The 922,248-nt window shown below is 36.0% G+C and overlaps 6 protein-coding genes, 3 long non-coding RNA genes and 1 other non-coding gene across 18 annotated transcripts; 6 read left to right on the top strand and 4 right to left on the bottom strand.

The window, feature by feature from the left end:
• Positions 1-73,824: 73,824 nt before the first annotated feature.
• BCL2L11 (BCL2 like 11) lies at positions 73,825-119,540 on the bottom strand. Its single transcript, XM_031950989.1, is given in 6 exon segments — positions 73,825-78,949; positions 81,046-81,098; positions 81,100-81,138; positions 90,432-90,541; positions 115,117-115,529; positions 119,312-119,540. Coding segments are annotated over 5 exon segments (825 nt in total). The 5' UTR covers positions 115,517-115,529; positions 119,312-119,540; the 3' UTR covers positions 73,825-78,726.
• Positions 116,158-125,370, top strand: LOC116421438. Its single transcript, XR_004231797.1, has 2 exons — positions 116,158-116,293; positions 123,727-125,370. It is a non-coding gene; the product is annotated as an uncharacterized LOC116421438 (long non-coding RNA).
• Positions 123,853-619,195, bottom strand: ACOXL (acyl-CoA oxidase like). 4 transcript variants are annotated; one of them, XM_031950986.1, is made up of 19 exons: positions 618,841-619,195; positions 577,261-577,357; positions 560,750-560,833; positions 550,688-550,774; positions 549,958-550,056; positions 539,512-539,626; positions 538,217-538,303; positions 535,263-535,335; positions 533,068-533,200; positions 473,375-473,409; positions 342,098-342,214; positions 328,271-328,424; positions 293,382-293,471; positions 278,606-278,715; positions 268,195-268,306; positions 219,981-220,068; positions 189,622-189,692; positions 161,903-162,004; positions 123,853-124,065 (listed from the first exon to the last, which is right to left on the bottom strand). In XM_031950986.1, exons 1-19 carry the CDS (start codon positions 618,969-618,971, stop codon positions 123,853-123,855), a joined length of 1,998 nt encoding a protein of 665 aa, XP_031806846.1. In that variant the 5' UTR covers positions 618,972-619,195. The 4 variants fall into 4 exon arrangements, with proteins under 4 accessions (XP_031806846.1, XP_031806845.1, XP_031806847.1 ...); XM_031950985.1 differs by lacking the exon at positions 618,841-619,195 and adding an exon at positions 581,389-581,612; XM_031950987.1 differs by lacking the exons at positions 293,382-293,471; positions 618,841-619,195 and adding an exon at positions 581,389-581,612.
• LOC116421437 lies at positions 326,684-328,419 on the top strand. Its single transcript, XR_004231796.1, has 2 exons — positions 326,684-327,227; positions 328,323-328,419. It is a non-coding gene; the product is annotated as an uncharacterized LOC116421437 (long non-coding RNA).
• Positions 485,137-495,729, top strand: LOC116421436. Of its 2 annotated transcripts, XR_004231794.1 has the most exons (3): positions 485,137-486,441; positions 487,452-487,593; positions 494,877-495,729. It is a non-coding gene; the product is annotated as an uncharacterized LOC116421436 (long non-coding RNA). The 2 variants fall into 2 exon arrangements; XR_004231795.1 differs by lacking the exon at positions 494,877-495,729 and having other exon boundaries at positions 487,452-487,695.
• A 30,956-nt stretch (positions 619,196-650,151) lies between the features above and the next one.
• On the top strand, positions 650,152-699,194 carry BUB1 (BUB1 mitotic checkpoint serine/threonine kinase). The gene is made up of 25 exons (XM_012540093.3): positions 650,152-650,289; positions 656,395-656,454; positions 656,693-656,831; positions 658,213-658,409; positions 660,167-660,210; positions 662,508-662,599; positions 663,351-663,403; positions 663,502-663,686; positions 664,788-664,939; positions 666,755-667,143; positions 669,846-669,901; positions 671,030-671,155; positions 671,247-671,357; positions 672,876-672,972; positions 674,999-675,080; positions 677,712-677,886; positions 685,674-685,761; positions 687,969-688,195; positions 691,307-691,450; positions 692,372-692,487; positions 694,954-695,115; positions 695,315-695,472; positions 695,626-695,800; positions 695,973-696,079; positions 698,986-699,194. The coding sequence occupies exons 1-25, from the start codon at positions 650,264-650,266 to the stop codon at positions 699,179-699,181; spliced, it is 3,357 nt and encodes a 1,118-aa protein (XP_012395547.1). The 5' UTR covers positions 650,152-650,263; the 3' UTR covers positions 699,182-699,194.
• On the bottom strand, positions 651,995-652,101 carry LOC111718643. Its single transcript, XR_002769172.1, has one exon. It is a non-coding gene; the product is annotated as a U6 spliceosomal RNA (small nuclear RNA).
• A 16,833-nt stretch (positions 699,195-716,027) lies between the features above and the next one.
• LOC100931191 (two pore calcium channel protein 1A-like) lies at positions 716,028-765,643 on the bottom strand. 2 transcript variants are annotated; one of them, XM_031950984.1, is made up of 20 exons: positions 765,086-765,643; positions 759,419-759,501; positions 753,583-753,697; positions 748,156-748,284; positions 745,573-745,689; positions 745,329-745,447; positions 745,022-745,123; positions 738,652-738,778; positions 736,364-736,507; positions 735,679-735,880; positions 733,805-733,949; positions 730,720-730,905; positions 726,816-726,880; positions 725,730-725,817; positions 724,154-724,223; positions 723,045-723,264; positions 720,463-720,553; positions 719,195-719,308; positions 718,790-718,911; positions 716,028-716,621 (listed from the first exon to the last, which is right to left on the bottom strand). In XM_031950984.1, exons 1-20 carry the CDS (start codon positions 765,188-765,190, stop codon positions 716,476-716,478), a joined length of 2,490 nt encoding a protein of 829 aa, XP_031806844.1. In that variant the 5' UTR covers positions 765,191-765,643; the 3' UTR covers positions 716,028-716,475. The 2 variants fall into 2 exon arrangements, with proteins under 2 accessions (XP_031806844.1, XP_023350588.1); XM_023494820.2 differs by lacking the exon at positions 736,364-736,507 and having other exon boundaries at positions 765,086-765,642.
• Positions 765,644-797,384: 31,741 nt separating this feature from the next.
• On the top strand, positions 797,385-844,158 carry NPHP1 (nephrocystin 1). 3 transcript variants are annotated; one of them, XM_031950983.1, is made up of 21 exons: positions 797,385-797,568; positions 797,661-797,864; positions 810,330-810,403; positions 811,739-811,799; positions 816,158-816,282; positions 818,624-818,924; positions 820,072-820,173; positions 820,483-820,586; positions 820,935-820,977; positions 821,724-821,808; positions 823,601-823,695; positions 825,842-825,970; positions 830,451-830,525; positions 832,323-832,433; positions 833,069-833,151; positions 833,304-833,380; positions 834,015-834,111; positions 836,780-836,892; positions 838,475-838,548; positions 841,953-841,997; positions 843,786-844,158. In XM_031950983.1, the coding sequence occupies exons 2-21, from the start codon at positions 797,796-797,798 to the stop codon at positions 844,056-844,058; spliced, it is 2,136 nt and encodes a 711-aa protein (XP_031806843.1). In that variant the 5' UTR covers positions 797,385-797,568; positions 797,661-797,795; the 3' UTR covers positions 844,059-844,158. The 3 variants fall into 3 exon arrangements, with proteins under 3 accessions (XP_031806843.1, XP_031806841.1, XP_031806842.1); XM_031950981.1 differs by having other exon boundaries at positions 797,386-797,568; positions 834,012-834,111; XM_031950982.1 differs by lacking the exon at positions 797,385-797,568 and having other exon boundaries at positions 797,591-797,864; positions 834,012-834,111.
• Positions 844,159-859,434: 15,276 nt separating this feature from the next.
• MALL (mal, T cell differentiation protein like) lies at positions 859,435-900,815 on the top strand. Of its 2 annotated transcripts, XM_031950979.1 has the most exons (4): positions 859,439-859,668; positions 895,547-895,714; positions 897,263-897,391; positions 900,278-900,815. In XM_031950979.1, the coding sequence occupies exons 1-4, from the start codon at positions 859,561-859,563 to the stop codon at positions 900,338-900,340; spliced, it is 468 nt and encodes a 155-aa protein (XP_031806839.1). In that variant the 5' UTR covers positions 859,439-859,560; the 3' UTR covers positions 900,341-900,815. The 2 variants fall into 2 exon arrangements, with proteins under 2 accessions (XP_031806840.1, XP_031806839.1); XM_031950980.1 differs by lacking the exon at positions 897,263-897,391 and having other exon boundaries at positions 859,435-859,668.
• Positions 900,816-922,248: the final 21,433 nt, after the last annotated feature.

Here is a 922,248-nt window from a genome sequence, read left to right as displayed (position 1 = left end):
TACATGTTCAAATAATCCAATCAGTCGCATCAGTGCATACAACTGTGTAGCCAACTTTTAAAATAATTGAGGGTTTTTTTTGTTGTTGTTGTTATATCATGTATAACTTTTTTTTTTTTAGCTTTAATAACTTTTTATTGACAGAACCCATGCCAGGGTAATTTTTTACAACATTATCCCTTGCACTCACTTCTGTTCCAATTTTTCCCCTCCCTCCCTCCACCCCCTTCCCCAGATGGCAAGCAGTCCTATACATGTTAAATAGGTTACAGTAGATCTTGGATACAATATATGTGTGCAGAACCGAACAGTTCTGTTGTTGCTCAGGGAGAATTGGATTTAGAAGGTATAAATAATCCGGGAAGAAGAACAAAAATGCAAGCAGTTTATATTCATTTCCCAGTGTTCTTTCTTTGGGTGTAGCTGCTTCTGTCCATCCTTGATCAATTGAAACTAAGTTAGATCTTCTCTTGTCGAAGAAATCCACTTCCATCAGAATACATCCTCATACAGTATTGTTGTTGAGGTATATAATGATCTCCTGGTTCTGCTCATTTCACTCAGCATCAGTTCATATCATGTATAACTTCTAATGTTTTTCCTACAGTCCCCAATATTTTAAGTTTTTAAAAAGGGTTAGAATGCTTTTGTTATCAGTTGAGCTTACCTGAAACAGTAAGAAGACCCCTTTCCCAATATTCTATGCAGTTACTTACATAGAACAGAGGACATGATTTAAACTTTAACATATAAAAAGAACAGTCACAATAATATTAATAATACACTATATGTATAAACTGAAGGATATCCCTTTATAAAATAATAACCACCAAAAATCAAGGTGCTTTCCCTTATATTGCTCCAAACAAGTAGCCATAATACATGCAGATATATAGGATAGATATCTGCAAGCTCCTGGTACATGGTAATAACAATTCTTTACACTCACACACACACACACACATATATATATGTGTGTGTGTGTGTGTGTGTGTGTATATATATACACACACACACATTCACACACACACAAACATACACACACATACACACACACACACTCACACACACACACACACACACACATATATATATATATATATATATATAATAGCACTTTAAGTTACAAAGCATTTCCTGAAACCAACATTGACATCATAACACTGGACTTTTAACAATCTGCTCAAGAGCTGAGTTCGAGTTAGCACCAGATTACTCTACTCTAGAACAGCATAGAAAGAAGTTCAGGGTCAAAAAGAAAGCTATTGTTATCTCCACAAAAGTGACTATTAGTTAGAACAGAGATGGGACACAGCCTTCAAGGCTAGATAGTGCAGTGGATGGAGTGCTGGGCCCAGAGTCAGGAAGACCTAAGCAACTTTTCCAGAATTACACAGCTAGTTGGAGCCCAAAGCCAAATTCAAATACAGATCTTCCTGACTGTGTGTGCTGGGTGTTCCATCCACTATGCCATTGAACTGCCCCACAAATCTGATCAATGCCATGACCAAATGTGTTTCCAAAAGAAATGTCTTTTGGAATGTTTGATATCAGAGAGATGACAGACCAAGGTCAAGAAACAAACATTCTAAAATGTGGACACTAAATTGTTATGTTTATTTCTGTTTTTTTCTCTTAATTGGGGGAAAAGGTGACAAAGAAAAGGGAGATGTGACTGGAAAAGAGGTTAGCTATAGTAATGAAAAAAGGGTTGTCAAAGCATTGTTTTAATGAATAGAAACAAGCAGAAGTTTACAGGAAAGTTTTGAAAATAATATGTAAAATTTATTATATGTATTTTAAAGTATACCATCTAAATTAGAGATTCGAGTTCATAAATATTCTTTTCACATTCTGCAGTAGATATGAAAATGCTCTTTTTTGGTATTAAATTCAAAATAAAAAAAATTTTCAGGGGCTCCTTAAGCAATCCCTTACATGCAAATTTGAGTAACAAAGACTATGAGAGGTTTGTTAACTTGGCTGTGTTCACTGAGCTGCTAACTATCCTAAGCAACTTTAAATTCAGATCTCCAGGTCTTGCCCTTTAACCACTGTACTAAGCTGCTTGATCATGCATAAAAACTCCTATATGCTGATTCTAGTTGTCATGCTATTCTTTTCAGTCTAGTCTAGGGCTATTTTATAGTTAAATCATAAAGCATTTTGAAGGAGGGAAGCAGAGGAATTCTTAGCTTTGAATTCTATTCCCATTCATCCTGAAATTGAAATCTCTAATGTTCCCATTAATAAAGGGGAGAGGAAAGCACAGAGGAGATGGGAGAAGAAACAGAGGAAAGGGAAGAACCAGCTATCCAGTTTCTCAGGCTAGTTCTCAGAGCAGCTCTGTACCTACAAGAGCATCACTGTGGTTCTAGGATTTGGTCTTTAGCTTTGCTGATTTAAAGATTCAGTTTTATCAATTCATCCTGAGTTAATCAGATTCTGGGGACTGATTCACAATAATCTCATTCATAAGGATTGATTTATATATGAGAATGAAGTTTTTTTTTCATTTACAGTTAGAAACAGAAATGGTGAGTGAACCCAGATGCTTATATTTTCTGGTTAGCAGATTCTTATCCCAGCAGAAAAAACATTCAAGAATCTCATTGAATATCTGAGGAAAGTTTGGTAAACAAAAGAAGAGCACCTCTATCTTTAGTGATGGAAATATTATGGACTTGGAGTCTGGAGACATGAGTTCTATTTGGTTTTTTTTTTAATTCAATTTTATTTTCAATTCTGAATTTGCTCTCCTCTATCCAATAAGAAAGCAAGAAAAACAAAACCTGTTACATACAGGGATAATCATGCAAAATAAATTCCCACATTATCTATGTCCAAAAAAAGAGAGACAGAAAGAAAAGGAAAAATGCTTCAAGTTGCCTTCTGAATCTTTCATCTCTCTATCTCAAGGTGACAGCATATTTCTTCATCAGTGCTTTAAAATTGTGATCATTTATTATACTGATCTTTCTAATTCATCTTTCAAGTTGATTATCTCTTTTAAGTCTACTTGAGTATTTCAAAGTTGATTATCTTTACAATGTGACTTTTATATAATATTTCTCATATTTCATTTCTTATAATTATATGTCTGTCTCATTCATATATCATAACTGGTTCAGCCATTCCAAAACTGATGGACATTCCCTTAGTTTCCCACTGTTACTACAAAATAAGCCTCTAGAAATAGCTTCATGTTATCCTTTTCCTCCTTCTATGATCCCTTTAGAATATAAACTAAGTACCAGTATCATTGGATCAAGGGACATGCATGCTTTAATAACTTTTGAAACATAGTTCCAAATTGCTTTCCAGAATAACTGGACTACTTAATAGCTGCCAACAATACTATATTGGTGTGCCTACTTTCTTATATCTTCTCTAGTATCTGTCATTTTCCTTTTTTGCCATGTTAACCAATCTGGTAAGTATGGGTGGTATCTAGAGGTGTTTTGTTTTGAATTTCTCTACTTAATAGTGATTGAATTGTGTTTTTTTTCCAGATGGCTAGTGATAGCTTGGATTTCTTCCTCTGAAAAACTATTTATTTTTATACTTTTACCATTTATCAATTGGGAAATAGCTCTTATTATTATAAAATTGAATCAAGTCCCTATATATCTTAGAAATAAGATTTTTGCACAGAAATTTGCCAGAAAGATACTTTCCTACTGTCCTTCAAATTTTAGTTGCATTGGTGTTGTTTATGTAAAACTTAAAATTTTATGTAACCAAAATTATCCATTTTGCATTCTATAAGCTCTCTGTCTCTTATTATGAATTCTTCCTCAGTTCATAGATCCGCCAGATAATTTCTTCCTTGCTTCACAAATTTGCTTATAGGGTTCCCCCTTATATCTGACTGATAAACTCATTTTAAGATTATCTTGTTTTAGGGAGCAAGATGTGTTCATCTATATTCAATTTCTGTCAGATTTTTTTCCAGTTTTCCCTACTGTTTTTAGAATAATAAAGCCTTACCCCAAAAGCTGAGAAAAAAAATTGTACCTTGATCTAAGGAGGAAAAGAGTAGGCTGAATTCCTTTCAATAATCTGCAAAACTCTTTTAATGACATCAAACCTATGAGAAAATATAAACAAAGGCAGTGGTAGATAAATTGTGATCTACATGCTGGAAGAATCATTCAGATAAATTAGATCATAAGTCCATTTGAAAAAAGGAAAAATGTTCTACCAGTTAGAATTACCTTACAATGGAATAAGCTTCTTCATGAAATGATGAGCTTTCCATTATTGGAACTACTTAAGAAGAAGATGGATAACTACTTATAACATATTCTTAAAAGTAGATTTCCTAAATGGCCTAAGAGCTTAGACTATATGACTTCCAAATACCTTTTTACTTTTGAAATTCTATTATGTTCCAAAAATGGCATTTCTAGTTTCTCATTAATAGGCCCTTATCTGACTAGATTGAACTGACTACCAAATGTATTCAATGACTTGTGTCTGAGATGTTTAAAATTTAGAGGTCATCCAGTTTAATCTCTTTATTTTATAGATGAGACCCCAAAAGATTATGTACCTAGCCAAAACAATGTAAACTCTTTGAGGAAAGTTGTGGTTTAATTTTTAATTCTGTATCCCCAGGAGCTAGCATAGCATCTTGAACATAATGGGCTTGTTAAATTGAACTGAATTAAATTTACCTAGGATCCACAAGTAATAGTGGCAGGGCTGAGATCTCATTGTAGGTCCTTTGACTCCAATATAACCTTTTTGCACTGTACTATTTTGTAAATTCATTGAGCATTCAGTAAATTAGTCTCTCTAAGATGGAATCATTGTTTATTAACCACCTCTAATGAACCTGTGAAGCTACCTCAACTAATTCCTTTTATGTGAACTTTTACCAGTTCAAAAGAGTAATATTTTCTATAATTTCACATAAAATGGATATATTTGCCATATTAATATAGTGCTCCAATCTAAAATGAGAAAACCAATGGCAAAAAGGTATTTATTAGCCCTTGATCCTAAGATTCATGAAAAAAATTAGCCTTATTTAATTCTTAGTGAAAAGTTTGTTTTTTATTAAAAATTCTTAGCATTATGACTTTTATATTCATTTAAGTTCCTAATAGCATTTAAATCTAAATTCCACTTTATGAAATCTAAATGCAAATGAATAATTTGAACCTTTTCACCTTTCTTTGTGGGGGTCAATCATTTTGAAGAGTGTAAAAAGATCCTGAAACTAAAAAGCTTGTGAGCTCCTGCACTATTCTGATTCTATGATCCAGATGTGTGTTTCAATCATAATTCCAAATAATCAAAGGTAACTTTAAAAGTAAAATCCTTTCACAAAAAGTATGAAGACTTTTTTTTCTTTTTTCTTTATCTCAAAAAGATGAACTAGGATGTATCTTAGGGCTATGTCCATATATTCACATCTTCATGTGTGGCAGCAGTCTTAGCGGGCAAAAGATTTGAGATTTCATTTATCACTCTTATCATGTAGTCAGGCTAATTAACCTAGTTCTTGAAATGAAAAGAAGGCCAGGCCTTTCAGTATTAAGCTGTAGGTCAGTAAGACCATTTACATACATGCTTCATTAGTGATATCATCAATTCCTAAGGAATGATTACTATCTTAGATGATTCTCAAATCTACCTATCCTGCCCCAAAACTGTCTGCTGGCCTCCAGTCTTGCATCTCCAATTGGCTTTTGATATCTTGAATTGACCATCCAGGAAACATATTAAATATGTGTCCAAAAATGAACTCATTATCTTTCCCCCTAAATCCTCCCAATCCCTTTCTAATTTCCCAATTATTATTGAGGACAACACCATCCTCCCATTCCCAGAGGCTTGAAACCTTGTTATCATCTTTGACTCCTCCCTATTTTTCCCCATAATAAATTTGTAGGGGTTTTTTTTTTTGGTGCTACTGGTTTAAGTCTTGAGTTTCTTCTTTTTCTATAACTAGCTAGGGGAGGGTTCTTAAAATATGGGAGGAGCAAAGGAGACATTTCTCTTGTAAAATGCTTCATCCTTCATCCTGGCTTTGGGGCTTCCTTCCGTCTTACTTTTCACATCTGGCTTAGTACCTGAGTCGCACTTGTCCACATTCACCTACCTTCACCTCTTCTTTATTATAGTCTAATACAGAGAGACAATTTTAGTGAACAAAGGAATATCTTGGGAGTACACTAGAACATCATCAAATAGTTTTGTGCTGTCCAGTCAGCTTATTTGAGGTTTTGAGGCCTCTTTTATCTAACTTCCAGATGATAGCTCAGATTCAAATGTAGAAAACTGATCTGACTAGGCTTTTGCCTCTCACTAAATCTTCACACAGAATATCACAAATCTTGAGTTAAAAGGGACCTCAGAGGTCAAGGATTACTAACTTCCCCCTCCCCACATTTTATAGATGAGGAGACTGAGGTCCAAGAACATTGAGGATTTTCTCAAAGTCAAACAAGTGGTAAGTAGTGTCAGAGATGAGATTTGAAACCAACTTTTGACTCCAGAGACAAAACTCTTTCCATCATACTCTCATTCTATAACAAAGGCCTTGCATCCATTTCTTAATGCTTGTTCCATCTGCCACAATGGGTCCATGATACATCCTTTCGCCATTCCTGATTTTTCTTTTTGTAGGCTATTGTTTCTCCAACTTGTCCCACTTGTAACCCTTCTTTATCATCTGTCCTGCATTTTTGTCTTACCCTTCATCTCTATTAGATCAGATCTCACGCCTAAAACTGACCAATGATCTTTTCCTCTAGATGAGCTTCCTCTTTGGAATCTCCATTTTTGTTAGTGGCCCATCATCATTCTCCTGAGCACTCAATCCTAGGGTCATCCTCTACTGTCTCCTCTAGTCTTTATATGGTCATTCAGTCACTAGGTCCTGATAGGTCTTCCTTTTGTGTCTCACATTTGTGTCTTCCTTCTTCTCATTGTCACTACCTCCTATAATACAGATATTCTCCAAGTCAGCATGCGGTGAGACGATGTATTACCTCTACTCACTATTTTGTTATTAAAGCACCTTATTTGGTGGCTATCACTGCTGACTGATGTGAAGCCCATAGTCCATTAAAATCCCAATCTTATCTCCCTCATTCAATACCTGTGCAGTTGCTGGTCTCCTTTTAGCCCACCTATTAGAACTTTGCATTTCCCCATTCAATTTTATGCTATTAGATTCAGCCCATCAATCCACTCTGCTAAAATATTTTCCCAGAGAATTGAAATTCCAATTCTTTGAACCAATTTCTTACCATCTCTTCCGAATCTTAATGACCCAGATCATTCTTTGAATCATGAGGGATCTTCTTATGGGAATGCTCTTATTTTATCAGCTACACTTGTGAAAAGCTGGCCTATGATTAATCATATTGTATGGTGATTAGAACACTGGACCTGGAATTAGGAAATGTTCTCATTCTGCTTTGGACACTTAATAGTTGAGCAAATCACAAAATCTTTCAGCTAGGTGGTGCAATGAACAGACTACCAGATCTCAAATTAGGAACACCTGAGTTCCATTCTGTCTTCAGACATTAGCAGTGAGTTCTTAAGTAAGTTACTTAATAGAGTTTGCCTCAGTTTCCATCTCTGTAAAATAAGCTGGAGAAGGAAATGGCAAACCAGTCTCTTTGCCAAGAAAACCCCAAATGGGGTCACACAGAGTTGGACAGGACTGAAATGACTGAACAGTAAACAACAATAAAATAGGGGTGATAATAACTCCTGCTTCATAAGGTTATTGTAAGGATCAAATAAGATATTTGTAAACCGTTTTGTAAATCTTAAAGTGCTATATATATGCCAGCCAGTATTAATATTATTATTATTACACCATCGCCCAGCCCAGGCCCCTCCACGTAGTAGGGGTCTGGTAAATGTTTGTTATGGGTAATGGTGTTGGGGACAATGATGACCTTGCTCTGCTAGTTGTTTTTCTCAAGTACTCTATGGCATTCTGTCATCCTGTGATTCACCTCACCTTTCCTCCAAGGTCAGTGCCCAAGTTGTATATTAAATCAGCCCGTCTATCTATTATCATATTTCCTAGAATTTCTGTGCTAGTTCTGAAGCAGAGCTCCGTGTACTCAAAACAACCATACACCGGCATCGGTTTCACTTCCCATGAAGCTACGTTTGTATCCTACAGAGCGCTCCTGCTACCTTTCTGCTGGTTCTGGCCCAGAAAACCCACCGGCACCTTCTCGAACATGGAACATTCTCATGCACCGATATTTGGGTGCATTTTATCTCTTGATTCAGCAAACATTATGCTCCACCAAGCAGAAGATATATCTTGTGATGTCTTTATTCCCCTTGTACCTAGCACAGGGCTCCACACATCATAAGCACTTAATATATGGATGTTGACATCAAAGTAAAAACTTGGTTCTAGCCACATGTGTTAAACTCAGCTCTTCGTCTGACTGGCATTCTCACCTTTGACCAAAAGAGATGGTTTCTTTTCATTACTTCACAATTTAGCAATTCTACTTACTGATTCCTAACTGAAGAATAACAGTGGTTTCCTCCCCACTGTAATGACCTAATTGTTTGATGGTTTGTAAAGATTACTGAAGGCTTAGTTGCCTTTATTAAATTTATGACTCATGTTCCAAAAAATTATTTGGCCATCTATTCATTCATTCAACAAACAGTTATTAAGTTCTGATAGTATAAATGCTCTGTACCACTGCCTCCCCCACACCTCCATAGAAAAAGTAAAAAAAGAAATAAGATATAGTCCCTTACAAAACTGCTATCAATTATAGGGATGAGATAGTATGTATAAAGGTACAGACCATGATGAGACTTGAGTCAGAAAACCCAAGTTCAATTCTGTCTTAGATACTCACTGTGTGACCCTCAGCAAATCATTCAGCCTCAGTTTCCTCTTCTGTAAATCTAACTCCAAAGTAGGGACTGCCCACCTCCTAGGTTTGTTGTCAGGATCAAATGAGATACCATAAAGTAGTATATAAACATTAACTATTATTGAAGGAGGGGCATAAAGTATTTTGAAATCAAAGGAGTCATTTTTAACTGGCAATGAAGAGATTAATGTAGATTTCAAGAAAGAGGTGGCATTTAAACTGAGCCAATGTACATAAAAATTTCATTGTCCACTCAGGTTTGATGTATTTTCTTTGGCTTTCTGTCCTGATCCTATGTATCTTAGATCGTTATCTGCTAGAAGAGGTGGGCTATATTTGTGTAGTTCTCTATAGAAAATCTTTGTGGAAAATTTGTAGCATCATATTGTGCAATCAAACAATAAATGGTTTTCCATTACCATGATCATGAAAATTGTCTTTACAAGAAGCTTAGACTTCATTCTTTTTTTTTTCAAATAGCTTTTTATTGACAGAACATATGCATGGGTAATTTTTCAACATTGTCCCTTGCACTCACTTCTGTTCCAACTTTTCCCTTCCCTCCCTCCACCCCCTCCCCTAGATGGCAGGCAGTCTTATACACATAAACATGTTAAAGTGTATCTTAAATACAATATATGTGTCCATATTTGTACAGTTCTTGTTACACAAGAAAAATAGGATTCAGAAAGGTAAAAATAACCTGGGAAAAAAACAAAAATGTGAGTAGTCTACATTCATTTCCCAGTGTTCCTTCTCTGGATATAGCTGATTCTGTCCATCATTGATCAATTAGAACTGAATTGGATCTTCTCACTGTCAAAGATATCTACTTCCATCAGAATATATCCTCATATAGTATTGTTACTGAAGTGTGTAATGATCTCCTGGTTCTGCTCATTTCACTCAGCATCAGTTCATGTAAGTCTCTCCAGGCCTTTCTGAAATCATCCTGCTGGTCATTTCTTACAGAACAATAATATTCCATAACATTCATATACCACAACTTATTCAGCCATTCTCCAATTGATGGGCATATATTCAATTTCCAGTTTCTTGCCACTATAAAAATGGCTGCCACAAACATTCTTGCACATACAGGTCCCTTTCCCTTCTTTAAGATCTCTTTGGGATATAAGCCTTAGTAATAACACTGCTGGATCAAAAAGTATGCAGAGTTTGATGACTTTTTGAACATAGTTCCAAATTGTTCTCCAGAATGTTTGGATCTGTTCACAACTCCACCAACAATGCATCAATGTCCCAGTTTTCCTGAATCCCCTCCAACATTCATTAGACTTCATTCTTATCCTCAGCTAAACTTGGTTTTGACTTCAGGGAGACAAATTGGTTTTTCAGACAGTGCATAGGATTAAAAATCAGAAGACCTGACTCTACTTCTCATTACCTATGTCACTTTAAGCTACACCCCTTCCACTCCCTCTTGTCATTTTCTTCATTTTCCCAAAAGAAATTATTTGCCTTGCTGATCTCCAGGATCCCTTCTAGCTCTAATATCCTTTATTTCTCTGAATTCAGGGAGCAAGCAAAGAGACGCTCTTTTCTTCAGAAACACTCAAAGTAAAACCCTTTCCAGAATCCAAGGGAAGATTAGAATCCAATAACTAGTGTACACTAGTGTCCACTAAGTCGGCAAAGTTCACACATACACACAAAAGAAAGTGACAAGTGTTGGAAGGTCTATGTGTTGTTGGAGATATAAATTAATTCACCCAATTTCTGATAAACAATGTGAAAATTATATCTAAAAACTTACTAAATTGGATAGCTTTTCTTCAAATAATAAGTGGATACTGCTAGAGAAAGCTCTTACTCAGTTTTCTTCAGTCTTTGTCATTGAGACTGATAACTGTTTTTAATGATACATAAGGAATGGATCATTTCAGTATTTTGAAAATGGGCCAAGGAGAAACTTCTCTGTGGCATTTGTACAGTGCTTAGGACACTATAAGTGTTGTGATGTTGCCTGGCACAGAGTAGGTACTTTACAGATTTCTGTTGACCATTGACAACAATTTTTGATGTAGAATGATCTGTTACAGAATCAGTAGTAGACAAGACTGAAAGATTAATCCCACCTGCTGGAATATCTTCCTGAAAGTTGGGCTTTGGCTCACTCCACTTACCAGATTCCAACTTATGAGTTTGGAAACTTCAACTCAGACCACAGACAAAGCTTAGAGAAGGGGATAAGGGGAAGGAGGCTAAACATAGAGGCTGAAGAAGAAAGAGGGGGAGGATGACCCAAGCTTTCGAGGTTTTAGAGTGAGAAGTGGTTAGTCAACATAGCTGGAACATAATAACATGACAAATCAGTTCTACCATAAAGAAAACACAAAGCAGCTTGTAAGGAACCCACAATCGTGCTGGAAAAACTCTGACGTTGGGTCCCCTTCAGATATGACTGTTTATGCTTTTAGAAAACAGAAGATTAAGTAAACATGGTCACTGAATGGTTAGCTGATTTCTTGGAAAAGAAGTTTCCACAGAGTTCTCAGAGCCCAGAAATAGCTGTACAGTAAAGACAAAGGTAACCAGATAAGGAACTGAGAAGCAGATTCTCAAAAATTACACTTAAACTCAATGCTGAGACTCAAGAGAGTTTTTCTCTGTTTTGGTGTCAGAAATGATACTGAACCATTAATGGCTATATTCATGGAGCAGGAGAGAAGCCACCACCTTTGGATCAGGAATACAAAGGACCCAAACAAATGAGTCTTCACCAGCACTAAGAAAAGTGGAGATAAACTTTGACTTCTGTCAGAAATGTATGTGAAAGGGCTCAAAGGTAAAGGAGATGTTACCTAATCAGCTGGAAGTTTTAGCTAGTTTGAGCCTCATTTTTCTCATCTGTAAAATGAAAGGGCTGGAATACAGATGACCTCAATGTTTACTCCCAGTCTGGAATCTATGATCCTTGGAGGCTAGCTGGTACAGTGGATAGAGCACCTGTCCTGAAGTTAGGAGAACGGAAATTCAAATCATGTACTTAGTAGCTGAGTGACCCTGGGCTAGCCACTTAACCTCAATTGCCTTGCAAATAAATAAATATATAATAAAAAGAAATCTATGATATAATAAAAAGAAATCTGAAGAATGCATCCACTCTTCTGCAAGGAATTCCTTCATCTAATTTAAACAGTGTGCCTGGAATTAAATCTGGAATCATATATTCAACTCTGTTAGATTCCAATCTGTTCTTGAATATCCCTTTCTTCATGAAACCTTCTTTAACTGTACCTCCTGTCCCCAGTTAGTCAAGATAATTTTGTCCTCTGACTTTATATCCCACTTTGCTTTTCCCTCTCATGCTTCTATCTTGTGCCATCTTGTATCAGTTACGTCTGTCTTTTGTATTATGGTTATTTATGGCCTCTCCCCCTACTAAGCACCATGAGGATGTGGCCATGGCTTATCTAAACTTTGCATCTCCCCCAACACTTAGACCTGAGCTCTGCACAGGGGAGGTGTTTAAATGTTTATTGCTAATATTGTCACAACCTGCTCTGCTTCACTACCTTGGAATGACCATTGCTGCCAACCCAGGTCAAAGAGCAATTTAGTTATAACTCTGAATCACAAGTGTTGGCTGAGGAAAACAATTTCCTTATCCCAGCCAAAGGAACATTCAAAGGTGCAAGCAACATTTAATAGGGGCAAAATCTGGCACAACCAATGAATATGGAAGAATCTCTGGACTTGTGGAGGTGAATTCAAACCAGTAGAAACAACTGTCTCTCCAAGGACACCTCCTTTCAATATCCTTCCTCTCTAGTAGCTCCTCTGAGTACAAGAAGACTTCTATCAGAAAACAATCCAAGCTGCTAAAGATGGACAATTTTTTTTTTCTTTTATAACCTCTGCCTCTGAACGAGGAAGCATTTTCTATCTTTTTTGGGGAAATGAAGTAGATAAGGTTTTTCATTCTGACAATGAAGAAGTGAACTCATTTTCCAAAGAAATCTTGCAATCCTCATCTAAATTACAAACCCTTTGAAGGTTGGGCCTGTGTTTTACACCTAGTACCTAATATAGTATTTTGTATTAAAGTTTATTAGAAAATGAGCACTCAATAAATATTTTATGAATGAATAAGGATAATAATAGTATATTTAATTATTAGGATGATCAAGTTTATCCTGCCTGCCATAGATATTAACTCTTCTTTTTTTTTTCTTTTCTTTTTTTTAGTTTACTAAATTTTATTTTGTTTTTAATTCTTAATAGCATTTTATTTTCTCAATCACATATAAAGATAGTTTTCAATATTCATTTTTGTAAGATTTTCAGTTCCAATTTTTTCTTCCTCCTTTCCTTACTTCCTCCTCTCCAAGAAAGCAACCAATCTGACATAGATTAAACATGTACAGTCATTTTAAACATATTTCCATATTAGCCATGTTGTGAAAGAAAAATCAGAACAAAAGGAGAAAAGAAAAGAGAGAAAGGAAAGAAAAGAGAAAAGAAAGAAAAGAGAAAGAAAACAAACAAACAAGGTCAAGATAGCATGCTTCAAACAACATGAAGTCTCCATAGTTCTTTCTCTGGATGCAGATGGCATTTCCTATCCCAAGTCTATTGGAATTATCTTGGATCACTGTATTGCTGAGAAGAGCTAAGTCTGTCATAGCTGATCATCACACAATCTTGCTATTACTGTGTACGGTATTCTCCTGGTTCCACTCACTTCATTCAGGTTCATTTTTCATAGAACAATAATATTCCATTATGTTCATATACCATAACTTATCAGCCATTCCCCGATACATTCAATTTTCAGTTCCTTGACACTACAAAAAGGGCTACTGCAAACATTTTTGTACATGTGGATCCTTTCTTCTTTTTTAATGATATCTTTGGGATACAGACCCAGTATACATGGCTGTATTAAAAGGAATGCACACGTTTATAGCTCTTTGGGCATGGTTCCAAATTGCTCTTCAGAATGGTTGGAACAATTCACAACTCCACCAACAATGCATCAGTATCCCAGTTTTCCCACATACCCTTCAACATTTATCCTTATCTTTTCCTATCAAATTATCCAATCTAAGAGGTATATAGTGGTACCTCAGATCAAGTCTTCACTTTCACAAGGATCCAAAGGGATCCAAAGAAGATAACATGTTAAGCCTAAGGTTAGAAAGACTTGAATTTGAATCCAGTCCCAGACACTTACTGACTATGTGAACCTTGACAAGTCATTTAACAATAGAATAGATAGAAATCTGCTTAGTTTTGTCAGCCGTAAAATGGGAATCATAACTGCACCTCTTTCACAAGCTTATTGTAAGGATCAAAAAAGAAAATATTTGTAAAGTACATGGAACATAGTAGGTCCTTAATTGAAATTCTTATCCCTCTTTTTCCTTTCCTTTCTCAAATGATAAATAGCAGTATCATTGTTATGCTCTAAACTTCTGCTTAACATAGGATCTTTGAGCTCTTTGAACATGGTAGATGTTGAGAAATGAGAAGAGTAATGATAGGTACTGTCTACCCATACGCCCATTCTATAAACCTTTATTAAACACCTACTGTGTACAAAATGAGAGGTAGTATACCTAGGGGGTTGATCTTGAAGTCAAAAAGACCAGAGTTCAAACCCTGCATTTCCTACCTATAATCTGTATAAATGCTTAAGCTTTCAATTCTATAAGACTGAACAATCACAGAAAATTGTCAATAGCATCAGTGATGGGAAGTTCCATACCAGGAATATACTATACAAATGAAATCACAAGCCCAAACAAAGAAAAAAAATTAAGTGCAAGGACGTTTATAGAGAACTATAGAATTGGGTCAAACCCTGCCTCATATACTCAGCAGCTGTGATCATAGGCAAGTTATTTAATCTCTCAGCCTTAGTCGACTCATCTGTAAAAAATAAAAAAAATAAAAAAAAAAGATAATAATAGCACCTACCTCCCAAAATTGTTATAAAGGGCTTTGCAAACTTTAGCATACTATAAAAATGCTAGCTTTTATTGTTACCTGCTTAGAGGAAATACAGAAATTAGAAAAGGTCCCTACTAGGTGCTTAAAGCCTAGTAGGGAGTAATAAGACATATTGCACATATAATTGTAATCCAAATTAGAGTATGGTAAATACATGAAAATGAAAAAATATAAACAGAAAATTATATGCAGGCTTTGTTGCTTTGCTGATCATGCCCAGTAGTGATGGTAGAAGGGGAAATTTAGAGAATTGTGGCTGGAAATACAGGATTGGGAAACATTTTATAGAAAGATGTAAAAATCAACGAAGGCCTTGAAAAATGGTACTTTCTTGGATTTTTTTATTAATTTTTTTTCAGTGAATAAAAATCTGTTTTTTCTTCTTTCCATCTGCCCTTATTGGTGGGAAGGAAAAATTTGTGCAACAAATATGCATAATTAAGTAAAACAAATTGTCATACAAGCCATGTTTAAACAAAAAATGTTTTATTTTGTAGCCTGAGCCCATCACTAATCATCTATTGGAAGGAAGTTAGCCTATTTTGTTACTGTTCTGGAATCCTGGTTGATTATTGAGGTGTTCAGACTCCATAAGTCAAAAAATAGAGAGAAGGTCAATAGGCAAGTTGAAATCAGAGAAAAATAACACTAATGTGCTTCTTTCCATACAATTCCTCCCACTTTTACGTCTTGCTATTTTTTAATATCTTTTCTGCAGCAGTCTGAGGGTTAATGCCTAGAAGCTGGATCCCAAACTGTAATTGTGCCTAAATAAATGCATGATCATCTTTTCCTTATCCAGAAGACTGATTTAGATGGAGCCCTGTGTGGGTTTAAGTTCTGTATCTTGGGCACCTCCTGCTTTAATTCTGGAACTCTATAATTCTTCTAATTATCAACGTGAATAGCTAAATGATACCAAAGTCCTTCTGGATTTGTTCCAATAAAAAAGTAGATTGATTGGGTTTAATAAATAGAAAGAAAGGTGCATTTATGCAGCACCTATTATTGTCAGATACTTTGCTAAAGCTTAGGAATATTTTCTCATTCCAATCCAATCCAATAAATATTTATTAAGGTACTTACTATGTACCAAGTGGGACAATTGGGTGATACAATGGATAGAGTGTTGGGCCTGGAGTCAGGAAAACTCATCTCCATGAGTTTAAATCTAGATTCAGATATTTACTAGCTATGTGAACTTGGGCAAGTCACTTTACTCTGCTTCTTTTTCATTTGTAAAATGAACTGGAGAGGATAGCAAATCGCTGCAGTATCTTTGCCAGGAAAACTCCAAAAGGAGTCATGAAGAGGAGGACACAACTAAGCAGCAATAGTAGTATATACCAAGCACTGTGCTAAATAGTTTACAAAATCTCATTTAATCTTCACAATTAAAGTGTTTGTTATTATCCCCATCTTACAGATGAGAAAACTGATGCAAGATTAAGTGGTTTGCCCAAAATCACATAACTAACAAGTATCAGAAGCAGAATCTGAATTCTGCTTTTCCTAACTCAAGTCCAGTGCTTTTTCCCCTGGGCTACGTTACTGTCTATAATAAATATAGAACTTTAGTGTTCCTCTTGTCCAGCCCTCTCATTTTAAAGAAGAGGAAACTAAGGTCCAGAGAGATGTGATTTACCCAAAGAAACATGGTAGTAATTGGTAGAGCCAGAATTCAAGATCGGGTCTTCTGCCTCCCACTTGTTGGGTTGCAGCACAGTGCTGCCATTGTTGTACCCAATGCCTTCTTCAGAGGAGGGCACCATAACCCAATTTGGTCTTTTTGCATCTACCAAAAGAAAGCTGCTGCATCTCACAAAAGAGCTCTGGGTCTTCTGCTATAAACACCAGCACCACAACCTACCCCGTTATTACAAGACTGGCAATTCTTGTCTTGGGACCTGTGGTTTTCTTTGTGTTTTCTTTGGTGTCTCTCTCCCAAATCTTTCCCCCTTCCTTTGATTATATTCACACAAACAGTCTGTTTTCTTGCCTTAATGCACTTTAAATCATAACTTTATTCACCAGTCTTACTTTTCCTACCCAAAGTCTGGTTGGCCTCCAACTAATGGTCAGTCTCTCTAGGCCAATTGTGGGGTGATAAGAGTTGCTCTATTCATCTCCAACTTTCACGAAATAACCACTTTTTTCTCCCATTTTCAACCATTTTAGAATTTTGTCCCTCCAGTGGCAATGGAATTAGAGATCAGAGTGGCCACCACTCAGCAGCCAAGACCAGATGGATAAGATAAACTAGACAATTTAAACACAGAAAAAACAGTCCTATTGCTCTTTGTTCCTTAAAGTTGATATTCATTTTGGTTGCTTCAGGGTATTTAGGCAAGAGTCCCAGAAACCCCACACCAAATCCAAAAATACAGCAAGCCCTAAAGGCTTTCAAAGTCAAAAGATAGAGGTAGAGTTTGACCTCTTGCTGGTGCTGTTACACTTCCCTAAATCCTCCCCTGACCTCCACCTCCATCCCTCCTTGGAGTCCTCCTTTTCTCCAGTCATAGTGATCTCTTCCTTATCTGAACTCCTTGTTATTGCTGTGGTTGATTGTCTTTGTTCTCCAACAGGACCATGACATCAAGGAGATGATGCTGTGACATGTGAATGAGTTGGATTTAAGGGAGGGATGGCTTTGCAAGGTCACCTGCCTCACTTTCCCCTCCAGAGCCATCTGGGTCCAGTGGCCAGATGTAGACCAGGACACCCTGAATGTAATGGGAGACCTTGGTGTGTTCACACACCTTGTACTGTTCTCCAATGCTCTTTGTTTCCTATGTGGCTAAGAGAAGAGTCCTTAAACTCAAAGCCAGAAAGGTCTGGATTTCAGTGTTATCTCTGTCATTCATTAGCTAAGTGACAGAAGTAATAGGTAGCCCCAGTTTCCTCATTTATAAGATGGGTATAACAAATAATACCTGTACTACTTACTTGTCATTGTGAGTTTAAATATGTTGTTGTTATTGTTATACCCAAAGGGCTATCAAACTTTACATACCCTTTGATCCAGCAGTGTTTCTACTGGACCTATATCCCAAAGAGATCTTAAAGGAGGCAAAAATGATTGTGGCAGCCCTTTTTGTAATGGCGAGAAACTGGAAACTGAGTGGATGCTCATGCGTTGGAGAATGGCTGAATAAGTTATGGCATATGAATGTTATGGAATATTACTGTTCTGTAAGAAATGACCAGCAGGATGATTTCAGAAAGGCCTGAAGAGACTTACATGAACTGATGCTAAGTGAAGTGAGTAGAACCAAGAGAACATAGTACACAGTTACAAGATTATGTGATGATCGATTCTGAGGGACATGGCTCTTTTCAGCAATGAGATGATTCAGAGAAATTCCAATAGACTTGTGGTGGAGGGAGCCATCTGAATCCAAAAAGAAGACTATAGGGACTGAATGTGGGTCACAACATAGTATCTTCATCTTTTTGTTGTTGTTTGCTTGCCTTTTTTTTAAAATCACTTTCCCCTCCTTTTTAATCTGATTTTTTCCTGTGCAGTATGACAAATATGAAAATATATATAGAAGAATTATACATGTTTAGTATATATTGGATTACTTGTTTTCTAGGGAAGGGAGTAGGGGAAAAGGAGGGAGAAAAATTTGGAACAAGAGGTTTTGCAAGAGTGAATGTTGAAAACTATTTATTATTAAATAGCTATTACTAAAAAAAAAGATATGTTATTGTTGTATTGTTGTTCAGTTGAGTCCCACTCTTCTTGATGGGTTTTCTTGGCAAAGATACTGAAATGGTTCACCATTTTCTTCTCTAATTAATTTTACAAATGAGAAAACTGAGGGTCACACAGCCAGTAAGTGTCTGAGATCTGATTCAAACTTAGGAAGATGAGTTTTTCTAAGCCCCTCACTTTATCTACTGCACCATCTAGCTGCCCTGAGGTAGTATATGTAAAATGTTTAAATTGTTTGCCTATGTTATTGTAAGATTACTGAAGACAGAGAGTATCTTGATTATTTTCATTTATCCTTTCTATGGCTTGTTTGTATAGAATTGTTTGCATATTGTTTCTCCCATTGGTCTGTGAGCTCATTGGGAACAGGAATTGCCCTTTCCTATGTATCCCCAGCAGTTATCACAGTATCTGGCACATAATCTGTGCTTTAAAAATGTTTATTGACTGAATTATTTCATGTTCCATAACAATTGGCCTAATACCAGGACACATGATAGGTATTCCCTAAATCCTTGCTGAATTGGATGAGAGGCAATGGGGCACAAGAGAAATGAGCCCTGGATACAGAGACAGGAGACCCAGATTTGTGTCCCTGCTTTGAAGAGAAAAATGCCATTAGAATAGTGGAAATTTATCAGATTTGTTCAATGCAATATCACATAGCAATTCAGGATCCGATATCCAGATTTAGCTTAGTTGCCAACGCAATTTTATTTTATTGATCCCTAGGAGGGAGTGACATGGGGACAGTCATACTCATCTGCCTGTGGCATAGGGTCATTAACACTGGATTTCCTCTTACTTAAATAGAGTAGCATCTTTCTCCTATTCACCAAGCCCTTACAAATGCTTCACAAACACCCTAAGTTCTGAGTGGGAAAATGATAAGATAAGGTCACCAAATGTGCTTGAGGTAGACTTCTAGGCTAGAGCTAGTTATCTCCTGACTCTTACTCCAGATCAGTTGAATTCAGTTCATTTCAACACACTTTTTATCCAACACCATCTGTGTGAAGAGATAGTACCCATTAAATAGTATTCTCTGTATTGATAGGAGGAAATTTTTAGCTTAATCACCTAGAAACCAGTAGAATGGGGAACTTTTCTTCATATAAAAGAGGCACATAGGGAAGAACTTTTATAGTAAAGAGGGAAATGAGGGGAGTGGCAGGCAATGCTTGAATCTCACTCTCATTGGAACTGGTTCAAAAAAAAAAAAGATACACACATGCATATGTGTATGGTGTGTGTGTATGTATTTATGGACATGTATATTCTATATATTTTCTCTATTTTTATAAATTCAATTTAAAAATAAATAAATTTATGATATATTTGATGAATTGATAATATATTTGTATATTTAATATTTTGATGTGTTATTAATATGTAATATATTTTATTTATATTTTCTGTTATATATGTATATACATACACACATATGTACATGTGTGTATACTCTTCCCTCTTTGCAGCACACACATACTCAGTTGGGTATAGAACTATCTTCCTCAGCAGGGAAATAAGAGGGGAAAAGGATAAGAGATATAAGGGTGGGGGTTAAAAGAGAGAGCAGATTAAGGGAGGTAGTAGTCAGAAACAAAACAGAATTTTGAGAAAGGACAGGATTAAAAAAAAGAGGGATAACCTGAAGAAAATAGGATGGAGGGAAATGCATAGTTAGTAATTAAATTGTGAATATGAATGGAATGAATTTATCCATAAAATGGAAGCAAATATCAGAATGGATTAGAAAACAGAATCCAACAATATGTTGTTTACAAGATACATACTTGAAACAGAAACACACACACACACACACAGTTAAAATAAAGGGCTAAAGCAGAATTCTGTCATGCTTTAGCTGATATAAAAAAGAGATAGGATGACAATCATGACCTCAAAACAAAAGTAAAAGTAGACGTAATTAAAAGAGATAATTAGGGAAACTACATTTTATTAAAAGTTTGTATAGACAATGAAGCATTGTGAACAGCAAGTTTCTCTGATAAAGGTTTCATTCCTCAAATGTATAGGGAATTGAGTCATTTATAAAAATAAGAGCCAGTCTCTAATTGATAAATGGTCAAAGGATATGGACAGGTGGTTTTCAGGAGAAGAAAATTATCTATAGCCATAGGAAAAATACTCTAAATCACTATTAATTAGAAAAATGCAAATTAAAACAACTCTATGATACCATCTCACACATAGCAGAAATGACAAATGCTGGAGAAGATGAAGGAAAATGGGTATACTACCTGGTATTTAATAAATAATAAATTGTTGGTGGAATTGTAAAATGATCCAAACATTCAGGAAAATAGTTTGGAGCTGTGCCCAAAAGGTTATAAAACTATCTATAATGTGATCCAGCAAACTACTAGGTATACATCCCAGAGACAAAACAAAAAGAAAGAAAACCTATATGTACAAACATTTATAGCAGCTTTTTGTGGTGGCAAATAATTGGAAATTGAGGGAATGCCCATCATTTGGGGAATGACTGTGGCATATGATTATGATGGTATACTGTTGTATTATAAGAAATGACAAGAGGGGTGGTTTTAGAAAGAATAAAAAAGCATGGCAGACCTGTATGAACTAAAACAAAATGAAGTAAAAAGAAGTGAGGGATCATTGTGATAGTAACAACAATATTATAATGATCAACTGTACTCTGAACAGTACAATGATCTAAAATAATTGCAAAGGACTTATGATGAAAAAATGCTATCTACCTCCAGAGAGAATTGGTGAATACTGAAAATTGAAGTATACTTTTATTGTTTCCTTTATTTTTAATGATATCATCTATAGAATATATGCTTTCACATGTATGATTGATATCATATTGCTTGCCTTATTGGATGGGAGGAGGTGCAAGAAGAAGGAGAGAATTTGGAACTTGAAACAAAAAAAAAAGGAAAATTATTTTTTACAAAAAAGAATAGGAGAGAGGGTAAAGGACCCTCACATGTAAAAATGTTTGTAGCAGCTGTTTTTATAGTGTCAAAGAATTAGAAAATGAGTAGATGCCCATCAAATGAGGAATGGCTGAATAAGTTATGGCATATGAAAGTAAAAGAATATTATTTTTCTATAAAAAAAAATGAATAGGCTGATTTTAGAAAAGCATGGAAAGACTGACAGGAATTGACACTGAGTGAAGCAAGCAGAACCAGGAAAACACTGTACACAGCAACAAATCTGTGATGATTAACTATTGTAGCCTTAGTTCTTCTCAACAATTCAGTGATCCAAAACAATCCCAATAAAATTTGGATGCAAAACTCCATTCACATCTAGAGAAAGACCTATGGAGACTGAATGTACATCAATGCAAACTATTTTTCATCTTTTTTTCTTGGTTTTTTTTCCTTCCTCATGAAAGAAAAACCTCATGGTTTTTCACTTTTTTCTGATTTTTCTCTCCCAACTGACTCATAAGAAAATATGTAAAGAATGAATACACATATAACCTTAAAAATTAAAATTAAAACACAACAAAACAAAAAGAATAGGACATAAGAAAAGGAAAGACATAAGAAGGCATAAGAAAATGATCATTGCTTTAAATTTGTTCCCTTTTATTTTTCTTTATCAAAACCATCTTCTGACTGGTGGTGGATTAACTTTCCTCATCTGTAAAATGGAGATGCTGGGCTGAATGATCTTGATGTTCCCTTCCAGCTCTAGGTCTGTGATCATTTGTACCTTACCATGATCCTAAGAGGTAAATAGTTCAGGTATCACCATGCCCCTGTTGATGGAAGTCTGTTGAGATTGAGTTTGAGTTAACATGCTCACAAGTAAACCTTTGAGACAACATGAACCCAGCTCTTCCTCATTCTGAGACCAATACTCTAGCCATGACATTGTCATTCTGAAAGATAATAGTCCCTGTCCACAAGACTACAGTCCCATTGAGGAAATCAGATAAATACACATGAAAAGATAACTAGTATCTGGAGAATCAGAAGCTATAAAGAACCTCAGAGATGATTCAGTTCACCCATTATTTCCCAGATGAAGAAACTGAGGCTTCCTGAGGAAAAGCAGTGATATAATACAGTGGAATTATGTGCTTTATACAATGGTAAGGTATGCTCAATGGCAGGAGAGATTCTTTGTCATTAAAGAGGGAATATTTAATATCAATAGGCTGATCAGAAGCATCAGAGAGAAAGATGACCAGAAGCATAAAGCAATGATATCAAACCTTAGAAAACCATATATTTACATTATCAATGTTCTATTGTATTTTATTTACTTATTTGAAAAATTCCCAGTTACATTTTATTCTGGTTTGGGCAGAACTGGGGAGTGTTGAGGTGCTTGTGGATTTGACTCCTCTGGTTTACAGCCTGGTATAGCATTGAAGTGATTTGGTAAACACAAGGTTCTGTGGTAAATGCCTTGGGAGAACCTTGAGGAAGAAGATAAATTTGAAAATGAATATGAAGAAAGAGAAGGAGCTGACTTATTCCAGAAGTGGAAAGACGGAGTGATGTAGCCACAAAAAGAAGGAAGGAAGTTAGTTTATTTTTATCTTTTCTCATGGGAAAATATCAGAAAAAATGCAACTCCTGAGTCAGACCTAGCACAAGAGCATAGAAAGGTGGAGGCAGGAACAGAGTGTGGCAATTGGGAAACTTCAGTGGGGCAGAGGACAAAACTTGGTCACAGTCGAGCCTGTCCCAGAGTACAGTGGGCTATCTCTAGGTATGGAAGATTTTCCCTCACATGAATTTTTCAAGCAAAGTTTGGGTCTGTTGTGGAAGGGAAGAAGGGAATCTTATTGAAGCTTCTCCTTAATGTAGCCCCCTTTAGTAGTCTGGTGAAAGCAAGGACTCCTCTCAGAATAATGTTTGTTTTAAATGTACAAAGTAAACCCATCACACTGAAGCATTTTTGTTACTGTAGAGTTCTTGCCATCCTGCCTGACTCTCTGTGACCCCATTTGGGGTTTTCTTGGCAAAGATACTGCAATGATTTGCCATTTCCCTCTCCAGCTCATTTTTTACAGATGAGGAACTGAGGTCAACAGTGACTTGTTCAGAGTCACACAGTGTTTGAGGCCAAATTTGAACTCAGGTTCTCCTGCCTCTAGTTCTGACGCTTTTATCCATCGGCTATCCCCATACTGAATTATAGGTCAAGAACTCCCAAAATAAATGGTCTTCGCCATCTCTTCCAGCTCTAGGACTTTTTTGAGAGCACCTGCTCCACATTGGAAGCTGAAGAGGGACATGATCCCTACTAAATATTATTATTCACATGAAGGGAAAGGGAAAAGGAAAGGGAAAGGAAAACTTGCTAGTTCTAACTGCCTTTGTCATGGATGTCAGCTGATTTTCCAGGGGTGGGAGTAATTGGAGCATTGTCTGGGACATCAGAGGGTGGCTTGCTTCCTCTTATCAACCCAGCATGAGGTTGATAAGAGGTCAATCAGGGGCAATTCCGATTTTGAAATGGGAGGCAGTATAAAGAAAGGAGTGACTTGGGGAGAAGGTTTTTTCCCATGAAATTTCATTTTTCATTTTGGAGGCCGTTAGAGTACAAATCTAGTCTTAGATACTTGCCAGGCAACTTAACCACTGTCTTCCTCAGTTTCCTTCTCTGTAAATTGAGGTAATAATAGCACCTATATCCCAGGGTTGTCATAAGGATTAAATGATATAATATTTGTAGAGGATTTTAAAGAGTTCTATAAATATTCTTCTCATTTTCATTGACTGTCAAATCAGGTAGAGTAAACAACAATAAGTTCTTCAGAATGTATGGGCCAGTCATTCTCTGGTTCCTAGCTATCTTAGCAGTCCAAAAGGACCAAGATGGAGACAAATAGCTTCAGAAGCCTTCAAGTACAGCAGAGGAAAGAGCTTTGCTTCCCCCTCCTATTGTGTGAAGATTTCTTTTAATTGCTCTGCTGCTATTGGCAAGTAAAGGCATTTTCTGTTTAAAGGGTTATAATAGCATCTGGCACACCGAGGTCTACCTCACACAGAGTCGATGCTCAGTAAATAATGTTGAGTGAATAAGCAGATGAACAATAATGGGATCTGCTTAAGTATGAAATAAACTGAAGTCCATTCTAGAGAAAAGACAGATTCTATAAATCATACCAACCTCTTCTGTCTTCTGTAATCAGTGTAGGGTATGGTGTATATAGCACACTAGAGCTGGAGTTAATAGACACTTGGCATCAAACCCTGTCACTGACACTGGTTATGTGATCCTGGACAATCACTTAACCAACAGAAACCTCAGTTTCCCTATCTGTAAAATAGGGATGAAGTAGTGGCCATCTCACTGGATTTGTATAAGGCTCAGAGGAGACAATGCATTTTAATACTTAGAACACTTTTAAGTTCTCTACAAATATCAGCTATTGTTGCTATTTTAATTACCTAATTCTTTACGTAGGGCAGATTTCACTCTTTTTACTGGCACTTCTCATGCGACAAGTTGCAAGGATGGAAGTTTTCAAAGAGAACAAGTATACTGGCCACATCCTACAGCAGGTTGACCACGCAATGCATTTCCCCGGAATTATTTGCCACTACAGGATTATTTTTCCTGTGGCCAGATATGTTCCTTGCATGTGGAACAGAGTCTTTTCTCCCTGCTAATGGAGCTCTGCCAGGTGTGGATGATATCACCACAAGGGCAGTCAAGTGCTTCTTGAAAGGGGCACCTGGTGCTGAGGACTCCAGGGGGCAAACTCCTGCTCCAAAGGAACCCCATGCATAATTCATTATGGTGTGCTGTTCACCTGAGCCCTGGCACCCCTGCAACGTGCTATATGAATTTGCAGGCTTCTTTGGAGGGAAAGAAAAAAATCCCAGATAAAAAGGACCTGGGAACCTTCCATGCAGGGGTATGTATGTAAGCTACTTTGGCATCTCAAGTGACAAAATCTCCAAGGGGAGGACAAACTGAGAAAGAAGAGAGAAGAAAGAACAGATTTAAGATTAAGTTGAAGCAGGGAATACAATGATGAGGAGGGAAGAGACAGAAAGGGAGATAGGCAAAAGATCATGCAGAAAGTATGGCAAGCAGGGATTTTATCACACATTATGTCCTCTGGATTAAAGAGTGAGGTAGACTTGGTAGAGAAACAGAGGCATAATTCTCATGTCTCCTTCTCTCCAGAGATTTTAAGACTTTGGGGAAATGAAAATAACTTCCTCCTCTGGGGAAAACTGGGGACTCGGGAACCTGGAATCTCCCCATCCCACCCACCCCCACCTCTATTCATCTCCAATTTGAAATAATATAATTCTGCGGAATGAATGCAGACCTGCAGAGGACACAAAGTAACTAACCAAAGGCTTCAAGCTTCCTCAACAACTCCTGTATTAGCTCTTGTTGTTTTTGTTGCTGTCTGTCCTTTGTTCTCAAAGACCACCATGACATCAGGAAGATGATGCCATGATATATAAATGAATTGGATATAAGTGAGGGAGGGCTGTGCAAGGTCACTTGCCTCACTTTCCCCTCTAGAAGCATCTGGATCCAGTGGCAAAATATAGATCAGGATAACTGGAAATGTGCAGAGTGACCCAGAGCCTTGGGGAATGAGGAAGAGGAAGCTCTATGAAGGAAGTAAACAGGAGTAGAGATTTGGTCTATGTTAAATAAATAAGGGAAGAGACTACAATCCTAGAGCTTGAAACTTTGAAAAATATGCTCTGGGCTTGAATTTGGCCATCACTTGTGAAATTGAAAGCATTTAAAATTGTCATTACTCCCTGAGGCAGGTATAGGGGATAGACCCCTAAAAGTGTTGTGCATAGACTGTAGGGTCTAAATAAGGATTTTTAAAATGAATTATAAGGCTATGTATTGGATGTAGGATCAGGTAGAACGTGGTATCATGTTGGAATGACCTCAGCCTGATTACTCTCTGGTAATCAGTTAGTGACGGGAGTAATTAATTAGGAGAATTCTGTGTGGAAATTCCTAGAATCCCTTTCATTAAATAATTCTTAGCACGACACTCACTAATCATGCAATGAAAATGCCTAACATAGCAAAGGACTTTGGGTTATGGTGTGTGATCTGTGCCTATAAAGACCTCCCAGGACACGATTTGTCTTGTTGCTCAATTCTTGGTTTTCATTTGTGCCCTCCTCCTTTTACCATTTTCCTTACTTGCTTAAGTCCGGCATTTGATGGTTTTGCTATATGGTCATTGGGTTATCCTTGAAAGGGGCAGCAATAGAACAAGGGAAAACAGAAACCTGCGAGCTCATGATATAAGACATGAATCATAATATTTATTCTTTAATGCTAAGTAGCCATTGGTTAATCTGAGTCAGGAAAAAATATGCAAAATAAAGGGGAAAGCTGTTTTTACATTTTGAACAGACATTGTTATTTGTTTTAGGAGTGATGTGAAACCCTCAGTTTAATTGCAGGAGGTCAAAGGGAGAAGTAAAACATGAACTTTCCTGGAAAAATGGTTAGGCGACTAAAGAGGATGTTCCTCCCAGTGACCTGTTCCCTGGGATAGCCTCTCCAAAACCTTCCACTCTTTTGCATTAGCTGAGTCACTCTTTCTGGGCAGGTCCCCTCAGTCTCAAAGGTGATTTTATTTAAGTTTATCAGAAGGCTAGAGAGCAGTCAGACCATGAAGTAATCCCTGAATCCTTAGACATCTGTTTAGCCCAGTTGTTTCGGCCCTGGTCCTGCTATTGTGATAATCATTAGTTTTCCTTTTCTCTTTCCTCAAGTTCAAGATCAATAGACCAAGGAGACTTACAACATGGGAAAACTCTGCACAAACATTAGAAAGGCACTTCTGAGCTTCACCTGATTCCAGGTTTGACCATGGATCACAGATTGTAGAATGGACCCCAAGAGGTCATCTATGCTAACTCTCTGGGAAAAGTGAGGGCAGATGAAAGCTTATCCAGTCCAAATTAAATCTCACCTTTTATAAATTAGGAAACTGAGTCCACTTAGTTTAAACAGCATTTAAGTGACTTATGTAAGGTCACAAGAAGCAGAATTCCAACTCGGATCCTTTGTCTCCAAAGCCAGTATTTTCTCTTGCTGTAATTTGCTGCCATTTCTCTCTATTTTCTTTTCCAGAGCCTAAAAACAGCTGTCCAGCAGTCTTCCTTATAATAATTTTTAATATAAACTGAAAGACAATTATGAAGGTATCTCTAGCCCAGCCTCAGTGAAGCTAAACAATACCAGCTCCTCTAACTTTTCCTGCATTTCTCTAGCTTTAATCATTTTGGTCTCTCTTCTCCAGACTGAACTGGAGCAAAGTCTTCTCCACCTCTTTAACGTCCCAGATATCAGCCCTAGGACTAGTTTGCCTCCATCCTTCCCCATATTCCACCACGCAGAGCTATCGAGAACAACACTGGAGTGAAATCCCTCCAGCTGGCTTTATGGTACTCTTGTATGGTTATGGAGAAAGTCAAAAATCGGGTCTCGGAAACTTTTTCTTCCCATCTGGTCTACAAACATATCCACATAAACCCTAATGTGTTAAGATGGCTTGACAACACATCTGTAAAGTTATGCAAATGAAAATGTGAAAGAAATGTTGTGAGATGTTAGAAACCAACAGAATGTGTCCATTTCCAAGCACTCCCATCCCCCACCTCCTTTCTCTTTCCCACAACTCTGTGCTGTCTGTATACATGTGGTTGCCAGTTGCAGCCAATTTGGGGCTTTTCTTGTTTGTTTATAGAGTCTGAAATTGAACTATTCAAGGGTTAAACCAGGGCAAGTGATTCATCTGAAAGGAAAGTACCTTGTGATTGCCACAAACTCAAGTTCCTTATTATATACGTGAATCTCAAAAGTAACTGTCTCCTACCCTTTTCGCTTCTAAATACAATCCCTCGGTCATCACTTTATTCCCATCTTAAGAAACTCCAAGATGTATTTTGTTCTATTGGGAAATTAAAGAAACAATTTGTTTCACGTCACTCTGCGGTGAGATAAGACTGGTGGAAGATTGGTTTACAATAAAGATCAGAAAAACAGAGCCCCTTTTCCTCCTAACTTGGGGCCCGCCTGTCTCCCCAGCCATCCTGAGCCAGCTGAGCTTTGTTCAAAGGGAGGGGAGTTAAGTCTCGTAAAGGTTTAGGGGTCACTGATTAGTGGCAATGGAAGAGACTGACAGAGAAAGTAAATGCTGGGCTGGGATATCCCAGTAAGAGACAAAAATATATATATATATATATATATATATATATATATATATATATATATATATATATATATATATATATATATATATATATATATATAGAAGGTCCTATTCTCAGATGCTGGTAATTAGACTGCAGTCACCAAAATATATATTAAAAATAAAAACAAATTCATTACTAAAGTTTATTGAATAGGGGAGTGACAACGTCAGATTTGCACTTTTTAAAATAAAGCTTTTTATTTTGAAAAGATGTGCATGGATAATTTGATAACATTGACCCTTGCATAGCCTTGTGTTTCAGATTTTCTCCTCGTTCCCCCCACCCCCTTCCCTAGATGGCGAGCAATTCAATATATGTTAAACATGTTAAAATATATGTTAAATCCAACTATGTATAAACATATTTATACAATTCTCTTGCTGCACAAGAGAAATCAGATCAAAAAAAAGAAAGTCAATTAATAAGAAAACAAAACGCAAGCAAACAACAACAAAAAGAGTGGGAATGCTATATTATGGTCCACACTCAGTTCCCACTTTCCTCTCTCTGGGAGTAGATGGCTCTCTTCATCACAGAATCATTGGACCTGGCCTGAATCATCTCATTGTTGAAAACAGTCACATTTATCAGAATTGTTTGTCATATAATAATGATGTTGCCATGTGCTCATTTCATCAGCATCAGTTCATATAAGTCTCTCCAGACCCTTCTGAAATCATCCTGCTGGTCATTTCTTACAAAACAATAATATTCCATAACATTCATATACCACAACTTATTCAGCCATTCTCCAACTGATGGGCAGACACTCAGTTTCCAGTTTCTTGTCACTATGAAAAGGGCTGCCTCAAACATTCTTGTACATGTGGTCCCTTTCCCTCCTTTAAGATCTCTTTGGGATATAAGCCCAGTGACTGCTGGGTCAAAGGGTATGCATGGTTTCATAATTTTTTGAGCATAATTCCAAATTCTTTCCAGAATGGTTGGGTCTGTTCACAGTTCCACCAACAATGTATCTGTGTCCCAGTTTTCCCACATCCTCTCCAACATTTGTCATTCTTTTCCTGTCATCTTAGTCAATCTGACAGGTGTGTAGTGGTATCTCAGAGTTGTCTTAATTTGCATTTCTCTGATCAATAGTGATTTAAAGCACCTTCTCATATGATTAGAAATAGTTTTAATTTCTTCATCTGAAAATTGTCTTATAGATTTGAGTTAGTTCTCTATATATTTTAGAAATGAGGTCTTTATCAGAATCCTTAAATGTAAAAATGATTTCCTAATTTATTACTTCCCTTCTGATCAGATTTGCACTTTTAAAAAAATTACCTTGGTAACTATGTAGAGAATGAATTAGAAAAGAAAAATACTTGAGGAAAAAAGAACGATTAGAAAACTTGCAAAAATTCAGAAGAAAAATAATGAGGGCTTGAACTAGAGAGAGGGCTGTGTAAACATAGAAAGGGAATGGATATATAGGAGTAATCTGGAGGGATTTGGAGGGAGAAATAACAGAACTTGGCACGTAATTATATGTTTGGGGTGAAAGTGTTGAAAATGACTCCAAAGTTGCAAATGTAAGTAACTGGAAAGATGGAGATGCTATCAAAAGAAATTGGGTGATTTGTTAAAAGGGAAACTTTTACAAGCAATATCAAAGATAATGTAATAATATCTACAATATATACAGTAATCCAGCTGTACCTGCTCATCTTGTGCAACTCCCTCTGTCCCAGGCAAAATGAAAAGGCCCTCTTACTCATTTTCCTGGGCCTTCCTGTTGCAAGATCTATTCTCCGAAAGACTCCTGCCAAGATTATGCTGGTAGGGGAGGGAGGATTTTTCCACTGACATTGGGGAAGCTACTACTCATAGTAGTAGTAGATGCTCCAGGGAATGTTTAGATCATAATTGTTCTGTCAAGTTGAGTCTTGTTGCAAAAGGAGAGAGGTTGGAACTTGTGTAGTTAATGGAGAAAGCAAAATGGGAGTGTTGAGGAAAAATAATAATTATACAATAATTATTATTATGCAAATTCTAGCATGTACATAGTGCCTACTGTGTGCCAGGCACCGTACTAAGTGTCTCACAAATATCTCATTAGATAATGGGAATGAGACTTGTGGTAGTATTGAATATAAGACTCATGATTGACTGTGGGAGGCAAGGAACATGATTCATCTTTCTACCTCTGATTATTGGTTGATTCCCAACCCCCTTGGGATCAAACTATGGCTCCCTGCACTCTCACTTTGAAGACCACTGCTTTAAGATATTTAAATAACCTACTGAGCAAGTTGGCATGTTTGATCAGAAGAAGCCTTGTGTATTAGGTTTGCTCAAATGTTTTTCTTTGTTTGAAGTAAAGATTCAATTGGTATGTGGGAGTGTTTACGCAGAAATGACTGTGAAATGAAAACAAAAGGCATTAGTAAAATTAAGATTTTTTTTTTAACCAGTCATTGAAGTAGTCATTTATAAAGCAGTTCACAACACTTAGCAGTCTGGAGCTCTAGAATCCTTTCCTGGAGAATAGGAGAAAGGCATTTTTATTCCAAGATTTTTTTTTTTATTACAAGCAAGAATATTCACTTGAGGAACATGTATGGCTAAAGGGACTCTCTGAGATAAAATTCTCTGGTGCTTCTCTCTCATTCTGTCCCAATCCCAATCCTGCCTAGGGTTTTAACCTCACTGGCTGTAAGGATAGATATTCACTTTAAATTATATACTATTTTGTTTAGTGTAGCACAATACACCTGTCCTTACACACACACATACACACACTTTGTCTCTGTCTCTGTTTCTCTGTGTGTCTTTCTCTGTCTTTCTCCCTTTCTTTCTCTCTTTAGGTCTCTGTTTCTCCTGTCTCTCCCTCCATCTCATTGTGTGTGTGTCTTTCTCTTTGTCTCTGTCTCTCTCTGTCTCCCTCTATCTCTCCCTCTGTCTCTACCTCTATCTCTTTGTTTCTCGTCTTTGTCTGTCTGTCTGTGTCTCTTTGTCTTTCTCTATCTCTGTCTCTCTCATATCCTTCCTTACCACCAACTGGCCAGTGTTGAATTAGATCTCAGATAGTTATCAGATCCGCTCTGAAACTGTTAGCTTCCCTGTTTCTTCCCTTTTAGATTCATGGAATGGGAAAAACTTTGGAAATCACCTAGTCCATCTAATTCATTTTACAAATGAAGAAACAGAAGCCTAAAGAAATAAGGTAACTTGCCAAGGGTCACCTAGGTAAGATTTGAACACAAGTCCTCTGACTCCATAGCCAGTGTCCTCTCTTCCATACCCCCCTGCCACATTTTCTCTGCTTTCTGATATCAGAAGATTCTGTTTCAGAATTTGGAAGTCCTTGCCACTCCTGTCTCAGAGAACACAGCCTTCCCAGAAAGCTCTCTATGAAAATCTTGCTACACAACTGTCTGTCTGTGTGCCTTTCTGCATTAATGGAACTGGCCACAACTGAAATCTTATCAAGATCACCGTGGGTCCCAGCTGTGGTTAGAGGGGTAGATTAGTACCTTAATCACTGTCATGGGAGACTTTTAGCATATGACCCAAATTAGATAACAGTAGGGTAATGTTACAGGAGAGAGCTGTACTTTAAGAATGTAGGCATTGTGTTCTACAGCCCTCACTGAGGCAAAACTCCTGAAGCAAGGAGGAGCTAACAATGGGCACCGAGCCAACTGTGGTCTTCTCCCTGATCCTCTGGGGATGGGGAGCCATTGCTAGAGAGCAGGGAGGGAGGCAGCAGATGAGGCTAAGTGAGCTGTGCAACTCCCTCCACTCTGTCCAAATCTTTCCTATCTCTATTCTGCCAGCACTTAAAGGGAAGGATCTCTCTCTCTCTCTCTCTCTCTCTCTCTCTCTCTCTCTCCCTCCCTCTCTCCCTCCCTCTCTCCCTCCCTCTCCCTCTCTCTCTCCCTCTCTCTCTCCCTCTCTCTCTCCCTCTGTGTGTATGTGTCTATCTCTGTGTGTGTGTGTCTCTCTCTCTGTGTCTCTGTGTCTATGTCTCTCTGTCTCTCTCTGTTTCTCTCTCTCTCTCTCTCTCTCTCTCTCTCTCTCTCTGTGTGTGTGTCTCTCTCTCTCTCTGTGTCTCTGTGTCTATGTCTCTCTGTCTCTCTCTGTTTCTCTCTGTCTCTCTCTATCTCTCTCTCTCTCTCTCTCTCTCTCTCTCTCTGTGTGTGTGTGTGTGTCTCTCTCTCTCTGTTGATCTTCATGTTATTTTTAAAACTGGATATATGTTCACACATTAAAAGGGATTTGAAAGGATTTCACTTAGAACAGCAAAGTAGCAGAGAGGGGAATGAGACACAATGGGCCTCAGAGGCAGACACAATGGAATGGTCAGAACTATGACACAGGTCATGTTTTGAGAATAATGTTTGTGTGTGCTCTCCTGAGAAGAAAAGCGGGGGGGGGGGGGGGAGAGGGGGGGAGAGAAAGAGTGAGTGAGTGTGTGTGTGTGTGTGTGTTTAAAACAAGAGGTTTTTTAATGTTCTTCTTTAAGGAACATAGGGGGTTGAAAGGGAGGTGCTTTCTCTGTACTTTGGGCTGCCTGATCTGTGTGGTTTGAGGCCTTGGTTGTGAAATAAATGCCAAAACCTACTCTTTTTCTGTCACTGCATTGGTCACAAGGGTCTGGTATTCTTCTTTTAGTCTATTGCACTGTTTGTTGGTGTTTTTTTTTTTCTTAAGATGAAAAACCAGTGTTCACTCATTGCTTTCACAATGCAATCTTGGGAAAAGGAGCTAGCCTGTGGGATAATCCCCTGGGGGGAAAAGTGGGAAAATTATTATTTTTTCCAGAAGGATAAAAGAGATGTTTGCTCCTTGCAGTAGTATTCTCTGTGTAATGGACTAAACAGCTTTGATTTCATTTTCTCATCCCAGAGAGAGGAAGCAGGAAAGCACAGGACACTATTTCAGTAGCTGATGACTAGATTGATAGATAGAGGTATAGACAGAGTTATAACTAGATAGATAGATAGATAGATATACATAGATAGATATACATAGACATAGATAGATAGACATTACACAGATAGACAGAGGTAGAGAGAGAGAGAGAAAGTGACAGAGACACACAGAGAGAGAGAAAGAGGGAGAGAGGGAAGGAGGAAAGAGAGGAAAGGGAGGAAAGGAAGGAGGCAGGCAGGAATAGAGGCATGGAGACATAGATGCAGAAGTGGGGAATAGAAAAATAAATAAATAGCTGGATGGATGGATGGATGGGTGAGTGGGATGGATGATAAAACATTTATTAAGCATTTACAAGATGTCAGGCAAGCAAGACAATCCTTGCCTTCAAGAAGATTGGGGGAGTAAAGGAAGGAAGAGAGAGATTGGGCTCCTCCTCCTCACTAAAGATTGTCATGTAAAATCTGGATCACCACTTTCCAGATATGCTGTAACAAGGATTCTTGTTCAGAAAGGAGGTGAATTAGTTCTTCTGAAACCCCTTCTGACTGATTTGTGATGACTCTGAGATCCTGTCCTTCACTAGGTGTGTAAGCCCAGTTAGTCTCTTCCTATTTTCAAATTTTATTTTCCTTATCTATAAAACAAGAGGACTAGACTAGATGGTCTCTAGAAACCCTCCAGCTTTGAAATTCCAGTATTCTCTGCCTTATCTTGAATACATAAGCAAACACAATTTGCCATTTGGGTACCATCTCTTCTGGAATGGGTGCCTGAATGGATTGAGAGGATGCTCTACCCAAACTTCCTAGGGAACGAGGGGGACAAAGACTCATATGCTGGGGATAGTGCCCCAATGTCCTATAACGTGTCAAGAATTTAGAACCTGTCAAAAATGTAGCACCTAGATCTTTTGCAGAGCTTGGAAAATTATGTCTCAGTCCTATTTGACTCCCTGAATAGTCCTCATGCACTGCCCAGTTCATCAGGATCCTCAGTGGCTTCAGCAAAGAGTGACTAATCATCTAGAAACTCCATAAGCTGAGGAGAGAAATCTCAGTTGATTTTTAGTCTGAGTCATCATTACAGGATAGATATTTCTGGCAGGAGGTCGTTCCTGCTTCTGAGAGAGTTTTCAGATTCATCACCTATCAAGTATTTGTTAAAGGATTTTTATGTGTTTTTGGTACTCTAGGTAGCAGGATTTCCTACGTGCCAAAGGAGAGCAAAGTCCTATTTAACAGAATACAGCCCTGAAACTGTGTCATGCTTCTTTTCTCCACATTCTTGAGTAAATGAGGGTGTATTCATTGTAACACTAATCATTGCTAGTATTTATTTAGCAAAGAACTAAACAAATATTATTTAATTTTTTTCCTCACAATAACAATAGAGAGGTAGGTAATAATATTTTCTCTCTTTTGTAAATGAGAACACTGAACAGAGAAAGGTTAAGAATCTTGCTCTATGACACATAACTAGAAAGAATCTGAGGCCAAATTTGAATTTGTGCCTTTCTGACTCTATTACCAGCACTCTAACCACTGCACCACCGAGTTACTATCAGTACTAGTTTTGTCCCTTTCAGCATCTTCTTAACCCTTCCCTATTTCAGACAGTTTTTGATAGAAGTCCCAGGACATATGCTCTTGGATTTTAGTGAAAGACATTTTTTAAAAAATTTGCTTGTTCATTTCCCCTAATGATATATCAAGTAAATCCTTATCTGGGAAAAAAGAAAGTATCTGAGGGCAGGGCCTAATTGTGCTTCAACCACACTAACTATATATGTGTGTCTTTTCTGTTACACAAAGTTGCAATAATAGACCACAAAAAAAAAAAAAAAAAAAAAAAAACAGGCTCCAGAAGCAGCATGCTGACTTCTCAGAAAACACTCCTTCTCATATAGGAGAAAGGGGAGGGCTCTGCCTGCATCCAGCTACCTCAGCCAAGTAGTTGTGTAGTGCTGGAGGGTTAATGGTTCAACAATATCATACAAGGTGACCAAACCAGATTATGAAATCCAGCTTTAAATGAAAGAATTGAGATCTGAGACTGATTTTTGGATTAAAGGAAAATAAACTCAAAGCTTAAAGAGAACTCAGGGGCCATCAGATTCAGTTTCCACATTTTGCAGATGAGGAAACTGAGGCCCAGAGAAAATTAAGTGAATTGCCCAAGGTCATGTAATTAGTGTTTGAGGCTGGTTTTGAATTTGAGTCTTCCTGTCTCCAAGTTTAGTGCTTTTCCACTTTTCTTTTTGGCTTCCCACTTTGGGCATCCACATTTAAATTCTGAGCTCAAAAATATCTTTCTCTTGTTTGTAACTTGGGTTTGCCCCAGTATATAGTACCATGGAAATTTAATAGGCTACATATCTAGACCAGCAGGTTGAATAGACACTAAGGCAGCATTCCCCAGGTTCTACTGGTTTTTGTTTTTGACCTAGAATGGATTTCACAGGAAAAGCCAAAGGGGCATCACAGGAAGAATTACCAGCCATGCTGGAGAAACTTGGGTTATTGAGGGGGAATGAGCTGGTACTGTATCTTGTACTACATGAGTAGATATCATTGATCGTCACTCTGGCTTTAAGTGAAGTTCTCAAAGCCTGAGATAGAAAGGAATGGAGATCTGGGAAAGGTACAGATCAGATGAAATTGCAAATTGAATAGGGCAAGATTAAAAGCTAGGAGAATCAAAGTCTACTGTGCCCTAGGGCTGATGAGGAACATCAATCCACACGATATCTTTTTTTTTTTTTTTTTTTTTTTTTTTTTTTTTTTTTTTTTACCCCTTCCATCCTTCTAATAAGAGGAAGGCATTTTATCAATTTCCCCTCATTCCTTCACTTCCTGCTTTTCCCTTACTAATTCAAAGGGGGAGATATAAAAGTAACCAAAGCCAATTTTGTTCCCTTACATTTGGACTGAATTTCTTTTAGGTATCTATGTTTTTTAAACTATTGATATTAATTATCATATGAAATTATCATATTAATTATCATACTAAATTCATGGAAGAATGGAGAGAGGAAGGAGTCATTTTTCTCTTGGTGTTAGCTGTGAATGGGTGCCAAAATCACTTAGAGAGTGAGAGACCCTATGTAATTTAGTAGTAATGTGTTAAAGATTATTTGAAACTTTAACATATTTTTTATATTAACCCAACAAGAGAAGATGAAAGGAAGACTATTGTAGAGGGCTGAAACTCTTGAATCCATACACTGAGGTCTGTTGAAGCACTTAAGGCTACTTATCGATTGGACATTACTGTATGGGCATGTGCTTAGGGAATGGCCCTTCCCACTATCCTCTGCTGGCTCGATAATTGGTATATGCAGAGAATTGTAGGAGGGACGGGGGGGGGGGGGGGGGGGGGGGGGGGGGGGGGGGGGGGGGGGGGTGGAGTAAGAGGAGCCAGAGTCACTTTGGCGGTAGATGAGGGAGAAGGAAGGTTATGGAGATTCTGTTTCCATCCAATTCAATCCTACCTCCAAAGACCAAGAATAAAGACTAAGGACTTTTGCTTATCCTGACTCTGGCTGATTCTAAAGTATCCAGGGTGCTAACACGGTTATCACAGACTACCTTGGATCCTGGGGAAAAGACATTATAATTCAGACTTAAAGGATGCTGACATCTGTTCCAGAAGCCATATTCTTTCTATTTCTGATTAAGAGCTCTTCTCCTACCCAAAGTTGAGAAAGATTATTTCCTTCCCTTTTCTTCTAATATTTATAATGTAATTTTTTTTATATATGAGTCATACATTCATTTTGAGATCATAGTTGCAAATGATGTGAAATGCTGGTCTAAACTTAATTTTTGCCAGACTGCTTTCTAGTTTTCTTAGTAGTGTTTGTCAAATAATGAATCAGTCCTTTCCTCAGTAGTTGAGTTCTGTGATTTTATTGAACACTATTCTATGATGTTTATTTTCCTCTGGATTTTGTGTTCTTAAACTAGTACCCAATAGTACTGATTTTTACTTTTGTATAATAATCATAAAAAGTATTATTATACTTTTCATATGTATATACAAATTGTTGTTTTTATATACTTCTGTAGTATAGTTTGAGATCTAATACTATTATATTTTCTTCCTCTCCACTTTAAAAAAAATTTCCCCCCCCCGATGTACTTGATCTTCTTTTCCTTCAGATAAGCTTTGTTAATATCTTTCCTCAATTATATTAAATAAGCTATACGCATTTTGCTCAGTATGACACAGAATAAGTAATATTTAGATAATTTTGCCATTTGTATTTTATTAACATGACTGAACCAAGAACAATTATCTCTCCAGTTATTTAGGTCTGTATTTCTATAAAGACTGTTTTGTAGTTGTGTTTATATATAATTATTTTTTAATTATGGGTAAAGGTTAATTCAAATATTCTTTAGTCATTTTTTAATGGAATCTGTCTTTCTCTCTTTTTGTACTGATGGGTTGGGTTTTTGGTTTTTGTAAAATGAAAAAAAGCTACTGATTTTTACAGCTTGATTTTATATAGTTCTTATAAACTCTCAGGATCCTAATCCCAATTCCAACTCTCACACATCTTGAGGTAGTGGGGGCCAAGGATGTCTTCTTTAATGTTATTGACTCAAACTCTCATTCCAATATATTCTCCCCGATATCAATAATCACAAAGACTAGTTAGTATCTCTTGTATCTTCAGTATCCCCAAGTGATTAGCATCCCAATATCATTTAGCCAAATAACATCTATTAGCTTTTTACAAAGGGATATTAATTGAGACCATATCTGAAAAAAAGAAGTTACAAACTTTTCTCTCTCAAAAACTTGGAGCACACTCTCCCATAGGGTACCTTTTTCCTAAGGAGAATCCTCTAATTTCATTTTAAATGCAGCATAAATGCTAGATGAATTAGCATCTTAGCTTTCTTTGGGTTGGATCAAATATGGCACTCTTCCTGGCTTTGGTTTTCAGTTTGTGTGTGCTTAGACTACAACAAATTTTATTGTGGACATTAGCTCCCAGCTTTCTGTCACTCACTATTCTGATCTTCATCTAAAGCAGGAAAGAATTAATACATGTGAAAGAGGGGAGAAAAAATACACAGAGAAAAAGCCAATAGCTGAGCCATGTATTTAATGATCATGTATCAGAAACCTGGATAGAGAGATAAAATTCAAAGCCCTCTCCCCAACTGGAAGGCCTTCATTAGTCCTTGTTTCCTTAGATACATTCATATAGGTAACCTTAGATGATTATTGCCTTTTGAAGGCATGCTCAGTTTTAGCTCACCAATCAGTTACAATACTCTTCTTCATGTCACTGGAGTACCAGAAACAGTCAGACTATCTCTGTTCTGAGTCAGTAAGTAGGGACCTTCCATTACTTAGCATCATACCTTTCTGAAAGCAGGTTGAACACTACACATTTTCTGAGGATGATATACTATTGTTACATTTATAACCTGCAGCTGTCCTGAAGTTAATTGTTTCAATCACTATCTCAGTTGAATGTTTAGGTTTATCTAAGTATATTGTTATATTATGTGTTAAAAGCAATACTTTTGTTTTTTGTTTGCCAATACTTATTCACTTTTTTTTTTTTTTGTCATTGCTATAGCTAACATTTCTAGAACAATGCCCAGCAGTAAGGATAACAGTGGATATCTTTTCCTTACCCCTAGTATTACTGGAAAGTCCTCTAAATTTTCTCCATATTAGATAGACAAATAGATATATGGATATGCATAAACACACACGCATACACATGTATATATACATGCGTGGACATGTGTATGTGTGTATAAATAAACTGTTATTTATTTATTTATTCCTATGCATTTTGAGGTATTTTTAATGGAAAAGGATCTTGCATTCTATCTAAAGCAGTTAATATAATTGTGTCATTTTAATTGGTTTTATTTTTAAGATGATCCATTTTGTGTCTGATTTTCCTAATTTTAAACCAGTTCTATATTTCTGGTACAAATGTCCTTTGATCATTGCACTAAATCTTTTTTATATGTTGCTGTAGCCTTTTTGCTAAAATTTTATTCTATATTTTTATTTCCATATTCATTAAGGATATTGCCTGATGACTCCCCCCTCTGCTTTGTTTATGTCTAGATAAGTTATCCAGATGATCTTTTTATTATAGAAGGAAATTGATAAGAAATTTTATTTTTCTATTTTTGCCAACAGTTTATATAACATTAATTAATAATAATAATTAATCTTTGATAGAATTCAATTATAAATCCATCTTGAATATTTTTCCCTTTTGATAGTTTATTTATGACTTGTTCTGTTTCTTTTCCTGAGATTAGGCTACTTAAATTCTCTACTTTTTGTTAATTTTGATGTTTTATATTTTTTGAAGATTCATCCAAAATACTTTTATCAATTTTGTTTGGTGTTGAATTGAGGGAATAGTTTGTAACAATTTCCTTTATTTTCTCTTCATTTCTTATGAATTCTTCTTTTTTCATTTTTATTTTGGTATTTGGATGACTTTTCCTTTTTAAAAAAATCATACTATCAATGGTTGATCTATTTTACTAGTGTTTAAAAAAAAACTAATTCCTAGTTTTTCAGTTAATAGGTCTTTCATACTATTAATGGTTGATCTATTTTATTAATGTTTAAAAAAACTAGTTCCTAGTTTTTCAGTTAATAGGTTTTTTTTTCTTTGTTTGATTGTTTCTAGTTTTTACTTTTACATTTTCTATATATTCTCTTCTTTGATTTTTCAAAATTTGAATTTTGGTTTCATGTTGAGGGTTTTTTTTTGTTGTTGTTTTATTATTTGAATTTTGTAAAATTCATGTATCTATTTCAGTGATTCACTGTTTCTCTTTTATTGCCTGTGTTTACATAAATAAATTTTCCCTCTAGAACTACATTGGCTTCATAGCATTGGCATATTGTCTTATTGTTTGATATATATATCCAGATCAATTACTTAGAATTGATTTATCTAACTTTCATTTAAGCTTCTTTCCTTTAATTTTTATTATATTCACCCAGTAAAAGATGTTTTAAATATTTTTCTTTTTTTTTATTTATCTATGAATTTTTTTATTTTTTATGTACAGGTCAGTTTTTGTAAAGGTGTCAATGCAGCTAAGAAATATGTATATTCTTTTCTGCTTCCATTTAGTAACAGCCAGAGATTTAACCTAACTTTACTAAAAATTTTTATTAAGGTACCTAAGTTATTTCTTTTTAAACTTTTGTTAGATTTATCTAAATCTAAGAGATCATGTGCTATTATAACTTTGGTGGCTTTCCCCCTCATTCAATTAACTCTTACTTTAAGTAAATTAATAAGTATTTAAGCACTTTATCATATGTAATTTGCTAAGTTCTGGGAATACAAAGAAAGACAAAAAGTAGTCCCTGACCTCAAGTAAGTTATATTCTAATGGGGAAGACAACAAGTAAAGATGTACAAATAAAATACAAAGAGGGTAAACTGGAGGTAATATCAGAGAAAAGTCACTTGCATTAAAGGGGACCAGAAGTTTCTTGCATATAATGGATTTTAGCTGAAACTTGAAGGAAAATAGAATACAGAGATGAGGAAGGAGAATATTTCAGGAATGAGAGTAAGTCAGTGAAAATGCAGAGTAGGAACATGGAGGGTCTTATGTAAGGAACAGCAACATGACCAATATCATTGAATTATAGAATATTTTGAAAGATATAAAATATAAAAAGACTGGAAAGAGAATAAAGAAAGTTATTAAGGACTTTAAATTACAAATAGAGAACTTTGTATTTGATCTTGAAGGCAATAGGGAGTCACTGAAGTTTATTGAATGGAGAAGGAGAGAGGAAGCAAATGACATTGTTTTGTTTGAACTAAGTTTTAGGAAGATCACTCTAATAACTGAGGGCAGAATATGGATTGAAATTGTGAGAGACTTCTGTGGCAGGAAAAGCAACCCTTAAGCTATAGTAATAGTCAAGATGTATACCAAAATAATGACAGGAGACAAAGACTTACATATGTTAAGAAGAATCAACAGGACTTAACCAACAGATTGAATATAATAAGATGAGAGAAAGTGAGGAATCAAGAAAGACATCTATCTGGGTTGTAAGCTTGAGTGACTGGGAAGATGATGATGATGCCTTCAATAATTAGTGGTAACTTTAAGCATATTACCATTATCCCATTTATTTCTTTTATCCCTGCCTATTTTTAATGGTGCCTTTTCTGAAATCATGATCACTACTCTTTCCAATTTTTTAAGTTAATTTGAAACATAATAAATTCTTCTGTAGCTTGTCACTTTAATTCTGTGTGAATCTTCAGGTTTCAAATACATACCTTGTAAACAACATATTGTTGAATTCTGCTTTCTAATTCATTCAATTACCTTCTATTTTATGTGTGGGTTCATCCATTAACATTCCAAATTGGAATTATTAATCATGTATTTCCTTTCATTTTATGCTTTTTTCTCTCCCTTTGTTCCCCTCTTTACAAAGAAAATATTCAAGAGAAGGAATATGATAAACACTAGTGTTCTGTTATTGTAGAAATCTACTTCCACTTCCTCTCTTTCCCAACCCAGATCCTAATAAGTGGTTTTCATACTTTCTTCCTTTCCTTTTCATCACCACATTATGATCCACTCTCCAAAATTGAGGGGTTGTTTTGGTTTGGGAGTGTTGTTGTTGTTGTTTTGCTTGTGACTAAACCCTTCCTCTTAAACTCTTGTCTTTCTATAACCCCAATTACTTTTTAATTTTTTTATTAAACTATTTTAGTTTAATGTGGTACTATATAAAATCCTTTTTATTAAACTATTTTGGTTTAATGTGTTACTATATCAAATCCTTAGGGGCAACTAGATGGCACAGTGGATGGAGTGAGGGAGTTCAAATTTAGCCTTAAGCACTTACTAGCTGTGTGACCCTGGACAAATCATTTAACCCTATTTGCCTCAGTTCCTCATCTGCAAGATGACCTGGAAAAGGAAATGGCAAACCATTCTAGTATCTTTGCCATGAAAACTCCAAATGGGATTACGGAATTAGACATGATTAATTGACTAAATAAGAACATACCAAACAAATCCTTAGTGTCTGTCTTTCTATATGAGTGTGTTTTCAACTGCTTTTTGTCTGATTCTCATAAGAGTGAGAATTTGTGTGCTGATGCCTACTCCCTCTGCCTCTGTCTCTATATTGTATATTCTGCTCCCACACTATCTCCTTTTTCTTACTTCTTCCCTAGTATATTCCTTTTTGCCCCTCCCTTTAAGACCATCAAAACTGACCAATTCTAAAACCATCAACAATCTAGTCCCTAGTACCATGTGTAGCATTCTTAGTGACCCAGGTCTTCTACTTGAAATAAAGGTCTACCAGTTTAACATCAATATTCTTCTAATCCCACCATAATACTCTACCTTATATAATAATATAGGCTCCAAAAAATTAAAGATTTGGGTCGTTGAGAGGCACATGGCAGGAATAAGTAGACTGCTGGAGAATTTAGTATGAGATATGTCATCCTATCAAAATAGGAGAATGAGTCTTGAAGCCATAGGTAAGGATAATTGATGGATGGCCAGTGTTCTAGTGATCTCTCCACAATGTCAAGAGATTTAGAGAAAGGACCCAAAAACACTGATTGGAAACAAGTATAAGATTTTTCAGAAGAATATAGAAATAAGATCTATTTGTCATACTGTCCAAGACCTTTGATAACTGTCAATCATATGATCATGGTAAAATTTGGTTACATGGAGAAGATCATCAGTATTGTATACCAGTTTCATGATGGCATGCTCTCTTGGGTTTTGGATAAATGATGATGCATTCACAATTTCCCAGTTACCAATGGAGTAAAACAGGACTTTATGCTTCAGATTTAAGGCTTAAATATCACAAATTCTTAGAGTTCAAGGGGACTTTAGAGCCATATAGTTCAACTCATACCTGAAAAAAAAAGAATATGAAATATTAAAATATCCTTAGATTCAAATCAATGGTTTTATTATCTAGCCTTTGACTCAAAATCTTTAGTGATGGAACAATTATTGTGTCTCCAAAAAATCCATTCCTTTTAGATATTATAATAAAGTTTTCTCTTATATAAAGTCAAAATCAGTCTTTTAGTAACTTTGATCTTATTTACTACTTATTCTGACCTATTTTTACCAATTCCCCTACAAAGAAATCTGATCTTTCCAAATGATAACCTTTCAAATAATTGAAGGCAGTTTTTATATATCTCCCAAATCTTTTCTTGGCTAAAAAGCTCCAATTTCTTCAATTTAATACTTCTTATGTACACTTCAATTCATACTTCTTTGGAAAGATATTTTTTATTCTTATCTAGATGATTGTTTAGCCACTTACTTCTACCAATGTCTTTCCTGAAGTGTGGTACCCAGGACTGAACACAATTGTCCAGATCTAATATGCCTGGGTCAGGAGAGAAAAGCAACAGAAATATTTTTATACATTATGCCTCTCAGAAGAATGAATAGAAGGAAGAGGCATTTATTACCTACTTGAAACAGCTAGTGGTATAATACATGGTGTACTGGGCTGAAGTAAGGAAGACCGGTGTTCAAATCCAGCCTCAGTCACTTGTTAACTGTGTAAACTTAGCTTCTATTTGCCTCAGTTTCCCTTTGTAAAAAGGGCTTAGCATGGTTCCTGCCATATAATAGGCACGATATACATGGTTTTTCCTTCCCTTCCACTCATTAGGATCTAGATATTCTGCTAAACTTTGGTGATTTAGATACAAAAAGAAAAATGGCCTCTCACTTCATGCAGCTTAAATTTTACTAAGAGAAAGCATGTTGACTATAAAAGGATAATTGGGCATGGGAAATCACAGGAATAGGGAGCAGAGTCATATGATAAGTGATTGACATGTCTTTTCTAGGAATAGTAATGTTGATTTGATTATTGTTCCATGAGCTAGAGGTGAAAAGGAGGGAAAAGGAGAAGGTTATTTATGGCATGGCATGAAGAAGAAGGAGAGCAACAAACATTGTGGTAAATCTGGGTCAAACTAGTTATAACAACCCCAAGCAGAAATGAAGAGGGCTCTTAGATTAGGAAGTAGAACAGATGAGGAGGCATGGCATCAAGATCAAGTGACTTACTAATCTAGAATCATATTAACTTTTTTGGCCTGTCATATTGTTGGCTCTTGTTAAGTTTTCTGGTCACAAAAACATGAACTGTCACCTAACTATATTTTCATTTTATTGTATTTGTGAGATTAATTTTTGAAAACAAATTACTTTAAATTTGTTCTTATTATATTTTATCCATTTTGATTCAATCAAATGTTCTAATATGTTAAATCTTTTTGCATCTTGACTCTTTCATCCAATAGGTCAGCTAAATCCTCTTAGTTTCATGTCATCTGCTAATTTGGGGAATATGTCATTTATGCCTTGTGTGTTAATGTAAATAACATTTAAATACAAAAGAAATTTCTCAAAACAAAAATAAATTAGTGAGAAGAGCAATATTGCTTTACATATTTTTGCAAATCTCATAATGGCTGACTTAATAGAAGACAGATTCTTATCTATTATCATTTGGTTGAAGTATATGAAGAATATCTGACTTTACACAGATATGTAATTGTAAAAGGAGATTTATTTCAAAAGGCAAATAGACTCTAAGTTATATAATTAAAATTATTTTGATTTTATTAGCTCTCCAAAAGGGTCTCAGAGACCCCCAGGGGTTTGTGGACCACATTTTGGGAACTTCTGATAAGAGGAATTCCCCAAGAAGAATCTCTCCTCTACTAATTCACAGTTACAGCACCTACTTTTTAACTTAGTCTTAGGGATTGCCTGGATTACTGAGAAATGACTTATCTAGGATCAAAATGATCAGTATATATCATCTACAAGACTTGAACTTGTCTTTCTGATTCCAAAGCCAACTCTGTAGCCACTATTAGAGCATGACTTCCTTTTATTTCACTAATAAAGAATTAGGGCTATAAAGGATGTCATCAAAGAGGTAAATGATCAGAAAATGAGATAGGTAAATCATGTAACAAAAATGATAGCTTGATAAATGTATGGCTCACATGCTCCATTAGTGTCTATATAGTGTCAAGAGATCTGAGAAAAGATGAATATTATTTGATTCATTTAGGGGAAAAAGTGATTTTAAAAAATTGCACAGTGTGAAAAGGCATGGCTAAATTGGGTTTTATACCATTGTCTAGGATAGGACTTCTTAAATCATTTTAACTCAAGACCCCTTTTCATCTGAGACATTTTTATGTGACCCTGGGTATATAAGTATATAAAATAGGTAATCAAATAAAAATTTACTAATAATAAATCATATTTTTGCACATCCTCTATATTCAGTTATGAGACCTCATCTGGGGTCACAAACCATAATTTAAAAAATTGGAGTCCAGAGGACACAAATCAGTAACATCACAAAATCATCTGAAATATCATAGTCAGTGGCCAAATTTCTCCAGCCATTAGTGACAGATTGAGTACTTGGGAATACTAAAGGAAATCACACTATTTTATGTTTTGGCATAAGAAAGGACAAGGACCTTAAAGTTCAAATCCTGATAACAATAATTGTGTCTAATTTTTCATTTCTTACTGAACACTACCAAGCCTATGAATTTAAATCACTGGGTGAAGAAAATGTATTCATCACAAGCCATAATCACATACCACAAGCCATAATCAAGTGGAATAACCATTCTTGGTCATATCTCATGGCCTTGAACAAGATGAGAATTAACTACCTCCAATCTTATGTAGCTATGGGGTATTATTACACCATGGAAGAGATAAGTGGTTTATCTTTAATTCTGACCCTTCAATATTAAACTTGGACGCAAGAATGACTTGTGTCCAAACTTGCCTCTGAAATTTGGTAGGCATGCACTATGGGCAAATCATTTAACTTTCCTGGACTTTAGTTTCCTCTTCTTTAAAATAGGGAAAATAACACCTGTTGTCCTGTAATATCTGGGCTAGTTTTCTGGAGGATCTCAGGATGGGCCTTGGTCTTTAGGTGAAGAAGTGATGAAGGAGGAGATGGGATGGCAGATGCTGCCGCACTTCTCCAGGTAGGCCTTCCTGGCTTCATCACTTTTCTACTTAAAGACTAAGGCCCATCCTGAGATCCTCCAGAAAGCTACCCTGGACATTACATCTTGGCGCCCCACATTAGGCACCAAAATGTAATGTCTAGACTAGCTTTCTGGAGGACTTCAGGATCAGCCTAAGTCCTTGTTCTTAATGGAGAAGTGATGAAGGCAGGATAGCCACCATGAGTCTGATCAAAGATGGAGTTCAGAGGCTGGAATCTGAAGTCTCAAAGTCTTCTCTGTGTCTGTGGCTGAGTCTTCTGTGTCTGGGACTCCCTTAAATACCTCAGTATGATTATATCACTACAACACACTGAGTATGTGCAACCATTGCATCACCATATCACATTAAGCATATGTTTAGAAAACCATTATCTAACACTGAGTAGGTACTTAATTATAAGTACCCTGCTGTCCTTGATTCAAGTACACCTTTTCAGAGTTCCAGCCCTCTACCTTGTCCCTGCCTTATAAGATTACTGAAAGGGTCACATGAAGCATTGGACCCAGAATTAGGAAGACTAGTTCAAACCTTCAGACACTTGTATGATCATGGGCAAGTTTTCCTCAGTTTCCTCATCTGTAAAGTAAACATTATCAGAGCATCTGTCTCAAAATTGTTGTGAGGATAATAGAAGATAAAGGTTATAAAGCACTTTGTAAACCTTAACACACTATGTGCTAGCAATTATCATTATTAATGGATTAAAGCACTAAATGAAGCATAAAATGTTATAGAAATGTTAGCTATTATTATATTAGTTTATTATAGTTATCAGTGCTATTTGAAAGTCTTCTAGAATACAAACTCGAAGGGTATATTTGGGGTTTTGTTTTGATTTTTTTTTAAAAAAGAGCAAAACCTGCTAAAATGTGTGTGTAGGGTTACCATAGAAACCCTTTTTCCTGCTCACTTATGTTTTGGAAAAAAACACCTGCTGTGTGTTTGTCTGGTTTATGTCATCTATTTTAAATTGTAAGCCCCTGGGGAAGAGACCTAGTCTGGAGCTTCATTACAATACTGCCATGGAGAGAGTACAGCTCTTCCTCCTGGTCCTATACCCTGTAAGACCCAATACAAGATGGAAGCTGAAGCTGATCTCAGGGAGAAAGAAAACCTCTACAGGTTTCCTTGGGAACAGGGGATTGTGTACATCTGCCCCCTTCTCCCCTTCCCCAATCACCTACTCCCTACTGTCCCTATACAAGCAGGATCAGGAAATGGAAATTATTCTCACCTGCACCTTTATCAAGAAGTACTTATTATGTGCCTACTATGTGATTATTATGCCAAGCACTTATGCAGGATATTCAATTCAGCTTAGTAAATATTTATTAATCACTTGCTATATAAAGCTGGCAATGTGGACAAAGTGCAAGGAGATCCATCTTCCTGAATTCAAATCTGGCCTCAGATACTTAACTAATTGTGTGACCCTGAACAAGTCAGTTAATTCTGTTTGCCTCAGTTTCCTCATTTATAAACTGAACTAAAGAACAAAATGACAAAAAACTATACCAATATCTTTACCAAGAAAATCTTAAATGAGGTCCAGAGAATCAGTAGGATGGAAAACAAACTGAACATGCACCATATATTGTGCTAAGAAACAACACAAAAGGAAACTGGAAAGTGGAGAAGGAGGGTGGGAGAGACATGAGAGAATATTGGGAGGCATTAAGTTCCAGGGAGTTCAAATCAAGTAGAGCTTCAATGGAAAGTGGGACAGTAAGCATATAAGTAGTGAGTAAAGGATATAAGACAGATGTAAATGTATACAGATACAGGATATTCTTACATAGAGATATCCAGAATAAATTAAAATAACCAAAGAAGGGAGGCATTAGTCTTAGGGCAGATTGGGAAAATCTTGTAGAAAATAGAATTTTAGCTAAGACACTAGGAAACCAAGGAAAAATCTATAAGCAGAGATGAAGAGAGAAAGGCAGGGATGGGAAATGGTCTTTGAAAATGCTTCTGAGCATTGAAAATGCTGGAGCATCATATGTGAGGAATAGAAAGGACAGTGGCATTAGTACATGGAGAAGACTAAGAAGTAAGAAACCTGGAAAGGCAGGAAGTGGCCCAGTAAAGGGGTTTTGAAAGCCAAACAGAAGATTTTATTTTTGATCCTGTAGATAAAAGAGAACCACTGGGGTTTATTGAAGAGGGTAGTGGCGAGGTCAGAGCTGGGTTTTATGAAAATTGGCATGACATTTGGGAGACCATGTTGTCAAATGTTGAAAAATCAGAAGGGGGATGGTTTCTGCTTTGTGTTGTGCTATTTTCTAAGTTATTGTAAAGGAAGAATATGATCTTGTTTAACATTTGAATCAGCAGCTTGGATGAAGGTATAAATGGCATGCTTCTCCAAGATAGGAAGGATAACTAACATACTGGATGAATGATTTAAGGTGGGGAAATATCTTGGCAGGCTCCAGTATTGGACTGAATCCAAAAAAAGATGAAATCCAATAGGGGATGCATATAATTTTACAAGCGGCAGCTAAGTGGCTTAATGTATAGAATATTAGGCCTGAAGTTAGGAAGACTTGAATTCAAATCCAACTTTAGATATTTACTAGTTGTGTGACTCTAAACAAGTCACTTGAATGCCTTTTTGCCTGAATCTATTGGGCAATAGAGCTCATGGGGTCACAAAGAGTTGAATATGACCAATGCAACAACAAGAACAATTTTGTATGCTTGGATTTTGAAAACTGACATTATAAATATGGCAGAACCATGGATAGACAGTGTTTGTCTGAAAAATAGCTAGGACAATTCAATATGAGTAAGTGGCATGATGCTGGCAACTTGATAGTACAGTGGAAAGAGTATCAGATTGGACCAAAGTTCAAATATGGTTTCAGACATTTGTTATCTATATGATCCTGTATGATACTCAAGTTCTAGCTATCTCTATTTCCTCATCAGTAAAATAATAATATTCCCCTACCTCCCAGGGTTGTTGTGAAAAATAAAGTGTGATAACAAGGCAGTCCCAAAAGTCTTAGGGCAGGTTTGAGCTTTAATAATTTCAGAAGCAGAACTGCTATAAATTTACCCACAAAAATCATTTAAGAGTTTAATTAATTGAATTTCTTTTGACTCATTTACTCTGAGAAATTTTCAATAATTAAAAGTTTAACTTATTTTGTATTTATTTAGTTTTATGAATTTTTAAGAATAAGTTTTTTATAAGATTGGGCATGCTGTTCTTTTGCATTACATATGACAGTTTCTGGAACCCATTTGGATCAGTGCATCAGCAGAGGAGATCCTCTTGCTTGACTACCCTAATCACACAATCTTGCTCCATTAGGCTTTTGTTTTAGGGTCACATCAAAACTGTCATGTACACATCAACTCTTGTCCTTTAGATAATCTTGTTTTGTGGTTGTTATTATTGAGTCATTTCTGTTATGTCCAACTCCTCATAATCCATTTTGGAATTTTCTTTTTTTTCTTCTTCTTTCTTCTTTCTTTCTTCTTCTTTCTTCTTCTTCTTTTTTTTTTTTTTTTTTTTTTTTTTTTTTTTTTGCTGAGGCAATTGGGATTAAGTGACTTGCCCAGGGTCACACAGTCGGGAAGTGTTAAATGTCTGAGGTCATATTTGAACTCAGGTTCTCCTGACTTCAGGGTTGATGCTCTATCTACTGTGCCACCTAGGTGCCCCCATTTTGGAATTTTCTTGGCAAAGATATTAGAATGATTTCTCATTTCTTTCTTCAACTCATTTTACAGACAAGGAAACTGAGGCAAATGGAATAACAACTAGTAAGTGTCTGAGACCAGGTTTGAACTCAGGAAGAACAGTCTTCCTGACTTTGGGTCTAGCACTTTCTCCAATGTACCATCTAGTTACTAGTTATACATACTAGCTATTATTTTTATTACTGTTATCATCAACATCATCATCATTATCATTATGTAGAGCTTGTCCTCCCTCCAAAAAAGCAAATGGGTTGCATTTTCTTGGGCTACATTGAGATATGAAATCTCTAAGATTGTATTCAACCCTAATAAGTATTTTCTGATGATGATGATAGTGGAAGACCTGAGTTCAAATCTAGCCTCAGATACTTCCTAGCTGTGTGACTCTGAGAAAGTTACTTAACCGTATTTGCCTCAGTTTCCTCATTTGTAAAATGAGTCAGAGAAGGAAATGATAAACCACTCCAGCATCTTTGCCAAGAAAACCCCAAATGGGGTCATGAAGAGTTGGATATAACTGAAATGACTGAATAACAACAGCAAAGCTATGTGAACTTAAACTGTGTGAACTTGTATGACCCTGTATTTCATGTGTAAAATAAGCAGCCATAAGGTTATGCTAGTAAATGTTTAACAATCAGCGCCTTGAAACAAAAGTGTACAAATATCACCCTTTTAAGTTTAATCTTCATTATTAACATTTTCTCCATCACCTTCTTAAATCAACAAAACAATAAATCAAATCCTTATTTATAGGTAGTAGTTGAGGTGTAAATGCTCATACTGAAAAATTTAACAATTTAAGAAAAATTAACAATCCTGGGTTGATTAAAGTGTGATTCAGCATATCCCTTGGCCTAGTCTATATACCCTAGCACCTTACAAGGAGTAAAATCAATGATTCTAAAACTTGAAAGGTTTTGTAAAAGAGACAGTAGTTGCTCAGGTTATCTTTCATAATTTAGATTTTCATAAGGCAATTTTATTCAAGCTTGATGTCAATGGGAAAACAATACACAGCAAGTCAAAAGACCTAAAGTTCTCATTCCAATTCTGCCATCAAACTACCTGTATGACCTTAGTTGGGCAAGTCCTTTAATATGTCTTAATTTCAGATGTCTCAAACATCTACAAAATGAGAGATTCAGACTCAGTCTTTAATATCCCTTTCAATTTAGCATTTTATAATTCTAGCCTCATCTATCCATGATCAGATAACATCAGACCAAGACAGGGTTTGTTAAAGTCTAGTAGTAGAAGATTTGATTTTGATTGTGCTTTAGTGAGAGAGGGAAGAGGAGTATAAACTGGGAATCTTAAGAGGAAGGTGGGTTTGGCACATGCTTTGAGGGTGTTTATAGCTTCCTATTACCTCCAGAATGGAATATAAAATCATCTATTTAATTCTTAAAATCATCCACAATGGTTTTCTGGTCTGCTTTTACTTTACAATTCAGTGACATTAGTATCCAGACTGTTCCTGGAACCTAACACTCCATTTCTTGGCTGGGAACATTTTCTCTAGCTCTCCTCCAGCCCTGGAATGCTCTCTCTCTTCATCATCCCCTTCTAGCTTCACTGGCTAACTTCAAGTGTCTGCTAACATCCCACCTTCTGCAAGAAGCCTCCTTAATATTAGTGCCTTCTTTCTGAGATTATCCCAAATTTATCCTATGCAAGTATCTGTTATCCTTTCTATTTTGTGATTTTTCCCATCACAGTTTCAATATATCATAGGTTGGCATAAGACATTAAATGGGAATTTTGAGGGAGTTTTGCAGAAGCTGCAGACAACATACAAAGGTCAACAGAAAGCAGACAAAAAAGTTTAAAAATTCAGAAATGCATAAAATATATGTATAATTATTGTATAATGTAGCTTATGATTAAATATTTAACCCAAATTTTATAATAAGGTACTATAAACTTCCCATAAGAAAAAATGGGGGAGGGAGGGAATTCAAACTTATTCTCTGATATGAAGAGAGGATCAAAAAATTTTACAAAAAGAAATCTTATAAAGCATCTCAAACCTCATTTTGCAAATAAGAGAACTAAGTCCTGGAGAGAGGAAAGGAATTACTAAAAGTCATGCAGGGAGATAACTATATCTTATTTGTACTTAATTGTTTGTGGATTGTCTTCTACATTAGAATGGGAGCTCCTTGAGAATTGAGGGTGGATTTTGTTGTTGTTTTTTTGGTTTACTTGGGGATTGGTTATTTTTTATTAGGGGCTTTTTGTTTTGTTTTGTTTTTGTTTTGCCTTATTTTTGTATCCCTAGAGCTTAGTACAGTACCTGGCCCATAGTAAGTGTTTAATACGTACTAAGTAAATGACTATATTTTAGTGCTTGATTATGAGGCCAATTTGTATCTACTTCTGAGGCATATAATTCAGGAATCCATATAATACCAAAGAAGAAATAAACTTAGATGTCTAACAACGTGAGGTGATATGTGTGTGTTTGTAGACATGCATAAAAATCTCTAGAAGTAGCAATACTTCAAGGAGGCTTCATTTTGCCTCCTCCATTGATACAGATGGCAACCCCTCTGCAGTAGGTACTAGGGGGGTTTTGAAAGTTATGACCGAAAAATCCCTATTCCTCTAGACCAGGACTTCTTAAACTTTTTCCACTCGCAACTGCTTTTTGCCCAAGAAATTTTTATAAGACTTTGGGTATATAGGTACATAAAATGGGTATACAAATCAAACATTTACTGATAATAATTCATAATTTCATGATTCCCACATTGTTACACAATCCCATATGGGCTCATGCTCCATGGTTTAAGAAGCCTAGACAACCTAGTGATGATCTTCTAGGAACCTAAAATGACAAATAACCAATCCGTCACCAAGCACCCATTTGAAGCCTTTCTAACTCAGGAGGTTCTGACAGATTTTGCTTCACAAACATAGCCTTAAAAAGATGTCACCTCTATGATAAGATGAGGTTGGAAGTTTAGAAGTTTTCATAAAAAACCCTCTCCATAAAGCTTCACTGAAAGAGGAAGGAAAAAAATAAAATGAAAATGAAGATTTCCCTACCACATTATCCTTTCTTCTTAAACTCTGCTGTCCTCAAATCCAGCTCTAGCTTCTTATGTAAACACTCTCACACTAGGCCTGGCAAGCAAACTGCCCCACTCCTAGACCTGATAATGGCGTGAAGAGGCTGCTCTAGAAGGCAAGATTCTGCCAGGGCCAAAGGCTGCTGATTCAGCAGTGTGAGAACCCTGCTGAAATCCTATCTCCTTCTGTTTTCCTTAGCATAAGACAGCTGCTCAGGACAGCCAATCCTTTATCAGCAAATCCACATCTGGAAAGACCCAGGGAACACGTGCTGAAATCTTTTTCTTTTCTTTTCTTTTCTTTCTTTCTTTTTTCTTTCTTTCTTTCTTTCTTTCTTTCTTTCTTTCTTTCTTTCTTTCTCTTTTTCTTTCTCTCTTTCTTTCTTTTTTCTTTCTCTCTCTCTCTTTCTCTCTCTCTCCCTCTCTCCCTCCCTCCCTTCCTATCTTTCTTCCCTTCTCTCTTCCTTTCTTCTCCCTTTCTTCTTCCTTTCTTCCTTCTTTCCTTCCTTTCTTCCTTTCCTCCTTTTTCTTTCCTTCCTTTTGTTCTTTCTTTTTCTTTTTCTTCCTTCCTTCCTTCTTTTCTTTCTGCCTTTCTCCCTTTTTCTATTTCTTCTTTCCTTTCTTTTTTCTTCCTTCCTTCCTTCTTTCCTTTCTTTCCTTCTTTATTTCTTTTTTCTTCCTTCTTCCTGTTCTTCCCTCTTTTATTTCTCCTTTTCTCCCAGTTCCTTCTTTCTCCATCATTCCCTTCCTCCTTCCTTTTCTTTCCCTTCCTTTCTCTCTCTGTCCCTTCCTTCTTTTTTTCCCTCCCTTTCTCCTTTCCTTCCTTCTTTAATTGGGATATTATGTTGGATCTGAATTTTCATCTATGTAAATGAAGACTGAAAAAAAAGCCTTCTCACCTATTTTTAAAAAAAATTCAGTAGTATTCTATCTTTCTAAATATATGTAAAGATTGTTTTAATTTTTCATTTTTGTAAGACTTTGTGTTCTAAATTTTTCTCCCTCTCTCCTTTACTCTCTCTTCCCCCCGCCAAGATAGCAGGCAATCTCATATAGGTCAAATTTGTCCAATCAGACAAAAAGGAATAAAATCCACAGAAAAGAAAAAAACAAAAAGTTCTCACCTAAGTTTTGATCATGTTTTCCCGTAAATAATAGGATTTAAAGCTGGAAGAAATCTTATAAAGCATCTCAAACCTCATTTTGCAAATAAGAGAACTAAAAGTCATGCAGGGAGTAAAGTTACGTAGATAGTAGACAGTGTTGCCATATCCCCTGAGTTCATTTGATGTGGTACCTTCCTAACATTTTGGAGATAGAAGATCTCATGAAGAAGTCATGTAATTTTAGCATGTTTGGAGGCAGAGCCATCAATCTGGCAGCATGACTGTCCTGGTAGTCCTACACATTTTGTACCTCCCCAATGCCATAGACTCTGCCTCTACAACTTGGCTATACTATTTCCAATGCCATGTGCCCCAGTTATTAAGCCTTCATCTACCAATGTTCTCTATTTGTCTTCTCTTCATCATTCCCCATCTCCTCCCAAGGATTAGGGGACCCAGAGGCCATGATTTTGTCTTTCCAGACCTATAATTTTATCTGTTGAATTTGTGCTGAATTCTTCCACTGTTATCATTTGCTTTCTTTTTCTTCCTAGCTCCACTGATAGTTTTAGAGTGATAACTGGAGGAGGAGTAAATGCATTGGAGAGGCTGAGGAAGGAATAGGCAGCCTCTCTATTAAAAAAAAAATCACTAATTATGGAAACAAACAGAAAACCACATTGGCTAAGATTTGTATACCTTATACCAAGACATAATCAAGGGCAAGACCTTCCTGTAAAATGTGAACAATGACAAGAGCGAGTAGAGTAGGATTTCCAGGTGTTTGGCTATGGGGGTATGGATATTAAAACTCCATGATGATTGCCCCAGCTGTGCTTGGGTGGGGGGGTGAAGGTTGTGGTGAGCAGACACAGGCTGCAGATGCACTTCAGACAGTTGTGATGAGGTCAACACCCCCATGAATTTCAGCTTGAGGCAAGTCCTAGTGCTTGGGGGTGGGGGTGGGGGTGGGGGATGGAGTTAAACCTGCATAAACATGTGTAAAGAAGGAGAGGCAATTGGCCTAAAGAAGTTGTTGTTGTTGTTTTTTAATTTGATAATTTGGAAAACACAAATAGAAAATGAGTCTGGTTAAATTTTTCCATTCTCTAGGCCAATAGGGGTGAATGTATGTGTGTGTGTGTGTGTGTGTGTGTGTGTGTGTGTGTAGACAGAGCTATAGTTATACATTTAATACAGACAAGTATTGGGATAACCTCTCTTATCCTCTTGGGTTCTTTGCCCAGTGGTATCTCTGAAGGTACTATTCGGTTCTTGTTATTCAGTCATTTTTCAGTAGTGTTCAACTCTTCATGATACCATGTAGGGTTTTCTTTATTTTTTTTAAATAAGAAATAATCAATTTTATTTATTTTTTTGTGAAAGTTTTTATTTTCAAAACACATGCATGAATAAATTTTCAACATCAACCTTTGCAACACCTTGTGTTCCGATTTCCCCCTCTTCCATTACTCTCTCTCTTAGATGGCAAGTAATCCAATATATATTAAACATGGTAAATATGTTAAACATTTAACATATATATTAAATCCAAAGCATACTTATTTAGGGTTAGGGTTAGGGTCAAACCAAAAAGAAAAAAAAATGAGAAAGAAAATAAAATTCAAGCAAACAACAACAAAAAGAGTAAAAATGCTATGTTGTGATCCACACTCAGTCCCCATAGTCCTCTTTCTGGGTGTAGATGGCTCTCCTCATCACAAGATCATTGGAACTGGTCTGAATCAGCTTGTTGTTGAAAAGAGCCACATCTATCAGAATTGATCGCCATATAAGCTTCTTGTTGTATACAGTGGTTTCCTGATTCTGCTCATTTCACTTAGCATCAGCTCATGTAAGTCCCTCCAGGTCTCTGTGAAATCATCCTGCTGATTGTCTCTTATAGAACAATAATATTCCATAACATTCACATACCATAACTTATTCAGTCATTCTTCAACTGATGGGCATCAATTCCATTGCCAGTTTCTTGCTACTACAAAAAGGGCTGCCACAAACATTTTTGCACATGTGGGTCTCTTTCCCTCCTTTAAAATCTCTTTGGGATATAAGCTCAGTAGAAATACTGCTGAATCAAAGGGTATGCACAGTTTGATAGCTCTTTGGGAATAGTTTCAAATTGCTCTCCAGAATGGTTGAATCAGTTCATAACTCCAGCAACAATGAATCAGTGTCCCAGTTTTCCCACATCCCCTCCAACATTCATCATTATTTTTTTCTATCTTTTTAGCCAATCTGAGAGGTGTGTACTTTATCTTACTTTGCATTTCTCTAATTAATAGTGATATAGAACACCTTTTCATATGATTAGAAATGGTTCATATCTTTTGACCATTTATCAACTGGAAAATGGCTTGAATTCTTATAAATTTGAGTCAGTTCCCTATATATTTTAGAAATTAGGGCTTTATCAGAAACTTTGAGTGTAAAGAATGCCTTCCAAGTTTATTGCTTCCCTTCCAATTTTGTCTGCATTAGTTTTGTTTGTTCAAAACCTTTTTAATTTAATATAATCAAAGTTATCTATTTTGTGTTCAATAATGAACTTCAATTCTTTGGCCACAAAAATCCTTCCTTCTCCAAAGATCTGAGAGGTAAACTATCCTTTGTTCTTCTAAGTTGCTTACAATATCACTCTTTCTGTCTAAATCGTGAACCTATTTCAACCTTATCTTGGTATATGGTGTTAGGCATAAGTCAATGCCTAGTTTCTGCCAGTTCTGATTTTCCCAGCAGTTTTTATCAAATAGTGAGTTTTTACCCCAAAAGTTGGAGTCTTTGGGTTTGTCAGACACTAGATTACTAAAGTCATTGACTATTTAGTCCTGTGCACCTAACCTATTCCACTGATCAACTACTCTATTTCTTAGCCAGTACCAGATAGTTTTGATGACTGCTGCTTTGCAATATAGTTTTAGATCTGGCACAGCTAGACCATCTTCAGTTACATTTTTTCATTGATTCCCTTGAAATTATTGACCTTTTGTTCTTCCAGATGAACTTTGTTATTATTTTGTCTACATATGTAAAATAATTTCTTGGGAGTTTGATTGGGATGGCACTAAATAAATAAGTAGTTTGTCATTTTTATTATATTTGCTCGGCCTATCTATGAGCATTTGATATTTTCCTGATTGATTAGATCTGATTTTATTTGTGTGGAAAGTGTTTTGTAGTTCCATTCATATGGTTCCTGACTTTGCCGTGGCAGATAGATTCCCAAGTATTTTATTTTATTGACAGTTATTTTATATGGAATTTCTCTTGCTGTTGGACTTTGTTGATAATATATAAAAATTCTGATAACTCAAGTGAATTTATTTTGTATCCTGCAATTTTGCTAAAGTTGTGAATTGTTTCTAGTGGTTTTTCAGTTGATTCTCTAGGGCTCTCTAAGTATATCATCATATCATCTGCAAAGAGTGATAATTTGATTTCTTCATTACCTACTCTAATTCCTCTATCTCTTTTTCTTCTCTTATTGCCAAAGCTAATGTTTCTAATACAATATTGAATAGTAATGTTGATAGTGGGCCCGTGTAGAGTTTTCTTGACAAAGTTACTGGAGTAGTTTGCCATTTTCTTCTCCAACTGATTTTATAGATAAGAAAACTGAGACAAAGAAGGTTAAGTTACTTGCCCAGTGTCACACAGCTACTAAGTGTCTGTGACTGGATTTGAACTTAAAAAGATGAGTCTTCCTGTCTTCAGACATTATCCATTGTACCACCTATCTGCCTTGTATAAATCTATTAGGAAGTTTTATTGAAGAAAAAATTCCACCTGAAAGTTTCATTTTCTTACAAAAAGAAGTCAACTCCAGAAAATATAGATTATATATTTTTTTTCCATTGCTCAGACAACACTGTATCATAAACTCAATCTTCAACTTTCTAATCAAATACAACTATATTAGATTCACAGTTTTGAGATGTGGAAATCTCAGCTGCTGTGAAGTTCAACCAATAACCCTAAAAGCATCCCTACTATAAACATACTGGTACAAGTGGTCATCTATTCTCTACTTGAAGATCTCCAAGGAGGAGGAATCCACTACCTCCTGATAAGCCCATCCCACTTTGGGTAGTTTTAATTGTTTGGAAGTGTTTTTTAAATCAAGCCTCAACTTACCTTTGCCATATCTGCTCTTTACTCTTGGTGTTGCCCTTCAAGGCCAAGCAAAACAGCTTTAAACTCTCTTTCACAAGATGAATCTTTGAATATCCAAAGAGAGTTTTTCATTTGTCTTCAACCAGGATATCAAGGCGCCAGAAGTCACCCTCTCCCTTAGATTCTTTCCCCTTTTATATGTTGTTTTCAACCATTAGGATGTAAGTTCTCGAGGGCATAGACTGCTTTTATTTTTTACATATAATTAGTACCTGGCATTGATTAATAAGATTTAATAAATATTAGTATTTAATATATAATCAAGTAATGATTAAAATGTAACTAATATTAAGCCTTACTTCCTGAGTGTTCTCTTCTTCAGATTAGACATCCCCGATTCCTTCAACCAACCACCTTAGTGACCCTTCTCTGCACACTCTCCAACTTATCCATGGAATGTCCTTCCTACACCAAGTTCCTGGAATAAAACCCATAGCTCTACTATAGGCTAATCAGGGCAGAGTAGAGTGCAAACTCTGCCTTCCTTAAAGACTCATTGTACTAATGCATCAGTGCAACATTTGTTTTCTGTCACATCATTGTGATGGTTCATAATGACCTTTCAACTACCATGATTCCCAAATCTAGACAAACTCATCATTCATCTTGTACTTAGGAAATCGGATTTTTAACTTAAACATAAGACTTTGCATTTATCTATATTCAATTTCATCTCATTTGGTTCAGCCCCTGATGTTCCAGACTTAAGAAACTTTTGAATCTTGATGGTCATCTAACATATTAGTTATTCCTCTTAGCTTTGTCAGAAAATTGAACGTACATATCATTTGCATCTTTTCCCTTCCATCCATTCATCCAGCCAGCCAGCCATCAATAATCATTTATTAATGATTTGCTGTATACCAAGAACTGTACAAAGCCCTAAAGATGCAAAATCCAAAAGGAAATAGTTTCTGCCTTCTAGGAGCTTACTTTAGCAGAGAGGAGATAATATATACATATCGCAAAACATGTGCATGGTTTTTTTCAAAAATGATCTGGAAAAATGAAAATAACTTATATATTATAAAATATAGCATCTCCTTGTGGCACCAAAGAACTAGAAATTGAGTGGATTCCCATCAATTGGGGATATATATTTGTATCTAATAACAGCCATCATTAAAATGGGGGAAAGGGAAGAAAAAAAAGGAAAATAAAAGAAGTTATATGAAAATTTTATTATATATTTAAAAGGAATGTTTCACATAACAGATATGCAGTTTTTGGTGCCATCTTTTTCTATTCTTCTGTGTTTTGGAAATACTTATTTTATTTCATAAATGAAAAATTAAATAAAATTTAAAAGTGAAAAAAAAGATTTCAAGGTAATGTTGGTGGGGAGTACTCTAGCAGCTGTGTAAGGGGTGGCAATTTCAAGAAAACCTTATTATTCAAAAATTTTAGGAAGCACAGAACAGATCCCTGGTGTACTTTACTGGAGACTCGCTGCTAAGATGATATTGAATTAATTGTTTTTTTACTCTAGCCATTCTCCCAGAAATCTAAGTGTGTTACAATGTAGTCTACTTCTTTCCATCTTTTCTACATACATTTAGCACACACAGATACAAAATAACTGACTGACATAAAGTAACACAAAAAATGCAAGCACATCCCAGGAGAAGAGGAAAGTATGTGTGTGTGTGTGTGTGTGTGTGTGTATGAATTCCTACCTCTGAGAAAAGTTTGCCAGTAAGCCAAAGTAACTGAAGTCTTTCATTAATACTCAGTGTTGAGCTACTTGATATATACAAGGATTTTAGTAATAGATCTTTCTTTACTAGTTTCTATAATAGCTATGTTTGCAGGGAGTGGTGGAGTAAGGTACCTCAACTCCTGCAAAAGCATTTGTCAGGTTGACTCTCTAAGAGAAACTTCATTGTGAAGGATGGAAGCAGAGCCAGATTGGGGAAGGATGGGGGGGGACTTCCTGTTCCTAAGTCTGATGGGTGAGTTCAACCACTCTATCAATCTCTACTTTAATTCAGACTTAGCATTCTTTCCACTACACAATGCTGCCTCTTCATGACTTGTTTCCTGAATTGGCTTAAAAAAAGATTATTACATCTCTTAAAGGAAAAATATGGAAACCGAGCTGTTTTCACTTCTCAAATGTCACATTTGCTTCAGATTCTAAAATTCTTGATCAAATGTGTTTGTGCCTTTAATTAAACAGTCTGTCTTTTTCTGTCTCTATTTTTTCTAAATGGAGATTTAGTGGAAAAGGGAGAAAAGAGTGATAAGAATCATATACATTTTAGAACAACCATCAATACTACAATAAATATTAGTGCTTGAAATATGAAATCCTTGTCCAGTGACCAATGAGTAGGCAGGTTGCTAGAAGAACAGAATTCTATCAGTTTTGATTTTGTCAGTATAAATAAAGCTAGTAGAAAGTAACAACAAAATAGAAGGACAGTTCACAGTTTCTTTATTGAGAAGCCAAAAGGTAGGAAAAATTTTTTTTTTTTATCATTTGAGTTTCAGTTCATGCCACTTTTTACATAAACCTTTTCCTGGATCCCTAGTTTCTGTTCATTCCTTCCCCAAACTATTTTATATTCATTTGTTAGTCCATCAATAAACATTATGCCAAGTACTATATGAAGTCCTAGAATACAAAGCAAAATTAAAAATAATCCCTACTCTCAATGAGTTCAAAATATAATTGGATTTCAAAAATATTTTTATATTATGTCTATATATATTTATGCAAATGTTGTCTTCTCCATTTAAATATAAACTATTTGAGATGAAAGAGTATTTCACTTTGTCTTCATGAACTTAGAATTTAGCACAGTGCCTAGCACATAGTAGGCACTCAGGACAGGCAATCTGAAAAATTGATGACTCCAATGTCAACAAAAAATAGCATTTCATGGGTCATTTGTTACAGTGCTCATGGAAACCATTTTTAAAAATTCCACCATAAAAATGACTGCATTCATACATCAATATTGGTTGCAGATGATAAAGAAGTAGAGGGATTAGAAGAAATCCAGAGTATAAGCTTCTTGAAGGCAGGAAATTGTTTTTAATTTGAGGCCTCATCCCATGTTTAGTACAGTGCCCAGAATGTGGTAGAAGTTTAATAAATGCTTGTTAAATTGAACTGAATGGAATTCAGGGCATTGACTCTAGTGATATAGAAAGAGAATATGTCTGAGCCACACTTGATTCGGTCTTTCACTGTTTTCAAATGAAAGTCACCACAGACTCCAGGAGAATAACTTTCTGTTCTAGAGAGCATGATGAAGAAGGCTCCTGACATTTGGGAACTTGGAGAGCGTTCTGTCTCATTAAAACTCAGACTTTGTTTGATGTTTTCTCGGAAAGAAATCATTTCACCTACTTAATAAATACAGTCTTTCAGTTCTTCAAAGGCCTCAGAATCAGACAAACTTGCAAACAATCCAAAAAAAAGTGAACTTTATCTTATTCGTGTTGCTGCTATCCTCCCTTAATAACAAGGCGTACTTATGAACTCTGACAAGTAAATTCAGGAAAAATGCAATCTTAGGCCAGTTTTGTAACAATGAAAGTATTTTTTTCCTGTCTTGGGGATTATTTTTTAATCAGTGTGGTATTTTTTTTTTTTTTATAAAACTTGACATATGTGACTCACTGGGCCAGAGTCCCCCTCAAATTTTACATCTGCCTTCTCTGGTGTTTATGCTTTTCAAAGGAGGGATTTCCATGCTGCAAATGTGTCCAGTAATCCAAACAGAGCCCCTCTTCAGCTGTTTCTTGGTTTATGTTGTAAGGACTGGTTTCTGTGTGGAGCTTCTGCTTTTTTTTCCCTAGCAGACACAAAACTCAGAGTGCTGAGTCCCAGAAAAAAGGGGGGGGGGAAGGCTGTACTACAGGAACCTTCTTTGAATATGGGGCTTGACCTTGTCAGTGGGAATAGAGGCATGACTAATGAAGATCTGGGTGATGGCTGGTCAGAGATTTCAGCTCCTTTGATGCAGAGGAAAAGAGAAAAAAAAAAAAAAAAAAAAAGAAGAGACTATCTTTACTGTTGGTAATTAGATAAGATAGCATTTCAGGGAAACATATTCTTGATAGGGTATCTGGAAAATGAGTATTTTTAGCCTAATTTCCTATGGAAAAAAAGCTTACAATAATCTATCTCCTCTAAAAGGTCTTCATCTATAGGTTCAAAACTATTCAATTTTATAGGATCTCCATTTAAAGATCATTTTTTAAAAAAACATTTTCCACCAAGAAAAAAAATGTGACAGCATAAAATACAGTAATCCCTTCTACATCATGGGGAGTCAGTGGTGCTCTACATGTAAATTTTTTTGGCTTTCTCTTTATACTAAAGAAGTCTGAATTTTTTTCTTTTTTGTTTATGGGATATTTACATTAACTTATTTAAAATTTGGGTTGATATTAAATAATGCTATACATAAAATATACTCATACATACATATGTGTGTTATGTATAATACACACATGGATATATATATATGGGGGGATATATATGTAATATGTGGTTTTGCTACAAACCTACTCTTCTTTATACTGTACCACAGTACCTCAGAATTTATGCCTTGTAGCTCTTCCATATCATATGATCAGACTTACTCTTAGCTGGAATGGAACTCTATCTATGTACGGTAATATGAAGGGTCATTAAAAGGGTACTTTCCCCCATCTCACTCATTCCATCCTTTTTTTTAAGGCTTTGTCATATAGTAAAATAAAAAAGGTAGCTAAGATGGCAGATAGATATTTTTTATCATTTATATGTTGGTATGAATAAGTTAATTGGCTTTAAATTAGTTTATGTAATCCTCTGCAGGAGGATGGTGATAGAAACATTTTGGGCAATTGTAGGAAAACAGCATAGGATAAGAGAAGAATCTTAAGAGAAGGAGGTGGGGTGGGGGAGGGGGAAGACATTGAATTCCAACTTTGTTAACCTCATAATTTTGCCTTGGCTTGCCCCACCTTATGATTAATGTTTGTGACATGACAAGGGTCTGTGTTCCCTATAATTTGTTTAAATTGTGAGCAGAAGACCATGCTATCTTAGCAACAGACTAGAAAGATTGAGCCCTTGTGAACAGTCCTTTATTTTATAATTAAATAAAATTAATTAATCTAACACATACTTGGTATTGTCCTACACAATCCTACTACATTACCTAGGCATTAATGGTTAGCAAACTAAGAACATGACTATAATTCCAACTGTTTTTATAAAAATCAGAATATTTCTAGGAAAAGATAAGGGTGCATAAGGTATTGAGAGAAGCAGAAAGCTGTTTAGATAGCCTTCTGAAGAAGACTCTAGGATCTTCTTAACCTGCTCAGAAGGGCCTTCCCTTGGATCACATCACTCAGACTCATAATACACTCCTAAGGCCTCTGACTCTAAATCCTTCTTACCCATTGCTTAAATTTTCCATCAGATATTGAAAGTCTCTAGCAGATTTCAGGATTAAAGGAGGTGAATAGTTAAAATAGAGAACTGTATAGTGGGTACCAAAGTTATGGGGGACATTTTGGACAGCCATCTGGCTGTGATGATGCAGTGATGACAAAGATGATCATAATTATAGCTATTTTTATATAGTACTTACTGTTTACAAACTATATGCATAAACTCATTTAAATTTTAGGACAACCCAATCAAGTAGGTTACAGATATCAGAAACAATTTGCTTAGGGTTATACACAAGGTTGTGTTGGAATCAGCTTGGACACATTGGAGCTGATTGTTAAATTTTTCAGTGAAGATTTACAACTAGGAAATTAGCAAACACTGCAAATCAGGATCTATTGTTTTTGGTTGTCTAAGTTTATATAGGTTGGCTAGGGTTGAAGATCAAATCAAAAGTCAAATAGGTCAATAGGAATTCTGAGAATGGTATCAGAACATCCCATTCATTTTCTATCCAGTGTCCAGAGTTGCTGGTGGAAATATACAAAGAAGAATATAGACCATAATCTAGGGTTCTCCTTCCCATTTGTCTAAATCCTCTCTTCTAGGTCTAGTCACTTTCTTTCCCACTGATCTACAGAAGGATTCTACATATTGGGCAGGATCCATACAGCTTCCCCTACCTCTCAGTTCCATAGCCTACCACTTCAACTGGAACCCATTTCTCATCATCTTTGTCTTGGACTTCATTGTTTGTTGTGACTATTATTCAAGTCAGCTTTGTGATTCTAATAGGTTCCCAAAGTTATAGATTTAGCTGTCCTTGGGAAGGTTAGTGGAACCTGTACATTTTAGTGGACAGGGTGAATGTAAAACATTATCAGGGTCTGACCAGCAGAGATCAAAGCATCAAAGGTGGTATCAAATCAACTCTTTTTACTCTGACAACTCTATATGAGTAGATTGTCCACCTTTATGTTGGATGTGAATTTGGCAGGAGAAAGGAGGATAAATAGACATTGGATCATATACCATTAGTCTTAACTTACTGACTTCCTTCTGAGATAATGAAGAATCAAAGCGAAGGGAGTTGGAAGTATTTCAAGAGTAGACTTTGCAGCAAGAAAGGGATTGCGCAGGGCTTGTTTCAAGCACCCATAATGCCGTCTGCTTGAGAATGGTGGAGAGCACTGAAGGAAAACCCATTTAGTGCCCTGATTTTGGACTCATTGTTGGTTCCAGGCTATAATATCTGGAATGCCATTGTTATTAGAAACATAATCGAGATGACTGAAGTGAAAGGAGATATTCTTTTCACATCAGAGTTGGTGACTAGTAGGCCCCTAGTCAACTGAAATTGCTCTCCAAGGTTACCCAGGGATGAATCCAGTGGAATTTTCTCAATCACTCTTCTTGACTTCATTGAAGCTTTGGATATTTTTGATCACCTCTTCCTCCCAAATATTCACTGTTTTTCTCAGTTCTCATTACTCTTAACAACTCTGAAACTATTTGATGCTTTTTGTTCATTGCTATAGTCTTCTGCTAAATACTCTCTCCTTTCCAACTTTTCCTGATACCATTCTTTGTTAGCAGTCCTTTTCCTCGGCTAGTTTATCATCTATAGTAACACCCCCTGAGAGTATACCCCAAGGTTCTGCTCTGGGCTCACTTTTTTTTCTTTCTTTAATGATACTATTAGCTCAAGTGGCTTTAATTATCATCTCTATGTTAATGACTCCCAGACACATAAGCAGTCCCAGTCACTCTCCAGACCTCCAGTCCCACATCACTAACTAGCTAATGGTCATTTTGAACTTAATGAGATGCCTGGACATAGGCATCTCAAATACAACATGTCCAAAAAAGAGCTCATTAAATCCCACCCCCATGCCCCACAGACTTCCTCTTCCTCACTTACCTATTTCTCTTGAGAACACTAAAATCCTTCCAATCATCCAGGTTTCTAAAACTTCAGTGTCACTCAGCTCTTCATTTTCACCCACTCTCCATATCGCCAATTTACAAATCTTATTTTTACCTTCACAATGTCTCTTCCATTCATCCCCTTCCTTCCACCCACACCTAGTTCAGAATCTCATCATCTCTTACTTAAATAACCTCATTTATCTACCTGACTCAAAACTCCCCCTCTTTCTTATCCATCCTTCAAATAGCTGCCAAACTGGTTTTCCTAAAATGTTATATCACCCCCTTACTCTATTCCTATAACCCTATTACCATTATGATCAAATATAAATTTCTCCATTTGGCATTTGAAACCATTTACACTCTGGCCTCAATTTCCTTTTCCAACTTTATTACGTATCAGTCCTCTTTATACACACTATGATCTAGCCAAATTGGACTTCTTACAGTTCCTCATATACAACCATCTACCTCCAATTCCACCATTTTCACTGGCTGTCTTTTATGTCCAGAATGTACTCCTCACTTCTGCCTTTTAGAAATCCCTAATTTCATCCAAAGCTCAGTTCAAATACTATTTTCTAAAAGGATGAAACCTTTCCTGATCCTCCTAACAACCAAAGCTTGGTCCCCCAAATTACTACATATATGTGTTATATATAATAATATATGTACTTTGTGATCATAATTCTTAAATCTACTTCCCAGCCCTAACCTTCCTACTGATTCCAGACCCACATCTCCAACAGGAAATTCGATAGACATCTTGAACTCAACAGGTCCAAAACTGAATGAATTTCTCTCTCCTCCCTCCTAAACCCTTCCCATTTCCAGACTTCCCTAATTACTAATTCCCTAATTGCCTAAGGGCACCACTCTTGTCCCAGCCACTCAGGCTCCCAACCTATTGCTGACTACTCACACTTTCTCACCCTGCTATATCCGTTCCTATAGATTTTAACTCTGTAGAATCTCTTGTATACTTCTCTATTCTCTCCAACACTGCTTTTATCACCTGGGCTATTACAATAGCTTGTCAATTTGTCTCCCTGCCTCAAGTCTCTTCCTACCTGAAGCCATCTTCCACCCAGCTGTCAAATTAATCTTCCTAAAGCACAGATGTGTTTATGTCATATTTATGTCATATCTCCCATCCTCCCCCACTGGTTTTCTGTTACCTTCAGGATCAAATACAAAATCCTGTTTGGCATTCAAAGCCCTTCACATCCTGGCCCCGTTCTGCCTTTCCAGTCTTCTTTTCTCTAACTATTCTGTGAGTCAGTAACATCGACCTCCCTCACAAAATACTCCATTTTCAGATGCTAGACACTTTTTGAAAGCTCCCTAAGCCTTTCCCTCTTGTCTCCTGGCTTCCTCAAAATGCAAGTTAAAATCCTGCCTTCTAGGAGAAGCCTTTTCTGATCTTATAGTGTCTCCATTTTGTCAATTATTTATTTACCTGATTTGTCCATCATTTAGCCAATTTATCCTGGATATACCTTGTTTGTATATAGTTGTAGTCTCTTCCATTCCATTATAAATTCCTTTAGAATGTTTGTTTAGTTCAGCAGTTTGTCATGTCTGACTCCTTGTGACCCCCATTTGGTTTTCTTGACAGAAATACTGGAGTATAGTTTTCCATGTTTTCTCCAGCTCATTTTATGAAGAAACTGAGGCAAACAGAATTGTGACTTGCCCAGGATTACATAGCTAGGAGCATCTGAGGTTAGATTTGAACTAAGATTCAGGCTCATTGCTCCGTTCACTACACTGCCTAGTGTTACTTTTGCCTTTCTTTGCACAGTGTCTGGCACGTAGTAGGCACTTAATAAATGCGTACTGATAGATACCTCTCCTCTGTCCAAAGCTGCTCAAGGGCAGAGTGTTTTTCACTTTTTTTCTTTGTATTTCCAATGCCTGGCACAGTGCCTATTCTCTGATCTGCAACAACAAAAACTATTCCTTTTTCTCTATCCTGTGACTGCCTCATGTACCTATTCGTCTTTCATACTTAAATGTTTGCCTTTGTTTCTAACTTAGTATATAGACTAGGTACTTCACAAATTCCTTTTTAAAAAAGGAACATTTTTATTGATATCTTCTGGTTTTTATGTTATAGTTATTGCCATTGTTCTTCCCTCTTCCTCTCCCAGAAATTTATCCCATATAATAGTATATTTTAGAGGAAAAAGATGTCATTGTAACTAACATTGATATATTGAAATAAATCTGAAAACATGGCATGGAGGTATTTTCTCATCTCTCTTCATGCTTGAGCTTTATAATTTTGTTACATTTACTTTTGTTTTTTCTGTGTAGTTCTTTATATTTACATTGTTGTAGTCATTTCATAACTTTTTCTTAGCTCTTCTTACTTCACATTGTGTCAGTTCATGGTATGGTAATATTCTATATTATACTGCATGTTCCACAATTTAACTATTCCCCAATCAATGGGCATCTACTTTGTTTATAATTCTTTGTTATCAAAAAGAGGTGCTGTTACACATTTTTTCTTGGTTTATATGGGAACATTCTTATCAATAGTTTCCTTGGATTATAAAACTAGTAATGGTAAATCTGAATCAAAGGATATGAACATCTTAGTAATTTTATATTCATGACTTCAAAGAATTTTCTAAAATGGTTTACAATCTCACAACTCCACCAACAATGTATTCGTGTTTTTAACCATTTTACAACCTCTCCAACATTGACTATTGCCATTTTTTGTCATCTTTGACAATTTATGGGTCATAAAATAAAGCCTCAGGATTGTTTTGATTTGTATTTCTCTCATTAGTGATTTGGAACATTCTTTCATGTAATAATGAGTACTTAGTAATTCTTCTGAGAACCTTTTGAGCCTATCTTTTGACCACTTATTTATTGGAAAATGGCTATTGCTTTACATATGTGATGTCTATTGGAAATGGCTATTGGTTTACATATGAGATACATTTTAGACATTAAACTCTTATCAGAAAAATTTTGGTATAAAGATTTTTTTCCCTCCCCCACTTCTTTTTATCACAGATGTGTAAATTTTGTCTGTGCAGAACCTTTTCAGTTTCAAATAATCAAAATTATTGATTTTATCTTTTATAATAACCTTTCATTTGGTTTAAAAAAACACTTCTTACCCATAGTTGATCTGTTTCTCTTCTAATTTTTTAATAATATAACTTTTAGTATTAAGATATTGTATTCATTTAGAATATATTTAAGAATATGGTATAAGGTATTGGTTTGAGCCTAATTTCTCCATCAGCTTCCCAGTTTCCCCAATAGGTTTTTTTTTAATTAAATTAGTTTTTACGCTCTCAGTAATTTGTTTTCCACTTTACTAAACACTGGATTCATTGAGTTCCTTTGTTTTTGATTCTCCCTGTCTAATCCATCCACTGAACTATTTTTTATCTATTTTTAAACAGATGGTTTTGAAGACTATTGCTTTATATGGTTTGAGATCTAGAAGTGCTATTCCCCCTTTACCTCTACCTCTATTTTTCTTGATATTCTAGATCTTTTGCTTTTCCAAATGAATTCTATTATTTAAGTTTTATAAGGCTTCCTTCTGGCAATCTGATTGGCATAGAATTAAAATTCATATTGATACAGTCTAACCATGAGCATTGAATATTCCTTCAGTTTAGTTTATTCTTTGTTTTATAGAACACTTTGTAATTGAACTTATAAAAATCTTTGTGTTTAGATAGATCAATCCCCAGATATTTTATGCATTATTTGCAATGAATTTTTTTCTATTTTTGTTTCTTGGGTTTTTATTATTAGATTTTATTGCATAGTTTTTCTAACTCCTCTGAATTTTTTCCTGCTCAGTTTAGCAGCTATCTTATTCCTGCTTTTAACATCTAATCTTTCCTCTCTCTCTACCTTCTGCACATAGCCTTATATTTACTTTTATATTTTTAATATAGAAATACCCCAGAGAGAATATAAACATTTTTTTCTCTTTTGCATCCCTAATAGAATACTTAAAAAAATTTTTTTTGAGTCTGTGATTTCATCTGTGCTCTTTGTGAAGAATATTCTTTACCCATTTAGACACCTTCGGCTTGACTTAATTTCATAGCTGGGGTTAAAGCAAAGACCCCTGGCATCAAGGAAATACTTTCATCATTTTTCAATTGTATCTTTTATTTCAGCCTAACATATTTGATGAATTCTTCTAGTGAATAAACTAATAAATCTTATTTATAGTCTAACATGTTATCATAGATATGCTTTATAGGAAATAGTCATTGTAAAGAGAGCTAAGCTTTTGGTACAATTTTCCCCAAAGAGAGAGAATTTAAGAGGTGACCTATCATTTTTTCTTTACAATGTTGTTCAGAGGAATCCCTTTTTCCCTTCCTCCTTGTAGAGGATTACAAGCCCCATATTAAATTTTATTATCATAATTTTATAGAATTAGAACCTGAAGGGACTTAAGAAGCCATTCTACATATGAGAAAATTGTGACTGGCTTAAGGTCACACAGTATTGAAGCAAAATATAAATCAAGATTCTCTGACTCTAGGACTAGTCCTCTATATGATGACAAATTGTATTTTTCTGTGTGCTCATCACTTGGTATATTTTTTATCTAGGCTTTTTTTTTAATTGGTACTCAATAAATATGAATTAATCCTTGAGAAAAACAATTGTCTTTTAAATACTCACTTGTAACAAATAGGGCTAATTTGAGAGTTTTAAGGTTTAACCAACTTAGTGATAGCCACAGAATTACAGATTTTCAGAACTGAAAGGGATTCCAAGGGATTCCTCACCCATCTAGTCCTACCCAATTCTGAAGAAGCCAGCCTCTCTCTACTTAAGAGGCTACTGGAGCTTCTAGCCTTTCTTGAATATAGCAAGATGCCAATTAATATGAACAATGAATATCATGAAGTAGTCCTATTAAAAATTCAGGAAAGCATTATTTTCATTGGACTGAAAACAAATGACTACATTTTACATAATTGTAACTTAAGATATTAAAAAATGAGTTGAACTACATTGTTTGAGGTCCTTTCCAGCTCTAAATCTAATAGATAGATAGATGGATAGGATGTCAGGATGAATTTGAACTCAGGTCCTCGTGACTTCAGGGCCAGTGCTCTATCAACTATGCCATCTAGCTGCCTCCTAAATCTAAAATATTAAAATTTAAATACATGGGATCACTTTACAAGATTTATTATTTGTACTAATCAAGACCTTGTTGTATACTAAGTCCACTCAAAGGCCTGAATTTTATTGTTTTAATTGAATCTACCTGAGGAAATCAACCTTTATTTACACATGATACTGGACTGCTTTTTTATTGAATACAACTTATGGGACAAAGAACTCAGGTCTTTTAATTGCAGTTTTTTCTGAAGCTGTGAAAATTGTGACCTAGGATTCTCCTGGACAGGCAAGAATAGAAGTTTCCTTAATGTGGTTAATGATATGATTTCTATCAGATGAGAATTTCATGTGATTTTTTTTTCTTATTGATCACTATCTTAAAATTTTAAAACAGTAATATTAGCTGCTTTTCTGCCTGTTAAAAACTTTTTACTTACAAATCTTCAGGAACAACTTAAATCATGTTCTAAACTAAATACATGAAATATTTTAAATGTCAGCAACTTCAAAGAATCCTCAAACTAAATGTAATTGATACAAATGTCTGTGGCAGTTTGTAACAGACTGGAGGAGTCTTGTCTTAAATAGGTGATAAAATGGTGAATTATAATCCTCCTTATATGACTTTAATTGTCAGAGAGAGACAAAAAACAGACTACTCATGTTAATATTAAAACCTCTATACTTTTTTCCCTTTCTTCACCCCTCTCCCTATCCTTTTTGCTCTAATCTGCAGACTAATGTGTTAAAACATAACTGGCCTCAGAATGACAACTGACTTTATTCCTATTTAGTAATTTATTATTCTATGATAGCCTAATTTCACTGGAGCATAGAATTAAGAGCTGGAAAGAAATTTGGACACCCAATCCAACTTCCTCACTTAATAGGTAAAGAAACTGAGGCACAAGAGAGATGAAGTGACTTGCTTAAAATCAAGAGTTTTTCCATTCTATGATATGGTAACAAAACCTTAAGTTTGTAGTAACTACCTAAAAGTATTAGGAGCCTCTTAGAGAAGTAGCAAGTGATATAAACCGTTTATAAAGTTTTTCCTCTAATCAAAGAGGTCTATAACTGTTTATACTCTAGTGCTGATGAGAATGCATCTTAAAATCCCTAGCTTCTTTCAAATCATGGCTCACATGCTACTAATTACACAAGTCCTTCCTAAGTTCCAATTGCTAGCAATTGCTCCTTTCGGAAATAACATTATTTCTTTGCCTTATTTCCTCCCTCCAGTAGAAAGCAAGTTCCCTGGACTAGAGCATTTTGTCTTTGTGGTTCTAGCTTTAAAATGCTCTGTACAGAAGTATTTAATAAATGTTTTGGTGACTTGCTTCTTCCAAATGTGCTTATCACAATACTATCCCTTTCACATTGCAGGGGTCAGGGGATGCTGCACCTCTACAACAGATCCTGAAAAATCTACAATTTTTTGGCCCTCCCCTTCACACCAGAAATTTGAATTTTCCCCTTTTTTAATGGGATGTTTACAGGACCTTATTGTAATATTTTAGTATTTAGTCAGAGGCTATATTAAAGTCTGTGTTGTCTATTGGCCTTTGCATGTCTTCTATGGCTTCTGTAAAACTCCCCCCAAATTCCCATTTCTTATACCAACCTGCAATATATTGAAACTCCAATTGGGGAAAGTTGTATTGTGGAAAAGATAACTGTACTATTGTAATAGTTAATCTTCTAAGGTTTGGTGAATACTGTACTCTTTTTATACTGTTTACACCTCAATTATTCTTAATGATACGTTATTTCTTCAATTTGAGTATTGCCTCCACCACTGAGACAGAAACCTTTCCATGCCTTAGAAGATGGTCTTCATGAACAGTTTTGGTGAAAAACACAGCATCTGGTGGTCAACCAAAGTAATTTAAGTATCAGACCAAAAGAACTCCAAAAATTTCTTACAAATCCTTATTACAATGTAATTCAGATTTAGTAAAGCAAAAGATTAGTCTACATTAAAGATCTAAGCACTCCCCCCCCCACTCCCAGCAATAACTAGTATTAAAATATATGTAGAAAAAAAATCCTCAATTTACTCATTTGAGATTTCTATAGCCTTTCCTCCAAGGCCAGACTTCAATTTCTCCCAAACATCTTGGAGTTAATTCATATCCTGAATGCCAGTTTTTAACAACAATGAAGCAAAATGGTAGAGAGTGGCAGTCACAAGACTTTAAGAGAGTAGTGATTATACTTACAAAGTTTCATTATGCAGAGCAGAAGGAGGAGCCAAGAAAGGAAACTACCTCTTTCCAAAGTTAAGCCACAATGTAATTTTGGACTAGAACAAAATAGAAACTCAAGAATTCTTGCAGGACAGGACTTAAACTACAAGGTAAAAATGTAGATTAATAGAACACTAGGCTAATAGGCTGTCTTGGGCTATTTCCTAATAAAGTATTATTAGCAAAACTATGTCATTTTTCCCTAAAAGGATAGTCTGGTACATGTGTAGTGTACATTATATTACAAAATATTTGGCATACTGATTAAAATGATGATGAAGCAGTTTGTTGGCTCTATCCTTGTTTCCAAGCACAAAACTGTACAGAAGGTACAACCCCCCTCAAAGGCAGCATGTATGGGGGAATGCCAGGACATCCGGGAAATCAATTCTGGTTTTGATTGTTACTGGATCTCTGAGAGGATCTGAAGTTCTCTCAGAGGATTGGTCCTTCAGTGGTTGAATTTCCTCATCTGCAATATGTGATATGCAAAAATCACAACGTACACTTCTATTGGGCTGGCACTAATAATCCTTTCAAATGGTAGATTTGAATATATACGACCACATCCGAGTATTCTTTGTTCTAATTGGGACCCAGCTTTATGTATAACCAAACACAATTGCAATGTAGTTGCTACCCACACACCCTTTGATTAAATTAAGCCAGTAAAAGTATACCACACAGGAAAACTAGTTGAAGGTTTTATTTATATAAAATTCATTATTAAAGAACATAAAAGATTGAGTTTTCCTTAAAAAATCTGCAATTATTTACAGCAGTATTGCACAAGTAAAGTGACAATTACCCTGTCAAAAATTCATCAGTGCAAAACACAAGTAAGCCAGGGAAATTGCAATAAAAATGCTACATATGCTGGGTCCTATGAAACAAAGTAAGTGATTAATCAGTCTAAGTTACAGATCAGTGCTATGTACATATTGGTACCTGATGAGTTTTTATACAGTATTAGTGGTCTTTAAACCAGGGTACAAAATATTTAGATTCTCTGAAAGCCCCAAAAAATAAGTAGTCAAGTTATTTACATGAGAACTTGAGGGTGCTTCTTGTTGTATAAGGAAATGTATGTGTAAATGTCAAATTACACAGTTGATTTACCTGTGTGCATGCACCAAAGCTCCCATACATCTACTGTATGTATGAGTGCAGAGTAATAGATACACATGTAGGCACCAGACTAAACTGCAATGACAGGGCTTTTCACTTGTTATATATGGAGCCTATCAGCAAATAAATTTTCTTAAAAACATTCACAACTTAGCACATCCTAATAGCCAATTAAAGATTTCTCTCATCTGGACTCAAAATAATCTCGAATGAAATACAAACTAAACTGAGGTCAAATTAATAGGACTATCAGAATGTTATGGATTACTATTCCATTGAGGGAAGAAGAGTAGGAAGGATAAACCATATTTCAATTGCAAAGTAAATAACACACTGATATTAAAATAAGTAAACTTATACCCCCATCAGCTTGCTCCCAAGTAAATGGCTGGGGGAACAAGGCAAAAACAAAAACAAAAACATAGGGTCCTCATCTTATTTCCTTCCTAACAAATAAAGGAGAAAAAACCAGGGGAATCAAACAACGTAAGTGATCTCCTGTTCACTTATCCCTCGAATCCCAGACTTTGGCAACCTTTACAATCTGATCACCTTTTTGTTTTCTCAACTTTGATTAGTCAATGGCAGTAAACTTTTCCCAAGCTAAATGTTATTTTCTACCTAAAGATGGGGCTTAGGGCAAACAATCTGCTATGGTTTACAACTGGAACAACTCAACTTGGTTAATGCTTTGAGTCATTTCCAGCATTTGGCTATTATCAGCTCCCTTCGCTTTTAAAAACCACAATGGCAAAGTATAAAAGTTTTAAAAAAGTAAAATGAATAAGAATGAAATCTAAAGGACCACAGTAGAAAAACCATACAGACAGCACTGAAAGAGACAGTGCGTTAAACTGATCAATCACTCCTTCTGTGTTAAAGCAGATAATCTGGGGAAGGGAAAGGGAATGCATAACTTTACAGAACATAAGAAATTAAATAAGCAGAAAATAAATATACAATATTTCTACAAGTTACAGCATTATGAAACAGTAGAACACATTACACAGAAAAGAATCTACATATTTACAAATGTCAAAATCTAAAAAAAGTTTAGAAAACAGTGATTTTTACTTATTTACAAAATCTTACAGAAAAGACAAAAGAACCACACACAATTGCACACAGACATTTGGCTCAGTTGATAAGAGTTAAGTAAAGATGTTCTACTCTAATAAATATCCAAATATTTACAGTAAAATAGAAGAGAGATTTAAGGGAGGGAATGAGGGAAAATTTTTATACAAATTTTTATATCAGAAGAAATTTAAACTGGTTTCTCCACAACCAAAGAAAATTCTTCATAAAGTTTTGGCAGGATAGAAAGGATATGTCATCTGAAGAGTTACTCATGGAATTAACTATTTTGTATTTGCTTATTGCATTTCAGTGTTATGCCATGGGAGACTTACTACAAACCCAACGTGGGTAGAGGTTGTCAAGGCACAAAACCCGCATTAAGTTTTCAAAAAGTGGAACTAGCTGTCTTTAAAAAAAAAAAAAAAAAAAGTATACCAAAGTATACTCCTGCTGCAGGCATCGTGATCTCTAAGAGATACAGTACAGAGAAATGTATTTCTCTCTCAAACTCATGGTGCCAACATCCTATTCTCTACTGCTTCCATAATTCATAGAATTTCTACTAGGCTTATCTATATATCATCAGCCTGAAGCAATGGTGGCAAACCTGTTGCTCTACCATGCTTGAGGTAAATATACAAAAAAGGACAATAATCCCCACTGTGGCACTGGGCCAGCAGAGCCTTACAAAAATGTCCTTTTTATCAGTTGCATTGCTTCCAGCTCCCGGGGGAGATGGATACTTAAAAGAAACAGAAGTAAAGTGCTCCAGCTGTAGAAATTAGAATATGATCATAGATATCCAAGTGGGGGATTCAGGTGGAACCAAACATCTTTGGTGTGTCCAGCAAGGTACACAAATTTTAATACTTTCTGTTACAGTCTTTGTTCATTCTCACAACCAGTGGACAATGTGACCTTACTATATAAGGTTTCAAGACTAATTCAAGAAACCATAGCTAAGATCCAACATAATTCCTATGAACCTAATTCCAAATCACTAAGAGGGAAAGAAAAATCCTTCAGTGTAGAGAAAAAAAATTCCTCTGAATATATGGGAAAGATGGATATACCCCCCCCCAAAATTATATGTAATTATGAAACCACATATTCAACATAATTTTCATCAATTGTCAAGCAGAATTACAGGAACACTGGATCCTCTAAGGGGCAAAAGTTGGCACTGCTGACAATCCAAAAGTTACTATGAAACAAAAAATTGCTCACAAGGCTAACTTTTCACCATGAAAAAGTGGGGTTCATGAAACAATCCCCCAAACCATATGACCTCCCTCTCCCATTCGTGGATAAAATGCAAACTCCATGGACTGTTTTTCTTTGAAAAATAAAAATAAAAATAAACAGAAACCTTTTTAAATTCTTAGTCCTGACTTTAGTGGCAACTTCAAGATGTAAAAGTTACAATAATCAGGAGTAGGATCATATCTAAGGGAAGAGCTACACCTGCCAGGGATGAGGCACTGATGACCAGTGCATAGAATTCATTTAAAAATTTACCTCTCAAATTAAAACGTAATAAAGAAAATGGCACTCAGAGGCTTAGAGATGGCTTGAAATATTAAATATGTTGGAATATTTCATAATTATGCCCAATTGAATTTTTCTAGGGTACTGGTGAAACCAGAATTAAACCTGTACTTCCGAAGGAATTTTGATTTTGGGAATTTCAGGCATCATAGGTTAGTGGGAGTCTAAAGAAAATCTCATTGATGAGTCTTTAAAAATGTCAACTGAAGGAGTTTCCCCCAATCCCACCTCAGCTGGCAAGGCATTTCCTATTTAGTTAAATCATTGGGCAATCTGGACTCAAGCTTTGGTCATGCAATCAATCAAGTCTTTCTGAAGGTGACCGAAAACTTTTGGCTCTTTGTATTCTACAACTACAGCATTTCATCCCTGCATTAACAATCTATAAACAGTAACCAGTAGCCAAAAGTCCCAACCAACTCACTATTCTGTTTCTTTTATTGCTACAGCCTCCTCAGACTTTCCAAAGAAACATCCATTAAATAAGTTAAAACAAATACTGCCCAGACTGGTGATCATTATTAAAAAAAAAAAAAAAAAAAAAAAAAAAAAGTGATAGTCATTACTATTGTCAAGACCACTATGTCAAGACCAAATTTATTTTAATTCTATTGGATTTTATTTTTAAACCATGTTAATTTACTTGGAATCTATTTGTAGCTCTAAGAATCTAAACTGGCTACAAAAACTGGAAGCTCTCCAAAAGAAGATAGGGAGTGCTTAAAGGTAGCCTTAAGTCTGGCCCCTTGATAGTCAAGTCTGCCACAGATACAAGTAAATTTTAAGAGGGAGTTAAATATTTACAAAGGGGAGAAACATGTTGGTGTAGGCTGACAACCTACTCCTTTTTAACCAGCTCCATTTTATTATGCTGATTTTGGTATAAAGATAGTACAGAAAAAAGAGGCTAGAACAAAAGGGGAGACATTTCTCCCTGCTAAAAAGAAAAAAGAGAAGGAAAAAAACTGTACAATAACCCCCCCAAAATAAACTAAGGCAGCTTACAAATTAGCTGGCTCAGTTTCCACTGCAGGATATATACATCATCCTCTTTTGAGACTTAAGCAATAGGTTCTTAAATTTTAGTACAAAAATCATTCATGAGTTTGTCAAAAAGTTTCCATTTCCTTTTTGAAAACGTGTTCCTTCTTATTAAAGAAGTTGAAAAACATACCAATGTAAACACCACTCTTGCATAAAATGCTTCAAAGAATGGTGATTGATACATTAAAAAAAATCCATCATCTACATTCACAATGAACTCCCTTTTACAAAATTTCACCATATGATGAACAAAATCCACTTTCAAGTTCATGTACAGGTGTCTTCAAAAATGTGGAATCTATTGCCCTTCTGTCCTTTAAGGAAAGAACCTGTTGATTGCATAGTAATGATACGAAGATGCAAGTGGTACTTTTACTTGATGACTTGTATGTAACAAGTAAAAATTTCTGTGCACTCTTTCACTTCTTAAAGAATTGTCACTGCATTCTCCAAACAAGGCGGATGATGTAATGTAATAGCCGTAAAATAACCATTTGGTGATGATCATCTGCTGCTTGATAGTTATTATCCAAAAAACCCTGCAACAAAGAGAGACAAACCATTTACTATTGTTACCTTTTTGAGGCAGAACATACCTTCTTTCCCTCCTCCATTTTAAATAGTTTGAAAGTTATGCTTTGAAGATCTACTATAATATAATATCAAAGTGAAGATACTAATAACATTTTATTCCCAGCAATCATTTCTGCTTTTTAGTTAACAAATTTCCTCCTCAATATTAGTTATAATGAGGAGCATATGGTATTTATCTGCAAGACAAATGTAAAAGGAAATACAAATATAGAAAACCTACTAATGCCCATAAGTTTTTCAGGAGGCATGTGTTGCCATCAAGTTCTGTCTCTCCTATATCAATTAGGATGATGGTCAAGGTTCAGAGAGCTATAATATATAAAAGGGAAAAGTTTAGCTGGTAGAAGACAGAAATTTCTCTCAATTTACCCAGGGTACGATTTACTGCAAAGGGACTCCAATCTTTCCAACTTTGGAGTTTCAAGTCCTAGTATGAAAAACCCTAGTATAATTTAATGGGGTGTATAACAGATTAAAAGAAAAGGGGGTAGAAGACAGAGGAAAAAAAGAAAAAAAATAACTTATGGTATGTTTGGGGTATAATTCTATCATTGTCAAAATTGTTGACTCTTAAAAAAATAAAAAATTTCAGATTCCCCCAAGGGTGAATTCTGGTAGCTATAATTTATTTAAGAAACCAGTGATTTGGTGTAATTTGCCCTAAGAAGCTAAATAAAGCTACAGACAATCTGTGCCAGAACTAATGAACTAGTGAACCTCTAATTGCTCTCAAGTGACTCCACCTGTATAAACACTGGTCAAGATTGGTGCACAATATGAACAGAAAAGAAACATAAAGCTACCTTCATTCTTTCCCACCCCAAGGGAAAAACTCTCCAAAAAAAGAGCTCTTTTCATTTTTTTCCAAGTGATCATCATTTATTTCAATTTGAGAAACTCAGGAAGCATTCAACAACAACCTGTTAGAAATGTTAGGGGACATACAAAATTATTTTAAGGTTTCCAGAGACAAATCTGGGTCTTCTAGGATATCTTCCACTTTGTAAAATAATAATCATAATATACTGGTAAACATGTGTCTTCATATTCACAAATGCAATCTACAGGCATATTGCAAAAGTACGAAATCTGGCCTTTTCCTTAATGGGTAAGTCAAAGGATGAAATTTAAAATACTATCTGCAGATATTATTCTCTTCTTTATTATACCCAAGTGAAGAACCTTCTCATTAAGGCTCCTGAGAAAGGGCTTTCTCTTAAATGACTAATTCACAGTCATAGAACTCACCCTAGTCTTCTACCAGATAAGAGTAACTATTTTTAGAGGGTAGTGACCACCTTTCAGATTCAAAACAATGCAAACCTACACAGGCTACAACTAGATTTTCTTTCTCTAAACTGTTTACATGAGCTCTCAAGCTTTAGTTTGACATAATGGGATTGTGATAAGACTTGGGCATTTCCCTTTTGCCTTTCCCTAACAAGATGGGAGGAAATCACTTCATGTATGCAATTCCTGTAGAGGCACTCAGTAACCACAGTCTATGATTTTTATCTTTCTGCACACAAGATTGCTTTGTTTTGATTTAACTTTCAAAATTACATTGCTTTTAGTATGTGAGAGTAATTTGATGGTAGCTTAATTTTAAGTTGAAATATTAATAAGCTAAGAGAGACACTTAGTCAAAGTAAAACTAAGATTTGCTATAAACTAAGTTTGAACTCACTGATACTCTCAAAACACTCATCTGAAGATAGGAAATGTCTGAGTGAGTTATTTTGCCAAAGCTATCTACCATAGTAGCACTGCTAAAAAATGGTACAATAGGTAAAAATTTATTTCTGCTATTAGGCAGCTGCCCATCAACAAAATATAGGCACCTGTCTCCAAAACAAGTGGCTCATTATTAGATATTATAATAGTTGCTCATAACCATAGTTTATAGGGTGTTCAAAAGTGCTCTCATTTGTTATCCCATTGGATTTCCACCACAATTGGAAATGTGGAATATGTGTGTTGATGCAGTAACTCTCTTTTACCAGTGAGTAAAAGGAGAGTCTGGCGAGACTAAGTGACTTGCCTGAGATTATACAGCTGGCAAAAGTAGCAGAGCTGGGGCTCAAAGCTGACTTCCAACTCCAATCCCAAAGCTCTTGAAACCATGCCACACTGCCTAGATTAACAAAAATACTGTTACTCAAAGAAGACTTCACTTTCCAATAATCAATGTTCAAAAGGAGAAAAGGTTTTGCTTACACTTAAAGAATAGTGGGAATAGAATTATAGCCGAGACCAGAGATCATTAAAGAAATCAATTTTAAGAGAATTTTTTCTAACTCTTAGCAGATCTCCATTTAAAGTATTTCTGGGCAATAAATATCTCCATACAAATAAATACATGCTGTTTGTGAACAATCTCAAAATTCGAGGATGCCATGTTGAGAATTATAAAACAAAAGGTAGTAAATTCATATACATGAAATTGATAAAATGAGTATAAACAGGACCCCCCCCCCCCAAAACACTGCAAGTAAAAGAACATGATTTAATCAGGAAGAGAATGCCAAAACTTTCAAAAAGAAACACTACCCAGACAATTTAAAACCCCTTAAGCCAGTTTAATATATAATTACATTTGGACAGGATTCAACTTAGGAAACAACCACTTTCAAATCAAAAACTCTACCAGCTCAGAAAATCCTTGATGGATAGCTAGGCACAATTGATTAAATTGCTAACTGTCTGATGTTTAAGATCCTTAATCAAAACATGACTAGATGGTAATTTTTTCTTTTTTGGGGGGAGGTGGGGGGAAGAAGAGACCACACCTGTGATATCATTACTCTAGAAAACTCTTGGTATATAAATTCCTTCCACCATAGCATACAGGCAACTCATCTATACTCTGTAGTCTTCAAGAGCTGTTTCAAATACTGAGAGACATATCTTGTTTATAGTCCAAAACAGTTGACTTTAGCCCAAATTGGCCTGACTCCAAGGCCATGCTTTTATAGTCTATATATCAATCTGACTCTCCTATGAATTGTACAGCTTTTACATTTATTGTGCTCAGGCTAGTTAGCATAGGTCCTATTCTCTAACGCTGACAACATGAATATGAGTACATACATAGATAAATCTAGGTACGGGAAACAAAAACATTAATTGGGCCCTAAGAAATGTCATTATCAGGAACTGAAATTTCTGTTCAATTTATGTAACTGGATTATGTAAGTAATGTCTCCTACCTTAAGAATCACTGTCAAAAGAAAAAGAGGATAATTTAATGTACTTTGTTTCCTATTAATTTTTTCCTGGAAAAATTTTGATACACTAAATGATGCTACATAAACAAACAAACAAGCAAAGGGGTTATCTTACTGTATATACAGAGAAGTGGGCACACAAGAGCCTAAATACATTTTTGGGAAAGAGAAATTAAAAATTAAATATGTGATTTGGTGGGTACAAGAAAGAATTTCATATCTACATGCAGTTTTAGGACTTTTAGTCTATGCAAAAATAAATGAAGTAAAAAGTAAAAAAAAAAAAAAAAAAAAAAAAAAAAGGAAATGAGTAAAAATATGGAGTGAATTGTCACTGTCATCTGATAAAAGACCGAAATGACACTAAAAACATTAAAATTTTACAGGCTGATAAAGGGTTGTTGTTTTTTTTTCCCTAACTAGACCAAAAAATGGAAGAGAATCATGTACAATGAGGCTAGGAAAATAGGTTGGAGTCACAGTGTAAAGGGTTTTAAATGACAAAGTGATTTATATCTGACCCTGGATGTCTCAAGAAACCAGCCACATGACCAGGTTTATGCTTTCAGAAAATCAGTTTGGCAGATGTGTGAAGGATGATTTGAAGAGGGTAGACTAGAAGTGAAAGGTGATGAGGGCCTGAATCATGTTAATAGTTCTATGGGTAGATGCTAAGGAATGGATACAACACATATTATGGAGGTATAAAAGGGCAAGATTTGGCATCTAAGGATTTCTGGATTATTTAAGTCCCCTACTATTACTTATGATGTTTCCATGTTAGACTTGTGTGGTTTTACAAACTCATCTATTTCTTCTTTCTGTTCAAGCAGTCTGTAGTATCTTCAGATGATTATTTTGGGTTTTTTCCCCTTCCTGTTAATTGACAGAGCAATAAATATTTGCTATCACTGCTTTCACTTAATCAATCAGTGTACTAGCTACCACAACAGACTAAGATCCAGTCTCTGGGCCTGAACCCAAAAATAACACTCTTAAGTTTTTAACAGGAAAGATTTCTAAGTCAATAGAGAGATGTTAGCAGGGAGAGGGATGTGGAAGAAGTATCTGAGGAAAAACAAAGCAGTGATTGCACATTTTTAATATCTTTTCTCATAACTTATGACACCCACAATTTCCTACTATCAATGCCCCTTTACACTACATATAGGACTTCTACACTTAATTTATTCTCTGTTCCTCTTCCAATCCCTCTCCCCCCAATCCCATGTTCTGGATAGGTGATAAGTGTATCATAGGCTAAACTATTGTATCTCAAATTCTGTGTAAGTTTTAGATTTGAGGCTAAATTTTTATTGGGCATCTTGCTAGGAATTCAGAATATCTTGCAATTCCCAATGATATTTTGTAGCTAGAATCACTATCCCATTCTTAGTTTAAAGATACATGGAGAACATCCAGCTTGCTTATTTCAAAATCCCCCTGATAGAAAGCTCAAAAGGACACCCTAACCTTAAAAAAAATAATTTCAAAATTGAGACCAAGTTTGACAAAGGTTCAAGAGCAAGAATCAGCTTCAGCATCAAGACTGTTTAGCCAATCATTTCAATAATACCTGCTGATCTAAATCACTCACTGTTATCAAGCTGTCAAAGAAATATGCACAACTAATATAATTTCCTGAAGATATGGAAGTGCTCAGTCACTGAATATAGCATATTGATCTCAAAGACACACACACATATTTGTGTGTGTGTGTATCTCTACATACATTTTTATAATTATAAGCTAAGGATTCAAATTCTTGGAGGCTAATGAAACTATAAATACTTTTAATCTAGAACTGGCATTTAAAAATCTTTCTGCGATATTCAATTATAGTTTAAATACTTCTAAAATGGAACTGCAACATCTACCTCAGAAGGATTTCTTCAAGGCCCATTTTCAAGTTATAAAAGCCAAATCCCTGATGCATAATTTTACCTCTGTATCAGCAAGACTCTTGTAGGCCAAGATCGTTCTCTAGAGATTGTCTTTAAATTTAAAGAACTGTTCAAAAATGCTTCTCTGTAGCATCCAGTTCAATGGAATGACTATTTCCCTACCTTAGAAAGCAAGTTAACAATACCCTCCCAAAACAACAACAAAAAAAAAAGGCGACAGGAAATAGCACCACCTGTGCCACTTCTGCATAAAACAAACACCTAACTTTAATTCAATTATTCAGAAGTTGATTCTCCAAGCTGTTTCTGCTCTTTCCCTTTAGGACATATCTTAGTTCAACTAAACTTCTAGTTTAGAAAGACACACAAAATGAAATTTTAATCAGTTTGGTTACTAAGTAACAAGCTCTGGTTAAAGGTTTGTTAAGAGAGGAGTCCCAAACTGTTGGCCAATATGAGTTTTGAGGATTACTAATGAGACTGCTACCTCTCCCCTCTAATAGCTTACATCTACAAAGCAACTACTGTTGCTTTGATGGTTTACTTTTCTGTGGTGCGGCATGGTGTAAATAATGAAAAAAATAATGCATTTGAAGACCTGGACTCAAGTCTTAGACGATTAAATCACTGAGCCTGTTTCCTCATCTCTAAACAGCAATTTTTGTATAACCTACTTCATACGAAGTTAGTGAGAAGAACAAATGAAACAAAAGAATGCAAAATATTGTGTAACCAGAAAGTACTATATATTAATGTAACATATCAGTGCCAGTTCCCTTTGAAAGGTAATATAACCCTAGATTTTTTATAGCATGTTTTTTGAGCTAGAAGGGATCTTAAAGATCTAGTCCAACTTTGACAGATCAGGAAATGGAGCCCCCACAAGGATCTAAATAACTTGTATGAAGTCATGTGGGAGTAGACAGTTTTGCAACATGCAAAAATTCTCATATCAAGGGCATATTTACTACTTGAGCTTTCTGCAAAGTTTATAAATGGACTCAAACTTAAACAATTATTCAGAAAATTGTGTAAGATAAATGGTAAACATTTAAACAAGCTATTTTCTACATAACAATTTAACAAAATTTTATAATCACTCTTTGACAACAGGGCTGAATTGTTTGATGTTTTCCTTGGTTGTTTTACTTGCTAGTCTTCTAATTTGCACAGTATCCCAGATGCTCTGCCTTCCTTTCCGAAATTTTTCATAGGACTTTGATGTATTTATCAATTGATAACACCCTCTCTGTAAACTTCCACATGGTGACAATGACATTCTGCAGTGGAAACATTTTTTTGGCATTAAAAATTTAATTACTACAAATTATCCTTTTCAGGACTATACATTAATAAAATATTTAAAATTAATTTTGTATCAAGTAATATGTATATTAATATACTTTATAGTGTAGCCATGAATGCCTAAAATACCATATTACAAAAGAAATTACTGTTAACACACAGAACACACCACTAATTTAACCTTGTAAGATTATTTCAAATAATTCTAATGTCATTTATAAGATCATTTCAAGAGCATAGTTAAATTAGTCATACCACAATACTGATGATGAGAAAAATAAACATAAACCAAATGTCTTTTTACTATATGTAAAGAAGGCTTAATATTAAAAAGGATAAAATAGTCCTTGTTTCATGGAGTTTATAAATGACATTTCTAATCCAAAATCAATTAACAGTTTGAGTGCCATTAACTTCGATATTGAGATAATACTTTGCTTTATTAAAAACAAACTATATTGCAAAAAACCTACATATAAATGAAATGTATGTAAAATAAACTTTCTAATTCACCAAACAAGTTTCACTATTTGAAAGAATCCTGTGAAATGCTTTGCTTTTAATTTCCTTTCTCAGGCAAAATTAGATGAAATTTAGTCTCAGAACACAATGTTCTGAGAGACCTCAACCTCAGATAAATATTCACTGAAAATGTAATGTAAATTAACCACAACCCCAAAGTCACTTTGTTCTGGGGTTCAGTTAGCTAGCATTCTAATGATATTGTAAGAAAATTTATTATGTATGCTAAGCTTCATCTCAGATACATGCTCATTTCCTCCATAAGTAGTAAAACCAAGAAAAAAGACAAAACTTGACAATCAAATGTATGTGTTTATAGTTCTGAAATGATTACATTTTTGAATGTGCATATGGACATAGGTCTGGATGAGTAACACTGCAGGTGTACCACCTGCACTAGGTCTGAACTGAGAATTCACATTTGGTTTGAATAAACACAGCTGCATTTAGCCGAGTGCCCAATCAGCCATTTAAACACACACCAATGCACAAATCTAGGCCCACATTTGGGTACACCCAGATGTAGCATATGTTAAGAGAATCAAATATGAGTTAAAAATTAGTCTTAGACCATTAAGTACACATTAAAACTATTAATAATAACTTCATTTAAGAATAATATTGCCATATTTTGAAAGATTTCAGTTTTAGTCCAAGAAAACAGAAGCCAAGATATACTATTCAAAAAGATGTAGAGTAAAAGGAAGTGCACTGAAGTTGATGAGTCCGACTCTACTATCTGGTACAATCCTGTCTCTGGGCCTAAGTCACTGTGGCCCAAGAAGGAAAGCTTTCTTAAATGTCCCACTAAGTTGCCACCTCTATATTTAATGGCAATATCATCTTTTTTCGCTCAGGACCCCCATATTACTTTAATTTTGGTTCCCACCCCTTCTCCCGAACTTTCTTAAATAACATCCCAATTAATCCTCCTAATCCTGCCTCTCCCCAATTCCATTCCAAGCTGGAGTAAATGAGCTCTGACAAACAAGCACTTAACTGGCCTCATCTAAGGTCCTTTCTGAAGTCTCAAAAAGAGAACCTAATTCAGTTAATATTTTTAAAAATCTCCTACCCCTTTAAGTGATGTCTGAAATCTTACATGATTTATGGCTATTTTTCACTTCTTGTTTATATCATGAAACATGAAACATTTTTATTCATTCTACCTAGAATGGGAGGTTTTTTAAACAGAAGAGAAAATTATCTTAAAAGTATCTATGCAAAAAAGTATGGCTAATTCTAAATGATCAATTAATAGACATTTATTATATGCTTACTATTTACTAGACACGGACAAATCAAAAACAAAAGATCTTGAGAAAGCAGAGAGGATACTGGGAGTTAGGGAGATGAGGAAAGGTGTCACATGGGTACCAAGAAATGGAGAAGTTTCAAGGACAGGGGACAGTCAGCAGAAAAATGTTCTTAATGAGAAACAGTACAGAGGACAATTTAGCTGAAACACAGAATAAGTTAAGAACTATCTGTGATAAGGCTGTGTTACTCATATCTACTTCTTTTGGCTATGAAATTGATTCTATAAACTAACAAGACATTTTCTGGGAGATGTGCATGATGCATCTTTGGTATTTAAAAAAACCACACTTGACTTAAACATGATTATTATTAATTTATTGTTGTTTATTAATGTGGTATAGTTGTTCAGGGCTCCTTGTGAGCCCTGAATCATTAGCATTTTAGATTTTTCCATCATCCACTACCTCCCAGTCTGTCCAAGTCCATGTTCATTGTTTCCATGACACTTGTATGCAGCTAATCTTCTGTTGTCCCCTTTTCCTCTTGCAAACAAATTCGCGCCTTCTTATCATGTGATCAAAGTAAAATCTAACCTTCCAACGAATGGTTTGAATTTATTTCTCTTAAGTATAAACTGATTTGATCTTGCCGTCCAAAGGACTCTCAAAAATCTTCTCTAGTACCACAATGTTAAAGTACTGATTCTGTAGCATTCGACTTTTCTCATCATCCAACTATCTTGGGGGGATACACTGCTACTGGAAAAACCCTAACTTTGACTATATGGACCTTAGTTGGAAAGGTATTAGCTCTGCTTCTCAATATGCTGTCCAGATTTGCCATAGTTTCCCTTCCAAGGAGCAAGCATCTTTAAATTTCATGACTACAGAAGCCCCCTGTGGTGATCTTTGAGCCCAAGAATATAAAATCTGCCACTCCTTCCATTTCTTTTCCCTCTATTTGCCAGGAAGTGATGGCTCCAGTTGCCAAGATCTTAGTTTTCTTTCTTTTTAAATGTTAAACTTCAAGCCAGTTTTTACACTCTCCTCTTTCACAAATCATCAAGATTCGTGATCAAGAATTTGATCCCGACCTCATCAAGAAATTTCTTAATTCTTCTTTCTGCCATCTATCTTGATACACATCAATTCTGCCATCAGAGTGATATTGTCTGCATATCTGAGAATGTTCATGTTTCTCCTGGCAAGTTTACTCCCTCCTTTTAATTTATCTATCCTGACATTTAGCATAATGTACACTCTGCATATAAATTAAAATAAATGAGGTGATAACATACAGCCTCTGTAGTACACTCCTTTTCTAACTAGTTTTTAAATGGTGTTGTTCTGGTACAACAATTCTAAGATATTTTAACAAATGAAAAACTCTATACTGCAATACTATTTTCAGGCGGAGAAAAAGTAAAGGTCCATATAAGCACACTAATTCCCAAAGCAAAAATTTTAAACTACTCATTTAAATTTTACAACGATAGATCTAAACTGAAGAGAAATCTTGGTCTAGGAGTCTGCCTCTGCTTTTCTCTGCCAGGTTTTATTGTTAAAGAATATTAGGACAACCTCTAATCTTTTATTAAAGCTATTTCATTTCTTATCTACATGTCTAACTCAGAGTCTAAGAGCTTGCTTTAAATATTTTGCTAACTGTAATCTCAGTATATTTGGATTCCTTTGTAATACTTTGATTTTATTGCATGCATTTAAAAATTTTATCCAAAAAAAAGAGTCATTGGCTTGATACCCACCCTAAAGATGTTATAGCACAAAGATTTAAGAAACAATCTGTAGTCTTTCAAATACCCAACTTAGATTTCACATAAATAGGGTAAAAAATCCTTTGTAGAGAAGCCCATAATAAAAAACAAATTACAAAGAGCAACACTAAGTTAAAGAAAGGTTTTTCTGTTAGTCTGAAAAAGAACTAAGAAATGATCAAGGAAAATGGGAATATGGAAGAAAAAAACTGAAACTTGAAAATAAAATACCAACAGTATACATATCTATTTCATGACAGTTATTAATAATCAAAAACATTCAAATTTTTAAAATTTAACAACTGGGCCACATACTAAGTATTAATTGAAATTATTGTTAAGAGAAAGCTATTTTTAAAAGATCAGTGATATACTTAAGAAATCCAACTAAGATCTTAACCCAGCACAGGACAGAAATGATAATATAATGAGAGGAGACTCATATGGATAGGTTTAACAAAGCCTATATTAATATTTTTATTTATATAACACTATAGAAAAGGCCTGCCTGCTTCATATTACATAAAATTTTGTTTTAGGGAAAAAAAGCTGATTAAAAGTAACACCATGAAAGAATAATATAAACGCTGGCCATGTAATCCTGTGTAAGTAACAGTCTCTTTAAGACCCAAATTTTTCACCTGAAAAAGAATTAGATGAACTCTATTCAAAGATTTCTTTCAACTCTATCTACCTGATTCCATAGGTCATTAAACAGGACACAATTATATTTACAGCAACACAATCCTTACCAAAAAGATTAAAGATGACTGAATATAAATTAGATTAAAATTTCATAGTTTTAACCTACATAATTGACCCCGAGTTAAATGTCTACAATTTTTTAAAATGAAATTCATTCTTAAGTAAAATTATGGGTGTTCTCATCAATTGGGAAAGCACTATGAAAACTAATGATACTTAAGAAAATTGTATCACACAAAATCAATAAAGTCACTAGTCTAGTTCATTTTCAATCAAATCAGAGTAACAAAAGTAATATTTCTAAATGGCACCTGAGCTAAAACAATTACACAAATCTAATAGCTAAGAGTGTATTGTTAAAATCATTAAAGCTGTATATTTGAAGTTGTGAAATTTTATTTGTAGTTAACTAAGTCTGATATTTTATATTCTCTCAATTTTGGACTAAATTATTTTAAAATCCCGAAAGCTACAAAGATATAGCACACTGTAACCTTTGGCAAAATTTTCACCAAAAATAAAACCCCAAAATCTATTCTGATGCAAATTCTTGAACAATATTTTAAAATTGTTGTTCATAAAAACAACATGTCATCTCAAAATGTATTCAAAATTTTCTGTTAATTTAAATTTAGTGACAGAACATATACATAGAAGGAAATAAAGTAAAAGGCTATATATTTAAGTAACAAGGCCATTAGGCAAAAAGAATAAAGAAAATTTAAGTTACCCTTCTTGGATAAGAAGCATTAAATTCATCTCCAATACGTCGCAATTCTTGTGCAATCCAAATTTCTGGTCGCATATCTGCAGGTATTGACTGAGACTGCCTCATGGAAGCTGTATCAGAACAAAAAAAAAAAAAAAAAAAACAGAAAAAAAAAAAAGTTTGACATTTTCTAAGATATGTATTTTTTAAAAAGGTACAAAAATAAAAGAGTGAACATCTTATTCAAGCCCATAAAACATCTAAAATTAATAATGACCAGGACCCCAGAAAGAAAAACTAACCTATTATATAATTTAGGTTCATAGAGAAGAACTTTAGGGATTATCTGTTTTATTGTTTCAAAACTCAAGTTTTGAAATAAGTTAATATCATTTTCATAGGCCTCCCACTTTAGAAAGACCTTGAGCATCCAAGATGTTATACCATTAATTGAACTTGAAAAATGTTAAAAAAAATTTTAAGTCACTATAGCATTAGGAAAGAAATAAAGAGTTTCCTGGGAGTTTTTAGGTTTTATGTAGATAATAGTAACAGGAATAAATAATCACCATTACATTTCAAAGTTCTATAATATTAATAATAATACATTCAAAATCCATTTTACAAATTTTAATATATATTCATGTCTGTGTTTGCGTATGTGTGTATATTTTCAGTAGACTTACAACAATGCCATTTTGTGGTATTGCCCTCATTTTATATCTGGAGTGTAATAACTAAGGCTCAGAAACTTAGAGTAATTTGCTCAGACAAACAGTAAATAAGATTTGGGCTGGAATCGAGAAACCAATTTAGTAATTTCTCTTCCATTAGGTATACCATTTTTTTGAATGATTTGAATTTAGCAAATTAACAGAAGAGATATGAGAAAATTGATATGGAATAATATCACAGTATAGAAAGCAAACAGTCCTTGCCAATGCTACTGTGGACTCAATGAAAACAATGTAATTTATGTTTTGTCTACATAATTTAAAGTAGTTGATAAGCATTCATTCAGTTATACAAAATACCATACACATGAAATACAAAAGTAAAGTCATTTTTCAAAGGACAGAAAAGAGGGAAGTTAGACCTTTCATTAAGCTGTCACTGACATTTATACTAAGTAAATTTATTCATTTGTTAATGAAAACATTAAAGCTATGTAGCAGCCAAAAAATGGGGAAGAACCCAAATGTAAGTTGCCAAAACATCCCTACACCAAGACATAATGCTTTTTTCATATAGCATATATGCTAATTTTCATCACTGTAAAGAAATGAAATCTTAAGATAAAGTATTGCCAAGTAGAATAACATCATGATCTAGAATTGACATGCAAGCACTGATTTAACAGTTACATAATTTCTAAAAAGGATCACTTTTACCTTTTCTTTCAATCCCCTTTATGGAACATCCAAAATAAATACTGACTGAAAACAAGAGGCTCTGGATTCAGAGAATCTGGCTTCACACTCCATCTGACATTTACTACCTATGTGACTCTCCAAAAGATGTTTAAACATCCTGGGCTTCAGCTTCCTTTCCTGTAAAATGAGGGAGTCGAACTAAATGTTTTCTCAGACCCTTTTCCAAATTCACATTTAGAATCATGTTAAAAAAAAAAAAAGGTACAAAAGATAATGCCAACATGACATCTTATCCAAGATCTGAAGATGACTAACATTAATAGCCAGAATCCCAGAGTCTAATATGCCATTACCTGTTGTATTAAGATTAGAATAATGACTATATATTGTCAGTTTTAATATTTCAAACTTCAGGGACTGAAATAATAAAAAATTAAAAATATTCTCACATAATTCTCATTTTCAAAAAGACCATGATTTTCCAAGATGTATTACTATACAACTATATTTGAAAACATTAGGAGAAAAAGTATGGAGTTACTATCTATAAAGTGCTCCATATGAATGCTAGTTATTATGAGTATAAAGAATACTGGAGGAAAATAAACTTATTTTCTCAGGAATTTTAAAGTTTCATGTAGAAGCACAAGTGTTTTATTTCAATGTTATATGTATAACATTCAAAATCCATTTTTATCATTGTATGTTCAAGATTGCTAAAATGTATAATCCTTATATAAGAAATGGTATCATCCAAAGTATAGGAAAAATACATGATTATTGGATGAACTATAATACTGGAATATGGTCTATAAAAACTCCTTTAACTAGGAATTGTTTCCTTTTTGTCTTTGCACCGTTGAGCAGTGCTAAAAACATTTAATGAGGGCTTACTGAATTACATTGATTTTAGGAGGATATGAATAAGAATTATACAGGATAATGAGGTCTAGAAAGGTTTCAATCTACATAAGGGGACAGAGTAACCAAACTGAGAGAATAAATTCATTCAAATATAGGGATAAAAAAAGGGATTCATACTCATTTGAAGAAAATATTTTTTAAAAAGGGGGCAAAACTCCTTAAGGAAACTTAAGCATGTCAAACAAGAATTAAGGAAGGCAATATTTAGATTGAAGTCATCTGGGTTATGCTAAATTCAAGTAAATTTAAAATAACTTATTATCATAAAGTACACATTATAAACCTAAAGATATTAACTTTTATTTACAAAGACTAATTATCACTATAAAAGACATCTGGAGAGAAAACTTGAAAGTAAAGATATAATAAATTAGCAATTTTACTTCATTTCTTTATTAAATATAGTCAAAATACTATTATGCCAAAATCATTACTTTTCTTTCTAGAATCCTAAAGTCAATCAACCATTGATTCCTCCATGTTATGTGCCATGTATACTATCTTTATATTGTCACTTACTTTGCCGGTAAAAGTGGGCTGGTACTACTTATTGTGTATCTAAGTTGTATTTTAATATATTTAACATCTACTGGTCATCCTGCCATTTAGGGGAGGGGGTGGGGGGGGTAAAAGTTGAAAAATTGGAACAAGAGGTTTGGCAATTGTTAATGCTGTAAAGTTACCCATGTATATATCCTGTAAATAAAAGGCTATTAAAAAAAAAAAAAAGTGGGCTGGTACTAAAGAAAAAGTACACCAACAAAATTTATAAAATATAGATATAAAAGACCAAAAATCATGGGGCTGGTTTGACAAATGTTTAGCATGCACATATAATAAATCCTTTTTTAAAGGCCTATTTTTCTTTTAAAAATAAATAAAATTTTAATGTCTTCATTTTCATCCCCAACAGCAAATAAAGTCTTCATTGTACAACTGAATAGAATGGCACCAATCACCTCAGTAGCCAAATCTGAAAATGTATTTCTTTCTGCATTTTAAATACAATCCCTTGTGTCAGGAGGTGAGTAATGTGGTTCCATCTTTAATCTTTTAGACTTGTGGCTTAAGACTGTGCACATAAGAGCCCTTGACTGTCAAAGTTGTTTTTCTCTGTAATAGTGATTTTTGTATATATTGTTCTATTAAGTTCCATTTATTTTGTTTTGCATCAGTTCATAGAAATCTTCCTAGTTTCCTCTGAAATTGTCCATTTATTTTATCATTTTTTAATGGTACAATAACATTTCACATATAAGTGATACTATAATTTGTTTAGCTATATTACTTAATAGGACATCCCCTTGGTATCCAACTTTTGGCCACCATGAAGTGTTACTATAAATATTTTTGTACATAATGTACCTTTTTCTTCTAACATTCATAAGATTTAAATTAAATTATAAACCTCATGTAAACACATATCAGGGAAGACACTATCAGGGAAGACACTACCAAGTCTACAGCCTGGTGAAACCATTTTGAATTTCTTTAAAAAAAATGTTATTTAAATTTATTGTTCTGTGGAGACTAGTCTGATAAAGGTTTAATTTCTAATTGAAAGCACCATAAAATGAGACAGTTCATATCACAAGTTAGAAAAAGTTGCACACAATCAGGGAATCACCGTGTATAGATTTTAAGAAGTTATGTACACCAAAATCAATCTGACATCTGTCATTTCTGTGTGATAAATCATTTACTCTCTCTAGGCCTAAGTTTTCTCAACTATAAATTAAGTGAATTGAACTGGACAGAACTCTAAGGTTCCTTACAAAATTATAAATCATTTCTTAAAACCTAAAAGACTAATATCAAAATGGGATCTTAAGAGATCATCCAGGCCAACCTGCCCAAGCTGGTAACAAAGGAAACTTTGGGAAAATATAGAGTACATTAAAAGTAATAAGTGATATTTAGGGAAAGTAACCATAGGGTTTTCATGTGCTCATTAACTCTTAAGTTCAGATTTATAAATGCTGTAAAAACTGACAAAAGAAAACAAGAACAGGAGAGTCAAGAATAAACAAAATAAAAGAGATGCTACATCTTTAATTTCTATGATAATTCTTTGTGATAGCTGGCAAAGATGCTTATAATTATGAAGAAGGATTTTTTTTTTCAATGCTGTCCTGATCTGAAGTGAGAAGTTAAAGTACAAACCTCCCCAAAAGAGCTATCTGCTGAGGGTTAAGGCATAAGTTAGTTTTAATTATTATCACTAACACTTATGAATTAGTTTTTTTTTTTCCCCAAAAGAGTTCATCTCTCTGAAAGCACACTTTACAAAACAACCTACTTTTTACCACCCAATATAAACTGCCAAGACTAAACAGGTTAGTGGATCCAGGGCTAGGATTGGAATCACAAAGGCCTAATTCCAAACCCCAACTTAGTCCTGCAGTACCAATGTGACCCTAGATAAGCCACGTAGCTTTGAGGTGTCATTTATCTACTGGGTCAAAGATGGGATGTGATATTTCAATCGAAGAAATTCTCTTATGGGAATTCCCTATACTGAATCACAATGTATGGGTCCATTTACGAAATGTTAAGTCCCTTAATAAAGATTTATTATGATAGAAAGCAGAGATGTATGTTAACCTATCTTAACTAACTACATTTATGGCATGGGCATAAGCCTGTTTGGACTAACAAGACAAGCAAGACACCTGACACCATCTGGTGGCAGCTTACCCTAAATGCAGTTCCTTTCTTATGAATATTAAATAAATCTCTTGAAACTTTAATGTATAAGTTAATAAAGTGATACTATATGTTATGTTGCTGTTGAATGAAATATAAGAATATTTTGTGGGAAAATAACAATTTTTAAAAATCAGTATCAAAATTAATATAGCACATACTTCAAAGAAGTAGCTCTTTTGAATTAAGGTTCCACAAGTAAAAAAGAATTTTTTTAATATACATTAATACGACATTGGCTCTTGATTGAGGGAAAAAAATCCTTAACCTCTTCCTAAACCCCATTTAAGATAGGTAAATTCAAATAATAGTGCATATGGAATAAGAAAGTAAATTCTAAAAGATAGGAAAGAAAATAGGTCAAGCTAAAAGAATAGCCTAATTGCTTACCTGGTTAGAACAAGATGCCAGTATTAAAAGTTTTCATCCTCTTAAAGTTCTGTTTTGTTCTATTCCACAGTTAGATATAAGCACCCGTGAGCATGACTAGACTTTTGACAATTGGGACCTGGGAGAAGTCTGTGGATGGATTAGCATTTAAATCACCAATACTGGAAAAAATCATTCAGTTCATCAAGCCATCAAACTTTGCACACCATCTTTCACCCAATTTACCTTTTTTAGCCAAAGATCTAGTCATCTCTTTTTTGCTCAAAATTCTGCCTACTGAAAAAAATTCAAATTGTTTTACCTAGCATTCAAGGCCTCTTCAATCCAGTTGCACCATGCTGTTTTCCTGCCTCTTCCTTAGAATACTTCCTTAACCCTCATCTCCAATTAGACAATTCCTATCATTTAAAGTCCCATTAAGATTGTATTCCTATTCATAAAACTTTCCCTGCATCCCTTCTATTAAAAATGACTTTCTTGTTACACCTCATATAACATCTACACCTCTATTACAGGAGTCAAAAGTTACTTTTGTCTATAAAAGGATGAATCTAATAATCATACCTTTGGGCTCATATTTCAATAAACCTGCAAAGCATGCATAAAATTGTACACAAATCCAGAATTTCGGTGAACTTAATATTAATTTTATTTAAAACAGTTCACGTCCTTCACACCATGCACACAAAGGTTTACTAACCTGCACACCATGCAGTAGGAAATCCTACTGGAAAAGGAAATGTTAGCTTCAATTTTGCTTATGAAAAATGTGATCCTACTGCCTCTTGACATTTTAAAGACATTTTATTCCACAAATCCAACTTCAAAAATTTTAATGAATTTCTATTTCTTTTGTTTTAAACATCACCTACATTTCATAATGTATCAGACTTTCCTCTTTTCCACTCCTAGAGAGAAATCCTTTATAAAAAGGAAAAGAATTATGCAAACCTAAGTAACACATCAAAAAGTGACATTTTTGGTATCAGCAGTATTTCTTTGTCCTCCCCACTACCACCACTATCCAGAAGAGAGGGGAGTGCCTTCTCCTATCACATTGTAGTTTCATAGCATTTTATTTCAATGTTTTTATTATTCCTTCCTTTTATTACATGATTTTTGATCACATATACTTTTTTCCTAATTCTCCCTACTGAACTTATCATTAATTCATGTAAGTTTTTCCATGTTTTTCTGTATCCATTATTTCTTGGCCTGCATTTTTTTTTTTTTTTTTTTTGGCTAAGGCAATTGGAGTGAAGTGACTTGCCCAGGGTTAGACAGTTACTAAGTGTCTGTTAATCTGAAGCTGATTTTGATCTCACATCCTCCTGATTTTAGGACCAGTGCTCTATCCACTGTGCCATCTAGTTATCCTCCATTATTTCTTAAAACATCAATATGCCAATTCATAACGATGCCATAAGTATTTGTGTTGGCAGTTGATGAATCTCTGGGTCAAAGAGTAACATTCATGGTCACTTTTTTTCAAATAATTCCAATTCACTTTCCAGAAAGAATTAAATGGATAGTGAAAATTTTAAATAGTTATGTGTCTACTCTTAATACTATTGGAAAATTTTACTAAGCTAAAATGAATGTTTGGCTAAGGTTTTCTTCTAGAGTGGATAATATCAATCATAATATAAGATATTGTTTTTATGCATTTAACTTGTTAGAAAACTTTTTCAAAAAAAAAAGAAAATATTCAAAAGTACAATGTAACGTGGCAGTTTTACTTATGGGAGGGCATTTCTCTAAGGCAAAAAAAAAAGCTGTTTTTTTGTCCTTATAAAACATTAATTATAAAAACATATTTCTAAGCAAGTCAATGTTCCCTCTCATGTAAGTTAATTTCAAATCATAAGAGCTCTTCAATTCAGGAAATTAATATCGTGGTTAAGTGGTTGATAGTGAAATCAATCTGGCACTTTCAGAAAAGACTTTCTCTAGTGCTGTCAGCAAGTGCAGGAAGATCAAAAATCGAGAGTGTCATCACAATTAGCTGCAGCAACAAAGATAAACTTTTCAAGTTCATTTCAACACTTGATAGCTTTCACAAACCACTCATGTACTAAGCATTTTAGTCACAGCATTACACAAATTGCAACTCTTTTTAAGGAATGTTACTTTTAATAACGCTATGTCAAAGATTCTGGGGAAGAGAAAGAAAAAGGAATGAAGATAAATCATATCAAAAGAGAAATTTTTTTAAATTATTTTTTAAAAGTTTTATTAATGAATTTCTCTACTCCTTGCCATTTGGCCAAAAGAAGGGAAGTATATTTTATTATCTGTTCTCCAGGATCATTACTGGTTTTCTAATTATGCAAGACTTGAGCTTCCTATTAGTGTTTTTTCCATTTCCTTTATTGTAATTATATCTTTTAATAAAGCTTATTTCACTGTTTCAGTTCATTTAAATCTTCCCCATGTTTTTACAAATTCATCACATTCTCTATTTTAGTATCTAAGTGTACTTCCAATTAAAAACCATCTTAAGCAAACCACAACATTTAAAACAGATAATCTCCATGTATAATTAATATTATTTACATAAAACCAAGGTCTATTTGAAGTTAAATATGCTACACAACTCAATTTGATATAATTGAAAAAAAAGAGAAAACCAACTGTTTTGTTCCTAGCACAAAAAATTCCTTATTTAAGATAATAAAAGAGCAACAAAACAGTTTTTAAAATCCCACTACAAACTAATTTTACTGCCGTAACTATGTGGTTGCCTTCTAAAAATTAGTTCCTATTATTGAGGCTTCAAATTTGGTACTTTTTCATAACAGAAATTTTCTTTTGATAAAATGCTTCTGATGGAAAAATGCTATCTGCCTCCACAAAGAAAAAACTGATTAACTGCAGACAAATTGAAGTATAATTTTCTCACTTTATTTCTCTCACTTTTTTTTTTTTTTTGCCATATCTAATGCGGAAATGTGTTTTGCATGATTTCTCAAGTTTACTTAATATACTATCACTTGTCTTCTCAATAAATGGAGAAGAATTGGGTAAAGGACAGAATTTGAAACAAAACAAAAAAAAAAAAAAGTTAAGCCTAAAAAATTTCTTAAAACAAAAAATGAATTTGGTTTTGGAAACCAACATCTAGAATCCAAAGAGAAAATATTTCTCCCTTAAGAGATTTTTTTTTTTTTAGATTAGAAGCCCCTATTCTTTACCAATTATAAAAGACTATTAGAAAGGAATGAAAAGTATTAAACATAATAAGAATTTCCCAACTGCTAGTTATTTTACCAGTATATATGTGTATGACAAGCCCAGATAGTAACATGAATTTTTAACAGTACTTTAAAAAACCACTACTACATTTGGAACCATGGCCAAAGGGATATAAAATAATGCATACTCTCCCTTTGATCCAGCAGTGTTCTCTGTGGGGTCTGTATCCCAAAGGGATCATAAAAGAAGGGAAAGGACCCACATGTGCAAAAAAGATTTGTAGCAGCTCTTTTTGTGGTAGCAAAGAATTGGAAATTTAGTGGATGCTCATCAGTTGGGGAATGGCTGAATAAGTTATGGTATGTGAAGGTAATGGAATATTATTTTCTATAAAAAATGAGAAGCAAGCTGATTTCAGAAAAGCCAGGAAAGACTTACATGAACTGATGCTAAGTGAAGTAAGCAGAACCAAAAGAACACTGTACACAGCAACAAGATTATATGATGATCAACTATGATAAATTTCACTCTTTTCAACAATGAGATAATTCAGGCCAATTCCAATAGATTTGTGATGAAAAGAGCCTTCCATATCCAGAGAGAGAACTATGGAGATTGAATGTAGATCAAAGCATACTATTTTCACTTTTTTGTGGTGGTTTTTGCTTGCTTGTTTTTTTTCTCGTGTTTTTCTTTCACCTTTTGATCTGATTTTTCCTGTGTAGCATGATGAATATGAAAATATGTTTAGAAGAACTGCACATGTTTAATCTAGATTGGATTCCTTACTGTCTGGGGGGGCAGGAGGAGGGAAAAAATTTGGAACACAAGGTTTTGCAAAGCTGAATGTTGAAAATTATCCACATGTATTTGGAAAAAATAAAAAGCCATTCATAAGTATTAAAAAAAATTGCTGCAATAAATACCATAAAAAGAAAAAAAGTACTCTGAAATACAGCTAATATTTTTATCCAATCGTGGACTAGGAAACCTAAAACAAGCTGCTTTCATCAAATTCCAGGCTGACCATTTATAAATTGCCAAACTAAAAGGCTATGAAAGCTGTACAGAAGCCTGGAAAATATTTAAATATTCTAATGATTCTATCCATTCTTCTACATGCTTTATCTCAAATACTAATGCTATATATTGACTTTGAAAAGTCAATATATGTCTTTTTTATATGAGCAGGAGCAATCTGTGGGGGCTGGTAGTAGCACAGTCCAGCACTTAAATTTCATTGGTGAAGAGAGAGAGAGGTCCTCAGAAGAAGCACACTCTACAAATGAAGGCAGTTTTAATCTGGAACTTATAGACTTGAGTTGCTTAGAGTATGGAGGAATTTAATGCTTTGCCTATCTGTGTTAAAGGCAAAATTTTAGTTTAGGTCATCATGATTGCAATACTAGCCTTCTATACAATATTCAAGTAGCATTCTTAAGGAATTTATCATTTGCTACTAATCCCCATTTAGTCTAGAACTCAAAACTATCACTTTCATTTAGATAGTAAAAAAAAAAAAAAATCCTATCTTTCTATTCTAATAAACTGCACATCCCATCCCACAATCATTTTTTCCTCTCACCAAATATAAGTTCAATTTTCTTAGTACGTTATATAAGTACTGAGTCCATGTAAGACTTTTCTTTTAAAAAACATATTCTGATAGGGAAAATATGTAGGAAATATTAATGAAGATCACCAATCTCCTTTCTCATGGCAGAGAAAAGAAACATTTTAAAATATATGAAAATGCATTTATAAGTGAAGACACATATCCTGGTAAATAAAGAATTAGCCTTGAAGTTGAGAAAACCTGATTTCAAGAACTGTCTGACACACATGGACTATGTGATCATTTTGCTGTTCAATCATGTCCACCTATCTGTGACTCCATTTGGACTATTCCTGGAAAAGATAATGAAGTGGTTTGTCATTTCCTTCTCCACTTCTTTTTTAAGATGAGGAAACTGAGGCAAATAGAATTAAGCAATTTACTCAGAGCCACACAACTAGTATCTAATGCTATCTTTGCATTCAGGTCTTCTGACTCCAAGCCCAGTGCTTTACCCACTGCACCATCAAGAGCTCAATGTGACCTTAAGGAAAGACATTTAAACATTAGTTTCATCTTAAGTTTAAAAAGTAAATGACTTTTCAGATAAAAATGACCTGAGTTTAAATGTCTATGATTAAAAGACTATTTTAACTTAAAGAATCCTAACTGGTAGAGAGCATTTTTTTTTTAAACTTTTAGGGTCAGAGCTTTAAAGGGACATTCCTTTGTATGTGAAGATTTTTCTTCAGGTTGCTTTAAGAGTCTAGGAGTTTGCAATCTCACTTTTTTTTTTTTTTAATCCCCTTGGAGGTGATTTGTGGAATTATTTGAATAGTAACTTGCTTTCTATGTTTAGAAGTTCTGGGCAATTTTTTGGTATTTTCTTGTTTGGGTTGTTTGGGTTTTTTGACTTATGTTCTTCTAAGAATCCTATAATTGTATATACATCCTGTCTTGAAGACCTACATTTTGCAATGTTTTGCTTGTTTGGAGACCATATGTTCTTTCAACATTATTGCTTTTTGCCCCTTTTACAGATTTTTTCCTTCTGTGCTTTTATTCTCAATTATGTATTTTCTTTTATTTCTTAGATGAGGCTTGCCACAACGGATTCAAATTTTTTTATTTTGACAATAATTTCTAACGGGCAGACCATTAATTCTACTTTCACAATTTTTATTTGCCTTTTTAAAATCATTTAAATATATTTTTCTATGGTTCTGTGCTGTCTTCTTCAACAAGAGTTAGGGGCTTATTTTCCTTTGGTTTTCAATATTTATTCATAGATTTCTGGATTCTTTTAGATGATCTGGTGGTCATATTCTCTTTTATTATTATTAACTTTCTTGTTGCTTTATGTGCTTAGGCTCAGGGTTTTAAATTAAGCTTTTTTTTCATTCTGGGATCTTCAGTAATTTTTTTTTTTCTTCTGTCTCACTTTCTGACTCCTGTTCCTCTAACGGTGATTTCCCTAGGGAACCATATCAAACCCTTCTAAAGGCACAAGACTCTAAAGAAAATTGGCTTCAGCTAAATACTCGGCTCTTTCTCTTGAGCACATTGGAATATCCCTCCCACTAGATCCCAATGTTTTTCAGTTTTCTTTATTTCTGCTCCAAAACACAGAGTACTATATCATGCTGCCATCCTAGAACAAGTCAGCATGTGCCTTTTGCAGAACTTGAGAGTAGTAATAGAATTGAGTTCTGCTGAACAGATTATCTATGACCTGTCAAATTTTTTCTTTTAAACTAAACTCTACATACTAATTCTAAAATATACTTGCCTAAAAGTTATTCTGAAAATAAATTGTTTTGAATTTGAAAGTTGTACACTTTATAACTTCAATAATGTGATTTCACTGATTTGGCTTTTCCTTTCCCTAATCCTGATTATAATTCCTTTTCACTTTAGTAAATTGTTTTCATGAGTTAATATATATAGTCAGAAAAAGAGCCATCCTATTGCCAATCTGCTGGTATTGGCTCTCTTCAAATTTAGCTAAGCCTGATCTTCGATCAATCATTAAGAAAGTATTAAGAAGTGTGTGCCAAATCCTGTGGATCCAATGATGATGGATGGGTCCATTACCAGACTCTGCTCAAAGCCTTTTTAGCTTGGTAGTAAGTACTAACATGTACTGAGCCTAAGCAACAAAATCCCTTAACTTCCTTGTGCCCCCAAACAACTCTGAATTGCAAAGCAGGTGTCAGTATTCCCTCACAGGAAGTTCCCTAGTGTTATGAAATCACAGATTATATACTCCCCAAAAGGGATAAAAAACAAAAGCACATTTGAATTGCATTTTCTTCTTGAAGTACTCTATAAGCATCAGTATATTGATACTGAATAAAATTCCAGTTAACAAAAATGGCTTATCTAACCTACTGTTTTAAGGATATGTCAAATCTCCATGGCTATGAGGACAAGTTCTATTTTTAAAAAAAGGTCAAAATAAAATTTGGTGCTCAAAAAGCTGCCAAGTTTTAACTATTTTAATTGTGAATATACCTACTTTAAGAGAACTATCAATTCTGCTTAAGCACTTAAAAATTATAATCACAATAAAAAAAAAAAACAAAAGGAATAAGTTGAACTTTGTATCTCATCTGTCCATATAAATCTAATGATGGTGGCCTACAACTTGTATATTTGTTTACTACTTCTCTTGAAGATGAAAAAAAAAAAAAATACTGCAATGGGTTCCAATCAAAAAGTTCAAAGTATATGACCAAAGTAAGCTGGGGGAAAAAAATGATTTTCAAAATTCCAAACCAACATTTTTTTGAATAGTGAATTAAGGGCAACTAGATGGGATAGTGCATAGAGCACTGACTTGGATTCAAAAGAACCAGAAACAAATCAGGCCTCAGACACTTAACACTGTGTAACCCAGCAAGTCACTTAACCCCAACTGCCTCACCAAAAAACAAGTGAATTATATTTCTAAATTCATACATATTCTAATATTGTTTACACGCTATTTCTTATTTGTTGTTTAATTTTGTATGGAAGATTTATGACGAAAACATCCCATACATTTAGTGACCAATTAGGTTTTTTACTAGATATCCACTATTAATGGCTTTTTTGACCATCTTTTACAAGGTTATTTCCCCTAAACACATTTACTAAAGAGAATAGTTTCCTACTGTACAAAATAAGGAGGGACCCCAATAGTTTATGTTATCACCCAGAAAACAAACAAAAAAACCCTGGATGAAAACAAAACAAAACAACAACAACAAAATACCCTGCTTTTTCCAGTATGCTTTTTCTCTTCCACAGGATGTCCCTGGTTTGTATTTTCTATAACTAGTCCCCTTTTTTTTGCCCCAGCATATATAATCTGGAAACTAAAATCTTAACTGCTATTTCCCTATCTGTGACTTCAGGATGAGAAAACAATCAGACCCATTTAAACATGACCCATCCAATAAAACATCTAAATATTCAATGAAGGAGCTGCCTCGTTTTTGGAATTGACCTTAGATCTCCAGAGGCATGAAGCAAAAATGTATCCAAGAACTTGAATGTTAATGGACTCATTTCTCCTGCCAGGACCTCAAAACCATTATGTGCCTGAGATTTCCTTTTTTCATTTTAAACATTATTTTATTTTTCCAAATATATGCAAAGATAGTTTTCAAAACCTTGTTTTCCAAATTTTTCTACCTCCCATCCCCAAGACAGCAAGAAATCCAATATAGGTTAAACATGTGCAATTCTTCTAAACACATTTCTATATTTGTTAAGCTGCACAAGAAAAATCAGATCAAAAGGAAAAAAAACCACAAGAAAGAAAATCAAACAACAACAAAGGTGAAAATGCTATATTTTAACCCACATTTAATTTTCACAGTTCTCTCTCTGGATACGGATGGCATTTTCCATCACAAGTCTATTGGAATTGACTTCAATCACCTCATTGTTGAAAAGAGCCAACTCCATCACAGATGATCATCACAATCTTGCTTTTACTGTATATAATGCTCTCTTGGTGCTGTTCACTTCATTTATGTAAATCTGTCCACGTTTTTCTGAAAGTCTGCTTATTATTTTTTATAGAATAATACTACTCCATAATATTCATATACCATAACTTATTCAGCCATTCTACAACCGATGGAGGGCTCACTTTCCGGTTCCTTGACACTACAAAGAGGGCTGCCACAAACATTTTTGCACATGTGGATCCCTTTCCCATTTTATGATCTCTTTAGGATGCAGACCCCAGAGAGACACTGCTGGATCAAAAGATATGCACAGTTTTATAGCCCTTTGTTCATACTTCCAAATTTGTGTGAGATTTCCAAGCAACATTCCTCATTTAATTCTCCCCAGTACTATTTTTGAGATTCTAGACTTTTACCTAGTAGGAAGAAGTTGGCAGGATCCGCTAATCTGGATATTGACAGTATTATTCCATAAAGAGGGTACTAGTACTCTGGGCTACTCAAATACCCATTTTTTGTTGTCGTTGTCGCCTGTCTCCAGGTAAATAATGAAAACTTCCCTTGAATATGTCAAATAAAAGACCCTACTACTTTCAGCATTTACTAGTTCATCCAATTCTTTTGTAAGTCCTTATAGTCCCAGCAATGGACCACATCTATATATATATCTATGAACAATTTTAAATATTTGCTCTCAAAGTTATCCTCTCTAAAACAATTATGCCATTACTTTAAATATTCAATAACAAACATCATCAGAATTTTTAAGTCAATATAAAATGAGTTAAAGCTTTGATATGAATGGGACAGAAAAACATTTTCACTATGTTTGCAAATCCTTCGAATATAATACAGAAAATTATTTTAGTCAATTTTGGTAAGTGAAACCCCTCAATATAGAACCTATCTATGGTACTGACAAATATTTGGCATTCAGATAGTTGGTCTGCTGCAACAAGTCAGTTACAGACTACCTACTTCCAACCAAAGAGAATAGAGGATTAGTTTCTAAGCTCTTATCCGTAATTCACTTTATGTCCCAAATTCTCTTCACCTCCCTAGGATTAGGCTATACTTCTTTTAATAGTCTATTTCAATTTGATATACTAACAAGAACTTCCTTAGATAAACACTAACTTAATACAAATTAAAGACTTAGAAGGGTTTCACTTTCAATCACACAAAAGAAAAATGGGTCAATGGATCATAGGTGTAAGACTAAAAGACAAAGAAGAAGAAAAGAAAGTATTTTTAGCTTCTTCTTAAACAAGTCCTTTACTTCTACACAACATTTTAAATATTAATTAAGTAATAATACTACTTTTACTGATTAGTCTGACCTAAGCAAAGTAGGTAATGAATCTTTCTCACATGTGACAGGAGAACTACATACTCAATCTAATAATTTATAAATCCTGAATTCCCAAGATTTCAGGTAACTTATTCTAAAAATGAAATAAATTCTATTTCTACTGACTGCTAGCATCACAATGTCATGACTACATATTCTTTAAGATAGAAATATTTTTAAGTCTATTAACTTAGTCATTCATTTAAAAACATAATTATAATATTCTTGTTTCTAAAATTTCTCACTATGAGGTGAATTTTTCTCCTAGTACAACTTCTGTACATCCTGAAGTACCACAATAACAGCATTCAAAGACTCTTTCCAAAAGAAAGGGAGAGGTTTATTTTCATGTCTCATAATCTTTTAAGTTGCTCTCTTGACTAATTTGGGAAAAAGAAAGTGACAAAGGAAGCAAAGATCAGGGGAAAATCATAATGTCAGAGCTTAAGAGATCATGTATTTAGGGTCTTTCATCTTACAGATGAGAAAATCATAGTCCAAAGAGCAGAAGTCCTTGTTCAAGGTCACAAGCTTTGTCAGTGAACAAAGCATTAAGTTCCATTCATCTGTTAATGCCCCTCTGAGCACACAACATGGTAACTCACATTCAACTTTAATGCTTATATTTATATATAAGAGACACAAATATACATAGCAAACATGAAAGAAAGGCTTGTATGAGACATCCCTATCAACCTAGATAAGAGATTTATGGTAGTATACCTCCAGGCTTAGTTCTAGGCCCTAAGTTAACTTTTTAAATCAATAGACTGGAAAAAGATTCAATTTGCACACTTTTCATATCTGCAGATAACCTGAGAAAGATGGCTAATGATATAATGAATGACAGAAGTGAAATTCAAAAGTCTTTTTAGATTGGGTCTATTGTTCCATTCTAATAAAATGCAACATTGAAGAGAGATACAAATTCTTGTGTTTTTAAGTTTTTAAAAAAGCAAATGTACAAGTGTAAAATAAAGGAGACTTGGTTTAATCCAGTAATTTAGATAAAAAATATTTAGCAGTTTTGATTCAACATGAAATAAATGGGTTATGCCTGCTAAATAGGTAAGTGCATTCTTACAACGCATTAACAAAAATATAATATCCAGAAAAAGGATATTAACAGTCCAAATGCATTCTTGTCCTAGCTAGAACTCATATGGAACATCACACTTTCTTCTTCATCACAATTAAGGCAGAAGCTGACAAATATTGGGGCAAATTCAGACAACAACAACTAAGAAAGTAGGAGAGCTAGACAGGACATGATTATTCCATGAGGAATATCTAAGAGGTTTAGCATGATCATTGTCCTCAGATGTATGAAAAGCTGCATGAAGATTAGAATTAAGGCTTATATTTTGTACTTCCAAAGAGAAGCAAGATTGATGGTTTAGAGATCGTTTCTCCACAGATGATCCTTACTATTTACCTACCTCCAACCCCTCTGGTGACCTCCAGTCTTACATATCCACATCTTGAATTGGATGTTCTGTAGATATCTTAAACTCAACATGTGCATAATTGAACTCAACCCACCTCCCTTCCAAACTAATCCTGTCAAGGGTATTACCATCCTCACTGTCCCCCCAAGGGTCCAAACTTAGGTGTCTTTCTTGACCCCTCATATCTTGACCCCCCAAATCCTGTACTTCTAGCTGTATAACATCTTTCATATGTGTCTGCTTCTCTCCACTGACCCGACCTTTACTCTGGCATAGATCTTCCTCACCTCAAGCTGGAGTTAATACAACAGCTTTCTGAATGACTTTCTTCATTTTCCCCACTCTAGTCCATCCTCCAATTTTGTGCCAAAGCTCAAATTTGACCAGGTTAATCCTCCCCCTTTCAAAAACTAGTGTCTTCCTATTATTTCCATTGCTAAATATAAAATTCTGTTTGGATTTTTAAGCCTTTCAACTTGTACTTCAACGCCCAATTTCTCAAATTTTCTTATTCCTTCTGCCAACTTTCTATTCCTAGAACACAATATTCTATCTCCCAACAGTGCATTTTCAGTCTATGCCTCCCATCTTATCTCTTCCCTTTCCTGGCTTCCCTCAAGCTTCAGCTAAAAATTCCTTCTTCTGGAAGAAGCTTTGTCTTATCTCCCTTAATGCTAGTACCTTTCCTGTGAGATTATCTTTGCTAAGGCATAGTTGTTTGCACCTTATTGTCCCTCATCATACTGTTTTTTTTTCCCCTTCCTGTGCATACTCAATACTTAGCACAGTGCCTGACATATAGGAGGTACCTAATAAAAAACTGTTGATTTTGACAAGACAAATTTCTGTTCATCTAAGAAAAATATTCTAAAACTTGGGAACAATCCAAATGTAGAATGGCTATTTTACAAAACAGTGAACTCCTCATTACTAGAAGAGCTCTATGATCAAACAAGAATGATTTAGAGGGGAAGATTCTTGAATTAGCTGGGAATTTTGGATAAGATAACTTTTAAAAGACCTTTTTAATTCTATTTTTTCCCTTATAGATCAAGAAGTATATATATCAAATTCTCTTATAGAACATAATTTCCTTCATGGGATAGGACTTGTTTCATTTTTGATTTTGTAGCTCTGATGCCTGGCAATTGTAGGTGCCTAATAAATGGTTTTTGACTGAAAACGGTTACATTATACTTTAACAAAACTCAATACACAAAAATTACAAATTGCAAAACCTATAAATTGAATAATGTTCACATAGCAAAAAAATTCTCGATTTCATAAAATAACTTACCATGGTCCTAAGTGATCTATCTGAATATATTTAAAACATGAATTTATTCATAACCACTTGATTCTTGATTCGTAAACCCTTTAGGAACATATTACTACAAAAAGACTCAAATTATTAATACATTTTAATTTTTTGTCTAACACTGCATATGAATAGTTTTTTCACTACTGATTTAACTCTCTGAAAATAAGCATTACAGAACACTTACTGAACTGAAACAAACATTGCTAAATAATGGCAAAGGGAAAGTGTGACTAGACCTGTGGCTTCATTAATAAAGGAAACTCCCTCCTATCAATAGAGACTGACAACCCTATCTGACACTCAAGAGCGTTCTGTAGAGCACCCATATCACTGACTTGGTCAGCATCACAAATTGAACATCAGGGCCAGGCCTCAAAACCACAATTTTTTGAGTCTCAAAGACCAGAATTCTATCCATATTGCCTTGCTATATTTCTAAGATGCTATAATAAATGATAAAGTTTAAGAGATATCAGTCAGAAATGCAATCATTATTAATTGCATTTATTTTGTTATATAAAAATGGTTTAAAGGCAGGTCTGAAGAATCACAACAACAAATATACTTTCCTTTTATTTTCTTGGGTGAAAAACACTCCATTAATTAAGAATATGATCATAAGAGAAAAGTTTTACTCTTTTCCCTCACTTAAAACTTGAAAGAAATGAATCCAACTTTTTCAATGTTTATTACAATGAATGCTTTTAGAAAGATGAGAATTACCATAACAGAACAGGTATTTATATGCCAAAGTATTTTTCAAAGCAAATTTGTTCTTATGATACTAAGAAAGATAAAAACCAATATCTTAGATAATATGGCTAATTCTGCAAGGCTTATTTAATTTTGAAGGATCTTGATCTACAAAAATTTCTAAATAAAAAAGGAACATAAGGAAAACAGACCCCCAACTGTTAATCATTTGACTTTTTATATAGATCAATCACAAAATGCATAGGAGCTTATTTACCTAACATCACTTTCAACTAACTTGTTCATCAATAACAATAACTTGTTCTCGATCAGTAAAAAATAAATGATATTAAATTGTCTTGTGAGTAAATGTTATATACTAAAAATCTGCACTGTTTTAAAAAAATAACATGCCAATTGAGAGAAAATTCACATAGAATATATAAGGAGACATACTGTTTTGCTTGAAATTGATGAAGATATATAAATCCAAAATTTTACCATTAAAACAGTCACTATTTAAGAAAGCACTGGTAAAGATCAAATTCTTAAATGGTGATTTTTCTATTTCTAAACCTTATACTTTTGCAACTTGTTTTATAGTATAGCTAGAAGAGCAATTAGGAATCAGAAGACCTAGAGTTTTTTGTGATGCTCAGATGTTAAGAATGTCTATCAGTACTTGGCACACTTTAAAAGCATACATAATTGTCAATTACTATGTGAGTTTCAAATTTACCATTTACCGCTATGTGACCTCAAGAGAGTCATTTAATCTCTCCTCAGCCTCAGTTCCCTCAACCTGGGAAATGTATTTGCTTAACTGCAAAGTACTTTCTATCACCTCATTTAAACTTCATAATAATCCTTTGACTTAAAAAGCAAAAGTATTATGTTCATTTTAGCAATAAGGAAACTGAGGCTTATTTAAATGAAGTCATTTATCCGGGACCATACAACTAGGAAATGTGAGAGGCAGCATTATCTGAGACCAAACATGTGATCCATGCCACTAAAAGTGCTATACCACCACCTGACAACGTTGTTATAGGGAACTAAGGAAATCATATATATATATATATATATATATATATAATGTGACTATCTTTTAAAAAGCAAATGATTCAAATTTCTAACCACCTAAGTAAAAGTTCAGTAGAACTGAGACCTTTTTTTGCACCATGTTTTGATTACTAAAATGAAAGCAATGTCCATACAATATAAGAATCACTAACTAATTTAAAAACTGTAAAAAAAATGTTATGGTCAAATTATAATCTACATAAAGATATTAATCACTTATCTTTATCCTAAAAAGATATATTGCAAGGGTAAGAAAAGTATTTAAGAGATACTCTTTTTTAAACAAACACTAAACTATAATCGGCTCTGGACAGAAAAAAGTAAAGTAATGATTACTACAAGATATAAAAAATGTATGCAATATCATTTAGAAAATTTCTTTATGGAAGGAATCTATTAATACTCACATTTTTGTTACACTCATACAAACTAGACATTTAAAAACTTCTTTGTGAAAGTCTTTGTAGTAGATTATCAAGACTTTTTTGGAAAGCCCTAAAGAACAGTGTCAAATAGGGAACACTAAAGATAATCCTAAAGCTTAAGAGAAAATATTTTTGGAGCTATTTAGGTATCCTTTAGAAGCTTCCTAAAACACTGAGATTAACTGTGATCTAAAAAAAGGTTAATTCTTAATAAAGAATTAAAAGATCAACAACTACTGAAGAGTGAATTTTTAAATATAATAAGAACTTTTATGAGTAACTATCAAAAAGTTATATGACTCATCATAGTTATCCTTTATTTAACTTTAGAAGACAATATGACATAGTGATCATAGGATCATGTTCTTAGAGTTAGGAGAAAGGAAAGCAAAGGAATAAGTAAAAAATGGTCTGTGCCAGGCATTGTGGTAAGCATTTTTTTTTTTTTTTTACAAAAATCTCATTTGATTTTCACAACAACATTGAAAGGTAGGTCCTCTTATGATCCCAATAAGAGTAGAGGAACGGGGCAAAGAAGGGTAAGTGAACTGCTGAGGTCACCCAGCTAGCAAGAACCTTAGTCCAAAGTTCTATTTTACAAAAATGAGGAAATCCCAGGATTATTGTTTGGACCAAAAGAGTTAATATTTATAGAGTGCTTAGTACAACTCTTAACACAAAGGAAGTACTATTTCATTAGAATTATCAATCCTTTTTAAAGTGGTAGCCAAACAGGAACAAACGTATAGTACAGAGGCATTCTAACTTCAGAGTCAGAATGACCTTAGTTAAAGTCCTGTCTTTGACAGGCACTTACTTGTATGACCCTGGATAAGTCATATAACCTATCAGGCATCTCTCAAGTTATCTAACAGTTGCACTATGCATCTCACAGATTTCCCAAACCACCAAAATTAAAGTCTACCTTTAATTTTACTCACTCCTCATTCCCAATCTGATTTATCCCCATGATCAAGTGCATGTACCCTCCCCCACATACATACTCAACTCACTAATAAAACATGTTTTTGTGCATTTTCTTTAAATCCTAACCACACACCAATATATAAAATACCTTAACCTTAAAGTACTACATACATAGAAGATATTATTATTATGAAATCTAAATAAACACCAGAAAAGTATTCTTTGGGAGAATTATTCCTCTAATAAAAGAACACTCCTCTAATAAAAGAATGTTCCTCTAATAATTCAAATTATGATCTTGTAAATTAGATAGTCAATTTTCCTTTCAAACATAATATTTCAAAATAATTTATATATATATATATATATATGTGTGTGTATATATATACGTGTGTGTGTGTGTGTATATATATATATATATATATATATATATATAGTAGGAGGCTACTATCTGCTGGCTTGAGATTTCTACATGTTTCTGGAGCAAAGAATAACTGATTCTTCTTACTGTCTTTATTCACTACAAAATGACTAATTTAGTTTTTAAATGAATTCAGTTTCAACCACAAATAAAACTTGGTAGACTTTTTATCTATAGAAAGTAAGATGGTTCTTACAATAAATAAAAAGACTTAATAGCTTTGGAATGGCTTTTCAAGTAATCATTTTTACTTTACATACTTTATATCCATTAAGTTGTTTAGAAGTCAATACAAAACAAGACAAGTGGTTTAATTGAAAGAATGCTGGAGGCAACAGAGACCCTGGCTTCCAATCTCACATCTACCTACATAGCTATATGATTGTGGGCAAGCCTTAGTTTAATTGTATTCTCCTCTATAAAATGGAGACAACAATGTCTATCTCAAAGAATTGCCTATGAGGCTCAAACAACACAATATATGCAAACTGATTTGCAAACTTTAAGATGCTACATTAATATCTGTGGAAGAATATTAAACTGATATCATGATGTGAATGTGTTTGAAACTAAAATATTTGTTATATGTATTATATGCTACTGGTGAGTATATTTTCAGGATCCATGATTTTCTAGGCATAAATTTAAAAGCATCAAAGTAGAGTGATCTAGTATTGGTTTTGGTAATCAGAAGAACTGAATCTTTTCTAAGAATGTCATCCATGTGACATACTTAACAGAATGTATGTAGCCTCAGTTTACCCTTCTGACTTTTCAGATCCTTTCAACTTCTAAATTTTTGATTTTATAAAGTTACTTCTAAGATCTTAAACGGATACAGAAACATCCTTTCTAAGAAAAGGTTAATTTAAGACACTGTCTTTAGCACACAGTCAATATCAAGAACTCATTAAATGTCTGCAGATATTTATGATGACAGTACGCATGTAGAAGAGCTTTCCAAATCCAATTTTAGATTTTCCTGGATAAAATGTGTGAAACTTTTAGTTTCTTGTTTCTCAATAAAAAAAATTCCACAATGAAAACATATTGTGTTACAAGCACCTATAGAGTACATAGTAGAAAAAAAGGAAATAAACATTTATTAAGAGTATACTATGTGTCAGGATGATACTAAATACTTTACAAATATCTCATTTGATTTTTTTTTATCCTGGGAGGAAGGTGCTATTTTTACCCCCATTTTGCTGTTGAAAAACTGAGGCAAACAGAAGTTAAATGACTTACCCAGTTAAGTGTCTGATGCCCTATTTGAATTTAGATTTTCCTTAGCTGCCTTTTAGCAGGCACTTAGAAGTAAATTTAATGGAAATCAAAATGTAAGAACTATGTCCTTTGGAAGAAATTTTTTTAATGACTAAAACTTGTAATATTTGAGTTGATAAGCTCAAAATGATAAAACCATTATTTTCTTGGGTAAAAAATGGACAAAAAATAATTTTGATACTAATTATGCTTTACTATAGAAAACCCCTGGTCTTTACACAAATTCATCCTTTTTAAAAATCAGTATTTTAAATCAAAACGCTTTTTAAAGTTTCTCTTGTTACAAACTTAGTATATTCTTGAAACTATCCATAAAATGTTATTTTCCTCATACATACATCAAGCAAAATTTACCTCTGACATCTATGGTTGGTTAGTATCATTACAAAACAAATCTTTTACATTTTATGGCCATTTAGCTCATGCTGCCAAAATGTTTTGAAAAGAGATAGTTATGATTTTCCATTGTTATACAACTGGAGAAACTCAGCTCCAGGCTCTTAGTATTAAACATGCTTTTTGGGACACATTAAAAACAATCATGTATTAACTGGGTATAGCAAATATCACATGTTTTTATTCCAATTATATATTTTAATTATGCTAGTTATTTTAAGAACTAGAAAATTTGAAAGCTGACTATCAACGTTATTTGCTTTTCGTGACTTATTTGTGATAGTAGCAATGAGTCAGTCGATAAATATTTATTAATTGTCCATTATGTTACAGATACTGTGCTTAGCAATGGAGATATAAAGAAAACAAAAAACCACAAACATCAATCCCTACTCGAAGGAAGCAGTATAATGAAGGAGTTAACATGCAAAAATGTCTAAACAAATAAAAACAAAATAAATTTAGAGAATTTCAGAGGTGAAATTACTAAGATTAAGGAGAATTGGGAGAAGCTTTTTGTAGAAGGTGAGACTTTAACTGAAATTTGAATGAAGCTAGAAAAGCCAAGAGCTAGAAAGCTTCAAACATAAAAGACAGTCAAGAGATGTATTCAAGAAATAGGACGAGTCCAATAAGTTTGATGAGCCATCCACCCTCTCAACTTGGCTCTCCTGGTGAGGAATTGGCCCACAACTATAAGTTACTTAATAGCAAGGATTAAAATATTTTCCTTTCTGTAAAACTTAAAGTGACCATACAGGCATCAAATTTATCCTGAGACTAATTAACAATGAATAAAATGAACTATAATACTCAAAGTTTAATTTGAATGGAAAACCAAAGTAACTATTTCCAAAGGATGACATGTCAAATAAAAGCAATGTCTAGACAAAAAGCTTTCTAATTTTTAAATGGCAAATTCCTCACATCTTGTTAAATATATAGTTATGATAAACTACACACACATACTAGTACACACAAGTAAAAGTTTACATATTCCAACTTAGAATACTCTATTACTAGTTCTTTGGAGGTACAAGAAAATGTTCACACCAAACACTAGAATCTCAACCAACTGGTTCCAGCTGTTAATAAAAATTTTAAAAGATCAGTCTGATGCTGTTGTTTGACATGTAGTCCATTCCCATCAAAAGTTATTGACTATGTGAGAAAAGTCATTCCCAAAGGAGCATTTTTAAATGTTACATACATCTCTTCAAAAATGAATAAAACAAGTCAAAACATGTCTTACCATGATCTTGCTTACCCATTGCACTTAGATAATGATTGAAGGCTTGACAAGGAGGGCTTGGAGTTTGTGTAGATTTATCACAACTCATAGGCGCTGGACTCCTGTCTGTGTCAAAAGAGAAATACCCACTAGAAGATCGAGGCAGCAGTGGGGATCTTCTTACAAAGATGAAAAGTGGGGATCTGGTAGCAAACGGGCTAGGGCTAGTGGGTGGTGCAAACGGTCCCTGAGGGCTGCTAGGTGAGCAGCTGTCCCCTTCACCTGAATTACCTTGATATTGTGTTTGTATAGAGGTAGGGGCCCCTGGTCTGAGTTGAGGTTGAGTAGGCCTTTCTGTAGGCTGCAATTGTCCACCTTCACGGTCACACTCAGAATTTAGATCTGACGGTTGCTTTGCCATTTGGTCTTTTTTTCTGTAAGGAAAAAAAAAGTATAGTTAAGATTATATCTCATAATACCTATTACTTTAATCTTCATTATATGACACAAAGATTTCACAAATTAATTGAGCATAGGTGGATTTTCATTCTTACTCCATTGCTTTCCTAAACTTCTGCTCACCTTCAAGTAAAAATACTTGAGGCTGCCAGAAGTTCTATGTGTGATTTTTTTTGGTTACACTTCCTTCCTTTAACTAGAGTGCTAATAACTTAATTAAAACTTAATTTTAAAACACTACAGGCAAGCACTCTGCAACTCTAATTTTCCAATCCAATCATATAAACCAAATACTACGGGTGGGTTTGGCTAATTGAAAGGAAAAAAAAAAAAAAAACACCCCACAGTAGGCTCTAATTTCCCATGGATCAGACACTGTGTTGAAATGTAGGAGTGAAGAGTAGATGCAGTGATTGTGCAGCTTCTGGCCAAGTTCCCTGTTCTAGCCCCATTGTTCTACCGAATGTGCTGATCACAGCAAATCTGGGGAAAGTTTGGCAGCAGCCATCAGTAGTAGTAAGTGCGTCACAATAGTTTGTCCACAGCAAAGTGCCTCTTCAGTTCTCTCTACTACCAACTCCACCCCCTTATGCCCCCCCCCTTCTCTTTCCTCTTCTAACTCAATGCTAACTCAACAAGTCTTCAACTCCTATCCTCCTGCAAGAAAGAAAGCCTCCCTTACACGGGCTGACGAAGAACCCTTAAAACACTCTGCTCCCTTCAAGTATCAGGCACACGCGTAAGTACACAAAGGGAAAAATACATATACAAAAACAGTAATCAGCGTCAGGGAGCCTCTCTGTGGGCATGCTCCCTACGGCGCATAAAAAGACCCAGCTCCACATACTCCAGCTGCAATCCAGGTAGCACCTTATTCAATCTCACCTCGGGAAGACACTCAGGCGAAATAATTACTATTACACTATCTATTATTGTTTTCTTTTTAATATAAATTATCTTAGGGAAAGTGTGGGATGAACAAAACGCCCCGCCCCGCCCGACACCTTTGCTCCTCAGGACGGCCCGGGGAATGAGCGCGGCTAGTCCCGGGGTCTCCCCCCCCACCCCGGCCGGCCTGCGGCTCCCCCAGAACTGAGCGCCCCGAAACTTACGCTCAGGGCTCTCGCTTCATCCCCGGAGAAACAAAACAAGTTCCCAACTTGACACTCTCACACGCCGGAGCCGAGGGCCCGCACTCCGAGCCCGGCTCGGTGTCTCCGCCTCCACAACAACAGCCGCCGCCGCCGCCGCCGCCGCCGCCTCCTCCCGCAGCAGCCGCCGCCGCCGCCGCCAGGGAACATCCTCCGCCTCCGCCTCCTCCCCCCACGCACTCCACAGCCAGACTGTAGAGAACCGCTGACCTCCCCCTGGCCGCCGGGCTCGCGGCGCCCGCGATTCCCATTGGCCCAAGCGTGGTCGCTCGGTCGAGCCTCAGCCAATCCGGGGCGGGGATGGGCGGCCCTTCGGCGGGTCAGCCTGCCAGGAGGCAAGGCGATTGTTGACAAACTTGCCTTCCGAGTGGCACTCCGGCCGGAGAGCGTCGGCGGCGGCGAGGACTGCAGCGAACTGCTAGCGCGCGTCGTCCTCCTCCCCTCCCCTCCGCTCCCTTCCCCCCACCACCCTCGCCACACAGACAAACACCCGAAGCCTCCTCGGGTCACGTGCGGCTCCGGGCTGCGGCGCGGCGTTCAGACCCGAGGCTCGCGCCCCTCACGCTTCGCCCTCCGCTGCGGAAGAGAAAACGGGCATCTCGGGGTGGAGGGAGGCCAACGGCGTCGTCCGGGCCTATGTCACTAGCAGACAAAGAGGGAGCCGCGCCGACTCTGGAGAGCACGACCCTCGGCCAACAACATAAACCACACCCCAAAACACCGAATCTCTCCCTGGCGTGCAGCAGCCAGCCTTCAAACTAACCATCCCCCCACCCTACACACACACACACACACACACACACACACACACTCGCTCTCCAATCTTGCATACCCCCCCCACTCCTCACCTCCGACCGCAGCAGCCCAGAAATCAACAAGCCCGCGACTTCCCCTCCCCCAGCCTCCGATAACAAGTCTCCCCCAGCTCCTCCCGCCCCCGTAACAAAACAGACAGCTCGGTCATCCGACAGACTGACTAAAGCCCAAAGATCTGGAGGCCTAACTCGCACGACCCCCACACTTCACCGACTCCCGCATTAAATCATCCTCGTCTCCGCCCAACGCACGCAGTTTAGGGGACCCAGCCAAAAGCGTCGATCACCCCCAATTTATCCAAAACACTACCTGTTCTCAACTGAGAAACAGCCCAAGGTGACAATCACACGCGACAGGTAATGGAAAAGGTTCAGGGCACCTCACGTGGCGGGTGCCAGTACATGCACTCACTCGGGAGGGACATAGGCATTCAGAGGTCGAAGCGAGGGATAGAGGAACCCTCTAACTCGAAGCTGAGGAAGTGACAAGCGTGGACCACCTCCGGCTAAGTTGTATCCCAAAGGATTCTTTCCCAGCCTAGAAACATTGTTTTTTCTAGTCACTCCCAGTCTACTCGGCTCGCTGCAGCGCAGGTCCGCGCCTCCCCAGACGCAGTTAAAGAGCTAGGTCGGTGTCTGAGACTCCAGCTAAGCACTGCTTCCCGCGACCTTCGGATTCAGTGAGGTTGGGCGGGAACTGACCTGTTCAATCCCCCATGCCTGCAACTTTAGGCGCAAGGACTAGCTCACCTCCTGACCCTGGTCAGAGACCCTGGTCTAAGCAACCAAAAAAAAAAAAAAAAAGTGTGAGAGCTACCCCGTAGCAAGCGGCAACACGGTGCTCCTAGTCCACCGACCTCCTCAAAAATAAAGGGGTCTGAGTGTCCAGTGCTGCCCAGCATCAATCCCTCAAAGGATCGGGCTGCGGACACCGTCTTCATCAGGCAGGGGCGCGACCCGAGAAAAACGGGAAGGAAGACTCCAGACCTCGGAGCAGCGGGTTTGGAATATCTACAGGGCAGGAAAGAAGCGGAGACGGTGGAGTGCAGCCCGGCTGGCCTGAGCAAGGGTTATTGCTGGCATCTCTCCTTAAACCTCGGCCTAAGAGCAAGAGCGCTGTCACTCACGTCACTTCAAAGCCGCTGCACAGTTCCTCAAACCCTCCGGAGCGTTGCCTACACACAGCCGGAGCAGAAAACCCTAAGCCACAAGGTGAACTACCTAGATCCTAGTGGGTCGATCAAAACCTCCACCGGGCCCTGCGCCAAAAAAAAAAAACCAAAACAAAACCCAAGAAGAGGGGCCTCTACATCCCCTTGCTCTCGGAAAAGTGCCCAGACTGACCGACCACCTCCCCCATCCGCTACTTAATTGTCCTGCATGTCCTCAAAGAAACACAGAACCAACATCAATGTAAAGTCTCCGGTTCTCGGCCATATCTACCATGTCTTGACTACCCCTCAGGATGCACGCATTTTCGAAGTCCAAATCCCTCAACTTTGGTAAACTTCGGCAACAACTCAAGGGCGCAAGAGGAATCTCACCGACGAGCACCCCCTCTACCCCTACCCCCAGTTCCGGGACAGTAAAGATTCTCCTTGGCTGGCACGTGGACGCCAGCGCGGGAAGGCTGAAAGAGTGGGGAGCGACTTTCGCACATTAGGGTCTGTTGCCCCCCGGGGACGCAGAGCGCGCCCTCTTTCCCCCTCTAAGCGAGGGAAACATGAAGAGGCCCTCCAGGGTCTCCTGATCCCCTTGTGTTTTCTCAGTGGCCAACTGTTGTAGGCTTACCTTACGCTTCTCTGTCCGAGAGTCAGAGTCAGACATTGGGGGCGAGCGGGCAGGGGAAAGGAAGGAGGTGGAGAGCGATCAGAGGGCTGGCGGTCGCTCTGGTTGAGGGCTCCGTGGAGTGGCGAAGATGGCAGTGGCCAAGGCTGCGCAGCCCCAGCGGTAGCGGCGGCGGCGGCGGCGATGCTGCGCCTGCGGCGGCGGCTGCGGTGGCTGCTGCTGCTGTACTGGCTGCGGCGGAGGCGGCGCAGAGGCTGCTGCACTGCTGGGAACAGTCAGCTCCTAAAAGAGCAGGACACCAGGCAGCAGCGAGCTATGAAGTGAAACCTGCGCAGCGCAGCAGCTGAGCCCAGGCTGGGCGCCCCAGAACTGGCCATCCAATCACCGCGGGGTCCGCCCCCTAGTAGCCCCGCCCCGCAGCGGCTGACCTCGCCCCCTCGGAGCCCGGAGCAGGCAAGTCCCGACAGGTAAAGGCGAGGGTGGGGGCAGGGTGAACCCCACCCGGTCCCTTCTCCTCGGGTCGTCCCTCCTCCGAAGCACAGACGCGTTCCATTCCTGTTTGTGAGGCGGCTAAGTGGAGGTCCGGTGCCCAGCGGGCGGAGCAAGCCTGGTCACGGGTTCTCTGTGTTTACTAGAGTGATTCAGACTGCTCCGGCGGAGATGTTTCCCCCTCCCCACTAAAGCTGCTCTTCCTTTCTAGCAAATGCACGCGAAGCCGCCAGGGGCGGGGACAGGGGGCGCTCTAGGACTGGGCCACGTTCTGCCCGGAGCCGGCTGCGAGGAGAGGGCAGCGGCTCCGAGGCCTTGGGTCCCCTGGCCCGCCAGCTTCTCGGATTTCCCAAGCCGTTCTCCTAGACGCTTTAGGCGAGTCGTTTTGCACCTCGCCCCTGGGCACGCCTGCCCCGCAGAGAGCGCAGAGTTTCGGAAATAAAGGGAGGGGGAAAGGGAAGTTACCACCGGCCGCTGGTGAGGGGCCGTGCTGGGGGCTCAGCAGGGCTATCCACTCTGTCGGGAGTTTGTATCGCTGATGCAAACCAATACGTGTCTCCGGAGAATCCCAGACGCCCCCCAGAATTTCCCCTAAACGGTCCATTCTCGGAATATGAACGCCATTAATTGGGAGTGAAGAACAAGGCAGAAAGGAAAGAAGCAGGAAGGTTTTCTGCCAGAGGAGGTAGAAAACCTGAATGAGGGTTGATCGAAGAAAAGTGAATGGATGGAGGAAAAACATGAAAAGAAAAAGTTTACAACTGAAATCTTTAAAGAAAGTTTTGGAGACATCATAAAAAATTGCTGCTTTTCCCTATGTTCTGCATCGGGACTGAGAAGTCCTGCTTCTCACAATTTAAAGGCTTAAGTCTGTGGAGAGCTCTCCAGCTTTCAGATTTCCTGCTTTGTGTTTGCCGGACTCAAGCAGAGTGGGTTCAGGGATCCGGGGCCCTTTTTGGCCAAAGGCATCTAGTATAGTGTGTGTCAATGTTTTGTCATGAGCCGGAGGAGTTGTTAGGGTTTGTTTTGAGAGAGAGGGGAAAAGAAAGAACGCAGCTTATTATTTATGCGGGTTGAGGCTGCAAAGAGAGCATTTTGGCCAGACCCTCCTCCTCCTCTTCTCCTCCTCCTTCCTTCTCCGCTTCTTCTCCCTCCCCACCCCAACCGCCCGCCCAGCTTACCCAGGATGAGATCATCTGACTAGAGGCTGCGCTTCCACCACCTGTTCTGCCCGCGCGATTCAAGCCACGTCTCCCTCCCTCCCTCCCTTTGCGTCTTAACAAAGGGCATCTAGATAAGGGGGAGGATAACGGAAAAAGCAAAGAGTCATTACCTAAATCAAGCCAGGGTGGGTTGGGGGAAGGAAGAGATAGGGAGGGAGAGAAGGAAGGAGAAGTCTAAGAATGATACTGCTAATTTTAAGGTAAGATACCTTCCAAAATCTGAGAAAGGTGTACATGTGAAAGAATAGTGAAGTCTTTCCGGGTTTCAAAGTCCAATTTTAAAAAACTTTTTTTTTTAACTATGTAGACTATAACGTCATCATGACACAGCAAAATAAAAGTATATATATATATATATATATATATATATATATATATATATAGTAAATTTGGCAAAAAAAAATGTAAAGGAGAGAAAAGATGCCAGAAGAAAATTAAGATTCAGAATTTTTAAAGGATTTCGCTGCTGTAGGAAATAGAGTAGTAAATGAGTTCAGAGACAAAAACAAAACATTCATTGTAAAGATTCATCTCAACGCTCCCACACATCTCTGACAAAGCCACTGGAGCCTTTACAAATACTCCTGCCCACAGATTAACAGTGATTTGGAAAAGTGGCCAAGGATAAGACTGAATGGATGGATATGCCTCCCCACTCCAATGAAGTCTTCGTAGTCAGGGAAGAAAAAAGTTAATTGGGCAATTCTCTGTTGAGAGACTGACACAGAGAGAAGAGAGATGGAGATAAGGGGGAAAGAAGAAAAAAAAAAAGAAAAATGAGAAAAAGAAAAAAATAAGTTTGAATCTAAAAAGACCAAAAATATTTAAATTAGCTTTTGTATCTAGCAAACTATTTCATGTATAGAGATCTTTAATTGAGATAGGTACATGGAAAACAAGAAGGCGGGGTGAGGTAAAGAAAAAACAAATCTTAAAAAAAATTTTTTTAAGCAATACTAGGGTTTTTGTACTCTCCTTTTAGAAGGGGAATATGTAAAACCGCTCCATTTGCACAGTGGTTAGGTTGTAAAGAAAAAACATCACGCATTTCATTAGAAGTGGGTGTCAGAAAACCGGAAAGCTTTCTGCAGAGGAATTGTCAGAAATGAACCAGGTGCACTCGGGGATCAGGCAGCTTGTGGATGAAAGACAGTGAATAGTGACAAAGAAATGGGGGTGGGGAAGAAAGAAAAAGATTTCGCAAAAATACAAAGATTTTTTTACAAAGAAATATCCTTGTTCGACTTGCTTCCCCAAATCCCACTGTTCAAACATAATCATTTATACTTTTTAATTTGGGGTAATTCAAATGCGTATTCCACGGTGATTTGGAAGTAATCAAAGGAAGAACTAAAACTTTGGTAACATCGCATTTATTATTGTTACTGTTAAAGTGATGGTTGCGAAAATAACTGCAATAACTCTTGTAGAACTACAGTCCGAAACAAAGCTTTTCCTGTGCGTCTCCTCCGAGGTGACGACAAAGCCCGAAGTCCTGTCCTTTCTTCCATCCCAGTCCCTTTTATGTTTGCTGGAATTCCAGGGCTTACTAGCCCAATTGGACTAATTTCTGACTGTGAAGGTTTCTTCCCTGGAAACTTTTTCTTTTTTTGGCTCCTCGGGTGAGAAAAATAAAAAAGCACTAGTTTCTTTTTTTCTTGATTCCGGAACCTGGAAAGTCAAAATGATTTTACTCAGACAAGCTCTTTTTACTCCCGTTTTGTTTAGTTGTTGAGGGTATGGGAGACAAGTATAGGAGGAGGATATTTTGTCCGTGAAGTATAAAATCACAATCCTCATGCTAGAATTGCGAGTGCAAAAATTCTTGTGTTTTAGGATCCCAACTCAGTTCCGAAAATCTTAAGATTAAATAATAAAGCCGACCTTTATTCTCTGCTTTAACTTCTAAAGAAACAAAGAACACCGTCTTCTTTGTTTTTATTTCTTTATTAAACTTTCTACGTTATTTTTTTTAACTCGACAGCTTAAAAACATATAGTAAAAATGATTTAAAATGTGTTTCTAAAATACCGCTTCCTCCCTCCCCCAACCTTTACAGAAGTTGTTTGCATTAGTTGGTAAATAGTTCTGAGGACCAGTTTAGTTTTTCCCGGGCTCCTCTAGACCATTTGCTTTGAGATCTCTGAGTAAAATTCCAAAAGGTATTATCAGTCAGTCATCTCCGGGGCATTTCCTTTAAGAAGCTAAGTGGGTCTGACTCACTGAAACAGCTAAGCACCTAAGCTAGCTGAGGCACTGGCTGGGAAGGGAAAGGAGTTAGGTGGGTTTGTTTACATTTTGCCTGCTTTCCCGGAATCCCTCAGAATCTGATTTAGGAATCCCATCCATAGAGATATATCTCTTTAGATATAAATCTGCAAAAACCAGAAATGACAGTTTATCGATCGGCTTTGTACCATCCCTCAGTAGTGTGCGAGATTGAGTGGCCAGGACAGCAAAGGTGAGCTCTCCAGCAGAGACAAGACCTGAAGTCCTTTCCAATTCAGCACTTTCTACCCCCACCTCATCCGAACTCATTCCTCTCATTCCCTTAGGACTCCAGTCCAGCCAGACCCATCAGCAATCAGACTCGTGTTTCTTGCCTGTCTTGGCCTCCCTGATCCCGTTGATAGACAACTATAGTGAAAGACTCGTGGCCACATTGCTTTCATTGCCTGGCCCCAGTTTGTGCCCTTTCTTTATCAGCAGGGGCCAAGTGATCAAGCATGGACCTAAACGGGATTGTTTTCGTGGCACGCATCAAGGGTGAGCTTCCTGATTCTGTGAAATGAACCACCGTGGAGACTGCAAACAACACCGAAAACGACACGTTTATAACTTGGCCCCAAATTTGAGCCGCTGGTGTCCCATTCCTTCCTTGGACGACTTTGGCTGCTCTTGAGGCTGGGGTGAAGGGTAAAACGCCCAGGATGCTCGGGAATTGGGAATGCCAGCAATCGGCGCGTGGATAGAGCTGTGAGGAATGTTAAAGGCTGAAATCACCTTCAGTGCATCCTCCTTCACCGAGTCACATAAATTCAGCAGCTGCAAGACAAGACAGTGAGAAGTCAAGCTTTGGTGCTGCTTTGCTATGGTGCAGGGTATCTTTTCCCCTCCTCATCCCATCTCCCTCAGGGATCAGTCTATCTTCCTGTCTCCATCTCTCCCTTTTATCCTTTTCTCCTCCCTACTTTTCTCTGCAAGGTTTTGGCATCAAACACACAATGATGCATGTATAGCTTACCTAAAATCTTCTCTCTCTCAGACCTTGCCCCAAGACAGATCCTAGGATCATGAAAAAGTATTCAATTTATTCCTTCTCCATTCTTAGAAACTGGTCCCTAAATCTAGGAACTATTAAGAGTTTCCCTAAATTCACTCTAGGTGTCACTTCTCTGGTATAATCTCTCCCTACCCATAAGTAAAATAAATAAATAAAAGTGACTGAATGAGGGGAAAATCAATCCTGGGGAATCGACAAAATCCCAGTCACCTGCCTGCATTCACAAAGAATGCCCCTGATTTATGGAATTAACTACCTTGGTTTGTTGTAGCTTTCAAAGTTTTGTAATGCCAACATAGTCTAAAAGGGAGCTAGGTTGTATGTAAACACACAATATGTAACATCTATCAGGTCAGAAATACCTCTGAAAGTTGGAAACATAGAAGAAAAACAAACAAAACCCAGGTTTCCTGGTAACATATCCCAAAAATGGTCTGTAGGCTGCTGCTGGTAATTTTCTTTGGAGGTAAGGCAATAAACCAAAAGTAGCTCCTAATTTAGGTATAATTTCATAAATATATATACATGTCTATATAGATATGTATATTTACATATGTATATATTTTAAGACTTGATGTTTTCTCAATGGAGACCTGTATAACCAATGGAGGCATCTGTTTTTCTATACTTTAGCAAAAAAAAGGAGAAATGAACTTCCTGCCTTTCCCAATCTTCACTCTCATTTCTAAAAGGTTCTCTAATTACTTTTCCTTAATTCCACTTCTTAAAGAAAATCTAGAGAAAGCCTCATTTTTTCCTTCCCACAGCTTTAAAAATCATGATTTATACAAATGCAAGCCTTACACTCTCATGTGGTAGGACTCTTAAAACTTGAACTGATGATGTGAAGACCACAATTTCCTTTAAAACATGATATGGCCAGAATACCATTTCTGTTTTGCTCAAGCAAACAGAAAAAAATGCAAAGAAGGAATGAAGAAAAAAAGTCATTTCAATACATACTGGTAAATAGAATCTCTCAAGAAAGTTTATCTTCCCAATTTGCTGTTTCATATGTGTATTTTTCAATGAACACTAAATAGTGCAGTTTGTGGTAAAGAATCAGATCAGTACTGAAATCCTTTTGATCATTTTGGGGATGTGTTCAAAGTTCAACTTTCTATGAGTCACTTTCATTTGCTGAGAGTTCCATGTTAGTAAATAACATTGCTGACTAATCACTGGTTATTGTAATTATAAAATGTACCTAATAAAAACCTAAAAGACAACAGGAAAAGGATTTCAGAACTAGAGATCACTTAGCCCACCATTTTATAAATTAGGATGCTGAGACTCAGAAAAGTTTAAAATCCTCCTAATAAAGATTTCATATTTATATTTTGTCTTTTTCTCCCCAGCCCTAGGCACAGTGCCTGGCATATAGTAAGTTTTTAATAAATGCTTGCTGATTGACAGAGACAATATCCCTATATAGATATATTCAAAATAGGCCCTAGTGACAGGATATCAGGAAAAGCTTTATGTGGAAGGAATGTTTAGGCTCAACTTTGAAAGAAACTAGGGATTTTAAGAGGCAGAGGTGTATGCATTCAAGTTATAGCAAATATTCTGGAACTAATATCCAAATATTCATTGATACAGAAGCACTGGCTTATACTTGTTCTCTCAGGGTTCTAGAAGACCCTGGGAGAATGGAAATAATGGTAATCTGGAACTGTAAGTCATAAGCTCCATCAGTTATCTACTGAATAACAATTTACATCATTTAAGCAGACTTAATTTGCTTTTTGAGAGGAATATTTATTAAATTGGTAAGAAGATTTGTTATAGAATATTCCCCAAACATCTATATTACATTTTTCAATAAGTACATAAGAATCCAGGAGAATATGAGCACAAGTTTTAAACGTATAATGTGGTAAGAGATAACTGAACTTCTGGTTGCTAGAAGTCCTCATGAGGATCTCACCAAGTTATCCTTAGTCATGGTATAGCTTTCTTCTGGTATCCTTATAGAGTCCTGAAGATGCCTTTCTTCCATGGATCTAATTTTTTCTCATCTGCAGATGCAGCAACTATTATCGTTGTTCTGGGGATGATGCTAAAAGGTCAATGATAAGTTTAAATCCTCCAACATTTTAAAGTTAATAAGGTCTTCTTGTAATTAAGGAAGGGAAAAGAGACAGTTCTTATTTTTTCTTCTTTTCCCAAGTAAATATCTCTTGGTCTCCAATAAAATTGTCTTCTAGGCAGCCAAACACCTGAATGCTCTTTTCTGAAATAACTTTTCACATATAAGCCACAAGATATGAAACTTCCTATCTTCAAATAATCCTAATATATCCTATGTAGTAGCCCTTCATTTTATTTAAAATGTTCCTTCTTTCCAAACTGATCAAAGCCTTGTTTCTTGGTCAATTGACTAAAAAGAAGTGGTCTCATCTGACAAAAATACCATCTTGTTAGTTACTTTATATTTGGTGATGTAAGTGATTGTTTCATTTAAGAAGTTCAGGCAGAATTATTGATCTGGGTCATGGGACCCCATTCTTACCTATTGGGCATGAGCATGATATGGGTTTGGGGGTAGAGGGACAAAGAAGATCCAGTGTAAGCCACTATAATCGTATAGAAGTAGGAGATATGGGGTGCCTTGTTTAAAAATGAGAAACAGTAAAAATTTGGTAACCCATAGTGTTGATTGTCACATTTTGTCAAAGTTACTGGCAAAGCTAATATTAGGACTCAGGTTTCAAGATTCTTAATAAAAATATTCACGTTTATAACCCCACACTTCAAAGATACCTTATTTCATAGATATATTTCTGTATTCCCTTCATAATTTTTTTGCTCCTTCATAGTATAGTAGAGTTACACAGCATTTTGAAAATTTACAAAATGCTTTATATAAATTAATCTTATTTAAATCTCATAGCAACACAGTGAGGCAAATAACAAAGTATTACTATGTCCATTTTATTGACGATGAAATTGAAGTTCAGGAGGTTACATGACTTTTCAAAGGCTAACCTCTGAACTTCTGAGTATAAATGCCAACAACCACACCATACTTGAGTCTCTTTAGTCCTCAACTTCCTAATATCATAATCACACTTGCAATTAAAAAATCATTAAGAAGAAAATAATTTGCTTTGTCCCATAAAATCTAATTAACTTTATAAATAATATATCACATTGAGGGGCCAACTTATTTTCTCCTGTTTATGTTTCTCATTGACCATACAATGATGGATATTAGTTTCAAGGATTAAGAACCATGAGTTTGGAGTTATTGTTCTGCTTAGTCAAAATTACCCATATAGTTAATGGCTGTAATTAAAACAAAAAATCAGACATCACTTCTTGTTCTACCAACTGCTGCTCTAAATCCAACTTTATCACTTGTCTATCTCATACCTTTATTTCTGTAAAAATATGGTTGGTGCTAATTACCAGTAATTAGCTATCATTCTGCATAACTGCATTATAAGGATGTACAGGTGTTTATATCTATTTTCAGATATCTATGATATTATTGATATAGCTAGACTTCAATTAGTGTGAAAAATGAAACCCCTAAAGAGGTCCCATGTATTTGAATCTGCAATATTCAAAATTATAATTATGTAATATAGGGTAATTGGTTCCAGCCCAGTGGAAACATGCAGTGTGAATATGAATAATGTGACTACTTCAGGGGAATTCGCTGTTTGAACTAGTTGGAACCAAACTGTAAAGTTAACCTACAAAAATTACTCTCAGAAAATTATAGTTATTTCTATGATACCCTAAGAGCTCTAAAATATTAAAACACTTTAATCAGATTTCATACCATAACCATCTCTATAAACACAGGCATATTTATAAACTTAATTTTAAATCTTAATTAAATTTGTGGCCCATGAGTCACTCAGCTGACTCATCACTTAAAATCATAATATATTTAACCAAAATAAGTTGGTAAAAAGTTGCAAAAAATTGCCACTCTAAACTCAACCTATGTATGTCCCTGAACAAGTCACTTTTATATTCAATTACAGTCTTCTCATCTGTAAAAAGAGGATATTAGATTATATAATTACTGAGTTCCTTTATAGTTTCAATATTTTGTGACTCTTATGTAATATTTTCTTTTAAATAAATAGGGAAATTAAACTATCAATTTATGACAATAACAAAGATATGATAATTGATGTTAAGTAAATTTAATATTAATGGTACAAAAGATAACTGTTTTGAAGAAAGAAAATACATTGAGTGTTCAACTAATGACGCATAAATTATCTACTTTGTGGATTAGCAAGACAAAATTGTAATGCTAGCAGAACTTTTTTTTGTCCAAAGTTCAATTATAGAATTGAAGATTTTTAGAGCTAGAAAGGACTTAAAAAATTATCTAGTACAACTTAATTTTTGTAGATGAAGAGATGAGGAAACTGAGGCCTAACGGAATCAAATGAGCAGTTCCAGGTCTTGGCATTAATTAGTAATAAGACCAGGATACAGTTTTCTTGATTCTTAGTTCACTATTCTTTCTATCTCATTGGGTTCTACTATTAATTGATGTGTATAGAAGTGAAAGTTAATTTTATTATGTCTAAATCCAAAATAATTTGTTTCCCTCTGCAATTATTTGCTATTTAATTATGTGTGTTTTTATTATTTATCTATGGTAAAATGATAAAAGACTGATTTTTATTTGATTTTTCATCTTCAGTACCTAGTACAATGCTTTACACATAGTAATTAATACTTATCAAATGAAATTAAATGTAATTTTGTTGCCCCTACCAATTACATAATTCACACTAAAACAATATAAAAATAATTTTGAGGTTATTCCACATTGAATTACCACTATTAGTATGGAATAATCCAAATTGAACTTAAAAACAAAATAAAACACTCAAGATGGTAAAATAATTAGAGAAGACATCTGTAGGCACTCTAGAAGCAGCTGCTGAAGAACAGTATTAAAATTCAAAATATTTTAATATCATGTATGTGTGTGTGTGTGTGTGTGTGTGTGTGTGTGTGTGTGTATAGTTTCTGGTTTATATTGCAACAAAGGTTTCCATCAGAAAAACGAAACATAAATTTAGCTGATAGTCATGGTGAGGGAAACATTTTGAGATGAAACCAACTGATGTCATCCCTCTCTTTACCAACCTATAGTATCTTTATTGCAAATTAGATGTTGTGGGAGTGAATGATTTTATTCAGGTAAGCCCTCTACAACCCAAGTTATATTTAAAGTTAAAGCCTAGAAACAACAAAGCATATATATTCAACCCACGGTATTATAGAGCTGCCCTGAGGCTTGAAAGACCTTCTTGCTCCACCTCCTTTACAAAGCATAAGGGGAGAGTGAGAAACCTTGTCTTACTACTTGGAAGCCTTACTGGGATAGCATGGGTTGGTTTTTGTATGCTGATTTTACTGTTCTTCAAACTGAAATACAGCCCAATGTTACTTCAACATATTAAAATTGACTTTTTCTTCAATCATTTCAACTACCTCCTGATTCCTTTTGTTGTTAAGTTGTTTATTTTTGTCCAATTCTTTGTGATCCCCATTTGTGGTTTTCTTGGCAAAGATAATGAAGTTTAGCTATTTCCTTTCCCAACTCATATTGCAGATAAGGAAACTGAGGCAAACTCAATTAAGTGACTTGCCCAGGGTTATCTAGCTAATCAGTATCTGACCATGGATTTAAATTTAGGATGATGATTCTTCCTAACTCTAGGCCTGGCACGCCATCTACTCTATCTTTCCTGGGCTCTAAATTTAAACTACTTGAAACCCAGAAATTGGCAGATTTACTTGGTCATCCAATGACATTTGTGCCTTCTGATTCAGTTAAGGATCTGTATTCAAACTTCCTAAAGGTTTTATAAGATTTGAACTCTTTGTTATATTAAAACCTCAACTACTATGAGTACATTCTGTGATCATATCAATTGAGTTGGGTAGGGAGATTATATCCTCCTTCCCTTACATCACCTTAGCAACTATATGATGGGTGGTTTTAGAGAGAAAAAAGGTTCTTATTTTTCCCTTTGACCCTTACTGTATGATTACAAAAATAATTTAATCTCATTGAACCTCTGACAAATCTCTAAAACCTTAAGTTATAATCAAATTGGCCTTCTGGGTGGAGGGAATTCCTATTCCTAACACAAATAAGTTAAAATCATCTTTTCTATAAGTTAATTCTCAAAACACAAAGCAAATAATCCTCTTAAGATTCACTATGCACTTGTCTCACAAATAAAATGGAATATTATGGCACACATATTACTCATCATGCATAATTAATAACTTTGTTTTCAATAGGAAATTATCTTATGTTAAGATTTTTGTTTGATTTTATCACGGTAACCCTGTTAGGCCTAGATTTTCTTCATAGACTGAATAGAATATTGAATAATTTTCCTTAGGATATCCTTGCAAGTTTCTAGAAAATGTATATTCAGAAAAAACCAAGTATAAAGAAAATAACGTAAGTATGGAGAAGAGATATGAATATCTCTTATGATATTCAGTGTTCTTTTAAAATTTGCCAGCAATATGATAAAGAAGAAAAGCAGTTATTTTGTAAATAATTTATTTCAAACTGCCAAATAAGATGAAAACAAGAAAAAGATGTGTTATTTTATAGCTAATAATGATTAACTATGTGATACTTTGTAAAATGGAATTAAATACCAAACTTAGAATCATAAAGCCTTTTACATCACTGAACTATTTTCTGCTCAGGACTAAAAGGAATGTGGATGAACTGGAAGGGGTCCCGCAAATAAGAGGGACAATTTGTAACAAGATCAAGGAAGAAGTAAGCTTATCTGATTTTGTCAAGATAATGCTGAGGTTTTTACTCAGCTTTAATATTGAGGTCAAAATATAAAAATATAAAAAAATAAAGTGTTATATATGTAAGTTTTGACAAATTTGCTTTTCATTTCTTGCATGTATGAATGAATCAAAAAAGGCACTAATAAAAATAATACTTTATGTAGTCCTTTTTTAATTAAAAAAGGTTCTGAAATGATGAGCTTATTTGAAGCTCACAATAGAATAAAATAGGTAATTCAAGATGTTGATCAGTCTTTTTTAGTTATGCTAAATTCTTCATGACCACATTTGGGGTTTTGCTGACAAAGATACCAGAGTGTCATTTCCTTCTCCAGCTCATTTTATAGATGAAAAAACTGAGGCACACCAGGTTAAGTGACTTGCCCAGGATCACACAGCTAGTAAGTGTCTGAGACCAAATTTGAACTTGTCCAGGGTCACACAGCTGATAAGAGTCTGAAGCCAGATTTGAACTCAGGAAGATGAGTCTTCCTGATTCTAGACTCACATTCTATCTGCTGTTCCACTCAGCTGCCCATGAAGTAGGTGGTTATTGTTACTGTTGTTTGTCCTTCATTCTCAAAGATGATCTAACATCATAGAGGTGATGCCATGGCATGTAAGAGAATGGGATTGAAATGGGGAAGGGCTGTACAAAATTATGAGCCTCATTTTCTGCTCTGGAGCCATCTGAGTCTAACAGCAAGATATAGATGCAGTAGTAGATAGACCTTGGCCTTTTTAAGCTAAGATCTTTCCCAGATTTCAGTTTGACTGAGGCAACATTCATACAGTGATTAAGGCTAGGTAAGAAATGAGGCATAGAATAACATCTTTTAACTAGTCAAAAAAAAAAAATCAATTTGGGAAGGGAAGACCAGAGTTACTGGCCAAAAAAGAAACAATTTCTATTTACATTCACTCTGAACCAATCAGAGCTCAAATAATAACCTTGGTCTGGAACCTACTGGTCAATCAATAAGAGACAGAGTGATTTGGGTTTAAGACATGGTCCAAGTCCATAAACTCCAAGATTATCTAGTGAGGTTTCAGTGATCAAAATTTACTTTCCTTTGGGCAGAGCACTGGAAGGTATAAATACATTAACAGAGGAGAGAAGTGAGGTTTAGGTTACAAGGTCTCACAGTTGGTAAAAGAGCTGAAACATGAAATTTAGCTTTTTGTACTCTTATTTCCAGTATTCTATTGATCTGTCCCGTCATATCTATGTATGTATGCATGCATATAGATATATTATTATATTATACATATATACATATAATTTTACACATTCTAAATATGCACATGCACATTGGAAAGAATTAATGCAAATCATAGAATCTTTGAGTAAGTGGAAATCTTAGAGATCAGTCTAATTCTTTGCTTTTACAGAATTAAAAAAAAAAAAAAAAAAAAAGCAAAGTGACTGATCTACTTAGAATAGGCACTGGGGCCATAACTAGTTTTTTCAACTCAGAGGGGGGAGAATTGATAGTAGCAGAGATGATAGTGATGGGGAGCACAGAGGACAATTCTTTGGGGAAACTGGAGGGTGATGACATAGAGATTATTCCAATAATAGGATAGGTCATGGCACTAGGATGAGAGTGAACTCCCCATTGCTTATCTCCTCTCTGGAGAAATGGTCAAGAAGAGAGGCCTCTAAGAGTAAGAGGCTAGCTGAAGGAAAGGGGTCAGAGTCATGCTATCTGCAGAGGACTCTGAAGTATGGAGTGGAAGTGAGACTTCAGAATGAGGGTCAAACATTTTTTTTTAAAAACGTAATAATAATAGTTATCATTTATATATCATTTCAGAGAGCTAGGTTGCACAGTAGAGAGAGCACCAGGCCTGGAGTCAGGAAGACTTATCTTCCTCAGTTCAAATCTGGTCTTAGACATTTATTAGTTGTGTGACCCTGGACATGTGTCTTAACCTTGTTTTCTTTAGTTTTCTCATCTGAGAAGGAAATGGCAAACCATCCCAGTATCTTTGCCAAGAAAACCTTAAATAGGATCATGAAGAGTCATACATTACTGAAAGCAACTGAACAACAAGACTATTTTAAGGTTTGTAAAGCATTTTTTTGGTAATTAAAAAAAATTTAAACATAAATCCTAAATGAGAAAAGAAAAGAAAAGAAAAAAAACAATGCAACAACATTGCCATATACATAGCATACCATAAGAGAAGATTCAATATAAAACAACATATTTCCATTTCAAGAAAATCTACATAATAAATGCTATACATTATTTTCAGAACTTTCCATCTTTTCATTGCTTCCTTGTTGGTTTTCTTTTGTTCTCTGTTGTGCAACTTTAACTTTTCCCCTCTTTCCCCCAACACCCTTAAGAAGGCTACAATTATGCATAAATATATATGTGTGTGTGTGTGTGTGTGTGTGTGTATATATACATACATATACATAGATATCCACAAACATACACATATATGCACATATATACTCATATACATATATGTAAGACTGTATTATGCTTATTTCCTCCTATCATCTATTTTTCTGAAGATAGATAGTATCTTCCTTCATAAGTTCAAGTCTTTCCATGTTTTTCTAATCAACCAGCTCATCATTTCTTACACTACAGCAATATTTGAATCTAATACCTCATCTTATCTGAAAGATTGTCTAATAAAGTTTTTTCTCCATTTTTCTATTCCTTTTATTCTTGACCACATAGATTATTTTAATTTAAAATAATCAAAATTATAATTTTTGTACTTCAACAGTGTTCTCACCTTATAATATAGTTTGAAGTCTGATACTGCTGAACCTATTACCTTTATATCTTTTCCCCCTGGTTTCTTGGAAGTTCCTGAACTTCAAACGAACATAATTATTTTTATTTAATTTATTTATTATAGTTATATTATTTTTCTAAGTGATTTTATAGTAATTTAATTAGAATAACATTGAATAGACTAGGTAAAAAATGTCATTTTTAAAAATTATATTGACTTTACCTACCCATGATCAATAAATATTACTTCAGTTATTTAGATCTGTTTATTTTTATAAAAAGTGTTTTATGTTCATGCATTTCTTGTGTCTTCTTTGGCAGGTATACATTCAGGCATTTAATACTGTCTAGGTATTTTAAATGTTCTAAAACAATATTGAATAATATTGTTGACATATAGTGTGGTTTCTCTGTTTTTCACTTTTGATTAAATCTGTTTTAACTTTAACTTTGATATCATGATTACTATTATCCTTGTTTTTTTGCATATTAAATTATATTCTTGCCTTTATCTTATGTTTGTGTGTACATCTCACGTTTATGTTTCCTGAAAATAACATGTTATTAAATTCAAATTTTTAATCTGCTATCCATTTCTATTTTATGGGTAAATTTGTCCCATTCACATTCTAAACTACAATTACTTGCTATATATGTCCTCCTTTCTATTTTTCCTCTCTTTTCTTCCCATCTTATTTAGCCTTTTTCTCCTCTCATTTTAGCTTTTCTTCTACCTGATAACCTTCCCCTTTAATTCTTTAACTTACCCATCCCTCTAATAATCCCCCCTTATCTTCTCCTCCTACCCTATACCCTTGCCCTCTTATGTCTTTCTAAATTTAGAAGACATTTATGCCTCAGAAGTACATGTTCTCTCTTTAACCCATTCCCAATGAGAGAGTAAGGTTCCGATCCTCCCTACCTACCTTCTCCTAGCTTCGTTTGTATAAATATTTCCCTTTTATATCATTTGTATAAAATAATTACTCCTTTTCATCTTTCTCTACAGTTTCTTTTTAAGAATCATCCAATCACACTCAGCTCAGCCCATGCCTTTCTTTCAAACTACCCAAATAATGATGACAACAATCATAAGAATGCTGCTAATAATTTCACATATACAAAGCTAACAATTTGACTTTGAGCCTCTTATCTTTAATGTTTATCTTGTATTTCTCCTAGATGTTATATATCAAAATTTCCCTTAAATTCTGAAAAACTTGTAAGTCTTTGAGTATGTTAAATCTCTCTTTTCATTTAGAATAATACCCAACTTTTCTGAGTAAGGTACCTTTGATTATAACTCCAGATCTTTTGCTCCATGGACACAACGCACTTTATAAATATTTTCTCATTTTATCCTCACAATAACCCTGAGAGTTTGGTGCTATTATTAACTCTATTTTACAAATGAGGAAACTGAGGCTGAGGTAAAAGTAAATGACTTGCTTAGGGTCAGTAAGTTAGATCTGAACTTAAGTCTTATTAACTCCAGATTCAAAATTATATCCAGTGTGCCATCCAGCTATCTCTCTATATTTTTATTTTTTGTCTTTTTATTATTTTTAAATTCTGAACTTAAAGCCAAATAAAATGGACATTTCCACACATAAAGTATAGCCTCCTCCTGTTTTAAATATATAATAAATTCAATATGTAACTTTCAAAACTGTCCTACTTTTCCTATTTTTCCACAGCCCATGAAGAAACTTTTTTACATATATATATATCATTGTAATCATGGGTTAAAAGATATATATGTGTGTATAATAATACATACACACATATATACATTTATATATGTATACACACATATGAATATATATATTTATATACAAACATACACATACAAACACATTTTACTTCAAGAAATTTTTATTGTGGGAGTTATACAATGTTATTTGGTTAAACAAAATTCTACCTACCCAGAGAATTTTCAAATAGAATCCTATGGAGTTAAATATTAGTTATATATGCAACTAATTAGGTAATATGTAGATTAGCTCTAACCAACTTTTGCCTTTTGGTTTTCTAGATTCCTGCCTTGTGGTCATTTCATTATATAATAACAATAACTGATATTTATTAGGTTACAAAGTATTTTACTTACATTTATTTTTATCCTTATAACATCCATGTGGGGATAGGGACTGTAGATATCATTCTCATTTTGTAAACTCACAGAGAATTTAAATAATTTTTCATAGTCAGACAGCCAAGTTAGATGTGAACAAAGATCTTTTTTGGCACCTTTGGCTATTATACAATTAGGATAGGAAAGAAGGTTAAACAAATACATTGTTTGTATTATTGTTGGCTTTAATTAAAGTTTGATGAAAGAGAAAGTCCATTGAATCAAAGAACTGAATTCTATGAACTGAGAGGTCAACTTGGAGGTCCAGCCTTCCATCTACCACTAGAGTCCTCTCTACCATCATATAACCTGCACTCAAATAGCTAGCTAGTGACAAGGAAAGAAACTGATTATTCCATGAAGCAGTCCATTTCACTTTTGAATAGTGTTGAGTCTTAGAGGTTCTTACTTAAAAGTAGTTGAAGTCTATTATGCCTGACCATGAGGTTAAGGCTAAAATAAGAAAAGAGGATTATCTGTGAATGTGAGTTATGTGTGTTCTGCCTCTGCTTCAATTCAGCTCAAGTGCCTCCTTTTCCATGAAGACTTTCTTGATCCCCCAGCTGCTGGTGCCCTCCCTCCTCAAAATACCTTCTTTTACATATATTTCTTGTCCTTACACACACACACACACACACACACACACACACACACAGTTGTCTTATTAAATTACTAAAATTTTAAACTTTTTTTTTGAGGGGGGGAATAATCAGGGTTAAGTGACTTGTCCAAGATCACACAGTAAATATCTCAGGTCCTCCTGACCCTAGAGTCAGTGTTTTATTCACTATGCCTTTAGCTGTACCAGCTCTAAAACTTTGGAAGTACCCTACATTTATGTATGTGTTATGTCTCTCTCTGTATATAGACAGCTATATATATACACATATATACACATATATTCATAATATTTTATATATAATTGATAACATAATATATACATGCATATTCATACATGGATAACATATCTTCAATTGATTGACATTTATAAAACACTTTCTAGGTGTCAAGCTCTATATTAAGCATTGAAGATATAAGGCAAAAATGAAACAGCTTCCACATTCAAGGGTAAAACATTCTAACCAGACACACATACATATATGTAAGATATGGATATGGAGATATATCCCTCGCATACATATGTACACATTCACATATAGTACATGTGTATATGTATACATACATACATGTATATAAAACTTGTGCATATGTATCACATACATATGCATCCATCATACACGGTCAGGTTAGAAAAGGAAAATAAACAAATCAATCACATTTAACAAGTCAATACAATATAATAATTATATATGTGCATATATGTTATATGTGTCTGTAATAGTATATATGTGTTATATATGTGTGTATACATAATTATATAGTGTATATTATGTGTGTATCTATATGCATATATATATATATATATATATATATATATATATATATTATTTGAGTGTGGTCTCTGGTTACAATGTAATCCGGTTAAGGGTAGGGACTGTTACACTGAACTGTTATATAACTGAAATGTTATATCTTTGTATATTAAGTATTAAGATACAGTACATAGTATTGGTACATAGTATTAATAAACAGTTAAGTGGGTGTGAGCACATATAATATGTGTACACATGGGGGGATTGAATATGTATACATATTTGTGTGCGAGTATGCATATATCTATCAGGTTGAGTTTTATTCCATCAAATTCTCTTCTGATCCACTGTTGGTGTTACTCTGGGATAAGCTGTTCTCAACAGCAACACACATGTGGGATTTGGATGGCTTTCCTGGTAAATTTAATGGGCTTGAAGGGAGAATCAGGTAATAAAGAACTAGAATACCTTATGTCAGGGCCAAACTCATATATATATATATATATATATACAAGCAAATTACAGGCCTATATTTTTTCTTCTCACTTTCAAATCTCAATTGTCCCTTAATACTGTATAAGTCAATAATACTTAACCTTTTTTGGCAGGAATTTGCCTGTGGTGTAATATAAGTGAGCTCCCTCGCTTACTACAAAAACTTTTTTTTTGCCTGTCCTGGAACTTCTTGAAGGCAGGTACCTGTAAAGAGGGAATGACTAGCATATCCTCCAATTCTGACATGGGTAGGCACACTGCAATATAAGCATCTAGAGAACAAATCCCAAGTGGGGGCCTGTGAAGTCCGGTTACTCCCTAGAGGCTTCAGAATCAACTGGAGTCAGGATAAGCAAAAGTCCTTGGTCTTTAGGGGGAGAAGTGAAGGGGATGGACAAAACTGCCACAAGCTCTCCACCAACCTCTCTTCTCCTCATCCTCCTCCAAAGTGACTCTGCTTGCCTCACTCCACCCCCAATCCCTCCTAAGATTATCTATATACACCAAAAGATCAAGCCAGCACAGAATAGTGAGAAGGGCCATTTTTTCCAAGCATATGCTAATAGAGTTATTGTCCAATAGGTAATTAGCCTTAAGTTCTCGGTTGTCTGTTTCCAGTGCACCTATTCAGAGTTTCAGCCCTTTATAGGGGCCAAACAATAGCATGGAGATCTTCCCATATAATATCTTTTCTACCTTATAAAGTTATTTATGAGATAAGCACTGTTAAATGGTGAATCTCAGTATAAATTTAAGTATTACTGTTTTTGTTACTACATCTTGGTTTAACCCACGGGGTTTGTGGAGAGGACTATAGAGCATCAGGAAATCCTTGAATTTATTAGGTCATCTCTATCCTAATAACTATTTACAAAGTCAGTCAACAAACATTTATTAATCACCTAGTCTTTGCCAGATACTCTACTAGGGATACAAAAACAAAAAAAAAAAAATGAAACAATTTCTACTCTCAAAGAACTGTCATTTTATTAAGGGAAACAGCATATGAATTTACAAATAAGTAAAATATACACACAAAATAAATACAAGGTCCAACCTGATAGGGGAAGGAATCAAGCAAGCTTTTATCCAGGAGGTAATGCTCCAGTGGAGGTGGGAAGGAAGCTGGGTATTCTAAGAGGTGAAGATGAAAGTAAAGAGAAAATTGGAATTTTGTCAAGGAGTTTTAATAGTTTAATAGAAGTAAGAGTTCATGATGAATAGCATCCATTTTCTCAGTTTCACATAAGGTAGAAACTTCTGCTGTGAGTGAAAGAAGAGAAGTTGTAAGGGAAGTTTGATGATAGAAGAGAAAATTAGAAACAACTACTATGGGAATGCAATAATTTTTTTTAATCCCTTTTTAACAATGTTGATTCCTATCTGCTCTGCCATTTGTAGTCTTACAGAGTCACCTCTTCTTTTTTTTTCAAACTAATATAGATGCCCATTTGTTCTGCCATTTGTAGTCTTCAAGAATCAACTCGGGAAGTAGGAAGTTAAATGAGTTAGAATCATATAGCCAGTATATGTTAGAGATAGGACTTGAAGTTCAGACTTCAGTTGCAACAGATCCCTAAGATTTTGTCCAATCTCATCAACATCCCTAAAAACGGTCTCTCAGCTTCTGCTTGATGTCCAGTGCATCCCATCTTGTTTTTGTTGTTTTAGTCCTGTCGAATGCTGTGCGACCACATTTGGGATTTTTTTGGCAAAAATACAGCAGTGGTTTGCATTTCCTCCCTTAACTCATTTTACAGATGAGGAAATTTAGGCAAATGAGATTATATTATTTGTCCAGATTCGTAGCTAATAAGTGTCTGAGGTCAGGCTTGAACTCAGGAAGAGGAGTATTCCTATTCCAGGCTTACAACTCTATCCACTGCACTACTTAGCTGTCCCTATTATATTTTTATATAGCTCTTATCAAAAAAGGAAGTTTTTCATGACTTCAAGCCAAAACCTGATATTTTATAATCTTTATCTTGCCTTTTCCCCTTTTTTTCTAGTTAAGTTCTCTTGGGGCCAAAGAAAACTAGTCTAGATACTATTTCCTCACACAATCTTCAAATACTTAAAAACAGCTGTCACACTTTTTTTTCTCCCTCCCCCCAAATCTTCCCTCTTCTAGTTCCTCCAATCAATCATCTTATGACATGATCTCCAATTCCTTGCCATCTTGGTCATACTATTTGATTATGTTGACATTATTACTAGAATGTAGTTCAGTCTAAAGCTGCATTCCCATATCACACTGTTGAGTGTACAGGTCACTAATACTCCCTCTTCCTGTCAAAAAAGTTGACTGACTGGAATGAGGCATGCTTAAGCACTTACTATATGCAAAGATAGATGGCATAGTGAATAAGTGAAGAATTTGGAGTCTAGAAGACTTGAGTTTGAATAAGCTCTTGTCTATTTGTATCCTCAGTGTTTTGCACCATTATAATAGTTAGCATCTGTATAGAGCTTTAAAGTTTGCAAAGAGCTTTACATATGTTAACTCACTGATCTTTATAACAAACTGTGAAATAAAAGGTATTATTTTCCCAAAGAGACTGAGGCAGACAAATTAAGTGACTTTTCCAGAATCACACAGCTAGTAAGAGTGTGAAGGAGAATTCAAACTCCCTCATCTAGTTCAAATATATATACTTTATATCACTACTATGGTATGCCACTTGGTGGTAACTTACTTGGCTGTGGTAACCTATTTTGTTTTATTTTGTAAATCTAATCATGCAAAGACAGCAATAGTGTGGTTTAAAAAAAAAAATTGTGCAGAAGATGCTCCAAAATGCTATCATAAACTTTAACTTTAATACTGTGTTATCTAAATGTGAGATCCTTATCCAGATACCAATGATTGGATGCAATATTAGAAGACACCAATGGTATCAATCTTGATACTCTTGAAGTAAGTTAAATCAAATAAACAGTAGGAAGTTACAGCTAAAAGGAAGAATGGCTCACAGATTTTCTTCAGAGAACCAGTGCTCATTATAATTATTTGCAAAAAGACTACAATAGAAATATTTACTGTTTTGTACCATCTAGTGTAGAAGACAAAGATTAATAAATTCTATAAAACATATATATATACATATATATATATATATATATATATATATATATATCTCAACATATACCATAATATTTGGCAGTAGTCAGCAGATTTTTTATCATCATTATTTTCTACATTTGTTATAGAATCTGTCCAGCCTACTCAGAGCTTAACATTTGCTTGAATTTAGGGTTTGCTTCATGATGTGTTTTTTTTTTACAAAGTATTTAATGACTTTAATGAAAAGTTAGGATTACATGAGAAATATGAAAAAACACTGGAAAGAATGGGTCAAGAATGAGGAATGAAAGAAACTAGAGAGATAGACTATGCAGATGGCTAATAAATCATGAATACTTTCCTTAAAATAAGACTCAAAAATGACATGGTGAATAAACTTACAAAGAATGAAAATGATATTTTAACAGACAAGAAGCAGACCATTACTAAATGGGAATTATTCTGGAATCACTTGTTTGTGTGTAGTAAGACCATTGACTAAGAAAATCAAAATTAGTACAAATATAGAAGAAAGTACAACAATACATAGGGTGCAATTAAAATAACTCAATCCAGCACATTTAATCAAGTTATTGATAATAATTAAATATGCATGGGAGAAAGGGCATAGACATTGATTCATTAATTTTATAAAGAAATTCAACTAATATAAATCAATGGCCATCATGAAGAGACCAATAGAGCCTTCAAAGCCCTTTAGTCAGCAAACAATGGACTACTTACAAAGTAGTAGATATAGCAACCAAACTAATAGCAATTTATAATATGGACTTGTTCATAAAACCTTATGAAAAAGAATAGTATAAGATTAAAAGCAGTGCTATCTAATAAAATTAAGAGAAGTGGAAGATAAATCAGTTTAAAGAAAGATTAGCAAGAGGTAAAATCAAGGAAAGGGCAAAAAACCAAGAACATTTAATGATTAAGCTAGAAGGAGATCAATAAATAGATAAAAGATTTACAAAGATTTTTATAACAAATTCTTTTAATGACTGAGAAAAGTGGACCTATCATATCTGGAATTTGACATCTCAGTGTTGTCAGCAAATGATAGTCCAACAGCCAAATGCCATCCATAGTCTGTTTTTGTATGGCCTATAAGTAAAAAATGATTTTCACAAATATTAATTCTATTTTAAAAATCTTAGCTGGTAGATCATCCAGAAACAGACAGTGGATTGAATTTGACCCATGGGCTGTAGTTTGCTGACCCTTGGTCTAAACAAAAAATGACATGCACAACCTGTTGAACTTGTTTTCAACATACATACTAGGCACAGACATTCCAAATGGACAATGATTGTGCCAGAAATTAAACAGAAGGAGAGGGTGTTGGATGGCCTCTAAGAAACTGGAGAACTTTTTTAATGATCCCAAGTTTATCCCTGGCACAAATTCTCCTTTAACTGCTAATATTCTCTCAGTAATTATATATTTTAAAAACTCCAATCTCTGAAGAATTAAAATTCAGTATCATTCATAGGATAATAAAGAAGAATATGGTAAGTGAGAGCATGCTAAAATAAACAACAAATAAAGAATCATAAAGCATTGAAGTAAAAGATGTCATCAAAGATATTTATGATTGAAAAAGAATGGCTGGTTATGTGGTGAGAAGAGATAACCATTGCATAGTCTATGAGCTCTAGAAACAAGCCTATGATGTCAAAAGAAAGTGAGAAAAGTTTCTAGCATCTTTACTGGATTCCTGGTAGTAAACTTATGAAAGGACATAAAGAGTCACACTGGATAATAGGCAAGAATGGTTTGTTGCTATCTGTATTATGGGAGAGAATATCCACATTGATGAGATTACAGATTGATTTAAGTATTTAAGGTGATTTTGTTACTACCCATTCACATTTACCATATACCTTTCTCTGACCTTTGAGTGAGCCTGTTTTAAATCTTCAGAAGCTGAGGCATGCTATGACTCATAACTATACTGCATAATTGAAAAAATACTCTTATTAAAAAGATGGACCTCTTTCTTTTTTTTCCAGAGAGGAGATTGAAATCAGTAAAAACACTGTACAATTTCCAAAGGCAATCTAATTTGTGCTCTTCCTTATGTTCAGTTCTGGATCCAATTCACTGTGCATGATCAGTATATATCTATGTGTACTCATGGAGTTGTTTATTCAACTACATCTCTTAATCTAGACAACAGGCATTTTTTATTCTTGTATGGATGCCTTAAAATCTTCTGAAAACTCTATTGAGTTCTGTTAAGAGTGCCTTAATAACAAGATAACATACTTGATTCAAAAGGATCCAAACATACTAGAATACTGGGTTGAGTCTAAGAAGAAGAAACTTAATAGCAATCAATGTAATAGGGATAAGTAAACTTCAGTTTAAAAAATCAATTCCATAAACATCATGAGGAATATGAAGCTATATAATAGTTTTTATCCTCTGAAAATATAACTCAAATAAAAATGTAATAAGTACTGTGATGAGGCAGGCCAAAAAAACCCAGCCCTATGTCACATTAAGAAAGCATAATATTGACAAGTCATAAGCCATTTCCAAAATGTTGTATTCAGTCCCAGATTCTATAATTTAGGAATGACATTGATAAGTAGGAGTGTGACCAGAAGAGAGTCACCAAGGTGATTAGGTGATTAGAAATAATGTTTGCTTTGTGTAAGATGCTATTCCTTTTCTAAGTAATTTCACTTTTATATGTGACTGGTTTGGTTGCTGAAGGGATGGGTAGAAAAGTTTTGCATACAAAAATTAAATCTTTGTGTGAAGAAACAGATTTTTTTTTTAATGTAAGGACACACATTGCTAAGAAGACTAAATATAAAACTGCCCCTCATATGAAGGGACCCACCTGATGGTAGAAAAATGACTGAGGTTATAGAACATTGTGATCTTTTACTTCATTTGTACATGATTGCTTTCAGAGTTTGGAAGGTTATAACTCATAAAGTGGTTTGGAGACTACAAGAATATTAAATAAGAACTGTTAGTTTCATAACTGACAAAAATTTAGATTTTATTGGTTTATCTCATAAGGAAAAAAATGAGTCACTGACTAACCAAAAGGCTTTGATTCAAGCTATTAGCAATTAAGAAACCATCAGTAAAGGAGTTCCGAAGATAAATGCTACCAAAAAGCTAGCAAGAACAGTTAACTGACAGGTAAGTTTCAGCTGTGGCACTTGCAGTCTGTAGATCAGAAGAGGCCTTGCTTTGTGGAGTGGGTGACAAAAAAAAGCTAGAAACGTATTAATCAAAAGAGAACTGAATTCTGTTGAAGTTTGAGTTATTGCTCTGTTTTGCTCCCTTCTCCATATTCCCTACTCCCATGGAATATTTACTCTTATGATTCTTTATGTAATAATATTCTATTAAAATGAAGTAATAAGGACATCAAGTTGCTAGCTTTCCCTAATGAAAAAAATCACTCACACTTCAGGTTAGAGCAACCAAAAACCTTTGTTAACTAAAAAGGAAATGTGGCATAATCCCAAACATCAGAACTAAGTTGTCTTGCTTTAAAAAATAAAAGTGCATTTGTTCTAGCTAAGGAATTTATTTTTATACCAGAGAGACATCTCTTAAATTTTCAACATGCAATTAATCAGTGTGGCCTTTTGAGAAAGGACAAATTAATCTAAGTATGTTGCACATCTCATTGTAATCTTTTTTTTTTTTTTTCCTTCAGTGAGCAACCAAATTCCCTGGGATAGAGAAAAGATTCTTGAAAATGCCTGTCATAAAAAGCATAGGAGCCATGGTCCTTTTGTCGACAAGGGTATGGTAAATTCACTTCTTAGATTATCTGTGGGGAACAACTATTGGTCACTTTTCACTTCATGTTTTCGTATCTACTAACCAAATATTCTCCATCTAAGTCTGAGGCTCTGATCATCACAGAGCCTGATGTATGTATCACAATATGATATGGTAGCTAAAAAAATGCTAAAGTGATCTAGGAATGTATTTTGTTGTTGTTCTGTACTTTCAGTCCTGTCTAACTCTCTATGACCCCATTTGTGGTTTTCTTGGCAAAGACCTTGAGGGGTCTGCCATTTTCTTCTCTGGCTCATTTTGCAAATAAGAAAGCTGAATCAATAAATGAATTAATTGACTTGTCCAATTAGTGACTGAGGTTAGATTTGAATTTAGGTCTGACTCCAGGCTTGGTGCTCAGTATACTATGGTGCCATCTAGCAGCACAACTTCCAGGAATAAAGAGGCGAGGGGTGCTACTGTATTTCCAACACCCATCAGGTTCCAGCTAGAGTACTGTGTTGAGTTCTGGGTACCACTGTTTAGGAAAGGTATTGGCACCCGTATTCTGATAAATGTTTAACAACTGGCTTTTGAGGATAGGAAGGAAGGGAGAATGTATACATGATATACTATTAAATTTAATTTATTGAATCATATTTTACCATCACTTTACCAAGTTTAAAAAGTCAAGACGATAATAATTTAAGCCCCAATTTATACATTTGCAGATTTCTGAAGTGTTAATGCTCTCAATGAAAATTTAATAATGGGGTCAAGGAAGAATCTAGCTTCAGCACACCTCCTATATTGGTAAGAGAACATCCAGGAGAGGGCAACCAAAGTAGTGAATGGTCTTGGGATAACTCCATAAGAAGATCAGTTGAGAGAGCTATGAATTTTTATTTGGAGAAAAGATTAGAGAAGATTCAAGATCATGATACTTCTTTTTAACTATATGAAGTGCCATCATGGGGAAAATGAATTACCTTTGCTCTAATTGATCATATAAGCACTAAATCAGAAACAATGAGCTTATAAGCAGCAAATTTAAGCTTGATATAGGAAAACATTTCCTAATAAATAAAGTTACTGTAATGGGGAATGAGATGTTTTTAGAGGTAGTCATTTCCACTTCACTGGAGATCTTTAAATAAAGGCTGGATATCCACTTATTGAGTGCATTTTAGAGAAGATTCTTTTTGGAGTACAGGTTGCTCTAGATGATTTCTGAGGTCTCTTCCAACTCTGAAGTTCTATGATTCTGTCTAATGATTGTTAGTTAAAATTACAGCCCCCTCCCCCCAAGAGGCCTTTCTTTTAACCACTTAACAGAAGCAGCTGATATTTGTTCAGATATGACTAATTCATATAAGTTTTTTTTTTTTTTTTTTTAAAGATAAATGTACAGTTCACTTTAGAATACAGGAAACTATATAGCAATGGGACTGGGATTAAAGCAACCACAAGGCCACTCTAGTAACATTTTTTTTTTCCTACTTTGCTTCAGGATTTGTGAGACAAGACTCACAGAAGGTAAGCAATTAAAGGGACTTAGAATGATCAAATCCAAGTCCCACTTTACAGATGAGGAAAAAGAGGCCCAGAGAGAAAGACTTGCCTAAAGTTATATAATGAAATACTGGCAGAGGTTCATTTAGAACCCTGATTTCTTGACTTTCTTCTTCACACTGCTTGTGGGAAAGAAAAGTTCTTGAACCTTTCATGCTTTCAATATGGACCTGGTTTTAAAAAAAATGACTGGACCCCAGAGGGTACCACTGCCCCAATCAATGTGTCTTTTAAAGAAGGACATATTACCTATATGAATTTACTTTGATCATTTGAAGCTAAATAAGGTAAAATGAAAAGAGTGCCAGATTAGGATTTGCAAAAGCTTGATTTCAATCCTGGCTCTGCCATTTGCACTGGGAAACTCATTTCAATTTTCTGGGACTTCTGTTTCCTTATCTTTAGAATGAGTGGGTTGGAATACATGTTTTCTTACATGCTGTTCTACTTTAAATTTATGATACCACAAAATACCTTTGGTATCTTTGATATTGGTTTTACCCTCAGTTTAGAACACAAATTAAAATTCCATAGTGGCTAAAACATGAAATCAGCACTAAAATAAATGAGAAAAAAAAGACGGGAGAAAATTTGTCTAATATAGTCTTGGATTTCCTTCCTAAGGTAAAAGGGGGAAAAAATATATGAATTTGCTAAATACATAAAAGAAAAACCCATCAGCTTCACAAATCATGTGACCCTAAAGTCCTTGTGAAAGATTCCAAGTGTGTAACAAGTTTGTACTGACTCTGCTTTGAGGGCTGTATTTGGTGTGTTGTGTTTTGTTTTTGTTTTTTCAATGCTACAGAAACTACATAAAATGTTTGGCTAAGGAAAACCTTGGGGAATTAAGACGGAAGAGTTTATTTATTACCCATTAATTTGGCTTTAAGTCTTTCATGTGAAAATTGGCTAGGCACTGTTTCTCTGCATGAATTACCCATCAAGCCTTTCTGTTGTTTCCTTTAAAGGTTAGGCTATCTCTTCTCTTAGTGGTTCAAGCAGTGACTCATGCCTTCACTCTTTGGTTCCCATGAAGTCAGAAGTCACTTCTGGTGCTTATATTGACAAGTGAAATAAGAAAGGGGCAGGGAACAATTGCTGCAGGCCTGTGATGGACTCTAGGTACACTGAGAAAATTCACACATAGATGCCTCTGTGCAGGCTCTTTTGTTTTCCCCATTCCCAAGAGAGAGGCTTTTATTAGAGCAAGCCTCCAAGGTATCATCAATGCAGTAGCCTTTGCTGAGGGGATCTCCTGGGACAGTATCACTAATTCGAGCAAAGAAAACTCAAGTCAGCAAGTTCTGAAAAAGATTCTCTAGATAAAGTCAGGTATTGTAAATGCCTGGAACAATAGTAGACAAACTCTTTAGCATAAGAATCAAGGGATTGATGCTTACATGACATAGGGATTGAGAGTTGGGGGAAGGGAAGGAAGGCTAAAGCTCTATGGAAACAAGAGACTGGGAGGGGGGTCTATATTGCTCATTATACACTTAAGCAAGATACACTTTTTAAAAAAATATAAGAATAAATTTAGGGAAATAATTGCACTAAGATTATGGTTTTTCTATAAGCACTATGATATACTTCAATAGTGTAGCCAAATGCACAGATCTACTTATCTCCTAAATTATGGATGGGGAGCTGTCTGCTTTGGTGGGAGGAGTGCCCACTTGGAGACTTGTCCACTTACTAGAATTACTATATTAATGTATAGATTTACAAGTTATCTACATGCCATGCTTAGAAATTGATGAACTATCATTTTTTATCTTCTCTTTTCTCTCAGTCTATTTATGAGATTTTTCTGGTGCACTATTCAAATGATCTAGTAACAAACATTTATTAAACACCTACTATATGCTAGGGCGGCTAGGATGGCACAACAGGTAGAATGCCAAGTGTGAAATCAAGAAAATTCACCTTCTTGAATTCATATCTAGCCTCAGACACTTACTAGCTCTGTGACCCTGGGCAAGTTACCTAACTCTGTTCGGCTCAGTTCCTTATCTGTAAATAAATTAGCTGGAGAAGGAAAGAGTAAACCATCCCCATGTTTTAGCCAAGAAAACCCTAAATGAGGTCACAAAGAGTAGGACACCACTGAAAATGCCAAGCATTGTAGCATACAAAGACACTTGAAACAGTTTCTTCTCTCTAAGAATTTATAATTAATCTATCTAGAGAGGTCATATTTATAAAAAATAGGTACAAAATAGGTACAATTTTTTTTGGGGGGGGAGGGAAGAGGAAGAAAAGATGCCCTTAGAAAGGGCAGAGAAGAGAAGTATCAGGAAAGGCTTCATATACATGTGTTGACTGACTTGTAAACTGAATGAAACTAGGGATTGTAAAGGATAGAAATAAGTTGAAAATAGATTTCATGCATGGGGAACAACCAGTGCAAAAGCAAGGGAATGGGAAATGCCATGTATGACAACTAGTAATAAGATCAATTTGACTTTACCATAGAGTGTATGAAGGAGAGTAATACATAATAAGAATAAAAAGGTAGATTGGGATCATGTTTGTAAAGGACTTTAAATGCCAAACAGAAGAGTTTTTATTTGATCCTAGAGGTAATAGGGAGCCACAGGAATTTATTGAGTAGGAGAATGATGCTGTTCCAAGAGTATCTTTTCTGTTTCTTGAGTGGCTTTCCTGTATTTCATTGCTAATGACCAGAAGCACCCATAAACTCTCTTAGTGCTATAGTAAAAACTATGAAACAAAGTAGTATTAGTCAGCTTTATTGCTCTCTTAGAGCTTTGAGTAATAATATTTCTCCCATGGCTTAAAATGGGACTTATTGCCATAATAAGGGATTCTCTTCTAAATAAAATGCTCTTCATCATGGAGTTCTTTCTCTCATATTTCTGTTTTCTGATGGAAACAGAAATCTGGATTTCCCTGGAAGACCCCTTTGTCAATACTGAATACTCTTTTCATGATCCTGATCAGAGAGAGAATGAGAGGGTATTCCTTGCTCCCCATTGCCACTTTTCATCATCATTACAAACATGATTCCCAATTCTATATATTGATTTCTCTAATTTCTTTCCTGAACTCTAGTTCCAAATTTTCAACTGCTAACTGGATATCTCCACTTGGATGTCTCAACCCAAAACAATACATAACCTTCCCTTTTCTAAGGTATCCTCTCTTTCCAACTTCTGTATTTCTATTCATGGAATTATTATTTGCCTAGTCAATCAGCTATATAACCTTGAAATTGTCCTTCTTCCTTATTTGCCATATAAAATCTATTCTTAAGTCCTGTCAATGTGATCCTTATAATATTTCTTGCCCTTTTCTCCACTGACACAGCCACCACAATAGTTCAAACACTCATCACCATTCACTGGTATTCATCAATAACAAGCATTTAGTAAGTACCTACTACATGTCAGGCACTGTGCTTGCCTCAGAATACAAATACAATGAATAAAGTAACACCTATTTCCAAAAAGTTCACATTCTAAAAGGAGAGTCAATAAATATATAGAGATACAAATAAATACAGAATATAGTCAGTTCTACTATACTATTAATTTTGAAAACACAAATTTGTTCCAATGCAATTGATATATTTGGGGATAATAATGCAAGCATTACAGAAATTTTGGTTTGTTCCTACATGATTTTATCCTCAAAAAATATCAAGAACACAGAATATGATATCACTTCATAACAACTCACAATCTACAATTTTTCCAACAAACAAACTTCAAGGCTTTTCCAGATGTCATGTTTCTAATATAACTTCTAGGGTAGTAGGAGCTGTGGGTAGAGATTTGATCCATATCCATTTTCCTCTTTCCCTCAACATCACCTTATTTTGCCCAGATATTATCATACTCCATCCTAGAGTTGGGCCCATGGAGGCCTCTCACCTATAGCAGTTGACATTGATTTTGTCAGCCTCTAGGAAAGTAGAGGCATAGGCTAAGCATGGCCTGAAGCCATAGGTTGCAACTATTTATTATTGCAGTATTTACATATTTCTTAACTCTATAACATATATAAAACTATGCTACCATTTTTATTAGATTTTTATTTTTTTAAAAAAATGTATCACTGGTGAAATTTTTGAGTGTTTTCCCCTTAATGCTATTTCCCTCATAAACTGTGGTTTTTTTATTGTGCAATTTTGCAAAGCACTGGGATTTTTAAAGAATTCAGCTGTTGCATTATACTAAAACTGACTGTAATTAACTGCACTCGAATCTGGGAGGTAGGGCCCTAGCATTTGGGAGGATAATGACAGAGTTCATGTAAAAGGTAGCACTTAAGCCTTATCTTGAAGAAAGAGGATTCAGTAAGGTGAGGAGAGGTGAAAAGGGAATCCATTCCAGGCATGAGGAGCAGCCATCACTAAAATAGCCTCCTAATTCCCAAATAGTTCCTTACTTAACATATAAAATTGGAGAAGTACAATTAATTTGTTCATCATGAATATAGTTATTTCTTGGACAAACTGTTGCTGCTAGATTTAGTCATAACAATACCTATCTGTATGAAGTTTTAAGATTTATGAAACAATTCCTTCACAATGTAGTGAAATAAAAACTTCATTGAATCCATAATCTATCTCACTGAGTTAGAACACCTTCTCATGACACAGATTCAAATTTGTCTCATTCTCTGTAGTTTTTATTTCCTTTAATAATATTCTTCAAAAAAATCTACTTCAGGGGGCAGCTAGGTGGTGCAGTAGATAGAGTACCAGCCATGAAGTCAGGACAACCTGAGTTCAAATCTGACCTCAGACACTTAACACTTCCTAGCTGTGTGACCCTAGGCAAGTCACTTAACCCCAATTGTCTCAGGAAAAAAAAAAATGATTTTTTAAAAATTGTAGCTGCTTTTAATCCTGTACAATTCTAATTATAGCTCCACCATATTTGAATTTTTTTGTTTCTTTTAAAATTTTTTCTCTATCTGAGGGTTTTGAAATTTAGCAATAATGTTCCTATGTGTTTTTCTTGTAGGGTTTCTTTGAAGTGATAATTGGTGGATTTTTTTCTATTTCTACTTTCTCTGTTCTATCATGTCTTGAAAATTTTCTCTGTTTATTTCTTGCATTATTGTGTTAATGTTCTTTTTTTGGGTAACAGTTTTCAAGTAGTCCAATTATTCTTGTTTTTTCTTCTTGATCTGTTCTCCAGATATGTTGGGGTTTTTTACAAGATGCTTTACATTATCTTCTAATTTTTCAATCAACCAGAAGTAACAATAGATAGACAGATAGACAAACATAGATATGTAGTTATTTCTTGGTCTCTTTTAACTTCAGTGGCTTCCCCTTTCCCAATTCTAATTTACAAAGAATCATTTTCTTCCTTAAAGCTCTGGATCTCCTTTTCTAGTTGGTTGGCTTTTTAAAATTTTTTATTTTTCATAATTTTCTTTAGTTTTTCCTCAATTTCTCTTGTTTGTTTGATTTTTAAAGTCTTTTTTGAGTTTTTCTATACATTCTTTCTGGTCAAGGAGCCATTTAACATTATTCTTTGGGGCTGGTAGAGAGGCCTCATAAGACCTGGGTTCTTGTCCAAGTTTTGCAGTTTATTGTTTGTTTTTGTTTTGTTTTGTTTTTACTTCACTGTCATCTTCTGAAGATGAACCATGGTTTTTCCTATTCCCACAGTAACTTTTTATGGTTGGGTTCTTTCTCCTTTGCCTGCTCTTCCCCCCCCCCCAAAAAAAAATAATGAAAACTAATTATATGAGCATCTTTAGTCTTGGGGGGGGGAGGATAGTGCCTTTGGAGTCTGAGCATATCATATTAAGACCAATTTATAGATTCTCCTAAATGAAATTCATGACTATTTGAAAAACAGCCTAGAAATCCATGCAGAAAAAGAATGGGGGAAAGTGTTGGATAAGTAATACAAGAGTTATCATTATCTCCATTTTACAAAAAAGGAAAGTGAAACTCAGCAGTGAAATGACTTGTCTGTAGTCATATAACTTAAGTGTCAAAAGTGGAATTTGAACCCAGATCTCTTGCCTTTAAGTCCAGCACTATTTCTTCTACATCACCCTTCCACTCTGTTACTTTGACTGTACCCTCTTTATCTTTCTGGTTTGAGATTTTACTAAATTTTTTTTTTAGTTGAAAGCAGTTATTTATATATATCAATTAACCTTTCTATTATTATAGGTGCTTTGAATGGAACATGCTCAAAACATACAAAAATCCAACTTCTTATTGAGTCATTTCAATTTTTTCTGACTCTTCATGACCCCATTTGGGGTTTCCTTGGCAAAGATATTAGAGTGTTTTGTCATTTCCTTCTCCAGCTCATTTTACAAATGAGGGAACTAAGGCAAACAGGGTGAAGTGACATGCTGAGGGTCACACAGCTAGTAAGTGTCTGAGGCCAGATTTGAATGAAGATGAGTCTTCCTAATTCTAAGTCCAGTATTCTATCCTCTGTGCCTTCTAGGTATCTTGATAAAAAAAAAGGGGGTGAGGGGTGGAGTTCAATTGAGCTTCTTCTAAGATGAATATTGTTCTGAACTCAGCATGTGTGAATGAGGGTAGAACCAAAATTAGCTGCCATGAATGGGGCTTTGCTTAGTAAATTTCTTTATGTTCCTTATGGTAACATAATTAATGCCTACCAACTTGGTGGGGCACATATCCTCCCTGTCTTTATCTGGGAATAGCTGGCTACTGCCTTTGGGTCTTACACTTTGTAATTCTCTGTTAGCCTGCATTGTGCAACATGACCCTGCTCCATCACCATGACTGGGGCTGCTATCCCCACTATTCTTTCTCTGTGAGGTCCCTACTTTAGGGCCTACTTTTCCCTGTATTTCTCATAGATCACAAGTCAGACTCTCAGAGAAAAGAAACCTGCCGCCTCTAGAGCCAGACTGTTCCATCTGAAATATACCATAAAGTTTTCATAGACAGGAAAATTTCATGATATGCTGAGGCCAGGAGACAAATTTAGGGCTATTAGGAAAATGAAATCAAAATTACCTAGCTTTCTAAACATATTTCTGACCTGCCCCTCCCCTCAAATCACAATATAATACAGCTGTCAAATGAACTCAGAAGTTTATATTGAACTAAACAAACAGTTCCCTTCCATATGGGTTATAACAACTTATTCTTCAATTAAAAAATTTCAGAAAATGGCACAAAGATCACCCTTCTGGTCACACAGAGCTACACTGTTGGGTAAAGGATTAGAATTACTCAGGTGGCTGCCGTGAGGAAAACCTGAATTTGTGGGAAGAATGACCCAAGGTCCTTCCTACTGGCCATATTGAAGAAACCAAATCTGAGATATATTTTCTTAACCTCAGATGGCTGACCTTCATATATTAGTTTAACAATGCATTTCATGTCACTGGGGTACAGTCTTGGCTAGGGCCAGAGAAAGATGGAGTGCAAGGATATTTTTCAATTCTTGATAACATATATAGGAACCACTTTATAGAGACAGCCAGGAATGGTAGAGAGGCCTCATAAGACCTAGGTTCTTGTCCAAGTTTTGCAGTTTATTGGTATTAACTCTGGTGGGTCATTCATCTTTTTTAGGATTTATTTTCCCTATCTGTAAAATTAGAACATTGGATTAGTTGATTTTTAAGGTTTCTTCTTTTCAATCCTACAAGAGCTAGGAATTACAATGTTTCATAATTTGTATGTCTTTGCTTTGAAATTGTCTTCATAATAGGATTTTTGAACCATAGAATCCATAAATGTATTTTTGAACTATAGGAATAAGAGGAAAATTACCATTTAAGGAATATTTTCATTCTATTTATAATAAAGCTAACAAGCTTCATTATTTAAGAAAACATACTACAGGAATATTTCAAGGAAAGAGTATATTAATTGGATCATTTGTATTCCCTACCTTACCATTCTACCTAACTACTGGCCCAATAATATCTTCCAATTTAGTAAAAATACCAATCAGTTATGAACTTTATTTTCTTGCATTACCTAAATTGAAATTTAAAGTTAATAAAATTTTGTTCTATGCTGACTTTTTCATTGTATCATCTGATAACTATTTCCCTGGATTAAGTACCAGGAGTCCTCTTATAACTTTACAAGAGGAAGGGATATCCCAAAGACCTTTTCTTGAAGTAACCTACAACTGAATACAGATGCTTGTTAGTTCTAAGTGAATTGGACAGGATGCCCCACCTTCCACTCCAAAGAATATTTTAAATATTTAAATAAATATTTTATAAATAAATAATTTAAATAAATAAATATTAAATAAATACATATTTAAATAAATAATAACTAATGTCTCATCATCCAATTGATGTTGAATTTGATTCAGAGTGACTGAACATCTGTTATATTGGCTCAATCCAGGTGGGTTAGGAGTAAAGGCATTGATTAAAAACAGTGATTAAAAAAATCAGAGAATCCATAAAAAAGATATATTTCAACATAGTATGGAAGAGAGTCACTGAGATAAGCTTACACATAGTGAAAGGCCTGAATGTTCCTGTCAACACTGTCTAAACTCTTATTATTTTTCAAAACTTTAATTTAAGGAATGAAGTATATTTGTGGTCATTAAGTTACTAATATAATAGATGAACTATCCTTGTACCAGCTTCCTGATTGACTGTAATCTAATAAACATAATTGAGAAACTATTTTGTGCACGGCATCATGCTAGGTAATAGGTATATAAAGACAAATGAGAAACAGTCTTTGTAGAAAGGGACTTACATTCTCTATCCCTCCCTTTTTGATTGTCTTATTTCTTCTAATTAGTCATTATCTGATCAGGTAAAATCTTTACTTGGATCCTGCACACTTCAAACAAGCAAATAAGAACAGTATATTGCTTAAGATTAAAATCATATAAACAGAATTCTGGCTTCTCATATTTCAGCTGGCTATAATTTATGCCTCTTATTGTTCCAAATTTCGTCTCCCAATATAATAAATCATAGTTGTCATGGCTATAAGCTCACTGATTTTTTGAGATTTTTTTTTTTTTTTTTTTTTATTAAATTGACTAGCAGTTTCTCAGATCCGAAAAAGATGACCAATCATTTTGGAGTCATGTATATGCAGCTAAAGTACTTGAATAGCATCAGACTTAACTAGCTCTTAATGATTCCCAGTCTTCCTGTTCCAATACAATATCACTAAGATATAATCAGAGGCAACATGACATATGCATATAGCAATGGACTCGGAGTTTGAACCCTACTTCTGAAACTTATTTGCTGTGTGATCATAGTCAAATCATTTAATTTCTTTAAACTTTAGTTTTTATCAGCTGTAAAATGGGGATATTAACAGCTGTAGTGCCTGCATCATAGGGTTGTTGTGAGGCTCAATTGAGGAAGGAAGGAAGAAAGGAAGGAAGGGAGGAAAGGAAGGAAGGAAGGGAGGAAAAGAAGGAAGGAAGGAAGGAAGGAAGGAAGGAAAGAAGGAAGGAAGAAAGGAAGGAAGGAAGGAAGAAAAGGAAAGGAAAGGAAAGGAAGGGAGGGAGGAAGGAAGGAAGGAGGAAGGAAGGAAGGGAGGAAAGGAAGGAAGGGAGGAAAGGAAGGAAGGAAGGAAGGAAGGGAGGAAGGAAGGAAGGAAGGAAGGAAGGGAAGGAAGAAAGGAAGAAAGGAAGGAAGGGAGGAAAGAAAGGAAGAAAGGAAGGGACAAAAGGAAGGAAGGAAGGAAGGAAGAAAGGAAGGAAGGAAGGAAGGAAGGAAGGAAGGAAGGGGAAGGGAGGAAGGAAGGAAGGAAGGAAGGAAGGAAGGAGGGAGGGAGGGAGGGAGGGAGGAAGGAAGGAAGGAAGGAAGGAAGGAAGGAAAGGGAAAAAAGGAAGGGAAGGAAGAAAGGGAGGAAGAGAGGGAATGAAAGGGAAGGAAGGAAGGAAAGGAAGGGAGGGAGGGAAGGGAAGGAGGGAAGGAAAGGAGGAAGGGAAGAATGTAGGAAGGAAGGAAGGGAGAGGGGGAGAGAAGAAAGAGAAGGAGGAGGGGGGGAAGGAGGAAGGGAAGAAAGGGAGGGAAGGAGGGAAGGAAGAAAGGAAGGAAGGGAGGGAGGGAGAAATTAAGGGAAGGAGGAAGGGAGGGAGGTAAGTAGGTAGGAAAGAACATTTTCTCTTCTCTGATGTCAGGATTAATCATTGTATCAACCAGAATTCAGAAGTCTCAGAATTGTTCATTTTTACAAAATTGATGTTATGGTATAAGTTGTTCTAGTTCTATCTTGTTTCTTACGATCATTCATGTTTCTAATTATGGTTTTATGCCACTACACTCACACAGGTCTTTCTTGGTAACATGTGGCACTCTATTTACACATTCTGTACATCCACTCTAAAGATTCTAAGCTGGTGTACTTAAATTTGTACTTCACTCCAGGGCAACATTAATGGGCTAGCCAACAGTGAGCTTCCATTTCTGGAAGAACAGCTTCAGTGAGTCCAAACATTCAACAATCCTCTCCTGCAAGTGCTTGTCCACAGTAATCAAAACAACTTGGAAGGAATTTGAGAGTGACTGTACACACACACACAATTTCATGGTAACAATTGCGTGAAGGGAGAACAGCCCTCCCTTACCTTCTTCAGTTTCACTCTTATCTGTCTTTTTAAATCAACTGATCCTTGGGGAGGGGTGGGGTGGTAAGGGTGGGGAATAAAACCAATTTTTAACATTTTATCAAGGACTATTTTCAGGATGTGTATTGGATATTTTAATTTGACCTCCAAATCCTATTTGGGCTGCTAGGTTTCAATAGACACATGGGAATGTCAGGATGCCACCAGATGTCAACAAGCTACATGTCTCAAATTCTTATCACCATCTAAATACAATGAACTTGCTTTCTGACACATAGCTGAGAACCACTGTTCAAATGTTGACCTGTAAATGACTAGAGAACTTGGACAGCTGTAGTATCAAATTTCCGGAAATAAATCCTTTGATAAGAGAAATGAGGCTACTAAATACTCAACTAAAAGTGACATTAAGTGCTGGTTTTAAATAGGGATATGAAATTAAGACTGGTTAATTATTTGTACTCATGCCACCAATCTGAGACTCTAAAATAAATTTTGAAAAGATGGAAATAATTGTTTCATTTCATAAGTTAAAAATAAAATAAAATAAGAAAAGAAAAGATGAACATAGACTATAGTGGAAAGAAGCAGTATTACTGAAGTGTGCATTCTGGTTACTATAGGTATCTTCCCCTCCACCCCCACCTTTTAAAAAAATGCTTCACATGGATGATGAATTCAGAACTGGAATCAATCCTGGATACCATTTAGTCCAACCTTCCCTTTTCATAGATGAGGCATGAGGCTCAGGGAGAAATGCTTTGCCTATGGTTATGATAGGTAGTAAATAGGGTAGTGGTAAAAAAAAAAAAATAGTTAATGAATTAGCATTGACCTGCTTTGTTTCTTTGTTTGGGTCATTTTGTCCCTCCTTAGGCAGCACAAGGGCGGCCTGCTTTCAGGAGATTGCCATACTGATGCCAGATTTAGTATGGATACCTAATTTGCATTTGCTTCACTGCAGCTCAGAGCTCCAGAGCTCAAGTAATCCACAAGCCTCAATCTTCCTGGTAGCATGTATTATAGGCATATACATGACAAACGAAGTCAATAGTAATGCCTAAATTGAACAATGGAAATTTGTAAATACAAATACACTGAATTTTCTAGGAACAACAATAAAAGATTACCTTATAAAAGTACATGAGGGAATAGGACACATAAATTTAGAGCTGAAAGGGAATTAATAGATTATTGATTCTAAACTCCTTTTGTGGAGGAGGAAATTGAAACCTACAAAGATTAAGTGACACATCCAGGGTTATACAGCTAGTAAATGTCTCAGATCTTCCTGGCTAATGCTTTAGCCACCACACTGCCTTTCTTTACATAATGAACTACCCTGGAATCTTCCTATAATGTTGTACACAGGCAGGAATTTTGTCCCTGATGGCCTCCCAATAACAGTTATAAGGTACATCCAAATATTAAAGGAGCAGATCATCTCATTTTTCTACCAGTGTTGCTGGCTAAGCTGTATATCAGCAACAGGTAAAGCAACAATTGGTTTGATGTACTGTTAATTAACAGAGTAATCAGCCAAAGATAAGGGATTCAGGAAGAATCCTTTTCCTTCCAAAGAAACAACATATCTCGGGGAGTGATCTGAGGGTGTAAAGTATGTGTCAATGCTAAGAAGAGATAAGCACAATATTAGATATTACAACATGAGACTGCCATCAGAATACTGTTAGAGTAACCCTTGCCACTAAGCTAAGTAACTAATAGGATGGAGAAGTTACAGCTGAGATCTAGTTACAAATGGAAATAATTTAATTGACACCTACCCAACTCCCCCCTCCCCAGTTTATAAAAGAGAGCTGAAACACAAAGGAACAAAGTTATTTGCCTGATGTCACCCAGCTTGTAAGGTATTGAGTTAAGATTGGAGTTCAGATATTCTTCAAATTCAGTACCCTTTCTAATACACAATTTCACCTTCCCAGAAAAATCCCAAGTTATCTTTCATTGTCCTCTGTTCAGAGGCATGATATTAAATGCTTAATAAGGTTTTCCAGGAAATAAATACACACACGTATGTATAATGTACATGTGTGTATACATGTTTGTATGTGTGAATACATGTGTATATAATAAATATTATACATATACTATATATGAATGCATACACATTTTAAGGTTGATATCTATTTTTACACTTTCTTAAGTATAGACAATCAGCAAAACAATGAACCAAGTCCTGGGTTTATAGTGAGTACCAATTTTTTTTTTTTTTTGGCTGAGGCAATTGGGATTAAGTGACTTGCCCACTGTCACGATGATTACCAATTTTTCAAGGCATAAATGCTTGCACTGAAAATTTAACACTAGTCTTTCAATCATTAGAGCTGCCTCTAGCATATCCCTACTTGTATCACAAGACCAACAAATCCTTGAGCCTTCAATTTTTAGTTGTCATTTGTTTTGTGGTTTTTTGAACATTTCTTGATACAATAGAACTCTATTGGTGCATATTTATTAAATATCTCTAATAAATGTTTACTCATGCCACTTTTTATATATTAAAACTGGCAAAGGGATTTATGATGTGTAATGTAAAGCCTTCACAGAGACAAATTAAAAAAAAAGCACTGGGTTTGGAGTAAAAAAAAAAAAAAAATCTTTTGTTTAATCCTAGCTTTGTTGCTCCTCTACTAATGACCTGTGTAACATGACCAAGTCATATCACACTCTGGGTTCCAGTTTCTATACCTGTGAATTGAGGGGGGTTAGAACAAATGTTCTTGGAGCAGGAGAGGTGGAGGGCCTCTCCTGCTCTCCACCTGCTTCTATAATTTTAGGAACACTTTCAGGGACTTTAGTACTCTTTATTAATTGTCAGTGTGCCAGATGGAAATCTAAGGAATCTAAAAAATGAATCCAGCATCTAGAAGAATCTAAAATCTACTTGTGGTCAAGAGACTGGGATTCTTGCCCTAGCTGTTACTCAAAAGCTATGTGACTTTGGGCAAGTCATTCAACCTCAGTTTTTTTTTTTTTTTTTTAATAGCCTTTTATTTACAGGATATATACATGGGTAACTTTACAGCATTAACAATTGCCAAACCTCTTGTTCCAATTTTTCACCTCTTACCCCCCTACCCCCTCCCCTAGATGGCAGGATGACCAGTAGATGTTAAATATATTAAAATATAACTTAGATACACAATAAGTATACATGACCAAAACGTTATTTTGCTGTACAAAAAGAATCAGACTCTGAAATATTATACAATTAGCTTGTGAAGGAAATCAAAAATGCAGGTGTGCATAAATATAGGGATTGGGAATTCAATGTAATGGTTTTTAGTCATCTCCCAGAGTTCTTTTTCTGGGCATAGCTACTTCAGTTCATTACTGCTCCATTAGAAATGATTTGTCAACCTCAGTTTTTTAAAAAAGGAAAACAACATCTTCCCTTCCAACTTTTCAGAGTGCTTCGGAGAACCAATAACAGCTGACATCCTTGTGGAGTTGTACAATTTACTAATGTGAGTCATAGTAATGCTTCAAGGGAAAGAGTGAAGGAAGTATTATCATACCCATTTTATAGATGAGACAACTGAAGTCTCATAAGAGGTTAAGTGATCTGGTCAAGATAGAACAGCTAATATAGTGGAAAAATGACAATTCACAGCTGAATCTTCTGATTCCAAATCCAGCATGTTTACTAAGCTACCATATATGTTCTGAAAAGTGTTAAATTCTATTTATGTGTGTATGTAAGTATATGCATACATGTGTACTTATAGATTTATACACATAGATGTGCACATATATGTATATATAGAGACACACATATTTATAAACATATTGTCATTTCACAGTCATATTCTACTCTAGCAAGGAAATGTAGTCCTCTTTTTGGTGTCTTGATTTTTCTGGCTAATTGGAAACAGTCCATCCTTTCTCCTGCTTTGGGAATCTCACAGACTAGGCAAAACCAACTCTTTTTATGGGGAAAAGCTATATTTATTTCCCCTGAAAAGTACAGCTAGGTGGCACAGTGGACAGAGTGCTGGACCTGGATCAGGCAAATCTGAATTCAAATAAACCTTTAGACACTTATCTTTGTGATCCTGGGCAGGTTACTTAACCCAGTTTGCCTCAGCTTTTTCATCTGTAAAAAGAGCTAAGACGTATGAAATGGCAAACCACTCCAGTATCTGCCAAGAAAACCCCAAATGGGGTTATGATAAGTTGACATGACTCTACAATAACAACAACAACAACAACGACAAAACCTCTAGTCTGCTGGAGCCAGTTCAAATTGGCTCATGACAGCCAATTGTTAAATTTTCAGCGTGAGTATTTATATCTCAGAAATCAGCAATGCTACAAATTAAAGCTTAATTTATTATGACCTATTGATTGTCTAGCCTTATGTGAGGGAAATAATGTTAGTAATGCAGATTAAACTTAATATTGTATTATGGATAAGGTTTTCTTCCAGAGAACTCATTATTAAACAATTACCAACACAACCTTGCATAATTATTTCATTAATTGATATAGATATATAGGTATTGATACTCATTGTAATAATATACAAGATTTATCTGTCCCTCCCTCCTTCCTTCCCTTTCTTCCTTCCTTCTTCCTCTCTCCTTCCCTCTTTCCTTCCTTCCTCTCTCCCCTCCTCCTTCCCTTCCTCCCTCTCTCCCTCTCTTCCTTCCTTCCCTCCCTTCTTCCTTCCTCCTTTTCTCTCTCTTTCTCTTTCCCTTCTCCATTCTTTCTCTTTCCCCCTCTATTTTTCTTCCTTGTTAACTCAAGAAAAGCCCTTTTGGAGTCATAGATGGCAGAGAAAGGGAAGGAGAGTTCACGTCAGAGAGTTCAGGCAAGAACAATGAATCATTTCCTTGTCATCTTAAGTTTGAAATGTAACAAGATAGTAGTAGAGAATAAAACAGCATGCATGTGAAATTCTAGAAGAACTGAAATTCTTTAGAAGGCAAATGATACCAGCTTGATAAGAAATGTTTACTAAGAAAGCAAAAGTCCCCCCAATTGTTAATGACCCACACCCATCTTGCCCCATGGCAAAGGGCCTTACCTGACTTCTGATCTGCACGCTGCTTGCTGGGGTCAAGTATTTATGTTCTAAATACCATGCTCTTTCCTGAAACACCAACTTGGTTCCATACAAAAGACAAAACTAAAGGGGAAAAGAAAAATATAACACATGTTAATAAATCAAGAAATTTGAAGCACTTTAAAAGGGGCCAGAAAGGTTTTTTGCTTTTTGGTTTTTTTTAACAATAGGGAATTCCTAAAATACATGAAAGAAATCATGTTTTCCCAATAAATACTGGGCACAAAATGGACATTAATGTGGATATAAGGTGTATATTGATATATTACCATTACAAACTTATAACTGTCAAATATCTTCCTACTATTTTTATTTTTTTCCCAAATAGAATAACCACAGACCATATACCAATAAAACCAAATGTAATCTCTGTCAAACAAAGTCACAATGGATTCTTGGTGCCCCGCAATATAACTTGTAGAATTTATGTAATTTGGTATTTAAGGCAGTTTGGTGTAGAGCAGCAGCTCTCAAAACATTTTGGTTTTGAGACCCATTTGAACTTAAAAATTATGTAATTCTCCCTCAAAGAGTTTTTGTTTATCTAGATCATATCTGTTGATATTTATATTGTTCAAATTTAAAATAGTATTATAACGAAAATAATTTTGACTTTAAAGATCCCCTGAAATGGTCTCAGGGACCCCTAATCCCTGAACCACATTTTAAGAACTGTTGGTTTAATGTATAGAGAATTGTCCTTAAAACCAGAAAGGCCTCCATTCAAATGCTTCTTCTGACATAGTCTAACTTAGTGAGCTTGTACTAATCACTTTACCTCTCAGTGCCCCAGACAATTCATTAATATGAATTTCAGAGTAAGAGTTGATGAAGGAATTTCCTAGCTGGGAGTTCCCTATATCAAATTCACAGGACTGGGGAAAATATTATGTAACTCATTTAGTGTGATTTTTTTTTCCTTCTTAAAAGATTCCTGAAAGACAAAGAAATAGCATAACACATTACAGCTTCTTGAGATCTATTATAAGGAATAGCAGTACATAAAAATCTTAAGGTTCCAAGAGTTAAGATAGGGTAAGTGTTTTGTCTTCTCAACATTTTATTCATGCATGATCTTCATTATCAGTTGCTAGATAGCTGATAATTAAGCTAAAAAGTTATGTTTTATATGTATGCTGTAATGTAGTACCTTCTTTCTTTGTAATTCTTTGAAAGCAGGGACTGTTTTAGGTTTTAGATTTTAGGTTTACAGCAGGAAGGGAACTTGGAGATCATCCAGTCCAATCTCCTCATCTTACAAGTGAGGAAACTGAGACTGAAAAAGATCCAGCAACTTGCCCAAGATCAGTCAGGTTGTATGTGTGAGAAGTCGAAGTTGAATTCATGTCTACTGAGTCTAAATCTAGCTCTTTTGTCTTTTTGCCTCAGTACTTACTAAAGAGAGGAACTTGGTATCTTGAATTGAGTTGTCATTGAATTTTGTGGAAAGCTAAATTTCTGACATATATCATTCTGAATAATCTCAGACATTCAGAAATGGACTGAGTTTACTTTAGTAAGTAAGTCTGTGAGAGAATTCTACTCCTAAATATGCTCCCTCTATTAATATACCAAACAAGTGAAAAAATTGTAATTGACCTTTCTGAAAAAAATAGTCATTTGTGTTGCCTGATCCACAGTGAGTAGTAGAAATAACTGATAAGAATTTTTGGAATGTACTATGCCCCGATAAAATATCACGTAAATGCTTAGTCAGCTCAGTAAACTTATTAGGCCTTGGGTGAACTCCATATTCCTTCAACACATTTTTGGTTCTGCACCTGCTACATGTGTAACATTATCCTAGGCTCTGTGGGAAACACAAAGATGTAGTGGGTCAACTGCCTCTAGAGATAAGGGAGAAGGAACTAAGAAAGAGATAGGCTGAGTTCCCTATAGACACAGAAACTAATTTTAAAATATATATGAATGTGTGTGTATGTATTTGAAAATGGAATGTATATATGTAGCTTTCCCCTGTCATTTGTTTGTGTAACTTTCCTATATGTTTCCCTACAATGCTTTATTGTAACCCTTGTACAATTCACTTTAAAATAGTTAACTATTTTTAGAAAACATGAGTAGAAAAAACTTATACCTTTCCCTGAGAGACCACCTGCAGATTGGTAAAAGTAAAAGCTAGAAATCAGTAGGGGGCACCAGTGAACCAAGTTCATGTTTGGGGGAAAGAAAAGACCACTGCCTTGGAGTAAGTTGTGGAATACAGTAGTAGTTGGTCTCTAGATTATAGTATCACATGGATGTTTTCTTGTTTTAAGTTTTCTGGAGCCTTCCTGGGGCTTCATGATTTCTCAAAAATTACCTACTGTGATTCCTTATTGATAGTTACAAGTTATTTCAGTACTATGATCAATTCACTTTAACCTGAGAAACTTTATTTACTTGAAATTAGCCAGGTTCTCTTCTATTATTTTCTTGCTTACATTGGCTATCAATTCCTTGGGAATTTTTTTCTACCATTTCTAATCTATGTCAATCATTTTCCTTGATGAAAAAGAAGGAAACAAACTAAGATTTGAATTGTTCTACCTTCTCTCTGTAATATATAAAAATTATACCATCTTTCTTAAGCAGTGGTGAAGGTTTAAAAAAAAAAAAAAAACATTTTTTTCATTTAAAAATAAAACTTAGTTCATTCAAGGCTTTTAATTTTCCTGACAGTGCTTTTGGAAGTTTCAACCATTTTTGAAATTCATTCTTAGTTATATCTTTATTTTTCCATCCATCTGTCCAACCATTCATCTATCTTTCTATCTATCCATCCATCTATCTAAAAACAGCTTTAAAGCTGAGCATATCAGCTTTATTAGATGCTTTTTTCTTTTCTTCTCATTAGGATTACTGATAACTGTCATTTATCATAGGTTTTTTGTTTTTTGTTTTTTTTGCTCTTTTTTAGCCATATCATCATATCTATCTTTTAAAAACTTGAAATGGGTTTCTTAAAGTCTAGGATACATCAAAGTTAACTGTGACTCAGGTTTCTTTTCATCATTATTATGAATTCCTATATGACTTAATCATTTACACCCAAAACCATTTTCATCCTGCAGATTTTATATTGCTGTCCACTTCCTTCCTTTCTGAATTCTTCATACATGACATCCATTTCCCATCTCCATGTCTTTGCATTTGAGTGGTCTCCCATGCATATAACAAGCACTTAAATGCTTGCTGACTAATTGGCTGACTGGTCAGATTTGATTTTGGAATAGTAGTTTCCCTAGTTAACGTATAAAATATGAAATTTCCTTCAAATTATGTCAAATATTTATGAGGTATTTTGCTTTTAACAGAACAGACTTTTAGTATGTATTTATATGTTAAAATTCATATTCATTAGCATAGGTGAAATATAAATCACTACTGTGTTATTTTTGTAATGTACTTTAAGGAAGCATCATCCATATCCTCTGACTGGCTAGGTGGTTTATAGCAGTCAATTCAACAAGCATTTATTGATAAATCAGCAGGCATTTTGTTTTGTTTTGTTATGCTTTGCTGAGGCAATTGACGTTAAGTGACTTGCCCAGGGTCACATAGGTAGGAAGTATTAAGTGTCTTAGGCAAGATCTGAAATCAGGTCCTCCTGATTTCAGGGCCAGCACTCTATCCATTGCACCATCTAGCTGCCCCTCAACAGACATTTACTAAGAATTATTTTATATTAGACATTAGGGATACAAATACAAAAATAAAATAGTCCCTACCCCTAACAATGTTGCATTATATCGAGGGGATACATATATTCAAATTAGTAAATATATGTTACCATTTGTAAGTTGTTAACCATATATAATTTTCTGCCCCAAAGCACAAATTGCTGCATAAGATTACTTGAAGACAAGAAACACCCTTAAATCAAGTGTCATCTCTTGATTCGGAGCAATATCACTTTGGCTTTTCTTTTTATCCCTACCCAGTGTTATTCCTTATGTTAATAGATGTCTATACAAATATACACTTTCTTAACACATAATGTTATTTCCCTAAAAACACTCTGGGGAAGTCAATGATAAACTATAGTAGTAGGAAGATACAAGATATAGCTAATTGGGTGAGAAAAGTACAATGGCCAATATTTAGGGTTGTGTACAGTTAGCTGATAGGAATCAACAACTCTAGCACTGATATTCCTTAGGATCATAAGCTTAAGTTAGAAGAGATTTTATAGACCATTTATTCTCTTTCCTTTTGTAGATAAGGAAACTAAAATAGACAGAGCAAGTGATTTGCCCAGATTCACATAGCTGGTGAATTTCTGATGTATACTCAGAACTTCTTGACCCTGAGGAAGGTATTCTATTCACTGTCACTCAGCTGCCTAGATTGGACTTCATATTCCAAAGGAAGAACTGTTAAGGATGCATGGAACAAAACAGAGCATAAGGTGGGACCTTCATGGCTAGAGAAGCAGCTCTGCTTTAATAGTCCAAATGCCCCCAGAAGCATGTTCTACTATATGTATATTTTTGTACACTGCTCTATCCCCTTCTTCCTTCTCCCACCTCTTAAGACAGACAGACAGATAGATACACACACACACACACACACACACACACATTCACACATACACTGTAGAAAAGAAACCCAGCTAGTATGTCTGCAATCATGTGTTCTGACTAATGATGGCCTTAGAGATCACTCAGACCATCCAGGAAACTGAGACCTAGAGATATCAACTTTCTTGTCCAAAGTTATAGACTTAGGATTCAATTCCTTTGTCTCTAAATCCAGAACTCTTACATATACCATGTTATTACATGCCTGAGCTGACATTTCTGCCTGACCATCTGTAATTCTCCTAATCCCTCTTCACATTCCCTCCCTGCTTCTGGCATGTCTGTGTCAGAGGCCAGGGGACCTTGACACACCCCTTTTACTAGATTAGTTTCATTTCAACAGAATGCATACCCTTCCATTGCTACATTTCCATCAAGGCTCTCAATCCACCAAGCTTCAGTGATACCTAGGTAATTGCCTTTCCATCCATTATAGTGAAGAGCCACAGAACACATGGGAATATAAGCCTGCTGGGACCAAAACCAGCATGAAGGAGGCTGCCTACTGTTCTATACAGCCAGCAGGCTATGTTTCTCCATGATCCTGAGCTACATAATAAAGAGAGAGATGTTGCAGAAGGACTAAAAGTTAGGTCTCCAGTGTCAGACAAGATGAACAAAGCTTATTAATGCCTAGTAATAACAGCATGATCAGAGGATCTTCCCTCCCCCCCTCCACCCCCCCAGCAACAACCCAATTCTCTCATTGTGATGAACTACTCTGCCTTTCAGCCTTAGAGTTCAGCCTCTCGGGAGTAGCATTATTGCCTTGCAAAATTGATGGGCAATGGCATTATTCCTTAGATTAAGGTATTTCTGTCACCATTAGCAAAATATATTTGCTTTACAATTTTAAGGAACAATCCAACAAACAGAGAGGCGGGGAAAGAGAGATGTGGAGAAAAGAAGCAGGAGGAAGAGGAGGAGGAGGAAAGGAAGGAAGGAGAGTGAGAAAAAAAGAAAATGGAGATTATCTCAAAGCAAATAAATACCAATGCCCACTACAAGTCATATCCCTAAATCTGATTGTGTCCACCACACTTGCTAAAATCTCAAAATATAGTTGCCCCAAAGACAATGTTGGATTGATCACTTAAGGAGATATATCTCAGAATCCAAGTCCCCCTAATCTCACTCTTTGCCCCTCTGCCCAATTAGAAGTATCCAATTTCTTATGCCACATGTATTAAATTCTAAACCACATGTAGATGTTTTATTGTCCCCATATTTAAAAATCGACCTGCCCAACTACTCTCCAGTCTGAGAAGCTTCCCTTCTTGGCAATGGTGACAAAGTATAGCAGCTGGAGGACTCATTCCAACAACTTTATAGTCAGAATTTACAATTCAAATTGAAGTCTGGGGGTGGACAGGAGACAGCAACAAAGATCATTCATTTCTATTAGTTTTTTGGGATTCATTAGCTGCCTTTGGATATGATAGATCCCAAGGTGGTGAGAGCAAACCATTTCATCTTCATAATTTTCAGAGGGTTATGATCAGGAAAGGCTTCTTTACCCTCAAGACTGAAATCTGGGGCCATAGCAGATCAAATACATGGGCTCCAGGCATCCAAACCCCAAGGACACAGATGCATCCTGTGTTTTAGGTCTCATGGGAGAGGCCTAAACATGGTAGTATGCTGCCTGTCTCAAATGCCTGGAAATAGGAACTTAGAAGAAATCCATATGTCTGAAAGCAAAAGCCTGGACAAGACCAAAGGAAAGCACAGAGAAACTCTTAAGAAGGCAACAACAGCATGTACTTTATAAGCAAACTGAAAATGGTGCAAGAACAAAGCAGTTTGGGAACTTGGAGTGCTGCTGGGCTCCCGGGTGCTTCTGAACTTAGTGATAATCAAGAAAGGAAAAGCTCTCTTCTGCCTTTTTTAGCTGGCCATAAGGTTTGTTGGAGAATGGGGGCGCTTTGTGTATCCCTCACCCTCAGTGTGAACCTTTCCATAGCACTGTACGTTCTTTGGGGTTTATGCTGCCAAGCAATGATTGATGGGAGGAGAGAAAGGAATAACTTTTCAATCCAAGATGGCATTGTTGCTTTTTCTGCGGTCTCTTAGCTAGCATAAGAGATAATTCAGAGGGAATTTTCTCTAATAGGAGACAGTATTTGGAAGCAATCACAACCAATGCTAAAACTTCTATGACCAGTATTTTATTTGATTCTCTCAACCAAGATTAATAATAATAATAGCGGACATTTATAGAGCACTTCAAGATTTGCAAATCACTTTACGTGCATTATTTCATTTGACTCTCATAATAAGTACTTTAGCCATTGCTATCCCAGTTTTACAAATTAGAAGACTGAAGCTCAGCAAGTTTTTTGACTGGTTATAAGCCAGTGTTGAAAATGGGATTCAGACTCAGATCTTTTCTTGAATCCAACAACCAAATTTCTTTCCACTAACAACTGTAGTGATAAATTGATTTTTATATAGTTTTATATAAATATAAATATTTATATAGTCCTCCAAAGTTTGCAGACAACTTGATACACTTTATTACATTTAAGCTTAACATTCACTGTATCTCACTAAATCTCATTGTGCCCCCAATCAGAAGACAGCATTGCATAAAGAATGGCATGTTCAGGAAGGGAGTACAAAAGCCTTCATTCAAAGTCATGTATGGCCAGAAAAGGGGGTGGGCTAGCTACCTAGCAAGAGACAAGACTTGAGTTACTCTAACTATGGTATCTACTGAATATTAAAAGTTTCAGAGGTAAGCCTTTAGGGCATTGGTAGATCTGCTGTATTAACCAAATCAATGACTGAAAAAGCAATTATTAAGTATTTGCTATATTGCAGTAGTACTTAGCATCAAAGATACAAACACAAAAGTGAAAAATCCCAACCTTTAGGGATTTTATATTCTAATGAGGGAGGGAACTGGTAACAGGACAGGAAAGGATATTTTGTTCTAGGAAGTCAGTGGGATGTGAATGGAGCAAAAAGGCATTCAATAAATATAATTCCAATCTTGAAGCCCAGTAAATGGCTTTGGGAACCTGATGGACTTTCATTTCCCTCAATATTTACTGGAGATATAATTTTTTTTGTGATCAAATGAAGTCCTTTAACTTATATTGCCTCAGGAGATAAGGACTGGACAGAGAAGATAGTAAAAACAAATTTGATTATACTTTAACATTACAGAGTCACTAGACCCAGAATAACTTCCACATTAAGAAACTACAGACTTGTGGAGGGAGTACATTGAGAGGAAAATGAATGATGACTGTATACAAGTATTTGAAGAGCTTTCCTGTGGAAGAAATATTAGGCTTGCTTTGCTTATTTGTCACAAAACATTGAACAATGGGTAGAAATCGCAAAGAGCCAGCTATGTGGAAATACAGGGTTGGGGTTCTACCTCTAGCCCAATCAATGAATCAGTCCATTAAATTATAATCTAAGTATGACTAGGTCCCATTAGATAAAGACAGATAATGCCACCAAAAAAAAAAAATGTGACTGACTGAAAGATTCAGACATATTTCTGGGTCTATGTACAAAAATACCAGTTATCAAGCAGTGAATTCGTGGGATTGAATCCAAGCCCCTGAGAACCACTGCAGGTGAGAGAGTACAATTGGCATTCCTCTCTTCTCCGCACCCTCCACCATTGCTTATGTCATTGAAGAGACTAGACCAATAGCAGATAATATATCCAGCTGGAATCAAGAGACTGAATCAGTAAGAGAGAACACATCCAATGATTAGTCACCTAAATAAAAGTACTTTCAGGGATTATGATCCTTTGTGGAAGAGAGAAGACCTTCATCATCTTTGTCTAGAATATTACTATTTTAAATAGTTTTCCTGTACAAATCTCTCTCTACTTCAATCCATCCTCCATTCAATTGCCAATGATTTTCCTTAAGCACAAGTCTGAATATTTTAGGACCTACATCTTCTGCCCCCTGTTTTCCCCTCTAATTCCATAAACAACAATGGTTTCTATTGCCTATTTGGTATTTAAACATGATCTCTTCCTACTTTTTCTAGTCTTCTTACACTATTCTCTCCTTCATGTACTTTACAATATAGCTACATTGATTTCCTAAGTGTTTCTCAAACAAGATGCTCCATCACCCAACTCCTACATTTGCTGTGGTTATTCCACATACCTGAGATATTTTCTCTTTTCCAACTCTAACTTTCTCTGGCTTCCTTCAAGACTCATCTTCTGGAAGTCTTTCCTATTCCCCCGTCTTGTTCCCTTCATCCCAGCTGATAGTCAATTGTACTTATTTTCATCTTCTTTCACTCATAGCAGGGACCATGATGTTTTATGTGTATGTGGTTATTATTTCTTTTGTTTGTTTTTTGGATTGCCTTTACTTCTCTAGTACTTAGCTTAGTGCCTGACATATGGTAAGTTCTTAATAAATGCTTGACACAACAAGTGATGAAGTAAGTAGAACAGTGAGACTTGGGTCAGAAAGAGCTGAGTGCAAATCTGACCTCAGTTATTTACTAGTTATGTAACTCTAGACAAGTTATTCAATCTGTTTGCCTCAGTTTACTCAACTGTAAAATAGAGATAACACCTCCTCCCACAATTGCTACAAGAATCAAAGAAGGTACTATTTGTAGAAAGTGCTTAGCATAATGCCTGAAATATCACAGGTGTTTTTTAAATGTTTTATTCCCTTTTCTTTCCCCCCTACCCTCCTGCCCCCTTAAGCTGATTGACTGGCTTATTAGCTATACATTTTACAAAGGTACCAACATTTGGAGCACAGCTGAGAGCTATCCTTAAGTGGAATTTCATGAGAACTTTATGAAAGGACAAAAGGCTTTCTGGAAATTAGGGATTATGTGATCCTTTCCTCACATGTATTTACTATACCTATGCCTTTTTGCTCCCTCTCCTCATGAACCTTTTGTGTATTTTGAGAGCTGTTTTTTGGGGATACTTATTTATAATTAATATTCTTGAGATACCATTTTAGTAATAGCTAATTAAGTTTGACTGTTAATGGAAGCACACCAATGGAGGCTTATAAGTAATAATTTTAGGAACTAAAACCCTTAAAGTTAACCTCTACAATCCTGAGAGTATAGTAGCTATTTTTGGGAGAACTAGCATTCCAGTAAAAATGAAGATTTAGGGAAGTAGATCAGAGAGAGTGCCACATTCAAAAACTTTTTTTGAACAATTAAAGCTATTCAAAGTGGAATGGACTTCCTTGAAAAGAGGTAGGTTCTTCAAGCAAAGGCTGAGAGACTATTTGTTGGGTAGAATTTAGAAAGTATTTATATTTAGGCATAGGTTGGAGTTGATGACCTTTGAGATCTAGCTTAACTCTGAGGTTCTGTTAATTTTGTAAATGATGATATGGAACGATAGGTGTTATCAGATGAGATATCTTCACATAAAGGTCAGAGGAAGAAATACTGAGTAGTGGTGGGTTGTGACTCCTTGATGAGAGATATTGAGGGCAGCTATTTGATAACCTTACATTAATAAAAGAGGTTTGCTGTCTTCCCAGGATACGTGTCCAAGATGTGACGTAGAATTTCCCAAAATTTGTAATACCTGATGACTATTGTCCATGTTGATGATTCGAATGAAAACAAATGATACTCTCAGGAAGAATCTAGAAAACACTGCTAATGATTATTAGCTTATGGGAAAGAAACTGAAAATCTTAGGGGCAAGTTGGAGTTTAGGTTTTTTTTATCCCTGATATTGATAGGCAAGTGGTTTGGAAGAGAGAACAGATAGACTGAGAGAACAACTAGTTAAGAAACTGTTATTTGAGAATAAAATTTATATTTCTAAACCAAAGCTCAAAATATAAAGTTGATGGTATCTTAGTCAGAGATGGAATGCATCTGACAAGGGCTGGAAAAAATTACGTGTATACATTTTTCACACAGAAAGAAACACTTTTATTTGTCTGAAGTTTTTCCAAATCTAATAAAATTACTCTAAGTTGGAAAGAGAGAGGAAGAGAGAGGCCTGCTAAAGTATAAGTACCCAGCAAGTTACTATAGAGAAAAGCTATAGCAAAGGAATAAGAGCAGGAGAGATGTCCAGATGGCTCTATAAAAGCAATCATTCTGCATGTCTACACAAGTACAACGAATGGGTAAGAAGCAAGATAAAATAAACATTCTAATGAAAACAAGCAAAGTGGATTGTGATTGATGGAGCATGCCTATAACTAGAATAGGGTTATGGAAGAATTAACAGATAAATGGGCGGAGGGACATTGCTTATTAAAACGTCATATACTACGTGAGGAAATCTGGGAAATAGTTTGGGGGAAGCATGGTAGAGAATATTTGGATGAACAGAGAAAGAAATGATAGTGATAATGATATTTATATAGAACTTTAAGATTCACAAAGAATTGTATATTTGGATGTTGTCTCATTTGATCCTTACAAAACCTGCTGAGCTAAGTGATACTAATAGTATTATTCTCATTTTATAGATGAAGAGGGTTTGTCCATTCATGGTCCAGGGCCATGCAGCTGATAAGTGTCTGAGACAGTTTTTGAACCCAGGCATTCCTGATTACCAATCCAGTGCTCTAAACATACCATATTGCTTCTCAACAAAAATTATATTTATATCAGACCACCTGGATAGAAAGAAGAAAGAAATGAATTCAAATAATAAAACATAAGATTTGAAAGCAGATAAGTAGTGGGCAATTCCTTGACTTCCTTGTATTATACATCAGATCCCATATTCTGTCCAAACAGAGCAGTTAATAATTTCTTGACCAATCTTAGTAATAATTGTATCCTTCACAAGTTAGAGGAAATGATAAAAAGAATTCCTATTCTGGATCTAATTTTAAGCCAGGTAGAGCATGAAGAGTGATTGCCTAGTAGGGAATGATGGGAATTTTTGAGGTGAGAGGAACACTTAACCTTAGAATTTGTAAGAGATGTAGAGAAAAGCATTATATAGTCTGACATGTAGTCTCTTTTGGGAAAAGTAGAGATGTCAAAGGGGTCAAAGAAAAAAAAAGGGAAGAATACCACAGTCTAAAATTCCACAACATACATTTGACTAGAATGGGTGGAATGGGAATTTCTCAAAGGTGAAATCCTAAAGACACTCAGAGAAGCATTTCAGGTGAGGTTGAAAAACTGAACTCTCTAAGAACATCAGTATAGATATTCAGGAGAATCACTAACCAACTTACATTCCAAAAGACATATTTAGAAGATTGGAGGAAGGGTAAATATAAGAGATTAATTTTTAGAGTGTGGTATGGTCCTATAAAAATAGTGTCAGTATTGTGTTTCAAAATAAGCTCCAAGCTAACACTCATAAGGAATGGAAACAAAGTAAAATGGTACTTTTAAAAAAGGGCTGTTCTCTGGTAGATAGGATGATAATAATAAGGGATGATAAAAGAACGAACTCATCTCTCTTTAGAGTTTGAAGTGACTCCACCTAGTATAAGCCTCTCATTTAGCAAATAAGGAAACTGAGACACTTGTGACAATTGTGACTTGCCTAAAGTAGAATGGGTAATAAGTGGTAGACAATTTGAATGTGGGTTCCCCAACTCTAAAAACAGTATTCTTTTCACTTGACATTATGTTGAGTCACAATCTGTGACTGTTGAAAGATTGTGCTGAATTAAGAGTGGTACTGCAAAAATATAAAAATAGATAAATGTCCTGATAATTGAAAAAAAAAAAAAGGAGTGGAATTTGGAGATTATAGACCAGTAAGTTTGACTTTGATTTCTTGCTAAATTCTATAAATTATTATTAGAAGGACAGTAAATATCTTGGGGGGAGGGGAAAGAGAGGGATATAACCAAGAGTCAGCAAAGCTTCATCAAGAATAAGTCATAACAGACTAAACTTATTTCATTTTTGACAACATTACAAGACTAGTAGATCAGAGAAATGTTGTAGGCATAGTTTACCTAGATTCCAATAAAGGATCAAGCCCAAAGAACAATTGTTAGTGTTTAGTTGTCAATTTGGAAGGAGACCTTAGAGAAGTATATTTGATTTCATCCATGGTATTTGATGGGTTTTTTTTTTTATGTTTTGAGTCAGAGTGGCACAGTGGATAAAGTGCTGACCCTGAAATCAGAAGGAATCACCTTTCTGATTTCAAATCTGGCCTTACATACTTACTAGCTGGGTGGCCCTGGGCAAGTCCCTTAACCTTATTTGCTCCAGTTTCCTCATGTATAAAATGAGCTGGAGAAGAAAATGACAAATGGTTTCATTGTCATTGCAAAGACAATCCCTAAATATGGTCATGAAGAATCAGACACAACTGAAAAATGACTACACAAAATGTTTTGAGTAAAGATTATGAATAGAATACTTATTAAATTTTCAGTGACACAAATCTAGGAAGGTGACCTAGCTAATATACTTAACAGCAGTCAGGCTACCCAAAAAAAAAAATCTAGACAGGCTAGAATAATATGCCAGATCTAAAAAATAAATAAATTTAATAGTGACAAATATAAAGTGATTTTTGGGTTCAAAAACTCAACTTCCCAAATATAAAACTGGGAGGTGTAGCAACACAGCAGTTCATGTTTTTTTAAAAAAAGATTTTAAACTGATATGTTCTGGAGATAATAGGAGAAACTCTAAGTTTATTGAGGAGCAGGGGTGATAAGGTTGAACCTGTACTTTAGGAAAATCAGATCTTGGTTGGGTGAGGGATCTAAGAGGGAATGAGGAGATAGAGATCAACAAGGCTATGGTATGATTAGGCTGGGTTGTGTTCAGGATTAGCGAGGTAATAGTTTTTTTTCTTCTGTGGTCTGATCAGATTCTATCTGAAGAACTATGACTGGTTTGTGGCACTGCATTGCTTCAGTGAGTGGCATTAAAAAATTCCCAAGAGATACAATTGGGAAGGGATCCTAGATAATAACATATGAGGACTGACTGAAGGAAAGAAGATGTTAAATCTAGAGAAAGGAAGGCTTAGGAGAAACAAAGTAGCTATTCCATATTTTCATTTAGGAGAGGGATCTAACTAGTAATTAGTACAACTAGAAGTAATAGGTAGAAACTGCAGACAAGTAGATTTAGGCTCAACTTAAAGGAAATTTTAACAAGACTTGTCTAAGAATGAAATAGGCTATTCCAGAAAAGAGTAAGTTTTCCTTGATTAATGATCCTTGAGCAAAGACAGGATCACTATTTGTTGGGAAGATTTAAATGGCAAGGACATAGTCAATAACCATCTCACCAGAATAAAAATACTTGGGCAAGATACAGGAATCATTCTAACTTTGTAGGAACTATGTTTCCTAGGTAGATATTCATCAAACAGTAGGAGCTTAATAAATTTTTGTTGAGTAAATGGATGGATGAAAGACAATATCCTGAATGACCTTCTGAAATGAATGAGAAGATAATGCCTTCCTGAAAACAATTATAAATATTAGTCTAACACATCCTCCTAAGAAGTTAATTATAAACATTTTTCCAGATCAATCTTTCCAAGGCTTTTAGCCAAAAAAGGCTGAGCTCTAATTCCTGTCTCTTCAATCAGCTTAAAAAGATGAGCATACCTCCAGTTTAAGATAATTCTTGCTATGCCTCTAAGTGTTAATCCTGGCAAGATAAACCTATTGCTTCATACTTTGTCAAAAGTAAGGACAGAAGAGAAAGATGAAAAGAATTATGTAGAAATAGATCTTTGGGAGAATGGAACAGAGAAACAGAGATTCGATGAGAGACAGGGAGACAGAGATGGAAAGAGAGAGAGAGAGAGAGAGAGAGAGAGAGAGAGAGAGAGAGAGAGAGAGAGAGAGAGAAAGAGAGAGAGAGAACGAGCGCATTAAGGTTTGCAAAAGTGCTTTAGAAATATGAAATAGCTAGATGGTGCAGTAGATAGGATGTGTGACTTAGAATCAAGGGGACCAAAGTTAGAATCTGGTCTTAAACACTTTCGAGCTGTGTGACTATAGGCAAATCATTTAATCTCTCTTTAATTCAATTTATTTATCTGTAATATGTAGCTAATAATAGTATCTGTGTCCCACAGTTGCTATGAGAATCAAATGAGTTAACATATACCAGTTTGCAAAGCCTTCAAACACCATGCAAAGCTATTACTATTATTTTTATCTCATGTAATACAAACCACAAAGTAGTGGCTGTATTATCCCCATTTTACAGAGGAGGTAACCTAGAAAACTTAGAAATTAAGTGACTTGCAAAGGTTCACACAACTTGGATGTGTCTTTGGGAGGATTAGCACTCCGGTCTTTTTGATTCGGAGTTCAGCTCTCTCTCCACCATGCTTCCTAGAAGCCTACATATAGAAATATTTTTGCATATTGTATCTCTCTCTCCCTCCCCATCCTTAGAAGAAAGGAGGTTCTTTGAAAGCAAGGGCTATTTGCCAATGTTGCTTTTGAATACTCTGTGCATCAAACATAGAAGATGCTTAGTGAAATCCTCACTTGATTAAATTGACATTGATCTCAATACTTCTACTCCCCGAATTCTTAGTCACTAGACCTCTGATCATTTTAAATCAAAACAAAGAAGATGCATATCAAATGCAGGAAGGAAAATAGGAAAAAGGTGGGCAAGTGCAAATTTAGCAGAAAGCTTATCCCTAACACTCATGACATTTCTAGTTATTAATCAAAGAACAAATGTGGTTAGTTCAGAGCAAAGAAAAAAAGCTTCAGTCCTGTACTTTGTGGTGCTGCTTAGATCAGTCTAAACAAGTACAACTTCCTGCATAACAGAAGTGTTAATATCAACTTAAATCTGCACTTAGAGAACTGTTATCGTGTCCATTGTGATTCCTCACTCCTAAGTTTGTTTGGCCCTCTAGACCCACACCACTGAAATCTCCTGATAGAATTTCTATACTTTTTGGTTAAGTCACTTGGGAAATTCTTCTGGGGATATCAGGAGCCTGACTTTTATATTTAAATAGTGAAATGATGAACTTTTTGACTAAGCATGTCCTCCTTCTCTTCTCTCCCTTGCCCCCTCCCCCTTCTTTTTCCCTAGTTTATTCCCCAAGGATCAAATCTTGTTCTCAAATTCCTACATATCATTTCCACTGATTATTTCTGATTATCTTATTTCTGTCATTTTTGCCTATTGTTCCTTATCTTCTTTTTTTAGTAGAGATTGCAATCAGATATATCCTTTAATGCTGGGCTGATAGGAAATCAAAGACCCAACATTGTAAGAAGTGCTTCTAAATCAGTCCTCAGTCAAGCACCCATAGGCAATGATCCCCACAGAATTCAGCTATATATGTCCCGCACAGTCAGGTGACCTTATTAAAAATCTGTACTTCTTCTTTTATAACTGAACCCTGCATTTCTTTTTTTATTTTCTGAGATGTTTGATTTTGAACTGTCAAGAAGAGTTGAGAGCAGCGAATGGCAGGGAACAAAAATTTTCTTATTTGGTCTCTCTTGGTTCTCAAATGTGGCCATTTTTATAATGCCACATGCCAGGTGTGATTAACTTGGACATGCTTCAGACATTTAGCACAGTATCAGCAACATCAGCAGACTAAGAGGCATCTCAGTTTCAAGATTGTCATAAATGGGTGTCAAGGAACAAGCACTGTTTTCAGAATCAGATGTCAGGGTTCAAATAATAGAACAAATCCTAGGTGACTATGGGCAAATTACTTTCCTTTTCTGGAACTCAGTTTCCATAAAACTGATCTCAGAGGTTCTTTTTAACTGGCAATCCTATGATTCTATGATCCACTTCAGATTGCTGCAGAAAGTTAATGAAAACAACTCTAAAGTCTCACACACACTTTGAGATGCAATATAAATGTCAGTTGTTCCTATGGTTAAATCCATAGGATTCTTAGGTCTCCATGAAGACCACATTAAGCAGGACAAGTCCATGGCAAAATTCGAAAATAGGTGAAATTTACATTTGGTCTGCCACCACCTGCTCTGCTGGAGTCCTCGTTCTACTTTTTCTGGCCTCAAGGTATGCCCAGGAAAGTGAAGAGCTTAGGCCAAGTGATGTAATGAATTAGTGATAATGTAGTACAGACTGGCATCTGGGTCTCTAGGCACCTAGTCCAGTATTTTTCCTACTCTGTCACCTCTTAAAAGTTTTGTATATGTATCATTATTTATACATCTTTATACATATTGTTTGTTTTCTTCCCCTTTCCCTTCTCCAAGTAGAACACAAACTTCTTGAAGGCAGGGAATGTTTCATTTTTGTCTTGGTATCTCTCATGCCCAGAATGGTGCCTGGAACATAATGAAGTCTTGCTTAGAATATTGAAGGCTCATAGTTTATATGTCTAGAAACCTCAGAGGCCCTTTAATCATTTTACAGATGAGGAAACTGAGGCCCATGGAAGTTAAAGGTCACACAGTTATGAAGTGCCAAAGTCAGTGGTTTTGAAAGCTGCAGATGAGGGCATATGAAGGAATTGGGCACCTGGGGCAGAGAAAAACCAGCTCTGGAGAGAAATTTTGCCTCATTTATCATCTGGATCTAAAGATAGATCTGTTGGAAACCCTCATTTGACTGCCTTAAAGATTGAAGTCTGAAGCTAGATCTAGTATTTCGGTGTTGAGAAGAAGTAGACTCAGAAAGTTGCTGTGAAGTTCTGTGCCATGGGCGAGTAAGCATGTGGGGTGGGGCAAAGAAAAGCCTTTGTAATTAACTGTTTGGGAGCAGGTTTAGTGTTATAAAGGACCTGCCACCTACACAGAGAGAAAAAAGAAAGAACAGTTAGAATGGAGGAGTGGGGGAAAACCCTAAGCTGCTACCTGACCTATACAAGCTATAGCTCCCTGCTGCCTTCAAAACCTGGAGAGTCCCCTCAACAAACAGCCTGTTTAGATGTTTGGTTACCATAGCAACTATCCATTGAAAACAAGACAGCAGAGGCTCCCAGTACTTGTGTGCTTCACCTTCTCCAAAATACAAAACCCAACAAAAGGGACCGTGAGAGAATCGGAGTCAGTTTGCTTCAGGGACCAGTAGTACCTCACAAAATGGCTCAATTACTTGTCCCCTGAGTGGGGCGATATTCCTGGAGCAAGTATGGGGAAGAGGAGAACTGTGGGAGAAGTCAAGCAGAAATAATCTTTATGACAATGACAATTTAAAGAACACTAGACAACCAGCTTGCTGGGGTGTTTTTAAGCCTCCTGAGCGGGGGAGGAAAATCAATGGAGCGGTCATGTGGAAAATTCCCTCTTCTCTCTTCAATGGCCATCCATTCCCATGCTAGGGTGAAGTCATCTAGTAGCAAAAACCCAGCATTTCTTGCAAGTTATGTTCACATCAAGGTAGGGGAATGTATGCTCCTAGAAGGAGAATCAGCTTTGAGAATTGGGAGGACATTTGACTCCTGGGATAGCCCAGAATTATGAATTTTTCTCCAGTAATTATGTAATGCAAAGGAAAAGTTCTATTTAGAAAGACTACCACCATGAGGGAAAAAAGACAGAGGATAAAGAAAGGCTCCCTCTAACAAAATTTATCTCTATTTTTTTCTGGTGAAAACAGGGAAAGAGGTATTCAAAAACCCAAGGGAAAACTGGGACACCCATCAGGTATTAAAGCATCATAATGAAATGTTTCAGGCACATTAGATGGCTGGGCTATGTCCATGCTATGGCAGCCTCACTGGGAAATAATTCCCACAACGTGGGCCTCTCTAAGCAGCTGGCAAACTGTCCCCTCCAGCCCAACAGGCCTCCTGCACGTGTCAGCTGCTCAGACAGTAGGTATTGAAACCCTTCTACTTATTTCCTCAGACCAAATTATCATCTACATATCTTGCCGCCCACCTCCTCCTGTGCTTCCCCAAGCAAACAATCTGAAGATTTCTTTCTGGAGGGAGGTACGCTAGTATGAATCTCCTGCCAAAGTGTTTTATCATTTGGAAAGCAAACATACAATACCATCAGAAACTATTCTGCTTAGAGAAAAACAACAACAAAAACCACACAAATTTCCATCCAATTAGCACAACTTGTGAAAAAATAATTTTTTCTATAAAAACTGAAGCAAGTTAAAAAGTCCCACATGCAGCAAGCCTTTTATCCTACATGGCACCACAACAATCCACTGCTGGGTGGGGGTAAATGGCACACACCAAAGCTTCAGCTTCAGGAATCCCCAGGTTTTGGTGTGTAACAGAAGACAGCAGAATACCTGACTCAGTGGGGCTGGAGGATCTGGATTAAAATCTTATCTCTCAGGCTTACTATCTGCATGACATTGAACAAGTAACTTAGCCTGCCTTAGCTTCAATGCTTTCATTTGTAAAATTAAGAGAGTGGACAAGATACACATCTAAGATCCATTCTAGGTCTGATTTTAATATTCAGTGATCTTAGAGAATTAAGGGAAGGAGTCTGGTACAAAGAAGAGAAGGTTGAATCTAGAAGTAGAGAATGGGAGTTTAAATTCCCAACACTGTATGACCTTGAGAAAAATAATTTAACTCCCCCTCCTCAATTTGTTGCTCTATAAAATGAGGGGGCTGAACAAGGAGGTCTTTTAGGGATCTTCCAACACTAAATCCATCCATGATTCTATAGTTTATCATTTAGTACACATAATCCCAAATAAGATCAATTTTAAAATGCCACATTTTGCCTCAAAGTCTGTTGCTGGATTTTTTGCTTACCTAATATGTTTTCTTCAATATTAAAATGAGTTTTTTATTCCTTGGGCATATATCAACTGAAATTTGGATGAAACAATCTGAACTAAGTAACAGGAGGTACCCATACCAGGATTAAAAGATTTTCTGTGGATGATCCACAGAATGAACTCCATTCCTACAAAGCATCAAAGTGTGGAGTACACAGAAATGGGAGTAAATATGGTTCCTACTGATGCTCTGTTTATATTTTCTCTCTTAATATCACTTGAAAATCAGAGCTACCCTAAAGTAGAATGGGCTATTCAGAAAAATAATAGGTTCTCTCTCAGAAGATTTTCCTTTTCACCTAGGTTCTTAGGTCTCCATACCCTAAAATAGAGGTTCATAACCTGGGGTCTGTGAGCTTGTTTTTTAAAAACATTTTGCTAAGTATATTTCAGTATAATTGATTTTCTTTGTCATCTTATACATTTTATTTTATGCATTTAAAAACATTATTCTAAAAAAAAAATATGGATTTCACCAGACTGCTAAAGGCGAAAAAGGTCAAGAACTACTATTTTCAAGGTCCTTAAGGAATAACCAGATGACCACTTGTCAAGTCTGTTGCAGAAAATACTCTTGGGTCAAATGAAATGGCCTATGAGATCCTTCCAACTCTGAGATTCTGAACACCCACATATTCCTTTGTCATATATAGCGGTTAAAAAAAAAAAAACCTCAAAAAGTTTTGCTTTTTCTAAAGTGAGTACACACTTTTTAAAAAAAATTCAGTGCATGAAAAAAGAACAAGAAAATTTTCCTTTACCTGAAAAAGTATTTTTCTTGATTGTTAGACTTGCCAGTTTTTTTGTTTTTGTTTTTGTTTTTTTGTTTTGTTATTGTTGTTATTGAAGCCAACAGCATATGAGGATCACATGACTCCTTTCCGGGCAGCTAATGGAGTTGAATCAATATTAATGGAGTCACTATCATAGGCTAGGCATGGCAACAAATCTGCAGTTTTACTATATCATCAGATGCACAAAGACATCACAGAAAGAGTTCTGGACTTGGAGCCAGATAAGAGCAGGCTTAGCCCAACACCTACCTATGTGACTTTGGGACAAATTACTCAATTACTTCTTTGAAGTTCAGGAGCTTCTGGATGGAGATAGTATAACCTTTGCTTCTTAACTCACAGAGTTATCCTGAGATTCAGATGAAATAATGCATCCATAGCATTTTGAAAATCTTATGTACAGATCATCTTTCACTATTTTTACTTATGTTCAAGTATCTACAAATACACAGCTATATGGCCCCCCAGTGCATAGAGTGCTGGCTGGTGAAGGACCCATTTTCTTGGTGTTGATTGTCAAGGCAAAATTAGCACAGGTAGCAGAGAATCAATCCTCATTCTTGTAGCTCAGCCTCAGCGGCTGCATTGAGTGCACAATCATTTGGAAACAAAAACTCAAGGTCCAACTTCCCTTCTGCTTTGATCTTGGTTTACAGCTTTTTCAAGTAAATTTACTATCAGTGGAGAAGCTGATCTTGATGCTGTTTTCAGCTTTGTTGAAGGCATTTGACAACATGGCTGAAAACATTATGCTAAAACCATGGGAGTGAGCACACAGACCTGCTTTACTTTTCTGGTGAGAAAGCATGTGAGTATCATCCTTCATCCAGAACCATCATGAAACTAGTATTCAATAATGATGATTTTCTCTGGGTTGCAAAATTTTGCTATGATCTTTCACAAGCCCTCCTGCCTGATAGTATCAAAAGCTTTGGTTAGATCAATAAATGTTATGTACAAACCTCTGTTCTGCTTCTGGAATTTCTTCTAGAGTTGTTGGCCAGCAAACACCAACCATTTCTCAGCCCTTTCTGTCTCAGGAAAATGTTAATCTTCCAGATTAAGTATCAGTCAATTAAGAAGGTCCCTGGCAAGAATCTGGGCAGCAATGACCAAGAAAGAGATTTTCATAGGACAGCCTATTGAAAAACACACAATCTCCTGAGGGATAACTTACTCTTACCATACAATCTAGAAGATTTTAGTCAGCTTTTGTATGAGTGGTAGACCTCTTGCCTGGTACATTCTTTGCTGGGATGGAATCAGTGGCAGGTGCTCTGCTTCTTTGAAAGAAATCTGATGCCATTTAATATCTCTTCTTCAGTTAGAAATTTGGCTAGAGAGGGATTGACTGCAACCTGGAGTCTACAGTCAATGGCTTCAGCATTGATGGATGGTGGATGGTTGTGAACATTTTGGAAGTGTTCAGCCCATCTCTACAGGATCATGCTCATATCACTGATCCCTGTAGCTCTAATCAGTGCTAAGTAATTGAGAAGCCCCAAAGATCTTTAGCCCATAGTCATCAGAGCATCGTAGAAGTAATTTGGATTGTTGCTGTGAGTGTAAAATTGAGTCTGATCTGCTTTCTTACTGGGCCAAGAATCCTTCATCTCTCTAAGATTCATTTGTACTCTACTTTTGATGGAATCAAGCATTGCCTTCTTAAAGACAGATAAGCTGTCCTGTTGGTAAACCCCGTGGAATTCTTGTTTTTCATTTAGGAATTTCTGAATTTCCCTATCCTTTTCATCAAACCAATCTTGATGTTTATAAATGATCTGGTTAGATTAGTAAATGTGGTGCTAGTATACCAATGCTCTGAAAGCTGCCCACTCTTTTCCACTCCACTGTTAACTGTATGCTGATTCAGCCTTCCCTTCAGGCCATCAATAAATTGTTCATGCATAGAGAAGTGCTTTAATCTGTTGATGTTGAGTCTCCTAAAAGTCATCTTTTGCCTTGGGGCTGCTGCTTTTGTTAAATGTCAATGCTTAGCTTAGAAAGGGGAAGTCTATGATTGGTCCAGCACTCTGTGCCACACATAGCCTTAATCACTCTCACATCCTGCCTGTCTATTTCCCTTAAAATGACATAATCTAGTAAATACCAATGTTTGCTGTCCGGATGCATTCACAATGTTTTGTTGCAGTCAGGTAAGTAGAAGACAGTGTTGGTGATGAGAAGGTCATGAGAAACACAAGTCTTCAGTACTAAATGATTATTGCTGTAGTTCTATCTGATTCCTCCCAAGGGTTCCTTGCTTAGGGACCAGACCAGATCAGACCCAAATTTATTCAGTCGAATCAGATTGACAGCAACAATCCAAACCACTTCTATGATGTGCTGAAGACTATGAACTAAAGACTTTTGATGCTTCTTAATTACTCAATACTGACAGAGCCATAGGGATCAGTGATACGGACATGATTCTGGAGAGATGGATTAAACACTTCCATAATGTTCACAACAGACCATCATTGATAAATACTGAAGCCACTGACTATAGACTTCAGGTTGCAATCAATCACTCTCTAGCCAAACTTCTAATTGAAGAAGAGTTATTGAATGCCCCCAGGAGGAAATTGAATGCTACAGCAGTCTGTGCTCTGGTACTGAAATGACTGAGTTACCACCTCATCTTCTTTTAGCAAATTGATGATGAAGATCTTGTAGAATTTTTAACCCACCAGGGCTCATCATGTTGGGAGCATATGCACCAAGGATGGTGGTGGCTTTGCAATCTTTCCCACAAGTGTCAATCATGTTGTCATAATGCTTGGGAGATATGCCAACTAGATTAGATCTGATTATAAAATCCACACTTTCTTCATGTGCTCTTTATCATAGTAGCCACTCAGAGAAATGTGTATCTGGTTCTGGCTTCAGTGATCTGGCTTTTCTTTGTAAACCCTGTTTCACTAAGGGCTGCTAGTTGGATGCAGTACCTGCTAAGTTCTCTAGCAACAAGAGCTGTTTGTCTCTCAAGTTTACTGGATTTCACATTGTCCACAAGTATGTGCATGTTCCAAGTATCATTGGTGAATAAAAACATCTTTGCAGAAAAATTTTTACATGTTTATGTTTCAAATGCAGGGTAGAATCCTTGCCTGCCATAATAAGCAGACAAGGGTTGGATTAAGTAGACAATTTTTAGAACACCTTTTCTAGCACCTCTTTTACACCATCAGGTGAGCAATGGGGTACTTTAAGAAAGCTCCTCAGAGCCCAAGGAATCACCAAATACCACTACTTTTTAAGTTCAATGAGGTGATATAACCCAATGTTTGGGGCTTTCTCTGCCTGTGTGTAGAGTTGTGGTTATAGCTCTCATTGTATCTTCACCTGTTGCTTCCTCACTCACATATGAAATAGAAAGATAGAAAAATTATAAAAGAGTTAATATTAAAATAATATATATAAAACTAAATAATAAAATAGTGGATGATGGGTGATATCTTGATTTGCATGTGAATTGAAATGGGGCAGAGCTGGTCAGCCTCTCTATTCTAGTCATGGAAGACTGATGCAAGATAAAAGTCAAAAGTACTGGTAATGACCTGGGAGTCTCTGATGTCTTGCCAAGTTCTAAGAATTCCACAGAGCCTGATTTGGCCTTCTATATGGCCACTGGAAGAAACTTCTCATCTGTCTATTCCATCAAGGGGAAAGTCTTCATGTGTTTGGGAGTAGACAACCTTCTAACTCACTAACAAATTTAAGGCCTCGTGGTTATCCTCTACCTGGGTTAGCTCATCTGATGAGATGGTTTTACTAGAATGTAGCTTCTGTACATGCTACCATTCTTGGAGCCACAGGTAAGAGTTAGGGGAGGGGGGCAGATAGACATCAAAGATGAATGAACAGCCCGAAAAGGGTTTGCAAACCTTAACCAGAGGTGTTAGTCTACCTGAGCACTTCATACACACAAGCTTGCAACCAGGTGACATTTTCTGCTCACTCTCTTTTACATCCTATATCTCAAAGCCTGTTCATTACACTCTGTTCTTTCTTCTGACACTGCTACCAGTCCCTATCACCTCATGCCTACACTACTGAAATACCTGATGGTTGGTTTCCTTGTCACAAGGGACTCACCAGTTTTCCATTCAGCTGCCACAGTGAACTTCCTAAATCTCAGATGTGACCATGTATCTGTTTGTCTCTCTCCCTCTTTCTTTCTTTTCCTCTCACTTCTCCTTCTCCCCTTCCCAATCCTTTTTCACATGGACATATACATCTTATTCAACAAACTGCAGGGGCTTCTTACCATTTCTAGAATAAATACAAAGTCCTCTGTTTGGTATTCAAAGGCTTTCATATCTTACCCCACTCCACCGGGTATTCTTTGATGCAGTGACACTGACTTCCTTGTTCTCCTACCATAAGATACTATCTCCTAACTTCAGCTATTTTTTTCCTCCCTCCTTATCTTCTAACTCTTCTGACTTGCTTCAGATCCCAGCTAAAATCTCACCTTCTGCAGGGGTCCTCAAACTATGGCCGTGGGCCAGATCCGGCAGCTGAGGACGTTTATCCCCCTCACCCAGGGCTATGAAGTTTCTTTGTTTAAAGGCCCACAAAACAAAGTTTTTGTTTTTATGATAGTCCGGCCCTCTAACAGTCTGAGGGGCAGTGAACTGGCCCCCTATTTAAAAAGTTTGAGGACCCCTGTAAAGGAAGCCTTTCCTAATCCTCTTTGATGTTAGTGCCTTTACTTTGATGATCATTTTTTTTTTTTTAGAATGTACCTTCTTTATACATAGTTCTTGCATAATATCTCTCCCATGGATCACCCATTAGACTATGAGCTCCTTAGGAGCTTTTTTGCCTTCCTACTTCCCTTCTTCTCTCCCTCCCTCCCTCCCTTCATTTCTCCCTTCCTTCCTCTTTTCTTCCCTCCCTCCTTCCCTCCCTCAATTTTTTTCCTTCCTTCCTTTCCTTCTTTCTTTTCTTTCCTTCCTTTTTTCTTTCCCTCCTTCCTTCTTCCTTCTTTCCCTCCCTCCCTCCCTCTCTTCCTTTTTTCCTTTCTTCCTTCTTTTTTCCCTCCCTCCTGACTTCTTTTCTTTCTTCCTTCCTTAATCTTAAGCATATTGTATATTATCTCATTTGACTCTTACAACAACCCTGTAGGGTATGACAAATATTATTAAGTACATTTTATAGATGAAGAAACTAAATCTCAGAGGTTGAGCCTTGGAAGTGAGCCTACCCTCACTAGAAGTTTTCAAGAGGAGCTGGTGACTATTTCTCAAGTATGTCATATTAGGGATGCCTTTGGGGTATGGATTGGACTGGATGGGCCTGAGGTCCTTTCTAACTCTCAAATTCTGTGATTCTGTGATTTGCCCACAGTCATACAACTATCGAATATTAGAGGTAGATTTTAGCTTCCTCGTTTTAGATTCAGAATCTGTCCATTGCATCATACTGGCTTTGCTTAAGAGGGGAATGGGACAGCAGGAGATGAAGAAACTAAGAGAGAATGATTCTTCCCTCCTTTCCCTCCCCTCTTCCCCACCAAAGCCAATAAAATAAAAAGAAAGGAAAAGAAGTCACATATGGTAAGGAGGAGTGTAATATTTAGTCATAAATGGTAAGGAGGGGCATAATGTTACTAACAATTACTGGCCAGTAACACTCATGGGCCAGGTTGTCTAGAAGTATGTGTGCAGATCTGTATTTAGGCTATCCAGATGCCCCAGTAGCAAATTCTTTGCCTTCGAAAGATAATTACATGGAGTAGAGGTTCTGAACTATTTTCCTGCCATGGTCCTTTTTGGTAGACTGGTGAATCCTGTGCATCCCTTGTCAGAATAATGTTTTAAAATGCATAAAATAACCAGGATTGCAGAAGGAACAAATTATGTTGAAATACTATAAAAAAAAACCTTATTTTTTAAAGTTCAGAGACCCAGGTTAAGAATGCCTGACCCAGAGGGGAAAGTTTTGGCCTCATATGTTGAAAGATTAACTCAGAGATGGGTCAGCGGATCTTAGAATTGGAAAGCATCTTGGGGGATCCTGTCAAACTCTTCATTTTTACAGATGAGAAAGCTATTGCCCCCAGAAGTGAGGTAATTTGTCCAAGGTCACAGACAAAGAGCCAAGTAGGGAATCTTTTAAACTTTGAATAAAGCTGTGTGACTTCTTTGCTAGATAAAGGAGACTCTGATTATAATGTACCTTCTTGGATTCTAATCGTATGTAGGTATGGTCAGCTGAGAATGATATTCCATTTTGCTGTTGTCTTTCACTTGTTCAATAGTATTTGAAACTTCGTGACCCTATTTGAGACTTTCTTAGCAAAAATATTACAGGGGTTTGGCATTTCCTCCTCCAGTTCATTTTACAGTTGAAGAAACTGAGGTAAGTGATTTGCCAAGGTAGTAAGTACCTGAAGCCAAATATGAATTCAGATTTCCTGACTCTATGTTTGGTGCTCTATCCACTTCACCACATAGTTGCCCAATCTTCCATTAAATAGTTCCAATTTTCAGAACTAAAAATTGTACTTAAGGCCTATACATTTTTGCTTCAAAATATATCATCATAAATGTAGAGGCTTAATATTACCAACATTTACTGGTGGATTAAATGTTAAAAAATTTTAAATGAGCAGACCCAAAATACCTTATCTTAAGCAAATTACTTAAAATCAACTTATAGAAACATTTTATTTTTTCATTAATTTTTTTTATTTCTCACAATTACTAGATACTTTAATATTTGGTTATATGATTAGCTCCTAGTTTGACAGGCAGGACCAGTGTTTTCTCAATAGTACAATGTTAGAATTACCAACAGTTAAATGTTTATGCCCCAAGGTAAGGGTAGGTATCTTGAGGATAGAGGGAGTGTCAGCCATTGGTGGTAAAGAATGAATATTATGTGTTATGTGTGTGATTTTGCCAGAATATATAATTGTTTAATACTTTTCATCTGCATACCCATGCAAGTTTCTTTTTGTTCTCTGTGTTTGACCAAACTATTCAAAGGCACAATTTTAATTAATTCATGCATGGTGTTGAACAAATACATCTACATTTTGGATTTATCCTTGCATGCAACCTAAATGTTGGTGACAGCAGAATTTTACTTTTTTTTTTTTAATCTGGAAGAAATAAAACAACAATAACAACAATTGTGATTGAGGATGAATAAAGTTATGTTTCCCCTCAGCAGCAACAATTCCATCAGTAATATATGCTGCCTAATTTGTAATGGCAATTCATTGTAGACACAAAAGTGAGGATGAGGAATACAGTGAACCCCTTGACTTAATTAAAAAGTATAGTAGCAGACATAAAACATGGTCAGCTCTCATAAATCTGCTAAAAAAAAAAATCAAGACACTGTCAGATTAGTTTAAATAGAACCAACTGAGATCTCCTGAGAATTAAACAAATTCCCTGCTAGTATTTGACAGCCACTTTCCTGTCACTCTCATGAACTCTGCAGGCAGCAGTTGTGCTCATTAACCAGCAACCCTCCTACTCGCCGATGACAAGTTTATCCCCACAGAGTGTAAAAATTCAGAGATGATAAATTTACTCCCTCTTGTAAAATGAAACTATCCTCAGAGCAATAAAAATGCTAGGAGGCTTTAAGAAAATAAGCACTTTATCTGATAACCTACCTTCATTAACAAAGTCTGGTCCTCCCGAACAGGGCAGCTCCCCACTGCTAAGGAGAACTGTTCTAAAGTAACTGAAAAAAAAGAAATTAAAATGGTGAACTAGTTTGCATTAATTTTTTTTTTCATTTTTTTTTATGGGAGTGGAGCATTTATGTTATAAAATACCTTAACTAACATCAAAAATACATTGACTACCAAATCAGTCTTTCTTCAGTTTTCTCTGTAGCAACAACAATTCAGTAATGTACATTTCTTAAGGAGAAAAGGCTGGTTTTTTCTCATTTATTTTCTTTAATTCCTGGTGTTTAATATAAAGTAGGCATTTAATAAATACTCATCAAATATTGTTGATAGAATGAATAAAAAAACTTTGCAAAGCACATGATATATTTTGGATATGGTTCTATTGTACATGGAATCAAATCTTGTCTCTCATGGACACAGGTATAGAGAATATTCTCCATATAAAGGGCATAGAGTTAGTATAAGGAAACTGCACTAACAGAAGTTTATAAAACAAGTTGTTTCCTTGTTCACTGAAATCACCAGCATTATTAGCACTGGGTAATTTTCCATCACAAAGTTCACTGAGCTTTCTGGGGAGCCATTTAAAATGTTTGAGTACAAGTCTATCTTTGGATCCTTTATTGGTAGGATGGCAATATTTTCTTATGTGATTTTTAAATAAAGATCATAATAGTTCATATTTATATGGTAATTTAAGATTTCTGAAGAGCTTTTTAATCTAATTTATCTCATTTGATCCTCCATGAAGTACGTGTTTCACTTTCTTAATTTTATAAACAGAAGCACTGTTTCCTAATCATGCTGTTAATATATATCTGAATCAGCATTCGAATCCAAGCCTTTCTGACTTTAAGTTCCATACTTTATCTATCCATTCCTCTGCTATGTCTTCTCTGATATGAATTTTGTAAACTCCCTAAATATTTGCAAGTCAGTCTTTCCACTGACATATACTATCTAAAATGAAGAATAAATCATTCTTTTTAAATATAAGCCAAGAAAAGTTATGGGGAAGGAAATGGCAAACCACTCCAGCATTTTTGCCAAGAAAACCCCAAATGGATTCACAAAGAGTCACACATGACTGAAAATGACTGAACAACAGCAACAAATTAAGAAATAGGGATTGATTTAAAATGCATTCCAATTGATCACATAATTTCTACAAACACATCTCTAGCTAAAAAGCTTTTTTTTGGAATCTTAGCATTGGAAGGGACCTCCATGGTATCTAGCAAAGCCTTGACAAAGTCATTTGGTGTTTTCCTGAAGACTTTCAGTGAGAAAGATTTGTCAGCTTCTCAAGAAGACCTATTCCACTTTTAAAAAGCTATAACTGTTAGGAAGATTTTTCTTAAAATGGACCAAAGTTTGTCTCTTTGCAACTTCTACTTTTTGCTTACATATACTTTAACCTCCAGAGCTAGGAAGAATATATCTAAACTCTTTCCTACGTCAGACCTTCAGATAACTTGAAAACAATCATCATGTTTCCCCTACTCCATCTCCTTACATCTTATCTTTTCCAAATTAGACACTTCCACTTCCTGAAATTATCCTCTTATGGGACTTTGATCTTGATGCTATAGTATTCTGAATAAGTTCTCTTCTGTCAATGTTCCTCCTAAAGTCTGGTAACTAGAACTGAGCAAAGTATTTAGTCAGACATGATAGAAAGCAGAGCACAGTGGAACTAGCACCTTCCTTATGACGTGATACTTCTCTTAATTTAGCCAAAGATTGCTTTATCTTTTTTGGCTGCCACATCCCATTGTTGACTCATATAGAGTCTGCAGGACACCCAAAACCACAAACTTAAGCATCTGACCTTTTGTCTAGTCATGCCTCTCCCACCCTGTATTTCTACAGTTGAATATGAAAACCTGTGAGGCTATTGTCCTTTAAAAACTAAAATTAATTTAATAGGCTATATCCATTTCAAAGTCCTAAGACAGCTGACTAACATACAATGGTGGCGATAGTTTTGTTTTTGTTTTTTTGTTTTTTGTTTTTTTTTTTTTTTTGGAGAAAAAAAGACAGCCTTAACTTGCTTAAATAGTGCAAAATAATTTTCACTAGAATTGCTAGGTTCAATGGAATAAAAACATTTGCTAAGCACTTATTGCCAGCATGAGGCTCTGGTTAAGGCAACAGACCCTGTGTTTCCTTCTCCATTTACAATAGATGAATAAAATGTACACTTATTAACAGTTTCTCATTCCTGAATGCCATTTCTAAGCAGTGAATCACCATAAGTAATTACTCACTGTTTCTCTCTCAGGAGTGCTGTTGCAAACTACTTCCAATACTAAACTCTCATATTCAGATTCAACTGTCAGAAGTCTAGAAATCCTGGACTTTTAAAGAGCAAAGAATTGTTTTTAAAATGACGTTCTAATGGTACCTTGGGAGAAAAGCATGAAAGAAGGCTCCAAGAGCAAAGATATAACAAGAGGAAGATCAGAGAGTAGAGGAAGTTAGAGTTCCTTCCTGCATCTTCAATAAGGTGGGGATGCCATTGAGTTAGAAAAGGGTTCTGGCTATTCTCATGGGGGTGAGAGTAGCAAGAATTGGAAAAAAAAACAGTATAAGTCTCATCCTTTACTTAAAAAGAAGGTAGCATCACATCAATGGAACCATGATTTTGTTTGTTAGGCATTCTCTCAAGGGTACAGATTATAACTTATCTATGTTTCCTTATTCTTTGTGATTCTTATTTATGTGTTTCTATAATTCCTCCTTTAATAAGGAGGACCTTCCATTAGGTCAGGGGTCCTTCATCTTTTTTTTTTTTGGTATGATATAGAATTTTGCTACAGGATCTAGCAGTCTGGTAAAATTTATGGACTCCTTCTCGGAATCATGCCTTTAAATGCACAAAATAAAATATATAGGATTACAAAAGAAATCCATTATATTGGAGTATAGTTATAAATTTTTTTAAGTTCAAGGACCGTAGGTTAAGAAGCCTTACTCTGAGTCTTTGAGCAGTCTCTGGTTATCAGTGGTAGCATGTAAGCTATCCATCCTTGGCTTTCATAGACATCTGACTGACCTTCTTTTTTTGATAACACATTTCCTGTATTATGTCTTTTATACCAATTGTTACAGACGTCATTAGTGATATGCTTTAGCTTATTTACTCCTACCATGCATCTCTCATTGGCCTTTGGGTCACTCATCATTTTGATTGGATAGGAAGCCTATTGAATGAGAACATATATCTTAGACAGGCAATACAGATGGACTGAAAGCTGGGTCCAGAATTCAAAAGGAGGAAGAGGGAATTGAATAGGAGGAAGAGGGCACATTAGATTGCATTTAGGAAACTGAACAGTCCTTTTAACAATCCCAAGCTGCTCCTTCACACAAAAGTACATCATTTTAACACCAGTATTCTTTTAGTGATGCCATTTACTTATGTAGCATGGTTTATCACAATAAGATAATATAAAAGAAGTAAATAAACCATTATGTCCAGCCCTCCCATTTTCACCTAATAACAACTCAAATTTTTAGAATTCTACAATTCACTAAGTGCTTCTCTCCAACAGCTCTGTGAATTACAAGTATTATCATCTTCATTTTTATAGGTGAGGAAATTGAGGGAAATGAATGTCTTTTCTCATTGACGTTTCCATTTTAATGTATTATATAATGAAGAAATCTATTTGTTTACTTTGAAAATAAATTTAATGTAGAAAAAAGGCTGAACCCCAGGAAAAATGACCACATTTAGGCCTGGAGATTATAAGTGGCCCTTTGGAGCTTCTGGGTCAAAGCACTCCCCAAACTCCTAGATATCCCGAAATCCAACTGGACTTGATGCTTAACTATTGGCATCCAGACTAGTTTTGCTCACATATCAAATAGCTCTTTAGCCTCAGCATCAATACTGTTTTTCTTTCTCCATTTATCATATGAATCAGAAGATTAAAGCTGGTGAGAATAATGAGCAGGCTGATTTCAGAAAAGCCTTGAAAGACTTACATGAACTGATACTAATTGTAGTGAACACAATTAAGAGAACATTGTATGCTGTAATAACAAAATTATGTGATCAGCTGTGATGGACTTGGGTCTTTTTTACAATGAATTGATTTGAGGCAATTTCAATAGATTCATAATAAAAAGTGCCATCCACAATCAAAGAGAGAAAACTATGGAGATTGAATGTGCATCACCATACAGTATTTGCACCTTTTTTGTTGTTGTTTGCTTGGGTTTTGTATTTTTTCCGTTTTGATCTGATTTTTCTAGCACAGCATGATGAATATGGAAATATGCTTAGAAGAATTGCACATATTTAAACCTATACTAGATTGCTTGCTGTCTTGGGGAAGGGAGGAAGAAAAATTGAGATAGGTGAATGTTGAAAACTATCTTTGCATGTATTTAGAAAAATAAAATATTATTAATTTTTTTTAAAGATTAAGGCTGGAAAAAATAGGACTCAATGAAATATCTTTATATTTGTTGAAACTAATTTACAGAGAGGTGTAATAAATTGCCTAGGGTCACATGGATAATAGTATCACTTAAATGCAAGTCTTTTGGCTTTAAATCCAATGTGTTTTCTGCCACAGCAACATCTCTCTCTTATGACTCTTTTAAATTGCACACACCATCCCAAATGCATCAAATAGAGTACTCTATCTGATATGATAAATGACATCATAGTTTATCCTCCACATGATAAATCATATCCTTTAAACCTCAACTCTAAGCTCTCTTTCTCCTCAAAGACTATGAAAACAAACTCACACTTAACCTACATATGTCCATCAGACCTCAAACACTGCAGTATCCCTACATATGAATGAGAATATTATAGCAAATATTTAACTAAAACCAATCTTAACTGAAGTCAAGTCGAGCGGTAAGCATTTATTAAGTGTCCACTATGTGCTACTAATCACTGTGCTAAGTGCTATTCTAAGTGCTAAAATAATCCTGAAATGAATCAAATGAGATAGCCAAAAAGTTAAATATGGCGAAAGCATATTAATATTCTAGCACAATACCTAACATGTAGTGGGCACTTGATAAGAATCTGTTGAAATAAATTGTTAAATTATCCAGATAATTTATGTAAGTTCTATCTTCACAAACCTCCTGGACATTAACCAATGAATACAGCAAGGAAGGTCAGCATTAGCTAATGTTGACATTAGCCATGGTTTAGATTTTAGTTGTAACATGCTATGATGTGACTAAAAAATGAACTCTGGCTAATGTCTGAAGTGAGAGAAGTAATGTTTAGACGCCTTTTCAAGATTAACAATTTGTTTAGGTAAAGCTTTATATTTTGTTTAGAGCACATGGCTTATGAAATGCAAACCTTGTCACCTCGAAGACCTCATCTATTCTTTAACTACTGTCTCTATGCCAATGACTTTCAAATCTATACAACTTGCCTGCCAACTCCCCTAATCTACAATTCTGTATTTCAAACTGTTTATAGGAATCTTCACTTGAGTGTCCAGCTGTTACTTTGAACTAAGCATGTCTCAGATCCAATTCATCAACTTCCTTAAACCTACTGACTTCTCTGCCCATTTTTTCCTACCTTCCATTTCTATGAATGTTACTAAATTTTCTTTTCTAGTCACCTAACTTCAATGAATTAATATATGACTAGTTGGTTCAATGTCTAGAACATTGGACTTAAAATCACATAGATCTGAGTTCAAATTCTGCCTGAGACATTCACTGGATATTTGATCCTAGACAAATGACTCCATATTTCTACGCTGCAGATCCTTTTTCTGTAAAATGAGGATACTAAGAGCACTTACCTCACATGATTCTTGTGAAAATCAAATGAATTAGTATATGTAAAGTGCTTTGTGAATCTTAAAGCATGCATAAGTAATAGTTATTATTATTGTCTCTTCTATCTTTCATGTTAATTACTGTCATTAATTCTTTGTTTAAAATATCTAAGATTTACTCCTTGACTCATTGGCAGAATTTCTTCAAAAACTTCCTAAAAGACCTCCTGGTTTTCTGCCTCTTTCCCTTCCAATCCTCTCTACAGGGTTGTAATATAGGTTGTATCTACATTACAGGCTTATAATGAGAATATTATAGCAAATATTTAACTATAACTAACTGCAGCTAGATGACAGACTTTTCATTGTTACCCATAGCTTTCCTGTCTTGTTCCCTTACTCATTCTGGAATTCCTTTCCCACTTCTCTATCCAAATCCTATGCATTCTATTCAGACCCTTGTCTAAGCCTCCCCTTACTTAGCACAATTCTTCTATCTTCTGATTATTGAACAATTAGGGAAATTTTAATATATATATATATATACACATACATACACACACATCATTGTGTTTTTGCATTAATTCCTCTATTCTTCACCATTGGGACTTCAACTTCTTTGAGGACAGAACTGCTGTGTATGACTTTTGTGCTCAGCACAGTACTTGATATGTAGACAACCTCAGTAGAGTCTTGTTGAATGGCATGGTAATATATCTCCAAAACACAAAAAGGGATTGGGTCTACCATGAAAGTTGTATAGAAATTTGATTGTCTTTCCTATAAGTCTCTTTCTCAAGGCAAAAGGCTATCCTTAAATGACAATCCCAAACAGTTCCCCTTAGAAATTAAAAGCTCAAAAGAAGTTAAGGGCATACTTTGTTGAATTATTCTTCCCTTACTTTTAACATTAACATTTACTTATACATTTGTGCCAACATTTTATTTATATAGATCCAGTATTTTTGTTGTTTTTTTTTAATTTAAATTAATTGGGTAAATATGTCATAAATGAGAAGAAAATCTTATTTATTTTGCAAAAAGGAAATTCATAGTAAGAAATAAAAGTTTATATTAAAATAAATTGTAATAAAAATACAATTACCAGAGAGATGCCAATCAAGATAGTTTATACAACTTTATGTTCATAATAGCCAAATAATAATAATAATAGCCAAAAAAATGAGAGAGGTATTAAGGTTTCATATTGGAAGAGTTGTGAATAGATAGATATTCTAATATTTTGTTGTTGTTAGTACAAACTTCTGTCGACATTTTACAGATGAATATGGCCATATACAATGAAAGCAAAAATAATGATAATATTTCTTGAAGGAAAAATTTCATCATACACACACACACACACACACACATGCAGGTGGTAGATGATGGGAGTCATTCTAGGCTAAGTCTTGGCAAGACCTAATCAGCAATAATAAAGAAATGGGACTTTGTATTTTGTGAGGAGAAAAACTGCTAAATTCTGGGAAGCCCTTAGAAAACTCTATGATGCAGGGTATTGAGTATTCATTCCAAACACACAAGGTTTGGAGAAAACAAGGTTTTTTGACAGCATCTAGACCAGAACTATATTTTACAGATGAAGAAACTATATACAAGTGAATGAAAATTATTAAGATAATGAAACAGTAAACAATTTCATTCTCTCCTTTTAAAAACAAAAAGTTTTCCTTCATTGCTGATTTAATATCCTGGAACATTTTTTTCATATATTCTTACATATAATCAGGAAAGTAAGTGGGTGGCATTCTGGATAGATCTGAATCCAGAAAGACCCGAGTTCAAATGTAGCTTGGGACACTTACCACCTCTATGTACCTCCAGGCAAGTCACATAACCTCTGTTTACCTCAGTTTCTTCCTCTGTAAAATGGGGATAATAACAGCACCTATCTCCCAGGTTGTTATGGAGATGAAATGAGATAATTATTGGAAAGCACTCTGTAGATCTTAAAGTGCTCTTCAGATGCCAGCTGTTGTTTCTGTTTTCACATCTGGAATGGACTTCAGAGTTCATGTATCATTTCACAGTTATAGGACCAGGAAACTGAAGTCTGGATTTTAAATGACTTGTCCAAGTGGTTGAACCAAGTCTGATGCAAATAAGTGATAAACAAACACTGACTGAGTACTAAGACAATCTTGTTTCCTTTAAGTTATTGAAGCCACAAATTGCTTTTTGTGGTTTTATATCTACTGTTTCATTTGTCTTCAATTAGTTAAATTTCCAACACGATTTGAATGATTTCAAATTCCAAATGACAGTACTATGACCCTGCAACAAGCTGCTTAGGATCTTCTAGACCACTCAAATTCCTATGGATTCTTAGATTCTGGGATTTTTAAAGGCAAGATTTATTGACAAGTTGAATAAAGAAAACAACAACCTGAGACTGAATAGGACCACTCATAACTTCGATTCTGGCTATTCTTTTATGTACCCTAAAGGAATGAAATTAATGGAGAGGAGCACTCAACTGATTTGGGATTCAGAAAGGGATCTACTAGGTTGGATCTTGTTTCCAGGAAGGAGGAGAAGATGATGTTTATAATATTAAAATATTAATAATAATAAGAGCTAGAATTCTTTAAGCACTACAAGACCTGCAAATGTTTTATACATTAACTCATTTGATTTCACAACTACCCAGTTGGTTTTGTTGTTTAGTTATTTCAACTGCATCTGACTCTTCGTGACCCCACTTAGAGTTTTCTTGACAAAAATACTGAAGTGGGTTTGCCATTTTCTTTTCCAGTTCATTTTATAAATGAGGAAACTGAGATAAACAGGGTTAAGTGACTTGCCCTGTATTACACAGCTAGTAATAATTTGAGGCCAGATTTAAATTCAAAAAGATGAGTTTTCCTAAAATTCAGGAAGATGAGTTTTCCTGATGTCAACTCTAGCCAATTTGTCACCTAGCTAGATACTACTGTTACTGTCATTTTACAAATGAGGAAACTGAGTTTGAGAGAATTTGACTTAATTCAGGGCAAAATAAATATCTAAGGCATGATACGAATTCAGGTCTTCCTAACTTCAAGTCTATCACTCTACCATCTAGCTGCCTAACAATTTGATCTAGAAAGCAGAGTATAGAAAGGAAAAAAGAAAAACAAAATCTGGGAGATTGAGATGAAAAGGAAAATGGAATGAGGGATTATAGATTTAAAGCTGGAGGCATCTTGGAAGTCACTTTACTCAACACTATCATATTACAGATAAGGACACTGAGGCCCAGGGCTTATGTGATTTTCCTAAGATTGCTCAGGTCATGAGGAGCAAAGTCAGACCTGTAACCCACTTCCCTTGATTCTTTCCAGTGATCCACAGCGGGAAAAAACACTATTGATATCCCTGAGAAGCTTGACCCCAGGATATTTCAGACTGTCTGGCTATTCAATTGTTTAAAACAAAATAAAACAAAAACCTCAGGAAAGAAAAAATAAAAATGAAATGCAAAGAATATCATTCATATATTTTTCTATGTAAGGAAACACAGGTAAAATACTGATTCCAAGTAGGATGACTGATTGATCTGGTCCTGTGGATTTCATATGGACTGCAGTACCCAGAAAGTCTGACCTGAAATTTCTGCTCATCTTGTCAAGAATACTGACACCTGGACCTCTGTCCCCACTCTGGGGTATAACTGGATTGACAGAAAATGAAGATTCTGTGCTGAGGACAGCAAGATAACCCTTCACCAACTTGGACCTTCCCCTTTGAGAGCTTTTATGATCACATAGGGAAGATACCCCCTCTGAAGCTAAAATCCAGCCTCAGCATGAGTGAATCAGTCAATAAACAGACATTTAAGTGTTTACTATGTTGTAGATACTGTGCTCTGCACCGAAAAGACAAAGATGGAATGAAATCAGGAAAAGTTTCATGTAGAAGATGGTATTTGACCTGAATGAGTTTTTAAGGAAAATAGGAATTCGGAATCAGAAGTGAGGAGGGGGCTGCATGGAGGATGACCTTTACAAAGGCACAGAAATATAGGACCGAGTATTACCCATTGAGGACAATAAGTTTGTATAGAGCAAAGATACATAGAGGGAAATAATGTATAATAAACCTGAAGAGTTGGCTTTCTTGCTTACTTTTGCCCAACTTTTCATGAACCACTTCTGGGAGAACTGACTTGCACAGGGTCATACAAGCTAGTATTTGATACCAAATTTGAGCTGAGGAAGATAAGTTTTTTTGACTCCAGGCTTGGGACTATGCTATGTAGCTGCCCAAAGGAAAGATGAGTATTTGCCAGGTTTTTAAGGGATTTAATTGCCAAAAAGAGGAGTTTATATTTTATCTTAAAAATAGTAAATAACCATTGGAGTTTATTGGGCAGAGAAGTGACTCAGTTGGACTTCTGCCTTAAAAGCATCATTTTATAATGGTTTGGTCATGTATACTTATTGTGTATCTAATTTATATTTTAATATATTTAACATCTACTGGTCATCCTGCCATCTGGGGGAGGGAGTGGGGGGTAAGAGGTGAAAAATTGGAACAAGAGGTTTGGCAATTGTTAATGCTGTAAAGTTACCCATATATATAAACTGTAAATAAAAGGCTATTAAATAAAAAAAATAAAAAATAAAAGCATCATTTTAGCAACTGTGTGGAAGATGGCTTGGAAAGATAAGAGATTCAAAGCATGAAGACCAATGAGGAAATTATTGCAAAAATCAAAATAAGAGTTATTAAAGGGTTTGAAGTCAAAAGGCAGGTGTGTGAGTGAAGAAATGAGGATAGGTGGCAATCTCCTGGAGGTAGATTTGACTAGAATTGGTATATTGGTGGGACAAGCAAAAAACTAATTAAACAGCTGCCAAGGCTGATAAGGAATACTTACCCTTCTTTTGCCTTCAGGTGGGTGCTCTGGAGTTCAGGTGCAAGCCCTAAGCTAGGCATCCATCTGAAAAGGAGGGGCTGCCTTGCTTGCTCCTCAGACCTGACAGAATGAACGTTTACCTCCCCATGGATCAACTCTGCCACAGCTTATTGATCATTCCTTTGCAGACAATGGGGCTCTCTCCTCCCAGAAGTCAGGCTCCTTATGTATCTTTGTACAGCTGTGTAAGTAAAGCCACTGCTTGATGACATACTTAAAACTCCCAAACTGCTTTATTGCTTTCAAGTATAAGAGTTTGAGACCAGCATGGAACATCACAACTTGGGAGAAGAGAATTCCTTCTCCTCAAGGAATCCAAGCAGCTGGGAGACTTCATTACTGCTGTTCAAAAGGAAAACAAAACCTTTCATTTGTTATTGGGACAGAAATAACACAATATTTGTGTTATTGGGACAGAAAAGGAATCATCTCTCAAGGGTCTAGGTTTTTAACAGAAGGAAGAGCAAGACACAGGGAAGGGATGGGTTGGCAAAAGTCATAATTAGGCAGGCCCGTTGGGCACTGTATATTGGTTTGTGGTGCTAGATGGTACAGTGGATAGAGTACTTGAATTCAAATCCTGCCTCAGACCCTTATTAGCTTCGTGATTCTGGGCAAGTCATTTAATCCTGTTTGCCTCTTCTGTAAAATAAGCTGATGAAGGAAATGGCAAACCACTCTAGTGTCTTTGCCAAGAAATCCCCAACTGGGGTTATGAAGAGTAGGACACAACTGAAAATACTCAATGACAACAACCCAAAGGGAATGACTAACAAGAAAAAAATTACATTGATTTAAGAAACCTTTTATTCTGGCCTCAGATTATAGAATGGACTAAGTAGCCCCATACTGGCCAGAATAAAATTCAAGTAACAATAATAATTGGTATTTACAAAGTGATTTAAGATTTTCAGAGAGCTTTAATAATAATATTCATTGTTCTAAATCACTATTGATCATAGAAATGCAAATTAAGACAACAGTACCACTATGCCTCTCAGATTGGCTAAGATGGCAGGAAAAGATAATGATGAATATTGGAGGAGATGTAGAAAAACGGGGACACTAATGCATTGTTGGTGAAGTTGTGAAATGATCCAGCCATTCTGGAAAGCACTTGAAATTATGCCCAAAGGGCTATCAAACTGTGTATAGTCTTTGATCCAGTAGTGTCTCTACTGGGCCTGCATTCCAAAGAGATCATAAGTAAGGGAAAGGGACCCACATGGGCAAAAATGTTTGTGACAGCCCTTTTTGTCATGGCAAGGAACTGAAAACTGAGGAGATATGCCCATCAGTTGGGGAATGCTGTTAAGTTATGGTATAGAATAATAATATTCCATAACATTCATATAAGAAATGATCAGCAGGATATTTCAGAAAGACTTGCATGAACTAAGGATGAATGAAGTGATTAAAACCAAGAGAACATTGTACATAGAAACAAGGTTATACTTTGATGAATTCCTGTACATTTATATACTTTGTCCTATTTTAACTTTAAAACAACCACGTGAAATAGGTTTTCACTATTGTTTCATTGTTTTATTGAAATATTTTGCTTTTCAGATGAAGAAACAGAGTCAGAGTTTAGTTAAATGAATTGTCCATAGTTAGATAACTAATAAATGTCTGAAAGAGAATTTGCACCCAAGTCTTCCTGACTACAAATCCAGTACTCTAATTACTCTGCCATTCTGTTTGTAACACTGGCTCTCCCTAAGCATTCCTTCACTACCTCTCTCTTATATGTTACCTTCTCTATGTTTATATAGTCATAACCCATTTCAATTCTCTTTACTAACCATTCCCCTTCCTACTTTTCCAATCTTGTGACATTTTACCCTTCTCCTCATAATCTACAAAGGACAGTGCTGTCCTTTTTGCAGTTCCTCAAATATAATCTTCCATGTCCTGTCTCCTAGCCTCCTGTTCTCATGCCCTAGACCTTTCCTGATCCTCTCCCCTACTACTTAACTTAACCTGATAACTTCAAGAGAGAGTGTAAATAGCAGTTGTTTCTGTTTCAGTCAGAAACTTAGAGTCTTCCCCTTCCTGATTATTTTATGAAAGCAAAGTAGGTCATCTTTCATCTCAATTCTTACCTAGACTTTAATTAGCAAGTGACTGTTGTCTCAGACAGATTGAAATCTGGGAAAGACCTTAGCTTAAAAAGGCCTAAGTCTCCCACTGCATCAGGGGCCATCATCAGTAGTCCTGCCCTATGGCTTACCACTGGACTCAGAATGACTCTGGATTAGAGAGTGAAGATGATGACTTTACACAGCCCTCCCTCATTTGAATCAAATGTACTTGTGAGTCAAAACATTACCCTCCTGACATCTTTGGTCCTCTTTGAATGAAGAACTACAGCAATGATATAATGAACCTTCCTTGGAGAGTCTTTTCCAGTCTCTTCTCCTCCACCCCTAGATATTATCACCTTCCCTTTCAGATGGCCTTCTACTCATTTCCATTCAAGTATGTCTCTTGTAAATAATTCAGTTATTTAAAAGTTGTTTCCACCATTAGAATGTAAGATTCTTGAAGGTAGAACCAATTTTTTCCTTCTTTGAATTGTCCACAACTTAGAAGAGTAGCTGGCACACAGTAGATACTTAATAAAAAATATTTGTTGATTGACTGAAAAACTTCAGTAAAAATCCAATTTATTAAGCCCTGCCCTAGTCTGTCACTTCTGAGCCAGTCTCTGAGAGGAGATCTGAGGAAGGGATATTTCATAGTCAACTTTCGCTTTTCCTTAACATGGTTTATTTGTCCATTCCCAAATAGCATTTGCTAGTTCCTGGATGTCTTGGACCATGATGTCTTGTTACCTTGGAGATAACTACCAAGAATTCATCCTTCTTTAAAAGAAGTAAATGATGTCAACTTGAAAACTCATTATGATCCTTTTCTATCATCAATTCCTACATGGTTTGTGCAGTGACAAGCTACATTTTCTCACTTTGAGCAATGACTACATTTGTGGGCTTGTTTTTCTGTAGTGGCTGTTACTCTAAGTTTCTAAATTCTCCCGCCCACCTCTTCTTCTAAAACATAACAAAGAAGTGATGAAAAAAAATTTTTTTTCACAGAGAATTTTAGCTTTGTTTTTATAGTCAACATTGTGAGAGAGGAAAGCGAATAGGAATTTGAAACTTTTTTTCCCCTTTTAACAACTAGAGATTTGTGTATGATGTCTCATTCTGTGGTGACATGTGGGTATACATCATTTACCTTCTTTTCTTTGTCCCAAATGATATGTTCCAGTGTGCAGACATGGCATTAAAATGTACACTAACTCTTCTCTTCTGCTAGATGGCCCACATATTTTTACCTCCCATCCCATTAGGGCTGAGCCAAGCAGCTGAGTAGGGTTATATTCCGTTTAGAATGAAGGGTCACAGACTCCCTGCCACACAGGCCTTTGAGCAAAGAGCATGAAAAAGGCCTGATGTGTTGCAATCTGAGAGAAACCAATAGATTCCCCCCCCCAAAAAAAAATCATAAAGCAGAGAGGAAAACAGGAAGAAATGTTTTGCCCATTGCTTTGTAGCAAGAAAGAAGAAGAAATGAAACAGGTAGAAATTGGTTCTCTTTTGGTCAAGAAAGTTACAGTGGGGACCTAAGCAAAGGGGGTCAGGGTTATTATAGTGTGAGGTGGTGCAATAATGTAAAAAGATTCACAGTAATGCTTCGGTATTTCTGCCCTCTTCCTTTCAGGAATGAGGCAGTACGAATAAGACAAGACCAACAGAGTGTTGAGTCCCATCTTTCAGAAATATAAAATAAATAGATGAGAGAAACAGCTTTATTTTTGAGAAGCACAAATATCTTTGATCCAATGGCTTTTTATATCTTAAGATACTAGGTAAATGTGAGTCCCCATTTTCATCCTTATCCTTTCCAAAGTCACTAATTGCCTTCCATTCCAGTATGATCCCTTTCAGTAAAAAGTATGTCTCCTTCACTTCAAAAAAAGAATAGAACTCTAGACCTCTTTTTCTCTTTATAGCCCATACTGGTCCTTGGATTCCTCCCTCCAAACAATTAGGAGCCTCTTCTCTCTTCATTAGATCTTGACTTATTCATGAGCTTTTCAAATGTGTTTGGGTAATGACCATTTTTTAAATGACAGACAAAAAGGCTATTTCTGTCAGCTTGTCATGGAACTTTGGGGTATGGCTATTCCAGATCAGGCTATGACTTTGCTGCCTGGTATTAGTTGAGCAAAGTATTTCTTTTAAATGTTTCTTTTATTGTTGCTTTGTTGTTTTTCACTTGTGTCTGACTCTTTCTGACTCCATCCAGGGTTTTCTTGGCAAAGCTACTGGAATGGTTTGCCATTTCCTCCTCCAGTTCATTTTTACAGATGAGGAAACTGAGGAAAGCAGGGTTAAATGATTTGCCCAGGGTCACATAGCTAGTAAATATTTAAAGCCATAACTGAACTCTGGTCTTTCTGATTCCAGGTCTGGCACTCTATCTCACCATTCAGCTGCTCCATGTATTTCTAAAGTACCTGAAAAGTTGGGCTTGGTGACCTAGAATATATCTGCAGAAGACTGTTATAGGCAGACTTTGAATGACAGAAGAACTAGATATAAAGAAGAACAGAAGAACTCTCCCCTTATAGGAATTGCCTTTGTCTACCATTTTACTTTGATTTGATTTGATCAGAAAGCATTTTGGTTGCTTTTAGGAGTTGTGGTTCATTACTTAATGTCTTCCAATATGTGATCACCAAATACTATACTGATGAATTAATGTCCATCACCACCACTAGTCTTACAACAGCACAGGAGCAAGCAACCTCCATCATAAACATTGTCCTAAGTCCGACCTAGGCCTCATGCAGGTAATTTAAATATTCTGAACTTTTATTTTAGTACCAGTGAAATGAGAGGATTGGTATAGATGGGTTCCTAACATTTTCTATGTCATAAATGCAATCTGGTGAAATCTTTTGACCCTTTCTGAGAATAAAATCTGTTTCCTACATTCATAATTGAAGGCAATGCTAAATTTCAGCTAGAGGTTAGTAAAAATAAAGATTTTTTTTTCCTTTCCAAGGTCACAGACCTTCCATGAAATAGAATTTCACCACTATGTTTTAGCTTTCTTTTACCTTTGAAGTTCCCTTATCCCCTTTGGTCTTTTCCCCTGGAGTACCTCTCCAATCTTGTGGGCACCCTATGCCCAATTGTTGTAGGAATTTCTTTTAAAACCTATGTTTTGAGAAAGGACTCAAGCCATCCATTCTTCATTTTTCTTTGGTTTCTGCTTATAACTCTCTAGATTTTATCACTATTTTTCTTTTTCTCTTCTCACCCTCCACTTTTCAGTGCCCTTTTTCAGTATTGTATTCCTTCCATAATATAAACTTTTTAAGGGTAAGGACTGTGTCTTTTTTGCTTCTATTTATATCTCTAGTGCTTAGTACAGTGCCTGACATATAGTAAGTACTTAATAAGTATTTGTTCATGTGAGTTATCCATAGACCCCTTGAGGGTCCATAGACCCAAATAAGGACCTCTGGTTATCCAAAATCTAGATGATCTTTAAGGTCTCTTCCATCTCTAAATTCTTTCAATCAAGGATTTTCTAGTTCTAAATCCCATGGCTCTGATGGACAGCTTAAATCAAATGGTATCTCTAAAATTATATTATACCTAACCATAGTGGTCAATGTTGGATGGGCTAGGCACCTGGAATTAAGTCAGCATGTGATTTAGAAGAAAGATCTGATCCTTGGGTTTCTGAAAAAATTTTTTTAAATTTTTAAAGCTTTTTATTTTCAAAATATATGCATGGATAATTTGACAACATTGACCTTTGCAAAGCCTTGTGTTTTATATTTTTTCCTTCTTCCCCCATCCCCTCCCCTAGATGGCAAGCAATCCAATATATGTTAAACATGTTAAAATATGTTAAATCCAATACGTATAAACATATTTATAAAATTCTCTTTCTGCACAAGAAAAACCAGATTAAAAAAGAAAGTAATGAGTAAGAAAACCAAATGCAAGCAAACAACAACAAAAAGAGTAAGAATGTTATGTTGTGATCAACACTCAGTTCCCACAGTCCTCTCTCTGGGTGTAGATGGCTCTCTTCATCACAAGATCATTGGAACTGGCATCAATCACCTCATTGTTAGAAAGAGTCCTGAAATTTGAAAACTTCTGTCTCATCACAAACTGGTCTCACTTAAAACTTATCAAAATATTTCACCTCAATAAGGTTTCCTGAGGCAAGCATAAGAGGAACAAAATGCCCCAATTTCTATGAGACAGGTCTACATTGAAATTATTTCTATCTCAAGGATATCATATTCCACAAATGGGTTCTTTTCTTACTTTTCTAGGATATCTGAACATTTCAGTCAAAGAATTCTATCTGTACAGAAGTTGGTCCTCCAGATCCAATCTTGTCCTAAGAAGAAAAAGCACAATTGGACACAGGCTAAGCCAACTGGTAATAGCCCTTGAATAAACTTTGAATCAGTAGAAGGGAGAATTAGATCTGTTTCAAGATGGATAGGAGAGTAACCTTTCTACTACCACATGAATATTGTAGAAAACTACAGTCTTCCTTCTCAATCCACAAGCTTAAAGATTATACTGGCAAAGGTAATAATTACTTCTCTAACTCTTTCGTACAACAACACTGGAGAGCTGAAAATAGTTGAAGATACTTGGCCTCTGGAGTTGCCATCAACTGAGATTCTGTAATTCTGAGAGTAGAACTCCTCCTCTTTCTTCCCCCACCCCCCATTATAATGTCAGCTTTTAGAGGAAAGGAAGTATTTTCACTTCTTCTTTGTATCTAGAGTTCTCAGCACAAAGTTTGGCATATAAAAAGTCTTTAATAGATGCTTATTAATAGATTGATCTCTACTCTCTCATCTGAGTACTGACCAAACTTAGAGGAATAAAAGAGCTGATAAGCCTGTTAAATACATTCTGGCCAAAATAGATTTGGTTAGCTCTACTCCTTGCTGTGAAATGAGGAGTCATGACTGATTCTATTAAGCATAGACTTTAAGTTTTCAACTGATCTCTCAGAGTAGAACTAAAGTATCTCTTTTTCCCCTCATTGGCTTAAAAGTATCTTTATGGCAATTATTTCAGTTTTGTAAAATATAATAGAATTCTTATTGCTTAGGATGGATTTTGCATGGAATTTAATTTGTACTAATAAGCTGAAGACGGAGGAACTGTATTATTAAAAAAAAAAAAAAAGAAAAAACAAACAAGTTTAAAACATATAGGAAAATGAAACTGCTCATTTTTTAAGGAACTTTGGGTATATGACCATTTGAAAGGGAATGATTCCTATATGAACTATGTAGCTCACCCAAACCTGAGGACAGTGCTTTGCACAGAGTAAGCAATAAAGAAATGTCTGTTGTTTTGCATTGCTCTAAATGCAAATTAAGCTTGAAGGAAAGGAAAACAATCAACTTTCTCTCAAATTGAGATAATTTCAGCTTTTATGGGAGTTCTCAAATATCCACAGGAGATAGGAATGCTCACAGAAAAATAGGCAACCTTCATTTATCAGACTTCCTTAGAAAGCTGCCTCTTTTCTATATCTCCTTTCTCCTTTCTATATATCCTTTAAAGATATCCCCTCCCAAATTCTAATACATTATTTTTTCCATCTGAGTCAATCAAGTGTTAAGAGTTCCTTCAAATAATTTTAATATGCCTCTTAAAAAAAAACCTAAAAGATTGACAATCTTGACTGATCCTCTTTGATACTTAAAATGGTTTCTCCAATTTCTCAGCAAAACCTTTACTGTTTTTTTTTTCTTTTTTTTGCACTAAATAGTACTTTATTTGGGACATTTTGAATTTCAAATATTTTCCTTTCCTCTCTTCTCTCACCCCTTCCTAAAAAAGCAAGCAATCTGATATAAGCTGTCAAATAAAGCTTTTCTTAGGATGCTGTATAGTTACAACTTAAGAGCACTCCTATTTCCTAAGACAATTTGAAATTGAAACATATCTTGATTGTTTAAGGATAGTTGGAGCAATAAATAGAAAAAGAAAGAAAAGTAATTTGTGGCCTGAGTACCTTAAGGGAAGCAAGAATCTGTTGGTGCTTAAACATGTCAATGTTTATTTGGTTTTAATCCTTATTCTCATTTAACCAGGCTCAGCCACCTGTGTTACCATGAATAGGTCAATAAATGACTCTGGACCTCTATTTCTTTCTCCATAAAATGATGTGGTTGCAATAGATACCATGTAAAGTGCTTTCTATCTTTCAGAGTTTCTTATTCACTAAACTGCTTCACAATTGAATCAGCAATTGAAGTAGAGGGCAATATGAGATTAATTATGTTTTCTTTTTAATTTTTTTTAATAAGGGAGAAAATAGATTTTACAGAATCAAGTATCATAAAACTAAAATTGAAAAGAGCTTTAGTGGTCATCAAGAGTAATCTGCCCACTTTAAAAAAAATGGACATCTTTTGTCTTAACAACTCTTTTATTTCCAGATGGATACTTCCTCTTTCTCCTACCCATATCTTAAAATTAAGAATGAAAAAGAAATCAGGTGGGCAAAGCTAACTGATCCATCCCCCTCCCCACCATTGCTCAAGAATAAAAGGAGATCTGTGTTCCCATCTCTTCTTTTGGATCAACTTTAATGTTACAATTATACACCATTTAATTTCAGGGTTATTTGTGTTATTGTTCTTTCTATTTATGTTGTTCTGATCTTTGCGCATATTTTACACACCTCATCTTACAGAATAGGAATCTGGCCCTTGGCCCAAGGAGAGTAATATGATCAACATGGTTAGAGGCAGGATTTGAATGCAGATATTTAGATTTCAGAACCATTATTACAGTCATTATTATCTAATGCTTGCTTTACTAATTTAAAATATGAAGAGATTGGACTAAATCAGGGGCTCTTAATAATTTTTTCTATGTTTTCATGGACCTTTTTGGCAGTCTGGAGAAGCCTATGCACCCCCTTTTCAACTGGATGATTTTAAATTAATAAAATAAAATATACAAACTTACAGGAGAAAGCAATTACATTGAAATACCGTTATCAAAATAGTTTTTTAAAAGTGTGTGAACCACAGATTTAGAAGGACCTTTGGATTAATTCTCAAAGGTACTGTGTACCTCTAAAATGGTTTCTTTTCATTGTTATTCTGTGCTCCCAAAAGAGGATAGAGAACATCAGAGACCATTTGCAAAACACTATTATTTCCTCATTATTTCTATTCTTTTGAACACATGAGAATTTTTACTTTTTATCCTAGAAAACTGGCAGAAGCTCCACATGCTCTGTGCTAGGCAATAAGCTGGAACATGTTCATGATTCTGCAAAGGAATAGTTCTAGGAAGTGGCCTTAATTTAATACTGGTTTAATTTAATCAACAAATTTAAGAGAAAATTCTTTCCTTGCTCAGATTAGATTGTATAAGGCTTCATAACTCAGTAAGAGAACCTTCTTCTTAGTCATCTTGGGGATCAACTGCATTCTTTAATATTTACATTTTACACATATATGAAATATACTATCAGAATGAGGTGTCTAAAAAGAGATTGATAAATCCTAGCTATTCAACTCTCATTTTTCATACACTTGAACCATCCCCCACTTCTACTATATAATGTCTGAAATTTTGAATTGTCTTAAGTTTTCTATGTAAATAAGGTGACATAGTTTATAGGTTTAAAAAAAAAAAGCAAACAGAAAAGGGAGTAGATACCATTCTCCCACTTTATTCCCTGACATTTGGACTATAAGCTGGTATTAAAAATGATATTTATTTCCCTAGCTATTTATTAAACTTCAGATTTTAATGAAGATTTGTAGATGCTTTGTTGCAAGAATATATTATCTTAATGTTTCAGTATGTGAATCTGAGGGTCTAAAAAGTAACTAAAGTCAGTTCTTCCCCCAAACTCAATGTTAACATTTTTGCTAGTTTTTAAGGCTTTGCAAAGTGAAAACATATGATCAAGCATTTTAAAATAAAATTGTCATATTGGACAGGCAAAGATGACACATGGGAGGAATAAAACCTCATTGAACTGAAAAAAGGTTGGGTTGCTGAGAGTCAGTGGCTTTTTTCTATTTTCTTTTTGTAGTTCATTTTGGGTTTTGTGTGGGTGGAACACGTGAAAGCAAAGGCTATTTGCTAAATGTTTTTATGAGATTAGATCATATTCATTCAATTGTATAGAACTGCACAATGTCAGAATTGGAAACTCCTTGCTAGCAAGGATTGTTTCATTTCTTTGTGCTTATATCCCCAGTGCTCAGTGCTTTTTATTTGTTGTTCAGTTATTTCAGTAAAGTTCAACTCATCATGATCCTATTTAGTTTCTTGGCAAGATACGGGAGTGGTTTGTCATTTCCTTCTCCAGCTCATTTTATGGATGAGGAAACTGAGGCAAACATGGTTAAGTGACTTGCCCAGGGTCACTCAGCTAGTAAGTATCTGAGGTCACATTGAACTCAGTAAGATAATCTTCCTGAATCCCAGACATTCTATCTACTCAACTACCTTGCTACCCACTATGCACTTAATGGAGGGCTTAATAACATCAAAGATCATTTAGACTCATCCACAACTGAGCAATAATTTCTGCTATAATACCCCTCCCTGTTTGGTCCTCCAGACTATATTTGAAGATATCTAAGTGATAGGGAGCTTCAAGATATCTCTAATTCTTTGGGTATTTTTCCTTACATTGAACCCAAATCTGCCCTTTTACAACTTCTATTCACTGTTTTATGTGTACTGAACAAGTAAAATCCTTTTATCTTACTTCAATCACTTGAAGATAGTAATCTTGTTTGCATTAAATCTTCTATCTCCCAATTTTTTCCAAGATGACCATTCATTTTGCCTTTCTTAGGGCAGTGATCTTCCTAAAATATAATGCTCAGATTTTAAAACAATATTGCAAACAGAGTCCATAGCTGAATACAATGGGACTTTTATCTCCAATAATTCTTTATCTTAAGTAGATAGACACTTACTAAGCGTGTGACCCTTGGCAAATCACTTAACCCTTGCCTGCATAAAACTGGAGAATAAAATGGCTAGCCACTCCAGTATCCTTGCCAAGAAAACTTCATGGACAGTTGGTTCATGGCCTTACAAGGAGTCAGACATGACTGAACAACAACAATCTCATTAATGTTTCCAGTTTACTCCATTTCCCATCTGCATGCAATTCAGTCGCTTTCAACTTCAGTATCCCGTGGTAAAAAAAAAATTTTTTTCCTATTGTGTCCCAGTGCTTAGCACAGTGACTAACACATAGTTGGTGCTTAATAAATGTTTACTGAATTTAATTTGAGATGATATATTAGCTGATGTGATTGCCATATCACACCATCGACTCTCATTGAGTTTGCAGGTCTCAAAAACCCCATAGCCTTTGGAACACAACTTTTTGTCTGGCTACATTTTATCTTGTACTTGGAGTGGTTTGTTCTTTAAAAGTGAGCTTGTCTTTTTAAAAAAATTTAATTATATAAAAAAATCTACTTTCATTTGTAATGATGAACTAGATATAGCAATAGGATTCCCAAGAAAAATGGGCATTAGCATTTAAGTTTAAATTTTCATCAATTCAATTCAATCAATATCTATTAAATTTCTGCTATGGACAAGACATTGTGCTGGGTGCTAGTTGAGCCAAAAGGCTTTGTGCTTCCTCTATTCATAACACATGGCTAAGACGCAATCTATTAATAACCTTTTCATTCTTGAGCATCATTCCTTGGTGGTGAATCACTACAACAAATTACTCAGAACAAATTGCTCTGGACTTTTTTTCTCAGATGTATTGTTGTTTTAAATGGTGTCAGATACTAAACTTGTCTCATTCTGAAATTCAAATATCACAGAGCTATGACTGACTAAACAGCAAGCAATTGCTATTAAACAGACCAACCACAAAATCCAAATATTCTCAATGACACACTGAGAGAGAATCATGAAAGAAGACTGGAGGGAGAAAAGATGCATCAAAAAGAGAAAGAGAGTGTAGGGAAATCTCTCCCCTGTGTAGAGGGACCATGAGGACAAATATGACTATGAGCAATCCTAAAGGATGAGTATGTGAAAAACAGGAAAAACAGTACACATTTCATATTTTACATGACTGTAAGGAAGTCTAAATTAAATAAAGAGGTCAACATGCTATTATTATATACACTAATATTGTATGCTCATATTTCTGTGGGGATTTACAGTTTCTACAATTCTAGCCCTGTTACATATAGTGAAAGTATTAGGCAGCTCGACTGAGCAATGTACCCTGAGTCAGGAGAACCTGAATTAAAGTCCAGTTTTTACCCTCATTCAGGTGTGTGATCCTGGGCAACTTACTTTATTTGTCTGTTTCAGTATCTTCATTGGTAAAATAGGGATAATAACACCTGTCTCCTGTGATTGTTGTGAAGATAAAAGATAGAACATTTGTAGAGCACATTGCAAAACTTAAAGTGGTATATAGATGGCAGTCATTATTATAATTAATTATTATACAGATGTGGTAACTGAGGTATACCAATAAGAACCCTCTATTTCCACTAGAGTTTCTATTCTAGTGTATTCTGCTCCTTAATATAAATTCATCCTCAAATTAATTTAAAACACCAGAATTTATTTAAAGATACTTTAAAGGACTGAGAAAATTTTTCAATCAATCAATTTTGCTTTTTTTCAAGCATAATCTTTTATAAAAGTAGTCTAATGACTTGGAACAAAGTACCTCAGAAACCAAATACAACCCTGCCTAAACAAAGGAAACTCTACTTAAGAGTTTCAACTCTGCCTTCTAGTGTTAAGAGATTATAAACTATTTCTGAGATGGGAGCAAAGAGAGGAAAACCAAAGTTGATACATAGGAATACTTCTTTCATTAAAAAAAAAATTTTTTTTTAAAAGGATATTTATATCTAGAAATTGCAAGTGGCCCTCCAGAGAAGTTGGGTCAAATAGCGCTAAATTCTGTCCTGCATTGTTTTCTATGAAACAATGTTCTGTGAGGAGACTCCCCCCCCCCCTTTTTTTTTTCCCTATTTTCTTTTTTTTTTTTTCCCTTTCAAAGAACTGCAACAATGAAATAGATAAGTAGCCTTAGAGTCTGGTCATTTGTCATACACCTACCTCATCAATTCTTTCCACCTTCAAAGGAGAATTTATAGAAGTATTCTCTAAAGATAGCATCCTGTATGAAGAGAACTCCTGAGTTTTGCTCCCTGGGGTAACCAGGAAGTAAATCATGGCCTGTGATTAATCCTTGGAAAAAAGCAACTCTCATTCAGGGGGCGGGAGGAAGGCAGGCAGGCATTCTCTAAGAGAGAGCACTTAAAGTCTGAATACCCAGATAAACTTAACCTTCACTTTATTCTTGCTTTGAAGGGGAGGACAGTGAAGATCTGAGAGGGGAAAAACTTAAGGTCTAACTTGATTGAAATGTTGTAAATATTGTGGATAAAACCGAGGTTTCTATAGATATATCATCTTCCATTTACTATAAATATATCTATACATATCTATATATCTAGAGAGAGAGAGAGACAGAGAGAGAGTCAAAGAGAGCTAGAAACAGAGACAGAGAAAGATCTTGTATGTAGTGCTTTGAATAATGGTTTCCCATTAAATTTCTTGAAGGAAGAAACCTAGTTTTTGTCTTTCTTTGAATCCCCAGAACTCAACACAGTGTTTGGCACAGAAGTAAGTAATAAATGCTTATTGACTTTACACTGATTTATCCAGTCCAATGTATAGTTAATGTTTATCTATAGAAATATTGTAATCTCCTCTTCTTCACCAGCAAAACTTTCTGAAAGCAGAAATTGTTTTGTTTTTGGCTTTGTACCTGCTAGCTCAATTTTTGGTACCAGTAGGTGTTTAACAAATGGTTATGAATTAATGTACTACATAAGTATCAGGCATTATTACTATCTTTATCTCATTCTTCTTATCTATTTCAAAGAGATTCATATAGAAACGTCTTGGGACAAGTCACTATTTTTTTTTATCCTTCTTCTATATTGTGTATTACAGATCATTGCACAATAATAAATGTATTAGAATGTAATTTCACCCTCTGTAGTAGGCCCACTGAAAGCAGGCTTGAGACAACTCCAGTTGGAGATAGGACAACATATATGATACATATCTTCTATTCTAACATGATTTTGACTGACTGTGAGATCTCCTTTTTTGAAAGCTTTCCAATTCAGGTAGTTTAGAGATTGTGAATATTTGGTAGAGTAAAATCTCTCAAAATGCTCTTAAGCTATTATTTATTGCAATGATTTATTAATAATAAGGTGTCCTCCAATTTTAAGATTAATTCCTGTTTCTAACTTCCTCAAAAAAGGAAGCAAAGGGAAAAATAACCCAAATCTTTCAGCCTCACTCAACACAATTTTGGGTTAGAGTGATTTTAAAAACATTTTTCTTTCATCTTTTAGTCTTAGGCCTGGAAGTATTTTCAAATGCTTCTTTTTTGCTCATCAGACAAATAGCAAAACAAAACCAACTACTTAAAAGGTAACTCTTCCATCTTGTGCTTCCTGGGTATTCTAGGAGTAAGACAAAGCATTTATTCTGTAATGCACTAAGGTCAATGATGCTTTTCTGAAGCATAGCCATTTACAAAAGAGGTCTGATGATGACTTGGAACAATGTGCCTCAGAGGCCAAATATGGCCCTGCCTAATAAAGGAAGCTCCATTTAGAGTTTCAACTCTGCCTTTGCTATCATCTCTCAAATGGAGCACATACAAAGACGCTTCAAAGAAAAAGGCACCCAAGCTTCCCTCCTCTAAGAAAGCAATCCCCATAGCTTTCACATGTCAGCATATTATGGAGAATGGAAGATGGCCGGTTCTTACTTTGTCCAGGACCTGTAATATTAGAGACCCAGAATTGGGTTTGTTTTCATGAACCCCTTCAAAGTATTACAAAAGCACTCATCATTACTGGTCATTATGCAGTATTTGAAATGACAATTTACCAAGAATTGATACTGAGTTGCAATATCATTATCACCTAAATTATGCTAGTGTTAGGAATTAGGTCCTCCTGATTCAAAGTCCAATATTCATTCCCCTTTATTATGCTGCCTCTTATACAAATTTTCCCTTATATTTTTCAGTTCACACTTGTGAGATTTATTCCTTAGAAAACAGAAACCTCCTATCTTGGTCCCTAACAAAGAAATAAAGAAGTTGGGGTGTCATTATTAAAATAATACATATTTATAATTAGAATGTCTAATACTGATAACTTCTGCCCATCCAAGGATTAATTTTCAAGCTTATAATTTGATAAGAGACACAGGAAATCTGGGGGAACCATGACCTGTCCAGAGGGATTGGCCAGGATCATTTATAACTAAATATTTATTAAAGACCAGGATTCTTAACCCTTTTTTTTCCTGCCATGGACCAATTTAGCAGTCTTATAAAACCTATTGACTGCTTCTCAGAATAATCTTTTTAAATGTATAAAATAAAATACATAGCATTCCAAAAGAATTCAACTATATTAAAACATGGTTAAGCAAAATATTTTTAAAGCAAGTTCATGGACCCCAAGGTAAAAATCCCTAAATACCACTTACTTTGTATTTTCAGATGAAGAAACAAACTCAGAGAGGTAAGGGCCCTTGAGTACAAAATGAGGCTCTTTCTACTACTCTACAATCTTTCCTAGAAACTCCTTTTTTTTTAAACCCCCTTTAGTGAGGGGGAACAGGGAGTAAAAAGCAGTTTAATATTCAAACTGAATTCTTCCCATCTCTTGGCTTTATGATCTTGTTCCCTCCTCTCTCTTCTACTTAAAAATGCTGTTAAAGGAGAGGAACTTCAAGCTTTGACAATCTCCATCAGTGTTCCCTTTCTCCCTTTTGGCCCTCTGCCTCTTTAGGAGCTGCAACCATCTCTCCTCAGACCCTTTACGTCTTTGAGCAGCTAGAGGAAAAGCAAGAGAATAAAATTAAGAGTTAAATGCAATGGCTTAAAAATTCCCAAAGTGTTTATTATTTCATAATAATAATAATAATAATAGCTAATGGACAATGTTAAATGCTTTACAATTATTCTCTCGTTTAATCCTCACAACAACCCTAGAATGTAGATGCTATTGCAATCCCCATTTTATAGATGAAGAAATGGAGGGTCAGAGAAGTTAACTAATTTACCCAGGATCAAACAAGTAGCAAACATCAGACATGTCACAAACATCACCCAACATAGGCATCAGATGCACTTCATCAGAGCAACAGAGTATGATGATAGTAAAAAAAGAAATAACTAGTGTATGTGGGGTTGGGGTAGGATAAAATGAAAGGAGATGGTAAACTGAAGAGAACTGATATACCCCTAATGATCCCTTCTTCTAGCTCCCTAAAGGGATTCAGATTTCCCTTATGAATTAACTAAGATTATGGTAACTTGAAAGGATTTTTATCAGGCTTCCATCTATTTTATGGGAATGGATCATTACTTCCTACCAGCATGTAAACTCATGCAGGACTTGTATAAATTTAGTTGAGGTCATGACATTTTCTTTCCCCAATTTGACATGTTATCACAACACATGTGGGAATAAAGAGTATATTCCAGAGAAGAGAAATGCCAAAGCTAGAGAAAAGGTCTGGGTGCAGTTCCTATAAGAAATGGCACTATTAGCAATAGGAGAAAAAAAATTGCCTGAGAAAATGCTGAAGATATTTTAAAAATACCAAAAAGAACGGTTGTGGTTGAAAATGGAATAATACTTTAATAATAAATGCGATTGAATTTTTAATAACAAGAGAACAAATTCTGGTTCAGAACCAGTATTCTCTAGGGAGCTTGGAAATTAATCCTTGGATGGGCAGAAGTTGTCAGTATTATACATTCTAATTATAGATATGTATTGTTTTTAATAATGACACCCTAACTTCTTTATTTCTTTATTAGGGACCAAGATAGAGGTATCTATTTTCTAAGGTATAAATCTCACAAGTGAGAACTGAAAAAATATATGGGAAAATTTGTATAAGAAGCAGCATAATAAAGGAGAATGAATATTGGACTTTGAATCAGGAGGACCTAAATTCCTAACACTAGCTACATAATTTAGGTGAGTCACTTAATCTCTCTGATCCTGTTTCTTCACCTGAAAAAAAAAAACAAAAGAAGTGACTAATAATAGTCTGTACTTCACAGGGCTTTTTGGAACTCCCAATAAATTAATGTGTGCTTATAATGAGACAGGTAGGCAACATAAAGGATAGAGTGCTGGGTCTGGAATCAGGAAGGTTCATGTTCCTGAGTTCAAATCTGGCCTCAGATATTTACTAGCTGTGGCACCCTGAGCAAGTCACTTAATCCTTAATCTATAAAATGATCTGGAAAAAGAAATGGCAAACTACTTCATTATCTTTGTCCATAAAGCCCCTAATGAGGTCAGGATGAGTCAGACTCAAATGAAAATTATACATGCTTTAAAATACTATAGAAATAATAGCTGTATTTATTCATAAAAACAATTATTCACCTGTTTAATGGCTTAATTTTCTAGAACAGTATAGAGGGAGCCAGAGAGTTTGGCCTTGAATACTAGATTGATTATATTCCATCTGTGTGAACTTGAGCAGTTACTTAAAATCTTCAGGTCTTCTTTCCCTATCAAATGAGGTAATTGGATTAAGATTATCTTTTAGGTTCCCTTTTGCTCTAGATTTATTCAATTCTAGCACATACCAAAATCTCTGAATTGCCTTAAATATTTATTTTAAATATTTCTCTCTTTAAGATTTTGATGACTAGTTAACATTCATGCCAGATTATATTCCTAATGAGATTGATAAACTCTCAGATCTTTGATCCTTGATAATTCTGGACACTGTCCTTCTCAATCTTAAACTTCTCTTTTTTTCCTTTCCTTTCATTGTATTCTCTCTTATTGGGGGCTTTGATTACCCAAGTCAGGCTAACTACTTGTATTTCTGATCCAAATTCCTTTGGGGGGTCTCTTTAAGATGCTTTTCTTCCTAGTTTGAATTTAACAGCTGCTTGAGCAAATTTATCACTGTCTATTGGGAATTCTTCATTTGATTGTTACACATGCTCTAAGCATTTCTATCTTTAAAAACAAAAAACAAAAAAACTATTGCCATGATTAACCTATTTTCCTGTTTTTAGTACATTTCCAGGATCTTTGAATTCTACAACAGCATAGATTGTAGTTTGTTTTTTTTTTTTTTTACAGTTACCTGATAGGTCAGAATCCTTTTCCACTTGACTTTGAGCCTAATACTCCTTAGATACTCCTTAGATAAATTTCCTAAAGGCATTTAATCATTTTTGTTGCTGTTGTTAGCCAAGTCGAATGGCCTGGAATCTATTTTGATTTTATATGTGCTTTGGCAACATCAAACACTTGGCATTTCCTCGTGGTTAATCATTTTAAGGCTTCCAGAGACTGAAATCAGTCTCATTTGGGCTCACTCTCTTTTCCTCTTACACGATGAGAGTAAAGTTTTAAATGTCCAGAAACCTCAGGTAATGGAGCTAGCCTTTTTTCTTTCTTTCTGTGGCCCCTGGATATTGTTTTCTTTATTCAAGCTTGACTGTCATCTTTCCGGTGATGCCATTGACACCTGAGAGTCATGCTTTAGCATTTCTGTCTAATGACAACCATATTTCTAAGTATTTAACAAGTTTCCATCTGGAGATCACATAACTGACTAAAAATGTCCAAAAGAAATATGATGTCAGCTGGGAATTTCTAACCTATATGTATTACAGAAATCTCTCAGGAGCAAATACTGACAATATCTTGGCCACTTCATTTCATCATCTCTGCTTCTTCCTTCTCCCTTCCCCCATTAAAGTTGTCATTATCCATTTTTATTCAATGGTCCTGAAGTTAAGCAATCATTCTGATAGTAATCTGCTGCCTTCCTCCTCTCTTCCACAGCTCTTACTTAGGTTCAAATGACATGGAAGGTTCAGTGACATGGTAGATTTTTTTTTCATTTGTGCTCTCTCAGGCTGAAATGAATGTTGTTTAAAGTGCTGAACAAGTTACCTACTAACCTGAGGATTAAGCCTAAGCTGTTAGTTCTGGTACTTAAAATTCTTCAGGCAGTGACCCTATTAAAAACAATCTCACTTTATCTGTATATATGCCCTTGAATTTATTTATTGACCAATGACAGTCTTCTTGTGATGTGATTCAGGCTCAGTGCCACGTGGCCCTTTTCCAACTGGCTCCCATTTGGTGGAACGTTCTATTGTTTCAAGTTATGTCAAGTGAGCTGTTCAGTGTGCTCTTCACGCTGGCTTTGATGAGCTTTACTTTGCTAGCTGTTCCTGCTGAATATCAATTCATTTAGCACACAAAGTCCCATGTTCTAAATTCAGTAAGTGATTTGGAGGCCTCAAAATCAACATTTTAGGCTCTCCAAAAGGTTTGGCAAGTCTCTGACTGAAATGCCTCACTCCTGGACTGGGACATTCATGTTTAGAAACACTCATATCCCTAATGGGGAAAGTCATGTTACTCAAATAACCTTCAGGATCGTCATGTCATTCACAGATTATAAGTTCAATAAACACCAACTGACCTCTGTGTATGTGCGCCAAGGACAAGGAAGCAACATGATGAAGACATGAATTCCAGGCACTGAAAATGTCCTCCTTCTTGGTCATTACCTGTCAAATTGACAGAAGGAAAATGGCTCCTTAAATAGTTGAGAATTTTTTTTCCCTTAAACTATTGCTACTACCAGAATGACATATGTAGATAGAGTAGAACAAAATAGCTTAGCGAAGTGTAGACAGAGAATCCCCCAATTCTTCATATAGCAAGCAGCTAAGCAGCACAGTGGATAAATTGTTGGACTTGGAGTCAGCAAGGTCTGAGTTCAAATCCAGACTCTTGAACTTATTTAGCTGTGTAGTCCTGAATAAATCACTTAACCTCTGCCTGAGTGTCCCCATCTATAAAACAGGCAGAATAATAGCACTGACCTTCCAGAGTTGTTATGAAGATAATATAAGAATATATCTATAAATCTATAAGAACAAATCTACAAATCTTAACGCTCTATATAAATACTAGCTGCAGTAGTAGTAGTAGTAGTAGTAGTAGTAGTAGTAGTAGTAGTAGTAGTAGTAGTAATTACATGTTATTATAGCAAACAACAACTATATCTTTCTGGGGCTTGGGTTATTGGGAGCAATTATTTGATGAGTGAATTAACTGACTTTAGAGTAGTTCTACCTGTTTGTCGATTGCTACTCACTAGATTTTCCCAAACTCAAGAACTGGCAATTTGTTATCTAGCTATTCTGCACAAAGTACCATCTTAATTCACTATATGGATCAAATCATTATTCACTGAAAAAATATTCATTGAGTGTTTGCCTGCTATGCAAGGAACCATAATGACTGAAGTAGCAAGGGAAAATGTGAGTAGTATAGATAAAACCAAAAGATACATAAAAAGAAGGAGATACAAAAGTATAAGAATTACAATACTAGTTTCAGCCAAATTACCCTCTAGAAGTTGCTGGCTGATTCTTAAATCAGGCAGATGGTCACCAGATTTGAAAGCAAGAGTGTTAAGTTTGGAATTTCTGACTTGTACCTTATGATTTCCTATGATAATCTCAGGAACCTATATTAGCTTTATACATTCAATTCAAACTGAAGGGTCTACTACAGGTGAAACAGCATGCTTGTCCTTAGAGATATAAATGTAAAACATCAAGAAGCTTATAATCTGGAGATATGAAAATGTTTTGCCTGCATTAGTTCCTTCTTCATGAAGAGAAGGCAGTTGAAAGTGAATGGGCATATAGAATTGTTTGGTTCTTAGCTCTTTTATATTGCTCAATGCTGATCATTATAAAGGGTGTAAGAAATAAAGAGAATATCTTTTTTCATGTATTTTTGTGCTTTTTTGCAGCAGGCCTATATAAAGCTTTAGAAAAATCTTAATAAGAGAAGTATATTTGGGCCCTGATAAACTATAGTGTGCCATGTTTAAGTCTCCAGTGTACATGTAATTTAACATTATTAACTAAGGTAGCAGGATCAGTTTGGAGGTCAATGTAATTGTTTCCCTACATGTCACCCTCTACCCATGACCCCTTATGTTAAAGTAGAGGGAGTGATTATCTCTGTCATTGCTACTTGGATTAATATGGCTCATTGTGTCACTGACCATAACTAAAGAAGAAAGGGAGAAAGAAGTTGGCCACTTAGGGAATAGGCCTGCAAAACACATTGGCAGATGGGGGTGACCTATGGTTGGCTACCAATGCTTTTTGAGCTTGGAGAAAGGGAACTTTGACATCCTCATCACATTTCTCAAATTATACTGGGAAATACAAGCTTGTGGTCAATTAGAAGTGTCTCCCCTAGAAATATACTTTCCTAATTTGTGCTGCCAAACTGGAGGAGGGGGAGGGAGGGACAATAATAAGAAGGGAGTAGCATATATTAGAGACAGAATTTAAAAAAAAAAGTTCAAATGTTTCCAAATAAAAACCAGGAGAGTTTTACACTCAGTTTGCAAAATGAGCTTTTACTGGACTGACCATGAGAAAATTAGCATCAGGAGAATTGCCTAGGGAATGTAGAACACTGCCCAGGGAAGGGGCTTCAGATGGGGAAAACTCTTCAGAGGTCAATAACATACTGAAAGCTCACTGACTCCATCCCAAGAAAAAGTATGAGGGGAAAAAAATGTTCCAATTAAGGGCAATGGCCTCATAAAGGCCTGCCAGTCGTTTTCTAAGTGCTTTTCCTTATACGTTAACATCAATATTCTTTAAGACTCCACTCAAGTTGATTCAATATAACCTCATCAGGGTTGGCAATCATCCATGTGTGGTCATGAAAGCAGTCATTACTCAGTGCTAGAGAAGGGAAAGCAAACCTTGGCTCTTACTAAGTTTATGCTTGGCTAAGATGATCCCCGTTGCATAGGGAGGCTACTGACAGAGGAATTGGACTGTCCCTTGAGTTCAGTTCTGTCTACAGGCAGCAAACAAATGGAATGTGGTAAGGTCATTCCATGCATTTTGGTCTTTTTCCAATCGGTGTGGATTGCCACGTGATTGATTTGGCTCTGGTAACCAATGCTAATTGGAAAGTGGGCCTAAATTAATGGATCATCATGATTATTGTCTGGTTTCATTCCACAGAACCTCATTGTGGAGTATATTGTTAGCTATAGTTTTATTACAATTAAGAGGCTATATATCTGAGGCCATCAAAGTTGTTAAAAACAAAAGGATATATGATATGTGTTATTAGTGAAAACTTCCAATGTTTCCAAAAGAAGAACAGAGACATTTTAAGGACACTATAGACAGATTTCATTAAACAATAAACACTTCACTGGATGTTTAATGTCACCAATGTGGATTTTCACCCTTCACTCACACAGATGACAACTTATTTATATCTTTTCCACCTATGTGATTGTGTCTTTCCATAAATCCTCCTTAAAAAATTCATTCAGTAGATTATAGGACTTCCTCTGGTTGTTATAATATGTTGTGGCTACCAGATCAGTGGCTTAGGCTTTTTCATCTATTATATTTCCTAAATACATGCTGAACTCACCTCCTTTTTTCCTTATGATATGGTGTCTTTGGTGTCACCACCATGCACAAATTAGCATTATTTACATTCTGCAACCTGCTTATCTTCATCATGCATCATTCCATTGCTCTGTAGATTATCTGTGGTGCTCTATGATCTACAGCCATGATGTAGAAAATTCTGGTGTTAGGCTTTTTGTGGAAGTAAATAGCTTAAAATCACTGAAAGAGTTGCCTGGTTTTCCAGATAAAATTCAGCCTAACATCCTCATATCCAATTTTTGGCCTTTGTTAATTGTTCAATTATAGCACAAGGTTATGATCTAGTTATTGATGGAGTAGTTAATTAACTCCATGAATTGTCTGCCCAACTTCATGTCCTAATCTTGGCAATACATATTCTTCATTTCCTTTATTTCTTCTCTGGATGGGTAGGATGATTTTTTGAGGGTGACCATAAATCTTATGGAGAAGACCTTGCAGTATACTAGAATTCAGTAGAAGCAACAAAAACAGGACAGTCTACAGAATCTATCAGAAGGGAATTCATCTTCTTAGACTTCTTACAAAATTCCAAAATGAAGTGGAAAAAGTCCTGAACTCTGTTCAAGGGAATATCTTTAGTGAGCATAAGTCATCCTGTTGGATACCTTGCTTAACACTGATATGCAGTTGATCATTAAATAAAGTCACATTGATGATCACATCTCTCATAGAATCTTGCATGATTTTACCAAGTGCATGGACTATGCTTTATTTGGGAATAGTTCATTCATATTTTGCTCTATCAAGTCAAGTTCTCTGTTTTGTAACTGACAAACAGTAGGCACATTCTTCATACTTGTGAGCAAAAATGTGGTCTGCTGTACAAAGCTGCCTACAAAAGTTTTGTTTCTTTCTTAGATTTTCATCTGAAATATCCTTGATATATGCATAGAACATTCTCATAGAGATTTATAGCATTTTTTAAAAAATAAGTACAGGGATTGAAACTTACTGATGTCTTCTTTTGGTAAGAAGATTTGCTTGAAATTCTTTACATTGTTTTGGAATCTTCCCCACTTGGAGGTGTCATGAATATTGATCCATGAATGTCATTTAGATTTTTTTGCCATCAGGGTGGAATCTTTGAAACATATTTGTTCTGGTCCATCAGTTCTCCTCTGCATCTTAAATGCCACTATTGCTTTCTCTCATTATTCATTAGTTACTAAAATGATTGTAACCAAATACAATGGTTTCCTTTTCATTGCAGATGAGGCTGGGTCACTATGGAAATGTCACCATATCTGTTTTGTTTCACATTTATTTATTGTCTTCATTCTAGTTTAGTTTAGCCAAGATCTCTTTTTTCCCCCATAATGCTTTTTATTGCTTTGTGATATTGCTTATTTTTCTGCTTCCTCTTAATTTATGATGTTTTGCATCTGAGCTTGTACCCTAAACTGGTATTGCCACTAGATGCCATTTATTTATTCTTAACAAGAAGATCAAATATTTGATAACAAAGTTTTGGAGCTTTTAGAGGAATAGAACTGTGTTGACTATTCTATATCAGCTAGACTTTTTGATGAAATAGTGGTAATCAAAATCATTGTCTTCACTTTTGTCTATTTTCCAATTTTGGAGCTGACAGCTTATTTAAGCACATGGGCTTAATGTTACAATAATCACATATGATATTTCCCCCTCACATTTATTCTTTTGTTTCTAATTTGGCATTGATTTTGATCTCTGCTATGACAATTCCTTGATCTGGCTGAACAAAGGAAATAGATTTTGAAACGACTACCACATCAGTAACCAGTCATTGTCTGTCTATTAAAATACAGTTATTTTAATCTTTTGTGTAATGTTTGATGTTTTCACATCCATTCCCTTCCTGCTGTTTTCTTGAAGAGAGTATTTATACTAGAGAGCTGTAATACTTTTACATATGAGGTCTTTCACTTCTTTCATTTCTCTTGCTCCCAAATCATATTTTCAATATGGCTTTGTGGCCCTCCCTTCTACCTGCTTTCATACAGAAGCCACTGATAATTGAGGTAAAAAAGATTTAGTTTAGGGGAATCTGGTTGCAGTCTTCTACTCCTTCATCCTCTTCAAAGATGTTATATAATAAGCTCTATTTATTCTTCATGGTGTTTTTCCCCCTCAGGATAATAGTGAGCATTTTAATGTGTCCCATGAAAGGGTGGTTTTTGTGTTTGTGAAGTTGACTCCTCCAATTTCATCCTCTTTCCCCACAAAAAATCTATTTTTCTACTTTGTAGCGATATCTTTATGTCTTCTGGTTTCTTACACAGTTAGATTTAGTTTCCCCTCAGTGTTCCCACTTGTTTGATAGGGAAAAATTAAATCTTTTAAGTATGAACAAAATGCTCTTTAATTTTTAGCACCTTTTGTGGCCATTTTGGAAATTTTGCCACCCTTATTAGGGAGGTGAAGGAAACCAAAGAAATCTGAAAGCTTATATTTTTATATTGTCATGAATCATCATGTACTTGGTTAGAGAAGCTCCAATTTGTTCCAGGAACCATTCTTAAAACATTTCTACCTTGCTGGAAACCTAGTCAGGCTTTCATCCCATGAGCAACTCCAGTTTCCAAGAACCCAGTGTCAGTTCCACAATACAATGAAGATCAGAGTCATGGATTCTGAGTTAGAAGGGATCTCATTGGCTCTCAAGTTTAATCTTTTTTTTTTTTTTTTTTTTTTTTTACAGAGGAGGAAATTGAGGTTTAGAATGACTCAATGGCTTTTTCAAAGTTATACAGGTAGTAAATAGCAAAGCCAGGAATCTAACCAAAACCATCTGATTCCAAACATAGTCATCTTTCTACTATGCCATGCCAACTTTCTAACATCAGAATGGGGTGTTTTTTTATAAAATGTTATAGAACCCAATTTTGTGCAAACTTTTTATTTGAAATTTGTTAAAAGTTTTTTATAGTTGTAATGTGCTTTACTTAAATTATCTCATTTGATTCTCAAAACATGCTTCTGAGGTGGGTATATGCTACTCTCTTAGACTCAGAAAAATGTAACCCTAACCCTAGCCCTAAAAGGGTGTTGTGTTTGCAGGATCCTGCTTATCATAGGCACAAAAAAAGATGTTAAGATAAAACTGAAATATGCAGAAGAAAACAAAATAATTATAAATGATATACACAAATAACCAAATATTAGTTTATTTGTATGGAACATATATGAGATATGGGGATGTTTGAGTATATCTAAATAAAGCCAATAGATTGTCTTGGATTCAATGAGATAGGCCCAGATCCTCATATGATAGAGTCCAAAAAAATGTTCCACATTTGCCCAAAGTATTCTTTTTGCTCACATTTTCATCAAATCACATATAAGTGCTCATAGATTTAACTGTTATGAGTTACTTAAAGTACAATGCATGCTTCTAGTTGAATACAATGTCATGGATGATAAATTTAACAATAACATAAATGTGCACCAACATGCACAAAGACATGGGCTCAAAGAACTGCATGCACTATTATAAAATACTATTCAACAAAAGTGTTCATTGATGCTATTCTGACAGGGAGTCACAAGTAAAGTATTAGTTTAGTAGTAGTAGTCTGCCTTTCTAGGCTGAAATAATTTCCAAAACATTTTTGCTGGATTTAAGTTTTTTTTTTTTTTGATATCTTATGGACATTTCAGATTGACAACATGAAAATATATTATTTTGCATGTTGAGAATACTAATGATTAAATATTGATTTTAGAAGAATGGGCAGCTTAATGGCACAGTAGATAAGAGTACTTTTCCTGGAGTCAGGAGGATCTGACTTCAAATCTAGTTTCAAAGACTTACTAGCCATGTGACCCTGGGTAAGTCACTTAATCCTGTTTGCTCCAATTACTTAAATGTAAAATGAACTGGGGAAGGAAAAGACCTACCACTCGAATATCTTTGCCAAGTAACTTCCCAAATTAGGTCACTGAGAGTTAGATAAAACTGAAATGACTCAATACCACATTACTAGCATATTCTCTTAGTTAATTGCTTTTGATACCCTGTATTTGCTTCTTTTTTAACTTATGGAACAATAAAGTAGTTCCATATCATAGCATAATAATAAAGATGATTGCATTTAACTGCAAATTTTTTATGTACAACTTGCTATTCTTTTAAAATATACAACAAAATTATCATGTACATATTTTCCTTCTTAGGAATGGCCTAGAGATGGCCATCATTAGACACATAGGTATACATATACATATATACATATATATGTGTATGTGTAAAATTACTTTATATGTATTTCTATTTACCAATTATTTTGTAGATAGTATCTTTCTTCATATGCCCTTTATAATTAATTTGGGTATTTATAATAGTCAAAATTTTGGTGTTTATAATAGCCAAAATAACTTACTTGTTCAAAGTCCTTCTTAAAACAATATCACTGTTACTGTACACAATGTTCTTTTAGTTCTGTTCTTTTCACTCGCAATTATTCATACAAGTCTTTCCATGTTTTTCTAAAATCACTGATAATCTTAAATATGTTTCTTGTAAACAATCTATTGATAGATTCTGATTTTTAATTCATTCTGCTATCCATCTTAATTTTATGAGTTAATCCCATTCATATTCAAAGTTAATAATTACTACTTTTGAATTTCCCTCCAATTTATTTTTACCCACTGTTTTCCTTCTCAGCTTCTTTTTACCTTATTCCTATTACCTTATCTTTTTTCCATATCCCTTTATTCTTTATTTTACTCCCCACATAAAATTCTTCTCTCTTCTTCCCCATCCATTTAATCTTATTCTATGTACCCTTTTATAAGTACAACTTCCACCAGAATCCCCCAGTTCTCTCACCTCTCTTGAATTCAAAAGACCTCTAAATTTCATCAAATATACATTTATTTGCTTCTAAGAATTTCTAACATGTACCTCATTGATGGCTTTAAAATTCTGGATGCCTTGTATAAACTATTAATAAATCATAAAAACAACCAATATTTCTTCAAATTTGTTTGACAGTTTATAATAATCTAAACCCAAAGACTGAATTCACTATTTCACAAACACTGCTGGGAAAAATGGAAAATGGTAAGTCAGAAACTAGGCATAGATCAGCATCTTGTACAAATATCAAGATAAGATCAAAATGGTTACATGATTTAAATATAAAGGGTGATACAATAAAAAAATTAGGAAAGCATGGAATGCTATGTTAGAATGTTAGAATGAAATATTAGATTTGTGGAGAAGTGAAGAATTTATGACCAAACAAGAGATAGGGAAAATTATGAGATATAAAATGAATAAATTTGATCATATTGAATTAAATAGATTTTATATAAATAAAACCAAAATAACCAAGATTAGAAAGAAAGCAGATAGTTAGGAAACCATTTTTACAATGTGTCTCTGATAAAGGCCTAATTTCTGATATATACAGAGAACTGAATCAAATCTATTAGACTACAAGTCACTTCCCAATTGATTGTCAAAAGATATGAATAAGCAGTTTTTAGAAGAAATCAAAGCTACCTATAGTCATATAAAATGCTCTAAATCATAATTGATTAGAGAAATACCAATTAAAATAACTCTAAAATATCAACTCACAACTATCAGACTGGCTAATATGAAAGAAAAGGAAAATGATAAATGTTGGATATGCAAGAAAATTGGCATATTAATACATTGTTGGTGAAATTGTGAACTAAGCCAACCATTTTGGAGATCAGTTCGGAACTATGCCAAAAGGGTAAATACACAATGCATACCTTTTGATCTAGCAATTTCACTACTAGGACTAAGTCCCAAAGAGAAAAAAAGGGATGGGAAAGGACCTGTTTGGACAAAAATATTATAGCAACATTTTTTGTGGTGGCAAAGAATTGGAAATTGAGGGGATGTCCATCAATTGGGAAATAGCTGAACAAGTTATAGTATATGAATGTAATAGAATGCTATTGTGCTATAAAAAATGTTAACCAGATTGATTTTGGGAAAGATACAAACCATTGAAAAGTGGAGTAAATAGAACCAGAAGAACATCCTACACAGTAATAGCAATAATATGTGAAGATTACTATGAATCACTTAAGTATTATCAGCAATACAGTGATCCAAGACAATTCCAAAGGACTCATGATAAAAAATGCTATCAACCTCCAAAGAAAGAACTGAAGATAAAGCTCAATGCAGACAGAAATATACTATTGTTCACTTTTTTGATGTACATTTTGATTTTACTTTTGTGTCTCTATTCATAACCTGACAATTATGGAAATATATTTTGTATGATTGCACATATATTACTGATATCAAATTGCTTACTGTCTTACTCAAAAAATTTTTAAATGAATTTTAAAATTGTATTTTCATGTAATTGGGGGGTAATAAAATATTCTTAAAAATAAAATATAAGGGAGGATTGGGGAAGATGGTGGAGTGGTGTAGGTTGGTAGTGGTGGTAGGTTGGTAAATTTCAAGTTCTCCAGATTTCCTCCACAAATAGAACAAAATTTCGCCTCAGGGCAAACATAGACTGGCAAAAAATCAAGGAGACTTGGGGCAGAATAGGAGTTTTCCCAATACAACCCAAGAAGATTTTAAGAAGACTTTGGGCTGGGGATTAACCTATTTGAAGTGTAAATACCTCCAGGCTACTTCTGCAGAAAAAACAAGTGGGGACCCCTCAGGCTAGTTGGGTGTGATTGGATTCTCAGCAGACTGAAAAAAATCCATCAATCACCACCTCAATGATATTCTTTATGGAAAACACACAAGAATATTGTTGGCAAAATTTGAAACTCCCAGATCAAAGTGAAGATTTTGCAATTTCTGGAGCTGCAATCAGATTCATACAGGATTTAGCAGCTACAATAAAAGAGCAGTCCTAGAGTCATATCTATTGATAATCTAAAGAACTAGACCAAAAATATCATATCCACAAAATTATCTATAGTTTTGAATGAGAAAAAATGGACAGTCAATGAACTTGCAGATTTTCAGGACTTTCAAGCAAACTAGAACTCAATAGAAAATTTAATATATAAGAAATAATGTCAAAGATCAATTTCAAGAAACTCAACATGGATAAATTGTTTATTTTTTTTATATGGGATATGTATACCATATGTTTAAGATTCACATCAACAATAGAGTTGCTCAAAAGAAAGATTGGCCCAATTAAGGTAAAAATAGTAACTACGTTTTACAAATGAAGTGCAGAGGAAGAATAGACAGAGAGATATTAGAGGGGGAAGGAGAGCTTGTAGTTCTGAAAACTTACTTATATTGGGAATGGATTTAATAGACAAAACTGCATATATATCATAAAGGGTATACAGCACCCTCCAAAATCTATAAAGAAATAAGGGAGAAGAGATGGCAGAGGAGAATCAAAGGATGAGGGAAAAAGTCAAGAGAAGAATCTTTGAATCAGAGGGAGGTTAAGTGATAGTAAGGCAAGTTAAGCAGTGGAATTAAAGCAAATAGTCAGCAGGGATAGAAAAGATATGTGTGTATAGGTTTTTTTTTTGTGTGTGTCTACATATGTATACATTAATATATCTTTTCTTAACCATATCTTGCTTGGGAGTAATGGGGGGATGAAAGGGAGAAAAAAGAATAAAATAAATAAGGTACACAGCAGAAAACAACAGAACAATTTACAAAGAAGTAAAGAAAAATGGACATTCATGAATATAATTTCTTCTTCTAATATACATATACATATATGTATATACTTCTTTCTTGATCTGGTAATCTGTTGTTATATATTTTGAATCCTCTTTGATATTCTGCTGGCAGAATGTTATGGTCTTTTTTGTTTTATTTTGTTTTGTATTCCTTTTGTTTTTCTTATTTTGTTTTTTTTTTAATAAAATAAATTCAAAGAAAAAAATAAATTTCAGCCAAAAGAAACAAAGAAAATTAATATTATGTAACTGTAATAAGTTTAGACTTTAAAGTTTTCTCACTTAAAGAAGGGATTGATAATTTTCACCAAAGTGTGTATGCTAGTACATCATATTGTATAGAAAAGTATCTCTTGTTATGTATCATTACTTTAGGGTTTGGATAGTTTGTATATAAATTGGAATATCTTCATTTTGTACTTTTCAAATGTGGGTGTATTATAAATAGAGCAAAAACAAAGTATTATATAATTTTAACATTTCAAAAATGATTTTTATATCAACCAAAATAAGTTCTACTTGTTTTAATTATTCATAAATTTGATTTGGTTGTATTCTTTATATTTTATATATATGATAATTTTTATACATATATTATATATATTAATGCAACATGATTACTATTTTAATTCTAAGAAAGACTAGTATCTGAGGCTTCAATAAACTGAGCACTACAAAATATAAAGACAGTATCAATATTCTATTCTCCAGTTTAGTTTTATTGCCCACAGCAGGTATGTTTAAAATAATTTAAATGTTAGTGAAAGATACAATCAAAATTATCTTCAAAATCACTTATGTCATGAGAATCATTATTAGAACCTTTCATGAAAAGCCTTTTTTGAAAACGTGAATTCTCAGAGTTCCTGCTTTATGAAAAAGTTTTTATTCACTGTTTTATTCTCTAATACAGGCTGTTGTTAAAAAAAAAAGGGGGGGGGGAGCAACACAACACTTTTTCTTGCAATGGGTATTATTGGGAGTGATAATGGGCTGTTGGGTGTGTCCTAACTACTGGATGTCAGCTTTTGAGTGGTGTTGAAAACACTTCATATAAATGAAGCTATAGATATTTGTGACATGTTGAGGGGCTGTGGGCAGTGCAGGAATGAGGTAAGTCTTTATAATGTAAACCATTTCCCAGGAATATCTGATGAATAATATTTCACATAGGAAGGAGAGGTTGGGGGAATCATTCTTTAAACATTAAGTGTTTACCCAGATTGCATAAAATTATAACACAAGTAGTTGCATGGACAATAGTTATTCAAATTTAGACAGTCATTTCAGTTCTATAACGTTTAGTTTTTCAAATCACAATATTTATGAAAGGGTGGATGTTGAAAGCAAATTATTCTAAATCTTCATTGATAAGTCAGTATATCTAAGATGGGCTCATGAATTCTATAATACTTTTTTAATAAAATTATTTATATAGAAAGAAACCCTACAAAAATATTTGCCTAGGGCAATGCATATCCTATGGGTAGCTTTGATTAACCCCATTTCACAGATAAAGAAACTAAAACTCAGATCAATTAATGACAATTCATCTCCCATCTCTTTGCCTTTGCTCAGACCACCTGTCAAGCCTGAATGTACTCCATCATCTTTGCATTTTAGAATCCCTAGTTTTCATAAAGGTTCAGTTCAGATGCTTAACTCAAATGGAATACAATTAGTCTTCTCAAATACTCCCACCTATTAGGGCTTATCCCACCCCCATTACCTTGTTTTTCCTTTGTATATATATTTTATGTGTATATATTGTCTCTCTTAAGGAGATGTAAACCTCTGAGTATAGGGATCATATGCCCATCAATACCACAGTACTAGCACAGAGTGGGTACTTAATAGATGCTTCTTTTAATTGACAAAAGTTTGCCAAAAAATTGCCCAAAAAAAAAAAAATTGCCAAGGTTTCAGACTTGAATTTCAATACTCTTTCTTCAACACTATACTGCCTCCCAAAATTGTTTATTATAACAGCCTAGAGATAAAAGCCTTGCTTTTTTGCCAATTCTGAGCAATCACTCCAAAGCTGATTTAGTTCCAGTGGGATTGAAGCAGGTTTGCCAAGAGGCTACTTCTTGATAGGGGTATCTTTGCTATAATTCAACTTAAATTATATCACCATAGGTAACTGTTTCCTCTACCTACCCCATCCCCATTCTCATACCTAGAGTAGACACCAGAGAAACAGATATATTTATATAATAAATTGCTTTATGTTTTCAAGTCATTTCCCCCTGGGGATAATAGCTAATAGAAACATTATGGTCTGATACAAGGAAAACTAGATTTGGAATTAAATTTAATAAACATCTATAAAGTGGCTGTTATGAATATTACATTGTTCTAGGCCCATAGTTTGTGCCCTTGAAGAGTTTATATTCTGCTGGGACTGGAGGATACAACTTAGGAGTGTAGGATCATAAAAACAAAGTTTAAAAATGATTTTAGAGGTCATCTAGAAGAAACTGTGGTTCAGGAGAATTTAAGTGATGTGCTCAAGTGAACACGGATAGGGAAGTGAAGGTAATTTATTTTTTACTTTTTGCTGAGGCAATTGGGGTTAAGTGACTTGCCCAGGGTCACCCAGCTAGGAAATAAAAGTAAAATTTGAGCTGAAGAAACATGTACACAGATATGTAAATCAGAGCAAAAGCAATGTACTTTTAAGAGGGGGAAAGAACAAATCATTCAGGTAACACAAAGGACCCCATGTGAGAGCCAATATCTGAACTGAGTCTTGAAGGAGCTTAGGGAGTTGGAGGTAGAGCTAAGGAGAGGGTGCTTGTCAGTTATGGGGAACAGCAACAGCCACAGCCAAAGAGGGACAAAGACTGGAGCAGGTGGAATGTTGGGTAGGGTTAAACACAAGTAGGTCAGCTTGTCTTGAAGAGAGAGTTCATGAGATGGAATAAGGTCAATAATGTCTAGAAAGATAGCGTTAGCTTAGTTCAAGGCTTTAAATGACTAATAGAAGAAAATATATTGCATTTAAAGCAATAGGGAGCCACTGAAGCTTCTTGAATAGGGGAAATCACATAATTGGTCCAAACTGTTCTAGATAAGTTAAAGACTACCAGATCTCCAGGGAAACTAGTTAATTAGAAGATCTAGATTTAAATCTCAGCTTTTATTACTATAATCTCTGTGACAGCAGGAAAATCATCTCACTGCTCTCAGTATTTGTTTCCTCATCTGTAAAATGGAGGAAATAATACTTGTACTACATATCTCACGTGCTTTAAGGTAGGGAAACTTTGAGAACCTTATAACCCTATTTAAGCATGATTTATTATTAACTATCTTTTTCTCAGTTCCCTTCTTTCAGGGCCTCTCAGTTACATCTGACACTCTTGAACATTCCCTCTGGGTTAAACTTCTGTACACTAGACTTGATCCCCCCCTGTATTCTCCCCATTCTTTTATGCTCCCAGTGACTTCTTAGGTCCATTTGCTGCTTCTTTCCAATGCCTAACAATCATTAGCATTCCCCTGGGCTTATTTCCTTTTATATGCATTCAAACAGGGGCCACATTCGCTCATCATTTCAACTCTCACTAGATGCAGATAATTCCCATAAATTCAGCTCTAGTCTTCTCCAGCTTACCTCTATCTTGCCTCATCTTAACTCAAGTTGTCTATGTCAGTGGTTCTCAAACTTTTATTTTTAGTATCTTTATTTTTGTTTATGTAAATTATATTTATATATATTTACCAAATTAGAAATGAAAAATAATTTTGAATTTGTAAACCTCTGGAAGGATTTCTCAGATCAGGATTCTCTTGATCATACTTTCAGAACCACTGATTTATATGAATGTCCACTACTGCCTCAAACATAACATTAAAAATTGAGTTTAGTGTGTTTCCAAAAATTTGTTCTTTTTCATTTTCTTTTCCTAGGAGACTTCATCATCTTCCTAATTCCCAGAGCTTTTATATTTCATATAAATTCCTACTCCTCTTTTTCTTTTAATTCTATATACCAAGCAAGTAACCTGCTGGTTCTTTCATTACTATATTCTTGAGTCTGTTTTGCCTTTTAATTTCATTTCCGAAATCATATGCTTACTCATTAGGCTCTAATCAGCCCTCATGTTGCCTCCTATCTTAGCTTCCTATTTAGTTTCCAATTCTTCATGATGTAATCTACCCTTCGCAGATCTCCCAAATAATTTCTTTCAATATGTTTTCATGGTATGATTTGCTTAGGAACTTATTTAAAATCTTACTGTAACACTAAGGAAATTACTGTGTAGCTGTTTAAAATTGCTGTATAACTGCTTTAATTGTGTTTTACAATATTCAGAAGTAGGAAAGATATGGTTCCTTTTTGAAGCACATTCACCTAGAGATCTTTGACAGAGAAAACTGTGAGGTTGGGAAGGAGAAGGTTAGGAAGGTAGGTCATAAAGGGCTTTGAATGCCAAGTAGAGGACTTTTTTTTGTCCTGGAGATTATAAAGAGACACTGGAGTTTATTGAATTGGGAACTAGCACAGTCTCAACTTTCCATAGGTGGAAATTGTCCATCATCTCTTGAGAATAGCAATAGAGGCTAGGATTAGAGCAAAGCTGATGACTATCTCCAGGGGGCATTGCTATCTCTAGGATTTTGGAGCTCAGGTTTTTGGGCTGTTTCCTTTGGGATTTAAAGGGAACTGTGTGAGTTGGGGGTTGTGGGGATTGATTGGAGGTTTGTCTCTATCTGGAATGTGCCATTCCCTAAAGTCATTCCCAATATGAAACTATTCTGTACATGCTTGACTAAGTGTAACTGTTCTTCTCATCCTTCCCTTTTTTGGGGGTGGGGTGGGGAGATTTTTTTCTCATCTGGAGTCCAAATGTAGCAGTTCTATTTTTGGTGATGGAGAAAAGAATTTAAAATGGAAACCTTTAGAGATCTTTTCCATTTTGGTCTCCCAATTATACTTTGGATTTTATCCTTATGTACTCTTAAAAGGTTTCTTGGATCTTTCACCAAGCTTTCTGTGAATTTACCTTGATCATGTGTCATCCTTAGTAGGATTTTACAATGAACTTACATTCCAAATCACTATTGCCCTTGACTGCCATATTTCTCTGCTTATAGGAAGATCAAGGGCTGGCTAAATATTTTCTTTCATTACTATAAAATCCTGGAGGTAGCAATGCCACCTGGAGATAGCCACCAGCTTTGCTCTAATCCTAGCCTCTATTACTATTCTCAAGAGATGATGGACAATTTCCACCTACGGAAAGATGAGATTGTGCTAGTTCCCAATTCAGTAAACTCCAGTGTTCTCCTTATAATCTCCAGGACAAAAAAAAAGTCCTCTTGGCATTCATAGACCTTCATGACCTACCTTCCTAACCCATTTCCCAATCTTCTACCTTCCCAACCCACAGTACTCTCTGAGAAATGAGAAAAGGCAAACCACTGCAGTATCTTTCCCAAGAAACCCAAAAGGATCACAAAGAATCTAACACAACTAAACAGATTGTGCAGTCTTTTATTTATTTCCCACTTTGGATGAACCACCAGTTTAAGTAATTTAGGTTGTAGTTGCCACAAATGGGTACCTAGCTTCCTATTTTTAATTCTTTGTTTTAATTTGATTTTTTTCCTCAAAATTGATCTGAAATTTTAGGTGATTTCTCTCCTTTATTCTCTCAAGGAGCTCATGTTCCAATAAAGAATTTTATGATTCTCCTTTCCCTTTCTGAATAGGGAATGAAGAAAGTATTGATATTAAAAACTTTACTAATAAATTAGGAAAATGTTCATATTTAAATAAATCACATTAAATAAGAACATTTTGACATAGGCAAGGTCATATGACCTACATGATCTTTCTCTAAAGAGTAGATGTAACCACAGATTCACTCCTTATGTCTTTCCTTTTAGCCTTACATATTCCCTAGATAAGGTTGTCTCTGCCTTTTGGTATATGAACTGACAAGAAGATCTGCAGAACCTCAGCTCAGCTCTCATGACCCTCCATAAAGGTGCCCTTATCACACGTCATTCCCTAGTGTTGAGAAAGGGCTAAATATCATCTTTCCTGATATCAAGGCTGCCCTTACCTTGGGTACCTCTTACTTCATTTCTGCCACAAGAAACTTTCCACAGGCCTTAGTCCTAACCTGTTTGAAGCTACAGGTCAAACTGATGGCTCTAAGGTCATTTGATTTTATGAGTCATTTTATTTTCTATCTCAGCTGTTGGCTCTACCCACCTCCCCCATATTTCCTACAAAGAAGCAGCATCTTCCTAGAAATCCAGTTTACAGTGTTAGTATTCTGATATTTTACATGTGGGACAGTGTCCCAGGCAATGTTCACCCACAGCAAGAAAGGGACCATTTCATCACAGGATTGAACATAAATGCCTATAGATTGCAGGGAATGAAAAATAACTGGAGTTTCTTTCCCCATTTTGAATCCTGACCTGAAGAGGAGGTAGAGACTACTGATTCATATGAATAAATACTATCCAGGAAAGAGCTGTGACCATCAACTTATAAAGAGAGGAAGTTATCAAGTCTCAATTCCTATTGGCCAGGGAGAAAGTAGGTTAGCTCACATTTCCATAGCATTTTATAGTTTAGACAGGTAGAAAGAAATAACTTGTGAGGTAATTAGACAGATAGACATAGACAGAATATGTATTAATTGCCTACAAAGTACTTTCTTCATGACAATCCTCTGAGGAAGGGAGGATAAGGATAAAACTTATTATCCTATTTTATTAGATGAGGGAAGATAGGCCCAAAGAGCTTCAACAACTTCTAAGGCAGCCTAGGACTTTGCCAAATGGCTTCAGTGACCCACCCAAAGTCACACATCTAACAAATGATAGAACTCTAAACTCAGATATTTTGACTTCCAATCCAGGGCCCTTTCTGTTTTATCATAGGCCTCTGGTTACTGATGACTGTTTTTCCCTATCACTGCACACTCAGCTTCATGCTTCAGTGTATCTGGTTACACGATACAGAACATTGGCCAGAGCATCAGGTTTCCTCTCTGCTCCTGCCAATGACTGAGCCATATACTTATCTCCTTCTAGACAGGCAAGAAAAGGCTAAGTACTTTGAATAATGGGATGTTTAGATAGGATAGAACTTATTCTTGATACTGCCTGGCAAGGTTGGCATGTGTTATGAACTCAAGTCCTTGTCTGGGACTGAAAAACCATGATCTTGGCCAGAGGCAAAATATGATGCAAACAGTCAGACAATCCAATTCTAATTAAGGCACTAATATTTTATATGAGTTTTCTCTTTTATTGTTTTCATATTGAGGCAATCTAGATAGGTAAAACGATTACCTACCAATCAACCTCATGCTTTGGATCCAATTTTTTTTTTAAAGACTCCTTCATTTAGACCAATAACAGACTTGGTTGCTTCTATCAAGGACAGGACTTCTAAGCTGTTTATATGTCTAATTCAAAACCTGTATCTCCAATTAATATATCAATCAGAGATGAAAAACATGGGGCTACCTCAAAGAGCTTGTTAGGAAAATTTCAGTGGCCTTGGGAGAGTGGGTTACCCCTAACCACTACAAACACAGGTGAAAGCAGATGGATGGTATACATTGCAATATGCTTGAGAATTGGGGCTAGGGAATTTCAACAGGCAAAAGAAACTCTATCTTTTTGTAGGGGTGAATAGTGGAGAACAAGCTATGGCCAAAGAAATATGACATGATTGGGAAGTTACAATGCTGAGGGCATAAATGGTCAATAGGGAACCAAGGGTAGGCTAAATTATTAACAAAAGAGTCAAAGTAGTTGGGGTGGACTGGGGAGGGTCCTGAATACCATTCATCAAAGTGACCTTGGACATAGTAGGCACTTAAATATTGGACTGAAATGAACTGAGGCAATAAGAGACAAAGTACTGATATTCACAGTATTTGATTCATTAACTATCTCAGTTATTCAGACAGCCCTATGATTTTTCTCTTATGTCAGAAGCTTAGCCTTTTATGTCAGCCCCATTTTTCCAAAAAGGTGGGACTTGTGCATTAGTATTACTGTGGCTTGACAGAGAAAATGAAGGAAAGGGGAAATGGCAGCATTGTGGAATTAGCTGGGCATGCATGCTAACTGGAACAACTAGGAGGTCAAGAGATCCTCACTATCCATGCTAGACAGCATGGTCTTTCCATGCTTTGTCTTGCCAAGTTATGAGACATATGGTAGCTAAGACCAACACTGTTTAGAATGTGAGCTTATTTTCAAAAGATTATAGAAGATAGAGTACTTGTCCCAAAGTCAGGAGAATCTGAATTCAAATTAGACCTCAGACACTTAACAGTTATTAGCTATATGAACCTGCGTAAATCACTTAACCCCAATTGCCTTGCAAAAAAAAAAAAGTTATAGAAAAAGATAATGAGAAACTATAAGTATCACTTAGGACCCCAAATGAGGTCTTATATACCTATAAACCTGGCGTCATATAAAATTTCTCAGGTGAAAAGGGGCATGAGTGAAAAAAGTTTAAGAAGCTCTGAAAAGTCAATGAAGAATTGTGGAAGGGAAAGTAAGTCTGTGAAAAGCCTGGCACGAGAGCCTGATCACTCCATAAATATTTAAAGATGAAACCAAAAAGATAACAAATGGATAAATAAGAAAATGTCAGTCAGAATTCCTATGAAAAAACTGTTTTCATTAATAATGACAGTCAAAACATCACATTTCCCCTTTAACAGTTCTTATCCTATGTTATGTGAAAAAATAACAAATAGTACTATAGACAAAACTGGGAAGAAAAAAGAGCTGAATAAATGCATGAAAACATGTTTATCAAGTGCTTACTCTTTATGGGAATGGTTTAGAAATATGCTGAGGGCCTACTTGATGAAAATTTGAAAAGATAATGAAGAAGTTTTTGTAAGTTTTCTAGATCAGATCATTCCTTTACTAACAAACAGAATCCTGCTGTGATGCTTGTTTTGTTTTGTTTTAAAAGGAGTTGTTGTAGTACAGTAGGCTCTACTCCAATATGATAGCTCCCATGCATATGTCAAGATTCCTTGGATTTTGTAACTATTTTATTCAATAATGCTCTAATAAACAATAATACTAAGTGAGACATAAAACAAGGAGCCTATATGTGTCACTGGTTTTTTCCACTCTCAAAGAGAATGGCTTGTGCAAAGTTCAAGTGCAAGAGAGATTTATGACAAATAAAGAGGTCCTCCAAACAATCTTGTTTGTGGATGATGTGCTCATTGCAGTAATCCTCACAATATCACAAAGCTTCTTTTATGAGATTTATAGCTACTTGAAAGATATCAGTCTAACATTCCCTACAGGGACTAATGTTGACTAATGTCTATTGTCCAGATTACACCATGCAATTAGTTGCAGAGTCTATTCAGTTAGACCATCAGTGCTTATATCCTGAATAAGCTACAGTTACATGATGAGCTAGGCAGCTAGGAGACATAGTGAATTGAAGTTTGAACCAAGAGTGTCTTAAAGACCTGAATTCAAATCTAGCCTAAGATTCCTACCAGCTGTGTGAACCTGGGCAAGTCACTTAAACTCTGCCTCTTTAAGTTCTTCATCTGTACAACGGGGATAATAATAGCACTCATCTTCCAGAGTTGTGAGGATAAAAGGAAATATTTTGAAAGTGCTTTGCAAACTTTTAAGTATATTGCAAAGTACTATAAATGCTAATTATTACCTAAATATTATCAAGTAGGAAGAAGAAATCAAATTGCATGTCATCTGGGAAGTTACAGAGTACTTTCAATGATCTCAAATGGCTCTCAAGTAAAAACTATATTTTAAATACCAATTTGTCTTCCATTAATAAGTGTATGACTGAAAATCATGTAATAACAGTATCTCTGAGGATCCCAAGGTCTGAAGACTAAAGTACATAATCAGTGATGACATGTGTGTAAAATAGAACCTCCAGAAAATGTATGATCAGAGAACTTCAGATCATGTAGCAAGAGAAGAGGACAGGCCAAATATAGCATTGATATCCTTAGATCATTCAGGCTTGAGAGATGGCGTCCTGGAGGCCTCTCTTTGCCCTCTATAGAGAGGTTATGGGACAGGATGCATACAAATCTACCCAAGATAAGAAAGCTCAGGAGGATTGCTAATTGTACTTTTGAGTAACCATACTGATAAGGCCATGGATGCATTAAAGTTAGATGAGTCTAATAAAAATTACAGTAAAGAAGTTATTAAGGAGCCTATATTAGTAACAAGCTTACAAAATGCCCATGCTTTTTGAATTCATATTTATTTTAGGAAACTAATTCCTCACTGAAAGAACACCTTTCAACTGTAACAGTTGGCTAGTGGGACAGGCGGCCTTGTAAGTAATAGTAGAAGTGCTTTTAATCTTTTCCATGGCTCTCCTAAAGCTCTAAAACTGCCATTGTCACTTTGCTTGATTCAGTCCATTTGTGATATTAGTGCTATTAATAGAGTATGTCTGTTTTCAATTAAGATTAATTTTCATTCAGACAAATAAATTAACATCCAGGCAACTCAGAAAAGATGATTGTTTTATAATACTAAAATAAAATAAAATCTTAGGTTTAATCACAGTCAACCTGATAGTTTCGCTTAAGGTGAACAATACTCAAGTGTCTGTTTCAGTCAGTCAGTCAGTCAACAAGCATTTATTAACCATCTATTATGTGCTAAGAATTATGCAAAATGCTGGAGAGACAAAGAAAAGTAAAAAATGAAGTTCCTCCCCTCAAGGAGATCACAGTTTAATGAAACCCTTATCCTCCACATAGCAGCCAAAGTGATTTTCCTTAAATGCACATCTGACCACTTCACTCCCCTATTCAATAAACTTCAATAGCTCCCTGTTATCTCTAGGATAAAATAAAACTTTTAACTTTAATTTTTAGTGCCTTGCCCCAACCTCTATTTCCAACCTCATTGGCACTATATCTTCTCCTGGCCTCTGAAATTCAACTAAATTGGCTTTCTCTCTGTTCATCACACATGAAACTATCTCCTTTCTCCTAGCCTTTGAAGTACCACCTCTCATCCCTCACCCTTCAATGTCTGGAACATACTCTTTCCTTCCCTCTGCATCAAAGAATCAAAGAAGCACAATACCCTTCTATGTGATGCCTTTTCGGATCTCTACAAATGCTAGTGCCCTCTCTCACAATATAATTTGTATTTATTTGTATTAGATTTATACTTATTTTATGTATTCTTAACCATGTAGCTCTTGCTTCCCTATTAGAATGTAATCTTCTTGAGAAAAGGGAACATTTGAATCTTTGTATCATCAGAGTCTATATGCAGGATACACAGTAGCACTTAATAAATAAATATTTGTTAATGATTGATCTATACTAGCTGCATTCCTGTTAGGATTTAAAATTTATAAAGAATTTAACACAATATCTCAGCTGATCCCACAATCCTTCATTGTAAATAGGGCAAGTATTAAGCCCTTTTTATGGATGAGTAAACTCATAGAGCCTAAATGATTCTCCCAAGATCACAAGTTTGCATCATGATTTTAAAATAATCATCTTTGCCATTATAGCTATAATAGTGGTAGTAATGCTGGAATTCAAACCATTGTTATCTATTTTTTCTTAATTTTGGATTTTTATGTCAGATTATTTCTTAATATGCCCCATTTCCCAACAGGAGCTTCACTTACAACAAAACAATAAAGCAATATAGTAACTTTGCTGTACATACAACATTTGGCATCCATAATCCTTATCTCTTTTTAAAGCATCCACATTGGATGCATCCACACATATGCACACACACACACACATGCACACACATACAACATTCAACCTAAGAATATAGTGTCTCAATAGTCCATGCTCTGAATTGGACAATTAATAGCCACTTTTCCTGCTATCCTTAGAAAATAGGTATTTAACATGTAACTTGTTTTATATGATTCTAACACGACAGGCTATGAGCTAGATCTTGAGGGTGGTTCCAAGCCTTTCTCTTGAGAAAAGTTAATAGGTTTCCTGATAGCTACTTGCTTTTTTTTTGTTTCCTTTTGGGTTTATGACTATGAGTAGCTGAAGTTATCAAAGCTTTATGTCTAAATAATTGAAGCATTCCTGTGGTAGAGGCCCAACAGGAAATGGAAATCAAGTATCATACTTTTAAAATAATCATCTTTTCCATCATATGTATGTAATACATATAGGAAAAGTATCTGAATTAGCTACTTCTCAATTTTGGTTTTAGATATCATCTACAAAGAATGGACATTTGACACAAGTACCAATGTCCTTATGGACATCTGGTGATACAGTGAATAGATTTCAGGAAAACTTTTCTTCCTAAGTTCAAATCTACCCCCAGACACTCACTAGTTTTGTGATCATCATTTAAGCCTGTTTGCTTCAGTTTCTTCATCTGTCAAATGAGCCAGAGAAGGAAATGGCAAACAATTCCAGTATCTTTGCCAAGAAAACCCCAAATGCGGCCAAAAAAATCCCAAATGGGGTCATGAAGAGTTAGACATGACTCAAAAATGACTGACCAACAAAACTCAAAGTAATTGCTAGTCTTCCCAATGAAGATAAACTATCATAGCCTAACCAAATAGCTTCAAGGAGCCATTTGGATGCTGAATAGAATTAATAACATTAACTTTTTTTAATTAGAGGAGAGTAGAAAGTAAACAGTACTAATTTTGTAAAAAAAAATAGTTTTATTGATATTATTTGCTTGGTAAGAGTCATTTTCTGTTATATTTGCTCCTATACAGAATTATCTCTTTGTGAAAAGGAAAAACTGACAACTATTACTATTATTACTATGACTTCTACTACTACTTGTCATAATTATAATAAAAATCTGGTATATAAAAATATATAGCACTTTAAGTTTTGTAAAACACTTTACAAATATTATCTCATTTTATCTTATAGCATCTTTGTGAAGTAGGTGCTATTATTATATCCATTTTATAGATGAGGAATTTGAGTCTCAAAGAGGTTAGGTTAAATGACTTATCTAGAGTCACCCAGGTAGTAGGTATGTGAAAGCAGGGTTTGAACTCAGGTTTCCTTGATCCCAAATCCATTAAGACATCTACAAAATAAATAAATACAAAAACATAATTCATAGTCCCATTTCTCTCCTGAGAAGTGTTTCCTCATCTATTTTTGAAAATTTTAGATTGTATTAACCAGCGGGATTAAGGAGCATGCCTTAAACTATTGTCTTAATGGTAGGTACCAAAGAAGACTTTGGTTCAAACTCTCCTGAGATACTTCTCTAAGTAGGTGATACCTTTTCTGCACCTCAACTTCCTTTTCTGTGAAATGGAAACAATAATACATTTAATGTTTAATTTAATTTAATTAATTAAACCTCAAAGAGTTGTGGTGAGATCAATTACATAATGTATATAAAGTGTTCTTCACACTGTAGAGCAAATATATCATGGGGGTGAACAACCAACAATTCTGTATAATAATTGAAACTCTAATATAATAGGTCTTGACCATAAGGATTTTGCTCTGAAGACCAGTTCTAAAGACTGGGACAAATGAGTAACAATAGGAAGCACCCTATAATGACAGGACGGTTCAGGCTTTAAGAGCTGCTCCAAATCTCATTTGGTATCTTATGCCAAATATCTTGTCCCCTGGGAAAGAAAGAAGTGCTCTATCTAAGGCACACCTGATTTAAAAAGAGAAAGAAAACACAGCCAGCCTACACTACTAAATAGTACATTTGCAATAACTAACCTATAACAATATAGTGGATACAGGCAAAAGTGGTATGGTGGGAGATATGTTACTCTTGGATTTATGGGGCTTGGATTCTAAAGTGAGCTGTCCTAGACATTTATTAGCTAGGTCATAGTAAACAAGGCACTCTACCCGTAAGAACTCAATTTCCTCTATTTTGAAATATTTGTAATAATATTGTCATTATCTACTTCATAAATACTATTAAAAGGAAAGTGCTTAATATGTATTAAATTAGCTCTATGTACATATAAGTTATTAAAACTCAAAGATTTACTTTAAAAAGTATTCCCATCACATATAAAGTTAAAAGCCAATAGTTGCTAATTTGCCTGACTCGGCAATAAAAACACCCTTCCTGACCTAATACAGTATGAGAACCCCAGAGGAAATCTGGGATCTCAAAGATTAATTGAGATACTTTTCTCAGAAAGGAAAATTGCCTATGAGGCAATATGACTTAAGAGAATGAGGCCTGTTTGAAGGTCAGGAAAGGCTTGAGTCCAAGCCTTTCTTCTGACATATTTCCAGAGATGGGCATATTACCTAAACTGTAATGTCAATTAATAAACATTTATTAAGTATCTATTATATGCCAGGGACTGGGCTAAACATGGGAGATATAACAAGAAGTAAAAAATATTCCCTGCCCTCGAGGAGTTTAAAATCTAAATTTCCCAGGTAACTTTCTAAGACTGCTCATTAGAGATTAATTTCTAGTCCAGTATATTCACTTTGGGATTTCCCCACATCAATGAAATCATAGGAGTCCTGTGCCTTGAGCCACAAAATGGCAACAGATGAAACTAATCACTGCTAAGACAAAATAACTCTGAAAAGAAGGCTGAAGAAACAGAATCTAAATAATAAAGTGGAAAAATGAGTTTCTCTACTACAAACCTGACTTTGAAGTCTGGAAGGGCTCACAAGCATCAAGTGGTGAAACTTTTCTCAGTTTGTTTCAACTTTTGAGGATTTTAGATTGTATTAACCAGGGGGATTAAGGAGCATGCCTTAAACTATTGTCTTAATGGTAGGTACCAAAGAAGACTTAGGTTCAAAACTCTCCTGTGATACTTCCTTGGGTAGGTGATAGCTTCTCTGCACCTCAACTTCCTTTTCTGTGAAATGGAAACAATAATACCTTTAATATTTACCTCAAAGGGTTGTGGTGAGATTAGATAACATATATAAAGTGTTCTGCACATTGTAGAGCATTAGATAAATGTCAATTATTGCTAATATTAACAATGATAATATTGTTTATAATTGTTAACAATTATCATTGTTAATAACTATTTGTTCCATGGGTGTGGACTTTGAGGAATGGGAGGGCGGGGTTTACAACATTGTAACTTCAATCCAATACACCAAGAATTGTATGCCAGGTACCTTCCTGTGTATCATGGACATGTCCCTGTTTCAAAAACATGTCCTTGCTCTCAAAGAACTTCCATTCAACTATAGGAAACAGCACATACAGAGATGAGTAACTACAACATTGCATAGCTTGTTTATGGCAGAGCCAAGATGAAAGGAACTTTCCAGTGTCCTATGCAAACTTCCCCTGTATATACAGATATATGTGTATTGCAGGTAGGAGTAGTGCTGGAAAGCTCAAACCAGTTTACAAGAGCCAATTTTTTTTTTCAGTGTGGGCATTTATATCACAAATATTGACAAATTCTACAGATTAGATCTGAATTTGTTACTTTTTAAAAATTTGTCTAGACTAAGCCAGTGATGGGAAAAATGTAAATAATCCAAATTAAGCTTAGAAGTGTGCTGCACATAATTTTCCCTCCCAGAGAGGGAGTTTTAGATATTGTCCAACACATCACTGATTACAACCTGACTAGTGGCTCTAATTCAGTCACATGGATTGGCCCAACAAGACCTTGTATTTGGACATGCATGTTGCAGCTGGAAACTGAAGAAAGTTTAGAGAAGTACTAACGAAAGAACTACTTGATGTGTAATGTTGTTTATAATTACTCAACATGTTGGTGTTATGCTTTAAATATAACATAAATTTTAGCATTTCTTATGACCAAAATCTTGACTCGGTTTTTAAGTATTGGGTTTTGTATTTTTGTCGGAGGCTAGAGTGAGTAAGTGATTATACTGTTATTGCATGTTAAATTGTCCTATCTTAAAGAGTTTGGGAGAAAAAATCACTATAGACAGACTCTATGCTTAAGAGTTTTAATTATGATATTTTGCTAAGCCCTAAGAATGATGCTACTATGCAAGAAGAAAGACCTATACAAAAATAATGATTAATCTAGCTTTTCAAAGACATATGGAGAGTTCAGTGTCTTTTTCTATAGAAAAAGTATAAAATATTCTTATTATAATCAAGACTTTAATTGTAGGAATATAGAAGCATGGGATTAATGGCATTAGAGGCACCCTTTGCATAACCAGTGGATGGCTAAATGCTGCACTGGTACTCACAGAAAGCAAAGAAACAGAGAATCCTCAGGGCAATGGTTAGATCCTCTGTGGAGGAGCTCCTCTTGTGGAGGAGCAATTATGAGAAAATTTGGATAGATTGTGATCTGAACTGATGGAGGTAGTAACTATTTCGATGAGATCATAGAACCATTGAAGCACTGAAGTAGAAAGATATTCTTAGCATAATGTACAAATATTTCATCAGAGTGAGTAAAGCAGCCAGGCTTTGGCTGTCTTCCTTGTAGTTAGATATACCTTATTTAACAAGTTAAACCCATTGATGGGACTTTGATGAGGGCAAGATGTTACTGTAAAATCCTCTTCTTACTAAAGTTTAAATAATCGTTTAAATTAGGTAACAGCCATTTCAGTTTCACAGATGGTTAAAGGTATATGGAGTGCCATGAAAAGTGCATGTGTATTTTGTATGTGTCCTATTAACATATGCTGTTACTCTATCATATTAGTACATGACTAATATATAATAAAATTATATACAACATTGTATAATTAATATGTAATATTGCTACTTCCCCTTCTACTTATTTAAATCTTAACCATAATTCTTTTTTTAAAGGGCTGGGGAAGTACCTTGCCAATTATTTCATTACTGAAATATCCAGCATAGAAACTTCCTCCACTTTTGCAAATTAAGAACTCATCTGTGACTTAAACTCTTAGAAAACTGCTAGAAATTTTAAATATTAAATTATTTACCTATAGTTACCCAACTAATATGTGTCACAGGGCAATGTCAGGTCAAATCTTCTTAACTCTATGGCCTGCCTTCTCTATCCATAATGTCACACTATACTTAATGTTCTTTCTCAATAACATATTTCAATATGAAGCTGAAATCCTTTTTCCTTCTTGAAACCTTCCTAGCTCACCATAGTCCACCATGATCTCATCTCTTAGAATTCCATAACACATAGCTGTACCATTCATTAAACCACTGAATCATACCTCTAAATTTTTCCTGTTCTATAATAGAAATATCTATTGCTTCTAATATTTAGTTTTTCATGTATTTGTCTTATTTCTCAAATAAGACCAGATTCCTTGAGTATAGGGCCTATATACTTTCCTTTGTATCTCTGTCCCATCACACCTCACTTTAAGCTTAGAAAAGTATGTTGTTCATAGTGGGAAGACACAATAAATATTTATTAATTGAGAAGTTTTATATGTTGGGTTCCCATGCCTGGCACATAGTAGGTGCTCCATACATTTATGCTGATTGATTTGCCAGTGTCTATTATACATATCTATGCACCCACTCATATTCACAGATAATTCCTAATTTGCATACCCTAGAATTCCACAATTCTTTATATGTGAGGCAAGAGAGGGCCTTTGTGAGACCCAGCCAAAGTTTGAAATTGTGCCCTCTATGTGTTACTGTCCAGTCTGTTAATGGCTTTTTGGCATCACTCCAATATATGTGATGGCTTATTACAAAACAAATATTCCTTAGGGAATAGAATTTTTTGGCATAAAATTATATGCATTATGGAAAGTAATATTTAAATGTGTGTCTTTCATTTTCAATGCTTTGTGGCACTATTTCTCTCCTCCCCATCCTAGTTCGGCTCTGTTTACATCTAAATGCAATTTGGGAATAACTCACGAAAGGCTTTCCAGTCATTGTATTTGCCCTTCCAGGTCAGGAGCTCCACTGTCTGCTTTGTTCCTTTGTCTTCTTATCACCAAAGAAGGGCCTGTTACTTCCCGAGACACTAATTCCACTAACTCTACCGTGGCCCTAGGACTCATCCAGAGCAGCATCTGCAGGGCCAAGCCTAGCATTGGTAACCCTTTCTGCCTTCTCCCTCTTATTATTCCTTTATTCCTAAATATATAAATACCATTTCATGTCCTCTTGCTACCTGTCAGCTCAGTGAACAGATTCTATCCAAGCCTTTACCATAAGGGCCCAGCCCCATTTCCCTGTGATTATTGTACATTGTGTACATTGACAAGAGTTAATTTTCAGACTAAATTATTTTCTGAGATATGGATGTGATTCTTTATTGAGCCTTCAATTCATTATATCATGAGAGTACCTCTGTCTTTATAGAGAAAACAAGTAAAAATATAAAAGAGTTTGTGTGGAGATGAGATGAGTGAGGGGAAGAAAAGGAAATAAATCTCTCCCTCCCCATCTATATCCTGGTCTTTTCTTTTTCTCCTAACACTTCAATGGATCTATAGGCTGTTATCTGTGTAGACATTCTCTCCAGTGGTGCAAATTATGTCCCATCCTATACCTGTTTTTTCTATTCAATACATGTTCATCTTCTCCTGGAAATCCTACAGAAGCAGTTTAGCAAAGGTCTCTTGATCCATGCATGGGGCAGATGTTGCTTGTTACATAATTGGTCCACTTCTTTTTATAATTATATGTTAATTTGATAATATCATTTAGGATACTTATTACATGAAATCTTTCACTAATGATATTCTTCAACTTAATTAAGTCCACCATGTACCTCTCTCCATCCCTTGTTCAGTGAATAGCAACCTAAACATTTCTGAGACTGATAACCTGATGTCATACAACATATCCAAAAGAATACTGATGTTAAAAAGGTGGGATTTTGTTTTATGGAGAAGCTTAAAATTATCACAAGCATAATATAATTTATCAAAGGTAATCTAAGCCATTTTCTTCCTCTCATTATTTATAATAATGATAATAATAATAACTAGCATTTATATAGCCATTATCAGACATTGTGCTAAGTACATTACAAATACCATCTCATTTGAACTTCAAACACTCCTGGGAAGTTAGTGCTATTAAGGAAACTGAAGCAAGTAGAGGGTTTAATGACTTGTTTAAGATCACACAGCTAATAGTGAGGCCACATTTGAACTCAGATCTTTCTGATTCCAAGCCCAGTGCTATATCCACTGTGTCACTCACTCACTTCCTATTTGATATTTCTTAGTTCTGTTGGTCCAAAATATCATATTGCTGGACCAGCTTTATGGTCTGTCTATTTAATTGTATTTGGAGAATGTATATTATTTTTTTAAATTTTTATTTTTATTTTATGGAATAAAACAAGCATTTCCATAACAGTACAATTAAAAAACACAGTGATTGCACATGAAACTGCAAATCTACTATATATAACTTGCTGTTTCTTTTAAATATACAACAAAAATATCATGTAAATAGAACAAATAATCTTTATGTAACAATTTTTTTCTGGTGTGAGTATATACATTAAAACATGATTATTATTTGTCAAATATAAGAAACATTTGATTCAGCAGAAGAAAATGGCACCTTAGAGGCATCTTTCCAACACTGGCTTTCACTTGACTGTTTTAAAATTGTGCAAGATTTCTCAAAGGATATAATAACTAAGATGGCTTTGTTATTGAGTAATGACCAAGATACAAAACAGAGAGATATGTACTAAGAGTAGCTGTTGACAGAGTAAAAGTCAAAGATGCCCTGGAGACCCTTTTTTTGTAGAAAAGGACAAGTGACATCGCTAGGGTGATTTTTTTGACTTGCACATGAAGTGGATTTCAGGGAGGCAGTTACACAAAGTCACCAGCTCACTCTTCAAGATGACTGGTAATGGACTAGTATATAGTAGGTGACCTTGGCCTCTCTAAATTAAAGTTTTTCCCTCAATTTGTCTAAATCCAGGCTGATTCCATGACTAAGGGCTAGGTAGGAATGAAAACAAAAGGTGGCCCAATTTACCATTACAAAACCATCAATTTGAGAGGGGAAGACCCTGTGAGTTTCTGACTAGAACAGAAAACAATTGCTATTTACACCCATTCAAGCCATCAAAACCTATTATTGGCCATTCAGTGAAAGCCAGAGTGATTTGGGTTTAAAGGCTTAATCAAATAGCTCCATTTAAAACACAATGGACTTTTTTTAAAGTCTGTTTTGGTGATGGGTCCTCCAGATGTTTCTTTCTGAAGATGACATTGTGCTTATTAAATCAGGCCCAGGGACCTTGCAGAGTCTTCTGGACCAGATTCAAGACAATTTTTTGATCATGGAAAGCATGAAAAGCATGCAAAGCAGAAGTAGCTATGTAATTCTGCTTTTTTTGCTTTAGCAGATAAAATTCTTAGAACATTTTGAAAAAGCTTGTGATTCTTGTTGGGAAATGTATGTGAAAACCTATGAGACTACATATTTCTATTCTATAACAGGGCAAGAAAGAAGAGAAATACTGAGATGATGACGATGATGATGATGATGATATCTAGCATTTATATTGATTTCCAAAGTTTGCAAAGCACTACAAAGATTTCATTTGATCTTCACAGCCTGGGAGGTAGGTTCTATTATTATTCTAATTTTACAGATGAAGAAACTGGCCTAGACAAAGTTTGAATAAATGTCCAGACTCAGCTAGTAAATCTGGAAGGCCAGATTTGAAAGTAGGTCGTTCTATCTTCAGGCCTAGTGCTCTATTGACTTCACCATTTACCTGTATATATAGGATAAATGGTGGAAGCAAAATGAATCAGACAGATCAATTCCTCAAAGAAGAAAAGAAAGGGGGAGATTGGGAAACTCCTATGGATTGAGGCATACAACATTGATTTATATTATCACAAGATCTCCAAATTCTATGCTTCCTGATTTTCTGAAGCTTCAGAATCCACCCTTTATTCCTCTTATCCCCAATTCTAATAGAGTCCTTTCCTCAGATTATAAAATCTACCATTTGAATGCTCTCATTCTCCCTCTGCAATTCTCCCTTACTGTTGTGTATCAAATTAGGAATAGGGGAAGAAAAAGAAAGAAAAGTCTTCCCCGGGGAACTCACCAAATGAGTGAGGATCCTGCAGAAAGGGACCCTTCCTTCCCCTGAGCCGGCACATTATTGCCCTACAAGTAATCCTTGTGACAAAAGTACCCTCATTATCCTGTATGATCAATATTCCACACATGGTGTTCACATCATGCAGTTGCTAACAAACATAATGTGCATGAGAGTTTGTTCTTGACTGGGACCTTCCCTAAATCCTCCCTAACTCTCTAGACCCCGCCCTTATTTTCCTTCTTCCTCCTCAGCTCTGATCTTTAAATAGATGCTTTCACTCAAAACCCATTGCTAGCCCAAGCACCATTGACAAAATAAAGGGCTTCTTGTGACTATGAAAACGCCTTTTTTTGAGTGTTTCACATTCCACACTATTCTTCCAAAATGTGGTGTTTCATCAGCTTTACCCTGCTTGCCTCAGCTTCCTCATCTGTAAAATGAAGTGGAGAAGGAAATGACAAACCACTTTAGTATCTCTGCCAAGAAAACCCAAATGGGGTCATAGAAAGTCAGACATAACTGGCAAATTACTTAAAAACAACAGAGTATAGTGGTGGGAGAAAGACTGAGAAGGAAGCAGACAGGTTGTAAAAAGCCATAAAAACCAAACCGAGGATTTTGTATTTGATCCTAAAGGCATGAAGGAGCAAATGAAGCTTATTTAGTATGGGGTAGGTAGTGACATAGTCAGATCTGCATTTTAAGAAGATTAATTTGTGAGGTTAGTGGAGGATAGACTAGATTGGGTAGATATTGGAAGCAAGCAGATTCAAGCAGCTAGTTATTGCAACAGTCTAGGCTTAACATAATGAGGACCTGTATAAGGTTGGCCATTGTGTTACAGGCAACACTAAGGTATATAGAAAAGATAATGCAAAGGTGGAAACAGCTGTACTTGGCAATAGATTGGATGGATATGAAAGGTGAGAAAGAGTGAGGATGTAAGGATGACATTGTTGTTTCAAGTCAGAAGGAAATGGGTAGCAAGGTGGGAAAAATAGGAAAGGGGAGGAATGAGTATACAGAACCAGAGAATAAGTGAACAGGATTTAAGGAAAGAAGAACACAAATTTAAGGAAACAACAAAGGAGGATTTGAAAAGAAGATAGAATAGGAATAGAAGAATATGGTAGAGACAGACAATGTTAGGTGCCTAACTTCCTCAAAAACATTTAATTTTACTTCAAACTGACCTTTTATCTAATGGATTAAGTCAGTGCCATATTATTCCTCTCTATTACATTCGTCCTCTTATTAGTCTCTCTGCTCTGTGTCCTGGCACTTTGAAAGTTTCCTTCTCACTCTCCGAGGAGGTAGTCTATTTCTGGATAAGAAATTAATGTATTAGTTAACCATTAATCATTATAGCTCTAGTATACTTGGAATGGGAAATGTGCACATGTCTCATAGAACCTGTTTCTGAATTTTCTTTCCTCCCCTAGGGCATAACTGAAGTTGTCAGAATATGAGTAAATATGATCCTGGCAAAAGGTTTCTATAATTGAGTATATTACTTCCTAATTTTCCCTCTCCTCTCCCTCCCCTCTGCTGTCAAGTAAAATGCTCTGTTTTTCATCACATAGACTTCAAAATAGAAAAATAATATCTGATGATTCTTTCTCTTTCAACTTTGAATATTCATTTAACTTTACCCAAATAAAGGTCCTGATCATATTCATTATCAGACACACAAGTAAAATACACAATAATAACTGCTATTCTCTCCCTTTTTTTCTCAGCAACTTCCTCATTTTACAAGTTCCTCCAAAACCTTTGGATTGGCAAAGGGGTCAAAGAAGGAAAAACAAGATATATTTAATTTACAGACTCTTTTAAAAGATATGCCTTTAGAGGAAGGTCAGCCAGAAAGGTCTCATTTTACCAATGAGATTTTGAAGTTTATATGTGCACTTTATTTACTGCATCTGACTGCTCTTGATGACTAGCTAAGGCTGACAGAAGACAGAGAATAATGTTTTTTTCACATATGAAAGAAATTAGGCCTCATAGTACTTGTCTTCTAAAACTCTATAGCCCTCAAATGGACATAGAACAGGCAAGGAAACATACTTGAAGCTTTGAATTTTAACTTCTTTCAGTGATAAAACTGGAAAACTTGCATGGGATGGGAGCATTGAATGCTTTTAATACACAAAACCAAGATAATAATAACAAGGATGATAATAATAATGATAACTACCACTTTAAGATTTGTAAAGTGCCTCACAATCTTATTTTATACTCACAACAACCCTGGGAATGGGTGTTATTATTATTATTACTTATAGATGGGGAAACTAAGGCAGGGTTAATGACTTGCCCAGGGTCACATAGCTAATAATTGTCTGAAGGTGGATTTGAACTCATATCTTCTTGACTTTTTAAGTCCATTGTTTTACTCACTGCTGCCAACCAATGTGTTCATTATATCTTTTTAGTCGAGTCAGTGAAAAAACTACAAGGATGTAAACTATTGATCACAATGTCTTCTTGCTTCCCAAGAATACTGAATTCTTCCTTATTATATAGTCAGCCACAAGGGCCTGTGGACATGGCTTGAGGTGGGATGGAATGATGCTCCAGTTTTGTTTTGTTTTTTTTGAATTTGCAACATCAGAGTAGTTGTCTAGTCCAATCTATACTTAGCTGAGAATTCCCCTCTACAGTAACTACAATAAAACTGTATCAGCCTTCTCTATTCAGGGAGAACCTACTACATCCTGAGGCAACTTCTTTTGGACAACTCTGATCTTTAGGAAGTTTTCTATGACATCAAGCCTAAAACTATATTTCTGCAACCTTTACCTAATTCTCCTAGGCAGCTTTTGCTGCCCTCTGGGACTAAAAAGAAAAAAAAAAAAGATAATTCTGCTTCCACATGAGAATTCTTCATTTAGGTTCACGCCCTTTCTTCTGTTATTGAAAGGGAGTTCTGAGACCCAGAGCTTGTCAGGATAGTTTGATGAAGGATGTGTGGAGCACACTTTCAAACTCGACATCTGTTAGGACCATCGTCAAATAAACTTGAGGATGAGTGGACCAATAATCAGTATGAGAAGAAACAGTGTGAGAAGATGAAAACCACTCTCACAGATGTTGCTTAGGTCCTCCCTCTCCCTGGGAACCTGTCCACTTCTTTTTTTTTTTCCAGTTCACCTCTGGAACCCACATTAATAATGTTATATTTCTGTAATATTAAATTATATTTATATATCACTCATATCATCTCTTTTGATCCTCATAAAAACCTTTAGAGACAGATGGAATGAATGTTATGCCTGACAATTCCATTCTCTGAGGCATATAAAATTTAATTTGTGGCAAGTCAAGTCACCTGTGTTTAGCATAAACCACAAAGCCTCTAGTGGACACAACAAAATAGGAAGTTTTTGTACCTTTTTTAGGTCTCATGTAGTGGACAGAATGCTAGGATACGATATCATGAATATCTGACTTCAAATTCTGCCTCATGGAGTTAATAACTGTATGGCCCTGGGCAAATCATAACTTCTCTGAATATCAGTTTCCTCATCTGAAAATTGAAGAGATTGTACTCAATGACCTCTAAGGTTATTTCCAAATCTAACTCTATGATCCTGTGACTCTTTTCCTGCCTTGATATGTAAAGAATCATGTACATCTAACATGATAGTCTGCAATTGGCTAAGGGATTATGAAATGTGTATACATTTCTATTATGTATATGATATGTAAAACACACAGTGTATCAAAAATTAAATATGTATATATTATGTATATGACATGCAAAACATAGTGTATCAATCAACTACATATGTATATGCAAGCATCTGATAATGCTCAGAAGAAAATGGTAGGTGAATAATAGATAAAAAGTATAAAACAGGGTCTTTGCAATCAAGAAGTCTACCATTTAGTTTTTGAAATGAAACACAAATTCACAAAAAGTTAAATGGATGTCATTAGAAGTGGTTATTATTAATTTAACAATAATCATAATTAGCATTTATATTTTTTTAAAGTTTGCAAAGCCCTTTATGAATATTATCTCATTTGATACAACAATCCTGTGAGGTAGATAGAAGCTATTATTATCCCCATTTTATAGATGAGGAAACTGAAGCAGAGCAAGATTAAATGATTTGCCCAGGATTTCAAAACTAATAAGTGTGTGAGGGCAGATTTGAACTCGAATCTTCCTGACTTTAGGTCCAGCACTCTAATCATTGTGCAAATATCTGACTCTAAATGGCAGTTAAATTAAATAAGATTGAAAGGAATTTCACAAGGAATGATTTAACTGTCTAATGTCCAGAGGATGATATGGATGGTACTACAGAAATGACAGTCAGCATGGTGTAAATAAAGAAGTACTTCATTTGGAGTCAGGAATTCCTAGGTTTGAAGCCTGCTAAATGATAATTACCAAATAACTATTCATGGACAAATTCTTTTATCTCTCTTATCTTCAATTTTATCATTTCTGAAATCAGGATCCTAGAGACTTCCAGGTAAGATGGCCACATGAAAAGGTCCAAGAGAAACTCATTTCTTTTACAAATACCCCAGCAAAGATTTAAAAGAGGTGAAACATTGATCAAATAGACCAAAGAGAAACATTGGTAAGCTTCTCTATCTAGACTACAACTGTATAAGATGGCCAGAAGCTGGGAGTTTGCCTTTAGGAAGAAAACACAATTAGGATTTCTGTTTTCCTATAAACAGAATAATTTAGAAATTACCCAGGTAGTTGATTCCCTGAAAAATAGAAAGGTGTTAAAAGATCTTATAGACTCCATGAAACATTAAGAAATATTAGAACAATTATAATTAAAAATAAGGAGAATATATAAGATAACAAAAATAGTTGGTATAGAAAACATCTAAGAGAGATAATTTAAGAATGATCAGACTCCTTAAAAACCAAGAACATAAAAAATCTGTATACCATATCTCAAGAAGTCATAAAAATGATTATATCTATCAGAACCAGAAGTCAAAATGAAAATACAAAGAATATACCAATCACCTACTGAAAACAATCCTAAACTGGAAACTAAATATAATCTTCCTGGGGAAAATGACCTCTAATAGAATTGAGGACTTTTAAGCATTAGTGATGAAAAAGATCAGAATCAGGTAGGATCTCTGAAATACCAAAACAGAAAACAAAAGAAACCTAGAAAGATGCTTGAAAATATTTGAGCAACTGAAAAGAACTAAATGTTGGTAGACTGTTTATATTCTAATGGTGGTAGGTAAGGCAAGTGTGTCTTCAGAATCCCACTGTCTTCAAAAAGTCACATGATCGTAAAAGGCAAAATAGATCATTTTGATTATATAAAATTAAAGCTTTTGCACAAACCAAATCAATGCAGTTAGAATTAAAAGGAATAATTAACCAACCACTTAGAACAACATCTCAAAAGTCAATGAGTTATATATGTCTTTGATCACTTCTAAATAAATACACTAGAGAAGTGGTTCTCCAATTCCTTTGGTCTCAGGATCCTTTTATACTTTTAAAAATTATTGAGGAGTCCAAATAGCTTTTGTTTATATGGATTATGTCTGTCAATATTTAACATATTAGAAGTTAACATGTCTTAGAATTGTTTTAAAAAACAGTTTTGATCTCACAACCAAAAACATCAAAGAGAATAACTATCAGGTACAAAAAATTTTCTAGTAGCACTTTTTTTTATTGCTGCAAAGAACTGGGAGGAAAAAGTGGGTGCCTATCAATTGGAGAATGATTATGCAAACAAATAAAAAGCAAAGAAAATTATTATGCCATTAATATGATGGAAAGGATGGATTCAAAGAAACATGGGAGGAATGAGACATTCACATGAATGTCCAGTATAAAGAGAATAGAATCAAAATGATTTATATAATATCATGACTAAAATGATGTAAAGAAAAGTAATATTGAAAGGCTTAAGAATGTTAATCAATGTCACAATCAATTATAACCTGGAAAGGTTGATGATATTAAAATTAGGCAGGGAGATTAGGTTGTGGATGCAGCATAAGACATTTTCATACATTATCTGAATTTGTTTTGCTTGACTATGTTTGTTACAAAGAGGGTCTTTTATTTAGAGGAGGCAGAGTTGTAATGGAGATTGGAGGGAAATAGTAATAATGATGAAAAAAGGGAAAGGAAAATAATGAAATACTTTTTAAATAATCAGAAACAAATAGGAGAACATTCAGAAGAAGACATAACAGCCAGAAGAGGCCCTGCCAGCAGGGCAAAGTTATACTATCATTAGTATCTACTTTTAAAAAATATTATTTATTTTTGTATCTATTTTTAAAAGTTGTGCTCTAATTTCTCTCCTTCCTGCTTGCCTCCCCCCATCCATTGTGAAGGTAAGAAATCTGATATCAATTATATATGTGAAATTATGCAAAACATATTTTCATGTTGCAAAAAGAGAGAAAAATGAAAAAAGGTGAAATAAATGATGCTTTAATCAACATTCAGACTCCATCAGTTCTTTCTCTGGAGGTAGCACTTTTTATCACAGGTCCTTTGGAACTGTCTTGGATTATACCTAAACCACTCTAGTATTTTTCCCAAGAAAACCCCAAATTGGGTCAGGAAGAATCATACATGCTTGAAATTACTGAATAACAAGAACAAAAGCAACAACAATAGTCCTCTGCTCATAATTCCAAATTCTTCTCCAGGATAGTTAGATTAGTTCACAACTTCATCAACAATGCATTAGTATCTCAATTCTTCCACATCCCCTCTAACCTCTGTCATTTTCCTGATTTCTTCTGAAAACTGCTTAATTATTATATTCCTTAACTACTTATTAATTGGGTAATGATCTTTTTTTTTAAAAACCATTTCTGTTTTTTCTTCTCATCTTGGCTGCATTGGGGTTTTTTTGGTGCAAAAAACTTTTAATGAAATAAAAATTATCCATTTTGCCTCTCATTATCTCCTTTATTTCTTATCAGGTCATACATTCTTCCCTTATCCATAAATGTCATTTTTGTTCCCTTTGAGTACAAAGGACAACCACTAACCAAGCATATCCAACAGATAACACTTTCTATGCTCTCCTAATTTGCTTATTATATCACTCTGCAAGTCTAAATCACAGACCCATTTTGAACTTATTTTTGTCATATGGTGTGAGATGGTGAACTCTACCTAGTTTCTGCCAAACTGCTTTCTAATTATCCCCTAATATTTTTGTAAATATTCATTCATTTCACTTAGATTGTAAGATTTATTGACATATAATTGAGTAAATTGGATCTCAGTGATTGTTTTAATTTTATCTTCATTGATTGTTCATTCACAATGTTCATTCATATTTTTAAAAGCTGGTAATTTATTTTATTTCTTTTTAAAATCAAATTAATCAGTGGTTTATCTTTTTTTTTTTCATGAAAGCAGCATCCTAGTTTTATTTGACCATTAATTTTATTTACGTTCAATTTTATTAATCCCTCTTTTGGTTTTCAAGATTTTAAATTTGGGGTGTAATTGGGAATTTTTAACTTGTTTTTATTGTATGCCCAATTAATTGATCTGCTCTTTATCTATTTTTTTCATTATTAGGAATTTAGAGATATAAATACTACTCTGGCTGCATCCCATAAATTTTGGGACATTTTTTCATTGCTGTCATTTTATTTAAAGAAGTTATTGACTGTTTCTATGATATGTCTTTTTATCCACTCATTTTTTAGGATTAAATTATTTAGTTTCCAATTAGTCTTTAATATATGTTTCCACGGTCCTTTATTAAATGTAATTTTATTGCATTATGGTCTGGAAAGTATGAATTTAATATTTTTGCTTTATTGCATTTTGTTGGGAGGTTTTCATGCTCTTAACACATGGTCAATTTTTGTGAATGTGCCCTGTACATCTGAAAAACAAGTATAGACCATTCTATTTTTATTCAATTGTCTCCAAAGATCAGTCATATCTAACTTTTCTACAATTTTGTCTCCTTAATTTTTTTCTTATGTTATAATTAGACTTATTTAGTTTTGGGAGGAGAAAGTTGAGGTTTTCCCTACTAGTATAGTTTTATTCTCTATTTCCCCCCATAAACATTAAAAATTTCCTTTAAGAATCTGGATGCATTTTGGTACATATATATTTGTATTGATATTATTTCATTGTCTATGTTACCTTTTAGCAAAATGTAGTTCCTGTTTTCTTTTAATTGGGTCTAATTTTGCTTTTACTTTGTCTGATATCATGATAGTTACCCTTGCCTTTTTTGACATATGATGAAGCATAATAAATTCTGCTCTGGGCTCCTTATTTTTACTTTGTGTGTGTCTTATATGTCTTGTTTCTTATAAACAAGGTATTGTTGGATTCTGGTTTCTAATCTAATCTGCTATTCACTTCCATTTTATAGGTGAGATCATCATATTCACATTCATAGTCATGAATCCTGTGTATTTCCCTCCATCCTCTTTTCTTTTTTTTATCTGTTGTTGTTGCTGTTCTCTCCAACCCCACCCCACTCATGTCTCTTTCTCTGTGTCTCTCTGTCTCCATCTGTCTATCTCTGTCCCCATCTCTCTGTCTCTCTCTTCTCTTTCCTTTCTCCTCCTCTCCCCTTCCTTCTTTCCCTCCCTCCCTCTCTTCTTCCTTCCCTCCCCTCCCCCCACATACATTCTCCCCCTCTTTCTCCCTCTTTCCCTCTTTTACCATTCTTCAAAAGTCTACTTAATTTCTGACCACTGCCTCCCTTAATCCACCATCCTTTTTATCAGTCCCTCTCCCCTTCTCTTCCTATTTTTTTATTGGGTAAGATAGATTTCTCTACCCAGTTGAGTGTGTATTTTATTCCGTCTTCAAACCAATTCCAATGAGAGTAAAGTTCAAGCATTACCTGCCAGTCCCTTATTTTCCCCTTTATTGTAAAATCTCTTCCTTGTGCACCTTTTTAATGTAAAATAATTTTCACCATTCTTCCCCTCTTCCATCCCCTTTCTGTCAGTACATTTTTCTTTCTCATCCCTTAAATATTTTTTAGATAATCTCATCATAGTCAAATCATACCCCTAACCTCTGTCTATGTATATTCCTTACAGAGGCCTACTTATTAATAATGACAATAATTCTTAGTAGTTATAAGTATCATCTTCCAACACAAGAATGTAAATAGTTAAATCTTATTGAGTACATTTTTATTTCTCATTCATGCTTACCTCTATCCTTCTCTTGAATTACATTTGGAAATCAGATTTTTTACTCAACTCTGAGTTACTCTGCATTCTGCCACCTTGGCTCCTCTCTCAACTTTAAAAAGACTTTTAAAAAGTCTTTTAAAAAAGTTACTTTTAAAAAGACAAGTGCATAACAGAAATTCAGTTTTCACACACAATCATCTCTGAACTTACTTTCTATATAGAAATGTTCATGTTGATGTTTAACAACTTTATATCATTTTTAATACTTTTAGATTCTCAGTCTAGCAGGCACTCTTTTCTAGATCTTAGTCTAGAAAACACCTTTCTGGATTCTTAATCTAGAAAATACTCTATTTTCTTAATCTAGAAAATACTCTATTCTAGATTCTCAGACTAGGAAAAACTCATTCTAGATTTTCAGTCCAGATGATTCTCTTTCTAGATCCTCAGTCTAGAAAACATTATCTATCTTATAGAATCTTTTATAAATCTTTCAATTTAGAAAACAATCCTTTCTAATTCTTTTCTGGAATCTCCATCTAGAAAAAACATTATTTTCTAGATTCTTTTCTGGATTCTCCATCTAGAAAACGCTTTTCTAGATTTTCAGTCTATAAAGCACTTTTTTCAAGATTCTTTTCTGGATTTTCAATCTAGAAAGCACTATTTTCTAGATTATTTTCTGGATTCTCCATTAGCAAAACATTTTTCTATATTCTTTCCTGGATTTTCAGTCTAGAAGGCACTCTTTTCTAGCTCTTTAGTCTAGAAAACATTATCTTATAGAGTCTTTTATAGATTTTTCAATCTAGAAAGTACTCTTTGCTAGATTCTTTAAAACTGGATTCTCAATCTAGAAAACACTTTTCCAAACTCTATAATCATTTTTTAAAAAGAAATGAGGACATTAAATGTGGCTAACCTCTTTGAGAAATGCAGTTATGATATGTATTTCCACTTCCTTTCCTCTCACTCTCTTAACCCTATAGTTTGGCTTCTGACTTCATCATTCAACCAAAATTTCACTATTTCTTGATGCCCAAATCAAGTTTTATTCTCAACTTCCATATTCTTAACCTCTCTGCAGCTTTTGACTCTATTTTCCTTGATATTTTCCTTTCTCTTGGTTTTCAAGGCACTACTCTCTCCTGGTTCTCTTCCTACCTATTTTTCTCAGTCTCTTTCCTTGAATCTTCATTCAGGTCAGGCCCACTAATCCAGGTGTCCCATAGAACTCTGTCCTGGACCCTCTTCTTTACTCTATATTATTTCATTTGGTGATTTCATCAGCTTTCGTAGACTCCACTTTCGTTTCTACATTGATGATTTTCAAGAATCTTTATCCAGTTTTAACTTCTCTGCTGACTTCCAGTGTTGCATCTGGACATCTTGAACTGGACATCTTGTAGACAGTTTAAATTCAACAGTCCAAACTGAACTCATTTTCCCACCAAACACTCTCCCTTTTCCAAACTTCTGTATTGTTGGAGGCACTGACATTCTTCTAGTTCCTCAGGTTCATCACCTGGGTGCTATCCTTGACTCCATACTTTTGTCCCCTATATCCAGCCAGTCTTTTGATTGTTGCCACCCACAAGTAGGACCTCCCCACTTCACTCCTGAACTATTACAATTACCTTCTGATTTGTGTTTCTGCCACACATTTCCCTATTACAATCCATCATCTTCTCAACCATTATTCCTAAAATTTAGGTTTAACTATGTAACCTCCTTATTCAAACTCCAGAGACTCATCATTTCTAGGATTAAATATAATATCTTCTGTATGGCATTCCAAACACTTCATATCCTGATCCCTTTCCTTTCCAGCCTTCTTAAATCTTACTTCTACACATATACTTTACAATCCAATATCACCAACTTTCTTGCTGTTCCTCAAATAAAACACCCCATCTCTTTCAAAACACCCCATCTCTCATTTTCTCTGACTGACCTTATGCCTGAAATACTCTTCCTTCTGAAAGCTACTTTCTGGCTTCCTTCAAGTCCCAACTAAAAGTCGACCTTTTACAAGAATCTTCACTAACCCATCTTAATTATAGTGCTATTCCTCTGTTGATCATTTCCAATTTATCCTGTGTATAGTTTGTTTGTACATAGTTGTTTGCATGTTATCTCCCAGTTAGATTGTGAAAACATAGAGAGGTCAGAGATTGTTTTTTTTCCTTTCTCTATTTACAGAGCTTATCATTGTGCCTAGTACTTAATAGGAACTTAATAAATGTTTATTGACTGTTGCCTGTAGTATTTGTATCACAAAGATAATATATCCAAAGTGATTTGCAAACCTGAACTATCCATGAATTTATAAAAGGACCACAGGATGGTATGGGCTGAGAAGGCTTTTAAGAGAAAGAACAATTTCAGCCAAGTTTTGAATGATAAATAGGAAGATTTGGACCAATGGAGAGAAGGGGAAAGAACATTATTAAAAGAGAAAATGTTAATTTACTCGCGCCTAATATACTCTCTCACATATACTTTTCCTGGGGCATTGCCAAAACTCAGTATGCCTTCAGATTATTTTTGAGACTCCCACGGCTGTTATCTAATTGAAATGGTTATTATAACCTCTAGTATCTGATTAAATGACTGTAATCCAATACCTTCTTTTCTCCGAGGGGCATATACTATCACAGAATTGTTGAGCTGGAAGAGAGTTTAGATATCTTTTAAAATACTCCCCTCTTTTTTAAAGATAAGGAAAATCATCCAGAGAATTTAAGTGACTCCATTAGAAAGAGAACTGAATAAGGTCTCTGAATTAGAAAATTTTGATTCTAGCTAAGCCTTTTTGTGATTAAATCGTCATGTAACTTTAATCTTTTTGGACCTCAGTTTCTTTGTCTATAAAATAAGACAGGTGGACTAAGTGAGGTCTAGCATTCACATTCTGTAGTTCTCTATGTAGTGAGTACACTTGGTTCCCAGAGCCAGGCTTGTTACATTGCCCCCTCAGGATTCTAGGATACCCTGAAAGGCTTGGGAAGAGTTGTTTCCTTCTGCATTTCCTCAAGCCCTTGATGTCTAGGCTCCCCTCATTTTATGAACTTGTGCTAGCACCTCACTTCCATTTAACCATGTAATACTGGGTAGCTTTTACAAAGAATATTTCCTTCAAAGATATAGCAAGAAAAACATACAAGAATTTCTCTTCATACTTTTGGGGCATATTCTCCCTGACATTACTTTAGTATCCAGGAAAGTAGAATAAGAATTTAATTCACTTCATTGATTCTACCAAATCCAAGTCCAGATATGGCATAGAACTTCCAAATATTGTCCTTTTCTCCTAGGAACATTGATATTGCACTAAAAACAACAACAACAACAAAAAAAAACTTTTAAAGAGCATAAAATCCAGTTATACTCCCAAATTGCCGTGGTTCACTTTTCTGACCATAATCTGAGACTCCACTCCTTGCATCTACAATAGGAGAAAATGATTAAAATGGCACAGGACTAAAGTCTGTTTCTGGACATGTGGCCTTGGAGAGTTACTAAGGCCCTGAGGTTTCTCCCCCCACAGTAGTTTCTCATTAAACGCTGTGAAAGATAGTCACCTAACTCAGAAAGGAATGAGACTAAGAAGAGGCAGAAGCTGATTGAGGTCTTCTTGAAGATGTCAACAGTTCTGGTTACACAATCCCCAAAGATCCTTCCTATACATGTGATTACCTCCCTGGAATCAATTACAAGAGGTCCAGGCAGACTCCACAGACTCTACAGTACCTCCCTTACACCTCATCACCACTCTCCTAGAAGCACCTCCCCCAGAATCATCCTCCATGGGGAAAGGTTACATCAGCCAAATAAGCTGATGGGGTCTGCACATTTGCCAATACTCTCATAAAAGAAAAAGTCATCATTTGGGGTCCTTAGCAAAATTTTTCTTAGGTGAGAATTGAGACATCCACTTTGAATAAGAGAAGACAGAACTTTGGGCAAAGAAAACAGACAATTCCAGATATTACTAAGTGAAAAGAAACATTCAAAGAGGGTACCAGCAACATTTCCAAGAATCAAGGACAAAGAGTCATGAAGAGCTACAGAGTCAGACTGGGGGCAAGCCTCAGCAATACTGGAAAGGAAACAGAAACGTGTCTTGCTCCCTTTTGCCCAGTTTCCTCCTGATACTTCAGACACTAGATACTCTCTCTATCCAAACTTGCTCTCAAGAAAAGAACTTCTCTCAGCAATCATTTTTCATTTTGTGACTAGATCCCCTATGAGATGTACTGCTACTGCTCCTCCTTTCACACTATCGCCATGTCCTTTTCCCTCCAACTATTTTTGCACCAGGTGAAGAATTCCAAATTAAATCTCTTTTTTAAAACATGTATGGAAAATAAGGTCGGCAGCTATTTCCTGATCACCTCCCTCTACTTCCTTCTAAAGTTGTTAGCTCTGATCAGACTTTGCAAATATAGGACAAATATAGGACATCTTGTGACTTTGTTTTCCTGGCCTTCTTTCCTAGGGGATCAGCCAGCATTCCCTTGACTTACTAGCTGAGTGACTTTAGGCTAGTCACTTAACCCTGTTTTCCCCAGTTTCCTTATCTGAAAATGAGCTGGAGAAGAAAATGGTAAACCATTATAATATCTCTGCCAAGAAAACCTCAAATGGAATCATGAAGAGCTGCACACAACTGAAAAAACAACAATGTCATTCATTGATTCTGTCAAAACATGAAGTTTGGTAGAACAATACAATGGAGATAGTTCCATAGGAATAATGCCATAGTAACAATAATAGCAGATATCTACAGACAACTTTTGTTTGCAAAATGCTTTGAATATATAAGGAACCTAGATTTAGAGACAGAAAGAACACTGATGAGGCTATCCACTCCAAAACCCTTATCTAGAGAAGTATTATCCCTTATTTCAAATATATACCTCACATAACAATATCTGATCATATTTGTAATTTTAAGAGTTTTAATAGGAGATTAAGAAAGCAATTTGTTCTATTAGTTAAAGAGTAGATTAAGAAAATGGCTTACAGTATAGTGTTTTCCCCTGTGAATTCAAGGACAAGGTGTGTGTTTTATATATGAGAAACAATGAAAAATCGTGGAAAAGATAGGAAGAAGTAAGGAGAAACTTCTTCCTTGTGGGAATTAGTTTAACTGATGTTTTAAGAAACCTTATAAAAAGATTTCAATGAAGAGTCTCTGATTAACTGTCAAGTACAGTAGATTTTGGAAGAACTGTTTCCTGTATTTGCCAAAGAGAACATAAAGAAATAAAAAGAACTAATTTTGAGAAGAAATTTGAAGATTTTTAAGTGACTTTAATCAGTATCCAAGAGAACTGAATAGCATTAGATTAAGTTTTCAAGCAATTGAGGAACAGTTAATTATTATATTCAGCATTTGTGGTGACTTGGGCTATAGTACTAGTCACAGTCAAAATATTATAAATAGTTATATATATCTTTATGTTTGTTATTATTGTCATTTATTAATAAATTATATGTATATTCACTAATTTTATATTTAATTAAAGACAAGTAATTTTCTTTGGGAAAGAAAGTTTCTTTATTTCATCAAATAGCTGACATTTATCAATGGCAACAAGAGATAAGTTTGTTAATGGGAGATAAATGATTACAACATGCCTCTAAATCACCATAGAGCATAGGAGGTTAAAGTTAATTAAAGAATGGGAAAAATTAAGGGGCAGGCTTAGGAGAAGTAACATATATGTTACTATGATCTATATATGGGTGTTCAGTCTATTTCAACCTTATACAAAAATGAAGAAACTGAACCTTAAAGAGTTCAATTGACTTTTAAAAAGCCACACATAAAATAAAGTCGAAGAGCTTTGATTTGAACACAGATCCTCTAGCATTCTTTCATTTGCTCCTCATACCAGTCCGATGAGATAAGTATCCTGTTATTATTATCTTCACTTTACAATAAGGATATTGAGGCTCAAGGGGATTATATTATTTGCCCATAGTCACATAGTAATTAATATACCAATTGGCAATTGATTGGAGTTTCATGACATGGTTGAGTTTGGTTATGATATATTAATGTAACTGTGAGAAGATGTTGAATGGAACAGTGCTACATGGAGATATACTTTTATTATACATCAACTATATTGTAGGTTATATAGAAGGGAACTTGAGGGTTTTTTTAGCCCTCTAAAGTGTAGTGACATCCCAGATCATGCAAGTATGCTAAGTAAAAGAACTGGGATCTGAACCATGGTTCTTTGATTCTATATCAATTCAGCTCACTTTAGAGAGTAGCATGTGATACTTCAATTTAAAAATAACTAAGTGGCTCACAGCACTTTTTGTAGGGAAATTATTGGTGATAAACTCAAACATTGATTTTGTAGCACAAGGAGAATTAGGAATCACCGAACTAGAAATTCCAATCATCTATCCAACAAAAATATATTACACACCTATAGTAAATACAAGTATAGTATTTATATATATATTATATATATGTATATATACACACACACACACATATATATATATATATATATATATATATATATATATATATATAGTATAGTATAGTAAATACAAGGCCTCATGGAGAATATGAGAAGAACTTTAAGTGTGTTGGGCAGATCCTTCAGGACATAAACAAAAATGCTATAAAATAAAAGAAGTTGGATTTACATACCACATAAGATTTACATACAAAGTTTACAATCTACATTGGGAGTGGAGATAGTGTTACTGAACCACCAAAGACCCAAATATTCTGCAGACTATAAAAAGTGCTAGTCCCTTCCCTTGTGGATCTCACAACAAACTTCATCCCTATTGGGTCATTACCATCCTGTGGATGACACTCTATAGACATCTGGGTGGCACAGTGGATGGAATGTTTGGCTTGGAGTCAGGAAGACTCATCTCCCCAAGTCAAATATGGTCACAGACACTAGCTGTCTGACCAAGTCACTTAACCCTGTTTGCTTCAGTTTCCTCCTCTGCAAAATGACCTGGAAAAGGAATATTTATTCCATATCTTTGGCAAGAAAACCCAAATTGGATCAGAAAGAGTCAGATGCCATTGAAATGGCTGAACAACAACAAAGATAATGCTACAGGAGATGATATGAAAAACATGTTTTTGGGAAGAGGGTTTCTGTCTTCTGAATGTCAACAATATAAAACCAACAATATAAAAATGAGTATGTCAGTTTGATATCAAATGTGCCCAAGAAAATTACTATGGAGCAGCTTAATCACATCTTATCATAGCTAGTAGGATTTTCACAATCAGATTTACTCCCCACACATACACCATAAAATAAAATGATACAGTATATGGTTACCTTATAATAGATTCTGGCCGCCAATCCCCTCTGAAGAACTCTTTCTCGAAAACTCACTGCTTTCAATAGGAAGGTCAGATTACCAATAGCATCCATGTTAAATGCCAAAAAACTAGAAGAAAAATATAATAATAAAATGTTATTCATTTTGTTCAATTAACAAATTTTGTGAATACTAGAAGGACTTATGATTTCATCACAGTGGGACAAAGATCCAGCACATATTAGAACTTTTTTTTGGTATCCCCACTTTCCCCTTTTCTCCCTTCTATAATGTTCCTTCCCACCGTCAGGTACCCTCACACTGTTTTCTTTTATTAAACTTTATTCTCAGCAAAAGTTAGAATATCAGCTATGCTTAGTTTTATGCGACTTAAAGGTAAGGTTTAATGTCTTCTAAAAATCATTCACCTTTTAAGATATAGGGAGTTGTTTGAGAAATACAGGATCTAAGTGATTTGCCCAGGATGACACAAAACTATTAAATGTCAAGATGGAAGATAGGAATACAGGTCTTCTGTACTAAGCTCAGCACTTTATTCATTATGTCACACTGCTTCCATAAATGAACTTTATTAGAAAAAGTTTTAAGCTGAAGATGACCATAGGTCAGACACATTAGAAAGATTTATCAACTATAAAGTTAAGACAATAAAATACATGGACAAGGCTTTCTAAGACACTGTATCTTCAGTGGACATAAGTTCACCATCCTTTCTCCTGATATCTATCACCTGATAGAGGAACTAGATTCTCTTGAGATGCCATTCTCTCTAATTAAATGTTCACTGTTTTAACTCCTGACAATACAGAAGGGCATGACAATTAAGTGGCTACTTAGATTTAGGGAATTGTAGATTAGGATTTTACCATTTCATTATACTCAGGGCATATTACAGTTTCTCATACCCACAGACTTTTTCCTGCTGGAAGAACCAATGTAAGAACGTGAGAACTATGAGAGTATAAAGATTTTCTCTTCCAACCCACCTTGTTTTACAGAATGAGAAACACAAGCCCAGAAAGATGAAATTGACTTGCTAATTGTTTCATGAGGAAATAAAGGAACAGTCTGCATTAGAGACCCTGTTTCCTGCACCTTGGCTTCAATATGGATAGAGACAAATTACAATTCAAACTTGGAGAGACGGCTCCCAGATAGCATCTATGTTCATACTCGATGCTGTGCCTTCTTATAGAAGCATTTGTCTTTAAAAATCACTAAGGCAGATACAGGGGTAATATAATCTTAGGAGTTTCTATTATTCTTGGCTCAGAAGAAATCTATGGCTAGGAAATGGTCAGAATGGCTCTCTCTGAAGTTTAGGATAGGGAAAGCAGTATTAGAAGTGCAGGTACCTTCAGAAGAGGAGCTCCTTGCAAGAATAGTGGTAGGGTTGAAGTTAAAGTAAAATGAAACTTGAAGGGGTACATATTTATTAGAGTAATACTTCTACAACTAGCCTTTGAAGGGGTAGACTGGACCTATGTTCTGTATTTTCCAACCTTGTCATGAGTTAGAATGATTTTTTCCAATATATTTACTTTTTCTGCTATTGAACTGAACAACATTTGCCATTACACAGATATGTACTGAGTAGTATTAGAGTTGGCTATGTTTACAGGCAGAGCAGGTAGCTGTTTTTTTGAGCATCATTCCAGAGGCACCAGGAAAACCCTTCTTATTCTGCCCAAACACATACACCCTTGTTTTTTATTCACTGGTGCCTGAAATCTCTGTAAGGAGGTTGGTAAATGGCTTCATTCCGAAAGGAGAGATAAAGCTTAAAAGGTGAATGATTTTTAGAAGAGATTAAACCTTACTTTTAAGTCACATAAAACTAAATATAGCTGATAGTCTAACTTTCCTGAGAGTAAGGTTTGTTAAAAAGAAAACAGCATAAGGATACCTGAAGGTGGGAAGGAACATTATAGAAGGGAGAAAAGGGAAAGGTGGGGACATCAAAAATAAACTCTTCCTACTTCCAGTTTTGTCTGGTGCTAACTCTGAGTAGAAAATTAGATACACATGGGCAAATGAGGAAAAATGTAGATAAATTTAATAAATATCTGCGTAGCTACTAGGGAAGAGGGAGAAGAATTCACCAATGTAAATTATATTTTCCTTTCCTTAAAGAGATTAATATCCGGTAGTAATAATGACATTAACAACATTTTTATAGCCCTTTAGATTTGTGTCTCCCAATAATCTTCCCATAAAACAGGTAGCAAAAACACAGTTTCTTGAGGGCAGAACTCTCTTTTGGTTTTGACTTATTATTCCAAGAGGCTAACATGATTGGCTAATAATAGATTCCAACCCAAGGCCAGTGGATCATTGGTTAGACTTGTGGTTGTTCTTACTATTTCTCCTTCATTCTCAAAGAGGAACATGATGCCAAAGAGGTAATGCTATGACGTGCAAGTGAATTAGATTTAAAGGAGGGAACACAGAGGAAGGAAGGAAGGAAGGAAGGAAGGAAGGAAGGAAGGAAGGAAGGAAGGAAGGGAGGGAAGGGGGGGGGGGGGGGGGGGGGGAGAGAGATTCAATTTGTAGGGCATCTCTACTCATTGATGTTGTTGTTTGTCCTATAAATAGCAATTGTTTCTGTTTGGACCAGAAATCCTGAAGGTCTTCCTCTCCCCACCAGGGGCAATATCACCATCATCATCGTCATTGTCGTCGTCATCATCATTATTATTTTGTCTACTTAAAAGAGGTCATTCTCTGTCTCATTTGTTACCTAACCTAGCTTGAATCACTGAATAGTTGTTGCCTCAGTTAAAATGAAACTTGTTGAAGACTTTAGCATAAAAAGGCCAACTTCTCCTGCATCCAGGGCCATCTTCAGGCATTCTGATCTATATCTGGCCACAGGACCCAGATGGCTTTGGAGGAGAAAGTGAGACTGTTGATTGGCATAGTTCTCCCTTACCTAAATCCAATTCATTCACAAGTCATGACATAATCTTCCTTTTGAAATGATCCACTTTGAGAACAAAGGGCAAACAAGAACAACAACAAAGCTTTGAGCATAACACGTATGTAATAAATACATATTGAACTGATTTGAATTTTCCACATTTTGAAAAATGAGGCTCAAAGTTTAAATGACTTGCCTATAGCTCACATAGTGAGGTAAGATTTGAACAAAAGTTTCTTGACTTCAAATCTAACATTAGGCTGGAGGGTGACATGTTCACAAATAATAATAATGCAAAGGCAGAGAGTATCAAGTGCATGAGTCATGTAAGCAAAGTGCTGTATGAATTTTGAGGAAAGAAAAATCCCAATATAGAATTAGTGGCAGTATATGGTGAAACTTGCTCTCTGTGGGCATCTTCCTTCTAGTCTCTCTGTGTGACTTCCTGTCCAGATTGAAATGCCAGGTGCTCTACTCTTCCCCAGCAATAACTGTATTGAAATATGGCGTTTAGCACGACAACATATGACATGAAATAAAACAAAAACAAAGACAGAATAAATTCCTTGGCTTAGAGCTAATAATAATAATAGCTGACATTTGTATAATTCTTATTTTGTGTCAGGCACTGTGCTAAGCACTTTATAATCATTACCTCATTTCCTACCAAAAACTGTTATCTCCATTTTACAAGGTGGTAAAATAAGGCAAACTGAGGCTAGATGACTCACATGGCTAGTAAGTTTATAAAGTTAGATTTTAACAAAGGTCTTCCTGGCTCCAGGCCTGGCACTTTATCCATTGTATCCCCTACAGCAATACTGAAATATTAAAATTCTAATATATGAGGTATGCTTAAAATATAATGCAACAAGTGACCAACCAATAAGGATCCAATCCTAGAAGCATGTGCAAATATGGATGCTCATGAAGTCTTCTTTAAGGATGTGTAAAGGAAGGGCCCTGCTCTCCTATGTAGCATCCCTAGTTCAGAGATCTCTCAACTAATTAAGAGTCATATCTCCCTTCTGGGTCTCAGGAAAACTTCTCTTAATTTGAGAAGACATGGGTTTAATAAACAATATTTCATGAGAACACATAAAAGGAAGAGTACATCTTAAAACATTAACAAAGGCCAGGGATGGGGTAGAAGGGAGAAAGTTTACCATATAAAAATCATCCCAGGGTTTCTCCTTCAAAGAAAGTAAGGAAATGCCCCAATATATACCTGAGCCCTCTGTGTGATTACAAGGTATCACAAGGACTACACAAAGAATAGAAACTAATATGTGGGTTAGCTTTGTCAAACTTCCCAAATAAATATTCCCTTTCTAAACAGAAATATGACAATAGTGGTGTACATAAGACAAATTAAAAGGAAGAATATTTGGGACCCAGTTTGGAAGCAGATTTGACCCAGAGGCATCAAATTAATTAATTAATTAATTCAGCCAAGAAAAAAAAAATTGGAATTAGTTTAGTTCAAATTTTACATCAAATCCAAAGGACACCTTAGTAGTTACATTGGTAAAGTCTGGATATCCACAGCATTTTACAGAAACATACATATAAAGAGAACTAACCTCATCCCCCTCAGGGCTGAGCTGGAACTGTTCCATCTGACTCACTTGAAACAGCTGCTAAATCTGACCAATTTAGACAAACCAGCTGCTCTGCTACTACTCAAGCTTCAACTATCTTACTAAGGTTGGCGTATCCATTTACTGCTCCCTTTTCCCCCCCTCTATTCCCAATTGTTTAACAATCTTATGGATTGATTGATTACCTTAGGCCACTATGAATATGGTACCTTATTCTTACCCCAGTTTTCTTTCCTCTTCTTTACTACCTCTCTCCATTGCCTATGGCTCCTCCTAATTATGACATAGATTCTTTTATCAAAGGTCTCTGGAGTTAATAGATATCAATAAAACTTGAGATTGGTTCTGAATATTTATTCATTCATTCATGCACTCAAATATTTACTCAGCTAGGACTACAGGTTCTGAGTCATTCTTGACTCCAGGTGACAATGTAGCCATCTTTGAAACTAGTGCTAAGTGCCTATGCTGTATTGTTGATATTGCCATGAGGGTTATGCACCACTTCTTATAGAAATTTCTCAAGGCCATAGAACTTGAGCCACCAGCAGAAGTTTAACTAGTACAAGACAACTGGGTCTTTACCCCAGGGCATCAATATCAAAGGGGTATGGCTCATTTCCTGGGAGTCATTATTCCTCTAACTAGCAACAACCATTCCTTCAGTTGTTCATATTCCCTTGCTGGTCTATGGCACAATCACTCTCAGGTTGCCATTCCCAGACCCCTATCATTGTAATACCTATTTCTGAGCTGCCTTCTTCCCTTCACTGTCGATCCTCATGAAGAATAAAGACTTGACTCTTTGGGAAAGTAGTCATCTTCTTTCCTGGGGTGACTGAATCTGTGGTCAGACTGTCCTATGTATCACTGCAGCTTCCCACCAATTGTTTTTCTCAAAAGATAAAAAAAAAATTCTACTTCTAGCTCCAATTATCAAAGAAGCTTTTTCCACACTTTCCTTTCCCCCATACCTGAATGCTAAAGACAGATACAATGGATAACATACCTATAAAAACAGAAGCATAAAGGGAGAAAATAATAAGCAAGACTTAGAGAACCTAGAGATTAAGACTCATGCCTTAGACTTCTTTTGAACTTCTCATCCACAGCAAGTTCTTAATAAGCATTTGCTAATTAATTGATTATTAAACCCAAAGATAATGCTCAATGAAAAAGGAACTGGATTGGTTTGTATATTCCTTCAATTAGGTAAAGAAGAAAGTGGAATAGTGATGATGAAGATGATAGTAATTATAGAATTTGCATTGGACTTTAAGACTTTACACATACTCTTTCATTATATTTTGTGCCTGTTCACTACAAGACAGTAGAATTATTTTAGATCTTCCTGAAAAAAAAAAAGTAATTTTTTTTTGGTCACACACTGGAAAGCTGAAATATTGGTTCACATAAAAATAGCAATAGTTGTAATCTGCATTTTTATCTTCACTTGAAATTTTACCCTGAGGAGTCAGGAAGTTCCATCCTGGAAGAGAAAGCTTCCTATGACCATTCCTATTACATCCTTTCCAGACCCCTTACCATATATTCTAATTTTCCTACATGTTTTTTACAAAAACATACATAAGATATATTTAAGTAGTACTCACATCATAGCTTTTGGATCCCATCTTTACAATATACCAGTGGTTACAGTTCTGGAGTGTGAGGGGGGAAATAGCAATCCAGAAATAACAAGTTCTGAAAACTTGAAATTAATTTATATTTCATAAACCAAGGGAGACAATGTAATGTAAAGGAAAGTGTTTTAACATGGAAGCCAATGCTCCTGGGTTTTAGTCCCAGATCTGTCACTGGATGATCTGGGGCAAATCACTTAATTAAATTCAATGAATATTTTTAAAATCGCCTATTATGCATAAGGCAATGTGAGTGGTGCTAGGTATAAAAAAGTTATAATGCAAACTGCTTTTAAGGAGATACAGTCTAATGAGGGAAAACACATGTATTCAAATACATAAAATACAAGAGAAAAGTAGTATAACTTAAAGGATTAGACCCAAGGAAAGCATTATGGGAAATCTGAGGAGCATAAGAAAATTTTAATATGAAGCAGAGAAAGGGGGTAAAAAGGCTTCATGGAGATTAATTAAATTGACCTTTGACGGAGGATATTTGAACAAATGATGCTGGTATTGATTCCTAATGTTAAAAGGTTCAGAGATGTAACAGAGAATTAGGAGAATAAGAGTACTACAAAGTGGATTTGGAACTGTTTGAAGGGTCATATTTAAACAGCAATCAATAATGACTACTATTAAATATTTGCTAAGAAGCAGCAGATCAGGATGCTGAACCAGATTACAGAATTTTACTGTTGTAGTTTAGGAAGAGAATTGAGAGAACAGCTAGTTCAATTCATATGTCAATAAGAATACTTACTATTAAAAAAAAAAATCCAAATGGTTATCCAGCCTCTGCTTGAAGACTTCCATCAAGGGAAAAATCAGTACCTCTCAAAAAGAGCTAGTTCTACTCTCAGTAGTTCTCAGTAGCTCTCAGTTATGTTAGGTTTTAAATTATTTGTTTGTTTGTTGTTTTGCTGAGGCAATTGTGATTAAGTGACTTGCTCAGGGTCACGCATCTAGGAAGTGGTAAGTGTCTGAGGCCAGATTTGAACTCAGGTTTTCCTGATTTCAGGGCTGGTGCTCTTATCTACTACACCAGGGGTCCTCAAACTACAGCCCGCGGGCCAGATGCAGCAGCTGAGGACGGTTATCCACCTCACCCAGGGCTATGAAGTTTCTTTATTTAAATGCCCACAAAACAAAGTTTTTGTTTTTACTATAGTCCGGCCCTCCAACAGTCTGAGGGACAGTGAACTGGCCCCCTATTTAAAAAGTTTGAGGACCCCTACGGGCTACACCAACTAGCTGCCCCCAAGTTTTTAATTTTTTTTTTTTTGTGAAGCAATTGAGATTAAATGACTTTCCCAGACTTATCACACAATTAATGAGGTAACATTTGAATTCAATTCCTCTTCACTTGAGGGCTAGTGCTCTATCCACTGGGCCATCTAGCTGCACCCTGTTACACAGGTCTAAATTTTTTTGTTACATTAATTCTAAATCTCCTTTTATGTAATTTCTACCAATTGCTACCAAGCAGGAATGTCAAATCTTTATTTCATCTGATAGTCCAATGCCACCTGAAGATAGCTATTCCCCAATAAATGTTATCTCCTGCAGAAAATAAATCCCTCCTTCCTTTAATCCTCACAGGGAATGAGCACAAGGCCTTTCATCATCTTGCTAACTTTGTTGTATGCTCTTGTATTGTAAAATCATATACACACATAAATGTGTACACACACACACACACACACACACACACACACACACAGAGGGAAGAAAGTATCTGCTCAATGTGGGAAAAATTTCAGATTGTCTTTGTGCAGTCAGATAACTGAGTAAAGGGTAAAGATTGAAATTAACACAAAACTGGGAAAAGAATAAAGATGAGAAAAAGACACTGTGTGTAATTACAACAGCTCTAATCTGATCTATTTGAATAAATTGTTGAATATGAAAAATAGATAAAAGCAAAGAAACTAACAGTATCACCATTTATTAACACAATTACTATAATAAGAGGTTCAAAAGAGAAAAAAAGATAGAATTACAAGCAAAAATATTCCATAAAACAAAAGGTAATTAATTAATGAAACATTTATTAATAAAGCAATGAAGAAGAAAACAAACATGCAGAAATCTTGACATGTGATTCAACTAAACTAGATTTTCCGATGAAAATTTATAGATAAAAGTGGAACAAATAGGAAATGGGACACATATCAATATTTCTATGTGATATTGTCTCATTAGCAATTGTAACTAAATTTGGAGACTCATACCTGATGTTATATGTATATGTTCCTCATATCCTCAAAAGGAAGTGCAAATAGGATTTAAGAAAACAAATCAGAAGACTAGTTGGATCTGACAAAAAACACTCAAATGCTTGTTTAATCATCTTGTAAAATTCTTTATAAGAATGGTCTATGCATATCAAGGATATATAAAATGGAAGCATGAAAAGGGATGAAGTAGGCTTTCACAAACAACAGAAAATAGTAGCAAACAACTTCATTGACATAAAACTGCCAGAAGATTAGTATATCCAAGATTCTGATATATTTATTATATATTGATTTTTTTTAATTGGCCCATTAGTGACAAAAAACCTTAGTGTTTCAAAATTTGTTTATGTTAAGGTGAACCATACATAACTTTGTTCAGTGACCCCCTGTTTATCAGAATCAAGATATACAGAACAGGGTTCTATTCCATATGGTTGCTAAAAGTATTTAACATTATCAGGGAGGATGTCACATGCAAAGTCCAACTGGAAGAACTTACAGATAGATGTTAAGATTCTCTGGAAGACCTCATTTTTGGATGACATTGTGCTTATTGCAATGAATGTCAAACTACTCAGAAGACATCTTTCTAATAATCTACATAGGAAAACCCAAATGGATAATGAAAGCCTGTTACTCAGATCATGGTATATGGGCATCAAATTTTGGAGAAGATATTGTAGCTGGACACTGATAAGAACCTAGTGCTGAAGTAAAGGATGAAAGTGGTCTGGATTACATCTGAATAAGGACTTTTTTCAGAGCCTGCAACAATCCCAAAGTGCTCCCTTTAATTTTAGCATTTTTTTTAGTGATGCCATGTATCTGTGATTCATAAAGCAGCATAATCTCAGGATAATCGAATCACAGCTGATCCAAAGATAAATAGAAAGGCACATGATACCTAAAATAATGAAGTCAATACTTAATATGCTTCTTTACTTTCTTTCTTCCTTCCTTCCTCCTTCCCTTCATTTTTCATCTTATCTACCTATCATGAGTATAAGTAATCAACAGTACATCATTAATAACAACAATATATATGAAAAGGTACCAAAGGCTACATCAAAAACAGACATGTCCAGCAAAAGAAGCAGGCCAGTTAAAGACTATAACAATAATGAAAAATAAAGAATTGATAGCATGAGCACCCCACTGGCATCTACAAAATCTTAAAAAATCTAATCCTTCAGAGCTTCAAGTAGATTCTTATAGAATTTCTCATTCATATAATTATCACCCTAATTCAGGCTCTTTGACTTGTATTATCCTAAGAGTCTCTGAAATTGTTTCCTTCAATCCAGTTTCTTCTCTCTAATTTGTTTCCCACACTGCTAAAAAAAAATGATATGCACTAGACTGTAATATTTTTCACTCAAGCCACTTAGGTAATTCCCTAAGGCCTGGTGTGTGAAGACCTTTGCAAACTGGCTCCAACCCACTTTCCATATTTATTTCCTATTGTGTTCTTTCATGAGCTCTATACTCCTCTCAAACCTAAGTGTTTAATTTGTACATATATTTACTCACTGACTATATGATAAATGTGTTATCCTTATAAAATATGATCTCTTAGAGTATAAGGACCATATTTAGTTAGGTCTTTGTATGCCTACTACTTAATTTACAACCCAGAAGTTGGCACTTAGTAAATACTTATTGAATTAAACTGGATTTAAAGATATTGATTTAGACTTTCACAGGATGAGAGGCCATGGATGTGTTGTCTTCTGTAGTACAAACACTGATGAACTCATTGATCCAGCAATATCAACCATCCTTAGCACTTAGCTATTATTTAGCCATATATATATCTATATTTATATATTAGCCTTATAATTTACTTACAATATGAAATTAAATGTTTACTGGGTTAATTGAATTGGACTGGTAGTTCCAAAAGTGGGTAACAGTAAGTTGTACTATGCCGAGCTCCATTTTATTTGGGGAGAGGGGAAAGTGGGCAGAAGATTGCTAACTGTGGGGATTTTAACTCTACATACCTGGTTCTCAAGTTGTCACTCACAGACTCTGTCCAGTTCCGAAGGAGGCCAAAAAGTGGTCTTTCTTCATACTGTTTGGTATACTGAGCAAGGAGTTCCCGTACCACCACCTGTGCATAGAATTCACATTTCAGAGTACCGATCAGTTCTCAAATAATTTAGAAATGTTAATGTTGCTTTCAGTATTGTGTTTGTTGCAGTATATTCATCTTTTTGAAAGTGCCTGAATATCCTTCTAGGTCTCATAAGCAACAAGACATTTTCTCCTTACAAATCCTCTTCAAAACAAAAATTGTGCATTGAAGATAATCAACTTCAGTTGTTTCTATAATCCAGGAGACCCAGAAATCCAAAAAGAAAAAAAAGGTTAATAAAAACCTCAGTAACACCTGCTCAATTCTGATGATTCTGAACTCCCTCAATCTTCCTCTCCCACTTCTGGTGCAGCCTCCCTACTGGTAGTATCTGAATACATGACACAGACCTACATCAAAACCTACCCTTATGTCCTGTTTTTCCCTCCTCCTTCAAGTGCCATGGAAATCCCAATTTTAGGCTTTGGAAGTTTGCTCAGGCCAGGAGAATCAGCTTGGCCTTAGCCCTAGAGGAGCAAAAACGTGTCAGGACTGTACCACACTTGAAGGAAAAAGCACAGCATTTAGTGGGGGGGAGAGGGGAAATCAGTTTCAACAACCTAAAAGTCAGACAGGAGAGAGAGACCTAGACTGATGAACCATGAATTGCCCAGTATGGCAGGAGACTAATTAGAGGTGAGGGAATTGGGAAGTGAGTGATAAGGAAAATAGAGGGGAAAGATTGAAAGTACCAAAGATTTCAGGAAGAAGAAAACTCAAAGACCTTGAACATAAATAAATCAACCAGAAAAAAAAGTGACAACAGAAAGAAATATGGCCTCCAGATCTAGTAAATGAGTTCAGGCATCTATGAATAAATACTGCAAAATAAACGAAAATGATTCCACACTTGATGAGCTTGATGAGACAGAGGACCCTGTGGAATTTGAGGAGAACTTGGAAGCACCACATGCTATTCCTGGGTGGTTTAAAAGAGAAATGAGACTTATGAGCACAAAATTCATGTCCTGCTCAGCAAAAATAATGAATGGAATAGAAAAGTTTGAATTTGCAATGACAGGCCTCATCAAAGAAACAAAAGAGAAAAAATACATTAGAAATGCAAATACACAGAAGTGAAGGACAACCTAGAAAAGGAGTAAAAAAGAAAAGAAAATATGCTCACTACTATGCAAACAAAACAGACTTCACTCAAAACCAGAACATGACAGGATAAAAACCTGAATACCACAATGAAGGAAATACTAGAAGAGAATTGCCCAGAATATCTAAACAGAAAATGAAACTTCAATGGAAAGAATTAACAGATCTCCTCCATAAAAAAATCCAAGGTTGCAATCTCTAAGACACATAGTGGTCAAATTTAATAATTAAATTCAGAAACAAGTTCTTTAAGTTATGAGGAGAAAAACCTTCAAATACAAAGGAAAGGACAATTTGAAAAATTAAAAGACTATTCTGTATCCACAGAAAAAGAGGAAGAAATGGAATAATGTGTTTCCAAAAGTTATGGAGCTCAGGATAGAGTCCAGGTTGTCCTATTCTGCATATCTGAATTTTACCATATAGAACAAAAGATGGACATTAATAATAAAGAATTTGAAATATTTTTAGAAAAAAAACCAAAACTGAAGAGGTTATTTGCTTCTCAGACACCTCAAACAACAGTAACTCCAAAGGAATAAATAAGCATTGCAGGCAAGGACAGTAACAGCAAACGGAATAAAGGCTGCTTTTTAATTGCACACAAAGTGAAACAGGAGGTAGAAAAGAAAACAAGTTACACACTGGTATTAAATTAAGGGCTAGCAATGTGGGGAAGGTGACTTCTGTAGTCTCAGAAAGAGAACAGCCTATCAAAAAGTGAGGAGGAAGGAAGAAAGATTGAAAGGGGAGGGAAAGGAAAGAGGCCTTACTTTGGATGTGGGAGGGCATTCCACTAACGAATGTTCCCAGAAGTGAAGAAAGAACATTGGTGAAAATTGATGAGGACCTTACACTGGATGAGATCTGAGGGAGAAAAAAATCTACTTGTCCTGGGAGAAAGGGAATTGGAAGCATTGGAAGCAATTGGCAACCAGACAACTTGAATCCAAGGAGATTTCCAGGCAGATGTAGGGAAAAAAGGTCAACAAGAGAGAAAATATATCAAAAGTGGGATGAATAATAAGGGGATTGTGACAAAGGTGCCCAGTCATGGGGTAACGTCCTCTTGGACACTTGGAATAGCTGATATTGTTCAGGATGGAATCCACAGGGCAAGCCTTTCAAGGCAGTGGCAGAAAGCACCTAGATTGAAGAGCCTGAAGTGACTATCTTAGAAGTTTTGATTACATATCGAATACACAGGAAGAGATCAAATGATTTTAGGAGTCATGAATTCAAGAATGGGATCAGGAGTCGACTGTGAGGATAGATAATGAAGAGAATGAGAGAAATCTTTTTTGGAAAGGAACACAAAAAATGAAATTTAAAAGTAAGGAACAGGATTGGCTGAAAGGGAAAGAAAGGGAGAGGTAATATACTTGACTAAGTTTACTGAATCTATCAAAAAGAAAGGGAATATGTATATACACATAACCCCCCCCACACACACACACACATAAGCAACACATATAAACCCAGATAAAAGCCAGAAATAAAAAGGAATTAATAAGAAAAACCCCAAAAGGAACCAGATGAGAAAAGGACTCAGGGGTAAAGAGAAGAGAGCCAGTAGGAATAGGGCCACCTTAAAAAAAGATTAAAGTAACTGTATTTATAGCAGAAATGGGAACCTGAAACTAAAAAGCTTCTATGGAGACATCATTAATGCACCCAGGATCAGAAAAATCAAATGGGAAAAAAAGAAATATTTGTATCTTATTTCTCTTAAAGGAATTTGGTATCCAAGATATGTAAACCATACACACACAAGCAGGCATATATACATATATAGACATTTGTATATCTATATCTATATGTATAGATAGACATAGCCATTGCCTCACAGAAAAATCGTCAAAGATATGAACAGTTCTCAAAAGTACAACAACTTATTCAAAACCACATGAAAAAATGCCCTACTAATAATAAGATAAATACGAATCAAAATGTTTCATTTTGTATCTTGCAAATTCACAAATATTACAAAAAATGTCAATAGTTGATGTTGGAGGGATGTGGAAAGATAAACACACTAATACATTAATGGTAGAGTTGTGAAATGGTCTGACCATTTTGGAAATCAATTTGGAATTGTGCAAACAAAATTACTAAAATGTCCATATCCTTTGATCAGACATAGACTTTGAATCAGAGAATTTATACTGTTATGGGCCAGAACTCTGAACTTGAAACAAGGAGCAAGTTAAACAAGTCAGTAGAATTGAGGAGACAATGTAACCATCTAGTTTAGCATGGTTCAGTATAATTGATTTAATCTTACAACAAATAATGGTTTCCTAGTGATATAATGATTGGTTTATACTCGGTGTAGAACATATAAACTAGGAACCTTAGCCAGGATTTATTTGGGGAGATTCCGAAGCCAGAGAAGGCAGGCGGGAGCTCAAGCTCTCTGAACCAAGGAGAGAGATAGTCCTCTAAGAAAACTAAGCAGGCCCCAGGAAAGGAGATAAGACATTGAAAGAGACAGTTAAAGGATTTGGACTTTAATCCCTGTCTACTCATGTGGCAATTACTGAACTGAAAGGAAAGCTGCTCCAAGAAAACCAAACCAACAGAGAACATTACATTATACCTCAAGGAAGTCATAAGAAAGTAAGCTTCCACATACTTCAAAATATTTATAGCAGCACTTTTTGGTAATGGCTAAGAATTGGAAAGAAAGAGAATGGCTAAACAAATTATGGTACATAAATGTAATAGAAAGTTACTGTGCTACAAGAAATTATGTGTGTAATAAATATATAGAAGCATGGAAAGATCTATATGAACTAATGCTAAGTGAAGTAAGTAGAACCAAAAAACAAATATACACAGTAACTACAATATAAAAGGAAAAAACAAAGAACAACAAAAGTAAATGTAACAAAATTACATGAATGAAAACATGAAAAAACACCCCCCAACCTATTCCTTCATGGTGTAGAAGATTTACATATGTTACACACTGCATATGTTTTCTAACTTATTCAATGTACAGATCATTTCTGCTGATTTTTTTTCCTCTCCAAAAATACTATTTGTCATATAGAATGGCTTTCTGGGAGAGGAAGGGGGGAGATACATGGGCTACTATGGTTATGTATGTCTAAGAAACATACAATATCAATAAAAACATCTTTAAAATAAGGAAATGACAATGTGTTACTCTCTCAGGGCCTCTGTTTCCTCATTTGTAAAATGGGACAGAGTAGCTTTGTCCAGGTGATCTCTAAAGTCCCTTCCTTTCTAAAAATTATTCAATTTAATTCACTTCTTAAAACAAGGGTACACATGAAACATTTTGCATCTCATTTGTTCTAAATGTCAACTTTGACTTAAAGAGGCATGTACTTTTAAAGTTTTTCTGAAAAGAGCGATTTTTCCCCACTATATAAGAGACAAAATATTGAAGTTACTTTTTTAATTGTTGTTTTTATATATTATTTTCCCAATATAGTCTCTAAATCCATTGAATTCTATTTTTTTTTTAAAGACAAGTAGTTAAGCAAAGGGATCACAACTGATTGTTAGGGTATGCAATACTTTGTCCTTGAGCTTTTTATTGAGAAGAGAGAACTGTTTCATTATTTGCCTTCTAGAAACCGAGTTTTCATCACAATTAATTAGGGCCTGGAAGGCAATCATTTTTATACAGCAAATATACAGCAAATAGCAAAGAACCTAACTTTTGCATTCAAAACTCTATCATCATCATCATCATCATCATCATCATCATCATCACTATCACTTAACCAGAAATGGTTCGAGGAAGCCATAATTTTGTTGAAAAAGGAATTCTGAATGAAAAATCACCCAATTCAATAATTAAAAGTTTCCCACAGAAAGTAATATAGTACATTTTAATTAACATCTGATTCTAAGGTTTTTTCCTGGACAGATAGAACCTCTGTGATAGATATGGTCACCATGATTATGGCAAGGAAACAAAGGGAGAGAGAGAAGGAAGAAGGGAGAAAAGGAGGCAGAAAGGAAGGAAAGTCAGCAGACTCACTCATACTTTTAAAATGCCTTATTTTAAAAAAAAATCTCATTAAAATTGCTTGAAACTTTTATTATAATTTCCCTGTTCTTAAAAATGGGAGTTTTTATTCATGTCTATTAGCAGTTTCTATCTGCTTTGTCACACTGATCCTAAAGACTACAAATTCTTGCCATCAGTGTTCCCATGGAACCCAAAAGACTACCAGGTCTTTCCATCTACTGAACTCCCCTACATGTGTTATCTCCCCAGTCAAAATGTGAGTTCTTTAAGAATAGAATCTGCCTTTTAAAAAATTGTATTCCTAGCACCTCTGCAACACTATGTGCTTGTCACACAGTAAGCATTTTGTGGCCCTTGGTGTGAAGGACAGGCCACCTTCCTTCCCCCATTTCTCATTTCTCTCCTCTTGTTCAGTTTAGATCTCCCATTTAGTGAGTCTGTGAATAAACATTCATTAAATCCCCACTATGTGCTAAATTGGTGAGGAGGTCATTTGGCTGGTAAGCATGGCTTCTGATGATTACAGTAAATTATTATTCCAAATATTACCAACAACCACTACTCAATCTTCTCTGGTCTGCCATTTGTTTGCCTTCGTCCAGTTTCATCTCCTTCCCCTTGCCAATGCTGTTTTTGTTCTTGCTTAATAATTTAATTGGAAGGAAAGTTTTATGTTTTAAAATTTAGTAACCCAACAGTCAAGTTCAGAAGTCTCAGAGGCAAATTTTAGCTTGAGGTCAGAAAAAAATGTATCATAACCATTTAGAACAATATAAGGGGAAAATGGGTAGATCATAAGATAGTGAACTCTCATAAGGGAAGATCTTCAAATGAGAGCCAATGAAATCTGTAGAGAATGTTTTAGAGTGGTTCTTAGGTATATATCCTCTGAGGGGAATTCCAAATATGAAATTCTGTGACACCCCAAGCCGCTGTCATCCTCCCATCATGAAATAAATGACTTTGTAATTATATTGTACATGTCTGTGTATATATTGCTTTCCCTGAAATAGAAAAAAAACTCCTTGAAATGAAGATATATGTCATTTTTTTTCTTTTTTCCCACAGCACCTAAATCCAAGAGGCCTTTAATAAATATTTGTAGAATAAATGAATGACTTAGTGACTTAGAGTAAGTTACCAAACTTTGTAAGTTACAAAATTTGTGAATCACAATTTTAGTCTTCTTGTCTCCTTGCTTGTCCTTCTCTTTTATATCACAACCCATCCCCACAATATCATTTATGATATTGCATTTTCATTTGCATTACCCCACAGAGTACTCACATTGACCAGAAGATATTTCCATGGAAACATGTTTTGGGGTCATTTTAAGGTCCTTAAGGTAAAAGGGGGGCTTTAAAAGGAGACTATGGGCCTGTGAGGAGGTTTAGGAATTATCTGTGGATTTCATTTCTACGTCTATACTCATCATTCGATAATATTTATTGACTGCCCAAAACAGTTTAGGAGTTATGAGGAATTCAAAGATGAATAAGCAAGTCTCATCTCTTAAAAAGAAGGAATACTGTAGACTACTTTCCTTTATACCATAGACACATTCCTTAAAATTGTGCCCTGATTATTGATTATTAAATGTTTGTAAATAAGAGTATTTTAAGCATAACAGAGAAATCATAATTTGAAGGAACAAGAGCAGGGCTAAAGTGTTTGCATGTCCTAGACAAAGTATGAAAATTGTGGATCTAATCCTTATCTCTATGCATGGATTTTCTGGAACCAGGTCAAACCACAGTTTATCATTAAAATTTCAGTGTAAGCATTTATACCTCAGTAATCAGGAAATATTACAAATCAGGGCTTGATTTGTTTTGTAGATTGTCTAAAAGTAAGAAAGTGATGGAGAAAATGTTGATAGTATAGATTTTATTTTAAATTGGAATATTTAGGTGTTGGGCCTGGAGTCAGGAAGACTTGCCATCCTGAGTTCAAATCTGACCTCAGATATTTATTAGCTATGTGACTGGACAAATCATTCAACCCTGCTTGCCTCAGTTTCTTCATTGGTAAAATTAACTCATGAAAGAAATGATAAACGACTCCAGTATCTTTGCAAAAAAAACTCCAGATGGGGTTACAAAGAGTTGAACATAACCGAAACAACATATTTAACATGTATAAGACTGCCTGCCATCTAAGGGAGAGGGTGGAGGGAGGGAAGGGAAAAGTTGGAACAGGAATGAGTGCAAGGGATAATGTTGTAAAAAATTACCCAGGTATATGTTCTGTCAATAAAAAGTTATAATTATAAAAAAATAAAATAAGCTTAAAGTAAAAAAGGGGGGAATCTGTTAATTTTTTCACCAGGGAACTGATTGTTAAACATTTATCAATATACCTCTAATCTATGTAATGGAATGCTACTGTACTACAAGAAATGACAGACAGGGTGATTTCATATTTCAGAAAAATCTTTTAAGACTTACATTTCAAAATGAAGTGAATGAAAACAGAATATTTTACACAGTAACAACATTACTGTACGATGAAGAACTGTGAATAATTTAGCTATTCTCAGCAATAAAATGATCCAAGACATCCCAAAGGATTAATGATAAAGCCTACTATTCACCTACAGAGAAAGAATTGATACTGTTTGAATACAAACTGAAGCACGCTATTTTTCACTCTTTTATTCTTTTTTATTTAAATCTCCTTGTACAAAATGACTAATATAGAAATGTTTTACATGATTGTACATGTATAACCTATATCTGATTACTCGTCCTTTTAGGGAGAGGTAAGAGAAAGAATAATATTTGGAACTCAAAATTAAAAAAAAAAAAACAAAGCTAAATATTGTTTTAACATGTAATTAAGGAAAAATAAAATATATTGAGAAAAAAGTAAACCAAAACTTGAAAAACAATGCTGAAGAAAATAAAAATATAATACATCAGATGTGATCTTACTAGGACAGAGTACAATTATTCTTAGATATAATATCTCTCTTAATTCAGTCCAGGATTGCATTAATTTTTATTGCCATAACATATTATTGAGTCAGTGAATTGGTGATCCACTAAAATTTCTAGATTTTTTTCAAAGCAACTGCTATCTAGCCATGCCTTACTTATCTTGTACTAAGCAAGCTGATTTTTTGAAAATATAGGTTAAGCCTGAACATTTAGCCTTAATGTATTACTTTTTTCTTTTACATTTGACCCCAGTGTTATAGCCTGCTAAAATATTTTTTTTAATCTTGATTGCCATCTAGTGTGTTAGCTATCCTTCTAAGAGCCCAAAGTTTATTTAAATTTTGGAATTCAAAGTTGATTCTTTCTTTTTTTGGAGGCAGTCAGGGTTAAGTGACTTACTCAGGGTCACACAGCTAGTAAGTGTCATTCAGGTTCTCTTGACTTTAGGACTAGTGCTCTATTCACTGCTCTTTCTAGCTGCCCCCAAAGTTGACTGTTTCTTAGCATCAGTAGTTAAATTAGATCCCAACAAATTTACAAAGGGCTAACATAATTTTTTTAAAGTTCAGGATAACTCAGCATTTCAGATGAATGTTTAACTGCTGCATTAAGCCAAGGAATTAACTGAACCAAAGCATAGATTAAATCCTAAAGAACACCAAGTGAAACCCAGCCAACTGTATCTCTATTTTTGTAGTTCTATCCAGGCCAAAATTTCCCAATTTCTTCTTCTAGACAAAGAAGAATGGAAATTGATCTAACTAGCTTCATTTAATTCTTTCAGTATTTACTATGTGCGAATTATTGTGCTTGGGTGCTGAGAAGAATAAAAAAATAAATGAGCTCAGGAGCTTACAATTTAATAGGGGTAATAGGACACTGACACAAATAATGGTAAAAGTAATATAGCTAACATGGCATAGGACAAGAATTATTTCATTTTTGTCTTTGCATCTAATTTATTAATTGCTTTATCAGTTGGCTCACTATAAAAACAACAACAGAAACCAACCACTAAAACCCATAGCAACAATAGAATTAGATGGTAACTAAAATGTATTACAATAAGCCACTAGTTTGAAATGCTACAGGGGGCAGGTTCTGATCACTGCTATAAATAAGTGATGCGTTGAGCAATGTTGTAGCAGGACTCAGTGAGTTCACAATGCAGTATAGCTTTGAGGCATTAATGAAGTCATTGGATAAAGGGGCAACATTTTCTGGGATATACCTGTATGTAACAAAATTACTGTATAGAAACTAATTGAATCTTGAATCTGTTATTGACCAGTTGGGCATCCTGGAAAGTAAAATGTTGACAAAATAGATGGTACCTGAAAGTTAGATTCAAGTAGCTGAATCATGGCCTGAAATATGGGAACAACTGATTTCCAATCAGGGACGGATTATACCTTCAAAAGATATATTTTCTGAATGTCTTGAATATCTAAGTAAAAGGGATGGGGAAAAGAAAAGACAGACTCTAAATATATCCCAAGATATAAGCCATAAAGGGGAGATCCAGTAAAACAGGAAGAATTACAATTGAGATCCTTATAATTCAAAAGAGAAAAAAAAACCCTAGAAAGAAGATTAGCCAAGTCCACAGCTTCCCATGTTTATACACAAATATTCAAAACTTAGGCAACAAGCAAGAGGAACCATTGATCTTAATGCAAGAAGGCAAATTTGTCCCTATTGCTTTCACTAAGAGTTGGTGAAATGAAACTGTCTATGGCTCTAAAACTTTATTTAAAAGAAACAAAATAGGTAAAAGATTATGGGTAGCAGTATATGTTAAATAAGGCATATTCTTGAAAAGAAAGCTAGGGAACCAGTGTAGGGAAGTATAGTTTAGTACTGGAGAGAAAGTTGATAGAGGAAAAATCTAAGAAATTATATTATTGGTTTTACAAAGGATGAGAAGGTATAGGAATTTTGTGAAGAAATCAATAAGACCTTTCAAATTAAACAAAAATATACCTTTTATTTGGTGATGCCTATGTAAAAGTGGGCACAGGAGATGATGAAAATTATGTTGGAAAATACGATTTAACAATAAGAAAAGAAAAGAAAAAACATTTCAATAGATTGTCCTATAGCCAAATGTCTGTTTTCTTAAATAAAAAAAGTTGGAGGCTTGAGACATGGTAACCACTAAAAAAAGTCACAAAAAACTGAAACTGATTCTAACAGATAGGAAACAACTGATAATCTGATTTGGGAATGATTTTTGAATTGTTCATCTATGTATAGTCTGACTAATAATTTCTTATTAGTTAAGCAAAATAAGAATAAATTATAAATTAAAAGAATAAATATGAGATTAGGTCTACATATGAGGCAATCCAAATGACCTACTTAAATAATTTACTGATGCAAAAAAATAAAAATTGGATTTAAAAAAAAACATACATTGATGCTGACTACCATCATTTCTTATGGAAGTTTACAACAACGAGATTCCAAGAACCTAGAGATATTAGTCAGAATACATTTGATTTTTCCAAATGGAAAGATGGGCAACAAAGAAGCACATAAAATATCAGCTAATTTGTAAAATTTTGTAGAGGGGGATGATAGCATATCATCAATAGTTTTGCCTCATAAACAATGAGCAGTTGTTTGGTAAGAGATCCAGTAAAGCAAAATCATCCTAAGGGTATTTATCAGAAAGAGAACAATAAAGACATGACAAATTTGTAAAAAAATTCTATAACAAATCCTTGTCTCTAGTAACAGTAGTCCTCTAGCATTTGAACTCTTTGTGTCACAGTCCCTGATTTTCAATCTAATGAAATGGAAATGATGCTGAAAAAAACAAAGCTCAAAAGAGAAGCAACACTGGATCAATTGTACCCAGAGAAAGTCTACTCTGAAAGAAAAGTCATTTGTGGGTCTAGAGGAATGGCTTCTAATATCTTAAAGAACAGGAAAGAAACCAAAGGTTTGGGGGAAACCTAATATTATCATTACAGAAAAGTGATTAAAAGATTATTGATGACCTTATTTAGCTATATAACTACTTTTAAAACTTTACATAATTTTATGAGAATAATCAACTCAAGCATCAAGAACAGATTTGAAAAAGGAGACAGAGAAATTTATATTGTACAGAAGACATCCTTATAGTCATCTGATTGATTTCTAGTTATGGAGAATAAAATCCCACTACACTTAATGTTTGTAGACTTATTCAGTAGAAAGCACACCAATATGCAGGTTTCCCAAGCATTTCAAAATCATACAAGAGTTCTTGAAAAAATGTGGCAACAAAGGTATTTTGATTAAACAACTCTCTGATTCTTAATGTCAAGCAACAAATAAGAAAGAGACATGCTTGCCAAAGGGGTTTGCCATCATCACAGAGCATCGTCTGTGTGGAGTCCCAGTGGAAGAAGGATTCCTTCTAGATGATGAGGTCCTTTAGTTGTTGCTATTTGTGGATCTAATACTTATTGCATTAAGCCCCAAAATAGCATAGAGTCCCTGAAAAGCTTTTGGGAATTATCCTGAGAAGTAGCCAAGATGGCAAAGCAGAAAGAGGGTCAGGCTTGGAGTCAGGAAGATAGGAGTTTATGTACTGCTTCTGACCCAGATAAGCTATATGACCCCAACAAGTTCTATAAATCTCCAATGTCCACAGGAGCTCTTAAAGATTATAGGTTATTAATGAGTTCCTCATCTATATCAGTAGAGGGAGTATTCATACCAGAAACTTCCTACATAAGTGAAATCATACATATTGACAAAAAATACTAATTTCAAAAGAAATTGGTCTAATTAATTAATCTTATTTAACAATAATTTATTAAGGGACTACTATGTATATCACTATGCTGGAGATAAGAGAGCAAAATATACAAGAAAAATATGAAATCCACCCTTGAAAAAACAAGAATTTTTTATACTGTCCAGATAAAAGTTTGCAAATAAATGGACAGCATAAAGAGTAGGCCCATCAGTATTCTGTATATATACCACTCATAATCTGGGCCCAGAATTTAAAAGGGGGACAGAAGCTTGGATACCCTTTGGAAGATTGCATACTTTAAATAAAACCAAGCTTCTTCATGTCAAATCAGTCAATAGCAACATATTAAGTATTTATTTTGTGCAAAGTCCCTATGCTAAGTTTTGAGAATACAAAGAAAGTTAAAAATAGTTCCCATCCATAAGGAGCTTATATTCTAATAGAAGAGACCACATAAAAATAAGTACACACAAAAATAGGTTCAGAGTCGATGTAAGGCATCTGAGGAGGGGAAAGCATGTAAAGTAGTAGCTGAGGTAAACAGCTACTGTAGATGATAAATTTGAGCTGAATCTTTAAAGAAGCCAAGAAACTAAGATTATGGGGATCACACATCCTACTAATGATAGCCAGCCAGTGAAAAAACATAGTAACAAGAAATGGCATGTTGCATTTGAGGAAATGTGAGTAGGTCAATGCTGCTAGATCAGAGAGTATGTGGAGGAGATTAACCTTTAAGACTGGAAATACAGAAAAGGGGCATGGTTATAAAGAAAATGTCAAGCAGAAGACTTGATCTGAGAGTTAATAAGGAGCCATTGTGAGTTCTGAGAAGGAAGTGAGATGCACAGATTTGCATAGGAAGAAATGAATTTGAATACCACCTAAGACACATTAGCTGCATCACTTTTGATAAGTCATAAAATGATAGATTTAGAGCTAAAAAGAAGCTTAAAGTAAAATCAACAAGCACTGTGCTAAGCGCGGGAGATATAAAGAAAAGCAGAAGATAGTCTCTGTCCTCAAGGAGCTTACAATCTAACAGGGGAGTCAACATGTAACAACTATGTACAAAGAAGATATACATATATCACAAATGGAGGGTAATCTCAGAAGGAAGGCACTAAGATTAAAGAAGAACTAAGAGAAGCATTCTTGCAGAATATAAGACCTTAGCTGAGAAGGGGATATCTAATACAACCCTTTCATTTCAGAGATGAAAAAACTGAAGCTGAGATTATTTCCTTTAAGTCAGTGATAGAAGATGTGAATCTAGGTCTTCGGATCCCCCAAAATTGTACTCTTTCTATTATAATGTGTTGATAACCTCTCTCAGTCTGTTTTCTCATCTATAAAAATGGGAAGACTAGTAACTGTAGGACTTACCTCATAGGTTTGTTGTGAGGCTCAAGTAAGATACATTTGTAAAGCAATTTGCAAATTTAAAGCATTACATAATTTTCCCATGAAGGTGTTTTTCTTACTTTTTCTTTTTAATCTTAATCCACACATAATCTATCTACTAGCCATTTCTACTTTCTAGGCCTTGCTAGATATACATTCTGATTCATTTCTGTTTTCCTATCACAAAGCAGTAATTGCAAGATGCTATCGCAGTGGTAACAGAGTAAAGACTCCCAGTTCTTCCTATTGCTTTCCTGGGCCGCTATACTTGATGTCACTATTTTAGGCAGCATGAGTTTTTTCAAAAAAAGGTAGAGTGGCCAGATGGTGAAAGTAAGGGATGAATGACCTACCTGTGGCTCATCACACATGATACTCCAGTTCCTGCATCTATCCAGAGAATGCCCTTTCTCTTCATCTCTAATTCTGGAAATCCCTATTTTCTTTCAAAGAATAGTTCCAATGTCCACAGTTTTCTCTGGGCTTTCTTTTCAACCTTGTGGTAATCATGTCTTAGTCTTTGACTGAAAGGCCATTACATGCTGACCCTGAGCCAGAGTTTGTGGTCAAGGCTTTGCAACACAAATATCCTAGTTAGACATCATGGAACCTCACTAGGTTCTCTCCATTGAGAAGCTACTTCTGAGGAGCTTGATTGCCTACCTACAACTTTATAAATCCATGCTCAATTTCTCTAATACATCAATCATAGAATGACTGGATCATAGGCTCAGAGCTGGAAAAGACATTCAAAGTTCATCAAATCTATTCTCTCACTTTGCTGATGAAGACATGAGGACCCCACAACTCACCCATGATTATACATGTAGTAATCGGCAGACTTAGGTAGGATTCAAACCCAGAGTCTTTAATTCCAAGGCCAGCCTTCTTTTTCTAGGACTCTCTAGTAGCTAAAGTCATATTTTATTCATGAACTCTTGTCTTCACAAATAAAGCAGCTCCACACAGGTCAAATTGTCACACATTCTGAATTAATTCAGGCCAAATTAATGAAGGCTTTAAAAAAAATATTGGGTCCCTTTGAAAGCTAAATTCACTTGGTTTTGCCACCAGGGAACCAATTAGTAGTTTACTGTTTCAGTGTGTGTAACTGAGCTCTAATCACCTTACAGAAGTGCCTGACTAACTCTTGGGGAATAATCTTGGTGCCCAGAGAATCTGCCTGGAGAAGCACAAGCAGTTTTCCCATCACAAGTGGATCTAATTCAACATCAAAAGATCAGCTGGAAGAGAACAATCCTAATCCACCATCACATACTGTAAAAATCAAATGGTGCACAGGCTATCACCTGCCAAAGGCAATGATGAAATCTTAGACAGACAAAACACATGGAACACCTCTGCATCTCAGGGACTTTTTGTTATTACAAGTTAAACAACTTATGGGAAGTGAGTGCCTTTGGAACCTTACCTGGAGCATAACCACATTGTCGCCTTCAAAGGTCACAAACACGTCTGAGTCACATTTTAAGCCTGAGATCCGATTTTCCATCATGTAGCCCTTTTTCCAGAAGGAAAAAAAAAACACATCCTTGATTACATAAATGCTCATTTTACTCATTAGCCTGGGGATCTGTACATATCACTCCCCAGATTTATTTTTGAGACTATTATCTTTATTACCAATGATGCTATATTTGAAAATTGCTGATCCACACTGTAAAGGATATCATCAGAGAAGCTTAGGGACAAAAAAAAAAAGATGGAGTGGCCAGATGGTGAAAGCAAGGGATGAATGACCTGCCTGCGGTTCATCACACATTATACTCTACTTTCTGCAACTATACAAAGAATGCCCTCTCTCCTCACCTCTGATTCTTGAAATCCCTATTTTCTTTCAAAGCATAGTTCCAATGTCATCTACAAGAGGCCTTTCCTTATCTGATTGTTATGAGTGCCATTACCCTTATATTACTTGTTATCTTGTATATATTTCCAACTTATTTATCTGTATATATGGGTAGTTCAGTGGACATAACACCAAGTCCAGAAAACCTGAGTTCAAATCTAGCTTCAGACACATACTAGCTGTGTGACCCTGGGCAAGTCACTTAACTTCTATTCTCTGGAGAAGGAAATGGCAAGGCATTCCAGCATCTTTGCCAAGAAAATTCATGCTATGTTCCATGGGTTCATGAAGAGTAAAATATGACTGAACAACATACGTGCTCCATCATCATCTCAGCAGAATGTAATTTCCTATTGGGTAAGGAGTATTTATCATTTTTGTGTCTTAATAAATACTTCTTGAACCAACTGATGGACATTCTGTATAATATGCATGCAAGGTCCAAAGTTGAGAGAATTAGAAGATCCCTTAAGTACCTGTGGTAGACTTCCAGTGAGGACTTGTGGTAGGATCCTAGTCAGAGCCAAATAGGAAGAAAGTATGTTTGGATTGGAAGAAAGATCCAGAAGGATGAAATTGCAATGTTAACTCATATGAATAACATGAAAATTCAACAAATTATTCTAAACATTTTTCATCCTTCCCTGAAAACATTCAAATTCCATGGACATACAAATGTCAGGGAATTATGTCTTCATGGGATCAAGATCTGGCAATCTAATCCAATATATTCATTTTACATATAAGCAAATCTAGAGAAATTAAGTGATTTATCCAGGGTCACTCAGGTCATAGAGCCTAGGATAGAACCAGGATTCAAACTCATGATTCCAGGTATGTTAGGAAAGTTCATCACTTTTTCCATTAAGCCATGATTTTTCTCTATCCTTGGAACCACAGAGGAGGTATGCTGCCTCTGGAGAAAAAAAAATCAACTCATACCTTTGGACAATTAATAAGAAAGGAAGAGAAAGCAGCTAATTTATTATCACATATTACCATTGTTAAAGAAGAGTACCTGGTTATGGCAATACTCTTCATATAATCCTGGCATTTCTACACACACTGATTTCAGTTCCAAACTTCTTGAAATCAATAAGAAAATTTCTGGGGGCTATTGTCTTCTGTGTCTGAGTGGCAAAATCAGCAATTGAAATAAAAGTAGTGTTTGTACCAGGAAAAGCTGTGAGTTGAGACCAAAGGTTCTGGAGATCCCATTCTAGTCTGTTCTTCACCACACCATCATCACCACCCCACTTTCCTACTTCCTTACCTTCCCACCCATCCAAACCCCACTCCCAGATGTTCCTCTCAAAATTTGTTCTCCCAATAAGATCAAAGAATATTGATAACAGAGTCACTTTCAGCCACAATCGTTTCTCCCCAAGATGTTTGCATTCTAACCCTTAATTCTGATTAGAGGCTTGAAGATTTCTATTATAAAGTCCAAAGTTGTTTTACACATATCATCTCATATGAAGAGGGTAGTGAGATTTAGTGGAAAAACAAGTTCAAATCCTGTTTCTGCAACTTATTAATTGTGTGACCTTCTTTCTGAGAGCCTTCTTTTATTTATAAGATGGGAGTTTAGACTAAATCAAAGGTGTTTAACATAATGTCCACTCTACAACAGTGTGGAGTGCATTCTGAATCACAGTCAATGTAATTGATAAATGTTTAACAAAATAAATAAAAATGCAGCAAAACATATATTACATTACATTTTAAAACTAAAGCACTATGTGGACTGCAGGGATATTTATGAATGGTAACCCTGCCATTTCTGTCTGAGTACAACACCAATGGTCTGGATAAGGTCGAAAGTTTTTTTTTTTTTTTTTTTTAATCATTTATAACAGATGAAGACCTGAGGCAAACGGGGTTAAGTGATTTGCCCAGAGTCACACAGCTAGTAAGTACCTGAGGCCATATTTAAACTACTTCAAGCCCAACACTATTCACTACACCACCTTGTTGCCCCAAACTTAAATTCAGGACTTGTGACTTCAAACACAGTATTCTTTCCACTGTATCACAACTGTCTGCATAATTAAGCATTATATGCCATACCATCTCTGTTCTGCCATCAGTATCCCTTCCCATTTTGTGATCTTCCCCTCTCAACAATGATATCTCCCTTTAGTATTCATATACTACTCTGTTTTGAATTCCTTTGAAGCACTCCTAATTGGAGCTATCTTTATGTCTTACCTCCCTACTAGATTTTAAGTTCCAAGAGGGCAGGGGTCATGTCATGTAAAATTTGCATCTCTCTCAGGACATTACACTTAATAGTCGCTTAATAAATGTGTTTGCTGTGCCCATAGAAATGCAATTGTTTCTATGAAATGGACAAATAATGATCCCCAGCTCAACATCACTTAATTCTATTTCATTCCAAATGATCAAAATAGGGCAATATCTACCAAGAACTCAGATTACTATATCCTCAATAATAATAATCCTTTAAATGCATATACTGATTTATAGTTCCACAAATATTCTAGATACATTATGTAATTCAATCCTCATAATAGCTCTGTCTGGTAGCTATAGTAAGGATTATCTCCATTTTCAAAAGGCAGAAACTGAAGCTGGGAAATTAAACCTGTCAACAAGTGCTGGAATTTAAACTTGACACCAGTTCTTCTTCCTATATTAGATGTTTTTTCTACATATCATTTTGTTCCCTCTCAAGTATTATCTCTCAGTTCCTCTCAAGCATTTGAGAATGGTATTTTGGGAGAAAGAGGGCCTTTTGCCTAATCATAAAATCATAATGGGGGCCATCTAATCTACCATCCTTTAATATTCTGATGAATTCGTGTTTGCTAACTCTGATTTATATGAGACCTCAGGAGGCTGCTACAAAGAGGGCAAGACCATATCTTTTTTTTTTTCCCTGAGGCAATTTGGTTAAGTGACTTGCCCAGGGTCATACATCTAAAAACGTGTTAAATGTCTGAGATCAAATTTGAACTCAGGTCCTCCTGACTTCAGGGCTGGTGCTCAATCCACTGGGCCACCTAGCTGCCCCACAGGATCATATCTTAAACAAATTATACTAGCTCTCATTGACTGGCCAATAATAGGTGTCAGGTTATTGTTAGGTCTTTATTGCCTTAGAATGAATGTAAATACCAACTGTTTCTGTTTTGGCAAGAAACTCTGAGGACTGTACCCTCCCAGATTGATTTTATTTTTCTGAAAAGGTAAAAGAGGTCATTTTTTGCCCCATTTCCCACTTAGCCTTAATCATTGAATAGATGTTACATTGGTCATACTGAAACCCAGGAAAGATCATAGCTCAAAAAGGCCACAATCTCCCACTGCATCCAGGACCTATCTCTTGCCACGGGACCCAGATGGCTCTGGAGGAGAGAGTGAGGCTGGTGACTTTGCATAGCCCTTCCTCATCTCAATCCAATTCACTTGTGTGTCACTTGTACTATCTTGATTTCATGGTCCTCTTTGAGAACAAAAGACAACAACAAGAGCAATGGTCAGAAGATTCAAAGAGGCAAATTTAGGCCATAAGTAAAGAAAATTCACTAAGTTAAATGTTTACAAGAAGAATGAGCTACCTTGGGAGTTAGAGGCAGGACAACCTCCCTCTCTTTGGAGGTCCTTAAGCAAAGTCTGGATTCACTATCTGCCAGGATGCCATTGAAGATATTCTTGGTGAAATAAAGATTGTTGAACTAGATGGCCCTTGAGGTCAAAAGCTCATGGGGTTTTAGAGTTGGAGTGTTCTTATGGACCATCTGCTCTACTTGGAGATGAAGAAAATGAATGCCAAATAATGAAGAGATTGACTCAAGAAGACAGAGATAGAAAATGCTAGGACTGGAACTCAAACCCAGGTCCACTGAATCTAAAGCTAAAGATTATTCCACTAAGCCATATATTTCCTTTTACTGGGCCATTGCCAGTCATCTTGACTTATGTCTTGCCACTGGATTCCAATGAGTCTTCAGGAGAGAGTGAAGCTGATGATTTTGCACAGCTCTGTCTCACTTAAATCCAATTCACTGGCAAATCAAGACATCATTCTCCTGATGTCATTGATCCTCTTTGAGAATGAAGGATCAACAATAACAACAACAATAACAAGAGCCTTTCAATTTTCAAATTCTGTCATGTGGAGGAGTCAAACTCCATCTTCTCTAGACTTGTTGTTTATAGAGCTCTAGAAATTGGTTAAGTCAGACTGATTCTGTCCTGCTACAGTCACTTTCATTCCCTTGAATTACCCTTATTTTACAGACAAATCAACTACGTCTTAAGTTAAACCTTAAATCTTGTGATTTATACCCAGTCACACAATTGGTGAGAAACTCTGTTAGTTTCCTAACTCCAAGACTTGGTATTCTTTCAGCCATACTACATTTGTCAGCGGCTGCCCTTTAATTTTTTAAATTATTTTTATATCCTTTGAATTTTTCAAGTCTCTTCTCAAGTTAATTAAAGGAAGATGAGCTGAGCTTATTAATCTTTAAAATGACCACCTTTAAAACGACAGCTTAATGATGACTGATGGATGCCAAGATAGTGAGAAAAAAATTCTCTGGAAACGATAATGGTTAAGAACATGATTTTTCTTTTATAGGATATTTCATTAGAAATCTGAGATTTTATTCCTTTCCTAAACTGTTGCAGTAAGCTCGAGTTGGCTGCCCTGGCTCCAAAATCTGACAGAAGCCACATGACTCCTTTACAACATATTTTCAACCTACAATGAAGCTAGTTCTTAATGTAGACAAACACCTTTGACATGTTGGAAGAAATGAAGTTCACAAAATGCTAAAAATAATAGAAGTAATTGAAAGTGAAAGAACAACCCTCCCCCTCACAAAACTAAAAACTCACATGAAGCATGGCTGGCATGCCACTTTCAATCTCTCATAACTAGTTAAGAGATTTATTTTTGACCCAATTTTCATAAAGCATGTCAAATGTGTTTGCCCCATTTTTGAGAACTAAATCCTTGGCAAGTCTGAAGTTTCCAGTTTTAAAACTAACCAGACTCAGAGTACATGGTGTCATAGAATGAGTCTTGGGTTAGAAAGCAGAGGACCAAGGTTGCAATTCCAGTTGTGTGATTTGGGGGAACTGCTCCCTTTCCCTAATCTGTTTCCTAATTTGCAAAATCAGGAGACTGGTCTAGATGTGCTCTAAGGTCTTTTCTGGCTCTGATATTCTATGATACCAGGTATAGGAAAAGGATAATCATCTTAGGCTTTTGTTTGCTTTATTGTTTTTAAAGATTCATACATCTAGATATATCTCCTTCACCCCTAAAGATCAGACCATTCTAGTAATCCATCAGCTTTTTTTTTAATACTTATCTGTCAAAGGATATTAAGCAAAGAGAGGGGAAAAAAATAAAAAAAACAAACTTACAGGGAACTTTTCATCTGAGACTTTCAGAGAATAAAAGGGCTTAAATATGTTCACCTTGGCCTCAGAAAGCAACACTAGAAACAATTAATTGCGCAAAGTCACAAAAGGGTAAATTTCTGTTTCATGCAATGAAATTCTTCCAAATAGTTAAAACTTTCTATAAGTGTAATAAGCTGCCTCAGGAGGTGGCATTTCCCCCTCACCAAATATCTTCAATTACCACATTACTAGATGACTATTAAATGGGAATACTGAAGAGGGATTTCTTATATGACTAACTGTGTCTTAACATTTTTTATGCTCTGAGGCTTAAATTTTGGGGTCCAGTATTTTCCATGGCAAATAATACAGGGATTTCATTTGTTTTGTTTTCAAGAAAGTTTCTTTGAAATATTTTAAGAGCTCAACAATTACTTTCAAATCAGGCTGGTTGACACTGTCCACACTGTTACTTATATTGCTTTCTCCAATAATTCCCTTAGGAATTGCAGAGAGCAAAGCTAAATATAAGAAAGCTGCTTGAAAATGAACTTTCCTGAGAAAAGTGTCATGATACTTTATTTGGGAGGGTGGGGATAGAAGAGAATTGGTAGCAATTGGAGTTAAGTGGCTTACCCAGGGTCACATGGCTAATAACTATCTGGGGCTGGATTTGAACTTAGGTCTTTTCCCTGAGGCAATTAGGGTTAAGGGACTTGCCCAGGGTCACATAGCCAGGAAGTGTTAAGTGTCTGAGGCCAGATTTGAATTTAGGTCCTCCTAACTTCGGGGCTGGTGCTTTATTACTCTGCGAACTAGCTGCCCTGAACTCAGGTCTTCTTGACCATAGGGCTGGTGCTCTACCCACTGTTCTACCTAGCTGTTGTTCTTTATATCACTTCTCCCCATTGTCACACATAAGGTAGTGTCTAGCTTTTTTTTTTTTAAGCGCTTTTTATTTTTCAAAATATTTGCAAAGGTAAATTTCAACATTTATCCTTGCAAAACCTCGTGTTCCAATTTTTCTCCTTCTCTTCCCACCTCCCCTAGACAAGTAAATCCAATATAGGCTGAATATGTGCAATTCTTCTAAACATATCTCTACATTTATCATTAGTGAACAGCTCTGCTTCCAGAGAGTTCCTTTTGGAAATCCATAGGGCAAAGGTAGATATCTAAGAAAGCTGCATGAAAATGAAGTATCCTGAGAAAAGTAAGCATGGTGCTCTGTTTTGGGGTAGGATATGGTGAAAGTTCATCTATAAACTATAGAATCTTAAAGGCAGAGTCCATGATATGATGGGAGGGAGAGGGAAAGGATGGGAGGAGGACAAAGAAGAATGCTAGATCTAGGTGGCAAACGTGGTTTGGAAGTAAGTGGCCAGAAAATAACGTGGTGATCTAGTTTCTATTAAGATAAAACAAAAGCTTTCCTACTAGAGTCCAGCATCACAGGAATAGAACCAACGACTGTTGACTGTTCTGTTATTCCAGAAATGGAATAAAACATTTATTAAGCACCTACTATGTGCTAGGCATTCAAAGTAAAGCCAGAGGGACTGTTTCTATAATGTTTCAGATTTATAAAATATTGTATGTGCATTATATGTTATCTTATCTTTATACTAATCCTAAAAGCTGGATGATGCAGGTAGTAGTAGCCTCATTTTACAGATGAGAAAACTGGCTTGGCAGGCTCAAGTGACTCTCCTAGGTGACACTAGGCTCTGAGTGGCTCTGAGACTTCAACATAGGTCTTGTATATCAGGATTTGATACTGTTTCTATATACAGAAAATTGAACATTAGAAAATAAACATTATATTCTTAGTTAAAATCAGTTGCAGGAACAAATTATCAGTTGCAGAAATATATCCTGAAATTGAATAATCCTAATTCACTGCTCATCCATTTTCTAGGGTTCATAGGCATCATGACTTAAAATTCTGCTCAAATGAATGTTTCTGTGAATATTTCTGCTAATTTCACAAACCATACAAGTTTAGATATTCATGAAAAACCACTGAAACATTGTATAGATAAAACAACACTCAAGGGTGATTCAAGACAACTCCAATAGACTTGTGATGGAAAGTGCCATCTGTATCCAGAGTGAGAACTATGAAGACTGAATGCGGATTAAAGCATAGTATTTTCACCTTGTTGTTTTATTTGTTTGCTTGGGTTTTTTTTCCTTTTTTTCATCCCCCCCCCACTTTTTTACCCAGCATGATAAATATAGAAATATGTTTAGAAGAACAGCACATATTTAATCCATCTTAGATTTCTTGCTGTCTTGGGAAGGGGAAAAGAAGGAGGGAGGGAGAAAAATTTGGAACACAAGGTTTTGCGAGGGTGAATGTTGAAAACTATCTTTGCATGTATTTGGAAAAAAATAAAATACTATTTTAAAATGCTCAGAGCACAGACTACGCTTCTCTAATGACTTGTATATTAGGTTTATCTTCCTAAGAGTTAGTAGGTTTCAAGATAACATAAGGATGTCATGGATGTTACATGTGAAAGAGAGCAATTAGATCATTAAGAGTAGAAAAGGCATTTCCAGGGAAGGATATCCTATTTCCACTGTGGAATACTTCATCACTGCCTGGCCAGAGACTTTTCTTGGAGGCTGGCTGGTAGAATCAACTTTGGATCTGGAGACCTGGCTTCAGGCTTTTGCTCTGCTACTGATGAGCTGCATGGCCTTGGATAAGACATTTCATTTGTCGGACCTCGGTTTTCCCATATATAAAATGAAGCCACTAGAATTTTATGATCTCTAAGCTTCCTATTAGTGCCAACATTTTATGTGCTATATAAGTCAATTAGCCTCTGGGAGAAAATTGCTTGCACATGTGAGGTAAAGATGTTTCCTCAGAGTATGAGATAAGTAATATATTTCTTTAGTGCACTCTTGGATACCATTTAAAGTAATCCAGAATCAAAGAACTGGATGGAAAACTCAGTGTCCAACTAATCAAACCTATATCTGAATAAAAATTCCCTCTCCAGCAAGCCTAACAAATGGCTAATTAGACATTCCTTAAAGACTTCCAGTAAAGGGGATCCCTTTCTGTTCTACATAGGCAGTTTTCCCTTATATCAGGTCTTTTCTGTACTTCCCTCTCTTTGCTACTAATTTTGCCCCATGGGAACAAGCATAGTTTCCATTATCCAACAGATTAATTCTCTCTCAGTTTCATGTAATTGACATCTTTCAAGCAGGCAATTCGTGTCTACTCCAAGTCATTGAAAAATATATTAAATAGCACAGGGTCAGGCACAAATTTCTGGGATCTCCACTGGTATAATAGCTGATAATGAATCTCTAAGGAAAAATCAACTAGCTCTGAATCCCTTTAATTTTTCTACCATCTAGCTCACATCTCGGCATCTTTTTCAAAATAGCAAAAGAGAAACTGACAAATGCTTTTCTTTGATCTAATTAAAATGTTGTTAAGGTTCAGTTATGTCCAACTCTTTGTGATCCCATTTGGGTTTTTCTTGGCAAAGATACTGTAGTTGTTTGCCATTTCTGTCTCCAAATCATTTTGCAGATGAAGAAACTGAGGCAAACAGGATTAAGTGATTTGCCCAGGCTCACACAGCTAGTAAATGCCTAAGGTCAAATTTGAACCCAGATCTTTCTAAATCCAAGTCTAGCACTCTATCCACTGCACCACCTAGCTTCCCTACTAACAATAATATCTAGCAATTATAGAGCTATTTAAAGTTTGCTAAATACTTTATATATCTCATTTGGTCCAAACTATAACCCTAGGGGATAAGGATTATTTTAATAAAACATCATTAATATAAAACATTACATTTTAATGAATCAATTATTAACATATTAATATATCAATTATATTATCATATTGTATTAAATACTGATGTATTGATATATAAATTAATATATTAATTACTTGATTAATTTAATTATCACATTTTAATTAATATAAATTTTCTCCATTTTACATATCAGCAAACTGAGGATGAGAAATCAAAAAATTTGACCAGGGTCACAAAGCTAAGAAATGTCTGATGCAGAATTTGAACTCAGGTATTCCTAATTCCAAGTCTAGCACTCTATATATTGTGCCACCTGGCAGCCTTCAGTATACTAATCATAATATTTGGTTTACAAAAGTTTATTTGAGCCTCATAACAAACTCTATAGGGAAGCTATTATCCCTACCTTACAAATGAAGAAAATGAATCTCAGAGAGGCTATGTAACCTCCCTAGATTACACAGCTAGTAATTTGATTCCAAATTTAGGACTTTTTATACCTCTAATCATATTATAGACCACTTTATAGGAGAGTAGCAAGTTCCATTCTTGCCCCTATTTCAAACGAACTTCCCCTCCTCCCTGCCAAATACAACACACTACCATTTTCACTTAGTTTCTGTTAAATGCGTATAAGTCCTGTAATTGTATCAGAAATAACCAGGAGAAGAAAACCTTATTCGTGTATCAGAAGATGTGAAGTCAGCAGTCTGGTTGCCAAATTACACACATCCCTCTCTCTCCTGCTGCAGCTGAAGATTCAGAAAACATAGAGATTATGCCAACTGATTTAAGGTCTAATGCATCCAATCCTCCTGAAATACTTCACTTGCAATACTTTTAGCTGAGGTTGGTGTTCATTTCCAGGATGAGGTATTCCACATTAGTCATAGTTGTTTCAAATAGAAAAGACCAGTTAGATCACTGAGTTCATCACTGAGCCAGGGTACAAGAGTTCTTCCCCGGGGAGGATCTCATACTTCCACTGTTCAATAGCTTGCAATTTTGAGCCAAATTCTCATTCTATGGAAACCAACGGAGATTCTCATGGGTTTACAGTAAGATAATTTAGCCCACAACATGTCTTGAATTAAGGTGGAGATTTTACTTTTTCAACATCTAATGCGGTGTTATTGGACACTGGGCTTGTGTAAATGAAGTGCTGAGTACTGAGGCTCCGCTTGTTAGTGAAGAGGTGAGCCAACTCATCTCTAGAGTTAAAAGTACATGTCTATGCAAAGCAAATAAATTCTCAGCCTGTGGGAACCTTTTTTTTTTTTTTTTCAAAATCATCTTTTCAGGGCATTAAGCAATACCTGAGGTTTGAGTTGCAAATAGAGACACATGTTTCAGTTTCAAGAATTCCCACAATTTCTTCTTCTCAAATGGTGTCCTGGTTGAAAGAACCTGCTGAACCTCATGAACAAAAGAAGGGTCCATACATGTCTGCATGTGATAGAGGGAGAAACATGCTCCATCCAAGAAAGAACAACATTTCCCATTAACTTCTTTTGCTTCTAACAAAAAAAATGTGGGATAAACAGAAGAAACTAAAAATTTGGCATTTCTCAAGCCAATAGGACTCTGATATGTAATGCAACCTAGAATCTGATTGAGCATAAAAAAGGAGCACATATAGTAGTAGGCTATGTTATTTTATTTCTTTTCCTTCTGGAATAGATCTAGCCTCTTAGCAACTAATTGTGAATGTCACTGAGGTCATGTCCTATTTCAATGGAATCTCTGTAAAACATATATTATGTCTCAAAATTTGTCCAGTGAAAGTTTAATATTTTCCTGCTGTTTTTAACATCTCCACATTTTAAGTGTTTGATTACATTTAATAAATGTATCAGAACAAATCTAAAACAGGTGTTATATAGCATTAGCCTTTTGTTTTCTTTTAATACAAATTAGAGAAAGTTTTTGTTCATTTTATGGTGGCAATTTGGAAGGGGGGGTTAGAGTGAATGGGCATTTAACTCTGCCACTAAAGGAGGCACTGGGGTATGATGAATAGAAAGCTGGCTTTAGCCTGAAGAAGAGAGTCATTCAGTGGCCACTTTGGACACATTACTAGCTTCACAACCAGGGGCAAGTCATTTAACCTCTGAATGCCTCAAACAATTCTCTAAAACCATAAATTACAAATGCTCTATGAATCTGTATTGAAAAAAAATATGTATTATTTTTTACAAAGAAAGGAGAAAGTAACTCTACTACCAAAAAGGAATGGGATGAATTGTGGTCATTTTCAAATCATACATTAATATCAATAGAGATATTAATCTCTAATCTGTTTTATGTTCCCTGATACATGTCTTAATGAAGACCCCAAAGTGCAAAGATCACAGTATTTGAAGGATTAACTAAAATTCATCATGAGGACTCTAGTCTGATTTTTGGATCTTTGGACATCAATCAATCATTGGAGAGGAAGAATTCAGTGAAATGGTGGGGAAAGAGAAGGAGCTCAGAATGTAGAGTTTTTCTCACACATGGATTTTGTTTCTGGTATTGCTCTTCATATTTGAGATGGAATCACACTGACATCATTAAAGTGTTATTTATAAGGATTGTTCAGCAAGATTAAAGGGAAATAAAGGATTTCTCTTCATACATTACTCCCATTTTCTATGTGAATCATCAATCTTTTCACTTCTCTATAGCTCACACTAGGAAACAGGTGTGTGTATCTGTGTGTGTGTCTGTGTGTGTGTGTGTGTGTGTGTCTGTGTGTGTGTGTGTCTGTCTGTCTTTTTGGTTCTGGAAATGCTGAACCACAACAAAGCCTTCCATACAAAAAAGCTTCCATAAAGTTTCAGACCACCAGAAGCTTGGCATTTCTATTACTGTAATGTAATATACTATATTCCTAAGCATTAAAAGGGGGGAAGCTAGTTTGTACATTGTATATCTATCCAAGGCTGAGTTCAAGAAGATGTGTTCAAATCTGAGTTCAAATCTGACCTCAGACACTTACTAGTTTTGTGACCCTGGACCAAATCACTTATCCCTGTTTGCCTCAGTTACCTAATCTGTAAAATAAGGAAAGTGGCAAACCACTTCAGTGTCTTTACCAAGAAAACTCCAAAATGAGATATATATGACTGAAATGAATGAACAACAGCAACATTAAAAAAGAAAATTGAACATTTCAGCTTTAGTAACCAAACACAATGACAATAAAAATTACTATAACTCCCAAATCTATAGCACTTTGAGATTAAAAATCACCCTCCCACACTATATTCCCTTAAGGTAGGTGATAAAAGGTTGATTGTCTCCATTTTCCAAATGGGAAATGTTTTTCAAAAAAGAACTTGGTTTTCTGAGGAAAGCAGACACTCAGATCACATAACACTAAAGAATAGAAAAAGAGAATGGATTTTATTGTGAAAGCACAGTCTGACTTGGAGAGTTTGCTTTTTAAAATATCATTTCATTATTCATTGTCATTAGAACGTGTTAATGATTGTTATTTTTCATTCATCTCTTTCCTTAGGCAGTGTGGTATAACTAAAATTCTAGACTTGGAGTCAAGATTTCCTGGATTCAAATATCCCCTCAGGCAACTCTTTAAGTTTCATTTCCTACATTATAGACAGAGGTGTGTTACAGTCAGCTAATTGTTAAATTTTCGCTGAGAATTTACAGCTTGGATATGAGAAAATGTTACAAAGCAGGGCCTGATTTATTGTTCCATTGGATGTTGATAAAGCAGATTAAACTTAAGTATATTGAGAAATACTTTTTTTTTTTCTGGAGAGATGGTTGTTAAATATTTACCAGCACAACCTGGCAAATAGTTAAAGATTAATAGGAGAAAGTTATAAATAACAAAACATGCATACCTATTTCTTTAATTATAACTCCTAGCAAGTGATTTATCAAAAACTTTGCCCCAAGTATCAATTTATCCCCAAATTTGTATTTGTAGCTAAATGCAATATAAATGAAAAAAAAAATGGCAAAGTCCAGAAGAGACATTTAATATCATCTAATCTTACTCCATCACTTTGCAGAAAAGGAAACTGAAACCCAGACAGGTAAGGTCCCTTACTTCAAGTCACAGAGCAGTAAAATGCAGTGTAAGTAGTTCTGAATCAGTAGTTGGTCAGATAACCTCAAAGATCTCTGACCCTGTAATTCAAGAATATTCTTCTAGGTAAGAGACTCAGGATTCAAATAAATGAAAAGAATCTTCCTTATTCAAATCTTTCATTTTACAGATGAGGAAATTGAGGCTTAGAGATAGTGAATTGACTTCTCTGAGATCATATAGGTAGTAACAAAGGTGAGATTTAAACCTAAATTCTTTGCCTCCAAATTCATAAGTATTTCTACTGCATCAGGATTTTCTGATGCAGAAAAAATTTTAAAAAATTTTTACTGAAAGGAAAAAGTTTCAACCTGTGTGTGGTTAACAAATACACTGGATGGAGAAACAGATGACACAAATCATTAAGGATGATTCTGGATGGCCCTTGGGACTGAAACAAGAACACAGAAAGGCTCCTATGTCCAAGACCTCCTACTCAGAATCACTCTGCCTCTACTCTCTTTTCCTCCTCAGATAATTCCCAATATTTTGTCTGTGACTCCCTTAAAGCACTCCCTATTTTCTTGTGTATCTTAGATTGTACTTTTCCCCTTCTGTCGTCTTTATATTAGTTATACATTGAATTTTCATACTTGAGCATATGTTGTTGCCTTCCCCCTTGAATATGAATATAAGCTCCTTGAGGGAAGGAGCTATTTTGTCCTTTCCTTAGTATCCACAATGACTAGCACAATCCCTTGACCAAAGAAAGTCCATTATTATTATTATTATTACTATAGTTATTAATAACAATATTAATAGTAAGTATTTATAGAATACTTCTAACATTTGCAAAGCACTTTATACATATTAGTTCACATTATCCTTACAACAACCCTGGGAGGTAGATTCTATTATTATCTCCATTTTGCAGATGAGGAGAATGAGGCAGATAGATTCATCCAGGGGTCACATAGCTAGTAAATGTCTGAATTAGGTCTTCTTGACTAATAGAAATCTTCACTGTGCCCTGTATATGCATAGTGTACATAATGTAGTAGGTGCTCACTTAACTATACAACTCAACATTTGCATTGTGCTGTAATCCCCTTGTTCTCTCTCTTCCCTAATGCTTCTGGCATTGATAGTATGTGCTACAACATAAGCATCTTATGCTATACAATAGAATATTCTATTCCATAGGTACCTCAGGAGATAGAATGCTGGAGCTAGCATGCTGTTATTCATTCATTTCAGTAGTATCTGACTCTTCATGACCTCATTTGGGGTTTTCTTGGCAAAGGTACTAGAATGGTTTGCCATTTCCCTCACTGACTCATTTTGCAGATGAGAAAACCGAGGAAAATGGGGTTAAGTGACTTGCTTAGGACCACACAGATAGGAAGCATTTGAGGCCAGATTTTAGTCTTCCTGATTTCAGACTTGGCACTCCATCCACTCCATCACCTAACTGCCCCAGGCTCACGAAGACTTAACTTCCAGACAACCTCATGGGTTTACTATCTATATGACACTGGACAAGTCACAATCTCTGTTTGCTTCGATTATGTCATCTGTAAACAGGAACAATAATGGCACTTACTTCCCAGAGTTGCTGTAAAGATTAAATGAGGTAATATTTGTAAAGTGCTTTACAGACCCTAAAAAATTATACAAATACTGCTGCTACTGCTACTGTACTACCATCTCTCTTTTCTAGTCATCCACAGAATACAATAAAGTACTTTATGACATCAGCCTATAATATTATCATAAATAATTCTGTCTTCTTCCCTAATTGCTCTCCTTGTGGGGGATTTTTTTTTCATCTCCAATTAGATTGAAAGTTCTTTGTGGGCAAAGACCATGTTTTATACTTTTTTGTTTCCCACAGAATACCTAGCATAGAATTCAAACTCATAAAATGCTCATTGTCTAGTTACAGGATTAATCTGATTAATTGTGCAGAAACTTTGCATTTTCAATGATTTTATGAATAAAAGCAAAAAACATTGGTTAATCGTCTGTGCAGAGACATGACCCAGGAGCCTCTGTGTTACAAATTAGTCTTGTTAGACAAGTCCTAGGCAATTTCCCATTAGAAAATCCATAAAACCACAATGACTAGCCTCTCAGAAAAGACTAAGGTATTTTCAAGATGCACTAGACTGTATTAGAGAATGGATCTTTCCTTGGAGAGCCTGAGTATGGTTTTAAATTGAGCAGATTGGGGAGAAAACTTGTGTGAGACAGCAGCTTTTTCCTCTTTGTCTTGAGATGGATAGATGGACTAAATCCTCTCATGGAGGCGTGGATTCCATCCAGAGAGGGTGAAACAATGACAATAAACAAAGCTCAGGAGATATAAACTTGGCAAAGAGAGCCCTGCCAAACGCCAGCTCTCTCCCTTGCCTTTTCACATGTCTGGATACTTTCCATGGCATGTGCAGTTTATAAACACCTTGTTTATTCCCTGAACGATTTTGGCAGGAGGCTCCCGAGGAAACCTGCCAATACAATGGGCAATTCCTTGGGCTTATTTCAGCAATCCTACTTTCCTTTGTCATACAGTTTGCTTTTGCTGTCTTGTAATCTGCTCTCTCCTTTGCCTAAAGGGGCAGGGTATATTGAACAGGAGCAACTCAAAAAGGCTCCGAAAATGAATTTATTAAAGAACAGATGCTGTTGTATATCATACTTTGCCAGCAAATGGGGGCAGTTTATTTTTCATTCAGATAGGGTTAAATGTAAGGGAATTTTAAATGAGGAGGTCCGGAGATGTCAAACAATATCTTAGCCCAACTGGCAAAATGAGATCCAAATCTGTACACTTTCAGAACAGAAGCTATTCCTGTTGGATATGAGAGCTTTTGTGACATTTAACAAGAAAATTTAATCTTTCTGGCTAGGTAGCATGATTCTTCTGAATATCTATGTTCAAACTTGTTATTGCCAGGGAGTCTGTGACTACCCATTATTCAAGAAATAATGAAAAAGGAAAGTAGGAGGCTACATTCCATATCCCTAAGGTTTTTGGAAGATGACACAGAGAAGATAAGGCTAGGGAGGGAGCTTTACTCAGAGACTATTAAAAATCCTTTAAATATGGAGGGACTGATGGAGGAAGACAGGGTTGAATAGACAGGACTGAGTTGTTTTAGTCTTAAAAGCCAATGCCCATTTGGGATCTGTTCAGATAAACTACTGAAGTGGGTCTTTATTGATTGTAGGTTTGAAATCCCAGTTCATAATATATTGAGTCATATGGAGAACTTCTGTGTTAATGGTGCTAATAAAAGTAGTTTAGGATACATAAAAACCTAAGGAAAAATGAAGATTACTCCTTCTTCCCACCAATGTCATTAGTGACTAGTGATAGTTTTATTCTGACTCTCTTGAAACTATTTGACAGGTCAACCTTATCGGTGACAAAGGATTTAGCAATGTTGAAGGTGCAGTATGTACCCTTATAGTACTTGCAAGCTGGCAAAGACCATAGAAATGACTCGGTTCAATCTTTTATCCAAGGACAAAAGCTAGTGACAATCAGCATTAGAATTCACATCTCTTGACCCCTACTAGGATTTTATTAAACCAACTACTTCTCTTACACTTATAGACTCATGGATTGAGAGCTATAAGAGACCTAGAGACCATCTACAATAACCCCCTCATTTATAGATAAGGATAATAAGGTCCTTGGAGATTAAATAACTTACCCAAGATCATACAGATAGTAAGTGACAAAATAATAACATCAACTGAGATCCTCTGACTTCAAAGCCAATGTTCTTTCCACTGGATCATGATACCTCTCCATGAAATAAGGAACTCTTCACAAATTCACAAGTCATCATTGAGCCCTTCTCTTTATTGTTCCAATTTCATTATATGTGCTGCCAAACATCTAAATTTAATACAGGAAGATTCCAAGTAGCGGTTTGAGAATACTATTGCTCTAGATATGTAGGATAATAATAACTGAATAACTGATATTTATATATGGTGTTTAAAATGTAAACCATTTTATATATGTGTTATCTTGTTTGGCTTTTACAACAACTCTATGAGGCAGGTTCTATTATCCCATTTGATACGTAAGGAAACTGTAGCTAAAAGTGATTCACTGACTTGCAGTAGTGAAAATAATATCCTTGTTCTCATGGAAATTGGGTTATTTTTCTCTTCAGAGTTATTGAACTTGATTAGCTTATAGAACTAGTGCCCTGAGCTGTTGCAATCACTTCCCAACCACCCAATTACAAGACAGCCACAAGAAGCTCCAGGTATTCATTCTGATGTTTGGCTGGTGGATCATAATGGACAATTGAGTCCAGAGCTTTACTGAGCTGAGTCAACTCAAGTCATCTTTAATGTACATCCTTGTTGCCTAGTCTCCTTTTGTTAACTGCCAAGTGACCCATGGTCTCATTGTGTTCTTTTATCAAACATAAGGTACCAGGAAACTGGCGTGAGTTAGACCCAGCCCAAACACTCACCCAGGCTCATAAAGCTAGGAAGTGTTTGAGATGAGACTTGATCCCAAATCTTCTTGACTTTAAGTACGTTATTCTATCCACCATCCATCCATATTACTTCTGGAATAATTGCAGATAATAACAAGTCTTCAGGCCATTGCTCAGCTCTTTCCTTTCCATCTTATAATTATTTGAGATGGTGAGGATGGGGAAAGGGAACTCTTTAGCTAGACCTGGAACCCTCCAAATAGCCTGATGTAGTTGACAGCTCTGTTAACACTGACCTTTAGATTTCTTGGGCATTTTCTTAGAGTCAGTCTAAAGATTCACCTTTACTGTTGCTTGACAGTGATAAACCCACTGTATCCAACCATTTTTCTCACTCTTAGAAATTAAGACAATAAGTCTTATTGCCCTCATAACCTTAAGACTGTTCTACAGTGAGAAGGACTGCCTCAGAAGGTAATGAGTCCCATGCCCCTGGAGGTCTCCCAGTGGCTATGAATGAAGACTTGTCAGAATAGTATAGAACAGATCCTGGTCACACATGACCTCTGAAGTCGTTTCCCAACAGAGAGATTCTGTGATTCTGCATTTCTGTGTCTGTATACTGTTCTTCCGGCACCATTGACCGAGAAATCATTACTATTATCTGGTGATATGTTTCTGCATAAAAGATGCACAGCATAATGCAAAGGAAAGCATTGGATTCAGGGTCATAGAACGTGGCCTCAAACCCCAAGTCTATCTCTTGCTGCAACTACATATTTTATAACTACTTACAAATATATAAGTATTATATTTGGAACAATATATGCAAACATATATACATGTTATCATCTAGACTAGAACAATAACCACAAAAAACATTTATTATGCACCCATTGTGTGCCAGGAACTATGATAATCACTGGGGATATCAAAGAAAAGGTTGGAAAAGTCTCTGATCTCAAGCAGCTTCCAATCTAACACACATAAGAATAAGATATAGATAGCATAAGTAGGAGATTGTCTGGGGAGGAAATGGAGAGGCAGGGAAGAATTAAAACTACAGAGGACATCATTAAAAATACACAGAGCTGAGATAAGGAGTGTCATATTTGAGGAAAAGCAAAGAGGTAAATATTAATTGGATTGAAGAGATTGGAAAGATAAAAAAGGGCTGGGTTATTGGAAATGCCATAAAACCTAAATAAAGGTTTTTATATTTCATCTTAGAAGTTTTAGGTTATAAGATAGAAGTATAGGTTAGACCTACACTTTAGGAAATTAAGTTTGACTAGACTTTAAGTTCTTTGAGGGTGGGAATAATTTTCACTTTTGTCTTTCTTTAGTGATATCCTACACATAATAAACACTTAATAAATAAATACTTGTTGATTGATTACCTGTGTGATTTAGGGTAAATTACAACTTCTGTAAATCTTATTGTATGTATCTATAAAATTAAGGGGTAGAACTAGATGACTTCCAAAGTCCCTTAAGTTTTTGACCTATGATCCTCTGGGTCTATGAAATGATAAAAAGATATGATCATTGCAAGCTTACCCATTTGCCTACCTGTCTTTGGAGTATTATATTTCTTAGAATGTTTATTTATAATTGATTGATTTATTTATGTTCCAGAACACAATAATGCCTTGTTCATCCATCATATATAGGGTCTAAAGTATCCCACATAAGTGAATTTTCCAGATAACTAAAACGTATCCTTTTAACTCTCAAAACTTTTGACTTTGCCTCTAATGGAAATATTTCCAAATTACATTACACACTACCCTTCCTTCTTAAGTTATAATGCTATACTATAACAGTCTCAGTTTCTACCGAAGTGTGGAAGGCTGTTTAATCCTATGCTAAGAGGCTTCTAGACTCCCGGGCCTTTTGAGTGCTTTTTATACATTCTCATTTCCTTCTTGGCTGCTATACCAAATTGCTATTGGCAAAACACCTTCCAATAGCCTTTCAGATTTGTTGCTTCCAATTTATTGTGGTTGAGATGACCAACTTGGTTAAAATTGTGACTAATGTAAGAATAAACAAAGATCTCTGAAGAGCTCTGACCAAAGGGCTCATCTCTGAATGAAGTCCACCAGTTTTAATAAATGGACTCTGAAAATGATGTCTTGGTTTCTCAAATGTAATTTTTGCTCACTTCTTAGTTCTTAGTACTCTCCCTGGTAGCTGAGGTTGTCAGATAAATACATGCTAGATAAATGAGGTATTGTGGTTTCTTACTCTCTATGGGACCAACCCTGGGCCCTAAATGGTTGGAAAATCAAAAGGCTCCCTCTGTGATAGCCTAGCATAGATTCATCCCTCTTCATCTTTAAATGCATTAGTCTATTCCTGTCAGTCCCATCTTCTTGCCAAATCACATAGGGTTGGGCTGGGAAGGGAGTGCAAAAGAATAGCCAGGTATAAAAAGCACTTTCCTAGCTAGGTCCTGTGGGTGTTGACCTAATGTTAAGGCATGGACAGTCAGAGAGCTCACAGAGTCACTCAGGATGAGGGGCCACCACTAGAATTTCTTATATCATTTTCTGAATAGACAGTGATCTTTTTTTTATTAATTTCCTGAGTGCGTACTTGTCACTCACTACTTGCCCTGGTTCATTCGCTGCAATGACTGCAGCGACAAGTTGGGAGACTACAGGGAAGTTCTAGATTGTACACGGGATTTGGGTCTCAAATATGTTTGCACACATTCAGGTAAACACACCAAGAGACAAACCAATCATCACCTGAGTCAATGTGCAGTCTGACCATATATTACTTATTTAGTGAGTGAGGGAAAAGGAGGGACACAATCATGGAACATTCAAGGAGAGGGAAGTGGATCTGAGATTATATGGCCCTGATCCCTACAGGATTTAAACATGTAGAATTGTGGTGAGAATATGATTCAGGCATTGAGAATGAGATGGCCCAGGTGGGAGAGAGTAGAGATGGATGGACTAGGAAAGAATGAGACAGCCCAGTTTGTCTAGAACAGGGCTTCTTCAACTTTTTCCACTTGTGACTCTTTTTTATCCAAGAGAATGAGAATAAAAGATTGCACTATTTGGGCAGAGGGAATTACTGAAGGCTTTAGAAAAAGAAAGGGACATGTACAGACTTTTATTTCAGTAAAATAATTTCAACAACTGAACAAAGAACAGATTGAAGAATCTCCTTGTAAAACACACTCCATGAATCTAACAGAAACATTTCTGCACAAACTAAATTTCTGAAACCAGTATGTGGAAATGCTTCTGCTACATTTTTTGGATCTCTCTATATTTTGGGGCTCTAAATAAGAAATTCCATTTTGCCTTAAAAGTGGCTAACTTGGCAATACCTGAGGTCAATCCAAAAAAGATTCTCATATTCTTTTGCAGTAAAGTTGGATTTTCTATCACCCATGTAGTTCATTAAGGTATTTATGAGGATTTTTGCAAGCATTTGTTCTTATGTGTGTGTTCTTTAGATGCAAAAACTTAATTGTTTATAAGATAAATTATCTACTGTTTTGTGATGCCGTGTTAATTTTCCCCCAAAGATTAAATATTTTATTATTGAATTGATGTCATTGGAAAATATATTTAGTCAAATATGCTGCTTTAAAATTTGAATTTTCACCTTTTAAATACATTTCCATTTTAAAATCTAAATAAAGACTTTTCACATAACTTTCTATTTGAAATGTAAAAATTATTACATTCAGCCTAATAGAGCTATTACTTAACTTTATTTTGGGGGTCCTTGATTTTATTGGTATGTATACAGACATACCTTAGAGATGTTGGTTCAGAAGTTCCAGACCACTTCAATGAAAACAAATATCCCAAAGTGGGGGAAAAAAATCCAACACCAAGAGGTAAGTACTGAAGTAGCCTGGTATCTCAGAGGTTAGAGTGCTGAGCTTGGAGTCAGGAAGACTTGAGTTAAAACCTGGTCCCAGACTCTTAACTGTGTGACCCTGAGTAGGTTCCTTAGACTTTGTTTGCCTCATTTTCCTCATCTGTAAAATGAGGATAATAACAACACCTACCTTATATGGTTGTGATGAGAACCAAATGAGATTCTAAAGACCTTAACACAATGCCTGACACATAGAAGGTACTATAAATGTTCATTTCCTCCCTTTCTCTTCCCTTATTTTCAGATTTCAAAGTGAAACTCAGATAAATAAATAAATAACTTATGTAGTACATAATTTACAAGTTATTTACACAGTTGGTAATTATCTAGTAAATTAGTACAAGTCCTATAATTTTTTTGTTCGTTTGTATCATTCATGTTGTCTCCTGGATGGGTAGGAAGAACTTCCAAAGCATTTGATAATACTCCAAGGATTTCATTAATGTCAGTGTCTCTTCCACCTATAGAAATACCAGTCCCTATGATTAACCTGGTATTGAATCTTGCACTTAGCTAAACTACCTTTAGAAGAAAACATACTCTAGTCATAGGCCCATCCTTGAAGTTATTCTAGTCTGTTAAATCTTAACAGAGTCTGTGTGACATGGACAGAGTCTTAAGCCCATAGTAATAAATGCTTTCTAACTACTTGACACTGAAGACACTACCACAACACCCTGAGGCATTATAGGAAATCATTGGTGGAAAATTTGATTAAATAACAATAGTGATTAATATTTATAAAAAGCTTTGAAATCCATGCAAGAAAAATGGAAATGCCATCCGTTGTTATTCATTAACTGATCTGACTCCCAGAGTGTAAATCTCATTTGTACTCTTATTTTTATGCACACCAAAAAGGCAGGATGGCCAGGAGCAAAAGAAGAACGTAACCCTATTAAATTCTAGGTGCCTAAGAAAATGCCAGGAACAGATTCTCTTATATATGTGCTACCAATGAACCTGGCATTTATCAGCCTCATTGCTGAGAATATCCTTTAAGCTACTAAACTTTACTCCTTCCACATTTGTCATGTCATGTAAAGAAAGTAAGAGTTACATTTAACTCTCCAAGAAATGACAGACTCAAGGGTCTCCCAGGTTTTCAACTGACAGGCTGTGATAGAATTATGGAAATTTTTCTCGCTGAGCTATAAATATACTAACTTATGGAGAGAGATTGATCTTTCAAACAAAAGTTTTCAAGAGGAGTTCAAAAAACTATCCATAGGGGAGTTACCATCAAATGGGAACTCACAAGAAATATCTGCCAAAAAATGCTCCAACTTGCAAATAATAAGGGAAATGCAAATTAGAAGGATTCTGAGGTTTCACATTGCACCTATCAAAGTAGTAAAAATGAAAAAGAAGGAAATGGTCCATGCTAGCAAATTTGAGAGGGAATGAATACAATGTGGGTGGAGCTATTACAAATTAGGAGGGAAATTGGAATTATACTAGAGAAGTTGCTCAATTGGATATATATATATATATATATATATATATATATATATATATATATATATATATATATATATATAAAAAAAAAAAGCCCTATTTATACAAAAATACTCAGAGCAGAATAACTTTGTAGCAGGGGGGAAAAAAAGAAAAGAAAAAAGAAAGAAACAACTGGAAAATGGCTGAACAAACTGTGACAGATAAATATAATGGAACGTTACTGCTCCATAAGAAAATAAGATTAGGTGAAATTCAGAGAAATATGGGAAGACTTATATGAACACAATAAAGGACATGTAAATGATGATAGTATAGTAAAAGACAAACAGATTTATTTTTAAAGACCAATCTTGATAGTGTAGATCAAACAATGAAACATACCTCCCTCCTTTCAGCAGAAATGTTACAGGTGATTGATGTGGAATATTGAATACTATTCCAGATTTGATGATCAAGACATGATTTCCAGGAAATGATTGGGAATTTAAAAACTAAAAGCACTGAGATAAGTAAAAAGGTGAGGAAAATCATCTATCATTAAAAAAAAGAGAGAGAATTGTTAAAATATGAAAAATGCAAATATAAACAAGGCTTATATTTTTTCAGGCTCTAGGAAAGAATAGAAAGATGAGAGTTTAGGATGATCAAAACAGATTAAAATGTCATGAGCCATTCTCCATTTTCAAGTGTAAAGTTCTCTTGGGAGGAAAAATGGCAAGGTCAATAATGGGAGAGTCCAAAAATGAATTAGGAGAGGTTTTCATTTTGTCTACACCAATAAAAGGAGAACAAACAAATTGTTCAACAGTGAACTGTTCAACAGTTCAACGTGGCATTTAGTGTTAGATTTTTAATAAGGAAACCTGGAATCAAATCCTGTCCCGACTCTTATAGTCTGGGTCACCATGTGGCATCAAAGTAACATATACTCATATGTTGGAAGGCACTTCAGCATCTTATTACTTATTACATCTACTTTGCATTCAAATTTCTGTTCATGATTCTCAGTCTTATTCCCCATGATATATTTTATGGGATGGGCATATTGATCTTTTTTTCCCTCATATATAATGCTTCATCTGCTGTCTCTGTGTCTTTACACACATACATAGACACACACACACACTTAACCAAAAATAAACATAACAACATAGACTAATGGTTTTAAGGCTTTGGGTTATCCAGGGGGAAAAGGATGCTATTTTTAATTTCCAAAAGCTTCATGGACCTCCCTTCTACCAATAATTAAACTGGTTATTGACTTTATGTATCATCAGTCTCCATGGTTATGATAATACATGATTTCCTTGAAAAAAAATCCAGAGTTCCTCCATATTATTTCCATACCTGAAATGCATTACATCCTTATCTCTACCTTTGCAAATCTTTCATTTTCTGTACAATTCAGTTCATAAATCATCTTCTAGGAGGCTTTTTCTGGTACCTCCAACTGTTGGCTTCTTCCCCTTTAAGATTACAAATTATATAATTTGTATGTAGTTTATACATATCAAGATATATACATATTGTCCCCACAATTAAAATGTAAACTATTTAAGGATAGGGAATATTTTACTTTTTTTCCCTCTTTGTATCCTCAGCACTTTGCACAGTGCCTAGCACATAATAGGCATTCAATAACTAAATGCTTATTAAATGCCTGAATCCTCCTACTTTTTGGTAAGGAACTGTTCTTCTTTAAATAATTACCTCATGATAAATGACCCTGAATTTTGTTACTATTTTATTAGGATCATTAATATTAATAGTCTGATATCCACTCAGATGAGTTAAAACTATACCAGGAACTGATTTCCTCATTTTAAAAATGAAAGATAAGTATTAGGTGGTATCTAAGTCTCCTTCAGACTCTAGGAAACAGAATGTGAATAGTTTATCTAGTATTTATTACAAATTTACTATATACAATCATGGGAGTTTACATGTGCATAGCAAACTATAGATTATTGAGTGGTCATCTCAAAACAATCTTGTGGCTGTGATGGAGTAGTTCAAGAACAAGTATCCCCACTTATTTAATTGATGAAGAAACCAAATCTCAGAAAACTTAAGTTACCTGGCCAAGGTTATCCAGATAGTGTCAGAGGCAACACTCAGCTTTTGTGGTTTTTTGGAGGAACATAAATTTTTTTTTGCAAGTTAAGTTATGTATTTTCTCAATCAATAGACTAACAGTGAAACTGTTATCAAGAGTCCTCATGTTCAAAACTATTGAGAACCAATAGCCTAGGATGTGTATGTGCTTGGTTTTTCCTTTTTCTTTTCCGGCAGTCTATACCTGCTTGGATTAGGACACTCAAATCAAGGAACCTCCCCCTGAACAGCACAGGACTGTGAAATGTCATCTACTTGAGAAGCTGATCATCTGCCTCAGACCATCCTCATGCTGTAAAATTAGCAAAAAGTCCATTGGGAAATGAGAAACGGGGAGACAATATCCTCTGGCTTCCAGAAGTCAGTCGGTCACTAAAAAAGGTCTTGGGTAAAAAGATTCTGTGATTCACTCCAAAGCCTCTCATCTCTGAAGGAAGGTGGAGAGCTTTCCTTCCATTAGTCAAGGAGGGTGTTTTCAAACACCCAGTATTTTATTTTGCATGCAAATCTTTCTTCAACATGATGTTCTTACTACAGATAAAATGCCTTCTTTCTTGGGGTAAAATCATGTCATCCCTAGGAAATGGAAAACCCCCCACAGACACCAACCTATCCTATGTGAACAGGGGAACATGATACTCTTGGCTTCTGAAATGGAAAAATAACTTCACTTAAATGACAAACAGCTCTTTGACAACTGGTAGAGGAAATTGTTGCTGCTTTTTCAGATGGTATTGAGGTCACAAATGAACACAGAGCAATCATTCAACTCACTTTTGCCAAATGTTTGTTTGAAGACAAATTCTGTTTTTTGTGATCTACATTTCTTTATGTACTTTTTTTCCCTAAGGATTTTTTCCTTTCTGGAAGTTTTGCCTTCTACTTCTTTCCTGCATGGCTCCCATTCTAGTCTCTCTAGTCTTGAATTCTCTCCATACAGTCCCATTCTCTTTTTATTTATTTAGTTTGAGGCAGTCAGGGTTACATGACCTGCCCAGAGCCAGACACTAGAAGTGTCTGAGATCACATTTGAACTCCAGAGCTAATGTGTTCTAGCCGCTGTACCACCTTAGCTGCTCCCCATTTCACCAATGGCCTGCAGGTCATTATAGATGACAGATATTACAGAGATGATAGAACAAAACCTGACTGATTTTATATATGGCAACTTACTTCTGGGATAGGATTGGAGGGAGGGGAGAGAATAAGCATTCATATGGCACATTTTAGTGCTTTAGTGCTAAGTGCATTACAATTATTATCTCATCTGATCCTCACAACAACCCTTCGAGATGGGGTTATTTTCTCTCTCTATTATACAACTGAGGAAACTGAGGCAAGCAGAGATTAAGTGACCTGTCCAGGATCACACAGATAGTAAGTGCTTGAAACCGGATTTGTGCTCCAATCCTGACTCCAGCAATCGTTTTTATCTGTGCTGCCCAGATTTTAAGAAAACCCAAAAAAGTTCCCCCTCATCTCATCTGCAGATTCCCAACATTCTACTTGTTGGAGATTCATTCTTCCTGATCAAATCTTTATCTCTACTAAAAATGACTTAGCCATTGAGAAAAATAAGCTGTGAAGACATAAGTCCTTACTTTCCTAGTAATAGACAAATGAGAGGAGATTTGGATGGAGCAAGGTTGGGAAGGACAGGTCCACAACACGAGCATTGCTTAAACAGAACTAACCTGGGTAACCTCCTTCCTGGAAGCACTCTGCTCTATAGAATCTTTTTCCTTCTTTCCACCTTATGACTTGGATACAGACCAGATCCCCTCCCCACTGTAGTAGAAGGTAATAGAGGTGCAACACTTGGAGGAGTGGGGTGGAGAGGAATTGCAGAGACGATTAGGCTAGAAGTCAGGAAAACTGCCCATTAGAATAGTCCAAATGAAGAAAAGGCTGCCTTGGGAGGTAGTGAATTCCCTGTCACTGGAATGTTTCAAGCACAAGCTGGATAAACACTTGATAAAATTAGGAGGCATTTATTAGTTTTGGGATATTGGGCCAGACCCTTCACATCCCAATCTCTCCCCAGATAGAAATGCCTCCCTCTACTAACCTCCCTGAAGAAAAAATAACCTTGCATTTACTTTGTATATATATTTTTATTTATTTATGTGTGTGTCGTATATTCCCTCTCCCCCTTCCCCTCCTGCTCTTTCATTGAGAGTGAAGGTTGACTTTTTATTTGTTTGGTTGTTTTGTTTCATATCCTCAGCATAATACCTGACATACAGTAGGTGTTTAGTAAGTACTGGTTGGTTAGCTGAGAAAAAAAGATTCCATATTCTCTGAGATTTAACTCTGATTTCTGTGGGTAAAGTGAAGAGCTCTGAACAGTCAGGGAAAGAGCCCAGTGGCACTGAGTACAGCCAAGTTGAAGAAAGGAGAAGCTTTAAATCCTGATTTCCTATTCCTGCCTTAATTTGAATTTGGAAGCAGTGTGGAATATTTAGTTTTCTAGGTCTGAAAAGCATTAAAGAAGCTAACTTTTTTCAAAAACCATATATATTTTGAATATTTTCTTCTATATTTTTTGCAAATCAGATTCTATATACAGAAATGAGACAGAAAGAGAGAGAGAAATAAAGACAGAGATAGAAGAGATAGAGAAAGACCTAGGAGATAGGGGGAGAGAGACAGAAAGACCTCAGAGATAAGGAGAAAGATCAGAGAGAAAAAGGGAGGAGAGAGGAAGAAAGGGAGAGATGGAGGGAGGGGAGAGAGAGAGTGAGAAAGAAAGAGACAGAGAGAAAGAAAGAGACAGAGAGAAAGAGAGAGACAGAGAGAGAGACTGCCAGCTGGAGCAGAACTAGGGCCAGCAAACACCTGTTTTAGGAGGCAGATTAGCCCAGGATGGCTGCTAGCAGCTTCGAAACAGCACCCGGCTCACTTGAGCTGAGTGTGGAAATAAGCCACCTGGTCTCCTGATTAGTTAGGCCATTAAGTGAGGTCAGACTGTCATTACTGTAAATTGCTTAGCTGCTTTGGCAGACTCTTAAGCTCTTGGTCCAAAGGGAATTTGGTGCATTGTAGTCCATTGCTGCATGTCATTTTAGCAGTTCCAACTTCTTTCCCACTCATGATGGCCACAAGCCATCCCTGAAGAAACAACAGGAATGCCCCCCAGAGAAAACTTCTATCCCTCTCTCTGTTTTCTAGAGTTCAGATGTATTTACTGAGCTACCACATTTCTTGTAGATTTTTCCTTGATACATCACATATACAGACTTGGAGAGGCTGAGGGGTTGGGCCCAGAGCCATCTTTTATGGTGTACCATCTCCTCATGAGACCTTTCCTGATTCTCCCAACTGTTAGTTCCTTCTCCACAGATGTACCTTGTTTTTATTTTGTATATTCATTTTATTTATATTTATGTAAGGGGGAAAGAGTCAGGGGAGAGAGAGAGAGTTCAAGAAGGGACTTCTGATTGAGTTCTCCCAAGAAACCTGATGAAATCACAGGATAAAACAGAATGAGATGGAAGAGTTCACCCCTTTCAGACTTGGAAGTGGCCTATCTGCACCTCCTCAAGGGGAGGTCCCTGTCATACTTTGGACATCTTAAAGGAAGGGTCAAAAAGTTTCTCTATTTGTGGTAGCTATTGGCTCTATAAAGGATTAAGCACAGCTCTGATGTAAAAAAGCAAGAGAAGTTCTGACGAAGCCGTCCTTGTCTGCCTGTCTGTTCTTGTCTCTCTTTTCCTCTGCCCTTTTTCCCTCTGCTTTTTATCTCTTTTTTCCTCTTCTCTTCTCCTTTTCTCTGTATCTCTACACACACACACAGACAACACACACCCCTATGAATCCAACTCTTGAGAAGGAATTGTTCATCATCTTTTTTCCCTTGCACTTTTCCCCCAGAATGCAGCAGTACATGGGGGCAGGGTAGAATTTCTTTTTCTCTCTTTTCTCTTCCTACTCTTACTCTTCCTCCTCCTCCTCCTCCTCCTCCTCCTCAACCACCAGCAATGACATCTTGAAGAACAGCAACTTGTTTAGCAGAAGACCCTCGCCTAGCCAACCATGAATTTAAGCACAGAAAAATGGATATGAAGAGCAGAACAAGACCAGGGAATTGGGTCCTCCAATTGTCCAGCAGAAAGTCCCTGCCCTGGGAAGGAATAGTGTTAAAGAAAGGCAAGAAATCAAGGCCTTAGCATATGAGGTTGGAATCACCTTAGCTAAATGCAATCTCTTCATGTGTTCCTGACTAGCAGACTCCTTTTGTCTGCTATACTAACACTGTGTAAATTTGTGATTAGGTGTCCAGAGGTGTGAATTGTCTTAGCCAAATGGTAAGCTGATGCTTTCAATGTTTTCGTTCATCCTCTCCCAACTCAGTGAACTTGGGGAGAAAGTGTGCTCCAGGTTTATGGGGAGATGTTTAGTATTATTCTTTTTTTTTTAGCTATAACATTCTAGTGGTCAAATCTTTGCTTTGAGCTAGTGATATTACCTGATTGACTATAAAAATTAAATATGCTTAGGAGAATCTCTCAAGCTGTAGTTTAAAAAAATGTGAACCTAAAAATAGCTTAAATTTAAGATAGTAATCCCCTGGGACTCAATTTCCAAATTCAAATTGGGGGATATTCCCAGAAGGGTCGCTTATTTGTATGTATACATTATGCTCTTAATAGAATGAAAACTGATTGGTGAAAGAGGCCGGAGTTTTTTCTTTTATATCACTAGAGCTGGCAAATAGTGTTTAATTGACTCTTATTGATTAAATTACTGAGAAGCTGGAGAAACCATTCCAGCGCCATTTTTTGTTTTGAAGGACTAGAAACAGAAGCATAATAGGTATCCTTGGAGGGAGATGTTTGGGAGGAAGTAGAGGAGTACCTTAAATGAAGGTAGAGGGATTTTTATGGTATGACTATATATATATATATATATATATATATATATATATATATATATATATATATATAAGCCTCAGGTCTTGGGGGGAGTGGCAACAGGTGGTGAACTCCTTCTCTGCTAGTTGTCTTCCTATCTCAGTGAGTTCTAGCTCAGAAATAAGCCCAGGATTGTATCCCAAAGAGATCTTAAAGGAGGGAAAGGGACCTGTATGTGCCAAAATGTAGCAGCCCTCTTTGTAGAAACTGGAAACTGAGTGGATGCCCATTTGAATGATTGAATAAATTGTGGTATATGAATGTTATGGAATATTATTGTTCTATAAGAAACGACCAGCAGGATGATTTCAGAGAGGCCTGGAGAGACTTAACATGAACTGATGCTAAGCAAAGTAAGCAGAACCAGGAGATCATTATACACAGCAACAAGAAGACTATACAATTATCAGTTCTGATGGATATGACTCTTTCTAACAATGAGATGACTCAGATTAGTTCCAATGAGCTTGTAATGAAGAGAGCCATCTGCACCCAGAGAGAGGACTATGGGAACTGAGTCTGGACCACAACATAGCATTTTCATTCTTTTGTTTGCTTGCGTTTTATTTCCTTTCTCATTTTTTTCTTTTTGATTTTTCTTGTGCAGCAAGATAATTGTATGAATATGTATGAATATATTGGATTTAACATATACTTTTGCCATGTTTAACACATATTGAATTATTTGGTATTTAGGGGAAAGGATGGGGGAAGGGGGAAAAATTGGAACACAAGGTTTTTCAAGGGTTAATGTTGAAAAACTATCCATGCATATCTTTTGAAAATTAAAAAAGCTTTAATTAAAATAAGAAAAATTTAAAAAAAGAAATTGGCCCAGGCTGCTCAATCCTATTTAACATGCCTTCCAAAGACACAGTTCTGCCTAAAGAATACAGTATTTGACTTATTTCTCCCCCTCATTTTACAATTTCATTTACTCAAGGAAAATTTATTGTATCTATTAAGTGCAATGCATGATGTTAGTAAAGAAATGAATATTTTCTGTATGATGACCTTTCTATAAATCCAAATTAGGTTATTAACAACATGGCAGAATGACTTTCTCTTTATCTTTGTGCTTCAGTAACAATAACTCACCTTTATAGCTCAAAAATGTTCCATGGCTTCCTGTTGCTTTTAGTATTAAATTGCAAATTCCTCACTTTAGCATTTTGCGTCCCTCACAATCTAGTTCTCTTTTGTTCAGTTGTTTTTCAGTTGTATCTAACTCTTCATGACCCCATTTTGGGTTTTTTTGGTCATAAATACTGGAGTAGTTTGCCATTTCCTTCTTCAGCTTATTTTATAGATGAGAAGCTGAGGCAATCAGGATTAAGTGATTTGTAATACAGCTAGAACCATTTATGAGGCTGGTTTTGAACTCATGTGGAGGAGTTTTCCTGCCTTCAGGTCCATCACTATGCCACATAGCTTCCCCAATCTGGCTCTCGATTACCTTTGTAAGACTGATTTGATGTTAATTTTTTTCAAAGACATTCCAGCTAAACAGTCCTGAGCTTCCTTGAGGGTAAATCCTAGTTTTTATCTGTCTTTGTATTTATGTTGCTATAACCATTATAAGTCCTTAATAAGTGGCTGTTGAATTAGACTATGTTGACTATGATGCTTACAAAGCATTTTCCATTGAGCAAGAGAAAATAAATGTGGGTGAGAACAACCCTTTAGTTTGTGTTTCTTAGAATCAATCAATAAATCTGACACCAATGAGTCACAAGAGCAAAGATTCACTATTGACTTTAGGGAAGAATTTGAAAACAATGGAATTTTTACTAATAAGTGATACATCTATATTATAGTGGTCCAACAAGGTCTAATAAGTACACAGGTTTAGAGCTAGGAGAGACCATAGGGATCGTTTCATTCATCTCCCTTTCCCAAGGTCACACACCTGGACCAGAAATAAAATAGACTGTTTAGACTCTAAGATCATCACTTTCTCTTACATCACAGAGGGCAACCAAGGCGTTACAACTGAGATGAGTGAATGTTTACCTACGACCTATGTATGATGTCATCTACCGGACAAACTTGTAGGGGTAGAAAATTGGGAGCAAGCTCAGTTCAAATGGCCAATTACCCAGACTAGATTTCCCTGTGATTTTCTACTATTTACTCCTCCAGTTTTGTTGTCTAGTACATAATAAGCATTTAATAAATGTTTTTTGATTGAATGATTTGTACATGTTGAACCACAGAGGCACCTTGGAATACTCCCAGTGAGCATAATGAAGGCCCAGGAAAGTTTCAGGATTTGCCAGGAGTTAGCTTTCCCGGTCCCCCAAACCTCATTGGGTCTCCTCTGGACACCCTCCCCTTCCTCACTCTCTCACTACCACAAATAGTCTGGTTTGATCCCTATCTGGCTCCTTTCAGTACCTAGGCAGAAGTGCCAGGAATATCAGGTGTCACTGGTTTGGGGGGTTTTCATGGTAACTGTGGCACAAGACAGCATGTCCAGGCACACTCCTGTGTGCAGGACTTCTCCCCTTATTCCTCACTGGGCTGTATTTTCCTTAACATATCACCAACCAGACCTGGGAGGCTGAAGACCTATTCCTGTCTGATCAATGTCTAGGTGATAAGCCAGTCAAAATTACATCATCCTCACTCCACACACACAATTTTACTTGGGAGAAGCCACGAAAGCAGATCATTCGTTCCTCTATGACTTGTTAAAAAGTTTGTTTAAATAATGATGTAACACAAACATTCACCACCCTCCCCGCCCCCCAACCCAATAAAGTGAAAATGACCCGGGGTGATCTGGAAGAGCAGGCATTCGGACGCCCATTATGGACACATCCTTACTGGAAACCTCTCTAGCTTTATAGAGCCTTTCAAAACTTATGCTCTACAGTTAACATGTTTTAAGAACCCACAATGACCTTGACATCACAATGAGGCATTAGAATTGGACTTTAGAGTAGCAGTAAAAGTAAGGGGACACACACACATTATGTGTGTGTGTATTTATGTGTGTATATAATTAAATTAGCTCCATATAATTCTATGAGGGAATGCACACACACACACTGTAATTGTCTGCTGACAGAACCAAAATTAGGCCAAGGTAATCAGACCTTTCCCCAGGATGTCAAAATTTAGAGAGCTCAAAAATTTAAACTTATGATTTTAGAAGATTGCGTCATTCTAATCGTGCTACATTTTGACAAAACTTTTACTCCTTTAGCAGCATAGAAACAACTGTACTCAGCACCTAGTTAACAAGAATAATTAGATCAATTAGGAAGCTACCAGATGGCACACTTCCTCCCCCAAAGACTACATACCAGGTGTAGGTATGTACATACACCTCCCTGATAAAGCCTTGCCTTATTCCAACCCCATCACTCCAGTCATTAGTTTACCCAGCAACCTGGGATTTCTTTCTAAGGGGGCTAGTGAGAGGGTCTTTCTTCTTCCAACCACCTATGTCCCCAAGTTTGTCCCCTTCCACTCAAATGAATTTATCTCTATTTTTTCTTATATTTTTCCACATCACAAATGACAAAATTGATTTGAAAGTTGCTTATCTTGGGTCCAGTTCTGTGTGGTTTATCTTAAATACCATCTTGCTAGATATATCTGTGTATGCTGGTGTTTAAATAGAAAACCTCACCATGAATCTTCAACACCAGCTTCAGAGAACTTGGGCACTCATTTATTTCATTTGGATCTAGCTTAAGGAGATTATTGAAAACTATTTGTAAGGTTTTTGTTCATTTAAGTCAAATAACTGTCTAGGAGTGGATACTCCTGGTTTTACAACAACTCCCTTTTCACAAGATGATAATAGTATCTTTTGCTTAAATACGGATTCATTAAAATGGGTTTTAAATCACTTCTATGTTGTATTTTGAAAATGCTTCTGACTCCACTAACCAAAATCAAAGATCATGTTTTTCTGCCTTAGCCAAGAATCTACAGCACTCTTTCTAACTTTATTTCTAATTGTCACAGACCAAAGCTGAGAGCATCACAATTCTATATGTCCCTTCTCTTTATAAACCAAATTTACCATTAGCATTGAAGATAGAGAGATGGTACAATGGATGAAGCTCTGGGCCTGCAGTAAGAAAGACTCATTTTCACATCTTCAAATCAAGTCTCAGACACTTACTAGCTGTGTGACCCTCAACAAATCCCTTAATCTTCTTTGCCTCAGTTTCCCAATCTGTAAAGTGAATTAGAGAGAACATGGCAAACCACTTGGTTTCATAAAGAGTCAAACACAATGAAACAATAAACAACAAAAAACCTTTAGCAATGATCAGACTCTAAAGAGGAAAAAATTAGTTCGGGGGGTGGGGGGGAATGATAGATTTTTTGCTCATCAACTCACCATGCCTCCAGTGCACTCCCGACAATCTTGTAAACAAGTTATGTTTTCCCAGGTACTGTATGCTTTTAGACCTGCCACTAGAGCCTGCAAAGATCGGCTGTTGACAAGATCCTTCTCATGAAAGATATCTTCATCCAATAAATCCCCAGCATATCTAGAAGAGAAATTTTACAAAGCAGAATGACTTAACATCTTAACCACACGACCAAGAAGCGACCCCACTGACCAACGAGAGAGCTTGAGGTAAACCACAAGGCTAAAATCTGGGTCTTGATGCAGAACTTGATGTACACTTTCAGTCTTTTAGGGTGAGCCTTTGAATATACCATAATAAAATTCACCAACCACAATTTTTCTGCTGTGTTTCTAACACTCAGTGCCCACATTTCAAATGTCTCATTTTCATGTCATGTATGAGTTTTCTCGTAGTCCTTTCATGAATGAGAATCTTTTGTAGACCCTTATACTGTCTAGTTATTTTAAACAATCTAAGACAATATTAATATATTATATTATATAATATTATAATATATTATACTTTCCTTATTTTTCTCTTTTGATTAAATCTATTTTTGCTTTAACTTTGTATGAGATCATGATTACTACCCTTACTTTTTTAACATAATAATTTTACACCATCTTTTTTTATGTTTGTATGTATCTTATCTTTTATCCCTCCTGATTTCTCTGCTTTATTTCTATACACTTGCCCTTCTATTACTTAACCTTCTTCCCTCCCCTGCACAGATCTCTCCCTCATCTTCTCCTCCAACTTTGCCATCTTATTTCCATCTGAATTTAGAAAACTTTTATAGCCTTCCAAATATATATGTTGTTTCCTCTTTATCCCATTCTTATTAATCTGCATACCCTTCTATATCCCCCATCCTATTCCCTCAGCCTCTTCTTTCATTACAAATTTAGAAGACTTTTATTCTCTTAATGTATATATTGTTCTCTCATTAATCCAGATCTGATATGAGTAGGGTTCCCTCTAAAAATCTCTCCTTAATCCTCTCCCCCTCCCTATTCTCTTATCTTCTCATTTCTTTCTGAAATTAGAAGACTTTTAAAGTCTAAATACACACACACACACACACACACACACATATACATATGTATGTAGGTACAAAAGTATGTGTGTATGTGTGTATATATATGTTTTCCCTCTTTAACCCATTCCAAGTGAATGTAAGGTTTCAGAACCACCAGTCCTGTTCTTCCAGGACTGTTCTTCCATTTAAATGCTTTTGTGTCAGTTCTTTCTCTCATACCTCATTTGTATAAGATAACTTCTTTTTCTATCTTTCCTTACATGGTTTTGCTTTTTAGAATCATATCATACTCAGCTCTATCACAACCTTTCAAACTACTCAATTGCTAATAACAATCTTACACACATGGTTTACATTTTCATGTATAAAAGATAAGCAGTTTGTCCTTATTGAGCCCATTGTAATTAATCTTTGATGTTTACCTTATATTTCTCTTGGATTTTGTATGTCAAATTTTCTATTAAGTTCAGGTCTTGTTGTAACAAAATCCCCCAAATCTGGCAATTTATTGAATGTCTATTTTTCCCATTCCCATTCCCATGCTTAACTTTATTAGTTATGACATTTTTGACTGCAACTCCAGTTCTTTTGTTCTTTGATATATAGTGGTCCAAGCCCTGTAGACTTTTAATATTTCCATTGGTACATTTTGTGTGATTCTAATTATGGCTGTACTATATTTGAGTTTTTTCTTGTTGCTTCTAATATTTTCTTCTTGACTTAGGGATTTGGGAATTTAGTTATGGTATTTCTGTAAGTTTTCCTTGTAGGATCTCTTTCAGATGGTGATAGATTTATTTCTCTTTCTACTTTCCCCTTATTCTAACACTTTTGGACAATTTTTCTTAATTATTTCCTGTATTATTATATCCAGATTCTTTTATTTTTTGGTTATAGCTTTCAGGTAGTCTGACTATTCTTATGTTCTCTCTTCTTGATTTGTTCTCCAGATCAATTGTTTTTCTTATGAGATGTTTCATATTTTCTTCTATTTTTTCATTCTTTTTATATATAATTTTTTTTGGTCTTTTATAACTTCACTGGCTGCACTTTATCCAATTCTAATTTTCAAGGAGTCATTTTCTTCCTTAAGATTCTGAACTCCTTTTCCAGTTGGTTGATTTTCTTTTTATAAGCATGTTGGTTTGGGGGGGGGGGGATTGTTTTTTTTTTTTTTTAATTTCCTCAATCTCTCTTATTTGATTTTTAAAGTCTTTTTTGAGTGCTTCTATGAAATCTTGTTTGGACAAGTGACCATTTAGTGTTACTTTTTGGAGTAAGAGAGGCTTTTTTGGCTTCAGTATCCTCCTCTGAAAATGGTTTTCTCTGTTCCCATAATAACTTTCTATAGTTGGATTCTTTCTCTTTTACCTGATTATTTTGAAGCAGATTATTGGTGGCAAAACCTCTAGTCCTGGAGTGCAAGTGCCTCAGGCTTCAGGTCCTCCTTCAATTCTTATCTCTAGCCTGGAACCAAAATTTAGACCTCTGCCCTCCTGTAAGTGCCAGAAGCCAGCAGCATCCCAGCCCCACTGCTTCTGTATTTACTAGCTAATTCCTCCTCATCCAGGACAGCAGCAAAATACCCAGGTATCCTTCATCAGCAGAACTTCCCTTAACTTCCCTCCCTCAGACACCTGACTTCCTACACTTGTCTTTGAGAAGAAAATTCCTGTGGCTAGAGCTAAGGCTACCTCCTAACCCAGCTAGCTCCAAGGCTCACAGCTTGCTGTTTCAGAGAAGCTAGCCTGGAGGTGTTTACACTTCACATGGGAACCTCCATAATCTTTACATACTGCTCTACAGTCACTTGAAGTGTTATTTTGTCTTGTTTGTGGAGGAGATCTGAAGAGCTTGGAATTTTCCAACCTACTCCACTATCTTCCCAGGATCCTCTTTCTATATAGTCTTTCTTGCTTTTAAAAAGTGGTAGAAAATCAGTAAACAACATCTTAGTGGTAACAAACCATTTTGCCCAGTATGCATACTATATTGCACAGTCAGGAAGCAGGAAGCATCTGGAGTTGCTAAAGTGCTTTGGGAAAACTATAATTCTATAGCTGGTTTCCTGCCAAAATTCATTCTAACTCATGTAGAGACTCTGAAAGAAAACTACTGAAGGAGGTGTTGGGTTTGGCAGAAATTAAGGCACTCTCCCTTACCACCCTCAGGGAAAGCAAAGTTGCCAAACATACTAGGGCTCCTGAGGTTTGAACAGAAAGCTCACTGGAATCAACACACCTGCATATGATGCTCCAAAGAATGAAGTCATGGGCTTTACCACATACTTTTGGATGTTTGAATAAGAGTCATATCTGCCTACTAATTTGAATAAAGAAAACAGAAATTTATGCCCAATATATGATTCACCTGAAAGGTTGGCTGGAGGCCTATCACCTTCCTCTGGCCAAAAGCTTTCATAGAAACAAACAATGATAGGATGCTTGAGTTAATTGTCAAGGTCTTCATCAAAAGAATGCAGTTCTGCTAAGAAGTCTTAGAGGTCATGGAAGATAAAAAATTGTGGAGTAATGGAAAGCCATCTTGCGCTAAGTACATGGAAGAAAGGGCAACTTCCCAATCTACAAAATAGATATTTTGATAATACATACTCGACCACCTATTGTGAACTGAAGAATTAGTCATACTTGTGGGTGAGCAGTAGTAAAAGAACAATGGAGAATCAGCCAAATGTGCAGGAAAAACACATTTATCAGTGACAAATTTGATCTCTGGAGATAATAGCTTAAATAATGATTCAGATGGGGAAGAAGTCAAATGCTGATACATTCCAGAAGGTCAGGGAAATCAACAATCTCAAAAAACCAATGTAAGGGCAAAAGGAAAGGGAGAAAGTGAGAGCTGAACACAAAGGCATCCCCTTTTCTCATGAATACTACAGGTGTGGGGGAGCAAAGAGCATCCTTAGGAACTAGAGAGATCAATGGTCTGCTTAAAACATCATGGTGGAAGCACTAGGGACCAAGCTTATAAAGGTTACTTCAGAACCAAGAGGAAAAGTGGTACGTACCCACATACCCATTGTTGGAGTACAAGTGTACTTAGTATATAATTGCAAAATGTATCATTTTGTGTTCTGTGTGATTCATGCCTTCTTACGCCATAAGCTCTCTTGTTTTATGCTTCTTTGCTGTATCTGCTAGAAGACAGGCATATTATACCAGTATATAATATGTTTCTGCATGTTAATCTGGCCATTTTACCCAATCTGTTATCCAGTGCAATATTACATATGGTATTTGATTTGTAATCTTCTTTATTTCAATAAACAATCAATTATGTATTAAGAGTCTTCTCTAAGCAAAGGCAGGTGCTGAGCATATTTAATGTTCTTATATATGCTATTAATGACATACTTTATTATATTTTTATTATAGCTGGTGTAGGTACTATTGGCTAGCTATATGCAGTTTTCATGAAAATATTATATATTAAGTACCCAAATGAACATTTTTTATAAAGTAGTTGAAATAATTACTTTTAACTGTATTATATGTCAATTTATGTTACTTTTGATATGTGCAAGTATACCCTGTTTAACTTGCAGGAACTATCCATTTTTTGACGAGGGGGTAGATGGAATATCCATAACCCTCCCAGCTATGTGGGAGGTACAAATATGTGCCCAGGAAGTGACAAAACAAGTTGGGGCAGAAGATTTGGTGCTAGGGAGCCACTGGGATACCCAGATGGCTTATATCTAATGGGTAGATGATGGGAGAAATCTTCCTGGACTTGCCTGGTACTAAAAGAACATTGATGAGATTAAACACATTTAGCTAAAAGCAAGAGAGAAAGAGCTGATCACTGAAGATAGGACACTAAAATTGCCTAGAAGTAAGGTTTGTACAGGTATTTCCTGGGGACAGAAAAACCAAATTAGGGCAACATTCCTGCTTTCCATCAAAGGGAAGCCTATTGGCTGGGCAATCTTGAATGAAAGCCCTATCTACACTTGATTAGATCCACGTGGTACTGAAGTTCCCTGCTTTTGCCCTGTCTGTTATGTATGCCCAGGGTAAGAAGAGATATTCCATGAGGATGTGTAATGAGAAAGCAGGCACTGGGCATATTGACATCACCTTGTAATGGCTTATTTCCACCATTCTTATTAAAGTTTTTATATGATGCCTCCTGTAAATAAAGAAAGCACAATGAGTAATGTGACAAAGGAGAAGAGGCAAGAGATGAAGGACTAAGCTATAAGAGCTGGTTGGATAGCACAGACACAATCCCTGGACTAACATGAGAATGCTAATACCACCCATAAAGAGATGGAGCCTGGGAGCTTGAAAGAGAACCAGAGAGTGGGGAAGATGCCTCTGGCATTAAGTGATGTGTGCTACCATAATAAAATGATGACAAAATCAATAATAATAATTCACAATTCTAACTCACTTTCCAGTTACAATGCCCTTTTAGATTTGCCCTTATAACAAATGAAATATGTTATTTCATTTGATCAATAGGGATTATCTTTGATCCACCAATTAAGCAAACGTCTAATCAAAGATATTGATTCAGCTCTTCTGCAGCATTCAAAAAACAATAACAAAAAGTGAATATCTTTATCACAAAACTCATTGACTTCCTTAGGCAAAACTCTATAAGAATTGGGTAAACTTTGCATGGCCTTCTCACTAGTCTCAATGTGATGAATTCTAAAATATATAATCTATTGTCTAAAATGCAGGTTTGGTCCTTATGTGTGCTCCAAGGTAAATAACCACAAAGTCACATTATTCAGGGTCAGGTTTGAAGGGTGCAGTATGGATGAAAGCTACTAGCTAAGTAGAATATATATGTGAACCCAATTACTATGTAGTCTTCTTTTAGACATTAGAGGTAAAACATGCCAAACTATTCATTTTTATTTAGAAATAGAAAAAGTATTCTATAAACAAACTCAAAATTTATTGTTGTTTTTTGATATTCAGTCATTTCAATTGTGTCCAATTCTTCCTGACTCCATTGAGAGGGAGGGGTTTGGGCAAAGATACTAAAGTGCTTTGCCATTTCCCTCTACCACTCATTTTGCAGATAAGGAACTGAGGAAACCAGGTTAAGTGACTTGCCCAAAGTCACACAGCTAGCAAATGCCTGAAGCTAGATTTGAACTCATGAAAATGAATCATCCTAATTCCAAGCTTAATATTCTATCCATTTCACCAAAACTGAAAATAGCTCTTTGAAACAAAATTTTAAATGGTTCTTCATTTACATGGGAAAAGTAACTTTATGAGTAGGCAATCCTATTTAGGGGGTAACAAATCATATCAAAAACCCCAAGAAGTTTTCAAATTTTAGTAAATGTCAGGGTTGTTTAAAACAAAACCTCCAGCAAAATACTAAAATAATCTTTAATTTTAAAAGGTAACTAAAAATATGATGGTCAGATGCCCAAACCAGTTTATTTGAATATGGGCATCTCTATGTGAAGAGGGATTGATCTTATACAAATGCAAAATTCCAATTAAGAGTCACTAAAACTGGAAATCCAATAGACTTGGGAGAACACCTATTAGGCAATATAAACTTTTCATTTCTCTTCATTTGTAAAAAATGCTTGTAATATTTATAAGGGTTCCAAAAGGACCAGGCGCCTCAACTGAATCAACCAGTCATTCAGTAGAATGAAATCACAACAATCACAATATTAGATTGTTGTTCATTCGTGTTTAGTCAGGTTCAACTTTTTGTGACCCCATTTGGATTTTTCTTGGGAAAAATATTGGAGTGATTTGCTATTTCCTTGTCTAGCTCATTTTATAGAAGAGGAAACTGAGGCAAAAGTGACTTGTTCAGGATCACACAACTAGTAAGTATCTGAGGCCAGATTTGAATTCATGAAGCCTTCCTAATTCCAAGCCTAATGCTGTATCCACTGTGTCACTTCGTTGCTCCATATACTAAACTAGAGGTTAATGATTTTTCCTATAACTCCACCATAATTAAATTTTGAATCAATTAGAGAGGATCATAGGGCTTTGATCATTGGATGACGTGAGAGGACGCCCACACGGGAAGCTCCTTCTGTTTGGCCAAAATAATCAGACATACTTCTTGGCCTTTGTATACTCTTAGTCTAGCAATATGCTAATCAAACAGTAGAGAATCTGAATTGAGTCTTTCAGGGTTGAAACAAGGCCCTGAAAAGGGATCATTCTTTGGGGGAAGGAGATTGCCATTTTGTTCTTTTTCTTCCCTTTTCCCTTTCTGCAGTTTCCTACCCTCTTTCCCTCTCTTCCTCTATCTCCTCTGTTTCTCTTTTATCTGTTTCTCTTTTTATTGAAACAATTTTAATCAACCTCTTTCATCCAGCTTCTGTCCCTATTTTCACTAAAATTATTCTCTCACAAATTACCAATGAAGTGCAAATCACCAAATCCAATGGCCTTTACTTCTGTTTTTATCCTTGACCTCTCTAAAGCATTTGACCCTGTTGACCTCTCTGCTCTTCCTAGGTACTATCTTTTATTGACTTTTAAGATGTCACACTTTGCTATTTCTATTACATCACCATCACCATCACCACAACCACCAGCAGCTTCCCATCTTTTTAACTCCTCTTTTTCAGTTCCCCTCTTCTTTGTCATCTGACAATATTTAAAGAGCAATGGAGATAACATCTCTCCACCATGAAGGCTTTTTTTTTTAATCTTCTCTGTTTTAATAGCTTCTTCTCTTACTATCTAAAAATTTTTTTTGATGGAACCTATGATTTTATCAATGTTGCTCCAGGTAACGAATTCTCTTTACCAATGAAAATCAGCAATTTAAAAATCTTAAAGAAGATTTTTAAAGTAACGTAAGATTTTTTTAAAAGTCTTCTTCTTCAAAGGAGAATAGTTTTACACTGAAACTAAAAGAATAAAAATGGCTGACAGAGAAACGAAATCCAAGATAAGCTGAAATCTAAGATAAGATGGTAAGAGAGGACCTAGCTGCCCTCAATGAAGTCAAATCACTTGGCCCATTATGGAGTCCTGAACAAACTAGCAGAAATTACTGAACCACTGTCTGTGTTATTGGAAGATCATGGAAAATGAGAGAGATGAGAATGAACAAGGGTCAATGACATCTTGATTTTTGAAAAAAGGAAGAAAAGAGAATTCACAAATTACAAGACGATAAAGGAGAATTTAATTCCTGAGAAAATTCTAGGAAGGACCATTAATGAAATGGTTGATGAGCATCTAGGAAAGAGGGTGGTGATTACAATGAGCCAGCAAGACTTTATCAACAATAAGTCAAGCCAGATGAATTTTGACAAGTTTACTAAAAGCAAATAGATGAGGAGAAGTACATGGCTAGAGCATGTTGAGATTTTAGCAAAGCTTTTGATAAAGTATCTCATTCTTTTGCAGAGGAATTATAGATAAGGATTATATAGTAACATAGGTCAAATGGATTCAGAGCAGTTGTAATGGCTGAATTCCAAGATCAGTCATTTAAAGTTCTATGTCAACATGGCATGAGATCTCTCAGGGACAGCCACAGGGACGGGTGCTTAGCTACACACTGTTTAATATTTTTATCAGAGAGTTGGAGAAGAGCATAAATGATAAGCATATCAGAGTTTCAGATGACAGAAAACTAGAGGGATAGATATCACAATGGATGATGAAAGTCAGGATCTTTATAGATCAAAACATTGAACTGAATCCAATAAAATGACATTCAATAAAAATAAATACAAAGTCTTGTACTTTGGTTTGAGGAATCTGCTTTCCAAGTTTAAGATGGAGAAGGCTGTTCTGAAATGGACCAGGGGGTTTAGTGGCTTGTAAATTCTACAGGAATGAATAATGTGATGTGGTAGCTAAGGAAATTTGCCATTTGGGGTTTCATTAAAAGGGTATAGCTTCCAGAAATAGGGAGATGGTAGCCCTCTAGTACTTTGACTTCATTAGATTTCATCTGGGGAACTGTATTCAGTCCTGAATATCAAAGTTTAAATAGGGCATTGATAAACAGGGTAGAGTCCAGAGAAGTGTAATTGGGATAATAAAGGACCTTGAATCTAAGTTGGGAGGAAAAAAGAAAGGAAGAAAGTTAGGAAGGAAAGAAGGGAAAGAAAGAAAAAAACACACGCATTTATTAAGTACCTACTAAGTTCTAGGCACTCTGCTAAGTATTATCTCATTTGATCCCCATAATAATCCTAGGAAGAAGACATTACTTTTATTCTCATTTTAGAATTGAGGAAACTGAGGCAGACACAAGTTAAGTGATATGCCCAAGATCACACAGCTAGTAAATGTCTGAGGCAGGGTTTCAATTAAGGGCTTTCTGATTCTAGGTCCAGTACTCTCCATCCACTTCATCACCTAGCTGTCACCTAATGCAGACATGAGCATGGTTGAAGAAGCTGAGTACATTAAGCCTGAAGAAGCAAAAACTCAGGGGGAAATACAATAGGTGTTGTCAAATATTTGAAGAACTGTCACTTGAAAGAGAATATAGATTTATTCTATTGTTTCTCAGAGGGCAGGTCTAAAAACAAGAATGAAAGAAACTTACATAGATTTTATGTTGGGGGAGGGGGAAGAGAAACTTCCTAAAAATGAAAGCAATCCAAAAGTAAAACAGCTACCTTCAGACGGTGTTCTCCTTCCTGGAAAGACTTCAAGCAGATCCTGGCCTACTACTAAAGGGGCAGAGTATAATGGGAACTCCTTTCATATATGGATGGGACTAGATATTCAGTGGAATCTCTTCCAACTCTCAAAAATTTGGGGATTTTAGTAGGTACTCATACATATTAAGTGATTTACCCAGGTTCACAAAGCAAATATGTGCCACAGTCAGGATTAATGAATTTCTTTTTTAGTTTGGTTTTTCTAAACATGCATCTTTTTTTTTTTTCTTATTTGATTTTAAACTCCAAAAGAGAAGGAACCATAACTCATTTCACCTTCATATCTTCCTGGTCCCTATATCCAGTTTCTAAAAATCTGCATATAGTAAACCTTTAATAAATATTTATTCAATTGAATAGTAGAATTGAGAGTTAATCTTGAGTCATTGATTCCCAAATATCTTTTTGGATCCTGACTCTTATCATCCTCTGTGATACTTATCCACAAGTATAATTTGTGATTGTTCTACTAGAAAGGGGAGAAAGGTAATAGAATAAGGAATCTCAATAGTTATGTGATTTCCTTCTCTTTTTTTTTTTTTTTAAAGAAGCTCCAAACATGTGCTTAAAGTTCTGGGCATAATGCCCAAATGGGATTTTCTTTAGCAATTGTGAAAAATACCTCATCAGTATCACAAGACTAGGTTAATCTAATGTAGATTTTTTTTATGGGCTTCTAATTCCTTTCAACCACACCTAGTGGTAAAATGTCTCTGACCAGAAAGCTCACTAACTAGAAAGCGGGATCACATTATCTAATACATTGAAAAGGTGTAGGGAAGGAAAAGACAATGATGATGTGGAAAATTAATAATAGCAACTCAAAAATAATGGGGCTTAAACAATGTTCTTTGCCCAGAGATGCTCCATAAAATGTGCATCCTTGATCTCAAATTTCTTCCAAGTTACTTTAAATCCAGTTCTGTTCTCAGAGTGTGATCTGAAGCCTTTAACTCTACATAGGATTTCTCCACCACAGCTAACCTTTCTTCATAATAATTCTCCTGTGAGGAACAATTATCACACCTTTTTACCTATGAAGCAGTTGAGACTTGGAGATATTAAGTCATTTCACCATGGACCAGGGAATTCTAGATGAAAAATTCTTTGTACCAATGAAAATCAGCAACTTAATAATCTTAAAGAAGATTCTTAAAGAATCTTCACCAGGGTGCTCTTTCCACTGAGCCATCTAGCTGCCTCTGCAAGGTAACTTTGGAAGGGATGAGGTTCTAATAATTAGGAGAAAGTTTTTTCCAGTAGGACAGCGAAACGGTGCAGTGGATAGAACACTAGTCCTGGAATTAGGAGGACCTTAAGAGCTAGTAAGTGTCTGAGTCAGATTTGAACCTAAATAGTCTGATTCCAAATCAAGCAATTTACCATTATAACAGTTTTTCTTTTAAATAAGTGAAGATAACTTTTTTTTGCAAGGCAATCAGGGTTAAATGACTTGACCAAGGTCACTCAGCTAGTACGAGTTACACGTCTGAGACTGGATTTGAACTCAGATCCTTCTGACTTAAGGGTGCTCTATCCAACTGAGCCACCTTGCTGCCCTTACAAGGTAACTTTTGGAAGGAGTGAGGTTCTAATAATTGGAAGAAATTTTTTTCAAAAGTTTTCCCACTGGGGCAGCTAAGTGGCACAGAACACCAACCCTGGAGTCAGCTGTATGACCCTAGGCAAATCACTTAATCCCAAATGCCTAAAAAAAAACAACTATCACTGAAACGATGCCTTGAATGAAGATTGGGATTCTGAAAGGCAGAGTGGAGGATGGAGTAGCTCACAGGATTGGAGGACAGTTCACACAAATACATAGAGGTAGGAAATAGAATGCTGAGTTTAGGAGACAATTAATAATCTAGTTTGACTGAAAAGCAGAGTATGTAAACAAGAATAGTGTAAAATAGGTGATGAGGTGATGAGTACCTGAAATAAGGTGGTGGCTACGTGAGTAGGAAGAAGAGTTGTGGAGAGAGAACCGACACAATTTGGCAAGGAATGGAACAGGGAGGGCATGAAATAAAGAAGAGTCAAGTCCAAAGTAAAGAATGTGGTTGATAATGACCACTCAATAAAAACAGAATTATGGAAGAAGAACAGGTTTAAAGGGAAAGACAATGTGAGTGAGACTAAGATGCTGACAGCACACTCCTATGAAGTTTTCCAGGAGGCAACTGGACTGGAATTGAGAAGGGAGATTAGGCTGGAGATATAGGTTGGAGACTCATTTGTATAGAACTGGGAACTGAAGCCATGTGATTATTGTTGTTAGGCTGTGGTTCTAAAAGAGGATCAATGACACCATGAGGGTAGTGTTTTGACTTGTGTGTGAGTTGTATTTAAATGAGGCAGAAAAAAAATTGTCATCATCCTCACTCTCTCCTCAAGAGCCATCAGACTCCAGTGGCCAGGGTAAAGTCAAGAGACTGGTGATGTCCCCATTAGCAGGTGAAATAACTGAGAAAAGGAATACACAAGGAGAAAAGAGGACTAGAATAGAGCCTTTGGGAAACATCCAAGTTTAAAGGATGGAATATAGATAATGGCTCTAGCAAAGGTTAGGGAAAAGGGCAGACAGGGAGAAATAAAAACGTAGCAAAGGCAGTGTGGAGGAGCCCAGGAAAGAAAGAGAATATACAGGGCTAGAGGATTGTGGGTGCTGCCAAAAGTGACAAGAAGTCAAATGGAATGATAGGGGGGAAAAGTCCATAAAATTTGACAACTAAGAAATGACTGATAACCTAAGAGAGGACCATTTCCTCCTAGTGGTAGCTAACTAATGCTAACAGCTCCTATTTATACTAGAGAGCTTCACAGTTCACAAAGCACACCTACCAATTCTGAGAGGTAAACATTAGCAATCTCATTTTACAGATGAGGAACTGGGCAGAGGCTGAGTAATTTGCCCAGTCTCACAAAGGTACATTGAGGAAGAGGTTACTATATAGATTTTTAAAAAGAATTTTGAAGAAAACAGAATATAGTATGGTAAAGTGGTGGGATGACTAGGTCAAATGAATTTGGTGGGGGTTGTTTTTAAGAAGAGAGAGACAAAGTCAGAAATAAAGACAGAGAAACAGAGACAAAGGGAGAGAGAGAGAGAGATACAGAGACAGAGAAAGAGAGAGATGGAGAGACAGACACAGGGAGATAGAAAAAAGTAGGAGGGAGAGAGGAAGGGGAAGAAAGGGAAGTGGAAAAAGAAAAGAGAGGGAGAAAAGAGGACCTCCCAGTGGAGATGAGAAACCTTGGCAAGAAGAGATACTTCTTTCTCAGGGACTAGAACAAAGGAGAAGACAACAGAGATTCCATGTAGAGGGATTTTGAATTGTGGGTAGGGGAGAAAAGGATATTATTCATAGAAGAGAGCTTTGATATTGCCATTAAAACAATGGGTGAAGAGAAAGTCTCTGCCAAGGAAAAGGAAAAGAAACCAAATTGGGAACTTGAGGAGAGAGAAAAAGGTTTGATACAGTTATATGGAGTCCAACAGTCAATCAAGGAAGAAAAAAGATTATTCTGTAGTAATGGACTGTAGTAATGGACTGTAGTAATGGCATTATGGATTGAACTCATTCAGGTGTTTTCAGCAGTTCAGGAAACAGGATCAGAAAAGATGAATGGCAGAGGCAATTCAGGGCTGGAAATGTATGAGTGTTTTTAGTGTGAAGTATTCAAGCATAGTAGACAGGAGACAGCTGAACTCATCACTTAAAATGTTAAGAATGGCATCATTCCTCTTCATTATTGTTTTTTTAGAACCTCTATTTAAGGGGTGGTGGAGAGAGAGAAAAAAGAAGCTGAAAATCAAACTGGCCAAATCTATTGTTTTTTTTTTCTTTTAGCAACTCTGACAAATGGTTTGCTTGAGGAAGAAAAAAAAAGGAAAGAAACCCAATGGAGAAAATGAGCTCTTTTAATTATCTGAGGGTTTTCATTAGCACAGATCACCAAGACAATGGCTTGTTGGCTATTATTTCTAGTCCATCCAAAAAGCTATCACATCTCCTTTCAGCTACTTATTAATTTTAGCATGTCACTTATGCTAATGTTTAGTTAGCAAATATTTAATCAGTTCAGATGGCCAAAAGAAGGTTTTACCTGCTGGTAAAAGTCAGTGCTAATGCCGTTGCCAAATGAGGCATCAATCGGAGGTACTGCGTTTGGTGTTCAATGATCTTGACTTCTTCCTTGGCCTTGGGCCCAAACTGCCTCCGGCTAGAAGTAGTAAAAGCAAACATGATATTTTATTGAAATCCAAAAGGCAAAACCTTTGTGTTTCTGGTGCGACAAGTGAACAGACAGTGTGAAACTATTACAAAAGTCAAATAGCAGCCTGATTACCTTCCAAACTGCTTTGAAATAGAATCTATAATGGTGTCTTTCAAAATCTGATTTAAAACAATTAAAAATCATAATGTCTCTCCTTCCCCCCAACTCATACAGAGCCCCAGCACCTGAAGATGCCTCAAAAAGGCATTTTCCTCTACATATAACTCCTTCTCTCCATTTCATAGGCAAAGTGATTTTTACTGCTTAACATTTATATGGCATTTGATAGTTTTCAAGCGCCTTATGATCATTAATTATTCGGCTTAACTAACTTTGTGACATAATTAAAAAGATGGTAGTGATATTCTAGAACATATTTCAAAAGGACATTCTCGGAAGGAAACCAACTTTAACCCTGGTGTTCCTGTCAAATTCAAACACAGGTCATTATTTTCAGCCTCCCAGAGCCCCCCCCCCCCCCCCCCCCCCCCCCCCCGTGGTTTCAAGTGGAAAAGATATTCTTTACTTCCTGCCTTCAATTACTGTTGAGTCTCTCCCATGCCCTATAAAACAGCTGCTGTGTTCTCCTCCCAAGGTACGTATGTCAGGGGTGAATACAACCATTCCAGCAAGGAGTTTATAAAATATCAGGGGATCCTTTGCATGAAAGGTGCTCTATCACTGTAGGTCATGATCATTAATGAACAAATGTTTATATGAACTTTCACAAACCCCCCAGGGCTGCTAGAAACTTTGAAGGGTCATCAAATTATGCCCCTGGCTTTCTCTCAAAGCCCTAGACCTAAAGTTTATTGTTTCTGAGTATTTGAAAGAGATAGTTGCAAATGAACAAGAACAGAATATTTCATATGTATTCATCATCTTTCTCAGGAAACTATTTAAATACTATATTTCATGAGGACGTTTATTTCCTTGTAATAGCTTAACTGTAATGGTCCAAGTCAATCAATCAATCAATCAATTAACAAGTATTAATTACTTAATACATTTAATAGCAATATATTCATGGGAATTAGTATGATTAATTCATTAGCTATTAATAGTATTAAGCAAACACTAATATGCCAGGAACTGTGCCAGGCACTGGTGAGAGATACAAAGACCAGAATAAAATAGTCTCTGCCCTCAAGAAGGCTGTTTGTCCTATATGAAAGACAACATTTATATAGATAGACAGAAAAAACAAAAGTTCAACAATTTACATTATATGAGAAAAAAACAAATGTTAAAAAATAATAATAACAACTCACATTTACAAAGCATATTAAAGATTATAAAGTATACTCAGGGGCACCTAGTTGATACAGTGGATAGATCACCAGCCCTGAAGTCAGAAGGACTGAGTTCAAATCCAATCTCAGATACTTAACACTTCCCAGCTGTGTGACCCTGGGTAAATCACTTAATCCCAATTGCTTCAACAAAAAATAAAAAAAAAATAAAGTATACTCAAAGAAGTATTTCCTCTGGGGGTGTTAAAAAACAATCAAATTATAGGCAGTGGACTCTTTCATAATATCCTATTGTATACTTTGGGTAAATAATTGTTACAAAGGATGTGATATATCTTAACAACTTAAAAACAAAATAGCATTGTAACATAAGATTTTGCACAATATCTTCTCAAGTTCCCCAGTATTGGGGAGAACTAGTTTTTATTAGTTCATTGTATCTCATTCAATAATCAAAGCTGGTTTCACTTCTCAGTAATCTTATCATTATCCTCCTCTGTAGTTAGGAATATAAATCCCATTTAGAGACAAGATACATTCTGTCATAACTTAAATTGGAGAGAATAGGAAAGGTGGTTGAGGACTAGGATGACAGCCTTCACCATGTCTCATATTTAGTCCTTTTCATTCGAGGTTGATGTGAAAAGGTTAAAGAATAAATACGTCATCAAATCATTCAAAGAGAGAGAATTCTCTGACAAATCTTCCCACTAGCTTAAAAACTTTCACACTTGTCAGCACAGCCTGCTCCATATTGCATAAATTATTTAACAGTGGAGAAGAATGTGCTGTAGACAACACTGATATGAGAAGTGTATAGCAAAATCAAAAGAAGCATTCAGGAGTCTCAACTGAATCACTCTCTCTCTTTTAGACCAGCCATGAGGAAGAAAAGAGAGGTGACAAAACTAAGTATTCCAGACCATCCCAGGTGGGTTACCCCTGCCATATGCTCATTCTTGGAACATCAGCATCAATACAAGAACAATTGCTTATGTTGCTATAGCACTGAGTTTATGAAGCACTTTCCTGGCAACTATTTTTTAAGATGAGGCAACTAAATGATATAATGAAGGAAGCGAAGGATTTAGAATTAGCAAGTAGAGTGTTCAATCCCATTTCAGATGAGATTTGCCCTTAATCTCAAGGGCAAAGGCAAGGTGTTATAAATGAAGGAATGAAAATATACTTATTAATGGATGACTGAGGGAATGAAAAAAGAAAACATATTCTCAGTGCTTTCTACATCCAAAGTTAAGTGCCTGGGGTAAAAAATGAAGACATTCATGGGGAGAAAATTAAGACAATCCTGCTATCGAGTTTACATTCATTATATGTATGAAACTTGGCTTCTAGGTAGAGAGAAAGAGCAGGTCTCTCATAACATTTAGGCAGTTTTTGGTTTTAGTGTCATTTCTATTAATAAAATCAATTTCTGCTTCTGATGTTGCCATTTAACAGTGCCTAGAACATGACTGGCAAAAATTTTCTTTTATATGCCCTTTAGTAGTTGTGGAAAAAAGAGGGATTACTCTTTAGGAAGATGGCTATTGGAGGGACAGGCTGGTAACAGGACCATAAATGTATATGGAATGCTGCCATTGGGTGCAGGATTCTAGGTTTGAGGGGAAAGGTCAAAATGTTGAGGATGGTTTGGCCTCACCTAGAAATACCTCCTATCTGGTCCTTAAGGTGTCTAAACTGTTTCAGTGCTATTGAAAGCTCAAAGATAAGGATGGGAAGAATAAGAAAAAGCTGTTGGATTTAACAGTGAAGAGATCACTGGTAAACTTGGAGAGAGTGTTTTCAATAAATTGGTGGGGAAGAGAAATCCGATTAGAAGGAAAGAGTCAAATGGCTGAGAACAGAAAGATGGAAGGAGAGACTTTACAAGTTAGACAGTGAGAAAAAGAGAAGAATTTTATTTTATTTCAATATTAAATTCATGTAAGGTTCAGACTCATTGTTCTTACTAATTTGTTGTTCATATCAGATGATTGTCTATTTCTTCAATAGATTCTCTGATGAGTATTCCTTTCTACTTCATTCAGAAATTGAATTTCATTTCAGACACTTGCTAGCTGTGTAGACCTGGGCAAGCCATTTAAACCTCTCTCTGCCTCAGTTTCCTTTCCTGTAAAATGGAGTTACTTGTAACATCTCTCTCCCTCATGGTTATTGTGAGGATCAAATAAGAAATATGCAAGGTGCTTTACAAACTTTAAATAATTGTACATTTCTTAATTATCATTGTTATTAAGGTAATATTACTTTATTACTTCCAACTGGGAAGTTGGGTTCAGAGAAATTCTGTCACATTACCCCATGTGACAGAATTGGATCTTAGCCAAAATTCCAACCCAGAAGTTTTGGTTGACTCTAAGTATAAGCATGTTTCCACCCACATAGGACTGGATTTTGGTTTATCTCATCTGCTAATGCTGAAGACAATCTTTCTTTTTACTAATTACATTGAAAGTGACACCCATATTAGACTGTGCCATCTTTTTCTATCCATACTAGAGAAAGAAAATCATAGAACCAGAAAGTAACACAGTATCTCAAATTTTCCCAGAGATGACAACAATGACAATGATGATGACTACTACTACTTCCTCCTCTTCTCTTCTTTTTCCTCTTCTGCTTCTTCTTTCTGCTTTTACTGCTTCTTCTTCTGCTGCTATTTCTGCTGCTTCTGCTGCTGCTGCTGCTGCTGCTGCTGCTGCATCTGTTTCTGCTGCTTCTGCTTCTACTTCTGCTGCTGCTGCTGCTGCTGCATCTGTTTCTGCTGCTTCTGCTTCTACTTCTGCTGCTGCTGCTGCTACTATTTCTGCTGCTTCTGCTGCTGCTGCTGCTTCTGCATCTGTTTCTACTTCTACATCTACTTCTACCTCTACTTCTGATGCTTCTGCTGCTGCTGCTTCTGTCTGCTTCTTCTGCTTCTGATGATTCAGCTGCTTCTGCTTCTGCTTCTTCAGCTGCTTCTGTTTCTACTTCTGCTTATGCTTCTTCAGCTACTTCTGCTGCTTCTTTCTCTCATTCTCCTCTTCCTCTTCCTTCTCCTTCTCCTCTTTTTTCTTCTTCCTCTTTTTATTCTCCTTGGCCTTCTCCTTCTCTTTCTTTTCTCCTTCTCCTTTTTCTTCTCCTTGTCCTTGTCCTTCTCTTCCTTCTTTTTCTCTTTCTCCTTCTCCTCCTACTCCTTCCTCTTCACATAACATTTATATAGTACTTTAGGACAGCTTGATGGCACAGTGGATAGTGTTCAGGACCTGTAATATGAAAGATTCTTCTTCTTGAGTTCAAATATGTCCTTAAAGACTTACTGGCTTACTAGACCCTAAGCAAGTCAGTTAACCCTATTTGCCTCAGTTTTCTCATTTCTAAAGTGACCTGGAGAAGGAAATGGCAAATTACTCCAGTATCTTTGCCAAGTAAACCCCAAACAGGGTCCAAAAGAGTTAGACATGACTGAAAAGCATCTGAATGAAATATAAAGCAGTGCTTTAAATTTGCAAAGTACAAATATTATCTCATTGATTTTCATACCAACCCTAGGAGGAAGATGCTAGTATTATCCTCATTTTACAGATAAGGAACTGAGACAGAGTTAAGTGACTAGCCTGGGGTCACACAGCTAGTAAATGTCTAAGGTCGAATTTGAACTTGTGTTCCTAGTTCCAAGTCCAGCACTTCATCCAAATGTCCACTTGAACTATGAGAAAACATTCTAACATAGGAAAAAGACATGTGGAGACCTAAACTAGAGCTCTGTAAGATATTTTACTCCAGAGGCTCAGAAGTGGTTGGGCACCTGTCTGGAGCTGCAAATCGTGAAAGAACTCTGGATCCACGAGCAGAAGGAATAAATCCTTGGGTGCTTTTGTCTACCACAACCCCAGGAGAAGAAATAGGAGAGTGTCTTCTTCCCTTCTCCCATCAGGAACAAAGAGTATTTGCTTGGGGATGAAAGGTACATAAATAAGAAGTGAAAGAAGGATTCATTCCTAAGGAAACCTAAGTCCTCACAGGCTTGGTGGGAAAGAAAGAATGAAATACACCCCAGTTCTATCATCTTAAAAGACAATCCCAACAGACTTGTGATAAAAAGAGCTATTCATATCCAGAAAGAGAACTATGGCGACTGAATGTGGATAAAAGCATATATTTTTACGATTTTTGTTATTATTGTTTGTTTTCATTGTTTTTTTCCATGGGTTTTTCCCCCCTTTTGATTTGATTTTTCTCATGCAGCATGACAAGTGTGGAAAAATGGTTAAAAGAATTACATATGTTTAATCTATATTGCGTTGCTTGCTATCTAGAGAAAGGAGGAGATGGGGAGAGGGAGGGAGAAAAATTTGGACAAGGTTTTTCAAGGGTGAATGTTGAAAATTATCTTTGCATGTATTTTGAAAAATAAAACCCAATTATTATTATTTTTAAAATTTCAAAAGACAACCTATGGAAAAGGCAAAGTTATAATGGCTCATCTTTCAGAGCCAGGCTGTTCAGAGCTGGAAAAGGAAAGGGCTTGAAGATTATCCTGCCTTGCTCTGATAAGCTTTTAAAAAAACAAACAAAAACTGATGAAGATAACTGAAGTATATGTATCATTTTCCTTGAAGAACTTAACAATATCACCTAAATTAACCAATATGCTTACTTATGTTGGAACATCATGGATATTCATAATAGGTAAGCCTGGAAATCCATGAGAAAAATTGAGGGAATGAAAAATGAATATTGCTAACAATTTTGATTCCAATGGATAGATGATGAGTACCTTTCCTCCTCTTATGGTAGATTATGGGTGTGTCCTAAGGCATATGATATTAAACATGATCATTGTATCAATTTATTTTAATCAAGCCCACTTCATTGTTGTAGGAGAGGTTTCTATTGAGGGGAGGTCCTAAGAAATGACAGTGATTTTTTTTAAAAAAGCATCAGTCAAGAATTTTTAAAAAAAGTAATCTATATTGCTCCAATTCCAACAGTCAGTAGTTGGATGAGCTTCTCACTGAAGTGGCCAATCATCACCTAACACATAAAAAGACATTACAAAAGAAAAATGAGTTGGACACATCATTGAGTAGGATAGTAGTGTTCTAGATTATAAGCTATGCTCTTATACAAAAGTCCCAAAACTTCAACATTGATTTTTCCTGGTGATGCTATACAGCTATTAGTCAAGGAACAGCCACAATCTCAGAAGAATCCAAAATACATGAAACCCAAGGGACAATGAAAGGACATGTTAGGTCGATATTCAGCTACAGTCCATTATTTATGGTGACTCAGATTCAAAGAGAGTCATAAAATACAATATTGAGGTATCCATAGCTGGAAGAAGAGGGAAGCTAGTTGTGTAGCAAGGTTGAAATATAACAGATGGACAACCCAAAAGCTGCCCTGCTATCCATCAAATATTGAAAAAGCTAAAAGAAAGCCTCAACACATTGGGCAGATACTCTATGGTAGATTTAGAGTAAAGTATGGACAAGAACCACACAGGATGAGAAAGCATCGATGGATCGCCATCTGTGTGGGTGGGAAGAGAGTGCCCACATCAAAGAGACAGCTATCAAAGTAGTTCATATTTTGAAGTACTGATGGATTGAAGCATGAAGAGCCATCAGAAACTTTAAAAAACAAAGAACCCCCCCAACATTTATGCTATAACAAAGAAAGTTGTTATGATTTCTGGGTATAGTGTCCTTCAGAGTGTCAGCTGGAGAAAGCTTTCTTTTCAGAAAAGAAACTGGGTGGGAAAGGAAGAGGTCGTACTGAAAACAATTTTTATCACGAGGAGCACACACACACAGAGGCACGTGTGCATCTAAAACTCTTTAAGATTTGCAAAGTACTTCCCATATGTTATTTCATTTGATCCTCACAATAACCCTAGAAGATAGATGATATTACTCTCCCTATGTTACACATATGACAACTGACAACAGGAAAGACTCAGTGACTAATCCAAGATCACGCAGCTAGGAAGCACCTAGTTTCTGTAGAAGCACTGAGTTGCACATCAGCAGTGCTTCTTGGTAAACCACCAACCACTGTTTCCACCAGCTGGGTATCACTGGTGAGACAGGGTCATAAAATTTGTCACAAAGCATCCTTCTGTTATTCCGTTTAATAGTTATGCTATTGCACATAAATTATAATGACCTGACTATAAAGAGTTTTCCGTCAGCATTTTATAGCCTAGTTTTTAGAAATACGGCATGCAAACAATAGCTCTTTCATTTATTTATCTCTTTAAAACGTATAAGAGATATTTTCTTCCTTGAACCTCTGAATTTGTGAGGTAGATGCTATTACATTTTACAGATGAAGAAATAAGAGATTTTGTTTGCTCAGGGTCACAGAGTAAGTAGGTGTCAGAGGTGGGCTATTAATCCAGAACTTCCTTTTTCCAATACTCTATCTGCTTAGTTCCATATTCTCCTAAAGTTTCTGTGCCAGCAGAGGTCAGCTGATAACACTGTCTCAAATGTTTTACTAATAATTTTTTAAATACTTACAATTTTCAAATAAAAATAATTTAAGTCCTCAAAAGGAAGGGAAATACTTTTTTTGTTTGTTTTTAGTAGATTTATTAGGATTTCTTTGGTTCTCTATGCTTGGTGTGCGATCCTTGATGTTTCTTATCAATCCTGAAAGATCATTTCGAAGATTTCCTTCATAGGGTCATAGAGTTCAATCAGAGGTGTAATGAGGCCAGTTTCTGCTCTCAAGGACCTCTAGTAACTTTCCAGTATGAGATTTTTATACCTCAGAGATCAGCAAAAGCTACAAATCAGGATTTGATTTATTGTTTTGTTGCCTAGACTTAAAGAAAATATTAATAGCAATTAAGCTTCAACTCTGTCCTATATACATTTTCCCCCAGAGAGCCAATTGTTAAACATTTACCAGCACAAGGAACTCATACAAGGAACCTCAGATATTATCTGATGCAACTTCCTCCCTTTTAGGAAATTTATTTTTCTTCTTGGTGGGGGGGGGGGAGGGGGTTGTTTTTTGTGGCAACTGGGATTAAATGACTTGTCCAGGATTACACAGCTAGTAAGAGTTTGAGGCCAGATTAAAATTTAGGAAAATGAATCTTCTATCCCCTGTCCCCCCTAGTTTCCCTTTTAAACCCCAACTCAAACATCACCCCCTTCAGGAAGCCTTCTTATTTAGCCAGCTGATAATTCTTCTAGTAACTCACATTATCACCTAGTTCTGTGGCTTTATGAATGTTCTTATGGTATAATACTGATTATTTGGTGTCTTCCATATCTCCTAGATAGTGAGCTCTGTGTGAACAGGAGTCATATTTTATCTAAACTTTTATTCTCCCCATCACTGGTCACTGTGCTCTGTACACAAAAAAAGTTTACACAAAAAAAGTTTAACAAATAAGTTTTTCCACTCCAACAGCCAGACTTGGAGGTATAAAGATTGTGTCTGATTTAGATAGTGTCTTTGAAAGCAATCTTTAAGATTTCCTAGTTCACCTCCTTGATTTTACAAAAACTGAGACCCAGAAGACCTAAATGACTTGCCAATAAGACAAGTTGGGGCAGCTAAGTAGTGCCATAATGCATAGAGCACTGAGGCTGCAGTCAGAAAGAATAGCTGTATGACTCTGGCCAAGTCACTTCATCTTGCTTGCCTCTGTTTCCTCAAATGAGCTGAAGGAAAAAAATGGCAAGTCCCTCCAGGATCTTTGCAAGGAATTCCTCAAATGGGCCATGAAGAGTCAGACACACTGAAGCAAATGAATAACAACAATAAGACAAGCTAGGATTTGACTCCAGGTCAACCTCATTTAACCCTAACTCTAACCTAACAACCCAGGTCCTCTCACTTCAAATTCAACCTTCTTTCTACTTTTTTTCTGTTTTCCACATGCTTTGTACAGGTAGAAGCAATATGGTGAATTTGTCATTTTCCTTTTCTATCCTCTTAGCCAGTCTGATGTATATGAAGTATGCCTTACAGTTGTTTTAATTTATATTTCTCTATTAGTGATTTAGAACATTTTTATATAACTATTGATAGCTTTTCTAAAGATTTCCCATTTGTGTCTCATGGCCATTTGTCAACTGGTGAGTGATTCTTATAAATATGGATCAATTCCCTTTACATTTGAGAAATTAGACCTTTCTCCAAAGAACCTACTACAAAGATTTTTTCTCAGTTTCCTGATTTTCTTTTATTTTTTTCCTCTCTTTTATTTTATTAAAAAAAAAACAGAAAAACAGAAAAGGAAAACAAAATAGAATAGAACATTTTCATGTGCCCAGCAGAACATTGGAGGGATATTCAAATTATATAATAATAAATTACCAGTTCAAGAAAGAATATATAATAGTAGAAGAAATTTTATTCATGAGTTATCTATGTTTTCTTTACTTTATTATAGATTGTTCTTTTGTTCTCTGCTATGTACTTTTAAAATTTTATTCTTTTTTTTCTTTCCGATTCTCTCTCATCACTTCCCCCAAGCAGGTTACAGTTAAGCAGGAATATATTTATGGATACATAGATGGACAGATGGATAGATAGATAGATGGACAGATAGATATACAAACACCCACACACACACACACACACACACACACCCTTCCCCACTCCCACATGCACATCTTTCCTATCCCTGCTAACTCTTTGCTTTAATTCTGCTTTTCTTCTACTTTTAACCACATTGGTTTTGTTTGTGCAAAAGATTTTAAACTTCACGTCATCAAAATTATCCATTTTGTCTCCTGGGCACCTATGTATTTCTTCTTTGGTCATGAACTCTTACCTCTCCATAGAGCTGTCAAGTAATTTCTTCGAAGCTCCTTCCACTAATTTGCTTGTGATATTACCCTTCATATTTAAATTATGTGCTAACTCTGAGCTTATCTTGGCATAGAGCATAAGATGTGGGTCTATGTCTAGTTTCTGATGGACTCTGTTCCATTTTTTCCAGTAGTTTTTGTTTAACAGAGTGTTTGCCCCAGTAATTGTGATCTTTGGTTTTATCAAACACTAGGATATATATTCATTTGCTTCTGTTTATTATATATCTGATCTGTTTCATTGATCAACATTCTATTTGTTATCTAATACTAAATGGTTTTTTAATGACTACAGTTTTGTATTATAGCTTGAGATCTGGTACTGTTTTGGTTCAAAACCCAGCCATGACAGTAATTTATGACAAGACATTTAATCTTTTTTAAAAAATTATTATAGTTAATATATAGTAATAATAGTTAATAAAATAATTTTTATTGACAAAACATATGCATGGGTAATTTTTCAGCATTGACCCTTGCAAAAACTTCTGTTCCAACTTTTCCCCTTCTTCCCTCTATATCCTCCCCTAGATGGCAGGTAGTCCCATACATGTTAAATATGTTAAATACAATATATGTATATATATTTCTACAGTTAAGACATTTAATCTTTATGAGCCTTAGTTTCCTCAACTGTAAAATTCTGATGTAATATTTACACAATTTGTCTTATAGGGTTATTATACGGGGAGTATTTTGTAAACCACTGAAGGATGGAGCTAGGAGGGAATTGGTTTTATTCTTCTGTGTGGCAGCTGTCTATGCTCTGACTCATGGACATAGATGGCATCCACAATCCCAGCCAGGCTTCTCACAAATGTGTGTTCTCAGGCACTAGGGAGAAGGGAGAAGGGGGAGGAAAGGCTAAAGCATCAAAACAACATGTTCAGTGATTGATATGTTAGGAGTACTACCTTTATAGGTGAGGGACGGCCATGGAAAACTTAAGTATCCCTCCTTTAAGAGAATTATATAGGAAAAAAATATGTTGCATGCAAAATAAAGAAACTAAATAGGATCATTGATTAAGCAAGCATTTGCTTCTTAGAGCAATAATTCTGCAAAGCAAGATATTTTCCAGATTCTACATTCTGGCTGTACATTCTGCCAGGCCATGTAGGAACTGTCTCTTCAGGATGGTGATAGGGTAGAAACCCATTGCTGGCAAGCAAACTGGAGTGTCTCAGCTCTCTGTGATGACATATTATTGGCCTATGGCCTTTGGGGAGGCCAACTGTTTTCTTTCAGAATTATAAGTAGGGAACTGCTCACTCTCTTTCTTTGGCTTCACAAATTGCTTGTTCCTTCTGAGCATACAACTAGCTGAGTAAATGGATGCTGCAGTTTTCTCTTGATTAATATATCTTTAACCCAAGGCACATGAGTGACAATTTTTGAAATCTTACTGGCTGGGCAAAGTTCTCTCAAATTGAGCTCAGAGTTCTCAAATTCCACGGAACTACTAATGACAATCCATCCTAGGTGCTTTTAGATCTTACTCTTAACTCTACTTTTCATTCAAAGCTGACACCATTCTTAACAAGACTGCCTTCATTTTCTTGTCTAATGTCTTGGGCTCCTGACTCCCCAAAAGTCATTTACTTATTAACTTTTTTGTGGTGTTCTTTTTTCTTTAATATAATAATGGTTCTCTCTGAGGGAGAACAGGTTTCTTGGGGAGGTTTTTTGGACGCAGCCTTAGTCTCAGTTACAAGTAAATAATTACTCCAAAATCACAGCCAGCTGGTAAAAGTTCAGATCTTTTATTGTGTCCTTCAATATAGCCCGGTTAGCTCAGAGACCTATCTCTCTGCTTGAGCTCTTGCAGCTTTGGCCTTTGCTCCTGCCTCTGCTATCTTCAGCCTCCATCCAGCACCAACGTGAAAGTTGTAATGAATCTCTCTTGCCTTGGATAGAGAGCTTCCTCACAGAGTGCTCCTCTCCGACCCCTGGGAATGTAACTCCCCAGCTCTAAGAGCTTCCTCTATATATATGATCTCCCAAAAGTTAACTCCTCCTTCTGGAGAGAATGGGATTCTGGGTTATCTCCCAGAGTCCTCTCTGGCCTTAAGAACTTCAAGGGAGGTGTGAACACAAGCATTATTGTCTATCAGTTGTACTTAGTACCTTGTTTCAAGTTCTGACCCAAAATATCTCCTTCTAAGATCAAATCAATCATATTGAACCATGCTAAATTAGATAATTATTGTCTCTATCAACTCTAATGGCTTAACAATTTGTAAAGATTCCAATACTTTTTAATGATGGCATTGTATTAGTAAGACAATAAAATGGTTGCAATGGTGAATGCAAAGTTGGTAAGATAATTTCAAACTTCTTCCTGAATCAAACTTCATTTTCCACTCTTTTTGTCTTCTCCATGGTTTTTTTTTTTTTTAATTTCCAAAATGAAATGATATGTTGCGAAGATCACTCATTATCAAGAACATTTTATGCCAGACTACACTTACTTCCTTTTCTGGAAAAATTACCATGCTAAATGATTAGGGGAATAAACTCCAATCAATTTCACAATATCTTAACAAAGCATAGGTTTTTATGATTTTTCTCTGGAAAAGATGAAAAAATATGGGGCAGAACTTTGGACAACTGCATCGGTTTATAACTGGTTGAACTATGAAGTAGTCTAGTATAGTGGAAAGATTGCTAGATTTGGAATCAGAGGACCTGCTTCTGAATCCCAGCTCTGCTCTGTAATACCAAAGTGACTTTGAGCAAGGCTTAATGGTTCAATAAAAGTAAAGAAAGATAGGCTAGAACAGTAGTGTCAAACTTAAAAATGGGAGCCACTAATGGCTTTGCCTTGGTTTTAAAATGTAATATTATGTAATATTATCTGTGTTTCATTGAATTCTTATTTATTTAAAAATATTTTCCAATTATATTTTTATCTGATTCAGATAGCATTCAGAATATTGTGGGTTAACTGTATCCTGTGAACTATGTATTTGTTACCTCTGAATTAGATGATCTCTAAGTATTCCATTCTAGAGCTATTAATGACTAGACTCAAAGAATTGTTATTAATAGGTCGATGTTAACTTAGAAGGAAGTCTCCAGTGGAGTACCTCGAAGATCTTCAATTGGTCAGGAGCTGTTAAACATTTCTATTAGTTCTATTCAAGTTGATAAAGACAGCAATGACATGCTTATCACATTTTCATGATATGAAGCCAAAAAGGAGAATAAAAACACTGAAAGACAAAGATAAGGTTTCAAAAAAAAAAGATCTTCATAAACTCAAACATTGCAATTTAATGGGAACAAAGGCATAGTCTTACACATGAATTGAAAAAAATCAATTTCACAAATAAAAGATTGGGGGAAATGGAGTTCATGAGAAGAAAAGGTGGGCTTTTTGTGGGCTACCTGCTCAATACAAGTCAACAGTATGTTATGACTGCTAAGAAAGCTAAGGCAATCTGATGCTACATTAAATGAAATTCAACGTCTAGAATTTGAAAGGCAACAGTCTTGTCATAATTCTGCTTTCACCAATCTAGAATATCAGATTGCCTTCAGGAAAGCTATTGAGAAGCTGATGAATTTCCAGAGGAGGACAATCACTATTGTGAAAGGATATGAGTTCATGACGTGAAAGGAAAAACTGAAGGATCTGGGGATAATAGGCCTGGGGAAGAGAAGAATTAGGACTGATGTGCTGACTGTATTCAAGTATCTGAAGGCCTGTCAAGTGAAAGAGGGATTAGTCTTATTCGGCTTGGCCCTAGAGGGCATAAGTAGGAATGTTGGGTGCAGATTTGGCCTTGATTGTCAGGACCAACTTTCTAACCTTTAGAGCTATCCAAAAGTGGGATGACTTGAGAAATATGAGGGGTCTTCCAGGAAGACCCTCAAATAAAGTAAGCAAGCAAAGTACTTGAAGAACAATAGTATTAAACTCAAAGCCAATTCAAAATACAAGTAGTTCCAGCCTGAAACAGATTAAAATGTAATTGGGAAATGTTTCACAAAATAAATAAAAATACAATATAACATAAGTAATGTTAAACTTGTAGTTTCCTAAATCAATATGCAGCCCAGAGGTTCATTTCTCTTTGAGTTTGACACTACTGTAATGAAAAGTATGTTTTTTGGACTGGAGGATTGTTGTTCAGGTATAGGTTGGACTGAAGACCTTTCCCACTCATTCTGTAAATGTCATATCCTCATTCCATCTTCCATGATGTAAAAACATTCTTAAAATAGCACAGCAGAAGCCACTCCTTAGGGCACTGAGAGTGAAGATTAATAATGTAAAGTAAAACAAAAACAATCTGCTTCAGAACTCTGATTAATGCAATAACCAATTGTAACTTCAGAAGACTTAGGATAAAGTGTGCCTCCTGCCTCTTGTCAGAGACACAGTGAACTGCAGGCATGGATTTTCAGATGCAATTAATGTGTTGATTAATTTTGTTTGCCTATACTTATTTGTTACAAGGAAGTGATCTATTGGGTGTAAGGGAGTAATTGTGAAATGAAAGTAAGCTCAGAGGGATGTGGAAATTAGAATATCAACAAAACATTTTTGAGGGATTATTAATAATGTATACATAAGGGGCAGCTAGATGGCTCAGTGGATAGAGTGCTGGCCCTGAAGTCAGAAGGATCTGAGTTCAAATCTGATCTCAGACATTAACACTTCCTAGCTGTGTGACTCTGGACAAGTCACAACCTCAATTGCCTCAGGAAAAAAAATAATGATAATGTACATACATATGTGTACACACACACACATATAAAGGAATGAAGGACCAGAGAGATTGAATTGCCCAGAGTTAGTGAGAAAGTCAGTCCAAAAAAAGATGCAGGATTGTCCTAAATTTCAACCCAATGGATTCTGTCCCTGGTGCAAGGTGCTACTTCTAGTAAATAAAAATTGAATAAGGCAGCATATATCTCTAGTCTAGTGAAAGGAGCACAGGATTTGGAGCAAGGAAACTTAAGTTCAGATCTCACCTCTGCTACTTTTTTGCCTGTTTTACCCTGTATAAATGTCTTAATCTCTCTTAGTCAGAGAGTCTTCTAAATCCTACATAATCATTTGGTTCACTAAAGGACTTCAGTTAGCTCCTTAGATTGATTTAAAAAAAAATACACTGAATAAACTTATGTCATTGGTCTCAGCTCATTCAGAGGGCTCACCTTCAACATCCTTGACTTTGTAGTGAGGAGTTCAGTCTGGGTCTTTAAAAGAAAAGGCAAAAAAAAAAAAAAAAAAAAAAAAAAAAAACACATTTCTCAAACCAACAACTTTGGTGTGGGAGTAGCCCTCTGCTTGGGTCTGCCAATAATTCTCTCTACCTGGCTCTGACTTCTGGCAAGAGGCCACTGTGATGATCATCAAAACAGTTCATAAATGTCTTCTCCCACCCTTTTAGGCTTCATGAATGTCCCATTTATCAACTTGAACTTGGGAGTGAAGAATGGGGGAGGGGTTTGTAAGCAAGACCCTTTGGCTAGTTGTAGACTGTGTGCACAGAAGCCTGATGGGAAGATCCTATTGGTAAGAGTCAAGGGAATGCTGGCTGATCTCCTAGGAAGGAAGGTCAGGAAAATAAGATCTGCGGCTATTTCCTGGTCACCTCCCTCCACTTCCTTCTAAAGTTGTTAACTCTGATCAGACGTTGCAAATATAGGAAATCAACAGACACGTGCTCTGCAGCTGCTAGGAAGAACACTGGGCCCTCAGTACCAAGGTCTCAGAGTCTCCAGCACAGAAGCACTCACGGGTGTTTGCTGCATTGAAAACATGAGTCACCCTGCTTGGGCAGTGGCTCTCTGAGTTAAATGAGCAGGCTGGGGAAATAAGGAAGAAGGGGGGACCTCACTTCCCTACCTACCCAGCAGAGTCAAATGTCAAATGAGGACTGGAACTAGAAGTGGAGCTTAGAAATCATCTTCTTTCAGCATAAGAGGACTCGGAGCTAGAAAGGACCTTCTAGAAGCTCACCATGTTACAGGGCCTTCCTAGTCAAGGTGACCTGTGCCTGGTATAGCTACATATACAGGTTGTCTCCTGGGTTAGACTTTTTTTAAACAGGATAAAACTCTTTATTTAAATACAATTTCTCCACTTGTGATTAGTAGATGGAGTGCTGCTCTATATCTTTGGTAGTTGCAAGAGGATTAGATCCAGAAAAGGAGCCATAAAGGAAATGCCTTAGTTTTCTGCAATGGTCTTGCAAAGCTGGGTGAGCACAAGGACAAATTCACTTTTGTCTTTGTCTCACAGTACACACAGTAGGAGCTTAATAAATGTTTGTTTATGGACTGATTGATTCTAACCTTTTTATCATACTGATAGAGAAATTGACTTGTCTTTAAGTGCAGAGAGGTAAAGATCACACAGATAAATCCAAGTTCTCCAATTCCAAATACAATGCATATTCTTCTTCATAATTACTTCCCTTCTTCACAGGGGATCTTTGAGTGTTGATATTTTCTGAGGTAAAAATAAATTGGGTGGGAAGGTCTGGTCTTTCATACAAAATATCACCCTTCAGATATCATTGATCCTCTTCAAGAATGAAGGACAAACAAGAGGCTCCTGAAATCCCTGTAGAGGGAAGCTAATGCCCACAGTAGCGCGTTTTTTTCCCTATATTCACCAGAGTTTTTAGGGTGGAGTTTTACTCCAGGATGCCAAAACTTAGAGGGCATAGTCAGCCTTGAAGTCCTTTCAAGATATAAAAAACAACTGAACTCAGAACTTAGCAAAAATCTCTGATTGAAATTGGAAGGTATCAGATGAGTTCCTCCCTGGGTCAGCCTGGACTGCTTTCACTACCCCAAAAAACTGCTTCTCAGTGTCCTGGGGTCTCCCCCACTCCTAAGTAAATATACTTTCAAAAACTGATGCAGGAGTGGCCTGTGTCCTAAATTTCAACCCAATGGATTCTGTCCCCGGTACAATGTGCTACTTCTAGTAAATAAAAATTGAATAAGGCAGCATGTATCTCTAATCTAGTATACAAACAAAAACTTTCAAAGCCCTGTCTTGAGTCAACTGCTATGGAAGCAAAAATTGCCAGTTATAATTCTGCTAACTAGATTGGCCAGACTAAATGAGGAAGGGGAGAAAAAAAGGAGGAAAAGGGTATGAAAAGAAAGAGATCAAGAAAAAATGTTTGAAAAAATAGAAATAATATATTTTAAAACATCTTAAAAGTCAGGAAAGCTAGAGGTCGGGGTAGAGAACAGCAATCAATAAACATTTATTTAGCATCTAATAGGTATCAAGCACAGTCCTAAGTGCTGAGGCAAAAAACAGTTCCTACCCTCAAGGAGCTTATAATCTAAAGGAGAAGACACCTGCAAATATATATATGTACACATATACACATTCACATATGGACACAAAGCAAGCTATATACAGGATAAATAGGAAATAACTGATGAAAAGCAGGAGAATGAAGAAGAGTTGGGGAAAGCTTCCTGTAGACTAGTTTCTTAAACTTGTTCCACTAGTGACCCCAATTTGCTCAAGAATTTTTTACAAGACCTCAGTTGTATAAAATAGTTACACAAATCAAGCATTTTACTGATAATAAATCAGAATTTCACAAGTCCTCCCCACCACAATTTAAGAAGCTTTGCTGTAGACAGTGGGATTTTAGTTGGACGTAAAGGAAACCAAGAAAGTTCAACAGATAAAGATGAGATGAAGAGGGAGATCATTCTAGGTTCACTTTATGACTCATAATGAGTAACTATGTAACAATGAAAACAGTTGGGCAAAAAATGTAGCCAAACAAACTTCAATTTTGCACTTATAACCCTGAACTCCAATCCAACTACTAATTCATTCTTGTGTCTGTCCACTAATAAAAAAATAATTGGTGGTAGGAATGGGGGGTAGAGGCTATGAGAGAGACAATTTGTAACCAGGTCAAAAGGAGACAGGAATATACCTAGAAGTTCTGAGTCATTCATCCGCCCTTGACTTATGGTAGTATCTTTGCCTGAACATTGTAACCCCAAAGATGTATATTCCTGAAGAGTTGGCTTGCATGCCTATTAGCATATGCTGCAGGGGGTAGGGGAAGGTAGGAGGGGAAGGTGTTCTTTTTATGCCTCTTTATCTGATTCCTTCAAAAGATGTTCAGTGAGGTCAGCTCAGTGACTCCAAAAATGAAATCCCTCAGAGAACAGGCTGAGCACATTGAAATCATTATGTCAGGATAGTTTTCTGGGCTGTGGGCTGCAACTTGGTTTGGCCAAGAGAAAATCTGCAATTTCATTCTGTGGTCACCCATTATTTGTGCTCCCAAACGTCAGCTAACAATCACGAGGTCAGGGGAGTTTGAGAAATTTCCCTACATTTGCCAGGGTCCTTAGCATGCAAACATGAGGACCACGAGCAACTCTACAATTCCCACAGCAAGATAGCAATTTCTGTTTGGCAAAGGTTTTCATTGTCCCGATTTAGGATGCATGGAAACAAAATATACCTCCTGCCTTATTTTAGCATCACAGAGCCTCAGAGTCAGGAGGAACCTCAGTGACTGCCTTCCAGCCCACACCTAAAAAAAGGATCCCTTAACATCAACCCCAACAAGTGGTTGGTCAGCTATTCTTTGCTTGAAAGCCTCCAGTGAAGGAAAGAGAGGTAGTAGGTCAAACACAATTATTCCTGACTCAAAATCCACTATACAATGCTGTCTACTAGAGCCCCTAAATCTTCTCTTCTCCCAGTTAACCATGCCCAGTTCTCTTCACCAGTAATCCTATGGCACAGGCTCCAGTCCCCTTTGTTGTGGTTCAGCCATTTCAGTCATGAATAACTCCTCATGACCTCATTTGGAGTTTTCTTAGCCAAGACAATGGAATAGTCTGACATTTCTTTCTCCACAAATTGGAGAAAGAAAATTGAGGGAAACAGGGTTACGTGACTTGCTCAGAATCACACAGCTAGTAAGTGCCAGAGGTCAGATTTGAACTAAGTCTTTCTGACTACAAATCTGGTGCTCTCCCTGCTGCACCACCTAGTTGCCATCCTCAGTGATCTCTTCTGAATGCTGTTCAACTTGCCCATGTTGACTTAACATAATACTCCAACTGTAGTCTGGAATTATTTTACTGGATTACTTTTTCCCCTCATAAACACAGGCAAAAGTAATTCTTTTGTCCCCAGATCTTCATTTTATTTTCAACAAGCCCAAAGTAATTTAGCACCAGTTCTTCACAGACATTGAAAGCAAAATGTCTGTGTATATGTGAAGGATATCTGTATTACAGTAAAATCAAGGTATTTGGAATTCTGTTCAAGCTTGCCATTTCCAATGACATATTTGAAAGCCCATGCCTTGCATCCTAACTGCTTGCAAGAAAGGAAACATTTATTTTCAGCTGTTTGATTTTATTTCCACTCAATTTCGAACACTGCTGCTTAAAGCAACATTCATCGAAAGTGACACCGCTATTAATCACTCGCACCGCTACTGTACACACACCATCTGAGGACCAAGGCACCGTGTGTTTCCAGTTCTCCCTCTGCTTTCCTCTCCCAGAGGAGGCAAGTGACCTACTAAAAAGATAATTGCATGGCATGTTTCCTGTTTGAGAGCATTATTGCATCAGTCTGCTCTGAATGACGATGAAGTCAGATCATAAGGACAAAAGTGGCTTTAGCTCCTCAGTCACTGGCTTTTGACTTTATGAAGCCTTCACTGCGACCAGATTTGGTCATTTCAGCTGTGGTCCCATGGGGGAGGCTAGTCCAAACAGAGACTGAGGGAGGGATGAAGTAATCGTCTGTACTTTACTGTGAAGCAGGTGATCTTTTCAGGGGGGAGTCAAGTTCTTTGTCAAACTTTGATCCCTCCCCCTGTTTGATAACCCAGTTACAGATCTGATCTAAAGAACCTGGCATGAGGAAAGAAGTCGGGAGACAAGGGTCCTATTCTTGATTCTGCTATTAACTTGTTTGGATAAGAGCTTCCACTTGTCTGGGACTTAAGTACAGATGAGGAAATCTATATAACAAGGGGACTAAGTGAGATGATTGTCAGGGTCTTTTTTATCTCTAAGTCTTGTGGACCTATCCCATTCCATTTGTAGGAAATCATCATTCCTTAAATAGCTATACTTCTGAGTTTTATGATTTAGACAAGTGACTGGGTGATAGAATGCTAGAGTTGGAATCAGGAATACCTGAGCTCAAAATCTGCCTCAGACATTTATTTAATTGTATGACCTTGGACATAAGTGACAATTTCTATTGTCTCAGTTTTTTCATCTGTAAAATGGGAATAACACAGAATCTACCTCATTGGGTTGTATTAAGTAACACAAGTAAAGGGCTATATGAATGCTATCATATTATTATTATTATTACCTACAATCATCCATAGAACAAGAAGAGAGTCAGAAGAAGTCACAGGAGCAAGTTCAAGAAATAACAGAAGGTTAATCAGACTACTCCATTGATACCCTTGAAATACTGGGAGAAAGTGAGAAAAATCTCTAGCATATTGGATGGAACCCCTTGTGGTAACTTTTTGAGAGATTGTGGACTATAATCATACAAATGGGTAGGTCATGGATGAGTTGCACTTACATCATTAGAGGGAATTCATCAATCTCTGAGATCACAGTTCTATTTGAGTATTTTGAGTAATTTTGCACAGAATGAGAGACAATGTAGAGTAAGGGAAAGAAAGCTAGGAAGTGGTTAGAAAGACTTAGGTTGAAGATCCATTTCAAATAGATGTGTTGTTGTGCGACCTTGGCCAAATTATTTAATTTCTCAGTGTCTCAGGCAAAATGCTAAAATTATAACTTGCAGAGTGAGTTTCCATGCTGATGAAATCACAAATCTAGTAAAAATAAAATATTCTTCACAGATACCATCCAATCACAGCCTGTATTTATACTCTGACTTACAAAATAGGTTATCACTAAACAGTTAGTCATTCTGATTGTTGTCCTTCATACTCAAAGAGGACCAAATAACATCACTATGTCAGGGTCAAGTTACAGTGTACCAGACTGTGGCTGATGGGACCAATATGTGCTCATAGGTCAGGCACATATAGTCCACAAGAACATGTGAAATTGAGAGGTTTCTAAATGTACACACTTCCTATTTCTTTTGAGATACTGCAATTCTACTTTGCTCATAGAGCATAGCTCCTTCTTAGATATAGGCAGGCCATGCTGAATGGTCCTATGCCAGCATCTCCTACATTTCATAGCTATTCCAAAGTTCATCAGAGAAAGTTTGAGAGTGATCTTGTATCACTTCTTCTGACCTCTATGTAGCATGTACCTTGTATGAGTTCTTCATAAAAAATAGTCTTCTAGGCAAATGTATATTTGGTATTTGAACTCAGTGACCAAGCCATTGGAGCAATGTGCCAAAATAGTCCTAGATAATTATGTAAATGCATCACAATGCTCGCCCTTTCCTACCTCCCATCACCATTTGGTGGCTATGTCTTACTTAATGAGAGGAGATAGTTCAATATAAATCAGTTACATGAGTGTTATTTCAATACATATCCAAAATCATTTATGTATATGTATATACAAACATATGGATGCATACACACAACATACCCTGAATCTTGGTTTCCCCAAATGTAAAATGGGGATAATACTATTCTACTAGTCTCACTAGACAATTGTTAAGAAAGTTCTTTATAAACTAAATCACTACATAGATAGGTTTTCAAAGGCTATGATGGCAGAGTATAAACTGTGACACTTTCAACCTAGCTGGAAGGAGGATTCAAATACAAATCTGCTAGTGAGACTATATGTCTGGACTAATAGAGTTGACCACTAGGTGGTGACTTTTTTGGTGGGGCAACCTGCATAAATGTCATTGTTACTTATAATTTTCTTTGACACCAATGAATTTAGAAACTCAAAGGGCACATGTTCTAATCATTGACCTTCGAATAGATACCTTACCCAAAAGAAAAAGAAATTTGTGCATATCATTAATAATTAGAAATGCTAAGTAGAATTCTGAATACATCTATTGTCTGATGCACTAATCATGGGAAGGAATGTCACCAAAGATGGCCATTAAGTGATTATTCAGCCACAGTCAAGGATGTCGTTGCTTTTTTCAGTATGCTGTCCACATCTGCCATAGCTCTCTTTTGTTTTTTTTTTTTGTTTTTTTATTTAATAGCCTTTTATTTACAGGATATATACATGGGTAACTTTACAGCATTAACAATTGCCAAACCCTCTTGTTCCAATTTTTCACCTCTTACCCCCCCACCCCCTCCCCTAAATGGCAGGATGACCAGTAGATGTTAAATATATTAAAATATAACTTAGATACACAATAAGTATACATGACCAAAACGTTATTTTGCTGTACAAAAAGAATCAGACTCTGAATTATTGTACAATTAGCTTGTGAAGGAAATCAAAGATGCAGGTGTGCATAAATATAGGGATTGGGAATTCAATGTAATGGTTTTTAGTCATCTCCCAGAGTTCTTTTTCTGGGTATAGCTAGTTCAGTTCATTACTGCTCCATTAGAAATGATTTGGTTGATCTCGTTGCTGAGGATGGCCTGATCCATCAGAACTGGTCATCATCTAGTATTGTTGTTGAAGTATATAATGATCTCCTGGTCCTGCTCATTTCACTCAGCATCAGTTCGTGTAAGTCTCTCCAGGCCTTTCTGAAATCATCCTGTTGGTCATTTCTTACAGAACAGTAATATTCCATAATTTTCATATACCACAATTTATTCAGCCATTCTCCAACTGATGGACATCCATTCAGTTTCCAGTTTCTAGCCACTACAAAAAGGGCTGCCACAAACATTCGTGCACATACAGGTCCCTTTCCCTTCTTTATAATCTCTTTGGGATATAATCCCAGTAGTAACACTGCTGGATCAAAGGGTATGCACAGTTTGATAACTTTTTGAGCATAGTTCCAAACTACTCTCCAAAATGGTTGGATTCGTTCACAACTCCACCAACAATGCATCAATGTCCCAGTTTTCCCGCATCCCCTCCAACAATCATCATTATTTTTTCCTGTCATCTTAGCCAATCTGACAGGTGTGTAGTGATATCTTAGAGTTGTCTTAATTTGCATTTCTCTGATTAATAATGACTTGGAGCATCTTTTCATATGACTAGAAATAGTTTCAATTTCTTCATCTGAGAATTGTCTGTTCATATCCTTTGACCATTTTTCAATTAGAGAATGGCTTGATTTTTTATAAATTAGAGTTAATTCTCTATATATTTTGGAAATGAGGCCTTTATCAGAACCTTTGACTGCATAGCTCTCTTTTGAAGGAGCAAGTGTTTTTTAATTTCATGGTTGAAGTTGTCATTTCTAGTGACCTTTGAGCCCAATAATATAAAATCTGACACTGCTTCATTTTTTCTTCTTCTATTTGTCAGGAAGTGATGGCTCTAGTTGCCAAGAGCTTAGTTTTCTTGATGTTAAATTTCAAGCCAGCTTTTATACTCTTTGCTTTCACACTTATCAAGAGGCCTCTTAATTCATTTTCTGCCATCAGAATGGTATTGACTGGATATCTGAGATTGTTAATATTTCTACCATCAATCTTAATTCTGGTTTTTTATTCATCCATGTATTTAATATGATGTACTATGCACATAAGTTAAATAAATTGACAATATACAGCCCTGTCATACTCCTTTTCTAATCTTAAACCAATCAGTTGTTCCATGTTCAGTTCAGTTTGAATTGTTGCTTCTTGGCCTACATACAGATATCACAGGAGACAAGTAAAATTATCTGATATTCTCATCTCTTTGAGAACTGATCACATTTATTGTGGAGTCACATAATCACACATCTCTAATACACCACATTTAATCAGTTGTCAAGTCCTATTGGTCCTACAGGGATAATGCTCAAACCTAACCCCTTTATACTAACTATGACACAACTATAGTTTAGGTGGCCTTTGTTACCTTGAGACTGTTGTAATCCCTTTTCACTAGTCTCCTTGTCTCCAATCACTCTTCTCTATTTTCCCCACAGCTTCCAAAATAACATTTCTAATGAGTGGGTCTCATAGTATCCTTCTGCTTAATAGATTAAAAATCAAATTTAGCCTAACATAAAACTTTCCATAGTCTGAATCTAAGCTACCTTTCTAGCTTTATTTCAAGGTACTCTTCCTCACACATTTTATATTACTGCTAAGTTGGAGTAATAATTATACTCTGACCACATCTTGCCTCGTCCCTCTTCTCTGTAGTTTTATAGGTCATTTCCTATGTCTGAGATTTACTCCATTTCTTTTTCTATTGAAATACTGTTGTTTCAAGGATCAACTACTCCAGGAAGCATTCCCTGATGTCAACTAATTGATCTCCCCTCATTGAATTTCTTATCACACTCTGTCAAGAACACTCTTCTTTTACTATGTTTATTTATATACCTATTCCATCTATCGATTGGTATATATTAAGTGTCTACTATGTGCCAGGGAACGTGCCAAGTGCTATGAATGTTAATAAAGACAAAAGAAACTGTGCATTTGTATCATGGCTATAAACTATATATCTATATATCTTTGGACTATCTGTATAACTTTGGACAAATCATTTAACTGAACCCAAACATTATTCAACTGAACATTAAATTGACCCCTAGTTTCCTCATAAATAAATAATTCAATGAAAAAGAACATATTAAATGCTTCTTATTATATACTACTTATTATATGTCAGACTCTGTCCTAAGCCCTAGGTATGTAAACCCAAAAAGAAACTGCACCTGCCGTAAGGGGAGATAGCATGTGTAGGAGAGTGATGGTTATGGACAGGTGTTTTAGTCTGGGAAATCCCAGAAGGGAAAAATGAAAGGATTAGATTCAATGATCTCTAAAATTCTTTCTCCCTTTCTTAATAGAAACTAGGTCATTTTTCACCAATACACCTAAGAATCAAGTTCATAGTAGGAATTTAATAAAGACTTTTTAGACTAAATGAATTGAGTCTTCCACTTGAGTATAAGTAAAACCGGAAGAATTGCTATGAGAAAGAAAATTGGCTGACAGTTTATAGATACAACATAGAAATGGAATTTATGCTGTTTGCTTCCATTTTGTTTTCTTTCTCATTTTTTTTCTTTTTGGTCTGATTTTTCTTGTGCAACATGATAATTGTGAAAATATGTCCAGAAGAATTGTACATGTTTAACATATATTAGATTACTTGCCTTCTAGAGGAGAGGGTGGAGGGAGGGAAAAAATCTAAAACACAAGGTTTTGCAAGAGTGAATGTTGAAAATTATCTATGCATATGTTTTGAAAATAAAAAGTTTTAATTAAAAAAGGAAATTAACAAAAGAAATGGAACTTATATGGCATATATATGCACACATATACATGGATATATACATACACCGATTTCCTGAATTCTCTTAAGATTATTTTCTCTCCTATGCACTCCAGAGCCCTGAGAAAAATCTTAAGTTACAAACTGTGGGTCAAAGCTAATTCTACACTTTCCAAATCAGAGGAATGGGAAGTAACACAAAGCTCAGGCAGAAACAAGCATTTGGAGCTAGAGTCCCGCAGCACATCTGCGTTACCATGGAAGCAGCCAGCTCCTTCCAGAGTCAATCCACCTATTCTACAGAGGAACCCGAACATTATTCACATACTTCCTGCACACGGAGAATTAATTTACTCTTCAGAATTATGGCCTTGGTAATATCTCTGAATGCTAGGATTGCTAATGGTGGGATTCAGCACTGTGATTTCTTGAGTTTTTTTAAACACACACAGAACTCATCTTGATGAATACTAACTAGGGGTGGGAGATCTGGAGTGATAAATTGTAGCTGAGCCTGAAACTCTGCCTGGCATGGGATGATGAGTTCACCAATGTATTATTTTCACACAGAAAAATTCTGAGTCATCAGCTGGACAAACCCAAATGCTCCTGCTTGCCTTTCTTTTCTCCCAAGTGCCACCCAATGGGGTGACAGACGGTCCTTAGACCCATGGCCAGTAGCCACGAGTCTTAGACAGAGGAAATCATGCCATTGGTCTGCTCTTCCCCCAGGGAGACCAGGGCGCCTTCATTCCCACTCAACTTCCTTTCCATCTCTAACAGGAGGGAAGGGGTTTTGTTCATTCTGCCAGCTCTGGCGGGCCAGCTAGCTTGTGTTATCTCCCTAGCAGGACAAAGCCAGGCCAGGGGAGAAAGTATTTGTGTGCCCAAGGAAAGGGGGAAAGAAAAGGAACAAAACTGAGCTCAGGGCCAGGGGAGAATAACAGCTAGAAGCGTCTTAGGGACTGCAGAGCGGCTTTCCAGCGTCCAAACAGCATGAAATCTTCCACAATTGGTGATAAATCCTGTTTTTCTTAGCTCTTAATTGGCAGGCTGGTGGTCCTGGCCTATCAGCTATGTTTCTAAAAAGTTTCGATGTATCCTCAAAGTCAAAGCTTCCAAATCAGGCCCCCAGATGCCTATTACAAGAATCAGAAAACCTCAATTTCCAAAGCAGCCTGTATGTTTGAAAGCCTGAGCAGTCCTGGGGCAATAATTTACATTGGATAAGGGACTTAACTTTGAAGCCTCACTTTACTATGTTGTATTTCACAAGTCCAAAACTCCAACTGCACTGAACTCCTTCCCTACTCCTACATTCATTCTCACAGGTTATCTGTCCCCCACCCCTAAAACTCCCTCTTCATTTCTACCTTACAGAATCTAGCTCCTCCTTCAAGACTCAGCTTATAGGAGATCACAGAATGCTAGAGTTCGAAGGGGACCTTTGAAAACAATCTAGCAGCAAGCATTGATTAACTTCCTACTAAGGACCAGGAAACATGCTGAGTTCTGGGAATATGAATACAAATAAAACAATTCTTCAGATCTAATCCAATCACCTCATATAGGACATGAGTAAATTGAAGCCCAGAAATGTGGAATAATTTATTCTAATCAATAGGTGGTACAGTGAACAGATGTTTACCAGCTGTGTGATCATAGGTAAGTCATTTAACTGCCTCAGGGCAAAACGTTTCAGTATCTTTGTCAAGAAAACTCCAAAGGGGGTTACAAAGAGTTGGATGTGACTGAAATAAGTGAGCCACAATAAAATACAACTCCTAGGTAAAAAAGCAAAGACCAGAATCTTAAGAATCTTAAGCCCTTTCTTCTATGCCAGACTAATTCCCAAGTACCATCACTTTGTTGAAGTTTTCCCAGATCACCCCCAAATGAATGTTTTCTCTAGTGCACTTTGAGTCTATTCTTTGTCCCTAATTATTCCCTATTTTATGTCATATTGATCTGTGTACTGACTCTCCCTCAAAGTCAGTTATCATGTTATTATTTTCTTTGTCATCTCATTGTCTAGTTGACAAAAGTGGTATGAGATTCATCTTTACTCTTTTAAATTTGTTGGATGGGACGGCTGATTATAATAAATACATAGGGTGTTCCAAAAGTATCAGTGCCATTTTAAGTTCCTACACACACCTAAATAAAATTTAATAAGCCTTAAGACTTTTGGGACCCTGTATTTTCAAATAAGCTTCTTCCTTCATGTGACAGCAACCCACAAGAGCAAAATGGGTTTCCCGCCTTTTGAAACCTCAAAATCTTGATAATGTTTCTGTAATCTTTGACAAGATGTAACATTTGATAAATATCAAAAGCCCTGTTGTACATTCTAAAAGGTGTTTATCTCCATATTTCTCAAGGTTTCTACCAAGAACACCCACATAATACATACATGAAAACTCTCAGTTTGGTATCAATTGCTGTTTATAATTTAGCTAAACAAGATTACAACCTCAGAGTAGTTAATGCTTTAAGGCTGTTGGAAGAGAACTAATTATAGGGTGTTTTATATTAAAGACACCATTTCAACTGGCTTACAGCCAAGTGCCTTTTTTCCTAGTTTAATAAAAATGGAGATTATCTGGAAACTGATGTAAAGTTATTAAGTTCAGCATAATGTTAGCTTCTTTAAAATTCAAAAAAATTCGGTATTTCCAACTCTGATCTTTTCACAAAACCTGAAAATCTCTATGCTGTGGAGGTAGTATATATTTCAAGGAATCAGTATTTCTGCATTCTAGCTTCCCATTAATTAGCTAGGAAAACCCGGGCAAATCTTTCTAGGTTTCAGTTTCCCTATCTATAAAGTGAAGAAGTTGGATTAAATTAGCTCTAAAGTATCAATCCAAATTTTAATCTTGCTTAAAGATTTAATCTAATCCAGACTGTCTCTACTCTTTGACCTGGAAATCCAGCTACCAGAAATCTTTTACCTACAAAGAGGTAAAAGAAAATTAAAAAAAAAAAAAGTCGGCTTAATGCCAACATATTCAAAATAGCACTTTTTGTGTCAACAAAAGACTAAAAATCAAGTGTGCGCAATCAATTAGAGAGCTACATAAATCAAGGTGTGTGAAGGAGAATGTATGTAAAACACTTTGGAAATCTTAAAGAGCTGATATATTATTATGAAAATATACTATGAGAAAAGTAAGAACTATGAGAGTATAAAAAATAATAGAGTAATAATAAATCATAAATATAATAGAATAATAATAAATATAAAAATAAATAATATAAATAAAAATAATAGAGTTAATAACAACAATATTAAAAGGCAGCTGAACTGCCTACTGATTAATTGTAATACCCAATCCTGGTCCTGAAGAATCTGCTCTCCTTGTGGCAAAGAAGTAGGGAACTACTGATATAGAATGGTGCATATGTTATTGGATGCAGTGGTATGTTGACTGTGCTTATTAACTCTTTTTGTTTTGAAGGAGTTTATCCTGGGAATGGCTATGCCTTTTGTTTTTTGTTTGTTTTTTAAAAGAATGAACAGAAACAAAAGAAAAAAGGCCTTAGAAAAGGAAAGTAAACCTAATCCACTGAAACAGTGAATTCTTGATCCCTTTAGTTGCAGAATAAACTGGGCTCAAATTCTGTTTCCACTACTTAGATTGTAGGTGATCACAGGTTAAGTTACCTAAACTATCAAAGCCTGCATTAACTCATCTAAAATGAAAATGAAAATACTTGCAATTCTTATAGGATTGTTTTGAGTGTTAAATGAGATGATCTTTAAAAACACTGTGTAAATCTTAATGTATGAATGTGAGAAGAAGCAATGATTTCCCCAAAGTGGAAGCGTCTGGTAGAGAAAGTCACTCCGCCACAGCAGATCCCAAGCCATCTATGACATAGATGTCATATTTAATTGTACTTACTGTCTTCTCCTTGTATAATTTTATTCCAATCTATATCTGCTGAAGTCCTTCACTTGCAACAAGTTCCACTTGTGATACCATCTTTTCCCTAAAGCCTTTTCCGACTCCTGGCCTTATCTGGAATGAAAATATTCTCCCCCCTTCAAATCGCTTATAACCCTTTACCCATACCTCTTCTTGGCACTTAATCATAGTCTGCCTTGTATCATGGATTTATTTTGCTTCTTTTGAACTACTCAAGAACACCATATTCACTTTTGTGTCTATAGGAAGTTGAACATAATAAGTACTTAAGAAATGAATTGAGTGAATAAAAATAATTTACTTTTCCCATTGCCTTAAAAGCACCCTTTGAACATTCAGGCTGGTTCTTGATGTCTCCTTCCTCTAGATCTATGAGGGTTGGGACTGAGAGAAGGATGATTAGGCTGAGGTCGGGGCCCAGGCAGAAATTTTTATATTCCTTCTGTTAGGGAGAGATGATCAGATAGAGAGATGAAGACATTTGTTTTGGGTTGGCTTTATATGCCAATTCTAATGACCTCCACCAGTTGAGTATTTACAGGGAGGGGGTCAATCTTAATGCTGGTGGGGATAATGATGGGTGGTAGGGGGAGACAATCATAAAGAGGGGAAGGGGTCTACAGTGTTCTGTGTTCCAAAGGCAAGTGAAATAATATTTGTAAAATCCTTAGTTTCATGCCTGGCACATAGTAGGGATCTAATATGTGCTTGTTTCTTTCCTTTCCCTATTGGGAAACTAGAGAAAGATTAAATGGTCTGAAGTATTGAGTGGTAGAAGTCACTAGATAGAAACTGGAACTTAATACATAAAGAAAGAAAGGCCAGATAGGATCAAGATGGGACCTGGAGACCACACAGAGTTTTCTTTTCTCCCACATAAGCTTCAGCAGTGACATCCCCAGAGAAAGGATGACGCATTAAAGACTAAAAAGAGCTGGGGTTGAACATATACTTGTCATTATATATATAAAAGATTGCAGATCTAGAGCTGGAAGGAATTCTAAAGATTATTTAGGTCAATCTGCCACTTGACAGAGGAGAAAACTATTGCCTCAAGAGGGGAATTAATTTGCCAAAATCCACAAGATAATAGCAGAGCCAGAATTTCAACCTATGATCTGGCTCCAAATCTAATATTCTATATATGTGTGAGGGGGACTGCTATAGTTCCATATACCTTCATTCCTTTTGAATAACTTAATGTTTTGTTCCTTTCAATTATCTTTAATCATTTCCCTTTTCTGTGCCTCAGTTCTTTATGTGTACGAAGAAGTAGTCATATTGGGATATTTAAAACCCTTTCCAGTTCTAAATACTATGATTCTATGTTTAACTGTATGCTTTCATAATCTCAGTGGTGGGGCAATTATAAAATAACTCAGAGCAATTATAAAATAACAAAGAATTGCCATGTGAATATCTACTGATCTTTTCCTACTAAAGCTGAGACATCATAACAATATTAATCCCCTCTCAAGCTAGTGACTGAAAGTGGCTTCTGTTCTGGAACTTTATCCGATCCTATACTTTTGAGGACCTGATGAAGAATCTTTAAAAGAGGTACCTTCTTTCTATTGTGAAACAAATATAACAAAGCAGCATTCTGGGCTCCTGACAATCTGTGTGACCCAAACATCATCTGAGATATGCTGTGGTGGGAAGTGTACTGGATTTGGAATCTGAGCATTCATTGTAAGTCACTGTGCCATCTATTGAGGATGGGAAGACAAAGACAAAAACAAAATCATCCCCATTCCTGTTTCGCTTAAGACTAAGAAATCTGATAAGCACACAGATAAGTATATTAAAATTACACACACAAAACAAATCAACACTACCATTAATACTTTAACATTTATAAAGTCCTAGGGCAGTTAGATGGCCCAGTAGATAGAGCACTAGTCCTGGAGGAGATCAGTTCAAATCCAGCCTCAAACATTTCTTAGCTATGTGAATTTGGACAAGTCATTTAAGCCTAATTGCCTGGGGGTGGGGGGAAGATTTAGAAAGTCTTTAACTCTTATTATGGTATTTGAGCTTCACAGCAACCTTTGAGACAGTGAGATATGCTAAAAATAAAAAATAAAATAAAGTCCTGGATGTTCAGTGAGAGTACCCAGATCCATTTCAACTCTCCTATTCACTTCTATAACCTTAGATGAGCCCTGTCATCTCTCTGGTCCTCAGCTTCTGCATTTATAAAGTAAAAAAAGTGAACTAGTGACCTCTCATGTCCTTTATTTAGATTTTATAAAGTCTAAATCTGTGATCCATCATGTAGATACTACAGATATCATTATCTCCATTTTATAAATGAAGACAACTATGAACAGGGAATCGAGGAGGCTTGTCCATGGTTACACAGCTGGTCTACATGTTAAAAGGATGCCTACAAACTCAGGTGCCTCCTGATTCCCCTATTCAGTTTTCTTTCTATATACCATGCTGCTTCTTTTCACTTCTTACTAGAACTTCCTTCCATTACTCAGAGATGTAAATTTCATGAAGAAAAATACAGTCTCATGAAGACATATCTATCTATATTTCAAAACCATAATAATAGGTAGATAGATATGTAGGTAGAAAACATAATACATAGTATAGGTACTTAAGGATTATAAAGTACTTTGCAAATATTACCTCATCTGTTCTTATAACAATCTTGGGATGTTGTTGCTATCATTATCTGGATTTTACCTATGAGGAAACTGAGGATGATAGTGGTTAACTGATATAAAATTTACAGTTTTAGGAATTTCTTAGATGACACAGTATAAGGTTCCCCCTTGTATATGAAGTTCACAATGGAGTCCCCTAACAGATCCTCCTAATTGAACAAAATTTAATATCTGCACTCATCAAAGTCAAGGAATTATCCAATGAAGCTAAATGCCATAGAAATTAAAAGAACTGCTTCCAATTTAAATGCATGCTACAAGGGCAGTCAGAAAGCTTTAGCCAAGTGGATCAACAGAACCCAGGAAATGAATATTCTAAAAGAGCACTGCTTAATTTTTTTCTATTCGTGACCCCTTTTCACCCAAGACATTTTTATTCTACATCATCTCAGATCTGAGCCGGGGTGTTTCTAGGAGTGCATATGTTGTATCTTCAGAACCAAGTTGCATGATGCAACATGGGCAAGTGTTACCAAAATTACACATTTGATTTTGAATTTTTGTTCATTGTGTTCAGAAATCTTTTACTGCTGCCAATTTTTCTGCATTCCCCACATTCAGTTATGTGACCCCACATGGGATCATGATCCATTCTAAAATACCTACAAATCAGTCCAGACATACAAAGCTGTGCCTCAGAAAATAATATATACAATGTTCTCTATGCAACTGTAAGGTTAAAACATTCTACCAGATGCAGAGCTTCCTTGATCAATTTGACAGAGTATGCTATTCAAAATCAATCAGAATGAATAATTGAATTAATATTTAGTAAGCATCTAGTATATGCAAGGCGTTGTTCTATGTGCTGAGAATATACATATAAATACAAAATGAAATATCAGCCTTCAAGCAGCTTACACTCTACTGGTCCAGGGTCTGTTATAGAAATACTTATCACCTTGCCACCAGGTAATCTTGATCCTGTGAATAACAGTATAGTTCAGGAAAGATATTACATTGAGAAGTCAATGGCAAGATGCCCCAACATTTGTAATAATTATAACAGTATTCTAAAGAGTCTTAAGTAAAAGATGGATTACAGAAGACACCGGTTAGGATGACTCAACTATCCAGAAAGACGTTTTCCAAAATCTTTTCTCATGAGACACAGTGCCAAACTTATTGAAGCCATTATATATCTTCAAGAAAATAATGATCATCCAGTTGATAATTTTGATTGGTGTTTTACATATGTGCAATTTTATGCCTTCACATCATGTTTGCACTTACTTAACTTTGTACATGTTCTAACCCTAAGGAAAATGTAGCCCCATTTCAGAGGAAGGATTATTTTGTCTTTGTCTTCCCAACCTCAATAGACAGCACAGCCAGTGACATACAATGAATGCTCAGTTTCCAAATCCAGTACATTTCTCACCATGGAATATCCCTGATTCAGACCATCTTCTGGCAACCCAGAGGCTACTAAGACAAAAAGTCAAATACCTCAAGAGTTGTTTGTCTATTCCAGGACTCTATAAGCTTTCATTTTTCCTATTTTAAAATGTCATATTCAGCCTGGGAATGTTGACTGTCAGTCAGCTTCTAGCCTTTAAGAAATTAAATCTTACCCCTGTTCCAAAAAGGATTTCATATCTAATTTCTTTAAAGGGAGAAGCATTCCACTGTTAACCTGAATATACTGTGGGGACCCAGTGCCCTTCCTTGGTATTCATTAGCACCGAAACGATGCAGAACTTAATGGCTTTGTCCTTGTGGTTTTTTTTTTAAATTTGCATCAATATTGATAAAAGTTGCTTGATTTCCCTCAAGCTTCTGCTTTGGGGGGGTGGGTAATGGAGAACATGAATCACTTATCTTTTATGGATGCACACTCTCTTCCCATTCCATCTTAGCTGGTTTGTACAAATCTGCATTTGGGAAAAGGGAGGAGGCAGGATCCCGAATGTATTCCTTACACCAGACTTATGTTCTCTTAATCTAAGTCTGCCCAAGGAAGGAAGAATCTGACCGATGCTCTCATTGGCATGAAAGCAACTAGGCCTGAGCAATCCAGGTTCCTACCCATCACCAAGCCAACCAGAACCATTTAATCAAAATGGATCCAATGAATCTTTCAGCTGCTTCAGTTCTGCCATGCCATGCACAGGCCCAGCTTCAGTCCCAAGCGAAAGCAAAGAATAACAAGAATAAAGTCTATAAAAAAAAGAAAGAAAGAAAAGAAAAATGAATGGCACTGGCAAGTGCTGGCAAAGCTGCTGAAATCTTTTCAGACCAAATAACCTTGTTGTAGGTTTTATAATTTTTTTTTTCCTTTTTGGAAAACTGTTTGCAAAGCCGACGCCTAGTCACTTATCTGTGTGGTTTTTTTTTATTTTTTTTTTTTTAAGTTGATTGGTTTTAACTCTCAGGAACAGCAGAAGTGAGAGATGTAGGCATGGCCCAGTGGGATATAGGAATAAATTTAGCCATGTAGTTAACTACAGCAAGGGATACTTTACTGACCTTTGGGGAATATATGAAGGTTAAAGCTATCCAGTTCACACCTTCTTAAAATAGCCTCCCCCTTGTCCCAAGCAATTTCCTTGCTTTCTCCCTTTTCTGGGTCGACCTAATGTTTGTGCCCTTCCCTCAACCTCTATTTATTAGCTTATTCTTTTAGGACTGCAGGATTTCAAGCTAGAGTCTTAGAGATCATCTAGATGAATCTCCTACTTATAGCAATGAGGAAACAGAGGCTCATCAAGGTAAAATAATTGCTTTAGAGGTCATAGGGGAAATATGGTATGGCCAGCAAATATATGGAAGGACTGAGTTTCATGAAATCTCCCCCCTTTTTATGGCATTCTCACATTATTGGCTCTCACGTGGAACTAATATACTTGGTTGGTTCTATAGGTAACAGAAATGGATCAATATTTACTTGTTTCACTCTAACAACACAAGGCCCAGGAATCTATTAAGACTTTGATTCTAACCTGGTGTATACCCAGGTGCACCCCACTAAAAAATATTTATTTCATAGTCACATGGGATCCTCAGAAAGCAGGCCACCAGCAAATCCCCCAGGAAACTTAGCCTCTGTTTCAAGATCATTCTGATTAAACATACAGTTCTAGGTTCTGCTATAAAGTTAATGTTCATGCTTTGAAGGCTTTTAATCAATATTTGTGGAATTTGAATTTGTATATTTGGTTCTTTCATTCAAAATGTACCCTTCCAATATCTTCCTATTGAACTTTCCAATTCTACCTCCCACAATTCCAGAAGTAGCCTCTGTCATAACCAAACATAATGATTTGCTGCATTTCTTTTATCTTTTCCCAAAGCATAACTCTTCCACAGCACTCAACAAGTACAGTGCCTTGCCAAGTTGGTGGAGTAAGTTGCTTGAGCTTTCCCCCAAGCCTTTCCAAATATCTTTAAATAATGATTCTAAACAGATTCTAGAATGGCAGACCCCTCCCCCCCAAAAAAGGTGGTGAAACAATTTTCCAGTTCAAGACGATTGAGGTCAGCAGGAAAAGTCTGCTGCACCAGAGTGAGAGTGGAAGGCAGATCAGCACAAATTGTGCCCCACAGTGCCAATCCCAACCCAGCAAATCAGGAGAAAGCCTTGGGAGCTGTTGAATCAGCACTGGCAGTAGCTGCTTTCAGCTCACAGATGGTAAGGGGGTAGAATTACAGGTCAGAAGGAGATTACAGGGGTCTCTTACAAGCACAGAGGCAGGACTCTGTTGCTTTGTCCATCCTCAGATCTGGATCACAGTCTTAGATAGAATTACCAGGTCAAGGAGAACCACTAGCACATAAGAACTTGCAGCCACAGTGAAGCAGGGAAACTCCTCACAGTTCCGGGGCAGAAAAGAGTGCTTATGGCCATTCCCCAATTGATAAGTAATCAAAGGGTATGAATAGACAATTTTCAGATGAAGCAATTAAAACAATTTCTAGTCATGTGAAAAAATGCTCTAAATCACTATTGATCAGAGAAATGCAAATTAAGATAACTCTGAAGTACTATAACATACCTCCTAGATTGTCTAAGATGACAGGAAAATATAACGATGAATGTTGGAGGGAAAGTGGGAAAACTGAAACATTACTGCATTGTTGGTGGAGTTGTGAACTGATCCAACCATTCTGAAGAGCAATATGGAACTGTGCTCAAAGAATTATCAAACTGTGAATATTCTTTGATCCAAGAGTGTCTCTACTAGATCTGTATTCCAAAGAGATCGTTTTTTTTTTAAAAGAAAAGGGCCCAAATGTGCAAAAATATTAATAGCAATCCTTTTAATAGTGGCAAGGAACTGAAATTGAGTGGATGTCCATCAGCTGGGGAATGCTAAATAAGTTATGATATATGAATGTTATGAAATACTATTGTTCTATAAGAAATGATCAGCAGAAATGATTTCAGAAAGTCTGGAAAGATTTACATAAACTCATGCTAAATGAAATGAAAAGCAAAAGAACACTGTATATAGTAACAGCAAGATTATTTGATGATAAACTGTGATGAACTTAGTTCTTTCTTTTCATAAGGTGATTCAAGGCAATTTCAATAGACTTGTGATGGATAGAGCCATACTCATCCAGAAAGAGAACTATGGTGACTAAACATGGATCAAAGCATAGTATTTTCACCTTTTTGTTGTTGTTACTGTTGTTGTTTGTTTGCTTGGGTTTTTTCTCTTTTGATCTAATTTTTCTTGTGTAACATAACAAATATGGAAATATGTTTAGAAGAATTCACATGTTTAATCTGCAACAGATTGCTTGCTATCTAGGGGAAAGAAGAGGAGGGAAGCGGGGATAAAAATTGAAAACACAAAGTTTTTCAAAAATGAATACTGAAAACTATCTTTGTCTGTATTTAAAAAATAAAGCAAAAACTATTTAAAAAGAGTGCTTGTGATCACTCATAAACCAGAGCACAGGACAGAAGAGTAGTCACACCTATCCTTTCATCACATCACCTTAGAAGAATGGAAAAATTGCAGGTCCCTAGAAGTATTTTTGAAAATAACTACACAAATCCTGAAACTTGAGATAGGTGCCCTCCACTCTGAAAGCAGAACCCTGCTTTAGTAAAGAGTTAAAAAAAATCAAGTAATAAGCTGGGAAAATGAGCAATAGGGGAAAAAAAAAAAACACTTTGACCATAGAAAGTTACCATGGTGACAAAGAAGTTCAAAACATACACTCAGAAGAAGATAGCAAAGTCAAAACTTCTACATCCAAAGCTTCCAAGAAAGATATGAATTGTTCTCAAGACATGGAAGAGCTCAAAAAGGATTTTGAGATCAAGTAAGAGATAGAGGAAAAATTGAGAAGAAAAAAGAGAGCAAGAAAATGATAAAAAACAAATCAACAGCTTGGTAAAGGGGACACAAAATATACTGAAGAAAATAACACCTTACAAAACAGACTAAGCCAAAGGAACAAAAAGCTAATGAGCAAAAAAATGCCTGAAAAAGTAGAATTGACAGAATGAAAAGAGACACACAAAAATTCACCGAAGGAAAAAAAAAACTCCTTCAAAGGTAGAATTAGACAAATGGAAATGAATGTACAAAAGCTCACTGAAGAAAATAATTCCTATTGTGAGAAATCTCACAATAAAACAAAATCAAAAGAATGAAAATAATAAGATAATGTGGAATATCTCATTGGAAAAATGATTGAACTGGAAAATAGATTCAGGAGAGATAGCTTAACAATTATTGGACTACTTGAAAGTCATGATAAAAAAAAAGAGCCTAGAAATTATCTTTCAGAAAACTATCAAGGAAAACTGCCCTGATATTCTAGTCAGAGGGTAAAATATAAATTGAAAAAAAAATTCACTGGTCACCTCCTGAAGAAGATTCCAAAATGAAACCTCCCAGGAATATTACAGCCAAATTCCACAGCTCTCATGTCAAAGAGAAAATATTGCAAGCAATTAGAAAGAAATGGATCAAGTATCTTGGAGCCATAGTCAGGATAACACAATATTTAGCAGCTTCTACGTTAAAGAATCTAAGGGACTGTAATATGATATTCTAGAAGGAAAAGAAGTTAGGATTACAAATAAGAATATCTTACCTAGCAAAATTGAGTGTAATCCTTGCAGGGGGAGATGAATATTCAATGAAATAGAAAGCTTTGAAGCATTCCTGATGAAAAGGACCAAAGCTGAATAGAAAAGTTAACTTTCAAATACAAGGTTCAAGAGAAGCATAAAAAGGTAAACAGGAAAGGCAAATCATAAGGGACTTATTCAAACTGTTTACTCTCTTAAATGGGAAAATGATCATTGTAACTCATAAGAATTTTCCCAGTATTAGAGTAATTAGGAGGAGTATATATAGAGGACAAAGGTATAAATTGAATATTAAGGGATAATATCCTTAAAAATAAAATTAAATGATGAGAAAGGAATGTACTGGGATAAAGGCAAAGGGAGACGTAGAATGGGCTAACTTACATAAAAAGGAAAGAAAAAACTTTTTATAATGGAGGGGAAGAGGAGGGAAATTAGAGTGAGTAAACCTTACTCTCATTCAGAATTGAACAAGAAAGGGCATAACATGCAAACTCAATTGAGTATAGAAATCTACCTTATCCTACAGGAAATTAGGAAAAGAAAAGGGGGAGAAGTGATAGAAAGGAGAGCAGATTGTGGGAGTGGGTGGTCAAAAGTGAAATAATTTTGAGGATGGGCAGGGTGAAAAGAGAGAGAGAATAGAATAAATGGGAGGAACAAATAGGATGGACGGAAATGCAGTTAGCAAAAGTAACTATGAAAAATAATTTTGAAGCAAGTTTTGCAGATAAAGGCCTCATTTCTCAAACATCTAGAAAACGGAGTCAAATTTATAAAAGCAAGACAAAACAAGATAGGTAAAACATAGTTCAGAGTAGATGGATCAATTTTTGTTAAAATGAAATGAATGATTGTTAATTATGAATGTAAGTCTTTCACCCTTTCCCCTTTCCTTTGATGTTACTGCTTAATTTTGGATAATTTATATAGTACTTCCCTCAGAATACTATCATGAGGTGGATGTTTTAAGTATAATTTTCCTGACTTAACCAAGGAGGAAACTGACACTCAAAGGGTTAAGTGGACTTGTTTAAGAACATAAGGCCAAGAAGTAACAGAACCATGCAAGGAGTTCAGGTTTTCTAACTCCAACAACAGTATGGAGTCCCTCTGAATTAGGACCATAGAACTTGAGTTGGAAGGAAGCTCAGAGATCACCTAGTACACTTTCTCATTTCATAAGTGAGGACATTGAGCCCCAAAGATTCATTTCCCCATATGACTTGTCCACAGTCATACAGATAATTTCAGATGTAAGATGTAAATTTTGATCTTATGGCTTCAAAGGGAGTGTTCTTTCTACTGAAAAGACCTTACTAGCAACCTTAAAAATGGTAACATGTTGAAAATGATAACCAAAAAAATACATAACTCCAATGGCAGTGGTTAGTGTAAATTATGGCACCAGAGAACTCAATAGATAACCTGATAAGTAAGTGAATTACATAACCAGAGAGGCCAGAAATAATTTTGGATTTTAGGTAAGATGTAAAAGTCAGCTTTCTATAGTGAATTTTCAGCATCTACAGAAAAAGACATTAGCCAGAAAGTGCAGGGAAATTCTATGATAAGGGATAGAATAGAGTCATTAGCTCCTGACTATCATAAGGGGAAAGTAATAAGAAGAATAACTCACAAATGAGTCATAAAACTGCTGGAGTTAAACAGATAACTCCAAAAGAAAGACAACAACAAGCCCAGCCAGTAGCAGATATGAGGTAATGAGACATCAAAAAGGAAAGAACACACCTTTTCTTAGCATACATATAAATGTATCCAGATGTGCTTCCTGACTTGAACATGTACCACAGCCCCAGAAATCCAAGGTAAGGGAAGTGTAGTCATGTTATCTGGCATCTGCTCAGAGCATACCAATCTCATCCAAGGAACAGAGTGTTATGTGGAGGAGAATCAATTATATTGTGTGCTATCCTCTTCAGAACATATCATCCTCTGATGTTAGAAACTGGATTGTTAGGTACCTGCCAGCTCTAAATATTAGGATTATGATTTATAGGAATAGAGCATGTATTAAGTATGCTCTCCTTTGGATGCTTAAAAAGGAAGAAGACAGGTCAATCTTGGGCAGGACAATCGAGGGAGAAAATGGTGAATATTTATATAGGAGAATGCAGTCAAGTACTTTACAATGAAACTTTAGAGATAGTGTTAGGAAAATGAAAAAGAAAATCAACGATAGACTTCTCATGGAAATGGATATATTGGGATAGCAGGAGAGCAGAGGAGAGAAAAGCTTTTTACTTTATGTTTTCTAGCAATCTTGTATTTTTGCAGAACTGAATGAATACCATGTACATGGACAATATTTAGTAAGGACCAGTTTGGGGATAATAGGACAGAAGATAATGATGTTTTTGTGCTAAATGCTCAGTGAGCAATAACTCAAATAAACATTCAAATCATAGGCATTAATATTGCTTTGGTCATCTTTTGCTTTAGTCACTTGCAGCTGGCAGTGCTATAAAGAGAAATAACATTCAAAAATTGAAAAATACATGAATTATTTGGGTCAATCTGCATTCAAAATAACTATAAAATACATAAATTATTTGAGAGTTAATCTGCCAAACTATTTCCAATACTTGTATAGATTCAACTATAAATTATTGCTTACAAAATTAAAAAAAAACTTAAGTAGATGGAGGAATGTCCAGTACTTACAGTGGGATGTGCCAATACAGTAAAAATTACATAGATACTACTGAAATTAATTTATAGTTTTAGTGATAATACCAATCAAATTGTCAACAGGATACGTTGTGGAGCTAAGTAAAATAATAGAAAAATTCATTTGGAGGAATAAAAGATCTAGAATATCAATAGAAATTATTTTTTTAAAAAGGGCCCAATCAAAACCATTTGTACTGGCTAAGAAATAGAATAGTTGATAAAGGAATAGGTTAGGTTCACAGCACAAAATCGTCAATGACTATGGTAATCTAGTATTCAACAAACCCAAAGACCCCAGCTTTTGGGATAAAAATTCACAATTTGACAAAAACTAATATGACAGAACCTAGGGATTCACCCATACCTAACATTGTTAGGATAGGGTCAAAATGGGTTCATGATCTAGGCATAAAGAATGATATTATAAATAATTTAGAAGAACATAGGATAGTTTACCTCTCAGATCTGTGGAGGAGGAAGGAATCTGTGACCAAAGAAAAACTAGAGCTCATTATTGATCACAAAATAGAGAATTTTGATCATATTAAGTTAAAAGTTAAAAAGGTTTTGTACAAACAAAACTAATGCAGATAAGATTAGAAGGGAAGCAATAAGCTGGGAAAACATTTTTTACATTCAAAGGTTCTCATAAAAGCCTTATTTCTAAAATAGACAATTGACTCAAATTTATAAGAATTCAAGCCATTCTCTCTCCAATTGATAAATGGTCAAAGGATATGAACAGACAGTTTTCAGATGAAGAAATTGAAACTATTTCTAGTCATGTGAAAAGGTGCTCCAAATCACTATTGATCAAAAAAATGCAAATTAAGACAACCCTGAGTTACCACTACACATCTCTCAGATTGGCTAAGATGACGAGAAAACATAATCATGATTGTTGGATGGGATGTGGGAAAACTGGGACATTGATGCATTGTTGGCGGAACTGTGAACAGATCCAGCCATTCTGGAGAGCAATTTGGAACTATGCTCAAAAAGTTATCAAACTCCTTTGACCTGGCAGCGTTTCTACTGGGCTTATAACCCAAAGAGATCTTAAATGAGGGAAAGGGACCAAAAATATTTGTAGCAGACCTTTTTGTAGTGGCAAGAAACCAGAAACTGAATGGATACCCATCAACTGGAGAATGGCTGAATGAATTACAGTAAATTAATGCTATGGAATACTATTGTTCTATAAGAAACGACCAGCAGGATGATTTCAGAGAGGCCTGGAGAGACTTACATGAATTGATACTAAGTGAAATGAGCAGAACTAGGAGATCATTATACATGGCAACAACAAGATTATACGATGATCAATTCTGATGGACGTGGCTCTCTTCAACAATGAGATGATTCAAACCAATTCCAATTGTTCAGTGATGAAAAAAGCCATATATACCCAGAGAGAGGAATGTGGGAATTGAGTGGGATTCATAACATAGCATTTTCACTCTTAAAAAAGTAAAAATAAAAATAGGGGCACAGAGTAATAGGACTTCCAGATCGCAAACTGTATTTATAAAGCAGCAATCATCAAAGCCTTTTGGTATTGGCTAAAAAAGAGAAAGTAGATCAATGGAACATGCTAGACAAGAGAGAATCAGAAATAACAGAACTCAATAACCTAGAGTTCGATAAACTCAAAAGTACCAATTGCTTAAAAAACAGATTCTTACCTGATAAGAACTGCTGGAAAAACTAAAAAGTAATGTATGGGGTATAAATTAGACTTTGATCAATATCTTACACCAGGTGTCATACAATAAGTTCAAAATGAACATGTGACCTAAATATTAAAAATCACACCAAATAAATTATAAGAGAACATCACACCACTTTCACATCTGTGAGTAGGAAATTATTTTAAAACTAAATAAGGGATACAGGTAATTACAAAAGATATGAGATAATTTTGATTATATGAAACTGATAAGCTTTTGTACCAACAAAATTAATGTGATTAGAATAAGAAGGAAAGTAGCCAACTAGAAAAAAAATCCTTTGTATTAAATTTCTTGGATAAGGATGGGTTTCCTAAATAAATAAGAAAAATAAAGAAATAAATATCTCAGAAATAAAAAATAAAATAAAAAGCCATTCCTCAATTATCCATCCATTCATTCACATATCATGCTAAGGTTTCCTAAGAATATTATATTTGTCATCTCATTTGAACCTCAAAACAAACCTGCAAAATGCTATTATTATAATACCCATTTTAAATATAAAGAAACTGAGGCAAACTGATGTACAAGGTCTTGCCTAAGGTCACAAAGTTAGTAAGTGTCCTAGGCAGGAATCAAACTTAGTTTTATTTGACTCAAATTCAGCACTTTATTCATTAAACTATGATCAAAGAATATAAATCGACAATTCTCAAAAGAACAATTGCAAATTATCAATTATTATAGGAATTTATGTTCCAACTCACTAATAATAAAAAATGTAAATCAGAACAACTTTAAGATTTCACCTCATGCCCAGAAAACCAGACAAAAGAAAGGAACAGACAATTGTGTAGGGGTTGTGGAAAGGTAGACATTAATGTATTGTTAGTGGGATGGTGAATTTGTGTCACCATTCTGAAAAGCAATTTGGAATTATGCAAATAAAACAGTTAAGAATATCCATAACCTTTGACACAGAGATTCCAGTGTTAGTCATAAACTCAAAGAGATCAATGAAAAAAAAAAATCCCCACAAATACCAAAATATTTATAGCAGCACTTTTTATAGTCATAAAGAATTGGAAATAAAGTAGATGAACATTGCCTGGGAAAGGGCTAAACACACTGTGATGCTTGAATACAAAGGAAAATTATCATGTACAAGAATAAAGAATATGGTGAATACAGAGAAGTATGGAAAGTGAAGTAAGTAGAGTCAAGAAGACTATATACAACTTAACTGTAACATTTTTAATAACCAAGTAAATGGAGACAGTAACAACTAATGAAATTAAAATGAAGATTGCAAACTTATTAAGAATAAGCTTGGTCCCAATGAAAAGATAAGATCTTCCTCCATATTCCTTTGCACAAGTGAGGAGAGGATATTACTTTTCGCATAATATCATGTTGTTTGAATATATTGATTGATTTGCTGATTTCTCTGTGTGTGTGTGTGTGTGTGTGTGTGTGTGTGTGTGTATGTGTGTGTCTTCATCTCTCTTTTTGTCTTTGTTAGAAAAGATGGTGGAAGTTTCTCTGGGAGGGATGAAAAGAAGGGATATCTGGATGTCTAAGTAACTAAAACAAAATATATCAGTAAAATCTTTAGCAAAAGAAAAAACAGGCAGAACTTATTGTCCTATTTACTTTGTTGTGTATTATTATTCTAATTTCACAAATTAAGAAACAGCCTCAGAAATGGTAAATGATTTGCATAAGATCACAAAAGGCAGTTAGGGCTCACAATCAAGTTTTCTGGCTTCCAAGCACTGGGCCTTTTCAAGTTCATTACACTGACTTTACTCTCTGGTGAAGTCTTAACCTGGGATCACATAATCAACTTTATGAAAGGCCATCTCTTTAGCCTAAGAATTACAGCCTTGAAGTTCACCCAGACCATAAACTGTTATAAAACTGAAATTGTATATCTTTAGATGATGAATGTCAGGAGAGAGAACCTAAAAAGGTAAGTTAAAAAAAAAATTTAAGTCACCAAATATCCCCTCCTATCATTGTTGTACGATAGTCAAAACATATCTTTATACAATTAGTTCATTTTTCAAAAGAATACTTGGAGGTCACCTTTAAAGTTGGCAGTAAAGGAGGGGGAATGAAAATATGGGGAATATAATTAATCAAATTGGGTCTCTATGGGCTTGCAAAGAAAAAAGGGAAAGAAATAACATAGCTAATAAAGGAAATGCTGACAAAGTATTTAAGTGGGAAAATGGGCAAAATCTGAGTAGGGTTTGGACATTGAGAGGGTGTACATGGGAAAATAGTTCAGAAGAACAGACTGGGAGAACTTGAGGTTCTCATGAATAAATACAATGCCTATTTAGTCAGCATCAAGATACCTAATGTTGTTTGATACTCAAAGGGAATGGCAACATAGAAAGACATTTAATTTAGCTATGATTGAAAGGAGAAAATGAAGTGGTGTCAACAAATGCCAGTGTTATGGAAACACTCTCATGCAAGCAGGCTGGTGTGGATGTCAGAAAGGGGGAAAAAACCCACGTCTCAAAATAGGCACACACTGCACAATGATTCTAAGAAACACCTAATTAGGGAAAGGTCAGGAAATCAGACCATTCCAAAGTAAGCACCAGAATAGATAGGTAATAGCACCACCAGAATACTAATGAATGGAAAAGCCTTATAAAGCTTTCCACTAGGTCATAACCTTATGATGGCAGGAACAGAACTTTAACTAAATATATTTGCTTGTTGATGAAAAAAATTCTCATGGGGACGGGGAGCACTGTCTAGATTGCCCTCCAAAAGTCAGTAGCATGTGATTTGGGGAAGGACTTTGAATTTTGCACACATACACACATTTTATTGATGATTGATTTCATGTCTCCTTTTTCATGAATTCCCATCAGCATATTATACCTGATGCATGTTGATTATCAATATAAATTTGAATGACAAAACTATAAGCAGACAAAAAAGCAGGCATATAATAAACAAGTTAGCATTAGTTTTCAGATTGGAATTGCTTCCACCTGCTTGATTTCTCTGGTTAAGTCAAACATGAACCCTACAGTTTCCTCTTCTTCCAATCCCACCCACAGTTAGGTGCTGCTGATGTAGACTAATAAGCCAGTGCCACATGAAGCTTGCTTATATCACAGAGGTAGGCAGGTTTGAGAGGGGGTTGTGCATCCATTTATTAAGTGCATAAAGCCTTTGAGGATTCTATAGGATGAAGTGCAAAATATCAATTAAAATGTTCCCAGATTTGCATTTTAATAACCAGATAGGAACCCTTTGGAATGGGAAACAAAAACTGCGGCAAAAACACGCCATGCCCAGGGTTTCCTAAATTTAGCCACCATATTAAGCTGAAATGCTGAAAAACACAATGCTACTGTCGATAGTTTCCACCACAATTCTCTTTAGACAGACAGGTCAGGTCTCATAACTACAAATTTCCTTTTCTTGAACATTATTCAGAACTTTTACACAGTATCTTCTGTCACAATCCACCCCTCTTCACCCCCAGATACCAAAAACTTCCTTCAAGTTCTGTTTGATTTTTCAATTTCCCTTCTCAGAAACAAACCACAAAAGTAACTGAAGTTAAGATCTGATCATTACTTTTCTGTAGGTGCAGCAGGAAGACCTTAGACACTTACACAGTCCAATGACAGAAAAAAAATCTGAGCTTTGCAAACCTTGGAGTCAGTATCAGTAATGTGTATCACCAGTATAAAGGGAAAGCTGAGTAATAAATTTTCAAAGTTTGATTGATGTTGACCTTTAAAAATCTAACAGATTTTTCAAAAAAGCCTTTTCTCTGGGTCTAGAGTTTCTGTTTTGGAAAATGGAAGACAGGGTTATTGGTGTTTTGCTAGGGACTTCAAGATTGTTTTGGATGTTTTTTGGTAGTGTTAGTTATGGAGGCCTGTTAACCTGGGAAGCTTGGTTTGGTTACTATGGATCTCTTCCTTTCCTTCCTTCCTTCCTTCCTTCCTTCCTTCCTTCCTTCCTTCCTTCCTTCCTTCCTTCCTTTCTTCCTTCCTTTCTTCCTTCCTTCCTCCTTTTCTTCTTCTTCTCTCTTCTCTCTCCCTCCTTTCTTTCTTCCTTCCTTCTCTCTCCCTCTTCTCTTTTTTCCTTTCCTCCCTCCCTCCTTCCTTCCTTTCTTCCTTCCTATCCTGGGCCACTGTCATATATCTATATATATAACTATAAAGCTGGAAGACACATGAGAGGCCAGAATTCAATTATCTAATTTAATAGATGAGGAACCTGTGGCAAAGTGGCTAAGTGACTTATTTTCTGTCAGTCACCTCAGTTACCTCTAAGTATCTGAGGCAAAATGTGAATCCATGTTTTCCTGACTCCCAAATCCAATTCTCTCTCCCACTATATTGAGTTACCTCTGTGTGCCTCATAGGATTTCAAGTCACAAGAAATCTTGGGAGATCTTTGAGTTCCACTGTCTTTTACAGATTAATTGAATGAGGTTCACAGATGGATCACATAGTTAATTAGGATCTGAACCCAGGACTGTTGATTTCAAGTTCATTCCACTTTCCATTCTACCCAGTCACCCTCATTAAAAAGAATGTTTCTTTGGGGTAGTGGTGGGGCAGGTGAAAGTTGAGTTGCTGGATGTCTGATGTGGGCCATTTTGGAGAGAAAGGAGAGAAAAGTCCTACAGATATTATTGCAAGCCCTAAAGTCAGAGCAAAAGAAATGAGATCAATCCCATTCATTGTAAGTTCATTAATTATTTATTGTCATGTAGTTATTGAGACTATTTTGGAATATTTATTTGTTCAAAATACTGTATTATTCCCAACACTAGCATTTTTATGTTAATGCAAGGAGAACAAAAACATACTTTCCAACTGATTTTAATCTGTTTTACCAGAATTAAGATTTATAAAAGCATAGGATTTTCCATAAAAGGACCTGACCTGGCTTTGGATCCTGATCTTGCTTCATGTGTGACTTAAAGCAAGTTATTTCATTCACTTCTCTATTTCCATATTTATAATATGAAGCTATTGGATAGATTTTTTTAAGGCCCATTCTAACTCTAAATCTATAATCCTCGAATGTAACTGGAAGGAAAATGCGAAGCTTTGTGGTCAAACTACAAAAAAAAATGCATAATTTCTAAAAGTCAATAAATTAATTCCCTAAGTTAAAATGTAGTTCAAAAATGGTCTCTCATAATTAAATCATGAGAGCAGTTGGTGTCTGGCTTCTCCAGCGAGACAGAATACAAAAGGCCAGGTATCTTAATCAGGATGAAGGGTCTTGCTCTACTCTTTTGCTAAAAGGTAACAGAGAAGATCAAAGAACCAAGTGGGACTGAGAGGAAGTGCCCTTTGCCCCAGACATCAGATGCCCCATCCATTATAAAAAGCTTTTTGATGTATTTTTTAAAAGAAGCCAATTTCTACTTCTAATTAAACGAAGTGATTTTTAAAGTCTGAAAATAGTCATATTTTCATTAAGTGCACCTTCAAAGAAAAGTTCATTAAAAACAAACCATATCATAAGATCATTATTTTCCATTTTAGTATCTTTTTAAAAAACTTTTTCCATGCTTTATTCCATTTTCATATTGCTTCTATCATTCCAAGTAAGGAAACACTTATCTTTCATCCGAGAGAAAAGAGGATAGTTGATCAATTGCCTTCCTTTATCTCCTGCTTATTCTCTGTGTGACTATAAGCAAGTCATTTCCCTCTCGAACCTCAGTTTCTACACTTGAAAAATTAGGGGCTGGACTAGATAATCTTTAAGATCCTTTCCAATTCTAACATTACAGATTCTTCTCATATTGCCTTACTGGATTATATATGGCTCAGTATCAGTCATTGATAATTTAAAAAAACAAAACTTGGATGATTGTATGGAAATCGTAGTTCAATGTAATTTAATAAGCATTTACTAAGTACCTACTACATGCCAGATTCTGTCCTAAATGATTTTGATAGATAGTTAAAAAAAAAAAAAAAAGAAATTATCTCTAAAAACTTACATTCTACTGGAGAAAATAACATGTCCACAGGCAGGTAATACATAAAATACATAAAAAGTAAATGCTGTATTGTTCATCTTTCATACTCAAATAGGATCAATGATATCATGATGCTGGGGTAAAGGTACAGTGTGTTTGATTGCGGCTGTTCAGTCCAGTAGCAGTTCAGAAGGCTCTCCCACAGGTTGGGTACAAATAGTCCATTTGAACATTTGGGATGGAGATGTCTCTAGATCGGTGTCTTTCCTTTGCTACCCCATTTCTGCTTTACTCATAGAGCATAGGGCCTTCTTTCATACATGTATGATATAATGGGCAGTCCTGTGCCAGAGTCTCCCAACTGATACTAAAGTTGTTCAGAGACACCTTGAGAATGTCCTTTGCTTCCTCTGACCCCGTGAGAGCACTTGCCTTATATGAGTTCTTTATAAAACAGTCATTTAGGTAAATATGTATTTGGCATTTGGGTTTTGCCCATTGGAGCTGTGCTCTCTGCAGTAGATTTCAAATGGTTAGCATTTTAGCTCAAGAAAAGACCTTAGTATCTGGTACCTTATCTTGCCAGGTGGTCTTTAGAATATTCCTAAATCAATTCAAATGGAAATAGTTCAATTTTCTATCATGATTCTGGTAGATTACCCAGGTTTTACAAGTATACAACAATGAAGTCCGCTCTGTAGACCTTCTGTTTCATAGGTAACCTAAAATCTCTCCTTTACCACGGTTTTTTCAGAGCCTCCCAGTGCTGAGATTGCTCCAGCAATGAACACATGCATCAACATCGTTATGTATGTGCTATCCCTGGTAAGTATTACTGCCAAGGCAAGTGATTTTATACACAGAATTTAATTCCTTCATTTACTGTGATCAATGGTTAATGTATGAATAGTGTGGTGCTGGCAGATGGAGGATCTCTGTTATTTTGGTATTGATTGTCAGGCCAGAATTAGTACAACTAGGAGAGAATCAATCCATACTCTGTTGTATTTCAGCTTCAGAGTCCGCATTGAATGCAAAAATCACTTGCGGCATGCACCAGCTCTCCCTCACTTTAGTCTTGGTTTGTAGCCTTTTCAAGTTAAATAGTTTATCTTGATGTTGTTTTTTTGTCCTCATTGAAGGCATGTGACAACATTGCAGAAAACATCACTCCAAAAAGCTTGAGAACAAGCATACAGCTCTGCTTCACTCCACTGGTGACTGGGAAAGTGTAAGAGCATCATACTTTATCCAGAGCCTGTGCAAGTATGATATCATGAAAAAGTAATTATAGACGGGGAGGGGAGAAGCAGGAAGGGGAGACCTGAACTACTGGGGAAATTTTTTAAAAACCTTTTTTGTAGAAAGTGGCACCTAAGCTAAGCTTTGAAGGGAACTAGGGATTCTCAGATGCAGAACTAAGGAGAAAAATCATTCCAGGTTTTAGGAACTTGGTTACAAAAGTCTAGCAATGAGATGGAATGTCATGTCTATGGAACATCAAATAAGTCAATTTGAAGTACATAATTGGGAATAACACATAATCAGTATGGAAACCAGGACAGAGCTAGATTCCAAAAGGCTTTAAAAGGCGAACAGAGATGTCCATCTTTCGTCCTAGAAGCACAAGGAAGCCCATGAGAATTTTCTTTAGAGAACTGAATCTTTGAGAGGTTAAATGATTTGGCTCATGGTCTACAAATAATCAGTCTCACATTAATATCAGGGCTGCATGAACTGATCTAGTGAAGTAAGCAAAACCAGGAAGCTAATTTGTATGTTGATCATGACAATGTAAAAGAAAGAACTTAGAACTGATTAATGCAGTGGACAATCACAACTTCCAAGAACTAACCATGAAGCATCCTTCCTGCCTTTTATCAGAGAAATGGTAGACTATAAATGCAGAATGAAGCTGAGACTGGCAGACAGGACCAATGTATGCATTGTTTTATTTATTTTAAATCAATTTTTATTTTTTAAATTAACAGAAATTTTATTCTCTCCTCCTTCCATCCCAATGAACAAAAAAGAAGTGTAAAACAAAATGTTTTTAACCAAAAAGGCACAGACAAGGAAAAGAAAATTATCTTATTGGTCAGATGTCACATTTTGTGCTTTGACTCTTGTCATGTTTCTGTCAGAGATGAATAGCCTGTTTCATCATCTGTCCCTGGAATCAGACCCAGCCATTGGGCTGATGAGACATCTTTTAACTTTCAAAGTTGCTTGTTTTATGCATAAACCATCCTTCTAGTTCTGCTTATTTCATTTCACATCAGTTTGTAAAAGTCTTCCCAAAGCATTCATTTCTATAACACTGATGTTAGAGCATAAATTGTTCTCCTGATTCTGCTCACTTCACTTTGTGTCACTTCATGTAAGTCTTCCCATGTCTCTCTGAAATCATCTTTTTCCTCATCTTTTATAACACAATTGTAAAAAATAGCATTTCTTGCAGAGCATTCATATTCTACAGTATGTTTAGCAAGTTCCCAACTGATGGACACACCCTTAGTAATGCTCTGGTATCATGGAAAAGTGATGCTATAAACATTTTTGGCCACATAGAACCTTTTTCTCTTTCTTTGATCTCTATCAGGGGTATATTTGGGTCAAAATCCATATTCAGTTTTATTACTGCATGTAATTCCACATTGCTTTCTAAAATTTACAACTCCAGATTGTTTTGTTTAACTGTACTTCTTAAGCAAGGGGTTCTATTACTAGGATCAGGAGAGGGCTCACTGGGAGGAGACAACAGTGTTTTTTGGAGTATTAATAAACTTTTTTTAGTGTCAAAAGACTGAATTTGAGTCCGTATCTTCCCGATACACTATCTAGGATAAAGAAACAGTAAAAGAATACCTTCCTGCCAATGATTAATTTATTGTTTGGCCTGAATGAATTACATTTTCAATGGCAAAAATAACAACCTAAAGAACTAGCAGATATGATCACTGAGTCACTGTCAGATATATTTAAAAGGTCATGTTAACCTGGTACAACAATGGTTAGAACACTGAACCTGGAATCAAGAAGAATTGAGTTCAAATTCTGCCTCTGGACAGGCATTTATAGCACTACATAATGCTATCATTATGTAACATTGATACATAATCAATGTATCCATTGATGCTGTCATCATCATCATCATCATAGAACAGAGGAGGTTCCTCAGGTACTACAGAGCAAATGAAAAAGAAAAGAAAAAGAAAGAAGAGTAACCTTGACTCAGCTCCTGGGGAAATTCTAGAATGAATCATGAAAGAGAAGGTTAGTGAACATCCAGAAAAGGAAGTAGGAATTACAAAGCATCAGCATCAAGATTAGATCCTCTCAGACTAATCTTATTTATTCTACATTCAAGACAATGCTATGGGGAGAGTTTGCCTAAATTCTAACAAAGCATTTGATAAAAGTTCCCCTCCTATATATTAATGAAGAAGATGGAATGATGTGAATTTCATGATAAGGCAATTAAATGGATTTGGAGATGGTTGAATAGCCACAGTCAAAGAGTAAATGTTAATAGTTAATGTTAGCTTGGTAAGTGGTCTCTAGTAGAGTGCCCTAGGGATCGGTATTTGACCTTGTGCTTTTGAACATTTTTATCAGTTATGTGGATAAGGACAGAGATCAATCAGTAAACAATCTATTAAGTATCTACTATAGACCAGCCCAGTACCAAATGCTGGAGATGGCCTACTTATCAAATTTTTAGATGACATAAAATTAGAGGAAGGGAATCAGAAGCCAACCAACTACAATGGCACTGGATCTAATTAAATTAAATTCAACTGAAACAAAGGTCTTACAACTGAGTTAAAAAAAAAAATTGGCTTCACAAGTATAGGATTATTCACAGGGAAAAAAGGATGTGGAGGTTTAATGGGACCACAAGTTCAATATGAGTCAGCAGTGTAATGTGACAACAACAACAAAAAAAGTTAGACCACAGTCTTTGGCTGCATTTAGAGTCACAACATCTGGGAATAAGGAAGAAATGGTCCCTTCATTTTCTGCTGTGATCATGTCATAATTGGAGTCCTATGTCCAGACATGGGTAGAACAGTTTAACAAGAACATTGGCTGATGAACTATAAAGTATACAGAAAAGAATCCATTTCATATAAAGACTGGCTGAAGAAATTAGATATATTATCCTGGAATAGAGAAGTAGAGTAGAGTAAAGGAGACTCAAGAAGGGCCTGACAACTACTTTCAAATATTTGAAGGGTTGTCACATGGAAAAGGAATTCACTTTCTTCTGTATCATCTCAAAAGATAGAACAGCAACAATGAGAGAACTTACAAGGAAAAAAGTTTAGGCTTGATGTCAGGAAAATTTCCTAAGAATCAGAGCTGGCCAAACATGTGACAGAGTCTGGTGGCTTCCTCTTCATTGCAGGACTTCCCTCACCAACTGGATGACAAATTGGTGGATACATAATAATGGAAATTCCTATTCAGGTCTTGGTTGGTCAAGGTAGCTAAAACAGGAGTGTTTTCCAATCCTAAATTCTGGGATTCTGGGATACTAAGTCCAGTTCTCTCTCCTCCTGCTTTTGTTCTCTTTACTATCAACCCCAAAGGTGACAGATGCATCTCAAAATATGCTAATTTCCCTTAATTATTCTCTGTGGATGCCATTTGGCAGTTTGTCAATACCCTCATGAGTCTCTTCCTCTGTTCAGCCAAAACAATCTTTTGAGATATATATATATATATATATATGTATATATATATATACATGTGCGTGTGTATGTGTGTATTTATGTGTGTGCTATATGTTACCTATTACTCTATCCAGGTATTTGATTCAGCAGTCTAGCTAACAAAGTCATGTCCTTCAGGATGTAATTTATATACCTTCTGTGATCTCTTACACTAAAACTCCTGTCTTTAAGAAAGAGAGACAGAAACAGAACAGAGAAAGACACACACAAACACACACATACACACACACACACACACACAGAGAGAGAGAGAGAGAGAGAGAGAGAGAGAGAGAGAGAAATCTTCAAATAAAAAAAAGCTTCCCATCCTTTTGATCATGTAAATTGCTCTTTGAGGGAACTTCTCTATAGAATGTTTTTCTTAAGCTAAAAACACCCAGAAGAACCAGCAGATTCCTAAGGGCAGACACCAGTATATATACAACAGGCTCTCTCTCTCTCCTAAGCAGGTCTAAATTGAGGAGAGGAGGTGAAGTTTTTTTAACAGACCTCCTTGCCCCAAAATCTTGTCATTCACTTTAAGTTAAGGCATTAAAGCCCCCAGTAAGATAAAATATATCTAGGCAAGTGACATGCCAAGTCATTATCTGCTATTAACACCTAAACATAAATTGGTTTATCAGTTTTCTCTCTGTCAAGTTCATTGAGGAAATGATATATAGGGTAACTTTTCCTCTCCCTACCCTTTACCCTTAATCCCATAATGACTCACTCAAACTTTTCATAAGTCTTTAGTGTAGAACTTTATCAAAGCTTTCTGAAACTCTAAATAGATTATATTAATTTTTCCACATGCTTTTTTAGCCTTTAAAGAACCCTGGTTCTCTCAAGTCAGAAATGATTTCCCCTTAACAAAACCATATCACCTTGTCACCAAAAAGTTACATTTATTAAAATATTTGGTGAACCTACCCTAAAGTATAAATTACACCATTCTCTCCACATTGTGAAAAGCAAGTGAAAAGTTTCAGCCTCTAGGCTGGTCTATCTGGAATCTTTCTTAAGACTGGTAAGGTTATTATTTCCTTCACAAGCTAATTGTACACTATTTCAAAGTCTGATTCTTTTTGTACAGCAAAATAACTGTATAGACATGTGTATATATATATATATATATATATATATATATATATATATATATATAATACAGTGTATTTTTAACTTATACTTTAACATATTTAACATGTATTGATCAATCTTCCATCTGGGGGAAGGGGTGGAGGGAAGGAGGGGAAAAGTTGGAACAAAAGATTTTGCAATTGTCAATGCTGAAAAATCACCCCTACATATATCTTGTAAATAAAAAGATATAATAAAAAATGCAAAACAAAACAAAACAAAAAAAGACTGCTAAGGATATTCTTAAGAATGGTAGAGTCTTCCGACCTTTTGGATGTCTGCAAAGACAACATATATGCTTTGACCAAAACTCACTCTGGAGTTCCTTTAAGTTTCTTGCAGGTAATAAAAAGAACAACCTCAAAACAATCAAAACTGAATGATGTAAAACTACAAATAAGAAGTTTTATTAGCAAAGGAGAGATATGAAAATACCCCAGCACCCCTGGTTCCTTTATTTAGACTTGGATCCACAGGTTTGGGACAGTGTATATGTTAAATTTTAAAATTTTAAATTTGTTGATCAGTTTTATAGAATTCTTTTTCCTTCTTTTTCTCTTTAAATTTTCTTTAAAATTCTTTGACATAAGAGGTAGCTATCTGGAAGAGGAGAGGGAGCAAGATAAAAGGAAAAAAATCTTGATGATGTAAAAAATAAACCTATTTTTAAAACTGTCAGGCAGAAGCCATCCTCAAATATTTATTTCTCATCATTCAAGCTACTGATTACATTTAGAAGATCCTTTGCATTTGAGCTTCTATACCCACCCTGTCTACTTCAAAAGGCAATCATAGAGCAGAGAATTCCCTATAATTAAGGCAGACTAGATTATGAGATCATAGCCTAGAAAACAGAAGAATGATAGAAGCCATCTAGTCTATTTTTCACATTTTACAGATAAGGAAACTATAGCCCTCTATAGCCAATATTCTTTCTATTGTACCATGCTATCCCTAGAATAACGAATACTGTACTAGACTATCTTCGAGTCAAAAAACCATGGGTTCCATTCTCACCTCTGAGTCAGCTGGCTGATATCCCTCATGCTTAAATTGAAAATGTTTGCATCATTGCCCATTTCACAGAATTGTTATATTCACAATTCACAGAATTGCACTATATTAAAGCATTACATAAGTGTGAAAATTTATGTCTTCCTCAGTCAAAAGAATATTCATGCAGTCTTTACTAACTTTTTTCATCTCTGAGAACAGCCTATAAACCAAAATATAAGCTGTCATGATGACTCCCCTTAGTTGGCTTCCTCTCTGTGCTGTATTTAAGTAACTTATTCTTAACTATGGAGTTCCTTGCAAAGTGATACTAAAATACAATAGTATAAGCTGAGTTTGCTTAAAAATTCACTTAGTTGTTGACTGGAAAGACTTGTACCCTCAACACCAGGGCCAGCAATGAAATTCTGGTCGTCCACTGAAGCTAGCCTAGATCACAGAGAAGTTGAGTATTTATTTGTAAGAAACCAACAATTCTGAGGTTTTTAAATGAAAAGTAATAGCAACCACCTGTATGTCCTGCCCTGAAAGTTTCATTTAATGGCTGAGCATCTTGGAAAATGTTCTAGGTCTCACTCAAGGAAGATAAATATGAATATGGTCCTTAGGATAAAATCTGAAAATGTCTGCTATATATAACATTGTAGGGCTAAGGTGTAGGGCTTGTGCAGAAAAGGGAAAGCTTGGGAAGCAGAACAAAGGCTCTTTGAGAACAGAGACTGTCCTCTTTTTATCTTTGTATCAACCAACATCTAGCATAGTGGGCATCTTTGGCATAGCAGCCTAGATGAGTGGTATTCTAGTGCTGCTTGAAAGCCTTCAGTGATAAGAATGCCAAGTCCTTTCAGACAGGAACAATTTTTAGTTTTGTTTTTGTGTTCCTAGCTTGTAACAAAGAACATTTAACCAATGCTTTTTGAATTGATGAACTGAATTGAAGAATATTATTTAAAAGATAGAATAGACTTATACTTAGACATAGAATGGGGGTATTATCCATCAGGAGAGAGATTTCAGTTTAACACAAATGAAAACTTTCCAATAATTTCATTTTCTACACATAGAAGTGGTTATCATAGGCATTAAAGAGTTTCTAGTCACTTGGAAGATTGAGGCAAAGGCTGACTAGAGGACTTGTTGGTGATTGGGATTCATGATTTGAACTAGATGACTGATGATCTCTTCCAAATATCATATATAATGATAGAAACTACATATTAAAATTCACCTTTGGGCAAAATTATCATCTCTCCATGTAGTAGGAATACAATAGATATTTGTTGAATGAATGAAATCATAAAGCTGGAAAAAAACTTAGAAACCTGTGGTCCTATCCAGCTATAAGAATATGCTCCTATGATTTGCCACAAATTTGCTGCACAATGGAAACAAATATATGTCTTCCTCCACAAAAATGAAGGATATAGATTAGATCATAGGATCACCTACGTCAAAGAATGTCAGGGTTGGCATCCATAGTTCAATCTCCTAATTTTACAAAGAAGGTAATTAAGGCCTGGAGAGATTGTGTTTTATCGGATCTTGGCCAGGTTAGAAATCAGAGCTAGATCTTAATGGGATCTTCTAATCCCCTGTAAAATGTGCTGTTCACTGTTAACTATTCCTCTTTCATGACCATAATATGAAGGAGCTGTTAATAGCAACCACTGATTACCAGTATTGAGTATGTGAATACACTCTCTTCTCCTTTCCATCATCTGTAATTTCTCTTACTGGCCAGAATAAGAATGATATTGCTGCTGCTGAAGAGAAGGGGTGCCTTTAGGGGTGTTGGATGGAAAGAGGAACTTTCACAAGTTTTTATATCACAAGATGGAACAATAGTGTACCTTTCCACAGGCCACCAAAGCAGCGCGTGAGAGTGTCATGCCCTCTGGCTATCTTTTCTGGGTGGTTTACTTCTGGGGCTCAGCTGTCAAGAAGGTATATACACTTCAGGGTTCAAGGTATTGTCACAGAGGCCCCTAGTCTTGGGTCTTGGCTTTTTGCTCCCCTTGGAAACTCCGCCTGTGGTTTGGTGGGTTGTATTTCACTCTGGGGGGAAGAAGAGCTATATGGGTGGGAATCCCCTACTAGTGGAAATAAGGGTCTAGGCCCTACTTTGGTGGGGATTTTTTCCTTCTAGTTTGTTCTGCTATAGATTTGTGTGTGCACGTGTGTGTTTACCCAGATACTTCCACTCTTATATCAGCATATACTGTTTGGCTGTCAAAGTTGGCAGAAGTACAGGGAAGAGAGGGAAAGCATGCAGGTGCAGTTGGGCGTTCTATGGGTACCCACTGAGACCACACTGAGTGTGCTACACTCATTTCCAGGCATCATATTTAAGAATAACATTGACAAGCTGGAGAATGTCCAGAGAAGGCAAGCAGAGTGATGGAGATCCTATAGACCATATGCTGCAGACCATCATGTTACAAGCACTGGCTGAAGGGATAAGAGAAGGCAGTCTCCAACCATCCCTATAAAAGAGGGATTAGACTTATATTGCTTGACTCCAAGAGAGCGGAACTAGCAACAGTAGGTAGAAATTGGAGAATTGAATTCTCTCTCAATATAAAACAATAACTTGCTAAGCATTAGAGCTGTCCAAAAGTAGCTAAAAGAGGCCTTCACTAATGAAAAGCGTTCCCTCAACTCTTGTGCAATTCTTCTATATAACATCTATTTAGGGTTAGGTCTCTCACTTAAAGTGGCAGACTTCCTGAGAGCACTGCCTTTTCCTCTTTGAAATCCTCAGAGTTGAAAATTATAAGAAATAGCAACAACAGATATTCATATAACATTAATATCTTTAAAAATATTCTAAATATATTATCTTGGTTGATCTCCTCATAATGACCATAATGAGTATATGTTACTCGTATTATACAAATTTTATGGAAAAGGAAATTGGGGTACAGTGAGCACAAGCTCCTATACCTGTAGGCTTTCCATAAATATGGTTACCAGAAACCTAGAAGCCACAGAGAGGGAGGAGTGTTGTTCAGACTCTTTGTGTTATGTCACGTTGGACTCTTTATAACCCTATATGGAGTTTTCTTCACAAAGATACTAGAACAGCTTGTCATTTCCCAAATGAATTCATTTTACAGTTGAGGAAACTGAGTTAAAGTGACAGGGTTAAAGTGACTTGCCCAGGGTTATACAACCAGTGAGCATTTCAGGGTAGAATTAGACATGAGGTCTTCTTGTGCTCTGTCCTTGCACTATGATCCAATGCTATGGTTCTTCTGAGGATCTAACTCTTTGGCATTACTCACTAGGTCTGACTCAGATTCTACCTGTGCTTCCCCTTCCTTAGTAAGCAAAGCCTTTCCCCCAGTCCTATAACACTGTGAAATACATTGTATTTAATAATGATTTGGGAGTGATTTTGATAAAGTTAGTGAGTCAGTATTAGGCACAAGATCTAAGAATTTCCATTTTATAAACAGAAGAATACAGTTGTTGTAATCTATTAAGTATTCCTGTTAGCTATCTCAGGTCACAGGAATCGACGTTGGAATTTCTCTTCCAAAGGAAAGGGAAGAAGGGAAGGCAGGGAGAAAAGACATTTATTAAGTTCCCATTTTTTTGTGTCAGGGCTGTGCTAAGTGCTTTGCACATATTATGTGGAGGGCAGTAAGGCTGCACAGTACTTAGAGGACCAGTGCTAGAGTCAGGTAGACCTGAGTTCAAATCCAGCCTCAGTCACTCAATACTTAGTAAGCTGTGTGACCTTGGACAAGTCACTTAACCCTGACTGTCTTGTTAAAACAAAACAAACAAACAAAAAAATCTCAGTCGAACCTCCCTACAAACCTAAGAGGTAAAAGGTATTTAGATATCCATTTTACAGTTGAGGAAACTGATGTAAACAAGTGTTTAATGACTTGTCCAGTGTCACACAGTACATAACTGTCTGAGGAAGATTTTTAAATGAGGTCTTTCTGACTCCAGGGCCATTGCTCTTAGCCACTAGCTGTCATTGAGGAAAGGCTGAGGTATATCATAGGAACATTCACTGTTCCTGCTACATGGACACAAAGACAAAGTAAGATTAAAGGGTAAATATTCTCCAGGGTACCCTTTATAGAATCCTACATCTTGGAACCAAGAGGAACCTCAGAGATCACTTGGCTCACCCTCCGCCAGTGGCCAAGTAAGGGATTCTCTGCACTTTATATATAAAGCAAGGACTTGTACATGGATGGAAAATTGGAATTCAAAGTCCTATAGACTTTCTCATTGTTACATCCTCTATTTCAGAAATTTCATTGTTCTTTTTTGACTTGCCTCTTAAATCACTTCTGAAAATAAAGAAATGTTTCAAGAGGTTCAAAAATATAAAAACAAATATATTTTGTATGATTTCAAATAATCCCCCACTGAAAAATTAAACCAATCTGATTCAATATTTCCTATCTAACCTATCTAAATGGCATTGGCATTTATATCACAACTATATAATAGCTTAGTAATTAGAATGAAAACTGGAATTCTTCCTTGAACTCAGATCATTCCTGAATCTAACTACCATTTGCAACAGGCTGTTAATAGGAATCTGCTCATGATTGATCATAGCCAGACAAAGAGAAAGAAGCAAAGAAAATTGGTTATAAAAGCATTCCACCACAGAGGATACAGTTCAAAGGACAGCTATGGTTGTCCTAGGGACATTGCCGTAGTAGTTAGCATAGAGAGAAGTCAAGGGGAACCACAAAGAACTCTCAATTCTGTTTCAAGAAGTTTGGTGAGTAAAGAAATTATTCTCATAATCTGAAAAATTCTATAAAAACAAAACCAAATTGCTACATTTGTGCTTCATCCACAGAAAATCAACAACTAGGTCTCTACCAGGTATAGTTTGGTCTCCCTGAAAGAAGAGAAAGTGAAAGAGCTGAAGGAGAGCTTCTGGACCCTCAAGTTTATAGTGAATGATGAAGAAGGGAAGGAAATAAGCCTTTATGACTTGCTTAGGCCCATATAGTTAGTATATCACAGCATTTGAACTCAAATTTTAATCCAAGTCTAGCATTCTAGATCTGATCAAGACCATATCGAACAATGAGAAAATATGGAGAAAACTTCCTAGATACAAACTACTAAATAATATATCATAGAGAGCAATAGGTTTCAGATAATCAATAAACATTAAGCAAATATCTATTGTGTGAGTTTTTAACTGGGCATGAAGGAAACCAGGAAATCCAGAAGTCAGAAATGAAGAGGGAGAGAATTCCAAGCATGAGGAACAGCCAGTAAAAATGCCTCCTCTTTTAAAAACTTGTAGTATCTTTTGCTCTAAGGCTACTTCTAATCTACTCTGTATCTTATGTACAATATATAATATCAATAAAATATATTGTATGTGTCTTTTCCACTATGACAATGTAAACTCTAAGAAGGCAGGGGCTATTTTTACTTTTTCTTTATATCTCCAGTGCTACAACATAGCAAATATTTAATAAATGCTTTTTGACTGATTGATAGTAGGCCCACTCACTTCAGAGAAAATAATGATGAAGAAGTGTGGCTGGAGATGGTATTCATGATCTCAGATGGCCTCTTACACCAAAGCAAATTACATAGGTAACAAAGTGATCCAGAGAGTTTGGGCAAAGAGGTAAAAATCACCTCATAAGTAAGATTGAGGCTTTTTTGGAGATAATTTATAATTAAAATATAATCATGGAAGATTTTGCTTTGTTGAAATGGAACAGATTAGATACAAGGAGTCATCAGCCTATCAGGAGGACTAATGGGAGTCAGCCCTAAATATCAGAAAGTAATAATTACATAGAAAGCCACAAAGCTGAGGTTGGGAGTGATGAGGGAGGAAATGTTTGTGTTAGAAAGCATTTGTCAAAGCATAATTACTGAGGCAGGACTCTAATTCAGGTCTTTCTGATTCCAACACTTTTATCAACTGCCTTTTTTGACTATGAAAAAGTAAACGCAGATAGCACCCAAAGGCAAAAAAAAAAATTAAGTCAAAGACAAAGATCAGTGTTGGTACCAAATTATCAAACAAAAAACACACCTTCTCCCTATGTTCTAGAGTATGATATGCCAATAAATTACAAATTGACTTGTACTACTAGATGGCTTCTAATATATTTTCTATCCAAAAATCTATGATCTTATGACTCTTGGCAAACTGCCAGAATAGACTACTGAAGGGATGATTTGTATGCATTTAGAAAGGAAAGTGGTAATCCAGGAAAACCCAGTATGAGTTCATAAATCATGTCAGACTAAACTAATCCCATCACGTTTTTGGCAGGGTTATTGAATCAGTAAATTGCTATGGATGAGACCTCTATTTAACTTTTGGCAAGACATTTGAAAAAGTTTCTTGTGATATACTTGTGGATAGATCAATGAATCAACATTGTTTACTGATACAAAAATACAAAGAAAAGGTAAAAAAAAAAATACTGTTTTCAAGGAATTTACATTATAATGGAGGCACATTCGTAAATAGGTATAAGACACATACAGAGTAAATGGAAGGTACTTGTGGGAGGAAGACTAGCAACTGGAGATAGAGGCAGGAAGGTAGCATGGAGGTGGATAGAGCACTGGGATGGAGTCAAGAAGACCTGAGTTCCAAAATGGCTGTATTGTATAGTACATGGAGGGACTGTGTGTGTGTGTGTGTGTGAAAGAAAGAAAGAAGACAGAGACAGAGACAGGGAGAGGGGGGTGAGGGAAACAGACAGGGAGCAAGAGTTCAAAATATCAATTGCATAAATATGAGAGTGAAGAGAGGTAGCTAAATACATTTGAGTTTAATGGACTAAACTATTATAAATCAGCAAATAATGACAAGAGGCTGTATTGATAGAAAGTTAATCTGACATCAAAAAGAACAAGATTAAATCTTGCCTCTGACAAACATTGGCTCTGTAATCTTGGGCAGATCACTTAAATTCCTCTTGTCCCTAGACAAATAAGAACTTATTAAAAAACTGCATTGGCCAAAAAAGTTAGTTACCTCATTAGAATGTTCTTTACTCCCAATGAAGGCAGCCAGATGGCATAATGGATGGAGTTCCAGGTCTAGAGTCAAGAAGACTCCTCTATGTGAATCCAAATCTGTCCTCAGACATTTACTAGCTGTATGATGCTGGGGAAGTCACTTAACCCTATTTGCCTCAGTTTCTTCATCTATAAAGTGAGCTGGAGAAGGAAATAGTAAATCAGGAAATGACAAACAAATGTCTTTACCAAGAAAACCCCAAGTGGGGTCATAGAGAGTCAGATTTAACTAAAATGAATGAATATCCACAATGAACTCAAACCAAAACCTTATTGATAGCTGTATTGTACTTTAAGGTTAAGAAAATGTTTCACATGCATCATTTTGTATGATCCTCAAAGCAATATAAGTACTAGAGATCTTATTGTCACCATTTTTAGATGTGGGAACTAAGAAATTCAATTACTTGCCCAGGGTCACACAGATAGGATAGAAGCCAAATTTGAACTTGGGTCAGGTTTTCATGACTCTCAAGGGCAGCACTCCCTCCATAATTCCACTTAGTTGTCTAGTAAATAATTGCCCTTCTGTGGTTTAACTCTGGTTAGACCACAGCTATAGTGCTGTTTTCAGTTCTGAGTGTAATATTGATATACTCCAACAAGTCCACAGGCTAGGGAATTTCCCTTTCCCATATGCAGGCAACTGACGGCTTGAGCCTGACAAATAAAGGCTTTCACGTTTATTCTTACTGATCATCAACTTGTTAGGTTTCAACCCTTTCAGAATCTTTAATTACCTAATGCTATCATCTAACAGCAATGCATATAAGAAAGAATTTCAGGAAATGATGGTTTTTAATCCTAGACATGATTTCTGTCTTCAAATATGCAAAGGGATATCATGAGGAAGAGGTATTAGATTGATTTTGTGTGGACCAGAGACTAGAACTGGACAGAATTTACTGGAAGGCAAATTTGGGCTTCATCCTAGCAACAATCTCCTAACAAAGAAAGATATCCAATGGGGAAATGGGCTGCCTTACGAGGTAGTAGAGCCCTTGTCTATGAAGTTGTTGTAGCAGAGTCTAAAGGAACTCTCACAGTTCCAGAGAGGGAATTACTGTATCAGGCTGGGGTTTAAATTAAATACCCTCTAAAGCCTCCTTCAGGCAGCTAGGTGGTACAGTGGATAGAATGCCAGACTTGAAATCAAGAAGACTCTTCTTGTTGAGTTCAAATTTAATTTCAGACTCTTATTAGTTGTGTGATCCTGAGCAAGTTACTTCAACCAGTTCACCTCAGTTTCCTCATCTGTACCATGAACTAGAGAAGGAAATGGAAAACTGCTTCATTATCTCTGCCAAGAAAAACCCAAAAGATGTCACAAAATCAAACAAGACCGAAAATTACAAAAACAAAGTCCCCTTCAACTCTGAGATTCTACCAAATGTTTTAATGTTGCAATACACTTAATAGTAGAATAGCAGATTCAAATTTTTCCTTTCTGAAACAATCAATACATTTCACAAGTTAGTTGTAGAATCTAAACCTAGGAATTTATCCATCCAGTGCACATGGAAACTCAGTTGTATGTTAGGACAGGGGGAAAAAAAAAACCTGTGCTTGGATTCAAGGATGGAATGGAAAAGCATTAGATAAGTTCCTAGGTTTAGATTCTATAACTATCTTGTGAAATTGTTGATTGTTTCAGAAAGGTAGGAGAATCACAACAACAAAGAAGCAGGCTGTGAAATAAAATGATTATAACTGGTAAATGACATCTACCTAGCTCATTAAAGTTTGTAAAACTTTTTAGTCATATTATTTTATTTGGACTTCAGAACCTCATGAGCTGGCTTGTATGGGTGTGATTTTTCAGATGAGGAACCAGAGAGAGGTTTGGGGAAACCTCCGGGTATTTTCCCAGGATGACCCAGCTAGTTAAAAATGTGCAGTATAACCTTTTCTCCACTGTGCTTTAATGGAGCAAGCACATAGAAACTCAGTTGTGTGTGAGGGCAGAAAAAGAAAACCCTGAGCTTGGATTTAAGGATGGGATTAAAAAGTATTAAGTGATTACCAAATGTCAAGCACTGTAATAAGTGCTGAGGCTTCAAAGACAAAAAAAAAATTAGTTTTTGCTATCAATGAATTCATATTCAAATTGAAGTAGATAACACATAACGGAATATTCATATTTCAGGAGACCAGTTTTTGAGGTTTGGCTCCCACATTTAGCTTTGTGGCTCTGAATAAATTAATTCACCTTGATGAGCCTCTGGTTCCTCAACTATTAAATGGGGAGAATAACACAGATATTACCTGCTTCAGCTATTGTGAGAAAATCCCTCTATAAAACTTAAAGAGCTATAACAAACAAAAAAAAAAAGAGCTATAACAAAGCTTAAACTGTGGGTTGTAATCACAGATGAGGTCACTTAACGATATGGGAGGGAGTGTCACAAAATGTTGATTTATTATCAGTAAAAGTTACTTGTATACCTTCTTTATATACCTAGATACCCCAGGTCACATAAAAATGTTTTGGGTGAAAAGGGGTTATGAGAGGAAAAAGTTCAAGAAGCCCTGAACTATGCAATTTTATTTAGTATTTATAATAACTACCCTCCTTTTACCTGGTACGGGTAGATACAGAGCTGTCCAACTATGGATTTTCTTCACTCCGGCCATTCTCTACTTTCTTTAGATCATTAAGTTGTCAACAATGTATAACTATGCCCCCTAAGGAGTTGCACCTGCAGCTGGAGTCAAAAAAACTCTATGGTGTTTCCTGCCCAATAAATGCCCCCCACCCCTTGTGGGGAAGGGGGAAGGAGTGGATGGCTAGGTGGGGAAGTTGTGGTTGGGGCCACCTTCCCCAAGCAGTGATGAGTTAGAAGTGCCAGGCACCTTCTCTATCAGATCTTGGCAACAGCTTTCATTTGTGGAACTTTTTAAAATTTCATTTTAGCAAAGAGATGATTCCACAGCTGGTTCCGGGGAGAGATCACACTTCTATCTATAGACAGCAATAGTATAGAAAAGGGAGGACAAAAAGCATGGTAGGCTTCTCCTAACACAAGGCAGGCTTCTCTAGGTCCTTTCAAAAATGATCAAAGGCCAATCAGTAGTCAGTCTAAAGTCCATGGTATGTGTTGTGAATTTGGAGTTTAGTGTCCAAAGTTACCCAGAATTATATAGGTACAAATGAGGGCCACTGGCATCTTATTGTTCCTCACACAAAATACTTCATCTCTAGCTTCCTAGAAGTCTTTCCTTTTTCTCTGCCTCCTTGTTCTTCCCACTTCCTTTCTAGTCTCTGCTAAAATCTTAATTTCTTTAAGAGGTCTTTCCCAGTCATCCTTTAAAAAGTGGAGGAATGGCTGTTAAGCATTATAATTTATCCAATAATGTATTTCATATCTTTTAATTCTTTGAATGACTGAGGTAATTTGAAATAAATTAATTTCAAGTTTGTAAACTGTATTTGCTGCTGCCCTCCATTATAGAGATATAGGGGACTATGGACGTGGAAGATTGCATATACCAGCAGACATAGTTGATATGTTTTGCTGAAGTGATTTTTTAAAAGTATCATTAAAAATAAGATGAAAATTAAAATGAACTATTTATTAACAACTTTTAATAGTACTTAATTTTGCAAATACATGTAAAGATAGTTTTCAACATTCATTTTTATAAAACTTTGCATTCCAATTTTTTTTCCCTCCTTCCCTTACTTCCTCTGTCTCCAAGACTTTGCTAACTTTTTCTGTTGACACTGGCAAACATTTTTAAGAGAGAGAGAGAGAGAGAGAGAGAGAGAGAGAAGGAGGGAGGGAAAGAGAGAGAAGTGGCATAACACATAGGATAGGAATCCTCTTCATGTTCACTCCAAATTGAAACACATAGCCTTCAGGATATAGCATATAGCTTGATTCTTTCAAATCAGAATTTAAATTTGTGTGAGTGAAAAAGGAAGAGAAGTATTATGATATGCTGAATTTCTTAACATGATTCAAACAAGTAAGAATGATTGGAAAAGACTGTAATTAATGAGAAAGAAGATAATGATCCTCTCTTTCCCTTCCTTCATTCACCATTGTTCACCATTGTTCAGCTCTTCACTGGTAGATGAAAGACTGGCTGTTGGAGGGGGTATGATATAATAGGAAGGATGCTGTAAGAAAGGGTCAAAAGATAGCTTGTCTTGTGATCTTGGACAAATTACAGTATCTGACACTAAAGGCAAAATTCTTAATTTATACAAATCAAAAAATGTTAAGAGATGGAAGTGAAGGAGGTGGTTAGCAATTTGTGGGCCTAGGGGACATAGCGTAAGACATCCATAGGTCAAGAAGCACAAAGGATGCATTCACTTAGTTGGAGGGAGTAGGGGAGAGAAAAGAGAAGTTTGAAACCCACACCTGGGGAGAAAGATGCAAGAATAGGTTGTGGGAAAACTCAGCTGAGCTATGATTGCCAAGGGAAGAAAACTGTCATCTGGTACCTTCCTACCTTAACTAATTATTCCTTCTAATTAGGGACTAATTTCAGTTGTTTCTGTGCTACTGAAGGAATGAAAATAGTATCAGCTTTTTGAATCAAAATTTCTAGTCACCCCTTCCTATTTATAGCTCTGGCTGGACAAAATCTTAGAGAATCACTAAGTCAAAGTGTCTCATTTGACAGATGAAGAATAAAGTCCATAGTGATTATATGATTGACTAAGGTCACAAAGCTAGTTAAGACACAAGCTGAAATTCAAGCCTTTTCTAGGGACATTAAAACCTGAGGGTACTGACAAGAAAGTTTTTCTTAAATCTAATAAGTAAAACATTAACAATTTAAAAAATAACTCTAAGGATCTGGATGGGTATGGTGGCACATACCTACAATCCCAGCTATTGTGGCAGCTAAGGTTGTCAGATCTCTTCAAGCAGTCAGTGTAAGACAAAGTTCAGTATTAATATGGTGAGTCTTCCAAGAGCAGGGGACCATTAAGTTACCTGAGATGTGAAATCATAAATGGAGCAGATAAAAGCTCCAATGTTTAACTCGACTGAGTCCATGAATAGTCGCAGTACTTCCAGCCTGACAAAGATAGGGGGAGAGATTTAGCCTTTAAAATTTTTTTTTTAATTTTTATTCATTTATTTATTTTAAACATTTTTGAAGATTTTGAGTGCCAAAATCTCTCTTCCTTCTACCTCTCCATCACCCATTGAGAAAGCAAAAAATGTGATATAAATTATACATTTGAAATCAAATAAAACATTTCCCTACTGCCAAAAAAAGACAAGAAAAATAAAGTGAAAAAATTATGCTTCAGTTTGCAATCAAACTATCAGTTCTCTCTCTGGAAGTGGATAGCATTTTTCTTCATAAGTCATTCAGAATTGTCTTTGATCACTTTTTTAATTCGAATAACTATGTCATTCACAGCTGATCACTGTACAATATTGCTGTTCCTATGTACAGTGTTCTCCTGGTTCTACTTCACTTTGTATATCAGTCTTCCCAGGTAGATCTAAAAGCATTTTTGTTAAATAATGAATTCTTATTCTAAAAGCTTGGATCTTTGGATTTATTAAACACTAAATTATTATGGTCACTTATTACTGTGTATCGGGAACCACTATTGTACTAATCCACAACTATTTCTTAGCTTTACCAAATTGTTTTCCCTATTAGCACATTGTAATGTACTTTGAAATCTGGTATTGCTAGGTTATCTTCCTTAACATTTTTTTCTTTGATTCTCTATTATTTCTCTTTTTTTCTTCCAGATGAATTTTATTACTTTTTCCAGCTCTACAAAATAATCTTTTTGGTAGCTTGATTGGTATGGGCACTGAAAACAGACCTAGTCTTTAAATAAAACATACAAACAAATCATCACAGGGGTCATGTCAAAAAGCCAAGATGAGCCTGATGTAACGTCTCAGCTCCTCTATTAACCAAGAATCATAAGTGGAACCAGAACTATTAGAGTACCCAACACATAATAAGCACTTAATAGATGCTTGTTGATGACCGAACTTCGATTTTCCCTTTTTCTTTGGTACACTGAAAGCAATTAGCTCTTTCTCTTTCAGACAGAGCTCTTTTGTGAAACAATCCAGTATTATTTGAATAACCTGGCCCAGCTTACAAGGATAGAAGAGGGAAAAGAGGGAAATGAGATAAGGGAAGGAATAAGAGGAGAAGAGATGAAAAAAAAAAAAAAAAGAAAGAGAGGGAAGAGAGGAAGGAGAGTGGGAAGAAGAATTGGGGAAAGGGGAGAGGAAGGGAAAGCAGAAAAATAAATGGGGGGCAGAAAGAAGCAAGGAGAGAGATGGAGAAGAGAGAAAGAGAAAGGGAGAGAAAGAGACAGAGAAAGAGATGGGAACAAGATGGAGAAAGGGAAGAAAAGGAAGAAAATAAAGGGGTTTCCCTCCAGAATACCAAAAAAGAGCAAAAGCCAGAAAAGAGCAAAAAGCCAGAAATGCTCAGATATTGAAAGAAAAAAATGAAATAGGCAAAAACATGCATATTAGAGGCAGGAACCACCTGGAGGTGAAAGAGGAAAGGATTCCAATATCACCCCCCTGAAAAAATTCCTATAAGCTACAGTAACCATATGGAAAGAAAAGGTTCAAGAATTGTAGCCTTCAAAAAGGGGTGGGAGTTGAACTATGGAAAAATGTTCTCAAATAGTCCTCTATAGGCCAGGTGAATGGCGAGGTTCCCCTCGGGAGAGGGAATGGATGCCATCTACCGGAGGAGAGCCAAACTCAAGAGAGCAGTGAGGAGGGCTGAACAGCAGGTGTGGGACATGAGCACCATCTGCTAGAGATGAGCCATACTGCAGAAAGATGAAGCAGAGCTAGAAGTAGGAACAGATTCTCTAGAATACCAAGCAACTTGTTGGGAGCAATGGAAAATTGCAGCACAGAATGGAGAAGGAAAAACATGACAATGGCGATAGATGGCTTTCGGGGAGTGGAAGAGAAGCAAGAAGCAAACAATCTAACAAGCTGGAGGACCCAGAGAGAGAATCTCCAACATCAGTGAATTCACTGCCCTAACTACTAGGGTCATTGCCAGGACAGTACTGCAAGGCAGAGAGGTTGTCCAGATTCCTGGGAAGTTTTCTTCCTTGGGAGTACAACTAGTTTTTATGAAATCAGCTCTGTCATCTATTTCTATTAACTTGAAATAAAATGTTTTGCATTTACAATCTATGAGTTCCTGACCTTTTAAAGGGATCTGATTGTTATGCATGGGGACTATCAGATATCAAGGTTCCCAGATCATCTGATTGGGATTAATGAGCCAAAGAAATGAGGAATCATACCTCATCCTACCTTTAAATCATACCTGTGTCTTTTACCTCAGGAAGGAGTCTCTGATCTCAACTCTACATTAGTGCACACCCCCAACACTGATGGCTCTATTTTCTGTCTATTCTCTAACTCACAATCAATTAGAGCTGTTTTTTCATGATGAAATAAAGAAAGGCATAAAACCTTCTGAACGGTAATACAAAAGTCTCTAGGGAGCTGGAGATCTCATAATCCAGTAGAGTAGACATTGTAAAAAGCACTTCCCCAAACTTGTGCCTTCTTTCTCTTCCCCCTCCTTACAACATGCTAACTCCACCCCATCCACACAGAAGGGAACCCAGAGGCGTTTTTCCATTCCAACCCTTTAGGGCCCACTCCCCTACTCCCAACAGTTCCTTTCTGCCCTTGCTCTGTGGTGGCTACTCTCACCACTTGGATAAACAACCATCAATCACAACCCTTCCCGTAAAATGGAAGAGGGAGGAGAGCGAATGTGGAGTCAAGAAGTCAAGTCAATAAGAGCTCAGGTGAGCCCTACACTATCCCCCGTTAACCTCTCCATGTTACCAATTACCTTCCTAAGATATTACTCAGTCAATTGGCATTAATTATTAAGTACTGAGATTACAAAAAAATAAGAAATTAACAGATATGGTGATAAATTGGGGGTAATCGTGAGAAGAAAAGAACTAAGCTTAAGAAGCACTTTGGAAAGCTACTTGATAATCTAGGTGTGAGGTAATTAGGGCTTGTGCCAAAATGGTGGCAGGGTCACAGAAGAAAAGGGTGTACATGAGAGCTGCTACAAAGGTGAAAACAACAGCATATGACTGGATATGGGGAAGTACAAGACAATAAGGAGCTAAGGCTGATGGGTTAGAGCCTTGGACTAGAGCCCAGATGACTGAGAGAATGTAGGTATCCTCAACAATATAGGGAAAATAGGAAAAAGGGAGGATGGTGGGGGGGGAAATAAATAAGTTCAGTTTGGTACATGTGGAGTTTAATAAATCTATAGGACATCCAGTTCAAAATGCTTAAAAGTAATTGGAAATTAAGATAAGAAGTAAAGAGAGAGTTTAGTGCTGGACAAGTAAATCTAACAGTCATCTGCACAGTAATGACAACTGAAACCATGGGAGCTGATGAGATGACTAAGTAAAATAGAATATAGGAAGAAGAGAAGACGACCCCAAACAGAGCTCTGGGGGAAACTATGTTCTATGGTTATCATGTATGATATGGATAAGAGCCACCAAATGAGACCAAAACAGATAGAGAAGCAGCCAGTAGATGGGGGGAATTGAATATTAGTGAGAAAATAAAGATAATAGAGAGGGGCTATCTGCTATGAAAGATATGATGGAATGGTATAACTTATGCATATAAAGGATTTTGTTTGCTAGAGAAGAGTTACTTCTTTACATGAAAAAGGAGTGAAGGAGGAGATAGTAATAGAAGACATCTGGATAATTTCAATGAATGACCTCAATTTTTCCAACAAAATATGAGGCTAGCTGAGATAAGAGAAGGGGAGAAAAATGTGAAAACTTGAGCAGTTTTAAAATATTTTTTTATTTTAAAAATTTATATTTTTTTTAAAAAAACTTTTTATATTTATATATATATATATATTTTTAAAAACTTTTTAAAAAGGTTTAAAATAAAAATAAAAAGGTTTAGAAATTTTGCTATAGTGAGTTGGATAGTGAGTTGATAGGGACATTTAAAAGGACTGCTTTGCTATGGTAAGGGCCCAATTGAGATTAAATAGCATATACACCCAGAGAAAGAACTCTGGGAGATGACTAAAAACCATTACATTGAATTCCCAATCCCTATATTTATGCTCACCTGCATTTTTGATTTACTTCACAAGCTAATTGTACAATATTTCAGAGTCTGATTCTTTTTGTACAGCAAAATAACGTTTTGGTCATGTATACTTATTGTGTATCTAATTTATATTTTAATATATTTAACATCTACTGGTCATCCTGCCATCTGGGGGAGGGGGTGGGGGGTAAGAGGTGAAAAATTGGAACAAGAGGTTTGACAATTGTTAATGCTGTAAAGTTATCCATGCATATAACCTGTAAATGAAAGGGTATTAAAAATAAATAAATAAAAGAGATTAAATAGCATAAACTTGTAAGAACACTCAGCACAGTCTAGTGATTTTCTACAAAATCCTTCAACAGCCTATGAACAGGAGAGATGGCAATATGATTGGAGTCATACAAAGTTGGAGTTTAAAAAAGCAAGCTCTTCTGTGGAATAAAGGTACAAGTGCCTCAAAAGAAGAGGTCATTGTAGAATTGAAGTGGTCTCAGAAATAAGCACAATATTCTGAATGTGATCTAACTAGTGTGAGTACAACAGATCATACTCCCATAGTTCTGAGCATTAGACTTATCTTTATGCAATTTGCATTTACTTTCCCAACTGCCATATGGCATTGATAACTCATACTGAGTTGGAGGAAAACCAATTGTGATTGGGCTATTCTTTGGAAAAAATGTTAACAACATCAATAGCTTATGTTCCCATAGTGCTTTTTATGTACAGTCATATTTGAGATGCAAAGCAATTTTTGAGGTCAGTGGGTAGCAAAGGCATTCTTATTCCCATTTTAGAGATCAGGAAATTGTGGAAGAGTTTGCCTTTTGTCCTTGTTTACACAACTACTATAATGTGAGAGCACTTTTTCCACTGTGTTCTCCAAAGCCAATCTGTACATCTTATTTTTCTTTCTTTCTTTTTCTTCCTTTTTTCTCTCTTTGCTTTTCTTTCTTCTCTTTCTCTTTCTCCCTCTTCCTCCTTCTCTCACTCCCTTCCTCCTCCTCCCTCTTTCTTCTCTCTTTCCTTCCCTTGATGTGGTCTCTGTCTCTCCCTCCTCCCTTTCTCTTTCTCCCTTGTTTCTGTTTTTTCCTTCCTTCTCTTTTCTTCTTCCTTTTCTTCATTCCCTTTTCTTTCTCCTTCCTTTTTTCCCCAAATCCTTCCTTTCCTTTCTTCCAAATTTGTGATTTCATTAACATAGGGAACTCTCCCAACTATCAACATAGATCCAATCAACACCTGTTCTGCAACTTATAGTCTTTCAATTGTGAGCAATTTGCACACGATCACATAGCCAGTATATAGAGGCAGAGCTCAAATGCAGGTCTTTTGTAATACAAGACCTGCTCTCTATCCACCACGTCAAGTTGCTTTTTCCATAATAATCTTAAACCAAAATGGAAATCTAACTGATGCTTTCTGAAAATCATAGAGCCTTTCCCGGGTTCCTTTGTGAAATAAAACAATAAAGAATCTGTTTCGAGAATCATTTCTTGCCAGGGGCTCAGACTGCCTTATAAACACATTCTCTCTCTAATTAGAGATAATTATCCCATGTCCCTGAGATGGGGGAAAGGAACAGCAAGGATTGACAGTCCCATTATAAAGATGGGGAAATCAAACAGGAGGGGAAGGACCATCTTTCCATGACTATGTGAGCTGATGGCAGAGGCAGACATTCAGACCTCGTGACTAACAAGAGCTCTATTCAGTAGGTTTTGCTGCTTCCCTTGAAAAACTAAACTGAATTGGCCACTTTGCTCTGTTTCTAAAATGAAGAACACCCCCCCCCCAAAAAAAAAAAAAAAAAGATGTGGCCTAAAGTTCAAACTGGAGCCACAATTTGTACTGAAATAAAAATCAGACATGGGCAGACAGTCTTGCTCAGTAGAGCAGATAGCACAAGTGAAAAATAACAACTTTTTACCCAAATACTGCTTCTGCATTGGGTGGTTCCAAAACACACAATATTGTATCCATTCTTTAGTTAAACAGATTCAACCTGAGTGGTCAGTCATCCTTCCCAAAAAGCTCATCCTATATTTTGAGTATGCTGACACCAGGTGATGGTTGTGTGAATCACATGGTCTCAACAATAAGGATGAAATTGTAGTTGTCTAGGGACTGGGGATCCAAATGATGTCTCCTACTTCAGATATCTTTAATTATAAAATGTTTTAAAAATAAAAAATAACTTTTTGTTTAAAACATAATAAATAAAAAATAAAATACATATAGTGAATAAATACTAGACAATTTATAGTACTAGACATAGTACTATATAAATATGGTGTATATATATGTATACGTATATATGTGTGTGTGTGTGTGTGTGTGTGTGTGTGTGTATAGTACTAAAGTATATATAGTTCCAGGAGGAACAGAGATTGAAGTTGTTTCCCTTTCTGCATCTAAAACAGTCACTTGGAGGACAGAAAATCATGTGACTCAGATCGTATAATCAGTCTTACTGACTCTCTATGTTGACAAAGAAAACTGGTACATGATTATATTTGCAGCCCTCAACACCAGTTCCCAATCATTGCCATGTCCCCTGCATGTGGGTTATTTTCCTCATCTTCCTCCCACCAGATCCTAAACTCTGCTCCCTGGAACTTGCCACTCTTAACATTGAGGTTTCAACTTCATTTTGCATAGAACCTGATATCCATGTTACTTCCTCACCATTTCCAAGCTACTCTGCTATACCTGAACACACCTGCCCCCTTTTCTGGGTGCCTCATTTTACTTCCTTTTTCTGCATTGTCTTTATTGGTAGAATATAAGTTTCTTGAGGATAAGTCCTGTCTTGCTTACTTATATTTCTACTGTCAGAATTAACAGAATACCTTGAACACACACATACACATGGATTGTACTGAAAACAGTGTATTATACATATTTATAGTATATATTTAATATAATATATACTGTATAGTTTAATTTAATATAATATACTATATAGTACACATACTATATATAGTACTATAAATAATATATTTTTATTATTAATTTTATTTTTATATAGTATATAATACTATAAATATAATAGCATATACATTTATTATATACATTTTATATAGTATATTTTATATAGATTCTGCTCCCTGGAACTTGGGACTCTTAATCAGTCAGGTTTTAACTTAATCTTGCACAGAACTTATTATCAAGTCACTTTCTTTGCATTTCCAAACTGCTTTACCCGAACAACACATCTGCCTCCTTTTCTGAGTGCCTCATTTTACTTCTCTTTAATGTATTATTTTTGCCAATAGAATGTATTCTTGAGGGCAAGTATTTTATACATGTCATATAGTACTATAATATTGTCTGTATATAGTATATATTATCATATATAGTAATATATATATAATAACCAATATTTCCAAAGATGATATGCTAGAACAACACTTTTTAAAAAATGGTCACCAAGGTATAATTTACTACCTTTCTCATTAACCCATCATTTTTTCCTTCATCAACTCATTTGACCTTAAATTCTACTCAAAAAAACCATGTCTGAAGTTTGGACTGGGCAGTGATTCTTCAGGGGAGGCTATTTTTTTTTTTATGAACTTCTGTTGACTTTGGATTGTAAAAGTTTTGCCTAATCTAACAAGGTTATTCTGCTGACTTCAGAGCTACTCCAGTAGAGAAGACATCACCATGAAGTCATTTTTCTAGCATCATTCTTGATCATCTATTTGAGTTAATTTGAGTCTCTTCCTTTATGCCCTGTAGGAGAAAGGGGACAAAGAGTTATATATTCATGTGATATTTATTCACTGAGAGCATAAAAGTCCCCATGACTAAGTAGTTTTGCAGATGTAGGTGGTTTCCAATATGCCTTTGCTATTTTTTTTTTTAATTTGAGAATTCCCTTCTCCCTTTCTGGCTATTTTGAGTATGATCTCATGACAAAAATTAAGGATTAAGACTAAGTTGATATGCTTTATAAACTCCCTGCCGATAGCCTAAATTCAGACTATTTACAAACTTCCTGAGTTCCCAGAGTTCCTTTCCTAAAGACAATGAATCTCACACACAAAATTGACTATTTTGCGAAAAATGTAATCATGGTATTTGCCAAGTCAATAAGAATTTATTAAGTTCTTCCTATATGTCAGGCACTGGGGTAAACAGGGGATACTAATACAAGCAAAAAGAACATCAAGGAGCCCTCATGGAGTTTCAATTCTAATGGGGGAAGACAATACCTAAAAGAGGCAGAGGGGAAGGCAAAGTGACCAAAAATGGAGAATGAATCAGATATGGGCCCCTTCCTCAAAATGGAGGGTCTAGGAGGACCTTACCAAAAGGAGAAGAATACAGCAGAAGTGGAGGGAGCTGAGCATAGTGGCAAAGTTGGGAGGCTTTAATATGGACAGCTTGGGCCCTTCCTCAAAATTGTGGCCCCAGGAGGAACAGAGATTGCTAGTTGTCTCTCTGTCTGAGTCTAAAACAATCACTAGGTGGACAGAAAATCACGTGATTTAGGTTGTATAATCAGTCTTACTCATTCTCCGTATTGACAAAGAGAACTGCTCACATCTGTATTTCTAACCCTCAACATCAATTCCAAGTCACTGCCATGACTCCTGCACTTAGATCATTTTCCTCATCTCTCTCCCACTAGATCCTAGACTCTGTTCCCTGGAACTTGGGGTTCTTAAGTTTCAACTTAATCTTGCACAGAATCAAGTCACTTCCTCCCCATTTCCAAACTGCTGTACCTGAACAACACACCCACACCCCCTTTTCTGAGTGCCTCATTTTATTTCCCTTTTATTCATTATATTTGCCAATAAAATGGCAAGATAAAATTTGCCAATAAAACTTGCCTTCTTGAGGGCAAGTACTGGCTTGCTTGCCGGTATTTATACCATCAGACTTAGCAGAGTTCCTGGCACAAGATAAGTACTTATTAAATGATTTTTTCATTCATTTGCAAATCGGAAGATATTTAGTGAAGCATCACAGAAATCTGTGTTGGGATCTGTTTTATTTAACATTTTTATCAATGACTTATATGAAGACATAAAATTTTCATATGACATAAAGCCAGGAGGAAAGGCTAAAACATTACATGGCAAAATCAAGATCCAGAATAACCTTGACAGGCCAGAAAACTGGGCAAAATGTTGTAAAATGAAATTAAACAATAATAAATGTCACATCCTTTACTTGAATTTAAAACAATCACATTTACAAGTATAAGACAGGGAGATATAGTTTATTTGAAAAAAGATCCAAGGATCTTATGTACTTCAAGTTCAACACAAGTTGACAGGATAATATGGCAGCCAGAAAAGCCAATCTTATCTCAGGTTGCATTAAAAGACACATAATTGGCATGATGGTAGTGATGATAACCATCCCTGTATCCTTCACTGATGAATGCATATCTCAAATATTACGTTCAGCTTCTGAATCCACATTTCAGGAAGAACCACAAGATCAAATGTGCCCAAAGGAAAACATTCAAGATCATGGCATATAAGCAATTTGTAGAAGGAACTGGAGATGTTTAATGGGAATTTTTAAAATACCGATGGAATACATAATAACTGTCCTTTGTCCTTCAAGGATTAGAAGGGTTGTCACACAAAAGAAGGACCAAACCCAGAGTGGAAAACCAAAAATGATGAATGGGAAGGAAGGAAGGAAGGAAGGAAGGAAGGAAGGAAGGAAGGAAGGAAGGAAGGAAGGAAGGAAGGAAGGAAGGAAGGAAGAAAGATAGATTTCACCTTAATAGAGCTCCCCCCAAATACAAACAGTTTTCTTAGGACAGGAATTCTTAACTTTGTTGTGTATCATGGACTATTTTGGCAATCTTATGATGCCTATAGACCCCTACTCAAAATAATGTTTTTAATTGCCTAAAATTAAATACATAGTATCACAAAGAGGACCAATTATACTGAAATACAATTATGAGAATATTAAAAGAATCAAATTCACAGAGTCAAGGTTAAGAAATTTTGCCTTAAGAGAGAGCATAATCTTCTCATTAGAAGTCTTTGAGGAAATGCTGGATGACCATTTTAGTAATGAAATCAGATTCCTTTTTGGAAATTAGTTGGTCAAGATGGCCTCTGAGGCTGAGGTCTCCTTATGACTTTGTGATCTTATTACAATTCCTTATATCCCTATAGTGCTTGACAGCATTCAAAGGGTTTGGATATTTATTGTCATTTGCCCTGCTCATTTAAAAGAAGGGGAGTCAACAGCAATGAATTCTCACCAATATTTCTTCTCTTATACTCACCACATTTTAGACAAGGAAGTTCATTTTTTTTTACTTTACCATGAATTTTAATGAGAAATCAATCTCTCTCTCTCTCTCTCTCTCTCTCTCTCTCTCTCTCTCTCTCTCTCTCTCTCTCTCTCTCTCCTCCCTGTCTCTCCCCCCCTCTCCTGTCTCTCTCTTGTCTCTGTCTCTCTCCTGTCTGTCTGTCTGTCTGTCTCTCCCTGTTTCTCCCCCCTCTCTCCGTCTCTCCTCTCCCTCCCGCCCTCTCCCTCTCTCCCCTGTCTCTTCCTCTTCCTCTCTCTCTCTCTCTCTCTCTCTCTCTCTCTCTCTCGTTCTCTCTCCTCCTCCTGACTCTCCCCCCCTCTCTCCCTTTGTCTCTCTGGCTCCCTCCCACCTCCCTTCTGTCTTTCTCTCACTCTCCCCTCTTTCTCTCTCTCTCTATGTCTCTGTCTATCTCTCCCCCCTCTGTCTCTCTGTCTCTCTCCCTCCCTCTCTCTCCCTCCCCCCTCTCTGTCTCTCTCCCTCTCTCCTCTCTCTCCCTTCCCCTCTCTCTCCCTTCCTCCCCCCTCCCTTCTTCTCTCCCTTCCTTCCCCTTTCTCTCTCTCCCTCCCTCCAACACACATGTACTCTAGAGCTTTAATATTGAGCTTATATAAATAAATGAAGCCAGAAGTTTCCCTGCTGCCTTCCTAAGCCCTCATATGACAAGAAGGTACATTGCCAATGATAGATAACCTTATTGTGGACCCTGTGAATGTGCAAGTGGGAGGGGGGCTTCCCCTAATACATCAACCCAACCCAGAGAACAGCTAGGAAGATCCTTTGACCAATAAGTTAGAAGGGGAGCAGCCAAGTGAGGACACTGAATATACTCCCTGGGGAAGGAAGGTCCCCCCCCAGTCAGCCAGGGCCTGGACTTCAGTAGCCCCAGTTTATGCGTCCAACTCTGTTCTACATCACAATATCTCTTAAAAACAAAAACTTGCTAAGTTCTGGAGAGGTCAGCAGAGTGGGAACATTTAGAAAATCTCTGATTGAGTGTGCTCTTGAGGGAGGGGACCACGAGGGAAGGAGAGTCCATGCACCTGGAGCAGAGGCCAGCATTACAACAGTCTCCACTTCCTCATCTCTCAGAGGGAAGTCCCCATGGAACAAGCCAAAATAAACATGTCCCAGCTGACTGTGAGCAGTAAAGTAGGTCAGCAGGATGCAGAAACCCAACCTGCAGCGTTCCACCTTCATGTTAAGGGGAAGTATAAAAATCTCTCAGCGATGTTCTTTGTATCAATTTTTTTCTTTAAAATGATTATTGGATGCCAGGACAAATTAATAGTAACTTTTTTAATGTATTGAGCCTTTATTCCTAGTTTCTGAATTGGTGGCTGCCCCCATTCTCCAGGCAACATCCATGGCCATAGGCTTTGACATCTTCAGAGTTAAATGACTTTCTAGGCCCTTGTTTGTTGAATGTATTCACTATTGCACAGCATAAAACTTCTTAACAACGATGCTGTAATAAGTTTGTAATAGGGACCCCTTTACAGGAGCATTTGAACCAAGGAAGACAAACAAATTCTCTAGCATTTTGTATAATATCTGGGACATAGTACACATTTAATGTTTGCTTGTTGGTTAATTGATTGATTGTTTTCCAGTCCTATTTTCAATTATCCCATTTCAAATATCTAAAGGTTTAATTTGCAGTTCCTTGAAGATAAAAGAAACTAGCAATAATAGAATCACAAGTTTGGAGAATTGTGAGAGATCTCAAGTCCATGTCATTCAATATGTCTTTGAAAGGAATTCTTTCATCATCTTATCCAGTCTCTGTTTGAATATCTCCAATAATGGGGAACTCAGTACTTCAAGAGACAGTTCATCCCACTTTTGGACAACCCGAGCTACTAGGAAATTCTTCCTGACACTCAAGCCCAAATCTGACCCTTTGTAATGTCAGGGCAGAGCTTTCTTTAGTTTTTTACACTGAATTTTGTGAGCTTAAGGATTTCTTCCTATCCACTATACTGCATATGTAGGCAACTAGGTGGTACAATATTTAGAGTGCTGTGCTGAACTGGGAGAAAGAAAGATCTGAATACAAACCCTAACTCCAACATTTACTATGTATCCTGAACAGCAATTTCATCCCTCCCAGCCCCAGTTTCCTATCTGTAAGAGAGTGAAAATCATTATTGGATTATTGTGAGGAACACATGAGATAGCACATAAACTGCTCTGCAAATCTAAAAACTCTATAGAAATACTAGCTCTTACTAGAAAAGGAAACTCCAATAGGACCTGGCATCCTGGCTTTCCAGTGATGGTGTTGTTGAATCAATTCATTTGTGTCTAATTCTTTGTGATGCCATTTGGGGTTTTCTTGGCAAAGATATGACAGTGGTTTGCCATTTCCTTCTCTAGCTTATTTACAGATGAGGAAACTAAGACAAGCAGGATTAGGTAATTTGCCCAGGGTCACACAATTAATAAATGTCTGAGACCAGAACTCACTCCAGACCCAGAGCTCTATTCATTGCACCACCTAGCTGCCCTATTAAGGCTTTCCATGGTGTGTTTCTCTTAGAGTCAGAAGCTTAATCATTGGTTCAGAGAATCATTCAGCTTTGACTTGAGACACTTGAAGTCAAACACTAAAAAAGTAGCCCCCCAAAACATCTTTACAGTCAAAGATTCTGATAAAGGCCTCATTTCCAAAATATATAGAGAATTAACTCTAATTTATAAGAAATCAAACCATTCTCCAACTGATAAATGGTCCAAGGATATGAATAGACAATTTTTAGATGATGAAATTGAAACTATTTCTACCCATATGAAAGGGTGTTCCAAATCACTATTGATCAGAGAAATGCAAATTAAGACAACTCTGAGATACCACTACACACCTGTCAGATTGGCTAATATGACAGGAAAAGATAATGACAAATGTTAGAGGGGACGTGGGAAAACTGGGACACTGATACATTGTTGGTGGAATTGTGAATACATCCAGCCATTCTGGAGAGCAATTTGGAACTATGCTCAAAAAGTTGTCAAACTGTGCATACCCTTTGATCTAGCAGTGTTACTACTGGGCTTATATCCCAAAGAGATCTTTTTTTTTTTTATTTAATAGCCTTTTATTTACAGGTTATATGCATGGGTAACTTTACAGCATTAACAATTGCCAAACCTCTTGTTCCAATTTTTCACCTCTTACCCCCCACCTCCTCCCCCAGATGGCAGGATGACCAGTAGATGTTAAATATATTAAAATATAAATTAGATACACAATAAGTATACATGACCAAAACGTTATTTTGCTGTACAAAAAGAATCAGACTCTGAAATATTGTACAATTAGCTTGTGAAGGAAATCAAAAGTGCAGGTGGGCATAAATATAGGGATTGGGAGTTCAATGTAATGGTTTTTAGTCATCTCCCAGAGTTCTTTCTCTTGGCGTAGCTGGTTCAGTTCATTACTGCTCCATTGGAAATGATTTGGTTGATCTCATTGCTGAGGATGGCCAGGTCCATCAGAACGGGTCATCATATAGTATTGTTGTTGAAGTATATAATTATTTCCTGGTCCTGCTCATTTCACTCAGCATCAGTTCATGTAAGTCTCTCCAGGCCTTTCTGAAATCATCCTGTTGGTCATTTCTTATAGAACAATATTATTCCATAATATTCATATACCACAATTTATTCAGCCATTCTCCAACTGATGGGCATCCATTCAGTTTCCAGTTTCTATCCACTACAAAAAGGGCTGCCACAAACATTCGTGCACATACAGGTCCCTTTCCCTTCTTTATAATCTCTTTAGGATATAAGCCCAGTAGTAACACTGCTGGATCAAAGGGTATGCACAGTTTGATAACTTTTTGAGCATAGTTCCAAACTACTCTCCAGAATGGTTGGATTCGTTCACAACTCCACCAACAATGCAGCAATGTCCCAGTTTTCCCGCATCCCCTCCAACAATCATCATTACCAAAGAGATCTTAAAGTGGGGAAAGGGACCAACATGTGCAAAAATGTTCATGGCAGGTCTCTTTGTAGTGGCCAGAAACTGGAAACTGAGTAGATTCCCATCAATTGGAGAATGGTTGAATAAGTTATGGTATATGAATATTATGGAATATTATTGTTCCATAAGAAATGATCAGCAGGATGATTTCAGAAAGGCCTGGAGAGACTTATATGAACTGATGCTAAGTGAAAAGAACAGGACCAGTTGATCATTTTACACTTCAACAATACTATATGAGGATTAACTCTGATGGAAGTGGCTCTCTTCAACAATGAGAGGATCTAAATCAGTTCCAATTGATCAGTAATGAACAGAACCAGCTATACCTAGAGAAAAAACACTGGGAAATGAGTGTGGACCACAACGCAGCATTTGCTTGTATTTTTGTTTTTCTTCTCAGGTTATTTTTACCTTCTTTCTAAATCTGATTTTTCTTGTGCAGCAAGACAACTGTATAAATATGTATACATATATTGTATTTAACATATACTTTAATATATTTAACATGTATGGGACTACCTGCCATCTAAGGGAGGGGGTGGAGGAAAGGAGAGGAAAAGTTGGAACAGAAGTTTTTGCAAGAGTCAATGTTGAAAAATTACCCATGCATATGTTTTGTTAATAAAAAGCTAAAATTAAAAAATAATAAAAAAAACACCACCACCAAAAAAATAAAAAAAGAAGTATTCCCCAAACAGGCACAGCTTGCCTAAGCAAGCTGTGCTGTAGATCCTATGTATTTATGGTCACAGAGAAACTAAGGGAAGGGTTCTCAGCCCCCTCTCAAGAAGCAGTTTAAAACAGTCCTGAAGTGATTTGTCAGGAAGGAAGGAGGCAGCTGAGTAGAGATGGTCACCCTCATTTTATACATCCACTAAGTCTTCTAGCTTGGTAGTCATTCATCTCATCATCTCAAAGTACAACCCCTTTAATTCTGTCCAGAACCAAGTCCCACAGTTCCCATATGGTTACTGGGCTTGAGGAATGGCAACTCAGAGAATGCTCCACAGAATGGTCTCCAGAGGCCAATTCAGCCTCATTATCACGAATATATTCTAAATACAAAGCAACTGGGAAAGGGCAATTGGTACTGGAGGATCAGAAAAGACTTTCCGTAGAAGTTGGTGTTGCAAATGAGTTTTGCAAAGTCCTGGAGATAGTATAAATTTATGCAATGTATTATGTGAAAGGCTGCCCAAAAATAAATAAATAAATAAATAAGGATAATTCGAATGATAGAGTCCAGAATTCATAAGTAGTGAGCACCACCAGGAGGTTATTAGTGTTAAAAAGTAAGCTTTTGTGGCAGCAAGTGTCATTGAAAGGTCCACAACAGATATTATGATATTTTAATTCATAAGGAATTTAACGAGATCTTCTATATCAAGATAAGTAGTTCTTTGGGGAAGACAAAATGAAGGTTAGATATAGGGAAAGATGGCAAAAAGTTTTGTTAAATATAGTTTGGAACCAAGAAATGAAAGAGGCCAAAGACTTGTAAACCACTCAGAAGTCCCACACCTGTGGATCATGAATAATTTCTTCAAGGAAAGTGTGGGAGGTACTAGACACCTGAAGATCGAGCAACATTAAAAAAAAAACTAATTAAATAAATATATTTTAGCTGACAGGAAACAAGCGGTTACTAATAGGGGAGTCAATACTGCATGGGTGATCTACATACAATCCTATCTACTGATAAGAGCATTGGTTAAAATCAATACCAAATTAGGGGAAAGGAGAAAGATGGGAAAAGCAGTTTGTGTGTGATCACAGTACCCACAACCTAACTTGTCCAACATACTGTCAATTCTGAAAAGTAGGAAATGAATAACACTTTTATAACACTGACTCTACTCCCAGCATTTCTTTTTTTTTTTTTTGCTGAAGCATTTGGGGTTAAGTGACTTGCCCAGGGTCACACAGCTAGGAAGTGTTAATTATCTGAGATCACATTTGAACCCAGGTCCTCTGGACTTCAGGATTGGTGCTCCCTCCACTGCACCACCTAGCTGCCCCATACTCTCAGCATTTCTTAAGGAAATTCTGGTAACACAAAACAGTTGCCATAATGAGGAGGTTTAAAAACTCAGAAAATACATCAGCCAAGAAAGACTTTATCTCTATGCCAAAAACATACAGAAGCTAATGGCATCTCCAGGTTAGAATACAAATTAAGTCATCATAAGAAGTATCTTCTTACAAAATAACACTTCAGAATTTGGATGAGATGCAGTTAAATCAGTTTTAATCTAATTCAATTCCACAAAGTTTTTTTTTTTAATTACTTTGGGTCACACATCAAATACAAAGACAAAACTGAAACAATCCCTTTCCTCAAAGAGCTTACATTCTATGAGGAAGAAACAAATACACACGTAAGCAAATATAAGAGGCTTTGGTAAGAAACTGAGCATTAAAACATGAAAGCACCAGGATTGCTAGAGGAGTTGGGACTGAGGGCTGAGCCTTTAAGGGAAATTAGAATTCTGAAAAGCAAAAGTAAAAATGATATGGGCAGCTAAGTGGTATAATGGAGTACAAGGTCTAGAATCAGGAAGAGCTCTTCCTGAGTTCAAACCCCAGCCTCAGACACTTACTAATTGTGTAACTCTGGACAAGTCACTAACTCTATTTGCCTTAGTTTCCTCATCCATAAAAATGCACTTAAAAATGAAATGGCAAATATTCCAATATCTTTATTGAGAAAACCCCAAAAGAGTCATGAAGAGTCAAATATGATTGAAAAATGATAAAACAACAACCACAAAGATGGTATGGGGAATAGCTTGTGAAAATCAATGGTTGTGCAGAAGATAGAATGCCAAGTTTGGAAAACAATCACACGTCCAGTTTCTCTGGGTTGAAGAATGACTGTACACTAACTAAAATTGTCAAATTTAAGTAAACTAAATAAGGTGAACAGAAAAGATGCTATATTCAATGACTGTCAATGAACAATGTCAATGAAAAGATCACTAAAAGGAAACCAAATTCTGAGTCATTTTTTAAAATATTCCAGAGAATAGAAATTAAACACATTCCTCTTCATGATAGAAAGTTGAGGACAATGAGAACAGAATACTACATACATTGTCAAATGCAGGCACTGTATTGGGTATTTAAAAATATCCAAAAAAATTTAATTAAATTAAAACTAAATTTAATTGTTTTTCTTTGTTAATTTATAATTTTATCTGAAAGAATAAGGATTTCTTGAAAGTAGTGTGATATAAACAAATGGAATCAATAAAATTCATTTTAAAAATTAAGTTGAAATTCTGTTCTGAAGAGTCTCAAATGTGAGGTTGAAAAGTTTATATTTTATCATTAAAGAAATAGGGAATTACTAACAGATTTTCAGCAGAGGAGTGAAATGGTCAGAACCATACTTGGGAAGATTGATTATTTTGGCACCAATATGGAAGATAAGTCAGAAAGGAAATACAAGAAGCAGGAAATAGTGGAAACAAGAGATATTGTCTATAAGTAAAATATAGGAGATGTAGGTAAAATCAAGAACACTTGGCAAATGACAATATATACAGGATGAGGGATGGAGAAGAGTCAGGATAATTACTAAATTATAACCTGAGTGAGGAGATCATCCTCATTTGTAGATAAAATTTAAAGAAGAGCAACAAATAAAAATGAAAGGAAATGAATCTACCACTTTTTCTGACAAGAGCACTGGACTTAAGTCAAGAAAACTTACATTCAAATCCTGTTTATGATAATCACTATCTGTGTGATCATAAACAAATGATTTAACCTGTATGAGTCTTAATTTTCTCAATCTGTAAAATGTAGTAAGGGGGATTAATAGCTGTCAATACTGGAGAAATTATTTGAAGACATATCAACGGCCTTTAAGAAAAAGTTGAAAAACAGCTGATTTTAAAGGTATTTGTGGTTTTATGAGCAGTATATTTCAAAAAGAATGAGATTTCAAAAGAATGAAATAGATTAAGGATTCTGGGTTGTTTCTTTCTTTCTTTCTTCCTTTCTTTTTAACATTGCCAAGAAGACATCATTGACTATCAATCAATCCATATGCCTACTTGGTCAACTCTGTAAAATGATAGTGAAAATGGTCTAGGTACATATTGTAAGCATATTTGATGAAAACATGAAGAAGGAATAGGCCAGTTTTTGCAGACAATTTTTCTGCTACAAAATACACAACACAAAGATTTTCAAACTTCACAAATACTTTGATTTGCTTCTTGCAACAGCCTTATGAAACAGATACTATATGTCTTTGTATTTCATTATCCTTACTTTACTGATGAAAAAACTGAGCTTCAGAGAGGTTATGCAACTTCTGTGGATGCATTATAATGACATAACAGAGATAGAGATCTGTAGAAAGAGTATTTATCAAGCATTTACTATGTGCTAGGTACTGTGCTAACTACTGCAATGAACTAAATGACAAGAGGCAGGATTTAAACCAGATGTTTCCTGACTCCAAATCTAGATACACCATTTGTTGTTCAGATATTTCAGTCATCATAAGATGGTTGTATAAACATACAGTAGAAATTTTTCCAATATGTAATATTTCCCCCTAGAACAGTAAAATGATGTAGATTTTTAAAGCTGCATCTAGTAGACTACTTCCCTATGATATTATCTATCATAGGAAATTGAATTCAATTTCTGGTGAGTATATTAATATGTCCCTTTGTTATCCTAGACTTCAGAGTCATTTGCTAGCTTCTTGATAAATATTTGAGAAATGCTCAAATGCTTCAACTTTAAAAAAGAATCAGCATGATTTGCTATCAAGTAGATCCGCAGCATCTTGGTCTGAAAACAATCCTGGCTTGGCTTGGCTTAGCTTGGCTAATGCTGATGGATTTGCACTTCAAACCCACATATTGACAAATGGATCTGAATAAGAATCATTTCTTTGAGGAGGTGCTCAAAATTCATTTCGGCTTCCAATATGAGTCATTTATGTTTTAGAAATGTTGATGCTACCATTCAAACTGTTTTGAATCTGAATGAATGTTTGGACCAGAGATCTGTTTTGGGATGGGAACCTATTGAGGGTTTTTAGGTATGTTTTGAACAGATGTGAACTGCTGGGGAAGGACCCATCCAATTCAACTCAACAAATACTATACTCTGAGCTAGATAATCTGGACACAGGAAGGAAACCCCCTCTCCCCCTCTATCTCTGACCTTTAAGATTTTAGGTTCTATCAATAGAACACATGTCCACATAAGTAAATACAAAGTAATTTCAAGAGGAAAGGAATGCAAATAATTGGGAGGAGGGATCACTAGACCCCAAAAAGCTTCCAGCAGAAAGATAGTATATGAACAGAACTCACAGATTTTACCCTCACAGCTCTCATTCATCTCTTTTAAAATCGCCACTGTCCTAGTTCATGATCCCAGGAACTGATTGTCTGGAACTCTTTAATTGGTCTTCTGCTTCCATTCTCTAATCTCTCTCTAATTCTCTTCTCTAATTCACTTTTCACGTAGCTGCCTGAAACAATTTTCCTGAAGCATAGGTCTGACCATGTCACTCATCAACTCAAAAAGAAATGTTTCTTCCTGTTGCTTTTAGGAAGGTATTGAAAGCCTCATAGAAGTCAAGAAGAACGAAGACTGGAAAATGGCCTCTCAAATCCTCCTCTTCTTCCTCTGTCCTTTACAGCTTATTTGCTCTTTCCTCTTTCACATCTTTCTTCTCAAAAAACTGAAATAGAAGCCTGACTGATTTAAAATAAGTTAAAGGGATATAGTCAAATGTTTTAACACCTTAGGGAAGGAAGCTTTAAGGATAGAAAAGGAAACAAGGAGTAAATGTCAGTCCTAGTAAATGAAATTTACAAAATGAGGGGTTTTGTACCTTGGTTCCTTGTTCTTGATATAAGGAAGTTAAAAAAAAAAAAGTTAGGATCAGATTGTCCCAAGAAAATTCCACTGAAATCAAATGAGATAGCATATGTAAAACACTTAAATAATGTAAATCCTTAAATAATACAAAAGTGTTTGCTAGGGGGAAGCTAGGTGGTACAGTGGATAGAGCACTAGCCCTGAAGCCAGGAAGGCCTGAGTTCAAATCTATATACTTAATACTTTCTAGCTGTGGGACCCTAGGCAAGTCTCTTAACCCCAATTGTCTCAGAAAAAAAAAAAAAAAAAAAAAAAAAAACTTGCTAGCTAATAATATTGTGGTTGTTGATGAGGAAGAAGAAGAATAGAATGAAGATGAAGGCAATGGTGATCATTGCAATGGTCATGAGGCCCCAGGTATTTGTCCTTCTCTGTAGACATTAGAGGGCTTCTACTAATTGTGCTCCATTGAAGTATAAAAAGACAATCAGTGACGTGTGTTCTTCATCAAGGTCATTTAGGTGGAGATGCCATGATGGATCTTAGCTTTAGAACTGGGAGAGAACTCAGAGGTGATCTAGTCCAAAGCACTTATTCTACCTAAGAGGAAGCAGAAGCCCAGAAAAGTGAAGGACAGAGTCAGGATTCAAAGCCATTTTCTGCATACCCAAGCCTAGCATTTCCACTGCAATAGGTGGCCGGCCCCTGGCAGCACCAGGTGGTGAGGAACTTGCTTATTCAGGGGCTGTAAACACCTGGGAATATAAAGGTCTTCGGGAAGGAATTGGAAAGAGGACCCTGATTTTTGTTTTCTTTGATCTGTGACTAAAACTTTCCTTAATCTTGTCAATTGTGTGCTTTTATAAGGGAAATGATGTCTAATATATGGACTCTAAATACTGAAGTTCTTTCTCTGACTAACACCTGAAAGGGGTGTCTCCACCCCTGAGGTTAGGGTTAGGAAGCAGACAAAACACCTTCATTTCTCCCTAAACAAGTCTCTCTAGTACTGGATTATCTCTTTTAGACATTTGGGTGGAGATTATTAAATTCTACTAAAGCAGACTCCCAATAGTATATTCAATCAATCAACCAACCTCTAATCACCTTTTCAAAGGCTTCCCCATGTAGTTCTTCAGGAGACCTTACTCATTTTTTAGGAGGTGACAGTGGAGGGAGTAGGGCTACAGAGAGACCAATACCAGCTGTATATCTGTAATACCACAACGTTCCCTAAAAAACCATTATTACACACATACGATCCCATCTTGCTAAACCACAAACAAGGGGGAGAGAGAAGAGGAAGTTAAATATTGCACATTTCATTTTCCCCTCTATCCTCTTGCCCTTCACACGGGGAATTCAATGGTTCCAATGGGAGTTCCACATCAAGATAGAGAGGAAACTGAATTTAACACAGAGCCAAGTCCAGGTATGACTAAGTTTATGAATGGACAGTATTCAAGACTAGCCCTACCAAAACTGTAAAGGGGAGAAATTTGTTTGTGGCATTATCTCATCTTTCTTTCCAGTATTCTCTCTACCCTCCTGCTTTTTCCTCACAGACCACCTCTACCTAAGAACTTGGTCATTTTATACTCAATCAAAAAATGTTCTTTTCAAGCAACAAAAGCAGCAGCAATTCTGAACAGCTATAGCACATGAAAAAGGCAACCAAACGGTCTAGTCAAACAATCATAAGTTGGCCAACAGCTGAAATCATACTAGTCTCCTTAAAATGTGAAGTGCTGCATGTCTAACCTATATCAGACTGCTTATCCAGGGAGAAAGAGAGAGAGAGAGAATTTGGAACTCAAGACATTTTTAAAATCAGATGTTAAAAATTGTTTTTACATATAATTGAGGGAAAATTTTAAAAATTGTTTTAATGTGAAATGCTTATAAGAAGTAGTTAAGTTCTGACCAGCTATTCTCCTCCCCCTTTCCCAGATGGAACTCTGGCAAATTATAAAAAGGAATCTATATCATGGCAGCTTCTGATTTTGCTACGTTCCTGTTGCCTCCAGTTGAAATAATGGAAATTTGGGTTAGGCTGAAGTGAGAAGATAATTCAAACTTCATCCCCTCCCTTGGATTATCAGTTAGGTCCATAAAAAGGGAAGAACATCTGGGGCTTTGCTCCAGGACACCAAATTTAGAGGAGGCTGATAGGGCTTGCAATCCTAGAGCACTGTTGAAACAACAGAGATTAGCACCTAGCTAACAAAAATAATTAGTTAAAATAGGAAACTACCAGATGGTGTGCTAGGCTGAGCACCTCCCACGCCCACCCTATTTCCTCTGGCCCCCTGTACAGCAGTCTCCCCAGGAGCCTAACACCAGTTCCAAACTTTGTCTTCTTCCACAGAGTAATAAACAACTTCCCCACCCCCTTCAATCTGTGCCTCCACCATTCCCTGCTCACCCAAGGCCACATGTTACACCATTTACTCCAGTCCTTTGAGTTACTTATCCGAGGCACAAAAATCTACCATCTGTATGTGTATGTATACAGACAGATGTGCATAAATGCATGTATACACATACATACACACATGTGTGTAGAGATATGCATAGATTTATATGTGTGTGTGTAAAAATCTTTAACCAGACCTGTGATTTTAATAGTGTAATAAACGTCCAGTGAAGAAAATTACTATTTCCAGGGCATGGTGGTCTCCCAGACTCAGGGAGCTTCCTAGAACACAGAGTGTTTTGTCCAGGATTATGCAACAAAGTATTATATAAAATGTTGAAGTCAATTCCAGGTCTCTAAGCTAGTATATATTATCAATGTGAAAAATTATAAAAGAAGACAATATAAACTGCTAAAATTTATACAAGTCTCTGGTATATCAATTTGGTATTGGAGAAATAGCAAAATATTAGTTGTTTACATGGTAGAAACCTACCAATCTGCTGGGGCTTGTCAGAAAACCAAGAGGAAGTGAGATCCCTTTGAGGATATAAATGGTTCCACACAGAGGCAAGAACCTTCATGGAAAAGGGAATTCATCATTTATTTTTATTGTCAATGTTTGATTCTTTTCCCTATCAGGAAAAAGAAGAATCATCTGTCTTACACAAGTGCAATTAGTTATGGCCCATATCAGCCATGAAAATGTTTCTGTGCTACAAGTCATGATCACTATGGAAGTATTTCACTTTCTCAATAATCAGAACTTATAGGAAAAATAAAGCCAGAATGCAATTCTTTTGCAATAGTTTTGAAATCTTCCTCAGATACTTATGAGTTGTAAGCCCATAAACAAGTCACTGAAACTCAGTTTCCCCATCTGTAAAGTGAGAATAATCCTTGTGATAATAAATTCATAATTCAGAGATTTATAATAAAAGGATGGAGATGGAGACTATGAGATTTCATAAATTCCCTTCACTAACGTGATTGACACTTTTCTCTTCAATTTAGACTCAGAGTTGCTAAAGCACTGAAAAGTTAAGTGACTTTTCCAGATTCATACAATGAATATGTGTCAGAGGGTAAGACTTGAATCCAGGATTCCTGGCTTCTAAACTGGTATTCTATCCATTATACCATGCTGTTTGTTTATATATATATATATATATATATATATATATATATATATATATATATATATATGTATATATATATATATATTTTTTTTCTTTGCAAGGGATACTTTTAATCTATTAACCTCTGGGTAATGAGACAGCATGCAGGCACCGATTCTGGTACCAGTGGATCTGGTTTCAAATTCTGCCTCTGATACTTACTAGCTGTGTGATCTCTGACAAATGCCTGAACCTCCCAGGCTTAACTTTCCTCAATTGTAAAATGGATGAAGGGAGCAGCTAGGTGGCAGAGGAGATAGAGTGACAGCTCTGGAGTCAAGAAGACCTGAGTTCAAAAGTAGCCCCATAGATTTACTAGATTATAACCCCATTTAATCCCTTTTTGCCTCAGTTTCCTCACCTATAAAAGGAGAAGGAAATGGCAAACCATTCCATTATCTTTGCCAAGAAAACCCCAAATGGAATAACAAAAAATCAGACAAGGCTAAAATAACTGAACATTTTAACACTATACTTCCTAATCAATATATTCCCATTGCTGCTTATTACCTCTATGATGAAATACAAAATTCTCTTTTGGAACTTAAAGCCTTTTACAACCTGGTTCCTTTTTTTAAAGATTTTTTTATTTTCAAAACATATGCATAGATAGTTATCAATATTCACTCCTGTAAAACTTTGTGTTTCAAATTTTTTTCTTCCTCCCTTCCCCCTACCCCATGCCCTGTATGGCAAATTATCCAATATATGTTAAACATATGCAATTCTTCTATGCATATTTCCACAATTATCATGCTGCTCAAGAAAAATTAGATCAAAAAGGGAAAAATGAGAAATAAAACAAAATGCAAGCAAACAACAACAACAAAAAGTGAAAATATTATGTTGTGGTACCCTGAATCCCCACAGCCCTCTCTCTGGGTGTGGAAGGTTCTATCACAAGACTAAATTCATTGTTCTCTTGGTTCTGCTCACTTCACTTAGATGCAGGTTTCTCTAGCCTTTCTGAAATCATCTTTCTGATCATTTCTTATAGAACAATAATATTCCATTACATTCATATACTATCAGTTAACAACTATAATAAGAGAAATAAAATTGCAGAGGAGAAGCTGAGTTTAATCTGGAGATCATGTGAGGATATAGATTTAAATTCCACCCCTAACTTTTACTATCTCAGTGACATTGGGCATCTCTGGGTCTCAATCTCTTCATTTAATAAAATAGGATGAATGGGGACTGGATAGCCGCTGAGGCCCCTTCCAGCTTTAGATCCATGGTTCTAGAAATTTTTTTTAAAAGATGTTAGCAGATGACTTGCCAATTGCTAATTACAAGTGATCTTTATTTATTCACAAAATCTTATTTATTTACAAAATTGGTACCAATTTTTTTAGAAGTCAAGAAGCTTAGAAATATAGCAATTTTCAAAACTTGAAAAACTTATGTTTTCTCTTTTTTCTACTTGGTCTTTCTACTAAATTTTAAAATATACATGAGCCCTCCTCATTACATTGGCAATAAAGGGTCTGAATCATCATTCTTCAGAAAGCTTTTTCTTTGTAGAATTGTGAAATGTTTGGTTTCAGAATGTGCAATCTGGGCACAGTTCAGCCGTTTAGAAATGCAAAGTTAGGGTTAAAAAAAATGAAAGGGTTTTAGAAGCCAATCTGAGTCAGGAAATTTCCCCGAGATGAGTAGTTAAATAAAAGAGTGATACTGATAACTTTTAACTTTTAAACAACTCAAACTCATACTTCAGTCCAGAATCACCCCCTTCACCTTCAACTCCCAGGCTGGTATATGAAAGGGGAAGAATAGGCTACAGGAGGATATGCAAGAATGTAATCTGGCATGCAAATATTATCATAGCTTCCTTCAACATTTACAAGGCAAAAATACCATTTCAATAAAAAGACAGTGTTAAACTAGATGGTCAAAAAATTGTTTTTCAACTTTCTGCTATATGTTCATTTACCAGCAACTAGGAACTTTTTGTACAGTCTTATTTCCCATGTTCCAAGAGGGATATTGTGTGTCCAAAAAGTCTTAACACAATTTTAAGCTCTGAATGCTTTGAAACATCCTGTATAAACTATGAAAGCTTACAACCATACTATAACTTTTGGGGAAAAAAGCCATTAGAGCTTAAAACAATCCTAAAACTTTTGAGGATATCTTGTGTAAGCCATAGAAGTTAAAACTGCACTAAGACACACGTTTACAAACCCTGTCTAAGGTTTTATGAGGAGTATTATATGTGTGAAAAATCATTTTTTGATATCATTGAATCATAGAATTTCTAAACTGTAAAAGAGACTTTAGCCACCAAGTACAATGACTTTCTTCTATGAAGGACATTGAAAACCATGAGTGTTGGTCAAGTGACTTGTCTAAGGCTTTAGAGTTCATAAGTAGCAGGGCTGGAACTTAGAACCAAGGTAACCAAATCCTCTATTCTTGTTCAATTCTGCTTCCTTTCTTCCACATATAGAATCTATCAAGTCACATTCACCATATTCATTAGTAGTACTAGTAATAGCAATTGACATTGATACATTAATTGAAGCTCTGTAAAACACATTACATGCATAGTCTCATTTGAGCATCACTACAAGCCTGTGAGGTATGTAGTAAAAGCATCATTTTATAGATGATCTTATCCAAAGAGTCCCCAAGACCTAGACTCAAATCCCAGCCCCCTACTTACTTCAGCTGTGTGACCTTGGCCAAGCCAGTTCATCCTTCTGAGCTTCTATATCTCTTCTATAATAAAAGAGGAATTGACTAGATGACCTTTAGAGTTGGTCCAACTCTAATGAGCCAATGAGTCCAGTAACAATAATGACTAGTAGAAATCATGAATATACACAATGAAGATAAAATCTTAATTGTACTCCCGGATTCCTTTCATTTAAGGATTTCCAAAAGCTTTTCAGATCTTCTCTTTTTAGTCCTCACCATATTTCCACAAATAAAATCAAGTTGGCTTCCCACTTGATCCCACATCACAGAGCTTAGGGAGATGGGGGGGGGGGGTGGAGCAGGAGGACTAAGATTTAAAACTACATTAAGGCTGAAGTCTGTAAAGCAAGCAAACTCGAGTTTGAGAATGAGAATCAGGATTCCTATGCCATATTCCTAGGTATAATCTTGCTGAAATGCTGAAAACCCCTCGTGAATTTACTTTTCATTTCATAGTTTGTTGCTAATTCTCCAAGCCTAGATTGCTTTGTTTCCCATATTTCCTTTGAGACTGTTGTTTATATTGCCATATCTCCCAATGAATGCCTATGATTTCCTTTTATAAGTTTCTGGCTGAATCCCTTTGGATTTTATTATTACTCTCAAACAACTGCAGATCTTGATAATGACTACCTTTCTAGTTTTACATTTGGGGAAATATACAAAGGAAGGAGAAATTTTTCCCAAGTCCTTGCAAAGGACTTGAAAGTAAGTGAGGAGCAGCAGAAAGCTCACTGTCTTTGTCTTCTTGCCCCTTCCTTTTAATATACAGTCTGCAGCTTAAAATGGAACTACTACCCAATCAACATTTCTTCCCTGTCATAATTAGGTGATTTGGAGTTTTGTAATCCTCATGCCAAGAAAAAGGAGAGAGCAGAAGAGAGGACTATTTTTAACAAGGAAAGAAAGAAAGAGGGAATTAATAGGAAGAAAGAAGGAAGCCAGAAAGAGGAAAAGAATGGAGAAAGGAAAAAAAGAAGGAAAGAAGAAAGGAAGGAAGAAGGAGAAAGGGAGAGAGGAATAAAGGGAACAAGGATTTATGAAGGGTCTACTATGTGTGAGTCATTGGCTAAAGAACTTTATAAATATTATCTCATTTGAGATAACAATCCTGGAAGGTATGTACTATTATTACCCCATTTTACAGCTGAAGAAACTGAGGCACACAATGGTTAAGTGACTTTCCTAGGCTTACAAAGATAGTATTTGAGACTTGATTTTTTAACTCAGATCTTCCTTATTCTATACCCAGCATTCTATCTACTACATCACCTACTTGGCTTTCAGTGCCCCTTAACAGGAAAGAACAGATAGTTACCCTGGTGTGTCTGTCTCTCTCTAGGGAATCTGTAAAGAAAAGCCCATACAGATCATCAATTCTTCTGCAACTTTATAGTCATAGTGATAGAACAGTAAGAGGACACAGTCCATATATATCAAAAGAATGACTTGAACCAAAATTTTGAAGCCAGCATTATTTCCTATTTCATCACAATGCCACTTTCAAAGCTTGAACTAACTGCTTCATAACTAGGAAGAGCATCTTTATCTCATCAACTAATGGTTTTTTACTGAAGTTCATAAAAAAAGAAAAGACTAGAACATTAGTTCGGTTCCCAATTTACACACACACACACACACACACACTTCACGAGGTTCTCAGTTACCACCAACAGGAACAATGTGTCCATACTAAGTTACACTTTCACTACATTCTACAAAAGGTATCCCAAATGGCCCATGATGAGCGGTATTCTCAATTTTAATCTTGTTTTTCCAGAATTATTGCATATCCCTTCCCATAACACACACTACTTTCCAAACAAACTGGTCTCTATGAGACTCCCCCAAGAATGACATCCCCAATCTCCATAGAGTCTGCCTTTGGTAGGGTTGTATTTCTCATGCCCCCCTTACTCTCTTCATCTCTGGCTCTTGAATTTCTTCAAAGCTCAGCTCCAGTACAACCTTTTTCATAATTTTTTTTTTCCATATCCCTCCTCCCTCCACTCCTATTGATAGTACTCCCTCTCCAGTTACTTTGGACACATTTTCTTTGTCTATAATGCATGTGTGTGCATATTGCTTATATATATTTTTATATTCATTTCTGATCATATGTTATATAATTTCTTAAAGGACTCGGAACATAGTAAATGTGTAATAAATGCTTATTAAGGTCATAGAAGCATACATTCGTGGTTGTAAAGGACCTTAAGACCCATCTAGTTCAATCGCCTTGTTTTACAGATGAGGTAAATGAGGGGCACAGAAGTTATATGACTTGGGTCTTCAGACTCAAGACCCTTTTCTACTTTACTGCTCCACAGAATTTCACAGCTTTTTGGTCAAAGCTTAGCAGCAATTAATACAATTGGCTCAGTAGGCTGGAGTCAGGAAGATCTGGCTTCAAATGTGGTCTCACACACTCAATAGCTGTGTGATCCTGGCCAAGTCACTTAATCTGCTTGCCTTCATTTTCTCAACTAAAAATTGAAAATTCTAATAGCAACTACCTTCCAAAGTTGCTGTGAGGATCAAATGAGATAATTGTAAAAAGCTTAGCACAGTGGCTGCATAGTAGGCAGTGAATATTTATAGAATGATCTTTTTTTTTTATTTAATTAAAATTTTTAAAAGACTTTTTAAAGATCTTGGCATGTCTATCCAATTGATGTAGCTCACTGAAGCTCAGAACACCCGAGCTCAAGATATCTGCCAGCTTCAGCCTCCATGGGAATCCACCATCAGAATCTCCTAGACCAAAGCTTCTTAGTTTTATCTAGGGAATGCAGAAAACTCACAAGTTTGTTATGAAGATTATGGAATAACGTGTGAAAACTATAAATAGCAGAACTGTGCAAAGGCAAATAATTATTAATATAGATCAGAATTCATGTCCATAACATTTGACCATTTATTTCCAATTCTATTGTTTTTCTGAATCAAGATGAAAATTCATTTATTCCTTATCCTTCACTTGCTAGAACCTCTATCTAAAAGATCCAAGAAATTCATGTTTACAGAGGCTAACTTCAGTATTCACCAATTTAAAAAAAAATTTATACACTCACAGATCATTCCTGTTGCTTCAGATTAGGGGGGTGGAGAAGGATAAAGTGCTGGGCTTGGAATCAGGAAGAGATGAGTTCAAATTCAGCCTCAAATCCTTGTCATACAACCCTGGGCAAATCATTTAAAGTCTTTCACCCCCAGTTTCTCATCTAGCACTTACCTTCCAGGCTTGCTATGGGGAAAAAACAAGATTATATTTGGAAAGCACCTAGTAAACCTTCAAGTACTATATTATTCTTATTGTACTTTTTATAATTGTTGTTGTTGCTATTTTTGTTCTTTTCTCTTTCTACTTAACAACCCACAACTTCCAAGCTTCAGAAACCAAGTTTCTAGTGTGTCCCCAAGTACCAAATTTCAAATCCAATTGTTTCATTTTTCAAAAACAGCACATATCTTTATATTTCTAAAACACTTTATCTTCAGTTTCATTGTGAGAAGCAAGAGGAATGAGAGCAGGATCTCAAGCAAGGGTGTACCATTGGGTGAAGATTCAGTTTCAATGGCATTTTTGTTTGCAGTATTTATTAGACCAGAAAGATGTCCCAGACCCCAAACTCCAATGTCAATAATGCCTTCGACGCTTGCCATCTGTCATCACTAACCTTATTCATAGGTGTGATTTTAATGACTGACACATTGGACAGATCAGCAAAAGAATGCAGATTCACAAACATGGGAACCACAGAAAACAATGGAAAATATGGGGGAAAGCTCCAATAACTCAAAACAACTTCTTTAGGCTAAATAGTAATACAAGCTTTGGACTCTAAAAGACAGTGACAGGGCTTATTTGGCGCAGTCATCAATTATATATAAAACTTAAGCACAAGATTTGATCTACGAATTTCAAAGATTCAGGTCATGGTGTAGAATACAGTTGATATGAGGTGCAGGGAAGAGGATAAAGTCCCATAAGGCACAATAAAACATTGTTCTTATCATTGATTACTCATAATCAATGAGCTAATTTATTCTTAGCTTAATTTACCAATCCACTTTTATTCATGTCCAACTCTTCATAACTCTTTTGGGATTTTCTTGGTAAAGATAATACAGTATTATGCAAACCATTTCTAGTTCATTTTACAATGAAGAACTAAGGCAATCCAGGTTCATTGACTTGCCCAAGGTCACACAACTAGTAACTATCTGAAACTGAATTTGACCTCAAGCTCTCCAGGGCCTGCACTCTCTCCAGTGTGCCATCAAGCTGCCCCAATCCACAGGTGGTACCGAATTTGAGACCAAGTTCACCCATTCATTTGGCTAGTGAGGAAAATCTAGTCTAGAGACAAGCCAAGGTCACAAACCTAGAAAGTCAGGATTCAAATCCAGGGCCTCTGACACCCAAATATCAATTGCTCTTTCCACTATACTACTCGATCTTCAGCTTAAAACATTCGTGCCACACTTAACAAACCGCATTGCCATCTGTGGTCTGGCTTTCTTTGTTTTTAAATCAGTCTTTTCACAACACCTACAACTAGGATGCTAGTGACTAATACAATAGGTTAAAAATGTGTTGCAGAATTATTTCCATTACACCCAGTGAACAATAACATTTGTAAAGTGGAATGCTCATTCAGAAAGCTAACCTCCAGTTAGGTCAATTAAACTGCAGTTAGATCAATGAAATTCTGAACGTCTGACTAGAGAGACAAGTTCAATTAACAGAAAAAAAAAAACCTTAAATTTGAAAATTTTTAATAATCTTGTCAAGAAATATTTCTGTTGTTCATATGTCCAGCACTATGCTCAACATGAAAAGAGAAGATATGATTCTTGACCTTCTATTTATGCCTACTAAAGACTTTTTCTTCTTCCTGATCCTTTCTCACATTAAAAGAATCTTACCCTCTCATTCCTTACCCCTTTGTACTCTGGTTTCCAATCTGACCCCCTAGCTGAAGATAGTCTTTCAAAGATCACTTCAGTGATGAATCCAGTGACTTTTTCTTGGTCTCTACAGTTTTTAAGATCATTGACCACTTCTCCATTGGCTTCCTCGATCCTGGCTCCAACTTGTATGGTTGCTCCTTCTCAGTCTTCCTTGCTAAGTTCATTATCCTTTTTCTGTACTCTAAGCAGTATACCACCTAGACCCATTTATTTCTTTATTTTGTCTCATTTAATTATTTCATCTGTTCTCACAGGTTCAAATGTCATCTCTATAAAGATGATCCCTAAATCTGTAAATTTTCAGCCTTAAAATTTTCTACTGATAAACATGTCCATCTAGATGCCTCTCAAAATCAACATGTCTAAAACTGAATGCTCCATTATCCCCCTACCATCCAGTCTTTGCTGTAAACATCTCTGTTTATGTTAAAAAGACAGTTATCCTTCCGATGACTGAGGTTCATAACCTCAAATCAATCTTTGACTGGTACTTCCCCTCAAAACCCTTAACCAGATGAATGGCTAATATTATCAGTCCTTTTCCAGAAAGTCTCTTTCATCTCTCTTCTTCTCTCTAGTCATACTAATTTAGGCTCTCATCTCCATTTGCCTCAACTATCCTATTAGTCTTTTAATTGGTCTCCCTGCTTCCAGTCTTCTCCATCCTCCATGTAGACGCCAAACAGCTGGCAAAACAATCTAAGGTATGTCTGACCATGTCTTTCCCAAGATGAAAATATTTGGTGGTTCCCTATTTTCTCTATGATAAAACACAAACTCTTCAGCCTAGCATTTAAGGTCCTGTGAAAATCCTGTAAAAATCACTTACCCTTTTAACCTTTAAATTATTTCCCCTTGGGTACTCTATATCAGTTACACTGGCCTATTAGCTATTCCCCTTACTTAAATGCTATCTTTTTGTCTCCTTGTACAATCATCCAAAGGAGGTAGGTAATTAACTGACTCAGAGGATAAAGTGCTGGACCTGGAGTCAGGAAGACCTGAATTCAATTGCATTCTCAAGACACCAACTAGTTTTGAGACTCTTGGCAACCACTGGAAAAGCAAACAGCATGGTCCATGGAGTCATGAAGAATGGGCCACAACTAAACAACAATTAAAATCACCTGAACAGTCTCCAAGCCTAGTGAGAACTCTTCATCTTTGCCTTTCAGAATCCTTAACTTCACTTTAGATATCATTTCCTACAAGAAGACTTCCCTGATCTCTAATTAAGCATTCTGTCAAGCACTAGGGACACAAATACTAAGTAGATAGCCCCTGTCCTCAAGTGATCTACATTCTAAAGGCAGAGAAAACATATAGGTTGGTGGGGGGGTCAATGAAAGGTGCTTTGGTCTGGAAAGTCCCTAAAAGCTCTTTCATCCCGACATCTCTCTTCTCCTGCTCCCATCACTACTGACCTTATTGCTGTTGTTCAATTGTTTTTCAGACTCTTTATGACCCCTTTTGGGATTTTCTTGGCACTAGAGTGGTTTGCCATTTCCTTCTCCAGCTCATTTTACAGATAAGGAAACTGAGACAATGGTAAAGTAATTTGTTCAGGATCACACAGCTAGTAAGTATCTGAGGTAAAAATTTGAATTAAGGAAGATGAGACTTCTTGACTTCAGGTCTGGTGCTCTATCTACTGTGCAGCTTTATATACTTACATACATGTATGTTTCCCCCAGGAGCAGTAAGCTCCTTAAGAGCAAAATCTGTTTTATTTCTGTCTCATTACATTTCATACAGTTGAGTTGACTGGCACTACCTTTTCCTTGCTATTTAAATCACCACACTTGGCTAAACTCTAAGAAACTGGGCAGAGTATGGCTACAGAACAATACAGAACCACAACAATAAGCTTAAAAATGAAAAATTCAGTCAGTCATGTGTTTTTGTCTACCGGATGTCAAGTAATTACTTGACTATTTCCTTTGTTGTTACTGAACTGACCAAATGCTTCTTCCTCTCACAGACAAACCAAAATGGAACACTGAGTGGTAAGATAGATCGGGGTTGTTACCTTACTGTTAAAATTAAGTCCCAAGTCACCTTGTTATTTTTTTCCTAGCTTCTTTCAAATAACTTCTAATACTGATAAATTAAAGAGGATTTCACCAGAGATAGAAAGGATAACACATGAATTCCCAGACAAAAGTAATTTCATTTTGGTTAAAAAAAAGTGATAACTGGCTTATTTCTGATATTCTGAACATAACAGCATTTCTAGTCAACTAAGGAAGAAGAGGTGCAGCTAGTGATGCAATAGATAGAATACTAGGCCTGGAGTCAAGAAGACCCGAATTCAAATGTGATCTCAGACACTTACAGTTATGTGACCCTGGGCCGGTCACTTAACCCTGCGTGCCTCAGTTTCCTCATCTGTGAAATGAGCTAGAGAAGGCAATGACAAACCACTCCAGTATCTTTGTCAAAACAAAAACCCAAATGGAGTCACTAAAAGTCAGATATCACTGAAAAATACCCAAATGAACAGCAACAACAAATCATTTAACACCTACTAGTTTAACAATGTTTTTGGGAAATAATCTTCTCTCCTTTGGAGGATATCTGAAGTGAGGTGATAGGACCTCACAAAGACATTAAGAATAATTTTTAGAGAAAGAAAGTTCTTGATAAATGCCCCCCTTATTAACACAAAAACAATGAAAGACAAAATCTCACTATACTAATTTCTACAGAAAAATTAACAATAACAAAACCCCCAAAATATCCAGCTTCACTCTTCTGAATGATTGCAGTGGCATTCAACAGCAGTTCCCAGGGTCCTGAGCTACAAGAGAACCTATAGATCACAAACAAATCCCTCATTTTACAGAAAAAGAAACTGACATCCAGAAAGGATGAGTGATTTATGCACTATGGGTCACAAAGGTAGAAAATATCAGAGAAGATTTTAGAATATGTCTTACAAAAATGAATATTGAAAACTGTTAAGATTCTAAGTCCATTCAAGTTCATTCAAGTCTACGGGGTCATGAAGAGTTAGATATAACTAAATAACTGAACAACCCACAAGATAAGTGAGATGAGGAAACAAGCTCTGAGAGGTAGTGACTTGCCCAGACTCACATGGGAAGTAAGTAACAGGATTTAAACCCAAGCCCTCTTTTTCCAAATCCAGCTCTTTCCACATTTCTTTCCCAATAAATCAATAAAGGCTTCTGATGTAGCCAGAACAGGGCTATGCACTGGGGACATAAAGAAAGGCAAACACAGTCCTTGTCCACAAGGAATTTATTATTTAAAGTAATACCTTTTAATTCAAACCTGCCATGTGAGACCAAGAAGAACAAGTCTAATCATTCTATGTGACAGTTCAGGATATTTTGGGGCTGGCACTAACTAGCTTAGGAGAGCTGCTGGTTAAATTTTCAGTATGAGCATTTAAAAGCCGTTTCCAAAGAATTCTGAGTCAATCAATATTTATTAAGCTATGCACTGGGCACTGGGTTAAGTGATGGGAATATAAAGGAAGACAAAAAAACATTTATCTAAGATTCTAACAACAAGACCAGCTCAATGCTGGATTGTAAAATTGACAAATTGGGCTTACTTGATCTTTTGTTGATTGTCTAGAAAATGTCAGTAATACATATTAAACTTAAAAGTGTGTCATGCATACCTTTTCCAGAGTCATTAGCTTTTTTTGGAGAGCTGATTATTAAGCATTTAGCAACCCAACCCTGAGGAAAGCCCTTCAAATATTTAAATATCAGTTACTCTTAAGTTTTCTCATCTCCAGGCTAAATATCCCAGTTCTTTCAATAAATGTTTGAAAAAACATGGTTTGAAACCACTTAGTCATGGTCCTATAGATTTTCTCCAACTTGTCAATACTTCTCTTAAAAAGTAGTTCCCTGTGCCTAAAGATCTATAAAACTGTGCATACTTTTTGATCCATTAGTCTCATTATTAAGTGTATAACCCAAAGAAATAATAAAAAAGAGAAAAGGACCCATATGTGCAAAAATGTTTGTGGCAGTTCTTTTTGTAGGAAATAGAAATAGAAAATGAAGGATACCCATCAGTTAGGGAATGCCTGAATAAGTTGTGGTATATAAATGTGATGGAATATTATTGATCTATAAGAAATGATGAGCAGGTTGATTTCAGAAAAGTCTTGAAAGACTTATCTGACCTGATACTAAATGAAGTGAGAAGAAGCAAAAGAACATTGTACACAGTAATAACAAGATTATATGATGATCAACTTGACGCTTCTCAACAATGTGGTGATTCAAGGCAATCACATCCAGAGAGAGAACTATGAAGACTGAATGTGGGTCAAAGCATAGTATTTTTACCTTTTTGTGAAAATTGACAAAATTCACAAATTTTTTTGTGAAAATTTTTTTCACTTTTTTTCACCTTTTTCATGTTTTTCCCCTTTTTGGTCTGATTTTTCTTCCATGACATGACAAATAAGGAAATATGTTAAAAATATATAAGACTGCTTGCTGTCTTGAGGAGGAAAGAGGTAAAAGAGGGAGGGAGAAAAATTTAGAACACAAAGTCTTACAAAAATGAATGCTGAAAACTATCTTTACGTGTATTTGGAAAAATAAAACTCTATTAAAATATTGAAAAATTGAAAAAATAAGTTGCTGCAGAACCAAAAAATAAAGTGGTTCCCCAGTATTGGAATATTTGTTTTGTTGTTGGTATTCAACTATTCACTTGTATCAAACTCTTCTTGACCCCATGGAGTTATCCTGGCAAAACTACTGGAGTGGTTTGGCTCTTCCTTCTCTAGGATGTCCCCATTTTAGAGATGAGAATTTGAGGCAAATAGGGATTAGGATGGAATGGGAATAGTGTTCTTTCATTCCCTCAAATGTCTCACTCCTTCAGATCTAAAATCAAAAATCAGAGATTCTTCTTTACAGATGCTCACCTTATATCGAATACTAGTATTTCTAGGTAGCAAAAATATGCAGCTAGGGCTATAAGCTTTTCCCCTCCTCTAAAAAGGGAGACAAGTTGTGCCTTCACAATCACCTTAGAATAAAGGTTTCAGTTTTAATGTGATACATCTGTATGTACGAAGGTTAAGAGAGTCAAAAAGTGTATCTGAAGGTAACATTTCCTGATTTTACAATTGGGCAGAGGATGACCTTGTCATCTCTTAGCACCTCAGACTGACAGTTTTGCCTTTCTTTATATCCCCTGTCCCTAGCACATAGCAAGAGCTAACTAAGTACTGACTGACTTAGAATCATATAATTGGAAAGGGTCTTCAAGACCATCTGGTACATCTATCAATCTCATTTTATAGATTTAAAAAAAGTGGCTAAGCTAAATCTAAACTCATTTCTCTTGATTCTTAATTCACAATAAGCTCTTAGTAAATATTCAGATTTAAGGAAGTCAATAAATACAACTGACTGCCATGAAGTTGAATAAAGGGATTTTTTTTTTTAAAAAAAAGAAACAAATACTCTGTCTTAAGAGTCCAAGAATTCCTTTGTCTTTACCATAGACTGTTTTGGTTGAGAGAAAAGTCATTTTCTGAACAGTTGATACATATTGTTTACATTAGTGTTGATATTTTCATTTAATTCTCAATTATCCACCTGTTGAACAGCTGGATTACACTCATCTTTTCTGTTGCTTCCTACAATAATTGCACAGTCTATTTTCCTACAACCCAGTCTTCCTCCCAGTCCCAGGACCAGGTGTGTACATGGCAGCAACTGTTTCAATAATTCCCTCTTTCATAATGGTCCTATGAATAGATTTTCTGTGTTTTCTTTTGCATTCTTTTCCTCGAGTCAGGACTATCCCCTAGTGACCCAGCTGTGCATTTTGAAGAAATGAAGTAGGGTCGGATATACTTTCACCTAATACTGGAAAAATTGCAAAAGGCGTAAAGTCAGTCACACAACCTCAGAACTCTAGAAAACTAGATTAAGACACTATTCGATGGCTACAAACGTAATCGTTGAAAGCCCCCCAGATCACAGATGCATCCAGACAAATGACATTGTCCCATATAGCCTTTTTAAAAAAGAGTTTTAAATACAGTTATGTCAAATTTATGTTCTTAAACTCACTCTAGCAACACTAACATTTTTCTTGAGGCTTATCCTTGACAGATAAAATCAGTTCAAGCAGAGAGTATCATGCCTGTGAAGCATCCCCTCATTAAGCCTCGAATTTTGTTTGCCCTTTAATTGTAGTTCAAGAACTGAGAAATGCATAAAGAACAGAGGGTGTTCTTTACCCGTTATAAACAAAGACATCCCCTCGTGGAGCATCTGAAATATCTCACCAAATATCAAAGGATCAAATGCTGAAAACCAAAGAAAAAGATACAAGCTAGTGACGAGTTAAAGGAAGAGGCGTGCTTGTGTGTGCATGGGGTTTTTTTCTTCCTTTGACATGTAATGAGACAGATGGGCTTAAGAAACTGAGAAGTGTGTGTGTGTGGTGTGTGTGTGTGTGTGTGTGTGTGTGTATGTGTATGTGTAGAAGTATACTTTTTCCACAATGATATTTTGATGAAACAATATTTGTATTTTGTTCCATAACCAAATGAAATAAGCTAAAACTGCAGGGAAAGTACATGTTTGCACCTGAGCCCAGTGTCGACTTGTTACTGCTGAATGTTCTGTTCTGGTTAAAAACATCCTCTTCATAAGCCTTCTGGTTAATATGCCCTCAACAGCTGAGGCCAGATGTGGCTAACAGCACCTTGTGAAAGAAATGCCATGGAGCCGACCTCGACCACAAGACTTCCAGCACCTGCAAATGACATCAGCTAGAGTCCTTTACACCCGAATTCTATTAACGTGAAGAAACAGGTGCCGGAGACCCAAGACTTGCTCTCTCACTTACTCTTAGAAAGCATTGATTACTCCTTCCTAGCAGCAGGATTTATTAGCTAGAGACTCGGCTGCTAACCACTTTCTCATGTCTGGCCAAGGGAAAAACCAATACATAGAATTTGGACATAGGCTGTCTGTCCTAGGGTATTTTCATAACTCGTATCAAGAAACTTCTCAGAAAATTATTCACTAGATTTCCCATTTGGTTTCTCAGGGAAGGTTAGTCTTTCCTGCTTGGAAGAATCAGTTCCTGAGCAAATCAGTTAATTTCTCTCAGCCTCAATTTGTTCTTCTATAAATGGAGATGGTTCTACTTTGCTGATTTTTTGTAAGGATCAGAGGAGATAATGTATGGAGAGTGCTTAAAGATATCTAGAGATACATTAATATTATTATAATAGAATTGTCTTCCTTAATAGTTTACTACTTAATATACATTCCTTCATTTCAGGAACAAAAATTAGCTAACTCATTGCCCCAGCTACTATTTGTCAGTTACTATGATAAGTCTTGGAGGACACGAAGAAAGGCAAAAGATAACTCCTGCCCTTAAGGAGCTGACAATCTAATGGGGGAAGACAACACATAAAAAGAAGCTGAAAGTGAAAGGGGGGAGGATACCCAGCTTGGGGGTGAAGCTGGGTGGAAGATGATGGGGAAGAAGCACTGGATTCCCTTCTTAAAAGGAGTATCCTGGAAGAGATTCCTTTCAAAACCCTGTGTTAGGTGCTGAATACAACAGGGAGGATGATACAAAGATGAATTGGGCACGGTGCCTTGCCCTCAGTGAGAATTATCTAATAGATGGGGAAAGATTTGTGTAAAAAACCCCTACAATACAAGATATAATGGAAAAGGACAATAAGGTCAAAATATTTCTGGAAGTTAATAATAATAACTAGCCTTCACATAGAGCTTCAAGATTTAGAGAGTATTTTACAATTATTATTTCATTTGATCCTCACAATAAGTACCCTAAGAGGCAGATGCTATTAATATCCTCATTTTACAAATGAACTCGATCCACTAACTCATCTAGCTGACCTAAAAAAAAGCACTCAGGCAGGGAGGAATCCTGGAAGTCTTCAAGGAGGAGAAAAGATAGGAGTTAATCCTTATACATTAAAGAGGCAGAAAACTATTGCTCAAACATAGGAATATAATTTGAAATTCTGTTATATAGTCACTACTGAAGATCTATATAAGAATCAAAAATCTTAATAAGTGAAAAAGAATGGTTGAATGAATTAGCTTGAGGCAGCTAGATGGCAGAGTAGTTATAACACTGAGTCAGGGAAACAAGTTTAAATCCTACTTTAGACACTTGTTAGCTGTGTGATCTTGGCTAAGTCACTTTTTGCTTTAATTTCCATAGCTGCAAAATAGAAATAATAAATTACTATCATCATAATTATTACTTATCTCCCAGGATTGCTGTGAGGATCAAATGAGATTTCTAAAGCTCAGTGCCTGGACATAGGAGGTGCTATATAAATGCTTATTCTCTTCCCTCATTCTTTTGGAAAGGAGATGAAGTGGAGGAAAAACATAAGAGCCATCAAGTATTTAATTGGCCATTAAATGGAAGAGATACATTTATTCTATGAGGCTCCTGAAGTCAGATCTAGAACCAGTGGATAGAAGTTATGTAGAAGTTGATTTTAACTTAATATAAGGAAAAATTTTCTAACTAAATTGATTGTAAAATGGAATGGATCATAGATTTGGATAAGAAAGAACCTCAGCAGCCATTTAGTCTGTATCCCTCACTTTAAAGACAAAGAAACTGAGGTTCAAACAATTGAAGTGATTTGCCTAATGTAGAGCCAGACAGTATTTATTCTAAGTCAAAGTTGTTCCCTCCTCCAATCCCAGTACTCTATTCATTAAGCCCCTTTGGGGAAGTCTTTAAGCAGAGATTTCTGCCTGTTGGTGATGTTATTCATAGAGTACAGATTACACAAGATGACTTCTGGGGTCCCTCCCAACACCGATATTCTATGGAGAAAAAAAACGATTCATTTGCCTTTTTGAAATAATCACTTCTTCCTTCAAGATTCAGTTTAGGTGCTACCTCTTCCATGAAGCCTTCCTTGGTTTCCCCCACCTACACTTCCACTTCCCTAATTAAAAATGGTCCCTTCCTCTGCCCAATATCTCATTATTTTTTGTTTGCTCTTGCTTCAAACTTCTCACATCCTCATTTGTACCTCACATTCTAACATATCTGTTTACATGTCACATTCCTTCCAATAAAATATAAATTCCTTAAAAACAGAGACTGTTTAGTATTGTCTTTGTATCCCAGGGACTGCATCTAGTAGATACTTAACAAAGGCTTGTTAAGGTATATTATAATTACATTTTTGCAATGGGTTTTGATTCTTTTTGCTTTCTCATTTGGGGACAAAGCTTGCAATAAGAGGGTGAAGAGGTAGATTTGGGCTGATTGTAATAAAGTAAGTTAAATTTTAAAATATGTATTATGTCAACCTCCTCCTAGTCCAGGGTTCTTAATCTGAAATTTTTGAATATGTTGTTAAAAATATTTTGATAACTACCTTACTTATTGAATTGATTTCCTTTATAATTATATGTATTTTATTTTATTTATTTTTTTAAATTTTCTGAGAGTCCATAGACTTGAATAGACTGTCAGAGGTATCCACAGCACAAAGAACCTGTCTTAGACCAGAAGCTTCCTGAGGGAACAAGCTCCATATGCTATTTTCATCAGTGTGTTCTTGTATCTAGCACAGTCTCCCACACTTAGGATGTGTTTATTAAATCACATAACTCAGAGCATAGAGAGGCTGTAGTTTGTCATATATAGCCTTTGTCTAATAAACTCTTGTCAGCTAACCACATATTCCCTAGGACATGTTTTGGATCGGCATCTTGTATTAGTAATTTCTGGTGTATTGACTTTTTGTTGCTTCAAGTCCACTATACTCTCTGGAATGCAGGGCTTGAAGCTCTCCTATCTCAACACTCCCCTGGGATACAGAGCATGAGCATGGAATCCAAGAATCTCTCAGTAAACACCTGTTGTTTGATGGTTGATTTGGATGTGGGTGAAAAAAGTGGCAGGTGCCAGATTTGTCTGGCATGAATTTTACAGTGATGCCTTTTCCTCCCCTACTCTTGTATTTAAAACTTGGATATAAAAAAAGAAAGTGATTTCACACACAAAAAAAGTTATAATCTTCCTTCCATAGCAGGGTTTTTTGGGATCCCTGAACTTGCCTTCTGTTTGCTAATTTATTTTGCTATTCTGATAACTCTATTTCAATATAACTGCTTTATTTTGTAATCCTTTATATTTTATGTATTTAAAATATCATTCTGAGGAGTCCATATCTTGTATTGGACTACGGGTGAGTCTTGTGACATAGAAAGGTGAAGAATACTCACTCTATAGGAATGGCTTCATCTCTTACCTAAAGGTCCCCTTTTTATGGTTTCATTTTAAAGATTTTTTTAAAGGACATTTTTTTCAACATAAGAAACACATAAATATTTCTTTAAAAAATTTCCAGCATACAGAATTAGCCTCTTGGCTTCAGTTAATAAACTAGTCAAAAGGAAACTACAGAAATGCCTCAAAGTTGGTCACACATGAGAAACTTGTTATTGGAAAGGCCCTTAGAGTTACTGGATCTAACTGTCTACCTGAAGAAAAAAAAATCCTTATTGTAACACTTCCTCTCAATGAGTAGCTAGCCAGCTCTGCTCAAATATCTCCAATGACAGGGATTTCACTGTCTCATGTGCCAATACATTCCATTTTCAGACACTGTAATGTTAGAAAAAAATTTCCCTGTATAAAGCTGAATCTCATTGCAGGCAGGATTCCTTGTACACTAAGTGGGAAACTTCCCATGAACCAAGGATTCAAGGAAGGCAGGCTACTGTGACCACTCCACCAATCAAAAATACAGAAAATAGTGGTAACTCCTTAAGCTATTTGAAAAACATCCAATCATCTTTGTCATCCAACCTAATGGAGAATGCAAGACAAAGAACAACTTTGTGACTTGTAGAACAATTCTGCCCCACTGGAGACTCAATTCAAACTGACCAACTGAGCAACACAACTCTTTTCTTTTTTTCTGTCTTCTTTCTCTCTCCTTCTCTTCATCCCATATAGGGTATCACATCCTTACCTACAAGTGTTCTGCCCAAAGGAATATAAATTTTGATCATGGAAACTTTGAAAGGTATCTTGAAGTGTGGGACTAGATTTCTTTCTTAAGGATCATGCCTTAAACCCAAATCACTCATTGATTAGCCAATAATAGGTCCCAGGCCAAGCTCCACTTGGTCAGTATTTGGGCCCTGATTGTCTCAGAGTGAATGCAAATAGCAATTATTTCTCTTTTGGTCAGAAATCCTAAGGTTGTTCCCCTTACAGATTTTATTTATTTGTTTGCTTGCTTGTGACCAAGTAAAAGAGACCATCTTCTACCTTCTTTCTTACCTAAGCTTAATCATTGACTGGTCTGTCAAAGACCTTAGGTTACAAGAAGACCAAGGTCTCCTCTTGCATCCAGGGTCATTTCTAATCATCCTGATCTATACCTGGCTACTGGACCCAGATGGTTCTGGAGGGAAAAGTGAGGCAGGTGATCTTGTATAGCCCTCCCTCACGCAAATCCAAATCATTTTTAAGTCATGGCATCACCTCCCTGATATGGCCCTCTTTACAAACAAAGAACATACAACAACTCAATTAGCAAAACATATCTACTACTACAAATCAGATATGAGGTCTCCATCTTTTGATTCATTTCCATTATTGCTAATTGACCACCTAACTTTGAACAAGTTAGTCTTGAAAGATCTAAATGGTTGAAGACTATCTATGTAAAATGTGATGAATAATAATTACTCTCATGATTGTACTGAGCAGCTGTAAGCTCTAATGAGATATAATATTTGGAAATGCTTTGAAAAACATAAAGGCACATATACACATACTATAAACAGCCATCTCCCTTTAGTAGAGCTGAATAACAATAGCATCCTTAATTCTCTTCCTCTACTTCCTTCCAGGGCACCACAAAGAAGAAAGAAAACAATCAAACCAGATTCCTTATTTAATCAGTTCTCAGTTATCTACCAATGTTTTAGACACTGGGGACACAATGAACTAAACCCCAGGCTACTCAAAGAGTTAAACCGGAAAGCAATAGGTTGGAAACAGATGGAGTTACGGTCCTGATCTGTGCATTGAAGTCTACATATATATGTGGATCTTTCTATTTTCCAAAACCACATAAAAATAGTTTCCTGATTATCCCTATCACTACTTCTCCTCTGTTAGCATAATAATGGTGAACAGATAATCTATTTACAATTATCCCTTCCACATCAGAGGGTTTTATAGTAATGCACCTCCCACAATCTAGAAACTCCTCATAAAATCAGGAGGGATAGTCTTCATTTTTCTTGAAGAAATCATATAAGGACTTAGCCTTTTCTCATATAATGCCAGGATCTAAATAAAAACTCTCCATTTCTAAACTTTTTAAGTTTTTTCTGCTGGCTTTCACTTGTTGTCTGTGGCTTCCACAAAACTCCCCCAAAATTCCCATTTTAATTTCTTATGATGACTCTCAGTATATCAGAACCATAATGGGGTAAGTCAAGATGTAGAAGGAATAACTTATATTTTTGGTCTTGGAAGACTTTCTCAGGGAAGTTAAAATCAAATCTGTCATCTATTCACTGACTAAGACAATACATACAGATACATATTTATAATAGAAGCATGAAATGTTTGAGCAGGAAGGGCAGGTATGAATGGATCACAATCTGCACTGTTTAAAGAAAGTCCCAAATTGATGAAATCAACAGAGATCCACTTGAGTGAGAACCTTAGTGGTTATCTAGCCCCAATTTCCCATTTTACAGATGAAGAAACTGAAATCTAAACCTATCTGAGACCACCTAGGTAGAAAATGGCAGAGCCAGGAATCCAACCTGTGCCATCTGACTGGAAAACCAGGATTCTCTCTTCACTCTGCCACGTGGATACACTATAGAAGCCAAAACTGCTGCTTCTTATTGGCAAGAGTGCTTGAGCTATTTTACATATGGCACACATATATACATGTGGTGAGCAGATTCAGGATAATAAGTTCCCAAAAGGCTGACCTAGGCAATTCTACATTCCTCCAACAAAACAATAGTCTTTCTAGGTGGGCTGGAAGAAATTCATTTATTCAGTCATCCAACAGATATTTGTTGAGTATCTACTGTATGCAGAAAGTTGCAAATGTCTTATGTAATATAAAAAGGCCCAGCAATGAGCAACCACTGACACCTTATGAAAAGGAGTGAGAAAGTACAAATCTGTTCATTTATTTGTCTGTGTGGTATATAAAACTGAGCAGACCTCAACAGGAAAATCTAAGTGATAAGTTGGGGGGAATTTTTTTTTAAAATAAACTATGATGGCATAAGTTCTTTTGAAATATACAGCCATCTATGTGCCCAACGCATACATACTTCTCTTTTTACATGTCCTTGATATTTATATAACTTTTAAAGTTATATAACCTTATTATTTTTATGTATGTATATAAACACATGTATTACACACACACACACACACACACACACATAAAACCTAAGTTACAGGCATTATTTTATTTGCACAACAACCCTATGAGCTAGGAACTATTACCATCTCCATTTTATGGATTAAGAAACTGAGATTCAGAGAGCATTAAAGTACTTAGTGTCAGAGTCATAATTTGAACCCATGACTTGAAATTCAGGAGTCTATGCATTATGTCATACTGCCTCTCAGTCATGCCCTTTAAGTAAAGAAAGAAAGGGACAGAAAAATTATGGTGAGGTCTTATTGATAGGTGATTTGGACCCCCATAATAAACCCAAATTGAGACTTGAACTACATTAGAAAATTATTTCAGAGAAGAAATTGGTGTCAGAAGGAAACAAAGTCCTTGCAATTACTTTGCTTCTATGGATTTTCTCTGTATAGCCTTGCAACTAATAATCATATCTTAAGATTAGCATATCTTAAGACTCAGAATTCTCTAATGTTGATTAAGAAGGAAGTCAGAAAGGATTAAATTATGTTTTCAGCTAAGACCATATAGAGTAGAAGAGGAATCAATTATCCTCTGATGCCAGCCCATCTCCTCTCAACCAATGACATATATAAATAGGCTTGGTATCTTCTTCCTCCATAAAACATCTTCCAGAACAAGAGTGCAGCCTCATTATTACATGGTTTAGCATAGATGGAAATCTGAATAAGATGAGTCCTATTTTATTTCTGTTTTCTCTACCAATGAGAACAGGGAAACTGGAACAAATGATTAGCAAAGGACTGAAATCCATGAGGAAATTAGGAGATAGAGAATACTGAGTATCTCTCATTTAATTCAAGTTACCAAAGCCAGATGAACTACTTCCCAAGAGACTGGAAGAATTTGAGATCTAACTGCTGAGCTGTTGTTGATGTTCATGAAAATGAAAATTGAGAGGTAACAACAATGAGAAATACTAATATGACCAGAGGCTGCATTAATGAGATCAGAGAGAATCCAAAATAAGAGGAATGATGATTCTGGTGTATTCTGACCTGCTTAGATCACAACTGGAATAATATGCTTAGCTCCAAGCATCACATTTTAGCATAAGCAGAACACCCAGACTATGAAACACACTAAGTTATGAAGCTGGGTAAATGGAAAGATGGTTTGGCCCTTGGTGATAACAAGGAAGATTGGGAGTGGAGTAGATTAGGGATGGGTTGGAGGAAAAGGAAAAAGAATTTAAATAACCCCTAATTAAAAATGCCTAATAGGAAATTCATGATGTAGCAATGAAATCCAGGTGAAAGACTAGAGTTAGACAGAAAGATGGAGATAACAATACCTCTCTTTATCTACCTCCCCACTCAGCTCTCACTAGACAGACAGATAGATAAAATGTAATCCCTCTACATACATGGAGTAATTAAATGGGAGCTGATAATACTACCAAAGGAGAAATCATACAGAGGACTCAGCACAGAGTCTAGGAGTATACTCATTATTAGTGGCAATGACATGGATGATAAATGAATAAGAAGAACAGAGCAATAGAAGGAGAGAGTGGTCAACTGTCAGATGCTTTATGTTAAGTCATTTCAGATGTGTCCTATTCTTCTTGACACATTGTGTGTGTGCGTGTGGGTGGGGGGTTGTCAGAGATACTTAAGGAGTTTAAGGAGTTTCCTGTTTCCTTCTCCAGCTCATTTTACAGATGAGGAAACTGAAGCAAGCAGGGGGACTTGCCCAGAAACAAAGAGCTAATAAGTATATGAGACTAGTTCTATCCCAGCCCAGTGTTCTATACACTGTACCACTTAGCTTCCCAGTCAGAGGCTACAGAGATATAAAGAATAATGAGGATTGAAGATCATTAGTTTTGCCAAATAAGGGATCACTGGCAAATCTGAAGTCAGCATCTGTGGGTGAATGATAAAATTTAGGGTGTGAGAAGAGGCAGACAAGAGGACAGTAGGCTGTAGGGAGGATTTATTTTTTAAGGATGACATGACTTTAAGCAGCAAGAAAAGCACAAGAAGAAGGAAAAAGATTGAAGATTAAAGGAATGATGGGAATGATTAATAAGAACAATGTCTTAGAGTAAATGGAAAGGGATGGGGTCATCTTTATCAGATTCTGGAGGATCAAGGAACTTGTCAATGCCAAGGGACTGAATTTTACAATCACCTGTGTTCAAATTCTGGCTTGGCCATTTACCTGTCACTTCAACTCTCTAGGTCTCAGTTTTTTCATCTGTAAAATGAAGGGGTTACTTTCAATAACCTAAGAAGTCGCTTCCAACCCTAAATCTCTGATCCTATGACTCAGTGTCCCTTAAAGTCACTGTCAAATCAAGATCTAATTCTTCTGATTGTCCAAAGAGAGGCAGGGATTTTTGAAGGGGCCTGGAATTATGCCACATAAGGATTGGCTAAAAGAATTCAAGGTGTTTAGCAAATGAAGGTAAGACCAAGGTAAAGTCTGAAAGGAACAGTTATTTGTGTGCTGGTAAATACATATTTAACACTTGACTCTCTAAAGAGGTATGCATGACTCCTTTTTAAGATATATTTTTAGTGTTTCCTCCATCATTTTCTTAATTCTAAAAAATTAACAAAACAATAAATATCATCTTAATTTATAGCATTTGCCAATTTTCAAGGTTTAAATGTTCACACTGAAAATTTAACAATTGGCTTTTGGAGCCAATTTGATCTACCTCTCATATTCCCCTTGGAAACAGATATGTAACTATTTTCCAGTAAATAAAGGGGCTATAATGTGGAAGAAGGATTACATATGCTCCATTTGGCTCCCAGAAAATAGAACTAGAAGCAAAGGGGAGAAACTAAGTAGAGACAGATTTCAGTTTGAAATAAGGAATGTTTCTGTAATGCCCCAAAGTGGACATTTTGAAAGACAGCAAGTTCCTTTAGGACTTGAACTCTTCAAGAAGGGGCAACATAACCCCTCATTGTGGATGTTATACGGGTAATTTGTGCTCAGGCACAAGCTTTGGAATAGATGGCTTTTAAGGTCCCCTCCATGTCTGAGATTCCATCATATCATCAATCTGGGTAATAACCCACTGCTTAAGGTTGAATTGAGAGGAGGTAAAACACTGGTCTGCTTTCCAAATGAAAACCTTGATGGAGATCAGGAAAACAGCTGCCAGGTTACTGATTCCATTGGTCTCCAGGGAAGAACCTAGGCCTCTTGATCAGATGAGCTTTCCAGATGGTTTGGATGAAAAATGCCTCTTGGGATGTTACCTTGGGCACCACTGCCTGTGGACCTGCAGGATCAGTTTTCAGACTTAATCGCTGAATTCATACCCAGCAGAGTTCAGAAAATCCAATCTGGGCAGTCCATTTATTCTCTTCATCATCACTAAGGTCTTAGTGAAATTATGATAAGTGCTACTTAGTAAACAAGAACTGTTAGCACCCTCCCCTCTCTCTAATTGATGTTGTTTATTCTTTCTTTCTGAAGGGGACCAATGATATCATTGGCAATGTCTTGACTTGCTTGTGAATTGAATTTAAGTAAGGCAGGGGTGCACAAAGTCATAAGCCTCATTCTTTTTTCCAGAGTCATCTAAGGCCAGAGGCAAGACAAGTCAGGACAACTGGTGATGGTCCAATAGTGGATGACTTTGGTGGCTTCAATATTTACTAAGTTCCAAGTGCTCCACCATGCAGGCACTTCAGTTACGCAGAACACCATTGGAACAAATTGTTCTCATCTGCCAATTCCACCAGGGAAAATCTTTAATAGGTTGGGTAGGCATCCCCCTAACTCATTGATGGATTTAAGGCTTATCAATTATACTTAACCTGGTTTAGCTCATCTTCCATAGCTAGCTTCTTGGAGCCACAGGTAAGAGTTGGTTGTAAGGGAGGACTAGCAACTCTGCTGTGACTATTTGTCAAGCTCTTTTCAGGATGCCCTTCCGCTATCCTTAAAACGATGAAGATTGAGTAGGGCTTAAAAAGAGAGTTTGGAAACTGTATGAGGAATGGACTAAAGAGGGAGAACGTCTAGGAGAAGAAGACCAAGAAAAAGACTATTGGAATAATGCAGATCAACTATAATGCAGGACTGAACCATAATGGTAGCACCTTGTGAGTAAAGTTATGTTTATTTAAGTTCACAAATAGACCTTAGAAGTCTAATCACAAGATGCCCTACTTTCAATGGAAAAGCCCAAAAGCAAGCTATAACTGTGCAAATTTCATTATCTCAAGTAAATTAAGTACCACTGAAAGGACTCCACTCAGGATCAGGAGTTTTGGATGGAAGATCCCTCTCCTCATTACTCTCAGACCATTAGCCTTATAAAAGAAAGGAAAATCAGAGAAGTGGCCTGTTTAAACAGAATGGGGCCAAAGAACATTTCTGGGCTCTGTTTCTTGAAGAGGCAGGATTTCAGAAGATGTTTAAGCAAGAAAACAAGAAAATCAATAGAGAGGATGAGGCAATTTCCTAAACATATAGTTTATATATAACTATATATATATATATATAAAACATATATGTTATATACGATATATAATTGTAATATAATATATAATATGTTATAAATATATAACATGTATTTACTTGAAGGTACTTCAAGTAAATAAAATCTACAACAAAAAATTAAATTGTAACATCTCTAAGCTTTAAGCACGTATGCATCCTTTCAGAAAGTTTGTGGCACAAAAGTTAATTTAACAGGGAATATTATGGGATAATTACTCATTGCAAAAAAGGAAATTTTGCTTTACAAAAGGATTTCCTACCAACTTTCCAAATGAGTTTAAGGATTTTTTTTCCTGCAAATCATCAATTTTTTGGAGAGATATTGGAGTTGAGGGGGTGGGACTGATATATTGCTTGAAGACAATGAAGAAATGAGGAATAAGCATCTCTAGAAGCATAGGGGGAAATAGGTGCGTAAAGGATAGAGTTAGATATAAAAGGTCAAGATATGCCAATGAAAAATTCTCAGTTTTATTGCTCATTTCCAATTGTATTCAGTTCTTCATGACCCTATTTGGAGTTTTCTTGGCAAAAACCCTGGAGTGGTTTGCCATTTTCTTCACTAGTTCATTTTACAAATGAGGAAACTGAGTCAAACATGGTTAAGTGACTTGCCCAGGGTCACACAATTAGTAAAAATTTGAGGCCAGATTTGTACTCAGGGAAGATGAGAACAACTAGAACTCTCTCTATTGGACCCATGACGAGCAGAGACAAACAAAACCAGAAGTAAAGCCCTGACCTTGCAATGAGTATCTTCCCTAAACAATGTTTTACTGAGGCTGTTTGGTAGAAGGAAAGGTTCTGATCTTAGTGTTGAAAGGCAAGTGAGAAATCACCTAGAACAATTCCTGCTTGAAGTTAAGCTGATCAAGGGACGTAGCTCCTTCCCCATTCAACAGTGAATGAAACCAAAGGTGAGAAGCCAAAGGGAAAAGAATCCACAAACTAAAGAATTAAAGATTATACAACTACAGCTGAAATGATTCCAGTGTTCATTCAGCCCAATCCCCCCATTTTAGAGACTAGAAAACTGAAGCCCAGAGAATTTAAGAAACTTGCCCAATAGCACATAAATAGTATTGGTATCAGTAATGTAATTTAGAACCCTTGACTCCAAATATATGATGCCTCCCATATATCCACACTGTCTATTGGATAATCCTCCCAATGACTAATGGTTAGTGCAACAGTACTTCTGGAATCAGAAGTACAGATGGGAGTCCACCTATGAATATGCATTTCATAGCTTAGAACATTTGTTCACTGAGTACCTTTGTTTTTCTAACCTCTTATAGCCTGCCCCCTTTAAGGGAGCATAGCCAGTACATCCCCCACACCCCGAATGTACTTAGCAAAACACCAAGTAGGACACTCTCATTAGTATGGGCTAAGGCTCTCACCATAAGCTGCCTTTTCCTGGCTCTCAACTCTTGGGCTCAGCCCCATTTTTGCTTTCTTTCTAGCCTCTGCTTCTGTCTCTGATTTCAATATATCTAAGCCTGGCCTGTACCTTGGCTTCCTATCTGCTGTTTCCCTTGGCCTGATGACTTCATTCCCCAGTTTCCCAGCTTTGAACTTTGGCTGGGATCCCATCTACTACTCAAGCTTCTTGGCTTTTAACTCTATCTCATCAAGCTCTACCTAGCCCAGTCCCTCAAAATCTGTAACCTTTTCCTGTCCAACTGACCCGATGAGACTAGATTAGTGGTTTACTACATTTCTAGAGAAATATATGATAGATTGACAGAGAAGAGCTAAGGGAGAATAGGTTACCCATGCAAATCCAACCTCATGGGAAGGCAGACTAGGCAGCCATCTTTATGGGGTATTAGGGACATTTTATCTCCTCTCAGAGAAATATTTCCTTCACTGAATGCATTTAATGACTGAAAATCTTCCATTAAAGAGTCAATCATTTTGATTAAAACATTGGCCCATAATAGACTGCAAATATGGCACCTCATCACAAAGGAATAGCTTTAGCAACACAACTATTTGACAGATACTCTCTAATAACTAAAACCAGCCAGTCAGTCTGTTTTACAATAAAGAACATGGACAGAGCATTGCAGATTTGAAGGACTAACTGAAGAGAACAGGCTAAGGGGTGAAGAGCCCTAATGGAAGCTTTGGGGTAGCCAAACCTGGAAAGGCTTACATAATTTAATGCAAAGTGAAATAAGCAGAATAAAGAGAACATTGTACACAGTATTAATAATACACATTGCATGATAATCAACTGTGAAGATTTAACTTTTTTCAGGAATACAATCATCTAAGACAGCTCCAAAGGACTCATGATGAAAAATGCAATCCATATCCAGAGAAAGGACTGATGGAGTCTGAATACAAATCAAAGATTACTTTTTGTTTTCACTTTTTTGGGTAGTTCTTTTCTTTTGTTCTGTTTCTTCATTCACAACATGTGGAAATATGTTTTAAATGATTCCATACACATAACCTTTATCAAATTGCTTATTATGTTAGGGAGGGGGTTTTCAAAGGAAGGGAGACAATTTAGAACTAAAAATATTTTAATTGATGTTAAAAATCATCTTTACATGTAATCAGAAAAAATATACTATTTAAAAAGAAGACAGCATGAAGGCACGGATGAGGAAGAAGAAAGAAATCAAAGGAGAAGCAGAAAGGGCCTAAAGTCAAACTTTATCTACTTCATCATTTTACTTAGTATCAGCCTTACAAATATGGAAAAAATTGTATAGGTACCATGAAAACTCTGAAAGTTAATTACTTGGATGGGGAGTTAGGAAATGAGTTCTAATCTTGGCTGTGAGCTTACTAGTTAAGTGACATTGGCCAAATTCCTTAAACTCTCTACACTTCAGTTTGCTCACTTATTAATAAAAAAAGAAGAATCTGAATGAAATAATCTTTAATATTCCCCAGAGATCTGATATTTTATGGTTCTAGATATTCTATTAATATGATGCTTTCTTTGAAGATGAATTGGATTGTGATTAAAAGAGGGACAAGGATAGGATGGAATCTGTAATTTACTGATGTAATTGTATATCCTTATAAATGACTACTTCTACCAAGGCAGGTCTGTACCTTCTCTGCAAATTAGTCTTCAAAATTTGCCTAAAGTACATTGTCTAAAGGTGATATGCCTTGTCTAGGGTCACACAGCCTGTAATTCAAAGAATTTGGAACTTGATCCCAGATCTTCCTGACTATGAGATTAGCAGCTTATCTGCTATGTTGCTAGAGAAATATCACTTCTAAAAAGACTTAATTTCAATTCAATTCAACAAACATTTAACTAAGAACCTAATATGTGCTAGGCATTGTGCCAGACACCAGGGATATAATATGTCTTTTTTTCAAAAGGACTTGCAATGTAATTAGAAAGAGAAAATATATATACATATATAATTGTGAGATATGAATGTGATAAATGCAAGAAAAAAGTCCAGGCAAAGGGGTATAAATGATTTCAAGAATAAGGCACCACATTCAACTGTTGGGAAATGGGGATGCAAGAAGGAGGAGAGACTTAACTGAAAAGAAGAGAAAATTTAGAAACCTAGAAGGATTTTAGTAGCTGGGGATTCAAGAGAAAAACAGGAGTTCATTTCTGGTGTGGTCATTTGTTAAAAGAAGAAAGAGATGAAGGTTGGGAGGTTAAGGGAAGGGTATAAAGGAAAGATAGAAGTCACTGTTGTGAGGGATGTGATAAGTATACAATAGAAAAGGAATCAAAGGATTTCTCTGAAGCAAAGTTGGCCCAGTTAAAGGAAACACAGTACAAATTTATAGCACACTCAAATACGGACTGTTTGGGGGCTTCCTCTGGTAGTGTTTTGACTTTTCAGGAGAAGGGTTACAGAAGGGCAAAGGTAGGAGTTATTGTGGATTGTTCATTTAACAGACCTGACTGTCTTCCCCCTCTGAATTATTTCACTTGACCTAATCAGTCCTCAATGATTCAACTATCATTTCATATTTACTTATCTAGACCTAGCCTCTCTGCTATCCTGGTCCAGTCTCACATCTCACATCTTAAACTGGATAATCTAAACATTTTTTTTTGGTGAGGCAATTGGGGTTAAGGGATTTACTCAGGGCTCCACAGATAGGAAGTGTTAAGCATCTAATGCCAATTTTATACTTTTATACTTGGCCCTCCTGATTCCAGGGCCAATGGTCTACTCACTAAGCCATCTAGCTTCCCCAATCTGTAAATATCTTAAACACATCTCCAAAATGCTACTCATTATCTTTTCCCCAAACCCTTCCCTCTCTCTAACTTCTCTCTTATTGTTAAGGGTACTCCCATCTTTTCAGGAACCCAGGTTTCCAACTTAAGAATTCTCTTTGATTTCTTGCTCTCTGACCCCACCCATCCCAAATCCAATCTGTTGCCAAAGTCTGTCAATTTTCCCTTCATAAAATCTCTCTTCTGCTACTAGCCATCCCCTTGTTGAGGACCTCCATCATCTCATTCCTATTTATGGTCTCTCTGCCACTGAATACTCCACTCAAGTGGCCAAAGTGTTCCTTCTAAACAACAGGTCTGAGCACATCATCCAGCCCAGTAAAGAAATTCCAGGGACTCCTTATCACCTCCAGGACCCAATAGAAAACAAAATCTTCTATTTGGTATTTATAGTGTCTCTGTGTGTATATACGAGCATTCACACACATACACCCATGCACATACGTGTATATCTTATTTCTCTATTGCTATTTTAATACTGTCTTCCCCATTAGACTGAAAGCAAATAGTATTTTTTCCTTTCTTTGTATCCTCCATTGTATGCCATTGACTGACAGGTTAGCCATATTGCCACAGAACAAGCACTTAATAAATGTTTATTGGCTGAGAGATTAAATCGAAAGATCTGGAGATTCAACCATAAGAGAGAGGAAGTTATTAAAATGCCTTACCATAAAACTAGTTGCAGTTCTGTCACTTACTCCCTGGGTAACATTGAACAAGACATTTCACTTTGCAAGCCTCAGTTTCCAAATCTCTAAAATGAGAAGTTTGAAAGTAACCTCTAAAATCGCTTAGTTTTAAAATTATCAAGCCCTAAGATGATTTTGTAGAGAGGCATAAAAAGGAAGACTTAGATAACAGGAAGAAATTTAGAAACTAAAGGTCACCAGAGGGCAAAGAATGATTATGGGAAAAGGGGAGGAGTGGGAGAAGTAAAAGGGCAGGAGATTGTGGTCCAAGAAGGGAATTTCAGAGTGATTTTCAGGTGATTGATACAGTCAAGCTTGAATAATTTCTTGGATACCCTGTACTTAAGGCTGCTTCTTTGCCTCCCCATGACATCTGGAAAAGGGAACAGAAGAGAAAAAAAGCCAGTGACAGCTATTCCTTTGCTTAGAGTAGGGGGTGGGAGTTAGGGGGGGACACAGAAAGGCATCTTTGTTTATTTTCACAGAACTCAGAGAGCCAGAGCGGTGTACTCCAGCTGCCTTCCAAGAGATCAAACCAGCACAAAATAAAAGTCGCTAGATATTTGCCAACCACATTCAAAATTAAAATCCTATATACTCTAATGCTGTTACTTGTCTTCCACTTCCTTTGTATTTTAAAGAGACAGCTCCTTTCTCAACAGCCACATATCCATTCAATAAATGGTTCTGCATTGCTTATGAATTTCAAACTTAGCTCATAATCTAAATCAGTACACTAAAGTCCATGACCCCATCACTTTTCACTATGCCGTCTGGGTTCATTCAAGACAAAAGCGTGAGCATATTCAAGACCACTTCTCAGAGTAACTGATCTTAAAACTGCTTAATTCTCAGAGTCTCTGTTTTCAGAGGTGGGCATGCAAGCGATGTCCCCAGTCAGGGATGATGGCCAAACGGTTCAGGCAACCTTCATGAGACAGATTAAGAGCTGTTTTCAATTTGCTCCCTCCCCCAGCGGTCTCTCCTCAAAGCCCAGACTTCTAATGAGACATCTGGACCATCAGGAATAGTGCTATCAAGAGCTGAATGGAGAGAAGATGAAGAAGTAAGGAGCAGGAATGGGAGCGATCAAAAAAGTACTATCAAATTGGGTGCTGATGATGAGGTCAAGATAGCAGTATCTAGTTCGAAATAAGCACGTGACAAATTCTCAATGGCCATCATCTTTGGCAAAAGTCAGGTTTATTTAGGGGAATAGGTTACAGACAAAATTAGGAGATAAAATAGGCACCAGGAGTGGCAAATATGAAAAGAAGTTGGGAAGCATATAGTTAGCAAGGAAAAAAGACAAGTTCCCTAAGGGAACTCATTATTAGTCAGGAGAAAGGAAATATTCTGGGAGGTGGGAGTAAGCCATTGATTGGCAGGTTAGACTGACCAGAGTCACCTAGAGTAAGGGAAATGATACCTTTAGAGGGAAAGCATTAAGAGGAGGGAAAGAGAACCCTGAAGAGAACTTAACAAAGATCATCATAAGCAGATCTTTTATAGGAGAAAGATAGCCTAAGGGATTTTTTGGATGCAAAAGCAGGAACTCAAGAGGGAGAGTCAGAGAGAGTAAGATGGAAGATACACCTGGCAGACCGGTTCCAGACCTATCTAAAGATATGCCAATTGAAGTAGTCTGGGAAAGCTAATGTCCTTTTTGTATGCAATTATGGCTGACAGAGTTTGCATTGTGACTTTAAAGATACTAACTAGATTGGAGATAGGATGGATGAATTAACAATAGATTCTGACTTCACATTACTCTATACTAACAGGATTTGGCTTTCTTCCTAACAGGGGAAGAGAGTAAGTCACATAACTGAGATATCCAAAAAGAACCTTACCAAACTTTTGCAAAAGGTACAACACTTCTCCATCCCAATATCCCAGAAGGACCAAGAGAATGGCAAAAAACAGTCTTCAGTAAGAGAAAAGCAGAAGTTAATAATAACAATTTACAGTTATACAGGATTTTAAAGTTCACAAAACTTTATATGAAGAATACATCTTTTCTCATATGCCCTTCACAACAACATTGTAAGGTAGGTGTCACAGTGTGTATGTTGTATGTGTGTATATATGTATGTATTGTGAGTATACACACAAACACACACATATATAAATAATCCACATGTTACAGAATGGAATATTTGTAGGAAATGCTCAAAAAATTTGAGTGACTTGGCCATGATCCCAGCACAGCTGATGTCAAAGAGAGAATTTGAACTCGGGTCCCTCATGACTCAAGAACCAGAGTTCCTGGCATGAAAGCACTCTGCCTCTACTTCTCTTGCCTCTGTGATCACCAGTCTACTATCCTACTCCAAAGTTTTCTTTTTCTACAAAGCAAGGGGGTAAGAATGGTTGGTACAAACCCAAAGAACTAAATCTCATCCAGCAGTCATTTATTAAGTACCTACTGCATGTTAAGCATTATGCAAGAAACTGGAGCTATAAAGACAAAAGGAAAAACAGTTCCTGCTCTCCAGGAGTTTATATTCTCTTCTCAATTTTGTTTACACTGGAATACTATGAGATTTAGGTTTCAAAGCTAACGGGGTTAGCTAATCTGCTTTTCTTTGGTTCTGAGAGAGGCTGATATAAATCAGCTGCTTGAGAAAAACATATAGATAGGCATAGGCACTGATGCAAGAGGTGGAACCTCATAAATGTCAATTCAATTTTGACAAAACCAAACTAAAATTTGCCATGTCTATTCCCTTTATGAAAAAGACCATTCTTAGATTTGGGGGCTAAGAGGTGGTTAGCTCATTTTGTTTTAATAAGTACTCACCCCAAAATTATGATATCAACATTCCATATCATCCCAAAGCAATGGTTTAACAGAATTTCTCCAATATCACATCAGAAGTTAACCTGAAGGATAAAATGCCCAACTCTTAGTCCATTAATTATTATTTTCTATTGCTGTCATTTTTGCTCCAAGGTACTTACTTTAGGTATTTCTGCTTCTCAAAGTAGTTTCTCTAAATTTTTGAGTAAGAACATATAACCTATCTTTAAACCTTGTGGAAAAAAAAAGAGAAAAAAAACACCCACACACCAGGAAATCTTTCCCCACTGTGTGGGTGGAGGAGGCCCTGAGAGTTTTATCTGCAAAGGGCAATTCTGGGGATACCAAATTGTCACCCACAGTATGAATTCCACACAGAAAAACCCTCAAACCAAGCAGTGGAAAATGCAAATACAAGAAAAAAAATCTATTCTACGAAAATGACTTCACAAAAATCATTAAAAAAACATAATAAACAACAATGAATTATCCACAAATTCTTATAAAAGCACAGCTGTTAATAGCAGATTCCTCAGCATGAGATATTTCTACCACCTCCATCTGCTCAACCTCCTACAACATTCCTTTTGGCTTTGATTGGATCAGAGATTAGATGGCTAGACCTTAAAGTGAAATCATCATATCAGGTAAAGCACATATTTCTCTAGAACCAACCATCCTTAAGAAGCAAAAGGCTTACTTATTTTATTGGTAAAATGGCAGTGACAGAAAGACAATGTAATCTAGTAGAATGAGTATTAGATTGCCAGTCCAAGGGCCAGGATTCAAATCCCAGATCTATCCCCTTGGTCCTTATGTGATGTTGGGGCAAGATACTTATTCTTTCTGGGCCCCAATTTCTCTTTTGCAAAATAAAGGATTGCACTGTATGACCTCTAATGTCTTTTCATTCCTAAGCCTTTGATCTCCAAACACACAGAGAATAATTGATATAACTTATAATTATTTAGCATTTTATTATTTATAAATCATGTTTCAGAGAGCATCTCACTTGATCTTCAAAACCACTCTGTTTTATATCCTTTTGCCTCTGTTTGAGTGACTCTGATCTCAGACAAAGCAAAAGCAAAAGCAAAAGGCACCATACTAAAAGGCAGAGATAATAAAATATCAATACTAAATACCTAGGCATTAAATGGCACTGAATCAAAAATTCTAAATGTCTGGGAAAAAATGAATGGAAATAGAAAAAAAAAATACTCCTTTTCCTCAGGAGTACATAGCATCATTACAAAAACTGATCATGTATTAGAATATAAACCTCACAAATTCAGAAAAACAGAAATATTAAATATATCTTTTTAATAAATATGTGTACACATACATATATATATATATATATTTGTTCTTATATAGGAACAAAAATTACATTCAATAAAGGGTTATGAAAGAATGAATTAAAAAATAATTAGAAACCAAATAATCTCATTCTAAAGAATGAATGGGAAAAAACAAGTGATAGAAACAATCAATAATTTCATTAAGACAATGAGACAGCATAATAAAATTTGCAAGATACAAAACAGTGTTTGAACAAAATTTAGATCTCTAAATAAATGCAGCAATAAAAGAGAATGAGCATATTAATGAATTGGGCATGCAACTAAAAAAACTAGAAAAAAAAAGAACAAATTTTAAAGTTTTCAATCAAATACCAAAATGGAAAAACTGAAAATCAAAAGAGATTAATAAAATTGTAAGTAGAAAAATATTTGAACTAATAAACAAAACTTAAAAAATAATAAAATAGATTAAACATTAGTTAATTTGATTTTTAAAAAATAAAGAAAATCCAATTGCAAGTATCAAAAATGAAAAATAATTATTAGTAGTCATTTTGCCTGATTATATATGTCAGTAAAATTTACAATCTAAGTGAACTGGATGATTATTTTCAAAAATATGAGTTGCCTGAATTAACAAAAGAGGAAATAGCATACTTACATAGGTCTTAGAAAAAGAAATTGAATATATCATAAGTGAACCACCTAAGAAAAAAGCCTCAGGACCAAATGAATTTGCAAATGAATTCTACTAAACAATTAAGAAACAATTAATCCCAATTCTTTAAAAACTATTTGGAAAAAAAATTGTACAGAAGGAATTTATACAAAAGCAATTCTATCAAATTCCCTTTATGACATAAATGAATTTGATATCTAAATTAGGAAGTGTAAAAGCACAGAAAAAAATTATAGGTTAATTTCCTTAATGATTTTGGTGAAAAAGTTACAGATGAAATACAGACTAGGAGATTACAATATATCACAAAGTCATATACTATGGCCAAGTGAGATATCAGGAATGCAATGTTGGTCCAATATTGGGGAAACGATAAACAAAACTGACCATGTCTATCACAAAAATACCAAAAATAATATAATTATCTCAATTTTTGTGGTTGTTCAGTTCTTTCAGTCATGTCTCTTTATGATTCATTTATGATTTTTTTTTTTTTGGTGAAGATACTAGAGTGGTTTGGCATTTTCTCCTACAGTTCATTTTATAGATGAGCAAACTGAGGCAAACAGGATACAGGGTCACACAGCTAGTGTCTATATGCACACTCTCGAAAATTAGTTTTATTGACTCTACATTCTGTGCTCTATCTGCTATGCCACCTAATTACATGATTATATCAATGAATATATCAATAGATGCAGAAAAAGCTTTTGCAAAACTATAATACCTATTCTTATTCAAAACGCCAGAAAACCTAAAGATAAATGGAGTTTTTCTTAAAATGATAAGTAACATCAATTTACTGGGGGAGGGGGGCAATTAGGTGGCACAATGGATAGAGCACCATAATGACCATGGTAGTAAATGATCATCATTATCTAGATCCAAGCTTTCAGTCAAGAACTCACTATTTGACAAAAATTGCTGGGAAAACTGAAAAGCACTTTGTCAGAAACTAAGTAGAGATTCTATTTGTATACTAAAGCAAGATCAAAATGGGTAAATTATTCAGACATAAAGGGTGATATCATAAGCATTTTAGGGAAGCATAGAAAAATGTACCTGTTGGAACTATGGATAAGAGGAAAAATTATGAACAAACAAGAAATACAAAAGATCACAGAAGTAAAATCACTACCAGGGTCTGTACTCCAAAAAGATCAAAGCAAAGGAGAAAGGACCTATATGTACAAAAATATTTATACTAACTCTTTTTGTGGTAGTAATTGGAAAATGGCTGAACTACTTGTGGTATATAATTGTAATGGAGTACCATTGTGCTATTAGACATGTTGAGCAAGATGGTTTCAGAAAAACCTAAGAAAACTTATATGAACTGATTTGACGGAAGTTAAACACAATTAGGAGAACACTATACATAGTAACAGGTGTATTGCAACAATGATCAATTGTGGAAAACTTAGCTATTTTTATCAGGACAATAACTAAACAATTCCAATTCATCTTGGATTCCATAATGATAAATACTATCTACCTCCAAACTGATTAATTCTGAGTATAGGCTAGAAACATACTTTTTTATTTTTCTTGCTTTTTCTTGTTTTTGTTTTGTTTTTGTAATATGGCTAAAAAGGAAATATCTTTTGTATGACTTCACAGATATAATTTATATTAGATTGATTGCCTTTTTGAGGAGTGAGGGAGAAGACTGAAAGATGAACTCAAAATTTAAAAAAAATTAATGGTAAAAGTAAATAATTTAAAAAAAAGAAATGAGGGGAGGTACACTTGATTCATTGACTTAGAATGGAAGGTGAATTCAACAAACATTTATTAAGAGCCTTATTTGCACAAAGCACTAGAAATGAGTGGCAATATGTCTTTAGTTCTATCATACTTAGGAAGAAAACTGGTGACATCCTCAAATGTGCCTTTGTCCACATTACTGCACTGGGGACCACTTGCTTTGGAGGTAACCTGGTCTCATCTATGTTCTTGTAGCTTTGCATAGGAGGCTAGGAGAACAGTGAAAGATGAGTATAGCCCAGAATTTTTTTACACTGAGCTTTTCCTCCTATCTTGACCATTTTTCCTCAAAAAGCTCACCTCCCCCTTTACCCCAATCACTGCTAATGATCTAATCATCTTCCATTGCCTAGGCTCTTAATTTTGGTACCTCCTTTGATTTACATCTCATTTGGTCACTATAACAAACCCATTCCCAACCCCACTCCTTACTAGAATTTTATGCCATAAACAAACTAGAGTTTATGCCATAGCATTTCTTGGAATGAACTTTGTGTTAGAAATTATATGGATAATGTAGCATAAAAATTTAGAATCAGTGTAATTTTAAATCTATTCAAAGGGCACCGGCTAAATGCAAAGAACTATCCCAAGTGCTGTGGTGGTATCCTACTTTTTGTAGGGTAAAATGAAAACTCTTCACCATAAGATTTAAAACTTTACATTCTGACTTCATCCTATTTCAGATTACCCCTCACCATACTCACACCTAGTATTTTAGCCAAAATAGACTGCGAACTATTCCCTACACTTGGAATTCCATCTCCCACTTTCATGCTTTTGCTCTAGCTTTCCCATGTGTCTAGAAAGCATATCTTTATCACTTCCTCCTCTGACAAACCCTATTTTCCTTTAAAGAGCAGTTCAGGTGCCATCACTAACAGGAAGTCTTTTGTAATCCCTCTAGATGTTAGTGCTTCCTCCCTCCTCAAATATTATTATATTTACTCATGTATTCAAATGTTACATTGCTCAAATAAAATGTAGGCTCTCTCAAAGTAAAAATGTTTTCTTTAAATTTTATCTTTGTCCATCTACAACACTTAACAACATACAATGCACACAGTAGATATTTAACAGATGATTGTTGGATTAAATTGAACTGAAGGGAAACAAACATAAAACCCAATCTCTGCTCTCAAAGAGTTTATGATCCAATATGGAAAAATGTGATATTTCACAAAGAATAAGAACAGCTCTGAAAATCTTGGGCACTCTGATCAATGCAAGGACCAAGCAAGATTCTAGTAGATTGACAAGGAACCTACCTCTTGAGCAATGGATTCAAGATGCAGAATGAGACATGAATATGGTCATTTGTTTTGATTTTTGTTAAAATAGTTCTATTTTTCTTTTCCTTTTCAATGCAGGGGCATGATGGGATAGCAAAGAGAATAGGAATAAGGTATTCAAAATGCAAAGAAAAGTGGGGAAGGGAGAGAAGAGGCAAGCATTTATTAAACTCTTACTAGGTGCCAAGAATGGTTCCAAAAGCCTTAAAATATCACTTCATTTCATCCTCTATTGAATCCCTATTTTACAATTGAAGAAAATGTTGAGACAGACAGAATGGACCTTTTCAAGCTCACACAGCTAGTAAGTATCTGAAGCTGAGTTTGAATTCAGTGTTCTAGCCATTGTACCCATATAACATTTGGTAATGTGAGAATCAATAAAGAAGTCTATGGGCTTGGGGAGGAAGAGCAAAGGGGGAGGCTGTTCTTTGAAGATCTGAAATTCCTGAAAACCAACTTCTAATAGTATGCTCAGAATAAAGTTGGTTTTTGGTGTCTACCCTCCCACTCAATCTTGTAACACATATCTGCTAACCCAGCTTCAGAGGTCAGGCTGCACCAGAGAAGACAGGAATCAAAAATGAAACTCTTTACCTTGTGATCACAAACTTCTTCTTAGTCTTTTCTCTTACCTTCCTCAATCAACCTCTAACAAAAAGATCTTAAACATTATCTAAATAGGTTTAAGGAAAGAACTCTCCCTTTATAGATAAAGGATATGTAAATATTACAGATAATCTGAGAACATTCAATACTAAATCACTAGGGGGGGGACAGAACTGAGGCTGAGAGGAGGAAATGATTTCTTCAATTAAACACATTTGAGTGTCCCAAAAGTCTTCACATGCTAACAGCACTAAGACTTTTGGAACAATCTGCATAGGTAGAGGGCCCAGGAAAAATGAAGAAATCTATGAGTATTAATTTTTATAGACAGCAAATTTCTTTTCTTGTGGGTTTTTTTGAGTGGTTTTGGATGGAGTCTTAACCTATCATTTCATTAGTATAGGGAACTCCCAGTGAGAATAATGTCCCACTATTCTATAACTTATGGGTACACTGCCTGGGTATTGCCTGGGGACACTGAAAAGTTAAATCACCACCCAGAATCAAATAGATAGTATTTGTATGGCACTTGAACCCAAGTCTTTCTGATTCCAAGACCTGCTCTCTACCCATACACTACCTCTCTTTATAGCTCTGAGTAAAGAGAATAAGTGACTTGCCTAATTCATATCTGTAATAAGTAGCAGATAAACTAAGGATTCAAATCCAGATCCTCCAACCAAAAATCTAACTTTTTTTATTGCACCTAGCACCAAATCAACCAGCAGTGCCTATAATTACTTTGTTAACTGGCCCATTTTGTCAAATATCTACATAATAATGCCAATAAAATATTTATACCATTATCAAATGCAAATACTATAAATTGGTGGGGCTACCTCTTAAAAGAAGAAGAAAACATTTACCTGTGGCTATAGCGAATGGCTATTGTCAGACCAAGCTGTAATTAAAGAGAGAGAAAAAAAAACAAGTTAAATGTTGTCAAAGATGTTTTAAATTCAAAATAAATGAATGTTATATAGTCAATTCTTTTGAGGAAAAAATTATTCCTGACAAAATGCACAACTCTCAGTTCTTTTTAGATTAGATATTTTGCATGTTGCTTCTCTGATATAAATTCAACATTTATAGGAAATCCTAAAGATTGAAAAGCTGCTAAAGAAGCCTAAAGGGTACAGTGAAGGTCTCCCTCATGATAGCTTCCAAAATAAAAGACATTTAAGTTTTAAACAAATAAACAGAAAAAGCCAAAAGGCCCCATGACCACATACTTAAATGTTTCCAAAGTTCATTTCCAGACTGTTCCACATTACAAGTCACTGGCCCAGTAAAGGAAGGGGTCATGATGATCTGAAGCTGATAGAGCATAAAAGTTTACAAATGCCTTTAGGTCTAGTTCTTTCCCTCCTTCTTTCTCCCTTCAGCATTCCCCCTTGAAGTTAAAGGGAGACAGAGAAACAGCCCACACAGCACAGAGTGAAGTAGAGACCTGGCAATTATCTGATTGGTTTGATGGATGGAGACAGCTAACACAGGGTCAAGAAATGCACTCTGGGGTCATCCAGTCAGGCTGTCAATGTTGATCATGTTAACTGGCTAATTATCAAATCTTCACTTCCCTTTGACTCTCCTGCTAGAGCATCCCAAGCATTTATGTATGAGAAACAAAGGATCTTGGGTGAGAAGTTGTCTCTGAGGCAGATGGAAGTTTGAAAAAAAAAAAAAAAAAAAAGGATCAAAGAGTTTGAATATGTAGGATGTACAGGTCTATGAATTGCCAAGTCCTGCAGTGAGATGCTCTCTTCTCTAGTGCAAATAACTTTATGTAGAGTATCCGTATGATGAGTAATTTTATAGTTTGCAATTGTGTTCCATTTGGCACTGGAAGGATATATAGGCTGACTTAACCACTATATTATAGTAAATCTTTCAATTTATGAATGAGTTTTCCCCTAGAAAGATTGTTGATTACCCTCCAAGGAGCTGCTACTCTAACTCAGAAGGAAACTAAACTACGTTGCTAAGAATGCTACAGAAGAGTTCTTCCCACATCCAAGGGGAATTTGCCACTTAATAGCTATAAAATACTAGACAAGTTATTTAACATGGGATCAGGAATTTGAAGCTGAAAAACTTAGAGCTGAAAGGAGTCTTATCATTTACTCCAACTTTCTCATTTTATACATGGGAAAGTTAGGGCTCAGAGAGGTTAGATTACTTGTGTGTGAGGTGGGATTTGAACCCTAAGTCTAGTACTGTGTCTGCCATGCCATGCTGTCTCTTGGATTTAAAGTCAGTGGTTTTGCAAATTCAACTTCCAGCTCTGCTACTTACAACCTGCGTAATCTTGGACAAGTAAATTCACCTATCTGGTCCTGAGTTCCTTCATCTGTAAAATGAAGGGGTTGAACTAAATTAATCTAACACCTCTTCCAAAGCCAAATATATGCTACCATGATCCTCCTCTTCTATAAAATGGGGCAGAGAGAAAAGTTGGATTAAATAATAGATTTTGACCCATTCTTAGGGGCATAATACAATGATTTCATTCCCTTGTTACAAAATAAATAGAAAACTGGCCTTGGAAGTCCCAAACTCTGATCCCAATGCTGAACTATATTAGCTGCATTAGCCAGGGAATCACTTAGCTTTTCAGTTCTTAGAAGACTTTCTAAGAATGTACACTGCAGAAAAACCACCATTCAACATCAACAGAATTTTTATCCAGGAAGTTACTATATCTATGAATTTCAAGGTCTATACCCTATCTCCCAAATAGCTGTTTTATACCTTTGCGTTTCCATAATTATTTTCTGTACTGGTTTCTAGAATACATTTTGCAACAAGAAAATTCTGTCATGTTCAAAGACTGTTCATCCCTTGTCTATTTATCAGTGGCTGAACTCAACAAATTCAGCCAATCACAGGCAGTATGATCCCCCTCTCCAGGACTACCATTAAACAGCTGCTTACAATCTCCACCCTAGAACCCAAGCAAGTCCTTGGATGAGTCAGTCTGTTAACAAACCTTTATTAAGTGCTATTATTAAGACTGTGCTAAGTGGAAGAGAGACAAAGAAACAACCCACATGGCAGAGAGTGAAGTAGAAACTTGACAATTATCTGATTGGTTTGATGAATGAAGATAGCCCATAGGAAGCCAAGAAATACACTTTGGGATAGAAAGAAAGGCAAAAACAGGATCCCTGTCCATCAGATACTCACATTCTAATGGGAGAGACAACATGCAAATAGCTATATAGGTACAAGATATATTCAGGATAAGTAAGAGATAATCTCAGAGGGGAGGCACCAGCAGTAGGGGGAATAGGCACATTGAATTCAGTTTGGCAAACAGCAGGGCAACAAGGCAGCAAATGGATAGAGTGCTGGTCCTAGACTTAGAAGAACCTGAATTTAAATCCAGCCTCAGACACTTACTAGCTGTGTGACCCTGGGCAAGTCATTTAAATCTATTTGCCTCAGTTTCCTCATCTATAAAATGAGATGTAGAAGGAAATGGCATACACTCCAGTATCTTTGCCAAGAAAACTCAAAAGGGATCATGAAGAATTGCACATGATTGAAATGACTCAACAACAACATATATTATTGGTCAGGCAGCTTTAAGGAAATCTCTTCTAGAATTTCCTTTTATCTTGTAGAAAACAACTTTTTGTGATGACCTCATCATTCCCAATGGAACGCATTGTACTGGAGGTCTTCTTGCCTCCTGACTCCCAGATTCTTTCTCCTCCCATTTGGAGATTACAGAGTTCATGAATGAGCTATTCCGATAAACCGTAATCTGACCAGAGTCTTCATCAGCATCCAAATTGGTATCACTCAGTAGTGGGGAGGGGGTGCTAAGTGTGAAGGGCATGATTCCCAAGAGAAAAGCATGGTGCTTTTGCCATCCCTTTGCTTCTCCCCTAAGCTAGGGTTTACTGCACCTCTCTCCCTTCCCAGGCCATGCCCCTTCCTGTTTTCCTTTTGTTGTACTGTCATAAAAACACAAACTTCTGTAAAGATTGTGAATTCAGGGCAGCTAGATGGATCAGTGGATAGAGCACCAGCCCAGAGTCAGAAGAACCTGAATTCTAATGTAGTCTCAAATGCTTAACAATTACTAGTTGTATGACCCTAGGGAAGAACCCTAATTCTTTGGAGTTTTTTTTTTTTTAAAGACTGTGAACTCCTTGGGTTCCACATGCATTTTCATTTCTCTTATAATAAATCTGGTTTTCATATGTCTTGTGATGTTGTGTTGCCTGTTAACATAGGACAGAGAAAGTATACAACTCCTTTCCCATTCTTGTCCTAGGACATACTCTCTCTAGAATACACATTGGCTCACTTGCACAAAATTTGCAGGGCTCCACACTCATATATAGACACACACACACACACACACACAGAGAGAGAGAGAGAGAGAGAAAGAGAGAGAGAGAGAGAGACAGACAGAGAGAGACAGAGACACCCCAGTTCTCTTGAACATATTCTGTTTCACTCAAAAACATTGACTCCTAATTGATAATATCTAATTTGGTGCCAAATCTTTTCATTTTTTTTTTCTTTCTTTCCTTTTTTTTTTTAAATGAGGGAATTGGTTTGCCCAGGGTTACACAGCCAGTCTGTGTTAAGTACCGGAGGCCACATTTGAATTCCCATCCTGATTTCAGGACTGGTAGTCTCTCCACTGCACCATCCAAGTTCCCCTAATGTTGTCATTTCTAATAATACTTATGCCCCCATTTGTTCACCCACAGGGCTACCAGCCTAGTTCAATCTTCGCCCCTTCAAGCCTGCCCTACTGAAACAGCCTTCTAATCAGTCTCCCTCCTCTCATCTCTTCCCCATTCTAATCTTTCTTGAATCTGATTGATAGTGATTTTCCTAAAGTGAAGGTCTGACCTTCCTCTTCCCATACTCAATAAACTCCAGCAGCTCCCGATTACCTCCAGGCTCAAATGCAAAGTCCTTTGCACATCATTTAAGCTACTTCTATCTTTCGGATCTTTTTACATTTCATTCCCCTCAGCATACTCCGTACCCCAGCTATATAATCCTCCATCTCCTAATTCCATGCCTTTTTGGTAGCTATGTCCTAGGCTTAGACTGCTCAGTCTTCCTTCTTTGCTTTTTTATTTACCTGGCTTCCTTCCAGACTCAATCAATTCTCCTCCACCTTTCTGATAACAATATGTCTGCTCTATGCAGCAGGACTGCTAGGTGGTGCTATATTGTATAGAGCATTGAGCCTGGAGTCTCAAAGAGTTCAAATCTTACCTCAGACCAAGTATAAGCTGTGTGACCCTGGGCAAGTCACCTAATCTTGTTTGCCTCTGTTTCCCTATCTGTAAAAGATCTGGAGAAGGAAATGACAAACCACTCATGTATCTTTGTCAAGAAAAACCTCCAAAAAGTCACAAAATGCAGCCAGTTAGTCAATAGACATCCAGTACCTACTATGTACCAGGCATTGTGCTAAGGCCAAGGAATACAAAAGGCAAAAAGTTCCTACCTCAAGGAGCTCACATTCTAATGGGGATTTTAGTTATAATCTCCCCCTTCAGAATATGAGCTATTATTTAAAATAAAGACTATGTTTTACCTTTGTTTGTATCTTCAGTGTTTAGAACAGTGTCAGGAGTATAATGATTAATAAATTATTGTTGACTGACTGACTTGTCTTCCTGCCTCCAGTTGCACCTTTTCAGACTGATACTCAACTCTAAAGGAGAGATTCTACTACAGTATTCTCTAACTTGAGATGCTTCAGTGCTTCCCTGTTTCCTCCAAATAAAATATGAATTTTGTTTTCAGTTAAAGCTTTTCATAATCTAGTTCTAATCTATTTTTCTAGATTTAGTTCAAATCATCCTCCCATCAACATAAACATGCCCTTTTTATTGTTGTTTTGACATTTTCAGTCCTATCCAATTCTTTGTGACCCCTTTTGGAATTTTCTTGGCATAGATACTGGAGCAATTTGCCATTTCCTTTCTCCAACTCATTTGACAGATTAGGAAACTCAGGCAAAGAGGGTTAAGTGACCTTCCCAGGATCACACAGCTAGAAAATCTCTGAGGATAGATTTGAACTCAAATTCTCCTGACTCCATGAGAGGCACTCTATCCACTATGCCATCTAGTTGTTACACATGTCCTAAGTTCCACAAAAGAAAAATGGCCCATTTGCTATTCTCCCCACATAACAATCTATCTCTTGCCTCTGTAACTTGGAATAGGCAGTATCTCATGCCTAGATTGCTCCCTCTCCTCATCAATGTATCTTGGAAATCCTCTTCTTCCAGGCTCAAGTGCTCCTTTTACTCTGATCAACTCTCCCTACCAAGAAGTAAATAGTGTTCTTTCCCCATCTGATTATTATTACATATAAAGAAGCACTTGTACTCTCTCACTCTCACACAACTCTCTCACATACACTCTCTCCCCCTCTTCCTCTCTCTACCCTTCTCCCCCTCTCCATCTCTCTCTCCCTCTCCCTTCCCTCCCTCTCCCTCTCTTTATCTCTTCTGTCCCTCCTCCCCTTTCTCTCTCTCTCTCTCTGTCTCACTCTCTCTTCACACTCTCTCTTGTTCTCTCTCTTTATGTTATATATAAATGCCTATATACACACACACATATGTATGTATATATATACATGTATCTGCATATATAATATAATATAATAAAATCTGTATATACTTAATATTTATTGTATATTTCATATATGTTTTTCCCCTCCCTCACAGAGGAATATAATCTCCTTTGAATGAGGATTGTTTGTTTTTGCTTTTGTATCTCCAGCAACCAGCACAGTGCTTGGCACATTATAGATGCTCAGGACATGTTTGTTGAATTGAAGTGACTCACTCTACTGAATCTCAGTGTTAAATTTCCTATCAACAATCCACACAATAAATTTCCCTTCCTCACACCTTGAGGCTAGTTTCTCCCATAATACCTAACACAAACATGGATACTTTTCCCCCCTTTTATAGAGTAAACATTTTCTTTTAAACATTCTCTTTTTAATTTTGAGTTCCAAATTTTCTCTCTCTCTAGCCCTTCCCCCATCCATTAAAAAGGCAAGCAATATGGTACCCATGATCCATGGCAACTCATGCAAATGTCCTGACAGTTCTTAGACAGACTCACAGGATTGTAGACACCCCTGTTTGATTTTCCCTTCTGTACATCTCTCTCCTCTTACAGTCGACTCTAAAGCCCTGAAGAAAGTTGCAGTGTACCCTTTACAATCTGTGAGTCCTAAATGCATGCCAAAATGAGATTGTTTTGAAAATTCCTGCTTCACCAAAGACAAAGACATTTATAAACCATGTACAGTCACTGAAAGCCTATTTCCCACTAGTTCCATTAGTCATTGATTCAAAGATTTCAATTTATAAACAGCATCAATTGCCTGATAAGGATACATTGAAGCACTGAAACAACCCTCTTACTGCTGAAAACCTGCAGTCTTCTTAGATAAACTTGGGATTACTTTGTATTTACATTCACAGTGATGTTCTCCAGTGGCATCTCTTGAGTGATGCAAATTTGGCATTTAGAATTCAAAATGAGAGGTGGTATGATTACAAGTTTCTCTTCTTTCCCTCCCCAGATTATTATAGGCAATGACCTTGCCTACAATGTGATTACCGGCTTGCATGTTATAGATGTTAAGCAAAGATACAATTCCTAATACTGTTAATGATACTGTTCATTAATTTATGCACAATACTGTCAGAAATTCTAGTCAACAGGGCCAAGAGGCAAAGGAAATATAGGCTCTAAGATATTTGGGAGCACCTTCAATTGTAAAAATATCCATTCAGTGTGTAGAATGTAACATCAATTTGGGGCTCACCACTGACAAGTCAAACCTAAAAGCATTTAGAAAGACCAGAATTTAAGAACACTTTAAAAGACCAAGTTGCAACACAGTGTGTTTCTTTTTATCCATAAGGAAAAAAAAAAAAATGGAGATAGAAGGATAAGCATTTTTAGGATTAGGGAGGCACCCCCACCATGTACAAGCATAGTGAACAAAGAAGTTTGGAATGTTGGGAGGGATCCCAGAGAAGAATGAAGAAGTGAAAATGGCTGGCTTGAGGGACCTTCTTTAAAATGGAGGTACCAAGAAGAAAAGATGTGATCAGAACAAGGAACTTCAGGGGTAAAGGGACCTTCTAATTTGATAAGGCTGCAGTGAGAGAGGGATCTTTCAAGAAAGAAGCCTGCTGGATCCAGGTGGCCAAGGCTCCAGAATATGGAAGGATGTGGAATATAACAAGGACAAGAAACAGTGAGGCTCTGAGACAGAATGCCATTCAATCCTGCTGCTCACCCTAAAACCAAAAAATTGTCATGGAAATCAACATCACCTGTTAGCTGGTGACCTCTATTATTTATATAACTTGAAACAAAGCCGTAGAATTAATTCACATCCAGAGGATCAATGGCAAGATGTCTTAGGTTAGTACTATAGTAAAGGTGCTCATATAAGGGTGCAAATTAGGTATGTTATAGTTGTCAATAGCTGGCAGAGATACCTTCTGTAAAATTTTTTCACAAAGAAATAAAATCAGTTATGTGGCTTCATAAACCTCTCAGCACAAAAGAAAAAATAATTCAGATGCTAATTAAGATGAGATCAAAATCATTCCCATGCCAGTCTTTATACCTTTAGTAGGTATAAACATATAAAGTATACATTAACTAGGTGAAAACATCAATAGATCAATCAATCATAGGCTTCAGTCCAAGCTTTGAGCTAGGAAGGGAGAGATATTGCAATGAGAGTCATGCACAGATAGCTTAAGAAAATTTCACTGGGCTTCGAGTCATCTATAAAATAATCACAGAAATTGAGAAAGGAGTCAAATATTGTTTTTCATTACATTTCTGAGAAGGAAATATCTGGATGAGGAGGAGTAGGAGAAACCTTAGCTTCAAAGTTGGCTAGATTTTTGGACTTCCCCTCTGCTTATCAGTGTTCTACCTAGATCAGATGATGGTAATCTCTGCTTTAGGAGCCAAGGATAGACTAAACACTGATTTATAGCTCCACAAAGGAATCCAGAAAAGAAGCTGTATCATGCCCAAAGGGGGAACTTTTTGAGCACCCCACAAATGGGAGAAAAAAGTTTCTTGGATCTCTGAGTAACCTCTATTTTACATATGTCCTCTAAGCTTGATCCCACTTTCCCCTGGGATCTGTATGTATTTGTTGGAAAGTATGTCATAGACTTTTAGGGGGATATTTTGTATCAACTGTTCTTAGTCTATCATCTTAAAATCTCTTTGTAAAACCTATTGAGATTGCATGATTTAATTGATTTTCCATCAATAATCTTGTGGGGGGAACACACTGGTGGAGGCTCAAGCCAATAGCATTAGAGAATTACCCTCTGACTCTTAAAGGACAGACCCCTAGAACCCTGAAGAAATCATAGCCAAGCTGCAGAGACCTGATTTGTCAGGAGGAGTGGGAGTTGGAATAAAGATCCTTAAATTTTATAGAGGTTACATCATGGCAAAATGGCAACACAGAACTCAAAGTATGCTGTAGAAAGTTTCTATGCTTTTCCTGTGTTCAACCGCAGGCCTGTTTCTCTTTCCATCATCTTGGCCACTGCAACTCTTCCCCAGTTTGAGCCTTTCCAGGACAAAAGGGCAAAGACTCATATGGTGGAAATTTCATTGGAGAAAATGTTAGAGAAGACAGCCAGAGGAAAGGATAGGGAGAGAAATGGGTTCCTCAGTGTTCACAAACAAAAACCAAAAGAGTTTTGTCCAATCAAAGTTTCTTCAAACTACACATGGCTCTCTTACTTTCTCTTTAACCTTGTCTTCCCTACTGTCTCTTCTATTATTCGTCTCCAATCAATCCACACCGTGTGGAAACAGAAGCCATACTGGAAATGTCTTCAATAATGGAAACTGCTGAAAAAATATCATCCAGAGGTTCTTGGCTTGCATCCTTCTCAAAGAATACCCTTCCTTAGGCAACAATCATCCAGATGATATTGGAAACTGTTCTGTGAATAGGAAGAGTAGCATCTTCACAGTGAAAACTTCATTGGTCATTTTAAGGGTGGAATATGAATGCTTTTAGGACAGAATATGTTCATACTGCTAAGAACTGGTATTCAAAGCATATGAGGTATTAGAACTGTCTGACTACAGGAAATTGATAACAGATTTTCAAGGATACTCTCCAAGGCACTGCCAGAGTTTATAAAACAGAGCCAATGTCATTCATTCCATCTGGATCCAACCATTGGACCAATTCATTTGGAAACTAGACCCATCTCCTTGCTGTAAGGCAGGGCTTCTTAAACTGGAGTCCACAAACAAGTATTTTTAAAGTATTTTTGATAAGAATTTCAATATAATATTATCCTTTATAACTTTATACATTTTATTTTCTGCATTTAACATCATTCTGAGGAGTCCAGAGCTTTACCAAACTGCCAAAAGGATACATTTAAGATTTAGAACACTTGCATAGTAAAGCAAGATCATCTGGTCAAGCAAAGGTATTCTTGAGCTAATTGTTGTTTGTGCTTCATTCTCAGAGGACCAAGATATCAGGGGAGTGATGTCATGAAAGCAAGTAAGTTAGATTTAAGTGAGGGAGGGCTAGGCAAAATCATCAGTCTAGGTGTTGCTAAATTCAAATTCTACTAGAACTTAATGATAAAGTGAGTGTTTAGATAGATAGACAGACAGACACAAATTAGCATAATAAATTATAAAACTATAAATTAGTATAATTTAGTAAGCAAAAGTCTTCCCAATTCAATTAAATTCAACAGGCATTTTATTGAATGTTTGTTATGTTCCAGGTACCATACTAGGCTGATACTCTTATCAACCTCAAAAGGTTTTCCATTCTAGTGGAGGGATACAGCAAAGGCACAAATTAGCATAATATAAAGTAATCTGGAAGAAAAGAAAACAAGAACTGAAACCACTTCTTCAAGGAAGAAGGAGCACCTGAGCTGAGCCTTGAATAAAGTATGAATACTGAAAAGTAGAGATGAGGAGAGAGTAGAATCTGGGAATTTGTGAAAAGAAATGTAGAATCCAGAGAACAGCTACTTCTCTTCTTTGGCTGGAACACAAAGAACATGAAAGGGGGTCATTTGAAACCAATATGGAAAAGTAAGTTAGAATCATATTGTTGAGGGCTTTAAATGCCAAGTCATGTTGTATTATAGCCTAGAGGCAATGGGAATAAATAATCACTCACAGAACATCACCATTAGTCAATCAAGCACCTTCAGTTCAGATTTTCTGGGATGCCCTAGGAATCTCTAGATTCTTTCTAGAGACCCTGCATTCTATAATAAAAATTGCAAACACAGCAACAGCTGACATATATTTTTATGGTTTGCAAACCACTTCATGAGTTATCTCATTTGGTTTTTAAAAACATCCTGTGGAGTAGGTGCTATTATTATCCCCATTTTATAGTTGAGAAAATTGAGGGAAATAAAGATCAAGTGACTTCCCAGGATCACACAGCTAGTATCTGAGATCAAATTTGAACTTGATTTTAGATTAGGTCTTGACTCCAGACCTAGCACTTTATCCACTGTGCCCTCAGCTGCCTCTAGGGCAAAATCTGACCATATTAGACCTCTGGAGTAACACCATGTAGTAGTGATTCAATTCTCTTGGAGTTCTTTGGTGTTCAGGGCTAGCTGAATGCTTTCAGTTGCATCCCATTTTAATTTTTTTGGCCACTGCTCATGCATCTTATCAAAATCCTGCCCACCCCTTGCCTGTTTACTCAAACTGAATTGACATTCTCTTGCAGAATCATTAGAGCACCCCAATCATCATTTATTAAGAAACATCATTTCTGTAGGAAAATTAATTTGAATTGTGATCTCAGATTAGTAGCTCTTATGGTGGCAGGAAGGGGAGATGAATTCTTAGAAACTGGACCCCTCTGAGTCAAATATCTTTAAATCAGGGCCTGCCATTAAAAATCACATGGAAACAGTCTTGTTGACATATTATTAATCACCATTTGTGTCCAATATCATAACACAATGACCAATGAATAGAATTTTCCAATGTTGAGATTGAAAGATATAAAATAGAGCGGTTAAGACTGTCATAGATTTCCTCACAGTACAATAGCTTCTTGTAAATTTTATGAAACTCATGAATGAGTCTCTGTATGAGACTGTGTGGGTAATAATGGATAGAGGGTTAGCCTTGGAGTTAGGAAGACCTGCCTTCAACCCATGCTTCTGATACAGACTAGTTGTATGACCAGGGGCAAATCATTAAACCTAAAAGTGTCCCAGGTAACTTTCTAATAGATGGCTTCTTAATCTTTTCCATGTCATGGACCCATTTTCTGAACGATATTTTTAAATGTATAAAATACGTAGGATTACAAAGGAAATTAATTATACTGAAATTAAGATGCAGTTTTTCCCCCATCCACATTTGTGGACCCACTGAAATCTATTCCCAGGTCCCTTGGGAATTGAGAGTTGACTCCCTCGTTAATAACCCTGCTCTGATATTATCAGTTACAGACCAATGGCTGAGCCACGCTGGGAGTTCCCTACATTGATAAGATCACAGATCTGAATAAAAATCTTCAAAGAGAATCTCTGAAGCATGATGCATTAACACATGACTTCAGAATGCTCAGCCATTAATTCAACAGCAGTGAAATAAAGGAGTCTGTCATCAGGAAGAAGGTCTGGCTCTACAAAAGGAGTCATCTACACATAGGCACAGAATGTAAAAATCAAACTGATTTCCCCTTGACATGCGAAGCATGCAATCTACTCACCTGCAGAGATAAGCCCAGACCGTGAGTGCTTGAGCTTATGTCTTTCAGACTAAACCAAACATAACAAGAAAATGCCCCAAAGCCATTAAAAACTTAAACCTAGGAGATAGAACTGGAGATGGCTTTGTGAGAGAAATAAAGCAGATGCCAGAGGCTGCAGCTGAGTAAGCCACAGGCAGAAGCAGTTGCAAAGTTCTGTGCCCTGTCTAACTTTACATGTCCTGGTGCTAATAAGTTCTGGATCACTGTTGGGCTAATTACAAGGTAATTTTTCCAAATGAATATTATGATAAGCTTTGAGTGCTATTTAATTGGTGGTTTTTCCACCGTTGAAATATCAGCTTTTCCTAGGAGAAAAAAAAAAAGAAACTAGCAAGAGAAAAGAGAAAAACAAAGAAAAAAAGGAAATATTATCAACTGGGCAGCTGCACTTGTTAAAACATGGATGGGAGAGGAGTTCTTAAAAGTGGACTTTTATTTAACGTTTTTATTAGGTTTTTGCTTGTGCTGAAATCTAGTAAATTTGATCACCACTGAAAAAGGACACTCCTCCCCCCTCTCCCCAAAAAAGGAAAAAAAAAACAGCTTGGTAAGAAAGTGGGAAGGAAGAAATATACCATCATGATGTGTGTCTGTTGCCCCAAGGCCATAACAATTACCTTTCTAAAGCTGGCATCTATTAAAACAGCCTCCTTAAGGGTTTGCTATTTAACCCTTTCCAGGATGGCTGCCATGGCCCCAGGGCAAGCAGAGACCAGTTTATGAATCAGAGGCAGAATGACCAAGGGAGGCTTGAACATTTCAGCTGCTAACTCCTTTAATGTGGCTCTTTTTATAGCTGGCACATTTGCAGTCAGACCAAACAGCCCTGGTGGAAATGTGGCTTAAATTGCCCTTCACAATGCACTGGATCTAATGAGCCTACTCCCCTAGCTCATGTAATAAGTAGGTGTCAGAACTCCATACTGCAGAGCCTTTGTGATCCTCACAGGACAGTTATCTCAGAACCCTGCGGTGGAGAGACTGGCCCACAGATTAACAGATGAAGGCTTCAGAAGGGGGCACTTTTAAACTGCTCCTCTACAAAATACCCAATAGATCACAAAGAAAAGGGGGGGAAGAATCCTCTTAGAGGCAAGTAAGTACCAGACTGAAACAAGTTGGCTAAGTATAAAGAGTCCGATTTTAGAACTGTGGCACTGAATGGCCTTCTTAACCTCAAAGACCTGCAGTCGTTCACTCCATTTAAGCACAATGAATTGGCACTTTTCTCCCTCCCTTAGGCCCCTTGACTGCATAAAGTTTTTTTTAAGTGTTCTCAAAAATTTTTAAATCTTTCTTTTCCTCCCTCTTCTTTTTCATCTTTTTCCTCAATCTCTATCTTTTTACTCCAATAACTCTCTCATTCTCTGTGTCCCTCTCCTTCTGTCTCTCTGTCTGAAGTAAAAAGGGGAATCCTCTCTCTCAATCCTTCTATCTTTCTTAATCTTGCTCTCTATATTCTCTATGTCTCTTCTCCTCTCTTTCTCTCTGTTTTTGTTTTCTCTCGGTCCTCCAGGTTTCTGTGTGTGTGTGTGTGTGTGTGTGTATCTCATTCTGTTTCTCCCTCTTCTTCCTCTTTTCCTCTCTCTCCCTTCTCTGTCTCCTCTTCTGTCTCTATGTCTTTGATTCTATCTCCCTCCCTCCTTTCCTCTCTCTCTCTCTCTCTCTCACACACACACACACACACACACACACACACACACAAGCACACAGAACTCTTCATACAAAGAGTGGGCCCCAGACAAAGAGCAAGGAAACCACCCTGACAATTGGCTCTCTTGTTGTCAGCCTCAGCAAGGGACCCTGAGGATAGAGAAAGAGGCAGGGCCCGGGAGTCGCCTCTGACCTCTCAGGGCCTGAGGTGAACCTTAGTGCCTCGGGGGTCACTAAGAGCTTTGTGCAGCCATTCTCTGAGCCAGAGCCATCCTGAGTAGGTCCCATCTCCCCACCTCCTTTTGCACAGCTGTGGGCCCCCAATGTTCCACAACAAACACCACATTCAGGGTCCTTCTTCTAATTTGCATAATTTGTTAATGACTAAATTAAATCACTTCTAAATAGTGAGGGGAGATTTAACTTTTGCCTCACTCCTTGCCCCCATCCCAGCTATGAAAACTTCTGTTACAGCCTGCCTTAAAATACAACTTCTGCTTACAGCTGATTCCACCAGCTGTTTCATATCAAGTCTGAACGGTTTCTCTATGACACAGAAAGCTTAGACAACAGGCAAACCTTTCTGCATTAAAAGGTAATCTGAGAATAATCTGCCATAAAACATCCAGAAGTGCACCAGCTGTAGTTGGATACTTCCTATAAATCACAACACAGACTTCATGGATCTTAAAAATAATGACTCTTTAAAAAAATACAGATTTCAATTAAAAGGAGGCTCCTACCTCGATCTCTAAGTCATCAGGGTAATTTCATGACACATTAATAAACAGCTACTTAGTTTGTATTTGAAGGTGCTCCATAGAATTATGGCTTCTAGGCAATGAATGGTATGAGAGGTGCCCACAAACACTGTGGAGGCAGGACCCACCTTTCTAAGTGAGCATATTTGCTTTTGGAAAGTCCGATAAGACAAAAAGAGCGTGGGAAGGAGAGAGAGAAATATATTCTTGAAAATATCAACAGTCCTGACCATTTTGGTGGGTAGAGATTAGAGAAGATTCTCAGGGCTGACCTGAGCAGATATAGTAAAGCCAATGAGATGACTTTGTTTCCTCTTCCCCCTATATGCCTTGTATTATAATAATCATATTATTATTAATTACATCATAGCCCCTCAGAAGTCAGCTATCCCAAACTTTTATTTTATACGTCATTTGGTCAATAAATATTAGGTGCATACTATATGCCAGGCACCACTTAAGTTAGAAAACAAAGGTAAAAGATAGTCCCTGAAAAGCTCATAGTTTAATAGAAAACACTTTTTTTTTCAAATCCTTATATTTATTAAGAACCTAATGCACATAAACACACTATTATAATACTAAAGAGCTACAAAGAAAAAGGGAAACGGTCACTTTTTTCATGGGTGTTTTTTCCTATGCTACTTTGCATAATTGAAAACTCAGATAATTAAGTCTTTTTCTTTTTTGGTTAAATATGTGGGATTCTTCTAAACATATTTCCACATTTATCATGCTGTGCAAAAAAAAAAATCAGACCAAAAGATGAAAAATGATGAAAAAGAAAAAAGCCAGCAAACAACCACTAAAAAAGGACAAAAATACTTTGCTGTGATCCACATTCAGTTTCCATAGTCCTTTCTCTGGATGTAGATGGCTCTTTCCATCAGAAGTCTATTGGAATTGCTTTTAATCACCTCATTGTTGAAGAGAACCAAGTCCATCACAGTTGATCATCATGTAATCTTGTTGCTGTGTACAATGTTCTCTTGGTTCTACTCACTTTGTTTAGCATCAGGTCATGTAAGTCTTTCCAATCTTTTTTGAAATCAGCCTGCTTATCATTTCTCATAGAATAAAAATATTCCATTATATTCATATACTATAACTTATTCAACTATTCCCCAACTGATGAACATCCATTCCATTTTTAGTTTCTTGTCACTACAAAAAGGGCTACTACAAACATTTTTGCACATCTTGGTCCTTTTCCCTCCTTTAAGATCTCTTTCAGATACAGACTCAGTAGAGACACTGCTGGATTAAAGGATAGGCACAGTTTGTTAGCCCTTTGGGCATAGTTCCAAATTGTTTTCCAGAATGTTTAGATCAGTTCATAGCTCCACCAACAACTTATTAGTATCCCAGTTTTCCCACATCCCCTCCAATATTTATCATTATCTTTTCCTGTCATCCTAGCCAATCTGAAAGGTATGAAGTAGTACCTCAGAGTTGTCCTAATTTGCATTTCTCTAATCAATAGTGATTTGGAACATTTTTCCATGACTAGAAATGATTTTAATATGGTCTGTTCATATCCTTTGACCATTTAGTCATTGGGAAATGGCTTCTTATAAACTTGAGTCAATTCTTTATATGTTTTAGAAATGAGACTTATCAGAAACATTGGATGTAAATTTTTTTTCCCTGTTTTCAGCTGTCCTTCTAATCTTGGCTGCATTGCTTTTATTTGTACAAAAACTTTTTAATTTAATATAATCAAAATTACTTTGCATTTCATAATGTTCTCTAGTTCTTCTTTGGCCAGAAATTCTTTTCTAGAACACACAGAACACAACAGATTAATAAGAATTGCATATAAACAAAACAGGAGGTAATCAATACAAGGAAAGCCCTAGATTTAAGACGATCAAGAACCAAAGGTCAAGGGAGTGGCAAAGTCACACAAGACTTACTATAAGTATTCAGAAAGGAGATTTCTACCCAGGTTTTCTGACTTTATAGCCAGTGTTCTTTAAGTAGAAACATAATATGATATACTATCCCATATGGCACTTTAAGGATAACTTTTCCTCAGCTCTGCTTTTCTCTCATTTCTTCCCACTGTCCAGAGTTCTGGTTCTCCACCAGACATCATCAAAACTTAACTGTCTGGTATCCTATTACCTCAGAACTTTAGTAGATGATACCTTTCTAATCTAATAAATTAATTTCACAGAAGGTATAATGGATAAAAAGATAATTAGAGTTTTCACAGTCATTTCTAGGATTTAATTAGGTATTTTAACCTCTAGGAATGGAATATGATATATTTTTCAAGTGGCTATCAGTCTAGAAGAGAGGCAGTAATATGGAGGCAAGAGGCCTTTTGGATAATGTAAACATGGATCACATCTTAGTAAACATGGATCATATCTTACAAATATCCATCTAATCTGCCTGCATATAGATGGGCTAGATGATCTGCTACAATCATTATTACAATAACTTTCTTCAATCTCTTTCTGAAAGGGTCAAGAAAAATCACGTGGTAATTCCTTGGACTTCTCCCCAGAGATTATCCACCACTGATGATCTCCCCTCCCCCCTACAACTTTAATAAGCTAGTTATACAACAAAACAATAACAAACTTCCTCAATAATTCAGTGTTTGTTTTTGCAGGTTTTTCCCCCTCTTTTACAAAGGGAACAATATAATAAGGGAGTCTGCTTTAAGTGAAGAAAACGGGTGGAGGAAGTGCTTATAAAACCACACTTGATTCTTAGGTTATTTCCCATTTTCTGTCAGCAAGCTGAAAGTGAGAGGGAGTTACAGTAAGACCTCATTAATTCCAACCCTGCTCATTTGGAATGTGTGATAACTGGAAGAGAGGTTGGGTTGACGGTTGCCTTTTCACTATCTATGAATAAAAAGGGGTTGCTAAGCAAATTAACAGTGTAAATAGGATGGAAAGTGAATAAATTGTTTTCAAGTGCTTTAGAAACACATATTTACCCCAAAAAAAAAATTGATCCACTAATTACATATCATACTACACAGCATGGCATGCTGGGTTTAGAGTCAGGAAGAGTGGGTTCAAATGCTACCTCTAACATTTCCTGGCTTTGTCATCTCTAGGAAAGTCTGGCTCAAAATGACGTTCAGTGGGTAAAGTTATAGGAAAAGTAACACAATAACATATAGTAGGCACTTAATAAATGTTTATTAATTGACTTTAAATCCCCAAACACTCTATAAATGACAATTGTGGAGAATGTTATTATTATCTCCTCACTAGAGCTAGTCCCCTGAAAGAACTCAACTAGACATCAATTTGTTAGCTTAGAAATTATCCAGCCTTCAACAGAAACAAAACCATTCAATTTCTTATGTGATGCTTCATAAAGTCAGCAAGTCAGAAGGATTTTTCCTCCAATTATTCAAGTGAATGATGTTTCACTGTTTTGAATTTTGTATCTTACTTGCATCATTTCTAGTGTCAATGTAAAATTTTACTGATTTTATTTGGGGGGGGGGGGGGGTTAGAATTTGTACAGAAATGTAAACAAGGAAATTAATTGGTCACTTTGGGTCTAATCACTTATGACATTGAGGTTTTAATGATAAACACTGATACATTTATTAACAAGGAGCATTTTAAAGAAATCAATATACCAAAAGATATGAAGATATAAACCAGGTCTTCAAATATACAACTTTTAATTACCAAATCTTTGGAACATTCAAAGAACTTTACTCCAGCTTCAGATACAGCTTAACTGAAACAGTGTGTTTTTTAAAGAGAAAAGAAAAGGAGGGGAGGATCACGACCACTTAGTATCTAGTTATACCAACCACAAAAAAAATATTTGAAGGATAATGTTCAAAGATGAATTGAGACGCTATTAAAGAGTAAACTGAGCCGAATTAGATGTGTCACATGCCCAAGGGACATGCCCTCGACTCTCACACTTCAGACTTTTTTAAGTAATTAAAAGAATAAGATTTCCTTGACAAAAGAAACCTAATTTTTCAAAATCACTAAATTATAAAAGATCTCATTAACCATTTAATCCAGTCTATAGTTCCAACTGAACCCATCTATAGTATGCTCAATAAGGAGTCATGCAGTCTTTTATTGAAGACCTCTAATGAAGGAGATCCCACAGTCTTTGCTGGGCCATTCCATTCTACTTTTGGACAGCTCTAATTACTAGAAACTTTTCTTGTTGTTACTTTTTTTCTGACACCAACCATCAATATTCTAAATATCAAACTTTTTTTTTTCCTATGATGGCCTTTCAAATCTCCTATCATCCCTCCTTTCCTTAGATCTCCTCTTCTTTTCCCCAAGGTAAACATCCCCAGTTCTTTAAAAGCAATTTTCATAAAGCATCAATTTGAGGTCTTTTATTATCCTTATTATATCCTTTCTGGTCATTCTCCAAACTACTAATGTCCCTCCTAAAAATGTGGTGAACATCAAAAGCTGAAATGACTTCAAGTTATCAAACTTGTATTATATCCCATTATTTAAAAGACACTATTGCTTAGATGTTACAAATGCCAAATAAAAAAAGAAAGAGAAAGCAAGAAAGAGAGAGAGAGGAAGGAAGGAAGGAAGGGAGGGAGGAAGGGAGGGAAGGGAGGAAGGGAGGAAGGGAAGGGGGGAGGGAGGAAGGGAGGGAGGAAGGGAGGAGGGAGAAGGGAAGAGGGAGGGAAGGAAGAGGGGAGGGAGGGGAGGGAGGGGAGGGGAGGAAGGGAGGAAGAGAGGGAGGGAGGGAGGGAGGAAGAGAGGGAGGAAGGGAGGGAGGGAGGAGGAAGGGAGGAGGGAGAAGGGGAAGAGGGGAGGGAAGGGGAGGGAGGGAGGAAGAGAGGGAGGGAGGGAGGGAGGGGAGGGGAGGAGGGAGGAAAAAAGGGAGGGAGGGAGGGGAGGGAAGGAGGGAGGAAAAGAGGGAAGGGGGAGGGAAGGAGGGAGAAGGGGAAGAGGGGAGGGAGGGAGGAGGGGAGGGAGGGAGGAGAGAGAAGGGGAAGAGAGGGAGGGAGGGAGAAGGGGAAGAGAGGAGGAAGGAGGGGAGGGAGGGAGGAGGGAAGGGAGAAAATCAACATTTTCCTAATCCTCAGAGTTTACAATCTTTTAGACTAAAACTGAAATACAAATAAGGTCTCTTCATGCACTCTTTCCTCCACCTAACACCACTGCCTATGTCTTTAATGCTCTATTTCCTTCCCCAAGGTCTGTCAAATGAAATCTTACCAAGATTTACCACTTATCAAAAGTTAGTTCAAATGTTAATTCCCCCTTCCCACACTAGCTCTTTCCTTTGCTCCCAGATGAGTGACTTCCCTAGCACTTGTCCTTCTTTCCTCAAAATTCTCAAAATCCTTTGTTCACATTTCTATTTTCAAATGAGAAAGCATTTGTAAAGCACTTAGGACAAATGGCACTTAAATAAATGCTCAATATCTCCCTGTTTTGTTTTTTTTTTATATCTTAATTATTTGTATATAAGCAGCTTTCTACACTCTGTCAGACTGAAAGTGTTTTGAGAAGAAAGACTGTCTTTTCTAGCCTTTATAGCTTCCTTCTCACCTCCCAAAATTTGACACAGAGAAGACCCTTGTTGACTTCCTGGCCAAAATAAAATTATCTTTCCTGATCTCACAGTTGCTAGGTGTTTACTCCTTTGGGTTGGAGGAGGTAGGTGCGAATTAATCAGGATTAAGTGACTTGCCCAGAGTCACAGAACTAGCAAGCATCTGAGACTAGATTTGAACTCAGGTCCTCCTGACTTCAGAGCGGGTGTTCTATCCACTGCATTACCAAAATGACTTCATAAATACCTCACATTTTCTAATTTGTACATATATTTCATGCTTTCTCCCCTTCCTGCTCTTGTAAAATATAAATTTGAGGGAAAGAATTGTTTATTTCTTGGCCCTATATCCCCAGAACTTGGCACATTATCAGTCCCCTTGCCTAGAATACACTTCCTATAGAATATATGAAAAGTCAGCTTTCCACATAAATGCATCGGCAACAGGATATGATTAAAATGTACTCCACATCAGCCCTTTTTGTAGTGGCTAAAAACTGGAAACTGAATGGATGTCCATCAGTTGGAGAATGGCTGAATAAATTGTGGTATATGAATATTATGGAATATTACTGTTCTGTAAGAAATGACCAACAGGATGATTTCAGAAAGGCCTGGAGAGACTTACATGAACTGATGCTGAGTGAAATGAGCAGGACCAGGAGATCATTATATACTTCAACAACAATACTATATGATGACCAGTTCTGATGGACCAGGCCATCCTCAGCAACGAGATCAACCAAATCATTTCCAATGGAGCAGTAATGAACTGAACCAGCTATGCCCAGAAAAAGAACTCTGGGAGATGACTAAAAACCATTACATTGAATTCCCAATCCCTATATTTATGCACACCTGCATTTTTGATTTCCTTCACAAGCTAATTGTACAATATTTCAGAGTCTGATTCTTTTTGTACAGCAAAATAACGTTTTGGTCATGTATACTTATTGTGTATCTAATTTATATTTTAATATATTTAATATCTACTGATCATCCTGCCATCTAGGGGAGGGGGTGGGGGGGTAAGAAGTAAAAAATTGGAACAAGAGGTTTGGCAATTGTTAATGCTGTAAAGTTACCCATGCATATATCCTGCAAATAAAAGGCTATTAAATAAAAAATAAATGTACTCCACATTAAAATGAAGTGGAGAGCTTCAAATGCTTGCCTTCTTCATGGTCAAAATCAAGCACAAAGCCTCAGTAACATAAAGAAACAGAGCCTAAACAGGAGGAACAATGTGACGTCTATTTCTTCACCATATTTCTGCAGTCTTTATAAATTCTCTCAAAGGTCCCGTTTCATGATTCTCAATGTTTAGGGTTAATGCTTTAGTGCCACTGACATGAGATAAATACAAGCTTTGATGGGACAGAAATGAATGTGCATCTAAAATGATGTATGTCCCCAAGGTGCGTTTGGAGACAGGAATGCACACACATGGCAGAAACACGGACAGATCAAAGCTTTTGATGGTTTTCCTCCTAAAATGAATTTTGCTTAAATACTGATGACTAGGTTTATGGCCTTGCACCATGATATAAAGACAGTTCTATTTATCCTTAATCTTTAGGAAGAAAAGAAGGCCCACCTCAATGAAGATTAGTCATGAAATATTGTACCTACAACCTGGAGTCACAGACACAACTATCATTGTCTTTCCTAAGAGATGAGTCACCACTAAGCAGGTGACAAAGAGAATCTCTGATTTTTTTTTAACATTTCCAATAAAGGACTTCCTAATTCCTCACTGCCTTGTAAAAAGAAGAGAGAACTCATTTTTCTTAGGATTAAGCAAACAACTCTACACGGTTATTTGGAGATTAACCCATGTCTGGACTGTGCAGTGATGTGTGACTATAAAAGCTAATGGTGCCCATCACCCAGCAAAAGCTGGAATGGAACAAACACACAAGCGAAAAGCACTTGTTATGTGGGTTATAAAATGTTACTGCTCACTGTCACAAAGCGGTGGAATTAAGTAAGGCAGTGATTTTCAGTCTTTCTGGTTGCTTTTGTTGACTTTAGTTAGCTAAGAGGAAAGCTGTCAAGGAGCTCTCACATTTACAATGTAGCCACAGGATGACAAAGAATGCATTATATTCCTAAGGTAGCCTGGATGATGTATTCCACAGAGCTGCCAAGGTAGGGGCAAAGTCCCTTCAACAATCTCTGAGATGATTCTAGGACAATCTGTACACCACCATGCCTAATTGCGGTTATAAAAAGCTGAAAAAAAAAAAAAAAAAAAAAACAGGAACGTGCTTTGCATGTTTTTCAGCATTCAATCTGACGTGTTTATAACATTAAAACTAGGTGATTGCTTCCCCCGAAACTACATTACTGTGACTCACCAGCTGGCCAGGTCAAAGTTGTAAATACTATCCCTCAGAAGACATTGTCCGTTTAATACAAATACATATCCCTCGAAAAATTTGTGTCCGTTAAAATAAATAAGATATTTATATAACACTTTAAAATGCACAGAATGCTTTATGTACATTGGACTATTGCAATGGTTTCCTAATTGGTTTCTGACTTCAAGTGGCTCTTTTCTCCTGCACCACAACTAACAAAGTGTTTTTCCTAAAGTACAGGTCTGACCATATCATTCATCTAACTCAATCAATTCCAGGGATTGCCTGTTGCTTCTGGATTAAAATATAAACTACTGTTTGGTTTTTAAAGTCCTAATAACTTTAGGAGTCAGATCACATTTCCATCTTCATCATATCTTATCCTCGCTCGTCAAAGTCTAGTAATATTGGCTTTTGGATTGTTCTTCACACCTGACTCTATATCTCCTGTCTTGTATCTTTACATCAAAGCTTAGAATGCTGTCTCCTCACCTCCACCTCAAGGAAGCTCTTCCTTCCTTCAAGACTTAGTTCAAGTATCACCTCCAAAACAAAGTAGTTATTGCTCCTACTCAATGAAGGAGTCAGACAACATAGTGGATAGAGCACCAGAGCTAGAATCAGGAAGACCTGAGTTCAAATCTACCCTCAGATAGGTAATTCGCTTAGCAAATGTTTGCCTCAGTTTCCCCATATGAAAAATAAGCATCTTCCTCCCAAGTGATTGGGAGGATCAAATTGAATAATGCTTGTAAAGTACTTAGAATTGTGCTGGCATACAGTAGGTGATTAATAAATTCTTGTCCCTATCATCCTTTTTCCCATCTACTAGTGTTCTTCCTCCCTAAACTCTTTATATACATACTCTGACACACTCATTTTCATTCTCTCTCTCTCTCTCTCTCTCTCTCTCTCTCTCTCTCTCTCATACACACACACGCACACACACGCACACACATGCACACATCTCCCTGATAGAATGGAAGATTCTTTAGAGGTGAGAATTATTTCACTTTTGTCTTCATATCTCCAATACCTTATATAGTTCCTAAAACATAAGTAGACAGTTAGACTCTTGTTGACTGATCCATGACCCAATTTGAGCCTCACAAACATTCTGTGTGACCTGGTCCCTACAGATATTATCTTAATTTTTATTCATAAGGAAATTGAGAGAGATGAAGTGATTTGCGCACAATCACACAACTGGTCAATGTGAAAGGCAGGATTGGAAGCCAAACCATAATATATGTTATCTCTCATAAGTTAGTAAAGCTAGTAAGGGGTAGAGATAGGATTCCCAGGTTACCATTCTGTCCCTTATTAGTTCATCTGCTATACTAGGTGCCTTGGAGGATTCAAAGAGACGTGAAACTGTCTCTGTTCAAACAATCAATCAACATTTATTACTTGTTATTTATTATGGCTATTAAGAGGCTTATTACAATGCAGAGTAACATATGGTGAATGGCAAATTATTTTGTAGACAAGAAGTGCCATAAGAACAGTTACAGGTGGGAATTGGCTCATATTGGCTCCCTGACAGCCAACTGTTAAATTTCCAGGGTGAACATTTATAACTTAGCAAACATTACCAATAGAGGCTTAATATATTGTTTTGTTGATTTTCTGACTTAAGAAAATGATAAAGTGTTAATGATAGAGATTAAAATTAAAAGTGGGTCACACTCACGTTTGAGAGGGGAAGGAGAAGAAGTTGACTGTTAAACATTTACCAGCATACCACTGGCAAAAGAATGCAGAGAAAGTAGAGATTGTGATCTAAGTGGACACCCACAAATCATCTGAATATTAAAATCATACAATATATCATTAAATCACAAAGTTAGAAAGGACCTTGAAAGCCACTTAGTCCTACTTGTACAGAAAGAATAACCTCTGAGATCATCTCTTTCAACGATTTCATTTTATAGACCCAGAAATAGACCTTCAGAAAGAAATGATTTTTTAAGTTATAGAGGGAGCAGCAGAACTGAGCCCAGAATCCAAGTCTTCCATCTCCCAGTCCATCCTTCCACTATATCATATTTCTGGAGCTCAATCTTTAAAGTGTGAACAAGATATGTCTAAGCAAAGAAGAAGGATGACCAAATCCACTGAGGGACAGAGGCCTCATATTATAACTGAGAAAAACTACATAAGTAAAGACAGGTATTTGTAAGTCATTTGGAGGGAACAATGAATAAGTCAATTTGGCTGGAGCAAAAGTTTTAAGAAAGAGTGAAATAAGACTGAAGAGAGAGATAGAGGCTAAATAGATTGTACAAAAACTTGAGTACCAAGCTAAAGAAACTGGCCTTTATCCAATTGACACTGGAGAGCCATTGATGGGTTTTGAGTAGGAGAGTGACTTGATCAAAATAATACATTAGGAAGATTAATCTGGCAATATAGTACACAGGTAGGGAGTCATAAAAAGAGAATATTCTCTTTTACTGTTTTTACTTTGGGGGACAATCAGGATTAAGTGATTTGCCCAAGGTGACATAGCTAATCAGTGCTTGAAACTAGATTTTTTTTTCTAGCTTTTTTTTGTTGCATGCCTAATTCATTGATCTTCTCTTTCTCTATTTTATACAAGTAAGCATCTAGAGATAAAAAATTTCCCCTAAGAATTGCTTTGGCTGCATCCCATAAATTTTGGTATGTTGTTTCATTATTGTCATTCTCTTGGATGAAATTATCAATTGTTTCTATGATTTGTTCTTTTACCCACTCATTTTTTAGGATTCGATTAGTTAGCTTCCAATTAATTTTTGCTCTTTTTTCTGACCCTTTATTATATGTAATTTTTATTGCATGATGATCTGAAAAGCCTGGATTTACAATTTCTGCCTTTCTGCATTTGATTTTGAGGTTTTTATGTCCTAATACATGGTCAATTTTTTGTGTAGGTTCCATGTACCACCAAAAAAAAAGTATATTCCTTTTTGCACCATTCAGTTTTCTCCAAAGGTCTATAAAACATCTTTTCTAAAATTCTATTTATCTCCTTAACTTCTTTCTTGTTTATTTTATGGTTCATTTTATCTAGTTCTGGGATAGAGTGAAGATGAGATCCTCCACTAATACAGTTTTGCTGTCTATTTCTTCTTGCAGCTCTCTTAATTTCTCTAGGAATTCAGATCTATACTACTTTTGTATTGATATTACTTCATTATCTATGGTACCCTTTTATAATCCAGGTTCTTCTTTAAAAGGAACAGAATGGCGAGAGTAATCTATACCCAAACTCAAATACAAATGCAAGGGGAGAATACAATTTTGAAAATTCAATTCAATTCAACTCTGGATATATACCTGTCTTAACACCCTCCTATGTAGAATGGCAATCAAATAATGGTGATCTCTCTGAAAATTTCTATAAGCTTGATTCCCTTTCTGAGCCCTATAGGACACAAAAATAGGTCTGATAAATAAAAAATAGGTAGGATAACTTTGTGGGAAGAAAACCTTCTTCTTTGGCTCTTCTCCCTACTTTCTTACAGAATACCTTGCTTTTCTTTATGTCTTTAAAAAGCAAACCTTCTTCCTTGCTTCTTTTAAAAGAGGGCCATGGAAAGCCACATGTAATATCAAACTTTTCCCACTGGTATATTTTGCTAGATTATGTTTTTTCCTCCTCTTTATTTTTGATAAGGAATTCTCTGAAAGGACAAAAAAGAGAAAAATACCTCTAGAAATATAGGTAACAAAAACAAAAGATATTAAAAAATTATTTTCCGAAAGTATCAGACATAAGATACTGTGTAGCTAGGCAGATAGCATGCATTTGCACACTGAACCAGTATCACCTTTCCCTGGCCATGTCTTTTTTAGTGCTATGTGTTTCATAATCAAGCAACAGCCTAGAAAAGGGTCTCTGTGGCCACGTAAACTTGTGGTCAGCCTTCCTCTCTCCTACCTAATCTCTCCTACCTAAGGGAAGAACTAAATTGGAAAATAGAGTTTTTATTCTATCCTGATCAGACTCTATCCAGAATATCTGGTTGTGTTCTAGATTTTAGGGAAAAAATGATAGTCTAGAGAATTTCCAGTAGGAGGTAAGCAGAGTAATCATAGGATCAAGAATCTAGTGTCAGTTCCCTAATTTTACAGATGAAGAAACTAAGGCACAAAGAAGTAGGGCAAGTAGCCCAAGAGTTCATGGAATATGAAAGTTGCATTAAAGAACTGGGACTGTTTAGCCTAGAGAAGTGGTCTTCATACTAGTGGTCTTCAAGTATATGAAAGGCCGTCACATGGAACAGGATCAAAATGTGACCATAGAGAACAAAATTAGGATCAATGGATAGAAACTGTAAAGTGGCAGAATCAAGCCTGTTATATCCAACAAACAGGGCTTTCCTAGAATTAAATGGAATACTTTAAGGGTAGTGGAATTTGTCTTCCAGCAAAGTCTAGATGACTAATGTTCAGGTAGTGGCAGGTGGAATTCTTAGTTAGGTATAGGCTAGACTCTATAGTTACTGAAATCTCTTCCAACTCTAAAATTCTGTGAATATTACTACCTACACACACACACACACACACACACACACACACACACAAGTATGTGTAAATGTGTGTATCACATATTACATCAGAAAGCCATGATTAGGAATACATAGATATTAGCTTCAACATTAAAGTATCAAAGGTCATGGAAGATGATATTTTGGAAGGCAAAGGAACTAAGACAATAGCCAAGAATCACTTACCCGGCAAAATTAAGTATAATACTTCAAGGAAATAGAAATTCAATGAAATAGAAAGATATTAAGATTTCATAAGAAGACCAGAATTGAACAAAAATGTAATCTCCAGTACCAAGACCCAAGAGAAGCCTAAAAATGTAAAAGAGTGGGAAGAAAATATAAGGGATTCAATGCAACTGAACTGTTTACATTCCTACATGAGAAGATACTTTTAATTCTTAAAAAATTGTACTACTGATAGTATAGTTAGAAGGAATATACATTGGCAATAGATATGGATATAAAATGACATAAAAATAATTAAGGAAGGAGAAAGAGGAGTACACTAGGTGCAGAAGGAATGGAAAGGTAGAATGGGTTAAATTATTCCATGAAAAGGTACCCAAAAATATTATTGTGGAGGGAAAGATGGGAGAATGAGTGATGGGTATCCCTTGAATCTAACTCTCATCAGTATTGGCTCAAAAAGGGAATAACATATAATATCAGTCTTATCCAACAAGAAAGTAGAAGGATTGGAGATTAATTAAATGAGTGGCTGGGAATGATAGAAGAGAGGGAAGATCAGGGGAGATGGAAAACAGAAGCAAAACACTGTCAAGGCAGGAAAGAGTAAAAAGTAAGAAAAAGGGCAAACAAAAGGAAAAATTTGATGGAAGGAAATACATGGTTAGTAATAATAACTGAATGTAAATCTATTGAACTCTCCCATAAAATGGAAGCAGATAACAGAATGGCTTAAAAAAAAAAACAGAATTCTATAATTTGTTGGTTATAACAAACACACTTGAAACAGAGAGAGACACACAGAATAAAGATCCTGATTTCAGACAAAGTAAAAGCAAAAGCAGACCTCATTAAAAGATATAAGGAAGGAAATTACATCTTGGTAAAAGGTATCACAGACAATGAAGTAATAGCAATCCTAAATATAAATGCACTAAGTAGTATAGCATCCAAATACTTAAAGAAGTTAAGTGAATTATAGTTCATGATAAAACAAGAGATAAAGAGCATTACAAAATGTAAAACAGATCATTTTGATTATATTAAATAGATTTCACACAAAGAAAACCAGTGCAATCACGATTAGAAGGAAAACAGAAATTTGGTAAACAATCTTTATAGAAAATATCTCTGATAAAGACCTCATTTCTCAAATATGTAGAAAACTGAGCAAAATTTATTAGAATACAATCCATTCCCCATTTGATAAATGGTTAAAGGATATAAATAGGCAATTTTCAGATGAAGAAATCAAAATTATCTATAGGCATGTGAGGAAGTACTCTAAATTATTTTTGATTAAAGAAAGGCAAATTAAAATAACTCTGGGGTATCATCTTATATCTATTAAAATTAACTAAAATGACCAAAAAAATGAAAATAATAAATATTGGAAAGAATGTGGGAAAATTGGGACATTAATGCGCTGTTGTTGGAGTTGTGAACTGATCCAACCATTCTGAAAAGTAATTTGGAACTATGCCCAAAGGGCTATAAAACTGTGCATATCTTTGATTCAGCAATACTACTTGCTAGGTAGATGATAAAAAATTGGAGAAGGAAATACATGTGCAAAAATATTTATAACAGCCCCACCATAAAGGTGGCAAAATATTGGAAATTAAAGGGATACCCATCAATTGAGGAATGGCTGAACAAACTGTGTTATATGAATGTATTGGCATACTATTGTGTTATAAGAAGTGATGAATAGGCAGATTTCAAAAAAAAAAAAAACTTGTAGGAACTGATGAAAGGTGAAAGGAGCAGAACCAGAAAAAACATTGTGCATAGTATCAGCAACATTATGTGATGATCAACTATGAATGATTCAACTCTTCTCAGCAACACAATGATTAGAGACAAATACAAAAGGACTCATGAAGGAAAATTCTTTCAAATACAGAACTGATGAATTCTGGATGCAAATCAAAGCATACTTTTTAAAATTTATTTTATTCCTTTTCATGTTTTTTCTCTTTTGATCTGTTTCTTCTTTCACAACTGTGACTAATATGTTTTACATGATAGCACATGTATATCCTATATCAAATTGCCTACTATCTTTGGAAAAGGGGAGAAGAGAGAGGGTAGGAGAGGGAAAAATTTGGAATTCAAAATCTTATAAAAAATGAATGCAAAAAAAAGTCTTGACATGTAATTGGAGGAAAATATTATTTAAGAAATAAAATAAAAATATTTGGAGAAGAAAATGGCCAACCACTACAGTATTTCTGCCAAGAAATGGGGTCACACATACATATAAACACACACACGTGTGTATATACATGTATGTGATTCCATCAACTAAATTATAATTGCATTGTTCCCCCCGCCCCCAATAGCCACTAAAGCATGTGCTACCTGGTTACATCAGTGGCTCAAATTGGCCAGATAATTACTTAACATCCCAATTCTTTCTGTCAGTGTGGATTCAAATTGTGTGTTGTTCATGAAAATTAATATTCACATTTGGGACCCAGATTCAAGATGGCAGTCTCTTTGGAGAAACAAATATAGCAGTTAACAACACTAACTTCATGAGAGAATTATGTTAACTTTGATTCTTAACAGACTTTTCAGAAATGACCCAAAACAGCTTAACTTTCTTGGCTCAAGGAACAAATTGTAGAAAATTTAGGAACCAGGGCTAGCCAATTAAAGGCATCTTTTTACCACAGTGAGAAAAGCTTTTCCCCAAATTACTTGACTGCTTTGAGTCTAACATGCTGTGTTTTGCTTTAATCATCTCATCAGATCTGTACTTTATCACTGTTTAATAGTCATGCACATGTTACACATCTAGGCATAGATATTTATATACATATACACATACATTGTATATACATGGTCACCAATCAAAATGAATCAAGATATACACAAACACTTAACATGGGCACAACATAATGAAATTTGATTGGCTTGGGCTGGCAAAGATGTCAGTTAATGTAATTATAGGGTGACCACAAAATGGATGGGGTCCAGCAGCCACACACTATTGGACAAACCAAAGTAAAAGAGGGGAAGAAAAACATGAGCTAGTTTCTAGTGGTACTCATGGAGCTCCCAGGAATGCCACAAACCTGGCATCCCAGTATCAGTAATGGTGCTCCTAGTACAATTAAAATACTTCCATCACCATCACATAGCTATGAGTGTTTGAGGCCCACCGCAATAAGATGGTAGAACACACTTTAGTACAGTGGAAAGGGCAATAATAACTCCAGAATCAGAGGATCTGGATTCAAATGCTAATTCTGGTACTTCCTACGTCTGACCTTCAGTAAGACAATAGCCTCTCTAGGATTCATTTTCTTCCTCTATAAAAGAATGGATTGAGGTAAATGGCATCTGAGGTTCCTGCTAACAAGGTCTGTGATTCTATGATAATAGTGATGCTCTGACATAAAGAGTCTATCTCCTTGACTGAGAATAAATTTTTTCAGAAATTGGCATGATGCAATAAGAAAAAAAAGACATTATTTAAATGGCTTCTCAAAGGCAGATATTAAACTCCTACATGGCCTATCCTCTCTACTTCCCTACAACAGGGAAAGAAAAACAAATTAAATAAGTAATAATAGCTAGGATTTCTATGTATCACCTAAAATTTTGCAAAGTTTTACAAATAAGATCTCATTTGATCCTCACAATAATTCTGGGAAGTAGACTTTTTAATTATCCCTATTTTATAGATAAGGAAACTGAGCCAAATAAAAGTTTATGTGACTTGACCAAGTTCATATCACGTAATTGAAGCCTGATTTGAACTCAGACCTTCCTGATGCCAAATCTAGCATACTGTTCACTGAGCTATGTAGCTATTTCAACAAATTGAGGATGTGGCTAGAGATTTCCTTTTATAATAAAATCTGATATTCCTGTAGTTGTCTATAGTCCTCATCTTCCTATTACCTGAATCTGATGCAAGTAAATTTATGAAAAGTTACTTAGTTGATTGGTCAATCTTATTCTTTATAGACAATGTACAGAGAGATCACTTTGGGCATCTGAAGACATGGGGTCCAGTCATGATTTTGTAATTAATGAGTGTGGATCCTTGAGAAATAAGCATTTATTAAACACCTACTATGTATCAGGCACTAGGGACACAAAGACAAACAATTCGTGTCCTAAAGGAAATTATATTCTAATTGGGGAAAACAATAAGTACATATAAAAATAGATATGAATATATGTATCTGTATACACACATACAAAGAAAACGTGAGATAAATATCAGTAAATTTGTTGGCTGGAGAGGTGCTGGAAGAAAATCATGAATTTCTTGACCTCAGTTTTCTTATCTATAAAGTAAAGGGGAGAATAGATGACCTCTAGTATTCTTTCCAGCTCTAAAATTCTTGGAATCTATGATTACTAAGTGAACCAAAAAAAAAAAAATTACACCCTTAAAGGAAAGTTCAGATGTGAATTTTAATAGACACTCTCAAGTACCTTACTACACACTTTACTAACATTCATAAAAACATATATTTCATTGCTGGACTGTAGGGCCCAAATGAATTCTGATTTTAGCATCACAACTTAGTGAGACAGTTCCTTACCTCTTTGCTCCAAAAGAGGTGACCTAGAAGGTCAAAACTAAAATTCTCCGATTTTGATGATATATCTAAAAGGGGTTATATTTGTATTTAACAATTAAGTGAAGCATCATTATTGGGGAAAGAAAAGCAAAACATGAGTCCTTTATTTGGTAGAATATATTGTTGTCCACAAATACAGCCATACCCTCATTTCACTGCTTCATGACTGTACCTCCTGTCTCCCCAACTAGACTTTAAGCAACTCTGAGGCACAGGCTGTGACTCACCTCTCTTATGTTCCTCCTCAATGCCTAACATCATGCCATACCTTTAGTCAGAGCTCAGGAAAGACCTGTTGAATGAATTCCCAGAATTCAGAGTGGGAAAAGACCTAAGGGGTCATTTAGTTCCTTCTACACCCTTCAAAAAAAAAAAAAGGTGGCTCTCTCTAAAAATAGCTAATAAAATAGTCATCTAGACTTTGCTTGACATGCAGCAAGAAGACATGGTGAGAAAAACCCAACAATCTCCCAAAGTAGCCTATTCTATTTTGACCTCAAGCCCAAATTTCCCTCTTTGCCACTTTCATCCACTAATCCTAGATTTGCTAAACAAAGTCCAATTGCTCTTGTCCATAATTTTTCTGGTTATTGTTCAGTCATATCCAATTCTTCATGAATCTCTTTGGGGTTTTCTTGGGAAAGATAATAGAATGGTTTGCCATCTCCTTCTCCAGCTCATTTTACAGATGAGGAAACTGAGGTAAATGGAATTAAGTGACCTGCTCAGCAATACACAGCTAGAGTCTGAGTTCAAGTTTGAATTCAGGAAGATGAGTCTACCTGACTCCAGACCCCACACTGACCACTGTATCACCTCACTGCCTGCACAATAGTTCTTCTGATATTTCGATGTTAGTATCACAACAGAGTCAGTCAGTTCTTTGGCTCAATCTTCTCACCTCTAAAACAGGTGAGCTAGAAGATGTCATATCCCATACCCATCCAAGTCCTCTTTCCAATGAAACATCCTCAGTTATATGATATGAATCTGAGGTCCATCACCAGTCTGGTTGCCTTCCTTTGGATGCTCTGTAGCTTAACAATGTCTTTCAAAAATGCAGTGACCAGCACTGAAAGCAAAATTCCAGTTATGCTCTGACCAGGGCACAAGACAGAAAGACTACCCACCGATTAATGAGAGACAACTTGATAGATTGGAGTGCACATAGAATTAGAAATCAGTCTCTGGGCTTAGCTCTGCCAGCTAACCAACCAGGCAATCTTGGGCATCTACAGAATGGCACAGCTAAACTAGACCATCTCTGATGTCCCTCCCAGTTCTGACATTCTTTAATTTCATAGGATGATGTCAGAAGGATTAGTTTCTCATATAAAAGGCCATGTTTAAATTACAGTTCTTGCTTTTTGTCCTGCTTTTAACTTTTTAGAAATTAAATTTAGATCCAAAATTGCCCTTTTCATGTCATGAAACATTAGGGATTAGAATCTCAATGATGTCATACTTTAAAAGTCACCTTCTAAAATCTGAGCAGTGTTTGAAGACAGTAGGGCTTTTCATCTGGGGGCCTTACTTAGCTCTTTTGTAAAGAGGACTCTAAAACAGACTGAAAACAGACCTAGAAGAGACTGGGAAGGAAGAAAATGAAAATATTTTAGGTGAGCCAGTTCCTTAGTGACTTGGACTGGGATAGATATTTATCCAAGCATGAAAACTAGGACATAATTCTTAAAATACTAATGAGAAAAGGTGGAATAATGTTGTTTATAAAAAGTTGATTCATTAGAACATTCATTCCAGGACAGGCAAAGACCAAAGAGATCCTCTCTGTAAATTAATGTCCATCATTCTGATTACCTGACCTATGTTTGGATTGGAAGCAAGCAAGGAAGCTGATGTCTCAGCGGGGAACCTCTGACCCTCACAACTGAGATAAGAGAATTCTCTGAAATGTCATAGTCACAAAACTGGCCCCTTTCCAAGAGCAAGTGGAAACATTTATGAATATGAAGATACCACTCTCAGCTATTGATAAATGCCAGACTGGCTTAAGGGATCTGTGGACATATGACACATCTAATGTCTATTCTCTAAAGCAGCCATAATAGATCGTGTTGTAAAAACAAGTAGCTCCCTAATGACCAGAGAGCCATTTGGGTGTGCTGACTTTTGCTTCTCTTATTATGGGTCTAATCCTCTGATGAGTCAAGGAGCCCCACCAGACTGATTTTATCTTCTGTGAGGAAAAAGATTCCTTCCTTTAGAGAGATATTTGAATGATACTAGATGCTCAAAACCACTTTCTCAAAATTTTCACTTCAGAGTTACTTAAATTATAATAATGGTACTCTTAATTTAATGGTGACAATTAACTTTTATACATCATTAAATAGTTTTTAAAAAATCTCACTGGATTCTCACAACAACTTTAAAAGGGAGGGAGAATTAGCATCATTTTTCTCATTTAACAAATGAAAAAACTGAGTCTCAACTCTTATTTCTAAAAGAAAGCTTCTTTTATTCATTTAAAACATCAGACTTGTATAAATGAGGTACATTTCATTGCCTTAATATTTTATGTTTAAGCAAAAGAATCCTTGGTTTGGTCAGAATGTATCTATTGTTTCTCTAAAAAAAATAAAATAAAATAAAAAATTTGACATACTCCTACTTGCTTCTTGTATTTCCCTCGAAAGAGTATCATACTTCTAGGTGACTGTCTTCATTAACATATTTTTTTGCCATATTTTAAATTAGAGCATAGAATCATTCAATCTCATAAGTCATTTTATCCAGCTCCCATTTCTACATAGCACTACATTTTTCAGACTAGAGATTGGTATTAATTTTTTTCTTAAAACATTTCTGAGAAAGGAGATGTTAAAATTATTTCTAGTGCCCAATATCTTTTTTTTGCAACCCAACAACTTTAGACACAAGGAGTACTGTATATTCAACAAACTCGTGTTGGAACATCCCGTCACATTTATCATCGTCATCTTCAAATTCAAATTGTACTTCCAAAAGTACTTTAATGTAGTATGTGTAAGGCACTATGCTAGGTGCTGGAGGATACAGAGATGAAATGATATAGTGTCACCCTTCCAAAGGCTTATAGACTACTTGAATAGTTAAGACAAAGAAATATCTATAATAGAAATTAGAATCTGCTAAATGCAGTGATTGGCACAGAGCCATGGATAGAGTAGGTACTTAATAAATACTTGTTGAATTGGAATGAAAGTTTCAAATAAAGTGCTCTGAGAAATCCCATTGTTATCTTCATGCCACATTTCAGCTTGTGTCCTCAGAGTGAATCTATTGCACTCACTCCTAAAGACTGCTTTTCACAGCTTTGTAGTCCTAGAATCTACACTCCAAAGAGAATTGTCATAAAACAAATGCTATTTTTTTCACTGGAAAAAAAATGTTATAAATGAGGCCTTTGTTCCTGACCAAGGAATTGTCAGCAAATAAATCAGAGATATAACTAACAGTATATCATAAAAGTTACAACCCAATACCTCTATTATCATTTAATAGAAAAATCATGCTACAAGTTTTATAAAATGGATATAAATGCACTATATATATTTGAAACCTATGTTTAAATTAGGTCCTGGCTATGATCATGAAAGGTTTGATTATTTGTATGTGTATATGTATGTGTGTGTGTGTGTGTGTGTGTGTGTGTGTGTATAAAGCAAATGGGCTTTGAGCCATAGAATACATATATATATCTAATGCAAATGTACAAGAACAAATATATAAATGTGTATATGTGTACACATACACATGTATACATACATATGTGCATATGATTTTAATGGACAATGGGAAGAAAAGAATTCCTCTATCTGATATCTCCCACCCAGGAAAACCTGACATAGTATCTGACTTATGTCAATCCTAGAATCTGACTCATATCCCCACTCAGGGAAATCTTGGGAATAAATTGTTTTGTTTAGATCTTCCAAACATAGCCCTCAGTTCTACAAATACACAAATGAACAATATGTCAGCTATTGGCTAAGTTTTATATAATCCAACAAACATACAAATCAGGTTTGACCCAAGCAAGATTCTTGGTCATCAGAAAAACTCTTATTCCCATTCAGGAGGGTATCAAGCAAAACTACCTTCCATCAAGTCATACCTTCCTTTAGGATCTATGCAGACCACATTACTCACAGTATTACCGAAAGGATCCTTCTACATTGCTCTTCAGTGTTCATTGTTCTCTACTGTGAAGAAATGGGGGCAAGAGGGACATCTTCTCCCCACAAAAATTATACACAAGCCTATCAAAGCCAGTTTGAAACAAGGATTTCAAAAGTATACAGTACATTTATACCTATTTTACAGGACTTGCAGCATGATTTTTCTATCAAATTTTAATAGAGGGCTTTAGTTGTAACTTTTATGATATGCCATTAAATCATATCTCTCATTTGTTTGCTGCCAACTCCTTGGTTGGGAACAAAGCAAGAGCAAGGCCTGTATACTTGCTTCTCCCCATAAGGCTCTGTTCACCATCATCCCTTGGTACACATGATTCAACACCACACCAGTCTCTTCAGTGCTGACAAGGGTCACAAGTCTCCTCATCATCATCATTGTTCTATATTCATTTCCATATTTCAATCTAGGGCCAGCTCCTTGATGCACAAGATTCCCAGTGAGGGATATATACAGCTCTCTTCTTTCATGACTCATATGTTCCTTATTATATCTGAAAGTGCAGCCTTTCTTCAATACATACCACAAAAGCCCCCAGTGGATATGAGGCTTAACTGAATACCAATTATATATTAATAAGGACACTCTATTTTAAATTATGACATATAAAAGTTCTATCTAATAAAATATACATTCTACAAAAGACCTTAAGCATTAACACTATTTGTTTTATTAGAATGTATGTAAAAAATAAAAGTATTTCTATTACTATATGGACTATATGCAAGGGGCAATGGTATGCCAAAAAAATGTTTAACAACCAGCTTTCCAAGTTAAAAAAAAGGACACATGACCCACTTTTAAGTTTAATCTGTATTATTAACATTTTCCCCATAATTTTTTATGTCTAGACAATCAACAAAACAAAAATCAAACCTTAATTTGTAGCATTGGCTGAGTTCCAAGATATAAATGATCACACTTAAAATTTAATGATCATCACTCTCAAGCCAGTATGAGCTGGCTCCTTCAAAATCCTGGTTTTGTGTGTCCACTTCTAGATGTGATTCATAGGGAAGCATAAAAAGATATTTCTAGAGTCTTTTCCACCCTTCTTTCTCCAAAGAAGATTTTGATACCAGCTAGGAGGGAAAGCAAAAGAATGATGCCATAGGCTGGTTACTTAGTTCTTTTCAAAGAAAGGGTACCAGGATAAAATTATATCTATCCATCTTCCTAAATATTGTTAGTTTAGAAGAAATAATTTTTAGGTTCAAGCTGCCCTCCTGATCAATATCTCTTAAAAGGAAAGAAGTAGCCCAAGCTATATATCCAAGGCTTAATTCTTCTCCTATCAAATGCCAGTTGCACAAAGCAAAACGACAAATAAACCCATTTATCCAAGCAAATGGTGAATAGAAATTAGGGAAAGCATACGTATGAGAATAGGAGACTACCAGAAGAGAGATATTTCAGTTCAGCTAAAAGAGAAGATATGAGATCTTTCCCCAAGAGAAATTCCTCAAAGCTAGGGATAGGAATATGATCAAGCTCCTCTACATATCAGCTTTTTCTCAGAATCTGTCTTTTCCCCATTAGGGACCTTTTTTGAAGAGACTTCTTTTTGAAGAGTCTTCTCTCCCAAATCTGAAAACCAGAAAAGACAACATCTTTCTTTCCCAAAGTTCTTACCAACTTTGTCCTTTGTGCTGGAATGAAGCATTGAATTATCACACTCTACCAACAAGAAGAATCTTATGCAAACAGATTTAGAATCATAGATTAAATGCATAATGACTTTTCAGAGATAAACTAGATAACCCAGATGTCTTTAATAAATTAGCCAAGGAAATCTCTTATTATTCTAAAAAGTCCACGATTATTTTTCTGCCTCTTAATTTGTTGTCCTACACCAAGTAAAGGCACTGAATGCACTCAAATTAGAAGACAATCAATATATTATTAAAAAAACATTCATCTTTCCCCACTGAAAAAAAGTATTTTTAAAATAACAGTTAAGCTAACATTTCTTCCCTTTTTTTACTTACTCCAGATTCCTTAGCTTATTCAAAACTATAAATTGTTCTAGGTTTAAGTAGCTACTTTGAATGGCTAGAGAAGTGATCAAACTCTTCTACTTATTTCCTAACATTTAACAAAAAAAAAAAAAAAAAAAAAAAATACTCCATAAATGAATAATCACATGGTAAATGGTGTTTCCATGCAACTAAAGGGTGAAAACATTAACAACACATATTCTGTCAAGGATGTATTTTAACTTGATGTATCTTGGATGGATAGCAAGTTCAAGAAGCATGAATAACAGTCCTTCCAGGTGAGAGGCATGGTTCCTTAGCCTATATAGTTCTTGGTCCTCTGACAGTAATATAAGTAGCAGTATCCACATCAGGATCTCAGAATGAGTATTTGTAAACAATGTGTTTTTAAACTGGATTGTTCTTGCTTATCTAGACAAAAAGCTCCAAATCTGTTTTACCTTCTCAGTTAAAGTTTTCCTCTTGATCAACATTGACATTTTGGTAGCACTAATTGGATTTCATAGTTGAACTTATGGACCATCTTTTCTGAATTCATGATTGTTTTTTCCGCAAATCAATCTTGATACATAGTTAAGAGCTTTCAATACCTCAGAAACAATTGACTATTATCTTGAACAGGGACTTAAAATTGGACATAATGAGGCTAAAGATGACACACATTGAGTGACTTTGGGAAGAAAGTGGCTATTATCATAGAGGGGGCTACTCAGTTCCGACACTAATAATTAGCCTGAAAAATACTTTAGAAGCAGGTATCATTATTTTGGGGATGAGAAGGATGTAATTGAAGGAAAATTTAGCAGCTTTTTGAAAAAGTTACCAAGAAAAAAAGACAGAAGGTTTTTTGTTTGTTTTTTTTTCCCCAGGAAAACTCTGAGATTATAAGGGACTATGCTTCGACTGCCTTAATATGCAAGCAAAAAAATGTTTCAATGCTTCATAATTAATACAATTTTTTCTCTTATATAGGAATGGACTTTTCCAAAATGATAGCTGAATTTGCAGTTTCAACAGAAATAATAAATGCAAGAGTCAATTCATCATTTAGCCTCACTTCTTTAGCTATAAATTCATCTATCAGTACTACTTTGAACCATGAGGTTCAAACAGTCCAAAAAAAATGAAGATTAAACTTATAGTACTAACAAGGATATGTCACTCTTTTATATTCTTCATTACCATAGCCAGTTCTGTCAACATGATTCTCTTAGACTACTTACCTTGAAGAATATTCAAGCAAGTGTCTTGTATTTTTTAATGTATGCAAACTGCTACTCCCTTACCTCTCTTCTCTTACCCAGACTGTAAGCATATATTCTTACCTTTCTTTGTTTTTAAAATGCTTCTTCATGATTCACCTCTCAAAGATTGAGTTTGTTTTGCTTATGACTAATTCCTCTCTTAATCTATCCTTATTTATTCTCCATTCTTCCTTCTTGGCATTATCTTTTGTTTCCTAATGAATCTATTTCTATACCAAACTGTGTTTTACCCTTCTATGATTAGTCCAAATGAAAGGGAAGTCCAACACTCATTCTTCATATCCTGTTCTCTTTGTATAATTTTCTCTTTGTCCTCAAGGTATTCCATTTTTTCTCCCTTTCCTTTGTTCTATTAAATTAATTAAAATGTTACAAAATCACATTCAAGCCCTCTGCCTTATTTCACTCATCATCAAGGATCATTTGTTATCATCCTCTCCATTAGAATATAAATATTGTCCATGTATAGACAGTCTCTTCCAATTGCTTAGTAATATTTACCTTTTCTCTTCATTCCTGTGTTTGTATTTCAAATACTCAACTTATGTTTTTTCACTAGGAATATTTGAAAGCCCTCTTTGTCATTAAAGACCCATTTCCCCACAACCTATATGATTCTACTCAGTTTTGCTATGTAAGTTCTTTTTGGTTTTAAGCCTATATATTTTGTCTTTTGGAATACCATATTCCAAATTCCCTCTTTCTTTAAACTTAATACTGTCAAATCTTGTGTGATCTTAACTCTGGCTCCTTGGCACTTGAATTCTTAATAACTGCTACCAGTATTTTTTTTTTCTTTTCATTTGGATGCTCTGTATTTTGACTATAATGATCCAAGCAATTTTCATTTTAGGGTTTCTTTTGTGAAGTTACTGGTTGATTCTTTCTACCTTTGTTTTCTTTCTCTTATATATCCAAGATGCTTTTGTGATTTCTTGAACTATGATATTCAGACTCTTTAATTTTTTGGTCAGGGCTTCTTAAATTAAGTCTCCCTAATCTGTTTCCTTAGTTATATGATTTTTTAAATTAAAATATCTTGAATTGTCTCCTTTTTTTAAGCTTTTGATTTTGTTTTAATATTTCTTACTGTCTTCTGGAGTCATTAATTTCTGTTCTGTTTAGTCTAATTTTCAAGAAGTTTTCTAATTGGGTAAGGTTTTGTACCTCTTTTAAACTGTTAATCTTCCTTCAAAGTCTTTCCTTTCAAACTCTTATTTCTTTTCCATTTTTTTCCCTCTAGAATTCTTATTTCATTTGATACCATTTTAATTTAAAATAAAACAGAAATTCCTCTTAAAAGTGTAATTAATCTGTGTTTTTCTTTGGGGTTTTAAATTATTAATGTTTTGAAAAAATATTCTCTTTGGGGGGGGGGGGGGGTTGTACTGTAGGAATCCATAGCTCCCTAATGGATCTTTTTTGTTGGGGGGAGAAGGGGAGGAGAAGAGTTGGCTTGTTTGTTTATTAATTCTTTTAGGCTTACTTCCTGAATTGAGATTTTGTTTTAGGGCCATCTCTGCATATTTCTGAAAGAATGTTGGACTCTGTATGGTCCAGATCTGTATCATCTGGGATTTTTCTTTCTATTCTCTCAGTATTAAGTATTGTGTTCTTCAAGGATCTCTGAGATAGTTTTGGTCAGGGAACTACCAACTTTCAGAGAGTTCCAAATCATGCTGTAACTTCAGGCTCTCTGAACTTGCAAGCTGCAGACCCTAGTTTGGATCTGGGCAACATAATCATAGGAATTCCTATGATTGGAACTCAAGCAGTTGTCAGGTCTAGCTGCTATAAGGTTGGAAGTCTCTGCTGGTTTAAAGTAAAAGACCTATAGGTTCACAATCCCTACCATGGTCACTCATCTGGTAACTGAATCAGTGGTTCTATTCTGGTCTACAGACCCTACCCTGACCACTAAACCCTGAATTGAATTGGAGATCCTACTATAGGAGTGGCAGAGCTACAGGATCAGTTCTTCCTATTGAATGCATTAAACTGCCATTCTAGGTCTAAAAATGACCCACTTTGATACTTTTTTTCCTCTTATTCCATTATCTTTGTCAATTTCCATTGTCACATATTATCTATCAAATGTGCCTGTCCTATAACTGGTGACTCGTACTTCAAAAGCTAGCAATCTGGAGAAAAGAAAATGTATTTATCATTTGGCTTTGTGAGAAGAATGTTTATCAGATTATGTATCTCAATTTTGTACTTAGAAAGATCCTATGAAGCTCCTAGAAACCCAACCCTATAATATAAACCTGGCTCTCCTTTGCCTTTTCAGCACTTATTCCCTACAAACTTGAACAAGGTAGGCTACATTTAGCGGCAGTATCATGGACATGGTGCTGATCTGGAGCCAAAAGACCTAGATTCAAGTTTCAATTTTGCCATATACAATATGACCTTAAGCAAACTATATAAACTCACTAAACCTCAGTCTATTAAAAAAGTTCAAGTTATAAACTCTAAATTTCTTTTCAGCTCTAACATTCAATATTCTAATCTTTCATCAAATAAAAAATGCTATCCATAGAGTAACAAATTTTCTGATACAATATCCAAGGATCCACTTATTCCTTCCTTTTTTCATTCAACAAATATTTACAATATGACTACTTAATGCAAGTCTTCCAATAATTAAGATTCCCATGACTGATTATAGGAGGAAAGTTACTCTCTCTTCCCAAAAGCTATATCAAAAGAGATCAAGATCTTCTCTTTTGGTCAGGCAGATCCTTCCAAAGTGTTGGTTTTCAGAAGATTGTACAAAACTATGATTTTTTATCTTAAAAACCAGCCTCATTAAGTCCAGAAAACTTCATGTCTATAGAGGGTAAACCTCAGATGATTAAGGAAAAATGTGATCTGCACAGAAGGAATATCTTAGAAAATAAAAATTAGCATCTTTAAAAATATCAAATATGCAAAGGATTGTGCTAGGTACCAAAAAAAAAAAAAAAAAAAAAAAAAGAATTGTCTCTCCCAGCCATTTACCCTGTTTTTCCAGCTACCATCTAACTCCCCATCTTCCTCATCTCTCCACAAGGATTAACATTCCACAAATCCAGAAACATTCATATCCCCACCCCAATTAATAAACTCATCTTTGAAACTTCTGCCTCAAGGTTGAAGGGTCACGATTACAAACTTACCTAACCTGCCATAGTTAGCCATCCCTAAAACCATGTTCTGTTACATAAAATCCTTTCCTCTCCCTTCCCCATGAATGCCCTGCTTTTCATCATTTGTTCTGGGAACAGTAATAAAATTAATATTACTATTACTTCTCCATCTCAATGACTTCTCAGGGCAAAATTCCCCTACCTAACCCCCACTCCTCCATGTGTGTTGTCTCCTCAATTAGAACATATGCTCCTTGAAAATAAGGACTGTTACACTTTTGTATTTGTATCCCTAGTACTTAGAACAGTGACTGACACAGTGTTTTTAATAAATACTTTTTTCCTTCATTCTCATACCACTTGGTATTTCATTAACAAAATATCAAAACACTTACAAAAATAATCAGGTCATTGGCAAAGAGAGCACTTAAAATATCTCAAAAAAGATAATTACCATGACAAGTCCAAGGCAGTATCTGACTAGGTAATAATTCAAGAAATGCTGAAGGAGAAGCACAAGGGTGGAGCATGGCCAGCAATCCTTCTCCAAACCTCCCAATCCCCCTTTTCCTTCCCCATCTCCACCCCCACCCAATAAAAGAATTCTGTCTGAATGAAATTGCTTTGATAAACTGTCATTTTTTTAGATACTCACCATTCCCCTTTGCAAGAAGACATGCTGACTCCCTCAGCCTTAGGCCACTTTTAGGAACTTCTTTTTCTATCTCCTATCTAGCCTTTGGATTTGGTTATTCACTGAATGCTGGTTTGACTTGTCATAGCATCCTATTTACTCTCTGTGAGCACAAATTGTACTAGGCCCTCTTTCCTCAGGAGAGTTCTTTGCCTAAGACCATATTAACTGGGGCCCAATCACCACCTTCCTTCAGGTTTCATTCTCTCTTCAGTAGACTGGTATATGATGTTAATCTGAGAAATTACTAAATGATAGAATACAGGCTAGACAAATGAGGAAGGGAGAGAGAGAAAAGGAAGGGGACAGGGAGAGATTATGCTAGTTCAGTTACTTTAGGCAAAACACCTTACATCCACTGACCTCAATTTCTGTTGGACTAGACCAGTGATGTCAAACTCAAATAGAAATGGGCCACTAAATGCTACATAAGGATCCCTATGGGCTGTATAGTGACATAGAAAACCACATATTAATATTATCTACCTTCTATTGTATTTTTATTTATTTATCTTAAAAAATATTCCCAGTTATATTTCAATCTGATTCAGCAGAAGTGGGGAGTGTTGCCAACCCACAGGCAGCATGTCTAACACCTCTGGACTAAATGAGCTCTAAGTTGTAAATTCTATGAGCTATGAATTAGTAGAGAATTAAAGGGAGTATGAAAAAAAACTAATGAGCTCTTTCAGGACAGGTAGAATAGAAATTCAATTTTAAGAGCAAATAGCTATGACATTTTTGTATTGACTTAAAAGTTCATAATAATATATTTGTTTAAAAAGAATTGTAAAAATTAATATTCAAAACTATTTCTCATTATCCCTACCTGCATGTTACACCATACACAGCTGACTCTCTCAGTCATATATGCGTGGGAAGATAAATCTCCAATTAGTGACATAGACAGTATATGGAGCCCAAGGCCTTGTGTGGCACTTTCTTGACATATAAACTTAGAGTTGTAAGGCTCTTAGAGGTCAAGTAGTCCAACCTCTTCATTCTACAGATGAAGAACCTATGACTTAGAGAAGAGGGGTAAAACAGGTTGTTCAAGGTCACAGGTGATTACCCAGGCCCTTTGACTCCAAATGAATCCCAAAGGCCCAGCCATCCCCTCAGATAAGTTTGAGACCTCTTGTCAAAGTTCTTTACCTAAGACAACATTACTGCTTCTCCTTGTTGTGCCATTTTTGTTATCATCAGACCTGCAGTAAGAAAGTCATATATTTCCCCCTAATACTTCATATACAGTTAACCTAGTTAACAGGAACTTTACTCCCAAAAAATTTGTAGGAAAAAAAAAAAAGGTAATATAGGTTTGCATTTGGATTCTGCCACTAATTAGCTATATAACAAAGGGCCAATGTTTGATTTGTCTGAGACTTGGTTTAGTTACTTGTAAAATAGGAGAGTTGGACTAGAATCCCTCTAAGATTTCTTTTTCTGGTTTGAATATTGGTTGATTCTGTGATCTGAGCACTCTGGGTTGGATCTACCATTTTTGTGTCTGGTGTATTAATGGAGCTTCTCTTGGACAGCAAAAATAAAATATAGTGGACTGCCATAGGTTTTTAATCCATCTACCCAAACCTAAAGTGAATCCTTTCTTCTCTTGATAGAAGTAGAGGAAGGCATGGTGTCAAAGCTCATGGAAAAACACCACAGAGACCAAGCTACCCTTCAGGATGTTTTCATAAATGTGTGTGGGTGGGTGTGGGTGTGGGGAGGTGTGTTGGGCCCTGGGCTGGGAGAGGAAGGGAAGATTAGATTAGATGATCCTTCTAAAAGTGCTCTTCTGGTTCTTAAGATTCTGAAAGCTCACACACATATAGTTAAAGAAAATGGGATCTAGTGACCTAAGATAGAAGCGTCAAGCACCTTACCCACTGGTTTTATTGTCACTCCAGCAAAGGGACTGAACCAGATTAAAAATGTTATTTTAATATTTAAATCTAAATATTTAACAAAACAAATAAAAATACAATAAGAACAATGTTAATTCTGGTGTTCTAAACTAATATGCTGCAGCAGGAATCCTTATTTAGCAGTCCTATTGCTATATGAATTCAAGTACCACTGGTCAAAGACACAGACTTTACTTTTTGCTTCCTAACACAGTATATATTATACTAGGTAGTCCTCCCCTCCCACCAAAAAAAAAAAAAAAAAAAATTGAATAAACGAAGATATTCTAATTATTCATTTCAAATATGCCTGTTAAATACTACTTATTATTTCTCCTTATACAAATCCTCTAATCTTTAGAAGTCATGTTCTATAATAATTTCAAAAATAAAACATGGACATTTCAAAGTTAAAAAAAAAAAAAAAAACAACCCAGTAAATATACTGCCATGGAACCATGATGATAGTATAAGAGACACCAGTCCAGTGGGACTTTTGTCCATGTCTTTCTGTAAATCTTCCATAGGGCCATTCCAGGGGTGTCCCTTGAGATCTTTTAATACTGCAGGGCTAGGAAACCAATGGGGCATACACATTACTGTCAATTAATCCTTCCTCTTAGTGTATTTCCAATCATGCATTTCTTTTATGACATCCTGTGCAATTCTTCATAGGTAATATGATATGGCTTACTCATAGCCTTTCTGCCCCTCTCCACTACCTTTTGGGTGACTCCCAATGTTAACTCTTGAAGGATTTGTCTACTATTCCATGATTTGAAACCATACAGAATTACTAGAAGAATATTTTTTTAAAAAAATTTTAAAGGGGCAGGGGCTAGGGGCTTCCTAAGAAAAAGTCTGGGATCTTCTAAAGCAGAGATGTCAAATCAAAGAGAAATGGAGTCCAGTAATCTATGTATAAGGATGCTTGCAGGTTTTAGTTTTCAAAAGTAATACTTGCTGTTAGTCAATTGTGTCCAACTCTTTGTGACCCTATTTGGGGTTTTCTTGGCAAAAATACTAGCATAGTTTGCCATGTCCTTCTCCAGCTTATTTTACAGATGAGGAAACTGAGACAAACAGGATTGAATGACTTGCCCAGGGTAACGTAGCTAATAAGTATATGAGGTCAGATTTGAACTCAGATTCTCTGGATTCCAGAGCCCATATTGGGCTACCTGCCTGCTCCCAACCCTACCCATAAGAATTGATATTTCAATAGTATCTCATTTTTGTATCTATTATCTCATTTGACCCTCATAGCAAGATTATAATTTCCATTTAACAGAAGAAGAAACTGAGGTTCTAAGACTTATTTAAAGATTATCTTGCTAATAATCAGTCTGTGTAGGATGTGAATCTATGTCTTCTAATTCCATATCTAGTGTTCTTTCCACTGCTCTACTGCTACAAAATGTTATTTCAACAAACTGATTTTCCTTTAAATCTTTATAGCAAAATGTATCTAGAATACATAATAAGATTCCCCTAATAAATTTCCCATTTTTCATTATACCAATTTTGAGCAAAGCTATTTCTTAAGGGTGTAATTTTTCGATTCTTTGCTTTAAATTTTAACCCTAAAAGCTAGTAAAAGATTACCAAATAAAAAAGGAAAAAAAAAAATCTAAACCAGCCATAGCTTCCTTAGAGAAAACATCAATCTTTATGGGTCTTTGCCACCCTCTGGTGGACAACTGTACAAAATTTCTAAACAAGGGACCCATGCAACTTAGGAGACAGCATTAACAATTAGTATTACATTATCTACATGCAGATTACCTCCTCTGTGGATCTGGAACAAATCTGTCATTTTAGGATGACTTCTCCCGGCCACCCAGCTTGTTCCTAGGTTTCCCCATTTGCACCGTGAGAGTTTTGCATCTATTCTGGGAACCTAAAATCACTGCCTTCTTAGCTTAAACAAAACATGATTAAGGCTATTAATCTATTATATTCCAAATCATATCATCCATCCCCAGCACTAAAAGGGAATTGGATGGGATTATCCACCATTTTGAATTATCCATGTCTCTACTGGCAATCGTCTGATTGAATAATTGAGCATTGGTCGTACTCAAAATTCACCAGTGGGATAAAATGAGATCAACTTTAATCTTTGATCCTGTATCACATGACAGTATCAACCATACATTTTCATAAATGTTATTCATTCCTATGAGAAATCCCAGTCAATTCTTTTAGAATCTTTTAGAATCCTGTACATGTAAAACCTATATCAGATTGCTTGCTGTCCTGGGAAAGGGAAAGAGAAGGGAGGGAGAGGGGAAAAAAAATCCAAAACTCAGAATATTACAGAAATGAATGTTGAAAATTATCTTTACATGCAATTGAAAAAAACCTATAAAATGAAAAAACTCCACCCAGTTATCAAATTGATGTTCTTAAAGCATAGGTGTGATCATATCATCTTCCTCCCACCCTCATTCAATAAACTGCAGTAGCTCCCTATTACCTTCAGGATCAAATATAAAATTCACTCTTTAGCATTTAAAATATTATTAAATCTTGTTCCATTCGATATTTCCAATCTTCTTATACCGTACTTTCATCCTACTTTTTAACATATGTTCTATAATCCAGTGACATTGGTCTCCTTGCTGTTTTTGGAACATCTCCTAGGATGCTCTCTCTCTCTATCTCTACCTACTGGTTCACCTATTTTCAAGTCCCAGCTAAATTCCTGCCTTTTACAAGAAGCTTTTCCCCATTCCTTTTAAATCAAGTCCTTTCCCTCTTTTTATTATCTGTATTTTATCCTGTAAATGTCATTTTTGTATACAGATGTTAGTATGTTGTGTCCTCCATTAGATTGGGAGCTCCTTTTGTACTCCAGTGCCTAAGCACAGTGACTAGTACACATAATAGACTCTAACTTAGTAAGTGCTTGTTGGCTGACTGAACAGTTTACAAGCTCTAGATCAGTGGCCTTAACTTTAGCTCCTGCCAAAATTCTATAGGATTCTTAAAGAAACAGTTAGTAGATAGTTTAAAAACAAAACAAAACAAAACAAAAAACAACAACAACAAAAAAGAAATCGGGATCCAGAATGATTTCACTAAGAAAAGACTAATCTCATTTTCTTTCTTTTATTTTTACTTTTTTTTTTTTTTTTTGTCAGAGTGACTAAATGCTACAGGAGAATGCTACAGATATGATTCACCTTAAGTTTAGCAAAATATTAGAGAATGTATCATACAATATTCTTAGAAAGATAGAGAGATGTAGACTAGATGATAAGACAATTAGGTGAATTTAAAACTCTAAATGGAAGATTCTAAAGGGTAGTTGTTCATGTCAACTTGTCAGGAAGACGTTTGTGGGATAGCATAGGGACCTGCACTTGGTCCTGTGCTATTTAATATCTTTATCAGATTTGCAAATGGCACATCACTGAGAAGGATATCTAACATACTAGATTACACAGTTAAAATCCAAAATGATCCTGACAAGCTAGAATGCTAGGCTGAAATCTAAGAAGAAGAAATTTGCTAATGATACTTGATCTTCTATAAATGACTTCATGAGAATAAGATGGAGGAGACATAGAGAGTCATATGGCATAATGAAAAGAATAATGGCTCTGGAGCCAGAGAATCTGCATCCAGATCTCATCACCAATGTTACTACCTGTATGATCTTGGGGAAAAAATCATTTAATTTCCTTGGTTAAGTTGCTGTTGTTACTGTTGCTGAGTCATTTCAGTTATGTCCAACTCTTCATGACTCCATTTTAGGGTTTTCTTGGCAAAGACAGCAGAGTGGTTTCTTTTCCACCTCATTTTATAGATAAGGAAACTGAGGCAAGCAAGGTTAAGTGACTTGCCCAGGGTCACACAGCTAGTATCTAAGGCCAGTCTGAGGAAGACTCAGGATTTCCTTATTCCTGATTCCAACTGCTCAGAAGAGATCTTAGCAGTTACCTAATCCAACTAAAACCCCAAAAAGAATCTCCGCCATAATATATACTTGAAAAGTAGCCATCTAGGATTTGCACTTGGTTTTGTCCTTTAGAGCCAAAAGGAATGAACTTAATCCCTCTTTTACAAGGTAGCGCTTGCAATACTTGAAGATATCTATCTTGTCTCTTTGATTCTTCTCTTCTCTAGGCTAAATTTTCCAAATTCTTTCAGTTGATCCCCATGTGGCACAGACATAAGGAGTGGGTTTTTTTTTTTTTAACTCCCTTTTTAGTATTCTCCAGATTATCAATGTCCTTAAAATCAGATGTTGACAACCCGTGCTTCATATGAGTGTGATAAGGGCTTCGTCAATAGGGATTCTTATGTCCTTATTCCTAGATGCTAGCCTCCTATTAATGTATCCCCAAATTGCAGTAGCTTTTTGAGGCCGTCATGAAAAATGACTTAGCAACCAGAACAAGAAAAGGTCTTTTCTGACTACTCTCAAATACTGTTATTTGGAGATTTTATTTTGTCAAAAGAAATTACACAAAGTAAATACTCCTCAATAAAGTAAATGAAAAAAATCTTAAAAGGTAGATCAATTCTGAATAATTTTAATAATCACTGTAGATTCTGGAGATCAGATAATACAACTTTTACTACCTTGGTAGAGGACTACAAGTATGTAATGTAGTACATACTTTTACATATCATAGTTTAGTTGGTCTCATTTAACTATTTTTCTATGTTAGATAAGGAAGAGAGTACACAAAAATCAAATAACGTTAATAAAAACTTTTACAACTATTATCTACTTTTTACTCATTACTTTTAGGTTTTAATAAAATTTAAAATTAAATTTCACATAGTGAATATTAACAAATGTTTTCAACAGGGAGAGAAAACAGTCTTTATCTGTGCTCTCCCTGAATCTTGGTTATACATTCCTGAGCTTGCCAGACTATTCAGTCACTGCTACCAAATAGATACATCCTAGCACCTGGTGGTAGCAACACCTGAGGGCTCAGGTAAAATTTCTCAGCTGGGATCTAATTAAGATTTACCACAAACTCTCAAAAGCTACAAGTGATGTTAGGTTAGGGGGGTCACAAATGCCATTCTCATAGATTCATAGAAACCTGAGGTGGGGAAGGAACCTAAAACATAGCCCAGTTCATTCCAATGAATATCCAGTTGAGTCAATAGTCAAAGCATCCTAGACAAAGGTATGTGTCCTATTGTTAAACTCTGAGAGAGAAAATTAAAATGATCGCCTGTGGGAACCTTCTGGGAAGTCTCATCCTCTGCCTTTGCCCTAATCAGGTTTAAGTTTTACCTGTGGGGCACTTCTCTCCTACACAGTACACCTGTGAAGCTTTGCCCCCTTCTCCACAGCAAAGAATAAGAACAAGTTCAAAGGGCAAAACCTCCTTGGCCTTAGGGGCAGAATTTATTATCGGTAGTACTCCTCTGACCTAAAGGCCCTTCAACACTTCCCACTTCTTCACTCCCTTAGCTGATTTCTCTGGGCTAAACCTTTAGCTGGATCCCGTCAGCCCTCTCTGCTGCCTGCACCTTGATTGCTACAGACTTCTGTTCTTTATCACCAAATACAGAGTCCTATCCCCTCAGACCTGCAACCTTATTTTGAAATATTTAGCATTTCTCACTCTCAGAGAATCCAGCCTTCTACTGCTTAAAACCCTCCTTAAGCTATTTAAGCAGTCCAGGGGAAGAAAGCCACCTCCCTCAATAAAACGACAGTGTAGGGAGGTTATACTACTAGGATGGGAATCAGGAGACTTGGCTGGGAGAAGTTAATCAAATCGTCTTATCTCTGGGAGCATCTGTTTCCTTGACTTGAAAACGAGAGACAAGAAGATCTATAACAAGGTTTCTTAACTTGAATCTAATAAAGTTGAGTTTTACAAAAATATTTTGGTAACCTCATTTCCATATAATTGGTTTCTTTTGTAATCCTATGCATTTTATTTTAACATTTAAAAACATTATTCTAAGAAAGAATCTCCATAAGCTCCACCAGACTCCCATACAGTTTCATGACACAAGAAGGGAAGGATTAAAAATCCCTGATTGTCAGGTTCTTTCCAGTTCCAGGAGTCTATTATTCTACCCCAAAACTTCATTTTCTTAAATCACCCCCAACGTTCATAAAAGCTTAGTCAGAATAACTATTTTGGCACAGAAGTTAAAGAAACTGACAAAGGGGGAGGCCTTTCTTTTAGTTGGATAGGAATGGAGTAGAAGCTTAGGAAGGCACAAAATCAGCCAGAATTAGGAAATAGATAGGAAAAGATCATTACCAGCACATGTATAAACTGATTACCTTCTGGATATAAAGCACTGTGCTAGGCACCAAAGCCATAGCCAACAAAGCTCTGCCCTAGAATGAAAATTTTAGAAGGAGCTGACAATCCTCTTCAGGCATCTAGGACATAGCAACACACTGACCTGGAGTCAGGAAAGCTCATCTTTAAGAGTTCAAATCTACCCTCAGATACTTACTAATTATGTGACCCTGAGCTAATAATTTAACCCTGTTTGCTTAAATTTCCTCATCTGTAAAATGAGCTGAAGAAGGAAATGGCAAAACATTCCAATGGCCATACATTGCTACTGGAAAAACCATAGTTTTGATTATACAAAACTTTGCCAAAAAATCCCAAATAGGATCACAAAGAGTCCAAAATGATTGAAACAACTGGACAACAATGATAACACCATTCTTTATCTATTTTTAGCCCTGCTTTAAATGAAATCTCTCCCCCTCTCCAATTGAGAAACCTCTTCCTTTGCTAGGGCTGCTTCTTCCCCTAATGCCCATGCTTGTCAACCACCTATCAACCCTTTCCCTCCTACCCTGCACTGACCTCTGATTGCTTCCAACCTTACCCTCCTACTCCCACCCCTCTCCCCAGCAATAGCCAATCTTTAAGTGTCTCCCTGGATCTTCAGGATCAAAAGAAATCCTCTTTTAAAACTCTTCATAAACTACCCCCTTCCTCCCTTCCCAGTCTTCTTACACCTTATGCACTGACCCTGGCCTTCCTGCTGCTTCTCACACCGCACTCTGCCCCAACTCCAAGTCTTTCCCCTGGCTGTTTCCTATGCCTGGAGCTCTCTCCTTCTTATCTCTGCATCTTGGTTTTCCTGACTGCCTTCCTTCAAGTTTCAAGTAAAGTCCCACCTGTAAAAACCTCTCCCAGCCCTTTTAAAGACTGAAGAATTATCTTCATTTTATCCTGTATATATCTTGCTTTTACATAGCTGATTCCATGTTATTTCCTTCACTAGAGTGTAAGCTTTTTGTCTTTCTTTGTATTCCCAACATATAGCAAAGTTCCTGGAACATAATAAGGGCTTAATAAATGTTTACTGACTGACAGTCTTAACAAAAGTAAGTTTCTTTCCATCTTTAAATTGATGATCAGAGTTAAGCACTTTTAAATGCTTTCTGACTGCCAGTCTCAATCCATTTCCGATTTTGAATAGTTTTCAATGTTTTGCAAAAGGCATTCTTTGCACACCAAAAACGTTAAGTTCCTGCAGCACACTTCAGAAGAAGACCTGAGGAAGGGTTGACACTTGGAACAATGTACTAAAACCACTCTTTCTTCAAGTGGATGTGGTTAAGAAGTGAAAGGCTTGGTCTTAGGGAACTGCTGTGGGTGAACTTGAGATCCCTACTTCTTTCATCATCAGCTCTATGGGGTCTTATTTGATCCCTAGCCAAGGAGGAGAATGAAGCAAAGTGAAATTACAAGACTTTCCAAAAAGGATACAGATCTCCACCCTCAGAAACCACAAATGGCTGGCAATAAATAGCACAAAGTTAAAATCAGTACGTTTACCAGAAGTCCCATGCAGCTGCTTCATAAGAAACCCAAAAGAAAGACCAATTCACTGAGTTGATATCACTGACAGTGATATGAGAATCCAGAATGACAAAAAAAAAAAAAAAAAGGTATCTGGATTAATTCTAGCTTATCATTGCTTTGATTGAGGCTGAAATTGCCATAGCATTTTAATATTTACATTGTATAGTTTGCCTCATTTGAGCAACACAACACTGTTCAATAAGTATCATTGCCCCTATTTTACAAATAAAGATGAGTCCAGGAAAGACTTGGAGGGAAATTTGCCCATGGTTACACCGCAAGCAAGTATCAAACCCTGCATTTGGATTCATGTTTCTTTCTGAATTCTTTATGTAATTAATAATTATTGTCATTGTTAAATAATTATTGTCATTAATATTATCATTGTTGTTCATATCTAACTCTTTATGACCCCATTTGAGGTGGGTTTTTTTTTTTTTTGGTTGTTTTTTTTTTTAAAGCAAAGATCCTGGAATACTTAGCCATTTCCTTCTCCAGCTCATTTTACAGATAAAGAAACTGAAACAAACTTGCCCAGGTCACACAGACTAATATGTGTCTGAAATCAGATTTGAACTCAGGGAGATGAATCTTCTCAACTGACTGACTCAACTCTAGCTGCCCCATTCATTAATATAGTACTTATCATTTCTTATTGTAATATGCATGTCATTTTGGAGAGCTGCATGGAGCACTGAGAGGATAAAGGTTTTGCCCAGAACTGCATGATTTGAAATAAGCTGAATCATTAGAATGATACACAATGACTGCAATAGTGTTGATGAAAAGACCACTCAAAAGAAATTAAGTAATAGGAGAAAGAGAAAATAGATACAGTCCTGGGGGAGCAAACTATGCCTTCACCTTCACAGCAGAACCTTGAGGCACTACCAGGATGGAATACTATATATATATAAGTTCTCTGTGGTTTCAGGAGCAAGATGGTTTTGCTCTGTTGTTCACTTTTCCACAAGGGAAAGTCTGATTCAGGGCAAAGTTAGGAAAGGACTAAGATCGTAGAGACAAGAGGCTCCCACAAAATGTAATGGTAAAAAGAAGAGAACCATATGGGCTGGATGAGATCTGTGGCTAAAGATTGAGAATAAAACCTGACTCTTGTAATAAATATGGAAGCAACAACTTCTGATTTGGCGGACAAGTTTTTGTTCCTAAGGTTAACTTTTCTCCCCTTTCAATTCTATACTCTCTGATACTATCTGCTGTACTTTTGGGGTGAACCCCCAAAAAACTTTAGAGATTTCCCAATTTTCAAATTTCAGTATTCTTTACTCCTTCATCCAGATCTTCCACCTCTATCCATTTTGCAGCAGATTTTCCCTATTTCTGAACATGATTCAAAAATCTTCCTCCCCTCCCTGGCCATACATCTTAATTTTCTGATTCTTTTGTTAATCACTGAATCTGCCACAGTATTCTGGATACAAATGAGAGATGACCTATTAGGCAAACTTTTCAAAGAAAACATTCAAGGACCAAGTAGAGCAATGGAAAGGAGAGATAATCATGAAAAATAAGACCTCTGGGCAGAGTTTGAAAGGACTAAGATTGCCCAAACTTGAGAAAAAATATCATTGTGAAAGGGACAATAACAGTTTCTTAATATATAAGGGAGGCAGAAGAGAAGAAAGGGGGCTATTTTCCCACTCATCAGTGAAAGCAAAAAAATAGAAGGGATAGGCTTAAGTTTCAACAGGGAAAACATATGTCATGTGTTATAGCCATAGGAATGGAGAAGCTGCCAAGAAAGGTGGTGAAATCATCCTCACTGGAGACATTCGAGATGAGATCACACGGGCCAAGGTCACTATCTATCATGACTGATTAAATCAGTTGGGCCACAAAAGTGGCGGATGGATCTGATGTCCACCAGAGCCCTGGCCAGATCCCATTATTATATGACAAGCTCTCTTTCTGTGAGAGAGGGGGAGTGTAGGAGTGGGAGGAGGGAAGCCTCATGGCAGGTGCTCATGTTGGTGTCAGGGGGATTTATTTCACACAGAGTTTTGTTAAGGGTGCAGTTAACTTTTAGAGCCCTGCTTTCAAACATTCCTACCATCCCTGTCCCTCAGAGTAAATATTTGATTCTTCATATTGCCATTTCTAATCAGTGATTATGAGGCAGCTTTGGAGGGAAAGAATAGCAAAGGGAAAATGTGTGTTTTAAGGGAAATGACCCCAACTAGGTGGTGTGACCAGGGCTTTACTCCAAGGTATTTTATTTAAAGGATACTGACAGCATTTGCAATCCTCCAATGGCATAGAAACAACAGAGTTAAGTATCTGGTTAGCAGAGGGTAAACATAATATCTGCCCCTTCTTCCTCTCTTCCTCTTTTCCCTACTATGGACTCCCAGAGCAACAGGAAATTGCCTTTATCCCCTTCCTTGAGTCTTCCCCAATCTAGGTTATTGTAATTGTAATTTATCTACAAAGAAGCTGTTCATACTTTGATTTTTCTAATATACCCTTAGGCCTTGGAATCAGCGTCTTCTTTGCTATAGAAATAAATGGAAAGTAGTGGGATTTCTTTTTATTTTCTTTTATATTAGTATCTACTTTTTTTTTTTGATTGACCACCTCATTATTTGCCTTCTCTAAAAACTGATTGTTGAAAAATCATAAATTTCTCTTGCCCCCTCTTTATCTTTTGTCTTGATCCAATTGACTTTTTATTCACAGGCTCTATTTAAATGGAAAAACTATACAACCATGAGGTCTTCATTATTGCCACACAAACTGAAATTGGTACTAGAGTGGAATTCTTAAATTAGGCTTCATGGCACTCAAAAGGCATATGTTCCCCATATTCTTCCAATACTCTCCTCAGAAAGATACTGCCAGAATTTTCTTAAGGTTTCTATGATTTAAACTTGCAGATTTGTAGGTATTATTACTGCTTTGTATAAAATTGGAATTACTTTTCTCTCCAGCCAATCCTCTCAATGCAATTCCAATGTAATATGGCTTCTCTCATTTATCTCTTTCTGTGGCCATGAAAATGAATTAGTGATTGACTGCATATAGTTTGGAAGGAAAACTTTTAACTAATTTTTGCCAATATTCTAACTTCAGGGTCGGTGACTTCATTACAAAACTGTCTTGGTTCCTTCATTGCCGATATGGCTCATCTAAGCAGGTATGTCTGAGGACTGGAATAGCATCAGAAATTAGCAGAAGACCACCTATATTAATGGTTAAAACAGACATATTCCTGCACATCATGCATGTGTGTGTGTGTACACATGCACCCCCAAAAATGGATTAAAAACACAATGTAGTTGTTGTGGAATACATTTTTCCCTCCTAAACATGTGTTTATAGTAAAACTTCTAAGCCGCTTATAAGAGATATATAACATGAGACATTTTTAAAAGTATATCATATTTGATTTTGTTTTGAAACAATTAAACTGGGAGGGGTGTTGTTTTTAATCAGTCCCTTCAGTCTAACATGTATATCTGCTACCAGGCTATATAACTGAAAGCCTGAAGATCTTGGTAAAGAAGTGTTAAATATATATTAGCAATTTTGTGTTGACATCCTGTCTATTAGGGCACAGAACAAGGTAAGTGGTCAAAGGAAAACTGCTTCCCCTGCTCAACAAAGAAGCATCATAAAGGGTTGATACTAGGATTACATACATGAAGCAGGTTTTATCTCCCTCTCCACTGGCCTTTGTTGCCCAGGGGAGGAACTGAAAAAGAGAGTGTACTGGGAACCACTTAGCCAAAAAGGATTTTTTTAGTCCAAGCTTCCCAGAAAGTTTGAAACCAAGATGAATAAGCAAGTGGTAAATGAGATTCTCATCATCCTCAATGAGTACAAGACATGTGACCTAGATGAATGAAATCCAAGACATTGAACAAACTAAACATTATAGAATCTCTGAACTAGAAGGGTTTTAGAAGCCATCCTATTCCTGAGTAACAATCCTCTCTACAAAAAGATCTACTGGAAAGCAAAATCTTTTCTGGCTGAAGAACTCTTAAACAGGAAGAAATAACTATCTTTTGGGGAAGACCACTGATTTGTTGGATAATTCTAATTGATAGAGTATTTTTCCTTACATGAAGTCAAAATTTTTCTCTCTGCAACTTTCCTCCATGCTCTTAGATCTGCTTCTGAAGGCAAGCAAATGAGTCAGATATTACAACCATATCCTTGAAGAGTTGTCCTTCTCCAAACTAAGAAATTCAGCAAGTTTCTATTCTCCTCCCAATCCTTTACCAGACATATTATAACTTGATAATGTCCTTCCTGAAATTTGGTGCCTAGGTATGAATGTAGGACTTCAGGTATGGGCTAACCAAAGCATAATGTTGTGCCTATGATTGCCAAAGTATTGTTAGTAATCTCTGTAATATCATGAAAAATGAAAGAGTTACTGTGGGACTGGAGATGAGCAAATATTCCCTGATTTTCAAATAGGAGAGAAGAGAAGGTGCTATTAGTAGTATAATACCCAGCTTCTTACACCATGGGTTGTGACTCCAGTTTTGTAACTGAATGAGGGGATTGCAAAATTATGATTTATTTTCAGTAAATATTTGATTTGTATACCTATTGTATATGCCCTTATCCCCTAGGTCATGTAAAGCTTTCTCAGGGTGGGGGGAAAGAGGAGTCACAAGTGGAAAAAATTCAAGCAGCTCTAGTTGTAGACATTATTAATAGTAGATTTTATTATTTATTAGTAGTATAGGAAATACTATTAATAGAATTAATAGATTCTATTAGAAGTATAATAGATACTACACATTGAGCAAGATTGATGTCAATTATTAATAAAATGTATAAATGTTTTATCAAAGAGACAATTGATGGCTTGTGTCCATTTAGGGAATGGACCCTCATTCCAAGTTAGCATGGATTCATACTAACTTGATATCCTTTTTTTCCCTTCCCACAAAAATCACCAAATCAGTGAATCATGGAAATGCCATAAACAAAATTAATATGCCAAGATTTCAGCAGAGTCCCATGATAGTCTTCTGAACAAGAGAGATATAGACTAGATGAGAACAGATTGGTAGGTGGCCAGTTAATACTAGCTAAATAACCAGTATTATAGGATGCTAAAACAGTAATTCAATTTTATTCTTGAGAGAGGTCTTTAATGGAATGCTTTAAGATCTTTTCCATGCACCTATTCTGGCTAATATTTTTATCAATGCTTTAGATAAGGTATAGATGACATGTATATCCAATTTTCAGATAACAAAAGGTAGGAGACATAATTAATATGTTGGATGACAGAACTGGTATTTAAAAAGAACAGACTGGAATTATGTTTTAGCTGGTCCTAACAAAATGAAATTTAGCAGAGATAAATGCAAAGTAAATCCAACACTTGCGTTTGAAATATCAATTTGCTATCACAATCAAGAAGACAAGGCAATGGATGCTTACGAGATATTCCTAAAATACACGTCTGACCATACCCACTCTCTGCTCAAAAAATCTCCAGGGACTCTCTATTATTTTTAATATAAAATTCAAATCCCTCTGATCGGCATTAAAGAAGAAAATACAGTGAAAGCCTTGGATTTGGACCTGACTGTCATTCACTACTGTGAATGTTTGGCCAAGTTACTGCAATTGTCTGGTCCTCAGTTTCCTCATTTGTAAAATGAAATGAATGGTTTAAATCAAGTCAAGAAGTATTTATTAAGCACCTACTAAGTGCCCAACTTCAGAATCTTGACAGACATCATCAACTAATGTCTCCAAGTACTTAAAGGAATGTTTGGTGGGTGGAAGAATGATGATTTTTTTAAATGATTGGGTCTCCTGAGCTCACTCAAGCTAGACTTATAGGAGACATTCATGCAATCAATCCCCTCCTATTGGTCCAGGATTGATTTGCTTTGTTTCTGACTTGAGCTAATTTCCCTTTCCTCAGTAACCTGGTGGCATCCCCAGCCCCATTCTCAGGGGTCTCATTATATTCATGTCCACGTTAGTAAGACATCCGATATGCTTAACACAATGCAGTTCAGAAATCCTAAGTTCAAGAGAACTACCAGCCTTAGCCTCCACAGTAGCAGGAATTACAGTGTGTGTAGATAGATAGATAGATAGATAGATATGTGCATGTGTGTATAATTATAGTATATCTATCTCCCTATATATATTACATATAATATGTATAGATATAATAGCATATATAGGAGTTAAGGCATGCCCAGGATGCTTATCCCATTTGGACCCAGAGAGAAATAGTAAAAGCAATGCCTAGAGTTACAGGAAGACATTATATAAAGGCTCAACAAAAAGAAAAAAGTTCTTGACAATTAGAATCATCCCCATCCCTGCCCCCCAAAAAAGAAATAGCTATTTTGAAGACGTGATTTCTCCGTCACTGACCATTTGTCAGGTATGATGCAAATGTTGAGGATGGAATCCCTGTTTCGGATGGGGTTTGGATTAAATGACTTCCCTGGTATCTTCTAGCAAGAAGAGTCTAAGATTCCATGAGTGCAACCCTAGGACCTTGGAGGAAACGGACCATCTTCTAGAGCTTTAGTCCTACAAATGCAGTTCAGAGATGTGCTTGCAAACCTCCTCACACCACCATAGGCAAATGAGACCACCCCAGAGAATTACATAAAAACTTGCTGATTGATGTGTGAGATTCTGCTGACCCATCACAAGGAGAGTATGAGCTCGCCATTGTTTTTCTAGTAGTGGTGATGATTTTATACTGAGTCATCCACACCCTTTTACCCAGTGCCCTTCCTAATCTATGAAACACATCTGGGAAACAGATGGCTGGCGTTAAGGGTGCATCTGTGGCCGAGGAACAAAAATTTTCCTGTGTACGCGGCCATCTGGCCTGGAGAGGGATCGAATCTCTAATCCTAGCCTCATTAGCACCAGGCTCTGACCAACTGACCTAAACAGCCCTGAGATTCTAAAGAGCTACTCGGCCTCCCAGTGAGGTAGTCTCTTTACAGCCCTAAGTCGAGAACATGCATGAAGCAGGGAGGAGAACCATCCGTAGATGCACTTGATAAATGCCAGTAAAGCTACCTTCATGGCTCCCATGGCTTGGAAAGTCACACCTAAGCGGGAGGGTGTCAGAGCCGCCAACATTACATTAAATCTTTCACTCTTGTTCTTAATGGGTGAATAATATTGTCCATCTGGTGCCACAGAACCAAACCTACAGAGGAAGAGAGAAGGAAGAGAAGAATATGTTTCATGTCATAAGGAGAAAAATCCCATGGTTAAAAATGCCACCCAATGGGACCAACAGTGACATATTCTTTCAAGTCTATCCCCCCATCAGAGAGAGAGAGTCAGGGGCTATGGCATGTAGGGGTCCTTGGGATGCCATCTGATGAGTTCATTTTAGTCCTACAAGCATTCTTTTAATATTCACAATGTGCAAAGCACTGAGCTTGGAGCTGTGGGTACATAGACTAAGATGGAAAAGATTCCCTTCTCTCAAAGAGTTTACATTCTACTGAGTTTACATTACTATAGAAAGAAGTGAGCAAATGAAGAAAAAAGAATTAACAGCTAACTTGAGTTAGGTTAGAAGTAACAACTAATTTGATTTATCGATAATGACTGACTTGATTGAGGGTAGTTCAAGAAAGATAGAAACTGGTTCCTTTAGACTACCCCCCCAGAAATGCCTGTGCTGCTATGTTGAAATAAAACTCCCCTGTATTTCTTGGGAGTCTTCTTCAGGATTCAGCTTCCAACAATGTTATCCAATCACTTATGTGCCCATTGGCTAATTTTTCTGTGCAACTAAAGTTTCATTCTTGGCCCTGGTCTGCCTGTCCCATGGTGATTTCATAGGTGATCACAATGCTTATAAAAGGATCAATTTGTTTTCAGTCTCTGAAAATATCAAATTCAATCGAATATATAACTCATTCTCCACTTTATCTTGATGAGATATGAGAAATCCATGTCCTCTTTTCCAATTCATTTATCTATCTCCTCATCCAGTGTCAATATATTTTCTTGCCCTATAGGCATTAGGCTAATGATCAATTTCCCACAGGCAGGATTTCTGGGTATTGTCTGGGCCACATGTCAGCTCACTTTCCTTCCTTTTCCATTCCTAGAAAAATATGAAATACCTTTGCAGACAAGACATGACCACAAATGTCCAGCCTCCACTTCCATTAGATCAGGATTGATGTTGCATTTCTGATATTAGCTAAAAGCATACCAACCATCCCTGTCATTATTCATGAGCTTTCCTTTTAAAATAATCTCAAAAAATAGTAGTTGGGTACCCTTATCCAAATATTCCAAAATAGAAAAAAAAAAAAAAAACCCACTAATTCTGGGATCAAAGAATCTAGGCCACACCTAACTACCAATTGAGGCAAACTGGTGACATAATCTTGGATCTGGGACCAGGAAATCCTGAGTTCAAATCTAGTCTGAGATTTACAGACTTCTGTCTTAATTTCTTCAATTGTAAAATGGGCATAATAATAGCACCTACCTCTCATGGTGGTTGTGAGGATCAAATGAAGATTATATTTATAAAGTGCTTGGCACAGTGCCTGGCACTTAGTAGGCTTATTGACCACTAATGATTACTACCTGTGTGACCTTGGACATTCCCTCATGCCCCACAATTCCCCTCTGTGGTTCCTCATCTGGAAAGATAAAGGGAATGAACTAGATGGATGGTGGTAGTCCTTAGTTCTCAAAGAAGAACAATAACATCTTGAGGGGGGGGTCTTAAATTGCATTTGAAATGACAAAGGGCTAAAGAAGATAAATAGTTGTCTAACTTACGATCACAAAAATATCAGTCTAGGAGAATAGTTGAATGAATCCATATTTATTAAGAACTTAAATGAGACAATAAAAATACTTATTTTTATTAAAATAAATTAAAAAAAAATTTTAAAAGACAGTCCCTGACCTCAAGAAGATTATATTCTAATAGAGGAAGCAGTGGGCAGGGATAGTGAATGAGCCATGGGACAATGAAATGATGTGTTAGAATCAATGGTAGTATTGTTTTGATTACTTGGGCTGGAGGGGGGGAGGGAGAATTGGAAAAGTGGCGATGAATAATGTTCCCTGAAGTTCCTTCCAGCTTTGGTTCTGTGATCTTATAATCCCAAGAACGAACCAGACACAAAAGTCAAAAGCCTCTTTGGGACCAAATGGCATCTGAGTCTACTTTGGGGGAACAATCATTTTACATGAACGAAAAATTAACGAGGTGGAGAAGGGTTACTCACTTATCCAGTAGGTTCTCCCTTGGAATTCGAACCTTGTCAAATATTAAAATCCCATTATCCACACCATGTAAACCTACAGAGCAAAGAGAAATACAACCAAATGAACTCGAGGAGCATAAAGAAAAATCCAAGTTCTAATCAGCAAATCTGCTTCTCCTACTTCCCACGTGCCAAGCTGGACTCCAAATACACAGTGAGCTTAACCAAGGATGTCTGTATTACTTCCAGAGACATTTTTCCCTGAGTTAGATTATTTACCAGAGCTATGTTTGTTTCCTTTAGCACAGCTGGGCAGCTCCCTGACAGGCCAGAAAAAAAGCTTGTTCTGCCTCAGATCTAACATGCTCCGGGGAGAAGGAAAGAGAAAGGGGGAGAGAATTGGAGGGTAGGGGGTGAGGGTGGGGAGGGAAGGACCTTATCTGCATGAGCAGTTAGCAATAGTCAGGAAAAGGAGATTCAATTTAAGTTCTAGTTGAATGAAAGAATACAAGGATGCATATATCAGCCCCAGGAAAGCCAATTTGGGCTCTTCAACAATAGTGTAACTCAAATTTCTCTTCCTTCTCCACAAATGCATTCCCCTTCCCTGCCCACCCCACCCCCCCAGTACACCTGGCTGAGTTGAAGGCAGCTGCCTAGGAAAGGAGGCAACCTCAGCAACTACAAAAATAGCCGCAGGTAGCCCAGGCTCCCTGATATTTACCTTGAGGTTACCTAACTTAGCAGAGGGGCTGCCAAAATCTACAAAGTTCATCTCCGAGTGACTCAAGAAGGGCTGTCACCAGCTCCCCACCAAGGTTTTACTTATGTCTATAACACAGTTCCTCGCTCAGCTTGGAGCCAAGTTGTCTGTTTTTGCAAGCTTAAGCTAGAAGTGGAAGCTGGAAAGGTATCTTTCTACATTCGGCAAGGGACACTATTGAATAGATCTTCGTTTGGTGTCGGAGAAGAAATGAGACCAGGCTTTGTGGAGCTTTTACAATCTCATTTGGCAGTCCTCCACTGGACCTGGGCCTAAGCCTCTGCCCCCTGTACAAACTCCAATATGTTTAAAGCAGTTGCCAGAGTTCCCTGACATTTCCATCACAATCTGAGGTAGTAAAGTGGGCACTTAAGGGGGATAGATATATAAAAATCTTCCATACATATATAGTATCTATCAGCTGAAGTGGACTAGGGTATCCAGTAAGAAGAAGGCCTCCTAAGTACCCAACTTCATTCATACTACATAGGGATATGCTTAGTGGTCCCTAAGGAAATGGGTGAAACTCAACCTTTCTCCTTCTAGTATCTCTTTCTTGTAATATAATAAAGGGAGGGTCAGACTTGGGAATCACAATGATCTGACTCAGTCCTGGCTTCTGACACTCACTGCATTACCCCTTACGAGTCCATTGATTTTTCCATCTTAGTTTCCTCATTTAAAACATGAGGATCACAGGACCATAGATTTAAAGCTTGGAAAGAACTTGGAGGTTGTCTAATTTAACTCACTTCACAGATGAGACATGAAGATATTGAATGAAATTCAGAGAGGTCCACTGCCTTGCCTAGCCCCACACAACTAAAAAGTGTCAGAGGAAGGAGATAAACCCAGGTTTGCCTGATTCCCCATTAGCACTCTTATTAGTTACAGACAGGTAGGTGGTACAGTGGATACAGTGCCCACCTTAACGTCTGGAGGACCTAAGTTCAAAATCCAGCCTCAAATACTTACTAGCTATGTGACCCTGCATAAGTCACTTAGCCTTGTTTGCCTCAGTTTCCTCATCTGTAAAATGAACCAGAAAAGTACATAGCAAACAACTCCAGTATCTTTGCTAAGAAAATTACAAATGAGGTCACAAAGAGTCAGATATAACTCAATTGAACATTTAATATAAGTTATACCAACCTCTCTCTGTAGAAATAGTACCTGGAGCCTTTACCTCAAGGGGTTGTTTTGTGAAATAATTTAAGAAAAGTGCTAGGCAAATCTTAAATTAATATTATTAATCTTTTACTTTCTTCTTACTTTCTTTTTCCTTTCCCTTGTCCATGACTGAGATCTGCCAATGGCAACCAAGAGGGCCCATGAATCTTGCTGAATCTCATTCAACAAGTATTCACATATGAAAATAAATGCTGTGAAATGATGACCACACTTAACCCAAAAGGAGAGACAAAAGTCATCTTCCCAACCCTTACCATTTCTTTGCTGTGGTGGGGGAGTGTGAGTATGGAATACTAAATTTAATGTCACATTTTTTTCAATATGATTTTGCTGCACTAGGGTGGTTTTTTCTTATAAGGGAGAGGGTGGAAAGAGAGATACTTTGGGAAATATAAATTAAGTAATATAAAAACCAAAAACAATAATGAAACTTTTAAAAGCAATTATTCAGTGTCTATTCCACACACACCACTGTTCTGGGTCTGCAAAGAACATGAAGGATGTAAGAAAAATTTTTAGCACCAGAGGAGTTTATAATGTTCAAGGGATTGTGTACACAATTAATTGGGCATAAATCCATTCATCCCCTTGTACTAAGAAATGACTTGGGTGCAAGGATGACAAAAAACAACCAGCAGCAACATGAGTAGGGATGGGGATTTTCTACAATCCCTATAAAGAATTCCACCACTCTTTACCAGCTTCCTTTTATATGTGGCCTTCCTCTATTAGAATGTGAGATTCTGGAGAATAGAGACTGTCTTACTTTTTCTATTTATATGTGTCTAATAAATGCCTATTGACTTGATTTACTTGGAGAGTAAGTCAATGAAAAACTTGATCAATAAACATTTATTAAAAACCTACTCTGCACAAAGTCTGTACAAGATTTCATGAATGTTGTTGTTTTTAATTTAGCCATTGGATGGCTGACGATTTTACTTTTGTTTTCTTCTTAAGGACTGGGAAGAGAAGTCCCAGGAGCTATGTGTGCAGAGGAAGGGGATGCTTGAAGACTCACCTTCTTTGTGTAACATATCAATCGCTGTCACTCCAGGATACAAACTTCCATTTTCATCTCTCACGGGAACAATAAAGCAGTGGGGACCTAAAGAGGTCAGAGAAATGGGGAGATTCCTGAAATGTATACTTCTAAAGGAAAAAAAATAAGAAGCCACATCCATTACTGGAAATTTGCATGACATTCACAGAATCAGTAACAAATCCCTAAATTCACTCAGCTGTATGACTGAGGTGATATAACATCAAAATAATAGTTTATAACAGAGGTTTTTAACCCAGGATCCATATTTTAGGGGTTCCATAAAACAATTGGTTTTTCAAGTTTTTTATAACTATTTCAATATCATTATTTTCCTTTGTGATCTTCTGTATTTTATTTTATGCTTTTAAAATATTATTCTGAGAAGGCTTTTACTACTCTGTCAAAAGATCTGCAATCTTAAAAGCAACTGAACACACATAACTCAAAAACAGAATAAATTATACTGCTTGTCACCAATTTTAGGACAGAAAGTATAACATTTTAAAATTGGTAATGTGCTTTAAAAATATTATCTCATTTAATTTCACAACCACCATAGGAGATAGGTGCTATCATTTCCCTCATTTTTTCAAATGAAGAAACCAAGTGAGGCAAAGTCCAGTGGTTAATTAAGAAGGATCTGAATTCGAATTTAAATCCTAGTCTTCCAGTCCCAAGGTTCAGCATTCTATCAACCACACCACCTGCCTGCTTAGACTGAAGAATAAATGAGGATTTTGAAGCATATTTATAAGGCTGCTTAATACATTTGCTAGACAGACACAAAAACCTCAACCATTATGATAGTATAATTTCAGTAAGGAAGCATATGGCAGAGAGGAAGAACATGCAATTTGGAATTGGGATAGCAGATTTTTAGTCCCTGGCCATACTACTCACTCTTGTTTGAAGGACTTGATCAAATCTCTTTATCTGAGTATTCTTCATCTTCTAAACCTGATTATTCATATGTAACATGGGGGAAAATGAAATTTGTACTATGTGCCCAGAGCTTAACCCAGCATTTAGTACACAGAAGGTGATTACTAAATGTTCATTGACTGCTGTACTTTTGATGTTACGGGGAACATTTTGATACAGAGCTCAAATGAAATAATGTCTGTGAAAGGCATTATCAGGAAGCACTATACAAGATGTTCCAAAAGTCTTAGTTAATAAAGCACATTAATAGTTTTTGGGCTATTAAAGCTGAAAACTACCCTTTGGGAAACCCTGAACATTTGTTTTTGAATTGGGATAACAACACAAACCTTGAGATCTTCCATTTATGATGAGTTGGGCAAAGACAGCAGCATAATGACCTTCCATTGCATTCCCAATATACATCTTTTCAGCATTTTCACAAGGGGTGTCAATGATAAATTCCTACACAGAAATGTAAGACAAAGGTTTACTTTTTTTTCCCTTTATTCAATTTCAGTTCAAGCAAGCAAGGAAGAAATACCTCCTACTATATATCTAGGCACCAAGCACACAAAAATCAAACTGAAACAGCCCCTGGCTTCAGGGAGCTTAAAAATCCAAGGCACAAAAGGACAAGTACACAAATTATTAGGACACAAGGAAAAGTGAGATAAGTGCTAAATGAAGGAAAAGTATAGCACTCTGAGTTATTTAGGACAGAAAGATGACTTTCATCTGGGGCATGAGCATGGAAGACTTCATGGAGGAGATGATCTTTGAATTTAGCCTTGAAGTGAAGGAAGAACTTCCATAGTGGGAAGAGAGGGGAAATTCATTTCAGCAAATGGGATCAGTATAAGCAATGGCCTGGAGTTCAGAACAGGAATAAGGAAGAAAGGGTAGCTCAATTTGGCTTGCAGGAAGACTACAACATAAATGTCAAACTCTCAGCCCACAGGTAGCATTTTAGACCCCAATGCCAGAAGCAAATTGAAAAATAAATGGAAATATTTGACAAAATAAATAAAAGCACAGATAGCATTAATATATGGTTTTCAGAGTCAAGTTTGACACCACTGGACTACAAGAAGAAGAAATGTATGAGACAAGGGGGGAATGAAATTTTTGGAAAGCCTTGAATGACTGAAAAATTTTGAGTCATAGAGTAACACAATCATTGATTATTCAGGCAATGATGTGGAGTATGAATTGAAGAGGTCCTAGGATCGTGAATTTAAAGCTTAAAGGGATCTTAAAAGCCATCAAATCCAATCTCATTATTTTATAAATGGGGAATCTGAGGCACCAGAAGTTAAGTCCCTGTCAAGGATCACCCAGCTTGTGAGTGTCCCAATTCTTACTAACATTAAGTCCAATGCCCTATCCACTATGCAATGCTGCCTCTTTTGATAAATCAGAGGAAGGGTTATCTGTATTTATTTTTATTTATTATAATATATGTAATGGGCTGAGGCTTGAGTTGATGCACTGAGGTCCCAAGCACGTGAGGCTAAATAGTAATTGGACTATACCCTATTAATATAAATGATTGGGTAAAGAATGGCCCCCACCCACTCTCTGTGGAAATCCTGATGTGTTGTACAGGAAATGACGATTTTGGTGGGTGGAGGCAGAGAGAGACAGGAAGGGAAGCTGGGAGAGATTGAGCCTGGGTTCCATGCTAGCAGCTGCTGGTTGTGTGGCTTCTGGTCTAGCTAGCTTCTTGACTCAGCTACACACATTGCTATTGTCCATTCTCTTCCACCTCCAATCTTTCTTCACTGAGAATAAAGACTGACGATTTTCCCCTAACCTGAATTCCTGACTCCGGCTGATTTTAAAATATGAGATCTTCACAAATATATTATATTATTTTATTATATAAAATTAATTTAATTATTTTTATTATATATATAATATATATTATTTATTTATTATTATCTGGTATACCAATTATCTGGTAGCCTAATCAAAAACTGGATGATCTAAATATCAGTGTCTTCTTGCCTTAAAGATCAATGATCCAGTGATTAAGATCTACTATTATAGAATAGAACTAACTGCTCTTTCCCACGACTTGCAAGCCAATTGCTGTTCTTACATAACACTTCAAGTATCATTTCATTCCCCCAGGAGCAATTTGGGATGGTGAAAAACGAATTGATTAAGAATCAGTTGTATGACCCTGGGCAAGTCACTTAACACCACAATTCCCTCAGAAAAAAAAAAAAAGAATCAGTAAGCCTGGGTTCAAATTCTGTCTTAATTATTTACAATGTATGACCTTAGGAAAATCATTTAATCTTGATAAGCCTCAGTTTCCCCAACCATAAAAATGAAAGGGTTGAATTGCATCAGGGCTTCTTAAACTTTTTCCACTTGTAATTCCTCTTCACTTGAGAAATTTTTTTCATGACTCCAGATATATAAGTATATAAATAGGTATAACAATCAAGCATTTAATCATAATAAATCATAATTTCCTAACACCTACATTCAGTTATGTGACCTCCAAATGGGGTCAGGACCCAGAATTTAAGAAGCTTTGAAATAAAGTTCCTTTGACCTCTAACTTTGTTCCTTTGATAGTTCAAATCCTGAAATAGGTGAGAAGCATTTTTCAGATCATAATAGAACCATCAGAAAAACTCATCCTAATTAAGCTTTTCAAACAGTTTTCATGAGTTTTCATATCTGAAGTCAATAATAAGGATGAACTTACTCCCACTTCTTCCATCACTTTTTCAGTATGAAGATAACTGAGGTTAGACATATCCTGGGGACTAAATTCATGTTTTGCAACTCAGATGAGCTTATTATAATAATGATATTCATTAGATTGTGTTAGGAATGACTAAATTCATCCTTAATCTTCATTTTCACATCAAGGTAAGCAGATTTAAAAAAACAAAACGATATGGTCTCTAAAAGTCACTGTATAAGTTATCTTTTCTTTTCACATATTTCCCACATTCCTAACCATACCAGAAAGGTCAGAGAAGGAGAAACTCCCCAGTGACTAGGGGTTATAGCAGCTGCATCCCTGGGCTGTTCTTATTCTATGTATGGTCCCTTGCCTCCTTGTGCTCTTCCTTATTGTCTCCTGCCTAACCCTACCCCATCACTTGGGGTCATAGCTGCCTCCTCTGTGACCTAGAGTCTCTATAATTGGAAACACTCAGGCATCTAATCAAAGACCAACACTGCCCCAGACTATCCAAGATTCTCTCTTGGTTAAATGAAGAATAAAACAAGTAGGCAACATTATTCACTCCCCACTGTCTAATCTTGGACTGTACATTTTCCATCTTTATGAAAAGAGACACTTTATTTGCTTTTGGATGAATGTTTCATAACCTGCCTCTCAGTTTTCTTGACCAATTAAAATAACAATAAATGGTTCAGAAAAAAAAGTTTAGTATATACAAGTTTTTAAATTGAAACACTTGTAAAAGAATCTTGCTCAATTCAAGGTAAGAATCTTGAATGTGCTACTGGATTTCTTTTTCTCTAAAGCTTCCATCCTCTCTTATTCATACAGATAAATAGATAAAATATAATTTTGGAAAAATTACATTTCTCATATTTATGTACATGAATATTGCATTTTCTCCCAAACCCACAGAATAGAAGCTTCTTGCTTTCAGTATGCAATTTGTTTTGCTATCATATTCCCAGGACTTTGTTCATAGTAGGTGCTCACTAAGTGTTGAACTGGCTTGAGTTGAATTCACAGAAGAATACAAGGAACTTTATTTAGTCACAATGAATCAATGAACACATATTTGTTAAGTGCAGTATAGGCTACCAGGTCTAGAATCAGAAAGACTTGAATTCAATTCCAACCTCAGACACTTACTAGCTGTGTGGTCCTGGGCAAGTCACTTAACCCTGTTTGCCTCAGTTTCCTTATCTGTAAAATGAGCTAGAGAAGGAAATGGCAAACCACTTCAGTATCTTTGCCCAAAAAAACTCCAAATAAGGTCATAAAGAGTCAGGTGTTACTGAAATGATCACACAAAATGCACTAAGCATAAATGCAAGACATTAGGGATACAAGTAAAAAGAAATAATCTCTACTCAAAATCTGATATTCTAATGGGGGAGGCAAAAAGAATATATAACAATGAATTTAAGGAGAAGAAATAAAAAGTAGCTAAAGACAAGGTAATTTGGGAAAGAGGAAACTAGCAATTAGAAGATCAGGAAGGCTTCATGTGAAAGATAGTGCTTGAGCTGGATAGTGAAGAAAGAGAGGGTTTTCATGAGGTGGTGGAAAGAAGGGAGTGTATTCTAGGCAGGGAGATTGACCAGTAGAAAGGTAAAGATAGAATGTTGTATGTATGGGACTACTTGCCATCTAGGGAAGGGGGTGGGAGGGAAGGAGGTGAAAAGTTGGAACAGAAGTTTTTGCAAGGGTCAATGTTGAAAAATACATGGAAGGGTATGAGAGAAGGAGAGAATTTGGAATTCAAATTTTTTAAAATTTAATATTAAAAAAATTTACATATAATTGTAAAATGAGAGTGATGAAATAAATAGATGGCTTCAGAATGTCAACATATTGACATATGTTTTGTCAATAAAAAGCTTTAATAATGATAAAAAAAAAAAGATAATGTTGTATGTGATGAACAAAAGGCCAAGATGGGTGGATGTCAAAGTGCCAGGGGTAAATTATGACTCCAAAAGCTGCACAGGTAGGTTGAGATCAGGTTGAATAGGGTTTATCCTAGGGGCAATAGGGAAATACTAAAGTTGATTGTGAAGAGAAGTCAGAGTTGGAATTGAAGTTAAGGAAAGTTATAAGGCAATTGATACCCAGATAAAAAGATGGCATCCCCTTTGATGGCCCTTTTCCAAGATCTCTTTGCACTCTGACATCAGAATAAAAGCAAATCCTCAATCTTGAGTATTCTCCTGTTTTATTCCCTTCTCTTTGTATTCTATCACAGTCCAGCCACTTAGGTGACTACTGAAATGTGAGCTAACTGGACCTTGTGCCTGGAAAGAAATATCATGTTCCTGCTGTAGGATTTGGGTTGGAGTAGGGGGTCCAGGGAAAATTGGCTGATTCCTAAGCGTGATGAGCTAATCCCTCTCAATTTAACTGGGATTGACCATATTGGAGATCTGGCTGAACTAAACCAACATGCTATTGATCACACCAAGATTATCTCAGATTTCAAATTCTAAAAGTATAGAGGCTTACACTTTCCCTCTGGCCAAGAAACACAGTCCTGGAGCCTAAAAAAACATTCACTGACACATGTTTGCACAGGGAAACTTTTAACATATGCAAGACCTTTTTAGAAAGAGAAATGGACAGGCTGAATCTTTTTCAAAGAAATCTCCAGAGGAAGACATTGTTTTATCAAGTCAACAAGTACTTCTCAGCTGGAGGTGTGATTTTAAACGGACTGCAATTTTAAAATAAAAATCAATTTTAAAAAATAGTCCCATGAAATATTCCTTTCAACTGGAAACAGCAAAAACACTACCACCAAAAGTCCTGACTTGACAGTGCAGACCTGGTATGGTATGGGAGAGAACACTAGGTCAGCTCCTCATAAACATCTGATATACCCTGAGAAAGAGGGCTTGAGATTTCTGGCTGAGCCCTGCCTTTGGAAAATCTGCTAGAATGCAAGCATTATAGATATATCTAAATAATGTATACCATGTGTGCCTGTTATTATTATTAATTATTTGTAGCAGGCCAACAAAATGGTCAATTAAAAAATAAAAGATAGTGTTGGCCAAAGGCTTTATAGATTCATTTACCTTCTCTGCCCAATCTCAAATTTTAGCCAAAGCTTTTCAAATAAAACTTTCTTCCTTCCAGATCACTTCCATCCCACCCCCCAAAGTGAGTAAATAAATTAAACAAACCTAAAGGAACCACTATCCAGAGCATGTAAAAGATTTCAATAGGGCTCAAGGGAAAGAAGGCTCATTTGATATGATATGCTCCAACGTTTTAAAAGGAAAATGAAGAGGAAAACGCAAAAACCCAGTGAAGGGAAAAATTCATTCCTTATAATGTCAGTTCTCAGGGGCTTGTGTTGATGATGGATTTGTACTGTCTGGCTCCCACGAGGGTTGAATGGGGAATTCACCGGGACCTCATCATTATTAATATTCAAAGTGCTAAACTCCCTTATCAGAAAGTGCCATCTGCTAATGCAGACCAGGTAGCAGAAATCGGTTCTGCTATTTGGGATTACGGGACCCAAGTACAGGCAAGACTTCAGTAGGGGGAAAACAGCCTTAGGGAGGATTCCAATTTTTTAAAGTTTTAAAGTGTTTTTTTTTTTTTTTTTTTTTAATTAAGGCAATCACCAACAATGGCTATAATAGTGCAAATGAAAACGTTAAAAAGACAATTAACCTCAGGTTATAGGCAATGACCAATATTAGTTCTGGAGAACAGATAATTTAGTTCTTTTCTTCCCTGGACAGACAAGTAAAAGACTACAGGTTCAGAATGTCACATGTACTTTCAGATGTGACTATTATGTTGTTATGTTTTTGTTTTACTGTTTTTCTTTATGATATAAGAGTTCTTTTGGCAGGTGGGGAAGAAGGGAATTTGGGGGGGGGAATGTGAAAAAAAAAGTCTATCCACAATCCTTTAAAAAAAAAAAAAAAGGCTATTATGAAGAAAATAAGAAAGTATGGCCTTCTTATACTCAGAAACCACTTATCACATCAAGATAGTGCAATGCTGCCTAGTGTGTGTATCTTGACAAGTCACAAATATCTGTCTGCCTCAGTTTCCTCAGCTGCAAAATGGGGATAATAAAAGTACCTATCTTGCAAGATCTTTATGAGAATCTAATAAAATAATATTTGTGAAGGCATATAGTAGGTGCTATTTAATTGCTTATTCCCTTCCTTTCCCCTTCTATCAATGCTATGAAGAAAGAAGGCTACAGAATACCTTTGGGGAGGATATCTGTATCTTGATACCCCTTTGCCCATGACTGCGGTCATACAGGTTTTAGGGTGAACTGCTATGAAATATTCAACTGAAAAATACCCAATACCAACATGATAATTATGCTGCTTATGATGTATTCATCCAGGGAAGGTTTATATCACATCCCAGATTCTAGCTAGAATCATGGACTATTAAAGTTGAACGGAAGTTCAGAGATGATCTAATCCATTCTCTCATATTACAGATGAAAAAGCTGAAGTCTCAGAAGGGTAGCTAGGAAGTGCCAAAGCCAGGACTTGGAACCAGTTCTTCTAGCTCCAGGGCCAGTATTTATTCTATTATATCATGAATTTTTCTCCTCCTTCCTTCTCTTCTTCTCTATAAGAAGATACACACTATCTGCTAACCTACAGCAAATCTACTTACAAGAAGGGCAACTCCATCAATTGGGAAATGGCTGAAGAAGTCGTGGCTGTGATGGGATGGAATATAAGAAATACGATTGGATAGTGCTATTAGAAATGACAAGGGGGTGGTAACAGAAAACACAGAGAAGACTTATATGAACTGATTCAAAGTGAAGTGAGCAGAACCAGGAAAACACTATACACAGTACCAGCAATATTTGTACAATGATCAGCTGTAAATGACTTAGCTATTTTAAGCAATGTGATGATCCAAAATAATTCTGAAGGATGTGAGTCGAAAAATGTTATCCATCTCCAGATGAACTGTGGGTGCAGATTGAAGCATATATTTTTTTTAACTTTATCTCTCTTGGGTTTTGTGTGTATGTGTGTTTTCTTTTTGAACATGGCTAATATGGAAATATGGTTTGTATGACTTCACACATATAAGTGGCATCATATTGCTTGCCTCTTCAAAGGTGGAGGAAAGGTATGAGAGAAGGAGAGAATTTGGAATTCAAAAATTTTTAAATTTAATATTAAAAAATTTACATATAATTGTAAAATGAGAGTGATGAAATAAATAGATGGCTTCAGAAGCTCCTTAAAGTTTAAGATCTATGATCCTATTACAATTTTCTGATCAGAATTCATTATTTATATCAACCCATTTAGTCTTCATGATTTTTTCAATGTGGGAGCTTAATTTTTCCTTTGTATCTGCAAGGCTAGCATAATGTAGGTGTTCCATAAATACTTATTAGATGAGGACAGAAAGACTTTCATGGAGCCAGGGATTTCCCAAATAAATCAATGGTGCACAAATGCTACAATGCAGTTATAGCCCAGTACTTACCCCTAATTCAGTCCCTACCCAGTGAGACCCAGCAAGTAAAAAGGAGTAACTCAAAATTAAGTCACTTCAACTTGGTCTTCCCAAATTAGAAAAACTTTGTGATACTAATTCAGATTTCCAAAAGAAAACTAAACTGAGATTTAAAATCTAACACACTTCTGTGTGCACACACACACACAGAGAAGCATTCTCACTAAATAATTTTTGAAGGCACTTTAAAATATATCTGTTCTTTATTGTTTAATTTATATATATATATATATATATATATATATATATATATATATATATATATATATATATATATGTTTCTCTTAAATGTATTTGACAGCTGTAAAGGTATACAAAATAAATCCATCTATCTCATTTACAAAGAATAGAAGAGAAAGAAAAGATGACAGGAAAAGTTAGGCAATCTTCCTTTGGTTAAAAAAAAAACTAGGAACTGAAGGGTAAACACATTATGATGTCTGACTCAATATTAATCTAATGTATGTCTAGAGCTTAAACACAGGGGTTTTTTGGCCTGCCCAGAGGGAATTCTAGTATAATGGGAAAGACCATAGTATGATAAAGCAGATTATATGATGGAGTTTAGATATGGAAGGAATCTCAGAGATTATCTAGTTCAATATCTACATTTTACAAATGAGGAAGCATATCCTAATTTGAGCTCTGTCACTAATTAGTTATGTGACCCTGAACAAATCATTTTACTTCACTGGGCCTCAGTTTCTTTGTCTATAAAATAGGAAAGGGAAAAAAATAACAATAAATGAAATTTATATAAACTGTGCCCCTTGATCTTTGGGGGAGTGGACCTGGGTTAGAGAAATCCTAAAATCTCAACTCTTCCTGGCCTTTGGGAGAGGCCCCTCCCTCTTGTTCATAGGGGAAACTCCTATAGTGATCTCCACCTACAATTCAATTGGAGATCTTGGCCTGGAACATAATCATCCCCCTTTATTGAGTTGAAAATTAGCACCTCAAATTCATCTGGAGATCACTTCCCTAGCTTCAGGCCACAAAAAGCCAATATAATCAAAACTGGTACTCCAAACCTTTGCTAATTCCTAATCGGGAAAGCCCATTGAGAAAGTTATTTCTCAGTGTAAACCCATCTTTGCTAAAAACCTACCTTTCTTAAAAATCCTAACAGGATTTAGCCCACTGAAGAAGTCATTTCTCAGTATTAATAAACCCATTTTTGCCACAAACTTTGCCTGCATTTGGGATTTCGAATTCTTTTGCAAAACCTGCAATGAGCCAGGGGATCTCTCAACCCTCATTTCTCACACTCAACAAAATTATCAAATACCCTCAGAACAGCAAGAGACCTCAGAAACCATGCAATCTAAGTCTTATTTCACTGATAATCTCTTCTACAACATGCCCAATAAATGTTCATTTGGACTTCACTTAACAGTTTCTCAGGGGGAAACCCTCTAACCTTCCAAGACCATTTTCAACAATTAAAACTGCATAAAATTGGAGATTTGTCCTTAGATTAGGCTTAAATCTGTCCTTCAACAAGTACCATCCATTAGTCCTAGACTTGCCCTCTGAGGCTAAGCAGAACAAGAACAATCCTTCTTGCACGGCCTAACCCTCCAACAACTTGAAGATGGCTATCGTGTGTCCTTAGTTTCCTCTCCTCCAAGCTAAACATCCCTATTTCCTTTGACCAATCCCTGCTGTCGACCTCCAATGGTCCTCCCAGCTCTGTGTGATTTGTGCTTCTATGTTTACCTTTGCAGAATAAAACCAGGGAGATTTCTTCTTGACAGCTGAGTTAATTGCTTAGTAACTCAAGGGAGGAGAACCTGGCCAAATACATTATACCACTCATAGATTCTTTTCTTCCTGAATAGAAACCCCCTCCTGCTGCAGAAGACAGTGAAATGCCTCAGGGAAGGCACCAGTCATTACATATACCAATCACACATCCCAATCTGCATATGCTAGTGACAGGTGAACCTGGAGTTAATCTAAAGCCAGGGACAACACCCACACCCACACACACTCACTCTCTCTCTCTCTCTCTCTCTCTCTCTCTCTCTCCCTCTCTCTCTCTCTCTCTCTCTCTCTCTCTCTCTCTCTGTCTGTCTCTCTCACTGTCTGTCTATCTCTCTCTCTCTCTCTCTCTCTCTGTCTCTCTCTGTCCATCTCTCTCTGTCTGTCTATCTGTCTCTCTGTCTCTCTCTCTCTCTCCGTCTGTCTCTCTGTTCTGTCTCTGTCTCTCTCTCTCTGTCTGTCTCTCTCACTGTCTGTCTATCTCTCTCTCTCTCTCTCTCTCTCTGTCTCTCTCTGTCCATCTCTCTCTGTCTGTCTATCTGTCTCTCTGTCTCTCTCTCTCTCTCCGTCTGTCTCTCTGTTCTGTCTCTGTCTCTCTCTCTCTCTCTCTGTCTCTCTCTCTGTCTCTCTCTCTGTCTCTCTCTCTGTCTCTCTCTCTCTCTCTCTCTCTCTGTGCCTCTCTGTGCCTTCCTGTCCCTCCCTCCCTATCTTTCCCTCTCCATTTCCCTCTCCCTCTTTCTTTCAGACTGATGGGATTTTATATCATTAGTAAACAAAGCCACAGTGTTATTACCTGAGCAGTGAGATCAAAAGTCGCTTCTGTCTGTATGCCCCTCACATTGCTGCCGTGACCCCGTTCTGTCATCGCAAACATCCCTGTGAATTTCTGCTCCTGTGTAGGATCAAAAACAAAATGTATTTACATTGCAGAATAAGAGATTTAGATACCGAAGGGACCCCAATTGTCCTGGCTTTTATTTTTACAGATGAGAAAACTAAGACCCAGGGACTTCTTAAATGATTCGCCACAGATCACAGAGATGGAACTTGAACTCAGCTTCTCTGGCCTCAGGGACCATGATCTTTCCACTGCAGCACTGGCCACTGAGAATTTTATTACAACTTAGTATTTATTTTACTAAGTAAATTAGTACTTACAAACCTTAGTATAGGTTTCCTGTATCCAAAAATGCAGTAAAGTTGATTAAATTGGGGAATGCTAGTTTTCTTTTCTTTCTTTTTTTTTTTAATTAACCAAGGGAGAGCTAACATAGTATTTGAGAATTAGCATTATTTAAGGCTAAGAAAGAAGACTCTCTCAGGCCCTGAGTTCTGATTCTGATGTACTGTATAAAGCTGAACAAGTCTCACATTCTTTCTATGTACCCTATCTTCAGACCCAAGAAAAAGGCCTGCCTTCTAGGGACTCCAAAGCTGACCATGCCTACGGAGTTTCCTGCAAATAGCTCAGAGCTAGCCACTCATAATGCAATTAAATGAAAAACTGAGGAGCTATACCATACCTGGAGTGGCTGGAACCACTTAGCAACATGTCCTGGGCTCCCAAGATTCCTGACAGCCCCACCAAATAACCAGTAAATTATGCCACACTGGAAAAAAAAAGTCAAGAAAATACTGTTAGTAATATTTAATATGCGTAACTTATCAATTCAATTTCCTTCAGCAAGTATCTAGTGGGCAACAGCAGTATCTAAGTCCTGTGAGGAATAAAAAAAAAAGTATAAGATGAGATCTTTGACTTCAAACAGAAATACACATAGAGAGATTAGAGCTTTTCCTAGGACACCAAAATTTAGAGAAAACTGATGTGACTTGTATACTTTCAGGAGCATAAAAATAACTTAACTTGGTTACCCAGTTGATAGGTAGGTAGGTAGGTAGGTAGGTAGGTAGGTAGGTAGATAGATAGAGAAGGAGGGAAAATGGATGGATGGAAGGAAGAAGGAAAGGAGGGAAGGGAAGGAGAGAAGAAAGGAAGGAGGGAAGGAGGAAAGGAAGGAAGAAGGGAAGGAAGGAGGGAAAGAGGGAATGAAACAAGGAAGGAAAGGGAAAGGGAAAGGGAAAGGGAAAGGGAAAGGGAAAGGGAAAGGGAAAGGGAAAGGGAAAGGGAAAAGGAAAGGGAAAGGGAAAGGGAAAGGGAAAGGGAAAGGGAAAGGGAAAGGGAAAGGGAAAGGGAGGGGGGAAGCAAATGCAACTGAATGGATGGTGACTAATTGAATAAATAAATTAATAAAGCAGTTATTCTTGCCTAAAGATCCAAGAGATCTGCTAATAAATAATTAGCTCCTCTCTGCCCACATACTCCTGGACCAGGAGCCTTAGGTATTTTGAAGTCTCTACTAATGGATGTTGACCACCATCCTAAACACCTGCCTTAAAAGGCTGATATGAAGATGTTCTTCATGATACTCAACTTGGGCACAAAAATTGTTCAATATATCTCCACTTTTAAGGAGTTTAAATTCTCACTGAAGAAACAAGATTCATATAAAACAAATAAGGAACTAGCTATACACAATAATATATGAGTAAGCACATCAACGGATAGTGTTTTTTAACAAGTAACAGGGCAGATCAGGACAGTGAAATTCATATGGACCAGAGGAGCTAAAAAAAAAAAAAAAAAGAAAGAAAGAAAGAAAGAAAAAGGCCTCCTAGAGTCCCTGGGCTTGTCAGATCAATAAAAGATAGAGAAGCAAAGAGGAAGAAAGAAGAAATCAAGAACACAATGCAAATGAAGTCCCAAAAATAAGAATGAACACATGAAGGCAAGGCTGGGGAGACCCTAACCTAGAGAAGGTGCCCATACCTGTTGTGAAAAGTCTTTTATTTTATAGATAGTTGATTTATTTATAGATTTTGAAATTGATATAATATTATGAACAAAAGAGCTATTTAGATTTTCCTGGCAGATCTTTTAGTTAAAAATATATTGTGTCTTTGTTATTGTTGTTTAGTCCCTTCAATCATGTCCAACTCTTTGTGACCCATTTGGGGTTTTCTTGTCAAAAATGCTGGAGTAGTTTGCCATATAAGATAAAGAGTTAGACTCGATGATATCAAAATGTCCATTAAAGCTCCATTTCCTATAACTCTATAAAATGGGGTACTAAAACTCACATATCTGTAAATTCCATTCACTAAGCCAGTGAATCCAGTCCATCCAATAGGACATGCTGCTAAATGAGTCAGAGAAACATGACCTGCTGCTAGTACAAAAACTGAGCTTTGGGGAGCCATAAAGGTAACAAACAAAAGTTTTAACTACTTGGCCACTGAAGAGTGAAGAAAAAAATCAAGCATTTTTCATCAGCCTAATGCCAACCAGCCTTTCCTTGCAGTGGGAGATGGCAGTCAAAATGACCAAATCAACCAGTGGTTTTTTGAATCATGTAGACATTACCTAAGAGAAGGGAAACAAACACATAATATTCACCCTTTACCTGAATTTTCTAGGGTTATGACACATAGAAGCTACTAAGATCTTTGAGTATTGTAAGATAATTAGATTCATTTTTAAACATAGGACTAACTAGTTATGTGCATTTTTAAACTTTGACCTCATATTTCACATACTCATTTTTTTTCATTATTCTCAATTCTGTCCTTCCAGCCTACAGGCAGGAGGGTACCATCTTTGAATTACTTTGTTAACAGGAAGGGGTTGAGTCATACACCTTCTCACTCACCTCCCCCTTGTTGTCAGTGACATGATTATAGGAGGGGGAGTTGAGGTGCCCTATGTGAACAAAGATAACTAGAAAATATGGGCCCATGTTATCCCACAGCCTCATCGGTGAAGGGGTCTAAACAAGGGAACTAAGTGGCCATTGATGCACTTGTGGCCAATTTCCCACTCACAGCTGCTGCTACAATTCTACTCTACATCACCCCAAGTAACAAGAATTATAATTGATATTAATATAATGCTTTCCTATAGCACAACAACTCTGTGAGGCTGGTAATGCTCACCTCAAGAGGAGAAAGCTGGGGCACAGAAAAATTAAGCAACTTGTTCAGCATCAAACAGCTAGGAAGCATGCTAGGGCTGGGATTTAAACTCAGTTCTTGATCCCAGGCTATCGTATAGAAGGCATTCAGAAAAGATTAATTCTGAGGGCCCAGGGAAAAGACAACTGGCTTCTAAAGCGGTGGTTTTCAATTTTTTCTTGTTTCAGGACCCCTTTACTCTCTTAAAAATTATTGAAGACCTTCCCCCAAATAAGCTTTTGTTTTTGCAGGCTGTATCCATTGATATTTACTGTGTTAGAAATGTAAACATTTTAGTATTAAGCTATGGGTGTTCCACACTTGGACCCTCTTCTCTGTAACCCTTGGCATTCTCATTGACTTTAGTGGATTCTCAAATCTACTTCTCTAACCATAACCTCACTGCTAACTTCTAGTCTCACATTGGCAATTACCAATTAAACTTCTTGAACCTGAATATCCTGTAGACATCTTAAACTTAACATGTCCAAAACTGATTATCTTTCCTTCCAAACCCTCCTTTCTTCCTAACTAACTTACTATTTCTGAGAGTATTGTCATCTTCTCAGTCATCTAGACTCCCGATCTAGATGTCATTCTTGATTCCTCACTCTCTCTCTCTCTCATCACTACCCCTTTAACTGGCCTGTTACCAAAGCCCTGTTGTTTTCACCTTCATAATATCTCATCACTTTATGCCTAGATTAGCTGGTTGGTTTTCTGGCTGCAAGTCTCCTTTGCTTCTACTCCAGTCCATCCTCCACTCAGCTGTCCTGTGGATCTTCCTAAAATGCAGTTCTGAGCATGTAACTCCCCTACTCAATAAGCTTCAATGACTCCCTTTTACCTCCAGAAAAAAATATAAAATCCCCTTCATAAACTGCTCTCACCCCAACACTTTTTCAGTCTTCTCCTATCTTACACACCCTCCACCATCACCCCACTCTATAATCTATAACCCAGAAACATTGACTTCTTTGATATTTCTCAAACAAGAAACTCCAACTCCCAACTCCAGGCACTTTTCCTGATTGTGCCCCCATGCCTGGAATGCTCTGCCTCCTTACCTTTATCTTCTAGCTTCCCTAGTTTCTTTCAAATCCCAATAAAATCTCAAGTTTTACAGGAAGCCTTTCATGAGGCCCCTTAATTTTAGTGCTTTTTCTTTATTGATTATTTCAAATTAATCCTGTACTTTGCTTGTTTGTACATGGATGTTTCCATGTTGTTTCTTGACTGTCTTTTACCTTTCTTGGTATTTCCAATGTTTAGAATAGTATCTTTCATGTAGTAAGAGCTTAATAAATGTTAATTATGGATTCAGTACTTATTGTTATGAAAAGTTTTGACCTCATGGACCCCCTGAAAGGGTCTTCTATGAGTCCACAGAACACACCTTTAGAATTACTGTCCCAAAGAACTCAAGCATGTTTCTGTTCATGCTTCTGGGGAAAAGTAAGTGGCCAAAAAGCTTTCTATCCCAGTGCCTCTAATTTTTGCTTCCTTCCCCACCATACTCAATTTCCAAAGTGACCTCCAAGATAATGAAAGATGGAGAAAAAGTTTGCATAAGTCGTCTCCCAAAGTCTACTGAAATAAGACAGCTATCGTGTTAATGTTAATTCTTCTTAGAATAATGTTGGTATCGGGGTTTGATTTAGATTTTGTCTCAGACAATTCTCAGATGAAGAAATTGAAACTATTTCTAGTCATATGAAAAGATGCTCCAAGTCATTATTAATCAGAGAAATGCAAATTAAGACAACTCTAAGATACCACTACACACCTGTCAGATTGGCTAAGATGACAGGAAAAAATAATGATGATTGTTGGAGGGGATGTGGGAAAACTGGGACATTGATTCATTGTTGGTGGAGTTGTGAACGAATCCAACCATTTTGGAGAGTAGTTTGGAACTATGCTCAAAAAGTTATCAAACTGTGCATACCCTTTGATCCAGCAGTGTTACTACTGGGATTATATCCCAAAGAGATTATAAAGAAGGGAAAGGGACCTGTATGTGCACGAATGTTTGTGGCAGCCCTTTTTGTAGTGGCTAGAAACTGGAAACTGAATGGATGTCCATCAGTTGGAGAATGGCTGAATAAATTGTGGTATATGAAAATTATGGAATATTACTGTTCTGTAAGAAATGACCAACAGGATGATTTCAGAAAGGCCTGGAGAGACTTACACGAACTGATGCTGAGTGAAATGAGCAGGACCAGGAGATCATTATATACTTCAACAACAATACTAGATGATGACTAGTCCTGATGGATCAGGCCATCCTCAGCAACAAGATCAACCAAATCATTTCTAATGGAGCAGTAATGAACTGAACTAACTATACCCAGAAAAAGAACTCTGGGAGATGACTAAAAACCATTACATTGAATTCCCAGTCCCTATATTTATGCACACCTGCATCTTTGATTTCCTTCACAAGCTAATTGTACAATAATTCAGAGTCTGATTCTTTTTGTACAGCAAAATAATGTTTTGGTCATGTATACTTATTGTGTATCTAAGTTATATTTTAATATATTTAACATCTACTGGTCATCCTGCCATTTAGGGGAGGGGGTGGGGGGGGTAAGAGGTGAAAAATTGGAACAAGAGGTTTGGCAATTGTTAATGCTGTAAAGTTACCCATGTATATATCCTGTAAATTAAAGGCTATTAAATAAAAAAAAAAAAAAAAAAAAGATTTTGTCTCAGAATCCTTTCTCCTTCAAGGATGTACAGAGAAGTATCTGTATTCAGTGACACAGCAAAAAATCCGTGGGATCAAAGGGATCCTGCTCATACCCAGAAGTTAATCCTATTTTTTTTTTAGTAATATTATACCTAAATTTCCTTGAACATTTGAACAAGTTTTGAGAGCTTACCATAGTCACTGAGGCTTAGGATTTTTCAAACACTATCTTACCATGTTAGTTTGCTCCTGTATGTTGAGTGTCTATTGTTCTATCAATTGATGTGTCTACTTTTTTTTAACTAACACCAGTATAACTGCTGGTTTAAGTCTTTTCTCCATGGGTCAGAAGGTCAACTAAAACATTAGTACTAAAGAAACTGAGATCATAAGTATGATGAAGACTAGGTAGCTTTCTCTAGCAATTCCTGACTGAACATCTCACAAATGCAGACTCAAGGAAAGGAGAATGGAGCAGAAATGCACCCCTGCTACTGGAGACAAATTAGGCACAAGTACCCCATTGATGGTGCATCAGGAGCATCACCTTTATGGTGAAAATCCAGAATCCTCCTCCTTGTCTGATTGCATCAGTAAATGAGGACAATAAATGGCATACACATGCCTTGGGTGCAATGGAGGATGAAGTAATGGAAAAAGTAAATGCGTAAGTGGAGATGACCTCCATTTAGATGTGGTGTCTCTTTTGGAAAGCTCCTTTTCACCAGTCTGTCTTCACTTGTCTACAGAAAGGACTACAGCTGTGTCTGGATGATCCTGCTCTGGATGATGGCCTTGGTGACAACCACAAGTCCACAGAGCGTGAAAATCAGTCAGTCAACAAATATTTATTGCTTACCATATGCCAGGCACTGGGATAGGATATCAAAAAAAAGACAAAAAAGAAACCAAAGAAAAAATCAAACTCAGTCCCTGCCTTTAAGAAGCATGTATTCTAATGGAGGAAAGAACATAAATGACCAGGTACATAGTACTTGAAGTCCTACAAAGTACATTCCTCAAAACAATACTGTGAGATATGCAATACAAGTAATTTTGTTCCCATTTTATAAAGGGGGAAACTGAGGTCCCCATAAATCAATCAAGAAGAGCTTTATTTTTTATTAAGGGTTTTATAATTAAGTGAATGGGCACCCAAGTGGTTAAGTGAATAGAATGCTAGAGTCCTGAGTTCAAATCCAGACTCAGATACTTATTAGTTGTAAGTCATGTAACATTGTTTGCCTCAGTTTTCTCATCTGTAAAAATGAACTAGAGAAGGAAATGGCAAATCACTCCAGTATTTTTGCCAACAAAACCTCAAATGGGGTCATGAGGAGTAGAAAATAACTGAAACAACAAAGCAACAACAACATTGAGTTGAGGCAGTTGAGCAGCTCAGTGGAGAGAACACTGGGCTTGGAGTCAGGAAGATGACTTTTTCCTGATCTTAAATCTGGTCTCAGACACTTAGCTGTGTGACCTCCCTATTTGCCTTAATCCACTGGAGAAGGAAGTATCAAACCACTCCAACATCTTTATCAAGAAAATCCCAAGGGAGGTTTTGGCATGTTATGATCCATGGGGTCATGAAGACACAATTCAACAACAACAGCAAATTGAGCAAATACAATAAAATGAGTTTCTTCACTGGAGCCCTTTTGGGGAACCCAACTACTAGTTGAGGATCATTATGGGAGAGGAAAGGGGCAAACCACAGAATGGCCTTAAGTCATTGGACAAAGCCATGGATGACTCATCACCTGTGTTTCCTTTTTAGGGACTCCTGGAACCCCCAGCCACGATGTACAGATCCAGTTCCCTGGCAACTCATTTATAGAGTAGTGAGACTAATAGGCTCCCTACGTGATTTCTAGGCTATCTCAGCTGACTTAGAGATATAAGGAAACTTTGATTTTCTGCTCATTTTTCAGAGGAAACAGAGATGATTGGGAATCTTTTCATCCCTGAGGGAAAGGGATTCTCCTGCAACTTTAAAAGTTGGGGGGCTATGGAAGGGAGGGGAAGTGGCACCAGGATGCCCATTAATGCCAACAAAGAACAATAATGAGAACATCTAAATGAGAGAGAGAAAACTCAAAGGTTGTTAGGAAGAAGAGAAGGAAGCACGTCACACTTCTTTCAACAGTAAAGTGTTTCCAGATTGCATCAATTTTTTTGGCCCATCTGAAGCCTTCCCTGGGATCTCTCCCAAACTAGATTGGGGATTCAAAATCCTCAGCAAACTAAGCTCCTTTCCTTGGCATTTCTCTCTCTCTTCTCTCCCCATTCCACTGCAAATCAGCCCCCGTGCCAGACTTTAGCTCCTGCCAGGATTTAGCTGCTCGAGTACAACTGTGTTTATCCAAAGCTCTCAGGGACACCCAAAGCCTTTTAGATAAATAAAAGTTTTGATGGAAAAAGTAAAATGTATTCTGACCTGCCAGGATGGAGCTGACTTTGAGGGATTCTAGATCTGACACTGTTCTCCTCCAGCTGACAACCAGGCTCACGCAAGAAATCAAGCAAAGAGGGTGAATGCAATCCAGCTGTTCTAGGGCTGTGAGGAAACCTGGGATGCCCCTGACAATTCCCAAGCAGGCTGCTCACCTCTATGAGCTCCCAAGGATCCCCCAAAGAACTTGTGCTCCTTTCTTTCCCTAAAATCTGAGGAAGGAAATTTTCCCCTTTGGGACACCCTTTGTTTGTGCAGTAAAATACTAGGCTACCATCAACTTATGGCTCAGTGTGGCAAAATTCCTTTGTTCCAAATCAGATCAAGAAACCCTTCTTAAATACCTACTATGTATCAGTACAAAGAGAGGCAAGAATGCATTCCTTGCCCTCAAGTAGCTCATAGTCTTAAGTTCCTATGACTTTTTAGTCTACCCCATCTGAGAAGCTGATGAAAGTGAAAAATATTCCCTCATCAGTGACCACATAGGATAAAAATTTGCATTTGAATCAATTCTGCACTCATTCTTATTGAGTATGCAAGCATCACTCAAGCCTTAATTAAGCTGTTTAAAAGACACAAATATTTTGCTAGGGTCTTCAGACAAAAGGTCTCAATGACTCCTATGTACCACACATTTCCCCATGATCCTAATCTAATTTTCCACATCCTAAATTCATAGATAGAGGGTATGAGAGATGGAAATAAGGAGGAAGTAAACAAGTAAAAGAATTTGCCATGTCAATACTGAAGATCTAAGACAAAAGTCCCCAGCTTTTAGGGGAAGAGGAATTATTTATTTTCTCAAGTCCTTGAGCTCACAAAATATGTCAAATGAGGTATACTTGAGTAATAGGTTTTTTTAATTTTTATGAACTCCTATCGTCATTTGGAGATGGTTGGTCCAGTGTTAGGTCTGGAGTCAAGAAGTCTCCTCTTACTGAGTTCAAATCCAATCTCAGATACCAGCTTTGTGACCCTGGGCAAGTCATATAATCCTGTTTGTCTCAGTTTCCTCATTTTTAAAATGAGCTGAAGAAGAAAATGGCCAATCATACCAATAACTTCATCAAGAAAACTCCAAATGGTGTCACAAAGAGTTGGAAAGAACTAAAAAACAACTGAACAACTGGTCTAAATTCAATTAAATTATATTCAACAAACATTTATTAAATCCCTTACTGTGTACATCAAACTGGAGAAGGGACAAAGTTTAGTGAAAATATAATTCCTGTCCTTATAGAGCTTATAGCACATTCAAAGAAAGAAATAGGTAGTTTTTTAATATGATCTTACATATAAATGCATAAGCAAGGTGCAACATATTTTATGAAGTGTGATGGGGGGGGAAAGAAAGATCATTAACAGTTCTTAGGGGTGGGAAGACAGAATCAGTAAAGGTTTTTGGGGGCAAACAATATAAAGAAAGCCATAGTGGTATCAACCATCACATTTGATCTGCTTATTAGACTTTTGGTTTGAACTTTTTCTTATTTTGTCACATAGGACAGTCAGTTGTTGTCCTTTGTTCTCAAAGAAGATCAAAATGACATGACTATGTAAGAGTCAAGTTACACTATATCTGACAATGGCTGATCAGACTAATATGAACTCAGAATGCTTTATTCTCTACTTTATAGTGTTCTGTATATAACAGCTGCTCAATAAATATAAGTGCAAAAAATAAGCTGCTCCATAAATAGATTGGATGATCCAATAGATAGAGTGCTGGGCCTGGAATCTGGAAAACCTGAGTTCAAATCAGGTCTCAATCCTTATTGGCTGGGTGACTCTGGGCAAATTATATAACCCCTGTTTGTCTCAGTTTCCTCATCTGCAAAATGAAAATAATAAAAGCATCTTCTTCCCAAGGCTGAGGGTCAAATGAAATAATAATTGTATTTAGTACAATGCCTGGCAGATAGTATGAACTAAATAAAGGTTAATTATTACTGCTGATGTTGTTGTTTGTTGAATTAATAAATGATAGAATACAAAAAATTTGTGACATCTTCAGTCGTCCTAATACAACTTATAATCAGCCTAAAATAGATCTTTAGGAGTTGCCTGAGGCAAATATATGTTAAGTGATTCGTCCAGAATCTTTCAGACAGTGTCAGGGATAGATTTGAAGCCATCTCTTCTTGACTGTATCTAGTGCTTCCTCCAGTGTCACACAGCCTTCCCTCATTTAAATCTAATTCACTTGTATGTCAGGGGAATCATCTCCCTAATGTTATGGTGCTCTTCAAGAACAAGGGACAAACAACAACAGTATGCTGCCTGTTACATGAAAGAGTGAAACAAACCTAATCTTGAGGGATGGGTGTAAGTTATGTACATGCTGACTGAAAATCAGTTCCAACAAGTTCATTTTTCTCTGAGTTAGTGGAATTCCATTAGGGATCCATTCTCTCTTACCTTTACTCCTGTCGCCATGTCTGCTATGGAAAGGACTTCTCCAATGACAAGACTTTTCCTGACAAAATTCTTCTTCTTCTCTGCCTGAAACAAGCCATATCTCATGTTAAGTCTTCACCATATTTGGACCCCTGAAGACCAATGACTCCCATTAGAACCACCAAGTTCCAGCGTTAGCCAGGATAGGGGGCCTGGGCTTCTACCTGTCGAGCCTCTGATAGCTTCATCTGGTAACTCAACAACTAACCCCAGCACCTTCTGATATCTCTTTTTGGATTGTGGTCTGAGCCCACTCACTCCTTTCTAGTATGTTCTTTTTGAAGATACTTTTAGAAACATGGTAGGTGTGTTTGAGTCAGTACTAATCACATATTTAGAAATTCCCATCCTCCTACAATCCAGCAAATAGGAGAATTCTGGGGAAACACTCCAGTCGGAAAAAAATCAAATGCAAATTATTTTTAGAGAGCTCTTACTCATAGTGCTTTAATGAGTCCTGGATCACCTTAAGGAAGGATTTGAACTCACATCCTCTGGCTCCAAACTCAGTGCTTTTTCCACTGTACCATATTACTCCCTTTAAAGTGTTTTACCTATATAATGTCATTTGAGCTCCACAAAAACCCTCTGATTATCTCTATTCTAACAAAAATGGAATAGAGAAAGTAAGCAACTTGTCTATAATTACCTTGTCTAGTGTTAAGTGGGATATTCAAACCTATATTTATTCTGACTTTAAATCCCATGTGCATTCTACCTCTAAACATACTTCTGGATGGCTGCCAATCTGGGGCATCTCAAAGCTGCCAACTTCCTTACTACATGTGGCCCCTTGCTGCTAGGAAGATTTTACAGTGTCAGCATTTTCTTTGGTTCCTCTGCCCAGGGTTATATGCATTCCCATTACCACCATTTTTATTGATTTTTGTGATGTTTCCCTCCCAGTTAGTTTTACTTATTATGTTTAATAGGCAGTTAGGTACCACAGTATATAGAACTGGAGCCTGGAGTTGTGAAGACTCATATTCAGGGGTTTAAATCCGGCCTCAGTCATTTACTAGCTGTGTGACCCCAAGCAAGTTATTTAACTCTATTTGCCTTAGTTTCCTTATCTGTAAAATGAGTTAGAGAAGGAAATAGCAAATCATTGCAGGATCTTTACCAAGAAAACCCCAAGTGGAGTCACAAAGAATTAGGCTTGACTGAAAATGGCTGAACAACAACAAATGAAATAATCCCCCCATTTTATAATCTGGGAACCCTAGAAATGGCCAAAGTTATTTGCTCCCTTTCTACATTCTCTTCGTGGCAGAATGATCCTTTCAAATACAAGTTCATAGATATAGATACAAAACTTGAAGGAATCTCAGAGGTCATCTAGTAACATCCTCTCTTTTTTACATACGAGAAAACTAAGATCCAGGGAAATGATGTGATTTGCCCAAGCTCATATAGTGGTAAGTACAAGGGATAAGATATGAACCCAAATTCTTTGATTACAAACTCAGCTTTCTTTCCCCTATTAAAGAAATCCTTACAAATGTTTGCCTGTTAATGCTCCATAATTGACATAATAATCCCTTTCTAAGTATGGACAGAACCATCTTCCGTAATCAAATGTAGAATACAAATGTTACAATCTCTCTGTTTTGGTGAAAGAATAATAGCTAATGTTTATATAGAGTTTATCATGGGCCACACATTGTGGTGAGTACTTTACAAATTTGGTCTCATCTGGTGCTCACAACAATCTTAGGTTGCGAGTGATATTATTATCACATTTTGCAGAAGAGGAAACTGAGGCAAACAGGGTTAAGTAACCCATCCAGATCACATAGTTAGTCTGAGACCAGATTTGAATTCTGGAAATTAAATCTTCCTGACTCTAAGTCCAGCACTTTATTTAGCAGTTCACCTTGGTCAAAGACTATACTAATGGCTAAAAAAGAGCATTGAACCAAGTCAAAAGAGAGGTGAAATTCTAGTCCCCAAGTCACCAATAATTAGTTGTGGGACCATGTATAAGATACTTTGCTACTTTTCTTTTCTCAATTACCTTTTCATCTAAAATAGACTAATTGATTTCAAATGTTTCTCCAGCTTCAATATTATGACTCAATTGACAGGTTTTGATCTTACTACCCAGGTTGATAAAAAGTCTTTATATTTTTGCATTTATATTCTTTACCAGAGTCTGCTAAGTGGAAAGAGCTTTGGTTCAGGAGTTAAGATGACCCAACTTCAAATGTGGTTTCAGATATTTATTTGCTAGTTGTGGTGTTCACTAAATTCAGTCATGCTCAACTCTTCATGATCTCAACTGGGAATTTTCTTAGTAAAAATTCTAGAGTGATTTGCCATTTCCTTCTCCAGCTCATTTTACAGCTGAGAAAATGAGACGGAGTTAAGTGATTTGCCCAGAATCACACAGATAATGTCTGAGGCCAGATTTGAACTCAGGAAGCTGAGTTTTCCTGATTTCACACCTAGCATTCTATCCACTGTACCACCTGGCTACCTCTAGCTATCTAGCCCTAGGAAAGATCACATAACTTCTATCAGACTCAATTTCTTCATCTGCAATAAGCACTATATCAATGCTAGCGATCATTATTAATAGTGCTTACAACATGCTAGTGATTGTGCAAAGTATTTTATAATTATTATCTCCTTTGATCTTCACAACAACCATAGGAGGTAAGTGCTATTATTATCCTCACTTTATAGATGAGGAAATTGAGGCAAATAGTGATTCTCCTAAGGTCAGATAACAGTAAGTGTCTCAGAGTGCCCAGCTCTATCAGACTCAAGTGCCCAACACTATATCCATTATGTCAGTTCTCCCTGCATCAAATCTTTTTCTTAGTTACAGGAAGCCTCCATATGTATACTTTACAATGATTTGATCTGCATCAATAATACATCCCTCCAATGCAGAAAGTTTGTTTTTCCAACAAATTTTCATAAATACTCAAGTATGTGGATAATCTAAGTGACATGGGACTCCTTTTGACATGACTGGCATTTCTTCACTTCAGACTTCAATAGAGTCATCAACACTAACATTTCTAGTCACTTTTTTTTTCTTTGAATAATATTTTATTTTTTCCAATTACAGATAGAAACAATTTTTAACAATTTAAAAAAATTTTGAGTTCCAAATTCTCTCCCTCCATTCTTCCCTTCCCTTTCCTAAGCAATCCAATATAGATTATCCATGTGCAATCGTGTAAAACATAATTCCATTTTAGTCAAATTGTAAAAGAAAACACAGACAAAAACAAAAAACAAAAAAGAAAGCAAGTGATAGTATGTTTTGATTTGCATTGATATTTCATCAATTTTTTTCTCTGGATAGTATGTATAATTCATCATGAGTCCTTTGGAATTGTCTTGGATCACTGTGTTGCTGAAAGTACCTAAGTCCTCCATAGTTGATCATTGTACAATGTTACTATTACTGTGTACATTGTTCTACTTCTGCTCACTTTATTTTGCATTGGTTCATGTAAATCTTTCTAGGTTTTTCAGAAATCATCCTGTTCATAATTTCTTATAGCACAATTGTATTTCATCACAACCATATACCACAACTTATTCAGCCATTTTCTAGTTGATGGGGATTCCATCAATTTCTAATTCTTTGCCACCACAAAAAGAGCTACTTTAGAAATATATATATATGGATTCTTTTCCTTTTTCTTTGACTTCTTTGGGATACAGAACTAGTTGAACTATTACTGGATGAAAGATGTGACATAGTATATAGCCCTTTGGGGATAGTTCCAAATTGCTCTCCAGAAAGGTTGGATCACAGGAAAATTTCTATAAACTTGGGATAGTAAATGCCATCTCCATCCAGAGGGAGAATTGTGAAAATTGAATGTGAAGTGAAGCATAGTATTTTCACCTTTGTTTTTGATAGTTGTTTGTTTGTTTGTTTTTTCCTTTCTCATGTTTTCCCCCTTTGGCTCTGATTTTTCTTGCACAAAAAATATGGAGATTTTTTTTAAAAGAATTGTATATATTTAACCTATATCAAATTGGTTGCTGTCTGGGGGACTGAGGAAGGGAGAAAAAAATGGAGCACAAAGTCTTACAAAAATGAATATTGAAAACTATTTTTACACATATTAAAAAAATTAAACATTATAGAATTTTTTTTTACAAAAAAAGAAAGGTTGCATCAATTAACAATTAAACCAATAATGCATTAAATGCTTAGTCAGTTTTAACATGAAACTCTGATTTAGAAGGATTTTTTTTAAAATATTGAGTCATCCACAAAGACCAAATACCTAATGTTATGATGGCTAAATATATATATATATATATATATATATATATATGTGTGTGTGTGTGTGTGTGTGTGTGTGTGTGTGTGTGTGTGGGTGTGTGTGGGTGTGGGTGTGGGTGTATGTATACACACACATACACATATTTTTTTAAAAAAATAGAGTTATATAAGTGTTCCTTAGGGCAACTAGGTGATGCAGTGGAAAGAACACCAGACTTGGAAAGTCTCATCTTCCTGAGTTCAAATGTGGCCTCAGACACTTAATCCTATTTACCTCAATTTCCTTATGGCAAACCACTTAAATATCTCTGCCAAGAAAACCCTAGATGGAGAATCAGATAAACCTGAAAAATGACTGAACAAATAATAACAAAGTTCTCCCGATGTCTCTGTATGAAGGATGTAGTCCTAAACAAAACTAGAAGACATTGCTTAAATATCCCTGGAGTCCTCATTTTACATGTATTTTTTTATCTTTGATCTGTGATCTTCTCTCTGATGTAGAAACTATCTCCCATAATATAAATTTCTATCCATTCGTGCCTGCCTGTCCTGGACTGCCCTTGCTCTCATACTCCCAAAAACCTGCAACAAGGGATTCTAAACTTCCCTGCATGAGCCATCATCTAGATTTCATCATATTACAAGGACAGCAGGTAGGCGGTACCCTAGCTCATCCATGACTCTCATGGCATGACTGGTTCATCTTTCTTTCTGATAACACATTTCTTTAATGATATCATTTATCCCACTTCTCCTATGAATTTTCTTTCTTGTAAAATATGTTGTAGCCTATTTGGCCAACCATGTAATTCTTCCACTTTGGCTGACCCACAACTTTAATGCTTTAGGGACTGTGATATTTCATGATTCACATCATGGGACAGTGCAAGTAACAAAGGCTTTTGAGTCAGAGGACTTAGATCCAAATTCTACCTCAGAGATTTACTAGCTACGTGACCCTGGGCAAGACACTAAACATCTCAGCCTTGATTTCTTCATCTGTAAAATGGAATAATAATAGCACCTATTTCTCAGGGTTATTCTAAGGATCAGATGACATAATATTTGGAATAAGCACTCTGTAAACCTCAAATTGCTACATAGCTATTAAACATTACCTAAGGTATTTTGGTGTCAAAAAGGTGAACCATTATTTCAAGGAGAATATCAAGATCTTTAAAGGAACTATGCAGTTTCCCCAAGGCAACATAGTCTACTCTTCTCCTGTTCAGTTTCGAGTCCAGATACTATCCATTTGCAGTAGCTGGTCCAAGATATCTGCACTGATGGATGAGCTTGATAGGTTCCTCATCCAATCCCATAATATAGTTTGGCTAGACTAGGGTATTCATCAGCCTTTTGGGTTTTCATGTGCGGAAAATCCCATTTAATCCAATAGTTCTCTCTTGATTTTGGCAGTTTTTTTTTCCCCTGTTAAAAGGGTCTTCTGACTGTTCTTCAAATAATAACAACTGATGGGTTAGTCTTATAAACCTGGAAAATTGAAAATAGAGCTCTATACTCCTTTCCTTAATAGTAATAACAATAATAACATCTAATGCTTATATAGCACTTATTATATGCTAGGCACTTTACAATTATTTGATCCTCCAGTATAGTTTGGCAACTCTTACATTGTCTTGGAACAAGTGGGAATCTTTAGATTAGGTGAGTTGCTCATGGCCACACAATTAATATAATCAGGGAACGCTTAGGTTCAAGATGAAACTTTAGTATAAGCATTCCAGTTTCCCTACTCTGCCACATACCTCTCCTAAAACATGGTTGCCCGATTTAAAACTCTGTGCTAAGAAGCTCTTGCTTAGAAACATGAATCTCATTCAATCTACAAAGGCATTGTAGTAGAGTGGACAGTGTTGGACTTGTAAGAAGAAAAGTCTGGATTCAAATTCCCTAGCTATATATTCCTGAGAACTCAATCTTTCTGAATCTCATTTCTGCATCTATAAAATGGAAGAATTAATAACACCTACCTCACAGGATAGATTGTTAGCTAGAAATTTGAGATAGAAGCTAAAAAGGCTTTGCAAACTTTAAAAATTCCCCATAAAAATTAATATTAGCTGTTTCTGGGCATGTTATTTCATGACCACAGGCTTTATCCCTAACTCAGGAAGATCATATATAGTGATCTAGAAGGAGACAGGGTGAGACCTTCAGCATTTGGGAAAAATAAATTGAGGTAATGCCCTACTTCTGGCAAATCAACAGTCGTTGCAGCGAGTAGAATAATAGATAGATCACTGTATCCGAGTTAAAAATTTAGCCTCAGATGCTTACTAGATGTATGATTCAGGGCAAGTCACTTAACCTCTGTCTGCCTCAATTTCTCCATCTGTAAAATGGAGATAATATCACCTACCCCCCAGGGTTAGGGCACCTAAGTGGTGCAGTGGGATAGAGCACTAGACCTTGAATCACCAAGACTCATCTTCCTAAATTCATATCTGGCCTCAGACACTTACTAGTTGTGTAATAGTATCTTTGCTAAGAAAACTCCAAATGGGATCATGAGGAGTTGAAAGTGACTTAAACAGCTGAACAGCACTGCCTCCCAGGGTTTTTTGTGAGGATCAAAGAATTGTAAAATACCTAGAACCCATTTTAAAGGTAAGGAAAATAAGGCTTTCAAGTTAATTGGTTTCCCCCTGAAGTCAAACAAGCAAAAAGCAAAGCTACAATTTGAGCTTATGTTCTCTGCCTCTAAATCCAGCTATGTTTCCACTATCCTACATTGCTGGCCTGGCTATCTCTACTCTAATTTTGAGTAGCTTCCTTTTCCTTCAGACTTGATATTAATCTTCTCACAATGTGATGACCTCCACCCAAAAAGGATATGGTTATTTTATACTGACAGGCAAGTATGCTAAAAGTTTATATTTGGAGCGATTTATGGTATTGTAATCTTCCTGAAGAAAAGGAAACTTTCCAGGGGGAGGAGGAGGACCAACAATTGGACACCAGACTTTAAAGCAAGAATCACTTCTGAATCCATCTTCCTGATGTGTGACAAGGACCCACACCATGACCTTAAAGAACTGGGCACAGCTCAGAGTTTTCCAACTGAGAAGTCCTGATTGCTTCAGTCTTTGCCCATTTTCTTATTACAATAAGTGACCCTTCATAGTTCTGTCTGTATACATTTTCTCTTTTCAGAATCACACTGCTTCAGAGTTTCAACATATTGCAATTTCTTAAACACAACCCTCACAGTTGACACTTTGTCAAACAGTAAAGCATCCTTTCTTGGCCTCCATTTGTGGCTGTTGGAAATCCTAATGTGATTTCTGTTGGATATTCTAGAAGCCTTTATTTTGGGGGTCCTTCTGCCCCCATCCCAGCTAGCTTGTACAATCCATAAGCATTTTAAATATTCACTTAATGTCTTTTGTTTCACTCACAGCCTGTCTTCATTTTGATTGTTCAGTATAAGGAGAGCAATTATTTTGTTAATTTTGTTCATTTGGTTTGGTTGTTATTGTGTTTGAAAGCCTCTTGGGGTCTTTTCTGAGCTTAGTCATCTTCTGTTTTAGTACTTTGTGTGCAGCCTCCATCTCTTACTCCATTTATGTGTTGACTTTTCTTCTGGGACAAGTTTGCAGACCCCTTTATTCTTGTTGCTGCTACCCCAATCTGACAAAATCAACACCACATATTCAAGATCTAATCTTTCACTGATTCAGAAAACTCTGATTTGACAAGCATTTATTAAGTTATTAGCATTTACTAAGATAGAAAAGCAAAGACAAACTAACCCCAAATCTCAGGGACCTTACATTCTATCAATAGAAACTGGTTCTGGACGCATCTGGGCAGAGAGTGGATAAGATGTTCGAAGTGAAGTCAAGAGACCCGAGGTTATTTATTAGTTGTGTAACTCTGGAAAAGTCAGTTAACCATCCTGTTTCCTCATCTATTGTGACATTTTAGTGTCTAGAGATATATAACTTCTAGGAAATTAGTCATTTATGAATAATGCTAGCATTTTAATAAAAGAGGTCAATGGCATTTTTGAATATCAAAAATACTCATGTCAGAGTACTCAAGGCTCATATGGCCTTGGAAAAGTAGATGTTCCAATCAACTCTGAATGGTTAATAAGAAATGAAAGATAATAAATATTACAATGAAGGGTTGGAATTATTCTAATGAATGTTGATTAAGTTATTTACTTCTAAGTTATCCTCAGCCTTGGACAATCCAAATAAAGAATCCATATCCCCCTACCCAAGCCTAAGCAGAAGGCAATGGGCCAGGGATTTAAACTTAGATGAGAAGTCTGATCTTTGTTCTCAAAGAGGACCAAGATCAGAGAGGTGATACCATGATATGCAAGTGAATTGGATTTAAATGAGGGAAGACTGTACAAAGTCATTTTCTCCTCAAGAGTCATCTGAGACCAGTGGCAAGATAAAGATCAGGATACTTGGTCATGGACTTAGTTGCAACAAGACACTATAGTCTAGTCACCCTTGGATGGAGTAGCTATACTCAGGAGAAAGATATTAATTCTATCTTCCATCAGCCCTGTCCTTGAGAGATTAGACAAGGAATAAGAGGGAAAAAAACCTTGGTCTTCCCAATTTTAAGAATTGGCTATTAAAAGAAGCGGGAAGTTATCATTTTTCTCACTATAAAATAGGAATAATAACATTTACTTTCCAGGGTTGTTGTAAAAACTAAATAAGATAATAATTGTGACGTTCTTAGCATAGTGCCTGGCACATAGTAAGTACTATATAAATGCATGTTTACTTACTGACATGTATATTTAATATAAAATAAGCACGCACATTTATGTATATTATATGTTAATAAATATATCTATACATATGTGTACATGTTACATATATCACTTGCTCTATGTATGTATGAACATTTACAGTATTATATGTATACATATGTATATGATCATTTATCAACTGAGTATAAGTAGGTATGTTATATATTAAATAAATTTACATATTTTACAAATACCTCGATTTTAATAGCTTCAGCAGGGTTTTTTGCTTTAGGGTTGACAAGGATAGCTTTCATTTTCTCCATTGAGCTGCCATGGAGGCCTAATTTCATTTTTAAATGTTACTAATTGTTCAGCTAGTATTTCTTCGAGTTAAAAATAAAATCAAAAACAAAAATAAAAAAATATTCCCAACATAGTTAAGAACCAAGCAAGCCATTCTTCATGGAAGCACTTAGAAAAAGGACTAGAATAATCCTTTAAATGTGGAAACTCTTAAGTGAGCCTCTTTTTGGTCAGTAAACTTACACAAATTCAAATCAAATCTTCATCCAAATTTATTTCAATGGGCATGTCTATTTCCTTGCCATAAATAAAATGGAAACCAGGCATCCAATCTCGGTTCCCAGGTCTAACAGAGACTACATTTAGATCAGTCCTCCCAGGACATGGTTGGATTATAAAGGAAAACCATATCTCACTTTAATGAGACAGATAAAGTTCAACTACTTTCCCAACTAACACTGGAAGACTATTCCTAGGCCAGACCGCAAAGCAGAGTATTCTGGGAGGGAATGGTTTGTGTTGTTTAGAAAATGCAAATACTGCTCTTTTAGATTAAAACAGATGGAAAGAAGAAACAAGGAGAGAAACTGAGGACATTTGGGCCTGAGCAAACCACCCATGACTTCTCAGTTCTGTCAGAATAGTAGGACATTTCTAATGTAGTCTGAGGCTGAAAGTAACCTTGAAAACTACTTAAGAATTTTAATAAAACATTCAAAAACTACCTGGCCCACTGTCCCAGCATTGCAGAAAGAAGAAAGAAAAATGAAGGGGAAAGCAGAACTCCATGGCCAGGGGTCAGATTTCTAAGCTATTAAGATAAATGTCTCACTTGTGTATATGTGGGGCTGATCCCAATGACTTGTCCTAAAGCTTTAAGGGACCTCAGGGGCAATGAAGACATACCCTGTCATTTTAATTAGGAGGAAACCAAGGTCCACGGAAGCAGTTAGTTGGCACAGTAGACAGAGTACTGGACTTGGAATAGTAGAACCAGAGTTCAAATTTAGTCTGAGATACTTAATCTTTATTTGCTTCAGTTTCTTCATCTAAAAATGGAGCTAATTATAGCATCTATTGTTGTGAGAATTAAGTAATATTTGCAAAGTTATTTGTAAGTCAGCATCAGGGGTAGGAATTGACTCTAACAGTCCTACTCAATTCAACAACATTTATTGATTACCTACTGTATTCTAGACATCAGAGATATAAAAATGGGAGGTAGAGAGGGAAAGGGGGAAGAGAAGGAGATAGATCCTAAAGGAACATCACCACCATCAGCAGCAGAGATAAATGCTATGTAATAATAATAATTCTTGGAGGGTTCTTTGATCTGACCTATTTGAATATTCCTTCCATCCATAAAGATTGAAAGCCAGTCATATCTTTTCATCTTGTTCAGGGTCTCCTACAAACTCACCACTGAGGATCCACCCAATGTTCTGGGGACCTTCCTCTAAATATTTTTTATAGCTTAGGCTCCACTTGACAGTTTCAAGGTACTTTCACACGAATTATCTTCTCTGATTCTCTCACAATCATGCTGAGTTAGTGATGGCAGCTTTCATTATCCTCCTTTGACAGAAGATGAAACAGATAGGATAAGTGACTTCTCTTGCCCAAGGTCACATACAATGTAAAATGGGGGCAATTTCTCCTAGGTAATTCTTGTTGCCTGGCTGCTTCCAAATGCTCCCCCAGGAGTTACCATTGAGACAACCATGAGTCATGTATCTCCTATGACTCAACCCTCCAAATCAATCCATCTAAGAGTGTATTGAACTCACAGCTGGATTCTTAAAGAGGATGTGAACTCCTAGCCAAGGTGCATGGAGAGATTTAATTCTGTGGACAGAAGAAACAGGTGCAAGACTGGTGCTGCCTCGGGATGGGATCATGCAGGCTCAGGAATATTGTGTGTGTGTTCTGGTAAACCCTAGGAACTTTCCTTCTTTTTAGGTTTGAAATTATTGGAACATTTCAAATCTATTACAGATGGCAGGGGTGGAAAGGGGAGGAGAGGGAAAGAAGTGAAATGGAAATATTTTAATGGCTTATTCTTGGCCTGAATAGTGTCCATGGAGATCTGGAAGTAAACACCAAGTGTAACCTAGCTCTGGCTTCCACTACTCCACTCATTGGTTAAAAGGACACCATTATTACATATCACATATTGTTTCAGGATACAGATGAATGTCAGCAAAAGGTGACAGGAAAACAAAATAAAATCAGAATGAGGGAAAGACAAAAGTGCAAAAAATGTAAACATATGTACTTTTTATCTTGATGATCTGATATTTCTCTGAAGGGTGTGAATCATAAAGCATTTTTTCTAGAATTACTGAAGTAGACCACAGCTCCAGCTATTTGCAGAATAAAATTTTAGAGTCTTCTAGAGCAGATGTGCTGCTGAAGTTTGTGAGAGTACAGTGAAGACAGGAGACTACAACAAGTTGCCATTATGTTCTTATTATTAGTCTAATTTCCTTTTGGTTTATTAATTTTTGAGAATTTACTGAAAGGAAGAGAATAACTAGAGCCTGGAAGAACTTCATTCTAGACTAAGAAGAACTTCCAAGGGTCATCCAATCTAGTGCTCTAACTCCTGAAGGCAATATACGTACAGGAAAAACATTTCAGGAAGGCTACATACAGTAAAGAGAAAACGTATTTCTGTGTGTACAATTAAGAGTACTAAGAGAGCTGTAATTTTAAAAAAGAAAGAAAGAAACCAAGTCTAGTGTGTAGCCTTCCTCATAAAGTAGGGAATTGTACAGGTTAATCTGGCGGGTTCAATAGAGTCTGGCAGCAATTAGCAAAAAGCATAAAAGGATCAACCTTCGTGTCTGGGTTTCAGTTACTGACACTCAGTTAAGCTGTGGACATGTTGAGCTGATTAGGGGAGCTGGAGACTTTATCAGTAATGATTGGCCTGAGGCTGAGATTTCTCCTGATGACCCTGAGCACTAAATATACTCAGAGGGGCTCTGTTTCCTTAGCCAAGTAAGATCATGCTGAATAGACGTGATACCAATGGGAGCAAATAGGGGAAGGCTTGGGATTCTATCCACAGGTTCCCTGAAACCTGGGATAATCTAAACTTGAGTTAACTGAGTTGATTTGAAATTATATATTCCCTCTTCACCTCCACCTTATAGAATTACCTGTCCTCCTACAAAGTATAGAGTGGATGCCTGATGCATCCAGTTATTAGCACTCTTCCTCTAGAAATTTTAAGGTGTGTTTGTATATATGCTATGTATGTGTGTGTATATATGTATACATGTACATACATACAAATATACATGTATATACAGAGATATATGCTAGTATCTGTATATATGTATTTGTCTATGTGTATGTTTATGTGTTTGCATGTATGTGGCCATGTATGTATATGTCTATGTGATGAATTTGCTTTCTTGTAAATATGTTGTACCTCCTAATAGAACATGAACTACTTGAGGGCAGGAATTATTTTGTTTCTTAATATATCTCCTCAATGCCTAGCCTAGTACCTTGCAAAGTTAACATAACACTGGAGACAATGCCCTGTGGCAGACAGAAACCTCCTTGCTCAGTTATCTCCTGAGCAATTTCTTAGACCACATGATAAACTGGGTCTGAAAGGCAAAAGATTAAAGCTCCTATTCTAATAGAGAGGAGATGTAGAAGCCAAAAAGAAAGAAGGACATTCATAGAGTCATACTGGCTTTGTATAAAATAAGACTACCATGTCTTATTTTATACATAGTAGGCATTTAAATGTTGTCCATTTAACCTACTGTTAAACTGGCTCCATAAAAAATAATTTTTTGATCTTGGTCAGTTCTTTCAACTCTTCTGTGTTGAGATTTTCATTTTCCAGATGAATATGTATGGATTATTTCATACAAAAATTGTGAAAATATACCAGGTTGCTATTTCTATCTTCCTGGCAATTAATTGTGAGTCAAGTTTCTATGAGAGGAATAATCATTTTCTCAGTGCTCAGCTTCTGCCTATCCTTTGCCAAGGATATTTTGGTTCCAAGCTCCACAGAGAAGCAGGCTCAATTCCAAGTGGCCACAAAAAGTTGGGCCAAATTATGAGTCATCTCTAGCAAAAAAGACCCTGAGAAAGGTTGGTCAGTGATGAGGTTGACTTGTGGGTTTGGCTGAACTCTATCATAGATGCAAGGTATACAAAAGGTATACAAGATCTGCTCCAAACTTGTATACCTTTCTTACCCAAAAGAAGCATTAGATCAGCCCTCAAAAACATACTGGGCTCTCTTTGTTTTTTACCATTTTGTGTGGTTACACAATGGGACAGAACAGATCTCCATACTTAATGCTGAAATGGAAAAGGGTATCTCTAAAACAGAACTCATCTTTGGTAGAGGGATAAAGATTTAAATTAACAAGCAACTGATTTTGTTGACCTCTACTCCATGTCAGCTCATTCTCTTCTTACAGTAACATGTAAAAAATGTGTAAAAAAAAAAAATAAAAATTTTTTTAAAAGTATGAATTAAATTTTGAAGCCTTTTTTTTTCTGAAACAGATCAGGATAGAAATCAGTGTTTAATATACCCTTACAATTTGTGTGACAAAAAGAGGATTTCTCTATAAATCAGTCAACCCCAAATAATAATCAGTGCTCACATTTAACCATTTTAAAGTTTACAAAAAGTTTACTAAAGTTTACTAAACTAAAGTTACAAAGTTTACTAAAAACAGTCCTCTGAGGTAGAGAATATATTGTTATCCCCATTTTGGGCTGAGAAAAATTAAAACTTTACATTTTATAGTCCATATGGATAAAAAAAATTGCAACAGGTGACCATGGAAACTATTAAATGAGTGAGTGAGTGAATGAAATAGAGTTTATTTACAGCAAACTACACCCCAGGCCCTCTGGTAAGCTTGTAATGATGCAATTACAAATAAGCAAGATATTTCTTGCTCTCAGGTCGCAATGGAGAAATGAAAGGGATGGGGAGGATGTAAGATGGCAGCAGCATGATTTAGTAATGTCAGGGAAGTGATGTGAAGACCTGATTTCATGCAAGATAACGCAAAAGCTCAGCCATCAAAGCCTAGGGTCTCAGGGGATGAATCCAAAGTTCAAATAGGAGAAGGAAGAAGGGATAAAGGAAATAAGGAAGATGGTTGGAGTAAAAGTAATATGGCTTGGAAATGACTAGGAAGTCAAAAATCAACATATATTCAGAACTTTTCACCTAAAAATTATTTCAATCTCCTAAAACATGCTTTCATTTCTCTACTGATCAACATAGAGATTATGTCCTAAGAAACAGGCAAGGTAATTGTTAGAATCAAAATAAAGGGCTAGAGCATCAGAACACTGTGGAAAGAGGTAAGACATCTGACACTTAACTATACTGACAGAATTATAAAAAATATCACTTAGAAAATTAGAAGGCATTATGGTACAATATCATAGAAAGACAGCATTAAAGAAAGGAAGACTCGTGTGACCCTGGGACAGTAACTTAAACAAAACAGTTCCTAATCTATGTTGGTAGAGGAAATTTTCTTAGTGGAAGTTCCCCTAAAACTACCAAAAAATAAAGGTCTGTAATAAAAATCCAATTTAAACTGACAAGAATGAAGAATAGAAAGAAATATACTAATTATCTATATTAAATGAGAATGAATAGACAGAAATAATCCAGATATGGTTTCAGGAGTTTCTTAAAATATATGATATGGAGATTACTGAGGTATATAGGAACTGGTGGCTATATTGAAGGGCAAAGAATTATGAAAGAATGAGATATAAGGAAAGGTGCAGTGATAAAAAGGTTACAGTCATAAAAATAAATTTCAGAATTTTTCATTGTGAATGTAGAACATTTTGGGATGATGGAGAGAACATCTGGTAACATTCCTGAATCTGGCAGAGGAGTAGAGAGTGATGGAAGTTGAAGAGATTGTTGAACTGGAAAGTGGGATATTCTTTAACTCTCAGAAGCACTAGATATGTTTGATCACCCTCTTCCCCTGGTTGTTCTCTCCTTTCTGTTTTTGTGATGCTATTCTATTTCACCTTCTACCTATTTGCCCATTTTTTATCAAACACTCCTCTTGTCCTTGTTTCTTTCAGGACATTATCATCCTTTCAATATTCCAGGTTTTTAATGTCATAATTAGCTTGTAGTCCTTACTATCCCCCTCACTCTACACATATAAGTTAATAAATTTTGTCATTTTTACCTTCACATCACTCACATTTCTCTCCTCTCACATATATTGCCTTAATTCAAAGTCCATTCTCAAATCTCATTTATTGCAGCAAGCTTTGAATTGCTCTTGCTGTCTTCTTTCACCAATTCAGTTCATCCTTCAACCTGCTGCCAAAGTAATTTGACAGTTAAGTTCATATTTGAACATTTGATTCCCCTACTTAAATCCAGTGGCTTTCTATTGTTCCTAGGATAACACAAATTCCTCTGTTTAGATTTTAAAGCTCTATTCAGCCTAATCTCAAGCACTCTTCTTTGTGTTATTGGATTTTACATTGCCTCCTGACCTTTGAAATCTGGCCAAATGAGGCTTCCCTCTGTTCTTTATACAAGACATATAATCACTCACCTCCTTGCCTTTATGCTAGTTGTCCCACATTCTTGGAATGCACTCCCTCCTTAACCCCACTTCATAGTCCATCAATTACATTAAAATGCAATTCAAAAGGGAGTGGGGGTGGAGAGGGAGGGAGAAAAAATTGGAACACAAGGTTTTGCAAGCCTTAATGTTGAAAACTACCTTTGCATGTATTTTGAAAAATAAAAAGCTATTACTGTTTTTTAAAGATGCAACTCAAGTCCCACTTTCTGTATGAAGTCTCTCATGATCCTAAATGCTAGTATTCTGCTTTCCGAATAACTTGGTCTTTAGCTACTTTGCACATATTTGTATATATTTATTTTATATTTATATATGTACTTAATGTTTTCCCTTTTAGAATGTAAGCACTTTGAGAGTAAGGACTTTTTGTTACTTGTAACCATTACATTATGAATAGGAACTATTTTATGTGTCTTTTTGTGTCCTTGGTGCTTAGCACAGTGCCTGACACATAATAGGTGCTTAATAAATGATTACAGATGTTAAAAAATAGATTACACAAAATCACACGCAAAAAAACCCCAAAACTTACCTGTTCCTGAATTGCACGTTTTAACTGAGGTAAGCCCATGGTAAATTTCACTCTCTGAAATGTCAAATCCCTCATTTCATCCAGACTTAGGTCGTATCTGTGAAAAACAGATGCCAAAAGGATGGTTTTTTTAAAAAAAGGTACAGATAATTTGAAAAATAAAAAAAGAGTGCCAGCAGAAATTAATAGAATAGTATTATTCTGCTATAAGAAATAATTGACAGGATGAATATAGAAAAAAAGATTTACACCAACTGATGCAAAGTAGTGGGGAAAAAAAAACAGCCAGGAAAAGAATATAGTCATGATATAATGTAAATGGAAAGAATAAATTCCCTTGTCCCCCCCCACACACACACACACACAACTCAAGAGAAAATGAATGTTGCAAAATTACCGAAAGAAAGAAAGAAAGAAAGAAAGAAAGAAAGAAAGAAAGAAAGAAAAGATAAAAGAATACACCTTGTCCCATACCTTTGCTGAGGTGGAAGAGTATGAGTTATCTGTGGGTGTGGAATGGATTGCTTCAAAATATCAGATTATTTTGATAAATTGATCAGTTTTGCTGAATTTTTTTTTCTTTTCTTTCTCTTTTAAAGAATTGTATAAGGATTTATGCACACCTGCATTTTTGATTTCCTTCACAAGCTAATTGTACAATATTTCAGAATCTGATTCTTTTTGTACAGCAAAATAACGTTTTGGTCATGTATACTTATTGTGTATCTAAGTTATATTTTAATATATTTAACATCTACTGGTCATCCTGCCATCTAGGGGAGGGGGTGGGGGGGTAAGAGGTGAAAAATTGGAACAAGAGGTTTGGCAATTGTTAATGCTGTAAAGTTACCCATGTATATATCCTGTAAATAAAAGACTATTAAATAAAAAAAAAAAAAAAAAGTACATACATCAAAAAAAAAAAAAATTATATAAGGGATAGCTTTCCGGGAAGGGAAAGGGGAAAATAGATTACAGGAAAACCTAGTAAATGAAAAAAAAAAAAAATAACAAAAGAAAATTTAAAAGGAAAAAAAAAGAGGATCAGGTAAAATTTCTTCTAAAAGCTTTCTCAACATGTTATGGGTTCAGCCTATCTTCTGTGTGAATATACAAAGATACTGAAATCCTCTTGTTATATAATGTACACCTTATAATTGACATCATTTCGTAGGCTTATCAACTCTTAGAGTAAGGAGGGACCTCCGAGATCAGTTGATCCCACTGAATACATGAGATCCTCCATCACAAGTGACTATGAAAAACCAGGAGGGCTGTCTTCCTGAATAACATGTCTGGATTGCAGCAGAAATCCCAAAGTTAGCATTAGAACAAACTTGGAAAGCATCTCTATGAATCACAAAATATAAGCGTTGGAAGGTACCTTAGTGGTCCCCTAGTCAGACCAATAACCAAAAGAAATCTTCACAGTAATGGTGAGTAGTAAACAGATAATGCCTTGGGGCAGCTAAATTGGGCAGCGGAATAGAGCACCAGCCCTGGGGTCAGGAGGACTTGAATTCAAATTTAGCCTCAGACAATTGACACTAGTTGTGTGATCCTGTGCAAGTCACTTAAAGGCAACTGCCTCCTCCCCCCCCCCAAAAAAAAAAAAAAAAAAAAGATGTCTGAGAACAGGATTTAAAAGAAGTCAATTGCTATGTATCCAAAGTACTTTTCTCTGGCTGAGAACCCTCAATCCCAGAAAAGTCTGGAAAGGCTAAAAACTATATGAAATCCTATGGGAGGAAGGGATTACCCAAGTATAGTTATCCCTTCTATATGCTGGTATTCTCAGTCCTGCTTTCAACACATCACAGGTCAGCATAAGAAATTTAAATGGGAATTTGGGGAGAGTTTTGCAGAAACTGAAGATGACACTCAAAAGCCAGCAGATGAGACAGAAAAAGTTTAGAAACTCAGAAATACATAAAATATATGTACAGTATTTTATAAAATCAATGTTTTATCTTTTAATTTCATAATAATTAAGACTTCTTCTCTGGTATGAAGAGCGGGCCAAAACATTTTCCACAGATTTTCCAAATCATGGGGGCCCTGCACTCCTAATCCATATGATTAGAAGGGATAATTGTACAAGTTCCTTAACTCCAGCAGTCTTATCTCAAGCACTTTCCCCTGTCCCCTAATCAGGGGAAGGAGCAGCACCAATATAGAATTATAGGTCTGAAGAACAGCCTAAAGTCTCTGGAGGAGGTAGGCCCACTGAAGATGGAAGAAGAATTTTCTTGACTGCTTGTGGGCTCAGATTTTGGGTGCTTTGAATTTTCTGTTGAATCAAAGTCTTACAGTTGATATTTCTGTAGCCTGAGTAATGGCAGGAGAACTGAGGGGTTTTTTTCTTTGTGTAAACTTAGACATGATAATATTCAGGGGAGAGATTTGGGTTCACAGGAACCATGAGAGGAAAGGACACTCAAGGGAATCTTGCCCATTCTGGTCCCTTCTCTTGAAGGTTCCTTTTTAAAATAGTTCAATGGAAAGAAAGGACGCCTTAAAAACCTAAGAAAAAATCTTGGCAAATCAAAAGCTATACAACATCTTCATTGAGTCTATTAACTTTTACATTAAATTATAACAAATTAAAAAAACTCTAAAATCAGCAAAAAGCAAACTCAATAATCTCTCCTCTAAGTAGAACACTTGCTTATAATAAACACAGAATCCAGAAAGAAGTGGGGAAGGAAAACCCTGAACAAAAGCATCCCAAGACCACAAAAGTAATTGATGTTCAAGTTTTCAAAGTGGCACATAAGAAAAGACTTTAAAAACTAATTTTAAGCCAAAACTACAACTAAATCCCAAACACAAAAGTCTTGGTGATGGGAGTTGGGTGGAGAATAAACAAAGTCTATCTTGGCTGAAGCAATACACTATGATATGGTCAGGAATACTTCACATGAAAGAAGCCTTTCAACAAGCCTAAATGAAAAAAATCCTGAAGAAAAATAAACAATAGAGAGGAAGAAGGGTGGTGGGGAGAACCACAGAAAGATACAGGCAATCCTTGATTTTCTGAGGGTCTCTATCTATTTTGGCTATTAGCCAAACTCTTTCTTTCCCAGTCTACTTCCAACTGCATAATTTGGGATCTGTTCTTTGCTATTTTGAGTAACTTCATCAGAGGACAAACTGGAAAAATGGAGGTGATTCTCAAATTGGTCCTGCAGCAATGAGAATGGGCACTGGTAACAAATGCATAACTATTAACCAAAATCAGTGAATATATTATCTGTGGGTATGCTAGGTAATGGGATTTCTAAAGAGGCAGATTATAAACCAAGTACCTTAGGAGCACAGTGATTCTTAAGCTAGGGTCAAGAAGATGGAATTCATTAATTTAGAAAAGAAGAAAGTTCCATCTTTATTTCAAGGTAACTGGTTTCCTTTGTAATCCACTGTATTTTATTTGATGTGTTTTAAAACATTTTGAGAAGGATCCTTAGGTTTTACCAAATGGCCACGAGGGGCTAACTTGAAAAAGTTAAGAACCCTTCCTTAGAGGTCTATTTTCCCAACATAATGAAATGTTTTAGATTTTCATATTGTTAGCTTTCTTTCAAAAATGTTAAAAAATACAGAAAAATAAGTTTCAAGATGTAACAGATATACTTGTTTCCCTAGAAATCTCTACCACATTGGAATTCATATACTTACAAAAATGATCTCCTTGGTATTTTTCTGCCATGCTAAGGATGCTTCCTGAAAACATTTCTCTCCACCAGGATATGGACAATTAAAACCTAGAGATACAGCTGCTATTATCTCACAAGAGGTGCAAACCCAAAGAGAAATTTAAAATTTAATGTCACCAGTGCTGCTGTCAAATGGTGTCCTTTATTAACTAGATTGCAAGCTTTGGAGAGCAAGGACTAAGTAAGTCTTCGTGGATCTGCCCTATACTCAACATAATTTCTTCCACAGGGCATGAGTCGTTAACATCATTAAGTTCTTGCTCCAGATCCGTAATAACCTACGATTTCTGCCTTCTCCCACTATCCGTTCTTGAACAAGCAACTAATCTCATGTGTCTCTAAACCCTCAGTGCCTACTGGAACACAAGTTCTATTAACTTTTAAAGTTTAAGGAGAATTTTATGTACTTTACCTATCTGTGCCTGATACCGATTCTTCCAGGTGGGCGCTGAAAAATGTTTTTAGAGATGAGGAAATCAGAGAGAAGTAAGTGCCTTTGCCCGTGGTCACATAGCTGGATGTCAGAGCTGGAATTTGGATGCCCGGTCTGCCCGACACCAAGCTCAGCACTCTTCCCACAACACCATACTGTCGTGTGTCCCTAACTATAAATAATAACATTATAAGAACCCCTTAACAAACATGTTAAAAAGACTTGGCTAAGCTCACTATTTTAAAAGTTCTTTTTATAACCACTAGGTGGAGCACTAACACTTTGACCAAGAGGATACTCGGAGCTATCACTAAGAATTAAAATTAAAAGTAGAAATAAAAGATATAAGGAATAATGCATAAAAATATTTTTGGTTTGTATAAAAAGCCTAAAGATGTGCTCACAAAATATAAAGTGTATAAGTTTTGGTTTTGTAATATGTAAAATTCTTTTACTGTGGAAATTATCTACAATTCAGACAGTTGAAACAAATAAGAACTGACAATTATATAACACCCTACCTATATTATTTCATTGGAATCTCATAGACATCCTGTGAAGTGGGCATTACAGGAGGTATTATTTCTATTTTACAGATTAAGAAACTGAGGGAAATTTCTGAGGGTCTGGATTCAAGGATTTGGAACAACCTGGGATTTCCAGCACACCTTTGAGGAGCCAGGGGAAGACCAAGTCAAGGCAGAGAAGAAAGTTATAGAAGAGGATCATTGTTTCTGTAGAAATCTTAGAGTGGAGAACTCACTTTGAGGGAGGTCCCAAGAAAAAATCAGTTTTCCCTCTTGATAACTATCTATTAGGATAATCAATTAGGATAAATGGAGTGTTCAAGGAGCACTAGCACCTCTTCTATGAGAACTTGCTGAACTCCTTTCACAGATGTTCATCCACCTTTGGTACTGATATCTACCTAGCACTCATCTCTCATTTGTGGCTGTAGAAGTTGTAGCAATGTGCAGCAGCTACACCCCAGTAAAACCATCAGCACATGGACTCTGGGTTGAGAGTAACTAGCAGGGTTCAAAACTCTCGGTGAATTAGGGGTTATTTACCCCAAGCACATGACTTCCCACCCCTCATCCCCGCAGAATGGGCAGATGAAAACAATTTGTTCCAGCAACCCTGAAGATGACTAAAGCAGGTGTTGTATAGCTTACTAATTGCTTGGTTAAACATCAAAAAAAAGACCAAGGCCATTCAATGCATCCCAAGTCATCACCCTTGACATTTTGACATTTGTCTTGCCATTAGACTTTGGTGACTCTGGAAGAAAGATTGAGGCTGACAGCTTTATGCAACTGTGCCTCACTTAAATTCAATTCATGGACAAATTATGGCATAATCCCGTCATATCATTAGTCCTCTTCAAAAGTGAAGGAAAAACAACAAAATAATCAATTCAGTTGTATAGTGGTTAGAGCCCTGAGCCTCGGGTAAGTAACATCTGAGTTCAGTCTCTCCAATTAGGAAAATACTTAATGCCTAACCAGAGACTTGCCTCACCATATCTTTATTTCTATCTGTTCTTTTTGTGACTGAGGAAAAATTTGGTTTATTAAGGTAGGGAGTAAGTATGTATTAAGTACAAAACATTCTATAAATATCTAATTTGATCCTTACAAAAATCCAAGGGGATAGATGTTATTATTATTCCCATTTTATAACTGAAGAAAACCTTTGTTAAGGGACTTACCTGGGGAACACAACCAGTAAGTATCTGTGGCCAAATTTCAACTCAGATGTTACTAACACAAGGCTCAGAGCTCTAATTACTATGCAGTTGAACTGGTTATTTTGCTGTTCTTCCTTCACTTTTCAAACACCAACTCCTGCACAAGTATGTTAGGAAAGGAAGCCTCCTGAATGGGGCCAGGTTCTGCCAACTTTTTATCTTGATTTTGCCCTTTTCAATCTCCTCAGTGCTGATGGCCAGTCTCTATTGGAAACGTTTCTTCCAATTATGGGGTTTTCTCTATGTAATATTCAAACTTGTTTATATTATTCAGTAAAAAGATTTCTTTCCAGAAGCTAAATTATCAGGTTCTTGAGCACTTGGACACAGTGTCTTTTGTCAATTTCCTATATCTAAAAATTTTCAGATTTCCTTTGCAGAGATCCATAGGTGTGAAACATATAGTAGCAGATTTTTTAAAATGTATTTGATCAGTTTTGCTGAATTTTCCCCCTCTTCTTTCTCTTATTTTTTTCTTTTTAAATTCTATCTTAAATAAAATAGTATTCCAGAAGGTAGTGGAGAAGAAATACAGGGTGAAATCAAGCTATTGTAAAATCAAAAGATATTAATGAAAAATTTTTTTTTAAAAAGTGAACAATAACTTTAATAATTGCTTTCATAAAACACAACCATTATTTAATAAGTAAACATGTTAACTGGTTATTTCTATGCCCCTTGCAAGAGTTGTTCCCTGTTGCTCCTTAATCCTTTCAGTTTGTAAAATAAACTGGTGTAATGCGTTTCTGTATCCTGACGACCAAATCATCAGATTCCCAATCATTTGGGAGCTATCGACAATTGTCCTGACCTATAGTTTGCCACTTCTTTGACTATGCTGGAGAGAGTAAGGCTGGTGACTTTGCCCAATTCTGCCTCACTTAAATCCAATTCACTTTCAGGTCAAGACATCACTCTCTTGATGTCATTGGTCTTCTCTGAGAATGAAGGTTGAACAATCACAGTATCATAGAAGGTAGACAAACTATGATGGACAAAATCAAGGTTCTCAGTTTCCTCATCTATAAGATGAGAGCATCCTTTTGGGGTCTAAGTGGGTTTTGTACAGAACCACAAACTCAATAGATTATGAGCACACAAACATAAGAAGAGTGAAGGGAGAGAACTAGCCTCATCAGTGATAACGTTGTGTCCTTTTACTGTTGCTCCTGTCATATGTACCCCATAGAGATCAAGTCCCATTCATTATGGTAGCATGCTAATTTTTACCTTCAAACAGACCCAGCCCCTCAACTTGTAACATCCTATAACAGCAGGAGATAATAAAATTATATAATCTTTCTCCTCTTGGTAGTACAATGGATAGAGCCCTACTGGGATTACAGTCAGGAAAACTTGAGTTCAAATTTGATCTCAGACACTTCCTAGCTATATCACCCTTGGAAAGTCACTTAATCTGTTTCCTCAACTATAAAATGAGGATAATGGGAGCAGTTAGGTGGCATAGTGATTAGAATATCAGCTCTGAAGTCAGGAGGACCTGAGTTCAAATCTGACCTCAGACATGTAACACTTCTTAGCTGTGTGACCCTGAGCAAGTCACTTAACCCCAATTGCCTCAGCAAAAATAAACAAATTAATTAATTAATAAAATAAAATGAGGATAATAATAGCATCTACTTCAAAGGATCAAATAAGATAATATTTGTCAAGTGCTTTTCCAAACTTAAAGCCCTATATAAGTACCAGTTATTATAATTATTACTATTAAGAACCTAGTATCAATTCAAAGCTTTGTTTATGCAAAGTTAAAACTAAAAAACAGCCCCTCCTTTTAGGGAGCTTACATTCTATAACAACATAACAACTTTTGGCTTTCTCTTTGAACAGAGAAAGCAAAACTTTCTAAAAGACTTTTTGTATGCTTTTGCCTACTGGCTCTTTCCAGAAAGTGAGGAAATGAATACCACCCCCCCAAGCGTTTCCTAAAAAAGCATATCAAAAATTAATACTCCCCCAGTGGTTCAGTCAGTACACAAAGGAAGATAGGTCTTCATTTTATTCTTTAATCAAATTAAGAAAGATTATTAAAACTAATGTTATAATTACATTAAATTCTAATAACAATTCTTTAGGAATTTTCAAGGGAGCAAAAAAAAAATCTGTTTCAAGTAAGTAGAATAATGCCTTTTTCTACTGGCATGCAATTCTCCTTACTCTGGTAAGGTAACTATCACTGGACAACTTCCAGTGAAAAGATTCTGATTTTATTCTGGTCAATTACAGCAGGATCCACTGATGTGAATTGACGTTCTGGAGAGTTTGGAAACAAACTGCATGTAGAGACATGCAGGTATCTAATACCATTGGCTTAGAGTAACTCAATTAAAGTGGGACTTTAATTTAAAGATTTAATTTACCAAGCATTTATTAAGCACTTACTATATATATGGCATTGTGTCAGGCACTGGGGTAAAATAAAGACAAAAATGAAACAGCTCTTTTTCAGGAGTCAGCATTTTAATTAAGAGGATATTATATTACATGTAGTCGGATAAGTAAATACATGATAATTTGAGAAGGAAGAAAATATAAATAATTGGGAAATCAGAAAAGGCTATCCATAGAGGATAGAACCTGAGCTAATACTTAACAAAAGCTAATGATTCTAAAAGGTAAAGGTGAAGGAGTGCATTCCAGGGGAACAATTTACACAGAGATTGGAAATGGAATGTCAACTTCAAAGAAGAGCAAATTTGGCTGAAACTTAAAGAATATTTAAAGTAGAGCAATATGAAATAAGTCAAGAAAAGCAGACTGGAATCAAAAAATGAAACATGAAATTTTTAAACTCCAAGCTGAAAAACTTATTTTATCCAAAAAACAATAATAGTGAGCCACAGAAGCTTCTTGAGACATCTGTATTAAGAATATTTTGGAAAGGAGAGAGGCTAGGAACAGGGAGACCAATTAGGAGTTTATTGAAATGATACAGTCAAGAAGGGATAAGGGCCTAGATTAGGTGAGTAGCCATGTGAGTGAAGGAGACAGACATTTAAAAAAAAAAAAAAAAAGTCATGGAGGTAGAATCAACAAGAATTTGTTACTGTTTAGTTATCTCAGTTACTTCCGACTTTTAATGTTCCCATTCTTGGCAAAGATACCGGAATGGTTTTGCCATTTCCTTCTATCACTCACTTTATAGATGAGAAAACCAAGGCAAACAAGCTTAAATGTCTAGTCTCAAGTCACACTGTTAGCCTCTGAGACCACAGTTAAGTCTTCCTGACTCCAGGCCCAGCACTCTATCCACTGCACATCCTAGCTGTCCATGAATTAGCAAGATTAACCAAAATTAGCAATTAATTAGAAATGGGGGGGAGGGAGTGGAAAAGTAATAGTAAAAGTAAGAAAGGGGAACAATTTTGGTAAGATAAAAACGGTTTCTTTCTTTTTTTTAATAGTTGTCTAGTAAATAAAGAACAAGTTCAAATCAATAAGCCTTACTGTCAAGCATTTGACAAGCAGACAGTGGTCTGCCCTCAAGGAGCTTATATTTTAATGGTGGAGACAAAACATAAAAGGGAACTAAAAGGGTTGGAGGTGATAAATAGTATAGGTCTACCTAGTCCTCATTGTCTTGACAGTTTGTGGTGTGTGTGTGTGTGTGTGTGTGTGTACTGAAATTGGACTGTAATTATCTCTGTATGTCCTTAGTCACAAATTCAATGGGGGAAGGTCCTGTCCACTTCAGTCTTCATATTTACATCTACTTTTCATTTGATGCCTTTGATTATGTGGTTAATGCTATTTTCTCTTCAGTAATCAAATAAGTTTTCATCTTCTCTGATTTTTTTTAATATAGAGAAAACTAACAAACCAGTCACCCAATCCCAGCGTTATTGCTTTTTCTTTTTTTCTTCTCTGACATGGGAGAATTTCAATATGAATCCAATTTTTTTTAACCACTGCAATATATTCCTTCATTGCTTGGCTGGGACTTGAAAATCCAAGTGTTTTTTATGCTCCTCATTTCTATTTCCTCTCCAAATCAAAGCAGCTTGCTTTAGGTATGTTACAGTTTCCAACTACCTACAAGTAATGGTGAATATGTACAAGAGCAGCTTCCTGCTGGCTAGAGGAAAAGGGGCAGGGCCTAGAATCAGGAAGTGGTAGTTGTTGAGTATTCTCCATGACCCCATTTGTGATTTTCTTGGCAAAGATACTCTTGGAGTGGTTGGTCATTTCCTTCTCCAGCTCATTTTCCAAATGAGGAAACTGAGGCAAACAGTGTTAGGTGACTTACCCAGGATCAATCACGTAGCTAGGAAATGTCTGAGGCTGAACTTGAACTCATCTTCCTGACTCCAGGTCCTGACTATTTATTGAGCAACCTAACTGCTCCAGTTTAAATCCTGCCTCAGACACTAGCTGTAGGATGATAGAACAGCATCTACCCTTGAAGGTTGTGATGAGAGTCATTTGTAAAGCACTTAGCCCATGGCCTGGCACACAGAGGAAGTGCTGAAAGAATGCTTATGTCCTTTCTTATCCTTAACCTAGGCCTTGGGGCTAAGCTGAAGCCTGCTCAAAGAGCTCTACCAAGTTCTTAGACTTCTTCTCCTAGGGACTAGTCAGGGAATCCCCCATGCTCTCAGACTCAGCTCCCTGCCACTGTTAGCAGAAAAGGCCCCACTGCTGGGTAGGAGAAAGCTCAGTCTAGCTCAGTCCCTGCTTACTCTGTCTACTATCTTTTATGGGCTCCTCAAGTTATTTATATAACTGTGCCTTGGGGATGCTGGAAGTGGAGTGGGTAGCTGCTACCTACCCTTGCTCTCTTTCCAGGCAGAAAGTTCTAGCTGTGTATACACACACACACACACACACACACACACACACACACACACACGGATATTCCACTTTTTGTTTGTGAGTCTTTAAAAATTTTTTTGATTTAAATTTTAAGTTTTTTAGAATCTGCATTTATTTCCTCCTCTATCAGACCAGCTTCTTCCACAGCCACCGCCTCTTAGTACTTAGAATCACCTACAGAAAGGTACATCCAGGCCATGGAAGAGTAAAGTCCTTCATTTTGTTGCCAAAAAGCTCCTGACCACTCCTCCTTTCCATGCTTCAGAAACTTTCTCTTCCATCACCATTTACATTTCAAGTGATGACCTTGCAGGAGTCCTCAAGCTTTTAAAATAGGGGGCCAGTTCACTGTCCCTCAGACTGTTGGAGGGCCGGACTATAGTAAAAACAAAAACTTTGTTTTGTGGGCCTTTAAATAAAGAAATTTCATAGCCCTGGGTGGGGGGATAATCGTCCTCAGCTGCCGCATCTGGCCCGCAGCAGTAGTTTGAGGACCCCTGTGAGGGTGGGGCCATGAAGCAGGCAGAGTTTTATGAGAGTTACCAAAACTTTCTTATGAATTTCTGAAAGATAGATTACTTTTTAAGTGCTGGGTACTATGCTAATCAGTCAACAGGACAAAAGATATTGTACTCTAATTGGGGAGGACAAATACATAGGGTGGCATATTGGCAATAGTATAGCAAAATAAGTGATATGGAGCCTGGTCCCAATCACAATAACATGAAAGCTTAGTTACCCCTCTAGACTCTACCATAAGCCAGGAGGCTCCCCTAGACTCTGGCTACCCACAACTGTAATCTATACATAGAGCAAAGCCCAAGATTTCCCAAACACAGTTCAGATGCCTAGTGTCAGACACTTTCACAGGGAGATGCAGGCAACTCACATACTGAGCTTAATAAATGCTCCCAAAGTTTCCATTCATAATTTAAATGTTCCCCCACTGACTTTTCCACCTGCCAGAAATGAGAAAATCCAAGTGGGAGCCACAGAATTGGAGATGCAGAACCTGCTCCCAGAAGATGCTGCCACTGACCCGCTTACACTGTCCCTGGCAACAACAATGTTCTCTAAATGTTTCCTAGTGCATTGACACTTTCAGCTGGACTACAAAGGATCCCAGTTATTTCTTTGTCTCTTACTCATCCCAGGCAGAACATTGCTGCAGGATAATAGGCAAGCTCTCAGATGGAAAAGGAAACTACCAGCCACCATTACTTCCTTAGACCCAGAATTACCACTCTTCAAATGTCTGCCCTACCCCCTTGATGCCATTTCTCTCTGGCTATTTCTGTCTGGTCTCAACTTTATAGAAAAGATTATCTGCTAGCCTAGAGGCATTTGTCCAATGGGGCATAGAATATCAGCCCTCAAGAAGCTTATATTCTAATGGGAGAAGCTGACATCAAAAGTGCAGGGAATAGGAGGTGAGGAAGAGCAAAACTATTGACAAGAAGGTGGAAATCACCAAAGTAACAAATGAAGCCAGAGGTGATCATGGCCTGGAAATCTCATGGGAAGATAGTCCTGATCAGGGACTCACAAATCAGGTGAGTGAGATTCTGAGCAGATTAGTCTCTATTAGGCAATGATGTCCTACAAATCACCAAGATGACCAGCTGCAACTATCATCTTCCAGTAGCTAACTCATTTATTCCAGGAAATCAAAAGTAGCTGTGCACACTGTGTCCCCAAAAAGTAATGAATAAAGAAACATGAATAATGAACCTTCTAGTAAATACCACAGTCAGATTCACAACCACCCCCAGATAGGGCATTTCCAACCCCAAAGTTCTCCACCCCCACTTCTATAAGCCATACTCACCAAAGACACTTCTGAATAATAATGAAACTTACTACTATGCTTGCTCAGATCATCAACTGAAACAGAAACTACTTGATCATCTTGTGGTAACTTTCAGAGATGTCAGATCTATAGAATGACAAGAGCGATATTGCGCAGTCCCAAGATTAAGCTTCAAGAGTGTTTCTTTGGGGATTGCTAAATTCACTGCATGTGAGGTTTAGCAAATAGGACACATCTGCTAACAGAAGGCTAAGAGATTCCCTTCCCCCCCCCCCAAAAAAAAGTACACATTTTCTTCCACTAATGGAAAACTAAGAGAGCTGACATAAAAGGAATCTCAGATCTTGATAAAGGAATTTTTTGGGAGGGGGTGAGGCAATTGGGATAAAGTGATTTACCTAGGATCACACAGCTAATAAGTGTTAGGTGGCTGAGGTTGAATTTGAACCCAGATTTTCCTGCATGACTTTAGGGCTGCTGTTCTAAATGCTGCACCTTCTCATTGCCTCTGGTAAAGGAAATTTTAAGTGCATAATAGCATACCACCATCTTTGGGTTTTCATGTTCAGCAAGAAAAAGAAGATTATTAGTTGAATCAGGAAATGGTGAATTTATTCCCATGTATCCACATAAATAGATTCAGAGTCTGTGTAAGATAGTAGTTGTCTTATGTGGATGGAATATGTCAGAAAAGAATGGTAAGTTTTAAAAGGTACCTGACCAAGTCAGGTTCCTCCCTGCCAAAAAGCAGGCAAAGATGGTGGAGGAGAAATATAGGTGAATTTTCTTCCCCCAAATCTACCTTTCTTCCCAATTTGCCTGTTGCTTTGTCAAGGGTATTTTTGTCCTTCCAAATCATTCAGGTTCACTACTTTATGAAATCATCTTAAATTTGTCACTCCCCCCTCACCTGCACATGTGATTTTACTCCCACAACATATTTCATATCCATCTCCTCTCCATTCTTATACCCCCTTCCCACGTGAATTCAGACACCTACCATACCTTACATGGACTATTGTAAATAACCACCTAATCGTTTCGAGGCTTTCCATTACAATACTTCCTCCAAATAGCTGCCAAAATGATCCAAGACATGGGTAGGATCACATGACTAAAGAACCTTTTCAAGAACCTTCATTTGCTCCTAAGATAATACACAAACTTCTTAATTTGGAATTTAACTTACTGTGTTCCAGCCTCATATTGCTGTTCTCTTTCACAATCCTTTCATTCTAGAAAAGCTAGACTCCCCTTAGCCAGCTCCACCTATGAGTGCCTAATGATTGTGTCTGACATGAAATAAATGGAGTCTTCATGGTTATCAAGTTGTTAAAACTCAGCAATCCATCTCCCATTTCAGTACTTTTGCAAAAAGCTGTCCCCAATACATGGAAAGCAGTCCCTCTCTTAGCATCTAGAATCTCCTTTAAGGCTAAACTTACTCTGTTGCCACCTCTGGCAAGATGCTTCTTCTGAGTTCACCAATTGCTAAAAATCAACATCTAAATACCTATCCTTTTACATCTTGTATGCTCCAATTAAAATGTAAGCCCTTTGAAGCTAGAAATTTGTTCATTTTGTCTCTAACTGCAACTTGCACATAGTAAATAGAGTAAGTACACAATAAATGCTTGCTAGAGAGTAAATCCAAAAATTTAGGTACAGATTGGGCTAGGAAGATTGGCTCTGAGGCCTCAATCAACTCTGATGTTCCATGATTCCATGGACTATTTTTCCACAATGTCTAGCTTTTTATTGAAAAAGTGGAAAAAGGAGAGATGAGGGGTAATAAAATCAAATTAATTCACCTCTCAAAAGAGCCACTTATATGAATGGAGAAACATACCACTTATGTAAATGATTTTTTTCTCAAATTTCAGCTCCCTAGAGAACATCATGGCTCTAATTTGCATCAACTTTTGGCAACAATATCTTGGCAAGAGTCTTGGATTTCAGCCAGGTAAGGAATGAACTTGTGGGGGTACTCATTGTCCTTCTCAGTCCCAGATATGCTTCGGTCCACTTTGATCTTTTCTATTTCACTAGCTACTTAAATTCTTTTCTATGGCAAATAGGAAGCTCATTCCCCAGTATCTTTTTCATCCTGTACTACTGGAGAAAATGCTTTAGCCATGAATCTTGTTAGTACTGGCCATCAATACATGGCTTCGTCATCATGGTGGAAAGCCCACAGTGATGGTAACAGTATGGTAAGCAACAGTAAACAGCGTGGCTGGCCAATATGAAGGACGCCACCATCAGCAATGAATGGGACACAGAAGCTCTGGGCTTATTTTGGGCTCTTGTTAAAGAGCTATTGCCTGGGGCCACTCACATAACAACATACAGGCACTTCAGTATCAGATTTTCTTTATGTTCCTCCTTAGCACATTGAGACCCATAACCTAATGACTGTAATATTTCTTTTTATAATATTTAACACTGCCAACTGAAAAGATAGAGTCTAAAACAATAGCTGCACTATACACAGAAGCTATTTCTTGACACCCTTGGATGCCAACAGGTAGTCCCAGTCCTTAAGGTACTTGCCACTTTGTTTTGTCTTTCATTTTCTAAAAGGACCAAAGATATCACAAGGGTGGTGTTCTGACATACTCCTGAAAAGAATTAAATGAGGCAGAGCTGTACAAAGTCATGAACTTCACTTTCCCCTCCCAAGCCATCTAAGTCCAGTAGCAAGACAAAAGTCAAGACAACTGGTGATGGCCAGGGATGTAGTAGATGACCTTAGCTTTTCTCAGTTAAAGTCCCTTCCTAAGCCCCAATGTGTCTGAGGCAACATTCATTCAATGACCAAGGCCTAGGTAAGGAATGAGACAGAAAACAGTCTATAGCATAATCCAAAGACAAAACCACTTCTGTTTCTTTTTCCATTCACTCACATCCAAATGTTCTCCACTATGATTCCCACTTCTGGTTCCTAAATTTCTTCACATTATAAACATTTCTTGATCTCTTCTGCTTTATCTTCTATTTCTTTGGAACAAGTTATGCCCACCCAGAGCTATATTTCAGATTCAAGTTTCAGCCCACCAAGACTCAGTGATACCTCTGAAGTTAAATTTGCCTTCTTATACTGGGAACTTTAGTTTCTTGTACTTATTACCTAAATTTGAAGTATCTGTGCAAGGACACTTAATTTTGTTACTACTCTTTTATTTTTTTTTAAGATTTTTATTACTACTCTTTCTATGGATTTTGTCTCCTGAATTTCTGAGTGTTTTTTCTTCATTATAGGTACTTTCTATGATATAGGTATCCTTTGTGAATAATATAAGCAATTCTCTCCTCCCTACCACCTATGTTATTATTTTAAAGACCTTTTAAATACATTTGCAGGACATCAGGCTATTACCCTTATTAGGCTTTATTAGGTGTCTGTCATTCCTGCATGTTATTTTTTAAAATTATTGCTGCCTTTGTTTTCATATCACATATATCTCCAATAATATCTTGTATAGTGGATAGAATGCTAGATCTAGAATCAGGAAGATCTAAGTTCAAATCTGGCCTCCACCACTTACATGTGAATATGGACTTATTTTCTTTTTTAACAAGTGTTTCAACTGTAAAATAAGAGTCATACCGCCTCCCTCCCAGATTGTCACAAGAATCAAATGAAATATTTGTAAAGTGCTTAGCATGGGAACTGGAAACGGAGTGGATGCCCATAAGTTGGGGAATGGCAGAATAAGTTATGATACATGTAGGTATTGGAATATTATTGTTCTATAAGAAAGGATGAGCAGGCTGATTTCAGAAAAGCCTGGAAACACTCACACAAACTGCTGAGTGAAGTGAGCATAACTAAGAAAACATTGTACATAGTAACAGCAAGATTATGTGATGATCAACTGCAATGGACTTGACTCTTCTAACCAATGTAGTTATCTAAGGCAATTCCAATAGATTCAGGATGGAAAATGCCATCCACAACCAGAGAGAGAACTATGAAAAACAATTTGGTTAGAAACATAATATTTTCACCTTTGGGTTGTTTTTTGTCTGCTTGTTTCTTTCTCATACTTTTCTCCCTTTTGGTCTGATTTTTCTTGCACAACATAATATGAAAATATGTTTAAAAGAATTGTATATATATTTAAACTATACCAGATTGCTTACTCTCTTGAAGAGGAGGAATATAAGGAAGAGAAGAGAAAAAAATCTGGAATACAAAGTCTTATAAAAATGAATGTTGAAAACCATCTTTACCTGTATTTGGAAAATAAAATACTATTGAAAGTATATGTATGTGCAGGCAATGATGGTCAATAACTCATCATCCTCATTTATAATAAGCTGCTTTCCTTCCTTGTTCCACTGCAGGATTTCATTCACTTTTTCATAATTTGTGCAGGAGCCATCCTTATATATCTCACTTTGTCATGATCTTGCCCACAAATTGGTCATGCCCCTCCTCTTTGTGAATTCTTATGTCCCAAAAAGAGACAATGTCCATTAGGCTGCTGCCCATCTTGCCAATGTCAGTGATGACTATCCACACAAAGATATTCTTTGACATGCCATACTTTTCCCTCAAACACATCTTTAATTCTACTTTCAGTGAAGCCTTGATTATATTTCTTCAGTTTATACATTTCATTACCTGAAACCACAAAAGTTCAGTTTTAATAAAGACAAAACAACCTATGAGTACCAGAACAATGATCATCTCAGCCTGAGTGACTGTATCACTGCTGGGGAATAAGTGAATGAATGAATGAAAAAAGTGTAAAAGCATAGTGCTAAACAAAGAAAATACAAATGGAAAAGATAATCCTTGCTCTCAAGGCATTCACAATACTTTTTAAAAAAAATTTCAGTTGACAAAAATTTATTATTTTCTCTTCTACCTCCTCTCTCATTAAAAGAAAAAAGAAAAGCAAAAACCCTTTTAATATGGCAAGTTAAATAAAACAATTCCCACATTAGCCATATTTAAAAATCTATATGTCTGATTTTGCACCCCAAATCCATCATCTTTCTGTCAGGAGTAATATGCTTCATTGTTGGTTCTCATGGTTAGAATTTGTAATCATCATTAGAAACTGTCTTTATAATGTTGTTGCTGTTGTTTTCATCCTGTTCACTTTGCATCAGTTTGGATAAGTTTTCCCAGGTGTCTGCAACCATGCCTTTCATCATTTTTACAGCACAATGGTGCTCATTATTATTGTATTATATTTTGTATTATAATTTGTTATTATTGTATTATAATTTGTTCAGAAATTTCCCAACTGAAGTGTCCAATTTCTTGGTACCCAAAAAAGAGCTGCCATATTTTTGCATATGTGGATTCTTTTTCTTTGCTCTTTTGAAGGGGAAGGCTATAGATTAGTGGTGCCACTGGCAAATTCTCATTCTAATGGGGTCAATGACACATAGAGAAGATTTCACTTATAAATCTGATGAAAACATTCCATGGTCCTTAGGTTGCAAGTGGCAAAGCAGATGGTAATCATATTCTTTTTTTCTGTAACATTTGTTTTGAAATTTTATTTTCCATTTATGGAATAAAACAAGCATTTATTATGGAATAAAATATTTATTATGAAATTTTTTTAAAAGATGATTTTACATGAAACTGCAAATTTACTACACACAAACTTCCTTTCGCAAAATTCCTTTTTCCTATTCACAAAATTATCATGTAAACTTTTTTCTTTTTTTTTCTTCCCTCCCCTGTTCCACTTTAGAGACAGCTACCTTTAGATACAAATTGGTATAGGAATGTGTAGTGTGTGTGTGTGTGTGTGTGCAAAATTATTCTACATACACTTCTATTTATCAGTTCTTTCTCTGGTACAGATAGTGTCTTTCTTCATATGTCCTTTGGGTATTTATAACAGACAAAATAACTTACTATTTACTCAAAGTTGCTCTTAAAACAATATTGCTGTTAGTATATACAATGTTCTCTGGCTTCTGCTCATTTTGGTCTTCATTATTTAGTGAAAGTCTTTCCATAATTTTTTAAATAGTTGAACTCATTTCTTTGGGGGAGGGGGATTTGACTTAAGAGTATTTTATTTTTTTCTAATGACATATAAAAATAAATGTTGGAAAATATCTTAGAAGTTTCTGAATTCCAAATTTTTCTCTCTCCTTCCCTTCCAAGACAGCAATATAATATGTTATTCATGTACAATCATTTTAAACATAATTGTTTCCACATTAGTCATGTTGTGAATTCAGAATGTTAATTCAGAAAAAAAGAGAAAACCAAGAGAAAAAAAGTAAAAATTCTATGCTTTAATTTGCATTCAGCCTCCATAGTTCTTCTTCTGGATATGAATAGCATTTTCCATCACAAGTCTTTTGAAATTATCTTGGATCATTGTATTGCTGAGAAGAGCTAAGCTGATCTATACACAATGTAGCTCTTACTGAGAACAATGTTCTCCTAGTTCTGCTCACTTCACTCAACATCAGTTTTGTAGCCCTTTGGGCATAGTTTCAAATTGTTCTATAAAATGTTTGGACCAATTCACTACCAACAAAGTAATGTATATTCTTTTGTATCATTTCCATTGGCAAAATCATTTCATTTCTGCTATTGAAGCATTTGACAATGCCAAGGATTTTATGGTAAGAAATGATCAGTTTTCTGGATCTTTGGTAGCTGTGTCTACAGTACTAATAGACTACATCTCTACAAGGGTTGAATGGGTTCATGGCTATAGGTACTGATCTGCAATCAGGGTAAGTGGTCTGAAGGTAGGTGCTGTTATTCCCAGGGCTTTGGGAGCACTTATGGAAGGGAGGCAAAAAAAGGTGAGTCTCTTCTCCAGTGACTGCTTCCCTCAGTGATGGCTGTATAGGGGTTGGTTTCCTGGGAGCATTTCGATTACAGGGTTTTTGGATTCAGTGTCCCGAGCTCTTTCCATGGGGGTCCAAGGGAAGGTAATGATTTAAATGGGAATGGTTTTATTAGTCTGGAATCAGCCTCTTGTGTCTCTTTCAAAGTGCCTAGTTGCTTCAGTCTTATAGCTGGGTTCTTTAAGATTGTGGGCTTTCCCAGATTACCGAAGCATCCATGGCACAAAAAAAGATAACGAAGATAACTCTAGACTTCTGGTTCATTTCTTATTACAATCAAGTATGTTTAAATGTTGTCAATATTATTGAACAACAGTTCAGCAAGCATTTATTGGTGCTTATACATGCAAGATTCTATGCCTTCCCAACAAATTTACTGATGCATGTCATGATCAAGAAGGGAAAAGGTCAAACCAGGCAATACCAAAAAAGTGAGCAAAGTCAAAACTCAAATATTGAAAGGGTAGCCATGTTAAAGAGGCATCTTTATAGCTCTTGGGGCAGGCAAAAGTAGGGGAGGGGAACAAATTTAAAGTGATGGATAAAAACTTAAGTGGAAATATTGCCTCTGTATAAAGAGCTTGATTTAACACATACAAAACAGAACTCAGTTTTGCTGCTAAAATACAATAAAACTTCCCTATTTCTTTTATGGGAGCTAATGTCCTCCCAATTCTACAGCTTTAGAATCTTAACCATTCTCACATCTTCCTTGTTGACCCACCACATTTATTTGTGTATTTAGTTATCAATTCTACCTCTACATCCTCCTTAACCATTTATCCCCTGGCAGCAAGGTGGTGCAATGGATAGAATACTAGACAAGGGATTAAAAGACCTAAATTAAAATCCAGCCTCAGGGGAAGGGAAGGGAAGAAGCATCTATATAGTACCTACTATGTGCCAGGCATTATGCTAAATGGTTTTACAAATATTATCTATTTTGATACTCAAATAACCCTGTGAAGTAAATGCTATTATTATCCTCATTTTATAATTGAGGAAACTGGAGCAAACAGTGGTGAAGTGACTTGTCCAGAGTCACACAGCTAGTTAGTGTCTGAACTTGGTTCTTCCAACTGCCACTGCCACTTCCTAGCTGGGGTGATTCAAAGAAAGTCACAACTTCTCTGCTCGTCTCAGTTTCCTCATAAAATAGGAATAATATCACCTACTTTTGAGAGTTGTCATGAGGACAAAATGAAATGTTTTTATAGCATTTTCCAAACATTAAAGTTCTATATAAATGCCAACTATTCCTATCGTTGTTATTATTATCTACTCACAAAGTTACCGCTCTGGTTCAGGCTCTCATCACCTGTTGCCTGGACCATTGCAATAGGCTCCTAATTGCTGCCTACTGACCGCCCCCCCCCCCCATACTCACATAGACATTCTTGTACTTGACCCACTTCCAATCTCTCCTCTCTCCAATCCATCCCCAACTCACACACATAGCTACTAAAAATCATCTTTGTAAAACATTGGTCCAATCATATCATTTCCCTATACAATACCTCAGCCTGCCATTTAAAGCCTTTCTCAATCTGATGTTGACTTAACTTTCAATTCACATATCACATTATTCCCTTCCTCTTGGTGTACCTATTGTTTCAGCCAAATTGGACTATTCTCCAAACTCAACATTCCTTCTCTTGACTATATATATTTGCTTAAGCTTTTCTCTGTTCTTGGAATACACTCCCTTCCTCCTCATGACTCCTCTCAAGAATCCTTATCTTCCTTCAAGGCTCCCCTTGACTTCTCTGGAACATTTTCTATCAGCATCATTCCTTAATACACACCAGCTGCTAATGTTTTTTAAATCCTCAAATTACCTTTCATTCCACTGGGGAAGTTGGATCTCTGCTCCAGTCCACCCAGTAGAATGAAACCCGCTTACTTTCCTAAAAATAGACACAGCCTCATTTTCCATTAGATTATAATAAGCTCCTTGAGGACAGGGGCTATTTTTTGCCTCTTTTTGTATCCCCAGCAGTTAGCACAGTGCCTAGCATGTAGTAACTGGTGCTCAATAAATGTTTATAGTCTGATCTTGATGTCCATGTTTTCAAGAGGCAGTATGGCACAGAAGAAATCTTACATTTGGAATCAGGTGACCTAAGTTTGATTCCCAACTCTTACCACATAAGCAAGTTACTCTACTCACTTCCCCATAATTCCCTCTCTGGGCCTAAGATTACTCTTCTGTATAATAAAGGACTAACATCTTTGCAATCACTTCCAGCAACAAATCTATGATCATGTGACCTTTTTCTTTGTAACCCCTATTTTGAGTATGGTATCTCATGCACCCAATTCATTGCCAAGACTTATCTATTCTACCTTCACAATGTCTCTCTTAAAAATTCCCTTCTCTCCACTCAGAAAGCTTCCCCCCAACTTCAATCCTTGGTCACTTCTCATCAGGACTATTGTACTAAATGCAATAATGACTTCCTTAACTCAAGTCTCTCCCCATTCCAATCTATCTTCCATAAAATTACTAAAGTAATTTTCCTAAAACATAAAAGTCTGACTCCCTTTATCCTTTTCCCCATTCTCTATCATATACTCAAAAAAAAAAAAATCAGTGGCTTCCTAAAACTTCCAAGATACAATAAATGCCTTTGTTTAGGTTTTAAAACTCTTCATATCTTGCCCCTGAGTTTGAATCCCCAAGTGACTTTGTGTAAGTCACTTAACCCTATTTGTCTCAGTTTTTTCATCTGCAAAATGAACTGGAGGAAAAAATGGCAAACTACTCCAGCATCTTTGCCCCAAATGGGGTTATAAAGAGCCAGACATGATTGAAATGACTGGACAGACAACAAGTATATTACCATCTAATCATACTGATCTGCTTGCTGATCCTTATATATGACCCTCTATTTCCTCCTTCTACGACTTTGTTCATCTGTCTCTCTTCCACTTCTTAGAATTCCTGATTTCAGAAAGACTAGGAAAGGCTTACATGAACTGATGCTAAGTAAAATGAGTAAAATCAAGAGAACATTGTACACAGAGACAAGATTATGTGATGATCAACTGTGCTGGACTTGGTTCTTTTCAACAATGAGATCATTCAAGCCTATTCCACAGACTTGTGATGGAGAGAGTCATCTGCATCCAGATGGAGACCGAATGTGGCTCACAACATGGTATTTTCACCTTTGTTGTTTCTTTGATTTTTTTCTCATTTTTTTTCCTCCTTTGATCTGATTTTTCTTGTGCAGCATGATAAATGTGGAAATACAGTTAGAAGAATTGCTCATGTTTAACCAATATTAGATTGCTTATTGTTTGGGGGGAGGGGAGAGGTGAGAAGGGAGGGGAAAAATGGAACACAAGGTTTTGCAAAAGTGAATGCTAAAAGCTATCTTTGCATGTATTTTGAAAAATAAAAATCTATTATTATTAAAGGAAACAAATAAATAAAATCCTTTTTATCTTTTTAAAAGGAAAAAACCCACCAATTTTAGAGCGAGAAGACATAGGTCCCTATCTTAAATCTACTACTTACTTACTCTTTGAGCAAATTATTAATTTTCTTTCATCTACAAAAAGAGGACAATAGCCGTATTACCTGTCTCAAAAAATTGTTGTGACAATCAAATGAAACAATGTAATTAAAGGCACTTCATAGTGCCTTTAGTGCTCAAAGGAGCAGAGAAATGTTGTTAAAGGAGCCAGAGCCATACCTAAGGTGAGACAACCAAGGCTTTATAACTACATGTCACAATTTATAGGGTACAAATAGCACCATTCCAAGGAATACTTCTCCAACCTCCAACTAGGGATTATATGTCATATGAACTTCTCTGAACCTGCCTCCTACCCTGGGCAATAGCAGCTTTGACCCAGAAACTGCTTCCTCTTCCCTATAGCCCCATTACTAGTCTCTGCTCTGTCCCACTCTTTTTGTTTAAAGCACAAAAATGTCTCGTTAGGACTCTAAAAAGCATACCGGACTTGAATATGGGAGACCAGTCTTACTACTGATAATGTTACAAAGCCACTTAAGTTTAAAGTTTTGACTAAATATTTGTAAAATTGATATATAGTAGATTCTGCTATAATGTGCTATAATGTTCTATTACTATATATTTTTCAAAGACCCCATCTATCATATCATCAAATTTCTATCTTTCTTACAAGCTTATCCCACATTTGTTTTCTAATCTGCTTTAAGTGAATTTATAAGAAGATTAGTCTAATCTTCATTCCATGAATTGGGGACTGAAGATAGCCTTGCAAAAAAAAATCCCATTTTTTAAAAATTCAACAATACAATTAACTTGAGATTTTCCTGAGTAGTCTTGTCTCTGAAAAGGAAAATCTCTGGAAATAAGATATTTTGAGGAAAAATAAGGATTGGTTTCAACATTTTGTTAAAAAAAAAAAACCTGTCATTCATGAACACTGAAAAAAGGTGGGTTGTTCATCTCATAACAACATGATATTCAAAATATTAGTACAACTAAAAATTTGTCCTAATTACAGAGTCAAAGAATTTTAAATTTAGAAATGATCTAAAGCAAGGATCCTAATTTATATACAAAAACCAATCTCCTCTAACCTAAGGAGACATGGTTATCTACCCTCTTCATAAAGACCCCCAAGGAAGAGAAACCGAGTATTCATGAGCTTCTAAGTGTTTTTTCTTAATGATAGCTATTTTCTATGATATATAACTTTGTGAATAACCAATTCTCTCCTCTTTGCCACCCATGTTATTTTAAATATATTTTCAGGATAGGAATCTGACTTAACAAACAGACAAACAAATAAACATTCCTGAATGTTATTTCTTTTGTCTTTTGTCTTTACATTTCCAATTATATATGGCATAGTGGATAAAATGCTAGGCCTGGAGTTATGAAGACCAGAGTTCAAATCTGACCTCCAACACTTACTAGCTGTGTAAATCTAGGCTTACCTTTTTTTTCTCAGGTGCTTCATCTACAAAATGGGGAGAATAATAGCACCTTTTCTCCAGAGATATTATACAGACCAAATGAAATATTTTTAAAATGCTTAGCACAATGTCTAGAACATTTTAAGTAATTAATAAAAGCTAATGTGTGTATGCATATACACTCCTTTCAATCTCTTTTCCAAAACTTAACACACTGACCACATCTGATAGCCTATATCATATTCTATACCCATGATTTCCCTATCTCTCCAGTGAAGAAGGATGTATCATCTCATCCCTGTCCCTTTCTCCCCCTCCCCTCCAGGCCATACTTAAGTCATAATTAGACAGAATTCTTGGGGTTTGTTGTGTTTTCCATTTATACTGTTGGAATCACTAACTATATTGCTTGCCTGGTTTTGCCTACTTCACTCTGCATCAATTCAAATGCTTTCCCATGCTTCTCCAATTTGTTGTGTTTTCCATTTCTTATGGCACAGTAAAATTATGTTCACATATCATTTGTTTAGCATGTCTCAATTTTAAGTTTTTCAGTTTTAATGGGGAAAAAAAAGGGATTCATGGGATTTTTTTCTTTCTTTCTTTCTTTTTTTTTTTTTTTTTTTGCTGAGACAATTGAGGTTAAGTGACTTGCCCAGGGTCACACAGGTAGGAAGTTTTAAGTGTCTGAAGTCATATTTGAATTCAGGTCCTCCTGACTTCAGTGCTAGTGCTCTATTCACTGCACCACTTGGCTGCCTTTTTTTTTCTTCTGTTAAACAAGTTACCAAGCTTGTTTCTAATTCTTTACTCCCACAAGGTTCTGGTATGAACATTTTGGTACATATGAGACCTTCACACCTTTGACCTCTCTAAAATCTGTAAGTCAAAGGAGATGTATATTTTAGTCCATTTCTGGTTTTGTTTTGTTTTGGTTTTTTTTTTTTTTTTTTGAGGCAATTGGGGTTAAATGACTTGCCCAGGGTCACACAACTAGTAGGCCAGATTTGAACTCAGGTCCTCCTGATTTCACTGTGCCATCTAGCTGCCCCTCATCCATTTCTTAGTAAAATTCCAAACTACTTTCAGAATGACTAGATCAATTAACAGCAACTTAAACAGTATATTAATGTCTCTCTTCCTATATCCCCTTCAATATTGACTTATTTTTTGTCATTTTTAGCAATTTTCTTTATCTTGTTTTTAGCTTTCTTTTTTATTTTGAAGATTTCCTTTAATTTGCACCTCCCTTATTATGAATAGGGAGCAATATTTCTTATAGTTAAGAGTTTGCAATTCTTTTGACAATTATTTGTTCATATCTTTGATCACTTATCTATGTGAATATGCTTTTGATCTTAAATAATTGACTTAATAGCCTACATTTTGGATATCAAATACTTACAAAACATATTTTATGCAAAGTTTTGTGGAATTTATTGTCTATTTTTATCCTAATTGCATTGATTTTATTTGTGCAAAAACTTTCCAATTTTCTATCATTGAATTTGTCCTTTTTATTCTTTATGATCTCCTCTTTTCCTTTTTTGATTAAGTTTTCTCCTTCTAGCCATAATTGTGAGATATGCCTCCTGAGATCAATTTACCTTCAATATTTTAATGAAGTGTCATTTTATATTTAATTCAAATATCCATTTGGAACAGTGGTATGCAGTCTGCAAACTGTGAACTTTACTTCAAAGCTTAGGAAAACTCTAGATTACACCATTTAAAAAATATCTAGAATCTAAAGGAGTAATTACAAACAGCCCACATATTTTATCAAGACTAAATCATACTAGAGCAACTGGGTGGCACAGCAGATAGAGCACCAGCCCAAGAGTTGGGAGGATCTGAGTTCAAATCTGGCCTCAGACACTTACTATGGGACCCTGGCCAAGTTATTTAACTCTGATTGTCTAAAAAATAAATAAACAAATAAATCATACCAGGACTACCCTTGTTTCCCTTTTCTTTTCTTAACATGATTAATAAGCTGTAGAATCAAGAAAATTCTATGGATACAGTCCACTTTGATTTTAGCAATCAATTGGTTTAGCCATAAAGTTTTTAAAGGTGATAAAGATCTTAAAGAGGTACTCAGGAGTTGGGTAAACATCTGAGAAAGTAGTTTAAAAATAAAAAAGGGACAAGGCTTAGAATTATAGTCGGGCTTGCTAATCTTGTGGCTAAAATGGAGAGAACTATAATATAATTTGATAGATTCAGAAATAGTTACAATGATAGGATAGAACAATAGTCAGTGATATAATGGAAACTTGTTAGGATCCTGTGTTCAATGCTTTAGCATCTGCATAGACCTGTACTGTTCGTCATAGTTGTCAATAACTTAAAGATATAGATGGCAACCCAGAGAGAAATGAATTCCACAGTGGAGTCAGGACCCAAAATGGTCTTAATAGGCCTTGGACTGAATCTAAGACAAATTCAATAGGCATAAATACAAAGACTTAAACTTGAACTACTTTTTTTAAAAAAGAATTTCACAAGTACAAGCCAGCATCGATATTGGCTCGTTAGCTGAAGAAATATAGGGTTTTTAGAAGACCAAAAGAGCAAGATGTGGCAGTCAAAAAAGCCAAGATAGAGCTTCTAGGAATTAGAATTGATCCTGGACAGGCCACATTTAGAGTACTGTGTTTAGTTCTTAGCACCACAATTTAAGATGATAATACCTGAAGGACAACCAACCAATATGATTAAAGATCTTAAGTCTATGCCAAATGAAGGTCCATTGAAAGATCTATGGACATTTATCCTGGAAAAAATAAAATTCAGATGTGAGATTTAACTTTCTTCACATACCTGAAAGCTAAGTGGCATCAGATTTATTGTTTGGCCAAAGAGGGCAGAACCAGAAAATAGTAAGTACAAATTGCAAAGAAGGAAGTTTAGGCTTGATGCCATTAATATATTCCTAACAATCAGAGATGTCCCCAAAATTCAAAAAGCTATACTGGGAGGTAGCAAATTGCTCATCATTAAAGGCCCTCAAGCAGAAACCAGATGAACATTTGTCAAGTATATTACAGTTGAAGTTCTTTTTCAGGTCTAGGTTGGACTAGGAGTTTGTAGAGGTCCTTTCCAGAAATTCTTTGAATCTGTGAAAATGCTGTTCGAAACCAGTTTTTCGCCAAATTGTTTACAATTTTCCTAGCAGCTCTTGTCAAATAAGGATTCTTTTCCTAATGGAAAAATGTACCTAATGGTACATTAGATCAGTCGCTGGACCTACAGTCAGGAGAACTTGAGGTCAAATCTGACTTCAAACACTTATTAGTTATAGGACCCCAAATAAGTTACTTAACCACTGTCTGCCTCAGTTTCCCCATTTGTAAAACAAGAATTAAAAATAGCACTTACTTAATCAGAATTTTATTTTGGGCTTTTGGGGGCATTTGGGGGGTGTAGCTGGAGAGTGAGGATAAAATACAATATTTATAAAGCATTTTACAAAACTTATAATGTGCTATGTGAATACTACCTAATACTGTTAGTTTCTGTTCTTGTGTATTATTTATAGAGAAGATTTATTTCTGATTCTTGTTTATGTCATCTGTCCCACTGTTAGTCCCCAAATATAAGCTATGACATCCAACATCATCTTCTTAGCTTGTTTTTTATTTCTCTTCTACATCTCTGACCTTCAATGAGTAAGAGTGAGGAAAACAATATGTATTACTATGATCTTCTATTTCTTACTCTAAATCCTATAATCCTTGGCAAAACTTTCTAAATTCCTTAGGTAAATATCATTTATATCCAAGAGATTTGTCAAGTCTTGGAAAGTTCTCTGTTATATCTCAGATCCATGTTCTGGGAAGACAACAGACCTTTCTGTTATTATCATGTTACTAAATAGCTGCCTTTGAACAGGGAACCACCAGCCATGAGGACTCTTCTTCCTCTAGTCCTTATTAGATGATTTTGCACCCACCTGATAGCTTTTATAGTTCTCCTTTCTCATTCTTTAGAAGTCAAAAAATTAAAAAAAAAATTAAACTATTTCCTCCTCAAAGCAATCATCTCTCTCTTTTTCAGGGAAAGCATCAAACTTTTTAAAAAAAATCTTCCAGTATACTGTTGTCCTTTCCTTCCCTTCTTCAATGTGACATTCTCTCACTTTCAAATCTCCTAACAAGGATCAAGTTTCTGCTCTATCACATTATTTCCACTCCTCCAATGAAGCTCTACTCCTATAAATTTTTTTTTTTAAATATGGCACAACTCAGTGCTAGAGAGGAGAAAATTCATCCTACTCTTTATCCCGACTATAATTCTAAGCCTTGTCCCTTTTTTATTTTTAAACTACTTTCTCAGATGTTTACCCAACTCCTGAGTACCTCTTTAAGATCTTTATCACCTTTAAAAACTTTATGGCTAAACCAAGCTTCCTTTCTTTTATCTCAACAACTTACTTGTCATATCCTACTTCCTTTCTCCTTTAAAAACAGCCTCTTATTTTGTTTCAACAATTTGTTTTACTTAAAAACTTATTTTATATATTTAGCAACTACCTTCTTCATTTCTTTGGATTTGGAGTTGGAAGAACAAGTTCAAAACTCAGCCTTAGTTTAAATTCCACCCTTGCCATTCAGTAGCTATGTGAAGTGAAGTCATTCTTATAAGAAATCTCATCTTCATCTATAAAAATAAGGAGTTGAAGTAGGTGGCCTCCAAAATCCTTTCCTGCTCTAAACAGATGACCATATGATTCTTCTCAAGTCCTTCACTTCAGGTTCTCACTCTTAATCCTTTTTAAAAATTCATTCAATTACTGATTCTTAGTTCTCCCACATTTCTTTTCTCCCAGATTTAACTTTTGGCTGCCTTTCCAATTCCAGCCTCCTCAGAATCACTTTCTTCTTTTTTCTTTGGTATGTGGGGGTGGGGTGGGGGAGAGGGTTGAGGGATTGGAGGGAAGAGCAATCAAATTAACCGAATTGCCTAGGATCATGAAGCTAGTGTCTAAGACTGCATTTGAACTCAAGTCCTCCAAACTACAGAGCCAATATTCCATCCACTAAAACACACAACTACCCCCAAAACCAATCACCCAATTTCAAGTTCTCCTTTTCTATGTCTTTCTCCTGTAATCCTCTCTCATTGAAATTTCAGTTTACCAGTGCCATCCTTAAGTGTTTGTTTTCTTAAAAAAAAAAAAAAAAAAAAAAAGACTCAAGATTTTCTCACAGTTACTCAGTACCAAGGGTTGGTTTATTATTATATTTTTCCCACTTGCCTAATCTATCATCTATAATATTCTCCATACCAACTCAATATAGAGAATTTACACATACAATAAAGGACAGAGGAAAAAAATCATTTTATGGAAACCCAAGGCCTCCAACTAATCCCTTTTTAGGAGAGAGTACTCATTTGAAAGAATTATTTAATGCCTTTCTATCTCTGGTATTTGACACATAATAGGTAATTATTAAATGCTAGTTGATATAGTTAACTTAATGAAACTTAATATTATACCTCAGAGTTCTACTGAGTATTATAAGCAAGCAAAGATGGAAAAAAAAATAAGTTGGAAAAATTCTGGAACCTCTATGCTTCCTGAGCCTAAGAATGGGGAAAAGTTTTATAAAATTAAGTAGAGCAGTACAGGGTGTAACAGGAACCTCAGAGTAAAGGAAAGAGTTTTCAAACATTGAAAATAGGTGAAAAACCACAAGCAGACACTTCAACTTCTATATGAGGACAAAGTAGCCAGGTAGCTGGCTTCTGAACCAGAAGAGCTGATGAAACAAAGGCTTATAATGATAGGCAGTAAAGAGAGATTCCCAATTATTTTTTGAGCAGCAACTCAATATATATTTAAAAGAGGTGACTCACTTTTTGGCTTTGCAAAGTGAAGATTTCTTTGAGACATCTTCAGAGAGTGAGATAGGAGCTCCCCGATTTCTCTTTTTTTTCCTGAGGCAATTGGGGTTAAATAATTTGCCCAAGGTCACACAGCTAGGAAGGGTTAAGTGTCTGAGGTCAAATTTGAACTCAGGTCCTCCTGACTTCAGGGCTGGTGCTCTATCCACTGAGCCAACTAGCTACTCCTAGCTCAATTATCTCACCTAGCCTCTATATGCCCATAAATCTATGTCCTAGTTAGTTAAACCAGACTGGGTTTGGATTTCTTCTTCTGTTTACATCCCTGTGTACATGATTAAGTATCCTGAGACAGAGTAGCCAAAGATCTGGAGGCCTGGCAGGTCAGCATACACCAAACAGACAGTGATGCATATGAAAAGAAATAGCTACATTAGGAACAGAGTAGCACATCAAAACAGAAGGATAGTTAGTTACCTCAAGGAGATAACAGTTTCAAGAAGTACAGCTTCTTTTATCAAAGAAGAATTCCAACTATAGAATCAAAGGATTTTCAAGTCAGAAAGTAGGAGTTATGCCTTTGCCAGCTAAGCAACGTGTATCACTATCTTTGTACTCTTTAAGTTTAAGCCTACTCTTACTCTGGATGACATATAATACATATACATATATGTGTGTGTGTGTGTGTGTGTGTGTGTGTGTGTATTTTTTTAAGAGGGGGGAAAGAGAGGAAGGGGAGATAGGGAGGGAGGGGGAGTATATGTATAATATATATATATATATATATATATATGTTATGTCCTAGAATGAGTTATAGTTTGGGGTGGGGAAATGTTTGATAAGTACTATTGCTGATTTGATTAAATGCCTTTGATAAGAACTATTTGGCTGTATTGGCTGATTGCTAGTAGTAGGAGGTATTCTAGTTGGGGCTCAAGGATTACAGTCTAAATATAGCTTCACATACGTACCCCTAGAATCTTTAGAGTACTGAGCTGTCCTTTAGGGAATCCAACAATCAAGTGTAAGTGAAAGTTGGGTAACTAGATAGAGTATTATGTTTCATTTTAACATATTACCAAATGTGAAGAAATATGTTTGGAGATATAATTAGAAAAATTGTTTCTGTCCTTAAAGAACTTATAATTTATCACAATCTTTGCTTCAATATTCCTGTTCCATAAAATGGAGGGTAGCCATGTTCTCAAAATGGAGGAAAATCTGCCTATTAAAAAAAAAAATTCAGGGCAATTAGATGGTAAAGTGAGTAGAGCACCAACCCTGGAGTCAAGAGAACCTGAGTTCAAATCTGACCTCAGACACTTAACAATTACCAATTATGTGATCCTTGGCAAATCACTTAATCCCAATTGCCTTGACAAAAAAAAAAAAAAATCAATAGATGAGATATACATGTAATATCTAATTTTAAGGAAATTTTTTGATATAATTCAAATGAAATTAAAGACAACAGTAACCAGTCAGAACTAAAGCCTGTTTAAGAGCATTCACAAAGAGTCTCCTAAAAGACCTATTTCCATTATCCGCTTCTTGCCCTTTCCAAATCCCAGAATTCTGGCAAGAGTTCTTAATTTTTCCCCCAGCTGTTCTCTTGATGATTACTGAACTGAAATGAAGGCTGATCTCAGGGACCCCCAAGAAACTGAACCAAAGAACATTACAGACATATCTCTCTCTCTCTCTCTCTCTCTCTCTCTCTCTCTCTCTCTCTCTCTCTCTCTCTCTCTCTCTTTATTTTTAAATTTATTTAATATTTTCCCCAGTTACATTCAAAACAAAATTTTTTACATTTGTTTTTAAGATTGCTAAGTTCTAGGCTCTCTCCCTTATCCCCATCTACAGTTAAGAAATTACATGTGAAGTTATGCAAAATATTCCATAAAAGTCAAGTTGTGAAAGAAAACATAGATCTCTCACTCTAATGAAAATAAAAACCCTCCAGAAAAATTAAGTTAAAAATAGAGAGAGAAATAGAGAATGCTTCAATCTGTATTCTGACACAATCAGTTCCTTCTCTGGGTTTGGAGAGGATTTTTCATTATAAATCCTTCAGAGTAGTTGTGGATGGTTGTACTACCGAGAATAACAAGTCATATACAGAAAGTTATCCGAAAACATTGCTATTACTTTGTGTATAGTATATTTCACTTTATTCATGAAGGACTTTCCAGGTTTATTCTCTCCCCCCGCCCCCGAGCATCCTGCTCATCATTTCCCAGTGAATAATAGTATTCCTTAAGAGAAACTTGCTTCAAAACTGTTTTTATAATTACAATTGTTAATTGTATCCCCCCCATTTGTCCTCTCTCTCCTTTCATCCTATCCCTGCTCAAATGTTTTGCTAGTGACCACTCCCTACCCCAATATACACTTCCCCCCCCTTCTCATGTCCCATTACCTTCCTATTTTCCTAATAGATTTCTATTCCTCTATTGAGTATGTATATTATTTCCTATTTGAGTCCATTTTGATGACAATTCTGATAATAAGGTTCACTCACTCACCCTTTCCTCTCCCTTTTACCCGCTACTGTAAAAGCTTTTCTTTGTGTCTTTTTTTATAGCAAATAATTTGCACATTTGACTTCCCCTTTTTCTTTTTTCCCCAGTATATTCCTCTCACCCCTTAATTTCATCAATTTTTTAAAAAGATATTATTCCTTCATATTCAACTCACACCCATGCCTATCTACGCATACTCCTTCTAACTGCCATAATAATGAGAAAATTCTAAGGAGTTTCAAGTATCATTCTCCCATGTAGGAATGTAAACAGATAAAGCTTAATAAGTGCCTTATATCACTTTCCTGATTACCTCTTTATTTCTTCTCCAGATGGACACATCTCTCAATGAAACATAAGATTGCTTTTTGGGGAGGTCATATCACACTCTTTATTCATATTAACCTTGAAGGTCACCAAAGGCTAAAAATATTTTCCCCCAAGTAAAGTCAATACTATTTGTTAAGCAGATATCATGTGGCAAGTACTGAGCCAAGTTCTGGGGAATACAATGAAATACCAAAAAAAAAAAAAAAAAAAAAAAAAAGTCCCTGATCTCTAGTAAAAATGCAAATGGCAGGCAAACAACTATGTACAAGCAAGTTATATCCAGAATAAATTAGAAGAAATTGTAGAAGTTAAGGGAGGATCAAGAAAATCTTTTTATAGAAAGTAGGATCATATGTGGGATTTTAAGAAAGTCAGGCAACAAAGATAATGAGAGAGAGAGAATTCCAAACACAGGGAACAGCATACTCAGGAGAAATAATTTATGCAAGGAAGGAAGAAGGGAACTAACTGCTTCCTTCTCCACTGAGATAGGTTATAGAATGGCTGGAAAATGGGCAAAGCCTTGGGCCTGGGGCCATGAAGACTTGAATTCAAATCCAAGCTCAGATAGTTTCTATCTGTGTGATTGGACAAATCACTTAACCTCAGTTTATCTTGTAATAAGAGCCTAATTCTCAAAGTTGTAAAGATTAAATACCATAATAATTTTAAAGTGCTATTTTTTTCTCTCATTTTTTCCCTTTTGATCTGATTTTTCTTGTGTAGCATGATAAATGTAGAAATATGTTTAGAAGAATTGCCCCTGTTTAACCTATATTGAATTATTTGCTGTCTAAAGAAGGAGACAGAAGGAGAGAGAGGGAGAGAAATTTGGAACACAGAGTTTTGCAGGGGTGAATGTTGAAGACCATCTTTGCATATATTTTGAAAAATAAGAAGCTATAATTATTATTAAAAAATAATTGGAAAGTGCCTGGTACATAGTAAATATATAAATGTTAATTATTATTATTAGTTATTATCCCCATTTTATACATAAAGAAACTGAGATTCTGAAAGGTTGAAGTTATTTGCCCAAGGTCACACAATAATAAGTGTCAGAGTCAGGATCTGAACCTAGTTCCCTTGATTTTAGATCAATTCAATCTAATATGTGTATTAAGCACATTCTGAGTGGAAAGAAACTCTACATAAGGGACAATAGACAAAAAATAGTGCTATGCTGAGCTGCCTCTCACAAAGACCTTTTCTACCAACCCTCATTCTACAGAAGAGGAAACTGAGGTTCAGAAGAATGACTCTCTCCATGGTTACACAGACAGTAAAAATCAAATTCAACTTTGAAGTTAGCACTTACAACTCCAAGCCTTATGTTTTTTTCTCCTATAGCATCTGAAACAAGTATTTATTAATCACTTATTATGAGCCAGAAACTGTATTAAATGCTTTACAACTATTATTTCACTTGGACCTTCTGAATAACCCTGAAGGTAGGTGCTCTTATGTGTGGAGCAAGGATATATAACTAGAGCAGCTCAAGATTAAGGAAATCAGCACCAGGATGTGGGCTGTTGAACAGGGAAGGATATTTTCCTTAAGGCAGCCAAAAGGTTCTTTTTGGCTAACCAAGTATCAAGATTCCAACTGAAGGGAGGATGGAAAGGCAAAGTCTTCTTTAGTTTATAATATTCTTTAAACCATGAGAAATGGTCTAAAAGGCTGACAAAGCCCTTTAAATAAATTCCTAGAATCTACATAGCACAAAGCAACCCTATAATTTTCTCAAGGTCTAAAACCAAGTAGTGATGTTCCAGAGCAATGGCATTTAAAACGCCATACCCGAGGCTCTTTTCTTTCTGTGTAGATTAAAAATAAAACAAACAACCCTACCACCATTTTAGCTTGCATGACAAAAGAAACTATTTTAAAAGCTCAGTACTATGACTGTACCCATAGGACATCCCACATTTCCATTCCATTAGAGAGAAAACTGAAAGATTTCTCTCTCGTTGGACAGAGATGGGAAAACATATGTAATGAGGGACTGTCCAAAGCTTTCCATAAGGATGACATGACCCAGCTTACATGCTTTGAAAGAAGAAAAAGAAAAAAGTAAGAAGTCAGGGGAATTTGGAGCTATCTTTTCCCTTCCTTCTCTTCTACCCCTTTCTCCATATATGTAATATGCACCAAAGAAAAGTTTCTGGGACTACAGATGCCATAGACATTGTGCCTTAATGGAAAGATTGCTGCATTCAACAATGGAGAACCTAGGATTGGAGAACCCCTGGATCTGCCACTTAAGCTCATTAAGCCTCAGTTTCTATAAAATGATGAAGTTGTATCTGATAAGCTCATAGGCCTTACTAATAAAGTTAGACCTGTGTGCAGAGCAACCTATGTGAGTAAAAGATGTTCTTATTTAAAAAAAAAAAAAAATCATTTATTAGTCATATCCTTGACAAAGTGACACATATAATATATTTGATTTTTAATTAGATTATATTATCAAATTTGAGGTACTATTTGGTTTTATTGAGTTTACTAATTTTCCAATACCAATCGCAAAGAAAAAAAACAAAAGTTCTAAAAGTCCCCAAACTGGAAAGTGTTTAATTTCACCCTAATAAACAAGTTATTTTGGGATAAGCAAAAAAAAAGGGCAATATACTATCTTCTATATTGGATGAGTTGGTCAGAAAGCTCAAAGAAATGAGGCATAAAAGTTAATACTGAACACTCAGCAGAGAAGTTTATTGATTTCCCCTCCTATTTCCTTTGTCATTTATAAACTCCTGTAGATCTGGAGTTAGGGACTTGATTTTCTTAAAGCCAGAGGCAAATAATAAGGCACTCACAAAGACACACTGAACAATTACTTGACTGGTAAAAAGCCCTGTACTTCCCCATTACTACCAAACAAGTCTTCAGCAGACAAGTGTTTGATAAAGCCCTGAGTAGCATGATCCATTTGCCCTTAAGGAGCTTTCCCCCACACACATTGATTGTAATAGCTTATTTCCACCCTGAATTATTTCATCCCTAGCACATAAACCCCAACTGACTGGAGTTGCCTAAACCTCAGCAATATTCAAAGAAAATGGCTGAGGGGAGTGGGAGGGGGGAAGGAATTGGCCTTTTGACAAGGAATATCTTTTTGACACTTTCTTTGCAGCCTCACTCTTTGCAGAGACAAGAAAAGAGCAACATACATATATATATATATATATATATATATATATATATACACATGTATATGTATATATATATGTATGTATATATATATATTATATGTATTATAATAAATATATATGTGTGTATATATATATATATATATATATATGTGTGTGTGTGTATATATATATATATATATATATATATATATATATATATTTAGAAAGTGAGAAAATAGTTTCCCTTAGCCTCTAAGGGCAAAAATTTTTCACCTTTTCTGTGTCATGAGTCCCTTTGGCAATTTGGTGAGTCCTATGGGCCTCTTCCCAGAATATGCAAGACCACAAAGGAAATCAATTATATTGAAATAGTCATCAAACTATTCATTTTCATAAAACAAGATCATAGAAACCAGATTAAGAACTTCTGTTAGAATATCATAATTCCACAAATTAAAAACAAAATCTTATGTCATTACAAAAGAAAACCACCTCCACAGAACAGTAGAAACCTCAATAAGGGTACAATTTTATAGTCACTTTGAAATGATGAATAAAGGGGCATTTATTGAATGGTTACTATGTGCAAAGAAAGCACTGGAGATATAAATAGGAGATAATCCAAGCTCTCAAAGAATTTACATTCTGACACTTAACACATATAGGGAGGTTTCATTGATATAGCACATAGTAATATGTGATTCATTATTTCCATGAGAGTTACTTTCTTGATAAAGTATGGTTGCAGAGGCCACCTGGTTGCAGGACTGGTAGTCTGGAAAGCACTTCTATCCCAACCTCCTCAACAAAAAAGAAGTGATGCTCAACTGTAAACAACTGGTGCTTTAATGGAAAATAAAGCAGCAAAGTTTTAATCCCAACCTGTGAGCAACTGATTGTCTCAGAATTACTGAAAATGGATCCTTATCTTATACTATCAGCAGATAGAATCCCAGCCTGAAATCGGGAAGACTCATCTTCATGAAAGCAAATCCAGCCTGGGACACTTACTAGCTGTGTGACTTTAGATAAGTCATTCAATCCTCAAATGAGGAGATACCTCATTTCCCTCATCTGTAAAATGAGCTGGAGAAAGAAATAGGAAACCACTTGAATGTCTCTGCAAAATAACAAAACAACAACAACCAAAAAACTCAAATAAGATTACGAATTATACAGGACTAAAACTACAGAACATGCTATCTCAAAAGCTATTAATAATAATGCAACTACTAACAGGGGGGTGGTCTGTGAAATGTTTTGACATCAAAAAAGTCAGAAGGTCATCCAGGGAAAATGAACCTGATAAATTTTTTCAATTTGAAAGTTTGGAAACTTATGCCCAAAATAAAACAGTGGAGTTTCTCCTATAGAATTCAATGGATGACAATAGGGGAAGGAAGTATGCCCCTTTGTATGACAATACCCAATCTACACAAACACAGTCCAGATCCTATCAATTTAGATTCAATTTATCTCTGTTTTTAAAATATAGAGAAAGAAGAAATATGTAATTAAAATAAGCAGGGGAGAAGAGCATTGGATTTGTAATGGTAGTACCTATATACAATATGTCTAAAATGATTGATTACATTTGACAGTGGCTGATAGAAGTGTCCAACACTTCTTTCACCTTGGATATAATTCTCATTTACTAAATTTAGTTTCTTTAGATTTCCCCCTCTTGGAGTTTCCTCCTCAGATTTTCCTCCCATTGCATTAATGACATTGAATTGTTTTCCTCCACAATTTTCTATGAGAAAAATACAGAAAAACAAAAAATATTGATTATGTTTTCATTCTTTCTAAAAATTGCCTCAAGATTCCATCAGGTTAAAAAAAAAAAAAATAGGCAAAACCAGAATGATAGTTCTTCCATGCCTTGTGTAGTCATTTATCATCATGACATGATTTTCAAACTTCAAAATTTCACTGAATGTAATGGAAACAAACACCTCAGTAACTTTTCCAGGTATTAAGGAGATCTGCATCTCCTAATGCATCTAGAACTTTTCCACTCTGTTGAGAAATATGTATGTATGAAAGTCAGTCCAGACTTGGATTCAAATCTTGACTAACGAGTAAGTCCTATGAAAATATGCTACTTAGCTTTTCTGTGCTTCAGGCAACTCCCTAGAATTTATTTAGTAAAATCTTCAAAGACTGAGACAGCCCCAACACCTGAGAAAGGCTAACCAAATAAACAATTCCTTCCTGTATTTGTATATATGCATCATCCTATAATGTTGACTTGTAAAATGGGAAAGCATTTCTTCCTAGCATGCCTAAGCTGTAATTCTTAGGAAACCAGTTATCTGGATTCTCATCTAAAAGAAGGAGGTTATATTGGCAGATTAATTAAAACATCTAGGGACAAAATCTATTTCTTTTATTCTTTCCAAAATAGAAATTCTGATTGCTAATTTGCTCACTGAAAGTATGTAATGAGAACCAGTTATTTGACCTACCCTATGCTGGCCCCCTGTAAACATCTTCCACAATCAACTTTCATGAAGTAAGAGGAATAAAGTAAAAAGAGCCCTGAATTTGGAGTCACTGCCTCCTGGGTTCATGTCTCAATGCTAGAATTTACTAGTAGTATCATTCTGGGCAAGTAATTTTATTTACCTCCTTGAACCTACTTTTTTCTCTCTGTAAGAATAAAGGAGTTGCTGTATTTGAAATCAGTGTTCCCCAGTTCAAATCCTGGCTCTGCTTTCTGTTATCTTATTGACCTTGGGCAATTTTACTTCTTTGGGCCTCAATTTTCTCATCTATAAAATGAGGGAGTTGAATTAGATGATCTCAAGTTCTCTCTAGCCCTAAATCTGTGACGACTGATTAATGGGGCCTATTTCACCCTCAAAATTTACCTTAGTTTTAAGCTTTGTAGTCCTTACTGGTAGGACAACATTCTGATAAAATTGTTTTGAGCTACAGGCAGGCCAGTCTCACTGGAGAGGAGGGGGAGGAATTTGGACAGGGAGTTCACTTCTGCCAACTGCTTCTGGGACCCTGTGTTCCTTTGAAGAGAAAACATGTGAGCCAAACCATTAATGGGGCATGACTGCTACTGCTGCTTCTGGGGCTGTTGCTGGATACACTGACAGTAGACCCTTATATATAAGCAACTTCAGGGTCTAACAGCACCTCAGTAATATCTATAATCTTTTTATTTTATGTAGTCAATGTGAACTGTAAACATGATTGTATTTCCTTGGGGGTCTATGGAATAGGGAAAGCAATAAGAATCTTAATGAAAAAATGAAAGAAGAACAATACCTGAGTATGATTGAAGATTATTTCACCTGATGTCAACATTAACAAATCAAAATTGTGAAAATGTATGAATTACTATATGCAAATAATCCTTTTATATTTTAAAATCCTACTCCAAACCTAGAAGAATCTGGACCAAGATAGAAGGTGGGGAGAAGGAAGGAAAGTCAATGGATTAATAAGCACTTCCTAAATAATCAACAGATTGTTGCCTACCTAGCCCTCCTACCTCAAGTAAGGTATATTCTCTACACTCCCTCTACTCTTTGACTACTCCCTGGGAATACACAGGGTTCAAAACTCTCATCTTAGTTGTGCTTATTAAAAAGGAAGAAAGTACAGAGTGAATTGTTAAAGACCAAGAAAGCTAAAGAACACAGGAGAGAAACCACTACAGGGTTTGGGCAGCAGGAGGGGAAGGATGTTAAGAAGGAGACATAGTGGATGAGGGAAGAATTTGGAATGGCTTAGTATCAGCCTCACATTTCCCCTCACACTTCTTCTCAGTATCCTTCACCACTATTAGAGTGCATTCCTCTCTGGTTTAGCTTGGAGTAAAAGCATGAGGATGGGACTAGAGAGGCAGAGTCAAGGTGAAGGGGGGATGGGGAGGAGCGGTCTGCCTTGTACCTGCACTGTGCTACTCCACTCAATTGAAGACAGGGAGCACTATTCCAGCACCATTATTCCACTTTTCCAAACCAAAATGCACTGCTCTCTGCCCCACTCTCAAAGTGACATCACTGGGTGATAAAGGAGTTCATGACGGTAGCTACTGACAGATTAATGAAATAAGTCCCAAGTAGGGGCAAGTAAGTGGAGGTTTCTTCAAATAAGAAATCAACAAAAGTGGGGATTCTATTGATCAGTATTTGAACAGAATGGGGACTAAAGACAAGCTGGGTGCAGAAGATCCTTTTCCTGACCTTCCCTAATAATATCAGGCCACATCAACTTTCCTTTTCTGCCTACTGCCTTATGAAATACTACAGGCGCCCTGCCCTGCAAGCTTAACTCCACCATGGAAACGGAATGCCTGTAGAGTCTTATCAGTATTGCTTATCTGGCTTCAGTCTACTCTTTCCCCAGCACATCCCATGTGAAAGCTTAGTCCCTGGGCAGGACCAGGGCCCTCCCCACTGGAGCTTGTGATAAAACTCTCATACTGAGTTCTTTTCACTATACCTCAATGGTCCAACCTACTTCATTCCTTGATTCTTTGCCCTCTCTAACACCCGTGATTGAACGCGTTTTAAAAATGCTTTTATAAGTGAGCAATTGAGGATTTAGGCGATCAGTGGGAGTCCTCTCAACTTAGCAGGTGAGTTACACTGATCATAGGGGAAAAAGAGAAGGAGTTAAGAGAGCATCCCACCTATCTAAAAGCAAGCATTGATGAAGCTGGCACAGCCAGCCAGCCAGCCAATCTTTACTGTCACAGGGACTTGGAGAGATGATCTAATCTTTTCCTCAGCGTCCCATTTACCTCATCAAACCCATCTCATCCCCAAAACAGCCTAAGCTATTGTTCAGTATCTTTAAGGAAGTTCGCCCTTCGGTAAAAACCAAAAATTCCTTCCTTGACACATAACCCAAATCCCCAACTTCCCTGGAGTGTGGCTGAGCCTCGCTCCCGGCAGTAATCAAGCACACATTCCAGACGGAGAGCTGGTCGGGTTCCACTCCAAGCCAACACAGAGAAAGGAGGGCTTTGAGAATCCCCCTGGCTACTGGGAGCTTAGTAGACAAAACAAGAGAGGGGAAAAGAAAAGGCCCCAGAGCTTGCACGCCCTCCTCCTCCCTCCGCTAATTTCCAACCTCCAGTTTGGAGAAAGTGGGAGTTCTAGCTGCGATTCAGCTGGAAGAGATGGGGCCACAGGTACCTGGCTGGCAGTTCGACAGCAGGTATTGCGGCTGCTGGGAGGCAGCTGTCCCTGACGTTGGGGAAGGCTGATGGGGGGCAACAGCTGCTACAATCTAGAGAGACTGGGGCGCAGCTTTGATTGGGAGTGGGGGAAGGAGGAGCAAGGCTTCCGCGCTCCCAAAGCAGGGCACGGAAGAACAGGGCGAGAAACGAGACAACCCCGAAGCTCTGGGAGATAAGGGGAGTGAGCATCAGGGGTAGGCTCAGGGGCGTACACGGATAGGAAGAGAGGTACCTTTGCCAGAAGAGGGGACAACCGGCCAAGAGCCTGCGGAGTTCATTCTTCAGCTTCCAGAAATCCCCATCAAGGTATCTGTGCAAGGAGGAGTCGCCCAGTCCGAAGTCCCGGGCGGGCTCCGGCTCCATTGTGCTGCTTTCCTTTAGGCGGCTCGGGCGGCTCTGCCTGCGCCCACAGTCGCGGCTCTGGGCGCCTTCACTAGCGGGCTCGCTCGGCCCCTACTCGCCACCTGCTGACAGCTTCGCTGCGGCAGCCGCCCGAGCCCCACGGCCTCAAGCTGTTCCAGCTGCGCCAGCTGCAGCGGGGGCGGCGGCCGAGGCTGTGACTAGGACATCGCCGTATTGCCACCTCTCCCCGGCCCACTTCACGTCACGTGGGTGACAGGCACATTTTCCCCTCCCCTCATTTCTTGCCAAAGCTCACTCATTTCCCCTTGTTTCTCACCTCTCCCGACCCTTTCTTTCTCATCAATCTCTCTTCTCTTTTTACCTGTTTTGCCCTTTTCTCTTCCTTAAAGACAGTCTTTGCTCCATTCTTTTCCACTTCTTACTTCACCCCAACTTCCTGCTCCCACAGCCTATTCCTAATCCCCTGCAAATGAGGGAAAGAGGGAAAGGTGCTGATCAAAACAAGGGGTACTCAGCCACCTGTGAGAGCTGGGTGCTGAGATATTAAGTCCCTACTTTAACTTGTGGTTGTGCTTGTCAGGATTTAATGAATTAATTTTACTGAATAAGTAAAGCTTTGGAGGAACTATAGCATAGTATAGTGTCAAAGATAATCATGATGATGGTTGTCAACTGCCCTTCCCAGACTAGCCTTGTTCTTTCCAGACTTCCAGCTTTTTTCCCTAAAAGCAAAACGGTTTGTCCCACTCTCAAGCAGAATCTCAAAAAAGTTTTGCCTGCCCCCACAGAAATTTCTATTTCTTTTTCTTTCTTTCTTTTTTTTTTTTTATTTAATAGCCTTTTATTTACAGGATATATGCATGGGTAACTTTACAGCATTAACAATTGCCAAACCTCTTGTTCCAATTTTTCACCTCTTACCCCCCACCCCCTCCCCTAGATGGCAGGATGACCAGTAGATGTTAAATATATTAAAATATAGATTAGATACACAATAAGTATACATGACCAAAACGTTATTTTGCTGTACAAAAAGAATCAGACTCTGAAATATTGTACAATTAGCTTGTGAAGGAAATCAAAAATGCAGGTGTGCATAAATATAGGGATTGGGAATTCAAAGTAATGGTTTTTAGTCATCTCCCAGAGTTCTTTTTCTGGGCATAGCTGGTTCAGTTGATTACTGCTCCATTGGAAATGATTTGGTTGATCTCGTTGCTGAGGATGGCCAGGTCCATCAGAACTGGTCATCATATAGTATTGTTGTTGAAGTATATAATGATCTCCTGGTCCTGCTCATTTCACTCAGCATCAGTTCGTGTAAGTCTCTCCAGGCCTTTCTGAAATCATCCTGTTGGTCATTTCTTACAGAACAGTAATATTCCATAATTTTCATATACCACAATTTATTCAGCCATTCTCCAACTGATGGACATCCATTCAGTTTCCAGTTTCTAGCCACTACAAAAAGGGCTGCCACAAACATTCGTGCACATACAGGTCCCTTTCCCTTCTTTATAATCTCTTTGGGATATAATCCCAGTAGTAACACTGCTGGATCAAAGGGTATGCACAGTTTGATAACTTTTTGAGCATAGTTCCAAACTACTCTCCAAAATGTGGATTCGTTCACAACTCCACCAACAATGCATCAATGTCCCAGTTTTCCCGCATCCCCTCCAACAATCATCATTATTTTTTCCTGTCATCTTAGCCAATCTGACAGGTGTGTAGTGGTATCTTAGAGTTGTCTTAATTTGGATTTCTCTGATTAATAATGACTTGGAGCATCTTTTCATATGACTAGAAATAGTTTCAATTTCTTCATCTGAGAATTGTCTGTTCATATCCTTTGACCATTTTTCAATTGGAGAATGGCTTGATTTTTTATAAATTAGAGTTAATTCTCTATATATTTTGGAAATGAGGCCTTTATCAGAACCTTTGACTGTAAAAATATTTTCCCAGTTTATTGCTTCCCTTCTAATTTTGTCTGCATTAGTTTTGTTTGTAGAAATTTCTATTTCATCTGCCCACTATTTTCAATGCAACCTGAGGTAACAGAAGAAAAGGGGTGGAAGGGAGCTGATTAGTCAAGTCCTTAAAATAAGCATTGATGGCCCTAGACTGAGCTTGAGTACCCACAGTATAGAGCTTTAGGAAAGGAAGATGAGAGGAAAAGAAAAAGGGAAATTGAGTCATTCTGGCTAACAAAGGCTTTTATGTTGGAATTTGTTTTTTTTTTTTTATTACACATGACTCAGAAGATTCGATTGGTATGAAGGATGGGATGTTTGTGTGATAAGTTCCTATTAAAACAGGAGAAAGATCAACCAAGGCAAGTAAGCAATGTTTTTCTTTTCTTTAGCTCTCTGGAGACTTGACCAGTACCCAAACTCTTCCCTGCCTCCAATGCAGGCCTAAATTTGATCTGCCTACTTCTTTCTCCTTCATACTGCTCAGTGACTAACTCAGACTCAGCCTTCTCTTAAACAAAGTGAGCACTTTCCCGATACTAAGATAGAATTTAGTATTACCTTAAATTAAGCAAGCCTTTCTGGTTGCTAGACAGAAAGATTTAGAGAATTTATTTAATTTTTTTTTAATTTAGAGAAATTTAGAAAGAGATTGAGGGCTATGCCAAAAGACTGACTGGGAAAGCCAGAAGATAGGTCCAAGACTTAGATTATAGTTAATAACTCATATTAGATTTATTAGATTCTTTGTTACCCTGGACCCAAGATAGATCTAGGATGTTAGTCTCCTGACTCCCAGTCTCAAGCTATAATCCCATAACTTTGTTTCATTTCTAGATTTAAAAGCAAATTTTTGTTCTCTTAACTTGCATATAATATACACATACTGTTCATCTTCAAGGTAGTATCACAGATTGTGCGGGGGTGTGTTTGAAAAAACCAATACTGTTTTCATGTTCAACATAATAAAAATGATCTTATGTGGAACTGACTTGCAGAGTCTGGCCTGCTCTGCCCTTCTGCTTCTTACACTTAGTGTTTCCTCAATATTTATTGAAAACAGCTTGACTGTTGCTACCACTTACCCAACTGATCTGTCTGCCACTCCTGTTTACTATCATTTACTGGCTACACAATTCAAGATTTTTTTAAATGTTTCATCTAATTTAAAGAGTTCGATCAGTCCCCTAGGTATTCTACTGCTTCACTCCAGGAGACTACTTCCTCCCCAACTTTGTCTTTTTCAGATTCTTCAGGGCTCAGCTCAAGTGCACCTTTCTAGAATCCTTTCCTGATACTATAAATTTCCTTTCTCTTTTCTTCTCCTTTTTCTTCTCATCCTGGAGGTGAGAGAGTCACTGGAATTTCCTAAATTGGGAGTGATGGGAAGGGTAAGAGTGATATGATCAGGCCTTGTTCTTTAGGAAGATCACTTTGACAGCTGAGAAAGATTAGAATGGACAGGAGTGGGGAAAGACTTGTGGCAGGGAGACAAACTAGAAGTTTAGTTGTAATAGTTCAAGAGTGAGGAGATGGGGACCTACATCAGGGTGATGACAGTTTCAGAGGAGAGGAGATGTGTGTAAATACTATTATGAAGGTAATCTAAATCCCAAAGTCCATTGGTATGGGATTCTCTCCTCATTTGTGGAGAGCAATATCTCATATCTGGGGCGGGGGGAGGTTGGAGTTTTCAGAATTATAGAGAAGAGAGCTGAAGGCTCTTTAGTTTCTTTGATCTTAGCATACTCTGGCTCAGTTCTTTTGTTTTTTAGGAGCTCTGCATTTGCTGTGGGTATTTCTAGCTTTCAGAGAGAAGTTGCATGATACCAATCCCATTTTAGGTTGCTACAAGAAGAGTAAGACTCAAGGAAGAGGCTGGCATGAGAGGATGTCATGTCATACAGTTTGCTATACTAGAGACACTGGGGAATTTCCCTTCAGGTGAGATCTGTGTCTGTCTATATATATCTCTCTTTCTCTTGATCTGAGTTACTTTGCTCCCAACAGGAAAATTTCTTCATTTTGTATTATCTGGTATCTATTCTCTTATGTATATTCTCTCTAATTTCTGTTTAGCTATCAATTTAGATAAGGGAGTTTCTTTGCCATTTGTCATGTGTATGTTCATGGTAGAATTGATATTTTGGTGGGAAAAGGATCAAACCTGGGATATAGAACTTAGGATCCTTTCTCCATTAAGAAAGAGCACTCAGAAGGTTAACCCAAACCTGAAAACCACATCCCCTAGATTAACAATATTTAAGGTAGTAGATATAATTCTATCCCTTCTTGCTGGAAGCCACTAGTACTGCTGATGATTCACAGGTTGGAGCCAGGCCTAGGCTACGGATAGGGCTGAGACTGAGGCTACACACTGGACTCCCACCTTGGTGTCACAGACTTTTTCTGCTGAGCTTCTAAGTTGCCTTTGGCTGGAAAATGTTCTACTCCATTTTTGGAAGTGTTCTGATGCTCTAAAATTTGTTTAGAGTCATTATTCAAAGGAATTTGAAGCAGTGTGGGGGAGAGGGTGGGCAGATTTCTGCCTTTACTCTGCTACCTTGGCCCTGCCTCCCTGCCTCTCTTCTCTGAAGGGAGGAGACTGGCCAAGTTTCTGATCCCAACCTCCTGATTCCCATTCTGGTAAGAATTAAAGTCTCCCTTGGAGAAGAAGTGAAGGAGCTAAAGATGTCTTATCTGTCTCCCTCTGAGTCACAAACAGGATGTCCTGTGGTACATCTGGAGAACAGATATTAGCAACAGATTGAATGGAGGGGTGGGGAGGTGGTCAGAGACAGTGAGGAACCAATGATGATAACTAAGTTGTTTGGGTATTAGAAGGATGCCACCATTTCACAACAGTACCCTCAACAATAACAGGAAAATTTGGAAGGGGAGAGGGTTTAAAGGTGGAAATAATAAGTTCTATTTGGGATATGTTTAGTTTAAAATGTCTACTGAATATCCAGTACAAGATATCTGAAAGGCAGTTGGAGATGCAAGATCAAAGGTCAGAAGAGAGGTTAGGAGTGGATAAATAAATCTAACCATGCCCAGGGCTTAATTTCAATTGTATTGGATTGGAGTTGTGCTTGAATGAAAAACTAATAATAATCAAAGCACTTTACAAATATTAGCTCATTTTATCCTCACAACTTTGGGAGATGGGTATTATTATGACCCCCATTTCACAGAGGAGAAAACAGATAGACAAAGATCATACAGCTAGTATCTGAGGCAGAATTTGAATTCAGATTTTTCTGACTCCAGGCCCAACCCTTTATCCACTGTACTAGCTAGGTACTTGCTCTGAATGAATGAATAAACTCCTAATATGCACAAGGCACTATGCTAAGCACTAGGAACACAAGTAGGAAAGCAAGACTATACCTGCTCACAAGATGTTCACATTCTAATAAGAATGATAACATACAAAGGAGATTTCAACTACAAGTCAAATGGAAAGGTCCTATGGTCCTTAGGGTACAGTGGCAAAAAGGTGATAATAAATCTTCTTCATTGTTATTTTCACTAATAAAGTATATCTGTTTCTATTTTTGAACCACTTAATAATGCCAAAGACTGTGGTATAAAGAACTTTCCTTTCTGATTCTCAACAAACTGTGAGTGCTGAAGAGATTTGAGCTGCAGCACCTGCCAGAGTAATTGTCAGTTTCTCTGTTTGGAGGGTACTTCCCAGGATGACAGCCATTAGTAGGTTTCTGGGTCACTATTGATTACACCTGCTTGTCATTTAATGCCAAATATAGCCTTTAGAAAATGCTAATGAGAATTCTAAAGATAGGGAACAGGAACAAAATAATTCTGATCTCTCATGACTACTCTAGCAAAGAGGAACAAAAAGCACCAAATCAAGTAATGACTGAGAAATCCAAAAACACATAGAAAATGTACTTTTTCAGCCCAAATCTACAAAAAAGAAGCTTATACAAAGAGTACAGTCTCAAAAAGCTAGGAGCCAGGAACTCAATGAATGGAAGTCTTCAAGTTCATGAACCACAATCTAGGAAATGGCTTCTGCAACTTCATCGTTTTGATCCTGGACCAGGTGCTGGATGCCTGTGGAATTCCTCCCAAAAGGACAATGATTAGTCCATGCCCTAGATTAGAACATGCTTGTAGAGTACAATTCCTTCCTAGAAAACAGATAAAATACAAGTAATCGAAGAGTCACTGAAACTCCATGAATTCTTGACCATAAAAACAAACAAACAAATGAACTCCTAGATGCCCTATTTAAAAAAAAAAAAAAAAAAAGTGAAAACTACTCATCCTTAGGACAAAGTGAAAGTACAAAAAATCTACCAATCACCTGTTGAAAGAAACTCCAAAATGAAAACTCCCAGAAATGTCATGGACTCCCATGTTAGAATTCTTACAAGGTACTAAGTCAGTAGAATTGATAGAGACAATAGTTGTTTAGCAGGGTGCTTAACAGTTCTCTAGATGTACTTAGTACTTACTACAGTTCCACAAGATTCACCTTTAAGAGAGCATATATAAGCTAGGAGCCTCAACCAGGATTGACTCCGAGAGATTCACAAGCTAGGATTCAGTCAAGGAGATTCAAAAACCAGAGAAGGCAGTCGGGCAGAACAAAGGAAGACAGCGAGGTGGTGGCAGGCTGTCCCATGGAGAACAAGAACACTGAAACCAAGATCCAGAAGGCTTACAGAAAACTCGCCGAGCCCCAAATGAAGGAGATGAGATTTTGGAAGAGACAGTAAAGGATTTGGACTTTAACTCCTGGCTGCATTTGAGGTGATTATTACTTTGAGCTGAAACTAAGACTGCTCCCAGAAGCCCCCCCAAGAAACCTGCTCTCAGAGAACATTAAATTTTAGAGAAGAACATTACACTCCCCAAAAAATCATTAATTTAAAAAAAAACTTGGATATTATATTTTTAAAAAATCATAAATGAAAATGTTTGTTCTAATTAGAATCAGAAGAAAAAGGGAAGATATATGAATAACACTCAGGAAGAAACCCTAGAAGGAAAATATGCAAGGATTGTCATAGCCAAGATCCAAAGGTACCACATCAGAGAAAAAAATATGATAAACAGAGAAGAAAAAGAGTTAATGTATGAAGACAGCAGAGTCAGGATCACACAAGACCCGGAAAATTCTATGTTAAATAAGAAGCCTTCTGAAAGGCAAAAACATATAGGTTTCAACATATTTTTTCTTTTTGGTTTTTATTTGGTGAGGAAAATTGAGAGAGGTTGGGGAAATTAGCAATAGTGAGACCAAAAAAAGAGCAATTAAAACTTTTTTAATGCACAGAAGAGAAAAGAAGAAAGTTAAGAAGCCCAGAGAAACAAATATTTTTGAAAGTAACATATTGAATTTATTATATCCTTTAAAAAAAACAAATGGTATGAAAAGGAAATTACTGATTTCATATATGGAAATGCTTCCTATTAGACGACACCAGTATTCTGTTAGTTCAGGTTCGATTCAGCTATCCGATAGTTAATGAAATGAGATTTACCTTGCCCTAACAAGGATGTACAAAAAGGATACAAGAGCACTTAGCTTCAATGCATTCAGCCTTACTCATTGCTAGATGGAAATCCATTTGATCGGCAGTACAAAATAAGATGGTCTTCAGAGAGTCCCCACATTGAAGGGGTGAACTTCATATGGGTAGGTTTTGTGCTCTTCTATGACCAGGAAGCTTAATCAAAAAGGTAAGAGCCCATAAGATCATGAGGACAGTTTTGCCACCTTTCAGGGGAGGGGAAGTTTAGAATTTCGATCTCTCTTTTACCTCTTTCCAGATGACACTTAAAAATCATCCAGGAATGATCCATCATGTGTGTCATTTACTGCAATTTGTTTATCTTTACAAGTGGTCAAAGTCCAAGTTCTGTTGTCTTGATAACTATCCAATTATAACGGCAAATTATTAGATACTGGACTCATTTGTTTTCTCCTACTTTTTTTTTGGTGTTTCAGGTAAACTTTACAATAAATAGTTAGTCTTCCACCACCTAAAACTCTATAGTTCCACAGGAGGAACTGGCAATACTTAGAAGAATGAATTTCTGAAGACATAAAGAGAAATTATTCCAAAGAGTTTAATTATCTAGAGACCAATTGTAGGCACATAGAGAACTTACTAATCATCATAGACTTCTGAAAGGCATATATGTATGGAAGATGGAAGGAAGAGAAGTTAATGGAATAAAGATGAAAAGCATTACAAAGTATAAGAATAGTGTCTCTCGAATGTTTGTGGCAGCCCTCTTTGTAGTGGCCAGAAACTGGAAACTGAGTAGATGCCCATCAATTGGAGAATGGCTGAATAAATTGTGGTATATGAATATTATGGAATATTATTATTCGGTAAGAAATGACAAACAGGATGATTTCAGAAAGGCCTGGAGAGACTTACACGAACTGATGCTGAGTGAAACAAGCAGGGCCAGGAGATCACTATATACTTCAACAACAATACTATATGATGACCAATTCTGATGGACCTGGCCATCCTCAGCAATGAGATGCACCAAACCAGTTCCAATGGAGCAAAAATGAACAGAACCAGCTACTCCCAGTGAAAGAACTCTGGGAGATGACTAAGAACTATTACATTGAATTCCCAATCCCTATATTTTTGCCTGCCAGCATTTTGGATTTCCTTCACAGGCTAATTGTACAATATTTCAGAGTCTGATTCTTTTTGTACAGCAAAATAATGGTCTGATCATGTATATTTATTGTGTATCTAATTTATACTTTAATATATTTAATATCTACTGGTCACTCTGCCATCTAGGGGAGGGGGAAGGGGGAAGTTGGGGAAAAATTGGAACAAAAGGTTTGGCAATTCTCAATGCTTTAAAATTACCCATACATATAACTTGTAAATAAAAGACTATTAAAAAAATAGTGTCTCAAGTGCTTTATAAGCTATGTTAAGAGGATAATAAAAAAAAAAAAAGGAAAGGACAGTTTCTCTGGATGAATGGGAGAATGACAACAAAGAACTAAAGACAGAGAAGTGCTCCAATTCTTATTTTGTTTTCTCTGCCAAGTAGTATGTTCTTCAGGATACAAAAAAATGGAATAAATATGACTAGTTTTCAAGAAAGTGATATCCAAGATAAGTAAGTAGCTAATAAAGGGACTAGTTGCCTTTGATAATATCAAGTCACATTTGTTGATTATTTCCAATTCATACTGTATGTAGCTTGTTAATGCACAGTTGCTTACATGTGATCTCTTCCATTAAAATGAATTCTTTGAGGACAAAGACTGTGTTTTTGAGTTGATTAGTGTCCTCAGAGTTTAGCAGTACCTGAATACTTACTAACTTTGTTAGTGGTTCTTCCTTTACCAAAATCTTTTTGTATTTATTTCTTATATATTTTATATTCATCTGTGAACATGTTTCCCCCAATGGAATGTCAGCTTTATAATAATAGGATATGTTTCATGGTTTGTTTGTTTTTATTCCCAGTACCAGCCCAGTGCCTAGTACATACATGTTGCTTAATAAGTGCTTATTTAATTAAAATGACAAGAATTCAGCACTACAAATAAGACAGCAAAAAAACATTTAGAATTAATAAAAAATAAACCAAGACAATCATATGTAGTTATAATTGGATTGTTACCAAGACAACAGAACTTGGACTTCGATAGAGTGTGTGTAAAAATAAGCAAATTGCAGTAAATAACACACATGGTGGATCATTCCTGAATGATTTTTAAGGATCATCTGGAAATAGGTAAAAGAGAGATCACAAAAGAATTGAAAGTAACTTGTATGTGTAACCCAGGTATGGCACCAAATCCCAAATCCTTCAAGTTTCATATTCTTCCTGGACTGAGGCTGGTTCACTCAATTCAACTTTCATGTACTTTGGCAGGTTGGGCCGGCGGATGGATCTATCCAGGAGACAGTTATCATGGCCACAACCACACAGCTATAATTGTAATGAGGGGAGATCAGGCACAAAATTAAAGAAAACTATCAAGGAGGCACAAGAGTAGGGAAATCCATGGACCACGGAAAACTCATAATTTACAGGTGCAGGATTCTGGGACCTGCTTGTCTTTGGAAAACAGTCTGTATCCCGTGTTATCTGCAGAAGAAAACAACCCTTGCTACTTGCTCATATTCTGGTCCTCGCAGTGCTATTGTTTAGCAAAACTACTTCTTTGTTTCTATCAGGTGAACAACAACAAGCTCTTTTAGCACACAGCCGCCCATGGCAGGATGCTGAGAAAGCATAATGCTCTTTCTGTGTCAAATAGTTCCCTTAAACCAGAAAACTGCCAAGCTCTCTCAGATTTTCCCTGAGGCTCTGCAGAGTTTCTCCATTATCAAATTATAGATAGAAATGGGGCTTTACAGCCTCTCTGCAGCCAGTTTTCTAAATGGCTGGGGGTTCATCTCTGACTAATCAGTTTTCAGGAAGGCCAAGCAAAATAGATGAAAAACCAATGTTTCTTTCTTTCAAACAAGAGAGAAGCATAAAGGGCAACACAAGAAAACTCAGAAAGGTTTCCCTTTCCCTCCTTTCTTCAATCAATCAGCTCTCAGGAAAGCAATGCATCTCTTCCAATCAACACAGCTCCCAGACAAACTACATATCCTGCTTATCAGTTTTGATCAGCTCTAGTCAGTTCCTATATTCTACAAACAGTTCTTTTTTTTGCTTCCTGTCCCTGCCTCCTCTTGCTTCCAGCTTCCTCTTCTGCTTCTTTCTTTATCTGGTCATCTCCTACCTTTCTGATAGTCTCCGTTTCTTCTTTTGGCTCCTAATGCCTCACATTAGGGTCCCCTCATAAACAGTGGCCCATCTCCAAATTATTAAATTCTACCTTTCTATTGGGAAAGGCCCCCAAAATATTTAATCTTTCCATAGTTCCCAAACTGTCATTTGATTGAGAGGTAGGAATAACTCTGGCCTTATTCAGCTTATCCAGACAGAACCAGAGACAAGAGATTGGCATATTCTGACTAGTACCTTTACAATTCATCATACTTGGTGAGAAACAGGCTCCTCCAATACGTGAGGGAATGCATTAGCCTCCCTATTCCATATATTTTATTGAATTATATTCAACACTCAAAGTAGTCACATGCACATGAGCTCCTTGACCACACTGCACCACAACTGTCAGTACTCCACCTTCAAAAAGGTCTTCATAACACTGTATATTTCCTCTGCATTTATTTGAGAGGCTGTGTTTCTTCAAAGGCTGATTTCATCAGCTTCCCTTATCAAATGTTCTTTTTATGTCCCTTATAGCAGCTATACCACAGCCCAAGGAGTCTGTAAGAAGCTCCACTCTAAACTGACAGAGAGCTGAGATTCATTCAAGAACAGCCTGATTCTAAAAAGAGGGGATCAGATATCTCTTGTTCTCTCTGAATCATTCTCTAAAATAGGGCTAAGTATGGCTCAGTCATTCAATCAAGTCCAATTCTTCATGACCCCGTGCACTCAAAGCATGCCAGTTTGGTCCACTGGGTTTTCTTGGTAAAGATACTGAAATGGTTTGCCATTTCTTTTTCCAGTGGATTAAAACAAACAGAGATTATGACTTGCCCATGATCACATAGCTAGTAAGTATCTGAAGCTGTATTTCATTTCAGGTCTTCCTGACTCTAGGCTCAACACTCTATCCTATGAGCTACCTCTAATGCTTATATCTTATACTTATAGCCTCTAGCTACTCATATCCAAGATCTCCTCAAACAACATTAACAGAGTCACAAAGGGTCCTTCTAGAGAAGGTACTTAATGTTCAAAAAAGATATCAGCTTTAATGGTTAATTATTTCCTCCACCACAAGCATGTGTTAACAAATATTTTAAATATAAAACAATAAAATAATTCCCCATTATAATATTCCTGAACAACAAATGCACCTTGTGGAATTGCTGACCCAATATTTAGCATTCTCCTCAGACCTGTACTACTACCTAAGCAACTTAAAAGATTCAGATCTTCTGAACAACCAAACATGGCTCATTAGTCCCCTTGTATTCAATATGACCCTGAAGGTAGTCATCTCCTCTGAGAAGCATAGTAGTTGTAGGCAATGCAGGAATTCTTAAATTCATGAAGCCAAAGCTGAAAATAAACATTTCTCAGGATTGCTGTTCAGCAACTTGTGTTCAGAGAAATAGATACAAAACAGAATAGACAGACTGAGACTTGAGGTCCAGTCTCAGGGTCACCAAGGCAAGCACATATCTTTGTTGTCTTATGAACAATCATTGTAGCTGGTGGGGATGGGGCTAATGGGAAGAGAAAAATTCCTTTCCTCTCCCACTAGAAATATGAGAGATCTGGTAGAGTCCCAGAGCAGTGAGTTCAAAAGAGAAGTTTTTCTTTTTGATTCTTTCATAGATTTCTGAGTTGGCGGACTCATTTGTCAATCATTTTCAAAGCAACTCCAGTGACAGTAATAAAAGAACTAATGAGGAGTTGCTGGATTAAACATTTCTTTTAGCAAAGGGCCAGAGCACATGTGTCCTCTATCTATGGATGGAAGGCTCCAAACTTTTTACCTGAACTTATATAGATCTAATAAAATACTCAGATCCATGTTTGCTCACTTACTCAGAATACCAAATGGAGTGAAGGGTTGGTAGCAATAACTTACAATGACTTAAGACACTTACCTAGGCAGTGATACACTATGGCTAGCATATTGCCTTTAGCTGTTAAGGTAACTGCTTCTGGAATGCCACTAAGTTTGAATCTTCTTAAAGATGGAGCTAATCCTCAACAAAATATTGTTAATTGCAGAACCAAAGATGCAAACAATTCTGTCTATCTCCAGAAAAGAGAGAAGTTGCTTGTATGATATGTCCTCTAAGCCCTATAGGCTGAAATCTGCATGTATTCTGGCCAGTGCCTTGTTTTGGATTGTGGATCATTGAATAATGGGATCTCAGAGTTGGAGAAAATAAGCATTTATTAATCATCTGCTATATGCAAAACACCATGCTAAGCCTTGGTGATACAAAGAGAAAAACAAAGCAGTTCCCGATCTCAAGGAGCTTAAATAAATTTCAGCCCCAAGTCAAAAAGAAAAATCCAGTGGTCCTCAGGGCATAGAAGCAAAGCTGAAATTATCTTCTGTAATGTCCTTCACACTGATAAAACCTTATTCTTTGTTGATAATGGCAAGGACTTTGGGGATAAGAATTTTCTTTTCTGGATATTTGAGTTATGATTGCTGAAGAGGCAGGAACTGTACAGTACCTGCAGAAAAAACTTCCAGTGATCATATCCACAATGGTTGTTCTACTGCGTGATATCTGTGGAAACTGGACTGGAAGCAAGACTAGTGGTCTGGAGGACTCTTGGCTCAGGAAGCTAGGTTATCTCCACCTATGTTTGAAGGGAAGTGGTAGTTAAGTTGGTGGCAATGAAATGACTCACTGGGCACATGCGGCCTCCTGTCTCTCCCTCAAGGTAAGTAATTACTTTAGCTAGGTTAGCTTATCTGATCTGTCAACAACGTTGCTCAGCAATTGGTATTGCTGAGGATGGCTGGTCCATTCTCCAAGACGATTACTGAGTGGCATGACTGGCTGATAGGGGCTTGGTTTGTAAGCAATGGCAGTAAGTAAGATCTGGCAGATAGTATTATTCCTCAGACTTAAGATCTCAGGGTGCTGGGCACTTACTAGTGTCCGAAAGGAGAGGGTGTTCAAATTGGTGGTCATGGTTTGATTTTAGAATCTAGTTCCAGAATCCCCTCTACAATGATCCCCAGATCTTGTAGCTTTTGAATGAAGATTTCCTGTGAAAGCACCCTCTTCAAGCACCAATTGTATTTTGGGATAGTTCTGTTAAAAAGTTTTTCCCGAAATCAAACTTAATTTCCTAATTTCTTCCTATTGCTCCTAGCTTTTCCTTCTGAGACTAGGAAAAATAAAATCTAATTTCTCCATAATAGTACTCCAAATATGTAAATATAGCTATCTGGACAACCCTAAGTCTTCTATTTTCAGGTTAGCCATCATCAGTTCTTTCAGCTAATCCTTATATGGTAAAATCTCAATGCCCCGCATTATCCTGGTTGCCCTCCTGTGGAAGCTTTCCAGACTCTTAATGCCTTGTCTCTTTTCAATAATTAGGTCTCCCTAGTACATCTGCCATCTGGGGAGTATCATTTCTATACACTCCTTTTTGAACCTCACATCATAGATGGGAAACTATTTCTTCTACTTTCCCACACTATCATTGTGTCCCTCATCCCTAGACTACCCTTAGGTACATCTTTGAAATAGTTTCACAGCTGGTTTCCACTTGCCTCCTGAGAACAGGAATTATGTCTTTTTAATGTTTCTATGAAACCTCCTTTACCTTCCTACTCTGTCAATTAATTTTTTCTATAACTCCACTCATTATCTCTTTGAATTACTTGACCAAAACACTTCTCCTTACCTACTACATCATTAATTATTTTGTCTTCTCCTACTTGAATATAAGTTCCTTGATAGCTGGGAATATTTTGATTTTTGTCCTTGCATTCTAAAGAGCTAAATGAACATTCCTTTGAACATAGTAAGCATTTAATAAATGCTTTTTCTTTTATTCATGTAGTCATTCATTCATTTTTTAAGTTTTTAAAGTAGTCTCCCTTTTATATGTCAACATTTTATGTTTAAAGGAACAGAAAAAAAAAAGATCAATGTGCGAAAAGCAGGTTGAAACTTCTAAGTATCTGAGGAAAAAACTGTTCTCAGATAAATGCTCTAGAAGGAACTGTTCAAAAGCAGCTCAAAGACAAGACTACTGAGATAAAGCTGACAGCAGCACCTCAAAAAAAAAATTTCCATCAGCTCATCTATAGATGACTAGATTCAGTTTTAAAGAATATAACTTAGAAACTATACATCAAAGAGCTTCTCATGAACTATGGGAATATGTGTGTATTGTGTTTTGTGCCATACTCAGTAAAACTGTGGATTTAGGTTTTTTTCCACTTGAATTGAGATGATTCACAACTAAAAGGGTGACCCCGATTGCAAGCATCAGAATTTAAAATCTGAGTGAACAAAGTAACTGACTATAGGACTAGTCAGAAAATGCTGGAGATGGAAGACAAGGAAGAAAACAAAAAGCTACTTACAGAAGCTAAGAAAGAGAAAGACAATTTTGTTAGAAGTCATACAGATTAAAGGAAAGGTATTATTGCTCAGAATTTGTTGTAGAATGTAACACCAAATAAGAATTTGAACAGACAATTCTCACAAAAGTCTCAACTACTAATAATGATATATAAAAATGCTCCAAATCATTCAAAGAGAAATGTAAATCAAAATAACTCTGAAGTTTCACCTGATTTCCAGTTGAATTGGAAAAGTTGGCAGATAATTGGAATAATCAATGTTAGAGGGTTTATGGAAGGATAAAACACATTAGTGAATAGTTGGTAGAGTTGTGAACCAGTATAAATGTTTCAGAAAGCAATTTGGAATTATGCAAATAAAGGGAAATGTCCATATCCTTTGAATCTCAAAGCCCATACCCTTTGACTTCAGGTTCAAATATTAGAATATATCCCAAGGAGGTCCCTGATAAAAAAAGACAGTCCCCAAATATGTCAAAATATTTATGGCAGCATTTTATTTTATTTTATTTTATTTTATTTTTAATAGCCTTTTATTTACAGGATATATACATGGGTAACTTTACAGCATTAACAATTGCCAAACCTCTTGTTCCAATTTTTCACCTCTTACCCCCCCCACCCCCTCCCCTAAATGGCAGGATGACCAGTAGATGTTAAATATATTAAAATATAACTTAGATACACAATAAGTATATATGACCAAAACATTATTTTGCTGTACAAAAAGAATCAGACTCTGAATTATTGTACAATTAGCTTGTGAAGGAAGTCAAAAATGCAGGTGTGTATAAATATAGGGATTGGGAATTCAATGTAATGGTTTTTAGTCATCTCCCAGAGTTCTTTTTCTGGGTATAGCTAGTTCAGTTCATTACTGCTCCGTTAGAAATGATTTGGTTGATCTCGTTGCTGAGGATGGCCTGATCCATCAGAACTGGTCATCATCTAGTATTGTTGTTGAAGTATATAATGATCTCCTGGTCCTGCTCATTTCACTCAGCATCAGTTCGTGTAAGTCTCTCCAGGCCTTTCTGAAATCATCCTGTTGGTCATTTCTTACAGAACAGTAATATTCCATAATTTTCATATACCACAATTTATTCAGCCATTCTCCAACTGATGGACATCCATTCAGTTTTATGGCAGCATTTTAAAAATAGTAACAAAGAATTGAAAGTAAAGTAGATACCTGTTAATTGGCTATGGCTAAACAAATTGTAGTTTCTGAATGTATTGGAATATTACTGTATTTTAAGAAACAACCAATGTGCTGAATACAAGGACACAGGGAAAAATTTACATGAATTGATACTTATTGAAATAGTCATATCAAAAAAAAAAAAAACTTCCAAAAAAATCCCCAAACCTATATATACAACGACAACAAAGTAAATAGAAAGAATAATAAAATAATGATACAACTGAAAATGGATGCTGTAGAATTACAAAGAATAAGCAGATCCCATAGAAGATATGTAAGATATTTTCTCCAACTCGGTCCCAGCTGTGGGAAGGTTTAACAGTGTGAAACACTGCATATATTTTCAGACATTTCAATGTGTTAATGATTTTGCTAATTTTTTCTCTCCCTCTTTTTCTTTTAAAAAAGTCATTTTCTTTCATAAAAACTATTTAATATTTCTCTGATTTGTTATTTCACTTTTTAGGAATGAATTCTTCCCTTAAATTCCTCTTGTTAAAATTTTCATTTTGTCTTACTCTGTAATAAGTATATTTTAATTTTTTTGCATTTTTTTATCAAGATACCTTGAAAAGCTGAAAAATGTGTACTTCTTTCAATTCCATTTAATAATTACCAGAAGTCTACCATACATAATTGTCCTAACATTGTTTTCTGGTCCTTCACTTCACTCTTGTTTAACTTTCTTAGATTTGGCTAGGTCTGATTGGGCCAGGCAAATTTTTTTTACTTTGTAGTTTAATCAACTTTTCCTTTCACTATAAAGTTATGATACCATTTGTTATCACAACTTCATATATATATATATATATATATATATATATATATATGTGTGTGTGTGTGTGTGTGTAATATATAAATATGTAAACTTTGGTGTTTATATATTTAGAACTGAGGTTGTTTCATTACCTATGGTACCTTCAATCATTATGTAGTTTCCCTCTATCTCCTTTAACCAAGTCTATTGATACTTTTGTCTTGTCTCTAAACATGAATGCTTTTCTTGCTTTTATGGATATAGCTGTGGAATAATATTCTCTTCCAAACCCTATTTTAACTATGTGACCCTTTATACATTAAGTGTGTTTCATATAAACAGTATAGTTTAATTTTGATTTTTTATCCATTCTACCATCCTTCTCTATTTTATGAGTTTAGACTTTCCCATCCATGATTATTTTTTCATTTTCACCCTATCATATCCTATTACATTTCTCTTTTTCCTTTTCTAACACTCCCTCACCTCTTTACAAAGAAAAAGGTGGGAAAATAAATGAATTGAATCAATACTAATAAGCCACAGTTGGAACGACCTGATTGCAATCCTTCCCTTCCCCACTTTACACAGAATAGACCCAAATTATTGAGTCAGGTCCTTTTTGCAGTATATCTTTTCAATGTGAGTGGAGTTGCCATGGTCATCTAGGCAACTTGGTGGATAGAGTGCCAGGCCTAGGTCAGGAAGACTCACTTTCCTGAGTTCAAATCTATTCTTAGACATTTACTAGCTGTGTAACCCCAGGCAAGTCACTTAACCCTATTTGCATCAATTTTCTCAGCTGTAAAAGGAGCTAGAGAAGAAAATGAGAAATCACTCTGGTATCTTTGCTAAGAAAACTCCAAATGGGGTCGCAGAATTGTCCAAATGAAGTTGGACATGACTAAAATAGACTGAACAACAAAGAGTTGTCTTAATTTAACACCCAACTTTTTATGTCCATATTTATATTATCTTCAGAGAACAACAAACATAGATCTTTTAAAAATTATTATTAATATTTCCATAGCAACTAAGACAAAGTTTTGCTCTAAGAGCTGGCTCACAATTATTCCTCTAACCCTAAGTTTTACTAGCTCAAAGACTGAAGAATATGAAAAACAGGAGTTAAGAGAAAATGAGTGAGAATTAATTTTTTAAAAAATCAGTAGGAAGACCTTGTTTCTCATGTACAGAGGTTGGTTGTATTGATGTATTGGGTTTCCTAAGTCACCCCAACTCTCTGAAGACAATCCATAAGGTGAAACATAATTTAATTCCCTGGACATTTTCATCTTATATCTTTCCTATTAGTGGTACTATACAAAGAACAAATGTCTTGTATTTTTGTCAAGATCAAATCTCTGGAAAATCTCCATTAGGACTAAGCTACCCTACACCTCCTTTAAATGTTTTAATGACCTCTCTTCCAAACTAACCTGGCTAAAAGATTTATATCTTTTAGACTCTCATTCTAGATGAATTTGTTTTGAGGTCAATGTAGACTCTTAACATTAAAGACCCTTAACACAATAAATTTGCCTCTTCTTTTATAATCAAGACATCCCATTCTTATACATAAGATACCCTCTAAGAAAATGCATGACTTTGCACCACTAACAATCCCAGTCTCCTGAATATCTATTGTCCAATCCCTCTAAAATCAAAAAGCTCTGTTGCCAATGTTTTTTCATCTGGGCTATATTTTGTGCCTCTAATTGTCTTCAGTAGTTATTTCAAAGGATTATCAATTTAGGTCTGAAAGAGACCTTAGTGATTATTTAATCCCTCACTTTAAAGATAAAAAAACTGAATTCTCTCAGAGAGGTCAAGTTAGTTACCTAAGGTCACACAGATAGTAGCAGCAGAGAGAGATTGGAATATGGATCCTCTGATTCTAAAACCAGTACTACGTCCATTTTTTTGGACTTTTGATGAGTAAGACATAACTGGCATAAAAAGAAATTAATTCTCATCTAGTTTAACAGTCATTTTTCTGATTATTCTCCTCTGGCCTGTTAACATTTTAATCAAGGACTTCTCTTGACTAATGGACAAGCCAACTGAATTAATCTACAGTTGTTCCAATTAGAGGACCATAGCCTCAAGTCCACTGATCCTGGTACCTTGTACCCATATGTCAAATGCATCATAGCTTTTTCTCATGGGATTTGCACACCCTCTTGCTAACATTTCCAATAGATGCAGAATTGGTTCACTGTAGGCCACCCTTTATTTCTTTGATAGTCTTCTATAACAACAGAATGGGAATGATTCTACAAAGAACTAGTCTATATCCCTATAGAAGGAAGAATGTAGCACTGTGCACCATGGTACTATAGTCTCTCAATCAATGATCAGTGCCCCCAGAGATCTTAGATTATTTATATGTAATATAATGTTCTCTTTTCTATTAGTCTCCAAAACCATTGTTTCAATGATTTCCCCAACTCCTGGAGATTAGGTTTTGACCTAAAAGGAGTCCTTTTTCCCAGAAATGTCTCCAACTTTGAATTTGAGAGAGCTAGATTAAGTCCTAGAGAGAATATACTTTAAAGAATGGGATTCAGGATTTTCTTGCATTTCTGTCTTTTGCTCCAATCTCATTTTTCCAGGAAAACTTCCTTAAAACAAAGATTAGTTTTGGCTCATGTCCATGGTCTCCCCTAAAAGAAACTTATAGAGTATCTTCTAGGCATTACTCAATATACAAAGTAGTAGATATCTTCTATAGGACATCATTTAATTTCTTCCACCAAATAGGAAATGCTTAAAACATTAAGTATTCATGAGCATGCATTGACAAATACTGAAAGCTCGAACAGTAAGCCATCATTGCTAAACTGTTCTTTGGGGAATCTTGCAGAAATGCTGATGAAATTTCACTTCTACTTCAGCCTGTACTAAGCAGCAACTCAAAAGCCAGTCCTGACCTGCCAGGCATGGCTCATTCTCCTGACAGTGGTCATCCTTTCCTCTGAAAAGGATTACTGAAGTACCTCTTGCCACACTCTTCTCTTCACACTCATAAAATAGCTGCCAAAGCTGGAAATAACAATCTCTGGATTATCATTTAGTTATTTGTGCTCAGGAAAATTAAGCACACAGCAAAAGAGACAGCTTGGAACTTGTGATTCAATCTTAGTTTTACCATATTATTGTTGTGTAAGAAATGACTAACAAGATGATTTCAGAGAGGTCTGGAGAGACTTATATGAACTAATACTAAATGAAATGAGCAGAATCAGGAGATCATTATACACATCAACAACAAGACTATACGATGATCAATTCTAATGGACATGGCTCTCTTCAACAATGAGATGATGATTCAAACCAATTACAATTGTCCAGGGATGAAGGGATCCATCTACATCCAGAGAGAGGACTGTGGGAACTGAGTGTGGATCATAACATACCATTTTCACTCTTTCTGGATTGCTTGCATTTTGTTTTTTTAGGTTTTCCTTTTAAAAACACTTGAGAGTATGGGAATAAATGGACTTTTCCTTAAAATAATCAGTAGCATCTATTTAAAACCATCAGTAAGCATCATATGTAATGGGGAAAAACTGCAACCATTCCCAATAAGATCAGGAGTGAAGCAAGGTTGTCCACTATCACCATTACTATTTAATATTGTATTAGAAATGTTAGCTTTGGCAATAAGAGTTGAGAAAGAGATTAAAGGAATTAGAGTAGGCAATGAAGAAACCAAATTATCACTCTTTGCTAATGATATGATGGTATACTTAGAGAACCCGAAAGATTCTACTAAAAAAGTTATTAGAAATAATCCACAGCTTTAGCAAAGTTGCAGGATACAAAATAAACCCACATAAATCATCAGCATTCTTATATATCACTAACAAAATCCAACAGAGTTACAAATAGAAATTCCATTTAAAGTAACTACTGATAGTATAAAATACTTAGGAATCTATCTGCCAAGGAAAAATCAGAAACTTTATGAGCAAAACTACAAAACACTTTTCACACAAATTAACTCTGATCTAACCAATTGGAAAAATATTAAATGCTCTTAAATAGGGCAAGGAAATATAATAAAGATGACAATACTACCTAAACTAATCTATTTGTTTAGTGCTATACCAATTAGACTCCCAAAAAACTATTTTAATGACCTAGAAAAAATAACAACAGAGTTCATATGGAAAAACAAAAGGTCAAGAATTTCAAGGGAATTAATGAAAAAAAATCAAATGAAGGTGGCTTAGCTGTACCAGATCTAAAATTATATTATAGAGCAGAAGTTACCAAAACTCTATTTGGTATTGGCTAAGGAACAGATTAGTTGATCAGTGGAATAGGTTAGGTTCAAAGGACAAAACAGTCAATAACAATAGCAATCTAGTATTTGACAAACCCAGAGACCCCAGCTTTTGGGATAAGAACTTAATGTTTGACAAAAATTGCTTGGAAAATTGGAAACTAGTATGGCAGAAACTAGGCATCATCCCACACTTAACACCATACACCAAGATAAGGTCAAAATGAGTTCATGACCTAAGCATAAAGAATGAGATTATAAATAAATTAGAAGAACATAGGATAGTTTACCTCTCAGACCTGTAGAAGAGGAAAGAATTTATGACCAAAGAAGAATTAGAGATCATTACTGATCACAAAATAGAAAATTTTGATTATATCAAACTGAAAAGTTTTTGTACAAACAAATCTAATGCAGACAAGATTAGAAGGGAAGCAATAAACTGGGAAAATATTTTTACAGTCAAAGGTTCTGATAAAGGACTTATTTCTAAAATATATAGAAAATTGACTCTAATCTATAAGAAATCAAGCCATTCTCCAATTGATAAATGGTCAAAGGATATGAACAGACAATTCTCAGATGAAGAAATTGAAACTATTTCTAGCTATATGAAAAGATGCTCCAAGTCATTATTAATCAGAGAAATACAAATTAAGACAACTCTGAGATACCACTACACACCTGTCAGACTGGCTAGAATGATAGGGAAAGATAATGCGGAATGTTGGAGGGGATGTGGGAAAATAGGGACATTGATACATTGTTGGTGGAATTGTGAATACATCCAACCATTCTGAAGAACGATTTGGAACTATACTCAAAAAGTTATCAAACTGTGCATACCCTTTGATCCAGCAGTGTTACTACTGGACTTATATCCCAAAGAGATCATAAAGAAGGGAAAGGGATCTATATGTGCATGAATGTTTGTGGCAGCCCCCTTTGTAGTGGCCAGAAACTGGAAACTGAGTGGATGCTCATCAATTGGAGAATGGCTGAATAAATTGTGGTATATGAATATTATGGAATATTATTGTTCTGTAAGAAATGACCAACAGGATGATTTCAGAAAGGCCTGGAGAGACTTACATGAACTGATGCTGAGTGAAACGAGCAGAGCCAGGAGATCATTATATACTTCAACAACAATACTATATAATGATCAATTCTGATGGACCTGGCCATCTTCAGCAACGAGATGAACCAAATCAGTTCCAATGGAGCAGTAATGAACTGAACCAGCTATGCCCAGCGAAAGAACTCTGGGAGATGACTAAAAACCATTACATTGAATTCTTTTTGCCTGCCTGCATTTTGGATTTCCTTCACAGGCTAATTGTACAATATTTCAGAGTCCAATTTTTTTTTCTTTCAAAATAATGGTTTGATCATGTATACTTATTGTGTATCTAATTTATACTTTAATATATTTAACATCTACTGGTCATTCTGCCATCTAGGGGAGTGGGTGGGGAGAAGGAGGGAAAAAATTGGAACAAAAGGTTTGACAATTGTCAATGCTGTAAAATTACCCATACATATAACTTGTAAATAAAAAGCTATTTTAAAAAAGAAAAAGAAAAAAAGAAAAAACTGGAGATGTTTAACCCAAAAAAGAGAAGATTAGAGGGGACATGATAGCTACTTTTGAGCATTTGTAGGGTTGTCATATGGAAGAGAGACTTGTATTTAGACAAAGAAAGCAGAGCTGGGAGCACTGGGTGAATGTTACAAAGATGTATGTTTAGATTCAACTTAAGGATGCAAAAGCAAATAAACAGAGCTATCCCAAACTAGAATGGATTTCTAGAGAAAACCATGAATTCCCCCTCACTTGAGGTCTTCAAACTAAAGCTAGATGAATAGTTGCCAAGTGTGTTGTAGTGGAGAGCCCTGTTCTCTAATAAATTGGATTAGAAAGCTACTGGGGTCCTGTCCAATATAAGATTTTGTGGTTCTATAAAAAAATATGTATTATTCTATATGATGACCAGTTCTGATGGACCTGGCCATCCTCAGCAATGAGATCAACCAAATCATTTCCAATGGAGTAGTAATGAATTGAACCAGCTACGCCCAGAGAAAGAACTCTGGGTGATGACTAAAAACCATTATATTGAATTCCCAATCCCTATATTTATGCCCACCTGCATTTTTGATTTCCTTCACAAGCTAATTGTACAATATTTCAGAGTCTGATTCTTTTTTGTACAGCAAAATAACGGTTTGGTCATGTATAAAAAAAAAAAAAGAAAAATATGTATTATTGAGAAATAATCCTTTCATGATTCGTGGAAATGGACTCAGAGAAGTTCCAAAGTCAATAATTATCTGATTTAGTAGAACAAGACTTTTTATGGCACAACTGTAAAATGATCATCTGAAAGATCCAATGGAATAGAAATCTTGTGGATATAGTAAATGCAAGAATATTTTCAGTTGCAAATTATATAATCTATCAGTAAAAACATATAGGAAAAAATAACTATTAAATACTTCATGTATAGAAAATGTTATTTTATGGCAAAAAAAAAATCAGAGAATCCTTTCAGGAGAGAAACTCTATAAATGTGACGAGTCTGGCCAAGGTTTCATTTCAGTCAACAAATCTTAATATTATCAGAGTTTACATGGGAGAGGAATCCTATAATGTAATGACTGTGGAAAAGGATTCAGGTGAATTTCCTATTTTCACACAGGAGAAACTTTATAAATGTGATCAATATGAAAGAGGATACAGTAAGCACTCAATCTTTTAGACATCAGAGAATCCACAAAGGGAAAAAACTATATTTGTAGTAATGCAAGCAAAGATTCAATTGGACCACATTTTTTTTAATACATCAGAAAATGTACACAAAAGGAAACCCTATAAATATGATAAATATGAGAAAGGCTCTACACTAGTCCTTGCTTGCCAGCTTTCTATTGAAGATATTTAACTGCATGTTCCATCAGTATCTCATACTTAATATGTCTAAAACTTAACAAATTCTGCCCTAAGATTGATCCTCTTCTGAACTTCTTTTGTTACAGTGATCAAGATATTTAACTAAGTGTTGTTGGGTCTGGACTAGAATTGAAGTAGGTCCAAGATAAAGCGTTTAATAATGTACTTGGTCACATAAGGGAAGCTGTAAGAGCTGTTCTTCCATTAACTCCCCATTCCTGGGTTGGTAGAAGATCTGACAATATTAGTATTAAGATTGCATTTGGATAGTTATTTTTGTTCTTAATCTTCCAAGAACTGTGTCCCCAAGCTAGATACACAGACAATAGAATAGAATAGGTTCCAAGTAAAGGAATGTATAACTGAAAAGAGAATGGGATAATGGGAACTAGTGAGAAGAGAAAGATTTCCTAAATCTATAAAATGAAAAAAACAGTTGAAGAATATGACCCTTCAAAATTCAGGAAAGGTCCTGGGGAAAGAAAAGGAATAGACATTTCATTGAGCAGAGGGTTAGACTGAAATTTTAAAAAATCTGAGTTCAAGTCCCACATCTGACATATACTGCCTGTAAGTCACATAGCTATTATTATTATCTAAGACCACAGAAAAGGTACCAACCTGCCTTAACAAAGGGAATTTCCTCACCTACTACTTCTCTATGCCAATGAGATCACAAGGTCAGTTCTAGTCCTAATGAAAGGACTTTAGTTGGTAACTATAAGGAGGGAGAAGTGAAGAGTAGAAGATCAATATATGAGTAAGAAAAACAGGCAATAAAGAAAGTTCAGTCAATACTTCAGGAAAATCAGCTGAAGAAAAAGTCATCCCACTTAAACTCAGGTCAGAGGCCCTGAATTAGAACCCCTGTTCTGCTACTTACAACCTTGATTACCTTGGGCAAATTATTTTACTTCTCCTGGTTTAAATCTTTATTCGTAAAAAATAAAATAATAAATGAAAGGATTAGACTAAAAAGGCTCTAAATCTATGACTTTATAATCATGGCCCTGATTATTACACGGGGAACTGAGAGCACTAGGATATAAACTACCCAAAGTTGCTCTGTTTTGCTATACAGAGATCTAACTTGATCTAATTGTCAAGTTATATAGCCCTACCATTGAAGCAGATTGGGGAAACCAAAGAAGCCTATCCTCTTCTCCGCTACATGTGTCAAATTTATACAAATACTTGCATTCCAGTTGATGCAGAGAAATAAAAAAATCTTAATCATTAAGGAGATGAATATTGGTTATGTGATCAATTTTGACAAAGTATTGTCATCTATTATAATAGATATAGTATATATTATAATATATATAATAATATAGCTTTAATCAATTGATTGTGTTACTAACCTAAGATGGACAATAGAAGAGAACAGTATCCCTAAAAAGAATTTCACCTTATCTCTAGTTTTTGAAGTTAATTTCAAGCAGCAGGAAGTATGTCTTCTAAGCTAATATTTGTCAATCCAAATTACTCATCTTATCTTGTAAAACTGCTCCTTTTAGAAGGAAGAAATAGTAAGTCAGGGTTTCAGTTAACGATCAGATGTGGCAAGAATCATATGAAGCAATGAAACAATTTAGAGTTTAAAAATAGGCCTGCAAGCTGTGGCTTTATTGATGTATTATGGATATAATTCTGAAGCACTAGTACAGGAGGAGGTCAACAGCCAGTCATTAAAACTCTAGTAAGTGCCAACTGTGTGCCAGGTAATATGCCCTGGGATAAAATATAATCTCTACCCTCAGGGAACTCACAATCTAATGGGTGAGTCAACAAGCAAGAAAATATATAAAATAGGCTATGTATAGAATACATAGGAAAACTTTAAAAGAAAAACACTAGAATGAAGAAGGGTTGAGAAAGAATTCCTGTGCTGGGATTTTAGTTGGGACTTCAAGGAAGTCAAGGGAGGGAGGAGATAGAGGAGGAAGAAGAGAATACCAGAAATTGAGAACAACCAGACAAAAAGTCAACAGCTGAGAGAAGGAGTGTCTTCTTTGTGGAACAACCATTTATCACTGGACTGAAGGAAACAACTTATCATTGGACTGGAATATGTGACTGTAAGAAGACTGGAGAAGTGGGAATGTGACAGGGGATATGTTATAAAAGGCTTTGAATGGCAAACAGAAAATTTTGTATTTGACCCTGGAGGTGATAGGAAGCCATTTGAGTTTACTGAATAGAAAGATGACATGGTCACAACTGTGCTTCAAGAAAATTATTTTGGTGGCTGAATGGAGGATGGATTAAAGGAGGAAGAAACTTGAGTCAGGCAGACCCCCAGCAGGTTATTAAAAGTGTTCAAGCCTGAGGTGACACTATCAGAGGAGAGAGAAGGGGATGCCCTCAAGAGATGTTGCAAAGGTGAAATCATTAGGCCTTGGCAACAACAGATTGGATATGGAGAATAAGAAATAGTACAGACGCAAAGATGAAGCTTAGATTAGGTGGTGGTGTACTAATCTGGAGTAATAATCTAGAGATAGGAAAGTTTTAGGAGGAAAGATGAGTTCAGTCTTGTACATACTGAGTTTAAGATGTCTATTGGACATCCAATTTGAGATTTCTGAATGGTAGTTGGAGATGCATTATTGAAGGTGAGCAGGAAGATTAAGACAGGATAGGTAGGTTTGATAATCATAAATATTGAGATAATAATTAAATATATGGATGCTGAAGAAATTATCAAATTAAGTAGTATAGAGAGGGAAGAAGGCCCAGGACAGGCAAGGAAATTCTAAAATGGTACCACAAGGAGTCAAAGGTATAATACATACCCTTAAGGAATATGTAGGATGATCCTTAGATATCCTCTGGGAGTTCCATTAGCTATTTATTCCCTCAAAGATCCCTTAACTATACCTTACTGATCTCCCTGGTGGAAGTTATTTATTAGCTCAATAAGGAATTGTTGTTTAACCATACCATATCCTAACTCAATTTTCAGCTTATCTTAATCAAGCTAAAATATAGTATGAATTCATCTCTGAATTATTTCTGTGTTGCATGTGACCAGGAGTTCTGTGTGCTGAGCAAGGCAGGGCTAGGCTGTGAGCTTCCAGAAGTCTTAAGACAAGGGGCTTGAGCGGCAGTGGGGGGAGTACAGAACAAACACTAGTTAAGCTACTATGTGCATAGCAGAGCAAAAAGTGTTACATGGTTATAGATTTAGTTTGTAGATTTTGTATTTGACATTTGTAGATTGACAAATTTGCATTTGTAGATTAGAATAATCTTTTTTTCAGAGTTGATTTAAAAATCACCAAAAACAAGATATCCTTGCTTAAGGAAACTGAACCCTGAAAGTTTGTGCCATTTTTAAGGTCACACAGCTACCTAGTGGCAAAGTCAAACTAACAACCAGTTCTCTTGAATCTCAATCCAGAGATTTTTGCTCTATACCTTTGTTACCTTGTTAACTTTTGAAATTTTGATAGTACCATTTTGGAAAGGATATATAAATGAAACAACTTGATATCAATGAGAATTTTTATTTTTAAAGGGAAACTTATGGCTAAGGAATACTGTGCCTGTGACAGAAAAGACAGATTCTCCCACTTTTCCAAATCCAATTTAACCATTTTCCTGTAGCCTCGAAAAGAAGAGCAGACAGTAATTTGAGACACCAAAAGAAACAGCAACAATGGAAAGGGACAGAAGCAAATAGCAAACTACATTTTAATGTTATATGAATTATAAATTTAATTTATAATTACTATCAAATCCTGGGCACATTCATTTGGGTAAGAAGCAGATCAGGGTTAAATTGAAAAGATACAGGAAAATGAGAATTCAAATTAGTTAAAGTTGGAGTGGTATGAGATAAGGTGGATTTAGTGACACAAGTTCCAAATTCAAGCTAAGTATTATGATTTCTTTCTTACATTTGAATATCAAGTTATGTCACCCAATCAAAAATTGTTATCTCTGATTCTTATGTTTTCTGTAAAGCACTGGTACCTTGATTAAAGAAAGAAATACTGTCTGATTCTTTTACCTAATTACAGATAGAAACTTGGAGAACAAAAAGATTCTTCCTGGTTTCCCTTATCTTACATGTTGGGCACAGAAGTAGAATAAATCTCAAGTAACAAAACTGTGTATTAGAGAGCAAAAGAATTATATTCATTTTATAGATGCAAGAATAGCAAAAAAAAAAAAAAAGCATCATAATAATTGCATCAGAATAGACCTAGTCAATTCCAAAGAATGCAATGCCTCTAGCTTCTAAACAATTCTTTGGAATTTTAGGAGATCTGCAGGAAAGATTCTAGCAATTAAACCATGGTGATAAAGAACAATCTGCTGTAATGAAAAGAATGTTGGACTCAAATGAGAATGAGGAAAAATTGGATTTAAATTCTGACACTTCACTAGCTATAACTATGAATTCTGAATTGTTTTATTTGTAAAATGGGGTTAACAATACCTGCACCACCTGTAGATATAGGATTGCTAGGTAATACAGTTGATAGAGTGTCAGATCTGGAGTCTGAAAGACTCATCTTCCTGAGTTCAAATCTGGACTGAGACACTCTTACGTGACCCTGGGCAAATCACTTAACTCTGCTTAATTTTCCTTCTCTGCAAAATAAGCTGAAGAAGAAAATAGCAAACTACTCCAAAATCTTTGCTAAGAAAACTCCAAATGGGGTTGGGTCAGATGGGACTCAAATGACTGAATAACACCATCATTTATAGATATAGTGTCCTCCAGAGAAAAGAAAAACTCTTTATAAAAAAAAGTTAAAATTACAAAGTTAAAAATGCTACATGAGTCAATTATTTACTTTAAGTAGATCTAATATCCCCAGAAATCATTAATCATCTTTAAAAAGTTAATAAATCAAAAGTCTTCATATTGCATTTTCTACTAGTATTCTTTTAGGTTTAAAAACACAAAACTGCAACACCCTTGTTATAATTACCATATTAGTAACAGTTCACATTCCAGCACTGGACTGAATCTAGAATTTAACAAGCTCAAGATCGATATGGTCTGCTAGAAGTATATGATAATAAACACTCATAGCTAATAAACATAAATAAATGTTAAATAGCTGAACTAGTACATTCTGGTGTTTAACCTTTTCTACTGACCACAAAGGCTTCTTTTTCGTTCAGCCTGTCAGTTGCTTCATTTCCAAAGCTTGAGGATCCTTATTATCCAAGATAATTCATTCTTTCATTTCCCACTTATTACCTCTAGAGTTAATGTACTTAGGTGTGAGTTTAGGAAGCAATTACACAGTTCTTTGCTCTCCCCATTCCCAGCGCGGTTTTTTAGTAACACAAGAACACTGGCTTCAGTAATTAGCGAGTCTCAGGAGAAAGGAAGGAAGGAAGTTAGGAAGGAAGTTAGGAAGGAAGGAAGGAAGGAAGGAAGGAAGGAAGGAAGGAAGGAAGGAAGGAAGGAAGGGAAGGAAAAGGAAGGAAGGAAGGAAGGGAAGGAAGGAAGGAAGGAAGGAAGGAAGGAAGGAAAGGAAGGAAAGGAAAGGAAGGAAGGGAAAGGAAGGGAAGGAAGGAAGGAAAAGGAAGGAAGGAAAAGGAAGGAAGGAAGGAGAAGGAAGGAAGGAAGGAAGGAAGGAAGGAAGGAAGGAAGGAAGGAAGGGAAGAAAGGAAGGAAGGAAGGGAAAGGAAGGAAGGAAGGAAGGAAGGAAGGAAGGAAGGAAGGAAGGAAAGGAAGGAAGGAAGGGAAAGGAAGGAAGGAAGGAAGGAAGGAAGGAAGGAAGGAAGGAAGGAAGGAAGGAAGGGAAGGAAGGGGAAAGGAAGGGAAGGGAAGGAAGGAAGGAAGGAAGGAAGGAAGGAAGGGAAGGAAGGGAAAGGGAAGGGAAGGGAAGGAAAGGAAAAGGAAAGGAAAGGAAAGGAAAAGGAAAGGAAAAGGAAAGGAAAAAGGAAAGGAAAAAGGAAAGGAAAAGGAAAGGGAAAAAGAAAGGAAAAGGAAAGAAAAGGAAAGGAAAAGGAAAGGAAAAAAGGAAAGAAAAAAGGAAAGGAAAGGAAAGGAAAAGGAAAGGAAAAAGGAAAGGAAAAGGGGGAAAATTTCGTGAAAGAAAAGGAAAGGAAAAGGAAAGAAAAGGGGAAAGGAAAAAGGAAAGGAAAGGAAAGGAAACAGGAAAGGAAAAGGAAAGGAAAGGAAAGCGTGGTGGTCCGAGTGCCGGAAAGGAAAGAAGGAAAGGAAAGGAAAGGAAAAAAAGGAAAAAAAGAGGGATGGATATTTCTGAGTCTTCCAAACTAAAGTCCTATGATTGTTAACTCACTATTATTTTATTACTTGCTTCCATGCCCAAAACCCACAAAAACAGGCCCCAGCGTCATTTTTCCTAGACAAATACCAATTTGTAACCACTGCCCATTCCATCGGCAAGGTCGTCCGTCTAACCTTCTTCCTCCCACCCTCCACTCCAAATCAGCTTAGCGTCTCTTGAAAAGGAGAGGAGGCCTCTTTGGCTTGGCTTCCTCTGGGACAAATAAAGGACGAACGCCAACTGCCCCTTCCTCCTCCCCAAAACCGAACCACTAAGGGGCGGGTGCAACCCCACCGCGACTGGCAAAGGGGCGCCTTTCCAAGCCTCATCCTCCCTTCCGGAAAACTTTGGGCAGAGAAAAGGCCCCCGGGCCTCCGCTCCACCCTGAGACACCCTTTAAAGGCGAAAGAAGCCTTACTTTCCAACCAAACGCACTCACTAGGGGACTGACTGTACGCAAGCGCAGACAGCCTGCGCCCACTAGGCAAGGACGAGGGCGAGACTACCCGAGGAAGAGGCCCCTCCCAGCAACTGCGATCCTGATTGGCTAGGGGCCATTTCAGCATTCAGCCAATGAGCGCGTCGCGCTGGGAACGCTCGGGAGCCGGGCTGCGCCTGCGCGGGAGATTTGAATCCGGCCGGTGGTGACTGCCGTCGGAAATTGTGTCTGTGTGTAGGTTTTGTGTGTGTGTTCGTGTGGGGACACCATGGACGACCCAAAACGTGCCCTGCTGTGAGTCTCTGGAGGTCGGGGTGGGAATACTAAATCGGACGATGGGAGGACGGGTGGGTTTCGTTCCTTAGGAGTAAGAGCCGGTAACCCCCATTTTACAGATGAGGGAAACTGAGGCCTACAGAGGGGGAGCAGGGCCTGCATTCGAACCCGGGGCCCCCTAAGTTCGCAAAGGCCTATGCCCGCTTAACACTCGAGGACTGGGCTCGGCGGCCCTGGCTGGCTGGAAGGTGGGGGCGGTCCCGAGTGGGGCTGCACGTTTGTTGTTGTCAAAGCCAGAAGCACTTCCTCCTCCTCCGGTCTCCCCGACCGGAGTCGGTGCTATTGCGAACTCTGCTGGGCACCGGCGAGGCACTGTGGCCTCGGGACCTCGCCGCTGTCTTCCCTGCGTGATTTCTGGCCCGGCCCGGCCCGGCCCGGCTGGCCTGGTGTCTCTGCGCGGCCCCTTCCTAGTAGGGTTGTGGCGAGCGTTCGTGTGGTCCGCTGACTGCTGCTGCTGCTGCTGCTCTTTGGAACAAGCGGGATGGCAATTATGCGGCTGCTGCTTGGACATTTTTAAGGCCGGAACTAACCAGGCTAAGACCATAACGGGAACCTCCTCATACTCTTACGGGCCTATAGGATGTAAAGCCAGAAAGTCCTTTAAGGATCATTTTAATCCATTCCCCCTCACTTTACAGATGCATAAATTAAGACCAGAAAGCTGTAAGGGGATGTAGTAGTTTATTTTGCTCCATTTTGTTCTTAAATGCATTCAGTTGTCATTAAAACCATGGGGAAAGAGTAGCATTTAACATCAGCTTTAATCTGTCTTTTACATGAGGAGAGGAGCCAATATTTATCATTTTCTCTAATCCTGACAGTGGGCACTACACATAGTAAAGACTCAATCTTATCAATCAGTTAATCCATTTTTATTATGTACCTTCTATATAGCCAGGTCCTGGAAAGTGGCACTGGAAATACAAAGAAAGGCAAAGGCAATCTTTCCTCTTCAGGAGCTCAAAGAAAACTCTTTAGAGACTAACGAGGGAGACAACATGCAAATAATTTTGTTTGGAACTGGAAATAACAAAGGGGAAACACTAGAACTAAGGGGCATTGGGAAAGATTCCTGATAAAAGATGAGATTTTAGTTGAGATTTGAACAGGAAGTTTCAAGAGGAAAAGATGAGGGTGCATTCCAGACTTATAAAAGAAGCCGATTAAAATCCCTGGACCCTGCAGGTGGAGTGTGCAAGGAAGAGAATAACTGTTGTCATGTACCACAGAGTATGTGTGATGTTCAGTTAGGTGTATATAGACCAGAAAGTTAAGAGGACCAATCATGCAGGATTTTGAATACCAAACTAAGGATTTTATATTTGATCTTGAAGATAAGATAGGATCCACTGGAATTTCTTGAAAGAGAGTTAACTCGGTTTGTCCTGTGCTTTAAAAGGAAGATCATATTGATAGCATAGCAAAGGAGAGACTTGTGCCAGGAAAATTAGCTAGCAGTCCATTGCAAAAATCTAGGCATGAGGTGACAAGATCTGTACCAGGGTAATGGCAGTAACAAAAAAGAAGGTAGAAGAATCAATGAAATGTTAATGTACTCTGAGAAATGATGACAGGTGAATTTGGAAAAACTTTGTAAAACATGTATGAAATGATGCAAAGTATATTGAACTAAACTAAGAGAACATAAGCATTTATTTATTTTTAAAATATGGAACGCTTCACGAATTTGCGTGTCATCCTTGCGCAGGGGCCATGCTAATCTTCTCTGTATCGTTTCAATTTTAGTATATGTGCTGCCGAAGCAAGTACAACATAAGCATTTATTAATTAGCTTTTTTGCCAGGTACTGCTAAATACTAAGGGTACAAAGAGAAGACAACATGCAAACCGCTAAGTAAAGATTACATATAGATATTTGGATGTGTCCCTATGTAGATAGAAATAGATATACAATTAGGAGTAATTTCAGAGAAAAAAGAACCAAAGTTAAGAAGGACTTTTAAAGGTTTCTTGCAGAAAAAGATAGAATTTAACTTGGGGCTTGATGGAAATCAGGGAAGCTGAGATAGGATTTGAAAAAGGGAGAATTCCAGGTATTGGGGAAAGCCAAAGAAAATGCATAGAGTATCTTGTTCAAGGAACAACAAGGAGATCAGAATCATTGGTCTGTGGGGTTTATTGAGGGGATTCAGTTTTTAAAAGTCAAGAAAGACAGGAAGGGGCCAGGTCATGTAGAATTTTAAAAGACAAACAAACAAACAGGATCTTATATTTGGTCCTGGAAGCAATAAGGAGCCAATGGAATTTAATGAATAGAGGGGAGATGTGGTCAGATCCAGGATTTAGGAGGATTAGTAAGAACAGGCTGACTAGAAGATGGACTGGAGTGGGGAGAAACTTGGGGCAGGGAGACCAAACAGTAGACTATTGCAATAGTTCAGGTGTGGGGGGATGAGCAGAGTCTTCAGGATGGCAGCAATGACAGAATAGAGAAGAGAAGTTATATAAAAGATGCTATAAAGAAAGAATCAAATGAACAATAAGAACTGTGAAGATGGGTAGAGTAGAAGGTGACACTGAAATTGGGAGCCTGAGTGACAGAACCAGATGTAGTTCTCTACATAATAGGGAAGTGGGAGGGTAGAGTTGGAAGGAAAAGTGAAGTCTGTGTTGAACATTTGAATTTAAGATTGGGACATCCAGACAGAAATATCCAATAAGCAGTTAAAGATATGGAACTGGAGCTCAAGAGAGGTTTGTTATTTTTCAGTCATGTCTGATTGTGACTCCATGTGGATTTTTCTTGGCAAAGATACTGAGGAGGTTTGCCATTACCTTTTCCAGCTCATTTGACAAATGAGGAAACTGAGGCAAACAGGGTTAAATGACTTATCTGAGATCACACAGCTAGTAAGTGTCTGAAGTGGTATTTAATGTAGGTTTTCTTGAATAGACCTAGGACTCTATCCACCTGGCTAGAGGTTAGAGCTGTGTAAATCTAAAAATCATCTGCATAGAAATGATAATTTATCCATGGGAGCTGCTAAGATAACCAAGCAAAAAAGTTCAGTGGGGGAAAAGAACCCAGTTCGGAGCTTTAAGAATTAACCACAATTCGTGTTGGCATAACAAAGATAAAGATCCAACAAAGGATACTGAGAATCAGACCAGTAGGAGGAAATATATGAAAGAGCAACTTCTTGAAAACATAGTAAAACGATGTCCAAAGCTGCAGAGAAGTCGAGAAGAATGAGGATTGGAGAAGCATTGTTAGATTTGACAATTGAGAAATTATTGATAATTTTGAGAATAGGCAACTTCAGTTAAATGAAGTCAGAAGAGTTGAGAGTTAGAGAAAAGGCAAGGAAGTCACTGTTAGTAGACCTGCTCAAGGAATTTAGACACAAAAGGGAAGAGAGAAGTGATAATTTGAGAATGGGAAGGAGGAACATAGGCATATTTTTAGAGAGTAAAGAAGTGGTCCGTAGATAGGGAGAGATTGGAGAGAGGGGATAATAGAAAGGTCAATTTGTAGTAATGGTGATGTCTATCAAAAGAATGAAATGTAGGGACTAGATCATCTCCAAGATTCCTTCTAGCGCTAAGATTAAGGAAATATTTATTGAACACATTCTTTGTAGACAACAGCATATGCTAAACTCTGGAATGGGAATACTAAGATAAGGAAGGAATAGGCCCTAACCTCAAGGAATTGATATTCTAATAGTGAAAAGAGGAATGGAAGGGCTACTGTCCAGTTCCAAGTCCACCCCTACCCTTAACTAGCTGATATGTGAGGTCTATTATGCTTTCATAATATTATGTGAATACAAATAACAATAGACTAAAATAGATTACCATAGAGTAATTGCATCAGGTAGGAGGGGATTTTTAGAATGGCTTTATGAAGGTACTATAGAATTCTGAACTTTTAAAATTAAAGATTTAGACAAGAGAGAATAGAGTACAATGTTCCCCAGTGAAGGAAACAAAGATGTGGCAGAAGAGAAACACATTTTACTAAGTCATTAAAAAATAGTTTGGGTGATGCCTTTTGTTTCTAACTTGAGTAATTTACCAGTAAAAGGCCCCTTTTGTCTCCCCTCCCTGTTGCCCCATGCTTTTGAACTCTTCTTTGTAAATAATTAAAACCAATTAGTACAGTGATAAGACTCTTCCTGGGAAGAATAGTCATTAATCTGTTCTCTAGTTCCCAAACTAGCCATTTTAGTTATTTCATGTACTTGCTTCTGTTCATATTTTTTATTTACATTATTGTAGTCATTAACTATGAATGTATATGTGTATGTATATATTCTCCTTTATTTCTTACTGTTTCAGTTTATAAAAATCTTCTATGTTTACTTTATTAACATGTTTATTAGAGGCAATTAGGTAGTTACTATATACATGGTGTTTCCAGGACACCAAAAACAACATAAAATAATATGATTTGGCTGAAATATAGATGAAGTGTAAGAGAGTAGAAAATAAGTTTGAGCTTTAAAATTCAGGTTAACTAAATAGCTATAGATCTGAAAAAGCTTGGAGGCTTTGTTAGGCTGCAAGCTCATTATAAATTGAGTCAGCAGTGTGACATGGCAGTCAAGAAAACTAAGGCTTTGGCAGTGTCTAGTCATTGGACTTGGAATCAGGAAAATTTAAGGGTGCAGGCTTTTACTAGATGGGTGACCCTGGGCTACATCCTTAGTAAGGTCAAGAGTTGTGGGAAAGATCAAATGTGATACCCATGTACAAAGGATTTTGCAAACCTTAAAATACTATATGAATGCTATTACTTCCAGGACTAGGAAAGTGATAACACAACTTTTTTTTGTCATAATCAGATCACATCTGAAATATTATTTTTAAAAGGTCATCGATCAATTGGAAAATGTCCAAGATGCTGACAGTTGCCTGAAGTTTTTGCCATAGGGAGATCTGCTGAAGAAACTAAAGATAGGTAGCCTGAAAAACAGAAGACTTATAGGGAACATGATAGTTGTCTTCAAGGATTTGAAAGGCTGTCACAGGGAAGAAAAATTTAACTTGGACTGTTTTACCTTAGATAGGATGAGGAGAAAGTGAAAGTTGCAAAGAAATGAATTTTGGTGTAATAAGGAAAAACTTGATAGCAGAGCTACTCAGAAATTAAATGGTCTGCCTCACAAAGCAATGGTTTTTCCCTTCCTAGAGATCTTCAAACAAAAACTAACCATTTATTAGTTACAATATGATGGGGATTGTTATTTAGTAGGTCAGACACTGTGGCCTCTGAAATTCATTCCAACTCTAGCCTCGAATTCACTTCCAAATTTCAGTGACACTCCATTGCCTGACACAGAAAGGAGGAACAATTTATGTTTGTGTTCAAGACCATATATCATTTGACTTCAATATGCCTTTTCATCCTTCTCACTATTTCCATATCTATCGTCTTTTTGAGCCAAACACAGCTACACTTTTTCTCATGTTGTCTTGGTTTACATACTTTTATTTTCCTTTTTCACATGCTTGAAATAAGTTCTTTTTCCTTCCACCTATGGAAATCTCTTTAAGGACCAAGTATTCCTCCATGAAATGTTTCCTACTTTCACTGATATCCTTATTCTCATTTGAAAGTAGTTTTCCTTTTTAATTTTTTCATAGTACTTCAGACTCCTTTCTACAACTCATTCTTCACCTTGTAGTATTATAATTTTGTGAGGTTTTCCATAGAAATTGTTGATTGACACATATTTTTCATATTTTTATGTCAAAATAAAAAATAGCAGGATATTGGGGTATCACTGGGGGCCAGGTAGGGACCAGAGTGGAAAAGAAGCATTTGGAGTGCAAATCTGATATTAAGACACAGATTGTCAGGATCACTACTTTAATTTTGAAACAGTACTTTTTCACTGAATATTATCTTGAAGTTTTTTTAGTTAATTGTATTTTGGCCTAATTTTTAAAGTTGCATTTCAAAGTACATAAATAATAAATACTACACAAAATCAGGACTTTTTTTTTTTTTTTTTTTTTTTTTTTTGCTTTTACTACCTCACAGTGATACTTTGTTTTAATAATTTTTTTTTCTTTTTCTTCTTTTTTTTTTAATAGAATGTTTGAGGCCCATGTACAAAGCTACAGGGGAGATGATCCACTTGATCTGTGGGAAAGGTTGGTATTCAGTTTACTTTTATCTTTTTTTTTTTCCCTGAGGTAACTGGGGTTAAGTAACTTACCCAAAGTCACACAGATAGAAGTGTTAAGTGTCTGAGGGCACATTTGAACTCAGGTCTTCTTGATTTTAGGGCTGGTGCTCTATCCACGGCACCACCTAGCTGCCCCTACTTTTACCTTTTAAAAAGAAAGAATCATTAATCTTAAACATTTTTTTCAAATACTTTTATTCCAGATACGTACAATGGACAGAAGAGAATTTTGCTCAAAATACAGAGTTTTTGTCAACACTCTTAGAACGTTTAGTCAAGACATTTTTGGATAAGAAGAGGTACCACAATGATCCAAGGTTCATTAATTGCTGTGTAAAATTTGTGAGTATGTTGAAACAAATATGTCAAGATATTTAATCATAATGATTAAAATTCTAAAGTTGTTTATTTTTAATAAAAGGACTTTTTGTCTTGGTCTTCAATGTTTTTCTCTCAATTGTCTAGCAATCAAGAATATTATAATTACTAAGTAAAATTTATTAAATCAAAGGAATACTTGTAAGAGAGATGAGAAGTTGGATGGGAAGAGAAACTGCTCTGTGGTTGGGAGAAGATGACTGAATATAGATTTCGTTAAGATTATCAGAGTCACTTTTCAACAATGAAGTGATTCAGACCAATTGCAATAGGCTTGTGATGGACAGAGCCATCTGCACCCAGAGAGAAGACTATGGAGACTGAATGTGGATCACAACATAGTATTTTCACCTTTTTTGTTGTTGTTGATTGCTTGCTTATTTTTTTCTTTCTCTATTTTTTTCCTTTTTGATCTGTTTTTCCTTGTGCAGCCCAATAAATGTGGAAATATGTTTAGAAGAATTACAAATGTTTAACCTATATTGGATTACTTGCTGTCTAGGGGAAGGAGGAGGTGGGGAGAGGGGGGAGAAAACTTTGGAACAAAAGGTTTTGCAAGGGTAAATGTTTAAAGCTATTTGTGTGTATTTTGAAAAATAAAAGCTATTATAAGAAAAAGAAGAATATCAGAGTTTTTAATTAACTGACTAAGGTTAAAAAAGACTAGGGATGCCTTAGAAAGTGAGATAAGACTAAAATCTCTATAAATAGTTTAGTTCAAAGTGTTAATACCCAAGACTATGGGGAGAGGACTTAATAGGTTTTTTGATTGTAGAATAAAAGAAATTGTAAATCAAGAACAGGACAACTAAAATCAAATCAGTGGATAAAGGGGCCTGTTTAAAAAATCAAGGTGAAACAATTCAAATATTTGACTTTAAAATGGCAAAGGCTAATCAGAGACACCCTAAATATTTTGAAATGCAAATGAATGAAATGATAAATATATTAATAATTAGTACCCTAATTTACCAGATCCCAGGATTACTGGGACTGGGCAAGAAACTTTTGGAAATTGACAGCAGAAGTTTTAGGACAATTTAAATTACTACTTCACACAACAAGTAATAAATTTGTGGTTTTCATCTCAAAGACTTAGTATCAGGAAGAATTACAAATAGAATTAAGCCTTAATGGAGATTTATGGATCATAGGAACAGAAGTGGTAAAACTAAGGAAACTTGGAGTATATTTAACTTTTAAGGTTGACATTAGAGATCAACTATGTCCTTCTATAGCATAACACTTAGGGTCTTTGGCAATAATATCGGGCAAAATGACATAGTAATTCCTGTGTTATAATAAAATATCTAAAGGTAATGTTTTCTTTTCCTTTTTGAACTAGGCTGAATTTAACAGTGAACCTCATCAATTTTTTGAATATATACACAGCCAAGGGATTGGTATCAAGTCATCTGCTCTATATATAGCTTGGGCTAAGCACTTTGAAGTTCAAGGAGATCTACAGCATGCCAATGATGTTTTTCATAAAGGAATTCAAAACCAGGCGGAACCTACAGAAATATTGCATCAACAGTACAGGTAATTTATCAGATTTCTAAATCTGCTTTAGTTAAGCACTATTCTTTGCAGCACTGCCTTCCACATTATGCAACGCAGTACTCATTCTTGGCAAATAAATATTGTCTATGTATCTCAAACATAGCGGTTGCTTTTAAGTTAGATTAGATTTATTCTCTTTTTTAGCTATATGGCTAAAAAGTATGAAGTGAGCTGTTTGAGCAAGGATAGAAATTTTTTTTTCAATTATTATTTTTTGGGGTTAAGACAATTAGAGTTAAATGATTTGCCCAGGATCACAGAGCTAGAACGTGTTAAGTGGTTGAGGTCGAATTTGAACTCGGGTCCAGTGTTCTATCCACTGTACCATCTAGCTGGCCCCTCAAGGATAGAATTTTAAAGACACGCATGAAGAAGGGAAAAGTAATCAAGTTTTCAGTGGCCCTTTTAAGAACTTTTTTTATACCTAAGAATCTTGAGAATAGTTTATTTATGTATCAGGGTATATATTGACTAAAACATGAGAAAGAAACTTTTGCAGATAATTCTACAACAGAAGCATATTAATGGTCCACAACTGACTTGGAGTCTTTAAAACCCACTGTTTATCAATAATTACAAAAAGGTATTTAACCTACTATAGAAAGACATATTCTTAAGTATTCTTCAGCAATGTCTTATCTAATATGTACCACAGTTATAAAATTCCTTGGTCAACATTAAGTTTTCAATAATAAGTGACCCAAACAAGAAAATTTGCTTGCTAAAGGTCATGATACATACTCTGAAGAATTCCCTTTAAGCAGTTCTACAGATACTCATTTGTGAAAGAGGTGCTGAATACCTTGAGTATTAGATCTTCTTGGCAAGATATAGTTTTTCAAAGGAAATCTACTTAACCTTTCTCAATGAAAAGCAAAGCAAATGAAAAATTTATGTTGCCAATATTATGACATAAAGTTGAGCAGAAGCCCAAGTCGATCAGGACATAACTTGGATAGGCACTAAAGATGGCACAAGATGGGTCCAAATTGAGTAACAAGAGTGACAGTAGAGAACATTCAGTGATCCCCTGAGCTGCGTGTTGATGCATATACTTAATTTTTTTACACCAGTATTCTTTTGGGTTTTTCTACATGGCTGCAAATGATATAATGTGACCATATCAAACAATTCCATATTGCAGGTGGACCAAAGGATAGTGAGGGGACATAAGTAGCCTGCAACATATTGCCAATGATAACTTGTATGCAAAAAGTTAACTCTCTTTCAGCTCTAAAACTGTGATCATGTAAGTAACAACAACAAAATCCAGAGTATATATGATTAAAAAAGAATATTTGACTAGTAGTATAGCAAGAATAAGGAGCTGTAAAAGATATATGAACATCCAAGATGCTGCACCACTAACTAAAAAAATAATAAAATAATCGAGGAAGACTTAGCACTTTTGATAGATTACTTACGCCTATTTTTATAGAAAGTCATGGACAAGATTTGCATAAGATGAAGTATGGAAGAGTTGCAACCTTTTTTGTTAGAGTATTCATGGTGATAAGACCCATTAATAAAGCCATTAACCTATATGGTATAGTGAACAGAGCTAAAGTCTGTTTATTCCAAAGCAACACTATAATTTCATGTCATATTAATTTACACAAATTTATCAATATCTTGATAGGTCTGTTTCAGTTTCAGTTTTAACAAAAATGTATTCATAAGTGATATCTATCTTGGACTAAATTTTATTCTTGACTCCTACTCCCTTTTTAATTTAGTTTATTCCAGAACCGATTTACTGGGACAGCTTTGCCAGCTCAAGGTAAAATTATTTTTTTCTAAGTTGAAGTTACTAATTTATTTTTTTAAATTTTTAATAGCTTTTTATTTACAAGTTATATGCATGAGTAATTTTACAGCATTGACAATTGCCAAACCTTTTGTTCCAATTTTTCCCCTCCTCCTCCCCACTCCCTCCCCTAGATGGCAGGATGACCAATACATGTTAAATATATTAAAGTATAAATTGAATACAAAATAAGTATATATGTCCAAACCGTTATGTTGCTGTACAAAAAGAATTGGACTCTGAAATATTGTACAATTAGCCTATGAAGGGAATCAAAATGCAGGCGGGCAAAAATATAGGGATTGGGAATTTGATGTAATGGTTCTTAGTCATCTCCCAGAGTTCTTTCACTGGATGTAGCTGGTTCAGTTCATTACTGCTCCATTGGAACTGATTTGGTTCAACTCATTATGAAGATGGCCAGGTCCATCAGAATTGATCATCATATAGTATTGTTGTTGAAGTATATAATGATCTCCTGGTCCTGCTCATTTCACTCACCATCAGTTCATGTAAGTCTCTCTAGGCCTTTCTGAAATCATCCTGTTGGTCATTTCTTACCTAACAATAATATTCCATAATATTCATATACCACAATTTATTCAGCCCTTCTCCAATTGATGGGCATCCACTCAGTTTCCAGTTTCTGGCCACTACAAAGAGGGCTGCCACAAACATCCTTGCACATACAGGTCCCTTTCCGTTCTTTAAGATCTCTTTGGGATATAAGCCCAGTTGTAACACTGCTGGATCAAAGGGTATGCACAGTTTGATATGAAGTTACTAATTTAGACAAAAATAGTCTTTAATACCTAGAATGCTATGCTAGATGAAATAGGAGAATACAAAGTAACTTTGTTCTTTCCCTGTAGACATCATTCTTTAAGAACAAGGAATACTCACATAATTAGCTCAACAAGTTTAATTGTAAAGCTGTTTAGTTGTATAATGAAATATACCAAAATTGGTTTTTGGGAATGAGGCAAGCCAATAACATAAATGATTTCCACTACTGAACACAAAGATAGCCCTAAGCAAAATTTTAAAATAGATGAAATTAATTTAACATCCTTCTAATTCTCTTTCCCTAGGCATCTATTGTTTTTGTGATACTCCCCTTTCCTCCAATTCAGTATCCCATACCTGTCCTTCCCCTCAGAGTTCTTCACGTTATAAAATGACCCAATTCTTTAGCTCCTAAAGTCAGTCTCATTTCCCTAATGAGGCTGCTCTAATTCCCACAAAGGTTTGAATGACTGGTAGCTAGCACTTTAATCTTAGAGATTTTTATAAAGTAAGGGAAAAATTCGGGTTACATATGGGAAAATATTTTTAATCTATAAGGAAGGTAAGGGATCTCAGGTACCTCTATCATACTCATAGGCCAGCCTTACCTAGGCATGTGCTTTTAGACTAGTTTCCCTGTTTTTTATAGTTTCTTCTTGCCTCTGCTTTTAAATCCATAGATTTTCAAAAGACTCACAAATTGGGTCTTTTGGTTGGTTGGTTGCTTGCTTGGTTTTTTACAACAGCCATTTGTCCATGTGGATTGGTCTTCTTTTAATTCAAGGATATATTTCACCATATTGGTCATTTAGTAGTTACTTGGTGAATAATTATTGAATTGGATATCCCTCAAAAATGAGAAGTCAGAAAAAATCTAGATCTGTGGATCATACTTTCTAAAAATTCCATCTTGTTTCTGAAATTTAATTCACAAATATTATGTAGAGAAATGTATAAAAAGATACTAGAAAGGATCTAATTCAACAAACATTTATTAAACACCTATTCTTTTAAATATTTATCATGTTAAATAGAAGACTATGAGATACTACAGAACAAATAAAAAAAATTACAACTAGATATACAAGTTTGTTTAGTTCAAATTAAATAATAAATTATGTGTTTTAAGTGCTATTTAATAATGAATAAATTCATCTCCTTGTAGAAAAGACTACATTTCAACAACAATTTCAAAGTGGCCTGTCTTGTTAGTTGGAGCTTACTAAATTTTTTTAAAACTTTCATCCCCTGCAATGATTAGAATTAATTAGAAGAATGATTAGACTGATTAGAAGATTAGTCTCTAGGAAGCATTCATTAAATAATGAAAGTAGTTATTTGGCCTATGACTAAAAATGAGCAATGTGTGAATAATTTATGTTCTTCCTTGTCAAATTTATTGCAAATATATCTCTAATCTTTTGTTTCATAGCTTTGCTTCTTATGAGTTTTTAATTTGACAAATTCTATTTCTTTTTCTTCAGAACCCCTTCGCAATTCTCAAATATTAAATCAACTGACAACAGCAAGATCATGTCAAGGAAATGGTGACCCAACTTGCATTCCTAAAAGTCAGGTAGCAAAAATAAATAAATGTATTATTTGGATTCATGGGATAACTAGTAATTGTATTACCCAAAGTTGCTGTCCATTGATCACTTAATAAAATAAAGAGCCAATCAAGTAGACATTTGAGAATATTTTGCTTTTGGTAAAGTTTTAATTTGTAGCTAATTAAAAATTTATTGACATTCTGAGATTACATATCATTATTTTATTGATTGGTGAAAAATCTGCCATGGAAAATATAGTTAAATTATTGTCAGATTTGGGGGAGGAGAGTATTTAATCCAACAGGTAAAGACAAGTTTACACTCTAGTCTGATCAATATCAATTTGACACTCAGAAGTGTCAGATTCATTGTCCAGTGCAGATGCAAACCTCATCCCACTCCATGAAGTCTGAACAAGGTTATTTTGGGTTTGGTTTGGCTTGATTTAACTTTGAGTTTGACACCACTGTGATAGACCATTGCTAGGATTATGTATTAATGGATGTCTTAAGAGATTTTGCCTACCCCTCTTCCATATCAAGTGATGTATTGGATTAATTTTTATTTTATATTTGATTTCCTGATGCTAATGTCACAAGTGTACCTTTACTGATTAAAAACCTCAAACATTAATGGTAATATATATTTGAACATGTACTTGGTTTAAAAAAAGGTGCTTGATTTTTTATTAGTTTCAAACTATTTGACAGAGTTGATTGGATAAAAATGTATTTTAATACAAAGAATCCATTTTTGTGTGTGTGTTTTTTATAGGGTTCACTTTCTTCTGCAGTGCAGTCATCTACTCACAATAAAGAATCAAAAATGCAAGTACAATCCATGTGTTAAATAATTCATTTGCTTTAGAGAAAAGCAGGATAAAATATACAGTAATAAATGTACGCGCCATATTTTTCCATTATAGAGAACAACGTATCATCATTTCTAAATCAGGATATTCAGTCCAGCAATCTTCTCTGGCATCCAAAAGTGAAATCAAACAAATCTGTATGTACTGCAAAGATAAGCTCATTTGTGGCGATTCAGAGTTATCCTTCGAGGAACTAAGAGCTCAGAAGCACATGCAAATAAGAAAACAGAAAGAATGGGGTATTTCTTATTGTGATTTTTTTTTTTTTTTTTTTTAACTTTCTATTCCTTATCTTAAGAGCAATGTGATCCAGCTTATATTGCAATCGCCTCCTATATGAGAACTTGCAAAGAGGAACTCTCAGTTACTGTCAAGAGAGCTAAAGAGCATTCTCCTAAATACTAAGGAGATAAGCAGCTAAGGGTTCACTTTGAGATTCAGCTTGTGTGATTCTGACAATTTCTTAAATCATATGTAGTGAATTTCTTCCCATATAGTTTATTTTATTATAGACTGAGTATATTGCTCCCATCATAATCATGCATATTAAACACAATCCCTAAGCTAGATTAATTTGTCACATCAAATTGGCCACAATGTTCCCATCTCCATTGTTTTAAGAGAGAACAGAGAAATCTGTTTAAATCTAAGAGAGCTTTAAATCTGAGAAATCTCCAGTATTTTAAATCTGAGCTTTTTTCATAAGTAATCTTAATAATCATACAGTGTTCAAGCCTAGAATAATGGTAAAAACAAGTGACTTGTGGCTTTCATGTAGCTCTCAGAACTACAAGCACTAACAAAAGCTAGTCTGTAAATAGTTGCTTTTCATGTTGTAATCATTTTAGAAAGGATTCTAAATTGATATTTTAATGTACATTAACCATTTTCCTTTTAATTCTTGTGGAGGAATCGGTCTCACTGAACTTGTAATATATATGCTTATGTTTATAGCAACTATTCTTAAGTTGATCCAAATTTATTCTTAGAAACTTTAGTACGTGGTTATTGGATGAATAAACGTATGTATGGCTGTGTGTGTGTGTGTGTGTGTGTGTGTGTGTGTGTGTAAATTAGATTAAGAGTCTGTGAGCCTAAAAATACTGTTGAGATGGACCAACAAAGATGAAATGAAAAAGTTAAATACATTGTTTTCAGTGCTATCATATTCCTTAAATTATTGGTAAGTTCTGTTAGCAGCACAAAAATTACTATAGCTGTTAAAAAAAAAAAAAATCTGTCCTGAAAATCATCTTTGAACATATACAATTATGTCTTAAGGACTCCATCTTGCATATAAGGCTTTAAATTAATTTGTTTTAATATATTTGTACATCAAGTGAATGAAGACAAAGAATACTTAAAAAGGAAGGAAGCCGATGCTTTTGAAGACCAACTTTTAAAACAGAAAATGGATGAACTTCACAAGCAGCTGGCTGAAGTGATGAAGACATCACAGGGAAATACAGCTCCTCTCCAGGGTAGATCTGAGGTAAATTCAGCTGGGCAAATATTAACAGCTATTACAAATAGAGCCCTTTGGCTATAATGATAAAAAATGAAAGCATCTCTGCCCTCCAGCTTAGTTGCACAGGGCAGAAGTGAGTGAGCTAAGAATGTGCAGAGATGAGTGATTAAGTATCATAGTAAAATAAGAGGAAATCTGGGGCCAAAAAAAGCACTGACAACTTTCAGCTGGGAGAATGAGGGGAGACCTTCCAGAAGAGCTGGTACCTGGGCTCAGCTTTGAAGGAAGAAAAAGATTCTAAAATGTAGAGAGAAAGGCATGGGGAATTACTGTTCTCTGACTCTCACAATTATAAATGGCAACACTATTCCATGTGAAAGACTGAGCTTTCTCCTAAAACCAAAATTGGTCTTTAGCCCTAAAAACACTGTTCTCTATTTTAACATTTATCAGTTGTTTTATTGGTTAGTAACTTTAATAGTTTCAAGAATATTTTTAATCCATTATGCCAGCTAGATTTCTTTTCTGTTTCAACATATCACAACTCAGAAAGAGGTCAGGTACTGAGATAGCAATAGTTACAGCTTCTCCTGAATTCCTCAGTAACATTAAGGGTAGGAACAAAAAAGAAAGAGTTTAGACTCTAGTTTGACATGTGTTTGAACTTAACACATATGAGTTGAGGTGTTTGATCAATATTATCTTTGGAAGAAAAATGAAACAAAGTCACCAATTCAAAATCTGTGTGTAGAGAAGTGTAGATAACACAATACACAGTTGAGACAGTAGCATAGAGTACTCGGCTCAATCAGGAAGATAGGTTTAAATTGACCTCTGAAACTTAATAATTGTGTAATCCTGCCAAATTACTTCATCTTTGTGGCTTTAAGGCACTCTCTAGGATTTACCTTCAAAGTTCCTTGGCATTGACAAATGTTAGATTATTCTCATGTTTATATAGAGGCTATTCACAGATTGTCAAAGTTGGAATGGATGCTAGTTTAACCTGTATTTACTGAAATTGAGAATCCAAGGGATCAAGTTACATGCCTAGGGTCATATGACTGCCTCAGGTCATAGAACTCAAGCCAAGTCCTTTACTTTTGACTCTAGTTCAATTTGCTTTTCTACTAACCATAGTACAAGACACTTAAAATAAATGTTCACTTTATTTTGAGTTACACCAAGACTATCATCTACTGTTTGCCAGTAGAAATAATCTTGGATTTGTGGGTCATCCTTCTTTTGTATTTAAATATTTTTCTTGTTTATTGGTAAGACAAATAACATTAATATAGTCATTCCTTAATAAAATATCTACATTTCTCTACAAATAGATTTTGAATTGGTGACTTTGTTTCATTTTTCTTCCAAAGATAATATTGATCAAACACCTCCTATTTGCAATTAGTAATGAAATAATCTGAACAGAACAATTTTTTTTTTTTTTTGCTTCCTGAACTGAAGGAAGATAGAGAAATTAATTGCCAGGTGTCTATGATTGAGAAGATACCAAAGTTATTTTCATACATGTTAAAGAGCAGATGGCTATTCTGTTAGTTTCTTCTAAAACTATCCAAACCCCTTCTTTCTAAGAGTTGTCCTCATTTCCTCAGAGATATACAATGTAGAATTAAAGCCAGTGACAGTCACACATTTTAGTAACTAAAACAAAAAAAAAAAAATTCTTTTAAATTCAAGTTAAAACATCAACAAAGGGAAATGAAAATATCCAGTAGTTGAAGGCATTTGCTCCAAGGAAAAAAATATTCTTTATAAGATTAAATTGCCTCCTTAGTAATTTTAAAATTAATTTCCTTTTTAAATTCACTTTAAAAGGCTCATCCAGTATGTGTGAAGTCAAGTGAAAGTTTGCCAAGAGAACCAATTGGACCATATCAAGCCAGAAATCATCAGCCCTCAGTTAATCCAAAAGACCAAAAGCTAATGGCATCCTCTGTTGTGCAACTTCCAGCAAAGACTATTCCTACTACCTCATTGTTACCAAGGATCCATCAAAATGTTAACTGTCCCATCTCTGTGAGGCCCCAGTCAGGAACAGACTTCCCACTTGCAGTATGTGGAAAGGATGCCAGCAAAGTGCAAGAAGACCCAGGAGAAGGTCAAGATTATCACCAAGCACAAGCTAATAAGAACAGCATGAATATTATGCCTGATCCTTTTCAGAAGCCCTCTGTGTCTTCCCATGCTCTGCAACTTAGAGAACCGTATGTATAAAATAGTCTTTTTACTTTTCATATGTATAGAAATAACAGTTGCATTAGTGAATGACTAGTTATTCTAAAACCTTTTCCAACTTCCAAGATTGACGGTAAAAGAAACATAGTGTTTACTGCAGTTTATGGTTCCTTCTTAAATCCAACTTTCTCCCCATATTAAAATTCAGTTTGATAGTTCTTGATATTTACTGAAGAAAATCCAATTGTTAAACTAAAATGGTCTTTGCTTTCCGGTATTAAACTTGGATGTGTAGAGCTAATTGTTAAACCACATAAAGTTTCTGATGCACAATCTCTTCATACATGTTTCTTTCAATCTCCTGGGGGAATTTTGTGAAATTAATATCTAAGCTGCTCTCTGCCAAAGTAAAACCATATAATGTCTTAGAGATTTTAATTTTGAGAGATTCTCAAGTTGTATTTTTAACTTGCACTTTGAGATTTCTGATTTTTATTGTATTAATTATTGAAATGTGATTGTCATTTGGTTTTAATTCTACATTATATATATATATATATCTCTGAAGAAATGGGAAAAATTTTTGGCAAGAAGGGAAAGGGATAGGCCAAAATCCTGAATCTCCCCTAAAATATGCCATTCTCCCTTTTCTGTAACCTTTCTCGCCTGCTACTTCAAGCATATGTCTTATAGTGCCCTTTTATTTTTAGTAGATTTAAGCCAAAAGTATTTTTGATACTAGCAATTAAAAGAAATATATCCCCCAAATTTTTTCTTAATTTTTTTAAACTAACCTTAAAATCTACCAACTAACCAGTAAGGAATTCTGGACTCGACCAGACCCAACTCCCACATTACTGATATCAGCCTTCTCCATGTGGAGCTGCAGTCTTGCCTAGAAAACAACTTTGTGGCACATCTGCTTCCTAGCTTTACTCTCAAAGGACTGACTAGCCTTCTTATCGAAACTTGTACTCCACATTATTGCTTCAACCCTTAAATTTCCCTCAGTTACAGTTTTCAGGGATCATTATACTTCTACACTCACAAAACTGCCCAGTGTCTTTCTCATCAGGATGCTTACAGTTTTATCTCCAGAGTGACTTGCCATAGTATTGTTTTCCCTATATTAAGAAAATGTGGCATTTTTATGAATCAGTTTATAGTTACATATAATAATCTATATTCCTTATCACAGAGTAGAACAGAGGTGAGTGAAAAGAAAATATGGTGGCTATCTAGTCTAATCTATACCTGAACAATAACTCCCTGTGACTTACTTAAAGTCTATCCAGCCTTAGCTTGACTATTTCTTAGGAAGTAAAACCCAGTATCTCCTAAGTTCTCCAAAGTTCTGTTTTTCTAGACAGTAAAACAAAGTCTGCCTCTGTAACATCTATTTTTTGTTACTAATTCTACTCCCTAGGGGAAAGTAGAGCAACCTAATTACTCTCACATAATAGTTCCTCAGATACTTAAAGGCAACTCATGTCTCACTTAATCCCAAGATTTTTTCCTCTCTAGACTATAGCACCTTTTTTCCTTCAATTATGTTCCTATGACATTTCTTAATATTTTTACTCTAAATTTCTAAAGACAAAGCATGTATGTCTAGAGTGGTGCCCATTTCCCACACATCGAAAGGAGATTGTGTGCACATTCTTTTGTTTGTAGCGATTGATTGATGCTATTGAAGGAATTCTCCCAAAGTCATATCATTTGTCTCTTAATTTATTGAAATGATATGGGACAAATATTCTGAATGTCATTTTTATCCCCTGGTCATATTTATTTTTGAAATCTGTGAACCAATAATTAAAAAATTAGAAAAGGAATTCAAAAAGCTTTTTAATGATATAATAGGGAACTTAATTCACTGAACAATTAAAAACGTTTCCATTTCCCTTTATGATTAGTTAAATTAGAATATATTTTTATGGTTAGTTAAATTAGAATTTATTTCTAATGAAGTTTTGGGGGAGTTTTTCTCCTCTTGATTCTATATCCTTTGTAAATGTACTTAATCATTTTTGATTAGGAATGTGTTCATATTACCAGACTGATTCTGGAAATATCATTGGAATTGCTATAAGTGATGCTTAATCACTGGTTTTGAGGCTTGCATTTAATACCTGGTTCATAAAGTATGTAGTAGTGTATAAATCAAAGACATGGCGCATGAAAGTATCCAAAGATTTGAAAATAAGTTTCACACAGTGAGCAATCTAGAGAGACACATGATAGTTGTGAGTAGGCTGCAATGTGTAACCCATAAAAAAACTTTGGAGGAGTAGAATCGTCTTTGTAGAAATAAGAAGATAGAAAGAGAAATGAGGGATGATCATTGGACAGCCCACATGCTCCTCTCTCATCCTCACAGTGTCAGGAGAAAGGAAGGAAGGTCTCTAGCACATAGGGTGTATCTTCTATGACAAATTTACAGGAGAACACACACAGAATGGACAGACATAGATGTTAGAGGAACATTCAAATTGAAATGGCACATCCATTTGAGTATTTAATAGTGGACATTTTTCTTTAGGAGACAACATTTCTATTGATCCAGGTATATTCTTGAATGTTTAAAAAGTTCAGTCTCTGGTTTGGAACCAAGAATGACTGAAGGAGGAGGAGTTTATTACTATAGTCTGACCACTTCTTTCTTGAGAATTTATTTAATATAGTAGCTGCTTATACTTCAATTAACATTTTTTTTTTCTTTTTCCATTAGATATATGAATAAAAATACTTATGATTCAAGGCTATATACCGGCCCACAGGTTAAAGGTAATTACTCATATAATCAAATTTATTTATAAAAAGTTATTCCCAGTTTATTATTGACTGCAAATGGGTCTATTTTGTGGCAAAAGAAAAAGGAATCTCTATCTTTCAGGTAGCCTTGGGCCTGGATTTAATCTATTTAGAATTTAGGGGCTACTGTATATTTTTGTATGTTTTTTGTTGGAGGTAATTATAGATCTTTACATACAAGATAAACTTTACATAACGTAATGTGCAGAGTAACAAAGCACCCTTTCCCCTTCTACATGAGTCTTTCCACTTTGTCAATACAATGCTGAATAATCTCACAATTTGTCCCCTGGACCTGGAACATTCTTCTTCCTTACGTCTCTGACTTAACATCTTTAACATCCTTTGAATTCCTTTCAAAACTCAATTCAAGTGTCAACACCTTGAGTAAAATTTTCCCGACTTCCTCGGTTAAATGTTCCCCACTCCCAAATTACTTTGTTTATTTCCTCTGTTCACCTATTTGTGTACGTGCTGTATCCCCACAAAAAGATATAAGTTCAGGTTCAGGGAATGACTCATTTTTGTATTTGCCAGGCTTCTAAGAATGCCTACCTATTGGAGGTGCTTAATAAGTGATCAGTGTGAGAAACGTAGGTAGTAGAGAACAGTGGATGAGAGGCAGGAGATGAGACTCTTTTTAGCCCTACCACTAGCTTGCTGCAATTATAAGCAATTTCTCTATGCTTTTATATCTTTGTCTATAAAACAGATAGAGTTTATATCCTCAGAAATGATGTAAGATTAAAAATTTAAGAGTCAACTCAGGTGAATTTGTTAGAGTTGAAGATGGCTTTAGAGCTCATCTACTTAAATCTATCTGTTTTACTGGTGAGAAAACTCAGAGTAAAACAGATATATGCCCAAAGTTGTGTAACAAAACAGTGACAGAGAAGAGACTGGAGCCCCAGTGTCCAAGTTCTTGGTCCAGTGATTTTTTTCCTCTGTGAAAGTGCTTTGAAGAAAAAATGCTGTGAAAATGAAGGTAGTAGTGTGATTATTGTAGTAATAGTAGTAGTAAATCTTTCCTGAAAGTTTTGATTTCTCTTGATGATTTTGGTACTATTCTAACACTATATTTTCTTAAACAATTTATATTAGCTGAAACACCTTCAGCTTTTGGTGTAAGTACTTCTCATGTAACACCCAACACATCAGCAGGAATGATACAGGCTACACCATCAAGAGTCCAGCCTTCACCCACAGTTCACACCAAAGAAGCTCTAGGTAAGGGGACTTTTAGACTACATCTTGCCATGGATTAATGAAAATTCTTCTGCAATCATTTTGTAATGAACTTTCCCTTTCTTCTTTTAAGGTTTAATAATGAATATGTTTCAGGAAACTTCACATCCTGAAGTTTCTGTTGAAGAAGATAAACTTTCCTCTCTGAATCAAGATGATGATATATTTAAGGACCATTCCCAAAGTAATGACTTCCTTCATTCATTTCATTAGATATGGATTGATTGATTTTGCACTGTATTAAGGTCTATGGGGCTTATCAAGAATTATAAATCTCTGATCTCTGGACTGGGTGGGATCACAGTCTAGTTGCTAAGGCAGGAAACTTATAGGAGGCAACTAGGTGGCTCAGTGGATAGAGCGCTGGGCCTAGAATCAGGAAGACCTAAATTCAAATACAGCCTCAAATACTTACTAGTTGTATGACTCTGGGAAAGTCATTTAACCTATTTTTCCTTAATCCACTGGAAAAGAAAGTGGCGAAACACTTCATTTTCTTTGCCAAGAAAACTCTAATGACAGTGTGTTCCATAGGGTCACAGAGAGCCACACATAGGTGAATGACTGAAAAACCACAGTACGCCAATGTGATTAAGTGACAGAGACAGGACTAGAGAAGTTTAGAAAGGGAGAGTGTGGAGTGGATTAGGGTGATCAGCAAGGGCTTCACAGAAGGTCCAATATGAAGTGTACTTCCAAAAACAGAAAAGCAATAGGATCTTCTAGGCTGGAAACATGCACAGTATTAGATAGAGGACCTCAGTTCACATGTTGCCAAATGGTTATCACCCCTGTCACCCTGGGTGAGATACTTAAACTCCCTCAACCCCTTTCCTTTTTCAAGATGAGGGGGTTGGACTAAATAGTGTCTGAGGTCCCCTATGAGTCAGACAGTAAATAGAACTGTTTGACCATAGGAAATTAACTATGTTAACAGATAAAGCTGAAAAAATAGATATGGGGATCAGATTTTTCCAGAGCAAAGACCTGAATGTTAGGCTGAAAGGGCTTTGGGAGGTTTTTTCTTTTTTCTTTTTAAGCAGTACTGAAGTAAAATGATGAAAATAATGCATTAGATTGAGTAGTGATTGTATAGGATTAATTAGAATAAGGAAAGGTTGGACAGAGACCCCTTAGGAGACTTGCAGTTGTTTCAGCAAGTAATAAGAGTTTGAACACATGAACCCTCAGTGGAAAAGAAAAGGAAAAGGTAGAAATGAAATATTTCATAATGGAAGAATCGTCTCTACATGGTGATTAATTAAATAGGGATAGAGAAGACATTAGAAATAATTGAGGTTTGGAGCCAGCATGGTTAGAAAAATGCTGGGATTGCTGACAGAAATGGGGAAATAGAATCAATTTGGAAGAAAAGGTGATGAGTTTAAAACAAAACTAAACATCCAGAGTGTCAACCATTGTCAAATATTAATCAAAAATGAATTTTTAAAAATCCTATAATTTAAGCCATGTAAAATAATAATTTTACAATAATTATATATATGTATACATATTTAAAGACACATTTATATTTGAAAGAAACTTATAGTTATCTGTATGTGTTTTATTTATAAGAAAACTAAGTCGATATTGTTACTTAGTTTCAGGAACCAAAAAACCTATTTAATTTCTCATTAATAAAGTATAACAAAATGTATCATTTTTACAGCATTAAAATTGATTGTACTTAACTGTCTTGCAGAGACTCTACAGCCCCTGGGAGCTTGGGGAGTTAATGATGTCCCTTCTGTGTCACCTGCCTTTTCCATTTTTGAAGATGGAAGTAAAGAAAATGCTGGGTAAAACAACATAATTACAATAATAATTTGGGTTGCAGAATGGAACTTTATATATTCCTATAGGTGTCAAAGATTTAGAGCTGTAGGGAGTCTCAGCAATCATCTTGTCTAAACCTTGTACATATGGCACAGGGGGAAAACTGGATTTAGAATCAAAGGACTTGAGCTCAAGCCTGGCTACTTTCTACCTATGTGATCTTGGACAAATCATTTAAATTCTCAGAACCTCAGTTTCCTCATTTATAAAAAAAGAGGAGATTAGACTGGGTGTCATCTACAGCCTTTCAGCCTCAAATCTATGAAATGATAATATTACAGATGAAAAAACTGAGGCCTAAGAACATTTTTTTCTTTTTTTTTTTTTTTTTTTTATTACTATAGCTTTTTATTTAGAAGTTATATGCATAGGTAATTTTATAGCATTGACAATTGTCAAACCTTTGGTTCCAATTTTTCCCCTCCTTCCTCCCATCCTCTCTCCCAGATGACAGGTTGACCAATACATGTTAAATATGTTAAAGTATAAATTAAATACAAAATAAGTATACATGTCCAAACAATTATTTTGCTGTACAAAAAGAATCGGACTCTGAAATAGTGTTCAATTAGCCCGTGAAGGAAATCAAAAATGCAGGTGGACAAAAATAGAGGGATTGGGAATTTTATGTAATGGTTCCCTAAGAACATTTTCAGGGATTATGATATGTAGTGTGTAACTATCCCTCATTCTAACTAGAATAAAAACTGCAAAATTAGGACTTAACGCATTTTTTTATTTTAATAGCTTTTTATTTTTCCAAATACATGCAAAGATAGTTTTCAATATTCACCTTTGCAAAATCTTATGTTCCAAATTTTTGTCCCTTATTCCCCCATTCATAGACACTAAGCAATCCAATATAGGTTAAACATGTGTAATTTTTCTAAACATATTTCCATATTCATCATATTATGCAAAAAAAAAAATCAAATCAAAAGGTGAAAGAAAAAACTATGAGAAAACAAATAGCAACAACAACAAAAGGACGAAAATATTATGCTTTGATCCACCTTCAGTCTCCATAATTCTCTTTGGATGTGGATGGCTCTTTCCATCACAAGTCTATTGGAAATGCCTTAAATCATCTCATTGTTGAAAAGAGCCAAGTCCATCCCAACTGATCATCTTGTTGCTGTGAATAATGTTCTCTTGATTCTGTTCACTTAACATCAGTTCATGTAAGTCTTTCCATATTTTTCTGAAATCAGCCTGCTCATCATTTCTTGTAGAAAAATAATATTTCATAGCATTTATCTACCATAACTTGTTCAGCCACTCCCCAACTGATGGTTATCCCTCAGTTTCCAGTTCCTTGCCACTACAAAAAGGGCTGTTACAAACATTTTTGTACATGTGGATCCCTTTTCCCTTTTTTATGATCTCTGGGACTCCTGGGTCAAAGCACATGTATGGTTTGATAGCCCTTGGAGCATAGTTCCAAATTCACAGCATTTTAAAAAATAGAAAATGGTTTTACATTACCCAAAGCTTTAAAGGGAAGCCATTTTCTAAGTAGGGAATATTCACTAGTAGATGCGGCTGATTGTCTAGCCTAGCTCTATTAACTCAATGAAAATTTTCTTATAGGGATATAATGAAGAAATAGGGCATTTCAAGACAGAGAAAAATCATTGTCTAGGAATTGGAAGAGCTGCAGAAAAATCTTGGAAAGAAAAAATGAATTGCTAGGTGTTGAAGCTTTAAGTGGAATACTTGGGATTCCCTAATTTATCCTTCCAAGTGAATAAATCTATAATTTTGCATCAAAAATGAATTAAATTATTTTGTTTTTGTTTTTTTTATCAAATTTTTTCATCTGTTTCACTGATTAAAGGTTATTTATTAATAGAATCTTAACTAATAGGACAGTTGATTTTTTTTTTCTGTCACTTTCATCTTTTCAGTTTATTTAGTCTGTCTTGTTTACAAATTTGACTTTTTTCTGTGCCACTCAAATTTATTTAAAAGATTTCCAATCCTTTCTAGATTAACACAGCCTAAAAACAAAACCATGGGAATCAGATTCTTTGGTGAACGACCTACAAGCAGATCTGCTTCCAAATCAAATGTAAGTATAATGGGAAGAAAGATAGCATTCAAGAATCTTAATGAATTTGAAATTGTTCAACTCATCTGCCACAGTCACTAAGGGGAACATAATATTTATTTATTTAATTGGGGAAAAAAATGTTTTATTAAGCAGATGAGAAGGAAGTAGGGGAAAGATTGCAAGAGGAGATGACTGAGATCTCAGTCATGGATAGAGGTGAAGGAATAGATTTAAAGATGGAAGTACAAGAATTAGAATTGTTTCCTATGACTGGGAGACAGCAAAAGCAAGTAGATAGTGCTTCTGAAAGGTTTTGAGAAACAGTTGTGGGGTTGAGGGGAGTTGCTGTAGTTAGCTATCAGTCTCATTAAAAGAGGCTCCAGATGAGGGTGAGAGGAAAGAAGAAAAGGCTTATACTAGATAATATAGGCTGCAAGAAAAAGGGTTAATAAGAGTAGAGTAAAAGAATTTTCATCATCAAGAGCCCATCTGAGATTACTTCATTTATAGTGGGCTTCCTGTATTTTCTCCAGCACTATTCAACAGCCCTGGAACTGAAAATGAGAAGCTGAATGGTGGATTCACAAGTATCATGACAATTAAAAAAGAATATATGTGAAAGAATTTTTGAAGGCCTGTACAAATGTAAGATATTATTGTAGAGCATCAGTTTAGGAATGAGATTCTTAAGATTTTGAGATTTGAAATTAGTGAGATTGTAGTGGTTTACAAATGTGAACAAATATCTAATTTTAGTATGTTTAGCTTTCTCTTCAAATATTTTGTGAAATAATGTAGAATATCTGTTCACTGTTCATTTGGATAGGGATATAAGCAAATAGACCAAAAAAAAAAAAAAGATAGATTGACTGATAAATTTGAAGAAGAAGAACTTGAATACAATTGTCAGAATTTAGTTTATATAGCTTTATGTAAATGAGAAAGAAAACCCAGTTTCCTTCTCCACAACAGGAGTGATCTAAAGAAAGCTTTCTCCACTATTAATGAAAAATCCAAACTTAACCCTTCTTCCATATTAAGTGCTGATTGTTGAGTTAAGTCAAACTTTTAGAGTAAAATATATAGCTTCAACTTTGAAGTTAAAGGGGAAAATACAAAATTAGGAATAAACCATAGTTATGAGAGATTAATTCAATAGATGTTCTACATGGATAACATAAAAGTCATTGCTACTTTTAACCAGTACACAACCTTAGTTATTAGCCATCTGGTCTTTTTTTACTGTCTTCTTCAGGAATCTCATCTATTTTTGTGGTAATAATTTCCAAATCTATATTACTAGGTCTGACTTTTCTCACCAGGTCCAGTCTCTTATTTTCTGATTGCTTGCTTTACCCCATCCCCAATACCCACCAATACCAAAAATGTAACATGTCCAAAACTAAATGTATTTTAACTCTTCTGTAATCTCCTGTCTAGCTAATCTATTCTAGAAGCACATAGATTTCACCACAATTTCTTTAATACTTTTTCTATTCATCTATTCAAGTTTCTTATTAGCTCTCATCTGGATGTCAAAAACTTCCTAAATGTTCTTCCTTTCTCTAGTATCTCTCTATTCTTGTCTGTTTTATACTGCTTTCTGCCATTTCAGTTTTTCTAAAGTATAGCTCTAATATCTCTTCCCCTATTCAACCTTAAATGGCCTGTTGAATGAAATAGGAAACTCATTAGACTGGCATTCAGTGTCTCAGCCTCCCATATATAGATACCTATATGTATCTTTCATTTTGGTCAAAGTAGAGTATTCACTATTCTTCAAATATACCTTCTATTTCTCTGTCTCCATATCTTAGTTCAAACTTTTCCTTTTGCTTAGAATGTTTCATCTATTTTCCACCTCTAATCCATTTCTTCCTGTCATAATATTTAGGTCTAATCTCAAATGCCTGTCCTTAATGAAGTCTTTCCAGATTCTTTTCTCTTTCCCCTCTCCATCACTATTAAGAGAAAACCAAAAATACCCTAAAACAACATCCCTCTTCACAGGGGAAGGTTATGATGTTTGTCAAATACTTTATAAGCCTTAAAGTATTACATAAATGAAAATTATAACTAATGGTAATATTGTTATTTTTGTATATAACTTATCAGATTTCTAATTCTCTGGTTGATTACTCTTTCTTACTATCTTTGTATCTCTCAAAGTACTTTGCAAATAGTGGGTCTTTGATAAATATGAGTTGAGTTGTATTGAATTTTCCCTCCTTTCCTCCTTCATCCTACCTGCCTGGTGTGCCAGTCTGTTAGCAGGGTATTACTATAAACTTAGAATGACCCAGCTTGATAAAAAAATCCTGAATCCTCTTCTGATATTTTGTGTTCTACTGTTTCATAGTTTTAGATAAGCTAATCTCTACTGCCTTCATTCTAGCAAGCTCTTTGACCTTTTTCTAAGAAATATACCAGTTAAAGTATTTCAATTTCATATAATACCTTTAAAAAAATTACAATTGTAGGAAGAATCATTATTTCTGTAATAGGACCAAAATAATTTCTTTCCATTTGACACTGTTAATATGTATTACCTTTGATCCATATGGTTTATATATCTTAAAAAGCTATTAAAATTTAAAATTTCTTTGGAAATGGGAAGGTTGTTACTTTTCAATCTTTCTTATATTCCAGGAAGGATTTCAGTCAACAGAGCCCTTGGATGATTGTACTGTATGGGGTGTACGCTATAATAAAACTTTGGCACCCAGTCCTAATAGCACAAGAGATTTTACATCTGCTGCACAACTTGCTTCTACGCCATTTAACAAAATTTCCGTGGATGCATGGCAAGCCCTGGAAGACAAAGGTGATGGTTACTGTATTTTGGTGCCTTTGGAACCACTCTTGATATTTTAGTGTTCTGATTGTAAGTTTTAAATATCTTTTGACTTGACTTCATCATGTCATCTCATCTCTCTTCCTGTAAATGGCCGAGACAAACATAGAGATAGACAGACATAGACAGAGAATAGAGAATTCTGGCATCTATAAGGATCTTTTTGCTTTTTTTGAAATTTAATATCTTATGTTGTTAGTAAAATACAGATATATAAGTAACAGTTGAAGGTGTATATATTTTAATTTGAACCAACTATATCAGACAGTTGTGTACCCTATTCACATTTCCCAGATTTCTTAACAAATAATGAAAACTGTCGAAGTGGAAGTTGCTTTCAAATTAAGGAGGAGATACAGATTTGAGTCCTTGTTCTGAAGCAATCTCAGGTTCCATGCTACTTCTATCCACTCTTCCTATGTCGCATTATTTGTAATGAATCTCTTCTCCCATCCACCTCACAGAAGGTCCAACTTTGCCTAAAAATCACTTCAAGAAGTTCCTTAGGGAAGTGGCTACTTGTTAATCTTGGTGCCTAGCTCTCAAAAAATGTTGCTGGTCAGCTGATTGAATCAATGAACCATCCTGTGACTGACAGCTAAAGTAATTTTCCTTCACTCAACCTGTCCCCCTAATGACTGGAATTCATCTCCTTCTCAATTGCCTCTCTCAGAATCCTGAACTCCCTGCAAGATTCGGGTCAGGAATCATTTCTGATATGAAGCCCCTCCTGATTGCCTCCCAAATCTAATGACTTTGTATTTACCTTATCCACATTTGGTATGTGGGCATACTATGTGTCTGTGTACAATGTATACTGTTTCTCTAGGTAGAGCATATGATTCTGAAGGTCATCCAGGAAACAAGCATTTCACAAATGTTCTATATCTTCACTGTCTGATACATGGCAGGCACTCGTTTATTTTAAAATGCAGTCTAATAATGAGTTCTATAAGAGCTATACTTTTAAGTCCTTTCCATATTATAATCTGCACAAGCAACTTAGAGATTTTTCATTCATTTAAATTTCATTATATTAAAATTTTGTGTTACTGACTTATCAAAACTAGATAATTATAAAAGTTTATATAGCCAATAAATAAACATAACTGATTTAAAATTCTTGGAAGAATTTTTACAATAGAGATGATACTGAGAACAGCAGGTAGCAATATGGGGATAGAAGAAACTAACTATTCTCTTTCATCTTTTTCTTTGAAGGCTATTTAAGGGTGCCTTTGTGACTTTGTTCTTTTTGCTTGGATGCTTCACTGATGTCATCAGTATTCCTCATTCCTCTCTATAAAAATCATTACTTATTTGAATTAAGAGCAGATTTTTACTAAGTGTATCATCTAAATCCAAAGAATCATTAGCCTTTCATTATCAATTTGCAGAAATCCTCTTTCATACAACCACTTTACAATGTGAGTAATTATTCATATCCTATAGTCAAAACTCCTTTCTCTTGATACATCAATTTTTTTTAGCAGCAGTTAACTAAAGCAATAATGTAAATTTCCAGGAAACCCTTAGGTTACTAGACCAAAGTATATTTTAATATGGGTTCAGTACCTCTTGGTCCCATTTGTTTAAAGCCATGATTACCAATTGAAGAATGAGAGAACATAATCCCTGGTTTATGAACCTGTAAGTTAATTTTTTTTTTTTTTTTTTAAATAAGAGAGCCTCAATAAAGGGGAAGAGGTCAGGCATTAAGGTAAACTTGTCACATAGTTGATTAAACAAAGTTGTAAAAACTATTTTTATTTTTTTTTATTATAGCTTTTTATTTACAAGACATATGCATTAATTTTTCAGCATTGACAATTACAAAACCTTTTGTCCCAATTTTTCCCCTCCTTCCCCCCCACCCCCTCCCCCAGATAGCAGGTTGATCAATACATGTTAAATATGTTAAAGTATAAGTTAAATAGAATATATGTATACATGTCCATACAGTTATTTTGCTACACAAGAAGAATTGGACTTTGAAATAGTGTACAAATAACCTGTAAAGGAAATCGAAAATGCAGGTGAACAAAAATATAAGGATTGGGAATTCTATGTAGTGGTTCATACTCATTTCCCAGAGTTCAATTCATTACTACTCTATTGGAACTGATTTGGTTCATCTCAATGTTGAGGAGGGCCACGTCCATAAGAATTGATCATCATATAGCACCGTTGTTGAAGTATATAATGATCTCCTGGTCCTGTTCATTTCATTCAGCATCAGTTCATGTAAGTCTCTCCAGGCCTTTCTAAAGTCATCCTGTTGGTCATTTCTTACAAAACAATAATATTCCATAACATTCATATACCACAATTTATTCAGCCATTCTCCAATTGATGGGCATCCACTCTGTTTCTAGTTTCTGGCCACTACAAAGAGGGCTGCCACAAACATTCTTGCACATCCAGGTCCCTTATCCTTCTTTAAGATATCTTTGGGATATATGCCCAGTAGTAACACTGCTGGATCAAAGGGTATGCACAGTTTGATAACTTTTTGAGAATAGTTACAAATCACTCTCCAGAACGGTTGGATTTATTCACAATTCCACCAACAATGTATCAGTGTCCCAGTTTTCCCACATCCCCTCCAATATTCCACATTATCTTTCCCTATTATTCTAGCCAACCTGACAAGTGTGTAGTGGTATCTCAGAGTTGTCTTAATTTGCATTTCTCTGATTAATAATGACTTGGAGCATCATTTCATATGGCTAGAAATAGTTTCAATTTCTTCATCTGAGAATTGTGTATTCATATCCTTTGACCATTTATGAATTGGAGAATAGCTTGATTTCTTATAAATTAAAGTCAATCCTCTCTATATTTTGGAAATGAGGCCTTTATCAGAACCTTTGACTGTAAAAATGTTTTCCCAGTTTATTGCTTCCCTTCTAATCTTGTCTGCATTAGATTTGTTTGTACAAAAACTTTTCAATTTGATATAATCAAAATTTTCTATTTTTTGATCAGTAATAATCTTTAGTTCTTCTTTGGTCATAAATCCTTTTCTCTTCCACAGGTCTGAGAGATAAACTATCCTATGTTCTTCTAATTTATTTATAATCTCATTCTTTATGCCTAGATCATGAACCCATTTTGACCTTATCTTGTACGGTGTTAAGTGTGGGTCAATGTCTAGTTTCTGCCATACTGATTGACAAAATAACTAAAATAACAGTGAGTTCTTATCCCAAAAGCTGGGGTCTTTGGGTTTATCAAACACTAGATTATTAAAGTTATTGTCTATTTTGTCCTTTGAACCTAACCTATTCCACTGATTACCTAGTCTATTCCTTAGCCAATACCAAATGGTTTTAGTACCTGCTGCTTTATAATATAATTTTAGATCTGGTACAGCTAGTCCATCTTCATTTGATTTTTTTTTTCATTAGTTCCCTTGAAATTCTTGACCTTTGTTGTTATTTTTTCTAGGTCATTAAAATAGTTTTTGGGGAGTCTGATTGGTATAGTACTAAATAAATAGATTAATTTAGCTAGTATTGTCATCTTTATTATATTTGCTCGCCCTATCCAAGAGCATTTAACATTTTTCCAAGTGGTTAGATCTGATTTTATTTGTGTGGAAAGTGTTTGGTAGTTTTGCTCATATAGTTCCTCATTTTCCCTTGGCAGATAGATTCCTAAATATTTTATACTATTGGTAGTTACTTTAAATGGAATTTCTCTTTGTATCTTTGTTGGATTTTGTTGGTGATATATAAGAATGCTGATAATTTATGTGGGTTTATTTTGTATCCTGCAACTTTGCTAAGGGTATGGATTATTTCTAATAGCTTTTTAGTAGAATTTCTGGGGTTCTCTAAGTATGCCTATCATTAGCAAAGAGTGATAATTTGGTTTCCTCATTACCTACTCTAATTCCTTTAATCTCTTTCTCAACTCTTATTGCCAAAGCTAACATTTCTAATACAATATTAAATAGTAACAGTGATAATGGGCAGCCTTGTTTCACTCCTGATTTTATTAGGAATGGTTGCAGTTTTTCCCCATTACATATGATACTTACTGATGGTTTTAAATAGATGCTACTGATTATTTTAAGCAAAAGTCCATTTATTCCTATACTCTCAAGTGTTTTTAATATGGATGTTGGATTTCATCAAATGCTTTTTCTGCATCTATTGAGATGATCATATGGTTTTTGTTAATTTGGTTACTGATGTGGTCAATTATACTAATAGTTTTCCTAATATTGAACCAGCTCTGCATTCCTGGTATAAATCCTACTTTGTCATGGTGTATTATCCTGGGGATGATTTTCTGTAGTCTTTTTGCTAATATCTTATTTTAAGATTTTAGCATCAATATTCATTAGGGAGATTGGTCTATAATTCTCTTTCTCTGTTTTCAACCTACCTGGTTTAGGGATCAGTACCATGTCTGTGTCATAAAAGGAATTTGGTAGGACTCCTTCATACCCTATTTTTTCAAATAGTTTATATAGTATTGAGGCTAATTGTTCTTTCAATGTTTGGTAGAATTCATATGTAAAATCCATCTAGTCCTGGGGATTTTTTCTTAGGGAGTTGATTAATAGCTTGTTCTATTTCTTTTTCTGAAATGGGACTATTTAAGCAATTTACTTCCTCCTCTGTTAATCTGGGAAGCCTATATTTTTGGGGGTAGTCATCCATCTGAAAACTATTTTTAAAGAAACTAGTTCAAATAAAATTTTTCCTCCAGAAGTCAATATTGTCTGTTTAGTTTGCTATTTCAACTCTGTAAACTCAAGCAAAACTCTTTGTAGTATGAAAAACACATGAGAAATATCTAGTACCTACTGTGTAATGACTATCTCTGCTAGAAATTATTCAGTATAGAAGTAACTGGCTTGAAACATCCATGTGCTTTGAGTTATATCATTGCCATCAGTATTCAGCGGTAGCATTTTCAGAGCCCAATTTAAATATTGGGAAGTGATTCTTTGTTTCTTAGCACTAATTGTATACTGTTCATTTGACATTTATCACTTTGTATCTCCTCATATTTCTTGATCAAGGATGTGGTTTTTTAATCATTTGTGTCCCATTTATTGCCATATAAGTTGGCTTTGAGCTGAGAGGCATCATCACATAGTGGAGTGAGTTTCAGATTGTGATCTGAAGACTCTTGGAGTCCCTGAGACCCTTTCAGAGTATCGACAAGATCAAAACTTTTCATAATAATATTAAAGATATTATGTAAAATGGGTACTCTTCTCACCAAGGTTTTTATTTGTTTTAGAAACTAATTATTTTTCATAAAATATTTTATTCATATTAACATGAGGGTTTATCATTTTAATGAATTAATTTTTTTAAATGTATGTTTTCATTTCTAACATGGTAAATATTAGTAGCTATAACCCACATAATCAAAAGTACTTTGTGGTCCTCAGTTTCAAAACTGTTAAGGAATCTTGAGACTAACAGGTTTGAGAATTGATATCAGAGTCTTGAAAATTTAAGTTCAAGTCTTACCACAGATATCTATTGGTTTTGTGATCCTGAGCAAGCCACATCTCAGGGTCTCCCAAGAAATTCTCTTAAGACTTACTTGCTAATAATCACTGGTAGTAGAGAGTTTCCTATAACAATGAAATCACAGGCATTGTACACTGATGTTCAAAAACTTGCCTTTATCTTCTCCCTTACTTTATATCTAGTCAATATAACACAGTCATATTGATTTTGTATCTGTTAGATATCTTTTCTATCTCTTCATCTACTGACACCATCCTAAAACATACTCTTATTACTAATCCAACTGAGCAATGACTGCCTTGCTAGTCAATTCTTCATTATTTACTCTGCCAGTCCGTCTTTCATATAATTTTTAAAATAATCTCTCTTATCTAAAGATCAAACTTGATCAGTAAATATTAAGTGTCTATTATGTGCCAAGAGTTGTGCCAAGTGCTAGAGACACAAATGCAAAGGTGAGCCTTTGAGCCCAACATTCTATTGGCATCAGAAAGTAACATCACTCCTTTATTCAAAAATCTTCAGGCTTTCCCTTCTGCCTGAATCAGATTCAGAAACCTCTTTCTGGCCTATTAAAGGCTCTCTTCAATTTAACACTATTATAACTTTCCAATCTTATCTCTTTAGGTTACTATCATATATTCCATATCCCTGCGATTTTTTGCTTCGACATGCCCTAGGCTTTCTTGTGAGATCATTATCGCTCTTTTAAGATCAACTCAAATGACTTTCAGAAAGCCTTCTTTGATTTCTCTTCCCCATTAGTAACAAGTGTATTTCTTAGATTTACCATATAGCATATTTTGTATCATGTTTTATAGAGAATAGCCAAGATGTATTCCATAGAGAACTGCCCTCCACATCAGGAAAATCTGGGTTCATGTTCTGGCCCTGACACTTTCTGGTTATGTGATCCTCAGCAAACACTAATCCTAATGCCAACTCTGCCTCTGCCTCTATGATTTTAAGTTCATTGAGAAAGATATCGGTATATATTATAAAGGAGGTTCTTCCCTTGGAGCTCTCATGCTCCATAGTAGTACCTACTATGCACTCATGCAGTCACAGGTTTGATCCAAAAATATGTTTTATGTCTTTTTTTTCTCAACTAGACTGTGTGATCTAAGAGGCCAAAGACTACCTTATCAAAATTGTGTTTCTTCCGCTCTATGTAGCATGATGTTCTATAAAATGGAAATGCTTGATAAATGTTTGTTGAATTAATGTCTTTATGTACTTTCTGTTTCTAGTGTTCCTCTATAGCTTGCCAACCTGGAGTCAGGAAGATTCATTTTCCTGAGTTCAAATTCTGCTTTAGCCACTTAATAGCTTTGTGACCCTGGGCAAGTCTCTTAACCCTGTTTGCTTCAGTTTTCTCACCTGTAAAATGACCTGAAAAAGCAAATGGCAAAATCACTCCCATATCTTTACCAAGAAAACCCCAAAATGAGCCATGGAGAGTTGGTCACTCCTGAAACAATATAGCTTAATAGCTTGCTTTTTGTAGAAATTGTGTCTAGTTGTATTTAACTATTGGGAATCATTGCCATATTTGTTTCTCTTTGTATGTATTCATTTTTCAGGTCTTGAATAGCAAAACAAAATTTTCATTTCATTAGGCTTTTTCAACCTATGTATGTAAGACTTGATTAAAGGACATTAAAGGTTTTATTTGTGTTTTTAAGAAACTAGAAGATTACATACTACATTGGGCATTTTATAAACAACAATAGTACTGCAGAATGATAGAACTTCTAAATAATCCCTGAAAAAATTCATGTGATTCTCCCAGCTCATGAGTTGTGCTCATTACATGGAACCATACCATAACCTTGAAGCTAATTCAATATTCAAGTTCATTAGGAAAAATGGAAAGTCACCTTCAAGCATAAAATTGATAACTGGTTTTGTAAATATGTGTGCTATTCAGAGATTTGCCTAGACTTTTTGTATCCATTTCTTTGAAGAAAGAAAAAGAATGGAAAAGAGAAAGAAGGAAGGAAATTCTTATTAAAGTGAAAAGTTAATATTAGAATTCTTACATATTTTATTATATTTCTGAACTAAGCTTTCCTATGAGAATGAAGTTTTGAAGTTCTAATGGAAATCAATGCTTTTCTTTAGTAATACTTTTGAATCTTCAAATCTAATATACTGTAAATTAGGGAATATGTAATTGAAGTAATTAGGTTGTTGTCATAAAGTATCTTTTTTATCATGTGCCTTTTTTTCTAATTAATTATGTTTGAATTTTAGAAAATATGATTGAAAATGATAGTGCTGGGATAACTTATGATTCCTGTAAGGAAAAATTTGTGGAGAACTCAAAAAATCAAAAACTAAGGTAATTTTGTATTTCTTTGTTTCCAAATGTGTCTTTAATATCATATCTATTATACAGCATTTAATTCTAATCTGTATGTTTCATTATGTAGTTGTTATTTTAAAATGAAAGCTGTTCCTATTTAAGAGATGTAGACTTGAACTCTATAAAGCTGAGAAGCCAAAGAAATAGCTGGAGTAGTGGTCTCATGCCACCATAACCTTGTTCTTATCAGATTTGGAGGGAAAAAATTAAAGATAGCTCTCATTCCTTTTTTTTCCCCCAGCAAGATCATTGGGATTAATTTCTTGCTAGTAAGAGCTAGTGTCAAGTGTCTGAGATTATATTTGAACTCAGGTCCTCCTGACTCCAAGACGGATGCTCTATCTACTGTGCCACCTAGCTGTTCCTATACCTCTCATTCTAAAGACATGCAATGGATTTCAAAGCTGCATGGCCATTATTGAGACATCAGAATGCATCCAGAAGAGATTGACCAAGATAGATGAGTTATATTTTCCATAGAGTCAGGGGAAGACCCCAGGAGTAATGGGTAAGAATTGCAGAGAGGTAGATTTTAGCTTGATCATTATCACAATTTATATTTAGATGATGTAGTCATTACTCTATATAGAACTTTGAGGTTTACAACCATGTTCCTCACAGCCCTGTGAGGAAAGTAATACAATCATCATATGCCTGTTTTATGGCACTAAGGCACCAAAAGGGCAATTAGTGCCTGAGTCAGGATTCAAATCCAAGCATGCAGACTGTTATATTGGATCAATCTGTACTTTAAAGTTTGCAGAGAATTTTCTTCACAACACCCAAAAGTAGAAAAGGCTGCCTTAGGAAGTGGTGAATTTTCCATTCCTGGAAGCCTTCCCCGGAAACTAGATTCCCATTAAATGGAGGTATTATAGATGGAAGAGATTGTTCAGATTGAACCACATGACTCCCTGAGCTCCTTTCTAACTTTGATGTTCTGTGATACCCTCTTCTAGTTTCATATCAAGGGGGGTTTTAAAATACCTTTCAGATTCCTTGAAGTACATGTCCCATTCACCACAAATACATGTGTCCAAAGATGAATTATTTATTCATATCACTTAGAGAAGGGAAATAACCATTAAAAATCTTGGTTGATATAATTGAATATTAGACTTGGAGTTGAGAGGTTTAACTCATGTCATTTGACTTTCTGAACCTCAATTTTCTCATCTTTAATGATAAAAATACTATATGAGCCTGTGTGAGCCTCATGGGGTTATTATGAGGCTCAAATGAGATAATACCATATATGTAAAAAGTCTTGTGAATTTCAAATAATAAAGCATTATGTAAATGTCCAATTAAATATCATCATTATCATCATTACTTTTAGAAAATAATCACTTTGGTGAAACAGAGGCCAATAAATCGGACAGCTATTAGTAGCACTGGTAAACTAAGCAATCATTCAGGGTCAACATTCAATTAACAATTACTGTGCACTTCCTGAATCAAATCCAGAGCCCAGGGCTTGGTGATGAGTAGGGAAATTTATATAAGAAAAATTAGGTAGACAGTGTTTATGCCATCATGAAGCTTACAATACAGTAGGATGCTTAGCTTATACACAAATCATTAGAATAAAAAAACTATAAATATCCAATTGTCAAAGAGCAAACAATACTATAGAAAGTCCAAAGAGAGAAGGGCGTCATGTATTGGAGGTCAGGGCATTAGGCTTCATGAAGGTGGTGTTGTTTGAACTGGGTTTTAAAAATGAAGTAGTAGTCTATCTCAGAGATGAGTATGGGGGGCAACTCAATGGCACAGTAGATTAAACACCAGCCCTGGAATCAGGAACATTTGAATTCAAATCTTGTCTCAGACATTTACTACCTGTGTGACCCTGGGAAAGTCACTTAACCCAGTTGCCTTCCAAAAAGAAAGAAATGGGTGTGGGGAGTGATGAGCAAAAGCATGGAGCTGTGCACAGAAAATAATAAGTAGTCAAGTATGTTCCCAGCAAAATGTATGTAGAATGACCACATTCTTGTAACTTTGAATTCCTAAGGCTAATAATTTAATTTCTTTTTACTCTGGAGTTCTGAAATACTGCCCTTATACTCAGTAGAAATTTCTTGGTATCAGTCAAGTATATATTCTAGTCCCTGGACTTCTAACATCTAATTCTCAAGTTTAATTTTTTTTCTTCCTCTTTTGTGTTTGTGTGTATCCAGTATAATTCAAGAAAATGACCCAGAGAGTAGGTTTCCAGTTAATGTGCCACTACTCCCATTCACTCACCATGGTGTGGTTGGAGCTGTTACTGATGGTGTTGAGGAGGGCCTTGTTGCTTGTAAACTCACTGAAAATGATGTTGCAATGGAGGTGGAACTACAAGGCAGTGATGAGCAGCCAGACAATTGTACACAGAGTAGACCATCTGAAAGTCCTCATGTCCAAGGTATGAACTGATGATTATTTTAATTTTCTTAAAACAAAACAAAAAAAAATTTGACTTCTGGACATCAAGGAGAGTCTTTGAGAGGGAGACAGTAGTTAATAAGAGACATTATTTAAAGCCAGATTTGTGTATTGTTTGATAGTACTTGTTCTAGAACATTATTATTTAGTAATTTTTTCAGTTGTATCCAATTCTTCATGATATCATTTGGAGTTTTCTTGGCAAAGATACTAGAGTGGTTTGGTATTTCCTTCTCCAGCTCATTTTATACATAAGAAAACTGAGGCAAACAGAGTTAAATGATTTGCCCAGAGTCACATGACTACTAAGTGTCTGAGAAAGAATTTGAATACCGGAAAATGAGTCTTCCTGACTCCTGATACACTTCTCTATCTACTGTATCACTTTGATATTATTAGGAGTTATTTTCTGGAAAGAAAAGTATTGCAGTGATAAATGTATTTTCATTTTTTTTTTTTTTAAACTAAGAAAACCAGCTGAACTAAACTATGTTCTAGTCGTACACCAGGTGCTCTCTGTTACTTTTGTGGTGATTGCACCAAGTTCTTTGATTTCTGCCATCAATAACAATTTTTATGGCAATATTATTTCAGGAAGAGATTGTTCTATTAGTTAGGTTTTATTAGTTAGAATTTACTTGTAGAACTTTTTACTACTAATATCATTAAATATACTATTTGTGAATTTACAAAAAGCACATGTGTGATGCCTATAAGCATATCTGCTCTATTCATATCTTTTAATGTAAGTAAAAAGTAAATTTAGAAGGAGATCATGACTGCTTTAATCATAATAACAAATAGCATTTGTGATATTTAAACGGATGGTATATTTTATGTAGGACACCTAGGTGTCACAATAACTAAAGCGCTGGGCTTGGAAACAGGAAGTCTCATCTTCCTGGGTTCAAATCCATCCTGAGACATTCGATAGCTGTGTGACCCTGAGCAAGTCACTTACCCTTGTTTGCCTCAGTTTCCTCATCTGTAAAATTAGCTGGAGAAGGGAATGGCAAACCCATTCTGGTACCGTTGCCAAAAAAAACCAAGTAGGGCCATAAGGAGTCAGATACGACTGAAATGACTCAAGATCAACAATATTTTAATAATGTTAGTAGGAATAAATTTTAAAAGGAATCCAAGAATGCATCCTAAGTTAGTATCCATCCACAAGACTTTATTAAGTACCTACTATATACTAGTCTCTATTCCAGTTTCCAGGGATAAATCTAAAGAATGAAACCATCCCACCTCTCAAGAAACTTATCTTCTCAAAGGGAAGAAATGAATATAAAGGGTGTCCCAAAAGTTTTAGTGCATGTTTTCAGCTTTTAAAGCTTCATGTATGTACAGAATAAATATGAAGAAAATAAATACAAAGTAGTTAGGGATCTTAGCCACAATCAACCCGAGGTATCAAAAAAAGATGACTATTAAAAGTAATTTTGACTGGTGTTTTTAAAGAAAGAGGGAGTTTTTGAATCAACAGTGATGTAAAAAAGTACATTAAGATCTGAGGGATGGCCAGTGGAAAGGCCCAGAAATGGTAGCCAAGTTCCCTGTGTGAGGTAGATAGGGAAGGCCTATTGGGCAGAAGCTTAGAGTGTCAGAGGACAAGTACTAGCCAGTGAAGATGGGGACAATTTGAAAGCTCCCCAAAAGAGTTTGGAAGCCTCTGAAATTTCTTGCAAAGTGGGGGAGTGACACAGTCAGATCTTAAAGAAAATTCCCACTGTGACATAAACAGATCTCTGATGGACACAGAAATGCAGTCATAAAATATTGGTGCTGCAAAGAACCTTAAGAGACCATATTTTACCTCTTATTTTACATACGGGAAAACTGAGGTCCAGAAACATCATAATTTAATTATCCAAGGTTAATCATCACTAAATTGCAAGAGAGCCAAGACAATAATTTGAGACTCTCCTAACAACCAAGTCTAATGTTCTTTCTGCTGATTCCACTAATTGCCCTTATTGAGTATATATTCATATCATGACTTATCCTACCTCCTGGTTTGTACTTCTCCTAAGTTCTTCTATGCCTGTGTATCACTTTATATTCTAGCCGCATATCTTACCCATTAAAGACTGAGCTTGGTGGAGAAAAGGACCATACCTTAGTTAATCTTTAAATCTCCTGAGCACCTAAAATAGTATTATACATCTAGTAAGTGTGATTATCTGTCATTTCTATAGGACTATAAATCTTTTCTTGATATTTATGCTTCTTAGAATGAGCCTGGATATTTAAAAAGCTTTATTCTCTGAAGAAACTTCAAACTACAATAGTCTCTTGATAAGTATGATCATTTAAATGATGTATAAAAAGGCATTTTCTGGGTCTTCTGCCAACTCTGTGCTTTTGACAGCTCTTGTCCTCTTTCCCAGCTGTTTTTGCTGCTAACAAAAGAATAAAATTTGAGCTTCCAGAGTATAATCCTGTCTGACAGGAGTGGGGAGAGGAGAAGATCTCTAATTGGCTTGTATTGTAGGCTTTTTAATTAGGGCAAAATAGGACCAATCCTAGATAGGCCCTCAATAAGCCTTGGTTTTTGAAAAGCAAAACTTTAACTACTCAAACAACATTAAGCCCAGATGTTTAGGGATTTTTTTTTTTCTTTTTATTTCTTTAAGGGTATCTTTGAAATCAGAATTTATTGAGATAGGAGCTATAACAAAAATAACACAAGACTGCAGTATATTATGGTTTGGTCAGTTGGCTAAATGTTTAAAGGGTTAAGCATAAATTATTTAGGAGACTTTCTTACTCATAGACTCATTCCCTGATAATAATAGATAATTGAGAAAGGTAGCATGATAGAGGAGAAAGAATCCAAGTTGAAGTCCAAAGCCTGTGTTTGTGACTTCAAGCAGACTATTAACCTTTCTAATACTCATTTTTCTCATCTGTAAAATACAGGAGTTGGTCTAAATGACCACTAGGTCTCTTTTGGCTCTAAAGCCACAATCCTCTGATCAAGGTTTTGCTGTACCAAGTTGTATGTTATGATGGGAATGGATTATGCTTTGTTTAGTTTCCGATATGTTTATCTTTATAAAAATTTTTTTTTCCTTTTTCTTTCAAGATTTGATTGTTGAGAACCCATGGGATAATGACTTGATTCAGAAATTTTTATCAAGACTATCTACACCAATAAGTTCTTATCCCAATGCTTTTGAATGGGATTATAAACTTCCAAACATCAAGCTAAAATCTGAAATCCAGTTGGGTAAGAATTGTTATGTGCTCATTGAATTTCAGTTCTATGAGGATAATTGGGTTGACCATGTAAGAGCAAGGGAGAAAACTCCAACACCCAGAGTGTTATGAAAGACCCAAGGGGAAAATTTCTAGCATAGAGAGTAGATCCTCTTGAAAAGCTTTGTACAAGTATGTGGACAGTCTATAAAGGTTGAAAGGGCATGTTGGTATCTGTGTTAGCAGAGGTACTCATACATTATTTAGTATAGACCTTTCCCTGTTTATTATGCATTGTCGACAAATTGTCATTTTATATTCTTGCAGTGGACCACAGCCTTTTAGGCATTCCCTAATCATTTACTGTTATTATCCTGTTAGTATTCTTTTTCCTTTTTTCAAAAAAAGTATACTAGAGAGTCTTGTAGGATATATTTCTGGCATTGATAAATGCATATAGCATATTCTCCTTTTACCTTTGTAATACCATGGAATATTACCAAATTGTTGATTTCATGGTATAGTGGAGTGTTTAAAACAAGAAATATATTTGAAGTCCTAGTCAGTCTAGCCTTAGTTATGTTCCTTGACTTCCTCTGCAATTTTATTCATTTACATAATAAATCTTATTGCATCATAGCCCATAGATACTTATTGCACCTTATTATAAAAGAAGGCTTTTTCATTAGTAAAAATAATAATAAAAAAAACCTTGCTTATATTTAAATAAATCAGCTAATAATAAAATACTCATTCTTCTTAAAGGAGCATTTATGAAACTTAGTCTTTAACAGTTTCTAGACCACTTGGTGAATAGTGCTGCTGTGATGACCTGTTTAAATAAACTTCATCCAAGATTGTAAAAATGCTTTGCTAAGGTGGCAGTACTTTTGTAGAACTTTATATGTATTACAAACTCTTTTTCTCATTTCAACTTATCCCTCTTCCAAAGGTCCATGGTTGACCTATGTTGATTCCTTTCTTGGAGAGGGAGCTTTTGCCCATGTTTATGAAGCTACTCAATGGAATATGAATGACACCAAAAACAAGCAGAAAGTAATGTTAAAGGTAAGTTTTGGAGACGAGTTACTTGAATAATGGAGAGGTCAGTTTCAGAATATTTTTGTCACTTTTGCTTTCCGAGCAGTTCTTGATGTAGTTTCATAATTCGTATCTAATTTTCTATAATTATTTGGCCATGTGACGTGGATGTTACACTGACCTTGTGGTCAGGAGGAACTCAGTTCAGTCTTTCTTAGTCTCATATCAGCCACCCAACTCTGGATGAGGCACTTGTCTTCTCACTGCTGCAGGCATATCTTTAAACTCTTGATTGTGGAACAATTATCAATATACTTGAGGAAAAAAAGTTTTAGTCAATCTGTAAACACTTATTGAGTAAGTACCTATGGCCTGGATATTGTGCTCACTACTCAAGGAATTTATATTCCATTGAAGAATAAATTCAAAGCAATGAGGTGGAGGGAGGCATTCTAGCAAATGAAGGATCAGAAAAGTTTTCCTGCAGAAGGTGGCACTTGAGCCAAATCTTAAAGAAGGGATGGAATTAAGGAAAGAATGTATTTCAGGCATGGGTGTTGGTCATTGTAAAGATGCCAAGATGAGAACATTATTTGTAAGTAAGAACAATAGACTCTGATTGGCTATACCTCACAAATATGAGATATTATCTGTTATGTAATATATTTTATCTGTAGTAATAATACTATTGTATTGATAATATGGCTGAAAAAGTAGGTATAGTCAAGTTATGAAGGGTTTTAAAAGCCAATAGGAAGCCACTGAAATTTATTGAATAGAGAAGTAATATTCAGACTGTGATTTAGAAAAAATCATTTTAGCTGATATTTGGAAAATGAATTAGAGTAAGAAGAGAATGAGGCAGGAAGAACAATGCAGGTGAGAGTGGATTAGAGCCTGAACTAGGTGATGCAGCATATAATAGAATGTCAATTCTGGAGTTCAAATCCAGCTTCAGACTTTATTGGCTGTGTGACTATAAACAAGTCACTTAACCCTATTTGCCTCAGTTTTCTCATTTGTAAAAATGAGCTGGAGAAGGAAATGGCAACGCATTCCAGTATCTTTGTCAAGAAAACCCAAAATGGGTCATGCAGAGTTGGACAAGACAGAAAAAAACAACTAAATGTGAGTAAAGAGATGGAATGGATGCTAGAAGTGATGTGGAAGTAGAAACAAGATTTTGGCAATTGATTGGCTATGTAGGAGACTGAGGATGCAAGGATAACTTAGAAGTTGTGAACTTGATTATCTAGAAGGATGGTAGTACCTCTGACAAAAATAGAGGAGTTTGAAGAAGGAGGAGTTGGGGGAAGGGAAAGTGGAAGATAATTTATTTTGGACATATTGAATCCAAAACTTCTATAGGATATCCAGTTTGGACTGTCCAGTAGACAGTTGGACATGCATGTCAGAGTATGAGACAAACTAAGGCTAGATATGTAAATTTTAGAGTCATGTGTATGGAGCTAATTAAATCCATGGAAGCACCACTTGAAAAAATATCAAGAAAAGGAGAACCATGACAGAGCCTGAAGGTATACTCACAGTTAGGGAATAAAATACCAGTGATAACCAGCAAAGAGGTTTGGGAAGAAGTAGTTAGGGATGAGGAGAACCCAAAGAGAGAAAATCCAGATGGGAGAAAGTATCCAGGAGAAGAGGGCAGTCAGCAGCATTAAGTGTCTGTGGCAGGAACAATGAGGACTGAGAAAAAGCTATCGGATTTAGCAGTTAGGAAATGTTGCTGATTCCAGAGAAAGCAGTTTCCATTGAATGGTGAGATCAAAAGCCAGTTTACAAAGGTTTGAGATATGAGTGAGAAAAGAAGTGGGGGTGATGGGTATAGATGGATTTTTCTGAGAGTTGGGCTTTGAAATGGTAGTGCACTATCAGTTCAGGGCATACCAGGTTTTTGTGAAAGATGAATGAGTTTTAGATATATTTGCAGGCAACATGGAAGAATCCAGCAGACAGAAAAGGGATTAGGAAAGATGACAAGAGTGGATCTACTAGAGAACCCAAAGGAGATGGATTAACAGTATATGTAGAGAGGATGGCCTTGAGAAGCGTCGTCTCTTTAGCAAGGGCTGAGTTATAGAGAAGGGGAGAAGAAGCTCAGCATGAATGGCTTCTATTTCTCAGTAAAGTTTGGGGCAAGGCTTCCCCAAACTTGCTCCCCTGATGAAATTGGAATGTTGGAACTTCTCTCCCATCTCCACCAAAAGAAAAAAAATGGATCTATTATCATCCCAGAGGGGAATTATTAAGCACAATTGTGTATAGTTCTCCTCCACTCGTACAGCACACACAGTATCCCCTGCCACAGCCATACTTCATCTGAGTCCCAAGGAAATGATGAGTTCTCATGGTTAGGGTTGTCTTTCATCTTATTGAAATTGGTTAACTTCCTTATGATAGGTTATTTTTCTGATATTTTCCAGAGTAGCCAATGGATTTTTCAATAAATGTTCCCACATACTTAATTTACAGATCCAGAAGCCTGCAAACCCCTGGGAATTCTATATAGGAACCAAACTGAGGGAGAGACTCAAACCCAGTATGCGCCATCTATTCATCCAGTTTGATGCTGCTCATTTCTTCCATAATGGCAGTGTGTTGGTTGGTGATCTATACAGTTATGGAACATTATTAGTAAGTACATTCTATCTTGCAATTCCATTAGATAAGTAATTCTGTTTGCAGTGTGGATTTTTGTGGCTGATTGAGTTCTGTTCAGTTTTGGAGGCTAGGTTTTTGGAAATGGAGAGGGATTTAGGGGCATTGATAGCTAATTTTAAATCTTTGTTGTAATCATGTTGCTGCTAATAAAGAATGTCATTTCTGTTTACAGAATGCTATTAACCTTTACAAAAACACTCCTGAAAAAGTGATGCCACAAGCACTAGTTATCTATTTTACAATAAAAATTCTTCACATGATAGAACAACTTCATGGCTGTGAGATCATTCATGGGGATATTAAACCTGACAATTTTATAATTGGAGAAAGGCAAGTCTCATTCCTTCTTGTCAGGAATTCTCTTACTCTTTGTTTATCAGCTCTTTATTTCCATGGCAACCAATATATATATATATATATATATATATATATATATATTTTTTTTTTTTTTTTTTTTTTTTTTTTTTTTTAACTCAAATTCAGGTTCCTGGAACAGGACAATGGAATCGATGATTTATCTCATGGATTGGCTTTAATTGACTTGGGTCAAAGTATAGATATGACCCTTTTCCCAAAAGGAACTGCATTTACAGCAAGGTGTGAAACCTCTGGTTTTCAGTGTGTTGAAATGCTATGCCAAAAACCTTGGAACTATCAGGTATGGAATTATTTGTTCTGAGAATTTTGGTTCAATATTTCGCAAGCTGTTGATTTGGGGAAGTTTGGGTCAGTATTGAAGTAGTTTCCCCAGGAGGCAGAAATTCTAATGAATTGATTTTTTAGTAACCATGTAAATTATAAATGATGTTTTATATGTGTTTTATTTGTAGACTGATTACTTTGGGATTGCTGCAACAGCATACTGCATGCTGTTTGGCACATATATGAAGGTGAAAAATGACCAGGGATTCTGGAAACCTGAAGGAATTTTCAAAAGGTGAACTTTATGGTTATAAAATATGTATCTTAGTGTGAAAAGACAAGTAGACAGAAATGGATCCATCTGGAATGAAATGATCTACAAGTCCATTCATAAGAAGCCAGTGCATTGAAGGAAATATATAATTTTTTTGCCTTTTAAGGAAAGACCTAGAAACTGACCCCAAAATGGGGTGATGAAGGGGTGCCTAAGGCACAGGTCAGTGTGTTCCTACTCTGGATGCTCTCTGTAATATAATTTTCTACAGATTATAAATGTTAGCTTAATTTCAAGAAAAAGGATAACAGGAGCATAGATTTTAGAGTAGGAGTGGACCTTATAAGCTATCAGATCCATCATTCCATTTTAGAGATGAGGAAACTGAGTCATAGAGGCTTTGAATAATTTAGCCTAGGCTGCACAGCTAGTGAATGTTAGGAGGTAGAAGTGAATTCTTTGTTTGGGGAAATTTGAGTCATTATTAAAGTAGTTACCCCAAGAGTCAGAAATTCTAATGAACTGATTTTTGAGTAGTCACATATAACACAAATGATGCTATTAAAGAACTTAAAGTATTTTGTTAAACAGTAAGTATTTACATTCTGAAAAGCAGTGTGGTCTAGTGAACAAAACTCTAAACTTGGGGTCAGAAAGACCTGGATTCTAATCCTGCCTCAGACACAAGCAGTGACTGTGAATCAAATAATTTCTCTTCTCTAATCCTGTTTCTTTATATGTAAAGTGAGAGTTATAGCACTTGCATTTCAGGACTAAACATAAACATTTTGCAAGGCTTCAATTGCAATATACTAATACCATACATGATACGCCTATTCGCTACATATACAGTATACTAACATTTTTGTTGTAGCTGTTGATGTTGGTATGCCTGCATTTGTAAAGAGAGACAAAGGATGCCCATAGAACCTTTTACAAAGAGTGGTGCTTTTTTTTTCTAAATGCAATAGTTTTATACTTGATCCTTTTTTATACTTTAAATCTCAAAGTACAGAAACCATGTCTCACTATTTATTTACAAAAATCTTTCTTAGGCAAGATTTAGCTTCCCCAAATTTATTGTGTACCATCCTATGAATCTATAATCACTGAAGCTGAACGATCTCCCCAGTTTTACCTTCTCTCCCATTTCATTCTCCATACCATAACTTAGTCTGCTTAGTTTACCATTCCATTTTCATTTGTTTTCCATTCATAATTATTTATGTGCTGCATTACATTTTTATTTATATTCTCTAGTTTTCCCTATTCTTCTGTACAAAGTTAATTTATTTCTCTTGTGTCTACAAAGAATTTTCTTATGTAAGTATTTTTGAATGAATGAGGAACCACTTATAATGATGAATAATCACTTTTAGGAAGGTTTTGGAAGTAAATAGTCATTAATTGGTGAGCTCAAGGATTTTTGTATTTCTAATGAAAACTTAAATGCATTTTATGTATCTTGATCTAGTGAGCAAAGCCTAATAACTAAAGTGTACAAATAAGATTTTAAAAATATTAACCATAAATTTCTTTGCTTTCAAAAGTATATTAGTCGTAAATGCCTGTAGTCACTGTTTCTGAGGAGGCAGAGGTTAGTGGACAGGTCTGAGCTACAGCAGGGCTGAAGTGGGTGTCCACACTGTCTGGCACCAGTATGGTAAGCCCTGGGATTTAGAGGCCATCAGACTACATAAGGAGAGAGGAATGCACATAAATAGTGGGATCAAGGCAAAAAAGACAAAAGAAGCAGTCTTCATGTTCCACCCACCCCCCCAAAAAAAAAAATTTGTATCTATATCTGTATATATATATAAAAACATGTACCAAAAACATGCATATCGATTTTTAAATCTCATTATAATAATATGTTCCATGTAGCAATTATTATAGAGTCCTAGAAGGCAGCGCATAAAAATATTTTGATGAATGATTTTAGCTAATTCACTGTACCAAATAATTTAACACAGCAAATATTTTTTCTCTAGTCACTTTCTTGAATTGTAGCACTTTGTTAGTGTCATATGAGTTAGAACTAAATATTTTTAGTTTGACCAATTGGTTAGCCAGGATACACCCCCAAAAATCTTAATTTGAGTCTTGAATAAGTCAGATCATAGCTGACAAAACTCTTGTGCCAAGCTGAAACTACTTTTATCACATTCTCTGCTTTTTTTCTATTTTGCTCTAATACCTTTGATCTATAGATTACAGACAGATTCCTGAGGTCTGTGAATTTGAGTGGGAAAAATTGACATCTTTATTTTTCCTAATCTTTGAATGAAATTTAGCATTTCTGCTAGTTCAGGAAGGGGTTCCATGCCTTCACCATTCTGCTAATTAAGCAAAATGTGATATGTGCAAATTTAGAGACATCTCCACTCCAAATAGTCACATGAGCCATTTGTGCCCAACCTGTGGTAAAACTTTCCCAGCTTGTACTAGTCTGGTCAGTCACAGGAGAACATGTTGTACCTTGACCCTGACATAGTGATGTCATTTTGGCCCTCTTTGAGAATGAAGGACAACAACCACAACAAAAAACAAAAACCCCTGCGGGTCTGGATGGTCTTTGATGTCTGCCATTACTTATTATTCTAGCTATAAGAAGTACAAAATTTTGGACTTTAGCCATCAAAATCTCAAATAAACACAATCTGAATCTGTCATCCTGCAGCTGATTGTATGGGCCAAATGAAAAGGTGTCTGATTCTCATCATAATCCTTCTATCATTATCCAGAAGTCAAATAATTTCTATAAATCCTTAAAGTCGTTTTGTGTTAATATAGTCACATTTTTCATCCTTTTTACTTGCTATGATCTGAACTATGGATTTGAATTAAATCCAATCCCTTTGAGATCATTGAAGGTGTTACCATTTTAAAAGCACTTATCATTCTTTTTTATTCTGTGACACTTTTAGGATTCCAAATTCTGAAATGTGGAATGACTTTTTTCACATCATGTTGAATATATCAGACTGTCGCTGTCTTCCTTCTCTGGAATCCTTACGGGAAAAACTGAAAGCAGTATTTCAAAAGTCCTATGCAAGCAAGATAAAATCCTTCCGCAGCCGGCTAATTGTGTTACTTTTGGAATGCAAACGTTCACGAAAATAAAATTGGATTTGCTTCTATCTGTTGTAAAAATTGGTTCACTCTATCGCTCCCTCAGTATGTCAATAAGAACCTGTCTGTTTCATTTTCTAAATGTCCTGATGTAGGGGAGAGCTGATGAAGGGGAAAAAAATACTAGACATGGAATCAAGAGACCCACGTCTACTACTAGCTGGGTGACCATAGACAAATCCCTTAACCAGTGTCCTTTTTTACAAAATGGGAGAAATATTTCTATTATCTACCTCACAAGTCTGTTAAGAGGATCGATGAGATGTATATAATTGGCAGCTATTATTATTAACTATCGAAAGACATCTTTTGACTGAATGATATGGTACTGTCAGTCAGTATTGAACTATACTAGCCAGCTTACCAGAAGCATTCAAACGTCAGCTGAGAATGTGGAAAGGCCAAGTCTGTAAGGTTGGAATGAATTGGGGCCCATGCACAAAATAGGAAATTAAATGGGTAGTCGCCAAGAAAACATGAATTCTTCAGTTATCAAAGATGCCAGACAACTTAAGACTTTCTGGCTGTTATTTTTTAATTTCTGTTTCATAAAATCTTTATCTTGTTCTGAGAAAGAGTATGTCTGTATATGAACTATTGCTAATTACTGTTTTCAGGGATAAGAGTTAAAGCTGTTTGGTCTTCTGAAATTTCCCTTATCTCCCTATTTTCTAGGGATAAGAATTTTTTAAAGCCTTCAGCTCAAATTTTAGAGCAACTTCAAGAATAACTGTGATGTCTCTGGCTTGCATTGTTTCTCAAAAGAAAAGAAAAATGTAATAAAATGAGAGATTTTGAAAACACTTGGTATCACTGTTTTTTATACATATAGACAATAATATCCAATTCACCCTGGTACATTTGGGCCATATCAACTATCAGGAATGTGGCTAGGAACCTAGAAATTGCAAAGGGAGAAAAAAAGAGGTCACAAGGCCCACAAATTTTACTCCACAGAAACACATTTATTCACAGGCCAAACACTAATAATGTAGAATTATATATAAAACTGGGGTGGCTGATTTAGCAAGCTTGGCTTTATGGTTTCCTTGGAAACCTTCACTTCTTAAATTACGATGAGAATAGAATTCTAAAGCTGGAAGAGATTTTGTACATCATCTAATCCATTCCCTTAATTTTCTTTATAGAAATATATAGGAAAGAAACCATAGACTCATAGAAAAGAAAGTTGCGTGAAACTTGAGTGGGAGTGGGGAAGAAAGGACTTAATACTTTTATGAAAATGGCCATTTCAGGGGTCATTTAGTTTAATTAATGTTTGTTATATTTGGCCAAAGCAAATTTACTCCTGAATGCATCATGACATTAAAAAACAATATTGTAATTGATCATAATGACTAAATCATCAACAAAAAGGTTAAACAATATACTAAACATAAGCATAACAGTCAGCATGGCTTAATAGAGAACTAATCTCCAAGCTAGAAAAAACCTGGATTCAAGTCTCACTTCTGACCTGCGCTGAGTGAGACACTAAGACATGCAGACTGATACTTTAAGCAATTCAAGAAGGAAAGGAAAAGGAATAAGCATTTATGCAGCACCTACTATGTGCTGGGGACTGTACTATTTTACAAATATTATCTCAGTTGAGTCTCACAACAACCCTGAAAAGTGATATTCCCATTTTATAGGACAAGAAGGTAGTTCAATGAAAAAGAACTGAGTCTGGAGTCAGGAAGACCTGAATTCAAATCCAACCTCAGTCATGACTTACTAGCAGTGTGACCCTACACATCATTTTACCTCAGTTTCCTCATCTACAAAATGGAGATAATAGCACCTAGTTACTGCCCACCTGCCCAATTATTCTGAGACCAAGCTCCTTTCTCCCTCTTATAATTTCCACTTCTAAAACCATCAGCAAATCAATTCTACAATTGTTATATCTTAAAGTGTGCTTCATTATACTTACCTTTGACTCTTAGCATTTTCCTAACTTCCAAACCAAAATTTTCTTCCTTGGCGGCCACAATTCCCTCTGTATTATCTACCCTCCTTAGAATATAATGCTCTTTGAAAACAAACCGTCTTTAGAGTTGTGTTGATATCTTCCATGTTCAACCAATGCTTGATATGAATTACATGCTTCATGCTGTATGTGGCTTCATCCAGAGTCATTTGCATGTTGTCTCCCCCATTAGATTATGAGGGCAGAGACTGTCTTTTTCCTCCTTTTGTATCCCCAGTGCTTACCACAATGACCGGCACATAAGTGCTCAATAAATGGTAATTGATTGGTTAGTTTTTTTAGGATCATAATTCCAGCCTGCTTTCCAGATTATACCCAGACTAATAGTGTATTGATGCACCAGTTTCCTCCCAGCCCCTCCAACATTTGGCATTTTGCTTTTCTGTCAACTATACCAATCTGATGGGTGTGAGGTGGAACCTCAGAGTTAATTTAATATGCATTTCTCCAAGTGATTTGGAATATTTTTGTGTTCCAAACCACTTATGTGGTTTGAGATAGCCTAGCACATAATAAGATACTTAATAAGTACTTGTTGACTGAGACTGTTAATAACTGTCTTTTTCATTTATTCATTTAATAAATAATGTGTACAAGACAACAATGTAAGACATACCAACAAAGAAACAAGAAAAAAGAAGGTAGGATTCATGTAGTAAGAGCCAGGGAGAACAGATGAACCTGCACAGATAATGTAATTAAGTATCTAAGTTCGATTTGACACAATATAAACTCTTCCAGACACATTTAAGATTGCAATTCAGCACTGAGCAATAACCAAGAGACTTACCTCTTTACAAGTCAGGGACAGTCAAAGGGAAAACCCAGTAATGTTGATTTGTACATGAAACTCTTATTTATTATATTTATGCTGTGGTAACTCAAGATCCCTGTAATGGTTCTCTGTGGGCATATTGCAGGAAATAAGAATGAATGGTCTGGAAATAGATCACAAGCCTAGCAGAAGCATGAGTAATGATGGAGGCTTCAGTTATCCAGACTTCCACTGAAACTCTCTCTGTCAAAATCTAAGTAGCTAATAACTCCCCGATTTTTCTAAATGATAATTTCATTTAAAAAGTAGAAAAACCAACAGGGAAATTATATTCTGGATCTGATTCTTACTAATAGGAACAATTGCTAAGATAGAAATGAAGAGAAACTTAAAAAGAAGAGACTTCTTCCTCCCATTGTTTATGATATAGGAGAATTGTCTGATAGACACTTTTAATTTGGAGAAAACAAATTTCAAAAGACTCAACCACAGCATTAGCTGTGAAGAAAGAAATAATAGGGACAACGTAAGAAAGCTGTGAGAGACTTAAAAAAAGCCTGGAAAGACTTACATGAACCGATCCTAAGTGAACTGAGCAGAACAAGAAAAGAACATTGTACACAGCAACAACAAGATTATGTGATGGTCAGCGGTGATGGACGTGGCTCTTCTCAACAATGCAGTGATTCAAGGCAATTCCAATAGGCTTGAGATGGAAAATTCCACCTGCATCCAGAGAGAGAACAATGGAGATTGAATATGGATTAAAACATAGTATTTTCACCTTTTTTTTGTTTGTTTTTCTTTCTCATGGTTTTTTCCCTTTTGATCTGATTTTTCTTGTATTGCACATATTTAACCTATATTGGATTGCTCACTGTCTTTGGGGTTGAGGAAGGTGGAAAAGGGAGAGAGAAAACTCTGGAAGACAAGGTCTTGCAGAAATGAATGTTGGAAACTATCTTTACATGTATTTAGAAAAACAGAATACTATTGAAAAGAAAAAGAAAAATCAAGCTGTGCAAAGCAGGAAAAGCTTGGGTTCCTGTATGGTTCTGTCTCTTTTTTAATTAATTTTTTAAATTACCTGATAAGCTTTTTTGGTCTCTAATCTTTCTGTCTGCAAAAATATGGGGAATATTAAAAAAAAGCAAATCTCTTTTAACAAATAAGCATGGTCAAGTAAAGCAAACTTCCATGTTAGCTGTCCAAAATGTGTCTTATTCTGTGTATTAGTGCATCACTTTTCTAGCAGAAGATGTTATAAGTTATTGCCTTAAGTGAGGTTTTTTTTTTTTACTTCATTCTGTATAAGTTTATACAATGCCTCCCAGGTTTCCATAAAACCATTTTCCTTCTCATCTCTCACAGAATAATATTACTCCATACAATTATATACTATAAATTGCTCAGCCATTCTCCAAATAATGATCAGTCTTTTAGTTTCTAGCTCTCTACTACAAAAAGCTACAAATATGTATATATAAGACCTTTTCCTTTTAAAAAATAATATCTTTCTGGTGTACAGGCTTAGTTGTGGTACCACTGGATCAAAGAGTTTGCACACTTTTGATAATTTGGGGAACATGGTTCCAAATTGCTTTACAAATTAGTTTGTATTTAATTCATAGCTTCACCATCAATGTGCCTATTTTTCCACAGCTCTGGGTATAAGGTAGAATCTCAAAGTTACTTTAATATGTATATCTCTGATTATAAGTGATTGGGTTACTTAAATTCTCTATTTCTTATTCTCTTATTTTGGATATTTTATATTTTTATAAAATATTTATGCATCCATATAAGTTGTCAGTTTTATTGTCATATAGTGAGGATCAAATTGTTTCATACAGTGTTTCATTTCTTCTTTATTGATTGAGAATTCACCTTTTCTTTTTGATACCAGTAATTTGGTTTCTCTTCTTTTTTAATTAGATTAGCTAAAAACTTATCCTCCCCCCCCAAATTATAATTTTAATGAGGTTTTTTCTTTCAATTTTATTAATCTTTTATATGATCTTCCAGATTTTTATTGTGCTATTTAATTGGAATTTTAAAGTTTATTGATCTTCTACTTTTTGTTTATTTGAATGCTTAGTTCTTTGATTTATTTTTGTTATTTTTATTTATACAAGTGTTTAGAGATATGAATGTTTTCCTAAGGATTGCTTTGCGTGCATCCCAAATATTTTAGTATGTTGCTTCATTTTTATCATTATCATTAATGAAATTATAGGTCATTTCTGTGATTTATTCTTTGACCCACTAAGTCTTTAGAATTGAGGTACTTACTGTCCAGGTGATTTTTAATTCTTTATTCAACAGCTCTTTTAAAAAATATAATTTTTATTGCATTGTGGCCAGTAAAAGATATGCTTAGTATCACTATTTTTGTGTATTTGTTTGTGAGATTTTTATGCCCTCATGTGGTCAAAGATTGTAAACGTGCCATTCATACCTAAGATATAAATAGATAGATAGATAGATAGATAGTAGATGATAGATAGATAGATAGATAGATAGACAGACAGACAGACAGACAGATAGATAGATAGATAGATATAAACTCCCTTCTGTTCCATTCAGGAATTACCAGAGATCTGTCATACTTAACTATTCTAAGATTATATTCAGGTCCTTGATTTTTTTATGTTTATTTTGTGGTGAATTTTTCTAGCTCTGATGGGATACCTTAAAATTTCCCAAAGGAGATCAAGAGTGCAGGAAAAGATGAAAGTTTATACTAAGTATTAAAATAGAATATAAAGTCTGAAAGTGGAATAGAACTCTAAATAGCCAGCAACACTTTTAACAGATTTTAAACAAAAAATAAAACAAATTAGATAAATATTTTCAGTGGAATGATAGATCTATGGAACTAATGATGTTCAAGAAAAAAGAGGTGGGACTTCCACAACCTCTCAGCATTTAATTGTAAAAGATCTCAAACTTGTCATAAATCCAAAATCTTCTATGCCTTCATTAAATCTCATGATGCAAAACTTATACATTAAAAGAAATCCGGTTAATGTATATTACCTGGAAACTTGGAAGACTGTGTTACATATGTGGCTCTAATAGATCTGGATACTTTTACAATTTCTTGAAATATGCTGTTCCATTTTTTATGTTCAGTGATTCTAAAGTTCTTGCTCCTTGACTTGATTTCTAGGTCAACTGTTTTTGATAGCAGATACCTAAACGTTTTTAGGGGCAGCTAGATGGCACAATGGATAGAGCTGGTCATTTCCCTGAGTGAATCCAATTTCAGCTACATAATAGCTGTGTAACCTTGGACAAGTCACTTAGTCCTGTTTGCCTCAGTTTCCTGAACTATAAAATGACCTGGAGAAAGAAATGGCACTACTCTAGTATCTTTGTCAAGAAAATTCCAAATGGTTCATTAAGAGTTGAACATGACTGAAAACAACTGAACAACAAACCAACACCTTCTTCTGGTGGGGTTTTTTTTTCTTCAGTTTTTTGATTTCCTAAGATAGCTTGTTTTGGTTTTTTTTGCAGAAATCACTAATTTCTATTTAGTTTATAATCCATCTTGAATAAGGTATACAACTTTCTGTTCAAAATTATTTATACCCTTTCTAATTCTCTCCTCCCTAGCTTTTACTTCATTTTTTATTTTCATCTTTCACTTCATTTCTTCTGCATATTTTTATAGGAAATATTATTCCCCTATTGAATCTCTGCTTCTTTTCATCCTAGAATTCCTTTCTTCTAGATTAGGTTTTTTAGTTTCCTTGAATCTACAATAGTTATTCTTTAGAGTTGTTGATGTCTTCTTCATTTAACTCGCTTCTCCAGCTTTGTTCCTAAATTAAGTCATTTGGGTTCCTGTGCTGCCCTCTCCTTGAATTTCAGAGCCCTGGCTCTTTTGGGCCCTCTTTAGCATCTTAGAACAGAGTACTAGGAACCTGGGAACCCCTGGACCTGAGCTGTCCCACTCTGGTTCATGGTGAGTTTCTTAAAGATCAGATTTTTTGCCTTTCTTTGTATTCCTGACTTTTAGTACAATGCCTTGCACATTCTTAATGAATGATGATTAACCAAGATCCTGTCAATAAATCGGTTCAACAACCCAACCTACTAGTTTCTAGACATTGTGCTAGGCCCTAGAGATATAAATATAAAGAGTGAAACAATCCCTGTTCTCAAGGAGCTCATATCCTACATGAAAGTTTTTTGAAAATTAAATAGATTCAAATAAATATTTTCTCCATTGCCACTATATAGTTAAAAGTCTGGTTTTGATGAGACATCTAATTTTTGGTTAATGCTTGCCAGATTGCGGAAGCAAAATACTTAATGTTATTTTTTTGATATTAAAACAAGTTTCAACTGGGACATTGATTCATTGTTGGTGGAGTTGTGAACGAATCCAACCATTTTGGAGAGTAGTTTGGAACTATGCTCAAAAAGTTATCAAACTGTGCATACCCTTTGATCCAGCAGTGTTACTACTGGGATTATATCCCAAAGAGATTATAAAGAAGGGAAAGGGACCTGTATGTGCACGAATGTTTGTGGCAGCCCTTTTTGTAGTGGCTAGAAACTGGAAACTGAATGGATGTCCATCAGTTGGAGAATGGCTGAATAAATTGTGGTATATGAAAATTATGGAATATTACTGTTCTGTAAGAAATGACCAACAGGATGATTTCAGAAAGGCCTGGAGAGACTTACACGAACTGATGCTGAGTGAAATGAGCAGGACCAGGAGATCATTATATACTTCAACAACAATACTAGATGATGACCAGTTCTGATGGATCAGGCCATCCTCAGCAACGAGATCAACCAAATCATTTCTAATGGAGCAGTAATGAACTGAACTAGCTATGCCCAGAAAAAGAACTCTGGGAGATGACTAAAAACCATTACATTGAATTCCCAATCCCTATATTTATGCACACCTGCATTTTTGATTTCCTTCACAAGCTAATTGTACAATATTTCAGAGTCTGATTCTTTTTGTACAGCAAAATAACGTTTTGGTCATGTATACTTATTGTGTATCTAAGTTATATTTTAATATATTTAACATCTACTGGTCATCCTGCCATTTAGGGGAGGGGGTGGGGGGGGGTAAGAGGTGAAAAATTGGAACAAGAGGTTTGGCAATTGTTAATGCTGTAAAGTTACCCATGTATATATCCTGTAAATAAAAGGCTATTAAATTAAAAAAAAAAAAAAAAACAAGTTTCAGTTCTCTTGGACCCAAATAGGATCTACCTTTAGAGTCAGAATGTCTTTTTAGCCAGAGCTGAATAATCTTATGAAGATAGGTGGTAATATAGCAAGTTAATAATAAATTAAATGTATGTTTATCTATATGTTCCAGTAAAAAGAAAGAGGCAAATCTTTTCAGTCTGGTGTGTGCAGCACCCTGCCAATACTGATGCCTTGTGTCAGAACCCTTTTCAATACACCCTCTGTCCCTGGCACCATTGCCCCACTTGCCAGACGACCAGTTACAGGACTTTAAACTCCAGCCCAATTAGAAACATTGCTCCCACATTAGTGTTGTCTCAGTGTTGCTGCTTCCCATCTGCTCACCCATTTGTGCCAGATCTTCCATTTAAACTTCAAATCTGGTTTCCTAGCAACAGGATAGTTCCCTCAGGACCCATTCCTCTTTCCATATAAAGGAAGGTACAAGGTAGCCTCAAAGTCAGAGTTTCAAGAAGCATACTTTTTCTTCTCTGTTTGATACAAACAAAAAATACATTGACTTATGGAGAATGGGATGGGATTCTGGGACTGAAGACAATCATCCTATGTACAGTAATATAGAAAGTGTGTTGGATTTGACATGAGGATCACAGAATGTTAGAGATGGAAGTCATATCAGCGACAATCTGAAAATGAATCCCCACTACAATGTGGCTGATGCTCTATGATCCAGCTTTTTGTTCAAAGACCTTCAGTGAAGGGGAAGCCAGCATTTCCCCTAGGGACCTATTATTCCATTTGAGGTTGGTTCTGCTAGAAAGTTTTTCCTGATACCACCTTTGCGGTTTTGAGCAGTTGCCACTCCACAGCCCCTTTTCTCTGCATGATGGGAGCAAGAAAATTGACTCACATCCTATACCTGCCTCTTGCTACCTGTGTGACCTTGGATTTAACATCTCTGGGTCTTATTAACCCTTTCATCTGTACTATAAGAGCCTTGGACTATAAAAAGTTTATATTCCCTTTCCACTTTTCATCTAAGAAACAGAGGGAAAGAAAAAAGTCCCCAGTTTAATATATTATTAGTTTCAGTCTTATGTAATTGTTATGTAATTGCAGGTTCTTGTTTTTCACCCTCCTCTTTCAAAAAAAAAAACCAACTGGTTTGGGGGCATTTTATTTGAGGGGTTATTTAAAAACTACCTTAACTGAGAAATCAGGCCTCCACACTTGTGCTTTTACCTAGCTATAATATTCACATCTAAGATACCAAATGATCTGGGAGGAAAATGAGAATTCAAGGAGAAACTTGTTTGATATTATTAGTGGAAAAGAAACATCATTTCAACTTTAAATGACATTTTCTATCATCATCATCATCATTCTTCTATCATTAGGTTCTGGAGATGGAGTTTGGAGCACAACACCTTGATTTTTATTTTTGTTATTTTAATCTTATTTTTATAAGAAGTTTGGCAGGATATTTTGTTATTGTTGTTCATTCATGTCCAACTCTTCATGATCCCATTTGGCATTTTTTTTTTTGGTAAAGTCACTGGAGTGGCTTGCCATTTCCTTCTTCGGTTTGTCCTATTTTACAGATGAGGAGCTGAGGCATATAGGGACCCACGCTCTATCTACTGCCCCACTTAGCTTCTGCTCAGGATATTTAGAACAGTCTTAATAAAGGATATAATCAAACCTTGGAGACTGAATGGCACTAGTTACAAAAACAAGCTCATTTCTGGATACAAGGTTTGAGGTACTTTTAGTGTTTCTAAATAGAAATGTCCCATATAGAACTGGAGATGTGGATTTCAAAGTCAAAAGAAGTCATGACTAGAGATACAAAATTGAGTCACATTGCATAAAGGTGATAACTGGAAATATAAAAATAAAAACAAATTGGTAGCAGAGGGATGAGAAGGGACAAACTCATGAGAACATTCATCTTAAGGATCTATGTGCTTGTCTCTGCACTCATACTGCACTCTACCTACTACGAAGCAGCTAGGTGCCACAGTGAAACACTGGGCCTGGAGTCAGGAGAAACTTGAATCCAAATCCAGCCACAGACACTTAGTAATGTGTAATTCTGGGCAAGTCACTTAACCCTGTTTACCTCAGTTTCCTCATCTGTCAAATGAGCTGAAGAAGCAAATGGTAATCCACTCCGATATCTTTGACAAAGAAGCACTAAATGAGGTAACAAAAAGTTAGACAAAACTGAAATGGCTGAACAATGAAACCTACTTTGTATTTATTTTGGCTTTATAGGCATAATGGCTGTGTTATCCTGGACTTCTCTGTGTTTTAGTAGCTCTCCAGTACTGTAAGGTACAGAAAAGTTGCCAATTTACACTGATAGAGGGAATTTTCTTGTCTGGATGTTCCTTATCTATATTAATGAAATTACAGGTCCAACTCCTATTCCATCTCCTCTATTTATCCCTGAATGTATATGTTGTTTCTTCTGATTGTCTCCATCTTACTATTATCTTTGTACCCCAATATCCAGCAAAGAGTACCTCAGCATATGCTAATAATGCTTATTGATTGAGTAATCCTTCAGGAAGTGGCCAAAGTTCCAGCAAAAGATTCAGAGATGCAGTTAAATAGGATTGAAAACTAGCAAAATGTGGTATTTCGAAAACCGAGAGAGGAGAATGTGTTAACAGGGTCCTATGATTGTTGTTGTTTGTCCTTCATTTTCCAAAAGGACCAAAGACATCATAAGGGTGATGGCCTGAGGTACACTTGAATTGAATTTAAGGGAGGCAGGGCTGTACAAAGAGGTCAGCCTCAAACTCTCCTCCAGTCACCAAAATCCAGGGGTAAGACAAAAGTCAGCAAAATTGGCAATGACCCAGGATGCAGTGGATGACCTTAATTAAGATCATTTCTCATCTGAGGAGAGGTCACAAAAGATAGAAGCTTAAAGGGGGGAAAAGTCATTGAATTTGGCAACTAGGAAATCATTAGCAATGTTTGAGGAAGAAATTTCATTAGAGTAGTGGTGACAGAATCCTGATTACGGAAGGATTGAGGAAAGAGGGAAGGGTGAGGAATGGGAGCATCAAGTGTAGACAATTTTTAAAACAAATCTTCCCTTTATTAGGAACTTAAACATCAACAAACACTAACATCTCAATATACAAACAGAAATTAGTATTGTATGTGAAGTTGTGAACTTGTGACATAATTTTTTAAAGTGGGTGTTAAATTTAACAGGAAAGCACCAACACTCCCCTGCATGTCTGTTGTTCCCTTCTGGGTTTTTTTTTTTTCTGCTCTCTTCTGTGCTTTTTAAAAAACTATTTCATTGATGCTGTTTTGTTTTTCTTTTCTTTTTTAGCAGCACTGTTACCACCCCTTCCAACCTCCCCCTACCCTAAGAAGTCCTCCTTTGTAACCAAGAATAGTTTTCAAGGTTAGATCTGAAAGGAAGACAGATGAGACGGTAGCTGGAGGGGGTATTCAGATCAAGGAGAAGCTTTTTTTAAGCTGAGAGATGGAGAATCCAGGCACATTTGTAGGCAGATGGAAAGAAGCCAGAGGTGGAGAAAAGAGAGAGAAGTATTAGAGTCCAGGCAGAGGCAGGAGGAAATGGGATCAAGGACCCAAACAGGTTTAAATAACTTGCCCAGGATCACAGAGCAGGTAAATATGACGTTGGATTTGAAGTCAGGCCCTTCGGACTATAGACCCAGCATTGTATCCACTGTAATAAGCAGCTGCCCATCCTGCCACAACACAGGTGCTTAATAAGTACTTGTTCATTTCCTTTCTTCTTCATCATCTACAGGAACCTCATCTTCCATTTGGACTCTCTGGGCCTATTCATCAGACCCTGGAAACAATAATGGGCTTCTCATAATTCTTAAAACATTGCATAAATTCAAGCTATTGTTATCACAGAGCCGTGAAGACTTCAGGTTCAGACATGATGACCAGCTCTGCCATCTGTGGGGCAGTCCAGCTAAATCTCCCGGGTCTCACAACCCGAAGCCTCTCACTACAGCCAGATAATCCTGCCCACCAGCCCCGCGGCAGGCTGAGGGTCTGACCCAAGCGATTCTCAGAGTTCAGAAGGGTAGGCTGTGCGACACTGAAGAGAAAGCCCTCTCCAGTCAGGCTGTACACCCTTGAAACAGATCCCTGCAGGGAGAGACCAAGCTGGACAAGTCAGCAGAGATCCGCTGCCCGACTCCCTCCTGGGTCTCTTTATCTAGCTGTGTGTGTGTTAAAACATACACACACATGTACATGTAGGATGTATATAATAAACAAGTATTAATATGTATAGGTGTAGATTTAGATAGAGATACTGCCTTTATCTTGTTTATCGGGCACTGAATTTAACAGAGATCCCATAGTTGTATTACTAAGCATCTGCTGTATAGGATAGAATGCTGCCTGCCACTTAAAAAACATAAAGTTTAATGAAACATGGTCCTTGTCTTCATGGAGCTTATAGTGTCAATCCTGACAGGATTCTTAGCCTGTTTTGAATTATGGACCCCTTTGGTGATTGGGTGAAAATCCCTTCTTAGAATGTTTTTAAATTCACAAAGTAAAATATATAGGATTACAAAAGAAACCAATTATATTAAAATCATATAAAAGAATTTTTTTTTAGTAGGGAGGATGCAGTTTCCAGGTTGGATAGGTTACTGAAGTGGAAAACAGAGTTATGTCCTCTCAATAGCTCAACTCTTGATTATGAGACCTAGATCTTTTTTGGATCTATGGATCCTTGTCTCTTCAGTCAAGGATGGTGCTTGTGGAAGTTGCTTCTTCCCTCCAGTTGCTGAATGGGTCTGTGTCCTTTCTGGAGAGTATGTCTCCACTCCCTGCTGGTTTAAGTGTCTCCTAAGGAGCTGAACTCCTGCACCTATCAGCAGCACCAGGAAGGAGAGAGATTTTTCCCTCGTGTCAAAAACGGATGTCCACACACAAGCATGCCAGTTTTTCTTCTAATTTTATCAAGAAGAAATTTCTGCCTTCTGTAAAGGAAAAGGGGGCAGCTATGTGATGTGGTGTGTAGAATGCTGGGTCTAGAGTCAGGAAAACCCATGTTCTTGAGTTCAAATTGGGCCTCAGACATTTATTAGCTGTATGACCTTACTAAGTCACTTAACTCTGTTTGCCTCAGTTTCTCCATATGTAAAATGAACTGGAGAGGGAAACAGCAAACCACATTTTTTTTTTTTTGCCAAGAAAACCCCAAATGAGGTCATAAGTAGTTAGACATAACTGGAAAATGACTGAATAACAACAAAGAGAGAAGAGTGGCAACATCTTTGAACTTTGTTAACATTTAATACTTCTTTACTTCTATAATCTGTGTGCGTGCAGCACGCACACACATACAGACACCCTGCTTTTTGTGATTACATCAAGTAGGCAGGAACAGAAAGAAATCAATTGGCCTGAGGCCATTTTCCACTCCTGCTCCCCCAAAGGAATTATAAATTCTAAAAAAAACAAAATTAATTTCTCTTATTTTAAACAAAAGCAAAACCCCATCACTGGGCTTCATTCCCCACCCAGTTTTTCAGCCATCATAATTTACTTGAGACACCTTTGCGCTCAAAGTAAATGAACTGTCTTTTCTATCCCAAATTTCTGCAATTTTGAGATATTCCAGGAAAGTTTCCAGCTTATTTGCCATGTAAATATCCCAGTGATCGATATTTCTGAGGGATTTATTAGTAGGGGCAATCAGTCAATATTGTAGGTATGTATGCACCTGGTTACATGGAAATAGTGTTCTTCTTTCAGCCGTTAAAGATTTAAGAGTATAAATTATGAACTTCTAGTAATCATTTCTGATGGATTGATTTTTAGACAGGAGAAAAGCTCCATTTAAACTATTCTCCCATTCCACTTTTTGTTTCACAAGTGGAAACCGTGAGTAGTGAGGCTGGAAAGGTTCTGCCCACTTCTTGGGCTGAGGCTCCTGAAGGCAAGAGTCCACCATGCTTCCAAAGGTGAATGATGGAGTGGGGAGGCCACCTAATGGCCTCAAAGTTGATTGCATATCACCTAGAAATGCAGGACTAGAGGGGGCTTTAACTGGTCCTCTAGTTCAGTCCTGTTTCTAGGCAGTAACACAAAACATCTTAAATTATTCTCTGCCCTATCCTATATCTCTCCAAAAAAGCTATTAAGGCCACTGTAATTGCAGTTCTAGGAACCAAGGATCTCAATCTTAGACATCAGTGTTAAAGGTTATCTCAATGATTGAGGCCATTTCCAATGATCTTGCGTTAGAGAGAGCCATCTGCATCCAGAGAGAGGGCTGGGAAATAAGTATGGTTCACAACCTAGGATTTTCACTCTTTTTGTTGTTGTTTGCTTCTATTTTGTTTTTTTCTCATTTTTTTCCTTTTTTGATCTTTTTCTTGTGCAGCAAGATAATTGTATAAATATGTATACATATATTAGATTTAACATATATTTTAACATGTTTAATGTATATTGGATTTCTTGCCATCTAGAGGAGGGGGTGGGGGGGAAGGGGGAAAATTTGGAACACAAGGTTTTGCAAGGGTCAATGATGAAAAATTATCCATGCATATCTTTTGAAAATTAAAAAAAGCTTTAATATAAAACGGTTATCTCATCCAGTTGATTTTATTTTAAATTTAATTTAATTAATAAAGAAGTTTTCTTTTCCTTATACCTCACTGAAAAAGAAAAAACAAAACCTTTTCAACAACCTATATAACACATATGTTATCAAACAAAACAAAGCACATTTCATTCTTTACCCTGAGTCCATCGTGGGAGTGGGTCAGTAGCAAACTTCATTAATGGTCCTTTGGGATGAGGGTCCATTATTGCTTTAGGTTTTTCACTTAGGTTTTTCAAAGTTCCAACCCATTTTCTAAGCGAGACAAATACATAATTGTTTCCCTTAAAGAAAGGTTTGTGTAGTCTCTATCTTTGTACTGACAGCATCTAGGATGGTACGTTGCACATCTTAGAGACTTTATAAAAGTTTTTTGATTCAAATCTGAGCAAGATATAGCATTTAAATCCTTTCACACTCTGGCAACAACCTACCTTTCCACAACTATTTCACACTATTTTCCATCATGCATCTTATGTTCTAAACAAACTAGCTTACTACCATTTTCTTTACACATTTCATCTCTTGCCTCCCTACCTTTGCATATAAAATCTCCCATGCCTGGAACGACCTTCCCCCTCACTTCTTCCTTATGGTATTCCAGCTCTCTGCAAAGCTCAGCGCAAGTACAGCCTCCCTCTTGGTCCCCTTAGATAATGGGACTCTTACCAAAAAAACTGCTATGACTTCACCTCATGGAGAGGCCGTAAGGAATTTCTATCAATGCAGATCGTTCTTTCTTGGCAATATGTGGTCTTAGGCAGTTGGCAGAAGATGCCCCATGACTTGCCCGGAGTTACAAGGGCCTGAAACTGAGGCTCTTCCACTTTGAGTTTGGTCTTCATCCTGATGCCCTTGTACCCCTCCTTCTCTTCTCCCTCTTCATACTTGATGCATTTTTGTAATCCTTGCCTATGTGTATATATCATATTGTTGCCTCCCCCCAGCAGAATGTAAGTTCCTTGAATTGGGGCACTGTATCTTTTCTGGGGCAAGCATATGGTGGGCTTGGAGTCTGAAGACCTGAGTTCAAATCCTGTCTCAGACACTCAGAGCTCTGTTCTCCTGGTCAAGTCATTAACTTCTTTGGGCTCCAGTTTTCTTATTTTTAAAAAAAGGACTAATAATTTTCCCTACCTCTCAGGCATGTTATAAAAGTCAAATGATATGATAAAGTACTTTGTCCTAAATGCTTATCAATGAGTGTAAAAATATTAGCCATTATTTGTTTTTTATTTGTATTCCTGGGGCCTAGAACAATGTCTTATGCACATTTAGCATTTACTAAGTGTTTAAGGAATGAAATGGAATCCTACATGGTTGTGCCAGAGTTGGAAGTTACTATTGTATCATTCAACAAACATTTATCAAGTACCTACCATGTGCAAGACACCATGCAGGGCTGTGGGGATGGAAAGCAAGGTCATTGTCTTCAAGGACATCACAGTCTAATGGGAGTAGGAACTAGGTGGAGGAGTGGGGTGGAGAGGGAATAAGTCTCTCTCTCTCTCTCTCTCTCTCTCTCTCTCTCTCACACACACACACACACACACACACACACACACAGTACACACATGTGTGTGTGTTCATCTAAATCCTTCCCTAGAATGAGTGCATTTGCTCACAGCAGGGAAAACAGGATCCCCTGAGGTCACTTCTCACACAATAGAAATGAGAAGAGAATAAACTTTACCAATGTTTGCCAGCATTCCATCGGCCCTTACCCTCAGCCCACCAAGTGTGGTCTTCAGTGCTGGCTCTTCCAAGTCATGTTTAACCCTAGTCCCTTGCACAATATTCTTAAGGGTCCAAATTATCATCCCTGGCTATTTGTCCTCATGGAAAAAAAATTGACTTTTTAAAAGGAATCAAACTTTCATGACATCATTTCGCTGAAGTCAAGAAAACCTGATTTCAAATCCATTTCCCCGACAATGACTAGCTGTGCGATCTTGGACAAGTCATTTAATCTATCTGCCTCAGTCCTCATTTGTAAAATGAGAACAATAATAGCACTCATCTCCTAGGACTGTTGTGAGGATAAAATGAGATAATATTTTAAAGTATTTTATAAGCCTTAAAGCAAATATACAAATATTTGCTATTATGAAATTATTGGGGGGAAAAATTCCCAGTTCATAGGTACTAATACTTATATAAGAATCACCAAAGACTAAGAATGGATCAGATTTTAAGAAGTCAAAAAGGAAAAAGGTATTTCAAAACTCAAGCCATAACAATGTAATCTCTACTTAATTTTATTCCCACATTCATATTTTCCATCAAGTAAAAAGCAACACTCTCTGTAGAAGCTACTGTACTAGAAAATATTCCATTAATTATTTAATTACTTTAAATTCTTAGAACATGACAACATTTAATAGGATAGCAAAATATTGTGTAAAAATAAACTACTAAGATTTTATATATACACTGAAATAAAATTCCATATGTACATACGCATGAACAGTAAGTGCTATTAATAATCCCTGAATAAAATATTCCCTATTTGTTCTCAAAGTTTCCTTTCGATTTCAGGCAAAATAGCTGTACAAAGAAAAGGACTTCTGGTGAGTTCTGAGCTAAAAAGTTATCCTGGTCCCATGACAAAAAAAAGCACCTAGATAATATGTACCAAAAAATGATACCATTCCTTATCTTTCCAGTTGCGTTCCGTTTGCAAGTTGGGACTATGCAGAATTTTCAAAGGTTGGATTCTTTGGATACATATCACTGGGTGAAAGGTTCAATATCTCATCCAAAGAAGGTCCTTCGTCTTCTGGAGAGATTTCAGATTCAAACATCCGTTGTAATAATGCATCTACTGTCCTATACCCTGAGAGGAAGAGAAGATAAAGTATTGAAATCAGTCTTTACAAAGAAAGATTTTTCATTTTTACAATTGCTAGAGTTAAAATGATTCAAAGGCTCCCCCAATCAAATATCATTTGCTAAACTAGACCAATAAAATGCTCTGAATCTGCTTGATTAAAATGAAAACAAGAGAATTAATATAAATAGCAAGTAGTAATTAAAAAGTCACCTTCCCCACATAGTGCATCTTGCTCTTCTAATGAAATCTGCCAATTCCAATTGAACTCATACTTAAGTATGGGCAGATCATATACACACAAAAGCCCTGAGAATGAAAGAATCATCAGCATCTTTACCAATCACCATCACATAGCACCTTCTTTTCCACCAACTATCTATGTTGGTCACCACAATAAATGTTTATCTCCTCACAACTCAATTCAACAAGTACCTTCTACCTTGCCCTGTGCAAGGCATTGGGGCTACAAAGACAAAGTAGAAAAAGTTTCTCTTTCCTTAAGGAAATTACTCTAGTAATAAATTGCTTTTTGTAGCTATTTTTAATAGGCCATGATGGATCTTTGGAACTATCTAAATACCGATTAAAATGTTTCAGATATAGGGTTATCTGCTAAGTTATCTATTGGCCACTAATTCATTCATGATCATTGGGGTAATCCAATATCTTTTTTAAATGAAAAATTAGCAGAAAAATTGATATTATATAGTTCCTTTTCCTATACCAAAGAACCCCTGTATTCCGTTTTACCAAGAATTTCTATCAAAATCAAAACAAAATAAAGACTTTTAGAGATGTTAGGGGAGTTAAAGAGGAAAAAGTTTTATAGAAACCTATTAATAGGCCAATCTATGTAGTATGAGCTTAGAAACAGTGAGAGAATACCTCTGTTAAAAAAAAAAAAAAAAAAACAAAAACCTACCATTAGAGATTCATTCCTTTGAGTTAAGGGAAGAATTCCCTGTTAACATGAAAAAACACTTTACCAAACACTAATACCTTAAAAAATATGTATATATCAGCTCCTTTCCTACCGGAGACAATTAAAATCAAATTCTGATGGAGTAAGGAAAAGGGAACATACATAGTTTACAGAGTCCAATAGAAGGAAAGCTCACTGAATAAAGCCATGAAAGCCCTGGGAACAAGAGAAATAAGTAGAGAGATGTCACAAATTATGAGAATACTAAAATGGGAAATAGAAGTCACCAGATACCATCTATAAATTTAGCAAAAGACTGCCAAAGATCAAGTCTAAGCCCCAGCTAGGGTGCTCTAATAAATAAAAGTTGATTGGCTAGGCTGATGTTTTATAAAAGAATGAAACTTTCATAGAGCTAGAAAAAAAAAGAATAACAAAATTTATATGAAAGAACAAAAGGTCAAGAATATCAAGGGAATTGATGAAAAATGCAAAGATAGCTTACCCATATCAGATCTAAAATTGTATTATAAAGTGACAGTCACCAAAACCATTTCACCAAAACTATATATCACTATATCACCAAAACTGGCTAAGACATAGCATAGTAGATCAGTGGAATAGATTAGGTCCAGAATCATCAATGACTATAGGAATCTACGTTTGATAAACTCAAAGACTCCAGCTTTTGAGATAACTCGCTATTTGACAATAACTGCTGAGAAAACTGGAAACGAGTATGGCAGAAACTAAGCATAAACCATCATCTCACATCATTATCACAAGATAAAGTCAAAATGGATACATCATTTAGAGATAAAGGATAGCATAAGCAAATCAGAAGAGCAAGGATAGTTCACCTATCAGATCTATGGAGAAGGAAGAATTTATGACCAAACAAGAGATAGAGAACAATATTAAATGCAAAATGGATAATTTTGATTAATGTGACATAAGGCTTTCCTAATTTGCTACTTTATAATAGAATGAGGAAGAAAAGATAGTGCAAATGGTCCATGCAATAGTTTAAAGCTATTAAGAAGGCCAATGGAAGAACTCTATAAAATTGAATAGACCCCCCCCGCCAGGGATGATTTATGGGAAAACATGATTAAGAATCACATAGAATCATAGAATATGAATTGAAGAAGCCTTAGAGAGCTCCTAATCCAATCCCTTCATTTTATATATGAGGAATGTAGCTCTTGACTGGCCAAGCCTCCTAGTTCTCAGTGAGGGTAGTACTCACTTTTTGAAGCAATTCGGAAGAACAATCCTTTTGAGCTTTGCTTTTGCATTTCTTCTCCACCACTAAGATCATTTTCATTTGTTTCCATGTTATCTATTAGTTGTCCATCAGGGACATCTTCCCTATCAATAGAAACAGAAACAATGTGAAATGTCAGGCATTTAGATCAACAGCATATTTGACCAAATACAAGCACATTCCATTAAAGTCCAATTCATAATATCATTTATTAAAGTTCAATTATTTATATGCATCTATCCAAGTATTTATTAAGTACTTCCTAAGTGCATAGCACTATAAGAGATGGTACCCTGGGAGAAATACAAACTTAGACATACTCAAGTTAATATATTAGAGAAGTATCTTTTACCTTTCAGAATTTAGAAAACTAAACAAATTACTTACTCTTGAATTCCCATACCCAGTTCTTGAATTTTCTTCTCAATAGTAGTTTCTATTTCGCTTTTTTCTAATGAATATTCCACAAAAAAGGCCTCCAAAATGAATGCTACAAAAATGCTGTGATGGAGAGAAAAACAAAAGATAATATATAAACTACTATCAGTTGTGGCTTTGCAAAAAGATACAAGATATAAGAATGTATCGGAGCCCACGTCAATCAGGCTGTTGCAAATGTTCTCTTGGAGTTTGGGTGTTTTTTTTAAGACAAGGCTCCTCTCCATCCACTTCACAGAGTGAGCATTTAATTCGCAAAGAAAATGGGATCTGGTTTAATGAAAGGTTCCAAGAAGAGGCTGGAAGACTTCCATTCTCTGGAAATGTTGTAGAGGAATGGGTTCAATTAAATATCTCTAAACTTCTTTCCAACTCTTGATTCTGGAAGCTTAGTCCTAGTTTGAAATTATTTATAAACTGGTCTTTAGCAAAATAATAATAATGCTGTAGCTTTTAAAGACATGGGTAGAGTTTACAAGTAATCAAGACATTATAATTGACTTGCTTCTATCTCTCTTATCACTTCTATAACTACATATTGATAGGATTATTCATTTCTTCATCTATGACTCCACAAATAAACTCATGTCTCTCTCAGCTTCAAAAACCCTCACATGATCCTTTCATTCTCATTGGCTATTGTGTTCTTTCTTCCCTTTTGTGATTAAGATTTTAAAGAAGGCTGTCTATAATAAGTACCTCTACTTCCTTTCCTTGCAGTCTCTTCTTAAATCTCTGCAGTCCTGCTTCTTACTTCATCATTCAACCTAATGATTCCCTCTAAAGTTGCTAATGATGTTTAAATTATCAAATCTATGGCTTTTTCTCAATCTTCATTCCATTCAGCCTGTAGAAGAGCACAAAAGGGCTAAACTAGGACGACCTTCAATGTCTTCCTCTCATTGACAAATTTGCCAAGAGAGTTTTAGGAATATATTCTATTCTATTCATTCAAACACTTAAGTACTTACTATGCATAAGGCATGTATCAGTTCATCATGGATAATATAAAGATGGATAAGGCCATCTTTTTGGTCACCAAGAAGCATCCAGTCCAATAGGAAAGAATAAGTCATATCCAGAAAGAATTATAATCCAAAGGTAGGATGTGATAAGGGCCATCAGAAAAATATAATCAAAGTGTAATGGGATTCAGAGAGAGGAAAAGATCCAAACCCTTTTTCCAAGGACAGGTAAGAAAGAACCCATAAACTTACTTAACAATGAGGATGACGACCACAATGTGAAAAGCAATGAAAAATAGTTTTGTAGCCTCATGAGTTACAAGGGCAAAACCACCAGCAATAAGTATGAAGTTAAGGTAGAAAGAGAAAAGAGATACCTGAAAAGATCAGTTTTCTGATCGATTAGAAAAAAAAAAAAAAAAAGGTGAGATGGTTGGGCTGGATGATCTCTAAGATCTAAGAATCAACCTATGGATCTATAATCAAGGAAGCTCTTTCAATGTGTGGAGATACTAGAAGTCTCCCTGTTTTAATTAAATTCCATTTCCAAATTTTATTGGCATATCAGAAAGAACACGAGATTTAAAGTCAGAAGACCAGTGTTTGCAACCCATGCCTTCCATTAGCCATATATAATCAGGATCTTTGATTTGACAAGGCAATCCTTTTATATCTCCCTGATTAATTCCATTCGCCCTAGTGGCTTTTCCCAATTTTTTCATCTTTCCTAAAATTTCCCATAGTTCTCACTCACCTCTACTCTCTCAGCTAAGAACCTTGAGTAATATTTCACTGAAAAAAATTAAGGTCATTCAGTGAGAGCTCCCTCTTCATTCCTCTTCTCTCATCTTCTTTATTTCACCTTCCTCAAATGCCTTCCAGCACTATCTGCTCCTTCTTTTGTCTCCTGTGAAGAGTTGCCTTGCTAAGTTAAACCCCAATTCTCATTCACAAGGAATAGCATTCCATCCCATATTCTCCAACAGATTGCCCTTCTATCATCTCTATTCTCTCATTATCCTTCAGTCCCTCACTGTCTACTGACTGCTTCCCTATTAACTACAAATATATCCATGTCTCCCCAGACTTCAAAATGCCTTCACTTAATTCAATCTAAATGATTCTCTCCAAAGATACCAATAGTCTGGTAGTTGCCAAATCTAATGGACTTTTCTAGGTCCTCATCCTTCTTGACAACTGTTTTGCTTTTAACTGCTTTTGACAACTGTTGATCACTCTCTTCTTGCTAATCTTTTCTCTGTAGATTTTTATGACACTAGTCACCAAAAAAACCAAAACAACAACAACAACAAAAAACAGATTTTGCTGAATCTTCTTTAGATTGTTCCTACTACTTGTGGATTTCTCCTGGAGGTCTGACTAGGGTCTTTTTCTGTTCTTCCTCTGTCCTTGTGATCCCATCACTTCCCATGGATTCAATTGCAGTTTCTATGTAAATGAGTCTCAGATCTGTTTTTCCAGCCCTAATTTTTTTCCTGAGCTCCAGTTTCATATCTGCAGATGCCCACTGACATCTTGAATTAGATGCCTTGTAGAGACCTTAAACGTCACAAGACCAAAAATGAACTCATTAACTACACACACACACACACACACACACACACACACACACTCCTGCATCCAAATCTTTCTGACTTCTCTATTACTGTCAAGGATACCACCATCTTTCTAGTCATTGAGCTCAAGATCTTATTATCATTCTTGACTTCTCACTCTCTTACCACCATTCCCATATCCAATCAGTTAACAAGTTCTGTCATTTCTATCTTTGTAACAACTGTCTTAATATGTCCTTTTCTCTCTCTGACACTACTACTTCTGAAACTGCCATGTCATCTCACTACTAAACTTAAGGAATAGTCTGCTAATTAGTCTGCTTGCCTCCTCAATTCCCATTGCACTCCATCTTCCACTCAATTGTCAAATTGTTCTTGCTAAAGTACAGATCTGACCCCATCACTCTCCAATTCAATAACTCCCTGTTGCTTCCAGAAAAAAAATATAAATTTTTCTACTTGGTTATTAAAGCCCTCCACAATCTATTTCCCACCACCTTTCCAGTCTTTTTACTCCTTGCTCCCCCCTACACATATACTATGTTACTGTACCACTGGCTTTCTTCTTGTTTCTCATATAAAATATTCCATCTCTGGCCTTGAAGTATTTTCAAGAACTGTCCCTCATGCCTGGAATTCTTTCTCTTCTCATCTTCACCTCTTAACTCCTTCAGCTAAAATCCCCACAATCCCCACTTCCATAGGAAGCCTTTCCCAATCCCTTCTAGTGCTTTTCCCCTTATCTCCAATTTACTATACATTTATTTTACTTGTATGTGGTTACAAGTTGTCTTCCCCCCCATCAGATTGTGAGCTCCTTGAAAGCAGAAAGCAATTTTTTTTTTGGCCTTTCTTTGTATCTCTAACGTTAAGCACAGTGTCTGGCACATAGTAGATAGAACAAGTGCTTGTTAGCTGATTAACCTTAGGTAAGACATTTAACTTCTTATGGGTCTCAGAATTTTTATAAAATGAAGAGAAGTGGAGTTGTTTATTTCTAAGATCCCTTCCAGGCTAAGTTTGTAATTCTATGATCTTATATACTTCTGCGACTACAATGACTTAATGCAAAATAGGGCCTTTCTATGTGACATGGTAAAAATCAAATACTTGGTCTTCCTATTAGCTTCAGGTATAAATCTAAGTAAAAATTTAGAAAATAATTTTTCCAGTGGACATACTAGCAGTCTCTTGGTCTAACCCTCTCAAGTTTATGCCTTCTGATGGCACCCTCCCCTAATTTCATAGAAAGGATATCGTGCCACTGATTTACCACGGTGAGTTCCATCAGTACGATGAATGAAGAGGCGAGGTCATTGAAATTATTCTTACAGTATCTGCTCCGGGCAAATGTTGAATCTTTCAAGGCTGGGTTCCCACAGTCAAGAGCATGAGTATCTGTGGAACTCTCAGAGAAGAACTGGACTTTGTCTTTGAATAATTCCATGCCAATGATAGCAAACATGTAGTACACCACCTGGAAAGTGAGTCTATTGAACCATTCATATTCAAGAGGATGGTAGGAGTTGGAAGAATTATGTTGCAAGAAAACCCAGCTAGGTAACCAGGTGCTATATTTTATAGTAAACTAAAAAGCATACATGGGAAATTGGTGATAATGGCTTCAACTTGAACTTATTTTTAAAAAGAAAAGTCCAATAACTATTTAACCAGTTGGTAGCTAATAATGACATCATAATGATGATTTTAATAACAATAATAATAACTATAACAACATAACTTGTACTCTCTTATCTTTTTAGTCTTGTAACACCTTATTCCCCAATACATACTCTTCAATCCAGTGTCACAGTCTCCTGATCATTCCATGAATGACACTCTTTCAGCTCTGGGCATTTTCTCTGGCTGTTTCTCATCCCTGGACTGATCTCCTTCTTCCACTCTATCTATTGATCTCCATAATTTCCTTAAGATCCAACTAAAATCCTGTCTTCTTAACTGGAAGCCTTCTCCAAACTCTCTTAATTTTAGTGTCTTCCCTCTGCTAATTATTTCCTGTTTATTCTTTTAATCATTCTTTGAGATGATATGATTATTACTATCCCCATGTTACAGATGAGGAAACTGAGACTAAGTGGCTCGCTAAAGGTCACTTAGCTAGCAAGTATCTGAGACAGGACTCAGACCTAAGTACTTCTGATTCCAAATCCACTTATCCATTATATTTTGATACTGCTAAGAAATCCAGGCCAAGATTTAATCTTCTATAAACTATTTAATTATAATGACTTTAAATAACATTGCCTTTGTTTTCTTTATCTAAAAGTCTCTCAGAAGAATAGTTTTCAGGAACAAGAATGTATATGACTCTTATTTTCAGAATAAATATTACCAAGCACACTTACCAAAACAAGTCCTCCAAATGTCAGCATCGTGGGGATGATATTAATTAAGGTTGTCAATATGACCCGGAATCTAAGGTTCAAATAAAAATTTCAAAACTATGACAAAGGTGCAAATGTAGTGGAAATATGGCACAACAATATGGCACACAGATCTTTCCCTGGCTTTTCAAATGTTAAAAAACTATCCTGTGACTCTTCTTTTTTTTTATGTCAAAAAAGTTCACTCTTTACCAAGATTTGCATTTGTAAATCTCATCAGAATCTTTGGGAGTAGACACAGATGTCTCAGCAATAGTTTTTTCCTCAATCTCATCCTCTCCCTTAAAGTCTCTTATTTTATAAAAGGAGGTAATGACAACAGATACCTGGAATTTGTGAGTATCTAGACTATGGTTAATAGCCATCAAGAAAGATATTTGACAAGAGCCCTAAGGATGGGACCTAATGGCTTATACTGCTAGATTAGAAAGCTTTGATATTTGGGGGGAGGAGGGGGAATGTAGTACAAAAGGAGCTCAGGGTAACAATAGGTATCAAGGTATAAAAAGATAATAAGAAAATACAACTGCTAGAGGGAGGAGATAAAAACATGGAATCAAAAATAAATGCAAGCAGGAGCACAGAAACATGCAGAATTTGAAGTCAGCATGGATTGTCAAAGTGTCAGTTGTCAAAAGGGTAGGCAGTTAAGATTAAGGTAGGTTGGAGGGTAAATTCAAGGCATCTGCAGTCAGGAAAATACCTGAGGTTTGGAACACCTTGCTTTTCAGCCTCAGCTGGTTTTGTTCCCCTCTTATTTTGGGGAAGAACACTCCTGAGGAGTCCTGGAGATGACTGAAAACTTTTGTCTAGTGCCGAGTCAGAGAATGACCACAGTTCTCTAGCAAAAGCATCTCACTGACACAGATTTGCCCAAGCTCCCCAGGCGTTTGTGTTTATAGAGACCCCAGCTTCTTCATTCCTTCCTCAAAAGGTAGTAAGCAGTTGATTGTATTTTTCTACATCACAAAACCAGACTGGAAGCATAAACCTCCCTCCCTCCCTCCCTCCCTTCCTCCTTCCTTCCCTTCCTCCCTTCCTCTCTCCTTCCCTCCTTCCCGCCTTCCCTCCTTCCCTCTCTCTTTCTCTCTCTCTCTCTCTCTCTCTCTCTCTCTCTTTTTCCAAAATGCCTCATTAGCTTGTTCCCAAAACAAACTCATCTTCATGTATCCCCCTCTTTTATTCTCTCTACATATATACACCCCCACTCCCATTTATCATTCTGATTCATCTAGTTGACTGTATTTTCATCTCTAATACAAGAATAGTTTCAGCCTAGGATATTCTATTTTTTATCGCTGAGAGTAGCAATTATGTATCAAGCTTAGCATGAACAGTTTTCTAAAAGACCCAGGATCAAGCACTAACTTGTTTTGGATAAACCAATTCCCATTTCCAATCCCAAGTTCCCTGATCTATAAAATTAAGGATTAGAGAGGATCTCTAGGTTCTCTCCAGTTCCAACATTCTATGATATACTTGTGCCATATATCACTCTTTGAGGTTTTTTACTTATTTATATAATTTTAGTTTTTACCTCTGAATGCTGTCAACAATCCTTATGAGCCGGAGGAGTCTCAATATGAAGATAATATCCAGGATCTGTTGACTATTGTATTCAATGGCTAGAAAATAACACACATCTGCTGATTTACCATTGTTCTGTCCATTCCTTTTATTAACAAAATCTGAACTTTTATTGGTTTAGAGGATAATTCATAGGATCATAGATTTAGGGCTGGAAGGAAACCTAGTAGCCGTTGAATCCAATCTCCTCATTTTCAGATAAGGAAACTGAGGTTATATGATTTACCATGAGCCACACAATACATACATGAGGCAGGATTAAAACTCAGGTCTTTGTATGTCAACTCCAGCACTCTATGCACTGTGTCACATAAGTGCCCCATGTTTTAGAATACAGAGACAACTCAAGGTTCTCAAAGACTGTCAGTGAAGTATAAGTTTTGGCAAGTGCAATGGAAGGGTTTCAAGTATGAGCCCAGGCAGACTGTGATACTTCATTTAAGACCAGTTTAGTTCAGTCCTAAATTCTGAGAGACTTACAGCTCTATTTCTATGATCCTATGAATCAAAAGGCATGTCTAATGCTCTTCCCTAACTTATGTAGAAGATAGAGGGACCCTCAACTCCCTCCCTCAAGCATTCCATATTCTATGGCTGGGCCTGGCACTCTCCTTGGTGTAATGATCTGTTTATCAGTGGGGCACATCTGTGAGGAACCAGCCATTTAGTATAATCCAGGCTGTATTTTATTAAAGCAAATATGTTGAATTTTTGCCCCAAATCTCTAAGGGTATGGTTGAGATTCCCATGACTTCATAACTACCTTTTTACAATTCTGAACTACTTGACACTAAGTTAAGAAAGCTTAAATATATAGTCCAATGACCAAGGGTCTTTTTATATCAGAAAAGGAAGTTTAAACATGGAAACTAAGTAGACGTAAACCCAGAAAACTGTAATTAGCCATAGACTGGAAGAATAGAGGCTGTGCCTTTATTTAAGACTACTTTTGAGTGCCCAAGGCTAACATTTGCTTAATAACTTTTTTTCACCATCATGAGTCAGGCAACAGTAACAGAAATGATGTGATCCTTACCTGATTTAATTGCAGTATTGGCTATTGTGGCCATCAAGGCTGCAATGATGATTAAAGTATCAAACCTAAGGGAATGGAAAAGAAATTAATGGATTTTTATTCCATTAGGATATAAGGATATTCAATATAAAATTCCAAGGTTTATCTTCTATATTAAGAGGCACTCACTTAAAAACAAACCAGAAAGATTTCTAAATAGCTTTAATAATGTCCCATACAATCTGATTTTCTGATTTCAAGAAACACTAAAACTTATTCAAAGAATGAACAAATTATCATATTCAGGTCTACTACTTATAACTAATCATTTTCCATTCTGGAGAGTGATTTGGAACTATGCAGTACCACTACTAGATCTATAGCCTAAAAATATCATAAAAAAAGAAAAAAGGACCTAGATGAACGAAAATATTTACAGCAGCTCTTTTTGTGGTGTCAAAGAACTGGACCGAGTTATTTTATATAAATTATGAGCATTTCTTCCAATGACAAAAAATGTCTTTGGAAGAAAACGAATAAATGGCCTTTTTTTAAAAAATGACAGATGATTGTTTCTAAGTGCTGCTTTTGAGTTCCAAGAAAAAATGCAACATCTGCAGAGGCTATCTATTTGGTCAGTCAGCAAACATTTTAAAGTGCCTACTATGGCTGAGGGGCAGTTAGTTGGCACAGTGGATAAGGCACCAGCCCTGGAGTCTGGAAGATCTGAATTCAAAATTGGTCTCAGATATTTAATAGCTTAACAACCCTGTTTACCTCAGTTTCTTTATCTATAAAACAAGCTAGAGAAGGAAACGGCATAGCACTCTAGTATCTTTGCCAAGAAAACCCCAAATGGGGTCATGGAGAGGTAGACATAACTGAAACAATTCAACAACATATTGTCCAGGAATTGTGCTAAGCATTAAAACTAGTCCAAGATGACTGGGTTAGAGATGAATCCTAGTAAAACAAAGTGATTACATTACACAAAGTATAACATATAAAGTGTAGAGATAAGAGTATCAAGAGAATAGTATGAAGAGAGAATGGACTAGAAGACAAAGCTGTATTCATTAGCTTCAATCCCAAGATAGCTCTTCGTATGTGACCTTGGGCTAGTCAGTTCCCTTCCCCAAGCCTCAGTTTCCTTAATCATAAAATGAGAAAATCGGATTAGAGGACCTCTAAAGTCCCTATCAACATTAGGCCCTATGATGCCATGAATCTTGATTATGAGGTGTCTATAAAAATTAAAATGCAAATCTAGAACTCTACAATAAAATTTAGAAAATAATAATGTTCAGAATTCTGGAGTAGTAGAGGACAAATAAGGGACTCTGTAGAAGATCATGGGTAACAAATAGATTAGATTCAATTTGTCACAGAGAACGATGCTTAGTTGAGAAATCAATAAATTGGATCCCAGAGGACTACAAACAGAAAAATCAAGAGGCTGAAAATTCAATGGAATCAAACAGGAAACTATTTAGAAAAGATAGAAATGAGTCAATAGACATCATCAATTCTAGTATTCTATACTCACATTAGGAAGATTAAAACAATTTTGTCACAAAATAACTAGGCCAGAGAAATGTAGATATAATGAATCTTGATTTCAGCAAAGTTTCTTAAGGATATGCTTGTGGTCAAGGTCAAGAAATCTGAGTTATATAATGGTAATTAGGATACATCCAGAATACACTGAATAACCAATGTCCAAGTGTTGATTAATGGATTTATGTCTACCTGAAAGGAACAAATTTCCCAAGAAAATTCTATCCTTAGTTCTGCCCTAGATAGCCAACACTTTTATCAATAACTTAAATGAAGTCAGAAGTACATTGGTCAAACTCGTGAAAAAAAAACATGGTGAGATATTAACACAATGGATAAGAAAACTATCCAAAATTCTACAGGGAAAATGATTTTATAAGATAAAATAAAGATAAAACCAAAATGGAATCGAAGATTAAAGATAAAGTCCTATATTTATGTTTAAAAAATTAAACCACATAAATGAGAGACTAAGAAAGATAATGTCTATAAAAGTTCATAGTCACAGGCATATAATACTCAAAACAGTGGAAGCAATAGTCCCACTACACATACCCTGTACTTATCAGATCACACCTGAAAATGTTGTGTTCAGGTCAGAGTCACCTTTTAGAAGATTGCTGACAAATTAGGAGGATCTGTGGAGGGCAACTGGTATACCAAGGGTTCTAGAAGCCATGTTGTCTTCAAAATAGTACAAGAAACTTAGAAATTGGGGGCAGGTAGGTGGTGCAATAGATAGAGCACCTGAAGAGGAAAATTTGAGTTCAAATCTGATCTTGGTCACTTAATACTTCCTGGCTGTGTGACCCTGGGCAAGTCACTTAACCCCAAATGCCTCAGCAAAAACAAAAACAAACAAACAAACAAAACTTAGAAATTTAATCTAGAAAAAAGAAACAGTACTGTCCTCACACATTTTAATGACTGTGAAATAGCAAAGGAAAAGACTTATTCTGTATTGTTCCAGAGGGTATAGATATGTCAGTAGAAGTGACAATAGAGGAACATTTCAGATCATTATAAGCTTAAAAAGTTGTTCTAAAACTGTTCCACAATGAAGAGAATTACCTCATGTAGGAGTTTCCTATCCTAGGAACTATTCAAAACACCGGATAAATAACCATATATGAAGACTATTGTAAAGAATTCCCCTCCCAGGGAAAATGCCTGGACCACAGAAGTTTAAAAAAATTTTTTTTTCTCAATAATATTTTATTTTTTCAAATATGTGTAAAGATATAACAAAAATTTTTGTAGGATTTTGCATTTTAAATTTTTTTCTCCCTTCCTCCTTTAGTTCCCCTACCCAAGACAGCAAGCAATCTGATATAGGTCATATACCTATTTTTAACATATTTCCATATTTGTCATGTTGTACAAGAAAAAAAAAAACAGAACAAAAGAGGAAAAAACACATGAAAAAGAAAGCAAACAAACAACAAAAGATGAAAATACTATGCTTCAATCTACGTTCAGTCTCCATAGTTTTCTTTCTAAATGTAGAAGGCATTTTCCATCCCAAGTCTATTGGAATTGTTTTGAATCACCATATGCTGAGAAGCACCAAGTCTATCATAGTTGGTCATCTCACAGTCTTGCTGTTACAATGCACAATGTTTTCCTGGTTCTCTTTACTTCACTTACCATCAGTTCATATAAATCTTTCCAGGTTTTTCTGAAATCAGCCTACTCATCATTTCTTGCTGAAATATCCCATTCATATACCATAACTTATTCAGTCATCCCCCAATTGATGGGCATCCATTCGATTTCCAATTCCTTGCCATTACAGAAGGAGCTACAAGAGGAATTCTTTTTGGTACAGGCTTCTTTAGCAGTCTAATGAAGCCTGTGGACCCTTTCTCAAAATAATGTTTTAAAATGCATAAAAAATTACTTAGGATGATAAAGCAAACCAATTATATTGAAATATAGTTACTAAAATATTTTTAAAATATGTTTATGAGCCCAAGGTTGAGAACGTCTGAACTAAAGAATCTCTAAGGTCTCTTTTCAACTTTAAGAATCTATGAATTCTATTCTCTATTTGGTGTCAAATTTTAGCTGGATTGTCAAAGTTTTAAATAGAATTAGTTCATAGGACTTTTACTGAACCAGAAGGGTTTTATTGCTGAGATTTAAATCACAACACTTCCTAAGTCTTATGAAACAGGTGATAAATTTTAAGAATGTTTAAAATTAGGAAAGCAAACAAGTTTTTCTTTTTCCTGCTCTATTTTCCTGTTCCCTACCCCTTGTTTCCTTCCCTCTCTCTCTCAAATAAACACATACATACACACACGCACACACACACACACACACACACACACACTTTTTCCCCAAAGGAAGAGACATCATTACTTACCAGTTCCAGAACTGATTCCTTGCAAAAAATGTCTTGGGTTCATAGGTGTACAACTTCAACAGTATTTCAATAATATATAGAGTAAGGAAAACCCACTCCGCATAGGAAATGAATGGATTTTTCTCATCCAAAGCAATGAATACAGCATTTATTAGGATAATTACATCGTAAATCCATACAAACACCCTGGCATGGTAATTGGTGAGATTTGGGGGAGAAGGAAAGAAAGGGAGAAAAACATAGTTATTGAACATGATCAAGGCTCAACATACAATGTTTTGGATTATTTTGAGATCTCTTTCTCTTCCTCCTATATGCTTCTGCCCATTCCCAACATCTTCAGTGATTTTGCTAAAAAGCAAAGCTAGTACTGAAACCAAGGCCCTCTGATTTGAAAATTAGGGTTCTTTTCACCTCACTGACTACATCTCTCCATCTACTTTTCACTAACAGCAAGTGTGCTACTCTTTTTAGCAAACTGAAGACCCAAGTTTAGCATTACTGAATGCATCTCTTGAATCAATGCAGATTAGGGTAAAACTATTTCATAAAGTATAAGTATAATAAATTGTTATATAATAAATATAAGTATATAAAATATAAAATTACAAACTACATAATAATCTTATTTATTTTAAGGCTACTTTTTATGATAAAAGGAATTTGACAAATATAAAATGAAGAGGAAGATTTATTTACTTAAGGAAACATGCAATTTTCACTTCTTCTAAAGCCTCTCTTTATAGCCACAAAGCTAAATGTAATATAAGCAAGGCCTCCATAGCTTAGGCTGGAGTAAGGATGAGGTGGCAGGGAATATTAATTTAAAGTCATATAGAGCAGAAGCTCAAACTAGAATGACAAAGAACCACCTATTCCATGTACTTGGAAGTAATAAATCTGTACTTTTAATAATCATCATTGAATCTAAACTAAAAGATAGGTTGTTCTTACTTCTCATTGACATGAATCCATGAACTCATAATGTTTCATCTCAGAGACAGAAAGCCATCCAATTCAATTTACAACTCTACAGAAATCTTAACATTCTGAATATAGGTCTCCAGTCCAAGCTTGATAAATAATAGGAAATTCACACAACTTCCTGAAGCTAATTAGTGCAAATTGGACAGTTTTCTGATTCGTAGAAAGTTTCCCCTTTATATAAAGTCCAAATCTGCCTCTGTGACTTTTATCCTTTGTTCCCACTTCTAATGTTTTTTTTTAAAGATAGGAACTTCTCAAATATCTGGAGGTGCTATTCATGCCTCCCATGCATCTTTTCTTCCCTAGCTAAACATCCCCAGTTCTAGAAAATAAAACATATGTCTAGTAATTGGAAAATGGCTAATAAAAGAATTATGATATCAAATGTGGTGAAACAATACTGAATTGTAAGAAAAATTATAATGATGATAGGATAGCATGGAAAAACATGAATGAATATATAATATATATCATTGTATGAGAAAAGCCAGAAAAACTACATCCACGATGACTACAAAATGTAAGTGGACAAACAATATAACCTAGGAACAATGAAAACTGAATGCTGTTAAATTATAAACCACTAAACTTAGTCACAAAGAAGAGATATGAGAAAGCATTCCTCTTTCTTTTTTTTATTTCATTCTTTAATACAAAGGACAGTTTTCCGGGAAAGTTTGGAGGAATGGAATAAATAGGGATTAGACTTGTGGTTTCATTGGAATAGGGAATTCCCAAGGAAACTCCACCAATTCAATTTGGGGAAAGATATACTGGAAAATATCGATGGTATAATAACAAAAGATAATGATAAAATGTATTAAAAACAAATATTTTTAGTTCCTTTAACTCATTTGGGAAAATGGAAAGCAAACAGAGAACGACACTCAGCCTGAATAATCTCAATGGCTGTAAAAATTGCTAAGAGAAATATTCTGTCCCATAATAGATTTCCAGACTCTATCTGCCTTTTTAAACCTAAACATCCTACCCATTGAATGGATATGGCTCCTCCCTTCAACTAAATATCTCAATTTCTCTAATTTCTAAATTCCCAAAATGTTCTATCCTGAATCACAACTTTTGATCTAATTTTAAACACAATACTTTCAATAAGAATGCAAATCAGTTTTATAGCTTTAATTGATAAGAATGAGCTTATAACCATTTTATAAGCATAAATCCTACATCTAGAGAAATGCCAGCTTTTTTCCTTTATTTAATTAAACTTTTAAAATTTATAAACATATAGGTGTTACAACAACATAATGGTTATTTGTGAAAGTTCTTTCTGATTAAGTACATAAATGGTAGTAATAAAACATAATAGCCCAAGTTTAAAATTCATCTCTATGCCCCTATATTAGTTTGCTTTTTTAAACTAGTATATCTAATCCCAAACTCTTACCCATCAGATGAAGCAAATTTACTGAGCAATAACAAAACAAAACAAATAACAAAACCTGTTGTTTAAAAGTCTTAATATTTACAAAGTGCTCTCTCTATATTTCATCTGATCTTCACAGCAATCCTCTGAGACAGGCATATCTAATCACATAATATGATATATAATATAATTTATTATAATGTATATTATAGATTATATAACATTTCTTATAATATCTGATTATACAGTATAATAATAGAATTATTATGGTATTTTACAAAGGAGGGACATAGAGGTGAAGTCATTTGACTAATATCACACAACTCATGAATTCTGGAGTCATAAGAATCCTCAATGTGTCCAGCTCATTTTTCACTACATTACATCAGAGGTAACTTATTTATAGACTCTGGCATTAAGGACCTTCCATTCAATCCAGTGGTTATAAAACAGAAAGACAGAGAAGAGAGATAGTTGTAAAGAGACACAGAGAGAAAGACAGAGGGAGACAGAGAGATCAATAGGAAAAAAAAAAAAGAAAGAGGAGGAGGAAGGGTGTGGGTACAGAGCAGGGAGAAGGGAATACTCCATAGGGTGAAAAATGGCAAAGGAGTAAGGACCAGAAAGGTAAATTTTGATACAAATGTTAATCATAAAAAAATCACTTGTCATCATCACCCTCAGTGCCCCCAAAAGCAAAAACTAACTTACCTGTGTTGAACTATCTTTTGTATAAAAAGACTTCCTGAAGATTTATATACGTGGGGCATCCAGATTTCCAGGGGATGTCTTTTAAATTTCATAGTAATCACTTGAATGTTCAATAGATCAGCTAATCTTAAAAAACATTTTTTGTCTGCAATACAAAAATGACTCCCGATATTCATGGAAGCATCCACATCAAGGTCAACCAGTAAAGTTTAAATCTCACATAGAGGAAGGATAGGGAAAGGGGAGCTTCCTTAATTTAAATAATTTAAAGCTAGAAAGGCAGATCCATTTCTGGTAGATTGATGATCTTCAGAGATCATCTCATTTAATCCCTTAATTAAGTACCTATTTTGTTCCAGTCACCAGATTTGCTAGTGGCAAAAAAAAAAAAAAAAAAAAAAAAGCACTCACATTTGCCAAATGACTCAGAGTTCAAGTTAGATGAACTATTATATACTTTAGCCAGATTAATCCTAAAATGCTTTCTTCATGTTACCCTTCTGCTCAGAAACCTTCTCTGATTCCCTTTTGCTTATAGGACAGGACCTAAATAAGGTCTGTCAATGAATTATCAGGGTCCAGCCTACTTTTGCAACTATTCCCCTCCACAGTTCTTTACGATAGCCTTGTCTATTTGCCCAGATATAACTTGAACCTTCATATTTTTATGCATGCTATTCCCATTTGCATACTCTTGTTACCTCCCCTCCTATTTAATTCTTGCCTATAATTTATGTAATCATAGAATTTCAGATCTATACATGATGCTCTTTACAAATTACAAGAAATCAGCCAGATTCCCCTTCAAGGGCTTCAAGAATAGGTAACTCATTATCTACTGAGTTTAATTCCCTCCGATTGGGGCAGTTCTAAGGTTAGGTTATTTTTCCTTAGAATGAGGCAAAAATTAAATACTCTATAACTTCTTCCTATAAGAACTGGTCCTGACCAACAAAAATAAATCCAATCCCTCTTCTATATGACAGCTCATAAAATATTTGGAAGCAAGTTAAGTCTCTCCTAAAGCTTCCCTTCAAGCATAGAGATACTCTCAATTCATTCTCTCATTCTTCTAGTCCTAGTACTGATTTCTAGATTTCTAAACCATGCATTCTCTGCTGCTGCTTCAGCCTGGAACTTCCCTTGGTACTTGAGACCCCCTTGTCCAGTAACAGCTTGCCATCCCTGAGACCTATTCATCTTGGAATATTCTTCCATAAGGCCTGCCCCCTTCCTCATTACAGAGTCTCCATTTTGTGGAAGGGTCAAGGCTGACCTGCTTTCATTCTTCATCCTCTTCTCCCCTCCCCCCCAACTTGATTTCTTCCTTTCTGGACTTACTTTCCCCCAATCCTCCCTTCCAACTCCCATCCCCTATCCCCTTACTTTCCTTATTACTACTTTTTGTGTATTATCTTTCCCTCAGAAGGGTAGAAACTGTCTTTCTTACTTGCTTATTTTCTCACTGCCTAACCCCAGTAAACATTTATTAAATGCTTGTTCCCTTCCTTCTTTCCTTCTCAGTTTCTTTAACTGGTGTGAGGAAGCTTGATACAGTGAATAACATGAACTCAGAGGATTTGGCTACATTGTTGATAATTCACTACCTGTGTTTCCTTGGGCATGTCACAATTTCCTGGGCCTCAGTTTACTCATCTGTAAAATTAGAAGGTTGCACAGGGCCTTTCTTGCTATAGATTTGTGATCCACCTCTGCATTGTTAGCTATTCCCCTGGCTGCCTGGTTCTCGATCGTCATACCGGCAGCCTGTCAGAATAGACTTGAATGTTTGACATCATCCCTCACCTCTTTCATCCCTTTTACAAGGATTAGGTGAAAGGCCAGAGACTGCTTTATTGATTTATGACACTCACCCACATATCCCTTCTGTTCCTCATCAGATATCCTCAAAAGGAGCTCCCGGTGGGAATTGCTGATGTCAGGTGCCACCATTTTTACTAAATGCTTCCAATGGGCTTCCTTAACTACAAATTCTGGGCCCTCCTGGGTCTTCAGAATGTTGAAAGCCTTTATCATTTTGTGACGTTTCATGTAAGCCAGTTTGCGAATCTCATTCTTAAAAAAATATAAAGAATTTTTTAAAAGTGCAAGACAGACTCATATTTAACTAGTCTAGTGATAATTCTGTGGTCCAGCCCACCTGGTCTTCCCTTTGTTTCTCATCTGTGGTTCCATTCCCCCATCACTGTGTTTTGACTCCCTTCCAAAGTATCTTGGATAGAACTACTTCGGATACGTATGTATTTTATTCACTTTATAGTTAAGCTCTCGAGCATATATTTATGTGTGTGTGTGTGTTATTTCCCCTGTTAGAATGTAAGTTCCTCATCACTTACAACTTATTTTATTCTTTGTACGTGTATCTTCAGTCTTAGCACATTGTGGGTATTTAATAAAATACTTGATGGATTGATATTGACATAGAAGCAAAGAAGAAATAAAAATTGGTCTCATGTCCATGCATGATGAAAAAACTCCCTCTGTACTCTGAGAATACTTACTCTCCTCCCCCTTTGCCATAAACAGAATCCATCTTACCTGCATTAAGTACATGTAAGCTCTTGGAAAGGCTGACACTTTAAAGGACTGAGAGTAGCAGATGACAGATAGCTTAGGTCTCATCTCAGCAAAGGAGAAGAAGTGGAAATGAAAGAAAATCCAGGATGTTTCTAAGAGAAAGCCCTGGAATTAAGTTAGTCACATTAGGAGGGAAAGGAAAAAGACAGTTTGGGAATTAGGCTAGGCTAGATAATTCTGAAATTCAGGAATACTGGCGGTAGAAACCAAAAGAATGTAAGCTCCTTGAGGACAGGAACTGGCTCACTTTTATATTTGCATCCCCAGCACCTAGCATGAGTGGTGAAATGATAAAGACCATAAAATCTGGCTTATAGAAACCTGACCTCAGCCACTAAAATTAGTATTCTATTACAAAATATTCCTATAGATTGTTTTTCCTTTCAAAAAGATCTCATTTAGGTATACATATTCAGTCCAAAATGGTATTTTTTAAAGTTTCATATACTTCTAAATCCTTATTCTGCCTTAAAGGTGAATCTGGGTTTTCTGGGTAAGCTTCTTAAATACAAACATGATGTAGTTTTTGTCTTTATACCCCCAGAGTCTAGCACATAGTAGGCCTTGATAAACTGAATTAAATTCTCAAAGGAAGTAAGCTCTGGCAGATTTGACCATGCCAGAGAAGCTTCAGATGTGAACCTATCATAAATTCTCATAAATTGATAAAAACCAGCCTAGCCAAATTTGAGAGGATTATTATATCAGGGTTGGCCCACCAGATGAATATTTTTGAACAAGCCAACTCATGAAGTAAACTTCCTACGACATGGTGAGAATCTCCACTAATAGAAGGAATATCCACATTGATAAATCACAAGTCCTTTAAGCAAAATTCAAATTTATTTTAATTTTTAATTTTTATTTTTTTATTTTTACAAGTATTATAGTAGATAGGGAGCCAGCCTTGAGGTCAGAAAGGCCAAGTGCTTCCTATAACACATGCAGGATGTGTGAGTAAATCATAGAGTAATCAGAGTTAGAGTAAATCAAAATCTATTAGTGGCCCAGGCAACTAAGACTCTAAATTGCAGAGCAAGTACTGTTCTGTATTGCTAGCTAGGGATTTCCTCACAGGAAATTCCCTAGAACAATGAAATCATAGATCCAGATTCCCTTTTCTCTCCCCTTCCTCTTTTTCCCCTGTCCTTCATACACATGGAGTACGCTTCTTTTTCTTATTTCTAAAGATAATAAAAAATTGTTATGGGTAACATTTGAACACCACTTTAAGCAAATACTTCAAAGTTATCATCTTATTTGATCCCCACAACAATTCTGTGAAGTGGGAGCTATTATTATCATCTCTATTTTATTATGAAGGAAGAGAATCCAAGAGAGGTTAAGTGTTATTGCTCAGGGTCATACAGCCAATGACTGAGGAAGAAGTGATGCCAGATCTTCCTGATTTCAAATCCAGCACACTGTGCCACTTGATGACCATTAAGGATAGTTTAACAGAGAGCATTATGGAGGATCTGTGCCTTTAGCAACTGTGGAAAACTCCTGATGTGGGAATTCTCTTTATTACATGGAGTGGAAACCCATCAATAATTTAGCAAATAAATTCTAAGAAATTGTCTGAGATTTTTGAAAGTTTAAGTGACCTGTCTACTTCTATCAGAAGTATCATTTGAACTTTAGTCTTCCTGTCTTCCTAACTCCAAATCCAGCATATTATTCTATGCTATAAAAAGAAGCAGTATTTTAAATATCTTTATATGCTCCAAACTAAATGGTGGAGGATGAACAGATATTTTATGGTAGCCATTTGACTTTTTTTTTCTTTTTACTGAGTCAATTGGGGTTAAGTGACTTGCCCAGAGTCACACAGCTAAGAAGTGTTAAGTGTCTGAGGCCAGATTTGAACTCAGGTCCTCCTGACATCAGGGCTGGTGCTCTATCCACTTCACCACCTAGCTGCCCCAATACCATTAGATTTTAATGACATTTCTTAGAGCTTCATTAAACAATTACATCTCTACCACATAGAAATAACTCAAGTATGGGGGAAGAACAAAGACCTAAAAAAGGAAGCCTCCTTCCCATGTTAAGCTCTTGGGAGGACAGGGGTAATAAGCAACAGATGAGATCAGCAATAAAATCGAAGGAAAAAGTCCCTAGAATTTTGAGACATGTTTTTCATGATAATGAAAAAAAAACAAAACTTTAAAGGCATTGGTCTTCATTTCTTTGATTCCCAGGACACAACAGCCAATGTTTCCTGACCTTTTTGCTTTTTATGTTACCTTTAAATGCTTTCTGTAGTTGTTGTATACAACAGCTAGAAAGACAGACATGAAGATGTAGGTATTGATCACAATGTAAGTTATGAAGAAGAGAGAATATCGCCAATCTAAGTTATAAGCAGGCATCCTGGAAGAGAACAAAACAAAACAAGATTTAGCTGTTTTATAGCAATACATTTTGAGTTTTAATTTTAATCACTCTTCACCTCCCTTCTGTATTTCTTTGAGAAATACAGAATACACACACACACACACACACACACACACACACACACACACACATAACTGATTAATTTCCTTTGGAAGAGGCCCTGAGTTATGAACTAAACCTAAGTCTGAAGAGATTTTCTCTGAGACTCCTGAATAGCTTAAGGAATTAGAAAGTCTTGTACTCCTCATTTAGAGACCAGGCTCTTCCAGGACAGAAGCTGGTCTGAACCTGAACCCAGAGTCAGAGTTCTTTGGTAAAAGAGATGGGTCTTTTGTTAGATAAATCTCTGATTTATTCCTTCAGGTTAATTGTTATCTCTGTAGATAGCTCCTTTTAATATTTAGAAGATCCTAGAATAAGTAATATATCAGAACTCCTGTTGTCATATCAATCTAATAATTAGGAGGGGAAAAGTATTTTAAAAATCTAGGATAGAAAATAATCTTTAAATGTTTCAGAATGTTTGCTTTTTTGACCTCCCACAATGCTTCTGTTTGTTTGTTTTTTAAAGAATTCAGCTTGGTTCTACTTCCTTAATTTAATTTAAGTAATGCTATTACTTAGTATTAAAAATTCAATTCAATAAAATGTTTAATAATAGTCTAGCATGTTCAAGGCATAGTACTAGACTTTTTTTTTTATCATGATTTAACATGATCTCTTATTCCCAAGGAGTCTGCACAAGTCTGTAGGGACTATATGTCATCTATAACAAAGGGCTTACATTATTTTATATTATAACAAAGATACTAGTGTAGTACTATTTGAATGGGAAAGAATGATAAGGTGGGAAAGGAGAAACATTTTTTAAATCGGTTTCATCTATTTCAATCCAATCCAATCCAATCAATCCAAGAATTATTAATTGTTCATCCTGTACAAGGCATTATTCTGGGTGCTAAGAATTCAAAGAAAAAACAAAACAAAAACCAAATCAAGCTCAAGACCCAAAACAGAAACAATTCCTCTCCATAGAGAATTTGCATTCTTCTGGAAAGACATAACATGTAAACAGATCAGGTATCATGATAATGTAAGAGTAGGGAGAGGTCAATAATAACTAAAGGGATAAGGAAAGGTTTTCCATAAGAGGCAGTACTTAAACTAAGCTTTTAAAGGAGCTCAAGATCCAAAGAGGCTTAATTAGGGAAAGAATATCTGTATTATAGGAACATAGGACAGCCTAGACAAAGGCATGTATACCAAAACTATGGTGGTATCTGTGTGAATGAACAAGAGGCATATTGTGAGGGAGAATCTATAAACACTTGAACAACTAATTGGATATTGAAGGAGAGGGAAGAATCAAGGATGACTCAGAATTTTTGAACCTCAATAACTTGAAGAATGGCAGTGCCTTTAATAGGACAAGGGATATTCAGAGCACAGGCAAGTCTAGTAAAACAAAACAAAAACCAATGAGTTCAAGTTTGCTGAGTTTGTGATGTGAAACATCCAGTTGCAAATGTCTAACAGAGATTTGGCATATAGTACTAGAGCTTTAGGGAGAGAAAAAGGCTGGCTATACATAGACCTGGGAGTCATCCACATAGACATGAACCAATGGGAACTGAAGAGGTCCTCAACTAACTAGCCCAAAGAGAAAAGAAGAAGAGGTCCTAGGACAGAAACTTGGAGACACCCAGGGATACCAGCAGAGCATGGGTGATGATGTATTAAAAGATAATGAGGGAAAAAATGATGAGAAAATATGATCAGACAAACAGGAAGAGAGCTAAGAGATTATTATCACAAAATCCCTAGGAAGACAAAGTATCAGAGGGAGTCAATGCTGTCAGAGAGTTTTAGGATGAGAAGTGGACATTTGACTTGGATTTTGAAGATTTTACCAGGTTAAAATGGAGACAGAGAAAGAGCAAGAAGATTCTAATTCAGTTTTTACTTCAAGCAGGACTTTTAATACTTTCTAACTCAAGATGAAATGGTACATGGAGCTAGCTGTGGCTACCAACTTAATTCTGCATAAACATAGACAGTAGCGGAAGAAAAATTGGCAAATTAATTTATTACTGAGGACATAACAGCAACAACAATTCTTCAAGACAAACAAAAGCTTCATGTCAATAAGAGATTCCTGCCCATATTTTTAAATTTGCACGAGAATGTCTCCATTTCCCATACCTCACATTTTCTTATAAGAAAGCAAACTCAGAAAGCATTCTCCTCTGATTACTTCACCTATAATCAAGCTACAAAGTGAGGACACTTCACAAATAGAGATAAAAAAAAGAATGAATTTGTCAAGTATTTTCCCCTACTTTGGACATTACTTTGGCTCACTGGCTTCTTCTCAAAAGATTCTCAGAATTTTAGAACCAGAAAATCTCTGTAGAGATTATCTAGTGTAGAGAGCAGAGGTAGAGTGTAAATTCTAGTCCAGGCCAAAACTTCAGGAAAGCCTGTACCAAGAGAACATGCTCGTTCATCACCTAAACACAGCTCTCCATGATCCTAAAAATTTGATGTATGTGCAGACCTCATGAGTGAGAAAAATGAAAAATTGGTTAAAAGTGTGTGTTCAGGCAGAAGAAACAAAGAACATGAATTCCACAGCTGTTTTTATACTATTGTGATTTTGCTCTGTAAAATCATGTCCCTTCAACAAATAAATGGAATGCTCACTTGCATCCTTCCTGACTCGTGCCTTTCTTATCAGCATGATACTGAATCTGGGTAAAGTCTACTGGACAGACCCAACAATCTAGTCCAACCAACACTTTGATTTTACAAAGTTAAATAAACTTCTTTATCCCTTCTATGGTTAAGCTCCGAACAACAGCATTAATGTGATTGAGCCCTCTAACATTTCTTGATTTATACACCAAAGACCTCCAACTCCACTAACTTACTTATCAGTAGAGTCTTACTTTTAATCTTATCATTCAAAACTATACTATTTGACTGCAGCCTCCTTCTCTACCTATTCTACTTCTTCAGTCCTATTGAATAATGTTTTCTTACTGGTCCAGTGCCCTTCTGGCTTTACTACATCAAGGTTCTTGACAGCATCTTTCCTCTCTGCTTGAGCTCTCACTATATCTTTCCTTATCCATTTACACTATTTAGTAGACTCCAACCTTCATTTCCATACTGCCAAGTAATTTTGGAATAAATCATGAAAACATGGCTGAATCAATTATGAATTCATATTATTTACCATTAGTTGGATTTTAATTAAAATTTGGAGATTAGGTTTTGTTTTCATCATCAAAAATATGTAAATTAGAAAAGGGAGATGAGCAAATTAGGCTGGGAGAAGGAAGACGAGTAGAATATCATCCTGGGTGTCTTCTTATTATGTGTAAAATAATTAAGAGAATAGGAAGTAGCCACCAGAATATTAGATGGATCTTCTTTAGAAGATTAATGGAAAACCATAAATAATCATACAGAATCATACATGAAGGAGTTCTAATCTGCACTGGTAAAGGAATGACTCATGATGATAAGAACATGAATTCATCAAATTATCAAAGTATGAATTCCCCGTTACATCATCTAGAACTGATTTATATCTTCCCCACAAATTCTGCCTCTTAGAATCACTTTTCCTTCCAAACTCATCTGTAGTATAAACTTCTAGAGAAAGCCTTTCCTGATTCCCATAAGCTGTTAATGACTTTCCTCTCCTTGTATTTGTAGCACTCTCTTCTAGACTATCTCCCCATAAAGCAACTATTACCTTCAAGTTCAAGGGTTCATGGGATTCTGCATTCCTAAAACAGTGGCTGCTCAATCCTCACTAGAATGCTTTCTTTTAACAGTGGAGGTATTTACTAAGATAGCATAGTAAGAGAAGTTACAAAACATCCCTCTCTTCTCTCCCTTCTCCATTAACCTAAGGAACACTCCCCTAAGTCCACAGGAAGAATGGACATTAATTGAGAGTATTATGTCTGTGAAGAATTCAGGTAGGGAACATATGTGGCCAATATAACTCATACCTGTGATACTGAAAGACCCCAGTGAATTCTTTCTTCATATAATCCTCATGTTACTCCTCTCTAGATACAGTATCTGAGTAAGCTATTTCACAGGGTTTCCTGGGTCTGCTCCTCCCTACAGGTAAACTATCAACTTTTTTTTTTATTAAAACTTTTTATTTTCAAAACATATGCATGGATAATTTTTCAACATTGACCCTTGCAAAAAACCTTGTGTTCCAGTTTTTCCCCTTTTTTTCCCCATTCTATACCCTAGATAGTAAGTAATCCAATATATGTTAAACATGGTAAAATATATATATATATATATATATATATATATATATATATATATATATATATATGTTAAATCTAATATATACATACATATTTATACGATTATCTTGCTGCACAAGAAAAATCAGATCAAAAAGGGAAAAAATGAGAAAGAAAATAAAAGGCAAGCAAACAACAACAAAAAGAGTGAAAATGCTATGTTGTGATCCAGACTCAGTCCCCACAGTCCTCTCTCTGAGTGTAGATGGCTCTCTCAAGATATTGGAACTGGCCTGAATCATTTCATTGTTGAAAAGAGCCGAGTCCATTAGAATTAATTATCATATAATCTTATTGTATGTACAATGAGTTCCTGGTTCTGCTCATTTCACTTAGCATCAGTTCATGTCTCTCCAGGACTCTCTAAAATCATCCTGTTGGTCATTTCTTATAGAACAATAATATTCTATAACATTCATATACCATACTTTATTCAGCCATTCTCCAATTGATGGGCATCCATTCAGTTTCCAGTTTCTTGCCACTACCAAAAACTCTATCACAAACATTTTTGCACATGTGGGTCTCTTTCCCTCCTTTAAGATCTCTTTGGGATATAAGCTCAAATAGAGACACTGCTGGATCAAAGGGCATGCACAGTTTGATAGTCCTTTGAGCATAGTTCCAAATTACTCTTCAGAATGGTTAGATCATAAACTATCAACTTCTAAGGCTAATTCTCTTTTAATTCACTGTCAGCTTCCTTGAAATTGCTTCCTGCTTGGAAGGCTATCTCCTTGGATCTATCTGAAAACTGTTTTTCTGCTCCCTCTCTCAAATTAAGATACTCAGTCAATTGCCTCCTCCAACTCAAATTTTTTCCCACACTGCAAAATAATAAAGGGTATAGCCACTTAGTTATAATAAGTTTTAATACCTCATTATCTGCCTCTTGAGTTATAAGATTATGTCCCTAATTTGAAAATTTTATTTTACATATATTTTATCCACACATCTTTACTTATCACTGTAAATATCTTGAGAGCAAGAAATTTCATTTTTTTTCTTGCATCCCCAGAACATATTAAAAGTACTTGGCCTACAAAAAACACTTAATAAATGACTTCTTATTGATTGATAAAAATGAATTCATTCTCTAAGTTTCAGCTGAAATGCTATCTCCTCCTCAAAAATCTAACCTAATCTCATCAATTAGAAGGGATTTCTCTTTCTTTGATGCTTCCACATCATATCACATTATTTATTATTTTGCTACTATTACCACCCTCCTCATAAGCTTTATTTGTGTCCATACTTATCTTTCCAATTAGAATCTAATTTCCTTGAGAGGAGACACTATGTCTTAGTTGTGCTGGGGACCCTGAACATAGTAGTTACTTAATAATGCTGAGTAGATGAACCTCCTTTCTTTTCAGTTCAGTTCTACAGACGTCATCGTGGCTAATTTCCTCTAGGTGGGACTTACAGAATCAATCCTTCATTCCTCTGCACTATGATCATCACATGTTGGTCTTTTAGAGAAGTATGGAAGGAAACTTTCCCTTAAAAAAAGAATCAATATCTATATGGCATGAGTCTCTGAAAGACAGAATTCAAATTTCAATAGCAAGAACTTTCTATAGCTATAAATCAGATGAACAGATTTAAATTCAAAAGTATTTTTCCAAATCATTGATGTTAACTGGTACTGCCTTCCACTAATAAATAAATAAATATTATAGCATCCTCCGTATTTCATGGATCTATCCCATCACCAATTTAAGGAAGAACACAGAAAACATTTATTTCTCTCATGATATGCCTCGTGTCAAGAGATTCCCCACGTTAAATACTTCTACTCTGCTAACATGTAGTTCTGTTTAGGTAACTAAATCCAAATAATGACATTAATACAAAGGATAAATAGTGAAATACATACATGACATAAGGGCTGTTAGCAGTGGTCACCAGCACATAGAGGTCAAACATTATATCCAGGATATTTGTAAAATAGGATGCTCCTTCCACTGTTTTAAGATTCCTAAAGAAAGAGAAAATAAAAACACATATACACGCAAGTATAAGAAAGGTGAACAATGGACCCACAAATGTACTTTTTGTCCTTGCAAAAATTTGGTTGTATTGTCCAATAATATAGTCACCTTCTGATTTAAGAGTCCCTCTTGGATAAGGGATAGTTCAAATATAAGAAGGTCCAGAAGAGAAGATTCTAGCTATGTCCTTACCTATCACCAAATAATTTCAAGGCCATAAGGGAGAACATCAACACATTGAATATGAGCAAGAGAAATACATAGAGAACTTCTGGCAAAGTGTTCCGGATACTTCGGAAGGCTCTTCGAATCTGCCAAGACAAATATTTAATTTTACTCTGCATGCAACCTAATACCAATATGACTTCTCCTTGAAAGAAATTAGTTGTGTATTTGAGGGGGAAAATATGGTAACATATCAAGCCAACCCTCTTACCTGACGACTTTCAGGAAAGTTGATTAAGAAAAGAGGCCTCAGACATCTTGACCATCGAACACTGTGGATGTTAAAGACTCTAAGAGTTCCATAAATAATTATATCTAGTAAGGTCAACTATAAAGGAAACAAAATAAGAAGTTAAAAGAGGACTAATGAAGAAAAAAGGCAAACAATAAATGATTTTAGGGAGAAAACACTAAAACACAGTGAAATCTCATTAACTGAGTCTTTCTAATTTCGATTTTGTCACTTTTGGATAGGTTTAGGCTATAATTTATTTTATCCCAGAGACAAGAAAGAGGGTTAGCTAACCAAGTAAATAATGCATTAATAGATATCCTAGTATGTAACTGATAGTCAAATCTTTGTTGAAAATCAAAAAGCATGGTGGCCCATGCTTGTAATCCCTATTATTGGGAAAACTTGAAGACAGTAGATTACCTGAGTTTAGGAGTTCTGACCTTCTCTTATGCTAAAGTCAATCAAGAGTCATCACCAAATCCAGCACTACTATGTTGAGTACCTATGAAGGGAGGGCCACTGGGCTACCTAAGGAGTAAATTAGCCCAAGTTGGAAAAATGGAGAAGGTTAAAACTTCCATGGGACAACTAAGTGACTCAGGAGATAAACCTTTGGAAACAGGGAGACTCTTCTTCCTAAGTTCATATCTGGCCTCAGATACTCAATAGCTGTGTGATCCTAGGCAAATCATTTCATCCTACTTCCCTCAGTTCCTTATCTAAAAAATGAGCTGGAGGAGGAAATAGAAACCACTCCAATCTCAAGAAAACACCAAATGGAACCATAAATTGTCAAACATTACTGGACGACAACAACAACAAAATATTGGGACTGAGCCTAGGAGTAGCTGTTGTACTTTTAGACCAGGTGAGATAGTGTGACCCTATCCCAGGAAAAGAAAAGGAAAAAAGAAAAGGAGGGGAAGGGAATGGAAAGAAATAGAGAAAAATGGAGGGAGAAGAACAAAAAAAAATTATTTTTAAAGTATCTTCTATATTCATGGTACTAGGAATATAAAACAATCTTTTATTAAGTATTTGTACTAGATACTAGAGATGATAAAAAAATAAATCTAAAACTCACTGCCTTTAATGTGCTTAATTCTTTCAAGAGAGACAACATGTACATATAAAGGAAATACAAAAGAAATACAAAAGATGTCATAAGTTGCATCTACATATATAAACATATACAATATACATAAAAATAAATGTATAAATGCAAAGCAAGAGGAAGAGAAAAACAAGTGAGTCTACGCCTCTCAAAGGGATTAAAATCCACTTGATGAGACAAGATGTATACCTAGCACTGAATATTTTATTTTGGATGGATTAAAGTTTCATACCTGTTATCCTTCTAAAGAATGAAAATAATGAGAAATCTTTCATTCTTACTCCTATTTCTAAATAATATTTTTACATGTTATTAAAAAAAAGTCATTTCTACTTCAATTCATTTTAGGATTGGAAGAATTCAGGGAATAAATCATGACTATACAACAAAGAAATAGAAAGCAGTTTGTCTCTCAATTAAAATAAAGTAAAGGCAGATTGCCTTTAAACGTTGCCATGTTTTAGACATGGCAAATTCATTGACTTTTTGCTTGACTATACTTATTTGTTATAAGGGAAAGTTCAACAGGTGCTAGGAGGCAGCCACTGGGAACTAAAAGTGATGTTTAAACAAAAAAAGTAAAACATTCAATGCCAAAACTTTTTTAAATAAAACAAGAAATGACAAAATATTTAAAAAGAAAATAAAGAACTGTCAAATAAGATTTTAAAAGAATACAGAGGATACAAAGGTCTAAGGGAATGGAAACAGATTCTCCCCCACCTCTACCTCCAGTATAGTGCATATAAACATAAGTGCAAGATATGAGAGAAGGAACATACTACAATCATTTTTAAGGACAGTTTCTATGAAGATTCTACAAAGGTATGAAAAAGTACATATAATATCAGATTTTTTTTCAATATATTCAATTGTTATGCTGACTTTTTCCTCATTCCTTAAACCCAAAAACTTTTTAATAAAGGATGAGACTCTGGGAAGAAGGAAGGAAGAATGCAGGGTAAATGTAAATGATGTAAAAGTAAAAAAATATCAATTAAAACCAACTTTTCCCTAAGTATCAATTTCACCATCCTTGATTATATGAAACTTAAAAAAATATTTCTACAAACTCTACAATAGCTTTACTTTCTTTCTGCCACTCCAATTTTCCTCCACCTGAATATAGGGGCCATACAAGTAAGTATTAAATTTGGTCTCTGTACATGGCACAGTTTTAAATTTTTTTTAAAGAAACACAGACAGTGACCTCTGGCTTGGCTTGTAATTTTCCCTCTTCCCAGAATTTAAACTAAACCACAACTTCCTGGCCACAAGTAGAAACCCCAGCATGTGAGAAAATGAAAGACAAATGAGAACATTAACAGAGCTGCAGTAGTTTTTCATCCTTGTCCATGAAGGAAATTTATAAAGAATAGACCAAGCAGCTGATTCTGTCATTTTCTTCTGTCAAATCTTTTAAAGATACAATACATAAGACTCACCAGTATAGTTAGCAAGATACAAATATTTTTTGTATCCTTCCAGAAAACTGTGCGTGAAGTGACTTTTGCAAACTGTACAAGCCGCCCAAAGAATGTACAAAGACAAAGAACTTCAACAAGAGAGGTAGCCTACACATGGAAAAAAAACAGAACCAGATGTATCACTTAATATTTGACTTAACATTTCTAGACTAAGCTTTAATTTTATCTTAACCCTTTTTTTGCCAATTTTCCTCTTCTCAAACAGAAGATCAGAAAATGAAACAGCACTATCAAATATTGTTATAAAGGAGCAGCTAGATGGCACAGTAGAAAAGCACCAGCCCTGGAATCCTGAGAACATGAATTCAAATTAAACCTTGGATACTTACCAGATGTGTGACCCTGGTTGGGCAAATCACTTTACCTCAATTGCTTCCCTCTAAAAATTGTTATAAAGTGGGAAGAGAGGGCAACTAGATGGTGCAGTGGAAAGAGCACCGACCCTTAAGTTCAAATATCTGTCCTTAGACAATTTACACTTAGTAGCTATGTGACTCTGGGCAAGTCACAACCCCCAATTGTCTCACCAAAAAAAAAAAAAATCAAGAAAGAAAAAATGTGGGAAAAGAAGAAATACTGGGGGAAACTATGATGATGTAAAAAATTATAAAAATTCATTAATAATTTTAAAAAAGGAAAAAAAATCATCTCACTACTGTAGTCCTCAGTGGTTTAACAATGTCCCATAAAAGAAAGCACAGGTCATTATTTTACCTTATAATGCTTTCTTTAGGAGAATTTACTGTTGACAAGCTCTTATTTGACAATAGCTAGATCCCAGAATCATAGATTTAGAGCTGGAAAGGACTCATAAATTGGACAGTTCAACTTTACTTTCCCCATTTTAAAGATAAGAAAATGGACTCTCAGAAAAGCTAAGAGTTTTATCTAAATTTACACAGAGAGGATGCAGCATGGCCAAGATTTGAACCCAAGTCCTTTTTCTTTAAATGCAGTGTTTATAGAACCATCAATTTAAATCTAGAAGGAATCTTAGGAACTGATTTTTTACAAATTTTTACATTTTTTTTTTACATTTTACAAATTTTACATTTTACAATTTTTTTTTTTTTTTACAAATGAGGGTTTACAAATCCCTCATTTTACAAATAAGGAAAAAAAGATTGAAGGGCAAATGACTTGCCCAGGCTAGTTAAATGCCCTTTCCTTTGCAGCCAGGTGACATAGTGGATGAAGAACTAGACTTGAAGTCATGAAGAAGTGAGTTCAAATCGGGCTTCACACACTTACTGTGTGACTTTGGAGAAATCATTTTATCTTTCTCGAATTTGGTTTTCTCATCTTTAAAATAGGGCTAGCATCTAACTCACAGGGTTGTTGTAAGGATCAAATGAGATAGACAACACATATAAAGCTCTATGAAAACTTTAAAACACTATAAAAATGCAAGCTATTATTATCTGCTATATAACTGCTGGATACAGCTCATCAGCAGAATTAGAGTATTATAAAAAGTCTGATTCTTTGCCACAAATTGTTATATAGACAATATAGAAAAGCTATTTTGTCTATATAGGGGAAACTATCACATGACAATATTTCATTAATTTCCTTGATATTCTTGATCTTTTATTCTTGCTGATAAATTTTGTTGTTATTTCTTCTAGTTCTATAAAAATGTTTTTAATAGTTTAATTAGCATAGTACTTAAGTTAATTAATTTGGACAGAATTGTCATTTTATTATATTGGTTTGTCCTACTCATAAGCAATTGATATTTTTTCAACTGTTTAGATCAGGCTTTGTTTGCATGAAAAATGCTTTTTAATTGTGTTCATAGTAGCTCCTGTGTTTGTCTTTACAGTTGGAGTATCAAATGACAATGTTGAGATATCAAAAACTATGATTTAGCCATGCTTGACTGGCCAAGTATGAGAATGAAGCCCTCCCAGGCACTAGAATAATATCAGGGTTGTCTCCTGGATCTGCTTTTGCACACAAGAGTGACAATTGCCCTACAATCAATTGCATCACTGAGCATGGATCCCCTATAGTTGGGAAAGGGGAACTGCTAGTGACAGTCAAGCCCTGCTCATATGAAGTTAATCCAAGTGGCCAATTAATAAAAAACATGTATTTTGGTAGCCTATTTCTTTATCAGAATCTTTCCTACTAGGATAGAAAGTACAACCAAACATTCCTGAAAGTCAGGATGAGGGGCTTAAAATGGGTTACACATTATACCTAACTCAATATCAAAATATCACAAAAAACAAAATAAATAGCAAACATTCTTGGGGAAGGGAAAGGAGGAAGTAAAGAGTTTGAAAAAGGTTAGAAAAGGTGGGAAGATGAGAGGAACACAATTTGTTCTCAGTTAATAAATATTTATTTAAAAATAAATTTATTTAAAAAATAAATATTTATTAAGCTTACTATGTGCCAGGCACTGTGGTAAATGCTAGAGATACCAAAAAAAAAAAAAAAAAAAAAAAAAAAAAAAGAAAGAAAAGGCAAAACATAATTCCTATCCTTGAGGAGCACCCTTAAGAGAGACAAAATGCAAACAACTATATAGAAACAAAATATGTATAATACAAATGGGAAATAATTCAAGGATGTTCTCAGGCAAAGAAAGAGTTAAAAGGTGAAATTCTGGAGGGAGAATACTTGTCATTTGGCCTCCAGGGCAGGCTGTAGGTCTTAGCAGAAATCAATGATGCAGCTCCAAGAAATAGGTAACTGTCATCCTCCCTACAACTCTTTTCTCCTAATCTTTCCTCCCTTCTAACCCTAACAAAATCTAATTCATATTTCTCTTTAAAGCCACAAATAGGAGGCCCAATCTGATTTCAGGGGCCTCCTACTCACTAATTACAGAAATTCTTTTATCAGGGCCAGAATCATCATTAATTAATTATATTATGTTGGTGATTTTTATAAGATAAATAATCAATGATTTTTGTATGTTATACACTCAGGTTCATTCTGAATTAAACAAAATTTTGCATGTTGAAAAAAAGTTTGAGGATTATTAATACATGACAAACTCATTCATGCCAAAAAAAGTTTATTCAGCTATTTTTCCAGGATGCTGACATTCTGAAGTAGCTCTTTCTGCCCATTTTTCCTCCTCAAAACAGGAAAAGGTTTGATAAGTCCTCTTGGAAACCAAACAAAGAAGAGATATGTCAGGCTATCAGAGCCCTAGAAAGGCAGCTGAATGACTAAATGATCACATCCCTTCCTGCTGTTTTGATAGGCAAGTGGGACTTAAAAGAATAGGACGTCATTGGAACGTGAAGGGGGTACAGAGGTGGGGGATATAAACAGGGGAATAGTTATTGGTAAAAGGTAGGAGGAAAATAAAAGAACCAGGAGGGAAACTTAAGAAATCGTATATATATATTTGCTGTCCTTTCCCTGTTTACTTTTAAATAAGTAAGGACAAAGAAGCCAGGCTGAGAGATATCTATTATATGTGAAACTATGAAAACATACTACTCTACCTTCTATAAGTTAGATAATAATATTATCAATTTTTTTCCTTTTAAAGCATAAAGTAGTGGTCTTCAAACTATAGTCTTCAGAGCACTTTCAGAGTATTGCAAGGTCAGAATTATTTTCATAATAATATCAACTCTATTTGCCTTTTAAATAGTCCTTTTTATAACTACTTATTTGCATGAAGCCAGATTTTCTTCATATTTTTCAAACAAAAAAACACATCACAACAGGTTGAATGTAGGAGGCAGATATGAGAATTTAACTATGCTTTTAAGCAATACATGAAAGAGATTTGCAAAAATATGTAAAACAATGTCACTCTTTTCATCATTTTTTTTGGAAACTATAGTGATTTTTCATTAAAATGAGGCAAGAGGACCTGAGTTCAAATTCAGAATCAAACATCTGACATTTATTATCTATGTGCCTCTGGGCAAGGCATTTAATCCTGACTACTTCGCCTCACCCCTCCAAAAAAAAAAAAAAAAAAAAAAAAAGAATTACATATATGTACTAAGTTTATTATTTTATCCTTAAATTAATATGTAAATGTTTTTAATTAAGCTATTTAATTTAGTAAACTTGCAATAGAATTTAATAAATATCAATAGATATAATTCACATAGAAAAGAAGATCTTTGGGATCCTCAATAAGTTTTAAGAGTGTAAAGAAGTTTAAAACCAAAGGCAGTTGGTGAGTCAAGACTGGAGGTCAGCAGAGGAGTTGGGAGGAGATAGATAAAATTAAAGATCCTCAGCTTAGAGATGGTAATTAAATCCATGGAACCTGGATGATGAAATCACCAACTAAAATATATAGGTGAAGAAGAGGATGATGTAGGAAATCTCTGATTAGAACAAAGCTTCCTAAATTTGCTTGTGACCCCATGTCATATAACTGAATGTGGGGGTTGCAAAATTATGATTATCAGTAAATGTTTGATCTGTATAGCTATTTTATATAGCTTATCTGGGGTAACAAATATTTCTTGAGTAAAAGGGGGTTGTAAATGGAAAAAGTTCAAGAAATCCTGGGTGAGAAGACATGATCTGGAGGAGGAACCAGCACAAGAAACTGAGAAAGAGCTATCAGAAGAGTAGAAGGAGAACCGAGAGAGTAGTATTCTAAAAACCTAGAAAGAAGAGAGGACCAACCAGGAAAGAGGGCTCAACATTGCCAAAACCACAGAGAGGTTGAAGACTGAAGAATTATGCCTGAAAAGTCATATCTACCATTTACTAGGTAGTGGCAAGGCAGAGAGAAATGCTGACTGCATTCCTTATTCCGATTTTTCAGAATCTCTTTTTACCATGTTTTATGCAGAGCTAAACACAGCACAACACACTAGTAGATGACATTTGTATATTATAAAATGAATCTGGTGTTTAGGATAGAGGATCTAGACATCCATTATTATAACATATCATAACATGCTTGATGACATCAAGTGAAATATTCTTTAGAACATCATTTCTCTTCTAAATTCCAAGAGTTCCAAAGGAATTTCAATACTTATAAGAGTGCTAAAGGAATTTCAATACCTGATACATCTGATCTCATTTATTTGGATAATATCACTTATGATTCATTTTAGTAAACCATTTCTTCCACTTGTTCTCATCCAGTTGTCCACGTCCTCCTAGAAATCTGTTGAAGGGATTTCTGCCTAATGTACTGGTAGCATTACAATAGATCTTAAGATTTCTTTTCAAAAGGAAGAGCAAGAAAACTATGTATATGTATAAAGGAATGGAATTTATTCTTGAAGAACTTGGTTTCATAATACAAGATTTATTTCTCACAAAGACAAAAAAATAAAATCATGTTCAAATTTGAGAAAAAATAGACATTTTACTGTTCTGTCAACAACTTATATAAACCAAAGAGTTACTTGGTTTTTCACCTCTGGGACTTACCAGAAAAGGGAGTGGATATACAGCAGGCTCCTCAAACAGGGCAAGAGAAAGATCTAGAAAAATAAAGAAGTAGGTGGCAATTTGCATAGACCAGTGGTTGTAAAGATAGTAAAATCTGGAAGAAAAAAAAGATTATTATAAATAAATAGCAAATCAAATGGTTACCAAAAAATTCACTTCTTTCCTTAATGTAAGGTTTGAATTTTTGGTAAAATATATCACTTAAACTATGATCCTCTTCCCCTTTCTTTCCTGCAGAATTGGAGGGACAAAAAGCCACCAGAAGACAAGTTTGCACAAGAGTTTAAAAGTAAAATTGTCTTTTTATAGATAAAATTAATCAATGTTGTCCTTTAATGAACCAAATTACCCCAAATCTGTTCAGAATTAAACTTTTAAAAATTTATCACATGATTGTGTACAAAGTTATAGCAATGTTGCAAGATGATCAGCTATGAATGACTTTGTTATTCTGAGCAATACAATGATCCAAGACTCCTCGGAAGGGCATGATGAAAACTGCTTCCCATACCTAGATGGAACTGATGGTGTCTGAATACAGATTGAAGCATACTTTTTTTAAACTTAGGGTTTTTTTGAGAATTTTTTTTGAAGGGTAGAAGGAGATTTATGTTTTCTGAATGAGTTTTATGAAATGTTTTACTTATTGTGCTTTCTCATTGGGGAGTGGGAAATAAGGGAGAAAATATAGAACTCAAAGTTTTAAAAACAGATGTAAAAAATCATTTTACATGTAATTAGGGGGGAAAAGAAAATAAATAAATAAATAATATATTACATGGTATTTTTCTTATTCTATGATTAGTTTCCTTTTCACTTAAAAATACTTTATTAGTATTAACAATTAAATTATAGTATGTAATAATTAAGGATTGTCCATCATGATCTCATTTGGTAATCACAAGAATCATTTTACTAATAAAGAAATTGAAATTGAGAAATGTTAAGTAAGACCGAGGACTTTCAGACTCAAAGTCCAAGACTGTTTTCATTATGTTATCTAAGGTAGTTTTGCTTGTAGTCATCAAAACCTGATGTGCCCACTTGTATTCAAAAGCCAAATTGTTAATAGCTATCCATAAAAACTGAGCAAAGAGAAGATAAATGAGGTTATTTTTCATTATAAAGTATTGTTGAATTAGAACATGAATTCCTGGAGGGAACTGCTAGACTGTTATTTTTCATCTTTGTACGAAAAAAAATATCTTTCTTTGTCATTATTTTCCCCAGTGACTTACATACACACAGTAATAAAGATTTGTTGGATATGTTTAATAAAGATCTGTTGGATTTTACCCTATTAATAAATATTAACCAGAGGGTTCTGTGGATGTCAATGAACTTAAAAAAAAAAAAACACTCTAGTTAAGTTTTCATCTTTTGACTTCCTATTCATCTTTTAAAGCTCAACTCCAACACTAATTTCTCTATAAGGGAAGACCTGAACTCTCTAAGTCTTCCCTTTCAGAATTCACCTAACACTTTATTCTGCACCTCCCTAATGCTTTTATATTTCAGTGTTGCATCTTACAAGTATCTCTATTTAAGTCTCCTTAAGTCTTAGTCTTATCTAAACTTTCTGTTTCCCTCTTTCTGATACAATGCCCTCACCATAATGCTTAATTCAATTTTTGTTAAAACTGAAAAGAATATAGTGATAAGTAATCATCAGAGACAAAAGTTAAATTTTTAATATCTACAATTAATCAAACCAGAAGCATTTATTAACTACTTATCATATTCCAAAGCCTGGGCTAAGGTGTTGGGAATACAAGAATAAAACAGTCTCTGCCCTTCACAAGTTAACATTTTATTAGAGGGATGTGATATGTCTACAGTTATGTAAACATAGGATATATGCTCTCTTTAAAAGTCATAGTGGTTATAGATAGATAAGGGTAATATAGACTAACAACTACAGGAATTGGGAGGGGTCTACTGAAAGAAATGGTTCTTGAACTAAGCTAAAGGTTCTAAGAGGCATAGGATACAAAAAAGGGCATTCCATGTTTGGAGGCAGGAATTACAATGTAGTATTCTGGGAATAACAAACATAAAATATATAAGGGGGAATAATGTGTAATCAGACAGAAAAAAAGTCTGGAAAATAAACTAGAAGCTAAGGAGGTAACCATCCATTAAGAAATAACTGAATAAATTATGATTTATAAATTGAATGAAATATTGTTGCACTATAAGCAATGGTAAAATGGATAGTTTCAAAGAAACCATAGAAAGACCTATGTAAAATGATCAGAACTAGGAGAACAATGACAACATTACAAAGAAAAGCAACATTGAAAGACTTGAGAACTCTGATCAATACAATGACAGATCACGATTCCCTGACCAAGAAGTGATGGATTCAAGGTACAGAACGATACATACATTTTTGAATATGGCCAATGCTATGACTTAGCTTAACTATACATATCTGTTACAAGGATTTTCTACATATTTCTTTTTTGTTGTTGTTGCTCAATATGGGAGGAGGAAAGGTAGAGGGAAAGAAAAGAAATGCTTGTTTCTTGAAAAAACATTTTTCAAAGATAAGTTGGAACCAAATTACAATAGACTTTTAATACCAAACTAAGTTGTTTATATTTTAATTTAATTAGGGAGCCACCGAAGCTTCTTGAGCAGAATTGCATTGTCAGTATAATTTAAGTATATCATATTTAAGTTTGGCAGCTCTGTGTAGAATAGAATAGAGAGGGGGAAAGCCTGTTTGTTGGGAGACCAATTAAGAAGATTATTGAAAAAGTCTAGACAAGATGTGCCAAGGGCCTGATTATATTATGATGTGAGTAGAGAAAAGGGGACTGAAGTGAGATCTATTGAGGAGGTAGGATCAACAAAACTCAGCAAAAATGTCTACTGAGTAGCTAAATGAAAATGAAGAGTCAAAGATGATTCCTGGATTGTGATGACTGAGAGTATGGTACTGCTCTGAGCTGAAACAGGGAAATTAGGAGGAAGGGAAAGGTTTTAAGGGGAAAGAATGAGTTCTCTTTTAAACATGCTAAATTGAGGTACCTATGAAACATAGCAGTGGAGATGTCAAGGAGGCTATTGATGCAGAATTAGAACTCATAGAATATATATAGTTAGAAGTCAGTTATCGAGAGATGACAATTGAATCCAAGTAAACTATAGAGATCATTAAGAGAGAAGAATAGCGGGAAAGAGAAGGAGACCTATGGAAGAGATCTGGGATATCCCTATAGTTGAGGGCTTTGATGACTGAGGAGAGGTCAAACAGGTAGAAGAACTAAAAGACAGCAAGGTCACAAAAATCTACTGAGGAGAGAGTATCTAAGAGAGGGTGATCAACAAGATCAAATGCTGTAGAGAGCTCAAGAAGGATAAGGACTAAGAAAATACCATCAGATTTAGCAATTAAGAGACTATCCCTAACTTTAGCAAGAACAATGTGGTACAGGACTCAGTGACTTGTAGTCAGGAAGATTTAAGTTCAAGTAAGTCAGGCTATAAACTGTATTAAACATCTATTATCCAAATTCTCTTATTTGCTGCCCTCTGGACTTTATCATCTCTTTACCCACCTCCACTTCATTCCTTCACAAACTCCTTTTCAGCTTTCTTTTATGTGTTATCTTTCTTTTTTTAGAATGTAGTCTCTTAAAGGGCATGGGGTTGTCTCTCTTCTTTTATTCCAGCATTTAACATATGGCCTGGCACATGGTAAACATTTAATAAATGCTTACTGACTGACTGACTAGAAATAATGAAACAAATGGGTAGGAAGGTGGTCTAGTAGAACATGATTTTAAACTATATTACAAAATAGTAATTATCAAAATAATTTGGTACTAGTTTTAAAAATAGATATATGCCTTCAGTAGAACAGTGAAACAGATTAAGCAAATAAACAAGCAAACAAAAGTAGGAGTCCAATGTTTGACAAACAAGAAGACTCTGATTATTATTTAACAAAAAGTCCAGCAGAAGTCAATTTAGACTAGTACCTCACACAATATAATAAGAAAAACTGCAAATGAGTTTATGACCTAAACATAAAAGGTTATGTCATAAGCAAATTTGATGAATAAATCTGTGACTGGGGGAAGAGTTCATGGTTCAATAGGGGATAAAGAGGATCATTTGATTACATAATATCAAAAAAGTTTTGTAAAAATAAATCCAAATGCAGCCAAGATTAGAAGGGAAACATTTAACTTTGGAAAAAAAATATTTTGCAGAAAGTTTCTCTAATAAAGATCTCACAAGATAGATATAGATATAGATATCTGAATATCTATATATACATATATAGATAAATATAGAATTGATATAAAAATTAGTGTCATTCCCTAATTGAAAAGGGGTCAAAGGATATGAAGAGGAAATTAACCAAAAAAGAAATTAAAACTATAGCATATAAAATGCTTCAGATTACTAATAATTAGGGAAATGCAAATTAAAGCAAATCTGAGGTTTTACCTCACATCCATCAGGTTGGCAAAGTTGACCAATAAAAGGAAAATTGAAATACTGAATGGGGCTATGGAAAAACAGGGCATATTAATGTATTGTTGATAGAACTGTGAATTGGATCCAACTATTTTGGAAAGGAATTTGGAACTATTCCCCAAAAATTACTAACTATGCACAGGCTTTTATCAGAAATACAATTACTAGGCTTATAACCTAAAAAAGATCAAAGAAAGCGAGAGAAGTCCTATAAATACAAAAACATTTATAGCAACTCTTTCATGGTGACAAAGATTTAGAAACTAAGAGTATGCCCATAATTTGAGGAATGACTGAACAAATTACGGTTTATAATTATGATAAATATGATTGTGTTATAAAAGAAAGTTTCAGAGAAACTTGAAAAAACTTGAATGAAGAAGCACTGGAATTAAGAAGAGTTGGAGAAGGTTTTCTATAGAAGGAAAGATTTTAATTGGGACTTACAGGAAGTCAGGGAGGTCAACAGTTGGAGTAGAAGGAAAAAAAACATTCCAAGCATGGGAGAGAGCCAGAGAAAACACATGAAATTGAGAGATGGAGTGTCCTGTTCAAGGAACAGCTGTGAGACTAGTGTCACTATCAAAGAGTAGGTGGTGGAGAATACAGTATAAAAAGACATATACAGTCTCTTCTGAAAATATTTTTAAACCACATTCCAAGTGATGACTAAATTAGTATGTGAAGATCTTTTTTTTTAATTTTTGGTTTTGTTTTTAGATTGTCCTTTCTGTGATTTAATAAACATCATTCTGTGCTATTAAAGTTCCGGTACATTACAGTAAAACTGGAAAAGGAAGATAAAGTCCTTTATAAGTTGACTCCTATCTACTTGTCCAGATTTATGTCATTTACTCTTCATTCCTGTCAAACAGAAATTATTCCCTATGATCAATATTCCATCTTTTATTTTCATGTCTTTGCACAGGCTATCCCCCCCAGGCTGAATGTTCATCTCCACTTCTTAGAATCCATAGTTTCCTTCAAGAGTGGGTCTAGCCCCACTTCTCATGGGAGATCATTTCTGATCCTCTCCGTTAAAAATTGGCATCTCTCTCTCTCCCTCTTCAAATTACCTTGTATTTACTTATCTGTACAAATCTATTTCTTGAATAGACTGTAAGTACCTTCAGAACAGGAAATGCTTGATTTTTGTTTTTATATCCTCAAATGCCATATTTGGTATTTAATAATACAATAAATATTTGTTGAAATGAAATAAATGAAAATTCATGAAAACTATGAAAGAAAAAGGTTTTGGATACAATATAGAAATATATACAGGTATATACATTAAAATATATAGGTAAAAACACATTACCTGATAGCTTGAGGTGAGGTTTCAAATGGAATGTTTCTATTATATTGGGCATCATACACGTAGGCAGCAGCCAGCAAGAGGTCCTAAAGATTTCAAAACAACATAAATGAAATTGTCTTAACACTGAAAATAGAGAATGTATTCCATAGTGACTTCTTCCAGTACTTGTTACACTTTCAGTCATACCCTGACTCAGTAGTGGAATACTTTTTGTTCCTCATTGCCATTTCTGGGCTCTCCCTCTACCATCATCCCTCAGTAACTCCTCCTTCTTTAAAGTTCATTTGATCCACACTTTATTACCCAAACAAGATTCTGGTAGCTATTGTCTCCAGGATATTCTTCTTCCTTTCTCAATGAGTTCAGTGCCTGGCTCAGTCTTTCTCTCTTTAACTCCTGCTTTGATACTAAAGGACTTCAACACTCATATTGACACTCCCTCAAACACTCTAAATTCCCAGTTTCTTAAGATACTCATTTCTCATAACCACAGCTACACGTAGAAATTGTAATATTCTTGATCATCATCATTTGCTTCTTCCATTTATTGCTTCCCCATTCATCTTCAGGAACTTTGAAATTCCTTTATCTGATCATAAGCTGTTGTCATTACATCTCTTCCTCTGCTTTGCAAGTCCAAACCCTGTCCTTTGTCCTCATCACAACTTCTAATCCTCAACCCCTCAATTCTTTTGAAAACTATCACTATCTATACTTTCTTCCCTTCCCCATCTTGCCCTCTTGGTAAACCAGTTCAATTCTCTATGATTCTCTTCTCTCCTTTTATCCTATTAAAGATGTTTTCCTGTCAAACTCCACTCTTCACTTATTTCCTACCATCCACTACCTTTGCTCCTGCTTATATGCTGCTGAATGAAGCTAAAGCATGAAAGAATGCTGGATGGATTTACTAATTTATGTTATATCTCAACTGGGCTTTCACAGTTTCACAGCAAGCAATCTTTTTATACTTCCCTGACTTTATACTTCTCATTAACAGGAGGGGATTGGTTGCTGGGGTAGAAATGATGAGAACCTTGGGAGGAAATGACCAACTTGTAATAGAGAAGAACAAGAAATCTGGTTATAAGTGCCTGGATAACAAGCAGTCTAGGATTGGGGAAAGTACATTCCATGTAAAAATAAGTTAGATTCCATGGAATAAAATCATAAAGGGTAAATAAACTCAGTAGAGAAGATAAACTATCAAGAATAAAATTTCAAATACATGAAGGGAAACAATTCTAATTAGGAAAAATGGGAGTTTCCTAAAAGACCAATGTGGATACACAAGGAATTCATGAACCAGCTTAGATTTTTTTTAAAGTAATATACAGATGTTAGCAAATTAAGGTAACAGAAAATGAACAGAAGGCCATGATGACGTAGCCCTGTTTAAAAATATATATAGTATCAAAAATAAATAAATAAATAGATAAATGAATAAATGAATGAAATAGTGTCAGAATGAGCTGAGACTGGCAAAGTTAAGAATAGCAATACAAAAGGATTCCTTAAACCCACAATAGGAGCCAAGAAAGGAACATTAAAGAGAGGTCTTCTGCTTTGGGTGAAAGAGAAGATGATAATAACAGAAAGAAATCTGAACAGTACCACTATTATTTTGCTTGTGTTCTCTTTGTCATGCAGAATGGCCTTAACACTGGAAATGACAGAACAAAAATGATTAACAGAGACTTGATGCAAGAACCTACAAAGAGCACCAAGCTTCCCCTGATGAATTCAGGTAATTCATGCCCAGATACTGAAAGGACTGCCAGAATGACTTCTGAATCAATGAAGAATGAAGTATGCAGTAGATGCAGAAGAATGGATGAAGAATGCAGTAGACAGGATTTATTTGAATTTTAGCAAAACACTTGATAAATTTTCTCAAGTTTCTCTTATTATTTCTTGAACAAGATACTATCTTTTGGCTCCATGTAGTTTCACTGGCTGTTGCCTATGTCTGGAATCCTCTCTTCATCTGTCACCTTCAAGTACCAGCTAAAATCCCATGTTTTACAAGAAACCTTGCTTGATCTTCCTTAATGCTAGTCCCTTCCTTCTGTTGATTTTCTCTAATTTATTCTGCACTTGTCATTTTTGTACATAGTTATTTGCATGTTTGGTCTCCCATTAGACTGAGCTTCTTGAGATCATCCCATTCACATTCATAATGAGGAATACTGTGTATTTCCTGCCATTCTATTTTTCCTCTCTTTAATGATCTCCTTGAAAGCAGAAATTGTATTTTATGTTTCTTGGTATTCCCAGCACTTAGCAAAATGTACCTACTAGGTTTTTAGTAAATGTTTATTGACTTGTGCAGAAAATTGGGATGGGAACTAAATGATAATATAATTAGATGGGTTCATAATGTATTTAATGTCTAGACTGAAGGGGTAGTAGTTAATCAAGTCCAATATCAATGTGACAAAATTCTACAGTAAAGTACACTGTGCTTTTGTTTTAATCAGGTACTCGAATAAAGGCACAAATGGCATACTCATATTTGCAGATGATACAAATTTAGGAGGAAAGGCTAACACAGTCAGGACAGCAGAGTAAGAATCCAAAAGGAACATGAAAGGCTAAAGCACCAGGCTGAATCTGCCAATATTCAATAAGGAAAATGAAAATTCTTATATTTCAGTTTTTTAAAAATTATATATATAAGGTAAAAAAGAAATGGTCAGATTTCTAGTTTAAGCAAGCTCTGGGAATTTCAATAGATTGCAAACTCAACATGATTTAGCAATACAATGTGATGACTTCGCAAAAACTTACATGATCATGAGCATAGCTTCCATAACATACCTGCATCTAACTTCACAGGGAGTATCATTTCTTTTTGAATACTATAATTTAAGGATGTTAACCAGCTGAAAAGTGTCCAGAGGAGAGAAACCATGTGGTGACTGGCCTTCTAAGTGCAAGTTGAACACTCTATATATCTTATACCACCTACCTGCTACAATAACTGGTTGTTGATTTGAATAAAAGATATTTTTTTCTCATTTCTTGTAAAATTATGCCAATATGAGGCTGAAGTGAACACATGATAGTTGTTGTATGTCAGAGTCTGCACAGGAGAAAGTACTTGACTACATACAACAGCATACCAGCTCCTTTAATGACTTAATTGGTAACCTTTCAGAGTCAAGTTCACTGTTATCTTGGTAAAAAAGGAACTTCCTTAAGAAAAAATCAGCTGATGTTTAAGGTGCAAATGCTTGTTTTCTCCCAATGCCAGTATAAAACACTGGAAGGCTGGGAAGAAAATGAAACAAAGGTCAGATTGGAGATGAAAGGTACTGATTTAATGGATTGTCTTCAACTTTCTCAGCATTTCTGACTGACAATTCTGAAACAATCCCCTTAATATGTTACAGAAACTAAACCTTGTGACTTTTAGTCACAGAATTCTTAAAACTCTTAGTTAAAAATTATAGTATTTTAGAGCCTTGAAGATTATTTAGTCTAACCCCTCTCATTTTACAGAGGAAAAAACTGAGATTCAAAAAGATAAAGTGCCTTACATAAAATTCAGGCAAGAAACCAGGTCTCCCCACCTCCTTTCAAGCATTCTTGCCACTAGATGACACTTCACTTCTTTACCAAATTTCCCCCTGGAAACAACTACATTCTTTCCCTTTCTCCCCCAATCCAAGAAGAACTTCAAGCTCACCAACAACCATAGCAGAAGAACATGGCACAGGTATGAACTGGCCAGATCACCTATTTAATTCACTTCAGAACTATATAGCAGTCAAATGTATTGGAGATGTCCTAGGAAGGGCACACAGATCTCATAGCAGTCAAGAGTTTGGAAGAATAAAAAGTAAGAAAGTAAAAGCAGTGTGGTATAATGGACAAACTAACAGCTTGGACATCAGGGACCCCCAAGTTCACATCCTCTTATTTACAGAATGACTTAATAATTAGTAAGCTAATTCATGCTTCTCTTCCATGTCTCCTCATCTGTAAAATGAAGGGGTTGGACTAGTTCTTAAGGTCTTTCAGTTCCAAATCTATAATTTTGTCTTAGTTCTCTCTAAGTGCTGAGACTGCAGTCAGGAAGACCTGAGTTCAAATCTAGTCTCAGGCACTTAATTAGCTATATGATCCTGGGTAAGTGACTTGACCTCTGTCTGCTTTAATCCATGGAAGAAGTAAATGGAAAACCACTCCAGAAAAAAAAAATGACAAGAAAATTTAATGTAAAACAAAGAAGTGAACATAACTAAACAACAACAGATAAATGAAATGGTTATGTAGAAGCTATGAATCTTGGGGGAAGGAAGGAACAACACAAAAACATCCAAAGAGAAGAGGAAAAGGCCCAAACTAGAGGCCACATTCTAGGAAGTTCCCTCTTCTTTTCTTTCGAATAGGAGAGGAAAAAATGGGAAGAATGTTTGCTTTGATTCCTAAGGGTCTATATAGGTCAATGTAAGGCTTGACATTTACAATGGAAGTATAAACTAAGATCCCTTCTCTAGATGGAGGGGATGAATAAACACACACACACACACACATACATACACACACAACACGCACAATGTTTTCTTTGAAATCATAATCTATAAACTACTCTTGGATTTAGCTGCAATCCTAACCATGTTGTCCTGTTATTTCTACTTCTGGTTTTGATAATCACAGGATAAAGAGTGCAGGAAGCAGAGATGTGGATTCATCTGCAGTGACATGGGCTAACAGAAAGTGAGCAGGAATAATATTTCAAAGCTGAGACAGGGCAAATATTCCCAGAATACTCCAAGAGTCGATTAAATTCTCATTTTATAGTATGGGCTTCCAAGTCACTCTCCCTCATTTCAAACAGCAGGGTTCCACTTGGAATTAATAGAAGCATGCTTAAAATACAGTGTGAGATGATGGGATGAAGAACGGAAATGGCATAGAGGCAGAGGAAGCATTTACCTTTGTCAAAGGAACTTGTCTCTAAATCCACAGGATTTAGAGCTGCATGGAACCTGCAAAGAACAATTTGTCTAATACCTAATGATTATACTTGTAGGGAAACTAAGTCCCATAAAGAAGCCACTTGTTTGAAGTCCTACAGATAGTAAGATGCTGAATATCTTGTGCCTTATTTTAGTGGTTGAACAATATGGACTTAGGTTTACAACCCTTAACTTGGAACTTGATCTCTCCCTCCTTTTAACGCCTCCGAAACAGTCCCAACTAACTCCAAGCCCTTAGAAGCATCTAATCACTCTTTTGAATTTATACTAAATCTTTTGAAGAGTAAAGGTGCAAAACAAAAGAGTCCGGCAGTCCTATATAAACCTTTGGAAACACGTTTTTTGAGAGCTGAATAGAAAATAAAAGAAATATATTCTCTCAGGAAATGATTAGGTAAAGGGGAAGATCAAGCTTGCGAACAAGTATTGGGGAGCATAGAGTGCTAAGCCCTTTGCTTCTTTCATTTTATCTTCCTAAAAAGAGCAGTGTAAGATGATTATTAGAATTGCAAGAGAACCCTTTAACAACCTCAGTTTCTCTACAGATAGAGGAGAAAGGGGAGGGGTACCGAGGAAACGTAAGCGTCCTCCAGTCCGTAGGTTGGTATACACAGGGGCGCCCGCCAGAGCCGAGATCCCTATCCCAACCCACCCCACCTATTTCCTGCGTCGTCTTTACCTCTTCTGTGGGCAGCTCTAGCTCCGGGCTAATCCTGACTGAGCTACCCTCCTCGGATAGGGGGGCCTCGTTACCCGCTTCCAATTCTTCCACGGTGCCAGACATCTTAAGAGATTCCGTGCTGCTGCAGCCAGACCGAAGTGGACACCTTCCGCCACTGAGGCAGGCTGTCTAGAATCTGGGGAAGTAAGGAAAGTGCAGGAAACTGGACAGTGGCCCAAGGTGCTTGCAGCTAACGGAGCCTGTGGAAAGGTGCTCCTGGGCTCATTGCCTTGATTTGGTTGCAAGGGCTAATCCCTCTCTGCAGCCCGGGAACACTGAATCCGGCTGAAAAACTGAAGGGTGGCTAGGGCATGCTGACAACAGGAGATTTAATCTTCGTTTCACGTGACTCGAGAGGCAGTGGGAACAATTCAGCTGCAATCCTTGGAAGGGAGTGGAAATTCCAGCAGCTCCAGATGCGTGTGGACAGACCTACAGACCGACTCTTCCCCAAAACGGGCCTCTCGCTTGGCTCCCCCCAGCTCTGGCCCCTTTCCTTCTCTTGTCCTGACCTAGGCTGGACTGGAGTCTGTCTGCTTGGAAAGAGAGAGGTCGCATGCAGCCTGAGCAGAGAGGGAGCCCACCCAAATTGGGTGCTGGGAGTGGCTGAAGGCTGACCTACCCGACCTATCCTGGGAGCCACTACGGCAGCGATCCTTCGGAAAGGTCTTTCAAACAGCAGCTTGCTTTGGCTTTATCCGAAACAGGCCAGAGAAGGGCCCAAGACACTCCAGAAGGACTGGAGCTCCGGAGGCGGTAGTTGCCGCTTTCTATTCCCAGCAAAATTCGTCTCTTTGGGGCTGGGGAATGGACAATGAAAAGGAGTTTACAAAGAGCAAGGAAAACTGGGGAACTTTCTATATGGTTATATATGGTGAAATAGTAGTGCTTGGTTCACTGGTGTGCTTTGCCTGTTTGTTACTGGCATTATGGACACCTCTTCTGTGCCCTTTAGACAAAAAACAAAGGAACAACAACAAAATCATATATCTCAGCTTTATGATCAATGATCCACATTGATTAATAAGACTCTGAAAAAACAACAATTATTCCTTCCCCAAAGATGTCCCAGGTCAAGAGTTGCAGACCACATCAGCTGTCAAGTGATGGACTGCTTGGCCTTCATCAAGTCCTGAGATGCTCAGCCAAGGATTAGATTGGCTATCAATATAGGGAAGACTAGAAGCTATGAAAAGCAGGTTTTTCCAAAGTATTGAAGGTAGTCAAGCAGCCATAGACACTATTTGTAGAGCAATTAAAGAGTTTGCAAAGTTATTTGTATTTCATTTGCTATTCAGTTGTGCTTAACTCTTTTTGACACCATTTGGATTCTTCTTCTTTTTTTAAAATTTAGTTGTATTTTATTTTTCCAAATACATACAAAGATAGTTTTCAACATTCACCTTTGCAAAACCTTGTGTTTCAAATTTTTCTCCCTCCACACCACCCCTCCCATAGACAATAAGCAATCCAATATATGTTAAATATGTGCAGTTCTTCTAAACATATTTCCATATTCAGCATACTTACTGCACCCCCCAAAAAAAATCAGATCAGAAGGGAAAAAACACAAGAAAGAAAAAAAAAAAACAGGTGAAAATACTATTCTTTGATCCACATTCAGTCTCCATAGTTCTCTCTCTAGATTCAGATGGCTCTATCACAAGTCTACTGGAATTACTTCGAATTACCTCATTATGGAAAAGAGCCAAGTCCATCACAGTTGATCTTCACATAATCTTGATGTTTCTGTGTACAGTGTCCTCTTGGTTTTGTTCACTTCACTTAGCATTAGTTTATGTAAGTTTTTCCAGGCTTTTCTGAAATCAGTCTGCTTGTCATTTCTTATAGAACAATATTTCATTACATTCATATACCATAACTTATTCAACCATTCCCCAACTAAAAGGCATCCACTCAATTTCCAGTTCCTTGCTACTACAAAAAGGACTGCTACAAACATTTTTGCACATGTGGGTGCTTTTCCCTCTTTTATGACCTCTTTGGGATCCAGACCCAGTAATGACACTGTAGTCAAAGGGTACACATGGGTTTTATAGTCGTTGGGCATAGTTTCAAATTGCTCTCCATTTGGCTTCTTAGCAAAGACAATGGAGTAGTTTGCCATTTCGTTCTCCAGTTCATTTTACAGAACTCAGGAGGATTAGTCTTCCTGATTCCAAGTCCAATCCTCTATCTACTGTACCACCTAGCTGCCCATTTAATCCAATTGTTTTCAAATTGCCTTCAACAATTAGTAGAGAGTGGGATTTCTGTTGCTTTCCCCAAGCATATTTCAAGCTCCTTTAGCTGAAATTAGACTTTGCTACTTAAAGTTGTACATTAAGTTATTAGTAATAGTAACATATGTAAGAAAAGCATTATAGTGTTATGGCCAGTCTTGGAGTTAAGGAGACCTGCCTCTGACATTTACAAGCTGACTGCAGGCACTTCTCAATGTTCCAGGTAACACTCTAAGATTATGTATGAATAATAGAATTATAGAAGTGGAAAGAGATTTCACACTGGGTGTTTTCCACAACAGGAGATTACCAGACCAATGAAACCAAAGGGCTACTTTTTGTAGTGGCTAGAAACTGGAAACTGAATGGATGTCCATCAGTTGGAGAATGGCTGAATAAATTGTGGTATATGAATATTATGGAATATTACTGTTCTGTAAGAAATGACCAACAGGATGATTTCAGAAAGGCCTGGGGAGATTTACACGAACTGATGCTGAGTGAAATGAGCAGGAGAGATGACTAAAAACCATTACATCGAATTCCCAATCCCTATATTTATGCCCACCTGCATTTTTGATTTCCTTCACAAGCTAATTGTACAACACTTCAGTCTGATTCTTTTTGTACAGCAAAATAATGTTTTGGTCATGTATACTTATTGTGTATCTAATTTATATTTTAATATATTTAACATCTACTGGTCATCCTGCCATCTAGGGGAGGGGGTGGGAGGTAAGAGGTGAAAAATTGGAACAAGAGGTTTGGCAATTGTTAACGCTGTAAAGTTACCCATGCATATATCCTGTAAATAAAAGGCTATTAAATAAAAAAAAGAAACCAAAGGGCTAGACAAAATACACATGTGTATGTAAAATACCCAACAAAATCATAACAAGCTTCCAATGAAGAAATGTAGATTTCTGCAAATTTTGGTCAGAAAAATTCCTGTTATATAGAATGTATTATGAAAGACCTGTTTTCTAGAAGTCTGAAGCCTATTCTAGTATTTAGAAAAAGAAGAAGAAAACTTGTAATATAAACCATAATTAATAAGTTTTCCTTTCTTAGAGGTCTGCGATATGCTTAATATAATAGATGATAAGTACTTGTTGAATTAAAGTGAATTTACATGGACAACTCCAAAAATAAAAGGAAAAAAAATCTGTCTTAGGGGAGTAAATAGAGTCAAATGGGCAACAAGGAAAGAGAGAGAGTAACGGTACAGAGAGGAAGGGATTGAAAAAAAAGTTATCCTATGGGAAGGACAGATATAGTTGTGGGAGGAAGCTGCAGGAAAAGGGTTACAGAATCAAATTGGGAACCAAGAAGGGATTGAAAAGGGATTCCAGGGAGCAATCAGTATTCTCAGTCTGCTCCTTACTTTAAGTAAATAGCCCTATCTTGAATAAAGTACATACATAATTGAAGTTATTCTGATTTTTAAACATTGTCATTTCCATACCAAAGGCTGGACTTAGATAGTTTAATTTCAAGGGCTTGATGAATTTATGACTTCATTGGGCACAGATTCTTCTTTAGCTCATCCAGATCACAATCCTGCTATATGTTCTCATCACATATGATTCTTTATCATGTCTTTCCATTATTCTTTAATAGATGAGTCTCTGCAGTCAAGAATTCACTGGGCCCAAAATTCTTGCAACAAATCTTTCCTCAAGTAGCTGAGACTGGTCCTCAGGCTATACAGTTTATCACTGGAGTAGTATTTGAAGCATTTCCAGTTTGTTAGAATCTACCAAATCTTCTGCTCCACTGGCCACCTTAATACCATAATGAGGTGTCAAAGTAAGACTTCTGGAGAGGTACAAAGGATTTTGCGATTTAAAAAGAAAAAGTAGGCACTGGAAGTGATATTCACTATATTCCTGTTGCTTGGTGTTAGCCATGAAAGGGAGGAAGGGAGACTGCCTTATGCTGCACATTCCAACAATCTCATATAATGTGCTCCTGATTTCCCCAGTGGGAAATCCAGAGTACAATATTGAATCCTGTAGGCTGACAGAGTATATCACTTGTTTTTTCCTCCACTCAGAAAGATGGTTGCTGACACTTTACTTTTGTCTCATTGCATATGGCTTGGATTAAACTGTATGGCATTCCAGCAAAGGAATGCATCTGTCTGCAGTTCTTTGCTTTATAAATAAGAATGAAGTATTCAGATATAACACTGGAGCACAGAATCTGAAGGAAGAGTTCAAATGTCTTTAAATTATCAAACAAATTCTAGCTCAATTTCATTTAAGTTTTTTTTTTTAAGTTTGGACTTTTTAAAGTCCATTTTTCTCAAAATAATTCCTTTTCATTTTCACTTGACTTTTAATCTTATAAACAGAGCTATAACTAGGGTGGGGCAACTGAAGCTTTGTCCAAGAAACTGAAATTTAAAGGGCACTGACATCACTTGTATTCCTTCAGCAGGCAGAAGTGGGGAAAAAACCCTAACCAGGATGAGCACCAAATTATTGACCTTCCCATTACCACCCTTATAGCAACTTTTGTCTTCCCAACAAAAAAAAAGTCTTTCTAGCTCCACTGAATTTTTCTCTAAAAACTAATGTGTTTCTTACTTTTTGTTCTTGCTCCAGAAGTTAAAATTGCTCATTATATTTATGGTTACAAGTCTACAACTATTGCACAAATTCACAGCCTCATTTAATGTCCAAGTTGAAAGGGCTATCTAGGCCAATGGAGTAGATAGACTTCACAAACATAAACTTTGATGTGGAGTTATTTGGTGTTCAATCAACAAAAAGTATTCTTGTCAGTCTACATTTTTTTCATAGCAGCACAAGTGGAATCAAATATGTATCTGAATCTTTGGGCCTCTGTTATGTTTTAATTTCATACAAATGGGGGGGATAGTGATAATGTGGGGGTTCTAAATTACACTAATTGGATAAATATTTTTTAAGAACTACTGTTTGCAAGACGCACATTTGTTAAACATCAAAGCCATGAAGAAGGGATTGTGAATAGAAAGTCCAAATTCCCTTTGGCTTAGTATTGAGTTAGGCTTCAAGATGGTTATTTTGGCTATCTTTGTCAGAATTGTTTCCAGGAATTTTGCTAGTTGTGGGGCCTCAGTAAAAGCCCATGTCCCTGGCTGAATGAGTTGTCAATCATCATGGAACTAGCCAATAATGTTACACCCTCCCCTCTGATGATTCAGTACAGGAACAGGGCTCCAAGCAGTCCAACATATCCACATCTATGAAGAAATGTTGGAGCAATAGCAAGAAACAATCACCTAGAGACCATGTATACCTCAATGGGCTAATTTAAATATCTCCATGTTGTTACTTTTTAATTTTTTTTAAAAATGCTTTTTTTTCCCAAAGAGATTATAAAGAAGGGAAAGGGAACTGTATGTGCACAAATGTTTGTGGCAGCCCTTTTTGTAGTGGCTAAAAACTGGAAATTGAATGGATGTCCATCAGTTGGAGAATGGCTGAATAAATTGTGGTATATGAATATTATGGAATATTACTATTCATTAAGAAATGACCAACAGGATGATTTCAGAAAGGCCTGGAGAGACTTACACGAACTGATGCTGAGTGAAATGAGCAGGACCAGGAGATCATTATATACTTCAACAACAATACTATATGATGACCAGTTCTGATGGACCAGGCCATCCTCAGCAACGAGATCAACCAAATCATTTCCAATGGAGCAGTAATCAACTGAACCAGCTATGCCCAGAAAAAGAACTCTGGGAGATGACTAAAAACCATTACATTGAATTCCCAATCCCTATATTTATGCACACCTGCATTTTTGATTTCCTTCACAAGCTAATTGTACAATATTTCAGAGTCTGATTCTTTTTGTACAGCAAAATAACGTTTTGGTCATGTATACTTATTGTGTATCTAATTTATATTTTAATATATTTAACATCTACTGGTCATCCTGCCATCTAGGGGAGGGGGTGGGGGGGTAAGAGGTAAAAAATTGGAACAAGATGTTTGGCAATTGTTAATGCTGTAAAGTTACCCATGCATATATCCTGTAAATAAAAGGCTATTAAATAAAAACCAAAAAAAAATGCTTTTTTTTTTGCTTTTATATCTCTCTCATTTTCCATTAAAGTCCTATCTCTAGTCCCTCTCTGAGGAGAATCTCTTATAGCAAATAAAAGAAAGGAGGAAGGGAAGCAGTTTAGCAAAATTAATCCTATGCTAGTGTTCCACATGCATAATCTTCTACCTCTGCAAAGAAAAGGAAGTACAGTTTTATATAACTTTTTTATGAGTCCAAGCTTGGTCATTACAATTACACTGTATTCAATTTTGATTTTTTTGGTGGTAGTTATTCTTTCCACTTAAATTGTGATTAAAAATGTGTATGCTGTTTTCCTGGTTTTGTGTACTTTATTTGCATATATAAGGCTTCCTCCCAGTATTTTTCATTCATCATTTCTAGTGGCACAGTAAGATTCAAGCATCAAAATGTATTTATCCATTCTCCAATCATTGGACATCTACTTTGTTTCTAGTTCATTGCTGCTACAAAAAGTGCTGCTATAACTATTTGGGGGTTTGTAGTTGTTTCTATCTTTTGCCTAAATTAGAATATAGGCACAGAAGTGGGATTTACAGGTAGAAATAAATAATGGGTATTCTAGTTAATTTATTTTTTTTAATTACAACTTTTTATTGATAGAACATATGCATGAGAAATTTTTTACATTATCCCTTATACTCACTTCTGTTCCGACTTTTCCCTTCTTTCCCTCTCCCCTCTCCCCTAGATGGCAGGCAGTCCTATACATATTAAATATGTCACAGTATATCCTAGATACAATATAGGTGTGCAGAACCATACAGTTCTCTTGTTGCACAAGAAGAATTGGATTAGAAATTTTAAAAAGCCTGGGAGGAAAAACAAAAATCCAAGTAGTCCACAGTCATTTCCCAGTGTTCCTTCTCTGGGTGTAGCTGATTCTGTCCCTCATTGATCAATTGTAACTGAATTAGATCTTCTCTTTGTTGAAGAGATCCACTTCCATCAGAATACATTCTCATACAGTATTGTTGTTGAAGTGTATAATGATCTCCTGGTTCTGCTCATTTCACTCAGCATCAGTTCATGTAAGTCTCTCCAGGCCTTTCTGAAATCATGCTGCTGGTCATTTCTTACAGAACAATAATATTCCATAACATTCATATATCACAATTTACCCAACCATTCTCCAATTGATGGGCATCTATTCAGTTTCCAGTTTCTGGCCACCACAAAAAGAGCTGCCACAAACATTCTTGCACATACAGGTTCCTTTCCCTTCTTTAGTATCTCTTTGGGATATAAGCCCAGTAGTAACATCTAGTTACTTTCTTAACAATATTCCAAATTGCTTTTCATGTAGTACTACTCTCAGGCAATGTTTATTGTTAATGAGCAGTCTCCTCTTAAGTACTATCGTGAATAAATGAATAATAGGGCAGCTGGGTGACTCAGTAGTTACAATGTGGGTTCTGAAGTCAAGAATACACCTCTTCCTGAGTTCAAATCCATGTTGTTGCTATATACAATATTTTCCTGATTCTGCTTACTTCACTTACATTCCATGTAAATCTTTTCAGGATTTTCTGAAATCAGACTGTTCATCATTTCTTATAGAACAATAATATTCCATAACATTCCATTATTTAACCATTCCTAATGTTTCCTTAACTGTTTTTTACTTTTCCAAATACATGCAAAGATAGTTTTCAACATTCATCTTTGCAAAACCTTGTCCAAATTTTTCTCCCTCCCTCTCCAGTATCCCTTCCCATAGACAGCAAAAATCCAATATAGATTAAACATGTGCAATTGTTCTAAACATATTTCCATATTCATTATAGTGTGCAAGAAAAATTATATCAAAAGCTGAAAGAAAAGAACACATGCAAAAACCAAGCAAACACCAACAAAACAGGTGAAAGTGCTATGCTTTAATCCACATTCAATCAATCTCCAAAATTCTCTCTTTGGATACAGATGACTCTTTCTATCACGTCTATTGGAATTGCCTTGAATTATCTCATTGTTGAAAATATATCACAGTTGATCATCATGTAATCTTAACTGTTGCTGTATACAATGTTCTCTTGGTTCTATTCACTTAACTTAGCATCAGTTCATCTAAGTCTTTCCAGGTTTTTCTGAAATTAGCCTATTCATCATTTCTTATAGAGTAATGACCTTCCATTACATTCATATATCATAACTTATTCATCCATTACCCAGATGAAGGGATAGTTCCAAGGTGCTCTCCAGAATGGTTGGATCAATTCACAACTCCACAAACGATGCATTAGTGTTCCAGTTTTCTCACATCCCCTTCAACCTTTGTCATTATATTTTCCTGTCATCTTAGACAATTTAAGAGGTGTGAAGTGGTACCTCAGAGTTGTCTTCATTTTCATTTCGCTAATCAATAGTGATTTAGAGCATTTATTCATATGACTAGAAATGGCTTTAATTTCTTCATCTGAAAATTGTCTGTTCATATCCTTTGATCATTTATCAGTTAGAGAGAATGGTTTGTATTCTTATCGATTTGAACCAATTAGAAAAGGGATTCTTAACCTTATATATGCCATGGATTTCTCTAGCAGTCTGGTCAAGCCTATGACCTCTTCTTAGAATCATACTTTTTAAAAACGATTTAAAAATACTAACTTACAGTTAGATGTTAGAAAGATGTTCATTTCTTTCACATCCAAGTTTAATCTGAAATCTATTTGTGAACCTGGGGAGATGAAGACCTCAGGTTAAGAAACATTGTTTTGGAAAGTCACCTTGTGAGGCTTAGAGATTCAATGGTTTGCCTGTTGTTACATAGTTAACATGTTTCAGAGTTTGCTTAATATATCTGTAAAATGAAGATAAAAGTAGCATCTACTTTTGCTGTGAGGATCAAATAAAATAATGATGCAAAGCACTTAGCATAGGGACTTGCACATAGTAAGTGCTATGTAATTGTTAGCTATTATTATTATTATATAAGACATGCATAACCAGTTCCAACAGTCCACAACTCCTCCAAGCTTTATTGAAAAGGCTAGAAAGACTAAATCATTAATTTGAAAAGTGTCATCTGGGAAATGATTTTTGAATATTTTAAAGTAAGTTAAGAGTCATGGTTTATCAAAGACAATAGAGACTAGATTAGATGATTTCTATGGTTCTGTTTAGCTTTAAACCTATGATCCTGGTATTTGTAAAGGAAGAAAAAGGATGTTCAACAAAGAATGATAGCATGAAGTTGGGAAATAGGAAGATGACTTCCTATTGACTGGGATAACAAATATATTTCTTTGGCTAAAGTTGAGGGATCATGACAAAAGAAAACATTCTCATTTCTATACTTTGAATTCATTGGCAGGAAAGAGGAGAAATGAGGGTATTTGTTGACTTCTGAAGAATTTAAAATGACAATTTAAAAAAGCCTTTAGAGTGGTTTTTGTTATTTTTGAAGGGCTATGTCTTTTACATTTTTTTCAAATTACTTTTCTTTTTTAGTTTAAGGTACAGTTTAGAAAAAATGGTTGTCTGATTCTTTCTAGTAAACAGACTTCAAGATAATTAATTTTGGTCACAAAAAGGAAATTATACTTTAAAATGATAATAGCACAATTTCTATTAGACTTTAATATTTACAAAGCATTTTCTTCACAATAGCTTCTGAGATAGAATGAGTACATTATTATCTTAATTTTTTTTTCAGAGAGGAAATTGAGGATCACAGAAGTTAAGTGATTTGCCCAGAGCCAGATAGGCCCTAGCCAGATAGATAGGGAGTATCAGAGCAAAAGAAGAAGCTGGTGATCCTGACTCTAAATCCAATATTCTTTCCACTATGCCATTAACCAGGTAAAAAAAAGAAAGAAAGAAATTACAAAATTATATTACACACACAAAAATACACCAGTTTCAATAGGGAATTTCTTTAAGTTGCCCATGATTTGATCCTTTACTTCAATATCTTTTACCACTTTTCTCCTCCATTCATTCCTCTGCCTCAATTTTCAAATTTGCTCAAATTGAATACACTTACATCTTATTCTTTTATGCCTCTAAACCATCCATTTTTCATAGCATTCTTTATTCTTGTCTGCTGAATCCTGCCCTTCCCTACCTTAGGCCTTTTTTAGTATGAGAAGACATGAATTGATACAAAGTAAAATAAACAGAACCAGAAAAACAATATGCACGTGAGTACATCAATGTAAATGGAAAGAAAAGTCGAAATAAAAGAGAAATATTGCAAAATGATAATGATGAAACTTTGCCTCAAAAATTGGTATGAAAAAAATCACACAAACATCCCTTCTACTTTCTTTGCAGAAGGAGGGAATGTAGGTACAGGTGTGGTTCCCATTAACAAGCAGTTACCAGACACAATTAATTCTTTTCTTGTATATTATATTTTTCCCCAATTACATATAAAGACAATTTTTAACATTCATTCAAAAAATTGAGTTCTAAATTCCCTTTTGTCCTCCCTCCCTCTCCTATCCCTTCTCTAAGACAGTAAACAATTTGATATAGGTTAGATATGTGCAGTCAGGCAAAACATATTTCCATATTAATCTTGCTGTGAAAGAAAAAATAGAGCAAAAAGAAAATATCCCCCAAAATAAAGATAATAAAAATAGTATGCTTTAAAATATGTTCAGACTATATCAGTTCTTTAAGAGTCCTTTGGAATTGTCTTGGATCGTTGTATTGCTAAGAACAGCTGAGTCATTCACAACTGATCTTCATACCATATTACAAATACACATACAATATGTGTACAATATTTTCCTGGTTCTGCTCATTTCACTTTTCATTTCCGAAATCTGCCTATTTGTCATTTCTTATAGCACAATAGCATTTGATTACAATTATATATTAAAACTTATTCGTTATCCCTCACTTTCCAGTTCTTTGTGACCACAAAAAGAGGAGCCTTAAATATTTTTGTATGAATAGGTTCATTACATTTTTTTCTGATCATTTTGGGATCTACTAGTGAAATAAATGTATCAAAGATGCCTTTGGGCATCAATTTCCTATTGCTCTCCAAAATGGTTGGATCAGTTCAACTCCACTAACAGTGCATTAGTTTCCCAATTTTTCCACATCCTCTGAAACATTAATCATTTTCCTTTTCTGTCATATTAGTCGATTTGATGGGTTGATTTGATATAATACTGCAGAATTGTCTTAATTTGCATTTTTCTAATCAATAGTGATTAAGCGCATTTTTCATATGACTATAGATAGCTTTGATTTCTTCATCTGAAAATCATCTATTCATATTCTTTGACCATTTATTAAAGAGTAATGATTTGTATCCTTATAATTTGTGGAAAATGAGGCCTTTATCAGAGACACTTGCTATAAAAACTGTTTCCCAGCTTTCTTTTTTTCTTCTAATCTTGGTTGCATTGGTTTTGTTTGTACAAAATCTTTTTAACTTAGTATAACCACAAAGTATCCATTTGGTGTCTCATAATGCTTTCTATCTATTGTTTAGTAAAAAGTTCTTCCTTTTTCCATAGATCTGACAGGTAAAGTATTCCATGCTCTCCTAATTGGCTTATGGTATCACCCTTTATGTCTAATTCATGTATTCATTTTAACTTTATCTTAGTATATGGTGGGAGATGTTGATCTATATCTACTTTCTGCCATACTGTTTTCCAGCTTCCCTAGCAGTTTTTGTCAAATAGGGGGGTTTTATTCCAAAAGGTGGGGTCTTTGGCTTTATCAAACACTAGATTACTGAGATCACTTATTACCATGTCTTATGTAGCTATTCTATTACATTGATCCCCCAAACTATTTCTTAGTTAATACTAGATTGTTTTGATGATTATACTTTGTTGTAATACACTTTGAGATTTAGTGGCTAGATCACCCTCCTTCAATTTTTTTCATTAATTCCCTTGATATCCTTGACCTTTTGTTCTTTCAGTTGAATTATGTTACTATTTTTTTCTAGTTTTGTAAAATAATTCTTGGTAATTTGATTAATGTAGTACTGAATAAGTACAATTCATTTAGGTATAACTGTCATTTTCATTATATTGGCTTAAATTATCCACTAATAATTGACTTTTTTCTGTTTAAATCTGACTTGATTTGTGTGAAAAGTGTTTTGTAATTATGTTCAATTCTTTCAGTTTCTATTTTACCTTTAAATTCTAGGATATCGGGACAATTTTCCTTAATAGTTTCTTGAAATATGATATCCATATTCTTTTTATTTTTTGAACATTTGATCATGAACTTCAGGTAACCCAATAATTCTTAAAAATATCTCCCTGAATTTATTTTCCAGGTCAGCTGTTTTTCCAATAAGATATATTAATATCTTATTGGAATATACATATCTATTTTTTCATTCTTTTGATTTTATTTGATTGATTCTTGATGTGTCATGAAATCATTAGCTTTAATTTGCCCAATTCTTATTTTTCAAAAATTATTTTCTTATTCTGTTTCCCTTTTACATTTGGCCAGTTCTGCTTTTTAAAGAGTTGTTTTATTCAGTGAATTTTTGTATGTCCCCCCCACCAATTTTTATTCTTCCTTTACCAAACTGTTGACTTTTTTTTTCATAATTCTCTTGCATAATTCTCATTTCTTTCCCCAAATTTCTTATCTCTCTCTTTTTTTTTTTTGATTTTTAAGATCATTTTTGATCATTTACATGAATTCTTTTTTGACCTTAAGACCAGCTCACATTTTTTAAGGCTTTGCATGTAGGCATTTTGACATTTTTGTCCTCTTCTGTTTTAATTTTCCCGGCCATCATAGTAACTTTCTATAGTCAGATTCTTCTCATTTTCCTATTCCCTTTTGTGCTTTTTAAAGTTGGGCTCTGAACTTAGGGTGAAGGGGGCATTGTCCCAAGCTTCTTACATTGTGGGGCCTAGGGTCTGGCAGCTAGCCTGCTGCACCTGGATGAGAGGCCTCATTACTGGTTTGCTGCACCAGGTGCTCAAGGCCTCATCATTAAATTGCTGTATCTCTGGTTTGCTGACCACTAACCTGCACCAGGAGTTGGGGCTTCCTTCTGGCTTGCTAAGATGCTGCCTGCATTGGACTATACTTTTCTTTTACTCAAGACAAACCTTTTTTTGCCAACCTAAGTTATCTTGTGCTGGAAAATTGTTTGATCCCATCTTCTTGTTGATTCTTCATTTTATAATTCATTTTGAGGAGTTATTTTGTTGTTGTTTGAAGGTGAATTTGAGAGAATTTAGACAAGTTCCTACTTTATTCTACCATCTTGACTCTGCTTTCAGACACAATTAATTCTAATAAAAGCATTGTCCTATAAACCTGAGATATACTTTTCTACACATTTATACAACTCCATGGTATTAGCGAAGTAAACATTTGTAATACATTTGTGGCAAAGGCAAATCACAATTATTACTCCTATTTTTCCCAAACTATATGTCTATTCCCAATCTCTCCCCAGAGCTCTAGATATATGTTTTCTATTGCCTAGAGTCACACTAAGGATCATGCATGTAACCTTTGAGGAATTAATGATCAACTAATGAGAGGGTAGAAAGGTGGATCCCAACTCTTCTTTTCCTTCTCATAACCAACCATGAGTTTTTTCCAAATATACCAACACCATCCCCTTAAGTACTCCCTCCTCCATTCTCTTCCATTTCTGGCTTTCCAGAGCTACAGAGTATAGGACCTTTCAGTCAGTTATAATTTATATCTGACCTAAATAGTTATAGAAGTTATAGCAGATAAGATCTATAATCCCCCCCCCAACTCTTGAGCATGCCCACATCCTACCTGTAGCAGGCAATCCTCAATGATGGGGCCTGTCCTCCAAAGAAGTGGCCAATAAGCCCAATTCTACGCCTGCCCCCACATATGACATACTTTCTGTTTTATGGAATTTTTAGTGGGAGGAGTAGCACAAGGATTATACTCTTTCATGTCAAAAGCCCATAGCTCTTCTAAATTTCTCTAATTTTGCTAAGGGTACCACCATTCTTCTAGTCATTCTACTTTGTAACTTTTGTCTGATACTTAATGCTACTCTCTTTCTTATCCCACATAGCCAGTCTGTTGCTAAATATTGTCATTTCTCCCTCCACAGCATCTCTTGCATCTTGTCTTCTCTCTGTTCTCATGGCCACCCACACAATTCAGTCCCACATAACTTCTTGCCTGAACAATACCAATAGCTTCCTGATTTTTCTCTTTCCCTCAAGCCTCTCCCTATCCCAATCCATCCTCCACAAAGATGCCAAAGTGATTTTCCTACAGTACAAATTTGACCATGTCATTCCCCTACTCAAAAAAAGTACATTGATGCCTCATTGACCTTAAGAAGAAATCCTATTTAATCTTCATCTCATTTTACTATTTCTATTTTCTAAATTCTATAATGTACAGAATAATTGCTATAGTGATACATGTAAAAATACATACAAGTATAAATAAATATTCACATGATAGGGAAGTATGTTCAAAACTTTTCAAAGTCAACTTGTCTAAAACTAAAATTATTAACTTCTCTTCTAGGTTTGCCCCAGTTTTTCTCCAATCACCCAAGCTCATAGTCTTGAAGTTATCTTTCACTTGTCTCTCTCTTCTCTCTCTCACTCTCACATCAAATCAGTTTCTAAGTGCTATTCTTTCTTCTTCTTCAATAATTGACTCTTCCTTTGTATCCTTATTGCACAATCTGAATTCAGATTTCCATGTATAAAATGTAAGTTCTGTTCAAGTAGAGATTGTTTTATTTATTGTATTTATATCCCCAGTCCCTAGCCCTATACCTGGTATATAATGAGTATTTAATAAATTGTTTGATTGATTTATTGACTGCAGATTTTTGTATACTTGAACAGATTTGTGAACTCACCTGTGTGGGTTGTTCCCCAATGGTGGTAGATTGCAAAAAGATCAAAGAAAGCAGTAGATTCCCACAGCCAAAAAAAATTAAACAGGGAGAATGAAATAAGGCAGAGGTTTTCTGAGAATAAAATTTTGATTACACAAACACAAATGATCTTCTTGAGGAAGAAAAAGGGCAAATGCCTTAATTATCAAATGTCTACGCATAAGGAACTCAACCAACTTAGTTGTTTTAAGAGGATTGCATTTTTATTTTTGATGAATTTTTAAATTTTGTTGATATATTTTTTCTTCCTTTGAATCCAAAATGACTTTTTGATTTTGATTTTGAGCCTGAATGTTTGTGATGAAGTTAGTGGCAGTCAGAGAGTTGTGGAAATCCCCTTTTGTGGAAATTGAAATTTTGAAGAATGCAGGTTCTTCATGAAAGAATCCACGAACTCAAAATATTAAGTGGCAAAAATGGAAGTTTTTATTGGATGAGAAGTCAGCTTTGCTTAAGAGACTGACTTCCTAGTGGCAAAGACCTGTTAGGGAAATGGAGGCTGGCACTGAGAAGAGAATTCCTTCTCAGCTGGCAGGGTCCTACTTTGGACATTCTGCAAAGAAATGAGTAAAAGGAAACCTATTTTATGAGCAGCTCCTGGAAGGAGCTGGGGCAGCATGAGCTGATCAGACCAGGATCTCCCAAATGAAATTGCTTTGAAGGCTTCCTCAGTCTGAATTTGAATAGAGATCCAGCTTGCCTTAGAAATGGCCCAGTCGGATGACACCACTTAACTTGTCTGGGTAGATATGCCTCCTTGGAGGGATGAGACTCAAATCTCCCTTTTTTTTTTTTTTTTTTTTAAACAGATCAAAGGGTACACAATTTTAGAATGTTAATTTTACAGATTAAAGGGAACACAATTTCACATCCCTATCGATTGGAAATAGGATTTTTCTATTAACACAGGAAAGTTGGAGCAAGTTTAAGGGAGAAGATGATGAGTTTAGTTTTAGACAAGTTGATTTTGAAGTGCTAGGAGGATGCTTCTAGACGAGTCTCCATACTTTTTTCACTTTTTCTAGATACCCTATTTATCCTCTACTTACAGAGCCAACCTCTGCAACAACAGAATGAAAAAGAAGTGGGAAGGACAGAGAGAAACAATTCAGTAATGTTACCCAACAACTCAATGAAGCTTGAGATCATATTCAATGTTCTATATTGTCTTTCTTCATCCCACTCTCACCCCTCAACTCCTGTGAAGAAGAGAGGAAGACATATTTCCTCATTTCTTCCTTAAGGCCAAGATTGATCATATAATTATGCAGCATATAGTCTCATTTTTCCTTTTATTTCCATCATTGTAACTATTATGTATTATTTTCCTCTCAACCAAATTAGACTTCTAAAAGAATAAGATTATAGTGGAAAGAAGATGGATGCAAAAGAAAGAGCAGAGGATGAATGGCAAGGTTCTATAAGACTCATATCCAAAAGACTAGAGAAGAGATTTTTAACTATATTGAGAATAAGCAGAAGGCCACAGATTATGAATAAAAGTCAGCATAAATGATAGAATTACTAAGATCTTATTTTTCTTCAGTATAGGAGAATGGAGTTTTAAAGGCTCCCTTCCGGAAAGGTAAATCCAAAGCATATGACAAGATTATATAATATTCCTTAGCAGCTACATCCACAGAGATAACTTTATTCCCAGGATATATTTAAGTTTTTATTAACATAAAGTGAGTCATACATGGGGGAGAGTCTTGATCAAATTTCTCAGATAAAAATTTTATATTACAGACATAAATAAACAAACATCAAACATCTAGTTTGTGCCAGTTTGTATTCTTCAAGATTTGTAATTATAGTAGGGGGTGGACCATTACCTTCACCCAATGAGATGTCCAGCCTATTTCTCAAGTTGTTTTCTCCATCCCCATCCCCAAAATAAAGTTTCAGAGGTCTTGCCAGGTTTTTCTGAAACTACCCCTCTTCCATCACAATCATGTGCATTTGTTCAGCTGTTCCCTAATTAATGGAGACCTCAGTCAGCCAAAAGATCACAAGGTGGGGCTTTTTAGCCTTCATATAGTTTTGAGAAGAAAAGAGAACAAAGAATAGTAAGCATAAGACAGTATGATTGGTTATAGTCTGAAGTATCATAGATGATGGAAAAAATATGATTAAATGGATGTCATGTATATAGGACTAGCAACAACTCTTTTTTGGATATTTGTAGGCCACAATCAGAGACAAAATCAGAACAGCAATTATGATGATAAAAAGAAACTATGTATTGTTTTGGTTTGTCATTCGCGTACCTGAGACCTTTCTCATGATGGCACTGATATAACAAGTTTGTGCACAAAGTTCTTCCATCCATGACTTCTCATCCATAACTTTATTGTCATTCCAAAGTTGAGAGCCACTGAATGAATAGGCTTCTGGCATCTTGATTGGATGAACTCTGTCTGCCCTATTGGTAGGTCATTAGATCAGGTGACTTTTCTCCTTGGCTTTTCCAGAATTGCTTGGAAAATCAGGTTGCTATTTTTCTTAGAGATCAAAGAGGTTCTGGAACATAATCTGGGAAATTTAATAAATAATCCTTTGCCAGTGGAATCCATGATGGGAAAATTGGGTATTCTGAAACACCAATGTGGCTTCTTGGTTCTTAAACTTGAGATGTATTCCATGCTGAAAAGGGGACTTTCCTACTGTGGTCATGCTGAAGAGGAGTTGCCCATCGTCCTTCTGTTATTACAGAAATACAATTTTATAACATTGAAATCCATGGTGCTATTGCAGATTATCTCCACCTGGTCATTTTTGCAATTAGATACTTCTTTCTAGCATTTGAACTCTGAAAACTCTGGATTTTCTGTAGAATTTAAAACCATCAAGAGCCAAAGGGTCCTCAATAAAAAACTAGAAATCATCAGGTCAGATTAGTTGCACTAGCAGGGAGAGATGATGGGTCATAAGGTTTTGGGAGTCAATTCTCTTTATCATCCATTCTCTAGCTACCCCCATTATCAGAGAAAAAACAAAAAAAATGCCCTGCAGCTTCTTCATGTGAGGGGCTCCAGCAATAATTTTCTATAGGAAAAAACGTCTTATTCTGATTTTCCAGCACACAATAGGAAGATGAGACCTACTCACTTTTCTTCCTTCCACTTCAATGAAAAGCTTTCCTACCCCAACTTTAGTTGCCCATCCCCCACTACTCCTTCCCCATTCCTCACCCTACCTCCTGTTGTTTGCGAAGAATACTTTTTTCTGGCTTCATTTATTTCAAAGATCACTTAAAGGTGAAGGCCAGAGATAGAAGTAAGTATAAAAATCTGCAAAAAATACCCAGAAAGACACAATAATGTACACTGCTTTTCATAAAACCAGAATTAGAAGGGACCTCTAGATTGGACTGAATCACTTATGATGGTAGAAATATACTAATCCATCTTACTGCCAAATTCCATGCAAATTAGGCTTCTCCCCCTCCTTCATAAATAGTATTGAAGCAGAGATTTCAATGACTCAGGGAGCTAAAAGCCCTATTTATTGAGATCACTTTTGGTCTGAGTGATGTCAACAGCTCTAAGCAGCTCGTCTTATCTGAGGTTTTACTAGCAAGTAACTCAGAAAGAGAAGCACTTCACTCATATGAATCAACTCTCAGCATATACTAGTAGAATGTCTTTCCCCTGCTATGACTGAGTAAATCTTTTTTGTTTAGGTTAACATAGTCCATGCATCTTATTTCATTCTAATATCATATTTAAGTTACCAGAGGCCTAGCCTGGATCAGACTTAGTTTACTAATTTTTTTCCTATCATTTTTTTAAAGCTACATAATCAACAGAACAATAAATGAAACCCTGATTTGTAGTGTTTGAAAATTTCTGAGGTAAATTCTTACTCTGAATATTTAATAATAGAGTCAGTTTTGACCATTGAGTCTAAACCTTATCTGAACAAATCACAAACAAAATACCATTTAGCTTTTGGTTGAAGAACTCCATTAAGGATGAACACATTACTTCCTCAGGTAACTCATACTATTTTGTTGGAACTGTTATATTTGCAAATGAAACTAGCTCATGAAGTCAACCAGGGACAGATTTTATAACCCTTAAAAAGGCTCATATGATCCTATAGCCCTTCTTTGTATTGAAGAATATTCTCTTTTGTAACGTATAATAAATAGTATGCTGATTTCTATAGAGTGCTTGGTTGTGGTATATATTGGTGGCATGATGAAGCCTGAACTATCTCAATGTGGTGTGCCATTAGCATATACCCTATTCCAGATGTGGGTTTCCTATTGAACACTAGGTGGCTTAAGTGTAACACTTTATATTATTAAAACAAGGATTTTACTTTTTAATTGATATTCACAGGATCATAGGCTGAACTAAAACCTTAAGAGACTATATAATCTAACTCCCCCTTTTTTTTACATATAATTTTTTCCAATTACATGTAAAAGATGTTTTTCAACATTCATTTTTATAAGATTTTGAGTCCTAAATTTTTCTCTTTTCCCCCTCCTTAAAACATCAAGCAATCTGATCTAGGTTGTACATGTACAATCATGTGAAACATATTTCCACATTAATCAAATTATGAAAGAAGAATCAATGCAAAAGAGAAAAACCTTGAAAAAGAAGAAGAAAAAAACCCAACAAAAATAGTAGGAATGATATACATTAATCTACATTCAGACTCCATAATTCTTCCTCTGGCTGTGAATAGCATTTTCAATTATGAGTCTATTGGAATTGTCCTGGAGCACTGTAGGATAGACAGAGATAAATCTATCATAGTTGATCATCCCACTATGTTGCTGTTACTATGTTACTATGCTGTTACTAGTTACTACTAGTACTATATTACTATGTTACTACTGTTCTAATGTTTTCTTGGCTTTGCTCATTTCACTCAGTATCAATTCATGTAAGTCTTTCCAGGTTTTTCTGAAATCCACCTGCTTATCATTTCTTATAGAATCAGTAGTAATCCATTACATTCACATGTTACAACTTGTTCAGCCATTCCCCAATTGATGGGCATCCCCTCAATTTCTAATTCTTTGCCACCATAAAAAGAGCTACTACAAACATTTTTTATATGTGTGTCCTTTTCCCTATTTTTATGATCTCTTTGAGATACAGACTTTGGTAGTATGGCTGGATCAAAGGGTATACGGTTTTACAACCCTTTGGGCATAATTGTTCTCACTCCACAAATAATGCAACAATTTTACCATTTTCCTTCTTCTTCAACATTTATCCTTTTTCTTCTCTATCATATTAATCAATCTGATAAATATGAAGTGGTATCTCAGTTATTTTAATGTGCATTTCTTTAATCAACATTTTAGATTTATAGCATTTTTCACATGACAGAGCATTTTTTCATGTGACCATGGATAGCTTCAACTTCTCCATCTGAAAATTTCCTGTTTATATCCTTTGATCATTTAATCAATTAGAAAATGTCTAAATCATGTACCATTTTGACCTTCTCTTGGTATATGGTTTGAGATGTTGCTCTAAGCCTAATTTCTGCCATGCTATTTTCTAGCTTTCTTAACAGTTGTTGTAATAATGAGTTATCCCAGAAGCTAGAGTCTTTGGGCTTATCAAACAGTAGATTTTTATAATTATTGATTATTATCTCTTGTGTTCCTAACCTATTCCACTGATCCATCACTCTATTTCTTAACTAGTACCAAATAGTTTTGATGACTGCCACTTTATAATACAGTTTTATATAGCTAGGCCACCTTCCATTGCATTTTGATATTCTTGACCTTTTGTTCTTCCAGACGAATTTTATTATTTGTCATTTTTATGTTAGCTCAGTCTTCCCATGAGCAATTGATATTTTTCCAGTTACTTAGATCTGACTTTATTTGTTTGAAAAGAGTTTTGTACTTTTGTTCATATAGATCCTAGGTTTGTTTTGGCAGGTAGATTCCCAAATATTTCATACTGCCAAGATTTTTTTTAATGGAATTTTTCTTTCTATCTATTGCTGCTGGGCTTTGTTGGCAATCTATAGAAATGTTGGTGGTTGATGTGGGTTTATTTTATATTCTGGAACTTAAAGTTATTTCAAAAAGTTTTTTTTAGTTGATTCTCTAGGATTCTCTATAACATCATATCATCTGAAAAAAGGGATAGTTTCATTTCCTCATTTCCTATTCTAATTCCTTTAATGTTTTCTCTTATTGCTAAAGCTAAAATTCCTAATATAGAGTAATAATAGTGATATCCAAGGGCTTCTTTATTTGACCCCTAATCTTACTGGGAATGCTTATAGTTTATCTCATTACATATGATGTGTACTGATGATTTTGGATAGATACTACTTGTTATTTTAAGGAAAACTCCATTTATTCCTATGATCTCTAGTGTTTTTAATAGAAATGGGTACTATATTTTGTCAAAACCTTTTTCTACATCTATTGAGATAATCATATGATTTCTGTTGGTTCTGTTATTCATATGGTCAATTATGTTGATAGTTCTTCTAATTTGAACCAGCCTTGCATTCCTAGTATAAATTCTACCTGGTCATAGTACATTAATCTCATGATAAATTCCTGTAATCTCTTTGCTAATAATTTACTTAAAATTTTTCCATCAATATTCATTAGAAAATCAATTGAAATTTTTCATTCCGTGTTTTGGCTCTTTCTGGTTTAGGTCCAGCCCCATATTTGTGTCATAAAAAGGAATTTGGAAGGACTTCTTCTTTGACTATTTTCTCACATAGTGTATATAGTATTGAAATTTATTGATATTTAAATGTTTGGTAAGATTCACTTGTAAATGCATCAGGCCTTGGAGCTTTTTTTTTTGGAAGTTCATTGATAGCTCCTTCAATTTCTTTTTCTAAAATTTCTTTTTAAGTATTTGATTTCCTATATTACTCTATTAATTTGAGTAAACATTCATCCATTTTACTTAGATTGTTTGATTGGCAAACATTTGGGCAAAAAAGCTCCTAATTATTGCTTTAGTTTCCTCTTCATTGGTGGTGAATTCACCTTTTTAAATTTTTGATAGATAATTTGTTTTTCTTTTTAAAAAAAATCTTATTAACCAAAGATTTATCTGTTTTATTGGATTTTTCATAAAAAACAGTTCTTAGTTTTATTTATTAGTTCAATAGCTTTCTTACTTTCAATTTTAGTAATCTCTCCTTTGATTTTCAGAATTTCTAATTTGGCATTTAATTAGAGGGTCTTAATTTGTTCTTTTTCTAGCTTTTTTAGTTGCTTGCTCAATTCATTGATCTTCTCTTTCTCTATTTTTTCAAGTAAGCATTTAGAGATGTAAAATTTCTCCTAGAAGTTCTTCGACTGGATCCCCTAAGTTTTGGTATTTTGTCTTATTATTGACATTCTCTTTACTGAAATTATTGTTTTTATGATTTGCTTTTTGACCCCTTCATTCTTTAGTATTAGATTATTTAGTTTTCAATCTTTTTTTGTCTATGTTTCTATGGCCCTTTCACATGTAGTTTTTATTACATCATGATCTGAAAATAATGCAGTTAATATTTTGCTTTCCTGCATTTGATTTTATGCTCTAATACAAAATAAAATTTTATGTAGGTGCCATATACTACTGAGAAAATGGTATATTCCTTTCTATTCCCATTCAATTTTCTCCAGAAGTCTGTCATATCTAATTTTTCTAAAATTCTATTTACTTCCTTAATTTCTTTCTTATTTACTTGGTGAGTAGATTTATCTATCTCTGAGAGGGAGGAGATTTGCTATCCTTTTCTTCCAGTAATTCACTTAACTTCTCTAAGAATCTGAATGCTATACCAATTGATGCATATATTTTTAGGATTGATATTACTTCATTTTCTATGTGTACCTTTCACTAAGATGTAGTTTCCTTCCCTATTTTTCTAATTAAATCTATTTTTGTTTTTACTTTGTCTGAGAGCAGGACTATTGTCTCTCTTTTTCTTTTTTACTTCAGCTGAAGCATAATATATTCTGCTCTAGCCTTTTACTTTGTGTGTATTCTCTGTAAATGTATTTTTTTTGTAAATAACATATTGTAAGATTCTGATTTTTAATCCACTCTGCTATCTGCTCCAATTTTTGGAAGAGTTCATCCCATTCACATTCACAAAATGATTTCTATGTATTCCCCTCCATTCTATTTTCTCCATTTATTCTTTTCTCTCTCCTTTCACCCTATCCCTCCTCATCAATATTTGGCTTCTGACCACAGCCTTCTCAATCTTCCCTCCCTTCTATTAGTCCCAGTCTCTTTTCTTTCTCCTTTCCCTTCCTATTTCTCTAAAGAATAAGATAGATTTCTCTACTCAACTGAGTGAGCAAAATAAGATGAGAGTAAGGTCCAAACAATGTTCATTCCCCTCCCTTCTTTCCATTTACTGTAATAGGCATTTCATGTTTTTTTCATGTGATATAATTTATCCCATTCAGACTCCTCTTTCCTCTTCTCCTAATTCAATGGGTTTTTTATACTTGTTCATGTCATTTAACTTATCCTATTTTGCTTCTTTCTCCCTTTCCTCTTCTCAAAGTACAATCGTTTTTTTTCACTCCTTAACTTTTTTTTTGTATCATAACATCAAAGTCAATGTATAAGTGTATGCAACTCCTTCTAAATGCCCTAATAGAGATACAGTGCTCAAAGTTACAAATATCATATTCCCATGTAGGGGTATAAATTCTATAATCTTATTAAATAATATAGTGTTTTAAACTTTTTTTCTTTCTTATTTACCCTTTTATTTTTCTCTTGAGACTTGTATTTGAAGATCAGATTTTCTGTTCAGCCCTGCATTTTTCATCAGGAAAGTTTGAAAATCCCCTATTTCATTGATTTTTCATCTTTTCCTCTGAGAGATTATGCTCAGTTTTGCTGGATAGTTGTTTCTTTCTTGTAATCCAAGCTCCATTGCTTTCTGGAATATCATATTCCCAGCTTTCTGATTCTTTAATACAAGATGCTAAATCCTATGTAATCCTGACTGTGGCTCCTTGAAATATGAATTCTTTCTTTCTGGCTGCTTATAGCAATTTCAACTTGATGTGATAATTCTGGAATTTGGCCACAACATTCCTTGGGTTTTTCATTTTGGGATCTCTTTCAGGCGGTGATCAGTGGATTCTTTCAATGATTATTTTATTCTCTAGTAACAGAATATTAGAGGAGTTTTCCTTCATAATTTCTTGAAAGATGTTGTTTAGATTCTCTTTTTTTATAATGGTTTTCAGGTATTCCAAAAATCCTTAATTTATCTCTCCTAGATATATTTCCAGGTCAGTTGTTTTTTTAATAAGATATTATACATTTTTTTCCTATTTTTTCATTCTTTTGATTTTGTTTGATTAATTCTTAACATCTCATAGAGTCATTAGATTTCACTTGCCCAATTTTAAGGAAGTATTTTCTTCAGTCAGCTTTATACCAATTCTACTTTAAAGGAAGTATTTTCTTCAGTGTATTTTTTCACCATTTGGCCAATTCTATTTTTTAAAGAGTTGTTTTCTTCAGTCAATTTTTGTGTTTCCTTTTCTAAGATGTTGACTCTTTTTTCATAATTCTCCTGCATAACTCTCATATCGTTTCCCAATTCTTCTTTCTCTCTTACTTGATTTTTAAAATCCTTTTTGAGCTCTTCCAAGAGAACTTTTTGGGCTAGAGATCAATTCGTATTCCTCTTTAAGACTTCACATGTAGGCATTTTGACATTGTTGTCCTCTTCTTTGTTTGTATTTTGATCTTCCCTGTTGTCATAGTAGCTTTCTTTGATTAAGGCTCTTCTCGGTTTTTTGCTAATTTTTTTAAAAATTGAGCTCTGTTTCTGGGGCATATGGGGCACTGTTCCAAGCTTCCTGTGCTGGCGATCAGGAGCCCAGTCATTGGTTTTCCACAAGACCCCAGGTGCTTAGGGCTTGCCCATTGCACTGGGGTGGTCCAAGCAAGTAACTTCCTGGCTTCTTTTTTTCATCTTCATGAAGTGCTTTAAGTATTAAAATGAGGACTTTATCCTGAAGGTTATTGGACGCTACTAAAGTTTGTTGAGTAGGTAGTAGGGGAAAACATTCCATTTTTCATCACGAATCCAATGAAATTGTGGCAGGTCATTGTGTTGATCAGAGTTATTGTCTTTCACATTTGATTATTGTTACTATATAAATTTTTCTCCTCATTCTGCTCACTTCACTTTGTTTCAGACCATATAAATCTTCCCAGCTCCTTCTGAAATCATCCCCTTCATCATTTCTTACAGTTTACCATTCCCTCATATTCATACACTATAACTTGTTCAGTCCTTCCCCAAACCACGGGCATCCACTCCCACTTTCAACAGATAGCCTTGCCTCCCACTTGACTGAAAGATCATATCTGAGGTCTTACCCTTTGCTTTCCAATACAAAAAATAAAACCACTGTACTTTTATGCCGTTCCTCCTACATCCCCCGCTTCCCGTTTCACCAGCCTTCTCCCTGCTTATACCTTAATTCTGAGATTATCTCCTCTCTGTTTCCTATGACATATTGTTGAAGTATATAATAGTTTGTGCGGTCTCTTCCATTAGAATAGGGCATCTCCGAGAGTAAGAACATTTTCGGGGGAGCGTAGGAAAAAGTGGCACATAGTAGGTGCTTCTTGCTACTCCGCCGGACAATCCTAGCCCAGACCTATCCAGACCTATCCAGACCTATCCAGACCTCTCCCCAGCAGTCAGCGGAGAGCAGGGCAGGTTCCCCGGGCCCACATAAGGGAGAGGCGGGGCGAGAGCGGCGCAGACGCACTCCACACATACTCAACCCCGGCTTTTCACTTCGCTCCCCGCCATAGGAGGACTCCGGGGCTGATCGGTGCACTCCTTTCTGTCTCCCCCGCGCTTCCGTATCGCGCGCTTAGTGTCGGGTCCCTGGTGCGGGGACTGTCCTCGCCATGACAGAGATAGGGGATCGGAAGCTGCGCGTGGCCGTGGTAGTATCCTTCGCCTCTGGCTGCTTCTTTGGCTGGCAGGCCTGCCTCATGTGGAGGCGTTTCCTGGTCTGGCGAAAGCGGCGGCTGGAGAAAAAGCTGCAAGAAACGCAGAGGAAGCTGGACATGAACTGAGCCGCCGTGACGCTCCGCATCCGGAGACAGCTGCGGTGGAGGCGCCGCTGGCCGGACCTCAGGACCCTGCCCACCTTGCCTCGCTCCGTCCGGCTCCTCGCGGTGAGTCCGCGCCCCTGGGGACTGAGCCAGGCTTATCTCCCGCCTTGCTTTGGGTGAGAGAAAGGAGAGCCCCTGACAGCCGGAGCTTCGAAGCTTAGAGTCCTGTCCTCAGGGAAGGGGAAGGGACCGTCGTCCGGGCCCTCCAAGTGACCTTGGGGACTCAGCTGCAGGCAGGGCCCCGCAGCCCTTGCTCGTCAGCCTGATCTGACTCCTCCTAGCTTTGGGTCAACAGGGGCCTGCAGTGATAGTTGGAGGGGGACTCACGGGCTCCTTCTGCAGCATCTTGAGGAACTAAATATGTGCCAGGCTAGAAACCTAAAAAAACGAGTAGTTTGGAGAGATTTCTTGAGCAAGGATGAGTCTTTTTGGTGGAGATTCACACTTCCTCCCTCCGGGGCGTCCTTTTAATTTTTATGTATATATAATTTTCTCTCCATTACTCCCTTTCGCCTCATCCTCACTTAAAAACTACTCTCAGCCCAGCAACTTGGAAGGGAAAATTGTCCAGGTTATCAGTGGAGAGATGTTTAATAATGCAATGATAAGGCTTTCATGGAAAACGGAAGGATATTGCAGGGACCTGAAAACTCTGAAGTCATGACTGGCAAGTTCTAAGCTTTATCCCTCCGAATGAATTAAATATTTAGAAAGTATGTTTACTCTCCACTGTACTTTAATGTGAAAAAGGATTTTGGTGGCATGTATATCACTTTTTTTACATTGATTTGTAAACTCTTGACATTGTTTTGATGTTTTTTTTTAAATTTCAAGATTAATTTTTTTAATTGCAATTTTTTATAGTATTAACACTAGTACCAGAGAACCATGTATGTAAGAAGGCTTCTTGAATGAAAATTCCGTGGTCAGACTATCAACCCCAGAACTCACCAATTCATTACATCTATTTATTGTCTCATTTAGTTGAACATTTATTGAGGAATTACAATGTGCAAGATACTATAGGAAACAGGTGACAATCAGATAGTTGTAGATATCTTCATATTTGATGGTGTAATATGGAAGCTTTTTTATTTTCACTCATATATTTTCATTAACTTGATTGGAAATATATATCCTTTCTTTCCTCTACAACTAATATTCCATCTCTTATGACACATTTTTTTTTGAAAGGGGAAGAAGAAAACTCATTAAAACTACATATTTCAACTGGATCTAACATATGCAATGCTCTTCAGCCAGTCTCCCACTTCTTCAAAGGAGTTGGACTCACTGGACCAAAATTTTCTATACAATTACATATTTAGTTTAATTTTGATTTCTTTTCAAACTCATGGAACTTTGGATGCTCTGAATATCTTTATTCAAAGCCTCATTTGTTCTTAGAAGACATTTGAACTTTTAGTCCCTTTGGAGTTGAGATTTTTGTTATTTTGTTTTTGCTATAGATCTGTAAGATTTGTGTAGAAATTTTTTCTAGAGCTAACTAGTATGTATCAGGAAGGACTTGAACTCAGGTCTTCACTGCCAGGTCAGTGTCTTTATATACTTGCCTTTCTTTAAAAATAAAAATTTTCAGTGAGTATGAAAAACATTCTGGGCTTTTGCATTTAGTCCCACCATTGTTACCATCTTGTTCTAAGACCTAAGTAAATGACTTCCCAAATTTGAGCCATGATTCCTAATCTTGTGAAATAAAGGGATGAGGATAATCTAAGGTTCCTGACCATTCTAATCTTTTATGAGTCTACACAAATATGCACCACTCACTAATGATTTGTTAGTCTTTTCCATTTAAGAGGATCTTTCAAATACCCTGTGCAAATAATGGATATCAAGATTTTGTCAATTACATGTTACTTTGAACCACTCACTTCATTTTCTTGAACCTCAATTTTCTCATCTAAAAAATGGAAGGGGTTTAAACTAGATGATCAAAGATCTTCCAGCTCTAAAAACTATACCTTATGATTTGGAAAACTTTTTGGTCCCAGTTCCATACCTATTCTGGTCACTTTACCAAAAAAAATTTTTTTAATTTATCCAGGCCTTGTTTTTCTAATCTATAAAAGAAAGGACTTAATCTTTAATCTGTACCATATTCTATGTTGGAGGCAACTGGTGCTGTATTGAGACAGATCCTGGAGTCAAGTCTTGGGTTCAAATCCCTGCCCACCCCTCTCCCTGCCCCCCCCCAGTTGTATAAAGATCAAAAGAGACATTGTTAAAGTGATTAGCATAGTCCTTATTCCTTTACTCCTATCCAGTTTCTTTGTAGTCAAGATAAATGTATCTGTATCTGTAGAATATTGTGAAGTATTGTAGTAGAAACAGTTACATGAAAATAATTATTTATCTCTATTTCTAACAGCTTTTCGAAGATGGACATAAAGAACTGGACAGAAACAATTTCCTCCTGCAGTTTATCAGTTGATTTTTATCTTTAAAAAAAAAATTGGACATCTTTTCAATCTACTTTTTTAAAAAGAGAAAACAGTGTTGAATATCCTTCGCTGAATAGTTTTGAAGGATCAAGGGTCAAGAAGAATAAAGCTATTTCATCTGGTGATAATGATTATATCTAAGTAAGCCATTTTGCTCACAAGGACTTTGTGAAAATAAGTGAGATGATGTGTGTAAGATGCTTTGAATTTCTAAGATTCCAAAAAGTACAAAATATACCTCTAATAATATTACTATTAGCAAGAATCTTGTTTGTGAAAAAAAATTGTAAAATCACATAAATTTTATAATCTGTTCTTGACTTAATTTGCCAGTTCCAAGGTACTGTACTATTTTTTTTAAAGTGCCCTTGACTATATTAACTTAGTAATACTGGTACTTTTCATCCACAAAAGATAAGAAATATATATGTTATCCTGGGTGGTTGAGCTGTTGAATTCTAAAGTAGGGCCCTTTATTTTACTTATATAGTTAAGTCTATCAGGGGCCTTACTGATATGGATATTTCCTCCAGGCAGGTGGACTGTCCATCAGTTATCTCACTCTTGCCACATGATCTGTGTTTTGTGAGTATACATTTTTTGGCTGACATTCTTTACCCTAATTTATCAAAATTCTTAGCCTATTTTCACATCTACTATGTGCTTCTCCATTGCCCTCTGAGTGATCATTTTTAATTCTTTAAAGACCTTTATATAACTGAGTAAAAAAAAAAAAACAATAGAATATTGGTATTCAAAAAAATTGATCTTTCAAGATATTTTGGGAAATTAAAGTGCTTGGATATTAGAGCAGAGATGTCAAACTCAAGTTGCCAAATAAAAATACAGTACAACATAGATAATGTTCTTTTGTGGTTTTCTAAGTTAATGTGTGGTGTCAGGATTCCTTTTCTATTTGACTGACTTTACTGCTCTACTATTCTCTACTGGTTTAATGCTGAACTCAACTTGTTCATTGTAATGCCTGTGTCCAAGATACATACCTATATCTCTTCAATTTCAAATTGAGCTTCTGCACTGGATTTTTTTCCATAATGGTGAATATTGTTGACTATGTTTTCCCCCATTTTATTCCTCTGGTATTACTAATCAGAAGGTTGTGGAATAAGATTATTTCTGCAATTTTAGGGAATGTTCTCTTTGATGATATGCATACAAATTATTTGTCTATTTTAATATAATAAAAGTTTAATTGATACCTTTTGTTTTTATATTACAGTCATAGCCAAATATATTTCCCCAATTTCTTGTGACAAAAAGTTCAGCAAAAACACCCATCACTTTGATCTCATCTCACAGTGTTTAATAACCATTTTCCTTTCACACCTCACGTTTTCTTTGAAAGAAGGAAAGGATATTTCTTCATCTTTTCCTCAGGGTTAAGCTTGATCATTGGAATAACATACATATAGCATTCTGTTTTAATCTGTTATTTTAGTTTACATTGCGGTTGTATATATTGTTTTCTTAGTTCTACTCCACAGTATATAAGCATCTATATAATCTTCCCATATTTCTCAGAATTGTTCTTTTTTCCCCTAATGCAAGAAAATTCGATTACATTTATATTCAGCAGTCTTTTAACAATTTCCCAGGTTATGGGCAACTACCTTATTTCTAGTTCTTAGATCACTTTTTGTAACAGCAATGAAAATTTTGTCATTTATGGTTTTGCTGTCTGCCCTCCTTGTCTTACATGCCCAGCAGTATTATCTGTGGATCAAAAGACATTTTAGTCCCTTGGCATAATTCTAAATTGTTTTTCATAATGGTTGGACCAATTCACAAATCTAACAATTTATTAATATTTCTGTCTTCCAATAGGCCCCCTATTACACTGAGAATCTGCTAAGATGTTTTAATTTTAATTAGCTAACTTTTTTGTGTAGCCCCCAGCTTGGCCAGAGCTAAAGTCCACAGAAAAAAAAGTTAGGCTTTTTAAGAAATCTTCCTTTAATTCTAACTAGAGCATAGAGATTTTATCTTGCTGGTTGCATTTTAAATCTAGCTCCCAGAACAAACATGACACAGACATTCTGCACAAACACACAAAGACAAAAATGACATGAAAGAGGACTGCCCCATCTTTGCAAAAAGCCTTCCTATTGCACCTCTCATCTTTGGCATCCCAGAGAAGGTGAAAAGGTGGCAAAGGTTCCTTAGGAATTTTGCCAAAAATTGCAAGAATTCCCAAGTCTGGGCATCCCTAGTCAAGAAAAACTTGCGGAGCATGGAGCTCTTGAAGACCCAAACAAGCCTTCTCCCAGTGGCTTGGGGTGTCCCAGCTATAGGATTGAGGGAGAAAAAAAAAATGGTGAGCTTACTTTGACAAAAAGGGAATCAAACCAGAGGACTCTCCCCAGACTGGGTCAACAAATGTTGAAGTTGAGAAGGGACCCCAAAAGACTGGAGATCAAAGACTAGTATCATGAGATGTCTCAAAAGAATTTGCAGACTTGAACCCGTCAAGGGGCAAAGTTTATTGTAATGCCAATTGAAGCTGGTTAAAATCCAAAGATTTTGGCAAGGAACCTGAAGCAAGGAGACACATTTATCTAGTTCTTCATGTTATCAATAAGCGAATTTTATGGCCTAGAGATAGAACTGAGGAGTGTCTCAGGAATTTGATTATCACTGACCAGCAGACCCTAAGACTGTCCTAAAGCCAGAAGACTTTAGAATCATCAGCAGAAAAGATTGTCAGAACAACTGTTAGAGAGTCTCAGAATCACTAATGTATCTTCCCTAAAGTTTAAGGGAAGAAATAAGATATTCCTAAGCCAGAAGACTTTTACAACCATTGACAGAACAATAACATTCTTAGATCAGAGGGCCTCATTCCAAAGCCAGGACATTTAGAATCACTGACAGATTGTAGAACAGAAGCACCCTAAGGTCAGGGGACCTTAAAATTATTACCTCTCCTAAAAGCTATTTTCCATCGATAGCAAATTATTAGAATTTAGGAAAAGGAAAGTGACAGTCAAATCTATGCTTTAGGAAGTTCCATTTGATAACTGGGAGTGGAAGAGGCCTTGTGGCAAGAGCAGTAATAGTTCAGGCATGAGATGAAGAAGGCCTGCAATATGGTGGCACTAGGGGGGAAGAAACAGTGGGGAGGGAACAGTAGAGGAAAGTTCTTAGGAAGGTAAAGCACAAGCCTTGGGAACAGGTGAAAGAATTAAGGAGAAGAGGATAACACCTAAACTGGGTGCCGGGGAAGATGGTGTTTCGTATTAAGGAAGTTAAGAAGAGAAAGTGCGGGGGGATAACTAATGAATTCCGTTCTGGACAAGTTGAGTTGGAGATGTCTAGGGGACATCCAGTTTAAGATGTACAGTTGATAAGATCCGAAAGATTAGGGCAGGATAAGTAGTTCAGCAGCAGCACTGAGATTCCACAGCAGGGAATTCTCCATCCCCAAGGCAATTAACGCGCTCTATTCACTATCTAGGAATGAATGGACGCTGATCCCTAAGATATCTCCATCCCTCCTCCTCCTAGGACTATGTGAGGGGCAAACTTTCTAAAAATCCCGGTGAAACTGAACAGAGACGTTGCATTCTGGGATGTGTAGTTCGGTGAGTTGTTGGCCCCCGCTCATTAACTGGAAACGCTGTGTCTGAGCCAGGTAAACTCCGAGTCCCGGGGAAACTCTGGGATGCTCCCCGGCGGCCGCGGCCACTGACTGGCCTTTGACCTTAGTCTTTGTCCTCGTTTCAGGATCTTTCCTTAGGATTGGAATTCTGTCTGCGCGCGCTGTGATGGCGTCGCCGCCGCCGCCGCCGCCGCCACGTCGGTCTCCTTGACTACGAGCCCCAAGCCTCCGGGAGTCCCCGGGGCGCAGCCGAGGCGAGAATGCTGAGCGGGAGGGGCCGCGGGCCCCTGCAGGTAGTGCAGCGCCGCAGCCAGGACCTCCGATTCCAGGTAGCGAGTGCCCCGGTTCCCGGCTCCGGCCGCGTCCTCCCTTGCCCCGCCGGCCCGGGGCCTAGGGCCCGCCGGGAAGCCGAAGGGGCCTGGGGACCCCGGGAACACCACCCTCCCCAACCTTCTCTCTGTTCCCCATATGTGATACTCCCTCTCCTATCTCCCTGCCTTTGCACTGGTTTGGAACCCCCCACACACACACTTTACCTCTGCCCCACAGAGTCCTTTCATTCTTTCAAGATGCAGAAACAGACACTAACTCTGCCAGGGGCCTTTCCTGATTCCTTCCTACTACCAAGGACATCCCTCCCAAAGTACCCTGTTGATAGATAAGGCATTTGTTAATTAAGGGTCCTGTGTGCCGAGTACCCTGCTAAAGCAGAAAATGCAAATACAATTCAAAAATAGAGTCCCTGGTCTCAAAGAACTTACATTCTAATGGGAGAAAATGTAAGAAGGAGCTAGAAGAAGCTGGTAATTGGCAAGGCAGAGAAGTCATCTGGAAGTTGGGGAGGGGGGGGCAGAGTGGAGTTGGAAATGAACATAACCCATTCCTCAAGTGGAGGTTGTATTTAACTACTTTCTATTCATTTTATATCTATGCTATATATATATATATCTATGTATATATATATCTATATATATAGATATATAGATATATATATACATAGATATATATATATACATATATAGATATATAAATATATATTTTTATACAATATTTAATTATATTAATATTTATATTAATGCTATGTAAAATACATTTTACATGTATTTGTCTCCCTCATTAGAATGTAATCTCATCACAAATAGGGATTGTTTTGTTCACTGGGCTTCTATCAGTGCCTAACACAACCTTAGATAGTAGATAGTACTATAGAAGATAATAAATACTTATTGGTTGATTGATTGACCAGTGTGGACAAAGTCTGAGGCAAAGGCAGATTGTATCTAGTGAGAAGGTAGAGAATAGTAAGTTTGCCTGAAAATGGGTGATAGGAAATTTGGAGGGTTTTGCATGCATAATGGGGTAGTACATAATAGGCGCTCTAAAAAGCTTTTTTTTTTTTTTTATTTTTTTAATAGCCTTTTATTTAAGGATATGGTAACACACATTAACAATTGAAACCTCTTGTTCCATTTTACCTCTTAACCCCCCCTAGATGGCGGGTAAGTGATTTAAATTTTAAAATATAAATTAGATACACAATAAGTATAAAGAAAACGTCATTTGCTTCAAAAAAGAATCAGACTCTGAAATATTTGTACAATTAACTTGAAGGAAATCAAAAATCAGGTGTGCATAAATATAGGGTTAGAATTAATGTGGTTTTAGTCATCCCCAGAGTTCTTTTCTGGGCTAATTCAGTTAACTGCTCCTAAAATGTTTGGTTGATCGTTGCTGGGATGGCCTGGTCCCAGCGGTCATCATATAGTATTTTGTTGAAGTATATAATGATCTCCTGGTCCTGCTCATTTCACCAGCATCGTTGTGTAAGTTCCCCAGGCCTTTCAAATTATCCTGTTGGTCTTTTCTTACAAAAGAATATTCCATAATATTCATATACCCAAATTTTTCCATTCCAACATGGACATCCATTCAGTTTCAGTTTTCCCTACAAAAGGGCTGCCACAAACATTCGTGCAATACAGGTCCCTTTCCTTCTTTATAATCTCTTTGGGATATAATCCCAGTAGTAACACTCTGGATCAAAGGGTATCTTTGAAACGAGCATAGTTCAAATCTCTCAAAATGGTTGGATTCGTTCAAATCCACCAACAATGCTAATGTCCCAGTTTTCCAATCCCTCCAAAATCATCATTATTTTCCTGTCATCTTAAAATCACAGGTTTATGTTATCTTAGAGTTGTCTTAATTTGCATTTCTCTATTAATAATGACTTGGGCATCTTTTCATTGAAAAAATAGTTTCAATTTCTTCATCTTTTGTCTGTTCATATCCTTTGACCATTTTCAATTAAAGGGGCTTGATTTTTTATAAATTAGAGTTAATTCTCTTATATTTTAAATAAGGGCCTTTATCAGAACCTTTGACTGTAAAATATTTTCCCAGTTTATTGCTTCCCTTCTAATCTTGTCTGCATTAGTTTTGTTTGTATAAAAACTTTCAGTTTGGTATTCGAAATTTTTCTATTTTGGTCGTAATGATCTCTAGTTCTTTTGGTCATAAAATTCCCCCTTCACAGGTCAGATAAACTTCCTGTGTTCCTCTAATTTATTAATTTTCATTCTTTACCTATCTGAACCCATTTTATTATCTTGGTGTCTGCGTTAAGTTGGATCAATGCCTGTTTCTGCCCTATTTTTCAATTTTTCCCAAATTTTTATCAAACAGTAAGTTCTTATCCCAAACTGGGATCTTTGGGTTTTCAAAACTAGGCTATATTTGTTGACTGTTTTTCCCTGAACCTAATCTATTCCACGATCAACTAATCTACCTTAAATACCAAATGGTTTTGGTAACTGCTGCTCTAAAATAATTTTAGATCTTACAGCTAAACCATCATTTGTTTTTTTTTCATTAATTCCTTAAATTCTTATTTTGTTTTTCCATATAATTTGTTTTTTTTTCTAGGTCATTAAAGAGTTTTTGAGTCATTGTGTACAAATAAATAATTGTTTGGTTTTTATCTTTTAATATTTTCGCCCTATCCCAAAGGCTTTAATATTTTCAATTGGTTAGAAACAATTTTGTGGTCTTAATTTTTATAAAGTTTTTATTTTTGCAGATAGATTCCTAAATATTTATATTATTAGTTAACTTTAAATGATTTCTTTTGTAACTTATTTGGATTTTGTTGTGATTATAAGAATCTGATGACATGGGGTTTATTTATAAACAATTTGCTAAAGTTTGGATTATTTTAATAACTTTTTAGCAGAATCTTGGGGGTTTTAAGTATACCATCATGTCATCGGCAAAAGGTGATAATTTTCCTCATTTGCCTATTCTTATTTTTAATCTCTTTCTCAGCTCTTATTTCTTATAGCGTTTTAATACAAATTAAATTGGTTTGATTGGAACCTTGTTTCCTCCAGATCTTATTGGGGAATGGTTGCGTTTGTCTCCATTACATTGATGTTACGTGGTTTTTTTGATGCTGCTGATTATTTTAAGGGTCATTTTTCCTATATCAATTTTTAATGGAATATTTGGATTTTATCAAATGCTTTTCTGCATCAATGGATGATCATATGGTTTTTTTATTTGGTTATTAACATGGAATTATTTGATGTTTTCCTAATTTAACCACCCGTTCCTCTATAAATCCTATTTGATCATATTATTATCTTGGAATGATTTTTGAGTCTTTTGCATATCTTATTTAATTTTAGCATCAATTTCATTAGGAATTGGTCTATAATTTTTCTTTCTCTGTTTTTCAATACCTGGTTTTAGGTACTTTACCATGTCTGTGTCATGAAGGAATTTGGTGGGACTCCTTCTTTTATTTTCAAATAATTTATATAGCATTGGGGAATTGTTTTTAAATGTTTGGTAATTCACGTAAATCCATCTGGTCCTGGGGTTTTTCTTGGGGAGTTGTTTTTACTTTTTTTTTCTTTTTGAAAATGGGATAAAAAAATTCTTTCTCTATTAAGTCTAGAATCTATATTTTTGGGGTGTCATCCATTTTTAGGTTATCAAATTTAATAAAGTTGAAAAATAACTCTATTTTTCTCAATTTCCTCTTCATTGGTGGAAAGTTCTCCCTTTTTCATTTTTAAACTATAATTTTTTCCTCCCTCCTTTTCTAATCAGTTTACCAAGGGCATCTATTTTTAAATTTTTCAGAAAACTCAGTTTTATTAAATTGTTCAATGTTTTCTTTCAATATTTTTAATTTCTCCTTTTAATTTTAAATTTCCAATTTATATTTGATTGGGGTTTTTTAATTTGGTCTTTTTTAAATTTTTTTATTTCAAAAAATTCATTAATCTTTTCTTTTCTGTTTTATTAAGTAACCTCAAGGATATAAAATTCCCTCTTATTCCCTTTGGCTGCATCCCCAAAATTTTGGTATGATTCTATCATTGTTTTCTTTTAAAATTAATTGTTCTATAAATTGCTGCTTCACCCAATCATTCTTTAAGATGGATTTTTAGTTTCAATTACTTTTTGGTCTACCCCTAACTTTTTTGTTGAATTAGTTTTTATTGCATCATGATCTGAAAAAAAGCATTTACTATTTCCTTTCTGATTTTTTTAGGTCTTTATGTCCTAAATATGGTCACTTTTGAAAGGGTTCCATGAACGCTAGGAAAAGTATTCCTTTCTATCTCCATTCAATTTCTCAAAGATCCATACCTAATTTTCTAATATTCTATTTACTTCTTTAATTTCTTTTCTTTTGTTTTGTGGTTTGTTTTTCCCAATTTGAGGTAAGGTTGGATCTCCTACTATTCGTTTTTTTGTCTTTTCTTCTTGCAACCTCCTTCTCCTTTAGGAAGTTGGATCCAACCCTTGGTTTTTGTTTAAAATACTGCTTTTGTTTTCTACCCTTTAGCAGGATGGTTTCCCCTTATTTTTATAGATCAATTTTTACTTTTGTTGATCTGAGATGGATTTTCTTTTATTCACCAACATAATAGATTTTGCTCCAGCCTTTTACCACTCTTATGCCTCCCCTGCTTTAAATGTGTTTCTTTAAACCAAATATTGGAAAGGGTTCTGACTTTTTGATCAGTCCTATCTGCCCCTTTTGGGGTTCATCCCCATTCATTTCCCGTTAAATTACTAAATCTGTATTTCCACCATCCCTAAAAGGAATTGTGCTTTTTTATTCTTGCCTCCCCCCCTCTTTCCCCTTAAACTTATTCCCCTCTTGTATCATGATGCTTACCCTTTTTTTCCTCCCTCCCCCCTTTGGTCTTTTCCCCTTCCTTCCCTTTTCTCTTTTTTCTTTCCTTTTTCCTCTCCCCGTTTTTAATGGGGGGAAGTTTTCTCAAAACAAATGTCAATTACTTTTCCAATCGTGGGAAGAGATTCACACAATGTTCCTCCCCTCTCAAATTCCCTCAGATTTAAGTTTCCTTTGCCTCTTTTGGATGTGGTTTCCCTCTTTTTCCCTCCTTCCCACCTTTTTGCCCATCCCTTTTCCATTCCTTCCCTTTTTTTATATCATAAATCAAATTATACATGTATTCTTTTGTTATCACAAATACAATTCCAAGAGTTATTTTACCTTTTCTGCATTCTTGAGTTCTTGGGTGGAATCAAATTTTTTTTTAGTTCTGGTTTTTCTTTGAAACAAAATGGAATTCATTTTTTCATTAAATTCCATCTTCTTCCCCGGAAGAAAATCTAAAATGGGTAGTTTATTTTCCATCCCAAGTTCTTGTGCCTTTAATATCATTTCCGGGCCCTTCTTTCCTTTTAATGTAAAAGGATCTTGGGTGATCCTTATTTGGCACCTGGGTATTTTGTTTTTTGCTGCTTTAAATTTTTTTTAATCGTAGTTCTGAAATTTGTAAATTTCCGGGTTTTTATTTTGGGGTTTCTTTCAGACGTGTTCAATAATTCTTAATGCCTATTTTCCCTGATTCTATTCTCTGGGGTTCCTTTGATGGTTTCTTGTAAAATAGTATCACTTTTTTTCTCATGTTTGGAAAGTCCAATAATCCTCAAGTTATCTCTCCTAATCTATTTTCAGTTGTCGTTTTTGAAGTAATTCATGGTTTTTTCCAGTTTGTCATTTTTTTTTTTGTTATTTATTTTTGTTCAATTTTTTCATTTTTCAGTTCAATTTTAAAATTATTTTTCTTCATTGCTTTTTTACTTCTTTTGTTTTTCAATTGGGTTTTAAATGTATTGTTTTGGTCTGTGATTTTTTTTTCCTAATTTTTTTTTTTTATTATTTTCTTTTCAATTCCAGATCCTACTTTCCGTGTTCTTTGTCTTTTCCTTCACAGATCCTACTTTTGCGTGTTCTTTGTCTTTTTCAATTCCAGATCCTACTTTCTTTTAGGGTTCTTTTCCAATTCAAATCCTACTTTCTAGTGATTCTTTAAATTAAATTCTTTTTCCTGAGATTTTTTACCCAATTATTTCAGGGGTTTTTTGCTCTCTTTTAAAACTTTCCCTTTCCTTTCCCCATTTATCTTCTAACTCTCTTTGGGTTTTAATTTCTTCTATGGGGCATCATAAAGGAGGACGTCTGATGCATTTTTGCTGGGGGTCTCTTCAGGTTTGCTGACCTGCTGCTCTTTTTTCTGCATGAAGCTGTTGATCATTCTTTTTATCTTTTTATTCATGTTTTGCCTTTGGGATCCTCCTAGGCAAAGGGGTTCCACTTCCTCGGGCGGGAGGTAAAACGATTTCAAATCCCAGGTTGGGAGTGCTCTGGTGGGGGTTTTTTCCCCAACAGGAAGTGGATTAGCACTGGCCGACTATCAGTGCGGTTGGGCTTGTGGGTTAGCATTCCCTCAGCTAAACTAAGGGGTGGGCAGTTCTGGTTTCGCCTCAGCTAGAACTAATTGGGGTTCCCTGCCCCAGGCTGGACCTCTTGTGGGACTTGGTTTGCGGCCGCGACGCCCCAACTCTGGTGTCTCTGCCCCTTGGCCCTGGAAAGCTCTTGGCCCCAAAGCCAGCTCCCCCACCCAGATTGGAGTAACCCTGGGCTGTCCTCCCCCTGGGATCCCAACACCCAAGGGAAAAGCCCGTACTGCGGGTTGGGGCTGGGCGGGGAATCTTGCTTTCCTTTCGGTTTGAGGCTCTCCTCAGAACCTAATTTCTCTCCGGTCTGTGTGTTCCCCCGGAAAACCTTTTCGGCCAGATTTTCCGGCTGGTGGGTTTCTTCTTATCTTTTTGGCAGTCGCTTTTTGAGGCTGATTAATATTGATAAAGAGGGTAAGAAACAGGAAAGTGGATTTTTTCCCATCTTGTCCCCCGCTTTTTTTTTTAAGAGGACTGATATCTTCATATTTGTGGACTAAAAACAGTTTTGATAGTTACAAGGTAGGTGGATTCAATCTTGCCTTTGACACAAAGTAGCTGTTTATTTCTAGTCAATTCACTTAACCTTTCTGTGAAATTTTCTGGTACCATACATCCTCTAATGCTTCAAAACAAAGAATTCAAGAATCAAAACAATTTGATGAGAAAAACATGCGTCAGTACTTGACTATTGTTTGGCCCTTGTTACAAGTGGTTGTTGTCTCAGTTGTGCAGTAGGGATGTGAGGTTGTCCAGGTGTACTGCCCAGCTCCTGCCACCATTGCTATTGCCCCTTGAGTGTGAGCAGCAACTCCCCAGCAAAAGCAGCCATGTATAGGACTGTCAGGTTGGAGTCCACATTCTGAAAGTTGTGCATGTCTGTGGGCAGGTCAGGAAGCAGTTCTTGCAGGATGGTGAGGCTGCAGCACGAGCTACTGCCTCCCAGGACATTAGTGTTAGAAGGGGCACAGAGCAACAGGAGAAGCAGAAGGAGTAGGAGTAGTGGTGTTGGCGAGAGCAACAGTAGCAGGAGCCCAGATGGAAGAGATATCAACCCCAGACTCCTGCTAGCCCTGAGTTCCAGATGGTAGCAGAAGGCATGTGACCACAGCTTCCTCTTCTTCATCCAGCCCCCTTCTCCCATCTCAAGGAAACTTGGACAGCATGGAATAGGGGAAGAGTATAAAAAGTTGAAATTCCTTTCAGAAAATGAGTGGGTCAAGAAGAGAGGAGTTGAGCTGAGTTAGGCTAGGCAGAACTGAGAGGGGCTGGCTTGTTTCTCTCAGCTGGAACCCCGACTTACCCCAGTGGAGAATTGGATGGGGAGGAATAGTTAGCTTGAGAACTGGAGATATACTCCTTGTTAGGAAAAAGTTATTGAGTACTCATTTTGTATACTTTTTGTGCCTTCTACAAATAATGAAGTACCACTATAGAAAAACTGCAGACCTCTTTTATTGAGGAATTTTCCTTATCTATGAAAAGATTTTGTGACACAGCTTTTTCCTGCATCTCCAGACACACTCTGCTGGATCTCCATCTGGATAAAGCCTACTAATTGTAGTTATCCTCCAAGACTCTGTTTTGAGTTCTTCTCTTCTCTTCTCTTCCTCTAATGATGATCTAATTTTACTCGATGATCTAATCAGCTTATATGGATTCAAAACATCTCTATACAATTCTCATTTTCTTATTACCAGTCTCCCATTTCCAGCTGTGTACTGGACAATTCATGCTGTGTGTCCCAAGCAGTTTAAACTCATGCCCAAAACTAAATTATCTTTCTCTCAACCTCCCCCCATTCCTACCTTTCCTATTACTGTCCAGGGAACCGGCATCCTCCTGTATAAAGAACTGTTGCAATAATCCACCAAGTTTGTAATGAAGATAAGATGGAACATTTTAATGAAGATGGTAATGGTGGTGGCAATAGGAATAAAGAGAAGGGAGATGTGTCTCTTGAGATTTTCAAGACATCATCGAGGCAGACAGGGTTGCAGTCAAAGAACCATGTGTTCTTAGAATTGATAGGTCCCAGAGAAGTCTATTTTGGATGACTTTGGTGCAGTGGGAGGAATGCTGGTATGGAAGTTAGGGGTGGGCTATGAATGCTGGTTTTGTCAATTAAATTCCCATGTGACCTTGTACAAAGTACCCTAATTCTCTTGGTTTTTATTATTTGTAAGTGAAGAGGGTTGACTAGATGACTTCTAATATTCCCAGGTCTGAATTTATGATGCTTTGTAGATCATTTTATGCCTTTCTGAGAAGATTCAGAGAATGAAAAATATTGGCCCAATGCCTTTTATCTATTTTGCAATAGAACTAGGAATGGAATTCAGGTCTCTAGTTCCCCTCTTCTACTCTTGACATTACACAGTACTGATCAAAGGGGTCAACTCTACCACCCATCAACACTAAAATCTTTCTTCAGTTAGACTTCTGTTACATTGGAAGGCTTGTCTGGTTTTTCATCTGGTCAGTTACTAAATTCTGTCATCCTTTTGTGATTGTTCACAGATTACAACATTGTTAAAGTGAACGTATGATACTCATTTTGAGCCTTTCGCTTCTAAAATCAGAGAAAAATTCTTGGAGGTACAGTGTTTCACAGAGAATTGGCAGTACAGAGTTGGAATAAAAATTAAGCCTTCCAAGGGCAGAAGTTGGAGGACTGTGTAAAATTAAATGCCTCAGCATGTCAGGTTTCAGTCAATTCAATAAGAATTTTTTAAGCACCTAAGTACACAAAGAACCATAGTTACTGGAGATAAAAAACAAAGTAAAGAAGAATGCATTCTACTGGAAGATGCAGCCTTTATTCAGGCCAAAAATAAATAAATAAAATGCAAAGCAATATGAGGAAGGAAAGAATTGTATTCTAGATATGTCATACTAAAAAAAGTGTTTCATTCTAAAGTCTAGAGAATTATGAAGATAAATCACTCAGCAAGCATTATGTGCCAAACATGGCTATGTAATAGGGCTGCAAAGACAAGAAGAAGAAAAAGGAAGGGGGAAAGAATAAGCATTTATATAGAGCTTATTATGTGCCAGGCCCTGTGTTAATATATATGTATATATACATATATATATATGCATATATACATTTTGCTGAGACATTTGAGGTTAAATAACTTGCCTGGTCACACAGCTAGTAAGTGTTAAGTATCTGAGGCCAAATTTGAACTCTGGTCCTCCTGACTTCAGGGCTGGTGCTCTAGCCAATGCGTCACCTAGCTGCCCCTCTCATTGTCCTTTTTGAAAAAGTTTTGAGCTCTAAACTATTCTTTTTTCTTCCCTTCCCCCTTCTTTGAGGTGGTAAGCAATCTGATATAAGTTATATATGTGCAATCAAGTAAAACATTTCTATTTAAGTCTTTTTGTGCAAGAAAACTCAAAAAAAGAAAGGGAGAGGAAAAATAGCATGCTTCAGTAGATATTTAGATGACACTTGTTCTTTTTCTGAAGGGGCATATTTTCCTTCATGAACCCTTTGGAATTATCTTGGATCATTGTATTACTGTGAATAGCTAAGCCATTTACAGATGTTCTTTGTGTAGTGTTGCTGTTGCTGTGTGCAATGTTCTCCTGTTTCTGCTTACTGATACAAATAACTGATACAAATATCAGTTCACATAAATTTTCCCAGATTTTTTCAGAAATCATATTGCATTTCTTATATGTGTAAGCATTTTTACAAATATCTCATTTGAAGTAGGTACTATTATTATCCTCATTCTGTAGTTAAGGAAATCCAGACAAAGTTAAGTGACTTGTCCAGGATCACACAATTGAGGCTGAATTTAAATTCCTGTCTTTCTATCTCCAGACCTAGCACTCTTTCTGCTATACCATCAGCTGCAAGAAATGAAAACAGTCCCAAATCTCAAGGAGTTTGCATTACCCCAGAGAAGACAATCCTAATAGGCAAATAAATGGACAAACATACCCATATATTATATATATATATACATATATATGTATATATATATATATATATATGTGTGTATATATACTCATATACAAAGTATTTGTTAAGTGCATAATATATGCCTGGCATGGTGCCTAAGTAAGGAGGAGGTAAATTGGGTGGGATAGGCACTATCACCTAGGGCTTTCATGTAGAAGATAGTTTTGAAGGAAACAAGGTATTTTTAGAGGCAAAAATAAACCCTCTAACCACAGGGACGGCCAGGGTAAAGGTAAGGAGACTGGAGATGGAATATCATAACTGTACTATAGAGTTTTCAAAAGGGGATATCATGCATATTATTAGTTAGTTTGGAGTCAGGTTGGAAAGAATTTTAAAAACCTAACCAGATGAGCTTATATTTGGTCCTAATGGCAAAAGAGAACCATTGACATTTATTTAGAATAGGGGAGTGAAAGTTACCTTGGCAATTGTATGAAGAAAGGACTAGAGAGGAGATTAGAGGAAAAGATAACAATCCAGAAACTATGGGGAGGTTCTAGGTCAGAGGAGATGAGATATTAAACTGGAAGACTGGTGGTGTGAATAGAAAGAAGGGAGTAGATGAGAGAGATTGTGGAATGATAAGAAGTGTAGAAATGACAAGATCTGGTGATTGATTAGGCATGTGAAGTCTGGGAGATTGAGAAATCATGGGCAGCTTTAGGGCTTTGAAGTGGGCTTTGGAGGAAAAAGATAATAAGCTCAGCTTTGGAGTCCCTGAGTTAGAGTTGGAGATACCTATGGGACACTAATTTGGAATTTCCAAAATGTAGGCTTAGAGCTCAAGAGAAAGACTAGGGTGGGATGTTTGTCTGTGAAATTATCCTTGGGAACATCAGGGGTGTACTGGTAATGTCTAGCAACTGGCTTTGCAGAAGAAAAAAAAAAAGATTTTCAATTTAATATATATTATATTATCAGCTCTTTCTCTATCACTTAAGTCTAGATAATCAACAAAACAAGAAATAAAACCCTGATTTGTAGCAATTGATAGTTTATTTCTGAGGTATAAATATTCACACTGAAAATTTAACAGTGGGCTCTGAGCCAGTTTGAACTGGCTCCAGCATGACCTAGGAGTGATGAAGTTGCTAAGTGAGAAAATAGAGAGAGAAGGCCTGAAACACAGCTTTAGCATATATGCACACATACAGTCAGGACGGGTAGTTTGCTTAATGAAATAGCAACAGGTAATTATAAATTGTAATTTATAAAGAAAGGTAAGAAAAATTCATATTATTCAACATAGATAAGAGAAACTTTTAAGCCAATTAATGGCTTCAAAGGAGAGTATAAAAAGAGCTTTTAGACAATTCAAGCTAACTTTATTTTCCACAGATGACAAATTTAGCAGAAATGAGCCATGGTAAAAGAAAGTGAGCCAAGTTCCAGACTATTTCCCTTAGTGCAAATAGCCTAAGAACTTAATACATTTTGTTCATTATGATTGACTACTCCAGAGCTGCCTGAATTAGAGGTAGCTGAATTGTTGACTCTGAACAGTTAGACAGTTGTTAACTTTCTTTAGCAAACAACTTTTCTTTCCTGTTTCTCTCCAATTTGTTTTCTCTAGATAATCAATGCAATGTTACTGTTGTTGAGTTGTTTCAATCTGACTCTTTTTCTTGGCAAAGAGTGATTTGCTGTTTCCTTTTCCAGCTCATTTTTATACATAAGGAAACTGAGGCAGACAGGATTAAGTGCCTAGAGTCACACAGCTAGTAAGAAGTATCTACTATTCTGATAGTAAGTATCTGAGGTCAGATTTGAACTCAGGAAGATAAGTCTTCCTTGACTTGCAGGCCTGAGGCTCTATCCACTGTACCACCATTCAGTGCAGTGGAAGCACAGATATAAGAAGAATATGTATATATGAGCCTACTTACTCTTTCTCTGGAGGGAATATTAGCAAAGTTATATGATTTTTATAGGAATTTTAAAGCATATGAATGAAAACTTTTTAAGTCATGTAACACTAAAATTCAGAATGCTGAACATGAAATTTCATTGTGTAATTTCACAATTATTTTAGGTTGGACGGTTGCTTTCCGAGAGTCAACTGAAAGGAGCCCTTGATGCCAAAAAAAGGCGGGAAATTTATCAGAGGTAACATGCTAACAAATAGCATAATTTTGGGGGCAGTAATACTAGAATTTGTTGTATACATTACTTGAAAAATGTGTTTCTTTTGTCATTTATAGTATTTTAAAAAAAGACTAGATGAGTAAAAATTAGTGAAAAACAATAAGCTAAAAATGTTTAAATTTAAATTAAGCATATTCCCCACAGTTACTACTATACCTAGCCTGTCAACAAATCCAAACATAGGGAAGATGGTGTCTATAGACAATAGAAAATAAGTGCTCAGGCATTCAAGAAGTAATATTGCTTTCATAATTTTATACATTTGAGGGAAACAAGGAAAAAGCCATTTGGTATTACTGAATACTGTTTTACTTAAAATAAGATTTCATATACTAGCTTTTATCTGATATTTTTATCAATCTGTTCTGAATTCTCAAATTTGAAAATTAGAAGGTACCTCTGATATCATCTGATCCAACTCCCAACGTGAAATATAAATCATTATTCAAAATGTAGGTTACTGGGTCAGATGTTGTCCTTTATGGATATTTACTTTTACAAAGGATAGTATATCCCAAAGATATATTGGGATATTACCCTTTATAAAAGTAATGTCTTAGAAAGTAGGGTGCAAGCCTAGATTGCTGGTGTGGACATTAATAAGGTGATTACCCTTTTCTGTCCTTAAATTCCCATTCTTCTATCTTATCTGTTTTTCTCAGTTTTCTTTTCTGCTCCTTTTTTTTAATATTTACCTATTTTAGGAAAGAAAGAAGTAAACCTTTTTGGACTGAAGAGTACATTTTACATATTTACACATTCATATGTTTAAGTAAGGCTATTTTGATACAAATTGTCTTTATTCTCTGTATATTTCAGTTTAGTGTATTATATGTCAATTGATTTAGCTTTACCTTACATAAATAGAAATCCAAACTTCTACCAAAATATTAGTAGTTGTTAAAATTTCTAAGATATATAGCCTTGCATAGCAAAAAGAGAATTGTGCTTGAAGTTAGAAAGACTGGGGTTCACATCTTAGTTCTGATATACTCATTTTGCAACCATGTGGAAACAACTTAACCTGTCAGTACAAGCAATTATTTAAGACTTGTTTGAAAGGTTAAAAAAAAAAAAAAAAAAACCTGATGCCTGAAATTTTATTGGCATAGGAAAAACTCTCTACATATGAGAATTTTTCCTATGCCAATAAAATTGCAGTTCCATATAATTTCCTTCCCCACTGCTAGGAAAAAAGTCTACCTTTCTATAAAATATTTCAGAGCTTGAAAAACTTTTCTTGGATGAGTTCTTGACAATATAAAATCCATTCTTTGTTTTTCCTTTGGTTTTCAGATGTATTCAGTTGAAAAGAGAAATAGATGAAAACAGAAGGGCTCTTAAAAATTTAAACAAAGTAAGTATTTCAGTCAGTGACATGGAAAAGAATATTTCATTATTCTATCGAGCAAGCGGAGTGAACTGAAACTTTGGAAATGTCGAAGTCTTAAATACTTGCGTTGACATCAGTAGAAAAGCCTCTGTGAAGCGATTATTTACACTTTTCTGTTGATTTTCTGGCTTTTTCTTTTTTCTTTCTTTTTTTGTGTTAAAATGAATAGGCATTATAGTTTGAGAAATTATTAAGGAACATTTTCCTGAAGTTTTACAAAATAGAAATTTTTAAAATCCATAGATCACCACTTGAAAGAGATTCCAAGATGAAAACTCACAGGAATATCATAGCCAAAATTTGAAGCTCCCAGATCAAGAAAATATTATAAGCAACTAGGGAAAAAAAATAATTTTTTGTGGCGGAGCCACAGTCAGGACAACACAAAATTTAGTGGTGACCAAAAGGCATGAAACATTATATACCAGATAGAAAGGAAGCTGGGTTTATAACCAAGTATACTTTATCCAGGAAAGCTGAGTTTAATTCTGAATTGGAAAAAAAAAAAAAAAAAAAGATCTTTAATGAACTAAAGGACTGTCAGGCATTGTGACAAAAAGACCAGAACTAAATGGAAAATTTGACATACTAGTTTTGGGGGGAGCATAAGGAGGTAGGTAGACATTAAAGACCAATTATAAAGGATTTAATGAGGCCAAAATGTTTATTTCATATATAGGAAAAAGTAATCTATAACATTTAAGAATGTTATATTACTTGGGTAGTTTGAAACAGCATACATATGTAGAGGGTTGGGTTTGAGGTGAATAAGATGGAATGATCATAAAAAAATAAAATCAAGGAAAATGGAGTAACTATATCATACAAATGAGGCATGAATGGAAGAATTATTACAGTGGGGACAGGTGAAGGATAGAAAGATGAAGGTGCTAAGTATTCTTATCAGAATTGAGTTTAAGAGGAAATAACATATATGAAATCTATATCTCTAAATGCTGATACCAGTAAATTAGAAAAAGAACCGACCAATGAATTGGATATTCAACTTTAAAAAAAAAAAAAAAGGAAGAAATTAAAAATCCCCAATTAAACACCAAATTGAAAATCCTAAAAATTAAAGATGAGATTAATAAAATGTAATGTAAGAAAACCATTGAATTAATAAAACTAGAAATTGATTTTATGAAAAAATAGGTAAACCATTAGTTAATATGATTTTTAAAAAGAGAAGAAAACCAAATTACTAATATCAAAACTGAAAAGGGGGATTATACCATAATGAAACAAAATCAAAACAATTACTAGTAGTTAATTTGTCCAATTATATGCCTATCCATTTTAATAATTTAGGTGAAATGAAATAATATTTACAAAAATATAAAATACCTAAATTAACAGAAGAAGAAATAGAACATCTAAATAAACCTGTTTTAGAAAAAAAAAAAATTGAACAGACCATAAGAAAAAAGCATAGGACCAAATGGATTTCCAAATAATTCCTACCACACATTTAAAGATCAACTAAATCCAATTTTGAATAAATTATTTGGAATAAGGGGCAAAGAAAGAGTCCCACAAAATTCCTTTTATGAAACAAATGTGGTCCTGATACCTAAACCAAAAAAATAAATACAGAAGAAAATTATGGATCAATTTCATTAATTGATGGGAATTCAAAAATCCTAAATAAAATATTAGCCCAGGAGACTTCAACAATATAGCATAAAGATTATGCATGGTAATCAAATGGGATTTATATCAAGAGCACAGAAATGGTTTAATATAAGGAAAATTATTAACATAATTGATTATATCATATGATTATATCTATATATATAATATATCATATAATTATCATGTAATAGATGTAGATAACGCTCTTGATAAAATACAATACTCATTTTTATTAAAATCCCTTGAAAACATAGATATTAGTAGATTTTTCCTTAAGACAATAAGTATCTACCTAAAACCATCAGCAAGCATTATTTCTTTTTTATTTGGTATTTTATTTTTACTCAGTTATATGTAAAAGCAATTTTTAACATTCATTCTTTCCCTTCCTCCCCCCCACAGGGAATACAGGTAATTCAATATAAGTTATACATGTATGGTCATGCAAAACATTTCCATAATAGTCATGTTGTGAAAGAAAACATAGACCAAAAAAAAAAAAAAAAACCCTCAAGAAAAATAAAGTTTTAAAAAAAAGTATGCTTCAGTCTATACTCAGACACCATCAGTTCTTTCTCTGAGTATGGATAGCATTTTTCATCATAAGTCCTTTAGAATTGTTGTGGATCATTGTGTTGCTGAGAATAGTTACATTATTCATAGCTGATCATCTTAAAATATTGGTTTTAATTTGGACACAATATTTTTCCCTTTGCATCATGGAAATTCATGGAAGTTTTTCCAGATTTCTCTGAATACATCCTCCTCCTCATTTGTTATAGCACAATAGTATTCCATCACTATTACGTATCATAATCAATTCAGGCCATTCCCCGAGTGATGGGCAGATCCCCTCACTTTCCAATTTTTTGCCACCATAAAAATAATATCTCTTGCACATATGCCCTTTTCCTTTTTTATAATTTTTAAAATCTCTTTTGGGATACAGACCCAAGTAGTGGTATTGCTAGATCAAAGGATATGAAGGTTTTTATAGCTCTTTGGGCACAATTCCAAATTGCTCCACAGAATGGTTGAATCAGTTCACAAATCCATTTGTCATTTTTTTTTTTGTCTTATTAGCCAATCTAATAGATATGTGGTAGTACTTCAGAATTTAATTTCATGTCATCCCAATTAATTCACCAGAAAAGTATTTTATTGAATTGAAATAAAATAATAATAAAATTCATTTGGAAGGAGAGAAAATCAAAGAATTTGATCAAGAATATCAAAGGAATTGAAAAAAAATGTAAAAGAAGAAAGTTGAGCAGTACCAGATCTTAAACTATGTTTTTTGGAAGCAATTATCAAAGCAATCTGGTACTAACTAAAAAATAGAAAAGTGAATTGTTGGAACAGTGTCTGCATGCAATACATAGTTGTAAATGATTAAAGTAACTTTGTATTTGACAAATGTAAAGATTTAAGCTTTTGGGATAAGTATATACTATTAAGTAAAAATTGTTGGGAAAACAGGAAAGCTCTCTGGGAGAAATTAAGTGGAGATCAACATTTGACACCCTTTACCAAGATAAGATCAAAATGGATACATGACTTAGATATAAAGGGAAATATTATATAAATTAGAAGAACTTGGAACATTTTACTTATCAGATTTGTGAAAGGAGAAGTATTTATGAATAAGCACAATATAGAGAGCATTGTTAGATGAAAAATTAATAATTTTAATTATATTAAAAGTTTTTCTACAAATAAAACCAATGTAGCCTAGATTAGAAGGAAAATAGAAAATTGGAGGGAAATTTCCATAGACATTTGGTCTCATATCTCAAATATATAGAGAATTTTGTCAGATTTATAAGACTATGAGTCATTCCCCAAATGATAAATAGTTATAGCATACTAACCGACAGATTTTTGATGGAGAAATCAAAATGACATATAGTCATATAAAAAATCATTAGTATTCAAGGAAATGTAAATTAAAACAACTTTGAGACATCTCATTCCTATTAGATTGGTTATAATGAAAGAAGATGGAAATGACAAATGTTGGAGGGGATTTAGAAAAATTGGGACACTAATACACTTGTTAGAATTGTGAACTGATCCAGCCATTTTGGAGAGCAATCTGGAATTATTTCCAAAGAGTTAGAAAACTATGTTTATATCCTTTGATCTAGCAATACCACTATTAGATTTGTTTCCTAAGGTGATCAGGGAAAAAGGAAAGAACCTGTGTGTTCTAAAATATTGTGATGGCAGAAAAAAAAAGAAATTGAGGAAATTGTGATGGAAAAATACTGTGCTGTAAGAAATGATGAGCTGGTTGATTTTAGAAAAACAGGGAAAGATTTAAATGAAATAATAAAAAGTGAAATGAATCAATAGAACTATGTATGCAGTAACAATATTGTTCAAAGAACAATTGTGAAGTTTGTTTATCACAAATACTCAAGTCAATTACAAAGGACCTATGAAAGAAGATGCTATCCACCTCAGAAAAAGAACTAACAAACCCAAGCATTTATAGTTTGGTTTTATATATATTTATAAATTTGTGTCAAATGGTGACTTTCTCTAGTGTGTGATGGAAAGAGAGAGCGAGCAACAGTTTGGCAACAACAAAAAAATTAAATTAATTTTAAAAACAACAACAAAATGAATGTGATTGAGAATTAAAATTACCTAGTATTTTTATATGATGCAATTTTCTTTTATAGGGTGATGAACTAGCACCTGTGGGAAGCTACAACCAGAGAAAAGAAGATGAAGAAAACATTTTGGAAAAGCTTACAAAGCAGCTGCAAGAACTTGCTGTGACTATAAGTAAAGAAAATGTAACTCCGTATGTTAATTTTTTTTCACTAGTCATAATCCTTATAACACTGTTACAAATAATAATGCTTTATAATTACATCATTTATCTTTTAACATATACTACCAGATTGTGAAGTATATATTTCACATATATATGCAGTAGTATCATTAGATTTATGGCATTGTTCCTGTGGAACAAATTGCCCTCATGATACTGTTTCACTAACATAGTTTTTGTGATGCCAGTTAATAATGGTAGATTTCATGTAGCTGTACTAAAGAAAATGAAGTTGAGACATAATTATTCTTCTTATATCACTACCTTTTGGTATTCTCTATTCAGATTGAAGGAATTTTTAATGTTTATTTCCAAACAGAAGTAACAACATAGCTATAAACGAGAGGCATTACAATAAACAATTATTTATTAATCATTAAGCAAGCATATTTATAAAGTATCTGCTGTGTGATAGATACTCTGCTAAGCACTGGTTATAGAAAGATGGGCAAAACAACAACAGCAAAAAACAAACCCCAAACCAATTACTCCCTGCTTTCAAATCCAATGGGGGAGATCCATGTACAGAAAACTATACAAACAAAATATTTACAGGATAAATAGAAGATAAACCCAGAGGGAAGACACCAAGATTTAGGAGGACAGGGAGAGGCTTCTTGCAGTAAATGAGACTAAGGGAAACTGGAGAGAAAGGAGAAATAAGAAGGAAGAATGTTTCACAGCCAGTGAAAATCTCCAGTGTTGGAAAATGCAGTATCATGGAGGAAGAACCGAAGGTGATCAGTGTCACTTAATGTTATACTTCTCTGTATCCTCCCCAGTATCTCCTCTTCTCCAGAAGCTTATAGTCTCTTTGGGAAGAAAAGATTAAAATACAAGAGAGATGAAATAAGAATGTAAAAACTCAAGAGATTGTCTTGAGGGTTATAAGTGAAATATTTAAAGAAAAGTTAAGAATTGATAATATTGAAAAAGATTCTTGAAATAAAATTTGAATATTTGTTGGTTGATTATAATATCATTCTCATGGTTATATCTATATTGTTATGTTTCTACATTGAATGAATGGATAAAAAAGCACTATGTACAATATGCCATGCTAAGTTCTGGGGATACAAACAGAAAGTGGAGCCAGTCGTTGGGCTTAAGGAACTCACTTTAATAGGGGAAACAAGTTCAGTTTTAGCTGTGAGCTAGTTGGAAAGGCCTGGTAGTCCTTAGGGTATCAGGAAAACAGATGGTAATGGATATTCCTTGATGTCATTTCTCTTGATAAAAAGCCACATCCATTTCTAATGTGGAGGCCTTTGCAATGCCAAGAACTTTAGGGATGGGTCTTTCTTTTCCAGGCCTCGGGAGCAATGGTTGTTGGGGTGCTATATAGGTTCAGTAGTACCTGAAGAGGTAGTTTTCCGGTCTCATCTCCAGGAGCAACTTCCCTGGATGATTGTGGCAGGGCTGGGCTATAGCAGGGCTGCTGGTCTGTAGGTGCAGCTGCTCTTCCTGGGACTCTTTGGCTGCCTTCAGCTGGAAAATGGTGGTCCAGATGATGGCAAGGGTTAGACTATATTCTGAGTAAAACATTCTATCCTCCACTGGATATGGAGACTAGCTAAAGGGAGGCTAACCAGGTCCTAAATAGTATTATTTACTATAACCCTCCACTAGCATGGTAACTGAATCCACATGGTTATCAAGTAAAACAGACTCACAAGAGGTAGGTAGTTCCATAGGCAGTGTTGCAAATGTCATGATAATATAGCATAGTTCCCCAATGACCACAGCAGACTGGTGATTTTATTATGACATATTGCTGGTATCAGGGTTTCTTTCTTATTTCTATCTAGTATGATATTAAAATTTCTTAGCACCATTTGATCTGCAGTCCCCTGCCCTCTCCTTTGTACCAAGGAACAGATTCCTTCCCTTTGCCTTGATTTCCCCCTACTTTTCCATCTGGATATGTGAGCTAACTGCCTTTCAGATCCGCGTGGGTTAGCCAGCAACAGACCATGTTTCCTTCGCTTCCCTCCTCCCTTGATCTCTGCATCTGTTGCACATCTATATAAGCTGGATTCCCTTCCATAGGAAGAGCAGCATCATACAATCACAGACTTAGTGGTAGAAGGAACCTCAGGGACCATACAGTCCAGCCCCTTCATTTTACAGATGGGGAAACTGACCCCCAACAAGGTAAGGAACTTGTCCAAGGTCACCCAGGTGTAAATAGGTCATAGGGGTAGGATTTTAACTCAGACCCTCCAACTCCAAAGCTACTGTCCATTGATTCATACATGGAATGTATCTGCCCTTCATTTTTTGTGATCCTAGTCATAATTATCTATTACAGAGAAGAGAAAGTCCAGGCTATTTCCCAGACTGAAGAAGTAGAAGACTCTGAAGAAATTGATGATGATGATGATGATAACAATGATAGTGATGCTGCTGCTGCTGCTGCTGATGGTGGTGGTGGTGATGATGATAATGATGATGATGATGATGATGATAGTGAAGATGAAGAAAGTGAAGAGGAGGAGGAGGAAGAAGAAGTAGAAGAGGATGATGACTCTAATGATGAACAGCCAATTAACAACGAATATATTGCTGTGGGCGACTTTGTTGCTCAGCAAGCAGGAGATCTCACATTTAAGGTAAATTTGGGCACCTAGTGTCAAGAATGAATATATATATATATATATATATATATATATATATATATATATAACATAAAGGCAATATCTAACTCATGTGATAAAAATGCTAGATGAGATCAGAGCTAGAGCTAGAGAAGACCACAAAGACCATTTTGTCCAATCCCCTCATTTTACAAATGGAGATGAGACACAGGGAATGAATTGGCTACTTTCTCATGGTCACACAGCTGCAGAAATTTGAACCCAATTCCTCTAACTTTGGGGGCAAAATTCTATCCTCTGCATCATGAGACTTAAAATCCATAGCAATGGGATTCTTAAGCTTTTTCTCAAAGCCAGATATTCTTACAAATAAAGCTTTTATGAAACTGCAAATGAAACAAAGTCTACCTCCTTTGGACTTTTTCTGCTTGTTCCAAAGACCTTGGTCTTTATTAGAAATAAGAGTTGAAGTTACAGAGAGTCTGATTTAGACTTGAGGTATGGGAAAACTTCCTAATAATTAAGTATTGAATTCTACTAAAAAGGGAGTGGGCTTCTTAGTAAGTAGGAAGAAATAGGATCCTTAGAGGTCTTCAAGCAAACATGACCACTTTTTGGGATATTTAAATGGGATTCTTGCTTAGATATCGACTGGATTGGATGATTTTCTGGCTCTGAAATCCTCTCATTCCTTTCAAACAAAGTAGAATTTACAGAATCATGATGAAGATATTGAAATATATTTAATATTGAAGAGTCTATACTTCAAGTTTCCATTATAGGTGATGTGAATTTGAGACTTATCCTTGGGATGAATATAGAATGTTAAAACTGAAGGAATCTTGAAGATCATTTCTTCTAAGCCCCTCATTTGACAGATGAAACTAAGAGGGAAAACATCTTGGTTGCAAGCTAATTAGCAACTCATCTTCATTTTATTTGTTTTTCAGTCACGTCCAACTCTTTGTAAGCAATTTACGCAAGAAATTCTTCATTAATTTTAGTTCTAATGGTAATTTTCAAATCCTATTTGAAAAGGTAATTTAAAATCATGGTAAGATTAGAACAGATTAAATATAAAGTAAGAGAAAAATACTTTTTAGCACATATCATGAGGCTTAAGTACTTATTGGTACTAGGTTTTTTGTTTTGTTCTTTTAAGAAAGATGAAGTTCTCCTCATACTTAAAAAGAAACCTGATGGCTGGTGGGTAGCTAAGAATATTCATGGAACTAAAGGTCTCGTTCCCAAAACCTACTTGGAGGTAGGTACATATATTTATTTTTTTTCTTTTTAATTGTAATTTTTCATTTTTTGTGCATGTTTCCCTTTGGTATAACTGCAGAACCTTTTGATCTAAGAAGCGTTTTTTCTAATATGACCTTAGCAATAAAATTGCTTTATATTAAAAGGGATAGACATGAGAAATATCTATCTGTCTCCTACAATGCATCTGTTAAATGACCCTGAGCACTTGGACTGATATCTTTTTTAAAAATGATGTTGCAAAATTTTTAAAAATAGAAATTGAGTTCTGTGGATGGTAAAAATGACCTATTTCAATCATTTCCAGCCCTGTGTTAAAGAGAAAGAGGAACAGGAATACAGTGAAGGGGAAAGTGAAGATGATGTAGAGGTAGTAGATGAAACAGCCCATGGAACCGAAATTAAGCCAAGGTGAGAATGTTTGAGGGTGTATGAAAGGAGGTACAGGGAAAAATGTATTGATTCCATTCTTTTCATCAAAAAATAACTTAAAGAATTTTTTTTTAAATTTAGATATATTTTCTTTTAATTCTTTTTAGTTCTTTTAAAAGTCAAAAGAGCAATTTAGCTTTAGGAACATTTTCATAGTGGAAGGTTGTATCCTCCCTTGATTATACCCTGAAGGCATTAGATTTTAACACCCATGACAATTTAGTACATTCAACTAGCTAAATGAGTGTTGAACCTATATCAGTAAGTAGGCACAGCTTTTACACTGTTTCATATGTATATGATTTTCTTATTTTTATCTGTCCCCAGAACTGATTCTCATTGGAGTGCTATTAGAAAAGCTATTACAGAGGTTAGTGTCTTTCTTACAATATTAATTATGTCTCATTTTTTTATCCAACTATCATAGATATCAGATTAGATAATCAAAAGTGGGATGGGGCTTGGGGTGATAATCTTGTGATCTAAAAAGCATTTTTCTAATATAACCGTAGAACTAGTTAAGAGTAGGAAGGCATTTACGTTACATAATTTGACAGTCTCTGAGTAAAGCCTCTGGCTCCAAGTATTTTCTCTTGGTTGCCCTTCTACCTAGTTACCACCATTTGGTCTCCTCTTAAGAGGATAGTACTTAGCCATTATGAATCATTAATACTACATCTTAGCTTCATTTATTAAGAATGAAGTAGTTAATCACATTATCATGTCCTGATGGAACGAAAACCAGTATTTTAAATTTTATTGGGGATTAGAGTGGGGAATAACTAGAGTGATAAGCCTGAATGAAACAATTCACTGTGTATTAGGTGTCTATAGACAGGGAGTGGAACTAGAAAGGAAGACAGACCATTTCTTGGGAGTAATTGTGTTTCACTGATTTACAAAGTTTGTGATTAAATTCCTTGTTTTCTCTCTAATTCACAACTTCCCTCTCCTCACACCCTTTATATGTGTATTTTTTACTGGCATAATATATGTGTGTATATGTATGTATATACATGCATATATACTTATGCATGTCTCCATCACATGAAGAAAAATTTATGAAGTGTGGAGAAAAAGGCATAAAAATCACTATTACTTTTCTTCAATAACTAGAGTAATACTATTGATGTGTTGACTGCTATGGGAGCTATTCCTACAGGATTTAGACCATCAACTCTTCACCAGCTATTAGAAGAAGGTAAGATTTGAATTGTCATTTACTTAGACTAGAAGCCAAATAACCTTGTATTCTAAGTTCTCTAACACCTTAGTACCCGATTTCATGTATAATTCAACTTAGTTTATGCTATCATGTTTCATTCCTTAAAAAGAAGAAAGCTATCTGCTCTTTGAGAGAAGCAAATTATTAGCCAAATTTTAAGGCAATTCTTAGTTGTTGGGTTTTTTTTTTAACATGGAAAGAAGAGAAGATTTTTTTTAAAAGAAAATTAAAAGTATTTTTATTTCTAAATATATATATATATATATATAATCCCTTGTTTTACATTGAATATTTAATTTTAATTTTAGATTTGACATGCAAAATATTTGTCTATTATTTGTCTGGGATGGTTTTCTCATGATTCTTTTTCTTATATTTCTGTTATATATTGTAAATTCGTATGATTTAAATAAGTATTTTAGGGATAATAAAGTATGATGAATTATTAGATATTGAAATAAAATAGGCTCATAATTTATGCACTCATCTATTTTGTAAATCAACATACGTTAATAAAAAACTATTCTGAAAAAAATGACCAGAGGCTGTAAATTATGTTAATAATTTATTTTTCATGTTTTTCATACTGGCAAATTTCTTGAAATATTATTAAATTAGTTATTTTTTTATTATAGCTTTTTATTTACAAGATATATGCATGGGTAATTTTTCAGCATTGACAGTTCCAAAACCTTTTGTTCCAATTTTTCCCCTCCTTCCCCTCTTTCCCTCCCCCAGATGGCAGGTTGACCAATACATGTTAAATAAGTTAAAGTATAAGTTAAATACAATATATGTCTACATGTCCATACAGTTATTTTGTTGTACAAAAAGAATCGGACTTTGAAATAGTGTACAGTTAGCCTGTGAAGGAAATCAAAAATGCAGGCGGACAAAAATAGAGGGATTGGGAATTCTATGTAGTAGTTCATAGTCATCTCCCAGAGTTCTTTCGCTGGGTGTAGCTGGTTCAATTCATTGCTAATTGATCATCATATAGTATTGTTGTTGAAGTAAATAATGATCTCCTGGAACTGCTCATTTCACTCAGCATCAGTTCACATAAGTCTCTCCAGGCCTTTCTGAAATCATCCTGCTAGTCGATAAATTAGTTATAAGCAGAGCAGGTAGGTGGCACAATGAATAAAGCATAGGACTTAGAATAAGGAAGATTCATCTTCCTGAGTTCAAATGCAGCCTTAGACACTTATTAGCTGTGTGAACTTAGACAAGTCACTTAACCCTGTTTGCCTTACTGCACTAAAGAAAGAAATAGCAAACCAGTTCAGTATCTTTGCCAAGAAAACCCCATGGACAGTATGGTCACAGGTCACTGAAAGCAGCACACAACTCAACAACAGTCAAAGTTTAGAAGCAAACAGATCTCAAAAGAAGAATGGTGTAAACTATTAGATACCTGAAGATACATTGTTCTGAGTTACTAATATTACCATAGCTGACCCCAATAGAGAAATGAAAGAGTTTACCTCCTTCCCTTCTTTGCAGAAATAGAGGTGCACCTGAATGCAGAATACTGTACATGCTGTCAAACCTGTTGGATTTGTTGATTAATTTTACTTTTCCTTTTTCTCCTCTTTCTGATTCTTTTATTATAAGGATGACTTCTTTCCTAATACAATACCAGGAACCTAGGAGGTGACATATGATAACTGATGTTGATAAAAAATACAAGATCATTATTTGATTATGCATTTCATTTCTTTTTCTGTAAGAACATTAAAGAAAAGAAAAATCATTTTTCCTCCAGGAAATCGTTTTCAAGCAAGTTACTTTTTACAGCCTGAACTTAGCCCTTCACAACTGGCTTTTAAAGATATGATATGGGATTCTGAAAATGGCACTGTAAGTATTTACTATCAGAAAAACTATACATTTTCAAGAGTTAGGTATATTCTTAAATATATTAATAAAGTACAATTTTCAATATGTGAATTGGATAATACATTGGAGGATAAAAAACTTTTTTGGCCTATGAACATAGTAATATAACTTAATTATAACTAATTTGTAATGCAGAACCTTAAGTAGTATTTAATTACAATGGGTTATAGTCTTCTTTAATTCTCTCTCTCTCTTTTTTTTGGGGGGGGAGGTGAGGCAGTTAAGTGACTTGCCCAGGGTCACACATTTAGTAAGTGGTTTTTTTTGGGGGGGAAGGTGAGGCAGTTAAGTGACTTGCCCAGGGTCACACATTTAGTAAGTGTTAAGTGTCTGAGGCCAGATTTGAACTCAGGGCCTTCTGACTCCAGGACTGCTACTTTATCCAGTGCTCCATCTAACTGCCCCCTTTAATTCTCTAACATTTACAATTCTGCTGTCAGGGAGAAAAAACAATTTATTTTATATTTCTGTTTTGTTAAATTATTAAGAGTGAGAAAGTGAGGTATAATGTATTGATCTTCCTGTTTGGGGAGAGGAAAGGCCTAGAATATTACTTAGCATTCTTTACCAGAATCAAAGATGTAAGCTATAAACTACTTGTTTTTAAGTTGGAAGGAAGAGTGGTAAATATTTTAGAACCACTTTGTTTTTAGAAACATTGTTCTTCCTTGGGTAGAACATTGAGTCTACCCAAACCCATGTCTTCTGACTCCAAATTATTCTGTTTTTATCTCCTACTTTGCATCATAGTTATTGATGCACATATTATCCCTTCTAGTAAAACCTAGATTTTTAGTGAACGTATCCTATTCCTTCCTTATAGATTCCTTAGTACTCATTCATGCTCTTTACACATGGTGGGCATTCATTAAAGATTTTTTTTAGTTAATGTATTGTTTTAAAAGAAAAGATCAGAAAGAACTTAACCTTGATTGACATAATCTATAAAAAAATTGAATATTTAGAAGGTCTTAATGCAATATTTTTTCCTACCATTTGCATTCTAAGTCACATTAATAGATATAAATAATCATCTTTAGTCCCCCTTTTTGTGCCTTTCTATCATTTTGTCTATGAATGTGATTCTTCTCTTCATTACAAAAATAATGAATTTCTACATAATAGTCAGGTTTTTCTATTTGGAGCTTTTCTAACTTCTGTTGTCCTCTACCTAAAAGTAGAACAAGATTTTTGAGTTTTCTTTTTGTCTTAGAGAAATATTTCAATTTCCAAAGCAGCTAGGTAGCAATGAATTTTTTCTTAAAAATATTAGTTTTGATATAAATCTAAACTCTAATAAAATTTAAAATAGAGTAATGGATCTTTGAATTGAAGGCCAGGGTATGCTGGTAAATGTTTAACAATTCACTGTCCATATATATGTGTGTGTGTGTGTGTGGGTGTGGGTATTAAATGTTTATATATGTGTGTGACACATACTTATATATATATGTGTGTATGTGTATGTAACTTCAAAATTTAATGTGCATTTCCAATATTTTATCTATCACTTGCTTAACTTTAAACTCTAGACAATCAACAAAACAATAATCAAGCTGTGCTTTTGCAATATTTGCTGATTTCTGAGGTGTAAATGCTCTCTAGTACAGCCCTGTTTGGAAGGAACCTAAGAGAGGTCAACATCTTTAGCCTTTGATTGTCAGTCAGACAGTTGGTCATTAAACATTTATTAAGTACCTCCTGTGTTTCAGACACTGATAAACATTGGTATCATAAAGGACAAAAGACAGTCCCTGACCTTGATGAGCTTATATAATCTAATAATTGAAGCTTGAATCCACACTAATGTGTGTAGTAATATAATTGTCTAGTAATAAAATACTAGTGGTAAGATGATAAATGAAATGCTAACAAAAAATTTTAATATTGACATCTTATCATTAATTTTTTAAAGTAGTTACCAGATACTGGTATTTTCCTTCTTGTAAATTTGCAGTCCTTTTTCTTTTTTGTATGTGTACTTTCTTAGCTAACTGAGTTCACATAATCAGTTTAATTTATCAGTGGTAAATTCAGGATGCTATGTATGAAAGATGGTATGAATTTTAAGAATAAAAATAACTTTTTACGTGTGTGTTTGTTTTAGATCAAACCCAGACCAAGCCGTGTGTCACTGATTCTAACCTTATGGAGTTGTAAAATGATCCCTCTTCCAGGAGTAAGCTTACAGGTTCTCAGCAGACATGTCCGTCTCTGCCTGTTTGATGGAAGCAAGGTAAGCTCTGCTGATGCAGTCTGTTATGAGACCATATACTTAGAACTAAAAGAGATCTCAAAATCCATCTCAATAAGAAAATCTGAGAATGTGAAGTGATTTTCCAAGAGCTGCTTTGGGTCTGTAACTATGAACATTTGCTTAAAAGCTAAAACAATTTTGAGAAAAGTTTAAAGTTGAATCAAAATTCAGGTCATAGAAGGTAAGTGGTAGAGTGGGAAATTAAATTATATTACATTAAATTTAAACCCATGTCTTCTGACTCCAAAGCAATGTTCTTTCCACTGTGCCAATAATATTCTATTATATAAAATCCTATATCTTCAGATTGTTTGCCAAGTATTACCATATCCTGGGACACTAAAGGATTTTAGTGGAGTTGTAAACTGATCTAGCCATTCTAGAGAACAGTTTGGAACTATGCCCAAAGGGCTATCAAACTGTTCATTTCCTTGAATCTAGCTATGTCACTACTGGGTCTATATCCCAAAGAGATCATAAAAAAGGGAGTGATCAGACCCACAGGTACAAAAATGTTTGTAGCAGCTTTTTGTGGGGTCACGAATTAGAAATTAATGGATGTCTATAAGTTAGAGAGTGACTGAATAAATTATGATATGTAAATGTAATGGATTATTATTGTTCTATAAGAAATGATGAGGAAGCTGATTTCAGAAAAGCCTGGAAAGACTTCCTGGTAACTGATACTGAATGAAGTAAACAGAACCGGGAGGACATTGTACGTAGTAACAATAAGATCATGTTACATGCAGTGATTCAAGATAATTCCAAAAGACTTGGGATAGAAAATATCATCTGTATCCAGAGAGAGAAATATGGAGACTGATTGAAAATTGAAGCATATTTTTTTCACCTTTTTTTGTTACTTGTGGTTTTTCCTTTTTGTTCTCACTTTTCTTTCATAACATGACTAATACGGGGGCAGCTAAGTGGGGCAGTGGATAGAGCACCAGCCCTGAAGTCAGGAGGACCTGAGTTCAAATGTGGCCTCAGACACTTAACACTTCATGGTTGTGTGGCCCTGGGCAAGTCACTTAATCCCAATTGCCTCACATGGAAAAAAAATGACTACTATAGAAATATGTTTGAGGATTGTACATGTATATCTGTATCAACTTGCTTGCTGTCTTGGGAAAAAAGGTAAGGGAGGAAGGGAGAACAAAATTGGAATTCAAAATCTTAAAAAAAATGAATGTTGAAAACTATCTTATCATGTAATTGGAAAAATAAAATACTACTGAGGAAAAAAAACAAACCAAAAAATGTTACCATATTTTTGTGACTTTCTGTCCTTTCTTTATCAAGCTGTCTACAGATACCAAGCATTTGGATCAGAAAGTCATCTCCAAGTTCAGCTTATTATTTGGTTGTTTTATCTGTATGTCACTAATATGACTTAAACGATCTAATTGCCCAGGTGTAAAGACATTGTGTAAACATAGTCGGGTTTTTTAAAAAATTTGATTTCTCAGTCTTATTAATTGGAAATATAGAACACAAGTCTTTCCTGTTTTATAGATGAGGAAACCAAGATTCCCCAATGTTTAGTAACATGCCCAAGGTCACATAGCTCATGAGACCTCACCCCTGCTCTTAAGATCACAGTTCTGTCTGATGACAAGTTGTAGCATGAGAGAGTGAAAGAAAAAAACAAAAAAGCATGGGCTTAGAATCAGAATACTTACTTTCTTTTTATTTTTTCTCAGTAGTATTTTATTTTTCCAAATACATGTAAAGATAGTTTTCCACATTCATTTTTGTAAGATTTTGTGTTCCAAATTTTCCCCCCTCCCTTCCTAACTTCCCTCCTGCCCAAGACAGCAAGCAATCTGATATTGGTTAAACATATGCAATTCTTTTAAACATATGTTGAGAACTTTTAAGTTCTAACCTTGGGTCTCCCATTTGTCAGCTATGCAGCCTCTTTAGGTCTTACTCATCTGTAATAGGGATAATGCTCGCATTACCACTAAGGGTGGGTAAAATAGCCATATCGTACGACAGTTTCTGACGTAGAGCCCAGTTTCTGAAATTTCCAACATGGGAAGTTGGAATAACCTATGCGTTGTATTGAGGTAGGATCCTTCAGATTGTGAGGTCATATAAGACAGTCACACTCTAAGTGCTGTTCAGGCTAAATATTTGTACAGTGGATAAGATGACAGCGGTAGGTGGCCTCCAGCTTTGGGCTTTTATGAAATACCTGGGACAGGTCTTTGGTACCAACAGCAGTAGATGTGTGGGTAACCCTCTACTTCTGAGTGGGATGGTGATCCATATTACCACAAAAGAAGGCACCGATTCACCAAATCAGGTACATATCTAAAGTACTTTGAGAAATGAACTAAAACTGCCTATGAATGCAGATTTTTTTTTTTTTAATCTGGAAAAAACATCTGACTCATTTGAGAAAGTAGCAAATTGTGCACAACATACTTTCTGCTTTTTGTTTAAGGTCCTTTACATAAGTCATAGGATAAATTTTCTGACTATAAATGTTTTGGTTGATTAAAGGAAGCATGTCACCTTTAATTCTCTAGATGTTAAAGAAAAATAATACAGATATTCACAAAACAGAACTTAACTTTCCCCCTAAAACCACTCTGTCAAATATTCATATTTCTATTAAGGGACCACCATTCTAAATCCATCCCTCTCCCTCATCCCTGAAGGTTTTCTTTTTTGACATCTTTTGCATCTGTGTCTGTGACGACTGTGCTAGCACCCAGGACACCCCAGAATCAGCCGGAGTCAGGATAAGCAAAAGCCCTTAGCCTTTATTCTTGGTCTTTAGACGCAGGATTGAACAGGATGGATGCAGAATATCCATGACCTCCTTCTCCCTCGTCTACCACAAAGACTGACTCTGGCTTGCCTTACTCCACCCCCTAGTCCCTCCTACAATCCTCAGTATACACCAATCATTGAGCCATCACAGGATAGTGGAAAGGATCATTTTCCAAGCAAATGCCCATAGAGTATTGTCCAATCAGTAATTAGCCCTAAGTGCTTGAACCGACCTCAGTGCAATGACTCAAGAATTTCAGCCCTCTACGTGTGTCCTACTTGCCACTCACATAGGCATTACCCTGGTTTAGGCTCCTAATATCTCTCATCCTGAATTATTGCAATAGTTTTCTAAATGATCTTCCTGCTTCCTTTTCCTTTGCTTTTTAATCCTTCTTACATTAAACTGCCAAAATATTCCCCTATAGTACAGGTCTTCCCATGTCACTATCATTATTTCTGGGATAAAATACAGACTTTTCAATATGGGATTTTAAAAGTCTTCCTACCTTTACTTATTTCATTTTTCTTCCCTTCATGCCTTCTATATTTCATCCAAACTGACTTATTAGCAGTTTTTTAAGCTCAATATTTCCCAACTTAATGCCTTTGTAGAGGTTATCCCCTATGCCTGGAATCTCTCATTCTTCAGCCTCCTTAGCTCCTTAACTTACTTCTAGGTTCACCTTAGTTTCTTTTCGCAAAGGCTTTTTTGATCCCCCATAGTTTTTCATTTTCTCTTTCTTTATGAGGTCTTAGTCACTGTCTTAGCATAATTCCAACATTGCTTTAAAATGTATTATTTTTTAATTGAAATGATTATTTCTAAACTTTTGTTTCTGACACAAGAGGGTGCTGTACTCTTAATTCATTTCATTAAGTATTTATGGAGTATCTATTAGTACGAACTAGTGTGCCTAGTTTATTTCTTACTTAATCACTGATTGGACATTGCTTCTGTCAAACTGAGACCTATTAAAGACCTTAATTTCAAAAGATCATGGTATCCCACTGCATTCAGGGCCATCTGTAATCATTCTGATCTATGTCTTAGCACTGGACTTAGATGGTTCTGCAAGAGAAAGTGAAGTTGGTGACTTTGCCCAGTCCTCCTTCCCTTAAATCTAATTCATTTAGATTTAGGTGGTCACTTCCTTGATGTCATGGTCCTCTTCAAGAATGAAGGGCAAAGAACAACAACAATAACGATATTCACTTATGTTTGTACATCTACTATCTTCTCAGTAAAATAAAAGCTTCTTCACCACAGGCATTCTTTAGATTATAAGAATGATAAAATTGGGATGGACTTCGGAGGCCATCTGGTACTAGTACACATTCTAGGTACTTAAAATGTTTTCTAAAATTTAATCGAATCAAAATTTTTAGGGTAATTGTCCTCTAGATTCTGTTGCTCTCTAACATTCCTCAACCACATAATTTTTATTATATTAACTTTTTTTTCTGTAGACCATGCTTAATAATCTATTGACAACAAATAATTACAAGCATAAGAGTTAAAGTCTGAATTCATAGTTAGCTTGAGAACTCTTGGCTTACTCCTTTAATGTCAGTATTATTTGAGCTCTTTAATCTTGAAAAAAGTAAAACACTTTTAGATATTTTTCCAAGATAATTTCACATATCAAAATCACCAAAATGTCTTTTTCAGGTTCTTAGCAATATTCATACAGTCAGAGCCACATGGCAACCTAAACAGCCCAAAACATGGACGTTTTCTCCACGGGTGAGTGAGCAATTTAACAAATGGAATGAAAAATAAACATTCTTTTCTTATTAAGTAAAATGTATTAAGTTTTCAAGATTTGATTGTCATTGTATACTTGTTATAGTGTTCTTTTAAGAGCACAGTAGTAAAATTACAGAAGGAAAATGGGCAATACATTACATGTTTATATAATTAGTTTGCTGTTTTTTAAGTGAAACTAAATTTTTACCTAAGTCTAAAGAGTGCTTTGAGTATTTAAATCAAATCACTCCTTTTTCTGAGTCACTGAAATTATAAATCATAAATTATGAATCATCATGCTTTAGTCCTTCAAAGAGTCTATGGTTTCATCAGTGTGAAGTCTCACCCCTGGTGCCAGTTTTATTCCATCCACACCCTATCATGTACACTTTTTTCTGTAAATCTCCCATGAAGAAAATATCAACAATATCAAATATGGCGATGATCCAATCTGATGATAGAAAATGAAGAAGAATTAAAAAGCCTCTTGATGAGGGTGAAAGAATAGAGTATAAAAGATGACTTGAAGCTTAACATCAAAAACAAAAAACAAAAACAGCTAAGAAGATCATGACAATTAGTTCCATCACTTCCTAAAAAATAGAGGAAGAAGAAATGAAAGCAGTGTCAGATTTTATATTCTTAAATCACTTGGATCACTAAAAATGGTGACTACAATCATGAAATTAAAAGATGCTTCTTGGAAGGAAAGTTATGGCAAATCTGAACAATAGACTAAAAAAAGAGACACCTCTACAGACAAAGATCCATAGGGTCAAAGCAATGGTTTTTCCAGTAGCAATGTATAGCTGTGAGAATTGGATTGTAAGGAAAACTGAGTGCCTCAGAATCAACTCTTCTGAATTGTGGCATTGAAAAAGACTTTGGTCAGAAAGGAAATCAAATCAGTCAGTACTTAAAGAAAGGTCAAAACCTGAAGCTGAAGCTTAAATTCTTTGGCCACATAATGAGAAGACAGGACTCAATGAAAAAAGATCCAGATATTGGGAAAGATTGGAGGCAAAAGGAAAAGGAAACAGCAAGAGGATGAGATGGATAGATAGTGTCATGGGAACATAAGCTTGGATAGACTTTGGGAGAAAGTGGAGAACACACAGGCCTGATGAGCTTTGTCTGAATAAGGACCCATACCATATGAGAAGCAGCCTGACAGAGTAGATAAGAAAGCTCACCTGGAAACCAGGAAGACCTACTTTTGACACATGCTGGCTGTGTGACTCTAAGCAAATACCTTAATTGCTCAGTGCCTCAAGAAACTCTTAGTCTTAGATCTTTCCAAGAAGCATCTTTTAATTTCATGGTTGTAGTCATCATTTGCAGTGATCCAAGTGATCTAAGAATATAAAATCTGATACTGCTTTCATTTTTTCTCCTTCTATTTGCCAGGAAGTGATGGGACTAATTGCCACAACTTTTTAATTCTTTGTCATTTTCTGTCACCAGAATGGATCATTTCTATATCTGAGATTGGAAGGAAATCACAAATCCAGACCAAATAATATTATTATTTAATTCCTTTGAGTACCATCAGTTGCTTTTTTTTTCTAATACTAGCTAGGACTCTGACCAGGTGGTAAGCAAAGTTCCAATTTATTGATAGGAATACGGAGAAATAAAATTGTTTTTTCATACATGAAGCCCAGAATTTGGATCCTTACAGTATTCTCTATTATCTTTGCACCACCATCCGTTCATTCCCTTTTTGCCATAAATCATAGAACCATTTAAAATTATTAGGATAGAAAATCTTTAATTTTTGTCTTTTTTAAAAAGGTAACCGGTATCTTGCCATGCCTGCTTGATGGGGACTGTTTTATCAGATCCAGTTCTTCATCACCAGAACTTGGAATATTATTTGAAGTTGGAATCTCTTATGTTCGTAATGTAAGTTCCTAGAAGAGTTTTGCTTTTTCCCAGTATCCTTTCATAGAGACTTATTTTTACTCCTCCTTTTGGAAATGAACAAGAATTTACCCACAAGTGTTAAGAGTCTCTCAAAGTTTCAGCAAAGTCGGGCTTACCTGAATTTGTCTGGTTCTAGAAATCCTAAAGAAAGTAGAAACCCAAAATGACTACAACTCTTGTGCATTTTCTGGAGGTGGATGGTGGTGATATTTTAGGCATATATACCTACAAAATAAATACATATACATAAATATTTCATTAACCTGGCAATAAACATCAGTATAAGCAATTATATCTAAAACTTGTCCAAGTTTAAAATACTGTAGTACTTTTTCCTTCACTATTTCTACTATATCATATTAATTCTTGAATAAATAGATACAGGAGCCATGATAGTAATGCATGTCAAATCATATTCTCTTATTGGTTTGATTAGTTACACTATTTCTCTTTTGTCTCTTGCTGGCCCAGAAACCCAATGATTACATATCACTATATTTTCTTTTGGAAAATATTTTAAAATATGTATATATATTTATGTTTCCAACCAAAAGAAAACTTTATTCAGAGATATTCAAATGCCAAGTTTTTACGTTTTTGTTTTACTTTTCTAGTCAACTGACGAAAAAGGAGAGTTAAGTTGTGGTTGGGTCTTCCTAAAACTTTTTGATACCAATGGAATACCCGTTCCTCCCAAGTAAGTAAATTTACCACCGGGTAAATTTTTTAATGGTGATGTTGTTACACCTTTTTATGTTAAAAAGTTGTTACAAGACCAACAGAATGAAGAACTAGACATTGCCTGGTATTTTATTCCTGTATTTTTCACTTAATTACTCTTTTCTACAGAACCTATGAACTTTACTTGAATGGTGGTACTCCTTATGAAAAAGGCATTGAAGTAGATCCTTCATTTTCCAGAAGAGGTATTCTTTTATATATATATATATACTCTCTTTTTCTGAAGGATTTAACAGAGATAAGATATATCAGAGAAAGCAATTATTTTCTACTGAATCTAGAACAGTATACTTCCTATATAAACTATCACTTAAATTGAGCATTGAAAGTCTGTCTGCTCTAAGAGCAAATTTTCCTTATAGCAAATGTGAAAATTAATGTGAGCAAGAAGAGCAGAGACAGTTGATCTCTCTATTTAATTTGATGAGACTACAAGTAGTCCTTTTCCCATATTCCAAGTTTGTCATCCCTCCTTCTAGGATTTTTCTATTGATTCAGAATTTTTTTCAGATATAGCAGAGGAACTTGGAGTCTGTTACAGTGAAGGTTTTTCCAGAGTTTGCATTATAATAGTCTTATAATAAACTCTAGATGAAGCTGGAAATTTACAGTACAAGCAACATATATTGGGGAAGAAGGATATTCAGCATCACTGGACCTTGTCTCTTGTATCCACTCCTTTACTTGTGATGTAAATGTCAAATATTTTATGTACTTTGTCTTTTCTAATTGATGTGTATATTTAATGCCTTTTGCTTTATAACACTGTCCAAAATATCAGTAGTTATAAAATGTGTTGCTAATATTTTTTTAAAGCAGCTGGCAGTGTTTTTCAGCAGATGATGACATTGAGAAAACAGCCTCAACTTCTGGTCAAACTGAGATCTTTAAATAGAAGGTCAAGAAGTATATTGAGGTTGGTGCCAATTTTTGTACATGTACTCACTGCTGACTTACTTAGAAGTTGATTAGTTGGTCTGGGTTATGCACGCTTCTGCTTCACCTGCTTGTTGCCTTTTGGAAATTTTAATGCTCAAAGGGTTAATGGAGAAATTTAACAGGCAGTAATGTACAAATTAGTCTAAATTTCTTATAATTCAGATGAAAAACTATGCTAGGGAGCATGTAGAAACTTTGCATAAAATAGGATTTCTGGTATTAAATATTATAAGATTTTACCATTTTCCTCATTTCCCAGTGAGCTGGATATTTTATAGTAGAATTTTTCCCACTGTATAAAGAGCTATTGCCAAAAAATAATACCAACCAAAAATCCTACCAAGTGCTATTTTGGAATGTCTTTCTAACTTCAAAGCCACACCAGTGATGCTTGTATATCATAGATGGTCAATGAATCAGAAATATATTATTTGACCTATTTAGAATTCAGAAGTCCTGAAGGATGAAGATGCTAATATTTCTTACTTCTAGATTACTGTTACTTCTAGACCATTACAGAATGGTTAAATCATCTCATAGCTCCACAAGCAACATATTGGTACACCTGTTCTCCTGCCCATCCAGTAATTACAATTTTTTGCAGATTATACTCAAGGAGGTTGCTGTCAACTTGAGGTTGTGAATAAGTAACACAGTGGAAACCTGGCACTCACCTAAGAGTTTGTCCCCTCCAGATCCAGCTAGGCCAGTGCCCTTAGTTGACATTCCTCTTCTCTATTTGCCATATAGATAATTACTTCAGTACTTTATAATTTCAAAACTCTGTAGAAGAAGGAAGGGTCTAGTAGACGCATTTGATGAGTTCTTGGGGCAAATCATCCTCCAGTGGTCAGCTTCTTGTGATGAGCCTCTCTGAACTGAGTTAGGCTAGTTCTTGGACAGTAGGAACATAGTCTTTCAACTGCTGGGCATATACCCAAAGCTTTCCCAGCTTTGTGTGGCTAGTAAGCAAGCTTATTCTAATTGGCTTCTCTAACTGGCCAGCAGCCTTGTACGAGTTAATCAGTCTATCAATAAACATGTATTAAACACCTACTATGTGTTAGCCACTATGTTAAATGTTGTCTTGTAAGAGAGCTCAGCCTCATGTAGGGATGGACCACTGCAAATCCATTACCATTAATGAAGAAACAGCACAAAGAAACACCCTATCAGTGGTGGGTCACTCTAGCTCATCTTATGTATATTATTAATTAATTGTTACCATCTCTGTGCCTTTGAGAGAGAGAAAAAGGTGAGAAATATTGATACCTTCATTTTAAGTGGAAGAATATAAATAAATATTTGCATATTTACATAACTTTTTTAACCAAAAAAATTTATTTTCTTCATCAAAAAATAAACTAAAATTTAAACAATTGGTAGTCAAATTTTACTTTAAAAATGAAAAATTTGCAAGGTGTTACATTTAAAAAATCTTATTCTAATTTTAAAATGTTGAACAACCTTTTATGATTTTCTTTCTTTGCAAAGAACAAATATGACAAACTCTTTTTTTTATCTTGACCCCACTCTTCTAACTCTATACTTTTTCATGAAGGTTTGCTAGAGAAGCTTATTGTGACAATAATACTACTTTAAAATTATTTGCATAACTTCTTGATAAATGAGAGAAATGATTTCAAAATGTGGATATCTGGTTTAGAGTACTATTCTGTAACTTGGGTGAAGAGCTAATATTTTAATTCAAATTGATATCAAATATTCTTCCATTTGCATTTTGTCTTTTTTAGTTTCCTTTTTACTTTTATTTTCTGTTGCACAAACTTCCCATTATAGGGCACAGCATGGGAATAAGAAATACCAATTGCCTACAAAATAAAAATAAATTTATTTTATTAAGTCCTATTTTGGATATGCATTAAGGTTGCATTTAATTATAAAAGTAGTATGTTGAAGATTGAAGTCAATCCAGCTAGCTATTTTAACTTTAGGAGTACAGAGCTTCCTAGTGGTGGACAGGGAAAACCAGATAATCCCTGTTTTAGAGAAATAGCTCCCTAAGATAAGGTTGCAGTTTATTTCATATTCTTTCAATAGAATGGCAGCATCTGTTCCTAATCTCTATAATGAATTCTTCCTTTTAATGAGTGCTTCCTTTCTTACAACTAATAAAGGGTATTGATTAAAAGTTAGGATCCTTTATTTAACCCCTCACAATTTTCCTTAGCACAGAGGCTTTCTCTTCCTTGGTGCCACTGATGGTTATTTTGTATAAAACATCATACACTATGTTTCAAGATATTCTGCATAGTTGTACACAATTGCCTGTATAGTTAAGTTTTCACTCTTAAGAATGTATCAGCTGTCCAGTTGTAAAATTGTCTAAAGAACTGACATTTTACAGCTATCCTTTTTACATTCAGCTCAGGACTTGTGAGTATAGGAAGAAGCAAATGTGAAAGCAAGTATATAGTAAGTACTTCAACATATATTTAAAGGAATATAAAATTATTTGGAAAGTTTTCTCTACATAGCCAATTGTATGATAGGACATTCCTTTAAGTCTTTGCTACAATGCTGCATAATGAAGCAGTGTTTGAAAGCTATTCATTAGAGTAAATGCAAGCTAATTACAAATTTGGGCTAACTTGTATTTAATAAATTTTTTTCTTCTTTAATAGTCTACTACCAGAAACATTAATAGGAAGTATGAGCTATGTTCAGCTGCTGGTATTCTATCGAGAAATTCTTGGTGATGTGCTCCTGAAAGACAGGATAAGCCTGCAAAATGCCGGTAAGGGTTTTTTTCCCATGTCCTTAATTTCAGCACTATTAGCAGATGCTTTCATTGGGAGTAGCTGTTTTCTATTTCTGTAAGATTAGAACTGTCACAGATGGCTGACTCCTACTCCTGCCTATTGCCAGGTAAAGGTGGGGCCTTAGATCATTCTGCTTCAGAAAAGTGCCTGTCAGCAGAGCTTAGTGGTTTGGCACCTGGCCATTTACCTGACAGTAGATTACTATAAGACCCATCAGATAGGGCTGCTCGTTACGGGCCATTGTGAGGGCATTCTGCCTATCTCAACTCCCTGAGACTATCCTGTACCCTCATTTAATCTTGATTTTGCTCACAATATAATTGTGTCACAAGACTTCAGGACCCAAAGAGTTTTGCGCCTACTTTTCAGGTCATTTCCCCTCTTTCCTTTGTTTGAGTTTTTGTTTGTATTGCATGTAAACTTATTGAGTCAAAACTGAATGTTTTACTTCATATAATGCTTGATGCTTTTAAAAATTGTCATATTTAAATAAGGTGTCCAAAGTAGAACATGTGTGGCAACAATATTTACCTCAGTGATAAGTCTGAGTGTTATTGGAATTTTTAAAAATATCATCCATTTTCAAGATCTGTACAAGAATACATAAGTAGACATACCCTTGGCAGAAATGCCTCCTAAATAAATAGAAAAAAGATAAGGCACACAAGAAGAAAGGTATATTTAAAGAAATAGATTTTAAAATTAAATTATTTAAATTATTAAATTTAAAATTAAAAATTTTAAGGACAAGGCAAATTGTTTCTGTCCTGTTCTTTTGGATAGTTGTATCTTTGGATAGTTATAATCACAAGTTGTATCTTTGGATAGTTATAACAGTTATATTCACAAGGTTGGATAAAGTGACTCTGTCTTTATTTAGGGAAGCTAAAGGATGTTACCTTTTTCCATGAGTAGGGAGAGGTTGTTTGAGCTTACACACAATTCAGCTCAATTAAGTTCTATCTCTCAAAGGCCCAATATTGTTCAGTAACAACCTAAGCACTTTGTTTTGTGCTTCTTAAGTGCATTTATCACATAATATTGCTTAGCACAGTTAATCTATGTATGTATCTTTTTTCTTCACTAAATTGTAAGACGGGGCATCTCCCCCAGCACCATTCTCTATACAGAGCAGACACTTGATAAATGCCTGTTGAATAAATGAAAGGTAGTTATAGAGCACTTTGCTATTCTAGTTTCTGTAGAATTTTTACATATTTAATTCTTTGCATAGGTCCGTAATAATCCATTCCATTCAATTTTGTTGTGAAATAGCTCATTTTTACATTATTTTTAAAATATATTACAGCAGGTCATTCAGATTGCTGGATCTCACTCAGCCTTTATATTACCAGATACCCACAAATCCTACTCACTAGAATTTGGGATAATGATAATATTATTATGGTAATCTTACTAATCCAGACTGATTGTTTTATACCAGCTCTTTTTGTATAATAATCTAATTATTAATAAATTTTTAAAATAATTATAACAAAATATATTTCAATGAAATGAAAGTTCCATGAAATCACTTTCTTTTCTTTTCCACTTTAGATTTAATTAGTAGTCCAATTCTATCAACCTTTCCTAAACTCATGGAGCAACCTGACCTAATGGATGTACTTAGGGTATGTGATATGCATCATGATCTTAAATTGCTATAACTTGTTGTTAATTAAATAGATACTTGGTTTATTTTCTCATTTAAACTATGCTTTTTTCTTAATGGGTAGTTGGTGGTTTTTTTTTCATCAAATTTGTTTCTTTATCAAATTTGCTTTTCAAATAAATCAAATTTTTTTTTGTCAAATTTGTTTTTTATTTATTAAAATGCAGGATTTGAATAAATACAGTAACTACTGGAGAAAATGTTAGGGGAGAGTTAGAAAGATATATAGATAGACAGATAGACAGACAGACACTGGACTTGTTATTTCATTGGCATAGGAAACTCTACCAGTGAAGGTCAGCAACCTCTCTGCAACTTAATAGTCTTCAACACTAAGATGTCATTTAAATGCTTTGTTGGGGACCCACAGCCATCTGTGACAAAGGCAGGATTTGAGATCAGCTTGTTTTGGCTCCAAGTCCATCTGTCTCTCCACTGTTTCATGTTGCCATATACATGCATACATGTGTTTATGCACATATTATACCTACATCCCCACACACAGTAAGTCAATAGCCTCATCTAACATTGAAAGATATTTCCCTAATTTTTCTGGATGTATGTTCTTCTCTGTTCGGTGAACAGAGTTCACCTCTCTGGCCTCTCCTGTACAATTTTCTTGTCTATAAATTGAAGGAAATGAACTAGATAATCTCTTAAGGTCCCTTCCAACTGCAACTTGACCAGCTGAGTACATAGACATATACCAGCATAAACACATTCACTTTCAAACGACTAGGTGAAGAAGTAGCATATTACCTGAATCTATTTTTTTAAATTACTTTAAGGATCTGTCATTTCATTAATGTGGGCACTCTCTGAACTGATACAGACTTCATGCAAACATATGTACATATCACAAAAGCACAGATATATAGAATCCTTTCTACCAGTGCAGGTCATTGTGTATGTACATATATACATGCATATATACATATGTATGTGGATATATACATAGGTATACGCATACAAACATGTGATACAAACAATATAAAGATACCTCTCAGTGGGAAGCACTAAATTTAATAATGACTTTAATTTCCCTTTTCTGGAAAATTTATAATGATGTACATTCTAATGAAAGATTGCTGTAATGAAACATAATAATTATTACGCATACCATCTTGTGTCTAAAAATATCTAATACATATTATTTCACTGATCTCAGCAGCATGCCCAGGAGATGTATAATAGCCCCTCATTTTATAGATGATGATATTGAGATGTAAGAGATTAGGCAGCTAGTTCTTGTTCACACAGATGATGAGTCAGCCAAAATCCAAGTCCACTTTTATGGACTACAAGTGTGGTGCTCTTTTCCATATGTAATGCTTCTCCCCTGGAGTAAATTTTTTTTTCCTGTTTCATAGATAGCAAATGTAAGTAATTTGTAAAAAGCCTAAGTGCTCCTCATACTCAAATAATGATAACAATAATAACATCCAACATTTACATCATACTTTAAGGTTTGCAAAGAGTTTTATTATATTAGTATTCAGTCTGGGACTTGGAGCATCTAGCCATCTAGACCTGTTCTTTGCCAGCAGGCCTTCTCTCCTCCCAAAAAGACCAACTCATACTAAGTGCATACTTAGTATGCCTGCATACTAACCTGCATACTAAGTGATAATCAAATCATTGCCAGAATCAGAGGAAATGATAGTTAACAGAGTCAAGGGCTGCAGAAAGGTGAAGAAGGATGAGAATTGAGAAAAGGCAGATCTGGTGATTAAGAGGTCATTGATAACCTTGGGGGAGAGAGTAGTTGATTGAATGATCTAAATGAAAGCCAGATTATAGAAGGTTTAGAATAATAATAAGAAAAAAAATAGAATAGATAGTTTTATCAAAGAATGACTAAGAAAGGAAAGAGAAATATAGGATGACATATTGAAGGGATGGTGGTATCTAGTGAGGGTTTGTGGGCTTTGTTTTTAAGATAATAGAGACTTATTTGAACTATTTAAGAAGCAGAAGGAACCAATAGAGAAGAAGGAAGTGAAGATCGGGTGGGGGGGGCGGAGAGGAAAGAAATGATCACAGAGGAATCTTCTTGAGAAAACAAGAAGAATGGCATCAAAGTTACAGGTAGAAGGGCTGACCTTAATAAAGAAAAGGGAGGGACTTATTTATAAAGCTCACTGGAGCCAGGTCCTATATCAGGCAAACATATACAGGCATGAATTGAGATACCTTCCTTTCAGGATTTTGACTAACCCCAATCTTGTTTGTGGTTTGTTTCAAACACTGCCCCTTCACCATTTCCCACCAAATAATGGACATGTCATAATAATTAGAGTGTATCTCATTTTTGCTTCACTCAAGTGGAATTTGGGGAGCTATCCTAGTCTTTTCAGAATTTAAGAAATCTTTAGTCTACTTCTAATTTCTGCCTCCATTCTCTAGCCTCTCCAGTCTGTCCTAAATTTAGCTATCAAAGTGATCTTCCCAAGGGCAGATAAGATCCTGTCTCCTCCCTCCTCAGTACAGTCCAATCAAATATAAAGGACTCTATTTGACTTTTAAAGTTCTTCATAGCTTGGCCCCTCCCTCACTTCACAGTATTCTTAAGCTCTACACTCTCTACTATCTAATAAACCCTCTTGCTATTCTTCTTCAACAACTCTCCATCTCTCTTTGCCTTGGCCCTGACCCCCTCTGCCCGAAATATTTTCCTCACCTGTCTCAGCTCAAACTCCACCTTCTGCAGTCACAATGGTTCCACCTTCCTCCATATTACTAAGACTTTCTCATCAACATTAGTCCAGCTAGTCTCTCTATATCTTGTGTGCACAGATATTTACCATGTTATCCATTAAATTGTGAACTTCTTGCTCTCTCTGTAACTCCAAGCTTTAGCATAGTGCCTAACACATAGTAAACACTTAATAAATGCTTGTTGACTGACTGAGTAGCTGGTTGACTGGTTTAGGGAGCTAGCCTTGTCTCAATAAAATTTGGGATGTTTTCATCAGCAGTTTATTAGTTCTCTTTCTTTTTTTCCCCCTGAGGCAATTGGGCTTAAGTGACTTGCCTCAGTGACAGTCACACAGCCAGGAAGTGTTAAGTGTCTGAGGCCAGATTTGAACTCAGGTCTTCCTGACTTCAGGGCTGGTGCTCTATCCACTATACCAACTAGCTGCCTCTTCCTTAGCTATCTCTTAAGGGGGACTATTATTCTAGTTGATTTGACTCATCGATTTTATTTTCATTCTTCATGGCTTGGGTTTCAAAGGGGGGCATTTTCTGACATCCTCCCCAGACTGTTACATTAATCCTGAACATGGACACTCCTATTCACAGACAATACTTGCATGTGTCTAAATACTCAGACTAATATAAACTTCTATATTTAATTTTTAGATTGCGTGGACTGAAAAAGAAAGTACTTTTAAAAGATCGGAAAAGGTAATTTTCCTCCCCACTTCCCAATAAAATTTAGCTATTTTTGCATTGTTAGGCTAAAATAGATATGGGCCTGGGATTATGTCCTAACAAAATAAAACTGTATTTTATATGACTATAAATCATACAAATAAGCATCTTAGAAGGTAGGTGGACTTGCAGTTCCTAATGTAGGAATTTCTTTTTTCCCAATGAAACATTTAATAAAAATGTTCGTTTTAAATCTGCTTTACTATCTCTAGAGGAAATTTCCAATCTAGACCCTCTGATTGGCTACCAGATTCAGTCTTGTCTTTAAAAACCTTCCAAGTGTGGGTACAAAAACAGTAGGGAAGGGAAAAGAAAGAACAGAAACTCGGCTTAACTGAACTTATTGAAAAGTTTTTGGCTCAAAGAAATGAAGGCATTGCCATGTTGAAAAAAAAGCAGTATTAGTTAACAACTAATGGCTTGTCCACCCCACCCCACACTAGAAGGCTGAACAACAGAAAATTTAGGGAATAAGAAGCCACAGTTGTTTTTTAAATTTAAAAACACAAATATTGTGTTTATGTCAGATTGTCTTTAGCAATTATGCATACCCTATACATGTGTTATGCTGGAATAGGCAGATAAACATTTGTGATTTTATTTGTGTGGGAATAGCCAGGGTCATTATATCTTAATAACTAGTCTTCATGAGTCTTAGCGATCCTTAACATTTCACCATCATTCTGGTGATGAGCCTTGTCAAATGTGACTGGACTCATCCTTTAATGACAGATGTCTGTTCTGCCTCTGGGCTCAGATGTAAAGACTTTCAAATTTATTAAGACTTGCCATAGCTTGTGTTCTCCCAATGTAAGTCTCCAATACTTAAGGGTCATATCTCTACCATATGTGGCATTGACTAAGTAGAAGAAGAGATTGAATGTTCCTGTTAAAGGGTTAGTTTATGAATGTTCCTGTTAAAGGGTTAGTTTATTTTCAATTAGGGAAGGGTAATACTTTAAACTGTTCTTAGCTATTAACATAATTTAAAATTAATTTGTTTAATTTGTACCATCAAGTAGGGAATAAAAGCAGGGAGCTCATCTTTGCCTAGAGGTTCATTTTACAGTCTTCTGTGATATAGTATTCAATTCTTTGGACTTTTGTTAATCATATTAATAAGTCGTCTTGAAAAGAAACTTAGACCAAAAGTTAATTGTTTTTGTGTGTATCGTGGACTTCTTTAGTAGTCTGGTGAAATCTGTGACCTCTTCTTAGAATAATGTTTTTAAAATCACAACATAAAATATATAGAATTGCAAAAGAAACTATATTGAAATATATCAAAATGTTTTTTAAAAATCAAGTTCACAGTCCCGTGTTAATACTTTCTATCTTAGTAGTTATACAAATATATGACTTCTTTAAGCTTGAAATATAAAATTTAAATTTCAAAGCCATAGTCCAAAGCAGTCAAACTCAAGTAGAGTTGGGAGTCACTAAACTATAGATAAAAAACCCTATGGGCCGCCTATTAACTTAGCTTTAAAATGGGATCATGTCCATTTCATTACATTTTAATTTATTTTGTAAAATATTTCTCAATTACATTTTAATCTAATTTGAGCCATTTTGGGGAGAATTGGTGGTCAGACACTCATGGGCCACATCTTTGACACATCTGGTCTAAAGCATGTAAGCCAGGAAGGACAGGACAGACACTGTGGGAAAACCCTTGGCAACCAAGGAACAGTATGGTATCTAACAAATGTTTTATAGCTTCTTAAATAATTATTTGTATTTGTGTTTGTGTTTCCCCAGAAAGACAGAGAGTTTCTGAAGTCCATGTTCATTCTCGTGTACCATGATTGTATATACCCTCTCTTACATTCCACTCTCCTCCCACCATCCAGATGGGCAGATGAAGAAACTGAAGCTACTCGATGGAAAGTCAGTTATGACTTCCTTAAACAAAACCAAGAAAACTCTAATGCTCTCCATGCTTTACTGTCACCAGAAGGTATTCATGAACCTTTTGATATTTCAGAGCAGGCCTATGACTTCTTAGGAGAAGCCAGGAAGAATGTGGATTAATTGTGATTGGTCATTGAGATTCCAGTCCATTTGGTGCTATATGTAGGAATAAATGTAAACTCTTAGTGGTCATTTGAGCAGAAGGTCAGGAACCAAGTAAGTTGGTGTCTATTGTGGACTTTTTTAAACTTTACTAATTTACTGTATTTGCTTTACTAACTTACTGTATTTTTACTTTACAAGAGTATATTTTATAAGAAATTTGTAAGAGAGTTGTTCGTGTATTTTAAAATGACTATTTTAAAAATAGAAAATAATATGATTTTTCAAAGTAAATAGAAAGCAATTTCTACCTTTTAGTAGAAATTACTAGGTCTATACCTCAAAGAAATCAAAGGAAGAAAAAAAAAGGACCCATGAAAATATTTATACAAGTGTATACTGAGGGAGTGTCCATCACTTGAGGAATGGATGAGCTAATTATGGTATGTGAATAAAATAGAATATTCTTGTGTGTAAGAAATAACCTAAGAGTAGTTTCAGAGAAGCCTGGAAACTGATATAAAGGTAGGATAACCAGGAGGACCATTTATAAAATGACAACCATGCTGTAAAGACAGACAACTTTGAAAGACATAGGCAGTTTGATTAGTGCAATAACCAACCATGATTCCAGAGGATCCATGATGGAAAATGCTAAACTTCTCCTCACTGAGAAGTGACAGGCCCAAGGTGCAGAATGGGACATACAGTTTTGGACATGGAAAATATAATAATCTGTTCTGTTTGATTATTCATTTGTATACCAAGGGTTTTGTTTTTATTTATTTATTTTTCAAAGACTAGTAGGAAGTAGAAAGGAAGTTAGTAACAAGGTTCAAAGAGAGAAGAGAGATAGCAACAGTGTGAATTTTTTAAAAAAGTCATTGAAGTATTTTTTAATACTTGAAAAGAACAGACAGAAAGCCAGAAGGCAGCACAGACAAGCAATGCAGCTTTGAAAACTACATGATGAATTTGTTATGTACTTAAAAAGTAAAGCAAACTGTACATGACAGAGGTTTATGGTACAATTCTACTATGTGTACGGAAGTGTTTATTTTATTTGAAATAAAAATATAAAGTAATTTGAAAGAGATGTTCATAAAACTTATTTCTTTAAAAGCTATTAAGGGACAGGTCAATTCTTCTAGAGTCTCCACAGCTGTGGATCATAACGTCTAAAGGAGTTGCAGGGCAGCCTTTGCTGACACAGGTGTTGCAAACTGGGAATGAGATAAATTGGAAGCAGAGGGAAGAGGAGAGAGGTCAGAGAACAGCAACTGCCTCTCAGTCTCCTTGTATCATCCTCTCACAAGAGGAGATCCATTCCGGGTTGGGTCTCCAGCAGTCACTGTCAGGTGGCGCCTGTGTATTCCAACAGCTCTCCCATGAATTCCAACGAAAAGCAAAATCATTGGGGGAAAATTATGTGAGGCATCAACCAAGTGATTGTCAAATACTCAAATATTTGAGTATAATTTTTCCAAGTTAGCCTTGAAGGTAAATCGATGATTTCCCTTTACTTCCCTCCTCTTTCCACCTCCACAAAAGGGTTATATAGCAAACAGATACATATACCTACATGTGCATATTTAAGCTTAAATACAACTAATTTTTTGTAGATTTTTTGAGAATTTCTCAGAAATACTTGGCAGTCTGCAAATTCCTAATAGTTTGATCACAAGATTCTGATTGGTTATGAAAATGAATTCAAGTGGGAACAGATAATTCTCCATTCTCTTTGCCTGGTCCTGTGATACCATCCCCCTTATCAGAGTGAGGGAATCTGAAGGAAGGAAAAGACTAAGTGAATTTAAAGGGAGAGGGGCAGAAGAAAATGGAACCTTAAAAGTACTTTAATTGATTGTTTATAAAATTGATAAAGTAGGATAACAGTTCATTTTTTAGAATTACAAAAAGAGTTTCCTGCCTGGGCTGTCTGGTTTCATTCATTAAGCTTATGATTTCTTAAAAGGAAAACACAGAAACATGAGTGAAAGCACTTTTACTTAAACTTAATCTAAAAAGTGGTCTAATCTAAATAGATTAGACAAGTCATTTCAGGTGTCGTGCCATTGTGAAACCATAAATACATAATATCCAGCCATATACAAAATATCTCTCACACACACATATACACACAGACGCACAAATATTTTATTAACTTAAAAAACTAATTTCTAGCTGTCAAAACAGGAAAGGGTTGTCAGGGAGCCTGAAATATCCTGGAAAATTATTTTCCAGTAATAAGTCTCTAGGGATATTTACCAAAGTCCTCTACAATCATAACCTCTCTAATCTTTCCAGACTAATTTCCCATTATTCTCCTTCACAAATTCTCCCATGTTTCAGTCAAACTGGCCCACTTCCTGATGCCCAAATTTGGTATTCCATTTTCTATTCTATGGCTTCACTCAGGCCTGGAATGGACTTCCATCTTAATCTCCACCTTCTAGAATCCTTAGCTTCCTTCAAAGCACTTTTTCCTATTTCTTAAACCCTTCCTAATACCGTCATTTATTCATGTTTTTCCCCTCCTCTGATTACTGTTCTGTGGACCAGAAAAGAGTTCTTGCCACCAAAAAATCCTTGACACTCTCAAATGGTTCAGAGTCAGAAGTGGATATCAAACAGAAATGACAGTAAGGAAAATGCATTATCATCAGCCTTATCACTAACTCTAAGGACCACTGGGCCTTTCTATCACACTGGCAGCTGAAATATCTGACACATGTTGTGTCTCACTATTTCAACCCTTGATGACAAATGTCATGTTTTTTTATCTGAATCTCCAGTAATTAGCATAGTGCTTGTAGCAAGACTTAATAAATGTATTTTTCATCTGTGCCATTTTTTTTTTCCCATATAAGCTCTTTGAGGACGGGATTGTTCGATTTTTTTTTAAATCCTCTATACTTAGCACATTGAATACAGAAGGGATTTAATAAATGTTTGTGGAAAGAATTAAATGAATGACACTGCCACCCCTTGATTATTGCAATAGCATACTGCTGGGTCTACCTGCCTCAAGTATCTTCCTACCTCAGTCCATCCTCCAATGACTGATTCCTAAAATGTGGGTTCAATCATCTCACCTATTCTATTCAATAAACCCCAGTGAATCCCTATTGCCTCCAAGAACAAATACAAAATGCTTTGTTTGGTATTCAAAGCCCTGCATAATAACCCCATCCCTCCTACCTTTCCAGTCTAACTACATATTAATCCTTTATATGTATGCTTCAATGGAATGACACGACTTGCTGGCTATTATATAAACATGACATTCCCATCTCTCGGCTCCCCACATTTTCTATGATTGTCCCCCATGCCTGAAATGCTCTCCCTCCTCAACTCTGATGACCAACTTTCCTGGCTTTAAGTTCCAACTATGTTCCCTCCTCTTTTAATTATTTCTTAGTTATCTTGTATAGGATAACATTCTCTCTCTCTCTCTCTCTCTCCCTCCCTCCCTCCCTCCTTCTCTCCCCTCTCTTTCTCAGCCCCCTCTCTGTCTCTTCCCCCTCCATCCCTCCCTTTCTCCCCCCCCCTCTCTCTGTCTCTCCCTGTCTGGCTCCCTATCTCTCCGTCATTCTGTCTGTCTCTATCTTTGTCTCTCTCTGTGTCTCTGTGTCTCTGTCTCTCCATCTCTGTGTCTCTGTCATTCTGTCTCTGTGTGTGTGTGTGTGAGAGAGAATAGTTTTTCCTCACTTTGTCTATTTTTGCTTGCATGTTGCCTCACTTCTCCCCATCAGATTGTTAACTTCTTGAGGACAGGAGCTGCCTTTTGCCTTTGTCTGGTATCCCCAGATTTTAGCAGGTAACGGGGATAATGCATTTTGGTTGTTGGATGTGTAGATTGATTGAAAGAGCAGAGATGAGATCCGAACGCATGTTTTGCGGCTCGGAACCAAGTTCTTGCTAGCACACTCAGCAGGGCTTTCTTCTCGCCACAGCTCTCTGAGATAGGGACAGCCAAGACAATCATCCTTATTTAACAAATAAGGAAACTGAGGCTCAGGGAACTTGTGATTTACGCAAGGTCCCACAGTTGGAATAGCAGGGATGTATACGAAGGTCTTTAGATTCCACACGCAATAATCTTAACTCCCCATCTCACTGGTTCCTGTGATTTACTTGAGAAGAGATACTTTGCTCTGAGGAGACTCAGCGATCTTGATTCTGAAGCTCTCCAAATTGCATACTTAGACCACCAGGCGGCGCCGTAGTGCACGGAGCCTCAACTGCCTTTGACACTTAAGGGCACTTAGCCCAGTGCCCGGCAGACAGTAGGCACTAAATAAAAGCTTGTACCCAAAGGAAGGGCGGAGGGCTGACTCTTCAGTGCCCCAGCAGCTTTCTAGTAGGAGAATAAGGTCCCAACGAGTTGCTGATGTGCATCGGGGAAAAGGTCCCCGTGGAATTAAAATTAACTCCTGTAACCAGAACCAGTAAAACAAAAATGTGCACTTATCAAGAGAGATTGTGGTCAAAGCAGAAGATGAAGCAATAATGCAGGATTGCAGGATCATTCATTTATGATGCACCCTGTGGATTCTCCATGAAATTCTGATTTCCAATACTTTTTTAGAAATGAGGCAAGATATAACATGTAACAAACAAAAAGTGATTAATATATAAAAGTATATTTAAGAGGAAAGTAGTTGAGAAACTGAACTAGTAGATTTAAAAATGGGTAGAATTATTTTTTCCTTATCAAAAGTTTTTTTTTACTGATACCCTTTATTTTTACATAGTTTTCATTTCCAAACATATCCCTCCCATTCTTCTATCCAGAGAGCCATCCTTTGTAATAAAGAGAAAAAAACAGCTTAGCAAAATTAACATGTTAACTGAATGACATTAGTATTGTGTAATATTCCACACTCATAGTCCTTCATCTCTTCAAAGAAAAGAGGAGAGTTGTGTTTTCTCATTTCTTTTCTGGGGTCAAGTTTGATCATTATAATCATATGTTCAATTTTGCTTTGTTGTTTATATTTACAGTTGAAGTTACTGTGTATTATTTTCCTCACTATTCCTTATTATTTTGCATCAATTCAAATAAAGCTTTCCATAATTCTCTTAATTCTTTGTATCTGCTTTCTGTTCAGTAACATTCCATTATATCAAAATTTATTTAGCCATTCCCCTGAGCAATGCACATCTACTTTGTTTCCAAATCTTTGCTACTGCAAAAAGTGCTTCTATGAATATTTTGTTGTATATGAAACCTCATCTCTTTTGACATCCTTGGTATATTTAAAACCCTTTCTTAGCATAATTCCAAATCATGTTCCAGAATGAGTAGACCAATTCACAGCTGGGTAGAATTACTTAAGAAAACTTTTTGGAAGAAATAGGCTTTGAGGCTGTTTGTCTCTGTTCAACACTCACCTTCATGGAACCTTCCCGAAATATAATCCCTCGTGGGTCCAGTCATTCACTGACTTCAATAATAGTTCCCATCAACTACCTTTCATTCTTCTTAACCCAAGAATATTTCAACAAATTAAGCATTTTAATGGTTGCTATAAAGCTATAAGACTTATAGGCTATATATAGCCTTTTGCTATAAGGCACACTGCTACATGCTGGGAATATACAGATCAATAGTCCCTGTACTCAAGAAATTTATATTCTTCTTGGGACACAACAAACACACAAATAAGTACAAAGTAATTTCTGTTTTTTCAAATATAGTGCTTGAAAGAAAGAGCACTAATAATATCTAAATGGTTCAGGAGGAATTAGTGTCTAATGGGACTAGATGAAACCTTATATTAGTATTAGAGCTGTGTCTCGAGGGAAGCTTCGCATTCTAACAGAGTAGCTAGATGCTGCAGTGAATAGTGTATCTGACCTGGAATCAGGAAAACCTGAATTCAAATCTGTCCTCAAACTCTATCTGTGTAACTCTGGCAGGGTTAAGTCACTCAGTTTACTCATCTGTCAAATAAACTGGAGAAGGAAATAGAAAATCACTGCAATAGTTTTGCCAAGAAAATCCCAAATGAGTTCACAGTTGAACATGATTGGAAAATGACAATATCAGGCATGCTAATAATTCTTGTTTATTGCAATAACTTACTGCTGGGTTCACCCAACTAAGGGAGAAGCTAGTAGACCAGAGGAGACTCTATATGAATGGTCATTGTTGTTTGATAATATATTAGGACAGTTACTCTCATCTCATTAGGTTGTAAATTGCTTGAAATAGAGGGCCATTTCTAGTACGTGCTCTCCTCACCAAAGCTTTGCATAGTGGCAAACTATGAATACAGTCACTGAGGTTTTGAAAAGGGCATTATATCCTCTGCCAGACCATGTAACCCAAATTTTATTTTGGAAAATATGATTATCATGCATATAAAGGACACTAGAGAATGTCTTTGACTAACTAAATTTCAAGTATGCATGAGGTGAAGTGTCATGCTGCTTTCCCTTCTTAGGACCTCTATGAAAATGAAAAAATTCTATGTTTGGGTAGATATAAGTAGATTAAAGATGGAATTTATATTAGCAGTCTTCCAGTTCCTCATCCTGATGTACACAGGTGATTCTTCAAGGAGTTTTAGTTGCAATTTAAAGGAAGCCAGGAAAAGCAATAGGCAGAGTTGGGGAGTGATAGTGTTTCAGACATAAGGGGCAATGCACAGAAAATGCTCAGAGAGATAAACTGTCTTAATCATGGAACATCAAGGAGACCAATGTCCCAGGATTGTGGCAGGGAGTAAGGGAAAAGTGGGAGGAGAATGAGTCATAAAGGATTTTGAATGCCAAATACAGCATTTTGTTTGATCCTGGAGGTAACCCAGCCACTAGAGTTTATTGCATGAGGGGTGACATGATAGGACCTGTGCTTTAGAGAAATCACTTCAGTGGTTGAATGGAAGATGGAGTGAGGAGTCCCTTGATACAGATAGTCCCCTCAGCAGTCTATTGCAATAATCCAAATATGGCCTTATGAGGAGGCTCACCAAAGTAGAGACAATCTCAGAGAGAAGGACAGATATTTCTAAAAGTGAAACTAATAGACCTTGGCAATAGATTGGATAAAGGGTGAGAGATAGCAAGGACTTGTTTCCTCCTAGGCTCCTAGGTTTCAAGCCTGAGGGACTGGTGGGATGATGGTGTTCTCTTTGAAAAATGGGAAAAAATAGGAGGGAGAGGGTTAGAGGAAATGATGATTTCCACTTTGGACATACTTAGTTTTAAATTATTCATTGAATAACCAATTTGAGATGCCTGAAAGACAAGATGGATGTATAAAAGCAACACAGAAGTGGGGGCAAGATAGGTAGATTTGATAATAGTATAGCTATAGTAATTAAATCCATGGAACTTAATGAGATCATCAAATGAAGTAGTATGCAAGGAAAAAAGAAGAGGATCTAGGACTGAACCCTGAGAGATACTTGTAGTTAGAGGGTATGATCTGGATGGGATCCAGCAAAGGAAACTGAAAAGGAGAGGCAAGGTAAGAGGAGAACTGAGAGAAAATGATATCCTAAAAACTGAGAGAAGAAAGAAGGGGGGAGAGGGGAGAGAGAATGATCAACAGTCCAAGAGCTGCAGTAGTGAAGGAGAAAAGACCATTAGATTGGGTAAGAGATCATTGATAATTTTGGAGAGAACAGTTTTGATGGAATGATAAGAATTTGTAAGGGGTTAAGAAGAGAAAGAGGAGAGAGAAGGAAGGCACCTATTTACAATATGGCTTTTTAGGAGGAAGAGCTACAAAGGGCAGAAAAGATACAGTTACATGATAGTGGGGAGGGAAGGATCAACTAAATATTTTTCAGGATAGTGGAGATGCTCATATGTAGAGACAAAAGGGGATGAATCAGTTGACAGGGAGAGACTGAACATAAGTGAGATTGTGAGAAAAGAAATGATAATAAAATTCACCTAGAAGAACAAAAGGTCAAGACTATCGAGGAAAATAATGAAAAAAAAATGGAAAAGAAGAAATATGTCATGAATAACAATATGAAAAAACTCCCTAAATTACTACTAGTAAGGAAAATACAAATTAAAAAACAATTCTGAAATTCCACTTCACATCCAACAAATTGTCCAAAAAATGACAAAAGAGAAAAAATGACAATTATTGGAAGTGCTATGGAGAAAAGGTCCATTAATACATTATTGATGTCACCTTGGAATGGTTGAATCATTTTGGAAAGCAATTTGGAACTATGTCTTGAAAGTCACCAAACTATACACACCCCAAAGAGACCAAAGAAAGAGAGAAAAGACAATTTGGATCAAGCTAATGGTAGCAAAAGATTTTGTTGTAGCAAAGAACTAGAATCAAAGGAATTTTTCATCAGTTGAGGAACAAATTGGGGTCCATGGATGTAATGAAATATTATTATACTATAGGAAACAATGATTGGGATAGATTCAGAGAAACCCAAGAAATCTTGTGTAAACTGATGCATAATGAAATAAACAGAGCCAGGAAAATAATGTATACAATGAACATAATAATGGAAATGGAAATTATAGCAACTCTCATACCCCTCAAGCTTGACCCCAAAAGCAGATATGAGAAAATGTCCTTCTCCCCTTCTTTGTTGAGGTAGAGACTATGGGTTTGGAATAATGCACATTCTGAAAGATTCAGATGCTATGTTGGCTAGTCTTACTATTTTTTATTCTCCCTTTTTAAAAAAGTCCTTATTAAAGAGATTGTCTCTGGTTAGGGAAGGGGAAGATACATATATGTGTATATATTTTATATATATATACATGTGTGTGTATACATATACATGTATATTTTAATGAAGGTGATATAAAAATAATTTAAATTTTTCTAAAAAGAAATGGTGATCAAAACTACACATGAATAACCTGTATCAAATTTCTTGCCTTCTTGATGAGGAGAGAAGGAACAGAGGGGAAAGAACTGAGAACATAATTTTTTTAAATGAATGTTTTAAATTGTTTTATGTTTAATTAAAAACATTAAAACGATCTGATTGTTGAATAACAACTACTAAAAAGAAATGGAGCTCAAAAAAAAATTATTTATGAGCCAAATCATGGCAGCATACAAAAGGAATCTCAGCAGCAATGGAAAACAATGACTTGTGATAATAATCAGTTCTTTAAAATTCCAGCCCCTTTCAAACATACTGAAGTTTGAAGCCAGTGAATCATGAGCCCCGGTATGGAATGTGATGCTTATTTGTGAGGATTTAATTGAGGTGGGAAATTTCAGACCAGCTTCTGACCTGGCTGGGCTTGTATTTTGCAACAAGAGGGAAATGGGTCAATGTAAGGTCATTTTACTGCCTTCTTCTCTTCCCCCCCCCCCCTTAGGCTTCCTTGCTTAGATCTCCATCCACAACAGAGTAGAACTTATAGGCTTGATTTCTGGAAATGATACCTCTGTCCTCTCCACACTCCACAGGTTTCATTGTACAAATCTTTGTATCAGAGCCAGGCTCTCCGTCCCAACAGATTAATCCTAAAAATCTGAATTCAGCGTGGCAGAACTACTGCCATTCATGTTTTGGGTAGGTAGGGATTAGTTCCCTCTAATTATAATTGTTCTGAGTAATAAAGGCATTAATACCCTGGACTTTCTGGACCTTTCATCTGAAGATGTCAAATCCCTTTACAAGCATTAATTAATTCTCACGACACCTATTAGATTCCCATAATACTTTATAGAGGAGTAAATAGGTATCTTGGTTTTTCTCTCTGTGAAATAGTGAAGGAACTGGCCAAGAAAACCCCCAAGAAAACCAAGAAAAACGAATACGTCTCTTCAATTTCTAAATCCATAATCTAATGAGTTAGAAAATACAACTCTGATAACACATTCTTCTATCTGTGGATCTAGCCATGCAAAGAAGCTCATCAGGTTGACCTAAGGTGATGAATTACCTGACCATAGTGACCCACAAAATTAAGAAAAAAGCAAAATGGACCAACGGGACTCCAACAGTAGAGAAGAGGCCAGAGGGTGCTAAAAATGGCACCATTTTTGTAGCCTCTGTAAATAATATTGTTCCTCTAAATATGAGAGATCTGCTGTATGTGTGGTGCTGCAATCATTCCAAGAACATTTGTTGTTGTTCTTGTTGTTGTTCAGTTGTATCCAGTTCTTTGTGATTCTATTTGGGGTTTTCTTAGCAAAGATACTAGAATAGTTTGCCATTTGACAGATGAGGAAACTGAATCAAACAGAATTAAGTGCCTTGTCCAGGGTCACAGAGCTAGCATCAGTGGCAAAACTTGAACCCTGTTCTTCTGAGTTTGTCTACGACTCTTTACTACTGTCTCTACCCGCAATGGGAAACAGTACAGTATTATGGAAAGGGCACAGCTCTGGAATTGAAGGATCAGACTGCACATCATGCTTCTAATACTTACCTGGACTTCCCTGGACCTCAGTTTCCTTATCTGCAAATTGAGGAGTTTGGGATAGATGGTCTCTGACACTCTCCAGCTCTAGCTCTCCGTTCCTATGAGCCAGGTATCATGCTGGGTAGATAATGGGCATCTTTCATACCTTGTGTGAATGGTACTGCTTTTTGCAGTTTGATGGATGAACAAGCAGAGTTTAGAACCTAACCAGTGGCTGGGAGCCAGGAGAGAATTGCTCACAGTTCAATTCTACCTATCTCTGGAAAGCTGTTTCCCACAGCAGACTCTGGAGTGCTGGGGATGTATTCATGAGATTTGGCCAGGTCCGAAAAGGGGAAAAGGAAGGAGGAGGAGTGTTAGTGAGGCTGCACACTCAGGAGAAGGATCAGGATGGGAGGATTTCCTTGCAAGAGGAGATGAAGTAAGGGAAGCACAGAAGGCTTAAAAGTCATTCTTCCCCAGGAAGGATGCACACACCAAAGGAACCCTGAATTCAAAAACACCAGGAGCACGCACTCTAGACTACTCTCCATTCTGGAATGAAGCTGTTTACCAGCCCTTGATGTTGTCTACCTACTTGCCTCAAAGAGTTTTAAGGAAGCATCTTTGCAAATTTTATTGGGGGCAAGGAAAAAGGGGACTTAATATTTTTTTATTCTGAATTTAATAAACTCCAATGAAAATTAGTATTTCTGTGGATATAGTAGAACAGAAATAGAGAATTATACATGAAACTATGAATTTCCTTTATTACCTACAACTTTTCCCTTTAAGTGTAGGGAAGGCTGTCCCCCAGAAGTAGCATGGGGGATATTGTTGAATGACTTAAAGGGATATGCAATAGTCATCTCTAGGTTTTTCTCCCTGCACTCTTCTCCTAGGAAGAATTTATTTCTTGCCAGGAGGGAAAGCAGGATATTGGGCCCAAAAACTTGGCCCTTCTAGGGAGTGGGGTTTGAGGGAGGGGCATGGTACCCAATTAGAATTATTTCTCAAGGGCATCTAGGTGGTGAAGTGAACAGAATGCCAGGCCTGGAGTCAGAAAGGTCTTCTTGATTTCAAGTCTGGCATCAGATATTTACCAGTTATGTGACCCTGCAAGTCACTTCACTCTATGAGCCTCAGTTTCTTCATCTATAAAATGAGTTGGAGAAGGAAATGGCAAGCTACTCCAATATCTTTGCCAAGAAAACTTCAAATGGGGTCACAAAGCATCAGACATGATTGAACTGATGGAACAACAAAAAGAAATATATCTCATAAGAAAATATTAGTTTAGGGAATGTAGTTTTCATGTTCAAGCTAAGTTTCTGATTGTTGTTTATTAGGGGAAAGCCAGACCCAAAATAATCCAGAGAGCAATTAACAAAGAAACTCATTTATCTAAGCTGATAACAAAACAAAAAATCAAAGAAAGTATTCAAAGGAGAATATACACCAGACAATAGAGTAAAACTTTCTTACTGGAATGAGATAACTCAGATGAACCAGGAAAGAGAGTCCCAGACCTCACCTAAGGGAAAATTTCCTAAAGTCACTAGTGTAACAAGTTGGGCTAGGGATATGATGGAGACTGACAGTCCCTCTCATGTTGGCTTTTCCCAGAGTGATTCTTTTTTTCCTTCAGCAACCTGAAGTACAGTTGGTATCTTCCATTTTCCCTTTAAAAACTGGATGCCAGAAGTACCTGAATCAATTTGAATTGATTGAATAGATTCAAGCAATGCCCAGAAAATCCTGAAGAGCTCTCCTCCTCCCCAACTGTGCATCTCCACTTTGCTCCTCATGCAGGTATACAGCAGTGAACTTCATAATATTCTTTATGTCTAGATCATGAATCCATTTTGACCTTATCTTGGTATACAGTGTTAGGTATAGGTCAATGCCTACTTTCTGCCATACTAATTTTCAGTTTTCCCAGCAGCTTTTTTTTGTCAAATCACGAATTCAGCAGTAAACTTTATCAGGAGAGAGTCTCATACTAATGGACTTGGGGACTCAGGTTCCATAAATATATAATAAATTCAAGTATCTTTCAAAGTTTATACTGCAGCCTATATTTTTACCATGTTTAACATATATTGGATTACTTGCCATCTAGAAGAAGAGGTTGGGGGAAAGAGGGAATATTGGAACACAAGATTTTGCAAGGGTCAATGGTGAAAAATTATCCTTGCATGTATTGAAAATAAAAAACTTCAATAAAAATTTATATATACAAAATAAGCAAAGTTTATACTTCTTGTTTGTGTTTTCTTTTATGCATTTTTTCTTTTTTTCCTCCCTCTGCGGGTTTTTTTCTTCTGTGCATTTTTAAGAAATACTTTAGTGATTCTTATTTCTTCCTTTTTCTTTTTTTTACAATCTCATCCAAACCCTTCTTTCCTTCTCAATTCCCCCTGCTTTCACCATAAAAAAAGAGAAAGACAAAACTGATGTAATAAATATGTATAGTCAAGCAAAAGAAAAAAAAACCCTACCTTGTTCATGTGTAAAAATATGTTTTTTTGTTCTTTGGTTCCATCACCTCTCTGTCAGGAGGTGGGTAGTACACTTGCTCAGTACTTTGAAATCATGGTTGGTCATATTTTGTAAACTTTAAAACATTATATAAATGCAAATTATTGGTGTCGGTGTCATAGAAAAACAATAAAAACTGATATTTGTGAAATATTTCAATATTTATATAACTTTTAGGAACTTTGGAGATCCTTATGTCAACTTTTACACTCACTGATAAGTTAAGTCCCCAAAGGACAGCTAGCTACACATTCTCCTTCAGGTTTCTAAAGGTACCTCTGTAGAGTTGGAGTATGATATCAGCTCAAGCCCATTCCAGTATGTTGTCCTCAACATCAATCACCTGTTACAATATCTCCCCTCTGTCCTTGCACTGACTCAATGATTAGCATACCTATTATTATTTTAACCAGTTAATTTCTCCTAAATATTTCACATTAATGTCAGCTTACTAAAAAGATATAGCAAGAACAGAAGTAAAAAAAAATCCCCCTGAGCCAGAAGCACATTTTCCCTCTAGGTCCCTTAATCCCCAGGGCAAGTGGACTCAAACTTAGAGCAGTTGTTACAGAGTATTCACCCAACCTAGTTTATTTTTGAATTTCACATAGCTACTGGATGAGCCCATCCTTTGTAGGACATAGTGCCTCAGCTACCAGCTTCATCTTCCAAACAGGTCTCTCTCAGGGGCTAAAAATAGGTTCTACTTTGGGATAAATCCCATCACTGGTACTTTGCTCCTTTGGTCTTTCATGGTACCTGTTCCAAGGGAAAGAAGAAACAAATAAAGATGATTTCATTCCAGAAATAGACTTGTCTAAGAAGCCATGAGTTCCCCCCCAGACAGAAATGAAAACCTAGAAGAAGGTGGAAAAGTCATTCATTCCACTGGTCCCCTAGGGCTCAGACAGCCATTCTTGCCATTTCTGAACAGCAAGGAAAAAAGTTAATTTCTCTATTGGGATCTTTTATCCCATGACTTTCAGTTCTGGTTCCAGCCAAAAGGCCCTTCCTCCACCAGGCAACATGTGGATAGGAAACAGTCACATAATATTTACACATGCTCCTATTTAGAGAGCCAAGTCCCTCCATTGTACATTGTCATGTGTCCCCAGAAAGAGGTTCCACAAGGACAGAACCCTCTCTGTGCATGCTCCCAGGATTGGAATTTCATTGGCCAATTCTCTTCTTACATCTGCAAAACTCTACGTACAATTTTCTCAAGTAGCTGGCTGTCCAATTCATCCCTCTATGGAGGGCAGAGGTTGATAAAGGGAGAGAGGGAGAGGTACAGGGAGCATGCCTTTGAGTGTATATGCATTTATCAGTCAATGAGTCGATAAACATTGATCACCTACTGTGAGTCAGACACTGGGCTAAACAATGGAGATATGAAGAAGGGTAAATGAGGAAAACAATTCTAATTCCTCTAATAAGGAATATAACAATGATGTAAAAGTTTTAAAAGCTACATTCAGAATAAAATGAAAATAATAGAGAAAAGGCTTTAGAATTAAGGGAGAATTTGGGGAAAGTTTCCTGCAGAAGATAGAATTTTAGCTGGAACTTGAAGGATGCCAGGGAAGCCAGGAGGCAAAGATGAGGGGTATTTCAGAAAAAAATGTCCCAAGTCAAGAGATGAAATGTCTCGCTCGAGTACCAGCAAGGAGGACAGTGTCGTTGGATTACACAGTAGCAAAGTACATTGGAGGGAGTTTGGGAGAAGTTATAAAAAGACTGGAAAGGAGAATGGGAGAGAGGCAGGTAATCAAAACAGATGTTTCTCCTTCTCCTTCCCAAAATGAAAGAGAAGGACCAGGTTCACCTGTCTTTGCACCCATTGGAGACGATTGTCCTGATTTCCTCTTACCACATCCACCAAATAAAAATAATAAATTTATCCATGGTTCTACCACTAACAGAGTGTGTGAAATTGGAAAAGTCAGTCTGACCTCTCTCTGCTTTTTCAAGTGTGAGATTTTTAGAGCTAGAAGGGGTATTTTCAGGCATTTAGAATGACTTAGCAGCTGAAAGCTTTTCTATATATCATCTTATTAGAATGTAAATCTCCAGAGAGCTCTGCAAAGACACGTTTGCTTTTCTGTACTTACTTTGCCAGTTCTTTGCTCAGAGTAGGTGCTTAATAAATGCTTCTTCCCACCCCATTCATTTAGTAGTCCAACCCTCATTCATTGCTGAGGAAACTCAGGGCCAGGAAAGGGTTAGCCAGAAAGCAAATGATTTGTCCAGGTTCACACAGCTAGTAAATAGCAGAGCTGGATTAGCCTGACTGGGGTTCCTTCCTCTCCACCACACTCCTGTCTTAAGATTGTACAGGGCTGGGCCTGAGCCTGGAAGAGGGCCTGTCTAATTTTAAGTCCCATTTCAATGCCCTACAGTTTCATTGATGATTCTTTTGGCTGAAGCGAGTGGAAGGACCTGCTGGGCTGGAAATCCCTTTTTTTTTTTTTTTTTTTTTTTTTTTTTTTCAGTCTACGTCTCAGTCAATGGGTGTGTCAGGGTATAATATTGGAAGTACTGAGTGCCAGGCAGAATTACTGCACAGAGAATCAGGTCTAGGTGAGCTTCAACAGAGGCCCCTGAACACAAAAAGGGGATGGCATCTAAAGACTTCCCTCCACCCACCACCTATACAGGACTCGAAGTGCCCACGGGATTAGCCTTCTTTCTAACAATCCCATATGCTTTCTTCATTCCAGAACTGGTAAGTCTTTAAAAAAATCTTTTTTCCTGCACTGCCCAATGAAAACAAGGAAAAGAGGGTGGGGGGAGAGACAGTGAGAAGGGTTCCGGGGGCTAAAGGGAAAGACTCAATCCATGAAACTATGGGATTTTGAGCAACATCTGAATGAAGAAAATATTACAATATTCAGAGAAATCCTTTAAGTTTCTCCAATTTCTGTTATTTTATCTCTTAATCAGGAAGCTAGTCTCTTCTTCAGTTTAATTCTGTCCAGGATTCAGATACCTAGATATCTCGTTAGGAATCAGCTTCAAGCTAAAATAAAGACGTCACAAGATAGATTTCTTTATGAAGCCCCAGTTCCAGCAGAGGTGGGGATTTGGACTTTTAAAGGCTAAGCTGGTAGGTGATGAATGCTAAGCACTGTGTTACTCACCAGACTGGATTTTTACAACTCATTACTGGTCAGGATTCTGGTTAAGGCATTTGACCCAAGGCTTGATATTTACACTATTTCTTTCCCCTTTCTGTGAGCTCTTTATGGAATTACAGATTTAGAATTAGGAAGGGCAGGTGCAATCATTTATAAAATGAGGAAACTGAGGCTCACAGAGGTTAAGTCACGTGTCTAAAATCATATAGATAGTATGTGGAAGAATGGAGATTTGGATTTCTGATGCTTTTTTCACATCTTTCCACCAGTGGATTCTATCAGTTTGGATCACTATTACACTCTTTTCCTGGGAGGAGGGCAGGAAGGAAGGCATGGGAGGGGGAACGGGGTGGAGAGTGGGGAGGGAAGTGAGAAAAAGGCTGGCTGTGGAATCAGAGTATCTGACTGAATCTGTTTCTATTGCCTGTATACCACTGAGGCAAGACACTGGACCTCAGTTTTCTCATCTGAAAATGAACAGTGACCACTAAGGCCTTTAAATCCATGAATTTTTGGTGGCTCAGGTGCACAAAGAGAGTAAGGAAAATCCTTTCTTCCAATGTTGAAAACATGCTTTTTCTTTATTCCTGACTACTCACTATCTCTCTCTGTTATTGTTATCTGACTTTGAACTTTGGTTTATGTATCTTTCATGCCACAGAGTAAACTGACAACAATAATATTTAAAAACAACAATAGCAAAAAGACATCCTATGTGAGCCCAATGCTGTTTGAGAATCATCTACTATACTTATTCCTAGTGTGGACAGTGACTAAGACAACTCATAAGAAAACTAGGAAGATTGAGCTATAATTCCCTCTATCAGTAGATATGTCTTCAGTTTCTGGAATATAAGACACCCGTCAAACCAGACAAAGTCCAGCCCACTGCAAACCTGATTAGGGTGTAATCAGTCACTTGAGACTTAAGCCCTTGTGAAGCTGGTTATCTAAGTGGGAAGCCTTTCCCTTTTCCTAAAACTGGGCATTTCTGTCTAAATTTGTTGTTGTTCAGTTATGGGGTTTTCTTGGCAAAGGTACTGGAATGGTTTGCCATTTCCTTCTCCATCTCATTTTATAGATGAGGAAACTGAGGCAAGCAGAACCAAGTGACTTGCCCAAGGTCACACAAATAGCAAGTGTCTGAAGCCAGATTTGGACTCATGTGGCCTGGAGCTCTATCTATTACACTACTTAATTGTCCCAGATGTAGGAGGAGAAAACAAGAACACATACATAGTTCCATTGAATCCAATCATAGCTTTTCACTTTCATACTTTCCTTTGTTCCTATTGAGCAAGAGGCTTCAGAAATTGTCAAGGGCTTGAGTAACACCTGTAGAGAAACCATACAAAGAAGGAGCCATGAGTAGTTATTTCTCAGGGTACAAGGGGCAAACTATTGAAACCCCACCCAAAACGTCTTTGACAGAAGCTTCACTTTCAGGATAGAGTGATATCAGGTGGCTTTCCGCACGAATTCCCTTTCAAATGCTCTTTGAGTTCTGTATTTACAACAATGATGGTATGTTCACTGCCTTACCTTTGAAACTTTGAAGTTCTTTGAGTAAGCAAAACATGCTCTATGATCCAATTTCTTTTTTTTTTTAAGTTTTTACTTTATTTCTATTTTTTCCTTTTTATTTTTATTAATTTTTTTTGGTTACACACATACATTAATTCTTTTTAAATATACATTTCTTCATGAATCATATTGGGAAAGAGAAATCAGAACAAAAGGGAAAACCACAAGAGAAAAAATAGGGAAAAAAAAGTGAACATAGCATGAATTGATTTACTTTCAGTCTCTATAGTTCTAGATGCAGATGGCATTTTCTATTCAAAGTTTATTGGGATTGTCTTGGATCATTAAACTGCTTGAGAAAAACCAATTCTTTCATAGTTGATCATCCATCATACATTCCTGGTGTTACTATGTACAATGTATTCCTGGTTCTTTTTGTTTCTTTCAGCATCACTTTGTGTAAATCTTTCCAGACCTTTCTAAAATCACCTTGTTCATCATTTTTTATAGAACAATAATATTCCATTACTTTCATAAATTATAATTTATTCAGTTATTCCCCAATTGATGGGCACCTATTCATTTTCCAGTTCTTTGCCATCACAAAAACAGCTGCTACAAACATTTTGCACATATGGGCTCTTTCCCCTCCTTTCTGATTTCCTTGGGATATAGACCCAGTAGTATCACTGTTGGATGAAAGGGTATACACAGTGTGATAGCCCTTTGGACATGGTTCCAAATTGCTCTCCAGAATGGTTGGATTATTTCACAACTCCACCAACAATGTATTAATTATTTCCTAGATTTGCACTTCCTTTTAATCTTATTTGTGTTGGTTTGTTTTAAATTTAATGTAATCAAAGTTGTCCATTTCGTATTTTATAATGTTCTCTAGTTTTTTGGTCATAAATTCCTCCCTTCTCAAAAGATCTGATAAGTAAACTATCCCTTGCCCTCTTAATTTGCTTATGGTAGTACCCTTTACACTTAAAACATGTACCCATTTTGACTTTATTTTGGTATGAAGTCTATGAAGAGTTTCTGACATGTTTTTTCCAATTTTCCCAGCAATTTTTTTGAAATGGTGAGCTTTTAGAGCCAATTTTTAAAATTGTGGTTTGCAACTCCATATGAGGTCTTATAACTGAATGTAGGGGTTGCAAAACTTTTAGTTATGATCAGAAAATGTTTGGTTTCTATACCTATTTTATATACCTACATAGCTGGGGTCGTGTAGCTTGGATGAAAAGGCATCAAGAGTAGAAAAAGTGTCAGAAGCCCTGGTCTATGACACGGGGCCAGGACGTAATGCCAAGCGGTCCTCAGCTGATGTGGAATGAAGGTGAATGGAGGACTGATACTGACGTGGATGGGAAATGATAGTTCTTAGGGAAACAATAATAATAACAAATATAATGCACAAGAACAGAACATATGATAAGAATTCCAAAGTAATAAAGGCCAGAATCATTTCAGGACTTGAGGGTTATAAATAAGTCTTCATCATCTGTATAATATAGGTTAATATACATTTTTATGAAAGGACACAGTAAAGAAAATGAGTTTATGATGCAATAAAGAGACAATATATTATATTGGAATGAACACTAACTCTGAGGTCAGGAAACATGATTTCAAATCCTGACTGATACTAAGTGTGATATTTAACTTTGGCAAATCACTGGACCTCAGCTTTTTCATATATAAAAGGAAGGGGAGGAAGGAAACAAAAATTTGCTAAGTACCTAATATATACAGGGCATTGTACTCAGTGATTACAAATATTACTTCATTTAATCCTCATAACAACAGCCCTGGCAAGTAACTGCTGTTATGATCCCTATTTTATAGTTGAGGAAACTGAGGCAGCAAACGTGTCCAGCAGCATACAACTAGGAAATGTCTCAGTCAAATTTAATTGAGGTCTTCTTAAGTCTAGACCAGCACCAGCACTCTATCCACTGAACCTCTGAGGCAGCAAGGGATTGGATTAGATCACTACAGAAGTCCTTTATACTCTAGACCAATTATCATTTAAGATTAAAGCTTAAAAGCAACCTTGATCTGATTTGTCAGGATGACAACAATAGCTTGTATGTATATGACATATAAAATATGTTACTTCCTCTCAGCAACCATTTAAGTAGAAGAAAAAATTACTCTTCCAGCCTATAGATAAAAAGTTGAAGCTAAGAGAAATTACAACTTATTCAGGGTTACCCAGCTAATTAGTATAAGAGTTGGGGCTTACACTCGAGTCTTCTGATTGCAACTTGAATGAATTTACTTAATTTTTTTCCTACAATACAGCAATGCCTTTGATTTCTATGTGACAAAAACCAGACAGTGTGAAATGCTAAGAGTTACTGTACTGCATTGTGAAAGATATGGAGCTATTTGAATATTATAATAACTATAACATTATGTATATATGCAAATACACACACAATAATAGGTCTTTGAAAGAAAGAAAAGGATAGACAAAGTCTGTGAAGTCTGAGACTAGAAATCCCAGGCAGATACTCTACAGGTCCCTGCGGAAGGTCCTAATCACAGTCAGAACAGAGTCTGTTCTTCTTTAGATGAATACACAGGAATATGAATACACAAAGCAGAAAGTGGGATGTCAGACCAGGGGAAGAAGAACAGGGTGGATGGAGAGCCAGATTCTCAATAGAAACCAAGTTCTGGGTACCTGGAGTAGGGGAAATTACCTGTGAGGATCCAGGGGGCAAGTAGGAAGATGTATATATCTTGTATCTACAGTTATTTGCATGTTGTCTCTTCCAATAAGATACTGAGTTTCTTGAAGGCAGGGACTGGCATTTATTTGTTTTCTATCTTTCTCTTTTATTTCTGATGTTTAGAAGTATCTTGCTCATAGTTAGTACTTATTAAATGCTTGTTGACAAATGAATTTTGTAATCTTAAGCAAGTCAATGAACTTACATCTACAAAATATGGAGGAGGGATGGATTTAATGGCCCCTAAGGTACCTTCCAGTTCTGTGACCTAATGACCCAGTCACTGAGAATCTAGAGTACATACAACAGATGGAAGGAGAGTTACGTAACAGGATTGATTACAAACCAGAGAAATTAGTGTTAAGAAGGCCAGTAGCTCAGAAGATGCTGAAAGCTGTCAAAAATACTGAGGGCAGTTCTGGGAGCCAAGGTGGAGTAAGCAATAAATAACCGTAACTCTCCCAAATTTACATCCAAACAACTATAAAATAGTGCCCCCTAAGCAAGTCCTGGAACAGCAGAACCATCAAAAATTGGATGGAAACAATCTTGTAGCCCAAGAACTTGGAAGAGCCATAGAAAAGGTCTATCTCGGATAAAAGGAGATGCAGTCCAGAACAGCATCCCAACAAGCCCCAGCTCAGCAAATGAGTGGTAGAACCTTAGCCCAAGTGCAGTGGGACAGCAAATTTCAACACTAAGACACACACCTCCACCTCCCACCCCAGCCCGTATACAGCCAGGGCAAACTCCAGCTCTAAGAACTGCCATGTGCTTCAGCACAGCCCCAGGGAGACAGGCAGCCACCAGCAGCCAGGCTCATTTCAGCGTAGCCCCAGGAAACACCGAGGCACCCCAGAAACCTCAGCACACACCAGATACCAGCACTAGAACTCCATTTCAGCACCAGGTAAGCAGTCAGACCCTTAGGGCCCCCAGCAGCACTATCCCCTATCCTACCCCTTCCCTGCAGCACCTAACAAGAGGGTCCCTATGGGGCCTCAGAGCAACATCAGTGCAACAAGTAAACACCTAGGGCCTACAGCCCCTGGTACAAAAAGCCTGAGACAGAACTCTTCCACCCCAGGGGCAGAGCCCACATTTAATAGAAAGGAAAAAAAATGAGCAAAAAGCAATCTCAACAACAAAAAAAGAGTCTGACCATAGAAGTTACTATGGTGTCAGGGAAGATTAAGACAAACTCATAAAAGGCAATAATGTTAGAAAACCCATGAACAGAGTCCCAAACAAAATAGGAAGCGGTCTCAAGACCAGAAATAATTGATGGAAGAGGTCAAAAAGGAGCTTAAAATCATATAAGATAAGTTGGAAAAAATTTGGGAAAAGAAATGAGATGCAAGAGAAAAGAGGACAGACTGGGGGAGTCATATCCAATTCTTGACCCCATTTTGGTTTTTCTTGGCAAAGATACTGAAATAGTTTTCCATTTGCTCTTCAGCTCATTTCACAGATGAGGAAACTGAGGTAAATAGGAAAAAGTGACTAGCTTAGGGCCCTAGAGTTAATAAGTTCCTGGGGTCATATTCAAACTCATGAACTTGACTCTCATCTCAATGTTCTATCCACTGTACCCCCTAGCTATCCAGATATGTCATTAGCGTAATCCAAACGTGTATCATGTTGACTATCTATCCCCGTGAAAACAACATCTCAGGTGCTAACCTGATATATGGGAGAGAAAAACATTTCCAAGCTGAACAGGGCCTTTTGATCCCTTTTCGCCCAAGAAACTTTTACTTGACCCCAGGAATATAGATATATAAAATAAGTATACAAAGCTAACATTCATTGATAATAAATCATAATTTCATGACCCCCACATTCAACTATGAGACCCCATAGGGGGCTGCACACCACAGTTTAAGAAGTTGGACTTAAAAGAATTTGATAAGTTGGTATTAAGCCCCAACTATGTGTCAGGCACTGTCCTAGGCACTAGAGATACCAAATCAAAAATGGAGCAGCCCCTGCAATACAAAGTGTTGGCAAAGTTTCCTTTGCAGAGCCAGGAAAAGTCTCCTGTGGTAAATCCTACCTGAGTTTTACTTAGAAGGGAGCAAGGGCCTCTTCAAGGTGAATTTGAGATGGGTGTGCAGGATATGAATACTAATAGAAAGGGAAAAGCTAGGGAGCTAGTTGAACTGGAAGGGGGAGTACATTTTGGGGAATAGGGAGTAACATGAAAAAAGACTGCAAAGGTAGGTAAGAGCCAAAGTGTAGAAGGTTTTCAAAGTCAGGGTGAGGATTCTAGATTTTATCTCCGAGGTAATGGGGAGCCACTCAGCTTTAAGACTCATCACACGACCCAGGAACGCCCTCCTTAGCGGGTGCCAGATCTGCCCATCGGCGTTAATTCAACAAGTTTCTGGCAGAGGAGTTTATCCTGGATATAGCTTATTTATATGAATGGTGCTGCAGAAATGAATCACGCCTTTTCTTTATTGTGAAGCATTCTGGGGTACTGTTTCCTTACATTGTCTCTGGGTGCATTCCAGGCAAACTGTATCAGCTTCAGCTAAGGCTTCCAGGTGGAAAACCCATGTAGAATAGAATTTTAGAACAGGAAAAGACCTTAAGGATCACTTGGTAAATCTTCCTCATTTTTTGCAATGAGGAAGGAAATCGAGGTCCAGAGAGAGACATTAAGTTGCTCACTCAACATCACACAGTTAGTTAGAGGCAGAGTTCAGTCTTCAATTCATAGTCTCCAGTGCCATACTTGTTCCTTCAAGTGATTCTTGGGTGATTTTTCTGATCAAATCATAAATAAAGAACCAAAAGGAATCTCAGAGGCCATCTAGTCCAATCCTCTTATTTTACAGACAAGGAAACTGAGACTCCAGGAAAGTTAAATGATTTGCCTCAAATTATACCAGAGGGTGGGATTTGAATCCAAGTCCTCTGACCCCAGAACTCTTTCCAAAGTACCCAACATGTTCCCAACATGAGAATTTCTTTTAATTAGGAAACTTCCTAATGAAAGGATCCTCTGTGAACAAGCTAGAGAAACAAGTACAGAGGAAGAAGCAGGCTAGCTTCTTTGTATCACTTTTTTCTGGAGCAAACTAAACAGCATGGGTGAGGGCTTCCTAATCTTCCTGTCCCTGTCCATCTATCTGATTAAACTAGTATGGAGTGAAAGTACCATAGGATCCAACTAGGATGTAAACACTTGTCTGTCCTGTAGGTGTGTCTTGACAGCTATAAAGGGAAGAGGGGGAAGAGAAAATTTTAACCGGATATTAAATTTGCAGAGATAGAGTGGGCAAGATGATCCCAGGAAGTATCTCTAAACTGAAACTTTGATCTACTGTTAGGACTAGGAAAATTATAATTCTTTCTATTCTTCTTGGTTTTCCTACTGAGGAACAGGTAAGGACTCCTCATCCCTTGTTCTTACTTCTCTTGGAATTCTTGGTCATAGAATAAGATATATTAGGGCAGAAATTCTTAACCTACTTGGTAGAGTGGTGAACCTTAAAGATCACTTCTCAGAATAATGTTTTAAAATATATAAAATAAAATACATAGATTTGCAAAGGAAACTAGTTAATTTTCCCATCCAAGTTCACTGACTTTTTGAAATCTATCCAGAGATTTCTTGGAGGTCCATAGATCCCAGATTAAGAATCTTCTTCTAGGAGCAGATAGAGGGTGCGATGGAGAAAGTACCAGCTCTGAAGTTGGGAGGACCCAAGTTCAAATGTGACACTTAGCTCTAGGCAAGTCACAACCCCAATTGCCTCACAAAAAAAAAATCAAAATCAAAAAAAACCAAACATATATATATATATATATCCCCTTTCCAGGGGAACTTGCATGTCTCCTATAGGTCCCACTTAACACTCAATTTTTTACATCTCTCAGATTAAATCCTAATTGGCTACTTTCTCCTAGGATGCACTTTCTCTGGACTTCTCCCTCCTGAAATCTTTGCCTTCCTACAAGGGACTACTCAAATGCCACCTCCTACACATGGCCTTTCCTGATCTTCATTCCCTCTTTGTTCTCTCTCTCACAAATTACTTATATTTATTCTGTATGTGTATATTTTATATATGTGCTTGTTATTTGGACTAGTAGATTTCTTGATGGCAAAAGCAATTTCATTTTTACCTTGTGGTGTTCTCAGTGCCTAGAATAGTGCCAGACACATGGGAAGGGATTAATAAATATGCATTGAGGTGAACATGATCAAAATCATATTCAAAAATCAAACAGATCAAAATTCTTAAATCAACTTTTAAAAGTCAATGGTTTTTGTATATATAAAATAGAAATTTCCATATATAACTTCCATTGAGTCCTTCCTACTAAGAAAGCTAGGTGGCAGTTAGGTGGTATGAGGATTAAAATTATCCCATCTACAATAAGAGAAACTGAGGAAAAAATCTAAGTTAATGTCATTTTATTAAAAGGTCCATGATCCCTGCTAATGAAATTGATCTCAGATCTTCCTCTTGATCTGAGATGCTACTTCTTTCCAGGGCCCTATTTTTAGAGGACTAGATATTCATGTCTTACTGTTTGTGTCTCCATGGACCATAGCATTCCAGGTCTCTTATCCTCCATTTTCCCCCAAAGTCATTCCAGAACAGCTATATCAACTACAGAATAATTCCATTGATTGATGTGTCATAAATAAGCTAAGTAAACAATATGTCAACAGGATCACAAGTTGGGTGAAGCAAAGAATATCTCCAGATAGACAGGCTTCTTAATTTGGGCAGGAGGGAATGGTACAGGTTGTCACAGTCAGTGACATAAGTGGTCATAAAATTGTCATTTGCACCTATTGGACAAATGAGGGGTCCAGAGGTACAAAATTGGCTTGGGGGACTTTCCATGTAGTTGTAATCTCTGCCACACTGGGCTTGATCACCATCACAGGGCAAAACAAGGATGGAGGACCTCGAGATAATTTCTTATAGTTAAGCAAGTGAACTTAGAATCTGAAGTTCACAGCTCTGGGGCCTTATATTCAGAAGTAATCTTTATTCCATAAACAGAGAATGACATTCAGCTTTTTTTGCAGAAAGGAGGAGGGATGGCTAAAGGAATAGAATGTTATTTATGTTGTCAGATGTGATCAAATTCAGTTACTAATATTTCTTTGTTATTGTTATTAAGTCATTTCAGTCACATTCAATTCTTTGTGACCCCATTTTGGGGGTTTCTTGGCAAAGAGATTAAATAGGTGGGTAAAGAAAGGAAGGTATTTCAGGTGGGGAATGCCTATACAAGCTAGGTTATTTAAATATGAAATTAGAATATATAAAGCTGAGATCCACCCTTTTCCTTTCTGGAATAACTTTTTTCTAATAACACCAAAATGTAATCCTAGATAAAAGATCTTCACCTTTCTCCTTTCTGAACAATTCTCTGATCTAACTCACCTTTCATGATTCATCTTTTTTTTTTTTCCTAGATTCCTACCTAAGGGCTTTATAACTTTTAGAACTTTACCCTGGGGCAGGGCAGACCTAGTAGAGTCTCCATATGTTTCCTAGATTGACTAATTAGAGGTAGGATATTGATTACAAGAGATAATTATTCCAGAAATATCTCTCTTATTGGTCCACTTCTCTCCACTCAAAGAGCCTCCACCCTCTGTTTAGGTTCTCATTACCTCTGGAGGTATCTTGGAGAGACTTTGGGCAATAATGGAGATTAGAAAGCCATGGAGTACTATGGGCCATGGGGTTACAAAGAGTAGGACTTGAGTGAATGATTCAACAACAACCTTTGGTCTAGATTATTGCAACAACTCCCTAATTAGTCTCTGTTCCTCCAGTCTCTCCCCTCTTCGATTCATCATCCACACAACTGCTAAAGTGATAATCCTAAAGAATAGATCTGACCATGTTGTCATTTAATCATTTTCTTCAGTCACATCTGACCCATTGTGATCCTAGTTGGAGTTTTCTTGGCAAAGATATTGGAATAGTTTGTCATTTGCTTCTTCAACTCATTTTACAGAGGAAGAAACTGAGGCGAACAGGGCTAAGTGACTTGCCCAGGTTCACATAGCCAGTAAGTGGCCAAGGCAGAAGAGAATCTACCTTTATTCTGGAGAACTTTCTTAAAATCTTTTAATGTACCATGGGTACCACTGCAACATTTACTCCATCCATTTGTTATTTCTTGTTCTCACTATGAGTTTGAGTGACTAGTCTCATATCCTTTTCTCATGATATATTTCGTATATACAAATCACCATTGATAACATGGTTATGAATCATGGAGCATCACAATCTCTAAAAAATTGGGGATTTTTAAATTATGTGTGATTCAAGAAGTAGCTAAGAGAGATGCATTGATGAACATCATCAAATGATAAAAGGCCTCGAGCAAATGGCCCTCAGTTTTGCTCCATTCCTCTGGTGCCTTTATTTGCTTAATTAACTGTGCAAAGGTCACATCAGATTAGAGGTAGAAAAATCAATATCTGTGGGCACCAATATTATATCAGAATTAACCCCCTGACTCAGTCTGTTAGGGTTCCCATAAAATTACTTTTATCTTCAAAGATGGAGGTTCCATAAGAACTGTCTCATTTTACTTGAAAAGTGGGGAGGGAATTGAGAGAGGAGACCCAAGCCAAAATTAGTCCACATTATTTGAAGTTACAGGGTCTTTTCCTGTTAAAGATAGCAAGAAGAAATGGGAATAGAATTGAGTGAAAACTTTGTTCCTTCCCCTATTCCATAATGAAACCTCCCCTGTGTAATGGGCTGAGGCTTGAGTTGATGCACTGAGGTCCCAAGTACATGAGGCTAAATAGTAATTGGACTATACTCTATTAATATACATGATTGGATAAAGAATGGTCCCTGCCCACTCTCTGTGCAAGTCCTGATGTGTTGTACAGGAAGTGACGATTTTGGTGGGTGGAGGCAGAGAGAGACAGGAAGAGAAACTGGGAGAGATTAGGCCTGGAGTCAATTCTCCTGGCTGCTGGTCTTGTGGCTGCGGGTCTAGCTAGCTTCTTGACTCAGCTGCACACATTGCTATCGCCGATTCTCTTCCACCTCCTATCCTTCTTCACTGAGAATAAAGACTGACGATTTTCCCCTAACCTGAACTCCGGACTCCTGCTGATTTTAAAATACGCAATCTTCACACCCTGTTTGGGATATAATTAGGACATCTCCCTGTTAAAAAAAAAAAAAAAAAGGTAAATAAAGGAAAATCAAATTATTAAAAAAAAAAAAAAAAACAATCTTTTAAGGAGATGGAAAACTGAATAAATCAAACATTACATGGAGATGGTGAAATTGGAGGGATGGGAATATTATACCCCAATGCAAGTTAAATCAGGAGAAAAATTTCAAAGAAGCAAGATCCCTCTTGTTAAGCGATTACTGTGTACCAGACATTGTACTAAGTACTGGGAATACAAAGAAAGACTCTCAAGGAACTCTCAATCTAAATGTGATTAAACACTTTTTTAATATTGGGCATTAAAGCTGTAGTCATTGAAAACACCTTTTCCAAAGAGGCCTATGAAACCTCCCACAAACATCCTAACAGAAGTGAAAAAAAAAAATTCTGGCTCACCAGCTTGAAAAAAGAGTAAGCATGAGAAAGGGGAAATCGCTTTACTTAGATTTACAGGTTAGGATCTATGCTGAGAAGGATAAGATTATTTTTATTTTTCAATTTTATGTAATGTTATAAATGACTGTCAATTAGATCCATAAAAACTGCTGAAGAGGAAAAAAAAATTACCCCTGGCCCTGACCCAAGTTGTTAATAAATGAATCAACACAGGGGAGGGAAAGAAAGTGGTAAGAGTAAAGGGCCTAGTTGGGTGAGACCCAGATATTCAGGGATGGCAGGAAGGGTGGATTTACTTATTGTGATGGGTGATGTCAGGCTAGGATGGAGTCAGGAGAGAGTTGGAAAGGAGGACAAAATGGCCAAAGGCCAAAGAACTCAAGACAGGGAGAAGGAGTTACTTATACAAAGGGCTTTTCACACTCAAGGGACAGACAGGGAGAGCAGTGGAGGAATCCAACGAGCACTGATCCAAATTTCCTAAAAGAAAAATGACCTTGACAGTGACCTTCCTAATAGACTGCAGGAATGGTGAGATAAAGGAGAAACTGTATGGAGGGTAGGTGTGGTGGTAGAGGGAGGAAACAGCCAAGAAAGTCAGTAGGTGTGGTTGGAGCCAAGGAAGGAAACCATCAGAGGTTGGATGAATACCTTGGCAATGAGGGTGGAGGGAGGGACATTTCCACTCCACCCTCCCATATGCTCCCCCCCCCAAAAAAAAAAAAACTACCAAAAAAAATAAAAAAGAAGAAAAACGAGTTTGTAACAGAAAGGCTTCTTGGATAAGAGAAGATCAGAGCATCTTGACAGCCCATAGCAATATCTAGCAGGGAGGTGGAAAAAAAATTAAGAGGGAAATAAATTAGCATTTGACATCCTAACTTAAAGTATTGCTAAATTACAGGGTATATTTTAATGGCACATTTAGGGTCACTCCCCATGTTGGACTTGGAACTTAACAGGGTGGTGGTGACTGTGTGGGAGAGGTTCAAGCACAGATTTTTCTTGGCCTGGATTTTTGACTTTGGGTAGGTCTGGGAACACTTCTCTATACTAAATACTACCTTATATGACAACTTCTGAAACTTTTGGGAGGCACAAATATTTCAGGGCAAAATATCCACGAATGCTTTTGTTCCTAGTCATAAAGGGATGGCAATTAAAATTCATAAAATTAGAAAAGGAGCTGGATTTGGAGTTTTCACACCTGGATTTGAAACCCCATTTGATCACTTTTTGATTGCATTACCCTGGGTGAACACAGAACTATTTCAAAGCTTAAGAATTCATTAATTACAAACTGGATCTCTGTAGAAATCATCTAGCCCAACCCTCTCATTTTATATCCTTGCCTAAGGATACACGGATTACAGAGGGGCCAGTTAGGTGGCCCAAGAAATAGAATCCTCAGCTTGGAATCAAGAATACTCATCCTCATGGGTTCAAATTCAACCTCAGATGCTTATCAGCTGTATGATCTTGTACAAATCACTTACACTTGTTTGCCTCAGTTTCCTCATCTACAAAATGAGCTGGAGAAAGAAATGGCAAACCTTCCACTTCCAATATCTGGGGCCACAAAGATTCAGACATAACTAGAGACAAGATTCCAACCAAGGTCCTCTCCCTCTCACTCTTATATAACTTACATTTTATTATGCTGTCTCACATGCATCCAGAAAATAATTAAATAACTCCCGGACTCCGGAAAAATGTTGTAGAAAATTTTTTAAAAATTATTTTGGGTAACTCCTTAAGCCTCAGTTTCCTTATTTGAAAAATGAGAGTGTTGGACTAGGTAACCTTTAAGATTCCCTCCAAGTCCAAAAACCTGTGATCTTATAGACCTAAATCACTTTATCTTTTAAAGCTTCTGTCTATTTTGTAAAATAGAGTCACTAATACTTGCTTTATTTACTTCCTAACATTTTATAAATTATAAAGCAATAGAAATATGAACTAGATGACATTATTACTATGCATTAAAGTGTATTTCTCCACTATCTTAGAGCAAGCTATCTTTCCTAAAGAATTCTAGAGGTATCCTTAAGATTTGGGGTGTACTTTTTTCTAACCTCAATCACAAGAACCCCTATCAATGGTGTTCCTACTACTGTTAGATGCTGGTAAATGACTAGCATACCATTTTCACTTAATTATTATCAGTTAGCTTACAAAAAAACATTTATTTCAAAGATATAACAAAACAAATGTACAAACATTTCTTTCCAATATCTTAGAGACATTCTTTTCTCTAGACCACATTAGCCTTTGAGAAGTGAAGACTCATATGGGAGAGTTTTTACACAGTACTGGTTTTTATCAAGTTCATGTTCAAATGGAGTATTGATACTAGACGAGTCTTTGTTTCAGCTACTGGATCCCAATAGCATTCCTCAAATTTTATTCTTTGCTTTCTGGGACATTGGCAGTGGGTTCACTGAATAACATATTATGAATTCCCAGGGACTTGATCATCTGATTTTTTGAAACTCACAAGGTCAGAGTCCCCAGATAAATCTCTTTTACTTAAAACAGAAAAGGAGAAATGCCAAAGCAGAAGGACAGCAGCATTTTCAGCATTTTTCCAGTCACAAACACATCAGCTTTGGGGGGAAGAAAGCTGAAGTCCTCTCCTCTTATCATGTTTCTCATTGGAAACCATCAATGAAGGAGTCAAAGATAATGATCAATACTCTAGTCACTAGTATTTTTGTAAAGTATTCCCCTTCCCCCATGCACCATTTCAGCTCTTCAGTCAGTTGAAAAGAGCTCCTAACCACTTGGTTAGCACACTAAAACCAGTTACTGAATGTTGACATATACTCAAGTCTCTCCAGGAATTTCTATCACAGATCATTAGGAATTTTGGGGGGAACAAAATTTCCAGGCTCTTCCCCACGGAGGTACATATGCTAGTCCCTAGTCCTTGTTACAATTATAATATTGCAGAGTCAGGGACTTATTTCCACCAAAAGTATATCATTTCTTACTTCCCAGAGTTGGTACCCATTATGTGAAAAAAAAAAATGCATCCTATGTGTGATAAAGTGAAACTCTGCAATGCTATTTGACTTTTATGGTTATCCTAATTGCAATTAAGATTAGTAGGTTTCCTTTTTAGGGACAGCTGGGAGATGGGGCATTCCTCATAGTCTAGGGCTTTATTTGATAGACTTATCAGGGGTACATTGATGAGAATCTGTTCTACAAAAGTGTCAGTTTCCTGATCTATAAAATATGAACATTCATTTTGGCAACTAAAATCCTAATGGTTCTATGATCCTAGGTGTTTGGGTAATGACTTGAAATCAGGTCAGATACCTACCTCACGGAGTTTTAAATGAGATAATGCATGAAAAGAATTTGGTAAAAATTTAAGATTAAATACTCCTTCTATTTTCTTCTCATCTCTCTTCTTTTTCTCCTTTTCCTTCTCTTATTCCTCCTTTTCTTTCTCCTCCTCTTTCTCCTCCCCTGACTACCATCATTATCCTTATCATTATCACAAAGTCCTTCCTATTTCTTAAAGGATACAGACTCTGTGCAAGAGGCCAGGAGGTTCCTAAGGACCTATTTTCCATTCCTGAGGCTCTTCTACCTTGTCCAGCAATGTTCTATGGGGTTGCAGATGGTCTAGGGGTTCTTCATTTTTTGTGGATTTGTCATGTTTCCTATAGCATTCTTTAAGCCCAAAGAAAGGAAATCAAATGTCCTAGTGTTCTACTACTTGACTTCATGCCCTTTTTGCTTTTGTTTCTGGTGTACTTCTGTTTGTAACTGGAGGTGATTTTTAAAGCAGAGGGGATTTTAGTCTTGTGTGACCTGTATCATCCTGAATCCCATCTCCTGCCCAGACCTTATGGTGATGATTCTTTGTCCTAGGAGTTTCTCTCATCTCCCTCCAGGTGCATGCCTGGAATTGAACTACCATTCCCCCTCAGCAGTCCCTAACACATAACAGCAACCAGTGAGGACGAGCTAAGAGTGTCTCCCACCAATTAGAAGGAAATGGCTAGCTTTTCAATCTATGCTAGTGATGACTGATCTTCTCAGAATAGATTTACCTCATTTAAAAGACATAGAGGTCCGTCTGCTAAGAAAAGTGTCCATCCTTTTTTTTCCCTTTTAGTAACGTCTTATTTATCTGATCTTGAGGAACCATTGCAGGATCACCAAGGGACTGAGTAACTTGCCTCTCCTAATCCTATACCTAGGCATGCAGTTTGGGTCAGGTTCAGTCTGGAGGAGCCTAATTCTAATGAATGGGTTCATTTCCTCTTGTATTCTCATTGACTCATTAAGATATTTATGATTAGCATCTAAGAAAAAAGGTCATGGGGGATGGGGTGGGAAGGGAATTAAATGTATGATATGACTCAAGTATGGCCCAGGTATTTATTCAGGTACACTCAAGAAACACTGAACATGAAACATTCACAAGTTCACATTGTCAGAATGGGATTTCGTAACAATTTACAACCATAGTTATGATCTACAGGGAGGTTAATACATTTTATTGTCCAAATGAACCTTGGTAGAAGTCTGCTGGTAAAACAGCCAGGCTTGAGTCAATTGTATCATTAGGGGCAGAAGATTATCCTTCCACTAACCAATTCCCACTATCACAGCAACCAACCATTATGCTGTTTGGACCTTGGACCTCTGGACCTCTCAAACTCACAGAATCACCCCAGGCCTTTACTTTTCCACATCAAGAATCATGTTCAGTCACCTACTGAGGAAAAGAAACATCTTTTTAAAGGCCACCAGGAGCCCAGTTGAGTTATTCCATTGAGTTTATGCTCTCTATGGAAATGGCAGTGAGATAGGGATGATGGGATGATGGACTAAAGAGCATCTCCCATCTCCCTCCCCTTTGAAAGCAAAGAACTTTATCTGCCACATAGGAGAGTCCAAGCCAAGAGAGAAATAAGGGGATAGGTCTCCCCCTTTTATATATGTACTGATAAAAATTATTTCTTTCAGCTCTTCAACCAATAAAGGGACTTCTCATCCCTCACAGTGCAAATCCTCAGTAAGAAGTCATACATGGACAAACTTCCCATGAGCCCCTGAGACTTGAACATGTTGAATGAGGGGAGGGAAGGGAAGGAAGGATGATTTTAAAGAACTAATTTCCTTTCACTTTTAAAAAAGTAATGAGTATTATATGTCATTAGAACAAAAGCCTACATGGTTTTAGCTGGTCTAATACATGAAGAAGACATATAAGGATTAGAAGAAGGATCTGGAGATATTTAGCCTGAAGAAGAGAAAACAGCATAGATATATGTCTTTAGGGATTGAAAAGCTACCCTATGAAAGAAGGAATATATTTATTCTCTTTGACTCCCAAGGGCAGAATAAGGAACATTATAGAAGTGCAAAGAGACAAATTGAGGCTAGAGATAAGGAAGAACAATTATAGGGCAGCTAGATGATGCAATGGATAGAGCACCAAGACTGAAATCAAGAAGACTCATATTCATAAGTTCAAATCCAGCTTTAGATGCTTATTTGTTCTATGATCCTAGAAAAGTAACTTAAGCCTATTGACTTCAGTTTTCTTATCTGTCAAATGATCTAGAGAAGAAGATGGCAAACCACTCCAGAATCTTTATCAAGAAGGCTTTAAATAGGGTCACAAAGAGTTGGACATAAGTGAATTGACTGACCCAACACATGGAAGAACCATTAAAACCGTCCAAAAATGTTGTATATCATATTCAAAAATAATAGATTCTCTCTCAGTGGTGAAATTTAAGCAAAGTGTGCACATTTGCTGGGGTTATTGTAGATGAGATTCTCATTTAGTTAAGGGATGGACTAGATGGCCAATGTGGCACCTTCCACCTTTGAAGTCCCACCTTTAAATCTAGATCATGGTAAGGGTTTAAGGTATGAGTGAATGGTTTGCCAATTGGAATTCTGGGCTTTATTCCTTTATACCTCTATGTTAGGTGTTAGGAAGTTTTGTTTTATTTGCTTGAGATGTCATGAAGATGGTTCATTGTGGCATTTTGGCAAGTGTTGTTTTATGAGCACAAGGAAGCCTGAAGGAAAGTTGTGAAATAAGTGATTTGCCTATGGTTCTAATCTCCTTCTTAGTTCCTTTTCTTTCTGCTCTGGTCTCCCTTTCCTTGAATATGTTCCATAAGGTTTTAACATAACTAATATTTTAATTATCTTTAAATACACAATGGTCTATACACAGGAAAGAAAGCAAACAAAATTGTTCTTTATTGCCACAGAAGACAGCACTAGAGTAAAGAGATGAAAATTACAGAAAATCAGCTTTCTGTTGAAAAGAAAGAAGAATTTTTAATGAATAAAATATCTATCTGCTACTATGAATATTTGGGTATGTGTGAAAACTTGTCTTTAATTTCCTTGACCCAGTAGTGGAATTTATGTGATATAATTTAGTGATTTTTTCTTTCCTAATTTGAATTTTCTCTCCAGAATGGTTGGACTAGGTGACAATTCCATCCATTGTGCTTTATAGTAGCTGTCTTCTTGCAGCTCTTCTAACATTAACTATTTCTGTCTTTTGACATCTTTGCCAATTTTCTGTCCAGCTTCTCTTTTTACCAAAGAGAAAATTCAGGACTTAGATCAAATAAGTCCCATACCTAACAGTAAGTACAGAACTGGTATCTTTTTACTCATGTAATCATCACCTTAGCTGAGTGACTCATGAACTCTCATATGGTCTAATATAGTAGTTTTCTAATTGCTTATCCTACCTCCAGTCTTCCTCCATTCCAATCTGAATTTTACACATCTACCAAAAATATCTTTATAAGGCATGAAGTTGACCACTCCCTTCCTTAAAAGCTTTCAACAACTCTTGTTATTTCTAGGATAAAATTATTCCTTCAACTGTTATTTCCTGATCTGAAAAATCAGAGGGTTGGACTAGATGATCTAATTCTATTCTTCTGTCCTTCTTTAAAACTCTAGGAGTCTAATAAGCGGCAGAGCCAAAACTTAAATCTAGATCATGCTAAGGGTTTAAAATATGACCACCTGGAATTGTATTGAAAGGGATTCCTATTTAGGTACATGTTGGACCAGATGATCCCTATGTTCCTTTTTACCTTGCTACTTCCATTTCTGGGACTTAATTTTCTGGTTGATGAATAGTCAACCCATTTTAATTGGACACAGCCCCACTGTGCCACTTCCAGCTATTTCTGTGTTATGTTACCAACTCCTTTTTCAAATTTAACTCTGAGAAAATAATCAAATCAATATCACCATAACTGGAAAGGATCTCTTGTCAATCAATTGATCCAGGACTTCACTCACCAACCTGTTGAATTTTTTATGCAAAACATTCCTCCCTGGCCACTACTTCTCTACTTCTATTACAATGTAAGCTAGTTGAGAACAGGAGTCATCTTGCTTGATTATATTTGTATTCCTAAAATCCATCACAGTGCCTGGAAAATGGTAAGTAATTAAAATACTCTTTTTAATTAATTCATTATGTGATTCTGTAGTTCTTAGCCAAAGAAATCTATCTCCATTTAATGGATAACTCTTAACCCCAAAGCCCAGATGGGGAATAACCAATATCCATCCATCCCAACTTATCCAATCTTAGTAGAAATGAAAAATGGACATTTAATAATACTTCATCCATAAAACTTGCCACTGTTCTCAAAAAGTGATGTTGCTCTTTGCACTGATAGCAGTGTCATTGAAGGACCAAAGTGAGATCTATGTTTGTGGGGAATAATAGTTAAGATGAACCATACAGACAATTAGTTGGTATTTAATTAAGGGAAGACAATCATTCCTGTGATGAATCACTAAATAACTTTTTAACACTACTCCACTCCATGAACTTTATGAACAGTAGTGGTCTTTTTGCTGTCCTATACACACAATGCGTCATCTTGTACTCTTCTCTTTGATTATCTCTCTCAACCGAAATGTGCTTCTTCCTCACCTCCACCTTTTAGATTGATTGGTTTCCTCTAAGACTCGGATTAAGCATCTTCCTCTGCCTTTGCACAGTGAATACTCTGCATTAAGCCTTTCTGATACCCCAAGCTGCTAGTGTTCTCCCTTCCAAAATCACTATGTAATTAATTTTATATATGAAACTATAAACGAGGTTATTGTTGGTTGGTGAATTTTCCTCAGAACCAGATCTAGGAGCAGACAAAGCAGGCAGCTACAGCAATTCAAATCCGAGACAACCACGGGATACTTTCTAGCAGATGTTTGATAAACTCACATAATGTTACCATCAGCAAATAACATTCTCCCTGACACCTAGTTATTATATAATACAAGCAGCATTAGATTTAGAGGAACCAGATTTTGAATTCTTTCTCAGACACTTAGAGAATTTGTCATCCTGGGCAGGTCCTTTAACATACCTGAGCTTTGACTTTCATCTGTGGAAGATAAGATCCTTCCATCAATCAATAAACATTTATTAAATACTAGGTAGGAGACTGGAACATTCCCTCCCATTAAGAAGTCTCAGCCTGGGGGCTCAGGTAGACTGGGTTCAGCCCTAGGAGAGTCTGGCCTCTTTATTCATTGTCTCTGTTTGTCCCAACCCTGGAGTTCCAGTGAAAATCATTTGACAGTTTAGCTTTGACTCATATAAGGGTCTTCCTGAAAGTAATAGAAAAGATACTCAATATACATTATAGATCAGGTTCAAGACTATTCCTAACTGTGCACTGAAAAAGATCTAAGACATGAGACAGTAGCCTATAATTCTTTTATACTTTCCCAAGGGATGATAATTAAAATATAAAATTTCCTGGGATGACTAAATAGCCAATTCACCTTCCCCTCAACTCTGTACTGTCAAAACAACTCCATCAAAGTTCACACCTTCTTGCTAGAATCTAGCAAACTAGGTCAGAGCTTAAACCATCCTTCTGTCAGTAATTGTCTTTTTCAAGGAGTATTTAATTTCAGAAAACCACTTCTTCTGCCATTCAGCTCTGATTAAAGGATCCAGGAGCCATCAGTTTCTTGAACTCATGAAGTTCCTTGGAAATCTTGGAAAAGTCCATTTCAGAATGCTTATTTAGGTAAGCTAGGGTCAAAGAAAAAACTAAAATGGAAGAGATAGCCAAGAGCCCAAGCATGAGCTCAGGCTCATATAGTCATATATGAGCTGCCTCCCTATCTATCAGAGGACACAGAAGCCCTTCTGTCGCCTTTGTGGAAAATCTTAAAGAATCACACATCCAGGACAGAGATCGAGAGCAGAGTCTATCTCCTTTTAACGTCTAATGCTCTCTTTTGTTGTATCCTCTCCCCTTGTCACAGGGAAAGAAGGATTATTGCGTGAGAACCAAGTTCTTCACCACTGATCCATAGCACACATAGCCCATGTGAATGGCCCAGAGGGGAACAACTAAGCTCTCTGAATGCTCCAATATACTCTGCAATAGACAGATCAGCTTGTACTTCACTGTTTTGTATATATCTATATTTATTCACTTTATATGTGTGCTGTTTAAATTTATATGATTCCTCTCCCCCATTAAAATATAATCTCATTGAGGACAAGGACTCCCTACCTTTGTTTTTGTATCCCCAGTACTTAACACAATGCTCGACACATAGTAGGTCTTTGTTGTTCTTCAGTTGCTTTAGTTAAATCTGATTCTTCATGACCCCATTTGGGTTTTTCTTGGCAAAGATACAAGAATCATTTGTCATTTTCTTCTTCAGCTCATTTTACAGATGAGGAAACTGAGGTAAGCAGGGCCAAGTGACTTGATCAGGATCACACAGGTAGTATGTGTCTAAGCCCAAATTTGAATTCAGGAAGTTGAATCTTCCTGACTCCAGGCCTGGTCTTGTATCCACCGTGCAACCTAACTGATACTTAATAAATGCTTATTGATTGATGGAAGGATCTCATTCTCTACAGAGGGAAACCAAAGCTCAGGTATGTTAAAGGACCTGCCCAGGATGACACATTCTGTGTGTCTGAGGAAGAATTCAAACTCTGGTTCCTCTAAATTTAGTGCTCCTTGTATTATATACCAGGTGTCTTTCAATAATTAGGTGTCAGGGAGAATGTTATTTGCTGATGTTAATTAACATTATGTGAGTTTATCAAACATCTACTAGAAAGTATCCCTGGTTGCCCCAGATTGTGGGTTTCTCCTGAGGTAGCTACCTGTTTTGTCTACTCCTAAAGCTGGCTCTGAGGAAAAGGTACCAACCAACAACAGCCATTTAAAGAATGGCTTTCATTAACCTGGGGTTCCAACCACGTAAATTCCACCACGACTACCAACAACAACAACCTGGGATCTTGGAAGAAAAGGTCCAGTGAATTCCAGTCTTACTTTTCCCTTTTTGCTTTTTCTACTTTTCCTCCTGAGAACTCAGTAATAATAGCTAACATTTATATGGTATATAAATGTTGTGTATCAGTCACTGTGTTAATCACTTCATAATTATTAACTCGTTTAATCTTCAGGATAATTCTGGGAGGTGGGTATTATTATAATCTTATAGATGAGGAGATTGAAGCAAATAGACAGGGTCACAACTAATAAGTCTCATCGGAGGTCATATATAAACTCAGGCTTTCCTGGTTTGGGGCCCTGTTCAGGACTTTTATAGTCATCGAGCATTACAATTGGAAAGAAAGAAGGACGGAAAGAAAGGGATGAGGGAGGGAGGAATGAAGAAAGGAGGAAGGAAGGAAGAGAGGGAAGAAAAGAGGGAGAAAGGAAGGAAGGAAGGAAGAAGAGAGGGTAAAAGAGAGGAAGAAAGGAAGGAAAGAAGAAAAGAAGGAAGGAAGAGAGGGAGGAAGAAAAGAAGGAAGGAAAGAAGGGAGGAAGAAAGGAAAGAGGGAAGGAAAGAAGGAAGGGAGGGAAGAGAGAGGAAGGAAGGAGGGAGATAGGGAGAGAAGGAGGGAGAGAAAGAAGGAGGGAAAGGGGAAAGAGATGAAAAGAGAAAGTAAAGAAAGGAAAAGAAAAGGAGAGAAGAAATGGGAGAATCTAGATCCACTTGGAACTCTTCAGTTGCCAGGAAGAGAGGAGATCTCTAAGGATAGCCTGACCTTAGTCACAAAACAAAATCTCAAATTTTAACTTTGGACTGAAAAATGTTCACTGAAAGAATCAGGATTGCTGATCCAGTGTGGACGCTATACAATCCATGTGTTACTTTCCCTCTACCCTCCTTTATTTCCTGGTTTGGGACCTTTCATTATCTCCAATATAATCATCTTAGAAGAATATCCAAGGTCTCAGATGAGCAGATCTGACTGGCATTACTTCTCAAACTCCAATGGCAGGAAATGATAGGCAAGATTTATCTCCAGTGTATTTCACAGGACTGATTATTAAAAAGAATTCTAATTATTTCAAAAGGGATTTAATTTGAGCCAATTTGAAATGAGGCTCTCTAGGTTTGAAGTATTTCCAGGAGCAATAGAACAATCCCAGTGGTAGATAAGTATTATAAAACCCTGTAAGGATTTGACTCATCAGTCTTAGATTCAGACCTGAAAGGGATCTTACAAGTCATCTTGTTCACTTCTTTCATTGGACAGAGAAGGAAGCAGAAGATTAGAGATGTGAAGTCACCCAATCAGTAAGAACAAATCACTGACATATGAAAACAAAAAATGTAGGTGTCAAAATAAACTGTAAAGTTGAAAGAAAAACCAGAACTCAAGGGACAGACATACTCTAATTTTTCAGTTTTTCAAGTGTGTACCAGAGTCCAGTTGCCCCTGGAGGAATATTAAGAGTAATGGGGCCCTAGAAATAAATATGAGACAAATAAAAATGTAATAGGAAAAGGGTGCTTTCATCTGGAGCCCAGACATTACCTATCAAGCCCATCTCTGCCTCTTTCCTCCTGTGTCAGAGTGTGATTATGGCCCTGTGCTAGATACTGGCCCAGAACAGAGACCTACTCATGCTTTGTAGGATGGAAGTTTTTAAGACCTTGGAACTCCACAATGAACAGCTTAAGGGAGGGTAGAGCTCCTCCCCCATCCCCCGTATTGGCAATGGGCATTTCTATGTCATCGTTGTGAAAATAGGGTGTGTCTTTTATGGTACTAAGACCACTTTATCTTGCTTAGGTCTATCAATTTTATGGCCCACATTCTTCTCCACTGAGGTCTTTTCCTCATACTATAAAGTTGTCTGGGGTTGGTGTTGAACTGAATGACTCTGTGGTCACATGAGTTCTAGGAAAGGAAAAGAATATCAGAAGCCCACCCTGAAAAGTGTGATAAGGATCAGCTCGAGGAATGGGGTGTTGGCAATGAGTAGCTTGTGTAATACTCAGGGTCATAACCCTTCTGTACTTCTGCATTTTCAGTTTAAATGCTTCCAAATACGCCATCTTCCTCTGCAAGCATCTCCCTGGTCTCTGTTAATAATGTTACTTCTTCTTAGTCACTTAAGCTTGAAATCTTGGGATCTTTTGATCCTTCTCTCTCCTCCACCCTTCCTAAGCCTCTTGCTCCTATTTTCAAAGCATCTCTCCCATCTGTCCTACCCTTGGTATTCTCATCATCACCAACTATTCCAAACATTTATCATCAAAATTCAATCCAGCAAGAGTACAGTGGAAAGACTATTGGATTGGGAAGTAGGGTACAAATCTTGGATCTGCTGTTTCCTATTTGTGGGACCTTTCTGGATTTCACTTTCCTCGTTTGCTTAAAAAAAAATGAAGAAATTGAAAAACCTTTAAAATTAATTATTTTGAAAAATAAAGTGAAAGGATCGGACTAGGCTGTAAGCTCAATGAGGGCAGGAACTATTTTTTGCCTTTTCTCGTATTCTCAGTGATTACCACAGTTCCTGACACCCAGAAGGCACTTAATAAATATTTAATGATTAATTAATTGATTGAGATGATCTCTAAGACCTTTCCAACTCTAAATTTTATGACCAATAAATCAACATTTATCAGTTGATTACTTTTTGTGGAACACCATGGTAAGTGATATGAGACACAAAGATAAATAAGAGTCTTCATTCTTAAAGAGGGTATAGTCTAATAGAGGAACTCATAATCTATCGTACCAGTTTCTTCATTGTTCTTACTATCTCCAGTTTTTCCCCTCTCTCCAATCCATTCTACTTGTAATATTGGTAAATTAGTCTTTCTAAAGTACCTGTACCTCAGTGGATAGAGCCCCAAGCCTGGAGTCAGAAAGACTCATATTTCTGAGTTCAAATCAAACCTTAGACATTTACTAGCTGTGTGACCCTAGCCAAGTCACTTAACCCTGCTTGCCTTAGTTTTCTCACCTATAAAATGAGCTAGAGAAGGAAATGGCAGACCACTCCAGTATGTGTCTGCCCAAAAAAACCCCAAATGGGGTCGCAGAGTCAGATATGAATGAAAAATAACTGAACAAAAACAAATATGGTCCTCTCCCTCATTGCCTTTATTACCTTCATCCCCTCTCCACTGTCTTACACACTGCTTCCCATAACTCCCTAATATAAAGCTTTTTCCTTCAGGTAAGTCAAAAGCCTTCTTGTGCTACAAACCAGCCCCTTATTGACTCAGTTCTGCTGTTTTTTTCTCAGTTCAAAGTGTCCTTTCCCCTTTTCCCCATCTACCTACTGTCCTTCGAGCACCTGATAAAGCCTCACCTTTTTTAGATAAGCCTTGTATTGTCTCCAGTGCCTGGCACAGGGTCAGATTCACTCAGTGCTCCATAAATTGGTGCTGAATTAAATTGAACTGAATTGTTTGTTATAAGAAGTCGTATTTGTGTGGCACTTTTAAAATTTAGGTTGACCATCTCATAACTTAGCAGGGGAGGGACATGTTTTCAAATCCCAGTTACCAGATAGAGAAACTGATACTGAAATGGGGAGGTGAATCAGGTCATACAGGAAGTGGCAAAGGGAGCAGAACCAAGATGTTCTGACTCACAGTCCTAATCTCTACCCCTCCCTACTAAATTTCCTGCCTTCTCTTATTAATTATTTTTTAATCTGCACAAAGAAATTAGAGGATAAACCTCCAGTGCTTTTCCTTTTTTAAAGGAGCAGGCTGATACTTGGGGAGCTGGTCATAAAGACAGACCAACATCCAGGGTCTTGGACTTAGTCCTCCTGGCCTGTTTTCTTTGTCCTTTCAATTTCAAGGTGTTACTTCAATTCCTTCACCATTCACTAAGCTAGCCATTGCTCCCTTGATTCCCATCAATCTCTCACCTCAGAGTTTCTAGAAAAAATGGTTGTTGACTTCTGGAACAACTTGTTTCTTTTCCTAATCCATGGCTCTATCCCCCTTTTAAACATTTTTTTCCCTTGCTCAGAATCTTTCTATCTAACTTCTTCAATTCTTCTTCCCCAATTGTTTTCTGAACTTCTCCATTCTTCATTTTGCCTCAGTCTGTCAAACTTTCCCTCTATGGCAGAGGTTCTTAACCTGGGGCCAACGAATTTGGTTTTTAAAAATATATTTTATGACTTTTATTTCAATATAATTGGTTTTGCAATTTTATGTATTTGTTTTTAAATTTTGAATTAAAATTTATTTTTAAAATATTTTAAAATTTAAATGTAAAATATTTTAAAATATTTTGAAAGCAGGGCAATCCATAGGGTTCACAAGACTTTTTTTCCCTTCCAAGGCAAGTGGGGTTAAGTGACTTGTCCAGGGTCACACAGCTAGGAAGTGTTAAATATGTCTGAGATTAGATTTGAACTCAAGGTTCTCCTAACTTCAGGGTTGGTGTTCTGTCCACTGCGCCACCCAGGTGAAGCTTTATCAGGTGCTTGAAGAACAGCAGGGTTCTAGATAGATGAGGAAAAAAGGAAAGGACACTTTGAACTGAGAAAAAATAGCAGAACTGAGTCAATAAGGGGCTGGTTGATAGGACAAGGAGGAGTTTGACTTACCTGAAGGAAAAGCTTTACACTGGGGAGTAATGGGAAGCAGTGTGTAAGACAGTGGAGAGAGGCTGAAAGTAATAAAGGAGATGAGCAAGACCAAATTTGCTTTTGTTCAGTTATTTTTCATTCATGTTTTCTTTATTATAATAATATCAACTCACTTTTAGTGTTAGTCATTCAACCATGTTTGCCTCAGTTTCCTCATCTATAAAATTATCTGAAGAAGAAAATGGCAAACCACTCCAGTATCTCTTCCAAGAAAATCCCAAATGGAGTCAGAAGGAGTTGGACCTGATTGAACAAATCATTATACATACTTATCTTTAGGATGATAGAGCAAAACTTCAAAATAATCCTGGTTAAATTGGTGGCCAATAATCTTGTGTTGAGCCTATCCACATAGCCTTGCTGGTCATCTGAGAGCAATGTATTGCCAAGTCAAAAGCAAAGTCGTTCTGCTTCCAGCATCAATTCCCATCACAGTCAAGGCAAAAAAATGAGACCAGTGGAAACTCTTCATTTCTTATATAGAAGGAATGCTGAATGAGGTGAAACAGACTTCAAGAATTAACGGGTCTTACTTTACAAATAAAGAAAATGAATCTCAAATAGATCCAAGTGATCCATCTACATCACACAAGTTAGCAGCTTTGTGAGGCTGGAGCCCAGGTTCCCTCACTTTGGTTCAGTATTCTTTCCACTGAGCAATCGCTGCCTCTTTAAATGTATGAACAATATATATTGATTAAAACAATTGAAGGAGACAGGAAACAAAAGTCTTTCTCCATAATAAAGCAGAATTCTCTCTGCTGCTTTTATGTTCTTTTTCTTTCTTTGGTTTTCTAAGTGGTTTTTAGCATTCCCCACATCTATAAGGGAATGAATAACTTGATCTCCACTCCATCTTAAAAGTGTCCTTTAACTTTAGTCTATATGTTCACAAACTGTTTAGAAGACATCAGTCCTCCTTGAGTGGACACTAAAATAAACTTTTCAGCTCAAAAATCTTCATTGGCTCCCCATTGCCTCCAGGAAGGAATATGAATTCCTTATCTTGACATTGAAAGCTCCCTACAATTTAGCTGCAACTCACCACTCCAAATGTAGTTCACATTACTCATCTTCAAATACTTATGGCTAAATTAAACTTCTTGCTGTTCCTCAAACTCAATATCTTGTTATCTTACCTCTATAGTCCTATCTTTGGTACAAATTTCCCCTCCCTTACCACTTCATTCCACATCCAGCTCATGAATTACCTTTCCCATGAAATCTCTGATTCCTTCCAACCCATATACCCACAAACATGTGTTCTCTTCCCACTCAAGTTTTCCTAAAACTTTTTGTCTGGAGCTTTCCTTTGGCCCCCATCCCAAGTCACGCCCTTCCCTCTCTACCACCAACATTTTGAAGGTTCCCTGAGGGAAGCAACTGCATCATTTTTATCATTGTTTCTCCACTGCCAAGCACAAAGATTTGAACATAACAGACATTTAGTAATCGAGTTGATTTGAATCAAGTATTCAAAGATAAATAACACTGCTCCATGTTTGCTGACTAATCCTATGTCTAAAAATTAATGTGTTGCTCTTGGAATTTGTAATGAAGACTAAAAAGGGGAAGGAATATAAGACATGGGAAAAATCTGGAATGTCTATTTTTTTAAGAGGTGATGGCATATACTCAAGTTTCTCATGCAACTCTAGTAACCAACCCAGATTTCCCACAATAGACATAAGATGACAGTTTTGGTTTTTTCATTCATCAGAAGCCAGTTAATACAACATGAACTTGGCAGAAATTATGCTGCTTCTCAGAAGGTGGTAGAATGTGAGCGTGAAGAAAATGAGACATTTCACAGGATTCCCGCCTCCTGTAGAAATAGTCAGAACTAGATATCACGTAGGCAGTAGAGCTATTTGCCATCTAAGTATTTGCCTACAGCTTCCTAGTGGTGTTTATGGAGGGGAAATCTTTGAAACCGGATAGCATAATGAGGAGGTACCTGAGACAATAGCATTTATTAAATGCTTACTGCATATCAGACGCTTTGTTGAGCAATAGAGATACAAAGACATGAGCAAGCCTTTGAACTCAAGGAGCTTATTTATGTTCTCATGTGGGAGAAAACATGCCAAAAAGACACCATATGTTCAAAATACATAGATTATAAAATAGAAGATAATTTTGAAAATATAAATCTTACTTTGCAGAAAAGAAAATTTAGGGCCAGAAGGATCATGTGACTTTCCCCAAATCACAAAGTGAGTAAATGTCAGAGTGAATGGTAGAAGATAGGTCTCGACTCTCAGACTAATGCCCAAAGTGTTCTATTGGAACAAATCACAGAACCTCAGAGTTTCAATGCATGGAGGTAGAAGGCAAATATCATCCTCTTCTTAATTCCTCTTGTCCCCTCCCCCTGTATCCCTGTGTGTGACCCAACCCCAAAGAAGGACTGATCTAAGGTATTTTCCTTATGATGGATTTATGTCCAGCCAGAGGAGAGACATTACTCTGGCGCTGGCATTCAGTGCTCTAGCCAGCAAAACATCTTCTTTCCTCTGCTAGGAGAGCATTCTGAGAGGGTTGCTGCTGGCAAGCACTCTGGTTGCCACAAGATAATTGATAGGCACACTCTACAGTCAGTTTACTTCAATCCACTAGTGCCCCGCCCACAGGCTTTGTCTTGGGGCAGTTCCCAAAACGGATAGCTAGGTGACTGGAGCATTAGTATCTATTCCTTTTTCCATTCACCGTGCTATCTTGCCAAGAGGCAGAGAAAGAAGGAAGGCGAAGGAAGGAAGGAAGGAAGGAAGGAAGGAAGGAAGGAAGGAAGGAAGGAAGGAAGGAAGGAAGGAAGGAAGGAAGGAAGGAAGGAAGGGAGGGAGGAGGAAGGAGAGAGAGGGGGGAAAGAGGGGGAAAGGGAAGGGGAAGGGAAGGGAAAAGGAAGGGAGGAGGGAGAGGAAAGGGAGGGAGGAGGGAGGGGAAAAGGGAGGTGGGAAGGAAGGATGGATCTTCATTGCCACCTGGAACTAGTTAGTTGGGTCCTCAGTGGGGCAGCTACTACAAGTCACAGATCATTGTTTGTCCTTTGGCATCAAAGAGGACCATGGCTATCAAGAAAATGATGTCATGGCTAGATTTCTTTCCTAAGGACCATGTCTTAAATCCAAATGACTCTGACTCTCATTGATAGGCCAACAGTGGGTCTCAGACCAAGTCTCACTTGGTCATTGTTTGGGCTATGATGGCTCAGAATGAGTGTATAAATAGCAATTGTTTCTGCTTTGGCCAGAAAGTCTGAGGGTCACCTGAGATTCTGAGGTTACTCTGCCAAATTGATTTTGTTTTTTGACTAAGTAAAAGAAGTTAATCTTTATCTCATTTCTTATCTAGCCTTAATTTTTGAATGGATGTTGCCTCAAACTGAAATCTGTTAAAAACCTTAGCTTACAAAAGTCAAGGAGTCCCACTGCATCTGGGGCCATCTCCAGTTTTCCTGATCTATCTCTTGCCACTGGGCCCAGATGGCTCTGGAGGAGAGAGTGAGGCAGGTGACCTTGCACAGCTCTCCCTCACTTAAATCCAATCCACTTACAAGTCATGACATCACTTTCCTGATTAGCGCAGTCCAAAGGACAAATAACATCACCATGGGCAAATCAGTTCATCTCTCTGATGCTATGCTTCCTCATCTCTAAAATAAGAAGGTTGAACTACATGATCTATAAGGTCCTTTCCAACTCACGTCATCCTTTCGTACTGTGCTTGGGTGATCAAATTCCCAGGCCAGTATTTGTTTATTGAAACAAATAAGATCAAAGACTCCAAATCTAGAGTGTGCCTAGAAAACTAGGTTAATTTCCCTAAGTCACTGAAGAAAATTTGTATCATGATTTTGGAGTAGTATTGCTACTGTAACTCTTGGGTCAGAGATTCACTCATTCCTTCCTTTCTCCCTTTCTCCCTTCCTTCCTTCCCTCCCTTTCTCCCTTCTTTCCCTCCCTCCCTCCCTCCCTCCTTTCCTTCCTTCCTTCCTTCCTTCCTTCCTTCCTTCCTTCCTTCCTTCCTTCCTTCCTTCCTTCCTTCTTTCCTTCCTTCCTTCCTTCCTTCCTTCTTGTCTTCCTTCCTTCCTTCAACAAGCATTTATTGAATATCTTCTATGTGCCTAGCACTGCTTTAGGCACTAGAGTTGCAAAGACAAAAACAAAACTGTTCATCAGAGAGCTTACATTTTACTCGGGGTGGTGATAGAGGTGGCAGGGAGCAGGGAAAGATAGAACATATATACCCATCAGGAAAATATAAAATATGTATGGAGTAAATGAAATCTTTTGGGAAGTAATGTACTAACTTAGGGGAATGAGCATAGATCTTGGGTAAGAGCGGGCACTTGTGTAGAACCTTAGAGAAAGTAAAGGATTCGGGAAGAAGCAATTAGATTATACCATTCCTGATGGAACCCAATGCCTGCTTGCTTGTCCCACAAAACATTCTGGGCTCAGATCCTTTAGTTTGGATCTGACCTCAGAGCCCTGATTCAAGAGAATCACTTCTCTCTCACTCTAGATTCTTACTCCCACCTGAATTTACTCTAGGAAAATTTCCCAGTATAGTTTAAGCATAGATTATATCTACATTTCCTCAAAATGTGGGTCCCCAGCTCTCATAAAAACACTGAAGGTAATAAATACAGATTGGTAGGTTGTAGTCTAAAGAGCTCACTTTACTGATGAATCAGCTTATTAAACATTTACTATGTGCCAAGTACTGTGCTAAACATTGGGGATAAAAAGGAAAGCAAAAAATAGTCCTTGCCTCACAATCTAAGGGAAAGACTGAGACAAAGGTAAGATGAATTACCTAAAGTCACAAAGTTGCTGTTTTGTCTTTTGTTCTAGAAGATGACCATCCCAAACTATTCATCATTTTCCTCAGGTGTAGCTTAAATGGCAGCTGACTTCCAAATGGAACAATGGCTTCCCAGGGAGATCCACCTTCTCCAAGTCCTACTGTAAGGGGCTTGTCATTAAACATAACTCTCTCCAAGTTAACAATAATGGCAGAGGGACCTTCCTCTACATACTCAGGCCAAAACACAGAGATTTTTCTGATCAAAAGATCATAGATTTAAAGTTGGGAAGGACCTAAGAAATTAGCAATTCCACTGTCTCATTTGAAAAAAGAGAAAACTGAGACTCATAGAAATTAAATGTCTTGACCAAGGTTATACCAATGGTATTCAAAGGGTGTTCATATGGAAAAGGGTTTAGACCTGTTCTGCCTGGCCCCAAAGTGGGGAAACTAGGGACAATAGGTAGAAGAGAGAGGGGGAAAATTTTAGGCTTGATGTAAGTAGGAAATATCTAATATTTGTTGTTTTGTTGTAAGTTTTTTCAGTCTTGTTTGACTCTCTGTGACTCCATTTGGGGTTTCCTTGGGCAAAGACACTGGAGTGGTTTATCGTTTCCTTCTCTAGCTCATTTTATATATGAGGAAACTGAGACAAACAGGGTTAAGTCAGCTACTAAGTGTTTGAGGCTAAATTTGAAGTCAGGGAAATGAGTTTCAAGCCTGGAACTCCGTCCACTGCACCACTTCAAAGTCAAGAAAATCTGGGTTCTGTCTCTGACACAGGAGCATTGTAATCCTAGACAAGTCAGTTAAGGCCTTAGTGCTCTAGAAAACTCTATGACTAAATTGTAGAGGAGGTGACAATCTGAATTGGCAGAGGGAGTTAGTTCCCTCTTGTAGGAATTCCCTGTGCCAATAAAACTGCAGGTCCAATCCTTCTCCCCAGAAGAAAAGAAAATTAACAGAATTGATCATCTCTTTCTAAATCTGTATTTTCACAATCTCCTTTTCTTTAGATAACATATTTGCTTGAAAGTGATTCTTTTCTCAGATCCAATCTTTTACTGCCAGAATAGCAATAAAAGAGTTACAAAAATCAAATGTTAAAATTTTTAAATAACATGAAACTAGCAGAGAATGAACATGGAGTTGATCCTTTAGCTTCTCTCCTCCTCGCCCTCTTCAGGAATGAACAAAATGTGGCTCACAGGACAGGCAGTCCTCACCTCTACCAACAAGTTCTAATCTTAAACTTTTCATATTCTTTGTTTAAAACTCATAGAAACTGCATTATCCATGACAGCTTGGTTCCCAACCAGACCACAAGGGCCTGTGACATACAGCTGCTAACAGCCTTAGTAGCAGTTTGGTGTTCTGGGTTTAGAAGGCCATAAATGAGGGAAGGAAGAAGAAAAGGAGGAATAAAATGTCTCAGGCCTTTAGTAATCCATTGTCCTCATCTTCCCTTTATTCTCCAAAGTAGTGTCAAATGGCAATTGGGTGGCTCAGTGGATCAAGTGGCAATCCTTGCATCAGGAAGTTCTGAGCTCAAATCCAGTCTCAGACATTTACTAGTTGTGTGACCCTGGGCATACCACTTAACCCTGTTTGCCTCCAATTCCTCATCTGTAAAATTAGCTGGGGACTCCAGTATCTTTGCCAAGAAAATTCCAAATGGGGTCACAAAGAACTATTTATATCTAATTGCTTCATGTTCAAAATTACCTCTTTCCCTCACTCCATGTGTCACTTATTGAAATTTTCTTCTCAGTATAAAAGCTAAGTATGGAAAGCAAGCAAACGCATCGAGCTGTTTAAAATGAAAATGTAAAAAAATTATAGCTGTCTCTTCTCCCCCATAAGCATTTGATTGTTTCAAAGATGATACCTAAGGGCAGCTGAGAGGACTTGACTTTAAGTTTAACCTCAGACACTTAACAGTTGATCCTGGGCAAGTCAAGATGTTTCCAAGGGTTGAAGAGACTTGAGCATGTTTCTAGGCAATGTAGAAGGAGCAAGGAGATGAATACAGATTGAAGATGAGAAAGAGAACAATTACTTGGAAAAGCTCTTGGGGGAAAGCTGTGAATCAGCAAGAAGAGCAATCTCATTCTTTGAGAAGGCAGAAAAGGACAAGTGTGCATTAGGAAATAAAAAAGAGTAAGGAAGACATGGATTTAGTCATAAACCTTGATTTTCTCAGGAAAATAGAAGATGAACTCTTATGCTAAGAGAAGGATTGGGAGGGTGAAGTTGGGAGTTTGAGGAGAGCAAAGAAGATTTGTGAATGGTCTCTATAAGGAGGGAGATATTCAACAAATAAAGGATAAATGGATGACTGTAGAGATGGGAGGAATGAATTGGACTCAAAGAAACATGGATTTATAGCAGATGTACTGAGTAGATGGCATGGATAACTTCCTCCAGCAGCAGACTAAAGGATTAGGGATTGGTAGAGAATGAATATAGAGTTAGGATTCAAAGATGGAGGACAAATGCATTATTGAACTGGTTAAATACAGTTTTAAAGGAGGTCAAAAGGGTAGTGAGGGCCTTAGAAGAAAAAACAAATGTGAAGGAGTGAAGGATAAAGTGAAGATGAATAATAATAGCATTTCATTGGCACTTTAGTTTGACAAGTGCAAAGTTTAACCTGTTACCACTTTTGATCCTCATAACTACTCTGTGATGTGGGCATTATTATTAACTCATTTTAAAAATAAGGAAACTGAACTTGACAGAGGTTTAAGTGATGAATCCAGGATCACTCAGACAAGTAACTGTCTGAGGTAAGATTCAAACACAGTTCTCCCTGATTCCAAATCCCCTCTTCTACCCACTATACAGCCTAAATGGAGAAAAGAGAGACAGAAAGTTAGAATGAGAAGAAATTATATTAAAAGAAAGAAACTTCAGTGTTCAAGTTCACAAGGTAAATGGTTTGAGGGTGATGGGGAGGTCTAAGGAATAATCACTCGATATAAGACTGAGCTACAAATGGTGATGAGTCATGGGAATTGAGGAGGTAGATAAACTAGAGAGCACTTGCTCATAATGGCTTCCATATGAATAATAGAACTTCTAAGAATAAGGGTAAGGAGGTGAGTTAAAGAAAACTGTATATATAATTCAAGTTCAGACCAAGAAGTGTTGCCTAGCAGGCAACAGAAATAAAAATCTAGATAAGATAAAATAAACAAATGGAGTAAAAGTCAAAGCAGAAGACATCTCAGAATGATGGGAGCAGGGGAAAAATCAGGAAGTGACAGTGGGGAGTAAAAAAAAAAAAATAGGCCTAACATTCCTTTTGATCCATCATGCAAAATGACATGAGAAAAGTAGTCAGCAATGTAGGGTGGAGCCAGTGATGAGGCATTTATTGGTGGAATCCAGTTTCTACTAGCACCAGAAAAATGGGAAGAAAATGAAAGCAAAGTTCTAGGATAAGGGAGAATTTATTAATTATAGTGGGGAGAGGGGGTTCTGGAAGATAAAATAGAAGAGGAAAACAGAGACTAATTAGGGTTAGGATTGAGCTGGGTAGGGGAGAAAATGAAGGCAGAGGTCAAAAATGGGAAAAGAACTTTTTGAATTACAAAAATTTGGAGACAGGAATTTGTTTCACTTCATATTGAAAAAGTACCATTTGGTTATAGTTTGGGGTTGTTCAGAGCAAGGAATAGGAGGATGGATGATCAATAGCAAAGGTGGCCAGGAAAGTCATGGATTAAAGTAGATCATGAATTCTGAACATATCAGACCAAGAGAAAAAAAATATCACAAAGAAGAAAGGAAACTAATGCCTTTTACAGAGAACTATGCTGCAGAAAAGAAACATCTTTGACATAATTTTTTTTTCTTTTTTGCAGGTCTTTGGTTGCTGGGTCTGGATTCTGGTAGCTGCCACTGGTGTGATTTATGTTTTATTGCAAGGATGGGTTATGTATGTGTCTATCACTTCATTCCTCATCTCCCTGATGTTCCTGTTGTCTTACTTACTTGGATTTTATAAAAGATATGAATCCTGGAAAGTTTGGGTAAGGATATGTAGTGTTACTATGAGTATTGGTTGGAACCATATAGTTTTGCTTCCTGATTTGAGGACTTTTCTTATCGAGGGATAACTCCATGATGAGGATGAGGTATACTAATTCTCCTACTGAGATGGATTCTGAGAAGACCCCTACTTTATCATAAAATCAGAGATGTACAAAATATAAATCAGAGGAATATTCTTCATTTTATAAAAGGATTTATTTGACAACAGCCTTAAATGTTTATGGAGTATTGTACTTGATGCTTGGAAGAAATACAAAATTTGAGTAAAATAGGGTTTCTGCCCCGTTCATTAAGCAAATAAGACATACATAGCTAAACATTGTTACATGGTAAGTACATAAGAAAGTTGGGAAATGTTATATGATGTCTGAGGGGAGAAGTTGTTATAGATGGGAGGAAAGAGAGAAGACTTTGTGGAGGAAAGAGAGAAGACTTCGTGGAGGAAACAGCATTGGAGTTGGGCATTTTTTTTAAAGGATGTAGAGTGATACAATAAGATAAAGAATTTCAGAGAAAAAGTATGCATTGTGTACTTCTCGGGGGCTACTCAACTCTACCCTTACTCTCAGGTTGGATCTCCAGAATAACTAATTCAGATTTAAGCTACTCAATGAGTCCATAATCTTAAAATTATTTGAAGGGGGAAGAATTTTCCCAATGGTACCCATATAACTGCTGTTACAGCTGTCTGGTGGTTGGTTGGTTAGTGTCTGTTTTTCATTCTTGAAGAGGACCATGATATCAGGGAAGTAAGGCTATGACATGCAAGTGAGTTGTGTTTAAGTGAGAAAGGATTGTGCAAGGTCACCTGCCCCATTTTTTTTCCTCCAGAGCTTTCTGGGACCAGTGGCCAGATATAGTTCAGGAAGACTGAAAATGGCCCTGGATGCAGTGGGAGACCTTGGTCTTTATAAGTTAAGGTCTTTAATAGGTCTGGGTAGTGGTTAGTTAATGGGTGCCATGAGGGAATAAAGCTTAGTTCAAAAGGGTGGAAATTGGTAGCTTTCCTAGCAGAAAGAGGAGGCAAAGGAAAAGCACGTTAAGAAATAACAGTAAGTGTGATTGTGTTAAAAAAAAAAAAAGTCCCACAATTAAAGGAGAGTAAAATATGCCCTATCTTTCTAGTCTCAGTTAGGCTAATAATCCTTGGGGTCAGATCAAGACTCCCCAGGAGACCTTTTCCTCATGGAGGAATGAGATAGAGAGGACTCAAGGTACAAATTAGACCACTTTGGATATTCATTGTCTCTGCTACCCACTCTTTCTTTCTTGGATTTTCACCAAGTTAATGGGAAATTCAATTGATCTGGGTCCCCTCATCACATAATGATTTTGAATGAGATTTTCCTTGCTATTTTTTCCTCCAAGAACTTTTTACTTTAGTAAAAGCCAGTTCTAATCCAACACAAGGGATTCTGTCCTTTAATGATTAAGACTTGTGGATTTCTTATAGCAAGAGATGAAGATAGTGACTTTGAAATTGTTTTGTAGTTTATTCCATGGTTTTGGGGGGGACTGTTTTCCAGGATAGCCTTTATCATGGAAGTACCGGAATTTTGTACATGAGTGCAGCCGTCTTACAAGCAAATGCAACAATTCGCACGGAATTAGAAGGGAAGGAGAAAATATTTTATGAATTGAATACTGCTGCTACGGTGAGCTGAACTGTGAAGTGTTCAATACAAGAATTTTTAAGTGCTAGATCTTAATGGAGTGTCAGAGACAGAAGGCTTGCCTCAAGTCAAAGGTGGGGGAAGGGTCATTTTCCCAGTTCAGGAAGAGATGAATTTTCCTCCTTGGTAAGAATAACATATAAGTTAGCTCAACAAATACTTGTTAAATTCCTGCTCAGGGTTGGGCACTGTACTGGGGATACAAAGAAAATCTAAACAGTCCATGCCTTTAAGGAGTCTACATTCTCCTGGGGGTGGGTGGGAAGGGGGGGAAGGGAGGGCAAGATACAACAGGTACACAGATTATTAAATAGAAAATAAAAAGTCCAGTACTTTTTAGAGGAAGCTGTGTGTGAGGAAAAAAAGAAAAAGAGAGACAGATAAGACAGAGAAAGAGACAGACATGAAGACATAGAGAGAAAGAGACAGAAAGATGGAGACAGGCAGAGAAAGAGATAGAAACAGAGAAAGAGACAGTGAGAGACAGAAAGATGGAGACAGAGAAAGAGAGTAAAAGACAGAAAGTTAGACAAAGATAGAGGGAAACAGAGAAAGAGACAAAGACAGGAAGATGGAGACAGAGAAAAGATAGAGAATGAGACAGCTAGAGACAAAGACATAGTTGGACACAAAGAAGAAGGCAGAAAGATGGAAGCAGGCAGAGAAACAGAGACAGAGAAAGAGCCAGCCAGAGATAGAGATAGAGACAGATAGAGAAAGAGACAGATAGAAGTAGTCACAGATCACATCATCCAGCCCATCACTAATAGGCTTGTGGGGGACAGTCATATCCCTTTTGGAACTTTGTCAGAAAACCTTTAGCCTCAGGCTTCAACGGAGCAATAAGAAATAGGTTAATAACTATATAGATGATAGGTTCAGGGTCAGTGATTTGCTCTCTGAAGTAAAGTAGGTTCTGTGAATATTCTAGCTTTATGAAAAACTTAATCTAGATGAAAACTTCAAATCATAAAACAGATAAATGTGGAAAATAGTAGAGAAATGTTCATTTTACAAAAGATTTTATCAGGGATAAGTCCTCTGAAATTAGTTTCCCTAGTGGGTTAAGACTCTGAATTACCAAAAAAAAAAAAAAAAAAAAAAAAAAAAAAGATTTATACATGGATTTTCAAAAATAAGAGAAACTGTGGCTTTGTGATTAGAGAGTTAGTCTTGATTATACAGAAGACTTGGTTTTAAGCACTACTTCTAATATATATTAGTTCTATTACCATGAACAAATAAGACCCTTAACATATCTTTGTTTCTAAGTCGACTTTCTAAGACCTATAGTCATAGGAGTGTTAATGGGCTGCATCACTGAAGGAACCCTAGCAGTTCCATTCCTCTTCTTTCTGTCCTCCAATGAATTTACAATTTGGAAACAAACACTTTCCAAAAGTATCTAATGGATACTTTCTATGTGCAGCCACATAATCAAAGCAGCATGGTGGTTGGAGGTACCATTGATATGCATTCTATCTTTTTTCCCATTCTATATTAAAGTAACCTTGGGAGGCATAAAAGAGCCACCCAGACCATAAATGGGTCTTTTACCTGAGGATTGATTTGTCTCGGAAACATCTCTATTTGATGGTGAGGCATCTCCATCTACCAACCTCTGAGAACTCTAGAATTGCTCCAAATGTTGTCAGGTTCTCCCTCCCTTTCATACAACATGCATGGGCTTCAATAAACTTCTCAGCTCATCAAATTTCTACTGTTGAGTTTCTAATCCTAGCATGTATGCTAATCCAAGATCAGAGAAGTGAGGGATAATCTGGATCATCATGTCTTTGAAAACTTCAGATCTCCCATTCAATTGCTCTTTTTGAATGAGAAAGGCATGATTTGAAATCAAGTTTTCCTTACTCCAAAATCAGCTTTTATCTGCCTTTTATTTGTGACGACCTATAAATATAAATAAGCCTAATTTTTGGAATTGAGCATTTATTGGCTAAGGGAATTCACACTTCAAATGAACTCATCCTTGATTAAAAAAATAAAAATAAAACTTTTATAAAGTAAAGCATTAACCTCCTCTCCCCCTTCACATTTATCTGTTTCATAGTTTGGAATTTTGAAAGTGTATCCGTGTGACAGAGACTAAAGCATATTGTATCTCTATGCCTTAGTTTATTTGTCTGTAGAATGGGAATTCACAAGATAAAAATCTATAAAAGAATGATGAGTCCCTTTACAAGAAAAAAAAAAAAAAGTTGTGTAACTGCTGAATATGGTTATCACTTTATATTCAATTGTTGTTTAGTCATTCAGTTGTGATCCCATGGGTCATCACATACCAATACTGTCCTTGGAGTTTTCTTGGCAAAGAGACTAAAGTGGTTTGCCATTTCCTTCTCCAGTGGATTAAGGCAAAGGTAATGTGACTTGCCCAGAATCACAGTTACTAAGTGTCCGAGGCTGGATTTGAACTCAGGTTTTCCTGATTCTGGGCTTTTTTGGACCAACTACTTGCCCTTTTCTTCACTGGGCAACAAACATGCAGTCCATCTTCAGGAGACTACTTGGAGACTTTCCAGTTTGATAGGAACTGGAGAGAAACAGAGAGAGACAGAAAGGGAAAGGAAAGCTCGGTAATAGACAAAGATAGAGACAGTGAAAGAGAAACAGAAGGGAGAGAGACAGGCAGGCAGAGGCAGAGAGTAAAAGAAAGGAGAGACAAGAAGAGACAAAGATAAAAGAGAGAGACAGAGACAGAAAGAGGGAGAGACAGGGTGCCAAAACTTGCACTTTGTTGGCATTGCCTGGGAGAGTTCAGGACATATGAATGACAGACCCTGTCTGGGTTGCTGATGAGCCCTGTCGTCACTCCTCATTTTCACCCCTCCCTTCTTTTTCTTCCAGTTCTTTGCTTTTATTACTACCTTCCTGTACATTCTCCATGCCTTCAGCATTTACTACCACTGAAGTAGAGCATAAAGACAACAGGACAGAGAAGAATCGTATGTTCCATCAGGACAAACATCCAAAAGCTGGACTGAGAAGCAGCTGACCCATGTTTTCAGACTGTCTAAAACAGAAGTACTTTTGGTAACTTGGTTTTGAAATTTTAATTTGTCAAGAGTTTTTTGTATATCGGATGTAATTGTATTATATATTAAAATGTTTTATTTTAGTTTGCCTGGAAAATAACTAACTCTAGGAATTATTTAGCAATGAATAAAACCAGTAAGGTGCAGTTGTATTCCTTCATGTGAAAGGCTAAATCCCAAAGATATAATGCCCAGTCAATGATCCAGAAACAGGATTATTTATATTTTAAATATAGTTACTGATCAATTCCTTATTGATTATCAGTTATCAATAAATATGGGGCAGCTAGTTGGTACAGTGAATAGAGTACCAGACTTGAAGTCAGGGAGACTCATCTTCCTGAGTTCAAATCTAGTCTTAGACACTAGCTATGAAACCCTGGGCAAATCACTCACCTTTATTTGCCTCACTTTCCTCATCTGTAAAGTGAGCTGGAAGAGGAAATAGCAGACTAATGCAGTATCATTGCCAAAAATAACCAAAAGGGATCATAAAGGATCAAATGCAATTGAAGCAAGAATGATCAATTCATTCATTTGCTAAAGAACAAAATTGTTTTGAGCTGTCTTATTTTTAAGGGTGACAAAATCTAATTTTCTTTCTTTTCAAATAAGGTACAACCAAGGTCATCTCTAGGAAGGTTTCGGTCCTAGGTCATTGTCTAAGGCTGAAAGTAGGAGGGAATCATACTATGTGGTTCCTTCCCTCTGCTGCATCAGCAAAGGGAGCATCTGTCATTGTAATACAATGGAGAGAATAGAATAATCAGAGGACCACAGTCAAATTCTGCCTTGGAGACTTTCTATCATATGACCTCAAGAAAATCATTTAAGTTTTCTGGGTCTCAGTTACTTCTGTACAATGAGATAAAATCGGACTAGAGTGTTCTTGAGGTCCCTTCTAGCTCTGGTTCTATGATCTTTCTCTCCCATTGGCTACCACCCTGTTATTGTCTGTCCTTCATTCTCAAAGAGGACCAATGACATCATGAAGGGACTGTCTTAACTTTATTGGAATAAATGTAAGTAGCAATTGTTTTCTATTCTGGCCAAATACCAGGGTCTTCCCCTACCTTCCTGAGTCACTGCCCAAGCCTGGTATCCTAAGGACAACTGTGGGGACAATAAAATAATGTTGTTGAGCATAGCTATACAGTGTCCTTACTACATAGTTTCAAGCCCATCCCACCACAAACATAAGCGGGATCATGATTAGCATCTACAAAGATTTTAATAGTCTATATAGTTATGCCAGGATTTCTAAATCTACCTCTTGAAAACATGCAAGTGATTCCTTAGCTGTGGTACTAGAAACCACTCTGTCCTTTAGAAGTGAGAATTAATAGATAGCACAGTTGACAACAAAAACACGAGGATGGTAATGGAAAGTGTATCATATTTAAAGCCAGAAGACCTAGGTTTGAATTTAAGTTCTTCTACCTACCAGCTGCATGACTTTAGGCAAATGATGTAACTCCTCTGGGCTTGTTTTTTAGTCAAGAATGGTGACTACGCAAAGAACTGAAAATTGAAGGGATGCCCACCAATTGGTGAATGGATGAACAAATCATGGTATATGATTACTATGGAATATTATTGTGCTGTAAGAACTAATGAGCAGAATGCTCTCAGAAAAAAAAATTTAAAAGACTTAGATGAGCTGACACAAAGTGAAATGTCCCATGTACAAAGTTACAGCAATATTATAAGGTAATCAGCAATAACCTAGCTATTTTCAGCAATACAGTGATCCAAGACAACTCTGAAGGACTGATAATGAAAAATGCTATCTATCCCCAGGGGAAAAAAACTGTTGGTATCTAAATATACATTTAAAGTATACCTTTTTTACTTTCTTTTTCTTGAGGGTTTTTTTTTTTTTGAGGGAGAGGGGTTTGCATTTTCTTTTACAACATGGATATTATGGAAATGTTTTACCTGACTACACATGTATAACCTATTCCTTCTCATTGAGGGAGGGTGGGGAAGGAGAGAGGGAGAGGATCTGGAACTCAAAGTTTCTTTTAAATGACTGTTAAAAATTGTTTTTACTTATAACTAGAGGAAAATAAAATACTAATAAATGAATAACTGTAAACTATAAAATATGTGGAAGTGTATCTGCCGAAACAAACCCAGGAACTATATGAACATAATTAAAAGACTTTTTATACAAATAAAGCCAAATTTAAATAATTAGAAAAATATTAATTGTTCTAGAATTGGCAGAGCCAATATAATAAAAATGACCATTTTACCTAAACAATAAAAACAGAATGATGACCATAGTTCCTTCCCTAAGGTTAAAGGTGAAGGGAGAGAAATTGATCAGTAGGCTGCTCTTGTAAAATGACTCAATCATATTATCCCTCTCTTTTTGTCTCATCCTCAGACCATGGAAGTAAGTAGTTGCCATGAGAAAGGAGGAGAACATGAACCCATCTTTTAATCAATGTAGTTTGTGTAACCTTAGTCAAGTTATTTTATTTTTCTGGTCTTTTGCTTCCTCTTCTGGAAGATGAAATGAGAAATCCTCAGAGATTTCTTGCATCTCTTGAATCCTATCATCTTACATAGTATTATATTTCTCAATACCATGCTATTCATTCAATAAAAAAAAAGTGTTGTTATTTTTTTTATGAACAAGGCACTGAGAGGGGATAAGTAAAACATGATTTCTGCTCTTACAATATATACTTAAACAACCTTTTAGGCTGTGCATTCTGGAAGTTTATCACATATAGTACAGGCAAAGAACTAGGGTTTATATTTATTTTATCTTTGCATCCCCAGTACCTTGAACATAGTAGACACTTGATACATCATTGATATCTCTTTCTGACTTAAATTGAATTTTGATTCTTCTCAGCGAAATGGAATATGTTGGTTACTCCAGTAAATAAGATTCAAGGTGCTTTTTAAAAAAAATTAAGTGCTTGAAGTTGATAGCTGTGTTTTTTGTCCTATGTGTAATGGAGTGGACTGGCCTACTTGGGGAAGGGTTATGAAAAAGGAGAAACTCAAAATCTCAAAGTCCTGCCTGGCATTCACTTAATTCATCCTGATCAGAAGAAAACACTTGGTCCTTTCTTTACATTCCTAGTCCCATTGTCCTCTTAAATTAAATGTCATATGCACACACATCTGACTAGAAGTGATCCAGATTCTTTGAGCTCCTCATTACTCTGCTTGGCTCCTCCTATGTAGCTAACCTTACTCTAAATTGTATTTTGGTTATTGGTGTTCTCAATCCATGCTAGATTGTAAGCCCCTTGAGGGCAGGGGACCTATAGCTTTTCATCGTTGTCTTGCCCACAGTCCCCAGTACAGTGTGTGCTATGTACAAAATAACAGCAATATTGTAAGATGATCAGTTGTGAATGACTTAGTTGTTTTCAGCAATACAATGATCCAAGACAACTCTGAAGGATTCATAATGGAAAAATACTATTCATCCCCAGAAGAAGAATTAATGGTTTAGGTGCTTCAGAAAGAATTCAATTGAACCAAACCGAATGATGAAGGGAAAGAACTGATCAAACAATATTCAGGCTTCTTCTATTTCTTCTCTGCTCTTGAGAAGTAAGGGGAGAAGTTCCTGCTTTAACTCTTTGTGATTTTCATCATGCTTGATATCTCAGAATACAAAAACAAAAACCAATACCAGCCCCATTCATCATTTTTCACCATGGCAGCTCTCTATAGTGGTTGTTACTATTATTGTTGTTATTGTTTAAATAGACAACTTGAAATAAAACATATATGTTCATTACAAAAATTGGAGTTTTTCTTATCATTAGAAGCTTTTTCTAGTCATGAAGATGCAAGGTTCAATTAGCAAATGCATCAAAAATTCAACAAACTTTTATGGAGTATCTATTACATACATCAAGCTGTTGCAGTGGGAGAGGTAATCAATAATTCCAACTACTAACTTCCCTGACTTCCATTAATTCCTAATTACAATCTCATCTCCTACTAGGAGCCTTTCCCCAGACCCTCTTAATTCCAGTGTTTTTCCTATTTATAAAACCCCAGTTATATAGTAAATAAAATAAGTATACAAATCAAACATTTACTGATAATAAATCATAGCTTCACAACCTCCACGTTATAGTTTGCTTTGTAGATATTTGTTTGCCTGATGTTTCCTCAAGCCAACATTAGATTCTAAACTTCTGAAGGGTATACTATTTTTTGCCTCTTTTTTCATTCCAAGCACTTAGTACAGTGCTTGGGGCTCTTAATAAATGTTTATTAGATTGAATTCATATAGCACTTAAAAGTTGGCAAAGTACAGCATTGTCCAGGTGCATGACCTGGATCATTTAATCTCCTCTAATCTAAATTTCTTTGCCTGTAACATGGAAATAATTAGACTTTCCCTACCTTTTTTCATAGGGATGATGAAAGGGATATCATAGGGATATGATCATATGGATCATATCTATATAAGGTAGTTTCTAACTATAAAGTGTCGTCTAAACATGAGCTATGATTTATATCATAATTTCTATATCCTCTGAACTTAAAATCTAATAAAGGAACAAAGATATATACATCACTAACAACCAGAACACAGAGTATGACTTGAAAGTACAGTATAAGAGAATATGCTTTGGGAGTTCTAGAGATTAGGGCTGGTCATTATAAGAAGTCACTGAAACACAAAATCTGAAAACTAAAGAGATTTAAAAAGTTATCTAGCTCAGGACTTCTTAAACTTTTTCCTCTCTCAATTAAGGGAATGAATTGATTTGAATTGAACTAAATGATCTCTGCTGTAGTTCTGAGAAAATTTTACATGCCCTCAGGTACATAGTATATAAAATAAGTATACAAATCAAATATTTACTGATAATAAATCATAATTTCACAATCCCCACATTCAGTTATAAAATCCTATAAGGGGTGACCCACAGTTTAAGAAGCTAGGATCTACTTCAACCTTCCTATTCTACAGATGAGGAAATTGAGAACCTGAGAGGCAAAATTGTGTACTCAGTGTCACATAGACAAGAAAGCAGTCTAGCTTTCCAACTCCAGATTCCCAACTTTCCCTCCTGATGGCAATGACAACAGTGACATCATTTACACAAAGATTATGACAATGATGATGAATGTTTACAGAGATAGACTTGGAGTCAAGAAGACATAGATTTGAATCCTGCCTTGGACACCCATGAGCCATGTAACCCTGGGGGATGTCACTTAAGCTCTGTAACTCATTTTCCTCATTTATAGTGATAATCATACTGTTAGCACCACTTCTCAACATCACCCTAAAGTGTTATTGGTCCTCTTCAAAAATAAAGATCAAACAATACTATTTCTCAGAATTTTTGTGAGGATCAAGTGAAATGCTGTGTAAAATGTAATATAAAAATTATAGCTAGTATCATGATGATGAAGAAAAGGAGAAAGAAGAAGCTGCCAGCAGAGCTGGCAGATCTGTGAATTTCACCATTTCATTTCACACTTCATCCTTAGCACCCCACTTCTGTGAACTTTTCTATCCTCATTTCACCAGAAACTTTTGATGGCAATTAGATACATACTAATTGGTCATCCTTTTCCAGAGAGAAATCTGTTCTCTCTTAATAAACAATTTTTGATGAGCTACTTTTAAATTTGAGGGAGGAAGAGAGAAAAGGAGAAGAAAAGCAGAAGGAATGAAGGAAAGAAAAAGGAGAGAAAGAAAGAGAGAGAGAGAAAAGAAGAAAGGAAAGAAAGAAAGGGAAGGAAAGAAAGAAAGGGAAGGAAGGAAGGAAGGAAGGAAGGAAGGAAGGAAGGAAGGAAGGAAGGAAGGAAGGAAGGAAGGAAGGAAGGAAGGAGGGAAGGAAGGAGGGAAGGAAGGAAAGAGATAACATAGCTCACTTTGTAGTTTGCAAAGCACTTTATATATATTATTCATTTGATCTTCACAACAACCCTATGCAGGTGTGTTATCGATAGTGAAAAGGAGAAGAGGAAAGATTGAGAATAAGAGATGAATCTTCCTAATGCTGATCTTTATCTCTGAGATCCCTTCTAGTAGTAAATTCTTCTTATTCTGGGGCCTCTGGTCACCATCTAAGTCATGAAATGCAAATAGAGCCTTGGATAGAGCTAAACACGTAGAGCACCACCTTCAGGACTGATAATTTATTGCACCACTCTAGGGGAGAGGATCTAGATAGGACTTGATGGGGTGGTTGGTACGTAGAAGCCTGAGACAGATGGACCTTTCACAGAACCATAGAAATAGAGTTATAAGTAAATTTAGGAGCTATCTGATCTCCCTTTCTCATTTTACAGATAAGAAAAAAGAAATACAGAGAGAGCATATATGACTTGCACAGGGTCACATAGTTAGCTAACTGAGAAGTTCCACACTATCAAAGTACTTTGAAACCAGGTACTGGGGTTCCAAATCCATGGCTATTTGTAAGAATAAATTCTGTTAAATGATAGCCTCACACAGAATGAGTAGGTCTATTTTTATTGCTATATGTAATACATTTTTGAATTATTCAGATCCCAGGTCTATAAGAGCTGATGGTTTGTTAGACTAAAGGTGAAACAAAGATGGGAGAGAGGAATCTCCTCTGGCCCTAGCCTTGAAATATCCTTGGCATATCCTAGGGACGCCCATAAGCCTGGTCCAGCCATGCCTTTTCTTTTCACACGGGGAGAAACCTAATCATTACCCTCAGCTCCACTCCAAGAAGAAATTTTCTCTGCTCTTGCATAGATGGGAAAATAATGGGCAGTATCTGTCTTCATCAAACACCAACATTTTGTTTTTAACTCACACAGAAGTCATAGATAGAAGTTTCACCTCGTTTGGAAAGATTATAAAGGAGATCAATGGTTAATAAGATTTTCTCTAATTTAGCTCAGGAACACTGAATTTCTGTGGAGTTACAAAATACAAAAAATCTTTCTATTTTTTTTCTTTTAAACAAAGTTCAAACCATTTTGCTGTCCAGTCATTTTCAGCCATGTCCAACTCTTCGTGAGTTGGAATCCCATTGGGGATTTTCTTGGCAAAGATACTGAAGTGGATTTGCCATTTCTTTCTCCAGTTCATTTTACAAATGAGGAAATTAAGCAACAGGATTAAATGACTTGCTCAGGATCACACAGGTAATAAGTGTAGGAGACCAGATTTGATTTCATGAAGCCTTCCTGATTTCGGGCTTAGTGTAATGCTGGAGAAACTGAGGCAGGAGAGAGATTAGAGAGTTTTCAATAGTTTATTAATTGGAGAGTATAATTGACTGGACAGGACTCTTGTTTCAAATTATCCAGTCAGATAGAGATAAAGATATACTGGGACCAAGGAATCCATGTTGGTCCCAGGGCTGTCATCTCAAAGAATGAAGCAGCCCCGAATAAGAGTGGCCTCTTCCTTTAAATAACCCTAGAGACAACCCCCCCAAAAAAACGGGAAGGCTTCTGTCAGGTTGGGGGGAGACCATAACTCCTAAAAGCTCAGAGACAGGATGTCTGAATACCCAGAGATAAAGATGTCAGTGAGGTATCTTGGAATATTTTAGAGGGATATTGTAAATTCTTGAGGACAGGGGAGGGTCAGGAGTTCTGCTCTCTTGTTTATCTTGCTAGCAATATATAACCTTAGAGTAAACGGTCCCCTCTTAATGGACTAGAGTGGGTTTTTACGACTAAGGGGATTTAACAGAACAGCTAAGGAAACTGAGACAAAGGAAACTAGTTCAGGGGAAACCAAGTCAGAACAGTTAAAGAGAACTGTGGCATAACATTAGCACTCTATCCACTGTTCTACCAACTTCCCTCCATCTAGAGGAAGGGAATAAATATTTGTTAATGCCTGTGTGCCAGGCATTGTGCTAAGCAACTTACAAATATTATCTCATTTGTTCTTCATAACAACCCTGTGAGGTAAGCATTACTATGATCTTCATTTTGCGGTTGAGGAAACAAGTTAACTGTCTTGCTTGGGGTCATGTAACTAGGAAGTGTTTGAGGTGAAATCTGAACTCCTGACTCAAGATCCAGTGCTCCATCTACTGCACCACCTAGCTACCTTTAAACACCATGTGGGACTTGCTAAATGTCCAGTTGTTCTTCTACCCTTTCCCATCCCAGTTCTTCCCTTTAGAGAGCTGATAATTAATTTCCAAATCTCAATTACTTAGACTGATGATGGTCTTTGCTACTCTTTAAACAATGATTTGGTAGGATGACCTGAGAGCTCTCAAATTTTATCTTTCTATGCTATCTCTGAGGTGCAAAAAAATACTACTTATTTAGAAATAAGCAACATTTCCAAGGTCTTCTTCCTCCCTTCTCCCAAAAGAGAAAAAAAAAACCTAAGCAGAAAAACTATTTTCTATTCCTGAAGCGGTATAATGATCAAATTATACCTCTTTGCCCTTTTGCCCTGTCTCCTGTTATTGTAATATCTATTACTCTTTATATAACAAATTAGTAGCTATAAACTTTTTCTGTATAATCAATATTTGAATTACACATAGAGCTTAGAGTATCTGGTCAGACTGGGAGAAGCAAAAAATATATTCAACCACTCCAGATGGGAGGCAGCAAAGTAATGATTTCTTCCCCCCACCCCATATTTATTTTATATGAAGAAACAGAGTAAGCAAAGAGAAAAACAGAAAAGCAATACAAAACAAAAGAGAATATTATTATGTACCCAATAGAACATCAGGGAGAATTTAAAATATATAACAACAAATACCAATTTAAGAAAGTATATATATATATATATATATATATATATATACACACACACACACACATCTATATTTGTAAAAGAAATTATACTGTGTCCATCTTTTCTTTACTTCCTTGTAAATTATTCTTTTGTTCTCTATTGCATACCTTATTTACTTTATTCTTTTGCCCCCTTCCATGCCCCCCATCCCAAGCATGTTGTAACTAAAAAAGGATATATTTATATATACATATGTAGATATATACATAAATATGCATACTCACACATACCTATATCCGACATACACTTGACTTTCCTATACCTGCTATCTCATTAAATTCTGCTCCATACCTTGGCTTACTATGATTTAATCTACCCCCACCCAAAAATCCTTCCCTTGTCTTCCCTCACCCTTTGCTTCCCCTCTTATCCTTCCCCCTTTATTGCTTTATAGATTTTGGAGGGTACTATACCCTTAATGATATGTATGTAGTGTCACCTATTAAACCCCTTCCAGGTATGAGTAGATTTTCAGAACCATGAGCCCTCCTCCCCTCCTAATGTCTTCCCCAATATTCTTCCTCTGAACCTCATCTATATAACATGATTACTATTTTTATCTTTACTCTGCCTTTACTTTTGAGCTTACCCTATTGTTGATGTAAATCTTAAACATAAAGTATATATTTTCCATGTAAAAAAAAAACATAAACAATTTGTCCATGCTGAGTTCCTTAAAAATTTTCTAAGCTCAGGTTTGATTGATAGAAAGCCCTGAAAATCTGCAAGTTTTTGAATGTCCATTTTTCCTCATTCAAAATTATAGATAATTTTTCTGGATATGATATTTTTCACTGCAGGACTAGTTTTTTTTTTTTTTTTGCTTGCCTGTAGATATGATTTCAAGACCTGCAGTCTTTTATCATAGCTGCTGATAAGTCTTGTACAATTCTAATTGTACAAGTGTATTTGAATTGTTTTATTTCCCTTGTTTCTTGCAAAATTTTCTCCTTTATCTGGGAGCTTTGAAATTTGGTGACAATATTCATGTGTGTTTTCCACAAAAGATTCTTTGAAATGGTGATCAGTGGCTTTTTTTCTATTTCTACTTTTCCTTCATGTTCTATCACTCCAGGACAGTTTTCTAGATTATTTCCTGCATTATTGTGTCAAGGTTCTCTTTTTGGTCACAACTTTCTGGCAATACAGTTATTCTTATATTTTCTCTTCTTGATCTATTCTCCAGATCTGTTGTTTTTCTTATGAGATGTTTCACATTTTGTTCTGTGTTCTCATTCTTTATAATCTGTTTTGTTATTCCTTGGTTTCTCATAGCTTCACTGGCTTCCTTTTGCCCAATTCTAATATTCAAAGAGTTATTTTCATCTTTGATACTCTGTACCTCCTTTTCTAGTTGATTATTTCATAATCTTCTTGCTTTTCTTGGATGATTTTAATTTTTTTCTTTAGTTTTTCCTCAATGTCTCTCATTTGATTTTTGAACATTTTTTTGAGTTCTTCTATAAGGTCTCTCTGGGCAGGTAAGGCATTTCATGTTACTCTTTGGGCTAGTAGATTTTGTTTGTTTGTTTTGTTTTTTGTTTTGTTTTGTTTTTAAAGTGTCCTTCTCTGAAGATGAATCCCCTTCTTGACTGTTCCCATAATATATTTCAATGGTAGGGTTCTTTCTTCTTTGCCGATTCATTTTTTTTAAAATGTTAGTCTAAGCATCTCTAATAATAGGGTGGGGGGATAGTGCCTCAAGCTTCCCTTCACCTCTCCTCTCTGACCTGGAACCCCAAACTAAGATGGGGCAAGTGCCTGCACTGGGTGCCGATTCCTTCTCATACAGGCCCTGTCTCAGCAGCACAGCTGGGAATCAACCAAGGTTTACTCTGTCTTCCCCAACTCAAGCCCCCACTCAACAAACAGTCTGGAAGGTGAAAGTCTCTGTGGTTCCTGCTGAGAATCCAGCCACACCCAGTTAGCCCGAGGAATCCCCACTTGACGTTTTTTTGTGGAGCCAGTCCTGAGGTGTTTGCCCTTCACACAGGTTAATCCCCAGCCAGTGCCTTTCTTCAGATCTTCACAAGTTGTATCTAGAGGATCCCTATTCTGCCCCAAGTCTTCTTGATTTTTCACCAGTCTATGTTTGCCTTGAGGCTCAAATTTGTTCTATTTGCGGAGAAAATTGGGAGAGTTTAAAATTTATCAATCTACTCCACCATCTTCCCAGAATCCTCCTCTAGAATAATGATTTCTCCTCAGGAGATCACATGCTGTTTTTGTCATTCTAGACTTGCATTTATTAAGGATAGCTATTTGGTCTGTTGGCTGGGACACCTGAACTGAAGTCAGGAAGACTCATCTTCAGCTCACATTTATTAGCTAGGTGACCCTAGGTGAGTCACTTAACCCTGTTTGTCTCAGTTTTTTTCATCTGTTAAATGTGCTAGAGAAGGAAATGGCAAATTACTTCAGTATCTTTGCCAAGATATCCAGAGTCGCAAAGAGTCAACTATAACTGAAAAATGACTGAACAAAAAGTGGTGTTTATTTATTAGTTGGAGGTTGATTTACAAGAAAGATAATAGGAAGAGATGAGTAGGTGAACAAAAATCCCCTAGAAAATGCAACATTTTCTCCTCCATACCTTTATCTAATGACGGGTTTTGTGGCTGCTCTTAGGGATAAGATGAAAAATTCATCTGTTTCCACATTCTTCCCTTTGAGGCATCTTTTGCCCAGAATTTTCTGTGATACTCTTCCCAGAAGTTCCAGTTCCAACACACCAAGGGTTAACAGATGCTAGGTGCATCTCCATGGTGATACCAGTCTATGTTTGAACAGTTGTTGTTTATCCTTCGTTCTTGAAGAGAACCACAACATTAGGGAGATGACACCGTGACATGCAAGTGAATTGGATTGAAGTGAGTGAGGGCTGTGTAAAATCAACAACCTCACTTTCCCTTCCAATGCCATGAGGTCCAGTGGTAAGATATCAATCAAGAAACTGGAGATGGCCCTGGATGAAATAGCAGACCTTCGCTTTTTTAAACTAAGGTCTTCAACAGGACTCAGTTTGACTTTGGAATTAAAGGACTGAACATTTTTGTTGTTGTGTTATTTTCATGGTGACCAACCAGTCCCTTTGTGACTCCATTTGGGATTTTCTTGGCAAAGTTACTGGAGTAGTTTGACAGTTTCTTCTCAGCTCATTTTACAGATGAGGAACAGAGGAAAACAGAGTTAAGTGGCTTACCCAGTCACACAGCTAGTACATGTCTGAGGCTGGATTTAAGCTGGTGAAGATGAGTCTGATTGCAAGCCCAGTGCTCTAGAATATTTCAATTATCCACATGCACCACTAGATGGCTAATGTGCTCCATTCAGATATTGAGAAAACTAGACTGGGAGTGTCCTGGGAAATTTACTCTTAACTTCATTTTGATCTGCTCAGTCCCACAGTCAGTGCCAGTGCTACAATCCAGATCTTTTGATTCCCAGGTCATATGCTATAATGTGAGGTGTGTCTGAGTTATTAATCAAAAGTGGTAGAAATAATTGCTTTAAATTCAACCAAGAATCTTTAAAGAAAAAGAAAATGGTACTTGTACATGTGTAATGTACCAAATGGGACTGGGAAAAAAAAAAAAAAACCAGAAGATTTTCCTGATGGCCAAAGTTTTGGACTCAAGAGAAGTAGGTGGAGTTTGTCATCCACCCCCTCCCCCAACTAGATTGTAAATCCTTTGAGGGCAGAGACTATTTGTAGCTTCTTTTTGTATCTTCAGCACTTAACACAGTGCCTGGCACATTGGTTGAATGATTGTCTCTACACCTCCCAAGCCACCATTTCGTATCCTCTGCCCTACCTCCATCACTTCTAATACCAGATTTGCTCAAGATGCTGCCTGGTAGCCCATCGGCCCTCCCTTTAGCTCTTTATTATGCCTACCCATCCCAGACAATGTATTGCAATCTAGGATTTTCAGAAGACATTCCCTGCTTGTCATTCAAAATCCTCCACAGAAGCCCCCATACAAGAACTCTTGTAAAAGATAACAAGCATTTATTGAGTGCTTACCATGTGTCAGACATTGTGCCAGTTGCTGGGGATTCAAAGTAAAAAACAAAGTTTCTAATCTCGAGGAGTTTACATTCTAATGAAGGGAAACTATATATGAAAGAGGGCAAGGGGTAAGAGGTACCTGGGTGGGGGTATACTGGCAAAAATCTTAGAGTAAGAAACAACCAGAGGTGAATGGCGTATGGTTGGTCTGGGTCTGTCCCCCAAATGGAGGCCTTGAAAGGAATTCCTGAATGGGATAAGGGGATAACACAGCAGAAAAATACTACTGGGTAAGGAGGAACCAGGCAATGAGAAAACTTTGAGGACGAGAGGGAAGCTGAGTCATGGTGACAAAGTTCTGGGAGTCAGAAACACAGATAGGAGGGGATTGCTCCAAGCAACCTTTTCAGTCTTATCTCACATTATTCAATATCATACACCCTTCCTCCATCCAAACTATTCCCCAGATTTCTACCTGACCAGCAGATGTTCATCTTTAGCCTTCATCCTTCCTTGTTAACCCCAAGCATGCTACTAAGTATAAATAGAATAAAAATATATAAACTAAGTATTAAAATAGATACAAAGTATCTTTTTAAAAAACTATTCCCCATAGTTTATTGCCTCCATGTGTCTGTTCACAATGTTTCTTCTCTCTGCAATACTCTTTCCCCAACCTCAAATTCAACCTCGTAATTTCTACACGTCTACATGTCCTCCAAAACTCAGTTCAGATCCTGTTTCTATGTAACATCCCCATCCAAGGGAAATGATCCAGAATGACTTCTCTCTCCTGTATCTGGGGATAGGTGAAGAATTGGGATGAGGTGAAGAAACTACTGACCCACCAATAAACTTTTCTTGGGGGGTCCACTATAAGATCCTAAGATCATAGATTTAGAGTTAAAAGAAAACTTAGAGGTCCTTCTAGTCTCGCCCTTTCATTTTACAAATGAGGAAACTGAGGTTAGAGAGGTTGCCCAGGATTACACAGCTACTAAGCGTTTCCTAAAGCCTAGTTCTGGTTATGTCACTTCCCTGCTCAGTGAACTCCTATACTTCCCTTTTACCTCAGAGGTCAAAAATAAACTCTTCTGTTTAGCATCTTCATCACATGGTCTCTTCCTACCGTTGCAGACTTCTTACATTTTATTCTTCTTCAAGAACTCAGTGATGTACATATACTGATCTATTTACAATTCATTAAACATGGCCCCCTATCTCTGTCCTGCCTTTACACTGTCTTTACACTTGTCTTTACACTGGCCATCTTGCACATCTAGACTCCTTCCTCTCTCACTTCTCTCTCTTAGAGTCCCTGACGTCCTTGGACAAGAATTCCTCTGTCTGAAAATGCCTTTTCCTTTTTGATTGTTTCCAACTCTACCTTGGATGTAATTAGCTATTTACATGTTGTCTCTCTCATTAGAATTTAAGTTCCTAAAGGTCAGGGATCCTTTTTCTTCCTTTCTTTCTCCAGTACCCAGCATAAAGCTTGGCACATAGTAAATGCTTAATAAATGCTTATTGACTGACTGATGAGTCCAGTATTCTTTCCATGATATTAAATAATGAGAGCCAAGTAAGATAAATTAGATATATCACCTGCCTTCTATGAGTTTAGAATCTATTTTAGATAAGACTTATGATCTAAAAGATTAATTCAATTCCATTAAAAAGTAATTTATTAAGCACCTGCTATGTTCAAGCAGCTAGGTAGTGCAGTGGGTAGAGTGCCAGGCCTGGAGTTGAGAAGACTCATTTTCCTAAGTTCAAATCTAACCTTAAACACTCTGTGCAAGTCATTTAACTCTGTTTGCCTCGGTTTCCTGATCTGTAAAGTGATCTGGAGAAGGAAATGGCAAACCACTGTAGTATCTTTCCAAGAAAACCCCACATGGGGTCACAAAGAGTTGTATGTGACTGAAACAACTGATCAATAAACATTCCAAGCACTATATTAGGCTATAAAGACAAAAATAAAACTGCCCTAGTCTCGAGCAGCTGACACGGGGGAAGGTAAAGATGGAAGTATATAAGTACACACACAACTAAATATCAGATTCATATAAAGTAATTTCAGGAAGGAGAGGACACTACCAACTGAGGAAGCTCCTCCTATGGGAGAAGGCACTTGAGCTAAGCCTTGAAATAAACTAGGGATTCTGAGAGGAAGATGTCAGAGGGGGAATATTCCAGGAACAGCTGATGGAAAATTCATTTGGGGATTGATAGTGGGATGGGGATGAAGGTGCTGGATCATAGGAGGCTTCAATAGAGACAAAAATCATCAACTATCAAAGATGAAATAGGCAAAGCTATGCTAAGGTAGTAAGCTTTGAAAGGTCAGAAAGCCAAAAGAGATCATAGCTTGATCTGTTCCATCTCTTACACTTCTTCAATTAAAAGAAGGAAAGAATGAAAGTGAGCAGAGATAGAAAACCAACAGTTTTGTGTTCTCAAGGCCACAGGGAGTTCTGGTGGGGAGGTGAGGGCCCAGGTCCCTCTTACTTTTGGCAGGTCTTTCCTCAATTGTCATCAGAAAAGAGAGCCAAATTTGTCCTGTTTGTATCCTTTTGAATGTTCGTTTGATTAATAAACAATTAAAAGACTTTTCTTCCCCACAAAGTAAGCAGCTAAGAAATAGTCACAGAAATCCCAAACATGGTCTCTAGTGGAAAGCAGGACCTCCATTACACATGCTCAGAAGCAGGCTCCCAAAGCACTTGTGGACTGATACTAGTCAAAGTGGATTTCCCAAGGTCTAAGAACTAGGCCCCTGTTGACCAGTGTCCCTTTTGTCCCCAAATCCTACTCTTTACAGAGATAACAAATATAAAGACTTTGACAAGTTTAAAAATGTTCTATCAGCTTTATAATGCTTCTCTTCCCTCATTGATCAAAACTCGGATTGTAGTCTTTAGTTATAAAACACTATCACGTATAACTAGGAGTTCACATTCCCATAGATTGCATGCTTTTGTACCAGACATAAGGTCTTAGAGAATTGCCTAAAGCTCAGAGTTATTGACTTGCCCATACTCACAAGCTGGTGAAGGTTAAAGACAGATACCAAATTTAGATCATCAACAACCCAACTCCTATATTACTCATATTACCCTGTCTCTTAACTGCTATATTAACTATTATATACTCCCTGATTCTTAATCACTATATACACATACATAGATGTGTACATATATATTTATGGAACATATATACATATATATTTTATATACACACATATAGTATTTGGGGGAACAGAGAGAAGAGGAGCTCCACCTTTGGTTTTCAGTGTGGAAACTCCCTCCACTGATGCAGATCAGCACCTTGCCTCTATCTGGAGGATTTAAAAGTTGCTTGGGTCATTGAGGGCTTGAATGATTTGATCATAGTCATTTTTCCAGTATTTATCAAAGGCAGAATTTGTATAAGGTTTAAAATGCAAATACTAGGGTCTTCCTCACTACAAAGTGAGCTCTCTACTATCTTATAGGGAAATATAAAAGCATTAATACATATGTAAATATATATATATATATATATATAGCACATAAATAAATGATAACTTTTTTACCTTCATACAGAGATGATCTTTTGCTTTTCTTTGTATCTGCAGTGCTCGGCATAGAACCTTACACATAGTAGGTGTTTAAATGTTTATTGACTGACCTACTATTAGTGAATGAATTAGTGAATAAATTAATGTGTGAGCATGTTTATCTGGGAACCAAGACAGATAAGAATCCCAACTGTCCCCATTTCCTTTGGATTTGCTGGAAGATACAGAAGTCCACTGTTTATGAAAACACAATTACCTACATTAGAAGAGAGAGAGAGAGAGTGAAAGGAAGACAGACAGACAGACAGAGACAAGGAGACAGAGAGAGACAGAGAAAGAGAGAGAAACAGAAAGAGGGAGAGGGAGGGAGGATGGGGAAAAAAGAAAGAGAGAGAGCAAGGAGGAAGGAAGGAAGGAAGGAAGGAAGGAAGGAAGGAAGGAAGGAAGGAAGGAAGGAAGGAAGGAAGGAAGGAAAGAAGGAAGGAAGAAAGGAAGGAAGAGAGGGAGGGAGGAAGAAAGAAAGAAAGGAAAAGGAAGGAAGGAAGGAAAAGAAGACAAGAAAAGAGAAGAGAGAAAAAGAAAAGCATAGCAGACTCAGAGAGGAACAACTGGGAATGTTACACAAGAGATCAAAGGGAATCATTCTTTCACCTCCTGTTCTGGAGCCTCAGTTTCCATATCCATAAGAAGGAGTCAGTGTAGAACCAGATTTGAACCAAATAAATGATCACCAAGGTCTCTTCCAGCCCTGACATTTCACAATTCTATAATACATACCCAAGAAAATCAACCTCTTAACTTCAAAGAGATTTTTAATGTATTTTGAATTTTAAAGAGTTTTTAGTTGGAGAGCCTAGGATTTTAAAATTCCACTGCTGCTCCTTCTCCAGTTCACCTGTTAGAATGAAGACCATTGAATAATTAATAATTATAACTAATCAAGACAGAGGGCTAGGCTGGAAGGCTGAGCAGAGGCACTCCTCCCCATCTTCCCCCACTATTTGCTGCTCCAGCCTTGGGTTAACCTCCTAACCCTCAGTTTGCCCCAGTGTGAGATGGGAATAAAAATACTTCTCAAGTTCTCAGTCAGGACTGATGAGATAAAGGAACTGTACACCTGTCTCAGGAAGCTGCCTGATCCATTTTGACAAGGAGTCCTTGGCCTCAGTCCCAGTCACACATACCCAAGAAGGATGGATTCCCTAGCTCAAGGACACACCTTTCTGTGTTTTCATTGCTGAACTAGGCCAAGTCTTTTTGAAAACTAGACTTTTTGGAGCCCCAAGTTGAAATGCAAGCAGATCTGACCCAGCCTAAACTGTTACTGAGCATATGCTGGACTACTTCTATCTTCCTCATCCACCTCTTCAAGATGCTTCAAATTCCTTTAAAGAGGGTGGAATGGACAAAAAAAATTTTTCCCACAGAGACATGAGAAATACAAATAAAATACAAATATTTCTGAGAGAAATCAGCACATTTATTTCATAGAAAGCAAATTTATATTGAAGCATAGATTATTGATATAATTAATGATCAGTAATGAGAGAGAGAGAGAGAGAGAGAGAGAGAGAGAGAGAGAGAGAGAGAGAGAGAATATACTAGCAGTGAAGCTACTATTTGCTAGGTACTGGGGGAGATCCAAAGATTTAGCTTATGTACCAAAGAACTTGGAAACTTCATTAATAAACATTTATTAAACACTTATTATGCATTAGACTCTGGGCAACAAACTGAAAGTCTATTCCCTCAGTGTTTTCATTCTATCAGAAAAGAAGACATAAATATAAACTAGTAATTTGTCCAGTTCATCTTCTCTTTTGGTCACACAATTCTTGGATGATATTCTTTACTCCTCTTCTTCAGAATTGCTCATATGTTTCAGGCTGATAAGTCTTACCATACTCTTTTCTATTTCCCTTTTTTGAGACAATGGTTTTATAGGTCTCACAGCAACACCAAATGATGGATCTTTGTTTTTATGGGATTTCTGGAATCAGTAAAAAATGCTTTTCAATTTTTCCTAGGCAATTTGGTCAGTTATCCTCCGCCTTTTCAATGTTGTTTATTTATCTCAGATATACACATAATAGGACTTTGCTCATACCCAGATCACCTAAGATGGAGACATTGTTGTGGGACAAGGGGACTTGCTTTTGAGAGGAAACATCCTATATTCCCCTTCTCCACAGGTTTTTAGTGCTGTTGCACATGGGTTCCCATTGATGTGCTTCCTACTGATTATCAGTCAGCAAACTCAATTAATCCCTAGAAAAATGCATTTACTTAGATGATATAGTAAGAATAGTTGGTTTACAACATTCCCTCCAAACTTGGAATGCACATTCCCTTTGCAGAATGGGCCCAAATTTATAATAAAATGGTAGTGAGGTACACATGCGGAGACAGGGCAAGGGGGATAACTAACAGCTCCTGGTTACTGAAAATCCCTTCAACCCTTTGTAGAGTCCTCCCAAAGTTCCCCCTTTAGGGGGGTTCTAAGAGTCAATGCTTTTGCAGAATTGGAACTTCTATCCATTGTAAATGGTCATGGAGCCCAAAGTTATCCTCATACTTAGGTAATTGTCTTTCCAGTCTGTCTGAAATCTTTTCTTCTGTCATTAGTCACACTCAGAAGGTTACTAGAATTCTCTCCCAGGCTCCTATGGTCACCTAAGGACAGTTTGGGAGAGGAAGGGCAGAAAAGGAGAAATTCTCTCCTTCTCAAGTGGCTCTTTTTCAGGGGATTAATTGAAGTTTCCTACCACTATACTGGTCTTCTTCTGGACTATGATGATTTTAAAAATGGCTGGCAGATTCATACATAGGCTCAGAGGTATTTCTGATTTTTTTCAGTCAATCACAAAATATTCTCTTTGCATCATCAAAGTGATCAAAGCCTTTATCCTTCTTGAATTGATTAAAGATATATTCACACTTATTTGAAACTTTGATTCAACAGAACTGGACCTTCTATAATTACACTGAGGATGAAAACATATTAGGTGTATACATGAATATATATATTTACATGTATAGTGTAAATCGGTGTTCAAGCATTTATGAAATAACAAGTTTGTACCAAGCACTGTGCTAAACAGTGAGGATACAATACAGAAGAAATGCAAAATAACATGCAAGTTAGATTAGGGAGAAAAGACATTAACAGTTAGATAGAATCAGAAAAAGCTTCATGGAGTGGATCTATAGTGGCTAACATTTATATAGTTCTTACTATGATCCAAATACTGTGCTAAGCACTTTATAATTATTATGTCTTTTGATCCTCACAACAATATTGGGAAGTAGGTGCTATTATGATCCCTATTTTGCAATTGAGGAAACTGAGGCAGAAGTTAAGTGATTTTATCAGGGTCACACAAAAGCAAAATTTGAACTCAGGCCTTCCTGACTCCAGAGCCCAAAGCTCTATCCAACTATCCCAGTGAGTGGATAATAAGGGGAAATTGAAGGAAATAAGGGGATTCTATGACACTGAAGTTGAGAAGGAAGTACCTTCCCAGCCAGTGTAAAGACATTAGGAGATTATAGATGGGAGATCAAGCATGAAGAACAGCAAGATGACCAGTTTCACTAGACCAAATCATGCAGGAAGAAGATTAATATAATTAAGACTAAGCTTTAAAAGCCTACAAATCATTTACATACTATTCTAGAGTAGCTAGTGGATAAAGTGCTGAACTTGAAGATAGGAAGATGAATTCAAATCCCACCTGTGACTGGGAAAGTAACTTAACTTCTTTCAAAGTTATTTTCCTCACCTGTAAAATGGGGATAATAACAGAACCCAGTTCACAGGGGTGTTGTGAAGACCATTTAAGATAACATATCCAAAGAGTTTTGCAAATCTAAAAGTGCAATGTAAAAGATAGGTGTTGTTAAGAATAAAGAGACACTATTGTTTGGTGAGTAGAGGAGGAACATGGTCAGCTCTGTGCTTTAAGAAGATGAACTTTGGCAGCTAAGGATGGACTGGAAGAGAAAGAGATTTGAGTCAAAGAAATTGATAAAAACTTCATATCTGTAAAGCACTTTGAGACTGCTCAGTGAGAGAACAAGAAAAACATTCATATTTTCTGTTACCATTCCCATACAGGTGGGACTTCTTCAAATTCCCTTCCTGAACATAAACCTCTATTTTCTCCAATATCCTTAGACAGCCTCAACTGTACTTGAATGGGATTTACTGATCTTTCTCTCATTTTCCTTTTTCTCTGTCGGGATCTAATCTACCAGTATGGATCACCTCCTCACAGAGATCCAACCTCAGGACTTTCCATTTTGTTCTCCCTCCTGTTGGGTTTTGTGCTCTCTCTCTCTCTCTGTCTCTTTGTGTCTATCTGTCTGCCTATCTTTCTGTCTGTCTGCCTGTCTGTCTGTCTCTCTGTGGGTCTATCTATCTGTCTCTCTCTTTCTCAAGTGGGGCTATGTGACTTGCCCAGGGTCTCACAGCTAGTAACTGTTAAGTATCTGATTTCAGATTTAACCTCCTGACTTCAGGGCTGGTGTTCTATTTGCTATGTCTCAACAAATGCTTTTGGATAATTTTTATGGAAATGATGATAATTTTAATGGAAATTGGAGAGGATATCAACAATCTGTTCTATTTAAGATCTGTAAGAAACATTGATACAAACAAGAAGCAAGACTTCGAAAGAATGTCATCAGCCAATGGGAAAACTGGATACAGAGATAACCGCTCAGAAGGTGCATTTCTCACAACCAGAGGTGTCAAACATGGGGGCAAGTACCCCTGAACATATTAAAATGTGATTGGGAAACATTTGACAAAATACATAAAAATATAATAGAACAGAAGGGATGTTAATGTGATTTTCTAAGTCAATATGCAGCCCATAGGGAGGGATTCACAGTTTCTATTTGTTTGACACCTCTGCTCACAACAACCCTGAAAGATAGGAAATATGAATATTTTATATAGATAAGAAGACTGAGACTCAGACTCAGAACTACCAAAAACAAAACAAAATAAAACAAAAAAACAAAACAAAAACAAAAACAAAAACCAGAATGGAGAGTGAAACCCAGACCCTGAAATTCCAAATGCCAAGCTCTTTCCATTATAATGCATTCTTATCATCATAATTCCTTGACTTTGGGATAAATATAAAAAGCATTGAGCTTCATGTCAGATAGTCTGGGTTTGGATAATGACTTACCTTTTTTTAGTGCTTTATAGTTTGCAAGACACTTTCCCCAAAATAATACAGTGAGGTCAGTAATATAGATATTTTCATCACTATTTTATTTAAGACAAAACTAATATTTTGTGAAATTAAATGATTTGTTCATCGTCACAGAATCAATAAATGTCATGAAAATTTCAAAGCAAATCTCTTGATCAGAGGACCAACTCATGCCAGGTTATCTCTTTAGAACTGCCTATGAGTGTTTGGTGCCTTGATT

The sequence above is a fragment of the Sarcophilus harrisii genome, chromosome 2 (assembly GCF_902635505.1).
Source record: "Sarcophilus harrisii chromosome 2, mSarHar1.11, whole genome shotgun sequence".
Taxonomy (NCBI): Eukaryota; Metazoa; Chordata; class Mammalia; order Dasyuromorphia; family Dasyuridae; genus Sarcophilus; species Sarcophilus harrisii.
This window is presented reverse-complemented; position numbering and strand designations above follow the sequence as displayed.

Excerpts from the sequence above, each read along its gene's own strand:
- MALL (XM_031950979.1), top strand. The coding sequence starts at position 859,561 with ATGGCATCTAAAGACTTCCCTCCACCCACCACCTATACAGGACTCGAA. Across the intron at positions 859,669-895,546 it reads CTTTCTTCATTCCAGAACTG|GTCTTTGGTTGCTGGGTCTG; the intron begins GTAAGTCTTTAA and ends TCTTTTTTGCAG. Across the intron at positions 895,715-897,262 it reads ATGAATCCTGGAAAGTTTGG|GATAGCCTTTATCATGGAAG; the intron begins GTAAGGATATGT and ends ACTGTTTTCCAG.
- LOC100931191 (XM_031950984.1), bottom strand. The coding sequence starts at position 765,190 with ATGTCTGGCACCGTGGAAGAATTGGAAGCGGGTAACGAGGCCCCCCTA. Across the intron at positions 745,124-745,328 it reads TTGAAATTATTTGGTGATAG|GAATCTTAAAACAGTGGAAG; the intron begins GTAAGGACATAG and ends CTCTTTCTTTAG. Across the intron at positions 736,508-738,651 it reads ACTACAGAAAGCATTTAAAG|GGCTTTCTCTTAGAAACATC; the intron begins GTAACATAAAAA and ends ACTTAATTCCAG.
- NPHP1 (XM_031950981.1), top strand. The coding sequence starts at position 797,796 with ATGCTGAGCGGGAGGGGCCGCGGGCCCCTGCAGGTAGTGCAGCGCCGC. Across the intron at positions 825,971-830,450 it reads GCCTGTTTGATGGAAGCAAG|GTTCTTAGCAATATTCATAC; the intron begins GTAAGCTCTGCT and ends TGTCTTTTTCAG. Across the intron at positions 834,112-836,779 it reads AGGTCAAGAAGTATATTGAG|TCTACTACCAGAAACATTAA; the intron begins GTTGGTGCCAAT and ends CTTCTTTAATAG.
- ACOXL (XM_031950985.1), bottom strand. The coding sequence starts at position 581,597 with ATGTTATTATTTATAGTTAGGGACACACGACAGTATGGTGTTGTGGGA. Across the intron at positions 328,425-342,097 it reads GCACTGACTTTTACCAGCAG|ATATGCTGGGGATTTATTGG; the intron begins GTAAAACCTTCT and ends TTTCTCTTCTAG. Across the intron at positions 189,693-219,980 it reads CTTGGCGCACATACACAGAG|TTACTTTAGAACAGTTCTCC; the intron begins GTCAGTTGGTGT and ends CTTTTTTTTCAG.
- BUB1 (XM_012540093.3), top strand. The coding sequence starts at position 650,264 with ATGGACGACCCAAAACGTGCCCTGCT. Across the intron at positions 663,687-664,787 it reads AAGAAAACAGAAAGAATGGG|TGAATGAAGACAAAGAATAC; the intron begins GTATTTCTTATT and ends TTGTACATCAAG. Across the intron at positions 671,156-671,246 it reads TCACACCAAAGAAGCTCTAG|GTTTAATAATGAATATGTTT; the intron begins GTAAGGGGACTT and ends TCTTCTTTTAAG.